At 38.8% G+C, this 1,153,433-nt stretch overlaps 5 protein-coding genes and 1 long non-coding RNA gene across 8 annotated transcripts; 5 read left to right on the plus strand and 1 right to left on the minus strand.

Annotated features, from left to right (window-relative positions):
• Positions 1-32,497: 32,497 nt before the first annotated feature.
• LOC124163661 lies at positions 32,498-34,559 on the plus strand. Its single transcript, XM_046540720.1, has 2 exons — positions 32,498-32,854; positions 33,197-34,559. Exons 1-2 carry the CDS (start codon positions 32,654-32,656, stop codon positions 34,523-34,525), a joined length of 1,530 nt encoding a protein of 509 aa, XP_046396676.1. The 5' UTR covers positions 32,498-32,653; the 3' UTR covers positions 34,526-34,559.
• A 10,903-nt stretch (positions 34,560-45,462) lies between these two features.
• LOC124163417 (dyslexia-associated protein KIAA0319-like protein) lies at positions 45,463-122,718 on the plus strand. 3 transcript variants are annotated; one of them, XM_046540318.1, is made up of 20 exons: positions 45,463-45,738; positions 46,200-46,368; positions 47,738-47,921; positions 55,292-55,470; positions 64,798-65,006; positions 67,859-67,929; positions 69,334-69,541; positions 76,021-76,218; positions 80,121-80,349; positions 82,305-82,527; positions 86,139-86,283; positions 95,652-95,763; positions 97,451-97,728; positions 99,979-100,181; positions 107,823-107,922; positions 111,904-112,155; positions 114,382-114,564; positions 115,042-115,143; positions 117,593-118,018; positions 121,459-122,718. In XM_046540318.1, the coding sequence occupies exons 1-20, from the start codon at positions 45,708-45,710 to the stop codon at positions 121,590-121,592; spliced, it is 3,636 nt and encodes a 1,211-aa protein (XP_046396274.1). In that variant the 5' UTR covers positions 45,463-45,707; the 3' UTR covers positions 121,593-122,718. The 3 variants fall into 3 exon arrangements, with proteins under 3 accessions (XP_046396274.1, XP_046396276.1, XP_046396275.1); XM_046540320.1 differs by having other exon boundaries at positions 114,394-114,564; XM_046540319.1 differs by having other exon boundaries at positions 45,464-45,738; positions 64,801-65,006.
• Positions 122,719-132,627: 9,909 nt separating this feature from the next.
• LOC124164003 lies at positions 132,628-175,408 on the plus strand. The gene is made up of 6 exons (XM_046541154.1): positions 132,628-132,787; positions 143,487-143,566; positions 153,502-153,672; positions 155,433-155,607; positions 168,188-168,276; positions 174,938-175,408. Exons 1-6 carry the CDS (start codon positions 132,668-132,670, stop codon positions 175,128-175,130), a joined length of 828 nt encoding a protein of 275 aa, XP_046397110.1. The 5' UTR covers positions 132,628-132,667; the 3' UTR covers positions 175,131-175,408.
• A 5,866-nt stretch (positions 175,409-181,274) lies between these two features.
• Positions 181,275-709,080, plus strand: LOC124164475 (peripheral plasma membrane protein CASK-like). Its single transcript, XM_046541802.1, has 12 exons — positions 181,275-184,474; positions 648,758-648,870; positions 652,006-652,111; positions 653,966-654,043; positions 657,577-657,758; positions 662,903-662,974; positions 671,977-672,152; positions 676,836-676,958; positions 680,867-681,134; positions 702,239-702,396; positions 707,981-708,373; positions 709,042-709,080. Exons 1-12 carry the CDS (start codon positions 184,416-184,418, stop codon positions 709,078-709,080), a joined length of 1,767 nt encoding a protein of 588 aa, XP_046397758.1. The 5' UTR covers positions 181,275-184,415.
• On the plus strand, positions 301,092-301,809 carry LOC124163394 (RNA-binding protein lark-like). The gene has a single exon (XM_046540278.1). It carries the CDS (start codon positions 301,165-301,167, stop codon positions 301,792-301,794), a length of 630 nt encoding a protein of 209 aa, XP_046396234.1. The 5' UTR covers positions 301,092-301,164; the 3' UTR covers positions 301,795-301,809.
• On the minus strand, positions 683,126-684,465 carry LOC124163395. Its single transcript, XR_006865764.1, has 3 exons — positions 684,302-684,465; positions 683,507-684,006; positions 683,126-683,218 (listed from the first exon to the last, which is right to left on the minus strand). It is a non-coding gene; the product is annotated as an uncharacterized LOC124163395 (long non-coding RNA).
• Positions 709,081-1,153,433: the final 444,353 nt, after the last annotated feature.

Below are 1,153,433 nucleotides of genomic sequence, written 5' to 3' on the forward strand. Positions count from 1 at the left end.
ATCAGTTTTTTAAGATACGTTCGATTACAATGGTGTGTATTTTACTATGAGTATTGAGTAGGCTTTCTATTCTCTCCCACTCTTCTGAGGAATACCGCAGTCCTCACTCGAACGATCAATTTAATTTTCATACAGCCGAATACCCATCAGTTTCTTCACTGCTGTCATTGCCCATGATTAATTGCCATTTTTAGAAGCATGCTCAAATTGTAAGTTTCGATAAAATATTTCCAAGCTTCATGATAAAATTTCCTGCTTTTATAAGCAAATTGCTTTGTCTTTTCTTAAAAGTATTTTTGCCATGGGCTATTTTACTGATTATTTCTCTTTTGTTTCTACATTTACATACTCTACCTCCGAAATATTTAAACTGGTCGAACTCTTCCAATGTTTCTTTCCCTAGTTTTATACCCTTCTTAACTTCCTGTCGTTTGCTACATTCTAGTATTTGATGGTGATTTTCAGATGGCATTGATCGTTGTTCTGCCCATCTTCATTAGAATGTTTTGCTGTTTTACAAATATTATAAGGGTGTGCTGATTTCTCCTCGTGGATATTCATCCACGAAAACTCCCAATTTTTTCTTTGATGTAATCGGAGCATTTACAGTTGTAAACTATGGGAATTACGGGAGAAATAACACTGCCTCAGATCAATTGACTTTGTTCCTTATCCTTGATTCTTCATAGCTTGGCCCTGTGAAGTATCACCCCTACTTGTTTTTTTAATGAATTGTGGATCATTCACATGTCATTGTTCAGCATTGTTAATTAACTTCATTCAATGCATGGATTGCCAATCCACAATACTGCTTCGTCAAATTATTCAAGGAAGAAAAAGACTGAAGGAATTTGGCGAGAAACTGGTCGACCTCTTCCAATGTTTGTTTCTCTGGTTTAATGCTATTCTTTTGCTACACTCTAATATATAATATTCGATAGCCATTTAAATTTTTTTTCGTACTTTGCCGCCCTCTTATACACGTCTTATTCAGATATGCAATCCATCTCTTTTTTTCCATTTCTTTTTTTGTCATCAGTGAAAATTTTCCGTTTTTGTCACTTACCATATACATTATACGCTCATTAATTTGAAGAGGTTCCCCTAGCGAGCCTCTAATTTTCCTTGCGCACGATGTCTTCATATTCCTCGACCGCGTTTCTCTTGCCTCCCTGCCTTTATGTCAAATATCGTTCCTTATTCTCCTTTGATATTCACAGCTTAAGTATTCTTGTACTTCAGTGGATCTTTCAGTTTGATTCGAGACTTTTTGCGTGATCCATTCAGGTGATTTTCCTCCTCCCAAGAACTTCTTCAGCTGCTTCCAATGGCCCACTGCTCAGTGTTTCTGACTCTCTTCTTCTGATTTCTCGGTCACCTCCCATTCTACTTTGGTCTACTCTCTGCGTCTTGAAATTACACTCGATACCGAGTTTTCTTAATTTTCTGCTTACCAAATACTTTTCACAGCTTTCTTAAGTTTTTATTTTATTATTTTGGATTACATAACATCTCTATTGAGACATAGTTTCGGGCGTTTTAAGCCATATAGTAACTTTTGCCATCTATTTTATAGAATCGTTTCATCTTTGTAGAATTTAATGAACTTCGAATCCATCAAGTCTACTATCACTTTCCTTATCTAATTCGTCTGTGATCATTTTTATTTTATTTTCGCAACCACTAGCTCGTTTTATTTGTCAGTCTTTCATTTTGGATACATCATCCCTGTTTCTCGGCTTTCCTCCCATCTTATATTTCGTCAGTGATGGCATTAGATTCACCGAGAATAATTACATTTCCTTCACCTCTAATCTGCATGATTATTCCCGCGGTATCTTGATTCACTTACTCCACTTCAGCATTTCTTAGCAATTTTTTAGGTTTACAAACATTCGGAGATGAGGTAGTTATGGGTTTTGCTTTATATCTTAAACATTACCTACCATTCATCATACATTCGGTGGCTTTTTAATTGGGGCTTTTGATAAGCATTATACCTACTTAAGCCAGCATTAATATTTAGCGATCCTTCGTGTATTAGTCTGTAGCTTACACTCCACAAGTCTCCCAGTTCGGGCAACTGTATTTCGCCGATTCGTAGCTATGACATAAAGGGATAGTTGTGGTGGTCGACCCTAGCCTTCTACGTCACAGTATTTTAGCCTTTTAATTGACATTACGGCGCCTGTAGTGAGAAAGGTATTGATCTTTTTATAATGCTCTCGGATGTTCCGTTAAAATGCTTTCTATCATTTCTTCTGTTCGGGTGTAGCGAAGTTCAACCTAATAATACTTTACAGCCCAACTAACAAAGTGATAGCGATAATCACTATGCGAATGAAACAACTTTTAAGGCTATGCCGCTGCGTCAATTTTCGGGTGGCCCTAACATTTCCCGACGAATGATTGTCGCCTTTTCAAGTGAATCAGATGACGTAGGAATTTTTATTCATATATATTTATTGGTATTCGTTTCAGGGGGGGAATGGGTGTATGAGGAGTAGGTTGTTGAGTGTTTTTTTCCGAATTACGGTTTGACAAGTACGAATTATTTTAAGGCCGATGTCTCTGTTAAGACTGTTCTTCTCCTCTTTTTTTATTTCAATGGCTTCTCTGACGAGACTTTACTTAAAGCCTTTCACATAGGTGACAATTTTTGATCGTTTAAGGTCGATTGCGTGGCCCAGCGCTGCGTGTTCGGCTGCCGTGGACTTAGTTGACTACCCCAGTTGAATTGCTCTCTCGTGTTCTAACCGATCTGCCAATGTAGTTCTTCCCACATGTTTGACAAGGGATCCGGTAGACTCCTTCGACTTGTAGTGAAGCTCTGTTCTTGAGGGTTAAAAGATATTTTTATCTGCACGTGAGGAGAGAAGATTGTCCTTATCTGACATGTTCTTTGGCTATTTCCAAATCTGTCCGTCGTCCCCTTTATGTGCAGTAGACTTTCTTTCTGTCGCTGAGGTTATTTGTTGAAGAGGTCGCAGCTCCTGCGGTGTCTCCTTTGTCCTCATCGTTCTTTTTCATGACCTTATTCAGTGCTCTCGTGAGATAATTCTTTCGTCGAATTCATTTCCCCACAGAAAGGCCTCTGGTTTCCGCCATTCTACGGCAAAGTTGTTTTGGTCGATTTTTGTGTTGGAGCGGTGACTCAGGGCGTTTACCACTCCATTTGTTTGTGCTTAGTGATGAGTATATGCCCATTTTCAACTCTCCTCTTTTTCGACGAAAACATCTAAAAAAGGAAGTTCTACGCCTCCCTCCACCTCCGTTGTGAACTTCATGTGGTCGCTTATTCCGTTCAAATCATTTTAAATAAGAAGTACATCGATATGTTTAGTTCCAATTTTTATTCATCGTATTTTTTGAGCAGGCTGCTTACCATAGAAGATAATGAGTACACCATTCATCTCTCCAGTTAATTTATGGATAAGATTAGTCTAGTATATTCTTTGGTAGTTACCTTTAGTGAGAACTATAGAAGTATTCTGCTTCTGTGCTGGAAATCGCTGCATTTTATTTCTTTCTGCTGTTTCATGAAAAAACTCCTATTTGACATAATATCAAGCCTTGTATATTGTTTAAGATTTAACATATCATTAGCATGAGACGCATCTACATATCATTCATATAAAGCAGTGATTATTTAGCTCATTTAAAAAATAATCCGTCATCACACGTCCCCTTTAAAAAGCGCAGCACACTCTTTGCCCATTATAAATTTGGTCAACACTTCAATAAATTATTTGCTTTGATCAACCGAAATGCCATAACTTTTATTTGTACTCTCATATCAAGAGCAGTTTTCACTGCATCGAGGTCTTTCAATTCAAACATAATCAGAAGTTTACTTTTGAGCACAACAAGCCTTTTCCACACAATCATTGCCAAAAACAGAAATACAAATATCGCAACAACAGGAATACATTTCCCTCTCACCCTTTTATAAATACATGCTTCTCATTCAATTGATGTAGAACAGAATATCATTCCTCATTCCATTCGTGGGACGATTTTTTTAGATCACACAAAGCCTTTTTTTTTAATTCGCATACATTCTCCTGCAATTTCCTTATCCGCTAGGTGCGTCTTCTTTCAGTGCTCCATTTATAAATGCCGTCTTAATATCTCAGTGGCCCAAGCATAGCTAACTGACAGAAAGTTAGTAGTTGCTTATGGGACATACACGACATCGGATATAAGCGATATAAGAGGACTGTTTGGATATTAAATGGAGACGTTGGTGCTGCCAGCAGCCTTAATAACTTCATTGTTAACATTCAGACCCTCCGTGACCTTCCTTAGTGCGCTGATAGCACTCGAACTCAAAGTTCTTACGATTAATTTGCTCTAGAGCACTGCATTTACCTACGCTCCCTTTGCCCATTTTTTACCATTTTTCTTCGCTGCGATGGGCCACAGGGCCATATTTTCACGGTTCTGTACTCCACTGGATTGCTACCGGTCACTCTCAGATAACATAGAATTCATTAGTTCTTCAATAGTAACCACTTAATTACTATTATCAATGGGCATGGTCAACGGTGCGTAATGACCAGTTAGAATAATTGAATATCCGCCTAAAATTATCGATATGACTCAATATTCCAAACATTGGTGTCTATATCTTTTAGCCGATGAACAAGATCCATTACTTTCGACAGATAATCGTCCATCGAGCGGGATACTTCCAATTTGCAGTGTCTCGGACATCGCCATTTCCCTAGACAGTTGTCCTCAATACAAACCCGCGTCAAAGAGATCGCGTTTCGTAATTTGGTGAAGAACACAGGTTCTAACATTGTGCAAACCGTTGTACGAGCTAGTCTTTATCTCCATTGATCGGCAACTCATTACCGTCGTTGTCGGTTTTGGGATCCTCTGCTTTCTATAAGTTCTTGCTCTTGAGATGATTCTTTACTAGAAATTTCCAGTCCTCGAATTGTCTTGCACACTTTTCAGTTCTGGAGTACTCGACCAGGAAAAATTTGTTGAAGCACATTATTTCTATTTCACTCTTTCAATCGCACATCCCACAGACAGTAACATTCCCCAGATACAAAATGATGATACTTATGAAAATCAATTTATAGCTTCACTATAGTTATGTTGACAGGAACCAGTTGGGATTACAAATGTCAATCGTTAGCCGTATGCCTTGTTACCAAGGATATTTTTTAATTTCCCATTTGCTTTCCCTTTTTTCTGATTACCGTAATTGCGGTAGCCTAGTTATACCAGAAGGTAGCAAATTAATACGGTGGGACTATGCGAAGGGAGAAGCTATTAAAGTTAACATTTTTAATCGCCTTTTTGGTACATTTCTATAAATATCAATTCTCTCTAGCGTATTCTTTATCTAATCTAAAACGGTGTTAATCTTTTACTTCACACACAGATCCCATTATTTCACATGAATGGGTAACTTATAAATACACCTATTTTATGGTAAATGGTAAATCTCCTGATTGATTTTATCAATGGCATGGTCATTGGGTCGCGCCAAATATCTCTCTGAGGGAGGAATTTTCAGAGCTCCATCACTAGGAGAGAGAAAACACGTAATCACATCACAACAGTGCTGCTGACAGCCGAGAAATTCAATGAAAACTATTCAAGAACAACTACTCCGGAGCAGATTAGGGAACAGACTGAATGACCGGGATACACGAGAGAAAACATAACCATGAAGTGCTGCCGACTTAGAAGACGAAGTAGTTTCTTGGTTACTCATTACCACGCAACAAATCAGAACCTCCTTTCTATTTTCTCTGAATTTATTTAAGATATAAATTAATAGATACCGAGTATTACGATAGTGTCTCTCTAGCTCCATAATTATGCATGGTGAGCGTGAAGCAAACTACGGTTTTACAATCCACCATTTTCCGATATCATGTCTACACCACCTCGTTTTGCCCACGGGTTATTTGGATTAAATGGATTTTTCGGAGGCCTTTATAATGCATTACTCCATTGTCACAAAAGCTTCATTACGTCATATGCAGAATAAGAAATTCATCAATAATATTACCTTTAGCAAGTACTCATCCAGTGTAGCCTTACATTAGTTATGGTTGCCATGGAGATTTTACTCGCGGCCTGATTGGTTGTAGAAATTTACCATCTGATGGGTAGTAACAACTTCTGACTAATTAGTTTCTTTGTAGATCTCATTAGTTGGACCTAAATTTGTGAAGCTTAATAAATTTGATTAATATGAATCCGCTTATTGATTGGGTTCACTGCTTATCACCGGGTCGTTAACTTAAACTCACCCCTCATATGCTCGCATAGGTTGCAATCAATAACCTAAACTTCAATGTCACATAGTATGATATTATGATGCATTTCACCATCAATTGTACATCATCTTATTCGTTCACTTATCTGAAATCAAATCTAACCGAAACTGCAGCCAAAGATCTCTTTTGTTTGTAAAATTGTGTATGATTCATGAATCCGGAATCACGCCATCATTTTTCCATCCCCTATATTCACAGGTCAACCGATAGGTTTTCAGGGACAAAAATAGTCATCGCTCACTGATCCATCATTTCTTATGAATTTCGCGGTCGATCCCACCGTCCCTTTTTCCATCGCTTCTTACGTCACTTTCCGTATCTATAACTCTCATTCAATTAAGATCAAAGATTGGCATTAGAATCTCTGTTAGCGGCCGAGCATTCTGATTGGCTGATAATTGAGCCAATGAACCCTTTAGTTCTGTCCACGAATAATTCTAAGAGTATCATCCTAAAAAAGCTTGCTTGCCTCCATGAAAACAAAACGTGAGCAAACATTCGCAGTTGGCGTGTTTCCCAACTCAATACTGGTGCAACCCTCGACACAGGTGACTCAAAAAATAATTAACACTGAATTATTAAAAACGGCCGAATTTAATATAAAGAAAACGTTAACGTTCACATAATGAGTAGATTTGTTTCACGCGCATTTGTTTCTGTGACTTTTTTGGAGGGTTCGAATCCGAAAAATTATATTTATTTTTTGTACAATAATCACTCTTAACATCATAATAATAGATACAGGTGACTCAAAAAATAATTAACACCTAATTATTAAAAACGGCCGAATTTAATAAAATAATGACTATCTACATTAATCCATTTATTTTTAAGCAGATTCATTGACTGCTTGTGAGATGAAATAAACTGAGTTTGTATCTGCGTGTCATTTCGGCTTATTATGTCCAGTATTTAGGAAAAATTTCTACTCGTATTAACTACAATTCTCACTAAATAACCAGAAACACTTATTCTTGAAATCATTTTAATGACATTAAAGGAGTAACAAAAATTAATGTAATTCGATTGATTACACTGGAGAACAATTTTTAACTTATTTTTTGTCGACTTCCATTTTTTTAGCTATTTTAGGTTAGAATATACATGCTGATTTCTAAACTGTAGTTAGTTTCCTTCTGACTGTTTTTCATTATTTCTTGTGAAAGTATGACAGCACTCAGCTTGATTGAGCGCCGGTTACAAGAGGCATCATTTCTCTACCATTGGATGACATTGCGACCTCATGCGACTGTTGCCGGCTGACTGACGTCATAGGAGGCCAGCGATAGGTGTAAAGTTGTGTAGTTATTCAGGAGACATTAAATATCAGACGCAGGCACATAGTCCGAAGTTAGCGAAATACGCGGGTGGCAATCACACATATTTTACTGTTAATTCAAACGCATCAATAAACCATACCTTTTAAACATTATTCAAGTATTCTGCCGATTGGGGTATGTTTCCATGGAGTACGTAAGAAGCATTCTGGGTTCTTCCCCTTACTTCAAGCACTGCTCTTCAATTCACAATAAGGCCTACTCCCTTTCATTCTATCTAATTATTATTACATCCTTTTCCTTCCTCTCCATCGTATATCTAACATTGCACCATGTAACACTGTTTTCAACATACCCTCCCCGCTAAGTACTCGCTCCATCCATGCCTTATGTCTCCTCCGAATCTAATATAAAAGCTGCCTCTCCTCAACCACCATATCCAGCACTTCGTCGTTCCTCCTCCTCTCCGTCCACCTGTCACGGTTTCCACCGCGACGTACTCACCTAGCCGATCAGCTGACGGAATATTTTTAATTCCGGTGTATTTCCGCGATTTACAGATCGCGCACGAAAACAGGTTTCGGCGTTCAACTCCCCTCACCCCTCCCCTCCTTTCCCTCCACTCCTCCACTCCCGGGATCTCCCCCAAAACATGCCACGTTCCCGTACGAGCGGTCTCTTGCACTCCACTCTAGCCACCGAAAAATGACAGGAGTCATATTTTATTTATTTTTTTTGGTCTTACAAAATGTTGTAAGTTAATGTTGTCGGAGGGTGTGACCCATATGTGTGTGATGAGCTAGAGAAAACTACATGAATGAAGGCAAAATTTTGAATGGTGAACAGTTTTGTTAATCCCAGAATGACTGTGAATTATCATCATATCTTCTTGGTAATTCACCTTATTTCTGCTCAAATCCATCTTGCCAAAAGAGACTGTGATGTACTTTCACATCTATGCATGCACCTGGCGCTCTATAGAAAAAGAGAACTATCTTTCAAGGTTTTGTGGAACCACACCCATCTCTACCTTCGGTGGTGCGTTCACCGGGGACGAGTAATGCCTGGCCAACAGACCGTTCAAGTTTGTAACTTGCGTTTCCAACAGCGTAGGAATGCGTCGGACACTTCTCCTTCTCCATTCTTCGCCTCACCCACATATCGAATGCCTCCGATCTTCTCTCGTCGTCCTTCCTAAGTGTCCTCGTTTCCCCACCGTAAAGAACTTCGCTACAGATCAGACTTCAGCAACCTTTTCCTTAAACTCTTACGTAACCTTCCTCTGAGAAGGTCCTGTCAGTACATGAACGACTTCTTTCCTAATGCAATTCCCTTTCTGATGTTTTACTTCTGTGTCCGTTTTCCTCTAATATTCTACCTAAGTAGATGAATTGCTCCACCTGTTCAAGTTTTTCCCCACCCACCTTTATCTTTAGTCTCACATTCCTTGCTCTAGATGCATTACAAAAGAGCATAATCTTGGTCATCATTTTATTAATGTGCCTTTTAGTATATTCCCTATAAATTGCGTTTGAATATTGCTAAAAATTAATTTCATCTTTGGTTTCTGACAGTTATTATGAAATGTAACTATATCAAAAATTGTAGTATCAGATTGGTACGCCTGTTCTAGATTCTGGCGTTCATTGCAATTTCTTTTCGTTTTAGAATGATGGCAGTTTTTTTAGTTTTTATTTGCATCAATATGAAATGAAAAATTTCCTATTTTCAATGTCCTTAGTACATACGAAAAAATTCCACCGCATAACCCATGAGAAATGTACTGAATACGAATCTGCTGCAGATCAAAGTGACGCTAATGACGAATGTATTTAAATTGAAAATGATGGCTCGTATCATTTAAAACAACTGTGCGTAATCTATGTATGATTCAATTCATTGCTCATTTTTTATTACAGAAGAATTTAATCCCCTGGTGGCTTATTTAAACAGACCATACGCCTAAGATCGGATGGTAAAACATGAAAGTTAACTGCGAGATGAATAAACCTTTGGTGACTTCTTCTGGCGTTTCATCTACTAGATATTCATTTCCTTTCACTCAGATTCACTTAGAAATCAATTATCAAAAAAGATTTAAATCATTTGCTGTGTAGAACACTGGAAAGAACATTTATTCCCAATATAAAAGAAACAGTTATATTAAAGTCACTCCAAACACACTATTTTTCTCAATCCCTTCTTGCTAACTCTCCTCTCCTCGTCAATAACCTCCTTTGCCAACGCTCTCGATGATTACTCCGCAAGACTCTCGATGAATCCACCGTTATAATATCATAAAAATTGAGCAACGAAGAACAAGCGGCAGCAGAGTTCGCCCGTTTCGTCCACAACAAGTCCACCCGTGTCTACGGCACGACGTGATATAGCCACCGAATCGGGAGTCAAACTCCATTGGCATGAGCCCAATCAGAATCAATATTAGGGCTTATAATGTACTGAGGTTACCCACGTCCACACTCACCTTGTGCCGTCGCAGTGTTTTCTTTCGGGCTCCGTGGCGAGGTTTTGTCTATCTTTAGATTCACATTTTGACTCACCGTTTGTCTCTTAATACTACGTGGCTCCATCGCCAAGTAAGTCTATACTGTACGCGTTTGTTACGGAAAAGTTCTGGGAGTATAACTGAGCTCATCAGAGGTTCCGAAGTCTTGTACTGCAAAAGGTTTTCGGTCTGGTTATTCTTCTGATAACTTGAGTCGCGTTGAGAACTCGGAGCTGACAGCTGTTGTTGAGTCCTAGTTTATAACCGATTATTTATACGCATATCAGTACTCCTTTTTAAAACCTTATTTAGGCTTTATATGACAGTTGTTACGGTTTTTATAAGGTGTTCAAGTAGGCTTGGAATGCTGATACGCTGTTGTGAATACATTGTTGATGAGTTAGTTTAATGTAAGTAAAAATATCGTAATATGGAAGGGCTCTAAGAACCCTTTAACTATAAATGAAATACGGGAAGGACAGGCAGGGGTATACGTCATAAGAAAAAACATAAGCGAAAATAAAATGTTTGTGTGAAATATTATTACTGTCACAACTAGAATATTTTCTTAGGCTTCAATAAACTTGAGCAGCCACCTGCCAAAAATTTGCCCTTAATCCCTTCACGGAGGGATTTCGATTTAATCTATTCTTCTACCTTATTACTGAGAAAATGTTTTATATATACACGGCTTCCGGAAACACAGCTCGCGCTCTATTTTCACGATGTCCTTCAATCTGTCGAATCGAAAAGACATCATTACACTTTATTCTTTTTTAAGAAAGCATTTGACACGGTACCTCACAATTAACTCATATACTATTTACAGTCATGCGGATTAGATGAAACAATGGTAAACTGGATACACTTCTTTCTGAGTAATCGTAAGTAACAATTATTTCAATACGGAATTAGCTCTGATGTAGTTGAAGTGACATAAGGTGCCCCACAAGGAAGCGTAATGGGCCCCGTTTTGTTCATTAGGCATTTACATAAATGACCTATCCCCCAGCATTAGCAGTAAAATAAGGTTATTTGCTAACGACGCCGTCATCTATCGCGAAATTAGTGGATCTGACAATGAATTTCTATAAATCGAATTTAAACAACGTTCATTTGTGATGCCAAGAGTGGGGGCTCCAGCTTAATTTGAGCAAATTCATGTCTGTGGATTTTTTGCAGAGTTCGTCCAACTATAACCATTCTAATGCTGTGGATGGTATTGACATAAAGGCTGCAGAGGAAGTGAAGATGGCAACGTCGCCACGTTGCCATCCATCCCGCCATACTAGTAATCACTCTGGCTTTTAAATTCCATCAACGAATTTAAACGTCCATGTGTGGAGCCAAGAGTGGGGACTCGAACTTCTGATCAAATGCACGACGGTGAATTTTTTGCTCGGGTCGCCCTACTATCTCCATGTATTTTCTGTGGATGTTTTTAACATTATGGCGACAGATTGACACGTGCGAGTTAATATATCGTGAATGAATGATTTTTGTGGATCGGAACAGAACACGTACGAACGCATGAACCTAATTAGAACAGGTTCTATTTCTTGTGCATCCATTCGCATAAGTTGGGTGGTTACGCGGTGCATTTTGTCGTTTACTCTCGCGTTCATACATTTATACTCGTACGTGTTAATGTACCGTGTAAACAGGCCTTAAATATTTTTGTCAGAGCCCTGAAGAAGCTGGGATTCGTCAAGCGTTTAATGGGTGGATTTTCGGATGAGAAAGTAAAAGTGATGTGCTATTTCGCACTCGCCAGGCCCCACCTTGACTATGCAGCGAGCGTATCGGGTGAAGAAAGACTTAATTCATGAAATTAATAAAATACTAAGGAAGGAATACTATAGCGCGAGAGATCGGGTGAAGAAAGACTTAATTCATGAAATTAATAAAATACTAAGGAAAGCTGCACGATTCGAAATAAACCCACTTCGGGCATACAGAAAGTGTTAACACAGATGTTAAACGAATAAGGTTGGAACGGCTGTAGGTTCGCAGGCTGCGCGTTAGACTTGGAATGCTTGAGCAACGGACAATGGATATCTTTCGAAGCGAAAACGGAGAACATCATATCAGAGACCCACCACATTTATAGGTCTGCCAGAAACGATAAATTGAGAGCGATATTTTACCGAACGGATAGGTATGGGAACTAGTTTTTCCCCCGTCGACAATAAAGGACTTTACTAAATGCTGGGCGTAATTTCGTTGCAGAATATCATTTTTATTTGTCAACGGCAGGTGACCTAACACCCCCTGCCACATGCCTATTGAGGCGGCTTGCTGATTAGTATGTAGATGTAGATTTAGGTTATCAAAACAATGTTTAATTAATTTCAATTATGTTGTGGATTAGTTCAGTAAAAGAGTAACGCACCGTCTAAATAACGCCAGGATGACGACTAACGATTAATTAATGATAAAATGCGTTATTGTATACATTTTTACAAATGCGCTCATTAATATATTGTGTGCTTTTGAGTTAATACTTTTCTTTACGCTGACAAGAACGAATGTAATCTTCCTTTTTCATTCCTTTTTGAATTCAATTGAATTTTTCACCTGCACTCCTTTCGAGAGTCAGAAATGTTGAAACTTTTACTTTGCGGTGTCCGAAGTAGATGATATTAGTTCAAAGAATTTCAAAATTCAGAGGATAATAATGGTTGCCTAAGGGAAGAGAGTTGAGTGAAATAACGTCATATGTTATGCACTGAGAACAATGATGGGAAAACTACATAGTGGTAGTGATTCTGTTTGATTAAAATTAGCCCTTCAATCATTATTTGTCCGTTGGAAACTGAAATATTAGTTTGTGCTGGTTATTATGGAAAAAAAGGAAAGGGGCTCCTTAGTTTAAAGCTGATACATTAATATAAATCTCTACCATTCGAATAATTTCATTGCGAATCGGGAAGAACTAATCATTGCCCATGAAAATTACTGGAATATTTGTTGGAACATTGCCACATGACAAAATGGATCAGAGTTCTTTGTATACCGCCAATGAATAAATTCATATTAATTTTGTAGTGTCCGTGAGCGATAAATCTTGCGAAGAAAGGAAGTTAGGACCAAAGGAACGCAGTGAATTACATGATCAACGATAGTTTCATTTGTAATCACGGACCAAACTCCTCTTCCATTGTACTATTATGTTTCGTATAAATTTATGGAAGCTAGTTTACATGCTTGTGATAAGCCAACCCTGCCTAACACCATTTCCGTTTGCTGGCTGGATAAGTGTTTCTTTTTTTATAAGTATACCGGGTCTAGCCACAGTGGTATATTTACGCGAGTCACCCACAATGCGCAAATTGTGCTAAAACCCACTGAGAAAAAAATCATTCGGGGGGATCCGGGTTAGAATCCTGCTGAATGTTTTTTTTCTCCGTGGATTTTTCGCATAATGCTGACTGGATATTATGCTGAGTTAGCATTTCACATACTCTCACTATCGTTGGCGCAAATGTAACTAAACTTTCAAAGGGCATCGGAGAAAATGTCACATGAAGCATAAGCAAAGAAGCTGATGAAGTATAGGTCTCTTGCGTACAGAAAGCTAGTACGTGATTCGATTTAGTGAATGAGGCTAATCATTTATGACATGAGTTACAGGATAATACCGTGAATTTTATTAATTTGTATTCATATACTTCACCACTGAAGTTGAAACGTTTGAAAAAATATAATATATTTATTTAATTTTTAGCATTTCATACTTTCGATTTTATAGTTTTTTCGCAAATGGAGTTTTCACGCTTATCTTTTACGTGTCCGTACTCGATACTAAAGCGTTTATACAGGTGAAAAGTAAGAGAACCTAATATTATTATCATATTATTCTCAAAGTTCCTGTCATTATAAATTGATAGACCCTTCACTTTCCCGTTTACTTGTAGTCACAACAGAGCCATATTTTTCGGACGTTAATGTAAAATAATGTTTCGTTGGTCTACTACTCCGACTTCCTTAATTCCTGAAAGGATTTTATTTCCTTATTTTTTTCAACATTCAAGCAAAATATACCACTTTCGTCTGTCAACTATATATTTACTCTGTATCATACAAGAAAATTCTTACGAATATTACATCTTTGGGGGTATCCATTAACCCTTTCGACACAGTGGTGTTGTTTCCTTAGCATGGCTGTTGGACTGAGCCCCAAGGGTCCCTTCCGTCTCCTCTCTACGGACCATTTTTGCAGGACATTGATTAAGAAGGGTCTTAGGGATAATCACACTCTCTCAGCGCCAAACTTTTAAACCTTTTCCGCATTATCTCGGACGCAAAGTATAGTTGCTCTTCCTCCTTTCCGGGTTGATAGCCCTAGCAGCGGAATTGGTTCCGGGTCAACTCATGCTTAGTTTTTGTGAATTAGCTACATGAATAACTGTTGTTTGCCCGTATGTTGCAGACTACGAATGTAATTCATCGATTTTTTTTCTGTGCATTTTCAACTTTTTGAACGGAGCTATATCGTCTTAATTAACGGATTTAGAGCATCAACAATTTATATGTTGATGTTTTTATTGAAATCGAGATACAAGTTAATATATACGGTAAAATTTCATTTAAAATTTGTAAATTCTCCTTAAAAGACAAAGAATTCGATTATTAGTTTATATTTTTTAGTGAAAGGAACAAATGCTTATTTCAAAAACTGACCGAATAATCACTATTCCACACCACAAAAAGGGGTAATAGAAGACGAACTGTCCGGATACCTGCTCCCGGATTTCGAGGGTATGTCCCTGCTTTGTTGGGTCCAGATAAGACTTCGCGTAACTGCGACCGTCATAAAAGGGCAACGAAACGGATATTTGCGGCATTCGGAAAATAAATAGCAAAAATTTGCAGCTTTCGTTTTTCGTGTCAAAAACCGTCCAGACGAATATTGACTTTGTTAGTAGTCAAGGGTCATGGTTTTCAGTCATTGATTTTTCATTTTACCACTAAGATAACCCGTGAAATATAGAAATAAGGTTCACTTGACTGCCTCCTTTGTTTCCAGTATCAATTTCAGCGATTTATGTGAAGAGAGAATTAAATTTTTATGTAAATATTGACTCTGATTATTGATTAAAAATGAGCTTCCGTATTAAAAACCTTGTTCAACTTGTGATATACTAACATCGTGTGGTCAATAACTTCAATTTTTTGAGTTACATATTCAAATTTTGCTGTCTGCCTATTTTTTAAAACAAAAAAGTTGATACGGTTTAATAATTCCCAAAATGTTTGTTTGCTAAGTACTTCTTTGGTACTGCTTATCCTACGAATTCTCTAGTGTTGCTATAATAATAATTGAAGTTATATATTTCTAAGTTAGTTTACATATTTATACAAATCTTTTACTGCTTAAATCAAGTGGATATAAAGAATTCCACATTAAAGTGCAACAATTAAATCTGTTTACGAGAGATTTTAATATACCTACACTATTCAATATCACTTTAGCAAGCTCCCTAAAAAATAGCCCGTTGTTTAACAGTCATTAAAGAAAAATGTGAATTTCTAGAGAATTTTCTGGATGTCCTTCTCTTTTAATAAACAGCCATTGTTTAAGCGTCCATTTTCACGATTTTTAAAGACAAACGGGTATAATAGTTTCAGACATTCCACCTCAATTCCAAAAAAAGCTTGTCCCAAGGGTCTCAGATTTTGATGAATTCATGGTTGATAGTTTATAATTGACGCTGTAGGTCATACTACTATGATATAGACTACCAGTCTATGAGTACACGTACATAGACTGGTATTTAAAGTAATCGGAAATCCGTACGGGAGAAAAAGTAAACGTTTACATATTTTCAAAAAATATCATTCAGGAGTTGATTTAAATTTAATTCTTGTAATTCTAAGGCAATTAATGAGTCTACATTCTAAAAAGTAAATGCTAGGGCAAATTCTGAGATGGATAATTTTAGAAAAGTTGAAGAAGATTTACAATATTTTAAATATTTAGATATAACAATTATAGGGAAGTGCACTTTATAAATATTTTATTCAGAGTGACTTCCGAAAGGACTTAGCTGTAAAATGAGCAATAAATAATGGCTCTAAGACAATCTGATAGTTAAATTGTGGGATTTATATGATTTATGGCAAATGTTTTGGAAAAAAAATCGATAACGTATTAAAACCACATATGAAAAAATTATCTCAGGGTATTTAGTTTGAGGTTGATGTAGGTACCCATACAGGTATCAAAATCTGAGTCTCTTAGGGACAAACGCTTGTTGAATTAAGGTGGAGTGACCCATGTTTAATAATCTAACCCCCGAATTTAATTTAATTTTTTGCTCTCTTCTAGGTGCAAGCCATCCCTGGACGTGAGGGGAAGAATGAATGGTGGAGAAGGAAGAATGAAGAAGAGAAGAAGACGATGGCATCGCGGGACATCCAATGCTAATTTCTTTTATGTTATTCAGAGAGATTTGACTAGAATATTAATCCACATTTTTGCTTTTTAAATTTCAGAATTAATATTGAAGAATTAGAACACCATTCATCGACGTGAGTTGAAGGCTGGTACGAGTGCAGTTTTCCTCGGACGCTGTGCATTGCCGTATATTTTCATCAGATTTACATTAGGTAATCTTGAACTTGAAATGGTAAATAGGGCCGACCTGAACCACACAACTGGAGTTATGAGAGACTCATGTCGGAAAGTGAATTCACCCTCGATTATCAAAGCACGAGCTCTAGGTAACATAAGTACACGAAAGGTAACGGCTCGAAGGAGCAGGTTTAAAAAGGTTTCGAAACAGCGCTGAAACAAAGGTACCAGAAAGTGCACTTTAAAATTATTTTCTACGAATGAGACCGCTCCCAGGAGACAAAGAATGCATTCTTAGGCAGGAAATCCACGTGGATATTTTTGTGTGAGTTGTTTTTTTAAGGTATTTGGGTGGGTTTTGTACTAACACCATTTATTACAGGATTGAAGAATGAAGAAAGAAGACGTAGCTGAGGCCCCGAAGATTGAAGACATCGCAGGGGGCCTCGAAGAATGAAGAGGGAAGATAATGTGTGTGTGTATCGGGAATGAATGGACTTTGATAATCCCTCGCCTGAACTGAGAGTGCTTTTTTGTACTTAATTGTAACATGTCTGTAACTCTTTCCCTTCCAGCCATGAAGATTGAAGACATCAAATTGAGCTCGAAGAACGGCAAGAATCCGATTGCGTGTGTTTTTTATACATCGTGTGATTTCGTGTGATATTTTTCTGCGTGTGATTTTGCGTTTATATTTGCGTGTGGTGCGAGTATTTTTCCGTTGCGTCGCGTTAGGGCTTGCATGTTAGTGTAATTTATTTATTTGTTTGTTTGTGCATGCACTAATCTTACCTCTTCACAGATTCAAGCCATCGCTGGACTTCAAGGAAGGAAGAGTGAAGACTTCACAAAGAAGAGGAGCATCGCAAGAAGACGTGTGCGATATTTGCGGCTTAGTTTTGGGCCCTTCTGGCCAAATGAATAAAAATTTGCGTAAGGCTAGGCGTTTCTTCCGTGCGTTAGTTTTAGTTTTTTGTGCCGTGGTTTTGCATTACGGATTCCATTGCGTCATGCAGGAATGGGGCTGTGGCTAGGTAGGAAATTTATGATTTCCTATCGATGCCATTGTCACGTTCTTGTGTGCTGCTTTGGAGTGGTGCAAATCCTCGGAAGGGTTATTTATTTGTGTATGCACTAACCCGCTCTCTCCCTAGGTCCGCAAGCCATCGCTGGATGAGAAGAGAAGAATGAAGATTCATCGGAAGAAGAGAAGACAGAAGAGGATGACATCGCGGGAGCAGAAGAAGACGACATCTTAGCTTTGGGCCCTTATGGCCAATGAACATAAATTTGCGTAAGGTTAGGCGTTTATTTCCGTGCGTTAGTTTTAGTTTTTTGTGCCGTGGTTTTGCATTACGAATTCCATTGCGTCATGCAGGAATGTGGCTGTGGCTAGGTAGGAAATTTCCTATCGGTGCCATTGTCACGTTCTTGTGTGCTGCTTTGGAGTGGTGCAAATCCTCGGAAGGGTTATTTATTTGTGTATGCACTAACCCGATCTCTCCCTAGGTACGCAAGCCATCGCTGGATGTGAAGAGAAGAATGAAGATTCATCGGGAGAAGAGAAGACAGAAGAGGATGGCATCGCGGGACCAGAAGAAGACGACATCTTAGCTTTGGGCCCTTATGGCCAATGAACATAAATTTGCGTAAGGCTAGGCGTTTATTTCCGTGCGTTAGTTTTAGTTTTCTGTGCCGTGGTTTTGCATTACGAATTCCATTGCGTCATGCAGGAATGTGGCTGTGGCTAGGTAGGAAATTTCCTATCGGTGTCATTGTCACGTTCTTGTGTGCTGCTTTGGAGTGGTGCAAATCCTCGGAAGGGTTATTCATTGTGTATGCACTAACCCGATCTCTCCCTAGGACCGCACGACATCGCTGGACATGCTGAGAAAAGGAGAAAGAAGACACTTGGAAGAAGGTGGGATGGTGCACCTTACCGAGCCGGCTTCTTGCGGCTCTACATGAGTTGCAGCAGATAAGGAGCGGTATGATTTCATAATACTCATTCAAATTTGGTTCATTTTTTCCATATAAATTTTTAAATTAGCGAGTTGCTTGATAATTTTCAATTTTGCATTCATTAACGGAACTAAATTGTGCTTACACTGAGCTTCTAATTTGCCCATAATGCCATTAAAGTTAACAAGTAAGCATAATATCCTCCTCAAATTAGTCATTGACTACTCAGTTTGAAAATTGTACTTGCTACTTAGTAACTCTAAGTGATATAATTTTGATTGACCCATACTAACATTGAATTGAATTGATAAGTTATGAAAAAATATTGCATTGGACAAAATATTTTTTTTGTGCCAACTTTTTTCTGGATGACACATAATAACACATCAACGTATTTTCTTTACAAATTTTTTCGAGTCAAAGTATCACCCCCCTTAACAGTTTCCGCAAAATATTCTCACATTATAGAGCAGTCCGAAAATCCTTTATTTAAAGTTAGTATCTAATTATATGTATATTCATTACAAATTTTATATTCCATCATGATTTTTCATTCTCAATCAGAATTATTTATTTATTTTTTGCCCTGTGAGAATTTACCTACTTCAAAATCAATCCTTAATTTTTCCTATTTAAACAAAGATATAGTTCTTTTTGATTGGAATTATGTTAAAATAATAAGCATTTTTAATTAAGTGAATATTATTTTCATTTCCCCTGCATTACGGGAAATTTTATTTTTCACTCGAAGTTTTTAAATCCAATTAAAAGGTGAGCCTATTCACTCTGTAACGTCCATACGCCATAAGAAAATTTTTTCATTGATTCGGCCATGAAGCCGATTTTCGAGGACATTGCTTTGTCTCCTTATGAGTGTTCGTTTTTTTTTTAATTGCAGAGTTCCTTGGAAGGTATTGTGTGAGTTGACTACTCGAGGCCTCGATGAAAGCACGTGCAAAGAGATCGGAAGAATACAGCTCGTTGCCGCAGGCAGACGGTAAGATTTCATTCATTCCTTTTCCAAGTTTTGAGTTCAGTTCAGAACCATTATTTAGTGATCACATTGGTAAACTATAATTTTTACATTCAGGAACCTCGATGATAAAAGTAATGATTGTGTGAGAAAATAAATAAATATTTTCACATTTCGCGAAAAGATTGAATTCAACCGCACCCGCGCTTTTATTTTAATAATGATTTCGCGCTTTTTTTGTAACACTCAAAACTAAAATCCCGAACTGAATCTCACGGCATTGATTGGTTGACGACGACGATAGCGTTTGCTTTCATATATTTCGATTTGAAACTTCATTTCCATTAATTTATATAATTCGAATGAAGGACAGTTACGGGGATTTTCATGAATCTATCATAAGTATTTACTTTGCTGTTTAATTTTCTCATTGTAATGTGGTGGTCGAGGTTTCCATATTGGCTTTGCTTTTGGTAACTCAGCATCCGTCTAGCGCGCTCAAGTAATAACTTCCTCGGAGACCCTACCTGAGGGAAACATGAGATTCCGGTCATATTTTCTACCTTTCTGATTTTTTCCGCGACTTATATATTCCGAGTATAAGTGACATATTTCAAAAAAAAAGTCGCAACGATAATGTTGCATTGATTGATACTCTTTTTGTTTAATTTTGGGTACCTTTTTTTACTTAGACCTCTAGCTCTTTGCATGATTTTGAGAATTAACTTATATTATTTCTTTCGTATCATAAGACTTAATTATTAAATTACATCCTACAAGAGATTATTAAAATACATCCTCCTGGATATGTGTGGTGTCCTTAATAAGGATGCCATATTTGTAACTTCTGTTTTCGTCTTTCTAAATAATGTCATCGTAATGATTTTTATAATTTTATCATTGTTTACCATTTCATAAAATTTTACATGCATTTTTACTATCAATTTTTAGTATTACCCATGAAGTCCTAGTAAGTCGTAAAAAAGTTACATCAAAAACACACTCAGCTCGCTAATGATTTCCGGGAAAATTTTTAATATTGCCCAATCATATCTTTAAAATTTTTAAAGAATAATGAACATACATTGAAATATCGCCCATTAGATAAGCGTAATCAAATAATTTGGAATTACCAACACTTGCATTTTTTAATTTTAAAAATTTCCAGACACTTAAAAAGTTAATATTCTCGAAACGTCTTCCTCGAAATGATATTCCTGAGCTGAGTTAACTTTTTAGGTCTCCCTTTGTTGGATTATGAGAATTTTTTTGTTATATTACCACAGGTCAAGCTTGTGGACAGCGACAGCGATTGCTTTTGGAGTCAACTGTTCAGGTCCATGAAATGGACACCTGAAGGTTACTGCGCCGACAACTAGAGAATTGAGGATTTTATCGTGAAGAAAGGAAGGATGAAGATAGGAAGAAAGAAGACACCATGCCTGAAGATGGTTGTTTTTTTCATTTTTTGTAGCAATTATTGTACAGGGTGTTTGTATATTTTTTATTAATGCATGTATTTTTTCCAGCTATAGTTAGGATTTGCGGCAGGAGAGTAGGGATTTTATATTCCGTCCTACCGTCGAGTAGAAATAACTCAGATTAGGCAGGTCTTCGTGTATCGTGGCCACGATTCCGTATTTAGGCGTTTAAAGTTCAGGCGTATAAAGTAGTTTTTCAGGCGTAGTATTTAGGTAGGCAGGGCTGTATGAATGGATGAATGTGATTTGATGAATGAGTGAATGGAATGTGATTTTATGAATGAGAGAGTGGAATGTGATTTGATGAATGAGTGAATGGAATGTGATTTTATGAATGAAAGAGTGGAATGTGATTTGATGAATGAGTGAATGGAATGTAATTTGATGAGTGTGTGCTTGTAGTGGTAGTACTAATGGTAGTGTTGGTAGCAATACTGACACTAACTGTCCTTTCCTTTCACTAAAAATCCCTCCCCACCCTCCCTCCCCCTCAAAATCCAAACTGCTCCCTCTACGTGGGGAGGGGGATAAACAGAGGAAAGTCTATACCAATAAATTGTTGATTTTAATGAATCATTTATGTTATCTCCTGCTTGAATTATATCGTTGGACTTTCCTCTGGCTAAAGCAGTATGGTACCCTAGTGCAATTTCAAATTCTGTTATTGTGCTTTGTATTTAGGAGGTTTGAAGTAATAGAATGTTACCTACCTTTTGGCTCGTGTAATTTTGTTCTCTTTATAATGTTTTCATTTTTTGTTATTCTTATTCTTTAGGTTGAAATGTGTTTCATGATGATATCACTGATTTATTTTTAATTCTCTTTTTTATTATCATAGCTGATTTTACCCACAAATTTTTGGTATTGTTTTTTTATTTACTCATTACTATGACATGATGAATAAGTATTACTGTGTTTTTTTGAGGAATTAAAGTAATTTAAAATTTATTTACTGTCCTTATTCATTGTCACTGCTCTTGATAATGTTGTGTTGTGTAATATTATGTAATACCATATGGTATATTCTTTAAAATTAAATATTTACCTATATTCCCATTTAAGCATATTCTTTGTTAAATACATTTTTTTCCTCCTTCTCGTTGGTATTGGGGATTTTTTGTTAAATTTAACTGCTAAAATGCTAAAAATATCAATCCAAATGTCAACATTCTGAAATATGGCAATAATTTTTCTATTTCCTTTGTTCATATTATGTTTTGTAAGTATATTTTGAATTAGTTTGAATTAATAAAAATTTGAAGAACTGCGCTTTTTGAATCCCTTTTTGGTAGGCTTTTCTTCGATGCTGTTATTATGTGCCCAGTCAGAGTTTTATCCTGCCATCCATGTTGATGGCTTCCGCTGAGAGTATCAATATTTTAAGATTATTTTTGTCTCATTTACTGGTGAAAAATTCATAATTATATTTTTACTCCTGGTTTTCATTTTAGTTACACTATTACTAAATAGTAGAAATTCGAACATTGTTGAACTCACGATGTGGGTCCATATGTTAAATTTTGCATGGGTTTTGCTTGCTAAAAGATTTCGAGATTGATAAACTTCTGAATACGTAAGTGAAAATGACACAACCGCGGTTAAAGGTCTTGAGAAAATGAAAACACTACTTTTCAATCAAAGAAAACTACAGAGGCCCTAATGAGGGCACAGGGGTGGTAACCACCGATGTCAAAGGGATGGCATAAGCAGCATGGTTGCTAAGATGTCCAAGTTTCCAATTATGCTCAAGTCAGCATATACCGATATTGTCAACTTGTGATCGCCAGGGTTCATGCGTGCGGCAAATGTTTATGATGTTTATTCAGTGGCGGCTTGCCCATAAGGACTCTCGGACGCCGCCCCTCCCAAATATTTGAAAAAGTAAAAAAAAATATCCATGAATTTATAATTATATATCTAATTAATCAAAGTGTTTTTTCAGTCACATACATCGAAAGTGTTGGAAAAACACGAAAAGAAATAGCGCGAGAAGTTCGTATTTGTAGCCGTGGGGCGCTGGCCAGAACGTCCCAATCCATCCCCATGCAGTTATATGGAGAGTGGTAGTGGTGGGGGCCGCTGGTGCTATGACGCGTCTAACGTTGTGTCTTATGGAACTCTTGGGACGTCGTCCGAAAATGCGCAGAGCGACGTGTGAGTTGACATCGCTGCGCAGGCCGGCGGGCGTACAATCTGGCGTCTACTTGGTGCTGCCACAGAAAAGGGACGTACGGAATCAGAATGGTCACTGTACTGGGTGTAGTTATACGATTTTAATTTTTAATTACTGGTAGGTATTGCTACAGAAAATAAATTATCCCATTATGCTTGCGTTTTTTTGGTGTTTGGATTCGGGAACACATAAAATCAACCAGTCAAAGGCCGTATTGATGTAGGAAAACTATTCCCGAGTATTTGCCACAGTTCTATTATGATAACGAATTTCAAGAACCTTGGGGAAACTAATATTATAATGTTAAGGCCTGAACCATGTATTCATATCTTCCCGATGTTTAGAAATGCGGTACCTATTTTTCAGATAAATTTATCAAAAGACCTGCAGTATTAGGAAAATCAGTTAACATTCCCCACTGATTTATAATTTAAGAAATAGGTGCGTGCGTGATAGGGTGAAGAATTAAAAATTATTTAACCCGTAAAACGTGACTTTAAATAAAGTCATTCAATGAATGTCAAGAAGTTCCGCGTACAATGCCCTTTTTGTGTGTAGGTTCATCATTTTTCTAGCCGTCCTTGTTCTATTAGTTCATGTTCACCTGATTCCTCAGCGGCAAAGCGGTAGCTGTCTGACGGAAAATGTCCACTTGGGTCTGATTTAAGTGGCTTCGAAGAGTTCATATCAGTGCGGAGATCCTTACAGCTCCTATCTGTGGTTCAGAGTCGTCTTCTTTTACGATCTAGAATTTTTATTCTATTATATCATGGCAATGATTTCGAAGACATGGTTATTCGAAGTGCGACCCGTTGGTGTTTGGTGTGTTTACCACATATGAATCTTAGACTCAAGGAGAGGGTCCGTGACGTCTTTTGTTTGCTTGAATGCCTTTGCTGACCTTAAATTCGTCCCTCAGCTGAATCAGCATTAGTGGACCACGACTTCTATCTCCCTTGAGTTTTTTTATAGTAACGGCCAGACTCTCGGAAAGAACTGAGTGAAATGAGTTCAGACATTATTTTTGAGGAGTTTGCGCTTAATTGCCGATTAAGAAGTTTCTTAGCGCTGTGTGTACATTCAAGAAGATATTTTGGAATTATACAACAGTGCTCGTTTTTGTTTTAGGGAAATATAGGGAAAAATTGTCCCCAAATCTGTGTCCAGGCACCTTGTTCTTTTTGGTCGTATTTTTCGTCGGCCCATTTTGTGTCGTCCCTTGTTTATTAAGTCCCTTCTTTATTTATAGACTAGTGCTCTTGCCATGTGTTCAATCGAAAAGAAATTGTTGTCCGGCGCTGATTTCAACGAACGTGTAATTGATCACTTTGCTGGACAAAAGGAAAGAAGGATGGACTTCTGCAATATAACTGAAGTCATGTGAGTATTTCAGATTTTGTTAAAAATGTGTGAGAAATGTTTAATTATTGATTTTAAATCATACTGTATTCAAGAAGCAACGCGAACACCGCAATCAAAGTTTACATCTGCAATAGCAAAGCGCGCGCATTCTAGTAGTGTTTGTTACCTAGTGGAAGTCAGAGACACTCCCCTCCCTCCTCGGGTGATACAAGTGTCATTGCTACCTAAATCTTTGCAAATGTTGAATAGATTTGACAAATAACGCATTATGATTGCAAAACGAACAACATAAGTGTATTGCGGGCACATCCGCACGAAGAATTTAGGCGCTAAAACATAAAGTTACGTATTTTCGTTTGTATTTGCAAAATATCGCAGCGAATATACTTTTATTCTTCAAGATCATTGATCAGTACAATCGAGACTCCAGACTAAGCCGATCTGTATGACCGAGAGTCTACTGCATTTAGTATTTATTAATTAAGCTTTGTTAGGAAAACAAGGTATTTTTGTTGAAAAAACGGAACATATGTCATCACAAAATTTTATTCCTAGATTGCCGTAAAAACTTAATAAAATACACGAATATTTAAGAATGGAGTGCGCCTCCCCCCCCCCCCCCCCAGCCTTTGACTCACGAGCCGCCACTGACTAAAAGTACGTCCAAATTCATTCAAAGGCAAAACTTACCTACGGTAAAGTAAATCCATGCAAGGTTAGATCAATGCAAAAGGATAAATATGTCTTGAGTAGTTCTGGCGAGTGACGCCATAAATTATATTAATCGAGACACCATTGTTATCCGTGGTGGTACGAGGAAAGATTGACTTTCGAGTAGCATTTAAATAAAGAATGACATCTCTCTGTTTTGCAGTATATTTCCTTTATTTTCCTCTCGTGATCATGTCTACCATACCCAGAGAAGGGCAGTATCGAAAATACTTGTATTTGAAATACGTATTTTCGATACATTTGTAGTTTGTAATTTGTATCGGAAATACATTTTCTGAGAGTATTTTGTATTTTGTAACGAAAATACATCTAAAGAGTAGTTTGTATTTTTAAAATACATTCAAAATCAAAATACATATTATATTTTCGTGTGCAATTAGAAAGAGCGCGCGACGAGATGGCAGGGATACCGAATCGGTATTAGCCTGCCATCTATGGGACAATAAATTGCCCCTTGATTTACTTCTGTACAACCCGTAGGCGCTTGCACATTAGCAAAACGTGGTCGCGTGGGGAATAGTTTGGGAAGCGTAGTTGTGCTGTAGTTGTGCATTGAGTACTTTGTTGAGTGGGCTTGTTGAAACTGACGCTGTTGCAAAAGGTGCAGGAGAGCGATGTCTGTCGACGTGGAACCTAAATGTGCAATTTTAGATGGGAAATACTTCAGTGTGGTAAATGAATCGGATGGAAAAGTTAAAGCACAGTGCGAGCTGTGCAAACCAGGGACAGTAACGGTGATAAGTGGATCATACGCAGCCACCACGAATTTCAAGACTCATTTAAAGGTAAGTAAAGGACCTTAGAAATTTTGGGTGTATGTATTTAAGAATTTTTAAGTATTGGCAATGTGTATTGTTTACTGCTCGTCCTTCCACTGATTTTAGTAGAAGCTAAGTTGGTATTTTAGGCACCTTTAATATCTGAATAAGAAGCATAGGTATTCTCGTGGAAATAGCCGGAACTTGTAACAATCTATATAATAAAGCAGGGTATTTATGTACTTTCCGGGCAAGTGGCTTTTTGTGATTTATTTTCGTCCAATACATTCATAACAGTGTCCTGATTACGAAAATGATAATTTTTTGTGGCGGAAAAGCCGGCAAATTACCTTAAAGCGAAAAAATCCGGGGGAAAAAATTCCATATAAAGTGGTCATTTGGGCACTCAAAATGTTTGTAATATTATGGCAAACACAGTCATGCAAATATTTTTTAAATCGAATGTAAAATAAGCTCATTATCAAGCATTACAAACTGGAACTACTTTCTCGTAATGCACCGCGCGTAGCGATTCTTGGCTACATAACAGTGTGCGGTTGACGGACCATGGGGGTGGGTTGGGTAGCCTACTTTAGCCTAGGCTTTAGCTTCTTTCTTTTTTATGTGTAGACTGACTCCGACAGACGGGTTAATGGTGGCATTAGCGAAATTATGTGGGCGGGTAGAAATGTCAAGAATCTACACACAAGTCCGAAATACCGTGATTTCTATGTGAAAACCAAGAACCCTACATAAGGACGGTAATGTCCTATCTGAAATATGTTATCAATGGCTGCGCAAGTAATTCAAGTTCCTACTTTGGCCGCTGTGGCGCCGCCCACCGCATGCGATGTTGGTAGCAGACGTTACAACAGGGAAACAATGTTATTTTTCAATTTTGTTTAACCAAATTACGGCGAACAATGATGAGTTTTACCAATTTTTCTGATATGATGAGTTAGATAATAGTCATATCTCTATTTGATGGGATGGAATAAACCCAGATGTCTGTGATAGTACAGCGAAGGGAAATTATATTCGCACCGGTGCCATCCGTAAGAAACTGTTTTAACTGTCTGAAAAAGTCGAAAATCCGCCAATGAACCTCAGGTGCACGATATAATCAAGGAAGGAAATCGATAAATGAATGAATATACAAGAAATTTGCAGCATGCAAGTCTGTTCGCCATGATATCTTGACAGACTATTTCGAGAAAGCTCAGGTGATAGTGCAGCCTACCGACACATTTGAAACATCGCGGATCTATGTTTACAATTTTTCGGTGCAAGCTGATGACTTTAAACCATTATCTCGGACGCTATACAGACATGGAAGCGCTCACATTTTAGGTATGTATAGTAAATGATTGATTTAACCCTCTAAATATAATATTTACGCTGTGGGAGCAGTGATTAACTTTACTAATTTCTAATTTTACACTCACATTACACTACGTCATATGAATACATTACGAATTTATATTTATTCCTTCATTTCACGATTGAAACAAATTGCGTCGATATCACTCATTAGAAAAGAGGTATACACGGTCCATAGGTATCCACGATTGAATAAGTAAATGGTTCTGAAATCAAAGTATACTTAAACAACTGCTCCGCTACGCAAGATCGATGCATTGTTATTGAAAAATTTTCATGCATTCAGTTCACTTTCTACGTACCTTCAATAATTGTTGTGACCGGCAGAATATAGAATTAAAACGACAATACCTTAAACTTTCTTACCGTCATTGTACTAAAAATACCTTAGCGGGCATTCTTTCACGGACACAGACAGCATCGCCCATTGAAAATACAACACTCTCACCCTCACTGATGCCGATATCAGTGCGCACGGATTTTGCATCAAGCAATACTATTTCTTTCACCATAGGTACTAACCGAACACTTAAAACGACTTTAAAAGATTTTCTTCATTTTAAGATCACCGAATACGTACCATGCATTCCAACGGAATAAACGGGCAATAAACAGAATGATTGCTCGAGACAAAAAGAAATTTAATGAATTACTCATCTTGAAACAGCATACATTGCACTAGAACAAGGCAAAGTCTTCATACTTGCAGCGATATATCTCAATTTTACCATAATCCAGTCTATTCAGTAATTCAGAGTCTTATCCTCGCAAAGGCAGTTGAAGTAACATACGAATAATATCAAAAGGCAAACATTTACACTTCAACAATCGTTTCTAAAAACACTGAAATTATAATCAGCAGAGAATTGTATCACACGAACTCACAATCACAACACTCGATCATTTTTTTCTCTACGAATGACCTTTTAATCGTTTCACATGTGATTTCAAGCCACAGAAATGTTTTCTTACAACATAAAAACTTCTGCGGAAGTCGTAGATTCGTAGCGAACACTAAAGCAATCGATGTAAACAAGTCACGCTAAAAGATACACACCGACACAATAAAATCAATGCTGTCACTACTAATCACAAATTAAAATAATTATACGCCTAAATAATTAATTATGTGATATCTTCAGGGCGAAAGTGTAGGTCACAAACTCAAAAACACATTTGCAAACACGGTAAATGCTAAAGCGCAATCCTTCCTTGGAACAGCCTTCATCCATTTCTCAAGCTCGGACTCCATCTGAAAAAGTATCGTAATACCCTTTTAAATTTCGATATTTATTAAAATAATGAGAATAATGAGACTTAACGCACAAAATTAGGAGCAAAATGACTTCAAATTTTCATGCAACCGCAATGGTGGACAACAATGACTCACGTGTACTTACTTTGTCTTTAAACAACCTCCTGATCTTCACATCCTGAAGTTTATTATTCACATTCGCAGATGAATTTCCGCAAAAGAATCCTGGCTACCAAAAATTACGTAAACCCATTTCTTCCTGAGTAATCTTCGATTTAAGAAGAGACGCTCACTTATCTCCCATAAGAGGTAATGGTAAAATGGCGGTTAGGGTGACTACACGCAATGGCCAGCGCTGCCATCGGCGGGATTAGGAACCATATTAACTTGCGACGCAAATTTTGGACAAATGACGATCGGAGCGCACGAAGACAATCGTCCTTATACAGGGTTCTTGGTGAAAACCTTGCCCTGACCCAACCCAAACCCACCTCGGCATATTCGCATTTCGCGGTGTACGCGAGGAATCGCTGCGCGCGGTGCAGTACCAGAAAGTAGTTCCAGCTTGTAATTCGTAATAATGAACTTATTTTACATTCGATTTAAAAAATATTTGCATAACTGTGTTTGCCATAATATTACAAGCATTTTTAGTACCCAAATGACCACTTTTTATTGAATTTTTTTCCCCCGATTTTTTCGCTTTTTAGGTACTTTTCCGCCACAAAAAATTATCATTTTCGTAATCAGGGCACTGTTATGAATGTATTGGACGAAAAAAATCACAAAAAGACGCGTGCCCTGAAAGTACATAATTACCAGCAACAACATGATTTATCCGCTGCTTTTTTCAGAGAAAACACCCAGGAGATGTCAGCGCCTTCGAGTTGTACAAAGTGGAATGGACAAGGAATGTGACTCGCAAAAGAAGCTTGAAGAGGAAAGCTCCGGATGGGAATCCTAGTAATGGCACTACAGCTACAAGGCAACTCCAATTGCAATTTCCGAAGTCAAAGAAAGGATGTTCGCAGGCCAAATTCGACGACTTGATTACAAAATTTGTAGTTAGTGGAATGAGGCCCCTTTCAATAGGGAACTTGCATACATTTCAGATATAATCAATAGCCCCAAAATTATATAAAAATATATGTTTGCATACCTCGGTGAAAGTTTTTTTATTATTCTATGACGTGGTTTGCGATATTTAATGCATCAAAGTTCACGAGAATTTTCAAATGCAAGCGAGAAGCGAAAACGCCCGATGATTGGCTGGCAGAAAAGTGACGTCATAGTTCAGTACGAGGAGGCACGGCGGACGGCGGCACGGCCAGAGTAGAGGTTGCATACTTGAATACATGCGACGGCGTGGTTATGATTCATTTATTGAAGTGCAGACGTATCGGAGTTGTTCATTGTGACTTCAGGGCTATTATTTGATCTATTTCTCCTCCATTGAAAGCGATAGATTGCGTAAAGATGAAGGAATATGGTTATTCTTAGGCTGGTCCTATAGCAAGCTTCCTGTTACTGATTCCATCATGATAACTAGGGTACGTAAGTGAAACTGTAGACTTCGTCGGTGCGGAAAGTCGATGCCGAGAAATGGAAAGGTAGCTGATGTGCATCTGAAATGTTTTATAGTTCATAAAAAAGTGAGATTGCGTATAATATTGGCGAAAGCGTATACTCATGTGATGTGTGTCTTCTTTTGGCAGTCCGGTAGTCTTATGGTGAACTTATTTCCACCTCGAAGCTGTCGATGATACTTTCAACTTAAAAATACCTTGCCTGGAGGGCGACAGGAAGCTTTGAGGAAGCCAGACTATTAATGTTTCAATTTAGTAGCGATAATATAGACGAACTTCCAACACAATCTACCATCTTGTAACTCAAAACCCCGAAACCACTTCCTATTCTGCAGAAAGAATCGGTCAATCGCACTTCGATCAATACAATAAACACAACGTCTTCAGGTGTTTATAAGTCACTTTTGTAATTAAGGTCTTCCTGAAGTAACATTAAAATATGAATATTTTCCAAACAGAGTCTTTAATACATTTTGGGAGCTTTTCTCACGATATATCTGAAACCTACTCTAAAGGCGAGCTCATCGTCATTGCGATCGGTTGTCACTTAAAAATTCCGTATCGGAAATCTAGAGGGATGACCTTCGGCGATGACCATGATCACCTGCACTCTCACTATCACTGGAACCCGTGGTGAAAATATCATCCCAATCCAATTTCTATTTGGTTTTAACTGGGAAAGAGCAACATAGAACTGCACATTCTTTGGGCAACCTTGGGTTTGACTTTCCCTCAAACATCCCATTTCCCCGGTGGTGCACATCAGTCCTATCTTTATACGATGGCCTGACAACCTTTAAATGGATCCTTGGTTTATCCTGACAACCAACTAAATGGAAATTGCTGATCCACACGTCTTCCTCTTATCTCCACAGTTTCCAAATCAAGGGCCGCGGAACATTCCTCATTGTGACTCAACTTTTTCTGAAAAGCAAGCCGGCGTAGAATAAAATCAAAGAATGCTGCGATTCATTTTTTGCGACCACCTCTGGATTCCATTATTTTTCCATCTACAACTTCCTTTATCTTTCGGGGTAAACTATGGGACAAGATAATGTTTAAATATTTTCATTAATTTATAACAAAATATAAGTTCTAAAAATACCCAAAAGCCATTTTATTAATCCGCACTGATGAGTGTAAATTAATGTGGAAGATGAATGCTGTAGACGTAGTAGTGTTCCTTAGGTTGAGTTGCAAAGTTCATGAAGTTGACAAAACGGCTAATTTTTCGGTGCGCGGAGTCATTTATTGCACTGGCCGTGTCTACATTTTTCAATTTTTTTGTAATAAAATAAATCAGAATTTAGGATAAAATTTCCTTTAAAATGACATATAGTTCATTATTATAGCATGCAGTGAAGCAAGAATATAAATTTGCAAAGTACTGCGGCACATCATTTTGACGCCGACAGTAGAAGAAAACGCTGTCTTCTTGGCTGGCACTCGAATGCATGAGGATCAACGTTGCTCTATATTTTCATATTTCCTCCCTTGATTTTAAACATCATGGAATTTTCTATGTCCTTCCGTAACTGAAATTGAACAAGTGCCATAAATAATTTGAGTCCATCGTAACCATCGAGAAACACCTATCTCGATTTTTGTTGTGAAGTTGAGTTTTTATTCTACGGCGGCCGAATTATCGAAAATCTCAGTTTCAAGTTATTCAGTCAATGAAATATGGATATATTATTTATATTAAAGTTATCTTCGCTCAAATAGCACACGGGTTTATCATTCCGTTTATTATACTCTTATTTTTCCGTAACGCTCATCCCGACAGACGGCATACATCGAGGTTTTTCTTCTAATTTCCTCCGTGGGAATGCAGACGAAAATTTTTTCTGGGGTGTTATTGCACAGAGGAACAATGCACCACTTGTAATTTTTCCTTATTTCAGCCATGTTCTCCTTTAAACGCAACGTGGCTCTTCCAAACCTGCAGTTACTGGGCTTGGATCATGGACTCCTACTGAACTATGACGTCACGGCCAAAGATTAGTGGGGGCGGTATTTTTTAGCCCGCGAAACTCGGGAGACTTTTGGGAGTCATTTTCTAGGGTAAAAACTGAATTTTAAGCGGAAAAAAGTATATTGCGGAGCTGAGTGTTTACTGTAGTATATCAGAATACTGTTTATAAAAAGTATACAATTTCCCTATTGTGGATGATCCCTCTTTTATAAATATATTTGAAGGTAATGCACTTTCAGATTGTTACTTTTTAATGAATGAAAAATAGCAGAAAATCGTGCGAGGTCACATCAGACAATTGGTTTTGAGAATCCATCTGAGTGACAAAGAAGTGTAATATTTGAATTTATGGACCTTTTGTTTTTCCTAGGAATGGACTTCGGGGTGAAGGTAATAGACAGAAGAAGTTTGGGTCGTAGAGTGAAGGATCAGAAGGCAAGGGTGATTGCCCAAATAAATCTAAGGCTAAAGGCAGCTTCATATGTTTCCACTACGGCAGACATATGGTCCACAAAGACCAGGAGTTTTTTGGGGGTCACAGCTCATTGGGTAAGTGGTCAAACCTTAGGATATTGGAGTGAAATGAGCTGGTCAATGTAACTTTCATCAGTGCTTAACCCCTTAAATGTTTCAATTCAATTTGCTTTTCTTCCGCCCTCTGCTTTAATTCTGGTAGAATTTAAATGGCTGAAAGTTAAGTTTCAGGAAAAGTTGTATAACTCTTTACTTATGAGAATTTTTAAATCAGATAAGAATGGATGTTTAGAAAAAAGAAGATATACCACATTAAAATATTATTAGAACACCAGACGACATTAAAAATCTAACCTTTGAAAATTTGGAAGCTATGATTATTACCAATTACTAATAAAATGATATTTTGTCTTTTAGATTGACGAACAGACACTGATGCGGCACTCAGCTGCTCTGGCATGCAGGAGGTTTTGTAGTCCACACACTCATGACAAGATTGCAGAAATGCTTGAAGATATACATCTTTCATTTGGTTTGTCTGCTGGAAAGATTGTGTCTACAGTTACTGACAATGGTGCCAATTTTTCAAAAGCATTTAAAATATTTGGGGTTGATCTAAAGGTGCCATGTTCTGATGTTGAGAGTGAAAGTGATGTTGATGAGGAGAGTGATGAAAATTCTTCTGTTTTGTTTGCTTCTGATGATGTGGAGGAGGAGTCCATGATTCGTTTACCTCATCATGTTAGATGTGCTTCTCACACATTAAATTTGTTAGCTACAACCGATACAGCCAAAATAATTGAAAAATCACCATCATTATCACGTGTGCATCATATGGCCATGGGTAAATGTACATTTTTATGGAATGCTTCTGGGCGACCACACTCCGCTGAGAAAATATTCTCTATTCTAGGACAAAAACTGAGTTACCCTGGTGTTACCAGGTGGAATTCTTTGTACGATGCTCTATGCCAGATATTGAAACACAGAGAGAAGTTACAGGCTCTTTTTACTGTCCTTGGAAACAAAACCCAAATTAAGGAAGTAGAACTGGATTATTTAAAAGAATACTGTGAGGTTATGAGGCCAATTGCCTTGGGTATTGATCGGCTTCAGGGAGATGGGTGTTTCTTTGGATTGTTGTTACCAACACTATTTTCTATAAAAGGAAAGCTAGAGGAGATGCAGTCCATGGCCTTCCACTATTGTGCCCCACTCATTATAGGTCTGAATATGAGCTTGCAGAATAGGTTCAAAACCTATTTCAGTCTTTCAGCGGAAGTCAATGATGCCATTTTGGCATCTTGTACCCATCCCTTCTTCAGGATGAGGTGGCTTCCAACCGACCGAGTGGAATTACGAGCGCATCTACAGCAAGTGCTAATAAATGCAGCAAAAAAATTAAATGCTGATGTTCTCTGCTCCAGAAATGATGGAAATTCTTCAGATGAGGACTTCTTTGACTTTTCAGATGACCCAGGACATTCCTCATTCCATGTTGTAAATAAGAATGAAATTGAAGTATTACAATTTCTTGGTGACAAATCGAAATGTCTGTCAACGTTAAATGCATATCCGGCTGTGAAAAAGTTGTTTGTGCGTTATAACACTGGCCTCACATCCAGTGCTCCTGTGGAAAGGTTATTTTCTTTTGCAGGATTTATTCACAATTGTAAAAGAAGTAATTTAGCAGACTCTATGTTTGAGACACTATTGCTTCTGAAGGGAAATGAGCATTTTTTGTAAGTGAGACTAGTGAAATAAACAAATTATTACCATATATTCTCCATATTATTTAAGACATTTTGCCCTGTATAATGGTCTGATCGCCAATTACCTGTAAATGAGATCTAAGAATGTTTGAGCCTCTCATTCTAAAAATAGTTCATATTTGAATTGATTTTAATGTTTTACTAGATATGAACTTCGTTGAAGGTATGTATTTTGTATTTTAAGAATGTATTTTGAAATTACATTTGTATTTAGTATCGAAAATACAATTTTTAGAAGTAATTTGTATTTTGTATTTGAAATACTGATTTTAAAAGTAATTTGTATTTTGTATCTAAAATACATTTGACATGTATTTTGCCCATCTCTTACCATACCATAACAACACCGGATATCCATCTCATGTCCGCCATGTCCTATCTAGGTTCGCTTGCAATCAAGATGTCCCACGAATATCCAATACCGGATGATCCCAAAATCGTCCGATTGGGCACATTCGGATATCCATAGGATATTTTGTTACAGAACTATAAGATTAATTATGTCATGGTCACGCTTGCAGCATACTCCACGCGAGGCCTTACCAGAATCAGGTGGCTTATCTCTTTCAGCTTTCCATGGGCGTTTAACTTCAATTCCGTTTTCAAATCCCAGTTTACGGTTGCATTTCCCGCATTCTTCAAGCGATATCGATCCAGTGATCCCTCGAATGATAACCATTGAAAAATGATCGTTTCACTCGATCATTTTCCGCGATGACTCCAGGGTTGGAAAATCCCACCCCTTTTTCCAGTGGCGTAAATATTGGGGGGATAGATCCCCTCCCCGGGGGCGCAGCTGGGAATTAAGGCTAGGGGGGTTCCAGGCGCAACTAATACTGGGGTGCCTGGGGTATTGCATACCCTCCAGGGTAGGCTGGAGTTGCGGAGGCCTTCCGCCGGAAAAAAATCAAGATGAATGGTTCAAAATGGTGATTTATAAGGCCTTCTGAGGGATATTTTATTAAACCTCACCCTATTCCATAAGCAATATTATTCCAATTATGTACAATAGATTTAACTTAAAAATTTCTGTGAGCTCTGGGGGGGGGGGGTTTCATCCCTCAAAACCCCCCCTCGCTGTGCCACTGCCCCTCCCAAAGTCAAATTAACGTTCAAAACGAAGAGAAGAGCGGACGTCAGAGAATTGTGGCTGACGAACTGATCAATAAATTTGATGAAAAAGTTCGTGAACACAGTCGGTTCACAATAATGGAGTTTTCGCTTTGTTTCCCACAAGTTTCATGGATTTCGCTGATTGAAATTGTCACCCAAAGGCTTGGCTACCACAAATTTTGTGCAAGATGGGTGCCAAAAAATCATAAGGGCCACCATTAAGGTCAGCGAATGGGGCAGCTTTGCACCGCACCCAAGAACTCCTTAATGCCTGCAAATGGGAAGTTTTCCCTCATCCGACCTCAATCGACTATCCTTTGTTTCCAAGAATGAAGACCTGACCAGCAGCACAGTACTTTGACGACGACGACGAGATCTGGATGCGCGTCACTGATTGGCTGAGATCGCAGGCGGCAAAATTGTATGATGAAGGAATTTCGAAGCTTCTCCACCAATATGATACGACGCAGGCTGCTAGCAGGTAGCAGAGAACCCTGCTAGCACGTAGCGCTTATCTTAAATTAGAATTATTAATACCCTATCGAACGAAGGGAACTTTCCGACCATAGGCAATTTTAATAGGTGATTATTAAGACATGTTTCCCTGAGCTCTGTGCCTCATGCATGCACTGGTAATCTCAGACGATATAAAACTCCTATCTACTCGTACAGAAACTAGGTCCCTGTGACGTCACGTGGAGTGACTTCGCATGGGCGCCAATCTGGCCTTTTTCAAATGAGGATAAAATTGACCCTTGCCATTCGTCTAAACCGGTATTTCTAAAACCAAATAATTTTTATATTATGAATACACTAATGGTGGGTAACGAATCGCAATCAATGCCTTTCGTTTTCTTTGATGAAGGAAACTATCATATTATTGTTGCTCTTTCAGATGCATATAGTAAAATCTTTTCTCCATACTTAGTTTTTTTCTTTATTCTAAAACGTCCCTTACTTTGTGAATAGCTCTATTATATTCGTTTTGACACATAATAACTGCATTTGCTGAAAGTTAAAAAAATAAATATGAATATCATGCCAAAATAATGTAAAATACATTCCAAGCATGTCATTTTTCAAAAATTTCCCGGACCCCCTGTTGCCTTTTGGGTGTCGCCCTCCCGGGCTCCTCCATTCCCTCCCAAAGCACTTTCCTAGTTACGGCACTGCCTTTTCCACCACTCGGCAAGTCCCATCTTCCGTCTCTGAAACCATCGCTGACGTACGCGGCCGCTAACAGCAATTGTAACACAACGTCTGCCTTTTAATGGAATGAAAGTTAATAATAAAGAAAAGTGATGGAAAAAGAGACGGCGGAATGATCGTGTGATCCAAAACGGCTGGGTCGACCCATAACTTTTATGGTCCTGAAACAGCCATGCAGCATGGCTGTTTCAGGACCATAAAAGTGTGTCCCAAAAAAACCGAAAGTTTGAAAGTTGAGGGGGCATTTCCATTTTCCTATGCGAATACATGAAAAAACATCCCATAAAAATTTTCAGCTCAATCGGACAATATTTGACCCTGCCGAAACGCAATCAAAGTTTTAATTTTTGAGTTTTCCAAATTTCATGCAATGTTGCCTAGCTTTAAGGGTCTTGGGGGATTTAAAATTAGAAACCTCTGAAAGAAAATGCTCTCTTATTATTATACTGTCATAATGCGGATACAAATGCACTGTGAACAACAAGCAATATGAAAAACTAGTTTTTTGCCACTTTTTTCATACATTTTCCTATGCCGCTTAACAACTAGTAACAGATGTTGCCTCTGAGCCTCATCATTTGTCAATTTTTTCTTGACTAGAAAATATTTTAGTATTTGAACTCTCTCTCTGCAGTATCATTAACAACCTTAAGGTGTTGAACTATAGATAGGCCCTTCTGATAGTCAACGTCACTTTTCCATGTGCACGGATCTCGCAAAAAAATGTCTGCGAAATACCAATAATTTTGAAAAACTTCACAGAATTTTTCGAAGCGAAGTCAGCTCACTAATAGGTCGATTAGGCGGAAGAGTAGCCCGAGGTGCGTCATCATCAGATCCCTCACTGTCTCTGATTGCTTCCGCAATGTCTCTTTTCTCGTCGTCAGAAACCATTTCATCGAAGAGGGCCATACAATTCAAGTTTTCGAAAGTTTTAACCATAGATGGTTACAAAACTTGGCCAAAGCTGCTACGTAGCGAGGGTCTTTCTTCCGACCAAGGACTTTAAGTAGCTCAAGATCCATTCTCGGAGCGCTTACTGCCACGGGACAGGTGTACCAATGTTTCATAAATGCAATTGCAATGAAGCAACACAATTTGAATAAATTGTCACTGTCATGTGTCGACAAACGCAATTGCTTGCAAAAAATCCACGTTTTAAAAGCGTAGAGCTCCTTATTCATCCACCGTGATTTGTCAGTTGGGCCTGTGGGGCGAACCACATACTTCTCTTTCTTGGTAACCACACCACCCAACCACACTATACACAACTCCAAAAGTTCTTTGTAGTCGTCTCGAGGATGGTGGTTCTAAAATAATATGGGGCATAATTTTAAATACTAATCCTGAGGATGGACTTTAAATCACCCTGAACATCCTGACATTTACCAATTACGAACCTGCAGCTGAAGATACAAAATTTGATAATGTCATCTACATTTGAAATATCCTTCAAACAGCCTCTTGTCGTCTTCATTGCTTGGAAGTAATTTCCCATCCCAGTGCACTGCTAAAGGAACTTGAGGGTGAAAGTCTTGCTTGATAGGCCTTACTGTCTCGGCCCTTTTATTCACTCTCAATCTATGTAGATGAGATTTGGAAGATACTAAATGGATTTCATCCCCTTTAAAACCCAATGCAGATGCTGTCGCATTGGCGACGGCCTGGACTATCATAGACCCAGCGGCAGAGGACGTCGGAGTCCGATCTAGGGAAGCAGTCACAAGGCTGTCGGACATTATACTTACTCTACGGCGCTTTCCGGACCTTGTCCGCATTTCAAATTCTGTAAAAGTAACAAAATGTTATTTCTCCCTTTCTACCGCCATATTGATCACCCTTCCCGCACCCGGAAAAAATTACTTTCTTCCGAATCCGACAAGCTTGTCGTGCTCTCCGCAGACATCTGTCAAACGAGGTCCACTTTCTCATCCAATATTTCCTTTTCTTTCTCATGCCGTTTTTTCCTTAAAAAATCCTCTTCTTGAAGTCTCTTACGGTTTTCTAAACGCTTACACCACTTTATATCAATACCCGCCATATATCCTTTTCACTCAGTTTTCATAGATATGTAAAACAACTTGTCCTCCTCCACAATAATGTTTGAAAGGGCGTCTTTTATTTATTTATTTATTTATTTATTTATCACAACCCCCGTAAACAGCACATAACGGCCTTTTACAACGAGGGATTTCAATATTAACAGAGTACAATACAAACATCCATGCCCTGGAGAGGGATCACCTACCCAGGCGGGATTCGAACCCGCGACCTACGGTTTGGCAGGCGAGGACTTTACCCCGCCGCCACCGAGGCCGGCGATCTTTGCAGCCGATGTCAAACAGATGGTCGAGCATTTTGCTGAATTCCTCACTTGCGGACACTGACTTCTCACTAGTTTTATTTTTGTCTTTCCCAAGGGCACGGTAGTTCTCGTAAGTTGTCAGGAGCTTCTTAATGGCTGCTCGAAACTCCTGCGTAGGAATATTAGACTTTCCCCACACAACAAGTAACTCTTTGATTGCAATCCTTGCTGCATCTGCCGCTGACATCGATCCTGGAGAACAGTGTAGGTTGTAAAAGAAAACTTTGAGAACTTCACGTAGCGTTGGGAGTTTACCATTGCCGGGAAAATGTTTGGACTCATTACCCACCAGCCACACACTTGTCGCACTTTGCATAACCGGCATACCCTTCGACTTCACGCTCATTCTGGCCACCGCCGAAACAGCCTCGACCTCGAAACACACGGCAATACCTCACGTTATCAGTTAAAGCACAACACTTAACTCCACGAGTGACTGATAGACTAAGCCGGGATACTTTTAACGTAAACAGAGCGATGTTCTGAAAGTGCATAACTCGAATCTCAACGCGACACGGCGGGGCAACATGCACTCGACTGGCGCCTGGCGGCCGCAACGGCGAGCGGGACTTGTAAACACACCGTGTTGTGGCTATGAAGCTCATTTTGACTCAAGTGTTGCTGTCAACGACTATAGAGCTAGAGGAGATGGTTTGAACTTAAAATTGGTTGTTTTTTAGCACTCGAGCCTCCTGCAGGGTAGGCAACATTGCATGACATTTGGAAAACTCGAAAATTCAAACTTTGATTGCGTTTCGGCAGGGTCAAATATTGTCCGATTGGGCTGAAAATTTTTATGGGATGTTTTTTCATGCATTCGCATAGGAAAATGGAAATGCCCCCTCAACTTTCAAACTTTCGGTTTTTCTGGGACACCCTAAGCCATGCTAGAGCTATCACTCTAAAGGAAGGGAAAATAGTCGTGTGAATTATGATTAATATTTGTCAATCAAAGTTAAACACTTAAAAGCAAGTCATACAGAGCACTAACTTTCGTTTCCATTAAAAATAAATCAAATACATAGATGATTTGGGTAACATTATCTCCTCCATCAATTGCAAAATATTATAATACGCAGATGACTGCAAAATTTTTAAACAAATTGATTACCCAAGGGATTATCTTGCTCTGCAGAAGGCTCTAGATGCCATAGACCAATGGTCTTAGATTTGGAGTCTGAAAATTAATCCAGCCAAGTCTACCATCCACCCTACGCACGTCTCCTGAATCATAATTACCGATTATCTGGACATCATATTCCTTATGTCACCTCTCAGAAGGATTTAGGGGTTATTTTTTACTCTAAGCTGCTCTTCTGTGGGTACATTAAATCGATTTCCACCCTTGCTATGTCTTTGGTGGGTATGATGTATCGCTACAGTGAAGTGTTGGATTTAATTGCTCTACGCGGTGGGAGAAGCAAGAAAGAAATTACCAGCAGAAAAGCCCAGGCGAAGAGAGCATTCCACCAAAAGAGAGACCTGCTTACAGCGGGAAACTTAAATATGGAAGTAAAGAAACAATTTATAAGAACCTACATCTGGAGTATGCTCCTATACGGAAGTGAGGCATGGACAATGACCGCAGCGGAGAAAGCAAGGATAGAGGCCTTTGAAATGTGGTGCTACAGAAGAATGATGAAAATCAAATGGATCGACCGAGTTAGTAACGAGGAAGTCCTAAGAAGGGTAAGAGAGAAGAGAAGCCTCATGGAAACCTTAATAAGAAGACGGAACAACCTTATAGGCCACATCTTGAGACATGATGGCCTGATGAAGACAATCGTCGAAGAGCAAGTGGAAGGCAAGAATGGAAAAGGAAGACCTCGGACAAAATATATGGAGCAAGTAAAGAGAGATTTGAAAGAGAAGAATTACGTAGGTGTGAAAAGATTAGCTGATAGGAGAACTGAGTGGAGAGCTGCGTAAAACCAATCCTAGAATTGTTGACCAGTGATGATGATGATGATGACGCACCTTCTTCCTTTCCTGTGTCTCTCCGGTCCTGGAATACTACAGCCAAATCTGGTCTACGGCCCCACCTTCTTTATTAAAGCCCCTGGAACGCCCGTTGAATTTTTTCCTTTCCATTGTCCGCTACCGCCACTTGCCTTTTCGTAACTTCTCTCTCAATGAGATTAGTTCCTCTATTGGCATTGCAACTTTAGCTGATCGCCGTATCCTCAATGACCGAAGACTCTTCTTAAATAAAGACTCTTCTTAAATAAAATATCATTAATAGCAAATACAGATCACCTGACGTTTCTTTTTTCCGCTTCGTGTTCCTTCGCGCACGACGAGGTCGAGTCACGTATTTCATTGTTTCACCCCCGCCTTTCTGTCTCTAAACGTTCTTTCTATTCAGACTTCCTTCTTCCATTAACTCCTATGTCAAATGTGTTCCAAATTTTGATTTATTTTCATCCCTCATCCATCTTGAACCATCACTATCGTAATTTTCCCCCTATTCCTCGCACCACCCGATGAAATTTACTATTCTTTGTTATTTATTTGTAAATACTGTTGAATATTTTTTGTTCATTATTGGTTGCGTTGCTTAATATTATTAAATTGTTTCTCCTGTTATTGTGAGTCCTCTGTAATTGGCCTCGTGCTGTTTTTGGACAAGATTAAATAAATAAAGACAGGAATTTATCCGCACTCGAAAATGTTAGTGAATACTCACGAAGCGATAATTATGTGTGATAACTCCGACTCAACTTAATGTATCCGATGGTTGGCTAAAAATTGAAAGAAGACAGCAGGTGATATTAGCGGTATGGGCAGTGATAATAGGGTTGTTCACCATATTTTTTTTATTTAAGAAATCGAAAGATCGTGCTTCAGAAGGAGCAATGACAATAATATTATGCTATTTTCTTCATTGTACATGTTTAGAGAAGGCTTTAAACAGTGACAAATTTTACGTTACGCCAAAAAGCCCTACTTCCATCTTGAATTGATGTGTGACGTCACAAGCCTGTAGATGCCCTACTGCCGCCTACTGCAGTGTTATTTAACTGGCTCAGCAGGGTTATTCCACTTTTTTTTAAAGATCTCTAGCGTCTGCCGCCAGATCAGTGTTTAAAGAAATTCCAAATTTATCCTTTAATAAGAGTAATAATAAGCAAAATTACCCTTACTTGTACATATTTATTGCTCATCATATCATAAATAGCACTACAACGTACACATTTCACGAGCTGTCTTTTTGATACTTATAATCAGTATATTCCGAATCAACTGATTCAATGAAAAACTTGACTCACAATAAATATAAAACACTAATAAAACATGATAATCGGTTTTCCAATCACTCTGCACACACTAAAAGAATTTGCACTCCTTGAAGTTCGAAAGGATTCTCCACACCTCACTTCCCACTCATCTCTAACGACTTAGAATCAGTTTACGTTATTTCACATTGACATTGCGAGGACAATGAAATGAATAGGCCGAAACAAATTGCTAAACCGGTTATTGTAACATCAAAAAACTTCGAATTTCACTATTACTCTTACCGTAACCAAAATATGACCAAAACAAAAACAAACAACAGCGCAACGAAATTCATGAAATGTAAACACTGGTGAATGCTCAAAATGAATAGGTAATAAAATCAAACGGAACTTAGAAGCGAACAAACGATTGAAAATTAATATGTGTTCGATGTATCCCTAAAGTACAACTAGCTCAAATATGAAACATATCCCCTTGGCAATAGTTAGATACCTTAGATCGAAATGTATAGGGTTGATTGAACTAGCATGGAAGAAATAAATAATTTCGTCGAAGGTGTTACATTCACAACTCACTTCACTCTTTACTTCATCGTCTATATGCAATCATTCACTCAGGGGTACATTAAGGGCACAAATTGTGTTCACTTGCACTAGAGGCACAATGAAAGTTCACTGCACGTAGTTTCCTAGCAAATGCAGCTATACAAAACTTTCAATTCCTGTCAACGCTACATACGTTGCCTGCCTAACTTGAAGAATGGATTTCATGTCGCCTTGATCCATCCGGAAGTTTCGTGCACAACATTGGCCATTTCAAAATAAGGAATAACCTTGGCAAATGTCCAGTCGGCATGCAGAGTGCTCAGCTTGGCATCGAGGGTACAGGCTAGTGATGGGTCGATCATGAACGATTCGATCAAAAAGATTGAATCACTAGGTGAATCAAATGACTCATGATTCATTTCGTTAAACAAGTCGATCATCAATCATCAATCACTCCGACTTCCGGTTTCATATCAATCATCTCGGTTTCCGGTTTGATTCAAAATTTGGAACGACCGATGCTTAATCTCTTTTCGTCAGGGCAGAAATAGTTGTGATAAAATTAAATACTATGTTATGAAGAACTGAATACTTGTGTAATCTTTTTCTTAAATGTTTTCCAGCAGTTATCAGTATTAATAACACCAATACACGTAAAAGGAAAATATTAAGATGACTCCTGTAGGAGAACGTTAAGAAGTAGAAGTTAAAGCTGGTTATATTTTATTGTGCCGTTCATAAAATTATCCTGCAGATCAGATTCATGCATAGTGTGTGGTGTATTTTGTGTTATATTTTGATCAACTATAGTTAGAAATTATTTTATTAGTGTTAAGAAACTGTGTCAGTTTCGCCTTCCCAAATATTTTCATGGCACTGCTTCCTTCATTTTTGCAATCTAATTTACTCATCTAGGAATTCACAATTAAAATAGTATATGAAATGATAATATGGATAGCAATCAGCGTTACCAATGCTCTTCGCAGATGAGGCAGTATTTATTCGATTATTCAAAGTGATTTATTACATCCATTGATTGAGTCTTTTCGATCTTGATTCCTTTGAGTCTTTTCAATCATGACTCCTTTGAGTCTTTTCGATCATAGTGATTGAATCTTGATTTGAGTCTTTTCGATCATAGTGATTGAATCTTGATTTGAGTCTTTTCGATCATAGTGATTGAATCAATTGATTGAATCACTTATGTGACTCGAGTCAAAATGATTGAATCACTAAAATGATCGACTTTGCCCATCACTAGTACAGGCCAGCCGTACAGGCTTGTTTCGTCATCACCTCTATTTCAAGATGGCCGACTGTTTTTGGCGGCGTTGAAATTTTTCGAATTTTGATTGCTAATAATTCCATCATTACTTTTTCAACGCATCTGTCATTCATCCCAATCAAAATCAAATTACATCAGAAGTGATATACATTCGTTTTTTTAGACCGTTCTGATAGGCTTGAACAACCCTATTAATGAACCGAAATGAACTCACCACTGCGTCATCTGGTGCTGAGCGAGATAAGAAAGCGCTGGCGGACGCTAAAATCAACACTTCAATGACGAAGACTGTCGTGAAAAGGCCATTGATAGAGGCCGGGAGTTGAAAAAAATTCTGTATGAAATCCTAAAGGATGAAAAACAACTGAATAGCTGGTAAAATATAGGAAGGAAAAAGTTAAAGGGAAATTAAATAAAAGAAAATAACGTCGTCTCGCCCACACTCATGCCTCATTCACATTACGATCGTCCGAGCCGTCGTCCTAACGATAGTTGACCGAACTAGCCGTGTGAATGCAAGTTCTGACTATAGTTGACGTAGTTCCGAACGTTGCCACTTTACGATGGTTAGGCGCTGGGAGACCGGAAACGGAAGCGACAAGAGAAAGACGAAATGCTCGTGAAGCTCTATTTTTTTCATGGACATTTCATGGATTTGTCTTAGGAAGGAAGAATATGGGCGGAAGAAAAATTATTCGGTAAATACACGTTGAAAACAGTGATATCTTGTCAATACAAACCACAAGAGCTTTGCTAATCATCAATTTCCCGTTCACTTTAGATGTCAGCACTAGAGAGCAGCACAGGTTTCAACCATCGTAATGTGAATGCACGATAGTTCCGACGACGGCTCGGACGATCGTAATGTGAACGAGGCATCACCGAGAAATGCTTTAGTGATAAATTTTATTGATTTATACCTTATTATTACATAAAATACGAATTTTTATTAATAATATTAGGAATACCCTCGAATTTGACTCACCTATTCCTTATAGATTATTAAAATGCATACTTTATTTCATGCTAAGCGTTAAAGTATTTAAAATAACCGGTAGTAAATCAGTGCCAATCATGACAATTTCTACGGCGCTATTGAGAACTAACAATCTAAATAAACAAGTGCGCACCAAATTGCACCAGTTGAGTGATAAGCAGGGACGTGAGATGTAATCGCATTTCTGAAGAGTAGTAGAAATTGTATCAATTGTTCCTCAGTGCGCTTTTAATTTTTTGGCCAAGAGTCTCTAATGTCTCGTTATGGTGGATTTCATGACGCTCTTTATTGACCCAGCATCATGAAACAGGTTGCCTTGCATTTCCTTAAAATTTAGATTGGACATCGAAGAATCTCTGAAGATTTGAAATAAATATTTTTACTGGCGGAAGCCATCGATAAATGGAATTTATGATTCCTTGGACATATCCCAGTGAGTATTTTGATATGGTCCGTTTTTAATATGGGAAGAGTTTGCTGGTGTTGGTTTTAATTTTAGATGAACATGTGAGTATAAGTTGGTGTACTCAGCTCTTCATGCTTTTTGTTTGTTTTTATGGACATTCAGTTATTTCATTTGCTATGTAATTGAATGCCGTGATTAATTATTGACACTTGAGTGAATGATCTATCATTTATTTAATGAATTATCCTCCCAATATTTAAGATAAACATTCCATTGAAAACAACCCGATGTTGCGGTCATAGCTAACGTCTTTTATTTGGGGGTAAATGCCCTTAACACAATCTTAGTTTTAAGACACGTTTTTCGTAGTGCGTTAATATTTTCCCGCTGGGATAGCAATCGATATTGCTTAAGCAGTTCGCTCCATATAAAAAATTACCAGCGGTTAATTGACAAATCTATATGTGATTTTTTGCATTTTATTCTAGGGCTGACGGTTCCTTTTTTTATAGAGAACTTCTTTCTTACTGCGTGCCAAATCATCTTATGGTCTGCCGTAATTTTATCCCCTTTTGGATATGCATCAGAAACAAGGAGTCATGGCTCATCTTGGGATGGAGGGGTGTGCCCATATCTCTACAGTCATAGATTTAATGGGTAAGGTGTATATTTAAGTTCAAGTTCATTCCTTTAATTCTGTTATATGTATTGTTTGTGCCAGTTGTTGTGTCTCTCTTCTTATTTATTTTTGAAAATCAAATTGAACGAAATTTAAAGAGTGAGGAATCCTTCAAGAATATATTTATTAGATCCACAATTTTGCCTCTTTCTTCAGGCTTGTAATGATGCACTGATTAAAAGCAGTTGCTTCCAGAAGTCACAACTGAAACACCTATGCCCCATAGTGGGATTCTTTCTCCTCTGGTGAGGGTTCAACAGGCAACTTAGAAATTAGCTTGCTAGGACTTAATCTCGCTGCTACTGAGGCTACACATTATCAATTTCTTGGGACTTAAAAATGAATGCATTGACTCCTTAAGGATTAAATTATGAGCGAATTTTCCTAATGAAAAGAGTGCAAATTTTAATTGAAGAAATGTCTTAAGCATGCATTAACTTATTAGCATCTAAATGGTGACAAAGTAGTGGTTCTTATGCCTTATGGAATAAATTATTCTGACTTTGACAATACTTTTTGCATAATAGTGAGCATAAATAACCACCACATGTCAATATTTTTTCTGGAGATCTGAACTACTGAAATGCTCAGTGACATATGTAGAAAAGTGGACATTGCATTGAGTCTTGGAATGTGCAAGTGCTAGTGAAAATAATTAAATGCTGAAATTCAATAATAAACTAACATAGGACAAAATCTTTATTGACGTGTGTAATTACTGGTCAATTGTCAAATAATTGTCAAATTTATGAATTGCAACTGGTGCCTTACTTACATTATTACATTCAGCCAATATGTACCTTAAGGAGGAAATAACTTGCACCATTCCTCTCTTTAAGAAAGAGGCTACTATAAGGAACTTTTGTTGACAAATAACTCAAAATACTAAGTGATGATAAAGAATTTAATTTACCCGTTGAAAAGCTAGATTTGCTCACATTTTGATTGCTTTTTCTGTTCAGAAAAAAAATGTCTAAATTTCACATAAAATATGAGTTTATTTGAGATTGTTTTTGATGATATTCTTTAAAAAATCTAATTTTTTGAAGACTTAAAAGGGGCAACTACCATTGATTCATCATTAGAACTAAATACAGATTCAGGTAAAGTTTTAGGCGTAAAGAGGAAACTACTGTTTGGACTGCGTATTTTAATTAAAAGTGACAAAAATATGTGGTAGAAATAAATTAGGTCTATGCATAAACTTCATGGTGATGGCCAAATTACTTCAGAATCAGGAAAATATTCACTTCAATTAATGCATTAACATTTGAGGCTTTGTGTGGTTTCATGTGGTTCATTCATTTGGCACTCCTGTGGTATTCACCTCATTCATTTTACTTTTAGATATACAACCAAAGGAAATTTGAGTGTAAATACATTCAAGGAGCAGACGAATGCAGCTTTTAGCCTCGAGAAATGTATCCAATCATGCTGTATGGTGGAGTATGACAGAAGCGACCAGGATGGCACAGATGGCAGTGATGGGGATTGCAATGCAATTCTCATGTATAATGACAAGTGTTATCATGTAAGTTCAAGTTCCCCTTAATTTATTAAGTGAATGAGTTTCAGAAACATAATTTGAGGGATGAGTTGCTTTGTTTATTTGCTCCACCTGTTAGAAGTTGAACCAAAGTCAATGCCAAAAAGAATCAGCTCTGAAATATATGGCAGGAAAACCTGTTATATCTTTGTTCTCTCTTTAAAAGCATAAGTTTTTCCAAGAAAATTGTGTGCACAATTGAATTCATGCTTGGGAAGTATTTATGCCATAGGTTTTCTTGCAGTATTGGAACTAGATTTTTTTTGTTGCCCCTGCAAATTGGCGGCTTTATGAGTTGCTAAAAAGCCTCCTCCACGTACATTTTGACTTTGAAGATCGTTCGAAAGACAGGGTATTATTTCTTGCATGCAAATAAAGTCTCTGGTGATTGTATGTATAGTGGTAGCAGCAGCATGCATTGCCTTATTCTGTGAACTAATGCCACATCTCTGGAGGATTTATATACATTCACGTCTCCTGTTACTTTGAAATTGCTGTGTCTATTTCAGAATTAGCTCAGGGACGTCTACAAAGTTTGAATGAATTTATGGAGTAGCTCCTGTTTGAGGTAAAATCAAGCACCAAAGCTTAATTTATGTTTCATTCACCAACATGCCGATTTTATGAGATTTACTTCCAAAGCGTTGTATTGTATTCCCTTGATGGGACATCAGGGATGAAAAATTGATAAAAATAAAGGACCATAACACTGCAAATCATGCAGCTATGTATATGTATAATTATAATTTTTATTGTCTGTATAATACAATACTCACTAACTGAGAGTTTTTATGGGTTTCTTATAGTTGATGGAGTATTTAAAATGAAACTCATATTACTTCAGTGTATGCAATGGTGTAGTGGTAAAGTTTTTGACGCCAAGTTGGTAGATGCATATGATTTAGCTTTAAACCCGCATTTCATCAAATATTTTTACCCTAGCAGGAAAAAAATTAAATTAAATTTTTTTCCATTATAATTACATCATTGCAATGAATGTGGAGAAAAAATTTTTCAGGTATTTTTCTGCATCAATTCTTCTTTCACATTACTCATGTTTCATTTACATTTTTGGGATAATTGTTACTGTCTGTTGCTCTTGTAGTAGTGCATAGCTTCCAGTGAAGACTGCCTTTAACTATTTCAGATTGAATAATTAATTTACAGTTGGGAATCACTCTTAATTCCTCTTCTTAATTACACCAACCTAAGTGAGACATATATTTGTTGAAACTTCCAGTTATTCTTTAATTATTTTACTAATAACTTCACACAACGCACAGGACAATATTATTTTACTTCAACTCAAACAGTAACTAATAAACAGATTAGATCTCTTAGATACAATATTCAACACTCTCTCTTAATTTTTTTTCTTTGGAAACAACAGAAAACAAATTACATCATTCAACACCATAAAACTTTTCTTGAAAATTACATCACAGAATTAATGCATATAATTATAACCTTAATGCAACAAATTAATCACACATTTACGTTTTAGCAAAAATTAAAATTCCTTCAATTACTTGACAGTAATAAGTTTTTATGTGCATGAAACTTGATACTATTGAGGGGCTTTGTAAATATATCGGCTAACTGATATTGTGTTGGACAGTAATTTAAAGTCACTACTTTTTGTGACACCTTTTCGGAAATGAAATGATATCTTACATCAATGTGTTTACTTCGTCTATTATGCTGTCCAGTCTCAATTAGTCGAATAGTGCTTTGATTATCCACATGTAAACTTACACTCAATTCTTTACCAATCAATTCTTCAATAAATGTTTTTGCATATATGACTTCCTTCACACATTCAGCTGCTGCAATATATTCTGCCTCTGTAGTGGAGAGAGCCACAATTGGTTGTTTACGTGACCACCAGGCTACTGGACCTCCACAGAACATCAGGACGTATCCACTTGTGCTCTTCCTAGTCTTTAAGTCACCTGCATAGTCAGAGTCAGTATAAGCAGTCAGAGTCAAATTTGATCTTCTTTTGTACCGAATACCCAGGTTCTCTGTATTCTTTAAATACTTCAATGTTCTTTTTACATTTTCAATGTCTGTTTTTGTTGGATTTTCTAGACTTCTGCTTTCATAGTTGACTGCAAAAGCCATGTCAGGTCTTGTTTTATTCGTCAAATATAAAAGACTACCAACCACTTCTCTGTAAGGAAACTTGAGAACACTATTATCCCTTTCTTCCTGCTCGTCAACTCTTTTCCCAATTTGAAGTGGTGTATCAGCTCCCTTGGTATTTTTCATCTCAAATTTATCTAATATATAATCTATATACCCCTTCTGAGATAGGAAAATAGAGTCCTTAGTTTTTGTTACCTCTATGCCAATTAACACCTTTGGATTATTTCTTGTCTTTGTTTCAAACTCTTTTCCTAAACTATCTAATAAATTGTCTATATCAGATTCATTTTCTCCTATTATGATCCCATCATCTACGTACACAGCTAAATACAGAGTTCTTTTCTCATTTCTGAATACGCACTGCTCTGATGTCAACTGAAAAAGCCCTCTGTTCAGTAAAAACTTCTTCAACCTTTGATTCCATTTCAAGGGTGCTTGTTTTAATCCATATAAGGATTTTTCTAAACGACAAATTTTATTTTTGACACTAAAACCCTCTGGCACATGCATGTAGATTTCTTCTTCTAGTTCTCCATAAAGGAAAGCTGTTTTAATATCAAATGCCTTCATTTTGTAATTATTTTTAGCTGCAATGGCAAACAGTATCCTTAGTGATGTTGTATTCACCACTGGGCTGAAGGTTTCTTCATAATCAATTCCTCTCTCTTGTTCGCAGCCTCTAACTACTAATCTAGCCTTGTATCTCCCATCTTCTTTAATTTTGAATACCCATTTACTGGTTAAAATTTTCTTCCCTTTGGCATCTTGAGGACTGACATATTTCCATGTTTCATTTTTCATCAACGATGATTTTTCATCTTCAATTGCTTCTATCCATTTATCTTTTTCCTGTCCAGTTACAGCTTCATTATACGAAATTAAAGCCATTTTACATTGATATTCCTTCAAGTTATCTGGTGCTTTAAGTTTATTTCTATCTCTAAGATTGTAGTGTAATCCTTCATCTTCTTCTTCTTCTCTTCCAGCTGTTACACCTTCTGTTTCTTGTACTATATCTTCTTCATCTTGATTTTCTACCTTTGCTCTTTTTATGGTCTTTTTAATTTCTTTCTCTTCCTTGAAGTTATTTTGAATTTCAGGAATGAAGATTACATCTCTAACTACCTCAACTGTTCTTTTATCCATAAAAAATACTCTTACTCCTTTTGAACAATCTTCATATCCCACAAAAATCCCTCTTTTTCTCTTGGCATCCCACTTTTGTCTCTTCTGAGATGGCACATGAGCATAGACTTCTGATCCAAAAACTCTAAGCTTTTCAAAATCTCCAAATGGTTTACCGAACCATAACTCATAAGGAGTTTTGCCTTTAATTGAGCTTGTTCCAGTTCTATTGATCGCATACACTGCAGTATTAACTGCTTCGGCCCAAAATTCTTTGCTCAGTTTCTTATTCAACAACATTGTTCTAGCTGATTCTACCAAAGTTCTCATCTCACGTTCAGCTTTCCCATTTTGCTCAGGATTGTAGGGCACAGATTTTTGATGACAAATGCCCTCACCTTCAAATATTTTTCTTACTTCCTTATTTACAAACTCAGATCCATTGTCACTTCTAAAAATTTTAATCCCTTTTCCAGTCTGATTTTTTACGTATTTTATAAAAACTTTCAGCTTTTCTTTCACTTCGCTTTTGTTTCTGAGAAAATATACTACTTTGAAGTGTGATAGGTCATCTTTCAATAACAGAAAATACTTGCTTCCTCCAATCGACTCTGTCTCCATCGGTCCACATAGGTCTGCATGTATTAATTCACATATGCTTTTAGAGCTACTGCTGCTTGGAGTGAATTTTCTTTTTGCATATTTCCCTTCTACACAGGAACTGCAAAAATTGAGGTTATTTTCTATAAATGGAATCTTATTTTCTTCTAAAACTCTTTCCACTAAAGTGAAGTTTTGATGACAAAATCTATTATGCCACTCCTGCAAAGTTTCGGATTTCTTTGCCAAATATAACTCACCAGTTGATTGCCTGGTTGTTCGAAAATCCATTACGTATAATTTACCGGATCGAATTGCTTGTGCACAGATTTTATTGTCCATGTTCTTCAATACGCATTTCTTATCATCAGACTCCAGTTTGTATCCCTTATCTAGGGCTATTCCCATAGAAAAAAGGTTAGTTTTAAGTTCAGGCACATACAAGACATTGTTAAGGATTGTTTCCATCCATTCTTCACCGTTGTTCGCCAGAAGTTTTACCGTCCCGCAACCAACCGCATCCAGAGTTGATCCGTCTCCAATTTTTATTTTCTTGGGTTCGCTAATCTCTTGATATTCCTTAAATATTCCAATTTCATTGCACATGTGTTCGCTGGCTCCGCTGTCTAAGTACCAAATTTCTTCATTTACTCGTTCATTTAAAAATGCAGTAGAACTAATGAATGCATTTTTGCTTGTTTTATCTTTCCTTTCTTCATCCTTCAGGAAACGGCATTGCTTAATAAAATGTCCCGGTCTCTTGCAGTGATGACACACTTTTTGATTTTTCGATCTTTCTCGGAAATAACAGTTCTTTTCTTCGTGATTGTTTTTCTTACAAATACTGCAAAACAATGGTTTGCTATTACATTTATTTTGGTTCCTCGAGTATTTCGTTTCCGCTCTTAATGCTGAGTTCTGTATTACTTCATCGTTAGAGCTTTTAAATTTTTGTTCCTCTGCCGCCAATCTCGCTACGAAGTTTTCAATTGTTCTTTCGTCTTTCGCGGTAGACTCCCATGCCGTGCTGAAGTTTTGATAATCAGTGGGCAGCACACTAAGTATCTTCGTTATTAACATGGTTTCATCAATATTTTGCTGTAGCATTTTAAGTTTGTGAACTATTGATTGGATGTTGGAAATATTCGTCATTATGTCGGCACTCTTCTCGAAACGGAAATTGTAGAACTGTTGCAGTAAATTACACTTCTGTTGCTCAGTATCACGTTCGTATATATTCGTCAGGGTTTTAAACATATCATGGGCAGTAACACAAGACATAATATGCACCATTATCTTTTTATCAATAGTCGTTATTATATACTTCTGTGACTTGGCGTCCAACATCTTCCAGTGACGTACGTCTTTTTCATTTTTCACATCAGCCAGACGTTGAATTCCGTCGACCACGTCCAGTAGGCCACTTGCTCGGAAGAATATTCGTATTTGGAACTTCCACAATTCGAAAGTTTCAGCTCCTTTTAGTATTTGAATGTTCGATAGATCTTCTGTCATTGTTGCCGAGTGCGTTATTTTTCAATCTTCTTTTAGTTTTTTTTTAAACACCAATTTTATCTTTTTTCTTTCTTCTATTTTTTTTACGTTTTCCTCAGAATCTAAGCGTTCGGTGGATACTGGTGTCTGGGTCCATGACCTGTTGAAACTTCCAGTTATTCTTTAATTATTTTACTAATAACTTCACACAACGCACAGGACAATATTATTTTACTTCAACTCAAACAGTAACTAATAAACAGATTAGATCTCTTAGATACAATATTCAACAATATTTTTATATATAATTTTTCCTAAATATCACACAATTAACCAATTTTTTTTTACAGAGCGTGACCCGGGTTTCAATGAATTATCATCATCATCGTAATTTGCTCCTGAAGATGATGATAATAGGGTGGTTACCTATTGTTTTTTATTGCCTAAATTGTAAGACTCCTGGAGTGCGCATTTCACGCTCTTAGATTTTCGGATGACGAATTCTATTTTTTGCGATTAAATGAAAAGTGAAAATTTTCAAGCGCGCGAAAACGCGACGGATAAATAGGAATGATGGGAAAAGTCCGTGTGATGTATTTCTGGTTCCAGCTGTCGCCGTATGAGGTGACCTTGGGGTGAGGCTTGAGCGCTGATACGATGCAGGCTGCTAGCAGGTAGCTGAGTACCCTGCTAGCAGGGTAGCGCTTGGCTTAAATAAGGATTATTATTCCCCCATCAAACAAAGGAAACTTTCTGAACCTAGGCATTTTAATGTGTGATTATTATGAGATGTTTCCCTGAGCTCTGTGCCTCATGCATGCATTGGTAATCTCAGGCTATGTAAAACTCCTGACTTCTTGTATAACATCTGGGCCCCTGTGACGTCACGTGGAGTGGAATCGCATGGGCACCAATCTGGCCTTTTTCGAATGAGGTTAAAATTGACCGTGGCCATTCATCTAAACTGATATTTCTAAAACCAAATAATTTGTATATTATGAATACACTAATGGTGAGTAAGGAATCGCAATCAATGCATTCGTTTTCTTTGATGAAGGAAACTACCCTATTCAGTGAGACCCAGGTCGCACTTTTTAAAATAGAAGTGATATAAGTAATTGTGTGTTATTTAAGAAAACTTATAATGGAATATCACAAAGTTAATCAAGAATTAGTGAATTTGGTCATATATTTTTATTTAGTTTGCCGGCCTCGGTGGCACTGGGGTAAAGTCTCCTACTGCTAACCTAGAGGTCACGATTTCGAGTCCCGCCTGGGTGACTTGACCACCATTCTGGGCATGGATGTTTGTGAATGCCAATCAAGTTAATTGTGAGAGAGGACAATGTTGTCCCAAATTTGCTTGAATAATAAAGACGAAATTATTATTATTATTAGTTTGGTAATTGGGGGACAGAAATTCCAACCAGGTTAAATTTTTCTCATGCATGTGGCTTTCAAATAGGAAGCTTTCTTTATCAATATCAAATCATTAAAATTTAATGACTTTTCTGGTGGTTGACTTGGGCAGCAGTTCAAACTACATATTAGGCTAAGCTTGCCTGCAGTCCGAGTATGAGTTGCTCCCTTATTGGCTACAGTTACTTCAACTGCCAACTAATTTTGAGAGAAAAAAGACAACAATGACATGCAGCAGTTTTAGATCGCTAAATAATTTGCAACCCTAGAATTTTGTAATGCTATTTTGTGCACAGTTTAACCAATTGTAGATACAACAATTTTAATTATTTGTTGCTTATGTTGCCTGTTTTCATCAGATTGCTTAAAAACAAGTTAAAGAATCTTAATGCTACTCAATGCTATTATTGAATGAAAAGAACTATGCCCCTCATTTCCACATATGCAATTATTTTGGTATTTCTTGTGTTGAAACTTTTGGCTTTTAAAGAAATGAGAATGAAAAATTCTCGTGTATTTTTTGTGTTTGTGCCGATACTGGAGATGCTAGGCTTTAATTTCATCACCAGGTTTCTTGCAAGAGTAATGAAGACTGCCTTCCCGTGAAGAATGAGAAGAGCAAAGATGTGACTATGGTGCTGGTGAAACCAATATTGGATGGAGACAATGACCTGACCTGGAGTAGCATCATTCATGGAAGTTCATCTTATGCCAGTGGAGGACCAATCCGGGAGCCATCAATGGGAAAGTATGTTAGAACTCTGATGTGCATGCTACAAGAAATTACTGCATGTCTAATTAACTCTGTGATCAGTACGGATGAATAAATTTAAACCTTTTTTCTCCTCAGAATTTTTTATTAAAATACAACCATGGTTTCAACGGCTAACGTCATCTTCTGGTAACCTTCAAAATCATGATCGTGTTTTAATAAAAAATTCTGTGGAAAAACAAAGTTTAAATTTATTCATCCAAAACGTTCTGTGAAGTCCACAGAGTGTCGCCAGAAACAACCTACTGTAAACAGTCATTGCAACACATGTGCAACTATTACTTTTGTCATAAATGGGGTTGAGTGAGTTGTTAAAAAGTTTGGGTTAAGACAGAAAATATCCTTCAACTTCCTCGATCTTTGTCTTGTGGTCTACAATGTATTACTTTGGAGCATGATTCTCTGCCGGAAAGATTAGAATCACTATGAATAACCGTCCTGTTCTAGAGTGGGCAACTCCAACCTGCCATTTTCCAAAGGCCTAAAGCCCGTATGACACTTTCCAATTTATTGGCCAATATATCGGCGCGCAATATTGGCTAAAATATTGGGCTTTACGCATTGTACGACACGTACCAATATTTACACCAATATTGGCCGTTATAGTGTTCTAATACCACACTAGAGAACGCCACATTACACAAAATGACAAAAGAGCATCTAAAGACGCAGATTGATTGCCAATGAGCTACAGAATGGGAGGTGGCATAATAATTGTAAATTTAATAACTATTTCCAGGGGCTGCAAAGATATTCTCGAATTGCTTGAAATTTCATTCGGGTGAGTTCCTTGAACGATTAGAGATAGGCAATATTGTGATCTCATAGGTGAGCCAAGATAACGTAGCGGCTCGTTTTGGCTGAAATATGTTCATCGAATAAACAGAGATTGTGTCATCAATTGGGACTTTCACCTGAAACTTTAGCGCTCAAATCATGAAAAATAGTTTAATAATTGTAAATTAACAAAATAAAGACGCAATCGAGGAGAAACACAACGTTTTTATTCATTAAATATCCGAAATGTTATTTCCGAATTACCCACTTTAGACAGTTGATGTTTGTGAATTTATGTTCTTTCAAAGTACATATTAATTATTTGAGCTATTTCATGGGTTGCTATGCTTCTAAAGTTTTTATATATGATATTAAAATTCCGAGGTGAACTAGATAACTAGCCAAACCGAATGTTTTGCAAAGAGCTTCTAGTTTTGGCCACTAGGAGTCGACAAGACTGAATTTTGATTGGAGATTGGCCGCGAGAAAATAGAACCTGTTCTAAATTCCAGATTGGGCGAGAAATTGTGTCCAATATTGTGAAACGGATATTGGGCTAGAAATTGGTGTGTGTCAGTCAGTCCACAATCCAATATCCAATGGATTGGCCAATAAATTGGGAAGTGTCATACGGGCTTAAGCAACCCCTTTAAGGTTCTCCCACCAGTGGTGCTGATTGAAATGATGTGGTATACATCAAGCAAGGTGGCAACAAAGTCCAAATGCTCTAGCAAGCTTAAAGTCAAAAGTTGATTGGCAGGAGTCGATTTTGATGGATTTTTCAAATCAAAAAAGTTGACTTCAATTAAATTTAAAGTTCTTGTGCTCTAAAAGATTGGAGTACTTATGATCGTGTAGAAAATAGTTGAAATTTGTTCAAATTTAGATGTCGCACACTTGATAATTTATAGGCTTGGCCACATCAATATGATATTTACTTAGGAGGGAAACCAAACCTATTTTTTAAGAGTTTTATGAATGGAAAGAGGGAACGTAAAGCCTAAAAGTTTCACATCCATGGGAAATTGGGTGACTGGTGTTGAGAAAATTTTGTCTCACATTTTTAACACCCAACTAGTATTCTTCTTACAGTCAGGGCTGGGCAAAATACAGGCCGAGGAGTATTTGAAATACAAAATACTGCACAAAATGTATTTGAAATGCAAAATACCAAATACCTTGGACTTCGGTATTTGAAATACGAAATACAAAATAGTATTTTAAATACTTTTAAAAATACAAAATACACTTGTAAGGAAACTAAGACATCTTTTAAAAAGTTCTAACACATAAATAAACATAAAAATTCTAACATACACATATACATTTGAGTTTTTTCAATATAAAAATTATCAAATGTTGCTCTCTATGAATGAATTATTCCCCTTGAGTTTTTGATTAACCTTGGTTGAAAATCATATACCGTATATCTCCGAATATAGTCCCCCCTTTTTTTCCAAAAATGGCTGCGGAAAAGTAAGGGGGGGGACTATAATCGAGTGTAATCCAGTTTAGCATACTAAAGGTGACCATAAAGTAATAAATAACGGCATAATGGCTAATGTTCTCGTAGTCTTTCTATTTGAGTATATTTATGAGGATTATAATCGGAGATATTAGTAAAAACTGCCACGTTTTACCGGAAATTAAGACAATTTTTACCACAAATGTTGTACAGATACGATTATTCCGATTCAAATAGCATATTGAATATGCGTTTTCACGGAATCCATCGGGTAGCCGCTAATTTTTCTTGGAAAAGTATTGTTAGAATAATTCAATCGACACTGATCACTTAATGACGCAAAACAGTAAATAATTAAAATGAAAACTAAACACACACTATCATTACATTAATCGAACACTAGAATTGAATCAATAGTATATGTACCCATCGCTCATTTAATAACCACACGATTTAAATAATAGGGTAGTTTCCTTCATCAAAGAAAACAAAAGGCAATAATTGCGATTCGTTACCCACCATTAGTGTATTCATAATATACAAATTATTTCGTTTTATAAATGCCGGTTTAGACGAATGGCAATGGTCCATTTTTATCCTCATTTGAAAAGGGCCAGATTGGCGCCCATGCGATGCCACTCCACGTGACGTCACAGGGACCTAGTTTCTATAGGAGAAGATAGGAGTTATACATCGTCTGAGGTTACCAATGCATGCATGAGGTGCAGAGCTCAGGGAAACATGTCTTAATAATCACTTATTAAAACTGGCTAAGGTCGGAAAGTTTTCCTCGTTTGATAAGTTATTAATAATCCTTATTTAAGCCAAGCGCTACCAGGCGGCAGGGCACTAGGCTACCCGCTGGCAGCCTGCGACGTATCAGCGCTAAGCCTCGCCTCAAGGTCACCTCACCGGACGGAGGGGGAACCAGAAATACGACGTACGGAGAGATTTTCCATCATTCCTACTAACGCGTCGCGTTTTCGCGCGCTTGAAAATTTTCACTTTTCATTTAATCGCGAAAAATAGATATTATCATTTAAAAATCTAAAAGCGTGAAATACGTACTCCAGGAGTAATAATCTTTCGATTAAGGCAATAAAAAAATAATAGGAAACCACCCTATTGCGAAAAATAAACAGATAAAGTGAACCTTTCGTGACGATTTAGCATTTCATTGCGTCCGTAGCTACTATACGTCCATGTGCCCGTGCGGTTCGTGTTTACAACCACTGACTTTACCGCCTTCGCAGGACAAGAATGCGCAATAGGTGATGCATTTGTTTCTGAAAAGGCGCAATAATTGACGACTTTAAACCAGAAGCGCCGGCATTACTGCATTTGATCAAAATACAGCGACTCAGCATCGAAAGTGTAATCAATTTATTGAGGAATATCTTCAATTCGTCAAGGTAAATAGGATCGATAAATTACGTCGCATAACGTTTCGCAATTATTTCCGCGATATTTTCTTTATTAAAAATAATTTTACGTTCAACAGTGAGGTGATGGATCAAGTAGAAAGATGAGGATCAATCCTGCCGCAGATTAGAGGCCTTCAAAGACGGAGTTTCGATGCCAATTTAAAAATAGCCGTTGCAGAATACGCCGTAAATCATAGTATTTACAGCGCTTGCAAAGCGCTAATACATCGCGGAAGTCATTTCGGGGGTCTCGATGCGGCAGATTCAAAGAATTAGAGGAAAATATCGTCGAATTTGTGCGCAAATGCAGAGCAGAAGCTCTTTGTGTAACTTATGCAATGATTCGCGACGAGGCATTGAAAATTGATATAATTGTTTTCAGTTTTAATGTTTGTTGGAAAAAGTTTATTTCTTAATTTTATTACTTTGATATTTGTAAGTCCTGTAGTTTAATTGTTTTGCTTAGCAGGCATTTGATAGCAATATTTTTATAATATTTATAATTTATTTAACACAATTTTATTTAGATTTCCTAAATTCTTTTGTGATGACTTGATGGGTGTGTTACACTGGATCTAAGGAAGTTTCAGGGCCAAATGCAATACTGTTTATGGGCTTTAAGTTAAAGCTTATATATTGACATTGTCTGTAGTCATTTGGAAATCAAAAATATTAATAATTTGTGAAGGTTTAAAAAATACAATAGCCTTGGATACTTAAAAAAATTTATCATTTCTTCATTACATCTGGTTAAGGAACTATAAATTACTGATACATGCAATGGATCACAACATGTTTTAGGTATAGTTATTTTGTTGTGATGGAAAATATGTGAACAGATTTGTTCTTAATCTTCACAGAAAATACAGTTAACTCTCGATTATACGAAGCAGGATTTTACGAAGTTTTCGATTATACGAAGTGATAGCGCGGTCCCGGCGAAAAGCCTATGGTAAATACATGGTGCTATTCGATTATACGAAGTTTCGATTATACGAAATGTTTCGAATTTACGAACCTCGGATCGGTCCCCAGGAGCAAAAGGCATTCGTTTATACGAACTATGGCGAAATATTTGTCAACAAAACTAGTTACGCCGGCGTACGTAGCTAAAAAAATCAGCGCTTCCAACTGTGGTTCATCAAAAGTGTGAAATCGTAAATGATAATGCAACTTTGGAGAGAAAGGGTTCGCCTAAAACCTCACGGTGGGAATTTAGGGGAAGTAGGACTTAATTAAAATATCGCGACTGATATAATGCCCCTATTTACGTGCCTATTCGTAAACATCGCATCGACAATACTTCGTAGTATAACATGTCAGGAAGGTCGAGCGGGGTATTTCGTACACTCCTAATTAACCCTTTGCACTGCTGTGAACGTACCTGGTACGTTCGCAAGGCAGGCTGCTGTGAACGTACTTCGAAGACTACTTGACTACTTTTCGCCGAAGCACTTCGAAGGGTCCCTAATCCGGGACCCTTTCCTCGACGAGCTCACCCTCGCTGGCCCCTCTCTTCGACCCTCCGAGCGTGGGGCCTTTTCTCCCCAAAAGTGACCGCTCTGACTGCATTTTGAAAATCTATCAATCAATGCCATCATCAAAAATAATTGTTTGCATCGCACTCCTGCCTATCAGGCATTCAAGTACGTCTCTGAATCGTGTTTCTGCGATGAGGAATAACGACTTTGTTAACTTTGCTAAAATGGCCAAGTTAATAAAATTGTCATTTTTCATCGCAGAAACACGGTTCAAAGACGTACTTTATTTCCTCCACTACAATCGCAAATTGCTGGAAATCGGCCGGATTCCCTTTGATAGCGCATCATGAGGATGTTCTCGAGGTTGGTAATTGATACAACTAGCCTACTAGTAATTCTACTGCTATAATATCACGGCTATGGTTGATTCGTTACGTTATACATTCAGGAAGCAGCAGCGGATAAAATCGCGGAGGAGATTAGAGGCTTAAAAGATGATTTTGAAAAATTCTTGGTAAAAGCAGGAAGAGCACAGCGCGCAACATCAAACGATTATATTGCCCTTGACGATGATCTCCGGGCTTGCGACAATGGGACGCCGGTACATGCGTCGGAAGAAGCAGCGGCCGGGACTAGTCATAATAGCATTGACGACGAAGATGAAAGTGAAGTAATTTCACCAAAAAAAAATGAAGTACCCGCTGCCCTCCAAACATTAAGATATATTGATCTGGCTAACGAGTTAGGTCCCCAATTTCATTCCCATTTATGCAAGTGAGAAACCATGGTGGAAGCGGCGATGGAGAAGGGCAAAAAGGAAAAAAATAATTGATATTTTAGTAGTATCTTTTCGTGTATAGCCTTCCTGAATAAACAACTTAAATATCCTAAGTATTGGGCTCTATTAACCACCAACTTATTTTTCAGTCTACTCGTAATGAAGACGCACTTCTAACCGTGAACTTTCTTCTCGCGCGTCTCCCCGTTTTCCCATGCCGAGAGATCTTTCTTTCCAAAGTCTTTGTTTACTTCCTCCCGCGACCTTCTGCTGATCTTGCTGACACCCATCTTACGCATCCCAAACCCCTCCTTCCCCAGCATTTCCCATTCACTCCCTCCCCCCTAAGGTGACAGAGGTCGAGTGCGTCGCAAAAAATACGGCCCCCAAACGTAGACTGAGGCAGAGCTGAAGGCCATTTCTCCACCCTTCTTTCTCCTGCCCCCTTCACCACTGTTCACCACTCCTTTGTGCTGACCACACTTCTTTCCTCAGGCAATCCCCATCCCACTCTTATTCACCCCACCCACTGGGAACGTTCCCCGATTGTGGAGAAGGGCATGGTTCATCTTTACCTGCAACGGGGGTTAGTTATTAACAGGAGAGAGGCTGAAGAAGTATCTTCCACTATCAGGGAAATGGTGCCGCGCTTATAATTCTCTCTTCTTCTCTGCTGACGTTTCAATTGAAATTATTTTCTTTGCTCTTTCCTCACTATATTTATTTACGATTATTGCGCGACTATTTTTAGTGCTAAAGCTAAGAAAATCTTTTCTCTACGTCAATGATTCTTTGCATAACTTTCAATACGGAGGAGAAAGGGACACGAAAAGTAAATGAGGTGAATGTACAGGTTTTTGCGTGTCATTTTTGGGAATTCACGCAAGTGAACCAATACTTCACACACGTTGAGAAATGATGAAACATCTCTTGTAGAAAAACAATCAATGCGGATAATAACGTTTCCCTCTTTATTTCTCCGATAATGGAAGATGTTTCTCCTGTCGTTTTCCGGTTGGATCCTTGCTCCTGTCGGCATAAAAGAAGAGAGAGAAATACTATATGAACATAGCACTTCACACCCGGTATGAAGAATATGGTCCGGATGAAGAATAAAGTCTTTCGTAGCAACGTCTGCGAAGATGATGGAGCACAGTATCCGGACGGAGAGCTCAAACAGAATTTACTTCAAATATTTGCCAGAAGATAATCATATCCTACGAAATTTAGAATCGTAACTGAATCTCAACAAAAATAACCAATGGAAAAGATAGCACATTCAACTGAATATACAGAGTAACTCGAAATATTAACTTACGAAGGTTATTTAGGAAACGGGTGGAGGCCCTCGTTTTTCTTTTTTTTTCTCGTCACTGAGCGATAATGGGCGACATAAATGGCGGTTAGGCCGGCTGCCGCTAACATTCCGTGGGTGCTGGAAACAAATATCTATCTTACGCGAACTTAATAGTTGTTATTCGCTCCTAACCACAAATTTATAACATTAAATTCTTATAATAAACTTTGCAATTCATTATTTGATTACGTTTTCTAAACTGGTCGGGAATTTCTTAAGCGATCGTTGATGTAGAAGTATGAACAAGATGTGGGAATTTTATGGTGGTATAATTATTTAACGATTTTTCACATCATAAATCGATAACAAAAAGCCTTTTCTATGAATTATACCGAGAATAACCATCGAAAACATTTAAATAAGTCCACTAAAGACAAAAAACGGCGGAAGAAACAAAAGCGAACATTTTTTTCGTGACTTATGAAAAAGGTTTGAATTTACGAAACTCGATTTTACGAAGTGCCGATTTTCCGGTCCCACTGACTTCGTAAAATCAAGAGTTTACTGTAATAGTTTTTATCGAATCTAGAATCTTAACTTGCTAACCACAGAAAAATTGCCTTCCTTTACATTTAAAAATTTTTCCCAAAACTGAGGTCTCAAAATTGGGGGGGGGACTATATTCGGAGATATACGGTACTTTCCTTGGATTGATTTTTTCTTGCAAGGTAGGAGTTTCCGCAATGTCCTAAATAATTTCATTAATTTTGAGAAAATTCTTCATTTTGATACTGGATTAGACATTGCGTAGCCCCTAGGCCACGAATAGCTTACCCTAGAGCCTGATGAAATAAAATGTTTTTATTGAAAATTGCTGGTGAAACATATGATCATTAATACATTGCTATTATTACGCTCCAAGTCGTCAAAATGCAAGCAAAATTTTACGTATAGTTCAGCATTAGCCACTAAAACGTACCCATACCAGGCATTAAACAACTTTTGCAAATCATTAGGGATGAGCTAAGTCTCAATGCCACCTCAGAAAATGTTTTAATGCATAGTGTTACAAAGCTACTTCAAAAGTATTTTACAAATGTATTTTGTATTTTAGAATAGTAAAATACCAAAAATTTGTATTTGAAATACAAAATACATACAAGATACATTCAGGCCGTGTATTTGAAATACCAAGCACAAAATACAAATGTATTTCAAATACGTATTTTAAAATACTTGTATTTGAAATACTGCCCAGCCCTGCTTACAGTTAGTTAGCAAGTGCATTGCTATCTTACTGCAATTCCAATTCTCCCACCAAAGGTGCGTAGGTAATCCAGTCACGGCCAAGTTCTCCATACCCTGGGCCACTTGGCCACAGCCCACTTAGTGTCTCTGTTCTATTCAGCTGAGTCTCTAAGTCTCTCATTTGATATATTTTGTACAAGTTTATTTTGTGATCTCTTTTGTATGTAATATTCATTTTATGTTCTTAATGGACAATTTGTCCAAGAACAATAAATATTATTATTTAGTCAACAAGTTTATCTCAAGGGCCACTTGGGTGATCACAAAAAGTGAATTTTTGATTTTTTTTCTGGGAGACCCACCTAAACTAATTTAAAGTTTACATATTCTGGTTTAAAATGTTGCTTCCTTTTGTGCGATTGGGCAGCTCTCTCAATTGTCATGTGAAATTGGCAAACTAATGGACTTCATGGAACAGGGGTGGAGTCATTCCTAAGGAACTGCTATACATATACGAATGAATGTACATACTTGCAAATATCTACTTTTTACAAATTGAAAGTTCTCCTGCATAGTTTTAATTATGTGCAGTAGGGATTTGGAGAGAAGTTAGTTAATTTGCATCAATTTGTAGAGATTTATAAACGGGAGGTGCTACTATAGCAACAATTATTTTGTGTGGTTGGCTTACTTGCACTTAATAAAAAAATAAAAAGCTTTTGAAATTTCATCTTTAAAATCAGGGTGGTTAAAAGTTTGGTGTAATGACACAGATGTAAGGCAAGAATAAACTTCTCTAAAAGTGGCTAATTAGCAAAATTTATTTTTCTCAGCAGTGTGATTTCATTCCGTGGCAGAGTGAGGACATGCATTGTGGGATCGGATTCTGCATGCCTCCGGGGAGAAGAATGTATTCCTTCTATCAGGAGGGGACAACCCAGCAAAATGGGCTTCTGTATGTGCCCTCCAGGTCAACAATCAGAAGGCTGTTGGTTGCCGGCTGATCTGAGTCCAAAAATGGGAGAGGATGAAGATGATGAAGGTATTTTAACTAGCATTCCATAAAGAGAGGTGTTTTTAAAATGTAAAGAGTTTTGATGCTGTTTGTAAAATGAAAGTCACTCATCTCTCAAACCAAATGCATTATATGATGTGGAAGAAGAAAGATATGATTATTGAAAAAAATTCATGGAGTCTGTCATCTCACAAATTACCGTATATGTCTGAATATACCATATAAGCGTGTGTAAGAGGCGCACACGTGTGAGAGGCGCACCCCTATTTTGAGGAAGGAAGCTATAAAGAAAAAAAAAATTTTTTATCCTATCGTGCGGTGTTGCAGATGTATGCCTGGAATTTCGACAGTTATCGAAATTTCCTCTTTCAGTACTATTTGAAAGAGGAAATTTTGATAACTGCGGCAGTAATAGCGGCATAAGAGGGAGTGGAAAGAGTTCCAATCCTCTCTTCACATACGCCATCGCTCTACGTTGCTTGTCCTACTCACGAACTATTTTGTTTAAAAGCTCTCGCAGGAGTATTGCAATAGAATTGCAGCCGCAGAAATTTTTAAGGCAAAATACGACAGGCACATAGCATGAACCTTGCCAAAAGATTGGACAACAATCAGGGCAATCTCAGCTTAGGATAATAACCACGTCGTAGATTTAAGGCCCCTTGCACACACACCGATTTTGGACGGCCGGTAAAATATCGGCCGTCCACATTCCAATAGTGAACAATGGGAGAGCATTGGAGCTTGCACATGTACTGAACACGCGCCGGGACTGGCTGAATGCCGGTTAGCAGCCGGCCATTGTCACTGTGGATTGCCGTCACCGGCTCAAAAACATAGCAACTAATCGTTTGACCAGAAAAAATCCGGCGTGTGTGCAAGCATCGCTTCGCCGCCGGTCCTTCATCGCTTCGGCCGATATTTTACCGGCCGTCCAAAATCGATGTGTGAGCAAGGGGCCGTTTTTTTCCTTTCCGGAACTCCACAGGAAAATAGATTATCAAGTTACAGGGGATCAATGGAAACGCGTTTCATCTCTACCCCATCTCACCAACTGACCTTTTTCGGTCTACCATGTTCAATTCTCCGAGTTTCTGGAGGTCAAATGCTAGGTGAGTCACCTTCTGAGCTTGAAAATATATCTCGATATCTGTCAGCAATTGTATGACATGCATGAGGTTCTAAAAAGAATTAGACCTGACGCGACGTATATCTGACAGCATTTAAGTTTTTTGAGCTCTAATTGATTGACACAACGATTTATAGCTAAAACAAGGCTACTAATGTTCAACTTAGTCCTAACAGCACAATTTCGGAAGAAACAAGCATAGCATAAGCGCATTCAAACAAGACGAGACGGACTGGAAACTCAGGCAACGCAAACTGCGTATATCACATTGCTGTGCCCTCGCCTCTTCGCTTTAAAGGCAAAGACGTCACATGCAAGATCGGGTGTGTTCTTCCCTTGCTCCTTCGCTCATAGCCTCGTAGCTTGAAATATGGAGGGGAGGGAGTGTGCTCCTTCCCCTCAACCTCTCCTTCAGCGCTAGTCCAACAATGAACACACTCGTTCGAATTTTTTAAACCGCAGGTTTTGACACCAATATAATTTTCAGTTGCAAAAATCCTCATTTTAGCGTCTGAAGATAATTTTTGAAAAATCCAGTGCTCAGCGTAATGGAAATTGCTTGGCAAGACAGATGTTGACTATTAACCAGGTATGTCCTTCAAAACTACGCTTTTCTATACGTTTGATAAGCGATTACTATATGCAGTATACATATATGCCGCGGGATGCCCACTCATGGCAGTAAATTTAGCATGCGCTCCGGAGCGAATCAACCCGCGCGATCTTTTCAATGCTTACCTCTGGGGTACCGACGTGTTGGCGCGATGCTTACAAGAAATTCAAACAGGAGCATTTTAAAAATACGTCACTAAGGGAGAAACTCCCCTACCTGCCGCTTGATTTTGACCCAGTGTTTCAGATGACTGACTCACGCTGAAAACCAAGGCCACTCAGTTCCCCTTGAACTTGCGACCGGGTAGGGGAGGGGGGGAAGATAAGAAGTTTGTGTAAGAGGCGCACCCCCATTTTCGGCTGCAATGTCTGGGAAAAAAGGTGCGCCTCTTACACGCGCTTATATGGTAGTCCCCGCTTTTTTTTCAAAATTGCCACAAAATTAGGTGTGGTGTTTGGAGGAGGCGACGGACAGCTGTGGTCATTTGCACCATTAGGGAAGGGTAGGTCAGGAAGGGTGGAGAGAAACCTGGCGTCGGCATTAGCCTGCTCTTAACGAAAGGCACCAAGGGGACCACAGCTTAACGTCCCATCCAACGGACGAAGTGTTCACTTCAAATGCCCTCCACAAAACATTCAAGTAGGGATTGGGCAGTCTCCGAAAATTCTCTGCGGCTGCCGGGATATGAACCCGGGCCCTCCGGGTGGGAAGCCAACACTCTAGTAACCACACCAACCCGATCCCCTCTCAAAATTATGGGGGGGACTATATTCGGAGAAATATGGTATCATTCATTCTTAATCTATCATCAACTGTCCTCATGGGAAAAGGTCTCTTCCTTGAAAGGAGGATCCTAATAAAGTTATCTCCAATTGGCATGAGGCAGTTTCTTTTGAAAATCCAGTCCTACCGAGTATTCTAAATTGAGTATTCATGAAGATTTTACTAGATATGCTGTTTATGCAGAATTTTCTTTCATTAGCATGTATTTCTTAGAGAACATTTTTTTGCTCTTATCTTACTATGATTCTTCAATTTTCTTATTCAAGATATTTGCATAAATTTCTTTTTGGGTTGGTCATATTTGATCCCATATAGCCATTTTTGGTTTTTAATGTAACCCTTTGGGCTTTTCAGGTGCGTTTGATTTGTCAGTTGCTGCTAGTATTAATCATGAGTCTACAGTTGATCCAAGAAAGCCTTCCAATGTAAGTACCTTTGTGTCCAAGGAATCAATAAGTTGGAGTTGATTTTTTTAATTCCTGTCCACTTATAGGTTTAAAATAGGGATAAGTTTGTTTGATTCTAGATCTCACGAATTCTTGTTGTTGAAAGTGGTCCCAGAAGAATTGGTGGGAGTACCATTTTGAACCATGTTCACTTGTTGAAATATGTAATGGTTTTGACGCAAGACCGTGAACATATATATGCATAGTTGCATATAAGCTCGGGCTAATGAGTCATAATTAACATTGTAGTTAAAGCATTTAATATGGATGATGGTTAACTTATATAATGTTTTCTGATTGATATGTCCTAAAGTAGCCTTTATCTTTTGTGAAAGTATCTGATGCAGGAGAAGAAAGACATGATTATTGAAAAAATATTTAATTTAGTCTGTCATCATACAAATTATTCTTCATTCTTAATCTATCATCAATTTTGCTAATTAAAAAAGGTCTCTTCCTTGATGGGAGGATCGTAATCAAATTATCTCCAATAGGCAGGACTCATTTGCCTCTAATTTGAGGAATTGAAAGCATCCGAGTGTAAAATTGCCACAAATGGAATGCACCTGCTGTTTGCTGTCTATCATTATGTGCTGTTCATAATTTCAAGTTGAATACATGACGTGATGGAACAGCTGTGGAAAATTTTAATTGGAAAGGGTTGTACTATGAGGAAATTCTATGCAGGGAATTTTTCAAAGGAATTCTGCTGCTCAAGTTTGGGCTTAGGCAGAGAAAAAGAGCTACTGATCTCTGCAACTTTTATCCCTGCAGTGGTGATGAAATTTTGCATATCAGAGATATTTTAATTTGTCATAACTAGAGATGTGCGAATAGTATCCGCGAATACTCGAATACCCCGAATACTAGAAAGTATTCGATATTCGAGGTCTCGAATAGTTATGCGAATAGTACCACCTCGAATACCTCGAATACTTTGAATTTTGCATCGTACACTGTCGCACGCACGTCGTTGGTAGTTGACTGGGAAAAATGTAGAGAACTCTAGTGGCCCAGGTAGTTTGATAAGAAGGTATAATTTGGATAATTTTGGATGTTGTAGCTAATTTTTGGAGCTAACTTTTCTTCATTTTTAGTTATTTGCTGTGTGGATTCTGTAATATTTTTTTAAATAAAGCAGTGTCTTCTAATGATCATATGGTGCTAATAAGGTGATAATTTGGATGAGAGTAACTTATCTTTACCCAGCTTTGTCATGATATCATCGACATAAGACTCACTACACTTCATGAATATTTTGCTTATTAATTCTGGTTGTATTACATTTCATTTTTTATTCTTTGGTTTGCAGTCAGTATTTTTTATTCTAAGTCCCTAATTTATTTTCCTTCTAGTATTGAATAATTTTTTTTTCATTTGTAGCAAATCTTGGATTATCCTGTGGAGACTGTTGGCCATGGTTTGCCTTTGATCAACAATCAACCATTAATGTTCAATGCACAGTCAAAGCCTTCGTCCACTACATCGCCTCCACCTAAGACTCTGGAAGTATCGGTTATGAGCCAAACTGTTCGTCTACCTGAAAATGAAGTGACACTATCTGCTTTTGTTATACCTTCTGAAAAACCAGGTGTGTATTTTTTCATGTCACGGTGAATGGTTTGAATTTTTTGGAATTTTTCAATCAACTTGTTTTGTCTTTTAACACTTTCAACCCACAAGGTTAAAAAATTTAACTTTGCCGTGGTCCAAAATTTTTTTCATCATTTAGGCTTAGGAGTGTTACATTTTATCAAAAATGAATGAAATAAGTCATTATGCTTCAAAATATTGGTATTATATAAGATTTTTTTGTCGTCATCTATGAGATAGGTTTCTTGCCATCTTGCAAATTGTGCATTTTGTATGAAATGTAAATCCTGGCTATCTTGTTCCAATTATGTAAATATCCTCTACAGCATTAAATCTGTGGATCATATAAATTCATAATGAACGTCAATTAAAATATATTACTTAAGCATGTTGCGGATGTCCTTCCTTCATCTGATACAGAAAGATTGGCACAATAGGTGGAGCACTTCATTCTAAAATTAAGATATCTTGAATTTTAATTGCATGAGATTACAAGTAAAATTACTAATATTTTTAATAGGTAAATATAAACATTTCATAAAAGAATTTTTTCCCAAGGGTCCAGAGTTCTACATAAAAATTTTTAATCAATTTTTATTCCAAAGTTTAATGAAAAAGAGAATGATTAGCAAAGAATTTATGGAACAATATTGAAAAAAAGATATTAGAGAAATTATTTACATCGCCAGTGACACAATTAAAAAAGGAAAAATAGGACAGGTATAGGACTGTCTGTGCAATGGAGCAAATATCCTTTGGTATCATATTTGCCAATAATGAAAGTCAATCATATCAACAAGGCTTAAGTTTTTCTAAATTTATAATCATAATTAAATTAATAGCATGGTAACATTAACATGGCATGAAAATTCAAAGTATTCAATGAGTATTTTGTACAATGTGTGATGATTATTTCAACGAAACATGGGTCCCTTCCTGTACCTGGTACTTGGTACTGCCGGTTCTTGGTCTGTGGAACTGGTATCAAGAACAAATTGCATAAAGTTAGTACTTTGGAATTGGCTTGGAATGGTGGCAAGGATTTGAATTTGGCGCCCAAAGTCAAAATGGTCTGCAGCATACTCAAGGCCAAAAAGTGAGAAAAGATTAAAAAATGTATAATTACTTTCCGATTGCATGGCGACCATGTTTTTTTCTTTTGAGAGTTGCCTGCATTATGAGCATTAAAGGGTTCATTGGTTTGTCACTCTTGCCAACATTGTAACATTTTTGTAGCTGCGGCTACAGAAATGTTACAATGCTTTCAAACGAGCTGACTTTTTGCCTTCCATCGCCCATGGCACGGTATCGTTCTTTCAACATTTGTCTCTATGAATGTCTTTTAATGAATCAATTCATGCTGTTGATGGCAGGGCAGCCATTTCAATCCAGCCCAGCAATGTGCTGTTTACGGCGTGAAATACCAGGGTTCCCACTCAACCGTGAAAACCTTAAAACCGTGAATAAGCCGAGAATTTCATCTACCGTGAAAAAACCTGGAAAAAGCCGTGAATTTTGCCATGAAACCCTAGAAATCTCTCAAACCTATTTGTAGAGCTACGATTGGCGGATTAAAAGAAAAATCTATCTTTCGATCATGTTTCAAAGCGGAGTCACTTGCAGATACAGTCCACACATTTATCTACACCCGTGTATTCAAAGCGCAATTATTAATTGGTCCATGTACCTAGACAGCACATTGACCTTAAGCCTGCGATTGGAAGACATTAACTCTGTCAAAAAAATCAGGCACTTTTTCACTTCCCTGCCACCCTGCTCTCTCCATTTTCCCACTCACACCCTTTTAGCCGGACATGAATTTTGCTAACGACAGGTGACATCATAAAGATAGCACTTTAATTGCTGCGTTAGCATTCAAGGCATCTGTTGCGTTTGTTACATTTTTAGTTAGCGTGCGGCCGATGATTGTTAGGTGATCAATATTTCTGCCTAAAATGCCTTATCTACACACCGTGAATTTGATGACATTTAGACCGTGAAAACCTGGAAAATCGTGAATTTTGTGATGTAGTTGGAGTGGGAACCCTGAATACAGACAATGCTATGTTGACGCTGCTTTCAGACAAATCGGCTTTTGCCAGCTGCCATTCATGTGAAATTCAGGCGGCTTTCAGACGTGACAACTCTCTGCAACACCATGTGCCGTGCCATTAACGGCTGCCGGCGGAAGTGAAAGTGGTCTTACGATTAAATCATGTACATGTACAGTAATTCTTTGACATACAAGCAAGATGTGTTCCAAGAGCTTGCTCATGCATTGATAAACCTATCCAAGGCATCGAAAAGTGTGGTTATCTTGCAGAATACAACACTGTGTTACACTTTTGCATAAACTCACTGCTGTTCAGTTTGTCCATGGTGTCGCTGTACGGGCGTGTTTAGCAGTTTATTGTTGAGGTTATAATAACTGTGACAGTGAGCATGCGAATAAATTGTTAGTTGAAGTAACAATTTAAGCTACATCGCAGAATGCAGAATATATTTTAAACTGACTCACAAGTTACAACCAATTTTTATAGATGATATTGTAAGATGTTGGGGGAGTTTCACTTTTGATCCTGATGCTGTGCAGTATGTAAACTGTGCTCCAAGCATATTTTGTGCAGGCCTTCAAAGTAAACATCGACCACTTCTGTTTTCGGTGAATGCCCTTTCAGTACTGAATGCAAGATTTTTAACAAAGAAAGAATAAATACGGTGAAAGTATTGAATTTTTGAAATCAAAACCTGGAGAAAGAACCAGTGGCTGCCTGATACATTGTGACATATTGGTCGATCACATAGGCGATTCAAGGGGGGAGGATTTGGGGGCACGTGCCCCCAGTCCCTTAAAAAAATATGCAAGATTTTTAATACTGTGCCATTATCATTGCGTTCATTTTGTATAACGGGGTATCCTTGTGCCCCCCCAGAACAAAATCCTCGACCCGGCCTTGCTTGTGCCCCACCCAGTAAGAAATCTGGATCCGCCCCTGGTTGATCATGCATTCTTTAAATACATGTTATTTTAACTACAGTAAAGCCCCTTATTTACACTTTTCTAGGGACCCATGAAAAAAGTGTAAATCGCGGGAAAATGCACTTTTACTCTTGCGTATACTGGCTTTGGAAAAGTTAATTTTGTAATTTTTCACTAAGCATTATTCCATAACATTGTTCCCCTCTGAAGCACAGTGTTTTTGCTGGCCACAATAATTAAAAAATGATCCTGTTTCGTCTGCATTGGAAACATCTTTTGGGCTGTAACCTTCCAGAAGTCTAATGAACTCAGATTCTTTCTCAACTCAGTTCAGCTTTGCAACGTTAGTGGCATTGTGTCCCGCTAAATTCAAATTCTTCCCGAAAATAGTTCTCATTACGTCTCTCTCTCTCTTGTATTTTTAAATACAAGTGTGCGAAAGGAAGCCAAAAGGCAGTTTTTAAGAGCTGATATGCATGATTAATTGTTTTAGTAGGCAAATAATTTTTTTAGTCGGCACGTCGTGATGCACATGGCGGGAAAACGAAAAAAACATGGTGTAAATACAGGGTTCTATTTACATTGGAGAGATAGGAAATATGACGGGACCCCGAAAAATACTTGCAATTTGCAGGAAAACGTAAATTCCGATAATGCAAATGTGGGGTTCTACTGTATTTTACTTGGCAAATAAAATTATGGAGACAATCATAATTTTTTTTTGTGCTGAGCTTTCCTGCTAATTTGCATCTTTAGTGAAATTTTTTTCATTCACTTCTTGCGGTTGTTCATTTAAATTTGCCATTAATTCAGATAATAAGAGTTCTTCCTTGGGACCAAATACAGTAAAACCTCTATGTAGTGAACCTCTTTACATCGTAAACCTCTATACATCGTACCAACCCTCTGGTCCCGTTAGATTTACATGTAAATTTATAGGCAAACCTCTCTATAGTGAACCTCTTTATATCGTAAAACCTCTATATATCATAGCAACGAGAGACCCCCGAGACGGCCTAACTACCTCCACATTTCGTACCGAGACAACTAGAGACCATTAATGCAGCCACGATAACGAACATGGAATGACATTTTCAGCGATAAATGTTTCACGCTTATTCTTCTCTTTTACGCCTTTACTTTACTGCAATTTTCATGTTAACCATTACCTAGGGCCCTTTTGTTCCATACGAGAGCATACCTAACAGTAAATAAGGAAAAGGCAACGAACTATCCCAATCATTTTAAGTGACAGTAAATGAAGACAGAACGCATCGTTTGCTCTCGAATCATGGTAAAAATTGCGCGATAGCACTCGCTTTCTATTAGTTATGGCTTTATTTTCCTGTAAGTGCTTACATACTAAGTTCAGTTAATAATAGAGGCGACCAGCGCAGCCTATAATCCCTTGCCGGCGAAAATATTTCAACTAACTTCACTCCCATTTATGGAGACAGAATTACTCAACCGCATTGCTACTTCCGTTTCTAAAATGAAAATATTTCATGAATTTACTGGGACTCGAAATAAATCAAATACAATTTTGCAATTATTTTATTCCCATAATTCCCGGTTTAGCACTTTCTCACTGCCGCCTTGGTAATTTTTTCGATGCTTTCGTGAACGATCGTAGTTTACAATTTATTGCGCTTAGTGACAGTCATATGTCTTTCGTGCGTATTTATGCCGCGAAATCTGACTCTTCCATCGGGAGTCCGGGACGTCAATTTCTAGCAATACTGACGAACATCACTCCATGCGCGACAATATTAGGTGAAGGAGACAGCTAATTAGTTGATACGCGGTAGAGTAATGAAATTTTTTACCGTCGCCGCCGCATTCTGAAGTAGTTCGCCCAGCATTCTCACTAGGAAATCACGTAGTTTTGCAAACCTAGCGTTTCTTTGTGCCCTCAACAGAGTTTTTCTACGGAGCTCTACGAGCATTGTATTTTAGAGAAAGGGAATTCAACAAAATTTTCAAACTTACGCTCAATTTCTTGTTCATTTTTTGCAATAGTCACGTGTTTATTTATTTTTTATAATCTTTTAACAAGTCATACGCTATAAGAATAATGAATCCATTTTCTAAAATATATTATAAGGAGTATTTTCAATTATTTGCCATAAAATATGAAAACATACGAAAATTACTTAATTAATTATAAGTTGATGATGGATTCGACAAATAAAACAAGGCGGCTGCTTGACATTACCATATTCCGAGGAATTTTCCAAGCCATCGACGAGGGCAGGCAGAAGAAAGATGCAGCAGTGACCTTTGGAATACCATCTATTTTAAACAACCGAGGAAAAACAGAAGAAACTGTATATCTAGGCTGCACAAATAAAAAACGGGCAGTGAAATAAGAGGATGAAGGAATTAAGTTAAGAAATAGAAAAGTTGTGTACTTCCCTCCAAACACTACGAGTAAATTACGACCCTTAGACCAGGGAATTATTTCTTTGGTCAAAAGGCATTATCGAAAACAGCTAGTGATTTATTTTTTATGGAGAGTGAAAAGTGAAAACGACATTAAAAGTGCTCAGGGAACATCCTTCAGACCATGCACAGGCTGTGCCTTTCCTCAATTTTTGAGAAATGCTTCATCAAGGATGGGATTACGGGTGGTAGCAAACAGGAGGAAAGTGAGATATTTGAGAATGAACCTACAGAGTACGATAAAATCAACAAAATAGTTGACACAAATTCAACATTTGAAGACTTTGTAAATGTTGATAATGATTTATTCATTTGTTCCCCACATGAGTTGGAAGATAGTGGTGAAGGAGATGTATATATCTTGCAGGATACAGGAAGAGATGGATTTAGAGGAAGATGTTGGTAATGAGCAATCAGTTACAGTTCTTACCAAAACAGAGGTTGAGGATTTATTGAACATAATTAAATGGTTTTTATTAAGCATGAAGGAATGCGACCATAATATGATTGTATTCAATAGAATTAAAAACATTATATCGAAAGAGTTTTAAAAAGGTTAAAGCAAACCCAATAACCAATTTCTTTCCTAAAAAGCCCTCTTGAACAAGTTACTTTTACCTTTGTGTAATCATTAAATTGTACATACATGTTCACTAATGCATGCATGTATGTTGAAATATATCAATATTATGGTTTAGCTATAAAATGGTGCCTATCACTAAAACCTCTCTATAGTGAACCTCCATACATCAAAATGCCCAAATTTTGGTCCCCTCCATTACGATGTAAAGAGGTTTTACTGTATTGAGAACCAATGGGGGAGAACCAGACCGGTACTGAGAACCAAAAAAATTAAAGAACCGACTCATCCTTAATTTCTACATTTCTGAAAGGAATCATTCGTATGAAGTTTATGAATTCAAATATCCAATTTTTAGTTCAGTGAACTTCATAATAACAAATATACTGTGCATTTAAACCAACTTTTGGGTTGAATCATCAGGTGAGATTATGATTTTATTTTTTACTTAGCGTCTCTTGGATCGTGTTTTCAGGTGAACATTATTCGTATGAATGGACATTGCTGTCAAGACCTGGTGCTGACGAAGTAGCTGATACTGGGACAATGCAGGACAAGAATGGACCAAATCTTAGACTGCGTAACCTGAAGGAGGGATTCTACTCTTTTCAAGTGGTAGTCAGTGGCCCTGATGCCATTGGCAAACAAGTGGCAAATGTGACAGTTTTACCCCGTAAGTTGTTTTCCATCATTTATAATTTTGATAGGCAGGCCAATATTTTCTCTACTCTATTACACTGAGTTGTGGTGTTATCTCTGGAAGTTAAAAATAATAAATGTTTGAAGTTTTTTTTTTAATTTTTATTGTAAATTTCATGGTTTAAAAATTGGTATCTATCAGTATCAAATTTTTCTTTATGCTTATTAATGGTACATTTAAGAGATTTATCCTGGTTTCGTGCATTTTTACAATTTAAAAGCATCAATTTTATGTGATGCTTTTCTTATGAAATACCATAAAACTACCCTTTTTATATATACATCTGTTAAGTGTTGTGAGGCATACCTGTAGAAAAATCAAAAATCCGCTATAAACGCTGGAAGTTAAGCTGATTTTTGGACATGTATCTGGAGCTTGGCAGTACTCACTCGGAGTAGGCAATCCGCGACTCAAATATTTTGATTGTAAGCGTTTTCTCAAATTTCCTACATTTTGAGCTGTTGATGTTTCTTGGAACATTTTCCAGAATCACTTAATGTCAGCACACCCTATAACCAAGTGCAAACGGTGTTTAATTCTCAGGATCATTATGAAAAATATAAAATGGAACATGAAAAGTAAAATTTTGTTTGCTACGCACTTAAACCTCTGTTTTTCAAGGACAGGTTTGCAAAATAATGTTGATCAAAATTGGATGTTTTTACATCACTGAGCCTTTGGGATTATTTATCAGGGTCATTTCATGTCAGTTCATCCAGACTTGACACCCACTGACTTAGGTTTTGAGGAAACTCTATACAGTGGAACCTTGATAAAGCGAGTACGGGCTATAGCGACACTCCCGCTATAACGAGAGATAGCCGATGCACCGTCAACTGATCCTATAATAAGCGTGTTAAAAAATTCGTTTTTACGAGACCCTTTTGGTGCTGGCTCTCGCCATAGCGAGGGTTTCACCGCCGGAAGACTTTCACCAAGACTCCTTAACCTCTGTAATTGCTAGCGATCTGTTAGAAAGGAAGTTAATGGAGTGCTCAGTCTCAAATTTATGTGGTAAACTGTCGTTCGATAAATAAGTAGTTAATTTTGATGAAAATATTGTAGCATTAGCATTCGCGAATGCTTCATCTTCTTTTGTTCCTCGGGCGGCAGAAAGCAGTCGGCAGCATACCCGCACGTCCGTGAGTTGCGTGAATAGAAAGCATTTGATGGCAGTCACGATGGCCAAAAAAAACACCAAACACGTCTAAGCCAGAAAATAAAAATAAAGGAGTAATATGAGAGTGTCGAAATTAATTTACCTTCCTATTCGCTCTGCAAAATTAAAAAAAAAACAGAAGCGCCCAAGGAATGCAGACGATGAATAGTTATAAGGAGCTTTGTTCGGGTGGTTTTGCCCATTCAAATCTGCGGGAACTTCTGAGAAAGGGGCTATGCCCAAGCCTAAAGCGGAATATTTCAGGGATAGATTGTGAAACGAGAATTTTAAGAGTGCAGAAGGTTGATTATACTAATGCGAAGCACCAAAGCGTTATCTCCCCTCATAATTGCTGGTGATGCCAGCGGTTTAAACCCAAAGTCGTGGAAGAAAGGACTACGATCATAAGTATCTTTAGAAGTATTCCCCGCGTCATCTAACTTAGACGAAACGGAACTTTTTTACACACAACTGCCCGACAAAACCCTTGCAGTATGAGGTATTTCTTGCAATGATGCCTCTGAAGGTATGTAGTGCGCCTTAGGGATGATGTAGGATGTACGAAGCAATGATACTCAGCGTGAATTGTCCGGATGGACGTATTTATTCTCCGTTGCGGATTTATAAGGGTGAACTATTCGCGTCAGTGGTCGGAGTCGTACTGGCGCTCTCTTTTGTCACGTGGGTAACCGAGCATCCCCTGGTGGCCGCTGGAAGAACTCACAGAACAACTAACTCTTGTTTGCAGTGCCGTGGTAAACTCGGTGTATTATTTCAAATACATCGCGAGCGTAACACTCAAAAAGAAACTTTTTTCAACAACGGCAATTTTAATCACATCATTTTTCAAGCTTAGCAAGCCTTTTACCATAGATGATGTAGATATTACATTATCTGATAGAAAAAGTCTTCCAAGGCAGGAACGTTATACAACCTTCCACCTTTTTCGCCTGTAGAAACAAATGTAATGCGTTATTTCACTTCACTGCCGCTTAACGTACAGAAACAATAAACATACACCAATGGAAACATTTGAGGCATTAAATAACCGCGGTACTGTTTTATCAGTTAATTTTTGAATTTTCAGTGGAAAATATCAAAATAATAGAATTATCACGTAAATGAACTAATTAAGTGCATAGAAAAATGGCTTCGTCGGTTGTGCATTGGCATAATGATTGACGAAACAACGCTTTCCATTATTTTTATTCAGTGCGGCGCTTATAAATTATTTGAATAGTTAGTCATTGTTTGAGTAAGGAAATTTAGTGATACAAAAAAACATCGCCTTTCGTCTGGATTTATGCTTACGTTTATCGGATAGATGTTTATCTGTCGCCGCACCACTCCTGTTCCTGTATATCTGTTCGCAACAGGTATATTTGCTATTATTTGCTCCACCTCCGGTAAAGCGACAATTCGCTATAGCGAGTGTTTATTGGTGCATCGTGGGGTGTCGTTATATCGAGGTTGCACTGTATTTCAGTTTTGGTTTGAATCTGTGTAACATTTTTCTTTGCTATCTCTACTATTTTATTTGTCATGAACCTGTATATTTAGGATGAAACTGCATTTTTTCAAAGCCTGTAGTCTTGGAAATCAATTATTCCTATAGAGGAAAATAATTTGTCTCATTATTATTTTCCTTCCAATTCTCATGCAACCAGGCAGGAATCAATTATTGGGTAAAGTCACTATGTAAATCAAGCTAATTTTGTTCCTCTAATTATCTTCAAGGTATGACCCACCACCTATAAAAATAGAATTCATGCATATCAACCTACTTCGCAGGAAAAAAATGTTTCTTTACTGTTCGGTAATTTTTTCATATCTTTTTATTTTTTTTCAAATTTTTATTTATTTATTTCAATTACCCCTGGAAACAGCACTATCAGGCCTTTACATTGTGGGGTTTCAACAACTGACAAAGACACATTAACACACAACCCTGGATAGGGGTTACCTACCCAGACGGGACTCGAACCCGCAACTTACAGTTTGGCAGGGGAAGACTTAGCCTCACCGCCACTGACGCCGGCATAGTATCCATTCAAGCCATTTTTCCTTTCAGTATTCCCTTTCTCCGTGCAATTACCATTATCCGCTGGAAAATATGTTCACTTGAAAGTTACTCTACTTTTATAAACCTTATCATTCTTTGAATTCCTTAAGTACGTAGAAACTATATTTATTTATTATAATCTATAATTATTAATGGATGGCAAACTTCTGGCTTGAGTAGAATATTTATTATTGAGAAATTGAAGTTACCTGAAATCCAGAAGAAACAAATTTCGAATAATGAAGAAAATGTATAATCTCATTCTCAAATTTAACCCTATATTCTTTTCAAATTCTTGCTCGTTCTTGCTCAACTAAAAGAATTCCTGTTCGTACAGTCTTACATATTTTTACTGTAAATAATGTGTGTGACGAAACCTTTCTTGCTGATTTACCAGCCAGCCTGGGGAGAATTGAATTCTGTGATATGCCTTTGAAAGTAAATTCTCTCGTGTTTAAAGTTATTGTTAAAATAATGGAGATTTATAAATTTTGTGAAAAATATCCTGCAAAAGTTATTGCTGAGGAAAATACGCCTTAATATATAAATATAATATAAAAATAATAATATGGCTTTTGAATAATTTATTCAGTATTCTCTGTGTCCATACCACATTTAATGATTCCATTACATATTTTATACTCCTTGTTTCAGCCAAACGTAAAAATCAACCTCCTGAGGCTAAAGTTACTCCGTTGACGCAAGTGGTTCGTTTGCCGAACACTGGTGCTGTACTTGATGGCTCTGGATCATCAGACGATGACCGCATAGTTAGTTATCATTGGGAGTTGCAGCAAGGACCCTTGGGATACCAACCTCACTTGCCAGCCACAAGTACTCTACAGTTGGATAATCTTACTCTTCCTGGGAATTATACTTTCAAGTAAGTGCCTTTGTATCACTCTGTCATGCAGTATAAAGAATGTATTATAGTTAAAGGTATGTTTAAATTGAGGTCATCATCAACACTTCTTGTGATCTCAAGGTTCAAGTCTTCCTGAGTTAACTGAGCTGTGTTGGTGTGTCTTTTGGTTGACAGTGTCGCGAGTGGGGTAGATTCAATGATAGACCAGGGGTAGTGAACCTATGGCATGCAATCAGTGCCTGAAGTGACACAGGGAGCAATTGTTTTGGTACGCAGAGCTAGTTGGGCACTTCTATTGCAGTCAATTTTTGGTATGCGACTCAAGCAAGTATACTCTTATTTTATAAAATTTTGCATGCAATCGCCAAAAGGTTCATCATCCCTGACATAGACTAATGTGCTCCTCTGCCTAGACCAATTAGCTAGAGCTATAATATAATTAATTTTGGAAATTGTATTCTTGAATCTCTTTGTATAAATGTCCTTTCCAAACCTGTTCTTTTGAGTGTAATAAAAATTTGATTCCTCTAACTTTTAGGAACTTAAGTATGATTTTTTGACATAGTTTTGCAAATTTTTTTAGTTATTAATCAATAACTTTGGAGATATGTTACTTGATGCATTACTTTAGGTATTTTTAATAGCATCCTGACAAAAGTCATTTTTAGCTTTGGAAAAGTTAGCAGTGAAAAGGAAATGCTTCATTAAGGAATGGAATTGTGAAACAGCATGAACCGGTGTGAGAAACTAAACCGAAATCAGAATCAATCCATAAAGTGGATCACATCCATAGAAATAGTTTTTTGAGTTTTCATTCCTGTGTTGTCACTTTTTTATCTGAATTATTATTCAATCGCTTGCACTGGAACCGCATTAAAGTGAGTACAGACTGTTACAAGACCCCTGCCATTATGAGAGATAGCTGGAGCACCATCAATTGCTATGATTAGCATGTAAAAAATCATTTTTAAGAGGCCCTTTTGAGGTTTGCTCTCACCTTAGCGAGAGTTTCCATCGCCACAAAACCTTCACCAAGAATCACTAATCTCCGTAATTGCTGGCAATCTGTTAGAAATGAAGTTAACATGGAGTGCTCAGTCTCAAATTCATGAGGTAAATTGTCGTTCGATAAATAAGTATGTAGTTCATTTTGGTAAAAATACTGTGGTATTAAAATTTGCGAATTTTTTATCTTCTTTTGTTCCTCGGGTGGCAGAGAGCAGTGGACAGCATGTCCGCACGTCCGTGAGTTGTGCATTAGGATAATGTCTACAAAGCAATGCTCTGCATGATTTTTATTTAGGACGGCACTTATAAATTGAATGGCTAGTTTGTTATTTAGGTAAGGAAGTTTAGTGATGCAACAAAACCATCGCCTTTTATCTGCATTTATGCTTAAGTTTATGGGATGGAAATGTCTCCGTCGCCGCACCAATCCTTTTCTTTATCAGTGTTGGCAATGGGTTTATTGGCTTTTATTTGCTCCACCTCTGGTAGAGCAAAAATTCGCAATAGCGAGAGTTTATTTGAGCGCTGTGGGGTCTCATTTTACTGCGGTTGCACTGTATCTTAATGATGCGATTTTTATGACGTTTGATGACTTCAAATTCTATTGTCTCAAATGATGACTGTTAGCCCAATTATTTGAGGCCACTTGGAAACTTTTAGAAATCATAAATCAAAATAAAAATCAGGTACGAGAGTTGCCAAGATTTATATAAGCCTCATATATGTAACAATCATATTCATTCTTAGTTCTATGATCCCAAGATTGGTGGACTGTGGCCCTTTATTTCTTCCTTCCTCTTGCTGAATCCTTCCTTTCTTTTTCCCTGTGTTCATCTTTATTAGCTTATAGCCCTGCCTTAAAAATTCTTAATGAATCATAATTTTTTTAAGGCCAGCTCCCTGCCCGTGAAAGCTGAAGCATTCACATGCACAAATACATTAAAAGTAGTAATTTCTTTTGCTAGGTTGACAGTTGTGGATTCAGATGATGAATCAAGCTCTGCAGTGGGTAAGATTGAAGTTGTAAAGGAACGAGATTATCCACCAGTGGCGAATGCGGGCCAAGACGTTATTGTTTACTTGCCTCATAATGCTGTGACCCTTTACGGCAATCGAAGTACTGATGACAGGGGTATTGTATCATGGGAATGGACCAAGAGACCAGGTGATAATGCAGTAGATATGCAGGTATGTGTGATTTTGTATTAGCAAATTTGAATCTGCATTTTGGCAGGGGTTAATTTGAAGAGGCATCGCCCAAAAAGTTTTTTGGTGGAGGGGAAGTTTGAATGCTGGAATCCCTACCTTCTGGCCACAGTTTTCCTCTTTTCTGATGATGCAATATGTCTCTAATGTCTACAGATTTTCCTTCCAATAGGCTGAGCTTATTTAAAGAGATTTGTCAATCCATCTGTGCGATTTAAATGCATAATTAGAGGGCAAGTAAAAGATTGTCCATTTTTTTGGCATCTCATAGAGGATAGCATTGCCCTCCAGGCCAGATATAGTATTTACATAGCTACAACTTGGTGAAATTATGGCTAAAATCAGTAGTGTAGTGAGGGTGGGTTCCCCCCAAAGTATAAAATCACAATACTTTGCCTCATCACAAAAGAAAACAAAATATTGAAAAATCATGAATAAAGAGAGTTAGAACTTTAATAAAATTAAGTTTTTTTTTAATTATGAAAATTGATAAAATTAGTTAAATCCTCCACTACCTGTTTTTCAAAAATTTTCCCCCTCGTTCTGGACCCCTCCAGAACGAAATCCCTGGCTACGCCACTGGGTAAAGATGATGTTTTCTCCTCCCAGAATTAATCTTTATCATATTTTGATCTTGAGGCAAGAATTGTTTAAATTTTAGATTAAGTTAATAGAGCTATGCATGAGCTGAATTTGTTTATGCTAGACCGGGCGTTTTAATTTCATATTTGTGGTACCTCTCTTTGTATATTCATGTGTTCAGCGGCTTTTATCAATTTTTGCTAAGAGTTAAGTGCTTAATTAGGTAAAAATAATGTTACTATTTGATGATTGTGTACTAATACTTAAAAGTGCTTTGATTGTCATCATGTACTACTTGCTCATTTGCATGAATTTAGCTAAAATATTTCATTGCAAACGAATGATTGCTATTGAAATTAGCTGAAATAACTTGAATGTACCTATTTTGTGAGTTGAAGTTAACCCTCAAGAGATTTGGTGTCACATTTTTTTCATCCAATTCATTAAAAGCTATAGTAACCCAATGTGCTTTCTTTGAATGGCTGTGGCTAATCGAGTTAGCTGTGTATTTAATTGATACATTGGCTAATATTCTACTAATCCTAGCAATTATGAATTTTGTCTCATCACCTAATGAATGACCTGCTGTTTTTGTTGGTATACTTCTTTATCAATGTCGGACATGATATTTTTGAGATATAATGGAAATTAATGAAGAAAATTCTGCTGTACTCCATCATACTGTCCTTAAGACAATTCCCAACTTAGTTGTCATCCTTCAAAGTTATTCTCTTTCCTTGAGTTACTGCAGTGTATGTAGTTCTAACTGAACGTCAATTGTCTAACATTTTATGTGGCAACAAGCTTAAGTGAAGCAAGCTGAAAGTATTTTTAATATCAGAATTTCATCCTTACCTACTACTGGTCTCTTAAGAATAATATGTGCTTATTATTTTTCTTTTATAAAAAATTTTACTTAATGAATTGATAATATCTTGGAAGCTAATGAAATTCAAGCAAAGTTGACCAAATTGTTTTTTTTAATATCTCTTGTGTGGCTTTTATTTGTATTCAGTTTTAAATACATAACTACTTTTATTATCTTTAGTCGTGAGTACTTTTTCAATCTTTCATCCCAGTTGGAATAAATTTTCTGCCATTAGTCTTAGCGCAGTGGATGCTCATTTTAATGAGTACAGCATATTGGGAGAATCTTATTATAACGAGTGGTTTACAGTTTACCGTCAAAAGGCTTGTGATTAACGCTTAAAAATATATGCATATTGTGAGGTCAAGACGTCCTTGTCATGGCATGCCCTCTGAGGGATCTTGGTGGGGCGTAACTAGCTAACTTGGAAGTAAATAAGGACACCTATTTTATCAATGATGGCGGAAATATATTGTAACACGCCATTTTGGCTGTGTTGGCATGATTTGGCAATTTTGGATGCCATTTTGGGTATTTTATGAGCATGTTCTGGTGCGGATTGATAGTACCGTTGTGGTTCGCAGGGTTACCTTAGAAACACAGGGCATAATGGCGGCAATTGAGTGGAAAGAACGGAAGGGATTACCAATGTGGTATTAGTGCAACATAAAGAGCCAATCACAGGTTAAAAAAAGGAAGTACTGGCGAATCAGGTGCCAGAGGAAGTAATGGGGTAATGGAATGTTCTAGAACAAAAAGGAGGGGAAGAGACAAAATATATATATGTAGAGGCACTTGCCAAGCAGGGGAGCATCACCAGTCTTGAGTCAGCAGTCATTCATTGGCAATTGCATTCACAGAACCGATCTCCATTTTGAAAGAGTAATGGAGGAAAGACAAGGTCTTACATTCCAAATTAGAATGGGACGTTAATTGGATTGACATTACGGAAATTTGGATGACAATTATCGACGCAGGTAAGCAGTATTTAAGTGGAGTGTACCTTTCGGGGTGTCTGGCCGATAATTGCAGAATGTTGCGTACTCTAGGACCGTGTGACGTTGTATGTGTAATTGTACCCCGGGATTAATATGCTATTGGGTTCTCAATAAGAATGATAGTGCACAGTGATAGATTAATTTAAGGAAGGTTACAACTTGCAATATGTAACTCCAAAATTTAATTTTGCCAGCCACTAAACATCTAAGCATCACATATATAATACACATAATCGCATAAATTGAATTTGGTATGACTACAAATGACAACATACTTGGCTTGCTGGCTCAGATATTTTACTTAAGAACATTTAGGCCAGCGTAGCTGCCTTATCGTCAATCGGGGGCAGTGTTGCTTGCTGAGGCTGTGGGCTAGATTCCTATCTGGAGCTGGGCAGAGATTTCAGCGAAGTCAGATCAGCAAATTAATTTTGTAGCAGTATTGTTTATCAACTGTAAGTCAGAATGCAAGGTGTGCCATGCCAGCATTATTAATAGTCCAAGCATTGCCTTAGCATCAAAAACTTGCCGCCAACTCCAAGCCTACACCTTGATTTGACTGGCTCCATTCTATATACAGATACAGGCCATGATGATCATGAAGTCATATCATCTCTTGGAAATTTGTTTTTGTTTTACACTTCCAATTTCTTGAAGCAAAATTCTTGGTCATCAATCTCTAGTTTATGCTGAATAAGTCCAGGATGTTGACAGAGTGCTGTCTCAAGCATGAAAAATTGGTTAATCACTTGTGGAATGAAAGTGGTCTCAGGAAACAAGCACCAGCTATTGTTGTTTTGGGATACATATTGCATTTGCAAAATAATTCACAAATAAACTAGCTACGCTAATTTCAATTTTATTCCTCCGTGACATAGCACCGATATGAAAAAAAAGCTGTAAATTAAGGTGAATGTGGGAATTGATGGATTCCATCCTTCACCTTTGGATACAAAGAAGACCTGATTTAGTGAGGGGTGATTTTCTGGGGTCGTGAGCCCTCATTAAACTGAGCTTCCACTGCGTCATCATGTGCACCAAATGGGACCACTGTATGCAATTCTTTCGCCTGAAAATTATCTGCATCTTTATAGACACATTGTATTATGAAACATCCTAGTTTTTGTACTATGTTTCACTTTAAGAACACAAGGATGCCAAACCTCGAGCTTTCTAACTTAGAGGAAGGATATTATACCTTCGCCTTGAGAGTAACGGACAATTCTGGGCAGAACTCCACAGCAGAAGTGCATGTCTTTGTCAAACCTCCAACTAAAAAGCCTCCTGTTGGTGAGTAACCAGTTAGTGTCCTCAGGCCATTGATTTGTGTGGCTTCTGTCTTGATTAACTTGCATTGCATGGTAGTAAAATATATGCATAGTTTTTATGCTAAGTAGTCAAAGGCTGCCATAGTCTGGAAGTCATTCAGTAGCTATGTGTTAAGTGGTATTGTTTATGTTTAAGTTATTTGATGCTGTCAAATTTGGCTATTATCTGTAAATTTTGCATCCTTTCATGGGTGTAGCCATAGGCAGATATGGGGGGGGAAGGGGGGGCGGCACGGGGGCACGTGCCCCCCCAGACCCTTAAAAATATGCATGATTTTTAATACGGTCCCATTATGATTGCATTCATTTTTGTATTATGTGGTATCCTTGTGCCCCCCCCCCCCCCCCAGAATAAAATCCTGAATATAGCCTTGCTTGTGCCCCCCCCCCAGAATAAAATCCTGAATATATCCTTGCTTGTGCCCCCCACCCCCCCAGAAAGAAATCCTGGATCCGCCCCTGGGTGTAGCGTAATAGCATGAAATGAATGGTAAAGTTTTGAACTAGCTCAACTGCCCTTAAGAATTGCTAAGTCTGCCTAAATTTTGAAAATTATTGTTTTTTTATGGATGAATATTTAATAGTAGTTCTATTGTTAAGTGATCATTGGTATTCTCAGCTCTCTTTATATTTTTGTGTGAACTCCGGTGTGTAAATGTGGATAATTTCTTCATTTCTTTTGGCATTTCGTATTCTTACCTCAGGTACGTGAAGTAGTCCCCCTCCAAATCCAGTCTTTTTTCACATCTGCTATTTTACCGTAGTAGTATGAGAGCAATATTGTTCCTTGGATTTTTGAGTCAAGAGTTTCAATTCGTAGACTTGAATGTCAAGCATCTTATCTAGAAATATTGAGGACATTGTGAACACCCTTTGGTTTTCAGCTGAGGGAAGTTGATTGGTGGCATCAAATTTTAATTGCTTATGGTGCAGATGTCTTGAGGGTGAGCATTTGTAACTATGTCCATCTGAGTAATACTGGTATATGGCTTTATAATGTAACGAGTCGATGATGCTTGAATATATCAAGCAGGTGTGTAAAGGGTAGAAGATATGGTGGTGTCAATTGTAGCCTAGTCCTGGGTTCATAAGTTGGTAAAAAGTTCGAAAATTCCACCACGTCAAGTAAAAGTAATTCGATATATTTTATGAAAACGCATATTCGAAATAAATCGATTGTTAACCCATTATTTTCATTGTATTCTATTGGGAAGTAAGTGGAATACTAATAGGTACACACACTCCAAATATCATTGGTCAAACTGAAATAGTTATGAAGATATGTCATTTTGAATATTTGCTAAAATAATGGAATCGAACTTATGAGTAAAGTTACATTTGTATATAGAAATACGCAAATAATTTCATATTTTCCTTATGCTATCCACTTGTATTCAATCTATCCATCCACTATCTATATCCTTCACAACTATGCTCATTGATGCTAAATTCTACGTGGTATAGCAATTCGATACATTTTAAGGAAACGCAGATTCGATATTAATCGAATGTGAGACTACATACAATACGTATTCCCCCTTTTGCATTATGAGGAATACCATTATGTTGACATTTACAAATTTCATTCATCTGCCTAAAATATCTATCAAGTTATGTCAATATTTGTATTTGTTACAATAAACGAAGCAAAATTCGATTTTACTGACATCTGTGCAGAAAAATGCTCATAGCTTTCGATTAGAATTTGATTCTAATGTCATCCGCTATCTATAACCTTCTCAACTTCACCCGTGGATGCTAAATTTTAGATGGTATAACAATTCGATATACATCAAGGAAACGCTGATTCGATATATATCGAATGTGAGACCAAATGGAAAAAACATTTCCCCTGTGCATTATTTGGAATACCAATATGTGCCCATTTACCGAATTTCATTCATCTACCACAAATATTTCTCAAGTTATGTCAATATTCGTTTTTGTTATAATAATCGAATTGAACTTTCGACTATACTATCTGTACGGTAAAAAACCTCATAGCTTTCGATAACAGTTTCATACTATGGTCATCCACTATCTATTTCCTTCTCAACTCTGCCCTTGGATGCTAAATTCTACGTGGTGTTCGTATTCGATATATTTTTAGGAAACGCAGATTCGATAAATATCGAATTTTAGACTACAAAGAAAACCTATTTTCCATGTGCATTATGTGAAATACCAATATGTACCTATTAACAAAATTCCATTCATCTACCTCAAATACTTATCAAGTTATGTCAATTTACTTATTTGGAATAATAATCTAATCAAACTTTCGATTACACTCACACCTGTCCAGTGAAATGCGCATTCCTATTGATTCAAATTTTATTCTCTGGTCATCCACTTCATATTTCCTACTCAACTTTCCCCGTGGTTGTTGAATCCTACGTGGTATAGCAATTCGATATATTTTACGAAAACGCAGATTCGATATATATCGAATGTAAGACTACATACAGTACGTATTCCCACTGTTCATCATGAGGAATACCAAGATGTACTCATTTACCAAATTTCGTTGGTGTAACGAAAATACTTATCAAGTTATGCCAATATACTTATTTGGTATAATAATCGAATCGAACCTTCGATTAAACTGACACCTGCACAATGCAACGTGCAATGCTATTGATTCAAATTTGATTCTCTGGTCATCCATTTCATATTTCCTACTCAACTTTCCCGTGGATGTTTAATCCTACGTGGTATAGCAATTCGATATATTTTAAGAAAACGCAGATTCGATATATATCGAATATGAGACTACATACAGTACGTATTATCAATGTACATCATGAGGAATACCAAGATGTTCTCATTTACCAAATTTTGTTGGTGAAACGAAAATACTTATCAAGATATGCCAATATACTTATTTGGTATATTAATCGAATTGAACTTTCGATTAAACTGACATCTGTAAAGTGAAATGTGCATTGCTATTGGTTCAAATTCAATTCTCTGCTCATCCACTTCATATTTCCTACTCAGCTCTCCCCGTGGGTGTTAAATCCTATGTGATATAGCAATTCAATATATTTAAAGAAAACGCAGATTCGATATATATCGTATGTAAGACTACATACAGCACAAAATGTCATTGTACATCATGAGGAATACCAAGATGTACTCATTTACCACATTTCGTTGGTGTAACGAAAATACTTATCAGGTTATGCCAATATACTTATTTGGTATAATAATCGAATCGAACTTTCGATTAAACTGACACCTGTACAATGAAATGCGCAATGCTATTGAATCAAATTTCATTTCATGGTTATCCACTACATATTTCCTACTCAACTTTCCCCGTGGATGTTGAATCATATGTGGTATAGCTATTCGATATATTTTAAGAAAACGCAGATTCGATATATATCGAATGTGAGACTACATACAGTACGTTTTTCCAGTGTACATCATAAGGAGTACCAAGATGTACTCACTTACCAAATTTCGTTGGTGTAACGAAAATACTTGCCATGTTATGCCAATTTACTTATTTGGTATAATAATCGAATCGAACTTTCGATTAAACTGACACCTGTAAAGTGAAATGTGCATTGATTTTGGTTCAAATTCAATTCTCTATTCATCCACTACATATTTCCTACTCAACTTTCCCCGTGGATGTTGAATCCTACGTGGTATAGCAATTCGGTATATTTTAAGAAAACGCAGATTCGATATATATCGAATGTAAGACTACATACAGAACGTATTCCCACTGTACATGATGGGGAATACCAAGATGTACTCATTTCCCAAATTTCGTTGGTGTAACGAAAATACTTGCCATGTTATGCCAATTTACTTATTTGGTATAATAATCGAATCGAACTTTCGATTATACTGACACCTGTAAAGTGTAATGTTCATTGCTATTGGTTCAAATTCAATTCTCTGCCCATCCACTACATATTTCCTACTCAACTCTCCCCGTGGGTGTTAAATCCTATGTGATATAGCAATTCGATATATTTTAAGAAAATGCAGATTCGATATATATCGAATGTGAGACTACATACAGTACGTATTCTCAATGTTTATCATGAGGAATACCAGGATGTACTTATTTACCAAATTTGGTTGGTGTAAGATAAATACTTGTCAAGTTATGCCAATATACTTATTTGGTATAATAATCGAATCGAAATTTCGATAATACCGACACCTGAACAGTAAAATGCGCAACGCTCTTCATTCAAATTTCATTCTATGCTTATCCACTACATATTTCTCACTCAACTTTCCCCGTGGATGTTGAATCCTATGTGGTAGAGCTATTCGATATATTTTAAGAAAACGCAGATTCGATATATATCGAATGTGAGACTACATAATGTACGTATTCTCATTGTATATCATGAGGAATACGAAGATGTACGTATTTACCAAATTTGGTTGGTGTAACGAAAAAACTTGCCAAGTTATGCCAATTTACTTATTTAGTATAATAATCGAATCGATATTTCGATTATACCGACACCTGTACAGTAAAATGCGCAAAGCTCTTCGTTCAAATTTCATTCTATGGTTATCCACTACATATTTACATATCAACTTTGTCCGTGGATGTTAAAACCTACATATTATAGCAGTTCGATATAATTTAAGAAAAGAGAGATTCGATATATATCGATTGTGTGATTGCATAGTAAGTATATTTACACAACGGATTGTGAGTAATACCAAGATGTATCAGTTCACCAAATTTCGTTGGCCTAACAAATATACTTACCAAGTTATGCCAATTTACGTATTTGGTAAAATTATCGAATCGAACTTTCGATTACACTGACACCGGTACTCTGAAATACGCAATTCTATTGGTTTATATTCCATTAGTTGGTCATTCTTCATGTTACGCCGGCACAACTATCTCAAGCGATGGATATTCCAAAAAGTTATTAGCCTTCGATTATATTCAAGAAAACGTAGATTCGATATATATCGAAAGTTAACCCACCAACAGTAGTCATTTAAACATTGCTGTATGGAGAATACCAAGATGTACCGGTTTGCCAAATTTCATTGGTCTATCCGAAACAGCAACAGAGCTATGTTCATTTGCGTTTTTCAATGGCGGCATAGGGGACCCTAAGAGGCAATGGTCGTACCCATCCTATTTTCATCTACATATACATGGTGCATGAGGTAGCAGATATTAATTTGGAAACAATAGAACAACGTATTTCGAAAGATGGACCGTTGTCTTTCGTTAAGAATCTCCGTATACGAACCCAATGCAAGTTCCCAATGTCTACTGCCATGCTCCCTCCTATAAGGCGATGCGCGTATTTCTTACCGAGTCCGACCTCTTGCCGTTTGGCGGGGAGGAATGGCGGCGACTGCCGGGGACTCAAAAAAATAATTTGGGAAAATTTCGGATTGAAATAATTCATTTACTATTACGAAACCGAATTAAAAAAGAAAACCCAAAGTCTAACGAATAGTTAGGCTTGTGCCAACAACTTCGCGAGCTACATAGCTTAAGTTTCGTTCGCCAGCTCGCAAATCGAAATCACATAAGGTCGCGTGTAAATCGATATCTCGAAAACGGTTCGACCTAGGAGCTTTTTACGCATGTCAAAAAAATCGGCCAAAAAACTAATGTTTCCCATTTGGATCTCGTCCGCGTGCGGCGATTTTTAGTGGGTCATATCGCGATTTTATTTTTTTTCCATAAGAGCCCATGTTAAAGTAGATCGATATATCTCGAAAAGTATCGACCTTTTTGTCATTTTCAGATTTATTCTCCCGATGAATATTTTTCTAGTTTTACCCCAAAAAATCTCACCTCGATCGGCCCGGTAGTTTGGGCTGCGAATTTGTATCAATCACCCAATCAATGAATTACTTTCCCACTTTATATATGTAATAATATTAAAATACATGCTCAGACAAAGGAGAGAGTATAAATAAATGAAAATCTTATGGTACCATCAGCATTTCCTGTAGACGAGGAACGTGAAGTACCGCCAAACATCAGACATGATGAACTGTCTCACACAATGGATAGAAAACCAGGAACACTTTATCCAGTATGATAACACTATCAAATTTTCAGCAATCATGTGGTTTTAAGATATTAGGTGCACAACTAAGTTCCCACTGTTCATGGTGAAACAAAACACAGTACTATTCCACAAACTTATATTTTTACAGTCTACTAGTTTCTACATTTACACCGTCATTATCAAGACTAACTGAGCAATAGCGTATAACGTCCAGCCTTATTTATCCAACAATAGTGTGAGGGAAGGAGGAGGGGGAACTAAATGAGGAGGAGCATTGTTGGTTGGGCATTGTAGGTTGGGTTGGAGGGTCGAAACACAAAGTATAAGGGCCCCCGCGCACTGGCAACTTTTACAAAGCAACAATTTAGTTGCTTTGTGGATGTTCAAATGAAACACATGGAATTGACTGTGGCCCCGCGCACAGGCGACTTTTTAGTTGCCGCAACTGCCATGTGTTTCATAGGACTTCCTCAAAGCAACTGAATAGTTGCTTCGTAAAAGTTGCCAGTGTGCGGGGGCCCTTAAAGCTGAGGGGGGGAGGCATATAGAAAGTCAAGTGTTAACGAGGTTAATGGGAAGGGGAGGAGGAAGGATTGTCAAGGAAGAAGTCAGATTTTAAAACAGTAGATAAAAAATTAGAACATTTGAGTACAGTCATATCATTAAAAATTTCGATGTTACGTGCAATGTAAAATTTTAATATTAAAATCACTGTTGTGGCCGAATTCGGACAGGTGTTTAGAAAAATGGGATTTGGAGTCTTTCAAACGAGCACTTCTTTTGTGTTCATCAACACGAGTTTTAAACTTGCGGCCCGTTTGACCGACGTATACACCGTTGCACTCATCACATGTCAGGGCATAGACACCACTTTTGTCTTCAGGATGCACTTTGCCCTTACAGTTAAAAATCACTTTACCAAGGGAGGTCAGGGAGTAAAAACACACTCGGTATTTGTCTTTGGGTATGAGGTTGTGAACACTGTAAGACAGGGGGCCAAGGAAAGGTAATTTGCACCACTGTTTGGCACCAAGTTCCCACTGGTTGTTATTAGATGGGTTTAGAAGTGATTGCAGGTCGATTTCAACTTATCGGAAACAGCATGAACCAAGCTTAGACGTTTGGTAAACAAACTGCTTCACAACAATGGTGAGTTTGTGTTGATGTCAAATCCTTATTGTTGCGTGAAAATGTCTGAGTAAATGCCAAGTAACCATCATTTGTCGGAAGAGTTGAATTTTCTTCTTCAATTCGAATAAAACGGCGGTCGACGCGCATCGAGGGTTCCAAAAAGTTTTCGGAGATGCTGCTGTGAGTTAAAGAACGTGCCGCGATTGGCAGTGGCGTAGCGAGGGGGGTGTTTTGGGGGATAAAACCCCCCCCCCCCCCAGAGGTCAGAGAAATTTTTAAGTTTAATCCATTTTACTTAATGGATTAGTATTACTTATAGAATATTGTTTGAATTAATCAAATATCCCTCAGAAAGCTATAAAACTCGCCATTTTGAACCATTATTCTTAAATTTTTTCTGAAGGAGGGCCCCCACAACTCCTGCTTACCCTGGTTGGTATGCAATACCCCCACACCCGTAAGTATTAGTTGCGCCTTAAACCCCCCTAGCCTTAATTCCTAGCTGCGCCCCTGGTGATTGGGTCCGTCGCTTCAAAGATGGTCATTTCACGTTGACGACCGTCCGCGTGAAGGAAGACCAAAAACCTTTGAAGACACTAATATGGAGGAATTGCTCTATGAAGATCCACTCCAAACTCAAGAAGGGCTTGCTTCAGCATTAGGAGTTACTCGCCTAGCTATTTCCAAGCGGTTGCATGCGATAGGAATGATTCAAAAGTGAGAAACTTGGGTTTCTAATGATTTGAAGCCAAGGGACATTGAGCGAAGTTTTGTCACCTATGAAAAACAGCTCCATCGTCAAAAAAAGAAAGGTTTTCTTCATTGCATCATGACTTGTGGTGAAAAATTGATTCATTACAGAAACTTAAAGAGAAGAAAGTCTTTGGGACTGCGTGGTCATAGCTCTATGTCGTCGGCTTGGCTGTAATTCACTCTGCAAAGGTTATGCTGTGAGTTTAGTGGGACCAGGTCGGTATTATTTACAGTGAACAGTTAAAACGAAAAAAAACCATTACTGGGGAGCGGTGTGGACTCCAATTGATGCAATAGGGTAGTTTCCTTCGTCAAAGAAAACGAAATGCATTGATTGCGATTCCTTAGCCACCATTAGAGTATTCATAATATACAAATTATTTGGTTTTAGAAATACCGGCTTAGACGAATGGCAATGGTCAATTTTATCCTCATTTGAAAAAGGCCAGATTGGTGCCCATGCGATTCCACTCCATGTGACGTCACAGGGCCCCGGTTGTTATACGAGTAGTCAGGAGTTTTACATCGTCTGAGATTACCAATGCATGCATGAGGCACAGAGCTCAGGGAAATATCTCTTAAAAATCACCTATTAAAATTACCAGAGTTCGGAAAGTTTCCTTCGTTTGATAGGGTATTAATAATCCTTATTTAAGCCAAGCGCTACCTGCTAGCGGGGTACTCAGCTACCTGCTAGAAGCCTGCATCGTATCAGCGCTCAAAGCCTTGACCCAAGGTCACCTCACACGGCGACAGCTGGAACCAGAAATACGTCACACGGGGTTTTCCCAGCATTCCTACTTAGCCGTCGCATTTTCGCGTGCTTGAAATTTTTCACTTTTCATTTAATCGCGAAAAATAGATATTGTCATTCGAAAACCTATGAGCATGAAATGCGCACTCCAGGAGTAATAATCTCTCGATTTAGGCAATAAAAAAATAATAGGAAATCATCCTATTGAGCTGAATATTGTGCGAAAAATGTCCGCAATACGAGCAGAGGCACGACAAAGTGATTCTACAACATGACAACGCCCGACCTTAATGTTGCCAAACCCATTAAAACCTACCTGTAAACACTCAAGTGGGAAGTCACTGGCTATATTCATCAGATATTGCGCCCTCCGATTTTCACTTGTTCGATTTAATGCAGCGAGAACTTGGTTGCACACCTAATATAATCAAGTAAAATATGAAACTCCTCTCCGAATCTATACATAAACATATGTTTATATTTATTACTCTTGTAATTTATCATATTAGCATCATATCTGCCTCATAACTATACTTTGGTTGAAGTAAATATTGCCCATTTTCTTCTTGATGTAGAATGCATGAAGTTGAGTGTTCTTCAAATGATTATATTCTCTCAGTGATTTGTATTGGCTCATGGATTACATCTTATTTTGTGTAGCGAATGCTGGGGGCAATGCATCCATTTCATTGCCTAGAACATGGTACATTCTGGATGGCTCCAAAAGTTCAGACGATGTTGCTATTGTTGATTGGTACTGGGAACAGATAAGGTGTGTATTCTTATGCATGTTTGAATAATTATGCATAAAATCATTGTTTGATATATTTTTCACAGACTTAGTTAAAAATTCACCCATTCCTTTTAAAGTTTGACATGATTATAAGAAATCATTTTTTCTGCACAACAAAGAATAAATAGGCTCCGGAGAAGATTTGCATAGACTATGACTCAAATTGTTTTGAAAAGATTTCTTTTTACATGTGGGAGAATGGTCTCATAGCTTGGGCACATTCAACTCTTCCCTGCACTTAAATTCTTCACATGGAGATTTTATGGTGTTTTTTAATTTTCAAAACTTTAACCAGGGATTCAGAGATTAAGTGATATTTCATGAAATGATTGATAAAAATACACAGGAGCAGGAGCTAGTAGGATTAGTACATTTGAAAATACAAAGGCATAGAAGTAGTTCTCCCGCACTTCAGCTGAAGTTTTGATGCTATTAATACTTCAGCATAGTTATTTTTTGGCATTTGAGCTGCATATCCTTAGGTGGTACATATTTTTTAGTGTTCACAGTATTATGGATAGGCTGCTTAGAGCAGCTTGGTATATGTCTGGAGCTTTGGTTGTATTTTGGTGCATTTTAATCTGTCATAAGAAATTTAGTAGTTTCACCTTTATACCTAATTGGTATTGATGTGTTTTTTTTTCCTTCAAAAAGTTTTTTATCATAATATGTACTTGTGCAAAAGTCATGTACACCTGTATTGCAGTGTATTTGTAGTCTTTGAGGCTAATGTTGAAATTGTTATATCATGCTTTAGTGATAGTGGATGAGAAATTAAAATTTTTGATTTCTGAAAAGTTTAAATGCTCATTGAAATTGCCAAGAACCGATTAATTTGGGTGGCATTTTTTGATGTGAAATGGTATGAAGTGCTCAAGTTCTGTCAACAGGCTCCATATCATTGTAATTTTTTAAAAATTATTCCTCCTAAAACTCAAAATGTAATCCAATCATTTTTCTGGTAATGTTTTGAAGCTTTGTAACGTTGATATGGCTCAGAGCTTGGTACTACACCCACAAGCATTGCTCAATGTCTCCTTGTATATTCAGCGATGACAGGAAACTTATCTCATTATTTGTGTTGCAAACTCAGTCATCACCTATCTCCAGCTACGAGTTACATATTATTTTATGTAGTTTTTCAGAATAGATGTGATGAATTGTTTGAGTTACCTACTTAATAGGCTTATCATGTGCAAGTTACGGTCAACATTTGGATCCTATTGGAACATGGATATTTTTAATATTCTCATACTAAGCATTATTTTACTATTCATAGTCAAGATGAGTTTAATTATTTTTGTGCCAATGAATTTTGTTTACTTCATGTACATATTTGCAGTGTAGTTTTTTTCTTACATTTACTTTGCAATTTGCCTTCAATGCTTAACTTGCCCTTAGGATTACTAACTTTGATTGGCTCTAGTTTAATTCATTGAGGCTGCCAATTGCAGATGTTAGTATGGTTGTAGACTGATATCTTTTTGTTTTAGATAGACTATTTTTGAAAATTTTAATAACTTTTTCACCAAAGTTTTAGCATTAAAATATTTTATATTTATATGAACATAAAGAATTTATAATTAACTATGTTAATGTGTTGAAATTAAAACATTTCCTCAAGATTAATGGATGAGTTTTATGTTCCAATGAACTCATTTCACAGTGGGCCAACAAAGGCAGTGTTTTTGAAACTTCCTCCGGAAAATAAGGGAGGCGGGAGTGGAACGGGAGCTGGCGTGCCGTCTGGCACAACATCTGATGCAGCTGGCAAAGTTCAGAATGGCTCTTCGCTCCCTTCGTCCGTATCGGACAGCAAAGGGATCAGCGGAGTAAAAGTGAATGCCACGGCTCTCACGAAAGGGACTTACATTTTCAACCTTACTGTCACAGATGGTGATGGAAACAAGGCCACAGAAAATGTTTCCATCACTGTAAACCAACGTAAGTGAATAATTATTCATGCTAATCCATGAACGATTGATTTGGTTAAGTTTTAACTTTAAGATTTTCCTAAATGGTTTTTACATTTTCTTTAGTATGAAACTTCTTCTGGAACTTTGAAGGGAAATGGTAGGCATTCATAGATTTGTGTAAAACTTATTATGTACAGCAGACTTGCGATTATCCGGCTGCAGGTTATCCGTGTTTCGGATTATCCGTGCATAATTTTCACCATCGCTCATTATATATTACGTGATCTTCATAAAAAAATAGAATCGGATGCAAAACTATCGGCTATGACTGCATTAATGCTAGGATACACCAGGCTTATTATTTCCGTCAGAATCCCCTTCGTAAAATGGAAGTGATTGCCCACAAGCTGCATTCACGGGAGCACCATGTTCCTGTTTTCCAAGCTTCGCAGTGCACGACCGCGCTCCATGATCACGAATACCTGTCCCGCAGCAGTTGCAACCCGGGCAACTTGTGCGAGACTTGACTACGTAGCGTGGTGCCTGACAGTGTAGTTTCTGATGTCGAGCAGTGGTTTTGAAGGATTCGTGCAAACCACTTTTCTGTATCCATCATCACACAGCCACAGATGTGTGATTTTCGAAACCATGCCTTACATGGAGCATAAATCTGCAAATTTTAAAACTCCAGTTCAGATCATTTGATGTCATTGTTGATATATATTGTAACAAGTTATAATGAAAATGGTTTTACTCCTGTGTAAAGATGATTTTCTGTTGTGGTAGATTCCTGTTTCAGAGACTTCTTTGTTTTTCTGATTGTTTTTTTAAACCAAGAATTAAAACTCAAATTTGAAACTTAACGAGATGTTAACAAATTTGTTAATGTAAAATAAGAGCTTTTTAATGATGCTTGTTTTCATCTTCATCCAATTATTTGTAATTGAAATATAAGCTTTTCAACTCGTTGCTTTAATTTTTAAACAAACTGAGCTCCATGAGTAACTACATATTGCACCTTTCCAACAAGGCATGGGAACTGCATGCTCAGGGAATATAGCTTTGTAGGAGGGACGAATAATGCACGGTGTCCTCATTTTAAGATGAAAAGAAACACACAAACAGTTTCACCCTTGACAAATCATTATCAAGAGTAAGATATTGGTGTGCTGTGTGCTAGGATTGGTCCAGGGTGTTTCCTGTGGAATCAGCTCAAGGTCCCTTATTTCTCCCATTGTGTTATCATTCAGCGAAGTAGAACCTTATTGTAGCCGTAGTGGTAGGGCAGATGTTTGTGTAAAAGCATTCTGAAAATACAGTAGATTCCGGTTAATTGGGGCGTATCGGGACTTGTGCACTTTGCCCCAATTAAGCGGCTGCCCCAGTTAGGTGAACTATCCTGTATATGGGCATAAACAAACGTTGAAATGATAGAAAGAAGACTAAAGAATGTATATAATGCAACATAAGTTTATTAAACTATTAATTTGATTAATAAATCAGCGAGTATAGTTAATTTATTATCATTTTTAAGAATTGTAACAATTTAGTTTAAAATATTTTTCACAGCCTCGGGCGACGCTGAATGAATGACTTTTACTAAGTCCTATTAAAGAAAAGTCCTATCCTCTTGCAGATAGTATAACAACAAGAGCTTTCAAAATAGGGCAAGAATAGGAACATTTGTGCAAAATAAAAGTAAATCAAAGGAGGAAAATATGAAAAAATAGTATTCTGAAAACAAAAAATTTTAATTTCGTCGTGGGTATAGAGTCAACGTCGCCGGCTCATGGCCCAATAAGGCGGCATGCTGTCCCAATTAAGCGGAGAATGCTCTGGGATATTCCTCTATTGGGTTCTGTTCTTCAAGATCTGCCCCAAGTAACCGGTGGACCCATTAAACGGAATCTAGTGTACTTTGCTCTTTGCATGGTACTGTACTCTTCAGTCCTCTCTGTTGAAGATTCCCTGAGCTTGGGAGTGCCTAGAAACCCTTGGAATGGCAATAGTTACTTCAGAGCCATCTGACTTGACTACTCCCCCTTTCTAAGGCTGATTTTCACACCATTGGAAGTTTGACGACTTAGGAAATTTTTATGTTGGTAACAAAGTATTGCCTAGACCTCTGTTTGTTTGTGTTGTGCAAGATTTATCATCTTCGATCACTCCAATTTTATGTTTTAACTTGCAAGTTCCTCATTGAAATCAGATGAACGATAAAGGTATATAGTTCCTCTGTGGTATAGCTTTCTTGACTCTAGTTTTAATTTTCCTGTAGCTATAAATGCCCCTCCCAAAGCGGATGCTGGCGGTGACCACACTGTGGTGGCTGGCGAAGGTGGTCCAGGGTGGCTCATAGTGGCAGATGGCCATCGCTCCTCTGATGACCTTGCTATAGTATCGTGGAAGTGGACGCGGGAGCCGTCGGGCCTTGCAGCTGGCAAAGTGGTCGGGGACTCTGATCAATCTCCTGTTCTCAAGGTGTGTGTTTCAATTAGCTCCTTTTCTGTGCATTTAACATTCAGTGAGTGGTGCACATATTTGTGACATGTGTAGTGGGGCACATGCTTATTTGTATTTGCTGTTAATATTTATAATTTGGATCGGAATTTGACGCTGCAGTAAGAGACCTGCGAAAGAATAAGGGCCCAGGAATAGATGACATTCCAGCAGAGTTAATAAAAAATGCAGGAGAAAAGGTCTTAAATCAACTGTATAAAACTATCTGCGATATGTACTCAACAGGAGATTTACCTAGTGACTTCGAGAAGAACATCATCATTCCCTTACCCAAAAAGAAGAGAGCTGAGAAGTGCGAAGAATTTAGGACCATAAGCCTGACGACACATGCGTCGAAGATTCTGACAAGAATCATTTACAGGAGAATTGAACGAAGAGCAGAAGAATTCCTGGATGAGGACAAATTCGGATTTAGGAAAAGCAGGGGCACAAGGGAAGCAATTTTGGCTCTTAGGATGATCATAGAGAAGAGAATGGAGAAAAACAAACCAACCTTCATAGCATTTGTCGATTTAGAGAAGACCTTTGATAACGTGGAATGGAATTCAATGCTTAGAACTTTGAAAGAAATCGGCGTACTCTACAATGATCGTAGAATTATTCATAGTTTGTATAAAAACCAAGTTGCTGTGATCAAATGTGGACCAAACGGTACAGAAGCGAGAATAAGAAAAGGGGTGAGACAAGGTTGTGCGCTTTCCCCCTTAATTTTTAATGTTTACATAGAGAAAGCCATTAACGAAATCAAGCAGAAAGCTTCGGGTGTCAATATCCACGGAGAAAAAATTAGTATGCTGCGATTTGCTGACGACATAGCAGTCATAGCCGAGACAGAGAAGGATTTGAAGAAGACGTTGACAAACATGGAAAGGACAATGGCCAGATATCAGCTGAAAATCAACAAAAAGAAGACTAAGATATTAGTTTGCAGCAAAAGAGAGGAGGCTAAAACAAACATCAACCTAGGACAGCATAAGCTTGAAGAGGTGAACGAGTTCTCTTACCTGGGAAGACGAATTACCAGTGATGGACGGAGCAAGAAAGAAATACACAGTAGAATAGCGCAGGCGAAGAGGGCTTTCTACAAAAAGAAGAATCTTCTTACAGCTGAAAATACCAGCATAGAAGTAAGGAAACAATTCTTCAGATGCTACATATGGAATATGTTTCTCTATGGAAGCGAGGGTTGGACGTTGACGGCAGCAGAGAAGTCAAGAGTGGAAGCATTCGAAATGTGGTGCTACCGAAGAATGATGAAGATAAAATGGATTGACCGTGTGAGTAACCATGAAGTGCTAAGGAGAGGAGGAGAAAAGAGAAGCCTCCTAAAAACATTAAGCAGAAGAAGGGACAACTTAGTTGGCCACATTTTGAGGCACGATGGTGTGATGAAGACAATCGTTGAAGGACAAGTGGAAGGGAAAAAGGGCAAGGGACGGCCCCGAATGAGTTATATCGGACAGGTTATAAAGGATGTAAAAGAGAAGAAATATGTAGCTATGAAGAGATTAGCGGATAGGAGGGAGAAATGGAGAGCTGCGTCAAACCAATCTTAGGATTGTTGACTGATGATGATGATGATTTATAATTTACTTAAATTTAGGTACAGTATACTATATGTTATTACTGTATTGATTTGTTTTCAGTTAATGATTATGTATTATGCATTTTTTTATTTTTTTCAGGAAATAAATATAACTTTCCTGAAAGTTTATAGCGAAAAAGCAAAATTTTATTGTCATAATGGCATCTTTTGATACAAACTATTCTTGAAAGAATTTTAAGGATACGGAGACCTGCTAATGTGATATCTTTACAAAGCCACCCGCAATGCACAAATTGTGCGAAAAATCCACAGAGAAAATTTCCACAGGGAAGATGAAGATGCCTTGGTAGCTTAAGTGGTGAAAGCACTTGACCAGAAACCAGGGGATCCGGGTTCGAATCCCAGTTAAGGCGAATGATTTTTTTCTCTGTGGATTTTTCGTACGTATTTTTGAAAGATTAGTTCTGCAATGCATATGTATAGTAAAACCTCAAATGGCTTCAAAGAATGTTTTTATGTACATCTTTTGGTGTTGTACATAAGATAAGTATTATTCCAAGTGAAGTCAGACTCATGTTTTTGTAGAATGGAATAGTAAATAATATATATGGTGAGGGTAAGGTTGAAATCTTCAGTTCCCAAAAAATAGGCTGACAATGAGGTGTATGACAGAGTTTCCCTATGAGATGATATGAGGTTCCCATAAGGTGTATGAGACACATATTTTGCGATAACTTTTTTTAAAATATGCTTTTCAATCTAGTCATAATACCTTGCTCAGAATTGTTTATTCTTTATCTCCAAATAATGTTTACTTGACTTGTTCAAATATTATAAGCAAGGACCTCTACTCAGCATTCGGCTTAATTTTTGCTCCATATGTTAACTTTTATTTTGCTGACAATTAGTTTACAAGTTACTGTTTTTTTGTAAAGTAGTACATTTTATCAAGGAATACATTTTGACTGCATTACTATCTGAAGATATCAAATACTAAAGAAAATGGAGTGGAAAAGTGTTCGAGAAATACTATTGTGGCAACTTAAGATTTCTCTTTTTGTAAACTATTTGTTTAATCTATATCTATAATAAAGTGCAGAGTACTGAAAAATCACTCTTCAAAGTACTGAACATATGCGGTCTCCATTGTTATTTCCATTAAGTTCAATCGTACATCCTCACGTACGTTTGTTTCGCCCTCACATATTTCTTTTTATGTTATGTGCCCCTATGGTGGATTTCATTAAATTTAGAAATGTTGGTAAAGGATGATATTTTGTTTTTTTTACTAAATTTGGCCTATTTCTGACAGCCTCCTTCTGTGATGAATATTCAATGTCCAAGCTGATTGGAATTTGACTCTTGATTAGAGATGTGCGAATAGTATCCGCGAATACTCGAATAGGGAAGTGCACTAATTTTTTTTTATTGCTGAATTTGAAAGTTTAGCCTAAAAAAGAAACATTAGTATGGTCACTTTTATTTTCTGCATCTGGGGTATGCACTTTAAAACGTTTTGAAAGTCGGAAAATTTCATGTTGCGCTGAAACACAGTGCCTCCATCTTGATTGAGATGTGACGTCACAAGGCAGTAGTCACCAGTGGAGTATCGCTGTATTCCGTCGCCTTCTTTAGCGCGGCGAGTTTCCGGGAATCGGTGGAGTTTGCTTCCTAAAAATGTCGTCTAGTACCGAAAACATGAATTCAAAATAGAATTATAAATGATTTTTTGTTCCAAATTTCATCTCGACGTCGAAACAAAAGCCTGGAGAAGATATTCATCCCCGTTCCTTAAGCACAAGCTATACGGAATAAATGGTTCAAGGCTGCTCCTGACTCTTACCTATCGATGATATTCTGTTTTGAAGATCAATTGAAGGTATTGTAAGATCAAATTGATATTTATATTATAATAATTTACTTAATAGGTACCTCAGTCACATCAGAAAGTGTGTTGAGTCAAAATATAGCATCTTCCGCGTAGACCTACGTAATTTATAAACTGAAAGTATTTTGGTTAAAGAATTATGGCGCGACTGTTTTTTTACACGACCGGGCAAAATGCGTACTTTGCCCATGATATGTGCATATATGATAACAAACGATTTTTGTTAAAGTTAATCTTTATTTGTTGAAATTAGTACATTTATGGGTGATACAGATATAAAGGTACACGGCAGGTCGCGCGGCGTAATTTGTACTCCACTGGTGACGGGTTCATCTTGCTGATCTAAAAAATTAGCTACAATACCTCGGACTTTGAAAACTCGCAATATAGGCAGTCAAAGTACATTGTAAGAATACACGAGACCATTATAGCCCAGAATGTACGCACAATGTCGAAATCCTTGGTTTTCAAAGATTGACGTATTTTATACGCCAGCGCGCCCGGTCCAGGGTTATCAACTTTTATTTCATCCTATTTGTTAGTTGAAATTATATTTCAGAATGGTTCTTTTAGCACAGCTACTGAGGTAAACTGGTACGTACTGAGTACAAGGTACTGAGGTATGTACTGAGTAAGTAAACTCCCTTTGGAGTAATGTGAATTACAAGTGTTCGAGATATATGGCATTTTATATTCGCTTTGTGTTCTTATTAATTATGTCTGTACGCATATTGTTGCTTGCCGCGAGCCTGGTATGGTATGGTATGTGCTCTTGCAAGAGTGGTTTTCATTTTTAATGTGGAAGTTGGTCAGTATAAGCAAAGAAAAAATTAACATTTTAGCGCACACCAACCCTTGTAGTCATCGTATCTCGGCGTTTGTAATGACACTGCTAAAATACCTAAACGCCATAATGACGATAAAAAAATTGTCTCATGTCAATGATTGCTACAATTATAATTAATGATAAACTAGACGCCGTATGATCACAATGAAGGCAACAAAAAATAATGCCATGGCGTAGACTTGAACCACGGTCCTACGAGTTACATCTTTCCATTGACTCGTGCACTCTACCACTACCCCAACCGACCCATTGGGAAAATTACGGATATTTTGGACTTATATATATAACTTGTAAAAAGTAACGCATGAAAATTAATTAATTACAGCCTAACTAACCCCCTAATTGAAAAAGATGCAGCAAGGTACGTGGTCTCCCCTTGTTAGCCTTAACGTCTCGCATTTCTATGGAGCGTTGAACCTGTCCTCCTTATTCAAAAATTCAGTAACCATAAATACATCAAAGTTTGGTATACCATTTATAAATCGTTGGAATTTTCCTTCTCCCAACCAAGATTACCTTTTCTTGAACCCATCCTGGACAGCGAACCATTGCAACAACCGGCCAGCTCGGAAATAAGGCTAACATCCCATGATTCTAGTAGCGAAGGGCGAACGTTCCGGCCGGCATGAATACATACGCAACGAATAAGTCTTGCAGCAAACGTCTGAAATAGGTTAATTAGTTTGACTCGGTTCTTACAAAAAAAGTTTTGGCATGATAAACGGCATTGTGCCAAAATATACCCAGCGAAAAATAAATGCCATCATGCATTTATTAAAGATTCAATGTGCTATTCGTACTACTCTTTCCAAACTTGAAGTTGACACGTAAATGAATATTAATATATTCCACAATGATGAAGTCGTTTACTCAAAAGAGAAGCAGCCACATATATAATCTGAAGATATTTTATGACAGCAAAAAACGGATACCCTCAAATTCTGTAATTTTTCTATGCAATAATAGTGGTAGAACTAAACGGTGTAGAAGCTGCCTTCTGCTACTGCCTTGTGACGTCACGGCCAATATTCAACATGGACACCCGTTTTCGCGGCCTTTGAATTTTTCCATATTTCAGACGGTCATCTCGAATAAAGTATTCACTATTAGGATTTAAACTGTGGTTTTGCGACATTATGTTATTCTGAACTCTAATTTAAAAAATGTGGTCGGTGCATTTGAAACACTAGTGCACTTCCCTATACCTCGAATAATAGAAAGTATTCGATATTCGAGATCTCGAATAGTTATGCCAAAGGTACCGTCTCGAATACCTCGAATACTTTGAATTTCGCGTCATACACTGTCGCTCGCACGTCGTTGGTAGTTGACTCGGAAAAATGAGAACTCGTCTAGTGCATGCAGCACCGTTTTAGGCAAGCTGACGAAATACATCAAATTCACGGGTTCGAGCGGTGAAAAGAGTTCGACGTGGGGAACCGAAATTGATCGGATGAAAAAAATCCGAAAATCCCAGGTGTCCCCTATCAGGAGAACCTCAGTTCCGTGGGATAGCAACATTGGCGCATTTCCCACGATCCGCTATCCCCATCCATTCAGCGTTCGCCCCCCCCCCCCCTCTCAGACGATTTCCTCTTCCCCGAAAACAAAAAAAAGGTCCCGGCTCGTGCAGGGATCGTATTACGAAGACCTCAGCTTTGAAAAAAATATCAAGTTACCGGAAAATAATAGAATCGTGTTTCACCCTTCCCTCTTTCTCCCCACTGACCATTTTCCCGCATCCATCTTATGATAAAATGAGAGGAGGTGTTTGCCGTGTGTCCTTTGTGGCTAATAATGACAGGCACTTATTTTGAATCTTCCCCAGGAGATGAAACTACCATAGGGAGGAACTCAGTGCCGTGGGATAGTGACATTGGCGCATTTCCCACGATCTGCTATCTCCCTCCATTCAGCATTCGCCTCACCCACTCTGGACGATTTCCTCTTATCCGAAATCAAACAAAAGATCGCGCAGGGATTGTATTACAAAAACCTTAGCTTCAAAAAATATCAAGTTACGCGAGAAAAATAGAAACGTGTCTCGCACCCACCCCCCTTTTCTCACCCACTGACCTTTTTCTACCTACCTGCTTCGAATTTCCCCCTTTCTCGAGGTCAACTGCTGCATGAGTCATCTACTAGCCCGAAAGGTGTCTAACAATGACTTTCGGCAATTGTTATTACACCTTTATTGGATTGAAATATTAGTAATGTGCGCGTAATTTAAAAAAGAATAAGACCAAACACGACATATTTCTGACTTTATTTAAGCATTTTGCGCAAGAAAATAAATACCGGGAAGAAGAAGAAATACGACGGAGGCGTAATGCTCAAATAGGGTGGTTTCCTATTATTTTTTATTGCCTAAATCGAAATATTAATACTCCTGAAGTACGTATTTAACGCTTTTAGAGTTTTATAAGACGATATCTATTTTTCGCGATTAAATTAAAAGTGAAAATTTTCAAGCGCGCGAATACGCGACGGGTAAGTATGAATGCCGGGAAAAACTCCGCGTGACGTCGTTCTGGTTCCCGCTGCCGCAAGTGAGGTGACCTTGGGGCGAGGCTCTGAGCGCTATTACGACGCAGGATGCTAGCAGGAGGCCGAGTACCATGCTAGCTGGTAGCGCTTGGCTTAAATAAGGATTATTAATACCTTATCAAACAGACTGTGTGATTATTAAGACATGTTTCCCTGAGCTCTGTGCCTCATGCATGCATTGGTAACCTCAGACGATGTAAAACTCCGATCCTCTCGTGTAGAAACTAGGTCCCTGTGATGTCACGTGGAGTGGCATCGCATAGGCGCCAATCTGGCCTTTTTCAAATGAGGTAAAATTGAACATTGCCATTAGTCTAAACCGGTATTTCTAGAACGAAATAATTTGTATATTATGAATACACTAATGGTGGGTAACGAATCACAATCAATACCTTTCGTTTTCTTTAATGAAGGAAACTACCCTATTGTTTACATAAAATTAAAATATTCCATTAATCAGCTAAATTCCTGTTTGAATCCTTTAAAGGCAATCACAATTACTCGCCAAAATCTTGGGTTTCCTGCTGCATAGGCGACCTAGTCAAACATTTTCACATTCATCGTTTAGTATTCGAGGTATTCGAAATTCGAGGTAAGTATTCGAATATTCGAGCAATGATTTAATATTCGAATTCGAGAAATCTACTATTCGACCCATCCCTACTCTTGATGATTGGCTGATTGCTTGAGGTTGACTGAACATTTATGTGATTTTTTAATGTTATTTATTCTCTGGGTGAATTCAATATTATCAAGTGCTCTTTCTCCTTTAAGGTGGTGGATGCTGTACCTGGACGATATGTCTTCACCCTCCGTGTTACTGATGAGCAAGGTGCCTTCAGTGAAGATACCGTATCCATTATAGTTAAACCAGGTGATACTTATTAATTTTTTAAATTCCCAAAATATTTAGAATAAGTAATCAACTCTGTGAATTTGAACAAAGCCTTCCTTTTGCTGGTGTTCTCTCATATTTACAATGAAAATCCCAGGGAGGTGATGGCTTAGTTTTTTTTTTAATTAAAGTTTGATAAAATTTTAAGGTATGTCATAAGCTTAGAAAAAATTAAACAGTTTTCTTTTTACTTCATATAAGTTTATACCAATACATTTTGAAAATTTAAAGTCAAAATGACTGTGAGTTTGTATACTACATTGTGTGAATGCTTTGAAAACAATTAATGTTAAATTTTCTAATAGAAATTCTGAGAATTATGAAGGTCATGGTATTAAAATTTCCTCATGCCTAAAATTTTTATGTGGCCCAAAAATGTACCTTTAGTTCTGAGGCCTTGTTGAGTAGGTTCCTCTGAAATTTAAAAAATGTGGCATAAGTTTCCCCGATCAGAACATTCTGGGGTTACTGGTGATGAAAGTAATGTTGTCCAAAAACAACTAAATATGCGGAACTTGAATAGGTTGGTTTCCTATTATTTATTTATTGCCTAAATCGAAAGATTATTACTCCTGGAGTACATATTTCACACTTACAGATTTTTAAATGACGATATCTATTTTTTGCGATAAAATGAATAAGTGAAAACTTTCAAGCGTGCGAAAATGTGATGGCTAAGTATGAATGCTGGGAATGCTGTGACATCATTCTGGTTCCTGCTTCTGCTGTGTGAGGTGACCTAGGGGCGAGGATATGTGTGACCCTACGATGCAGGGTGCTACCAGGGAGCAGAGTACCCTGCTTGCAGGTAGCGCTTGGCTTAAATAAGGATTATTAATACCCTATCAAACGAAGGAAACTTTCCAACCTTAGGCAATTTTAATAGGTGATTATTAAGAGATGTTTCCCTGAGCTCTGTGCCTCATGCATGCATTGGTAATCTCAGACGATGTACAACTCCTATCTACTCGTATAGAAACTAGGTCCCTGTGACGTCACGTGGAGTGGCATCGCATGGGCGCCAATGTGGCCTTTTTCAAATGAGGTTAAAATTGACCATTGGCATTTGTCTAAACTGGGATTTCTAAAACCAAATACAGTCGGATCCGGATTTAACGTCTTCGCATTTAACGTTTTTTCCGCATTTAGCGTTTATTTTTTTGGGTCCCGATTCATTCCCTATTAGGACAGTGTAAAAATTGTCCGTATTTAGTGTTTCCGCATTTTGCGTTTTTCCGCATTTATGGTCGTAAAAATTTGTCCCGCTCAAGATTTTTTTGCTCGATTTAACGTTTTTTCATGACGGTTCATCCAAATCTTCGAATTTATGCTCATCAACAAGAACAGTCTCATGAAAGTTTACCAAGAGTCGATAGAATCTACCGGGGAACGCTTCTTCAACTGCTTTCTTCCGCGAGCGCAGCGCTGCGACCTTCAACTCGCAAGCTGGGTGATTTGTCTTCTCGTAATGTTTCGCTCCCCTTCTGATCCAAAGACCAGGCACTTTTTGTATCAGATCCGATCTAATGGAGCAAAGTCATCCTTTAATAACCTCGAACTACCTTATCCTTCACTTCTTGAACTTGACTTCGATGATACGTGACGACTGATGACACGATCGTTATTCAACTCGAGTTATCCTCCGAGGGCCGCTACAATAATGTTTTCTCGTACCTAATGTTTTCAATTGATGGCTTATGCCCCTTTCAACTCTACTCCCTACGGACAGTCCATTATTAGCCCAATATTTTTTTCAGTCGGCTACTTTCTCTTTTCAAAAGAGGAGGCCCAATATCAATTGCGCAGTTCACTAGAAGATTCTTTCTGTAATCCATTCCAAGGTCAGTTTCCACGGAGGAACAGCGAAAGAGCAGAGGAAGCGTTTCCCCTGTCATGACCGTGAGTTAGAGCATTCTTTCCATGCGGAACAACATTATTTTACATCGTAATTTACATATCCCGGAGCCAATTTACCGACATGCGGCTGATTGATATCGATGTCGATTCAAAAATATCTATCTGGTGCTAATTAATGTCAAAAGAGAATGACAATCGGAGTTTTGACGAACTATCATGGTCCATGACTCAAAATAAATCGCTCATACTGGAAAAAAAATCACCGCATACTCACGGTAGAATAGATGAGCGCGGAAAAATACGAAAATCCGGCAGGAATCCCATGGTGGTTGACTTCGAAATCATAACCCTGACGAAATTGCCAAACTCCAGAGGCACTGACAATTTTTCTGATGAAATCCAGTTTTGTGGAAGATTAAAGTTGGTTCCATTCGACCTGCATGAGGCCGCGGATATATGACAACGAATCTGGTGCCATCATCGAGTTGAATCACCATCGACTTGTACGCATACTAGAAATAAGATTCTCCTTTTTTGGATGACCTCGAAATCCAAAATGTGCGCACGGGAGGCTTTTTAAAGGCTCATAAATCCCTCTTTTCGCCGAGGCAACAGAAAACGCTAAGTTGGTATAATTCCAGAAAATCTCCCTTTTACTAGATATTCGGTAGTTTAGATTTCGGGATTAGCGATCTTCTGCTGTCCCTTTATTTCACTCATCTTTATAGATGCAATGACGATTTTTCGAGTACCTACTTACACCTTTTCTTATTATATTAGAAATGCTATAGTCACCTACATGTCACTTTTACAGAAAAAAATTTAAAATTTCATCGAGACCACTGAAATGTACGTAAAAATGGAATCACTAATGTCCATAATAATATTCCGTGTGGGAATGCTTTTCAGTTGATGCATATTAAAATTTTCTTAAAATATTTCTTTAAAACAATAGGGTGGTTTCCTATTATTTTTTATTGCCTAAATCGAAAGATTATTACACCTGGAGTACGTATTTCACGCATTTAGATTTTTAAATGACGATATCTATTTTTCGCGATTAAATGAAAAGTGAAAATTTTCAAGCGCGCGAAAACGCGACGCGTAAGTATGAATGCCGGGAAATCTCTCCGTGAGACTTATTTCTGGTTCCCGCTGCCCCCCTGTGAGGTGACCTTGAGGCGAGGTTTAGCGCTGATACGACGCAGGCTGCTAGCGGGTAGCTGAGTACCCTGCTGGCTGGTAGCACTTGTCTTAAATAAGGATTATTAATACCTTATCAAATGAAGAAAACTTTCCGACCTTAGCCAGTTTTAATAAGTGATTATTAAGACATGTTTCCCTGAGCTCTACGCCTCATGCATGCATTGGTAACCTCAGACGATGTATAACTCCCATCTTCTCGTATAGAAACTAAGTCCCTGTCACGTCACGTGGAGTGGCATCGCATGGGCACCAATCTGGCCCTTTTCAAATGAGGATAAAAATGGACCATTGCCATTCGTCTGAACCGCTATTTCTAAAACGAAATAATTTGTATATTTTGAATACACTAATGGTGGGTAACGAATCGCAATCAATGCTTTTCGTTTTCTTTGATGAAGGAAACTACCCTTTTGTCATCCTCTCATTACTTATTTTTACCACCCATTTTTTTTAGCTGATTCCTGAAAAGTATTATGCAACCTTCATAGGGCTGAAAACAATGAATTGATCAATGAATTTTTTGCTGCATGCAGCACCTTTTAGTTACGTAAAATAATACTTTTTATTCATAAAAAGCCATTTCAATCATTACAGACCCTAAAACCTGAAAAAATGGCAGGTCCGCATTTAGTGTTTTTCCGCATTTAGTGTTTTAAAGTTTGTCCCCCCTGAAAAACCTTAAATCAGGATTCTACTGTAATTTGTATTTTATGAATACACTAATGGTGGGTAAGGAATCGCAATCAATGCCTTTCGTTTTCTTTGATGAAGGAAACTACCCTATTCCCATGTTTTGTGTCCAACCCTCTGTTGACATTCCCATCCATGTGGCATGCCACCAATGTTGTGTCTTGGTTTGGATTCTCATTAACTGTTTGATTTCCTTTTCATTCTCAGATCCGAGGCTCATGTCTTTGGTGGAAGTTTGGCTGAATGTGGATGCAGGGAGACTTACGGCTGCTCAGCTGGCTGCTCTAGAGGCTCGTCTAGTTCTTTTGCTTCCTCATCCGGCCATTCCAAGACTAGTCGATCTCAAGCCTGATTCAGCTTCTGGTCGAACTGTTATAGTTTTCTATGCTGAGGAAGATAGTAAAGCTTCATTAACAAACTCAGGAGAGGGCGTTGGAAAGGGGACAGATCCTAAAACAAGTGAGTGCGGCAGAATAGTTCAAACCCGTCACATGATTTTACGTAAATGTAGGTAGTTAAAATTCACTTTGTTTTGGTTGTTCATGTTGAGCTGATTATCATTTTCCACATCTTGGTGGATGCAGTGTGCTAACGTTTAAAAAATGTACGTCATTAATGACCGCAAATATTACAATATTCGGCCACTGGATGTGCTATCACCCACAAAGCATATAAATGGGTTTATCAAAGTCAGCATTGACATCGCTGATGGTAGAGCAATTACAATTCACAGGGAAATAAGCCATAATAAAAGCTGTCAAACAAAACTTAGATTTGCAATGGTATGAGGACTGTACTTCATAGATTTTCATTGCTATTTTTCACCAGTGCAAATGCTCTATGGCAAACTTAACTTAAGGCTGTAGCCAGCTGTGAGGTTTTAAAGGTTCAAACCATCACCCTCACCCCAAAATAGTTTGAGTAGGGATGGACAGATCCAGGATTTTTTTTGGATTCGGATCAGATACTTGATTTCAGGTGTTTGATTTTCGGATATTTTTGGATCCAAATGCATTTTTAATTGCCTTCTATGAAATGAATTATGTAATTATTCAATTTTTTTCTGGGTACATGCGATCAAAGGAATGCTATTTAGGTTTGCATACACATTTTAATATTTTAACTGATCAAAAATAATTTTTATGAGCTTTCAAGTTATTTGACAGGATTAAAATTTTCCTCACGCACGTATCCTCTGAATTTTGTTACTTTCTCATCATCTGCTGACTTGTATATCACCCTCAAATGTTTCAGTTGTGGTGAGGTGGATTTTGCACTTCCTCAAGATAGTTTCACACCACAAAGCACACACATGGCATACGTTGAGCTCTCCTTATCTCAATAAAAATGTTTCCACTCAATGAAATGCATTTTTATCAAAATATCATTAAATTAAATTGAAACTGCGCAATCTGCAACGTAATTGATGATGTTTAGAACGACATAGACTTCACGTGCGACAAGTTGCAGGAACAGAGACGACCGCTCAGTGATCTCGAGAGGAGGGGTGAGTAACAGAAGTGCGTAAAGGATAGGGGTGAGGAAGGAGCACGATCCCTCTATCTTTCAAGCAATAAGACCACAAATGAGGAAGTCAAGGACGAACACAGTCAAATTATGCCTTCAAAGCGAAGCCGGGCGGCTGGGCAAACTGTGTGATGTAAGCAGTTGGCATTTCCAGTCCGTTTCTACTTGTTTGAAGGGGATAATGTTACGCTTGATTCTTTGAAAATTGTGCTCTTTGGACAATGTAGTAACATATCAGTATAGTCTAGTTGTAACTAGAAAACTTAGTGGCAATCAATTAGAGCTGAAAAAGCTAAAGTATCGTCAGAAATTTGTCGGGTTTGATCTCATTATTTTATAAATCTTGTGCATGTCATCCAATTGCTGAAGCTATCAAGATATCTTTGGGCCCAGAAAGTCAGTCACCTAGCATTTGTCCTCCAGAAATGGAGAGTTGAAGCAGGTAGGCCTAAAAAGGTCAGGTGGTGAGACGGGGTAGGGATGAAACACGCTTCGATTGCTCTTGTATAACTTGATATATTCCTCCAAAGACAATGATTTATGGTGTGTGTGATCTCGCAAACGAAAGATAAAAAACATCAGAGGCATGGGTTGATGGAGGGCCGAGGGTGGTTTTCTGCGAAATGTGCGACGTAGTTAGTCTTGATGTGGTTATTATCTTACGACGCTGAGATTCCCCAAATGGTAGTTCAATCTCTTGGGAAGAGTCACACTATGTACCTATTGTATTTTGCCTTTTTTATTTTCCTAAAATTCTGCTACATAACCCTTGCGAGAGCTTTAAACAAAATGGTTCATGAGTAGGACAAGCATTGCAGTGCAACGGCGCATTCGAAGAGAGAATCGGAAGTCTTTCCACTCTTGTTGCAATCTCTGAAGCTATAATTCAAAATTTCGATTCCAGATTAGATGTCTTCCGTGACTTAGGCTCAGATGTATCCGATGAATGGCAATAACCGCTGGTATTTGGATCCGAGGTATCCGATGTGACCATCCCTAATTTTAAGAGATACTCTCTAGTATGTACATATGTATATCCCCTTTGACTGACCCCCCTGCTACTATCCCTGAATGAAACCTTGAAAAACGTTTTCCAAGATTAACCCTTTGCGACCAAGGAATAGTTTTAGTCAAGAGTGGTTAATTACTCCTCCCTAGTTCCCTCCCAAGGTACCAGTGCAGAGGGAGGCTTGTCTAACCCATCCAGTGGTGATGGGGGCCGAGTGCTGCCCGGGCCATTGGTTGCCGACCGGCTGAGGAAACGCCTTGCCCAGGATCGTGGCCTCCTGGAACTATCCGTGGCCCGTGTGCAGACTGTTGTTTGCCAGAACACTTGCTCAAGTATGTTATTTGCTAAATATTTTATGATTATAAACAACCTAAGTTTTAAAAACTTTTTTTGGTAATACAATCATCGTATAATGTATGTTCAGTGAACTCCTGATTGTCAGTAAACTCCTAAAGCTCTAAGGCTTGCATTTCACTGAAGAATTTTTTTTTCAAAATTAGGCAGGCTGGACGAGTAACTTAGGAGAAATGCAGTAGATATGTATTGGTTTCTGTTCCATTAAACTGGATGATCTATTCTTCACATATTTAGCCTTGATTACGGTGTCACATATTTTCTTCTTCAGAGACAATAAAAATTTGGTGAAACATCACCTATGGAAAACTTGTCATAGTCCTAAACCTGTGACAACTCTTCACTTAAAGATCTATATTGTTGTACATAAAAAGTCTTCTCAAGCTGTGCTACATAACTGCAGACTTAAGTACTTATGTTGCTTTGGCTTAGTAGACTATTCCCTTTTCTTCCAGGACATGGTGTATGTGAACAGTCCACTCGGCAGTGCCTTTGTGAGGCTTTTTGGATGCAGGATCCCCTGAGGAAGTTCTTGGGAGATGGTGATTCCAATTGCGGTAAGGAGGGCAATGCTCTATGGGTTTACTCCTGTCACAGGGAATGCATAAATAACTGTAACTATCTCATCCATTATTTTAGCAAATGAAGGATGAGATAATATTTATGTGAATTTTAATCTGCTTCAACTAGTTGGCCACACATTTTCATTTTGTTGCGATGAGTATATGAAGCCATAGAAGGTGTAGATAAGATAATATTGTGGTAAGGAGGGCAATGCTCTATGGGTTTACTCCTGTCACAGGGAATGCATAACTAACAGTAACTATCTCATCCATTATTTTAGCAAATGAAGGATGAGATAACATTTATGTGAAGTTGAATCAGCTTCAAATGATTGGCCACACATTTTCATTTTGTTGCGAGGAGTATATGAAGCCATAGAAGGTGTAGATAAGATAATATTCCATCTACAGGCGGTCCCCGACTTTCGTACACAATGCGTTCCCGAAAACTTGTACGAAAGTCGAACCATTGACTTCCATACTAATTAGGGGTTACGTTCCAAAAGAGCGGAATTTACGTACTAAAACCTTTTTTTTTCACGGAATTCATTTCAATTGACTTAATTTTAATAATATATTAATAAAACTCCTCAAATCATATAATTTATTTCGAAAATATGCAGAAAATGCAAATATAAGTTTAAAAAACAAGAACTCTGTTGGCTATCGAGTGAAACTTCCTCTTGGCGTTTAAGTTGACATTCCACTTATTACGTCCACTATAAATAAAAGGACATATCAAGTAGCATAAAAAAATGTATTCGTTGAACCTGCACTCTGGATACCTTTTAATTTTTACACCAAAATTCGATGTTTGGCAGGTGACATTCGTGATCGCGTATATTCCGCATGTTATTCAAAAAAGACAAAAAACAAATGGAATTCGGGTGATATGTCATGCAATATCGTTGCTGAAGGTTTACATGAATTAAACAGCACTCAAACGAAAAAACACAATTAGAAAGAAGGTCTTACTAGTTTTATTGAAAGCTATTCGATGATGTCTAGTCAACCTCTTTTGAAAAATATCTTCAATGAAGGCTTTCCTCTTCTCTTGATAAAGGAGCCTATAGCAGGCAGTCTCTCTCCCAAATAAATCACCTAGATCAGAGTCAATTACCAACAATTCCCTTCATTATATACGTTCATATTGTTCGCATATACTGCCGATACTGCAATTTGAAACAATTGAATGTTGGGATGCACAATAAACATAGCGGGAATTTTAAAAAAATTACAGACCAGCGTCCGAAAGTCCGAATTTAGCGTACGAAAGTCGAGTAAAAGGTGTCAATTTTGAACGTACGAAAGTGCGAATTGTACGAAAGTCGAGTGTACGAAAGTCGAGGACCGCCTGTATTGGCTTTCCTTATCTTGGCTATTTGCCCAAGCTGAGGTGACTTGCCAGTCCTGTTTTCTTTAAGGGTTATTACATATCATCATTTAGCACTGGATTCCTGTCCATCTTTTTATGTCGGTAGAGAGGGAACAAATTAGGGCTTTTGAGAGGCTGGTTCAAAATATCTCATCTCATACCAGCCAAATTCTCTCAAGTTCATGCTGTAGTGTCCTCACTTGTCTCACCCTGCAGAATCTGGCTGGCTGGTGACAGGACTCTGGATGGTTTTAGCTGGGATGTTTTTGACCATGTACATACATACTCACCAGCCTTGATTTGGCCCCGAGCCTATTTGCCCCATTTTTGAAACAGCATGAGAAAAAAATGGCTTAGAATCAGTGTTTTTTGAGTACATATTTATGTCAGTGACAGACTGCGTCTGCTGTTGACAGAATTCGATTCATAAGTTATTGAAAGCTTGACCCCAAGTATGATGAAAACCTAAATTTATGTGGCAATCATGAGAATAATAGATGAATGTATGACAATCGGAATGTCTTAAGAATTGAGTATTTTTCATTACCTCAACAGAACTTTGGAAGTTGCCCTTGTAGATTTTTGTATTTCAGGGATCATACTGGTCAGGGAAGTGTCAGTGAAGTAAAAATTAAGTCGAGGAAATTGGATTCTAGTCTGGGAAAACTTGGTGCAGCATGGAGATGAAAATAGTAGCTAGACATGTGGAGCATTAGAGAGTTTATGCTGTGAGGTGAGAGGTGACTACATAATAGTTTGCTTCATGGCAAGTCAATTACAAGATTCATTTTTTTGTTGATTTATTTGATTTTTAACAATTTCAAATTTTTAAGCAAATCAGCATAGATTTGTTTTTTAATTCCAACAGTAGTACAGTATGCACCAGGAATAAATGAATTTTATTTCACAATGTACCTTGCTGTATTTTTTTTAGAAAAACCTTATGAATGGCTGTTTTACCATTGATATGAAATCAGGGAAATTAAAAAATTTTTGGAAAATTTCAGAAATATAGTTTTTGAAAATGGAAAGTTGGTATCACTGCATTTCACTCTTTTTAACTTCCAGATTGGAGCATATTGTATGTGGTAGTTGGCGCCTGTGCCATGGTGGTGCTCACAGTGTTTGGTGGCTGGGCGATAGCGTGCGTTTGCCAGCACCTCTGCTCTTTCTGCTGCGCCTCGCGTGTCTCGCCAGCAGGGTCGGATGGTCTCGTGCCGACGCACCGGTCGAGGCGCCAGCAGAGGTCGTCTCACCGCCGAAGTGGGAAGAGGGGTCGAGGCACGAGCCCCAGGCACAGGCAGCAGTCGTCGTGCAGTTGGTCCTTGTGCTGCGGTGCGGGCAGCATGGGTGGCGGTGGGGAGGGTGGGGGCGGCCATGCCTCGCACGGCAAGCACTCTCGCTACTCGTTGCTGGGGGACGAGGAGGGTGGGGTGATGGGAGGTGGCGAGGAGGAGGAAGAGGAAGACGAGGAAGAAGCCATGCTGCACAGCTGTGAGTACTCGCTCCATTACTCTGCTCCATAAAATGCTCTACTAAATATTAAGGATGGACGGATCCAGGATTTTTTCAGATCCGGATTCGGATCGAATCCTTGATTTTCGGAGCCGAATCTTTCGGATCGGATATTTTCGGATCCAAATGAATTTTCAAATTCCTGACGCTGAGATTCCCCCAATGATTGTTCAATCTTTTGGGAAGAGTCGCACTATGTGCCAGTTGTATTTTGCCTTTTTTATTTTCCATGGCTGAAATTCTCCTACGTAACCTCTCTGAGAGCTTTCAAACAAAACAGTTCATGAGTAGACAAGAATCGCATGTGACGGTGCATTCGAAGATAGAATTGGAACTCTTTCCACCCTTATTGGGCGTTGAATTCACTGAAGCTATTATTTAAAATTTCGGATCCATTTCCGATGTCATCCGCGACTTTGGATCCGATGTATCCGATAAAGAGCAATATCTGTGGATATTTGGATCTGAGGTATCTGATCCAACCATCCCTACTAAATATCTAGTTGATCTCGTTAGTTTTCTTAACCTAATGTCTGTATCTAACACCGTTTAGAAAAAATTCACTTGTACCCCTTGGCTTCTCATCCTCTCAATTGATATCAAATTAACAAAATTAAAAAAAGGAATATGGCTGTATGGTTTTAAGGTACATCGATGAGATATCCCCTTAAATATTTGGTAAATAAAAAATAAGGAATATGGTTTGAAGATACTTCTATGAGATATCCCCTTAAATATTTTTGTTGCAAAACAGCCAGAGTTTCAAATATATATCTACCGTTTGCTGGACCCACGCCGTTTTACTCTATATTTTCTCCCATGCGAGCGAAGCCCATCTCAGAGATAAACCCGTGGCCATTCATTCTCCTCTCCCCGCTTCTCACACTTCCACATGCTCGGAAAGCACCCTCTCCCCTCTTCCAACATCCCCACTGCTTCTACCGTGGCGGTAGCGGCACGGCGTGGTCCTGACTCCCAAAAAGGACGATCATCAGGTCTTTGATCCCGCGTGGGTGAAGCGTCTGACGTCACGCGCATCTCCTTCTTCAAGGGGTCTCCTACGCGACTGCGCCATTCAGGATAATCACTGCGTTGCTGCCTTCATGTTATCGCAAATACATCGGAGTCCTGCTGATCCGAACTAGTACTGTTAGGATCAGGGGCGCAGCTAGGAATTACGGCTGGGGGGGTTTAGGTGCAACTAATACCGGGGTGTGTGGGGGTATGGAATACCCACCAGGATAAGCGGTAGGTGCGAGATCGCCTTTTACTGCCACCAGGTCGATATATCGGCCATCGCTGGTTGAGCGGAAACTGCCAGCGGCCGATTTATCGGCCCTAATTACATATTTCACTTTTTTTCGTGATTGTGGCCTTTTCAACAGCTGTAATTTATGTAAACCCCCACGATCTATCTATGGTTATAAGATATAAATATATCTTAAGAACTGGGAAAAAAATCTAGACATATTAAATAAAATTAAGTAGCTGAAAAATTTTTACATCTGAAATGTTGACAAAGGAAATTCCAGAAAATAGCCTTGGCAGTCTTCGTACATCCCATCTGAAATGGGCTGGCAGTAAAAGGGTTGAGGGTTAATAACTTGCGGAATTTTAAGATGAATGGTTCAAATGGTGAGTTTTACGGCTTTCTGAGGGATATTTTATTAGTCCTTACACTATTCTATTAGTAATATCAATCCAATTACGTAAAATGGATTAAACTTCAAAATTTCTTTGAGCTCTGGGGTTTATCCCCAAAACCTGCGCCACTGCTCTCATTGAACTCTAGTTAGTAATGGGTTGTTATAAGTCAAGCATCATCAAGGAGTCACGTGATTTGCTGTTGGCCTCAGCTTTCAGCTGCTAAACAGCCTTCTTAAGTGCTCTTTTTATTCTCAATCTGAAGTCAAATCATAAATATCGACCACTCCTAGCTTTAAAGTAGTACCTCAAAAAATCATTTCATTCAGGCACATCTTGAATTCCTAGTCCAGAACATTGTTCAATTGAGGTGTATAGTCTGAAATTTTGTCTGTAAGATAATATGTCAGAATACAGTGAGTCCTCGTTTAACGTCACCTACCGTTCCTGAAAAATGTGACGATAAACGAAATGACGTTAATCGAAGCATAATATCCCATAAAAACAATGTAAAAATTGAATATCGGTTCCTAGACCTCACAATTCCTATGCGAAAAAATTTTGGCGTATCGTATCTGGGGCATTTTTTACGATGGGAATGCCAAACTATGGCATAAATACGAGTTCCTGTCTTCATCGACGACAATAGCAGCAGTGACGTAAATCCTTCTCCATTTTTGCATCTTCCCGCATTTGCTTTTCGGCTTTGCTATAGTGCGGTCCAATGAATGCAACAGACCGGGGATCCGGTGCTCCGGTCCATAGGCCCTACCCTCGCTACGAGAATTTCCTTTCGGACCGGTAAGGAGCGAAATCAAAATGGCGGAAATGAGCGAGGGCGGGCGAACTGGGATTATGAAATCGAAGAGATGGTTTTAATTGCGAATTGAGGCGGGCGGGCGTTGCCTGGGCATCATCATCGCTGAAACATCGTCGCAGTAACAGGAACCAAAATTATTGTGAACATTGTTCTCTTGGACATTGCCGTGGAAATGTCTCTGATGCTAAAATTTGCCAAAACCGTAATCGCAATTAACAATATACACACCGTTTTACACTTTGAATAGACTGACCGTATTACCGCCCACGAAACAAACAACCTGTAATGCCTGCCACATCGCCTTTTTTCTCGCGCGAAATTTAAAATACGTGACGTTATCGCGAAGCGAAGGGACGATAAACGAATCACGGTCGTAAAATTTTCGTGACGTTATCGCGAAATGACGTTAAACGGGGTGACGTAGAACGAGGACTCACTGTACTAGTCTACAAAATCAAACAGTTTTTCCAAAAAATATGCAAGTTCTTGATTATCATTGACAAAAACTAAATTAGATGTCATTCAATTTACTCAATAGATAGTTGTGTGGTAATTCGTGTCTTTTGGCTAGAAAAAAGTGGCTTGTAATTGTTGTATAATTGAAAAGGTTCATGGTGGAAATTGGGACTACGTGGGGTTATTCAGAGGACTAAGTAAATCAGTACATATATAAATTAGGTCGTTTTATGTGTGAGTGTGGCATTTCCAATGCTCTTCAGTGTATGCATGCCGTCAAAGTTAGAGAGAGGGTAGGCATGACCCAAGGTGGTCAACAGATACTAAAACTAGTCAGATCTTTCGAACGGGAATTTAAAGATAAGGAGATAAGCAAATTAGAATGCTCTGATTTAATGATTCAGATTTTTTTAGGCTACTATTATTTAGCTATCATTAACTTCATTTGCGATAGCTTCCAAAATTCATGTTCAAATCAAATTCTACTTCTTCGTTTCAGCACCGATGCATCTAAACAAATTTCAGCCCTCTGCATCTGAGGCATCCAATTCGGACGATGTGCTCTTTGAACTGCGCACATCTGGAGGCAGCCGAAACAATGGCATTCCTGGATCGAGGAGAATCAAAACCTGATTTCCTGGAATGCTTGTCATGGATAATGTTGTATAACGAGATCTGGTGCCTCCACGATTTCTCTTCAATGTGATATCAAGTTCTGGCAACGCCCATTAACCTTCCTGCCACACTATTTACTATATTGTGGAAATCATCATAAGCGGCCTATGTACTATTTGTATGCATGGAGTATACAAATCAGTGTGGCTTTAATGTTTGCATGATGTCTAAAGGTATTGTCCTGGTATGAATTTTTCAGTAATGATGAATGGAGCTTTTTTCTACTCTTGTTTGCATAGTTTAGTTCCTTACATATATTGAAGTGATTATCCTACTTTCTGAAATATTGTCCATCACTAACTTACTTAACTTCGTCACAAATGACAGTTCTTAAGTTTTTACCAAATGGTAATGCCACAAAATTGTGCATTTATCTTAGTATCTGTGAAAAGAATTACGTGAAACTTTTATAACTTTCCTACCTGGTTATCGTGATGTCTAATTTTCATCATCTATTAGTTTGCACGCACCATGAGCTCTGCACAATGCTGGATATGTGATTATTTTGGGAACAAGTATTCCTTGGAACAGAAATATTTTTTTGCCTTAAAATTCATTATGTGATATTTAATTGCTTGGTGTGTTGGGTTGGAGTTACTTAAATGTATCGGACTCTAGTCATTGTTTAACTATTTGAATGTGTGCATCAGTTGCTGAATAATGCATTCATATCTTGTCCCTATTGGTCAAGGTGTAAAGACATTTTTCACCTGTCTCAGACCATTTTTTGATTCATATTGTGAGTGTTTTTTGCCTATTTTCAAATTTATTTACTGTCAGAACTGTTTGTAATGGAAAAATTTTGTTGTTTTACTAGATGTTTATATTTATGAAAAGAGTTAAATAATGAAATTACTCATCTAATGAGTGCAATATTTGTTATTGAAAAACGGTATTTATATGACATTCCAAAATATTCAGGTTTATTGAGTAAATCATATTTCCTTATTGATCATCGAAATCATGTATGTTAATGCTTTTAAAGAGTGACAAATGTTTTTAAATACCTTATTTTGTACTGTTACTAAGTGATATACTGCTGTGTTATGACAATTATCTACTTAAAAAAAACATTACAGTATTATATGTTTTGTTTCTTTTTCTTTACTATATGGTAAAGGTTTTCTCCCTCCCATCATTCTTTTTATGAATGGACTCAGTAAAAATTTATTTTGAGATGAATATTTAATGAATATGTAGTATGTATAAGACTATGGAAACTGTCCTTTTTTGATGGTAAAAAAAAGCCATCCTTTCTGCCCTTGTGCATATTTACCTATTGGAATGAGATCAGTCGATCTGACCCAAAGCATATAATCTGTGAGCTGAATAAAATAGTAAGGAAAGCGGGTCAAGTTTATCCAAGGGCACGTTCCGAAATTCAGTAGCAGTACTGACAGCAGTGGCGCAGCGAGGGGGGGTTTTGGGGAAAAAACCCCCCCAGAGCTCAGAGAAATTTTTAAGTTAAATCTATTTTACTTAATTGGATTACTATTGCTTATAGAATAGTGTGAGTATTAACAAAATATCCCTCATAAGGCCATAAAACTCAACATTTTGAACCATATATCTTAATTTTTTTCTGGTGGAGGGCCCCCTTACCTACCGCTTACCCTGGCAGGTATACCACACCCCCAGGCACCCCAGTATTAGTTGCGCCTGAAACCCCCCCTAGACTTAATTTCTAGCTGCGCCCCTGACTGACAGTGCTGCCAGACCATTCCAATATCAACTGGCAGTACGACACAGTAACCGATGACTTCAGTTGATTGATGACATTTCCTACCATGGAATCTACTGCGGCTACTGCAAGCCGAGAGTAGCAGTAGTGGCAGTAACGGGGTGGAAGCCATTGTTCGCTTGTTTTTGTAACACAAAGATTGTGTTGTTTGCTAAGAAGCTGTATGCTTCTAAATGAAATATTATGAAGATGATACAGAATTTTCTCATTAACACAGCAAAAATGCCCCTAATCTCTACTTATAATTATGAATCACTAATTAGCTGAACGCATGTTATCGTCTACTTAAGTTTCAGGATACTCGCCTATATTGTTTCAGTGGATGAAGTATGAAATTTAATGTGAGGTACATATTGTGTATGGTGCATTTAACTTAGCTTCAATCATAATATTGAGAGTCAACCAATTAATTCCTGTATTGGTGCATTGTAAATTGTTCTCAATGACATTTACACACATAAAACTTTATACAGTCAAACCTCAATAAGTGAGAAACGTCTATTAGTGAAACCCACCGCCAGGTCCCGTCACTTTTTCCCTTGAGTATGACTGAGTAAAAGTGAGAACCTGGGAACATCTATAAGTGAGAGATTTTTTGGCCAACTTCAGACAGGGAAATGTGCATGTTGTCTGACTCAATATGGAATGGCATGAAACCCATGCTACACTCAAAGTATATTATTGTATACATTTTATACAAATAAATTCAGGGGTAAGGGAAGAAAGGGATAGGAACATATAATGGAAAAAGGACGAGGACAACGGTGCTGTGGTAGATGGAAAAAAAACAGAAATCAGAGGGTAATAATGCAGCCTGACTGGGACTCAAATCCAGAACCTTCTGGTAGCCGGCCAGGTGCTCTACCAGTTGAGCTACCGTGATACTTAGATATACCATGATTTCGGCGGGGGTTTATACACAGAAAACTCCCTTTGCTTTGGCCCACAAGAGTAACCAATAGATGGCACTGGGGCAGCTCACCACTCTCCAACAGAAGGAATGGACGAGGACACATGAATGACTGGAAAGATACACACTCACACGATAACAGGAACATGCGTTTCGGGGCACGCTGATCCCAAGTGAAATAAGCCAATATGGCCGATACACTACTTCATTCACACGGCGCCTTAAGCGCAAACATGCAAATAAATCCAGAGGTAAGGAAAGAAAGGGGTAGAAACATATAATGGAAAAAAGACGAGGACAAGAGTGCTGTGGTAGATGGAAAAAAGCCAGAAATCAGAGGGTAAAAATGCGATGTGAAGGGAACTCATTCTTCACGAAATTAGCTCACCCATCAATTGCTAACACATACTTTAACGGAAATTAAGAGAGAAAGATGGACTTTTATTTCGAAGAAAATTGCAGAAGTTTACATCTTTGGATATCGTTGCACCTTTGAATCCAGTAAATCAATATATGCTGTTGTAGAGTCATTTCGGAAAGGTAGCTACCTATTTTTGATGAGATTTAAGGGATCAAAAAACATATTAATAGTTGTGCTGGGGAATCTCAAAAGACATTAATTGATTTCTTTAAATAAACATTGTAATTAATATAAAATTGGTAGATAATTTCACACATAATAAGTATATGACTGTGGATTCCTTGTTCTCTTTTCCCCCTACTTCCTTATTTGTTCCTCTGTAAGTGAGAGAGGTCTTTCTGGAACCCTTGCAAGCGAGACTCTGGGTAAGTGGGAAACCTCTGTAAGTTAGAAAAAAATAAAACCTTGAAACCTACCAAGGTTCGAATGTAATTGAAGGCTTTTTTCCACCTTAGATTGAAGTATTTTTAAGTTTATGTTTCTTACATTAGTCTCCTATATTGCAATGGACATTAAAATATATTATTTTTGGCCTTAATCCATCAATTTCAAAGTTGAAGATATTCAGTGATGCAGGTACATATTTTATTTATTCTATTCTTATGATGAAGGATTTCAATTATATTGTTCTGTCCATCCTATTTTTATGTATCCATAAAATATTTTTGGCAAAAAGGTTTACAAATTTCGTTTTTCCAGAGAAGTTTTGAAAAGTGTTTCGGAAACGGAAGGCATTCAGAATACTTAACGTAATTCCTCCGGACGTTGGAGGAAGCTTGATAAGTAAGGCATATTTGGGACATTCTGCGCATCTGTTAACCCTAGTGAGAATTGAGAAGTTTATAATTTCATCGACTTCCTGAACTGTATACCTTATCTCAAAGCGCACGTGTTATGCGGGTAGCGTCGAATTTGTTTTCTCTTCGCGTTACTGGCTGGACCTCTGATATTTTTGATGTACGAGGATTGTACCAAAAGTAAGGTTCCCATATTTTTTACAAATATAAGACTTCTATTATTGGTATTAATTTTCTCATCGTTGAAAATCTTACACTTTTGCTTATTTTTCAACGTAGTCTCCATTTTTTTCGAAACACTTTTAAAGACAGTGCTCCAGCTTTTCTGTCCCTAATTTGAACAAGTCTCCCGCCAACCAGTTGAGGAAGTGTATTTATGAAGTTTTTTGAAAAACATCAAAGAGCCGTTTACTTTTCCAAATCAATGAAAATAAAGAGGGTGTTTTTGGCGAAAAATATTTTTTTTCCGAAATAACCGCGGAGTTGTTAGCGGAAAACCTTTACAGAGATCCCCAAAAAATCCATGACTCAAAGTTTGACATTTTTAGGGAGACAAAAATTATTCCTTCCTTGGAATATTCGAAAATTAACTATTCTATATTAAACCTAATAATTTGATGAATTAGGTCATGGTCGATAAAGTTATTTAATATTTTTTGGAAAAGTTACCTTTGTTTTTATCTTTTATTTTGACATGGATGTGACAGTTCCACCAATCTAAACCTCATAAGCTTGCTTACATCCATGCCATGCGATTCCACCGATCGAAACTACAGGATCTAAGCAATGAACTCAAGTTCTGCGAATCTTTGAATATTTCGACAGTTGGGTCACGTAGGCCCAAAGTTGCAATCCATTAAAAGAAAATAAAGGTAAATTACGACTAAAAAACCTGCATACTTATGTTTCATTCATTCTGCCATAAATTCAAAAGGAAAAAATCTTGAAAGTTACTGTCCACTCTGCATGAATTTGTTATGCCATGGTGATTCTTGTTCATTTAAGCTACGTTTCCACTGTAAACTAAAAGCATCGAGATTTTATCTCGATAATCGACTCACAGGAGGAAATGGCAGTGAGACTTCTGTCGGAGACAGCCTGAACTAACTCTCGTAGACTTCAATTGTTGCCAGAGATCACGCATATTCCCTCTCGATCTCGCGACAAAGCGGTGCTTAATTTCGGCCAAAACGCGCCGGAATAGCGTTCCGGCACCTCTCAGGGTAAAGTGGAAACAGTAGAACTTCAATTATCCGAACTCCAACCATCCGAATCGCTTATTATCTGTATCGCTCACAGAAAAAAGTTTCAAGTCAGAAAACTAATAAAATTCGCTAAATAACGGTTCTGACTTTGCGAACTACTCTTCTTCCCTCCGTGAAGCTGGAATAGGCGCTTGGAGGGAGATAAAGTCTCCTAGTGCTGTTGTATTTATCGGCTACTGTCTTCCTTCCCACACATTCCCTCTTTATTCTAATTGAGTTAGTCAGAATCTAACGATTTGATCGTTGGATTATTCTTCCTCATAGAATGATCTTCCAAGATTGTTAGAATATTTATTGCTTGCTGGGTTTTGCTTATATAGTAGGGCCCTCTTCGCTTCTGTAGCGTTGAGATGTTTTCCCCGTCCCGTTCCTTTCGCTCCTATCCTATCCCAGGGGCGTCGTTGGGCTGCTATAGGGTGGTTTCCTATTATTTTTTTATTACCTAAATCGAAAGATTATTACTCCTGGAGTAGGCATTTCACGCTTTTAGATTTTTTAATGACGATATCTATTTTTCGTGATTAAATGAAAAGTGAAAAATTTCAAGCGCGCGAAAACGCGACGCGCAAGTAGGAATGATGGGAAAAGTCCGTGCGACGCATTTCTGGTCCCCCCTCCCGCCTTGTGAGGTGACCTTGGGTCAAGGCTTTGAGCGCTGATACGATGCAGGCTTCTATCAGGTAGCAGAGTACCCTGCTAGCTGATAGCGCTTGGCTTGAATAAGAATTATTAATACCCTATCAAACGAAGGAAACTTTCTGAACTTAGGTATTTTTAATGTGTGATTATTATGAGATGTTTTCCTGAGCTCTGTGCCTCATGCATGCATTGGTAACTTCAGACGATGTATAACTCCTGTCCTCTCGTGTAGAAACTAGGTCCCTGTGACGTCACGTGGAGTGGAATCGCATGGGCGCCAATCTGGCCTTTTTCAAATGAGGTTAAAATTTGACCCTTGCCATTCGTCTAAACCGGTATTTCAAAAACCAAATAATTTGTGTATTATGAATACACTAATAGTGGGTAACGAATCGCAATCAATGCCTTTCGTTTTCTTTGATGAAGGAAACTACCCTATTGCGGCGGCGCCTCTTTCCTTTTCCCTTCCTCTCCAGCCCCTCCCAGGGTGATCGGGCATATAAGCCACGGGCTTAGTTCCCGGCCCCGGTGTGTTGTATCCTTCGAAGGGTTCGCCTTGAACCCTCATACTCTCTGAGTCAGACAGAATCCAACGAAATGATCCTTGGATTTTTCTCCTCATAGAAAAATCTTTCGATTTCGTTGGTAAATCAAGCAATGGTTTCGCTAATAGCAGGCCCCGTTGTCCCCATGGCAACGCGGGTTTGTCTCTATCCCCTACCTTCCATCCCTATCCTCCCCGTGGGGGCGTCGACTGGCTCCTATCGCGACGGGGGGCGCCTTTCTCCTTTCTTCCTTCCCATCCATTCCCCTCCCCGAGTGATCGGGCGCAGCGACGTGGGGATTTTGGGGGATAAACCCCACCCAAGAGCTCAGGGAAATTTAAAAATGTAATCCATTTTACTTAATTGGATAAATATTACTTATAGAATGGCGTAAGGATTAACCCTTTCGCTGCTGTTCAAACTCCGAAAACCTTCTCCTCACATGCGGCGAAAATGTTAAAATGCGTTTCGTGGGGCCATGGAGCTGGTACTTTCAGGAGGGGCGTGGTACACCCTCGTAGGGTCCCTAATCCGGGACCCTTTCCTCGACGAGCTCACCCTAGCTGGCCCCTGTCTTCGACCCTCCGAGCAGGGGGCCTCCATCCCGAAAAGTGACCGCTCTGACTATAATTTAAAAATCAACCAATCAATCCGATCATCAAAAAATGATTGTTTGCATCGCACTTCTGCAAATCAAGCAATCACTTACGTCTTTGAACCGTGTTTCTGCGATGAAAAATAACGATTTTGTTAACTTTGCTAAAAACGTGGCTGCGGACCATCGGAAATTGGCCATTTTGGCAAAGTTAACAAAATAGTTATTTTTCCTCGCAGAAACACGGTTCAAAGACGTACTTGTTTGCATGAGATGCAGGAGTGCGATGAAAACAATCATTTTTTGATGATCACATTGATTGATAGATTTTCAAAATGCAGTTAGAGCGGTCATATTTGGGGAGGGAGGCCCCCTGCTTTGAGGGTCCAGCGAGGGTGAGCTCGTCGAGGAAAGGGTCCCGGATTAGGGACCCTTCGGAGTGCTTCGGCGAAAGTGCACGGCAAGGAGGTAGAAAAAGTACGTCCACAGCCGTCTGCCGTGCGAACGTATCAGGTACGTTCACAGCAGTGAAAGGGTTAATAAAATATTCCTCAGAAAGCCGTAAAACTCACTTATTTTCTCATAAAAATTTTCTGGGGGAGGAGGCATTCGCACCTCTCGTATTCCATACCCCCAGTATTAGTTGCTCCTAAAACAATTCCATACCCCCTAGCCTTAATTCCTAGCTGCGCGCCCGATCGAGCGTATTATTGGGTCCCGGCCCTGGTTTGTTTTATCCTTCAGGGGGCCCTCATTCGATGAGTCAGTCAGTGTGTCGTTGACCTGATACTGTGACACTCTTGAGTGTCGCTGCATTGCTGTTTGTGAGTGAGTTTTATCGTTTACCATGGCCTCTATGCGAGAAAAACTGTTGTATTATTGCAATCAGATAAATTATAAAAATGATAGAACGTCATGAAATGAACACTTGCAATTTTCCACGTTTATAAAATTTTCACCCGCAATTCACAAATTCTGAGAAAAATCCACAGAGAAAAAAAAAAACATTTGCCTTGACTGGGTTTCTATAAGTAACATTCAGAGGAATAATTGAAAGAAATTGCTCCAACAGGTCATAAAATAACAGAAATTTTCTACCCAAATTGCTGTCAAGTAAATTTTAGCCGCTTTGATATCATAGCTTCAATCCTGGTCAATGCGAATTATTTTTTCCTAGCATACTTCCTTATGTCGTAAATGGATATTTAGCTTTTCTCGCTCAGGGAAAACCGTTCATGAAGGGAAGGAATCGCTCAAAACATTGTTAGCGACGGCGAATGATGCGAGGAGTTAAGGGGGTCGATTTTTTTTGGCCGCGACCAAATCGAGAGTACGCGACGGATCGAAAAACATGAAAAATATAAACCGATAACGATGAAGTAACGTTGAACCGAAAACAACGGAATGCTATGCACCACGCACGAAAGTATCTGAAGACAGGCTAAAGCATAGTCTCGGCTCAGAATAAGGAGTGGTAGAGGGTGGGTAGGTAGCACTTTCATCAGTAAACACGTGTAACCATAATAAGTGTCTCGTAACGAGGGAAATTCACGCACCAATGAGCTCGGAAGGGAAAATTATTATAAAAAGCAGAACAACAGAGCATCATATTGCAAATAGTATGCTAGTCACGTGGCTCAATACCTCGTGGCCGACGCTCGAGGCATGATGGGTCCAGAGTAGTGACGTCACCCATCCTCTACTGAGGGTGCCTTCACAGCTCGGCGTTACGTAAACGCGACGGGAGCTCCCGACCCTCGAATATTACAAAAGAGGATCCTAAAGTCGTCCTCTAAATTCGTCCAACTATAACCATGTTTATGCAGTGGATGGTATTAACATAAAGGCAACAGACGAAGTGAAGTACCTGGGAGTTACGATAACCTCGAACCTCTCGTGGGGAGCACATATAAAGAATACTTGCGGAATAGCCCTGAATAAATTAGGATTCGTCAAGCGTATAGTGGGAAAATTTTCGGATGAGAAAGTAAAGGAAAGGTGCTATTTCGCTCTCGTCCGACCGCACCTTGAATATGCAGCGAGCATATGGGATCCGGTGCAGAAAGACTATATCCGCGAACTGAATAAAATACAAAGGAATGCTGCGCGATTCGTCAAAAACTGCTACGGGTGTACAGACAGCGTTAGCCAGATGTTAAGCGAATTAGGCTGGGAGTCGCTGGAGACTCGGAGGCTGCGCGATAGGCTTAGGCTACTTGAACAATTGAGAATGGATGTCTTTAAGAGCGACACAGAGAACATAATATTAGAGCCACACTATATTTCCAGGCCCGAAAGAAGCGATAAATTAAGAGATGTTTTGCCGAACGTATAGATATAGGAATTCGTTTTTTCCCCTAATCATAAAGGATTTTAATAAACTCTAGTCCCAGCTTCGTAAGAGCACTTCATTTTTTATGTGTATATGGCTGGTGTCCTGACACCCCCTGCAACACGTCTTTTAGGCGACTTGCGGGGTATTATGTAGATGTGTTGTCACCCACCGCGCATTTAAATAGGTTTACAAAAGTCGCCACTCGCGTCGCTGACGGACAAAGTGATTTGAGTTTCACAGAAGAATTAGGTATAATTAGGAGTGTTAACCGAAATTATAATACATGATGATGTGATCTATCAAATTCATAACTCTTCAATGCTATGACTCGCAATAACAAGCATTGTAATGTATAATATTGGAAAAAAGTGGATCGCATTGCACTCATCAGTGTCGCGGAGATTTTTGAAAACCAATTAAAACGCGACCGAAGTGCATGATGGCTCCATCGGCAAAGTTTTCCCCCCACAGCTCTGGGTTGCGAAAACAAATGAAAAGTGAGTAGCGTCGGCTTCTAAAAATCCGCCACAGAGTTTATATTACTATAGAGTAGTACTGTCTGATAGAGACTATTACTGTGGAGTAATATATGAAATCTGCCCAGGGGTATGTCATCTCATGATTTCGAGGCAATCGCACAATACATATGCCGTCTTGTGCACTTTTGCACAGATTTCATCTCTTAAAATATCCTCCTTAACTACCAATTGTATTGGATGAAAATTTAGCAATCAAAAAATCGTTAATCATGTATATAGTGATGGCAACTTCCTATGCATCATTATGGGCTTTAAACTTTATTTCCTCACACGGAATGTAAGTACGAAAAGTAATACTTTACATACATTCAGCGAACATGAGTAACGTGAAAAGTTATCCGGAACATTTAATTTTGATAACTGTTGTTCCAACAGCTTGGTCTAGTCATACTATTTAAATAGATGCAACTGAGCAGGTCATGAGGGCACATTCATACATTATATATTGACATTTAAACAACCCCAGCCACTAGCAACGGGCTCTCACGTTGTATTTAGGTTGTGATACTGATGAAGGGTATCTTTTTTGCTAATGTACGCTCCTTCGTGATTGTTATCTAATTTAGGGCTATTATTCGTCTTATTTTTCGCAAATGGTCGAAATATCGATGCTTTAAACTTCAAACTAATAGTAAATAATGAAATTAATGGCACTACTTGCTCCCTTTTGAGCCACTCCTCCCTAAGCTTCTTGTATACAAACACCAATTCAAAATCCCCGTGGTATTTCCGCCTCCACGCAAAAAAAATCCAACACGAACAGATTTTTCTGCGATGACGCAGCGAGCTGGCGACCATTAATTCTGAAATACGGGATCTGATTGGCTTGCAAGCCGCGGCGTCAGCGCCACGCCGAACTCTGAAGGCACCCCAATCCTTACATCAAGAGTCTGTGCCCTCCAAACTTGGCCGGCTCCCATTTAATTTTAAGTGGGAAAATTCGAAAAAATCGATTGAAAGAAAAGTGTATTCTAAGGCGGAAAAAGTGGTGTGGGATCCATATAATTTATCTTCCAAGTTTGCAATATCATCCGAAGTATACGAGCAGATAAAACACTATGAAATTTTGTGATATTCCATGTATTTAAACGAAGAATGATCTATCATAGAGATCCTTATCAAAATGGGGAAAGTTCCACGCTTCTCTGGAAGAGGGAATATCAGCATTCCATTGTTTAGAGTTCAGTGTAATCTCCTAACAATGGGTATCCATGGTGACGTCCGAGTTCGCTCCGCTGTCCGGAAAATGGCGTCCCGATCTGGACGGTTCCCGACTGGCATATTAACCAGCAAGCGATTGGACGTTGTCTTTGCCATGGCCCTGAACACTTCCGCTCTCAAGACACAGGCGGACTTACTGAAGCAGGTGATTAGATTGTATGATGTTAGCGTTTTCCCCCAAATATTGGAGTTATTAAGTATTTTGATTTGTGGAAACTTGTTTTCCCGAACTCACCAGTAATTTTATTGTTATATAATCAATAATTTCTGGCGTTACTTGGTAAAATTGCTTCAAATCCAATTAATTTACTTTACAATCTAAATATATAATGTACTTTGGCCTATGCCTATATAATTATAACCTAAGTAATAAAACAATTATATCATTTAATTTTATAAATTTTATTTTATTATATCTCGCCTGATGATGATGGGAGTAATAACGACTTTGTAGTTGGAAACTTTGCAGAGAACATCACCATAGTTCTGTCTACAATACGAGGGAGTTATACTCTTGAGACTGACACAGTAAGTGTCGAAATCGGTTGGCAGTGGCGTAGCCAGAGGGGTTTCCGGGGGGGTCCGGACCCCCCCCCCCCCCGAAATATAAAACACAAGCATTTCCCTTCATAAAAGAAAAAACAATATTGAAAATTCATGAATTTAATCTGATATTTATCCATGATATTCTCGAGTAGGACCAAAAATTAAGGCATTCGTCAAATTCCTTTCATCGTATCATTAATTAGTTCATTATCAAAATCTTATCCCGGTTAAGTCTATTTTATCTCAACTTAAAACTGGATGGCGATACTTGGTGGAACTTGGCGACAGGAAACATATAAAATATACACTGTTGTATGTTTCTCAGAAGTTTACTTAACCGTCCCAGGTTTCGACAATACACTATGTCATTTTCAACGGTGAAGATACACAAATTTGCGACCTTATTTATACCAGGTGTTAAGGAGAACCCCATGGTGAGGGGAGGCACGGGGGCACGTGCCCCCCTCTCTATCTCCCCCCAGACCCTTAAAAATATGCACGATTTTTGATACGGTCCCATTATCATTGCGTTCGTTTTGCATTACGACATCCTTGTGCCCCCCCAGAGCAAAATCCTGGATACGGCCTTGCTTGTGCCTCCCCAGAAAGAAATCCTGGATCCGCCTCTGCTCCCTGGTATAAATAAGCTCGCAAATTTGTGTATCTTCACCTTTGAAAATGACATAGTGTAAAGTCGAAACCTGGGACGGTTAAGTATATTTCTGTAGAACATACAACAGTGTATCCTTCATTATGTCTCTCTATTATCTATCAATTTTCACCGTCATTGAGTTGCATTAGCTTTTTATCTTGGGTTTTTGGTGATCATATAATTATCTACCCTTTTTGTGAAAGCTTCAGAAATCCCTCTATTCATGTGTGCAAATTTTTAGGATATATAATCGTAATTTTTATGCATTAGAAACCGTGCGAAAATTATCCCATCTAAGCTGCGAAAGAAATTATGCATGCCATAATTTGTATTGGCTATAGTAGTTTCTTTTATGCTGCATATTTGTGTATTCAAAGCCACAATTTGTCCCGCATTTTAAAGCAACCGAAGAGAATAAGAAAAAAAAATTCTTCATCCCAAGTTTCGCCTCGTATTTTTATCACATTTTTACCTTGCCTTCATTGTCTATCAACTTGAAACTCTTAGTGGAAAGAAAGGACTTCTATTCCAAATAATGTGAGACGAATGGTCCCATCATATTTATTGAGAGTAATATTGTACGGGCATCATATTTCCGTAAAATTGCGTCTCAGATATTTGTTTTCCATGGGAGTAATACTTATAGGAGTTATTTACTATTTCCCGGCCGCTATTGTATTTGATTACGGAGAATTTCAGTTTTTAGTTTCTTCATAATGGGAATGATATGAAATTAATGGAAGATACGTTCTCGCTGTTGACCTGCCCCGGAATGGGATTATTTCTCTAAGAGGATATATTAATATGCAAAAGTCTACTCTCGGGTAGTGAATTGGATTTGCATATTTCAAGATTAAATTCCGAAAGTGTCTCTTCAACCCTCGAGCCCAGGGATTGAACGATATAGAGCCTGCAGTTGGGACGAGAAGATTTTTATCCTTGATGACGAAAATTGGGTCATTAAGGTTTAATATTTCCTGAGATAATTGAGTCTCTGTTGCTATCTAATGTAATAAAAGTCTTTCCTCGTTTCTCGTCGTGAATTTTGCTGGCTTTTTCAATGAAGGATGCTCGAAAGATTGCACTATTTCTATAGTGGATCGATGGAAATGGAAATGATTACAAAGAAGAAAAATACTATTGCGTGAACAGTGCCATTGACGTACAATCGTAATTTTTCCGGATAAATTGGATTTAAATGAAAAATTCTGCAGGGTTAAGAGATTTAAAAAATAATTTGTGCAAGTGCCACCCGTATTTTTTTCATGATAAGGTCTAAAATAATAAGATTTAACTTTAAAATAGCTAATGCGATAAATTTTATTTATTTAATAGGCTGGCACAAGAGGACTTCTTAAAAGATTTGGCCACTTATTCCACTAATGTGGATGATAAAGAATACCAGAACGACTTAATGATGCTCTTAATGATAACTTCTTACTGCAATAACTTGAGCATTTTACAATGACTAAGCTTTTTAAATTTTTTCCCCGCGCGATTTAAAAACTAACCATAGTAAGTATCAACTCGTAATTCGAAAGAAAATTATGGTACTGTATTAGTATTTGAATAATCTGATCGGTTTATCTTCGATAAAATTCCGTAATACACTAAATCTTGATTTAAGAGCAGTATTGTGAGATAAACTGAATGACGATTGAAGTTATTTTGTCTTCTTTTCTTGTTGTAATTTTGACGCTTATCAAATCGCTCCTGGAAAAGTTGTTACGTAAAGATAAAATACGTTGCAAAATTCCGTGAAAATCAAATTAGAATTAAAGTGCAACGTATTGTTTACATTGAATGTATTCCGTTGATACTTGCTACGGATAATATTTATTGATTAAATATCTGTTACGCAGCTTTATTGAAAAAGACATCGTCTCAGCTTTTTTCCATGAAAAAATTGTTAAGAGAATATGCTTAGGTGGAAATATTTAATATTTGTTTCAGTTTGTCCTTCGTGAGTGGTATGAGCGCTTATACACATTAATTGCCTCAGAGGCAGAATAACAGAACGATTTGCTTGGACTTGGTTTTACTTGGGCTTCTTCGATTAACAAACGGCATCAGCGTTAGTAATTACTCGCAGAAATTCGTGGCACATCAAAATGAAGCTTTGTTAACTTTTGTATTTCATATGTAAAAAATAACTGTCACCAGTAAAGTGATTGCAATTCTATTTTTTTCATCTATATTTTCGAACACTTGTTGTGAATGCATGCCCTTTTTGCAGCACTTTTTTAGCATGCCATGTTTTTTTCCCAATCGCTCTTGGAAGTTTAAGAAGAATCCTATAATAGATCGATCTGGTATCCTTCATCATCTGTATAGATGTCTTAGCGAGTAAAAACCCTCATTGTCAACCCGCATTCGCTTTTAAATTTCCATTTTTGCCCTGATACTGACCGCATAGCAGTTGGTTTGGGTCTAGATATTTGGTGCAAAACAAATGCTTTGAAAATCTTTAAAGAAATTGGTAAAAATTAATCGGAACCAATTGTTGCTTTTGATCGAATTTCCTGTGTGACTCCCTTCCCTGCGTTTATTGATTGTTATTAATGGCGGGAGACTAGGAGAGACATCTGATTTTCCGTGAAGGGGATAGATTGATTCATTTCTATACATACACTCAATTAGTGGTTCAATCCATAGGTGGATTTAGAGGAGTGAGGGTAAAGCTCACCCCGTAATTGGGCACTGGAGTGCGTGAAGTTCAAAATTCAGGGCGGGGGTTTGAGAAATTCGGTCTCTTTCCCATCTCCCACTTGGTAGTATGGATTTGGGCTGCCAGATTTTGGGTAGCCAACCTAAAGGGAGCATGGATCGGGACATCCCAACGCGGGTGTTACCATCTGCTGGGCGCGAAACCAATGACAAACCAGAGAAATTTGGAACGATTTGGACAAATGAACAAAACCCTTTACATTCCACATAGTTAACTTTCTAGTGCAAGTGATTTTGAGTTTTGAAAGTGGGAGGATAGCATCACCTCATCCTTTTTTTGTCTTAGGCAACCTTTTTGTCGTAGCAGTAGTGCCTAAAGTAGGGGTAATGTTTTAAATTCGTAGCTTTAGTTCAATATTGTTTCTTAAGAAGGTAGTAGCTAATTTTTTTTCGAAACTTTAGCGTATATTCCTTTTTATCTAGTTGGAAGCGTTTCAATCGTTCTCTCAACCAAATACACCTTTTAAATTTCCTGTTCTTTATAATTTTCCGCAATGTCCACACTCCCTGTAACGATATTTCATCATTAAAAACGGAAAAAAACATGACTAGGTACTCCATTAAGACTCAAAATATCAACACTTCTTACAGACGAAATACTTCCAATCACTGGCAGTTATGTTGCATTTCCCAGCACTTCCACTTATTTCCTCCTAATGACGCTTTTCACGCTTTGAATCATGGGAAAAGGATGCACTCTTTGACGTCCAAATCTGGTGGCCAAGATGGGTGCCACGAATTCCCTCTCCTATGCTGCCCAACGAGTTGGGACACTTAACGTATTCTCTAGACGAATTTCAAGTATACCGGGACTAGCCACGGTGATAACTCTCAGGGAGTCACCTGCAACGCACAAATCGTTAAGCTGCCCCCCCCCCCTAGAATCAAAAATCGCAAATGTCTTTAAGGAAAATAATATTTTTTCAAGCAAATAATTTTAAAAACTAATAAAGAGCTGTAACAGTTTCCTTAAAATGTTGATTTCATTCACCTTTTTCCGTGATTAAATCTTAGCTTTAACTTGAACAACTATGGTTTCCCCCTCCCTCTAGTTTTGATCCTGGGTACGCACTTGGCTTTAAACTTGGAACACAGTGTAAGGATATACAAAGAGGGCACCATGAAAATGCACCATTATAATCTTGTAATAATGCCCAACGGCCATATTGAAAATAAGTTAAATATACGTCAAATCAGAGAAGTGGAAATAACTCAAACGTCATTGCCATTGGATGAATCTCTATCTCATTAACTTGCCTAAAACAATATAATTCCCTAAGAGCATACCAGGGTTACTTTTAACAGGGGAGTACTTAGTAAGGTTTCATTGAAGATTATATTAATTTAACTAACCGCTCTTAGCAATTAATCCAGTCAAAATTAAGGTCAGCAATTCACAAGTTAGACAACCCCTACAATCGGTAACGAATCCATTTACGAGTGTGTATCCGCGTCTTAGATTTATAATGCCAGTGGCGTAACTAGGAACATGCCTTGGGGGGGGGGGGGATGGGATGGCCCGGGGTGGCAACCTCTCCCTCCAGACAAAATCTGGTAAAATTTTTGAAAAATGACTTGCCAGGATAAATACATTTTATACCATTCGGGCACTGAAAATTGAACTTAAAGCAGACGCAGTTATTATATGTCAAAACTAGTCAATAGTTTTAAATATTTATAAAAATTTCTCTGAGGCTTTGAGGGGGGATCTATCTCCTCATCCCCCCCCGATTGTTACGCCACTATATTAGTCAAACACCAGTTCGTTGCACCAGAATTATCAGCACAATTAAATTGGAACGCATCCCATCTTAATTTTTCCTGAAAACAGCAAAAATAAACTTTGAAGAAGTGTGCCTTTTACCGAACAACGTAATAAACGTAAGACTAGCCAGTATTTACGACAAACACTTACTTGACCGAAGTTTTCGTAAAGCGGAAAAGCTATGCTTTACTTTAATCCCGGAGTTTTTTTTCAGCTAATTGCAGAGCACTGAGCTAAACCGCTTCTTTATTTCTTTCTTTCCTCTGCACGTCCATTTACCTGCAGCGCTAACAATATTACCGAAAATTAAAAATCTGGCCCAAAAATCGCTAAAATATATACATTAAATGCTTGTTCACTGTTTAGCAACCGTGATTAACTCATTTTCAATATGGCCAAATGCGCATCCAGTTATTACCACTTAAAGCGCCCTCGGTCCTCTCTGTATTTGTTCTGTGCTCGGGACCATTTGACTCTCAGCTTAGCGTTCCATCCTCTAGGTGGCTCTCCGTTGCACCGCTAAATGCCTTCATTATTGCAACTTAAAGTGTGAGCATCCCTTTATTTTTTACGTAGTCATTTGCGCTTCGTAAAGACGGCTTTAGGAGCAAACGCGACTTATTTTCCTGTGCATAGGTTTGCCAACTCCTCCTATCCGTCCCAAAATAATGACTAAAGAGATGCAGAAACCTTGATGGTCGGAAGCAACGCTCTTTGATTGTGAGGGGTGAAAGAAGTAAGCCCTTTCTTTATAGTTTGAAATGGCTTCTGGCGGGAGACATATTCATTTCTCTCCTGAAGGGCGAGGGGACGGAATATCCGTGATGGTCGAGTTTGGAAAATGCCCGCGGGAGCGACGCCTGGTCGAAGTTTGAGTTTTCTCCACTTCCGTCGGTTTCTGCTATATAACAGGGCATGATCATTAGTGGAGAGTTTAACTATGACAATTCTGTTATTTGCGAGGCAGTATAAGCAGTATTTGGAATTTGTAAGAAAGAAATTATCTGCCGAATAGTGAAGGTAAAGATAGCATTGCTCCAAAATAAGTATTTACTGTTATTGGGAAATTTAACCAAGAGAAGTAAGGAAACATTTTATCAGAGCGTAAGAAGAAGAAATCTTAAGGAGAGTAGTAAAGAAGAGAAGGCTCGTGAAAACCTTGACATGAAGACGAAACAACATAAGCGGCCATATGTTGAGGCATGATGACCTGACGTAAAAAACAATCGTCGAAGGACAGTTATACTCTGTTCATTTTATCTCTGCGGGTGAGCTGGTGTGGCCTAAGCAAGTGGAGTTGAGGGGAGGGAAAGTTTCTCGACATGTGACTTTGCCTTAGCCAATCAGCAAACAGTAGGCGTGGCCTCAGTCAGTCGCTCTCAGACCTCCTCCGAGTTAACTTCGTGAATCTGCTCGTGGAGCAGTGTTGCCAAACCTCACGCGTTCTCCTTGTATGTGACCAATTATGCTTTCCACCAACGGTGCCTCATTCAACGCGGTAGCTGACAATGTCATATGCTTCTTTGAAAGGATTATCTCCAATGCCTTCCAAATGAGTGGGAATATTGTCTCGGCGCCGGGGGCAAAACACCACAGGCCACCAATGACTCACACGTTTTCAGTGACAAAGTGGGAGGGCTACGTACATTTGTCAACGTAATGTTCGCTCCTCTATCTCTCGGTGCCACCCCTCCCCCATCAGCGAAGTCATCCGAGAGTGTCCGGACTCTCACGAAAGCTCACCCGTGGACATAAAGTGAATAGACTATAGACAACTGAAATGGAAGACCTTGAATACAGGTCTAGGCTAGGGAGGGTTTTAGACGCAAATAGACCTTAGGTGTGTGGTATACCCGCCAGGAAAAGCGGGAGGTGCGTGGGCCCGCCCCCAGAAAATTTTCAAGATAGATAGTTCAAAATGGTGAGTTTTATGATTTTCTGAGGGATACTTTATCAATCCTTACACTCTTATATAAGTAAATTAATCAAATTAAGCAAAATGGATTAAACCTAAAAGTTTCTCTCAGCTCTGGGGCGAGGTTTATCCCCCAAAACCCCCCTCGCTGCGCCACTGCTTGAATAAGCTATATTGAGCAGATGTATATGAAAGAAAGGTATAGATATGAAAGATAAAGATGTAAAGGAGAAGAAATATGGAGGTGTGAACAGGTTAGCTGATGGGAGAATCGAGTGGAGAGTTGAGTCAAACCAATATTGCTGTGGAAATTTTTGAAACAGATTAAAATGCTCCCAAAGTGGAAACATAAATGCTTCAGCGGGAAGGAATCAAGGAGGTTGTAAATACACTGGAGGCGCTGTATTCGAGTTTTAAGCGTGGTCATAATTCCGCCATCTTGGTTTGGCCATTTTCGGGCTTACAATTAGTCTCAAACAGTGTACGTATATAATAAAGTATTCTAGTCCTTATATCGCCTCTGATTTATAAAATGAAAATGCAAAAATTACTTCTGAGATTGTCGTAGGAGTTTTCCGATCGTTCGTCATACTACTGTTTATATTAAACTGTTCATATAGTCACATCGTGGTGATAATATATCGTCGTGAACACGCTTTCATATTATTATTGCGACCGGTCCGCTATCGTAAGATTTCCATTGGCTGAAATCTTATTAATTGCCAGTACAAGTGCAGGAGAATGGATATTTTACTCTTGTAAAATGTTATTTTCGGCTAAGCTGGTTGCACAGCCGAATCGTGGTGATTGACAATAATTTTTCCTTGGGAAAAAAAAATTCGAGACATATTTTCACGAAGCATATCCATAGTGATAGAAATAAGGTTTACTGTGTTCGATTGCGATTGTTTATTTTAACGTAACAACGATCATGACCGAATATTTCACCAAATAGTTTGCATTGACTCTTATGGGATTATCAATGTTTAGGTCAAAGTAGGCGACCTAACAATCCTACCCAAGCACCCCCATTCCTGTCACACTGCGATCAACGCTCAGAACTAGTGGTGCCCCCTCCAGTATATTTACAACCTCCTTGGACGGACTGGAGCTTCCTCTATGCAGTGTACTATACCAATAGGTGGCGACACTGGCGGCAGCTATTTGTCACATTTAGTTCTTCTGGAGTAAAGTGACGCGTGACCACTTTTAGTTAAATGAAACATTGCAATATTTTCACAGGATTTATTCAAACACGACGCGTTTCGTTGTCACAAAAACACTGCGTCATTGTTGTGACAACGGAACGCGTCGTGTTCGAACAAATCCCGTGGAATTATTGCAAAGCCTTATTTAAGTAATATTAAGATCTATCTCGTAATCGTGCTGCACGTCTTACAAGATATACAAGATACGACCATTACGTAGACTAGATATCTTACGGAATGACACGTAGGTCTGACAGAAACGATGAAATGGGAGAGATATTTTTCCGAACAGATAGAAATGAGAATTCTTTTACCCCCAAATCATATAGGACTTCAAATAATACTAGTCGTACTTTAGTATGAGCGATTGCTTTTTGAGTGTAAACGGTTTGTGTCCTAAAACCCACTGCCACACGCCTTTTTAGGCGGCTTGCGGGGTAGTATGTAGATGTATGGCGTTAAGCATGGTGGCTAGGAACCTCTCCCTACCTCCACGTTCCTTTTCGAAGAATTCATTCGTTTAAAATTGAATCGTAACATTTTCTTTCGTTAACAAGCCCTTACAAGTTTCAAGATGCTCGCTATGCTATTTGCTTCTCTTGGAGCATACACGGATTACTTTGCGGTCCAGGCTTAACTGATTTTTGGTGCAAATGAGGCGTACTGTTCCTCTACGAGCTAGCCCGAGTGATTGAATATTTAAACGCCAACGAAATTGACGTATTGCTTTGAGTCCCTGTAGATTCTGGGATGAAAGGTCAGCGAGCCTACCAAACGCACTCCTTGACATTGCGTTTATGTGACTGTAGAAGCCTTCCCAGTCGACGCAGCAATTGTGGTCAAAGTGGCCGTACTGTGGCCATAGTGGGTTGCCATTATGGCCCCATAATGATTTTGACTCCTGGCCATATTGTGGCCCATCATAATGTGGCCCTTTCACTGCTGTGAACGTACCCGGTACGTTCGCACGGTAGGCTGCTGTGAACGTACTTTTCCTTCCTCCGCGCTCAGTACTTTCGTCGAAGCACTCCGAATGGTCGCTCATCCGGGACCCTTTCCTCGACGAGCTCACCCTCGCTGGCCCCTCTCTTCGACCCTCTGAGCGGGAGGCCTCCCTCCCGCTCGGAGGGTCGAATCTATCAATCAATCCGATCATCAAAAAAATGATTGTTTTCATCGCACTCCTGCCAATCAAGCAATCAAGTACGTCTTCGAACCGTGTTTCTGCGATGAGAAATAACGATTTTGTTAACTTTGCTAAAATGGTTATTTTCCGGTGGTCCTAAGCCACGTTTTTAGCAAAGTTAACAAAATTGTTATTTTTCATCGCAGAAACACGGTTCAAAGACGTGCTTGATTGACAGGAGTGCGATGCAAACAATCATTTTTTCAATGATGGGATTGATTGATAGATTTTTCAAAATGCAGTCAGAGCGGAGACTTTTGGGGAGGGTGGCCCCCCGCTTTGAGGGTCGAAGAGAGGGGCCAGCGAGGGTGAGCTCGTCGAGGAAAGGATTTGCGACTCTATGAGGGTGTACCACGCCCCTCCTGAAAGTACCAGCTCCATGGCCCAACGAAACCCATTTTAACATTTTCGCCGCATGTGAGGAGAAGGTTTTCGGAGATTGAACAGCAGTGAAAGGGTTAAGTATGGATAGTGCACTTTCTTTATATCAATAGGATCAACCAACTTCCATTTTAATAACTCACCATCAAACCTGTATCAATAGCAACCGTAATATACTTATATTTACAAATGTTTGGTTTGCCAATCAGTGGCCCTCCTGAGACGATCCAGAGTGTGGGCATAGTTGCGCATGTGTTCGGCAAGCCAAACTACGGCTTGCCGGATGGCATCCACAGTCGGGCCATAATACGGCAAGCTGTGGCTAGCCATAGCCATAGTTTCCTCAGGTAAACCACAATTCAGCCACATTGTGGCCATAATTGTTTTGTTGACTGAGTTCCTTATTGATATGTATTTTACTTACAATAAAAAAGTCAAATTGACACATTTCTATTATTTTCCAGATTCCTCTAAACGTTATCGAGTCATACCTTACTTTGCCGCCTAGAAACTCAAATAACATCCTGAAATGGGAGCAAGAGGGGTATGTAATAATTGATTTTATTAGGTCAAGTATCAATTTAAAAAAATGAATATTTACCTCAGGATATGGCGGTGATCGCCAGGTTAAAAACAGCAAAAAGTTCTGAAATATTCTGCGTATTTTGGATTCATGGAGTGGTCAGAGAAAATTCAGCGAATCATAAAGCCTGTACTTCATGTCCATGTTGACTGCAGTCGAATATTACGGCAGATTCGTACGTGCGGAATGTGACTGCGAGCATAGTAAAGCATCGCTTTCGCCGAAATCACGTACTGGTACTACAACTTAACATTAACTTACAGTCGACTACTGGAGCAGTCAACTTCGACGTGTAAGCCACTCACAGTCAGAATAATTGCACTGATAAGTAATTTAAGTATCCTTAGAATTTTTTGTTATATTGATTTCTTTTTTTTCTTATTGTGCACTGATTTTGATGTTTCCTTAATGATGAACACTTTCCTGCGCATAGACTTGCTTTCTCGCTTAGATATTTTTGTTTGTCTGTGCTGCTATGTGTGTCAGAGTGATCTATGATTTCCGCGACTTTCTCAGAGATCGTAAACAAAAAGTTGTTCTTGACGAATTAGCTCCGATGTTGTAAACGTTACATCAGGTGTTCCACAAGGAAGCGTAATCGGCCCCCTGCTGTTCATTATATACATTAATGATCTCTGCTCCCGCATTAGCAGTACAATACGTTTATTTGCTGACGACGCTGTCATCTATCGCGAAATTAGTGATCACTCTGACTATGAAATTCTATCATCTGACTTAAACAACGTTCATTTGTGGAGCCAAGAGTGGGGACTCGAACTTAATCTGAGCAAATGCATGGCGGTACATTTCTTGCGGAATTCGTCCAACTCCAACCACGTTTATGCAGTGGATGGCATTAATGTAAAGGCAACAGACGAAGTGAAGTACCTGGGAGTTACGATAACCTCGAACCTCACGTGGGGAACACATATAAAGAATATTTGCGGCACAGCCCTGAAGAAATTAGGATTCGTCAAGCGTATTGTGGGAAGATTTTCGGATGAGAAAGTAAAGGAAAGATGCTATTCCGCTCTCGTCCGACCGCACCTTGAATATGCAGCGAGCATATGGGATCCGGTGCAGAAAGACTTAATCCGCGAACTGAATAAAATTCAAAGGAAGGCTGCGCGTTTCGTCAAAAACTGCTACGGGCGTACAGACAGTGTTACCCAGATGTTAAGCGAGTTAGGCTGGGAGCCGTTGGAGACTCACTCGGAGGCTGCGCGCTAGGCTTAGATTGCTTGAACAATTGAGAATGGATATCTTTAAGAGCGATACAGTGAACATAATATTAGAGCCACACTATATTTCCAGGTCCGATAGAAGTGATAAATTAAGAGAAATGTTTTGCCGAACAGATAGATGTGCGAATTCGTTTTTCCCCCGAACCATAAAGGACTTTAATAAACGCTAGTCCCAACTTCGTTTGAGCACTTAATTTTTCTTTTTAGCTGTAAACGGCTGGTGTCCTAACACCCCCTGCCACACGCCTTTTAGGCGGCTTGCGGGGTATTATGTAGATGTAGATGTAGATGATGCCTGATTTAATTGTATTACTTATAGCTGCTAGTTATCCCATGCAAAGAATTAGTAGTGCCTCGTTCAGGTTACGATAGTTCCAGCAATCGTTGGAACTATCGTGCATTCACACGACGATGGTTAAAACCTGTGCTGCCCTCTAGTGCTGACATCTAATGTGAACGAGAAATTGACCGTTAGCAAAGCTGTTGAGGTGTTTTTAACGAATAATTTTTATTCCGCCCATATTCTTCCTTGATAATAACTCTTCAGGAGAGCAAGAAACGATTTATTTTTTTAATTGTATATAATTTTAATTGAAATTAAAACCAAAAATACACAATACTGAAAAAAAGCAAGCATTTGGAAACAAAGAGTTGTTTTTGGCTTGAATTTCAGTTTTTTATTAACTGTTTTAGCAGTATGAACTCAGACCGGAAAATTTTTGAGATTGGTACTTGTTGTTAGAACTTAGCCATCGATATGATGGGTACACTTGTTCACCGAAGAGGGTCGAGACGAGAGGTTTTCGTTTCTTTTCAATCATTGAGAATTGGTTAGACATGTGCGCCGATAGAAAAAAAAAAATCGACGACGGCGTCTCACGGTGGGTTGATATCGACAAAGGGTGGTCAAAAATCAAAATATCGAATTTTTCATTTCGCACCGTGAACAGTACATCAGCCCTGAGGATGAACCTCGGGTCGGGGCTAGAAAAGTTGGCCGTTATGAATAAATTAACCCGGTGGGAATCCCGAGAAGATTTTACCCACAGTATATCAGAATTTTATAATGCTTAGGACATATAAAAATGAAGTTTTTTTTTCAAAATAATTTGATTCATTTGTATAGCTCCCCAAAAATCAATCAAAATCAATGAAATCTTGAGCGCGCGATTTTTTACGAATTATTTCAATGTTTGCTACGCGTCGCTCGGGGGGATTAATTTTGAGCGTGCGGCGCGAGTCGGCGTCCACACCAATAGGATGCATGGCTTGAATTTGTTACGAAAGATTAAAAATCTATTTCCAAGAATTAAGAAGTTCAAAAATATGATTAAAATCTCCGATCGATTGCTGACGAGATAACGTTGTGGAAATTCATTGCCATAAGATACAAACGGTCGTAGTACCTCTCCACAATTAATCACTAACACTTACCGTGCTGACCTTAGGCTTTATACTGTAGTACTGTATATCTATACCCAAGATCTAGTACCCAGGCCATTTTCAATACTTTTATGTTATTTCTTACCAACCAACCTTTGATATGAGGAATATGTGTTTGGCATCATTTTTCAGAACGAAATATACATGAAGTGCCATGAAAAAAATTCCTCTGCAACACGTATCGAACCGCGAATGGAATATTTTTATTGAAGACAAAATTAGCGGTTATAACACAAACAAATGAATACCTATTACCATGGAGTAAGTATATAGACAAGTAATAGCATAGAGTAAGTAATTATATATACTTACTCTATGCTATTACTAATATTACTTATAGTTACGCTTCCTGGTGTGTGGCATAGAACTACGTCAATTACCACAGCAATCAAGTCTAAAAATAATTTTTTAGGAAAAAAATTCACTTATTCCTCTGTAAATAGAAAATGTAGCAGCATGCTAAACTCTGGTCTCCAGTTAAGTACCTCACTGTTTGCATCGGTATAGATATTAGAAAAAATTACTAATTATGCGCAATTCAAACCAAATAATAAGAATGAAGGATCATTGCTATTAAAAATTTAAGGTAATTTTAGCGACCTTAGGCTTTCCGGGCCAGTGTGCAGACCACTACGCTATCGGGTTTCCTGATCTTCCATGACAATTTTACGAGGCTCATGGTACTAGATGGTCAGCCCAGCATCAAGTATGGCAACGATTCAATGACTTCAATGATGCCACAACCGGTTGAGAGCCACAAGCATGTGCTAAAACCGCTAAACCTCTAAATAAATTAATTAACAAAAGCAAAAGTAAAATGTATACTTAAGCCTGAATCACACGATCATTTTTTTTCGTCGCGATAGTGATCACTATCGCGATCACTTTTCCCGTCGCGAAAAGCGATCGCTCTAGTGATCATTTTTCTGAATCACACGGTCACTCCCGCCGTCGCTTTTCGCATCATTTCCAATATCACAGCTCGTTGTCAGAGGACCCACATCACGAAATCATATAGCGTGTTTGTTTATATATGTCGTTCCCATAATTGTCAAACGTTGCGCTGCAATCGCTCCATAGGGGAATGCGTTCCGATTGGCTGATATGGGGTTTTAGTGACGGCTTTAGCGACGGAAAAAGCGACCGGACGAGTGATGAAAAATAGCGATGGGAACCCTCATCGCGATCGCGAAAAACAATTACCGGCGACGATCATTTTGCGCAGTGATCGCGATAGTTATCACTTTCGCGACAAAAAAAAATGATCGTGTGATTCAGGCTTTATAATATTTCGAAGTCTACCGCCTGAACGGTGGTGAAATATACACGAATTGGTAAAGAGTTCTCGGGATCGCCACCGGGTCGTGAACTCCATATCTGCCAACGTTTCGATGTCCGACTCGGTCATCGTCCTCAGGGCTGTGAAGGATTCACAGCCCTGAGGACGATGACCGAGTCGGACATCGAAACGTTGGCAGATATGGAGTTCCTGACCCGGTGGCGATCCCGAGAACTCTTTACCAAGTCCATTCGCCGGGAAAGCACGAAATCTTTCTATACACGAATTGCCTCGTACTTTTGGCTTTCCTTTTGGCTAACATCCAATACCATCAGGCTCGGTATAATTGCCATGGGAATCAGTGGCGCAGCGAGGGGAGGTTTTGGGGGGATAAACCCCCCCCCCCCCCCAGAGCTCAGAGAAATTTTTAAGTTAAATCCATTTTTACTTAATTCCATTAATATTACTTATAGAATAGTGTAAGGATTAATAAAATATCCCTGAGAAAGCCGTAAGACCCACTATTTATCCTAAAATGTTTCTGAAGGAGGGCCCCCGCACCTCCCGCTTACCCTGGCGGGTATGCCGTATCCCCAAACATCCCAGTATTAGTTGCGCCTAAAACCCCTCCCAGCCTTAATTCCTTCTGCGCCCCTGATGGGAATCAAATAACCTTTGGATAGCGTAATGGTCTGGGCAGTGACCCGGAAAGCCAAAGGTCCGTAATTCGATTCCTGGTTCAGGGGAATTTTTTCTCATGGCAAATGATGCAGGTACGTTTCACCGCCGTTAACGCGGCGGACTTCGACATATTACATTTAAAGTATGAATTTTGTTTTTGTTCATTAGATTATTTAAAGGCTAATTCCACTTTGTTAAAAATGGCCAGCTAAGAAGTTTTCAAAATACGGATGGCGTAGTAATAAGCGCGCATCAAAGATCGAAGGTTTTCGGCGCCCATAGCACGCAGAGGGTAAACTAAATGTTTTTCATTATGATTAAAAACTTTTGGGCTATGTCGCCGCGTCAATGCTTTGGGTGGAGCCATGATGATGATGATGATAATGACGAGCACCCGCGAAAGTTTTAACGAAGAATTAAATGTTTTTCTTTAATCTCTCCAGACTTTAATTACCTTTGAACTTATCGCCAGCATTTGAGCCAATTTACTAGTAGTGCGACAATATGACTGAATATTTGGGGACCAGTTTTCAATGAAGCGATGACACTTCATCAATGTTGATGCCAGCAGAAGAGGCTTTCTCTGATGCTTAATTTCTTAATCAGTGAGTGTTAAACAATAGAGACGAGTCACGTGCAGCACCGAGAGAGAAAATTATTCGTATAAATTGCTTAAAGAGTGGCTGGTTTCCATGAATGTTATCATTTCTATGAATGATCCATTACAATAAAAGTGTACATGCGTGTACATTGTAAGGGTTAGTCCAACTCAGGTGAAATAAGTGGGGCAGTCGAAGGATCTCGTCCGTTGAAACCGGGTATCTGCTGAGACGGGAAAGGTACCAAAGTCACCACATTCGGTAGGAGCATTGGTGGCATTTGAGCTTTAGAAAAGTACAATTATTGTGTCCCCTTGGAACCAGGTAGCTGCCCTATACCTCAGAAAGTTGAGTTATAGAGCATTCCATTACTGAGTTGAGGAACGCGAAGAGGTAATACCTACGATAGTAAACAACTGATAGGTATAGAGATTGTGATCTTAACGATAGTATAACGAAATTTTTATCGTAACAAGTTATCTATTGAGTGTTTTCGATTAAATAATTTCTCTTTTCTATGAATGGTATCATATAATGGAGATATCGTTTAAATTATTTTTAAAATGTAACATAAGGAAATAATTTTGTGATAAAGCTTAGCTACCGTAACATATGAATTCAGATTTAAATTGCAAACCCATTCTATTTCTTGGGTTTTCAAATATGGACAGTTTTTAACTTCATCGGTAGAGTATTACGGTAAAGCCAATATGTCTGTTCTAAGAGTCAATCATGACTACAAGGAGACAGAATATGGATGAAAATGAGTAAAATGTGGCATTCATTGCAAGGAAATAACCAGAAACAAAAAGTTGCTTGACACAGCTTAGTTTATGAAGGAATTTCGAAGGAAATGAATGAAGTTGTCTTGTTAAATGATATTTTGTGCCGTAAATGATGTACCAGTGTAACTTAAGGCCATTTTACTCGGGTAACATCATTGCGCAACCTTACGTATGCACGAAGGCGCAGTCAAAATTGCGTCTCGTAAAGCGGTGAATTGCTACAACGCACGAGAGAATGCACTGTTGTGAGATGGAAAATAGCCCCTGCTCTAATTGCAGGCTCGGATTCTCGCATACAACAAATGTTTTCAATGCTAACCTGCGCAAAGATTTTCCCTGTGTAAAACGGATTTTATTCATATTTGAAAAGACGATGTACTAATTATCACCACTTCTTTCATATACGCGCAGTAATTAAGAAATTGGCTCAAATGCTGGCGATAACTTCAAGGGTAATTAAAGTCAGGAGCACGGTCTTAGAATGTCAGGAGAGATTAAAGAAAAACATTTACGGCAGTCATTGTATTTCTCGAAGCTGGAAGACGAACTTAAAGCTTAGCAGTATTGTTATAAACAATATTTACGACTAATCTAAATGTGATAGGAATTGTTTATGCTAATCTGTAGCCTTAATCAATAGTATTACAAACTGATCAACAATCTTTCGTGCTTTCCCGGCGAATGGACTTGGCAAAGAGTTCTCGGGATCGCCACCGGGTCAGGAACTCCATATCTGCCAACGTTTCGATGTCCGACTCGGTCATCGTCCTCACAGCCCTGAGGACGATGACCGAGTCGGACATCGAAACGTTGGCAGATATGGAGTTCCTGACCCGGTGGCGATCCCGAGAACTCTTTACCATGATCAACAATCGTTGCTCTCAACATCCATTCAAATATCCTCCTGGAATACATAGATGCAAATGGCGGAAAGCAGTTATTCGTGTTTTTGAGTGTTCCACCAATTTTAAAAATCTGAAAAAATTAGGAATATACTTTGATGTAGGGGTAACAACATATATTTTTTTCGGCGTGTCTATTGTTTCCTAAATTTTTTAATTTAACTTAGAATATTTCAAACTCATGTAAAAGTTTAGTTTTCGGTCTAAAAATTTTGAAAAAAATCAGGGTGGTGGAACGTAATTGTATTTACATTTTAAAATCAAGATAACGATTTTACAAAAATAAAAACTGGAGATATAGTCAAAAAACTAAAAATCGTGTTTCAATTTTTTTGGGGCTATATCAGTTGTTAAGGCCTGAAACTTTGGGGAAACACATAATTTTAGATGCACTTCAAGTGTATATTTTTTATTTTTCAAAACATCGGGGGGCACTTTTCACCACCTTAACCGACTAGACCCTTTGGCCAATATCATTTTTTAGCAATTTGGCAACTTTGATGGGGGTCCTTCGTCAGATATTATGAAAATAATTTCCCATAATCCTTGCGATCACCTTAATCCATCCTATCACTGACCATATTCTTGCCAATAAGTAACATCTGATGCTTTTGGTATGGTATTTGGAGGAGGCGACCGACAGCTGAGGTCATTTGCGCCATGAGGGAAGGGTGTGGAAGAAAGGGTGGAGAGAAACCCGGCGTCGGCGTTAGCCTGCTCTCAACGAAAGGCGCCAAGGGGACCACGTCTTAACGTCCCATCCGACGGACGGAGTGTTGCGCTTGAAATGTCCTCCACACAACATTCAAGCAGGGATCAAGCCAGTCTCTGTAAATTCTCTGCCACTGCCGGGATTTGAACCAGAGCCCGCCGGGTGGGAAGCCAACACTCTAGCCACCACACCAACCCGATCTCCCCTGATACTTTTCCGGCGAATATATTCGAAAAAGGCTATTCGGGCTTCCAAATAATAATTATAATTGGAAGCCCGAATAGCCTTTTTCGAACATATTCTTACCAACTTCCGGTTTTTCTCTTAACACACATCGTATATACACAGATATTTTACTACCGAAAACTTCTGGTGATTTGGATAAACTCTTCTGGGGTAGATATATCTATCCATTTAATTATGGATAAATTAAAACGGTGGGAATCTCCAGAAGAGTTGACCTGCATTATTCGCCGGGAAAGCGTCAATTTATATTTCTGATGATTTCCTTTATAAATTTGAATCTCTTCGCCCTGAGGTGCTGCAGGTGTGTTCACCACTCCGAATCCGAAGTTACAACTTAAGCACCCTAAATTTACAATGTGGAAAGCCCGACTTATCCCTCTTGAGGGTTCAATACATTGGTCTCAATGTAATGTGCCAGACAAGTGAGGCTTGTATCCTTTACCACCGGCAGTCATTATCGGCCCCACAAAAGCTCCTTGCGCTTTCATTGCTTTTAGTTTCACTTTTTTGAAGCTGGGCGTCAGATGGCAGTAGGGAGAAATCCGAGGCTGAGTCTGGATGGCATTTCTCTACACTACTCCCTCATAGGGTTGCACAGATGCAGATTTTAGTTAAAATCGCAATTGCCTTTATTTGTTTTAAATGACTGTAAGGTTACTTCATACCAGCATTGGGACAAAAAAAGAAGATTCTATTGAAGACAGAATTAGCGGTATTAACACAACCAAAACTCCTCCGGAAATAACGGAGAATCCTGCAGAGCGCCTGCCAACCACCTTCACTCTCACGCGGTAAACAACACGTGCGGAGACCAAAGATGGTGGAATGCGAAGACTCGACTACATAGTGTGTTAGTGATAATCCATAGGACTTTTATCCGAGGCTAATGCGATTGTTGTGTCGCATGGCGGCTTCTCACGGATACTTGTAGTTGGTAGATGAATTTAGTAACATTTTTGTGAAAAATGGCTGAAAGGTCTATTTTGTCCCTTGATGCTCCACGAGGTATGGAACTGCAAGGAAATGGGACCAACTTTCCCGAGTGAAGGATAAAAGTTTGTCCAAGCCTAATGTTATTATGTTGTGGTATTCGACGCCTACCGCAAGGTGACACATTAACTCTATTGGCCATATTTTTAATAAATGCTGAGAATATCATTCAGTGATGCTAATCGTTTCCTCCCGTGAGCGTAGTTAATTAGTGATTTCATTGCGTGCCTTTCTATATTTACTTAAATCAGTGTAGAATGCGAATGCAGAATTTTGATTTGAAAGCCTCCTGTGTGATGCTCAAGGATTGTTTAAGTCCTTCAACGTGGCAGACAGTGGTTGGCTTTGTTAACTTGGGTGATTGATATTACGAAACTCCATAAGTTCACATTGAGTTCGTCTGTTAGTAGCCTCACATGGACTGGTGGCGCCGCATCGTGGCGGACTTCAGCAAAGGTATCGAGGCGAAGTGAAGTGTCTGGCACCATTCCAAATTTATTGTTATTATTATGTGTCCTTGCGCTTTGCCGGGTTGGATTTTGGACCGCAAAGCCTTGGACGCGTCGCCGTATAATCCCGAAGTACGGCGCGGATATAGGATTATGGGACGTCGAAAGGTGTACACAACCGAATTTATTTCTGGGTTGAAATAAACGATCGTAAAGTCTACTGTTGAAAGCTGGGGATCGGTTGAATGAATCAAGTTTTTCCGAATCTATGTTCAAAACGCACGAGGCATTGTTCAGATAAAGTAGCAGCGGTAATCTGTTGCTCCGATTTTGATCAATTCATCACTTAAATCGTTGAGCTTTTTGTATATTTAAAAAAAATTATATGGTATCAATAATTTTGGGGCTAACTATAGTTGTAGCTCGTTTTTTTGCGTAGTGACCCGAAATGCCACAGATTAGTGGTTCTAATCCTGATCAAGATATCCTTATCGTTAGAAATAAAGATTGCTATAAATATATTTACAGTTGAAAAACGTGATTATCGACTATTCAATATTTTTCAGAGAAAGAAAACTTGCTATTCCATTCAGAACTAATGGAGAAATGAGAGATATCGTAAAGAAGCTTCACAGCAGTGATCTCACGTACAGACCATATTACTTGGATGGGAAAGGTTCTAGATTGTCCATGGTCAGCATTTTTGGCGTGTTAGAAGACATAGAAAGTGTTATTGGGTAAGGCAACTTTCAATATCATATAATTTGTGTACATCTATCTTCCAATCTATCAATAGAAAAAAACGAAGCTGTTGGAAGCAAAATTTATGGCGGATCGATCAATCCATAAATCTCCCATATTTAAAATTTTAGCCCACGGTCATGAAAAACCTTAGAATTTGTGTCCAGGTGTATGTACGATGAATTCCAGTGCAGATTACAGTAATAAGACCTAGAAAATGTGAAAATCCGTATTTAAATGCCAGCCGTGTATTTAATTTTCGGTTGCGGTCAAAATACGGTATTAACCGATTTTGAAAAAAATATGTTGTTTTGGAAAAATATTAAGAGATGATTAAATTAAAAAAATATGGAACATTTGATGGTCCTTTCAATACTGCCATCATAATTTTTCCACCTAATAAATAGTTAAAAATTATTATAATGCACAGTAGCTGCTAAATCGAGCAATCATTTTTTTCCTGTTGCCAATTAAATGTGAACTACCGTTATTTTCCTGGAAAATAATCGGCTTCTAAATTTGGAAAAGAAAAATTTTCTTATTATTAGGTAGTTAAGTATTCTTTGTAATTCCGTGGATACTGTGAACGCATCTTGTTGAATACGCGGCTTTTTACTGCTGGATTTTAGGTATCACAGCAATACTAGCTAAAGCACAAGCCCATGTTCAATGGCTATTTAATTAATTATCAACATTTCGAATCGTATAATTAATCATTTGGTTATAAGGGATACATGTGTGACTTCCTTACACAGATATCCGCCATATTGTTTATTGGGGTTGTTTATAGCCGTATTGTTTACTTCGGTGTCACTGATCGGAGCCTGGTGTTTGTTGTATAACGTAATGTCTGACATAGTGGCCTAAGTCTCCGAAAACAAACAATGGCCTATCTTTAAAATTGTCGTGCATAGTGCAGATATATCAAGGGAATCTAGTAATTTTACGTAAAATTTAAAATCTGTATTTTTCCCGCGGTAACCATGGTTGGCATAAGGTAAACATATTGTTAGAAATATAGGGCTTGATAATACCTATCATATCTGATAGATAAGATTTTTTAAATCAGTCCTATATTTTCATAAACCAACCCTTAGGACTAAAAGGAGTGAGTTTCAGAATAAAATTTTAATATAGGCACTTTTTGCTGAATTATGGGTAAATAGATCAGCAACAATACTTCAGCTAGCTTGGAGCTAGAGCTTTTCAGCTGTCGTAATGTACATTGTACAAAGACGGAAACAAATTTAAGCAAAGCTCACTGGCGTATGACTGCGGCAAAATCAGGAGCTATTTGAAGACGACCGTCTTCCAAAGTCTTTTTCTCGTAATGTTCTCAGAAAACCGCAAATTTTTAAACTACATAATTTGTATAGGAAGATTACATAGTTGGATCTGATAGGCCTTGTTATGCTGCTAAGGTTAGTTCCCCAGCACAAGGGGTATGCAGTTTGAAAATTACCAGTTGTGTCAGATCACTACGAGGAAAAAAAATTGAAATGAGAACGTCTCCAAATAGTTCCTGAGCTTGCCCCATTTAGACGCCCGTGAGCTTTGCCTATCCTTTTTTTCTGCCAGTGCACCACATAATTAGAGTAAATTTTCTTTATGTTTTTAACTTTGAAAGGAGATAAAAAAACATGTGGAATTGTCAGTGCGATTGGGTGCTGATGCTTGTTCGAAAGACTGAAAATGAGATGTGATATGCAGGTGAGAGTACGTACAATTTTTGTTTTCTTTTTCACACCCGTTTCAGGTTATGTAGGTCCAAGTGGGACTTTAAATCAGACTCTACTTCTGACAGCTCGGACGAAGAAGACTACGGGACTGACAGTGATAATGAAGATGAAAAAATGGATTCTGATGCGTACGATATGACTTTCGTCGTCAACCTCAGTCTCGGACTATCCTACATAAGATTGGCCGAAGAGGTAAGTTTTGTACAATAACTTGAATCTTAATTTCGATTCATCGGATCCCATCCCATGAGTGATTTGATGCATGAGTTAAATCAAACTTTTCACACAATCCATTTGTTTTGCTACAGCAAATTTTAGAATATATTTTCACGCAAAGCTTCATGGTGAATAAAAAATCTTCACACTGAATAAAAGGACGGTGGGAAAAAGTGTTGTTTAATACACTCATTCATAATGTTGTTTAACCACAACTCGCCTATACTCTGTTCATTTTATCTCTGCGGGTGAGCTGGTGTGGCCAAAGCAAATGGAAATGGGGGTAGGGAAAGTTTCTCGACATGTGATTTTGTCTTTGCCAATCAGCAACCAGTAGGCGTGGCTTCAGTTAGTCGCTCTCAGACCTCCGCCGAGTGAAAATCGTGAATCTGCTCGTGGAGCAGTGTTGCCAAACGTCACGCGTTCTCCTTGTATGTGTCTAAGTATGTCTTTCACCAACGGTGCCTTACTCAGCGCAGTAGCTGACAATGTCATGAGCTTCTGTGAAAGGATTATCTCCAATGCCTTCCAAATGAGTAGGTATATTGTCTCGGCGCCGGGTCCAAAATACCTGTGGCCACACTATTACAAAATTACAAAATGCCTATGACTCACACGTTTTCAGTGACAAAGTAGGACCGCTATGTACATTTGGCAACGTAATGTTCGCTCCTCCTCTCTATCTCGGTGCTACCCCTCCCCTATCAGCGAAGCCATCCGAGTGTGTCCGGGCTCTCACGAAAGCTAACCCGCAAACATAAAGTGAATAGACTATAATACATTGGGCTGATTTGGTGCGGTTTGAGAACTGCACTATAGCGAAGTGAAAGATAAGTTTCGGACACGATATTTTCGAATGATGTCCAATTTCGTCCGAATATATACCTAGCAATAGCAAACTTACTCAAAACATTCAATTTTTGACAATAGTTACATGACTAATCGTTGTGCGAGCTGCATAATAAAGTTTCAGCGGCTGAGGATTTCCGAATCCGTCAATAGACTACAAGAAGATTCAAAAGGAAACCAATTTTCGCAAACACTGGAATGATATAAATTTTGCATCGTTTTTATTGAAACAGATAAAATGTTTTACTTCAATCAGATTAGACTTTATGCGTAGCTCCTTTGGTCATATATTTACATCCTTACATACTTACGTCCTTGACATTGCAAAGAGTTGTAGACACTGCAAATATATGCTTTATGCCGATGATCTCCAGATTTATTTTTATGCCTATCCTAAATGATCGGCAGCCGCGATCTCCCTCGTTAGTGAAGACGTTTCAGTCATACGTGCATTATCCCCGGAAAAATTTTTTAGTTAAAATTCCTCCAAAACACAGGAAATCATTTTTGGCAACTCCATGATGATTGAAAGAATTAACTTCTCCTTTTCCTTCTACATTAGAGTCGAGGAAGCCGATGTTGGATTTAAGTTCACTTTTAGAGATCTTGGTATTACTCTTACCCATAATTTCTCGTGGGATTAACATGAAATTTCTGATTAGATCAATAAAACCTTATATCAGCTGAAGTTGCACAAATCTCTTATTCCTATTACTACTGTTGTATTGCTAATTTCAACGCTTTTTTCCCCTCACTTGATGAAAGCACCTCAGCCTATGGTGATCTTCCATTGGAATTAGAGAATAAACCTCAGCGGATTTGTCCTTGACCTACGTAAAGATGATCACATCACCCATCACCTCCACAATTTGTCATGGCTGAGAAGTTCTTTTCGTAGCAAATATTCACACGGGTCATTTCTTTTTACCCTCTTTAATACTGTATTCCCACGGTATATTTTTTCCACGAATAAAACCAAATCAGCCCCAGATTCTAGAACCACTAGAACTGACCCTTCCTTCCTCATTCCTCCTTAACCTGGAACAAACCTCAATTCTTTTCTCATATCTTGTTGTAATCTCTGGAATTTCCTGCCGTAATTTATAAAATATTTCTCTTCTTTATCCATTTTCAAAGGAAAGCTTTTTAATTAGTTCTTCAGTGAGAATTTACTTCAGTAAATTATATTTATCTTTTGGGGTGCTATCACAACTTATTTTATTAGTGTTTTTTTTTTCTTCAGATTTTTCTTTCTCTTGTTTTTATTCTGAATGCCCTCATTGTTTACTTGCGGTAGTTTCTGCTTCGGTATATATTTTTATTTTCGTTTCTAGTAGAATTGTGGCAAGTAAATATTTATTTTTATGTCGTTCGAACGACTCTAATGGGGAAACCTAGAGCATTAATAAACTTACATTCATATTTTCTCCATGGCGTTAGATTCTGTTTTCTGTCAATAATTTTCTAGTAGCGCATTCGGGGTGGCAATTCGTGTGTCCTACACCCCCGAGGTGTTCCACCAAAATTATTCATGGCTTGAAGAGGGGAGTTCGCAGGGTGAGCGGGGAGTGATCCATCGCGGGGAGGGGATCTCCTCTGGCGGAAGCCTCCTCTCAAACCATCTCCTCCATTCCGGTGGCCCTCACAGCGGAATGCTTTTAAGAAGTCGCTTCTTGCATAGTGGAATATGGAAAAAAATGACAAAAAAATGTGACACCCCCATCGTGTTATTGAGTTAATGCTTTAAAAAACTTTCTCTCCTTCGCTCTTCGGATGAAGTCATTTTTTTAATCGATGTTTTCAAGGGCTGTAATGGATGATATAAAGCATAAGAATGCCTTTAAGGACTTTTTGAGCCACGGAACACAGTTTAAGGAGTTTTTTTACGGTATTTTACTCTATGTAATTGTTAATGACTCCTGTTTAAAAGTGGCTTTAATGGAAAAGAGAAAAGGCAATATTCCACAAATTTATTTAATAATGTATAATAATAAGGTAAACATTTCATCAACAAAAGCATCGTATTTATCATGAAATAGGAGTGAATGGGATTATACCTTTAAAATTCTGCATTTTTCCGTTGTAAAGTGAATATTTCGCCCTTATACGGTAAATTTCATAGTGAGCCCTATAATTCGTGTGTTACGATTCAATTTTTTAAAGTTGGCGAATCAGCATATTTTTTTTCGTTTTAAACTACTGTCTTACCACCACGAAAAATGAAAGAAGGCTTTGAGATTTCATAGTTTTTTCACGGCTGGGACGGCTGCGTTTTTTCACGGCTGTAGTAGTTTCATAGTTTCATAGTTTTTTCACGGCTGCGATAAATATCAGGAAAAATGACCCATCCTCCGCTTTCATTTCTACGCTATGGCTTCGCACAGGATGGCTGAGGTCTCAAGAGGAAAAAATAAAAACGGATTCATAGAAAAATAACGAAAATAAATATTATATCAACAAGCCATGGTTTAGCAGGAAATGGGTGTATACTAAAAAAAGAAATTCTGCATTTTCCCGTCGTGTTTACCTTCCAATCCTTTGCTATCCAAACTCTGGCTATGGAGTGGAATGCGAGTAACGTGGCAGATTTCCATGTATTATCTTCCTGTCACTGCGGGATGGGTTGCCAACATCACCCGTTTCATTGGAGCACTCGAAATGCCTGCTCTTATTCAGTTTTCCACTCTTCATGTCTCGCTTCTTGGAAAACTGAATGGAAATAGGGCGAGAGCTATACGACATGAACTTTCATTGTATCTCGGCATCTCTACGAAATAGCTCGTGACGCTGATATGAGAGCTCGTCGCCAACGGGATAATAGTCTCTTGCTCTAAAATGCTAACATGCTCTGGGGTCCATTGCAGGGCTTTTCGACGTCATAGAAACGATCTCGATTCACGCACTCATGTATTTATTTCTCTCTCTGTATAGGTGCTCGCTTTTTCCTATCTTCACGGGGTCGTTTTGTACGTAACCGTTACTCCATCGCATCAAAGGAAGTGGCTTTGTAAATTTTCTTGTTTCCCTTTTCATTTTATCCTTCTTTTTCTCTTGGGTTTCCGCTACCTGGGAAATATTATATTTCCCAGTTTACAGAGATAGGGATCAAGCATCGGATTTCATGATTCTGGGGCAGGGATGTTATGTCTGCATTTAATAGTTAATAATGTCTCCTGTGACAGTAGTAGCGATTGGATTTTTTTAGCAAATAAAAGTGATTAATTCGTTTTTAAAATACCAAAAAACCTAGGAAATGGTGTCTCCACCAAAAAATTCAGACTTATTTCTATCTTGAATTTTTTTCAATATTGAAACCCTATGAGTCAAAATCAGATTTTTGCGTTTGGTCCTGTACTTCTGGTGTCAAACGGTCGAAGTTGTACTTTTTGTTGAATGGAGACGAAGTTTTACGACCTTTCTGAGCCAAAATTTATCAAAATCGCTCAACTTAAGTGCTTTAAGTCAGAAACCAGAATTGACACACGATTAATGGGATGGCCTGTGTAATATTTCGAAACTTCCCCGTTCCGTGAAATTAACATTAATTGACATGAGATAATAATTAACCTGAACCATGGATACAACAACTGAAATATGGTTTTTCGCACATTTAGTCGAGGTTGGCCAGTGAAACAAAACGGTAGTCAAAACCAATAAGTTTTCAATGGTTTCGTTCCCAGGAGCGAAATATAGAAACAAAAGGAAATAGAATTAAACCCGGGGAGCTAAACTCAGGGTTGAAACGAAATCGGAGTCAAAACTACTTCGGGTCGAAACTGAACTAAAACTCCGGGACGACACGAATCGCAGATAATGTTTTGCAGCGGAGGGACCACGTGATTCACCTTCGAACGGTTTAGTTTCGACCCGCACACCGAGTACAAAGCAGTGGCGCCGACTCCATGGGGCCTGAGGGGGCCCGAGCCCCATCAAAAATTCGTTATGGGTGTGAGGAAAAAATAAGTCAGGCTTTTCGATTTTCCCCGGAGTGTCCAGATATTATAAATTCGAGTTATCAGCGTTCTAATGTTGATCATATGTCTCTTCTAAAATGCGACGCCGAATCATTAGAATCAGAGAAGAAGCACCTGACCAAAGCACTAATCAGGAATGGCTACGACCGGAAAATGGTCCTCAAAAGGGCCGCTAAGGTCAAAAAGATGCACTCACGACCATCTGAGGAACGCCAGGCCACAGAGGAGGAGGAATTGACCAAACCTGCAGCACGGCTTACAATTCCATTCATAGCAGGAGTGTCAGAGTGTATTGCTAGGATACTAAGGAAGCATGACGTGGTCACAAGGTTCAATTGCGTGACCAAGATACAAAACATTGTACCTGGACCAAAAGATCGTATCCCGCAGGCACTATGCGAAGGCGTGTACACAGTGCCATGCTCCTGCGGAAAATCATATGTTGGCGAAACATGCCGAGGAATGGCGACAAGGATGAAGGAGCATGTGAGGGCTACCAATAAAAAACAACTGCACTTGTCAGCCATTGCAGAGCATGTTTGGAGTGAGGCCGGCCATAACATTGAATTTGAAAAAGCGAAGATAGTGGCAAAAGAGAGTCGCTACTACCCAAGGCAAATTAGGGAAGCGATTGAAATCCACAAAAGGCAAAATATTAACAGGGACAACGGCTACCCAATCAGCAACGTTTGGAAGAGAGTTCTGACCAATCAGCGCACAGGAGGAGATCGGCCAGTGCTATATAAGACGGCAAAAAATGAACACTTCTCACCTTCGACCTGAAGACGGAAGCAGGATGGCTTCCGAAACTGTAGTCAACTATAAACGACAGACGCGGCTGGAGAACCCGGAAATTAGCAGTCATCGTGAACGACGCCGCGGAAACCTACGCACTAATGAACAATAGTTGGAAGGCAATCAGTCGTTCACATTTAGTGCCTTCAGGCGAAGACCTGGCAATTATATAGGTATACGGATTGGATATTGGAGTCTGAATCACACTATGCAGGAAATTCCCTAGATGACTGAAACATACCCTTTAAAGTAATTATACCCCATAGGTACTTTAAGGTATTAAACTTAGCGAGAAGAATTCCAATTTGTATTTTGCGTATAATAAAATATTTCGACTGTAATTAGCCGATTATAGACTATTACATGAATTTCCGCAAGAAAAGAAATTCCCCGGACCGGGAATCGACCTGCAGGCCGTTGGCTTTCCAGGCCACTGCTCAGACCACTACGTTATTCAGGTCCCTTAATTCCTATGACATTTGAACCAAGGAATTTTGTACCTAATGTATAGGGTTGGCAATTGAAACAAAACGAAAATGTTTTGTTTCGATCCGGAGGGAAACGAAAATACGAGGCCTAGGTTTGGTTTCGCTCCCGCGCGAAATTAAAATCACCAAGGAGTTTAGTTTCGACCCGGGACGAAACTAGATTAATCGAAAATCCGCTGTTTATAGTAAAGCTTTGAACCCAGAAGTTGAGTGGAGGGGGATAAGAAGGAATAGTCTCGACCCATTACGTTTGACATACGTGTTGAGGGGTTAAAATATTGCGCTTAAAAATGGAAAGGCCAATTTGCGTTCACCGTTCTCCTGATAGTGGTAAAGATATGAGTGCCCCATGCATCTAATGGCGGTTGGCCGAACCTCTGCTTCATTCAACTATACTTCGTACCAGGGATGCCGACTTACAAAAAATATTGAGGGGCCCAAACCGGGGATCTTGCCCAGGGTAAATTTTATAAGTAGTGAGTTTTAAGTTTTTTAAGTATTTTAGAGGAGTCATATGATCAACATTAGAACCCCCGGGTGAATTTTATAAGCAGTGAGTTTTAAGTTTTTTAAGCATTTTAGAAGAGACATATGATCAACATTAGAACGCTGATAACTCGAATTTATAATATCTGGACACTCCGGGGAAAATCGAAAAGCCTGACTTATTTTTTCCTCACACCCATAACGAATTTTTGAGGGGGCTCGGGCCCCTCAGGCCCCATGGAGTCGGCGCCACTGCTTTGTACTCGGTGTGCGGGTCGAAACAATATTATTTTAGCTGGTTGGCAGAACAACAGCTCGGCGAGAATAGCAACATCATGTGTCCTGATAACATTTTCTGTTTTCTACGGAATTTTGAATACACGCAGACGACATTTTTTAGTGTCGTCTTCGAGAGATGTGAATAAGGAGGGGAGTGAAAGAAGGTCTGGACGGAGAGGAGGATAAACGAAGAAGTGCTGAGTATGGTGGGTGAGGAGATGCAGCTTCTTTTTGAGATTCGGAGGAGACAGAAGGTTTGGATGGAGCGAGTGTTGAGCGGGTAGGGTGTCTTGAAAAAAATGTTAGAGGGAAGAGTGTTGGTTAAGAGTGGGAGGGGAATGAATAGAATGGGATTTATAGATAGGATGAAAGGGAGTTGGCTTTAAGTGGAGGAGGGAACTCTTAAGTTGCGAGGAGAGACGTGATCAACAAAATGGTCCATGTTAAAATATCATGACATGTAGAAAACAACTAGTCCATCAAAATATCCATTGAATATCCGCAAACAGTCCACTTTTCGAGGTACATTGCTTGTTTTTTACTTGAAGCTATAGCATTGAACTTTTCAGTGCATTTTTATCAAGCCCTTTTCAACATTTGACTACGCCTCAAATATAAAAATGTAGGTAGGTACTTATTTAAAAATGCTGCGGAAATATTTTCATTTTTTAGTCATCGGCAATGCCAATCTGGAGTCTTCTATCATAATTTTAAGGCCTTTATTTATTTAATTTATTTATTGCAACAGAACCGAAAACACTAATGTACTATTTGGCCTTTACATCGGGGTTTTCATAGCATTTTACCAATTGAAGGGCACAATTTCTAAATTTAAGACGACCATTGAGGTATTGGTTTCATATTTTTTTGTCAACGTCTTTATGCCATGGTTTTTAGGTCATCAAAATTACGTTATAAGGTATGTTGGCTTTATGCCATAGTTTTTAGATCATCAAAATTACGTTATAAGGTATGTTGGCTAGCAGTTATCCAAATAGACTTCAAATAGCATCCCAATTGTTCGTCAAAACTCAGAAGGGATGATTCAGTAATAAAAAAAACCAGTCGAAGTCAACCAAAACGGCGTCATTTTAAAGAGTATTAATGGCCCATTACAAATATTCAGTTCACTTGAGAACGAAAAATAGTAAAATAACTTGCGAACAGCGAGCATGTGGAATCCGGCGCAGAAATATTAAATCCGTGAAGTTAATAAAATACAAAGGAAAGCTGCACGATTCGTCAAATACTGCTACGGCCGTACAGAAATCGTGACACAGATGTTAATTGAATTATACTAGGAGTGGCTAGAGACACAGGGGCGGCACGCTAGGCTTAGATTGCTTTAACAATTGAGAAAGGATATCTTTAATAGTGACACGGAGAACATAATATTAGAGCCCACTTTATTTCCAGGTCCGACAGAAACCAAAATTTAAGAGAGATATTTTACCGAAAGGATAGGCATTTGAATTGATTGGGTGAGAAGTCAAGGGGTACAAGTGACTTTTTTTCTCAACAGAGTTTGGTAAAGTTAATTGCTATAAGAGGTATACAAATATTGGTTGCCAAGGGATACGAGTACGTCTCATTTCTGTGCTTACATCGAGTAGAACATTAAATGCACTGCTAAATATTTTATTGATCTCGTTTGTTTTCTATACCTAATTTCTGTGACTATGTAAAGAAAAAAGAAATCACTTGTACCCCTTTGCTTCCAACCCACTCAATTCTTTTTTCAACAATAAATCAATTTAATAAATGCTAGGCGGAATTGCGTTGTAGCATTTCCTTTTTCTTTCTTAACGGCCGTTTCACACGGGTCACGGAATCGCGCAGGTTTGAGCTGCATTAATTTCTAAAACGGCGTGGAATTGCGCGAATGCATGAACGAAATTAGAACAGGGGCTATTTTTCCGTCTCGCATCCACGCATTCTCTCATGTGTTCTAGCAATTCACCGCTTTACGAAACGCAAATTCGATTGCGCCTTCGCACGTACGTCAGACTGCGCAATTCTGTGTACCGTGTAAAACGGCCTTAACGGCTATTGTCCTAGCAACCCCCGCCACAAGCCAATTGAGGCGCATTGCAGAGTAGCATGTAGTTGTAAATGAATAGTAATCGTATCGCGATGAGCAATTTCTTCTCCCTTAATGCTGCATACCAAGGGCACAGCGAGTCAAAGGGTCCAAAACTCCCTGAATGTTGGAAATACAGTCTTAGTCCCTCAGAATACAGTTACCCTCATAACCCACCCTTCCGCGATAAATATCGCACGCTGCAACCTTGCTAAATGCTACATCCACGACTGCTTTTCAACATTAATGCGCATACGTGGTGATAATAGGTACCCTTTAAGTAGCGAATGCCGTGGTATAACTTTTCCATGCCAACGCCTCATTTCACTGCGAAGTTTTTGGATCGAAGGCCGAGCCTCTACGTTCGTGACATTTCTAAGACTCCTTTGTTCGCTTCCCGTTTTGACCTTCCCCCGGTCACTTTATCTCGGCTTGGCCCCTGGAGTTGACACCTCCTGTCATGCCGGGTTGACCTCAATGTGTCGCTTTTATTTGATGACTTTCGGAGAAAACACGTTGATTTTTTTTTTGCCCCGACCGACTCCGTCCGCGGATGAAAATCTTCTCCATCGTCGAAACCGGGACTTGGTCCAGGAATTTGTTCCGTCGGAAGTATCTGGAGGATAGCAGGGACTAGAGAGATAGGGGAATTGTGCTTGGCATAAAAGTCGCTCCTTCGTCATAGAGGGCGGGGTTGATTCCGGTGATCTACGGTCCGAGACGAAGTACTTCGCTTGAGTTTATCGGTCCGGAACGTGGGCACACCCCCTTGCCTTGGCCGGTTGCCGGAAAAGGGCCTCTCCGGGGATAAATCTTTCGTATCGTTATTATTTTTCTGCTCCGCAACGAGCATTCATTGAACGGAATACAACTTGAATAGCAGATTTCCGTGGCCTGTTTACAACGCTGAAAGGAAAATGTCTCGGCTTAATTCCTTGCTCTTCTCCCAGCCCCGGAAATTTAGTGCTTGCAATCCCACCGTCATCTCGCAACAATTGTTTCCCATTATAAAACCCTAAGAATCCAGCGATATTACGTGGATAGTGCCCATCATGAAAGTTGCGGAAAGTTGCTCATAAGCACTTCAAATTGAGTGGCGAAATAAAAAATTAAATTGGACAGCCACCCTTAAGAATTTTTCAACCCCATCCCTCGCGATTTTTAATTTTAATTTTTACTGCAGCTTTCGTTAATCAATAATCGCATTGCAAGGAAAACTTAAACCGGCTTACATATATTGAGATTTTTTAATGGCTTTCAACGTAAGAGATAAAAGCTAAATGAACTTAAGAACGTGTAATATTAATGGGAAGGTGTTGATGTATTGAGAAAATGAGGACGAATTTGAATTAAGAATCCTATTCGTGAAGGATAGGGAAGTGAAATCAAATATCTAAGATGAACGAGGGGGGTGCGGAGATGGGATATCGCATTTCGTACTTCCTACAACTTTAAATCTTGTGCTTCCGACTCAGAAATTTCTCGCACATATTCTTCTGGGCATACATTGATTTCTGTAACACGTACTTGTACGTTAAGTGGATTTCACATCAAATTTTACTGCATTGTATGGGATGTAATGTGTTCGTGAACGTTTATCTTGTATGGAAGCAGAGATAGAAATATTGCGATTTCCATCGCACGGCCAATGCTAAGTTACCGAGAGGCAGTTTTCTTGTCACGCAATCTTACATTTTACCTTTCATTCGTACGCATCAATATTTATAAGTAATCCAGCTAAATATTTTCAACTTGTACTTTTGAATATATTAAATCATATTATGTAATTATTGAGTTTGCGTCCTTGACCATTTGGAGATCGGGCTTGTATGGTGATGAGTGTTGGCTTTCCACCACGAAGGTTTGGGTTCGAATCTCGGCGGTGGTGGAGATTTTTCGGAGACTGCCTGGTCCCTACTTGAGTGCTGAGTGGAGGGGTACTATACTCACTACACTCGGTCCTTCGAATGGGACGTTAAGCCGTTGTCCCCTTGGTTCATTTCGTTAAGAGCAGGCTAACGCCGACGCCGAGTTTCTCAAAACCCTTCCGTCATGGCGCAAATCACCTCAGATGTCGGTCACCCCCTCCAAATACCATACCATGACTGTTTACTTCTGTACCATCCTCTTAATGACTCTCTATAGCGCTGTAAAAGTTACTATCGTTCCATTTTATGCCACTAATTCAAGTTTTATGCGTGAACGGTGGCAAAAATCAGGCCAAATCTACATAATGAATATTAATCGCTGTCCGTTAGTCTCGCTAAAACTCGAGAACTGCTGGACCGATTTGGCTAATTTTGGTTTTAAAATGATCATAAAAGTCCAGGAAAGGTTTAAAAGGTGAGATATAATGAAGCAATAGAATGAATACAATGAGGCAATATAACAATCAACGGTTGCACACCTGTTCAGTGTTCAGTTGTAATAGCCAAATTTACGTAATTTAAGTTTCAATGATTTCGAAATTCACCATATCCACCAGATTTAGCCTCCAGTGACTTTCAAAACTTGAATAAATGGCTTGCCAGACAAAGGAGGAGGAGGTTTAAGGAGGTCATCACCCAAACTATTGCCTATTTTGATTAAATCCCGAAATTCTTCTTTTTAGACGACTTAAATACTTGGAAAAGTATATAGAGCTGAAAGGAGACTAGAAGGAAAAATTTAAAAAAATCTACCCAATATATATATTTTTATATCTTTTTTCGAAACACCTACCCAACGAACCTCGTGTAATAATTATTATTTATATCAGTTATTTACACTAAGTGTTACAAAAAAATTACGGCAGCTGGTCATAATACCCTTTGCATTTTTAGTTCTGAGCCATATGGGGCACAATAGAAATTTCTCTACCTTTTACTATCCACATTTATGCAACTAAAATATACATTAACATTTGTAATTATTCATAGCATAAAATGCTGACTATTATATTGCCATTTTTGTTGTACTGTAGTTTTAACGCTTTTTTAACAAAATACATCAACACCGGTGCACCTGTCAACTGATTAAAATTTTACCACTGAACAAACTAAAAATAAAATATTTATGAAATTGCAGAATTTTTAAAGTTAAATAATACTTATTAATAAATTTGCAATACTTGAGAAGTTATACATCAGTCAAAATAGCGTTTTCACGATGCAGCATGTGTAATTGTGCAATTGATGTTGCAAAAAAGTGCAACGATGTGCAAGTATTACATAAATTTCATTAATATTTACTTAATATTGTTAGGTAATGGGATATAATATAATCTGTTAATAATTAAATAATCATAAAAAATTAATTATCAGATTCTATTTCAATGTGCATAAAAATATGTAACTTGTTCATAAATAACTGTTAATTCATTCTTAAAATTTCATTCCAATATATTTAGATATTTTTATCTTAAGAGCATATGATAATTTTAAATTTACAACTTAATTCTACGGTCGATTCCAAAATATACTCGACATACTGTAAACAGTTACATGAATGTAACCCCACGCCGTTCAAAATTTTAAATTTCGATGAAAAACTTTTAACATATTTCTGTAATTCTCTTTTAGCAAACGAGTGTAAGTTTCATTAATGTCTTTTTTGTCGTCAATCAGGTGGCCACAGTAGCTTTGGGACTGTACCGCACAACTAATGACGAAGGCGTGGATTTGGACAAGCATTACGCCAAGTGGGCGGTTCGTGGGTAAGTAACGGACCCCATTTTTAGCTCTTTTCGAGTTACTATGCGTGAGTGCTCTGATGCTAAATTGATGCTAAATTTTAGAATCAAAGAATACATGGTCAATCAATGCAGATGATTTATTAAAATACAAGATCCGATTGATTGAGATATCCGGGTCAGTTGCACTGACGACTTTGCCGTTAACCGCGTGAAAGCATGCCTCAGTCAACCTATTCCATAAATATATTTCAAATTACAATGCAATACGTCAATTTCACCCTGATTTGATGTGCTGCATTTATAATGGTTACCTTTTGACAGTTTCCAACTCCATAACTTTTTATCACAAAAAAATTCTCATCAAAGCTCAATCAATCGCCATATGTCATTTAGCGATTTACTGATGTTACCATGCCGACGGACAACCAAATATCATCATTAATTTGTAGCCAGTTCTACGGAAATGTTTAACTTCGGACCCTAGCAATCCAATTCTGCAAATATTTTGATGTGTCAGATGGATTTAGTGGAATAGTATGATTATAGCAATTAAAAAATCTCTCTGAAAAAATTACCTACCTTTATACATGTGTGTAATCGTACTTATATATTAATGTGTATATATAACTGTGTTTTTGCGTTGTTGCTTTTTATGTACTATCTCACTCGTCTTTGGGTTAGACCTAGAGTAAAAATGAAATTATATCATAAAACGGTCGTCCCCCATTTTAACCAAATAAACTATTTGGTACGGCATTGTTTCTGGGTTTCCTCGGAAATAGGTATTTATGTCTCAAAAAAATGAATAAGTTGTCAGGAGTTGAGAATTTTATCCATATTTTTAGGATCAGGTTCCTTGCCATGTCCCAGTATCGTCACGTTATTTGTGAAACATGGGAAATTGATTTTAACCAGAATTCATGTATCATAAATTCACTGATAGACTTCATATATCCCAATCTCAGATTTTATCTGCAGGCAAAGGTGATAATTGTTTTCGCGAATGTGACCAAGGTTGAAATTGTAAAATTCGAGACCACGCGATGGCAATGATTGGCACGACTATATGGTTTCTTTTCCTGATATTTATATCGATTTGAAATTTTATTCCAATTAATTTGAGTACCAACGAAGGAGGAGAAGTAACTGGATTTTAGTGAGATTTTTTTATCCCTATTATATTTTCTAGCCTTTTCGCATTCCATATAGTAATGCTTTAGTTGATACACATAGGAATGATCTCATTTTTTTGTTTGTTTGCACATTTGTTATTTTATACGCGCTCGTTTATACATCGGATTGCAACTCATCGAATTTCATCTATGTTCATGCATGTAACCAACAGTGAGGACTAAAACTTAATTTGAGCAATTGCACAGCGGTACATTTCTTGTCGAGTTATTCCAACTATAACTTTGTTTATGCTGTGGAGGGTATTAAAATAGAGGCTATAGATAAAGAGAGGTATCTGGAAGTATTTGGTACCATTTTTGTTTGTTCAATTTTTAGTTTATACGCGCTCGTTTATATATTGGATTTCAACCCATCGAATTTCAGCTATGTTCAATGAATGAGGCTACAGAAAAAGAGAGTTATCTGGAAGTACCATAACTTCGAAAAAATCGAGGGGAATACATACGAAAAATATTTATGGTAGGGCCCTGAAGAAGCTAGGATTCATCAAGCACATTGTGGGTAGATTTTTAGATGAAAAAGTAAAAAAGAGGTGTTATTTCGCATTCGTCCAGCCACACCTTGGATATGAAGCGAGCATATGGCATCCGGCGCAGAAAGACTTAATCCGTAAACTTAATAAAATACTATGGAAAGCTGGAGGATTCGTTAAAAAAACTGCTACGGGTGTACAGACGGCGTTGCACAGATTTTAAACGATTTAGCTTTGGAGCCACTAGAGACTCAGAGGCTGCGCGCTAGGCTTAGATTGCTTAAGAAATTAAGAATAGAAATCTTTCAGATTGGAATAAAATGGTTTCAGGCTTAACTTAGTGGGAGTTAGATATATCCCTGAAAAAAAAGCAAACTACAAATGGTAAATGTTAAATAAGATGCTGCAAAAGCCGTAACAAGCCGTCTTCAAATGTATCGCTTCTCTCTGACTTGAACATATAGTGAGATTCCAATGCGATGTTCTCCGCTCCGATCTGAAAAATAACATAATATGTTGAAACCATGGTCGGTAGTTGTGTTGTGAATTAAATTACGAAATTTCCATTTGTACTGAATATTCGGCAATTAGCTCTACGGCCTTGACAGGTAAATGTTAAATTAGATGCTCCAAAAGCAGTAAACAGTTACACTTATCCGTTTTACACTGACATGGAATTTGCTGCGATGGTTTGCGAAATGGAAAGGACTGCAGTGACCAAACATAGCCTCTCAACCGGTAAGCCTTTGCACTCACTCACACACACAGGCTAAGCTGAAACTACCGCGATAATAAGCTCAAGAAGCACAAGTCAAGATGTATAAAAGGGAAGTAAGAAGCGTGCACTTACACTTTACACCGCTGCGTATGGTTCCTGCAGTCCTTTTCCATCTTCGCAAACCATTACAGCAAACGCGGGCCGGTGTAAAACTGTAAGTGTACCTACGCTTCTCACTTCCCTTTTATACATCTTGACCCGCTCTTCTTGAGATTATTCTCCCGTCAGTTTCAGCTTGGCGTGTGGTGTGAGTGAGTGCAAAGGCTTACCGGTTGGGAGGCTGTGTTGGGTCACTGCAGTCCTCTCCATATCGCAAACCATCGCAGCTAACTCCGGGTCTGTTTAAAACGGATAAGTGTAACTTGTGACGGCTTTTGGAGCATCTTATTTTACATTTTCCTGTCAAGGTCGTACACCTAATTACCGATTATTCAGTACAAATGGTAATCTCCACTATAGGATAGTTTCCTTCAACAAAGAAAACGAAAGGCATTGATTGCGATTCGTTACCCACCATTAGTGTATTCATAATATACAAATCATTTGGTTTTAGAATTCCCAGTTTAGACGAATGGCAATGGTCAATTTTAACCGCATTTGACAAAGGCCAGATTGGCGCCCATGCGATGCCACTCCACGTGACGCCACAGGGACCTAGTTTCTATACGAGTAGATAGGAGTTTTACATCGTCTGTGATTACCAATGCATGCATAAGGCACAGAGCTCAGGGAAACATCTCCTAATAATCAGCTATTAAAACTGCCTATGGTCGGAAAGTTTCCTTCGTTTGATAAGGTATTAATAATGCTTATTTAAGCCAAGCGCCACCTGCTGGCAGGGTACTCGGCTACCTGCTAGCAGCCTGCATCGCAGCGGAGCACATATCATCGCCCCAAGGTCACCTGACACGGCGAAAGTGGGAACCAGAATGACGCCACACGGGCTTTTCCCAGCATTCATACTTAGCCGCCGCGTTTTCGCGCGCTTAAAATTTTTCACTTTTCATTTAATCGCGAAAAATAGATATCGTCATTTAAAAATCTAAAAGCGTGAAATACGTACTCCAGGAGTAATAATATTTCGATTAAGGCAATAAAAAAATGATAGGAAACCACCCTATTTAATTCACAACACAACTACCGACCATGGTTTCAGCATATTATGTTATTTTTCAGATCGGCACGGAAAACATCGAATTAGAATCTCACTACATTTTAAAATGAGACAGAAACGATAAATTTAAAGAGATATATTTTGCCGTACGAATAGGTATCGGACTTCGTTTTTCTTCCGAACAAGACATGATTTTTATAAATGCTAGGCAGAGTTTCATTGGGGCATTTCCTTTTTATTTGCTATGCCTGCCACACACCTATTGACTCGGCTTGCGGGGTAGTATGTAGATGTAGGTATTTTCAAAATTTACCCAATGAGGATGCAATATGTTCCGCTGGTGTCTGCTTCAACTGCGTTTTAAAATGAGGACCAAAAGGGTGGTTGATGTCGCTTAGATTCTTATTGAGATTTTAATTTTTCCACGATCGTATTTTATTTTACCCTCACTCGAATGACTTCAATCGGTGCCGCGAATCGGGCTGGCGCTTCCCTCCGTAGCGATTCTTGCATTTTTTTTTCGCTGCTCCGAACGCTATAAAGAAATTAGGGACTGGATGCAATCAGGCGGAAACGGTGACATTACGTGAACCAGGTCAACTTTGGTCCAACCGGATATGTGCGTGTAAGGTGGTTACGAGAACAAAGGTGGCGGAGAATAAGCGACAAGTCTACCGACACGGAAAATATTCGTTTCCGCTCGGAGGAGGGCTGTTCTCGTCGAAGATAAGAAAAGCAAACATTGGAGAAAGATGTAGTGCGGTTCAACTTAGGGCTGCAATCGTCCTTGACAGCGAAATTAGCCGACCGAGAACGCATAAGTATTCCCATCAGTTGGCAAATGGAATCTTTCATCTTAAAAATCCAGCGCCCGAGAATGCCTTTCGTTGAATAAATATTACAGATTTTCAGAGCTCTGCTCTCTCCAGAGAACTTATAACGACTGAGGGTTCTCACGAGGTTTCTTAAAACTTATTCAAAAAAAAAGAACGAAATAAGAACAGCAAAATCATTTGATTTTTACTCAATTGCCGTTAAAACCCGAATGCCTGTTTATTTATTTAAACAAAACTTGCATAGCAACAATGCAAAACGACCAATATAAAATACAAACTCGATAAAACTATAAAATAAGACGGTCGATCAGTAAGTCCTTAGAATCTCCAAGATATTACTTTCTTAGAATCAAAAATTAATGTAGACTAGAAAATAGCACTCGTGAGTAGTTAGCTGTTAAAGTTTCAACTGTATACATCCCGTAGTTTCATCGTTGATGCCGATTGTAGTGAATAACTTTCATTTGTTTATAAAAATGGATAAAATTAAGGTTTCTGTGGTGATAAAACACTTATTTTTGAAAGGTTTAACGACGAAAGATATCAAAGGTAATTTGAATGAAGATTACGGAAGATCCGCTACTGTTTAAAACTAATTACAATTGGGTAAATGAGTTAAAACATTTCCGTATATCCGAAAAAAAATTAACATTACTCCGGACGCTCTGTGGAAGTGTCTACCCCCCAAAATGATAGACAAAATCCTCGATATGGTTTTAAGTGCTAGACGAATCGAAGTGCGCGTTATAGGTAGGGCCACAGGCACATCGAAAAGCATAATTGCTTCAATTTAGCTCGAACATTTGGGTGTGAAAAAATATCGGTAAGATTGCTACCGTGTTTTCTCACATAGGAGAGTAAACGCAATCGTGTGGTCAACTCAAAGGTTGTTTTGCCGCTTTTCCTTCGCAATCCTCAGGATTTTCCGCATCAATTCATTACATTATATAAAATATTGATTCATCACTACAGTACTGAGACCAAATAACAGGCACAAAGGTGGAATTTTGAAGACGAACTGGCTCCAAAGCAGGCGGAGATGGTAAAACGGGCCAGCCAAGTCGTGGCAACGACATTTTGATATTTATGCGAAATAATCTACATCGAATAATTGGAAAAGGGGGAAAAATATAACTGTAGAGTATTAAGAATCGTTATTGGACCGGTTGATGGTAGAAATTAAGAAAAGCGACCTCACTTGAAGCAGAAAAATTTCTTCATTTTATAAGACAATGCACGGTTGCACACCTGCTAAGAGACAATAGCTAAAATTACAGAATTAAAGTTTTAATTATTACAAAATTATTTATTTTAATAACAAAAACGTATTAATCAGATATGGCCTGCGGAGACTTTTTTAAATTTCGTAACTGAAATAGCCTGGCGGAAAACGGTAAGGAGGACGTCATCGCCCAAACCAATGCCAATTTTGAGGAGATCCCGAAATTCTTCTTTTAGAAAGTTAAATTAGTTGTGAAAAATTGGCAGTTACTTTTAATTTACAAATTAACCTTGGTACAGGCTCCATTAATAGGACTTCTTTGTCACCCTGGATCATGGTGACCAGGTAGCCAACCATAGCAAGGTCATACGGTGAAATCACTCCATGTTGCCCTGAATAAAATCAATTTTCTTATGCTTGTAAATGATGAAAAAACTCATTTATTGCAACTTTTAATCTTAAGAGATTTTTTATAACTTTTTCCATTACATTGCAATAAATTCTATTGTTTAGCATGGAGTTACAGAATCGAATTGTGCGCACATTCAAACCCGACTACGTGAATGTTATAAATTTGATGTGAGAGTTTTACGTAATTATGATCATGTCCTTACTGGGTGCCAGGGGTGCCGACTTACAAAAAATGTTGGGGGGCCCAAACCGGGGATCTTGCCCTGGGAAATTTTATAAGTAGTGAGTTTTAAGTTTTTAAGCAATTTAGAAGACTCATATTATCAACATTAGAACCCTGATAACTCGAATCTCGATATCTGGACACTCCGAGGAAAATCGCCAAGCCCGACAAATTTTTTCCTCACACCCATAGCGAATTTTTGAGGGGGGTCGGGCCCCCTCAGGCCCCATGGAGTCGGCGCCATTGCTGGGTGCTGGTATTGTAAATTATTACTTGAACTATTCATCAGATATACATAATTTAATATATATTTTACATGAAATAGTAATTTATTATTCATAAGAGCGGCCTTTTATTAAATATTTTTACGGTGCGAAATACAGTAAAACGTTATTATGTTTCACGCTTAACTTCTTGATTTTTTTTTCACAGGAAAATTCATAATGCTTACGCCGCCCACAATGGCAATTGTATCCGCGTGCTGTGCAAGGAAAGTCTAGTGCACGATGTCAAAGCCTATAAAACGATAGTGGCGCAAAATGGAAGAAAAACAGCGTCCATCATCGGTCTGTTTGGCAGGAAGATTGAACTGATACCACTGTTGAGAAACATGGCCAAATTGTAGTCTACGAATTCGAGTTATGAAATAATTATTTGCAATATTCGTAATGATGCTACTTGAAATTCAAATGAAAATGCGTCATGAATATGAAATTCATGTTTTCGAATCAATTTACCCCATAAATGAAATTTTACGTCGAGGTTTCAGGTAAAATACAACAAAGAAATCGCTGGATGAATCTCCAGCTTATGATGCAATGGTTTGAAAGAAGATTTTGTGCTCATCAATATTAATAATTGATATTAAAAGTTCTAATTTTTTCCTAAAGAATGTGTTTTTTTCTGGCTGTACATGCATTATATTATATTTGATATAGGGTGCTTCGATTACAAACATGAGTCTATTTTTTCATCTTAATTAAATGTTATAAAAATATCATTTTTATAAAAAAGCAAGTTTTATTAAAAAGAAGAAAATAACAGCCTACGGCATCTTAAATTATTGAAAATATCAAATGTGATTGATGAGAAAGTTAAAATAAGTTTTAGAAGATCATTTCAGATACACAAAAGTGGTGCGCATGTGCTGTTATATCTATTTTCCCATGGAGACAAGTCTGATATATATTGACCGGCAAGTTTTAATTTTATAATCTTAAGTGCGCACCACGTTTTTTACTAGATAATACCCTGCGAGCCACCTCAAGGGTGTTTGGCAGGGGGTGAGTGTATACCGACATGCACCAAGATATACAATACGTCTTCGCGCCCATGCCCATCATCTATGGCCATGTGATAACAGCATTTTTTAGTCTATTTTTCTTACCGAATGAAAAAAATGTATACTGATATTTTTGGTGGGAAATAAAGGGTGAATTTTAATCAGAGTAATTCTGAAAGTTGAAAAATAAAGTTTTGCGTAATGTTTCCCGATAAATGCTTAAAAATGTTAAGGGTCATATATATTTAAAAAATACATGTCCAAATTTCCATATTCGGCTTCAATATTATATATCTGATTTAAAAAACGCTATGAATTGCGAGTTATCGGTCTTAATCGTACGACATATAGCACTTAATCGGCCCTATAGTGGGACACAAATGGTTAGATGAAGATAACGGAAGAGAAAAAAAGACAAAAAAAAGGTATCCAACCAGTTACTTAGGACAAGTTATGAGCTACCTGGGAGCACCTGCGCGAATACAGAAAATGAAGCTTATACTTACGACGCATGAGTGGATGGTTGCGGCAAGTCATTTGCAGCATTAATGACCTACGATGATAGAAGACGATTTTAATTTTTCCTGGTGAATAATATTCAGGAAATTCTTCCCGTACTTATACAAGCTTAATTCTGTCGTATCGGCCGACGTTACGGAAAACGACTTGCATTTAATTCTCAGGCGTGTTAATGCCTGTATGACCAAAAGGGTAGTTTCCTTCGTCAAAGGAAACGAAAGGTATCGATTGCGATTCCGTACCCACCATTAGTGTATTCATAATATACAATTCATTTGGTTTTATAAATCCCAGTTTAGACGAATGGCAATGGTCAATTTAACCGCATTTGACAAAGGCCGGATTGGCGCCCATGCGATGCCACTCCACGTGACGCCACAGGGACCTAGTTTCTATACGAGTAGATAGGAGTTTTCATCGTCTGAGATTACCAATGCATGCATGAGGCACAGGGATCAGGGAAACACCTCTTAATAATCACCTATTAAAATTGCCTAAGGTTGGAAAGTTTCCTTCGTTTGATAGGGTATTAATAATAATCCTTATTTAAGCCAAGCGCTACCTGCTAGCAGGGTACTCATACCTGGTAGCAGCCTGAATCGTATCAGCACTCAAAGCCTTGCCCCAAGGTCACCTCATACGGCGACAACGGGAACCAGAAATACGTCACACGGGCTTTTCCCAGCATTCTCACTTAGCCGTCGCGTTTTCGCGCGCTTGAAATTTTTCACTTTTCGTTTAATCGCGAAGAATAGATATCGTCCTTTAAAAATCTAAGAGCGTTGAAATGCGTACTTCATGAGTAATAATCTTTCGGTTTAGGCAATCAAAAAATAATAGGAATCCATTCTCTTTCACAATGAACCGATTTGGCCGTTTGGCGAGTGTAACAATAAAGCTCAGGTGTCGTCCGATTGGCTGGTGCTCATTTGAAGTTATTTATACACTTTCCTTATGTGTTTTTCCTGAAAGTTATAACTATACATTGTTCCATATTATTCCTTACTTTCTGCCACAGTCGTATGAAATTTTGAACGAAAAATTGAGTCTGGAATATGAAAATTTAACTATGATTTTCACTCACCTACTGATTCAACCCGATAGAGCTCATTCCAGACTTAGCCATGAGCGTGTGATCACACATTCAGGGTAATGGGCTCAGCTCCATTCCACCCTCGTACTTCGAGGGTTTTAATTGCAGGGGGCCGGAAGGCTTCTCTTGAAATTTTAAGCTGCGACCTTTTAATCAGCGGGTGATATCTACCTATCCACTATAGCGGGTGATATATATCCACTGGGATATCACCCTCCCGAAAAGATATTTGATGTGATTTCTAGGAACTTCAAACTTGGGTGTTCGCTAAAATTACTCTTTTTATTGCAAAAGAAATTTTATTCTAAACATAAAAGTAAATAATTTATTTAAAATCACCAGGAAATTATTTTTAATACAGCACCTTCCGAAGTTTTTCCCGTATAGTGATGTGGATTTTTTGTATAAATAACAAGTGAGTTGAGTATTTAAGAAAGTTTTTTCTTAACTTGGGTAAATAATGAAAATGAGGGTGATATCTGGTGATTTTTCCGGGTATTCTTCCGCGTTTATCCATTTTGTAGGACAATATTTCGCCAATTGGAACGTTGGCGAAATATTGTCCTACAAAATGGATAAACGCGGAAGAATACCCGGAAAAATCACCAGATATCATCATAATCTCCGCGGAAGCCTACTTGCAAACAATGAAAATGAGGGTATTGTTATTTTATGAGCTCAAAAATGCGCTTATGGATCAACTTCGTTCGTAATTGGAATTTACTCTTCAGTAAGCGTAATGGGATGCAAATAGCATATTCCTGGAAGTTTAGATCCGTTTCTGATCGGAATCGGATCCAATCCTACGGTTCAGAAATGGTCCAGACATGAACCTCCACCATCACCAGAACCGCTTGAATGTTAATCATCCATTGCGTGGTTCTTCTTTCAGCTCACTTGTAAAATGAATAATGGATGACAGAAACTTCGTTTGATTTTCCAGAGAACTAATTCTTTACTTACAGCTATCGTAGCAAAATATATTGCCGAAAAGCCTCTTCTAATCTCTCAGCATTGGTTGTGTTGAAAGATTAGAAGTCGCTTTTCAGTATTTTTTGTATACGTTCCTGTTCATTGCAAAATTATGAGAAAATTCTAAAAAAAAAGCCTCAAAAATCGATTTGTATTATTTTTTCTAAAACGGTGTGATCATTTAAGTAAATGGGAAACTAAGTAGCCGCTTACATACATATATCTATAATGATTAATTTCCAGTGATTAGTTAACGAATCAACTAATTGATATCTAACGACAAAGAAAAGGTCTCTACAGTGGTAACCGTTGAAGTCAATGCCTGATGCCGTCCCATAGGAAAATGAAATATTGTTGAAAAGGTCTAGCAGGTCAAGATGGTGAAAAGTGCCGGTTGATATTTTGAAAAATAAAAAATAAGCACTTAAGGCACATAAAAAATTATGTGTTTCCCCAAAGTTTTTGGCCTCAACTGTTGAAATTAACCCAAAAAATTCTCCATTTTAACCATATCTCCAGTTTTTTTAATTGTAAAAACGTATTATTGATTTTAAAATGTATATGTTATTACGTTCTACTAAACGGATTTTTTTCAAAAGTTTTGATAATAAACTATAATTTTACGTAAGTTTGAAATTTTCGAAATTAAATAAAAATTTTTAGTAAACAATAGACACGCCGAAAAAAATATATGGAGAAGAAAACAAACTTGATAAAAAAAAAACGGAAAAGCTTAATCGGCCTATATTGAGACATGATGGCCTGATGAAGAAAATCGTTGAGGTGAAAGTGGGTGGCAAGAATGGAACTGAAGACCACGGATAAAATGTATGGAATATGTAATGGAGGATATGAAAGGGAAGAAATGATTTGGTGTGGAGAGCTACGTAAAACCAATCTTACGATTGCAATGAAGTTTTCTCGGGTTTCGCACCGGGTCAGGTCCTCCATTTCTCCTTCCAACGTTTCGACGGACAACTCGCCTTTCGTCATCAGGGATTCAGGAATCCAATACCAATTCCTCAAAGCCTCGGGGTATATATACATAATTCTGTTGGTGAGGGCGGTTCAGCGTCTCCTGATTGGCTGCCAGTCCCCTCGTATTTTTAATAGGTGGTCCCATATATGGCTTAAATTATAGCCACAGTCTCTGCTGATATTATTGATATTTTTTCGAGCCTGACCCGGTGCGAAACCCCATAAAACTTCACAGCAATTTTTCGCAGTGAAAAAACAAAAATTACATCAATCTTACGATTGTTGACCACCGTTAATGATTATGATATTCTTGGAGTTTAATCACAGAAATAGAAATTTTGGTATTGAAAAATCTTATAGGAGTGGGCACATACTGGCGATAACGGTGTTAAACAACGAATGAAAGTGGTTTTATACAAGAAAAGTTTGTTACCTGAAAATTATGGAGTATTTTGAGCCTGTTCAGAGTACTCAAAAACAAATATTTTAAAATTATCTTAAATAAGATTGCTTCTACGCTTAACATACTTAGCATCATTGAAATCAGCACTTTAGGAGGTGGAAGGGAAGGTAATATTGAATATTTTTACAATGAAAATAAGAATCCGAAATCCCTAACTATCAAACGGAAATGGAATTTAATTGCTGACTGCACGTCTTACTTAGTCGAAATTTTTTACATTCATATTGAAAGAAAAAAACATTTTTTTTATCTCATCAGAATTTTTATTTCCAGCTGCAAAACGCGTTTCACCACAACTTGATAAATTCATGTGTCACAGTTGGTGATTTTATTTGGTGAAATGCGATTTGAAAAAAAAATATTGTGGAGAGCAAAGATTTTGTTTTTTCAAGATCCTTAAATTTCAAGAAATACATTACAGATAGCATCGGAAATATTTTTTCTTGAGAACTTTGCCTTTATCACGTTAACTCCGTAGGGTAGAGCTGCAATAAAAATTATTTTATGCGTCGATAATAATTTTTTTCCTTACTGTCATTCCCTATGTTTTTTTGTCATCCGAAACACTTGACATTGATAAAATTGGAAGAATATTTTATTTTTCTGGGAAATAGTATTTTTGTTCAATAGATTCAAGCATTTTATAAGTTTAAAATTATTAAAATAATTTTTCCTGTCTTGATTATTCTTCTGCATGGTCTTCATTTCGTAGTATTAGGCGAGGATGTTCTATTTTAAGTGATGGCGTTATTTGGGCTCAGACCGTATAATGATTACCAGCCTCCAACGCGCCGAGAATTCCTCAAGTCTTTCTATATTCCGTCCATTTAAACCTCTCCGATCTCCTCTGTGTCTCCTGATTTTCAAACGCTTCAGGCCTACTGGCACGATCTTTATTTTTCCATTTGCCGATTTGCCGCAAACCTCAGAATTTTCTTAAAATTAAAATCAATCATAATTTGTATGAAATTTAAAGGCTTTTAATTGTATGCTGTGGATGGTAATATCAATCTAAGTGTTATATCGCCTCGATTATTCGAATTTATCAGTTATTATGCTCTAGAATATCATATCCTAGGTTGTTGTTTAGCTTTTTCTATCTTTCATTTTCGTCATTTAGGCGATCTCTGTTTGCTGGCAACGAGTACGAAATGATCAGTATTGATTCGCAATATAACGACCCAGAATCGGTAAAACATCTTCGTGGTTTAATTAGCGAAGGTCGCACACTTCCTTGGTGAAACCGAGGGGGTGGAAGGAGCCAGCATTCTAGCGACTAATTGCACGGGAGGGAGCCTGCCGACTTGGCTTTTCGGGTGCCAAAGCACCTCTCTCACTCTATCGTAGTTTCCCCGTGCCCCGCCGACGGCGCTGCCTCCGGCGCGTGCCCCCGCGCTGCCGTGGCGACTGGCGGAACCTCTCAGTCTGCTCCGTGCCAGTGCGCAGTCGCGGCAGAGGGGTTGGGCTGGCTGGCTGGGTTTGGTCCTCTCCAAGCGGTGTGGTAGCGGTATGACGTTGAGCCCGGAGCACCAAGGTTGCTGCGAGAGTTATTTGGGTGTGGTTGTGTGGTGGGAAGGAGCTTGAAACCCTTCCGTGTTCCTCCTCGCTGATCAACCGGCGAGATCGTCAACCCGCTCCCCGCGGGATAGAACTCCCTCTGGGTTTGGAGTCGGCGATTGCGGGCAGCGGTCGTCTCTCACTCTATACACTCCTTCCATTCGCCGCTCTTGCTCCTCGTTTGGAACCGGGCGCTTGTACGGGCGTAACTCACTCCTGCTGCGTGCGTAAAGGGGGAGAGCGGGGGTCTTCGCCCACCAGTCAAGAGACCGGCTTTGCGTAAAAACCGGGGGGAAGGAAGGCGAGATGACCGTGATGGTGTAAGGAAACGAGAAACCTTGAGCAGTTTAAAAAGGTGTGGTTTGGACCGTTTTGTGTGTGCGTGAGTGATGTAAGGAGAAGCGGTTACGTTTGTGCAGGTCACTGGACGGAGTGGAATAAAAAAACCTTGGTAGTCAACGATCGCGTACGCAGCGCATCATCCCGTCTTCTTGCGTGTGTCTCCCGTTACGAAGCTGGCAGTATCGTCATCCTCTCGCCGGCCTGCGTGAGGTGCTAGCCGGCTACTCGACCTCCTGCCCTCTCAAACACTCCAAGGGGGCTCGGATTCTCCACAATCGCCTTGTGGCTAGAGCGTGTGGGTGTGTTCTACGTGTACATAAAGTAGTGGGCTGATTCCACGGTGTGTTCAACCCACACAGGATTACCTATCAACCCGCAACCACCACCAGTCAAGTCGGTCCTCTTACTCCATAATATACCGCAATATGAGATTTTACCGCCGAGTCTAATGGTCTTGCGGCACGCGATACGGCTATTACACATATAGACTGACTTTTTCGGGGGGAGTGAGTAAATTTTTTCTCAAGGAGAAAAGCAAGTAGTGATCAAACTCCTTACTTTTACCGGTACACCACGCGACCCCTCCCACATCCTCGTGAAACTATCCCATCCATCCCCGCCCCAAACTACTCCCCACAGAAATCCATTACTACTCTCTTGCCCTCTCCGCCTCCTCCAGATAAACTCACTCCACTCCCTCTCTCCCCTTGATATAGAGTCGGATTGATTCGCCGGCCCTGAGGAAGAAGGAGGAGAGAGCATGTTCGTCTCCGGCCAAGTCATTGACTCTGCCGGCAACGCGGCTGCTGAGTTCTCCGAGGATGACTGCTGTCCTGGCCGAGCTTTCCCCGTGGTCGTCGTTCCCTTGCGGTGAAGTGCTGTCGAATCGGTAGAGGAGGAGAAACTCACTCACCAACCTGTCTTGTGTGAAACGCTGCTTCAAGTGGATCGAAGTCCAGATTTTTTATGAATAAAAAAAGACTTACACGCCTCATTCCAATACACAGCCTGTGACGAGTTTTTTTTTATTTGAGAGAGACGGCAGCGGGGAAAAAATGAACTCCCTAGCTTGAAAAAAGGAAGGTTGCGTTTTCCATTGATTGATTTGACTGTGTAGCGGCTCTTCTGCGACTCTCACCGTGCACTGAGTGGAAAAACTGAGGGAATATCTGTGACTTAAGGAATATAGAGGATTTCTGTAGTGTTTTTTGGACCTCGTATAGTGGGGTAGTGTGTGTGTGTGTGTTGTTTTTTCCGCTTCTTCGTAAAAAATTTAATGGCTCGCCAGGATTAGTGAGGGTAGTGGACCATTCCCTTATTTCCAACTCTCTCAGCCTGTCCACGGTCCGTTTACGGTTTCCCGAAGGATAAGTGCTGTTAAACTGAAGGATTCTGAGGAATATTTCGCCTTGGTAAAAGTCACTCCCCTGCCATCAGGCGAGATCGTAATCTGTGCGCCGTTGTTAGAGGTTCCGATCCAAGCCGGTTCATCGTCGAGATGAACACGAGAGTGTTGTCACGTGGAACTGCGAAGCATGCCCCTCCGCGTTGACATAACCGTCGGCTCTGCTGCTACGGAAGACCAGTGCCTGCCCGTTCGGCTGCGGGAGTAAGGTCGGCTTGCTTTTTTGGCGTGGCCCCTTACGGCGCCCAGGGTGGTGCCGTGGTTTCCGAGCGGCGCCGGCGCCTTCACGCCACCGATATCATCCCCTCCACCTCGCGCCCTAGGGTTCGCCCCTTTCCGCAGAGCGGTCGGGGGTATAACTGCGCTCCCTACTCCACCCTGACATTGCTCCCTTCCTTTTCCCGAACACCCCTTTGCAGCTCCATCCCGTGCACGCGTTTGTAAGCCCTGGAGCCGGAGGGGAGGAAGATACGTTTCGGTCGCCACCGTTTCGTGTGCTCTCAAAGTTGCTTTGTTGCACAAGAAGCGCCAACACGTTCGGGAAAGTTCTAGGATATCTGGAGTAAAGGATATGAAAGAGATTTTTGAGCCTTCGAGTGCATAGAACGAGTCGGAGATGACTTCAAATTTTATCTTGCTGTAAAAATAAAGGCGTGTCTTTGACACGGATCTCAGTCTTTCTTTCGATGGTAGACAAGATCCAGCTCTGTCTTCATTGAGACAAAATATAAGGGTTTGAATTTCGTGTGTCCCTCATAGTGAAATATTCATTCTTAACCTCTAAAAAGTGCCATCAGCCCGTGAACGAGCTGAAGTTAGGATTCCTGTGTGGCAGTACGACACTTGGAAGAGATCTCATTTCATTCGGAAAAGGAATACTGAACCGTAAGGAAACGGAAGGAATCCCATACTTGCTTCTGCAGTCTTCATTGCCCTCAATCTACACAGTTCCTGAACTGTGCCCTTCCAACATCCCCACAATCTCCTGAGCCAAAAATTTCTCCGCATTGATAAAGGATGTATAGTCGTCGTGTTTTCGTTTTCCGCGAGTGACCGCGACTGTGCGCGTGGTGTGTCTGGTGTCGTTGTTTATTGGTCTCCAACCAGCGATAGTGTTCTGTTTCCTCTCTTTTTAAGTTTTTCGCCGGTGCCTCTTGTGTTCTCTGTGCTTGCGAGGGGGGCGTGTTCCACTCCTCGGACGGGGACGGTAAAAGAGACCGTTTCCCGTCACTCCTTGCATCTGGTTCCGGGAGATTGTTTTTTTTTCGGGATAAGAAGAGGTAAACAACGTCTGCAGACATGGCGGAGGAGGAGGTGCTCTTCGACGACATCTACGAGCTCTGCGAGGTGATCGGAAGGTGAGTTCAAGTCCTCATCGAAATTCGTTTTAACAGGGTTCCGGTGACCGTGAGAATTCTGCATGAATTATACATGAATTTTAACTCCAACTTGGAATTTCAAAATCTTTAAAATTTATGTACACGTTTTCTTTACAATGTATTTATTACATTTTAAATTGCACTCTATGAAAACATCTATTTGATTGTACAACTCTTTAAATTATTACGAACGTCTTGAGGTGTCGAGTCAGAAATTCGTTAAATTAAGTGTAAAATTTCTATAACTTAGTGTCAGTCTAGTCAATTTAGGAACTTAAAATAATACATAAATACGTATTATTTGAACGTATTGAAGTAATTTTGGGCGATTTAAAATTCTTATGTATCGCAGTAATCACGTAAGATTAAGCCGAAATTTATTAAAATTTCCCAGGAAAGCCTGGAATTATGCATACATTTTTCTGGTCTGATTTGCTGATGGGCCACGCTTTTTAAAAATTGATTCTGATATCCCGTTCGATTCCTAGCGTCGGTTATCGGTTCCAATTTAAAGAAGTGCATTATTCTTACCAGTTAAATCAGCTTAAATATAGCTTTATTGCTCTCGTAAGTTTTGACAAAGATAAATGGTATAAGTGGTAGAAAAAAATTAAGATGATCCACTTCTCCCGCTCAACCTTTTTTTTGTTTCATTACTCTCATGAAAACATTCGTCATCACATGAAAAAATAAGGGTATAGATAGTAGGCCCTGATTATCATCATACAGTAACATCGTAGAGTATTATCTTGCGTTGGTATTTACCTCTTTGGAATTCTGAAAAAAATTCCACGGTATTTTTGCAGATGCAATTTTTAAATAATTCTTATATTGGAATATTTTGAAGGTCTACTCTACATGCCTTGAAATTGGCTAGGTGATAAAAAGTTTTCAATGAGTATAACGGCATCGAAAAAGAGAAAATATGGCCAAATGAGCCGATATGTGGTCTACCTCTATCTCGCCAGCCGTGTCTTCGCTATGTATTTAACCCACGCGGGTACTCACTCATTCACCGTCAAAGTTTAACCGTGTTATTATTAAAATATTCTACCAATTAAAGTAAGTTCCCATGGAGTCATTCCAAAGCAAGTTCCCTTTCAGAAGCATTCTGTCAGCTTCCCCTCCCTTCGTGGACCACCCTCTTCAGTTCACAATTAGGCCTACTCCCTCTCCTTCTATCTAAATATTTTATTCTTTTCCTTCCTCTCCCTCGTTTACTCAACATTTTCCCCCCTGGCAGCGTTTTCAACATCCCCTCCCCGCTAAGTTCTCGCTCCATCCATAACTTCTGTCTCCTCCGTATCTCATCTAAAAGCTGCCACTCCTTGCCCACCACGTTCAGCACTTCGTCGTTCCTCCTCCTCTCCATCTACATCACATTCTCCATTTTTCTCCTCACCCACATCTCGAACGCCTCCAGTATTCCCTCGTCCTTCTTCTTTTGTGTTGTAGTTCTGTTTCTGCACCGTAAAGCGCAACACTCCAGACACCAACCAACCTTCTCTTTAAACTCTTACTCGGCGATCCTCACATAAGCTCCTTCCTGTTCATGAACGCCTCCTTTGCTAACGCAGTACTCTTCCTAATGCCCTTATTGCTGTATCTGTTACCTTGTAATGTGCTGTCCAAGTAGATGAATTGCTCTAATCTCCTCAAGTTATTCCCCACCTACTTTAATCGTGAGTCAGACATTCCTAGCTCGCGATGTTGAACAAAACCGCATTACCTTGGTCTTCTAGTAATTAATCCATATGCCATGCTGTATGTAATGCTTGTGTAATGCATTAAATAAAGCCTGCTACTTTCTTTCTGACTGGCTAATCACTGCCTGGTCATCCGCGAACCCCTCTGACTTCATCATTCTACCCACTTTTTCTACAGCTTTCAACTCATCCCTTGTCTCCCCTCAGCGTAGAACTAAGTATCTTTTCGTGAAAAGTTATGGTCATTCTATATCTCTAAACTTCCCTGGTACTACCTTATCATTTTAAACTCTTCCGATTATATAATTTGTTCAGCATACTATATTATATTCCGCGCCCGATCATTGGAATTAATTACAAGGCTTGATTTCCGCAATCGTTAACTATTGGCTTTTAGACAGATTCTTCTGTATGCATGAAATAGTTCTTGCGATATTTATAGTTTTGTGGTTGTATTGTGAAGGTTAATTAGAATAATAATTTAAAACCTCCTCAGAAGTTTTCGACAGAAATATTCGAACTACGATCCTCAATGCACTGCCGTCATAGCCACAGTACCATTTCGAACGCATATTTTGCTGGAAATGCCAATCTCATTTCTTCGTTGTGTGTCGTGAGAAAAAAATCAATTCTTTTTTGAAGCACTCCACATATTTTGTACATAGTCACGCGTACTGATGCAATTGTTCACCCAGGGTGAATCTTTTTATGATTTGCTTTCACTGTTATCTTCATCCTTATAATTAAAAACATATCTACTACACAATTACAGCTCATATTAACAAGAAATTTTTGTCTTTGCGGGCTTACTACTCTATGTTACTAGTGGCTCAAACTAAAAACTCAAATTATGGCTTTGTAAATATTTGGTACTTCTGTTTCTAGGGATAAATGAGTATAAATAATTAAATGAATTACCTTTCATTTCGCGATCCGTTCCACGAATGTAATTTACAGTCGGTACAACTTACCGTGGTTAGGGGTCTCGTAATATACAATCGCTAGTTATGAAGTCGTCTCGAATTCCCAACTGAGCCCTTGGTTTTTAGTACGTCTTCTTGTCGAGTTCGTGAGGACAAGTGGAAGGCAAGTAGAGCAAGGGACGTTCACGAATGAGTTGCATAGGATAGGTTATAAAGGATGTAAAGGAGAATAAATACGTAACTATGAAACGGATAGAGAATAGGAGAGCGGATGGAGAGCTGCGTCAAACCAATCGTAGGATTGTTGATTTGATGATGAGTATTTTGTTCACCTTCACATGGATAAAAATCCGGCCAGATTTATTCAGGTCTCCAATTCACAACATAAGAATACATATTGATATGCGCGTAAGTGTTTATTTTGTTTCAAATCAACCCCTCCAGAATTTGTCTTCCAGATGATTAGAGAGGCTTTAGACATTGGTAGCGAGCGTGGAGGGTGAAGCTTGGCTGCTGATCGCGGAACACCGGGTTCAAGTCTTGAATGATGCCCTCTGACACCCTCAAGTCAAATCCTGGGAGTGCGAGATGGCCGAGGGAAAGGACTTAACCCTCTTACTTTGAAAGGAACTCATTAGACATATGTAAAAATGATAGACAAAACCTAATCACTAATAAAAGTGATAGAATGAGATATAACGGTCACTTGAAAACGGATAGCGTACGAACGCATACCATTGGTGGGGGACCTGGGAGGTGTCCTCCCACTAGTAATGGGGGTTATTACAAAATTGCCATTTTATCTAGCGTGAATTGCATTCACTAGGTTACCGTACCGTACACGGGGGACTTTAACCCCTTCCCCTAACCCCTCTGTGGTTCTGCCACTAGTATACACGAATTACCATAGTCAATGCACAAGAAAATACAGTTTCCTCTTTAAAATTTCTGGATCCTATGTGTAATTGCTTGCATTTTTGCATCCATCGCGTTGTGGACATGTTGCTCCAAGATGCGTGGCCACTAGGATGATTCTCCTGCCTCTCCTGCGGCCTTGCCTTCCGTATCAAAGTGAGCTCCCCTCTCCCCACCCTCCTTCCTGAGTGAGTGAGTCTGCTGCTTTTTCATTCTTCGGTCGTTCCTCTCGTGCCTGAAGCCGCCTATAAAGTCCGTTTTTGTGTGAGTGTGCGTAAATGGTGTGTGTGGTGTGAGGGGGGGGGGAGAGGGGGAGGAGGTGGGGGAGGGGAGGGAGGTGTAGCGACCCGGCAAAAGAGGGCGGGTCCACTCCTACCTCTCTCCCTCAGAGGACGATCACTCGTCTCTTCATGCCGCTGCCTCCCCACCCAACCCCTCTCGAAGAACTCCGCGCAACCCTTCCAGCTGGTCGGATCCCATAGTTTATACGCTCATCATCTTGCATCTATGCCTATGTCTTGCATACTAGTACCAGGGGGTTTCGATATGATTCACGGTACCTCCCAGCAAACTTTTATACAAATTACAGTCGTGCGGATTAAGCGAAACAGTAGTAAACCTGGTACGCGACTTTCTGATTGATCGTAAGAAAAAGTAGGTCTTGACGGACTTAGTACTTATGTAGTTAATGTGACATCAGGTGTACCCCAAGGAAGCGTTATCGGCCCCCTTTTGTTCATTATATACATTAACAACCTCTGCTCTCGAATCAGCAGTAAAATACGTTCATTTGCTGACGGCACTGTCATCTATCGCGAAATTAGTGATCACTCTGACTTTGAAATTATATCATCGGATTAAAACAACGTTCATTTGTGGAGCCAAGAGTGGGGACTCCAACTTAATCTGTGCAAATCCACGGCGGTACATTTCTTGTGGAGTACGTTCAACTACATCTATGTTTATGCTGTGTATGGTATTAAAATAGAGGCTAAAGATGAAGTGAAGTACCTGGGAGTGACGATATTAATTAATAATTAGGATTTACGCCCCGAGTCGTAGCTTGAAACGTCGGCCGTTATGGATAAATTGGTGGGAATCCCGAGAGGAGTTCACCCGCTGTCGAGAAAGAGCGTGCGTTCATGGATTAAGTCTTTTTGCACCGGATCCCATATATGCTCGATGCACGTTCAAGGTGCGGTTGGACGAGAGCGAAATAGCTCCTCTCTTTTACTCTTCCATCCGAAAATCTTCCCACAATACGCTCGAAAATTTTCACTGTAATTACACCGGTACTAATTCTGTCAAGTATAACTTCAATAGAGATTCTGGGTACTCCATTAGAAATACCTGGAAACCCGTCCTATATAAGATATTAAAAGTGAGGGAAAGTTCGCGAAGACGAAAATCCGAAACTAACGCCATCTAGCGTCACAGAGATAGCCAACGATGATGAAGTTTACCTTTGCTCGTTACAGTTAAGGAACATAATTTTTTTAAACAAAAAGGTCATATAAGGAAATAGATTGCTTTATAATTTACATATAGGAGCGATAAAAGAATTGGCATCATATTTTTTAGTTAAAAAATATATTCTAATTAACTAAATGTATTGTAACAATGAGACTTAGCAACCGCAAACAAATAAACATCATTCAGCCCTGAGGATGAACCCTGAGTCGGAGCTTGAAACGCTGGCCGTTATGTAACCCGGTGGGAATCCCGAGAAGATTTTACCAACACTATTCGCCGGGAAAGCATCGAATCATATTTCTTTCTCGACAGGTTGTATTTGGTCTATTTTGGCGACATTTTACTTCTTTAAAACTTGGAACGTTATCATCTTGAAATTTTGGGCGTAAACAGAGTAGACCGTATTTTTAAAATTTCCTTTATCTCAAATATATGACTTTCGCGAAATCTGAGTAAGTTCCGAGGTCAAATTTTCTAATTTGATGCTCCGCCATGTATAAAGTTTTGTTTTTGGTGCTATATAGTGGAGTTCTTCTACCATTAATGGAAGGTATTTTGCAGGTTCCACTCATAAAACTTTATTCACTACTCTACGCGACACGTTTAGAAGTTTCCACGCGTAAGAACATGACTTCAAACAGTTGAAACGCGTTGTTTTTTTTATCGCGAATGGAGTCTTTAAAGGGAAAATTTAAAATCTCTCATTCATTTTTACCGGAAGTTGTCGGCAAAGGTTACTTTAAGCAGTTACGTGAAGAATTTCAGTATATTGGCATTAAGTTTTTTAACGGTTACGTATCATTTCCTTTCCTGCGTCTTGATAAAATAGATACCGGTCGATTGGGAGTGAATTTGTCTACTTTTTAGGATTTGCTTGTTACCCATCATTCCATATATGAGCCTTCCAACCTCCTTAACATGTATAACAATTAAACATGCCATTTTTGTTCTTTGTCACGGAAAAGAGAAAACATATTATGGTTCACTAAAGAGAAGAAGCTAAATGGCGAAACTGCACAGAAGTAAAGCGTATCAATAAATTATAATTTGTCCCCATAATCCGGAACGCATAGAAAAAACATTAGTGGGCGACCACTGAAGAAGGTGGGATTTGTTGTGCGTATTGGAGGAAGATTTTCGGATGAGAAAGTAAAAGAAAGGTGCTATTTCGCACTCGTCCGACCACACATTGATTATGCTGCGAGCATATGGGATTCAGCGCAAAAAGACTTAATAAAATGCGCAGGAAAGGTGCGCGATTCGTCAAAAACTGCCACGGGCGTGTAGATACCGCTGCACAGATGTTAAACGAATTGGGCTGGTAGCCGATTGAGATTAGGAGGCTGACTGCTGGGCTTATTTTGCTTAAGACTAACTGAGAATAGATATCTTTCAAAGTGACATGGAGAACATCATATTAGAGCCCCACTACATTTCCAGGTCCGACAGACACATAAATTAAGAGATATATATAGCCGAACGGTTAGGTATGGGAATTCGTTTTTCCTGTTACAATCAAGGACTAGAATGAATGCTAAGCGGTACTTCGCTGGAGCATTTCCTTTTGACTTTGCTTACTGCTGGAATCCTAACACTCCTATTTGGGCGACTTGCATGGTAGCATGTAGATGGAGATGTCCTTAATCCCCTCCGTCTACGTCAACGTTTCCATATTCCCCTCAGAAGTGAGTTTATAGTGAATTTGTACCTCACCAAACTTTGATTGTAATTCAAATTAACGTAAATCTGTAGCGTACTTAGTGTGGGCATAAAGTGTGAATAACTGCTCTTGTCGCCATGTTAACCCTGCCGCATAAACTCATGAGAAATATTTGGTCAAATGTTGGAACCTAGTACAGCTGAGGCTTACTGGTAGGCGTGGGTGTCTCTTTGACGTATGAGATCGAAGATTCGGGCGTGTCGTTATATCATCCTGCCTGGCGATTGACAATTTTGCTCCGTGGGAGGCACTATTAATCGACATTAATATCTATCGCTTCTCTCACATTTTCCCGAACCTTCCATCCCCCCTGCATTGCCGAAGAGTGGGAGACAGATTTATGGCCTCGGCTCGGCCGGGGTAATGAAATCTCCCCTCTCTTTCCCTGGCTCACCCTTCTATGGCGAAGCATTGACTTGTTGGCGGGTGGTCACTATCATCAGCTTTCTTTATCAACCACAATTTTTGAATTATTGTGTGATACGGTAATGAATAGGATTTAGGATATCTCTGATCTCTTGAGCAATTAAGAACGGATATATATTTCAGAGCGACACGTAGAACATCGTATTTTGACCGTGTTATATTTCCTTTTCCGACAGAAACGATTGACTTAAGAAAGATATTTTGCCGAACGGATTGGAATAAGCTTTCATTTTCTCTCAAGAAAGAAAGGTATTAAATGAATGCCGGAGTGAGGCTGTCATACAACGCGCTACTATATTTTTGAAAATTTTCTCCCCGACTTATTTACAGGATATGTTGCGAACTCCTGGTCGTAAGTCGAAAATGAATTACAAAGGTAATCAAAATCTGAAACTTTGCTGTCAGGACTGACGTAGATTCTCTCTGTGAGGTACACGTTCTTTTTACTCACGACAATTTGATTTAAATTGAATTTCATAAATAAAATTTGATCATAACTTGTTGAAAAATGTTTTAACTGCTCTATGCCGTTTAAAACCGCTGCGGAAAATGATATCGTGATAAGACCACGTCGCTGCAATTTGCGTTCGATAAGCCGTGACATTTTCGGTAAGTAGTATTGGGAGTTTCTAAAAATTTGAGTTTAGAAATAATTTTGGCCGTAACTTCGGATGTTCTCATGTTGATTCTCGTTTAATAGCACGTTAACGGCTTGTGTGTATCCTTACTTCTTTCCTGCTTTCTCCCTCATCTTGGTCTGCTCCTTCACACACATTTTCTTCTTCTTCCGTGAGTGTTAACATATCTTCCAAGGGAGAAAAGTTACTCTCGTTCAAGATTCTTCTGTCTCATGTTTTTCATACGACACTGCGGTACCTCGATTGGTATCCAAGGAGATTCGCCGGTTTTATTTTTTTTTTGCAAACGCTACATTGTGCATATAAGCGAAACGAATACTCAGCCAGGCACATTGCTTGCGACGTGAAAAAATGCCATACATTTTTTTAAAGCGGCAATGCCGGTCTAATTTTGGATCTCTTACACTTTGAGATTATTCACTCAGGGGCGCAGCCAGGAATTAAGACTAGGGGGGTTTTAGGCGCAACTAATACCGGGAGTCTGGGGGGTATGGAATAACCGCCAGGGTAAGCGAGAAGTGCTGGGGCCCTGCCCCAGAATATTTTTAAGATAAATGGTTCGAAATGGTGAGTTTTACGGCTTTATGAGGGATATTTTTATCAATCCTTACACTTGTATACAAGTAATATTAATCCTATTGAGTAAAATAGATCAAAATTAAAAATTTATCTGGGCTCTGGGGGGGAGGGGGGGGGGGTTATCCCCTAAAACCCCCCTCGCTGCGCCACTGGTCTTATATTTCGCGGCCCTATTATGTGTTCGCTTATACAATAAATATGGCTCTTTATCCTTAGCACTGTCATTTATTATCCCTAGTACTGTCATTCATAATTCCAAATATCCCGAAGCCAGCTCGCAATGGTCTTTAAATCGAGGATCCCAAAAATTAGCAGCTTTGTTAGCTCGGAAACCCTTATCCAAGAAAGAGGTAACTTATCCAGGCCGAACTCGAACCCGCGACCTTCGCATTAGGAGGCGAGGACTCCGCCACTGACGAGGCCGGAAAATTAATATATCCCTGATGATGGAACCCGACTCGTGTTCCGAAACGTCGGCAGAATGGATGGAGACCACCCGGCTGGAAGCCCGAATAGCCTTTTTCGAATTAATATATCCTTTCCTAACATAAATTACATTCAGATGTTTTACAAATTTTTACAATGATCAATATAAAGTACTCCAAATGCCGTGCTGTGGAATCGGTTCACCCGACCGTTCTGTTAGCTCTTCGATAGCTTTTAAATTGGCTTCCAAAAATGTGCGCAGCTCAGAGATGAGTGTAGACCGATTCAACCATTCTTAAAAATTGCAGTGTTTGCACTCGGATAGCAATGAATATTAATTAGATGATTTTGGATGGATGATTTGAATTGATTTATTAATTTTTGTCAATGGCCGTAATGGAAGGTTGTTTCCCCGTGAAATTCGGATCGCTGTGCCCATCAGCGTCGTGAGTGGCGACTTTTGCAAATCTATTGAAATACGGAACGCGTGGAAAGTCATTTGTCGCCCGACTGGACAATCCTTCGTTTTAATATTCATGTCACACTCCTTCAAATGTGTATAGAGGAATGAGATGCTTAGGATCTAGTGATGGAGGAATCGATTTCGATTAAAATTGTACATTGAGTTTTAAATGCCAAGGATCAAGGAGATCGAGATCGATCCTTGATATTCGGGTTTCGATCACAACTCTATTTTTCGACTTCGATCTTCATCATTTTGTTTGATCTCAGTAGTGTGACTATCGGTCCATCAGAACGTCATCTGTCCCATGAGAAAGACTTATCTCTGTGGCCTATAAAATTGGAAAGGTACGCCCTCGATCATCAAGAAAGCTTCGCAATAATTTGATCCTTATAAAAAATTTAGGGAAGCCGAATGGCGATCCCAAAAGTTAAATGGGCGTGCATTTCTAAATTTTTTCTACAAAATAATTCACCCATGCTTTCTGAGCAGATTTTTGGGAAAATGTTTGCATCTCAGATGTGAATTTTGAGTGTTTTTCGTATTTAAAATGAATATGTTTTGAAAATGAACACTGCTTGTGGCATCATAAGCTCAGCAGTCCATGCCACCTTGTCCGGTATAGTCTTCAAATTTCACTTGGAAATTTGACGCCTCGGTAGCTTGTCTAACTGGCTAAAGCACTCGACCGGAAATCGGGGGATGCGGGTTCGAATCCCGGTCAAGGCAAATGACTTTTCTCTCTGTGGATTTTTCGCACAATTTGTGCATTGCGGGTGACTCCGTAAAGTTATCACCGTCGCTAGTCCGAGAATACTTAAAATGAACCTGTTTTCTTCAAACTGTATTAAAAAATAATCGTCAATTTTTTTCCGATTAATACATCTTAGGTTCAAACTTCGATTTTTATTGAAAAGTCGTGCTATTCATTTCGATGAAAATCGATTTTTACTGACACTTTTCCATCACTATTAGGATGGGAAATAGGTAAAGTATTCGAGGAGAAAGTGAGCGTATGGCTGGGAGAATGGTTGACATAGCGTCTCAGCATAGAAGTATAATTTGTGCCCCATTGAACAGTTATACCTTCTGTGGATCATGCAGCGCTCTCAGGAAGCAGTGGACCAAGTTCCCTCCGCAACTCAAAGCGGCTGATTGCTGGGGCAATTCAAATTCATCGACAGCATTCGCCGCATTCAAAAATTGACTATGAAAATCGTAAACAAAAGCGGTTTCTCGCTCCCCCGCAGCGCAAGGGATCTTAAGTTAAGGGGAGTCAAAGCAAAATAGAAGAGTCTATAAATTGAACGAATATTAGCCTTATCTACCGTTAACTAAACTCCCCTTGGTTTTAGGAAAAATATCCACGTGGGGGTAATGAAAATAGACCATACGCCTGGTCTCAATTGATCATGCTCTAGTACTCACACAGATCTCTTTCCAGTATGTGTGATGGTCACAAAAGATTAACCTCGCAAACCCTGATGTGTGCCTGTTTGAGACCTTCATGGATATTCTTTGCCGTAAGTTAAGGGGAGTTAAGGCTAATATTCGTTCAATTTTTGGGCTCTTCGACTTTGTTCGCTGGGGCCATCCCTCGGAAGGAAAGGAAGATATGATCGTGTGATTCAGTCTGAAATGATATTTCAGAGGGCAGGGAGTGGTCCCCCTGAAAATGCTCCCCTTGCCTTGTGGTGTTGAGCCAGAAAATACTCTTTTCCAGTCACATAATCATGGGGACTGCACATCAGAAACGGATCCAGAATAGGAACAAGGGGGGGGGGGGGGAGTAGGAACAAGCCTCAGACAAATAAAAAAAAAGTTCAAATCTATAATCAAGTTTTGACATATATTATAACTGCATCTGCTTAAAGTTAATTATTAAGCGCCAAAATGATGTAAAATGTAATGCCAAGCATGTCGTTTTTTCTGAGGGAGGGGGGGTCGGACCCCAGGCCATCTCACCCCCCCCCCCAAAGCATATTCCTAGTTAACCCCTTCAACTTGAATTTATTTTCTGAATATTGTGCTCCTGTCGTCTTTTTCTTTTTTCTGTGGTTATTTTTAAATGGAATGGTTGGTAGTGGAAATGAGTGAAACAAAAAGTGATAATCATTTCATATCTTAAAGTATCTATTTAAATACATCGAGAACACAGCTATCGTTACTTACATAAAATAATTTTGTTTCTTCCATAGCATCATATTTCGTGAAATATTAGTTCTTTGTGCACATTATGGATGTTTTAAACTTTCAAAATATTTGTTTAGTTCCACAAATTGTAAGTAGTGCTAAAATTATGAAAATCTGCTGGCGAGTTTGACACTCGTCATTGCGAGATTTGGCATCGGAAGTTTGTGACGAGCGAGACTCGTCATTTCAGCTGTAGGGGTTAACATAAGCATGCCCGACCAAACCTTACACCCTATTATGCCCATGTGGGTCAATTTGACCCAATATGACTGGGCTTACAAATTTAACTCAAAACCTGCAATTTCTTCCTAGATTTTTTATTCATATTGTTTAGAAAGTATTTGGAAGATAGGAGGAAATTTAATACGGCGAAAAAAATATCAATTTTTCAACAGTTCCTAAGGAATTATCTATGGGAAACTAATTTCCACAAATATGTGACAATTTCGTTTTCTTTGAAGGATTCGGGAGCTCCAATGAATTTAAATGGCATCATGTTTAAAACAAAAGTTAACAATTACATTTATGATGCAAAAATCCACAGTGGTTTATTTGTTTTATGCTCCCGTCATTTTCCCATGGATAAAAAATTGAATTACATACCTTCGATTGCAAAATTTTCGAGATACTGGATCAGAATGATGATGTTGCTTAAAATCGAAGAGGCTTAGTTAAGAAGACAGAAAGCAAGATAATACTATTCTAACTAAACAAAAAAAACTGAACGAAATAAAAAACTTTCCATTTGAAAAAGGTTTCATTTTCCAGGTTGAAAAATAGTACTATCAGGCCAAAATTGTGCACAGAGGTAAATCCATAAAAATAATTAAAAGTCAAGGAATGTGAGGCTAAACATTTTCATCGTTTAAAATTTATCAACATGAATATTCTCTATTGGGTCAATTTGACGCAGCCGGGCATTCTAGTGTTGAGCCACTGCTATGGAATGTCCTAGGCTTCCCGCAGCTTCGAGAGCAGCACGTGCTGTATGGTCCGGCCGGCGTTGATTCCGGAGTCATCGGGCGAGCGCTGATAAGCAGCAGTCAGCAGTGGCGGGAGGGACTCTTCTCCTTTTCCCCTCCCCTTGCACTCTCACTCGCTATCGATTCCTATTCCCCTCCCCTCCCCCCCTCCATCTCCTCCCCTTCAGTCTCCGCCGTGACGGCCTTGCCTCCCCTCCAACTTCCCCTCCCTCGCTTCTGCGTCTGCCCCTCCCAACCACTCCCCTCCCTCGCTCTCTCTCTGCAGGGGATGAGTCTGGCTTCTGCCGACTTCACACACGCCCGCTGTTGAAGGAAATTCCTCAGTAGCGCATCGTTCCTTTCTTTCCCTTTCGAGGGAAGAGTAACTGCTCCAGCTATACCTCAAATTATCCTATAGGTACCTAAAGTGCGGTAGGCTCCGGTAGCAGTGGCACTAGAACGGTATCTCGCGACTGTTATCTACACAGGAGTTTCCCGAGAGTCACAGTGTACTTGGTGATGTCATAGGTAGAGAAATAAAAAAGGAGTGGGAGTTGAGAATGAGAACTAATTTCATCTCCTCTTTTTTGTTAAAAATATACATATTTTTTGTCTAAACCGTAATGTCTAATAATATTACCTATTTGCTTGCGTAGTTAAATCAACATTCTCTGCTATCCACGTATGCAAAGCCATCGACACCTACAGAATTTCAAGTAGAACTGCTTCAACTTCAAGGTTTTTTGGTTAGTTAATGATTACGTGTACATCCAGTTTTATCGACAAAATGTTTTCGGCGGACGAGAATAAAAAGAAGCAGTGGTGCGCAGTGACGTACCTCGATGCAGTTTCTCTGAAAATGGCTCATCATTTACCTAGACACAAATTCCGTAACCAAACTTAGGCATTTCATAAAAGTGGTGCATGTATAATGAATAGATCGTTAATCTGCTGGATGCAAATCTTTTCACTTCAATCACACTGGCTGAAGTTAGAAGTAAAAATGAGTGAATATTTAAAGGTAGCATGTCGCTTTTTGCCAACCATTTACTGGAAGGACGACGTTCAGATCTTTCCTAGTATCTTTTACATGTGTATCACGAGGGAGCGCAGCTGTGTACATTTTAAAAAGCTTTAAAATTTTATGTTTTATATGCGTGGGCCCAAACGTTTATAATTTGTTGCCCGAGAAAATAAAAAATGCAAAAAATTGTAATTTTTTTTTTAACTTCAGCTAAGCCATGAGTACTGGCTTATGATAATGATGTAAGATTATTGTGATGTCATCAGATATTGTTTTTTCTCCTTGCAAAAAAATTAATTGGTTGTTATGTGGTAATACTCATATCAGTAATTATTCAGATGTAAATGGTATTTATTGTTTACTGTTATTCTTTTATGATTATTTTACTGTCTACTACCTTTTTGTGTGAAAAAGTAGAAACGTAAGGGATGGATATTCTACAATCATTAAGGTTGCTTCAGCACAGGTTCTCCTTTGAGGCAACCCAGCTCTCTTTTTCTTTCATTGTAATAAATTCAGTATTTTGTATTGCTTTTTTTTAAAGAAACTAATGTACTTTCCTTTTCACAATTCTCATGGTTATGGGATTTTGGAAGACACATAATCCCGTAAAGCATTGCTTCGTTTGAGCAGCGAGGTGGGCGTTATATTGCCGTCCTGGGTGGGTGGCATACAAAAGCGCCAACTTGGTGGAAATTGTCGTTATTTGTGCTACTGTTATTACTGCTGGACTTGTTACAAAATATACATAGGTGCATTCTACCTTAAAATCCATGTATAAGAAATCTTTGTTATACATATATTTATCAATCTGGTATAAAATGAGGGAAATTAAGAGATAATTGGACAAGAAATCTGGGTGAAGTCAGAGAAATTGAACCCGGAAAGCTGGTGTGTTCCCTGCACACTTGTGGACAACAGTTCTATATTTTATTCCCCCCCCCCTATATTATTCCCCCAACAGTACTATATTTATTATTATGTATATCATGAGATAGGATTTCGATAGTCTTGTATATGCGTATAATCAGTTTAAATAAACCTATTCAAATATTTGAATGTAACTTGGCTATTTTTCATTACGATGAAAGTATAGGAAGGTAACTAAAATATCTTTCCCCCCGTGAGTGTTTTCCTGTATCCGTTACTGCATAGGATAGGTTATAAAAGATGTAAAAGAGTAGAAATACGTCGCTACGAAAAGGCATACGGGTAGGATAGAGGAATGGAGAGCTGCGTCAAACCAATCTTAAGCCTGAATCACAAAATCATCATCATTTTTTCCGTCCCTCGGAGAGATATCTGCAGCGATAGATTTTCAGGGGCGATAAGAGTGATCGCTCGACCCATCATTTTCTGAATCGCACGGTCATTCCCACCCTCCATTTTTCCATCGTTTATTCTCCGTCACTTCCGTATTTGCAACTGTCGTTCAATTCAAAGCTGAGCGTAGCGTTGAAATCGCTGTCGTGCGTTTTGATTGGCTGAAAGATCAAGTCAGCGATGGTTCCAGCGACGGAAAAAGGGACGTGGCGAGTGATGTAAAAAAGGGATGGGATTTACATCCTAGGAGTCATTGCGAAAAGTGAACGAGTTAACCCTTTCCTATAAAGCATCCGTTAAAATGGACATCGCTTTAAGGCGATTTTAAACTTTTAATTTAATTATTCAATATCTTATAATGCATAGGTACTTGTCCATAATTATGGATGTAGACCGTAAAATTTACTTTGCAAAAAATAGGCAATCTAATTACGAGGGGGGATTTTGACCCCCCCTCTCCTACCTTAGTGAGACGTCGTGAGATTTGGCTCGACCACCTCCCTCTAATCTCGCGTGAGATTGTTCAAAATGCGTATTTCCAGTGTATATGTACGTTAATTTGTACTTAATTTCGTTGGATTTGTTACAGATTGTTTAATTATTTATATTTAAGAATAGTATTTAAGATTACCAAGATCGTAATTTTACACTTTATCTTTCGAAAAAAAATTCCGTTCAGAGATTGCCCGATCCCTGCTTGGATGTTATGTGGACGACATTTCAAACGCAACACTCCGTCCGTCGGATGGGACGTTAAGCCGTGGTCCCCTTTCGTTAAGAGCAGGCTAATGCCGACGCCGGGTTTCTCTCCACCCTTCCTTATCTATCCTTCCTTCATGGCGCAAATGACCTAAGCTGTCGGTCGTCTCCTCCAAATACCATACCATACCAAAATTCCATGATACTTTCCAGATCTTCGCCACGTGAGATTATTCTGCTTGAACCCTCCCCCCCCATAAACTCTGGTCACATAACTTATGCATGCAATTCGGATTCGGATGCAATATGGATTTATGGATCTAAATGGCAAAAAGAATAATTTTCATTAAAAAAGAGAAAAATATATCTTACTAAAAAGGTTATTCTGCCTTAAGATTGTTGTCTTGAAGTGATAATGACGCGCACTTTCTCGCTCCTATACGTCCTTAACCCCTTCCACTTCGATTTATTTTCCGAATATCGTGCTCCTATTCTCTATTTATTTTTTTGTGGTTCTCTTTTAAATGATAGTTAATGAAATAATATTTTGTAATTTGTAATAAACGTAGAAAATAACCATGAAATAAAATGTGATTATTAAACATGGAGAAAACAGCTTTCGCTACTCGAATAAAATCATTTCAATCCTTCCAATTCATCATGTTTCATAAAATATATGAATTATTTATTTATACTATGTATGTTTTAACATTATATTGTTCCTTTAAATAGTGCTAAAATTATGAAAATCCGATGACGAGATACACTCGTCATTGCGGTGTTTGGCGTCGAAAGTTCATGACGAGCTAGACTCGTCATTACAGCGCAAGGGGTTAAACTCACTAAATGCTGTGAGCGATCTCTCAGTGCTCCTGGGAATTTTATCCTGGAGCCTCCAGGTGTCCTTCTCCCACTCAGAATGCTTTTTTCCTCTCACCCTCCCCCTCCATTCTCTTAGCATTTCCCCCTCCCCTCTCTTGCGTCACTCTCGACTCGACCCGTGCCGTCTCGTCTTTCAACCTCTCTCTCTCTCTCTCTCTCTCTCTATGGGAGGGAGGGGACAATGGCCCTCCTCGCATACTCTCGAACTCGAATGTCGCCCGCCTTTTGTCTCTGTTGAGGTGGGCGGTGGCGATGGGGGTGAGAAAGTGGTGGGTCAAATGTTAAAGGCGCCCGTGACGGCAGATGCCGCTGTGGGCCTTCGTTGTGTGATCTTCTAATCAAATCTTCTGGCCCCTTATTCAGAGCCCGGGCGTTTCAGGAATTTCCGAAGTTCTATTTGTAAGAATTAAGCGATATATATAATTTAAAAAATCGTGCGAATAACAAACTTTGTGAGGTCATGTCAGGATCGCCACCACATTGTATTTTAAGGTACTGTACCGTTTTGGTTAGGTTTACCAAGAACATTTTGCGACATTGATTTGGTGATCCTCCATGTAACAATTTATTTGGGGATATTTCAGGCGCATCGCCACAATATTATTGCATCCACATCTATATAATACCCTTCGTGCCACCTATCGCGTGTTTGCCGGGTGGTGACAGATCACCAACATGCAGTGTGCATAGCGATCCCACCAGGCACACCGCACGGTCATGAAAGTATTACGCTTAATAACAAAAATTCGTCCGCATTAATGCAAAAGCAAATGCAAACTTGCCAAAGATTAGTAATACCTAAGGTAAATCCATTATACCATAATAAAAGGATAAAGGTAAACATGCTATGGGTTGTCCGAACGAGTGACGCCATTGATGTTATTCATGAAGAAACCGTAGATATCCTTAATAGGACGAGTGAAGAGTGATATGTTTAATATTTATGTTTTTCTGTCTATTTCCTATATCTAATTCTCGTGATACCGTGTATCAGTGGCGGATCTATGGGGGAGGGGCTAAGTGGGCTATAGCACCCCTTGGAAGTCGAATTTACACTACATAGAATGGTAATTTTTGTTAGGACCCGCAATACTTCTGGGAGTTTACCCCATACTTAGCTCTCCCCTTGTCCCTATCCTGGATCCGCTACTGTCGTTTATTATAGTGCGACGGCAAACGAAGGACATTTTCACGTCGGGAAAAATCCCTTTTCTTAAAGCACTTCCCTCTTCAATTCAGAATAAGGCCTATCTCCTTTCATTCTATCTAAAAATCCTATCCTTTTCCTTCCTCTCCCTCGTTTACCCAACATTCTACCCTCTAAAACTGTTTTCAACATACCATCCCCGCTGAACAGTAAAATATTTTAAGTTAAAAAATCTATTGTGCATTAAAATGACGATAGCTACAGTTAGATTCCACTGCAATACTGATGAATAAACCTTACAACGCACTTTTTGAAGTTCTTTTCAGAGTAGGCCGTTGTAAATTACATTTTTTCTTCAAAAATACATTAGCCTTACTACTAATCTATTTCTGTGGAAATGCCGGAAGCTACGAACCTTTTCTTTTGGCTCCTTTTTCTTACACCTATCGCTCGTAGGTGTTTGTCACGTGGCGTATCCATGGATACGGGGAGGGGAGAATCTAAAGACTTTTCCCGTCCTTAGCTGTGATTGGTTAGTTCTTGTTTGCCTGATTTCTTCGTGGCCTTGGCCGACTGAGGACCGTGCCATGTCGTTAGTATCTCGCAAAGGCCTTTGACTCGGCCTTCGACGTTTTTTGTGCGCAAAGGAAATCATGAGAACTTTTGTCCTCCGTGGGATTATCTGACAAATAATAGAAAAAACTACGCAAGGAGACCAGAATGCACCCCTCTGCGTTTATGCATAAGGGGCTGAATTCACTATCTTTTTCTCCTTTCCTAAAGTAAATGGTAGGACTTGGTAAAGTAAAGTAAATGGTAGGACTTGACTCACAGGATTGTAACCCTTTGTGTATCTATTTATCCTATGAGAACATGTGCGCTTTGGCTAATACCTAACATTGAGTACTGTGATTTTTTGGATGGAACTTTTGTCGGCAGATATTTTGTCAGTTTCGTCATGTGTTTATATTTCAGCTGAAGTTTTATAAAATATGTAGGCGGATGTATTTAAATTGAACTATCTTGGTTAACTTAAATATTTGGGCAATTTTCTGTAATCTCAAAATGTTTCACACAGCTTTGAAATGGGTTGAAAACCTCAATGTTTCGTAATTTCTGCCATTAAGAGCTATATTTAGCCAAAAATGCTTGACTGGAAAGGATCGTGGGAAACGAAGCAGTTCCCCAGGAAAACGTGAAAAAAACCAGAAATCTTTTAATAGTTATACAGTGAACAGTTAAACCCTGCAAATTTTGCAGCATCCTCAAATAGATTACTGGAATATTTGCTGTTGCGAATTATATAACCTACACGCTCGCGTCTCTGCGTTCCACATGTCATCTCCTTCTTCTTTACGGTCAACCTGTCTTCTCGTTACTTCTGAATGAAAACAGTAGTGCATGTATCCATGATCTCTAGATCCGTGTTTTTAGCTCGTCTATTTTAATTCCTCGCTCGCGACCCTGGCTCCCCCATTCATAGCTCTCGAAAGTCTCACCTATATATAAAAGTTGGCTCGCGTCTGGTCGTAGTTGTACAAGCCACCTTGACACTCAAAAGGGCATGCAAAGCGAAGAGACCACACTCCCCTTGACTAGCATTTGGTCACTACGAAATCAAACTTTGGTGGCGGGGCAACAGGGTGGTTTACTCTCATTTATTTACTGCCTAAATAGAGAGATTATTACTCCTGGAGTACGAATTTCACACTTTTAGATTTTTAAATGATTATATCTATTTTTCATGATTAAATGAAAAGTGAAAATTTTCTAGAGCGCGAAAACGCGACGGGTATGTATGAATGCTGGGAAAACTCAGTGTGACGTCATTCTGGTTCCCGCTGTCGTCGTGTGAGGTGACCTTGGGGCGAGGCTTTCAGCGCTGATGCGATGCAGGCTGCTAGCAGGTAGGAGAGTACCCTGCTAGCAGGTAGCGCGTGGCTTAGATAAGGATTATTAATGCCCTATCAACCGAAGGAAACTTTCCGACCATAGGCAGTTTTAATAGGTGATTGTTAAGGCATGTTTCCCTGAGCTCTGTGCCTCATGCATGCATTGGTAATCTCAGACGATGTAAAACTCCTATCTACTTGTATAGAAACTAGGTCCCTGTGATGTCACGTGAAGTGGCATCGCATGGGCCCCAATCTGGCCTTTTTCAAATGCGGTTAAAATTGACTGTTGCCATTCGTCTAAACTGGGAATTATAAAACCAAATAATACACTAATGGTGGATAAGGAATCGCAATAAATGCCTTTCGTTTTCTTTCATGAAGGAAACTACCCTATTTCTTTGCATACTAAACCGAAGGTCGCTGGTTCGAGTCCCGCCTGGGAATGTTGTTCCTAGTCTGGGCACCGGTGTTTTTGAGTGCCCTTTGTTGTTAATTGTTAGAATTTCCAGATTTAAAGGAATTTGATGAAATTTCATGATGTTTTCGGTGGGCCGAAGATATAACGGAGTTGGTAACGAGGAAGTTGAGGAAGAGTAGGAGAGAAGAGAATCATCATGAAAACCTTGGTAAGAAAACGGAACCACTTAATCGGCCATAACATGAGAAATAATGGCCTGATGAAGACAATCGTCGAAGGGAAAGGAGATGCCTAGAACGGGAAAGGAAGACCTCGAACAAAATAAACGGAACAGGTAAAGAAGGATGTGAAGAAGTATGTAGGTTTTAAAATATTAGCTGTTGGAAAAATTGAGTGGAGAACTGGGTCAAACCAATCTTACTTCATTCTGATAATGATGAAGACAATGTGAAAATTACCCCCAGAAGATGATGTAAAGGATAACAATCAGGGTTGTTTCAATGAATCTAAAGCTCATTGTTCGTAGTAAACATGCATTTGAGTTTGGTCGGTAGTTTTCCCCGTGTAGTCTGTGTGGCAAACATTTGTCATCAATCTCTATCTTTGGAAATTGATAATGCCTCCATTTGTTGCCCTTTTTTGGTGATGTTAGGAATTAAAGTGGCTCAATAAATAATTATCGCTTTCTATTGGTGTTTTTCATAAAGACTGTCAGTGTTTATTGAGTGGAATGAGACAAAAAAATACAAAATATAAATAAGTTATCACAAGAAAGTATTTATTATTTTTTATCCATCCACCTGCTTTTAGTCTAGAATTTAGTCGGTGAAATGTATACGCGATATTATTATCAGAAATTAATAATTGCGAAACAAAAGGGAATGTTCAGTTTGAAGTGATTACAACGTCAAATTTTTCAGCGTGGAATTGTTCGTATACAAACAACTCATGAGGAATTTGATTTTTCAACAATTAAAATGTAAATTTCACACTTCATCCGTCTCCTCTTTTTGTTTTAGCTCTTTCCTCTTCTTTTATTGGTAAATTTTTGTTCAGTCAATTTTTCAATGAACTTTACGTAAAAAAATGTTGTTATGACTAAGCTTCTGGTACCTTCAATTGTTTGTAACGTCGCAATGGGATTTTGGTGGACGTTTTTGGAACTAATATTTAATTTCTGAATAACAATCCAAGTATAATTAAAATCATTATAAAAGTGTAAGAATATTGCGTTATCATCTGGTTCTGAGATATCCTGAAAATTTCAGATCGATTGCTAATCGTAAAGTGGATTAAAATTGAGTTTCAAGATTTGACTCCAACAAGATGACAAACAACGAAGCGAATTTATGAAAACGTTACAAAAAATAGGGTCTCGTGGGAGTCTCGGAGGGTTGATGTGGACGATGTCAAAGTCGGCACCGTATTGAGTTTTTTTTCGGAGGCAATAGGCAGCACACAGTTTCAATGGCTTTCCTTCATTCCCCAATTAAGTCCCATCGTAAATTTTTTCCCGCTATCTTTAACGGCGTTGGGTCAGGCGAGGTCTAAAAGAGATGTGGATTGGAAAACGTATAGGGCACTTCACGAGGGAACCAATGCCGACAAATTAATGTGCATGAAGAAAGAACAAGATCATGGCACGAGGGCATTATGACATCGACTGAGCAAAAAATCTGCCGATCATACGATAAAAGACGCATTGCATTAAAAATGAGACCTCAAGAGCTGAAAAGGGGAAAGTTGAAATATTGTGTTGGACTAGACTACTTCTTCGGTCTTACGTGCCATGATAATATCATTCTAGAAAGAACAATTTTGAATATCATGCTAGAAAGAACAATTTTGGCTGCACATGACCTGATATGTTCGATGGAGCAGTTTTTGGTAATAATAGCGGCTTTTTCTAAAAAAATATTTGTTTGGTAAAATTCTTTGATCAACAAATCGTTGTGCTATGGTTTTGTTTGTTCCGCATTAAAAATTTGATCCACTTTTTCTGAGCCTTTCTTCTAAATATTCGAAACGTTTGCAACTGTCGTAAATGATCGATATCCTACATCAAGTTTTCGGTCAATTCTCCGATCCGAAACAACGTATGTTTAAAAGTACTGTATTCCCAGGGTTACTGTTCTATAGATTTTGGTTATTAAATTGAATGTCTTTGACCAAAGTCAGTTTACAATAAAATATTAAGTGAACTGATCTGATTTTTCAGCTGGCGAGTCTGTAAACCACTGACATGAAGATGAGTCATAGCTATGTATTTCTGTTATCTTTAGTTCGGAGTATAATGGTTGTAATAAATTAATAATGAATGAGGAACTGCTAAGCCTTCGTTGCACCCATAAATGTTTGTAAGCAGTATTATTATTCCTCAAGGTTTCCATATTTCCCATGTTCACGGTCAATTGTACCCAATTATCCGCAATTTATTTTTGATAATTTATATACGGATTTTCGTGGCAGCCAATATGATTTTCCAAACGTTTTGATTCTTCATTCTTGGAGCTAATTGTGTTACGATTCCCATGAAAAATGTTCCGTAAAAAGTTAGTTATGATGCATAGTTTGATATCTATGATTGACTAAGTTACGGCTGTCATTGATGGCTGAAGAGTAATTACAGAAAAATTGAAAATATGTCGGTGGTTTTGTTCATTTTCTTTATGTCAGTGTGTCGGGTTTTTATGATGACAGATTTTCTGTAACAATATGTGTTGCTATTGCCACCAACATATGTCATCCTGACAGTTAATACCAAATTAATACCAAATGTTAATACCAAACGGCAGTGTTGAGAGAGGTTTGGACGTTGAAAGGTGCAGAGAAGTGAAGAGTGGAAGCATTTGAAATGTGGCGCTAACGAAGAATTATGAAGATAAAATGGATCGACTGAGTAAGTGATGAGGAAGTGCCAAGGTGAGTGGTTGAAAAGCGAAGTTCTCTAAAAACCTTAAGCAGAAGTCGGGACAACTTAGTTGGCCGCATTTTGAGGCACGAGGGCCTGATGAAGACTGTCGTGGGAGGACAGGTGGAAGGGAAGAAGGGCAGTAGACGGCCCCGAATGAGTTACATAGGACAGATAATGAAGGACGTAAAAGAGAAGAAATACATCGCTATGAAAAGGTAAACGGATAGGAGAAAAGAATGGAGAGCTGAGTGAAACGTATCTTAGGACTATTGACTTATGATGATGTACTTTTACTTGAAATAAATACGCAGGCTGGAGAAAAATTATGTCACGAAATTTTTACCCTGGATAGCTGGTGCCAGTAGCAACCAAAATTACTGATGACGTTTCGGTCGAAATCGCGCAAGTTTTAAACTGCAGAAACTTTTGGCCAAGCTATCCCATTAGCTGCGAGTTAGCCCTATTGCTGAATGCTCTAGTTAAAGGGAAAGGCAAATGCTGAAAAAGCAATCGAAGTCATGAGCTGTCCAGTGCATCCTCCGGCAGCGGGGCAAACTCGGAGAGCTTGGCTCAAAATTGCTGTAGTTTAAAAATGGTGAGTTTTCGTCCGAAAAATTAGGCATAATTTGGGTTCCTACTGGCACCGGCTATCGAGGGTAAAAATTTATTATTTTTAATTCATAAATAATTTTTTTCTTCCCTCTATATCAGGTTTATAACAATGTAACATTTTGTGTCTTATGCTCTTCAGAGTGGGAGAAGGTGGGGTGGGAGGAAGTTTATTTCAGGTGTCCTGTGATATATTTTCTCAGAAGTCGAGTCTCTCTCATAGATCTCATGGCTAGGTCTCTCGTTAGAACTTCTATGATTTCGTCAGTGAGTGGCCGCAAACGTTGAAGCCTATGGCGTGCGAGGGATATGGGATTATTAAAGACATGTTGGTACAATACTTACCTCCGAGGAGAAATTTACTCCACCGATCAAACTTGTTACAGCTATTATACTTGAAAGCATTTATGTGTTTGTAAAATTAAGATTTAAGTATTTATACGTTTACTTAGGTTTTAGTCCTGTTCCCATAAAAAATCAAATCCTAATATATTACTGTTTTGGTAAAGCGATTGTTGCATATCAATCAACGGGGAAGTTTTAGTGTAAGTAAATTATATTGATCCTGATATTCCATTTTGATTTTGACCAAGGAATAACTGTTCTTAGATTTACATCAACGGCTGTATGTTACACATACTTATAATGAAGCCTTTCTGCGTTAACAGGTGTTTGTAAAATTGTTGGTGATCACCTGATAAGATAATTCACACTAACCATTCGTTTTCATATTGATTTCTTTTATATTTTCTTCATCTATTTGGTGTTGCTGGGAGTTGTAATGCACAATAATTATATATATATTTTTTAAAGAAAATGGTACACATACTGCAACATTTCCAATTTAAGTTCACTTACAGCAATAAAAACAAAACAGAGAAACCAATGATATTACAAATCAAACAGTAACAACACAGAAAAACAACTCGGTATGGTAGTTACATCCTTAGTATGAAGAAGTTTTGTGGTTATTTTTTGCATTCAATGATATGCTTCCACGTCAATAAAGTATTTAATCGATAAAGAAAAGGGATCAATAGATAAGAATATATTGATGAATTAAAAAAAAAACTGAAGCATAAGTTCTCAGCACGTGAGGTGAAAATGCACTTGTACCGTTATTCATTTAATTGTGTATGTTTGCATCTATTTACCATGAATTTAATTAGTATGTTTCTCGAGCAATATAGTTCGTCGATTACCGGTGACCCTTGCGGACTGTGTACAACCTTCATTTCTATGGTTTCCAATCTTTGCTCGCCTGCGAAAGGCTTCGCGGTCGCATGCCCCCCGTCTCCCTCTAGCGGTGACGTGAGTTTCAAGCCGTGGTAATACCACGTAATACCATGGGGAAGGGAATATTGCTCGCGAGTGTAGCACATTGCATAGTTTTCCCACAGATGCGTAGAGAGGTTTAACCTGTGTTGCATGGGTGACTACAGAGCGTGTTCACTTCAGTGCTCTGGGCTAGATTGCACGCGGTTGTGCGGTCTTCGCAAGATAGAATACCTTACAACTCGTTTGAAGGTGTGACGTACCCACTCGGAATTCCGTTTGTGCCAGCTTGAAAACTTTGGCTCGCTATTCCGGCATAACTTCACACGAAGTCACCTTGTGCAAATATGATGAGACTTGAACCTGATTGTGCATACGTATGGCCTATGGAAATAGAAATCGTTTATAACAAATAATATTCTAAGAACAATTAATGAAGTATCTTTTATTGGAACCAAGCTAAGTGATTGAAGTCTATTTTAATTCTCTCAAGCATCAAAAAAATTTTTATTCCTAATTTCAAGCGTTGTATCTAAAATAATCGATACCAATTCCTCATGTTAAGTACACTCCGAATTAACTGAATAAATTCTTTGGATGTACAAATAAAAAATATTGTGTAATAGATAAAGTAATAAATACCTAGGTTTGTATACATCATCTGGGCACCATATAGACTCGCGTCCTCGGATACCACTGAATTAACCAAAATTTAAAAAGAATCAAAGTAGGTACTCAGAAAAGGTTATTAAAAATAATGAAATCCAATCCTTTTCAAGTGACTGGAGATGTTACAGGTGATATTTATTTCAAAGGGCTAAGTATTTTACCAGTTGAAAATTTATTACAGTACATTGAAAATTGTTTTAGTGGTAAATACAAAAAGAAAAGAGTGCCCTATCAAAATATCGATCTTAGGAAAGTTAAAAAATATGAGGGCACGGGGTATTACACACACACACACAAGGGCTGTAGGCTATTAAGTGTGTATGTTACCAAACTATTCAATAAGATGAGTGATTGATTTAATGAAATATGGAATCTAAAAGGTGAGTTAAGAGGACAAAGGAATGGTTGCTATGCACATAAATAATGTAATATCTCTTATGATAAATTATAAAAGGCTCCTACTGGTAAGCCAAGGGTGGCTCAGCGAAATTTTTTTATTTTCTGTATAAAATTAAATAAATAATTAAAAAACCTCTGTAATGGCGGCTGAAGTCTTTTTGGTGATGGAGACTACGGATGGGTTTCTAAGCTCATCGGACTGACAACGAGTAAAGCATTGACATATTTGTCCCAAGCAAAAATGGCAGTTTTAACCTGTAACCCGAACCTCGTGTATCGGAACGTCTTCCAACTGAAATCGCCCATTCCCAAACCACCGCCAAGAGTCCAACAAGTTTTAAACGACTGTAATTGCAGTTGTTCAAATACCGGCAGGAACTACGTCGGTCTGCCGTCTGGTGAGCAGTGTGTTGACGTGTTTGTGTGTGGGCTGTTGCCGACTGTAATTTCCTGAGTTCGGCTTTGGAGGTGAGAGGGGGTGAGGGGTTCCAGAGAGTTGGGATGGGGGTCGGGGGGTTTTTCCACCACAGTGAATCATCAGGGGAAGCAATCGCACTGGCAAGAATTTGCGGATCGCAGTTTCTTATGTGAAACGCATTAACCCTCCGTGACTCGCGCCCTAAATACGAACGTGAGAGCTCGCGTGGGGTGTTTCTGACACCCCACTCGTTTTTTTCGCTTTTTTCAATTGTTTAATTGTATTTTGCCTTAATTTTTGCTATTTACCTATCCTTTCATAACTCCTGATAATATTTGTTTGTTTGATATGAATAATTGTCGCATAGGAATATTTTGTTGTAATTTTGTTAATTTTCAAAAGAATTTGAAGTACAAAAGATGCGGACGTTGATACAATTTGTAAACATTCTTACATATTGGCTGTATTCTAATTAAAGCAATAATAATTTTGTTCACATAAATTAACAAATTGCATTACCTGGCTAAATAATTTTATACGTTACTTCGTTTCAATATTTTATATGAATTGAATTTTGATTATTTGATGGAAAAACCGGCCGCGAGTCTTGCGATTTGCCTGCTTTTGAGCTAATGGAAATGATTTGATGATTAGGGTTTTTTACATTTGTTATAACGATCAAATAGTATTCTAAGTTGTTAATAATGATTCTGAAAAGTATTTTTGAAGAATTTTATCTCAATCACTGGCTCTTTCAAGTGGGAAAATTCTGAATAATCTTCTAGTCTATAAATTCCAAATTTGCCTGGGAAATGCTGTATCTTTTCGGAAATCGAGGGTGGACCTGTAGTCTGTTCAAATAAGGAAGGATGGGTAAGAGATTTGGCATGGATCGAGGGCCCAACGATAACCGCGTACCTGCCGTCAGCCAAAAATTACCCGGGGTCCAGTCGATCACGCTCGATATAATGAGTCACGAATCGTACTCCACTCGGAAAAATTATCTCATAAAGTAAGCGTGATATGTATTTTTTTATTATATATTTGATTTCTACGTGTAATTTCATGAAGAAAGAGTCTCTATACGACGGAGCTACGTCCATTAGTTATGTAACACTTACATAGCGGTTGCAAAAAAAACCACTAAGTGTTGCATAACTACTTGACATAGCTCCGTCCTGTTTACACTCTTTTTTCATGAAATTACACGTAGAAATCAAAACTGTAAAATAATACAAATTACGCTTATTTATATGCAGTAATATTTCAGAGTGGAGTGCAATTCATGACTAATTATAGCAAAAGCGGTCTACCAGACCCCGGCTATTGTTTGGCGGATGGCAGGTAGGAAGCTATGGTTGGACCTCGAGCGGTGCCTAATCTCTTACCCGCCTTCCCTGTTTGGGTAGACTATACCAACGATCGGAAAATCTGGACTACTCCTTCCGTTGTTCATTTCTCACGTACAAGAACCCCCTACACGGGTTCTTACTCACGCCATTCATTGTGCCCTAGTATGTCATGTTATGACCGACTATCTCGAATTTTCGTCATGACTCACGCCAGGCTTGGGGAAGGACAGGGTATGGCAAATACCGCAGCAAGAAGTGTGAAAACCCCCCTACGCACCCAAGACTGGAAGCAATAAAAAGGTTTCACAAATGAAGCGGCGGTAGACGGAGGGGGAAAGATTCTCTTTCCTTTGTACGCAGCTGAGTCAGGGTCATTCGGATTTCGGAAATGTTTTGGGCTTAGGCCGGAAAGGATCTGGGTGAAGGTCTTCCCTACTCTCTTTGCTGAGAGGTTTACCCTGCAATAAATCCTTTTGTTCTGGCGGTCTCTGTATCCCAGTAAAAGAGAAGTTTGCTCTCCATTCGGCAATTCAAATATGAATTTTTACTTCTCTAAACAAGATTTGTCTTCGTTACTTTGTGCATGCAGACATCACGATAGTTACCACAAAAATTTCCCTGCGAAATCCTCGCTATTATTGATCAACATTCATATGCTCCTTTGGGATAGTTGCATTTTGATCAACTTTAGATATTATTATGTGTAAAAGGAGACAGAAAATATTTACGAATTGTAGCAAGTTGGTATAGCCTCAGTTGACATTTGGAAGGGCTGATGAATGACACGAAAAAATCATTTACACGAATTCCTTCATGAAACTATTTTTTAATATTTTCCAAGCACTCACTACATACTTTCAACATGTGCGATGCACACATATTCCTTTCACAAATTTCACAAAACAATTTAGTTTTTATGTCTTTGGCTCTGGGGCAAATTACACACCTTCCACTTCCTCTTCTCCGCTTTTCCTGTGGCTCCGATATTGATGGCTCTCCGTATTTCTCTAACGTTTTCCTAAATTCTTTTGGCAAATTTTTTTGTGTACTTCTATGGGCAATAAAAGGTTTTGTTAAGCCTTTAGCAATTTCTCGGAGGAATGTTCTTCTATTTGTCTTAATTTCAGGATGTAAGTTCCTGAAAATAACGAACGCATTGATGCCCAATGTATTCATCAAATGATAAAAAACCACCATAGGCCATCTCCTTGTGTTTCTGGCAACACTATAGGTAGCGCACATTTCATCTACCGTATCTACACCACCTTTCGTAGAGTTGTAAAAGGATATCATTTCCGGTTTTTTTTTCTCACCTGTGGTCGGATCAATGCTAATATCGCTGTGCATACTCGAAATCATGAGGACGTTTTTCTTCTTTTTAGGAATATATGACACAAGAGTCATATTTTTCCTGAAGAGAAAAATGCTACTATACTCATCTCTATTTTTGACAAAAACAATTTCAGGGGGAAGCTCTGCCTTATTCTTCCTAATGGTCCCCACAATAGTAAGTTTTCTTAGAAGTAGATCTTCCAAAAGTGGCACACTCATGAACCAATTGTCCACTGTAATGTTCCTCCCCGTTCCCAAAATTGGACTGACAATCCTTTTTACAACCTCCTTTGGGCTGTTGTCTACTCTAAAAGGACCATCTGGCTGAATACCTAGGTAAACCTCCATTTTTTGAGTGTAATACACAGTAGCATCTACAAGTGCAAATATTTTTATGCCGTACTTTGCGGGTTTATTTGGTAAATATTGGCGGAAAGAACATCTACCCCGAAAAGGAACTAATTGCTCATCTACTGTAGCAAACTCACCGATGTTGTACAATTGTTCAAATTTACGGATAAACATTTCAAATACCTTTCTTATCGGAGCCAATTTATCAGTTTTTCTCCTATTTTCTCTGTCTCTGATGTCATCAAATCTTAGACATTGAAGCAGCAATTTAAACCTCTGGTAATTCATTGATGCCCTAAATATCTCCACACCCAAACCATCTTGATCCCACATATCTTTCAAGTTCTGGCGACCAGATTTGTTTGCCCCTAAATAAAAAAGCAGACCAATGAGACATCTGATTTCAGATTCGTCTGTTGGCTTAGCATCTCTTTCTCGTGAATAATTTTGCGCCTTTTCTGCAAGTTTGATATTTGTACTATTTACAATTATGTGACAGATGTTCTCATCAAAAATTATGTCAAAACAATCTAGCGGAGAATTTATATCATTCTTATTTCCCTTGAAGCCAGCTGCCTGAGATACAATGTTATGAACTGGTGTTCGAACATTACGTCGTGGCTCAGAGGTACTCCATTTTGTCACTCGATCTTTGCCCGTTAAAAAATTATCGTTAGTCACAGTTGTATACTCAGTCTCTGAATCACTGATGTCCTGATCGCTACATGTGTCGTGCTCCGATTCCTGTGCTGAAGCTGAAGAGAATTCAGTGTCTGAATCAAATTCTTCCTCTTCGGATAGTCCACTGGAAAGCAGAAGAGCAGTTTCTATGTCCCTCTCTGATCGTAAATAGGTCATCTAAGGGAAAATATAGTTTATATAAGTTTCTGAATGATTTTCAGTAATTCCTAAAATTAAAATTTTTCATTTATCAGAAATTGAAAATGACATGAACTTACCTCGAGGTCTCTAGAGAATTTCTAGGCTTCCCACTAGCAATCACTTCTAAGAGAAAAAATTTATACGAATTTTGGGATGAAATTCTTCCCTAAAATGGAAAAATAAAAGAAATATTGCGTATAGTCTCCTTTGAAATAATGAAGTAACGAAAAATAATGGTGAAATAAGCGTTGAAAATTTATAAAACGTAATGAAGCATTAGGTATCGAAATAATGATTGTAAAAATAAGATAAATTTAATAATTGTAAGTGAAAAAACTTACCAAATAAAAGAACGAAGTATACTTCGCGGCAGTATTCAGTAGAGGATCCAATGAACACAAAAACAAGTAAACGCAAAAAAGTTTACGGCACACATTCAAGCATGAAACCAACACTCGAAAATTTCGCTCCGACGGGATGCGCACTGTCTTCACAAAAGCGTCTGATCTCGGCCGAAAACGGAAAGAAACTAACCAATTTTCCGGGACAGCTAGGAAATATCCCTAAACTCAGCTACCGAAAAGATGAGACCATAAAACTAGACCCGAAACGAACTCTAACATAGAGATACAACGAGATACAATGTTATGAACTGGTGTTCGAACATTACGTCGTGGCTCAGAGGTACTCCATTTTGTCACTCGATCTTTGCCCGTTAAAAAATTATCGTTAGTCACAGTTGTATACTCAGTCTCTGAATCACTGATGTCCTGATCGCTACATGTTTCGTGCTCCGATTCCTGTGCTGAAGCTGAAGAGAATTCAGTGTCTGAATCAAATTCTTCCTCTTCGGATAGTCCACTGGAAAGCAGAAGAGCAGTTTCTATGTCCCTCTCTGATCGTAAATAGGTCATCTAAGGGAAAATATAGTATATATAAGTTTCTGAATGATTTTCAGTGATTCCTAAAATTAAAATTTTTCATTTATCAGAAATTGAAAATGACATGAACTTACCTCGAGGTCTCTAGAGAATTTCTAGGCTTCCCACTAGCAATCACTTCTAAGAGAAAAAAGTTATACGAATTTTGGGATGAAATTCTTCCCTAAAATGGAAAAATAAAAGAAATATTGCGTATAGTCTCCTTTGAAATAATGAAGTAACGAAAAATAATGGTGAAATAAGCGTTGAAAATTTATAAAACGTAATGAAGCATTAGGTATCGAAATAATGATTGTAAAAATAAGATAAATTTTATAATTGTAAGTGAAAAGACTCACCAAATAAAAGAACGAAGTATACTTCGCGGCAGTATTCAGTAGAGGATCCAATGAACACAAAAACAAGTAAACGCAAAAAAGTTTACGGCACACATTCAAGCATGAAACCAACACTCGAAAATTTCGCTCCGACGGGATGCGCACTGTCTTCACAAAAGCGTCTGATCTCGGCCGAAAACAGAAAGAAACTAACCAATTTTCCAGGACAGCTAGGAAATATCCCTAAACTCAGCTACTGAAAAGATGAGACCATAAAACTAGACCCGAAACGAACTCTAACCAAAACAAGACGCTGGGGTGCCTGGGACACCCCGCGCGAGTCACGGCGGGTTAATTATGCCTGGCAATTGTAATGCACTGTAATGTTATTTATTTGTATTTTATTTCAAATAAAATGTTAAACAAGTTTTAAGTATTCGTACGTTTTCATAGGGTTTTGGTTCTATTCCAATAAAAAACCAAATCGTAATTTATTACTACTTTTAGTAGAATGGAGGTTGCATGTCATAAATCAATTAATAAATGTGGAAGTAGATTTATAGTGCGAAACACATTATTGAGCAGTGTTAAAGTAATGTAAATGTGATTTATTTCAATCTATAGATATGTGATTCTACCCAGTGAAGCCTGAAGACTAAATATATACTTACGTTAGTATAGAAAGTACTAATCAACTCGAATAGACTTACGCAATGGTACTCGAAGTACTCAAGTCGAGTTCCTACTACACGACTTTACTCGAATTTTCCTTGTGAATTTTTCTTTTGAATTTGACCGATAGATATCTATTCTGAGAATTACGTAAAGTGTTATTTGTGGCATATGCTTATGATGTACCCTTTGTTCGTTAATAGGTACGTATTTGTGAAATTATTGGTGATCACTTGACAAGATTAGTCTCACTTACTGTTCGTTTCCCTGATTAATATCTTTCACATATATTCATCTTTTGGTGTTGCTCGGAGTTGTAATGGTCAATAATTTTGTTTATTTTTATTTTATTTTAAAGAAAATGGTGCAAATACAGCAAGCATGCCAATTTAATGCGTGCACTTATTACAGTAAAAACGAAACAACGGAGATAGTAATATTACAAATCAAACGGTAACAATGTAAAAGAACAAATCTATAAGGTGATCACAACCGTAGTATTAAGAAAGAATGTGATTATTTCTAATAAAATTTTATGTTTCCAAGTCTGTAAAATTTTTAATTGGTATAGAAATAGGATCGACAGATGAAAATGTAATGATGAATTACAAAAAATACAAAACATAAGTTTTAAATAAGCATAGGATATCTAAGAATGAGTAAGCAGGGTAATTTTACTGCGACATGACATGAGAATTTATTTGTACCCTTGTTCAGATAATTATGTGTATTGCGGGGTAGAGTTTGCTGGTCGTAGGTAATTGTGTAATAATACATTAAAATATGAAAATGCTATAATTTAATAGGAAAAGTATTGAGTTAGTATTGGATTTCAAATCATAAGTCATTTCTCACCGAAACAGCCGTTTTTGTGCAGAAAAAGTGGAAATTGATTGTACATTATAAACGTACTTTTTCCATCAAACTGAACGAAAACTTTTTATTCTATTCAAAGAAAACTATTGCCCCGAGGGGTGAGTTGACCGCCCTACTCAGCGAATATAGGCTACGAAATTCTTCGTCGTCAACGCAGGCTAGAATAGCTTGTTAATAACTAGTGGTCGTGTGGCACTGTAATGATGCCTGGAAAGTTTTTGGTTAATTTTTTCATCCTCATCGTTTTTGGGGCGCTGAATCGGATTCGGAGGTTAGTTGAGTTGTGACAGAAAATAAATAAGTGTCGAAAGTTATGGAATTTTTTTTCTTTACTACCCTACAAGCCTTTGTGTACTTATGTAATAAGAAACTAGGTTTTTGTGTAAGAGTATTTTAAAAAACGCCACTAATGTAATGGCGATTGGTTTCAAACGGATCTTCAGAGTAAAAACTAAAGGGTAAATCGATGGCTAAGTTCTAACAACACGTATCTCAAAAATAGCAACTTTTCAGGAGAGTAAAAAAACGATTATTTTTTTACTTTTTCACTGAAATAAAAAAACCAAAAGTTCATAAAACTGAAAAAGAAGAATCCATTTGAAAACAAAGTTTTTTTGCATGTATTTTATTTAAAAAAATGTTACTATACTTTGTTTAAGATACCTGTCTCAAACCGGCCGAATTTGAAATACGTGTTGTTAGAAATTAGCCATCGAAATACTGTTTCAAATAATTTGTTATTCATTGTGCAAATTTGATGCATTTCAAGTAATAAACAAAAAAGATAAATGTAACATTTTTGGCAGACCTTGAAGTTAATTCTTCCATAAATAGGTAGCAACGTTAATATTATAACATGTTGCAAATCGTCTGATCTGTCACATCTTCATGCTTCCCGTTATCATTATGCTCTTAACGGGAAGGACCCAGGCTTGATCCTTGGCGGAATCATTTTTTAAACATTACTTTTCAATGCTTTCTTCCAGGAAATTGAGAACCTTAACATCTCTCTCCGTAATAGCAGTTATTTGAATTTTTAAGCATAATATTATACTCTTCCATTTACTTTTACACTCCATCAAGCTCCTGGCAATATGATCGCAGTTCACATGTATATCAAGGATAAAACAAAACTTGCAATTTTAAGTAATAAATTTTTAATTTTAGCATCAAAGATACTTGGCTCTCAATGTAACGAAATAATATCCTTGTAAAATTGACAATTTTGTTGCACAAATTAGGACATTTTTTTATTCTGTGTATTCATAATCTGGTGTATTGTTTTTCGCTCGTGAAATAAAATTCCCTTCCTATTTCTTCACAGTTAGAATTTCTACCTGAAGATACTATCTGTATACGAGAAGAAAACGTCGTTCGATACAGATACAAACACGGTGGTAGTAAACCGAAATTATTATATTTTACCATCGGATTGTAAAAATATGTACACTATTCAAAGAACAATTATTCTAAAACCATTTTGTAAAAAAATTGAAAATAAAATTTAAAAAATGCAAATATGTAATTATATTTTTACGACTACGGAATTCAAAGACCGTTATAGGAAACTCTTATGCTTTTTCAAATCGCTAAATTAATGTTATTATATCCCAATTTCAAACCAGGTATGTAAGGAGCTGTGTGAAATCAGGAACACCTCTGTCTCTTATGTCAGTGAGTACCTGTGTTCTTATTTTTGATAATTTTCTATTTGAATTTATATTTTTTTCTTGAAAATTGGTATTTTGGACCAGGATGAGTTTTTTGTTTCTCCCAATGCCTCATAGGTTTTTATTAAAAAATATTTATAGATATTATTAAAAATATCCCATAAAAAGCACTAAGGCATTAATAAAGTTTGTCATCATTCAATAGGAATTAGCGTCATGAAAGGCTCACATAACCCTACTAATATGTATGTGTATTGTATGAAATATCTAATATGTTAATATAAACATAATGAAGCGGAAGAGGACTAAATATACGCTATGCACTCGGCAATCGGAACCTAATGAATTGAATTTAAAATGATATCGGTGCAGTCGTTCGCGTTCAACTATCTACGCACATATTACCATAACCATGTTTTTTTTTCGTACAGTTTCCGGGTTATGCGCCACCATAAAATCGTTGCGTGAATTCAGAACCAGGATAATTAGTTGGTACGAATAATATCATGTTCTGGCGCACATTGTAACAAAAAATGTACATACGCTTAATAAATGCCTTCTTCGCTTCTACATGATAATGAATTGTTATTTTCTCTGTCCAAGGGATTTATGTTTAAAAAAATGACGGTGAAGTCACACTAATATCTTTATTATATTATTATCGTGGTGGGCGGATTTAGCAAGCAATTTTTTTTAATGAGAGGAAAAATATTTTGGATTGTCTCTCTTTAAGGGCCTTTTGTAAAACTTTGCGTGTTCTCGGGGCGTTGCCGAGGTTTTGCTTGTTATATTTTTGTGTAACCACACGGTCATCTCACGCATGTGTACTCAAGATAATTCAACTCCAAGAGTCCGTTCTCATTTGATTTGAAGTGATAACGAACGCGAGATAATTAATTTAGACATGAAATTCTGTATTTACGACGGTCGTTGAGATTAGAATCTCGATCAAACGGATTTTCGAGTTTTTTTTTCTTCCTTCTCTCTTGTTGCCATTTAAAGCTCGTAATTTTAATCCCACTTCTCTGCGGATGATTTTGAACCCCCAAATCAGACGGGGAAAAATTCCGTAAACCCTTTATTCTTTCTTTATCTCTGATCGAGATACGTATTTCAATGAAGCATAATTTTTATTTTTGATACCTTTTTTTTCGGTGCTCCCGTCAGAGTTATTTAAAATATGAGCACCGACTTCATTTTTAACGTTAAATAATGTGCGTAATTTTTCCGGCTTAAGTGTTTGTGAATTGATTCAAATCAACATGATGTTAATAGTTCATGCGTAAGATTTTCTTGAGTATGATTCTAACAAATTCCCCAAGCACGCGACCTTGAGTATGATACAGGCATATGTAACATCGATGTGTAACGAGGAAACTTTTACGGCGGTTGAACAACGCGTGGTATGCGGTGTGTTGGAACAAACAATTCGCTCATTGAGTATTATTTTTACTGCTAAGTAAGTTAAGTTTTTAACTGTTTGGAAGAATTTTACATATTTAAAAAAAATGTAGATCAAGAAAATTAAATTTCATAGTGAATGAGACAACGAAATGACCTCTACAAAAAACTATACTATACCTGTGTTGCTCCATCTGTTCGATGTAAATAACCATATACTGGAGCACTAATTGGTGTCAGGTAAGTGCAGCCTATTGAATTGGTGGTGAGCGCAGCGTTAAGGCTAGTTTACAGAAAACATTAGCGTTAATTTATCCGTAGGTAGCCGTTAGAAACAAATTACAGGGCCAAATCAGTCAATGTCTGCAATCAGTAAATAATAGCGTGAAAACTAGTTAAATGAGGATGTTAGCGATTTTCTGAAGGTGATGTCAGCTACAGACAAAAGCCCTTGGCATCACCTAAGACTCCAACCCGTTTTTGTATTTATGATATTTTAAAATGTTTAAGAAGCAGTGAAAACATAATATACTTCAAAAATATATTATATTATTATATGAAGACAGCTGAAGGTTGACTCAATTTCGACGCCATGAATGCAGCACTGTATTGCTAGTTGTGAGAAGGATGACAGATGACGTCTAGTTAGCCTTAATAATTTTGTTAACTCACCCGAGTTGTTCTGTGTAATTAATCTATTTTATGTTTAGTGTTTAGTTTATTTTTTCGACTATCCGGGCGAATGGGAAAAAATTATCGATTAGTAATCCTTAGCGAGCTCCTGCCGTTAGATTTCAGTACCTATGCAGCATCATGGAAAAAATTAAGTGGAAGCAGGTGAAATTGGCGCAAAAATTGGCCAGGAGTCGGTTGAATATGAAATAGCAGCAAAATTAGCATGAAATTTTGGCAGCGCACAGTAACGTAGTCACTTGTTTAGCGAAAATACCACTCAACTCAATTATAGAAGTGTGAGCACGGAAGTTGGCGATTAGATCTTCAGAAGAATGATCGATTGTGTCCAGTATGGGTTATTGTTTTTTTTAAACGCCTCAGAGATGTGCAGGTAATTTTTCGGTTAGTACTTAATTTAATTTGTGTTTTTTTTTGCGATAGACTGGCCGTAATCCGCGCGTCAATATGCCACCGGAATCTTCATAAAGTGGTGTGCTTTACACTGTTCGGAATTATTCCGATCAGTTTTCAATCCGAACGGTTGATTCCAAATGGTTGAAATGGGATCGAACATTGCTGTGGTTGAAAATTTTCTCTCCTAACGACTCGCTGCCAGTGCTCATATCGTCATTAGAATGAGCATTTCAAGCACAATAATTCCGATCGCGTTGCAAACAAATCAGAAAGAAAACCTATCGGAAAAATTTCAAACAGAGTCAAACACATATTCAAGCACAATGCTTCCGATCGCGTTGTAAACCAGTCGGAATCAGCCGTTCGGAAAGAAAACCGATCGGAAAAATTTCGAACAAAGTCAAGCCCATATACAATTTCAATAATTCCGATCGCGTTGCAAACCAGTCGGAATCACCCGTTCGGTTTGAAAACCGATTGAAATAATTTTGATCGCGTTGAAAACCAGTCGGAATCAGCTGTTCGGATTGAAAACCGATCGGAATAATTTCGAACAGAATCAAGCACACCCTCACCCCCCTGGGTTCTGCCTCCCTTTTTTCCGCGTTTTCCCGTTAGCCCCTAGTGAGTGTCCGTTCCACGAGCCCCTTGGACGCAAAAGGGGGGCAGTTGATGCATGACGGCCCGCTCTTAATTTACGCCCTGTGGCGCTTTATAAACTCGGTAGAGGTCGGCCCTGCCGTATATATCCCGTCCCGAGGCTGGCCTTTTCTTCCGGCGGCTCCACTCTCTCCGTTGAGACAAACCCCTCCTGCCGTTCCACCCTCGCTTTTCCATCCCTTCCATATATACACAGCCAGCCGTCTGACTAATCCCTCCCACGCACCGTAAAACCTTACCCTCTCCTCCCCCACTTCCCCCCCATAGTCCGTCGTGCCTCCCGCCGGGATCGTCTGGCCCAGGTCGCTGTGAATTTTTTTCCGCTCCCGTGTGTGTCTTGCTTGCACCGGCCATTATTTCGACCCGCTCCCTCACTTTGTGCTCTGCGCACCTGTTCTACTCCTCTCTTTTTTTTACCCTACGATCCTTGTTTTGATCGTCTAGTCTGATTACGCGACAACCTCACTTGCTCAATTGTTGTTTTTTAAAAAGTAATTGAAAACGCTTATCCAAAAATTGTTTATTATTTTGCAGCACGGTAGCTTCTACTAATTATTTTTTTTTACCCCACGAGTTTTGTTTTGATCGTCTGGTCTGATTACGCGTGAAACTCGATTGATTCGCTGTAAAATTCTACATTGATTCTTTTTCATTTTATATAATAAAATATCACCTGGTGATAGCATTAGATGCTGAAACCTGGGTCGTGCTATTTAAAATAAAGTTGGGAATAAAACTAAGTAATTTTATCTTATTATATGATGAAGAAATTCCACAAAGTAACGCCTGAGACCGTGTCTTTTTCTCTTTGTTAAACTTGGTTGCTCGATTGTTTTTTTTTATAAGTAATGGAAAGCGCTTATCCAAAAAATGTTTATTATTTTGCCGCACGGTAGCTTCTACTAATACTACTTCTACTAATTATTTTTTTTTACCCTACGAGCTTTGTTTTGATCGTATATTCTGATTAAGTGTCGAACTCGATGGATTCACTTTTAAATTCTCGATTGATTCTTTTTTCTCTGTTAAACCTGGTTGATCAATTTTTTATAAGTAATTGGAAACGGTTATCCGTAAATTGTTTTTTTATTTCGCCACACTGTAGCTTCCTAGGTTTTGGTACACAAAATATACTGTTGTAACTGTTACGGTAATGTAATGGTGACAACAATATTTTTTCCTCTGAGTTGGTGATTTAGTCATATCCTAAATTGACGTGAATTTACGATATAATACTAAAGGTCTCTTTGTGGAATGTTTTCGTTAGGTGGATTCCTATATTCTCTTCCACTCTGTCGGTGACGGCCAATCAAGTTTTTGCGTTAGATAAATTTTTATTTACGCCATGATGAACATTTTCCCAGGTATTATGTTGACCGGAACTGCTTATCTCACTATTCCCGATACTTTTCTTTCTCCATCTCCCGCAGTCATACAAATCTTTGCGATTTATTCATCCCCTTTCAGAGTTACCCTCTCCGTTTCCCACCCGTTAAAATAATACCCTTCTTTAAATCTCCTAAAGCATCTTTTATTCGACCCCTTTCACATTACAAATTCGAAATTTTGGAGCCCTCCACCGCCAAATATCAAATGATCCTGATCCATATCAAGGGGATCTTACATGTTAGGCCTCAGATTACTTTCTTTGAAGCTTGATTTATGGCGCACTTTGGTCGTATTTTAAGACGTCTTCAAAATTGTCCGCGGCATACTTATCAGTGAGGAGCTATCAAATTTTTACCTATAGTTACTATTTAATTTTTGCAATGGCGGGGATCAGGTTGATATGCGGTTAGAGAGACGGCTTCCCATCCAGATGGTCCGGGTTCCAATCCCGGCGGTGTCAGAGAATTCTCAGAGACTGCCCGATCCCTGCTTGAATGTTGTGTGGAGGACAATTCAAGCTCGGCAATTCGTCCGTCGGATGGGACATTAAGCCGTGGTCCCCTTGGCGCCTTTTGTTAAGAGCAGGCTAATACCGACGCCGGGTTTCTCTCTACCCTTCCTTCCATACCCTTTACTCTAAGCGTAAATGGCCTTCGCTATCGTCCTCATTACCTACCCTACCCTCATGACGCGAATGAACTTCGCTGTCGCTCGCTTCCCCCAAATGCCATACCATAACGCGAGGAGTGTCATTGACAAGTTTTAAATTTGATACACCACACTCAAATTTGATGATTCGCCTCTAAAAAGTAGGTATTACAAATAAAGTCTAAAAGAGTAAAATACATGCTTTTCCCGAAAACATTATAAAATGCTCTGAAAAGAAAAAAATAAGCTCGTCATCACTCGAATGATGAAATACTTATTCAGTTTCTTTTACTCATTTCTAAAAAACCTAATCAGTACGCAGGCTTTATTCATCAAGTAATGAAAATCTTAATTTTTTTTACTTTTAGGAATTCGTACAGTTTTTGGTGTGCGCAGTTTTAAAAAATCTCTTTTTATTTTTTATTGTTAGGCGATGTTCGAAGGCTTCACCCGCGGGTTATGAATCATGAATCGCACCTAAACTTCCGCCATTCATTTGTGCGTTGTCTTACTTAGGGTTAAAGTCCCTCCCGGCTACTTTTCGATCATCCCCGTACCTCGCACCCTCTTTCTCTTCCGTGGCTTACAGGGTATTATGCAGATGCAGGCGAGAGCAGTGGTTTTTTTACGAATGCATTTTTTTCCAAGGAAACTCGTCCCTCTTTCTCTTTTACCTCCCTCCTCCTCCTTCACCGCAAGGCGTGCTTCCGTCCACTCCTGTGCACTCAGCTCTTTTTCATAAGGCTTCATCGACTTCCCCGCGGTTTAATCGATAGGTCGACATCTTCGGTGTCGTGCATGCATGTGTTGTTGTGTCCCGGGAATCAATGCGTCCCTGAGGCGGAAAAAAGGGGTTCGCTTGAAAAATTCTTTCCTGGAAATGATTACGAAGGGATCGGGCTTAGGTGGTTTCTACGCGCATACCTAAGTCCGTGATTAGTCTCGACTAGGTAACCCATTCGAAAATTTTGCACTTTCGCGCTTTCAGGGAATAATTTAAGGGAACGGTGCAAAAATATTAAAATAATTTTTAATATTTTTGCCTACTTATGTCAATTTTTATTGATTTAGTTATGGATGTAACGGGTTTTTAAACCTGTGGGGTAGTCGACATTGAAAAATTGAAGCTTTTAGGTCAAGTTAATGGGTAAATAGTTGAATTTGAGGTTTAGATTATACTTTTTGATAGAAGCCGATGATTGAACGTTTAAAATGATACTTCATTTATCACTGTAGGTGCAGTATTAACGGAGCATATATGGAATGAAAGAAAAAGAATTTACTGTATTGATGTAGGGGAACCTGGGTCAGAATGGGGTATCAATTTCAAAACATTTGAAAATAAGCACGGAGCGGTTTAAAAAAATTACTTCACTTTCTGAAAATGAATTACAAAAACAAATTAAATATGTGACGCAAAAGAAAAATTCAACTAGTATGTTTGTTCTTTTTGTAAATTTGAATGAATTTTTAGGTGCAGTACACTTTTACTTTGTATTTTTTGAAGCCTAATCACAACATTCACTCACTAGTGCGGAATCTTCAGCTTCGATATACACTCTTGCACGTGAGTTGTGTGCCAATTTCTTACAAATGGAACAAGCGACCCAGCCTTCAACTGATTTTTCATGAAACTCGCCGCAGTATAAACATAGAGTTGTCTCTTCCTATCCCATGATTCTTTTTACCATTTTTTTAATTCCTCGTTCCCCCCCGCCCGTTCTGCCCCAAGAACACGTTTACCCTCACCTTGGAACTGACGCCTGAAGATAACGTCTATTTAGACGTTGAAATATACGAAACTAACGATAATTAGCCTTACTTCAAACGCATACCTAGAATTACTGTAATTTTAACGCTTAAATATTTCTTACCATCGATACAAAATCTTCCGAAGTTAGAAAACAACGACTAAAATTCACACAACTCACAGTTCACACGTTAACACTCAATTAACTAAACCAACATGGGCACAGAAGATGAGCAAATACAGGTTAATTTTCAATTATCTTTGAAAGTTGACAGCACCACCGAGTCGCAGAAAACCCCAAACCCCATTCTGCCCCGACCCCCGTTTTACCCCGTGTTACCCCATATGATTATGGCATTAAGGTGAATGGGTACAACCAATATGCCCTAAGTGGCCATAATGGACGCTAAAGTATTTTTTCCTATGCATCAATATTTTATGCCGGATTCGGTGCGGCGGAATAGTCCTTGTTTTCTAAATAAGAGGCCGCGGGTTCGAGTCCCGCCCAGGTAAGTGTCCCTTTCCAGGGCATCGATTCGTTCGTGTACGTTTGATTGTTACGTGAAAAATCCCGAGGTAAAAGGTCAGTGGTGCTGTTTTCGGTGGTACGGGAATAAATTTAAAGAAGTAATTAATTCCTCGGGCTTAAAAATGGAGTACATTTTGTTACAAAAGCTCTGTAACTTTACACGTTTACCTTACAAAATTATGCCTCTTGGTACGCTTTACGCAAATAATTATTTTTCGTCTAAATCTAAATTCTATTCCTCCTGCCGCTTCAATAGACGTGTGGCGGGGGACTTAGGACACCAGCTGTTAATAATAAAAAAGAAAGGCTCGAACTAGGTTCCGCCTAGCATTTATTGAAGTCCTTAACATTTTCTTTCCCAAAGCTGCTTCTGGGAGAAATCAAATTTCAAGTAGTAGCGGGCATAACTTGGTGGAAATCCATAATCACAGGAATAGAAGGATAAAAAACTTAGCTATTTCCACATGATAATTTATTAACGTGCTGTAATACTGTGGGGCTCTAATATGCTGTTCTCCGTGTCGCTATGAAAGATATCTATCTACTCTCAATTGCCCAAGCAATTTAAGCTCAGTTCGCTGCCTCCGAGTCTCTTTCGGCTCCCACCCTAATTCGCTTAGCATCTGTTCTACGCTTTCTGTACGCCTGTAGCAGTTCACGTATTATGTTGTTCTGCGCCTGATCCCGTCTGCTCGCTGCGTCATTGAATTCAAATCTAAATTACTACCTCTAAATGTGTCAAAATCGACCTAATTTTTCTAACGTATTGATTGTATCCCCTCATTGCACATTTAAAAATGCTTGAATCAAAATCAGAGAAAATCTTAGATATATAAGCCACAGCCTTGTACATCTTGCCGGTGTTAATTAAAAAATTTGCCTCTATTAACACTGAAGCTCCCCACAAAGGTGATGACAGTAGTCTTCAAGTACTTGGCTAGTTTGTTTTGAAGATGATAAAAGTCAAATTTTACTTCAGGTGGACGTCCACGGACTACTGACTATTTAATTCAGGTATGGAATGGAAGGTAATATTTATTGCTATCATGTTTCATTTTTCGTTTAGTGTGAAGTGAATGTGTTTCATGTAAATGAATAATTACGTTAGATTTCTCGGGGAGGTTGCATTGTTATCTCTCTATTTTTATCTTTTTTGCTTTTATTTTTAATATTTGAAGTGATGGGTATTCCATAAGATTTTGATTGTCACTAAGAGATAATAGTTTGGAGTTTTGGACACAAATTGTCGTAACAACGTAGTGGCCTATGAACTGACCGAACTAAAACCTTGAAATTGCTATAGCATTTCGTCCCGATTAAAGGCGAAGTATTTGATGAGTTGCCTCCGGCGTGTTTCCAGATGGTGTTTGAGATATCCCAGATGAGTTTAGAATAGCATAAGAACGCTGAGAATTGCATTCACGTGTTTATTGCGGGGACGAAGTCTCCCCGACAGATGTTCCGAGCGGACCTCGTACTCATCACCACGTTATAGCTGTTAGTCATGGAAAATAGTGAGATCTTACAAATACTTTGAGACCCAGGAGAGGTCAAAGGTTTCTTTGAAACGGACGTGAGCCTCGGTCGCATGCCATTAGCCTTCATCTGTTTGCATATCGCGTTGTGAGAGCTCTAAAAGATCATTATCAGAATTCCACGTTTATCAATATGCCTAACGATGCGAAGCCTATTTTATCGCAATAACTTAATTTTTAAATTCGTGTTTGCTCTTTAAACTGGATTATTTTCATTTACATTTATTGTCGCTTTCTTGCTACTAATATTTGTCCTTCAAATATGACCATTCACTATATGTATTCTGAGTATAGCAGGTCTACGTTCAAGTAGGCTACCAGTACATATTTGAGGAAATTATGTCTAAAAAGAAATGTAATAATTAGAAAGTGCAACACACCCTTAATTTGCGTTTATTTTAACTAGTTCGAATCAATTCATCGGTAAATTTGTGGTTAAGTTTTCTGTTATAACGAAGAGAAAATTGCCAGATACGTGTTTAGATGGCCCGTGTAGATTGATGGTTGCTCTCTTTAAGCGATTTTCGCCGTACTTTTTCTTGACCATTACCGGGAAACCTCGCGGAAATTATTGTGGTTTGAATCCTGTTTGTGATTTCTTTTAAAAATTACAGTAAACTGATTAAATATGAATTTGAATTTATTGAAAACATTGGTAGTGGGTTAGATTTTTCAGAGAATACCACATACCTTATTGAGTACTTTGTGGAGGCCACTTAAAGTGCAGAACTCCGTCCATCAGATGGGACGTTAAGTCCTATTCCCCGTTGCACTTCTCGCCTAGAGTAGGATAACGCAGACGCCGGGTTTCTCTCCACCCTTTCTTGCCTCCCATGTCTCGTGGAGCAAGTAGACCTTAGCTGTCGTTTGCCTCCTCCTAATGGCATTCCATTCCTCGCAAATTTCACACGGCTTTAATAGGTACACCCACGACCTGTTTCAGCAATACCGTGACATTATCATGAGGAAATACTCTGAAACTCGCAAACAAATTGAAGGTATAAGTCACTCACTCGAGAAATTTATTAAAATGGAATGTTCCCTGCCTGAGTAACGGGCGAGGATCTAATGGAACTTGAGCGCCGTCCAAGTTTTGCGGTAGAATTATCACCCATAAAAAAAGGAGGAGGATAATCGATAGACTCTCGGAAGCATTGAGGTGAAAAAGAAGACCGAGACCCGATGTAAAACTTTGGAAGAGTTGTGTTGTGCTCTCTCTCTTTCCGAGAAACTTCCCAAGAAACTGGAAAGTTGGCTCAGGTTTTTTTTATCTCACCGCGAAAAAGTTTCATTTTCGTAAAGAGATATATTTGGGTTATATGTTATACAGGGTATAAGTATAGGGTTATCATAAAAGAATGATGTTTTTTATTTATTAATCTCAAACACCACCGAAAACAGCACAATGAGGCCTTTACATCAGGAGTTTTAACAACCAACGACAGACGATCACACATAACCGTGTCCTTGATGGGGCAACCTATCGAGGCGGGACTCGAACCCGCGACCTTCGGTATGTTAGGCAAGGACTTATCCCCACCGCCACGGAGGCCGACAAAAAAAATAAGTCGCGACGGAGATTCGAACCTGGCTCCTCGGACTTGTTAGTCCCGTACCGTAACCACTGGACTTTTTTTTCAATAAATTTTTATTTCGATTTTTTTCAATTCACAACAAGCTGAATTATACAATTTTCGAAAGACAAAAAAAAACAGTAACTTAGAAGTTTTATTTTACATAATTGTAGCCAAAATTAAATACTCTGATAAAAGTTTTTGCAGAGGGATCAAAGAAAAAATGAATAAAGAAGAAAAAAATTAACAATTATATTACTATTGTATCTTATTATCTCTTTCTCTTTTTCATTGGTAGGAAGATGTACCTAGTCAGGATCAAATTTAATAATGTCGTTGAAAACGTTTATCGTATAATGAAAGTCTTGAAATTTGTCGGCGTTCCACCTAAGTCCATAAGCATCTCAAACCTCAGCAGGCCCTCGCCCACTGGCTTTTTACGTAAAACGAGGTTAATAAATTTGGAAATTAGGGCCGAAATTATGGTGTTTTTAAAATTTGGAAACTGTTTAAAGTTTAGAGTTAATAAATTCAAGTCCGTAATCGTGGCGCCACTACCCAGTGAATCAAAGCATCTGAAAATCGATCGTATAGCCTATGGACTATGCCAGGCGATATGAATATGGTTTAAATGAAAACAGAATTACTTACAATTTGTTTATTTTTAGAATTTGTCATCTCAAACAGTTTTATTAACATAATAAATATCATTATTTGTCCCTCGACAAGAGCCCGACATCGACATTAGCGTACTCCCTAACGAAAGGCGTCAAGGGGACCACGGCCTAACGTCCCATCCGACGGACGGGTTGCTGCCCTTGGAAGTGCCCTCCACAAGGCACTCAGCAGGGATGGGGTAGTCTCTGAAATATCTCTACCACTGCCGAGATTGGAACCCGGTACCAATGGGCGGGAAGTCGGCACTTAAGGAGTAGGCAAATGTCGACGACGGGTATCTCTCTTGTTTAGCGACTATTGGCGCACATATTGAAATTTTGTAATTGTTAAAAAAATTATTTCAGACGGCACATTCGAAAAATAAAAAATATATGAACTATCAGTTATTATGTTTTCATTTAAATTATTTTCCAAAGCGCACCATTCTTTTATAGTAACCCTGTATTTCATTGTTGTCCGTGATGGAGTTTGAAAAATAAAGGGACAGGTATATTTTATTTTTTCCACTGCACGCTTAGTGTGAGCATAGTGTACGCGTTAGTTTTCCCAAAAACGCCTTGGAGCTTTGAAGGTAAATTGTTGTTTGGTGTTTAATTTGAATTTATTGCTATTTTCATGTATGAAACGGTACTAATCCTGTCCACGGTCATGCGTCTTTCGATGGGAACACGAGCTTCCGTGTTTTGTGCTTTGGTTTTGCGAATCTCGCATCCTTGCCCTCTCCACACAGCGATGCCTCGTTATGTGCATCGTAGGCTGCCTTAGAAGGATCCTTACAATTCCTCGCGAGACCGCGGAAGATCCGCTCACTCGGAAAGAACTCTTCCAACGGATCGATTCGTATGAAGAAACGCGGACTGAAGTGGTTCCGAGTATTTCCTCCCTCGGTTAAATCCGAAAATAGACAAACCCTCTTTTCAGAGCCCCAAGCATGTATTTTGTCGGCCCTATATTGGAAAATATTGAGTTTAATGCGTACTTTAGATCCCGAGGTTTTAGGGGACTTCATTAGTGCGATGGATGGAATATTTTAATATTATTTATTATTCAATATTTCTATTATTTAATAATAATTAACAGTTTTTTCTCATTACATTTGCCAATATCCTTCACGATCAATTTTTCTGATGCAACTTTTCTAAACCAAAATTTCTAATAATGTTTTTTATTTCAAAAGTACACTTTTTCGTATACTTTTTTACTTATATATTCTTTCTGATTTTACTTATCTGTTAAATATTTTTTCTAAATACCTGTAATTGAGTATACTATATACCTCTAATAGAGTACAAATGCCTCTAATTGAGAATATAAACCTATAATTGAGCTATGATATTTACATTTGTTACACCATAACAGTATACTTTGAAAAGAAAAGTTGAAGGAACCATTTCACGTCTAGCACATATATGAAAGAAATTGTTGCTACAGAAAATAAATTTCTTGTGACAAGTCTAATTTGAAATAAGTGAATCATGCTAGATTCTGGTTACTATTAAGTAGTTAGACTTCCTATCTTGCAAAAGTGTTCCACTTCTTCAAGCTTTTGGATTCCTAGAGTAATGTAGGTTTCCTCTGTTTTTCTAGTATCTAAATGTCTTTTTATGGTCTTTCAGCTGATGCTTGGTCATTTCAAGCTATTTTATTGCTTCGTCGAATTCCAATCGGAAGACTCTAGCTCCCGTATCATTCTCAAATTCTCCACTTTTCGATTATTTTTGCACTGAGTTATCTTCCACTATGACTAATTCAGGTACCTAATAATTCTATCTCTTCTTTATTATTGTTCGTTTTTATTCAGGACATTTCCATTTTTATCCCTCTTTGTACTGCAACGTGGGTTCCGTTCATTTGAACGATTCCTCACAATACCCAGATTCCATTTATCCATGGGAGATATTATTCTGTCGATCTTTGCATAGTTTTTCTGAAACATTAAATAAGTGTGGTTCAATTTAGTAATGTAAATTGTATTAAGATAAATAAGATTTTGAAATTCATATTTTTTCTACGGGGTTGAGTGAAAAATCGGTGATGTCTCAAGCTAAGTTTAGATTATCTTTCATTTTTCCTCTGTTGTCCTTCCACGATCCAGAGCTTTTTGAGCAAAAGGTCATTCCATTCTCTTCCATGGTGAACGTCTCGAAAGCTGTCTCTGGTTTAGAGCTGATTGAAAAGGATTCCTCGGGGAAACCATTTGCTTGGTATTTGTCTCTCTATTTGAAAATTCGAAGGAAAAGAGTACCGTTATCAGTGGAGGGTCGTTGTAGATAATCGTTATCGCTGTCAGTGTATGACCTGTGGTTTGTATTTTTACGATAAAACGCGACGAACTGCCCTTGTGTGTACCGTAGGACAGTTATGATGCTTGCTTGGAACTGCGGCTGTTATGCACATGTTCTCTCTGTATTTTTCATTTGAGCTGGCGTATGTCACTTGATGCATTTGATACCCAAGCGCCGCATAATAAGTTCCCTTACAATGTAATATCTGTATTTTATAACAAGTACAAAAAAGCCTCGTGAAAACCATTATAAGAAGACGGAGCTACATTGTAGGCCATATTTTGAGTCATGACAGTCTGATGAAGATTATCGTCGAGGGACAAGTTGATGACAAGAACGGAAAAAGAAGACCTCGAACAAAATATTGGGAGCAAGTACGGAAGGATGTGAAAGAAAATAAATGCGTAAGTGTGAAAACATTGGCCTTTAGGAGCAATGCTGGATCCAGACTTTTTTCTGGGGTGCGGCAAGAGGGCATGACAGGCGAGCGGTCTTCTTATATTTGAGATTAAAAACAGCGTGCAACAATTAATACGCGAAATATTCTCTTTATTTAAATATGAAAGTTATCTATATGAAATTGAATTATTAAGGCTCCGTAACACACGAAGCATGTATTTGTATATACTGTCCAATTGAGCAAATGAACGGCTGGTCAAAATATATTGTATTATTCGTTTTCATTGACAGCTATAACTATTACTTTATTTGGCGAGTAAATGGGTTAACACATGCTTGACAAAATTAAAGATTTGACCTGATAGCCCACATTGAGGATGTTTTCATCGCACGTCAACTATTGAAATAAAATGATGCATGGTAAATATGAATGCATCGCGGAAAATTTTAACTATTCGTCGTAATTCTTTGCATTAATTGTTATTGTTTACGCACTGTCGATGAATCAAGCTTGTGCTACACATATTAAGCTCGAATGTTAATTTCTACACCATTTGCTTAACCAGTTAAATATTCAGCACGTAAGCTTCGATTGTTTAACTAAAATAAAGTAAATGTCATTTTATTCTTAGCTATCATTCCATTTTTCAATACGTGATTAGGTTACTTTAACCTCAGCAAAACAATTCAATATCGCAATGCGCACGTTTTACGGTGTATAATACCAAATAGCCCGGTTCGGGAGACGGTGTATTATTATTCCTCCCCTACCGGGTGCGAATCGCCGTTCAGAATACTGAATTGCACCGGCGCTACAGAAATATTGAGAATTACGCCTTCCGGTGTAATTGAAACACGGATTACACCCGTTCAGAATACCGTATTGTAACAGGGGTGCAATACGCAATATTATTACACCTTCTAGCAAGGTGTAATATCGGCAAATAGTACGGTGTAATTCCATCCAGGATAGCAGCATAATAAACCTATTTAAATGCGCGGTGGATGACAACACATTTAGATTGAGGATCGTCTTTTGTAATATTCGTGGGAATTGAGTTTAGTTCCTTCTTAGACACATAGATTTCTTTTTGGCAGTTAAGTTCTCAATTCCACATTGTATCCACGTTATTTTTTATTCCTAGATGTCTTTCTTTTACAATCCACGGTTAGATATAACAAAAAAACGGTTGCAAAACGCCGGAAAAAATTGAATGCGACAATGCGCGTTCCCAAGTTTCATGCTAATTTTTACTATATATTTAAACAATTTATCAATCCCTTTTTCTAATTTCGCCACCTTTCCCCCTAATATTTTCTGTGAACGCTTCCATTGACGTTCGAGTACTGGAATCTCACGGCAATTCCTCCTCACGAATGTATTATTGCTATTTATTTTGTATGTGAACGGTCTTAGGCTAAGAATTTAGACTTCCCTTGAGGGCGACTGCGTTTGCAGGCATATCGATGGTCTCTCTTTTTTTTCTCTGTCGATCGCATGGGCGAACATTAGCTCTCCTGCCGCTCTGCGATTTTCCGTGCGCTACAGCACCGACAGTAACCGCTCCCCACGGAATGTAAACGGACCTTTTCATTCAACGCGCGGTGGGTACGGCGTATTCAGGGGTGTAAATGCCTTTATCTTCTCTCGCGCTGGCGTTTCGGAACATTTCCTCTCTTGCCCTGTGTGTGTGTGTGTGTGTGGAGGGTAGAGATGGCAATCGAAACTTATCGCTTGGACCCATTTGAGGTCGCGGAATTTAAACACCTCCTCCTCCTCCATCTCTTCTCTCTCTCCCCTCGCCCTCCATCCAAGTTTCCATCTCCGGTTTCCGGATCCGAGGAAATAAACTGGAAGATTATCTCTTCTTCTCGGACTCGGAAAGTTGTCTCTGTGTTTGTAACTTATTGTTTCCTCCTTATCTTTCAGGAGAGTGCTACTATGCCATACTCCCCGTGTTGTGAAAGTTCGCACCAGAATAACAGTGTGGTTTATTTTGTTTCCAAAGACGCCCTTCGTTGGTCACTTAAGGTGTTTCGTGTTCGTGTCTGGGTTCTTGAATTAAGAATCTCACTTCAGTTTTGTTTGCGGCTGAGGTTGCATTGCCATAAGGTGAATCGCGCGATCATTTTTTGCATTCCTTCCGAGCGATAGCTCCAGCTATGAGGACTGCATAAGTAAATGAGGCCCAATTTCATGCCATTGAAGGGTGATTTCTATTGCCACTTCGGTCGCATTTTAATCGGTTTTCAAAAATGTCCGCAGCGTGGTAATGAGTGAAATGCGATCAATTTTTTTCATTATTTTGCATGGTAATGTTTTTAATTTCGAGGAATAGCATTAAAAAGTTATGAATTTGATAGATCACACCATCATGTATATAAATTTTGGTTTACGCTGATAATTATACCTTATTTCCCCGTGACTCTCGAATCAATTTGTCCGTCAGCGACGCGAGTGGCGACCTCTGTAAACCCTTTTAAATGCGCGGTGGGTGACGACACACATGGAGGAGGAATTGAGGATCCTCTTCTGTAATATTCGTGCCTCCAGCGTTCGCTACAAGATCGCGCCATTCTTGAGCGCACCTTTCAGAACGACCCGTAGAACATCCACTAAGAACCTTATATGTGTAGGCCCGAAAGAAACGATACATTAAGAGAGATAATTTGCCGTACAAAGAAAGATAAGAACTGGTTTTTCGCCCGAATAATTAGGGACTTAAATAAATTCTCGGTGGGACTCAAATATACATAAATAAGCTCTTATAAAAAATTTTTTTTTTAAAACCAGCCTTTATATTTAGATTACAGGGGATGAGCAACGCTTATATATGACACAAAGCAAAAAAACTCAGTGACCCCGAAAAACCAAAAGTGACGTATTAAAAAAGTCACTATATTTATTACTACGAATCTGCAGGCGCTCGAAGGGAAGAAAATTTTTTTGACGATTTTCGAAAAAAATCTAAGTGCCGAAAAATTTCAGTCCAGAGTCCGGACCTGGGACGACGGAATTCGGACGAAATTTTTCCAAGTCCGAAGCCGGACCCGAGACGACGGAGGGACTTTGAAAAATTTTCGAAAGCGGGGGTCTCGCCGAGTAAAGCAAGACGAATCCCCCAAGCTAGGGCTGAGTCGATGGGAAATTTTATGGTGGATAACTTTTACTGTGGTCGCAAAACACGAAAATCGACCATTTGGAACTTCTTTGATCAAAAACATGTTTTGGGGGGCTATAGGTTGACTGGGGGGTGGTTAAAGGGGGGTTGGAGAGAAAAAGTTATATTTTCATGTATTGTCATCGGAAATGAAGAAGTGTGCAAAATTTCAGCGTTTTTGCTTCACAGGAAGTGAGTCAAATTTCAGTTACAAGATTTGTACCAGACAAACAGACAGGTTGGTGAGTTGATATAAAGACTGTAAAAATGATGTATTTCAATTACCCCCGAAAACAGCACAGTGTGGCCTTTTGCATCGGGAGTTTTAAACAACCAACAACAGACGACCACACACACCCATGTCCTGGAAGGGGCAACCTATCCAGACGGGACTCGAACCCGCGACCTTCGGTATCGTAGGCGAGGACTTTTACTCGCCGCCATCGAGGCCGACATATTCTTCCTTTTTATTTCTATTCGACAAATTCTTCCTTCCTCTTTAATTCTTCCTTGTATGTCAACGGCTGGTATCGTAACACCCCCGCCATACACCCGTATAAGACGGCTTGCAGTGTAGTTTGTAGATGTAAAAGTTGGGTAATACTCCGTGACCTCGAGCCGTGTCCTAACCCAGCTTCATCACCCAACGTCCATCACATCGATTCATACCGTTCCCAGAGCTTATTAAAATAAAAATTTGTCTTCTTGAGTGGATTTTGTTACCGCAATATTCTCAGCTTAGCGGGCGAAAAAATCTCGGGAACAAACGGACGTATTGAAAGTAGTTTATGATTGCCCGGTTCTTGCCTTTGATGTGTCGCCGGCGCGCAAATCGCGTTTCATCGCCGAGCTCTGAGTAATTCCCAAACTTCGTCATTCAAGTGACGGTGGTAGTTTTTTATTCATTCCGGGGAGCCGAAATTAGTTTTTCAGAATTTAATTTAATACCTATAACTTCGTATTTTTTAAATTATGTTTCCTAGTTTTCCATGGCCGAGTTTCGTCAAATTCCATTTGCAAGTGGCATTGGGCGATATTTTTTTTTTTTCAATTCGTCGGCGAGTCAGTTAACACCGCGAGTAGAAATTGGAATATAAATTGGTACTCGGACAATGATATTGGAATCGTAAACACAAAATATATGTCAAAACTAGATCAATCAATTGAGTTGAATCCTATTATTGTCCTTGGAGATTCAGATTCGGAATTTATTCCTTTGTGTGTCATAATTAAAGTCGGCTGAAATATCCCAAATATTTTTTTTTGAACTGTCGATCCCAATGGCCTCAACTCCTTGTCAATCATGTCAACTGGTGCTTACAGTTCAATCAGAATTTTGAACGGAGCCATTGATTTACTCAGTGGGTGGAAAGTCGATAATATTTACGCTTTTGGAAATAACAGCTTTTCCTTGCCAGATTTTTCTGTCCATTCGCCGAACTGAGTTTATGTCAAGGAATATGGCCAACAGAGCCAATGAATGCTTTTGTATTTTTCCTTTTTTTTGTCCATGCAGCGCTGCATTTTATACAAATACAAACGGCTTCTCATGAAATTTCTAAATATTTGGAAACCTGGGGGCAAAACGTGGCCGTAATGAATGTCTTCGACCCCAAAGATTTATTCGGAGCGCATGAATTTTTATGATTTCTTTCACATTTTATGAATGTAATATCACAATTATAACCATAGGCGGGTCTAGGGGGAGCACTGGGGCACGTGCCTCCCCAGTCAAGTAATAAATAGACAAGATATTTAATACGGCTATTATTACGTTCGTTTTGTTTTGTGTATTACGGAGCCTCAATCATTTAATATTAATATTAATATCTTTCACATCAAAGTAAAGAGAATATTTTCTACAGAAATTGTTGTTATTTTGTTTTTAATCTCAAATATGAGGAGACCCGTCAGACCCTTGTACCCCCCCAGAAAAAAATCGTGGATCCGCCCCTGATGATATCCATTCAATTCCGTCGTCGGTTGGTGATCCTAAATTTTAAAATGAAATGCGGCCCAATTAGAGATACATTTTCCCTGGCGAAGTTTAATTTTTGTGTTTGAGAAGGTATGCTGTTCTCGCCTGCTTATTGTGCCCAGAATCTTACTTTTTAGTATATACTTTTACCGTGTTTCAAAATATTCATCCGAAAAGTTTAATAGAAATAGGTTTGTAACTCACGATTTAATGTCACAAAGGTATGAACATTTGTTAAGGTCTAATCTCAATTGGTTGATGGTCCAACTATCCTTTGTTTCTTTTAATACTGTTTATATTATTCCAGGTATATATTGTGTCCGGTTCCAATAGCATGATTCTAATCTTTTGTAATTTAATTTCGCTCACTCTTACTTAATAATGCCATTATAATATTAATAGGAGAATTGTTATGTATTTTTATGTAAATATTAACAAAAATGATGTGAATGCAGTGAAACTATTACATTAATTTCACACTTTGAGATCATGAACTATGGTTGCGGGAGCTTATATTAGACTAAAATTTCTGTGCACTGTTATTTAATACCACTATATCTCAGCATGCAGACTTATTCTCATACATTTCCGATATTCATCGGTTTACTGTGCCCACAACTTGGGTAAATGTATGATAATAGTTCTTGATTTCATTGCAACTCTATCATGAACCTATTTAAAGTTCGCAGCTTGCTCACATGTCATGCTGTTAATTATTTTTAGTCAGAGTAACGAAGAGCACAGGGCTCCTAGTAGCCAGCCCATAGTGCTTGAGATGTTTCATATTACCACAGATGTCAAACAATTCGCTTTTATTCCTCTTATTGAGTTTTTGTGTGAAGGACTAGGTCTCTTGGGACCCGCATTTGTTGGATACGATGATTGGGTAGACACGCGTTGGTGTGTTGCTGTTGTGTTCTTACCCTATCTCCCATGTTTCAGTTTTTTGTCTCTCTGCTCAAAGGATAAGACTGATCGCTTGTAATGTGGCTATTATCTTGTGTTATGGCTTGTCTCGTAAACACGGTTTCCTCGCTCATTATCGCTCGTGGCGTAATTGTAAACTCGGCACTGTTGATCAAGTCACATAATACATGCATGTTTTGCGAGCTCTGTTTAAAGAGCGTGGATGCGAGACGGCAAAATAGCCCCAAGTTCTAATTTCGTTCATGAATTCGCGCAATTCCGCGCCATTTTAGAAATTAATGCAGCTCTAACCTGCGCAATTCCGTGCCCCGTGTAAAACGGCCTTGATACTTACGGCAGAAGCTCTGCGACGTGTAGGACGTCGAAACGTTGGAAAAATTGTACGCTCCCACCCGGCTGAAAACCCGAGAAATCCTCATCCGGGAGTGATGCATCCTCTCAAGTTTTGCACTTTTGTCTGGTTTGTTCCTTTGGTGCTTACACACGAAGCATGTACTTGCCATGCATCGCGTTAGCTCGCTCTCCTCCCTTTACAACGCTTCCCTTTGAAGTTTCAGTCGCCTTGCTCTCGCTAGTGCCTCGCTGTAGTCTCTCTAGTACTTGAGGGGGCCACTTATTTTCCGAGCGAGACGAGTGCATCACAACAGTCATCGACTTCCCTGCTCGCCGTATGCAGTGCAGGGATGCTAAGGGCTCCTGTCAAATGGTACCTACGTGCGCTGCCGTTTTATTTCGAGAAAAAAAGGTTTCGGGCTGTAGGAACTCACGGTAAACATAGACAAGAACGATTATCGACTGGTGCTCGTGGGACCAAGGTCAAAATGCAAGATCGCGTAATAGGACTGGCCGGCTGCGACGATAGAATTTTATTTTCGTGTTGTTCATTCCGATTTGTTGTCCTAAGAAGTGTAGGAGAGAAGGGAAGCCTCAAGGAAACCCAAATAAAAAGACGGAACAATTAGTTTATAGTATACCGGGACTAGCCACGGTTATAACTTATGCAGGAGTCACCCGCAATGCATAATCGTGCGAAAGATCCACAGAGAAAAAAATTCATCAGCCTTAACCGGGATTCGAACCCGGATCTCCCGATTTTTGGTCGAGTGCTTTAGCCAGTTAAGCTACGAGGCGTCATTATTCCCTGTGGATATTTTTGGACGCTATGGGACAAGGTGTTAAACTAGTCAAGAGCGAAAACCTCTATATGTTCTATGTCCGGGCCTGCTCTCCGGCTGTGGCGCTGTGCGCATGATTTGGACTGCTAGTTGCATCATATGCTCATCAGTCCAGCAACACCTTGTCCGGTAGTGTCAAAAAATATTCACAGGGAAGAATGACGCCTCGGTATCTTAACTGGCTAAAGCACTCGATCGGAAATCGGGGGATCCGGGTTCGAATCCCGGTCAAGGCTGATGATTTTTTTCTCTGTGGATCTTTCGCTAGACGGAACAACCTGAGAGGCCACATCGTGAGACATAAAGGCCTGATGAAGACAATCGTCGAGAGACAAGTAAATGGCAAGAACAGAAAAGGATGAAGACGAATAAAATATAGGGAACAAGTAAAGAAGGATGTGGAAGAGAAGGAACTCGTAGGTATGACAAGATTAGCTGATAGGAGAATTGAATGGAGAGCTGCGTCAAACCAATCTTAGGATTGTTTGACCAGTGATGATGATGAATGTTATTTCTGTTAAATGTAATGCTTGCAAAGGGCGAGAAGTATCAGGATTTTGGCTAAATCTATTCGTCAATTATTTCAATCGTTTCCTTTCCTGTTTCCCGTAATGATCCTGAAGAAGCGATTTCAATGTTGCCCTCGGCTTTTGGTAAATTTGCAGTCTCCGCAGGGCGATGAGGCTTAAGTACGACTTACATTTGATTTTTGCTTTGCGCTTTGATTCGTTGCAGTGGTTTAGCCAGGAATTTTTTTGGGGGCGTTGAGGGGGTCCAAATTTTTGAAAAACAGGGTCCTAGGTAGAGGGTTTTTAAGCTAATTTTAACACTTTTCACAATCGAAAAAACTTTATTTTCCAAAAAAATCCTATCTTATTTTATGATTTTTTAGTATTTTATTTTCCTTTATGAAGCAAAATAATTGTGATTTTATATTCCGGAGGTGAGAAGAGTCCGAACCCCCCGGGCGTCATTTAAGTATATGTGGCCCCATCTTGAATGTGAAGCGAGCATATGGGATTTAAACGCAGAAAGACTTAGAACTGAATGAAATGCAAAGGAAATCTGCGCGATTCGTCAAAAACTGCTACGGGCGTACAGAAAGCGTTACACAGATGTTAAACGAATTGGGTTGGGAGCCGCTAGAGACTCGGAGGCTGCGCGCTAGGCTTAGATTGCTTGAGCATTTGAGAATGGATATCTTTCAGAGCGACACAGAGAACCTCATATTAGAAACCTAACTATATTTATAGGTCCGACAGAAGCGATTTTAGAAAGATACTTTGCCGAACGGATATATATGGTTTTTCGTTATTCCCCCGAACAATAATGGACTTTAATAAATGCTAGGTGAAACTTTGTTTGAGCATTTCCTTTTTATTTCTTGGTAGTTTGTGTTCTAACACCGCCAAACGCATGCTTATTGACGCGGCTTGCGTTGTAGTATGTAGATGTGGATGATATTATCTGTACGTGGGTCTATACCGTCCCTCAGAAAGATGGCGAAGTAGTCGATGGATGAGAAAATGGAGAATTATGAATCAATTTATGTTAAAACTCAATCACAATATAAAATTGACGTATGGGTGGATGGCTATGATGTACTTGTATATTTGACCCGATATTTCTTCACCCACAGCTGGTCACTTATTCGTGGGAATTGATGTAACTTGCCGGTGCCGGCCTTTTATTTATTCCGAGCGAGAGAGGTGGAAGTATGGGAGGGAGTGAGGAAGGAGGAGGTGGAGGAATTTTGCGGTCGACTGTGTTCCATGTGTTGCTTGTATTCAATTTTGTGTCTCTATTGAAACCCTAATTATCTTAATCTCTAAGGCTTCAGGGATGAGCAAGGGTTTAAAATTTCCCTTCTTAGCGATGACTTTGGTTGTATCGAAGGTCCTTTGTCTTCCTGTTCCTCTTTAGCAGAGTCCGTCGAGCAAACTCAGTGGAATAGCCATCTAGTGATTTTCTGGTTGTATATTTTTTGTCCTCAATATCTGCAGGGGATTTATTTACTCGTATCTTCATCGCCGCGACAACAGTTCTTTATAGCGGGTGAATTTAACGGGTAATAACGTAGGATGATCACAAACACCAATTGATTGGGAAAACTTACGCAGGCGGGAGTCGAACCCGCGATATTTCGTTTGGCAGGAGATGGCTTTATTCGGCCGCCAATGAGGCCGTCGATTTTGTAAACTCCTTTGATTTGTAAAAGCCTCCTGTTTCCTAAGATGTGTCTAACTTGCTTGTGGTGTTTGAAAATCGCGACGTCATGGACGCGACGATTGCGCTAAACTGGCCTACTGAGAGAACGATAGTTCTGGTCAGAGTGATAGGAGGCGTGAGAGGTCGCTCAGCGGCAGCTAATTGGCCGGAAGTGTTATCAACTCCAATATGGTGGCCTGAAAGCGGGGGTGGTCTAGCCAGGTCGGGTGGTCGGCGATCGCCGAAGGCCCCAAGCTTAGGGTGCCAGCTTATTCATACCTTGGTAGTCGAGTGATATTTTGAGTCTATCCAAATGCTTCAACTGGCATTTTAACAACGGAACGTTCTACCAATAATGAATGCTCGAACCACCACAAGCCCAATCGCGCTCTACCAATAAAATTCTGTAGGGCACTTATTATAAATGCAAGGAAGTCGAAACCAGTTTGAAAAACGGTAAAAAATGTGATCGTGCATAAACACGTAGGTGATGATAGATCTAGAGTGAGCTTTACCCCATCAACTTAAATAAAACTTCTGATTGAAGAGTGAGTGATATAATATTTTAAAAGTCATGTTTGCCACTCGTTTCCAAAACTGCGATCAAATTCACATGAAATAGCAGTTCCCTAACTCCAGCCCAAAATGGACTCGTAAAATGCCTAAATAAATTTGAATATAATTTGATTTTCTTGCATCCAGTGTTCCCTACATCCAGTGTCAAAAGTCTCCTGGGGCCAGGACCCCGCAGCGTTAGCTTCTGTCGTGAAGCGCATGTGGAAGGTGTAGTAAAAAAAAGACTCAAATTACTTCAACCTTAGCTTTATTGCAATAATGAAATCCTACGTTATCATTATTGCTTTTTTACAACATAGTGTTAAAAGATTATATAAAAAATTAATAAAGTGTCAGAAGACAAAATAGAATCTGATGATTTCTCTGAATTCATTATTCGAAAAAGGATATGTTGAAGGTTTTTTTTTCTTTTTCAGTGCAGTTTCAAGGAGAAAATTCTTTAAATAGGTAATAGAACCATAGTAAAATTTTAAATTTTCACTTTTCATACAATTTTTATTACGAAATTTCCAATTTTCATTAACTTTATTCCAGATTTTAAGAGTCAAAATAGCGTCAAAATCCATTTCCCGTCATCAATATCCTAAAATTATTTAGGGGAGGAGCCCCGAATCCCCCGCAAAAGAGGGCCCCATCATGATCCCAGCCGAGGGCGCCCAATTGTCCCACACCGCTCCTGTCTGATAGTTTATTTTCCGTAGTGTTTTCTTCCCTTTTTCCGTTTGTGCCCTTCTTACATTCCTTGTCGCTCCCCTTCCTTCACAGCCCTACCTATTCAATTCCTCCTCTTCTATATCTAGATTCCCGGTGATCAAAGGGTGACACCCACAACGAGTGCATTATCGACGTCAAGTATCCCTAGAGAATCACTCCCTTTTCATAATTCTCTTTTTCTCATCTTCCCTCTTCCGTGTGCGAGCGGAAGGATTCCTCCAAGGCGACTGCATGGATAGGAGGCCCAATTCCATCCCATAGAAGGCTGATTTTTGTTGCCACTTCGGTCGCATTTTAATCGGCTTTTAAAAAAGTCCGCGGCGCGGTGTTGAGTGCAATGCGATCCACTTTTTTCAATATTTTACGTTATAATTAGGGATGGACGGATCCAGGATTTTTTTTCGGATCCGGATCGGTTCCTTGATTTTCGGAGCCGAATCTTTCGTTTCGGATATTTTCGGATCCAAATGCATTTTCAAATTCCTGTCGCTGAGATTCCTCCGATGATCGTTCAATCTCTTGGGAGAGTCGCACTATGTGCCAGTCGTATTTTGCCTTTTTTATTTTCCACGGCTGATATTCTCCTACGTAACCTCTGCGAGAGCTTTCAAACAAAACGGTTCATGAGTAGGACAAGAGCCGCATGCGACGGCGCATTCGAAGATAGAATCGGAACTCTTTCCACCCTTATGGGGCGTTGCATTCACAGAAGCTATTATTCAAAATTTCGGATCCAGATCCGATGTCTTCCGCGACTTTGGATCCGATGAAGGGCAATATCCGCGGATATTTGGATCCGAGGTATCCGATCCGACCATCTCTTGTGATAATGTTTCTAATTAAGAGGAGAGGCATTGAAAAGTTATGAATTTGGTAGATCACATCATCTTGTATATATATTCGGTTATACCCTTAATTATACCGTATTTTCCCGTGAAAATCGGATCAATTTGCCCGTCAGCAACGCAAGTGGCGAGTTTTGTTAACCCATTTAAATGCGCGGTGGGTGACAACATATTTAGAGGCCGACTTGAGGATCCTCTTATGTAATATTCGTGGTTGCGCTAAGGCGGATGGTACTTGCGGGCAAAGTGGTAGATGTGAGAGATCGGTCAGAGGCAGCTACTTGGCTGGATAATTCTCACCTCCAACTCGGCGGTTTAAAGGTGAATCCGTTCCTTAGCTTTTCTTTCCTTTTTTTATTTGTGCCCTGCCTGAATTCCTTATCGCTCCCCTTCCATCACAGCCCTAATTATTAAATTTTTCCACTTTTATATTTATTTTCATTTAATTAATTACCACACCACTGAAAATGGCGCTATGTCGTCTTTACATCGGGGTTTTTCATTACATGTAATTATTAAACGTACACGAACATCCATGCCGTAGATAGTGTCGACCTAACCAGGCTGGACTCGAAGCCGCGACCTTCGATTTGGCAGGCGAGGACTTCCCGATTCCCGGAGATGATAGGGTGACACTTAGCAGCGAGTGCATTATCGTCACTATCAGTATTCCTTGGAGGGAATCACTCCCTTCTCCTAATTCCCTTTTTCTCATCTTCCCTCTTCCGTGCCCCCTTCATTGCCCTTCTCGTACTAGCGACCAATGTTCTTCTTTTATTTCCCTTTCTCCCAACGCCCAGGCTAGCCTTCGGAGGTGACATAGACGGACACGGGGGCATGTGCCCGACCCCAGACACTCAAAATATAGGCAAGATTTTGAAAACGGTATTCATTACGTTCGTTTTATTTTGTGTATCACGGAGCCTCAATTATTTCATTTAATATCAATAACTTTCATATCAAAATAAAGAGAATATGTTTTCTACAGTAATTGTTATATTTTGTTTTAAATCTCATGTTTGAAAAGATCTGTGAGACCGTTTTCCCCCTCTCTCCCCAGAAATTCCTGGATCCGCCCGTGGGAGGCGATACCTTCGCAACGAACCTATTCCCTAATCCTAATCAAAATGCGTACGTCTCTCGTTTGTGCGGTGGGCGGGCAGCCGCTCGCTGTGATCGCGCGAGCTTTACCGTCTTCCCTTTTCGGCGTTATCTCCGGTTGGCCCTTTCCCCGCCCATCGGCGCACAATCTCCCTCAACGACGCGCCTGACATCCTTGTCGGGCCACTTGCGATGCGCACGCCCTCCCCAATTAGGCCCATCCAAAATCCACTTCTCTCTTCCTCCTCCCTTCACTCTCCGAGGCCCTCTTTAGCATACCACCACTCTCTCTCTCTCCCAGAGAAACCCTCTCTCCTGCGTAAACTCCACCCCCCACTACAGCGATTCGTCTCCAAGGAGTGAAGGCTCTCACTCTGTTAAGTAATCCCTCTTCCCTCCTCCTGACGTTCGAGGAGTTTCCACGTGACCACTCGATTCAAAATAACTACTCATTGCAATTATACATATAAAATGTGAATTATCACAACCCTGAAATATTGTCGTATCCCTGTGGGAAACCATGTCATAATCCTGTCCATACTTAAGGAGTTTCCGCGTGATTCAAAATTAGCACTTATTCCAATTACACATATAAAAGGTGAGTAATCACAACCCTTTAATGCTGTCGTATACCTGTGGGCAAACCTGCCATTTAAGGAGTTTCCGCGTGACTACTTTATTTAAAACAAGTACTTAGTCCAATCATACTTATAAAAGGTGAGTTATAATTATCCGTGTAACACTGCTGTATCCCAGTGTGTAACCCTGTTATTTAAGGAGTTCATGCGAAACTACACGATTCATACAATTTTCAGGAAATACCCGAAGTTCTATTCTGTTCTACCGTATCATGACGCACTCCTTTAAAGGTTTTTTTTAACTCAAGAAAAATCTATTTGCAAACAAAGATATTTCTACAAGTAGGAAAAAACCGTAACAGCGTATAGAAAATGTTGGTTTCAAAGTATAAGTTCGTGGGAATATAGCATGGAAAGCCTTTTTCATGGAATACAGTCGGCATTGTGCAGTCTGAAGGACCTATTTTGATAGTATAATAGCAATGACGATTTAACTCGTTTTTCGCTAGAATCTCCTTAACCCAATTCTGCTTTTCTATCGCGTTTCCTTATTCGACCTTAATTCTCCCGCCCCTTCTTAACATTCCTGGAATCAATGTTTGTGTTTTACGTAATGAGAGTCGTCGAATTGCAATTGTTTTAGCCAAACTAAAACGTTCGGCATTATTTTTATAAATATATGAGTCGTAAATATGCAACTTATATCTGGCCAACCCCTTCAGCTCTTGTGGTCATACCGGTGAAATAGTTAGTTGACTGGTAATTTGGAGATCTGGGTTTGATTCCTCGCCAAATGGAACTTTTTTCTCGGTTAAGTATAAGTAAAAAAACATTATTGATACGATTGATGGTTTTAGACGTGAGTTGGTGAAATTGCCTCATTTTAAATTTAAAAAAAACTGTAAATTTCACATGTGATAGGTAGTATTTAGCCTAGTGACAGATTGATGACAAAGGGCATAGTCCCTCAATGAAGGATAGCTGGTAGCTATTGGCTCAGCATAAGCATGATTACAGTTTCCTTTGGTATTATTCAGCTCCTACGAAGCAATTTGTGACTTTGAACTGTGCTGTCAAGCGCACCAGCCAGGATGTGCTGCCATCAATTTAGTGTGGAAGTCGCGCTTGAGATCGGGAATTCTCTGAATAGAAATACCGGGATTTGCTCCGCGGGCCTCAGGACAGGACGTTGATGCTAGTCTACTGCGTCCTTATACTCTCTCGTCCTCGTTTTGACCTTTTTTCTATTCGTCCTTTTGCCGTCACACAATGTTTAAACCCTCCCTGTCGACTTCCTGCTATGAGCTAATCTGATATCGCCTTCCTAAATTCGTTAGAAATTACATGTATTATAAGCAATATAGGAAGAAAATTCAATTGGCCGTATTTTAATTCCGTATTGCATATTTGAGTACGAAGAGCTCAATTTCCCCGTCTTTCAATTAGCTATTACAAGCAGGTTTGGCAATTAAAACGAAACGAAAATGTTTCGTTTCGACCCGGAGGGAAACGTAAATAGGTTTAGTTTCGCTCCTGCACGAAATTAAAATCACCAAGGAGTTTAGTTTCAACCCGGGAAGAAACTTTACTCCCAGGAACGAAACTAATCGAAACTCCGCAGCTCAGAGTAACGTTTCGATCCGAGAAATTAGGTCAAGGGGAATAAGAGGGAATAGTTTCGACCCATTACGTGTGACATACTTGTTGAGAGGTTAAAACATTGAGCTTAAAAATCGAATGGCCAGTTTGCGTTCTCTGTTCTTCTGTTAGAGGTAAAAATATGAGTGCCACATCGCCCCATGTATCTTTTGCCAGTAAGCCGAACCTCTACTTTATTCAACCATACTTTGTACTCGGTATGCGGGTCGAAACTAAAATGTTCGAAGGTGAATCACGTGGTCTGTCCGGTGCGAAGCATTATCTGCGTTTCGTTTTATCCCAGCGTTTTAGTTTAGTTTCGTCCCGTAGTTTTGACTCCGATTTCGTTTCGACCCTCGGTTTAGCTCCCCGGGTTAAAATCCATTCGTTTCGTTTCTACATTCCGCTCTATGAAACGAAGCTATTGAAATTTCACTGGATTTGACTCTTTTCGTTTCGTTTCACTTGCCACCCTTAATTACAAGGTTGGTAAAGTCTTCTCGGGTTTTCCACCGGGTGAGTTGATTGTGGGCCGGCCTGTCCATGGCTACCTCTGCCATCGTTTTCAGGGTATGGAGAGGTCTTTATGACCTGAAGGCGATGGCATTGGCAGCCATGGAAACGTATCCTACCTATGCCAACAATCAGCTCACCCGGTGGAAAACCCAAGAATACTTAGCAAGAATCATGCGCCGGGAAAGAATAAGATCATAGGCATTATAAGGCATTTCTATCCAACTTTCATCTTCCTTTCGAGCAATTCTCTAACCTTCACTCTCTCACCTTACTCTTCCACGATTTCCCTCTACTTGACACTTCTTTTATCGTCATCCTCTGCCCGTCCTTCCCAGAAAATAGCTTGATATGTAGTTGTCTACTATGTATCCCTTATCCACCATCTCTCCGTGCCTTATCCGCCTCCAATTCTCCTCTCCTTAAAAACAGGGGTGGTATAAATCTCGCCCAACAAAATTGTACTGTGCTTATCTCGGAATCTATTCGGATATCTCGTGATAATGAGGGCTCGAAAAAAAAGCAGTCGCTCGACGATAATATGCGGTCACGGAAACCCATCTCTCCAGGGAATAACAACAAGTGACGAGGTGTTATTTTTATCCTGTTCTCCAAATCTTGTCCCTTCCATATAAGTCTACCTTCATTTCATTCTCCATTTACGCTTTTATCCTTTTTCTGCCTTCTTCTCTTCCGTTTCATTACTTCTATCTCTTTACCGTTCCTCCCCTTTTTTCTCTTCTATTGTTCCTTATCCCCACTTATCACAATGTTTTTTCCCGCTTCGTTTATCCTCTTTTGACCTCTCACTATTAGCATTGAACTTGTTTTTTCTACAGTTACTGTCATGCAGTACGTATCATAGTCCTACATATTCAGTAGTACAACTAAATTTCTCAGAAAATTACCTCGGTTCCTGTGGAGACAGAAAAAGGGTCTACGACCATGATCGCTCCACTGTTCACTCCCAATTTATTCGAAAAATTTTACATCTTCCTATTCCGTTTGATTGTTTCCTAAAAAATATTTGTTTTGTCTTCTTTTCCAACAAAGTGAATGATGTCTTCTTTAGGCTAAGCGGTCCCTCAGTTGTCTTATGATATTATTTTCTAAGGATAACAGAACCCTTCTTCTTTAGGTTTTCTTTAAATGAATTATCGTATTGAGCATTATACCACCAGTTTCGTTGGCGGTGGGGTAAAGTCCTCGCCTGCCAAACCGAAGGTCATGGTTTCGAATCCCGCCTGGGTAAGTTGCCCCTATCCACAGCATTGGTATTTCTAAACGTGCTAATTTGCTATTCGTTAAAATCTCTCGCCGTAAAAGCCTCAATTTTGCTGTTTTCTGGGGGGGTGGCACTAAATAAATAGATAAATAAATGTTTTATTTTTCTGTATATTTAAATTTTTGAAATTGCCTACAGCATGGGAAGAATGTTAAGTATTCCTTCATACCCAATACTAATCTCTGTGTACCGCCATCCTATTACTCTCCATAATTTCACATTCCTTTCCTTATCTTCTTTTAAACACTAATATTCATGTTACGGAACTATATTTCTTTATTCACATACTCTTCTTCCCAGTTCTTCCACTATCCATTCCCTGGATTTCTGAATCCATGAGGGAAGGAGGTATGGAGGACCTTACCCGGTGTGTGACCCGAGAAATGTTAACTGCCATTGTTCGACGGGAAAAAAACAGACATTCTACATCTACATAATACCCTGCGAGCCACCTCTAGGGTGTTTGGCAGGGGGTGATCAATCACCAGCATGCAGCATGTAATTGGATTCCCACATGCACACCACACGGTCCAAAAAACGCTACTCATACTTACAAATTATACTACCACATGCTTTTAAAATAATGATGAAATTCAGTAACGTGCATTAAGGTATGTAGCTACATAATTTAGTAGGCTACATTACAAGTCATCTAAGCCATTTGTGAGTTCTAACGCTACCGCTATAATCTCTCATTGATTGTGGATACAAGACATTCTGAATCTGTCTGTTCTACCGTCAATCTCTCTTATTTTATTTATATGATCTGATCTTCCGTAGTATGATGGCGTTCGTAAGATATGGCTAACCTCGTTGAACATTATGCCTATTAATGCTGCTTGCAGGATAAATATATTAATTTATTGTTCTTGGAGTGTAAACTCCTTTAGAACATAGCATGTCAACGCCCACGGGTGCCATATGGCACCCAGTGCAGTCCCGAGCCAATAATCCTAATGCATATTATATTTGAATTTTAGCATACATTTTGGTGCACATACTTAGTAGAAGGTTTCCTCTATTGTTCATTCAGTTTGAATTGTGTTGAGCTCATATGTATCATATTTTATAAAAGTGAAAGATGTGTGATTAAAAAAAAACTTTGGGCGCTGACGGCATTACAAGATGTGCGTTGACAATCTACGTAGGGGTAACAAAAGAATCACACAGCAACATGAAAAACTGAATTTCTTCTTATAACACTTAATCAACATTAGCGTATCCATAAAGAAATAAATCAATTAACTCAGTGTACATTAGACTTAGAGGTAACAAAATATCCATACAAAAAAATAAAAAAATAAATTTCTTCTTCTGACTCTATATGATGAAAAATAGTATGCAGAGGTAGATCAACTCAAGGCTCGCCAAGAGCTCTGAACTGTTGACTGGGTACATTCCCGATGCTCTCTATCCATCGTTCTCTGCTCTTCCTCCTTTCAAATTCCTTCTCTTACGAGTTTTCTACTCTCCAGTTCCCTCCCCCAGGTGTATGTGACACCGACTTATTTCAACCCTCAGCTGTCCCTTTCTCCCTTTTTATTCCCCTCTAGATTTTATACCAACTCCTCTCAACCCTCTTCTTCCTCCGCTTCTTTATCTTCTTCCCTCCAATTCTCCTCTTTGCAGCTTCCTCGTTTCCTGCGTATCTTCTCCTTTCCTTCCCATACATTCGCATTTTTCTCCGTCTTCTTGCCTTCTTAATCTTCTCCTCTCCACTCTTCTGCCCTCCTCATGCATTTACTTCCAATTCCTCCCTTCTTCCTTATCCTGCAGCCTCCTTCCTAATCTCTCCCTGCACATCTCCTTCCATGATGCCGCCCTTCCGTCCCATCCCATCCGTCCTAGCTTTGAAAGTGTAGAGAGAAAGAGGCTCTGTTCACCCGTTTCTAATAAACGTAGTCAGCACCCAAGCTTTATTATCCGAGCGATGAAAAGCTTATATTTTTCTTTTTTTTTGCATTTTTAACTGTTCCTGGGAAACGCATGTTTATTCAAATGTTATTTTTCTCTTCACTTATTCAGTCTTCATTTAATTATTCACATTTATTTGCATTTAATACTATTTCTGGAGAAAGCGTGTTTATTAGAGTTTTTTTCTCTTCTCTTTTCTGTACAGTATTGTATTTTTCTCCATCTTCTCGCCTTCCCCATCATCTACCCTTCACTTTCCTCTCCCCCTTTTATGTATTTCCTACCAATTTCTTCCTCAACCTGCAGCCTCATCTCTTCCTGTGTATCTTCTTCCTTGCTTCCGTCCTACCCACCCACGCTTTATTACCCGAATGATGAGAAGCTTATTTTTTTACTTTTTAGTGCATTTAATACTGTTTTCGTTAAAAAAAATGGGTTTTCTTAAACTCTTTTTTTGTCTTTACTTTTCTGTTTTATATGCATTTTTCTTCATCTTCTCGCTTTCCCCATCATCTTCTCTCCTCTTCCCTTTCCTCTTACGTATTGCATTCCAATTTCTCTCTTCTTCCTCTCCCTTATTTCTACAATGAACCTATCCAGCATTATTATCCGGATGACGAAAAGATTTTTTAAACTTTTATTTTACTTTGAATTGCATTTTATTCTGATTTTGAAAAAGCGTGATTTTTAAATATTTTTTCTCTTCATTTTCCTGTCTATTATGTATTTTTCTCCATCATCTTGCCTTCCCTATTTTCTTCTCTCTACTTTCCTCTCCCCCTCCTTGTGTTTCATCCCAATTTCTCTCTTTCCCCCCTCCTCATATCTCCATACATATCTTCCTCCTTGCTTCTTTCTTTTTTTAAACTTTTAATTGCATTTAAAAGCATTTTTGGAGAAAGTGTCTTTTTTATAGTTTTTTTCCTCTGCATTTTCCTGTCTGTTATGTATCTATCTCCACATTCTCTTCTCCTTCCCTATCATCTACCCTCCTCTTTCCTGTCTTCTTTCACGTTTCCTTCAATTTTCTTCATCTCCCGGCATCCTCATCTCTCCCTGCATTCCTTTTATCTTCCTTCCATCTGTCCTACCCCTTCCGTCCTAGCTTTGAAGGTGTCTATGGAAAGAGACTCCTCTACACTCATTTCTAATAATCTAATATAAAATCGGCCCTTACATTTTATTTTACGAATGATGAGAAGCTTATTAATTATATTTAGTTGCATTTTATACTGTTTCAGAGAATTGCATGTTTATTTAAATGTTATTTTTCTCTTTACGTATTCATTCTTCATTTGTTATTGGCTTTTCATTGCATTTTATATTGTTTTTGGAAAAATCATGTTTTTTTTTAAATATTATATATTTTCTTTCAATGGTTTCCGGCTCAACTTTATTACGTTGAAGTTCACAAATGACAAAACGACAAGCACTTGAAAACGACCTCTTGAGGTTGAAACATGTCGTATCAAGTTAATAAATCCGTGTAAGAAAACGAAGTCGATTTGTCATTTGTGTGTATCTTTTCTCTTCTCTCTCTCTCCTATGCCTATTACGTACTTTTCTCCATCTTCTCGCCTTCCCCATTTCCTTTTCCTCTCCTCTTCTTCCGTGTTTCCTTCCAGTTTCTTCCTTTCCCTGCAGCCCCATCTCTCCCAGCATTATCTCTCCTTCCGTCCGTCCCGCCCCTGCTCTCTCTCTCTCTCTCGTCCCGACCGCTGTTCCCGCCGTGGCCCTCCATCGATCCCGCCCCGCCCTCTGCCGCCCCTTGCTCCCCACGCACACCACTCCAGGGGCAGTGGCGCTGCTAACGGCGGATGAGACCACTCGCTCGCTCCCCCTACCAACTATCGATTCGACCCTGTCCCGCGCACCGCCGCCGACGACGATGACTCGCGATTTGCAACTCTTCTCCTTCCCCGTCGTTTAAAAAGCCGCTCGCATTACTACCTTTTGCGTCACTAGCACTACGTTACGAACTATTATTCCCGTGAGTCCACATGAGGGTAATCGGGTTGGCATAGACGCATTTAAGGGGGAGAGGGGGGGGGGGGGGGGGGGCAGAGGGGCACGTGCCCCCAGACACTTAAAATTTAGACAAGATTTTTAGTACGGTTATCATTACGTTCATTTAATTTTGTATATTACGGAGCCTCGATCATTCAATATCGTATGAATAAATTTCATATGAGAACGAAGAGAATATTTCTCACAGTAATTGTTATATGTTGGTTTTAATCTCAAATGTAAGGAGACCGTTTAGCTATCAGACACTTGTGCCATAGGATAATTATTTAGAAAAAATCCTGGATCCGCCCATGCGGTTGATGTGGTTTGACTACCCCACAACTTCTTGTGGCTCCCTTCCTCGACGGGTCGGATTCGAATCCCGGCTTTGACGGAGAGTCAACTTTTTCAGGCTTTGTGGAATCATGACATGATGCATTAAAAAGAAAAATTTTGTTGACTTCCACACAGTATTTATTGAAAGAATCGGCCGGTTTCAAGCTTTTCAGGTCATTATGAAAAGGTGAACGAATAGATATACAGACAGGGCGGTATACATGCTTATCGATGGCTAAGTTGCAACAACACGTATCTCAAAAATAGCAACTTTTCAGGAGAGAAGATTTATTTTTTAATTGTATATAATTTAAATTAAAATTGAAAGCCAAAAATATATATAACTGAAAAAGAAGCATACATTTGTATACAAAGATTTGTTTTTTTGCTTGAATTTTATTTTTTATTAGCAGTATTTGCAGCATTAACTCAGACTGGGCAAATAATGAGGTACCTATTGTTAGAACTTAGCCATCGTTATGTGCAATTGTTTTGAGACCCTCTGTATATCTATTTGTTCACCTCCTAATAATGACTTGAAAAGGTTGAAATCGGTCGCGTCTTTCAATAAATACTGTGTGGAATACAATAAAATTTTCTTTTACATGTATCATCTAGGGGGATATTCTATCTGCTGATTCGATTATTTTTTCTAAGAATGAATTGTATGAAGAATGATATACCTATTCATGGGGAAAGTTTGGTAGTTTTGTAGGTGTGAAGAGAAAGTGGTTCGTCTCAATGCTTTGCTGAATTGAATTGAGCTGAAATCCGATCCGTAATTGGGGCACTTAAAGAGCAAAATTCCGCCCGTCGGGTGGTACGTTAGGTCGTGATCCCATCACCACCTTAAGGTTGTTACGGCGGCATCGGCTGAAGTCAAGCGATATAATTGGGCAACCTATTATTTTCGCAAAATAGTCGCCAAAAATTTAAATAAAATAAAACATAATTGGGAATGAAATGTGAGTGCAGTGCTGCTCCTCATTGCATTGCAAACGTCAAAAATTATTTTTTTAAAAGGTTATTGCAGTAGTCGACTTGACTATTTTTAACACCGCCTCGAACCTTTGAACACTGAACTGTTGATGACACAGCTTGACTAAATATTCACAATGTAAGTGTAAAATCCTAAATAAATATATTTATTCATAAACAGAAAATGTATAATACGTATGTGAAAGCGTGAAAACTTAATATTTGCGTAATTTAGGCGAAGTTGGTGAAGTGTTTTTCGATGGTAGTATCACAGATTTCCAGCCGCATTGCCAGTTTCAGGCAGTTTTTCCCAAACATCTTTCTTATTTTATCATGAGATTAAAATGTCCCCTACTTATTTAGATTCTTCACAAAAACGTTGCTTCTAATGAGTGCCGTCTCTGCAGCGTTTTTTTGCAAACAGCTTCGCTAGCTCGAAAAAACCGCATTTCTCCTTAAGAACCCATTTGAATTTGAATCTTTAAACGGCACATTGGAGCCCATTTTTCTTAGCATCATTGAAAGTGTGTCTTTCAAAGAATATGTGACCAATTTATCAAATTCTTGTAACTTTTACTGATGCGCTCTAATTTCCTTAAGTGAAAAGCAGACTGACATTCAAGCCGAATTTTACCTCACCGTTTCTTCCAAACTCCAACAGCATCACGCAAATGACCCTGGCTGTTCGTCGACTCCTCCGTCTGGCTTCCTACCTGGATAATCTGTCAGTTCGCTTGCCTAGTTATTTTCACGAAGCCGGCCGTATTCCATGTCACCGGTACTATGTTACAATGCCTTCAATGCATCCACATTAAGGGATTCGGGTCGGTTTCGGTTGCTATATTTGGCCTTTCCACTGTCAAGGCCTGGTTACGCAATGTATCAACCCGTACGAGTTAATGTCTAAATGCACGGCCGCGAGAATGAACGCCAATATGCTCTACCCAAATTTTACTTCAATGCATGGGCAGAAAATTACACGTATTTTATTTATTTTAATTCGTTGTCTCGGGCGTGACTTCACGGAATCGACTTAACATAATGTTAGCTAAAAAAATTGTACTTCCACATAAATTTAATGATGCAAGAACTAGGATTCAACGTTTTACGTCGTCATCTGGTGGCACGGCATCACTAGATGATGACTTGTCACCATATTCCGACCCTATTTATGTCTGTTTAGTTTTGTACCGATGAAAAAAATGAACGCCGTTATGGGAGTGGATGATGGAAATAATTATAGCTACTCAGCGGGTACTTCGATGACATTAAATGGGAAGTTCGTTTGGAGTCCTGTAAGAAAGAAACTTTGCAACGCAGCGAACAATTGTGCGAATAATACCTTATTTTTAGCCTATAAACGTAGACAGTTTCTATCCGCAATGGTTTAGGAATTTAGTGAATGCCCTCTCCCAGAGTTAAATTTTTACTTTGATTTCCTCATAAATTCCTTAGTAATTGTGAAGAAGTCTTAATATGTCATATTCCGACACTTTTAGTCACTGTTTTAGTTTTATACCTTGGGAAAATAAAATGAATTGAGTTAGTGCGTGATGGAAATAATTAAGGGTTATTCGAAGGAATCTTGGATAAAATGACATAGTAAACTCATATAAAGCCCACTAAGACTGAAACCTTGCAATATACCGAACATTTGCTCGAAAAATACCGTATTTTTAGCTATTTGACGTAAGCAATTGCCTTCTCTCAGCAATGATCCTGGAATTTGGTGAAAGCCTTCTCCCATGACGTCTCCAGAATTGAATTATTATTTTGATTCCCTGATAAAATCCTTAGTATTTGTGAAGATGTCTGAAATTATCATATTCCGACCCTTTTTGTCTCTGTTTCTCTTTTATACCGTTGGGGAACAAAATAAATGTCATTGAGGCTGTTTCGTGATGGAAATAATCAGATTAATTAGGTGGAAACTTAGGTGAAATCACATGAGAAGTTTATGTGAAGCCCACTATGAAATAAACCTTGCAATGCTCCGAATGATGGAGCGAAAAATACCATATTTTTAGCGGTTAGACATTAAGAGTTACCTTCTCCGCAATAGTCCCGGAATTTGGTGCAAACCCTCTCCCAAGAAGTCTCCAGAATTGAATTTTTATTTTGATCCCCTCATTCAATCCTAAGCATTTGTGAATCTGTCTTAATATGTCATATTAAAGCCCTTATTGTTGGATGAAATTACTTGGAAAGTTCATATGGAGCTCGCTAAGAGGCAAAGCTTGGAATTTTCCGAACCATAGTGCGAAAAATACCATATTATTAGCGATTTAACGTTGACAGTTACCTTCTGTCCGCAATGGACCCGGAATTTAAGTGCAGGTCCTCCTTCCGTCAAGTCTTTTCACCTCCATTTTCTGTCCTTAGTCCCGTGCTTTTCCTATTTTTCACGTCGTTTCACGTTTTCTCTGCCACTTCTTTCTTTTACTTATCTTCGTCTTTTTTTTCTTTTCCGCGTCGGGACCCTCGAGAATGTGGCACTCGTGAGATATATACGCGACGTCCTTTCGCCCCTTCGCCCATTCACTGACTCCTGCACACTTCTCTTCTTTCTTCCCTTATTCTTTTATTTTCCCCGTCCTACTTTTATATGTCGCCGCGGAGGAGCCACGATGCTCTTCTCTTCCACGTTTCGTCTTTTTTTTATATTCTTTCTGTTTTCCTTCTCATATCCTCTCCCTAGCGCGTCGCTACCCGTCTTATGTCAGGTAAGTCGACATTATTATTTTTTTTTTGACGGTTGGCCGTAAGGACTTGGGCACTGTTATTAGGTATTTGTAATGCTTGAATTTGTGTGTTTAACTGCGCATGTCGAGGGAAGTACTCGGGGAAACGACCTCTGTTTTTTACCATTCGGAAAAATAAGATATGAAATACCTACCTATTTTTAGTGGTTTCCGGCAGTGGCGCAGCGAGGGGGTTTGGGGGATAAAACCCACTCCAGAGCTCACAGAAATTTTTAAGTTAAATATATTTTACTTCATAATTATTAATTTTGCTTATAGAATAGTGTGAGGATTAATGAAATATATCTTATAAGGCCGTAATAATCATCATTTTGAACCATTTATCTAAATTTTTTTTTCCGGCGCAGGGCCTCCGCACCTCCCGCTTTCCCTGTCGGTTATGCGATACTTCCGAGCCCCCCAGTATTATTTGCGCCTGAAACCCCCCCTAGCCTTAATTCCTAGCTGCGCCCCTGGTTTCCGGCGATTACTTTGTGGAATTTACTGAAAATTTTGAATAAATAACTTAAAATTTGTTTTTCCACAGATTATTTATTAAAACGCTACCACGGGGTGGACGGATAAAGTTAACGATTTACCAGAAGATGACGTTAACCGTCTAAACCATGGCCATGATAGAAAATGCATTCTTTAAAACATGGTCGCGATATAAAACAAAGTTGAAGTCATTCTAAAAAAAATAAACTATGTTTCTTTTGACGTACAACTTATTTGTGAACATTTAGGTAGTCGGCGTCATCTATATTTGCAAGTCCATTGATACATTTAAGATTTTCGAAAATTAATTTAATGCTATAATTTTGTGCGGCATTCTGTACCATGTTTATTTTGGAAAGTTGGCATAAATATGTTACACTCATTTTTTGCAAAATGAAAGGGATTTGTCGCGAGATGTAGTACGATTAAGAAAATGTATTTCTATGAATGAGAGATTCGATATGACGGGCTTCAGCGAAGCTTAATATGGGAAAATATAGAAACGTAGGTATTCATTACTCGTTCTTCCAGGTTGTGCGTCTGTCGAAATTTATTTAATGTCTCCATTATCTTGAAAAATCATCGTTTAAAGATATAAAACACGTTTTATGTTCATCACATGTAATATTTGTTTCCTTGAGATAGTTTCAAAGCTCGATTGCTTCAGGAAAATATGGAAAAAAACCAAGGGTAATTCAGTCTCTCCAAATTTTGTTGAGGCCAGAATTGATGGACTCGTCTTCATCTAAGCGAAACTTCATCTTCCAGGATGAGTAAATTTGAATGAATTATTTTTACTCCTTAAAAGGGACTTAAAAGTTCACGGGGAAAATCGATGAAATGAGTTTCATTCTATTTGAAATCTCATATTGAATGATGAGATAAAGATTACGTTGTTGCTACAGTTTGTGGTGTATTAAAACGCAGCGGTGTCGTATTCATGTGGATACTTTCATTTCGTGCGATATGAGTAGTGATTAATTGGAATATCCAAAATGTTTTTGCCATTAAAATTATTATTATCGTAGGCACTTATTTATTTGCAAATTGTTTATAATGCCGAGAGAGGTTGAATTATTATTCTGAAATCGTGGAAATGCGCTTAATTAACTACTTTTATCACTAGTAGACGTTGCACACTATTTTCAGCTCTTCGTGTGGCAGACATGTATTTTTTTCAGGGGATGTTTAATTAATTAATTAAAATAACTATAATGAATTTATCCGTGGAAGTTAATTTCTACTGGAAATGGAGCCCTTCGTTGAGTGATTTTAGTATTGAAAATTATGATTGACTTTAGAGTAATTCATTTTGTTTGAAAAAATCTAAGCTTATAATTTGAAACAAGTTTGATGAATGCTGCAGCAGTGATAGATTGAATGAGTTAATCCGGGAGCCGATGCCAGGAATTGGTTGCAGTATTAAAAAATTAAATTACATGTCAGTTTATTTGTGGTTACTCACTCGATTCTTCGACGCGGGGGTAAATCAGGTTTGCGAGGCTAGAATATGCTCGTTCATCATTAGTACAGGATTATTATGACAGAACGTTGTGGTTTTGGACAAGATTTGAAGGAAAACAGGCCCACACTTAATGTTTTTTTTCGAATTTTTCGTCTCAGAAAGTTTATTTTTACATAATTAATGATTAACAATATGTGAACCCAAAGTCGCTCGGCAAGACTTGACTTTTCGTTTTATTTAAGAGAGAAATCCAGCTTCGACATTACCCTACTCCGATCGAAAGGCGCCAAGGGGACCAACAGCTTAACGTCCCATCAGACGGACCGAGTGGTGCACGTGAGGTGCCCTCCACAAGGCACGCACGCAAGGCTCGGACAGCCTTTGACAAAATCTCTGCGACTGTATTGGTTCTAACCCCGGAATGAATGGGTGGAAAGTCAGTAATTGTCAAAAATTGCAATGACTGGACAGCGATTCATTTATTCTTTACATTTTAAAAACAAAAGAAATAGCTATGACGTTGAAAAGTTACGAATTTGATGGATTACATCCTCACGAACGTAAATTTCACATTACATTCCCAATTATATTTTTCCCAATTATAATTTATAATTCAAATCGCTCTGCCATTCAGGGACGCGATTAGCGGTTTTTTGTAAGCTCATTAAAATGCGCAGTAGGTGATGAAACATCTTGAGGCCGAATGGAGAATCCTCAATTGTTGTTTTTGTACCCGTGACTTTGTCTGACGTGAGCTCTACCTGCTCCTATGCAAACAAACCTTCGGGCCGAATCACCATGCGAAGTATTTGTTTTACTTGGTTTAAGCGATTCTATCATTTTGAAACGCATGATTACTTCTCGTTTAGGCTATTCTCCCTTTGGATACGCTGTCCTATCACCGCTCATCATGATTTTTATTGACTACGCTACCCCTGAAATTCCTAGCACCGCCACGCGGAAGATGAGATTAATTAATCCAGCTCAAGATGACACCTTATAGACATTTTCGAGGTTGGAAATCGCTCAGTACTGAAGCCCTCCTCGTAAGTGAGACTCATGATCTTGGACGGCCTTAATATTCATGGGCCGCCCGTAGCAACCATCATGCTAGCGAGTTATGGACTCCCGGTTTTATGTTGCGTGGGACAGCCTCAATTATTGCGCCATTCAAAGCCGCTCGTGACTTGATGATGGGTTTACGAATGCAAATCCAATCTCTTTCAACGCCGCGTCGATTGAGGGGAAGGCAGGTGGTACATGGCTAGACATGGCTCCTGAGCTTATCAAAAAGCAGATGAACTCCCGGACCGAGTTGATGAAAAGTTTGCCGGTGGCATCAATGCGGGAAATGAATCGCTGAAGACACTCGAATGTTTTCATGGTTATTCAGCATGGCATCTGGTTTAAAGATTGGGATGTGGATAATTCCGGCTTGAAATTTTCGTAACGATTTTTAATTTCCTGTAATAACGATAACGTTTATTATCGTGGGATACTCTTAGCCCCTGAGATAATGAATTAAAATTCTTCAAATTAATACAATTTTGATGTTTAAAAAATTATATTAGTAGTACAATAATAAACTCAAATACAAAATCGAATTCGTTATACAATAATGTCAGAAAAACAAAAAAAAATATGAAAAGAAAAATTGTTTTAAATGTTACAGCTGAGGAACGACGTTGCCATTTTAAATCATTCAATTACATTTAAAAATTTGGAATGGTTTTTTCATATCCTTTATCGGACGGATATGGATCGGTCAAGTGAATGAAATTGCCAACTGCCGTGGTGAATGTTTAGTGCATATGGTGCCTTCTACCCTATTTTTATGTTTCGACATTAATTATCATCGCAGTGTAACTGCCTTCATGATGAGTACTAGAACCGTGATAATGAAAGACAAAACCAAAGTCATGGTCATAATACCCCGCAAGCCGCATCAATAGGCGTTTGGCGGGGGGTGTTAGGACACTACCCGTTGGAAAATAAAAAGGAAATGGTCGATCGCAGTTTTACCGTAATTTCTTTTAAGTTCTTTATTGTGCGAGGAAAAATGAATGTCCATACCAATTCGTTCGGCAAAATAAGTCTCTTAAATTATCCCCTCTATGGGACCTGGAAATATAGTGGGGTTATAATGTGATGTCCTACGTGTCGCTCTGAAAGATATCTATTATCTCAATGGCATCAGGCTCAACTATGTGGAAGTTGTAAAATTTTAGGTTTTCCCGGCGTATAGATTGATGAAAATTTCTCGGGATTCCCACCGGTGTGGTATTGAGTTAATTCTCCCAACGTTTATGTGGAGGTTGATACTCACTCGGTATTTGAAAATGACCCATATGGATCGAAACATGTCGCACCAAGAAAATAAATCAGTGGAAGTCAAGGAAATGTTCTTTTCATTTGTGAATATCTATTTTCAATTTCTCAAGCAATATTATTTGCCCAGAGCGCTGCCTCCGAGTCTCTCGCGGCTCCCAACCCAATTCGTTTTACATCTGTGTAATGCAATCAAATGTATGATAAGTGGAATATATAAAGTTGATTTCTTATCAGAACATTGGTAAAAGCTAAGCTTTTTAGAGTCAATTAATTTTCGTATTCCTGACGACCACTTACTGGTTATATTGAGAGTATCCATTGCGCATATCCGTGGCGAACGTATTTTGAATTCATCCTCGTCATCCGGTGAGATATTCTCATTCGTAACGGGACTATTGATTTAGTTCCGCGATGATTCTTCAGGTCACTGAATTTTGAGGCGTCAACGGGAACCAATGAGACCTCTGGACCGCTATGAGGTCAACTGAAATTATTCAACATAATTTTTCACAATTAGCCAAAGTGTTGTTATTCGGTTGATTTCCCATGTTCTTTGAGATTTCAAATGCGCAACATCACTATCCTACTACTTGCTTGATTTGTTTTTCACCACGTTTTTCTAGTTCTTTTGGTATAATCTGCTGGGGCAGTGCACACTTGAATGTATTCATGTATACATGGATAGATTCACGTGTGCACTCATATTGCAAAAAATAATAATTCGGGTAATATTGCCCAACAATTCTTATGAACACTCATTTCCGTTGTTTGTGGCCCTAAAACTGTTGCCACTAAGACATTTGTATTGATTCAAAGTTCTAAAATGGTTTTTTTGCCAGAAGTGGCCGATATGTCGATAAGTGCCGAACGGATGTGATAAATATAAATATAATTTAAGGAGTGAGTCATTTGTAGTAACAAACAGACCAAGGTTAACATTATATAAAAGTTGTTTTTATAATGTTAACCTTGTTTGTAAATGTAATGTTTTTAAATGGGGCCAAAGTTATTCCATTTACTGCCCGCAAAAATTAAAAAAATAAATCATCAAATAAAATGTTAAGACTTGCCAAAGACTGTCTTTTCTCACAAGAAATAATTGAACTTTTATTTTGATGTTATTTCTTTAAAACACTCATGAATTATTTTTTTATTGGCATACATTTTTGTTACTTGATGGTGGCTCAATTCTTGTCTGATCTTGGAGACTACCTAAACCTCCTTCTCTTTGTTATCTTGTTGTTCAGCTGTAAAATCAAATTGTAGGAGTAAATAAAATTATTATTATTATTATTTAAAAAAATAAAATATCGTAGCTCTTTTCCTCGAGAATTTTTAATGCGTGCAACGCGTTTCGGCTCACTGAGCTATCATCTGGTACAAGGTCTCTGGTACAAGGTCTTCTACCAGATTATGGCTCAGTGAGCCGAAACACGTTGTACGCATTACGTATTATTATCATTATTATCACTCGGTGTTTTCATTTACGTATTACTATCCTTTCAATACCTATCAAATATATAAATAAATAAAAATAATGGTCGGGACTCGAAAATTAACGCGAGCCGTTATTCATCCTAAAGCTTCTCTTGAATTATCTGCACTCTTTTTCGATGTTTCTGATTCGAAGTGACTCACTCGCGATTAAAATGATGTTGGAATAATAAGTTTCCGACGGCGTTCGTATATGATTTATTGCACGTCAGCGGAGCCGAGCGAAAAAAAATGGTCTGATAAGGGGGTCGAGGAAACAAGGTAAACTAGAGCAGGTAGATAAAAACACTCGTGGAGGGTTTTCGAAAAAAAAAATTAAAGCTATCCGAACACCTCGTCTATTGGGAGAGTGTGGCATCAAAAGTATATTTTTATAGACACACCCATTCTCGGAATCTAGATTGGAAATGAGGTCTGTGTTGAACGACTGATTGTTACGTACGACGCGAAAATGTTGGCATTTATAGGTTGCAGCCAGTTCGACGAGGGACTTTTTACGCGTTGCTGTTATAGGCAGCTAGACGCAGGGTTGAAAATAAAAGACGTCTGTGGCTGGGAAGAGGAACTTCATGCTATTTACGCGGAGAATCTAAAACGAAGAGCTGATGCGCGTCTCACTCGTGCATTGGATCACCTTGTCGTAAAAGTATTTTTATGCCATTGTTAAAAGCTCGTCAAAATAGGAGAGTTTACGAGGAAATAGGTAGTAACTCACTCCCTGGAGATAAGTAACCCATGCTCTTGTGCAATCTGTTGAATTATTATCATTAAACATATTATTACAAGTCGTAAATGTGTACGGGCGGTAAAATTCAGCATAAAAATATACATTAAGTTAAAATATAAAATGCTAAATACAAAAAGGCCCTCACAATTCAATTTTTTCTGCCTCGTCATAAAAATTCGTGATTTAATTGGGAAGTAGTAAGTAGTGATACGATCTTTCATTTATTTAAATATATTGCCTAACTTCCACCAATTGAAGCCTGAATCTTTTGAACTTATTAGAGGTATTTGTACTTTTCCGCAAGTATTTAATGTTTAAAATGCAACTACATTTTATTTTAATGTGTTGAAATTCCTCTAAATCACGCCTGAATCGGTCGAACTTATTAATTGGGAATGTTTTCTCTGCTAAGGCATCATCTCTTATGATGGTTTCCTCGAGAGAGCCACCAGCCATATATCCCTTGATGCAGCAAATTTTAGAGCTGCCGTGGAGGCTCCATTTTAAAATAATAATCCTTCCTCGCCAAATAGGGTAGTTTCCTTCATCAAAGAAAACGAAAGGCATTGATTGCGATTCGTTACCCACCATTAGTGTATTCATAATATACAAACTATTTGGTTTTAGAATTCCCAGTTTAGACGAATGGCAATGGTCAATTTTATCCTCATTTGAAAAAGGCCAGATTGGCGCCCATGCGATGCCACTCCACGTGACGTCACAGGGACCTAGTTTCTATGCGAGTTGATAGGAGTTTTATATCGTCTGAGATTGACCAATTCATGCATGAGGCAAAGAGCTCCTGGAAACATGTCTTAGTAATCACCTATTAAAAATACCTAAGTTCGGAAAGTTTTCTTCGTTTGATAAGGTATTAATAATCCTTATTTAAGTCAAGCGCTACCTGCTAGAAGGGTACTCTGCTACCTGCTAGCATCCTGCGCTCAAAGCCTCGCTCCAAGGTCACCTCACCCGGCGACAGCGGGAACCAGAACGACGTCACACGGAGTTTTCCCAGCATTCATACTTAGCCGCCGCGTTTTCGCGCGCTTGAAAATTTTCACTTTTCATTTTATCGCGAAAAATAGATATCGTCATTTAAAAATCTAAAAGCGTGGAATACGTACTCCAGGAGTAATAATATTTCGATCTAGGCATTAAAAAAATAATAGGAAACCACCCTATTACTAGGTGATGATTTAAGGTTTGTGGTAGGCGAATGCAATAAAAACTATAAGACAGCTGTAATCTTCCAAAGTAGGGTTATCAGAATGGCTATAGAAACAGGTTTGGATTTGTCTACCATTTGTTAAGCCTGGGATTACTTACATTTCTTTACTTAAATTAAATATGTATTTTTTGCAATTTGTTGAAAGCAATTAATCTGTAAATATTTTTTTAAATCTGCGCATGAATTCCGTGGGAGACTGCATGTAGGCATTACTATTGTCCATTGAGCATGGAGTGTATAGAGTTTATAGCCACTGATACTTATCATTTCATCGCATCATATCCCTAGCATATTCAAGTATATTAAACAGTCAAACGTTATAGCTGTTATATCCTGTGTTAAAAATATAGTGCCGGTATCGTTAACTGAATATACAGTCATCTGTCCCATTTTATAAAATGATCTCAGTTTGACAATTAATGTGCTTGATATTATCTTGTGCAGTGCTTTTTTGAAGGCATTTACGGTCAATGGTCAATATTTATTTGTGAAATTTGATCCTTAATAAATAATTCTATCATGAATGATTCTGGTATTTATAATGAAATATTTAAAAGGCTTGATCGTTTGTTTATAATTTCGTTGGAAATAATCTGGCATCAGTTTTCGAAAATGGAAATTATGTGTAAAAACTAGTATGTATAGGCAATTTCGGATGGCTATTTTATATTTTGCATATTGGATAATACTGTGCTGATATTTCGTTTGTATTTATTATCATCTTCAAAAAGTATTATTTCGATTAAGGGTAATATTTTAGTCTCCGTCTTTAGGAACAAATTTCTATTTACAATCAACTGATAGTGATCTTCGATACAACTTAATAATTGTATTCGTAATATTGCCGAACACGGTGCGGTTTTAATATCCATTCTTTGGGAAATATATTGAGACCTTAAATGAATGTTCTTCCCAATATGTTATTGATGAGCAATATAAATTATAGGTATATCATTGCCTTAAATAAAATTTTTCTGAAGTCAAATCTCATGCAAATAAGTATTTCTGTGCATTATTTGCCTTTTTACGTCCAAGCAAACTTATTTTAGATTGAATAATTAAAATTGCTAGTCAAAAAATAAGATCTTCCTCAAATTAATCCTTAAAATGGATGCATGTAATACATCTTATGCGGAAGAATTGAATACATTGGGGGAAGGTTGCTGTGTATACATTGCTTTTATGCTAGATGTGCATCTGGCTTTCCTCTGGCTTGAATACATTTTTTAGGCGCTACCTACAAAGTGTAACATTGGAATGGGTATATCTCCAGGGAATTTTATTAGGTGAAAGTTCTTGTTTGGGTGTAAGCAGCCGTGACGAATATAATACGACGCTCCTTGGGTGATCTATCATTCGGATATTCGGAAGAGGGTGTGATCAGTTGACATTGTAGATTCGCATCGGCAAACTTGCTGAGCGGAGGATGGATTTGTATTTGGGAAAAGTTGTAACTTGTCTCATCGCTCATGTCACTGGAGAAGCGTGGAGTTTCTTCAATGATAGGGGAAAACTTTGACTGCAGGGAAGAATCGATGATCCTTTATATTATCCTAAAGCGTGTGACACACGATACTTATAAGTGCGATTAATGTAGCACTAAAGAATTTTCATTACCAAAGTGGAGTGCACGATACCCTTCATGGAGCTGCTGCGTAATACATTTACTTGCTCTAGGGCGGGAACTTAGCCAGATGAGGGGAAAAGGCTTTGGGGGCTTTTAGATCCCCAAGAAATGTATTCCCTTATAAGATTCAGTAACTCATTATTGACTTTTTGTTATTCCATTGTAAGTTTTCTTGATATCTCACTAATACTTATAGCACAACATTTTACAAAACGCGACCCGGGTTTCGATTAGTTATCATCATCTTCAGGAGTAAATTATGATGTATTTAACGAGGGTCGTTAAATAAGTCCTCAGAATCTCCAGTAAATCGCTCTCGTATTATCAAAAATTTATGAAAACTAGAAAGCAGCACTCGAGACTCGTCAGCTGTTAAAGTTTCAGCTTTATCCATCCCATAAATTCATTGTTGTTAGCGATTGTAGATAACAACTTTCATTTGTTTGTAAAAATGGATAAAAGGGAGCTTCGTGCGATGATCAAACACTTGTTTTTGAAAAGGTAAACGTTGAAGGAAATCAAAGCTGAGTTGCTTAAATTGCATGGTGCACTTACTTTTGAGCTTGCGATTATCACAGTTGGGTTGATGAATTTAAATTAGGCCGTACATACAAAAAAATGAACATCGTTCCGCATGCGCTGTGGGACTGTCCTCCCCCGAAATGATTGGCAAAATTTACGACATGGTTTTAAGTGATCTATCTAATTGTCTAATTGGTCCACCTGATCCTTAAATTTTACAAGCAGTCTTCTGAGAGTGGCATTAGGTTTAAAATCCACGCGGAATTTCCTAGAGACAAATAAATAGCGTATTCCTGTGATGTACCCACTGTGTAGACCATTTAGCACATGGGCATCTGTTCTCTAAAACTCCATTTTTCGATATAGTTACTTCTTATTATATATGTCAATAACCTACGATAAATTTAACTTTCAGCACTATAGGAAACATTAACTGATATATTGAAATGCATGGTTTTCTGATGCGTGCGAATCGACACCAAAATAAGCAACTCTTTGGCAATTTTCTGGCTATGTGCCTGCTCGAGGATCGTGAAGATTGGTTTGACGCTGCTCTCCACTCCACTCTCCTGTCAACTAGCCTTATCATATTTGCATATTTATTCATCTTATCAATTTTAATAACCTGTCCTATGTAGGTAACTCATTACGGGCATTACGATATCATACCAGGCTTGAAGTGAAGGACATGCGATATAAAATATAAACAAAAAAATAGTTATTTCCACACTCTCAATGTGATTTTCCTTCCAAAAGTTGTCAAACTAAGATGGCAGGAATCCGAACGCGCTAAAAACTCCGAAATAGCGCCTCCAGATAGTGCAACCTGCATGTCTTGAACAGAGTGTAGCTCACTGAGCAATGGGACCCTCCGAGCAAGGGGACTTCATTGAGGAAGGACCATTCCGTCCCTTTGAAGCTGGATTTTTGTTTCCTCTTTCGGCGCATTTTAATCGTTTTTTTTTAACTATCCCTGCAGCGCCGCAATGACTGTGGAGCTAATCATTCATACTCCATATTTGATATAAGTATATGATGCGCATTCGCGAGGAACACCATGGAAAAGTTATAAATTTTGCAGATCATGCAATCAAGATTATAATTTTGGGTTTACAGCCACGATTATAGCTCCGTACAATTCGGATCGTACTGCCCGTCAGCGACGCAAGAGGCAAAGCTTGCAAGTACTTCCTCACTACTGTTAACCCTTTATGACCCAGAGCTGCTTGTGGGGTAAATTAAATTTCTAGACTTCTGATTTTAAAAATGTGAAAATTTTCTTCTCGGTCATAATTTTTGTGGCAGCTGCATATTTCGCCATTAAACTTTACAGCACAAAACAGGACATAGTTTAAATTTGTCCTAAATGGAGTCGAAAATTCATACATTTTTGATGTTGCTTAGAAACAACATTGGGCTATAATGGGTTAATTGAAGTAATTCCTATCGAAAATCGGTGGAGATAATAAGAAGAATTGAATACCATGAAAGCGGAGTGGATAGCTACGCGAGTATTTCGATATGCATGGGTTTTCAGAAGGAATATACAATACCTCAGGAGTTGGTAGGGAAAACAATTTTAAGCATATTTTGTCCATAAACATGGGTTCGCAACTCCTTAGCTACCGTGCTATGGCAACGTAAACATTTTGTAGGGTGCTCTTCAGTTACCATGGAAACGCTGAATAACGCAGTGATGGAAGGCATCTGAAACTCGCTCTGATTGTGCTTGAGATATGTTACTTTCATTTTATGCCATCCACAAAGAGAATGTTTTCTCATAGAATAGCTTATTTTCACAATGGACTCCGAATAATCGTAGATATTTCAACTCCGATTAACAACAGCAATCGAATATTGACACATGGGGAGAACTGAAGACGAATGGAATTAACGCAATGATAGCATTCTACCATTATAAGAAGAGTTAAGCTATAAGAACAATTCCTTCAACTTGTTCGCCAGGAATGATTAAGATATCATCTCGCCCAATTAAATTCGCGGAAGGTGTCGCGTCATCTGGAGGGCGACTGGAGAATCATCCTCTTTTGCATTAATATCCGAGGGCGGGCCATGTAAAGAGAGCGCGAATATTTCGATTCGATTTCCTCGCTCGCCTTCGCTTAGAGGCCTGTTGAGCGTGCGCGCGCGAATTACACCTCATACCATCACACCCCCTCCATCCTTCCCTTTTAAAGGTGCGTGCGGACGTGACGTCGATATTTGCACGCGCGCGCCTCTCCCTCTCTCCCTCTCTCTGTAGTAAGGGCTCCACGCTAAACGGCTCTGCGCGCCGCAGCGTGCGAGAAAGGAGTAAGTCCATTAAAGACGACATTTGCGGCGAAAAGGATCATTTTATTTGACCGTGATACCAATAATTATGCTCTTGTGTACCAACTGCGTGTATCAAACCTGTCATCAGCTCCATGAGTCTCGGTAAAATTGCCATGTAAAATGAGGAACCTGGATAGCGTCATGGTCCGCGCAGTGGCTCGTAAAGTCTAAGGTCCGCGGTTCAATTCCTGGCTTTCGCAAATTTTTTCTCATGGCAATTCGTGTGAAGTTACGCTCAAAATATGAAATCGATCATTGTAGCTGACATGCACGAAAACGATGTTCTCCATGAAAAAAATAATTTGGCTTCGTCGGGAATCGAACCCGGATCTCCTTATTGCCGGTCAGGTATGTTAGCAGTTCCACCACCTACAGTCCAGTCGGCGAGAGTTGTCCGATAGCACTTTAAAAGGAGGGGCGGAGAACCCAGAGCCAAAATGGTTTGCAACCAATCGCTGTCCCCCAAATGCACCTCACACCCTTGCCCAGTCATACAACGTTGTCACGTGCATATGGAGCGCTGAAACAAACCTGAACCACCAAAACAAGCCCTTTCTGCAAATCGCCAAAACAAAGGATTCTTCCTCTGGATCCTTCACACTCGTCGTCCCTTTTGGCTGCTTTCCTCACTGAACCCTTTTGTTTACATGTGATGTGGGCGTTTCCCTTTCTTACCTGGCAACCTGGCAACCTTGCCCCCTACCCCTTGCAGATGTAGTCACTGGTGGCGTACTTGCCAGCAATCGGAAGATTCGAGTTCGAATCCAAGAGAAATATTTTATTCAAGACGAATTTCACCGTTGTATTTTTTTCATGGCGAATTTCACCATTGTTAGGTATATTTTCACTCGTGCGCATGACGTCGTGCTGATTCACTTGTAACTTAAAGGGCTGCCTAAAGCTGAGTTTCCGTACATGGCTCATGGGTCTTCTTTGGTTCCTATACCTGGGCCCGAAGTTCTTAATTTATTATTAATATATGATGAACAATATATGAGGTTTTTTGTTGAGCCGAAACTTATATTTTCATGTCATTTTGCGCTTGGTACGCACATCAGGCTGTTGGAATTATGCCTATTGAAAATTAGGAAATTTTCAATTCCGGTACGAGATAATTCAACGTCGAAAGTAAGTGTCTTATGTGTAAAGCATCTGTTTTGAGTCATGCATTCGTGAAAATTCCTAATATATGTGAGCAATTGAGTGAACCAAGTCATTTCAAAGAGTCGTTCACTCGTGAATGATTATTCTCTCTCCTGCGTTTGTAATACTCACACGCGAGATTTGGGGAAGCGTAAACGACGGAGTCAACCCGGTCCTCCGCGCCTTTCTTCCCCTTGTCATTCGCAGCGGACCCGGGGACTTCCTGCAGTGGAGGAAAGGAGATGGGCCCCTTTATACATATATATGTATAGTACTCCTTACCCTCACCCTTAGACCCTGCGCAACCCCGTGAAAAACCTTCCTCACCCTTCTACCCGCCCCTCCTTGTTGTCCCAACCCCTTATTTCTCGTCATTCTCGCAGGGTCCACGCCCCTGGCTCCTTACAGACAGGGTGTTTCAGGAGGAATAATTCTGGAGGTTTCAGCCTAGACAATTTTAGGCATGTTTTTGTCCATAAGCGTGGGGTCGCAATACTTAGTTACTGAGCTATAGCAACGCAAAAAATGTTTTGGATACACTTTGCAATTGAAATGAAATCGGTTTTTCCTGGGTATCCAGCGTCTGACAATTTATTTGATACGTTGGATTTTTGAGGGCATAAAATAATTAAGGTTGGACGAAAATTTGCGATTATAATTGCCTGAAACAATATATCTCAAAATGGGTGAAATTGTGCAGTCGCATTGATGATAATCGCTCAAAGATGTCGCTTTATTAAGCTCAATGATAATTTTTTGAGGTAATTTTAATTTATTTGACCAACCTCTATTATTTCTTGTCTAACGTCTTCAAAAATCCAGAGTATGAATGAAATGTCGAAAAGGTTGGATACCTAAGATAAACAGTTTTCATGGTAACTGCAGAGTGTTTCCAAATAAATGTTTGCGTTGTTACGGCTCAGTAACTAAGGAGTTGCGACCCCATGTTTAGAGGGCAAAAGACATGCTTAAAATTGTTTCACCCATACCTCCTGAAGTGTTGCAGATTCCCATTTCCTCTCCCTTAGACCCTGCCCAACACCGTGAAAACCCTTCCTCTCCCTCCAAACCACCCCTCCCTTCTTCCCTGTTATCCCTACCCCTCTCTTCTCGTCCTTCTCTCAGGGTCCACGCCCCTGGCTCCTTAAATATATATATATACCCTGTCACCCCCCTGCCGCCTCTCGTCCCACGGACCCCTTTCACTCTCAATCTCTCTAAGTGGAAAACGCTTATTTTATTTTATGAGGAGGTGAGCCTCATCATCAAGAAGTATATCTTCTCTCTCCCTCCCTCCCTTTTGCCTGTCTACATTACTCTCCCTTCTCCTCCTCACCTCCTCCTCGTTTACCCCATATTTTTTAACTTCGCAAGACGACCCTCGAAAGTCCGCCAGTAAACACTGCCATTTTTTTCTTCTTCATCGTCTTACTACTCTACGACTCTCATTCTTCCGTACGTACGCTCGTACTTACTCTTTTTCCTCAATTCGTTCTCCTTTTTCTGCGGTAACGGAGGAGGACTCAGTCAAGTGACGGGGCCGTGTGTCGTGCGGGCGTTAACCCTCCAGGGAGTAACGCGCATCATCAAAGCCGCTCTGCGTAAATAAGCTAAACAGGGGGCAGCCACTCAAAAAGAGCGCTCTTCAAATGTTCTTCTGCTAAAATCGATTATTTTTTATAGAGACGCGTCAATCTCAATTGGCTGCGCATATTTTGTCGATTTTAGTGACGAATTATTTGCTTAAAATATCGCGCAAAAGTAATTTATTGGCATTCTACATCAAACAATGGATGATAAATGCAGTAAATTACATTAAAAAGTTAATGTATAAACGATAATAATGACATTTATTGGCACTTGACATATAACATAAAAAAGCGATCAATGCAGTATACATTAACTTTTTAGCATGTTATACTGAAATGATCATATATTTTTTGATGTTATTCGTCAATTAAAAAGTTAATATTGACAAAAGATGTTATAGTGGGATGTTAATCGGGATTTTCACCGGGTCAGGATCTCCATCACGGCCGACGTTTCGATGAACGAGTCGTCCATTATCATCAGGGCATGTCAAGTCTCGAGAAACGTCCTCCCCATCAAATACTTAAATACCTACGCTCGTAGACATCAATAAAAGTTAAAAATTGAGGTCAAATAAAGAAAAAAACTCAATTTAGTATTGAAATTAAGTGTCTTCAATTTCAACCCAGTTGAAAGACTGTGGAATCAAATATCAATTTGAATAGATTCACAGTCACGCGACGCATTATATCTGTGGGTCTCATGAAATATTTTCGCGGGGGTTGGTGACCCTGGATCTGCCAGATGATTAGAGACAGAAGACGTTGAACTGGGTGTGCTTTGTTGGTCTGCTTCTGTTTTGATGAAGTTCACGGCGCTCGCTGTCGGAGTATATAAACGATACGGTGTGCTTCGGGATTACTTCCTTTCTTTTGACGGTCGAGGGTGGACTTTGGCGGACGGGAAAATCATTTTCTGGGATTCCACCTTGTATGGCTTCCGGATAGGAATATAAACGCACCTTTTCCTTGGCTTCGGGACCGTTGGAAAGACCGTGAAAATGAAGGGCTGTGAACGTTGACATTCTTATTTACTTCTCTCTTGCGTATTGAAGGTATTTTAGACATCTGATCGTCTTTGTTGGAACTTAATTCTCCGTCGGAAGGCTTTTCGAAGCCTATGGTGGCTTCGTTATTAAGAGTAATATTTGCGCTGATAAATGTGACGTTGAATTTTATGGTATGGTATTTGGAGGAGGCGACGGACAGCTGAGGTAATTTTCCCCATGAGGGAAGGGTATGGAAGGAAGGGTGGAGAGAAACCCGGCGTCGGCATTAGCTTGCTTTTAACGAAAGGTGCCAAGGGTAACTCGGCTTAACGTCCTATCCGACGGGCTGAGTGTTGCGCTTGAAAAGTCTCAACACAATGCCAATCACGGATCGGGCCGCCTCTGGAAACTCTCTGCCACCACCGGGATTTGAACCCGAGCCCACGGCGGTCAGCCGACACTTAAGCCACCACACCAACCCGATCCCCACGTTGTACTGTATTTATATCATAATTTTTAAATGAATTTATCTTAAAGACTATTGGTATTATGGTAAAGTGGATTTTAATGATTTGTTTCCAAAAGGTCATGCATTGTAATCAACAATAAAATAAAATTTTAAATTTATAAAGTGAGAGAAACATATGTACTTTTACCCTGATTACGAAATGCATTCAAGTCGTGTCGATGGCTGAAATGGCGATCGGATTGCTGAAACTTGCTGTACGCGATAAAATTATCTGTGGAAATGTACATTTGTTTCTTTAACATTATGAATAATTTCCACGATATCTCGCCTAAATTTATTGGATGTATTCCTATGCTAGCGTATCACATTAGGCTAGGATCTTGTACTACTAATGCTTTGGTGAGCTGAAGTGCTGGGTAGTACTTATCAAATTTATCTGTGCAAGAAAGTTCATTTTGTACTTATAAAATACTAATGACTTTTAAAGATTCCTCACTTGGATCTGTTGAATTCAGGATTTACTTTCACTGTAAATTGCTCAATATATAAAAGGCTACCTTTTTATGGGTTTGAATTTTTCGTTGTCTTTTCCATAGATTTGTTTAGCGACGTAACATAGGTAAACTAGGCATGAGAATTAAACAAAAAGCAAGCGAAGAGGGTGTGGTTCTATTCATGAGTGGGTCAATACTGCGAGCCCTTGTGGGTGGAGGTGGTTCTGAAAACTAGGTCGCCCCCGCTCCGAAACAGGGCCTTCTGAGTCTGCTTAGGGTTCCTTGTTCTTTTCATGGAGAGCCTCATATTTGTTGTGCTAAAATACCGTAAGAATTACCTTTTTAATTAGTATTGTAGCAGTCAAAAATATAAGTTTCTTTACTACATGATAGGATAGGTCACTTTGGAATATATTCACCACCGGAAGTAAGAAGAGCGTGATATTCCTGTAGAATATTTATTTGTTTCTGGATAATCTCTGCCGCATTTATTTTCCAAGAATGAATGACTGTTGTCTCGATTTTTTCAAAGGAAACGCCAATTATGACTGTATTAGGAATTAGTTACCTTTCGCGCTTCGTTAGCCTAGTTTTATAATTTTAATTTTATGTCCCGGATACTACACGAAGAGTATTGTGCACTTTGAATTTTGACAATTGTAGAAATCAAAAATAATAATTTGTTGACCAATACTGTCCTCAGTGGCGTAGCCAGGGGGTGGGTCCGGACCCCCCCCCCCGAAATATAAAAATACAGTTACTTTCCCTTCATAAAAGGAATCGAAATATTGAAAAATCATGAATTTACCAAGTATTTATTTAACAAATGAAGTTTATTTCGAATATGAAAAGGGTTAAAATGACTTTAAAACCCATTACTTAGTACCCTGTTTTTCAAAAAATTTTCCCCCCTGGTTTTGGACCCCCGAACGAAACTCCTGGCTACGCCATTGGCTGTCCTCAAGGTCATCTACTTTGATTACTACTTGTAGTCTTATATTTTAATCCGTTGTTAATGACCGTGATTTTAATACATGTTTACTCAATACTTATGTCGCATTTTAACCATTTTTCTTCTTCCTTTCAGGTGAGTGTCAAGCATAATCTTCGGATTTAAGGAAAGGAAAAGTTATGCCTTTGTGCGTGGATGTAATCATTATTCAAGTAATTATGGACTATTTGGCGGCCTTTTTGGGTAAGTCTACCATGGGTTCAGACCTCGTAATAATAATTTTACATGCTGTTAGTGTTAAAGGCATAACGGCATAAGGAAAGATATAGCTGTTCACGAGATGATAAAATTTGCCTTCTAATTCCATTCAGTTTTTGAGTTGGTATGTACTAAAATATAATCTTGTCATAAGTGCTCTTATTATCTTCGAAAACGGTCTGTTTTACGTCATCTCACGTCTTCCGTTTAACAGCTTCCATTTTCCCGGTCACACCAGAGCTCTGTCTCCGACTATCTTCCTAAAATATCACTCCGTATGCATTCATTATAAGTTTATATAGTTTTTTTCTTTCTGTGGCGTCTTTTTTATCATCCTTTCTTGCCAACCAAGTAGGCTCTGGCATTTTGGGTTAAATAGATGAAAAACTTTTCTCGCTGCTTGAAATTATAGTAATCGTTATCGCTGTCGGGTATAAAAGACAATATTTAAGACATCCACTTGGTGGTTATTCTTAAAATGTTAATCAATTAAAAAATTCCTCTCTAACAATACTAAAAAGTTAAAAATAATTCACTTTCGCTGGGAGATAAATCTTTTATATATTGACCAGCAATAATTAATTTTATAATCTTACGTGCTCACCAGGTTATTTTACTTTCTCATCAATCATATTTGAAATTTTCAGTAATTTAAGGTGCGTTAGGCAGTCATTTTCTTATTTTTAACAAAACGTGGTTTTTATAAAAAATGTTATCATTGTACTATTATATTATTTCTACATGTAAATTCAGCCCCAGAAATAAAGACATCACGTAAGAGCAACAAGTGTTGATTTTTTTCCACGAAAGTAAATAATTAGCATTACTTAATTCTTAAATATAAACTACATTTTTGTAAATGCCAGGAGACATTTTGAGTTTTTTTCACTGTCGTTTCCATGGCGTTAGAATGAAATCTCAAAATGTGCGTTTATATATTCTGTACTTTATAATACCTCTATCAAATCACTATTTCATAATGTTTTGAAACAAAAAAAATTATCGGACACCGATTGCTGATATTATTTTGAGAGCGCTTTGGGTTCAGTTAAGGTAGTGTGTACCCTATAAGTTATAATATAATTAGCAGCTTAGAGCCGGGAGGGCCTCCTGAAAGTTCTTTGGAAAACGATAATCAAGCCTAAGTATCAAATTTAATGGTGTGTGGCGTTGCGTGTTGCCGAAAATGAACTCTTGAAGAATAAGTGAGAAAACTTCCCCTTTTGACTATGTGATTCTATCAGTCAACCTGGAATGTTATTCCTCGTATGTTTAAGCGATGGTAATTTGCGGTTCACATGTGGAACGAGTAAAATTAAGGAAAAGTGAGAGTGGTAGATTAACGGCAATTCATCAATTTATTCTTAACTCCATAAAACCCGTTCTTTCCACCGTCCGCTTGATGCTATATCTCAGAGGAAGGACAAAATGAACTAGTGATTCAGGCTGAAGGGCATGAGTGTAAGTATGGGGAACGTAGTCGCATATGCCCATAATTCCTATTTTTGGCCTACTCTTTTCCGATTGCGTACTCCTTTGCTGGGGGGCGAAAGAGGGTTGGGAGAGAGAGAGAGAGACGGTGATATAGGAGGAGAGAGAAGGAGAGAAGAGAGGTGCTCCAGTTGGTGGGAGGGAAAACTACCGAAAGAGGAGATGATGGTAAAGGCCTGGTTACACGGTACATTAACACGTAGCATTTAATGTAAGTTTGCGTGAATGATTTTGGTGGACCGGAACGGAACATGTACGAATGCACGAACCAAATTAGAACAGGTTCTTTTTTCCGTTCATGCATTCGCACAAGTTGGGTGGTTACACGGTACATTTTCATGTTCATTCACGCGTTCATACATTTAGACATTAACACGTACGTGTTAATGTATCGTGTAACCAGGCCCTAAGGATGAGTATGGAGCAGATGCTGGTTGAGCATGCACATCAAGGAATACAAACCTGAAAATCTATAAAACTCGTATTAGACCAGTTCTGTCATGACTGTTCTGAGTGCTTTAGAGTGGAATAAGTTGTAAGCAAGTCTAATCTGCCAGGACTGGTCTTCATACTTATTCTTCTTTAATAATAGTAGTCTCCACATTATACAATGTAGTTTTCTGTACAATAAAACAACTAATTTAACGTCCTTACTCATATGTGAAAAAGTATTACCCAACAATTTAAACGAACGTTTTCTTTTTTTTATAAAATTCTTAGCAAAACTATGTGCATAAATAATTTTGTGATTTCCAACCGGCAAGCACCACAAAAGTTCTCTGAAGGGTATTACTTTATGTCACTATTCTGTGATTACGCAATCAGTGTCAGGTGCTTAGATACACAATCGTGAAAGTCAGACTCACTTCACTATGATTCGCGAAGAAGTTGGAACCGTGTTGAGTGCTCCCACTATTTGCCACTACGTTGTGGTCCCAAGAGTAACTATTATGCCTTGCACCATTATTTTTTAGGGAGATAAGACAATTTCGGATTGGATTGCCGTGGACATCTCAAAATCAACCAAAATTGCCTTACACGACTATGTTTCTCAGCCCTCCATATATATTTGTCCTGGGGAAAATCTTTCGTCCGACTGGAGTTGGATCCATAGCGCTGTAGATCGAAATTGGACAGTTGCGAAAAATCGGACGTATGCTGCTGTGAAACCCATGGACAGACAGTCCCTATGGGACAGGGAAGAAAAATAACTCCCCTCTTGACACCTGTATATTCAGCGACAAAAAAATTTCTGTTCAGCCCTTCGTTCTGCTCCCCTTAAGGTTTTGAGACGGTGTTCTCCTCCTTCGACGCGGTGTGAAATCACTCTCTGGTGACAACAATGGTCGCGTAGCAACTCAATTTCCACGACGAGGAGCGTCAAGGAAGCTGTCGGTTGTTGTGACGACAATGCAAGGGCGGGAGTTGTCGTTTGCGGATTGTGAGGAGGAGATAATATATACGCTACCTTTCCCCTCTCTGGTGGAGTCTCAACTTCACAAATTCAGGAAAAGATTGCTTACACATAGCTCCATAAAGTTTTGACGGTAGGAATGGAAGTTAATAAGCATAGATAAAATTTTCTGTCATAAATTATGAGAATAGGTACAGTCAGTAGCCCGTACTTAGGACGTATTTAATGTTCTTACATAAATAAAAATACTGTAGGGAATAGCCACGAACTGTAAATGTTAACCAAAATTCTTAAGAGTCCTTGCAATTTTAAAGTAAGGAATTTTAAACCCACTATTATTTTTTATTTATTGTTATTTAGCTTTTTTGTGTTTTCCTAAGTTAGGGATGCCTCCCCGTTACTTGGGACAGCTTTGTTTCCTAATGCCTGTGCCATGTTAAAACTTAAATACCCTAACTTGGGACACTGTATTAGATACTTAAAATTAATATTTCACAGCAAAAAAAAAATACCTGAAAAAACGCATGAACGTAATAAAAATCCTAATTAATCAACACTACTCTTTGAATACAGTATGATTGTGCAAAAATATATACCACTCTGAGCACTTACACAGTTGACATCATGGTAGCCAAACTGAAAAAGTAAAAAGTCCCTGCTCCAAGTATGGGCTAGTGACGATATCATCATCAGTAGCCATACTTAGCATCAGTGCTACGCTGTCTAATAGCCCCTTATGATCCAGTTACGATAACAATTTATTGATTTTTTCATGGCGAATTTCATCCTTGGTGCACATAGCTTTGCACCCGTGCGCTTAACTCCGTGCAAAGTTAATTGTTTCACACAGTGCTTAAATAATTTATCTTTTCAATGTGGAAAACCGTGTTTTTTAGAATTAACGTTCGTGACTTCATCTTTTGCATCCTTTCCACGGCTCCGGGTAAGCGCTTTTGGTGTTATGCTTTTTATTAGTTTTTTTAACCTATTTTATGACTTGTAAACTTTGGGTATGATAGAGCAAAATGCGTAAGACGGATTTTTGGCTGTTGGGACTAGGATTGAAATGGCAAAAGCCAAGGTAATACCATAGATCTGATTGGCTGAAGACGGCGAAAGCGTTTTGTACTCATGCCTTTTACTTTAAATCGAAACTTGAAGCACGTACGTGATGGAAGGGCTCCATATTAATAATGAAAGACACTTTGTTTCTTCCACAAGTTTATAATTTTTTTTTTCTATTTTATTACCGGTTTCGGCTATTACACCATTATCAAAATAGGTATTTTGATTAAACCGGTAATAAAATAGAATATTTTTATAAATTTGTGGAAGAAACAAAGTGTCTTTCATTATTAACCTTTTACTTTAATTGTATTTTTCTCCATTGCATTTAATACCTCTCTTTTGTGAAACCTCTCCACAGGTAACATAACGATAGGGAGGCGTTTTTAATATATACGGAATTTTACCTCCCGACTCGGGTTTCGAAAAACCATATCATTGCTACGGTAGAACTGTGCATGATGAAAGAATATCTGTACAATTTTTAGAATTGGAGGGGAGTGGTTAAAATTGGGGGAAGAATTGGATTACTTTCTCGCGGAGAAAGAGCTTACAAGTTCAGCTGGAAATCGAGGATACTCAACAATAGAGGTAAGGAGTTGTGAGCGAACAAAATGTCAAATACCACACATACATTACTGTCGCGACGTCCTGTAGAAATTTGAAACTGCTCCATAAAGTCCACCTATTTTTCTTTACATTGGTTGCGAAAAATCTTGAAATAAAAATAAAACGCGCGTTATGAGTCTGGCAAATGCTTAGGAAAATTTGAAGTACCACCACCTCTACCAAACACTTGTTATGCTCCACCACCATTTCTTTAATTGCACGTCCACTTTGACCCACATACAGCAGAGTAAATTAAAATCTTGAAAATTAAACGGGAGTTTTGAAATCAGTCGTGTTCGGCTGAAAGTCGAGGAGAAACGACATCAGAGGTGAGGAGTGGGAAGGATATTAAAAGGAATTTACCACTCATACATTTTCGTCTTGACATCGCTCAGAAATTTCAAAATGCTGAGAGTAAGGTCATATTTTTGCGGAGAGATATCGCGGAAAAATATATCGAATGACTGACAAAGATATCGTACTGCCGACTAATTTCATTTTAACAGCTAACAACACGTTTCGATTGCTATACAATCATCACCAGATACTCATATTCTTATTTAAGATGACAGATATAAACAGTGGGGGGATGCTCAGAAGGAAGAATGTGGTGTGAGGAGAAGAGGAACGGTGGAAAACCCACTACTTTTGAAGATGTGTATACATATATATGTGGGTGTCTCAAATAAAAATTTGTTAGTACTTCATGATGATTGCATAGCAATCGCAACACGTGTTGTGAGCTGTTTAAAGAAAATTAAGGAGCGTTTTAGGGAAATTAAATCTTTGTTTTAGGGAGCGTTACGATATATTTGTTTATGATTGCCAGGCCGCTATACACGGCGAATGATAACATTCGCATGATCATTCAGCATGATGAAAAATTCGCGAATGAACCTTCATGCGGATGATCATACAGTGAAAATTGGAACGTGTTCTATTTTGCTCGCAAGATCCTGTGATTGATCACGTGATCATTCAGCACATGCGCGTGATCATTCACCGTGTATAGCGGCCTGAAGAATAAGTCGACTCGCCTTGGCTTGAAGCTGAAAACTTATAAATTACACCCCTCATCCAACTACAAATCGTGTATATTATCTCGTATCTACGTTCCTGTACGAGCCTTATCCTGTCATTTCGTTACCTACCACCCAGTATGCTTTTCTTCAGCGGATCCTCTTAAGTTATTTGTCTCCACGCATCGCGGTCTCTCGCCGTGCTTCCCTCGCTCTCCCATAGCCCTCCCAATCGGCTGGGGAATGTTTGGTGTGTGCGATGTAATGGAATTGGAAGGCAGGTAGTTGGGAGACGGTTGGGCCGTGTTTGTCTGTGCGTCTGCGCCTGCATGTGTGCGTGCTCGCGGTGGAAGGCGGAGGGGTAGTCTGGGGTGGGGGAGGGAGCAGATTGGATCAGCAGCGCTATCTAGGGCCGCCACCTCCCGGAGCAATTTTCCATCCATTGCCCCTTTAGACTCCGCGCATTGCTTCCGTTGCTCGTATGCGTTCGACGGTGGCGCCCCGACGGAGTTTCCGTGTGGGAGGGAGAATTTTTTTTTTTTGGAACGCAGCGAGCGAAGAGCGCGTAACTCGTGAGCGCGTTTGGGAGGATATCTCACCTCATGGGCGCAGCTAGGAATTAAGGCTGGGGGAGAGGGTTTAGGTGCAACTAGGATTATATCTAAATTTAATACGTATCATAGTATACACTGTATGCATATTATATCTGTATAAAATACATGCAAATGTCTTCTACCACGCAGATAATAACTAGATATTATGCGTATTATATCTGCTGCCGTAATATGGATTTTACATAGATTAATTAGTTATAACTCGTCGTAAATCTGTATATTATACATATCTTATACATGTCTGATGATCCCTGGTTACGCCGTAAGGATATTATTTGTATATTTGAAGGATTCTGGTATACATCAAGGACCATGGATCATCAGACATGTATAAAATATGTATAATATATGTACAGATTTGCAAATCTGTATACCGATGTATTTCGAAATCTTAAAAATATACAGATATAATCCTTTTGGTGCTACTAGGGTGATACCGGGGTGTGGGGGGGGGGGGGCGTATGGAATACCTACCAGGATAAGAGGTATGTGCGAGATTAATACACTACGGAATATTAAGATAAATGGTTCAAAATGGTGAGTTTTACAGATTTCTGAGGGGTATTTTATTAATCCTTACGCATTTGTATTAGTAATTTCAATCCAATTAAGTAAAATGGATTAAACTTAAAAATTTCTCTGAGCTCTGAGGGGGGGGGGGGGTTATCCCCCAAAACCCTCCCCTCGCTGCGCCACTGTCTCACCCAGTCAATGAAGTCGATGTCATTTTCGTGAAAAGTATTCAAAATATGTCCCTCTTATTGCTCTTCATTTTTTTTGAAAAGGTTTGTAAGAGAAAAGTGCTGTATGTCATTTTCTAGGGGAATGCAAAAAGGAATTTACCACTCGTACATTTCTTTTGACAAATCTCAGAAATTCAAACCGCTAATAATAATAAATCAATGATAGAGAGGCGTAGAGGAGGACCATTTCCATTCCATAGAAGGCTGATTTCTGTTGCCACTTCGATCGCATTTTAATCGGTTTCCAAAAATGACCGCGGCTGGGTGATGAGTGCCATGCGATCCGCTATTTTCCAATAATTGTATTTTGTATTGTATTTGCAATAGAGTGGTTTCCTTCATCAAAGAAAACGGAAGGCATTGATTGCGATTCCTTACCCACCATTAGTGTATTAGTAATATACAAATTATTTAGTTTTAGAAATCCCAGTTTAGACGAATGTTAATGATCAATTTAAACCTCATTTGAAAAAGGCCAGATTGTAGTCCATGCGATGCCTTTCCGAGTGACGTCACTAGGACACTGATTCTATACGAGTTTTACATCGTGTGAAATTACCAATGCAAGCATGAGGCACAGAGCTCAGGGAAACATCTCTAAATAATCGCCTATTAAAAATGCCTAAGGTTGGAAAGTTTCCTTCGTTTGATAGGGTATTAATAATCCTTATTTAAGCCAAGCGCTACGTGCTAGCAGGGTACTTTACGCTACCGCCATGCTTGGCAGCAAGCAGCCTGCATCGTAGCGGCGTTCATAGCCTGGCACCCAGGTGGCCTCACACAGCAGCAGCCAGATGTCACACGGGCTTTTCCCAGCATTCATACTTGTCCCTCGCGACTTCGCGCTCTTGAAAATTATCACTTTTCATTTAATCGCAAAAAATAGATATCGTCATTTAAAAATCTAAAAGCGTGAAATACGTACTCCAAGAGTAATAATCTCTCGATTTTGGCAATTACAAAAATAATAGGAAACCACCCTATTAGGAGGAATAGCATTCAAACGTTTTGAATTTAACAGGCCACATAATCGTGTACTTGAATTTCGGTTTACACCCCTAATTATACCATTATTCCCCGTGAAATTCGGATCAATTTGTCAGTTAGCGACGCGTGTGGCGACTTAAGTAAAACCATTCACATGCGCAGTGAGTGAAGAAAACATTTAGAGAAAGACTTGTGGGTCCTCTTTTGTAATGTTCGTGGTCATAATCATGGAAAAACAAAATATTCTCTTCTCCTCTTCATCCACTGACAGCTACAAAAAACATTCTTCCATTATATAATGCCTTTAACTTGCATTTTAAAATCCACATTTTAAACAGGCCCTCGTGGCAGTAGTTTTCTAAACATTGGAACAATTTTGATTTTTGCTTGAATAGCACTCTAATTAGGTGAGGATAGAGCTCACCCCAGACGAAGCCATTGGCGTGTGAAACTCACACGTTCTCAGCAATTCCTTATAGAATTAGTGTACGCTTTTATGACCAAAAACTGATAAGTTAGTCGCGTCATAAGAATCACCATTAAAATTAAATACTGGCACTTCACCGTACTACTTACTAAGTTATCCCGTTTAAAAATGCTGTAATGGAAGTCGAATCTTGTTCATTATATGAAGAGTGATGTACGGTCCTATCAACTAACTGAGGAATATTGTCTGGAATATATGAGGATTAAATTATCTATATCATTTGTATCCCATCATTGTTACTTCACGTCGAATTACATTGTGCGCGATGCAAATGTGTTTTTAAATAACATCCGCGAAAATTGTTTATTTTAGATCGTAGTTTCTTGAAAATAGTTTTCTTGCCGTTTTACATATAATTTTTAAATTGACTCCCAAGATTCAGGTGAAATGGGGTTGAATTGCAAGATAATGAAGCTGAAGGAAGTAAACATTTTCTACTTTATTTTTGACCGAACTATGAACTGGATTTCGATTTTGCAACTTTCTACACGCCATCTTTAAATGAAGCTCTGAAACCCTCTCTGTCAGTGGCGGCTCGTGAGTCAAACGCTGCGAGGGGCACACTCCACCGGGGGGTCAAAATTTTTTAATATTTTGTGTATTTTATCAATCCAGATACCATTATGACTCACTAATACACAAAACAATCACTAACCATAAAACAATAACAATCACTAATTCGATTAACTCAACTACAACTGGGCCTATTTACATTAAAAAAATGTACACATAATAAGTCAACTGATCACCAAAACAAGGTATTCTACAACACTGCCACACCAAGATTCAACTCACTAGATGCGTCGTTCTACGCATGCTCGGGCGGCGTCCCAAGACTTCCATAAGGCACTAGCTTAGACGCGTCATGGCACCAGCAGCCCCCACCACTACCACTCTTCATATAACTGCATGGTGATGGATTGGGACATTCTAGCCAGCGCCCCGTGGCTACAAATGCGAACTTCTCGCGCTATTTTTGCGTATTTTCCAACATTTTCGATGCATGCGATTGGAAAAACACCTTGGTTAATTACATGCGTATTTATAATGGAATGGGTATTTAATTTTTTTTCCTTTTTCAAATCTTTGGGAGGGGCGGCGTCCGAGAGTCCTTATGGGCAAGCCGCCACTGCTCTCTGTAGTTAAGTACCATTACATTAGTCAAAAAATTTCCCCTCTTAAATTTTATATTATGTTATAGGGTAGCCTGCACCTTGGAGATTTGTCTTTGTACCATTGACGTACGCTTTGGTTCAAATACATTTTTAATGCCTGATGGCAGCGGGAAAAGTTAAGTAACGTGCACTCAGGGAGCGATAGGGTATTGTAGTATCTTGTATTCTTGTGGCGGAGATGATGTTGTCATAAATATTCGTTTCATGTCTACTATTTACTAGGCGGCTATCTTTATGTCAATTTTTGTCTCAAATGCAGTTCACCTTTAGCTACTAAAGACCTTTAATGAAACGTCATTGATTCATCAACGTTTATTCGGTTATCTACTTGTGAGACGTGCACTATATACCTTAATTTTATTTTTTCTTAATTATTTTTCTTGTGAATGGAGGCTGCTTTCGCGTCCACACTATTTTCATTTATGTGAGGCAAGTGGTTTTATAGTTTTAACGTCTAGAAGCCCATCAGACCCCAGAACTGCTTGGTAACCAAGCCTGATCCGAATTTTCGACACACGTACCCTGCTGCTCATGTGAAACACAGAGCGTTCGAGGGTTAGTATTTACTAATATTAATAAAATATATGAATTTATTTCATAAATTTGCATTGTTCACAGCACACGATAAACATTAGCTACAGTAATATATAATGAATTTAGGCCACCCAGAAAAGCACTATTTTGGTGTCGTTGCCATCCGGTACATATGGTACCGCAGCCAAACAAAAATATCTAGGCGACGATAGGCACGATAATGCGCATAAAAGTGTTCATTATTTGAAAAATTATTAAAATCATTGAATAAATCCTTCTGAATAAAACAATGACAATTGTGCAGAAAATCAAATAGCTAATAGCATGTTATATGTTGCATTCTGCACATAAGAGGAATGTTTTGGGCATGTTTTGACCTCTGATGCGTATAGCAGCACAACAAACAAAAATATATAAGCATCAAGGCAAGTTTATGTACTCGAAAGTGTGCATTATTATGAAAAATATCGAAATCAGTGCGCAGTAACAAAATGAGAGAAATTAAGCGGATAAAAATAATCAAACAAATAATTTAAGTACTTACAAAGTTTGTGTACTTATTAAACTTACTAAATGCAGTTAAAATATGCTAAATGCATAGAACATTTTGCGTTATGCACGCAAGAGTAATCGATTATTTTACCGAACCCGCTCGCCTTTTTCATGTTTTGTCGGATCTTTTTGAAGGTTCAACAGCATCCTCACGTTGTCCCTTTTTTAGCGATTCAATTTTAGGCATTCAGCAGGTCTTTAATTTTGCGTGGCCGATTTTTCATCGAATTTTAAACACACGACCCCCCCCCCCCCCCCCCCCCCTTCGGCAGCTTGGGTGGACGTGGGCGGTGTAATTTTATTCAAATGCACTCCCCGGGTGTTGCAGCCACTCTATGGAGTTTTACGGCTCGTTTCAAAAAAGGGTCTTTTTTTCTCCTCTCTCTCTCTCTCTCTCACCCCCTCGTGAGTTTTTTTTAAAGAGCGTCTCTTTTTATTATGTTATTTTTTTTGAAGCGGGCCAACACTGCCGAATAACCCCTGAATGTCGCAGTGACAACGTCACCTTGCAGGAGGAGTCCCCAGTCAATACTCTTTGCCGGCCGGTCACCGAACTTTCTCTCCGCCCGTAAAATTTTCCGCGATAAACCGGGGCTTCACCTGGGTGCGGGAGGGATGTGTGTGGGAGGAGCGGGAGGACGGCGCTTCCCAGCCATTAAGCCCGGCTGACATTGAGCTGGCAGGGGCACAAAAAAGAAACGATGTACTCTACATACACACACAGAGGGTAAGCGGGAAATTTTCCTTTTTTTTATTTTCGCGGCAGCTGGCGTACTCAAGTGAATAAAAATATTTTCTTTCGATGTAAGATCTAAGATTCTCCCGGCTTATCAAGTGCGGAAAGGTTTCTCGGGCTACCCACCGGGTAATGTTCTCCGTGTCTCCCGACGCGTCGCGTCGCGACGTTTCGGTTTCCTTTCATACTCAGGGGATCTTCTGAAAGCCGTCTCTCAAACGAATAAAATCAACCAAGACTCCCGATTCCACATCGGGAATGCTTGGAGACCGATCACGAACTCCATTATAAATAACAAAAAGAAACGGGAAAAGGAGAACACACCAGAGCCAATCAGGTTACAATTGACCCATGGACCCATGGGGAGTAAATATACCGGACCAATATGAGAGACGGGATTCAGAAGATCCCCTGTATCATTTCTTCCTAAGGTTGAAAGGGTTTTTCGAAACGTCGCGTCGGGAGACTTGGAGCAAAATACCCGATGGGAAGCCCGAGAAACCTTTCTGGAATTGTCATTCAAGGCCGCAGTTGGGAATTTTTTTTTTCATTTTTATTTGACTGAAGATGCCCTCATACAGCAATAGAGCCAATTTAAAATGGCCCAACAACAAGCAAATATACAAAGATAAAGAAGTAAATTAAATGTAACGAGAATCAAATCCTTAGAAATGCCGAAAGCAAGTGCCTACATAAAAATGAGGAGAGTCGGAACAATGGTAATGAATGCATGGGAAGTGTTGCTATTTATGATCAGAGAGGTGAGATGGAGCCAAGTTTGTGAAGTCGTTTGGGGATATAGAGAAAAGAGATCAACGCTCGGAGAAAGAAAATTAATACGTGAGGGGAGGCGGAAAAAAAGTGAGCGTTGAATCTGTGAGTCAATCATTCAACGCTCACTATTCACTATTACTCACAATCACCCAATTGTGCGCTCACCATGTCGAATGATTTCTCGTCTGTTATTTACGACAATGTACGACAATGACAAGCGATTTTACCAAGGATAATGTTCTAATTAGTAGTTGACAATATACTGATGGGACACTTTCAGATATGAATATTTCTATGAGGAAATCACCATCAGTTACGATAAAGGTTTGCATTTGTGGCAAAATATTGAGGTCAGTACCTAATCAATACTCCTACACACTTGCCTCCTACAAAGGCCTTACTAAACGAAGTAATGAGTTCGTCATTACGAGCGTGAGTATAATTGGGAGTTTAAATGCAAAAAAGCTTCAAAACAGTGCCAATAGACACTCAGCAGTCGTACGGAAGAGTAACACTGGTGTATTTTCATATCTTGTTACCTGTTACTTTATTGTGCAGAAGTACTAAATACCTACATACTGACCTTAAACTTAGATCACAAATGCATTATATGTATCGTATCTGATTGTGATTTCCTCATAGAAATACCTATTTCTCTGCCTTCCATTTATATAAAATACATTTCGCTATTCCGTTTACTCTGAGGCTCTTCGACTGGCTTCGGCTACGAAGGATATAGGTGTCTTAACTGACAGTAAACATAACTTCTCGAATGACATTCATTTAATGCAATCAAGAGCAAAGCTATGTCTTCGCTATGGCCCAACGGGAATAATCGATTCCTCAAGTTCTTTAATTATAATTCATAGCCTGTACTCTTTGTTATGATTGTTAACGTTTGTATTTCATGCTCGTTAAATCGACAGAAATGTTGTACGTGAGAATTGCTTGAATAAATAAATAAATAAAACATGTATTGTGTACGATAAATTTGAACACTGTCCTCGTTTTCATCGTTTATTTTGCCGTTAATAACGAACGGGGACGTTTTGAGTTTAGTGTGCGTGCTAGGGACATTATTGGGTGAGCCAGGAATGACGTAGAGACTGCGCTCTGTGGCGGTTAGAAGAGGGAAGGCACAGTATGTTATTGAAGCGAGGATTTTGGCCACGCCGGGAGGGGAGAGGATAGGTCTATATGGGTGATATGACGCTGGAACGGACGTTGAGCTAGCCCGAAGAATGAAAATTTTCCGGAGAATAAGGGCTAGCGGTCATGAAACTTAAGTAATATAAGGTACCTAACTGATATGAAGAAAAAATCCTAGTATGACACCGTTCTTACTTATTTCGTGGTGCGACTAGCGACTAGAGACGCTTTTGAGTTTGCGGCATCATCATCAGCCATCGGGCACAGATTTATTTGCAAGACTCCGTTGCGTTGAAACTTTTGCTTCGCTGGGAAAAATGTTTGTGAGAAATAATGTAAAAAAATCATTTTTCTCTCATATTTCATTTTTCGTATCCGCGCATCGATCCCAAAAATATTAAAGAGTTAGTGTAGTTCAGGTATTTCTCTTTCAATTTATTTTCTTGTTAACCGGGTTATATTTCGTAACATAATTGCGTGATTTCATATTTTGTGAAGCCTCAAAATATTGTAAGCTTCGAAAAAATTTCTTCTGGCAAGTAGTAGGTATCATGCATTTGCCTCGACTTTTGATGCAATAGCAATGATAAAAAACTTTTCGCTTTCAATGCAATGGCGGAATTCGCTGTTTTAGGCATATCTCGGATGCATTTCATAGCCAATTTGCTTTGAAGGAAAATATGTGAGATCTACTTTTCAAAAGCTTCCTATGGCTCTGTTATACGTAAAATAGTACAGCTATACTATAAGCAATAGTTTCTTAAGCATGGTATGCTTGAAAAAATCAACTGCACTTTTTGCTTCCACTGTTCGGGGATAACTCTTCGGAAATATTTTTATAATATATTTTCAGTTTTTCGGTGAATACTTGTTGGCCATCATGCCAATTAAAAAAATTACATCTATAAAACATGTTAGGTTATTTGAATTTATTCATTCGTACCAGTTCATTTCGATTGAAGTAACAATTATTTTAATGCCACTGGATGGGTAAATTGTTCCCAGTTATATAAAATAAAGAGAAATATTACATAGCATGTTCATATTGTATTATCCTTCGATGTTTTTCGTGCGGCTGTTTAACTTTGGAAAAAAATCTTCATTTTTAATATTGCCTGAATATTTTTATTTATATATTTGTAAGAGATTACTACGAATAAATTATGCACCGAGAATGGCAAATGTGTGCTGTTCTTTTCAAGGGTAAAATGCTTAGTAATTACTCTTTCCCATTTCGGAGCAAGATTTGATGGTTTTAGTTTCACAGTTTAAGAAAAAATAGGAGAAATATTACAAGGCTTGTATGCGTCGGATTATAATTTAATGTTTGTCATTTCGCAATCGATCGTTGAGATTAAATTATTGCTACACTGATATTGCGCAGGTTCTACATTTTTTGTGCATGTACTGCATCCGAATGTCAGCATGTGAAATTTGCGTGAAAAGTTGAGATTTGCTTTTCTCATTTAATTTATTGCACTACTCACGGGGAAAACCACTTATACCATTGACTAACATTATTGAATCATAGATGTATCAAATAATTGATCACCATTGCGTGAAAAATAATGTAATGAAAAAATCGCGATTAAGAATAAATTAGCATCCAAAAAGTTAAACGTACTTTCTAATTTTTTTGTGTCATCGAAAAATTTTAATACCGTTATTTTTCATTCCGAAGCGTCCTCTTACACGAATCACGGTCAGAAATTATAAAACGCGGCATATAAAAGAGAATCTGGCAGACTTTTGTCTTCAATTCGCATAACGTTTACACAAATAAAAATGAAATATTAGCTTTGTGAAATATTATGCTTTTAAGTTACCAACTTTCATTCCCGTTAGCATTCAACAACACGTTAGGGTAAGGAACAACGCTCAAGATATATTGTGTTCTTCCAGTTACGTATCCATGTGTCATACATAGGGGCAAAAATTAAACAGTGCATATTTTGTACGTGTCTAATGAAGCATTATTATGTTACACAAAAATATTTTACCGATTGAGAAAAGTTATGGTGAAGTATTTCAGCAGAATTCTTGCATGTCCCCTTAATGGACTTCCCTCTTAAATTCACTTTAGGGTTACACAAATAACAGAGAAATAAGTTCGACCGATTCGGTAGTATAATATTGAAATGAAAGGTAGTTATTTTTTTCCATAGTTATTTAAAGCTCTGAGAGCCTAAACGCGTCGTAGGCACTAAATACCTGTGGAAATGTACAGCTAACTTTCATTTCCATAAACAAAGAATTATTTTTTTGAAATATTACGATTTTAAGCCACCAACTTTCATTCCCGTTTGGGGAACAAGAGATACGTTGCGTCCTTCAAGTTACGTGTCCACGTGTCATTCACACCGGCCTTTTGCCCTTCATATAGATGGTGGTGTTCGGGGCTGGGGATTGGGTAAAGCGACTCCCTGGATTCTGCTCCGCCGGGGGTAGGTAGATACGTGAGGACGGGATGATCTTTTGGCTTTATTCGCTCACCGCTCGAGCCCCTTGCGTTGGGCATTTCTCATTTAACGCGAGGGTTTGTGAAGCGAAGCGAGGAAATTGCGACAACGCAAGCCCTCTCCCGTGGTCCCATCCCGAAATGTGTCCTCTCGCAGGCAGCAGCCCGAAATTGACATTCCTGAAGCCAGGAATCCTGCGAGATTACTGCACAAAGTCCTGGTCGGGGACGATGACGATGATGACGACGACGTGGCCCGGGTACGAATTTAGCGGCGTCTTCGCGTCACACGTCGAGTTCGAAACTTTACGAGGTGGGGAAAAATCATGTGTGACTTTTTCGTGTGTGCGATTTGCGGTATTTTTTCTTCTTCATTCACTTTGATAGCGTGAATCCAGGTTTTGAGTTTTTTATTTTTTATTTTTTTATTTTTACGACGACGGTTTGATTGGAGTTGGATGTGGGAAGAGTGGATGAAGGATATAATCGGTGGATTTTCGTGAACTTTTCGGTCGAGGGCTCAAAAAGTTTTTTTTTGCTTTCAGTAGGGGGTAACGTATATTGATGTTGACAGTAGAGTTCCAATTTAAAGTTGCGAGTGCAGAAAGATGTAATTAAAGGTCATAATTATATATTTTTTTTCATCATTCGGCATCAACTCTTGGCATCATTTATATTTTAATTATTGCTGATTCAGTACCTTTGCGTATAGGTCTTGACTTATAGGGATAGACTCGAGAGGTGTGAGTGGGTTGAAAATACAGTGGCTGAAAAGATGACTGATTGAATAAGATAATTACTTTCATCCGCCTTAAGTTAACAATTCTATTTATAATTGTATGTCCTATAAACGTGTGTAAACTCTTCATTTATGCTTTATGTAAACTTAGTATGTGATACTAATTGTGAGTTATTTATTTCACTGCCAAAGAATATACTCTAAAATACGTGTGTTAAAAATACTAAACAACTTCATAAAAGGTAGGTCTCGTCAATTTTTCCAATTTTATTTTTACTATCAAATTTCAATTTATTTATTTAAATGTTTTATGGGATATTTTTTTATCTGTTTAATAAATTTTTACCACGTTTTTATTTAGGTTCTTCTAATATTTTCTTATAGTACCTAAGCCTTGAAAATGGAAAATCAATTTCCATAACGTGGGCAAACGTATTTTTTATTGATGACCTACTCCTCAAGAGCTCATACTTTAATGTAAACAAGAGGCCAAGAAAAAAAGGGATATAAGAAAATAATGAAATTAGCCACACAAGGAGAAATAATTTTATGGTGGGGTTGCCATTCAGTGAACATAAGAAAACACATTTTAAGGCTTTAGGGGTAAGGCATTACATTTGAGTACTTCTGCGTTTAATGGACATAGCTCAGGTATGACTCATCTAACATGTGTCCATATATTATGAAAAATATAATAATCATAAAGTATCATGCGAAGAACATTCGTAATCCTACACGAAATCCAACGTGAATGCGATAATAGAGTATTTAGAAGCCTGCCGTGTGTACGGCGGTGAAATATAGAGTCACTTTCAAAGCTTTAGAACAAAGTTTGTGGCTCCACTTCTGCTTCTCGAGAAATTTTAGTTTTCCTTACTCTTTCTGTTTTCCTTGGTTACTCGCCGAAAGTATTTCGTTGCGCTTGAAGATATATGCTCTCAGAGGGAGATGTTCAAGAGCTTGACTCACTAGATTACCACACTCTCATAGAAAGCATTCATATTCAAAATATATTCAAATAAAATTTGTATTAGCAAAGTTTTATAAACAATTTTCATTATCCGTTGTGTAAAATAAATTCAAGTAATTGTTTCGGAAATAAATTAAGTGTTGCTATAAATTAAATTCAATGAGAAAAGGTTCTTTTCGCGAAATAAATTTTGTGATATTTTCTGCTCTCTACTAGCTTATATCTGCACATCATACAGGAATATCATTTTCTCCCCTCGCCTTGAGGACTCTTCAAGGTTTGCCGGTGAATAGATATAAGCTTTTTTAAGTTTTCTTTTATTTGCCAGTATGTATTGATACCAAACAAACCACTCGGTTAGGGCCCCCCTCCTCCCCTCATATGTATTTGTAGGGAGGAATCAACTAAGTGGTTGCGATACTGGGGAAAATAATTAGGGAACAAACTTGAAGTAAGCTGTATTATTCTTAAATTGTGAGGGGGGAAAATTTCAATGGAAGTCTCTCATTTAGGAATCAGTAGTATGGTGAATTGCTATTTCAGGCGAAGACAATTTATAACATTGTGAGTTATTCTGTAATTACGAATAAAAATTACCACACTCGGAGAGGTCATGAATATTCAAATGAATCCCTCAATGAGTCATTCATTGGTCGAGGATATAACCATGGAAAAGAGTCATTTTCGTGGCAGTGAGCTCTTTATGGGACCCGTTTGGTACTTGCGCGCCGCAGGCGGTCACTTATTGAACTTCCAAACAATTGAAACAACTATTGAACTTCCCATCGTTGGCTTGAACTTCGAAACAATTGAACTTCCCCTCGTTGGCTAAATCGGTGACGCCATCCGAATTTTAATTCGGGAAATAAAGAATAACCCTTCATGGCCAGTTTAAATGTTGTTCGGGTTGTGAGAATATTTATTGCTTTGTAATTCACTTTAAAGACTGGGTATTTAGTTGTTTTAAAGTGCATTACGATGGCTTTTGGGATTATGTATACCCAAGGCCAAGGCTTAGGCTCCTGCCTCGGGGATTCCTTTCAGATAATTGATTTTCCTCGTCGCAGTTTGAGTCGACCTCAGCTATCCATCTGCCTCCGAGGATTCATTGATCAGTGCCGTGTGCTGTCAATCAAGGTATTGGTTTTTGGAAACGCCTAAAGTTTGAGGTGGGAAGTATCCAGTTAATTTTTTGTGACTGGGTATTGGAGAAACAGATAATGGTGAAAAGGCCCGAACATTATCTAAACACAATTTGGCAGGAACTTCAAGAATTTAAGAGAAAACGGTAGGCATTTGGAACTTATGGTATCATGTTGAAATATTTTGGGTAAGTGTAATAAATAGCTGAGTTGAGCATGAATGAATCGTTCAAAATGAACGATTTATATAGAATATTCAAATCCGCCATATCCAAATCGATCAATAAGAACGATTTTAATTCGGTTTGACTGCATTGATGGACTACCTACGAAAGACGGTGAATTGTCATCAGATTATTCTAACGGTAATACAGGTTGGTAGTTAGAAAGAACTATTCTCAATATTAATTGCTATTGATAAAACTCGTAGCTATGTGCGGTATGTATTTAAGTATGATGGAAGAAAATATACACTGCTTTCGTTGAACGTTCTTCTAAGATCAAATATTTTGTATGGAGTAATCAGTGCTACAAGTATTCCGACAATAACAGTGAAATTAAAATTCTTAAGGAATGGGAATTTTTAAAATGAAATTACAACAAATTATTTTCATTCTCACAATTGAAAGTTAAATAAGTATGAATTTTTTATGAAACAGTTGCATGCAATGGAACAGTTTTAAAAATGTCTGTAATTTGACGTATTGAACTTCGTTTAAGAGTTATTTTTAAAAGTAATTACATTTCACATTGACATAATTGTGGACCACCTATTTTGTTTAGCATAATATTCAGACGAATTGAAGAGGTTTTAAAATCTGAAAATAATTTGTTAAAGATTCCGTTAGAATGAAAAAGAATAATCACTGTGAATTGCTATCCGTCATAAAATTTGAAATGTAATAAATTGACAGATTCACATGTATTCAAGATTCACACGGATTCGAAATTCACTCGGTTCATTATGTTCAATTTAAAGAACCGAATCATTGCCGCGAATCGAATCTCATGAACCGATTCAACAAAATGAATCGAAATTCTCACCTCCAGAATAGTAAACCCTCTCAACGTTTATCTGTGTCGCCAATATGAAAAAAAGATAAAACTGAGAAGTATTTACGAGGGATGACTCATGATGCACAACTATGAGATATGCCTTTATTTTCTATTTATGAGTGTTTATTCGCCTATGGTGACCAGCATGGATGTAAATTTCATGTGCATGTAACCAGAATGTTTGAGTTCTTTCTGTTGTTTATTCTCTTGTAGTAAGCCTTACATTCCTCGGTATTCGCATTTTTAAACTTTCTCCGTTTTTCAAGGAGGTCTAGGACTTCATCGGTGCTCCATAGCTTTTTCTTAACACATTATCTTCTCCCTATAACTTCACTAGCGGCTTCCTTAAGCCCACTTTTTATATTTTTCCAGCTATTTTCCACTGATTTCTCAGTCTGAACTAATCCTGTCTTGCTCTCCACTACTTCTTGAAAGGCTTAGAGCTCAGCCGCGGGCTTACTATCAATGTATGCCTAGAAAAATTATTTTCCATGAAAATAACATCATAAACTATGTTAATACGTCTATTTGGGAGTTGTGACATCTTTCAATTATGTAAGTCAAATCACAATCAAGAATGGGTACCTTTGATGCGATTAATTTCCCCCGTTTTTTAAATACTATCATAATCATAAATATCGGATTAATCTGAAAAAGCGCATTGTGCCTATGATGCTTATCTTTTATATTTCTAATTGACGCACCCACAGCGCATGATGTGTATATGGTTATTACGCTATCAGCTCAATTCATTGATTTTATATTTAGTAATACACGTAAGGGGGTCGGAAGAAAAGAGACAGAGTACTCAACGCGCTGGGAGGCTTTAAAACTTAGGAGGTAAAGGAGCAGACAGTATGGTAAGCGGGAACTGACCATGGACATAACTTGGGAAGACAATAGTGGCACCAAACTTAGTGGAGAAAAAAGAATCACCAGTTGATGATAATGACCGGTCATAAGGTACCAATATAAATAAAAGTGTAAGACTGGAATAGGACCTAAATTTACAGGAACTATATTCCGTTAAAACTCGTTGAGCCCTTCTCAAAAAACTGAAAACTAAATAAAAGGTGAAGGACATGGATGGGAAATAAAAGTCATAGTGAAGAGTTCTCGGAATCACCACCGGGTCAGGAACTGCATAACTGCCGACGTTTCGATGTCCGACTCGGCCACCGTCCTCATGGCTGTGAGATTTTACTCAAAACCCTGAGGACGATGGCCGAGTCGGGCATCGAAACTTCGGCATTTATGCAATTCCTGACCCGGTGGCGATCCCGAGAACTCTTCACTAGCTCTATTCACCGGGAAATCATGTAATCTTTCTTCAATAAAAGTCTTCTTTAAAATTTCATCTTCGTCTTATTTTCTGTTATCAACGGACATCTGCCCACATTTTTATTTCTACATGCTCCGAAAACAGCTAGCAATAGCCTTTACATCTAGGATGCCAGCAATTACCGCTTTTCAAGCATGAACTCCCGTACTCTGGATTTATGTGACTTACCCAGGCGGGTCTCGAACCCGCGTTCTTCGGATTAGCAGGTGAGGACATTTCCCTGCCGCCATCCAGGGAATTTTACGTTGCTACCGGATGACCGAAAACTCGGGATAACTAGAAATCACTGATGATAACGAAATAAAACGGCAAAATCTATGTTTAATTGCATACATACATGTATATAAAATGTTTTATTATGCAATACGTTGGTACATACACGCAATAGAAGAGTTAATGAAAAGTAAAAAAACTATAACTAGGCTCAACAGGCAAGGACTAGGCTCATCTACGAAATAGACTAAACGAAATAATCGAGCTGCCCGCTTGGTAGATGCCCGTATAAAAACGCCGGATCACTGGCAGGGCTCGAGAAATGAAGTCCCGGATTATAGAGGGAGTACCTACTGTATTTGACAATAATAATAAAAACCTAAATCGATTAATGAATGAAACCAAACTGAATTAAATTAATGTGTACTGGATTCAATGGGTATAAATAAAAAAAACTGTACCAAATCCACTTCCAAAGTTCCGAAATTTGTCATTAAGTGAAATAACATTTTTTTTCGATTTACCTACTGCTTGAAAGCGTACTTGATATACTGTTTGATTAAAAGCGAAAGCAAAGCATTCGAAAAAGTACGTTATACCTTCGCTTTCTCCGGTTCATGAAGAGGGTTCTATACCAAAGTCCAACGAGGGATGCTTGATTCGATGCTCCCGTCTCTTTCACAGGTTTTTCGGAGTGGATCTATAAGAGATTGGACGAATCGAACGGTGGGCGGGTCAAATCTCTTGAATACCCGATAATCAAAGCTGACCTCTTACCCGTTCGCGCTATTCAAGAAGCATTGCCATATACCGCGTAAGGTTTCAGAATGCCAAAGAGCAGCCCTTTCACACGTTTCATCTAAATCAGGATGTGCGAAAAGGGAGTCGGAAAAATGGGCTCCTTTATTCACTCGGCACACACGCGTTACGACACGGGCCGATTTTTATTTTGTGCAGAGACTAATTTGGAGAACGCTGTCAGTATTTGGGATTGATCACTCAGTCGGAGCGCGTACAGTTAAGAGCAGCACTTTAAGTAATCGTAGGGATAACATACCAGCTAACAGTTATGGTAACGTGGCAACAGCAACAGCTAAATGGAATGAGTCTTATCTTTTATTAGTAGGAGATACCTGATGAATCTTACTGATGATGGAAAACGTAAAAAAATACTAATACCGCGGAAATCAAAGTAGGATATTTTATAATTTAGGTTAGTTTGGAGTAGAAATATTTACAGCGGACGTCAAAACTATCATAAGAAACTAAGCTAGTGTTTTCGCGACGAAGGAGTAGCCAAAACTAAAAAGAAAAAAAATCAACTCAATAGAAAAGTAGACTGTATTTTAAATGAAAATTGAATGTACAAGTTTACTCGAAAAAGGTCCATGAGGGAAGTGGAGGGTTCAGTGGAAGGAGAAAAGAGAGGGAGAATAAGAAGACTGAAGATGACGGACGCGATGAGGTCAGGAAGAAGGTATAAGGAAACTAAAGGGGAGGCCTCGGACAGAGTGAGATGGAGACGACTTAGGTGTGTGGGACCTAGCTGATGATGATACGCTGGGAAAGAGTACCTTCATATATCAATTAAACCTTGTTTAAACGTTTGCGCTCCGTAAATTAAATTCGCTGCGACTTGCCGTGCAGGACTTGGGTACATTTGGTTGCGTCAGAGTCCCTCTCACTCCTGCAGCTCCCGATTTCAGCCTTTCAACCCATCCGCTTGCATCATGCGTCCTACCGTCCTCGCCTTTCGTTTCTAATTTGAAACAAATGCACAGCAAGGATGAACCAAAATAAAGGCGGGCTGCAGGATATTTTTCGAAAATAAAAAAAGAAAGAGTAAAAATCGAGACAATGTTCGTGTGGCGCAGAGGAATAGGAATTTTGTCCTAAATACGGAGTACGGTGGTTGGCAAAATAAAAACAGTTTTCACTGGAACGCGAACGCACGGTTTTGGAGTTTTTTATATTGCATGTTGCCGAACGGATAGGTGCGGGAATTCATTTTTCCTCCGAACAATAAAGGGCTCTAATGAATGCTCGGCGGAACTTCGTCGGGGCATTTCCTTTTTATTTGTGCACGTCCAGTGTCCTAACACCACCCTCCACACGCCTTTTGAGGCGGCTTTCGGGGCAGTATGCATACTGTAACGCCGTCATATTTGTGTTTATTTACTTGATGTTATTGATAAAATTGTTGCTATATTTGTGTTTATTTACTTGATGTTATTGATAAAATTGTTGCTACGGGGATGTTGGTAGTAGTGGTTGTTGACTGTAAAGAGGAAGAGATTGTGTGGCGTTAAAAAGATAGATGAAATAAAAGAGTGATATTAGCAAAGGTGGCGTTACAGACATTTAATTGGTGGCGGCGGTGGGATACGACGTAACTGGTGTTTCGGCGACTCGGCATTAGAAGTCTCCTGAAGAAAAAACCGGAACGGTGGAAGGAGATATACTTCGGCTGCAGAGAAGGAAAACCGGAACGGTGGAAGGAGATATACTTCGGCTGCAGGAAGGAAAAACCGGAACGGTGGAAGGAGATATACTTCGGCTGCAGGGATTTAAAAAATATATAAAAAAAGAAGAGTCAAGACTGAAGTAACCACGCAGAATTTCAGAGGTAAGTGCCTGGGTTGGCAGCGTGTTTTATCTCAGTGACGAAAAAAAAAATTTTTTTCGGGCGTAGTGCTAGTCAGATCTTGAAATATTACGATGAGCTATTTAGCTCGATATTTAAAGAAAGATTTGTTGTTGTTGGCGGAAGAGTTGGGAGAAACAGTTCCCGAAGATGCAAAGATTTTTTCGATAAAAAAATTGATAACTAATAGCTGCAATTATGAAGAAGAATTCTGTAAAGAATGGCTTCAATTTCGAGAAAGATTGCGCAAAGAAGAAATTGAAGAAAGAAGACGAAGGGAGGAGACGCAGTTTGAGTTAGAAAGGCTAAAAATTCAAAATAATGGACTACGCGATGGTGTGTCAGATCAAAACATGCCAGTTAGACCAAAGTTTAAATTATCAGATGTCATGCCATGCTTTGACTCCAAGGAAAATGACATTAGTCTGTATTTGGTCACTTTCGAAAGGCAGGCAAAAAGGGCGCAAGTTCCCGTAGAGGACTGGGTTGTGCATCTCATAGGGCTTATGCCGCGTGACATTGCGGAATTAATTGCCAGGGAACCAGAAGAAGCAGCGAACAATTTTGATTACGTAAAAACACTGCTGCTGGAGAGGTTCAAGTTAAGTTCAGAAAAATTTAGACAACTATTTTTCAACAATTTGAAGACAGCTGAAACATCGTGGAAGGAATTTACGTATAAGTTGAGGAATTATTGGAATGGTTGGATTTCTGGTTTGGGAATAAAGACATTCGAGCAACTTAGTGATTTAATGGTGACGGAACAAATAAAAAGGAAGGTTCCAGCAGAAGTGAGAGACCATTTCCTTGATGAATGGTCTTCGTTTAAAGACGCTGATATTTTGGCAAAGAAGCTGGATGATTATGCTAACGTACGTGAATTATTCAGCAGGAAGACAATTATAGAAGATCAGAAAGAAAAGTTTAAGTATAGTGAGAACCGCTGGTTTCCCCGACAGAAAGATAATTGGAATAGAGAAGATAACTCACCGAATATCAAAGAATACTCCAAAGAAATTGAAAATGCTTTTGAACAAAGAGCTCTTCGTAAGTGTTATATCTGTCGGTCGACTGATCACCTAAAAGCTGAATGCCCTAAGCTAAGGCCCCCCACGCAGAGAACGAAAGAGGTGGTGGGACGCGTAATGACATTCGAAAGTGATGAGTTAATGAAAGATTTTATATCTGAAGGTTTGGTAAATGGATACAAAATGCCGATTTTACGAGATACTGGCTCGTCAATAGATATCATATCTCAAGATTTTGTAGCCCCGGAAATGCTGACTGGCGAGACAATATGTGTAATGACTCCTTTTTCCCAGAACCCTATTACACTTCCCCTGGCGGAAGTCGAACTAGTAGGTAAATTTGGACGCGTGTTTGGGAAGGCAGCTGTAGTCAGACGCAAGCTGGATCGCGGCGTATATTTGCTAGGAAACCAAACGGCAAAGCTTGTAGAAGAGGCAAGGAAGCGACGCCATTGCCAGAGCGGAGCAGATCGACGGACTGCGCATCTCACTAAAACTTCAAAAATGGGTGACGATATCCGTACTGGGAGCACTCCCCCTAAAACAAAAATTTTCGTGGGCCGTCTCCCTGAAGACGCCAAGGCACAAGATCTGAGGGCCCTCTTTGAGCGGTATAGAACTGTTACTGAGTGTGACATTTTCAACCGGTATGGATTTGTGCACATGAAGACTGATGAGATGGCCAGCCGTGCTATAGAGGCCCTGAACAATGCTGAATTTATGGGTGTACAAATTAGCGTTGAGCAATCTACTGGTAAGAAGAGTGGTCGTGGTAGAGGCTTCAGTCCAATGATGAGAGGTAGAGGAGGACCAATGAGGGGGATGGGCATGGGAAGAGCCCCACCTCCATACATGATGAGGGACGGTCGTGGGGACTATGACAGACGAGGACCAGGAATGGATGGCAGGGGCCCTGGAATGGACAGGATTGGACTGCCACCTCCACCATCAATGAGGAATGGATACTATGGCAGTTATGACAGGGGCTATGATGGCTACTACACTGCCCGAGGACCACCACCACCACCCCCCATTCTTGGAACTCGCGACAGGGAGCCAGAGCGCCGCACGTACCCTGACATGCTCCGGGACCCATATGAGCGAAGGTCTTTCACTGAAGTCAACCGCCAGTAGTAACCCAAGATTAATGAGATGGGCGTTAACATTACAAAACTATAATTACAGTATCGAATACAGGAAAGGCAGAGATAATCAAAATGCTGATAGCTTCAGTAGATCTATTCAGAGAAACGTCACTGAGGTAGAGACGGTGTCGGGCTTGGGCACTTGCCTTTCAGATTAAATTAAACAGAACTTCTTTGAAATAAGTTCGTTCTTAAGGGGGAAGAAGGCTGTAACGCCGTCATATTTGTGTTTATTTACTTGATGTTATTGATAAAATTGTTGCTATATTTGTGTTTATTTACTTGATGTTATTGATAAAATTGTTGCTACGGGGATGTTGGTAGTAGTGGTTGTTGACTGTAAAGAGGAAGAGATTGTGTGGCGTTAAAAAGATAGATGAAATAAAAGAGTGATATTAGCAAAGGTGGCGTTACAATACGTAGATGTAAAACTTACGCCGGCATTCTCCGCACTCAATATGTATAAAATTGCATACAAGACCCTTTTTTTTTCTTCAAGACTTCCATTCTTATTACGGCTGCCACTCGCAACGGCTCCTTCCTCCGCCTCTCCATTGCGTGAAAGCACCTTCCCCGAGGAACTGGAAGTGAGAACCGGCTGGGCAGAGTGGATGCGAAGCTTCGAGGTGGTACTAACTGCATCAAAACGTGAGTGCGATCCCTGTTTCGTAGGCAGGAGCAACATCATCTCTACGTCTCATATTCAGAGCCAGACAAACCCGCACATCGCACGCACATTTAGAATACACGCGTTACATTCTCCAGGCGGCCCTCAACTGATGCTGTTCCTCCGTCCCTTCCATCTGTGTCTGGGACGATAGCATGCGATACTTCGCATCTCAGGGGAGGGTGAACTTTACCATTCTTTATTATTTCAACTCTGCCTCTCTCACGGTAACCTACCTTGAAAGCTTCTTTTTCTATATATTCTGAAACGTATAAAAGTCTAGTTAAGTAATTACAGGGTATTTTTCCTTATTGAATAATTACCATGCATTATTCCACACTCCAATTTGGACTCGTAATCTTTTTATAACGTTTTTATAAATCTAGCTTTGTTGTTTGTCATCTAGTCAGGGTCAAATCTTGCAACTTAATTTTAACCCACTTTCCGATTAGTAATCAAGCTGAGATTTTCAGGATAGCTCAGAACCAGATGACAATCCAATTTTCTAACACCTGCATTGTGATTTTAGCTATATCTCGATTGTTATTCAGAATTTAAAAGTAATATGGAGATTAATTCAAATATGGCCACCAAAATCTGATAGCGATGCTGCTATCATTAAAAGGAACGAGAATGATATAAAATCAAAGCAGAAAATTTGTTAACTTCACAGTTTTTTGAAAACTTGTTGCTAGAAAAACTTTGCTTTCTATTAAAAATATTTTTATATTGAAATATTATTTCAGGTAATGTAGCTATTATTTATAATTCTCAACACTAAAAAAGGAAACAATGCATAGACTCATGGTCTCTCTTGGTACTGTTGCACTCATTGAAAGCCTTTATTACCTTGTAGATTTCATCCCGCATTACAGTTATTAAAAAAATGCACCAGGGAAAAACTGTGGACATTTTTTCAGAATTCTGAAGAGAAAAACGTTAATCAGGGCGTACTTTATATGCCATGAATATTTCAAGAGGATAAAAAATGTTTTCAATGAGAATTTTCGAAAGCCATTAACGATTTGAAAAAACCGTTTGAAGTTCTCATAAAGAAAATCCGAAGTACTGTTCCGAGAACTTTTTTAATGCTATCGACTAGTTTCAGAAAAAAACCTTGATCAGACCTCCAGAAGCTCTAGTGCGTCTCCACAATTTCTAGTTTTTTATTGTTAAGTCACGCATGGATGGCTCTTGACCATATCTTTCTAATTTCCCGTATTAAGATTTTTCAGGCTTTATCTCGTTCTATATTAACATACTTATAAATTTAAAGCTACAGGCAGTTATTCACTAATACTCAACGAGTACCTTTTAATTTATTGATTGCTCCACGGGAACTGCAACCAACGATACCAAATCTATTAACTGTTGAATGATCAAGGGCGAAAATTGTGGACTCAACCTCAATTGTGGATCAGGATAGATCAACACCGTTAATAGGTTTTTTTCTTAATATAAAATAGTTACAAGAGTTTAAATGAGGATCAATTCACATTTTTCCCTAGATATGCCAATTTTAAGGAAGGAGGACGAGAGAAGATTGGAGGCATTCGAGATGTGGGTATGGAAAAGAATGGATAAGGTGAAATGGACAGAGAGGAGGAGAAACGACGAAGTGCTGGACATGGTGGGTGAAGAGAGATATTTTCAGGTGAGATTCGAAGGAGACAGGAGGTATGGATGGAGAGAGTACTTAGCGGGGAGGGGATGTTGAAAATGGTGTTAGAGGGTAGAATGTTAGGTAAACAAGGGAGGGGAAGGAAGAGAATAGGATTTTTTTTGATAGATTGAAAGGGAGTAGGCCTTACGGTGAATTGAAGAAGGCAGTACTGGAAGGAAAGGGAGACTCTCAGATTACTTCTTTATGACTCCATGGAAACCTACCTTAATCGGTGGAATACTATAATAATAATGCCAATTTTCACAAATTAGCTGCACCACAACTCCCAGCTAGATTTTCAGCGATCATAATCGTCAGTTAGCATTATACGAAAATTGGTTTGGCGCATTTCTCCATTCAATTCTTCTTTCGGCCATTGGTGATGTTTTTTCGGGTGTGTCTCACGTACTTATTCGGTTTGTTGCCCGAAGTTTCGTGACCGTGGCTGGTCGCTTTTTCTTAGGGAATAAGGATACTTTTTCCTAGGGAGGGTATATACAAGGATTCATGAAGGGAAGGAATGAGTTAGAGAAAATTTGGCACGATTATCTCATCTCGGTAGCTTAGTAGGCGGAAACGGTAGTAGATATTTTTGAAAACATCGATTTTTGGCCGCGTGCTTCTCAGAGCCTTCTCAGACCACTGTGCGGCGGGCGATGGGCGGGCGGCACAGGGTGAAATGCAAAATGGGATAAAACGCTCCAGTGAGGAAGAGAGAGAGAGGCCGAATTGAGTGCTGCGCGTAATTGTGAGGAGTGCGGGCGGCTCGCTGCTTTCAAAATGCTGCCAAGGCAGCAGAGAGTGCGTTTAGTTCCATCGACTGGAATAAGAAGACAATTTTTGGCAAAGGCTTTCAGAAAAAGTAACCAAGCTCAATTACAGCTACTTCGCAAAATAAGTAATCAATTACGAGTACAAGTTACTGATTTTAAAAATTAATCAGCAAAATTACAGTTAAAATTACTTCTTCTAAGATTGTCCACGCTAGAGCCAATCTGGAAACTATCGAATAGCGCAGTAAAAAAATTATAACTGCTGTAACAACGCAAGGGATGCCATATTTTGTGCCATCGTAAGTAGGGTACGACATAAGAGTGGTTGAACCTAATCATCATGGTACTCAGGGACTCGAAGTTGTCTGTAGGCCTACATATATACAAATCAATACCATCTTATGATATTAAAAACTTACAATTTTGGTTCTGCACGCTCGGCAAGGAGGGCGGCTCCATGAGAGGGGGGGGGGGGGCGTCATAAGTATCCGCCACTGACGTCGGCTGACCTATTGAAAGGCACATTTTTCGGAGACAATTAATTCCGCCAGTTCGTACACAACATGAGTCACTTCTAAGCTAACTTCGATAGCCGTAAGTAAACGCGCATCTAAATGAAGTACATCGTGGTGAACATTTGTAAGAACCATATAGATGATGAAACAAATATAAAGGTAAAGAAACACATGATGTAGACACGGCGGTGGCGTGGAGATGAAATGATGGCCGTAAATAAAAGGAAAAATTTTGTCTCGACCGGGGATCGAGCCACGGATCTTCTGCTTTATGGACAGATGCTCAGACCACCAAGGTACCTATCTAGGGGGCAGCATAGAGGAGGGCCAGTTCCATCCCACAGAAGGTTAATTTCTGTTGAAACTAAGCTCAATAAAATGAAGACTAATTGTAAGATATTAGTATGCAGCAAAAGAGAGGAGGCTAAGACAAGCATTAACCTAGGGAAGCATAAGCTTGAAGAGGTGAAAGAGATTTCTTACCTGGGAAGCCGAATTACCGACGATGGACGAAGCAAGAAAGATATAGTCAGTAGAATAGCGAAGGCGAAGAGGACTTACTACAAAAAGAAGAATCTTCTTACAGCTTAGAGTACAAGCGGAGAAGTAAGAAAACAATGCATCAGATGCTACATATTTCTCTATAGGAGCGAGGCTTGGACGTTGAAAGCAGCAGAGAAATCAAGAGTGGAAGCATTCGAAATGTGGTGCTACTGAAGAATGATGAAGATAAAATGGATCGACCGAGTAAGTAACGAGGAAGTGCTTAGAAGAGTGGAAGAAAAGAGAAGACTTCTATAAAAACCTTAACCAGAAGACTTAATGAGACATGATGGCCAGAAGAAAAAAATTCTTAGAGGGACAGGTGGAAGGGAAGTAGAGCAAGAGAAGGTCCCGAATGAGTTACATAGGACAGAATAAGGGAAGAAAAACGTCTCAATGAAAAGGCTAGCGAATAGGAAAGAGGAATGGAGAGCTGCGTCAAACCAATGTTAGGATTATTGACTGACGATGTTAATTGATAGTAACGAGAAAAAGTATTCCTAGACCGGAATAAGAACAAAAGATACATAACAAACTTTCAGTCATTGTGTAGCAGGGTGTCTACTACACACAATTTCGGCTCAGTATCGCACCTCCTTAAGTGATTAATTCATGTTAAAAAGGCATTAAAATTGTGAATTTAGGTTTTTAGAACCGATTTGCATCATAACTGATATAAAATTACATGTACATCCTTCCCCTTATGACACCTTAATAGGCATGTGTAAGTAGGTGTAGGACACTAGCTTGGAATAGACAATTTAGGTGCAAAAAAATTATGTGCGTGTTTTGAGAGAAATAAATTCAAAATTTGAGTTCAAACATGCATTTATTAACGTCTTTTATTGCTCGGGTAAAAAACGAATTCTTATTCCTTTCCGTTCTGCAAAATATCTCTTATTCAAAGGTTTCCATCTCATTTGGAAGTATCGTGCCGTTATCAGGTGATGTACTCAGCGTTGCTCTGGTTTTTAATTGCTAGAAAGCTATCTAAGTCTAGCGCGTTACCGCCGAGTCTCTAGCGCCTCCCAGCCTAATTCGTGTACAAGCTGTGTAACGCTAATGATTCACTCGTTGCAGATTAATGATGCAGTAGCATGATATGCATATACAGTAAAACTCGCTTATAACGAATTTCAAGGGACCATCATTCTATATTGTTATAGACATGATTTTGCCCTGTAAATCACAGGATTGCCGTAAATCATCTTTATTTAAGCTACAGATCCATAGCAGTTAACAATCGTCCCACCCTATCCATCTAATGGACTGCAAAGGGAAGGATTTTAAGATCGACGGTAGAGCTGCATGGCGATTGGCACTCGTGAGAACAACTGATGATTAGGTTAGGAACGGTTAAGTAGCGAAGATGGCCGTAATTTTTTTATAAAAGAGGAAAAAATTTCCCAAGGGACCGTGGCCGACGTTTCGAGGCTCGACTCGAGCATCGAAACGTCGGCCATGGAAAGCCTCAACCGGTGGAAAACCTGAGAATAATTCCTTCAACTTGTTCGCCGGGAAAAACTTCGATCCTATATCCCAAGGGACCATAGAATAGTTCGTAATAGCGGGGATTTCGTATTATCGGAACTCGTTATATTGTCGATCAAAGAAATATCCAAGGGACCGTATTCGCACCTCGATATAGGCGAAATTTCGTTAAAGGTGTTTATCTTTATAAGCGAGTTTTGCTCTGTTTGGGTCAAATGCACATATATTTGGGCTCGGCTGAGAAAATCGTAAGTGCTGGAAAGGAATTTTAAAATGGAAATCCTTGCATGACCTCCCACTTTTGAATGTCTCTCTCCCCTTTTGGGTCTTTAGGAATGAACATGGAAAGGGGTCCTTGACAGGTCCATTATGCTCACCACGCGGCCGTGAATAAGGGAAGAATGGAGGTCGGACTGAATTGAATGCGAGGTGGAAGCAGGGACACTTTCTTTATTAATTTTTTTAGCGGAAAGGTTACAACAGCGAAGAGGTGCCATTAAAAAAGGGACACTGCTCGTCCGTATCAACTGACGTGGACAGATGTTATAACGAAGGCGTTTTTGTTTTTGGAATTCGTGCTAAAAAAAGATCCGCCAGAATTTTATATTCCACTCGCCATATTTTGGGCCACCTTCGAGGAGTCGCACAGGGTGGAGGATGTACAGTGACCTGGAAAACCGAGAGAATCGGGAATTATGCATGAATTGTTCTTGGATTTTTGTCTAAACCTGGAATTTCAAAAGATTTTATTTTTAAATTCATATCAAATAAAATGTTGCCATTTCAAAACCAATTTTGTGGTCTAAAATATGTTTGCCTTAATTTTAAGTGCTTATTAAAGTTTTTACGGCCGCATAGAAACGTGGAATCTCATGCAAGACATTAGAATGGAAATGTTTAGCGCTCGTGACTCTAGTAAGATTCAAAAACACGAAGAATAGAATGCCAAGCGACATCAACATCTAATCATGAGGTCATAGGAGCTTCTGGGCTTTCATCGAATGATTATAAATACAGTCTTTAATTGTGAAGCGTAAAATATAACCCATAATTGTAATATTTTTTTAAAAGTATTGAAGTAATTTTGGGTGCTTTAAAATCCTTATCTATCGCAATAATCGCGTATGATTAACCTGAAATTTTGTAAAATTTAACTGGAAAACCTGGAATAATGTGTGAATTTATCTGCTTTGATCGGGTGGACACATTGTCGTAGCATTGGGAGTACTTAGAGGGGCCCCCAGTCCATTCCGTGGAATGAATAAGGTGTTTTTTTTCGGGTTTGCAGCGGAGTGAATGTGTCGATTTTTTCCATCGATCCTCTCGCGTCGTATGGAGAAAAAGGACACACACTTTTAAGACACACCGTGAACATCATAATCATCATTTGGCCTCGGTGGCTGTGGGGTAAAGTCCTCAACTGCCAAACCGTTGGTCGTGGGTTCGAATCCCGCCTGGGTAGGTGATCCCTATCCAGGGCATGGATGTTTGTGTTGTACTTTGTTAATGTTGGAAACCCTCGTTGTAAAAGGCCGTTATGTGCTGTTTACGGGGGATGTGATAAATAAATAAATAAATAAATTATCGTCACTGGTCAACAATCCTAAGATTGGTTTGACGCAGCTCTCCACTCAGTTCTCCTATCAGCTAATCTTTTCACACCTACATATTTATTCTCTTTCACATCCTTCTTTACCTGTTTCATATATTTTGTCCGAGGTCTTCATTTTCCGTTCTTACCATCTACCTTCCCTTCTACGATAATCTTCATCTGACATCATGTCTCTAGATGTGGCCTTTAAGCATAGGCGGATTTAGGGGGAGGGTGTACCCCTCCTCCCCCAGATGCTTAAAAATAGACTAGATTTTTAATACTATTATCATTACGCTTAATTTTGTGTATTACGGAGCGTCAACCATTTAATTTCATATTAATTGATTTAATGTTAAAATAAAGAGAATATTGCATGTAGTAATTGTTATATATTATTTTTAATTTGATACATGAGAAGACCGTTTGGCTGTCGGACCCTTGTGCCCCCCTCAGAAAAAAAGTCCTGGATTCGCCCTTGCCTAAAAGTGTGTTACGCCTTCTTGTCAATGTTTTCATGAAGCTTTTCTCCTACTCTTCACAGAGCTTCCTCATAACTTACTTGGTCGATCCATCATTCTTCTGTAGCACCTCATATATCGAAGGCCTCTATCCTTGATTTCTCCGTGGCTATCATTGTCATTGCCTCCCTTCCGTAGGGAAACATATTCCAAGTAAAAACGTTCTAATAAAATGTTTCCTTACTTCTATGTTTTAATTTCCCGATGCAAGTAGACCTTTCTTTTGGAGGAATTCTCTCTTCGTCTCCCTCTTCGGAAAAACGATATCCGTATACCGCGCATGGGGTCAGCTTACCCCTATCGAGACGGCAAAGCCGTTCCGAGGAGTTTACCGTCGAAGCCGGCCGCGGCACAACCTATTCACATGTAAACGTGATAATGAATATTATGTGGTAGAGAAGAGTAATCTTATGTAGGCGACGGCAGGGGAATCCAGAGATTTCAAGTAGATAAGAAATGATGTGAGATTAGTTTTTGTCCGAGGAATAGGACGTCGAAGGTAGGAAGGGTCATTACAAGTAGTTCTAGAATTAGAGGGATATTTTAGTTTAAACATAGAAAAATAGGTATGCTGGACAATTATTAAAGATGGTGAATAGAAATCAACCAAGTAAATATTTTCTACGAGGAGAGGTTCTTATCCATAGCAAATAAGAGGTTTAGCCTCTTGTTAACGCTTATATTTTTATACTACGCTAAATATTTATTTTTCTATTGCTAACTAGTGATTTTATTTGCATGATAGCATTTTCGTGTCTCTATAATCAGCATTCTCCTAGTTTCTGGTTTGAAAGGGGTCATTGTGCTGACTGCTTGACCTCTATCCGGTGAACGAGCGCGTTTCTGACTAAGGCTAAGATAGGAGATGCACGCCTGGTGTGGAATCACCCCGCGCCACAAACCCTGGAGGTGGCTTTCACGGTACCACGTAGATTTAGGTGAATATGGGTTTTCAAGTAACGAAATTAACCGCGGTGGGTACCAGTCGTGGTTGCATGAAATTCGATGGAAGAATGCGGAACGCAGTAGATTGCGGAATAGAAAAAAAAACATGTCTGGACGAGTATGGAATGCTCGCCGACGACTTCTCGGACACCGATTAGATCGTTTTATTTCAAGAAGCTGGGTCCTCAACTCTGACCTCTTTAAATTTTCCACTTCCTCCCAGATGGACGGACCTTTTGACCCCAGGCGACTTGACGAGTGACGTTCCATCACGAATCCATGGTGATGACGTTAGCGTTCGGAAAGGACGCGAGTGTTTGAGGACCTAATAAACATTCCCTTTCCAACTCTTCAATAGGATTTCTCGAATCGAACCGTTCCCTTGAAAACAGGCTCAATCCAAGTGATGTCTAGAATGGGCTTGTTCACCATAATCGTTTTAACTGAAAAGTAAAGCGAATTAAATTTTTAAATTTCCTGCTACTTGGACAGTCCGATTGTCAGTTTTTTTTATATTGGTATACAAGCTCCTGAAGATTGATAAAATTTTCAGTTGTATTCCTTGTTTGCTTTGTCTGAGTGAGCCGCTAAGGATAGACGTGTTTCCTTGGTGAGCTCGTCGAATTTCGCCTCACCCTTCATTGTTTTTTTTTGTGAATTTTTGGCCAAAAACACTACTGTAGCGATGCCCCAGCCTCCGCAGTCCCCAGACATTGCCCCGTGTGACTTTTTTTCTACTTCAAAAAGTGAGGAGAACCTCAAAAGACCGTCGTTTTACAAGCATAGATGACTTCAGAACTGAAACAGAAAAAGATGGAATGTCGATCGCTATGGTCCCGAGTACAGGATCAGGTGAAGCCGGCTTGAAATATGTCTGGACCCTGTAAATAGGGCCGATTACCATATAGTTTAAAAATATATTTTAATCTAATAATTTAACTTTTTTAATGGAGTTGAAAACAATTTAATTCTGGCCGCTATTCTCTGCACATGATAGTAGTTGAAGCCGGGCTGAAGCACGTCCGTGATCTCCAAGCGAGGCCGATTCCCATGTAATTTAAAATTTTACTTTAACTGAGCAATGTAACTATATTTTAACCGAACTGAAAGCAATGGAATGCTGGTAGCTTTGCTCTGCAGACGGGAGCAGTTGAAACCGGGCTGGAGCGCTTCCAGGGTCTCCAAACATTGCCGACTCCCATGTAATTTAAAATGATAAATACATAAAACTTGATGTTGGGGATGGTGGACTTTTCAGTGCAAAAACTATCATATGTTAACCAAGAAATTAATCTCCCATGTCCCAATCTGATCCAAAATGCAAGTGCTAAAAAATAAATTATTCTAGCTGGGGGATATCTCATTATTATAGTGTAGTGTATCTCTGAAGGTCCATTCTCAAGATGGCCAGATGCGCAATTTCTTGGCATCACCTCGGGAAGGGCTATAAGTATTCCATTGCTTTGAGTCCAGTTTTTTTTTAACTTTTCAATTGGGAATAAGTTTCAAAAATGGTAATATCGTTACTTTTCTGGTGTTCGAATCGTCGTGACGCGTCTTCGCCATCTTCTTGAGCTAATCGCCGTAAAAAATTGACGACGGACTTCGTCGGCCTTCCAAGCAGAGTAACTTGTTTCTAATCTATGGAGTATATGAGTATTGTGGAAATTCTGTATGACGCCGAGATTTTCCATTTTTATTAACCTATCACTACTTGTTATTAACTCGTATTTATTAATTTGAATGTGAAAATATTCTAACTTTTTTCTTCTTTCTTTTGCAGGTAAGCATGGCCACGCATTTTCTCACTTCAAAGTGCAAACATATACATCGGTAAGATTAACTTTTATACATTTTGAATTTTTTTACATTTAAAAATAATAAAAAAACTATTCGCGAAACATGCAAAAACTATTGAAGGAAGGAAGTGAACTTAAAAGGAATATTAGTGAATTTTTGTTCGTCCATCCTTGCTGATGTGTGGAGTTTCTGATGAAAATTCTAAAATTTGCTGCTTAGTTTTTTGCTTAAGAAAGACTGTTCAAAGAATAAAAGGGAGGAAATTTTGAAATTTTAGTCTTCCATTGAACTTGAACTTCTTTTTCGATAGTCCCTTAATGTAATCCATTTATCTTATGAAATTTTTAACCTTGACATCCCATTAATCAGTTTGAATTTTACTGATTGTTTCGAATTGAAGGTTTTTATGGACTGCGGTGATATAATTCACCGCTGTCTAAGTCCATGGCGGTAGAATGCCACGAAATCGACGACGTTAAATTTTGGAGTAAAACTGCAAAGTGGAGATTTCAATCTCTAAATTCGTCTGAACTGTTGCCACGTAACGGAAAAAATATGGCCACTCGAGTCAAATAAATGAATGATACTTAAGTGGATCTTTAGTCAAGTTAGGATAGGTAGGAGGTTACCATGTTTTACCATTTTATTCTAAACAATTTGTTTAGGCCATTAAAAGATGCCATCATTGATAATGAATTTGTGTATTCTGCTGTAATTTTTGGTTCCTAGTTAGAAATTTCCGCAATAAGCGCAATTGTCATTTATCTTTTCGTCAGAGTTGCCTTATTTTTAGGTAGAGGAATTTATTTGTAGCAAAACCTCAATTTACCCAATAACCCAATGGTTGACATGAAAAGTTGATTGATTACCGACTGTTTATGTGCTATATAACCAGTGAGTAATCAAAGCACCTTTACAAAACCGGGCATAAATCAATGCTTGTGAATTTCGTTATAGCGATGATAAGGATGTTACAGGAATGAGCAAATAGGTACAAACGCATATAGGCTCGCCTCAGGAAGACATGGAAGTGCATGGTACGATAGTAATAATTCATCCCGGTCCTTTTCATGCGATCCGTTGATGTCATGCACGATGGTCTAAGGGTGAAGGAATTACGATCTCTAATCCTTTGTGTCTCCGTTTCGAACTGTCCGGGTTCCAGTGACGGGACGGTATCGCGCTTTCCTCTCTTGTTCATGACAAATGGCCTCGTGCGACACGGCGATGAATTGGAAACCGCAAGCTATTCCAACTCTCAATGGGATTTTGTACTCGTCCTTCCACTCTGTATTGTGTTAATGTTCCCGCTCTGCATTTGAGGATTTGACGTGGGAAAGTAATGAGTGTATACTTTCATTGACCTATTAAGGATAGCAACTGTGTCTCGATTAATAAAATAAATGGCGTCATTCGCTAGGACGACTCGTCGCATCTTTTTCCATGGTTCCAACCTTGCATGGATTTACTATAGGAATTGCTAACCGCTGGCAAGTTTTGCCTTATTCGCCGTGTATATTTTGGTAAAATATGCTATGTTATGCGTAATATTTTTATGACCATGTGGTGTGCATATGGGAATACTGTTGCATGCTGTGAATGGTCATTTAGATGGCCGATTATTATTCAGATGTAGTTCCTCCATATCTTGTGCATAAGTCACTTCTTTCGCTTGTACGTATCATAGTTTCACATCATTCAGGGAAATTGCCCCTGGAGACTCAACTGATTTCTCTTTTACATCCTGATTTACTTTCCTTGATTATATGATTTGTCGCTCTTCTCTTCCACTTGCCTAACGACGAATCTCTTAGCGGACCATCACATTTCGTGTTGCGGGCAATACATTTTTCAATTAATTCTTTTAAGTGTTTTCAGTAGAATTATCTTTTCCCCCATTTTTGAACTACATCATTTCTTACTTGTGCAAAATGAATTGTAATCTAATTGATCAAGATTGATGTAAATATAAATATAATATTGTTACAAAGCGAAATTCCTGCGAAGTTATCCTCAGCGATGTTGATGAGTGCAGTTTTCTGGACACTAAAAAACTGCATAAAAGGTATTTCCGACCGAGTGCTTTTGCTGGTTAAGCTATCGAGGCGTCTATGTGGATACAATTTTTCCTCCGTGGAATTTCGCACATTTGTGCGCTGCGGGTGACTCCGTAAAGTTAACACCGCGGCTAGTCCCAGCACACCAGATTCAGGACCCAGACAACGTTACCCAGATGTTAAGCGAATTAGGCTGGTAGCTGCTGGGGACTCGGAGGCTGCGCGCTAGGCTTAGATTGCTTGAACAATTGAGAATGAATATTTTTAAGAGCGACACGGAGAACATAATATTAGAGCCCCACTGTATTTCCAGGTCCGACAGAAGCGATAAATTAAGAGAGATATTTTGCCGAACGGATAGATCTGCAAATTCCTTTTTCCCCAGAGCCATAAAGGGCTTAAATAAATTCCAGTCGTAATTTCGTTGGAGCATTTCCTTTATATGTGCAAATGGCTGGTGTTCTAACACCCCCTGCCACACGCCTTTTAGGTGGCTTGCGGGGTAATATGTAGATGCAGATATCACACAGGCCGGCAATTAGTCTGTTTAATTCATTCATTTGTCTTCAGGTCAGGTATATCTTAGAGTGTATTCGGGCTAGAATTTATTTCACACCACGATGCGACTTTTCCCCCGTCTTTCGTCGTCCTCCGCAGGTTTTTCCAATCTTGCCGGCTGTGTGCTGTCGTCAGCGACCGATAACGTCTCCTCCTCTTTCAAAGACGTTGAATCTCCGCGCGCGCGGAACAAATCCCATCGCGAAATCTCCAGATGGTCCTGCTTCCCACGCCACCCCCTCTACTTCCCGCCCCTCCTCCCTTCCCCTCCCCTATCTCCCCCCCACCCCCTCGGCCACAAAATCCCATGAGTCGCGTTCCAACGCCCCCCCCACTTCACAATCTCACAAAGCTTACTCATCTCTTTTTTTTCTTTCTTCCTCCTCCTTTTCCTTATCCTCTTTCACGCTTCCTTCCCCACCCTTTACAATGTTTCATGCCTGTTTACTTCATCTCTAGAGCTGCGGAGTGAGTGTGGGAATCCTCCTGCATGCTGCATGGTGGTGATTGGTCACCCCCTGCCAACAACACCCTAGAGGTGAAGTAAGATCTAATGTTTTTTAGGCGAATGTTGTCAAAAAAGACGATACGGGCTTTCAGCGGTGTTATCATTCCCCATTCAGCCTAATGGCGAGAGATAGAGAGAGGCCTAGCCCGAACGGAAAGTTATAACCTGGCTAGGAGCCCGAATAGCTTTTTTTGACCATAGAGGCGGCTCGCAGGGTATTATGTTGTTATGTAGATGTAGAAGTACCGGAGCTACCGGCATAGAAGTATGGCTACCTAGAAGGACCATACCCGATTTTATTACAAGTAGAAATTATTTTAAATATATCTTAGTTTATGTTAAATTGATTTATAACTTCATTGAATATAACCTTTTTCTTTTTTTATCAATACAACTGAGATAAACTCGATTGTTTAAGGCTTAGCTTTGTGAAAATCCATTGTAAACAATTAAAAAGGTATGGTACATTTTCACACAATTTATTTAAGACGACCGAATTCGTCGCAGAGGCGACACCTTCAGGCACAGAAATTGTTACAAAATAGCAGAAATAGTTATTTTTGTTAAATAATAACAAAAAGAACTCTGTCCTTGAAGATGGCTTCACTCGGTATGGCAGATATGCTGCTTATTTCCATTCAAAAAGTTATAAGGAATGTTAAATGCATAAATCTCGCTAAGTGAAACATCAAAATGACCAGACGCAATATAGTGTAGTTATCTCCTGGAAAGAAAAACATGTGCTACCGTTACGAAGAAATTAGTTACTCTCAGCCCGTTATCTTGACGGGTGCTGGTCTTTTAAGGTAGAAAGGTGGTCTAACTCTATTTCTGTGTGAACTAATAAAATTCTATGTTAACAGAATACTTACCAAGAAAAAATAAATAAAAATAAGTAAAACTTAAGACGACTGAAAAAATTTTCCAGTAAATAATTTTAGTAGGTATAAGTTAGCCGTGAAAATGACGGTGTTACACTATCTGGTTGCCAGTGGCGGCATGTCATTAAGGACTCTCGGACGACGCCCCACCCAAAGATTTGAAAAAGGAAAAAAATTAAATACCCATTCAATTATAATCATAAATCTAATTAACCAAAGTGTTTTTTCAATCGCATACATCGAAAATGTAGGAATAACACGCCAAAATGGCGCGAGAAGTTCGCATTTGTAGCCGTGGGGCGCTGGCCAGAACGTCCCAATCCATCACCATGCAGTTATATGAAGAGTGGTAGTGGTGGGGGCTGCTGGTGCTATGCCGCGTCTAAGCTTGTGCCTTATGGAAGTCTTGGGACGCCGCCCGAGTATGCGCAGAGCGACGTATCTAGTGAGTTGACATAGACGCGCCGGCCGGCGGCCGTATAATGTGGCGTCTACTTGGTAATGCAGTGTTTCAGAATACCTTGTTTGGGTTTAAATTTTCTTATTATAAATATTTACATTATATTAATTGATATTAAACAAATTTAATACCTAGATAGCTTTAAAAACTCACTAAAATACACAAAACATTAAAAACTTTAGACCTCCCGGTGAAGTGTGCCCCCCCGAGCATTTGACTCACGAGCCGCCACTGCTGGTTGCGTACATCCCCCTCGAACAGAGACTTCTGTAACACCTGTGCGCTGCTAGAATAGTCGGTGGCGGCGTCCGCTTGTTTCTCTTTTTCGGCCTCTGGCAGTCAGTTCACATCTCGGGCGAAGTTTTCGGGCCTCAAGTTCGAAGCGACTCGGGAAAAGAAAAGTATCCCACTTTACCCTAAATGGGAAAGGGGGTAAGGCAGGGCTGCTTCCTTTCACCCACTCTATTTAATATATGCGTAGAGGAGATGGTCAGTAAAACCATGAAAAGTGAAAAAGGGAGAAGTATTAGAGGACGCGAGATAAAATGTATCAGGTTTGCCGATGACGTGGCGATTCTTACCGATGACAATCGGGCACTTCAAAGAATGATAAAAAGTTTAGAGGAAGGAATGAAAGACTATGGAATGAGGGTAAATGTTGAGAAAACGAAAGTTAAGAGAGTCAATGATGGCGGAAATGTGAATTCTGTGATCAATGGTGATAAGATAGAGGAAAGCAGGGAAAATCAATAAGGAAAAGATAGGGAAGAGCAAGTTAGAAGGTGTAGATATTTAGAAAGAGTGCTGACTGAAGACTGGAGGATAGGATACTGGAGGAAGACAGAGATAAAGACAAGAGTAGCTATGGGAAAGGTAGCATTTAATAAAGAGAGATAAGCATTCTGTAGCAGTATGGACTTAGGACTGAGGAAGAGAATGGTGAAATGCTACTTGTGGAGTGCTGTGTTATATGGATGTGAAACATGGATCTTGAGGAGACGAGTTAGGGAAAGGATAAATGCTTTTGAGATGTGGGTGTGGAGAAGGCTGGTGAGAGTGAAGTGGGTGGACAAAGTGAGGAATGAGGAGGTGCTGGAAAGGGTTGGGAGTAAAGAACATTACTGAGAACTGTATTGAAGAGAAAGGGAATTGGATAGGGAATGTTTTTGAGAGTGAAAGGGGATTTTGATTGCAACAGTCGAGGGAACAGTAAAAGGAGAAAAGAGAAGATGAAGGAGAAGGCTGAAGATGACGGACGCGGTGAGTTTAGGAAGAAGATACAGGGAAACTAAAGGACTTGGACAGAGTTAGGTGGAGACGACTTTGGTGTTTGGGAGCTGCCAGTTAAGAAGAGCCGAAAACAAACTGATGATGATACCTTGAATGTGTGACATACACACGTCTGTTCTTTAGTCAATGGTAAGCTCCCTCCTCACCTATAAATTTAGGATTGAATCGCGGAGTGTGTGGTAATTAATGTTTCTAGCGATAAGGATTTCATGTAGAACTTAATGAAATTTATGATTATTATTATTAATTATAATAATTAGTATTATAAATAAATAGAGAATTTAATAAAATTAATTAATTGATAAAATTAAATTTGGCTACCCCTACTGACTCAACGTATATAAGGCCATACTCTTCCTATATTTGAACCTGACGATATCGCACAGCGACGAAACTGGTCGTTAGTAAAATCACATGTGGAATCTATAACGTTTTGTATTTAAAATGAAGCAATTTAACCAAGTTACGCCTCGAAGCATCAATTTTAGATTTTAATGAGGTATTTCTTCCCCTCTGTGCATTTTCATCCTTGATCCTGGTGGGTATTTATTTTTATTTTCTTCTCTTTTCCCTCCCCAGTTTCCTGCCGTGTTCTTACGTATTCCCTCTCGCCAGAGCTGAGCAGTATTTCAAATTAAAGTGTTTTAAAATATGGATTTGAAATACATTTTTAATTTGTATTAGTATGTATATCAAATACACGACCTGAATGTATCTTTTATTTTGTATTTCAATGATTTTTGGTATTTTCCCATTCCAAAATAAATAATACATTTGTAAAATACTTTTGTAGTAGCTCTTGTAACATATAAGTTACATTATGCTAAAGAGATTACTTGGTTTTCGTTAGAATAGTTTTATTCGTGTTTGCAACTATCCATAACATGCCAAAGCAGGTTATTTTTTAAAAATCTCTTAGTTTCCAAAGAAATGTATTTCGGATTTTGAAGGGTATTTGAAATATTATTTTGTAGCTTGTTTTTCAAATACCCAAGTCGGAGGAATTTTGTATTATACATTTCAAATACATATGGAGCGGTATTTTGTGTTTCAGAACTCCTTGGCCTGTACATTGCCCAGCCCTGCCTCACGCAACTCTCTTTTGTTCAGTTCTTCCTTATCCTCCCACCCTTCCTCTTCTTCTTTTCCTTTAAGGCTTTATTTCTCTCGTCCTTGTGTCTCTTTGGTTCATGCAACTGCGCTGCCGTCTTTTTCTTAACCAAGCTAGTCGAATTTACCTAGCGAGAGAAATTGAAGTATTTGTGGAACATTGCCAGTAACTTTAAATTTAATTTAAGCCTAAAATATTTCAATACTATTTATTATTTCACTTCTCTTTCTCGCTTTTTTTATCTCGCATAGAGATGAAAATTCCGCAAAATAATCGATATCTGTGTGCCTGTAAAATTTCACAAATAGATTAGAAACTCAGCGAAATTTCATTTGGATTTTCGAGTGGCCACCCTGGAATAAAAAAATGGCTTTTCATGAAACTTTTTCCACTTGCATAAATTCCCTGTCCTTCCTTATTGTTTCCGTATCATATTCATCATTTCCCTTACCCCTTGTTTCCCTCAGTTTGCTTTGCCTTCCTGTTGCTTCCCCTCACTCTTCAACTTGCCGCTTTGTTGTTTCGCCTTTGCTTTCCTATAACTCTCCAGGGATTCCGTGAATTGAATTATATTCCGTCAAAGGAATGCCAAGGAAGGGAAGGAGGAGTCAGAACGAGATTATAATGGCCCCTTCTCTCAGCTACGGCTGTTTTCGTGAGCAATGAAATCCTTTTGTTTGCCCAGCAGATGTCTTCAAGTTGGGGGATGGGTTGGGTGGAGGTGGGGTGAAATAAGGGATATAAGAAGGAGCGAGGTGGTGGTGGAGGAAGAAATAAAAAATGAATGGAGAGACGCGCCGTGCCGCGTTAAAATGATATCTCCCCTTAGAAGAGTGGGTTGCAAGATGAAGAACGGTCGCCCGTTTTCATTGGCGGAATGAGATTTCCTCATCCACGTGCTCAAACTCGATGCCCTCACAGGTTTTGTTTACCCAATCCTAGCGTTTTGAGTCATCCTTCATCGAAAGGCTGGCATCAGTGTCAGGGCGGTCCTCGCCTGCCTCAGCGAACGTCGCAGTTTCGAGTCCCGGCTGGGTTTTACCTCTTTGCAGGGCGTGGGTGTTCATGATCGACCGGCGTTTTTTACCTATTCCGCTGTAGAGGCCTTAGATGCGCTGTTTTATGAGCAGTTAATTTAAATATAATAAATTAAAAGTTCTTTAATTCTCTATCTTCTTAAAATCTGTAAATAGATTCTGTAAATAATGAGTGCGATTCATCATGCCTCGTTAAGTCTCCTGTGAAGGATTTGTGATTTTAAGTATTTATTTTCCTTGAGAGACGCTATTCATCTAATGTGCAAGAGTGAATTCCAAAGAAAGGTGACTTATAGGTCGCTTGGCCATAAAAATAGGCAAAGGTATCATTTTAGCCGTTTCCTCTGAAATTCCATGAGGGCCAATTGAATAATGAGATCGCGTTGGTTTAGTGGCTAGAATGTTGGCTTTACAGCCTGCGGAACCCGGTTCAAATCCCAGCAGTGACTGGCACTTTTCAGAAACTGCCCGATCCCTACTTGTGTGTTTTGAGGGGAGCACCATAAGTACAGTACTCCGTCCATCGGATGGGACGTTAAGCCGTGGTCCCCTTGGCGTCTCTCGATAATTTCTGGCTGAAGTCTACACCGGGTTTCTCTCCATCCTCCCTTCCAGGGATGGCAATTGAAACGAAACGAAAATGTTTCATTTCGACCCAGAGGGAAACGGAAATACGAGGCCTAGGTTTAGTTTCGTTCCCGCACGAAATTAAAATCACCAAGGAGCTTAGTTTCGACCCGGGAGGAAACTTCACTCCCCTGGAACGACACTAAATTAATCGAAACTCCGCTGCTCATAGTTAAGTTTCGATCCCTGAAGTTGAGTGGAGGGGTATAAGAAGGAATAGTCAGAATAGGAATAGAATGATATACGTGTAGAGAGGTTAAAACATCGAGCTGAAAAATGAAGTAGCCAGTTTGTGTTCAATGTTCTCCTGTTGGTGGTAAAAATATAAGTGCCCCATGCATCTATTGGCGTAGGCCGAACCTCTACTTCATTCAACCATACTTCGTACTTGGTGTGTGTGTCGAAACTAAACTGTTGATGAAGTCTTCACGGGAAATCAGCCGGGTCAAGAGTGACATTGCTGCCAACGTTTCCATGGCCTTCTCTGCCATCATGTTCATCGTCTTCATCAATTCGCCCTGAAGACGATGGCAGGGAAGGCCATGGAAACGTTGGCAGCAATGTCACTCTTGACCCGGCTGATTGCCCAAGAAGACTTCATCAACAAGATTCGCCGGGAAAGTACCAGATCCTTTATCGAAACTAAACTGTTCGAAGGTGAGGCACGTGGTCCCTTAGGTGCGAAACATAATATGTGTTTCGTTTCGTCCCAGAGTTTTAGTTTAGTTTCGATCCGAAGTATTTTTGACCCCAATTTCGTTTGGACACTGAGTTTAGGTCCCCGGGTTTAATTCTTTTTCGTTTCGTTTCTACATTTCGCTCCCTGGAAAGAAACTATTGAAATTTAACTGGTTTTGACTTTCATTTAGTTTCGATTGCCATCCCTGCTTCCTTCCCTACCCTTCCCTCATGGCCCAAATATCCATGGCTGTCTCCAAGTACCTTAACATGCCATATCCTCTCCCCTACCATGAATGTGTGTATTTTTAACGCCTTTGACGTACTCAGTTGTGAATTCTACGCCTACCCAAGGGTGGATTTAGGGGTACGCTCACAGGAGTCATGGACCTCCCTACACATTTAATTATATTTTTATTAATTTAATACTTTTTGTATCCTTAAACGTCTGAAATTGCTCAATTTAATCTGTTGCTAAGAATCAAAATGAAGTTATAGTATCCAAAATGCGTAAAAAATGGGTATTTAAAAATAATACTCGGGAAAACGCCACTTTCTCACGGGGGATATTCCATACTCCCCCCGGAACCAGGTAATGGTCCGGTCCCCCAAATTTTATATTGAATCCACCACTGCCTACCTATCCCAAACAACCTGCGGGTTGAAACGCTGACTAGATGAGTGCTTGATGGCTGAAAAGTAAAGCGATGGTCACCAATAAGATTAGTATTTTTTTTAACAACTAGTAATATAGCAAGTGCACGTAAGTTGCATGTTGTAAACCATTTCCTAAAGTTCTATACCTGAATATGCTCCCCCACTTACTATGCAGCGAGTACATGGGAACAGAAAGACATTATCCGTGAACTTAATAGGATACAAAGGAAAGCTGTGCGATGAATCAAAAAACAGCTACGATCGTTCAGAAAGCGTTACACACATGTTAAACGAATTAGGCTGGGAGTCGCCAGGGACTCGAAGGATATAATAATATATAACTTTATTCCATTTACAACCAAATATATTACATTTTAGAACATACTTAAATAATTATGGAATGTATAGGTACCCCTTATTGAATAGTTATGGGGCTACCATCTTAAACTTTTTACATAGGTCTGGTGCTAGCACACATGAGAAGTATAATTTCTTTGCATTCAGTTTTTTGTTCTCTTGCCGATTGCATTCATTATTACAAAATGTATTTCAATTATTTGCACAAGGAGAACTATTTTTCTTATATAAACGCATAATTACATACATAGAATATACAATATACCTTTTATTGTAAACTTTTTAAGCCACCTTTCTTAGTAGAAACTCTACTTCCTCACACCTCATAAGCCATTTTTTTTACAGCGGATGCAAATCCCCATCTTTTTTCCGAGTTTGCTACATTACTTGGCAACATACTAAACAATTCAGGCCCTAAGTAATTGTATGACTGTCGATAAATTTCAGTCGTCGGCCTAGGTATATGGAAGTTTCTCCAAGATCTGATGTCATAAGTTTGTGGTCTGGCCTTTTCACCACTACGGTTATAGAAAACTCTTAAGGACTTTATAAATTAATAAATGCCTTAGTGGGAGGATATCTAATTTTTTGAAAAGAGGAAATGAGTGCCTTTTCCTATACGATCGTGTTATAACCCTGATAACCCTTTTTTGCGCCACTATCAATGGTTTAATGTTGATAAAATATGCTCCACCCCAGCAGGCTATTCCGTATTGCAATCTTGAATTAACGAGAGCATAATGTACCATTTTTAACACTGATTCAGGGCATATGTATCTGAGGAAGTAGAATTTTCTTACAACAGAAATCATTTCTGATTTTAATTTATTTATGTGAGACTTCCATTTACAATTTTGGTCAAAATATATGCCTAAATATTTTATGTGACTAACCTGTTCGATCAAAATACATTTATCACAGGAAGTAACATTATCTTTATTATTATTACTATGCGCGATGTTTACATTGGTTGAACAATTCAGAACGGATATCTTTCAGAGCGACACGGAGAACATCATATCAGAACCCAAGAATATATCCAGGTGCGAGAGAAACGATAAATTAAGATATTTAGCGGAAGGGATGGAGATGGTCATTCGTTTTACCCCCGAATAATAACTTTAATGGATCAATTAGATCAACTGAATAAGTGATGAGGAAGTCCTGAAAAGAGCAATAGAGAAGCCTCATGAAAAGCCTTAACAAGAAAGATTGACAGAGAAAAAAATCATCCGCCTTGAGCGGGATTCGAACCCGGATCCCCCGAGCCAGTTAAGCGACCGAGGCGTCATTCTTCCCTGTGGATATTTTTGGACACTACCGGACAAGGTGTTGCTGGACTGCTAAGCACATCATGCCACAACCAGTCCAGATCGTGCGCACAGCGCCACAGCCGGAGAGCAGGCCCGGACATAGAACACATAGAGGTGTTCGCTCTTGACTAGTTTAAAGTATACCAGGACTAGCCACGGTTATAACTTATACGGGAGTCACCCGCAATGCACAATCGTGCGAGAAATCCATAGAAAAAAATCATCCGCCTTGAAAATGATCCTGGTTAGAATCCCGGTCAAGGGGGATGATTTTTTTCTCTGTGGATCTTTCGCACGGTTGTGTATTGCGGGTGACTCCCGTATAAGTTATAACCGTGGCTAGTCCCGGGATACTTTAAAACTTAACAAGAAGGCGGAATAACCTCATAGGCCATATCTTGAGACATGATGGCCTGATGAAGACATTCGCTGAGGAACAAGTCGATGGCAAGAACGGAAAAGGAAGACCTCGAACAAAATATATGGAACTGGTAAAGAAGGATGCGAAAGAGAAGAAATGCGTTGGTGTAAAAAGATTAGCCAATAGGAGAATTGTGTAAAGAGCTGCGTCAAACTAATCTTAGGATTGTTGACCATTTGTGATGATGAATATTTTTAATATATGCTAAGCGGAACTTTATTGAATTTCCTTTTTATTTCTCACCGGCTGAGGTCCTAACACCACCTGCCACGCGCCTATCAAGACGGGTTGCGGGATTTTATGTAGATGCATACCTTGGACCCGTCTCGTGCTCTCTAAGTTCCGTTCCTTCTTCATATTCGCCGAGTGAGCCTGTAGGCTTCATGGGGGTCGGATATACTGCCACAGCACCTCGTCTTCCTCCTGCATTCACGGGTTCTTCGACCTGCAGCCGACGGTGCTGGTACCTATAGGAGCTGCAGGGAAGCTCGAGGCACGGGGTTAATTAAATTTAACGTTTCGCAGCCATGCATTATTCGTGGGGCGTCGTCGTCGGCTGGGGCCATTGTGTGTCCCAGGCGCCGTCGGTCGTCTTTAAGGAGGAGGGAAGTCAGGGTGTGGTTGTGGCGGTTCGTACCTGGTCGCTTCGATTGGTCGATAAAACCCACCCCTTTCCGACCCTCGTCTTCCTTCATTATTCTGTCTCGTGACTGTGTGTAGTGGAACTCGATTGGGAGATGCTCTGGAGGCTAGGTTTACGGTGTGAAAGCAGTTCTATGAGAGTTAATATCTAATACAAAGCAGTAAAACGCGGTTCTATCGTATTCGGGGGTTGATATAACTAATAAAGAGGGCTAACTTATTAAATAAAATTTAACGAACGACCTTACTGGAATCCAAGCATGATGAAATGCGTGGCAATTAGAGTTCCATTTGAAAAAAATGCGTGGTAATGGATTTCTGGAAAAAATAACTCTCCATAACAGAGATATTTCATTCAGGGTACCCAATTAGAGATTTAAGAATCCGTGAAATATCTTGTAACTGATAACTTTAGGCTTTACTTTGTGAAACCTCTCCATATTGGAAATAAAGACATAAAAACTTTGTACGGTTCACTGTTATTTAATTATGGGTTCGACCCAGGTTTCGTAACTTGGTTACATCTGTTATTACTCATTACGCCTGACGATATAAACAAGTTACGAAACCCGGATCGTGCCCATAATTAAATAACAGTGAACCTTACAAAGTTTTCATTTCTTTATTTCCAAATATCTTGTAGTTAGACTCAAAAATGATCTATCGTGGAATTAACATTTTATTCAGAAAATAAGAGGTCAGGCTAATAGTAAATTGGAGTTAGTTAAAAGAATACTTGGTAGTGAGACGACGAAGTGAGAGAAATTAGCTACTTCTTCCTCGTTGGACGCCAGTTAGAATACGCTGACATTGTTTGGGATCCTCATGAAATGGGCTTAAAACAGAGTTAGAACGCGTGCAGAGAAGAGCTGCCAGGTACGCGAAAAGTCGTTACCGTAGTCTTGTTAGTGTTACTGACCTCGTAAATAAACGCGGATGGGAATCTCTGTCATACCGTAGACTGAATAATAGACTATACCTATTAGATAAATTAAAGAGCCGCGTATTTTCCGATGAAGATGAGTGTCATACTTACGTACGCCAACATAATAGGGTCGATCAGATCGTATAAATAAAATAAATGCCTACGTGCTAAAGCATTCTGCATAACAATTATTGTGTCTTACATAGATTTTGAAGTTATCATCTTTATTAAAAATAAGAAACAGCCATATTTTGAAGTCTCTATGGTATAATCCAAAAGAATATGCTGGAGCTGATATTACACAAATGAATGATTTGTATGAATATTTCTCGGCCTATTTCTATCATTTATGGTGGCCAACTTTTCGAAGAAAAACTTCCTTATTTTCTTCAGGGTTGTAATAGGTCCAGTTAGCTCTTGCTCCAGTCCTGACTACGGTGGAATGGTCTGTCTCTTCAAAGCATTGGTTTCTGTGGGAGACAGGTATCAAGAGTACCGAGAAAACTTCTCGGGATAAGAAGTATTTTTCCCCTTATTCTCTCCCTCCGAAGAATCTGCTGGACGTGCCAGCTTGTGAGAGAAAGGAAGTATTTGCGAGAGTCCGCATCCCATTGAATTATTTTTTTACGCGAATTATGTTCCGTTCACAAAAAATAAACTTCCATTCGAGTACTTTATCCAGTTGAGCTACCGAGGCGTTATTCCCCTCTGTGGGAATTTGTGGACTCTTTCGGACAAGAGGGTCTGGAATGCTGGGCGTGGTATAAAAATAAATTCATTACAGCACAACATTAACAACAAAGCTCTCGACCGAAAATCGGGGGATACGGGTTCGAATCCCTGTTAAGGCTAATTATTTTCGTGTATTGCGGGTGATTCCGTAAATTTATCAACGTAACTTGTCCCGCTTTACTTAAATTAAATCAACTCGGCGCAACTTGATTTATGATGAGCTTGAATAATTAATTGTGAACTCCTACCACGGTGTTTCTAACCGGGCATCACTCGCGAAATAGACTTTAGTGGACTTACGAATGTGTGAGATTCATACGCCTGTGACTTAGATAGGGGTTAGCTCTACCACTACCTATCCAAACCAAACAAATTTATGAGTGAGTGAATGTGCTTGCTATGCAGATATATGTGTAGAGATGAATCTTTCCCGACTGCTACGCTTAAATTGTCACGCCCAATTTTTCCATTCCTTTGGAAATACTAACATGTATGCTTTGAAACCATTTTTTTCTCCTTCAGGAGGTCTTGGGTTTCTTTCTCCTCCTTTTTTCTGCTCTTCGCATTACTCCTCCTACTCTTTATTCAGAGTAAAAAGTAATAATCGTAAATCATTCTGGTAAAGCAAACATATTTCTCACAGCTTTTTATATCTACGTCATGTACATGAATTATTGTGGCAATGCATTTTTGAGCCACAACTATTACTCCTAACTAATCAATGGGTCGCGATTTCTCTTCGTGGAATTGTTGATGATTGATGACATGATAGATTCAAGAATCAACTTTTTCTTATTCCGCGCAGTATTTAGTAAAAAACTTACAGCCTTAACAGTTCATTATCGATAGTTTCTGGTCATACTGTTACGTGTTACCTCTTGATAATGGCCTGTAAAGGTAGAAATCGGTAGAGTTTTTAATATATTCTGTTTGGAATATAGCGAAGTTTATTTTTGAATCTATGGTTACTCTTTGATTGCCACGCCCTCCTTTTCCAATTTTTCTTTGGTTACCTATTTCTTGAAAGACGCACTTTATAATGATTCAAAGAAAAAGGGATTCTCATGTGCCGTTTAAGAGATATTTGACGGAAAAATTAGGGTAATTTCAGATGGGCTCTTAAGGAGAAATGCGTTTTTTTTTCGAGCTAGCGAAGCTGTTTGTGAGAAAGCGTTGTTGAGGCGGCACTCAATAGAAGCAAACTTTGTGACAAATTTAAATATGTGCGGGAAAGTATAATTAAGTGATAAAATAAGGAAGATATTTGCGAAAAACCGTCTGAAACTTGCAAGAATGCGTCTGCTGTGGTGACTTTTCCACCTGGCCAAGTATATTATTTCCGAGGTGTAAAATTACGGTGGTAAGGTTGTCAAAATCCGTTCAAGTGTTTTTAAGTAACTAATCATAGTTACTGGAGTCATAATATAAATACCCTCTTTGTTACAGCTCCTGTAGCATTGAGTACTGCCAACCAAGCCTTCATTTTCTTCCTTCCCTATTGCATCCTTCATCTTATTTCCGACCAATGAGACGTCTCTCAGCCGCTACTACAAGATGAGAGGAAGAAAACCCCTCAATCGTTCGCCTAGCTTCCTACTCTTTATCAAGAGTAAATAACAATGATATTAAATCATGCTAATAAAGCAAACAGCTTTTATACTTACGTCATGCATATGAATCTGTGTAGCAGTAGCGTAGCCAGGATTTTGAAAAGGGGGATGGGGTTATCTGCGATTTCAGGGTCCTTCCGGAAAACACCCCAGGGCAAATGAAGGTCCTACCTCGGAAATATTTTTATTCTTGATGTTGAAAACGTGATTTTTAGGACTCAAAAACAGTAATTTTGTACGAGTATTTATTAAAATAAAGTAAAGACAGTGCTTTTAAAGGGTAAAAGGGGGATGTAACCCTGGAAACTCACCGTTGCTAACCCACTGCTGTGTGGCAATGTATTTTTACAGTATCTTTATAAACTTGCTTTTTCGTTTGCCATCTTGACCGGGTCAAACCTTGCAAGTCAATGTTATTCCACTTTCCGATTACCTGCCGCGATTAAGCTGACATTTTCAGAATAACATAAAACAAGATGACAATGCAGTGATCTAGCAAGTTTATTATGATCTAGAACTATATCTAGAATTTTTATTTAGATTTTATAATTAAATGTGGGTATTAGTTCAAAACATGGCTGTCAAAATACGATGGTAGTAGCGCTGCGATATTTAAAAGGAAGGAGAATGATTGGAAGTCATAGCAACAAATTTTAATACTTTAATTTTCCTTCAATACATTTCGCAGGAAAAATGTTGATTTAAAAAAATATTTTTGTATTTTAATATTATTTATGCCATAACCGTTGCTCTTAAGTTGCCACGCCCACTTATTCCAATTTTTCCCTCTGTCTAGGAATCCTATGTGTCGCCTGGTTTAAAAACACCCTTTTCGTTCCAGCTCCTGTAGCATTGGGTACCTACTCCCGACCAACCCTTCTCCCCTTCGTATTGCTTTCCTAATCTTCCCGACCTATGAGCCGTCTCTCCTACAGCTGCGCTGCTGCAGGAGAGGACACCTTACCCGTTCGCTGAGCTTCCTACTCTTTATCCACAGTAAATGACAATGATATTAAATAATGCTGGTAAAGCGAGAAAATTTCTCTCATATTTTATATCTGATCAGCGTCATCGTCATCACTGTTCAACAATCCTAAGATTTTTTGACGCAGCTTTCCACTCAATTATCCTATCAACTAATCTTTTCACACCTACGTATTTCTTCTCTTTCACACCCTTCTTTTCTGTCCCAAATCTCTCATTCGAGGCCTTCCTTTTCCGTTCTTGCCATCTACTTGCCCCTCATCAATTGTCTCCATCAGGTCATCATGTCTCAAGATGTGGTCTATAAGAATGTTCCGTCTTCCAATTAAGTTTTCATGAGGCTTTTCTTCTCACCTACTCTTCATAGGACTTTCTCATTACAAACTCGGTCGATCCATTTGATCCTCATCATTCTTCTGTAGCACAACATTTTTGAAGGCTTCTCTATCCTTGATTTATCCGCTGTCATGCAAATCAAATTAATTTGTGTGGCAATGTGTTTATTTGTATGCCACGACCGTTACTCTTAAGTTGCCACGCCCACATTTTCCAATATTTCCGTCCGCCTGGGAATACTGCGTCTGGTCTGGTTTAAAATACTCTTTTCGTTCCAGCTCCTGTAGCATTGGGTACTGCCAACCAACCCTTCCCTTCTCCATAATGCTCCCCTCATCTTCTTCCCTACCAATGAGACGTCTCTCCAACCGATGCTGCTGCAAGAGAAGAAGAAGACCCTTTACCCGTTCGCTTAGCTCCCGTTCAGTCAGCCTGGCGTGGAATTTGTTGCTCCAGGGGACCTCTCTCTCACTCTCCCCATTCCACGACACTCCTCCTCACTGGCGATAAAAAAAAGAAACTCTTTTCGTGTTTTATTTTTCCTTCCGGGCCTGTAAAGAAAAGTTGAGGGGACTGAAAGGTAGAGAGGGGAGAAAGGGAAGGACTCATAAAAATCCTCCCCCATCCCCCGAGTTGTTTTCCCCCTGGCCTCCTCATACCCTTTTTCCTTTCTCCAAACCCCTTCGCTCGCTCGATTTTATTTTGTCTCCCGTCTGGGGCGAATTGGAACGTTGGTCGGGATATCCGCTGGAAAAAATAGAGGGAGTAGTAGTAGTAGTAGTTGTGGAAGTGACTTTTTAAGAAAATGGAAGGAAGGATAAGGAAGAGAGTATAAGGAAAGGATTGGACATGGAGGGTTTAGATATGCGAAGGGTGGAGTTCAGGAATTGAATACCGTTGTGGTCGTATTCGTACCTGCATCTTCAACAATTGCAAGTGAACGACATTGCCGCTCTTACAACGTTTATTCATTTGTATTTTTTATTAATTCCCATACCCTCGAAAACAGCACGTATTTCCCTTAGCATCGGGTTTTCCAACATGTTAACAACTACACGTACACGGAAAACCATGCTAGGACTTTGCCACGACGTAAAAATGTAGTTTTATGTGTTTAAAATGCAAGCTAAACCCAAAATTATCTCAGATTTTTTTTGTTCGGAAGGTAAATTTATTTGTGTGCTTATCTGTATGCTCTCAACGGTTTACTTTAAGGTACCACGCCCCATTTTTCCCTTGAAACGTAATATGTCTTTATTAACACGAAATATACCAAATATTCATCATCATCATCAGAGGACAAACATTCTAAGATTGGTTTGACGCAGCTCTCCACTCAATTGTCCCATCAGCTAATCTTTTGCACAGCTATATATTTCTTCTCTTTCACATCTCTCACAAACTATCCAATATATTTTGTTCGAGGTATTCCGTTTCCGTTTTTGTCATCCAATTGTCCCTCTTCTTCTTGTCTGTATCAGCCTAATATGCCTCACGACATGGCCTATGCGATTGTTCCTTTATCTTGCCAATGTTTTCATGAGAATTCTCTTCTCTACTACTTTTCCAAGGACTTCCTCATTATTTATTCTAAAGTTCCACGAACAGATAAAGTAAAAGAAATATAATAGGAAATATTTAATAAAAAATATTTAGTAAAAAATGTACAAAAAATTTTACACATAATAAAAGAAATCTGTAGTTCAACGGTGAGCCGTTAAAGACTTGTCAAAATCGTGACATGATTCAAGTATAAGTGGCCACACCTTTAATGTGAAGCGAGCACATGAGATCCCGCGCAGAAAAATTTAATCCGTGAACTTAGTAAAATACTTAGGAAAACCGCGCGACGCACGAAAAAATGCTACGGGCGTACAGAAAGAGTTACACAGGTGTTAAACGAATTGGGTCGGAAGGCGACAGAGACTCGAAGGCTGCGCGCTAGGCTAAGATATCTTGGGATTTCTAAAACAAATTAATTTTTATATTATGAATTCACTAATGGTGGGTAACGAATTGCAATCAATGCATTTCGTTTCCTTTTTACCCAACTACTTTTATCCTGAGCCGCACATTCCCTCTTCGCGATATTTGTGTTACCTCACAACTTCGATGTTCTTGTGATTTTCATGTCATTCAGGGTGGAGAAAAACTGTGTCACAAAATTTTAGCCCAGGATAGCTGATGCCAGTAGGAACCAAAAATACCAATGATTTTTCGGTCGAAAAGGCACCATTTTTAAACTACAGAAACTTTCAGCCAACACCTCCGATTAACCGCGAGTTTGCCCGGTTGCTGAATGCGTTAGACGAAGGCGAGAGCGAACTCCTTAACCCGGGAAAGGACATGTGGGGTGTATATCACCCCCTGGTTCTTCTTTATTTAACAAGAGTAATTATTAGTATCAATTTAATTAGGTGGGCCTATTTAAAAAAGAACTCGGAGTAACCATATCATTCCAAGGAAAGAGAAAAAAATATTTTCTTTGGGGTATCGATGACACCCCACGGTCCTTCTAATGTTACAACTCAGTGCGCGCCCTCTCCTGGATTAGAGGTATAGCATTTGAAGTCATGCGTTGTCTAAAGCATTCAGCAACCAAGCAAGCAGTCAATTCAACCAAGGGCTCGAATTGGCCGCTAGTTGGCCCTGTTGCCGGATGCTCCGGACAACTCATGACTCCGAATGCTTTGCCTGCATTCGCCTTTGCCTTTTTCCAGAGCATCCGACAACAGGGCAAACTCGCGGCAAATCGGAGCGCTTGATTCAAAGTTTCTGTAGTTTAAAAATGCTGCGTTTTCAGCCTAGACACCATTGGTAATTTTGCTTCCTACTGGCGTCAGCAATCCGGGGTTAAAATTTCGTGAAGCAATTTTAATCCATCCTATATTTTCATCGCTTGTCAAATGCATCAACCACTATCCAATGTGTACCGTTTCGCCGTCTGACTAATTGGTAAGCATAATGCAAGGTACCTACTTAGGTGCTGGGCTGGGAAAATGTAATCGGAAATATTTTCATCGCATGTGCGTCCCTTTTGAACTCTCCTAATTGCCACTCCAAAGGCATCGCAAAAACCGCTCCCATTTTTGTGGAACGAAGATTAACGCAATCCTCCGCTGGGATCCGTCTCATCCTCTTTAATCAGCCCATTGAATCCCTCAAGTTTTTTGTCTCGCCCGGGGCGAGGCGTATGGAGAAGAGGGAGGAGGAGGAGGCTCTCTCTCTCTCTCTAGGTAAAGGCAGAAAAAGTGACTCCCGATGGACGTATCCTCTTTTTGTAGAGGTGAAAGGTGAAGGGGAATTCTTTATCATTAGTTTTGACCTATCGATCGGGGGTAGGGAGTTATACTAGTACCTCCTTTTCGATACTGACATCGATTTTATCAGGAAACCTGGTAAAAATCGTTTTCGCTAACTTTTCAATCAAGCCCTTTACATTATACTTTACTGCTATTGTGGGGTAAAAGATATAATCAAGTGGGCTGTATAAAGGCTGCGTAAACTGTAGCAAGTTAAACAAATGATGAAAAAAATACATAATAAGGAAGCCTGGAAATACAGGTCAGGAGAATCAGAGCAGCAGTGAGAACGCGTTGGAAACCGGCGAGCAGCATGCAGGGGTAGGCGATCAGCATGCAGAGTCCAGCGGAACACTCAGCTACGGCGGGGAGGGAGAAAAGCGAGACTGCCTCTCGGGTCACTTATTCGTCAACTGCACTGGTTTTGTGATGAGTCTCCGCGAAGGAAGACGCCGGGAGACTACTAGCGCCTTCCTCGGGAACACGGGGAAGCCTACAGCAGACGATAACAACTGAACAGGGAAAACTATGAGAAATTATACGCAACAGGTATGGTTGAAAATCGATCTATCCGCATTATATGTTTTGGAAATATCATTTTAAAATCAGAATACATATTTGCACATGAAGGCAACGTATTTGTAAGTTCTATATTTTTCTCCTTGCATTTGCCGTCCATCAATATCGATTCTGTTGAATATCGAGTGGGCAGTTCGATTCGATCGACTTGCCGTAGTTACTCGGACAGACTAACGGCGTCTCAGAGTAAGTCTGAACTCTTGCGTCAGTACTCCGACGGAACTCGTGGAAGCTGGTCGAAATTAAATCCAGCTCAGCTCTGAAATTTCTTCTTATCATTATATCAAACTAAGCGCTTGTCTATGAAGTCTGAGAAGATTATAACATAAATTTAGTTTTCGTTAAAAACTGTTATAAGTTGCTCTGGAATGTGTGGCTAATGAAAACGTAATATTTAAAACCTCACAGCTTTATTATTTGTGCTAATATTCCATAATTTATCCTAGAATATACAAAGGCATGATCAATCTTGTGATCTAAAACTTAGAGAAAACTTATGTCGAATAGAGCAGAGTTTAGTCCTTCAATTTTTAAATAATCATCATCATCATCACTGGTCAACAATCCTAGGATTGGTTTGACGCAGCTCTCCACTCATTCTCCTATCAGCTAATCTTTTCACTCCTACGTATTTCTTCTCTTTCACATCTCTCTTTAATTGTCAATTTTTAAATACATTTGTAATATTTAAATTTGAGTAATCCTCAACCCGTTCCAGGCTGTAAAAGCCACAGTCTCATGTAAGTAAACTTTGAAGAATGGTTCACAACGTATAAGTCCACGAGGAAGCACTGGCTTTAATTAAAACATACTTCTTTTGTTTTCTCGCTTAATGTAATTTTGTATGTTGCAATAATTTCCTGATTTGTTATACTTCTAATTGCATGTATTTCTGTTCCTCTTCTCAGTTTAGGGCAGAGTAAGACAGAGGTAAGTCAACCGCGATGGTATGTCACAATTCCATGCATGATTTCTTAAAATGCTGAGGCGCTATATTCGAATCAAAGCTCTTACTATCACATCCTTTGGTCGTAGTAGCAAGAAAAACATTCTATGGAAGTGGTAACGGTGTACAAATTCAGTGAAGCTGGCCCCAGTTGTCAATATTTCGTAGATTACTTTTAGCTGAAATGAAATTGTTTTCATGCATACCAGGATCATTATTAACCTCCGTAAGAAATCACTAACCATAACCAAGTTTTGCCTTGAGATTTTTTTATGGAGGTTTGCCTTTGCATGAACGTCAACGCATGCAAACGCAACGCAAATGTCAACGCATTTTTTTTAGCGTAATATTTTATGACCGTCTTGAGTGTATGTGGGGATACTCCTGCATACTCCATGCTTGTGATTGGTCACGAACCAAACACCTTAGAGATGACTGTCAGAATAATATGTAGATATAGATGCCAAAAAGTTTTTTTTTAATTTTTATTAATCCTTTGGATACCGCACGTTGAGGAGCATTTATTTGTAATGGGAAAGTCTTTATTGACCCTGAACGGAAGTAAACACGAGGAGGATAATTCGGGGAAAGATGAAGCGAAAAGAAAAGTCCTATGCGAAGGAATCAGGGGCAAAGATTTGATTGAGAATGGGGGGGGGGTCGTCTAAAAAGGGGTTCCAGTGAAAAAGGAAAGCAGTCCCTGAGACGGCAAGGAATATCGAGGGAGGAAAGGGGTTTAAGAAAGGGTACGAAGGAACTAAGGAAAGGAGGCTAAATAGAATAATTTTTCCGTTCATTTTTTTTACTAAGGGTTCGAGAGGGATGGGGTTGTTTCCGAGTTTTCAAGAATGGAACGTTTTACTTCTTCTTATTTCCATCTTTCTTGTTTTTATTGTTCCAAAAACATCTTCCTCCTCTTTTTTTTAAGGATTGTCGTTCGACCGGTTACTCTCTGCTCCTTCGAGCCGAGGACAAAATAAACACGTCGGTTGGGAGTATTCCATTGTCCCGCTCGCTTTTTAAGTGAGTTCAAAAGGGTCGTTTGAACGTTTCCATTCATTTATTTATTTTATTTCTCCCGACTGAGAGTTCGCGGTGTCTCTAATTTGGGTAATTACGATGGGGACTTTGGGTTCAATTATAACGCCGTCCGATGGAATCGGTCCCCAATACTCGATTTTACTTGCTTTCATGGAATGGGATAGTTGTTTTTATTCATTTATCATCTTCATCGCCCAGAAAACAGCGCATTTAAGGACTTTAAATATTGGATAATCTAAAGATTACCAACATAGGACCATTACAAATACCCGTGCCCTAGATAGATAAAACGTAAGCACTACGGCGGGGCTCGAACTCGCAGCCTTCAGATTATCATGCTGGGACTTTTCTGCGCCTGCCGCCGAGGCCGACACAAAATACGTGCATGGTATTACTGCAACCGACGCGGAGTCGTTTTGATTGCCTATTTGTTGTATTGCCTATTTTTGGCGTTTCCCTGAGGGAATGAGCGTGGTGTTTTTTATTTTCTTCCGCGTGTATCCGTTACTTTTCAACAACGTTTCGCCAGCGTTTCAACTTGCTTCTTTTGTTCCAAATGAATTGTCGATTCAGATTCTGTCATTGTACATGGCATTTGTAGGAGGCGATCGATAGCTAACGCCTTTTGGGGTAGGAAGGTCAATTCGGAAGGGAAGGAAAGGAAGGTTTGAGGGAAACCCGGTGTCGGAAATGGCGTGCTCATACAGTAAAGGTACGTTTTCATGAATGCGTCTGGAGCTCACGCGCGCGACGGGACACGCCATTTTTCGCGAGAAATTTTCTCGTGAAAGCAGTAGCGGATACAGAAAAAACTCAAGGGGGGGCGCAAAAGATACCTTGAGTTACCTTTACTTTTATCGTAATATAAATAATCAAGTCACATGCAAAGTTTAAGAAGATTTTAATCTAATTTATTATGTAAAAATACAAGACAATGCCATCTTATGATATAAAAAGTTAAAATTGTAGTTCTGCAATGTTTGGCAATACGGGTGGTCCCTCAATGGGGACCCCCTACGCCCCCCATCAGTATCCGCCGCTACGTGAAAGCGAACCTAGGCGCAGGCTGGGCTCGTGTACGAGGCGAGGCTGGCTCGTGTACGAGGTTCCCGCCCGCTATATGTAGCAGAGAAACAGCAGTAAAAGAAATGAGACGTGACCACCGTGAATGCTTCCACGGTAGCGGGGTTCTAATTATCTTCCGTGTATCATCTAACCCATGTAAGTATAACTCCTCCATTTTCTATGGGACCCCATTACTCTTATCTACACGTCTATTTGCAGTAGGCACAGGGTGTGATGTTTGTCACGTGGAGACTTTTCCATTTAACCGACCGATCACACATCTTTCGCTGCGGAACACAATGATGTTACTACTCAAGCTTTAACATCCGCAACCTCCGAGAATCATCAGAAATTAAAGTTCTCCTAACCTTCCATTCCAACAGATACTCATATCTCCCTCTAGGCTTTATATTTCGGTATCTGTAGTCTCTGAAATTGTATACGTAAGTATATTTTCCCTTATTTCAGGCATAATAATTTAATCAACAGAGACAACCCCTATGAAAAAATTGTATAAACCTGTTTCAAATTTTTTATACAATCTTATACATTGCCATGGCAATGTATAAAATTTTGAAACAGGTTTATACAATTTTTTCATAGGGGAAGGTTCACGCAAGCAGCCATGTTCGCTTTGGCTTTTGGGTTTCGCATCCCATGTTGGCGAGTTACACGCGTTGCAAGTTGAGAAGATTTCAACTTCGGGCGATGCGTTCGGTGACCTGTTTTTTTATTTAATTCAATACGAAGCTTCACTAATTTCATTAACTACAAAAAATATTCACGGACTTCTGTTGGAGATTTAGTTTTTTCTCCGAAAAATGATTAGCTACATCCAGTGTGCAGTTCACCGGATTTTAACTTGTCGTGTCACCGTTGAAATTGAATTGAAAATTGTCTTTATTGATCTGTGACTGTAAGTCTCCTGAACATAGAATAACGTGATTAATTACTGTGCACAGAATAAAGTAATTGATACTTGAAGTGTCCGCCGGTCAACACTCAATCAGGTAACGGGTGACTTCTGAAAATTCACTGCCACCGTTTGGATTCGAACCCAGGACCGCGGGGCTCGAAGACACACTTGACAGCGCCCCAGCCTGGTTCCTTAGATTATTTCATCTCGTACTAAATAACTGCCAGTTTTGTTCTTGCCCTTCCGATTATCCCCGATTCTGTTGAACTTTTTTCAAGTTCATATTTCGTGTTATACCTACTTGATAATTTCTCCACGAGGAGCAGAAAGTGAGCAGCAGTTTATTCCGGCCAATGATTGACAGTGATAATATGATTATATACTGGTTTTTCGTTTGCTTTCAATTATTCTTTCTTTATAAGCATAACATATGCTGACCTGTGGGTGTTCGATTGATTGATCTTAATAATTGAATTAAAATTGTAACCTTCACTGTGAATTTAATGTTGACCGATCCCGGTTTCGGAAGTACCTAAAAATTTCACGAAGCTTCTGTTCCATATTAAGATTAAAATTCACTAATAATTATCCACTTCCGCAAAGTATTGGTGGTAGAAACTCCCGAAGGAAATGACAGAACTTAGGTATGGATCCGGGTTTCTCGGAAAACTGAGATCCTTGCTGTTTTTGCTGGAGAATATTGTAAGTGCCTGTAAAACTCTTGGATAGGGATTGATTTGATCTGAAATTTAAGTTCCTATCAAAATTTTTCGTAACTATGATTTCTATTTTGTTGTTTTTGTGCACTGATTTTGTTATTTTTGTGATAATGAAAACTTTACTGTCCACGAGCTTGACTTGATGCTAAAATATTTTAGTTCGTCTGTGCTGCAAAGGTATATAGAGTGCTTTTATGGGGTGCCTTATTTTATTCTATCATAAATAACTTATAGATTATTGTATGCTATGAATTATGCAATTTAATGATATAAATTCGTACATAATTATTCTTTATTATAATTACCTGAGACGATATCTTGCATTGAATCATATTGCTTCAACCCTCTTCCATTGTTAACTCGTAACTTTAAGGATTATTTGCGTTGAATGTATTAGCATTTACTGGTAAGTCTGGTCGGATGCGAGGTCATTTGAAACTGTAAAAAAATAAGGCGCAAACGCCGCAATTTATCTCATATTCAGTTGGATACTACCGCTTTATCCACTTAGTCCCAAGATAAAAGGAAAGGACACTTTTATTTAGCGGCGGAAACTTTCTGAGGGAGAAAAGTTGCCATCTACTATTTATGCCGTGTCTCGAAATTGGCGGAGGAACGAGTACCTGAAGGGTTTGAAGCTCTCCCTCACTCCCGTTGTGGACGAGTTCGCTTTTACAACCCAGTTAAGCCTTTCCCTATCCTACGTATGTGGGGCCCTCCGCTAACTTCCTTCCGCCTGCTCAACGTGCACTTCGTCGTCTTGTCCCGCGGACGTAAAATTTTAATCAGCCGGCGAATTGTAAAAAAGTCAAATATGTACCCACTCAGTGTATGTAGCTACGAGGCCTTCCGGGGGGGAAGGGTTGACCTAGAAAAGAGATACGGGGTCCAGGTCGTCATGAGGGGTCGGGGGGACACTGGCAGGAAGGTCAGAGAAGGATGGGATGTATGCTGTGGCGAGTGCTTTTTCGTCATTGGCTGCAGGGGCACCGAATATATGCATGAAAGCCCTGTGCGATGCTTCCCTCTCTCTACTCCTTTCTCTCTCTCTCCGCACAGGTCTGCCAACTTGCGAAGAAGACAGTGGCGCCCAAAATTATTCATACCGAAGCGGGTACTTCATTTTAAGATAATGATTCGGAAAAAAACTTAAAATAGTAGGGTTGTGCGAGGACTCGAATATTCGAGTCGAGAGTCGAGTAGTTGGTACTCGACTCGAGTGCTTCGTGTGGCATTACGAATGTCGAGTCGAGTAGTTTCTGTAACACAGCTGTCAGGGCCAGTAAGTCAGTGATTAATTTACGTATATAATCTTTATTACTATTGTGCTAATACTCAGGGCTCGTCCAAGCCGTTTGGATACATATATATTAATTAAATTTTCTACCTATTACTTGGGGTTTATTCATTTAAACGGTTTAAGGCATTAATTACCATTCATTTCCTAATGCTGACACACTTACCATCAACGCTCCTCACTATTTTTTCCTTTTTATATCAGGATTAGCATTCGGAATAGAAAATATGGAAGGGGGATTGGAAAAGAGAGAATGTGTTGGAGCATGCCTTGTTGTACTGCCTGGTCCAGAAATTTCCATACTCGACTCGACTCGATACTCGCGAGTAATTTTTAACTCGACACGAGATCAAAAGTTGCTACACGAACATCCCCAAAAAATAGCTATTAAAATAAAATGCAATTGCACTTTTCCACAATTATGTTGAACTGTAGTGATATAATTAATGCGTCGAACTTCCACAACATTTGGCAGCCCTATGCGATGCTTCCTTTTGTCTACTTTTCTCTCTCTTTCTCCGAACAGTTCCTCCAACCTGCGAAAGTATCGGTTGAAGGCAGTGGTGCACAAAATTATCCAGTCCGAGGGGTGGCATACTTCATTTTAAGATAATAATCAATAAGAACTTAAAAATAGATATTAGAATATAATGTAGTTGCACTTTTAAACAATTATATTGAAGCGTCATTACATTTACACTCATTGAAAAATATACTTGCAATTTTCCATTATTATAAAATTTATTAGGACTTAGGTTTTAATATTGCCACATTATCTTGACCTTGAAGATAATGTAGTAACATTGAAACTTAGGTCGTATATTTTTTTAATCGTGGAAAACCGCAAGTATTTATTTCAATATGGAGAAATTCTACTCCACCACGCTTGAATCTTTGGATGTCATACATATACACTTTTTCACGCCTGCATTGTTAGAATTTATCAGGACGATATTAGTTCCTTCACATAGAATTATTACGAAACGACTAAGATTTCGTCTAGAATCGTCATCATCAGGCACATTAGTGAAAGAAGACATCAAATTTTTAGTCTCTCATACTTCGATTCTAACCTGATGATGACCATCCTCGTTGAAATGTTGATCGTTTTGTAATGAACCCATGAGGAGAACCCAAACAATGTTAATCTTAAATTCCAAGAAGTCACTCCTGAGAGAGCGGAATGATTGCGAGAAGCCAGAATATGGATGGGAAACAAATACTCATATTTTCCAACAATAAAACATATTTTCCAACCGCCTGCTTATGTTTATTTTTATTTAAAAAGACATTCTGATATCTCGATTTGAATAATGACCAACATATCATCAATAGTCATTAATCCGACTCGAAATAGAAATCGAGGACATAGAAAATGGAAAGTTGGAATGAACCCTTCGTATACTTCTGTGAAGATGGAAAAACTGGCGCCAATTCTATGGAAATGAACGTATGGTATTTTTTATCATAAGTTTTTTTTAAATTTAAGCAGAAGATATTTTTTTATTTTTAGGTATTTTAAACTTATATTTCGAGAAAATGCATGGAGGAACATTATTTTGTTTTGGGAGTGGCATCTTGATTTGCATTAAAATTTGTGCTCAACTCATGTAATGTATTTCTACTCTCCACAAACATGGTGTCGACGTGAGGGCGTCGTCATCAGGCATAGTTCCGTGGCATTGAGATCATGATAGTCAAAAAATAAGTTTAATGCGGAAAGTACAAAATTTGAGGTAATTCAAAATGAGTTCTAATTGTTAAGTTCCTCGAAGTGATGTCTGAAGATATCAATTTTGGAGAATGATCCTGTACGGAGTGATTATGTGTAAAATGCTAAGAAAAATTATAAATTTTCCAATGGATTTAATAAATTGTTTTTTCGATGGATGAACTTTATTGAGTTTAATGGTGGAATTACTGTTTTTGATAAAGTATACCAACATGCTGAAATTTAATCGCTCAACTTGATTTTCGGAAAGTAGTTTTTGCCCAATATGCTTCGAATCATGGCTGGGGCTCGCATCGTCGTCCCACGAATTCAATAAATATCTTTTCATGCGCACAACGATGAAATTCTGGAGAGTTGGGCGCTCGAGTGACCGTTTAGGAAATGAAATAATAAAAAAAAAGTTCTCGGGAGAAAAGAGGGCGCCCGAGTGAAAGATGCCTTTTTTTCGGTGACTTTTGGAGAAAATTAAAAATAGACACGGAGGGAGAGGAACTCTCGTGGATCGGAAGGCAATAAAGGGAGACGAGGAGCTTGGAATTGTGGGACAGAGGGTTGAAATGTAAGGGGAAGAAATTTATTGCGCTCTTGTGACTGGGTGGGGGAGGGAAGGTTTGGGAAAAAAGCTTATAGTGGATCCATTCCTTCCTGAGCACATTCACAAACACACGCATACTCAACCATAAGGAAACCAATTACAAGAAAGCCGTAAATATTTTTTGATTGCTCGACTTCCCTGTCGCGTAGGCAACGGAGATTGTGCCTGCTAAAGGCGGAAAAACATTATAAGTTGACTGGTGGAAAAGGTTTGCGCTCATAAACGTTACAAAGGAATTATCAGAATAGAAAAATACGATCGTAAAGAAATGAATTTAACAATAATTACTTAAGGTGGTGCGTATATAATTTACAACAAGTGGGAAAACGCAAGGGTATTTATGGGAGCAGTATCAAATTTGGTCATGACGCATTTTCTGTAACAAAGTTTGATTGGCAGCAGCTTGAATTTGACGTAATAAGAATAACTTTATTTTTTCCCGCATAGATTTATTGAAAAAATTCACTGTGACCTAAGTTTGTACGAGGGTCATCATAAATCCTCTTTGAATCCAGGTTCGCGGTGAAGGTACGTAATAAGTCTTTTTTATGAAAGCTAAATAGTTATTATTTTAATCAAAATGATATGTAAGTTCGACGAGTTCACGCCCGAAACTACAGAATATGTCGGCTTGATTGATCTAAGTTCTGGATTGACAGTCTTGTTTTTGCGGTTGGCAGGCTGGTGTTTCAATGGCAGGCATAATGGGAAAATCTTATTTAGTAATTGGAAATAAAGAAATAAAACTTTGTAAAGTTCACTATTATTTTACTATGGTCACGACCCGGGTTTCGTAACGGGGTTACATCTTCAGATCACCTGAAGATTTGACCAAGCTACGAAACCCGGGTCTTGCCCATATTAAAATAATAGTGAACCTTAAAAAGTTTTATTTCTTTATTTACAATATGGAGAGGTTTCACACAAAGTTAAGCCTGAAGTTACCAGTTATATTATTTAGTAAGATGGTATTTTTTGCTGGCATCAGCATTTTGCCACGAATGGCGAAAAGGAAATGCATAAGTTTTATAGCTGTGCAAAAAAAAATATTGGAGATATCAGCACAAGAAATGAACAACTGCGCCTCCGTCACAGCTTCGTACACCTGGAGTGGGCTCACTGGCAATGATGTCTACGACTACCAAAACCAAACCAAGGGCGGACCAGTGAGAATTCTTCAGCCCCTTATATGGACCAACTAGAAGACGCCTGAATTTTATACATATCCGCGCGTAAAAATGACGGTCGATACCACTTCTCTATACTTAATTGCCCCAAAGAAGGCAGCTGCAGTGCTGGCGAAACCGTTATCTCTATAGGTGCCGGTCTCGGTGGCGGTAAGTCCTTGCCTGCAAAACCGTAGTTTGTGGGTTCGAATCCCGCCTAGGTAGGTAGTTCCTATCCAGGGCATGAATGTTTGGGTTGTCCTTTTATAATTTTAGTTTTAAAAGTCGTTATGAACTGTTTACGGAGAAACTATAAATAAATATATAAATAAAGAAATGAACGCACGCGCTGGATCGTTAAAATTATCCATTCCATATTTGAGCCTCTCCGCTCTAAGTACTTTCTTCAAATTAAATAATAAAAATACACATGTCTTACGATATTTTCTACTGATTTTGAATGCACTTTTCCCCATCTCATGGAAGGATACATTATCCCGTGGAAAGTCAAAAGCGTGGGACAACTGCAGGATATAACGGAGCTGGTACTCTAGCCACTACACCAATCCAATCTCCCCGTTTTGGCTGCGGCTACCCCTCCTAGCAACCCGCAGGACATTCATGAAATATGCTTCGTGTTATGCATTCAGCGCTCCCCTCTACCTAGCGATGTGACGTGGAGATTTTAATGCCTGATTTATGCAGATGTGCTGGATTTACTCCTTGGGGAATGTTGCTGTTCTTTGATCCTTGTATACTGTGTGCTGTGGGGGACCACGCTGGCTTCCAGGAGCGAGGCTATTTGCATTGCTGCTCGGCTCGACACTCATTTCGATTGGCTCTCTGTGTAATGGGTGAGATGGAGCATCCGACTTGTTATATCCGTCGCAGTGCCAGGCGTACAGGTAGCAGCCAGCCATTGATTACACCGGATACCCTCTCTGTGGTTGATTTTAGGCTGGTACGGTACGCTTCCAGCTCCCTATTGAGAAAGCATTCGTGTAATTGGCACAAGTTCTGTCCCTGTTCACGCGTTCCAGTTTCCCTCTCAACATTCCAGAAGACACGTAGCGGTGACGTCATGGTCAAGCTATGTCAGTCATTGAATTGAAGTCAGACTCAAAATAGATAGCAATCCCATTCCTCTCCGGTTGCCTAAATATTTTCTGATGTAAAGCCCACGAGCAGAGCGTACCGCATACTTGAATGGAAAGTAAGTCGGTAAGTAATCAAGTGTTTGCTCTGAAGGAATAATTCTCGGGTTTTCTGCAGGGTGTGGTTTTGGGTAATTTGTCGCAACGTTTCGAAGGCTGATTTTGCCATCGTCTTCAGGGGTATAATGTAAAGGCGCTTCTTCTCGGTATTTTATTAATTAATTAATTTATATCCTTGAGTGCCCTGATTGGTTCTTTCTCAATTGTTTTTTTTTCGTATGCAGTGATTGAGTATGATATTCTTTGTGTTGCTTAGTTGGAAACATTTGTCTCTATTGGTGTTATTTTTCCTTGGTTAATTTCAATCCTTTCTTTTACAAATCGATACCAATAAGTATCCGTGTGGCTTAGATCCTTCGTATTTAAGAAATTTATTCCTGGAGGTTGGTTTGATTGTTGAGGGTCATGGTCTGTGCCTACGAATTTCACATACTCAGGATCTGGAAGGTCAATTCCTTTCCTTCGGCCACCTGTGGTATCTCACAGTTAAACAGCGTTTTCGTTGCAGTATCTCCCAGGTATAAACCCATAATACTCAGGACCGTATCTGAACCCAAAAGTTTTAGCTAAACCATAATCCGGAATGAAATCACACCGCGATGTATCTGTAAATCGCACAGATGTTTTTCGGAGAGAAAATCATTCACTTTGATCTACGATCGAACCCAGACTAATCGTATTCGCAGATGTGAGTGATTTATTAATTAAATCGTTAAAATTAATTAATTGATTTATCAATCTTTTAAGTCTTACTCATATGGACTATTATATTTAGGGTGTATATATTAAATATGCTGGCCTGTGAATTTCAGATGTTGAAAGCACTCTTTGCTGTCCATTATGATGCTTGATATTTGGTTATGGGTGGGCGAGTAAAATTTATCCATTATTTTTTTGGAATGTGTTTTAATTGTTTTTTTTTTTTGCTTTTCAGGTGAGTGATAATGCGAAATCTGGAAGGGAAACCATAAGGTTCAGGAAGACCGAGAATGAGCTGGAACGACGAAGTAAAGAAGGTTATAAGGAAGATCCCGGCTGGATATGTCAGGCGACCATAGAATGTTTAGGCGTTTGGTTTGTGAGGCCAAAGCCACAGGAGTAAGATTAAAATAGTACGTGTAATAAATATAACAGTGTACGTAAAGGTAGGCGTGAAATTTTTTTGCATGGTTACGTACTTATAAAGGAAAATAATATTTGAGATGAAATAAAAAAAACCTAAATATTCGTGTATGTGTGCCCCGTCTCACCCACCTGAGCAAATCCGATGGTTAGGGTTCACAGTTTAATCGACGTCACGGGGCGAAAAATGTTCGCATGGTATGCGATGAAAGGTATTGATTGAGTAATCAATCCATCAATCGGTTAAAGCCGTCAGCGCATTGATGATTAATTGGTAAATGGCCATTTTGATTATGGGCGTGATTCAATTAATGGTATGCGCAATGAATTTGTGGGATTCTGTTTCCAAAATATATAATAGGTAAAGGAAAATCGTATAAAAGCCTCCTCTGTGGAAGTTTTTTTAGGGATAATTCTGTATTTTCGAATGAAAAATGACCACGTAAGGAGGGCTGTTTTATCTTAAGATGAATCCTTCAGCGAGTCATTCATTTCTCTTGTCAACAACGATGGCACGGTGTAAATGAACTGTTCTTTTGGAAGTGAGCCGTGTAAATGACTCGCTAGTCGCTACTCGTGCGCCGTTGTTGGTTACTTATTTTGCGATTGTTATCTCGATTGTAAACATGATATAGGAGTAGTTAACGTTGAGATTAAACAGTACCCGTATTCGAAAAATCCCTCGAGCAATCATGCAAGACGATTCAACTAGGCTTTGATTAATTTAAGAAGGTACTAGCCACGGTTATATCTTTACGGAGCCACCCGCAATGCACAAATTGTGCGAAAAATCCGCCCAGAAAATATCATTCGTCTTGACAAGGATACGAACCCCGATCCCTCTATATCCGGTCGAGTGCTTTAGCCAGTTGAGTTACCAAGGCGTCATTCTTCCCTGTGGAAATTTGAGAACTATACCGGACAATGTGGCATGGACTGCTGAGCATATGATGCCTCAAGCAGTCCAATTCGTGGGCACTGCGCCACAGCCGGAGAGCAAAGCCCGAAAGACCACATAGAGGCGGTCGCTCTTTGCTTAATTAAGAATACCAGGACCAGCCACGGTGATATCTTTACTAACGTGCAATGTAAATATTTTACTGCAAATCCTGGTCAAGGCGAATGATTTTTTCTCTGTGGATTTGCCGCACAATAGGGTAGTTTCCTTCATCAAAGAAAACGAAAGGCATTGATTGCGATTCGTTACCCACCACGAGTGTATTCATAATATCAAAATTATTTGGTTTTAGAATTACCGGTTTAGACGAATGGCAATGGTCAATTTTAACCGCATTTGAAAAAGGCCTGATTTGCGCCCATGCGATGCCACTCCATGTGACGTCACAGGGACCTAGTTTCTATACGAGTAGATAGGAGTTTTATATCGTCTGAGATTACCATGCACGCATGAGGCATAGAGCTCAGGGAAACATGTCTTAATAATCACCTATTAAAACTACCTAAGGTCGGAAAGTTTTCTTCGTTTGATAAGGTATTAATACCGTATATCTCCGAAAATAGTCCCCCCTTTTTTTCCAAAAATGGCCGAGGAAAAGTAAGGGGGGGGGGAATATATTCGAGTGTAATCCAGTTTAGCATACTAAAGGTGACCATTAAGTTACAAATAACAGCATAATGGCTAATGTTCTCATTGATAAGGTATTAATAATCCTTATTTAAGCCAAGCGCTACCAGCTACCAGAGTACCCTGCTACCTGCTAGCATCCTGCGTCGTATCAGCGCTCAAAGCCTCGCCCCAAGGTCACCTCACTTGCGGCAGCGGGAACCAGAACGTCGTCAAACGTAGTTTTCCCGGCATTCATACTTAGCCGTCGCGTTTTTGCGCGCTTGAAAATTTTCACTTTTCATTTAATCGCGAAAAATAGATATCGTCATTTAAAAATCTAAAAGTGTGAAATACGTACTCCAGGAGTAATAATCTTTCGATTTAGGCAATAAAAAAATAATAGGAAACCACCCTATTAGGCTTTGATTATTCCATCTCATTGTATTTTTTTGTAGCTGAGGCTGCCGAAATCATAAAAATAATTCTCCATATTATCTGTCAACAGTTGAACCCGTTTCCGTCCTCCGTAGCCACGTGGCTACAACCTAACATGCTGGCGTAATGAGGCTCTCGATGAAAAACTACTCACTATTCTGTTTTCAATTGTCACAGTTACGCTGCTTAAGGTTTTCTCAACCTAATCCATCTATCAGTTTATTTTTGAAACTGGGAGAAATAGAATCCGACTTGCTGAAAGAGGCAGGTGCAAATGGGAATGTCAATATGGATGCCCATTCTCTGTAAATAAGGTACTAGTATTATGGAAGTAAAAAAGAGTACATTGAAAAAATGATTTTACTTTCCTTTTAACTAATGCCTTCTCCGAATACAATCTTTTTATGCTTTATAAATTGGATCTCATTAGATTTCCACAAATTACCGCCCAGTGTGCCCACAGGTTAGTCTGAGAAAACTGTTCGATGAATGCATCGCCAAAATATTTTAAAAGAAAATCTTATAACGAACGTAGGAGCGGAACACTTAAATATATTCAAATTTGCAAACAGCCATTTTTTCTGGGCGGCAATGAGTTAAGGAAGTAGAATCGCTTGATTTGTGAGGAGGTAGTAATTTCAGGCACAGTTATATTTTGTGAAAAAGTCGTGATTTATATTTTCTTCTTGTTAACCTAGCCGTATTCCCACGTTCTATTCCACAAGTACATCATAGTTATCAAAATGTATTTCTCTGGTATACATAGTTGCACTTTGATCTTGTCTATCTGTATTTTCTTGCACATGAGTTTAATTTCACGTGTATTATTCACTGTACGCGTAAATTTTTGTTTTGCACCAACTACGTGTAGAGATCAGCCTTTAAAAGGCTTTTATTGTTGTTTGTGGATTATTATTTCAATCTCATCGGAGCCGCTTTGTAAATAAATTCGTATGAGGCTTCATTTTATTTATTGGCGGCTATTTATTTTCTAAAATTACTAATCAAATATATGACGTGAATTTAAGCCCAAATTTAGGATTAAAGAATAATCCTTCACTCAAACAGAAGGTGACCTCACCGGCTGTACATCTACGATCAATTTTGCACCAAGAAAGCGGTGTGGAGGTCTCATGAGTATTTCGCGTCTACAACGCACTTCAGTGAGAGTCTGCTTTCTTGTTCGACGAAGTCTGGAGCCGAGGTGGTTTAAAATTCCCTCCATTACGATGCCCGTAGTAGTAAACTTCTCATTCCGCGAACAAACCGCCTCCTTCCTTTTGCGCATGCATGAATCATATTCTCGCTAGGAAGCGGGTATAAAATGCCACCGGTCTTAGGGGGCGCTTGAGTAAATATTTGACGCTGTGGCTGCGAACGAACGGGCAAGAGAGGTTAGGATCACCTGGGGAGGAGTTGGGTAGTCGATGAAATAGAGAACCGTTTGGGGAGTCTGGGATGATCATAACTCTTCCATCTCAGATCGTGGCAAGAATGGGATTAGCCTTTACTCCAAAGCCAATGACTTGCTCCCAGTAAGTAAGCCCGCACGAATGATTCAGTTTTATTGCGTTGTAACCACGAATATTACAAAGGAGGATCTACATCTACGTGGTTCCTTGCAGGCTACCACCAGGGTGAGTGGCATGGGGTGATTCCACACCAAGCATGCAGCACTCATCCTAGTCTTAATGCCTTAGCTTGAAAATTAATTCACTCTAATGTATTGTTCTTTTCTCAGTTCACTCTGTGTGTACACATTAATTAGGATATTTGAGTTGTATTTTTTGGGTATGTATTATTTATTTGTTGACCATGTACATGTATTATTTTGGTTGCTCATTTATCAATGTCCAAAGGATCAATGAGTCCGCGATAATAAATTTTTATTATTAATCAGACGCGCTCGCTTGTCGGACGCAGACCGACAACAACACATGCATGACACAGCACACATGACAACAACACGCGGTCAGATCAATAACTAGGAGGGGGCTAAGGGCACGAACATGCTACCAAGCTAAGAAAACTATTCTTCAGTAATTAGAATTAGTAAAACTATTAGTAAGTACTTTTATCCAGTCGGAATTTAAATGTGCTGAAACTATCGTGCATTCACACCATGATTCGCAAAACCGTGGTTAAAATCTGTGCTGCCCTCCAGTGCTAAAATCTAAAGTGAAGGAGAAATTGACGGTTAGCATTGCTGTTGAGGTATGGAGGGTTAAGATATTACTGTGTTCAGAGTGTATTTAAATTATAATTTTTCTTCCGCCCATATTCTTCCTTGCGTGGACAAATTCATGAAAAAATAGAGCGATGGGAGCTTCACAAGCTTTTCGAACTTCTCTTGTCACGTCCTCTTCCGGTTTTACAGCGCCTAACCATCACAAAGTGGCAACGTTCGGAACTACGTGAACTATTGTCCGGACATGTATTCACACAGCTAGTTCTGCCAACTATCGTTTCGACGATCGCATGCACAATCGTAATCTGATGGAGCCTAAGGAGGTCATAGCATTCCGGTTGTCGGAAAACATTGTCGATAGATACGGCGGTGACCCCCTGAGCAACTACTGGAAACCCGTCCTGCGAAGATTGCGTCCGACCAAAACCAAGGACGAATCTGAGGGTACCTGAGACCCCTGCACCGATATGTAAGGCGACCACTATCCAAGCCACTATATTCACCCCTGATGATGGAGTACGACTCGTTCCCCGAAACGTCGGCAGCCATGGATGAGATTACGCGGTGAAACACTCGAGAAACCTTCACTAACGAGCTGATGTGTTTGGCTTGAAGTCAAGGAGACACGACAGTTGAGGAGCGGATTGGGAAGGGTACAAAAAGATGATTTAGTATCTTTTTGTTTTGATATCCCATAGAAATTTACAACCATTCAAAAAAGTCCAACTTTTTCCCTTTAAAATGGTTGTGAGGAACCTTGACATTAAAATCATATTTGTGTCTAGAGTGTAGCAAAACCTGAGATTGGATCACCTCATACTCAGCACTTCTCATGCTCCACCACTTCTCTTCTGCTCCTATAAGACTTGCAAATAACGTTCACGAACTATCCATTCGATCTTTATCTTTGCCGGCCTCGGTTGCCGGGGGTTAAAATCTTCGCCTGCCAATCCGAAGGTCGCTGGTTTGAGTCCCGCCTGTGTAGGTTGCCCCTATACAGAACACGGTTGTTCATGATCGTCCTACGTCGTTGCTTGTTAGAGTTTCTCGGCTGTAAAGGTCCTAAATGCGTTGTTTTTGGGGCTATGGAGGTAAATAAAAATAAACACGCCATCTACATTTCCAATTTTGAATTTTATCCTTCGATTATCGTCAATATCTCGTTACCATAAAGAAGTATGCTCCAAGCTTATGGTCTAATGATTTATTAGGTATTTCATTGACGTCCCAATATGCTACTGCATAGCCGTATGTCGTACTATTGTGCTGAATGAGACCTCTCCTGAATGGTCAGAATTTTGCCCGGCATTCGCTTTCATTAATTTCTCGTGAACAGCAGTACCTCATCATTCATTTGTTTCTGTCGTTTTTTTCGCCATTACGGAGTGTGTATTTTCGATTTGCGGGCGCTGTTCACTCACTCAAACTCTCTCAAGCCTCGGGCATTGCGCGCCTATTGAAATTTTTGCCGCTTACTGAGTGGAAAGAGCTCTGAAAGGTAGCGAGCTGGAATGTTTTCCTCTTTTCTAGGTTTTCGTTTCGAGTAGGAGCGGGAATAAAAAGATCAAAATCTCTCGTGATCCATTGGTTTTTATACGGAACTGTAAGTAAGGTTACTACCGAGAATCGAGATGCCGGAAATAGCCTTGCGGCGTTGCACTGCCTGCGGCCATTGTGTGCGAAACTATTGGTCCAATTTTTCCGTCGCTAGGAAACATTTTTTTTCCGAATAAGGAAAAAGCGGGTTGTGTTTAATAGGTCAATAATCGAAATTTTGCGATGAAATAATTCTTTTATACGTGGGCATATGCAATCTAGCTAGCAAAAGAGATCGCCGCGTATTTCTCTGCACTTTGGGTGATGTATATAGGAAGGAACACGCTTTATTAGGGCACATTAAACTACGAAGTCCTAAACCATAAACTCTCCCGCCCTCCCATAGCATATATAAACCTATCTTCTCCTCGTAAATATAAAATAAAGGACTGTGCAAATCAGTTTATTTGCAACAATTTCATTAAATAGTAAGTAATGCAATTTAAATCCTGAGATAAATTGCCCATGTTGGCGAAGTAATTAATTTGCATTGCTAAAAAAGAAATACAATGAAGACTCCATAATAAAAAAATGGTAAAATGGCATGGGCTAGCGCATGTCTATGAACAATAAATAAATTATATTAACGAAACTAACCATTGATTCGCGTTTGTCACCTGGTCGTTTCTAAGTTGAAATTCATGAAGCATCAACGTACATTGGGAAAAGTTCAAGAGAAGGCGGTAGTTTACTGCGGGTTTATAACAAATGTTTTTTCTTAGATAAATGGGGTATCGCACAAGATACATTGGCCAATAACCTGTTAAAACCTAGTTGTGGAGGAGGTATACATTGTTCGTCCACCACCATCCTGATCGATCGTTATGAGGGAATTTTACATTTACCCGGTAGCTATATACATTTCAGAAAGAGCTTTTGGGTTTACCAAGTGGTACGAATAAGTTTTTTCAAATCTCTTGGCTTGCGATTGAATTGATTCAAGTACCCATAAATTGTGTGTTAATAATGATTTCTATAATGTTGTTACTGTGCAATGATTTTGATATTTTGTTATAATAAACATTTTTCTGTGCATAAACATACCTTTATCATCACTGGTCAACAATCCTAAGATTGGTTTGACGCAGCTCTCCACTCAATTTTCCTATCAGCTCATCTTTGTACACCTACGTATATCTTCTTTTTCACATCTTTCCTTAACTGTCCCATATATTTTGTTCGAAGTCTTCCTTTTCCGTTCTTGACATCCACTTGTCCCTCGACGATTGTCTTCATCAGGCCATCATTTCTCAAGATGTGGCCTATAATGTTGTTCAGTCTTCTTATTAAGGTTTTCATGAGGCTTCTCTTCTCTCCTACTCTCCTTAGGACTTCCTCGTTACTAACTCGGTCGATCCATTTGATCTTCATCATTCTTCTGTAGCACCACATTTCGGAGGCCTCTATCCTTGCCTTCTCCGCTGCTGTCATTGCCCATGCCTTACTTCCTTACAGGATCGTACTCCTAGTGGAGGTTCTTATAAATTGTTGCCTTTCTTCCATATTTAAGTTTCTCGCTGTAAGCAGGTCTTTCTTTTGGTGGAATGCTCTCTTCGCTTGGGCTATTCTGCCGATAATTTTTTATTGCTTCTCCCGTCGCTAGTGATACTGCTTTCCAAATAACAGAATTCATCCACCTCCACCAGTGTTTGCTTCCATATTTTTTTGTTAGTCTTGGCTTCTTCTCTTCTGCTGCATACTAATATCAAACTTACCTTAAAAAGCTTAAAATGTTTTGTTTGTCCGTGCTGCTAAAGGCATCGGTTGGCAAACCTACCAAGAGAGAGCCCTTCTGCGTTTACCTAAATTCATTCTATTATTGCTGATGCATGTTGTAAGCAAGAATTGTGTCAGTGAATGAAATAAAATCATTTATCATGTATTATACATTATTATTTCGGTGTCAATGACCGTGCTAATATGTCTTTTGAATAACAGTTTTTCCCCATGGAGAACTTTTTCTTAATTTTCTAACCGTTTTCACTTCTTCGTCTACTCTACTCGTGAAACATAAACAATCTTTCTATCATCATTTGTATCCGAGTAGCAATCATTCACGTTTGGAACTTAGTTGTTTTTAAACTAATGATATTAAACACTGCCTTTCAAATGAAAATGTCGAATCATTAAAAAATGAACAATTTTTAATTTTTTGGCAAGAGAGAAAATTTCATTTTTAAGGCACGATTCTACCGAAGTCTGCCTCAGGAAATCCAATAATGTGAGTTTAACTTTCGGAACTCCGCTTAGATTGAATGCATAAAACGTAGTATACTCCACAAAATATCAAGAAAAAACTCCCTTATGTTTCGACGTACCTATTCAAAAATGAAAACTTTGAAATTATCCGTGACTTGAAAATTGGATTTTGCATTAACAAACAATTTGTGCGATCAATCGATTGCTTTATGGAACTATTTCACCCGCAGGACGATGGCAGATGTTGTCAGGGTTTTTATTGATATTATGTGTTCCTTAGGGCGGCTAAGGTCCAAAAGTCGATATCGATGTATAGAGAGAATTTGAAATGCAATTCATCATTTTAGCCGTAATAAAAATACTAATAAAAATTATAAAACCGATGGCAAATAGTAATAAATCGTTGGAAACATGCTTAAAACGATTTTATGAGCTATTTTACATAATTTTCATGGCTCACAGTAAAAAAGGGATTCATTAAATAGCATTTGTAAATGTTTTATTTGTACGGATAAATGCAATTCGTCAATTAATAATTTTAATCACCTTGTTTTTCCTCTATTTCCGTAAAAATCCGTACGGATAAACGTGAAGTATTGTAGTTGGGTAAAGCATTTACTAATCCCATTATTTTATGGCAGATTTCCGGAATAATTCTACGAATCACGTCAATTACATGGAGCGATAGACTAATTAATATAATATTGCGCAGCCAGTACTCTGGTGTGCTAATTGTTTAATCTAATTAAATAATAGCCATAGACGTCCTTCCTTTTGGTTAAAAAAGATAGCATTAAATTCACGTATTTTTAATGAGCGCATTAGGGGGTGATGAAGATTATGTGATGAAACCGATCTGTGCTAAGCTAACGGCTATATTTTGTGGAAATTTCCCGGAATAATTATTCGAAGCATTGTGGTTTAGAATAGCAAAGGCTCAGTGATAGCTTTGGAAGCAATTCGCCGGTGCAATGATTGGAATTCAAACAATTAAATCTGTCAACTTATTCTAGTGTTCCTGAATGATTGCAAAATAGCATTGAATAAATTAGGTACGTTAGCATATTGTATAAATTGAATACATTAGGTGCTTGTCCCAAGACAAAGGCACGGCGTTAGCGGTGAATATTGTTTGCGGAAGTTATACCTAGAAATTATTTACCTTACCTCAAAATAACCTTCAAAAAGTTAAGATTTAAGTTTTGAAAAAGAAACACGATTTCTATATTTCATATTAATATTATTGTATATTGAATATTTTCATCAAGTGTTTTAAATTAAAGAAACAGAGCGCAAAAAATAGCTCTATAAAAATATTAATCTACGTTTTTATTCAGAAGCACTAAACCATTGCCGCGAGAGCTTGTAAAAACTTAAAGATCTCGGAATACAATTTGTAATGACGTGTACTTGAAGAGAAATTATGCCTTAGTTAAATGGCAGTTATTAGATTAAGACATCAAAGGTTTATTTTGAAATCTTCTCTTGACTTTCACTGGTTTATCCCCAACGTCTCAACGGACTCCTCAAGAGACACAACGTAGATTCGATACATAAACTTATGAATAAACTGAGAGATCAACTTGTGAAGGTAAAAGACCCCGTAAGCCTAAAGACCCCTGCTGCCTGCCAAATTTCGTGCGAATGAGGTCAACTGTACGCGCGGGAGACTGATTGAACGATAGCAAACAGAAAATAACGTTGTTATATCCCACACAGTATTCATTGAGAACTGTATGGGTTTCAACGTGTTCGGATCATTGTGGAGAGGTAACAGAATCCAATAACAATTCCATTAACTCTTGATAATGGAAAGATTCTTGCTTTTTCCGCAATTATTTAATGAGTCGGAGTAAGGTTCACTTTGAGACACTTGTGGTTGAAGATGATGTTTAATTTCGCTTTACGGATTTTCTCCGATAAATCCAGGTAGAGTTTGATTTGCAATTGGCATTCCGAATAAGTTCGAAATTGAACTTCCACTATATGACGGCTAAATCGGTTGAACCTCTTGATAATGACCTGAAAAGGTTGAAACCGTCCGAGTTTTCAATAAATACTGCGTGGAATATTTTGAAAAATAATTGTATTTTTGAACCTATCATGTCACCATTTCACGAAGTGAACTGGCGAACCATATAATTGAAAGCCATCAGGCTTTAGGAGTATGGGAGACGTTGCAGATTTGGACAGCCCGATAGGTCTGTTGTGGCTGAATCAATAGGAACCACAAGATAAAATGAGATGGCGCCAAGTTAATCTACCTTTCCAACAACTTCTATTACAGGCTTGCTAAGGAGGCCGGTGAGATTAGGCTTGATTAAAATAGTTTTAACCAAATGACAGTTCATGAACCTAAAAATAAACTTGTACCTAAAAATAACCTTCTCATTTTAAATAAACTAAAAAAATGATAAAACACCTTTTTGTCCGAATTTCCTAGACCTTACCGGCTGATAAGGAATAACATGATTTTTGTGACGGTTTATGATTGCATCTCTACGATTTTTAGTTCAGTCATATTTGCTCATTCAATGACTATGATTAGTCGCCTTTCATGTAAAACGTTTGTAATAACAACGAAACCGGTAGAAATCCCGAAAAGGCTACACGCAAAGTGCTCTATTATTAATATCGTTTGACAACAACTTCTTCCATTATAGTTCATGCCCGCGAGACGGATGATACTAATTTCAGTGAAACTTACTATCAAACAGGTGCATGCATCGCGAACATTTCCTTACATCCCCCCTTCTTATCTATCGAAGTGCTTTTTCTCTCGCCTGATTACCCCAAAATATTTTCCTGCAGAGTTCTCCTTTGACTCACACCTCTTACGGCGAAACTCTTAACCTTTCCTCTCATCTCGTTTCACCTCCATGGGAATAAAGATTTTAAGGACGTAATGTAATTTCACAAGTTAAGTCCTTCGTTGGAAACTCCAAGTTTTAAACCTTTACCATTTCCTTGCATTTGTAACCCAGCGAGGGAGATCATTTTTAAAGAAACTTTTCGTTCATTCAATTTAAGCCTTTGGTATCGCATCGTTTGAGTTTTGTCTTTTTTTCGAAAACTTTTCTTTTATCGTGAGATCACAGTTTTCAGTCGCAGTTTTCTGGTAAAATTTCGTCAGTGCTTAGCTGAAGTTATGTTTGAATAAAAATGGTTAGAAATCATTTCCACAGTATAAGAGAGATGTTAAAATTTATGCACCAAATTAGGTGACAAAGTAAGAATTTCTACTTATTAATACAATTTATTTTTCCTCGACTTGAAATCTGACATGTTAAAACATATCCTTTTGGAAGATTTTCCTATTCAGAATCGGTGGTATTTCGTAAGCACACCGTTGAATACGACGTATTATATGAAATTGTTTTAGGCTTGACGCGGTGAAAAGGCGATGTATGTGTGATAAATCGTATGAACGTACGGAAAAAAGTAGAGAGTGTAAATAAAAGTGTGACGACTGTGGTATTTATGATGTTGGCCAGACTGATAGACGTTTTAAATACAGGGTGAAGGAACGTAAAAGAAGGTTCATACCTAATGACGGAAAATCTTGTTTTGAAAATGACTGTGCAATCATTTTAGCAATTTTGACGTATACATTTTACATAGCAATGGCAAAGGACTTAAATTTTATATTATAAATAGATTTTATGGGAAAATTTGAATAAATTGAATGTCAATAGCCTCGATGAAAATGACATAGAATGTGGAAACCATGGTCGGTAAATAGTTTTATATTTAGGCGTGGAAATTACCGTTTCTAGTTCATATTTTATCACGGATGACGTACTATCGTATCTATGAAGAATACGACTTTTCTATGATGAATCTTCTCGGGTTTTCCTCCGAGTGAGTTGCTTGTTGGCCGACGTTTCGATAGCTGCCTCTGCCATCATCCTCAGGGCGTGAGGCCTACAAGCATCTTACCCAGTGGAAAACCCGAGAAGATTTAACCAGTAAGACTTTTCTCTTTGGGTACTGGATGCTTTTTCAGAATTTAAGGTTCGAAAATATGAAAAAAGTATTTCTGGTTTGCCCTGTAAGTATTAATAAAAAGGTCTCTCAGGTATTCATTGGGGTCAATGGGTACAATTTCTTAGACTGCGTTTGGGGTTTAAATGTCTGAGAAGAATTTCAGCTATTCGTTTTAGTCATGTACTTTGTGAATTTGAGGTGGAATAGATCACTTCGTGAGTGAGCTCCGTGATCGGTGGTGAAATACATATAAATTACTGTAGGAAAAAATTCGCTTGTATCAGGTACGGAACCTAGTAAATTTGGTTCACCGGGTCACTGTGCAGACGACTTCGCTAACCAGATACCTGAATGTTAATGGCAATGTTACCGAGGCTCATGATACTAGATCGATACCTCCACTGCATAAACGCTCAACAATGGCCCACCGAACCAAATCCGCTCATCTAGTAGCCCAGCAATACGAATCCGCTCAGCTGGCAGTTTCCGAAGCACAAACGCTCATCTCCTATTCTCCAAGCTTGGAGGTAAGCGTTTATGCTCTGGACACTGCCAGCTGAGCGGATTCGTATTGTTGGGCTACTAGATGAGCGGATTTTATTCGGTGGGCGATTGTTTATCGTTTGTGCAGTGGAGTTATCGAGATGTTAGGCTCTGTCGGTCCATCAAGAATGACAACGCGAGATAGAAAGGACTTCAACCAAGCCAAAACTGTTTGAGAGCCTAAAGCATGCTGTAAATCCACGAATACTGGCGATATCTTATATTTCGAACCTTTTGTGCGAAAGATGGTGAATTTTGCATGTATTCGTAAAGGGAAAATTCCCTGCTCCTGGAATTGAACCATGGGCTATATATTTTTGGACTTTATTAGGAAGCCTATAGCGCGGAAATCCTAAAGTCCACAGTTTCCTTTCCTTGTACTGGTGAATATTTTCCCATGCTAATTTATATGCACCGCACGTACAATCCGTCCTAATGATCCAAATTTTCTGATCGCTTTGAAATATTTGTAAAAGTTTACGCCGCATTGCTGTTAACAGAGACGATGGATACCACCTGGATCCTAATTGGAGGAAGCTATTCAGACGGACCATTGGGAGGGCAGCAACAAAAGCTGGCGGGATGAGGTCCGTAGATAATGCGGGCCACGATCTTGGACCGGCATCTTTGACCTGAAGACGCTGGAAGTAGTACCAGCGAAACTGTTATCGTTAAATAGTAACCGTTGCGGTAGTAACCGTAAGGTGGAGAAATTGGAATCTCAACACCGCGGAAACCTTCGTAGTCACCGCATTGATGTTTAATAATTGGAATTTTGCGAGAATATATTCTCCCAAAAATGTGAATAAACCGGGGCTTCAATAATTATAGTTCGTATTCTTTGAATTGCCTCAAGTGGAATGGCTGGTGGTATATTCGACTGGGGCCAATCAAATAACTGGACCACGGGGATGGACTCTGCGGTTCACTAATTACATTTAGGCTAACCGTGGATAGCTTAAGAGAAGGCTTTATGCTCCAATCCCACTCGATATTTACGGTTTTTCTTTGAGAGGAGAGGGTATCAATTTTATCAAGTTGTATGAGAGAGATGGAGCAAGCTTTAAATATTTGATAATGCATCTAAGACTAATTGAACTTGCGTTGTTTTAATGTACTCGTAAATGATTCCGTATCATGTTGTAATTATTGTATGAAAGGGTAGTGTATTCTGTTTGCACTGTTCTTCTCAACTTAGTGAGCTGTATTTCCCACCAAGAAGAGGCTGCTTTCTTGTGAATTTTCTCGAAATTTTATTTTTCATGGGATGGCATTATTAGACACAAAGTTTTAGCGTTTTACTTATAATTTTTTTGAGTCACCCCATTTGCTTACCCTACTCGATGCGACGAAAATTGTTCGTGTAGTGCTATGCTGTTGATAGCGAAATTATCACACCTTTAGGATGACTAGTTGTTAGTGATTTATCAAGAAGGCTTATTTGAATAGGCGAGGTTGGAACTCAAGGACTAACTCAGTTCCTTCCCTTGGGTCACTTCCAGGATTCATTCTATAGGGTGTAAGTCTTGAGAACCCTGACCCTTTTAATCAGCAGGTAAGTGCTTTATGTACTAGGCACCTATCACCCCTCATTAAAAACATTGGTGGTGCTATAATTGCCAGAAATACATGTACTAAATACAATTTAAATAACAATTAAATTCTCCGAAAAAGGTTTTTGGTTGGCGAGACAACCATCATCGGGTATTATAACGGGTTTTAGTCTGTTAAGAGATTATAAAACATTCTCCTCCCGTGTGATGGTTGACTAGCCAACCGAAGCCAAAGGAGATTTTAACTCCTATTCTAACTATCCCTCGTATTAATGAGAATAGGAGGAAAAGATCATATCCCACTACAATTTTACATATGGAGCATAATTATCTATGGAAGGGAGTTTGGTGCGTCGACAGTAGCAGAGAAGTTTAGGGTGGAAGCATTCGAAATGTGGTGCTACCGAAGAATGATGTAGATAAATAGATCGACCGTGTGAGTAAAGAGGAAGATAAAAAGAGTGAGAGAAAAGGTGGGAAAAAACTTGAGATGAAGACGATACAGCTTAGTTGGCCACATTATGAAGCAAGATGGCCTGATGAAGACCATCGTAGAAGGAGACGAGGAAGGGAAAAACGGCAAGGTACGACCCCGCATGAGTTGCATGGGACAGGTTATAAAGGATGTAAAAGAGAAGAAATACTTCGCCATGCTAAGGCTAGTGGATGGGAGAGCGGAATGGAGAGCTGCGTCAAACCAATCTTAGGATTGCTGACTAATCATGATGATGACTTTAAATCATTAATTTGGAGAATTCATGGCAAACAATAAGCATCTGCTGTAGAATAATGAAATTAGACATCCCTGAAGGGTTCTCTTTTGGTGGGATCGCAATAAGATACTTGAAGCAGGAGAGAAAAATTAAAATATCTTAGCATCAAAGCAAGTTTATGCACGAAAAGTGTTATCATCATCATCATCATCACTGGTCAACAATCCTAGGATTGGTTTGACGCAGCTCTCCACTCAGTTCTCCTATCAGCCAATCTTTTCACACCTACGTATTTCTTCTCTTTATAAATTGAGTGGAGTGGCTGTGACTCCTCGGGATGATAATGTGGTGGTTTCCCCTTGCCTTCCACATCGCAGTACTACAGCCATTAAAGTAAATGTTACCACGCCCGTAGTGGAATGTGTGTCGCTGTACCGACCAGTATGGTCTCCACCTTCGCACATGTGAAGAAGAGCTGCTGCCCTCTCCCCCGGGTGATGAGAGGCATAATTGTTGGCGGCCCCCAGTCGCCAAGTCACGGTATCTTCACAGGTTTTGGTATCTTTTAAATGGTCTACCTTACCCAAGGGTAGCCCAATACCCCCTCAGAATACCGCCGCTTTTTGTCCACGACTGCTTATTCGACGAGAGAACTCGCTTATCTCGCAGCTAACCTCTATATCTAAAGGTCGACCCACCATCCGCAACCCGGTGGACGCTCTCGGTGGCTTTAAGCTCAGCCGCGAGTTAATTAATTATTAAAAAGTGTTAATTATTATAAAAAATATCTAAATCAGTGCAAAAAACTATCATAGAAATCGTCATTGCAAAAACTTTAATGGTTACTCAAATTGCTCATGAAATCAATCCCTTTCCAGGAGTTACAATAATCTCAAAATTCTCCATAAAAAACAGCAAGGCGTTCAATTGGCCGAGAAGCCCGGATTTATACCCAACGTCTGTTATTTCCTGAATTTCAAAATACTTATAGTTCAAATAGAGTGACTAAAGCACAAATTTCTGTCGACTTTCACTTTTGTTACGTCAAAAAATAACAAACTCAAGCGGATGACAACACTTTTCTACATTAGTACCACCCACGGTGGGCGCTGGACAGTGGAAATTTGTCGACTGTGTTAAATTTCGAGCATTAATTGCCTGTTTTAACAGCAGGAAATACGTTTTATGATTTTATGCACTCTCGGTTAACATCTTTATATTTAATTCACGAAGAACTGTTCATTTTAGCTACAGTTATTGTTGACTTATGTTTATGAGGAAAAAAGAGTCCCTTAGTGAGGACAAAATCACGCTTGAACGGAAGTAATATGAAGACTTTACCCTGATTTCGTCTTGAGGGATGTTTGCATGTTAATAGTAATCCTGCTGAGAGATAGATGGTGGCTTAAAAACACGGCAAGCGGTTTCTTCCCCGTCCGAATTCCCCGGTTTTTTTCTCCGCCTGCGTAGCGCCGAGAGCAGCCAGATGAGGAGGAAGATGAAGATGGAGTGGGCTTGGTAGATGTTGTGGGAATCAGCTTGCGGGGAACGAAATGTGTGTGTAAGGGGTGGCAGCAGAGGGAAAGTACGATTCTCTTCTTGTTTTTTTTATATGTATCCCCGGGAAAATAAGGGAAAAAACAAGGGTTCCGGAGTGCGGTGGTCGTGCTTACCGCGGATCGATGTACTCAGGGGTTTCCCCCGTCCTAACCCTCCTTTCCCCCTTACCCTGATTCCCCGTGGTCGCTCCTTAACACGCCCTTCCCCATACCCCTGAAACGCTACAATTTTCTCCACCATAATTTTAATATTTCTATACCAAATTTATCCCACCACTAGGTATATAACTTAGAGAGATAAATACCACAATTTTTTCGTGCTGCTCTCTATATTTAGTAACATAATTAATTAAACGTAGGTAATAAAATTTATTATCATGGTTTCGATATCGCTATATTATTATCAAGGCACAAAGTAGGAATGAGTCGATTCCGAGTGCCGATTCTCGATTCTACCGATTTTTGGGAGCGGAATCGATTGCCTAAAGTCGATTTCGATTTCATCGATTTCAAGAAGATAAATAATATGAAAATAGACTATAAGTTTGGGGTATTAAGGCCGCCACATGCTTGAGCCATTGTGCACTGTGCATTATTAAGCTAACAATTTATGTCTAAAACATTAAAATGTTTATTATTTTACTTTAGCTGAGGATATATTACTATAATATTGATAAGCTATTTTTAGTAAATATAATATTTGGACCTCTAAATTGTCTTTGGTATTTTATTTTAGTCTAATAAGTTTAATGCCAGCAATGCTACTGAAAAATTAATATCCCATCTGCTAGTATGAACAAGAATCGATGGAATCGAAATCGACTTTAGGCAATCGACTCCGTTCCCAAGAATTGGTTGAATCGAGAAGCGGAATCGATAGAAAGTGGAATAGACTCATCAATAGTACAAAAGTATATACCGCCCTGTCTCTCAATCGATTTATTCTGTTACCTCTTCATAATGGATTGAAAATGTCAAAACCGTTCGAATTTTTAATTAATTCTGTGTGGAATATATAAAGCTTTATTTTTTAATCTATTGCACACCTTGATACACATTTTAAACTCATTTCATCATTATCATCACAATAAGTTAAAAATCCTTTGATTGATTTGTCGCAGCTCTCCATTCCGTAGGTTTTCGCAGGTTTTTCACGCCCCCCTTCTTGTGTGGGCGTTTCCCTGCAGTGGGTTTTTTCGCTGAATGATATTGAACCCTTATCCTCATGTTTTTTCCCACAAACAGAAATCTTTTTACACAAAATTTTCACACATACTTGTTCATATAGTGTATATTATATATCTTTTGTATTGTAAATGTTTATCTACCATTTTTTAATATGTTTAAATTGACGCTATCGAGGGGTTAGGTGGAAGAGGAGGACTTCTTAGTCTCAACCTCGCTCGAATAAAGACATATTATTATTATTCCTATCTTCTCTCCTATCCGCTACCCTTTTCATAGCGACATATTTCTTCTCTTTTACATCCTTTATAACCTGTTTTATGACACTAATTCGTGGCTGTCCCTTGCCCTTCTTCCCTTAAACCTGATCTTCAACAATTGTCTTCATCAGGACACCATGCCTCATTATGCTGCCAACTAAGGTGTCCCGTTTTCTGTTTGAGGTTTTTGAAAGACATCTTTTTTCTCCCAATCTTCTCAGCATTTCCTAATTACTTACTCAGTCGATCCTTTTTATCGTCATCATTTTTCGGTAGCACTACATTTCGAATGCTTTCAAACCTCACTTCTCTGTACCTATCTACGTCCAAGCCTTGCTCCCATAGAGAAACATGTAGCATCCGATGATTTTTTTTCCTCACTCCTATAATTCCATTTTCAGATGTACGTGGATTCATATTTTGTAGAATGACCTCCTCGCCAGTGCTATTCTACCATGTCTTTCTTACTTCAATCGCGTGTTCTATAATAAACTTATAATCGCGTGTTATTCGGCTTCTTAGGTAACAAAACCCTTTCACCCGATTATAATTACACAAGTTTACACTTTGGTATTTATATAACGGCATTGAAACCATGCAAGGTGTTATAAATAAATTGAGTGGTTTGGAAGCCAAGGGTTACAAGTGATTTCCCTTTTCTATACAGAGTTAGGTACAGAAATTAGGTATTGAAAACAAACGAGATCAATTAGATATTTGATATAGTGCATTTGATTTTCCACTCGGCGTCAGCAGAGAACTGAGACTCACTCGTATCCCTTGGCAACCAATTTTTGTGTATTTATTCTTGCAATTAACTTTAACCTTACTCTGTTGAGAAAAAAATCACTTGTACCCTTTAGCTTCTTACGCCCTCAATTCATTGTGTTATGTAGTAAGTTCTATTGTTGTTCAACAAATCCGGATGCATATGAAGTATTCATATACCCTATAATACAATATCCTTTCCATGCCTTAGCGTTTACGATGAGATGATGGACAAAAGAAGAAAACACGGCATGATAGAGATTAAGATCATTCAAGATGAAAGTAATTATGTAGAAGTACGAGGCAGGATCACGCTGGTAAAGCGGGACTCTCCATTGAAAAAGTAAAATTTTATCATCCAAAACTAAAAAGGTTTTTTGTTAGGCTAAAACTAAAAAGCTTTCTCATGGTGTGAGAAATTCTACGGCCGTGAACCATGGACCCTGGGACAGGAGGTTGAGAAAAACCGGAACTCATTCGTGATATGGTGATACAGGTGTACACACAGGCTAAAAAAGAAACGGACAAGTAGAACTTCGAGGGAAGAAATAGTTAATAAAATGTTGAAGAAAAGAAGATAGGGGCAATCGGTCGCGTACAGGTCGTTATAGGGTTATATTACAACGAGAAATGGGGGTTATGCAGTGATGAAAAGTCTAGGAGGACATGTTAACGGTGAAAGCTTTGGAAAGGAGCATGGCTTCGGTTTCATTGACCAGGAGGTGAGTGGTAGCATAGTTTTTTAGCCAGGGGCGCAGCTAAGAATTAAGGCTAGGGGAGGTTTTAGGCGCACCTAATACTTACGGGTGTGGGATTATTGCATACCCACCAGGGTAATCAGGAGATGGGGGGGCCTCTTCCAGAAAATTTTTAATAATTATGGTTCAAAATGGCGAATTTTACGGCTTTCTGAGGGATATTTGATACATCCTAACACTATTCTGTAAGTAATACTGATCCAAATGAGTAAACTGGATGAAACTTAAAAATTTCTCTGAGCTCTGGGGGGGGGGGGGGTTATCCCCCAAAACCCCCCTCTCGCTGCGCCACTGGTTTGAGCATTCGGCTATAGGGGAGTCCCGGGTTCAACCACTGGGTGAAACCTTCTGAAACGCCCAAACGAGATTCCTCGAATGGCGAGGTGGTCCTGAGAAAGAAACTGGCTCTCCGACCCTGAATGTGTGAAGTTCTCGTGCCTGTAGCCTAGTCTGAAATGGTGATGGAGAAATCAATTTGGTGAAATCATTTTGTATTAAAATAAAAAATTGAGCTTTCATAGACAAATATCGAGGAAATCGAAATCGAGCTACCATCTTCTAGTTTAGATCCAAATTAGATTCTTGACCATTTCGTTCGATCTCTTCCGCGTCACAAGCGGCCTGTGATAACGTCGTTAAAGTCCCATGTGAAAGATTTTCCTCTGAGGTCAGTAAAATTGGAAAAGGACGCTCTCGATCATTAAGAAAACATCTCAATTAGTTTAACTTTGTAATAAATTTAAGAAGAGCCGATTGGTTCAAAGAGGTGATCCCAAAAGTTAGGCGTTTGTGCATCCATAACTTTTTAGTGCTAATATTTCAACCTCGTATTCTTGGTAGATTTTTGGGGTTGTGTATCTCAACCGTTTCTTTCCGGCGCCTTTCTCCTCTTCGAATTTCGATTTTTGTCGAGCTTTTCATTTCGATTAAAAATCGATCGTTCGAAAAATCTATCGCGACCGACATTTTACCATCACTAGTCCGGGGTGAGCTGTAACCATCACATGGTCAGACCGACCTTTCGGGTGGAATCGCCGGTTAAGTGATTGTACTCATTTCAGCTAGGGGCGCTACCTCCAATTTATATTCTCCCGTGCTTATCCCCTCCGCAACTCACGGAGCCACTTTTTTTTCCCACCCCTCACCCTCCTTATTGCTCTCGCCAGTTCGCTCTCTCGCGTTCAAATGCATAGTACTGCACGTTCCACGGATGCGGTGCGCTATTGCATGAGCAGGCGACCCCGGCTCGGATGGGGACGTGGGGAGCGCTAAGTGGGCGTGTCATGCATATTTCTCATTTTCCATGAGCTTTTCCGCGGATCGGAGGTCGGGTGGCGAGATAGAATATGTATGCTCCGCTTCCGTTCCCAGCGCTACGAGGAGGTCGGATCGCGGAATGAAAAAAAAATTACGTCCATTTTTTCACTTCCGTTGTGGTGCCTACCTACCTGCCGATGTGATGGCAAAGAACTGTTCTCGAACACGTATCGCGCCTGTTTGATCGTCGAGGCAAGCGCTCGCTGGTTGGGCTTCGCGTATTCATGAAATGCTCTGGTGCATGATGACGCGATGTACTTAAGTTACCTACATTCATGTTCGACCTGTCGCCAATAGTATTCGTGGATTGAGTGGAAACGCTATTCCGAAATCCGAAATGAATTTATGATGCATCTCGAAGAATTGAAATTAAACGTAGTTACAATTTTCCAGCTATGAAAAGGTTAGCGGATAGTATAGAGGACTGTAGAGCTGCGTCAAACCAATCTGAGGGTTGTTGACTAATGATGGTGATGACAATTTTCCACAGTGGAAAAGTGCAATTTTGTACAATAGAAAGGTGCAAAAGTTGTCGAACTTCCACAATAACACGCCTGAATCGGTTGAACTTATCTCGGAGAAATATTTTGATTGAATAATCTTACCCCATTCCTTTTGTCATAGGACGTAACTTTCTGAGGTAATGAGGTTACACATTGTGGCTTTCCATCAGTAAATCTATCTAAAGTAATATAAGAGGATGTATGTTTGTTTGTCCGCTTTGTGTTTCTATACAGCTACACGAATTGCGGCCAAAATTTGACATGGTTGCATCTCGTGCTACCAAATGCTGTAATGCTACTTTCGGTCGTTTTCTCGTTACCATTTCTTACGTCACATCAAGTCTACTGTGGTATTTAATAATCTTCACCCATTCCTTCTGTCATACGATGTTACTATCTAAGGTAATGACTTTAGGTTACTGACTTCCTGTCTGTGAATTATAATGTACGAGGTTCTTTCAATAAATCTTTAGAAAAAGTATAAAAACAAATTTTATTGGGTTAATTTTTTTATATTTTTCATGATAGCCTTCTATAAGCCACAAACATTTTGTAAGCATTTTTCCAAGCAATTTAAGCCGCCCAAAAAGTAGAATTTTGGAATATCCTCAAAATAGGCATTGTTTTGGGATGTGGTCTCCTCCTGAGATGTAAACGTTTGTCGGCAAAGCCATTTCTTTCAGTTCTAAAATTAAAAAATGTCACCAGAGGCCAATTCTAGTGAATACGGTGAATTTGGTAATAATTGAAACTTAAATTCTCTAATTTTTGCGATTGGCTCTGACTCTTCACTTTCACAATTAAATGTTTTAATAAGTATGACAGTGTTTTAGAAATAGTTACATGCAATGGAACAGATAAAAATGTCTGTAATCTGACGGATTGAACTTAGTTTAAGAGTTATTTACATTAAGAGTAATTGCATTTCACAATTAATTTATCGCGGGCTATTAATTTTCTATAGCATAACTTTAAGACAAATTGAAGAAGTTATAAAATCTGAAAGCAATTTATTAGAGATGCCTTTAAAGTGAAAATTAAAAATCACTGTGAATTGCTATCCGTCATACTATTTGAAATACAGTAGGCTGACAAATTCTCATGGATTCAAGCATGATTAATGCATTACACATTCTTATAATGTATTCTCCATGGATTAAAGATGCACACAGATTCGAGATTCAGATGGATTCGATATTCACATGGAGTCGATAATCACATGGATTCGATAATCACATGGATTCGATATTCACATGGATTCGAGATTCCCACGGTTCATTCGGTTCATCTGTCTGTCTGAGACTAGGTTTATCGAACTAAGTGTTGATGTCCCAAGTCCACTCTGTGGCACAGAAGAAGGAGGTCGTGCTTAATAAGGCTCTATCGGACAAATATATCCTATTTTTCCGCTATTCCGCGACGGTCGTATTTCAAACCACGGCATTAAACTTGTAACTCTGAACTCAGTCACGCGCGCAGTGCCAAGTTATGTTCGCCAAGAACGAAATTCATGCACTGCTTTCAATGCTTAACACAATGGAGTGTCTTTGTTACGGAGATCTTCGTTCTTATTTTATAGGGATATAGATTTCCTGTTTTCGGACTTATCCACCATAGCCAACTAGTAGGTCAACTTAATTATTTCAGTAACGTTTTCATTTGCCTTCATAGCAATCCATTGGGCCTTATTTGTACTTCCTCTATCTAAAACCTTTTATGATCACACTTCATTATCATACTCCTGCATTTCGTTCTTTCATTTTTCTCTGCTCGCAGACTAGATCGGTGTACACGTATCGATCTCATCTCATGTTGTGAAAGACGTCAGTGGATTGAACTGGATTCAGCTCGATGCAGCTGATATCTTCATTTGCTCATTAAATCAATTCGAAGGTTAGTTTGGATAAGTAAAGCCCCTTGCACAAACACCAATTCCATGACAACCTGACAGCTTTCTTTATGTTTTAAATATTCGTGGCCCACCATGGCTATTCAGCCACACAGTCACCGCGCCCAAGGCGCAAATATCAGGGCTGTATCGGTGTGTCAATCTCACCCCAACCAGCCGGTTGACAAAAGCATACTAAAATGGCGCATGTGTACCATTGTCGGAATAATATGTTGTTCGTGTGAAATAGGAAACTTACGTGTTTCTAAAAGAAAACATTAAGCTGCATTTCAGGCTTGCGTTACATTTGCAATGACAATTGTAATTATTATTAATAATTTTATTTTCTATTTTTCTTTTTGATTATTATTTTTTATATTTTTTTCTAAGTTTTTTTTCAAATTACATCAGACAAATCTGTCGTGTGATATTGTAATATATATATTTTTCTTTTTTAATATGGATTTTATAAATTAAATAATGGAACGTTGATTGCACTTGAAAAGTTCCACACAAATGGCAATAGAAACTTTGACTGAAGAAGGAAAAGACGTACGAATGACTCATAGAAGACTGAATTGATAGGCTGTTACGTGCTTAATTGTGTATAGTAAATGTGTTAAAAGTGCCAATAGCCTGGACTACTACCTATTAATTTATTTATGGAAATTGGAGTAGAAGAAGTTGATGAAGGAGGGAAGAGGGAAGTATGACGAAATCAATATATATATTCCTGCAACATTACGGTGAACATTGCGCGCAATGCAAAAATAAATTGACCTGAAGAAAATGCATGTGACAGAGATGTAGTCCAAAAATATGTCTGCATTTCGCCCTTTGACTGTCTTAGTGGGGGAAAAAGATTGAAGACACTGTCTTGACTGGCGTAACATCTTCTTTCTTGAGACGTTTCCCCTCCTAAAAGTTATGCGTCGGAAATTGCCGATGCAATTTCACTAGCATCTGGAAAAAATCATATTCGAAAAGGTATTCGCGAAAATCTACCTCCCTTGCCGTGCGCAATTTTACAGCGCTTCAAGATATCTGTAAAAAAAAAGTATTTCCATACCTGTCATCCTTGCTCCGATACTCTCAAAAGATTCACGATGGAGATAATAAACTTTTCTCTGGCGGAATATTTTTAATATTCGATCGACTCCGTCAAGATTTTTCTCGCGCGCTTGTAGCTTTATTGTCTATGCTACCGTGAAGACGTGTGTGCTTTTTTTTACTCGTACCATCGGGTGGTACTCGTGAATGTTTTTATGCACGTGGCCGTAAATTCGTGACGATCACGCCACCCGTATCCCTCTTTTTCTTTAGTACTTACCCTTCTTCCACCCCTTTGGTGGATGGAAATGGATTTTATAAAAAATATTTCATTTATTTATTACACCGGTGCCAGTACGTCTGCGCACGCATTGTCGTATAAACGTCGCGTGGTTACGCGTCTGGGATTGGTTGGAGGGAATGCGTACGTACTTTAATTATTTCCTGGCTCCGGGGTATTCTACAAAGGGGGAGTTAAAAAAAAAGAGAGGAGTACATAAAATTCTTTTTCCGCCCAATCTTTTTTTTTGTATTATACTACCGTGTCTTGATGGGTGGATATTAAGAAGTGTTAGTAGGGTGGGTTATGGGGAGAAACGTGTTCTTTTTTCCCTCAACTTTATTTTATTTTTGGAGCCTGTTGGTTTTCTTTCCCTCGTCGTCTCGCGAAATGGGGAGAAAAAGTCTTGGAGGGATGGATCGTGGTGGCTGCTGGAGCGTGGTGATGCGATGAAACGATGGAAATGAAAAGGCGTTAGTTTGGCAAGCCTGGGCGTGAGCGAAGAATTCTGGTTCTCTCGACCCTTTCCCTCCTGCGTCCCCAGAGGGAAAGTGAGCGCTCTAAGCTGTTAATTATTCCCTTTTCCCTGAGAGTTTCTCGGACGTTACTTATTTATAAAAAGGTTCTTTTTCCGGTGGTTTTTGAAAGGAGGGGGTATAAAAAGGGGGGGGGGGGGGTTGGAAGGAATAAAATTTGATGGCCGATCTTTTCTTGCGCGCAGACGGTGTCGTTGTGCACATTAATTAATGATGCAGACGGGCACGTACAGGATATTAATTTATTTATTGGATTATTAAAGTTCTCCCAAAATCGTATTAATGCATTCTTTATACTTAGTTTCCTAATCAACTTAATAGCTTTCCCTACAACTACGTGGTAAATTGTAGGTAAAAGTGATAATAATCTAACTTGATTATGGGGAAATACCTCCATCATAATTATCAATCCAATTTTTGATTTCACGCATCTCTTCTGTATAACATTCTTCTATCTCCTGGTAAAGGCAATGTTTCAGATAGATAATTTATGTCAAAAACATAACAAGGAGAAATCTCGAGTACAACCGTTCTATCTGGCGACTACGAGCTGACTGCCTGCCCACTGTCCACGGCACCGGAACACGTGGTGGCAGTTACACAATGTGACTTACTTATTCAACACAATTTTCACTGACTCAAAACAAAAGAATAACGAATAACCTTAGATGGGAATTTAAACTTGAATACAAAGACTTCAAACAGAAGTATTATTGTAAAAAATGTAAGAATAAAAAGTAGATACCTTTGTATTTGCAATTAGTAAGAGCCGTTAACATGAGTTATTTATTTGCTATATTTGATTATTTTTTTGAACATATCTGAAACTCGGTAATGTGCATTATATTTTGCACATAATGCAATGTTGTAATGTAATCATTTATAAATGCTATAGTTACGAAAAGTATTTAAATATCATTCCAATAAGTTTAAAACCAAATAATATAATAAACCATGAAGCACACTGGCAGAGAAGTTACCCGTAGTACCTTTTAATATTATTATATTTATATATTATATTTATATGCATTAAAAGGACCTAGCGCGAGAAGTATTATGTCATGGACGGTTTTATTGACGTGTCATTGAATTAGTATAAAATTAATGATGTTACTTTTGGCTTTCTCGAGTTTGACTTTCTTAGTTTCCTTTTAGCAGCTATACACATACTACCTTTGCTTGTGCATAATTTCTCCGAACGATCATTTCGTCTTACAATTAAATAAAAGCATTCATATTGATTTGATGATGCCTCCAATTTGGACTATAAATCTAATAGCACAGTAATTTTGCCGGTTTTCAGTGGAACATAAATTAATTACTAATTTTTTTATGACCTACTTATTGTTACAAAACCATTCAGGTCTCACCTTTGTTCGGAGGCTATCTAAGTTTTCGTTGGCGGTATCTTCTCCTTCAACCAGTTTTTTGGCCTTTTTTTAAAATATAATCCATTGAAAAGTTTCCCTCAAATCAGTAATTTAAAACATATTCTCGGTTTTCTGACGAATTTTTCATTTTTTCTGAAATGCAGTTGATTGCAGGACCCGATGGTACGAGTATATCTTTTTCCTGTTTCTGCATTAAATACCTGTATCTGTCTGTGTCACAGAGCTAGGCTGAAATTCTTGACGAAGCAGCATGCATACCAATTAAGGTGAAAGAATATTAAACCCATGGTTATTCAGCCCCATATTAATTAGCGATTTACACAGTGTAGCACCAAAGTGACCTGCTGTACCATGAAAGCTTCACTAAACCTGTTGTACCATAGCTGGCTTGGAAATATTTAATCATTGGGTAATACACGTAATATATTTACTCAATTGTACCCCAATCGTCTTACTCCCAAATACCACCAGTGTTTGAAACTTTTGGAATGGAATTGACCTACCTCAATATGTGAAATTCACACATATGGTTTAGTTTGAGGTTAGCTCTACCGTCTCTTAAACAAACTTTGGGATGATCACTACGCGATTCGTTCACAATTCCAGTCTGTAATTACGTCATACTTTGGGGCAAGGTTAATAGTGGTCGCGAGAAAAACGAGCATAGAAAATTTCTGTGTGGTCCGAGATGATAAAATAAACATTTTTGGGCGTAAGCGTGTTCACGCATTCCTCCCCATCGAGGCTTCGAGAACTTGAGGACGACCGCGCCCCACCCCTCTTGAGTTTCAAGTCCAAATTGCGAAGTAGAACGCGAGTGAGTCTCTGCTCTCGTCTATTGATTTTTCTCAGCGATTCGCAAACACGCATGTGTCTTGTTTCGCGAGTAATAGTCCAGTGACTCGGACAGCGGGGGGGGGGGGGGGGGGGGGGGTCCCATTTCTCGCGAGAGTTGCGGGTCGATTTTTTTAAAGCTCGTTTCAGTGCCTTTCTGCAGTAAAAAATTGTTTGTACGAAGAGACCTGGGGAATTTGTAGTCTGGATAAAGTCAATTTCCCACAGTCAAATATTATGACCCAAAAATAGAAACCTGCTGATATTCACCTCAATACGACATGATGACGTATATATTTTGATGAAAGGTATCTATAATGTTTTGACCAATAATGAATGACGCGTATTATTTTCTACCGCAGACCCTAAGAGCAACGGGAGAGAATTTTAGCGGGGCGGTTTCAGTTCCAGCCACTGAAAATTAAAATAGACAATTATTTTTTTCTTCTTATTCTTATCTTGACCTCGTTGAATACATGTTTAAATATTTCCTGGAGTTTAGGTCAATGAATGTGATGCAAAAAAGTTATAGCTAACGTTTCTGTTTATTTAAAATCATCATCATCTGGTCTATGAAAGAAAAAACATAAGAACAATCTATATATATAAAAGAAAGTCGAAAATCGTGTTAGTTAGAACACTTATAACTCGAGAACGGCTGCGCCGATTTCAATGAGATTTGGTTCTTTGGATTCGTCACAGGCGGGGTTAACATATAGGCCATTAAAAAAAGGATAATTTCACAAAAAAAATTCATCTCTTTCCTATGGACATGCATTTAGGAGTTATAGTAACACAACAATTGATAAGTCGGTCAAAACTACAAATTAAATAATTAGTTTTGTTTTTACCACTTTAATAACTGAATTTAGTAACAATATAACATTTTAATTACTAAATATATTCAAAATATTAATTAAATTGAAATTACATTTTTTAAATTTAATTCGAGCTGATTGTAAGCCCAGCAGTGGCCCAGCTCGAGTTGACACTTCACTACCGTGTTTGTAAACAAATCTCCAAGCAATTGTTGACAAACGGTAATGTCCGTGTTCCTGTCGAGGAATCGAGTAGTTTGCTCATCAACAAAGAGTTCCTGAATATGATTGATCACCAAAAGAATCAAAGATGGTTGATTTAGCGAGCAAGAACGAAGATGTGGATGACTAAAACGAGGTAAATTCAAATAGTTCGTACTCTGCATGGATTCGAATCTTTTAAATGTGTAACAAATGAAGACGAAATCACCAACTATCTATCTGAATATTTTAAGTCCTTGGACGTACCTGGCTTACCAAGGCACGATTTACAGAAAAATGTAGTTTCTGTGCTCATGATCTTTCGAAGCCTAAACCAACCATAACTATCCAACGGAACGTGTTTGATCATTAAAAAAATTGGTGATGAATGTGATTCACGCAACTTTACTCAAAGGAAAATTCAAAGGTGAGGAAGTCCTCATTCCGTAGATTCCATGATCTCAACTCATATGCCCTTTTGAGCTAAAACGTATTCAATTTACAATTCGTGTTGCATTCGTGATAACGATTAAAAAATCGCATGGTAATTCTTTCAGTTTTTGTGTTGTTTGTGCTTATATGCTAATGAAAACCCATGATTTTCTCATGGTCAATTTAGCGTGCTATGTTCACGAGTCGATAAACCATCCTCTGTATTTCATCCTTCGCTTCAAGTGCGTAGCTAGGATAGGGGGTTTTGGGCGCAGCTAATACCACGGGTCTGTAGGGTATAGAAAACTCGCTAAGGTAAGCGGGAAGTGTGGGGGCACTTCCCTCAGACATTGTTTGAGATAAATGGCTCAAAATAGTGGGTTTTGCGGCTGTGTGAATGGTTAAATATGTTTTGTTTGTTAGTCATCCGTCCCCCTAATATTAATAACAAAATCTTTCATAAAAAATTCTCTAAGCTCTTGGGGGGGGGTTATCCCCCAAAACCTCCCCTCGCTGCGTCACTGCTTTGCTTCGCTATATTTATTTAGCTTCATCCGCTTCATCTTGCGCCTGATAACAAAACAAAAACTGTTGTTTCTCAGAAGGTGCTTGACGCAAGACATTAAACCCGAATGTGTAGGGCTCACCGTGGTGCGTTTACGCATGCAGTACGTTTACGCAGTGCATTTTTTCCAAACAGAGATACTAAAACTGGCGCGCCTTAAGTCATTTAATGCGAATGCTGCTTCATAGGGGCTTTTCTTGCACGATTTTGAGCATCAGTCAAGCGTCGGTCTGGGGTCGTGTCAACCTGCCCCCTGAATGGGCCAAGTGTATGCAACAGACTTGGACCTAAAAACATTTTTTTACAGCTAATAACGCAAATAGCCAACAACTGAATGCGTATAATTTTTATTTCATGAACTGCTTTATTAAACCACAATGCCCAAAATTTCTTAAGCTAAAACGTAAGAATATTTGTTGAAAAAATCCACGTAAACGTGCTCCGATTCACCCCATGTAGATTCAATAAAGAAAATGTCTTTCTGACAAGCAATTTTGGTACTCATTTACGTAGTTTTATTGAATTTGTACCCTTATTTTATTATAATAAATTAAACATGATTAAAAACGATACAGCCGCTCCTGATTTATAAATGGTGTAAGTAAACTGTAAGTTCATTGATTGTTAGGCGGTACGAAGTTCGCCGGGTCAGCTAGTATAAAATACAAAGATAACAACGATATACAATATTTTTACATAAAAATGTTACGATCGCGTTTTTTTACAATAATATAATTTAAAATATATAATTATACACATATGTAGAAGAACAGAATACATAAAATATTTTGACATACCTTAACTTTGTACATATTTATTGATATTATGTTACTAAGGTATTGTCACTCCTAGTTACCATTAATTTTGATTGACAATATTCATGAGTCGCTCAAAGTGATTTAAGGTGATACCAGTGATTAGCAATGAATTGTTGCTTTTATCAATATGTACATGTATCTTAAAATGTCAATTTTACGTGATTAGTATCAATATAGATACTTGTTGAGAGTATTTAAGGACTCTGGTGTGAATATTTTGACGTAAATATGAATAGCCATAACGAAAATATAGGCAAGAATATGTAGTGTGTGTTGTATTTATTAGTACCTAATTAAGAAGCAAATGGAACGACGTCTTTCTTTTAAAATGGAGCGGACCGAACATTCTTGTTTATTTTAAAACATCATAGCAACGTGCATAGAAACATACACATACATATTCGCAACAGTGTGAAACTCTATTAAATCATATTTTTGCCGTACGTGGTGTGAATAAAATACGGTAAATCGTTGAATTATAAGGACTAGAAGAATGAAAATCTTCCATTCTTAAGATTTTCGGAGTTATATAAAGTCGCTTCGCTGAGGAATACAGATTGTCACTAAAGAGACTGCACAGAGGAGGTACCAGTCGGTCTCGTTGAAGCTTGATAGTAAAAATATTTTTATAATAGTTTTTTTCCAGGTCCCGCTGTTAAATTTTCGTGATTTCGACTTGAAGTTTTTGAGACCTTATTATTAAAAAAAAATAACATGGGCCCTGTTGATTGTAGGAGCTCTGGTTTCTCCGTTCCTTAATTAGGAAGGCTGCTAATGTGGCCTTGCTCATCAGGGCTCATACCCTACGATTATTATTTGCATTCTCGGAAAATATGGAACTCGGAGATTCCCGTATTCCGCGAGGTCTAATTTACTTAAGCAGCTAATCTCATTACCAATGACGACGGGTTTCTCTCCGAAAACGTGCTGGTAATCCCCTAGTCCAATTTTCCTCCTGCCTCGTATTAGCGCAGACAGCTTGAAATACAATATTTGTAGATATATTTTGAAGTCCATCCAACCGGTATTTAATTCTTGATTATGTTTACCACACAACTGATGTGTTTCATGACGTTACCAATCCACCATGTTGTTCTATAGCTACACTGATCCATAAAGTGTCCTTTCCTATTCATATACATATATGTCTTCATTGTTAACAATATCCGTCTTTAGTCAACCCCCTCCAACACCAGGTCTCAAAGACGTTCATTCTTTTTTTTTTTGACTTTTTCTGATGGTTCAAGCTTCTTAACCACAGAGTGCCAAATGTCAAGTAATTTACATGCATTTAATAAAGCATGTTAATTTTAAATTAATTAAATTTAATTAAAAAAGCATGTACTAGAATGTAAGAGAATGGCATTACTTTTTCTAGACTATTTCTCGGAGTATATGTATATTTATAGATATTTTTATTAGTTAAAAAAAATTTCGGCCAAAGTTCATGAACTTAATACTTCCATTATCAACGCTTTCAGGCTTTTCACTTGTGGATTCTTGAAGTCTCCAATTTTTTAAATTAAAAAATACGAACGTATACTCAAAGAAGTAGTCTCCAAATATGATAGAGGGGTCAAGAAGATAAGTCATTCTATTAGCGTTACTGTGAATAAAAGAGGGAACTTCAATGAAGGCGGTGTAAGCTAGAGTTATTCGTTCAACTGTACGCGTAATTCGTGAAAAATGTATTCGAAAGTAATTTCGAAAAATCTTTGTTGCATCAAAAGTGAATGAAGTGATACAACATAGAAAAAATTCTTCAATCTGACATTCGTCGGTATGTTCCCGCGTCGAAACTGCATATAAAATCTATTCGGAGCAGACGCAGTGTGTGCTGTTCGAATTTCAAATCCCGTACAACCCGCGTTGCTTTTATAATTGGAGGTAGGAGGGCGCTGGTGGTTCGGTCGCATGACGCGCGGATCTGCGTGCTGTTTAGATCGAAATAAATTTTTAATTTTTGCGCGGAATATTTTCCGTCGAATGCCGCAGTCGGCAGCAATTCATTTCGCTCCGGGCTCAAAGAGCGCTTCACTATTTTCTTTTTTTTTCCACCAGCCTCACGAGGTGCGCTTAACTGCCTTCTCGCATGCTAGCGGAATGAGAACTGGTGAACTATTCTTTCTATGTGGAGCACACACTGATTGTAGGTGATAATGCGGATATTTTGTACCTTTTGATGCCTGCCGGTAATGGATTTTGAAATATCTTCGGCGCGGACGAAGCAAGTCTTTTTTTTAACATTCTTCTGTCTATTTTTAAGGTTTATAAATAAAGGAGAGAGTTACCTATATTGTACCGGTTACTAATTTGTACCTCCTCGGTAAAACCGAAGGATGTTGAATCTTTAGACTACTATCGCACGCAGCTTCAACTAGGCCGTAATAGACGCCAAAATAGCAGTCGCCAGTTGAGTGCGTTCGAGAACGGTCTTTCTGTGAAAGTATAAAATATTTTATAGTTTTAAATCAATTTCTTCTCCACGTAGTTAAGGGAATGACAACAATAAGGTAAATGGAACAAATTGTAAGGTAATGAAACAAATTGTATTACTTATAAGCTGAACAAGCAAATATATACTTCGGTTTTCATGAAGATATGATTCTGTAAGTCTCATGGTTATTTTGTAAAAAAGTAATAAAGAAAAAAATGGAAAAGCTGCCCATAATGTACTCCTAGCAGTTTCCTGTATTGTGTCGGTAAAATTAGGACACCGTAGTGCTATGAAATGATGATTTGGCTGTTTTTTTATACATTAAGATATTTTTAGTCGATGTACTACCGTTAATGTTATTCATTGTTAATGCGCTATTTATCGTGAGTAAATAATTTGCATTACCGTATGGGTTTCAAAGGAAAATAATGAAAGTGGAGCGTAGATGAATTCCTTTTAGTATTTAGTATCCTTGATGCTTGAAGTGTTTTGCTCCCCTCACGCACTCGGCAATTTCACGAAGTTGCGTCGTAAACCACTGCGGTTTTAATTCAATATATTTACCGCTCACATTGATGCCAGGCGAGGGTATATTTACTCAGCTATAATACTTATCAGTGAAAGTTTCTCGCGTTATGCGACGGGTCAAGTCCTCCATATCTCCTTCCAACGTTTCGACAAGCAACTCGGCCAAGATCCAAGATTTGGATTCTTGAATCCCTGAAGATGATGGGCGAATTGCTTGTCGAAACGTTGGAGGAAGATATGGAGGACCTGAGGACCATGCCTTGTCTACACTACGAATTTAACTTAAGTGACTTCACTTAAGTCTAATCTTAAGTTTGGTGCGGTAGCTATACTTGAGCTTTAAGTCGACTTCAGCGCCGTGATTCGGGAAATGGTATGGAAACGGATGATATCGGGAAACAGTTATGTTGACAAATTAAGATATAGAAGAGCAATTAGTGATTATGTGACCCTAAGCCTATATCGGACAGGTTATAAAGGATGTAAAAGAGAATAAATATGTAGCTATGAAGAGATTAGCGGATAGGAGAGAGAAATGGAGAGCTGCGTCAAACCAATCTTAGGATTGGTGATGGTTTTCCGGGTTTAAACCGCGTTGATACATGTTTTGCGGACGACAGTTTCGGGCGCGTTCCAGCTCCCGTCTTCGGGTCCAAACCCGAAGACGGGAGCTGGAACGCGCCCGAAACTGTCGTCCGCAAAACATGTATCAACGCGGTGTAAACCCGGAAAACCATCACCAATCAACTAACCGCGGAAGCCTCCGTAACAATCTTAGGATTGTTGACTAATGATGATGATGAAGCCACGGATATTTGAAATAAACTTCCAAACTCCGTGAATTAACCATTTTGGATTTATAAGGTGAAAGATCGATTTAAGTCCCTGAGCAAATGCTATTTGGCTTGAGGTGATGGAGCCGGAGGAATTTAGAATTACTAAGCTTGACTTTGTGGAATGACATATTCATAACATAAACGAAAACACTTAGTCAAATTCCACTCCTTTATTAAAACCAATGATGTTAAATTTTAACCTTCAATTCCTCCCACGTCCAATTAAATTGACATATCTTATCCCCCTCGGCATCCCCAGGACTTAAATTGAAGCCCTATGCAATGGTTTCAACAGCAGTGTGTGGGATATGACACCATGAAAACTTAACTGTTTTACCGGATCCTCTGCCGTCGTCTCAGTCTTAAAATTCCTTAAATCGTTTATAAGTTTTATAAAACGGGTTCACCGTGAGCAACAGGCATAGCAATTAGTTTTCACGGAAATAAAACCAACAATAAGATGAGAAACTCCACAAAATAAATTCGTCGATTAAATAACCCCAGCACTGGAAATTTAAGTAACGAAATAGAACGCTCAATAACCACATCATGGAATACAGCACAACTTAGAACATAATCAACGGGACGAGTCAGGGGTGGGATGGGTATTATCATGTGCCATTTACAACACTTGAAGAGCTTCAACCACGCGAACACAGTTGCATACGCAAATTAAGTACCTATGGGTTCTAACTGACTTAAGTGGAGGTGTACTTAAAGTAAACTGGTGACACCTACACTACCACCTTAAATAGAGTGCCAACTTAAGTGGTCACTTAAGGCAGTGGCGCAGCGAGGGAGGGGTTTTGGGGGTTAAACCCCCCCCCCCCAGAGCTCAGAGAAATTTTTAAGTTTAATCCATTTTACTTAATTGAATTGATATTACTATTAGAATAGAATAGTGCAAGGATTAATAAAATATCCCTCAGAAAGCCATAAAACTCACCATTTTGAACAGTTTCTCTTAAAATTCCGCAATTTAATAATCTCGCACCTATCGCTTATCATGGCGGGTATTCCATACCACCACACACCCACCTAAACCCCCCTGCCTTAATTCCTGGCTGCGCCCCTGACTTAAGGTACTAGTGTAGACCCGGCATGACCCAGTGAGTATCCCGAGAAATCTTCACTGTTTTTGTTTGACGGAAAGAACCAAACATTACATCTCACTATCGATCGCGATTCACATCACCCTTTTATTCACGCCATTTTAAGTCTATTTTTTCTTCATTTTCCATTCCCTCCACCAGAACTTCTGGTTTTCCGCTCACATTTTCCTATATCTAAGTTTCCGAAAGGCGAGGGTAACTCACTCGGGATCAATGTTTTCCAATTCGGAATGCGAATGGAAAAGGGTTCAGATAGTCGAACTAACCTTTCGGTGAGCTTTCCTCGTCCTCAGCTCAGTGCTTTTGTTTATCCTCCGGAGAGACTCCTTTTGCGTTGGGCCGTTGCCACGACTTTTCTGCCGGCTCCCCCGGTCATGATTCTCAATTTCAGACGCATAAATTCTCTTTTTTTTCGTTTTAACCCTGTGGTTCACCCTTAGGGTTTGACGATACGTATGTATGTATAGGTTTCTCGCTCTCTGCATGGGTGTTTATGCGAGCATATATACATATATATATGACCTAGCTGATTTTGCGAGCGAATATATGTGTGTGTATGGAAGGGAAGGTTGTGGGAAGCAGTTCGTATCAATTAGGTGGGGTGGCAGCACCCTATTATGTCGTCAGGGGCAACCCCTCCACACTCCATGAGGAGGTAAAAGGAGTAAGGGTGTTCATCGGAACGGGGGGGGGGCAGGCAAAAGAGTTAAGGGGGCCCCATTTGACTTCGTCTGCTCCCCAACGCTCTCGTTGCTTAAAGAACGGAAAAGGCGTGAATGGGTCGTGGTAGTCGGGCGGTTAAATGCGCCTCCGACCATGGCGGTAGCGGCAGCGGCGGCGCTGGTGTCGCGTAAAAAGCGGAAGAGACCATTCTCTTTTTTTATTATTATTATTTTCTCTCTCGGTACGTTGTAAGGTTTTTCAGTGCTTGTGGGTGGGGCGCGGTGGTGTCTCCATCTCTCGCCTGTGACGTGAGACGGATCGATCGCGATATTCATCTGTTTTTTCCCCTCGAATATTTTTCGGTTCCTATCGGCTTACCCGTTGGCGGCATTAGGAGATCGGAGCGGTTTTGCGATCCAAAAATAAATATGTTTTCCTGTTGGTGGTTACGCCTGCCATACAGCATCGGCGGAGGTATCTTTCTAGATTCTACGGCACCGTAAAACAAGAAATTATGTTCGTCAAGGTCTCTAGGTACTGGTTGCTCAGCTGTGAACTTTTCTCGGCACTTCAGTGTTGCCTAGACACTCCTACTACCACGTTGGACTCGATGAGTATATTATGTAGATCTTCACGTATTCATCAGTAATTTCTTAAATGACACTTCACAATACTTTAGGATAGGCGGCTGATGGAGTCGTTACAATAAAAGGTGCTGTTTTGTAAATATGTGATAACGTTCAAAACATTGAATTCGCTCCCAGTTGAGTTTGAAGAGGTTGTTAAACGAGTTACTCGTGTTTTGGTAACCACTAGAATTTTAAATACTAAATTGCCCTCCGCCTACAGCAGCGTTGCATTCTACCACACAGCACGTAGTTCATTCCAATATAGTCTTCTTACTCATCGTCTATTTCCATTACACTGGCTATAGAATGTAGTTCAAGAGTAGAATACTTTTTCGATTAAATTTACGGCACATGATAAAATTGGATCTCTCCCTGCAAAGTAAAACGTCCGTTTACCTTATGTTTTATGCATAATTCCACTGGGGAAATCATTTTCTGTTTTACCGTCTGGTTTTATTTGCCTGGAAATATGTGCGATCATTCTGATTCCTAGAATGACTTAGCCGCCTACTACCTAAATGGTTCAGCCGTTGGGTTTTTTATTCTGGTTGCTGAATTTCCCGGTAAATAACCATGGATACTAATTTATTTTTGCTATCTAACTTTCTGTATTACCTTGTGTATAAAACCTGGGGTCTTAAAAGTTGTCCTCAATTGTTGTTTATACCGTGATTTTATGATCCATTACACGCTTTTTCTCGCTGGGAGAGCTCTGCGCCCACAGACCCCCCGCAATAGGCCTGTGGTTTGTTAACTATGAAATTAATAACAACCACACTTTCGATTTTGATAACGCCGAAATTTTACGTACTGAATGTAATTTATCAAAAATAATAAGTATTTTCCTGCCTTATCCTTCTCTTCAATTCGCTTGAATACGCTTAGATGTAAACTAATTTTTGTTCATATGGAAAGAATCCAATAAGAAATTTACTTTTTAAAAATTACATTGTAAATTTCCCACTTTATCTTTATCTTCTCTTCGTTTGAATTCCTTCATATTCTTTTCCAATTTTGCTCTTTTCGTTTGCTTAAACAAATATATTAATACAATGACGCATACATGATAAATGATACATGAAAGAGAGCTTTTGGAAATGGGCTTTATTATACATAGATTATGGAAAACTCTTTTGCTTGAATTCTGGGTAGATTGTAAAACGTGCACTATGAAATTCGATCCATATTTGTGATGGTAAAAATCCTATAAAAATTTTTTTTTACTCATCCAAGTTATTTCATGACCAGTGTCTAAAATGTATTTTTCTTTAATTTGCAGGTAAGCACGGATTCCGAGTGATTTTCCCGCGGATGTCGGTAAGATCTAAAATTTGACTTCTTGGTTATTGTTTTCTATGCCGAGCCGTTCATTTCGATATTTTCCAGAAGGTTTTAATTTCCAATTTACACTTCTGATATTTAAGTATGCTGGAATTTCAATGTTCTTGTTTATGTCGTGGAAGAAGCCAGCGGTTGATAAAAAATTTTAAATTGGTGGGGTGTTCATTTTGATCTTGAGCTTTGGAAAGTCGAAATTTCACATTTTCTCTTGTCGCGGGCTTCAAATTGTGATTATTGTGACGCCATATTCATTGAGAACTTGTTTGCCAGCGGAATGTCCCACCTTGTTTAGAAAGCATGAAATGAACGTGGAGATGCAGAAGACTGTACAAAGCTAGGAAGTATTGAAAAAATTGCCACCACAGATAATGACTTCAAGCGACTTAGGCAGGCGAGGTGTAGTGGAAGGACATCATGAATTAATTAAAAAGAGAGATGGCGATTTTTCCAAAAAAATATTTAAATACATACGACGCGTTTCAACCGTAATGTCAAATTTTGACCCGGAAATAGTCCACGTGGGGAGGAAAGGCCGAAGGCTGGACACGTTCGAGACATTCGAAATTCTTGATAAAATAATTCTTGGAGTATAAGTCAAATATACATGATGCAAAAACGTTGTTAGCCAACGATTCAGTTTATTTATAACTATCATCAGGGCTATGAATGAAAACATAAGAACAATATAAAATACAATGATATACAATATTTTCACATAAATAAATGTTACGATAGAGTTTTTTTTACAGTAATATAATTTTAAAAAATATATAAGAACAGAATACACAAAAAAGTTTGACACACCTTAGCTTTGCACATATTAATTGATACTACGTTACTAAGCTATTACCAAACCTAGTTACCATTAATTTTGATTAATTAAATAAAAATAAATTTTGCTACGGTTTTCAATGTCTGTTTTATTATTAAAAAATCGAAATTCTGCAAGAACATTTCTTTAACGAATGAATAAACAGTCATGGGCCAATCCCCACTCCTTGCCATCCCATTCCCCAAGTGCACCACCCAACGACACATTTCCCCTCTCCCCTCTTCCTCAAACTATAAGCAAGTTAAGTCAAGTCCTCAACATTCCCCTTCCACTCCCCACAAATCCAAAGTATATAAATATAGCTCCTGATCTAGCACTGTGCTTGAAAGTGACCTGACGGTCGAAACGCGTCTTAGATCATTAAATAAATTTGTGGAAAGCGATGAATATCGTTTTTGTGATGAAGGGCTAACGGTACAATCATATAAGAACTAAGCCCAAGTCAAAAAATGTAAACATGAACTTAGAATACAATCTTGTGTTCGTGATGTTGTATCCCTCTTTCCCTCTCCGATTTGACCCGAAGGGCGGTTTGGATCAGGGTTGGCAGTAGAAACCAAACGGAAGTCAAAACCAGTAAAAGTTCAATAGTTTCGTTCCTCGGAGCGAAATGTCAAAACGAAACTAAATAGATTCAAACCCGAGAATCTAAACTCAGGGTCGAAACGACATCAGAGTTAAAACTACTTCGGATCGGCACTAAACTAAAACTCTGGCACAAAACGAAACGCATATAATGTTTCGAACCAGGGGGGCCACGCGTTTCACCTTCGAACAGTTTAGTTTCGACCCACATACCTAGTACAAAGTATGGTTGGATGAAGTAGAGGTTCGGCCTACCGCCATTAGATGCATGGGGCACTTATATTTTTTACCACTAAGTGGAGGACGGTGAACGCAAACTGGACTTTCTATTATTAAGCTCAATATTTTAACCTCTCTACACGTATGTCAAACGTGATGGGTCGAAACTATTCTTTCTTATCCCCCTCCGCTCAACTTTTGGGATCGAAACTTAACTGCAAGCAGCGGATTTCGATTAATTTAGTTTCTTTCCTGAGGGTAAAGTTTCGTCCCGGGTCGAAACTTAACTCCTTGGTGATATTAATTTCATGCGTGAACGAAACTAAACCTAAGCCTCGTATTTTCGTTTTCCTCCGGGTCGAAACGAAACCTTTTCGTTTCGTTTCACTTGCATTACCTGGTTTGGATATGTGAGGGTAGAGCTCACCTTGGAGTAGACGACATATTTTTCCTTCCCGTCGGCAATATCGCTCAGAGGAGTTTTCTTGCAGCTACCACGCTCACCTGATATTGTATGCAACTCTTAAGTACTTCCAATAAAGAGGGGCTATCCAAACATATTTTTTGACGCTGCTCTTTCTGGTGTTACGTGATTGTATTATCACGTCTTACATTTTGTAAATGCCCTCTATGAAAACGGAATTGAGGATGTAAAAGAAAACAAATTTGTTCCAGTTGAAAGGTGAGATGATGAAAGAGTTTTTGAGATCTGCGATTCGAGCCAATGCCAGCCAACTTTTGAAAAATGTTGATGATAAAAATATTTAGATATTATCCAGAAAGCCACCTACGGTGGTGTTTGGCAGAGGGTGAGCCCTTACCACCATGCAACAATCAGCAATATCCACCATGCTATACATTATCCATGCAACATGCAAGCATATGACATGCAAATAAAAAAAATGCTAAAATATGATGTATTCTGTGGTTATTGTGTATACGGTTGTGATTTTAAGGGGGCATGAAGAATTATGGAATAATATCCATAATTGTGAATGGTGGGACTTTTCGCTTCATCTCACAGTGGGCGGAATACCCAATCTAGGCGGAAAAAAATATTTTTTTCTAAATTTGGGAAAAATATGAACTATCTCCATATTTTTGTTAATTTATTAGTGAAAATTATTAGCCAATGATATTTTTAAGTATAAATTCGCTTTAAACTCAATTTTAGCCATTCAATACCATTTAACGGTAGTTAGGGTCTAGTCCTAAACCAGCGGTTTGACAATGGCAACCTTGCATGCACATCCGATAATGGTACTTCCTTTTACTTGCCCAGGAATTGTGATTGTCTCCAAAACTATATCTTCCAAATCGTAGAAAATAATGGCACTCTTGTTTGCGGGGTAGGCGGTTTATGGCAGTACATGCGACAGCGTACGTGCGGCTAACAAAGAAACTTACCGTGATCACCCGCCTCCACGAATTCGATTCCGCACAAATTTTGTTGATTTTGACTGAGGCAGAAGTAAAATATAGAAAAGAGATATAAATGATTTTATTGTATACGATCAGGTATTCAAATCATTCCTCAAGACAAAACAAAAACAAATATGAGCAGAGCAAGGCTACAAACATTCAAATAAAATAAAATATCTATTTCATTAATTCACTCAGTACAAGCGAAAAAGAGCAAAAATAGTTTTATACAAATGGTAAAGGTGGCTAAAAGTTTAATTAATATTTATATAAGAGTCAAAATTTTGAATGCATGTAATTTTCCCTGCGGCAGAATGATAATATTCACAATAATGTTATCATATTATTAGTCACTGTCTGACGTTTCGATTTCACTGCTATAATCTACCTCACTTTCTTCTGGTTTCACATGGCTCTTTTAATAATTACAAACCTTCAGCAGAAATACCATTACTTTTCTTTGCACTTTGTTGATGTTTGGATGAAATGAGAGGATCTGAATAAATTAGCAACCTAATGAAGGCATCCTCAATATTTGCGGAACGAGAAATCTTCATAGCATGCCTACTCCTAATTTTTTAAAATCCTTTTCTCTTGCCTCCTGTGCCTCTTCTGACAACTGTCCAATAAGAAGAATGGCTGATTCTATTATGGAAGCATCATTTATTACTTTTATTGGCCGGCAGAATTCAGTGGACGACGGTTGTGGATTTTTCCACAGTATCGTTCAATTCCCCACTATTCCCTGCATTTCATATAATTCTAGAGGTACGAGAGAGATGACAAACATAGATGAATCATTCTGAGCACCCTCGTTAAGTTTCATAGCGCTGTTTGTATACGCTTTGACCACTACTAGCGTCACACCCCCATTTCAATATTAAATGCAGTTCTCTCTTAATAGTGCACTGCATGAGAACATCCTTTTGCACTAGTGCAATGCGTTCGATTGTGTGGTCCAAAAGAGCTAGTAATTTATTTCTGCACACCATTCTGGTACTTTTAAAGTTTCCTTAGGAGGATAGCACTGCAATTTCGACCATTTTAACACATCATAAGACGGGTAAATGTTGCTTAATCTGTCATTCGCTCCTGTCCTGATTCTCGTGGACTGCGCCTTTGTCAATCCAGTTTCAATCAGAAGCGCTAGCGCCTCCTCTCCAGGTATTGTGTGTTATGGGGGCGAATTGTAGGCTTTCTTTAGTTTATTAGCCCTACTAAGTAGTTTGGGTAACTGCTCTCACCATAGCTGCAGCGTCTCGTTTCCCGGAAGAAAGGAGAGACTACTTGGCCGCGAACACGATTTCATCCTCTGTGCGCGACTTAATCAACGGCTGCACTCTCGTCCGTTTCGCTCTATCCGTGCAGTGTTTGAACGCTTTTCTGGGTCTTCCCTTGGAAGTTGATGGCTTAGCTTTGGCACTAAAGTTAATTCTGAGACGTTTTTCTGTCTCTTTTTTGGGCAGGAGCAATGGGTTTTGAAGCCACGTATTATATTTTTTTAAACGCCACTTTTTTTAAACGCCTGGCGTAATTGTTTAAAAATTCCTAATAGCTACACTGTTACACTTCTTAGCATCAATTTCACTGTGACTCAACTCAAATTTCTTCATTAAATAATCTGGTAATGAGTCTTTTGTCTCGATTTTGTCGTGAAGTAGGCTACATAGCTCTCCGTGCGTCACGACAGCGCTCTCCATGTCGCCAGAAAAAAACACAAAAACTATATTTCCGCACTTTTCCGCACCAAATCCTTTTATGGCCTCATTTTTAAATACATTCTCTATACATTATTACTTAAATTAGCTTGACATCCCTAGAACATTTTTTTATAAGTTAAACCAAACATTTGGTATCACAAAAAATCAAGTATTTTTGCAATGTTTATTTCAAAAAACAGTAAAAAATTTGAAATGGCTAATGTAACACTAAATATCATGAAAAACGGTGGAACATACCTTAAAAATAGTCATCCAAATTCTACATATATGCCTTTTGCACTGGTCACCTTACTGCAAGCTCTTCACTTCACTGTCAAAACACAACTGAGCCTGGTCGGAAATTGGTCTCCGTAGAAAGGGTGCCTTTAAATGGCCATAGCGGCGCTATTTTGCCGAGGGTAGTGACCTCAATGGTGAAAAAGGGTGCTCCAACTATCCCAGGATAAGGCTAACGGCAAAAATTGTCCCAACTGTAAAGTCGGTTTTTGGACTTTTTTCCGCCTAGATCCTGGATTCCACCCACTGTGGCATCTCTCGGAAATGACAGAATTTCGTATCTGATATTTTTATTTGTGTTTGTGTCTCGCCTTTGGTGGTGATAAAAAATGCCTGCTCGATGAAGCAAAGCTAAATTAATGTCAGGTCTGCAAAAAAAGCGTCAATAAAACAATTCTGAGTCAGGTTCCGAATTATGGAACACTTCGGTAGTTAACTGCTCACGTAAGGATAGAGCAATGTCAAATTTTACCTCTTCATGTTTCATGGTTGCCTAAGTTACTTTAAAGAAACGAGAAAAAATGGTTCTCTTCTGTCGGAGGATTGAATGCCAACGATGCACGGAGCGGCAGCACTCCGATCAAATTGCCGTGAATTTTTCGGCCTGTAGGCAGATATTTAATGGAGCCCGATTTTAGCATCGGCTCAAAGTGCAAAAAATGTGTGGGGGAAAATTATCTCTGGAGTACCAGGAGCAAACGCGATTATCCTGATGCAGGAGAATGCATTTTTTTATAGCGAAAAGTTGCGACTTTTTTGGGTGAAAATATCAGACTTCAAACTGCTTTTATCTCTCAGAAAGTGCAGTATGGACACGCATCTTTCTATCGTACACAATGGGTAGCGTGCCAAAAACTAGTCAATTTAATGGGAAAGCTAACTCCAAAATAATCAAAGTTTTGTCGTATGAAGAAATATGAAATAATATGCATAATTGTGAATAGTGGTATTGTTTGTGCTTCTACCTTTAGCTATTGTTAGTCATAGGAAAGTAGAGTCTATGCGTATTATAGTGGAGTTTACTCATCATTACTTCAAGCAAACATCTACATCTAGGTACTACACTGTAAGCCGCATAAAAAGGCGTGTGGGGGTTGGTGTTAGGACACCGGCCGTTTACATATAAATAGGAAATCTCTAACGAAATTAACGTCTAGAATTTATTTGAGTCCTCTATCGTGCGGGGAAAAAAAGAATTCCCATACCTATCCGTTAGGAAAAATATCTGTCTTAATTTATCGTTTATTTCGGACTTGCATGCATATAACCATGCATGTAGGATTCGAAAGGGGTCCGGACCGGCTCTTACTGCTTCCTCTTTGCGGTGCGTAGCGACCAGCATTCCATTGTTTTCAGTTCAGTGTCGTGGGCCCTCTATAATTTGCCAGTAATCAAGATGAACTACTGTGAAAGATAAGGTAATAGATGCCAAACATATATGCTGTAATCCATGCATTGCCGATAGGCGAAGCCATCGGTAACGATGATCATCTTTCATTAATCATGCAATTACAGTCATAACTCAATTCAGTAGATATCGAACGCTCTCACCTCAGCTAAGTAGTATGGGAAATTGTAATACGGAAAAAGATTCGAGCGAAAGCAATTAACCATGGAGCTTGATGGAAAAAGCATTCGTTTTTCCGATCGTATATATATATGCGTGGAATAAGACGTGAAATAAAATGCATGGAAAGTTGGAAACATTCGTATGAATGCGTGAAGTATAGGTATAGAGTGTATTTGTATCTTTTTCAAATTGGGTTTTTAAATCCTCGTAAGCATAAGCACTGAACGATTAAAGGAAAATTTCCATTCTCGAAAACATGCGATTTCTATAATTTTTATGGAAGAGGTTCGCCAATTATATTATACCAAAAACTTCTTGTATACCTGAGCACTCTTGCAACCTCAAAGTTTTGGCAGTGATTAGAGAAAAGCTACAGATTGGTTGATTGGCGGACTGGCGATTTGACTAAATAATCCTTTACATTTCTGTAGCTTTTTTTTTGAAATTGTTATTCTTATGATGACTTATAAAACATGCACAATTTACGATATATAACTAATTAAATGTGTTACTAACTCACCTCCACGTTGGAGCAATATAGCATCTAGTGACTAGCCAGATTATTTCGTATTGCTCCGACACGTTTTGGTAATGCAAGGATTAATGATGTCTATGTGACATACTATTAAATTTACAGGAAATTTTTTAATTAATTGGCAAAGTAGTCGAACAGGGACAAGAACTCGAGGATTTTGCTCTTATTATGGAGAGTAGGAAACAGTTTGAAACGTCGCGCATCTGGGACAATCCTTTTTTTATTATTATTTTTATTTCAGCGATTGGGGATGAATTTGTCGACCCAGATCGATTTCATCGTGTGGGCAGAGACAGAATGCGACCATTAAAGCAATGGGAAAGGGAACATTTATTTTTTTTAACACTGTGATGAAATGAGAGAGTTCGATTGGCCAACAAAACTGATCTCTTGAAGCGGATGAAAATGTTTCAAAGCGTTCAATTTTGACGCATGAGACGGAGAGCACTTAACCGTTCCGGCGGACTCGCGAAGGTCACGCTCGCTGTGGTTGCGAGGCAATTGCGGCCTTTTTGGTCCATGGGTGCTCATTCATCATCAGCGTCCATCAATCCTGAAATTGCCACGGTGTCGCTTCTCACTTGACCTCTAAAACTCGGCTAATATCTCCATACGATATATAGTGACGAAGGAACGATTGTCTGTCGCTACCAAATTGCACTTCGAAAACATTCGCTGCCCTTGTAACTTTAACCTTTCGCATTAAAACGTATCGGTCAAGGGCGTACCTTGGAGCAAAACCAAGGGGGGTTACAAGCCATGGTTGTTCAAGTTATAGGTAAGATTTAAGCATGGAAAAGGTGAATGAAACCAACATTTTAAGGAAACTGTAACAGCTCTTTATGAGTTTTTAAAATTATTTGCTTGAAAAAATATTATTTTCCTTCAAGACATTTGCGATTTTTGCTTCTAGTGGCTGGGGGGTGCAGCTGCCCCCTCCTGCCCCTCGCTGGGTACGCCCATGGTGTATCTGTATACTAACCATGTAGAGAGTTGTCTTCGATTGAATCTGGTGGAATTTAAACATACTTTTGAATTGAACTTTTCTGTTTCGCTACCAAATCAAATTGTATTTCTAAAGCATTCGCTTCCCCTGTAACATTGACCTTTCGTGTGAAGGAATCTGCAATACTTTAGCAGATGTTAGGGGAGACGCTTATCACCTCGCGTAAAAAATAAAAATCGATATAAAAATCAACGCATAATTTGTATACGATTAATGACGTGCGTATAAAGAATGTAAGGCAAGAAAATGACGACATTTTGAAAATTCACCTCGTACTGGCATCCGTTGTTTGGAAAATTTTGTTCCCTAAAAAATAAAATTACAATTGTTCTAATTGCGGGAGGCACATGAAACTTCAGACTATTGTTGGCAGAGCCTTCCTCAATCACCTGTATAAATTTAGTAGTGTTAGTAATGTGCGCATAACTTCGCCTAAAGTTAAATATTTAGGTTTGCTGAGAAAGGATTAAAATAACCCATCCTTTTTTAGATTATGAACTAATATCTTTATTTAATTAGTAGGGTTATAATTTTTCCATTGTATAAATCAACGTGCAATTTATCAAGAAAAGTAATGGTACCAGTATCAAGAAAATTGCTTAAGGGTTATGATTTTTATAAGGGTTCAAACAAGAGTACCTACCTATACTTTTCTTACAGTAAGTACGTCAATTATTTATTAATTGTCATTAAACAATCATTGCTCTTTTCTTATTTGGATAAAGTTAGGGCAAAAAAAACAAAATAAAGTCAATTAACTCAAAATTTCATACTCTATACGTATGGACCTAGCTGATAAGATATTTAAGGGCACAGGGAATTGATTTTTACATTACTTTCGCGCGGTCTCGTATATCTGAGGGTTCAGCGTTATATATTAATTGCATATATATCCTTAAAAAAATCACTATTAGGGTGACTGATAGGTTAATGTTATTAATTTTCTTTATCATTCAATACGCTGCACAGCGAAAAACAATTATTCCTAACAAAAGGCACCTACTTTAAGCAATTGACGTCCTATTAAGCCGCTTTGGCTTTGGCTTAATAGGACGTCAACTGCACTATTTTTTTCTTTTATTTTTCTCCGACATTTCTTCAATGTTGATGAAATACTATTACCTATTCGTGCACTTAAACTGCTGTGCAATTCTATAAATTTTGTGTATAATTTCTACAATCATTAAAGAGTGATTAAGTATTTCGGTCTTGATGCTTTGCAAAATGTGTGTGGAAAAAGTTGGCTGGCAAGGAAGTACCTCAGGCGGTGGTGGATACGATAGAGGCAGCTGAATACGGATGCAGCTTTTTGTACTATGACTCTAGTACTCCGTTCGAAGAGTGAACCTGAACAGCATTGAATGAGACAGTGTACTTCTAATTAAATTATTATTACTATTTAAAAATCATTGTGACGTATAAAATTCAGGTTCGAGAGTGATCAGAATCTTTGGGTGAGCGGGGAGGGGATATCTGTGGAGAGGGGATCGAGGGAAGAAGACTTTTTATATTTCGCCGTCTTAGTTAGTTGGCGTACGTGCCGCGCGAGGCCTCCGTGGGCTTCACGAACTTTTCCGTGACTATGGAAACTCCCTCTCTCTCTCTCTCTTCCTCCGGGGTAATACCCTTGCTTCGCTAAGCCTCGCCTTCCCACTCGTAGTCTCTTCTTTGATGCGACCCCCACAGGGCGTCACTGCAAAGCGACTTAGCGAATTTCCAACATCCCTCCCCTTCTCTCGCCAGCACAAATATTTGATCTCTTTAGAGCCACCTTCCCGCATCGAACATCTCCTAAAACTCTGTCGGAGGCCCGTGGGTCCCCGCGCCATGAAGTTCTTGTTCACACAATTGCCAGTAGGAGAGGAACCCGGCCGTTCTTTTTTTTCCCTTGACGGCGGCCAAACAAGCAGGGAGAAGATGGCGAAATCTTTCGCGGCAATCCTCGCTCTCGCTCCGTGCCTGAGACCTCCGCTTTTGGAGGAGTTTAAATCGAAAAGGATTGGATTGTCTGGAACGTATTCAAACCGGTCTTGGAAAAACTGCAGTTTCCCTTCGTAAGCTTAACATGGGATGATAAACGCAATAGTAATACTTAGGTACTGAATGTAAATGTCTAATGTCGTAGATACTGAAGGCTAACACGCCTGTCGGGAAATTTAGAGTTGGACTCAAAGTAAAGAAAAATTAATCGACTTGAAGCATTTAAGGTGTGGGAAATTTGAGTAAAACGACGAATACTTCGTATCGCTTGGTTATCGAGATCCATAAATGAAAAGTCTTTTCAAAAATTGGAAAAGTAAAGAAGCGCTAAATTTAATAAAACTAAGTAAGTAGAAATAGTTAGGGCATTATAATGTGAAGGGAACCTGTAGCAAGTGTTTATCAAGGGAAAATACTTGGCATGGGAACCAGAGGAAGTTGATGTATGAAAACTGTACATCATGCTAGACAATTGCAAATAATGGTGCCAATTCTCAGCCTTGAAGTAGCTGATATCGGAACTGTTAATATTTAGTGTGGCCGTGTAGAATAAACCTCTGAGTGAAGACAATATTGTATGGAAGACTCTCCATTATTCTATATCTTCTGTGCATCTGTTCTAGACGATGTCGTCCCACGTCTGAACATACGTTGTGCATTAAATATTTATATGGAATGACAAAGTTTTCTTTACTTTTCATTATGTCTAGCAGATTTCATAAAGTCAAGTCTGAAACAGCTTATTATATTATGAGTGAACACTGCTCATTACATTGAAGAATTATCACAAAATGTATTGCAGCTTGACGTAATCAGTATCGCTATGGTACGGTGAAAGTGCCGGAAAGTGGGATATTTTTCTAAAATTAGTTTACAATCGTAGATCATGAAGGATAAAAACACTAACATAGGGAATATACAAACAGTACACCACCTGGATGCAGTAAATAAATAGCTCCAAATTCTTATAATTTGGTTTGTGATCGGATTAGCCTTAGCAAATGACTTCCTGTTCAATAATTATCATCGTGTTAAAATTGGCCTATGAAGGTATTATACATTTATAACTCAACTATATGTACTATATGGATATAATATTTAATTTAACATCTTGTTTGGAAAAACCAATCCTGAATTTTGCTTTTAGGAGATGACTTGATGCTGTAATTGGCTAACACGCCTCGGGCAATTGGGAGCTGGACTCAAAGTAAAGGAGAACGCACGGAGTACGTTGCTTCGAACTTTGATGCATTCACTTCGGAAGCGTGCGTGGCGTAACTCATAACTTCCCATCTATCGTATATTGTCGCTTTTCACCAAAAACTTTATTGACTTAATTTTAAAATTAATTCCTTGGGAAATTTGGCCTAGAATTCTTTAAGTCAGGTATTAACGAGATATTCTAATTTAATATTTTTATTCCAGCGAATTTACTTATAATAAAAATCACGCAAAGTTCTCTGACCATCGAATGTTAAAAAATTATTTTATCTTGGAAATCATAACTACTGTAATCACAGTGAAGAATCCCTCGGATATCATTGGATAAAAATTCCCGCCTAGTCAAAATTTACCAAATTGCGCCTTGCAACTCCTCCTCTTTCTGTGATGTTAGTTGTTATTTTTTGGATTGGTGAATTTTGATCCTGTCACTGGAGAGTGACATTGGTTGTCGAAACTGGCTGAACATATGGAAATTCTCTTAGGAAAACTGCCAATTCAATTTCTCGATCCTATATCGGTTCACAAAAATCGTTTATTCGCGTCAAGGCAAAGGTTTATGATCAATATGACAGATGTGCCAATCCCTTATTTTGGGAAAGTGAATCAATTTCTTTACCTCAGTCTTTCGGATGCCAGTCTCTTGGCTTAGGTGACAGCTAATTATGTGAAGAAAATAATTTTTTCAGATATAGGATATTTTCGATCATCTCAGATGTACCTACATCTACATCTGCGAGAACCCGTGCAAGCCACCGCCAGGGTGTGTGGCATGGGGTGATTCCACACGGGGAATACGGCACTCATCCTTTATAGCCTCAATCAGAAATGTGCTCCTTCGTCGGACTCAGGCCAAGCACTCAGGACAGCAACACGCGGTCAGACAAGTAACAATTAGGAGAGTGGTATGGATCCGAGCATGCTATTGTGCAAAATAAAATTAATGTTAGTATTCTAAAAACGAAAATATATCGTAGTAAGTGATTCATGTATGAGCATATTCTGAAGAAATTCATGCAGATCAGTGGCGTAACTATGGGGGGGGGGGGGGTGAGGATGAGGGGACAGATCCCTCCTAAGCCTCAGAGAAATGAAGAAGTTATTTAAAACTTTTGCCTAGTTTTGAAATTTAATAATTGCATCTGCTTCAAGTCAAATCTTTAGTGCCAAAATGATGTGAAATGTATATACAAGCATGAAATTTTTTAAAAGATTTCCCGGTTCCCCTTTGGGGGTGGGGGGTAGTTGCCACCCCAGGCCATCTCATACCCCACCCCCAAAGCATATTCCTAGATACCCCACTAATGCAGGCAGATAGTTAGTATTTATGAATGTTAGTTTTAACTACGCATGCAAAGCCTATTTTACATAGTCCGAATAAAACTGAATAAAACAAGAGCTGAACAGCCGCAAGTATTATTTGCGATTACTGTGTGCAGAATTACTGCCTTAAATCTTAAAACCTATCGGTTCCACAGTCTATTTTCGATCGTTTCTGCAATAATTATTTATGGGTTGAGAAGCCAAGGGATACAAGTGATTTATTTTTCTAAACAGAGTTAGGTTTAGAAATCAGGCAAAGAAAACAAATAAAAGGGGATCAGCTAGATATTTAGTAGCGCATTTGATTTCCACCCTATGTAAGCGCAGAACAGAGACTCACTCGTAACCCTTGGCAGCCAAGTTTCTGTATAATTATTCGTATTAATTTCTATACCTAACTATGTTTAGAAATAATCACTTGCACCCCTTGGCTTCTCACCCCCTCTATTATGCTCTCCCGAAATATGTTGAACTTGTGCGGTAGGCGTATTTTATGACCAAGGGTGGGGCTGCTTAGAGGAGGCCCAATTCCACCCCATATAATGCTGATTTCTGTTGCCACTTCGTTCGCATTTTAATCGGCTTTAAATAATGTCCGCGGCGCGGTGAAGAGTGCAATGCGATCCACTTTTTTCCAACATTTTGCAGAACAATGTTAGTAATAGGATGGTTTCCTATTATTTTTTTATTGCCTAAATCGAAAGATTATTACTCATGGAGTGCGTATTTCACGCTTTTAGATTTTATATGACGTTATCTATTTTTCGCGATTAAATAAAAATTGAAAATTTTCAAGCGCGCGAAAACGCGACGGCTAAGTATGAATGCCGGGTAAACTCCGTGTGACGTCGTTCTGGTTCCCGCTGCCGCAAGTGAGGTGACCTTGGGGCGAGGCTTTGAGCGCTGATACGACGCAGGATGTTAGCAGGTAGCAGAGTACCCTGCTAGCTGGTAGCGCTTGGCTTAAATAAGGATCATTAATACCTTATCAAACGAAGAAAACTTTCCGACCTTAGCCAGTTTTAATAGGTGATTAGTAAGACATGTTTCCCTGAGCTCTGTGCCTCATGCATGCATTGGTAATCCCAGACGATGTAATACTCCTATCTACTCGTATAGAAACTAGGTTCCTGTGACGTCACGTGGATTGGCATCGCATGGGCGATAATTTGGCCATTGGCAAATGCGGTCAATATTGACCATTGCCATTCGTCTAAACTGGGTTTTCTAAAACCAAATGATTTGTATATTATGAATACACTAATGGTGGGTAACGAATCGCAATCAATGCCTTTCGTTTTCTTTGCTGAAGGAAACTACCCTATTCTGGAGATTACCATTTGTACTGAATATTCGGTAATTGGGTGTACAACCTTGACAGGAAAATGTAAAATAAGATGCTCCAAAAGCCCTAACAAGTTACACTTATCCGTTTTAAACAGACCCGGAGTTTCGTTTTACTTTTGTGGTTTGCCTTTAGTTTTCTTTGATGAAGGAAACTACCCTATTGTGAGGAATAGCATTGATATTTTATGAATTAGATAGATTGCATCATCTTGTGCATATATTAAGGTTAAAATCGCGTATTATACCTTAATTCCCCGTGAAACTCGGATCAATTTGTCCGTCAGCGACACGAGTGGCCACTTTTGTAAACCAATTTAAGTGCGCGGTGGGTGACAACACATTTGGACACCATTTTAAGGATCCTCCTTGTAACGTTCGTGTTTATGGCTCAACCTGAATTGGGATATGTGACCTGCAGACATGTATGCGATGTTATCCATACTATTGTCATCCGAAGTTCTCTTCGCTTTGGAGGACTTTCAACTTCGATGCGAGCTATTCGCTTCCTTTTACTAAAGGCGGCCAAGCATCAAGAGAGGAAGCAAAATCTTTCTCTCCAATTTCAGCTACCCACTGCCTCCGACGCCACCTACTCGGCGTTCCCCGAACTGCTTTTCCGGCGTCATGAAATAACAAAACATGGAAGAGCTTAACTCGCGCCGCTTGTGGGGAGCTGCCGCATCTCTTTATTCCCTCAGCCGTCCGTTTTTCTCCCGTGCCCTCATGAATGTTAATATGTCCGTGCGCTAACTTTCCCTTCCTCGCTACCTCCGCCTGCGGGACACTTTGGATGCTTCTTGAATCGTCACCAATTTGAACTCCTTAGACTAGAAGCGAGGGTGGATAGTGTGTTGCCGCTTATCATGCTTGTTAAATAATATACTTCTTGGGTCCTTAAATATGCATTTTAAATGGACATCTTACTCTCCATTGAGTGATACGTGTGTTTATTTTTCTCCTGTATGCGACGGAGATCATTCAAAGTCTGTCTCAGTGGCGGCGAGGATAAGTCTTCGCCTACCATACCGAAGGCCGCGGGTTCGAGTCCCGCCTTGATAGGTTGCCCCTTCTAGGACATGGATGCTTATGATCGTCTGGTGTTGGTTATTAAAATCCCCTATGTAAAGACTTTAATGTGCTGTTTTCGGGGGCTATTGAGATAAATAAATAAATAGTTTTTTCGAGAATGTCTTTCATGTGTAGTTTCTAACCGTTTACAGTCGAATATTTCCATTTGGGAGATGATTTATAAAAATTCATGAAAATTATATTTCGTATCTGCGATTACTTTTATGGCATTTGTTACGTAAATAAAGTATAGCAGTATTTTTTAAAGTGAATCGCATGACTTGTGTATTCATTGATCGTTAATTATACCTTTTCGAAAGTGGTTATTTTCATCGCCTCTGTAGTGAGCATGCGGTTTATTCGATATTTTCCCGTACACTCGCTCTCCAGTGAAAATGCTCATTTATTCAAAAGATCAATATATATTACATTGTTAAACTTAGTTTTTGGTCAAGTGCATATTTATTTTTCGAGCAATAGCAAATATTTTGTGGCGTGATCCCAATTGGGAACATGCTTGAAAACGAATTTAAAAAGTTTTGCTCGGGTTTTCTTTCATAAAATCTCTCAATTAGTCGTTAAATAAATAGGATAAGAAAACAATTTAAAAAATCAGTCGGTAAGTTAGTTCGGTCTTAAAAGGGTTAAGGAGATAGCTGATGAATTAGACTCAGGTTTAATTTGGTGGACTTTTTTCAATCATTATGATAAAAGAACACGAAAACTTTTATAGTTTCCCTCACTTTAATCAAACTGACAGTTTTTTAGGTTACCACCGAGAGCCATCATTCTCAAGGAAACATGACGGTTATCCGTTGAAACCTAGTTCGGTGCTAGTTTGATGTGAGTGTGGAAAATTACCAAAGTCATTATCCTTTTCTATCATCATTATACGTGATAAACCTTATGTGTATTTTTATTGATATTTTGAGATTCGATATCTTCGCCTCTTGACCTTAATAGAAAGGCAGAATTTTATTTCCGCGGTGTGTGGCGGGCGATATTCAGCAGTATAACCGCTCTTGACGGTGCGTATTTCCTAATGCAGCTTATGTATACTTATTTACGCACTACCCCGCAAGCTGACAAAGCATCTATTTTAATTTATCTTTTCTGTAAAATCTGGGAATAAAGTTGGGTTTTAATATGATGTTCTCCGTGTCGCTCTGAAAAATATTTCAATTCATTTCTCAATTGCTCAACCAATATTAGTCTGGCGCGCAGCCTCCGAGTCTCTAGCGACTCCCAGCCGAATTCTTTTAACATCTGCGTAAAGGCCGTTTTACACGGGGCACGGATTTGCGCAGGTTAGAGCTGCATTAATTTCTAAAATGGCGTGGAATTGCGCGAATGCATGAACGAATTTAGGACTGGGGTTATTTTGCCATCTCACGTCCACGCATTCTCGCATGTGTTCTAGTCATTAACGGCTTTACACGACGCATTTTGACTGCGCCTTCGTACTCACGTCAGATTGTGCAATGACGTGCCCCGTGTAAAACGGCCTTAACGGCTTTTTGCGCCCGTAATAGTTTTTGATGAATCGCGCAGATTTTCCTTGTTTTTTATATTAAGGTCAAGGACTTTGAACATTAACTATTTTGTATTTCGTGTGTAACATGACATTAGTGTTCACTTAGTAGGTTTTCGCCAGAGACCTCTAGATTGCACTCTCGACACTACTCTCTCTTCGTAGTTATTACATGGCAATATAGAGGACTCTGGTTTTCGCAGGTTTTTCACGCCCTCCTTCTTGTGTGGGCGTTTTCCTGCGGTGGGGTTTTTCGCTGAAGGATCCTACTCCTTTATCCTCATGTTTTTTCCCACTAACTGATATCTTTTTTTTACTCAAAATTTCCGCATATACTTGTTAATTTTGTTTGACTTTTCACTAATAGTGTATGTTGTATATTTGTATTGTAAACGTTTACTTAGCGTTTTAAATATGTTTGCAAAGCTGATAACGAAGGGTAAGGTAGAAGAGGAGACTAATTAGTCTCAACCTCACCCTAATAAAGGCATCTATTATTGTTATTATTAAGTCTTTCTGCGTCGAATAACAGTTTCTCGCTGCTCACTACGTAATACGTATGTCACTATTTTTCTGTCTCAACTGAACTGAATAATTGAAATTTCGGGCAAGTGGGTTGAATAATCTTTAAAGTGATGCCCCTTTGGATGGCTTCGACTTTTTCTTGATTTAGACATCATCCCTGCTGCTGTTTGACGAACAACTGGGATGTTTTGACGTAAATTTGGATAGCTATTTGCGAAATTACCATAAAACGTGATTTTCATGCCTTAGAAACTATGGTTTAAAGGCATTGAGATAAAAAACTGGAACACCGTTTCGGTTGGTAATCTTGCTGATTGTCCTAAATTTAGAAATTCCGCAAAAGGTTTCATTCAAACTCATTGAAAAATTCAATGTAATAGCTTTAAGTGTAAAAGTAATTCTCGTCGAAAATAGGACTGTTTTCCCTAGACTGAATAACACGATACTTGAGCCAGCGCAAGACCACGCTTAAGATAAACCATTAAAATTAATCATCAAAGGTGTAGCATACCATTTAATGTGATTTTCACTTTATATTAGTGTTGACGCGTAACATTGTATTATCTACACAATTCATAAACTGATATACATCTATAATTAGTTGTATTCGTTCTTCTTTTGTTAATACCGACCGATTTGTACGGGGGTTACCATACGAACTGCGATAAAATTATGACGGCGTATTGATTAATAGTTTAGAATCCTTTTCACGATGGTATTTCAAGACTAAAATCTAATTCCACACCATTATTTTTTTGGACAAGTGATCACGGTAGCTAGCGTGTCACACGTATTTCCTATTACATGGCGATTTAAACTAAAAGTTCATCGCACTCCTGTGAAAGGTAATGTACGAACAAAAAAGAAAAACATCGGCGTTGCTTTTAATGCGAAATTCGGCACGAGCAAAAGATTGATGAACCTCTTCACCCACTCCACAAGCGTCGGGGAAATGGCGTCACAAAAAAAATAATGACGATTCCTGCGGCATAATGAGCTGCTACGCCGGTCGCGCTTCCACTCGTGTGAAAAAAAGACGAGCGGACTCCGCTGCCCCGACGGAAATAATGCGAATCAAAATACGTCCCCCATCGCCGCATCTGCATTTCATAATCCCTGGCCGCGGTCGAAATTTTATCCTCTATACAGATATGTGCATACATGTATTTTTCTTCTCGTTCGCTTTCGTGCTGTCCGATAAATATAATAGCGGACGGACTGCGCTCGCCAATTGTCATTCAAATTCTATCGCGCTCCGCACACGCCATAGTTACGGGGATTAAACAACATGCTAGAAAAATACTCATTAAAAAGGCTGATGAACCAACGTACACTAGTGCTACTATTCTCGTTTCTCGGAATGACTTAACTAGAATTTAAATTCATTGCCTACTCCGACAATTGATACCTTTATCCATTAAACGCTTCTATTGTGGCGTTAAAATATGGAGGAAACATCAACAATTGTATCAATCGAGAACTGGGGCGTTTCTGTGAGCGTCAATAATTAATTCACCTTTATTTCCATGAAAAAAAATACCCCTGAACAAGGAATCGAACCACGTACCTGTGGTATGTCGGGCTAACGCGCAAACCGCCACGCTGTCCAGGTTATTTAATTACTGGTCGTGACTTCATGGAAGCTGATGTTCTTTGCGCTGCTATCCTTGACCGCTAGGATTTAACACGTAGCATCGTTGAATCTTGGTAAAATAGACACGAACCCTCGATAGCGTGGTGATGCGGATAGCCAAAAGTCTGTGGTTCGATTCCCGGTCCTCGGGAATTATTTCCCATGGAAATTATTAATAAGGGAGGATGGTCTCATTCCAGTTTTTTGACTCGCAAGTTACAAGTCACTGCGAAGAGAGTTTGAATCGATTTAGGGCGTGGTCGATTTTGATTATTTCTATTGGAAATATTGCGGGCAACTTTTTTTCGTGGATATTAATGTGAACTTCACCGCCGTTCTCTTGGCGGGCTCCAATAAAACCACGTCAAAAATTCAGTGAACAATAATTCGAGATCACTTGATGACGAGAGACAACGATCTCATCTGACAAATCACGAATTCCGAGAAGACATATGCCGGTCATCGCCGAGTAAATTACTTCGGAACTACTGATACTCACGAATATTATCAAAGAGTATCCTCAAGTAAGCCTCGTAAAGTGTTGTCACCCACCGCGCATTTAAAAGGGTTTGCAAAAGTGGCCACACGTGTCGCTGATGGACAAATTGATCCGGGTTTCACGAGGAAATAAAGTGTAATTAGGGGTGTTAACCGATATTTACACTCATGATGATGTGATCTATCATCTTCATTACTTTTTCATGCCATTTTTCCCAATTGCAAACATTATACTGCAGAATAATGGAAAGAAGAGGATCGCATTGTACTCATCACCGTAACGTGGACATTTGTGAAAACCGATTGAATTGCGACCGAATAGGCGGCAGAAATCAGTCCTCTATGATATGGAATTGAGCCTCCTCCATGCGGTCTCCTTGCTGTTTCATACTAGTGGAAATTCGATGCTCATTTTCTTAATTCGGAGATGTCCCCTAGATGTCTCTTCCGTTTCAAGTGGTTTGCAAATTGTCAAATGGGAACGACGTCGTCAAACGAATTTGATTACTGGCGCTTTCTAAATCGCCATTTGGAACTCAAGCAACTTATTTAATAGAAAAAGAAGAGATAAAACATATTAATTTGACATTCTTTGGTATACGACAAAGTCCTTGGGGCACAGTTAGTGAACCTAAGTATAATTACTGATGGAAAATGCAGATTTAGGAAAAAAGTCAATTCAGGCATGTTCGATGTGATTAATAATGATTAAAGGTTAAAAGGCAGCGAACATTGATGAGGTCGGGGAAAGGAAGTAACATCCATAATTCACATTTAAAAGGTCACGACGGAAAATTAACTGTGTTCTCCGCAATGCGCTGAAAAAGAAGTGAATGAAATATTGCGGTAGATAATGAATCATGCTAAAATAACAGAAATGGCTGCGGAAAAATATAAATCTTTGCTAAGAAAAAATTCAGATTGGAAAAGGACGGAATTAAAAAGAATGAGCCTAATGTACGAACAAGCTAAGGAATTAATGCAGGAAAAATATCATTTGTTGTCAAAAAACGCACACGTAAAAACAAAATCAGTATGAAAAAGAAAACGAAAAATGCATTTTGCAGAATTTATAAAATTGAAACTTATTTTAAAAATTAAAAAGAAACCTGCGACTACTATGCATGTAATTTTTTACTAATAATTTTAATATGTAGTATAAACTGTTATTACTTATTATCACTATGGAAACACTAGCTATAGTCGAAAGAGCTGTCTCTTCCGTGTTCCCTCGATATATTGACGGAAAGGCCCAAACAGGAGATGGAAATGTAAACGGAGGACATTTTTCTGCGATCTATTAAAAAAAGAACGTTAGAACTAAGTTTGTTATTATTTTTATTTTAATAAAATATATATAAATATTGTTCTCAGATTATTACATCCGATTGGAATATTCTATTGAAAGTTAAAATCTCAGCATTCAGTATAATCTCTTAGTATAATAATAATAATTTGTAATCAGTTCCAAAACTCACTACTTACTAATTACAAAACTAATTACTTACAGTATGTACTGTTGTTTTTTTTAAATTCAATACCATTTCTTAATAATTTCCAAATTATACGTTTAATGTATCTCTTAGTATTAATATTTATTATAATGTGTTTGGCCTGCCATGGCGGTAGATAAGGACACAAACGTCTTGTAGGATGCATTTAGAGGACTGAATTTAAATTGTACGTCAACAAAAAGAAAAAAAATGGAGTACATATACAATCGCGTTAAATTATAACATGTACAATATGGAAATTTTACGAGCCTATTCGTAATCTCACACCAGATTCGGTGCCGGAGACATCATCATAAGTCAGCAGTCCTAAGATTAGTTTGACGGAGCCCCCCATGCCGCCATCTTATTCTTTAGCTTTTTCATTGCGATTTATTTAATTACCTTTGACATCCTTAATAACCTGTTCTATGTAAATCATTCGTGGCCGTCCATTACCCTTCTTCCCCTCCACCTGTCCTTCTACGATTGTTAACATCAGGCCATCAAGACTCATAATGTGACCAACTACATTTTTTCCATCCTCTCCTTGTGGCTTTTAGAAGACTACTCTTTTCTCCCACCCTTCCTATTTACTTACTCGGTCGATTCACTTTGCCTTCATCATTACTCTGTAGTACCACATTTTGAATCAACTCTACTGCTGTCAATGTCCAATCCTCGCTCCCATAGAAAAAGACGCTCCGTATATGGCATCTAATGAATTCTATCCTTGTATTTTCTGCTGTTAGTGGATAATTAAATCTGCTTTTTATTTTTATGGCATGCATTGAAGTCCAAATATAAATTTGCTAAGTACAGCGGAACATCATTTTGACACCGACAGTAAATTTAACTTTTGACCCGATTTTCGGTAGCACAGCATTTTGAATGCTTCTGCTCTTTACTTCTAAGCTGCTTTCAATGTCCAAACCTCTCTCCCAAAGAGAAACATGCTCCGTACGTGGCATCAGATGAATCGTTTCCTCACTTAAGGCGAAGAATGTTCTTTCAAGAAGAATCCTCTTGAGGGTACTATTCGAATGAGGAAAGTTCGCGAATCCGAGAGCAGTAGGACCCAAAATACTTATGGCAAGGCTCAAATTGAATTCTTGGTAGGAATTTCGCCCCGAATTGCTTGGAGAGAGCCGATCGCACACAGATTTCCATGCAACTTACTCCACCACTATCTCGAAGCATCTCGGAGCAAGGCTGAAGCTTGCATTACTGAAGCGAAGATTTATCTCCAATTGATCTTGACGGAGTTCATCATTATTCTCAGCTCGGTTGCTGGAGAAAGCGTTGCAATTTTCAGTAAATGAGCGGAATATATCCACGATCAAAACAACAAATAGTAATTTTCACGCTATAAATTAAAAAATCCACTACCGACCATGGTTTCGACATTCTATATCATTTTTAAGGTAGATTTAGATATTTACAAGATTTTCAATCTGAAATTTCGAGACCGTGGTCGGTAGTGGAGTTTTATATTATTGTGTGGAAATTGCCATTAATAGTTTTTATCGTGGATATGTCGCAAAATTATTCCTATCTCCTTTAAGAAGCAATTAATTTCGACCGTAATACTTCCCCATTTTGACTATGCCGACGTTGCCTTTCCAGACATATCTCAGGTGCTGTCGAATAAACTTCACCGCTCCTTCAACGCCTGCATTAGGTTTGTATTTAATTTAAAAATAACAGACCGTACCACCAATGATATTAATAACCCCAACTGGTTATAACCTAGTTCATGACGCCGGCTGCATATCCTTCGTCTTCTGTATCAAATTTTATAGACAAATACATCAGCGTACCTCAGAGACGAATTTCAAACACTTAGTAGAGTACTCGACTCAAATACGAGGGGAAATGAAAAACTCGTTATACCTCACCACCGGACAGTGGAAACGAGACTTTAGGACGGGCTCGCAAGGTTACACTCCTGAGGCAGGGACTGTAAGCGCGAGCTTTTCACCTCTGCACCCAAAAGGGGGGGAGGACGGGAAGGAGAAAGGAAGGAGGCGCCGCCGCGATAGGAGCCCGACAGCGCCTCCTCGGAGTGGATAGGGAAGGAAGGGAAGGGACGAGGAATCCCGCACCGTCACAGAGGCGGGCGGGCCCTACCATCCTAACGAAACCAGGCAAAGCCATTAATATTCTAACGACCTTGGAGGATTATTCTATGAGGAAGAATAATCCAACGATCAGATCGTTAGATCCTCACCACCGGACAGTGGAAACGAGACACCTAGGACGGGCTCGCGGACTGGGGCGGGGATTCTAAGCGCTAGCTTTTTTCCTCTGCCCGCAGGAGGGTAAGGACAGGAAGGAACAAGGAAGGAGGCGCCGCCGCGATAGGAGCCCGACGACGCCTCCTGGGAGGGGATAGGGAAGGAAGGGACGGGACGAGGAATCCCGCACCGTCACAGAGGCGGGCGGGTCCTACTATTATCGAAACATAGCATACGCAATTAATATTCTAACGATCTTGGAGGACCATTCTATGACGGAGAATGATCCAACGATCAAATCGTTAGAACCTCACCACCGGACAGTGGAAACGAGACTCCAGAGCGGGCTCGCGGGGATACACTCCTGGGGCAGGGACTGTAAGCGCTAGCTTTTCTCCTCTGCACCCAGAAGGGGAAGGACGGGAAGGAACAAGGATTGTGGCTATATTGCCAAGCCTACTGGTATATTCATTTGCAGCTAGGGCCGTGCAACTTCCCATAAAATGCTCTTTTGTCTCGGATTGGTTCTTACATCTTCTGCATTGATCGCTGGTTACGTTTTCTTTTAATATGAACTTTCTGTAGTTCCTCGTCAATATTATGCGATCTTGAATGGCCCTCATAAATCCTATTGATTCCTCGTATATATTTCCTTGTTTCAAACATATATTTGAAGCCTCTTTATCTATGTGTGGCATGTTTAATTGATGGGGATGGTGCCCATGAAGTTCTTTACTTTTCCATTGATCGATTAGTTGTTCTTTAGTTTGAATCGGGATGTCTATTGTCTAGTTCACGGTTGCTTAGATGTAGTGGTGTGTAGTGAGTGTCTATTATTATTATTATTTTTTCTATTATTACTATTAGTTCATGCACTTTCTCAGAATTATAATTATTATTATTATTAACATCGCAACTCCTCCAAGTCAACCCTGAAACGATTTTATGAGCGGAACGTAGTTTTGTGAACAATGTCGCGGTGAAAACGGCTATCATCCAATTCTCACGTCTCTGCCGCTTCTCTTCCTCTCCTTCCCATCCATCTTCGGTCGCCGTCCCTCTCTCTCTTACCGCCAATTCCTCATTTGCATCCCGCACGCCGCACCATAAATCCTATCCTCCTCTATCCCCTTACCCCTCCCTGGGGTGTGTCGGCCTTTCCTCTCCTCCCGACCGGGGCGATGTTTCAGGCGATTCCCGGCCGGTGGCCCTTCGCACACCCGCCGACACATCGATCGTCCCTCCCACTCTCGGATGAATGCTACAAGTCAATTCACGGGTCTCCTCCTCATGTTTCGCTCGACCAGAGGAGGGTTCTGCTGCCGATGACAGGCGGCCGAGCCTTCAGATTTGCGGTCTGATAAGTTTTGCTGCATTCGGCGACATGCTGCGGGACGTGGTTGATAGCAATGAGCGCCATGTTTAGAGTGTCATTAACGGTCCCCATTATATTATTAAAAAAAGATATCAACGTTTTTCGATTCCTGAGTAGTAGAGTTTCGAGCACAGTAGACCCAGTTCACATTTCCTTGTATCTGAAATATTTTTTTAAAAACTTACAGCTAGGAAAATAATATTAAACAATTTTTAAAAGAGTCTGATTACCGTGAAAATTTCATGGTGAAAGTATAAGTTCTTTTCAGCGAGTTAAATCCACACCAATAAAGACGAGAAGAATACGAATTATGCGCCCCATTTACATGCTATTCAGGATATATTCCAATAAAGGCAAGAAGAGTACGAAGTATGCGTCTTCTTTACATGCTATTCAGGATGTATCAAACTGTAGATTAGATCGTAAAATTTGGTATTATCAAGTGAAATGCTCCACATTGAGGCTAAAAATACTTTGTGATGCATTTTAACCGGAGGGTGATGAAATCTATAATGTAACCTGAAGATGTAACTAATCGAGATGCATAGGGTTGAATTTGTTATGGAAATAGTGATGAGAGAGTACAGCATTTGGTGATGAATTTATTTTCCTAACATCGACTCATATATTACTTTCAGCCGAGCGGTGAATGTTTTCATTACAGAGAATGCACAGTTTAAGAATATGTTTAATTGCATTACATTTTCAATTTGATTCCAATTTGATTCCGTCTATGTAATCCATTTTTCCCGTAAGATTCTTCAACGAACAATGTCCGGCTTTATCATTACCGTCATATGTTCCGGGTATTTCGTCAGTTTTTTTTCTAGGCAACATGGATGATATGGAAATGCTCTTTTCACGATATCTAGTGCTTCCATTTTAAATGATTTTAAAATTGAAGTTCTTTGCATATTTTACATCGCAGGGAAATAGTGCACATCAGTTCAACAGATTCAGGCTTCAATTGGTGGAAGTTAGACATATTTAAATAAATAAAAGATCGTAGCGCTTTTCCAAAAAATTGTTAATTAATTAAAAAATGTTAATTAAAAAAATAATTTTGTGGAAAATTGATACGATCTTTAATTTATATAAATAGAAATATTACACCTTCAGATTAAAAAAAATTAATTTAAGAAATATTACTAAAATATATTCCGTTTTGTAGTATTTCGCTATTTGATGGTATAAAATTAATAGCATTGCTTAGTGAACGTAGAAAAAACATGACTGACAACTGACAAATTAAGACTGACATAAATTTCTCGAAACCCTAACGAAGAGAGCCATTTCCTCAGATCGTGTAGAGGGTGCGTTCGACCTACGATTCCCGTTCTAGATTGCGACTGCTGTCGGCGCCGTGTAGTTTTGATGCATGGGTGCCAAAGCGTTGTCCCAGGCAGAGGACGTCAAGGGTAAGTTACATCGAGTAACGAGCCACTCCTACGAATGACGCGAACATTGCCGAGTTGTAATGTCATTTTGAATAGATGCGTTTTGGTTTTGAAGGGAATGTGTAGGGTGTAAGAAATATGTGAGCGATGTGCACATTTGGAGGATTTTCGCGTCCGTTTAAAAATTCCGTTCCCAGAAATGGAATAGTAATAAAAATAATCTTCTACTTCAACGTGATTTAGTTCAACTGCCAAGATGCCTTCTTCAAGTTCCAACTGCCTTACTCAAGCTTAAAAAATAATTAACCAGCAAGGACTTGAACTCATTTAAAGCGAATGACATCGATATCATTACAAATGGAGAATTAATCTATCTGTAAATACCTGCAGATGCAAAAGGGTTCAATATCAACTGCCAGCCAAAAAGAATGAGATTTCGTTCGCATCTTGAGAAAAGTATCGATTTTATAAAAGTATTTGTTTTACATGTGTGAATTCATTTTATTTTCACAGTTTTTCGGTCGGAAGATAAAACGAATCCACCGAATATGTAATGATGAAGTACTAACAATAAGTTGTGTGGGTGGAAAGAGAAGTCTTCTAAAAACCTTTTAGCAGAAGTCGGGACAACTTAGTTGGCCACATTATAAGGCATCATGACCTGATGAAGGCAATTATCGGAGAGGTGTATACAAAAGTTTCCTGAGTAGGTGGTACATACCTCATCAGCCTAGCACTATTCAACGATAAACCTAACTTCTCCTGATTAGGTACTAGTTATGTTCATTTCCATTTATAATTTTAAATATTAATTTATAATACTTATTGTAGGAGAAGAAAGATAAAGTGGTTTCCCTGCGAATAGACTTCTTAAAATGTTCTCGGGATCGCCACCGGGTCAGGAACAAATAACTGCCGACGTTTCGACTCGGCCATCGTCCTCAGGGAGGTGTGAGAGAGAGAGAGAGAGAGACGAGAGAAATTTTTTACTTTCACTGGCAAAAATCTTACTCGACACTCCCGAGAACATTTTACAAAACCTATCACGGGAGTTGGTAAGCACTCCTCGTCAAATAATCTAATATTACTACTCGTTGTAAAATAATGAACCAGCAAGGATGTGAGCTCATTTAATTTAATGAATACCTTTATCTTCACAAAGGCAGTAATTAGAGAATGAGTCGATCGACCTGCGAATGCAAAACTAGTTTTTGTTGGGTGAGCAAGAGAAGCCACATGTGTATAGTATTTGACATTTTCGGCCTATAATATCGTATTTTTATTTTCCCAGTAAATTTTCGGGTCCATTTTTGACCGTCGCTCGCTTTATCATGTGGGTCAGAGTTTTATTCACGCATAAATATTTGTTTTTTTTTAATTCCAATTCAAGCTAATGCATTTTTAAGTATTTTCCAAACATTCACATGAAGCTTAAATGCATTTTCGTGTATTTATTTCATGAATATATTCTCCCGCAACTTTGTAACGAATGTAGTTATTAATGTTTTTTTTTTGCATACATATATAAATCGCGGCTAGCACATGGAACTTGGGGATACTATGATTTTGATTTTTTATCCCGAGCCGTAACCATGAAAACAGGTTTATTTTAAAATTTATGTTAAATATTAATAGCGCGAAATGCATCTGTCCAATTTAAAATGATATACGGATCATTTTGCATTGATAGCAAGGTTTTTTCTTGTCATGATAATAAATTTGAATAAGTGGAAGTTCAAAATAGTAATGCATTTCAACGGCGCCATTGGAGCTTTGCGTTTTTATTATCACAGCGAGTGAATTCAAATTTCCGGTGATAAAATTGCTGTATATTACGTGTTTATTCACAATGGGAAAATTTTCATGAGCCATACTTCTTCATTTCTTGGAAAATAATTAAATTTTATTTTGACGTTTTAGGATTTAACTTTTGTGGATAACTCTGTATTCTGTTGCATTAGTGCATTATTTTGTTATTTTTGATTATTGAGTAACGAAGGTTCAAAAGAAGAATGAAGCAATAAATTTTAATCAGTCTAAATTTTAAAGTTTTGTAGGTATTTGTTTCCCTTTTTTTTTAGTTTCATTTCATGCCTTCATTATCTTTTATCCCACTCTAAGTACCACCCTGATGCCAATATCATGCTTCGAAAGCCATTGGCACAAACTTTACAGGACTAAAGTTTTAAACAACTTGAATTTTAGAATTTTTTCCCTTGGCCCATTACCAAGATTCTTATATCACCATTACGTATGTATTAATTCAGTTAAAAATGCTTCTTTTACTGTGTGAAGCCAATTAATTATTAGCATTTTACATTGCATTAACATTCGTTTATTAAGTTCCAGAATCAAAATCATTGAATTTTATCAGCAATTAAGAGCATATTGGCGAACGTAATGTGTCGTAATAATGAAACCTGGAATAATTTAGCCTTTGAATCTCCATGTATCTTTGCGAGTCATCAATTATTAAAGAGTATCATTTCACGTTACAGCCTGGTAAAGATGGTGAGCGATATCACGCCTCCGTGAATTTGGCTACAGAGAGTACAATTCGTGTTAGTAGATAAAGGTTGGACGAATTTCAATTAAATTTTTAACTTGAGTGGTTTATTCACTTTCCGTTCTCATGTCGGGTTTGTTTACTCCGGCCCATGACCGCAATCTAATTTGGTGAATTCGGTTTATCGAGGAGAAATAATTTTCTACTCTTGCAATGTGATGCTGATCGAGCGACCAAAAGATTCTGAGATTTTTAAATTCCATACGTCCTCACAAGACTGCTAGTACAATTTATTAAATTTAGACAAGCGGTGCAAGGGGTAAAATACCGCAATATCTTTTCATTTTCCGAAATTTGTCGCGTGAAAAATTGATGCAAAACCATTTAAAGTATTGCCGTAATATTTTTTCAGAAGCTAAGTTTTATGATTTTAGAGGCAGAAGGGATAGGTAAATAGCTAAGCTACTAATTTTAAGCGTATGAATGACGAAATCCAACGTTTGATTGTGATTTTTGCACGGGAGTAATTCATTCTCATTTTTGAAAAGTACATATGTGTAAATTTTAATAATCATTGCCTTATGTAAGCCTCTCCACAAATTATTTACAAAATTAATTATTATTATTTAAATTAATCCACCTGCATAAGTATTTTAAAGTCCATGCAGATTTAAATGATGAAGCCTAGACATTTCTGCCCTAATAAGTTTTACTATGCACGCATTGCTTCGGATAATTCGCGACCTTTTTACCAAACCAGTGCATGTTTTCATATGAAAAGGAAAAAAAGGCACGATTGTAGAATCCAAAGATGCATTTTTTTCCGTACCCGGAGTATCCGATGGTCGTAAAACAGTGCACATGTGAATTTATTTTTCAATTCATCGATCCGGAATACAGCTTGAATTTTTCCTGCGAAGCATTCGATATTGATTCATTTTTTTTTCGTCTCGCTTTGAACGCGAGCGTGATGTTTGCTTTGCGATGGAATAAAAAGGAATGAAAGCTCTCGGGCGTTAGATTTTCATGGCACGATCTTTTTGAACGTGTGTCTTGTGTGTTTTGAGTGAACGACAAACTTAATCTACGTACCAGAATACAGAGGATTTACGGGAATTGTTACCACTGGAATGCTTAATTCTCTCCGTTTAGATCCATGAATAGTGATGAGATTGATGATAGATAAAGCTGGTCATCATTCCAATTTTCCCTTAAACATATTTATTGATCCACGTTCATTTTTCCGTGTATCCATTCATTAATCAGTATTCAAATCGTTCTCTAATAAAATTGAATGAAAGAAGATGCTAGATTCGCAGCGGGTGAATGCAATATAATTTTAAATTTGCAAAAAGTGCTTTCTGTTGTGATATTATGACTTTACCTGGATAATAAAACCTTAGTAAGAATTGCTAGAATGAACCATTTCCTAAAATAATATTTTTATTTTAACTGAAAATCTGAATCTAAAACTTCTGGAATAGTGGGAAGAAGGTCAGGCAAGCGAGTTTGGGGATGGAAGAGATAGGATGTTTAGATATTTACAATTAAAGGGGTTGTGCCTTGCTGTGAATTGAAGAGGGAGCGTCATCCCTAGAAGGGAGACAAACTGACTTGATCAGCACAATGCTCCATGTAAACCAGCATTGACCTGTAAAATAATTCAACAATTATTTTAATTCATATGTGGAATTTATCGCGAAAACGTGAATGGTATAATCAATGGGTAATAATAAAGATAAGCAAGTTATACGTAATATTTAGGAACTGTGCTGACTGAAGACTGGTGGAGTGAGGTGGAGATCAAAACAAGAATAGCTGAGGGAAAGGAAGATTTAAATAAGAAAAGAAAGGTGTTATGTAGCAGGATGGTTTTCGAGCTGAGGAAGAGACTGGTAAAAATGCTATGATGGAGTGTTGTGTTGTGTTGATGCGTGGAAACGTGGACCTTGGGAAGAAGAGCCTTGTGGGTAAGGTCAACGCTTTTGAGATGTGGGTGTGGAGAAGGCTGGAGAGAGTGAAGTGGGTGAATAAAGAAAGGAATGAGGAGATTATGGTAAGAGTTGGGGATGAAAGAGTATTACTGAGAACTGTAATGAAGAGAAAGGGGAAAAAGATCGGGTACATTCTAAGAGGGATGGAGATTTTAAATACAGCAGTCGAGGGAAAGGTGGGAGGAGAAAAGAAAAGAGGAAGAAGGCTGAAGATGACAGAGGAAAAGAGGTTAGAAAAAATGTATTAGGAAACCAAGGAGGAGCCCTTGGACAGGAGGAGATGCAGACAACTTTAGTGTTTAGGGCCCGCCAGTGGGCAGAAAACCAGTTGATAATAATGTATTGGGAGAGCCCCTAACTCCAGCAATAAGTCTACCTAAATACTAGTCAATCCTTCGCCGTAGGTAGTATGATAACAGCTGTATCGACGCTTTAATTTGTTTTAGACGCTTTTATTAGCGGAAATGACAACTCATGCACAGGGAGGGCTCAGGTAGTACACTTTTCTCTCGACCGTTGCTATACGGCGTCTGCAGCATCGGCCATGGGGTATGCGTCCAGCTCCCTGGAGGTCTCCGGGGAATGTTCGCATCTGCGCGCACTGCTACGTAGGATGGGTTGTGCCCTCAGCTACGGGCGGACGAATCCGCTAATGGATCGCGCTTACGTGAACTGCAATCGGCAGGGAAGCCGCTTCATGGTCTAGGATATTCCCTGGAATGGAAAAAGAAAATATTAAGCTTGCATGCGACTACATTCCCTCAGGGAATGAAGCATTTCAATTCACTGCGAACACGCTTGCGCGATGCAATATTATCTTTTCTGCATAGTTGAAAATGTTGTCGTACTACCTGTATTGTTGCAAGTTTAGGTTTAGTGTTATTTATTCATTTTTTAAAGTGCATTTTTCGATTGGAATCCCTCCAAACTAACGATAATCCTTTCTCCATGATATTGGTGTGGATTGAAAAAAATAACTTGCGCCATACGGTCGAGAAATGTGCTGTTTAAAACTAGATGATACACATTAAGATAGCTAGTTTTTTCTCGTTTTAAGAGTGTATGTGATTTTTGCCTGTAAAAGAGCTTTAATTATTGTGAGTTTCATTTTAAATTATTGCCTAAAGTAATTTTTTTTAGATACCTTAAGTTATAGCATTACTTAGAAAAGTATGGTGAAATAATTTCATAAGAACTTCATTCGTAATTTCAAACGGAATCCAATGTCCACCAATAAAAATATTGTGGAGTGAAAAACTCATAGAATTTGATCAATGTTTGATAAATTGTCAGGAGTGCCCTGTTTTGACTGTAGTGGATTACATAAATCAATGCGCATATAATAGCATTTTATTCCGTCTATGATCTTTCCATGTACGTTCAGGAACGAGCATAATAAATACGGGGAGCAACACAGTTGAAAAAATCTCTAGTCTATTTAAAACATGTTGTATAGTCGGAAAACTATAATTTTTGCTGAAGAACGAAAACATTAGTATTAATGTGTACATGCAAATTTAGAGAACACCATGGCAGTGAGGTTTTTCCATTAGGTGATCATTGGGTAGGACTATCCGAAACCCCGACGGTTTTTATCGTTCCTCATTGAATTAGTTATGAGTACTATTTCCAATAGCTCCCATCTGTGTAAATTTTCAGAAGCAACTAAAATTCGCTCTAAATTTTATTCATGAGTTCCGCTTGATTTGAAAGAGATTTTAGTTTGTATCTTGGGCGAAATAGAAATTTCTGCATTTTTATGATAAAATTTGATTCGGTCCTTTAGATATAGGTGTTTAGTTTCTGTGATGCATGCTTAGGCCCCATTTAATCCAGTATTTATTTTATATAATTGTCGCGTCACGGGGCCGTTGTGCTCCGCCCGAAATGCAATGCATGCAGGGCCGGAACTAGCCTTACATTTACGACGAAAATAATAAGAAAAGAGAAATGAGGGACTGGAAACCAAAATTTAAATACAGTGAAAGGAAGAAATGACGGGGGTGGAAGAAAATAAGGAAGGGAATCCCGCCTTACCTTGGCTTCCGCCCGAACTCTCCACCCCATGCGTCCGTCCACCACTTGATTCTCGTCAGAGCTTCGACGAGATAAACGCTCTTCGCCTTGAACTCAGGCGAACGAAAGCTGTCGTCTTCGCCCGGACCCAAGCGAATGAATGAAATACCGGTGCCGCAGGCCAGCACCGTTCTTCCGGTGCTGCTCAAGCCCTCTTTAGGCAAAAAAGTACGGCACAAAACAAAAAAACCAAGGCAGGCGGGAAAAAGAAGAAAAGAGGGAAATTCAAATGGAAGAAAAGAAGACATAAGGCTGTTCCGGCCCGAACATACCGCCCACCTGAATTTAGCAAAAATTCACCTCTATATAACGAAAACTGAAATAAGCTGCGTTCTTAGTCCTATCCTAAGAGTTGGGTTTGGGATACTATAGCTTCACTTCCAGAGGCCCATCTGGAAGACTTACTACAGGACTCAGGTTAGGCCGTGGATAGGGAATTAGAAGGAATAAGAATGTTAAAAACGAAACTAACGCGCAACTAGCGAGAAAAAAAAATCTTACATCCGATCTCACAAGTGCTCTACCACATATATTCCAAAATTTTCTGACTATTAATGCCTCTACCATTCGAGGTCCCCCGTGCAGAGATGCAAAGTGATAATGTCGCACAATCAATCTAGAGAGATGACTCTCTTTAGGCAACAAAACAGGTTGTTTTTGTGATTGAGGCAATGCGGAATTAATGAGCCTGCCGCCCACCCTGAGGATCCCTTGATCATCTATAATAGGAGATAGACGAGCAAAAGTAGAATGAAGACACTTGTTTCTAGAAATAGAATGGAGGACATTCTTGAAATGACATTTCTGAACCAGTTTTATGATGAGGTTAAGAGATTCGGTCCATTCAGATTCCAAAATAAGAAGATTGGATGGTCGCTGCACTCCCTTACAACCAGAGATAAATCTACGCACAAATACAACTGTTCGTATTAATTTCAAGTAGCAGGAGTACGCCTTCATCCAATGACATGAACATCCCTTTTCATCTTGGATGGCCCCTGCCCATTGCGCTTGAATCTTAACCTCCGGTAGATCATTAGCATATTTACTTTCCGAAGGTATAGATGGCCACTTTGATTCATCCTCCCTTAGAAATGCCGGACCTGACCAATATAAGTCGCATAGCAGTAACTGATTTGGCATCATTCCCCTCGAAACACAATCCGCTGGATTGTTGGATGATTCAATATGTCTCCACGAAGAACTGGGAATTGAAGCCGTAATGTTAGTGATTCTGTTAGCAACAAAGGTCTTTAATAAATGAGGTGACATTCGCAACCACGCCAACACAATCTGAGAATCGGTCCAGGCATATATTTTGAGGATCTGAAGTCTTTTGTCCAAAAAAGATGACAAACGGGATAGAAGCTTAGATAACAAGTACGCTCCCATTAACTCAAGCCTTGGAATAGATAAAGTTTTCAAGGGAGCAACTTTACTTTTAGCTGCAACTAGATGAACATTAATTTCTGATTCTGCGATCGTTCTTATATACACCACCGCACCGTAGCCGCGCTCCGATGCATCACAGAATCCGATCAGTTGCGCCTCTGAAGACCGTGGAAATATATATCGAGGAAACTTTATCTGCTGCAACAACTGACTCTGCGAGACAAAATGATCCCATTGATTCTTAATGACTTCTGGAAGGGAATCATCCCAAGATAATTTTTCATTCCACAGGGATTGCATCAAAACTTTAGCCCATAAAGTTACGGGAGACAAAGCCCCAATCGGGTCAAAAATTCTGGCAATGTTCGAAAGCAGCTTTCTTTTTGAGTTGACCACCGTATCAAAATTGACATGATAGGAAAAAGTATCGGATTTTGGTGACCAGTACATTCCCAAAACTTTTAAAAGGCAAACATCGCTCGAATCAAAATTTAAAATTGATACCCGTTTCTCCTCGGGAATATGACTTAACAATTCCGGAGCATTGCTTGCCCATTTTCCAAGAGAAAAGCCTCCTGATAAAAGCAAGGAAATTAATTGCTTTTGCAAATTTAGTGCCTCTGCAATCGAGCTCGCTCCCGTGACGATATCATCAACATATGTGTCATGAAGAAGCACCTTTTTGGCTAACGGGAAATTTTGTCCTTCATCACTGGCGAGCTGATGTAGAGTTCTGATCGCTAGAAAAGGTGAAGAAACAACTCCGTAGGTCACCGTATTCAATTCATAATCCAATAATGAGGACGATGGATCCTCTCGGAAGACAACGTGTTGATAGGTGCGATGGTCGGGATGTAACGATATTTGTCGATACATTTTCACAATGTCGGTAATAAACGCGACCTTATGCGTCCTAAATCCAATTAAAAGGTCAAAAATGTCCTTTTGAAGTTTGGGACCAGTTTCTAAGACGTCATTTAGTGAAATACCGAGTGATGTCTTCGCCGAGGCATCGAAAACAACACGTATTTGACCGCACTGAGAAGCATCCTTAAACACGGCATGATGGGGCAGATAATACGATCCGGGACTCGTAGACCTGGACATATGTCCCAGCGACTCGTACTCGCTCATGAATTTATGGTACTCGCCTTTTAAACGCGAGTTCCTTGACAATCTGCGCTCCGTGTTCATCCAGCGCGTGATAGCATATCCATGAGAATCTCCCAGAGTGGGAGGACATGCCTTAAATGGCAACATAACTTGATATCTACCGTCAGACATACGACGATGCGTATTTTGAAACCCTACTTCGCATTGCACGTCTTCAGGTCTCGGTAGAATTTCGACCTCCACTTCTTCCACTTCCCAAAACCTTTTCAGTTGATTAAGAAGAAGTGTCTCCCTCTTATCAATAGCCAGCGAAATTACCTGAGAAGGATTCTGGGGGGAAATGGTTGGATAACTTCCCATTATAACCCAACCGAATACAGAATTCATAGCTATCACATTTGCGTAAGACAATGATTTCCGCCCACCAAGAAGAATCCTAGGAAATAAATCCATGCCCAATAACATTTCTACAGGGGCCGGTCTATCGAACTCGGGATCTGCGAGACGCAAATGTGCAAATTTTTTGGAAAGATAGAGCGGGATAGGAGTTGTTGGAAGTTCATTTAAGACCTCCGATACTACAACCGACCTCGTGGTCAATACGAGGGATGACGTATGTCTTGGAGATAAAGAGCATAAAACCTGACCGTTGGGTTGCTGCAGGGGAACATGCGCTAAGCCAAATAGCTCGCCCTCGTAAGCGGAGATGGGCAAAGATAATCGCCTTACCGCCAAGGACGAAATAATGGATAACTGCGAGCCCGGATCTATTAGAACTCTGATACGCTCCCACGCCCCATTACCAGTCTGAATCAAGGCAACCGCTGTGCCTAGAATAGTCGAATGCTGCCGATCTCTCCGAGTGCATGACGATATGATAGCAGGGGGTATGGATGAGGTGGTAGATGTTTTTGACAAGGAAATACCCTCTTGACTATCGTCACGCAATCCGGTGGAAACCTTTCCTGCGTCCTTCGCGCCGACTGAGTTCCCGTCTTCGGCAGAATTATGTAAAGACGTGTGGTGATAGCGTTTACATCTTTGACAGCGCATACCTCTTGCTTGACACTTGGGAGCCCAATGACCCGGCCTTAGGCAATTGAGACACAGCCCTTTTGAACGCACAAAGGTTGAACGTTGATTACAACTCATTTCAATGTAACGTGGACATTTAAATAAAGGATGCAAAGAAGAACACAATGGGCAATTATCACGTTTCTCTGAATAATTAGACATCCTTGAAGAGGCTTCGTTGGCTGAAACTGGCAGAGAAAATTTAAATCTACCTCGAGAATTCGTGGAGGTAAATTTAGAAACCGATCCACTTGATGTTTGCAGAATTTTAATTCTTTTCTTTACAAAATCAATTAGATTTGTTACAGAAGGGAACATGTTTCCACTCAGCGATCCTTCAAACTGGGATAATATCTCAGAATTCAAAACTCGAGCGGCTAAGCGGAATAAAATAAATTCTCCCAAATCTGGAATATTCAGGGTCCCTAAAGCCGCATACATTTCTGCAAACGTTGTCACGAATTGTTGTAACTCTGCTTGATTATTAGAAATTTCTGGAAACGACAACATTTTGTCCAAAAATGAAAATCCAAGAATGCGAGGATTATCATAAAAATCGTTTAATTCTCTCCAGGCGGATGGATAATGAGCTTCGCCAAAAGGTACAGAGGCAATTATTGCCAATGCCTTACCTTGGAGAGAAGATTTAAGATAGGAAAATTTTTCAATGGCGGATATATCATTCCGGTAATGCACCACCGATTTAAATATATCGCGAAAAGCGGGCCATTCAGAAAACAACCCCGAAAACTTCGGAACAGCAATGGCTGGGAGTTTACATTTTTGAGATTGCACAGGGGCTTCCCCGTCCACATCGCTCGTGGACGCCCTCAATCCATCAGAAACAGACAAAATAAAATAATACTTCTCCTCGAACTCCTTTGCCAAAACGGAATCTATCTTATACACGTCCGCGCGATTGCAATTATTGCAGTGCTCAAAAATTGCCAAATTTTCATCTAAAAAACCACGATAAACCTCCTTTAGACTAGAACACCTGGCAGAAAATACGCCAAAATTAGGATGCTCCCTGACTCGCCCCTGGTATTCACTCAACTGACGTGCCAAATCATACGCGACCGAAAGAGTGGCTTTGAACTGGTCCCGTTTGAATCGCAGAAGGGATAGACGCGATTCGAAATTCTGTCTCGTGGTTATTTCACTTTCTGGCATGATTGCACTAAACGCACTAAATAAATTAAAATAAAATAAAATAAAGCCTAATGATTTCCAAATCTGTCCCGGGTTTCGGCACCAAAAAATGTCGCGTCACGGGGCCGTTGTGCTCCGCCCGAAATGCAATGCATGCAGGGCCGGAACTAGCCTTACATTTACGACGAAAATAATAAGAAAAGAGAAATGAGGGACTGGAAACCAAAATTTAAATACAGTGAAAGGAAGAAATGACGGGGGTGGAAGAAAATAAGGAAGGGAATCCCGCCTTACCTTGGCTTCCGCCCGAACTCTCCACCCCATGCGTCCGTCCACCACTTGATTCTCGTCAGAGCTTCGACGAGATAAACGCTCTTCGCCTTGAACTCAGGCGAACGAAAGCTGTCGTCTTCGCCCGGACCCAAGCGAATGAATGAAATACCGGTGCCGCAGGCCAGCACCGTTCTTCCGGTGCTGCTCAAGCCCTCTTTAGGCAAAAAAGTACGGCACAAAACAAAAAAACCAAGGCAGGCGGGAAAAAGAAGAAAAGAGGGAAATTCAAATGGAAGAAAAGAAGACATAAGGCTGTTCCGGCCCGAACAATAATCCTTTGTTGAGTAATTTCTATTCTTGTAGATTTTATCGATTATAAAAAATAGAAATGTACGTACATATGCTAAAAAATTAAAAAATAGCTAGGAAAGTGTGAGAGAGGAATTTAAAACACGAAAATGCTCCTTGAAAAAAAATTAAATAATTGGGAGGAAAAATTCACGAGTTAATATTTAATTTTCTATTGATTTTTGGCATTATACCCGTGCATATAATATGCCACAGTCGTTGTGTTTCTCCTAGATAATAGAGATCCTGGCGACCCTGGTTTTCATGACAGCCCAAAATCTAATATATTTCGTAATGTGTCTAATTCACGTTCTAGAAAATCCTAAACCTTGATTAATTGAAAACTATCTAGAGTGATCTCTTTTTTGTAACCGGGAGTGATGGAAGGGAAGTGGATGGGGGGAGAGTTTCACCCCCCTTTGAATTAATTGCACCCATACCATTGTGCAGACGCTCGGGTTCTTAACTCAGCAATTTTCCTAAGACGCATTCCCGAAGGGAATTGCTCTAATGAACGCTTGCTAGAGATAGGGTTTTGCCTCGGTGACATGCGGGAAATGGGATCTTTTTTTCGCGGCGCTAACCGACGGGAATGCACGGGAAATAAAAAGGTTTCAAGAGAACCACTCAGTATCATGAAAGCTAGTTCGTGATTTGAAAAAATATGTACTGCGGAAGGCATAATAACTAGCACGACGCGTGAGCAGTGTGAAATAGAATCCCTACCGTGTAGGTAAATTGTGGGAAAAGGCGGCTAATTAAAACGGCAGACGGAGAGGCTCACGAATGAAAAGTCAGCTCATTTTGAACGTGAATATTTAATTAACATTCTTATATCTGAACGCAACTTGATAACTTCATTATTATACGATCCAAAAATTGGTACTCTGTAGTCCTTAATTTCACCACATCTTTGACATCACATATTATGAATATGTGACTCCATATTTTGACAAAATAAGATTGCTAAAATAGAAAATAGGCTTTTGAGTTATAAGTCTGTATTCATATACTAGTTAAATACGTCAGAGCTTCCCTCATAATTTAAACCGAAATGTACAATAATATTATAGTGGAACAAATTAACATCCAACACGCCGCATGGAAGAACTCAAACATACCACACTATCGAACGTCTGTCTACTCTAGCTCTTTCCATGTCACCTCTTGGGAAGTACTATAGAATCAATTTTCAGTCGACGTAAAAAAACCTGAAAGTGCAAGTCAATTCAAAAAGAACTGGCATGAAAATTCACTAGTTTGTTGTACAGTAGACTAGAACATAATATACTATTGTAAGTAGACAAAGTATTGTGCTACTCTCTTCAAATTCAAGTGTTTTTATCTATATTAATTAATTTGAGTTCCTTTTAAATATTTGGCTAAATATTATGTCGGATTCTGTGATATTGATACACCGTATAAATCTTATTAATGTATGCACTAGTTGTTGACTCTAACACTTAGGCGCTTATGCATCTATTAGGTAATGAGGTTATTTTACCTTTAAAGTAAAATAAAATTTGCACCTTCAGTCAGTAAAATAGTGCAGGCGAATAGGGCTTTCTACAAAAAGAAGAATCTTCTTACAGCTTGGAATACACGCATCGAAGTAAGGAAACAATTCATCAGATGCTTCATATGGAGCATGTTTCTCTATGCAGGGCTTGGATGTTGACAGCTGCAGAGAGCTCAAGATTGGAATCATTTGAAATGTGGCGCTTCCGAAAAATGATGAAGATGAAATGGATTGACCGTGTAAGTAATGAGGAAGTGCCAAGAAGAGTGGGAGAATAGAGATGTCTTATAAAAACCTTGAGTAGAAAAAAGGACAATTGAGTTGGTCACGTTATGAGACATGATGGCCCGATGAAAACAATCATAGAAGGACAAGTGGAAGGGCAAAGGATGGGCCCAAAAGAGTTACATAGGGCATGGTTATGAGGGATGCAACGGAGAAGAAATACGTCGCTATGAAAAGGCTGGCGGATAGGTGAGAGAAATGGAGAGCTGCGTTAAACTAATTATAGGAATGTATACTAATGAGGATGATAATGATAGTTGTAATAATGAAAAAATATTGTGTAAGCCCCATTAATACTACCTACGAACAAATGCTTCGTATACTTTGGCCAAGCCGAATGTAAATTCGTTTACACGAAGCTTTCTTAAATTTGGGCCAAAAATTTGCAACTGTTTGCCAAAAACAATCAAAGAGAGTAACATCATGTCTACCTCCCAGAAGCAGGCGAAACTCGTTGCTATTAACCAACAAAAATTATTACAGGGGATGATTAATATGTAGGTGTGCCTTATGAATATTGATGGAGTTATAGAACGCGGTTCATCCTGTTGGAAATTATCCAGTAATCCAGTTCAGTTGAAAGAAACTAGTTGTGATCCGCGTCGATACCAGAATGATTCTCCAGAGTAGGTACCGCATTAGATGATATGCATGCGCTATTGGTTGAGTGGGCGGAGATTACTCTCATACCGTCATAATCGTAGAAACCTCTTATGCGGGAGTGGTTATTCAGTGAACAGTTTTGCTTTTCCGCTATCTACGAGCATGAATGGGAAGGGTCAACGCACAATATGGACTTCGAAAATGCTAAAAACATCGCTAGAGAGTATCATTAATATCCCCGACTCTTAAAGTGAGGCCACTTAAATAGCCGAAACACCTAATTTCAACAGAGAGGACAACCATTCACTCTCCAACGCTTGGAAGAAACTCTTCCACGAAACTAACAATCAGGACGCATCTGGCCAAAAGCAAGACTTATGTGAGACGGGAACAAAACCTGCATCCCACAATTCAAGCCTGAAGACACCTCCTGCAGTGTCGGCAAAACTGTCGTAACAAAGGTAAATCGACGCGAAGGACAACCCGGATGCCTATCTGCGCCTACTGCAACACTCCGCGGAAGCCTCTATCAACATCAAAAACACGAATGCTGTGTGTCCTTTGCATAGCCAACAATACGGTACTTGAGTGGACGATTGGAAATATTATCCAACGACAGCGTTTCCCGCCTTTCGTCGTTGAAGTGGCCAATCGGGGGCACAGAATAAAGTGCTTTTCGCAAGGACTCTGTGGGGAGGGAATATTTTCGTGCCCGCTGCGAATGTGGGTAATCAACGAGTCCGTTTATAACGGTTGAGAGGGTGGTCTAGAATAGACGTACTGAGCGTAGATACGGAAGCGAAAACAAACGAGACGATCGTTGTCCGGGAAGGTTTATTTGCACTGCTGCGGTGGTGGTCGTCGTGGTGGTTTTCTCTCCCGAATCGCTGCCATTCCGTTTTCGTGTAATTGAAATGCGCGCTCTCTCTCTATCTCTCCTTATTCTACGCTCGTGTTTGGCGGTAATCTTGCGTCGGGGGCTGCCGCTTTTTGCACCTGCTGATTGCTTATTCTCTGCTGCGGTTTCTCCACTTCGTCTTATATTTCTGCCCTCCTTTTCAAATGTGCCTATACTTACTCTACTATTCCTTTTGACCCTTCCGTGACGGTACGGGGTCATCGAGGGCCCCTAAGTATCTTCAATCAATAATGCATTTATATATTAAACAATGAATTCATTTATTTATTGTTACAAAGATCATTTAACAATATATATACGTGATGTATGATGCATCAATGTTAATATCCATACATGTAGCCTTTAAAAATATTTTATAGTTATAAACTCTTGTCACTAGGAAGGTATTCATTAACCAAATTACAATATAATGTAAACTTTACAACCTTGTAAGGAAAAATGTGTTATTGTTTTGCATAATAATCAGTGACGTCATGGCAAAATTAGCAGTTCCGGAACGCACTTTACTTTTTTTAGAAGTTAAATATTACTCTGTGTGCTTTTTTATTACAAGTAATTATTTACATTTTATTACATTTTTTTGTTTCGGCACGAATGTATATATTACAAATTTTGAGGCAAAAAAATTAGTAAAAGTGTTATTTGACTATTATTTTTTTTGTTAACCAGTGCTGGAACGGCGTTCCGGCGCGTTCTGGCGCCATAACACCACTGATATTAATCTTATAAGTATATGTCATCCTGATCCACAGGCTCATCTGGAGGTGCTTGTATATGCAAAAATAGTTAGGAAGAGGCCCATAACCGGAAAGGGCCTACCTACCCTGAATGTCTGAAATTCCCACGCCTATGGCTTAGTTTAGGGTGAGCTCAACCCTCACCTAATCGAACCAGCCTTCCGTTTGAATCACCAGTTATAAGTGAACTAATGGCGATCCTGACAAGTCGAGTTACGCCATTTTAAGTTGTTGTGAACCGATCAACCGACGGAGGCTATTTTGAGTTTTCAACTTCTCAGTAACTCCAGCTTGAGTCAAGTTGTTGTGAATGAGTCTTAATAGTCAGCGAAAGGGCATCATAGATATGTCAATGGGTCAGTGCAGGCCTTAACCTCTTAAAAGGGAGAGGGGGAGGACAGGGTTGGCCTGTAAGTGTCGAAGGAGGTTCATCGTCGGGTAGGAGCATGGGCTGCTCGCCAATTTCTCGACCGCTTTCTTTCGATTATTAAAATCGATTGTGCTCCCTTTTCTTGCATCTCTTCCCCTGCCTCTCTCTTGTCTCCTTCATCTGTTCATGGCTTTGGCAGTGGAAGATCTTTTCCTCCCCCATCTTTTCCTTCATTGTTCTGAAGCGTGTAAGCGTTGACGATATTCATGCTTGACTCTCTCAAGCTTTACATTCAATACTGCAGGGTGTTCAGATACCGGAAAAAACGAGAATTGTGCGTGAAGAATTTTTAGACATTGGAATCGTGCATGAATTATTCCTGCATTTTTGTTCCGATCTGGAATTTCGAAATCTTTAATTTCAAATTAATTTGACGTGAAATTTTGTCAGTTCAACGCCCATTTTCTGGCTGAAAATGTATTTTTCGTAATTATGAGTGCAGTAACTTTTTTTCAGCCGCATCGAAACGTGGAATATCAGACAAGATAACATAATCGAAATTTTTAGCACTCTTGACTCGAGTGAGATTCCAGGTGACGTCAGCATCTACTTGTATGAGGTCGAAGCAGCTTCTTGGCTTATAATGAATAAATTTTACACTCAATGTGTGTTAATTAACCTATTCCTTGTCTTTGTGAATGCATAAATATAATATTATCTAAAAGCATTGACGTAATTTTGGGTGTTTTAAAATTCCTATCCATCTCGGTAATCACGCAAGATTAACCTGGAAATTTTCCCCGGAAAACCGATATACCCGATTTAATTGGCTGGATACCCTGTGTACAGTTGAGTGCATATTTTGGTTAAGTTGGTGGTTTCCGGCGATACTTCGTAGAATATTCTGAACATTATGGATGAATAACTTTAAAATTTGTTTTTCCGCAGGTTTTTTTTAAACACGAGTCCCATATTTTCGACGGTTGACGTCATATTCTCGTGAGGTATGCATTGGTACACCACCTTAAATATTAGTGGGTGACACTTGAGATAAAAACTGGAAAACTCTACAGTTTTCCTCCTGACTGCCTCCTCGGTTTTTTCATCCCTCGGCCAGTGACTCTGCCTGCAAATAGTACGATTCGCTCCCAGCCTGTTTTTTCTGAGGTTTTTGTACTTTTTTTTAGAAAACGAAAGCTTTCATTTTGAAATTTTATGGACGTATTTTTTTTATCCTTGTCGATATTTTCCTGTGATATTGTGTCGATATTTATTTATGTATTCATCTTTATTGCTTCGAAAACAGCGCATTTAAGGCCTTTCTAGTAAGGGAATCTGGCTAACAATAACGTAAGACGATCTTATGCATCCATTCTCTAGAATAGGGCAACCTACCCTACTAACTTCATAAGAATTTGAAATGCACCTTGCAAATCATCACGAAGATATGCCTGATAAGGGGAGAGGTTTCAACTGAAAATTTTCTTTTCATCATTAAATGCCAACAAAGGAAAGTATCGGCCAGAAAGTCATGATATTTCAGCACTATTAAGTGGGGAAATGGCGATTTTCCTGGAGACAATTGTTTTCCGACTATTCATTATAATCATTATCAACTGGTTTTCTGCCCACTGGCAGGTCCCAAACATCAAAGTTACCTTCATCTCCTTCAATCCAAGGCCCTCTCCTTGGTTTTCCTTTACCTGCTGCATTTTATCTCGAGTACTCCAATCCCCATCCCTTTTTCACGGCTTTACTATCTACTTTATGTATATATTAAATGGGATTGGTGTGATGCGGCAGCCCTGCCTTACCCCCCTGCCCAGGCCCATCCATTCTGTCAAATTTCCATTAACTTTCATAGCCACCGTCGTTGTCTTACTCATTTCCCTTATCAGCATTCTACTCATCCCGTCTAATTTCTTTATTTTAAGAATATCCATTAGCTTATCCCATTTTACCCTGGTTTGACGAAATTTTTGTCTAGTGTTTTCTTTCCTAGGGCCAAATTTTATAGTGTATATGTCATCAAAGCCTAGTTCTCAGTAAGGAGAAAGAGAATAGGACGAGTAGAATTTCTCTCTATCCCGAAAGGAGAAAATATGTACCTCGGAAACTCATTTTGAGATCCGTATCCGAAGATTTTCTTTGTTTTTCCGTTGCCAGGATCGCTTATTGGAGGTGAATTTGGGTTGTGTGGGTGGCTGGTTGATTTTTCTCTGGGGATCCTGGGATATTCACCCCCAGCCCCTTGGAGGGTTGTGTGGGTAGGGAGGGGTCGGGAAACATTCATAACTCCCCCCTCCTCAACCGTTAAGGGTTAAGCGAAAAAGTTTCCAAGGGTATTCCCCATTCACCCCGTTGTGGTGAGCTGGTTTGCCGGTCTGCTGGTTGATACCCCAGGAGGATTCTTGGGAAAGAGAAAACAAGGTAATATTTTTTCGGTTTCATCTCCATTTATTTCTTTGTTATCGGGCTATGGTCTGATTTCTTTCCGGTATGAAGCTAAGGCTTTCTCCTTATTTATCTTCGTCTATTTCGTTATTTTTTTGCTGTTACGCGAATACAGCGAGCTCATTTTATTGAGTGGGACAGGTTCAGTTTATTGAAACATTTAGGCCACAACGGGTATCGTAGACAAACGAACGTTAGTCGAATTCGGGAAAATAGAATGTTTTCGGTGTTTCTCTGTAATTTTTCCGAGTGCATCCAAAATGTTTTTGTGTTATTTTTCCTTTTCGTAGTTACACAGCTGTAAATCAAAATGGGATTAGTCTAGTTTTGGTGTGATAAAATTTTAGTGCATATTTTTTCGATCTTTTTCGGCCGTATTGATATATTTGACGGTTTTGAGATCCGGAAACTTGTTTATGTATTTGCGTTTACTCTTCAAGTGTCGCAAAATTGTATAATATGCCATTTTCCCGAATTTTGCATCAGAAATGTCTGTTCTAGCTCAAATCTTATTTCGCTTTATTCATACGTTGATTAGAACGTTTCCACGGATCCTCACGAAGTGAAATATCCGAGATTAGGTTGGAACTAAAAGACGTTTGCGAGCATGCAGGGAAGAAATGTTATATATTTCAGGCAGTTTGGAAAGCACCTTATACACAAAGGTCTATCATACCCCTATCAGTTTGAGTGCCTATTTTTTTCTCCACAAAAGTATTTCCACGTTAGTGAATTTAGCTGTGATGATTGACAGAAAACGTAAAACTCCAAGCTCAGTTTGTTACTCATTATAACCATGGAGATAATCTCGAATGAGTGAATCTATCTGTGGTTAACTTGTGGTATCTCTTTTCGCAACTTGTACGGTAATTTATGATATTTTATTAAATCATAGAGTAATATAATATCCTTGTTCTGTACGGCTAATTAACATTAAATTTCAATGTATCATGTTAATTAACGTTTCATTTAATACATTTTGATATTAATTTACCATATTAATTAAAAATATGGTCGATTAAAATATTTTTGCTGTCCTCGAGAAAAGCTATTTCAATAGGCGGAATCCAACAGAATGTAGCTACTTTGAGTCAGGCTGCTAAAAAATGTGATTCTTGGAGAAAGGCACGGAATAAATTTTGAATAATCGACTGTTGAATATTCGCGCTCGCAATGTCCATCTTTGAGGAGTGAAGATAATTGTACAATCGTTGCCGCTCATTCTCCTTTTTCAAGGATGCTTGTACAAAAATTTATGAAAGCGAAAACCATTAAAATTATCCTATATGTTAATAAATGCTGTTTTTATTAATATACAAATGCGTGAATATGCATTTTTCTCTCTCTACTGCAGTTTTTTTGTAAAATATAATGATTTATTATTATAGAATTTTTCCATTCGCGCTTATCAGCCTATTTTGATAAAGTTTTCTAAGCAATCAATGGTAAACATATTTGTAACATCGTATTATTTTCTAAGTGGCTAAGTATTAGCACCAGATGGAATAAAGGTAACTCTTTATTCCATCACAGTAATTATACGTAGGTATTTACCTATTTATAAAATTATTTGTACGAGGTATAGTAAAGTAATTGTAAAGGTATAGTAAAATTGGGGAAATTATTATCAAATTTTCTCGTGTTTAACGGTAGAAAAATTTGCCTTTTTTAATTTCTCATAAGTTGCTGCCATTTATCTTATCGGATATTGTTTTATTATCGACTGGAGAAATGCAATTGGCTGGAATGGGAATGCAAGTTCACCGTTTTGCCGTTCGATTTCCGAAGAATGCAATATACGTATCTCACGATGGATGGATACCTGTAGCAAGGAAGTGCATCCAGTCTCTTCCGTGGTATGGCGGATGGAATTTCGTGCGCTTGCCGATCGTCCATTATTTTCCTCGATTCACGGAAACTTTCCTGGCTTTCGAAGCGGCGGCGTTTCCGACGGGCGAGCGGATATTTCGAAGCGGTGCAGAAAACTGTGATGTTGCTTTTTTTTTTAGCTAAACACGAGATACTAGTGCCCAGATCGCTTTTATGAAATGGAATTTTCACGTCATATTCGTTCAGGTCTTTGATTATCCGTTTCCTTATCTCATTAACAGCTCCAACAGTTCTTGCAATTATCCCTGTCCTATATTCTTTCCCTGATTTTCAATTGTTTAAATTTTTTACCGACGTAAGGGCGTATTTTTATATATTTACCTATGTGCTACACGCGGAAGATTGCAATACGGACTTTATATTATTTAGTTATCACCATCATGTGAAAGCAATTCTACGATTGGTTTGACGCAGCTCTCCATTCCTCTCTCCCATCCGCTAGCCTTTTCATAGCGACGTATTTCTTCTCTTTTACATCCTTTATAACCTGTCCTATGTAACTCATTCGTAGCCGTCCCATGCCGTTTTTCCCTCTCACCTGTCCTTATACGATTGTTTCCATCATGCCTCATAATGTAGCCATGTAAGTTGTCTCGTTAAGTTTTTATAAGACTTCTCTTTTCTCTCACTCTTCTTAGCACTTCCTCGTTACTTACACGGTCGATCCTTTTTGTCTTCAATATTCTTTTTTGATTTCAGAATTAAACGGCTATGAAGACGAATTTTATGATAATATGGGATAATGGATAATATCAAAGAGTGGATACATATTTATAGTTTATAAAAATGAAATTTGAAGAGTATTTGAGAAAATCTATGGTCCAAACAATGTCTATGAATTAACAACTAAATTAGAGTACAGACCACCCGCGCAACACAACTCATTTTTGCCTACGTTTCTAAAATTCCATTTTGGGGACTAAATTGCAGGTAAAATAATATTTATTTCGATTGAATTTCATTTTTTAGGAAATAAGTCATCATATGGTAGTATATTTCCCACAAAAAATAATAATAAGATAAATTATTTTCAATTAACATCAATCATAATGACGAATAACGTACCTGTGGAGTTATTTTCAACAAGAAATTCAGCCAAGGCTGAGAAAGAACAGAACCTGAACACCAAGAATTTCACTAAATAGCTCTCTGCTAGTTTCGTGAAGAAACTAGCCAGAACTCACCACCTTTTTCGGCCCACCCTAGCACACAATGTTTTGAAATTTGGTAAAGTAGTTTCTTAGCTGCATCGGTGTCTTTTCCGGCGTTTACTTCTTCATTCCTTATAAAGGCCATGTTTTTTCATGCCAAGATGTTATTTTCCATGATTTTATTTTCGCATTAATATAGAATTAGCTAAAACCCCATGAAAAAATAAAAAAATACTACCTTACTGCGCGCTTTATACTTACCATTCGCGCTAATTTCCGTGTTAATTCAACATCGAACGCACCAAACACTAATTTTTTGCTAATTTGTCCAACTTCCGCGTCTTTTTTTTATCTACAAACCCCGCCATTGGCGTAAAAGTATTGGACTCCCACGCTAAGTGTTCCTTACTGATAATTTTTTGCTAGTTTTTTCTATGAACAGGCCTTCATTCGAATTTTTTTCTTCCAGTTTTCGGTGTCATTAGAGCATACGATGTGTAAATTTGGTTATTCAGTGTCATGTAATACATTGTGTCTATTTATCGTGAGATTTTAATTTTTCCGAAACTTAACTCGTTTTACGCCTCGGCTTTTAGGCAGGCTCGCCTTTCCCAAGGATTCACTCTGCGAAGTGTTCCTACGAACGCTGTCATTTCAATTTTTAGGCATTCTAGCCGCTAACGATTTCCCAGGTACTGGGAGACTGAACGTGACAGCGATGCAAGCCTTTCACGATGAGAAACCTTCCGCTATGCTCCGTCCGTGACAATCTCCATTATTCCACGAAACAAGGCAGTTTTGCCATCGTTTCGAAAGCTATTACAGGATAAACGTATACTAGCGAATACTTTGGGAATTGCCGCCGGTAAAAGTTAGTGCGAACACTTAACTTGGGCATGTACGTGTTTGATCAATGCTCTGTTGAGCAGTGGTGTTGGAGATCCCTCTGAAGATATATGTCATTTTTGTACCTACACCTAGTACCATGAGCCTCGGTATAATTGCCATTGGAGTTAAAGAACCTGGATAGCTTAGTGGCCTGCGCAGTGGTCCGGAAAGCCAAAGGTCCGTGGCTCGATTCCGGTCCAGGGGAATTCTTTCTAATGGCAGTTCTTGTATATGTCATTTGTAGGTTTCAATGATAAAATTCTGTCTCGATTAGAATAAATATTCACACAAGTCTCCATGGGAACAAATTCCGCTCGGCCAGGAATGCGGAACCACGGATGCGGCCTTTCATTTTTTTTCTTCATTTTTGCACAATGTGATTATTGTGAATTTTACCGTAGTTAACGCAGTAGGCTATGAATATATCACACTTACCGCCATGCGCGGCTATAGCGCAGGTATAATTTTCACAACTGGTTCATAACTGGTTGTGTCGTCTTTGAAACCCATGTACACTTGCGTTGGCATCCTTGATGGACTCCAGGCTCAGGGGCCAATTATGTATCGCCATGATCCTTAGTAAATTGCCGTGGCAATTAAAGAACCTGGATAGTTTAGTTTTCCTGAGATCCAAAGTTCCACGTTTTAATTCCCTGTCTCATGACATTAATGTGTATTAATGGTGTAGGGTAAACATTTATCATACTAAAACTTTTCATCCATTCTCCATATTTCTTCACAAGTTGACCTTAATGTGGTGATATTTTTAGGAGTTAAGTAGTGGAAAGTAAAGCGTTTCGTCAAATATGGCTACTGAGCGAACAAAAAGCGTATTGGGTTGAGAGCCACTAGATACTCACAGGATACGCACGAGGCTTAGATTGTGTGAGCAATTAGGAATAGATATGTTTCAGAGCAACACGGCAATAAATCCTATCGGGACCTCACAATATTTCTACAAGCGACAGAAACGTTAAATGTAGAGAGATATATTTCCGAAAGGATAAGTATAAGGATTCTTCCAACCCCAACCTTCCGGAATTTAAAGGATCTTAATAAATGCTAGGTCGAACTCAGGAGGAAAAATGTCTCCAAACGCGAAGTTTTTTGCATTTTGCTTTATCTTAAAGACTGAATGTCATTAACACATCCCGCAAATCGGCTGTGCTGGTGGCTTTAGGGGTAGTATGTTGATATAAGAACCTACATTTGGAGTATTCTCCTATACGAAAGTGAGGCATGGGCAGCAGCGGAGAAAGGGAGGATAGATGGCTTCGAAATGTGGATCTGCAGAAGAATGATAAGGATCAAATGGATCGACCGAGTAAGTGATGAGGAAGTCCTAAGAAGAGTAGGAGAGAAGAGAGGCCTCATGAAAACCTTAACAAGAAGATGGAACAACCTTATAGGCCACACTTTGAGACATGATGGCCTGATGAAGACAATCGTCGAGGGACAAGTGACAGGCAAGAACGAAAAAGGAAGACTTCGAACAAAATATATGGAACAGTTAAAGAAAGACGTGAAAGAGAAGAAATACGTAGATGTGAAAACATTAGCTAATGGGAGTATTAAGTGGAGAGCTGCGTCAAACTAATCTTAGGATTTTTGGCCAGTGATGTTGCTGCTTGAATGAGTTCCACGGGGAAAAATGCTGCTGTTGCCCACATTTAACTCTTTCATAGCAATCATCTCGCAATTTATTTTCTTGCCAAAAAATAGTGTTGGGGACAATTTTTCATAAATTTGTACGTTCGAGCTTTTAAATTTACTGAAGGCCTATGCATTAATTTAGCTCCTTTTTATTTGCTTTTCAATACTTTTATATTAATTGACTTTTTACAAAGTGTTGATTTATGTGTTTTTTATTCTGTTCGTTAAAACTTAGGATAAAGTATTTTGGAGTTGTAAAAACTTCTTGGCCTGCAGAATGGTCCACGGGTTTTTGAACTCTTTATGCTATTATAACGGAAACATGTAGTAAGAAACATGAGAAGCGACGCAAAAATGTGTTACTTATGGAATTATTCTGCTACAATGATTTTCTTGAGCGGAAGAACCGTTAATACGACTACGTACATATATTTGTATTCCGATGTTTGTTTGTCAGTTCATTGACTTGAAAATCTCATCAGAATTAACAAAATATTCAATACTGAAATATCCGCGCTCAAATGTTCATTAATGACTAAATTTGAACCATTAAATCTTATATGACTATTTTCACTCATTGTCAGTGCTGTTGTTGTTCATATCATCCGTGGAATAGCGCCTGTGTTAGTCATCGCATTCCGATTAGTTTCCCATGGTAATTGGTTGACCTGAATGATGGAAAATTGAGGCTTGTAATTAATGGAACATTTGTGAGCAAGCCAAGTCTAATTTTGATTTCCTGTTTTCGCGAGTCGGATATTTGGGAATAATGAGTTCCCATTTGAAACATGACGTCAGTGGTTTTTGTCTTTACTTTTTGCTCTCATGTGCCCTGGCATTCTCCGTTAATCATGATTCCCGCAATAATGCCAAGTAATTACAGGAAATTTCTCTAACTAGCTGGACTTGAAAGGAATAACACTGCTAGGAAAAATTAGTACGGTTTAATATTCCGATTGTTTTTAATGATGCTGGAGATTTCAATTCCTGAAATAGATTTTCCGATGATCTTGGTGTTAACTGTTTGGTTTGCATTCTAAAATCGCAACCAACTGAAATGAAACCATCGAATAATGCTTGCGTGTATAGTGTACATGCTCCCCATACTGCAGATTAGTTTTATTTTCGTGCATCCAAGTTTTTTCTTACTAATACCTATTTATGTGAAGCATGTGTAAGTTCAGTAGGGGTTAAAATAGCAAAACGTGTTGTTTTTATTAAATTCGACAATATTTCACAAACACCAGCTCATGAATGCGCTGCATTTGTCAATGAAATTCAATACTATTTGCGAAGTTAAAGCGATTATAGTGGCTTAAAGATAGTTTAGTTTTCATGATAGCTTATTTGGTTGAATAAGATAATTGTTTCTCACATGCATTTTAAATAACTTTTCTTATTATTTTCAGGTGAGTCCCTATTATCTACCTTCTAACTGTGAATGCAGCTCTTGAATGCCTATGCTACTCTTGTGATGTTTGAGTGAATGCATCCGAGGGTGAGTATTTTCAACCATTGCTGTTGTAGGAACTGTGCTTTTTTTTTACAGAAAGTGAATTACCTTTGACCCTCATATTAGAAATAATATTGAATAGCCCCTGCTTCGTGGTTTAACGTTTTTTAAGCTGAAAGATTGTCAAGATGGGGAACTTGAATCTCTTCGGTTCCGTTTAAATTAAGCCTCCCAACCACTTGCATCACGGAATTTGGCTATGCAATAAATTTTTTGTTATGAACTCAGTATCATTTTTTTTCTTTCTTGTTTCTTAACTTTTTTCTATGTAGGGAAGCTCTGAAGAATCCCGAAATCAATGAGCGAATAGTAACATTACGTGTTATTTATAAAATTTGAAGTAGGAATATTCTGGGTAAGGAGACAAGATCTAAGATTTCTAGGAAGTTATTTGAAGAATATGTTCGGAGAGGCGGGGTAAAATTTTAAATGTAGATTAGATGGATTCAGTTACAGTGTACTTGAAGCAACTATTCGATAATCATTAGCTCATCTTATAATCTCCTCGGAACAGGCAATAAAACCATAGGCTTCCGAGGCATAAGAAAATGCGTTGTACTAGGATAAAATGTATGATGTAAAAGCCTGGACGGGATTATTATGTAATGAAAGTAGCTTACTACTTATTTTAGTTGCAAATAAAATATAAACTTAAACAATGTCCTAACTGTTTATTTGAATAGGAAGTCGGATATCGCAATGCTGCGAGGTTCACCCCTTAGCTTCCGATGTTGCATATTTGAATAGTTATGAAGTGGCTAAACTTAATCACACCTTCCATGGAACCGTATAACTTCCTTTGATGTTGAAAATTTACCTTCCCAATAGGATAGGATTCAACGAAATTTCTGGAGTGAATAAGTTGTATTTAATGAATGGTTAATTTTGGCATTAGTTAATTCTAGTAAATTGTAATTTAGCCTACAATTTTATGGCTTTGCGAACAAATTTATGAGGAAAATTTCTCTTTCGCTATTTTAGTGCATTTCGGTTAATTGTGCCTCATGGAGTAAAGAAGCATGCAAGGCGTGTTTCAAAGAGCACTAATATACGAGCTCACTTCTTAAATTCAATATTAGCCTTTTTGATTTCAGAGTGATAGCATATTAAAAATTGTCCTCATTTTTCTTTAGCGATTGTCTTTCATGCATAGGATTTAGCAAAGTGAACTCTCCGATATCTGGTTTATTCTCAGGCTGCTTTCCAAGCTCACTCTTGGCCGGGCACTCGGTTGTAGACATTGTATACCCGATATCATTTGTAGTCAAGTCATTGTATCCGTTTTTTCTATCGTTTTCAATGATTCATCCAGACAATCCAGAGTTTTACAGAGTATATGGGCCGTTGGTTTCCCGGGAAAGGGAAAATAGTGCCATTAATCATCGTTGTGCTTTCATCTCCCTGCTGCCGTGGAGATTGTCTATTGTTGTTCCCCTTTTGCGCATTCCCGTCGTAATTAATGTGCAGAGTGCTCGTTGGGAGTTCACTTTTTTCGCTAACATAAGCTGGTCACTGAGCAACACCAGTCAGAGAAATTTTTCCCTTTCGATGGACTTCTGTGCACTCCGATGGCTCGCAATGCTCTCGCTTTTACCGTCATTATTTCCCCTCTCAGCCACTATTGTCTTTATCTATCCACAGTTGCGCTAATCCCTTGTAATTTTCCCTTTTTTAGCTCCGGATTTTCTCCTTTAAAACTTTGATCACACATCCTCTTCCACTTGCTTCTTTTTATCGGCACACTGCCATGAAATTGGAATTAATATCTCACCTTAAAAATATTTTTTCCAAATATTTTTCAAGACTTCTTATTATTACTATTCAGGATTGGATAATTGACATAGAATAAGGTATTTCTTCTGATAAATCGCTAGCCACGTTTTTCAATAAATAATTAGATGATAAAGACCAAATTAAAGAATTTGTTGTCATTTTGCCGTGAAACTGCTTTTTTATTATACTACCCAATTACATAACATAGTTCAGTGTTGAAAAAAGCCAGAGATGCACCATTTTGTTGATTTTGATATTGTTATCATTTGAATTTTTTATAAGTTGCTTCATATGGATTAGTAAAGGATACTTAAATATTATTTAACTAATTTTATGCTAGGAATATATTAATTGTTTTCATGTTAGGAGGAGCATTATTTTGCTACTTTGCCAATGTAGACTGAGTTGCCCAAGGGGTAGAGTTTCTTGATGTAAATTCTCGCAGTCATCCAGCATTTAGTATTGCGGGCTCATACTGCCTATAAATTAGGGCACCGGTGTAACCATAAAATTAACAATAGACCCCTCATCAATTTGAAGAGCCATTTTGCACTCCTATTTTAGATCCGCTATTCCACTAGTCTGGCGTGTGGCAGGGGGATTCAAACTTTTCTCTTTTTATGTTAGTCGGTAGTGTTTCACTTAGTTTGGATGTTATGGAGTACTTTATTGTCCGTTGAATAACGGTTCCGCACTTTCATTTAAAGTCCTTTCAGACTTAGAAGTTTTACTCTCTACATTGTGTGCCTTTGAACTGCGGGAAATAGCCGTAGTTTAATATTCAAAGTGTAGTTTATTTAATCCAGAATGATAGATTTTTTCTTATTATAGTGATTGCAGCGTGAAGCGTAGTACGTAATTCACGCACGTTTTTCATGAAAATTTCAAAGAATTATCTATTAATTATACATCATCCACTAACGGCCACAAAGATAGTAGGCTGTTCCGTTCTTGCCATCCGCATATACCTCGACGATTGTCTTCATCAGACCATTATGTCTCAAGATGTGCCAATAAGGTTTTTCCGTCTTCATATCAAGGTTTTAAGTATACTTTCCTTTTTTATTATAGTCTTTATATCAACTCACCGACCTGTCTGTTTGTCTGTTTGTCTGGTAGAAATCTTGTAACTGAAATTTGACTCACTTCCTGTGAAGCAAAAACGCTGAAATTTTGCACACTTCTTCATTTCCGATGACAATACATGAAAATATAACTTTTTCTCTCCAGCCCCCCTTTAACCACCCCCCAGTCAACCTATAGCCCCCCAAAACATGTTTTTGATCTAAGAAGTTCCAAATGGTCGATTTTCGTGTTTCGTGGCATTTTTAACATAGGGGTAGGCATTTAAAAGCATAGGGGTGGCATTTTGAAACATAGGGGGCTTACCATTCACTGAAAATTTAATAAATATAGTGACTTTTTTAATACGTCACTTTTGGTTTTTCGGGGTCACTGAGTTTTTTTGCTTTGTGTCATATATAAACGTTGCTCATCCCCTGTAATCTAAATATAAAGGCTGGTTTAAAAAAAAAATTTTATAAGAGCTTATTCCTAATTTTCTTAGCACTTCCTAATCGGTGACTCGGTCAATCCATTTGATTTTCGTTATTCTTTTGTCGCACCACATTTCACAAGCCTCCACCCTTGAAATCTCTGCTGGCGACCTATGTAGTACTCCTCGTAAATCCGAATAATATGGTTTCCGCCACTTCCCAATGAAATCAAGTCTGCCGGAATCGAACCCGGGGCTCTTCCGTTGGAATACTTGGTCCTCTTCCTCGGACCCGCAGACTCTCCCAGTCTCGTGCGAATTCACGTGCAGCAAATCGATCTGCGAGAAGACCGCTTGTGCCGAAACTGTGAAGAGAACTCGTCCCATCTGACTTGACGAGCTAATTAGCGTTCAATCAACCGCAAATCTAATTAACTCGTCAGTTAGCCCGCCTAATTTCATTCCCGCCCGCGCAATTTCCTCCTCCCCCGCATCTCTTCCCGTCATTCCCTCGAAACGCGTTCATGTTTTACGACTGTGCGCCTCTACCGGATGGCTGTACTGCGTCTGCCATTACCTGTCCTTTGAATGATGTGCGAATACTATTAGTAGGGGACGGACACGTAGCCAGGGGGTGGGGGTCTTTCGGCATTCAGTCTCCCCCTTTAAGTTTTTTCCATCGCAGGGACCAGTGGCGTAACTAAGGGGGGGGGGGAGTGAGGGGGATTGATCCCCCCCCCAAAAGACTCAGAGAAATATAAAAAAATATTTAAAACTATTGTCTAGTTTTGACATATAATAACCGCATCTACTTCAAGATAAATTTTAAGTGACAAAATGATATATAATGTATTTCCAGGCATGTAATTTTCAAAACTTTTCCGGGCACCTTGTTGCCAAGGGGGGATGGGTCGCCCTCCCCATCCCCAATGGCGCAGCGAGGGGGGTTTTGGGGGATAAATCCCCCTTCCACCCAGGAGAGCTCAGGGAAATTTTTAAAGTTTAATCCATTTTACTTAATCGGATTGATATTATTAACAGAATAGTGTAAGGATTAATAAAATATCCCTCAGAAAGCCGTAAAACTCACCATTTTGAATCGTTTATCTTAAACTTCCGCAATTTAATAATCTCGCACCTACCGCTCATCCTGGTGGGTATTCCATACCCCTACACACCCTGGTATTAGTTGCACCTAACCCCCGCTAGCCTTAATTCCTAGCTGCGCCCCTGGTTCCCTCATTTCCCCCCCAAAGCATATGTCTAGTTACGCTACAGGTAGGGACTACCCGTGGTACATATGCTGAGGGGACCACTAGCCCAAGGGAACCAATTCTTTGACGCTGCATCTTTTGATATATCAGGATTATGCAGGATGTTTTAAGAGGAATCTACAAAACTTGAGAAGGTGGTAGGAGAGACAATTTTAAGCATTTTTTTGTCCCATAAACATGGGGTCGCAACTCCTTATTTACTGAGCTATGGCAAAGAAAACATGTCGTTGGAGGTACTTTGCAGTTATCATGAAAAAACGCTATATAACTAGTTTTAGACACCAAATTCGTGACTGGTGTTCAACAATCCGAACTACCAAGTTATCTTCTTCGAATGGTTTAGAGTCGTTGCAACATGTAGAGAGGCGTTAGGTCAAAGAATGTACAAACAACGGTGGCCAATCAATACACAAATACCCATATTGCACTAAAAAAATGTTTCCAGAGTTCAAGGTTCAGAGTTCCAAAGTGTACCGAGAAAAATATTACCAATGCAATACCTATTTAAAAATAATTGCCGAACAAGTTGAGGCATATTTTACACCGAAATAGAGAAAATAATATTCTTAACAAATTACTGGTGAATTGGCTTATTATAAATTTATAAAACGAATGTGCTCCCATTATAGGGTCACGCAGAGTATTCCACGATTTAACGGCAGTAAAATGGCAGAGGGAAAGGAAATGTCTCCCTACCCTGAATGAGTGAATCCCACACGCCTGTGGCATAGCTCTGGGCGAGCTCTACCCTCACCTATCCTAGCATACGGGTTGCATCAGTGAATGGGTGACTATAATTAAGACTAATTCCTTGAATGGAAGCGGCAACCATAAAATATGAAGAATATTGCCGGTACACCATGACAGTTCCGTGAATCCATTCTATAAAAACCAACTTTCCGCGATAGAAAATGGAATTAATTACTTTATTCACATAGTTTACATGTCTTGAATAATTAATGAGGCATTTTTGGTCCATGGATACCATTCAAATGCTGTGAGTTTTATTTTTTCTCTATGAGCTTCGCTTGCTGGTTGTGTTATGACTCCATATTTCATAAGCTTCTCCTTTAAGGCCTTTGTGTTGTCAAACTGTCGGCTTAGTAGAAGGTGCGCTTCGTTGGGATTAATCAAAGCTCCTTGATATCCGCAGCCTGTAGTGAGCGAAGCCTTTCGTGGGAAGCCATTGAAGTCATCACAATCTCTACCGTCAATCTTGACCGTACGGTTGCTACTTCATCTGTGTTTCATACACTGCCTTGCTCTTACGCGGTACATCATTAAAAAATTGAAATCTGTTGTTCTCACTTTGGAAAGTGTTCAAACTTTTCACTTTCGATTGTAATATATTTGAAGATATCTCGAAAGATCTAGGTATTAAGGAATATTTCATTGATAGGAAATGTTCCTTAATACCTAGAAATGCAATACCTATTTAGCAAACTATTGTGTGGCTGTGTGAGACTTTTTTTTTAAATTGGAAGAGAGAAAATTATATCCGTAACAAATTATAGGTGAATTAGCTTATTATAAATGTATAAAGCGAATGTGCTCCCTTTACACGATTACGTAAAAGATTATGTTAAAATGAATATGTACTTCTAGAAAGTCTTTCATTGAAGGTAATCAATCAATTTATAATGCATTGCAGGCTAAAGTGAGTGCATCGTATTTTTTAAGTAGGCACCAGGTTCATCTATATATCTTATATCTTGTACTATAAGAAGGAAAAAATCTCTTTACGTAGAATCCCTTTTGTATCAAGTTGATTTGATCGTATATGGATGGAATTATCCACTCGAAAAAATTGGATGGCATTTTATCCGAGTCTTTGCTATCTTGTTTCTTTTATCTGCTTATATAAGTAAATAAATAAATAAATTTTTGTTCCACCCTCAATAGATAGGAGTGGGACATATAATTCACACTATTAAATTAATTATACATTCATCATTAATTATTCTTGAGAAAATTTCTTTCAGTATGTATATTTTCACTCTTAATTGATTGCACAGGTGTGTTGGTTCTCTTGCGAACGGGTCATTCCATTTCAAATCACCCAATATAAATAAAATCTGTTACTCGAAATTTTTAATTATTCGGATATTTTTTATCAATGGTTCCCTACAAGTAGACAATCACAAAACACCATTTGAAAAAAATTTAGAAGCCATACTTTTTTTTTGGCAGCCATTTGTAAAAGGGTGGCTGGCAAATTTTGATTAGAAACGTGTTTTGCAAAAAGTTTAATTTCGAAGTTATTTTTAAAGATATCAGAATAATTAAAAAAACCATTGTGTTCATCATGAAAAGAACTTTTGAAATTTTTTTTTTAATTTTACTATCATGAAAACAGTCAAAATCTTTCTGTAAAAACTCGGGAAAAATTTGTCAATACTAACTTTTCAGCGCCATAAATTTTTTTATGAAGGAAACGAGAATCACCAATAAAATGTTATTTCTGAGTTGAATACGTAATGGTAATAATACTAAGTTGAATAACTACTTGCAGTATAGTTTTTAGCACTGAGAATGTGCTCCTTTATTTTCTAGAGCTTGTCAAACAATGCCGAAAGCCTTTTTATGTCGATTTTCGCAGGTCAATATTTAAAAAGGGACTGAGTGAAAACAAGTGAAAATTTTACTGAATGTTCTTTATACACATATAAATATCTCGTGAAGAAATTGCTACTGACGCTGTACTACATTTACAGTAGTGGAGCAGTGGATTTCGATAAAAAACAACCGCTTTACACGCTCCTGCAGTGCAAACAAGGGCTCGTGCAGTGCAAGTTAACACACAGGGGCTTGATTAAATGATTATTCAAACAATAAGTTTTGTTTACGCCATTTTAATTACATTTATAATGAAATTTAAAAAAATGGAAATATTTTGAATGGTATGAAACGTGACCGCCATCTGCTGTAAGCATTTTGTACTGCAGCTTACTCCCGCAGGTGCGTTCACCCTATATTCTGGTTTTTTCCCCCCTCTGAATGTACTGTGGCCTAGTCGGCCCTTCTATTAAACCCCAGATGTCCAGAGGATGTCCGTAGCATCCGGTCAGTGTTTTGCCGCCGCTTAACAAATTCGCTGACGCCGTGCATTTAAAGGTTTTCTCACTCTCTCCCCTCCACTTCCCCGCCATTTCCTTCGCGCCGCGTGTCTCCGTGTTGATGAAGTCGACCTTTTTGGTTTCGCGTTGCGTGTTACGGGCGCCGCAGAGGCAGGAGGCGCAATCAGTCACTGGCACGCCTCGGCGTGGGTGACGTAGTGGGGTCTTTATTTCCGCCCTGTCGCTTCCTCTTTCTCTCCCATACGTTGCTTTCGACTCCCGCCTTCCCTTGCAAGACAAAATCAGCCCTATTATTGTTGAAAATTACAATTCATGCTGGTTAAGGCCAAGTGTGTTTGTGTGCTTGTAAAAATACAAATTTTGCTAGCGCATGATGCCATCGATAAGCGATTAAATTAGCTTCACTTAAAGGTTATTTTACGTAAAAATATTTCTTCTTATACTACAAAATATAAGATATATATTTAGAAGTCCCTAATAACTACTTAAAAAAATACGATGGCCTCACTTTTCTCCTGCGATGCATTTGAAATTTATTAATTAGCTAATTACCTTAAGACAAAGGATTTTCGTGAGGCAAATACATCAATGGATTAATCCATATGTAGATCTTCTGAGAATTATAAAAAATATTAAAATAAAAAAATTAATCACTTTCTCTTCATATGCTCGAGAGAATCTCATTTCTGCAAATAATGGTCACCATCTGGTTCTTGCACTCAGGCCTTCAATCGCACTTGAATTTTTTTACTTAGAAACTGAAGCGTAATAACATATCCAGACTAGTGAGTTCGTAATTTTGTCTTACAAGCCAATGTTTGAAAACTGGTGAGCCTCACGGAGGGTCCTAATTGCTCCACCATTCCCTGACATCTTCAAAACCAGCTTCATAGCTTGGTAACGAACTTAACTATACATAAGTTAATTGATTCGAGGCTTTCGTGGCGGAAGATGACTTGACCTATCTACTTCTCTATCTTACTGTGCTCCGCAATTCCTTTACTTCTATTATTCTTCGTTGTGCATTGTTTATCATCCTATCCGTACATTTGCTCCTCAGAACCTTCGCTGCTCCGCATTGCCAAAGTTTTTATTGTAATATGTAAAATTCCATAAGAAATTCATACCTCAATAAGAATTGGTAGGAAGGATGCTTGATTCCTCAGATGCTGACCGGGTCCATCTCTTGCAACGTACAAAAGCCGTACTGCAAATAATGTCAGTTAAACATAAGCCAAAAAACATGTCATGAGGGAAAAATCAATATCAAATAAGAAATTGCATTGTTTGTTTATTAATTCCACTTAATTATTCAAGGTAGCCTTTATGGTGTTGCTCCATAGCTTAGTAATAAACAAAAATAGACATGGATTTCTCGATTAAAGCTTTCGCAGCTCTAGGTGATAGAAATCGACGTATGGTTTTATGCCGTTTGATGCAGAAGGAGATTTAACCCGACGCACCGAGGCAAATTTTCCGGATAATTTTGGCCAGAACCCCTTAAGCTTTTTTTTTATAAAAATGCAACCTAAAGATGGGTGAACTATGATGTTATTTGTTTCCATATCTATGAATGGTTTCACTGGCTGGAGTCAGCAGCCTTTCAGGGGAGTTTTGATGGGAAACAGAACTGAAAGTTCAAGTGCTTAGTTTCTTAATTATCATTAATTAATAGCCAGGAAATAATTTTCCATGAATTAGTGACCAGCATTGGGCCACGAAACGTGGAACCGAATCTCGAGGTGCATCATGTGGCATACACCCAATCGTAAATTTTTATAAATAAGGAATATAACCCTCCCATGACTTAGCTTTTTTCATTTTCTCCGTGGACCGCGGAAGAGAAAAAATTGATCAATCACGTTTTTATATCGAATTATAGAGTTTTCGAGCATTTTTTCATTTTGGTTATTTCTTTTCTGCATTTTTACGATGTTTTTGGCCAATTTGGTGGTTAAAAAGGATTTATTTTCTGAAATATAGGGAAGTTCAGCTTTACACAATAAGCGCGGAAAACAAGAACATTTTAAAACTCCTTGTGAAAGTTTTTGCTAGAAACGTGATGCATTCATGTCTCGAAATTGCAATTTGCCTTTGAACACAGACTAGTTTTATGTGATCAACCGTAAAATATTGCTCAAATGTTGTGTTGTCTTTCTAAAGTATAAAAAAAGTGAGGATATCTCATACATCAGCCAAGATAAACTTAATATTATATATACATAATATATATAATTTTTTTGGTGGCAAAGAAACCTAAGCGGAATGAATACAGGAAAAACAAATAACCACTTATGCTACCACATGGCAATTTTCAGAGAGCATTCATCAACGAACTTCTTGCAAGTGTGGCACTTGCTGCCTCAATAGTGTGACGGGAGGTGTTAGGAAACCAGCAAGATAACTGCAATTACAACAAACAATTGAGGTGTGCACTCATCAGAGGAATAGACGACAGCCTAGCATTAATTAAAGTTCTTCTTTTCCTAGGTGAAAAATGAATTCCTCCGCCTATCTTTTCACTCGATTCAAAGTAATTGTTTTTCAGCTGTGGTATGGTATGGTATTTTGAGGAGGCGACCGACAACTAAGGTCATTAGCCGGCCTCGGTGGCTGTGGGGGTGAGTCCTCGCCGGCCAAACCGTAGGTCGTGGGTTCGAATCCCGCCTGATTAGGTGATCACTATCCAGGGCATGGATGTTTGTGTTGTACTTTGTTGATATTGGGAACCCTCGTTATAAAAGGCCGTTATGTGCTGTTTACGGGGAAGTTGATACTAAATAAAATAAAATGTTTGCCATGAGGAGAGTACAGGGAGGTAATGGTGGAGAGAAACCCGGAGTCAGTATTATCCCACTCTTATCGAAAGGCGCCAAGGTACCACGGCTGAACGTCCCATCCGACGGACGGAGTGTCGCGCTCGAAATGTCCTCCGCAAAGCACTCAAGCAGGGATTGCCTCAGAAAAATCTATGCCTCCACCGGGACTTGAACCCGGACAGACAGGGCGGAAAGCCAGCCTAGCCACCACACCAACCCAATATCCTTTTTCAAGAGTGTCGGCGCCTTAGGCCATTCGCCAACTTCAATGCATCCTACATCCAACATCCTACAAAGCAGTATCACCCTCATGTCATCGTTTCCATTGTACCTAGAAATATGGTACGGAATGAGAAAAAACAGACCTAATAGAAAAATACCAATAAAGAACTAACCAGAGTTAAAAACGATACCAGTGGTGATCCTGCGTGGAGGGATCTAACAAAGTGGTTAAAAGGACCAAGTTATCTGGCGAGGAGGGATCATAACTATACTTAAGATTAAGGCTCCAAGGCAGCTGTCAAATAGACTAAAATTTTCCTTCCTACATCGGGGGATAGAGGATTGGAATGGTTTACCGGGGAATTTTTTTTTTGAGCCCTTCCCAACTCACGCCACTATATTTATCATTAGGATGAATAAAATTGAATTTTGAGGGCTTTATAAACGTAATTTTTTGAATTTTGGGTTTCTTGTTTTTTTTACTTTGGTCTTCGTATATTATTGAGTAAAAATGGATTTTGAGGGCAAAGTACCTAGCTGGTACTTTGCATTTTATATTTTAGTCTTACTGTACTTCCTGACTTTTTGTTACCACACGACTTCATGGTCGACTTGTAACAATTTATGAAATAATAATAATAATAATCTCTACTTTCCTTTGACCCAACCGATGGGAAGATGTGAAAATCACAAGACTGATGATTGACGAAGTTGATGGTTTTAGGCGTTAGTTTATGGAATTTATTCATACTGAATGGAAATAAAACTACATATCTTTTTCCACATAAAATATTTATTATATTACTACCATGGTTTCAACGCACTGCGTTATTCTCAGGTCTATTTTGGCCTGAGAATAACGCATTGCGTTGAAACCATGGTAGTGGCCTAATAAATACTTTATGCGGAAAAACATAGTTTAATATCCATTCAACTGAGAATAGCGCAGAATCCTATCTGATGGCGCAAGAGGAAGAAGCGAATGTTTGCCTCCTGTGCAACTCTACTCCATCCGCAAAGCACATTACGATTGCATGAAATACCAGGCGCTACACGAACGCTTCTTAACATCACATGAACTAGAAGAAATTTTGAGTGATGACCACCATAATAAACAGAGCAATTAGTTGTTTTTATGCTATATAGATGGCATGGGTCATTCACCATTTTAAATCACTGTTTAAGACATGAGCGCAAGACTCAGATGATGAGCAAAGGTAAAGTTGCAAGAAAGGGCTGTTTAACATATTCCCTTCGTTCAAAGTATTTTTTTTTACAAATACCGCCGTGAGGCAGGCCAGTTTTCAAAAATATAACGATTGCCTTGTAAGTAAGAGCGACATATTGCTAACTGTGATTGAATCACTCTTACTGAAAACTATTTGTCACTGCTGGTGACTTAATACTCGAAACACTGTGACGGTGGATTCCATGAAGATAGCTCAGGCTGCCACTAAGTGATGAGCGATATATCGCTACCTGTGATCGAAGAGAAGTAGCCGTCACTGCCACTGACTAAATCACTAAATACTCTAAAATACTGCAACTGTGAATACGATAAATATAGCTTCGCCTGACAATGCTATCAACTAAGAGCAATGTTCATGCAAAAATAAAGTATGTCTTATTCATCATTTAATGGATCCTTTACGAAATAAACAGCTAATTCAACGGTTTCAATATCAAATATGTTAAAAAATGCCGACGGGATTTTAATGATTGCCACTTATCAATTTCTTTACCATACTAAATTTGCTTAACTATCGTAATATAAACGCAGATTGAGAATTTTTCCCTCAAAAAATTATTTTGCCTAATTTTCAAATTTTCAATAAGCTCGTTCGTTCCCTTTACGGAGAGCTCACTCATTGGAATTGGACAAAACACCAGGAATAGCAGCGCCACAAATAACAGCTGACTTTTATAAGCGATTCTCGTCGGTGATTGGAATCACAGCTAAGAATCACCGTTGCTAATGGATAATAGTCACAGGTAACAAAGTGATTAGGATGTCACAAGTCCGCTCTTCACTAATTGTGAAAAAAAACTACATGCGGCAGCAGCAGAGATGAGATATGTACCTCTTAAAAATAAAGAATAACATGACAAGTTCAAAAGACATGTTTGGGAAAACTAGATAGTGATCAATTTTAACAGATATGAGATTTTCACGAGGACATAAACCCCCTCCTGCCCTTCATTAGGGATGGAACTTTAGTAATAAGTTCCAATTAGGTAAAGCAGATCTCGCGAAAAACTTACCGTCTACCCGCTGCGTAAAATAAATATTATTCGTTCCTCATTTTTCTTGAAACTTCACTTCTGTTTATCATATAGACCTTGCACTATTCTCTTCAAGTATGTATTGATAGTGGTGAATGACCTGCGCCATCTATATAGCTAAGAAACTACTACTTATTAATCGCGGTTCAGATTATGTACAACTCCTTAGCGATCTGAAAGATCTAAATTACTCGAGAAATCTAAACCTGCCACGTAACCTCATAATCTATAGCGATTCTAAACTGATCCAGGTAAAAGCTGTTTAACATAATCTCCTCGTTCACAGTAGTTTTTGACAAATATCGCCGATTTCCAAAGCATTTTATTTATTTCACGGATTTAATCTTTCTGCACCACAATCCATACCACGTATTTGCGATACGGCCTGAAGAGTATCAAGTAGCACCTCTCTTTACACGATTCGCCCTACTACCATCTTCCCATACCGCGCTTGATAAACCCAAGTTTCTTCAGGGCTCTGCCATAAATACTTATCATCTGTGTTTCAAAGAGAGCCACACTCATCCTGTTGCTGCCCAGATATTTATCATCCACAGTATATTTTTCATTTACGGCAGGTATTAAAATAAAAATATATATCCCGTATTTTTTATTTGTTGTTATTTGCGGGATTCGAACCCACGACCTACGGTTTGGCCGGCGAGGACAGCCCCACAGCCACCGAGGCCGGCTAATGACCTTAGTTGTCGGTCGCCTCCTCAAAATACCATACCATACCACAGCTGAAAAACAATTACTTTGAATCGAGTGAAAGGATAGGCGGAGGAATTCATTTTTCACCTAGGAAAAGAAGAACTTTAATTAATGCTCGGCTGTCGTCTATTCCTCTGATGAGTGCACACCTCAATTGTTTGTTGCAATTGCAGTTATCCGGCTGGTTTCCTTACACCTCCCGTCACACTATTGAGGCAGCAAGTGTGCAAGCAGCACTTGCAAGAAGTTCGTTTATGAACACTCTGAAAATTGCAATGTGATAGCATAAGTGGTTATTTTTTCCGGTATTTATTCCGCTTTGGTTTTTTTGCCGTCAAAAAAATTACAAATAAATAAAAATAAAATAAAAAGATAAAAAACACGATTTTTCCGGAAACAGTTTAAAAATTCACTAATGGGTAAAACATAAGCTTTTCTTTCCTCGGAGAATAAAATGCGGCTGTTGTTCAGGTTTACTAGAAATGAGTACAGAGGAGCCTGATAGGTGAGTACCGACCAATCGACCACGGCAAAATTTGGCCCAGTTTACGTAGCTGGTAAGGGGCCAGCTGCCGGTGAGTATATATACCTCCTCTTCAGCGGCGAAAATTGTGTAAAATGCTCAGACGGGGAAAAATGGCAACACAAGAGTATAGGGATCACTGTAACCTTTCCAGTGTAAATGGAAGAGCCAGATAGGTCAACAAGGATTGAAACGCTACATTAATATCTAAAACTAATCAATACCCTCGCTCTGTGCTCTGTGATATGAAAAGTTTTTTTTACATTTTAATGCATTTTATACTGCTTCTGGAAAAAGTTTTTCTTTTTTAATCTTTTTTATTTTATTTTCTTCTTTTTATTAATTTAATCGAAGAGACCATAGCTGCTAAGGAAACGTTTGGCGCAAAATTCATAAAAAACGCCATCCATTGAGAATTTTTTTTACTATTGTTCCATTTGGGAATTTAACCATATAACATTAATTAGAGCGCAATAGGGCAAACTTTCATATGCATGATGAGTGAATATTGTATTGCTATAAGATGTAAGCAAGTGCTCAAAGTGTGAAGTCGATCCGACAATGTGAAATGGGTTTAAAATAAATCACGAGATTCCATCGATGAAACAGACGAAGCAAGTTAAGAAAATGCGAGTAAAGTGCGGAATAAATATCGGAAAAACAGATAACCAATATTGCATGCGCAGAAGAATGCAAGCTAGCAAAAGCATACGTTTTGAATAAGCAATATTTCACGTGAAACAGATCGTTGGAATGAGGCTGATGCATCCTCTTAAGCTAGCTAAGCGAGTCCTTAGGCATTTTTCCTCATCATCATCCTCACCGTCAGTGTTCGGCCTTCTTCCCGCTATTTTTCTCGTTTCCTTCGCTCCTATGACAGTGGATACGCGGACCCACGGCAGGGCAAAGTGCACCGCACGTATTCATTGCCTCCTTTTTTCATCGCGGAATGTTTTTTTTATTTTTACTTTTCCTTTTTCCACCTCCCAACCAACCAACCGACATCCCCGAGTTTACGACATGCAGTCGCTGGCTTTTTCCTCGGTGCATTAAAAAGGACTCTGTTATGTGCGCTGCTGCTTCTCGCATTTTTTTCTTCCATCCCTTCCTGCATTTCCTGGCAAAGCGTTTTATTTCGCTCGGCGCATTGGCGTCGTGAGGCGAATAGAGAGCTAAGGGTTGGAGGCTCGTGCGCGGTTGGAAGGCCATTTAGGAAAGCAACTTGGCTCACGGAGCGGAGTACTATATGATCTACTAAGATTTTCCGTGTATCTTATCAGGGGACTTCTTATCGCACGGTGCGGTACTGCTAATGTCATAAGATTTTGGTTTAATTTATCTCGTGTTATGGCATGCAGTTACTTAAGAGAAGGGTTGTTTTCTTTCAACCTGCGATGGGTCATGAGCGGAAGCCGAAGTGATTGATTAAAAAAATATTTCATAGCTAAATATTGAGCACAATTATGGTGTCCTTTCGATGTAATCGCCTCGGCGGTTGAGGAATTGGTCGTGCCAGCGGACAATCATTACTCTGCCTTCTTCAAAGTATGTTGCCGCCAAATACTTTCAATGAATTCTGCCTATGTCCTGAAGCTCATTTCCCCGTTTGAAAACGCTTCCCTCCTAGCCAAATCTTCATTTCAGCGTTAAGATGGAAGTCACACTGCAGTAGGTCGACATTGCACGGCTGATGATCGAAATTGAAATGGCTGAAGGAGCAGTTGGGCTGCATCAGCGCTGAGATGACGGGCGTTGTCATGGATCCTTCACTCCTGAATCACTTCCAGAAGTCAGTATGTCTTATCTTTTGTTTTGAACAGGAATGGACGAAATGTTTCACACTGAGCAGCTGTATTAATATTAAAATTATCTTTTATCGGCATAAAGGTAAAGAAAAGTCAATGCTGAAGCCATCGGCGAGTTTTCTGGCTGTCGCAGTGCACACTTGGCGGGAGAGTCAATTGAGGCAGTATAGTTAATGAGATTGCAACTAATCTAAAACTTAACAACTTACGGTTGGGAATGAGTTGAGCGTGTGGTGCGGAGGGTGGGTAGTTGCTCTATCCGCGCAGTAACCGCCGGTCGCTTGTATGGCGTTTTTGCCGAGCGATCGGGTGTTAAAAAAACTGCACTCGTACATTTATCTTCATTCTTCTAGAAAAATTGCGTTTTATACTCTCAAACTTCTCATAAGCAAATTTTCCTCGGACCATAAACGACTTTAATAAATTCCAGTTGTAATTTTTATTTGTTTGAGCTTTTGATTTTTACATGTAAGGGGCTAGTGTCTTAAAAACCCCTGCCATACGCCTGTTTAGGCTTCTTAGGGGATAGTATGTAGATGCGGATAAAGCTGACTATAATTATAAAGAATGCCTTTCAAGAATCAATTTATACCTACTGTAAAACCATGAGAGTCGAAATGCAGAGTGAATCTAAAATAGCCTCGCGCTTAGTGGTCATGTTTTCTATTTTCTCTCCCAATGCATATTGAAGTACTTTAACTATTAACTTTGATTGTGCATATTGTATCAGCGATATTACATTTTCATGTACTTTTGTTTTTATACATAACTCTGTTAGGATGTAGTTACTTTGAAAACGCCAAAATTTGCTCTAATTATTGTAGTGTGCAAAATATCTCGTTTGTCTTGTGAGTTTTAAATTCTCAACTCTTGTGGCTAAAATTCAATCCTTAGCCATGAATCCCAAATAGCCAATCCTTGAGAAAATAGTATGTTCTTATAGTTAAAACGTTGTTTTTTAATATAATGATATGGACTGCGGAACACAATTATGTGACATGTTAAATAATACTTGATTTTCTTAATGTTCCAAAAGTGTATCAATATTATTACGTTATCAAAGGTCCATTCTAAAATATTAGCATCGGCCAGCAATCCTGATATTGGCGTTGCGTAGCTCTCCACTCAAGTGTCTCATTGAAAGACCTTCGTATATTTTCATAATTCGTTCCATCCTTCATTACTTGGTCGTAATAAATAACTCAAGGCTTTCCATAATCGTTTATTCCTCACACTACTATCTCTCATTTTCATATTAAATTCTCATGTTTAATCCTCATCTACTTAGGGTTTTTGGGAGACCTCATTCTTTTTTCTCCTAGGGTCCTTCGGGTTCCCTAATTAATCACGAGGTCGATTCATTATATCATTGATCTTCTTTTAATTCAATAATAATAACATGTCTATATTCATTTGAAAAATACAGAGTATTCATAGACATAAAATAAAAGGGACCTTGTTCGCTAAGTTGTTGCGGAATTGTCAGCAGGTGCCATTATTTCAATATATGAATATAATATTTTAGTAACATCGTCAAATTTTTATGGAACTCCCCCCATTCAGTTAGTCAGTATACAAAATATAATATTTAACTATCCAACATACAATGAACTATAAAGTATAACTTTTATTTCGTTTCAATGTATGTAAATGTTTCCGTACTTAAACTCAATTCAACGCTATTTTCTTTTAAACGATTTAAGTTTTTCCTGGTGAATACTTCTGACAAATGTTTCTCGGGTTTGCATCCAGGTTAAAGCTTTTATGTAAGCCGACGTTTCGGAAGACGACTTGTCTTCCATCCTCAAGGCTGTGTTACTTGAATGAAGTTCAATTTCACACTGAACAGGATCGACCGTTTACGGAGACAACAATACGGCTCAGGTGTCGTCCGATTGGCTGTAGGTCTTTTGAAATTCTTCACGTTTAACCCTTATGTTTTTCATACAGCTGAATACAGGTCTCCATGTAGTGCTTAGATGAAAGCCGGTGTCCCGATTGAAATTTTTGGGATTGATTTTCTTAATGTTCCAAAAGTGTATCAATATTATTACGTTATCAAAGGTCCATTCTAAAATATTAGCATCGGCCAGCAATCTTGATATTGGCGTTGCGTAGCTCTCCACTCAAGTGTCTCATTGAAAGACCTTCGTATATTTTCATAATTCGTTCCATCCTTCATTACTTGGTCGTAATAAATAACTCAAGGCTTTCCATAATCGTTTATTCCTCACACTACTATCTCTCATTTTCATATTAAATTCTCATGTTTAATCCTCATCTACTTAGGGTTTTTGGGAGACCTCATTCTACCACATACCACATACTACGTTGCCAAATATCTTACGGGTATCCTAACACCATTCTTGGGTCTCAGTGAACACCATGTGAAAAACTCACTAGAATTTGTGAACACTCTTAAGGGTATTCGTTTAGATCCTACCGATTTGATGGTTAGTTTGGATGTGGTGTCTCTCTTCACGCGGGTCCCTCTTGTTGACACCTTGAGTCTGCTAGAGAGTAAATTCGATAAGAAGACGGTCAAACTTTTTCATCATGTGCTCACTTTCTCCTATTTTTCTTTTGAGGATATTTTTTATGAGCAAATGGATGGTGTCGCAATGGGTTCACCAATATCACCGGCTATCGCTAATTTCTTCATGGAAGATTTTGAGAGAAAAGCCCTCGATACCGCTCCCTGCCGTCCAAAATGTTTTTTCAGATATGAGGACGATTCTTTTTTAGTTTGGCCACATGGCACAGCGGCATTGCACGAATTTTTGACTCATATGAACAACCAACACCAGAGTATCACATTTACCATGGAGGTAGAAGAGAATGGGCGACTTCCTTTCCTGGACATCCTAATGCATAGGAAAGAAGATGGGAGCCTAGGTCATTCCGTTTATAGGAAGCCAACGCATACTGACCTGTATCTCAACGGACAGAGCCACCACCATCCATCGCAGAAGGCCGCTGTATTATCTACCTTGGTCCATAGAGCCAAGTTAATATCAGATAATACAAGCATCTCAGCCGAGTTAGACCACCTTAAGAAAACATTTTTACGGAATGGCTATGGAAAACAAGAGATTTTTAAGGCCCTAAGCAGACTCAACATAAAACAAAAGAGTTGCCCGGATGAGCCGCCTGAAAAACCGCTATCAACAGCCTTAATCCCATATGTGTCAACCATATCTGGTAAGATCCACCGCATTCTACGACGGTATAATATCAAAACTGTCCATCTGCCACCACCTAAATTAAGGCACCGCTTGGTTAGGGTGAAAGATCCGATTGGGTTGAAGACACCAGGGGTTTATGGAATACCTTGTGAATGTGGTAAAATGTATGTGGGGGAGACAGGCCGAACGATTGAGACGAGGCTGAAAGAACACCGGAGATTTTTCAGATTAGCGCAACCAGAAAAGTCGGCCGTGGCGGAACACAGCATTAATGAAGACCATGCTATTAAATGGGACGACACCAAAATCCTTTGCCATGCTCAACGTTACTGGGACCGCGTAGTTAAGGAAGCAATAGAGATCCGCCTCAATCCCAAAAATTTCAATCGGGACACCGGCTTTCATCTAAGCACTACATGGAGACCTGTATTCAGCTGTATGAAAAACATAAGGGTTAAACGTGAAGAATTTCAAAAGACCTACAGCCAATCGGACGACACCTGAGCCGTATTGTTGTCTCCGTAAACGGTCGATCCTGTTCAGTGTGAAATTGAACTTCATTCAAGTAACACAGCCTTGAGGATGGAAGACAAGTCGTCTTCCGAAACGTCGGCTTACATAAAAGCTTTAACCTGGATGCAAACCCGAGAAACATTTGTCAGAACTATTTTCTTTTGTTTACTTTTATTTCATCGTCGTCCTTGGTGCGTAAAAATATCGTATTACTATCGAAAAACTGCGTACATTATATTAATTAATGGGATGCAAGACGATCGATGTTCGATATGACCTAGCTGCCGCAGTCGTAGCATTCAACGTTACAAATGTTTGTTTGGTTAAAAGTTTGTGGCCCTTCGATGGATTTTGTCCGCAGGAAGAGCGAATTTTAAGTGATTCCAAGTGATTATAGGAGATATTATCATAAGCAAACGTTTTTACGGTCCATAGATTTTTATTTACTGACAATTTTTCCGCAAACTATCCATGTCCAGGTCATCGATCTCACTTTAAAAATGACGTTGTTTTTCGAAACTTGTGTAGCTCCATGAAAACGTTTGCCTGTTGTTATGTTACTCGTTAAACGGTCGCACAAAATATCCTCATCTACTCTTTAGTTGATTATAAGTAGGTGTTTTGAGTATTCCATGTTCAGGAAGATTTGAGTAATTTCCAGCCATAGCCAATCAAATTCCCCAATAAAAACATTTCTGAGCCGAAACTTTAGGTTGCACTCGAGGGAGAGCAACTTTAGATAGAGCTCTACTGACGAAACCATGGTGCTGTTATGGCTCGACAAATTTTGCTAACGTGGCGGATAATCTATGCGAGACTTTCCTGTTGGAGTTGGGTCCCCATCCCTTCGGATCGAACTTCCCTAGATCTCGCCAAGTAAGATTCGGATGTTTTGTGCCGGAAATTGCGTCGGTATTGGAGTTCAGGTTGTTACATCACTTTCATCTGATGTGTATCTCTTCCAGGGGAGGTCTGGGTTGTAATTACTATCCTCAGCGTTGCGTGCCCGAAGGGTATGAAGAGAGGAGAAGTCTGGGACAAGCTAAGCGTGCAGAGGACGAATGACTTGCACTCAATTCTCCCGTTCAGATAGGGGGCGCACCGTTTGTCCTCGCGGATAATAATGGCGGAGTCTGCATCATTTGCTTTTTCTCCCTGTGCTACATTTGGTCACGTAAATGAAACTGATTGAATATTAGCGGCAACATCCCGGCATTTAGGGAACTATTTCTAAAAAGGAATCTTGCCCCTCACTACCCTACTCTGTACCTCATTCGAGGTCTTCCCTTGCCTTTCTTCCCATCCTCTTGTCCTCCAACGATTGTCCTCACTAAGCCATCATGCCTTGTGATGTGACTGATTAATTAATTACCCATCTTCTTATTTATGTGTGTGTTTTGAAGACCTCTGTTTCCTCCCACTCTCCCAAGAACTTCATCACTCTTCACTCTTTCCATCCATTTTATCCTCAATATTCACTCTATCCATTCATTATCATTCTAGCCGCTAGCATTCAGCATCACAAATTGTTCGCTTGGATAAAAGTTAATGGCCCTTCGATAGATTTGGTTCGCAGGGATAGTGAATTTTAAGTGATTCCAAGTGCTTATAGGAGATATTATCACAAGCAAACGTTTATATGTAAATGTCATGGTCATCGATCTCAATTTAAAATGACGTTGTTTTTCGAAACGGGTTGGTCCATGAAAAAGTTTGCCTGTTGTTGTGTTACTCGTTATACGGATCCACAAAATATCCCCATCTACTCTTTAGTTGATTACAGCAGTTTTTTTAGTATTCCTAGTCCTAGAAGATTTGAGCATTGTTAGCAAGTATTCTGCCTTAGTACCATATTTCCAAGAATAGATTAGTTCTGTGGTCATATCCCTGTTGCAACACATAAAAAAGAGGCCAATTGCCGTAGCTGAGTCGTACCAATGTGCTCCGGATTTATAAGGTGCTGCTGAAGTACCTATGGGCTTCCCTAGTGGACTTGGGAGCTCATATATCTCCGGTCCTCGACTAATGGCAGGGAAACCTTTTAACGTAGTCTCATTCTATTCCCTTGCTGCTTTTTTAATTTGCTACGGATAACGGTCAACAGCAACTCGCAAAATTCTTCATTCATACTGACCTTAGAAACTGGTGGAATACTTAAATAATAGTAGTAATACATACAATTTGTCAAGCATAGTATTGCACACCCATTATTATTTAAGTTTTATTAAGAAGTATTTGCGAGGACGCAGTGATAATTTTAGAACGCCCGTGTAAACCAGACCCCTTAAATAGACGTTTTGTCGTAAGGTCCCTTTTAGAATGCAAAACTCGGAGCCACTGACCGTCTTTATTTGCGGAAGACGCAAATCTCAATCCCGTACAGTAAATATCCGATATGATTTATTCGTCTTACTGATTTATATGTTGTAATGAAATGCAAAAATACCTCACTTCAGCATGCTTGAAAGGTCGTAGCCCTTCGATGGATTTTGTATTCAGAGATGAATAAATGGAATTAATTATGTTCTCGGTTTCCTCATAAGAACACATACAAATACTTATAAAAATTCTTGCGCGGACATTAAAATTTACCTGGCACAGTTCTCTTGGCAATAAGAAGAAAAAATATAAAACTGAAGTAAAATTACTATCTGTACTGAAAAACATGCAATAATACAGCCATAAATTATTAAAAGTACGTAAAAACATACAATAAGAATTCGAATAATAATCAGGTTGAAGAGAAAGGTCAGAAAAAAATCTTTCAGGTAATTTGTAATACAATTCTGTAAAATAAATTTTATTAATTTGAGTAAGTGCTCACGGAGGCAAAAATGAAATAGTTTTGCTTTGAAAATAGACTCATGAGAGGACTTTTTTTATTGTGGTAGGGAATTCCTTAGGTATAAGACGTAGGAGTTTGTAATGGTCAGTTCCACTGGCTCTAGAATCAGAAGCCGATTTTGGTTTGAACATGAAACAGGTATATGCAAAATATTCTGTCTTGAAGAGAGTGAACAGAAATGTAAATATTTCCTACAAGAAGAGGTTCTAAGCCATGACAATTTGTATTTATAGATAGTGAATTTTAAACCATTAAAGGATGCATTTTGAGTATCTTAGAAAATGAACATAATTTTCAGCCGCAAATATTTCTAGCGATGAGATTCCCCAAAAAATAATTTTTTCTGCCATATCCCGTGCGTATGCGTCATATTGGTGTATGCACATCATACTGGGGTTTGCAATGCGCTAAATTAATACGTGTGAGTTTCTCTAGGGTGGAGCTCACATCTCTCCCGTCATCTCCACAAATGGAAAAGGGGCCTTTTAATGCAGTCTCATTATATTTCCTCCTCCTTCGAGACATCGATTCCGGCGTCGTCTCCATTGTCGCCATTTCCGGTCGCCGGGCTGTGTCTCACCTCCCTCCCTTTTATGCCCCCGTAGGGGGGAGGAGGAGAGGTTGAGGGTGGAAGAGGGGGGGGGGGGTGACATTTTCAGCTATTTCGGCTGCAAAAGTAGGCCGTGGACAAAACAAAAGGGTGTCTATCGATTCATTCGCCGTCTCTCGTAAGGGGCTTGGGGAAATCCGCACCACACGTCCTCCTCGTTCTGAACTTGGCGATAGTAAAAAGGAAACTTCTCCCGTCATTGCAAATGGGTGCTTTGTGTTGAAGGTGAGCGGTGCAGTTCACCGGTCGACTCTCGATCACACTCGCTCACAACGCTAAGGCTGGTTTGGATCGACGAGGTTAGAGCTCACCCCGAACTAAAGCCTGAATCACACAATCATTTGCCTTGTCCCTCTTATGCCTCGTTCATATTACGATTGTCCGAGCGATCGTCCAAACGATAGTTGGCCGAACTAGCAGTGTGAATGCATGTCCTGACAATAGTTCACGTAGTTCCGAACGTTGCCACTTTACGATGGTTAGGCGCTGGGAGACCGGAGAAGGAAACGACAAGAGAAAGACGAAAAGCCCGTGAAGCTCTCTTCGCTCTATTTTTTTCATGGATTTCCAGTCAAGAAAGAATATGGGCGGAAGAAAAATTATTCGTCAAGTACACGTTGAACAAAGTATCTTGATCCTGCATACCTCAACAGCTTTGCTAAACGTCAATATCTCGTTCACTTTAGATGTCAGCAGTAGAGGACAGCGCAGGTTTGAACCATCGTCGTATGAATGCACGGTAGTTCCAACGATTGCTGGGACAATCGTAATCTGAACGAGGCATAAGATGCTCACTCGAACGATCGCTTTTCGGAAAATCGACCGATCGATGCATCACTTTTTTTAATCTCACGGTCAACATTTCTATCAATCCGTCCTTCGCTTTTCGGCGTTCTCAGAGCTAGTCGTCCATTGAATATGAAGTAATGAGCTCTACGGTCTTGACATGTAAATGTTAATAATATGCTTCAAAAGCCGTTACAAGTTACACTTCTCCTTTCAGACCTCAATGGTGCACGCTTCGCGAGTTAGCTGTGTTGCCAATTGGGGAAAGGGTTTTTTATGACATTCTGTCGTTTCTATGCACCGACAAAGCCATTCGAGAAAACATGGCGACTGGCCCATTCGTGCAAGATCGGAATGTTTCGAAGCTTCTTCGCAGAAGGAGTTGGGACCTGCGACGATAGGGATGTGGGATTGGGAGAGAGAAACGCGGGCGTTGCCATGTTTTCTCAAAAGGCTTTCTCGGTGCATAGAAACGAAAGAATGTCTCAAAAACCCTTTCCCCACTTGGCAACGGAGCTAACTCGCGAAGCGTACATCACTAAGGCCTGAAAGGGGCTGAAATTTCGCCGATGCTAGGCTCCGCCTTTTGCATTTTGGCTCGTTTTGACGAGGGCACGTGCCCTCTGCCCTCAACTCCCACAAAACTTGTCTCAGCCTCTTATTCGCAAAGATATTTGAAATGAACTCTAGTATTGGTTTCCCACCTAAAGGGTGCGGGTTCAAATCCCAGCGGTGGCGGAGATTTTTCAGAGATTGTTCAATCCTTGCTTGATTGTTATGAGGATCGGGTTGGTGTGCGGGCTAGAATTTTCTGAGCTTCTCACCTTGCAAGTCTGGGTTCAAATCCCGGCTGCGACAGAGAGTTTTTCAGAGACTGCTCGATCCCTTCTTGAGAACTTTATGGAGGGAACTTCAAGTATTGCAGTCCATCCGCCGGATGAAACTTTTAAGCTGTAGCCTCCTTGACGCCTTTTTTTATTAGTAGGCTAACGTTGACACCGGGTTTCTTTCCATCCGTCCTTCTTACTTACCCATTTCTCATGCGCAAATGACCTCAGCTGCCCGTCGTTCCCTTTCTTAATGCTGACTTTAGACTCTCTCTTTTGCAACAGACTAATATTTTTGTTTCCTTACCATTGATATTCAATATTTATCTTCCCATTTTTCTTTTCATTTTGGCTAGAATTTTCTTTAGATCGCTTATCCTTCCCTAAAAGTTTTTGTGCATATTGTTTTTTTTAAACTTAAACCTCTGTAACATCTCTCTGCGGAGTGAAGATAAAACCGTTCGGTGGGGTTCGAAGCAGAATGGAGGACGTACTTTGTATTAAACTTTTTGAGAGGCAGATTCATGTAAGAAGAGTGCGTCCATCGGTGAATAGTGAAGGCGAAGTTTCGCATGAAGTACTCATTCCAACATTAAACGGTGGTCATTGACCTGGAAAACTAATTGAATTTCACAGTTGGCCTCAATTGAGTTAGCCGTCTCCCCGTTTTGAGTGGGTATATGCATATGTGAGGTCTGGTGGATTCATTGAATCTTTCTCTCGTGGGATTAATTCAATTTAGCTCCCGCTATATCGTAAACATCACCCCGCCGCTAACCCAACTGAAGTTCCTCTCCTATAGCATGGGAAACGTCAAGAGCAGGCATTGTGCTCTTGATGTTTTATAAATTAACTTATGTGTAGATCGAATAAGTTAGCGTAATCTAATTTTATGGATACCACCAATCACTTTGAATAAGGATAATTAAAGCCAGTTGTTAAAATGAGATAAACTGCTCTATGGAGAAATGCAGTATTATGTACCATGAATTTTTTCCCGTGCAAATAATTACTCTCGCTATGCGGAAAATAGAAAGAGGCATTAACCTGTTATAGTTTCATTAATTTTTACCCTGAATGTATGGTGCAGTACGCTCCAATTATTGCGTGTTTAGAATTATATAATTTGAATGCCAGTTCCGATTTTTCGAGGAAATTATCAATTACCGTATTATAATTAGGCTTTTTTTCTTTCGTTCACCCCAGATAAATAGTTAGGCTTAATAATGGGCCTTTTTCCTGAAGTTTCTCATCTGTCTTGCGCTTAAAATTAAAATGCAGGTGAGTGGTTGTTATCCTATCGAGCTTGATGCAATGGTTTGCGCGCTTCTTATAAAGCACCACTTTATGTTTCTAAGCTGTTCTCTAGTTCCCTTCTCTTCAGTTTATTGGTAATTGACGTCTTATGTTTCACAAAGGTTAAGAAAACACTTAGTTTTCTTAACCTTTGTGCATCATGAAGGAGTTTCACCATGTTACGCCAACCACCATCGCATATGTCTTATGTTTCCTTTCGGGATTTTGGCCGAACTGTGGTAGCCTCTGCTTGCGTAAATACACAGACGCACACTTTACATGGAATCATTTAATTTGGCATATAAGTGGGATCTAGAAGAAAAAATAACTCAATGATGAAGATGATCACTAATTTCGCGTTAGATGACAGTCTTCAGCAAATAAACGTATTTTACTGCTAATCCGAGAGCAGAGCTATTCATGTAAACAATGAACGCAAGTGGGCCGATTACGCTTCCTTGTGGGATAACTGATATCTCTCAAAGTACACCAGAGCTTCAACTAATTAGAAAGTTGCACATCCAGTTAACTACTATTTCGAGTAACCCGCTTGATTTATATATTTGGTTCAAAATGGTATAAAAGTTTTTGCGAAGTACTGTGTTGAAATATTTCTTAAAATCTGGGAATAATTTATTCATTCATTTATTTATTTAATGCAGTCCAAAAACAGCACGAGGCCAATTACAAAGGGCTTACAATAACAAGAGAACAATTACTAATATTATGTAAAATATGCCTACTTGTATTTTCGATTCACCAAATTTGATGGCGTCATGAATAAAGAGCGCCAGTTGTAAGATGAGAACAAGGAAATAGCTGACATGATGGTCAAACAAGAGATAACGAGGATACAGGATGCTGACCTCTTGCTCGTATTGAAAGCCGAGGAAATTCACGATATCTCACTAATTGTAAAGTTTAGGAAGGGGTTTAAAAATCACCAACATCACCTCACGTAATAAATGGGCGCCTCCTAAAGGAACGAGGTACGCAGGAGGGTAGAGGTCGCGGCAGGCAGGATTGAATTTTTCCTCACTCTCCCTCGCGCGGACGGTTCTAGGTCAAGATGAGATATCCTCCGGGGCAACGCGGGAACAATGCGAGTGCTTCTCCTCCCGTACGAGAACGCCTGCGTCATCCATTCAAACCGCCGACGTCGACTCGCTGTCATTGCATAACTGGATGAGTGGCACTTCATCCTCTGGAATGCACTCCCCTCGGCGGTTTCTCTCATGCTTTATTCCGCAATCACTGTTTATCGGTCGCCGAAAAATTTCCTATAGGGTAGTTTCCTTCATCAAAGAAAACGAAAGGCATTGATTGCGATTCGTTACCCACCATTAGTGTATTCATAATATGCAAATTATCTGGTTTTAGGATTCCCAGTTTAAACGAATGGCAATGGTCAATTTTAACTACATTAGAAAAAGGCCAGATGGGCGCCCATGCGATGCCACTCCACGTGACATCACATGGACCTAGTTTCCATTCGAGTGGACAGGACTTTTACATCGTCTGAGATTACCAATGCACACATGAGGCACAGAGCTCAGGGAAACATGTCTAATCACCTATTAAAACTGCCTAAGGTCGGAAAGTTACCTTCGTTTGATAAGGTATTAATAATCCTTATTTAAGCCAAGCGCTACCCGCTAACAGGGTACTCTGCTACCTGCTAGCAGCCTGCATTCCAGCGGTGCATATACCCTCGCCCCAAGGTCACCTCACTTGCGGCAGCGGGAACCAGAACGACGTCACACGGAGTTTTCCCATCATTCATACTTAGCCGTCGCGTTTTCGCGCGCTTGAAATTTTTCACTTTTCATTTTATCGCGAAAAATCGTGATATCGTCATTTAAAAATCTAAAAGCGTGAAATGCGTACTCCAGGAATAATCTTTCAATTAAGGCAATAAAAAATAATAGGAAATCACCATATTGTGATCATTTACGACCATTTTTTCGTGTTTCTCTAGAGAAATAAAGTTTACTTTGTATCCTTTTCGCAGTTTCATCCTTGATTGACCGCGAGGGCCTAAAATCTGGTACCATGAGCCTCAGTACAATTGCCATGGTGTTCCTGGAACCTAGATAACGTAGTGGTGTGTGAAGTTGTCCAGAAAGCCAAAGATCAGTGGATCGATTGCCCGGTCCAGGGGAATTTTTTCTCATGGCAATTCATGTATATTTACATTGTACGAGTATGTTCCAAGTCCTAGTCTGATTTCTCTTGATTTGTAATGCCGCAATCACCAGTCACAATTGCTCTCTCCTGAGTGTTTCTCTAGAGAAATGGTTTCACGGACATCATAAAAGTCACTTTTTATAAATTAATATAAGATTCATGGCATATAGGCTTTAATTAGAGGTTGGAAGAAAATTACTTTGCTTTTCTACAAAACACACATTTTATTGCCGACTAGTTTCGGTTACACTGTACCATTTTCAAGACAAGTACTAGTCTTGAAAATGGTACAGTGTACCGAAACTAGTCGGCAATAAAATGTGTGTTTTGTAGAAAAGCAAAGTAGTTTTCTTCCAACCATATAATGGAATTCTACAAAGTAAAGGCCTCAACAATTCAGTGCATTTCATTAGAGTTTGGGGTGTGGGTAGGGTTTAGGGTATCGATGCTTCTGTCCCACTGGAAAAATTTAGGGGTTGAGAACTATGCAGTGGCGAAATCAACCTGTGGCCATCCACAAAATCTGCCAACATTGGGGAGCAAAAAAATTTCCCGTGGATACTACAGATTAAACTTAGGACTTTAACTACTTGAGGATATTGAAAACAGGGTTCAAGGGTAAAATGTTGGCTAAACGAGGGAGAGGAAGGTAGAGAATTGGATTTTTAGAGAGAATGATAGGAAGTAGTTAAGGAAGTAGGACGAAGGTGATCCGACAGCTGGCAAAAAATACAATGCGGCCTAGCTACATAATAATATAAATTATCTATCACCATTTTAATTTTTTTTACTGATGACTTTATTCCTTCATTTCCGTATCTATAACCTTGTAAAGAGAGCCCTGGTCTAGAGGAAGAGGGGGCCGGATTGTGGTCTCATCTAGGCCAGGTAAAAGAAGTAAAAGAAATAAATAAAGAAAAAAATAAATAAATAGTCCTTATTTTGAATTTTCTAGGCCAGAGGTGGACAAATTGTTGCCCGCGGGCCACATGCGGTTTGTAATGTTTGCGAGTTTGTGATGGCCCGATACAGAATTTAAAAAAAAGTGATAGGGTACATTAGTCTCATTAAATTGATTATATAATTAAATGTGCGAGCAGCTAGAAACTAATGTAAAATTAAACAAATAAATAAGTAGAATAGAACTACCACTAATGTTTAGTTTTTATTATACAATTTATTATGTTTCCAAAATTATATATAATGCTAACTGACGAATACAATAATTGTGAACGATGCGACCCTCCGATACCCTCCGCTCATACAATGTGGCTCCCGAGCTTAAACAATTACCCACCCCTGAAGTAGATTGACCTTCACTCACGCTACACTGGTTTCCTTTTATCGGCCTTCGTTCATTTTTTCGCCCAAACTGTTTCCCCTCCCATTCCCCTCACGCCAATTCCATGTACTCCCATATCCTACCTTGGCTCAGGGTATAAATACTGTGAGACAAGGGCGTACAAAGGATCAAAACCACGGGGGAGGGGGGGGAGCAAGATGTGGTCGTTCAAGTTGTAACATTTTAGCGCAGAAAAGGTTAATGAAACGAAAATTTTAAGAAAATTATGACGGCGATTTATTAGTTTTCATAGCTACTTTCTTGAAAAATAATGATTTTTATTTTAAGTCCCTGTCTTATACCAATATATGTATATATGTGAATGTATATATGTATAATATATATATGAACACCAGTGATTTTGAGCTCATTTCTTGCTCCTGCACGAATCCATTCGGCGGTAATCACCAAGGTGACGTTTTTCATTGTCGTGGTGGACATTCCCCTCTTCTCTCTGGAAGAGGAGATTACGTACTTTTTTCGTCGAAATGCGTTACCTCGCAATCGACAAATCGCCATTCGAGCGAACAAACAAACGAACCTCTTCGCGCGAAATCGTTTTAACGTTCGCAACGTGCGAAAAAAATCCCATTTTGTTCGCCACCCTCACCGAGCGCGCGAAAAAAAAAACGATTATTTCTCACTTTTTGCGAGAGGCGTAGCCTGATTCGGGAGATATAAAGTGTTTGCTCCGCTGAAGGGACGATAGGTAACAGACAGGAGAGGAACGAGGCCAGCCCCCCTGTGTGGCAAAAATTTGGCCGAGTCAGCTTGGAAAGGGGAGGAAGCAGCCGATAAGGCAGAACCAATGCTTTATGGTTGGGCGTATCTCGTGCTAGGCTGGCCGCATCTGTTGATTCGACTGGCCGCTTGAGCTATTGCGGGCGCTGATGCTCCTTTCCGAGTTTTTTTTAAAAGGTAAATTGCTTTTATTTCCGAGAGAAGAAAGACATGAAATAAACGGTGTGAGGGGGGATGTTATGGAACATAATCATGTAAAATGAACTATCCCACAGACTTAGTATACAGGGTGTCCCATTTATCTTGACCACCCGAAATAACTTTTTGTCCAGATGCAAATTCAAAAATGTGTCAAGCAAATGTTCATTGGCCGTAAGGGGGACATTAATCAGCATGGTTGCCTTCCTTGTAGCTTTGTTATTTACAAAGATATGAACAGCGGTAAGCCTTTTTTAAATGGCACCCTATATTTTTTATTCGGCAATTCATTTCCTCTCCTAAAGACTTATTCAAAAATGTAGCACAGTGGACCATTAACATAAACAGTACGTTATGAAAACATAAGAAACTCGTCCACTTGCTGGAGTTAGCAGTAAACAAATGACAAGCAAGTCAAAACATAACACAAAAATCATTTTGAGCCGGGGACCACAGCCGCGTCCACGTCAAGGGTGCCATTTAAAAAAGACATACCTACCACTGTTCATATCTTTGTAAATAACAAAGCTACGAGGAATGCAATCATGCTGATTAATGTCCCCCTGACGGATAATGAACATTTGCTTGACACATTTATGAATTTGCATCTGGACAAAAAGTTATTTCGGGTGGTCAAGATAAATGGGACACCTTGTATGTCCAATATAATGTTGACAAGTACAACTGATTTTGACGTATTCAATTTTGACCTATTCATGTCCCATCTTCGATTACATCTAATGGTTCCAGAGTTAAATATCTTTTTTAGCTTTTTTTATAAACTCCCATACTTTGCATATTTCACTATACAAGAAAAAATACATTAAAATGATGGATTTTACCGTGTCAATGGTTGTCATACACATGGAAGAATAGCTCGTAGCACCAATAGAAACTAACAAATAAGTATTTCAAAGTCTCTCCCTTTTTTATGAATTTTTCTACGTTGTCATTAAGAAATAGGAAGAAAAGTTACGAGTAGCATTGCAATAACTTCCGATGTGAGGCTAATTATTATCTTATATGCGTATGATATGTGTTGGAAGTTATTTATGTTTGTTAAATAAGTCATTGCCATATTTCCACTGAATTTATTCGAGCCCGACGCGTATCGTTGATGTGACAACATTTTTTGCATTCGAAAATCCTGTATCAACGTAACTCGTCAAGCGAAAATGAATTAATTGGAAATATAGCAATTTCTTACTTATCTTATACGCGGATAATCAAGTTGCTTCACAATACGCCGCAGTGGTGTTTTTAAAGAGGATACTTTTACTCGAAAAATATAGCTGACCAACAGGGACTGTTGATATCAACACTATGGTTTCAATGGGAAAATACCCGCTAAGAATCTGCATTAAGATAAAAAAATGAAGTTAGTAATTGAAATAAAGTTGAAAATGATTTCATTAGGCTTGTAATATTTATGATAATTATATATATTATAATAAACGATTTTAATTTTTCCTGGTGAATACTTCTGAAGAATATTTCTCGGGTTCTCAGCCAGGTTAATGCTTTTATATAAGCCGACGTTTCGGGAGGCGACTTGCCTCCCTTCCTCAAGACCGTGTTACTTTATGGAAGTCCAATTTCACACCCAATGAATAGTGTGGTTTCCTATTATTTATTTATTGCCTAAATCGAAAGATTATTACTCCTGGAGTACGTATTTCACGCTTTTAGATTTTTAAATGACGATATCTATTTTTCACGATTAAATAAAAAGTGAAAATTTTCAAGCGCGCGAAAACGCGACGGCTAAGTATGAATGATGGGAAAACTCCGTGTGACGTCGTTCTGGTTCCCGCTGCCGCAAGTGAGGTGACCTTGGGGCGAGGCTTTGAGCGCTGATACGACACTGGATGCTAGCAGGTAGCAGAGTACCCCGCTAGCTGGTAGCGCTTGGCTTAAATATTGATTATTAATACCTTATAAAACGAAGAAAACTTTCCCACCATAGGCAGTTTTAATAGGTAATTATTAAGACATGTTTCCCTGAGCTCTGTGCCTCATGCATGCATTGGTAATCTCAGACGATGTAAAACTCCTATCTACTCGTATTGAAACTAGGTCCCTGTGACGTCACGTGGAGTGGCATCGATTGGGCGCCAATCTGGCCTTTTTCAAATGAGGTTAAAATTGATCATTGCCATTCGTCTAAACCGGTATTTATAAAAGGAAATAATTTTCATATTTTGAATACATTAATGGTGGGTAACGAACCGCAATCAATGCCTTTCGTTTTCTTTGATGAAGGAAACTACCCTATTTGTAAGAATTTGGACTTCCATAAAGTAGCACAGCCTTGAGGATGGGAGAACAGTCGTCTTCCGTAACGTCGGCTTATATAAAAGCATTAACCTGGCTGATAACCCGAAAAATATATCCGTCAGATATATATAATACATTTTTTAAGTTCTTGATTAGCATTATTATTCTTTATTCCACAAGATTTACTTGGAGGTCTGCCAGCGTCGGGCCTTGCCAAGACGCTGCCTCAAGTTACAATTCATTTAAAAACAATCTAACTGTTCTACATGTATCCAGTACTACAGATTTTTGAATGTTATATATTGTGTTTCTTTTAATTTTTAATTTTTCAATTCCAAAATTGAGTGATGAATGTATTATTCCTGTTGATGATATTACTATGGGGATGATGGTGACCACGTCCTGTTTCCAGATAGTTTTTATTTGCCTTGCGAGGTCTTGATATTTTTGTTTCTTTTCCTCGTATTTCTTCTTAAGGTTGTGGTCAGCCGGAACTGCTATTTCAATTATAAAGGTCTGCTTTTCTTTTTTTTTAATCCAGATTATGTCCGGTCTGTTATGCTGGACAGGTTTGTCTGTGTAAATTGTGTTGTCCCAGTATAATTTGTAATTTTCATTTTCTAGCACTGTAACAGGGGTGAAAAGGTAATATGGTTCATGATCCACTTTTAATCCGGTAACATACGCTAATTCTAAATAAATAATTTTGCATACATTATTGTGTCTTTTGGTGTATTCATTACCTACTAGATTCGTACATTCGCTAATTATGTGTTCTATCGTCTCACTCTTTGCATTACATTTGCGACATAAGTCATTTAATACGCTTCCGTCTTTGATTATATATTTCCTATAATTCTTCGTACCAATTACTCTGTCCTGAATGGCTACCATTGTCCCCTCCGTTTCCTTATATAGCTCACCTCTTTGTAACCAGGCATTTGATAGTGAGGTGTCTACGCATTCCTGATGAAGAAATTTGTGATGTATGCCATGTACTTGCTTGCTTCTCCATGTGTCTTCTAGCTCCTCTATTTTTTCTTCATCTATTGAATTGTCTCTGACATTAAGCTGGAGTGGTGTTGCTTTATCATCATTTTTTACGACTGACTTATAGAGGTTAGTCGTCTCGCCTTTCTGGAAAAAGTAATTTCGAAATTTATCTATAATTCTGTAATGTAGGCTCTTAATGCGTATTAAACCGGTACCGGTATGCGTATTATGATTATTTAATACGCATTATTATTATTATTATTATTATTATTATTATTATTATTTTGTTCTTTAATTTTCTTCAGTTTTCACTGAGTAGCTTTAGTGTTAAGAGCACGGGTTCTCACCAAGGTAACTCTTTACTGTTGAATTGGGTTGAGAAATTTTCTCGTGATATGACAGGTTGAAATTATTACAGCCTTTTGCAGTTTGATGTATGTATTTGGATGGAGGTTGAGTATTTTGAAACTATTTTGTATATGTTTTGGAATGATACCGGTAACTGAGATGGCAATTGGAGCTATATAAACCTGTTCCATATTCCTTATTCTTTTTATTTCTATTGCCAATTCTTGGTACTTGTTAATTTTTCCTGTAATTGTCTTTTCGATGTTATGCGACAGTGGCACGGCAATATCAACTATGTAGCAAGTTCTATATTTCTTGTCAATCAACACTATATCTGGTCTATTATTAACTATAGTTTTATCTGTTTGTATAGGCAGATCGTAATAGATTTTAAATGCGCCGTTTTCAAGCACTGTTTCAGGGTGGTACACATAATATGGGGTCTTAGTATCTATTAACTTGTGCTGGTAGGCCAGTTTTTGGTGGATAATTTTTGCAACTTGATTATGTCTACTTAAATATTCCGTATTAGCTAGCATCTTACAGCCAGATATAATGTGCTGGATTGTTTCAGGTACTTGAAAACACCTTCTACATTTGTCATCTATTATGCTTTTATCACCAAGGATGTACTTTGCATAATTTTTAGTGCGGATAACCTGGTCTTGTATTGCAAGCATGAACCCTTCGGTTTCTCCATAAAGTTCACCCAATGACAACCATTTGTTTGATGAGATTTTATCAACATATGGTTGATTGAGGTCATTGATGTGTCGTCCATGTAATTCCTTCTGGGCCCATACTTCTACCTTTCTATTTAATAGAACAGCTCCTGTGTTGGTTGCTTCATCGGTCGTGCCATTTTTTAGATTTAATGGTGTTAATTTGTTGTCGGCATATACTATTGATTTGTGAAGCTTCGAACTGTTTGATTTATCGTAGAAGAAATGTTTTAGTCCATGAATTTGGTTTTTGAGGAGCTGTTGTAAATCTATTAACCCTCTACCTCCCATATAGCGGGGTAGCGTTAGCCTTTCTATTTCAGCCTTTGGGTGATGTAAATTAAATTTTGTGAATGATGTACGTATTGATCTTTCTATGCCTGCTATTTCGGTTTTGGTCCAGTCAATCACTCCAAATGTATATGTCAACACAGGTACCGCAAACGTATTGATGGCTTTGATTACATTTCGTGCATTTAATTCTGTTTTAAGGATGAATGTTAGTCTTTTATGGAATTCAGTTGTTAATTCCTTCTTGATCTGTTTATGTTGTATTGATTTTGCTTGCTGGAATCCAAAGTATTTGTAGTTCTCATTTGCTTCCATAGATATTATTGACTCGTCATCTGTAACATTGAAGTTACCATGCTTGATTTTCCCTTTTTCTATGTGAAGCAATCTGCATTTATCCAATCCGAATTGCATTTTTATATCCGCGGAGAACCTACTTGTGACATCCAAAAGGTACTTGAGCTGTATTTCATTTGAGGCATAGATTTTAATATCGTCCATATATAGAAGGTGAGACAAAGTAAAACTGGTGTTTGTACTATTTTTTATTTTGTATCCATATTTAGTGCTATTGAGGGCATTTGATAATGGGTTCAACGCCAGGCAAAACCAAAGTGGACTCAATGAGTCTCCTTGGAATAAACCCCGTTGTATGTCAATGGTTGGTGTTATAAAGCCTTTACCCGATATATTGACCATTAGGGCTGTTTTCCACTTTGCCACAGTTTCTTCTAAAAGCTTAATGATGGTGCCGTGGATTTTGTATGTAGTCAGAACTTTTAAGAGCCAATTTTGTGGGACACTGTCAAACGCCTTACGGTAGTCAATATAAGCAACATGAAGGTTTCTGTTATTTTTGCGTGATTGTTGTAATACTACAGAATCAATTGTCAATTGCTCCTTGCATCCCATATGGAACTTTCGGCATCCTTTTTGCTCTTCTGCAAGTATATTATTCTGGTCAATATGGCTATATATTTTATTTGTAATACAAGACGTGAGTATTTTGTATATAGTAGGTAGACATGTTATGGGTCGATATTGTGTTGGATCTTCCGTATTCATTGTTTTGGGCTTCATGTATGTTATCCCTGTTGTGAAGAAATCAGGGAGGATTGTTGGGTTATTAATAATATCATTAAAACATTTGGCTATGGCTCCATGTAGAGACGTAAACTGTTTATACCAGAAGTTTTGAATTCCATCAGGACCTGGTGATTTCCAGTTATGTGCCTTTCTTAAAACTATTTTGATGTCCTCGGTTGAGATTTTAGTAAACTGCATTTCAACTAAATTGAGGTGTAAGTTTTCTTCGTTTCCAATCCAGCTTGCACTCGAATTGCTTTCTGTTGGGGTCGACCATATTGAGGACCAGAAGTTGTATACTCCATCCTGATCTGGCAATTTACCTTCGATGTCAGTTGTTGCAGATGATCTCAGCTTCTTGTAAAATAATTTTTCGGAAGTTTTAAATTCCCGGTTTTGTTCCTTTCTATTGAAAGACTTATTGTATCTTTTAAGGCGCCCAACTTTCACTGCTAGTTATTGTTTATTAAGTTCGAGCAACTCTTTGACATACCTGCTGTGGTTTTCATTAGCTACATCTATGTTGAAATTTTTGAAAACACATTTGAGTGATGATACTAACTTTCTTGATCTATTTCCATTTTGATATTGGGTCAATTTACCAATTTGCTGCCTTAGATGTTTTGTTGTTAACGTAAGATGGGGTAAGATTCTGCCGGAGACACATGCTGTTGAAGTAAATATTGAGAGAGGCGATCCGTTTCTTGATGGATAACTTTCTTACCCCATCTTACGTTAACATCACAACATCTTCACGGTCACCAGCTGCCATCCATGCCGTTAGGAAGGCTTCAAGTGAATGGATTCGGAGAGAATTGAGAAAATGGTACGGAATCCGAGATAGCATTTCTTACTATCTATTCGTTTTGCATGTTGAACTTACGCATTCCTTGCACACTGTGGAATGGTCAGCTATAGATGATTATGTTCGTCAACTCAGCAGTGTTGCAGCTTTTAAGAAACGTGAGATACTAAATCGTAAAATACTGCGGTTGAAAGGACGGACGACGGCTGCGATCGACGACGTCAATGGAGCACCACAATGCCATAAATTCCACCAGAGAGTATTAAATCTATCTCATCACAAATTTGAAGTGGAAGAAATGGATGTCCTTTCTAAAGGGCTAAAGTACGCCCCTCCGATTCCTACAACCCGTAGTGACCTGGAAACGTTAGCGATTGAGTTCGATGTTGCCCTTAAACGAGCGGATACAAGCCTCAAACATGTTGTTGCCCACGAGATATGTAAGATTTATCCAGCTATATGTGACTCACGACCTTCTAGAGATGCAGTGCAAGTGCTGAAAACAGTTCGATCAATTCAAAGACAGCTAGTGACTGAAGATTTGGTGATTCAGAAAGCTGATAAAGGAAATTGCCTGGTGATTTTGAAGCGGAAGGATTATATTAAGAAGTGCTATGAATTTATTCAAAAATCAAATTTGTCACTGTTGGAGAAAGACCCTACGCAGAAGTACCAAAAATCTATCAGAGATGTCATACGAAGCTCAAAAGAACTTTTCCAACCCAAAGATAAGCATTTTTTGTTATCTAAAAACCCTATTCCTCCTAGGCTTTATGGGCTCATTAAAATTCACAAACCGGACGCACCAATCAGACCAGTGGTGTCGAGTATAAGCGCTCCAGCGCACAAACTTGCCCATACCTTGACTCAACTGATCTCGCAGCACTCTGCATTTATGTCTAAGCGTGGTATCAAAAATTCGCTTGATCTTGTGGACAAAATTAAAGACATCATACCTCCGAAGAACTCAAGACTAGTATCTTTTGATATCGTCAACCTTTTCACTTGTGTGCCACCAGAGGAAGCAACCGGCCTAGCAATAGATCTCCTGGGGGCAGCCAATATTGCAAAGAAAATGAAGGACGAATTATCCACCCTTCTCAAAATATGTGTGGCACAAAATTATTTCAAGTTCGATGGTAAATTTTACAAACAAAGTAGTGGCCTCGCTATGGGCTCACCACTTTCTCCGTTGCTGGCAGATGTTTTTGTTGATAGTTTGGAAAGGAAAATTTTTAGCTCAGGGCATAGCCTACTAAATTCTGTGGTATACTGGTACCGGTACGTTGACGATATTATTGTGCTTTGGAATGGAACTGATCGGCAACTGGATATGTTCTTGAGTTTTTTGAATGACATCCATCCTACAATTTCATTTACCTGTGAAAGAGACTCCAACCATTGCTTAAATTATCTGGATCTTACAATCAAACTCGATAAATGCCGGCATTCCTTCTCCATTTTTCGGAAACCCTGTTATACCGATCATGTCATCCCAGCAAGTTCAAGACACCATTACTCACACAAACTTATGGCTTTTCATTCCATGATTCATCGCCTGTTAAGCATACCACTTTCCAAAGAAGACTTTAAGAAAGAAATCATTACCATTAAACAAATTGCTTCTGCCAACGGTTATTCTCAAAATTTAATAGATAAACTGATTTTTAAAAAACAGAGAAGATTGGCTATCGACCAAATGTTTTCGGCGGACGAGGATAAAAAGAAGCAGTGGTGCACAGTGACGTACCTCGATGCACTTTCTCTGAAAATGGCTCATCATTTACCCAAGGACAAATTCCGCTTGGCTTTTAGACCTTATTCCACCTTAAGGAGACTGATCGTTAAATGCAAGGACCATATGGACCGATTGGATAGATGTGGAGTATATTCTTTGAAATGCAGCGATTGCAATGGTGTGTACGTGGGACAGACAGGAAGAAGTTTTGAAATTAGGAAAAAAGAACATTTAAGTGCTTACAAACATAATAAAGATGAAAAGAGTAATTTTGCTAAGCACTTAATATGTAACTGCCACAGAAGCGACTTTAAAATGAATATTTTAAATTTTTGCAATGACCGTCGAGAACTGGATTCTAGGGAACAGTTAGAAATTTTAAAAATTATTGAAAATCAAGATAGTACCCTTATAAATGAATACCTCTACCCATCCTTTTCACCTATTCTGGCGTCTGTTTTAAAATTCATCAAGTAACTAGGTAACAACAAGATTAACAACAAGATAAACAAATTATAATTAGCGCCTGATGATGATGATTACTCATTGAAACCCGGGTCGCGCTCTTATAAAATAAGTGGTATAAGTAACTGTTTATATCCAGGAAAAAATGGTATTTTATTTCCCACCTACCCTGCATATCTGCCGAGCATTCCCCTATCCGCCACCTGGGGACGCGCCCGATGGGGGACGGAAAACCCCACACGAGTTATTATTATTATTTATTTCATCATTTTTGCACGTTCTGAAACGTAATATAAATTATTTAAGAAATGTTATTTTAATCGAAGATCGCCCGAAACTACGAATGCCACTGTCGTTCAAATGGAATTAATCAATGGCAATTATTTAATTTTAATAATTATTTTCTATGTTTTTGCATTTCAATCTGTAAGTGTCTTTAAATAAAATTTTACGGTGCGTTAGCATCGTTGTCAAAATATCGATTTGCCCATACTCAAGGTTGTTCAGAATGAGTAACAGTTGGTTTTTCCTACGAATGCTATCATTGAACTGGAAGTCCGTCGCTATTATGCATGATAACTGATGAAGTAAGGAAATATATTTTGAATAATCCTAGTAGTCGAGCAAAAATTATAATCCAGATGTTTTGAGACATTTTTATCTATGATGATTGGTGAAATAATGTTCTAGTTTAAACCCTGACGTTACCCGATGTATTTTTTTAATTTTCTTCCAGTGCCCCTATAAATATTTCCTTTTGCCATCTTGTGTATCCGCCTTCAGCTTTTATCGTCGCTCCCTAGACCCCTTGTGTGCAGCAATGCAGATACGATGTGGTGGTCCCCCATTCCTTTTTCGTTTTTATGCGGGGGGGCCTTTTAAGTGCCTTTCTGGCGACCTTCTGCGTGGTGGAGAAGCAGGGACGTTAGGTGGAGAACTTACGAGATCATGCGCGGGGATCATGAATGTGGAAGAAGTCCTCTGACCCCGAAGGATTTTCTCTCTCTCTTTCTAGGCACACATAGACCAAGGAGACTTCATGCTCTTGGCTCAAGTTTCCCGTTATCTACGGATCAAAACTCGCTCTATACGCCAGAATGGTGCTGTTAGCACTCCATCACCTATAAAGTCGCCTGTATTGTAAATAACTTCTAGGTTGGGTTGATAATGGAAGCATCCTCTTTTGCTTTTCATTCTGTCGTAGAAAACCCTCAAAATGGAGTTCAAAGAAAAGTACTGGTGGATACACAGTGGTATTCCGCCATCTTGAGAAGCATTTCATAGCAAACTTTGCACCGCGTAGTACACCTCCATGTTATATGAAGGTTAGAACATAAATGGAAACGAGTTGCTTGGAATATTTCATAGAAATTACTTATATTTATTTTGTTTTCAATCTCTTGTTTATGCATAATTATGACCTATTAAGATTTGGGCATTAATAAACTGATATTTGCAGACTTCGCAAAAATTTATTTACCATTTTCAAGTTTTATTATACGAAAATATTAGAGGTATAGTAAATAAAAAAGTCATCAAGTATTAAATATTAATCTTAAGTGCAATATCAAATAAAACGTTCTAGGAAACAGATTAAAAATTTAAAAGCAAATTAAGAGCATTGATGTGACACATCTTTCACGTAGCTTTTGTTATGTGTTTTAAAAAAATTGAACTAAACTATTAAAGTTCATATTTATATAATTTTGATATTCTTAATGTTGAATATGTTAGTGTCTCGCTTAAGTTGGTGGTGATTATTGATTTTCACGTTGAGCCCTATACTGAAAGGAGCCTAAGGTATCAGCTAGGTCTACCATCAACGCACCAAGTCGGCGAAAATTTGGAGTCGTAGTGTATTTTCATTTTATTTTCGTTAGTCTTAAACATAATGGTCAAATGAAAGGCGCTGCTAAGCTTATGGAGAGTGGTTCTTTAAATCTATAATAAAAATGGAATTTGTACCTTTTTACATGCAAGCTGCTGTTCCGTTTGTTAATTTATCTTTCTTTTTCCTTTTCAGGTAAGAAAGATACTTCTTGTGATTTTCGGGAGCGTATCGGTGTGTGTCTCTTCGTGTTATTCATTTTTCAAGTGTCGTAAGTAGAAATCTTGTGTCTTGTTACATTTTATGAAGTTGTTTAGCTTGTTAGTGACATTGTTATAACAAAACAATCTTTAGTGTTTGCAATTATATATGCCATTTATTAAAAAAATTATTTTTGATAAATTATATTCTGTATCTAAATACTCGGTGTTATCAAAGTCGAAGGAATGGTTTTTATTAAAATTTTGGTTAACTAGTGCTTTGAACTTAATGTTATTTTAAAAGATGATTAGTGTTATGGTAACTTATTTTTTATGGTATATGGATGTTTTGCCCATGTAAAAATGAACTTCCTTCAATTGATAATAACTTTGAGAAGTTTAAATCTGAATATGAAGGTATAGTTCTTAAATCCAGTACTAAAGAACGTGTCGAAAAGAAACATAATGCGACGGTCTACTCATATTTGGGATTAAAAATACAAGCAACAATTTATATACGAATTGTACTCTTAACATTATTGTAAAAGTTATTAACATGGAAATAGTTATAAATTTTATATTTAAATACATAATTTATTAATATTCGTACTATAAATATCTTCTATTTTTTAAGCGTCTGGGGGGAACACAAGTCCCCGTGACCCCTCCTCCCTAAATCCGCCTATGGCTGTTAGTGTAAAACAATGAGATTCCGCCCGCCTTATTCAGTTTTCCTCTTCAGAGATCATCGTCTAACTTAACATGCGCGTTTTACTGTCTCAAAGGTGTATTGGTTTAGGATAAATTTCATTCTACTCGTGTGCATATGGTGTGAGTAGAAGGCTTGATAAAGTTCTTGATAGTGTCGATTTATGCTTGAACACTCCTCCGAAATTTAGATCCGACCTATATTTCAAAATCTCCTCCTAGAAGCCTGATCTAAATGCAGATTTAAGACTCCTGCTCTTTGTGAGAAGAGTTCACGGCGTGAATTTTGACGGGCAGATAAAACTGAGCTAGCAAATATTTTCCTGTTTTATGGAATGTTCTATGTAGGGAATTTTCTTGTTTACTGAGCTCACTGCCAAATAGACAAATTGGGATGATGCAGTCCTTCGTATGAAAGGGATAAACTGTTGGATTTACCAAACTGTCCAATCACCATTTATGAGATAGCTATGATTAGTTGACCCTTTTGATGTATCTCGAGGGGCCGAGAAGTAGTCCTGCATACGAAAATTTACTTTGTGCATTCTACGATGAGATTTCACTTTATCTCAATGACAATGACGTAGTATTGTCCGAAAAAAGTTCGGGAATAAAGTATTGTCGTGAGATGCACAAAATTAATTTTTATTTCAGTTTTAAAAGAATGTAGTGTGGTCGAGGAGACGGAAATGGAACGCCTTTTATGGGATGATGGTGTGTCCGTGTAACTCGAAATGAAGCAACTAGGTGGCGTCATATCTCCTTTAAGAGGACGCCTCACTCCGTCTTAATCGGTTGTTTTTTTATCTTTTCTTCCGGAAGATTCATTCGTTTTAAACTTACTCTTTAGCTTTGATATTTTGAAGGTGCATAACTAAGTGAACATTAATGTAAATAATAAAAATTATGCCTCGGATTAGGAAACTCTTCGAAATATTTGTCAAATTTGAGACACCGGGAAATGGTGAACTGATTATACCATAAAATATTGGATATATATATTGAGGTTCATAGGAATTTCCATAAATCTAATTCCCTATGACGTCTTTAAAGTCCTCTCCCCATCGCGTTGAAATCTTGGATTGACCGCAAGGGACAAGCACCCAGACCTTGAGCCTCGGTACAATTGCCGTAAGAAATCAGGATTCTTGATGGCGTTGTGGTGTGAGTAGAGGAATGGAAAGTCAGAGGCCAATTGTTCAATTCCCTGCCCAGGGGAATTCATTCTCATGGCAAAGCATTTGAATTTCTCCACTGTTCAGGCGGTAGGAATGAAAAATTATACGCGTTTGCCTTTTTGCCGAGTAGAAATATTTTACCCCAGAGAAGGAAAGCCAAGGTAATATACTCACGCTATTGGTGCATTTAAATGTTGACGAGAATCTACTATATGTATACTTCCGGAAAATTTCAAGATGATAGCCAGAGTTTTTAACAAGTAATCCGTTGGCATTATTATTGCCGTTAGAGCGGGAATTATTCCTTCTTTTCGGGCTCCTTTTTCTCCAGATAAACCCGCCTCTATTTCTGCTGCTGAGGCCTCTGCAAACATTTGCGCAATTCGGGTATGCCCGTCGGTGAAAAAATTCTGGCGCACGGAAGTCGTCGGCCGTCGGCTCAGGCATACATCCGGCATCAGTTTCGATTGCGGGTTGAGTGTGCCGTGGGTCGTAATCCACCCTTTTGCGCATTAGTATTCTGGGTCAGGGGTCTTCAACCCCTTGCAAAACGAGCGGGGGGAGTTTACCACCACCCTCCGCCCCGTGGATGAGCGCCGCAGTGGTCGGCTACCCTCCTTTTCGGTCCTGAATTAGCCAGAATCCCACACCACCCCTATTCCCCCGCATCTTTGATCTTCCTCTACTCTCTTCTTGTCTCTTTATTTTTTGATGCCGGCGGCCACGGTACGGAGGAATCCATTTTTCCTACGTTTCGTGTTTTCGCATCCCTTAAAGCTGGGCTGCTCATAAAGCGAAGAAGGGGCTGCATTCCTCGAGGAAGCTTGCTTTTATCGGTGGAAATGACAGTGGGAAGTTCTTAAAGAGTTGTTGGTGAAATTTTTTCTGCCGTGCCCTGCGAAATTATTCGGTTTGTTTTCAACATTTCGTGGCCGTAGCTGGTCACTTTTTCTTAGGGAGCTGAGTGACCAGCAACGGCCGCGAAACGTCTGGTCAACAAGCCGAATATCTACGCAGGGCTCGCACGAAAAATTATCACCAACAGCTTAAATGACCCACGAGATCTTCTTAAAGAGAGTCCAACGCAACACGAGGTACACATACCTATGTCTTATCATGTACGTGCTGGGCATGAGAACGTGATAACCAACTGGCTTAAGATTTTCTAGCTAGGCAAAGGTTTTAAACCATTCCATGTTATGTAATGTACATATGCCTCAGTTGCGGCGCGGGTAACGTCCTCGCCCGCCAAACAAGAGGTCGCAGGCTCAAGTCCCGCCTGGGTAAGTATCCCATGACCAGGGCATGGTTGTTCGTGTACGTTTTCTTGTTAAATTTCTTGAATACCCCGATGTATAATGGCCAATATGAGCTATATTCGGTGGTTTAAAAATAAAACAAATAATTAAAATAATGTTCATTTGTAACTTGAAGCAACGTGAGATCGGGTTACGTGCGGCTGTGATGGTATACATCCATGTCGTTTACTGCGAAAAATATCTAAAAAATGTAACAATTATATTGAAAACTAGACACATGTGGGAGGTTTTCTTTGCAGGCGATGGGTCATCAGAACTGGAAAAAATGTTACTCTTAAGCAAGTTTTGGAATGTAGCTGTCGTGTTTTAAAGTCTTTAGGACTGTTTTCGTTCATCGTGTCCACAAATTCTGGAATGTTATTTGTCTTTCTCTCATTTTCGCTGTACGTGTGTGCATATTTGGTAACATGTACATTTATCACAGATCCAGTTAATACAATTCAGGAGGGATTCTCGATATTTTATCGTGCAATCTATAGTAATTTCCACTTCGTCTTTTTGTAACGGGCGCGGCGATGGGGCTTAAGGATTAGGCTACGTGAATCGCGATAAGCTTTTAAATTTGGTTGGCATTCTTATTTATTGATAATGAAAAAAGCTAGCCTTGTACTTCGTGTTTAAGTAAGTAAATTCATGGCACTTAATCCTACTGCTAACGAAGGTAAATCAGGTGATAAAAGTGGTAATAAAATCAGGAACATCCTCCTTGCCAAATTTTGTTTCTTCCTAAAATTCCGCCTTACAAAATGTATTTCAGACATGTCAGATATTTATTCGGTGGGAAAATGAGATAGCCATTCACGTTTGAAGCAGAGGCATCGATAAATGGAGTACGTTCTTGCTTCCATCTGCTGAATTTCTCATGCTTCGTTTGACTTTCCTGTCCTTCATTCGGAAGTGTTTTCCTCCTCTATCCTAGAGTGACTCTCTTCAAAACCTCGAGGAGCAACTGATGGGAAACTAATCGAGTCCAGACTTCGAGGGATTGACGTGGGAACTTGGCGCTGACGCTTAGCAGATCCACCGATGCAAATCCTCACGAATCGCCATCGCGTGCACTGGCGAGTCAGGGTGGAAAACTCGCTTTGGATTCCTGCCTGTCATTTCTTCTCCTGTCTCAATGCTCGCATGAAATTGGTGCTCTTTGAATGCTCGATGTCAGAGCGATGCAATCCAACCTATTTATAAGGGATGGTTCGAAAACCTGGATGAGTTAGTGGACTTGAGTACTGTCACATTTGATCGCTTCAAATCATTTGCCAGTACAATTTCCAAGTCTGGAAGGGTTTTTCTTGTTTTCCTTGATATCACAAAATTACTTATTTTTTACAGAACGCGACCCGGGTTTCAATGAATAATCATCATCTTCAGGCGCAAATTATGATTATAAGATAAACAAATCATAATTTGCACCTGAAGATGATGATAATTCATTGAAACCCGGGTCGCGTTCTGTAAAAAAATAAGTGGTATAAGTAATTGTGTGATATCCAGGAAAACATATAAGGAAAATATCCTCAGTTCTTCTTTTCGGTAGTTAAGTTTTTTTCTAAAAACTTACGCACTACATTCCTTGTTGAAAATATTATTGTAGTATTCTGCCGGCTAAGGTAGATTTCCGTGGCGTTTTTAAGAAGTATTCTTTCCTCTCTTCATGGACTTCCCTCTTAACTTCACAGTAAGGCCTACCTCCCCCTCCTTTCTATCTAAAAATCCTATTCCCTTCCTTCCTTTCCCTCGTTTACCCAATATATATATACCCTCCAAAACTGTTTTCAACATCCCCTTCCCCCTCAGCACTCGTCTGTTGAAATAATGAATGAAATTCGAAGTATATTCCTTTTTAGACAATGATATTGTCATATTTGATAATATTAGGCAATTTAGCCACGCTTGTAGTCTAGGATTGATGGTGCAATTGCATGCATAAAGTGGGAAAAAGAAAATATGTTGATTAGAAGGAATAGTTTCAATCAGAGCATACGTTATACTAGCAGTTAAATTGTTGATAATGTTTCGATTAATAAAAGTAAAACATAAGCGAAACATGTTGCCAGAAACTCTGTTATATTATCTCATTTATAATGCATCTCTGATTTTTACTTAACTTTCATAATTACCCACTTATTTATATATTTTTATCATTTATTTATTTACGATAACCATAAGGCTGGATCTTAGTCGGGGAACCACCGATGAGATCTTTTTGACGGTCTTACGTAAGATTTAGCCTAAATTGAGCAAAATAAACTTGGTAGCGTGTTGGATCTGAGCTCTGCGTTCTGGAAGCGGAGTCATTAAATATATTGGCTATAGAACCGATTAGAAGAAAGTTTTTGGAGCATGAATGAGCTGTTGACGGGGCTATCGTACGACCTCAGGACGACTTATTATGGCAGAGTGATGACACGTTTACTTCCCACGACTTCAAAAGATGTAGCACATCAACTTCATGAAAACCTCATTTACTATTTGATATACCTAGGCCGACGACTAAAATTTATCGACAGTCATAAAAATACTTAGGGCCTAAAGTATTTAGTATGTTGCCAAGTAATGTGGCAAACTCGGAAAAAAGATGGGGATTTTCATCCGCTGTAAAAAAAATGGCTTATGACTTATGAAGTATGAGGAAGTAGAGTTTCTGTTAAGAAAGGTGACATCAAAAATTTTCAATAAAAGATATATTGTATATTTTATGTATGTAATTATGCGTTAATATAATAAAGATAGTTATCCTTGTGTAAATATTTGAAATATCATATTATAAAAGTGAATGCAATCGGTGAGATAACTAATAACTGAATGCAAAGAAATAAATTCACTCCGCATGTATGTTAGCACCAGACCTGTGCAAAAAGTGTAAGATGGTAGCCCCATAACTATTCAATGAGGGGTACCTATATATTCCACAATTATTTAAGTGTTTTCTTATGTAATATATTTTAATGTAAATGGAATAAAGTTATATATTATTATACTTCAATTCAGCGTCAGATTTATTTGGCATGGAGGAGAGTGAAGTGTTTTAAGCCATCTTTGTGTTTATCCGTTAAAAATATATATTTCTCTTTCAATATGTCACATTTCGGCAATTAAAACACTGAGTAATTACTCGGCTCATAAAGTTAAGTGCCAATGCTCTTAGGCTTTTCAAATGTTTGCGGTAATTTCGCGGAATTCATAGCATTTTTTCCGGTGGATCTGAGCTCCCCAATTCCATTTGAACGTCATTGAGGGGGAGAGAATTTTCTGTCACACAGTACGATTTACTTTACTAAGTTATGCTAATACATATGAAATGATTGTGTTGCGATATTTTAGATTTTGATACGCAGTGCAATGTGAGCTTAATGTGAAAGTACGAGATCTGAAGCGGGGCCATCATCACCGATCAACAATCCAATGATTGGTTTCACGCAGCTATCCCCTCGATTCTCCTGTTATCTCATCTTTTCATGCCCACGTGTTTATTCTCTTTCACTTGTCCCACATGTTTCTTAATTTCTATTCTATATTCTATTTCTAACAGCATATAGTAGAATAGTTTGTTATTATACGGGACGCTTTTTGGACGGTGTGGTGTGCAATGTGCATGTGGGAGTCCAAATGCATGCTGGTGATTGATCACCCCCTGCCAAACACCCTAGAGGTGGCTCGCAGGGTATTATGTAGATGTAGATGTAGATGTCCCCCGACGATTGTCTTCAACAGACCATAATCTCTCAAGATTTAGTCAGTTAAGTTGTTCCGCCTTCATAAGGTTTCTCCTCTCTCTTCTTAGATTTGATTTGCATTTGCGGTTTTTTATCGCATTTAACTATTAAACATGCACGAACATCCATACTAAGGATAGAGAAAACCTATTCAGTCGGGACTCGAACCCGCGACCTTAGTTACAAGATGGAGCGAGAATGCAATAATAAAAACTGAATGGAGGAAATAATAGGGTGGTTTCCTATTATTTTTTTATTGCCTAAATCGAAAGTTTATTACTCCTGGAGTACGTATTTCACACTTTTAGATTTTTAAATGACGATATCTATTTTTCGCGATAAAATGAAAAGTGAAAAATTTCAAGCGCGCGAAAACGCGACAGATAATTATGAATGCTGGGAAAACCCCGCGTGACGATATTCTGGTTCCCGCTGTCGCAAGTGAGGTGACCTTGGGGCGAGGCTTTGAGGGCTGATACGACGCAGGATGCTTGCAGGTAGCAGAGTACCCTGCTAGCTGGTAGCGCTTGGCTTAAATAAGGGTTATTAATACGTTATCAAACGAAGAAACTTTCCGACCTTAGCCAGTTTTAATAGGAGATTGTTAAGCTCTGTGCCTCATGCATGTATTGGTAATCTCAGACGATGTAAAACTCCTATCTAATCGTATAGACACTAGGTCCATGTGACGTCACGTGGAGTGGCATCGCATGGGCGTCAATCTGGCCTTTTTCAAATGAGGATAAAATTGACCATTCCCATTCGTCTAAACCGGTATTTATAAAATAAAATAAATTGTATATTATGAATACACTAATGGTGGGTAACGAATCGCAATCAATGCCTTTCGTTTTCTTTGATGAAGGAAACTACCCTTTTGAGGAATCCTTGGGACACACCGGGTTGTTGGGTTGCAGATTATGAAGACTTGCATAGATTGACGCCTGAGTTTTTGTGGGAGGCGTAGTCGCACTTTGCTGCCCTCTGGTGTACACACCGCGAGTTACCCCACCGTTAAAAGTGTGCGCGGATAGCAGAGCCGATATGGCCTGTTAAACTTCAACGGAGTATATAATCTCATATTGCCGCCTTCCATGCGATCGATGCGACCTCACTCGGCCCAGAAATCGCCTTCCGTCTTTCTTTTTTTTCAAAGCTGAGGCGTCGTTGCTGAGGGGTGTTCGATGCAAGGGAACTGGATTATTAGAATCTTTGAGTTTTTCATCGCTTTTCATCGGAGCTTTAAACTCTGTGCAGGTGGAATACCTTTCTTCAGCATTAGCTCCAAACTTGGCAGTGTTTATAAAAAAAATTAATTTATCTATCTATTTATGAATAAATAAATTTATAACTTGCTATAATGAAAATGATGTATTATTTTAATACTCTTTCCGAAATGTGAACTGATTTTTTATTCGTCTGTGGAAGAAATTTTCCTATCTTAATTTCGTTCATTTTAAGGGGAGGTGGCTTTTGATACGCCTTTCTATTATTGGATATACTTTCCAAAATTATTTAGGATAAGGTTTGAGTATGAAGCAGAAATGAAATATTTAAGTTTTGTAGCTAAAAATGCTGTTATATTTTTGCCGAGAAACGCGTGAATTGTCTTAGTATATTGGTGGCAGCCATATTTCTTATTGAGCTAATCTTGTGTTCCAGAATCATCACACGATTGGTGTGAGACTTGCCCGTCATCGATTCAGATTCAGGAAGCCATAATTACTACCCCGGTTAATGCTATTGTTGATTATTAATTATTCGGGTTCCCATTGAATGCACAGTTTTGACTGACGGTGTCACTAGTTATTCCATTGGCATTACATGTTAGACATGAAGTTGACCTTATAGCCCGGTCAAATTGGCCCAAAAAATAGGGGTACACTTACAAAAATTCCCAACAAGCCGAAAATTTACAGGAACGTTGAGAATATCACAATAATAAAATCCTGAAAAGGCTCCATCGATACCGTGTGTGTAAAAGATTTTATTCAAGGCCAAAGGTCACAAAAATAGGTTCTTTTACATTTTTTGGCCAAACGGTTAATTTTACGAAAAAATGTGTTCAGACCAAAGTTGTAGACTAGGAAATTATCTACAAAATTCTCATTAAACTTTTTTACCTAATATTTTCCATTCCTGCGAAAAAACCATTCGAATGTTAACTCGAGCTGTATTCTCTGTAATGTATCTCCGAACATTATTGGACAGACATCGATGGGGACTTTTCAGGATTTCATAAGAGTTATATTCCTAGCGTCCCCGTAAATTTTCAGCTTGTTGGGAATTTATGCAGGGGTCTATGTCTATTTTGACCGGGCTATCAGACATGAAGACACCGACGTATTCGCTGGCGAAGTCTTCGTCAGTGACAACTCAATATGAGTTGGAAACCTGACGGAATCGAACATTATTAGTTTGTGGAGAAATGATAAAGAAACCAAGTTGGATTTCTGGATCCCTGCCGGCTATGGACAAGTCTAACATCAAGTCGTTGGATTATAATATGAAAAGAAATTTGCATAGGTTTTATACCAATTAGGCTGGGATTCGTTATAGAAATCCATATCCATTCTATTTAAAATTAGGTATTACTCTTAGTTCACAAAAAATGCGTAAATATTTGTGCATTAGAGTAAAACTTCACATAATATATACGGAATCTTGATTGATGTACAATTCGAATTCAAAGCAGAAAGACAATCCTTGTGCTGAATAAAATGCAACAGAAAGCTGCGCGATTCGTCATAAACATGTCCGACGAACGGGTAGCGTGGAACATCTGTTGGACGAATTCGGCTGGGAGCGCTGGTGACTACGTGCTACGCTCGGATTGCTTGAGTAATCAAGTAAAGATAATTTCAAGAGCGACACGGAGAACATGATGTTAGAACTCACTATATTTCACGTTCCAACGGAAAAATAACACGAACTCAGGCTAAACTGTGTGAAACCTTTCCAGCATGGAAAATGGAAGAATAAAGTTAGTTCTGTTCGCTACTATATAATTGTGAATCTAGCAAAATGTATTATTAACTTTTCCAACTGAAACGATAAATTAAGAGAGTAATTTTGCCAAACGGATCGGTTGGGAACTCGTTTATCCCACGAAAAACAAAGAGATTCAATAAATGATGTGCGTAGAATTCCGTGCCCACGTCGCCTTTTCTTTTTTCCTTTTGTTTTTGGATTTCGGATTAGTATGTGATAGGTTTACGAAGAAGCCGACCCAGAATTAAAAAAAAAACATGAAATATTCACCCGAGATATTCACCGGTAAAGCACCACATATATCGGTTCCCTTAGTCTTTTACAAAAATTGGGCTGGACTACGAATCCATGAAGTTTCCACCGCCTTTTTTTTCGCTTCCGCCGGAGAAGTAATCCGATGATGGCGAGAAATTTCGGATGTCCGGGGAATACGTCTTGCTTAGTTTTCGTGTGGCGGTCGCATGATCATCCAGCAACCGTCATCATCATCATCTTCATCTCTGGACCCGTCCGTCCCTCGCTCTTAACAAGATTTCCCGCCCTGGCGAGTGCTATCCGGCGTCGGCGGGAAAGGCCTTAATTCACTTAAAAATCCGGCTGAAGCGCCGCGTGTGCGTGAATTCTCGCCCGTCGACTCGATTACTAGTGGTTCCTTCCCGTCGTGCGGTCCTAACGGAAGGAAAAATCTCGCCTCGCTCCACGGAAACCACGAGTTTTGGCAGCTGTTCCGTTTTAAGCTCTTTTTTTTATTGGCAACCTTTCGTATACACCCGCATGTGCTGACGACGGGCTACGTGTGGATGTGGTGATGAAAACTTTTAACGTATTTGCCTCTGCTGTGAATTCAATCAGAGTCAAATTTGCGATTGCTTTCGTCCATAGTTGCTGGATGAATCCCCATGTTGCAGTGGCTTTACAGTGCTGTTTTAAGGGTGGTCGAGGTAAATCTTTTTTTTTTACTTTCGTTCAGATTTTAGTGGGAAACTAACAGAAGAATAAATTGATTGAAAATGGAGGAAGGCCTAGGGACAAGTACTTAGTACTGATAGAGAAGGATACAGGAAAATAGGTTCAGGGAGGTACAAGAGCTTACATAGAATAGGGAGGAATGGAGGGCTGCGGTATATATGAGGCTGAGGTATGCGGTATATCTTAGGATTTCAATAGTATGATGATGAGTAAATATCGTCCAAAAACAGCAGAAAAAGTCAATCTTTGTTGACAATGATTTTAATTTTTAGATTATTTTTAAATTTACCAACCTGTTCAAAGCCCGAATTGCATCGACTGAAAATAAGTTTGGACGTATCGTTTTTATAATTGGTAAACCTGGGCTTCTTTCCCAATAAACTATGACGTTCACACTACTATATTATGCCATAATATGTAGTTGCTTGTCCTCTTTGCTAATCATTTCTATGTGCCAAATGAGGGACAAAAATTCAGGTCAGGTCATTTGCACCTTAGGGAAGGGTAGAGAAGAAATGGTGAGGAGAAACTCGGCGTCGGCCTCAGCCTGATCATAAGGATAGCTGCCCAAGAGACCACGGCTTAACGACCTATCCGACGGACGGAGTATTGCATTTAAATGTCTTACAACATTTACCTATACCTAAATCTACATCTACTTTACATCCTACGAGCCACCTCTAGCTTCTTTGGCATGGGGTGATCTTTTGCTCAAGGGAATGAACGAGTTGGAATGGGGTAACCTCTGAAAATTGTCTGCAACCGCCAGAATTTGAACTCGGTCCCACAGGGTTTGAAGCTAACGCTCTGGCGACCATACCAACCCGAACACCCTCAGTTAACAGGATTAGGGTGGAGAATTATATGATGGAGTTATTGGAATGGAAACCAGCGTGGACCGTTTGCGTATCCATGAGGTACTTTTGACATCATTCCGATAGCTGGAATGGTGTATGTGTGTGTGAAGAGTGTCGCGCTCGTCTGAATCGGATCCAGCTTGCTTCCGCATCATCTGTCGCTCCAGCCTATCGCACAGACGACGGAATCATTCATCTCTTTCATCAGGGAGAGGGGGGAGGATTTCCGATTCCACGGCTGGCGTCACCGCGGTGGAAACAAACAAGCGGCCAATCAATAGGCTGCTGCTGCTGCTGCATGGACTGCCCGTATCCGATTCCCAATACCTCCATGCCTCACGCCCCTCCCCCACATTCTTCATTCAACCCTTTTCTCTGGAGTGACCTTGATGACGGCGCGGCGTCAAACAGTTCCTCCCTACCCACCCCTTCTCCTCATCTCATCTTCCGCCTCATGTCTCTGGAGTCGTCAGCTTGAACACGATCTCCTTCTCACCTCCTCACGACTCTTCTTCCACCCTCGTTGCCATCCCTCCTTCGAACCACAAGATGTCCATTAGGCGTGTATCCATTATTTGGGCAGCGATTCTCGCGCTGAAGGAGTAGACAAAAACTAAGAAGAAATCGACTTCGAAGGAAATTAGAAAATTGTATTGTAAATGTAAATTAAATGTACAAGTTCAGTCGACAGAGGCACATGATCGTCTGCTACAATCAGCTCTCCCTGGTAAAAACCAATGAGAGACAAGCAAGACAAAAAACAAACGAAAATTTCTCTCCATCCAATTCGCCTAGGGCTTCATGGAAATTTGCTCTAGAGGCAAATCTGCGTACATTATTCGTTAACCAGTTTTTAGGTTCCCACGGGTTCCAAACCTGGAAACCATTTAAGAGTTTGCGCTTATGTTTGCTCGAGTGGATTTTCTTTTTCATCACGTTCTTTTCACGACTAGGACCATCCATTCTTCGTATTTTTAATCTCTTCTTTGCCTTTTCGTATCTAATCATTTTGTACACCAATTCCCCTACCTTCCTGAAAAGTTAGCTGTTAGCTTAATTTACTCTTTCTGCGGGAGCTGAACAATGCTAAGGTTGGTTGGTATGGGTAGGTGAGGGTAGAGCTTATCACGGACTTTGCTACAAGATAATGTTCATGATTGTAGAGCGATTGAAAGTTTATTTTTACGTTTACTTTGTAGTTGGTAGGTATTCCACTTTTTTAGTGTTCAGTACCACCATCGCATCTTCGATATTTTTCATTAATTAACTCATGGTCCAAGTTTCGGCCGTCGATGTTCCTGCATACCCGCTGTTGGGATGTGAAATTAGTCCCTCATCAGTACTTACGGCCCTTCTCTTCTGAAGAATGCCTCTTAGATGTCTCTTGCCAGAGTTAGCTTCGGTGGCGCCTCTTCGAGCCTTCAGTCAACGACCCTCTGCCGTTAAGCCCTCCAAAAGACGTCCTCTCCTCCTTTCCTTTTCCCGTCCTTAGGAAAACAAAAGAGGAGCGACCGTGCGCACGCCCCTTCGTTCGCGAATGACTTTGCATCTCTTTTTTTAGGCAATCGGGGGTAGAAGGAGGGGGTTATTCCTTAAGTTAAGTCCCTCCTCTGTCCCCTCCGATGGGGACTTATCTCTATTTCCGAATGAAAACAGCCACCCAAATTCAGAGAGCTGCTCTACCTTCGAGCGTACCGTTCAAAGAGTCATTCATTACTTGAGGAAACAACAACAATACGTTGGAAACGAACCGTTTCCTTGGAACTGAGCCGATTTTCGGCGGGCTTTGAGCCTACGTTTGAGATGATACCATGGAGTAAGTATATTCTTACTTACTTACTCTATGATGATACATTTCCTCTCCACCGGTTCATATTATAAAGTTGAAACTTCCGTAAGCCCGCCTTAATTCATCAAAGACTGCAATCCTACCCCCAAATACTAAAGCATAAGATATAATTTTTATTGGAAAATTGTCTCAGCCAATAAAAAAAAGACATAAATTGTGTAATTAAATCGGCGTGATTAGACAACGCATGTCCTTGTTGTTACTTTAGATGTTCCATTTTTCTAAGTATGAAAGTAGCGTAAGCCATATTGAAATGAAAATATACAACCCTGGTAACTTCTCATTGGAAAATTATTTATTGGTACGACGCGTTTCGACGCTGATGCGTCATTCTCAAGTACACTGTTTATAATATCGACAATCCAATATATACCCAAATTCTGGCAGGGGGGGAAGGAAGAAGGGTTATACAGGAGGGGAAATTTGGGAAGGAGTGGGAGGGTTGTTGAGGGAATGGTTGGGAAGCGTGACTAAGCCCACGCTAGAAGAGGCAGGTAAGGTTCCTGGGCCGGGGGAAAGGGTCGGTTTGGAGCGGGGTAAATTGTTAAGGTTAAGTGCAGTGGTAATGAGAGGTGAATTTCTTAGGAAGACGATGTCATTAAGGACATGTCCCAAACTCAAATTTCTTTTTATCTCCAACTCCTCCAAGATGTCCATCTTCCTCCCCTTCTTGGCTTTGTGTAGAATGTCCGGTTCGAAGTCACTATGATGTCCCTCAGCGTCGAAACGCGTCGTACCAATAAATTTTCCTGTGAAAAAGTTACCAGGGTTGTTTATTTTCATTTCAACATGGATTTTCACAAAAAGTTAAAGCCGAATCAATTGAATTCAACGTAAACCATATTTAAACTTATGAAATCCTTTTCAATCCGTTGGAGTTTTTTATTTTAAGCCATTTGTTATCTATTTTGATACGAAGAAAAATTGGAGTAAACGTAAGTAAGCCTTGGAAGTGAGCCGATTTCGGCGGCCTTTCATTCGAGCCCACGTTTTAGATGACAAAGATACCCTCTTTACTGGCCGTATTTTGACATTTTTCAAGAGGAATCACTCGCTTAAGAGGACACATCACTACCGATCATTCAATTTTCTGTTTTGCGACGAAAGTCTCGTTTTACATCAGTGCTATCACACGGAAGTGTTTTGAGCAAGCAAACCCCAGTTAACTTTTGCCTGTTTATAAGAATTGGAAAACCTTGCCTCGTTTTTTTATATCCCATGTAAAATTTTAATTTAGAGATATGGTGAAATCAACTCAAAAGTCGCCGTCTATGTCACGCGCGTTATTCCTTGCTCTGATCAATTGCTATTGAAGTAAATATTTGAGGACGAAATACGACACTTGATAGTCAATTTGAGGAAAAGTTCTGCCTGGATTGCCATGCCAGCATTACGAATGCAGAGTTGTTCCGTGTTTAATCTGGTGGAATTCTTCAATATTAGTATATTAAAAGTTGCGGGCATTTTCCCACAAACACTTTAACCTTTCATCACGACCGGTTTCAGTGCATTTTGCGTTGAAACTTGTAGAGTGAAGTTAAGCTACTAGAAAAACGTAAAGATAATGCAAAGAATTCAATCGTATATAAATTTGCACCTGTTCGCGCGACAGCGTACAAATCCGCTTGTTTCATGCTGTGCTGCACAAAATGTAGATGTTTAAACCGTTCGTTAAGTATAATAAAATATATAAATTTTTTTCATCCCTTTACATAATTAATAGCGTGCAATAAGCATAAAATGTAATAGAATGAATTTAGGCGCCGCAGAATAGCACTTTTTTGGTGAGGTTGCTACCTGATACAAATGTGGTACTATCAGTGGCGGATCCAGGATAGGGACAAGGGGGGGGGGCCTCCGAGCAGTACAGGGGGTCCGAACAAAACTACCATTCTATATAGGGTAAATTGGACACCCAAGGGGAGGGGGTAAAGCCCCCATATATCCCTAGCTTGGTACTAGAGTAATCTAATATAAATACAGATACAAGCAGCAACACGAGCAAGCAAAAATATTTAGCCTCAAGACAAGTTTATGCATAGAAATGTGTTCATTATTTAAAAAGTATCGAAGACAAAGCATAACAACATAAAAAAAGAAATCTTTTTATCAAAGTAAATCATGGAAACGTAAATTGCTTATTAAATCAATCCCTATCCAAGAATAAACAATTTCAATATTCTCCTGCAAAAACAGCCTGGCTTGGTAAAATTAAAGTATTCGTGGAAACTTAACATTATACTTATTTTACTAATGTATGAAAATTCCAACAGAACAATCCTGAAAGAACTCTTTCCGTCTGTTTTCTTCTTTATTTATGGTGTGACATCGTTCCACGGATCGGCAAGGATGTTGCTGTTGATGTGTGTTTCAGTTTGATGTTGAGTGTGGTCACGACGCTTCACTTCAAAATGGAGCTCGTGACCTCGGTGTAGTCCCGGGGACGTTTCGCTGTTCATAGGGACCTGTGTTTTCATTCCTCTCGTATTCGCGGCCCAGAAAAAAAATCATTGCTTTCCACACCTCGCTCCCGCCCTGACCCGTGGAAGTTGATGACTTAAAGCCGTTGACGTGTTGTCTCAAGAACTCGTAGAGGCGCGCTGCTGCTCTCTTGATGCCATTTTTATTTTCTCTTGACGTTACATGAACATCCTTCGTATCCCCATTTCTTCGGTAGGACAATAGCAACACAAACCTCCCGGGCACTTGGATTCCAATAAAAGTTTTGGTTAAGACGGGTCGTGGATTTGCGAATGGTTATTCTTGCGTAACCAAGGGATACCGATGTATTTATTAATCGAAGTTGATTTATCCATCTCGGAATTAGAGCTGCAAATAATATTTTCACCGCTAAAGAATTCGATTTTAATCATTATTTTAATCTTATAAAAATGTTACGTACATATATCTCGATGTATTGAATCTATGTCTTCCGTTAATTTTTTTCCTAAAATTTCCCTTAGAACATTTCGACTAATGAGGAAAACATAATATTTTATCATTTTGATAATAAATCCAGCCTCAGGATTATTACTACAATTTGATTTTATGGTGACCTCTATGCAGCGACCTGATGTTCAAGCTACAAAAATTAGATTTTTGACCTATAACCGAAAAAAAAACTAAAATACAGTAATGTAACGGTTTAGAACGATTACAAAAATAATCTTGAAAAGAAGACGGAACATCTTAATGGGCTACAAAATTATGGCTTGGTAGAAAAATCGTTGAAGGACAAGTTTAAGTGAAAAAAGTCAAATGAAGTCCTCGGATGAGACAAAATGGCAAATAGAAGAATTGCGTAATTGAGTGATCTTGGAGAGCTCCGCGTAATCAGCATTCGGAATGCTGAAAGTTTTATGGAATATTTTATTCGTTATAATAAATTTGTTATATTTTATTTATGGCAACATCACCGAAAAATGCACGTTTATTGGATAGCATTTAGATCGTGGTTTATAGGTTGTTAGCGATTGTACGTAGACGAGCATTCAAGCCTTGGATAGGGGCAATCTACCCAGGCAGGACTCGAACCCGCGACTTCCGGGTTGGCAGGTGAAGTCTTTATCTACCGGCAATTTGTAATCAGAATAATTATAATGAAAGTATTCCACCGGTTAAGATAGGTTTGCATGGAGCAATTTGCGATTCAGTCCGGACGTCTCCTCTCTCATCATGGACTGTCCACCTCAATTCATTGTATGGCCTAATCCCTTCCAATCTATTTATAAATCCTTTTCTCTTCTTCCTTCACCATCCCTCATATCAAGCACTCTTTCTTCTTGCTCGGTTTTCAAAAGCACCCTAGAACTCGGTCTATCTAAGCCTATTGTCTCCTCCGTATCTTGGATAGAAGTTTACTTTACTAGCCCAGCATGTCTATTACTTCGTCGGTCTTCTTCCTATCCGATCATTTCTGGCGTTCGCCGAAGAAGGAGAAAAGAGTAACAGAAAAAAGTGCAGAAAATAAAAAACTCCAACGGATGGAAAAGAATTTCAAAAGTTTTAATATGGTTTACGTTTGTTTTACAGTTAGAAAAACATATTTAACTAACATTACATTATTAACACTAAAAACTATTTAAACAAATGAAGCATATTTATTGACAAGGAAATATAATGTGTAATTAGGCCGTTAAAAATATAGTTTATGCATGTTTTCAATGGGCCTAGACGATTGTTCAAAATAAATTATGTTGTTTGCTTTAGTGATTGGGGGTAGGGTTGAAGTCTTTGTCAGAGTAAGGCGGACTTAAGGAAGTTTTTCAACTTTACGATATGAAAAAATAGTGCTTAAAGTTAATAATATAGATAATTTTATTGCAATAGTCGACCAAATATCTTCTTTCGTAGCCATCACCTACAGCACTTCGTTATTCCTCTTCCTCTTCGTCCACTTCACCGTCTCCATTCTCCTCGCTTGCCTTATTTCAAACTCTCCTAGTCTCGTCTTGTCCTCATTCCTCAAAGTACACGTTTCCGCACTGCGAGAGCGCCACACTCCAGATCAGAGACCGTCGGAATAGCGCATCTTGAAATTTTCGAAAAAATTTCTTCGTTTATCTGTGAAAGCTCCTTCATGAATTTTTTTTTGTGTGCAGTGAACTACTTTTAACAGCTAGCACGCCCGCTTTTGCCTCGGGGTGTAAAAATCCCCCACAGTCATTTACCTTGAACTGTACTTACTTCGCAAGATATCCCTTTGTGGAGGTAACACTGTTGGAAAGAAAGGAGATTTCATACCAGCGCATAATCTGCCTGAGCCGCCACGTGGCCTGTACGTACGTACTGTCACCCGCCGACAACGGTGGCTCCAAACTGCTGACTCGTGTCCAAACAATGCGATTGCTCCGCTCGCAACAATGCATCTCCCTTCGCGACACTCGTGAAAACCTCGCGTTCTTTTTTTGCTTTCTTTTACGGCTATCCGTCCGACTTTCTCGTCTCTTTTCACCTTTCTTCCACCCAGTTCGATATACATCAATAATAAAAATAATATCATTAACAATAATAAATGGCTAGATTATGAGGATATCCTGGGCCAGTCACGATCGTAAAGCTTATTTATTATTTGATGAATCCTCTTCCTTATCATCCGAGCCTAATCCTGATTTATCCGTAGGATTGGTGAATATTTACAGTTGGTGTAAACCAGGTTGATATAAAAAATAACAATACAATAATAACAAAGGAACAATAAAATTAGTAATAATAATTGCGTAATCCTACTGAACCCTGTTGAATTATATTTTCCAATGTTTTTAAAGCAATGATAATAATTAAAGATAAAAATAAGTAAAGATAAAAAATGGAATAGAAATTAAATTTACAAAACTAAGAAAGGGATGTGGTGTGAAAATAATTCTATGATTTACGGCTTACGGACATTTTATTTACGGCATTAGTTTGCTAATAATCACTGGTCTGTAAACAATTGAATGCCGATCCCCTTTTCCCAAGTGAAATTGCGCATATGGCCATCTTGAGAAGTATTCTTCGGTTCCTTGGGGAATTATTTCCTCTTTTATAAAGAAAAGACAGTCATATTCGCTACTTAACCGTACCCTACCATGTCATCAGTTGTTCTTACGTTTAGGCATCACCACATAGTTCTACTCTTGATCTTAAAATCCTTCCCTTATTAAGCCGTTTGATGTATGGGTGGGGGGATGGCTGATTCTTACAGATGTGTTGCTTAAGAAAAGGCGATTTATGGAATATTAGCCGGCAATCCTTTGATTTACAGGGCAAAATCCTTTATTATGAATATAACCAAATGCCGTTTATAACAAAACAGAACGACGGTGCCCTGAAATTCGTCATGAGCGAGTTTTACTGAATATTCATTAGATCGAGCTGTAGGTTTGATTTTCATCATACGAGCGATGGGTATGTGTCGAAAACATTTCTGTGCGAAAAGTTCTCCTTTTGAATCGAGCAATCTACCTTACCAACACCGTTCGCGACAATGGCGTTCCATATTTCGCTCCCTTTCGAATGAAACCCTTATCTTGCTCCACATCCATGAGCCCCTGAACCGTCTCCTCCCCACCCGTCCCCCGGTCATATTTCGACCCCCCCTCTCACTCACCGCCTGCGCGTCATCACATTCTTTTGTCCACTCTCCTGTCCGCTCGGGCTACTCCCAAATTTCAGCCATCTGGCGCCTGTTTTCATCGCATGGGGAGTTTTTCGCTTCGGTCTTTGCATTTATTTGCATTTTTTTAATCCCGCTGTTGCAGTAGGATTATTCAGGAGATTTCAGATGTTGGGCATAGATCTGTGCCGCTGTCTTAACCCTTACTGGTCAACAAATTTCTAAAATTGTCGAATGGCTCATCATCATTAGTCAATAATCCTTAAATTTTTTTGACGCTGCTCTCCATTTCTCTCTCTTCCGCTAACCTTTTTATAGCGATTAATTTCTTCTCTTATACATCCTTTATAACCTGTCCTATGTAACTCACTCGTAGCTCACCGTCCCTTGTCCTTCTTCCCTTCCACCTGTCCTTCTACGATTGTTTTCATCGGGTCATCATGTCTCATGATGTGGCCAACAAAGTTGTCCCGTCTTCTGTTTAAGGTTTTTAGAAGACTTCTCTTTTCTCCCACTCTTCTTCTCTCTTAATCAAAAACATCTCTCTTAATTTATAGCTTCTGTCAGACCTGGAAATATAGTGTAGCTCTAATATTATGTTTTCCGTGTCGCTCTTGAAGATATCCATTCTCAATTGTTCAAGCAATCGAAGCCTAGCGCGCAGCCTCCGAGTCTCCTACGGCTCCCAGCCTAATTCGCTTAACTTCTGGGTAACGATGTCTGTACGCCCGTAGCTTTTTTTGACGAACCGGGCACACTTCCTTTGTATTTTATTCCGTTTGCGGATTAAATATTTCTGCACCGGATCCAATACGCTCGTTTCATATTCAAGGTGCGGTCGGACGAGAGCGAAATAGCACCTTTCTTTTACTTTCTCATCCGAAAATGTTCCCGCCATACACTTGACGAATCCTAATATCTTCAGGGTTATGCCGCAAATATTCCTTATATGTGCTCCCCACGAAAATTTCGAGGTTATCGTTACCCCTTGGTGCTTCACTTAGTCTGTTGCCTTTATGTTAATACTATCCACAGCATAAACATGGTTATAGTTGGACGAACTCTGAAAATAATTCACCGACATGCATTTGCTTAGATCAAGTTCGTGTGTTCATCCCCTCATAGTTCTACCACAGAATAGGGACCTAGGTACCGAATTTCGTAGGTCCGTATTCTGTGGTTCAACTGCTGGTCTTAAATTACTTCCCTTTAAAGCCGTTTCCTGGAAAGGGTGGGACGATAGTTATTTGGAAGGAATCTTTTTGCTTAAATGAAGACGATTTACGGAATAATAGCCGGCAATCCTGTAATGTATAGGGTAAAATCCTTTATTATGGATATAACGAAATCCCGTTTATTACAATATAGAATGATGGTCCCCTGACATTCGTTATAAGCGAGTTTTACTGTGAAAGAAGTTAAGTTGGGTTTCGCACCGGGCCAGGTCATTCATGTCTCCTTCTAACGTTTCGATGAGCAACTCGCCCATCTACATCAGGGATTCAGGAATCCAATGAATTAGGATTCCTATATCCCTGATGACGATGACGATGGGAGAGATGTTCATCGAAACGTTGGAAGGAGACATGGAGGATCTGACTCGGTGCGAAACCCGAGAAATCTTAACTTCAATAGGCTGGTTTCCTATTATTTTCTTACTGCCTGAACCGAAACCTGAAAAGAAAGAAGACGACTCCTGGAGTACGAATTTCACGCTTTTAGATTTTTAAATGACGATATCCATTTTTCGCAATTAAATGAAAAGTGAAAATTTTGAAGCGAGCGAAAACGCGACGGATAAGTATGAATGCTGGGAAAAGCCCGTGTGACGTCTGGCTGTTGCTGTGTGAGGCCACCTGGGTGCGAGGCTATGAACGCCGCTACGATGCAGGCTGCTTGCTGCCGAGCATGGCAGTATCGTAGAATACCCTGTTAGCAGATAGCGCTTGGCTTAGATAAAGATTATTAATACTCTATCAAACGAAGCAAACTTTCCGACCTAAGGCAATTTTAATAGGTGATTATTAATAAATGTTCCCTTGTGCTATGTGCCTCATGCATGCATTGGTAATCTCAGACGATGTAAAACTCCTGACTACTCGTGTAGAATCTAGGTCCCTGTGACGTCACTTGGAGTGGCATCGCATGGGCGCCAATCCGTCCTTTTTCAAATGAGGTTAAAATTGACTATTAACATTCGCCTAAACTGGGATTTCTGAAACCAAATAATTTGTATATTATGAATACACTAATGGTGGGTAACGAATCGCAATCAATGCCTTTCGTTTTCTTTTATGAAGGAAACTGCCCCATTGTTCGACGGGAATAAAATTATATCGAGTTTTAGTATAGTTACTTCGTTTCTCGAACCATCCTCCTTAAAGAGACAGCCAGTCGAGTACGCGGGCCTCTATGCACTGCGCTACCACGCCTCCAAATCTGCATGGCGGGAGCACCCATATCAAATGCCAGTCTCATACATACATACATACGGATCCCGCCAGTCGTACATGTGCGTCTCGGCGACAAACATCCCTCCACTACAAGCAAGGGGAAGCCGAATAAATTTCACGCCTCGCCGCAAAACACACAAACACCCTTCCACGTCGAGTTCCCTTGCACTTGCGAGAGAGGAATACGATTAATTATCGTCGTCGAAACAGCCACGTCCCTGCATCTTTCATCGCACTCTTCCGGTCATTGGTAAAATATTGTCACGTTACAGAGCAGGTTGTTATCGTAAACAAGTTCTAGGAGTAGAACTTGAACATCATTGTCAAGACATGAACACAACAGATAAGGTATATTTTAATGAATAATGCTAGTAGATGTACGTGTAAGATCCAGCGTTAAACTAAACAGAATCTCCCACAAAAGAAAAGGACTCCAACGAAGAAAAACTTAAAGAGAAAACTATGGGACGGAGGAGACAGTGATGGGCGAATGAGGAGAAATATTTAAATGGATTGATAGCTTTAGCAGTAAGTTGTGCGCAAAATTGCATAATTAAATGTTATCAATATTAAAGTATTCTACCGGTTGAGGTAGTGGAGGACATAGTAAGGTATTTACGTGGAGTTTTTTTGCTAGTTACCTGAGGAATCCCGATTTGGAGCTCTAGCGTCAGTGCACATTTAGAGTTCATTGCAAATATGAGTGCGACTGACACGCAGGCCCAAGTCTTTTAGCGGGTTGGGGCGGGTGGCACGTGACTTCTTGAAAACCAATCAAAGTGCGATATGCGAGGCCTAGCCTTCGGGAAATTCAGTTGCTTGAAGACCTCCGTGTAGTACGCTTCGTGAGTAAGTTAGCAGTGTTGCCAAGAGGGAAGTGGGGATTTTGAGACAATATTTCGTTTTCATTCATTAAGTCTTTTGAGGTAACATGGCAACGCCGGCGTCTATCTCTCCCCATACCACATCCGTAGTGTCGTAGGTCCCACCTCCTGCCACGATACCCCTCGAGACATTCCAAGACTGGGCTAGTCGCAAAGATGTTTGAAAGGGATGATAGGCCTACTTCCTTTCATCCTATCTTTCACCGTATATTCTTCCTTCCCCTTCCTCGCTCACGTAACATTCCGCCCTACAGCACTGTTTTCAATATCCCCTCGTTCTTCAGTACGCGCTCCTTCATAGCCTTTTCTCTCCTCCGTATCTCGCCGTGAAGTTTCCTTTCCTCTCGCCCACCATGTCTTGCACTTCTTCGTTCCTATTTCTATCCGACAACTTCCTGTGTACGCAAAAAGAGTAGAAAAATTACAGAAAAATGTGCAGAAAAAAATACTCCACTGGAGAAAAAAATAATTTCTTGCATTTAAATATGGCTCACGTTAATTTTACTCTCATAAAAATAGAACAGGTAAAACATATTTGATAACAAGGGCATATATTGTCTATTTAGGCCGGTACAAAAATAAACTGATATCAATACCTGACCCTAGATTTTTCATTGAACGAATGTGACGTTTTATTCGAATCCATGCTTTTTCACATCCTTAATTGTGGTAGCCACTTGGGATTAAACCATTATCGAATTGTGACCCTTATGCCAATTCTTACTTGCGAAATTATTTGCGAAAAATTGGTATTTTTAATTTTTATTTAATGCTATTTATTGAACATATATTTTTGCACCGTTTAGTTCCTATTGATGGAAAGAATAAGCGTAGAAATTACGTTACACTACGTAAAACTAAGTACAATTTTTCATCAATTTGGAGCAATCGCCACTACGTCACGCGGCATACACCCGTATGTCACTCTCTTTTAATCAATTTTTTCATGCTGCTAATATCAAGTTGTTTTGTCTGCAAACGACCGGAGTTGGAATCAAACGGAAAAAAATTAATGTTTGTCGTAGTTGGCGTGGGAGACGTCTTATCTCGGTGATGACGATGAAATACTCGCCAAATTGGATTGGAGAGTTAATTAAGGTGACTGGATTTGTTCCAAGAATAGGGTGTGTCATCGGATGGCATTCACGAGTGAACAGAAAAGTGGATATTTAGGACGCGATGTGTCCCCAAACATCATGACAAATGGATATTTCGGAACGAAGGACTTACTTCCTGCATATTTCGGCTTATATTCAGGTGAGCAAGGCATTTCTAATATCTAATCTGATCGTTTAGTAAAGTTAATGCTATGTAATAAAGGATGTTGACGTGATGTAACATTTTACACTTTCCTAGCGAACAGAATGTATAAACTCAGGGACAGGGAAACATGATTAATGAGAATTGAGGTGGCTTGGCTAGATAGGGGAGTGTATCGCTGATTTAGCATTCGTCATATATTGCTCATAGATGAAGAGTGGTAAATAGTGGAATCATGGCTATACAGAATTTTTTATCATATTTTCGGCGGTCATCAGATATTTATAGGTGGTTTCTTTATCTTGACTAAGCTTTCATTTGTAGTCAACGAAAGTATTAAGGTGGCTGATCTCGTAAACAGTACAAGTTTTTAAATTTTATTTTTTTTAGTTAACGTTATTAGTGGATGGTACTCTCAAACAGAATGGCTCTCAAACAGATATATTTAGCCGATCAAGCCGTATTTAAGACTGGATGTTCAGAATAGATTAGATGGTAACTTGGCATAAGTATTACGTTCCTTTTCTTGTTAGCCTGATTTTTTAAAAATATTTACTGCGAAAGAAGATAAACTGCACGAATAATTTCTTCTCTCTATTTAAAATGTGAGATGCACAACGATAAATCTAAATTCAAAAGTAGTGATGGATAGCGAAAGAAATGTCTGTTCTCCTATTTTGTCTATGATGACGGTAAATATGCGGAAAAATACTTTTTGGCCCTCTATTAGGACTACCATAGCTAAAAAGTCATGCTTTACGCTTCAACTTGTAAAAGTTTGGTTTGAAGCATGAATATTACAAAGGAGGATACTCAAGTCGGCCTTCACTTGTATTGTCATGGCGAATCTGAGACTGTGTTTACCCAACAAGTTGTTCGCGTCTGAAGTCCAAAGTGTCTCGAAGCAAACGGAGGTCGTGCTTACAAAGCAACTGTCGGGGAAGATCTGGGTTCTAATTTTGGCTAAGCCAAATGATTTTTTCATGGCAAAATTTATCCTTGGTTTACATAACTTTGCACCATGCTACTGTGGTTCCAATCACCGATCCAGCGGGACAAAAGTAATTTCTTTACCTTTGAAAAAAAAGGTCTCCTTTTTGTAATTTTATCGCAAACTGAATGCTTTATCATGACTGATAGCTTTAATAAGGAAAAGATATAAGTAATAACTGCGTTCTGCGGCTGTATTTAATTATATAAATTTACGCGTTGAAATTTCCTGCTCTCGGGCAATAACAAAACGCGGCGGCTGGCCCTCCATGATTATCAAGTACATGCAAGGATTTTTAAAAGAAAGGAACTATAAATTCCTACAGGGCAATTTAGTTAAGTACGTAGTAAATTTTACAGTGGTCTTTGTTTGAATTGAAGCACGTTTAAGTCCGCACGTACGCGTGACTTCGTACATAGCTACTTGTTCCATGCAGTTATTTGAAATATACTTAGTTCCGTAGTTCATATTCCTCCTTTTGGCTAACTTTTACATCATTCATCGAAGGAAGTTCCACTAGCATCCCTATTCGGTTATATTTGTTTCCTTGGTCTGCGAACGGTGTCGCTTCACCATAACGACCGGATGTGAGCGCGCAGTGAATGACAAAATCCTCGCGCTCGGCGGAAGGAGAAAATGAGCCATTCACAGTGGCTGGCACGGACCGTGGGCACAAGAGTCGAGAAGTTGTGTGGAGTCATGTGTGGGGAGGGATTCGCGGACATGCTGATGAAAAAGGGTCGCTGCCTCCTCGCTGTTTTCGGAGGATATCCTCTTGCTGTCAGCCACGATATATCATTGTCCAACTCGTTTATTCATTACATTCCCCGCAGCGAGCTAGGAAACGATTCAAAGTTAACACAGAAAGAATTTTCACCTGTAAAATGGCTCCATCTCCTCATGACCTTTCGAAGAACTACTTGTTCTTCATTCTTAGGGGATATTTTGATTCAGAAGATCCCTGAAGAGCAAGTCTTTCTTCGAATAGTCGGGAGACATGGAGACAATTACCCGGCGGAAAACCCGAAAATCCTTTCTACACTTGAAACGCCTGGAGAATCTAGGATCGCGTAAAATTAATACTGTAAAATTCGCATACAACGATCACGTATATAACGAAGTCCAGCCTATAACGAGGTAAGTTTGCGGTCCCTAAGACTTTCCTATGATCGTCTATGTTGATATCCCCGCATATAACGAGTTTGGATGATTGAAATCCCCTACTTGTTTCCTTGGGGAATTATTTCCTCTTTCATAAAGAAATTACGGCCATCTTGGCTACTAAATAGTTCCTTTCCTTATCATAAGTTGTTCTTACGTGTTACCATCACTACATGATTCTACTCTTGATCTTAAAATCGTCCTTTTAACAGCTGTTTAATGAAAATGGTGGTATGATGATTAAATGCAACTGATCTGTTGCTTAAATAAAGACGATTTATGGAATATTAGCCGGAAATCCTGTGTTGTAGTGTAGGGTAAAATACTGAATTTTGGATATGAATAAATCCCGTTTATAGCGTAATAGAACGATGGTCCCCTGAATTTGTTATAAGCGAGTTTTACTGTACATTTACCGAAATAATAGTAGTGCTAGTGGAGTCTTACATTGCATTTTGCTTTGTTATTGACATTTTATTTAAAATCCTCTAAGTGCGAGGAGGCTCAGGGAAAGGAACTAGTACCCCTACCCTGAATATGAGAAATCTATACGACTGTGACTTAGTTCGAGGCGAACTCTTCCCTCACCTATAATACCCAACCATTGCAAAATTGAGTGACAATATATTATTTGGCACTTGTTGTTTTTGCATCCGGAGTGCTATTCATTAAAAGTGCTTAGATGAATACTTACTTGAAACGATGTTTGTCCAATTTTACGTCCAATTTTATTTTGCAACGTAGCTATTGCCATCATTATTTTTAAGCGTATTTTTTTCACTGTACCCTGGACTTCTTTTTTATGAAGTGATTCGTCGCTGATCAACTTAATAACGCTTTCTAATTTTTTTGGAGAATTTTTCTTCAAAAATTTCGGGAGAATTTTTAATTTGAACATACCAAGTATGGCTTATTTTTTGAAAAGAGTCATCCATAGCAGATGATCTCATAATTAAGTTACGGCGTGAGGTAACAGGATGGAATAGCAATTATTTTTAGAATTTATTTACTTATGCACTGATTTATTTTTTTAATAGAAATGTAAGGTGATAGAAATTTCTGAGATAAAAGTTGGTGATATTATTAACCATGCCTTGCAATTCAACTCCTATTCAATACATTTCCCAATCGCGTGCTATATCAGGCTGTGTTAATTCCTTAATGGTTAACTTCTTTCTCTTTCCCTGACAGATTCCACATTCCACTTCCGCGAATCATATACTCATAAAATAATTTCATTTAGTATTTTATTTTTCGCTACGTTCAGAATTACACGTGTCTAGTAATGATTGTATCCTTCGGAAATGTAGTTAAATCAATTCATATTTACCTTTTAAATACAATTTTCGTTGAACTATTCACTATTATAATTTTTGTAAGATATGTATTAGTGTTCACCTTTCAAATGTAGTCTCGTATGCAGTTTTAAAATTCTATTCTACGTTGAGTAAGTAATAGAATGATTAATTTTTACTTGGAAAATTTCTAGATTGTAAATTTATTTTGTTTACTGTTACACTATGTATTCCTTGGGATTTAATGCATTAGTTTCAAGAAAGAAATCTACTTTTTTTTTAACTTTTAACATTAGTCATGCGTTGGAGATTCTAGTGTCCTGGTTTAACATCATCCGCTGCTTGGAAACGGGGAGTTCAAATTTCCATTAATTGGTCTCCATGGCGATAACTTGTTACGATTGTATAGGTTGAAATGTGACTGTTAGCAACTTTTCCGCTCTATCTAGAGTCGTAATCATCCCAAAGAATTGGTACACGTTGAAGATGTAAAGGGTCCCTCAGAACTGGTGTGTTTCTATTTTTGGGAGACTGCATTCATCATTTAGTATTTGGGTCTTTGTCTGCTTCGAATTTCCACTTTGTTAGAGTGCTCATTCATCTTGTGGAGTGAAAATGGCTTCGCTATTCATGAAATTTTAGGAAACTTTCGTCGGAAATTCATATTGTCTCCAGAAGGAGGTTTGAAGTTCTCATCATTATTGCCTCTAGATATTCTTGAGAGGCAACTGTTCTTTTACGGGCGAGTTCGAAGCCAGTTTCTTTGTGACTCCCTGGCACGATAGCATTTTAACTTCATCGATTGATTAAATTTCCTATATTTCTTTCATTATTTTGGTCGTGAATGCCTGCTTCTTTGTTTTTAATTGATAAAAGGACATTTTAGCGATGAAGCACACGAGCCGAGCCGTTTTGGATACTATCTATGTCTAGGAAGTCCTACGTAATTAAGAGCTGCTCAATAACGTGAGTTAAACATCATCGTAACTAGATAAAATGCTTTAATTGGAAACAAAAAATTTAGCCCTGTAACATAGTAACTCGAAAAAATACTTGAAGAGAAAATAAACAAAGAAGTAAAAAAGAAATTCTCGTCTCGTGCGTTACCCATTGGTTGTTTGTCTTTTATGGCCGAGTTGAAAAAGGATACATTGCTGTAATTTTGGAAAACGGATGCCACCATGGACGGATCCAGGATTTCTTTCTTCGTAATAGAAAACGAACGCAATGATAATGGGACCGTATTAAAAATATTGCATATTTTTTAAGGTTCTGGGGGAAGGGGGCACGTGCCCCCGTGTCCTCCCCCTAGATCCGCCTATGGATGCCACAAACAAATTTCAGTATTCTCGTGGAATTAAAATTACGAGACTTTTGAGAGGTTTGTGGCAATGTCATTGTAAATCGAGTGTCTTGCAGGTGTATCACCGGTACGTGATAAAAACCTGTTGACAGTTTTCACGGGTGCGATAATTATGTTGAATGAAGCTTTATTTTACGCCGTATTCCCTGTGTAAAACTGTCCCTATTTTATTTATAAATTAACTTATTGTTACTCTGCCATTTTTGATATAGTAGGGTTATGAGATTCTTGAATACTTCAATTTATCGAACAAATCATTTAATATTTCAACTGCTGATGTGATGGTGATTTACCTTGAGGTTTCCAGTAAAAAAATGTCAATGTAAACTGTTTAGTAGAATCAGCGGTAATTGTAAAAAACATTTGGGCTTGATGGCGGTCGGAGTTTCTTTTTGGGATTCTCCCCCCATCGTGACGACCAACAGATGTACAACCTTTTCAAAGCACATTAGTCCTGAAGAGGTCCTCGGCAGAGGGGAAGAAACGTTGACTTTTTAAGGCACAACACGCAAGATAACCCAAACGTATTATCAATTGACGACTACTTCCTTGCAAACTTGTTGTCCAGGCGTCAGCACAAAGTCGATTGTTTGCGCGATTTCCGTACTGATAGTCCCTGGAAACTACCCCGGTCACCTCGCGTTGTTAACAATCAATCAAGTCCATTTGATGGCTATTCGAGTGTGGTCCCCTCGTTCTTTGTTTTTCAGCAGAGTTTACGATGAGGCTTTAAGGGCCTAAGGGTCGTTAAATTAAGTGCCGCCCTCCTCCGATTGGATAGGAAAAAATACGGAATTTTTTTACGTCCTACGTCATTATGTCTGCAAAAAAAGGTCGTGGATGTTGGATCAACATCGTTTTAGGCCACATTACAGTATCTGCTTCCATAAAAGTAATCCTGAAAACAAACCATCTTTTCCAGAGTAAGCTTCTACTGCTTTTACTGTTAAAATGTCCCCGAAGTATTATCGGGCTTAATAGTAATGTCTCCGAAGTATTTTTGGGCTAAATAATGCCATTAGTGTCAGTGTTTTTGACTAACTTTGGCTATATGTGTATAAAATAACTTAGGAATTTTCAATATCGAATGTTATTCTTGTTTCTACTTTGCTATTGAAGGAATTCCTGCGTAAATGGGCTGCCGATTACTTTCGAATAAGCATAAAAACGTAGCGGCGTTTGGTAAAAGTTAGATAAAACTATGGCCTTAGGAATTATCTGTTGAAATTATTCATCCCAAGGTGGTCAGTTCTTTCAGGAGTATTCTTGTCCAGATGTCATCGACATGTGAAGTAGGAGGATGGGGGAAAGGGGGGGGGGCAGGCCGCAGAATTTCAAACCGGAACCATGAATAAGCAATGAGTGACCCTTAATTATAAAATTTAAATGTCTGTTGTTTCCAGGAAGATGGTTTCTCTCTTTTACCCATTATCGCAACTTCATACGCTATTTAGTCACCACACTCTCCTATCCACTAAAAAAATGAGGACCTTTCCCTTAAAAAAAAAAAAAAAAAAAAAAAAAAATGAAAACGACGCCCAGTCCTATGTTGCATTTTTAAATATTTTTTCTTAATTTTCCTTTGATCCGTAGCAGTGGAGTTATTTTTGTGCTTGTGCATGTTAAACACTTTGCAATTACGGTAATTAAAGCATATCATTAAGTCCGAGGCCGCATTGTTTTTTTATCTTTCTGCTGCAGTTCGTTCGCGTGCAAAAAACTCTCCAGAGCCAAGCTAGGAAAAGCGTAGAGTTAATTGGTCCCAAAAAATGGTATTGTCCAACATGGTTGTTAACGCCCCTGTTCAAGCAAGAGTGAATGCCTCCAAGAGTTATACTTCCCAGAGCATTCATTTTTATTAGAGTTACAAATGTAACCACGTGTTAAAACAGGATTTTCGTCGTTTTTATGTTCAGTGTTTACTTTTATGCCCACCTCGCTTCTGCTACACTCTCGCCACTCTTTTTAGGACGACTTCATTCAAATGAACATCTTCGAAAAGGTTTTTTTGTCGATGTACCCATTGTGCCTGGTAGGATTGTAGTGCGTTACTGTCCAAGGGTCAGGTTTATTTTTTGTTAAGGATACAGTATTTTTAGCTTTGATCTGATCGAAAGTAAACGCTGAGTTAATTTTTTTCGGAGTGATCGTTAAATGCGCTGTTATCGGTGTGGATCCCATGGCACTATTGGATTCAAAATATTCTATTAATAATTGTTCAATTAAATGCCAATTCTGTCCTGAATTCCTTGCATGTAAATGGACGAAGGAATGAATACCCTTTTCAGGTAGTACTATAGCTATTTTTATTCTCAAATATTTGGATGCATTATTATGATTGCTCTAGGTGTAAATCGACGATAAAAGGCGAATGTATGAAGGAGCCATTATTTTACCGTCATGGGCATCAACTTATCTCATGACTTTTTACTGGATTCAGAGCTTAAAAAACGTAAATTGCGGTTATACGCATAAAATATATGCATGTTATAGAAAACTACTTCCTTGAAAACTTATTCTATCCATCTGTAATCGTATTAATTAAGTGATGTGGAGTTAAACAAAGATAAAGAAGTTATTAAGAGGGGTGAACATTTTACAAGTGTGTGTGAAGTGTACAATTATTAGTTGATCACAGAAACTTTGGAAAACGATCGATGAAGATACGATCACGGTTTGTGAAATGTAAAATAATACATATTCCGTCATGCTTAGCGTGGTAACGGTATTGAAAATAATATTTTGATTGATTATCTATTGATTGGTACTCTATTTTCCAAAATTTCATCTGCCTATCTCTCTCTGCCTTCTTCGCATTATATCGGCGATAAAAATGCTATGAATCATTATTCTTCTTTCTGTAGATGAACGTAGCAATGAAATTTGATGAAATAATTCCTTCATGCACTTATATATCTTCTCGATGAAAATCAAAGATTTGCGTGATTTGGTGCTATGCTTTTTTTATTTCCTTGTCTCCGATTATTTCTCTCTTCACGACTCACAATGTGTTTTAATTTTCATACCCAAGTGTTAAATGGTGTATTTGGATATGCTCTTTCTTGAAGAAGATATGTAGGGTTGGATAGGTTTTAAAGTACCTTTCAATACGCTTTTCCTGAACTACTTATAGGTAAGTTGAATCACGAAAGTCACAGTCCTCTGGTTTAGTTCGAGATGAGCTCTAACCGAGTTTCAGGTTGGTTCACTGAGTGAGTGAGTTGACTCCCGTTGCATTAAATGATATCGATATCCAGTTATTCTAGTCTTCGATTGTGAAAAGTTGAAGCATAAATGACGCGTGTGATACTCATGTGCATGGTCGTCTTTAACATCTCTCTCGTTATTTTTATTTCCTCTCGCGCGTATAATTTATGCTTACGTTAGCGTGTTCGTGTTCGGATGATTCGCGCCTCGTTATTGTTCTAGCATTGCTGACGTACCGCTCTCCTCGAACGTCGTGGCAAATCCGCCGAAATCCTCTTAATTGGTCCGCCTTCCCCCCTCCCCCTTCCCGCGCGCTAAGTGGTCTCGTGTTTTTCGAGCACTATGACGTCTTCGAACTAGGCGAGAGAGAAAGGGATATCGCTACTCGCTGGGTGCGATATGCCTCCACTCTGGTCGCTTCTTCCCTCCATCTTGGTAGGGATATAGGCATAATACGTCCCCGACCCAATTAGGATAGGTGGGAGCCTCAACGGAAAGACGAAGTTCTGGACATATTGGGTGAGGAGAGACAGCTTCTAGATGAGAGACGGAGGAGACAGAAGATATGGATGGAGCGTGTACTGAAGAGGGGAGGGATGCTGAAAATAGTGTTGGAGGCAATAATGCCTCATAATGTGGCCAACTAATTTGTCCCGTCTTCTCCTCAAGATTTTTAGAAGACTTCTCATACCTTCTACTTACTTGCTCACTTCTTAGCGCTTCCTTTATCGGTCCGTTTGACCGCAGTCTATTTCGTTAAAAGCAGACTAATGCCTACGTTGGATTACTTTCCTCACCCTACCCCCTTCATCCCTACCCTACCCTCATGATACAAATGATCTTAGGTGACAGTCGCCTTCTCCATATTCCATACCATGTCGTCGGTCGAGAGTTCAAAGATAATGCTGATAAGGAGTCTGATATGGAGTGTAGCGCTTTACGCTCTGGAAACGTGGAAGCTTAAGATGGAGGACGAGGGAAGACTGGAGGCATTCCATATGTGGTTGGGTAGAAGAATGGAGAAGGTGAAGTGGACGATGAGAAGCAGAAACAACGAACTGCTGGTCATGGTGGGTGAGGAGAGGCAGCTTCTAGATGAGATACGGAGGAGACAGAAGGTATGGGGCGTGTAGTGAGGGGGGAGGTATATTGATAATAGTGTTTGAGGCAATATTTCAAAGCCTGCCGCTAGAACGGCGGTGAAATATCCATGAATAGTCGTGAGAAAGAATTACCGTGGACCGGGAATCGAACCGCGAACCTACGGCTTACCAGGCAACTGCATAGACCGCTACGCTATTCAGCTTTCTTAATTCCCTTGGCAATTTTACCGAGGCTTAAGTAGTATCAAAATGCCGAAGCTGGGACAAGGTCAAATTAAGCGTCCCCTTTCACTCCCAGTGAATTCCAGACACGTGCCGAGCCCATAGCTTCTCCCACTCGAGTTGGATATGTTCCCATTGGCAGTTAGCAAGATCTCCTCATCCGTGGAGGTAACGTGAATCGTATTTCCCCGTCTCGGCATCGTAAATAACCGAAATAATACCTCTAACTACTTTGCTTTTGAACATTTTTGAAAATAAATCCCTTTAAGTGAAAGAGCAAGTAATTATCAGTAAAAAAGGTCTCTTGCACTTTTTCAATACAAGTCATAGTTATGAAGATAAATAGTATCTTGTTTTATAAACAATTGTTGATTATTAAAAATCGCAATAACTTTGTTAATATTTATGCTATGATCACCATTCAAATTTCTATCATCATCAAATTCAATCTAGAATACTTTAGCATTTCCAAAAATTCGTCACCACAGCGATAAATACTCATTTTCAGAACCCTCCTCAAAAACTGCACATCTTGTCTATGGTATGAGGCAAGGCTATAAGTGAAAGGCGTTTCTAAGCGATCTAAGTGGGATGGGTAGGTTACGCCTAGGAGGCAAGGCTATAAGTGAAAGGCGTTTCCAAGCGATCTAAGTGGGATGGGTAGGTTACGCCTAGATTTGCCCCTTCCACGGTACCTTCTAAGCAGTATATAAGGCCGTGAAGTCTCTGAGAGAATCACCAGCGGTCTCAGAACTAGTCTGATTCCATCGGTCCAACTGAATCATCGAGCAGGTCTTCTAGAAGTGAATTCTGTAGGAATTCTTTATGAATTCTGATTGAATTCCGGAAGAATCATCAGAGACCCGGACGCCGAAGGAGTTTGCCGCTTTAAGGTAAATATGATCCGTAAAACTGAGTTTTTCGGATTTTTCCTATTTTTTCTATTGCTTTTAGAACCGAAAAAATTCATGAGCGTGTTATGCTCAATACCCCCCTTCGACTCCCGGTCAAAAAACAGGATGAAATTTTTTAAGTATCCTAGGATACTAAGGGTATGGTAGAAATCCTGGTCCTAGTAATCTCGTTTTCTCCTCTAAAATTCGGGGAGATGAGTAAAGGAATAATTCCGTTTGAAAAATTTTGATAGAGCAAATAGTTTAGATTCGGTGGGCCAATATATGAATGATGGTATTAGGAGAATATAGGTTAGTAGCAGGTATCTTTGTAAGAAAATCTTTAATAACTCCCTTATTTGAACGAATAAGACCATAGTTTAAATTTGAATGTTGATGAGTAAGTGACCACTCATCTTTTGAGTGTAAAAAAAATCACCTCACTCCAAGGGCGTGGCCCCTACACTCTGGAGATACTTCCTGCGATTGTCTATAACTCCCTTATTTGAACAAATAGGACCATAGTTTAAATTTGAATGTTGATGAGTAAGTGACCACTCATCTTTTGCGTGTAAAAGAAATAACCTCACTCCAAGGGTGTGGTCCCTATACTGAGATAATTCCTGCCATGGTCTATAACTCCCTTATTTTGAACAAATAGGAGAAAAGATCTATTCAGGTTTGATGGACCTTAAAGCTAAGGAATAAATAAACAAATCGAAAGCATTTTTACTTTATTTTATTTTGATTAATTTATTTTTTTGATATATTTCAAGTTTATCATCCCCATAATTATAACACATCACCTCCGCTCCACTCATTTTAAATATTTGGGGGAGGAATATTTGCCTATTCCTCCCCCGAAATTTAATGCTTCCTACCAAACCCTCACCGTATCGGGTGGTCACCTTCTCCAAACGCTCCACCCGATACAATTGTCCCTCCTCCAACTCCTCTTTCTTCAAATAATCGCGATCTTCTTGCGCGCGGCGCAGCCTGTCACGCAGTTTATCCTGTAAGAATAAATTTAAATTATAAATAAATACATAAATTAAAATTTAGATATAAATGCACCTTTGATTAACAAAGAAACATAACGAAAATAAGTTTACCAAAGAAAACGAAGAGGAGGAGCTGGCAGTTACATCGCTTGAAGTAGTGGAAGCATTGATAGGAGTGGTGGTGGTGGTGGTAGCATTGACAGGAGCGGTGGTGGTGGTGGTGGTGGTTTCCATCCTATAATTTCAAATAAATATAAATATATGTATATATGTGTATAAATTGCGAAAAAAGTAAGTTAAACTGCACTTACATAATTGAAGATTGGAACTACCAAAACCACCCTCCCCTCGGTCAGTGTTACCAAGGGCTTCTTCCGTTATTATAAAAGATACGTCCGTTCCAATTTTTTCAAATATTATTTGGCATATTCTCATGCCTCTTCGTATCAAGAAATCTTGATCACCGTGATTATAGAGGAGTACTTTTAATTCTCCTCTATAATCCGGGTCAATTACACCCGCTCCCACTTCTATCCCATGCTTAACCGATAGGCTAGAGCGGGATGCGAGTCTCCCGTAAAATCCTTTGGGGATTTCAAGGGAGAAACCGCAAGGTATTAGAGCCCGCCCTCGCTTAGGAATTATGTCCCACTGAACAGCACTGATATCATATCCAGCGGGACAAGTGTAGCTAGGTGAGGGAACGACTGCGAACGGGTGTAATTTCTTGAACGTGATGTACATTCTAGGTTAGAATTCCACATGAAACAATAAGGAAAAGAATATATTGTAGCGGTATTTAGGACCTTACACTAAAGTTTAAAGGCTAGTATCAGAGTATACTCACTTTCAGTGGATGAGTGTTCAGGAGCGACTACTGGAAAGAACTTGAAATTCTCACTGGTGACAGTCTCACTGGTAGACGTTTAATGATGGAGATTGTCCCAAAGCTAAGCCTTTATATACAGGAGCGCTTTTGCAGAGCTTCATGCAACATGCGGAGACTGGGAAGGGGATTTTTTCTATTCCGAAAGGACTTTGCATTAAGCAAGATGCCTAGGCAAATGGGTTTTTTTCATCCTGGTGACCTCACCTAGTTGCTAGCGCAGCGCACTCCCTACCTTATTTGAGGTGAAAGGAAATATGGAACGACTTTGCAATATACCCGGGAGAATTGAGCTAGATTTTTCCACGCTGCTGATGTCCTTCAGAAACTCTGTACACTCCTTTGAGGTGAAAGGAAATATGGAACGACTTCGCAATACTCCCGGGGAGAATCGAGCTAGGTGTTTTCCACACTGCTGGCGTCATTCAGTCGCAAGCTTGACGCATTTCTTACCTTATTTGGGGTGAAAGGAAATAGGCAGTGACTTTGCAATATACCCGGGAGAATTGAGCCAGATTTTTCCACGCTGCTGATGTCCTTCAGAAACTTACTCTGTACACTCCTTTGAGGTGAAAGGAAATAGGGAACGACTTCGCAATATTCCCGGGGAGAATCGAGCTAGGCGTTTTCCACACTGCTGACGTTATTCGCATGCAAGCTTGGTGCATTTCTTACCTTATTTGGGGTGAAAGGAAATATGCAGTGACTTTGCAATCCACCCAGGGAGAATTGAGCTAGATTTTTTCCGCGCTGCTGCTGTCCTTCAGAAACTTACTCTGAACACTCCTTTGAGGTGAAAGGAAATATGGAACGACTTCGCAATATTCCCGGGGAGAATCGAGCTGGGTGTTTCCCACACTGCTGGCGTCATTCAGTTGCAAGCTTGGTGCATTTCTTACCTTATTTGGGGTGAAAGGAAATATGGAACGACTTTGCAATACTCCCGGGGAGAATCGAGCTAGGTTTTTTCCACTTAGTTGGAGTACCTCTGCAGCTGACATCATGCACAGTCTTCTCAACCCACTTGGCAGCCATCCGTTGAGGAGTAGGAGGAGATTTTCCATTATAAATACAGAACGAAGACGGAAACATTCATTGCAATCTCGTCATTAGGGCCGAGAACTTACTCTTCGAGACAACTCCTCAAAGAAGGCATCATCTACTCTTTACAACATCATCACCATCTACATCTTGGTAAGTCCAACTTTTTAACCATGTTTAAAGTACCTACCTTAAAATCTTTAACGTTAACAGCACTATTGTCTATGTATCAGCCACACTATGCTCCTCTGAATACTTGGATGACTGCAAAAAAGAATATAACTCCACCTATACGTGATCTTTTAAAGTTTCTCTCACGGCTAGGGATAAGTAAACGTGAATTTTTTACTGTTGGCTTGATTCCTCCCATCGATAAGCATACAGAATACAAAGCCAATGAAGCTCTTGCGTTATTTATTATCCGTGACGTAAGGAAAAATGTAAATGAATATGATTTTATTCTATTAATGACTCGTGGCCTGCAGGATTTCACCAATAGGGAACTGTGGGATAACTTAAATATTAGGGCTCCTTTTACAGTTAGGAAAAGTTATTATGAAGTGACAATTCCTGGTGGTACTCAATATTTCCTTTGCTTTGATTGTTATAGTACATTTTTGATTTCAATAAAAGATGTGGATGATTATAACATGAGATTTTCTAATTACAACATATCACAGGAATATCATAGATACATTGTGACTAGTATAGATTTTCTAATTAGAGACTTTATACAAAATTTCAATTGCTGGTGCTCAAGATGCATCACAAACCCTCTTGTAATTGTTGATGACAGCTCTAGATTGAATATTCCTGCTATATTTAACAGGTTAGGATCGGTGAATATCAGAGTGAAGTCTACTAGAAAGCCCCTTAATATTAAAGACCTATTGTTTAGCAAAGCAAAATCATAATTTTGATTTTTCTAATTGGGATTATAATTCTTTTTATTTCAGTCATACAAAGACACGAAAATGAACACCCTATATCAAATTTGTTTGGTTGCTGTTAGGGAAAAAATTTACGATATGGTGGGTAAACTTTTGAAAGAAGACACTGATTCAAATTACCATTCCAAAAGGAATATTTGGCGTTTTTTGAATTACTACGTTGATATAGTGCTGTGCGAAAAAGAATTCCAAAATTTACCTTTAGAAATTTATGAAGATATTGAAAATATATCAAAATTTTGATTTTTCAAACATTTCCAGGTACAGTAAACCATAAAACGTGAGCTGAATCATTTAGATTTCAATTAAGCACCACCACATTTCTCCCCCAATCACAACATATTATTAATCCAAAACTTAAAATGAATTCTCTTTTTCAACTTTGTTTAAAAACGATTACCAACAATATATTTTCTGTAGCAAAAGAACGACTACGTATTGAGGGATACATAAGTATACCAATGAATCAACAACACTACTATGATTTGTTGGAATATGAAGTAAGACAGATTTTATATGACAATGAATATATTAATCTACCTCGTGAAATATTTGTTAATCTTGAAAACACCGCATTAGAAATTTTTCGATGGTTTCATTAAAGGATTAATTGTTATTTTTATTATTACAGATTACAAATCAATCATGTCATCCATTAGAGACATCATTTTTAACTTTAAAAACAATGCATACACAACTAAAGAGGATCTTGAACAAGCGTTAGCGTGCATTTACAGAAAAGTAGCTTTTGAAAACGATAGTATTGATGAAATGGAAACTTATCATGAAATGAAAGATGCATTAGATAAGGCACATGGTAGAAAATTTTGCTCTTACTGCGAAATCTTCTATAACATTGATGATGCTATGCCTCATGAGAATACCAATGCACACCGGATGAAAATTAACGAGCAAATAGGGAGAGGGTTCAATGAAATTGAATCAGCAATTAGATCCAGGCTTAAAACCTTTTGGATAACTCCCGAGGGGGATGCTCAGGACGTCGTAACTTTTCTCGATGGAATAAAAAATCTATTGATTGAGAAAATTAGAGAGCAAATAAGGACGAACAGAAGTATAAAGTTCAACCTTGTATTAATTTGCAAATTTCGAAAAGGAGAACATGAGGAGCTAGATACTTCATTTAAAACTAGTAATCACCGTGTCCTACTTGTTGATCAGTTAAATGAGATTGTGGACGAGAAATTTTCTAAACTTTTAAAAGAAAAGTCAGAGTTTCAAGCAAAGGGGTCAGGATGGACTCTAGCTGAAGTTATAGGTTTAGAGCTACGTATTAACAAGTACACCCCTCTTCGAGGTTCTACATTCATCGAGTTACCTACAAAAATTAGGCACACGAAATCCGTTATCAATGTCAAAAATGATGATCAATACTGCTTTAAGTATGCTATATGGGCAAAATATGTAGCCAATCATCCCGAACGAGTTTCAAAATACGATTGTGAGGAATTTCGGGAGACCTATACTTGGAACTGCATTGATTACCCAGTAGATCTGAAGGATATCCCTAAATTCGAGCGTGAAAATAACATTTCAATTAATGTGTTTGGACTAGATGATAAAAACAATGTGTATCCTATAAAAATTGTGGAATATGAGCTCGAGGATCATCGCGACCTCCTCTACATTACCAATGAAACCACTGCTCACTATTGCTGGATAAAGAATTTTGAAAAACTCGTAGGCTCTCAAATAACAAAACACCAACACAAAATATTTATTTGCAAACGGTGTCTAACTTATTACCATGACGTAGAAAATCTCGAATCTCACAAAGACTTATGCAGAGGAACGGGGACACCAAGTAAAATAGTGCTACCAGACGAGGACAATAAATTCTTAAAATTTACCAACATTAATCGCACTTTCCGTGTACCTTACGTGATATATGCCGATTTTGAATGTCTACTTAATAATGTAAGCACATGCGAACCGTGTTCTAATACTTCGTTCACTAACATCATACAGAAGCATGAACCATTCAGCTTTTGTTATATCATGATGACTCCAAACGGATGCGAGGAGCCAGTATTGTATCGAGGGCCTAATGCAGCACGTGTTTTTATTGAAAGTATAAAAGATGAAGCCCAGAAGGTTTTCAAGTTGTACAAAAATACTATTCCTATAACACCACTCACAGAGGAAAAAGAGAGCGCTTTCCAAAACGCATCGACGTGCCACATTTGTGGGAATGAGTTGAACGAGGATAGGGTTAGGGATCACGATCACCTGACGGGACAGTATCGAGGTCCAGCTCATTCCTTTTGCAATGTGCAGTATAAGATGCCTCAATTTCTTCCAATTTTTATTCATAACCTGTCCGCGTATGATGGTCATTTCATTGTACGAGAGCTAGACTATGATGAGAGGGAAATATTCATTATTCCAAATTCTGAAGAAAAATATATCACTTTTTCCAAGTCTATAGAGGATAATTTCAAAATTCGTTTTGTCGATACCTTTCGATTTATGCCCGCTTCTCTTGCTTCTCTAGTCTCGAACCTGACTGAATTTAAAAATACCTCAGAAATTTTTGGTGACAAGACGCGACTAGTTACACGAAAGGGGGTTTATCCCTATGATTACACTGATTCGTTGAATAAGCTCGATGAGACCTTGCTCCCGGATAAGGATAATTTTTACAACAGATTGAACGACGAGCATGTGTCAGACGAAGATTACGGTCACGCTTTGAACGTATGGTCTTCATTTGGATGTGAGACACTCGGTGATTATAGTGATGTGTATTTGAAAAGTGACGTCACTCTTCTCGCTGATGTTTTTGAGAACTTTCGCGACGTGTGCTACGGAGCCTACAAGTTAGATCCGGCGTGGTATTACACTGCACCAGGTTTAACATTTGATGCAATGCTAAAATATACCGAAATAGAGCTAGAGCTTTTGACTGATTACGATATGGTACTCATGATCGAAAACGGAATTCGCGGAGGAATTTCACAGTGTTGTAAAAGATACTGTGAATCGAACAATAAGTACATGTCAGGTTATCACCCAGGTAAAGATTCTATATATTTAACCTATCTTGACGCGAATAATCTCTACGGATGGGCACTCTCCAGACCCCTTCCTTACGGTGAATTTCGGTGGTTAACTCAGGAGGAAATTGACGATTTTAGCGTGGAAAATGTTCCCGATGACAGTGAAACTGGATACATTCTCGAAGTTGATCTTGAGTACCCAAATCGGCTGCACGACACGCATTCAGATTTCCCTCTTTGCCCGGAAAACAAGACACCACCTAACGGTAAACATAAAAAACTTTTGACCACCCTCGAAAATAAAAGTAAATATGTAATTCATTACATGAACCTGAAACAGGCATTAGAATTAGGCATCATACTCAAAAAAGTGCACAGAGTTATCGAGTTCAAACAGTCTTCGTGGTTAAAGACCTATATTGACCTAAATACAGATCGTCGAAAAGTTGCTAAAAATGAGTTTGAGAAGGACTTTTACAAGCTCATGAATAATGCCGTATTTGGCAATACAATGGAGAATGTAAGGAAACGGATGAATATGCAATTAGTGACAAGCGAAAAAAGACTTCAAAAATTAATCAATAAATCGACATTTTTGGATAGGACAATTTTCAACGAGTCTTTAGTAGCCGTTCACATGCGGAAAGCCACCATCAAAATGGTTAAGCCAATATACATTGGTTTCTGCGTTCTCGATCTCAGCAAAACTCTAATGTACGACTTTCATTACCGTACCATGCTACCCAAGTACCAAAATAAATTGTCACTCGCCTACACAGACACTGACAGCTTCATTTATGAGATTAGAACGGATGATGTATACAGAGATATGCTAGAATACCTAGATGCATTCGACACCTCGAATTATCCAAAAGAACATCCGTGTTATTCTGAGACGAATAAAAAAATTATTGGAAAGTTCAAAGACGAATGCGATGGTCTCATTATGACGGCTTTCGTTGGATTAAGAAGCAAATTGTACTCATTCAAGATGGAATCGGGTAAAGAAAAAAAGAAGGCAAAGGGGATAACGAAATCTGTGAAGGAAAAATGCCTAAAATTTGGTGATTATATTAATTGTTTAAAAGAGAACTCGACGCAATTTCGAAAGATGAACGTAATTCGTAGCAAAATGCACGAGTTATACACTGTTAAAATAAATAAGGTGACACTAAATGCATCCGATGATAAACGATATATTTGCGAGGATGGAATGAATACGCTTGCTTGGGGTCATTACAGAATTCCGCGAAAACGTACACATGATCAAGCATTTGGTAATGATTGAAATTGATAAAAACTAGTTTCCTAGTTATCATAATTTCAGTGTTAATCATGACGTTAGCCTGGAAACATCCTTTTACATGCATCTGCGCGGGTCAGTCAGGTTGTGGGAAAACCACATTTGTCACGCAGTTTTTGGAAAAGTTAGATTATATGATAGATAGTCCAATAGAGCAAGTGGTTTGGTGCTGTGCCCCAGGGAGTGAGCCTAACATACGAATACCAGTTGAATTTTACTCCGAAATACCTCCTTTCGAAGAATTTGGTGGTGTTCCTACTTTGTACGTTATAGATGATTTAATGAGTGAGGGAGCCTACAGCAAAGATGTGTGTAGATTATTCACCAGAGGTAGCCATCATTTTAACATTTCGGTGTTTTTGATCACGCAGAATATTTTCTATCAAAGCCAGCAATCGAGAAACATATCATTGAATTCAAAGTATATTGTAGCGTTCAAAAATCCCAGAGATAAGTTACAATTTGGGCATTTAGCTAGGCAGGTCTATCCAGAAAAATCGGGGGAATTGGAGAGGGTATATAAACAGGTTACGCAAGAACCATTCGGTTATTTGGTTCTAGATCTTGGTCAGGACACGGACGACAGATTCCGCTTTAGAACCAAAATTTTTCCCCAAGACGGGGCCACTGTCATTTACATGCCCCAACGCGATGAAAAGATTGAAGAATAATAAACACTTGCTCCACGTCCTAAAATCTGCAAAGCCTAAATTACGTACTGCAATATTGAATAGCTCGGACGAAGAGTTGATTAAAACAATTTGCGATTGTTGCCTCAATACTCTAAACGGAAATCATAAGATTGATAAGCGATTGAAACGAAAATTATCCAAGCATCGTAACACACTGAGAAAGTTGGCTGAACGAGGAACTAGTGTAAAAAGAAAACGAGCGCTTCTCGTACAAAAAGGTGGCTTTTTGCCATTACTACTGGGTTCGATTTTAAGCGGTGTGATCGGTAGACTGCTTGGAAAATGAGTTTGCAGAAAATGCTCGTAGTGAGTCCCGAAGTCTTTGATCGAAGTCATGCAAAGGCTAGGTTGAGTAAATTGGATAAGGAAATGAAACTTGTGTTAGCGAGTAAAGGGCTAAAGGCTATTGACAAGTGGCATTTGTATAAAAGAATACTCGATAAATATCTCGACTCAGTGTCAGACTTCAAATCTCCCGTACACGTTCCGATAGTGAAACACTCTCCACCAACAAGACTAGATGACGGTAGTGATGCAATGAGAAGGCGGTTAGCCGAAATTAAGAGGACAAATTCAGAGTTGGATTCGACATGGGCACGAATAAAGGAACAAGTCGAAAGCGATTCTCCACCGAGAAAAATGAAGCGAATAATAGCAACTCCAAGAGAGCCAAGTACACCTCCAAGGGAGCAAAGAACATCTCCAAAGGAGCGATGGACATCACCGAGATCAATTCCAAGGCGAAGCAAGCGAAAAAGGGTACCAAAAATGTTCGGGGCAGAGTGGGACACGACGTAATAGCTAGCGTGTACAACAATCCCGCACATCCCGCTGGTTTTTCCACAGATAAAAAAATAAATAAAGCGACTGGAATCCCGATAAAAACAATTCGCGAGTGGTTGGAATCTCAAGAAGCGTACACGCGTCACAAGCCGGCGAGAAAAAAGTTTGTTAGAAACCGTTACGAAGTAAACTATATAGATGAGTGTTGGCAATGTGATTTAAATGATTTGAGAAGTTTGAAAAAATACAACAATGGGTTCTGTTACATTTTAACCGTAATAGACATATTTTCCCGTTATGCGTGGGCTAGTCCTCTAAAGTCAAAAAGACCAGAGGAAATTATAGAAGCATTTAAGGTCATATTTCGCGAGCGCAAACCATTGAAAATTCAGAGCGATAAGGGAGGGGAATTTGTTAATAGCAAGTTTAAAAGTTTTCTCTCGAATCAAGGTGTAAAGTTTTACACTACAAATAATCCAGAAATTAAAGCTAGCCTCGTGGAACGCTTTAATCGAACTCTCAAGACAAAAATGTATAAATATTTTACAAAATACGCAACTTACAAATATATCGATGTGCTTCCAAAACTCATCAGTTCTTATAACCATAGTACGCATTCTAGCATTAGGATCGCTCCCTCTCAAGTGAATGCTAAAAATGCATTTATCATTGCTAGTCGGAGAAAAAGCTTAAAGAAGACGGATGCAAAATTTAATAAAGGTGATTATGTGAGGATTAGTAAAGAGAGGATTCCATTCACCAAAGGATACACACCAAATTATACCAAGGAAATATTTCAAGTTACAAACATTGATCGAATGAAACTAATACCAACCTATAAATTGAATGATTTGAACGGGGAGGATATAAAGGGTAGTTTCTATGCGGAAAAATTAGTCAAAGTTAACGTGTCTCCTGACACGGAGTACAGGATCGAGAAAATATTGAGACGTCGGGGGAGTGGTCCTAATTTGGAGTATTTTATCAAGTGGGACGGATACCCACCGTCTTTTAACTCGTGGATTTCCGCTTCTTCCGTGCGTAAAATATGAACGAATTTTATCTTATACTACCCAGCGATAGCTCGAGGGATTTTTTCCCAAGAAATACAATCGCTCATTATCGTACAAAGTTGAGTCATCGCATCGATTTAGAAAATAACGAGTGGTATGTCGGTCTAGCTGAGATCTCGATTCCTTCTATTGAGGTAAAAAAAGTTTCCAAAGACACACCAGCTGTTATCGAAAACTTTACTCCAGCGCCTCGCGTAGCAGACGAATTGCCTCCTAAGGATAATAGGACCCGGAGTGAAGAGGGATTAGTTCGAGGGGATAAAGAAGTTATAAACGTGAAACTTTTAGATGATTCATACTTTACAATTCCCATTGGTACTTATAACAGTATTGCGGCGGCATTTTCAAAACCATATATTACCTCCAGTACACAAAAACAAACGTACATTTCAAATGAAGTAATGCGTTATATTGATAAACTGAGTGTAAGGATTAACCAGGTTGGAGTTGATGAACGCATATTACCACGGTCTGCGCAAATTTTTGCGAGCGGAGTAAAATACTCGTTGTCTCCGGGAACGTATGATTCGTTTGCTAACTTATTCAATAGAACTTTGTCAGGCTTTAGTGGAAAAGGCAAGGAAAAGATAAAAAATGACCTATCATTATTATCGGCTGTTCTTATTAGATTATCATTTAAAGATTCAACGTTGACAGATGATGAGTTAGCTGAAATCATCGATGATGCCAGGGTAGAGATTAACACTAAAGAAGACAAAGGAAAAAGAGGAAAAAGAAGCATTGCAACCTCCTCAAAAAATGTTTACGTTTACACAGATATAATAAAACCGCAGTTGGTGGGTGACACTTTGAGTCGATGCATCCGCATCATAAATGTCAAAATTGGTGAATATCAAACTTTCAATCCGATTTATTACTACCCCGTCGAGAAAAACAATATCGAGAGTGTTGAAATTCTTTTTGCAGATAAACTCGGTGAAGCAATTTCTTTTCATAGTGGGGAGCAAAGCTCGATAGTTGTGCTACACTTTATAAAAAAGAATTGATTCACGTTAGTACATCATTTTACGACGAGATGGCGCCGGTGATGGATCGATATTATAGTTATTATTCAAAACAGGTGGGAGGAGAGATTGGATCCTTGTATAGAGCTTCTTATAGGGTGCAAAAGGGACGAGGTATCGGGAGTTTCCTCGCGGGATTGTGGCGATTTGCAAAACCTTTGCTATTTAGCGGGCTTAAGACTGTTGGTAAGGAGGCCGCGAGCGCTGGGGCAGCAGCTCTTGGAGACCTTGGAACAAAACCGGTTAAGGAGATACTGCGCAGTAGAATAAACGAGGCAGGTCAGAACTTGAAACGCAAGGCCGAGGAAAAGATAAAAGGCATGTCTGGGGGTGGGTTGAGGATCGCGAAACGTCCAAGGTTAAATAAAATAAAACATAGCTGCGTAAGAAAAAAGCGACAGTCGATGAGAAGTCGAAGAGGAAAGAAGGTTGTTGGAGGAGATATTTTTTCGCGATAATGGCAGAGCATATGCTGACTTCGTTGGATTTATTTCAGCCCAATCCGCCGGTGCAAACTAACATCTTGGCAAAAAGACTCGTGTCCTACAAACCCATATCTTCGCTAGATAATCGATCGGTTATAGAATTCCTGATCAAAGACTCTGGGGATGCGTATAAGGATTTGAATAGTATATATCTTAGACTTAAAGTGAAACTTTGCAAAAAAGACGGGACTGATTACAATGAATCCGCTACCAATCAACCGGGAGTAGTGAACAATATTCTGCACTCTCTGTTCGAGCAGTGTAACGTTTATTTCAATGGGACGTTGGTCACACCATCAGAGGATAATTACCATTACAGAAGCTACCTGGAAAATGTGTTAAATTATGGAACAGATGCGAGCAAAACACATTTACGAAATGTGGGGTGGGAGTTGGACACGGGAGACGATATTAACTTGACAGATACTTCAAATTCTGGTTATACAAGGCGTAAGGGTTGGTTTAAGAACAGTGCAGAGGTTGAGTTGTATGGTAAACTGCACGTAGATGTTTTTAATCAGATACAATTAATGATGGATCGAGTAGACATCGGTATAAGACTATTGCTCTCTAATCATGCTTTCCATCTTATGGGAGGGAATGATGATGGACTATTGAAAATTTTAGACGCAACTTTATACGTTCAACATTTCGATATTAACCCATCCATTTTAGTTGCACATAATAAAATCCTGGAAAACAACAATGCCAAATATCACTACAAGCGTACCGAGTTGAAAACTTTTACTGTTCCTTCTGGTGGACGAACTTTAAGCCTTGACAATGCGATCGTGGGTCGAATACCTAATGTAATTATTTTTACAATGGTGGATAATGAAGCATATGCGGGAAGTTTGAATAAGAATCCATTTGCTCTCTCTCACTATTCGCTCGAGAATTTTTCACTCTTTGTGAACGGTGTGCAAATTCCATCCGAGGGATTACAATGCAATTTTTCAAGTAAAAAGTATTGGGCGCGAGCGTATGACACAATATTCTCAGGAAGTGGGATTAAGCATTACAATAGGGGTAATCAAATCACTTACGACATGTTTGGACACGGTTATTTTATGCTAGTCTTCGATCTAACACCCGATGATTCGGGTAATGAGGACTATATAAGTTTAGGAGATAGAGGTGTGGTGAGAATAGAGGCGAGATTTGAAAACGAATTATCGAGAACGGTTACGTGTTTACTTTTCTCAGAGTATGATGCAACAGTGGAAATTGATAAAAACAGAAACATTATCACAAACTTTTAGTCATGGATGGAATTCAAATTAACAGGTTACTAAGACCACTCAATATATTTCGCGGAGTTTACGCATCTGATAGGTTACCAAAATCACCACGAAATGGAGTTTACATAATAAATTTAGATCCATCTAAATTACCGGGTTCACACTGGGTTGCAGTCTATTTACATAATAATTATGCAGAGTATTTTGATTCCTACGGCTTACCTCCTTTTGTTTCAAATATAAGTAATTTTTTAAAGTCATTCTCAGTCACTCGCAATCACGTTCAAATTCAAAGCTTTCGTTCGGATATTTGCGGTGAATACTGCTGCCTCTATACCGCTAGTAAATCATTAGGTCAAACACTACACAAATTCCTCGCACACTTTCATCACACCATCCCTCATCTCAACGACTGTCGAGCCCTGAAGCTGTTTCATCAGACCTTCAAGCGGGTTCGGCGGGCCAAATGTCATCCCAGAGCTCAGCGGTGCTGTTCCCGAATAAATACGATGAGCAGGAAGAGGAGGTGATTATTTGAGAAGAAACAGCCGCAGAATGCAGATCGTGGTATCTGTGACTTATAGCCAAGGCGGGGTGACGGAGCTTGCAGCCGTCGACGTGGATTCAAATCGTTTATTTTGGGGCAGTTTCAAGAAACATGGGAAGCTCATCGCTGGAGGAAAGAAGCTACGTTTCCCAGACCCCTTACAACGAGATGAGACATCCTTCAACGAAGGATTCATTTCACACACCGAACTTTCAACTACCCTGGAAGCTATGACTGAGGGTGCAACCGCTCTCTACGCATTCAGCGAAGCAGAGTGTGAGTTCCTGACCGATCTCACGGGACGCACTTTCATCTCTCTCGAAAAAGAGTTAAACTGTCCCCCTCCCGAAAAATGTTCCTTTCTTGCCTTTTCCTGCCTCAATCCTTGTCACAAATTGCGCAACAGCACTTGCGCATTGAGAGATGCACATTCTCTCGCCCAGTGGTTCCAGTATAACCGTCTCAAAACCGAAGTTGATCCTTGCCCGGATGACTGTTCCCCCACCCCTCCTCCTACATCAACCTCTAAATAAGGACGGTTACGTCACCATACGCCAGTCGTCATGCAGTCATCGGTGGATGCAGACCATCAGTCTCCTCCGGTGAAGAGAAAGAAACCTGCTGGAAATTTTATTCCTTCTATTGGACAATCGGACAATTTACTTCTTCAAACTGTGTATTATTTGAACAAAACAAAGACAAAGAGTGTGTGTATTGGTTACGATCCTGGTAGAGACTTTGAATCAGTTGTGCAATTTAATCAAGTTGGAAAAAAAAGTGTAATTGTTTCACAAAGCGAGTGGGCAAACATCTTGAACTGTGAAAAGGATGTGGATTTGTTCTTTTACAAAGGAGAAAAGCATTTTTTAACTTCCTGTTTGGCTTATGCGAATTACTTTGGGAAGACTCATTTGGTTATTAAAAAGACCTTTAATTTAAAGCAAGAAGAGTGGTTTGCATTGGTGAAACTCTTCAAGCTGATTGATTTATTTCTCCAGAGACTTTCAGCTAGTCGTGACAAAGTGAGACATTTTCTCGCCACAAAATTAGCAAAGAATATCACAGATTGTGATTTTGAAAGACTTGAATTAGAGATGGTACTCATAGCGTATGGTTCGGCTGATGAATAGCCTGTGTGAGTGAAAGGCTTTCTAACCTCTGGCGTGAATGAAAGTTCCGTAAGTTAGAGAGTCTTGATGTAAGTTCAACCCCTGGCATTGGGTGTAAAAACCTTGTAAGTTGGACATACATCACGATGGGTGCCATTGTCGAATTTCAAGGATTTACGGGTAGCAATGGACATTTTATTGTCAAAGAATTGGCAATTATCGCTGTCCAGAATAAATGCTGTAATACGTGGTTATTTAAATCACCACAGAGATTGCTCTTTACAAAAGAGTCTTCTTGGCTGAGAAACAACTATCACGGCTTGTGCGAATACTCTGGAGATGTGGATTATTCAGAACTGGAGAGTATACTTCACAATTATACTAAAAATTTTAAATATCTATTCACAAAGGGTGCTCAAAAAGCTGCCTTCTTAACAAGTCTTCTTCCCAAGGGAATTTGTGTGGCTAATCTGGAACTTTATGGGTGTCCTTCATTCACGAAATTGACCACGAATGAGGGTTGTTTAATTGAAATTCATATGGATGGTAATCTACAATGTGCCAGAAAAAATTGTTTTAAGCTAGCTGATTGGTGTATACGAAATAAAATATGTTAGATTTTCTAGTCAAATGTATCATTTTATTGTTTTACATCATCATGTTCACTTTGATCATTTACGATGCTATACAATTGAGACAATATGATTGTATCTGGGGATATTTAATCGAATGTGGTTATTTAAACGAGAGTGCTAGAGAACTGTCTGCGCTCAGACGTGCTGTTCAATTGTTTCAAGAGGATTATAACATAAGTATGAGTGGGGAAATGAACTATGAAACCATGTATATGGTGAACAATGTAACAAACTCATCTGTGTGTGGTTGAAGAAAATAAACTTTTGTTGTTAAAATTTACCCTGGTCTTTCATTTGGAAATAAAAAACACATAGTATAGTATTTAATATATTTATTGTTAATAAATATACATATCAACTTCAATTTTGAGTATAAACTTTATCACTCTCAGACGGGTACCTTTAATGGCGTCTGTGGTACCATAATCCACTTTTGATTTTCTATGGTCTGTATAACAAACAGGTTTTGGTCCGTCAATACAATCACTTTGAGTCCTCGTTCCTCCTCCTTTTGCGTAGACTCGGGGCTGGTAGCACTCGTACACATCCAACCAGATGATTGGGTGCTGCTTGTCCGCGAGGCGTCGCTTTTCCGGATCGGTGATGTCATCCTGGTTCGTTATTTTAAATCTCTCCACTACACCATTCTCATTCTCGAAGCCGGAGAAAGTCACTTTATGTCCGATCACTTCAAATATCTTTCTCTGGTGTCGGAATACGCAGTAGTAAACTTCGTTAAAAAGTACCGAGAGCACAAAATCTGTGCCTCGTTGAGGGATGTACACGATGTAAGTATCCGGATCTGACTGCTTCTCCACCCGGAGATTGGTGTCCTCCAGGGAGGCTTCGGGATCTCTTCGCAGCTCAGCAACAGTTCTGGAGGTCATGTTAACGTTGAATGAGGTAATAATCACTCGGGAGTCATTTATATGCGGGAGTGGGAGGAGTCACGTTGCAACCGCACGTGTTAAGACCTTGGTAACTGCTAATGGGAACATATCCAACTCGAGTGGGAGAAGCTATGGGCTCGGCACGTGTCTGGAATGCACCGGGAGTGAAAGGGAACGCTTAATTTGACCTTGTCCCAGCTTCGGCATTTTGATACTACTGGCTTATGGTACTAGAAGTTAGGCCCTCGCGGTCCATAATGGATGACAAGGTGAAAGAGAAATGACTTCAAAGAAGCCACAACCGGTCGAGAATCTCAAACCTGTACTAAATCCGCGCATAGCGGTATGTACAATACCTCAAAGCCGTGACGTAACTAGGACTATACTTTTGGGGGGGGGGGAAATAAAATTTTTGAAAAATAACAAGCCTGGAAATACATTTCACATCATTTTCGCACTAAAATATTAACTTTAAGCAGACGCAGTTATTAAATGTCAAAACTAGAGAATAGTTTTAAATATTATTTTTATTTCTCTGAGGCTGCTCTATTCCCCTCATCCCCCCCATAGTTACGCCACTGCCTCAAACCCCGTCTGCCGCATGAACGGCGGTGAAATATACATGAATTTTTCTGAGAAAAAAATCCCTGCAAGTAAGACCACTATCCCTATTCCGAATGCCATTGGTAACATAACAATTTAACCACCAAAATCAACAAAGTAATATTTAAGAATGCAGGAAAACATCCGTTTCCAGGAGACGCTGTGCCCAATTGCCGGATATTACCATCCTGTCGAGTGTGACCCTGAAGAGAAGTGAAGTATTTGTTTGTTGGATGTTTGGTCCATTTGAATTACGGTGCGCGAGATTACTTTTGTGCATCGTACATTTTTTTAATTATTCTTAAGAGAATTGAATAACGGTCTATATTATGTTTTGTTAGATTTGAATTACTATACGGGAGGAAAGGTTTAGATATTGTGCATAATTAAATTAATGTAATAATAGGTATTATTATATACCATTCGTGTGTTCGGCTGTTTCACCACCGATAACAAAATATTTTCTTTGCGTTAGGTTATTCATTATCGCCCTTATCAGAGTGCTCTTGCGAGAAACTATTTAGTTTCATTCTTTGATGAGAATATATACCTGTCTACTATCATCTTTTATTTTCTCTCGGAAAATAGATGTGAGTGCAGTAGTTTAGTCGTACCTACTCATGAGGACCTTCATTAGTCTATCTTTCACCATCTATATTGAATGAACTTCTGACTAATATGACTTTCTGAAGAATGCCTCCTTAACCTCAAGTTGAATTTCTTTTGTTTGTATTCATGTTTAGCCTAATTCTTAATTTTGTTATTGTTATTGATACACCTGTGAAGAAATGGTCAACTAAATGTAGAATTGCGCTAAATCACAGTGTTATCCTAATGTTATGGTTTCTTTAAAAAAATGTTTGTTTGACATAATTGTCATAACTTATTATCACCTTAAATTCTTGTAATTAGTATGTTATTTCTAAGTGCGATTATTTATTTTTCTGTTGGAAATATTGTTTTGTTTTTTTTCGTGCTCTTGGCGATCTGCACTGGTTGCATTTGTCTGTAATTATATATTTATTTACTTTTTTACTTATATTCATCTACCAAGTTGGAAATGTAGAAAGTTGTACTTTTATTTTCTCATGGGCCCCAGTGCCTACGATAATAAACGACATTATTATTATTATATTGGTTAGCAGCGTGTCATTTGCTCCGTAGTAGGTAGTTTGAAATTTTATGTCTTTCGCTCAGCACTATCCCTTTATGCAGTCCACTGTGTTAATCCCGTGCGTGTCTCTCGCCAGGATCGCGTGATCCAAACAGTTGAAGTGAAGTACCCGCACGCCACCGTCTCACTCCGGAAGACTAAATCTCTACGTTCATTCTCATCCCGAAATATTTCTTTTTTTTCATGGGTCTCATCAGGGAATGGAGACCGCTTTACGATAATCACCGCTCACTTTCCATTCGCTTTACCTGGAAAGGGTTTCTTTTGTATCTTTCGCTCTTTGCTATTCGCCGTCTCTTTGTCGGGGACCCTAGATACGTTACGAGTTTCAAGCCCTTTTTCCAAAATACATTCAGGTATGTTTTTCGAAATAACTTTCATTGTCGGCACATTTTCAGGGTAACTAAATATGTAAATAGATCATACTTGGTAATTCAATGATTATTACGACATAATGACTTTTTAAAAATGGATGCAATTACAAAGTAAGGTTAAATGTGAAACCAGTAGACGCTATTCTTAAGTGTTAAGTCTTAAGAAAGAAGAACTTAGCGAAAAATTAAATTAAGCACTCAAGGAAAAATTAGCATATCGGATCTGGGGAGTTCATTGAATAAATATGGCGAAGTTGACGTGATCTGTCATTCTTATTAATAGCTATCAACATATTTTTTGTATTTTCATTGTTAATAGTTGTCATTCCTTTAAGTTTTTCTAAAACAAATTCTTCTTTATATTCATGATTTATTTTGTATCTGCATTGGTATTTTTATCATTCTTTAATTTTATTTTCTCCATTCCGATCTTTTACAGCACACATATATTTCATTATCAAAATTTTTTTCTCCTCTTATGTTTTTTTAATGTTTATAAATCAGCACCAGCCGCTGCTTTAATAAATGATGGTAACCCAATTCAGGAGCACCTAAGGGGTACTTATGTTCTACTTTAATGCTTTATTTATTGTATGTATGTATTTAGCAATTTATGAATAAGTAGAATAAATATTATTATTATATTATTATTACTGGCACCAGTCGGTTCAGCACCAGTTAGGGCACCAGTCGTTACAAAGAGATAGGAAGTGCGCATACGAAGTTCCGTCCAGCACTAACCGCGAACTGCGGCACATATTATGTATTGAAAATGAGTGTAGCGGTTTCTCCACTTGCTGGATAGCTGCATTGATTTCTTTTCCTGAGTTAACTTCTTCAGTCCTTATTATATCCATGTTATTTTTAATCTCGAGGTGTGTTATTCCACGATTAATTGTTAGAATGAACAAAACATAGGTAAAAAGGTCATAAAAATTTTAAAAAATCACTGACAATGAGATATATTGCGTCTTCTATATCTTAAGGTGATCTTAGCGATGACTGAAAAATAACCAATCCTCTCGTTATTTCTCCAGGTTCCATGCTTATTTTATCTATTGACGCCAACATTAATGTATGGGTACTGGAATGTCACGTTTACATGTACAATTTACATCTATCTGTTTATCTACTTCTACAAAGTACACCAGAAGCCGCCTGAAGTTCCTCTTGCGGATAATTATTAGATATTTTTTATTTAGAGCGACTTTTTTATTAGGACCCTAACAATAAAACAGGTCTTTGTACGAAAATCTCTATGGCTACGTCAAATTAACTTTGTTTGGAAGTTGACCGAGTCAGTTCACTCTTGCTCGCTTTTCAAAGTGGAGCCCCATTGTTTCCAATTCCTGGGCTCCATTTTACTTCCCCCATTTCATTATTGCTCCCGTGCGGCTCGGAGCGTGCAATTGGCCGAGTCAAATGGGTACCAGAAAATGATGGTCATCAGCGACGCAGCCTCAACCTTTGATTGACCTCGCCTGCGAGAGTGGCGATTCATTTTACGTCGATCGCGTGACTTTTCAATCGAACCACGTCGTTTCTTCTCCTCGCAATCGCGGGACGTGCCGTGTGAATAATTTGCTCGCTTTACTTTCCTCGTAACGATCAGTGGCCGATTTTATTATTCCTTTTTATATGCTTGGTTCTGATAGTGCTTTAGGCAGATAATTATTTATACTTTGAAAAAACTTTGGGATGCCTGCATACGGGCGGAAAAAAAAAACGAAATAAAGAATGTATGGAGCAGTAGTAGAAAGTGTGATTATATGGAGCAGAGGTAGGGGACATCAAGGAAAAAACTAGAATAGTTTATTGACGACAGAGAGAGTTTACATGAAAAGGGGGTACAGAAAGAGTATAATTTATTAAGCTAGAAATGAATCAGTAATGAAGAAGATGGACGGATCATTATGCACCCTCTTCATATTATATATTACAATTTTCTATGCATGGAGAACAATACGTGCATGTGTACACTTTCATGTGTGCCGGATGCCCAGATATCTCGTCGACTACATGATGTTTGGAATTAAACGTATGCTCGGAAGCACCTTGTTTTCGTTTTAAAGGCTTACTGTGTCCGTTATATGTATTTCCCATCCTATGAATTAGCGGGCCCTGGAAATGGGTTCATATAAATTGGATATCATTTTGGCATAGAGAATAAAATAAAAATTAAATACTTTTTGGCCCCGGAACGTGATTCATCTCGCCGAACGCGCTGTGAATATTCCCTGCCTGTTTGCGGAAAAAAGCGAGATATTTCGTGGTTATTATATTTCCACCAGTGCCATAGCCTTCAACTGGATTAACGCTAAATCTTGCTAAGTGGATTTCGTTTTGAGCCATGATCATGAACCTTTTGTTTTCGGCATTGACCCCTCTGTCTGCGAATCGTATCCGTAGATTAATGGAGCTCACATTTTTTTTAATAACTCATCCGCAAAACCTTAGAGCGTGCTAAAATCGGTTTTATAACCTTGTATTTTGCACAGTTTTCCATTTCGAGACTCAATCCACTGAGGCTGGCGCTGACGTAATTTTCTAGTATGGCCGACGCATCGACGATAGTTATGTGATGATAACATTGGTATAATAAGTGGAATCGTCGAGAAACTACGAAAAATAATGAATGAAATAAAATAGAAAATGTCAGGGTAGATTCTTCTTTGTTTAAGGAGATATTTTGATACCTAGGGGTAATGAAAAATAGAAATAAAGATTCTATAAGTAATAATAAAGTATCGCTGAAATATCCGCTACTAGCTCAAGCAATGAAATGGCGAAGGCCTATCGAGTTATGTATTTGATTATGAGAATCGAAATTTTCATAAAATTTGCATTGCAACATCTAATTTATGTATACAATAGAATTACCTAACGATAGGTTATTATTACCAGTTTCTGCCAAGTGAAAAGTCATAAAATCTAATATCTCGTCTTTCCGGCAATAATAGCGACTCCTTATAAATGATGTCAAGTTATCCAGTATCCTCTATCATAATTATAAAGCCCTGGTTAACTTATTTTTGTATTTAAGGTTGAAAATTCTGTATATTTTATATACATGGGGTGGGAAAATATTTTTAATTCGTAACGAGACTACCGCTACCTGCGACTGAGTTTGAAATGTTGTACCATTCACATTTTTTTCTCGCGTTAAATGCTGGACATTATTGTGGCATAATATTCCTTTTGACGTTTTTACATTCATACCAAAGGCTAGAAGACAATCAGTGTGAAAGTGTGACGTGATCCGTTTAACGGGAATACGCGAAGATATGGCTAACGCGAAAGTACAGGGCACGGAAAAAGTCAACGTGAAAGCAAACGCTGTTCGTGTACATGAGAGATGGTCAAATTCCAAATCTCTTCACGTTTACCGTTCACGGGGAACCAATCAGGATTCCTATGGACAATGAGAAACGATAAAATTATTGGTAAACAATAAAAGATACAAGGAGAGAAGATTTCAGACTTGTAAACGCGTACGTCTACTTGAGGATATTTATAAGATTTTGTTTCCGTTATGTGATAAATAAATTTTAGTTGCATGGAGACTTGAAAATAAATACAATGAAATTTATTATTAATACTTAGAATTACCCGAGTGCGAATTGTATCAAAGCATCTTCATGAATTAAAAAAAATATAATATTCATAATCCGATTTGAAAGTCAACAAGCATACCTTTGTTTACGTGAACTGTTGTTTGGATTCAGCGGTGCGCTTAGTGACAGTAAATTATTCGAGATGGCGCGCCGCTTCGTCGATTAGGTCCGTGGAGGAAATCTCACGTCACTCGCAGCTATGGTTCCCGTGGCATGTTCTCGTTGGTTGTGTCCCAGCCGAAAGGCGAAGAAACTCATGCTCTCCGCAAAACGTCTGCGTGGTGTCTTTAGTGTAAAATGAAGAGGCCGTTTTACACTGCTTACAGAATATGACGTGTGTAGGAAAGCAGAGTCAAAATTGCGACGTGTCACACGTCGCGTGCAAGGCTACTAATGCTCTCAAGATATCTTGTGGGATATTGCGCACAATTACAGTTAAAGGCTTTATAACCACTTAATTAATTACACTTAATTTTTCACCACAGAGAATTCACTATTCGTTAAATATCGATGCAGGGGAAGAAAGTGGACTGTGACATTCATGGGCCAGTTTGTGGGGTTTGCCCCTTGACGTACAGGCAGCCCTGTGATAGTTACTTTCTAAGTGGGCCAATATGGTGTCACGGCTCGTTTTCGTTGGAATGTGTTCACCGAATAAACAGAGCTTTTGTCAGTAATTGGGAGTCTCACCCCAAAATTTAGCGTTCAAATCATTGAATATAGTTTGATAATTGTAAATTAAACAAAATATGGACGCAATCGAGGAGAAAAACGACGATTTTGAACTTTAAAAATCCGGAATGTTATTCCCGAATTACCCTATTTGGAGAATTGATGTTTGTGACTTTACTTTCTTTCAAAGTAAATATTAATTAATTGAGTTATGGCATGGGTTGCTATGCTTCCTAAGTTTTTATATATGAAAAAAAGCGGTGAATTGCTGGAACGCATGCGGGTGTGCTGGGACGTGAGATGGACAAACAGTCCCTGTTCTGATTTCGTTCGTGCATTCATTCGCTCAATTCCACGCCATTTAAAAAAATCAATGCAGTTATAAACTGCGCAATTCCGTACTCCGTGTAAAACGGTCTTAATACCGATCGACTGGGGTGGGTAACTTTGGCTCTCTCCAGAGAACTTGGGCCCAGAGGCGTAGAAATATTCATAGTTTTCTATTTTGCCATTTGCATTTAGTCATCGACCTAGTTATGAATTGAAAGCAACTTGTTATTTACCTCTAAGAATGTGAGTCTGAATAATCTGAATGTGTCATACTCGACATCTCAGTTTGGAGTGCCTTCATCACCAGTGATGTCAAGGTGCCATAGAGCCGTTCCTGCACCGGTTAAGAAAAGACATAAAATAAATTGTTTATCAATCAATTCAATTAATTATCAAAATTATCAAATACAGACTTTTAATATTGATTAAAAAAAGGCGTGTTCATTTTAAAATATGCAGACGTAAGTGTATTTAAAAAAAAACACAGTTATATTTCAATTTTTTTTTAAAGTTAAGGAAAGTGCGTTACGTCACTGCTAATTTTGTCAGGACACCACTGTTCATCACAAATATCTGTGCAGTCGTTGAATTCCTCCGACATTTTCTGACGAATCGTCATCTCGTGACTAATTTAGACGGACCGAAAATTTGATTCGGCGCCACGCTGTTTAAAGCATCTGACGTCATCGTTTGCTTTTTACCTATTCCTCCGTCCCAGAATCTTTCGGTTCCATCCAGAGAGACTGGGGAGAGGGGAGCAAACGATTCCCGGTGACCCGGGGAAGTCTGGATTGAGCCGTCGTTAATTGAGTGACGAGAGGAAAGGATAATAAAGTGGCTGCTCTTGAAAGTGATGCTGGCAGCGCTGTTAGTATTGAGTTAACCCGTTACTACCGCCCACCATAGCTGTGTAGCTTCTGTACATCCTACCATTCTGAGCATGTGAGGTTGTTGTATTAAACCCGCTCATCTTTTGCAGTCGAATTGCCACAAATATGTTGTTGAAGCTTGAAATGACTCAATACACTTATTAGTTTTTTTTTGAAGCCGCAAGGGCAACTCGAGGATTTTTTCTGGGGGGCACAATGGCCTGACAAGCAAACGGACTTCTCATTTCTGAGATTTAAAACAACGTACAACAATTGCTGTACGAAATATTCTTTTTATTGTAATATTAAATTAATTTATTGAGGGTCTGTAATACACAAAACATAACGAACGTAATGAATACCGTATTAAAAATCTTGTCTATTTTTTTAAACGTCAAAATATTTCACTTGATTACTGAAAGACGATAGGAACTATGTTCCTAAATATCTTCACAATTGCAAGCAGAAAGCTTTCTGCGTGGAAATGGGTTAAGATTCAAGTCATTTTATCAGTTAAATTACTTACTTACTTAATTATGCAGCTAAGTAAGCCTAAATCGATTTTAGCCTCTTTGGACTCCACCATTGGCGGATTTGGGGGGGGGGGGGGGCGGGGCACGTCCCCCCCGGACGCTAAAAAAATAGATAAGATTTTTAATACGGTTATCATTGCGTTTGTTTTCTTTTGGTTGGTATGGAGCCTCAATCATTTAATTTAATTGTAATAAATTTCAATCGAAATAAATAGAATCTTTTCTACAGTAATTGTGGTATTTTTTTATTTCAAATATGAGATTATCCATCATCCACCCCTTTTATCCCCCCCAGGAAAAATTCCTGGATCCGCCCTCGGCCTCTACTCCTTTTTGTCTCCCGTCATTTCCATTTCTGCTGTTCTGTCTTCATACATCCTTCAGCACTTGGTCTTTCCAACGCAGTCTTGTCCTCCTAGACGACTTCCAATTTTGGGTGTACGGTTAAAAACGTGTTTTATCGTGCTGTTATTGTCCCATATCAAAATGTGGCCCACCCATATAAAAGTCTAACCTTGACCGGGATTTGACCCCGGATCCCCCGATTTCCAGTCGAGTGCTTTAGCTGTTTAATTTATTGATAGCTGTATCAGATATTTCCAAGTAGGCTTCCGCGGAGATTATGATGATATCTGGTGATTTTTCCGGGTATTCTTCCGCGTTTATCCATTTTGAAGGACAATATTTCGCCAACTGGAACGTCTTTCAAAATGGATAAACGCGGAAAAATACCCGGAAAAATCACCTGATATCATCAGATATTTTTTTCTGGTTATTATTATAGTATTAAGTTTTCATGGAGTATTCAAGAAGTGAGCTGGGAGCCTCCCTTTCCTTCCAGCACTACCTCCTTTAATTCACTGTAAGGCCTACTCCCTTTCAATCTATCTAAAAATCCTATTCTTTTCCTTCCCCTCCCTCGTTTCCCTAACATTCTACCCTCTAACACCATTCTCAACATCCCCTCACCGCTGAGCACTAACTCCATCCATACCTTCTGTCTCCTCCGTATCTCATCTAAAAGCTGCCTCTCCTCGCCAACCATATCCAGCACTTCGTCATTCCTTTTCCTCTCCGTCCATTTCACCCTCTCCATTCTTCTCCATACCCACATCTCGAATGCCTCCAATCTTCTCTCGTCTTCTTTCGTCAGTGTCCACGTTTCCGCACCGTAGAGAGCTACACTCCAGATCAGACTCTTCACTAACCTTTTCTTTAAACTCTTATATTCATCAATCTTCCACTGAGGGAATGATTTTTTTCTCTGAATGTCATTTGTTCACTGAAAGTAAGATGAAATTGGCATTAGGAATTTTCGCTAGAATATCCATAATATGGATAGAGGCATCGTTGCCTGGCGGGATCTTCGGATTAGCCTTCTAGGACTTTACCACACCGCCTTCGAGGCTAGCAAATCAATGGTTGTATCCAAGTATGAATATTGAGGAACTGTGCAAATATTGAAATGAATATAAATGCATGTATCAAAACTGGAAGGTAAGTTTTAATAAATGCATTTATGTCCGCCATTCTTCTGCATTCACCAGAATGGTAGGGGTCCCTACACGGTTTGTACACCACTGGTTGTAGACGCCTTGAGCCTGAACTTATACAAAAGCGAATTCGAGACACAAATCGACGAAGCCGGCGCTGAAGGCGCTACGTAATTTTCCAATATGACCGACTCATCTAGTGTTGTGATCATAAGATTGGTGTATTAAGAAGAATCGTCGAGCCACTGCGAAAAATAAAGTAGGAAATGTCAATGAAGATATTTCTTGGTTATAAAGAGTATATTTACCCAAGGGCAACGAAAAATTAGCAATAAAGGTTCAGGGAAGTCATTAATTACAGCTGAAGTATCCGTTACTAGCTTACGACGATTAATCAAAGGGTTCCTAATGACCATAAATGCGTGACTCCGATAAAAAACATCATTCTCAGCAGGGGAGAAAAGAAAAAGTGTAGTACTTAGGTTACCTTAAATGATTTTTTTGGATGGAAGGAAGATGTTTTGCCGACACCAAATCTCAATTGCATTTCAGTCCACATGCTGTTAAATATAACTTTAACTTGAGTGATATGATTTGAATTGGATTTCTGTTGTAGCAGTTACATATACGTAGATATTTCCATATTTTAAACCCAATAATGATGGTTTGATGTGAATTGCTCGTCTCATTGAATAGGTAAGGAATTAATGATGAATGGTAGCATTCAATGGCAACTGAAATGCTATGTACGTAAAAATGAATGCATGGAATGTATTCCTTACGACGTTATGATAGCTTAATACCAACAAAATAACTAGAGAAATCAGAAATAAACCAGTAATGCCTACGATTTCTCAACGTGGAAAAAAAGGCAACATGAAATTATGCACCATGGTTCTCCACATAAAAAACAGATTTTAGAAGCTATCCGATGGAAATCGGTTAATAAATAGGGATTTCATGGGCGGTGGCTCAATATTTTGTGCTCGACATTAAATGTTTCCTAAGTCTTGCCATCCTCGGAGCTATACTGGAGGCGCTGTTTCCGAGTTTTTAGCGTGGTCAATGTTCCGCCATCTTAGTTTCACAATTTTTGGACTTAATCTCCGACTAATATTTTGAGGTGGCTAAGTTTTGTTCTGAAAATTCACTTCAATATGTGAAAATTTCTACCATAATCATTAGTATTTCGTCGGTGATTGTCATCGGGTATTTTCCATCATTCGTCTAATGTATAAATTCTGTGTCTCTCAGCCACTTTATTGGTGGGGATGTCCTTGAAAATATACTTTTTTGCTGTAATTGTTAGATATCTGTTGACTGTAATAAAATTAAATACCAGTATTGTTGCAGGTAAATGACAATAGGGTAGTTTCCTTCATCAAAGAAACCGAAAGGCATTGATTGCGATTTGTTACCCACAATTACTGTATTCATAATATACAAATTATTTCGTTTTAGAAATACCGGTTTAGACGAATGGCAATGGTCCATTTTTATCCTCATTTGAAAAGGGCCAGATTGGCGCCCATGCGATGCCACTCCACGTGACGTCACAGGGACCTAGTTTCTATAGGAGAAGATAGGAGTTATACATCGTCTGAGATTACCAATGCATGCATGAGGCGCAGAGCTCAGGGAAACATGTCTTAATAATCACCTATTAAAACTGGCTAAGGTCGGAAAGTTCTCTTCGTTTGATAAGGTATTAATAAACCTTTTTTAAGCCAAGCGCTACCAGACAGCAAGGTACTCAGCTACCCGCTAGCATCCTGCGTCCTATCAGCGCTCAGAGCCTCGATCAAGGTCACCTCACAAGGCGGGAGGGGGAACCAGAAATACGTCACACGGAGAGATTTCCTTACCCGTCGCGTTTTCGCGCGCTTGAAAATTTTCACTTTTCATTTAATCGCGAAAAATAGATATCGTTATCTAAAAATCTAAAAGCGTGAAATACGTACTCCAGGAGTAATAATCTTCCGATATAGGATATAAAAAAATAATAGGAAACCACCCTATTTTACACTCGTAAAATTTTATTTTCAGCTAAGCTGGTTTTAGAACGTAATAGCGGTGATTGATAATAATTTTTCCCTGGGAAAAGATATTCGAGACATAAATTCGCGAAGCTTCCCTGTGACGTAACAAAAAAAGGTTTAAATTGTGCGTTCCATAGTTCATGTTAATGTATTAACAAGTTATGACCGAAAATTTCACCAAATAGTAAGTACATTGACCCATATGGGATTGTCAATGTTTTGGTACTTAAAGTGGGCGTGGCTTGTCCTACCCAAGCACCCCTATTCTGGCCACACTTGGCTCCACGCTCGGAACCATTGGTGCCCCCTCCAGATATTTAAAACCTCCTTGAGATTCTCGAATAGAATTTGATGGTAGTTGCGCATCCTGGTGTCTTTTGTTTTCCGCCGACGGTTTTAATGGCGTCATACCGCTTGGGTTCGGGGACAGAGGGCACGGAAATAGTGGTTGTAAACTTCGGAACAGTCGTCGGGGAGTCTGGGGCGTAAAGCGCCCGGAGAAAGGTCTCCAGCTAAAGGGGAAAGGTTCATCCTCGACCTTTTTCTAGGGCCATTTTCACTTAAGGTACCTTCGAGGAGGTACCTCTTCACTAAAGGCACCCCTGGGAGTTCTGAGAACCTATAATGATTAACCTATTCTAGTGACACTATTGAAATGGCAGGGGCAAAAAGGCAATCCTTCGAAAACAATGGGTCGTTTGAAATTTATCTCTTGAATGATACGTTCATTTCACATTGTTGGGTTTAAAATATGAAAATAATTATAACTGCTACAGTAGAAATCCAATGGAAATCATATCAATCAAGTTTAAGTAATATTTAACAGCATGTGGACTGAAAAATACTTGTGATTTGAGTGTCTATAAAATATCTTCCTTACATTTAAAACAATCCGGATTATACGTCATTAACAAAAGGTGACGTCATTCTCACTTAATTTCGCCACCTTATGGAATTTTCATTGTAAATTCGAAATGCATTTGATAAGAATATTTTGTTGCCGTAACAGGTAACTAAAAGGGATGTAATACGTTAAATAAAAAAACCTTGTAAACACATCATTTTAATGACAATCAATTTCATCGATGTCATCATCGCCAGGTATCCTATATTTCAAGCTGACGAACAGCGACGAAACTGGTTGTTATTGAAATCATATGTGAAATTTACAAAGTTTTTTTATTTAACATGAAGCAATTTCACGAAGTCACACCACGAACTATCAATTTTGGGTAATGATACCGTTTTTGATGGGAGAGAAGTTGCCTATTTTACCGTAACTTAAGCACTTACAGAATATGTCTCGTCCTTAGTTTCACTATGAAATAGGCCGCTGAATCAGAAAAGATCGTTACACGGTTGTTAAACGTATTAGGCTAGGAGCCGCTAGAGAGTTGGAGGCTGCGCGCTGTGCAAAGTTTGCTTGAGCGATTGAGAATAGATACCTTTCGGAGCGACACGGATAAAATCTTATGAGAACCCCGCTTTATTTTTACGCCGTACAGAAGAGATAAATTAAGAGAGATGTTTAGCCGTACGGATAGATGTGCGAATGCCTTTTTCCCTCGAATCATAAACAACTTCAATAAATGCTAGTCGTAATTTCGATAGGGAATCTCCTTTCTATTTGTTAACGGCTTGTGTCCTAGAAACCACCGCATACCCCTACGGAGGCGGCTTGGAGGGTAGCATGTTCATGTAGATTACCATAGTAGAGAATATAGTGGGGTAACATTTTCATATTTGAGATAAAGGCAAATTCTGACTGAAGAATACTCCATTGCCCCTAAAAATTCTTATTTTAGGATAGCCGCTGTTTAGGTATTGAAAAGTTAAATAATTACGCAGTATTCATGAATTCTTCTCGAATTCTCATCCAGGTTAATTCTTTCGTATAAGCCAAAAAAGAGAATAAACCTGGCTTAGAACCCGAGAATAATTCATCAATAGTATTCACCAGGAGAAATTAAAATCGTTTATTAATTACGCAGTATTTTCCAACCAATGCCTTATATAATGCATGATATATTATTGGCTGCATAACGCCTAATTTAACCTATCTGTTTAACCTTGGAATAGCCCTCTGGTCACCAATAACCTAGAGTCTTGCAACACCCTTTACAGGGATTAGTAGGAGCTGAGCAGTAGATTAAATTTTCTCGGGTAGGTTATACTTGAGATCGTGCGCCTTCGTATTCAATTACTCTTATTACTTTCATTGGTAACCTAGAACACGTGCAACTGTGGAAAAGAGAAGCATTGCAATGCTAAGTAGATCTATCGGACACTCGCTTCCATTCGTCCCCTCAATCATCGCATCAAACGATTTGCCTGGGGATTTGAATCCCTCTTGTATACCTCCCTAATGAGGGTTCCTCCGGTGGCAAGGGCATCCTTTTCAAGTCCCCTCATCACCCCCACCATCTTCCTAACCTTAACCCATTACCCCTGACCGGTAAAGAGGTTCTGCTCCGCTAGGTGAATCAGTTCAAACACCAATGTCAGTAATTATCCCAGAACTGCTCTTGTGAGTTTCATCGAAAAACGATTTAAATAAATAAATAAATATAGGGGAACCTTGGGTCGGGACAGGGTAAGCGATGTTTAAGTGAGAAAAAAAGCGGCAATAACTATAATTAGTCCATATTGGTATTGTTTAACTTATAAGCAACGCCAATCTGGACTAGTTATAGTTATTAACACCAATTATAAGTTATAAGTTAAGCAACAACAATCTGGACTAGATATAGTTATTGCCGCTTGCTTTTTTCGCCCTTAAAAAATCGCTTAGCCCGTTCCGCCCCGCCAACCCATTCTGCACTAGGTTCCCCTATATAGATATATATTTCTTTTCGAAGAAATTTTCGAAAATGAAAAAAACCTCTGTGGAAATAATATCTATATATTATCTATATATTATTTCCACAACATTATAATGCATACTTTTTCAACGAAACACGATAGGCTCCAGATTTAACCCTTAAGCAGTTGCGTGAGATGAGGTTACGTAACTACTTTCGTCGGGTCATACTGACCCGGAATTTATACCTGTAAAGTAATAATGATCACATGACTGGAAATGGAACTAATAAATGAAGTGGTCTAATTAGATGAAAAAAAGAGACAAAGTATCGAGGCACCTTAAGAATCTTTCCAATTACTTCATTGCATCACAAACGCTTGCGACGAGTCGTATTTTTCAGGAAGCAGGTATTCGAATCGGATCCAAACTCTTCTTATAATATATAATGCATATCAGTGGCGTAACCATTGAGGGAATGAGGGGATAGATCCCCCCGAAGCCTCAGAGAAATAAAAAAAAATATTTAAAACTATTTTCTAGTTTTGACATGTAATAACTTCATCTGATTAAAGTTAAATCTTTTGTACCAAAATGATGTGAAATGTATTTACAGGCATGTAATTTTTTAAAAATTTTCCGAATCCCCCGTTGCCTGGGGTGAGGGGTTGTCACCCCAGACCATCCCATCCGCCCCCAAAGCATATTCCTAGTTATGCCACTGATGCATATTTCCGGACACAAAAAGGGCTATTTTAGAAATTCCATTTTAGCATTCGTATGCTAATTACTCAAGAAGTAATGAGGTGATGGGCCTAGATTTCATTTGTTCTTAATTTTTATAGTATAACGAACATTTCATCAGTTTTATGCCAAACTGGCATGTGCTGGCATTAATAGAAAATAGGCCCATAAGTCTACTGCGGCTGAAAAATGGATCAAGAGGGATAACAAGGCAAAATTCGAGAGCCCCAAATCGATCCGCCGTACCAAGAACTTCTGGGATAGGATTGCTAAGTAGGCCATTGAGATCAGAATAAATATAAACACTTTTAATCGATATTCGAAGTATAAACTTGGTAGTGCGTAGAATACCATTCTCAAGAAAATTACAAATGATGGAACGACTCCTTTTTTATCCGAATTACCTAGATCTTTCCAGCCGATCTGAATGTACCTGATTGTTGTGACTGTTTATAGTTACATCTCAACGATTTTTTGTTCAGTCAAACTTATTCGTTCGCTCTGATGACGATTCGTCCGTTGAAAATTTGGTGATGTACGACAATTTAAACGGGTGGAAACCCCGAGAAGATTTCATGCAAATTAATACACATATTTCGTTTGCTTTGACGAGTACTGCCATAGGATCCTGGGTAAAACTGCGCATTTTAAAATGCAACTCTCAGAGAATAAAGCTCGTAGAGACTATTTATTTTTGCATTTCAGTTGTCGAGGGCCAATTAGAAGAATATATTTTAAAAATTTCATTGTAATAACTCACCTTTTCTCCTCATAACATCCTTTTCCGTTTGGTGAAGTGACTCATTTGAAGTCCAGTAGTATTTTGGGGCACCGTCGTCTGTCAGTTGAAATCATTTTGACCTTCCACTTCCGTCACCTTGACCGTCTTGGCCTCTCTTCGTCCTCTTAACTCGGGCGTTGTAATTCATGCCTGTTCCTGGCGGATGTCTTGTATGTCTGGTTGCGATTGTTTTGCGAATTGATGGATTGTGGGAGACTCGGTACGATATGAGATACTCGACTATTTTCCACATTCTGCAACGTCACAGATTTGCAGAAGTTTCAGGTCAGAAGTAAAGTTCGACGTAAAATAGGACTGTTTATATGCACCTTTATAAATTTTGCGTTTTGGTGAAGGCCTAACTTGCGTCAAATTTTACTTCTTACCCGAAGATGCTGGCGGGATTTCCGGCGAAACTGTCGTCATAAGGAATCAAGCAACGCGGTAAAAACCCGGAAATCACCGTGGAAGCTTTCGCAAGAATATAACTCTTTCATTTATTTATCTCAATTTTCAACAGCAATGAACAATAGACGATCAAACACATCCATGCCCTGGATTAGGGCAACCTAAGTAGACGGAACTCGAACACGCGACCTTCAGCATGGTAGGCGAGTGCTTATCCCCGTCGCTACTGAGGCCAACAAATAAGGTTTTAATTTTACCTACTGTTTAGATTACGTACCGATAGTACCCCACATTTGTGACAAAAGGAGACTTTTCACTTATTTCGGGTTGGCGAACATTATGTAAACAGTATGAGTGCTCAGAGTGGTATCTATTGTTGCATAATCATACTGTCTTCAAAAAGTAGTGCTGATTTATTAGATTTTTTCTGGCGTTCGCATGTTTTTGCAGGTAAATTTTGTCACTGTTAAATGCAAATAAAAGCCTACCGCTGGGTCCCAAGTTGATGTAGGTATTTTAGTTTAAACGTGGTACAGGCATAAGAAAACAAAGGTCTCCCAACTAAGGTGGAGACTTCCCTCACTTGAGAAAAAACAAAAAACACAATAAAAATAAATAAAAAATAATGGTGAGTTAACAATTCCTTATTTTCGTAGTGCAAGAGATCATAAGAGTTTTGGTTAATATTAACATTTTGTGGTTATTTCCTACAATATTTTTATTTGTGTAAGAAAATAATATCTGTCCCAAGTATGGGCTGCTTACTGTAAATAGTACAATGTATTCATTGAGGACAACAATAAATAACACTCCTCGTCATTAGAAACAGTTTGTTGTCAAGTCAACATGTAAACAGACAATGCCAGCAACTCCATCCTCTCATATGCATTGTAAAAGACCCTCACTTAATCCGCCACTGATCCAGGATACGCAATTCGCTCTGCTATAATGACCCATCTCTGGTATGGCGAAACAACGTGCGTATGTTATGACGGGAATGGTCTCCGCGAGCGGCCGCCAATCGCATTGCGTGGCGCAATCCATTCGGCTTCGTTTATGTCTCCCCAGCGCAGCCATTTCACGTCCGACCTTGATTAGGAGCGATCTCTCTCGCACGAGCTCCAGTTCACACACTCGCACTCGGTAGACTACGCTTTTTGGCCGGCGTACTTATCCCGCAGTGTCACTCTTTAATTTTTTTGAGAGAAATGATTGCCTTTATTTGCATAAACAACTTGGTCCTCCTTAACCATGAGGCTAGTCAGAAGGTTCCATTCGTATTAAATAGTGGCATATTGAAACCATATCCTTTATATTAAATTTAAAAGTTTAGTTTCATAAATTTATTCAAGATCAATAATATACCTAATGTTATTATTTTTAACGAATATTGAAACCGGAATAGGAGAATTTAATATTACGCATAAATTTCTGGTTATTTAAAGGTTTTACATGTTCATAGTTTGGCTAATTAACCATTTATTCACTTCTCTTTTAGTTTCGGCTAAGAATTTTTGATTACATTGACTCTTTGGCAAAGGTATGAGGTACAACATACTTAAGCAGCCTTTTACGATTTATATTCTAGTGATAATGTGTTTTCAAAAAAAGGCTATGCGTAAATAAAACTGCTAATATAATACCCACTAACAATACATCATTATCCAGTCGGCCTCTAGAACCGTGTTGTAACCGACCGCGCATTCAAATGAGTTTACAAAAGTCGCCACTCGCTTCTCTGACGTGGTGAAAGATCCGATTTCCACAGAGAAATGAGCTATAATTAGAATAGTTAAGCGAATTCTATATTCTAGACCACGTAATATAACAAAATCTTAACTTTTCAATGCTATTCCTCACGATTTTAAATATAATTAATTAAATATTGAAAATAAATAATTGGCTCTTACCTCATCGCTGTGCTGCAAAAAATTTTCAGAATGCGCTAAAAGTAGCGGCATAAATCAAGCATCAACGGGACTGACTCTTATGCAGGCTTCAATGTAATAGATAAGTTGTCACCCACCGGTTTAGTCGGGTGAGTGAAATATATATTTATTGTGGAAATGTTACCGTTGTTTTATTTTAATTTGGGCTATAATTTTTGGATTGCATTTATAAGCCTACTGTTTTTAAACGTGGAAGAAAATGAATACGTCGCACAGGCATCAGATGTTATCAAATTGGGTAGCCATTCTAATTATTGGCGCGCGCCGCCATCTTAGTACGACCCCGATGCTCTGCTGTTGTGCAACTGATCGTTATAAAGGCGGATAAGGGTGGGGGAAAGTGGAAGGAGAAAACAAGAGTCCTTCATGAATGGATAATGAACGCTAGGATGTTCGATTCTAGCAGCCTGGAGGGTCCGTTGCATTAAGACCGCTCCCCCCCCTGTCCCCTGCGCCTCCCTCCCTTTTAAGCGCCCTGAGTGTTATAAATGATTCACCAAGCAAGTCACTTCCATTCGGCTGTTTCCTCCTCCACTGCTGATGCTCCTCTTGTTTCGCTGTACGGACGGCGTGAAAAATGATCGTAAAGCTTAGCGTTAAGATTTTCAGCCTTTAATATCGGAAACGTCCACTATTTAACGAGTGATTAATTTCACGAGCTTCCTCGAGTCGCGAACGAGTATACATCGATGGCATCCCCGTGGATGTTTATGTTAAAAAAAAAACTCCGTGAAATTACTCGCGCGGGAGTGTGCCCGGGAAAGATTTTGTGATTTACGAATATTCTCTCGGCTGCAGTTGCTTAGCGATGCGGGATAAATTGAGTTGTTTACGCCCTCTCTCTCATAAATCCGTGCGGTGAGTGTTATGTTCCGGAATTTTGGAATAAATCCTGTTTTCAGGTCAACTCCTCCAGCATAGTCTCCTAACTGGGTGGTACGAAGCTGTTTTTCTAGAAGCGTATTTGTACGTAGAACTATATGTTTTTTTCCTTCCGAAGTCTAGTTGGACAAATTTGATTTGTGCTCCAGTTGACTGTGGAGACTCACTCCATCACGAAGTGGTGGGGGGAAAATCCAAACAATGGAGTCAATAAAATGAGCTTGGAAAGGTCTGTTCCATAGAAATTATTCTTCTCTTTCCTCGAAATTACTCCTATGGATATCCATCCTATTTTACGATTAATATTAATGGCCTTTTACATTCGTTTTTCAATCAGTTTGATCGTCTCGTCGTCTGGCGAAAAACTTGTTACATGCTCTTTCAGCCAAATGTTTGTTTTCCGGTTTGTAAACAATATTCGAATTAGGTTGTCATGGGCAAACAATGTCCGCCGTTTCTCTTGCTATGCCTCATGAATAATGCGGCAACTGTGCAAAAACGTTGCTCTGCAATAGGCGCTATATGGATGAGTTCAGCGAGCGTTATTTCAATATTCAAAGCGCAATGTGATCTGCGTCGAATTTCGCCATGAATTGTTTAGCAAGCGAAACTTTTCTGTTTTCAAGGGCTTCAGGGGCTTGGATCTACTTCAACCGGTATCAATCATAATACGCAGACAAAATTGACTGGCTACGGAATTAATTTTCTGCCGCGGCATGGTCTGTTAATCAGTTTTTTAATATCATGCTAGAATGATAATCGAAAGAATGGTGAATTAAATACAGCTGCAATGCAATACTGTCTGATTGGCTATTAAAATCAATTTGACATGATCAGTTTTTCCTCTCTTCAGGTTTTCCTCTGGTTGGACATAACTTCTCCGCTGAAATTATGGGGTAGAATACTTATAAGTTAATAATAGATAATAGTGGTTTATCAGAATGGCCTAAACTTGGAATCTAATGGGGGTAATTGGTGGATTTAAATGGGATTATGACTGGGAATGTCGAACATAACTGCAGTCATTTTGAACAGTTTTCATCATCAACCCTTTGTTAATAATTAATTTTTTGGTTGATTGCTTGTGTTTTTGGGAGAGGACAAGAAAGAATTTATTTCATGTTTTTTTCCTGTTCGAAAGGATTACTTATATTTTCCTATTTCTCCTAATTACGGTCTATTTCACATATTTGGTAGTAAATGCAGTTGGATGAGTGTACGGTAATTCCAAAACTGGGGTAAAGAGATTAAAGTTAACCTTTAGCTGCCGAGAGGTTTGGATTATCCTTAATCGTCCCATTGCTATCTCCGAATTCGTTGCGTGCTTGAGGAGAGAAGTAATCCATTGGAACTCCTGTAAAAACACACTTCGCGTCGGTCTCAGGCTTGGAATCGACTCCACCGTTAATGCACCTCTCGCTAGTTTGACCTTGGAAAGGAGTCTGGAAACCTATTGAAAGGGGGTAAAAAAATCATTAAACCTTTAATCGGTCTAAATCCAGTTTCGTGTTGTTTTAACCCCATAAGACGCCGCCAAGTAACCTTGAGGTGCATCTCAGCCGGTATCTGGAATGTTCTCGTGCAAAAACAGATTATTTCGTGGTTTTTGCTACTTTCGGGAAAATGTTCTGACCTTAGGTACTTCGCATTTTCTAGGTTCTTTTTCTACCGTGACTGACATGGCAAAGGATTAATATTATTAATCTGCTGGCAGTATTTCCATGCTACCGTATTTAGCAACAAATGCATTTGGGCGCAACAATCACAAAGTAACAATTATAACAAATACATAAGTAAGTATTAAGTTGGACTATATTATGTCTACTTTTTAAATTGTTTTTTACTTTGTTTGTTGGTTGTCATGTTACTATATTTTATTTATATTTTTACATTTACATTAATTTTGATTATTTAGATTGCAACACATTTTCCCTTAGGGCATACATATTATTTCTTATATTAAGCTTTTTTGTGTTTGCATATATGAACTATTTCTTCACTTTATGTTTTTAAAACATTAATTTCAGTTTACTTTAAGTTTCGGTTTTATGAAAATTGATTGTGTGTTTTTTTTACTTACAAGGAGACTTTGCCTAACTGATGTCAAGAAAGAAGATGAAACCTTTTTTATTTGAAAGTAGACACTTAGATAGGAATACTATTGAAGGGTTTTGTCCTAATACGCCCGGGTTTGAGAGAAAAAAGCATTAAAAAATTAAAAAATATGGTTAACTAGAATATAATATTAAATTTTTCGCCATTTCTTCGAGGCCTTCAGGGAAACATATTTCCCTTAATTTTTTTAAAACAATTCAATTCTCTACTAACTTCGAGGCATACCATGCATACCTCAGCATATCGTTGAACGCTGGTGGGGACAACTGATGATGCACGAAAAAATTTAAACGTTTGAAATGAACAAATCTGAAGATGATGGAACAGATTAAAAAAAATGGAGGAGGTGGCAGTGTGGAAAAAATTCACTATCTCCGAATCTCGAACCCTACGGTCCCTTCATAACAGAAACTCGACTCGCTGCCACTCGGCCAAATTGGCCTTGAACAAATGGCGAAAAATTTAATATTATATTCTAGGTAACCATATTTTTTTAATTTTTTAATGCTTTTTTATCTCAAACCCGGGCGTATTCGGAAAAAACCCTTCAACAGTATTCCGATCTAAGTGTCTACTTTCAAATAAAAAAGGTTTCATCTTCTTTCTTGACATCAGTTAGGCAAAGTCTCCTTGTTAGTCACTCTCATTTTTGTAACCATTGGGTGCCTGGCCCGTAACCTATTGAGTGCATTTTCTAACGTATAGCTGAAATCCAGGCTCTTATATACATTAATTAAAATTTGGTTGGTAATGGCAACAACTTTAGCTGTTTTTTTTTCTTACATTGAGAATAATTCAATCAACAGTTAGTTCTCTACTAAAAAACTCGGTATCCATGACAACTATTACTATCGTTGTTTATTTTCTTAATTTGAATTAACATTACTGATTGATCAACTAATCCTGCGATAGTCCGCTGGGTCGTGGATCATTCGAGCGATCTATGTTCCGTGTCAACAACCCGAGGCACTGAGGCGTCCTTTGAATCTCTCATCCCTCTCTAGATGGAAGCTCATGGAAATCCGACGTTGCGAGATCCAACCGGTGCGAATCCGCTGAAAGCACATGTGGTCGATCCCTTTAATGCTCCATCTCTCCAACCGTGAACCCTTCCCGCCGTGGATGTAGGATTGTGCCTCAATGAACTGGACATTCGTGTCTACCTGTGGAGAAGGGGTTGGAGCTTAGTTTGCTATCAACAAACGCACTACCTTCATCGGATTCAAGGCAACATGCCTCCATTTATTATCTTTACTGGTTGAGAGGACGTATAACTTATTGTCATTGTTATATACCATGATGCCCAGTGGCGTAACTATGGGGGGGGGATGAGGGGGATAGATCCCCCCCCCAAAGCCTCAGAAAACTAATAAAAAAATCCAAAACTATTGTCTAGTTTTGATATATAATAACTGCACTGGCTAAAAGTTAAATTTTAAGTGCCAAAATGGTGTAAAATGTATTTCCAGGAATGTAATTTTTCAGAAATTCAGGATAATGGGTTCGTTCATAATTTTTTTATTATTATTGACGATTGCGATTGTGTTTGGAAAATCATAAGATCCACAATTTCCGTTTATCTCGCTTCGTCGCCTGCTTCTCAACCCATTCACGGAAAAACATCAACGGGCTTATCACTTTTGCTAAAAAGTTCGTGACGTCACTGAATCTTGCCGAGCTGCTAATCACTTTTTCGCTACTTCTCGGCCTCGTGCATCCGTATAACGTGTTTCGTTGTAATGAGCGCTGTAATGAGAGATTCTTTCCATCAATGATTGGGTCTCTATGAACGGCTTTATGCACCAGAACTTTAATGAAGTCACTAACTCATTAAAGTGGGCGGCAACTGTTGCATCTTAAATTTACAAATTAAAATGTCTCAATGAGGAAAGTTGTTTTCGTTATAGCTTATCATTCCCATACATCTACCGATTTATCTTACTATATTATTTAAAAATTAATGAGCCAGAACTTAAATGACGTCAGAAACTCATGAAAAGTGAGCGTCAACTTTTACGTTTTGTCTTTTTAAACTAAGGAGAAAATTCCTAAATGAGGAAAGATTTTTTTTTGGCACTTCGTAATTTAACTTTCCAATCACCGACCGAGTTATCTTACTAAATTAAGATTTCAAGTCTAAGCGATCGATCCCATTCGCCAAGTATGAAAGTATGTACTTTTAAAGGACGCATTCTCCCGGTCGAACGTACTTTTTTGTGTCGGATCACTCGCTTGAATCTTATGTCATAATCTTGAAATTTTCAGTGTACATAAAGTAGATCGTGTGTCAATATTTTTCTTTGTATCAAATTTAATTGTGTTTCCTTTAATTATTTCCTCATTTAAACATTTTTACGCATAGTTCTACCATTTCAAAACATTGATGTGGCAAAACTTATATGCAGTTTTGTTAATGTTTTTTTTTGTAAATTGACCTAAACCCCTCAAGTTCATATTTAAATAAGTTTAATCTTCTTCATTTTGTCTATGTTAGTGTCTCACTAACTTTGGCGGTGATTATTAAGTTTTACCTTGGGGTCTTAAATATGCCTAAGTTACCCCATAGCTCTACCATGAGTGCACCAAGTTGCTGGACACCCTGTTTGGCGAAACTTTGAAGTAGCAGTGTATTTCATTTTCATCTTCCTTAATTTGATACATTTTGTTCGAATGAAACTCGCTGATAAGTTAATGGGGTGTGGTTTGAAAAAAATCATAATGAAGTTGAGCATTGTACCTTTCCCTGTACATGACACCGTTAGTTATCCCGTTTTTAATTTGTCTTTTTTGTTCCTTTCCAGGTAAGCAAGATACTTGTTGTGCTTTTCCGGAACGTAACGGTAAGAATATGAGCCGTGATTCTTCGGACAGTTCCTTTTTCTTCAAGTGTCGTAAGTAGATGTCTATCTGTTGCGTCGCACCGGTGGACTATTGTGTGTGTTAATGTCGAACTGTCGCAGAGATGCCTTCTGACGGTGCTGCAACACGTTTGTAGCACTTATAAAGTGAATTTGGACGGAGTGATAAACTTTGCTTTGATCAAAAGATAAGGCCAACATGAACACCGTTTGGTATGGGCGAATGCCTGTTATACATGGCGAAAACTGTAAATTTATGGTAAATTTAAGCAGTGAAAACAGTTTAAACACACATTCTGATACTTCTTACCTACATCTATTCTACTTATTACACTGCCAATCGCCTTGATAGGCGTTTGAGGTGTTAATGCACCAATCGATCACCTGTTCGTGATAGAACTATACATAAACTAGTAGGCATTGCTCTACAAAGTTTCGGTTCGCATTGTGCTACGTATTGCTTCGATCAGGTTCCTTAGTTCAAGTTCCTTTTTGCTCAGACCAATTCCTATGTCCATTTGATCTGCGTTCCTTGTATAAAGCATCATATTATCGTGTAATAAATTCCTCTTTCCTCAGGGAGGGCACACAAAGAAGCACTCAATGAGACAGTAAAAATAAAAAGATGGAGCTTAAGTGGGACAGTTTGCTCTTATTTTCGATGTAATTCTCTATTTTATCGATTTCGATGAAATATACGTCCACGCTGTGGCAACCGTTCTTTGTTCGATCAATTTCCAAGGTGTCATTCCCTCCCATATATTGTGTTAACAAACAATTAACCGATCCCAGAATCATCCCACAGTTATCACATTCAAATAAACTTAATTTATTGGAAGTATATAAATATTTTTGTGTACATGCTTCCAAGAAAACCGTGCCCTGTTTTAGGCGACGATTGGATGACCTTTCCCCGTGGAAATTCTTCTCAAACTCTCCGAAGTGTGCGTGGGAGAGTGCTACATAAATCCGCTTACTCCCCCACCAGCCAGTCGCCTTCATAGGCGAATGGCGGGAGATGTTACGATGCATGCCACTAACCCGAGGTTCTTTGGCAGAAGACTGAGAGCATACGTGCGCATTGTCGGGCTGCTTGAATTCGGTACTTATGTTAATGTTACCGTTACATTATTTGGATGAAAACAGAGTACCTATGAGATTTCCAGCAGAAAGTGTTTTGTTAAACAGATGTTCAACGAATCAGAGTGGGAGAGAGACTCGGAGGCTGCGCGGCTATCTCCGATTCCTTGACCAATGGGGAAAGGATATCTTTCAGAACCTCTAGGAGAAGAGAGTTTGAGAAGCCCACTACATTGCTAGGTCCGACAGAAGCGATACATTATGAGACATATTTTTCCGCAAGGGATGAGAATTCGTTTTTCCCCCGAACAGTAAAGTCCTTAAACAAATACTTGGCTGGGCATCATTAGAACATTTCCTTTTTATTCATCAATGTCCTTTGCATGTATTTGCTGGTGTCCTAAGACTCGCCACCATACGCCCATTAAGGCGGCTTGCGGAGAATTATGTAGATGTAGATCCGTTCGGCAAATGATCTCTCTCACTTTATCGGTAGATAGTGCCTATTTACGGCAATATTTCTCTGATTGATGAATTATTAATGAATTATTCCCCCAATTGATATTGTGCTCCCAAAAACTTATCCCAAAATCCTCGAATTAAATCACATTCATTTAACTTCGTAACTATGAACACTTTCGAACTATTGTCACCTCTAACGTGAGGTCTACGCTTAATATGGGTATATAAACTTTCAGATCGAAGTAAACTCACCAATGTGATCCAAATTATGCAATCAATGGAAACAACCAGCGATCTTTCGTACCTCAGAAGGGAAAGGGTGGGACAGGGTATTTGCTTTCTCATATTTTTCAATAATAGCCACTTGCACTCAATTAAAAAACGATAGTTTTTATCCTATTACCTCGAGGTTATCAAAAGTGATTTGAAGGAGGAGCAAGGATGCCGACTCACAAAAAATATTGGGGGGGCCCAAACCGGGAATCTAGCCCCGTGAAATTTTATAACTAGTGAGTTTTAAGTTTTTTAAGCATTTTAGAAGAGTCATATGATCAACATTTGAACCCTTATAACTCGAATCTCGATACCTGGACATTCCGGGGAAAATCGACAAGCCTGACACATGCTTTCCTCACACCCATAACGAATTTTTGAGGGGGCTCGGGCCCCCTCAGGCCCCATGGAGTCAGCGCCACTGAAGGGGAGTGCCTTCAATCTTCCTAGAGATCATCCTTTCTTTGAGTTTCTTCCGTAGTCAAAGAAGCCTTAGCTACTGGTCACCTTTGTCGATGATCACTGTTTCATAAATTTAAGTACTCGACTTTTTCTGAATTTTCATCAGAATGATGGATAAAACAAAAAAAAATCCTTTTAATCGTTGCGTGTCGTATATTATGATGCGCATTAGGCTTACCTATCAAGTATAAGCGGCAATTGTATTTTGATGAGTGATTTCACATTTTTAACCAATCCTTGATCCATATAAACCTGTATACGCTGTGAAGCCGACCTCGAGACCTTATGATATGAGGTTGGCAACGAAGCCGATAATTTCAACGGTGATCGGTCATTGCTTGCTCACAAGAAGATCTCAAGAGATTTAACTCTGTGCCATGTTAATTGTCAATCCCTATTTGGCCATTTTGATGAATTCTGCCTCTTCTTTCAAGAATCAAACTACGACATAATTTGCATGTCCGAAACTTGGCTAAAAGAACGCATACCAGATGAGATGGTTACAATGAATGGTTATAATATATTTAGACATGATAGAATTGGTAAAGGTGGTGGGGGTGTTGGCGTATATGTACGAAAGAATTTGAATGTAAATGTTCTTGCCACTTCCCCCGGCACCTACTCCCATACTTCTGAATTTATTATATCAGAAATACATAGTGAAATTTCCTCGAAATTACTGCTATGTGTTGTGTATCGTCCTCCTAAAACGGCACTCCCCATAGACTTTGAAAATGTATTTTTGCAATATGCCCCTACCTTTAAAAATATTGTTATATTTGGTGATTTCAATGCTGACCTCATACGAAATAATTATGATGGTAAATACATGCATAACTTTGTGCATTGCAACAATCTCCATCTTGTACCATATGCTGCAACGCATCACACAGGAAAAAGTCTTACCCTGTTAGATCTCTGTATCGTCGACGATCTGGAAAAAGTTTCAAAATACTCTCAGACTTCTGTCCCCTTCCTGTCGACTCATGACTTGATTGAAATTACCTACAATTTCAGTCTATCTATGTCTGTCACACCCACCTCTTTCAGATTCCGTGACTTTCAAAACATTGATTCCCGGTGCCTTCATGATGCGCTTCTAGCGATGGATTGGAATGGTGTTTTTAACTCTAGTTCTATCGATGCAAAACTTGGTTGTTTCACGTCAAACATAGCTAGTTGCTCTGACACTTTTTTCCCCTTACGGGTATGTCGGCCTAAACGCCGAATACCTCCTTGGCTGAATGAGACGATAAAACTCATGATTAAAGAACGCAACCAAGCGCGATGTGCCTTTCGACGCAATGGTTGTTCCACTCTGCGACAAAAATACAAGGAACTTAGAAATCGCGTTAAATCAGCCATCAATGACAGTAAACGCCAGTTTTATTCCTCGAAGCTTTCCTCGCAGAGAGACCCGAAATTGATTTGACGTGAGCTTCGAAATCTTGGGCTGGTTCGAAGACGGGACTCTTCTCTTCCCCCAAATATAACTCTCGATCAGCTAAACTCCTACTTTTTGTCAACTACGATTAGTCATAATGATGCCCCAGCTAACTCCAGACTTGAGCGAGTTATACCATTCAGTGATAACAACTTTTACTTTAAGCATTAACTCCTGAGACTCTGATCGAAGTATTGGCGTTCTCCAAGTCAAATGCCACTGGAGTTGACGACATTCCAGTAAAGATTATTCAACTTGCCAAATATGCCCTATTACCTTACATCCTTGAAATTTTCAACCATTCTCTCGATAATTCAGTATTTCCATCGGAGTGGAAAAAAGCACTTATTCGTCCGATAAAGAAGACAAAAAATGCAAAATTACCTTCTGACTTCCGGCCAATCTCTATTCTGTGCTCCCTGTCGAAAATGTTGGAGAGAATCGTTTTCAAGCAAGTCACAGAGTACTTAAATAACAATAACAAACTTGACGCTATGCAATCAGGCTTTCGGCATGGATACAGTACGCAGACGGCACTACTAAAGATTATCGATGACATTCGACTTCATATTGATAAGCGTATGGTTACAATACTAGTTCTTTTTGATTTCAGTAAAGCATTCGATCGAGTTGATCATAATCTACTAATCCATAAGATGGTGAAGCTTGGTTTCTCTTGTTCAGCTTTAAACTGGTTTTGCTCCTACCTAGGCAATAGATTTCAAGCAGTCTTAGGACCTGAAAATAACTTATCCGCATGGGCTCCAGTATCTACCGGAGTTCCTCAAGGATCTGTCCTGGGCCCTCTGCTATTTTCTACATTTGTCAATGACATTTCAATTGCGATTAAAAATTGTAAATATATGATATATGCAGATGACCTTCAAATATACATCCACACTTCGATTGAAAACATAGCTGATAGTATTAATCTAGTGAATCATGACGTGAGAGAAATCACAAAATGGGTGGGCAAAAACCACCTCATACTGAACTGTTTGAAGACGAAAGCAATAATCATTGGTAGCTCAAGGATCCTACACAAAATAAATTATAATCACCTTCCTCCAGTTGTAGTTGGTGACCATCAAATACCGTTCAGCGACTCTGTTTGCACTCTTGGACTAACCCTCACAAAAAATTTGTCTTGGAACCAACATGTGAACGAAATCTGTAATAAAGTCAATATCACTCTGTATCAACTAAAACTGCACAAGCACTTACTTCCTATATCCACCCGAAAAATGTTAATTTCTACCCTGGTTTTCCCTTCCTTTGACTATTGTAGTCTTGTTTATAATGACATGCCTAAAGAGCTTGATAAAAAGTTACAAAGGCTACTTAATTCATGTGTAAGATATGTTTTCAATTTAAGAAAGGATGTTCATGTATCACAGTACAGAATCAGCCTTGGTTGGCTAAATCTTTGTAATCGAAGGAAATATCTACTCGGTGCTCTTCTTTTTAAGATTTTCAGAGAGAGAATCCCCAATTATCTCCGGGAAATCTTTATGAACAGATCAGTTACCACCCATATGTCTTCCCGCAAAAAGGACTATTTATGTTATCCTACTCCACGTACTAATATCTACCAGAAATCATTTCTGATAACGGGATCAAAATTCTGGAATTCTCTCCCTGAGGATCTTAGACAGAGGGGCTCCATCCATGCTTTTAAAATTAAATTGTACATGGATTTACTCAGTGGAGAGCTAAAATAAACTCCCACGAAAATACAGCCTATTATGTATCATTATTATGTATTATGTACTATTGCCCAATATTCCGTCTGCCTATGATGTCAAATTTCAATCCTTGTTACGTGTTATTTCTTTTTTTTATAGATGCGTATCAAACAACTTTACTTGACATTTTTCATGAACTTTTGCTTTGATGAGCCATTTTTTGTAAATTGTGTTTTTTGCTCCAAGGGTTTTTTCCCAGAGCATAATAAATATCTATTCTATTCTATTCTATAAACCGAGAGTTTTGCCACGTTGGTTTAAGGAAGGAGTTTCAATCCAAGACTTTTTTCACGTTCGCCCAAGTTAGAGCATGTCAACATTTAACGCCAGCGAGTATATTTTTTACTCCGTCAAGAAAAACTTTACTTCCCAATGCCCAACCAGACCCAGTAAATAATACTTTTGGGGTACCATTTGAACGGAGACGTAGACATATATTGCTGTGGGAATTTTTCCGCAGTTCTAACAGTAAAAACTTAAGCTTACCTGAGCATCTAGTTTATGTGATGATTTTTAATGGTGCTATAATTGAATACTTTTCATTTTTTTAGTACACATATTAATAATTTAATGTTATTTTTAAAATTGAAGTTATTTTTCCACAATCCATCCAGTTTTTCGCTCATAATAATCATTTTATAAGCTAAGTTCTACGAGAATGGCTCTACATGTAGTATTCAGGTAATTTTAAGATAGTCTGGGGGTGTACCTAAGTATTACTTTTTTCCATTAAACATAAAAAAATATATTTTTTCTCCACAGCAGCGAGTTCTGAAACTCTTTGTGCTTTTGTGATGCTTTTGTGTGTAGTTTAACCTTAACCTAACCCACATTAACTTGATTATGAGATCTTCCTCGCTCGTTTCCCTTCTGGCTTTAATTCCTTTATCTTCCTTTCCACCCATCGAGCAATTTCTAGCCCCTTGAAAACCCCTCAATTCCCAATGTGTTTTATCCCTTTCCGTCCCATCGTATTGTTCCGAAGCTCCTAGATTATGATACGTGAGAAACCATTCAACCGTCGAGTTCTCAGAGTGAAGAGTCTGAGAAAGATATTTGAGTCGATTTGGGGAGGAAATGCCTTGAAGCCGACGGACAAGGGAGTACGTTATGTAATGAATGTAATGGGGAGATACATCAAGCACTTGATGGCAAGTGATGAAGACTCACAACAGGTCCATAAACCCATTAATGGAGGGACGAAAAGCCACTAAGCTGTTTCTGTTACTTAGCGCTTGTCGCCAGCACAGCCTCAAAGGTCCTCCGAAGGTATTCCATTCTATTGTCGTTCCTCTGAGGCAGACAGTAGTCATGGTAGTCATATCAAAGTAAGTAAGCATTTTGCAATGAGGAGATATAAATATGTACGTTGGTTTCAAATTACTCTAAATCTCGTAGTTGACGAAAACCGAGGCGATTATTCTCATAAGTGTCAGTCAACATTCATGCAATCAATCTGTCGTGGGCATTTATTTACGCGTAGAAAATATGGAAGTACGTTTTATAAATATTTATTTTATTATTTATGTTGTTTAGTTAGTAATGAAGCACGATGCAAGTGTTGATATTGGCGTAAAAATGAAATACACTTGGCTGTTAACGCATCGATATGAATTACGTATCATTCACGTATGAAATTTATCTAAAAATATTGGAAATTAGTCAAAAGTCCACAAATATACTGTGGATATTATATAAAGAGAGGATGTTTGATTTGCTGAGGTGAAGTGAAGCTACCAAAATCGATCATTCGATGATATTGACTTTATGGAACTCTAAAATCAGTCATCGTATTATCAGTTGAAAGAAGACTATTTTTCTTTATTGAAAAAATATGTGATTTTATGACGCATGAAAAAAAGTTGAGTTAATCTTTTCGGGTTTGATAGCAAGATACCCTATGTGTGTGCCTCAAGCATTTTTTTGTTTCTTCTTTGTAATTCAGTTTCCATTTTTTTACTGTCGACTCCCCCTCTTCTTTTTTTAACTCAGTTGTTTTTTTTTGTGGAGATTCCATTCCATTATTGCGCCTCGAAATCTTGTGATTAGGAAATTTAGAGAATTTTCTCTTTAGCTTTTAACGAGATTAGCTTAAAGCTCGTAGTTTGGGGTTGGGAAAATTCAATTCATGAGTTCATCGAAGCCATCTTTCCTTCGGTAACTTTTCACAATCACATTGATAAAAACGTTTCTTTGGACCAACGGCTCGTAACAAGTCTGAGTTAAAATATTTTCCATAAAAATGAAAGCATCAGTTAACTCTGTTATCACTGAAAGCGGAAATAATGGGAATATTAGAATTTTCTAATTATTACAATGTTTTAGCCTGTTATTAATTGAAATTTCACTATATTTCAAAGCTTACATGTCGCTATATGTCGACGAGGTTTTCATTTTTCAGTCACCGAGTGAGCAAAATAACGTCATTTAGATAAGTAAATTGTGGTATTGCAAATTAAACCCATCCAAAGTGTTAACTGGCGTTCGCGTTAAAATTCATGAATTTCATTTAATTACCACTGTTGATTAATAGCATAGGGGTTGAAATAAATGGGATGAATCGAAAACATTATGTCGCATGAACCGTTTTCAACCCATTGTCTTTGGATTTGACGCAATTACTAAATCATAATGGAATCGTGATTTCATTTCTTGCATGGGTGCGTAGGTGTTTAGAAAAATACTCCCTGGGACTTTGCACAAAATATGTGATTTAATGAAGTAATCATTCAATTTAAGCGTAATTGTCTTGGCGTTTTTTTTCTATGAAGTCAATAATTCAGTACCATAATTTATGCTTTTTTTCATTGCTTTCGGCTTCGTGTAATTAACATCTATCATCGTAATCATCATGTAATTATTCGTTTTGAAAAATGTAATTATCATCGTCATTAGTCTGAAAAAATGCCGACTAAATATTTTTTTTATCTTTTGCATGCAGATGAGGTATTTCCGCGCGATGAAATTGTTTTACCTCGATCTCTTTTGTGTCGCGTGGTTTCTAGTCACGGCCGTGATATCCTCAGTCACAGTTACACACCTTCGAGTGTTTGTCTTTACCTCGTGCGCTGTCGTCTCGTCTACGGAGCGGAGTTATCGATGGCTTCCAGCTCGCTTGCGAAGCACCATTATCCCATTCGTCAACGAAGTGTGAGAAAGCTCGTCCGTTGCCGGGAGCCTTAAGTGCGGAGTCCGGCGTCACTTTAACGCTAACATCGTCGTCCTCCGGTGTTCTTTTCTCTCTGTCTGAGCTGTTAAAGCCTTCGGAAGGTGGCGTAATGCGGGTGCGATGCTTCGTTGTTTTTCGATGAAACTGAGTGATCATTCAGGTCAATCACTATCCAACATTACATCAATTGTTGTTTGTCAAACAGTCCTCATTTTTCAATATCCATCTCCTCTTTATTAATTTCCATGTTTAAAGCTAATGATTTAACGTATGAACATTATCGATGATACTAAATCATCGCGAAAATGTTGTGATTTAGTTTGAACTCCATAAATTCACTGAAATTATTACATGATGACAGGGTGTTTGTTTTAGTGAGGTGAAGTAAAGCTACCAAAATTCTTCATACGATTCTATCAAAAGGATATTCATTTTATGGAACGATAAACTCGGTCTTCGCATTATCAACCGAAGCAAGACGAAATGTAAAATTATGTGATTTTGTGACACAGTTAAACACCTTAGAGTATTTGTCTTTACCTTGTGCGCTGTGTCGTCTCATCTACGGAGCGGGTTTATCGATGGCTTCCAGCTTCGTAAGTTTCAATTTTTAGTTAAACCTCCAAAGCACGATCACAAATGTCACCTATTTTTATCATTATATTATTTTTCAATTTTTCTATAGCTACAGATTCCATAGCTAATCCAGTCTTTTAATCCTCTTTCTTGTCTGCTATTATTATCTTTATACCATCTTTTGTACATTAATATTAATTTAATTCTTTTCTTTCAAGTTTTTCATGCTACTATCCACCTACATTATTATCTTTGCATTTCTTTTTAGCATATACTTTATTAATAATAACGGAGCATATGCCATGGCGTCTGAGCGGCCAAATAGCGTACGGCAGTAAACATTTAACGTGGTCATTCTCTCCGAAAGTAGTCTATGCATTTTATCGAAGGCAGATTTGTCTCCCCGATTATTCGGCTGCAACGCATTGGGTTTTATGGCTCCTAAGCGCTTCAGTGGCTCGGTAATCAGTTGGCTTTATCCACATTCCTACTACCCGGGAAAAACGATTTCATTAATGTGCTATGAAGTCCCCGAGGTTTTGGACTTTTTTTAAATTCTCGTTATCAGTGAACTTTTGAGTTGCATATAGTGAAAATTTTACTGCCCAAAGACAACCTCCCCGTTCACGCAACGTGAAAGAAGTTAATTTGAGTGGGTAGGATAAAAATAACCCTTGTTAATCCATGATAAGGTGATCGAGGGACTTATGGTGATAACCATAATTCGGTGAGTCAATTGGGTGAATCAATTTTAGTAATAAAGATGTTATTTGATTTGAGTCCAGATTCAAGTTACATCGGCATACTAACTCGCGAGCCGCCTCAAAAGGCGCGTGGATGGGGGTGTTAGGACTTTAGCCGTTGACAAATAAAAAGGAAATGAAGCTCTTACGAAGTTCCATCTTGCTTATATTATATTCCTTTGAGGTTCCGGGGAAAACGCCTTACCACATCTATCTCTTCGGCAAAATATTTATGTATTTATTTATATAACACTAAAAACAGCACTAAGGCCTTTACATTGGATTAATAAACAAAATAAATCATGTAAATATGATTAAAAAACATGTCTAAAAATAATCTCATATTTAAAAAAAATTTCAACATATACAATATATACAAAAGGTGGGCGTCAAAAAGATAGTCTTATCAATCGGTTATTAAAATTGGTGCGGGAGGGAAAGAGGTCTAGAGAAGAAGAAGTATTGGAGATTGAATTGAAAATAGAAGGTAAGTCATAAAAGAGGGATATATGGGATATTGCCCGACGGAAATTGGGCTGGTGTACAGCTTCAGTATTGCGGGTTTTGTGAGCGGGAATGCGTAGTGAAAAGAATGTTAGGAGATCAATGCATCTGATGAACCCATTCATGATGCAGTAAAGAAATTTTATGTCTGAGTTCAATTGGCGGTGGGTGGGGTGTAATAATCCAAGTGAATGAAGTATTTCGGCACGTGAAGAGAATCTGAGGTGAGGTATGCGATGTCGAACTATTTGCTAAGAAGAAATTGACGGAACGGGACGATTGAGGGGACGGTTGAGTAGTTTTAGTAAGGTGGGAGAAGCAGTTGACCAAATGGGAGAGCAATATTCAAGAATGGGTTGCACACATTCAATGAAGACGGATTTTAATGCACTCGGTTGGAATATCTCGCTCAGACCTCTCTTAATAGGGTAGTTTCCTTCATCAAAGAAAACGAAAGGCATTGATTGCGATTCGTAACCAGCCATTAGTGTATTCATAATATACAAATTATTTGGTTTTAGAAATACCGTTTTAGGCGAATGGCAATGGTCAATTTCAACTACATTTGAAAAAGGCCAGATTGGCGCCCATGCGATGCCACTCCACGTGACGTCACAGGGACCTAGTTTCTATACGAGTAGATAGGAGTTTTACATCATATGAGATTACCAATGCATGCATGAGTCACGGAGCTCAGGGAAAAATGTCTTAATAATCACCTATTAAAACTGGCTAAGGTCGGAAAGTTCTCTTCGTTTGATAAGGTATTAATAACCCTTATTTAAGCCAAGCGCTACCAGCTTACAGGGTACTCTGCTACCTGCTAGCATCCTGCGTCGTTTCAACGCTCAAAGCCTCGCCCCAAGGTCACCACACTTTGCGACAGCGGGAACCAGAACGACGTCACACGGAGTTTTCCCGGCATTCATACTTAGCCATCGCGTTTTCGCGCGCTTGAAAATTTTCACTTTTCATTTAATCGCGAAAAATAGATATCGTCATTTAAAAATCTAAATGCGTGAAATACGTACTCCTGGAGTAATAATCTTTCGAATTAAGCAATAAAAAATAATAGGAAACCACCCTATTAATGGTTTCTGTCAGACCTGGAAATATAGTTGGAATCTAATTCGATACTCTCGCTTTCAAAGATATCTATTCTCAATTTCCCAAGCAAAGCAAGTCTAGCGAGTAACCTCTGACTCCATTGCGGCTCCCAGCCTAATTCGATTAATATCTGTGTAACGCTTTATATACGGCCGTAGCAGTCTTTGACAAATCGCAAAAACGAATGATAGTGATTCCATTTCACAGATACATTATGCATCACTTTGTCTTTTAGGCTGTATCATTGTTTCCTTCGGTGGTTGTATAGAATAGCAGATGGATATTCTTGCGTCACATAGTTTTTTTATGGCCCATTACCGTGTGGCTTGATTTTTCGCACTATATTTCTGCCCATGGAATGAGAGTGAAAGGTTGTTTCGGCGTCTGAAGGTAATGGCCATAAAAATCGTCGTAAAATCAACACAACATAAATCTTGTTTTCATCGCAAGAATTAAAAGCTGTCGTTTCATTTCTCTGTATTATTGCCCATCTGGCGTCATGAATTTTGAAACGGTTTGGGGACTGCCAGAGGAATTGTCATAATTTCTCCTTACAATGCCTTGAATCACCGAAGAATTTGGTTTATTCAGTATAGCAGGCACTCCTTATCATAAATTCAGTCATGAAAATGAACCCATTCTTAGCGAAGTATATCCGAATCGTTTTAAAATTCAAATAAAATTTCTGGGTATATTTTTTTGCTATATCTTAATTGAAACGTTTTCTGTCGTATATTTTTCTAGCAGTATATTTTTTTCTCTTTCGCATCCTCGGACCCCTATTGTCAACTTTTTTTATATTCATCTTCGGGGTTTGAATGAGGTGGAAGTAGGTGGAAGGCCAGCCATTATCTATGCTCGCCAGATTCGTTGTAAAATAATTTATTATTCTAGGTCTTCAAACTTTTCGCATCCTCGCGACCAATAGCGAGTCTAGGTCGCGTTAATCTCTCCCTCATCTTACTCGGTTTATTTATTTATTAATATTACCTCTATGATTATATAAGTAATTTAATATCGAGTCCGTTCAATTATTTAACATTAATTTTCCGTTATAGCAGTTGGAGAATGTCACATTAATTTTTACTGTTTGCATCTTCTTGTCATTTTTGTTTCAATGGACGAAGTTTAAAGAAGATCCAGTCTCGTTGACATGTTAATTTTGAAACCGGTTTAAGAAGTTTAAAAAATAACTCATATATTTGATTTTGCGTTGCACGGATTTTAAACGAATCAAGCAGGGAAGCGGTGGAGACTCGGAGGCAGCGCGCTTGGCTAAGATTGCGTGAAGAGTTCAGAATTAATATCTATCTGAACGGCACGAGGAAGGTCGCTTTAGAAACTCACTACATTTCCTTGTCCGACAGAAGCGATAAATTAAGAGAGGTATTTTTTCCGAACGGATAGATATGGGATTTCTTTTTTACCCCGAACCATAAAGGACTTTAATAAATGCTAGTTGTAATTTTGTGAGAGCATTTCCTTTTTATTTGCCAACGGCTGGTGTCCGTTCACTCCTCGCCAGGCGCGTATCGAGGCGGTTCGCGGCTTAGTATATAGATGTAGATAAAGAGATGATCTCTCAACAGTGATTCCACAGGTAAATGTCTCCGGTCACATCACACGTAATAAAGTGCCCCTTTAACAAGAGTCGAAGGTAGTGGATCTCAGAATATCTATAAAATACATGTTAGAATTATCACCATTCATGTTAATAGAAGAGCACAAAAACTTTTGTAATTTTTCACGCTTGATTCTAACAAGTTCCGAACTAGGTTTCAGCTGATAACTGTCATTCTAAAGGGAACATGACGGCTAGCCGTTGAAACGTAGTTTAGTGTAGGTTTTATTCAAGGTAGGGAAATTTCAAAGATAGTGGTAGATAGTGGCGTAACTAGGAATATGCTTTGGGTGGGGAATGGGGGGGGGGGGCTTGGGAGGGACGACCCTCCCCCCCCTGGCAACGATGAGTCCGGACAATTGTTTGATAAATGAAGTGCCTGGAAATATATTTTACATAATTTCGGCCCTTAAAATTTAACGTAATGCAGATACCGTTATTATATGTCAAAAATAGAAAATAGTTTTTAATATTTTTTTATTTCTCTGAGGCTTTGGGGGTGCGGGGAATCGATCTCCCATAGTTACGCCACTGATAGTAGATATAGATGTAATTGAAATTCTCGTCGAGTGTAGTGGTTTGAGGAATGTTTAAGAGTGGGAGTGGTGGGGAGAAAGTGACACCTGACACCCGATCGTCTCTCAAAGTAGCGCGTAAGAAAGAGAGAGGAGCTCATCTCCTCCCGCCTTCTCTTAACTTCTCCCCCTCGACTAATTTTCCCGTATCGTGTTCCGAAAACCGACGGCAAAAGCGCGCAAGAGAAAAGGAAGAGAGCCTCGCGGAAGATGTGGGTGTCTGATATAAAAATATATATGTGCGTAGGAGGTGGTGTAAGAAGATTCCTTGAGGAGTCAGGGCATTCCTCATTCTGATCTTCACAGAAGAGTACGCATCATTTCCGCTCGACCCGAATTTAGCATCGCTGGAATTCTGGGGAGATCGGACGTATACTCAACCATTCTTTTATCACGCGACTCAATAATTTTGGCAAAAAAGGAAGATGCTCTATGAGGGAGCATCACACTCTCTTGAGCGGTAGAAGTTTTGTCTTTATTCGCGACCAAGTACTAATCCGAAACATGTGACCACCTTGAAATTCACATAATAGGTAGATAGAATAGACGCTTATTAACATTTGTCTTCACCTAAATCCAAATACTACGCCGAAAAAACGGCATAAAAAGGCGTGCCTCAGCGGGGTGATAAGACGCCAGCCTTTAACAAAAAAATAACGAAGAAAAAGAGAAGGAGATGTGTACTGAAGTCCCGCCTAGCAAATATTTACCAGGGATGGCAACAGACAGTGGCGGTTCTAAGGGGACTATAGCCCCCCCTAGGATATCAATTTACTCTAGATAGAGTGGTAAGTTTTTCCGATCCCCATAACTGGAATTTAACCCCACTTAACCCACCCCTCCTTTTATCCCTATCCTGGATCCGCCACTGGCGACAGAAACTAAACGAAAGTGAAAACCAGTGAAATGTCAATAGTTTCGTTCCCGGGAGTGAAATGTGGTAACGAAATGGATTTAAACCCGGGCAGCTAAACTTAGGGTCGAAACGAAATCGGAGTCAGAACTACTTCGGGTCGAAACTAAACGAAAACTCTGTGAAGAAACGAAACGCAGATAATGTTTCGCAACGGAGGGACAACTTGTCCCTCTTATCCCCCTCCACTCAACTTCTGGGATCGAGACTTAACTATGAGCAACGGAGTTTCGATTGATTTAGTTTCGTTCCCGGGAGTAAAGTTTCGTCCCGGGTCGAAAATAAATTCCTTGGTGATTTTAATTCCGTGCAGGAGCGGAACTAAAACTAGGCCTCGTATTTTAGTTTCCCTCCGGATCGAAACAAAACCTTTTCGTTTCGTTTCACTTGCCATCCATGATATTAACCCATTTCCACCCACCGTAGCCACATGACCATATCCTACCATGCTATTTAGACATCGCATAATTAAATAATAGTATCTCCTTACTTAAATCATCCGTAAGCTATAGAGTTACACCATGTGCACTTGCAAATCGTTGTATAAACAATGGCCATTTGACTTCGATAAACTGAAATTTCAGATTATGAAAGTAAAAATTTTAAAAATGTTATTTATATAAACGATTCATATAACAAAAGCAGCTGCAATGAAAGATCAGATATTGAAAATGTAAGTTACACTTATTTTTATTTGGTAAATCTAAATTGATGGTAACTATGATATGTACAAGCCTAGTTACGTAAAGTAAACAAATCATTGCAAAAAAGGTATCTATGTCAAAATTTTTACCTCTTCTTTTTAATTAATGTACAATTGAATTCTTTTCATTCGATTATTTTAAAATACATTGTAATAATCTTTCATGCCTTCATGTCAATTTAATTTAATCATATTCATAGCCCTGAGAGAATTTTAAAAAAATATATCGAAACGTTGGGCAAATGTTTTGCATATAATTGCTAGACCTATACATCGAGACGTTAATCAACATTTAGCATTTACGCATAATCGCTACTATGAAAATGCGTTTCATGTGCATTCAATTTTCGCTGGTGATACTTGCTCTGCATAACGGTATTGCTTTCCTCACAGGTGCATATGATAATAGTAAAGCTACCCTATTCCCGGAAGCAGCGATTTTAATTTCCCACAGCCTAATAAGATTCCTTTTCGATATTTTAAAGATAAGGTGTAATCTTGCTGTTAATTGTCACGAAATCTTTGTTTTGTGAGTAAATACATTTTTGAGCTTGTTTAAGGGTGAGATGAGCGATTTCGTCTTTTTTGTCGATAAAATTCAATCAGATTTCCCATTTTGTAGCCACGGAATAGATTTGATGGTCATGTGGATATTATCACGGTAAAATATCGGCGCCAGGAGCGAAATTAAATGCGATGAAAATGGGAAAATCAAGGGCGAGTATAATATTGGCATTCTAGCGATATTGGCATTTGACATTCGCTCGGTGTCCGGGAACATGAGGAGAGAGAATTATTTTATTCTGCATAGTGAGACGAATATATATGTACGCCTTTTCTCGGAACTGTTGGGAAGTTCGCATTCGCTTCAAATTAGAGACTCTAGGGGATCTCTCAAGTTCCCAAGGATTCCAGGAAACTCTTAATTGCCGTCCTCTTGCAGAGAAGCGAATCGCGTCGCTAACGTGTGGGTGGGGTGGGGGTACGTGCCCCATTTGACGAGCGAAATGAAATGAGAGGCGCGGAAAATTAGGCGCGCGACCAAATCGAAATGAAGCGAGAGACCGCGATCGCCCGAACGGAAAATGATGGTCGAAGGACACGTTCCAACTCTAGAGGGCTTCTCTCATTGCCCCCCGCAAATGATCATCCCCTTTATGGAAGGAACTATCTATTTTCGACGAAAAATGTGACGGGCTTATGTTTCTTCTCGCTAATTTAATCATTATTGATTTAATATTTAAATGCTTTAGGAAGGTTATTATTGCATTTGAAGGAGTGGTATGTAGATACCTTACTGGGAATTTACTCAATGAAATTGTGTCGTAGAAATTCGTTGCCTGTCGACTTACGTTGGCAACAAATTTTGATTGCATAAGCATATCTGCTTCTAAAGGCTATTAGCTACTAAGTATGCGGGTTTTGTGGTGGTAAATGGGATTAAAAGCTAAAAATGCATAAATTTTAGACACAACGCCCCCGGCGCGGGGCGTTTGCGCGGAAAATATACCTTCCATGTTAATCATCAGGTCAACTACACTCAAGATATCCGGTAGAGATTTGCGTTTACAAATGAGGTTTTTATGAATATAAAAGAGCTGATAAGAGAATCGTTGAGTAAATAGTTAGAGAAAGGGAATGATTAAGAAGGTATTTTCCATTGGAATAACTTACTTATTCGGAAAAGGGGAGGGAGTTTGGTTGGTGTTAAATCACCCATTAGTCAAAGTGAGTTTCCATTCTAAGTCTTAGTTGGCTTTGGATGGATCGGCGCAAGTATTTCGATATTTCTTAAAATTATCTTCGTAATTTTTCGTGATACTTTTATTTAATAACATTTATATTTTAGTATTTAATAACATTTATATTTTAGTATTTAATAACATTTATATTTATTAACAAGGTTTACATTATACTATAGTTTTTATCCCAATAGTAACCATTTGAAGTTCAACTTATCTTGGTACGGGAGTATATATTTCCTTAAACCTTATAATAAGTCATTCTACGGCTTCAGTGTATTGGTGATATAGATATTTTTCCTAACGGATAGGCATGGGAATTCGCTTTTTCCCCGAGCAATGAAGGACTTCAATAAATGATTGGTGGAACTCCGTTAGAGTTTTTAACCTGTTTTATTTTCCTGTTTACTCGTAAACAACTGGTGTCCTAACACCCCCCTCCACACGCCTATTGAGACGGCTTGCGCAGTAATTTGTCGATGTATAACTGCGATATCAACGGTAAGTGGCAGTGGTAGATGTAAGTCAGAGACGGTATAAACTGATTGAGAGACGAAGTTAAGTCGACCTGCGTTTTCATCTCTATCTTATTCTATAAGATGGATAAGGAAGGATGGAGGCATGGACCGCAGCGGGAGGACGAATAGCGATGCCAGGGGGTCTTTTTTTATGATCGGGAAGGGAGTGCACGATACCTTCTGCCACCTGTGCCGCCGCTACCCCTACTCATGAAAAATTTCGGAGGGGACCTCTTAAAGCATGTGGCTTTGGTGTAGGAATGAGGCAAAAGGGACCAAAATGTGCAGTGGGTGGTCTCACCTTGAAATCGATTCTTCATCCGTTTTGTATTTTCCTCCAAGTTAGACTCAAGTTAGCCAAAGCCAATGGTTCGTGGATCGTTTCCCGATTCAGGGGAAGTATTCGATGTTTCATCTCGAATAGCTCGAGAGGTAGGCTGCCGATCGAGAAGTAGAAAAATATATGCCCCTATACAGTGGCGGATCTATGATGGGGGACTCAGGGGGGGTTCTAACCCCCCTTGGGTATCCAATTTACACTAGATAGAATGGCAATTTTTGTTCGGACCTCCACTACTGCTGGGAGTTTACCCCACACTTAGCCCTCGTCTCAATCCTGGATCCGCTACTGCCCCTATACTTTTCCAAATAGGATAAATGCTTTTGAAATGTGGGTGTGGAGACGGCTGGAGAGATCGAAGTGGGTGGATAAAGTGAGGAATGATAAGGTGCTGGAAAGAGTTGGGGAGGATAGGGCATTACTGATTACAATTAGTGGACATTATAAATAGCCCTCCGATAAAATGAATAAGGGGCACTTAACTGGCAGATTTTTAATTTTTTGAGGCCCGTGGTTCGATTTCCTGTCCAGGAGAATGTTTCTACCAATGCAAGCGCGGCCTTAGTTTGGAATTCATCATCGGTAGTGGATTCTTGGAGGCCCTTAATCTCGTACGTTGCCATTCATGATGCACGCAAGGGCATATTATGTAGCATCGTCGAGCATCGGCAAAATAACCATTGGAATCAAGGAACCTGGATAGCGTAGCGGTCTGTGAATTGGCCTGGATAGCCAAAGTTCCGTGTCACGATTCCCGTTCTTTGGGAATATATTCCCTTTGCAAGAAATGTGAATTTCACCTCTGTTCACGCGAAAGCATTGAAATATACCGCAAACTTAATTAATGATCGTGAACATTAAAAACAAGAAACTTCCATCAGTAACCAGGTCCGATTAAAATACCAAGTTGGTAATGTATGTATGAATTGGTGATGATGTGTTGAACTGAGGGTATAGTAGTACCTGGCTATTCATCATTATTATCATTATTATATTCATCATTCATCTACATTATACCTTGCGAGCCAACTGTAGGGTGCTTGGCAGGGGGTGATCAATAGCCAGGATGCAGCATGCATTAGGATTCCCACATGCACACCTCATGGTCCAAAAAATGTTACGCATACTAACATATATTTTATACCACATTCATTCAAAGGCAAAACTTGCCAACTAATCATTAAGTTTGTGTGCTAGAAAAAGCTAGAAAACACAAAATATGCTGTTAGAAATTATAAGAAAATTCAGGAACATGAATTAGGGTATACATAAGATAGTATGCTACAATGCAAGTAATCTAATCTATTTGTGAGTTGTAACGCTGCCGTTATAGTCTCACTTGTCTACTTTATATACGTATATCAATATATATGACAATTTTAATGCTTACCACATCTTGACAGCGAGGCGTTGTAATGAATAATCGTGGGTTGTTGATCTAGGAGCAGAGAACCAACGAACAAAATGTCTTAGTACGTATTATTCATTTGGCAGTCAATGAAATATAACCATGCTACGGACGTTCCGAACGGAAAAGTGAAAGCTAATATAATTAAGAATCACTCGACTAAATTGAAATCTTTATTGATGTTCAATAAGGCTTAATTCATCTTGTACCCGTTAAATTAAAAACATAAATAAAGAAGTAAATATTGGAAAATCTGGGTGTTCTTAGCACTCTTTTTAACTGCTGTTATATCCTTAGCATCTCGATGAATCTACCACTAACCTGAGATAATCTTTCTTGTATTTGGAGAGAAATCTTGCTCACCTATATTTGGTGAAAAGTCACCCTCTGCCAAACACCCTAGAGGTGTCTCTCAGGGTTTTATGTAGATGTAGATGCTCCTTTACAATTATGGTCATTCTTGTTTCCTTTTATCAATATAAGTTATATGTATAACTATTTTTCTCGTTATTCCTCAGCTTATGAATACAGTAATGTGGGTGTTATCCCCTCCGTGTATGCTCTGATATTTGGAAGAACTCAGTAGGAATCTTTCGATTTCATCCGTGATTTTAACCTTGGAAAGGGAGGGGGAAACGTTCCATTATCATGGCAGTGAAGGAGGAATGGCGACTCGCTCCTGTGCAAATTTACTTTATTATTCTATTTCACTCTCTCTCTCTCCCTTTTGCACACCTTGTCTTTTCTTTCCTCTGTAGTCTTTCTCTTCCTCCTTTAGTCTCATCATAAGGACCCCCCCCCCCAATCCCCGCTTCCCCACTCTTCATTCTCACGCTCTTGAAATATAACACTCCCACACTCCAGGCGGGGGTTTATCACCCAGAGAGAGAGAGAGAAAGAGAGAGAGAACAGCCCTGCAGTGCGGATATGGTGATGAAAACTGTCGACATTCGCATAAATAGCGAATTTAGTCGCGGGTTGAGGAGCTTTTCGGAGCAGCGGCGCTGTTTGACTTGCCCCGTTTGACTCCCGTACCCGTCGCGCGGGGAGGAACTTCGCCGCGGGCTTGTTGAACGTCGCCATTAGAAATTTATATGCGCAACGGAGAGCTGGCAAACGGTGTGTCGAGGGGTGGAGGGGGGGAAAGGGGGTTGGTTGTGAAGGGAATTGGAAAGGGGGTGCGAATGTATAGGGGAAGGGGAGGAAAATCCCCATCTTCCCCCCCCCCCACCCTGTCCACCGATTCTCGCGAGCTCGCGCTTGTTATCCAGCTTTGGTAGGGTAATTTGCCTCTCGCTCGCCCGACGACCTGGGAAGTTGATTTCCCCGATAAAATTGCAGAACGTTCCGCTGATGCTAAGATGTTTGGAACGTATGCTTGGTTTTCCAATGGTAGACATACCCGATTAGGAATAGAATTTTAACGCTCGGTATTTGTTTGAACTATCAAAACAGTCGGCAGAGAAGTTTTCATAGATGCTTTATCAAAATGCACAGCATTTTATCTAACGATTTGATCTTAGGATCATTCCTCCTCGTTGAATGATTCTCCAAAGTCGTTAGAACATTAATAGCTTTGATTGGTTTCGCTTTTAGTGGGTCTTCTTCGCTTCTATAGCGTTGAGGTGTTTTTCCACGTCTCATCCCTTCCGGACCTATCCTATCCCAAAGGCGTCGTCGGGCTCCCATCGCGGCGGCGCCTCTTTCCTTTTTCCTTCCTCTCCTGCCCCTCCCCGGATGATCGGGCGTATAAGCCACGGGCTTGGTTCCCGGCCCCGGTGTTTAGTATCCTTCGAAGGGTTCGCCCAGAAACCTTATACTCTCTGTACACGTACCCGTATATCATGGAAATGCGAAGAAGACTAGTTATAGAATTTTAACATCAGGTACTTACCTCTTTGTTTCAAATATCAAGACGGTTGAAACTTTTTCATCGATACTGTGCCAAAAACATAACAGATCATTCTTCGTGAAATTGAAAGTGACGCTGCAAACAGAATTTCAAGAGTTAAAATAGCTGTTATTAGTAATATACCTCCGAAGTTGATTTCTTCGATAAAGCTGCATAAGGTTCCACTGATGCCAAGTTGAAACTCATGCTTAGCTTTCCAACTCTAGACCTACCCATATTTCATGCTTGCCTACTTTAACTCTTGAAACCCTGTTTGCACAATCAATTTCAATTTAACGAAGATTAATCTATTATTTTTTGGTATGACATTAATCATACCATTTAAGCTTACTGCCTTGATATTTCAAGCAAATTTCTAGAGTTAAAATTCTATTCCATCCAGATAGTATAAGAACTAAATATTATACAAAATGTATTTACATTGGAAGTGAAAGGAAATTTAAAGTATTTGTGGAAGATTAGCGTTACTTTTAATTTTATTAATGTGTTAGTGTCGCACAGGTTAAGCCAGAAGCGAAACTCTTTATATTAATGTGTATAAAACAATAACCTTAAAACCTAATTTTTCTGCTGTAGACCTTCGCATATTTTATGAAAGATACTGATTTAACTCTTGAAATCCTGTTTGAAACATCAATTTCAATATCTCGAAGATTTATCTCACATGTTTTTGATACAGCATGGATGAAACCGTTTCAGCCGACGCAACGGTGGCAGCAATTTCGTTAAACACACCTATTTTGAAAACAATTTTATTATAAATGTGTCAATTGCTCTAAAAGTTGTTGGAACATCATCATCCATCATTTCCTCTTCACCTGTCGCATTATAACTTTTTTTTGATGCGAATAAGCCGATTTAAAATTTCTTTATCATCGTGAAATTTTCAGGGTATGTATAGTAGATATTATCCTTAGTCAAACTATCCCTTCAACTTAAGTAAAAAAAATTAGCATCTCAGAAACTAATGATTCGAAATTTTCACCTTTGAATTTCAGTCAAATTATGACAAATGTCTACTCTATATATACTTAAAAATTTTCTAGATATTCCACGTGTTTCAAAACAAGATCACGCCCACTGTTGTTCAGCCGGAAGTTTTATTTGGTTAGGTTATGGTAGAGTCCTCCCCGAACTAAGCCAATAATTTGTGAATTTCACCCATTGAGGATAGGGGGCACTGTTCCTTTCCTTATGCCACCTCGCGCTTGAAGGATTTTGTTTTGAGAGAGTCCGAAGGCTTCATGCTTGTTAATGTAGATATTTAAATATGAACTCTTGAGTCATAGGTCATTCATAAAAAAAACAGTTTCAGAATTAAAAAACGTATTTTACTGGGTAATTTTTGTACTCTAAAGTCAACTTTCAATAGATGGCAACTTTTGTATTTATAGTACCTCTCATCTTTGATATTAAAAAAGCTTTATGAATGGAATATAAATTTTCGCTACGTCGGAATATATGTTTTTTTTATATCAATGGCTCAAACGTCGAAATTTCATATTGAAATATAAAGTAGAGGGCAAGTACTATAAAAGAGTACACTATGAATGTTTAAACATACTGCCTGCATGCCTGAAAAGATCGCTGCCCGTTCGGTTGTGTATATGTAACGTGCCTTCACGTCTTTATCGTTGTCATCCATCGAAGTAATTTGTCACAATATGACACAGCTGGTTGAAACACTAGTCAGTAAAATCAAAGGCACCCAGAAAGTAACCGTGATTATTCCATCTAAGGGTCCGCTTCGAGTTGGCAGTTTTTACAACCATATCAATCTGGTATGTAGGTACACTCTTCATTCAAAAACCGAGTTTTGCTACGGTGCTTTCAAGATCAGTGCGGCGATCCACCCTCGGCTAGTGAGGAAATGCATTCGGTATTGCCCATTTACCTTTCGTTTCGTTATGCGTCGCAGAGAGTAATAAATTCGGCCATGAAACACCAAACCAAGCGCGGAAGCTAAAGGAAAACTTGAAAGGGCATAAAAGATTTAAGGATATCCCGCCGCCATTTGCTCCGAACCTTTTGATTTCAGTCCGGGGCAGCACTAGTTCCGGGGAACTACGCGCGCAAAGCCATTTCGAGCGCGTGTTCTTCACGAGCAAAGTGACTGCGAGAGTGGTCGGCAGTGAACCGGAGTGGAAACACAATCTGTACACATGACTCTACACCAAAAGGTAACCAGCTGTTCCGCGCGGAAATTTCGGGCGGGCAGATAGTGTTTATTGCCTAACGGAATGTATAACGAGCTGAGCGGCAAGGTACACGGAGTAAAGGATGACTAACACCAGTGCATTACAAGGAGGGGACCAGGATATGGTGCTATCTCCGACTTTCAGGATATCGTAAAGTTACGATGGAAATACACCTGATTTTACCAAACCATGTGACCACCGAGAGAATATTTTTAACCCCTCCCTGGGTTTAAGTTAGTGGCGCCTGAAATATCCCCCGAAAATCTTTCTTGGTCCTCGAAAAATTGTAAATATTCAAGGCGAAATATAATATTTCATTAGCCTTTCATGTTTAAATATGTTTATGAATGATAAAGAAGTCAATTGAAAAGGTAAATGGTAAAAAATTGTATCCAAATCTTCAAAATATCTATCGCAAAAAAATACCCAAACTTAGGATCCCCCAATATTGCCACCTACGTCAGAAGGGTTCGTACGAATTTATCTTTCCGAAAATAGTTAAACGCACCAAATTTACGTGAACGCCTTCCCTCTGTACATAATTATTCTTTGGGGCTATGATATGTTGTCCCACCGAAAATTGAAACTTTTCTCAATGTTGTTACTGTGGAAAAGTGTCGTCCCCGTCGTTTAGGAATAAAAAATATTCCATGTAACATCTTCGAGCTTAAAATCTGCATTGTATACGTAGGTGGCTCAAGTTCAATTAATTTTTGAGTGATTCAGATACTTTGGGCGCCTGAGGTAGAGCATAAGGTTTTAGCCGTTGTTAACTGAAACTATGCTCGGGAGTCGAGTAGAAAGGGTAAAAAAATTGGTGGAAAGAAACTCTGACCTAGTGAAGAGCTGGAGCAGGTTGTGTAATATCGCCTATAGCCGCCACGGGGCCGACCGATTCCAGAAGCGGGCAAGTCCTTGTCGTTTGCCCTGTAACGCAGTGATGAGACACGGCCTCCAGGATATCCTGGCTTATGTTGCCACTCTTGTAGTTACCTCGTACATGAAGCCGAAATGAGGACGCTCTTGTATGCTCCAGAGTTGCGTCCAACATAAAAACAACATTGTTTGTTTTCATAGATAATTGGAATAGCAAATATCTTCCAATTTTCTGAAAAGTTTTCTTCGAACTCACTGTAAAATTTGATTTTGTAACGAGATATTTTCTTTTTAAAATCAATGTGCAGGGAGTAGTGCTTAACACATTTATTACAAGAACGAGGATTCCCATTGAGTTCAATAATCCAGTAAGTTTTTTATTTGCGTTTCAATTAGGGATGGACGGATCCAGGATTTTTTTCGGACCCGGATTCGGATCGGATCCTTGATTTTCGGAGCCGGATCTTTCGGATCGGATATTTTCGAATCCAAATGCATTTTCTAATTCCTGACGCTGAGATTCCCCCAATGATTGTTCAATCTCTTGGGAAGAGTCACACTATGTGCCAGTCGTATTTTGCTATTTTTATTTTCCATGGCTGAAATTCTCCTTCGCAACCTCTGCGAGAGGTTTCAAACAAAACGGTTCATGAGTAGGAAAAGAATCGCATGCGATGGCGCATTCGAAGATAGAATCGGAACTCTTATTGCATTATCCACCCTTATTGGGCGTTGCATTCACTGAAGGTCTTATTTAAAATTTCGGATCCTGATCCGATGTCTTCCGCGACTTTGGATCCGATGAAGGGCAATATCCGCGGTATGCGCCTTTATTGAGTTTTAAAAACAAAAAAATGAAAAATTGAAAGTTTCTAAGGCTTAAACTGAGTACTTCCGACTATTTTTCTTGTCTAATTTTTTGCCTGTTACGCCACTGTTTATGTATCAGCGATAGATCTAGTTAGAACTTTGAGCCGAGCGGAAATAGGAATTATTGAGAGATACTTGATGGCTTTTTCCTCCGTATGTGAGGGTTTTATTTTATCGTATATTTACTCTGTGTACTTATTTATGCTGAATTTACTGTTCTTGTCTTCAAAATCAAACACTATCAGGCCAAAGGTTTCACTAAAAAAGATAATAGTCCATTGAAAGTTTTAAGTATACTGAATTACAGTTATCTGCTGACTGTCGGTTATGATCTTTTCATTTTTATTTTTATTTCTATCTGACTTGTTTAAGGGTTATACGGTAGTTCCTATAAGCAACCCTAGAATCGCTACCATTTGTACATTGCTCAACGATTAGTGGTGTAATACCAGTCATCATGAAGTCATTGCCCTTGCATCTTACCTTGCGATTTTTGAGTTGTAGACAAATTATTGCTGCTTCTGAATCCAAAATAACCTAAGTGAAAGTGAGGATATGCTCGTCTGAAAAAGTTGTTTGCATAGGTATAGAAGTTTACTAATCTTCGAAATTAGTTGAACTAATTTTGCATTGCAGCGTTGAAATCTCTTAAACCACCTTTACTGGCAAGTATTATATTTGAAGCAGTTAATGAGAAAATATTGGGAATGTGCCAGTAGTACTATATGAGTCGAGTCGAGTATGATAATTTCTTAACCGGGCAATACAACAATTCATGGGCCAACATATTATCATATTTCCGAAAGATAATGAGGAACGTTGATGGTGATTGTGTCAGAATTAGGATACAAATGAAAAAAAAATCGTCTTAAAAAGTTGCATAAGATCAATTGAAATTAAATTACCTCGAGTAATATGCCGTCAATTTAATTAATATATGTATCCAAACTGTTAGGAATAGTCCCGAGTAAATGCATTTGCGCAGTTGTAATCAATATTATTTACGCAAATGAATCGGGCAATTGTGTAATTTCATCCTCTCAAATTCTCATGTTGAAAAACCAATTGTTTTTGAAGTTGAGGCAGCAGGTTTTGACTCCCCTAGTTACATTATCACTGCAATGCAGAAAATTCTCTTTCGCTACACACTTGGGTGGCTGGAAATTAGAACTACTTATCGACTTTCAAAACGATAGTATCACATTAGTTTCTTGATAGCGCCTTCTGTCGGCAGATTTCTGAACCTACTGACGTCGAAAACTCTGTAACCGAAACTACTCGACTCGACTCGACATTCGTAATGCTAATCGAAACACTGGAGTCGAGTACCGACTACTCGACTCGACTCAAATTTTCGAGTACTAAAACATCCCTAAAATGTATGGTATTCATTACTGTTTATGTTTCACAAAGTGGTCGAATTCGCTTAAAGCAGCTCGTTTAGTATGGTTCATTTCAGAATATGTACTTTTCTGCTGCTCAGCTATTTCATTTTCGTTTTCGATTTTCACGATAATTGATCGCCATGCGTAAAAACACGTATGAATTCGTTTATTCTTTCGCTCATGGAGCGTCGCTTTTCGTGTGTCATTTTTTCCTTCGCCTTTTTATTTTCGAGGGACGATTTGCGTGTTTTATTTAGCATATAGGTATCTATCCTTGCTGTTGGGAAACAGGGTCGCCTTCTCCTCTCGGAGTCGCTCCCGCGGTTTCAAAGGGAAGTTTTCTAGGTCGGCGGCGCCGGGTTTATTCCATTCGCGCCTCGAATTAAATTTTATAACCTCGTCTCCGATGGGAAAAGTTTTCCTTCTGAGGGTCGATAAACGTGCGGTTAAAAAAAAGGAGCAAGGCGAGCTTTAGCGAGTGCTCATCGGAGCATCGTGACTCGAGTTCACGTTTAAAATAGTTGGGTGAAATTTGTTGCACTTTTTCCTTTCTCATTTAACTTTCTTGATTTGCCCTGCGGCTTTGAAGCCGTTTTGAAAAGACGCCCTAATATAACTATGATAATAAAGGTGAAATTATATAAATGGCAGCTTAAAACATCTTCCCTCTTTCCATTTTTCCGCAATTTCGTGTCGTTTTATGGTCCTAGAAGAGAAACATTATACCGAAAAATTACCTACGAAGCGAATTTTCAATAGCAAAATTTTAAGCACTTTTGCGCTAAAAGGACCGGGGTTGTGTACTAATTAATAATTACTGCCCGTCATTTGGAACGGATAGTAGTTATTTTAAATATTTCTTCGTTCATGTTAAAATCGATTGATCTATTCATTAAATATAGCCTCTTCATTTATTTATGAATACAACTGAGTAGGTTTTTTATAAATCATCTTGCAGTAAAAAATTTAAAATGAACAGAAGCCACGTCGCTCTGTATGGCAGATATGCTACTTATTGCCATGCTAAATGTTTAAAGCATAATGAATACTAATACTAAAACATCAAAATGGTCAGACATACTAGAGTGTAATTATATCCTGAATAAAATATGTGTTGCCGTTACAAAAGAAATAGAAACGCTTCACCCGTCATTTTGAGGTAGAAAGGTGGTACAACTCCATTTCTATCTGCAAAAATAAATTAGATTTTAACGGAATACGAACCTTGTAAAATAAATAAAATTCAGCAAAACATTAATACGACAGAAAATTAATTTTAAGCATTGTGATTAAGTTGAGGTCACCCGTCAGAATGACGGTTCTGATTCTTTTTGTGCGAATGAATTTTTAGCGATTTGGTGGGAGAATTCAATTTACTTTTAGCGACATTTGTGTAGTTTTTATTATTCGGCAACGTTGTTTATTACCCGCGCTTATGAGTTTAAAAGTGCAATTTGAATATTTTATAATAAATTTTTATATGAAATTGAAAAATTAATATTCATTCAAATCCATATAAAATACTATACTTTGACCGAATGAGCTGTACAAATAATGTGATTAAATGTTTATATTAATGTTTATATTATGTGTGATTCAATACTTATATTTACATTTACGTATTAATGTTGTTGTTGCTGTTCTTGCTAATAAATTCAGTAGTATCAAATGGTGATCGATGCGAGATATATCTTTTTTTATTTACCGGCCGTCAGTCACAACAATAAAATAGCTCTGCTATTTCATACATGTCACAATTAAATCATTGAATAATCACAATATTCTCCGGTAATAATCACAATATTCTCCGTGTTGATAATTTTATTCTTATCGCTAATTTCGCTGATGTCGCGTGAACTAAGAATTAATCACGTTTTTTTTGCGTGATTCGTTTGCGTGACGCTATTGGTGATTAAATCAATATTATGTGTTAGGGACATCGAAGCAAGTGACCACGACACCTCTTTCTCAGGAAACTTTGCGCTGATTCATAAACAATAATACCTTACGTTTGTTTCCGTAAAATTTTCTCATTATTCGCGATAATTATTGTTTGTGAAAGCCGCCATTGGTCTGGCATTAAAGTGTCAGGCTAAGTACACTCTTAGAATACCATCCTTCTTTTGCCATGCCTTTATAAGGCCCGATGGTCTTATTAAGATAATACTCAGGACAAAAGTAGATTGTAAGAGCGAAAAAGGGAGACGTTGATTAGGAGCAGGTAAAGAAGGATGTGAAAGAGAAGAATAAGTAGGTAGCTGATGGGAGAGTTTTATGGAGAGCTGCTTCAAAGCAATCTTAATTCTGAATCACACGATTTTCTTTCCTCGCGAAAAGTGATCGCTCTAGTGATCATTTTTCCGAATCACACGGTCCCTCCCGCCGTCGCCTTTCGCGTCACTTTCGATATCACAGCTCGTTGTCATGGGACCCGCATAACGAAAACATACAGCGTGTTTATTTATCTATGTCGTTCCCACGATTGTCAAACGTTGCGCTGCAATCGCTCCGTACGGGCATGCGTTCCGATTGGCTGGTATTGGGTTTTTAGGGGCGGTTTTAGCGACAGAAAAAGCGTTCGGACGAGTGATGAAAAATAGCGATGGGAGTCATCGCGATCGTGATCGCGATAGTGATCATTAGGAAATGACGGATAAAATTATCGTGTGATCCAGGCTTTAGGGTTGTTGACCAGTGATGATGTTTGTATAGTGCTCTCTACATTTAAATTTCAGGCCGCAAGCTGCCTCAATAGGCATGTTACTGGGGATTGTGACATTTTAAACACCCCCCCAGAAATTTTGTTTTGGAAATTAACTCTCCTTGGACAATTTACCCTCCGTGGAAATTCCTTCGCTACCTCATGTGAAACTTAAACATTTCAACGTATGATGTTATGATGGGGTATTTCTCTTGCTTAAGTTCATGCATCGTTACATCTCTGCACCTGACACTGACGAAGACGCGTTGGTCGCTGTTTGTGGATATCTCTTAGTGATGGCATTCGCCTAAGTAGGATGAGTATTGAGCAGCTGATACCAGTCGAGGAAAAATAAATGATATTTTGTCGTATGGAAAACTATCATGTATTATAATTTCCCCACCTTATAAAAAAACTGATATTTCTACAGGAGCGCGGACACAGAATATTTTCTGGGGGATACACAAAAGGGCTGGGCAGGCAAGCGGTCTACTAATAGTTGAGATTTCAAAAAATGCATCCAAAATTACTGTGCGAAATGCTCTCTTTATTTTAATATGAAAATATTAGATTATATGCATATACGATAACGTCAATTTTCGAGCCGCTTTCCCACTAGGGCGGTGCTTTTTTTCGAGCGCTGCCCAGCGAGTGAACAATGACCGGCAAATCTTCTTGGCTTTGTCTCAAGGCTTAGATTGAGGCTCCGTAATCCTCAAAACAGAACGAAACCAAATGATAACGGGATCGTATTAAAAATCTTGTCTATTTTTGAAGCTCCTTCCCCCCTCCTAAATCCGCCTACGTTTCTACAAATGCAGCATTTCTTTAAACAAACAACGTGGCGTAAGTCTCTTTCTTTAGTTTATACATCGTCGTACTCGTTTTTCGACACAGAAATAGTCTATTCTTCGTTGACATATCCAGGTCGGCTAGGGAGCCTGCCATTTCATGAGGATTGACTGAGGTGTCACGGGGCCGCATTGGAGGACCGCAGCAGCCGTGGTTTCTTTTGAAGGTCGTCCCGTCGTCCTGCGGTGACATCTCCGGTGTCTCGGGCGGAGTTTAGCAATCGTTGCGACGACGCCGCAAATTGGTCATCCAACACCGATCGGAAGGTCAGTGGTGAGGAAAAGTGAGTTTAAAGTGTAGGGCTGGCTCTTATGCAAGACGCATGGCTATCATTTGTAATCGATTTCCATGCCCATCTGCTTCCTTTGATGCAAATCATTGTTGGCGTTCATGTAGCGCTAATGCCCATGGACTGGTACCATGGGCAGTGCTGTTTTAATATCCAGACTCTCTCATTTTTGACCGTACGTCTTCCTTTAAGCTCATTAATAGTCGTAATTACAGTGGAAGTCCCCTTATAGCTCACTCAACGAACGCAGTTATGCTTTAGAGGCAATGAAAATTTTTAGATTGGAATACGATTATTTTCGTAGATGTAGGTATCATTGGGGATTATGATCCTGACTAACATTGGGACAATAAGTACCTTCTTGTCGGGCAAGATGAAAGCATCACGATACAATTTCATAGCGTATCACTCGCTAAAAAATTGCCTCTTCATAAGATATATCGAGTGGTAAAAATATATCACGATATTTATCGGCATGTTTTTCGTGTTATTGTTATCCGGCGCGATAATTTTATTTTGATGTCGAGAGGTACAACACTTTATTTATCGGTCCTTCAAATAATTGCTAATAGTCAAAAATCTATGCAGGATTCTCGATATTTATTATAATATCGTAATATTTTCCGATACTTCATTGAATCAACCAACGCAAAGGGTTGTGTCGTTGGATGTAGAGCTGCTCATCTGAAGGTGTTAGATCGAGTGTCTGAGGACCATCGAATACATCTTCATACTTTAAGATGGACCACAGATGGACCACTTACTCCTAGAATTTATTGGACTCCGGAGTGTGCTCTACCCCAGTGAGAAATGGATCATCGAATCTACGTCGATTCGACGTATATAGACCGTTATGTGGTCGACGTCGATTTTATTTGTTCAATCGACGATTTTCGACGTGTTATTCTGATAGTTCAGGGCATTGATTAGTGGAAGGGGGGCATAGTGGTATAGTGTTGAAGTCTTAAAATTAACTTTGAGACGCTATTAAAGCATATCTGACACAAATAAGAAAGCTAAAATGAAATAATTATTTATGAGACCCAGAGGACCACGTGACGTCGAAAAAGCCTCTCATCTCTTTTTCATTTGTCCACACTTTTCCCTCCAATCATCTTCTCGGGCTTCCTTTCGTTGTATATCTTCTATTTTGTTGGTATCCATAAGAATTTCCTTCGATCTTTGATCTGAACGGTATTCTGAAGTCCCGTAATGTGTCGAGGCAACTTTGAATGAGACTATACAAAAGGGTAGAACGGAAATAAACGATTTTTTTTCAAATCCATCCGGCTCAATGAAAACATTTTATCGAACTGATCAAATATGAAGCCTAAGAAAAATTGAGACCTATGCGTGAACCCCTTGCCCTCGCCCATTGTCCATTTATAGTTATCTACCGATTCGATCGATGGATTTTTCTTCCTCATAAGAAAATCCACTAGGATTGGTAGAAAATTAATTGAGTATGCATGCTTGGTTTCGCTAATTAGTGGGCCCTCTTCGCTTCTATAGCGTTGAGGTGTTTTTCCCCGTCCCCTCCCTTCCGCTCCTATCCCCTCCCAGAGGCGTCGGCGGGCTCCCATCGCGGCGGCGCCTCTATCCTTTTTCCTTCCTCTCCAGCCCCTCCCCGGGTGATCGGGCGTATAAGCCACGGGCTTGGGTCCCGGCCCCGGTGTGTTGTATCCCTAAGAGGGTTCACCTAGAACCCTCATAGTCTCTGTCCATTTATAGCATCTAACAATTTGATCGTTGGATTATTCTTCCTCATAGGATAATCCTCCAAAATTGTTAGAATAGCAATGGCTGTGGCCAGGTTTCGCTGATGGTAGGACCCGCCCGCCTCTGTGATGGTGCAGGATTCCTCGTGCCTTCCCTCCCTTCCCTATCCACTCCCACGGGACGTCGATGGGCTCCTATCGCGGCGGCGCCTACTTCCTTTTTTCCATCCAGTCCGCCCCCTTCTGGGGTGCAGAGGTGATAAGCTAACGCTTCCAGACGCTGCCCCCAGAAGAGTAACCGGCGAGCCCGCCCTAGGGCTTCGTATCCACTGTCCATTTATAAGGGGGAGGGCTACAAATCAACGAATTTAATATTTCATAGTTATTCCCTATAGATTTTGCTGAGTTACTGCCCTTTTGGGCAAACATTTCGTGTAGTGCACAGGTTACAAGTAATTTTATTCCTCCCTGTAGTTTTTTTATGGTTGTCAAAGCTGGAGAGCAAGGGAAGAAGACTTGAACGAACAATTTGTTTAAGATAGGTGGGTGTTCAGGAAAATATATGGTCCAGTCAAGGACGGATTTACAGGAGAATGGGTGAAAACAACTCAATCAGGGACCGTATATTCTTTATGGAGACAATGTGATAGTGGGATTAATTAAAAGCAGGGGATTGTACGCGATGGGGTAAATGGAAGGGATGAATAAAGAAAGATATGTACAAGAATTGCTATGAGAAAAAAATTGAAATATTACACAAGGAAAGATATCATAAACTATCGAAGTATATGGTCCTGGAGGGAAGAAGATCATGAGAAAAACCGAAGAAAAGGTGGGAGGATAGAAGATCTGCTAGATAGATCATAGGGAAGAAGATCTGCTACGAAAGGAAGCCCGGAATGATTTAGAGGGAAGTGGCCAGAGGACGGAAAGAGTTGAGAGCCTTCGCGAGAGAGTTAGCGCGGTCCACTGGGCCTGATCGCGTAAAGTAAGTATATAGGGGACGAAGAAAAATTCTCTCGAAACTTTAACCACTGATATTGGATGCCAGCAGGAACCATAATTACCAATGATGTCTAGGCCGAAAACGCGCAATTTTTAAACTACAGAAACTTTGAGCAAAGCGCTCCGATTGGCCGCGAGTTTGCCCTGTTGCCGGATGCCCTGGAAACATCGCGATCTCCGGTAGGCAAAGCCATGGTCCTTATGTACGGACCAATGGGCAAAGCATTCGAAGTCATAAGCTGTCTAAAGCATCCGGCAACAGGGAAAACGAGCGTTTGTCTCAAAGTTTCTGTAGTTTAAAAATCCTGCATTTTCGATCGCAACATCATCTGTAATTTTGGTTCCTACTGGCATCATCTAAAATATTGACGCGAAAATTTTAGGAAGTACCTAAACCGCATAGGAAGAAGCCGAACTAGTGACTGCGAATGCATTACAGGAGAGAACTCCTTCGCACATAGAGTGGTAAGCTGCCCGCTATTTGAGACAGAAAGAGTATAGCTACGCTAAGTCCTCACTGATTGGCCACCAGAAATGGTGAAAATTGCTAGGATACTCCCGGCGAATGCAAAAACAGTCACTACTTTTAACTATGGGCACATCAAGGGAGATGAAGATGAAAGGGAGAATGAAGATTAAAAGTAAGAAAAGAAGAGAGAAGTAAGAAGAAAGAAGACTTCGTCGGCCTTGTAAGGCAAGAAAGAAGTGAAGAAAGAAGACGAAGGTGATAAATTGCTTAGCAAGAAAGAAGATGAAGAGGAGGAGAGGATAAGAAGAGATCTCAAAAGAAGGGAATTCCTATGTTTGAAAACATGTCACATAAGATTATTCTTTATTTTGTAATTTTGTAATGTCAAAATTTATTTTATTTTGAACCTTTTTGAAATATTAAATTCTAAACTCACGAATTTGCATTAAACTATTGTAAATTTAGTCACTAGGGGGTCAAATGTTTAATGGAACCCCAATTTCTGTAAAAATGTTTATGGCGTCAGCTATCCTGAGTTAAAAATTTCGTAGGACAATTTTTCTTTAAGCTGTATATTTACCATAGCTAATTTAACTGTTGGCTGCGTAATTTTGAGCATATATCCTTTTCTTTAATACCTAACCCTTTGCACTCATAATGCTTGTTTTTCGCACGTGGAAATTGCTATGAATTTCCTCTTTTTGGACGACCAGCTTGTTGGTCGTCATTAACGAGGCCTGCTTGGTGACTCGATTTGAACTCAGACGTCATTCACTTCTCGAATGAGTTTATTTCAGCAGTCGGAGGAAATTCGGCGACGCTTCCAATCGGCTGTTCTAATGCGGTCGGAGTGGCGCGTCGACCTCCCACACTCTTAGTTTTCTGATTGTGGATCCCGAGGATTAATTAAGATTTTTTTCGGGGAAACGGTTGTGGCCGTCAGAACTCGTAAAAGCCAAAGGCTGTAACCATTAGTGGGTTAATGGGAACCATCGCGTGGCTAAATTGACGAAGGAAATACGAAAACGTTTGCTTAGCAGAGAAACAGCTTTTCTGAGTTATAGGAGCGGAAAATGTTGAGTAGTTCAAAATTCTTGCGAATAAATATTAGGGAATAAAAACGAACGTGGCTTATCGTAATGCTCAAGAGAAATATCGATAATATCATTCGCTTTACATTCAATTGCTATCGCGTGCATTGGTAAAAAATTAGACCTTTTTATTACCTCCTAATACTGCTGTTTTTAAGGAGAAGAAATGTGTTTATTTAAATCGAAAATGCTCAGGATTTGATGTAATGTTCATGTGTACGTAGCTTGTACCATTTTCAATTTTACCAGTTGATTCACTGACCTACCACATGATTTTGAATGTACATTAGTATTTACTGCTATCGCTTTATTTTCCTTCGAGTTTTCGGAAACCATGATGTAATAATGTTTTCACTGTTATGTATAACTATTGCAAACATTTTTACAATGAGTTTAACAAAGATTTATGAAAGTAGGCCATACTTTTCTTTACATTTTGCGTCCTTCTGCGCCGTGTGTGCCTCATCAGAGGGTTATCTGCCATTTATTTCGCTTTTCTTATTATATAGCAAAATATTATATTATTATTTTGTCGGTCTATCATTTAAACACAGTTTAAATATAATTTAGTAAATAAATACCAGTCAATACGTCATAAAATTTAAAATTCAGAATTGAAAAAAAGAAATTGTTTTTGATATGATTGTAAAACATTGAGTTAATTAAATAGAAGATAAATCAAATAAAATAGTTACTTCATAATACGTGAGAAATCATGCGTTAGTTAAAATATCGTACCATTAAACTAAAAATAAAAGAATATCCATTTAATCAATTTTTAAAAGTATTTTGTCTGTTAGCTGAGGTTTATTTTAAATTTCTGCTGAAAAAGATGCAGGTCATTAAACTGATTATGATTTAACAGTACACTTCAAAATATTTTCTGAAGAAATTTGTGAAAGAAAGTTGTGCAAATCAAAGAATTAAGTATTGAGTTGAAACGGATCTGATAAATTTTCGATGAAGGTATGTCAAATCAAGCAATTGCAGACATTGAAATCGAATTAGAATCTGGGAAACTCGTGCACTGATTCAGAGTCATCAAGTATGAAATTCAGTTCAGTGAAATACTAATTAGGGAAGGAAAATTTTTTCGGAAGGTGTATTGCCAGAATTGACTAAACGCGTCGTGGAGACTAAGCCAGATTTTTCGAATCGAAGAGAAACTCGAAAATAAAGCTCGTATTGTGGGTGTTCTGGTTTTATAATGAATAAAATGGAATTTAGTTATTGATTTACTCAATTGTAAGTACCTGCAGAAATTCAAAGTGCAATTTCTGGAGAAAAATTTTGTGGAATTAATTGTTATCCTAGCCTCCTCAATTTGGATAGTCACGGTTTATCATTGTAACATCAAAATCACCTTTCGTCGGCTTTGCTATCTAGATTAGCATATGAAAATTTATGTGTCAGGGAGCATTCAATGTTGCAGTAGATAATTTCTCTTTGAATAATCACTTACGATGGATCTCTTACACTTGGACGAATTCAGAAATAAGGCTATTTTTCGTTAAAGCTTTAATATTGGCAAAAATATTGGAAATGAAGGGTATGGTGAGTAACATTAGATAACTGGCTGAAAAATTTTGAGGTGGCAGTGAATAATGATGGTTGATAGTGTGGAGAAGGTACGCTGAAGTACAGTACGCTGTAGTAAGTTATGTGTGTGGATACTGGAGAGAAATATTGGGAGATGGTTTGAAATAGAATTTTATATTTAAACATTGCTTGGGGGCATGTGGAAATAATGTCAATCACGACTTGATAAATAAAGAGCTCGTGAATCTTGCAGTGAAAATTCCTTCTTCAATATCGACCGCAGGCTGTGAAATAAGCCATCAGTCCATTGTTAGACGGCCAATCCAATTAAATGGATCAAGGGAGAAAATAAATTTATCGCGACCATTCCATTGTTATGAACATATTCCAAAGTGTATTTGCTGCCAACGAGCCACATATTAACCTGTTATCAGCAAACTCATTGTGGCAAATTGACTCCATCACTGGCTCCAATACTGGGTGCTTGACCCCTTCGCTGCATTATGTCTGATCCCTTTTGAATATAACGACCAAATGCTCGGGAAATCAGTTATCTGAGTCGTGTTAAAGTGCAAATTTTTAAATTGTACTGCGGATAGATGTCTTTTCAAACTATTTCGATTTTTTTTTCTTTTCGGCATTGTCGAAAATAAATGTTGTTTCGTCAAATTATTATCTTTTTTACGTCCGCCAGTAAAAATAGAGGTAATCTTTGATACTTAACATAATGAAAGTCTTTTCTATTTCTACACTTCTTTCATTAATCAAGATCGAGGATTCGGCACATAATGCCATTTTTTTCGGCATTACGGCAAAAATAGCCTATTTGTCCCTACCCTATTTGTCGAAGCATGGGTCGGGTGAATTAAGAAGTGCGGAAATAGTGAATTATTTTTATTATGTTTTATCGTTAATATTTCCACTTATTAATCCCGACTTTGGAAGGTAGAATCGACGTAAAATGGCCACTCACCTCAGTTTGCCTAGTTTTGCTCGCCAATGTCAGTGTGTTCCGGTGTCGTGATGTAACCCAGGTGTTCTAGGTTTTTTTTTTAATGCCCGGGGGAAGGGAAGCTATTTGGACTTTGCCGGTTGGCTGGGAAAGGGGAAAATCGCCGCTGCAGTAAAAGGAAGTTGAGCACAGGCCTCGCTTGTGCGGCTTTGTTTGTTTTTTTTTTTTACTTCCCTCGCCGTGAGGGGCGCAAGCGAGTCCGCCGGCAGGTGTGCGGGGGGCGGGGGGGTTCGTGGAGCAGGAAGTTAGCTCGCTGGGGTCGCTGCAGGTCTCTGTAGGGCGTGGGTAAACACACAGGAGCGAACATTTCGGAGCGGAGGCCCACCAATATTTTCCGTCATCGGCTACCTCACCTCGTACTCGAGTGCATCTGAAATGAATGCAATGGAATGGACGATACACCCCCTCCAAGCAAAGAAAAGTTCACATTCGGCTGCCTTTTTGAATCCTAACTCTTGAGCATTGCGATGGAGTTTTTGCCAGTGGGTCTCTAGATATTAAAACATGTAAATCATTGGCAATTTTTAAAAGAAAGAGTTTTAAATTTAATAAGCTCCAAGATGTTGAACTGAAAAGAGAAACTGATTGTTTCATTTTGATTCAATCTACGTATTGTTGCATTATCTATTCACTCTCTGTGTACACATTATTCACGATTTTTGAGTAATATTTCTTTGATTATGTACGTTTTATTTATGTGTAGATTATGTAAATGTATTATTTTGGTTGTCAATTAATCAATGTCCAAAAGACCAATGAGAATAAATGTTTATTATTTGTTATTAAATATTATTACAATAATTATATTAGAGAATTTAAAAGGGTTTACAAATTTTGACATACGGGGCGGGGCGAATCGAAATTGACGGAGAAATTAATTATAACTACGGCTGTTGGGAGAAATGTACATTCGTTATCATGTGATCAGTGGAAACGAGACACCTAGGACGGGCTCGCGGGTTACACTCCTGGGGCAGGGACTATAAGCGCGAGCTTTTTTCCTCTGCACCTAGAAGGGGGAGGACAGGAAGGAGAAAGGAAGGAGGCGCCGCCGCGATAGGAGCCCAACAACGCCTCCTAGGAGTGGATAGGGAAGGAAGGTCAGGGATGAGGAATCCCGCACCGTCACAAAGGTCCTACCATCAGCGAAACCAGGCAAAGCCATTAATATTCTAACGATCTTGGAGGACCATTATATGAGGAAGAAGGATCCATCGATCAAATCGTTAGATATATATCATGTGATCAGTCAAATTCATTATGTTTCTATACTATTCTTTACTCTTTTAAATATTATTTTAACATTTATGAGAATATTGAGAATGAATGGATGGCTCCTACCTCATAGCCGCCTTGCGGAAATTTTTGAAAACCGATTGCCAAGTAAGTGTAGCTTCTACGGAAGGGACAGGTGACGCCTTTATTTCGTGACCGTGTATTTTGTACCGGTATGATTGTTGCTACTTGGTGTCACCGTAGATATCCTCACAAACCTCAGTAAATGCGTGGTTCGTGGATATCTTGTTAATCCGCAAGGTGATTGAGTGACCAAGCGCGTGTTTGTGTACTTTAAACATCATTTTAATTTTAGTTTTCGTTTATTTGCACTGTTATTTACTTCTTTGCTCCCTTATTACCAATCCCACCCGTTAATAAATGCCGTATCTTGCCCACTAAGGAGTGTGGCCTTCAGGAAATCATTTTATCCAACCATTTATCGGCCACGGAACGTATTTTTAAGCGTCTATTTGTATGAAATTATTGTTGTTAAACCTTCATTTTGCGCTCTTCCTAACGTTGCCGTTGATTTACAAGCATGTAATTTTGAGAGTTTTCAGCTGTTCATAGTATTTGGATTGAGTTGAGGTTAGGATGAAAAAATGCGGAATAGTGTGGTATACTCTTTTACGGAGAAGATATATGGAAAATAAATTAATGGAATTTCACGAGAATTAGGCGGAGAAGATGGAATTTGTAACATTGGAGGTGCCATTTCGCGCTCTTCCGGCCGAACTTTGAATACACAGCGAGCATATGGCAACCGGAGCAGAAATATTTAATCCGTGAACTTAATAAAATAATAAGAAAATCGTCGCGATTCGTCAAAAACTGCTATAGACGTACAGAAATCATTACAGAGATGTTAAACGAATTAGACTGGGAGCCTCCTGAGACTCGAAAGTTGCGCGTTAGGCGTCTTAGATTGCTTGAAGAATTGAGGATATCTGTCGGAGCTACACGGAGAGCATCTTGTTAGAGTCCTGTTATATTACTATATACGACAGAAACGATAAATTAAGAGAGATATTTGACGAATGAATAGATATGGGAATTCGTTTTTCCCCTCAACAATAAAATAGTTTAACAAATACTAGGCCCGACCCCCCTCCCCTGCCACACGCCGTTTAAGGCGGCTTGCAAAGAGGTATGTGGGTGTAACTCTCGCCAGCACTTGGTTTCATGCGCTGTACTTGGTCTGTGAGTTCACTTTCCCCTTTCTTCCGCGTCAGGGTCGGAGTTTTCGCCTGAGTCAGGTGCATGAATCCTGGAACGCTTCGCTCATATGGTAATAATCGTATTTGCCGAGGTAATGAGACCGTGGGAATTTGTTCGCATGAAATTCCTGGAGCCGCTCCAATAATTAGCGCTAACTTTTACTCGTCGAGTTTCCCTGACTGCGGAGTTTGGCGTCCCAAGGGATGAGTCCCAGCTGGATGGGGCTTGTGTGCGAGCTCTTGATGTCCCGAATCGATCCATAAAGTTTTACTTGATCGATGAATAATACATTACGAAGGTGGATTGTGGTAACCTCAGGTGATCTGGTGAAAATGGAGGCATTTACGAAATTATTTTCACTCTGAATACCTTATATTTTTTCTCTACCTGACAATCGCTCTACACTCTATACTTAAATGTTAATGTGTTCCAAATTTGATCCTTTTTTCATCCCTCATCCAACTTGCACCATCACCATCGTAATTTTCCCCCTATTCTTTACACCACCCGATGAAATTTACTATTATTTGTTATTTATTTGTAAATACTGTTGAATATTTTTTGTTAATTACTGGTTACTTTGCTTAATATTATTAATTTGGTTCTCCTGTTATTAAGAGTCCTCTGTAATTGGCCTCGTGCTTTTTTTGGACTGGATTAAATAAATAAATAAATAATTTGTTTTTGGTCTCGATCAAGGATGCTGGCTTAAAAATATATTGGGGGGCCCAATCCGGGGATCTTGCCCCTGGAAATTTTATAAGTAGTGATTTTTAAGCATTTTATAAGAGTCATATGATCAACATTTGAACCCTGTTAACTCGAATCTCGATATCTGGGCACTCTGGGGAAAATTGACAAGCCTGACACATGTTATCCTCGCACCCATGACGAATTTTTGAGGGGGCTCAGGGCCCATGGAGTCGGCGCCACTGGTCTCGATATTTATTACGTGGTGTGTGAGTGTACTTTCCTCATTCAGTTGGATGAATCCTGGATCATTCTCTTTGAGTTTTGAAATTCGTGATTGTCCCCAGGTAATTCCATTTTATTTAAAATGCAGTCAGGCGTCCTCTTCGACGGATGTGTACAAATGACGGTCTATACCATAATTCTGCCCATCATTGATTTGATGAAGCTAGATCCACTGTCGTCAAAAATGTTGTCTACAAAAATAAAAACACGCGGTACATATTCCATGAACTTCACTGAATCTTCACCAAACCGCGAAACCCTGCACGAGGATTGAGTACACCATGTAACAATGTATGAAAATAACATTGCATGGTGTTACAGATACGTTATTATGGCGATGTAAATGGATTCAGAACGTTCTGCATGAAGAATGAAACTTTTAAATGTTACAGAATTCTCTTTGCATTTATTATAAACTTATTAACATACGAGTCGGCAAATTTTGAGTACGAACGTCAAGAAATAATACTGACCATTCTTATAATCTTCTCTCAGAATTATTACGAATATTTCGTACTAAATTTTGCTATACTGGAAAGTTTCAGCTAATATTCTCTTCATCTGTGTCATTAGAGCCCCTGAAATTATTGATCCTCTCTGAATCAATACTTAATTTAATATGGAGGCCATCAAGTGTCGGAAGCTTTTAACGTGCTTCTTCTCAGAGGAAATTGAGTGGCTTGGAGGTTAACACTTTGGCCGCATTATTAAAACGGTGATTTATCTTTCGGGAGATAAATCTATGGAGTTGGTTTCACATTACGGGTTGTGAGAGTTGAAAGGGTTGACCTTTTAGGAAACTTATATCCAATGGAATGTAGTATATATATGCTGTGGGCTCAACGGTCCACAGATTGCGTCCGTAAACATTGTCTCCTTTGAGGAATGGTGATTAGTACTTTATCGAAAGGTAAGTACAAGGATTTTCTGTGAGGAAAAAAGTTTTATTGATGAAATATGATTTAGTCATTTATTATGGACAGCATTTTGATGTAATAAACACCGATATTTCACGATATTCACGTGTATCTTTTGTGCGTGAACTTAAAAATCTAGCTCCCAGTTTTCAAAGAACAGTAACTGCATTTTATTATTATCCTTGATCGCAGCACTACTGTATACATGTGAATGCAATTTCAATGTTAATTTCTCTGTGTTACCATGTGCATTGTTGTTTTGTTGATTTTTTAAAATACTAGTTTCTGTGTGTGTGAATCTTTACAACGGAGAATGCATGTTCTTTTAAGATTGAAGAAACAAATTAATTTCCATCCGGCCTGAAAATAAACCCAGTACAACAACCACGCCCCTTATGACTTTCAGGGTTCAAAATGGTCCCAATCTCTTGGCATATTTTAAAATCCACCTCTTCCTATGAAATTTGAAATTATCACCATCGTAAGGCTCCTTTAGACCAGCGGTTGTAGCTAGTACGACTTTTGATATCACGCCTTTCCAGAAGACAATTTCGGATGACATGTAAGTTTTGACGAACGCCTTCAGATTCATTGGCAATAATAATTTTTTTCTCGTTATTAAACAACAGAATTTCCTTCAGATTAAATCCTGCCAACGAAGATTGCTTAAAACAATTCTGTCAGGCTTAAAAAAATGTGTATTTTGAAATGCAATAAGGCAGCCAAGGGTCGTATAAATAGGAAAAGAAGAAAAAATGTACCGTAAAGAAAAATATGTTATTGCATTTCCATAAAAATTTGCTTATGGATAACCTTTTTAGCAAAATATTTACTGAAAATGAATTTTGATATTTTTCTTTCTTCTTCGAACTCTTCCGAATAGTTGCTCAATAGCTTACTTAGTTAGTATACTAAATAATGGTATCAGCAAAAATACAGTCCAATTTGGAAATATTTATCACTTATATGAACTGTGCAACTTTTTAGGTTAACTATTTAGTAATCTAAGACTTCCCTGCAAACGGTGAATGCATAAAAATTGCCATCTCATCTCTCTTTTCGTTCCTTATTTGGAGGGTCTTTTGTTTTCTTAGTTTCCTCAACTTCCCTCCGTCGTTCTTTATTCAAAAACTCATTTCATCGCGTTGATTAAAAGTGCTTCTCAGTTGAAATCGTCCTTTGTTACCTCTGATAATTCTTAAGGGGAAACAATGCAATTGGATGATAACGAAAAATAAACTATCGCAGTAATGGTCGTTTTAGTCGAAATAATTTTTTAAGCTTTAGGAAGAGAAGCGTCATTTTTTAAAAATCCGATTTATTAAAACATGGTGTTGTTTTATTCGTAATCATGAGATATCTTCTTACTGAATGTGAAATATAGGCTATTTTTTCGTTTTGCTGAGATTTGTGCCAGGACTTATGTATCGGATTGAATTGAATTTATTCAGAACTGAGCACTTTTAGTTTCCTTAACGACTTGGAATTCTGCGATGCCGGAATATTTGAATTTTCCTGGATTCATTTTCGAATAGCATCTTAAGAGGTAAATGAGGGTTTGCATCTCGAATTTGAATGGTACCGCAATCGACTATCAGGCTCGTCTCGAAGGTGAATGATTGAATAAATGACAGTGAAGACAGTGCTGTCTTCAACATTGACATTACAGGCTACAGATGTTACATCAATGAATGTTTGTTTCAAGAGTAGGTAACCTGTAAGAGAGAAGAAAAGAATTACATATCGTATTCTTATAATAAACAATACAATATAATATTAGCGAAATATTCGAAATCAATGGCACAAAAATATATATATATTTTAAGGTTTTAAATAAATCTTAATTATCACTAACAGGAATAGAATGTTTTGACAACAGCACAACAAAATATTCAATATCAGCAATGCAAAAAGTAAAAAAAATATATTTTTCAGTGAAATCGTTACAAACACTCATAAGAATTGATTTTTTTGACATCACCAAAAAAAGAAAAATATATGGTAGAAAAACTGAAAGGTGGGCCCAAAAATGACGTATCTAATAACGGAATAATCTTTCAATAAAAGACTTAAGGGATTGTGATGATTTGATGTTTATCGATGGGAAGTTCCAGAATCAAGAATAATCATTTGACGCTCACTATCGAAAGCTGGTCAGTATGGATACGCATTTTTAAAACGATGCAGTAGCCAACTATAGTATCGAAATAATGTTTGAAAAAGATTCATGAGCATTTGTCCCTGAGGTTTCTTTACAGTTAACGGCTGGTGATGTGATAGCCTTATCGATTCTGCCATTTGCCTATTCACGCCGATATCCATTAATGCCTAAGCCTTTCATCCAGTTAACTGTGCAATTATTTTTCTTCGTATTTATAGACGCCCTTGTTCCAGACATGTGAGCAACATAAACCTTAATTAAAATGCTTTCAGTTTATCTATTTATCTACATTGGCCTTCGCGAGTACGAAACTGAACTTTTATCCAATTTTATGTTTTGCATGTTCCGCGCAACAAACCTTTTTCGCGAAAAATCCCAGTGGTTAATTTGTAAGTGATTGGAAATCCTAGTTTCCCGGCCTCTTTGAAACATCTCGCCTGCACCGCCTTCAATTATTTCAACACCTGAACGTTTTCCATTTGTGCCGTACGATTTCATTAGATTTTATTGGAGTGATTCCGCAGGGCCGCTAATTGGGTCATCTCTTTCGGTTTTCAATCGGAATGGATTTAAACCGTTCGAACTTCTCGCTGAAGGGAAAAATAAATGTTTGGGACGCTATGCGCTACAGAACTCTTTTCAGTTGGACTTGGCGTAATTAAATGTTTCGGAGAGGAATTCCGACCTGTCTAGATGAAATCTACTGCCTTATGGTCGAAACATTGCGTAGTCTGTAAGCAATATAATTGGATTGCTTTTGGTTTACCTATATAGCTGTAAAAATTAATGGCAGATATCTTTTAAAGGGACCTAAAGAACATCTTATTAGAAGCTCTCTATATCTCCAGGAGCGGCAGAAAATATAAAATAGGAGATATTTTATGTTGACTCGGGTGACACTTGGCATACCTACTTATCATTTTAAAATAAGAACTATTTCTCCTCATAAATTGATAAGAAAACGACCTAGGTTGTGGGAAGGATAGCTACCAGCAGACGCATTTGAATTAGATGACATCGAATTTATAATCAATAGTAGTGTTTTATAGAGGAAGGCTTTCATTGTGGTACTGACGTGCTTTATCCATTTTGCTGTAATGGGCGTGGCGTACGAGCAATAATAATATGTATTAGTTGGAATAGGAAGATGTTTTTTCCGAGCAATGAGGGACACAAGTCTCTCACAATCATCATCATCGTTAGTCAACAGCCCTAAGATTATTTTGACGCCGCTCTCCATTCCTCTCTCCTATCCGCTTACCTTTTCATAGTGGCGTATTCCTTCTCTTTTACATTCTTTATAACCTGCCCTATGTAAATCATTCGGGGCCGTCTCTTGCCCTACTTCCCTTCCACCAGTCCTTCTACGTATGTCTTCATCAGACCATTGCGCCTCATAATGTAGCCAACTAATTTGTCCCGTCTTTTTCTTAAAGATCTCTCACAGTGCATACCCGATCTTCTTTTTGTAGACGACTTTTTGAAGGCCTTTTTGTATCCTCATATAGGCTTGAATTCTACCCCCTCCCGCCACCCGTCGATAGAGTTGGCTTGCGTGGTATTATGTAGATGTACACGAATGCAGAGGAAAATAACCCTGAAAACCATCACAGTCATGACCCTATATAAGTCTTTTGTACCAATCTGATTTTCGTGCCTTTACTTTCCTCCTGAATTCATTAATTTCCTCTATCGTCAGCATCTTCTTGTATGCACCTGGCTTCAGATGCGTTCATCCTATGCCTTCATCTCGGTCTCAGCGACGGGAGAAGCAAGAAAGAAATTATCAGCAGAATATCCCAGTCGAAGAGAAAGAGAGACCTGCTTACATCGGGAAACTTAAACGTGGAAGTAAAGAAACAATTTATAAGAACCTACATTTGGAGTATGCTCCTATACGGAAGTGAGGCATGGACAATGACCGCAGCAGAGAAAGCAAGGATAGAGGGTTTCGAAATGTGGTGCTACAGAAGAATGATGAGGATCAAATGGATCGTCCGAGTTAGTAACGAGGAAGTCCTAAGAAGCGTAGGAGAGAAGAGAAGCCTCATGAAAACCTTAATAAGAAGACGGAACAACCTTGTGGGACATTTCTTGAGACATGATTGCCTAGTGAAGACAATCGTCGAGGGACAAGTGGATGGCAAAATCGGAAAACCTCGAGCGAAATATGTTGAACAAGTACATAAGGATGTAAAAATGAAGAAATACAAGGTGTGTTTGGTGGAGAGCTGCGTCAAACCAATCTTAGGATTGTTGACCAGTGATGATTATGTTGAAGTATATTTTAATATTCTAGATGTTTTCAAAGGTTCGACAAATAAATATTAAAGCTATTCTTAAGGAGTACCCAAATAATCATGCCTTAAAGATAATCGAGTCCCATATATACTTGGAAGAAATCGTGGATTCATTATGATTATGTTTTGTTTGCATTGATGTGGCTTTTAATATTACCTTCTATTTCTAAGATGCAAATACGGCCTAGTCTAACCCATATTTGTGTATAAAAGCGTTTAAGGTTTGACTTTGTGGAAGTTTGCTATATCCATGATAAAAAACATAAATGGTAATTTCCACACGAACGTATTCAACACTCAACGACCGAACATGGTTTCAACACTTTGAAAATGACACAAAGTGTTGAAACCGAGGTCGGTCTTTGAGTGTTAAATTAAATAGTGTGGAAATTACCATTTGTGTTTTTATCGTGGCCATATTTGTGTGCCTATAATATTCAATGAATACTCATTTACTTACTCTATAAAACTTAAATGCCATTTAAGTGAAGTCGGAAAAATATTAAAAGCAATATTATAAATAATTTTATAAATATGTAATCAGTGCACGCCGGTGTTTTGTTGTGAATACTTTGTACTTCGGAATAAATATTTCGAGCTCTCCAAAAATTTGGCGCATAGAAGTTTTATTATATAGTTATAAATTACTCTCTCATAAAATATGAACTACCAACTGATATTTATTTTGGCAACTAACATTATATTCTAGCGTTGTTATTATTAAATTGAGAGTGTAAAACAATTCTACTTTCATCCATTGTGTTTCTCAATATTCTTTTTTTTATGAATAGGAGGTGTTAAGGTCATAGTTAATATCATCCAAATTCGACCGTCAGCATTATTTGGTCTTTTGGAATCTGCTGATAATATGTTTTTCTTTGATGTATCAGCATAACTTGTACTCCCCTCTTACGCCAGTAACGGCTGCTATACTCGTGGAAATCGGCCAAAAACACGGCCCCTTAGCGTAATTACGTCACATATTCGAAGAAAAGAATGCTGTTTAAATGTTCTCCCTAGTCTACCTTAACATATTTTTTTCACCAGGCGGTAAATGGCGGCGTAAACATCCGTATAGGAGAGTTAAACGAACGTCAGTAAATCACGGTCGGAGTAATCGACTCTCAATGTTCTTTTTTTATCGCAGGTAAAAAAACAAAAGAACTGGGTGGTCCACGAATCGGGCGGCCATAGGTGGATGTGACATCGGTGATCGCGAGCGAGACGATTGTTGGACCAGTCTAGGTCCGCTGAATGGATCGTGCAGCCCTGAAATGAATTTAAAAAAGAAACAATCACGAAGAGTCCTCTACCTACGCTTTCCAATCACTCGCGCGGCGGAATTATCCACTCGTGATAGCGATCGCGTCGCATGTAGCCGCTCGGTCGTCACAGCTCGTTTGTTTGTGTAAGAATGGCGTTTGGGTCCAATTTCCACCGGTGCGAGTTTAGCTGCAGCCGCCCAGCTGTGGATGTGGTTCGGAAGTTTAAAGGGATGTATTCATAGCGAAATGGAGAGTAAGGAAACAGCAGGTGAGAGAATGAGGATGAAAAAATAGATTTCGATTGAAATCGGTTTAGATTAAAATCGAAATTCGAGTTTTAAATGCCAAAGATCGAGGAGGTCGAGATCGAGCTTCGATCCAAACTCGATTTTTCAACTTCGATCTCGACCATTTCGTTGGATCTCAGCAGCGTCTCTACCGTCCTATGATAACGGCATCCGTCTCACGTGAAAGACTTTTCTGCCGCTAAAATCGGACTTCGACTCCTTTTCTTCTGCTGCATACTGCGTTCTTAGTTATCATGGTACTGACTTATGTGCTATAAAGTTAACTTGTACATTGAGAAGGTCATGTGACTATGTATAAAATCGTTTCAGGGTTGATTTTGTGAAAGTTCGCTATATCCATAATAAGTAACACAAATGGTAATTTCCACACTATTTTTAATTCAACACTCAACACCAACCATGGTTTCAACACAGTGTGTCATTTTCAAGGTGATAAAAGCAACACACTCTCAGTATTTATGCCCAGGCCAAGGTGGGGGGGGGGGGGGGGAATTGGTGTGAGGGGAAGCAGTTTGGGTGAGCAAATGAATGAAGGCCGGTAGCAGAAAACATGCAACACACCTGACCGGCAATCGGGAGATCCGGGTTCAAACCCCGACTAAGTCAAATATTTTTTCATGGCGCACTTCATCCGTTGGTGTATTTACCCTTGAGGTGGATCGCAGGGTATTCTTATGTAGACGTAGATATGCTGGGTAGCACTCTGTTCCTAGCGGAGCGCTCAACTCCCCCTAAATGCTCCTAATGGCTGAAGGAGTAAGATTCTTTTCGTCGTAAATTATCTTTCCCTTTCCACCGACCGAGTTCTGTTGATGAATCGTGATTCCGGGCCACCCTTTTCATAGGGTTATCCCACGGTGAATATATAATTCCAACGATATGCATCGGGTCAGTTTTAACCCCTTCCTTCATTGTTGCCTGATCGCTCATTTGTAATGGAGCACGTGTCACGGAAAATGGCCGAAGCTCACGGCTGCTCGAATGGCGTTTGGGCGTGAGTAGAATGGTTGAGAGGGAATTTTATTTGGGAGAGGGAAATATGGATCATTCGGGAGTCGGCTTTCGTTCTTTCTTTCTCTCTTTCCGCCTTGCCCTGCCCACTCACATATCTCGCGTCGAGCTGCGTGGGCGGTTGGGAAGGAATTATGACTATAAAATCCGATTCAAGTCGTTCACCAGAGCCGAAATTTTGGTCGTACTTGAAAGACCACTCCCTCCTAGAGTTCTAAGCTTTCAACTAGGTCCCCACGTGAAAAATAGTTGGAAACGTATTCTTAAACCTGGCGTTGCCTCTATATTGCTCGTAATGTAATGCTTATGACGTACCTAAATGGGGGAATATCTCAGGGTAGATAGATCACCGGTTAGTTGTAATCTAGCCGTATATTTAAAATGACATGTTTCCAGTTGCTGAAGCTGGTTTCTTTTTTTCATTCTCGGCCCTTATTTGTAAGTTATTATCACATGGAGAGTTTGATTAGGTGCCTCTGTTTCATTTCCCTATATTACAAAACCTTATAAAAGGTATTTTTTTTTCAAAACTTAAACTTCCAATTATGGTTGAAATCAATGATGTTGCCTTTTTACTACGTACAAACAAGAATTGCAGCAATTATTTCAGAAATTTGCGGTATTTTTTCTTCAAACACATACTCAGTTAAAACAATATTGTAAGCTATAATTTCCTACTTTTTTTTAAATAATCTTATAAATGGATCGTTTTAATTAGTGATTTCGTGGGACGTCGTCCCCACTGGTGAACATGTATGAACCACAGGCACTGTCGCTGTGAATAAATAATCCTCCTCTACCAGTGTCTGAATTCAAATCGCATAAATGCCCTCCAACCACCGGCATATGTGTATATATAATTGTTTATTGTATATTTAATCCTTTTTTTCGTGGGGAAGCGTATTCCTTTAGTTATCCGTCCGGCTAAGCGCAGGAATACTATAATGTAATGTCGCGGTTTCAGTTCTCCATAGGAAGACAGTAGGGATAGGGTGACAGAGATTTTTAGAGGCTTTTTCGGACAGGATACCTGCTTCGAGTGTAGCACTTTACGGGACGTAAAGTCGTGTTCCCCTTGTCACCTTTCATTTAGAGTAGGCTAAAGTCAACGACTGGTTTCTCTCTTGTCGAGCGACTAAGGGTGTACATGTTGAAATTAAATAATAATGTAAAGAAATGTTTAACACGACAAATTAGAAAAAGAAAAAACATAAACGGTAAGTAATTCCGTTTTGATCTAATCTATGTTAAAAAAACGCCATTCTTTTATGATAATATTGTATATATAACTACTCATTGTTTCCTTCATGCATCTACATCTACGTAATACCCCGCAAGCCGCATGAAAGGCGTGTGGCAGGGTGTGTTTGGACACCAGCCGTTTAGAGGTAAAAAAATGAAGTGCTCTAACGAAGTTGGGACCAGCGTTTATTAAGGTCCTTTATGGTTCGGAGGAAAAACAAATTCCCATATCTATCCGTTCGGCAAAACATCTCGCTTAATTTATCGCTATCGCTTCTCATACCTGGAAGTATAGCGCGGTTCTTGTATTGTGAAGTGAAAATTGGAAAAATGAAGAGGTGTACAGGATAATTGGGGTAAAGAGAAATTCGCTCGCCAGTGACTTAGTCCGGGGTGAGATTTACCCGTAATTATCCTTACCAGCCTTCGCTTTGAATCACTGAGTGAAGTGAATAGGGTAGTTTTCTTCATCAAAGAAAACGAAAGGCATTGATTGCGATTCGTTACCCACCATTAGTTTGTTCATAATATACAAATTATTTGGTTTTAGGAATCCCAGTTCAGACGAATGGCAACGGTCAATTTAAACCGCATTCGAAAAAGTCCGGATTGGCGCCCATGCGATGCGACTCTACGTGACGTCACAGGGATCTAGTTTCGATACGAGTAGATAGGAGTTTTACATCGCCTGAGATTACCAATGCATCCATGAGGCACAGATCTCAGGGAAACATGTCTTAATAATCACCTATTAAAACTGCCTAAGGTCGGAGAATTACCTTCGTTTGATAGGGTATTAATAATCCTTATTTAAGCCAAGCGCTACCTGCTAGCAGGGTACTCTGCTACCTGCTAGCAGCCTGCATCGTATTAGCGCTCAAAGCCTCGCCCCAGGTCACCTCACGCGGCGACAACGGGAACCAGCATTACGTCACACGGGGTTTTCCCAGCATTCATACTTAGCCGTCGCATTTTCGCGCGCTTGAAAATTTTCACTTTTCACTTAATCGCGAAAATTAGATATCGTCATTAAAAAATCTAAAAGCCTGAAATACGTATTCCAGGAGTAATAATCTTTCGATTTAGGCAATATAAAAATAATAGGAAACCACCCTATTGTGTAGCATGCACTAAGGTAGTGACCGGCAGCTGTCGGAGCAGAGGTCTCCTCACGGTAGCCGTTTTTTTCGAAAGCGAAATTTCCATTTCTGGCTTGACCACTCGGCCTCAACGGCTCAATCCAGTTTCGTCAAGCGTCCGATCCGTCGTCACGTGGTCAAAAGCTGTGGTCATCCGGTGTGTGATCTCATCGCTCCACTTGAGGAAACAGCTGTATCGTTATCGAAAGCTTTCTCCTCGAATGAGCAGGCCCTCCTCTCGCCTCTCTCGCCCTTCCTCTCCCAATTTGTATTTCTACCCACCGCTCGTCAGTCAGTGGGCGAGAATCATATCGCGTTCAGCCACTTGAGGAGGGGAACCAGGTTTTGATTCCATCGTTTTGATTTCGGGAGCTGTAATACGAGGCAATATAGATCCATCGCTGTCATCTCAAGGATTTTTGAAATGTGGGTTTTGCCTGCGCCGGACTTGGGAAACGGAGACGAGAGGAAAGGCTTGTCTGAAATGGAATGGAGATGAGTGTGAATTTTGAACAGGAATTGGTATCTAAACCACTTATTTAAAGTTCTGCATTTGTGATTGAGTTGGTAGCATTTACTAAAGCAATTTTGAATATTTATTCTCATTTTTGTGCAAGGTCAAAAGACAAAACATGTTCTTAATCCTTTTTCTGTCAACTGATAAGATAAAAAAAATTGGTGATGGTTTTCCGGGTTTACACCGCGTTGATTCATGTTTTGCGGACGACAGTTTCGGGCGCGTTCCAACTCCCGTCTTCGGGTCCAAATTTTTCTTTTCGGTTTTCAAGGCAACCGAAAAGAAAAATTTTCGTCTTTCTGCGGTTGCAGAGCATGCATGGTCGGAACCTGGGCACGTCATGCTTTTCAAGGAATCGAAAATCATCGCCAGGGAAAATAAATATTTCCCTAGGCTGATAAGGGAGGCGATTGAAATAGCGAGTCACCCAAACAACTTCAACAGGGAAGACGGCTATCCTTTATCCTCATCTTTCAAACGGCTTTTCCAACTATGGAATTCAAACCAACGGCCGCCTGACTAGCTATATATATATAAGGATGGCAGATCTGCGATCATGTGGACCCGAAGACGGGAGCTGGAACGCGCCCGAAACTGTCGTCCGCAAAAACTTGAATCAACGCGGTGTAAACCCGGAAAACCATCACCAATCAACTCACCGCGGAAGCCTCCGTAATAAGATCAAAAAAATTTAAATCGATCTTTATGCCAAGTAATTGGAATCCTATGCTCCGAATCAGAATCATGAATATTAATTTTATGTACTTATCTTCACTACCCCGATTACAGCCTATATTAAATGGGGATTTTTAACGATCAACAATGATGGATTATCTCAAATATCTGGGTTATTGCAATTTACCCAGGCTCGAAACTTCGACCTCCAATGTGGCAGGCGAGGACTATACCCCGCTGTCACTGAGGCAGCCAAATATTGATTTATATCTATAGATATGGGGTATATATGATTTTCATTGAAAAACTGTTCGCCCGTTCAGTAGAGATCATCGACATTCAACTTCCCAATCATTCGAGTTTTCGAATTTTTCTATCGAAACCGGAATCTAATAAATGAGGTCAGGAATCGGAAGTCGATATTTAAAAAAATGACCCATTGAAATGGACGGAAAGGAGGGGGAACGAGTAAGTGCTGGACATGGTGGGTGAGATGAGGCAGCTTATGGATGATTTACGGAGGACTTCTGAGTGGGGAAGGGATGTTGAAAACAATCTTCTTAACAGTTTTTGATTTTAATGCACATTAATAAATATTATTCACTACTTTTATTTTTCGGACCTGCGACCAATCCATACACACCATACTATGCAAAGGCGTACCCAGGATCATAACTTGGGGGGGGGGGGGGGCAAGCCATAGTCTATGGGAGGCAAGCCATGGTCTGGTGGGGGGGGGGGGGCAAACCAAGTTGTGACATTAGTCTATGAGATAATTTCCTTGAAAAAATAGTTTTATTTTACAATTAGCTAAATATCTTAAACTAATACATATCATTTTTCGTGGGTTAAAGAAAATTTGTTGAATGCTTTCGTTTCAATTCAGTGCTGAATTTCCTTAAAGACTTATGCGATTTTTGCTTATAGGGGGGGTCAGCTGTTCCCCCCTCCCTCTGCCCCTCGCTGGGTACGCCCGTGATACTATGCTTTCCCTCCATCGGTGGTTTCTTTTATTTTCTTTCGCCTTCCTTTAAAATCCCGGCCGCACGCAACGGAAGCGAATTAAATAATAGGGTGCTTGCGTTTTTGTGGTGTGAAGGAGTGAGAGGGGAGGTAAGGGTAGAGCGAGGCGAGGGTAGAGCGGGGAGAGTGACTAATCATCTTCTCCCGGCCCGACTGCCGCTGTGGTCGTTGCGGTCCCGTCCGCCCGGCACGCGTGGACGACTTCTCCCCGCACTCACGGACACGCTCCGCGCCACCAATCTTGTCGCCCGGGCGGGCGGGGTCTCCATCGGCCGCTCACTCGCTACCCAGGGGGAAAGATTGGATTTGGGACTAAGTGAGTCACGTTGGGTGACATGCGGAATCCTTGGGGGTACTAGACACTGGTCGAAATCATTTTCGTCCGTTTCGTTCCGTCGTTTTCATTACTGATTCAATTAAAGCTGCGGTGCAAGGAATAACCCATTATGACCCAATGTTGCCTCTAAGCAACATTAAAAATGTAGAAATGATCTGCTCTATTCAGGAAATATCTAATCTACGCATTATTTTGTGGTGTTATTTGTAATAACTAATAATTTAGCTACCACAATATTTATTATTGAGTGCAAAATTTTCAGTTTTCTTAATGAAAAAACTTGAAATTGGAATTCTTCCAAAAGTAGCTCTGGGTTAGAAAGGGTTAAGACCATTTTACACGGGGCACGGAATTGCGCAAGTTAGAGCTGCATTTATATCCAAAATGGCGTGGAATTGCGCGAATGCATGAACGAAATTAGAACAGGGGCTATTTTGTCGTCTCGCATCCACGCATTCTCGCCTGCGTTCCAGCAATTCACCGCTTTAAACGACGCAATTTTGATTGCGCCTTCGCACGTACGTCAGATCGTGCAATTCCGTGTATCGTGTGATACCGTCTTTACAAGGGGAATACACGACCTTCGGATGGCCGATTTAGCTCAAATTTTCCGATTCGGTAGATCATGGCTATCGATTCAATATGCCGAAACAAGATGACGCACCTCTCGTAATTTTTCGAGAAAAAAGCAATTAAAAATCGTAAAAAATGGATCTACGTTATATAGTTAGAAACATCAAAAATGTATGCATTTACAGCTCTATTCAGGAAATATTTTAACGTGGTGTTATTTTGTGCTTTAAAGTTTAATGGCTAAATATGTAGCTGCCACATTGTGCAGTGCAGTGTCGCAATTATTATGATTGAGTAGAAAATTTTCACGTTTTTAAAATGCGGAGTCTTAATAATTTTAATTTAAAATAATTTAATTTTTCCCAAAAGCAGCTCTGGTTTAGAAAGGATTTAAGAATCTTGTCAAAATCTTAAGAGACCTATATTCACTCTTCAACCAGCAAGCCGCCTAAAAGGCGTGGGGCAGGGGGTGTTAGGACACCAGCCGTTTATACATAAAAGGAAATGCGAAATTCCGATTAGCATTTATTAAAGTCATTAAGTACTAAGTTATTATGGTTGAACTAAAACCCTGGCCATGGCAAAGATTTTTCATAGGATATCTGATTCTTACTTCCAGCCTGGAAATTCCAGGGTGCTATGTGAAGAGTACCTCAAGTATAGTACTCCTTTCATCCGTTGGGATGATAAAGCTCTTGTTTCTAAGTTCCTATCTACCCCTCCTTCCCTACGCTTACCTCGTGGTCTTAATGGCCTTATCCGTCTTTTGCCCCTTAAAAGACCAATACTATAGTCAGCAAAACTCAAATTACTGATGAAACATCCAGTGGCAAAGCTGAATTTATCTAAGTGTTGATTACAGTCCAATGACCGCGTTAGAACAATCTGTGTACTCGGCGTCTGTATACCAAGTTGGAAGGGAATAGAAAATACCGAATTAGAGGTAATGATATTCTTTTTTTCATTTTCAGATTTTAATTTCCATTTCAATACTATAGAGTCAAGTCTTACTTCTGGTGTAAATATCCTTAAAATTAAAAAGACCAAATAACTTATAATAATCGATTGCCTGGGGAACAAACTTTGATATATTGCATAAAAATCGCATCTACCAGATTTCATAGATTTTTATTGATTCTTTGCGGATTATAAAAAATGTTCGCCTTGTTTTAAAAGTCAACTTCACTTTTTAATGTCCTGGACTTTTCTTGCAAATAATTTACCCCATTATTCAGATCATCCAGGGAGAAAAAATGTAAAAATAGTTGGTATAGTTTCAAAATATTCTAGTTGATGCCAAAATTAAAAAAAGATAAAATCTTAGCCTGCTTTTACAAAGGTATGAAATAGTTTCAGGTTTGACGTGGTGGAAATGAGATATATATACATGATAAAATATAAACACCAAATAGCAATTTCCACACTTTAATATACAGATCCAATATCGACCATGGTTTCCATAATTCATCTAATTTTCAAAGTGAAATTACATAGAGTTTGAAATCATGGTCTTTAGTGGATTTATATAAAAAATAAATTATTTTTTTTATTTGGAGTGTGGAAATCACTATCACTTTTAATATTTTATCACTACTGCATCTGGAATAATTTGAGGTCGATAATTAGAGTGATTTTTTGTTAAGTTCCCTTTCAAAAACGCAGATATATGGTCTTCCGGAGTTGAACCATTAAGTCGTCAATGTAATAGTTTCGAATATAATTTCGGATTTTTTATTATTTGCGATTGATATTTAAGTTTTCTCGATAGGTTGAACTTCTGCTGTGATGGGAATGGAACGATTGTAAGTTATAAAGCCTCAGGAAGTGTTGAGTGCAGGAAGAATGAAACTTGGGTGACTTTGGCTGTTTTTTTCAATTGAACTCTAATTTCCTCTCGAATCCTAGCTGGCTCCGTGAGGAAATAGGGTAAAATGAGAAAGCAGTTGCAAAAAAGTGAAAAAAACAAGGTGAGTGGGTGCGCGCTTTTTTATTCAATTTTTTTCCTGTTTTCCTCTCATTCTTTTCCACTTCCGACGTATCCTTTTTGGTTCGCTCGTGTGGCTAATTCAATTTTTCGCTCCTAGCCTCGCGACAATCTGTTGCCCTCTACAGAGACGCGCTGTGGTTGCAATACGAAAACCAAACTTCTTGTTTTTCGAGAGATCCCGATCTTTAATGAATTTCCTCTCTTCTTTTTTTTTTGAATGGACGCTTTTTCACAAAAAAAAGAGGCGCATCGTAAATTTTTCTCTTGCTATTCCAGTAGAATCGTCTGTTGTGGCGTGTCGTAGGTTCTTAGATAAGTAGTTTTTAAGGGGCATGCCATTGTTCGGCGAATTTAAAAGTCGAAATGTCGGCCTCATTATTTATGGTGTTTTTACGGCCCATGAAGTCCTGATGTGATATGGAAGCCGTAAAATATTATGGGGATCAGTAGCAATGACCCACCCTATGCTGTAAAGGCTTGCATAAAAGTTGGCATTCACTGGCATTGAATTGGAACGAGGAAAACTTTTCGAATACTTCCAATTACTTAAGAAAAAACTTAAGTTTATTCCTCTGAGTTGTTAATTTGACGTTTCTTTCGCAATAGTAGTGACCATTCTGTCGGCAAATTCTGTAAAGGAAAGACTGAATGTTATTGTCATGTTACTTTTAAGTCCACGAAGGACTTCAGATAAATTGACGATACATACGTCAAGTCATTGAAGGGCCGTTAAAATGAGATCTCGTTCGTTATAGTTACTCTAATTTTTATTAGAATGAGGGAGGTTTTTTTTACAACCTCCGATCGCTCAGCAAAAACAACATGCAAGCGACAGGCGGGTTCTGCGCAGGTCGTTCTTATTGGCTCGCAATCATTGGAGCGATCGTTGGAGCTATAAAAAAAATAATTTTGTGAATGAGGCTTTAGTGATAACGATGTGTTGATGCTTTCATCGATTGATATTATTAATATTTTTATTATTACACCTTGCTGCAAGTAGACTATTGCCTGGTGGCAGCATTAGATGTATACACATGAATAACAAATGTACCTATCTAATACAAAGTTTAGAAACAGAAAAGACACCCATGGTAAAAAGTAATACATTAATTCTAATCCCATACTACTAAGAATTTAAAATTGTCCCAATAAACCAATTTCAAACAATCCATTGAATACATTAATTCTAATATAATGCAACTAACAAATGAGCATTGACCCAATTAACCCAATTTTAGACTCTCCCAAAGCCTCGGAGAAATAAAAAAATATTGTCTAGTTTCAACATTTAATAACTGCGTCTGCCTAAAGTTAATTTTTTAGTGCGAAAATGATGTGAAATGTATTTCCAGACATGTTATTTTTAAAACATTTTCCCCAACAGGGGTGGGGAATCGCCACCCCAGGCTATCCCCTCCCCCTCAAAGCATAGTCCTAGTTACGCCTCTGGTTAGGCGGATATCAGATATTCACCAATCGTTTTTGAGCATTTTCTCTTGCTTTGACGCAATAAAATTTTAAAATAGATATATACCTTATAAATGACCATGTTTTTAAATTTTCCAGAAGCTACTGTTTGGCCGACCGCCTCCAGCCCCCCGCAATACACTACTGTGTACATTAAAGTGTAATATTTGTGAAGATTAATCGCATCATATTTTGCTGCGAATTTCTTAAGAAGATCGACTTGTCTCGCCACCTCGCGGTTTTGTTTTGAACTACGAACTGTCTTGAATGCTGCACGAGAGCTTTCCTTCCTTTTGCAAGTGTAGCGGTGGGCGTTGAATCTTGTCAAGCAGGTATTCACTCCTTCCAAGTCGCGGGCGCTCACGTTAAAGCGCCGAGAAATAATGCGATTCTGGCGTTTTTTCTTATTTCATCCGTGGAAACAAGCATCGCACGCCAACGCGGTACTCTTCATAGCAGACTTCAAGACGTGGAGCCGTGTCGTCGCCCGCACTAGGCATTTAATGGCTGAATGTGTCTTAAAATATTTTCTCATCGTTTTCCTTTCCTCTCGAAGTCTCGGCGTTCTAAATTGGTATACACCTCTTCAGTGAGGTATTCACAATTTGAGCCTCGAAAATTTGATGATCGTACTTATTTATATTTCGTGCATTGTCTTTCAAAAGTTCGCCTAGCTGTAAAATTGTGTTTGTGAAATTCTGTGTGAAATTCACACGCCAGTGGATCAGTTTGGGAACTACTCTACCCTCATCTCTGAAAAAAAACCCTGAGTGGGAGTCCTTGACTCTGATCGGTATTATTGCAATCGATTTTCACTCCAATCGGTTGATTCCGATTGGTTAATAGAACCTTCGTAATTTGCTGTGTTTGGAGATTATCTTTCTGACGACGATTGGAACCATTAGTGGTGAGTTTTCGGAATGAAATTTTTCAAAAAGAACAAATGCCGACGCTTCGCAGCCAATCGGAATCAGCCGTTCGGATTGAAAACCGAACGGAATAATTCCGGTCAAATATGTCCTTTGTCAGTACCCTGTTATATTTATTAAGTTTCGCCATCTTACTGTTGTGACTCTTTCCTCCCATGTGATAGTGGGTGCTATCAGCTGCTTTTAATCGGTGCATCGGTATATTAAATAGATGCTCACTCTTAGTGCCATATTCATGTTCTATATGGTTTCATAACTCATCTGAAACTTTAAAAAAATATCCCGAATTTTGAAAGTAATGATGATTCACAAATAAAATTTTGATTAAATGGAAAATATGTTGAGGCCCCTTATGGAATTCTCATTGAAGGGTACACTCATAAAACTTCATTTTCGTATCACCATTGTTGAATCATTCACCTAGGTACGAGAAAAATAGATGAATGGGTTTAAGTGAGTCATTTCAACTCCCTGATTTGGCAAGCTGCGAACTTTGGGTAGCGTCCCTAGTGGCGGAAAATTTTACGATGTTGTTGTTTGGAAGGGTTGACGTAACCATGGGTAACGAAGGGCGGCAGTGATCCTAAGTAAACAGTGGTCATGAGGCTCTCTCCTCCTCGGGTGATGCAATAGCTTTTGCTTCTGAAGTACCTACCACGAACTGAGGAAGCCATTTGAAAAGCTTCTACCGCGATTTTTTAAAAATATTTTTGGCTTCCTGTTAAGATGGCTCACCGAGGTCAACTCGAAGAAGACAAAGGCAGGAACGGTGACCTTATATTTTACTTGGCTCGTGCTTCAATAGCTCTCTCCTTTAGTCCTTTATGTGCGCTGAATCGGAATTTTATGTTGAATTTGTGTATAATCATTGTAATTATCCTGTTTACTCAAGTAACTCATAATTGGATCGAGGTGTAAACTAATCTTGATATTATAATTAAGCACTCGAGTATTCATTTTTATACTTCGTATCATACCTTTACTTTACTAACTAAACAATTAACAACTAAACTGAAATGGGCGCCACAAAGATGTTTTTATGACAACAGAAATTATGCTAGGTTTGAATATCGACGAAGGCAAATGATTATTTCATTACAAAATATATCCTTGGTGTAAATTTAATCAGTGCTTGTGACTGCGTACTAAGTCACTTATTGTATGACCTGCTTTGAGGTATCTCAATATTTAAAACTTTTATTAAAAATCGCTCTGGGATCGTAAAATATATCTTATGAGAGGACAAATCGCGCGTGTAAGCAGACATCACATTTTCGTATTGTTTTGCCCCTATGATAGTATTGCACCAGCGATATTGACTCAATCACCCGTTGAAAACAAAAGCCGCCGAATAGTTTGCGTATGATGTCCATATGGCACCTCATCCCACTTCATTCGACCTTTGTATGTGGTCCTATCTTCCCTGATTGGCTGAATTTTTTACGGCCTAAATATCAATTTCAATAGCAATAGGTACAATTTTTTTTAAATGTCACCCCAATAATTTTTCAATGGAGATACTCCAAAACCTCTGTTTCGTTGTTAGAAATGGAATAGCCCTTAAGGCTCACCGAAAAGTAATGAACTACACCTTAAACTAATAATCATCTCTTGAAGGTTTCAGAATCGTGTTTGTCGAAATAAAATTATCGAGCGCGCTCAGGCCCTCTTGCATGTTCGTTCTCTCACTTCTAGCATTTACACCACTGAATCCCGCAATAAAATCGAAGGTTCGTGTTTTAAAGATAATGTGGAATTGACCAAAATTTCATTTAATTTAATTTTGGCGTGCTGATATACTTTGCATGAAATGTTAAATTTGGAATATTATGGAGGATTGAAATTTGCAATATTTGGCCCTCGTAATGATAAAGAAAGCATTGAATGAACCAGCTTAATGTTCCATTAAATATTTCCATTCTTTGGAGCTAGATTAATAGAAAAAATATCCTCGCATTTAAGAAAATCATTTTTTTAATCGTTGACCTGGCATGAAGCCATGATGCTTTGGTGTCTAAAACTTTAGTTGGAATTGATTATGCGTTGTTATGCTTTCAGCATAAAAACTATTCTTGATTTATCAAATTACGGAGACATTATCTGTTGACCCTGTAAAGGCAAGATTTATAAATGCAATGTTTATCTTGAAAAGATTTGTCTGTGAGGTGGCATTTTTTCACCTCCCATCATCATTTTTAAATAAATAAAAGATCGTAGCACTTTTACTGCCTACAAATTACTGCCTAAATATTTTACTGCCTACAACGCGTTTCAGCTCACAGAGTCATCGTCTGGTACAAGACACTGCAAAACATTTGAAAATCACCTTTATACCTTTGAGAAAGGGGCTTGGGGAGGATATGCCATGTTTGGGGGTGGGAACAGGCGTACAGAGTGGAGACAGTGGGAAAATATGCAAATAAAGGATGTGAGGAATCCTTCAACCTTGGGTCCTTCCCTTGTTCTTCTTCCCTTCCACTTGTACTTCTACGATTGTTTTCATCTGGCCATCATGCCTCATAATATGGCCAACTAAACTGTCTCGTCTTCATCTCAAGGTTTTAAGAAGACTTCTCCTTTCTTCCACTCTTCTTAGCACTTCCTCATCACTTAACTCGGTCGATCCATTTTATCTTCTTCATTCTTCGGTCTATCCTTCTATAAACATCACTCGAAAGAATGAAATTCGGGCAAGAAAAGATTTCCCATATTCACTCAGATTTATTTAATGAAAGTAGCATCCGCCTTCACTCAGGGTCAGTTGACCAAAGGTGTCAGACGAGTGTGAGTGGAGTTGACAGCGAACGAACGAGAGAAGAAATAGAGAGCTCTCTCCTTGTCTCGTTTTGCGCTCATGTGCCAAACAGGAAAGAAGGCGTCTTTTTTGGTTCCTCTCTCCGCCGCAACGGGAGCGGGGGAGACTCCTGTCAATGGCGAACGCCCACGCTCTGCCTTCCGACGATGAGTCTCTCTCTCTCTCTCTTTTTCTCTTCGGCTCATCGTCCTTTACCTTTTTAGGACTTCGGTCTCACGGACTGACTTGGAAGACGAGAGAGGCGAGTCGTATAATCCGTAATGACAATCCAGGCGGTTGATCCAGTCCCAGGACTTGCTAAAGACATACTCTTGAACGACCTCTCCCGGCTTCGACGTATGCAATCGAGTTATTCAATCCTTCTCGAAAGGAAAATGATGTAATCATTCATTTCATTGGCATCAGTGAAAAGATGGTAATGATTTTTTTTACTCTTAATTAATCGTTCAATTTATTTGTAGACACATTGCAAATAGGCCAAATAAGCGGTTATAATGTAATCGGAATCCTGGAGTGGGTATTTCACCCTTTTAGATTTGTAAATGACAATATCTATATTTCGCGATTAAATGAAAAGGGAAAAATTTCAAGCGCGCGAAAACGCGACGGCTATGTATAGACAGATAGGTATGAATGCTGGGAAAAGCCCGTGTGACGTCATTATGGTTACATCTGCCGCCGTGTGAGGCCACCTTGGTGTGAGGGTATGAGCGCCGATACCATGCAGGCTGCTAGCAGGTAGTAGAGTGCCCTGCAAGCAGGTAGCTCTTGGCTTAAATAAGGATTATTTATACCTTATCATGCGAGGAAAACTTTCCGACCTTAGCCAGTTTTAATAAGTGATTATTAAGACATGTTTCCCTGAGCTCTGTGCCTCATGCATGCATTGGTAATCTCAGGCAATGTAAAACTCCTATCTACTCGTATAGAAACTAGGTCCCTGTGACGCCACGTGGAGTGGCATCGCATGGGCGCCTTTTTCAAATGAGGATAAAATTGACCATTGCCATTCGTCTAAATCGGTATTTCTAAAACCAAATAATTTGTATATTATGAATACGCTAATGGTGGGTAACGAATCGCAATCAGTGCCTTCCGTTTTCTTTGATGAAGGAAACTACCCTATTCTATATAAATGATAATAAATGAGCTTAGAAAACAATAAAATGAGTATCCCGAATAAATGAAAATATAGACATTTTAGGTACTGTCCTCAGCTTAGTGATGCGATGACTTTTCCACAGCGGCATTGATAATAGATTCCATTCTTTTATCTCATTTCTCTGGCCCATTTCAATTCCCTGACTTTTAACAGTGATTCTACCTGAAGGTTGGTCCGGATAGGTAAGGGTAGAAAAAACCGCGAAGAAAGCCTGAATTACACGATCATTTTTTCGTACCCCCAGAGTGATAGCTCTAGCGATAGCTTTTCAGGGACCAATATAATGATCACATCATTTTGAGAATCACGCGGTCATTCCGAGCGTCCCTTTTTCCATCGCTTATTCCGTCACTATATTTACAACTATCGTTCAATTGAAGGCCAAGAGTTATAATCGCCGGCAGCGGCCTTGCGTTTTGATTGACTGTAAGAAAATACCAGTAATGGTTTCAGTCACGGAAAAAGAAACGCACCGAGTGATGGAAAAAGGGATGGGATTCGCATCCCTGGAGCCATCGCGGAAAATTACAGCGTGATTTACACTGTCATTTTTCCACCATCATTGGAGCGATCGCTTGAGCTATCGCTCGGAAGGGACGAAAAAAAAATGATCGTGTGATTGAGACTTAGTATATAATTAAAGCTTCCCAAAAGGCTTTTTATTATTTTTTGGGGTTCATACTACGCACACTGCAGTTAATCCTAAATGATAGGATAAGTCTTCCCGAAACATTTTCTCGTAGAAATAGTACAAAATATTTAGCCAAAGTGAAGCAGATTTTTTCACCCTATTAATTTGGCCAATAATCAAGTCTCGAAACTGTTGATAATCCGTGCCTTTAATTTTTCTTATGTAAAACTGAATATTTAATAAAAAGACCTCAGATTAGAATCTTGGAAACAGTTGCTTTCAACAACAGAAGAGAACTTCGAGGTGACCGTGAAGAGACGCTGTGAATTTTAAATTTAGTGAATCAGGGCGATGCTTATAATGGATTCATGAGTAAGAATTTCCTGGAGAAGTTAACGCGGGTACGAGTGTTATAATAGCCTTGATTCACGAGCAATCAAATGCAAGGAAGAAGCGCTGACCTGCAATACAAGCATATACTCTCTCTTTCCAACGGCTGGGAACCCTTAAGAGAAGTGAATAGGTAGGAAAATGGCTCCTCATTGCTGCTGTTAATGCATTTTCAAATTCAAACCTCCGATGAAACAACACTGCACCCATAAATTCCTCCTCTTTAAAAAATTTTTGGAAGGACTTTGCCGTGGCTTTAAACCGCGAGGAGTAATTCCACCGGCGCCATTTTCTCCGACCTCGCTACGGGGAAGAGAAAAAAAAGAGTGAAACAAAAGCGCAGCGGAAAATTGCTTCGTGGAACGATTCCGCGGCAAAAGAAAGGCCGTATCGCAGGATGAATAGTCAACGTGAGATGAATTTTGGAGCCTTTCTAAGAGAAAGAAAGGGCCATTATAAAATACGGAGTTCCCTCAATCTCTCTTTCTTAAGGAATTACGGTTCCCCAAGATGGAAAAAGCAACTTTACCCCACGGGGGAAAGAAATAAAGAAATTGCCACTCATCGCTGCAAACGGACCAAAACCGAAAAAAGCACTTCAGAGATACGAAAAGGATGTCCTCACGGAATTTATATTCTCGCAATAAATATTACAATACTTGGGCTGTGAGTGTTAGCCTAAGGTGCTGAATGGAGGCAAACCTCTCAACCGCGTGCCGATGAAATCATGAAAATATAGTAAATAGTAAGGACTAATAAAGGTTAACCACGCCATATAAACGACAATGCACACAGTTTGCTTTGGGGAGATACAAAAAGAATCATGTGAGTAGATGAATGCCATTACTTTCCCTTGATCTACCTCCGTAGAACACAACTCAAAAGGCATGTTACCATCTAAAGTATATAATTTTATATCAGAAGAATTGAAAAATCCCAATTTTTCATGATGGATTTATCCTAACATTGGAAAATTTCCGCTTTTGCACGCGAAATCGATTGTGACAAATACCTTATCCTTTTTTTATCCTAGGCACATTTAATGCGCGCAGGAAAATACAATTATTACATGAAATCAGCAACAAATGGAATCAGTATGGGTTACAAATTGCTGGAAAAGTACGAAATAAGACAAAATCGACTTTAGCACGTGAATATACTCGCCTTCGTTTATTCTATGAATCCTCTGAATGAGCATCGGGATTAATTACTATTCAATATAACAAATGGAACGGCAAATAATGACCGCTGCGAGCTATCTTGGCTTTCAGTGAAATAGTGCCTCTCAGCGATAATGCGCCAGAGGTCTGATACGTGCAGACAAGCCTTGGATACATCGCGAGGCAAAGCATTCCGAGTCATCATTTTTTCAGGGCATTCGGCAACCGGGCAAACTCACGGCCAACCGAAGCGCTTAGCTCAAAGTTTCTTTCGTCCAAAAATGATTCGTTTTCGACCTAACCATCGTTGGTAATTTTGGCTACTACTGGCAACGGCTATCGATTGGCAACATCTAACGATTTGATCGTTGGATAAGTCTTCCTCATAGAATTATCCTCCAAAGTCATTAGAACATTAATGGCTTTGCCTGGTTTCGCTAATAGTAGGGCCCTCTTCGCTTCTATAGCGCTGAGGTGTTTTTCCCTCTCCCCTCCCTTCCGTCCCTTTCCCTTCACCAGAGGCGTCGACGGGCTCCTATCGCGGCGGCGCCTCTTTCCTTTTCCTTTCCTCTCCTCCCCGGGTGATCGGGTGCATAAGCCACGGGCTTGGTTCCCGGCCCCGGTGCGTTGTATCCCTGAAGGGTTCGCCCTGAACCCTCATACTCTCTGGCAACGGCTATCAAGGGTTAAAATTTCGTGAAACAATTTTTCTCCACGCTGTGTAAAGACGCTCAACAATCGCCCACCGAATCAAATCCACTCATCCAGTACTACTAGGGCTACTAGATGAGCGGATTCTATTCGGTGGGCGATTGTTGAGCGTTTTTGCAGTGGAAATATCGAAGAGTGACTTTAATTTTTGGCCCGATGGCAAACGGCTTTTCTTGGTATGATCTTAGGTTTTCCCGGCGTATCAGTTGCAGAAAAGTTTCTCCACCGGTTTTCCACCGGTTGATGTCGTCCATGTCTCCCGACGTTTCGATCCGCGACTTGCTTTCAATGCATTCGGAAGATCCCCTGAGGATGATCAGCAAGTCGCGGATCGAAACGTCGGGAGACATGGACGACATCAACCGGTGGAAAACCCGAGAAACTTTTCTGCTGCTTTTCTTGGTATTTTCCGCACGCAATGTGGCTCACAGGGGAAAGAGCGTTCATTCGCCAAGATAACCAAGCCGTTTAGGTACAGCAGCTGTCTCTTGCGATCACAACGGCTCCGTTTAATCTCTATCCGAAGTCGTCGCAGGCCGTCATCGCAGCTCGAGTCGTGACGGATGAAGGAGAAAATTGTCACCACACCTCTTTAAGCCAGGACCTACTCCAATCGCTCGGCGGGTTAAGCAAACGGAGTTCTCATATTTCTCGCCGAAATTCCAGCCGCCCTTCCCCAACGCAAAGCTCACGACATCACCCGACAACAGGTTTTCCACTTTTTGAGTGGCAATGGGCTTAAAACGGAGCGAACATGACGTCTACTGGAGGAGGAAGAACACGGAGAGAAGGGTCTTTTCAAAACCGAATATTACAGGAGAGGCAAATGAACTCCGACGCAGATGACGTCCAAAAGACAAGAAGAGGCGAATTTTATTTCGTTTCCCCGCTCAAAGCCTCCTTTCTCGCCTCAGATGCGTCCCAAGCTTTGACAAATTTGGCAAATAGATGCTTTCGTTTACGACTGGAACGACGAAGTCAAATTAAAAAGCTTTAGACAGGATCGTAAAATTTTCGTCGTCAAAGGTATCGTAGCCGTTAAATTTTACGCAAATGATAAAGTGATACCATTCGAAAAGCACGTTAAAATACGTTTCTTTGAGAAGGGATTTGCTAATATTCAACATGAAAAAGCTCATTTAAGAATTTCTTTAAATTAAAATATGTTGTAGATCTATTTAACACAATTGTATCACCTAATTTTCGATTTGCAATGGCACATTCAGACAAGCCTCTGTTGTTCGAAAATATGGTGGTCTACGTAATTACATAAATAAATTTTTATTAGTTATAGTAAAAATATTATATTAAGAGCATTAAGGCACGTAGAGCATACGACTGTCAATCTTTGCATGCATCTCAAATTTGAAAACTTACTATTGGTATTCTCTTAAACATTACATTTTTACAGTTGAAATGAAGTCAAAATATGACATATGGTGACTGATAACTTAAGGATTAACTATGTGAAACCTTTCCATTCTGGAAAATAAAATAATAACCACTGTAAGGATAAATATGTAGATGGATTTGAAGATGTAGCTATGTAATGAAACCCGTGTCATGCTTAATTTAAATGTATTAGTGAATCTTACAGTTTGTTCTTTCATTATCCACATTGACAAAAGGTTTAATCTATATGCGATGAAACGTTCACGACGATAGCATTAGTTTGCAACGAGTAATACATCACGAAAATGAAAAAATAAAACCGGTTGAGCGATGCGTCCTTTTGAGGAAAGATTTTTTCAGCGAGTGTGGAGATAGATGAAGGAGGGAGCACCTGTAATCGTCCTCGAGGTTGAAAACGATTTGTAAGGGATGTAGGAAAGACTGAGAGGGTGGACGGAAGAGATATTGCGGGCGATATGGATGCTGAGAGAAGGATGGAGGGATAAATTTCAGGCTTAGACGCATAGATGTACGACAGTGGGTCGAACCAAATAATGAAATGCAGTCGGAGATTAAAGGAAAATTGAATTTTTGTAGCTACACACGTTCATCACTCGCAAGACTTTCCATAAGTACCAATAGCTTGCAAAGTTTGCAACGAATCTTAGGAAAGGATCACCTAGATAAATATTTTAGCCGTTATTATATAAAAACTCCGACCATTACAAAAAAAACTCCGATGATTCACATCGGTTGTTGACGAGCACACTTCGAGGAAATTCATTGTAATAAGATACATACAGTGGGAACGAAACCCTAGGGTGAGCTCGCGGGGATGCACTCCTGGGGCAGGGACTGTAAGCGCTAGCTTTTCTCCTCTGCACCCAGAAGGGGAAGGACTGGAAGGAACAAGGAAGGAGGCGCCGCCGCGATTAGAGCCCGACGACGCCCCCTGGGAGGGGATAGGGAAGGAAGGGAAGAGGAATCCCGCACCGTCACAAAGGCGGGCGGGTCCTACTGTTAGCGAAAGCAAGCTTACGCAATTAATGTTCTAACGACCTTGGAGGACCATTCTATGAGGAAGAATGATCCAACGATCAAATCGTTAGATAATAAGATACATACAGAGACTATGAGGGTTCTAGGTGAACCCTCTTAAGGGTACAACGCACCGGGGCCGGGAACCAAGCCAGTGGCTTATACGCCCGATCACCCAAGGAGGGGCTGGAGAGGAAGGAAAAAGGATAGAGGCGCCGCCGCGATGGGAGCCCGCCGACGCCTCTGGGAGGGGATAGGAGCGGAAGGGAGGGGACGAGGGAAAAACACCCCAACGCTATAGAAGCGAAGGAGGCCCTACTATTAGCGAAACCAAGCATACATGTGCATTTAATTTTCTATCAATCCTAGTGAATTTTCCTATGAGGAAGAACAATCCATCATCGAATCGGTAGATAAATAAAATAAGATAAATAAGATACATACAGCTGTATTCATTAGGCAATTTAAAAAAATAGGAAACCACCCTATTTATGGCCAAAGAAATGCCAATCCATTAGACTGGAGTCTCGCCGCCAGTGATTGAATATGGAGCGAGCGTATGGTATCCGCTACACAAAGATTATATGGCAAACTTAATAAAATACAAAGGAAAGCTGAGCGATTTGTCAAAAACTGATACTGATGCGTAAGCGTTACACACATGTCCAACGAATTAGACTGGTAGCTACTTGAGCCTCGGAGACTGCGCTCTAGGCTCGGATTCGTTGAGCAATTGAGAATAAATATTTTTTAGAGCAGCACGGAGTCGTGTTAGGACCTCAATATATTTCCAGATCCGATAGGAACAATTAAGAGAGATATTTTCTGAACGGATAAGTATGGTAATTCGTTTTTCCCCCGAACAATGAAAGAATTAATAAATGCTAGGCTGAACTTCGTTTGAGCATTTGTATTTTATTTATTCACGGCTTGTGTCCTAACACCCCCTGCCACCAGTGGAGTAGCCAGGAATTTCTTTCGAGGGGAGGGGTCCAAAACCAGGCGGATAATTTTTGAAAAACAGGGTACTAAGTAGAGGGTTTTAAACTAATTTTAACCCTTTTCATAATCGAAAATACTTCATTTGTTAAATAAATATTTTGTAAATTCATTATTTTTCAAATGTTTTCTTTTATGTAGGAAAATAATTTTGTTTTTATATTTCGGGGGGAAAGGGGTCCGGACCCCCCTGGAAACCCCCCCCCCCCGGCTATATTACTGCCTGCCACACTCCTTTTGATGCGGCTCTTTTGATATTATGCAAATGTTAAACACGAAAAACTATTCAGATTAACATTACGGGCAATAATTTTCCTTGGTGTGCTCTCTATGAAGCATAGGCAAATAATATTTATACAAGTCCTCTAAAGAAACTAGCGTTCATAGAGCGCGTTGTGGGAAGATAGTATTCGGACGAAACATGAAAAAAGAGGCACTACTTGGTGGTCGTCAAGCCTCATCGCAATTACGTAGTATGGGATGTGGTGCAGAAAGATGAAATCCGTGGACTACATAAAGTGCATTGGAAATTGACGGTTTCCTATTGAATCTGCTCGCGGGGTAGTTTGTAAATTTATATGATATTGTTAGCTCATTTAGCGTAATTTATCGCGGTACTAAGGCCGAAGAAATGGTAATCCAGAAGGCCGTAAGCCTAACCACCAATGGTTGCTTTCGTCCAGCCTATAAGCCATGGCGTTCGATTTCTCAGTTGCCTGCCTCCTCTTGCTCGGTGGGCATCATGGTTTACACCGTTGCCAATTAGTACCTATGTTTCCGTGGTCGTATCTCAGCGCCCTCGTATAGGCTTGAACTCACAGCATCCATTACAACCACTCCCGTCACCGTCGTCACCCCGGGCGAGGTTCGAACCAGCAAACAATGGCCCCTGTGCTAATGGGACGCCGATGTTTGTCGCGTGTTTTGTGCATCCGTGGAGAATGATTTATTGCCGAGAACTGAAATGAGGTTCCTCCGTGGATTCCTACGCGATTCTAAATTGATGCTTAACTTCATCATATCGTCCCTCAGCCTATGCAAGTAGGCAGGAATTTGCTTGAGGGAATCCTCTACTTGATATCTTCTTGAATGTTAATTTCACTATTTTCATTAAAAACATCGATTGGTGCCCATCAGTTTGGGTTGTCAAAAATCATCCCTCGCCTGCGTTTAGGAATTTTATGGATAATAATAGTAATAAGAATAGAAAAATAACTAGCACGCCAATCGGCGTTGCTCGGGAAATATAGTACTCAGAAAGTGGGAAGTTTTGAACTTGGATTTCATGGTCATTTGGCAGGATTTTTGTTTCCTCTTAGAGCGTGTCAAGATGTTTGCCTGTCCTGCAGGATGACTAACCGCAGACGTGGAATGACGTGACGTAATGAACTACCGATGAGAAAATAACGGAAAGGACGCAATCGAAAGTAGCACTACGGGGTTTGGCAGCATGAGATGCACCTATGTACCAACTTTGGTCGCAATCCGTGTAGCCGTATGGAAACGCATAGCGGATAGACAAACAGGCATATTCTTGATATATGTAGACAATAATGTTAATATTTATTCTATAATTTTTATAATCAATGGTAGCGGGTGTTACTTTGTGGAAATCTTTTGTCGTAGAAATAGGTGTGTACAAGTGTAAATACCAATATAAACCTTTAAATGGCAATAAAACATAAAATATACAGGAATATATGGATGAATTCGTATACCTAACCAATATGAGATATATTTTTAAATATTACTCAAGATAAAAATTATAGGAATAGAAGAAATAAAAACTTGGCTATTTCCATGTGGTAATTTATTGTGACCGACCATGGTTTTGTTACAGCGTAACATTATCAAGGTGAGGAGTTACACGTAAATTGACCAGTATGTATAGCAAAAAAATTGCCATGTGGAAATAGCCAAGTTTTTATTTCTTCTATTCCTATAATGTCTATCTTGTGTGATATTTAAAAAAATAAATGCCATATTGGTTATTATCAGTCACCTACATATTCCTATATATTCTTACATATTCCTATATATTTTTTAAGGATTTATATAGGATATGTGTTTATATTTGTATATGCCGTCATCCAGCTGCATAATAATAATAATCTTTATTCATCCACGGCGAGGATTGGCCCTCGCAGATGTTGTCAAGTTATCGTATACAACACATTTATAAAAACATTCAATACAACGAAAACATTCAAAACATGTGCATAGTTGTCACAAAAAATTGAATGGCGATTTCATGTTGTACATGCTGACTCATAGAGGTCTCTTATGGTGCTTCCTGGAAGCATGCTAATGTTTTTTCGTTCCATTATTGTATTTATTACATAGTATGATAGTATTGGAGGATTCATAAAATATGAAGTAGCAATAGCGATGTGCCCATTCAATATATTCTGAGGTTATTACCCCTTTCATAATTGCATCGATTTTGTTAAGTAAGATATGAGATGCGGATGTTGTAACCGTATGTGAATTTTTCTCTCTATGTAGTCCTGAAAATGGAAATCGTTAAATTCGAAACATAACTTTGGAATGATTTTTTTAAACACCTAAAATGACAGGATGTCCAGCGACCGGTAATATCGGAAATTGTGCGTGAATTTTTTGTCCCTGGAATTATGCGTGAATTATTCATGAATTTTTGCTGCATGCGTAGGAATCCACGGAGGAACCTCATTTAAGTTCGCGACAATAAACCATTCTTCACGGATGCACAAAACGCGAGACAAACATCGGCGTCCCATTAGCAGAGGAGCCATTTTTTGCTGGTTCGAACCTCGCCCGGGGTGATTACGGTGACGGGAATGGTTGTAATGGATGCTGTGAGTTCAAGCCTATACGAGGCGCTGAGATACGACCGCGGAAACATAGGTACTAATTGCCAACAGTGTAAACCATGATGCACTTTGCACTTTACTAAATATTTATATGATAATGTGGTCACAAATCTGGTAATTCTTTACGTAATATCTCACGGGGTACCCCCGTAAAATCTCCAAATGGTCCAAAAATGATGTTGGAAATGTTTCAACTCAACATAAGAACGTTTTCAGGTGCCCGGCTGGGGGTAGGTGTACCATGGAATGAATATAATTATCCATTCAAACTCTTTTATTTCTCAGTGCATTGTGAATAAATTGTCCCGTCTTCTCATTAATGCTTTATATGGACTCCTCTCTCTTTATACCTTACCATTTGCCATACGCTGCTGCCAGCTTACTTTGCACATCCGTCTATTGTACCAGATCTCAAAAGCTTCTAGTCTTTACATCTCCTCTTACAGCACATGTCTCGCAGTCATGCAACAAAACACTCCAAAAGAAGGTCTTAATCATAATTTTCGTTTGCAAGACATTGATGGATTTGGAAGTGAAAAGTTTACTTTGTTTTTGTTGGTTTCACACCCCGCGGGCCCTGGCTCAAATCCCGGCGGTGACAGAATCTCCAAAGAATGCCCGATCCCTGGCGTGCCGTTTGGAAGGCACCTCAAGTACTGCACTCCGTCCGTCGAATGGGACGTTGAGCCGTGGCCCCCTTGCAGTTTTTCGTTCGAGATAACCTTATGCATACGCCGGGTTTTCCTCCACCTTTCCTTCCCAATCCATCCCCAATGGCGCAAATGACGTAACCTGTCGGTCTCCTCCTGCAAATGCAAAATTACCTAGAGCGTTTTTTCAGTCTTGTGGGTCTAGAATTTATAAGTCCCTAACATATCATTAATCTTGAGTTAGGGCGTGGGAGATTTTGTCATGTTCCCGTAAATCGGGAAAATTTTGCCTCTTTTTTCTTTTTTAACTGTTTTCTTGTAATTTAAGGTTCGATAATGCTTTAAAACCATCATACACCATTATTCTTGATCTTTCAAAAAATGACAACGTAGGTATAATTTTACGCGTTAAAAAATTATGAACACACTTGGCAAAGATTCACTGGATCTGGGGCAACTTTACCAACTGAGCTGTCATTGGAAATCATTGGAAATTTCAATTTAAAAAAATGGAAAAAATGATTTTGAATTTTGAAAACTATTTAATATGAAGAAAGGTACATATATACAATCAAAACTTTGAGAGTGGAAATTATAAAATTCACTCAATTCAACTTTGACATATTTGTCAGAAAAGTTAAAGGGCTTCATTGTAAGGGGGAGTCATAGTGATGTGCGTGCCTCTCTTCGTTTGTTCGAGAACTAGGTAGGGTGCCAAACAATATTTTTCAAAATCTGGCAAAGTTATCCCACTTGGCAATGTTGTTCCGGTTCACGGTACGTACGATTTATAAATCATTGCTTTTGTCTAATTTCAATCTTTTATTTTAAGATTATAGTTTACATCTAATGCTAGATTTTTTGGATTTTCAATGCTACTCTAATCTACTTTGACGCCCCTTTGCAAACCACTAGAGACCGTCTTTTGGCTTGAGTGCCTTGAAAACTGAAGTGGAACCACTCGCACGCGTAGAAAAATAAAAGGAAGGTATGAGGTATTTCACGTCATGTGTATTCGGCGAAATGAAAATTCAATTTAATTTCACGAAAACTCATTTATTTCCCATGCTGCTAGTTCACATGGCTAGGTGAATAATTAGGCGTGTGATTAATGCATACACATAACATGAAATGTGGTACAGAAGTGATTACTTTGGCAAAATGAGTGAAGATGAAGTGGTTTTTTTTTAACTACATATAGCAGCGATAGGAGACTCTAATTATGCTGGAACTCTTTTCCTCCGGGATGGCTGAGTGGCCTGGCATTCACCCGAGGCGCAAGGGAAACCGGCAAAACCCCACGCAGGCCGCCGTTAATGTTTGGATTAACTCATTATCCTGGAACTCTCCTCCTCCACTAATGTGATTAAATGTTTATATTAAATGTGTATAATAATGTTTATATTAATGTTTATGTTTATGGATGATTCAATACCTATATTTACATAGAGATGAGTATTGTTGTTGTTGTTGATCTCTGCTAATAAATTCGAGTAGTATCAAATGGTGATCGATGCGAGAGATATCTTTATTATTTACCGGCCATCAGTCACAACAAGTTGGCGACGAGGATTAAAAAAAAGAAAGATTGTGAAGTGCAAAGACCAGAAAAAACCTTGTCGACGCTTATTTACGTAAATTTAACCCGGATATAATGGACTCAAAACAGCTCAAAGAATTACTTTCTGCGCTGACTTCCGTCATCAAACAGCAAAATCAGCAAACCACACCAGCTCCGCAGATAATTCCATTTGAAGCCTACGACGCAAAAACTGAAAAGTTTTCTTCGTATATGGAACGCTTCAATAATTACTGCGATCTCAAGAACGTCAGCGATGATATAAAAAAGGCTCAACTCCTGCGTTCATCGATCGGAAAAGATCACTACAATAATCTTGCTGCATTTCTGGGACCAGATGATCCTATTAAAGAAATCGATTTCGAAACCTTGAAGGCTCATTTTGAGAAAATGCTGTCACCATCAGTCTCAACGGTCGTCTCACAGCATTATTTTCTCAGCATTACTCAACAGCCGCATCAATCAATTTCGGATTTCGTCGCATCGCTGAAGGGAAAGCTTAAAGACTGTGATTTCTACGCTACTTGTCCTACTACCTCGTGCAAAAAGAAGTTCTCAATAGCTGATATATTCCTCCGTGCTCAGTTTATCAGAGGCCTGAAGGATAGCTGGATACGAGAAGCGATACTGCAAGAGACAAATCTCAAGGATTTCGACGGAATCCTGACGAAAGCCACAGCACTAGAAGCATCTCGCTTCGAATCGGGACAGTTGAGTAAATCGCCTGAGAAGACATCGGATCAAGCCGCAGATACAAATAAGATTTATCGTCGTCAAGAAGGAAAACGTCGCAGTCGCCGGAGTTCCGAGTCTCAAGATAATCGCCGTCAGTCCAACTCTCATCCGCGTCATTTTTCCCATTCCCGCAATTCTAGAGGGCGTATTAATTATCGGTCATTAGGTCTCGATGGTATTTGCCTCAAATGTGGTCGCACAAACCATAAATCGCGAGATTGCAGAACAATGCGCGAATCTCTAAAGTGCATTTCCTGTGGGAAAATCGGTCACATTTCAAAAGTCTGCATCACCACCCTGCTCCGTAAATCGAAGACCAACACCCTGTCGTCTCAACGCTCTCAAGAACAAGAAGAAGATCGTCACTCAAACAATGATTATGGCATCACTCGCATCGAAGACACTGAGGATTTGTATGAAGTTGGACCAGACACCGATAAATACATCGTAACAGTCACTCTCAATAACAAGCCGCAGTCGTTCGAAGTGGATTCAGGTGCGCGTTTCTCTTTAATATCAGAACCCGATTTCAACAAACTTGGACTTAATATACCGCTTCAACCGACATCAATTTCTTTCCGCTCATACTCAGACCACGTCATCAAACCCATAGGCAAAGTTACGGTCTCCGTTACCTATAATAGGAAGTCAATGGACGCCGATCTATTTATAGTACCAGCAGGGCATGATGCTCTACTCGGACGGATGTGGATTCGTGGACTTGGAATTAGTCTAAAAGAAATAGATAACCATGAATCAGGTCTTCGCACAGTTGTCAATGTGAAAGTAGTTACCTCACTAGAAGACATCTTCAAGAAATATGAACAAATTTTTGAAGAAAGAATCGGGTGTGTTCCAAACGTCGAAGTACATCTTCAACTTAGAGAAGGCGTGACACCCATTTTTAACCGTGAACGAGATGTTCCTTTTGCATTGAGAGAGAGAGTTGAAAGAGAGTTATCCACATTGGAAAAACAAGGTGTCATCACTCCCATTGTATCAAGTGACTGGGGATCGCCACTCGTGGTAATACCTAAGCCCGATGGAGGAGTGAGGCTATGCGTAGACTACAAATGTGGGGTGAATTCTAGACTCGTTGCATCAAATTACCCCATCCGCAGAATAGACGAGGTTCTCCACAGCCTCAGAGGTTCCAAGTATTTTTGCAAATTGGACTTGTACAAGGCTTACCTGCATTTACGGGTCGATGAAGAAGGGAGCAAGATTCAAACGATTTCAACACACAAAGGCACGTTCCGAATGAATCGCCTCAGCTTCGGGATTAAGACTGCTCCAGCGGAATTCAATCGCATTCTAGGTCAATTGTTGAATGGCTTACCAAAGGTGGAGGCATACTTCGATGACATTATCTGTCATGGTTCAGATCTTGAAGAATGTACCAGAAATCTTACTGCATGTTTGGAACGCCTCAGAGAGAATGATCTTCATCTCAATCGTGCCAAATGTTCATTCTTCAAGGAAAGCATCAGTTATCTTGGTCATGTAGTGTCGCATAATCAGATTCAAAAGTGCCCAGTTAAAATTCAAGCAGTTTCTCAAATGCCACGACCAAAGGATTTAGGTGAGTTGAGGAGATTCCTGGGCTTAGTAACATATTATTCCAGGTTTATTCCAGACTTCTCTTCAAAGTCCTATCCACTACGCCGCTTGCTAAGAACGGGTGAACGCTTCGTTTGGTCTGCTGCTGAAGAAGCTGCCTTCGTAAATCTCAAATCAGAGTTGTGCTCGGATAGACTACTCATTCCATTCGATCCATCAAAGCAAGTCATACTCACAACTGATGCCTCACCAACTGGGATAGCTGCAGTACTTAGCCATGATATTGATGGTCATGAGCGCCCAATTGCTTATGCCTCACGAGCTCTGACGCAGGCTGAGTCTAATTATAGTCAGCTTGACAGAGAGGCCTTGGCCATTATATATGCAACAACGCACTTCTTCAACTACATTTTCGGAAAGCGTTTCGTTCTCGTCACAGATAATGAGCCACTCTCAAGGATTTTTCACCCAGATCGTCCACTACCGCAGATGACCTCTTCGCGTTTACTGAGGTATGCATCTTTTCTCAGTGGTCTTGATTACACAGTTCGATGCAAGAAGGGGAGAGAGAATGAGAATGTTGACTGTTTATCTCGCGCCCCAGCCTCTACATCTAGTCCTTCTCTAGAAATCTCTATCGATCAAGAAATCAACGCTTTGCATGCTGAAACCCTGCTACAAATCTCGAGCGCATCAATCACTGCAGATATTGTTGCTGAGGAAACCGCCAAGGATCCAGAGTTGCAAGCGCTTCTACAGGAGCTCAAGACCAGCCGCAAGGATAGCCCGTACACTGTCTCTGGTGACATGTTGTTCCGCTCTGATCGTGCAGTAATTCCGAAGTCACTCCAAGCACAAATTCTTAAAGAGCTTCATATGTCGCATTTGGGAGTCACGAAGATGAAGCAACTTGCCCGGAGATACGTGTACTGGGAAGGCTTAGACAAAGATATAGAACGTCTTGTGAAGAGTTGCGAGTCCTGTGCTAAGGTCCGTCACAGTCCGCCAAAAGCGCCAATTCATCCCTGGAATCAGCCTGATGAGAATTGGGAGAGGGTGCATATTGATTTTGCAGGGCCATTTGATAGCCAATTCTTCCTAATGTGTGTGGATGCAAGGTCGAAGTGGGCAGAAGTCCGCATGATCCGTGACGCTCCATCCTCTGCCACAACAATCGCTACGCTGGAAGGCATCTTTTCAGTACATGGCTACCCTTCCGTAATGGTGTCAGACAATGCAAGCATCTTCAGGAGCGAAGAGTTCCTAAAATACTGCAAAGAGCGTGGAATATTCCAGAAGTTCAGCGCACCTAATCACCCAGCCACAAATGGACTTGCGGAACGCAGCATCCAGACATTGAAGAGGAGACTTAAGGCTGCTTCTGATGATCCTACTCCACTGACCACCAAGTTACGGGACATTATGTTCCGCTATAGGGCAACACCTTTGGCCTCAGGTCAGACTCCTGCAGAGCTGTACTTAAAGAGGAGGATCCGCACTCGTCTCGATGCCCTGCTTCCCAACTGCAAAGCTTTTGTCCCAACAAAACATACTAACTCACGAATTCGCAGTCTCCAGTTGGGGGAGAGAGTACAGGTGAAGATTTATGCAGGAATTCATCACAGTTGGCAGTTTGGTACCGTATTAAAGAAGCTCGGCAATTGCCATTATATCGTTAAGTTGGATAACGGTCGAATCATAAAACGTCACATCAATCAGCTGATAGCCACCTTGGTTCCGAAGAAACAAGTCACATTCTCGCCTTTGTTTCCACAACACACAATGGGTGTGCCATCCTCAGCAGGAGCTGCAGGGGTGCCTCCTGATTATCAATTGCCGCCAACCCACCAATCGCCGCTGGCACCTTCTCCTCCGCAAGTCGTTCGACCAACCCAGTCTCCTTCGGCCAGTAGCCTCCTACCGCACCTTCCCAGGAACCGGCAAAAGCCGACCTATCTTAAAGACTATGTTGTCTTCAAATAAGTGGGGGAGAACTAATGTGATTAAATGTTTATATTAAATGTGTATAATAATGTTTATATTAATGTTTATGTTTATGGATGATTCAATACCTATATTTACATAGAGATGAGTATTGTTGTTGTTGTTGATCTCTGCTAATAAATTCGAGTAGTATCAAATGGTGATCGATGCGAGAGATATCTTTATTATTTACCGGCCATCAGTCACAACATCCACTTTACTGGAACTCTTCTCCTCCATCATGCGGGAACTCTTTTTCTCAATTTTCCTGGAACTATTTTCCTTCATTGTGCTGGTAATCTTTTCCCTTCGTCATACTGGAACTCTTTTCCTTCATTGTGCTGGAACTCTTTTCTTCCAGCATGGCTTTGTGGCCCGGCATTCGCTGGAGACGTGATGGAAACCGGTAAATCCCCGCGCAGGCCGCCGTGAATGCATTTGGTGTCGGTCGATGTCTTTTCCTTGGAAATTCCATTCGGTTTTATCCCTTTTCTCGAGATTTCGCGCTCACGTCTACGTCTTCTTTCAATTTTCACGGAGCAGTGTGTTTGGCGTGAGCGTCTGTCGCATTCTCCGTTGACACTGAGCCATTCGTGCATTTTAATCGTCAGGGTAGCTAGAGCATTGTTGACCGTTGGCATAGCCGTGATCATTATTCCCGGACCCTATTGTTGCCGCGCGGGGTAGCCACCGCTATGAATAGACTGTGCAATGTGCTTGTTACCATGACAGCGGGGCACATCGGTGGAAAAGCTATGCAATCAGTTATCCATAAATAATTCTTAGATTTCGTCTCGCGCTTATGCTAATAAAATATTCGTGTATTGTGCCATTCTTTTTATATGGAAAGTCTCCATTTAAAAATCAATAAAATATCAATAATTGCCCTGAGCCCAACATGAAACTAGTGACCTTGTGCGCAGCCATGCACACAATTGTAAAGGATTTGTAGCAATCGTGAAATTATTTTTTTTAATTATTTGACCTAACCGGTATTCGAATCCGGATCTCCCGATTGTCGTATAAATTGCACCTGTGCTCCCATATTACGCACCTGATCGCGTGAATGTAAAAATGTACCGTTCCGGTCGTATTCCAATGAATTTAATGTGCTCTACTGCATTTATCGGTGCAGCATCATTTAACAGATAGGGAGGTTTCTTGATGACTCAGTTGCTGGTCTGGAAGTATGAACTAGATTCTTGATAATTGGCTCGCTGTCGACGATTTTAAAAGGACGCATATAGCACCATATCGACTGAACTTATTTTACATTTTTAGTGGCAGTAATCCATTATGACTTATGATATCTGAGATTTTCATCTTGTACAAAATAGATCTTTGCCAGCATCTGCCTGATTCTGATGCGTTAAAAAATTGCTTCGGAGAAAATACTGAGGTAAAATTTCGAACTTTGCATACAGGAAAAAGTGAGCCTGTTGCTCTGAGGGAAATTCTTTATTTCGCTTCCTTAATTATGCATACATCACACAGGACTTGTTATTATTTATCCTCTGAACTAAGTAACTGATCAACTGATTATTATGATGGGTCGCGTTCAATGAGTTACCGAGGCTCATTTGGTTGTACTCCAATGTTTTAGGGAAGAGATAGTTGGTAGGGTTTCCCGCTTCCATTCCAACATTGTTTTTTAATTGACACATCACGTGGACTACCTTTCGTCTCGCTCCTACCCTTCGACCTATTTGGAATGGGTGACCCTAACAGGAATAATTTAGAATTTATCCCGCCAGTGCAGCTTTTGGGGCCATAGGAACGCGCTAGCCTTATCGGTTTTGTTCTCTGGTAAATATACTGCTTTATGTTGTATTAGGCTATCTTTCGATAAAAGAAAATATCTGCTTCCTCCAGCTGGCTGTCTCCATCGGTCTACATAAGTCCGCCTGTATTAATTCACGTATGCTTTTAGAACTACTGCAGCTTGGAGAGAATTTTCTTTTTTAATTTTTTCAACATACACGTGACCTGCAAAATTTGACACTGTTTTCTATAAATGGAATTTTTTTCCTAAAACTTAAAGGTGTAGATTTGATGGCAAAATCTATCATGCCACTCTTTCCAAGTTTCCAATTTCTTTTCCAAGTAAAACCCACCAGTTGATTACCTATATATTCGAATATAAATTACGTGCAACTTACCTGTGCGAATATCTTTTGCGTATATTTTAATCTTCATGCTTTTCCATACGAATTTTTCATCGTCATATTCCAGTTTGTATCCCTTTTCGAGGGATATTTCCGAGGAAAAAAAGGTTGGTTTTTATTTCAGGCACATGCAACGCATTTTCAAGGGTTGTTTCAGTGCATTCTTTACCGTCGTTTGTCGGAAGGTTTTCCGTACCGCGTACACCGTCATTGTGAAATATATACAAAGTAGAAGGCAATATAATAAAAAATTATGGATTTGATTAATTTGCCGATCTCAGTTACATTTCCAACAGTATAAAAGGATACAATTTATCAGGACTACATTATATAAAAGGGATCAATCCGTCAGTTATCCATCGTAGCCTCTGGAAAGTAAGCTCTAGGTTATTAGGCACTAGACCATGTAGTATTTATTTATTTATTTATTTATTATGTTTATTTATTATGTTTAATGTTCGCCCAACATGTACATAATTATAGGGCGAACAATACATGATTATAACTACAAAAAATAGAAAATAAATTGGTCACAGCCACAAAAAAAGTAACAATCATGATAACAAATGGTAAAAATATTAACTAAATACTATCACAGTCGCGAAACATATTCTTAACATCTTTTAAAAAGCAGTTTTTCTTTTGATACAGGTCTAAATCATTGAAGGTTTTGTTATATAGTACACAGATCCTTCGTATTGGCGTATTGGAACAATAATTTGTTTTAACCTTAGATATGTAAAATGTTCTTTTGAACCGGCTATTAACATTTGGCACTATTATTTTTATTTCCTTAAGCAATTCATAACATTGACCCTTATTAATGACATCATGCAGAAATAGCAGGTCGTTTATGGTTCTTCTATTTTGCAGGGTATGGAGACCAAATACTCTTAACAAATCACTATAACAGACATAATTCTCGAAAAGCGGATACACATGATATAATACAAAATATAGAAATCTTAAAAATCTCTTTTGAACTTGCTCTAGCAGTACAATATGTTTCTTTAAATAGGGATTCCAAATAACTGACCCATATTCCAACTTACTTCTTACATAAGAGTAATACAATGTCTTAAGTACCATCTCAGAGTCAAAATATTTTGACATACGGTGTATAAAGCCCAAAAGTTTACATGCAGTTATGCTAATATTCAATATATGTGTGGTGAAATACATTTTGCTATCAAAGGTGACCCCTAGATCCTTCCATTCGTTAGTCCTATTCAATTTGGATTCTTCCATATGGTAATTGCATTTGATTACATTTTTTCTCCGTGAAAAAGATAAAACAAAACACTTATCAACATTAAAAAATAGACCATTTTCATGAGACCAGGTGACTAGACTGTTTAAATCTGACTGTATCTGGAGACAATGTTGTAAGTTGTTCACCTTTCTATATATTTTAACATCATCTGCAAACATTAGGCATCTTGAATGATGGATACATTGTGGCAAGTCATTAACAAATATCAAAAACAGAAGTGGACCCAGGTTCGAGCCTTGAGGCACACCAGATACAACAGAGTATTTGTCAGACACCACGTTTCGATACACTACGTATTGTTTTCTTTCATTTAGAAATGAACTCAAAAGAGTTAACAAAGAGCCTGCAATGCCAATACTTTTCAGTTTGCTTAGCAATATGTTATGTTGTACAGTATCAAAGGCTTTTTTAAAGTCTAGGTAGACTGCATCCACCTGAGAACCGCTATCCATGGAATTCATAACATAATCAGTTAAGATAGCTAGGTTGGTCGTTACTGACCTATTAGCTATAAAGCCGTGTTGTGTATCACTTATCCGATTTTTTAATAGAAAGTTAATACGCTTACATAAAATACCCTCAAATATTTTTGAAAAAACAGACAATATACTTATAGGCCTATAATTTTTTATGTCGTTTCGTTCTCCCTTTTTAAAAATAGGACACACCTTGGCAGTTTTCCATTTTGTGGGAAATACCCCACTTTTTAAAGAGTTATTAAACAACTGACATAAAGGTTGAGCTAAGATCTCTTTACAGCCTTTCACAATATACGTAGGGATATTGTCAGGACCAATAGATTTTTTGGTATCTAAACTTTGGATTGCTTCAAGCACTTCATCCATGCTAATACTAATAATGATTATATTATCATTGTTTTGGGCAAGGGTTTCATTAGCATCTTTATCTTAGAGGGATCTACTTGAGTAACATAAACAGACATAAAATATTCTTTAAATGCATTAACTATTTCTCTTGGTGAGGCAAATTCACAACCATTTAGTGTAAGCACTTCAGGGATATGACCACTAGCCTTATTTTTTCTCACAAATTTCCAAAAACTACTATAGTTCCCGTTGACAACTTCATATTTGATATTTTCCAAGTGAACACTTAGAGCTTTATTAATATCTTCTCTAACTTCTATTCTCAAAGTATTGTATTTTGATTTGTGATAACTTGACCCAGTTTTCTTGAACAGTAGTCTATGTCTATCTTTCTTCTTTATTTTTTTAATTACCTCGTAATTGTACCACGAAGGATACTTGTACTTTAATATTTTACATTTTGGAATAGATATATCAATCGCTTCATTTAGGTAACTGTAAAACGTTTCCAAACCAATATCGACATCACTAGTAGATGAAATTGCGTTCCAATCTTTACTCCGCAGCTCCTCATATAATTTCAAGTAGTTACCTCTTTTAAAGTTATATGAATTGGCAAAATCATCTTTTGTTTTTTTTTGTAATACCACAGACATAATGAGCGGTTACTGCTGGGTGATAGTGATCTTCTTTAATCACTGGCAACGTACAGCGAATCACCTCAATATTACTCTCGGCCACATTAGTAAGAACAAGATCAAGAAATTTTCCGTAACTGTTTTCCACATTGTTCTTCTGTTTCAGACCCAATAAGTTCATGAACATCAACAACTCAATACATAATGGCGTTTTCGTCTCAATAGATGACATGAATGAGGGGCAATTAAAGTCACCAAGGATAAATATTTCATTATTAATAATTTCACTATAGGTCAATTTGTCAAAAAAATTAGTATATACTTCAAGCATAGCATCTGGAGGGAAATAGACAACACATAAATACACCCATTTATTATTTTTCACCTGCACCTTGATCCAAATATTTTCATCACATGTCTCTAATTCTCTTAACCTCATTGACTTATACGTATCCTTCACCATTACCATTACTCCACCACCTAGTTTTTTTCCAGTCAAAGTCTCATTTCTGTCTTTCCGATGTAATTTGTATCTGCCACTCATGCATACTTCTGAATCACTTATGTAATTATTTAACCATGTCTCACTTATACATATTATATCATGGTCAAGATCACCTAACGAGATGTTGAACATTTTTAACTTACTTCTCAAACCTCTCACATTCTGATAATAGATCGAAAGTTGTTGATTCAATGCACAAATTGTTCCATTCCGATCTTCCGTCCCTGGTAAACAAGGATCGCTTCCTCATTGTAAGGTTTCTATATCAGAATCACTTCGAATGCTTTTTCTATCCCCGCCTTCACTTTTGCGAACAAATATACGACCTCCGCGCACCCATAAGTACTTTACCTTACCATTTCTTTTAAGGTCTCTTGCTAGGGCATACAACCTTTTGTTTGTTTGTGTTAAAGCTTCATTTACCAAAATTGGGCTAGCCGCGTTAACATTCCCTGTGTTCAGGTGAAGGTCCGAGAGTGAAAGATTTCACTTCACCCTCCTGGATCGAACAAATTCTTCCGCTATGCTTGACTGGGCAAAACGTACAACTAGCGGCGGATGCTTAGACTGGGTGGAATGCTTCTTCCCTACCCTATACGCAGCTTCAATATCACTCCCATCGAGTTTAATACCCAAGGCAAGACCTGTTTTACACACGATTGCTGAAGGAGCATCGTCATTTGACATCGGAACACCATGTATTTCGATAGTATTCCTGAGTGACTCTTGCTCCAAAGTATTCAACTTGTCCTCAAGGTCACAAACTCGTTTACTCAAGGCAACGTTTTCCCCAAATAATTTATCTAATCCATCACTCACTTTACTAAGGTTACATTGGACTGCTTCTATAGCTTTTGTTTGCTCACTTAGCGTCTTCGTGTGATCATGAATGACGCTATTCCACGAATTAATTAATTGTTTTAACTCACTCTGCTCATTCTGCATCACCGATATCTTCTCCAACAGTTCACGCAGCAGGAGCACTGATGAATCCTCTGAAGTGCTGCAAGATGCCATCTGTTGTGTAGCTTCATTCGCCACGCAATCTGGACGATCATGTTTATTGAAAATCTTCATAAGCAAAGGTTTACAAGCAAAGGTTTTTTAAATTAATATTAGAAAATTTCTGGCGTTTAGTTTAGTTAAAAGTATTTTTGGTTCAACCTGATGAAGTCGAGTGTTCGATGAAACCACGGTTGAATTATTAATTATCCTGTAGAAGTTAACCAAGCTTTTTCTTGTTGGCTAAAAATGAACTGAGGTAAACGTATTTCAAATAAATATCGCAGGTACAAACTATGCTGTTAATTTATCGTATTATTTGGATTTCGATTCAGTTAAAGTAAAAAAAAACTTGAGGTAATTTCGTAACAGATCCTGATGTATCCACATTTATTGAAATTTGTCATAAAGGAAGGTATTTATTTTTTTCAAATAAACATTATAGGTAAAAACTTGGGTGTTTATTCTCCAAATTATATGGGATCGAGTCAGTTATAATTGCAAAACGTTAGATAATTGGTTAGATGACCATGTCATATCCATATTTATCAACAATTTTCTTAAACGAAGGTAATAATTATTTACCAATAACATTATTGGTAACAACTCTGATGTCATGTTATCGAATTATGCGGAATCCAGTCAATTATTGCCATCAAAGTTTAGATAATTAGGCTCCAGACCATGTAGTATCCATATTTATTGAAGATGTTTTTCTTTAGATTAATATTGTAGGTAAAACTTTGGTGTTTACCCACCTAAGTATGCGGGAATCGTGCTAGTTTCCCGAAGCCGCATCATCGAATCAGTCACCCAGTTCTACTAATCAAAGCGTCGAATCAGGCCTGATTTTTTTCATCATCATCTCTCGCCGTTTCTATTTTCGCAAGGCCTTTTCCTCGTGCCTGGGACCAACTGTCTTCCTCTCAATCATAAGTCTTTCTCATCGATGGTTTCGCCCCCTTCCCGTGTGAGACCGCCCCACCACATTCATCGCCCCTCCACACTCCGCGAGGCAAAAATCCTCTCTTCTTGATATATCAGCGAAGGCGAATTGAGGCCACGTTCACTCATTAGTCCGGATGGATCATTAAGGTGAGGCGAAGAATCAGGGCACCGCTGCGGAGGATTTTTGCGTCTCTTACGATCCGGCCAATTTCCCAAGGAATCCGCGTTCCGACTGATGAGATTCCCATTCCGAGAAATAAATGAACCCATGGATTAGCTATCGTCCAAGTGAAAGATTTTATATCTAATGAGGTCTGTGCCCGTGTCTTTGTTCAATGTCCCCAGTGAATTTTTTTTCAATTACTCCAGGGTTCGTAGATGTCTCCATGGCTTCTGGGTTTCACCGCGTAGGAATAGGGTTGTTTCCTTCATCAAAGAAAACGAAAGGCATTGATTGCGAATCGTAACCCACCATTAGTGCATTCATAATATACAAATTATTTGGTTTTAGAAATACCGGTTCAGACGAATGGCAAGGGTCAATTTTATTCCTCATTTGAAAAAGGCTAGATTGGCGCCCATGCGATGCCACTCCACGTGACGTCACAGGGACCTAGTTTCTATAGGAGTAGATAGGAGTTTTACATGGTCTGAGATTACCAATGCATGCATGAGACACAGAGCTCAGGGAAACATGTCTTAATAATCACCTATTAAAACTGGCTAAGGGCGGAAAGTTTTCTTCGTTTGATAAGGTATTGATAATCCTTATTTAAGCCAAGCGCTACCAGCTAGCATGGTACTCTGCTACCTGCTAGCATCCTGCGTTGTATCAGCGCTCAAAGCTTCGCCGCATGGTCACCTCACTTGCGGCAGCGGGAACCAGAACGACGTCACACGGGGTTTTCCCATCATTCATACTTTGCCGTCGCGTTTTCGCGCGCTTGAAATTTTTCACTTTCCATTTAATCGCGAAAAATAGATATCGTCATTAAAAAATCTAAAAGCGTGAAATGCGTATTGCAGGAGTAATAATCTTTCGATTTAGGCAATAAAAAAATAATAGGAAACCACCCTATTGTTGGTGACGACCATTTCGCCACTATTCTCATTATATATTCAGGGTGTGCCATCATGACTTGTACATGTACTGGCTCGATTGTCAGGCCGGATGGAAATTAATTAGTTACTTCAATCTTAAAAGAACATGTATTCTCCGTTGAAAAGATTCATTCACACTGATACTAATATTTTAAAGAATTAACTAAACAACAATGCACATGCTAACACATAGAAATTAACAATGAAATTGCATTCACATATATAAATATACCATCATAAAAGCTGGGAATTTCCATGAAAATTTCAATTTTTTCTCACAAATTAAAATTTAGGCTGGAAATGTTTTATAATGATAAATCAACGGATAATTGATTGCCTTTTATGAAATCAATTTTTGAAATATTATTCAGAGCCTTATTAAAAGTTTTCAAATTACCTATACTTCGATTCACAGGGTTTGGAAGATGTATGAAGTCATTACTCGTAGGAGGTTGACCTGGAAGAATTTCCGTCGCATGTTAATTATGGATAAATTTATAAGATATTATGATAATTAATTTTATTCTGCCTATGAACTTAACCTTCAAATGTTTTTGAACGTGCACAGTTAGAAGTTTTACATTTTTTTTGTATTTTACAATTTAATCAAAATATCCTATTGCATAGCTTTCTCTAAAGGTAATTCCGTCACAAATGGAATTGCCCAGCTACAAATATTTACATTTGAGGATTCTCAAGTCCGCCGCTAGAATTGATGCCGCTGCGCGCACATCAAAATCATATTTCAAAATCGCTACTCACGGCGCGGCGCTACTACACTGAATAAAACGTTTCGTCAGAACTATCAAATTGTGATTAAATTTCTCAAACTTTTTGGTTCGTATGGAACATTGAATATTTTGGTAACAATTACCAAACCATTTTTATAAATGCACTTTCATGAATTTTATCAAACTGGCCACAGCAGTTCAGTAAAAACTACTAAGATCAAAAGGATAATAATAAAACCGTCGGAGCGTGGACATATGAAAGATTTTTCACCCTGCAGAACGCTGTTCGGATTTTAAATCATTAAATTAGGAGTTTAAAGTAAGTTTCCGTAAAATAAGTTCAAAAAATGGAGGAAAAGTACGACTTCAAGAAGCATTTGAACGTAACAATGCTCGTTACTCTTCATATAGACATTTTAATGTGGTATAATGAATGGAATTTTAATAATGGATTTCGTGAATTAATCAACCATGACAATTTATGCTGTTTATTTTATATTGCTTAGCAAAATATTTGTTTTGTTGAAGTAAGATGGTTGTTTTTACTGAGGCCTTTAATTAAAAAATTTCACTTAGAGGAATAAGATTTGCAATGATAGGTAAAAATTTTAATATTGAATTTTTTTATTGGATCGGTTCACTTATTTATGAATATATTTTGTTGCATTCACCGGACTCGCGTAGGAAATTGTATCGGATGCCATCTATAGTTAAATTTTGAATGAAATTAGTGCGCTTAGAAACTCGGTTATAATGGAATATTTAGGAGCTATTATATTTGAACCCATTATCATATAGATGTGTATCTACTGCATAAGGCGAGGACTTGGGTAGCAGGGTAGCTAGTGATGGGCGAAGAAAGTAGAAAATAGTCAATAGAAAAGCTAAAGGGAGGAGGGCATGCCTTAAGGAAGTCTCTCTTAGCCTCTGTGAATGTGGGCGTTGAAGGAAGTAATTCAGGTGGACTTACATTTGGAGCAAAGAAAATTTAGTTCCAAGAAAATTTTGAGAATTGTTTACACAGTTAAAGAGAGTTATAATTCTTCGTTAAAAATTTCGCAGGTACTCGTCATGTTAAATAAAAACTTTTGGGCTATGTCGCCGCGTCATTTTTTGGGTGGCCCAAACGTTTCCCGGTAAGGTCATTAAAAAGAACATCGAAGACAAAAACAACACCGAAGAAGCCTCTAAGTCATCTACAAATGAACTCAGTGACCAGAAGAAAGCCTTCTTGCCACACATAAAGGGGACGACTGACAAAATAGGAAATATCCTACAAAAATTCCTGGATTAGGACAATCTTCTCTCCTCACGTGCAGATAAAACACCTCATAAAAACCTTCAAGGATAGAACTCCACTACAAGTCGAAGGGGTCTACCACGCATTCCATGGCAGACCTGTGGGAAGAACTACATCGGCGAAACAGGCTGATCGGTCAAAACACGCCTAGAGGAGCACGAGAGAGAAATTTGAATGGGGCAGTTAACGAAGTCCGCGGAAGCCGCACACGCAGCGCTGGGCCACACAATCGACCTTAAGGAAGTAAAAATTGTTGCCAAAGTGAAAGGTTTCAAACAGAAACTAGTCCGAGAGGACATAGGTCAAGGGCGTATCTAACGATAGAGTTTAATAGCCGCTGTAGTTTATGCTCTAAAAAATGGAAGATCATCTTAGACCAATCGAATCAGGGGAAAATAAACATTGGAATTAGCATTTTCAGAGTGGTAATGGGAAGAAGGGATTTGCGTAACTTCAGATGATATAAGTTTTTATTGACTAATTAATTTATGTGTACTGATTAAGGAATAAAAAATTTCTTCATGCCCTAAAAAGAAATTAGGAAAAAAGAATGTGAATTATTCATGAGGCATCGGCTGACATGCTTTTGTTTGATCCATTGAAATTCCTGCATAGAACATCTTGGCATCGATTACATAGTTTAGCTTTGGAATGCCTTTACTAATGCGGGAATGCCTTTAGTAATGCGAGAATGCCTTTGGTAATGCGGGATCCTCCTTTTTAAATTTTAATTATCCGTTCAAGTCTCTAGTGTTGAAGTGTGCTTAAACGGATGTCCAATGATCTTTTCGTTGTCCTAATTACTATCCTCTGGAGCAAATTACTTAAGCTTACCCTCACGTGTTAGTCTTATGTATGTTGTTATCTTTTATGCCTGGAGTGTATTGAGGTCGCTATTTTCGGATATGGGCTATTCGCTTCTTTTCTGAACGTATTTTGGGCATGGAAGGTAACATATTCATTCTCCATGGTATTTTACAGGTAAAGAGAGTTTGAAAAAGCTGAAAGAGTTCTGTTACCTAACAACAGTGGCGCCGCACAGTGGGCGGAAATCGAAAAAAGCTGGCCAAAACCCCAATTTTTCACTATTTTTTTTTAAATCCCAAAGTTGCGTAGTATTGTTCTAGAATGTCTGTACTTCCAAATACGTTAAATTTTTTAAATTTATTTATGCTCTTTATATGTGTAATATCCTTCGAAAAGTGATAAAAAATAGCGAAGTTCCTAATCTACGTTTTTTTTTAAAATATCTCCATGTTTGTTGCCCTGGTGTGTGAACAAAACATAAATATTGTTCTATTGGCGAATACACAACGATAATATACATCTTTTAGATACTATTATGCTATTCATCGTGGAAAACAACACTTTCCGAATGACCATTATATATTAATTAAAAATTAACTGTTTTTCGTTTAAATTTTAACTAAATCAGAGATAAACTTACTTATCTCCGCTTATCTCCGCGGAGATATTATCATCAACAGGTAGAGTGATGTTTATTCTATGTAACGGAACAATAAAATCCTGCGCATACTCGCAACTTTTCCACTTTTGTTGAATAATGTAAAATAACGCAAGGCGCTTAGCGGAGCGGCGTCGCAGCGCTCGGGACAGGGTGTTCTGTTAGTCCAATTCCTTGGAAAACTGAGATTGTAATCACACTTGCTGTACACTTTGTATTTTCCACATATTCCCTTTAATTCTTTTTGGGCTATTCCCAGCTCCTGTGTTTTAATCCTTCCTAGAAGTCCGCAGTGTTCAGACCCTGCCCGCGGTTCAACCAGACGGCAATAAATAGCCTTTATCACTGTCCCTTGCCGTCTTTTGCCTAAAACGGCAACTGGTACCTGCGTGCAAAACATTTTAGGGGCACGTGCGAGGAGTATTGGTCATAAACTGCCTTTTCCTAAAATTATTTCCTCAATATTGGTTACTCGTGGAGGAAGACCATTGACGCCTTTTGAGAGAGCAAGTGATAGGTCCAAAAGAAGGAAAACAGAAGAATGTGAGAAGCAGCACTTCGAAAGAGGAATTATGTGTGTCAACTTCAATGCAGTTACGTACCACAGGAGATGATGCTGCAGAAGAAAATGTTAAATAAGCAACAACAACTACACCAACCAGGACCAAGAGGATGCTTGACAGATGGAGAAGGAAAGAAATAGCTCAAACAGAATTATCGGAGGAAGAGGCTATTTCCCTTATTGTAGCGGGCCACCTGACAAAGGCGCAGAATACATTAATTCGTGAAACGGCGAGATATCATGGCCACAAAACATACCCAAGTTACGACCAAATCAGTTTGGTAAAAAGTGCAGCATATCCTGAGGGAATATCTATTTCTGAGGAAAAATGTGAAGTTAACTTGCAGTCTCTATTAAATCACACAGCCTCAAGGATAATATCTTCACTTAAGTTTTTAATGAAAGACTGCCCCAAAAACCCATCCTAATATGTAAATGGGGTTTTGACGGAAGTTTTGGCCTTTCCCAGCTCAAGCAAACATGTGAGAAACCTAATGTAAGATACGAAAGCTAGTTCGCGACCTCTCTTGTACCACTTCACTTGTTAGACACTACATAAGGTAAGCACTTTTGGAAATAGTAGTAATAGCACCACGCAACGTTCTCATTCTGAAACGTAAATGATAGAGTTTTTTGATACAGGTAAATCTTTATGGTCTTATCCTCGCCCATCCTCGACCAGATTTTGTAGACCAATAACAATTCAATGGACCAGAGTAACGAGAGAGGTTTCCGTGGAAGAAGAAAGGTATATTAATGAGCAGATAAAGAATCTTTGACCAGTTCAGATCGACAGTATTTTGGTGACTTTCAAATTATTGCTAATAGTGATTGAAGGAAATATATGGCATATAAATCAAATAATAATAACTAGTTTTTATCAAGTGTTTACTCTTCAATTTATATCTAAATTCTTTCATAGCTTGGTTTTGTAGGTATGCGATGCATTGGCAGAAACGAGCAGCATGAAATGCTATCTGTTAGCTGCAAAATAAATGAGGCTGTATTAACAAAATATTGTTGTTCCACGACCAAAATTTATTCGGGTTCTATATGCCGCCTAATGTGCATTAAGTTTTGATTCACGATGCGGTAGTTATTAAGGACGCAATTATTCGTATTGGCCAGCTATTCGAGGAGGCCTTGGAAGCAAGGAATAAAGATATTAGACGATTTAGAGAGCATCACTCAGGAAAAATATACAGACTAGCCACTAATCACGACCTTTTCACGGAATACTTCTTACATCCGACCCATATATTTTATGTAAACCAAAAGTTGGTAAAAATACAAAGAAGAAGGTATCTGACCAAGTCAGAAAACTTCTTTTGACGAAAGAAATTGATTCAGATGCTAAAGAGGAAGATTCTGGATCATGTCTAGATTTTGACTTTTCATAAACCTTCTTGATGTTTTTATCGTTCATATTATATTTATTTCATACATAAAAATAAAAATTCAAATATGATAATGCGTTTAATAACTTTAATCCTCCCCATTCTATGTATATAGAACTAATCTCATCCTCGAATCTTTAGGAGTTTACTGTATTGTTTGCATGAGAAAGTTATTAAACTGCTAATTCGTATTGCAAATAGAAGACTCATGAAGTAAATATCAAATAATTAAACTGATGGAAAAATATTTGGGGTAGATTTCAAGAAATTAGACCAACCCATCGGATGACGCAAAAACGGCCTCTCCGCCATTTTGTTTTTAGAGCGTCTTTTTGTAGAGATAGAGTCCTAAAAACACTAAAATTGGATTCCTCAGATCAAAAACATCTAGAATCACCACTAATTAGCCATACGTTAGCCAAAAATTCTTCCATAGAGGTTTTGGCCAGCTTTTTTCGATTTCCGCCCACTGTGCGCCGACTCCATGGGGCCTGAGGGGGCCCGAGCCCCCCCAAAAATTCGTTCCAGATGCGAGGGAAAATGTGTAAGGCTTGTCGATTTTCCCCGGAGTGTCCAGATATCGAGATTCGAGTGATCAGGGTTCTAATGTTGATTATATGACTCTTCTAAAATGCTTAAAAACTTAAAATTTAATACTTATAAAATTTACCGAGGCAAGGTCCTCGGTTTGGGCCCCCCCAATATTTTTTGTAAGTCGGCACCCTTGCCTAACAACCAAGTAACCAACAAAGGACGAAGCAAGAAAGAAATAGTCTGTGGAGTAGCGCAGGCGAAAAGGGATCTTAACGAAAAGAAGAATCTAATTAAAGCTGAGAACATAGTATATGCGTATAGAAGGAAAAAAATTGTTGGAAAAAGATGCTACACATGGATCATGGTTCCCTGTAGGAGCGAGGCTTTGACGTTGACAGCAGCAGAGAAGTCATGATTCGAAGCATTCAAAATGTGGTGCTACCGATGAATGATGAAGATTAAATGGATTAACCGAGCTAGGCATGTGGAAGTTCTAAGAAGAGAGGGAGAAAAGAGAAGTCTTTAAAACCCTCAGTGTTAAGATGGGACCGCTTAGTTTTCCACATTATGAGATATGATGGTCTGATGAAAACAGCGTATAGGGGTCGGTGGAAGGGAGATTGGACAAGGGACGGCCCCGAATGAGTTACAATGGACGGGTTATATAGGATGTAAAAAGGGAGAAATACGTCGCTATGAAAAGGCTAGCGGATATTGTTGACTTCTGATAATATTTAAATTCTCGCAACTGCTTCTGTACTCAATATCTATACCCTTCTACCACTAGCGTAGATGAGGATAGGCTAATAGTATTTATGGAAACCACTGACTTAATTGATGGGGACCCCGGAAATTGATCATGAGGCATAGCTAAATCACTGATATAATTATTATTATCGAGCCTGCTTTTGCACAAGACATGTGCCTTATTCTACCACTACGGCGTAGAATATGATTGAATGGAAGGGAGCTCCTGGAAATTGATCCGGCAATCTAAAAAATCGTGATCGGAAGGGATCGGAAAAACTGAAAAATCTCTGCCACCGCCGGTTTCAGAACCCGGACCATCTGGGTGGGAAGCCAGAACTGTAGCCACCATACAAACCCAATCCCTCGTGACATAGAGTGTGCAAAACATAGTCGATTGTGGAGTTGTATTTTGAAGTGTGAACATCAAACATTGCTGTTAATATTTATGTTAATAATAATGTTTTTACCAACTCGTTTTGTCATTTGGTCGGGGTCAAATCTTGCAACTCAATTTTAACCCACTTTCCGATTAGCTATCAAACTGAAATTTTCGTTATAACTCAGAATCAGATGGCAAACACTATTCTAACTCTATTTTATTGTGATTTTAACTGTACATCGATTGTTTTTCAGAATGTAAAATTAAATATGGAGATTGCTTCAAAAATGGCCACAAAAATCCCATGGCGGCGCTGCGATCATTTGAACGACTAGAATTATAGAAAGCCATAGTAACAAATTTGTCTACATTAAAGTTAGATGAAAAACTAATGTTAAAAATTTATTCTTTGTGCATTAATATATTGTATTCTTTTTATTTCGCGATAAAAACGTTGTTTTTCATAAAAAATTATTTTTATTTTGTATTACGGTCATAGTATCTAGACTTACACGTGAACGAAGAGGCTGACATACATTTTAGGCTTCCCAGAGGCCATGCAGAGTGCAAAATGAAGTTCGATCCCGACTTGAGGTCCCATATTAAACTGCAATTCCTTGGTGCTCGTCGAGCGATCGATACGGAATAAATTATATTTCAAAGGTCGCGTCATCGGATGAATCACGCTGACACCGGCCTAGCTCTATAAATCTGGTTGAGGATGACAGGTTAACGAAGTTTAGCCTCGTGGGGTAGATGCCTACTCATGAATTATGTTTCCAATTCCACGTGGCGGATATGCGGCGAGAGAATAAGGCCTCATCAGCGGAAGGTGTCACACATTAAAGCTTAAGAGATTTAGTCCCGATGTGTACCCATGCATTTAATCCCAAAAACATTTTTAAAAATTAACCATGATTTTTGAAAGCCATTACTCCCTCCTCGCCTACAATCAACCCAAGTGGCGTGATGTTATCTATTTTTACTCAATTCAGGTTTATAATACTTGAATATTATTGCCATTATTGTCAAATGAGTGCGAGTTCATTTTAACAATGCCTCTATCCATTAAAAAGAACGGATCTTTCCACCGTGGACACCAGTATTTCCCACTGCCAAATGTTTTCCGATTTAAAAAAGTAGATAATGTCACTCGTTATTTGCATAACAGCATTATGATGTGGTAGTAAAAATCCTATTTTATTGTAAGTAGTATTGCTGGCGTAGCATTGTCGTAAATATTGTGTAATTGGGTTGAAAATTCTTCAATGAGGAGGCCTACATCAATTACTATTTTGCATCAAAGGTGAAATCATAAAAGTTGAGACAAATAAAATGTTTCAAGATTGCAGTAAAGTTTTAAGCAAGTGATTCGTCACCAAAAATGAGTGACACAGATGTAAAAGCGTGTTGTTTACCAAAAATAAGTATGTGGAAGAAAACTGTTTTGCTAATTCATTTTTAACGATGAGAATGTTTGATAGTGATGGTTCTCTAAACGCATTTTCTCATTTTCGCTGGCATTAATATGTATTACTAAATTATTCCTGACTAACGAATTGAAATCCAATGATTAGCTTGGATTTCTACAGGTGTAAACTATACTCAATTCAATTTAATTTGCACAAAACTCACATGATCAAATTATAAACTTACCAGTTCCAGTGAAGCAAAAAAAAAGATTCGCTATCAATCGTGAAACCCTAAAACAAAACACTACTCTTAAAGAAAACGAAAGAAGTTCCTCTTCCGGGGTGGTATGTGGAGCGGTTGCCCTGCGGAAATTCGAATAAATGAAATCGGAATGATTCGGAGCGGAACGGATGTGTGAGACTGTGATGTGGAGGGGTTGGGAATGGACGAGGGACGTGACCCGGGTGGCCAGACACACCGCTCCTCTCGGGGGTCGACCGCCAGCGCCGCCCGCCCGGACGTAATTGAATGTGCATTCGGCCGAGAGCGGCAGAGTAGACACGTGGTCCGGTTGAATGGGGCTCCACCGGGGTTAAGGTCTCTGGGATACACACACGCGGGTGCCCCATTCGAATCCGTCACGACCGCGAGGCGGAGATTACATTAAGATTACGGACGCCTTGCCTAGGACTTGATCCCTCGACCCATCCCACACCCGGAGGAAGGGAAGATGAGCCAATCTTACGAATTCCATGTACGCCTCCGTTTGCGCAAGACGATGGCTCCGGATACTATCTAGCGAAGTGGTGGATTCAGAGTGGGCTGGAGTAAGCGAACTCCCCCACGGACTTCCTCAGAATACTGTTATTCATAATTTTGGTTGAGCATAAAACATAAACTTAGCTGTAATTCTTCTTCCTCTCTTAACTTCTCTATTCATAATCATTGGTCAACAATCCTAAAGGCCGTTTTACACGGGGCACGGAATTGCGCAGGTTAGAGCTGCATTAATCTCTAAAATGGCGTGGAATTGCGCGAATGCATGAACGAAATTAGAACAGGGGCTATTTTGCCGTCTCGCATCCACGCAATACGCTTCTGCGCCATACCACTGGTATTCACTTTGGCACGTCTTTATTACACTTTATAATACTATGGTTCCACTAATCAACACTCCGTAGAATCTGAACCAACCCTAAATTTTCAAGTAATTACTCAATATAATAATAGGCCACGTATTGAGCGAAACCTTTATCTACCAGGAGAAAGAGAACGACATGACAATCAAAGACCGCATTCCATTACCATCACTTAGACGACGTGAAACGTTTGATAAATCTATTTCTCTTTATTTGAACAGTTTACGATTGTGTGTCAAACAAGGCAAGTCCATTTGCTATTTTTTCCGTCATCTTCTTTACATGAACGATACTTGGTTACTCAACTAATATACACTTGGTCGCAGTAGCGTAAGCAGGAATATGCCCGGGGGTGGGGGATGGAATGGCCTGAGGTGGTGACCCCTCCCCTCCAAGACAAAATCTGGTAAAATTTTTGAAAAATGACATGCATTGAAATGCATTTTACGTTATTTTGGCGCAAAAAAAAATGAAATTTAAGCTGATGTAGTTATTATAAGTATGTCAAAACTAGACAAAAAATTTAAATATTTTTTTTTCTCTGAGGATTTTTTTTTCTCTGAGGATCTATCCTCTCACCCCCCTCCTATTTTCGCCATTCCATGGTCATGTTATCGGGATTCGGAAAAAGATGGTACGTAAATATTGCCAACTTGAGACGAAGCTTTTAAAGATACCTAAAAATGCACATTCAATTCAGTTCCTAATGTGACTAGCCAACTTCTTCCCCGCTTGAAGAAGGCGATTCACATCTGTAATTTTCAATTACTTACCTGGTTTTTCGCCGAAGTTTCACTTACCAAGAGGACACACAATAGATTGTCTTCAACACTTTCCTGTATCTCAAAATCGATTATTTCACCTTTGATCCGTTTTTTAGTGAGTTTTCCAGACCGGACGGTAGTTTAGTTTACAATTACTTACACTCATATAAAGTATTGTTGGAAAGTTGATGAAGTGTGTGAAATAGAAGAAATACTTGGGTGTGAGTAAATTAGCTGATAGGGAAATTGATTGGAGAATTATATCAAACTGACGCGGAATGACTGAATTTACACCCTTCCAGGTGACAGCAGTCGTGACAAAGAATTCAAAATAAGCTAATCACGCTCAAGTCCAGGTGACGCGCTCTCCGTTATGCTGATTTTTTTCCGATGTTGCCGATAATATAATTATGTTGACCCTTTACGGCGAAAGATTGAGTGGAAGATAAAGGTTACGGCGAACCTTAATTTGTGTTTTTCTCTTTTATTTTTCGCAGGGGGCCCTTCAGCGTGGTACGGAGGTGCCTTCACCGGCAGACTTCGCAGCAGTTTGCCGTGAAAATCGTCGATGTTGCCAAATTTACCTCAAGTCCCGGCCTCAGCACTTCCGGTGAGTGGTGGTAATTTAGTGCCTTTATTGTCGCCGTTGGATAATATCGTTCTGCTGTTCTCGGCAGTTGCACTCGCCGAGTTGCGGATTGCTTCCATAAGCTTGTTTGTTGCGTTGCCATCCGGTCGCTAGGGAAGCCGACATATGGCTCCGTCTCGTCACCGTGGCGCTGTCGTCTCGCTTTGATCATCAGTCCTCACGTTCAGTTCATTTTATTATGCTTTCATCATCGTGGAAGATCCAATGAAAAAGTTTCCTGTCATTTAAATGAGAATTTAAAATGGTGATGGGCTAAAATTGTATGCATTGTGGGTTTTAATGATACTTTTTATCAAGTAACGGCTTAAAAATTGACGAATTTTGGCGTATTCAATTGCAGCTCGTGCATAGTAGGTATTATAGTTTTTTGCTGGAAATGAAATATTGTGAATTATTTTGCTTAGAATTGCCTGCGGAATCAATCTGTATTTAATTTGTAAGCAATTTGCTTATTCCCAATTTGGAAGCATTTATTTATTTCCATTCCACGATCACATTTTGGCTATTTTAAATCGGGGTGTGCTACAAATTTAACAATTACACGCGCATGAAAAGTCATTCCCTGGATAGGGACAACCTACCCAGACGGGACTCGAACCAACGACCTCTTGTATGGTAGGCAAAGACTTTACCCCGCCGGCAACTTAACTTCGAGAGCAAATCAAACTTAAACGGTAATCAATTAGATTTAGATGATAATGCGGTATTCTAACTTTTTTATTTTTATTTTAACTCTATCTTGATTGTTATTCAGAATTTAAAATTTATGTATTATGATGATTGGATCAAAAAATTGCCACCAAAATCTGATAGCGGCGCTGCGATCATTTAAACTTACGAGAATGATTGAGAGCCATAGCAACAAATTTGTTTATATCAATGGGAAATGGATTTTAAAAATGTATTTTTTGTATACTAATATGTTAATGTATTTTTTTAGTCCACGGTAAAAACGTCGTTTTTATAAAATAATTATTTATATTTTGTATTATTACCATTGTAGACTTGAAAATGAACGGAAAGGGAGACTTACTTTTTAACTGTCAAGATAATTTTAAAATGATCCGTTTGTGGAATTGTGTGCGTATTTCCTACTGTTTCTTTTCCTTCCGCTCTTCACTTCCCCCCTCCCTCCCTTGCTCCTAATCTCTCCCACCTTTCTCCTCTCTCTGACGTCACGGCGGACCAGCAGCGTTTGTTGGAGACTGGATGTGGGCGATGGGTCTCTATCGAAAGGGTGGCCGTAGACAAACTGCCTTAGCGTTTGAGTTACGACGCCGACCATCTATGGATGGCGCACAAGTATCCGACGACCATTGATGGATAAATTGCTTTGCGGGCGGAAATATTTTTTGTTTTTTTTTTCTTCGCACGGCGTGAACGGTGAATTTGACCCGATACGTAAAAGGTGCCCGCGATAGATCGAGCTTTTGGATTGATCATGATCTATCACCGGAACTTTTTATCCGCATGGGCGTATAGCGTTTGTCAGACGTAAGCGGCGTTTGGAGAAACAAAAGATAAAATTCGAAAATAAAATGGCTGCTTTGGGCTGAAAAGATTTACAGTGAACCATGTTACCCACCCACCACGAGGGTTTGATTTATAGATTTTAAAAATGTGAAATTTATGTGACTTGTAAAAAGAATTCTGTGATTATTTTTTACGGGAATGGAAAAGATGCTACGTGCATATTTCTTTCGGAATTATTATAACAAATACAGGATTTTATAAAGAGTCAAAAAGCTTGTTTTTTTAAATTATTTATGTTCTGAAGTCCCGTGGAATTCATTCTTGCTAATAATGTAAAATTTTCAAGTTAATAAATAAGGTACAGCCTTTTGCTCGAGAAGTCAATTGTTAGATAAAAAAAGTTAGAAAGAGATGAATAAATTACTGCTACTTTATTCTCTAGGGTGATATTCCATAGCAAAGAAAAGAAATTACATATTGTTTTCGTTTCAGAAACTATTGAATTAAATTTTAATGAAATATTTAATATCAGTAGTACAAAAATATATTTTTTTGTTTTGAAGAAATCGGAGGTAAAAAACCCTCTCTAAAAAGAATGTTTTGAAGACATAACAACAAAATATTCAATCTTAGAAACGGCTGTTGCTTTTATATCTTGATCTCGATAGGCGTTTGTTTCCAAAATACGCCTGAATTTTCGAAAATTTTTAAATTTTATGGCAGCAATTCATGATGCAATGTCATTGTGAGCAAATTTCAGATCTGAGACCCTTCCTCGTATATTCTATTGGTTCACTAATTTTTTCAGTGGTTGAATTAAAGTCAGAGGGTGACTGCTCCTGGAAGAGTAGCCTTATAAAATTTATTGACCGTTTAAAATTGCAGATTTGAAAATATGCTAATATTTTTTGGAAAATAAAAAAATTCTTAGAGCAATATTTTAAATTTTTTTAAGAGCTTAGTAGTACAAAAACATTCTGAAAAAACTCAAAATTGACAAATTAAAAATCATTCATAAATGTTAGTGCGTATATATAAATAAATAAATAACATCTTTTCAGAGATATGCAAAATTAATACCTAGGCATAACATATTCGTAAGTTAAAATGTTCTAATGAGATTTCACCGTCACAAGTATTACAATGAAAATAGTCATAATGGTTATACGCAATAACAAATCACCAAATTCAATGCACTGGCAATGAATTTTCAGGTGTTGTATCGTGGGCGGTAGCCCCAAAGGGAAAAAAATTTGGAGGGGGGTTGAAGCCCCCCGAAGAACCCCTCCGCTTAAGCTACGTGCATTTGTGACGGACTAAAGTATGAGTGGTTATATGGCGGATTATATGAATTGGCATACGTATTTATTCATACTATGCGCGCGTGTTTTATATAATATTGGCATACGTATTTATTCATACTATGCGCGCGTGTTTTATATAATATGTTACTTATGGAATAAGTAACATATTAATGTGAGTAAAATGTAATGTAATAAGTAACATATGTAATAAGTAACATATTATATAATAATTAATATGTTATGTTATGTATGTTAATATATTATGGATGGAGGTTGAAAAAAATAACCTTACTTTTATCGCATATTTCTTTTCTTTCAGATTTGAAGCGCGAGGCGACAATATGTCACATGTTAAAACACCCTCACATAGCAGAGCTACTGGAAACTTACAGCTCGGAAGGAATGCTCTATATGGTTTTCGAATAGTAAGTACATGCTTTATTTACCTTGTACAAGGACAATGGAATGGTATGGGTTGCCTTTAATTACGCTCTCCTAATTTTAAATGAGCATTTTCTACATAATGAAAAGTGCAGTACGTTAAGGGACGAGGAGGACATTTATCTAGTTTGTTCTTTTATTTTTGTGATTTTTTTTCGGGCTGCATTTCACTCACAATGTATAATTTTGAATAATATATAGGTGGGTTTTTCATCAATTTTTTCGTAATATTTGGGCGAAAAAATTTTGCCCATTTAAGAAATTATTTTGAATGAAATGCCCAAGTTTTCGGCACCATCGTTTTTGTTTTTAGAATTGCACGAAAAACTACTATGCAAAATATCTGTCTCCAATTTATATTATATTATTTGAAACTGGTATAACTGAAATTCTAACCAGCTTACTGATTATTATTTAATGTCATTCCATAAAATAGGAATTACATTATTTGTTTTAGGCATTTTTGGCAAAGATAAATATGCTTCACAATGCATTTTCTGGAGTGAATGAGGTTAATGTAGCTGGAACTACCTTTCGATTACCGCGCGTGGAATTCAAATTTTCCCTTTCGATTTCCAAAATGCAGCGATTATTCAAATGTATGCAAAAATACTTAATTGTCAAATAAAAAAATGATACAAAAATGCTATTGCAGGTATTATATATAAAAAACTTCATAAATATATTTATTTTACGAGTTTTGGTGTAAAGTAAAATTAAAATTATATTTTATAAATATCGTAAATTTATCGGTTACAAGTGAATGCAATCATAGAATGTAATTCAATTACTTTTACTTTTTTGCGTTCCATTACTGGTAATAATATATGGTTATTGTTTACCTCACCTGTACATTTCTTGCTCATATTGTCAACAAAAACTGCCGGGAGAAAACAGGTAATTCATTGGAAAACCAGAGTAAAAATACATGTGTGGTACCTTACGTGTGAATATTTGCAAATAATGCGTAACTATTTATTACCCCTGGATATAGGCAACGATAAACACATTGCTAGTAGGTATTTGCGATGTGAATGTATCATAACCAGACTATTTGAGTTAGATTAAAAGTGAAGCTTAATGGAATAATTTAATTAATGTTTGATACAATGAATTTAAGTTTTCCCCGAACACCGTTTCATTTAACAAAAAGGTAAATACCTATATTTCAGGGAGAACTAAAACTCATTTACTGTGAAATCTCTGTAAATGACATAGAATTGATTCCTAGGCCTCATTCTCGTCCTTGGGTGCGAACTGTAAAAATGAAAATGCATACTCAAATGTATGACTTCCTCTGTTAAAGAATGACCCTGATAAGTTCTTTTGAGCTGTTTTCATCTCCTGCAAGAGAAATCGAAGTTCCTGGAAAATGATTATTGTTGTGACATTTGCCTTAATTAGTCGAAATGAATCCCTGCTTTAAAAGGAAATGAGTAGTTGCAGTAAATTTCTGATCCTTTTTATATCAACATTCCCGTTATTAAATGTTCAAATTATTTTATCCCCAATACATTCTGTGAATGTGCCTTTATGAAAATGTTTTTTCCAATTTTTTTGACGGTGATACTCCTGGCATGTTTTCCTTGAAAATTTATGCAAAGGGCCTCGTCTAAATTAATAGCTAGATGAGATATCATTTACGTTTCAACTCTATTTTAAAAAATTAGCGTAAAGAAATTAATCAGTGGCATGTTTCCTGGAAATTTCAACCAGGAAAGCTTCCTTCGATTGTTTGAATTGAAATAAACTTTAAAATTAAAATTGAAGCCTTTATAATTTTCTGCACCTTCATTCATTCAGTATTGGTAATCATAAATGTGTCTTTTGCATTGCAGTATGGATGGTTCCGATCTCTGTTTTGAGATTGTCCGGCGTGCTATGGCAGGTTTCGTGTACAGTGAAGCAGTAGCCAGGTAAGTTGTGCTTTTCTTCTTTTTCCCTGGTATTCTTTGAACATGAGAGGATTCTTTAATGTGACTAATTCATGCACCCGTTTCGCTCAATTTTTCGTGTATCTACTGTTTGAATTTATCCTGCAGTTCTTTTTTTTCAAATGGAAACATTTTATTGTTTGTATAACGTTGCTTAATAATTAATCGTTGGTTCAAGGAACATTTTATTACGTGCCGAAATGTTTTTTTCTATTAATTGCAATAAATACAGTACCTAGTAAATTGAATTATAAAATGATTTTGGGACCCCCCTTCGTGAGATATCGTGAGATTTGGCTCGAACCTCTTCCCCCCTCTAATCTCACGTGAGATTCAGAAAAGTTTCACGGGTTTTCTACCCGTTAGTGTTCTCCATGTCTCCAAACGTTTCGAACAGCGATTTGCTGTTCATCCTCAGGGGATCTTCTGAATTGAATCTGAAAAAAAGATGAACATAAGTCACTGCTCGATACGTCGTGAGACATTGAGAACATAAGCCGGTGGAAAACCCGAGAAACTTTCCTGTACCTGATACGCTGGGAAAACCTAAGATCATACATCACGTGAGATTTTTCGAAATGCGTATTTTCAGAGGAAATACGTTAATCTATGTTTCATTGCGTTGGATTTATCAGAAAGAACAATTGGTTTAATTATTTTTATTTTAGATTAGTTTAGAATAGTATTTTAAGATTACTAAAATTGTTTTAAAAATTATATCGGAAAAAAATTACGTGATACATGCTAGGACCTCCTCTCCCCCACGTTAGATTGGATGAGAATCGGCTTGACACCCTACCCCCCTAAACGCCTCACGTCATTAATGGATACCCTCTTATTAATAGTTACTAACCATCACGTTTTCATTCCAAATGCACTACAGAACTTGAACTTCAGATGAAGGAACTACAGCTTTTTGTTATGCTGCATACCACCAAGGCGCCGCTAAGCTGGAAGCCGCTAGAGACTCGGAAGCCAGGCCTAGATTGCTTGAATAATTGAGAAAAGATGTATTTAGGAGCGACGAGGAGAACATCATCTTAGAGCCCCACTATATTTTTAGGTCCGACAGAAGCGATAAATTAAGAGAGACATTTTACCCAACGGACAGGTATGGGAATTCGTGTTTCCCCGAACCATAAGAGACTTTAAAAAATGCTAGTCGTAATTCTATTTGAGCATTTACTTTTTATGTGTAGACGGCTGGTGTCCGAACACCCCCTGCCACACGCCTTTTCTGGTGGCTTGTGGGGTAGTATTTAGATTTAGATCTGAGTAAGGATCCACCCCTTCCTCCCCTAAAAACAACGACCAAAAAAATTTTCCCCTGGCCTCGCGAGAAAAGAATATTAACCGCACTACGTGTTACAAAGCTACTAGGAAAATGTTCCGATTGGAGCTCATTCAACCGTGTGCGTATAGAAAAACAAGTTTATAAAAGTGTACATTAAATGTTCGTTCATCTAATTCCTTGAAATGTTTCACTGAATGATTAAAAATTCACTTTAGAAAACATCCCAATGAGTGTATGATAGTTGTAGTAGGCGGCCGGCAGCTGAGGTCATGTACGCCACGAGGGAAGGTTAGGCTCATGATGTGCATGTTTTACATTTTTGTGGTAGATTATCGTCATCTATGTGTGGGAAGGCAAAACATGATCTTAAAGAGACCAAGTTTCCTGGGAGTTATGCAACTCGAAATATTATCCTTAAGCCTCTCCGGGAAAGCTTAACGATCGCTGTTGAACGCGAATTAAAATATTTTTAACTGGTTACTACCACCCACCTCTTTAACACTAAGTTTTAAATTTTGGTTCCTTCGAAGATGCGCTTACCGGATTACGCCGTAGAAGTTATAATTTTCTTGAATTCGGCTGCTTTGGCCACAGCATCAATTAATGCGTATGATGATAACTAGATCACTTCTGTGAAAATAGAGATATACTTATGAAGTATTTATTTCACCAGTTTAACCAAAAATTATTTAACAAATAATTGATGAATATAAAATTAAATCGAAACTTGAAGCTTGTACTTAGTGGAAGGGCTCCATATTATCAATAAAAGACACTTTGTTACTACCACAATATATTTTTTAAATTCCGACTGGTTTCAGCTGTTAAACCATTATCATGTAAATGAAATATCCAAAGTATAAAAAAGGATTTTTTAAATGTACTTGATAATGGTGTAGCAGCTGAAACTGGTTGGAATAAAAAAAATATATTGTGGAAATAACAAAGTGTCTTTTATTAATAATTTCATGAATATTCAAAAGCTGCTTGTGTGCGCCCATCAGAAATCAGACATATTAATGCTGGAAAGTATTGCAAGTTAAAGTCCTCGCCTACCAAACCGAAGGCCGTGGGTTCGAGTCCTGCTTGGGTATGTTGTCCCTATCCTAGGCATGGATGTTTGTGTACAATTAATAGTTGAATTTTATGAAAACCCCAATGTAAAGGCCAAGTAGCGTTGTCTTTGGTGGTGTGGCAATGAATGAAACAGAAAAATGAATTAAAATATGCAGAAATAGTTTTTTTTAGCGGGGGAAAGACCATTTTGCTTTACAGCTTGCTTTTAGGGAATTTCTCTTTCTTTTCCTTCCCTCTTCCCACAACTTGGTGGATGTAGAAGTTTGATATCACATTTAAGTTCCCTACCCCAAGTAAATCCATACTTCCAGCTGCCATAATATAATGCATTGTGTGACTAAAAGCTTTCAAATGAGCTCCATGCCGGGATATTATAGTATGGGTCTGTGATTCTTTTTCTAACAATTCTTTTCTTCTTCCTGTCATAGAAGCAATGCTTAATTTTGGCTGGAACTTGCCGGAACAGCATTCCAGTACCTCTCATAGAAAATTGGGTTGCGTCGAAAAATTCATCATTTTTTTGTAGTTGGTAAAACATGATTCCTCATTGAGACTTTTATTACAAGTTTACATAAATTGTAAGTTCCAGAGGGGCTTAAATTTGAAAATTGTGTGGACTGAATGTGTTGGTATGCATTCCAGTACCTGTAGTTTTAGAAATTAAGCACTGCATAGAAGTAGCATTGACAAATTTGGCTTTCAATATGAGACTTTTCTTGGTGCAGTCAGAGCTGCCAAGTGGTGTAATTTAAGCTTTGAATGGACGAGAACTACATTAAATACAGAAATGTTTGTTTCCTAGGGTCCTCTTGCAAAACTAAGAAATGATTTTTAAATTGTGTATTGTTGTGGATTTCTTACTGTGTTTTTCTAACTCAAAATAATTACTAACAATTGTCATTCACACTGAAAAGTTCGCCTTATTTCTATTGACTTCAAAATTGGGAGTAGGATGTATAATTTTGGGGTAAAATATTTTTAACTGGTTACTACCACCCCCCACATTAAGTCAAAAGCATTGCCCAAATTTATGATAGTAATAATTACATATTACATTTTATTGTTTTTTTAATCCCTTATTTTAATTTTATGAATTAATTGTCCAGTCAATGCATTTTACAATTATTTCTTTCTTTCCCTCCAGCCATTACATGAGGCAAGTTCTTGAAGCCCTTCGGTATTGCCACGAGAATGACATTGTTCACCGGGACGTTAAGCCACATTGCATACTCCTGGCAAACAAAGAAAACTCGGCACCCGTGAAGCTTGGGGGCTTTGGCGTAGCTGTTCAACTAGTTGATGGGAGACCCCAGCCAACAGGAGACGGTAAGTTGGATTAATTGACATGTTTTTCATTCTAAGTGTGATATGTGTTTATTTTTTAAACGTTTTATCAATAATAGTTCAATGGAATCCCTTTCCTGGTGTTCTCAATTACCTCTCTATTATGTCATTTTAAGTTGTTTTAATTTAGCAAAATTTCCTTTTATAAAATATTCCCCTTTTCTTTGATGCTCCTTTTACAGCTCTTATTTTAAATCTTCTGTCAATTAGCATTCATAATTATTTCAAGCAGAAAATGCTTTATATACAATGGATTCTAAATTTTATTTTTTTCATCTACTATCATGATGTTACTATAGACTCATTTTTATGACCTCATTAAAAATTATAAATGAATTCCTTTCTATTTAACTAATCTTTTTAAGGAAACTTACACCATCACTTTAATTACGGTTTTATTTACAAAATGCCGTGTCTAACAAATTTTATGTGTGTTGAAATTTATTGAAATATTACAAGTAGGTGATGTACTCATGGATATTCTCATTATGCTGTTTTCCTTGCCTGGAAATGTGCACTTACTTCCATGCATAAATATTAATAAAAAAGTAAAAAGAAATATTTTTTGTTCAATAATTGGTCATTCTTTACAAATCTCACTTCTATTTTTATTCTTCAATGGGTAATGATAATATTTTCATCCTTTCCATTTTTTCCTCATTTTCTGTTGTACTTTTATTATTTTATTTTTAAAATGTCTAATGGCTTTTACAGTTTAAATTTATGGCATTATTTTTTATAATTTTTTTATTTAAATTAATGAGAGGAGGTTCCAAAATTAATTCTGAAGAATCCTTATACCTAATCTTAAGAGAACAATAAGGGAATGGAATTTTGGGAATAATCTGTAAATTGTTGTTTTGGGACTTCTTCAAAAGCAAATTCCATCACCGATTTACTGTTAATATTCTAATTAAAACAGCATAATGATCATTGACATAATATGTATTGCCAGTGTGTATTACTCATAAAATTTTACCATTATATCAAGGTTTTCTCATTTAAATAAATTCCTGTAGAATTAACACTCAATGGAAGGTATGGCTCATATGATATTTAGCAGATGCAAGTGTGAGTCATTGATATATGCATATCAGTGGCAGATAATTAGTGATTCTGTCTTGGTTATGGAACTTTACGTGCCAATATGTGAGTTCTCTATGCTCGATGTTCATGAGGAAGTACTGAAATAATTGTATTTGTTCAGTTTAGATTCATATTAAATCTTATAATTCTTCTGCATAATGAGTAATAACTGATTATCATTCCAATAAAAACTTATCTAATTGAAGAATATTTGAAGGAAATAAAATGAGAGGTCAATAAAGTTGCTGTTTTCAGTAAAAAAAAACTCAAAAATTATTTAGATTTTTCATGTTGGAAACTACTATTTATTCCTCTATTTAGGATTATTATTATTAAGGACTATTAAGTTCTCTTATGCCATGGAAACGTAGTAATGAATTAACATACCATTTCAATAAACTAGTTACATAATAATTATTTACTAATCATATTGATTTTCTGACAGGGTGGCTATTAGTTGAATTAGTTTAGTTTATATTAATATGCATAATTACATTACTAATGGTTTTGGTTCAAATGCATTTTATAACATAGATGGAAGCATATGCAGTTTATAATATTTAATTTTTATATATTCTGATAGCTGAACATTATTTTTTATTTAACATTTTATTCATAACAACTTTGTGCTGGTTTAACTTTTATGATGACTGTTGAGAGGTAGATCCAGAATGGATGTAGGAAGGCATCTTTCTGTCTCCTGAGGTGAAAAATGTATTCCCCTTGGTATATATGTACCAATATGATACCAATGATAGCGTAGCATACATATATACCATCATATACCAATGATATCATAGCATTTAAGTAGATAACCCCTCTGGCATAGATTTGCCTTCATCCAAGCACTTGATCCTTTATCAGCCTGTGCAATCATCATTGTCATTTTATAAGAAATTTACTTTTATTAATTAATTTGAGTCTGTTTTTAGAATATATTGAACTGAAAAACAAGGCAAGTTATCCGAGTGTCACCAACAGGTGGTGATCAAACTTTGCAGGGTTTTAGAAAATGAAATTCTGAGAAAAAGTGTTTTTGCTCCGTCCTCCAATGGGAGCCTTTGTTTTTTTTAATGTTATTGACAGAAAGTATAAGTAAAAGGTTAAATTTATGCTACTCAGGATAAATTAATATCACAGCATAATGGCCATTCTCATTTACAGGGATATTTTTACTTCATTGCTAGGACTCCAGAAGAGTGCAAAAGAGAATTTCTAGCTTTTTGAGTACTTTATATTGAATATATTTCAAAAACTGGGGCCCTTTGGACAATTGAGCAAAATACCTAGTTGTTAAAACACCTTCTTAAATTTCATTTTCTATCGGCTGCAAAGTTAGTTGAATTGCTATCTGGTGGTAGCTATAGATACCATCCCTTTTGGTTACCTTAACTTTATATTTAAATATTTTACTTTTCCAAGAAGTTTACATGGTGGTAAAGGTTATCATATATGTATTCATAAACCTTGATGCAGTGTAAATTAAACCCTAAAGAATTCCTGAGGTTCTGCAAAGGTTAACGAGTAAGTTAGGCTCCTATGCTTTGACTCATTTTCAGCCTTCTATATTTGTAGAAAAAAATTTATTGGTTGCCACACGTAAAGATTTTGGTTTTCCATACTAAAGGATCTCTCAACTGACATACGGGACTCCTTATTGGATAAGATTAATATTTGTTCCTCGTTTAGGTAGGACATTTTCTTCATTCTGGTGGAGGTAAAGAACATTTCAGGTTTGTTTTGGTGGCTGTTTATTAATAACTTGCATGTCGATTCTTTTTTCTCTTCTTTGCTGTCTTCTTTTGTACCCCTATGTGCCTTTAGTCATTAATGGAGTCAGATTCTGGTTTTATCCTGAAGATTTCAGTACCATCTAGATCATCCAAATAAAAATATTTACATATATAGTGATACTGGTACATTATAGTAAGGAAATGGAACTTTATACCTGTATTTCTCTGCACTAGCATATTCTGACATTGCTGGTAAAAATTATTTGATAATTTGGGATTTATTTTTAAGTAATTTACGAACCACTTAGGTATCAGCAGTCATTAATCTGATTTCTCAAATAATTAAAATTCTCATCCACTGCATTTTCTCGTCCTATATAATAAGCAAAAGGCACATCACATTACTTGGCCAATTCACTAATTCAAAAATAATGGTATTGCAGAAATATTAAAAAAAATATGTGACACACAGCCATAGGTAACATTTTTCCTGCCTCTTGATTTTAATGGCGAGGACTCATTGCAGTCATCCACCACTGTTGGTCTCAGTTATAAATTATACTCATGAAAAGCATTAAGGTTTCAATTTTACTTGATTTGCAAGTAATTAAAATGGAGTTTTAGCGAAAAACAGAGTTTTTAAATTTTTAATGGGCTTTTGCCGAGCATAAGTACTGGAACATGTTCTCAGCAGCTCTGTTTTTGAGAACCGAAATGAAATCATGTTCATTGACCTACAGCCGGCTACTGATTATCCGGCTGCAGTTTATCCATGATGCGAATTATCCGTGTATTAGTTCACGCTCCTTTGACGTTTTCCGCAATTTTTATAAAAAATAAAATTGATGTAAAAGCACCACGATACATAATTGCATTTTAATGCTATCCTACAGCGACACTTTGCAGACGACGATCAGCTGTGGGAAAAAACTCTTTATTAATTTTAGACAATTTTTCAATGGTCAACAATGGGAAAATAAAGCTCTGAATGATTCCGTAAAGCAATCTATAATAACTGAAAATGTACGTAAATAATATTAGATTGTTTAATTTACGTTAATCATGGAAATGACCAGAAATTTAAGTGAAAGTTTGGATTATTGGTGTTTTCCGATTATTTGTGGTGCCTCTCCCCGTCATTAGCCCAGATAATCTGGAGTCTGCTGTGTTTGGTCTCATCATGACTGAAAATTTAGCACGTTGCGTAGCGGGGTATTTAAATTCCTAGGAACGCACATTCTGGGTGGAGGAGTCGAGATTGGAAATATGCTTTTGGTTTAAACATGGTTAAAAAGCTAATATTTAGAATATAACTTTACCCAATCAAACGTTATGATGCATCAGTTCATTATGAATAGCGAAAACCAACTGAAAATGTACTAATGAATACGTATTACACGCTTTAAAATTGTTTAGGTTGACGCGCCTAAATGACGAGAATCTTCGTCATCCGTCCGGAACGTTCGGGAAAAAAATGACGAGAAATCTCGCCATCCGTATCTGTGTTTATACTTGTTGCTGTACATGAGACTTGACTGAGACAGGAAATTTAGTCAGTATGACTAACTTTAGTTCAAAGGAATAGATGTTTAGTATAAGATTAGTATTGGCCCAGATAGGAAAAATTGTTGACAACACTATCTCTAAGGAAATTTCTTGATATTTTAATTTTTGAAATGCGATTTCAGTTGTTTTATGAAAATTTTATGAGGAAATGATTTAGTTTTCAACTGCCAAGATTACTTAAGGTTTTTCTTTCCTTATATCTTGAGGCAACGATATGGCTGCTGCTAAATCTTTTGGCTTGTTAGAAATTATACATGAACACTTTTTATGGTGTATTTCACATGTGTGCAAATTTCTGATGAAGTGCTGAAACTTTAAAATATCTTTGCAGTGTCTTGGATGTGTAAAATACATTTGTAAATTGAAACTTTTGAATTTATTGATAAAAAAAATTGTTTCTATGATATTTTAATGGGTCACAGGTCATGTATTGAAAAAATGGACTCAAAATGTATCCTATAAATTTGCACATGAATTGTCTTGCTGGGAAAATATTGCCAGTGATTGTTTATTTTATTTTGGCTACAGTTTAAGCCATATGCTGAGGTATTTGAGTCTTCTCTTGTATTGCAATTCACAAAAAAAACATAAGTTTTCCATGAATCTGACTCTATAATCATTTTGTTGATCTTTTTAAAATAAAACTATCCTTTACTGTGCCCTCATATCCAACCCCAAAACTGCACTACTTCAATCCAATCTCCATCACGTGCCCCCATGACATTGGCTGTGGACATGCAGACATCTTAATATCAGAGTATCGACCCAACCTGAGTCACAGTGGGAGGCTGTATTTGAAGGCAGATCAAGAGGGTAAGGGTGTGGTGGTGCTATCAAAAAAATGCACCAACTACTTTTCACTCGAATCCTCTTATGTGGCTGGGATGTATGCTACTGTTGACTTCTCTATGTGTGTCCAAGTCTTTTTGCTTCTGTTTTATGTTTGTATATTACTGAGCCGTTACTTGTCAGTACCTACCCATTTTTCCCCACTTCATGTACTTCTTCTATGTGCAAGTATTTTGCTTTGTGATGAGTTGAAGGCTGATTCACACCTTGACAAATGAGGGCAGATGCTGCACTGACTGATTAGCCATTGCCATATGCTACCTTGTTTGTGACTTGTGCTAAGAAATATACTATTATACTGCATGGAATAATGCTGCAAAAGTTACTGGAGCAAACATGGGCTATAGTGGGTAAATTAAGATTTTCAGGCTGCTGTGACAAACTTTGTGTCTATCTTGCAAACATGGGATATGATTTGTTGGCACCCCATTCATGCTCTAAAAGTCATGGTTGAAAGAAATATCTCCTCCGATAGCATGATCTAACATGCTATACAACCATTTTGAGAACTCCTAATTTAGAGGTATAACTCTAAATGGGTAGATTTGAGAAACTAAACTTAGATGAGTTGTAACTCTAGAAGTGTAGCTACTACTTTGAGCCCATATATTCGTTAAGGCTAATGACGGGAAAGCAATGAACTCGACCTAGATAGTATATTTCAAACTTAGTATTCATCTAGCATAACTCAAATTTCTCCTTCAAGAAATCAGATAATGATGGCTTGTTTCAGAAAATAAGAAAATATATAGGCATGTTATTGAGTTTATGTAGAGTTTACAATTCCCCTGCCTTAGTAACATATTTTTAAGTATGTTGCATCACTATTGCTTTTCATTAATTATTGTTGTTCCCTATGAATAAAATATTTATTTTATGTACTCACTGTAAGTGTGTCAAAGAGCCACTTTCACATGTAGAGTTCATTTTTTCATTGCTCTCTCCATATTTTCCATTGTCGTTATCTTTTTCTCACTTCACCATTCATGAATATTTCACATGCACTAAATCTCGGGTCAACATATATTTATTGAATGGTTTATTAAAAATTTCCTGTTTTCACCGTTGAAGCATTAATTTTTTTACACAAAATAATTACAAGTAAATACTGTGGATTTTAATACAGCTCTTACATACGAGTCTCACCGACAAGCACTTATTTTATGTAGCAAGTTAGAAAATGTGTATTTATTTGACATTCTTGAAATATGAGAGTGATGAAAAATGTTCAATTATGCGGGTTTATTATTGGTGCCCTCCAAGCCATAATATTTTGCATTTTGATTTTTATGAATCAGTCTTCAGATCATTCTTAATGTTTGGTACGTTGTTTGATGTTTTAGATCTGTATATGTATGTTCAAATAATAACAGAGGGATTACCTAAATTATGAAACCATATTAAACTGCCAATTTATAATCAAGGAGATGCTGGTGAAACAAATTATTCTATGGTCTAAATTAACCTGACTGTGATTGTAACTCATAATTTGATGTCTAAATATTTGTAATTTAAAGCATGAATAGTCGCACTTATATCTTCCTTCATTACAACATTGACAATGTGTCAATAATTTTGATGTGTACGTGGTGTGGGTTATCAAGATTTTTCATTGAATATGCATGTAAACAATTATGCTGTTTTTAGTTATTAAACTTTAATCGAGGAATATATTATTCTGACTTATGTCACAATGTGGTATCTTCTAGTATTAACTTTCATAGATTATCAACCTCTACGAGAGTCTTAGAATAGATAAATTTTTGTGAAGTTTGTCTGTTTTGTAATATGTGCTATCTTTATATTGAATTGAAATTAAGTTTGAATGTACCTTTATTAGAGATACTAAAACTTCTCCATAACTCAGCAATCTTTTATTGCAAGGCCAAAACAATCGATTCACAGTTAAGCTCTCTAAGTAATGCAAATAAAATTGATTGTAGCCGCTAATACTTTGTGGAATTCCATTATTGTTGATGGAAAGTAATTGTACTTTGCATATTCCAAATCATATCATCATATTCCAAATTTCATATTGAGTGGAATTTTTCATAGTACAATTACTTTTCAGTCATAATAATACAAATGAACTTAAAGAGATGCACAGTACCAATATGCCCTACTGGCAGGGTCCCATTTAATCAGACAACTGCATTACCCATGGTTTAATTTATTCTTATTCAGGCACGTGTCTTTTAATTAAGGAAATTTCTTATTAATTATTCTCTGAATTCAATAGAAAATAATTAATTTTCTGGGTGATTAAGGGATGAAAAAAAAGGGAAGGCACCTGCCCCCCCCCCCCTGCTCCTCGCTGGGTATGACCATGTACCCACATGAATATCATCGATAAAATTTGAAAATTTATTGATTGAATTATTCACTTGATTACAAACCAAAACCCACACCAGTAGCGGGAACTGAACAGGAATCAGAGCTGGCACAAAAGTGGGAACCAACCCAATTCTTGTGCCATTGGTTGCGATTTAATTCAGGGATGCTGAAATATAGTGTTAAATATTTGGAAGATAGTTGAGGGGGCATGGAATAGCATCAACAGATTTAGGAGAACTGTGGGGAGAAGGGAATCTGGGGAAGGAAGGAGCGCACGACCCAAGCGGTTGGATTCCACCCTTCTCTATGCAGATCTAAATGCTTCATTGATTTGAAAGATATTACACACTGCAGTGGCTCAGCGAGGAGGGGTTTTGGGGGGTAAAACCCCCCAGAACTCAGAGAAATTTTAAAATATAACCCATTTTACTTAATAGGATAATATTACTTATAGAATAGACTAAGAAGTAATAAAATATCCCTCAGAAAGCTGTAATACTCACCATTTTGAACCATTTATCTTAAACATTTTCTGGGGGAGGGCACCTGCATCTCCTGTATTCCATACCCCCAGCATTAGCTTCTCCTAAAACCCCCCTAGCCTTAATTCCTTGTTGCGCACCTGATGTGCTGAACATCCTCCTCTGTATCTGTCTTCTCCTCCTCATCTTACTCTCAAAGAATCCATTTTAGACCTTTTGACTATATCAGTAGTAACTGAGTTTGTTGTTTACCCTAAAATAATGTTTCTTATTGATGCTGGTTTAGAAATACATAAGAGAGAATATTTATGTACGAATCAGTATCTCAACCAGTCAGTTATATGTACTACATGCAAGGGTTAGCTGCTATAACTACTTAGGCATTCATCACAGTGATGTTCATGTTTTCCAAACTCCTCTTCATACAGGGATTTCACTTGAAATGGGCTCTTGCAGTTCTCAGAAAAATGAGAGAGGCGTGAAGATTTTGTTCTCTCAGTCTCATGACTCATTTTGAATGCAAGAGAAGCTTAACAGGCCAGTCTGCCAATCCACTTTCAACCACTCAAAGAGATAGTTAGCATCTGGGTTGGAGGCTGAGAGGCAATTTGTCATTTTTATTTGATTGAAAAGAAAGGTAGTTGCTAATAATTATTGTGGAAAAGTGTAACTTCTTTTCATTTCAACATGTCGAACTTCCACTGTATTACGCCTGAATCTGTTGAACTTACATTTGATTCCTGATAGCCAAGGCAGTGGCTATACAGGGTGGAGAAAAATTCTGTCCCAAAATTTTAACCCAGGATAGCTGATGCCAAAATGATGAACAAAAATTAGTAATTATGTTCAAGTCAAAAACACACCCTTTAGCTGCGGGAGTGTCAAAATTTTTCTGCCACTGCTTGCGGGACATGAGTGGCAAAAATATTTTTCCGTTGACCCCAGGCGTGTGCCTAGCAGGTAGGGGACCCTCATAATCCAGGACTGCCCAACCTTCCCCCTGAAGACAGACCGTGAATATAGTATGTCCTTGGTAATTACGCAGGGACGGAAGACCCACCACCAAAAGTATAAGAAAGAGAAACCAATGCTTTTAAATAAGTTTCCCCAGCTAATGGACAACGGGAAGAAATATAAATTCCTAGGAAATGCAAGGGTTCATTGGAATTGTTTTCATCGTGAATGTGCCTTGGAGAGTAGGGAGCTCTCTCTGGGAGAAGGGATAATCTGGGTAGTGTTACCCGTGGTGAGGGTACCCATACCTCGAAAGATGCCTTTGTGCTCTCTGCCACTAGGTTGGGCCTAGTTCAAGCAACCGCGGAAAGGACGGCAATAAATTCTTAAGGAAAGGCTGCCAGTGGTAAGGAAATCTGGTCAAACATTGAAAAATGTTTTCCTCGCACTCACCGTGCAGACCATTCAAAATCGTTCCCGCAGCCTTAGGGTTAAATCACGGAAACTTTGAGCCAAGCGCTCTGATTGGCCGTGAGTTTGCTCTGTGGTCAGATGATCTGAACAACTCACGACTTTGAATGCTTCATTGCCTGCTGGAGATTGCATCTTGCTTTAAATGTCTGCCCTTGCGAACCCATTTAATCATTCGTCGATTGACTGGCAGTGCTATGGTTGTAAGTTCGCACAAACAAACTTCCCCCGTCCTGTACTTTTCCAACATGATATGCAACTGTGTCGAAAAGGTGTTTAAATATGGTGCATTTTGGCCTAAAGCACAGTTAGTAGAGATACGTGAAAATAGCACTTTCACTTTAATTTTGTAGCACTTTCAATTGCAGTTTATAGCATTTTGTAGCATCTATTGTTTTCTTTATTTTCATAATGTAGCACTATTAGTTGACGACAAAGTGTGATGAAATAAGTTGTGTGAAAAAATATGGAAAAGTTTAAATAATTATGGGGTATAACAATAATAAATTAAGAAATAAGACAAAGTAAATAATGAAAAATGATATCACTAGCCTGAATATCATTTACACTAGTTGAACATCAACATTGAACAAGTTTCAAAGCCTTCTTCCTTCTACCGGTTGCGTCTGTCAGTCACAACTAGACTGTACTGGCTGAAAAACCTCTCTGCATAAATGATACCAACTGGTGTCCAGATTGTATGGAATGCAGCATTACCAAACTCAGTTTTTATCTGGGCAGATGGTGAGAAATATTTGATTAACATCACAGAAGCTACAATCAGGGTTCTCTCTCAACCTCGCTAATAGCCGCTGATGAAAATACAAGTAACCATCTATAAGCAGTAAGGCCCACTGTCAAGTGGTGCAGCGAGGGGCGGGATCGGCACTAAATTTACGAACTTAGCCATTGAAAATCAAATTTGTAGTTTAAATATCATGAAAGTCCAGTCATCTCGCCTATGTCGCATTTATATTCACGTTTATCGCATTTATTGCATATGCAATTTTCACGTATCACTAATGATTGGTAATTTTAGTTCCTACGAGCATCAGCCATCCAGGGTTTGAAGTTTGTGACACAGTTTTTCTCCACCCCGTGGAAGGGGCTCTCAATCGATCCACCCTGAGACACCTCCGAGTTTCTTATCCAGACTTCCCCTGATTTTGTTTGTTGAAATTAATTATTAAATGTGTAATTAGGTAGATAATCCAAGTTAATGGATAAATATCAGCTTGGGTGCCAATTTTGGACACGTAAACCTCACTCCTGTCAGTGGTATATCTGGTTCCTGGGTTTTGGAAGTAATTACTCCCCTTATTTAAAAATAGCAACCATTTTAGTCTAACTTAGAGCCAATGGAAAATGTATGTAAGTGCTTATTTATCTGTCATGGTGATTGAAATGACTGCTGGTGTTGAATAGGTACTTCTGGTATTTTGTTCCACGGTTCTTAAAAAATATTTCTAAGAGGACCTTTTCTTATTCATTAAGTGAAGTACTACCATAGTATTTTAAAATATGCAAAATAGGGAAAGCATCTCATCAATTCAGTGGTACCATACATCATGTTCTGCTTGAGTTTGTGAACATAATTTGTTTTCTATTATAGATGTGTTGCGTGGATTTCTTTTGATTTAAATTCCATTTGTTCTCATGACCCATTTCCTGTAGATTTCAAACAGTCTTCAGTCTGCATATCTTGCATGACTCCTCTTTACTCCATCTTCAACTTGGAATCCTGTTTTATTATTGAGGTTATGAAAGCTATTTAGAGTTAGTAAAGGCATAGTCATAGAAATTTATTTATTGGAACAATAAGCTCTAGGTGTTGTAACTCTGTTTCATAAAAAGTTTCTGTTTGATAAAAAGAAATAGAATAGCAGTGATTTTATGCTGGTATTTACATTTTGGAAGCATTAATTAGTTGAAAGAGATGAATGTTTTCCAATTTTTTAATGCTATTAAGTTCACCATTTCTATGATATATAGCCTACGTGTATATATGTATTCAGTGATGACCTTTTATCAAGAAAAAGTAATCACTTTAATGACATTGTGTATATTATTTTATATTTTAAATTTTACTTGCTCGTACAAGTTCCTTTTTCACTGGTCTAGTATACACACAGTAGGAATGCATTCCATTCCTATGAATTTTCTGATTAAGATTGCTGAGGTCACCCATTTCCCGGCGGAGTTATATTTCCCCAATTAGAATAGAAATGACCTCCTTGAAAAGTATCTCACCTATCCAACCCTTCCTTTGAGTTGAATCACTGACTGAGTGAGTGGGTCTACCTTAAAAAATTGATATGTGGAGCTGAATAACCACTGGCAATGTAAGGGCTACAGTAGCCATGAACCTCAGCCCAAGCAGTACTCAAGCTTTGTACTCACGGTGAAATTGCTCTAGCCAAATGCTACTCAGGTATTGTGCAGATAGGGTTCGTCTGCTACTAGATATCAGGTGAACAGGGTAGGATCAAAAGGTAATAGGTTTGAATTAGGCAATTTAAAATTTCTTAATAAACTAATTGGTACAAATTCTTAGTATTCCTAGCACCCTTGTGCTTCAACACATATATAGTGATTCCCACTGCACATAAGCCTTCTTGAACTCGCTTTCTGGGATCGCCTTCAGACAGCTGTCTTGGTCCCTTTGACGTCATCAATGAAGCTGTATCAGTTTCCCTTAAAGCCTTGCCAGAGCCAAGGAAAGAGAAAGAAGTCTGGTGGTGCCAGATTTGGACTGTAGAAGGAATAAGGCAACATGGCAACGCTGTGCTTGGCCAGAAACTCCCAGTGGTGCAGTGTGGCATGGCGCATTGTCATGGTGGAGCTTCCAGCAATCACCAATTGCTTGCCACATGCGGAGGACACATTTGCGCCACCTGTCAAGCATGTCCACATAAGGACTTACATTCACACTCTGTCCAGAAGTTACAGTTTCCCTGTGAACCACACCATGCCTTTAATTTGGCCATATTTTCATCAATCCTTGGAAGTTGACTGGTGACCGTCATGCTATGTTGTCTTCAACGAGCTCTCTTCCCTTCCAGAATAGCTTATCCCTCTCGAGCAATGTTGAGCGGCTCATGGCAGTATCCCTGCAGGCATCCATAACCCTTGGGCTGTGGGAGTTTATGATTTTAATTGTCAGCCAGAGCAGAAGAGACCCCCTATGCAGGAGGCACCCCCTACCAGTAGGGCTGATCTGGTAGAATTAAGCCCCTTAGCAATGGCGATCCTTATGGTGAGCAGGAGTGCCCAAGTGCAAGATATCCAGATAGCAATAAAAATTTTGGGTAAATGCTACAGTCAGCGTGAAAAATGTATAAAAATGTTACCACAGACTATGGGTTAATCATTCCAGGGTCTCCATTGTAATTTTCCTTAGTTTAATGCAGAATTTGATGGCGTAGAGCTGCTTTCCATTGTTTTCCATTTAGGATTGCGACCGCACTTCTTTACAGAGGTTCACAGAAATCAATGTGCTTATTTTCTGCTTGGCCTCAAGTGATGGGAAAAAGTATTGGACTCTTCGGAAGGCTCCCCTTTATCGCAGCTAGGTGGTCTGATCGCTCTATAGAAATTGCCACGGAAATTCAGTCCTACTACTCTTTGATCCTGCCCTTTATGTACCTTTTATGTGTCTCAGCCCTGCAGACTGGCCTGTATATGTACACCGTTATGGATGTGGTCATCTAGAAATGCCTACCCTCTGCAGTTTTAGCTCTTTATATTAGTCATATTTAAATGGTTTTAAGCACTGGTTGGCCTATTATTGTGCTAAGTCGGTGTGGGATACCATTTATTAATATTAACTTTGAAACCATAACTGATGGAGCTGGGGACTAACTGATTGTATTTAATTGATGAAATATTCTCATTCAAAACTTAAAATGGGTAAACTGTAGGTTTAGGGAGTAGTGATGGCTGAAGCCATTGTCAACTGCGTGTTTGAGTTCTGAAGCTGGCTATAAAGAAGATTGTATGTAGGGAATGTCATTAACAAGCAAGCTATTTCAAAGATTTATAGTCTCTCTTTCATTATGTTATGATGGAGAAATATCTTTTCTAAATTTGGTCCAAAATCCCTGCTACCCCCTGGTGTGACATTATTTTGTTATTCCAAGCTTCCTCCCCCACTTATATGCATACTTGAACTTGAATGGCCACAGCAGAGTGAATATGTACTAGTAAATATTTTTTGTGTAGATGCTTTGGAATTTTGCTGCTGTAGTTCTAGTGCTGTAGAAATTTTGTGCTTTTTTGGTGCGTTGTACCTCTTTCCTTATAATGTAGATTTTGGGCATGGGCTCTAAGTAAATGTTTGCATTATTTTTCTCTTCAAGATAATTATAATCTCTTTTAGCATTTCCATTAGTTTCTTCTGTACTTTACCTAGCCTAAACGTAAATTAAATGCAGTGATAGTTAATGCTGGATATGTATGCATTGAATAAATATGATTCAATTGCCTTATTTAAGTAAGGTAAATAGTAAAATACCTACTTGAAAGTTAAGAGCATGCTTGTTTGCTTTACAAGGGCATTGAAGCACACATTGATTGTGTATCAGCATATCTTTATTGCTTTGTGTGAAATATTTATGTCCTGTCTCTGAATTTTGCTTTACTTCTGGCATTGAAGAAATATACCTTGGCCCAATGACATGCTACTATGTTTCCATTTTTAACTGAATGTCTGACAATTTTCCACAGGGCGCATTGGTACACCTCACTTCATGGCTCCAGAAATTGTTCAGCGAGGGGAATATGGGAAGGGTGTGGATGTTTGGTCTGCAGGAGTGGTCCTACACATACTCCTGTCAGGCACTTTACCATTTTTAGGCACTAGAGATCGCCTTTATGCTGCCGTTTGCCGGGGAAAGTTAAATGTGAGTATTTTTTCCCTCTGTCCCTCATATATATGTAGTTGAAGTTAACAAAGCAGACAAATTGTTTTCTCCAGTTGATTGATATTTTTATGCATATAAATTATTTATTTAGTTTTTTTTAATTTCAATTACATTTAAAATACAATCAAAAATCTTGTTATTCCATATGTCTACCCTGTCTCAACATCTGTTGGATGGCATAGAAAATCCTATTTATCAGAAAAATCATCAGCAAGAGTAAATTATTACTCAAATGTTTTATCAAAACCTAGAAAATAAGCCATTTCTTAAATTCATGTCTATAGTAACTGAGCGAACCAGTTTTATAGGGGATATCATCCATCCACTTTTCCATTGCATGAAAATTTAGAGTTGGGTGATTACTTTAATTGCTTCCAATTTAAATGTTTCCTGCTCTGTACATATATTGTCATCTTATGCGCAAATAAAATTACATTGATGGAATAATTTGGAGATAACCATTTGATGTTGATGTGAGCCTTTCAAAAAATGAATGATGTTTTGAAAATTAAGTACAACTTTAACCTTACTATGTGAATGTGTCCATTACCATGGCTTTAGATATTTTGTGATCTAGTAGGCCAGAGTTAAGTTGTTATGTGGAAGAAAAAGTGAGCAATCTCTGCAAATCATGTATTCATGCAAAGAATAGGAGGATGGTCATAGATCTGGAATAGGCAGAAGCAATTTGTGTAGGCTCTGTATGAATGCAGTCGCTGGCAGAGGTGATTGAATATCAAGGAAATAATTGGCTGAATGAGGACTATGTTGGACCAGGAATTTTGGATGTTGAAATATAGAGAGCTCTTGGGTTTATATGAAGGTAAGAAATGCAGCGGGTGTGGGCAGCATTCTGTTTAAGTTTATGAAGAGTTTATGTAAGGTTGCGAGGCAGGCAGGTAGCCTGTAATTTGCTTCGGGGGAATGGTGATGGTTTGTGGGTTGCCTATACTTTTTCTTTCAATTTTCTTGGATCAGAAACCATAAATGTCATCAAATCAGTTGTTAATTTTGTCTGCATATTACTGAAACTTAAATTCATCATTGGTGATTCCCAGACGTTGAGAAATGGAGTGTCATAGGATAGGTACCCCTGGACTTGTGGTCTCCAAAGCACAAGTTTAATGCCAAAGTTGCCATTAGGGGAAATAGGTACTTAGGGAGGGGGCTAAAGCTGCCAAAGCCATCTCCTACCCCATCCACCTGTTAACTGCAATCTGATTCATCCCCCTGAGCACTACCCTGTGTTGCAGGACCATGAAAGCGCAGCCTGTACAACTTACTTCCTCCAGTAGAGACCTACCCTCCACCCTCTATCCTCCGGCAGCAGAGTCAAAATCTTGTCCTCAAGTGATTCATCTTCATGCTCTTCATTGGGATGGAATGTTTCTGCAGATACACCCTAATTTTTGGGCCTTAGTACTTTGTGTCCTTGAAGGCATGTGTTCCTATCGTCTTAAAGTAACCAAAGTTTAGCGTGTGAATTTAAACTTCATTTTGGTAATTTTGAGACTAGAAAAAATTCTGAAAATATGGGCTGGCCCAGTGGGCATTCATTCTTTAAAATATTGGAGTAGGTTTAAGGGCCTGATGACACATTTGAAATCTGTTAATAGCTTGGGTTGCACAAGTGAAGGTAGTAGATTGAGAATCAGGGAGGACAAGCATTGGGCGAATGTGAGACAAAACTCTCCAATGTCACCTTAGCTGTTTAAGGCGAATGGGAAGGAAATGGCTTGCGACAGATGTAGGAGTTTAAATGGGAGCCTTAATGTTTAAGTCTATTACATATATGGGTGATCAGGCACTGATTATCCAGTCACGAAAAGACTTACACGCATTGGTGGATGTATTAGGTAAACAGTATAACCAGTATGAAGGTTAATCACTGGTAGACCAAGGTCATGGGGTTCAGTGGTCACAGGTAGTGATGGACACCAGTGGCGCAGCGAATGGGGGATAAAACCCCCCCAGAGCTCAGAGAAACTTTTAAGTTTAATGCATTTTACTTCATCCTGATGGACAGTGTGAGTGAGTTAGCACAAACATGCGACTCCAGACAAAGATTGGATTGACTCGCAAGTCACAACTTCCCCTCTGCATGCAACTCATCCTTCAAACACGACTTGCTCTCGTGCAATATGCCTCCATGCACTTCTCCTCTCTGTGCATCTCCCACTCTGATGTACTAGATTGGTTGCGCCAACGATGGGAAGCGATGAAGCCTACCCCCATTCCTTTTTTTGTGCACACTGCCATCTTACATTAGTAAGAGAGAGGTAAACAATGATAAATAAATGTTCATACAGAATGGTCGGATCCTTTTACTTGGAGGAAGCAGTCATCATCATCATCATCATCTTAAGTTAATGATCTCAAGATTGGTTTGATGCAGGTCTCCATTCCACACTCATATCCACTAGCATCTTCATAGTGACATTTTTCTTCTCTTTTACATCCTATATAACCTGTCTTTTGTAACAGCCTGACGAAAAAATAGGAGAAGGACAGGTGGAGGGGAAGAAGAGCAGGGGATGGCCCTTAAAGAGTTGGGATACAAAGGACAGAATTGTTGGAGAGCTGATTGAAGGAAAATGAGCACAGCAGAAAGTATATGTTAGAGGATAGTAATGGCCATGGAGGCATTATTGAATAGAAAAGCATTGATGGGAGGATAATTATATATGATTGTTAAGAAAATGTAAAGATTATTAAGCATAATTCTACATATACAGGACATAAACAGGCCTGTGCTGGGCGGCCAGGATACCGGAACGTATCCCAGTGTGCCCTGCAGCCTGAAAATCCTTGGCCCCCCTCCTGTTCCAAAACTGACAAATTTTACTGTCAGAATACCAACATTGAGCTGTTAACTTCATTTCAAAGATGTTTCATTTAACATCGTAATTAACACCGTCTTGAGTAAATAAAACAATTTATAAGTACCCCCTCATCCCTTGGTAGTCCTCCCCTTGCATAGTGCTGGTGCCCTCTGGCCATAGCCATTCACTGCCCTGTAGGTACGTTTACACTGTGGAGCAAAATCTTGTTAGAGTTTGACTGCTCCAACGAGACTTGATTCTGGAGACGGTGTTCAATGGTGAGAGATTTTACTCTAGCGAAACTATCTCGAGGGGTTGTAGGATAGCTACAGTGAGACTGAGTCTAGAAACTGTACACACTGATAAGAAATTTTCTCTCACGAGACTGCTATTGGCGTTATTCTCTCTCCTCCATTTTCAAATTTTCTACAATCTACTTCATTGGTTTTGCTTTTTGGGGCCTATCCCAAAATTCCTTACTTGCGGTATTTCGAAGTTCTGGGTTACTGAATGAAATGTTCTTGGGTCTTCCACCGGTTGAGATTTTCCTGTACTGAATATGTTTTGCCAAGCGACTCACAGTATTCCTGATGACAACCAATGAGTCACTGGTCGAAATGTCTACCGTAATCAGGCAATTTGCGTGGTGAGAGCGATTTGAGAGTATTTCGTTCGACTGAGACTCCAGGAAAGCCCCAGATCATTTTTCTGCATAACTTTCGAACGGCTGAATTGAATCAGAGGTCAGTTTTTCCCCACTTTTTATCCATTTCTTGCAGAAAGTATTGATTTCCTCTCCCGATAGAAGATACTCTATGTGACACCCTTGATAGAGTGAGAGCAGTCTCGTGAGACACTCTGCCTTTCTGTTCACACTGCCGTTCTAGTCTGAGAGCAGCTCTACCACTAGAGCCGAGAGTCATAGTAGCTAGAATGACTGAGAGATGTTTACATTGTAGACTCTTCTGGTAAACTGCTCTCGTTGGAGCAAATCTAGCTAAAAACTCTACCGTGTACACGTACCTTAAGAAGGGGTCCAACACGAGTTTGGACAGAAACATAGATGGTGAGGAGGTGGTTGAGAAGAGACTAGGAGCTTTTGAGATCCAGGAACATTATTATAAAGAGAATGTATATATTATCTCTTATTTGATGTCAGTATGCAGCTTTTCTCTAGCCATGCAGATAGAGAAGAAATTCAGGAATCAGGGCAGAGACCATCCTTACTATTACCAATGGCTGAGTTCAATTTAAAAAGCACATTTCCTGATTCATCAATTTCACTTAATATTCATATTCATGGAGTTTTGTGGGATGACACAATGATAGACCTGCCTGTTGGTAACTTTAATTATACATAGTCAACTCTGAATTAAACCTTGGCTTAATGATGGAAGAATCTTTGTCCAATGTTTAGGGTCTGAAAAGATATGCAGTAAATATTTGAGTGCCCTTGGAGTGTTTATGCTATGCTGTAAATGCTCCTGTTTGGTGCTTGTTTATGCCAGTCCAAATACTTTTTTGATGGGTTATATCATCTACAACCTTTTGCCTTAAGAAAGTTTCCTAGAAAGTGCCTATTTATATGGTTCATTAGCAGTTTTTCATCAATTACCCTGATATTAGGATGCATTTATATGCCATCATAAATGTGTCTTATGTTTGTTTCTTTTAAATTGGATTGTCTATGGTCATGTAACTGTCAACCTTTTATTATTATTTCCTCATGGTATCTATGGCCTGCGCACGATTGTGAGTCCTAGCTTACTTGATTGGCATTTATCTATGAGATTTTCCAATGTATAATTTTCATTTTTATTCTACCTCTTTGGCCAAGCAGTTGGATCACCCAAGATGGCAGTGCATCAGTGAATCTGGAAAGGATTTGGTGCGGAGAATGCTCACCCTAGACCCCAACCAAAGGATAACTATTCAAGGAGTTCTAAATCACCCATGGCTTAGGGTATGTATCAATACGTATGTTTACAAGTACGTACATTTTAATATTTTTTGTTTAACTCCTTATTATCATAAGGGGAGCCAACCTAAACTTGTTGTAGTGGCATAAATGACTGTGGCAATAATGGTGGCTTCATTCTCCGGGACTCCGGGAATCCGAATGTACATCTACTGTGGAGTTACTGCGTTAGTTAGTTGTAGGTTTTCACTATTTATTTGTATTTTATGTATTAATAAATATACTTAGCAAATAGCTATGTTGACTCAGTGCATAACATGTGCTACTCTGATGGTTGGTGTTCCCCCTTGCATTGCCATCATTGGCATACTGCAGGGGCCTAACATTTAGTACCATATGCTTCGCTACAATTTCCTTGGGAATTAAGGAACCTGGATGGCATAGTGTTCTGCACTGTGCCCTGTGCCAACTAAATGTCTGTGCCTCAATTGCCAGCCAGGCAAATTGTTTTGCATGGCAATTCATGTAAATTTCACTGCTGATCAAATGGAAGGATTAACCCTTTCGCCATTTACGATGAAAATATGTGGCAAGACGTTTCCTGACCTGGGAGAGGAAAGCCTCAAATTTTCGTCAGAGATTTTCCTACCCAGGCGAACGAATGCCAAAAATATGTATACGTTTCTTAGCTCTCCCCCCTCTTATGAGGGTCACGAGTTCGCGAAATCTCAGTTTTGGCAGCTAACAAAGTACCTACCCACGAAATCCGGGAGCAGGTTCCAGGACCCCTCGTCTTATATTAGCCCTCTTTGTGGTAAGGGACCACAGTCATACATTGGTTCATTCAGTCGGTTTTCAAAATAAATATTTGTTCCTTTCTTAAAATATATAAACTAAGAATTGAATTCCTTGTCTTTGGAGCAGTGTTTACAATTTAAACAAAATTCTACGGTAAATATTCACTTGTATATCAATTTCGGTACTAACATCAACATGGAAATTGTTCTGCATTCAATGCGTTAATATTGACGGTAGAGCTTTGCTAAAAATTTGACAATTCCCTGAATAAAACAAGAAATTCAATTCGAAGTCTGCAATTTAAGAGAAAGTAACAATTATCCATATAGCTAATTCAAATAAACAAAGCATGATTGACCACGAACCAATGGCGCTGGTAGGGTTATAAACCCCAATAGGAGGGAGCCCAACTACCCTCGGACTACAATGTAATGCGGAGTCCCCGCTAGGAAGGGTCAAAAAATGCTTGATGCTGAGAATGTGTGATTATCCGCAAGACCCTTCTTAACAAATTTCCTGCAAAAATGCTCCATACTGAGGGGAAGGAAGGGTCTCTTGGGGCTCAGTCCAGCAGTCATACTAAGGGGAGAACTCCACCACTTCGAAAGGGTTAAATAGTTCAGTGTGCATGTTTGATGGCCCAAGTTTGCTCTGTCAGTGGCGCAGCGAGGGGGGGTTTTGGGGATAAACCCCCCCATAAATTTTATTCCAGGTTAACCTTCGCAATGAAATTGCTAGTAATCATAAATTCAATATCCTCATTTTTAACCAAGCTAATACAGGGAGCAATCTATAGAGCACTTCTGGAGCTATTTTTTCATTTCATGCCTTATAATGTTGCCATTTATAATGGTCATAGGAATATTCTTGTTTTTGTCAACAGCTACAGTTAAAGATTCCAGCAGGGTTATTCCACTAATCGTATGGCCGGGCCATAAGTCGAAATTGACCATAACTACGGCCTCAAGACATACGTATGCCTTCGAGTGATTCTACTCTGAGCGAAAGGCCATAAGTCGGGCTGTAGCTATGGCCTAAAGGCCGTAATACTATGGCCTGCCTAGGAGGCCGTCATAACACAGGCCATACGAAATAACATTGCACACCTAAGGAGTTATAAAAGAAATTTCCGAGGTGTATCGATTATGTAGCGATTGTTTCAAGAAATATATGAATACTGCGGGGGAGCACATATGGATTCATCGGGCAATGGCTAGATATATAAAAGAAAGACGTCGATTTCATAAGGAGGATACGGGATACATGTAGTTAATCTGTTCGCATACCATGATGATATATTTTCATTAAATATTTCCGTGCCTCAAAAGTTGTTGCTTACTTTTTAAGTAGATATAGTGGATGTACTAAAAGTTTGCTTGTAGTTAAAAAGTTAGAAATGCTTTTTTAATGGATGCTCTGTTAAAGTGAGTGGAGGAACGGGCTTTTATATGCTTTCTGTGCTACATTTGCGAGCAGATTTCTTACTTGTTTCGAAAAGCTGTAGGTAGCTTGAAATATCTGCTATTAAATGTTTTATATTTTAAGATTCTTGTAGCATTATGATTCTTTAGGGAGGATATCTAGGAAACATAGGGCAAGACATTTTTTTTTTGGCAGTAAGGCAATCTTCAGTGAGTCGATGCGTAAAGGACAAATGTCGTCCACAAATCAAGGAAAGAATGATAGTCTCATATTGATGTTTTAATTTTATACAGCTACCTAAACATAAGCCTCTGATAATAAAATTAATGAAACTTAAAGTTTCAATTTCATAATGAATCACTGACTTGCAATTTTCCACAAAAATAAAATTTTTACTTCGACTCGAGTTTCAATGATACTACATCATTTTCAAGTAACAACTGAGAGAGGAGAAATGGGGTGGAAGGTCCTCAAGGAGCTGGTTGGAATGGGTAGAGGTGCAAGGCGTGGGGGGGGGGGGGAGGGGAGAGTGGAAAAACCAGAGGAGGTAAAAAGGTTGGGAATTGAAGGGTTTTTTCCCGGGTTAACAAACTTGAACATAGAAATGAATGCATTTGAATACACGTGGCGGTCTTCTTATCTTCGGGTGTTTCCGAGGGCCATCCGTGAATGACGTGCGGAAGGGGGGGGAAAGACGTCTTCTGTGCCCGTGGCTCAAGAGTGGAATCGGTATAGGCCATAATTTTGGGTCAGACCATAAGAAACTTACGGCCGGCCATACGTATGGCCCTGTTTAGCAGAATAGCCCTGCAGGAACATACAAAAATCATGGAAATACTTGATGGAACTTATGAAAGACTTGCATGTCTAAGGCTTTTTCCTTTCCTTCAATGTAATATCCATTAAAATACTTCTAATATATAAAGGGTGTAGGTATTTGGCTGTGGGAAAAATACTTCTGAGCTGAATCATAATAGATAGCCATCCCTTTGCAATTTGCGTCGTCGGTAAAGACGTATGGTGCTGAGGGACAGCTTCAAAGTGCATAGTATGTACATAGTTTTGGCTTGGAGTGAGCAATGTCATTTATGAGTCAAGTATATTTATGAGTAGAGTTTTGCTGAGGAAATCAGTAGTCATGTAGTAATTGACTTTTTGTGAGAGAGTAGTAATCAATAATTATAATCAACTTTTTTTAGGGCTTATATGTTTGAAACATTGCTTAATGTCATGATATTATCACTTATTCTCCTTCCTAACATACCCAAAAAATTGGTCTAGTTAAAATATGCTTTCATATTTTTAAATAGATAATACCATATCTAGAGTCAATGAGAGCCATCTTTGTCAATTTTACTAGAAATATTTTTCAATTCTTTCAGAAATTTATTATCAATTCCTTTTTTCCAAATAAATATGCATTAAATGGTGAACTGAACTTGCAATAAGTTGTTCTAAGCTTTTTTTGGGAATTGTAAATAAACCAAATGTCTAATTTATTTATGTATGTGAGTACCCAAAGCTTTTGATTTCTAGTTATTTTTGGACTTACAACGTTAAATATGTATTGAGTTTGAAAATTTTAATGAGTTATTGTAATCAGCATCCTGAGATTTCATGTGCCAAATTTATGACTCTAAAAATAATTTGCAGTTAACCAAAATATGTGTCATCAGAAAAGGTAATAAGTTAACTTTTGCAAATTGATTTAACAATTTTCCTTTTGCATGAAGGATCGTGATAAAGCCACGGCCAGAATACACTTATCGGAGACAGTAGAGGAAATGAGGAAATTCAATGCAAGGCGAAGGCTTAAAGGGGCCGTTCTGTCTGCCGTGTCTTCTCCACGTTGGCAGCTTGGAATGTCCACAGCACCCCCCTCCACTCCACCCCCGATCACATCACAAACAGTTCCTGGAGAAGGACCAGGAGGCATTGGCGGCGGTGTTATGTGCGACGATGGTTTCCTGGACTTTGGGGAGGATGAAGCCACTTCCAAAGGTATGTCTGTGTTTTCTTTTGGTACCACTCATGCTGTTATTCAAGGAAATAATCACATTGTATGATGTGAGGCACGATATGGTGGAAGTTCTTAGTATTAGTAAAATTAGACATTGCAATATTTCCACTGAGTTTCATTATGACACTACGTGTTTCGTCATTACAAACAACATTATCAAGTGTTGACTTGATAATGTTGTTTGTTATTGATAATGTTATTTGTCAGCATTATCAAGTGTTGACAACAAACACTTGATAATGTTGTTTGCAATGACGGAGCGCATAGTGTCATGATAAAACTCAGTGGAAATATTGCAATATCTAATTTTAATAATGAAATAATCACAGGCTAGCCAGTGGCTTACTTTTATGAAGTCACTCCCAAGTAGTGATGGCATGAAGAACTCCTGGGGGTCTATTCTCTAACTCGAAGCTCCCGTCGTGGTAGCTTCGAACTAGCTACCAGAATTGGCTACCAACCTTATTCTCTAACAGGGAGTAGCTTTCTCAGACCGAGAATTTCTGGTAGCTTTCTCAGACCGGATATGGGGTATGAGAAATATTTCGTGCGAACTCAGTTTTTACTCTTAGAACCAATGAAATCGCTCGTTACATTTCGTAACCTGCGGGAAAATCATAATGTAGTCGTTCTCGGCTGACTTTTTCTTCTAGTTGAAATTAATGTGCTTTGTAAATTACGAAATGCTGAGTGCCTTCAGCTTTCATAATAATAGAAATACGAATAATAATAGAAATAATTATATTTGGCTAAGCGGCTTTTATATCAATTCAATAGTTTCGATCGATGCAGCACTTTATGTCACGATTGATAATCATGTAGGCCATGTAAATATAATGAAGAGAAAATGTTAGTAAACTACCAACACATTAAACCAATGCTGTCACATTGTCGTTCTAATTCCCGAGAACTTTACACTCAGCGCTCCTTATGCTTTTGCCTGTTTGATGCAAAAATTTTGGTGACCAACTGTTTCTGTGCAGAGATTGTTCCTTCTTGCACTGCGAGAGAATATCGCAATAACATGTGCATACGATAAGTGTATATTATTTCGGGAATATCTTCAACAAAGTTAATGGGAAGGTGGAGAAAATTATGTTTGAAAGTTACGTCATTTCACTCAGATTGGCCTAAGCAATCATTTTAGGCTCACAATATGCTTCAAACGATATTTACACAAAACTCTACTGTCGTGCCGTTCTCACGACGGCTAAATTAATATTTAAATGGTTTTATGAATAAGTATTATATGCCTACCACCAAGCTTGCACTATTGCAAACGAGGGCGATTCATTAGAACTTGACCATCATTATGAAAAAACAACCTATTAAACGTAGTTCCTTCTCCCAATATTAAAGTCATATTATATTATTGTTTTTGTGATGACTTCCTCCGTGGGCTTCTGGAATATCCATGGCTACACTTTCTCAAAATTCAAAACAAATACACCAACTTAACTACCGGCACTGAAATTAAATGCGTATATACGGCCAAAGACACAGAAATGAAAGCACAATGATATCATGAACACATTTATTCATTGGAAGAGCAAAAAAATTTATTAATAACTATAATAAAACACCTTACATTGCATTATAACACAATAATATATCCACCCCCTGGCGAAAAAGAATGGTAACATTTGTGTAACCTAATGGTAACTTTTGAGTGTACCATTAGTGTAGGAAAATGGTAAACTCTGTGAAGGCTGTGTGTAACCATAGTGTACATAGTTATAACTCCAGTGTACAATCTGTGTAACTTTGTGGTAAAGTGGCCCAATCTGTGTAGGTTTTGTGTGTAACTTGTGTAACAATTGGCGCTGAATTGTGTACAGTGAGTACAGAGTCTGCAGTGGTACATGATGTGTACATGATGTACACTATAGTACCATTTAGTACACAGGTGTACAATAATGGTAACAAGGGTACCATGCAATTAGGATTAAAATTAAAAACATAAATGCAGGAATGTTTAAAAATCAATCTTTATTGCTGTTTGAAAAAGAACTATAAATCATCAATTGTTGCATCCTCTACTCCCTCTTGATGATCTTGATAGTTCCTGTTAAATGAAAAAGTAAAATTAAGAACATTTGTCAAGCAAAATTTTATAACTTGATAAAATGGACAAAAATTTGGTTTAATGCATAACATTACACTTTCTGTCAAAACAATCTTTCTTTTTTTTTTAATGAAATGAAACAGTGGTTGAGAGAACCTTATTTTTCACAACATTTTCATAAATAACAACCCCTTAAGTTACTGCTCTTATTTATTTTACCTCATACCATGTTGATTCCAGCCAACTTATATTAAGCCAATAGGTAAAATAAAATTTGAAGTAACTTACGAAGCCAGGCTCCTGAGATTTTCTTCTTCCCCAAGCCAATGTTATGTCTTCCATTTAAATCGCTGGCCAGCTTTGACAACATGGTCATCACCTCTGCGGACTTTTGTGCAACCATTAATCAAACTCATTTGGTTATTAACAGAAAAATAAATTCTAGTAATTTCATGCATTTATGTTATCACAACTCTATCTTCTAACAGAATTTTAAAAGAAGCCACACTAATAAACAGCTTCAGAATACTTCCACAAAGATATCAAATTTAGGAAATTTAATCTTGTTATTCAATATAACTTAAAAGTTAAAACACCAATTGACATAATATGGGAAAATTAATTACACACTAATGCTACAAAGAAGTGAAAACTGCACTACTGATTAGGATGATCAATATGATGGCCTTTCTTCTAGGCATCCCTAAATTTGTCATGTCTAAGCCAATGCTTTGTGTAATTTTCTAATTCCTTGGATGAAGCACTTAGGTGATAAAGTCGAACTGCATCTGTAAAAGAAGGGGTATTCTCTATGACAATGATATCAACAACATGTAGTCCAATTGATCATCATAGGTAATTTATAAAATTTTTGAAGGATCAATTTATATGGAAAATAAGGAAGAGATATGTTAGACAATAACTTATGTAGTGGGGATGAAGAGCTTAATAAGAAATAAGTCTTACTGAAGAAAGGGATAGATGTTTTTTGGGGTGTTTTCACAAAGAAATATCCTTTTGATTTAGAATTGCCTCAGATAGTACCTCTCCTCTAATGATGAAAAAATGTAATATAAAACTTACCAAAAATTATTGTTTTCAGGCCAAGCTCAGAAAATACTCTTTTATTTATGTAGCCTATCCAGCTATAGTTGGCTTCCAAGATGTCTTTCATGACATAGGTACCGGATAGTTCGTTAAAATCATTTATTTAGAAGTGTTGCCTCCAATTAGGGCCAACTCGGAAATCTGCAATGAAATAAACAAAGTATATACATTGTAATCTTCATTTTCAAAGGTAGATGCGTCAAGTCTTTCACAGAATTGTAAATATTCATGATGATAATATTTTATAGGAATCTGTCGCATGAGACATTTTGTATAACAATAGTTTCACCAGCATTATTGCCACCATCTTCAGGTCTTATTGACAATTCAGTTATGTCCTGTTATGTACACTGCATTCACAAACTGACATCCAATATGTATTAAAACCAGTTGAAATATTATTTTCCGAAGATATTATTTCTGCCCCAATTCCAACTTCTACTGAAATTGCCAGCAAATTGTGAAAATTGATAACATTATAACTCTTTATGACTTTCATTGCAATTTAGGCATTCGTAAAAATTGTACTGAAGCACAAATCAATACCTAAATGATAATGATCGGAGAGAGTTAAATTGATGGCTATGTTTTGAACGGATTATTAATTATTATAATTCTTCGACGTATTTCCAATGGTTATACATTTTCAAGAAAAAACTCTTCGTATACGATTTAATTGAGATTGAGACTGATACTTTAATGCCATAACTAACTGCTAACAAAGTGGATTCTTCTGCGAGAACCCTGATATTTCCACTTAATCGGTCTGAATGGATTGTATTTTTACTATGGCCGCGAAAGCAAAGATCATGCTAAATTGTAATTAAACTGTGAACATAGTAATTAATAATCTTAAATACTTATTGGACAGAAATTAGCGGTTCATTAATCGTACTAGTACACACGAAAGATTACATGCACAACCTCGGTGATTTACTAACGACTAGAAAAAATGTTCCATTTACTTACATGGTCAGCTCAGCAGATATGTGTTGATGCTGACAAGGATATATTCTTATATCTCTCTTCGTGCCGCTAGGATCCACTTTACCCGGTAATTCAGTACACAGAAACAGACAGGAACTTAATCCGGCGTCGATTTAAAAAGTCCCTGAAATAGTATTCTACCAATTCCTTTTTGCCAGTCTTCATTGCGAAACACGGATTATTTACCTCTTCCGTTGCGTACTTCAACGTAAATTTGCTAGTAAAATAACATTCTACAGCATAGCTTAATTCGTAAAGTCACAAAATACAGTAGCTGCGAATGTTTCAGCGCGACAGCTGTTGGGACATGGTATGCAAGATGGCCGCCGGTCGCTTTGGCCTTTGGCGCAAGTTTCAAAATACGATATTTAATCCTTTATATTAAAAAATAATAATCACATAATATAATGGTATCGCGACACAGTGGTAAAATTGTGATGACATTTGTGTCCCCAAAAATAGTGATTGATGTGTATATATTGAGTACACTTCTGGTGCATGAATAGACTGGTAACTTAGTGGTACAATCTGTGTAACATCTGATGCATCACATTGAGTACGGCTGTGGTATCAATGATGTACAGGATGTACAGACTGTACGATTTGTGTAACTTTGTGAGTAGAAAAGTGTAGTAAATGTGTAATTTTACATAATGTACCATATTTTTACACATATTTGTTACACAGATTTTTCGCCAGGGCCTCTCTACGGTCTGCATCTATGTAACACTAAACTCTCTTCACACAATCACTTCACAACAAAGATCGTTGCTAATAATGCAAAAATAAGACATCCATCTCTGTGCAGTGGATACATTGGCATTGGTAATGATTTCAACGCATCAATTTGTACCGTCACTATACAACAGTCTCTCGCAACATCAATAATAATCACTGTTTTCGGGGTTTTCTTTTCACTAGTAATGACTTCATGCAAAATAAGATTTCACGTGATATAAAATGATTGAAAGCAACATTTTTCTTCTCCAAATAATGAAATCAACTAGTTAACGCGATCGATAGTTCACTCCGAAACATAGATGTTTAGTCACGAAATTTGTCACTCATGCCCACTACTTTGTTAAGAATACAATAATTGAAGGCTTCAAATAATTTACGCAGCATTCCCGACCTCATTAAAGAAAATAATTACGCAAAACAACAAAAATAGTCAACACTTTTCTTGTTTACCACTCAATCGCTAGCCGTGTCAAGAAAGACTGATGGGATAGAACAAAAGATTAGCGACACGCGCCACTTGGTTCACGGCGGTTCATAGGAATTCCCATGGCCCTATGGGAATTCCCTATGTATTTTGATGGTAGCTAGCTGAAGCGCGGGGTTCGAGGGCGCGCTTCGCGAAGCTACCGTGGTAGCTAGTTTGAAGCTACGGAAGTAGCTTCAAATCCCATAGAGAATAAGGGTTGGAGCCTAATAAGCTACCGGTAGCTTCTGCAAGCTCCCTTCGCCGGAGCTTCAGCGTTAGAGAATACAAGTGGGAGCAAGTAGCTTAATTAAGCATCTTTCCACCAGAAAGCTACCGCGCTTCGAGTTAGAGAATAGACCCCCTGAGCTGCCTTACCACTCACAGCACACTCGGAAGAGCCGCCCGCAAAGTGCGACTCAGTGTGGGTTGTGGATGGGAAACTTTTATCCCGCGTTTGTTAGGCTTGCTTGGATTGTATTGCCAAAATGCACAATGACCTTGAAAACCCTCAAGTTTCTCATCAATGGTTGTATATTCACCAATAGTGTAAGCACTTTTACAATCGCTGTAAAAATATTCAAATACGTATCTCACGAATCGCAGCTGGCCTATCAATTTTTTGTCTTCCTTGCTGTTCTTATTTGTATTTTCTGTAATTTTTGCAAGCATTTCACTACCAAAAAATCATTGCCAGCATGCTAAAACAGAATACTCACTGTTTGGTGGTGGAAACTCTGGCACAGTTGAAACTTCAGCGAGGAGAGGCCATTCGATTTCTGTTCTCTCTCTCTCGTGAGAATGACTGTGCTCTCCGTATGTCTTGGCCACCAGGTTGTGAAGTGAATACGCTTTTTGAGAAGAGGTCAATGTATAACAAGCCATCACTGCTAATACTGTGTGAAAACTTTATCGCACTTGCAACTATATCAGGGAAAGCAATAATGACTTCTCTGACATATTCCGATGTGAATAGTTTTAACTTTCAAAATATCAAGCCGATCAGGCAGGAGAAGAATCTGTACAAAGAATAGAGTTTTAGATGTTAACCATAAAAGCTTTTATATAAGCAACGTGTCTATAGAGGCAATAAGGGAAAAATAGTAGACTAAGAGTGAGAATAAAAAATGTAACGCGAGCACTCACGTAGAGCCTGAGGGGCTCAGACCGTGTGCATATGAAGCAAAAGTATCATATTCCAACCTGATGATAGATTGATTGAGATATGCTGTGCATGTAAAACGTAACCAAAAGAGTAAGGAAAAGGTAGAGAAAATGTGAGCGCATTGTTGAGAATTGGTCAAGAACTATCACGGAAATAATAAATTAACAATGTGAGCCTAGCAGGCTCTGTGCGAGTTCCACAGGGTTAACTTGAAGCTGTGTTTATCATTGCAGGTATCACTCACGTAATGCTATAGATAGGTTCCTGAAAAGTCTCGTGTTGATCAATTAAATTTTTTTGTGAAAGGTATATTTCAGGCAGTGTAATTTACACACCAAAGGATGGCTATTCTGGGGCCTACTTAACCCTTTCACTGCTGTTCAATCTCTGAAAACCTTCTCCTCACATGCAGCAAAAAGGTTAAAATGTGTTTTGTTGGGCCATGGAACAGATACTTCCTCCAGGATGGGCTTGGTACACCTTTGTAGGGTTTCAAATTCAGGACCCTTTCCTTGACGAGCTCACCCTTGCTGGCCCGTCTCTTGGACCCTCCGAGCAGGGGGCCTCCCTCCGTAAAAGTGATCGCTCTGACTGCATTTTGAAAATCAACCAATCAATCCAATCATCAAAAAATGATTGTTTGCATCACACTCCTGCCAATCAAGCAATCAAGTACGTCTTTGATCCGTGTTTCTGCGATGAAAAATAACAATTTTATTAACTTTGCTAAAAACATGGCTGTGGACCACCAGAAATTGGCCATTTTAACAAAGTTAACAAAATCGTTATTTCTCATTGCAGAAACACGGTTCAAAGACATACTTGATTGCTTGATTGGCAGAAACAATCATATTTTGCTGATTGCATTGATTGATAGATTTTCAAAATGCTGAAGAGAGATCACTTTTGGGGAGGGAGGCCCCCCACTTGGAGGGTCTAAGAGAGGGGCTATCGAGGGTCAGCTCGTTGAGGAAAGGGTTCCAGATTAGCGACCCTTCGGAGTGCTTCAGCAAAAGTGCTGAGCGCATGGCAGGGATGAAGAAAAAGTATGTTCACAGCAGCTGCCGTGCAAACGTGCCAGGTACATTCACAGCAGTGTAAGGGTTAACATCCAAGGGCATCAATACACCCTTAGTGTACCAAAGGATGACTTTTCTGGAGCCTGTTCTATGTCCATGAGCATCAATACAGTTATGTATTAGGTCACAGTGACAGAAAATCCTAGTGATTATTATCTTTTGGAGAGGCAATTACTTCATTAATATATTGCATTTGTTCTTCTTAAGTTCTATGCTTACAAAGAGGGAAAATGATATTTTTGAGAAGTTCTGCATTCTGAAGTTTCTCACTGAATTTCATTAGATTTTTTGATGTACATGAGCATTGGTTTGATTCTATGGTTCCTCCTCTCTGCACTGAACTTCTGTTAGCTGGTTTCTGATGAGATCTTGCCAGAGCACTTCATTTTCCTTCTTTTTTTCACCAATTGTTACTGACTATCTAGTGGGATTTAGTACACTACAGGTAAAGAAATTTGCTGAAAAATGAATAAGTTGTTAAAACTCCTAGAATCAATACAATCAACTACAAAAAACTTTCATAGATCAAGCAGATGCCCAGGGAAGATATTAAAAATAGCCACCACTACTTTTAGGTCAGTTCTTCAAAAGGCTACTTCTTGGTCTTCTAAAAGTTACTGGAAGTTTTCTGCACATACATACTTTTATTTCACGACTGGTTTCAGTACATATGTATTATATTCAGGTCCAGAAGATATGACATTAATATATTAAAATTCTTCAAATTGAGCCTGGAAACACAATCTGTACTAGCATAAGCCATGGCAGCTTTCCAGGGACTTCAAAAACCTGTCAGGGCATTGCACATGAAGGCACCACATGTTGCCCCTTTAATTCTTGCAGCCAGTGGCGCAGCAAGAGGGGGTTTCTGGGGGGTCCAGACTCTCCCAAAATATAAAAACACAATTTCTTTCCTTCATTTAAGAAAACATAATATTGAAAAAGCATATATTTACAAAAGATTTCTTCTACAAATGAAGTTTTTTTCGATTATGAAAAGTGTTAAAATTGGTTTAAAACCCTCTATGGACTTAGTACCCTGTTTTTTTTAAATTTTCCCACCCTGGTTTTGAACCCCCCCATGAACAAAGTTCCTGGCTACCCCATAGCTTGCAGCACACTGATTCCTAGAGACAGTATTTAGCCAATAAAAGATTTATGGGGTAGTATTTTTCTAATTCGTTAGACTCAATCTAGTTCTAGTCTCAATGGATAGGTATAGATATAGACTTTCTTGATTGAAGCTTTCGTGGCTCATGGTGATTAAAAAAGAATGACCTACGGGTGTATGCCATGTGTCGTAATGGAGATTGCCCCGACGTTTCCCGACCCACTGCTGGTCACTTCTTCAAGGGAACGATGCTGGGATTAGGTTTTTGCTGTCTTTTTTATTTCAGGTGGGAGGGGTGGGCAGAGGGTGTGAGGAGTTAGGACTGGAGGGGGAAGATAACGAAATGTTGCGGATGACTGGGTTCCAAGTACTGCTGATTCTCAATCCGGTATCTCTGTTATATGTAGTTATTCTTGTTCTTCTTTATTTCTATGGCTTCGCGGATGAGTTGGTGTTTAAAATTTTTTTATTTCCCAGCATCATTCCCTTGAAAAAGTGACCAAAAGTCAGTCGCGAAACATCGGGGCAATCTCCATTACGACACGCGGCATTCACCCGTACAACACTCTTTTTTATACACCCATGTCTCGTATAGCGCAATTTCGATTAGCGCAATTTCGATATAGCGCAAATTCGTTCCTCGGGGAAACATTGCAACGCAGTGTAGCCTAATCACATATCTTAAACGCTCTCGTGATAAAACGTGAACTTGCGCTAAGTACACACGAAATTTCTATCAATTTACGCATATTAATATTATTTCTTGCCTCAAATCTTCTTTTTTGTTTATATATTAATCGAAATTCATTGCTGCGCAATTGCCAAAAGTATTACTCGTCATTGGGTCTAGATAGCCGGCCTACCGAAGATTTATCTCGTCTCCTTAACAGAATGATAATAAATAATTTAGATCGTTAATTTAGCGTGGGGCTAGTGGAAAAGAGTTTTTTTTCAGCAATACGGTTTGAGACGTATTTTTGCCGTCGTAGGTTATAAAAAAAAATACCGGGCGATTGCCTTCCAGGTAGAGAGTCTACGCTAAAGCCTTCAAGGTCATCGGTATTCACGGGGGAGAAATGGGGCGGTGACCGAGTTGCGCATGAATAGCATCAACACATAAAAGGGTCCGCTATAGTGTCTCAAACACAATGGCTTCGTTCCCTCCCCGCAGTCATAGCCCTTCTGCGTCTCAGGAATACAGTTCAGCAGAAGAAGGTGATTTAGATAGAGCCATACAGGGTAAAAACCAAGAGAATATGGCAAAAAATAGGAATGCGTGTAGAAAATTCAAGAATTTATCAAGAAAAACCATTAACCTAGAAGAGGACTTGAGAGAGGTCAATTGCTTTGAAAATGGAGAGCGTCAAAGCGATATTGCGCGGAAGTTTAAACTCACGATGCCTTATTCTGAATAAAGACGAAGCTAAAATATCAGTTACCTCAGCCGCACCAACTTCAACCAAGCGGTCTACACATACGGAAAGTTCATGGTGAATCAGTACTAAAAGACGAGAGTGGTAATCGCTCCGAGACATTAAGTGAAAGCTCCGGTTGGTTCCAGAATTTAAACGGCAAGCAGGTATTTTCAGTGCGGCGATATCAGGTGAATCTGCAAGTGTTGATAGCGCAGCCACCACAACATTTTCTGATGAACTCCAAGCTGTTATTGAAAGTGGCTCCTTTCCCCCTCAACTAGTTTTTAGTGTTGATGAGACGATATTCTTTTTGAAAAGAATGCATTCTCGTTCATTCATTTTCAGGGAAGGAAAACCTGGGTCAGGTTTCAAGGCATTTAAAGACTGTTTCACGTAGCTGCTAATGACTCGGAGGACTTCAAATTAAAATGATTTATCATTCATAAACTCCGCTAGCTATGAAATGGCATTTAAAGTAGCATTTTCCTGTCATTTCGATGAGCGACAAAAGGGCCTGGGTGACACAATAGTTGTTTTTAGACTAGTTTGAAAAATCATCAACTGCCGGCAACGCATTACGATCCCCTGAGATAGCAGATGTTAGCCTACCCGCACGACAGGACGGAATTTCGAAAGCACGTAAGAATTTTTTTTAACGTGAATAAAAGTCTTTGAATGCGTGAATACTATCTTTAAAGATGTTTTAAACTATAAATATTTATAGAAATAATGTTTTCTAAGGCTTTTTATGGGAATATAGATGTTTTAGAGGAAATTCAATACCCAAGACCTATGCTACCAGGAACGCATCCCTATCTTCCCTATGTTAAAACGCTCTCGTATAACGCAAATTCGTATAGCGCAAAGACCCCAAGGAACGCATCCCTTGCGCTATACGAGACATGGGTGTATATAGACTGTTTGGTTGATGATTATTTTCCAGTGGCTCCTGACTCAATATTTACCGCTAAAATTTTGGAATTTTGACAAAAAACATTGATTATGCCTTGAAATATAAGGTAAAAGAACTGGTCCCTAACCCTGAATATGTAATATTTATATGTCAGTGGCTTAGCCTGGGGTGAGCTCCACCCTCACCTATTCTAAACCAACCTTTAGTTTCTATTCAGGTGATGTACTGATTTATCGATAGTCCTGTCCTTATTCATGAAAGAAATGCAAATTATAGGAACAGCAAATTTGTAATTGCATTGGCGGTGACAGCACCCCAACGATACTGCGATCATTTCTCCTTTTATCACCTGTCCAACCTTATCCCAGTACCTGCTCACTCTGTCCTCACTATATTCTGGTGAAGTGTAAACAGCTTCAGGCCACGGGGAAAACTCCTACTGAGGTATAGACTCAGATCCGTTATCTTAAGTGAGTCTGACTCTGATCAATCATTTGAAAAAAATTATATATTGACATGCATACCCCAAATCATTCTTTTATAAATATGTACAGCTTACTGTTATGTCCAAATTGCTCTCTAACAGTTGAAGTTTCACATCTTATGTTTACAGTAAAAACTCATGGAAAAGCAATTGTGGGAGATGATCATCCAGTATTTTAGAGTGTCAATAATTATTGAGTCTCTTCTTTATAGTTGTTTAAATTCCTACAAACACACAGCCAGAACTTTGCTTTTGGGAGGGCTTTGATGGTGTGTGGGCTGCCTATAATTATTGATAATTTTCATTCAAATCGCATGTAGTGGCAAAGCCAATTGGGATAAAATAAAATCACTCTGTACTTTCCACACAATTGTGTGGAATTTTGAAAACACAATTACTTTGCTTCATAAAAGAAAGCAAAATATCGGAAAATCCTTAATTTACAAAAGATTTCTGTGAAAAATGAAGTTTTGTGATTGTGAAAAATGTTAAAATTAGTTTATGCCCTCTTCGTTGTACCCTGTTTTATAAACTTTTATCCCTGATTTTGGACCCCCCAGAACAAGATTCCTGGCTACCCCACTGATTGCAAGCATTGTAAATTGATTTAAATACTATACGTGCCATTAATTGAGCAATAAATTTCATTCATATTGCTGAAAGTTAAAGTCATCACTTGTTTCAACAGAAACATGGCCGCAGTTATTATGGTTTGGTATCAAATAGGAATTTAATTTTAATTGAATTCTTGTCCAAAATTTTAAACTTTAGGGCTCTGGCAGCATTCTGTAATACTGTCCGATTTTAAATCTCTTTTTGCAATTTTTGATTTATTAATACACTCTTGTTTGAATACTTGATATTCTTAATGCATCCCCTGCTAGAAAATTCTGAAGAGATTCCTTAAAAAATCTATGTCTCAATAAATTAAACCAAAATTCTATGCAACAGTACCTACTCATTGCATTGTGGGTAAATCAAGGAAGTAGAGTACTTGGTTAGATCATGGGTTCCCTTGGTCTAATTGTCTCCTGAGTGGATATAAGTTGGTCATCTGCCACTGGGAAAGCATTTTGAGGGGACAGCTTATTTGTGGAACTGTAATGGGATGCGAATTTTCTTGTGCATTTGATTGTTAAGTTAAAAACCCCGGTATAAAAGGCCAATGATGCTGTTTTCGGTGATATAAGAGTATAAAAATAAATAAATAAATATATTAATCTATTACATTCAGGACCTAAATATGATTTGCATTGAAAACAATCATGAAATAAAACATTTGTGGAAAATTGTCAATAAATTTAAATTTACTAAAATGACTAATGCCACGCTCGTATAGCAATTAGTGGGACCAGGTTGTTGTGATGGCTAGAGTGTTGGCTTCCCACCTCATGGGCTCTGGTTCAAATCCAGGTGGTGACATAGAATTTTCAGATCCCTGCTTGAATGTTGTCCATCGGATGGGACGTTTGGCCAATGTCCCCTTGGCACCTTTCGTTAAGAGGCTATTGATGACTCCGGGTCTCTCTCCACACTTCCTTCCATGCCCTTCCCTCATCGCACCAATAACTTCCTTCCCAAATGGTGCAAATCGGTCACCTAAATACCATGCAATAACGTATTGCATTAAAAATTGTTTAACTCTTCATTGAATATGGATTTTAGCTTCTGAGTTTTTCATTTCATGGCTTTTTTTCAAGCCTGAAGTGTTTTTTTTTTACCTTTGCCCATTCATGGTGAGTGCATTCAGTGGCGTAGCCAGGAATTTCGTTCGTGGGGGGGGGGGTTCAAAACCAGGGGGGAAATAAAAAAAAAACAGGGTACTAAGTAATGGGTTTTAAAGTAATTTTAATACTTTTCATAATCGAAAAAAATCCATTTGCTAAAGAAATATTTTGTAAAATCATGATTTTTAATATTTTGTTTTCTTTTATCAAGGAAAATAAGTGTGTTTTGCCCCCCTGTACCTCCCCCCTGGCTACGCCACTGAGTGCATTCAATTGGGAGTGGGGATTATTAGTTGGGGGATATCAGTGTTTTAGGATCTTTTTAGATTTTTTGGGTTGAGGAATACACTCAGTTGTATAAGTTTAAGCATTTGAAGTGGTTTGTCATTTCTAGGGCTTTACGTATTTGCTTATCTCCTTGAGAATTTGGTCGAGATAACTTGGCTTACCTGACCCCGTTGATTTTGAGCAGGGACGCCGACTCACAAAAAATATTGGGGGGGCCCAAACCGGGGATCTTTCACCGGGAAATTTTATAAGTAGTGAGTTTTAAGTTTTTTAAGCATTTTCGAAGAGTCATATGATCAAAATTAGAACAATGAGAACTCTAATCTCGATATCTGGACACTCCGGGGAAAATCGACAAGCCTGACACTTTTTTCCTCACACCCATAACGAATTATTGAGGGGGCTCGGGCCCCCTCAAGCCCCATGGAGTCGGCGCCACTGATTTTGAGTATTGAGTCCTCTTATTTTTTTACATTCATCGCTCCGTGCATTGAGGTGATTCACTGTATTTTTCCGCCCTGATATTGTGCCGTCTTCATTTTTCCTCGACTTCATTCGGGGAGGGCTTGGAAATGGAATTTCTCCTCAACGTCCGACAGGAAGAATATCTCGAGGGATTTCCCCCTGAAGGACGAAGACCAGAAGGGACACGTTGAAAGTTTTTTTTAACGGAAGTAACTCTATATTTTTTTATTTTTTTTATTATCTGGAAGGGTCGAGAGAAAAAATATCGCCTCGGATGTCGGGGTCAACGGGCGTATCTGTGGTGGTGATGGAGCACTCTTTTCCGCGTAACAGGTCCACGTCGGGAAGGAAATACATCGCTTTATTAAGTCTTGACCCCCCCGGAGGAGGGCACCCGCCGAAGGGCGGACTTTCTCGCCCGAGGATCGGACGTGGCTTTTGACGGACGGAGGCTTGATCCCGAATTTGGACCATCCTGAGAGATACCGGGGGGATAAATGGGGAGGCGTACCCTTGCTGAAGCCCTCCCCCCTCTCCCGTTATCCTATCCGGAGAAAGAGCCTAGCGCCTGTAATGCCGCGGTGGAAAGAGGAAGGGGCAGGACGAAATTCCTCGAGTCTATGCGGTGGTGGTATTAACCCAAATCTTTTTCGTTCGGAGCGGCGCACACGTCATCGGCGGCTTTTCAGAGCTTTTCAGGGGGTCCCGCTCTAAAGCCAGAAAGTGGCGAAGGGACTTCGGCTCCGAAGGTATCCATGTTTTTTTTTATATATTTTTTCCTCTCTCCCGGAAGACTCGTAACGGCGACGGCGTGACCTTACCGCGTCAAGGTCTTGCGCTGCCGTCCATTGATGTGCAGTGTTCGCATGCAGGAAATCTTAAAGCGGTGTCAGCATTCATCTACATCTACATAATACCCCGCAAGCCGCCTAAAAGGCGTGTGGGTGTTAGGACACCAGCCATATATACACATAAAAAATTAAGTGCTCTAACGAAGTTGGGACTAGCGTCTATTAAAGTCCTTTATGGTTCGGGGAAAAAAAGGAATTCCCATATCTATCTGTTTGGCAAAACATCTCTCTTAATTTATCGCTTCTATCGGACCTGGAAATATAGTGTGGCTCTAATATTATGTTCTCTGTGTCGCTCTTAAAGTAATCCATTCTCAATTGTTCAAGTATTAGGGTGGGCCGAAAAAAATTATCAGGATCAACTTTCCCCAATGCGGGAAAGTTGCGAGTTTATATGAGGTTCATAGATCCGAATTTTTTTTTTTCAAAAATTGGATATTGTTAGCCACTGCCGACTGAGCCCTAAATTTTAAATATTCGGAAAAAACTTGTCATAGGTATTTCAATGAGAATCGAGTTCCAATGGATACCAAGCCACAATAACTACGGCCGCATCTGTAGTAAGAAGCTATGACATTAACTTTCAGCATTATAAATGGAATTTCTTGCTTAACAAATGTAATGTACGGATTTACATTGCTTGGGATTAAACAAAACATTACTAATACACGCAACCCATATACCGCCCTTCCCGACGCAAATTTCTGGCTACGAGCCTGCAGGAATGAAAATAATTATAAAAAAGAGACCCAATTAATTATCGATAAAATGTCTAAAATAGTTAATTTTAACCTCCCACCTTAGCTTTTCCATGGTATTTTACAATACATATAAGATGTGAAACTTTATCTGTGAGATAGCAATTTGGACTTGAAATGTGCTGTATTTGTAAAGAATGTTTGGAATCCGTTTATTTTTATTTGATATTATTGTCAAATGACAAATGCGGCAAAGTTGCCGACTTTTGTCAGAGTCTCAGATCAGAAATTTTTTCATTTTCGGGTATTTTATACCCCTGCCGCCCAACTCCTAAAGTTTAACATTTTGCGAAAATTCACGATGAATTTCGAGGTAAACACCTATGGATAATAAATCACTACAACTAAACTCGTTTTACCAATGTACCATGATGAATGTAGCATTCGAGATTATTTTGACGAAGTTAAAGTTCTGAGACCCTGATATAAGTTCGGCAACTTTCTTGTATAGGGAAAATTTGTTTCAACACAGCTTAAGAAAACTGGATGGTAGGTATTGTTTGTTATTTTCCTTGCCATTGGCTACTTTCAAGAGATTTATGGTCTTTTCTTCAGCAAATGACCATTCCAAATCGAGTTCCTCCACTTCAAGTTGTTTTCGCCGCTCCTCAATTTTCAACTCCGTAGTTGCGCCAAGTTAAGTAATGTTAAGTAGGACGAATAGGGCTTTATGATGTCCGAGAAAGCCAGCGGTGCTAGTTTGTATGAGAACGGTGATGCCTTGGTGATGACCAGGGGTGGATTAAGGGGGGATTCACTGGGGTCATGACACCCCCCCAAATTTTTTCAAATTTTTTTATATTTATAAGTTTAATCATTTTTTATCCTTGTAAAGGAGTAAAGGGAGTGTATATTTTAATGTTTATTTGGCTACAAGTCGCAGACGTGAGAGAAGTTTGAGTTGTATTTATCGTAGAGCGCAGCACTCCCTACTGTAAAGACGTCCCTTTCCAGTGGTGCCGACTTACAAAAAATATTGGGGGGGCCCAAACCGGGAATCTTGCCCCAGGAAATTTTATAAGTAGTGAGTTTTTAGTTTTTAAGCATTTTAGAAGAGTCATTTGAACCCTGATAGAACCCTGATAACTCGAATCTCGATATCTGGACACTCCGGGGAAAATGACAATCCTGGCACATTTTTTCGTCACACCCATAACCAATTTTTGAGGGGGCCGGGGCCCCCTCAGGCCCCATGGAGTCGGCGCCACTGTCCCTTTCTCCCATATTCCATACTCCTCGAACCCAGGTCTTGACCCCCCCCCCCCAAATTTGATGCTGAACCGTCTCTGGTGATGAACTTGAGCGTGTTGTCAAGTATATCGGTTGTCAACTTGGCCAATATGGCTCTCTTTTCCACTTTTAAAGCGAGTTCTAGTCGTCGCTAGGCGTCATTTTGGCCACTTCTTTGTGAGATTGAAAATGCGCAAGACATCTGATGGTGCTTGTTCTGACGAAGTGGTGATGATCTAGTTTTGTTCATCTCTGAATGTTACCTAAGACGTGAGATATTTATAATTTTTTTATTCCGAGCAAGGCACATATTGGCCTTGTTCAACAAATTTAGCAATTACATGTGCTCATTGCTCATTGGCCGGCCTTGGTGGCGCCGGGGTAAAGTCCCCGACTGCTAGAGGTCGCCGGTTCGAATCTCGTCTGGGTGGTTTGGCCACCATTAAAGGCATGGATATATGAGATTTTCAATCAAGCTAACTGTTAGAGAGGATTATCTAGTCCTAAATTCGCTTGTGAAAAAAGATATCATTACTAAGCTCTGGATAGGGGCAACCTACCCTAGCGGGACTCGAGCCCGCGGCCTCTTGTTTGGCAGACGAGGGCTTTACCCCACCGTCACCGAGGCCGGCGCACATGGCCGGTGTCATTTATTACGTATCTTAATGGAAAAAGTCTCATTTTTGACCTAACTTCAACCAATTTACCGCGAAAAACTCCGTCATCGTCCTAACCAGGCTCATAGCCATGGGGGGGGGGGGGGGGGGGGGCGGGCTTTCGCGCCTATCTCACCCCCCTAAATATTTTCCCTTGTGGCGACTACTCACGATACATCTAATGACGAGACCGCCATCCCATTGGAATCTACTTAGTCTGCTACTTCATTTTTCGATATATTAACATTTCATTTCGATAACATAGCTACAATTTTATCTTCTGACGAGAATAAAATCTTATAATGTTAGTTAAAAATCTCCTCATATCTCCTGAAGACAACGTAAGAAAATCCTAAGCCATCACACCCTCAGAAACGTCTGACGTAAGAATATTTGTATTCCAATGGCGGATTTAGGGGGGCACGTGCCCCCCCGATGCTCAAAAGGTAGACGATATTTAAATATAATTATTAATAAATTTTATATTTTAATTCAAGAGTTAAAAGTATATACATATGAATAAGTTTTATGTTAAATTTAAGAGAATACTTCGTAGAGTAATTGTTGCATATTGTATTTAATTCCAAAAACGAGAAGACCGTTTTCCTGCCAGTCCCGGGTGCCCCCCCCCCCCAGAAAAAATCCTGGATCCGCCCTTGTTGTATTCAAGTCAAGTAAATCCCTCCCTTCTTTTTAATTTTCTCTGTCCCAAGATTATAAAAGCCAAAACACGCAACAACCCGGTCCGTGACAGAAATGGTCGTCGAGGCGGGCAAGAAAAAATTTGAATCCTACCTCTCTAATTGAATAATATCACGGGGATAGTGTAGAATTATTCAATCCTTGGAGAGGTCCTTAATCGTCGTTGCACGCTCGAGAGCGTGAGAGACATCTGGTGCCCGCATCTCGAAACACTCGACGTCTTGCTGCATGTGCTACCCGCGGCAATTTTACGAGTGGGAGAAGGTCGTGCTTGAAATTACGCCGCGAAAATTATTAAAGGGTTTTGTGTGCACCGAGGAACGGGGGATTAGGCGCTGGATTGTTTGGAGCAATTTCGCTTTTCGTCTTTTGGGTTTCAATGAATTGGGAGGGCGAGGTTTACGACTGGCGTGGATTTTGCGCGGCTCTCTCCGTATTTTTCACTTCCTTCCCTCTCCTCTGGGATCCTGAGATCGTCATCATGGAAGCCCGGTCGTAATTCCGCCGTATTAGCGTTTGGCTTCGAGTTGTTTAACTGATTTCGTGCCGACTCAAGGTAGATCCGTGCGCGCCGGCTGCAAGAATCGTCGGCTCCGGTGTGGCGGTGTTTTTTTTTTGATTTTCCGTGCACACCTCTGAATACTCCATTGAAAGAAGGACAAAGAAGTAGCTTTTCAGGTGGAAAATAATGCAATTGTGGACATGTTTTTTGGAAGTCAGGGGAACAGAAAAATCTGTTATTTTATTTGTAAATTTAGCTGTTTAGTTTTAATGGCTATGGGCCCGGTTAGGACAATGATGGATTCCATTATGTTACGTGGTTAGAATTTGGTTTTTTAAATGAGATTTTTCTATTAAGATACATGCTTCTCAAGTCTTACATAACAGTCAGAGGTATAACAGCAGACTAGATTTTCATCATTTCGTCAAAACAAGCACACTCAAATTTCCCACTCATCTTCATTCTCACAAAGAAATGCCCAAAAGGATGCCTGACGATGCCTACAAGATACACTTATATTACTTTGTTGTTCTACTGGTGGTTAAAAATTAATAAAACATTTATTTGAGCATTTTTTATGGCTCAAACTTAACAGTTAAATTTACGATATAAAGTAACATTTTTTTCTGTTCTTCTGACGTCCGAGTAAACATACTCACAAGTGCATTCTTATCGACCTTAAAAGCTTTTTCTTTGTCTTTCAACACATAAAGGTTTCTCAAAAATTTCTCGAGACAAAGAACTATGCCAGGTTACTATGTACATATCTTGAATTTAAAGAACACTCCCTAACAAGATACTCAGAAGGAATGGATGGTCTGCCTAACTACATTATGTTCAGACCTTGGATCCTTGCAAGGCTGGGGTCCTGGCAGGGATTCCTGCCCTGGCATTTGCCCCTGGTTAGTGTGGTGGCAAGTGTTGGTTTCTCACCCTACTGGTTCAAGGCTCAAATTCTGGTGGTGACGGCATATATTTAACAGAGAACAGAAACTGACTAATTCCTGCTTTAGTGCTTCGTGGTGCTGCAAGTAAAGCACTGTGTCAGTTGGATGGAACTTTGAGCTGTTGTCCTCTTGGCACCTTCATTAAGAACAGGATAAAGGTGATACTGGGTGCAGGGTTAGTGGCACAGCAAGAGGGGGTTTTGGGGGATAAAACCTCCCCCAGAGCTCAAAATTTTTTTAAGTTAAATCCATTTTACTTAATTGCATTAATATTACTTATAGAATTTTGTAAGGATTTATAAAATATCTCTCAGAAAGCCATAAAACTCACTATTTATCCTAATTTTTTCTGGGGAGGGCCCCCCCCGCACCTACCGCTTACCCTGGCGGGTATGCTTAACCCCCAGACACCCCAGTATTAGTTGCGCCTAAAACCCCTCCTAGCCTTATATCCCAGCTGTGCCCCTGATGCTGTGTTTCTCTCCACCCCTCTTACTTCTGCTTTCATTTGGTGCAAACAGCCTAAGTTGTTGGTCGCCTCTTCCTAATACAATACCATAGCGTACCATACCAGGTGAGGGTAGAACTCACTTTAGACTTTGGCATAGGCATGTTGTACTGCTCATTCAGGATAGGGGGTCTGCTCCTTACCGTGTGCCGCTTTGCACTTGGAGAATTTTTATTTGCTGTGGCTGGAGCCGTCATTTGGAGTATGAGCTTATCAGCAGCCCAGAACTCGATTGAGTGAGCAACCAAACTCCTCATACCAGTGAGCTTTTAAATTGAAATGACACTGTCAAGATACTTTTGTATTGCATGAAGAGTTCTAAGGATCACCACCTGATCAGGAACTGCATTACTGCTGACGTTTTGATGTCCGAGTGGGTCATCGTCCTCAGGGCTATGAATCAGAGGATGATGGCCTAGTCAGACATGAAAACATCAGTAATAATGCAGTTCCTGACCTGGTGGTGATCCCGAGAATTCTTCACGCAGACTATTTGCTGGGAAAGCACTAAATCCTGCTTTTCTATTGTTTTATTGATATCCCCATAAGAAACAATTAATTATAGCTTATAGGCATATAGGAGTATCTAGTAGATAGCTTTGTTAAACCAATTTTTGGATTATTGACTGAAAATATGAAATTTATGTACTACTATCATCAGTTTACTTCAATAAATTATAATATTGTGATGCAGAAACTAATTCATCAAGTTATATTTGTCACCATGAATGTGTGTAATTTGAATTTCTGTGCCTTGGAAAAGTACTTTTGGTTGAACAAAATTCAAACTATAATGTACTACTCCACCACATTGACAGACTATTACAGCACGCCTTTAAGACTTAATTGATTGTAGCATTTTAAAAAAGATGTTCTTATTCTAATCTCTCCCTCTTTTTTTTACTTTTCTTATACATTTAGCGGTCAACATGATTCTTGACAGTTTGGATGACATTCACTGCCTTCAAGAAGGAGCTATTCCAGCACCAGCCACCAACACTGCCTGTGCTGCAAGCTCTCGTGAAAATCATTTCCTCCAAGAAGTGTTGGAAGATAAACAGCTACATGCCCTTCTAAATGTGAGTGTGTTTTCTTACAATTATTTTTTCTCCTAAATAGAATCTTACTGTATGCGAATGTTTTTATTAATGTTGTTAATTCTAGGTCCTAACACAATTGTTATCTATAATTGTTGTCTCGTGGTCTACATGTTAAAATTTCAACGTTTGAGAAAATAAATGAAGATTGAGATATTTTCACATTAAATTTAAAACAAGCAAAACTGTGGAGCATTCTTTTTTACATAAAAAATCTATCAAATATACTGATATGTTTTTGTACATTGTACTTTGTACATAATGTTAATTTATGTTAGAAGGGATTTCAAAACACATCAAACCTGTATTAAGCACTTTCATCATACTAATTTACTGAAAAAAAACTTGAAAACTAATGAAAATAATGGTAATGTTATCTCATAAGTGATTGGTTTTATACCATTACTATATTTCAAGTATGAAGTATGTTTGATGTGTTTGAGAAAAGTTTCCAACTGGATATTTTTCAATTTATTAGGTATGTCATACTGATTCTTATTGGCTTTGTTTTCAATTCTGGTTCTAAGTTCAAGAACTAATGGAACCAAGAAGCAATGTACCATACCAACACAGCCCTGTCTTGAATACATAATACACTTTTTTTTTTTTTTTTTTAAGTAAATGAAAGGTCGTAGCACTTTTCCACAAGAATTTTTAATTCGTACAACGCGTTTCAGCTCACTGAGCCATCATCTGGTACAAGACGCTTGAACACATGTGAAGATCCCTTTTATACCCTTGAGAGAGGAGAGTATTGGAGAAGGAGAGGATTTGACATCTTTGAGGATGGGGGGGGTGGGAGCGGGTGTACAGAGTATAGACAATGGGGAAAGATACAACTACGGGATGTGGAGAACCCACGTTGGAGGGAGGGTTCTGGTCATAACTGTAAAATGACGACACGTGCGGAAGACCATAGCAAAACAGGAGGAGGGGGTGTTGAGAAGAGTGAAAAAAAGGGGGGCTTAGGGTAAAAAGAGGCCGCGTGTCTTTTGAAAGTGAGAGGAGTAAGTAGCGACGCAGGAAAAAAGGCGGGGTGAGGAGTCCCTTTGGGTTAGCTGAGAAGGAGTGAAAGTTAGCGGGGGTTCAAGGGAGGAAATTGCCAGGAATAGAAAATGGTCAAATGCGTAGAGAGGATGGGCGGACGGGAAACACCCCGTGGATGTTGGGGCACTTAAGGCGTGGGTGAGGAAAGAATTTCACCATTTGTTTTGGTGAAGGGTATCTTTAGGAGAGGGGAGTGGGTGAAAAACACTTGCTCATTCATAAGCGTATTCAAATCACTTTGTACAATTTCAAATTGCTCAAAAACATCCAGTCTTGTACCCTTACTTTCTAAATGTAGAATTTCAGGTTTAAAATTACAATAATGTAAGGTCTGAAGAAGGTGTTTAGCGAGAAGTGACGTTTCATCTCCATTTTTCCAGCACCGTCTATGTTCTTTCATTCTGGTAATGAAACTTCTGCCTGTTTGGCCGATGTAACACATGTTGCATGACTCACAATTAACCTTGTAAATGCCAGATTGATTGATTGAATCTATTTTGTCTTTGTTGCGGCACAAAACTTTACCAAGAGTGTGGGGGTTATAAAAAGAGACATTGAATTTATTTTTGGGGAATTTGCGAGCAAGCCTATTTGAAAGATCCCCTACAAACAATAGCCGGCACCATTTTTTGGATTTCTCAGTGATGAGGGGAAGGGAGCAAAGCTGTGAAATAGCTCGCGTTTTTAACTTTCTTTGAAGCATTTTGGTAATGATGTTTACACTATAGCCGTTTGAAACTGCAATTGACTTGATATTAGAAAGTTCACTATTGAAATTCACAGCACTTAACGGTAAATTCACCAATCTATGCAACATGGAATGAAATGAGGATAATTTCTGGGAGGTTGGGTGGCATGAGTCACTTGGAATGATTGTATCACTATAGCAGGGTTTTCTATACACACCAAATTCATGTTTGTCACCAACTATGGATATGGAGAGATCAAGAAAGTTTATTTGTTTATCGGATTCTATTTCCACTGTGAACGTAATGTTGGGATGTTGGGTATTTAAAAGATTCAGAAATGTATCTAATTGTCTAGCACTTCCGGTCCAGCAGCAGATGATGTCATCAACATAACGGTACCAGTAGAAGATGTTGGATAAAAGTGGATGTCTGGAATCAAATAACTGGCATTCTAAATTGTCCATAAATATTTCAGCTAACACAGGTGAAAGAGGGGAACCCATGGCAAGGCCGTCTGTTTGTTGATAAAAATTCTTATTATACAGAAAATAATTTTGGTTCGCACATAGTTCCATGAGACGGTGAAGTTCACTAGACACACTGTTGTCGATGTTGCAGTCTTTCAGCAAGTCTCTCGTAAGTAACAAGGTTTTCTGTACAGGTACAGAAGTAAATAAATTTTTTACATCAAATGAAACTAGCTTGGCGTTTGGAGGTAACGTGAAGCTTTCAAGTTTCTGTGACAAAATGATGGAGTTCTTAATGCTATATTTTGGAGAAAAACCAGACAATTGCCTAACTCTTTTTATAATCCCCACACTCTTGGTAAAGTTTTGTGCCGCAACAAAGACAAAATAGATTCAATCAATCAATCTGGCATTTACAAGGTTAATTGTGAGTCATGCAACATGTGTTACATCGGCCAAACAGGCAGAAGTTTCATTACCAGAATGAAAGAACATAGACGGTGCTGGAAAAATGGAGATGAAACGTCACTTCTCGCTAAACACCTTCTTCAGACCTTACATTATTGTAATTTTAAACCTGAAATTCTACATTTAGAAAGTAAGGGTACAAGACTGGATGTTTTTGAGCAATTTGAAATTGTACAAAGTGATTTGAATACGCTTATGAATGAGCAAGTGTTTTTCACCCACTCCCCTCTCCTAAAGATACCCTTCACCAAAACAAATGGTGAAATTCTTTCCTCACCCACGCCTTAAGTGCCCCAACATCCACGGGGTGTTTCCCGTCCGCCCATCCTCTCTACGCATTTGACCATTTTCTATTGCTGGCAATTTCCTCCCTTGAACCCCCGCTAACTTTCACTCCTTCTCAGCTAACCCAAAGGGACTCCTCACCCCGCCTTTTTTCCTGCGTCGCTACTTACTCCTCTCACTTTCAAAAGACACGCGGCCTCTTTTTACCCTAAGCCCCCCTTTTTTTCACTCTTCTCAACACCCCCTCCTCCTGTTTTGCTATGGTCTTCCGCACGTGTCGTCATTTTACAGTTATGACCAGAACCCTCCCTCCAACGTGGGTTCTCCACATCCCGTAGTTGTATCTTTCCCCATTGTCTATACTCTGTACACCCGCTCCCACCCCCCCCCATCCTCAAAGATGTCAAATCCTCTCCTTCTCCAATACTCTCCTCTCTCAAGGGTATAAAAGGGATCTTCACATGTGTTCAAGCGTCTTGTACCAGATGATGGCTCAGTGAGCTGAAACGCGTTGTACGAATTAAAAATTCTTGTGGAAAAGTGCTACGACCTTTCATTTACTTAAATATGTCTAACTTCCACCAATTGAAGCCTGAATCTGTTGAACATAATACACTGGTAGGGGATCATTGTGCTTTAATATTATGAAAGTATTACTCTGGTTTAGGTAGGTTTGCATGTGGCATTTTGCAGACCATCACAGCCCATCTACCCTCCCAACATAGACTTTGGGATTCACAATAAGGGCTGCTTCCTTCACTCTCTCCCTGTAGCCTATTCTCTTACTTATCTCTCCCTTACTTATCTAACACCCATCCCTACTATTTTTGACATCCTCTCCCTGCTCAGTCCATCCCATTCCAAACTTTTTATCTCCTCCGTATCTCATCTAGAAGCTTCCTCTCCTCACCCACCATGTCCAGCACTTTGTTGTTCCTCTTCTTTTTCTCCTCACTCACATCTCAAATGCCTCCAGTATTTTCTTGTCCTCCTTCCTATGTGTCAATGTGCTTGGTGCTTTTTGGTATAGAAAAGTTGATGCTTGAGGAGTATGAGAAAAGGCATGAGGCATTTGAGATGTGGATATGGAGGAAAATGAAGTCGCTGAGAGTATATGGAGAGGAAAAAGGAATGAGTATGCACTGGATATCATGGATGGGGAGAAAAGTGTTGAAGAGGATATCAGGTTGTAGCTGGGTGGAGTTGGGGATGATTGAAACTGCGATGAGTCCGCGGATAGAATGAAGTGCAAGCAAAGGAAATCAAATGGTAGGAAAGGGAAGGAGACCCTAAGCTATCCCTATATAAGTAAAACCCATCTTAAAATAAGTTCTTTTTTTCCCTTATTTATTCATATCACTCCCCGTTGACTGATCATATGTGGTCTTCTTTGCAACTTACCTGTGTGACACACTCCCTGCCAGACCTCAATGGAGTATCTATTACATATTTGCCAAGGATTTTAAGCAGCAGTTGAATGGGATGCTGTATGGTGTCTCACAAAATGTGATTTGAATGCATATCACGTGCTTAGGCTTCACTTGGTGGACCCTCATATCTTATGTGCTAAATGATTCACTTAGTAATATAAAAAAAATTATTGTTCCTACCCAGGGTTTTGACTAGTACATGTATAGTCATCATCAAACTAGTTGAAACCCTGAATCTGAACAATAAAAGTTTTTGTGGAACATTACTGAGTGATTCATTTAGCACATTGGTATTTGAAGTCATTATAGGCACCATATGGCACATTAAGCACTGGATAAGGATCTTCATATTTCAACCTTAGGGGACTGCATAGAGGGCGCCCAATCCCATTCCATCGGTGGCCGAGTTCTGCTGCCACTTCGGTCGCATTTTAATCGCTTCTCAACAATGTCCGCGGCACGGTAATAAGTGCAATCCAATCCTATATTATCCAATATTTTCCATTATTATGGTTGGAATTGCGAGGAATATTGCTGAAAAGCTATGAATTGGTTCAATAACATCATCATGTAGATAAACTTCGGTTAACACGTCTAATTATACCTCATTTCCCTGTCAAATTCAGATCAATTTGACCATCAGAGCAAGGGCGTACCCAGGATCATAACTAGAGGGGGGGGGGGCAAGTCATGGCCTAGGGGTGCGCAAGCCAAGGTCTAGGGGGCGGCAAGCCAAGTTGTGACATTTGAAAAAAATAGTTTTATTTTAGTTACATATCTTATACTAATACATATCATTTTTCGTGGGTGTAAAGAAAATTTGTTGATTACTTCCATTTCAATTCAGCAATGATTTTGCTTTAAGGCTTATGCGATTTTTTGCTTCCAGGAGGGGGGGAGGCAACTGGCCCCCCAGCCTCTCACTGGGTACGCCCATGCATCAGATACGCGAGTGGCGACTTCCGTAAACCCATTTAAATGCGCGGTTGGCGACAACACATCTAGAGGCCGACTTGAGGGTCCTTTATTGTAATATTAATGTTTCAAACTACCACAATCGGCCATAAGAAATAATGTTGTGTTTGTGTTAACCCTTGCTGTTGTGGGAGCGCTCTTAGCTCTCATTCCCCCTGAATGCGCCCGTTGTGCCACTAACTGAAAGCGTGCCTTGTTTTCGCAGCTCTACGACCGCATCGCGACGCGTGCGGTCACTGCCGTGGGGAGTCCGAGCCGCGGCAGCGTGGTGGCCCCCCTGCTCCTCCCCTCGCCGCGCCACCACCCGCTCCCCCCGGCCACCCCCCCGCCCCCCGACCCTCCCCCGCCGCCCCCACCGCCGGACGCCGTCCCGAGGCGCCGCGACGCCCTCGACGCCCTGCGGGACCTCCTCGCCTCGGCGGCCGCTTCCCGACGCTCCACCACGGCCCCGCGCTCCAGGACGCGCGCCGCGCTCCACAGGCCCGCACCCGACGACCACTCCTCCACGCTGCTGGCCCACTCCACCACGTCCCTCGGGCTGTGCCCGGAGGCCGACGCTGAGGAACTGCGGGACATCCTGGCCAAGCCGCATGTCAAGGCAAGTCGCTATTCTTTTGTTTTTCAAGACTGTCTTTTTTTAATGAAAAACTTATACTTTGTGGGTAAAGTTTTCTCGGGATTCCCACCGGGTTATTTCTTTCATAACGACCAACGTTTCAAGCTCCGTCTCGGCGGTCATCATCCGGGCTGAGCAGTGGCGCCGACTCCATGGGGCCTGAGGGGGCCCGAGCCCCCTCAAAAATTCGTTATGGGTTTGAAGAAAAAATATGTCAGGGATGTCGATTTTCCCCGGAGGGTCCAGATATCGGGAATCGAGTTATCAGAGTCCTAATGTTGATCATATGACTCTTCTAAAATGCTTAAAAAACTTAAAACTCAGTACTTATAAAATTTCCCTTGGCTATGATATTCAACCATGATGATGAGCGCCGAGACAGAGCTTGAAACGTAGGCCGTTGTGAAAGAAATAACCCGGTGGGAATCCCGAGAACAGTTTATCCACATAATTCGCCGGGAAAGCATCAAATCACATTTCAAACTTATACTTTGTTTTTCCGCAGAATATTCTATTAATACACGACCATGGTTTGATAACAAATTCTGTGGAAAAAGAAATTTTTAGTTATCCATTCAAAATGTTCAGCAAATTCCACCAGTTATCGCCGTAAGCCAACAATTGCATGCCTATTTTCGGGGCCGTTCAAGTATTGCGTAGGACCAATGGCGGATCCAGAGAGGGACTAGGGGAGGCTTTTGCCCCCCCTTGAACATCCAATTTACGCTAGTTAAAATGATCATTTTTTTCGGTCGCCCAATATATACTGGAGAGGAGAGTGCCCTTGCCCCCCTTGTCCCTACCCTGGATCATCTGCTGCGTAGGACTACGCGTTTATGGCCTTTTTCCGCCCACTTCTCTCCTTGAGCTAGGGTTCATATCGGCCAAAGAAGCCAGGGAAATAAAAATAGGGACTGGAAATCATGGAAATGCCAGGGAAAAACTCCAGAGGAGAGAAGAAAGCTATGTTGTAGTTGAACTCGGGCTGTACATCCGGTAAAAGTCTTCAGTGACGGTGACGTTTCGAAAATTGAGTCAGTTTTCGTAACTAGAAATGCCTTTATAGTAATTTTGTGACAATTCTTATCACTTCACTAGCCTTGAAGACGTTAACCGACTCGGTTTTCGAAGCGTCGGCATAAATGGAAAATTACACTCGGTGGACAGCCCGAATTCAGGTGCAAGATATCATTCGCCGGAAACGACGAGAAGGAAGCTGTGGATGAACGTTCAGAGTGTTTTTTTTTTCAGCATACGAGCAGTGAGGTTGGCCGTCTTTGTTGCCGTCTTTAGTCCAGCTTATAGAAAAATTTAACAATGAATATGTGGTCGGTATAACGTAGGATGGCGCACGGGCCTGTCAGGAAACTGGTATACAGACTATAAATTTGCATTAACGAAAAGATTAGCGTCGCAGCTTGTGGGGCGTTCATTGAAAAAAATAGCGTGGACCATGCGCATCTATAATTCGTATTCAGAACTATAGTGGCAAACTTCCGCGCATGAAATTAAGTTGAGCTCTTTCTCAACCGCATTGATTTCTTTTCTATAGTTAACTAATCGATGTAATAATAGTTCCTCGTAATTTTTAATGTCGAGGAGTCTTTTTACATCAGTGGGTGCTTCTCTGACCTATTTTGCCGTAGTAATGAACGAGGGATTTTTTGTTATTTCAATGTGTTAACTTCATAAGTAGTGTGTGAAATTTTAAGCCTCATTTTCGGCTATGGGTAACCCTCTCCCGTACAAAAATGTTGTAAGCCGGGGTCGTTGGGGTGGTTAAATGGCGTATGAGCACAATTGATAAAAGTATTTGGGGACCATATGTCGAAGATGTAGAATACGCATCAAATTCTTCCTATGTAAGACAACTCGTGCTCATTTTATGCATTTATGGCTTTACATAACATGGTAACATGTAATATGAAAACTGAATACTAGCCAGTTAGATGGTAGTTAAGTGGCAAGGGCCACCTCTAGCCCCTAAAAGTTGGGAGTTGATGTTTTTTTGTCAAAATAGGTGCAAGGTGAGGCTATTGGGGTTTGTGTGACACACCATTGACTAGCTGATGCTTCATCGTGCCGTTCATTTTCACCAAAAAAAAGAGCCGCTGTATTTCCGCACCAGGAAAACAAAAATATTATGTACCTAGGTTGGTTCCAGTCTCTCTGTCCTCCCGCCACGAAGCGCAATCTAAGGAAATCCTCGCCCGCTAACACTCTTAATCGTGTTACACAATACTTGAGCGGCCTCTTTTCACAGGTGCGACGGACGTGTTGCTGCTACGCTACAGCCTTGACTGCCAGATAAGGTAAGTAAAGATGTTGTAATTTCCAACTCTGTTGCTGGGGCATCACTAGGGTTGGTTTCTCCCAGTGCGGAAACTTAAGGTGTCACCTATTTTTCGTCTCTTTTTTCCTCTCAGGCATCTGGAGAAGATCTTCACACACGAGATATGCATTTGCATCATTAGTGCACCGAATTGAGAGAAGAAAGTGGTAGGAAAACGTAGAAAAAAAGTGAAACTTAACCTGGTGAAATCTCTAAATAGCGGAATAATATAAGAAGCAATCCAGGTCTACGTATTTTTTTGTATGATTGCATTTTTCTTGTGCCTGATGCAACGTAAAATAAATTATCTGTGGCAATCACTTTAACAATTTAGTTTGGAGTTTTAAGAAGGAATTAATTCATTGTAATTTACATCCTTACTTCACCGATGACCATAAAAATTCGACTTTTTAGTGGATGCAATTTTAACATTTCGGTTGCAGTTAAAGCTACAATTTTTCAGATTGATATGGCCTTCAATGTGATTACTTGCTCAGGCGTAGAAAAAATTTAGATCACATTTAGGTCATATTTATCGTTTTGTCAAAATTTCATTAAAAGGAGCTCATATAAAAATAGTAATATAATTAGGTGCAACCAGCTCCTAATTTATTAGTTATGAGCAATTCACGATAGAGAAAACTAGGTATATGGTTGTCGACTCCGAAAAGTCTTTGATAGTGATGCGACTAATCGATTACCTATCGTTTACGTTCCCTTCACGTCTTGATCTTCCCAAAATGTCAGGAGTTCAGACCACGCAAGTTTCCTTCTCTTTCCTTTCTCCGGGATCAATTCCGTCGGATCACCGCTGAGTTTTATGACTTATAATTCGGAAGGAGTAGTAGACCTTCTCCCCGATCTTTCATTATTTTAGACTTTGCCCGGAGTTTTTGAAGAGGATTTCATCTTTCGAAAGTTTTTCTTCTTTAGAAAGATGAGGGCACTCAATCGAGAGGCCCAATCAATCCTTCTCTTTGATTCCAAAGGAATAATATATTATGTAATGTGTGTGTGTGTTTCCACTTCGGTTTGATTTTCTCCTCTTCGCCAGACTTTTTATGTTATATCTTTTGGCTCCAATCTTCCTTATAGAGCCGATCTTTTGCCAACTCTCCTCCCAAGCACTGTCTATTTTATTCTTGTCGTTTTGAAACCGTCGGGAATCAATGCCAGGAATTTGTATTTGTTTCGATTGTCCCTGCAATTTTGTTATTTTTCCTTCGATTTTCTGTAAACATATACATCTATAAAAGCTAAAGGAGATTAGCACGAGTGACGGATTGTATGTTATTTACATGAAATATTCGAATTCGAATTTGTAAATATAATTTTCTCGCCATATTTAAATCCATTGCAGTCTACTTTAGTAAAAGTCTAGGTTGGCGACCGCGTGAACCAAAGCGGTACATAATTTTCGGTCATCTAGTTAAAAAAATCATATTTCCCTCGTAGAAGACATGCCTCGTAGTTAAATATCAAACTTCCTGTACACAGAATGAGGGTAGTGACATCCTCGTGTTACGTTGGTATTTTTCCAACAATTTGAGGCTACATTAGCAACAATTTCATGTAAATAACGTGATTTGACATCAAATACAGCATTCCTTTCGTAATTACTCTAACGGGTGTACGGAGAAGTGCCTGAATGCTACTTTGGTAACTATCTAACGGCAGAACGAACATTATTTAAGACAGACTCGTAGCTAGGAGAGGCTATGGGGGCTTCGACGCACCCGAAATATGTCTTAAGGATTCCGCGGTAGATAAGATGCTAGGTTTCTATCGAAGACTGCTTATTATTTTCCACTTGAGCCGAGGTATGAGCATCATAATTTGCGACTGTTGTTTCCAGAAATGTTAACATTCCAATAACTTTATGATGGCTGTTACTATCGTTACCTGTCTACTAAATGCTCCTTTACCGATAAATAAAGGCTGCAAAAATTCACTACACCAGTGGTTGCAGTAGCTTAGTATATAATACATTCTGATAATATTAAATTCGTAAGTGACAACTTCAAAATACCTAATTTAAATCTTGATCAATGTTCAGGGGTTTCCATCTATTCTATCATCTTTTGAGTTGCAGCGCAGCGGTAGAATAAGGCAGATGTTTTGTGCAAAATCAGGTTAGATTATAATAACTAATAATAAATATATCAGCAATTCAAATATGCCTCATAAGAGATTTCCAGGGACTCCATCAATTAAGCTAATAGTGGGAGGATGCAGATGTTGTATAAAGGAGCGATTTCGATAATTTAAACAGTACAAGTAATTGAAATTTCCCTCACGGTTCAATAGATAGGGTTTTTAACCCATGTTGCTTCTAAGTAACATCAAAAATGTATATATTATTAGATCTATTCAGGGAAGACTTAAACTACGTGTTATTTTGTGCTGTAAAATTTAATGGCGATATATGCCACAATAATTATGATTGAGTCGAAACTTCTCACATTTTTAAGATGAGAAATCTTGAAATTTAATTTCTCCCTCTGGGTTGAAAAGGGTTTACAAAATGTTCAAGGTTTTGCTAATCATGCGGAGGACTGCGGCTGAGAATGAGCAATATAAACTTCCAGGATCTCTCCCCTATTTATCCCAGTCCCTTCGACAAAATGCTCTACTCACACGCAGACCTGCCATAGTTTTTTTTTTCAATACCTCCACACCCACGTTTTATTTTATCTGTTAAATTTCATGCATTAAAATTGATGGCGTTCGGATGAAATGAAGGTCGATTTGCCCTGATGGCTTTCGGTCTCCTCCATGCGCAGATTTATAATCCCGGCCGCAAATTTTTTGGTCAAATCGTCCTCTTTCATCCAGAACTCCGGCTGCGAGGATCCTGCAATCTTTGAGTGCGATTACCAGGGGACTTCAAAACCTCTCCGACTCGACGCTATCCCGCTCAATCAACCTGCATAAAGAGAGAGAGTCCCAACCCTTTTCACCAACACCAGCGGTAACTGTAATCAGCGCTATGCGGGGGTGTAGGCCGTGCAGACCTTGGGTGGAGAATAGAACCGTGAAAGCTTGGGTAATTAGAATTACTTATGTCTTATATTCTAACTTAATTAATTTTTCTCTAAATTTTTTGTGTTTTCCGCCATGGAAAAAATATACCCTCAATGCAAAAGATAGATTAAGATAAAGATATTTATTTCAATGCCCAAATATTGCACCAAAAATCTTAGAAAATCAGTGAATTAAGGCGCCCCAGAAGATGCTATCCTATATAGGGGTTACCAAGCGATGAAAATAAGACAATTCTCAGCAGTATATGTTACAAATAAAATTTAAACAAAAGCTCATCTGTGACTCACCATGGTAACATTTTATGCCATTAATGAGGAAAAAAATCATACTATAAAGTGCTTTTAAATGTCGATCAAAAAATTGCTAATCAAACATAAAAAGTATTAGGCGAACAAGCTTTTGCATGCAAAAGTTTTTGTTTTAAGCCGTTTAATTCCATTATTCTATTCTCTCATTTCTCCAAATGCGATCAAAAACTAAGTATAATTTCATCTCCCTCTGTTCTGAAGCCGGCGTGAAAGCAGTTAAAAAAATATAATAATCTTTCAATCTATTTAGAAAAAAATATCCTTCACTATTGCATGATTGTGGAAGAGATTTTTTTCTAATGGAGAGCTTTCACGGGGAAATTAATTGCTTAGCGACCTCGTGGGATAACATGTTTAACGTAGATACGATTTAGATTCCCCGCGCAGACCTCAAAAGAGTCAGTGCTCAACACATAGACGATCCTCTTTTATTGTTATCGCAATGGCCGTCTCTGGGTTCATCAACTCAAAATTGAATGATGCCTCCATGTGACGATCATTCTATCCTATTTAACGCGATGCGTTCCAACGATTTAGTGCAACCATTGGTGTTCACCTGCTTTTCACTCGGAATAACCTACATTTCCTCTGAAAATTTCCATAGACGTAAAAATTCACAGCAGAAGTGACCAATTTTATGCACTTCGCATCACTGCCAAACGTCATCTACTACGAAGACGTCACAGATTATATACGTGCATGCAACATTTTATTAGTCAAGCAAAATTAAGAATTTAAAATTAAAGTAAGAGTATGGACTTCATTTAATGTTTTTGAACTTATGCCATCACAAGCGTACTTGGTATTCGCGAGAAACAATTACCCAAATGATTTGGGGGAAGTTAGTGGTTTTTCTTAGCGCATTTGATGCGTTCAGTTTTCATGATGAGATATTTCGCACGTCCTTATTTTGAACGAGTTCTTTGGCGATTTTTAGGATGGGTATGTACTTAAGAGAAGTTTACTAGAAAATTGGATTTATCGATCATCCCTCTGAGACATATTTTTTGGACGGTGCATTTCGAAAGTTTGCTTTCTAGCAACGCATCGGTCATATCATGTGCTTCAAATATTACTAACCACATTTCGCGGCTTTTAAAAAAGATCGTATGCTTATATGCTTACAAGACTTACCTTTGGATTCAGGAAAAATTTAAAATTCCTCTTTTACAACAATACTGCAATAATCTAGAAATGGGTGAGATGGCGCAATCGTATTGTTGATACTCGCTTAAAGCTCTCTTTCAATTTATATCAATGATTAATTGTTTCAGACAATTGTAATTTAGCATATTTTGGCCAAAATTTAATTATTTTATGTCCTTAAAAATCTATATCATTAAATGTAATGTCGTAAAGGTTGAATACCCAAGAAAAACTGTTTTCAAGGTAACTGCAAGGTGCATCCAAAGAAATTTTTGCGTTGCCATAGCTCAGTAACAAAGGAGTTACGACGCCATGTTTATGGACAAAATATGCTTATCATTGTCTCCCCTACCACCTCCTGAAGTATTGCAGATTCCTCCTTAATAAAAACCCTGTGTTATCCTTAGCTTCCTGAAAAACCGTTCCTAAAATTTTAAATGATTAGTTGCGGGCATCAGTTTGGCTCTTAAAATTGGTCCACAATTTATCTTTTTTTTCCAGCAAAATAGGAGAAAGCCATTTCGCTCTCCTGGAATCCCTTTTCGTGGTCATTAGTCCAAGTTTTCCGTCTCTTCTCCCTTCCTCTTTTCCTCTGTCGTTTATATTCTCCCATCTACTGTTGTGCATTCAGCGTCCTTTTCTTCCTTTTCAACACTTTCGCACGTGAATCACCATAGATCTTTTTTTGCCGTGTCTTGCTTTCACTCTAATAGCGGCAAAAACGTTTTGATGGCGATTTTGAGCTCAAAAATATCCCATCTTTGAGCTACTCTGAAAGATCTTAAAAGCACTCTAATATTGCAGTTGGTAGAGCGTTCATCAGCCTTAATTATTTCGGTTAACGGTGGACAATTTGTTTCAATTCCAGAATTGCTGAGACCAAGGAAAATGAAGTATGGTAAAATACTGAGATTTATTCTTAACTTAGTGTCCGAGTTGAAAACCTGGACTAAATACTTGATTTCTGATTGATATTAATTTCCTTTATAATATGCATTTGTTCTTTATAATTGGGGTGTTTTGCCGTAGCTACTGGGTAGTAAAGATATTTTGAAATTTTTTTGGACATCTAGCTCTCGTCCCCAATACAGTGAAATATATTTCGATCCGACATGGTGAGGTGGTAACCTTCAAATATTAATTGAGTATGCATTCTATTCTCATAAAACTAGCAATTATTTCGTAATTTTAGCCTAGAGAAAGGAAAATAAGTAATATAGGCTATGGTCAATAACCATTGGTCATAGTAAAGAAGCCCATTAACTATCCATAGAATCCGGGCATATTGCAAAAGTATTAGGAATTCGTGCCATAAGGTAAATATTCTGTTGCTGATAGGTATTTCATATAATGTCATAAAATACTATTCAAATCTTCAAGACCAGAAAATCCGAGCAAGGGGATTATGACTGCTATAGTTGAACATTGTGCTGTTTAAATTCAAGGTTGCATTACTTGGGAGAGGGAAGAGAAGAACGTGACGTAGGAGGGGTATAGTGCAGTGTAAGGAAATTGCACGGGGAAGAGAAAAAGAGAGGACTGAAGTATACAAGTCATATTAATTTTATACTTTTCATTAACTAATAACTATTTTCGTTATGACTGTATTGTTCATAGATGCAATTTTAATTGACTTGACCTGAGAAATTAAATATATTTTTTGTCAACGAGGTTTACGGAGTGGCGTAGTCAGCTAGTGGGTAGAGAGTGCTTGACTGTTGATCGAAGTTCAAAAATGCTCCCCAGTTACAACCCCGGAAGAATCATAGAACACTTTAATTAAATCCATAAAATTTTACCAAGAGTAGATTTCAATAAAAGTTTATTTAGTTTAATATTTTATGTACAAGATACTCTACCATAGAGTAGAAACCATATTCTAATAAAAAAATCTTAGATGCTCTTTGAAAGTAATTAATTTTTACAATGTGCTTATTACTGGAGTAAAAAAATAAAATATTTTTCTTGCTGTAATAATCTGGGCCTTTCTGATTGAGTGTTACCTTGTGGGAATTGACATGAATTGCCATGCACCCTTCTAGTGACATGTGGATGAAAGGAATTGTTTTGGTTGAACTATTACATATTTTGTTTTACAAATATTACAATAATATAGCTAAAAGTACAAGGTAAGTTCGGTATTTTTTCTGTACAAAATAAGGTCTACATGAAGTACGCTTTCTTAGGCTAAAATTAATCCGTAGTATGCGCTTTTGATAGCAAAGGGTCACTTTTCCGCCTGTCCTATCCAATTAGGATCCACTCAATGAGGAAATGAAATTTAATGACAATGGACAATTGACCTGACGTATCACAGATTGTGGTAACTACATAAGATTACGACTACACAGCAGTAATAATAATAATATCAATATATATCACAAAAGCATTTTAAAAAGATATTTCCAGTCTAAGAAAGCAAGGAAGAAGCATAATATTATTGGTAAATTAGCTCGCTTGTTGCAAAATTTTTAAACAGGAGAAGTTAGCTAAGATAGTCTACAAAAAGAAGCCTGCCTCGCCAAAATTGCAAACTTTACTTATAACTTTGGTAGTTAGGGGATGAAACTAATAATTCATTATCGATGGGATGGAACTTACGGAGGACCTATGCTTCCCAACTGTCCGTGGTCATTATATCCAAACGAGTCGCCGAATCTGTTCTCTTACACTCCATCACTCCTTTGCTAATCGGAGAAATCTTTGACTCGCTCTGTTGAATAGGAATCGTCGCCATTATGATCCCAAGATGGAGCCATTGCCTTTATACCCTAGAGGTGGCGAACTCAAAGAGCCTATTAATCATCCATTCTCGGGGATAAGTGAAAGTTTCCGCCGAATGATTCTCGTCTTCCATAAACTTCTCTCCTTAGCTCACTGGTGTATGCTCGTGCGGTCGCGATCTTCATACCCGCCCTCCGTCTCTGGTTCCCGTTGGATTTCTCCGCATTTTGGACGCCATTGGGACCTCCAACCTTTCATTTTCATAAATTTACTTCAAGATGTACTAATCAACAATTGACATTAGAATACTTAAGCAATTAGGAATATCTACCCTTCTTAACGACACGAACAACATCATCTTAGGACCTCACCGTATTTATAGGTCCAGCAGAGACGATGAATTAAGAAATAAAGAGAGATATTTTGACTTTTGGATAGGTATTGTAATTCGTCTTTCCCCTGGACAATGAAGGACCTAAATAAATCCTTGGCTGGACCCAGTACCTACTCTAATCTCATTTTTTTTGTATTTTATTTTGTTATCGGCTAGTTTATCAACACTTCCCGCCATATACCTGTTGAAGCGGCTTGCGGAGTAGTATGTAAGTTTGCTTCATCATATGAAGGCCACAATAATATTTAGGTAATCTTTACTATTTTCCCTAGAGCTTGTATTTAAAAGAAAAATTTTTAGGTCTGTCTAAAAACGTTGCTTTTCAGATAAAACTTCTCATCGTGATACATGACTACCTTATGCTCAAGAAAATGTTTGATTCTACAGTATATGTTTTTAGTTTTGATAAAAAACTTATGTAATGCACGTCATACCTGAAGAATTTTGGGTTTTTTCGGAATTCATTCCTCAACTCCCTGATGGTGAGGAATGTGTCGGACCTCGAAATGTTGGAGAAAATTGTCACTCTCATCCGGATGAATACCCGAGATAACTGTATCAGTCTATTCGCCGGGAGAGCACTAGATATTTCTTAAAATAACGATAATTGCGTGCAAATGGTGCCAAGGGCGGCTCCAATACTTTAAGAAAATTTTTAGATTAAAAATGTAATCACTGAGCTATTCGCGATATCTGTGCCCTCATTTTGCTTTTTAATCTCAATGAATGTCTTATTTTTTCTGGAGATATATCATGGAACGTCATGTTATAGGGTACAAAAAGATATCGTACCGTCCACTTAATTTTAATTTCCCAAATTACTACTACTACATGTACTATTACGATCGGCTTGCTATCATAATCAGGTACTTCGGAAACGTATGCAGTAGAGTTTGTGAAATTAAAAGTAAGTGGCAAGTTTGATATACTTGGGTATCGATGAATGTATTCTACGGTGGCCAAAATTTTTTTCATAGCATACGTGACAATTATTGTTTAGGCTTGCGCACTAGATAACCCACCTTCTTAATAACTTCCGCATTATTTCTAAAAGGTGAGGGAGGAGGACTTCAAGAAGGGTCCCCCTCGCCCTTCGACTACTTTTCTTCGTGCTCTTTATAACACCCCACTTTGAACTCCTCCGCGCCCGAACATCTTCGCCACTTCTCCCTCGCCACTCCTTTCACGGACTTATGAAAACAACTCCTATAAATCAACCGAGCAGCCTTAACGTTTCTCTCTGTTCTTCTCTCATCTCCTTCTTTCCAACTCTTCTCTCACTTTTAATCATACCCACACCAAGTAGCGTGCATAGATTACATCTTTGTGGAGTGGGGGAGTACAATTTTATATTATTATTAATATCGCAGTATTTTGGTATCCATCATCATCAATCAACAATGTTAAGATTGGTTTGACGCAGCTCTCCATTCTTCTCTCCTATCCGCTCGCCTTTTCATAGCGACGTATTTCTTCTTTTTTGCATCCTTATAATCTTTTACGTTCTATGTAACTCATTCGGGGCCGTCCTTTGTTCTTCTTCCCTTCCACTTGTACTTCTACGATTGTTTTCATCAGGCCATCTTGCCTCATAATGTGGATAGCAAAGTTGTCCCATCTTCTCTTTATTGTTTTTAAAAGACTTCTCTTTTCTCCCACTCTTCTTAGCATTTCCTCATTGCTTACACAGTTGATCCATTTTATCTTCATTATTCTTCGGCAGCACCACATTTAGAATGCTTCCACTCTTGACTTCTCCGCTGCTGTCAACATCCAAGCCTCGCTTCCACAGAGACACATGGTCCATATGTAGCATCTGATGGATTGTTTCCTTACTTTTATGCTTGTACTCTCGGCTGATGGTATTGGTATTATCCCGATTGATGCAGACTTGCATGAACATTTTTCGAACTAACCCTGCCGTTCAACTTCCTACAATTGTCCTCCCACTTCAGTTCACAATTAGATTTATTCCGTATCATTCTATCAATAAATCCTATTCTTTTCCTCCCCCCTCTCCCGTCTGCCGAGCGTACTTCCCTCTGGAATGGCTTTTAGCACCCCCTTCCTGCGCAGTCACATCACTCTTACCTTCATCTATCAGGCCCTTACTCTCCATGCATGACGAATTACTTCAATGTGAACAGAAAATGAAATCGGGGGAGGAAGAAATAACAAACCGTGGAGTAGAGATGGATGGAGGGAGTAAACAAATAAAAAACGTTTGTGGTAATATGTAGGATAAATACTATGTGGGATGAATCTCTTTCCTGTGGAATGGAGTAGAAAAATAATTAAGGGCGACATTAAAAAGAAAATAAGAGGAGCTTAGGAGTCTGAAGGTAGAAAGTGGTTCTCCTTACCAACCGTTAATTCTCCAGCTCAAAGGATAAAAGGGAAATATTTTCTGAATAAAAAAACATGTAATACGTAAACCTTCGGTAAGGTCGCAAAGTTTTTGTTCACTCATGCAAACTGAAAACCATGTGAAGATGAGCGAGGAAACACGAAGATGGTGACGAGCATGAATTCATAGACGAGAACGCTCGTTTGACAGTTGGATATCGCCATCGATAGTTTTTGCGTTCTATCACCTAAGGCTAGATTCTATTTAACTTCAACTCTACTACTAGTCAACGATGAGACTTCCACCACCAATCAAGGCACGATATTGCTCATCTACCCGTCTTGGGGAGGACCTCGATATTTTGAGCTCGATCAAAACACAGGTGAAACTTTGAATTCTTTGCAAACGGCTTTCGGGAGCAGCTGCGTGTTGCGCTTTGTCGTGCAAGCTTTCGCGTCCATTACAGGGCGCAGCATCAGGCGATGAATGACAATTCCGAATTGGTTGTCAATTAATATACTCGTCCAACCTCCCCCATCCAGTATATTATTAGGGCGAATGTATTAATTGGCAACCAATTCCAAATTTTCATTCCTCTCTTGATGATGCGCCCTATAATGGACGCGAAAGCTTGCACGACAAAGTGCAACTCGCAGCTGCACCCAGAAGCCGTTAGAAACGATGCTTTTCGCTGCGAAAACCTTCGTTCCATGCTTTGAATTCTTTTCCTCAACTAGTATAATTCAGATGAATTGCGGCTTGAAAGATGAACTACTGCAATGCAATAGGAAAAACAATTTTGCACCTTAAAATTTACAGATCCCACGTTCTAAAATTTTCTTTTTGCTAAAAATTTTTCCTGTTTAAAATAAATGTTATTGGCCATGTTCGGAAGTCTCGGAATAGTTCCAGCCAGCTTCGGATGCTCCCCAGTGCAGCGCAAAGCGATCAACTTCCGATTGTTACTGGTTCATTGGATTCTTAGCAATCAGTTCCAAGTTCTTCTCAAAAGCCATATCATACTAGTTTTATGTGGAGTAGAGTGCGCCAGTACGACTCAAACAATTTAAAAACTTCAACTTGCCGCGTAAAGATCCGCGGAGTTAAGGATCGACTTGTTTGTAAAATATATACGGGGTATGTGGAAATCTTATGCATGGAAACTGATGGAAAACTTAGTAATCTCCATCATCAAATAAAGTCTAATCAATAGATACCCTTTCAGGATTCGATTACTTAAAGTTCAAAATATATACCTACAAATACATCGGCACATTACCCCGTAAGCTGTCTCAATAGGGGTGAGCTGGAGGGTGTTATGACACCAGCCTTTTACACATAAAAAGGAAATATCTAAGGGAAAAACTAATTCCCATTCGTATCCGTTCGGCCAAATATCTATTTACATTTATCGTTTCCTTGCGAAATGGAAATATAGTATTGGTCGGCGGCAAAAATACTCAATTTAATGAGATGGCGAGCAGTTAACAGATATTATGAGCAATGAGGTACTTTCAATTGCCTGGATATACTAATTATGACGAGACGCCACCCAGAACGAATCTCTACGAAGCTCTATTTGTAGAATATCACTTCTCAACTTAAGTAACAACAAGAACATATTGTGGCAGGGTCGCAGCTAGGAATCAAGGGCTGGGGGGGGTTTAGGTGCAACTAACACCGGGGTGTGTGGGGGTATGGTATACCCACCAGGATATGCGGTAGATACGAGATTGATAAATTGCGGAATTTTAAAAATAAATGGTTCAAAATGGTGAGATTTACAGCTTTCTGAGGGATATTTTATTCATCCTAACACAATTGTATTAGTAATATCAATCTAATTAAGTAAAACCGATTAAACGTGAAAATTTCTCTGAGCTCTGGGGGGGGGGGGGGGTTATCCTCCAAACCCCCCCCCCCGTCGCTGCACCACTGTATTGTGGAGGTTATAAAAATGTACATCAAACTTTTTTTTTATTTCGGTGGCTTTGTTTCGGATTTGTAAATTATGAAAGCACTGTATTTTATTCTGTTGTTCAAATTTGCTCTAATCTTGGTTTTATATCGATAGTTGTGTTTTTACATCCAAATTTATTTTTATATTCCTTTTCAACAAAAGGAGTTGAGTTTAGTTGCCAGGCGTAAACGTGTAGGCAAAAGATTACTAAAATTTATTTGATTCGTTTGTAAATTATATTCATGCCGACATTACTATAATTAAAATTCACTCTGAACATTAGCAAACGTTGATAATATTTAATTCCAATAATAAAAATGTCTCGTCTTCTAAGTATTTTTGTAGATAACTCATTCCTTTATTCTAGATAGTTCCTCATTGCATACTAGTGCGATCAACTTTTTCTTCATCATCATTTTCAGTGGTACCACATTTGGAATGTTTCCACTTGTCGCTTCTCTGCTGCTGTCGACGTCCAAGCCTCGCTCCCATGCAAAAATAATCTCCATTATGTAGCATCTGATGGTTTCTTTCCTTTAACTCGATGAATAAAAATTTATAATATTTAAAAGCGCAGGTGAAGAAGGCTTTCTACAAAAAGGAGAATCTTCTTACAGCTGAGAATACAAGCAAAGAAGTAATGAAACAATTCAGATGCTACATATGGAGCTTGTTTTTCTATAGAAGCGAGGCTTGGAAGTTGACAGCAGCAGAGAAGTTAAGAGTGGAAGCATTCGGAATGTGGTGCAACCGAAGAATGATGAAAGTGAAATGGATCGACCGTGTAAGTAATGACGAAGTGCTGAGAAGAGTGAGAGAAAAGTGAAGTCTTCTAAAAATCTTAAGCGGAGGACGGTACAACTTAGTTGGCTACTTTATGTGGCATGATGGCCTGATGAAAACAGTCCTATGAGGACAGGTGGAAGGGAAGAAGGGTAAGGTATGGCCACGAATGAGTTACATAGGACAGGTAGTAAAGGATGTAAAAGAGAAGAAATGCGTCTCTATGAAAAGGTTAGCGGATATGGGAGAGGAATGGAGAGCTGCGTCAAAACAATCTTAGGTTTGTTGACTCACGTTGATGAATATTTAAATCAAATCTAGATTTAATCGTTTATTCCACTGTAGTAACCAAACGATTCTAGCTGTGTTATAATCATAACTAGCGGGTATCAGGATAAAAATAACTCGGTCACCGTTCAGATTTCATTTCAGGTATCTTTTATTTCTTAATTTTATTATACTTTATTCATTTTAATCAAAATGTCCGTTTCCGTGAAGGAATTTCTTCCTAATATCCCGCTGGATGTCCTTTCATTTTATTCCGTTAATCAAAATGTATAACATTGAATTCCACTAACTATTCCGTTGAATGTAAAGTGGTACCATCTCCTGGTTTATACATATTTCACTCGAGAAGTGACCATTGTGGCGAAATACGTTTATTTGAGATGGCTTGTATTGCAGGGGGGCGTCGTTTTGACCTTGGTACTCTTGGGATGCGGATTAGAGATTTAATTAGGCCCTCCGTGTGGGAGTAAATTTAAACACCCGTGTCCGAGTACGTACGTTCCCGTGCTATCCTCACACTCTTCGGTTGGCGTAAGTGTGTGTGTTTGTGGCGGAAATAGTTCATTCGAAAGTTGGTAACGCTTCGGATGGCCACTCGACCCTCATATTCATGAGACGACTGCTGGCGCTCCCCTTCTCTCGAGGACTGCGGCATTCGCAGCTACTCAAAACCAGCTTCAAACCGAGCGCATTAAAGTGGTTTTTAAACCTTCTCCCCTCCATCCCCTCGCCCTCTCTTCCCCCATCCACTCCCTATCCGTTTAACTAAGTAGCTTGCGTCTCCACCGCAAAAAGAGTGTCGCAAAAAATAGTAAATCTCTCCTAATAATTGCGGTAGGAAAGCAAGTTGGGTAGCCATAAGCATGTGGGAAGGATTACCCATAATAATTAAGACCGCTTCTTTAATTTTTGAATATATTTATTTATTTATTATTACATTTTGCCACAAGTGGGCTGTTGCCTGGTGGCGGCATGAGATTTAAATAAATGAATGAAAAGTCTGTCTAAGAACAAAGCAAAGGGATAGCTATCACTCCTATATTATACAAATAATACATTTTTTTCGAATACCATGCAAGTAGCAAATGAAGTTTGAACCAAATAGCCCAGTTACAATCTCTCCATAATAAATAACAATGACATCGACCAATCATCGATAAAAATTTTAGCATTTGCGGAGAAAATCTTAAAAATATCTTCAGGTACGTCGTTCCACTCCTTTATTTCTCTATGCAGGAGAGAATTCTTATAAATGTCTGTTTTCTGCTATTTTAAGTATGAAAGACCAAGTTATCGAATACTTCCATGTAAGGTGACGAGTTCAACTAAATGCTGCTATTGAACTTCTTATTTTTGCAGTGCGTTGCAAACTATTCTGAAGTTGAGGCCACCGCTGCATCATATTCTGGTTTACATTTACTACATATTATAAAAACCTGCACCTTAGTGATTAGGTTAGGCTTTCCTCCTCAGTGGCGGCGGGTGAAAGTCTCCGCTTATCAAGACAAAAGTCGCGGGTTCGAGTCTCGCCGAGGTAGGATATGATTCCATTACTGTTAAACAAACGTTTCACCCCTAGGTTAGCAGGTATTGATCAAAATATCTCCCTGGAATTTGCTTTTTGAAGTAGAAAATTTTATTTATATTGCTTTAATTACTTAAACAATTACTTGATTGAAGCTTTCGTGGCTCGTGGGGATTAAAAAAGAGTGACATACGGATTTATGTCACTCTTTTTCACTTAAAAAATTACTTAACTTTCATTTAATGAATAAAATTTCCTACTCGATCGGATTCCCTTGAAAAGATGGCCAGCATCGGTTGGGAGACGTTGGGACGACCCAAATATTAGCACGGTGTCATAGCAAAAAAAAAGTTTTTACTGTCGCTGTCGATGCGTGCGAATGGACAATAAAACATCAGTATAGGCAACCTGAACACCTCCGTAGCACCCCCCCTCCCCGCGAGGCAAATTTCCAGAGGATACGTTGATGAAGACTTTTGACCCTAAGGGCCAAACGCTTTTAGAGCAATGGTGGAATTACCCCTAATGCATTTATATTTTTGGGCTTTGCCTCTTCCTTTTTACCACCTTAAATCATTAGAATTGATTTTTGCAAGGCTCCAAGGATTTTTCCATCCTTTCTGTATCTCAGTCAACCGTCTTCGACAGTTTCAACGTTGGGGAATTTTCGGAGTGAGATTATCGTCCTTTGTCATCTCTCTTTATCCCTCAATTTGGCAGGGTTTTGAAGCGACCGACCCGTGAAGTTTTTTATTTCCTCACTTTCCATCTCGAAAATTAAAAAAAATGTCGAAAAGCCGTCACATCAACACTTCAAAACCGCCAATCCAACTTCTTATAACGTCTCCATTTTCGTCTCAATTTCATCGATGAGGGCGAAAAAAGTGCCACTCAATGCTGTCGATATCCGCATTTTTTTCTTTCCTCTCCGTTTTTCAAAACTTCCACCTAAGTAAGAAGTTTCACTGATGGTTTATCTATAGCGTCGGTCTTTATTAGGCTTTGTCAGGAAAGCCCATTCTCACACGCGAAGGAATTAATGGAGCCACACGGTCATCATGTGTCAAATCATAACGACTCTTGCAGAATAAATTTAGACAAAAATTAAAGTCTTAAAAAAGTTAAACAGCTTGAAACTGTGCCTGTCTATACTTTTCAGTCCGTAATCAGTCATGATTTTTTTTACAGCAAAGTTGTTAATACAGCAAAAATGAATTTTCTCCTCGCATTAATAAGAGACTTCTTTGATTGTGGTTTATTGAATTTCAGATCTTGGGGAGAGCATCACTATGTTTAATATTTTTAAAATTTGATTTTTAAAATACTCTTTGTACTCATTGTGAGGCCACCTAAAACCATAATTACTGCAAAAAGTGTTTCATTTCTCTTTGAGAGGGCACGGTTGAAGTGCTCGGGGACAGCGGCAAAAATTTTACATGTCTTGGTAATGGTAAACTCTGGCTGCACAAGAGTTTCATCCTAAGCCAATCCGAATTTTGAGTTACCCAAATAATTTTTCAGCTATTGACTAATTAGAAAAATACCTTATTATCATGTTATTAAGTTATCATCTAAATGAGTTGCACTACGTCTGTTTATATATTATTAAATCAGTTGTTAGAGAAGTATTTAGAAAAAAGATTATGCAAAAAATACATCTTTTTTTATACCTCTGCCACAAAAATAGGCCCTCTAACTTAAATTAATAAATTTAATATACTAAAATATGAATGCTTGACAAATGCATTGATTAAGTAGTATGATTCCTAATGTTTTGGCTTGCAAAGGATCAGGTGTAGGATTCCGTGAGCTCATGATTGCATTTTTTGTAAATGCTTCCGTCAAATTTTCTGCGGTGCTTCAAAGAATTTCCGCCGGAATAATTTCATTCTCAGCTAATTTTTCAATTTTTGATCTCGCAAAATTTCTCTATTGCGGGGTATTCCCCTTGTATTAGCGTATGTTGATCATCATTTCGGTGGGTTCCATATATTCTATGCTGAAGAGACTGACGATATCATCTCTGAGCATTGATTTGACTTCATCGCGGAGTGCATCCTAGGCGACGATAGCTATGCCTATAGGCAATCACATTTGTCAGGTGAATTCGCGGAATATCGTCGAATTCCGTTCAGTGAATTTTGCCTCTCTCGCTATGTCTTTCTCGTGCTTGGGATGGTTGTGATTAGCAATTACTTAAAATTAATAATCATTAATTATAGGGGACGGTAGGGGACGGCGAGGGGACAAATGTAAGGTTATATTAACTCATTTAACTCTACGACACCCCGCAATATTTTCTTAGTATATTCTTCTTTTACCTCAATTTTTACTGAGTAATTTTTTCCGACTATATGCATATATTAGACAAATTATCACTGCATACCGCAGCGGTACCCTCAACAATGATTTATTAAACTAATTCTGCCGACACGTCGCGACGTTACTTCATAAGTTCAACCGATTCAGGCGTGATATAGTGGAAGTTCGACGTATTGAAATGAAAGGTATTTGCTGTTTTCCACATACATTTAATGCGCACGATGCGTTTATTCTCATAGAGCACAAGACCAGATGATGGCTCTGTGAGCCGTAATGCGTCGTACGCATTAAATAATTGTCTAAAACTGCAACTACCTTTTATTTCAAAACGTTACTTCATATTTTTTCTTTATTTTCTCGATTTCGGCTCATGCAGGCCTGCGTCCTCTAGTCTCTCCCTATTCCTCTCCCCAATCGATGTCGCATTTATCACCTTTCGAAGGACCCCCACGGCAGCGAAACCTCATTCTCTCCTCCGGCGCCACGCCCACTTTGATCTCCCCCTGCAAAGAGCTCTCCCTCTCTCACTACATTACCCGCTCACTCTTTCCGCCCTTAAACGAATCTTTTAGGCATTCGTCATCTTCTTCTTCTTCTTCCTCCTCTCCCTTCGTTCATTTCCATCTCAATTAAGGGAGGCTCAGTCAGAGCTCCCTTTAAGGCAACGACGACGCCCTCCCTTTCCTCCCTTACTCATTGCTGAAGGTGGATGGTGCTGGTTTTGCGGATCTCGGGCCAACTCGGGTCTGGGCCAGCAGAAAAACGGGAGGGGAAGGGAGGACTCCCTCTCTCTCTCTCTGTCGGTTAAGCGTTTGCGACGTTTGATTCAAGAGCGGAAAATATGCTTGCTTTCCACAATTCCGTCCCAAGGGTAGATCTGGGACGCTTGTGGATGAGCAACATCGGCGTTTTCGGATTCGTTCAATTAATAATTGTAATAATTGTTATAGTGTGAGATTTGAATTAAAGTAATGTCGGCGTGGATATTATTTGAAAATTATTCAAATCACCTTTTATAATACTTTGCATTCATGTTTAAGCCTGGCTTCTACTCTTAACTCCTATTTTTGAAACCTTATACTACGATACATTTGTATGCACAAACACAATTACGAGAATAAAACGAAGGTAAAGCAAATTTGAACAACATAATCAAATAATGTTTTTTTCCACGTAATAACATAAATTTCCTCCAAATATCTTGATCGTAATTGTAACTTCAAAAAGCGGAGGAGGAAAAGTCTGCAAGGGTGTCAATGGTTTTTCGGACTGTAGTAAAATTTAACGTAATTATTAAACTATTCTACCGAATAACGTAGGTTTCCGTGGAATAGTTTAGAAGTATTTTGGCAGACTCCCCCTTCTTTCGCGTACCCTACTCCGTTTCATTCTATATAAAAATCCTATTCTATTCCTTCCTCTCCCTCGTATACTTAACATTCGACCCTCTAACACTGTTCTCAACATCCCTCCCCGTTATGTACTCGCTCCATCCATGCCTTCTGTCTCCTCCGTGTCTCATCTAAAAGCTGCCACTCCTCACCCACCATGTCCAGCACTTCACCGTTCCTCTTCCTCTCCGTACACTCCACCATCTCCATTCTTCTCCACACCCACATCTCGAATGCCTCCAGTCTTCTCTCGTCCTCCTTCTTCAGAGTTCACGTTTCCGCTCCGTAATGCGCTACCCTCCAAATCAGACTATTCACTAACCTTTTCTTCAAACTCTAACATAACGGTGCTATCATGAGCTTCTTCCTGTTCATGAACGCCTTCTTTGGTAATGTAATTCTTTTTGTGCGTTCCTTCAATATTTTTTTTATAATTTCGATCATAAAGATGTTTGGAAATAATGAAGGGGGATCGGGCCAGAGTGGTGGCTAGTGTTTGGCTTCACACCGAGTGGCTATAGAGCTGGTCACCAATGGGCTAAAGATCTGGTTATACGAATCATTAACGCGTATTAGTTAATGTCTAAATGTATGAACGCAAGAATGAACGACAATGTGAGCGAACGCGGTGATAGAACGTAATGATGAAAATCGAACCAATTATAGTCTGGTTCATTCATTCGTACATGTTAAGTTCCGGTCCTCCAAAATCATTCATGCAATCAGACATCAACTCGCACGTGTTACTGTATCGTGTAACCAGGCCTCAAGACTCGTTTACGTATGTTTGAGATGACCTCCAAAAACCGTGAGAAATGTGAAACCAATGTTAACCATACTTTCCGCTTGTATATTACCTTTTCAAAACCTGGTCTGAAGTCCCAACATTCTCTCCATCATCTTTGTGCATCCATAAAAAACTTGCCACGTCTTTAAAAACCTCTTTCATGCATTCGCAAGGGAAATGATTCCCTTTTTATTATCTAACCCACTCTCCCCTTGCGGTACTATCAGGAACGAGGAAAAAAATCTATTTCATCACTTTATTCTCTAGAAATCGATATTGTCTCCATAAGATATTTATTTTAAAAATGCCGGGCGTGGAAAACAATGTTACATGTCTTTTCTTTTGTCCGTTACCTCGAATTTCAGGGATGTTTGAACGGAGTCATTCAACCCTGATGATGTCTGTCAAGTCTCGCAGAAACATGGGCTAAAACTAGTGTATATATGTTTGGAATGACATCCATGCAACTAATTTATCACGTAATTGCAAACTCGATAAATCGGCATTGCCTCCATAAGATATTTATTTTAAAAATGCCAGGCCTGAAGAATAATATTGCATTTATTTTCTTTCGCTTTTTACTTCAAATATTAGGGATGTTTGAACGGATTCATTCAGCCCTGTTGATGTGAGTCAAGTTTCGGCGATATATTGGCTAAGACTCGTCTATGTGTGTGTTTGGGATGATCTCCACGAATCGTGAGAAAAGTGAAACCATTTCAAGAATAATTTGCGCTGCTAAAGCACCAAATCCAAAGCCTGGCTTGAAGTCCTAACACTCTCTCCATCATCTCCCGGTATCCATTGAAAACTTGCCACATCTTTAAAAACCTCTTTAATGTATTCGCGGGGGAAATGATTCCTTTTTTATTATTATCCCACCCCCTCCCACTCCCCACCAATTATTTTTCCTTTCATCGCCCCAACTCCTTCCCTCCCTCCATCTCAATATTCTCGCCATCATCCAGTTTCTCTCCCTCCCTCCTCGTCAGAATCCTCAAATCTCACTTTTTTCCCTCAGACTGCGCTTAATACCACCTCGTTTCGCTTCCTCTCTCGCCTTGCGGCTTACGAATTCCGTTTTTATTCTAGAGCCCGGCCAATGGGTGGAAGTTTGTGAAGATTTTTTGGTGCTCAGATGCAAACAGTATCCGTGTAGACCGCATCGCGCGTGATGTCGGGAATATCTGTGCGAGATTTTACTTTGAAAAACGCTTATTATGTTCAATTATAGCATGGAGTTGGTAATGCATCAGTTATTGCTCTCTAGAAAAAAATGATCTTTTCTTTTGACTGTTACTCTGAAGTGAGTAACTGAGTACCTGTAACTGATTACTGAGTACCTACCTGCATGATAATGTAACTGTCAAGTTACATTAACATGCAGGTAGGTACTCATTAATAGTGTCCGTTAGCCGCGCCGCGCAAGGCGTAGCAATATGTGTAATATTTGCTTAAAAGAGCCCTTTAAATTCAGTACGAAGGAGTGATACGGTAGATCCTCGTCGCTAATTACTGGATAAGTCGGTAACAGATTTAATAACATTCAGATCTTTATATTTGTCATACCGTTTTATGCTTCGCAAGAAAAATATATTGGTTTTTAGGAGCACATTGAATTGGATTTACTAAAGTCTTCACTCGCGTAATAGAGGGTGAAGCGATCAGAATTTCACGGGGAAATGAACGATAATGTCGACTGTGCACTGTAATTTATGCCTTAGTTGATGCAATTGTATGTATCGATTATTGTCAATTCTTTTCCTTGCCAGTGGATGTAATAGAAATTAACAAATATTGAGGGTACATGTACATTTAATACTACACTACGAATCACCTCTAGGGTGTTCAGTGGGGGGTGATCAATCACCAGCATGCAGGGTGCAAGAGGATTCCCACATGCACACCACACGGACATAAAAACGTTACACCTACGGACAAATTATGATTCCACAATCATGCCAAGGCAAAATTTGCCAACTAATTATCAAGGCAATCTGCCTATGAAGATGCAAATCATGGTGTCAGAAATAAAAGGTAAATTCAGAAACATGCTTTTAGGAATACATAAGTTAGTACGCTGCAGTACAAGTCAGTAAACCTATTACTAAGCCCTAGCGCCGTTGTTATAGTCTCTGTTAACTATCGTGGAAAAAACGACATTCTGTGTGTATTTGTTCTACAGTCTATCTATCTTACTTTATTTTTATAATATGATCTACCGTAGTATGTTGACGTTCGTGAGATATGGCTAACGTCGTCGAAAAATGAACTGCTGTTGAATTTACGTAATAGGTTTAGTCAAGCTTTCAGTCTCTCATCTGGCAGAGATTCCCATCCGAGTTGTTCTATGAGGTCAGTAACACTAACATCCCCGCATTGCGGATATATTTTAGAACAGGTTACTAAGCACCGATAGGGTCAGCATTAATAAAGATTCTACCGAACGGACTGAGGTTTCATAAATGTAATCTCCTTCGTCTTATCACAGAAATTTTCGTTCCTGCCGTGGGTCTGAATGGAAGTCGTTGGCACGAAAAATGTTACGGTAGCGCTCAGCTTCCTAGCCGGCGAAAAGTGAGTGCCCAGATCCGCTCACTGCTTTGCCAGTCGTGGAAAGAGGGAGGGAAGCGAATGTGCAAGTTGCTTTTGGTTAATTCGTCTGGTGCATTAATCCAAGCGCTGCAATATTGCGCCCCCTGGCCAGAAGATCAAAAGGAGTTGCCGTTGCCCGCGTCGAGATTTCACAAAGTGATTTTTCGACGCGCAGGGGATGTGATCTTATATTTTTCTCGTCAGAGAATTTCCAGAATTCATATTTTTCCTTTGTGATAATAATAATAATAAGTGCTCGTACTAGGAGTTATTTTTATAGTTTACTTAGGTAAGATAGGTACTTTCTCTCTTTGGCTATAAGATTACTGTGAGACTTAAGCTTTTGCCCAGCAGTGAATGTTTTCTTTACGTCCCCTTGAAAAAAGGTCTGCACAAAACCTATTTCAACTTTTTTAGTGTACGAAAGTAGCTCCTACAGTGATAAAAGATCGTAAGCTTTCCGGGCGAATACTAATTATAAAATCCTCTCGAGCTCGGCTCGGGGTAACGCTGTTTAAGGTTAACGTTTCGATGTGAGACTTTCTCATCATCATCAGGGCTAGGACTGAGTCAACTTTAAACCCGAGAAGATTGTATCCACTTAAGAAGTGCTATTGGCGTTAGGTTACCATAGTAGTGAGCCTAGTATTTCATAAAATTATCATCGTAATGTGCCATTAATGAAATGTGGGCTGTAATTTATGGAAATACTAAATTAGTCCAAATAAAGTACCACTCGAACACCAATTTAAGTTCATCTTTTTAAAAGGATTTATTTTTTTAATTGCCTGTATAAAATATAAATTTTGCGCATTATAATTAGTCTCAGACTTAATGGTGTTAGGATGAGGTCTTTTTCGTCTTTTAGAGTTAATGAAATTATAAGCATTTTAGTGTTTATTCGAATCACAGAATTTTTAATTTGTCCTTAAAATACCATAACGTGACACTACGGTGATAGTCTGTGTGATAGATGCAGTATGGCATGTATCCAATTATCTCTTCGAATATTATCGAGCCTTATCTTTTTATAATGGGCATTGATAACAACTGAGATCTAAGAAATTGCCTTTTGCTTTGCAATTACAGAATTTTCATGTTTTTTACAACAGGTCCAATTAGTTTTAGGTGATATTTTTTTCTGGCGTTCGAAGATGTAGGAACTAAAGCAGGCCAACAAATTGACACTTCATTAAAATCAATTAAATTGGGAGTTGGCAAGGTCTCATATTTTTTTGCTCGTATTCAAATGTCGTGAATCTTTGATTTTCAATGCACAATGTATGACGTTTGTCTTTTCCTTTGGGGAGAGATATTTTTTGCTGATTTTAATTTATGGACGGAAACACTCAATTGCGAATCGACTCCACCAGACCTTCCTGAGGGTTTGCTTTACCGGAAAACAGCATTTTTCCATCCAATTATCCCAATATTTTTTGTTACAATAACGAGTGCCTATGAAACTTTTTTCAATGTCCTTCCTTCCCTTCCCTTTGTGAGAATTATAAAGAGGAAATTCATAATCATGCTCATCATGAGCTCGTTTTCCAATGTACAAATGTATTTTAGTTGATGTATGATGGAAGTCTGTGGACAATAACCGTATTATTTAATAGAAAAGTGTGATATGAGATGATATTTGATGAATAAAAACCTTAAAAAATGAAAAATTAAAATTTATGAGGCTGGGACATTGAGGTGTATTTGGAAGTGAAAAATGTTTCCTTAAACATTTTTGCAATTTAAAAGTATATCTCCTTGCTTAATTTGATGTATAAATCGAGGAAAAATTCTAATCCTTTGGTGGTGGTGTTGCACCGACAGCTTTTTGTGGTGGGTTGAAGTAACCGCATCGTGAACCTAAGGTGTCGGGTTCGAGTCCCGATCCCTGTCCGGGGGATGGTTGAGATTCAACGGTTTTATGTAGTTAATTCATGTATTTCCCAGCATTAAAGGTCGTAACAAGCTGTTTTCAGGAGTATAGGAAAGAGGAAAATTAGTATTACAATTTTAGTTATCGCAAGTTTAGTAGAATTAATTAGTATTCCATGTTTAGATGTCCGCAAGTGGGAGGTTTCACATAAAATGAAAAAGCATCAAAAGTAATTAATACAGTGTCCGTAAGTCAGAGTTGACCCAAAGATGACCTCATTTTTACGATTTATTTTACTCCGCAAATATTATAGTATAGGAATATAAGGTAGCTGAACGGAATCCTTTTATTTCAAATATCACGTTGGAATATAAAAATAATTTTTAAATAACAAAATTACGTAATGCATTTACTCAAAAATGTTTATTCGAAATTCTCGAAGCATTTACGCATTTTATGTATGTATTCTCTTAGTTAAAAAGAAAATGCAAAGGTATTCGTTAGCGTAAGGATGTCAGCGAGGCCGTAACGTTTTCATAATATCTTTGTGTGTATGTTTACATCTCTTGAATTTCTCCTCTTTGCGTGACTTCCAACGTGCACACAAGGGGCCATACGTCTCTCTTCCATTTTACTCCCTACCTCACCCACTGCTTACTCTTGAATGCCCAACTGTGTCACGTTTTCTTCAGGACCCCGTGCTCTTTCGCGAAATATTTTTTGTCCTCAAAATGGGAAAATACACTTTTCCTTCCTCCATGCTCTTCCAGTTTTTCTCCCTTCAACCATCCCTTAAATCCCACCCCTAACCCTGTGTGCGCATTATACCTCATATCCCGTGTACTCCCACTCATGATAAGTTTTGGCTCTAACCCCCTTCAAATCCTCTTGTCCCGTGTTTCAGACCCCTTTCAGTGTGGGAAGGGTAGACATTTATTTTATATTTTTATCTTGTAATGGCTTTTTTTGTTATTTATTTTAGAAATTTAATCAGTACATAATGTGAGTTGAAGTCGAATCGCTTCGCATTTGTTTGTTATATTAATAACGAGAAACACTTTCAACTACTTCTCCGTACAGCATTTTCAATTGTGGTTATCCTTTCGTTCTAAGATTTGTATGCTAAATAAATAGTTATACGCCATTAAAAACGCGCGGAAGTCCCCCTAGATGGAATTTTACGAATAATTTCGGCTAAAACTGTGGTTCGTGCACCCCCCAAACAATGATGATATAGCACTCAAAAATTTGTGGTATCCGTGAAAAATATAATTTCGATTACTCCATCACGAAGTTTCCACAAAGTATATCTTCAAGTAAGCGAGTTTTATTTAACGAATGACTTTATTGGCTCTTATGATAGAAGAAAAAACTGGTTTTATATGTGGTGTGTACAGAAAATAACGGGAATTATAGTTATTTTAAAAAAGTATTTATTTATTCGTCTTCATCGATGTTTTCGCCTTCAAAAAAGTACCTATTTCATAACAATTTAATTGCCTTTTCTTTCTTTTTTTCCACGTATGCATCGGTTGTTGATGTGCTGCGTAATATTTTTCTTGAGAGACGTCCGTTGAGTGCAGGAAAAACTAAAAGCCCTGCGTCTCGTGGATGCAGCGTGCTCATTCTCTGCCACTACTGCGCACCTAGCCAAGCACTCGGGGCGCTTCGGTGCTGTTGGGCTCTTGTCTTGAATGCGTACCGCCGTGTGGCTTGATCTCCAACCCTTCTCCCCCCCCCACCGGTCCCAGACTCCCCGCCATCGTACCTCACGGGCAAAAAAGAAACCCTCTCCGCATCCTTGAAGACATCCCTTGACCCCATTACGCAAGGAACCGCCCCTATTGCAGACCCTCTCTCTGCGACTCTCCATGTTAACCCTTTTTCGACTCCCTTATCCTTCTCTGTCTCTCGCAGTAGCGACTTCACTTGTTTCCCGACCCTCTTTCTGCCTAAAACACGCCCTCGTTCGTGCCCTCCCTTCAGCAGCCATCAATATTGCTTTCCAATCTTCAGCGGGACTAATGCACTGCAGCTTAAGAGGAGTAAATGTTGCATGCGAGATTGGATCCGAGTGAGCTGGGAGGAGTGTCGAGTATTTCGGTGAGTAAACCGTAGAAGCTGAAAGCTCAAAATGCATTGAAGGAAGTCTTTACCCGTAGTTGGGCAATAACTCAAATTTTGAGGTTTAAATATTTTCTCTAATTTAAACATAACCTTTGACTTAATCTTCGAGGGCAGATTTCGAATGTGTGCACCAGCTTTGCGATCTAACTGATATCACTGCATAGATATTTTCTTGAAACCAGCTTCAGATAAATTTCAAGTGACATTTATGCACCTAACCAATCCCCTCTCCACCATTCACTTTTGATTTCCTTGGCTATCTTTTGGCTGAGGGGAACATAGTTCAGTTTCGGAGAAAGTTTGCAAAAATAGTTAATAAATGTCACGTAGTTAGTTTCAGAAAAAGTTAAAGTGAAAAAATGCTACTTTTACGTTAAACGCTAATTTTTCAGTTACCTACTTTTAATAATAATCATATGGCATTCTTTTGCCCTCAATTGGTCGATAATTAAGATTTTTAAGTAAGTATTCTTTTACATTTAAACAGAATAGGTATAGCATAAAGAACCGTGCACATTAGTTTATAAGCAAAAATATTTATTAATTATCAAACAAATGCAATGTGACGCAAGAGGAACGTCGCCCATTTTTGTTGAATGATTAAATAGCATCGTTGAAAAAAAATGAAAAGAGACTCCATTATATACATTAGACATAATGGTATGGACTTCCGAATGTCCATAAACTATAAATCCCAGAAAAAATTACTAATGATACGGGGTTCCAATGATTCAATTTCACATTTTGAAGGATTTCTATTTCCATGTTCGGTTTCGCCGCATTCCAGTTTCGTAAGGTGATAACACCTTTCTTTGACTTTTATGCCACTCCGCGAAATCCTCCCTTCTTGGTGGTGCATGCTCATCATCACTGGTCAACGATACTAATATTAGTTTAGCGTAGCTCTCCTCTAAATTTTTCTATCAGTTACTTAGCCTGTTCCATATATTTCGTTAGAGATCTCCCTTTTCCGTTCTTGCCATCCACTTGTCCCTCGACGATTGTCTTCATCCGGCCATCATGTCTCAAGATGTGGCCCGTAAGGTTGTTCCGTCTTCTTATTAAGGTTTTCACGAGGCCTTTCTTCACTCCTAATCTTTGTAGGACTTCTTCCTCACTAACTAACCTAACACCACATTTCGAAGGCCTCTATCCTAGCTTTCTCCGCTGATGTCATTGTCCATTGTCCTCACTTTCGTAGAGAAGCATACTTTAAAGGTAAGTTCTGATAAACTGTTTCCTTACTTCTTTGTTTAAATTTACCGCTATAAGTATATCTTTCTTTTGGTATAATGCTGTCTTCGCCTGGGCTGTTCTGCTGATAATTTCTATCTTCTTTCTTCCTTCGCTGGTTTTCCTGCTTCCCGAATAACAGAATTCATCCACCACTTCCAGTTTTTGTTTCCTTATTTTAATGTTAGTTTTGACTTCTTCATGCACATGCTGAGGTTGCCAAGTATTTTTCGATCAAGCTAATTTTTTATGCGGTTTGTTTCCGATAGAAACTTCTCTATTAAATTCATCTGCCCTTGAAAAAAGTTTTTTTGACCATTGTAGTATTAGGCACCTCATGCGTATGGAGGCGGCTAGCGGGGTTGTACTTGCAGATGATTGTTATTTGATAAAGATGGTAAACTTGTCACCGAAAATATTGGCAAAGCTAACACTTTAAATGCCCACTTCGAAAGTGTATACACTACTGACGATACTCAATTCAATGTAGACATCCCATATACTGAGGATTTGATGGAAGAAATATCTATAAAACGTGATGGGATAACTAAACAACTACAATCGATTAAGAATAGTAAATCTCCGGGACCGGAGGGAATACCCGCGCGTGTCCTCAAAGAGTTAGCTCCACAGATCGCGCCTTACTTAGAGATCATATTCAAGAAGTCACTCTCTGAAGGGAAGTTACCGCCCGACTGGAAAATTGCAAGCGTTACACCCATTTTCAAAAAGGGTAACAGAAATGACCCAGGCAACTACCGGCCAATTTCACTAACATCAATTATAGGCAAGATACTTAAACATATCGTTGTTAGTAATATCATGACTTTCTTGGACAGACGTAACTTCCTCCATGACTGTCAGCACGGATTCCGAAAAAATAGATCCTGCGAAACACAGCTCGCGCTCTTTCTTCACGACGTTATAAAATCTGGTGAATCGAAAAGACAAGTTGACGCACTATTTCTAGATTTTAAGAAAGCTTTCGACACTGTACCTCACAACAAACTTTTATACAAATTACAGTCATGCGGATTAAACGAAACAGTTGTAAACTGGATACGCGACTTTCTCAGAGATCGTAAACAAAGAGTAGTTCTTGACGGAATTAGCTCTGATGTTGTAAAAGTTACATCAGGTGTTCCACAAGGAAGCGTAATCGGCCCCCTTTTGTTCATTATATACATTAATGATCTCTGCTCCCGCATTAGCAGTAAAATACGTTTATTTACTGACGACGCTGTCATCTATCGCGAAATTAGTGATCACTCGGACTCTGAAATTCTATCATCGGACTTAAACAACGTTCATTTGTGGAGTCAAGAGTGGGGACTCGAACTCAATCTGAGCAAATGCATGGCGGTACATTTCTTGCGGAATTCATCCAACACTAACAATGTTTATGCAGTGGATGGCATTAACATAAAGGCAACAGACGAAGTGAAGTACCTGGGAGTTACGATAACCTCGAACCTCACGTGGGGAACACATATAAAGAATATTTGCGGCATAGCCCTGAAGAAATTAGGATTCGTCAAGCGTATTGTGGGAAGATTTTCGGATGAGAAAGTAAAAGAAAGGTGCTATTTCGCTCTCGTCCGACCGCACCTTGAATATGCAGCGAGTGTATGGGATCCAGTGCAGAAAGACTTAATCCGCGAACTGAATAAGATACAAAGGAAGGCTGCGCGTTTCGTCAAAAACCGCTACGGGCGTACAGACAGTGTTACCCAGATGTTAAGCGAATTAGGCTGGGAGCCGTTGGAGACTCGGAGGCTGCGCGCTAGGCTTAGATTGCTTGAACAATTAAGAATGGATATCTTTAAGAGCGACACAGAGAACATAATCTTAGAGCCACACTATATTTCCAGGTCCGACAGAAGCGATAAATTAAGAGAGATTTTTTGCCGAACGGATAGATATGGGAATTCGTTTTTCCCCCGAACAATAAAGGACTTTAATAAACGCTTGTCCCAACCTCGTTAGAGCACTTCTTTTTTTTTTATAGCTGTAAACGGCTGGTGCCCTAACACCCCCTGCCACACGCCTTTTAGGCGGCTTGCAGGGTATTATGTAGATGTAGATGTAGATTATATTTCTCTAACTCTCTCCTCATTGATCATGCAAAGCGTTTACCGTTTTTTATTCCACTTTCTCCAATTCTCTCCTCTTCCCTCCGTTTCCCTCTTTCGTCGCTTCCTTTCTTTTCTCTTCCTTTCACCAGATTCACTTACACTTTGTCTCCGACGGCCTCCTGTTTCCGTTTTCAACCGGAATGCATTCGTCCCATTTTGAGACTCCGCGAGAGAAAACTAATGGGCCGTGTGGGTTTTTAGCAAGGCAGGAGAGAGAGATTCAATTTTTTTTTCATTCCTCGATATTTTTTTGCCTTGTTTTTCATATATTTACGTATTTTTTCTCTCCAAGGCCGAGAATATTATTATTGTTATTGTCGTCACTATTGTTGCTGCCTGAGAATGGAGAGTGGTGAAGCCTTTTTTAGCGACTCATGGTGTACTTCATTGCGTTTTGTGTGTGTGTTTTGTCTGTTTTCTCAGAGCGGTAATGATGTTTCGCTCAATGTTTGTCTTTTTTTTTACTCCCGGCCCAGTTACGCTATTCCTCGTCGGAGGGCGCTCCAGTACTCGTCCGTTCTCTCGAAGTGCGTGAAAACAAGGATTTTCGGCCTCTATGCCGAGTTAGATCAAGATTGAAATGGTGTAAGGGATCAGGTTGGTGTCATGGTTACACTGTTAGCTTCTCACCCTGATGGCTCGGGTTCAACTCCCGCCGGTGGCGGTGATTTTTCAGAGACCGTGTGCAGAGATTTTTCAGAAACCTTGTTCTCTCCTTGAGCGCTCCCGTGACAAAACATCTCAACTTCGAAATATTCTTATGATTTTGACCCGGAGATCGTCCACGTGGAGGGGAAAGGCCGAATACTGGTCACGCTTGAAAAATTGGAATTTGTGCAAGAAGGTGGCATTTCTTTAAAGAACGAACAAACAGTCATGTGCCACTCCCCACTGCTTGCCATCCGATTCCCCCAAGTGCACTACCCTATGAAACATATCTCCCCCTCTTCCTCAACCTTATCGTATTGTAGCGATAGAATTAAGTATCTTATCACTACTTACAGTTTTTTTAAACTTCTTTATTCCTCCTCTTAATCTTTTTAAGTACAAAAGATTATATGAACTGCCGTGTTCTCTCTTTCGTCCCCAAACATAAACAACCCCCATTATTGGTACTTTTCCATGACAACTTTATAACTGGAGTTAATGAGGGGTTTCTATTACATTTATAACATACACGTCAACCTTCCCCACCCACTCATCCGAACTGTATAATCAGAGCTCCTGATTTCAGCAATTTCACATTGTACTTGAAAATTACCTGTCGGTCGAGGCGCGTCGTACATTATAAAACAAATTTGTGGAAATTTTCTATCCCTCTTTTTCATCAAATTGAATCAGAGTTGCAATAACAGTTTTCTGAAATTGTTGAAACGGTGGTATATAATCTTGTAAATTGATTGAGGTCGTTACTGTTGATAAGTGATGTTTTTTATCTTGAACACTACGGCACCGTCCATCCAACCTTTGAGGTGTATGTAGATATTTTTAGCGTCACAATAAATGTTCATTGATTATCTACCTATAGCGTTTAAAAATATGCGCGTGTAAATGGCCATGTAAAAAGGATTTATAAGTTGATGGTTTCAGGCGTTAATTAATGGAACTTATTAATAATTTTTGAATGAAAAATATAGTTTAATTTTCATTCAAAAAGGGAGTATAAATAAAAAATGCCCAAGTTAATACTTACTATCAAGATGGAAGGTGTCAGAAGATGAGGTAGAGGATGATGATTTGAAGGCAATCAGAGTTACACGATGGATGGAGAAAGCAAAAAGAATAAGTGAATGGAGGCATATAATAGAGGAAGCCAATGCCCATATCGGCTGCAGATGATGATGATTAATTTAAGTAAAAATATCCTGACCTTTATCCCCATAGATGTTTGGTAGGCAACCTAGATTGATAACCGGATCGTTCATTCATCCCGAAGTACATTTTCAGACGCTCTTGGTGTCGGTTAAATCATTTTCTGCATAAGTGCAGCTCGTCATGTCAGGCCTTGATTCTATCTACGGGCCATTCGCATGAATTATAGGGAAAGAGACGGTGCGGCGTCATTGGTCTCTCTCTTTGAGCGCTCTGGAAATTCATTCTCGTCCTCCCTTGCTTTTTCAATTTTGTTTTGTTTTTTTTTTTTTTGCCTGCCTGGAGGAAACTTTTTTTCCTCACCGAGACTGCTTTGTTCCTGTGGAATTTTCCGTATATTTGTCTCCAATATTATTTTCTCTTCAACATCATGTGCCTTTTAAGCCCAGGATATTTTCCATCTTTTTTCTCATTTTTATTTTCTTCATCTCATTTTTTCTCTACTCCTATGTTTTTGTTTAATGTTTGAACTTGTATAGTATCCTGTGAAGGTGAAAATTTTAAAATTTTTACAAAAATTGAAAAACTTCGAGTTATATTTTAAAACCTAAAGGAGTTGATTTTTTCTGATAATTCGAACCCTTTTTATTTATAATTTCTTAAGCAATTGGCATTTGTGAAATATTTTTTTTAATTTGTAGAAAACTTCTGGCACAATGACAGAATCTCAAAGCACATCTGTGGAGTGTGCCTAAGGACTGCATTCCAGTAATCCTCTTTATAAAAAAGAGATATTAAAATTTTGGGATTGTTATCAGCATTTTTATTGATTTACGAAGCCGTTGTGGAACCTCTTCATTACGATTCAATTGGTGAATACAATTGTTCCGGCAATTGTTGTACCATTTTAGACGTTATCATTGTGCTACAAGTATCAGTTCCATCATATTGATGTAAGTCCGCCGAGCTTTCATCCGTGATGGCTTCAAATTGGAATGATATTTTAACTCTTCTCTCGTGTTCATGTGTTTCCTTTTTCTTATATTCCTGCTAAATACATTTGAAGAATTTCCACTCGCGGAATGAACGTTCCCGAAGCGCTGTGCAGACTATTAATTTGCTTTCTCGTGCCTAAGTATAGTATAAACATTACAATTTAGCATTTTAAGCCTCATTCCTCTATGAGTTCTTATTCACCGCTTATAATGTATGAATGAAGATAAATTTGTTATTCATATGTTATGTATAAATATGTCGTATATTCTAATTTTTCTATAGTTGGTTTTATTCGTAATACCCCTCTTCGCCGTTGTTTTTAAAATCCAATCGGGATAATTCTGATCAGTGTCATGCACATCCCCCCAGTTAAAGGAACTGGCTCCATCAGGGGCGCAGCTAAGAATTAAGGCTAGGGGGGGTTTTAGGCGCAACTAATACTTACTGGTGTGGGGGTATTGCATAACCACCAGGTTAAGCAGGAGTTGCGGGGGCCTTCCTCCAGAAAATATTTAATATTAATGGTTCAAAATGGCGATTTTTACGGCTTTCTGAGGGATATTCGATTAATCCTAACACTATTCTATGAGTAATACTGATCCAAATAAGTAAAATGGATTAAACTAAAAAATTTCTCTGAGCTCTGGGGGAGGTTTTATCCCCCAAAACCCCCTCCCCCTCGCTGCGCCACTGGGCTCCATTACCCTGAAACTCGCACGATTGTGTCTTAGTTCGGGATGAGCACTACCCTTGCATATTCTAACCAACCTTCAGGTTCAGTCACTGAGGGTGTTATTAATATTATCTGTCAAAGTCCTACCGTTCCTGATAATATAACTAGTCAAAGTTCTACCGTACCTGAACTCTTCTAATATATTTTGAAAGAATTTCCTGACCGAGGGAAAGGGGGTGTAGGGTGAATATCCCGCCCGGAGTGCATAACAGAACGGCAAATAGCTCTTTTATGCCCTCTGAGATCGCGATAAGTTTCCTCGGCGTGTGTGTAACGCTCTGGGGTCGAAAAGTATCCACGGAGCGATGGGAGCAAAAAAAATAATACCGGAAAAATAAATAGAGAGGGAGGGATATGGGTGAACGTTTGTGTGTTTGTGCTCCAAGAAAGGACTTTTTCCTCCCGTTTTTCTGCTGCTTCGGCCCAAACGTTATCGGCAGTGTATGTACGCTTTCGCAATAGATCGGAGTAGGAGGCTCGCTCGCCTGCCGGCTGGTGGCCTGGCCTGGCTCCGAGCCGATGACTGGGATCTCATCGTCCGGCGAACTGAATCGCACGTACCATTCGTTGCAATAGAGGGAAAAAAGCTATTTTGGTGCATTTTATACGTCATTTTTTTCTTTTATTACTTCCCTCTTCTTTCATCATCGATTCCAGCGGGAGTAGGTGGTATAGGGTTTGGGAGCATGTTCCTCCGTTCTCCTCTTTTGTAATATGCGCCCCCACGTCTGTCTGTCTCTCCCTTCACTCAATGCGCCATGCGCTGTATCGGGAGAGCCAGTTGTGTGCACTTATATAGGTAGCTACGTAGTTATATGTGATTGTGCATGTGGGCTCACCTGCCATCGGTCGCGATTGTTGTCGGGGTATATATTCGAGTTATAATGGGGTGCCCGTTTACGGGAATGGCACGGTGAGATTTACCCGGGGGAAGAGAATTATTATTACCATTATCCTTTCATTAAGTTTTCTTCATTTTTCGCTGATTTTTTTAAATGTTAAGAGCATTGGATCACCCGAAAGTGTTTCTATACTGTTGTACTAAGTTGAGGAATTTTCGCGTCATGTCTCTTGTTGAATTTATAACGATCTTTTGCAATTTAATACATCTATTTGGATTGAGTTTTTTTCTAAACTGTTTTTATTTGAAGAGAGACCATACCGTTTGCAGAGATGACGTTAGGCGGAGTAAAAACCTGTTCCATACTTCGTATTATTTTTATATCTATTGCCTTTTGTTGTACTTATACATTTTTCCGGGCATTGTTTTTGCTTTGATATGGGAGAGCGGCCCTGCAATATCAGTCGCATAACAATTACATTCTACCTTTCTGGTTTTATATGTTGTCCATTGTCCATTCATATGTTGTCCATTATTGGCTATTGTTTTATTTGATAGGATCGACACATCATAAAAGTGTCATGTACTGATTTTTATCCAATTTTTTTTGGATGGTATTCATAATAATTTGGGGACTTGTTACTTATTAATTTCAATAATAATCGGTCAAGCGGGTGCTGATTAGCTGTTGGAGATTGCCTCTTTTCTCAAAACACGTTTCCATGACTGGGCGAGGATAATTCGCGAGGCCGTAGAGATCAAAAAGAAAAAGAACAACTTCGAAAGGAAATATTGCTATTCCCTCGCTCGGGCATGGCTATTGGCAACAGACAATGAGGAGCGACTTGACCTACGACTAGGATATAAAAGGCGGAAAAAGTGCTGTATCGTTACTTCAGTGACCTGAAGATGCCGACTGCAACGTCGGCGAAACTGTCACATAGAAGAAATATGGACCGACGCGGAATAAAGCCCGGAATGCTTAAATATCCATCGTGAAAATCGCCTGAAATATGCGATTGGAGGAAGGTGTCAGGACACCAGCCGTAACCCTGTTTGAGAATGGAAAGGAAATACCGGGGTGACTACAAATCTTTCTGATTCGGATTGAGATTCCAATGTCCCTATCTTCCGGATAATACCGTATCGGTTGCTATGTGATGACAACAATTTCGCAGGGACTACTTCCAGCATCATCAGGTCGAAGATGCCGGTCCACGACCTATTGTGTTCTTTTTTGTTGCTGCTCTCCAATTGCTCCATGTGAGTAGCCTCCTCTAATTAGATATTACGGGGTAGCAGGGGCGCAGCTAGTAATTAATTCTAGGGAGGGTTTTAGGCGCAACTAATACAGGGGAGTTTTAGGGTATGGAATACCAGCCAGGGTTAGCGGGAAGTGTGGGCCCGCGGAAAGTGTGGGTAAAAATTTTCTAGGGGCCCACCCCCCGAAAATTTTTAAAGTAAATGGTTCAAGATGGTGAGTTTTACGGCTCTCTGTGGGATATTTTATTGATAATTACACTATTTTATAAGCGTTAGTAATTCAATTTGTTAAAATGGATTAAATTTTTAAAAATTTCTGAGCTCTGGGGGGGGAGGGGGAGATTTATACCCCAAAACCCCTCCCTCGCTGCGTTACTGCTGGGTAGTATCTATCGTATTTGATAAATGTATCTGTCCGGGATATTTCAATTGAGTGTCGGATAAGTCTGCGATAATATCTGTTTACTTTCACTATGATCATACGTCACTATATAAATATATGTCGTCTTTCGTAACGCATCGTAAGGAGGGCAGGGACCGTGAACCGGCATCGTCGATCTGAAGACGGAATTCGGAAAAATTTCTCTTTTATTTTGTCGTTTATATTGGACTTGGAACTATAATGAGGCTCTAAAATGATGTCCCTGATGCTAATCTGAAAGAAATAGTGTCTTAATTACTGGAGTAATTGAAGCTTAGCACGCTGCCTCCGAGTATCTGGTGGATCCCTTCCTGATTCACTAAAAAGCTGTGTTTAAAAAGCGCTTAAAAGCTCATAGTAGTTTTTGACGAATCTTGTCGCATTCTATATTATCTACGAGCTCTCGTAGCTATCTCGTAGCTCAGTTTTATGCTGGAAGAAGGTGCCTGATAAGGAGGCTGCCGCCGTTATGTACTAGATCTTCGCTGTCAGTAAGATTATGTGTCAATTTCCCATACTAAGTGGGTAGAACGGTCCTCAAGGTCTTTTTTATTCCAAGTATTATAATTAATGATGGCTGAATTATCCTTTGAGAAATTGCTGACCACTGTCAAGTTTTGTAGCCCAGTTCGTGGCATTTTAGTCAAGTAAGTACTATGACGGGGGAATTAATAATCAATTACGTCACATACGTGAATCGTGTGGTCATGAAAATTAATTTTTTTCCCTATTGATTGTAAAGATCGCTCTACATTTGATTGATTTGGGTTTCAGTGAGTCGTGAAGGGTTTTCATTACTTGCCTTCGGCTCACCGCACGGATGTGAGCTCACAGCCGTCGCAGAAATTAGCGCAGAACTTCCATTGAAAGTGGGTGAATAGCAGCGTGAGCAATATGGCCGGTAGTGCGGTCTCCACTTCAGTAATTAACTTTTTATCCATCGGCGGTGTTTTCAAAATGCCATTCCCACCCAATGCTAGAAGAAAAATAGGGAGAGTTATGCTGAGTAATCGCATTGATATAAGGAATAGGTATTATTTGTGCCGCTTGGGTATAAGGTTTGAGTCCAAGCGGAAACCTTTTTCTCCGTCGTTAGCAAATTCGGTGCTAAAATACGCTATTTTTATTTGAATAGTAATAGTCTATCTCCTATATTTTATTTTTTTACCCATTTATACTTCTCCTAAATATGTTCACTCACTGTGTTATCTCCGTCATTATTTGACTTTGGTGCTTGCTATAATGACGGAGAGTTTTAGAACACGGGAAATCTGTCGATATTTACTTGAATAAATAATTGCATGATAGGAGCTGATGAAATGAATCCGTAGGAGATTTATACTGCAATATTTATAATTTGATTACGTTTTCATTTCCACGGTGAAATTATATGTACCATTTCTTTTTTTAGACTTTCCATATGATCTCAGTATCTATTGCTGATCCCTGGAAAAAGTATGATCTTTCATTTAGCGTTCATTTTTTCAGCCTGGGGAATTCTCTCGATCCCTCAATGTCTGAATTAACTTCATTTACTTTTACGCTATTAGACTTCTTGCGGGAGCACTGATTATTTTCATGAGGTCATTGAAAGTATTTTTTCATGCCCAGTTTATTTTAATACATGGGAAATCATCATGCCTAACATAAAAGTTAAGTTTGTTATTTATAAAATGGTGGAATTTTTTTTCTCTAAGGGTCTGAAAATGAATCTTAGATTTTGTTTGCATCTGTTTGCCTGTGAAATTAATCTATTTAGGTTAAAAATTTCTGGAAGAGCAGATCAGCGTAACATTATGCACTCCTGAATATGTTGATAATTTTAAAATTTATTATATGAAACCTAACAGTCATGACAATGAAAGAATTACGGTTTGTATTTTCCCATGCAATTTTTTATGGATACAACCCATGTTTATAACGTACAGCATATACCAGCCGAAGATCTTACTATGCTAAGTAACGAATGCCGTGATATTTTGCATCAAATATCGCATGGAAACATAGTAAAGACTAAGTTATTTTTCTTGCATTATGCATTTCTTTACTCCGCCAGAACTACTTTTATTTCGGTTTTAGAATTTTTTTTATAGTCGTGAGTGCGAATAACCTTTATTTGGATTATTTATCATCATTATTATTGTTAGTATTTTAATTCGATATTGAAATTTTTTAAGGCTGACCTCTAAGACTCGTTACGCCTTTGCAAACTCGTAAACATATCCGGTGCAGATAAGGCGTAACAAGAGATTCGGGAGTCGAGCCAACCGCGTGAGTGTGCAAGGGCCTTTGTCGCCCGAGTCTTCTCCTCCTCAGTCGGTCGGAGCAAATACCAGTCAGCGGAGGGTTCTCTGGATTGGGGGAGTGGAAAACGGAGATAACATACATCAAGTCGTCTCGTGCATTATCCGTCTCGTGCACATTTGGCCGACGCGCGTGATTCTGACATCCTCCGATCCCGATTTCTTTTTCTTTCACTCCAAACCTCGCGATCTGATTGTTTCGATTTCCTATACATCGTCATAATCTCGCTGATTGGTTCAAGTCTGTCTGTATGCTTGTGGATCAGTGGCGTTTAGAGATTTCTTATCAGAGGAGGGGGTCCTATTATCATATGTATTATTACAGAAAGGTCTTTCTCCGTCATTCCGTATACGCTCCATTAATACTGCATTAGAAATAAATGAGGTATAATTTTAAACTTTGATTCACCGGCTTCTGACGAAAAATACAATCTCAATCTCAAATTTCACTATTACCTATTAATTTGAATTTAAAGATATATATTTTTTCTATTTTAGAAGGGGGCGTGGTCTTCCTCGGCCCCCCCACGTATGCGTCCCTCCTCCTGACTTATTACAAATGATGACATCCCGTGATGTAATATATCAATCCTGCCACATGAACAGAGGTGGAATTCACATGCATTGACATGGTTTTTTTCTCTCACGGCAACTCATGTAAACATCCCATTATATCTAGTTGAATTTTGCCTCTATTCTTGGTATACAATAGGGCAGTTTCAAAGAAAACGAAAGGCATTGATTGCGATTCGTTCCCCACCATTAGTGTATTCATAATATACAAATTATTTGGTTTTAGAAATACCGGGTTTAGACGAATGGCAATGGTCATTTTAAACTACATTTGAAAAAGGCCAGATTGGCGCCCATGCGATGCCACTCCAAGTGACGTCACAGAGACCTAGTTTCTATACGAGTAGATAGGAGTTTTACATCGTCTGAGATTACCAACGCATGCTTGAGGCACAGAGCTCAGGGAAACATGTCTTAATAATCACCTATTAAAACTGCCTATGGTCGGAAAGTTTCCTTCGTTTGATAAGGTATTAATAATCGTTATTTAAGCCAAGCGCTACCAACTAGCAGGGTACTCTGATACCTGCAAGCAGCCTGCGTCGTATCAGCGCTCAAAGCCTCGCCCCAAGGTCACCTCACTTGCGGCAGTGGGAACCAGAACGACGTCTCTCGGAGTTTTCCCAGCATTCATACTTACCCGTCGCGTTTTCGCGCGCTTGAAAATTTTCACTTTTAATTTAATCGCGAAAAATAGATATCGTCATTTAAAAATCTAAAAGTATGAAATACGTACTCCAGGAGTAATAATCTTTCGATTCAGGCAATAAAAAATAATAGGAAACCACCCTATTAAATTATCATCAAAACTGTGAGCGCTAGGATTTGTATTTCTATTTGCTCTACGCGAGTGAAAAGAACATTTTAATTATGTGTATGTTTATGTAAATTGAAGTATATGGCGGATAATAATGAAACGAAACAAGAATAATGACAGTAAAATACATGAGGTGTTAGCCGCATGGGCCTACCCAGCGAGGGGCAGGAGGGGGCAGAAATCCCCTCCCCCCCGAGAAGCAAAAATCGCAAATATTTTTTCAATCGAATATTTTTAAAAACTAATGAAGAGCTGTTACAGTTGCCTTAAAATGTTGGTTCTATTCACCTCTTCCATGCTTAAATATTACCTATAGCTTGAACAACCATGGCTTGCCCCCCCCCCCCCCCAAGTTTTTATCCTGGGTACGCCCTTGGTTAGCCATATGCATCAGATGGCAGCTCCACCAAAAGATTGGGATCTTTGGGGTGCATAATTTCATTCTATTATAGCTGAAGCTTATTGTATGCTATGGATGATGTAATCGAATGAAATAAATTAATAAATCATTATTATTGTTATTTCAACGGGAGGCGTTAGCTTGTTATTGCTTAAGGCCCGGGTGAGGATATCCTTGTGCTCACATGCTGAAGGGGGGATGGATGATGGCTGTGGGGGTGAGACGGAAGCCGATAATCTCAATTTCGATCAGTGGGAATCCTTTTATTCGTCTCGTCCTTCCCCTCCGCATCGGATTCTCCGCTCTCGACCGCGCGTCCTCGTTCCATCCGAAAGCACTTCTCTTCCCTCTTCATCATCGCTTCCTCTCAACCCGCCTGCCTTTTCTTCTCCTGCCCCATATTTCTTTCTTTCCCTCCCTTCCTCCCAATTTATCTCCCTTCTTCGTCTTCCAATCATCCTTCCTTCGCTCGCTCCACGTGCTATTTTTTTCTTTTTGAGTTTCGTTTGCGGGCATTGATATTTTATTTTGTCGAAATCGTCCAAATGATCAAAATAATGCCAATATGCAGTGGCCCTTATAACAAGCGAATAAATAAAGAAATCGAGAATCGAATTTGTGAAATATAACGAGAATCAGAAGCATGGTATATTACGAAATTCAGATAAATTAAAATGCAGAAAACAGGTATATACTTACATAGTAAATTACACTTTTCTTCGATATATTTTACATCCCTTTCGCTAGCTCCACATGTTTTTTTTCTTTTTAAAGTTTGTTTGCGAACATTTTTATTTTATTTTATCGAAACTGTCCACATACAGCAATATTGCCAATTCGCATTGCCCCTAGTAACAAGAAAATAAATAAAGAAATCAAGAATCAAATTTATAAATATATAACGAGAATCATGTGCATAAAGTATTAAAAGATTAAAATACTGAACAAGTACATGGTAAATTTCATTTTTATTCGATATATTGTTCAATCAAGTGATTCCAGAACCATGGAATTTCATTAGTGTTCACGTACAAAGACTTTCACGTTTCCATTCATCCCGTCCTCCGCCTTTTCTTCTTTCCTCCCACGCCCAACCACATTTCTCTCTCTTCCTTCTTCTTCATTGCTCCTTCCATTTCATCACTCTGCTTCCTCTTCCTATTCCTCCTCTCTTCGCTCGTTTCACATGCTTTTTTATTTTTGAATTTCGTTTGCAAAAATTTCGCTTTTCTCATAAATATTGTTCATTTCACTGCTTCTAGAACCAGGGAATTTCATTTGTGTACACATTAAAAGCGACTTTGTTGGCTGTGTCGTCAGAGCAAAATTTTTTTCTAGGCTTCTGTAAAGCCAGAGAGCGCAGCGTTATGCCCGGTGTTGTGAGTGTTCATTTTCGTCGTTTTCTATACTTTGTAGCTACTATATTTTTAGCCGAAATTCGTTCGGGTGGTGATTGCTTATTTCCTTGTGTGTCTATCGATGTTCAGCCTGTCGTAGCCAAAGAAATTGTTTAAAATACATTTACAAGGAATAAGTAAAATTGTATATAAGCCTAACATCATACAAGATATCTACTAGGAAGACACAAAGCTATTTATAAATATCTCATCAAGTAAGTTAAATATTTCCTATAAATTGTATAGTAGCATAAGAATATTTATCGACTTATGAAGTGATACTTTGATGAATTTAAATTTATTATTAAAAATTCAGTGAACTTTAGTAGTGTAGGGGTGATATTAAGTGATCAATGGAAGATCTAGTGAAGAATGGAAAATCTATTATAAGGAAAAGTATTTCTATCGAAAGGTTAATAGGTGATTGTTACGTGAAGTATGTTTATCATCCTGATGTAACTCTTGGTAAGTTTGCTTATCACGGCCTTATGCCCAAATATCGTAGTATAAAGTCGTTCTATTTGTAAAATTTGATTTTAAATATCATATATCAGGCATGTTGAAACGTATAATGGAGTGAGAAGAGTTTATTGGCTATTGATCGAGGGGTACTGAGTTCGATTCCTCGGTCAGGCCTTCGTAAATCCCTTGAAATGATGGGTGACTGATAGAAAAAACGAACTGATCCCCTATCCTTAATGGGTGAAATTCACTCGCCTGTGGCTGTCTGGGGTGAGCGCTACCCTCACCAATTCTATCCAACTCCCCTAAGGTTGATACACTAAGTGATAGTGAATCATGCTAAACACCATTAATTATTCACAAATATATTTGTATATTTTTCGAATGGTTTCACCGACACCCTTACTGCATAACCTCTTTCATTCAACTTAGTAGTCAATTCATTGTGAACCAAATCGGTTAAGCATCTTTCTTTAATCATTGCACAGACCTAGCATCAATCGTGAAATTAATTTTAAAGGGCTTGCGACAATCGTTATGTCTCCCTATGAACAGAACTATCTTCCTAGAAACTATTTAACCTCTAAGGAATTTGCTCGTTTCTCAAGTTATGCCTATCATTAACTTAGTTACCCTATTTTAAATTTTTGTCAAGCAAATGAATTGTTGAAGGGCTTTTAACCTAAGAAAACGCAGAATTGATTGGCGATAGTTAAATTGCGAATCATGTTCTATATCCCTGGTGATAGTGGTACGCTTGTGGCTTAGTCTAGGGTGAACTCTAACTTCGCCGATCCAGACCAAGCTTCGGATTGAGTTATTGTGTATTAGGCTAATGTCCTAACTGCTAAGATATTTCTTAGTTACCCTGTGTTAATATTTCCTGTCCATTGTTGCGGTCTTAATAGGGAGGAAAACGCTATTTTCGGTAGACTCCAGAAACTGTCATTTGACAACAGGACCTTGAAAATGCTAAACAATGCCGTATAAAACGTTGAACTTTTTTGACCCGAGGCTCAATGCCTGCGGGAATTCAAAGGTTCCGTTATTTAGACTCCTAGCTGGATTCGCCTCGAGGTCCATCGTATGGGAAACGCCATCAGGGGTCTCTTCTTCTTGCATTCACTATAACATCTCTGCCCCAGTTATTGCTTTCTGCTGCACCGCCTATTCCTTAGACTTTACTAACGTACCTACGTTTTATTTCTTCTCGCTGAAATTTATTTTAGGATTGTATTCTTTACTCATTGTTCAGAGAGAGAATGCCTTTAACTATGGCAGGAAAATTTCAAAGAGATGGTGTCGGTGGAGTTCACTAAACTGAGCGTTATGAATGCAGGGAGTATTAAGTCGGAATGAAGTTAGAGATAGAAAGGCACAATGTGTTTCAACTATGGAATGCAGGCTCCCATTGCTTAAGATGTGATCACCTATACAAGGAGGGAAAATATATTCCTTTTGAATTTATTTTTTCCACTGAAACTATTTTATTTGTGTTCCTATACGTTAAATTATGCAATTTGAAGCCAAAACTTGATATGTAGCTCCGATATGGAAATTTAAAGAGATTCGTTGTATGTGTTAGAATTGCTAAAAGACGAGCTAATAGTTCACAGATAGTTAATACACAATAGTTCCTTGCTGAAGATTTCAGAGATTCAATCAGATAAGCCTCTGTATAAAATCACAAGAAATAAGCGTGATGGAGTGGAATTTTTCCATATTGAAAGAAAAACATGCAATTTTCCTCGATTACAAAATTTTACTCCCGAATTCGGTTTTCATGTTACTCCATCATGTTCAAGGTACAAAATGGTACCCATGTTTACTATTTTCTACCTTGAAGATGATGTAATTACATGGAAACCCATGTCGGGATAATAAGTTTATAATCGTGGAAAATTGCATGTTTTTCTTTCAATACAAATAAGATTGGTCTAGTATTATTTTATAGAGATATCAGGGCATATGAGGCAGTAGCAGGACTATTCAACTAGATTGATATGATAATTTTCTTCAGAGTAACGTTTCGTTCTTCATCCTCTGCATTCAAAGATTATTTCGTCCCTGTAGTTCTTAACTGTAAAATAATCACACATTTCCATCACCGCACTGCATTTTTTGAACGAATTTTTATTGTGTCCCGCAGGATTTTATCTCGGTATTTAAAAAGTTTAATACCTTCTGTTACTTAAAGTAATATCATCTTCATCCTCCAGTGGGCCAGATATGAATGACGAAAAAAATAATAAATCTCTCCGGGGGCGCGCGAACACACACTCGGTTTTCAATTTGCATTCAATTATCCACATCCTAGTGGATAGCGCTCGCCATATTTATTTGCTTAAAACTTAATTTCCCCTTTCTTCTCCCCTCTAAAAAAAAGTTTTATAACCACAGTTTCTCCGCCCCCATCCGTTTTCCTCCCTGCTATTCCTATTTCCTTTCCGATTTCTCCCCCTGCCCCCCACCCCGAACCCCACCCTAGTGTCCTACCCTGTCCCCCGTGCTCCTTCCCCTCTTCACACCCCTTCCCACGCCCCACTTTAAATCCCTCTATTACCCCTCCCCTGCCGTCCCAATGTCCTCCTACCCCCGCACCCCTCCGTACCCTATCTGCTCTCCCCATGCTGGAAACGACCGCATTATGACGCTGGATCTCTTGCAGCCAGGTCCTTTCGCTTCTCTCTCTCCGAACACAAGCCTCTCTGCTCCGCTCCTCTCAGCAGCAGCATCGGAAAGAGAGAAAAAACATTTTTCCTGACCCTATCTTCAGACTCTCGTCTCACCCAGGTCTCTCTCTCCCTACCTCTCTGTCCTTTACTATCCTTCTCTCTCCCTCTCTCTCTCTCTCTCCTGCTTACCTTCAGCAGGGTCGCAAGGCCATACGTGCCCTAAAAAAAACCTTCTTTCTCCTCTCTCCCAGCTTCACATCTCCCTATCTTCTTCTTCCTCGTGTGCCCTCTCTCCTGCTTTCTCTCCTTCCTCTCTCTCTCTTTCAGCCACCTCCCTCCCTCCCCACCTCCGTGCCCGGCGTCTCCTCCCCCCCACTCCCCCCTACACCGCCACCATAAGACAAGAGAGCATCGGGTCGCGTGTGGAGTTTCCCATTGGCCGTCGTCCCTCGCGGTACGGGCCTCGGAGAGAGCTCATGCTCTCTCTCTATCTCCCCACTCTATCCTTCGCTTCTGTCTCCCAGCATCACAACAGCGAACCATCTTATAGTCTTAGTCATCATCTGCTTTCGAGTCCCTCTGTTAGCGACAGTATTGTCTCCGTCTCCGGGGGAGAGTGAAGGAGCAGGAGAGTCTTCTTCGTCTTGAGATTTTTTTAACCCTCTAGTCTCAGTGGCCGGCAGTTTTTTTCGGGGAAGCAAGTGCAGTGTGTCACGTCACCGGCTTCGTGGTGCTCCAATCCAACCGCCACAACGCCATCCGACCGACCAACAAGCCGTTACCGGCCGTTACAGCCGCCCGCCCTGCTCGCAACCTTGTTTCTTCCACGGAACCGTCACAACCAACCCTAACCTCAGCCTGAAAAACCCTGACTACCGACTAGAACACCGCCCTAGGAAATCATTGGTTAACCCCTTCCCTGATCCTCCGATCCCCTTGACTCCTCAGGCTTGTGACGAATTTTCCCGCCTTTTTGAACTGCGTTTTCCCGCCGTCGCTGTGACTACCAGTTAAACCAGCCAACCAGCGCCCTCCCCGCCATTTTTCTTAAAAACAATCCCGCCAACCAGGTTATCTCGCTGTAGCCGCAGCCCTGCTTCTATTCTGTTTCTCGCCTCTTTCCGTTTTGATTATCTGCCCGTGTCCTCCTCAGGACCTATCCTAACTCCGAAGTCTCCCGCCATGCTCAGCTTGTCCTCTCCACTGTTCCAAATCAAATTCCACGTTAACACGTCATCCCTCTCTTGCTAAGATAAAAAAATCCTTCTCCTTTCCCATCCAATCTCTTATCCTTCTCCTTCTGTCGTTTGTGCTCCGGTCCTTCTTAGTGAATCAGTCGTTAAAAAAAGGTAGGAGAACATTTGGCGTGTCAAAGTTTTATATATTTATATAGCTCTATATATTTTCTCATTTAATATTTTTTTTGAATAATTAATAACAATTTGTTTGATTCATACTCAATGCCTCATAACTTAATATTTTCCTTTAAAAAATAAAATTTTAAATATGCCTAAAATCCTTTAAACAGTAACTAAACAAGTGTGCTTTTTGCGTGTTGAAGTGTATATTTGAGTCTAATAACGAAATACCAATCTCTTTGAATCTAAATAAAAATAATTTTATCGACCATCTCTTAACTCAAATTAATTGCTAATGATTATTTTAGCGCTGTAAATAATTAATTTGTACATATTTGCTCTGCATCTCTCATGCTAAATATAATTCTCTGCCTTGTAATGTTTGTTTTTTTTTTATAAACGTGTTTACTCTCTCTCTCTCTCTCTATATTTATATACATATTTATTATGATGCGTTATCTTGTTTGTCAAGATGTGGTATCCGCCCTCATCCAACCACCTCCGTGTATTCTCATTGTCATATCAATCTCTCCCGTTTATGACCGCTGCAAAAATCTTTGTCCACCCCATCCCTCCCCATTTCGAAATCCTCCATTCTAATTTCTCAAAGCTCGTTACATTCGCCATTTCACACATTGTGAGTGTGTGTTTTTTTTGTTCCCCTTTCACAGAGCGCAGGGAATCGATTCTCTTTTCCCGTTAAGCTTTCTCTTGTCGCTCTCAACCCCCGCGCCACTCTTCCCAAACGAAAACCTGCCCCGCCCCCTTTATATTGACTCCTCCCACTCCTCGTTCCTTCTCTCTCCATCGCTTTCAATTCGCGCCTCCCTCCCTCGACGCCGAAAACCTATTTCTCTCTCTCTCTATCTCTCCTACTGTCTCACATTCCCAATGGCTCCCGCGCGCGTTCGCTTCATATCTCCGCGATGAATATTTCTCGGGTTTTCTTCGGGGTCAGGCTCTCCTATTCCAGCGAAATTTCGATGGAATTAGTTTCCATCGTTCTCAGGGCAGATTTCTTCCGGGTGTCCCTTCATTATTTGTCGTGCCGCAGCCGCGTTCAAAACCTGTCGGATAAACCGTGTTCACCCGTATCTGTCTGTTAAAAATTCAATAATTTTGTTTCGCATTTGTCTGTGTTGTGTGAGTGGCATGTTTTTTTTTATCAGCATAATATTAAATTTAATCAGTGAGAACATGAATTGAAGCATTTTCATAACAATTACATGCAGATCAATCATAAGGTATACTTTTTTTTAATCTCTATATTTTTTATCTTTTTATTTTTTTAGCCACTTTTTATTTCTCTATTATTAGATTTTTTGAATTATTTTTTTTGCAAGTAATTATTTTTACCACTATGTTCTTTTTTGTTCTATTTTGTAATATTTAAAATACAATAAATATATTCATCTATAGAAAATATAAAAGGATGACGGTGTTATATGTTGTAATGGGTGATTGGGATCGGTTGTGATTGGGCACATAGGCATAACTTTTCCCGCCATTTTTCAGCCCTCAGCAGTACATATGCATGGCCATATCCTGAGCGCTCGATATCAATGAGATCTGAGGACGATGGAATACCATTCCCTCGAATTGGAGAGCCTAACGCGGTCGAAAGCTCGAGAAATACCCATCGCATCAGTTCACCGGGAAAATGTCAAATACTAATTGCTTTCTCTCTCTTAAAAATCACTCTTCTCTCCCCCTGTCAACCATATAGGATGTTTAAGGAGAAATCTGCAATACTTCAGGTGTTAGGGGAGACAATTTTATGCACTTTTTTCCTGTAAACGTGGGGTCGCAACTCCTTAGTTACGGAGCTATGGCAACGCTAACGTAGTCTAGGATGCACTTTGCAGTTCAGACAATATCAAAATGGGTGAGATTGAGTAATCATTAGCCATTTTGAGATTAATTATTATAGACAATTATAATCGCACATTTTCATACAAACTTAATTATTAAATGTCCTTAAAAATCTAGAGTATTAAATAGAAAGTCAAATAGGATGGATCCTAAATAAAAACCGTTCTCATGGTAACTGCAAATTGCACCCATAAATACGTTTGCGTTGCCATAGCTCAGTAACTAAGGTTTTGAGACCCCATGTTTATATGACAAATAATGCTTAAAATTGTCTCCCCCACCACCTCCTGAAGTATTGCAGATTCCTCCTGAAACACCCCTGATAATGCATAGATAAAACATTACCTATCTTGTTATTCAGTGAGACGGACGATCGGCCGTGCGACTTTGAGATGCTCGCGTGAATTTTGTGGATTTTCGGGTGGTTATTGCAAGGCAGCTTGTTTGTTTAGTGGATAAAGTGATGAACAAGCTGATCGAATGATGCCGATTTCATATCTTGGCGAGATGCTGTGCTTCAAAATATTCGAGGATACAAAACTGCCGGTTCTGTCCAAAATGTTGTTTTTGTTCGATTTTCTATTGCTTTATCGCCAGGAAGTATATGTTATTGTGTCTCTTATTAACGTAAATAGGACTCACTAACTCATTCTTAACTGTGTGGTATTCCATTATAAGGTTTCTTGGTTAGATAACTTTTACTTGTACCCTTATTTTTTTACATAAAGCGACCTGTGTTTCGATGAGTAATCACCATCATCAGCCGTGGATTATTATTAAGATAAATACATAATAATTAATGGCGGGTCGCTTTATGTAAAAAAGCAGTGGTATAAGTAACGGTTAACTAACGAAGGAACCTTGTAATTAGGATTTCCAATGTCTCGACCCTATCATCCGGAACGATTCAGTAATCTCTTAAGTTTAACTGGGTCGGGCGTGGTATTCTAATGGGTAGATAAATTGGCATTTGATTTTGGGGTCTCTGGTTCGAATCCAGGGCGGACTCTCCAAATCAATTTCCTCGAAGGTGAGACGGTAAACTATTTGCCCCCCTCCCCTATCCTGGATGTGTGAAATTCACACACCGGTGTTATAGTTTGAGGTGAGCTCTATCCTCACCAACCTGCGTATTGAATTTATGGGTGAGTGAGTAATGCATTTAATATTATCTTCCTGATCAGTGGGACGGGTACTCTCAACCTTGCGAATTTTTGATTTCCGCGTGATTTATCCGCGTATTTTCGGGAGAATTTTCAGGTCCGTGCATAAGTGGGTGGAGTTTGGAGTACACTGGTCTCATGCCCCAGCTGAAACCCTCGAATACTCGAAGTAAAAAAAAATGTTTCATGTTCAAGATTGCCCGTGGTGCCCATTCAGTAGGCATGAGCGGTAGTAGGCACCCTCACCTATTCTTAGCCGCATTTTCGGTAGGATTACTGAGTGAGTGTACGTCGTATAATTCTTACGAAATGCCATGTAACATTTGAAGTGTTTGCTCGAGTATTCTGGATTTTTCTCGTGATAATTCAGCGGTGTCCAGCGAGACGTGTTGCTACGGAATGTTGGAGCATTACAAGAACTGCAGGCTATTTCTAAAATATTGTTTTGTTTTTACTTTTTAAATGCTTTATAATACGAACCAAATTTATTCAAATCCATTTTCGAAATAAAAGTAAAAGAAAGTAACGAAAATAAAAGGGATTTTCACTGCCTCGACTCCATCATCAGGACTAATTCAGTCGCGGATTCAGTAGCGAAATTTATCAATTTCTCCTGATGATGAAACTGAGGCGTTTTAAACGTGTTCAATCTGAACAAATTAGTGACCTCGATCGACATTTTTTCCCTCTTCACCACAAAGGAAATAAATATCCTTGACCTAACCTGGTTCTCTTACCTAATTTAAATCCTCGTCAATTTTTTACTGTCGTAAAGGAAGCGTATTAGTAATTTTACTCGTTTTCAGTGCAGTTATGTGTTGTGTGATTTCGTGCCAAATGCCAAGCGCATGACGGTCGTAATCATGTGGAGTCGTTAAGTTTGATTAATCGGTGTGTCCTTGACGCAATTTCCCTTGCAGAGTCTTAAAATATCTCTCCTCTCTCTGCACCATTGGGTCACTTATGTTGTTTAGTTGGATGTCCAGTATTCATATTATATTCAGCTTACCATATGTAGGCGCGCTAGTTGCCTAGAATTACCTTTAGAAATACCCTTGATTTACTCAATTTCTCACGCCTACCGTAGCCGATATCATCCTAATTCCTTCGATGCTGGATAAACTTGTTAGTATCTTTATGATTAAAAACTTTTGGGCTACGTCGCCGCGTGAATAATTGACGCGGCGACATAGCCAAAAAGCACCCGCGAAAGTTTTAACGAAGAATTGTCAGTATCTGTGGAACTAGGTCAGTATTGGTGGAATATTGTCATGACGATTATAGTAATAATGAATTTAGAACTTTTCACTCAACGTTCATCTGATTCAAGAACAAGGGTAGTCGCACCCTTGTGATTGAAGCACCAAGGGTCTAAACCGGTTGGTTTAAATCAACGATGTGTGGAAAATAACTAAATCATGCTATCACTGCCATCATTATGCCATCGTGGGTTGTTTTATGGACGAAGGGAAAGCACTTGAAATTTTTTTCATGCTGGCGTTTTGGGATGTTTCTGAAATGTTATGTTTTTTGAGTGAGGTGGAAGCTTAATAATGCGACTCAGAACCGCTGGCGTGCCACCTAGCGTTTTCTCTGGATACTTTTTACTATATGAAGAGATTTACGTGTTTAAGTTAGAAATTTCTCGTGGGTGATAACGCGGTATTGACAAGAGGTACGTTACACTAGCGTAGGAAGCTCTTGCATTATATATTTTCCTTCAGATGGGCATTGTAGGCAATTATTTCGCTTACTACATGTTGATGCGACAGGAGACTCTCTGTCTCGTTGCTATTTACTTGTCAGGGTAGCCTAATTTAAAGATGTGCCTCCTCCCTTTCCGTGATATGCGTGTCATCACCAATCTACATCCATTGACGTGAACTCTTAGTTGCGCGACTGTGATGGACTGCGGAGCCGAGATACAGACAAAAATGAATCAGACCGAGTTACACATGGAAGAAAAAGAAAAGCGTTAGTCGGTGTCCCATTATTGCTTTCTCATATAAAATATCCTTTCATTTTCAAAAAGTAAACTGATGGACGTCTCTCCTTACCACATTCGTTTTTGGTGAATGTCTTCCTATCATAACATACTGTAGCTCCATTTTTCTAATCTTTTTCTTCTCTGTCTGTATTTTCGGTTGAACTTATGATAATATCTTTTAAAAATCCAACGCATTGATTTTTTTGCCGGTAGAATAAGTACCGGTCCAAGTTTATTTGGTAAATATTTGAATAAAAGATTACCTCTTCACGAAGGTAATTCTCGTCTCGGACAACATTGTCATTCGGTTATCAGATTGGCTATGATATTTTGTAGCGGATGAATTTTTACGTATCTAGGTGAATTCCTAACGCCTTGTAGTAGTTAGTACATATTAATTATCACTCTGTGACCCTTTATTTAGGGAATTAAGGCAAGGGACTTTAATAAAAAGACATCAAAATTTGGTAAAATACCTGAAATAAGCCAGCGGCTAGCTCTTGTAGAGTCTCCCGAAAGTGCACACGGCTTGCGAAAATTTCCGCAGAAGAAAACATTTTCCTTCAAGTGGATCAGGTCAAGGCGAATGATTTTGGCAAAGGTCCTTTCCAGGTCAAGGCAATTGATTTTTCTTCCGTGGAATTTCCGCATTTCGGATGGTGGAACTTAAACTACTGGGGCAAATAAATGTATGAACGAATAGTCATTCGAATCTATTCAGTGCTGTCGACAGATCTCACTCGAGGAAGAGAGAATGGTTTTACCGTCGGCACATGGGCGCACCCAGCGAGGGGCAGGAGGGGGCAGCTGCCCCCCTCCCCCTCTCAGGAACAAAAATCACAAATTTCTTTAAGGAAAATAGTATTTTTTCGAGCAAATAATTTTCAAAACTAATAAAGAACTGTTACAGTTTCCTTAAATTGTTGATTTCATTCACCATTTCCATGCTTAAATCTTACCTACAGCAACTTGAACAACCATGGTTTGTCCCGCCACACCCTAGTTTTGATCCTGGGTACGCTCTTGCGTCGGCACTCATATGCAGTTAGTGTATCTGATGTAATAGGTTTTACTCTCGCTTTTTTGTGGAGAATATTTAATTCATGCAATCTTCGCTCCTTCATAAGTGTCGTAACTGGCCGAAGGAGAGCGGAGGGGAAAGAGTGAAGATTTATCGCTTTGAAAACTGTTTTTCATGATTAGCGGCGGGCACGCTCAGCTAATTTTAAGGGCGGCGTCACTGTTAAATTATTATTGGTTCTTGCTCTCATCTCTAATTTCTGATGAAGAAGTTAGGATTCATGAAGATTGTTGTGGGAAGAGTGGAAGAGAGGTTCCATGTCACACTCGTAGGGCCACACCTTGAAAATGCAGCGAGCGTATGGGACCCATCAGGGGCGCAGCTAGGAATTAAGGCTGGGGGAGGTTTAGGTGCAACTAATAAGGTTTAGGTGTGTGGGGTATTGGAATACCCACCAGGATAAGCGGTGTGTGCGATATTCATAAATTACGGAATTTTAAGATAAATGGTTCAGAATGGTGAGTTTCACGGCTTTCTGAGGGATATTTTATTAATCCTTACACTATTCTTTTAGCGATAACAATACAATAAAGTAAAATGATTTAAAGTTAAGAATTTCTCTGAGCTCTGTGGGGGGGGGGGGGGGGTTTTTCCCCCAAAGCCCCCCCCCCCTCGGTGCGCCTCTGAGACCCATCGCAGAGAGATTCAATCCGTGAACTAATAAAAAATAGCATTCGTCAAAAACTGCCTCGGGCGTAGTACAGAAAGCGTTGCACCGTTGATAAGCCAGTTGGGCTGGGAGCCACTGGAGACTCGGAGGCTGCGCGCTAGGCTTAGATTGCTTGAACAATTGAGAATGGACATCTTTAAGAGCGACTCGGAGGATATCAATTTGGAACCCATGACCCCATGAACCCATGATGAAAGTACACAACTGGTAATTTCCACACTTTTTAATTCCAACACATTGTGTCATTTTCAAGGAAATTACACGATGAAGACCTTGAAAATGTCACAATATGTTGAGACATGGATCGGTTGTTGAGTTTTGGAATTAAAAGGTGTGGAAATTACCATTTGTGTTCTCTCACCTGGGATATATTTAACTTAAACCAAATCAAGCCTGAAACAATTTTATAGAATCCAACTATATATCTAGGTCCGACAGGGACGATAACTTATGAGAGATATTTTTCTTTTACGGATAGGTGTGGGAATTCGTTTTTTATACCGAGCAATAAAGGGCTTTAATAAATTTGGAACGAAGGTTTTCGCAGCGAGATGCATTGTTCCTAACGGCTTTCAGGAGCAGTTGCTTATTGCTGTTTTTCATGAGCTTTCGGGGCAATTGCAGGCCGCATTATCAGGCGGTGAATGCTTCTTCGATTACTGCAATGGAACTACATCGTCTGATTATGCTACCTGCGATGGCCGCGAAAGCTCGCGTAACAAAACGCAATACGCAGCTGCTCCAGAAAGCCGTTGACTGCAAGGCTTCAATAAATGCCAGGCGGAAATTCGTTAGAGCATTTCTTTTCTATTACATTAACGGCTGGTGTTCTAACACTCCCGCCCCACACCAATAGGGTGGTTTCCTATTATTTTTTTATTGCCTAAATCGAAAGATTATTACTCCTGGAGTACGAATTTCACACTTTTAGATTTTTAAATGGCGATATCTATTTTTTGCGATTAAATGAAAAGTGAAAAATTTCAAGCGCGCGTAAACGCGACGGCTAAGTATGAATGCTGGGAAAATCCCGTGTGACGACATTCTGGTTCCCGCTATCACCGTTTGAGGTGACCTTGGGGCGAGGATGTGTGTGCCGCTGTGGTGCAGGTTGCTAGCAGGTAGCAGAGTACTCTGCTAGCAGGTAGCGCTTGGCTTAAATTAGGATTATTAATACCTTATCAAACGAAGGAAACTTTCCGACCATTGGCAGTTTTAATAGGTGATTATTAAGACATGTTTCCCTGAGTTCTGTGCGTCATGCATGCATTGGTAATCTCAGACGATGTAAAACTCCTATCTACTCGTATAGAAACAAGGTCCCTGTGACGTCACGTGGAGTGGCATCGCATGGGCGCCTATCTGGCCTTTTTCAAAAGAGGATAAAATTTACCATTGCCATTCGTCTAAACTGGGATTTCAAAAACCAAATAATTTGTATATTATGAATGCACTACTGGTGGGTAACGAATCGCAATCTTCGTTTTCTTTGATGAAGGAAACTAGGTACCCTATTGAGATAGTTTTTGCGGTAGCACGTAGATGTATATGAATCACTCACCTGTCTTTGCATAAAGCCTTAAGCTCTTTGGCGACCATTTTTGCATTATCTGCAGGTGGATCGAGTGGCTCAGTGCTGAGTGTTCTGCTTCTTAGGTTACTTCTTATCACCGTGGCGACCGACCGCGAAATTTTTGATGAAGGAGAAAAATTTTTATTTTCTTCGAGGTGTTCGTGTATTTTGAGTGGATTAGCTAGAACGTCCGCGATGGAAGTCAGTGTGCGTCTTTCCCCTCGCCTTGCCCATTCACTCCTTCCGCCGTCGAGTGTCTCTGTCTCCTCTGGGACCGTCCCGCGCCGAAGGGACTCCCCCTCCATCTCCACCCCCTACCGGCCCATCTGCAACCTTACTCTTCCCCTTCCCCTCTTACATCAGTGCTATCATATCCTTTCCCCCATGGGCGTACCCAGCGGGGGGGGGGGGAGGGGGGGGGGGGCGCAACTGCCCCCCTCCCTCCCTAGAAGCGAAAATAATATTAACTCAAAGCAAAAGTTATGAACAAATTGTCCTTTTGAATAAAAATGATATTAGTGTAAGAAATGGAACTAAAATTAAAAAATCATTATTTTTTAAAGCAAATAATTATAAAGACTAATGAATTGTTGTCATAATTTCCCTAAATTATTTGTTTCATTAACCTTTTCTGAGCAAAAAAGTTACGACTTGTACGACCACGGGTAGTTTAGCACCCCCCTCCCCTAGTTTCGATTCTGTGTACGCCTATGCTTTCCCTCCACGGCCCCTTTCACAACAACTTAACTTTACGTCACTCTGAACTTCAATTAAAATATATCTGCATCTTCAGCCACGAGGTACCTTGAAAACCACCACCAAGGTGTGTGACGTGGGGGTGTTTCCACACAAGGCATGCAGCTCTCATCATAGACACAATCAGAAACGTGCCCGTTCGCCGTACATAAAGGCCGTTTTACACGGTACACGGAATTGCGCAGGTTAGAGCTGCATTAATTTCTAAAATGGCGTGGAATTGCGCGAATGCATGAACGAAATTAGAACAGTGGCTATTTTGCCGTCTCGCATCCACGCATTCTCGCATGTGTTCTAGCAATTCGCCGCTTTACACGACGCAATTTTGATTGCGCCTTCGCACGTACGTCAGATTGCGCAATTCCGTGTACCGTATAAAACGGCCTTAAGGCTGCGAGATGCGCTCAGGCCAGAAACTAGGAGAGTGCTAAGGACTCGAACGTGCTACCATGCAAATAATCTGCTAGTTAGCAATATAAAAACGAAAAGCTATCGTAGTAAGTGATTCGCGCATCAGTTATAGCATGCCAAAAAATTCATGCAGATAGTCAATATTCACAAATGTGATAAGTTCTTAAAAATATATGCAGAGCTTATTTTACATAGTCCGAGTCATGCTTTCCTAGAGTTTATCCATCATAAGTATGATGGTCCCATATTGTTTACGCGGAAAAAATATAGCTTAAATTTATTGGTTTTGCAGTCTATTTCCCTAATGTAATCCATGAAATCGTTTCTACCGTAATTATTATGTACTCTCAAAATATATGCAAAATCTCTCTTAAAAATATTCATGCATTCGTGGCTTAATCATGAAATCACAATGAGAGAAATATTTTACAGTTCTCATGGCTGTCAAGTAAACATTATTATCTTTATATACATTGTATGCGAAGTTGGTGTTTCTCTTAGCCAATGTTCACTCCGAGTCGCGTTACGCAGCTTTTAAGTTTTTGTGAATCACTCGACGCGCTTCTCATGTTTTTTGCGCCTCAGTAACGCCAATTCAAGCTAAGTTCCTGCGAACGAGGCCTACGACCACGAGTATTACAAAAGAGGATCCTCAAGTCGGCCTCTACAAATTTTATGTTGTAACCCACCGCGCATTTAAATGGGTTTACGAAAGTCCCCACTCGCGTCGCTAACGGACAAAGTGATCCGACTTTCCGGGGGAAATATGGCATAATTAGGGGTTTCAACCGAAATTTATATCGTACATGATTAAGTGATCTATCAAATTCATAAAGACTAAATGCTATTCCTCGCGATAGCAAACATTATGCCTCAAAATATTTGAAAAAAAGGGGATCGCATTGCACTCATCACCGCGCCGCGGACATTTTTGAAAACCGATTAAAATGCGACCGTAATTAGGATAATCTACTGAAATCTGTACACATGATGATGTTATCTATCAAATTCTTAACTTTTCAGTCATATTCCTCGCAATTACACACATTATACTGCAAAATATAGGAACAAAGGGGATCGCAATGCACCCATAACCGCGCCTGGACAATTTTGAAAACCGATTTAAATGCGACCGAAGTTGCAACAGAAATATCAGCCTCCCATGGGATGGAATTGGGCCTCCTCTATGCAGTCCCTTTGCCTACGGCATCCACCTCTAACTTGAAACTTCCCTGCTCACGCCGCTCCTCCGCTGCACCCGCGCTTCGCCGCACCTCCTCTAGGGGGAAGCACGGACCACGCAGGGATTCCCCAACCCCCCCCAACCCCTCCCCCCCCTACATATCGATCATTGCCGTGTTTTCTCCCCCCCGCTCTCCTCTCTCCCTAGCCATTGTGCGAACTACCCCCATCCCTACTTCTCTCCACCCCTTGCTCTTACGAAATCCAGTAACACACACCCCCCCTAAACCCCCCTTCTCCTCATTCTCTCTACCTCTCCTTGAATGAATGCATGACCTTGGGTCGGCCTTGGGCACCCCACCGGCGGCGGCGCCTCCTACTCCTGCTGCGTCTCGTGTGCTGCAACGCCCACTTGCAATTTGTCCTCTTCGCCCGAAAACATTCCAACGCCGCGGTTCAATACATTGGAATCCACTTCGATGGTTGAGAGTGATCGAAATTATCATCGTTCTTTGGGAATCAGCGATATTGCTTCATCTACATCCACAGAATACCCTGCGAGCCACCTTTAAGGTGTTTGGCAGGGGGTGATCAATCACCATAATGCAAGAGGATTCTCACTTGCACACCTCACGGCCAAAAATATGTTACGAATACTAACAAATTATACTTCCAATGCGGGTCTATGTGTTTCATTACTGAGCCGGCAACAATGTGTCCAAGGACTTTGCACAAGATGGACTTAAAAAATAACGGTCTGTAATTAGGTGGCTGTTCTTTGTCTCATGTTTTGAATATGGCGTTACAATGGCAATTTTCCTGTCGTAAGTTACTTCGTGTTGTTTGATGAATTTTCTGAATACTGGCAGCGAGTAGGGAGAAATTTCTGAGGCTTATTCTTTGTGCAAGCGACCAGGCGATCTATTTGGACTGAGCGATCTCAATAAATTATCTATTACCTGAGCACAAATGTCTAGAGGCGGCATCTCTCTAATGCAGACATTGTCAGCTGTCTTGAGAGAGTTCTCAGAAGGATCGGTGAAATATATCTTGAAGTAGGAATTTAATAAAGCTGTTTGTTAATACTTCTCCATTCTGGTTTCGTAGCGAACAAACGGTAGATATTTTACCTTGAACTTCCCTAACAGAAGACCTAAATGATTTTGGGAATGACAAAAGATCAAAATGATTTTTGCTTTGGTAGATTGTGTACACTGACATCTACATCCCACCCCACTAGGCGCCTCAAAAGGCGTGTGGAGGGGGTTGTTAGGACACCAATAGTTAACGCATTCAAAGGAAATACTTTAACAAAGTACTGACTAGCATTTATTAAAGTCCTTTATCGTCCGGATGAAAAACGAATTTCCACACCTATCTGATGTGTAAAATATCTCTCTCCATTTATTGCTTCTATCGGACCAGGAAATCTAGTGGGGTTCTTATAAGATGATTTCCGTTTCGCTCTGAGAGATATCTATTCCCATTTGCTCAAAATATATAAGCCTAGCGCGTTGTCACCGAATCTTTGGCGACTCCAAATCTAATTTGTTTAACATCTGCGTAACGGTTTATGTAAGCCCATTGCTGCTTTTAACAATTCGCACAGATTTCTTTAGTATTTAATTGGGTTCACGGGCTAATTTTTTATTCGCTGGATCCCATATTTTTGCTACGTATTCAAGGTGTGGACGAACTAGTGCGAAGTAGCACCCGTTTTTTACTTTTTCGTCCGAAATTCTTCTCACAACACGCGTGAAGAATCCTTGCTTATTCAGGGACCTTTCACAAATATTTATTTTATATATTCCCCGCGATTGGTTCGAAGTTATCGTAACTCCCAGATACTTCACTTCATCTGTCGCCTCTATGTTTAAAGCATTGTAGTTGATTGTTCTAGTGGTCGACTATTACTCTCGGCTCGTACTATCGATTCCTAATCCTAATACCTGTGACTGCGAAATAAGAAAGGAAAATTGATGGCAATTGATGAACGATTCCTACCAATCGAGTGCTTGTTTCACATATTAATTTTTCCATGGTAATCATCGACATGATTATTAAATGTAAAGGTCTTGCAATAAGGTGTATATGTAATACCACGCTGAACCGTTTATGCCAAAATTTTCATTTGCGGAAATTAGCAGGACCCTTACTCCTAATTTCGAGTGCTCTGCTACCAGTACAGCCTTTTCCAAGAATCTTGTTCCCTTTATCCTTAGTCGTACCCTTTACACTTCTGTACCCCGTGACGTGTGCCATTATTTCTTATGCCCTTCCAGTGCCTCATTAACCTTGCACCTCTTAACTGCGTACCCTGTGGCCTACCCCTTCACAGAATTATCTCCATACCCTCGTGTACACAATGCATATTAATATAGGAAAATATCACGATATTTATATCAATAGGAAATCTGAAATTGAGTCTTTTCCATTGCCGATACTTTTTTGTCCAATGAAAATCGTAACTTGTCGCCCGGTAAATTAAATCAAAATATCACACGTGATAAAAATATCACGATAAGTCATCCTGTTTATGTACGATACCACGATATCTTGGTTCAATCAGGTGTATTGATTTATATCTGGAGGCGAAATTTATTCGGGTGTATCACGATATTTTATCGTTTAATATATTACTCTAACCCAATGAGATTATTGCTATTTATTTTGAGCTGTTTCAGGCTTAATCAAGTGGAATTTGGCTCTTTCGCCAATTTTCCTGCAATTGTAGATTGTGATAAAGTTTGCGCAATAAGGATTGACCCTTTCAAAGATAAGTTGATGACGTCACAAACTTTTTTCCGGGTAGCTCACAGGCTCTCAGCTAATCCTGGGCATCGACGATCCGTACCACATGGTTCGTTCTTGTCAGCGCGCTATTATTTCCGCGAAGGATAGGGTATCTCTGAACTCTCTAGTTAACGAAACAAAATTCCAATGACGTTGCTAGCTCTACCATAAAAAAGTGGGCGGCTTCGATCGCATTATTTCCCATTAAAATTATGAGAAAGTGACTGAATGAGAAATCCTTTTCACTCCCTACCATTTACTGAATTATTTCCATAAATTGCGATTTAGGGTTTAAGTAACCGATCCCATTTTATGTTGGGAAAATGTCGATCATAATTGATTTTTCGAGAAATCGATTCCTAATCGAAATGGAAAACTCGAACAAAAAACGAAATTTGGACCAAAAGTTCTATTAGTCGAAAAAAATAGTATTTTCTTTAAAAATAACATTTTATACGAAAGCAATTATGTAAGTCATTCGAAAAAACACTTTAAGTACAGATTTTAGTTGTAGAAAAAATCGACTCAGAATACTAGCCCGAATTATTAGTTGTTAAAATTTAAAAATGCACGCACATCAAGGTTTTGGAACCATTCAGGTTCGCTAAAATTTTTAAGAAAGGTCATCTAATTTAAATGCTTTCTTAATGATCAAAGTCGCGCCATTCCAATAAAACCGGCCTAAGACAATAGTATTTCACCTGGAACGGATGATGTTATCATAGGCCAGTAGAGTCGCTGCTGAGATCAAGAGAAATGGTCAAGATCGGAGTTGAAATATCGAGTTTGGATGGAAATTCGAATATCATGGTTCGGTTTTGATAAACTCTATCTTTCACTATTGAAACTCGTTTTTCGATTTTAATGAAAAATGATTTTTCCATCCCTAATTCCATGCTGACCTTCACGTAATTAAAAGTTACTTGCAATTCCATACACATTCTTTAATTTAACTTCACTGCCAGTTTCACTAAGATATTCCTATGCAACAAAAGAGAGGAGGCTAAGACAAGCATAATCCTAGGAAAGCATAAGATTGAAAGGTGAAAGAGTTTTCTTACGGGGGAAGCCGAATTAACAACGATGGACGCAGCAAGAAAGAAATACACACTCAATTTCCACCAATAGCGACACCTGGAAATTTTTGTATATAGAAAAGGCAGTACTACCCCCTGAAAAGAGATGAACGAATGATTTTATCCAGATAAGGATTAAGGCAGAACGCTAAAAGTGCATGATAGGTAATTGGAAATGATGTTCTTATATCGAGCGACTTATACTTACGGAAATCAAGACGTTAAAGTTTTGGCCGGGGTGAAGCCTTTGAAGTGAGGGCTATCATTGGAGCATTTAAGAAGGTCGAGTGGTTAGCCTATCTTGAAAAGGAGGAAGGAGTTCAGAGGACTTTTTAAGTTGATTGCGGAGTGTTTGGAAGTTTGCCAACCGGGAAGGGAAATAGCGACTCAAGAAAGAAGCTATGAGGAGGTGCTTGTAATAGCAACAATCGCGAATGAAGTTTCTGACTGGATGATGTTATCTGGCGCTATAATCACCCTTTGGTGAACTCAGATTTTCGGTGGAACTTGGGCACTTCAAACCCAGGGGGGCATAAAAGGAAATGCGATTAAAGCATAATAGTACCCTAAAAAATAACTTAATTAGGTAACGCATTTCATGTGAAATCCGGTATCACAAATGTCTACGTTATTAATTGATTTTTGATTGATCGATTGACTGTAATAAAATTAAAATTATTCAAACGTATTTGAATCATTTCTATTTTTTAAGTTGTTACGGGAGGACCATGAAAGTCCTATTGAATTGCGATGTAAAACTACAGAATTCGAATTTTTAAGTCTATCTGATTTATGCGTTTTTACGTGAAAATCGGGGATTTTAATCAATGCCATGAGTAGATGTATAAAGTATTTTTACAGCAAGTGGAATAAAATCTTATCCCTTATCATAGGAAGTATTCTACAGGACATCTTTGCATGAGCTTCAGCAATGAAGGGTGATGGTTGATACTAAGAGTAACTCTTTTATAATAAGTAGCTGCCCTTCCATCAATTCACTTTCATGTTGAATATGTCCATACCTACTCTAAAGCCAGTCTTGGGTTCAATAATTAGTTATATACGCTAAGTCCACTCGTTCTTGCCTCGCTGATGTGGAAAAATATTTTAGCATACGAATCACGTTCAATTTTGTCCTCACGAAGTATTTTCTTTTTAGGTATCCACTTCACGTCCATTAGCCCTGTACTGAACTTTTTCATTACCTTGTCTCTGCTCATCTATGTTTCATATATATCTGTAATAAATATGTTATTAAATTGTCCATACCCGTGGATAAAACGGAGTCGTTTTTTGAAATTCTCACGTCTGGCCAGCATCCCCTTACATTTCTACCCCATCCCCAACCACTCAACCCTTTTCGCATCCTGATATTCGTCCCTGTATGTATGTATATATATATATATATCTATGTGTGTGTAGTATCTGTTTTGTCCGTATGTTTTTGCGCCTGTGTGTCTGTCTGAGTTTCGCGATGTATTGCGATGTATCACTCTGCTCCCCAGGCGTCGCGGACTGCGTTTCAAATGTTTCTATGTTCGTCGCATGTCACCCACTGCGTGATTGTTTCGTGTGTCCGTCTTTCCGCTGGACTCGTCCCCTCACCAATGCCTTCTGTTTCCATGTCATGTGTGCTTGATTTTTAAAAGATTTTTTTTTCGTTTGCCCGTGTCGCACCAGATTCGACCCCTGCAGATGCACCAACATATGGTCTCTTTTCTTGTATTTTTTTCCTCCAGCATCGTATTGTATTTTTTTCTTTTCCCTCGAATTGTTGTCCAGCTTTTGTGTGTTGCTCTCGTGCCATTCGATTTTTGCGCCATTTCTAGCGCTAACACTTGGTTGTCATGGCTCCCTTTCCCTTCTGCGATACAATCAAATGCCGGAAGTAAAATGGGGTTACGCCGCATGTTATCGCCTTGGGTTATCATGAATGAATGAAGGAAGTAAATAAAATATTTTAGAAGGACACCATGGCGAGAATATGTTTTTTTTAAAGGGAAGAGCAGCTTCGATCTATACATTTTTGGCCAGTTTCATATAATTATGGAATTATGAATATCATAATTTTATGGTCAATAAATACCTACGTTTCTCGCGGAATTTATTTATACAAACCCTAAATTATAAAAAACTGACGAAAAAACGATTCTTGTACATAGCGCAGTGCAAGGAAAGTAATTTTTTATTGTCTATTGTGTTACTCTATGATAAAAAACCACATGAATTATTATTTTTATTAGCAAAATATTTTTATCGTTAAATTTAGCATATCACACTGCATGATAACCTTAAACATTGCCATTCCCTACGTAAGAATTTGTGTCTAAGGTAATACAAAATTAAAACCTCTTAAGGAATTTAATAAAACTTTATTAAAGGGGAACTAGTATCACAATCCATCTCTTAAAATAAATTCCTGTTCATACGTTGACTATTCAAGGTTTCGTCAATCGATGGAATTTGGCCTACATTTGACCGCAAACAAAGTGAAAATTCACTCTCGCTACAATTCCAAAATATAGGTTTATTCATTTTCATGTTTTTTGGCGTAGGAATATGATAATATATAGTTGAGCCCTTTCATTACGTGTATTTCTATTTTAAATTAGAAGAATGAATGAAGGATTACTATCGAAAATTTTTATTGCGAACTTAGATTTTGCGTGACGCATTCTTGACTTGCTTCAAAAGCTTGAGTACACTAAATCAAGGTGCTAAACGTCTTCTCTGCATGTGAGAGTATAACATCACATCCCTTGCATTTGCGTGATCGTGTCGTAGCAGAAATATTATGAGCTGTTTTTACACATATAAGGGATTTTTACGGGGTAAACATCATAGGAGGAATGGTTCTTTTTAAGCTTCCTTATATTTATTATCAATCAGCTAACAGCCAATTTTCGGAGCTGCCACGTGAATGAGTTTTTCTCCGTTGAAAATATGATGCATCATACCTTGATTGCGTTTGGTCAAAGACGCGTAATTTTTCAAACAACGAGGACTTTGTCCGACTATATGAGCTCTTCTTTATATTTTAGGTTCTTTTGCGTTTTGCAGTGGGTATATTTTCTTTTCCCTCAGGCTATCCACATGTTAATATAAAAATGTCATCTCTTGGTGAAGGTAAGAAACGATGGATAGTTGTGAAGCAGGTCATTTCTGTGAAAGACATTTCACACTTCCCCTGGACTAATGTCGAGGTTGAAATAGAAGATAGAAAAGTGCCTTTAATGTGCCAATGGAATTCAGCTGTCACGATTTATTGAAAATTACCTGATAATACTATTGGAACGCATGCAGTGAATATCTAAATCATTTGTCAACATGACTCCATCGGAATGCAATGAAGTTAAGTTTATAATATATTTGTAGAAGAAGATTGTTAGCTGTGTATTTGCGAAGTGATAGTGTCGCTCTAGGTATGAGTTATATTTCTACGGATCAATCAATCAATAAATATCATAATAAATAAATTTTTACTTTTTGCAATAGCTGAGTTGGAGTTTATGACAAATATTACCGCAAACCTTGGTCATTAAATGCGTGTGAGTTGTGGATGCTGGTGAATTATGATGAATTTATAACTCCATATATTTTATTTTTGATAAAATATTGAAATGTCCCGTGAAACTTGCTGAAATTGGCGGAAAATAATATTTTGTGAGATGAGAATTGATAGTTTTAAGAAATTACTGATTTAAGTTCCTAATAATTGTTTTGGATGTGTTTTTGGTACATTATAGAATGTTTTTAATCTTCAGGGCATATTTGTTTGATTTTATTTGCACCTTATTTCTCGAATTAAGTACTGTACTGTATTAAATTCTTTTTCTCTCAATGCGTAAGTCCTTCCCTGCGTCGTAGTGATCTGGTAAAATTTTCAAGGCTTTGGTGTTCACATGCAATCCCTTTTCCCTTCCCTCAGACCACGCCCCCCTGTCTACGTTAGCTTTTAACTTACCCTTGACAATTCAATTGCTGGTGTACATATCCTGGACGCGGAATATTTTCTTAAAATATTTAAAAATTTCTCATTTCGATAGATTTCCCGTTAGGAGACGCAGGAGAGCTACCAGTGTTTTCTTTAACGATGAATTGCTAGTATAATTCTTTCCCGATAATCCTTAAAATTTGAGATCATATAAAATAAACCACAATAAACATATTTCTTGGAATTAAATTTGAAAATGATGCGTAGTATTTTATCGATTACATTGTTTATTTCAAAATAAGTTGTTGATAGAGGTTATTCTAAGAATAATGAAGATTTCATTTCATATCGCAATTTATAAACGAGTTATTTGTGTGCAGTATTGGTGAAAAATACGAATTTTAATATTAATACTGGAAAAAATAAACGATTGCAAATTATAATATTGCGGAAATATTCTTTGGAAAAATAACCACAGTGCGTTGTTTTTTATTACTGCCGTCTAAATTTTAAAAATCGTATCAATGGTTAAAGAATTATGTGCAATTACTGCAAAGGTGAAAAATTGCGAATGAAAAAGAAATTATATTAAAGGAAAAGAAAGAATGGCAAATAGTAAGCTACCAGAAACAATTTTTATGCAAAATAACCGCGGTGCGTGTTTTTTCTGTTGTCAGTTTTTAAAACATCAATCGTATTGATGCTAAAAGATTTAGGTGCAATTACATCTAGGATTAAAAAAATACGAAATTGAGGTTTTAAAAAGAATACTGGATAAATAAAGAATGGCAAATAGAAGTCTGGCGGGAAAATTTTTTTTATAAAATAAACGAAAATCGTTGGTTTTTTTCAGACGTCAATATTGAAAAAATGAACCACATCAATTGTTTTTTCTACCTTTCGGGACAAAATTCCTTCGGTGCGTTGCTCTGTCTTAGAGCAACATTTTCTGTGCTCGGAGGCCCCCATTGGAGTTCATTTGCGATCCTTTCCGCTGTCTGCCCTGCCTCAGCTCTCAATTTGCTCTTCCCACACCCAGCACCATAAACAACCCTGCTAATCAATCCTCCTCTCCCTTCAACCCCTTTGTTCAACCCTTCTCCAACCGTCCCCACCGTCTCAATAGCATCGTACCCCTCGTGGAAAACCCCTCGAAGGGATCTCAGGGTTCTTCTCCTTATTCCCTTGTGCCTTTTTTTTAATTTTCATCCTCCGTCTTTCTTATTCCTTCTATCTTTTCTTATTCTCGCGGGCTTGAATATTTCAATCCAGTACCCTTAGACGGTCTTTAAATGTGTTGTCAACCACCGCGCAATTAAATGGGATTACAAAAGTCGCCACTCGCGTCGCTGACGGACAAATCGATCCGAGTTTCACGGGGAAATATGTTATAATTAGGGGTTTAAACCAGGGACGGCAGTAGAAACTCAAAGCGAAAGTCAGAACCAGTAAAATTTCAATAGTTTCGTTCCCGTGAGCGAAATGCAGACACGAAACAAAATGGATTTAACCCGGGAAGCTAAACTCAGGGTCGAAACGAAATCGGAGTCAAAACTACACTAAAACTCTGGGACGTAAAGAAACGTAGATAATGTTTCGCACCGGAGGGACCACGTGCTTCACCGTTTAGTTTCGACCCACACACCGAGTACGAAGTATGGTTGAATGAAGTAGAGTTTAGGCCTACCAGAATTGGATGCATGGGGCACTCATATAATTAACACTAACAGGAGAACGGTGAACGCAAACCTGCCATTCCGTTTTTAAGCTCGATGTTTGAACCTCTCTATACGTATTTCAAACGTAATGGGTCGAAACTATTCCCGCTTATTTCCCTCCACTCAGCTTCTGGAATTACAACTTAACTATGAGCAGCGGAGTTTCCATTAATTTAGATTCGTTCTTGGGAGTAAAGCTTCGTATCGGGTCGAAACATAACTCTTTGGTGATTTTAATTTCGTGCGCGAACGAAAATAAACCTAGGCCTCGTATTTTCGTTTCACTTGGCATCCCTAGTTTAAACCGGCATTATATACATGATCTGTCATGGACATTTATGAAAGCCGATCAAATTGCTTCCGAAGTGGCAACAGAACAGTGACAACAGCCTTCTTCGAGATGGAATTGGGGCTTGCTCGCGGGACTCCGCTCGTCTTATTTGCCTCTCCGCGGTGTCTGCCTTCTTTTGTCTTCATTTTTCATTCCTCTTTCTATCCTCTCTTCTCTAGAAAACTCCCCACTACGTCCCCCGCCTCCACCTTCAGCCCTATTCCATTTAGTTCCCCGACAGCTTGCGCCATCTCTACGGGGTTCGCCTGAAGCTTTCCGTCTCGGCGCCGTCCATTGTTGGGCGTAGTAAGGGACCGGTCCATGCCGGAACTCGATTGTGTTCATCTGATACTATGTTTTCCGGGAGCTCGAGCGACGCGTTTTCCTTCATTTTTTCCGTTGAGGACGAAAGTTACTCTTAGCAGCAGATGCTTAAATTCCTGCTTTGGACAGTATTCCGTGGTTCTTAACTCTAGAAACTCTATTTTTTAACTAATGACAATTGAATTAAATTTAATAGTTTTTGTATTTTATAAATAAATTTAAGAAGGTTTCGGTGACAATATTATTTAAAAGAGGAGACTCTCAGAAATCATTAATGACATTTTTTAATTAAAATTTTTTGAATAAAGTTCTTTTTACGGCAATATTTTTTCTATTTAAAGCTTTATTTGGATCATGTTGTCATCTAAACGTATTTTACTTAACTTATAAAATGTGAATAAATTAATTTTAAAATATACGTGTGAAAGGTAAAATTATTGCGGTTCTTGCGAATTTTAGTGAAGATTATCTGATTTTCTTAAAAGTACGTGATGAAGGATTGATTACTATTGAATAAGAACTGCTTTGTGTAGCCTCCTCTTAAAAGATGCCGATGATGATGAGTTCCTAGTTGAAAGGTTGAGATTATTCCATTCCCTACATGCAGTAACGGTAAATGATTTGTTGTAAATGACAGTTCGGTGATGAGGTATAACAAGATTGTGATTCCCTTGTGATGGAAAATTCGAGCGATGTGGTTCAGGCCGAACGCAACAGGGATGCGGTTGATCGAAGATATTCCCTCGTACCCTCGCTATACGAGGGAGGAAAAACTTATTTCAGCTCGCAGATCACTGCCAAGGCTTCTCTGTGTATGTATACCCTTTGGCTCAGGGTTTGGAGAGAAGTATGCATGAGGGATTATGGATATATGATGAGAGCGGGGGTAGGTTATGAATTATTTACAGCCAAAGGTTAAAGCGCTGTGTAGTCGGTGGTGGCTTGGAGCATTTTTTGGAAGATATAAAACTTCGCGGAAAAAATATTACATAAACACGTCTCATGGTGAAAATTTCATGATGTTGAGAAATATTTTGAAGGGGACTCCTAAGCACGCGATGCATAAGAAATTTTCGCTTCTCGGTGTTATCTCATAAATGTTTGAAATATTTCATTTCGCTGAAAGTCTATCTTTCCAAAAATCTGTTTATTTATTTTGGTGCGTTTTATTCAAAGCTGAAGTGAATTTGTGGGCCTATGGGAAGATAAGAGACACGTAATTCGTAGTCATTGGTACTGATGTCAAGTGCAATTGATACAATGGCTACTATTGCGCTTTTGGCAATTTAATTATAATAGTTTAGTTTATAGGAGTGTAATATGCAAGTACACCCTTTTGGATAGGATTTAGTGATACGAAAGTGAATAATCATTGCACTTGTTTTGATTTGCTAAATCATATTTTCGCTCTTTGTAGACCAATTGTGCTATTTGCGTTTCCTGTGATTAGTATGCATTATTACATTATTATAAATTCAAATAATAATATATTCCATTATGTCATTCATTTATATACTTCTCAGCATACAATAAGCATCAGCTATAACTGAATGGAGTTATTAACCCCAGAAAAGCACTATTTTAGTGGAATCCGATATAAATCGCAGCACAGACAAACAAAAATATCTAACAATCGAGGCAGGCTTATGCACACAAGTTTTCATTGTTACAAATGTATGAAAAGTAGTACTGAATAGCAAAAAAATGGAAATTTAGGTTTCATCAATACATTTATACAAAAATTTTATGCATACTTGAATTGCTCAATCCCGAGCAAAGAGTTTAAAAAAGGCTTTACTTTAAGTCCAAAAATACGTCCTCTATGTTTTGAGGTCTTAACTAACTCGTATTACGTGCATTTAATGTTCTATTGAACTTCAACTGAGCTCCAAGACCTCATTAACAAACGGGACGTTGCGTCTTGCGATCCAAGATCATTATATGAGACGGAGGATATATTTTAACTTCTTCTTTAAAGTCTTCGTACACAATTTCCTTCCTTACAAAATTTCAGAAGTAATATCTTCTGTTTTTGTTCGAAAATGTCACATCGGAGTACCATTATTTTTAACTTGAATTAAAACTCGGAATCTTCGTGTGCACGCCGAGAATTTTGATTCATAAAATCCGGCCAGGCCTTTGTCCTCCTGACCTTTGGCCTAGTTTCCCAGGAATTGGAGCTGTCACCGCAGTTTCAGTGTAATTACTACTGGGATTCACGAATAGATAACGTTTTTTTCCTCACTACACTACGCTTATTGTCCTGTCCCTCGTTAGGTAATGTATCGTGCACTACACTCTACTAAGCGTCCACAGATTTCCTCACTTTTTGAGGATGGTGGATTGCTTAGTTGAATTTAAAATATTGAAAATGCAGAAGATGGAAAATAATTTCAATGGAAATATTTAAAAAAATGTTTTTAGTTTTAATTTTTTAAAAATGAAGGTTGATCCCACTGAATGATTATTTTTTTACCATCCTTCGCTTTATATACATAATCACCTAAGTTGTTAGTGCCTGCATGTCATAAAAAATAGCTCCTGGGGAAGGCAAGATTTCATGAATTTCTAAACTTATCGCACGAATACAAGGATCAAGAACTTTGCTATTTCCACATAATATTTTATTAGCACCGACCATGGTTTCGTTACAGAGTAACATTATCACTATGCTATCCACCTTGATAATGTTACTCTGTAACGAAACCATGGTCGGTGCTAATAAAATATTATGTGGAAATAGCAAAGTTCTTGATCCTTGTATTCGTGCTATTATGGATTTCCACCAAGTTACGCCCTCTACGATTAATTCTAAACTTATGTCTTCTACGGACTTTGGCGTTCATATTCAGTGCGTGATGTAGTAAGTGTGAATTAATCATTTTGGCGAATTAAAGAATGAACGTGAGATAACACGGTTTTATTGAACATTGCAATGATTTCATCGTTTTAAATTATTTTTTTTACCTAAGGTAAGGCTTTTATCGTCTTAATCTCATCATCTTACTATGCTAATGCATATCGATGATATCCAATAGCGTTATATTTTCCTTTTTACGAATTCATTAGAAGGCATAAATGAAAAGATGAGAAAATGAGAAATTTTACCATTTAACTAGCGGTGTCGCAATTGGCGACGAAAACGTAGCTTTAACCACGTCTCCACGTAGATAGCAAATGAAATGGCATTCATGCAGTAACGACACAATTTTAACCCCCAAACGTTTTTAACTGTTTCCCATTACAGTTGTAATACTTAGGCTGCTAAACTTAAGGACATAGTTTGATTCGACTTCGAATGTTCCCCAACAATATAACCCATTGTTTCCCACTTGCGTTTTAGCGGGAATGGTTTTAATCACCTTTTCTAATCCTGGGTGCGGTTATCGCGTGTGCTGGGGGTTAGGTGTTTACTTCGTCCGCATTGGGGCTCTGTGCCGCTTCGTCAATGGGTGACGAAATGGGAGCAGTGTTCAAAGTGGAGTCGATAGCGATAGCATTTTAAGCGCTCTCCGGGAGCCATTGTGTCTTTGTGTTTGTCCGCCCGGCCGAGAGATGGCGTGGGCGTCTCTTCCAATTGGGGCGTGAACAGCTTCCCAGATCTCACTCCGTCTGATGGGAGCGCTTGATGATATTCCATCTAGTCATTATTAAATTGAACATCGGACGAGCGCAAGGGGATCGTTGACATGCTATTCTGCTTTAAGCCGAGCAGATGCTACGAAATAAACAATAATTCCTCCAATCCTTACGGGTTCCCCAAAGTACTAGCATCTTAACTATGTAAACCAGGGGTCTTCAACCCATGGCCCCCCGGCTAGTAACTGGCGGCCCCTAGAGACTAAATAAACATTGTATCGCAACTACAAATATCAAACCAAATATCCGCACGCTGGTCAAAAATCAACGATGTCAAAAATCGCATCGATTAATTGAACTTTTTAACCAATTATGGTTATTGGACTTTTAAATTATATACTTTTTTTCATTTCACTGATGTGGTGGGAAAAAAGACGTAGAGCATTGTATTCCTGACTGACGATGTGAAATCGATTTATGGCCCTTGTATTTAAAAAGGTTGAAGACCACTGATGTTGACGAAACACATTTAAAGAACCACCACTTTAAATTACCACCATTTACTTGGATACACAAGCGGGACTCGAACTGGCGACCTTCGGCTTTGTACGAGGCCGGAAAGTGGAGTATCTTTCGTCGATTTTGACTTATATCTAATCCATTTTCCTGGAATAAAATTATTTCATTGCTTTAAGATTCCAAATATCAGAATCCGGAAGCTTCGTTGTTGAATGGCAGTGTCAAGTATCGTCACTAAAAACATATATCCTTTCATTGTTGAGTACAGTATCACGGCTTCTTGTCGAAATTCAGGGAGTTCATCTCGTCCAAATTATGTGCCATTGAAATCAGAGTTGATCCTATTTTCGTTTTGGATATTTCGTCAACAGGACTCAAAAATAAATAGATTGAAAAGTCTCAGCTTCAACTATCTCCTTCAATTACACTGAGCAAAAATCGAAGTATTCATTTACTATTTTCTTTCCCTGATGGACATTAATATATCTATTTCTTAAATAATACAGTAGTGATCTTTAGGCATTGAAATTTACGTTTTTTTATGTTAAAAGTTTAATAAAAAACATCGATGCAGTTTCTTTGCATATGATTCGATTTATTTCAAATGTTCCGCTAGATTCGTGTTCGCTATGATTCGAAAATTTTCTTCGAAGACCAGATTCGATTGGGTGAAATTGCCAAATATTATATGTTCAGTGCTGAACTCTTTGAAAACTCTTTCCGGTTTTCAAAATATACCCATGTGTTCTGATTGTAAAATTTGAACCACTCAGGTGAAACGTTGCCCTCCATCGCAAGTGGCTCTCGCATTGTTTATTTAATTATACGAATGCCTTCTCTTTCACATCCCTTTTCACCTGCCCCGTACATTTTAGTCGAATTCTTCCTCCTCCGTTCTTGACATCCACTTGTCCTTCGACGGTTGTCTTCGTCAGGCCATCATGTCTCGAGATTTGGCCGATATGGCTGTTCCATCTTCTTATCAGGGTTTTCGAAAGGCTTTTAATCTTTACCACTCCTCTTTGGGCCTCCTTATCTGTCAAAATTACGAGCCTCTTATTGTTGGCTGGATGTTGGATTACTGGCTGTTGAGGGTATTTTTGGGGATAACTGAAGTGTGTATATAGCGGTGTAGGAACATGTTGGCCTCATTGGTAATGCAAGTATCCCCTTCAAGGTGATGGAACAGCCTTCATTCATAGAAATAATATATGTGATATGAACGTGTCTGTTACTGATCCCATTATTATCACTGAGTGATCACTGAGTTCACCTGTCCAAACGTATCTACGAGTTAAAGCTCATTGTTAGTGTTGACGCCGTGGGTTTGGTTATTACAACCGCAAACATCTAGTTTTCATAAAGGATTTTCGATGACGTTGTGGTTTTTGAGGCATTACTGTTACCGGAGTGTAAATACTATACTGATCACGACTACAGATTGTGAATTAATCACGTAAACAGTTTTGGTGGACTTTCCACTGTTTTAGTGCCTACTATTGATAGAACTTGGGTTCGCTCTTCGTCAACCCAGCGCAGAATAGCAACATTTATTGATGAGGTAACCGTCATTGCCTCAGAAGTCACAGTTGATGACGTATTTAATATTTTCAAGCTTGACGTGGTGCAAATGCGATATATCCATAGTAGAATATAAACATCAAATTGTAATTTCCTCACTCCAATGAATAACTCCACTTCCGACGATTGGTTTCGACACACTACCTTGAAAATGACACAGAGTGTCGAAACCAATTGTCGGGAGTTGAGTTTTCCACTAAAGAGGGTTGGAATAACCGTGTGTTGTTTATATATATTGTCATGGATACCGTTGAAAAATTGAAGTGCACCATGGTAACGATTAAGTTTACGGAATGAGATATCGTGAGACTTCAGAGGACCCATTTCGCGTGGGATGGTGAGCCACCTTAAGACATTCGCCTTTGTCTCCTTCGGTTGGGCGTTCGATATAATGCCCCACTTCCCCGATATTTCGAGGACCCCCCCCCCGCCACCCCCCCGATTCCGCTGTTCCATTTCCCAATCGCCCGCAAACATCTTGTTTTCCCCAATCGCCCGCCAGAATCCCAAAAATCCGTTTTGCCACTCCCGTCCTTTCTCCCTGTCTCTGTCCGTCCCAACCCCCGCCTTCCATCCCTCTCTGCGCCGCCTTCATACTCTATTCTCTCCCTTTTTTTACGCCATTTTCGGGAGAATCCACCTCGGAGAAATTTTCGCTCCAATTCTTCCCCTATTCATCTCTTCCTATCGTCCATTTTGCTCCCCCCCTTATCACCCCCTGTCCCTTTTTCTGTGGAAATCCTGGCTGGGAGGAGAAGGAGGAGGAGGACAGTGTGTGAAGGGTACTACTACCACTACCCATTATTCGCCAAACTTCTCTCTCTCTCTCTGCCAATCTTACTCCCTCGGAAGAAATCCCTCGGAAACCCTTTCTCTTTCCCTCCTCATACTCTCCTCAACCGTTTTCCCATATCGGTCTTCTTCCACGAATGCTTCCTCTTGCTTTTTCTTTCTAACTGCCAGCTGATCGTATCTGTCTCTCTCTTCCTCTCTCTCTCGTCAAGTTCTTCTGCTGTACTCACGAGGAATCACACGAAACACTCATGAACATCGTGAAGATGAGCACTATGTTTTGCGTGCACTCTTGTGAATTTTTTTTAAGGGATGGGTAAAATCTAAGGGTGAATCGAGATGAAAAGCCCTCGTAAATGTCGGTAAACGTTTCTCGGGATTCCCACCGGGTTGAATTCTACATTTTGGCCAACGTTTCGAGCTCCGACTCGCGACTCATCCTTAGGGCTCTCCTGATGCAGCAGAAAGGAAATGCAAGATGGGAATTAAAAAAAAATTACAATGGAGAACGCCCCTCTCTCCCGGGGGGGGGGGGTATTCCTCACTCCCGGGACCCTGGTCATGTGCCCACCCTCTCAAATTCGATGCTGAATCCGCCCGTGACTGCCTTTTTGTGAATTGAGGAGGATTGAAGTGCAAGTGGAGAGGAGAGTAAGGCCGATTCGATCGACAGAATATTCCATGTGAACGTACCTTAACCGGCCAAAAACTTTTGTTCCAAAATACTTAATCTTGTATTATAATTATAAAGTGTGGGAGGATGACGTAGAAGTTCGTATATTAAGTGGAAGTGTTGCAATGGCATATTTAACCAACTTTAATTCAGAATTGAGGTAACAGCAGAGGAATCCCCTTCAGAACCACCCTTCGACGCTAATTTTAATTTTTTTATGGCTGGAGATTTAATTGGAAATGTAATTGTCTTTTTAATGAAGCTAAATTAGAAAGAAAATGAGCTTTGAGAGACTCTCTTGCTATTCTGTCAGGAGTTTTAAAAAGTAGGAAGGCAAATAATTTGCTCATGAGCCAAAAAAGATATAATTATTACGTAATGCATATTTGTTTGGAAATTGAGAAGCTTCCAAGTAAGACAGGCTACTTAGACACTAGTATTTATCTAGGATATCGTCAAGTACTGTCGTACATTAAATGCTCTCATCCATAGAAGTACCTGTCATCAAAGCAATTGTATTAATGCGAGCTCATATTTATTTCCATATCTAGAATAATGGGAGAGCAGTCACGTACATCTGACTGTCCGTTTATTTTTATTTTCAAATGTTTGTGCATCATCAACTTGACCTGAAATGCCCCAAGCTTTAATCCGGCTCAAACTCTTTATTTCAAGTTCTGGTTCTAATGTAATTGAAAAAAAGTCTTTATAACTCCTTTCATCCGTGTCGCATCACTTGAATTATAAGGCCGTGCTTCGTGAAAGTCTACATAGCAGTGAAACTGACAAAAAAATCCATTGGTTCAATATGTAAAATGAAAATTCATCTCATGATGAAACAAATATTGTCACTCATTACTAATATCAACGATTGGCCTCCAAACCTTTCAGTTATATCATTCCACTTGTCTACTGCTTGACACAGTGAGTTGGATATGAAGAGGATTATCAATAGCTTCGGATGAGTTTTCCAATTAGGAAGTGCATTGTTCCGGTGCAATTGAAAGAGGAATTCACTTGAAACGTTTCTGATTAGTGGCTTTTGAAAATAATGTTTTCCATACTTGATTACTCATCAATTGTGGAATTTATAAGGCAATGCGAAATGAAAGTAACCGCTTAGGCAGTTAATTCAATGGGATGATAACTTTAAAAAAATTATTTCGTCGCGTTAAAATTTTAATGGTGGATAAAGTGTACCGACAGTTGTCTCAGGCTTAATGTGGTGATATTCTAACGCATTAGTAAATGTAAAGTTACTGCAAATTTTTTCATGCATATTTAAATTTCACTACCGATCGGCTTCAATACATTTAGAATTATAGTTTCAAGTGAATTTTAAGTATTTTTGGAAAACTGTATAGCTTCGAATTTAATTATGTATATAAATGAGGCTATTTCATCATTTGCCTGCTTTTGATATTTGATGATTTTATCTCAGTATTCAGGTGTAATAGTTTATATTTGAGATATGGGCAATTGCTAATAATGTATTTGGTATGTCCTGAAAAGCTTAAGATGATAACGCTTGTTATGGAGTGATAAGTCGCGAGAAAGACAAAATACGATTGGTTAATAGGGAGTTATGTGCCCTCTAATGCTGATTTACTGCCGATGATAATTAACTTTGCTTATTGATATTTTCCAACTAATTTTGTTTTCACTATCTGGCAACTTTTCTCCCATTTATCAACCTAATTTGAGGTTTTACTTAATTTCTCAAGGCTATATTCCCATTTCTATAAAAAGTTTGTGCATTACCAGGCAAAAGTTAGCGTGGTTCATCGATTTTAATTTGCCGACCGTGGTTGCATTCTGAATCCTTTCTGAAACATTTTTTCAATTCTCTCAAATATTTTGTGGGCCAATAAACTTTTTCGTGAATATGTAACCTGTTTCACGGCGAATTTTGTTCACTAAAATTCGTGCACATCAATTTGGAAAAAAGGAATAAATTACGATTAATATTTTGGCGCCAAAATGCTTGGATTGCATTTCTTATTTCCGCCCCAAACTTTTTGATCGTGCTTTGCTTGTTTGTCTCTTGTTGGTGGTAACAATGGAGTGCTCATTGTTGCAGACGCTCACGTGTCTTCGTGGAGTCAACCTGTACATTTCATTTGCATTTCACAATACATTCCACTTATTTTCTTTGAAGTTGGCATTTTTTTTCCTTAGTTCTTTTTTGCCCACTCATTTTACGCGAAAACAATATTCTTGAATTTTCCATCTTGGCCGTATCTTTCTCGCTCTGATTCTCTGTCCCTCTACTTCATGCACTACCTCTCCCTCCTTTGGGTCGTGACTTTAATCTCGTCCCCATCCGGTTTACTCTTTAGAGAGCCACTCCCTCTGTTTCTCCGCACCATCGCGAAGTTTCCCTCTTTGACGACGAAAACTCCACGAACCACTTCCGCCGTAAATTCCTCCTCAACTTCCCGTCACACCTTCCCTTTTCACTCCTCTCTCTCTCTCTCTCTCGCCCTAGCCTCTCGTCCTCTCTTTTCCACTTCTCTCCCTCCTTCTCTTTTTCTTCCTCATCATCATCATCATCATCCTTCTTCCCTCTATCGTATCCTCCCCTTCCAATCTTATACACTAATTAATCTACTGTCGACGGCTCTACTTGGTGGAATAACAAATCGTGGGACACTTAAATGCTTAAAAAAATATCGCCACAAAATCTTAACTCTGAACTTACATTCTTGCATGTTTTATGTTGAGAAAAGGAATAAATTACGATTAATAATTGTTGTTGCCAAGATGTTTGAATTGTGCTCCTCTGCTCGCCATTAGATGAATTGAAATTTTCGTTCGTGTTATGTTTGTTTGTCTCTTGTTGGTGGTAACCAGAGAGTGCAGATTGTTGCAGACGCTCGTGTTTGCGGCTGTTTGCCGACCCCTGGAGTAGGTGGATGGCGTGCTGGATTGGTTATCTCTTACTTCATGACTCCTCTGTATGATTGTGATTGTACTACTCATAGCTACTAAAAATAACTCAGGCACTTAAAAACTCTTGGGGCCGGTATTGTAATGCATTACTAACAATAACCATACAGTCTTCAAATTTGCCTGGTGTTAGCTGAAAGTCCTGGATAGCTTCTTCATAAGTTCATACTTCAAACTAACGAGAACTTGCAGCTACTGCCAGTTAAATTAGAAGACCTTATCATATTATGGTTATCTCTAACCAGGCATTAAAAAATAGGCTCTTACTAACAGTCCATTACCGTTTTTTTAGTAGCTATGAATGGTTTAATGCAAGCGTCCAGAATTTACGTAAGAAATTGCCGATTCGGTAAATCGTACGTCTACGCCAGGGTTCGGCAAACAACCGCAAGATGTCCCCGAGACATCTCAAGATGTTCTGTATCTTTCGTTCGGATAATGCTGAAAGGTAAATTCATCCTTGGTTATTGGCAATATTGAATGTTACTACGGATATCGAAAAATGGAGTCTCAGAGGATATCAGAGGTGCTCCTACATTAGAGGTCCCTTCAGCTGATGTATCATGGATAGTGGCCACGAGATAAAAATTTCTGAAGGGGACTGAAGCCCCAAAATCTTCCACTTCTATCTACGTGCCTGTTTCCGAGGTGAAGGGTAAAATCTGTGGTAGAAGACTCTCGTCCTATTGGAGGTGGTAGCCATTATCCCTTTAAAACGGCAGACTAGCATTGCACATCTGAGAGTTCTGCTGCCAAGTTGACCTTGCTGGGCTACATATTGTTACATTGTTGCTTGTCATGCTTGTTTTAATCATGAGAATCATGGCTGGACCGCGAGAATCCTAGGCCAATCGCGAGAAATGGTCTCAGTAGGTTTGGGGGACATGGCATTAATTGTGGCATGCCAGTGACTGGCTCTCCTTTGGTAGAGTTTTGCAAAGGAAAATTACTGCTGTGGTGAGACAGGAATTAACTATGGGTTGCCCCAGTTTTTGCCTCCCGTTTTGGGAGCATGTTTTTTTTGGTCCGTTTTTGAACGCTTTTTGCCTGCAAATTTACGCACTGCCGAGCTACAGCGAAGGGATCAAGTCTAAACCGTTCGTGCACAGATTGTTATCGGTCAAACGCTCCAGACCCAATGCCTGTAGCAATTGGTACGAATGAGATAGACCCTAAAGTGTTACTGCGTAAGATGCAGGCTGGCTGACGTGCTACAAACTTAAAATATAAAGGTAACTGCTAGTGCATAATTTTGAGGAGGGATCCTGAGGGTTGATATGAAACCGTTCCCTCGTGTACACCCTCTTTCCAGCCAGGTTTGCTCGAGAGAACCTCCAATCGTTGAATATCGATCGTCATCCGGCTGTGACGTCAGGTTCGCGAAAAATAATCCCCCCATTTCAATTTTTTCTTTTTCATTGATCGCGAATTTTTCGGGAGCTGTGACGTCGAAGTCGACGTTGTTGTTGAGCGTGCAGGAAAGTAATGTGTCGAGGCTTTCTCCCAATAATGTCCCACGCTCCTTTGTTGCGTTCGTCATCATTTTAACCCTTTCAAAATTCGCGCCCTACCCCTCTTACGCAACTCTGTTCATCCTCCCCCCCCCCCCGCTCTCGCCATTCCCCCTCCCCTCTCATCCACTTCTTCATTCAATATCTTTTCCTCGTCCTTACGTCACTGCTACCCCCCCCCCCCCATTCCTAACACTCCGAACTGCAACCCCTTTTGAATTCGACCGGCTTACTTTAGAGGAAATGGTTTTATACACCAAGGATAAAATTTTCCATTAATATATAAAATTAGATGTAATCATTTGACATAATCATCAAATATATAAAATCATTTGACTGATTAAAATCATACATTGGTAAAGATAAAACAGTTGTTTATTTCCACATATTATATTTCTTAACCGCCCTAGGTTACAATAATGCACACTTTCATTATCAAGGTCATCGCTATTTTTACCCTGATAGTGCCAGCCTAACGTCCTCCCCAGCTAAGCGGGGTGTATATTAAAAAAAAATATATATTCATTGCTTCACAATTTAAAACTTTAAATTTCATGCGTAAGAAAACAATTTTGGAGCTTAAGGTGGTCCCAGAGGCCTGTTGGAGGGATCGGAAATTCTTCATCTGTTGGACCTTCAGAAGTACAATCGTAATACTGGGCAAATTGCTGCGTAGCAAAAATATCTTCCAGTTGAACTTTTGGTACATAAGTAATATACGATAAAGATACAATAAAGGAAAAAAAACAATTGGAATTTATATCTAATAAACTACATTAAAAATGCATGTCGTTGTGAAGATACTTCTATAATAAATCCCCTAAAATATTTTTGTTGCTAAATAGCCAGAATTTCACATATCTACCGTTTGCTGGACCCATGTCGCTGCACTATATTTTCTCCCATGCGACGTATCCTATCGGATGGATTAGAAGCGATCACTTTTTAGGTGTATCTGTTGATTTAACTTGATTTCAAAAGATATTAATCACCATATTTTTTTTCGCCTGATAGTGATAAAGCTAAGCTGTGCTATTGGTAATTTATCGATTAAGAAATTAATTGAAGGTGATTATTATGAAGCTTTTTATAATACTTTTCAGAAATACAATCGTAATACTGGGCACATTGTTGCATAACAAAAAATGGCTTCCAGATGAACTTATGGTTAATAAGTAATATACAATAGAGAAAAAAATACAATTGGAATTGAGGGGATGAGAAGCATATGGCTACGAGTGATTTTCTTTCTAAACAGACTTCGGTACAGAAACTGATGAATAAATATACAAAAACTTGGTGGCCAAAGGGTTCCAAGGTCTCTCTGTTCTGATATGACATCGAGTGAAAAATCAAATGAACGACTAAATATCTAGTCGATCTCGTTAGCTTTCTTAACCTAATGTCTGTACCTAACACCGTGTAGAAAAAAGTCACTTGCACCCCTTGGCTTCTTACCCTCTCAATTGATATCAAATTTTAAAAAATTAAAAAAAAAAGGAATACGGCTATATGGTTTTAAGATAAATCGATGAGATATCCCCTTAAATATTTGGTAAATTAAAAAAAGGAATATAGTTTGAAGATACATCTATGAGATATCCCCTTAAATATTTTTGTTGCAAAATAGCCAGAGTTTCAAATACATATCTACAGTTTGCAGGACCCACGCCGTTTTACACTATATTTTCTCCCATGCGAGCGAAGCCCATCTCAGAGATAAACCCGCGGCCATTCATTCTCCTCTCCATGCTTCTCACACTTCCACATGCTCGGAAAGCACCCTCTCCCCTCTTCCACCACCCCCACTGCTTCTACCGTGGCGGTAGCGGCACGGCGCGGCGTGGTCCTGACTCCCAAAAAGGACGATCCTCAGGTCTTTGATCCCGCGTGGGCGAAGCGTCTGACGTCACGCGCATCTCCTTCTTCAAGGGGTCTCCTACGGGACTGCGCCATTCAGGATAATCACTGCGTTGCTGCCTTCATGTTATCGCAAATACATCGGAGTCCTGCTGATCCGAACTAGTACTGTTAGGATCAGGGGCGCAGCTAGGAGTTAAGGCTGGGGGAGGGGGGTTTAGGTGCAAAAAATACCGGGGTGTGTGGGGGTATCGAATACCCACCAGGATAAACGGTAGGTGCGAGATTAATAAATGGCGGAATTTTAAGATGAATGGTTTAAAATTGTGAGTTTTACGGCTTTCTGGGGGATATTTTATTAATCCTTACACTATTCTATTAGTAATATCAATCCAATTAAGTAAAATGGATTAAACTTAAAAATTTCTCTGAGCTTTGGGGGAGGGGGGTTATCCCCCGAAACCTCCCCCTCGCTGCGCCACTGGTTAGGATTACTTCATTGTTCTGATTAGCCGAAATAATTGTTAATAATAATAACCGGTTTGAAACGGGAGAAGGGATCAGTAGCCTGCGGAGTGCATGGGTAACCTGCAACCTTTATAACGGTATATATAATGGTATATATTATAACTGGACAAGAAGTTGTGCTCGCCCTCCCTCTTCTTCGACGCACTGACTCACTCACGTCGCTCCTCTTTGCTCTAAATTACTTTAAATACAAAATTGAACATTGTACGTAGTTTTGTGCGTAAATTGATCATTGTAGTTTATATTGTGTAGTATATTTTATACTTTGTACATGAAGGATTTATTGCACTGTGTTTATTGCTTAAACATGAAATAAAAGAACACAAAAAACATCTAGTTCATCTACGGTAAACATCAAACCGTAAATTTTCCTTGAAAAAAGGTTATGTCTCGGAGCTGTTCTGAATAAGCGGATGTTCGGATTTGTGGGGATCCACTGTAATAATGTTTCGCAGATGCCACTGATGCGACTAAAGGATAATGCAAAGTAACGGTAAACGCATACGTATTGACAAATACTCGTTAGCTTCAATTATTACATTTTTCTACTTTTAGTGCAGATTAGCGCTATTTCAATATCATGAATGTATTTAGCAGTCAATTTCAGCAGGTATGAGATAATGAAAGATTTTTTAATGAATTTTCAAAATGTGAAACGTGGGCAACCTATTTTTTTAAAACTACTCTTTGTATGGTACCTATCTACTATGTTAGTTAAGTCATGAATCTATGTCAACCTTTAAACGCGTTGCTTATCTCAATGTCTTTCTCGACTTAAATTCGTGATGTTATTTGTGAGACGAAATTTTAAAACAAAACTGCCCGAAAACGAATTCCTATGTGCTTAACTAATAAAGTTTTTTGGAGCTGATATGAATGTGTTGATAGGTGTAAAATGCGGACACGCTTTGACGGAGATATTAATCCTATAAGGTTGGCAATCTGTTGTCCCGGGGACACTGTACTGGGACCTTTCACTTACCTCTAAATCCCCAACGAGGCCAGCTACACCATGGGTCCGCCCTCTCCTCCCAACCTTGAGGGACTCCCCAATAGACCTCCCTTACTGAACTCGCCAGCCTCTCTTTCATGTTCAATTTTATTCTTCTCTATCTCCAGAGTTGGAATTCGTACAGCTAGCTATACGGTCGACGACAACAAGCGTGGAATGCTGACGTGAATTTGTCTGTTATCACTTCCGAACGTGATTTTTATATGTTTTAAATGGAATTTAATGATTTTGAAATACATATGGCATTAACTATACCTACAAATGGGTTTACTGAAAGGCTTGAGGTTACTTCTGCGTCATCGTGGGTATAGAAACGTGCCAGGTTCCAGGATAATTCTTATCCACTCCACCTCAAGGGTACGTTAGTGAAGCCAGAATTGATTTACATAATTTTTAATCCTCCTACGTGCATGAATATATGTCATTCAGTGATGATTAAATATCGTGATTTTGTCTTTTTCGTGTAAATTTCATCGACAAAATAAACTGCTGAGTCAAAAACAAGATTGCCGTGAAAACTTTTAAGCCAAGTTGTTGGCCACTACCCCCATTCTTTCAGCTTGTAATAACAGAGAAGTACTGGCAGTCCGACGCCAGTAGTTAGTACAGAAAGCTAGGCCTCTGGGGCGTATGCCTCTCACCACACGTGGGCCAACGTCACTGGCAGCCTGATGGATTACTCCGCTCCAACTCTGGCGTTTCGATACAATCTGCACCACGTTCAGGGAAAACCTCACTCGTACACAGAATTTACTCCCTTCCACGGAGTAAAAACAAACGAAAAAGTAAAGCCGAAAGTTTAGTGGCTCCGCCAAGAGGTGGCGCGGCTCAACTTGGACAATAAAATAAAAAACACAACCGAAATATCTGAAAAAGAAACAGAATTTCAATGCTCTTCAAGACCTATTTACTCGAGGAATTTTGAAGACACTGTAGACGTATGGATGAAATAAAAACTATTATGTGAAAGAAGCGTAGAATTTTATTAGGATTTTGAACCAATTGTTGGCAATTTTACTTGGTGGAACATTGACGACAATGACATCTATTATTTTCTGTATTCCGCAAATATACTTAAGAAATTGTGCAGGTTTTGGCCTATTCAGACCATTTTTGAGAGTGTGATGCAAATTTTTATTTTAATTTACTGCCTAATTAGGGAATAGGATTGATAAAGACCCACTATCTTCCTTCTCCATCGATACCCTCCCCCTGAATATGTTCCCACGCATGCTGTACATTTACAACAAAATTAAATTATTCTCATGAACAAGGCCAGAAGCTGGAGTATATGTATTTGAGGAATAAAACAACGTGTTTTCATCAAAGATTCATTATTAAATCATATCAGTGTATTCATAATTCAAAACGATTTTGTAGTGCGGTCACTTTTAATTTTATATCCTGTGGTTTTATTTTTATTTTTTCGCCCATGGAAATGGCAATTAAATTTACCCAAACGTTGGTTTTTCCCGAAATATTCACTTTTTCCCTCGATAAAAAATTTGAATCGTGGTTAGTTATACAAATAGTGGTTGATAAGAATGTAAGATCAGATTTTTCATTGTCATAATATTCTGCGTTTTCTTCCCCTCTGTCTATAAGATGCGATTAATTCGACTGTCGGGACAGCGACTCGTTAACGTCTGATTTCGATGCAACGATCATAATTCAAAACGATATTGTAGTGCGGTCACTCTTAATTCTTTATCCCGTGGTTTTATTTTTATATTGTCACCCATGGAGATGGCAAATAAATTTACCGAAACGTCGGTTTTTCCCGAAATATGCACTTATTTCCTCGATAAAAAAATTGTCATTGAGTTCAGTTATACAAATAGTGGATGTTAATGAAATAAGATCAGATTTTTCATTGTCATAGTATTCCGTAGTTTTCTTCCCCTCTTTCTATAAAATGCGATTAATTCGACTGTTGGGACGGCGCTCCGTTGACGTCTGATTTCGATGGAGCATAGATGGCGGTGCGTGTGGCGAGGTTTAGCTCCAATCAGTAGAAGGCCCCGAGGCGGCCGTTAGCTGCTGCGCTGGAGTCGCGAGGGATTAGCGACGGAGTCCCGGCAATCGGCGCTGCCTTCCCTAACCGCTGCATTCCCTCCCTCGAATGCATTCCCCCCCTCGCGCTCGCTTCCACGTCTGCATCCTTGCTGCCTCCTCGACCCCCGCCACTTCATGAGGCGGTACCTAATGCTCTTGGCAACCCCGCGGCTTGACTCTGGTAAGGAGCATTATGATCTCTTCTGCCTCTCCATCCCGTCTCCATGCAGTGTTGAACTGTCTGAGGCAACCGCATTATACAGCCGTGTTTCAGGAGGAATCTACAATACTTTAGGAGGCGGAAGGGGAGACAGTTTTAAGAATTATTTGTCCCATAAACACGTGGTAGCATCTCTTTAGTTACTGAGCTATGGAATTTTTTTTAAATGCACTTTGTAGTTACCATGGAAACGGTTTCCATTAGTTTTCCATCCTATTTGGCATTATATTTAATGTTCTGGATTTTTAAGGACATTAAATAATTTACGTGGGACGAAAACGTGCGATTATAATTATCTGAAAGAATTATTCTCAAGATGGGTGAGAATGAACAAACGTATTGTTGTAGCTCGATCAAAACTCTCGTTTAATTAAGCGCAAGGATTGTTTCAGGCAATCATAATCGCACATTTTCGTCAAGCCTTAGTTACTTAATGGTCTTAAAGAACCAGAGTATTAAAGAAAATGCCGTAAAGGCTGGATACCCAAGAAAAACAGTTTCCATGGTAACTGCAAAGTGCATCCACAAAAACTTTTACGTTGCCAAAGCTGAGTAACTAAGGAGTTACGACCCCAAAGATGTTTATAGGACAAAATATTCTTAAAATTGTCTCCCCTGTCACCTCCTGTAACATCTTGTATGTATTGAAGCCTCTCTTAAAGCAATTTTATTTTATTTTATGAAATATAAATTGTTGCGTGCACAAAGTAGTTTTCCGCCCATCACGGTCCATATTTCATAATAAGAAAATTATTTTGCTAGATAGCGACTCTGATAGCTGAAGTCTTAATGAGGATCATTTGATGGAGTTCTTTTGTTGCGATTTGAAAAGGCATCACTTTGTAAAATTATTGTTATGATTGATTGTAATAAAGACTACGAAAAGTAATTATAAGATTAAATTTACTTCTTTATGTTTAATGCACCTCAGGAATAGCTATTATTTTCACCCAATTCACATTTCCACTCCAAATTGCATTTTTTCACAAAATAATTTTAATGCATTATATTTTTGAATTGTGAATGCCAATGATGAATTTTCCTGGTTAAAAATTTTATGGGAAATTAATACACAGTCAAAAGGAATATGTGATGGCACCACTAACCTTTGAAATAACACTGGGAAACACTCAGTTCGCATTGCGGCAATGATTTTCACGGAATTGTTTGATGGGAATGCCGCTGAGCATAATAGTTTACATCTACAAATCCCTGCGGGTGCTCTAAATGGTGTTTGGCTGGAGGTGAGAATACACCAACATGCAGCATGCAGTACACTTAATCTTCGTAGTCATCGGACAAAAAAGGCCATAAAACATGCAAATGCCCGGGGGCGGTGTAAGCTCTCTCTGATCATGCACTGCTCCCTGCAAGTTGGCACAAACCATGCAGAAAATGCAGAATTATTGAGTGGATAAATATCCACGTATTGGCATAAAACTAGTTAGATATCGAATAGAAAAACAAACACTAACGAATCTAAACCAGAAAAGGAAAAAAAAAGAAAAACAATACATGTATTTGGTCGACCTGGCGAGTGCAGCGATTAAATACATTAGTGGCTCATCCATTTCTATCCCTGATAATCCTGGGAAAGAACGGCATCTTTCATAGTCCAAGGAAATCACCAGGTTTATTATTTCACATCTTTCGTATGGTGGACATGATTTTAATTATAGGAGCTGGTTTCCTTTATCACCCTGACAAGGGTCATGGAATAATCATCTGCAATGGCTGTCTTATGTGCGTTGACATCCATTGTTGTTTTACCCCCATTATCTTCTACACCCATGCAAACTACTGTCCCCTCATTAACCAGACACCAAATTCAATCCGCGTTCCTGCCCCAACAATACCTTTTCTTCAGCCCCTCAGTCATCGAACCTCATTCACCTTCGCCTGTAAAGATTTCCCTGCTGCGGAATGTGCTCCTTTATCGCACCACTTTCCGGAAAGTCGCTGTGTCATGGCTTACTTTGGGTGCTCTTTCTTGCGGCGAGAACCAGAGGTGTTCGCCGCCGGCACAAAAACCCAATCCACGCCAATGTTGATCGTAGAACGTCTTCCGAAAATACAGTGCTACCTCGAATGGCCTAAAATGAGAGATATTTGAGATACGAGCCGTCGAGCGAGTGAAGCTTCGCTTTGAAATACGAGCGAAATTTGAAAAACTAGGAACGGCCGACTGAGGCGCTGCTCACGTGAAAAAAGTGAAAGACCAGCGAAGAGAAAAGCAGTGCCTAAAATGAAGCAAAAACTAGCATTTAAGTTGCGTTTAAATTGCATTAAAGTGACCAAAATACAAATACACGTTATAAAATAAGTTTTTTTATGCATTGCATTCTCTTTCATTATATTTTACACAATATTTGTCATTTATTGATGCATATTTCTCATTAAAAAATACGTAAAAAAGCAATTGGTGTAGCATTTTTGGAGCTGAAACGGATTATTGCATTTCAATTAATTTCAATGGGGAAAAGTGCTTTGGATACGAGAAAATTGACATATGACCAATGTTACGGAACGAATTAAACTCCTATCTTGAGATATCACCGTTCACTGATAGTTGAGGATTGATTCAAGCAGTTATTTTATTACGATCTCTGGACTTTATTGGGGATGTATGCTTTAAATTATAATTCATCATAATTCAAAGTACGGGATGAAGAAAAGTTGATCCCCTAAATGTTATCCTTGGATCGCTTATGCCAGTAGGAACCAAAATCACCAATGATAATTAGGTCGAAAACGCACCATTAATAAACTGCAGAAACTTTGAGACAAGCGCTCCGATTGGCCGCGAGTTTGCCCTGTTGCCGGATGCTATGGAAAAATCATGACTTCGAATACTTTGCCCGAGTATACCTTTGCATTGCAATTTTAGCATTGTTGACTTACGATGATGATGAGTCGAGTGTCTATGGAGTAAAATATGGTAATATCGAGAGGTAGGTTGGGAAAACCTGAACTGCTGAAAGAGGAAAGGTTAAAAACACCATGAGATGCGAGTTATGCTGAATTGCTTAGATGTGTGTTTGGCCTCTTCTTTTCCATTTATCCTACTTCGTATTCTTCTTCACTTTTTACGCTTTCGTCATGCCTTTCTTTTTTCTTCCTCTTCAGCTGTCACGCACAGTGCTACCGGTCATTATTCCTTTCCGCTTGTTGAACGTTTTTTTTTTCGTCTTCAGTCTTACTCGAGTCGTGAAAAAGAAGACGTGAGAAATTCGGGGAACCGAGCCAAAAAAGAAGTTCACCAATCTTTCGCTGCTTTTACAAGTAATTACAAGTAAAACGATCGTTCTGCTATCAAAATAAAATGTAATTACATTTTTACACAATATTTTTATGCTTTCGACGCAATGGAGAATTATAGCCATAGTTGATAATAAAAAGTTCAAATACATTTTATATTTAAAAGCCGAATTTCTACTTTATCACGTCTGAATCAGTTGAATTTGTTTGGTAATGCTGTTTCATACTCCACCGGCCTATTTCAGGAAAATATTTTTTTCAACTATCTGTAAACATTTTACATATCCTTTTACGTTTAAAATTTAAAATTCAAATATTAGCGAGTTGGATTTCCAAAACGTTCTGTTTGGAAACATAAGGCTCAAAAACACGCCGGACGTGCTTCAACTTAGTATCTTTTTTTCATATTCTCAAAAAAAATGGTGAAAATACCAAGCACCGTCTATGATGATACTGAATGTACGGCTGTAATGTCGTTAGAAATTATAAACATGCTTAATTGAGGCCGCGATCTTTAAGGCCGCTTTACACGGTGAAAGATCATTCGAAAGATCTTTCGAAAGATCATTCGAATGATCCATCATTCACCGTGTACAACGGAAATTTCCTGGAAATTTCCAGCGTGAATGATCATTCGAATGAACTTTCAGGCCTGTTCTAATTTGCTTGAATGATTTCCGTGAATGATATGAGCGCACGGCGTCCATCTTGCCATTGGCATCCACCTCGGAATTTTAATATTTTATATAAAAACTTTGGAAGCATAGTAACCCACGAAATAGCTCAAATAATTAATATGTACTTTGAGAGAACATAAATTCACAAACATCAACTGTCTAAAGTCAGTAATTTGGAAATAACATTTTGGATAGTTAATGAATAAAAACGTCGTTTTTCTCCTCGATTGCGTCTATATGTTGTTTAATTTACAATTATTAAACTATAGTTCATGATTTGAGCGCTAAAGTTTCGGGTCAGAGTCCCAATTAATCACACAATATCTGTTTATTCGGTGACCACATTCCAGCCAACACGAGCCGCTACGTTATCTTGGCTCACCTATGGGATCACAATATTGCCTATCTCTAATCATTCAAGGAACTCACCCGAAAGAAATTTCGAGCATGTCCTAATTTGCTTGAATGATTCCGTGAATGATATGAGCGCATGGCGTCCATCTTGCCATTAGCACCACCTCGGAATTTTAAGATCATATATATAAACTTTGGAAGCATATTTACTCATGCGATAGCTTAAATCATTAATATTTACTTTGAAAGAAAGTAAATTCACAAACATCATTCCTCAAAATTGAGTAATTTGGAAAAAACATTCCGGATTTTTAAAGTTCAAAATCGTCGTTTTTCTCCTCGATTGCGTCTATATTTTGTTTGATTTACAATTATCAAACTGTATTCAATGATTTGAACGCTAAAGTTTGGGGTGAGACTCCCAATTAATGACAAAATATCTGTTTATTCGGTGAACACATTCCAGCCAAAACGAGCCGTGACATCACATTGGCCCACCTAGGAAGACACAATCTCACGGGGTTGCCTATAATTCAAGGGGCAAACCCTATAAGTTAGCCCATGAATATCACAGTCCACTTTCTTCCCCTGCTTCGATAGCAAGCAATGAGGTGACACTGAGCCAACCTCATTGTAGAAAGTATGAGGATGCTGAAGCGCACTCTTTCGAAAATAGAACAGGTCGCTTCCTTTTTTCTCTTCACGTTACCTTTCTTCTCTCGCACAGGAATGACCTTTGTTCGACTACATTGTAAAGGCTGTGTACATGAAGGAACCCCAAACATAAAAACTCATGGTCGACCGGCCTTCAACCTTGAGGAGCTTTTGCTTTATGCTTATAATGTTCTTTTTTTATGGGAGCTGGACGCTGCGGCGTCAATACGGGACTGAGATAGGATTTTTCTGAACGAGTAACAATGTGCAGTTTTTCCCTAAATTATATTTTCACTAACTTTATAATTTAATGAATCGGGAGGGAAAAGACCTCGGGCAGCCATTTGAAGAGTAAGTTCCCTTATGATGATGTTACAGAGCACACTATCTTGAAGCATAATCATCTTTGCTCTGCAGCGAAAACAACCAATTATGTACTTCGTTACGGGATTACAAAACGCACGATTTATTAAAGTGGTTTTCCGCCGTCAATACGTATCGTTCTAATTCCTCTCATTACTTAGTGCGTCATTCCCCACCGAAAGTCAAAGCAATTCCGAAGCATATTGAAGCGCACATGTAAACAAAGCGTTCCATCGTCTCCGAGCTCCAAAGAAATCATGTGGTGAGAAACGGTCGGAAATATCGTTAGAATCGAAATACACTACCGATAGTCGCACCAGTGCGCATCGTTTCTGCGCAGAACTTTCACCGAAATCATTCACCGAAATCTTTCACCGTGTATAGCGGTACCGGCGAATGAATTTCTTGCGAATGATCATTCGAATGATCTTTCGAAAGATCTTTCGAATGATCTTTCACCGTGTACAGCGGCCTTTAGGAAATAAATCTGTTGAGGGATACCAAACTACTGTATAATTTGTAGGATTCAGCCTAAGATATTTGAATCTGGCACTTAGGAGCGCATTCGGTTCCTGCTTCCAGAAAAATCTCAAGTGTCTATAAGTTTTAAGTGAACCTATTAAAAATCTGTTGCTTCGTTATTAATATTTTTGGTTGACCTGGCGCTTTGTAATTTTCCAGGAATAAGGATGTTTACCGACTGAAAGAGGAAAGAAAGGAAAACCCACGCCTAAAGAACTTAGCATATCTTTGTAATTTAACGCCTAAGATTTGCTATAAATGGATGAATAGCTTACGAAATGTCAACCACTATCTATTTGATGCGTAAGGATTGATATGTATGGATAAATAGCCTACGAAATGTCAATGACTATGCAGTTTATGTGGATAAATATATTACGAATTATCAACCACTATCTGTTAAATGCCTAGGAATCGATTGTCATGGTTAAATAGCTTGAAAATATCAATCACCATCTATTTAAATTCCAAGACTTGATATGCATGGATAGTTAGCTTACGAAATATTAATTTATGGAGAGCTCATAGCGTAAAGAAACCTTCGCCTCTTGATGTGAATTTTCCATCATGATGCTGCTGTAGACCGCGCATATATATATCACCTCTATCCTTGTCTCTTCTGGATCTGCTCTTTCATTTCGACCTCGCGCACCTTTTTTTCAACCCTTTTCCGAGAGATAGGGACATCTTCCGTCGACCCACGTCCAGGTTGTCCTCCCTCCCTTTAGACACACTTATCTTCACTTGAAAGTCCTTATCACTTTTTTTTATCTCTTCCCTGCCATCTCTATTTATACTCACTATCCAACTTATCGTATTTGAATGTTTCCAGCTATGTGTACTCAAGCTCACTTATTTCGGAGGCGTAAATCTTGCTGATATTGGAAGTTCAGTCACAGCTCTGTGACTCAAGGTGATAATTTTTGACTCTTATTCTTTGTAAATATTTTCTGCTGAATTCTTTTATACAGCTTTCGTGATTTTTGAAATTTACATCGATATTATACATTAGAAAACTGTGCGGAGTACTATTTTACATTAGACGGATATTGGACAACGGTGCAACAATGAAATACTTGCGAATGCTTGGTGTAACTCAATCTGCTGTTCTTTTTTTTAACTGCCGATGCCCCCTATACGCCTTTAAGGTGGCATTTGGGTTAGTAAGTCGGTGTAGATATCTAGATCAATTGGAGAACTGTATTTGTCTTTTAGCAAAAAGATTTTGTCTATTGTTTGTTTGAAGTCGGTTTTAGAAGACTGGAATTGGTTTTCCTGTCCTTCGATCGACAAAAAATCCTTCTTTGGCATTGGTTGATTTCAAGACATAATAGAGCTTTACTTGATTATTGACTATCTAAAGCCGCGTCAGTCCTTTCTAAGTTTTGTGAACCAGGAGGCGCTCATGTTAAGTTTTGAATTATTGTAAGTTTAATTGTCGTGGACAATGCTTTAGTTTACATCCGCCTCACTAGGGATTTGATATTCGAGTAAAAACTTGTAAAGTAAATCTAATAAATTTTTGCGTTATTCCAAGTTAAAACAATGTGAACAAGACTTTAGGTTACTTCGGTCTCATTGGGAAATTGATTGAGAAACCTGTCAGGGTAATGATTCCAATCCACCTCAACTCAAAGAGTAGGTTAGTCAAGCTTGAACTTATTTATTTAAAGAATTAAGTTCCTTACTTATATGAATGTATGCCACTCAGTGATGACCAAATACCTTGATATTGTCTATATCGTGTAAATTTCAACGGAAAACAAAATTGTCGAATCAAAAACACGATTGCCGAGAAAAAATTTAAGCTGAGGTAGTTACCAACTACCTCTAGTATTTCAGCATGTGATAGCAGAGAATTACTTGCTGTCCGACGCATAATGCTTACCACGAGGCTGTCAACTTGCAGTCGAAAAGGTTATTCGTGAACTTGGCGCGTTCACGTGCCAGTGCGCTTTCAGACTGCTTTCATGGGATAATCATGTTGCGCTGTACTGAGGTGTTTCGGGATACCTCTGAAATAAATATTTGCCAATTCTGATCTTCATATAGTTGTTGAAGTTATTCGTAACTCCCTCTACCAGGCAGGAGGAAAAATTTTAGTTTTGGTTAATTGCCCCTCTGGGAAACACTGCACTCTGCCCTGGGAAACTGGAGGAGGTTAAAATTTAAACGCATTGACAGTTCAATAATCAATACACAGAAACAATTCGAAATATTAAGACAAATTTTCTGAGAATATTCATCACATCACGCTTAAAACTGAAGTTAAAATCTAAACATAGACAAAGTTCAATTAAAGTCCCTCGGCTGCTATAATAATGCATTGGATATCAGAAATCAAATTTCTTTTGTGGCGATTCGATTGTGAGTCATACCGTATTTCGCGCAGCAGTATTAAAATTCTGTATAACTTCCATTAATTGATGGCTGATTTGAAAAATGTATACCTACTTTAAATATGCAATTATATGAAAAACATGGTATTTTTCGCTATTTTTAATTGAAAACGTGCACATTAATGTTGATGCGAACATGACAAATACTAGTTTGATTCATTAAATACAATTATGGTAGTTTTCTCATCACAATTATTCCAAAAATTTCATTAATTTTGGAATATTTGTGTGCAGTTGATGAATTTGGAGTTATATAAAAGCTATCATCGTGGTACGTCTGTTTAATGCCTATTGATCGAGTGGATGTTTATACGTTTATGCTTCCGACACCCTGGGATTAAGGGATTATAAATTCGTTCGGCGCAAGTGGAGAGAATTAATTGAAATATCTCCTCGGACCATTAATGTGTTCATTACTGAATTGATTGCTTCCGCGTGTGAGGATGGAGTGTACGCAAATGGAATTTCCCATTTCCAGTTTCCTTTGTCATAATTGGTGATACATACCTTTCAATTGCGTCTCCGTCTTTTATCCTTTTCGTCGTTCAGTTCAGTTATTTTCTCGTTGGATACACAGGTGTAATATCCGTGGTGAGAATAATGCTTACCCTCCATAGGCAGTTACGCAAAATCAACAAGGAAGCTCAGTTCAACTGCATAAGACGAATTTTATGGAACTACATTATGAATGATTTAGATCAAATCTTTTACTTCAGTCATTATAGCATCATTATCTAGTCAATTAAGTTATAAATTTTAAATTAAATTTAAAAAAGTATTCATTGTGAGCATTCATCCGTCTTCAAATAATACCCGTGCAAAATGGAATAAATCTCTAGGTTTCCCCATTAGAGGCAAATAATACCTTTAACAGTTTCTGCTCATAATATACGTATACATTAGGTACAATTCTCTTGGCAATAAGATGCAAAAACATTGCAATGAATTTAAATTACACAAACAAGTAAGCACATAATGAGAACAGACGTTATCATCAGGAGAGAGAAAAAAATCAGACAAATATTTCCCAGATAATTTGTAATAACATACCATTGAATTAAATGTTTGATAAATTGGCGTAAGTGCCGACTGAGGTAATTGACTGACATACATTTTCTTTGAAAATATGCGGAGAAGAGGAATTTTTTTATAGATAACCGCAGGAAAATACCAGAAATTTCTACCAAAAATTTAAGATAACTATTTGTCCGAGGTATAGGATGCAGCGTGTAGGAAGGGTCAGTTCTAGTTATTATAGAAGCAGAGGATTATTTGGGCTTGAACATTGGAAAAAGATACACTGGACATTCAGTCTTAAAGGGATTGAAAATAAATGTGCCAAATAAATATTTCCTCTTCTAAGATATGAAAAATTGCGGAGGTGATGTGGCATTGTCATGATGTAAAGAAATAACTGCTTTTAACTCGACGAATGAGACGCTGTGGTATTCCATGGTGGTCTTGAGAGCAAAAAAGGAGGCGGCGATGACAGGGTGAGCTCGGAGATGGCGAAGTAACGTTTATTGATGATGCTGGCCGCGAGGAGTGATACTAGGGAGAGGTGGTCCTGGAGTGGAAAATCCGCGCTGCTGATGGAAGTGGAACAAGATTGGTGTGCTCCTCTGCTAATTAAGGTAGGGAAGGGCAGACGTGACAGGCTAAGAGGTGTTAAGACCACGAGGGAAGACTGGGTTCGCGGAAGGGGAAGCTGAGCGGGTAAAGAGAGGGGCTGAGAAATAGGAGTATGTGAGGAGGGGAAGGTAAGATATCGGCGGGGTGTAAGGAAAAGGAGAAGAAAACGATACTGATGTAGCTTGCTTACCGAAACCAAGGGACTGTATACCGTAGTAGTTTCTTCACGAAACTAGCAGAGAGCTACTTAGTGATATGATTGGTGTTCAGGTTCTGTTCTTTCTCAGCCTTGGCTGAACTTATTGTTGAAAATAGCTCCACAGGTACGTTATTCGTCATTATGATTGATGTTTATTTAAAATAATGTACCTTATTATTACTTTTTGTGGGATTATTTACTACCGTATGATGAATTATTTGCTAAAAAATTAAATTCAATCGAAATAAATATTATTTAACCTGCAATTAAGCCCCGAAAATGGAATTTTTGAAACGTAGGCAAAAATGAGTTGTGTTGTGCGGATGTACTCTAATTTTGTTGTTAATTCATAGACATTGTTTGAACAATAGATTTTGTCAAAAAAACTTTTAATTTCATTTTTATAAACTATAAACATGTATCCACTCTTTGGTAATATCCATTATCCCATATTTTCATAAAATTCGTCTTCATAGCCGCTTGATTCTGAAATCAGTCTGATTTTTCGCAAAATTTTAAACTTTAGAGCTCGGGCGGCAGTGGTTAATATTATCCGATTTGAAAAATAATTGTGTGCGAGATCCTTATATCATTTCGAAACTTTCCCACGTAGGACAAATTTGATCAGGAAAAAAAACCTTTTTTAGGCCCACCCTACTGTATAGATTAGGCCCAATTCCGTCCCATAGAAGGTTGATTCCTGTTGCCACTTCGGTCGCATTTTAATCGGTTTTCAAAAATGCCCGCGACGCGGTGATGAGTGCAATGCGAACCGCTTTTATTCGATATTTTGCAGTGTAATATTTTTAATAGCGGAGAGTAGCATTGTAAAACTATGCATTTGATAGATCACAATCATCCTGCACATAAATTGCGGTTAACACCCCTAATTATGCCTTATTTCACCGTGAAACTCGGATCACTTTGTCCGTCAGCGACGCGAGTGGCGACTTTTGTAAACCCATTTAAATGCGGGGTATGTGACACGGGGACGCAGGGGATCGTGGTAGCTTAGTCGGTAGAGCTTTCGGCTGCTGATCGAGAGGCTCCGCGTTCAAACCCAGGTTGAAGCCATTGACGCCCCCTAATGAAAATTCTCGGAGTGCGAGGTGGCCCAGGCAAAGGACCTCGCCTTTCCCTCTACCCTGAATGCGTGACATTCACACACCTGTGGACTAGTCCGGGGTGAGCTCTATTCTCACCTTGCCGAAAATACCTTCGGGTGGAATCGCTGAATGAGCGAATGTGGATATTATGTGTTGCCACATATTGCAGCCGAGTACGAAATATGATTTTGTTCTTTCCCGGCGTGCGATACTAGTGAAATTTTATCGGGTTTTCCACCGGGTGAGTTGCTTGTAGGCCGATGTATCGATGGTTGCCTCTTGCATCATCCTTAGGGCATTATAATCCGAAAATGGTGCCTTCTTATAGAGCGATCAGTTTATATAAGCTGTATGAGAAGGCACCATTTTCGGATTGTCGTACCCTTAGGGCGATGTCAGAGGCAGCCATCGAAACTTCAGACTACAATGAACTCACCCGGGGTAAAACCCGAGAGGATTTCATTTAGCGGTCTTTTAAAATAAGCTGTATGAGAAGGCACCATTTTCGGATTGTCGTACCCTTAGGGCGATGTCAGAGGCAGCCATCGAAACTTCAGACTACAATGAACTCACCCGGGGTAAAACCCGAGAAGATTTCATTTAGCGGTCTTTTAAAATAAGCTGTATGAGAAGGCACCATTTTCGGATTGTCGTACCCTTAGGGCGATGTCAGAGGCAGCCATCGAAACTTCAGACTACAATGAACTCACCCGGGGTAAAACCCGAGAAGATTTCATTAAGCGGTCTTTTAAAATAAGCTGTATGAGAAGGCACCATTTTCGGATTGTCGTACCCTTAGGGCGATGTCAGAGGCAGCCATCGAAACTTCAGACTACAATGAACTCACCCGGGGTAAAACCCGAGAAGATTTCATTTAGCGGTCTTTTAAAATAAGCTGTATGAGAAGGCACCATTTTCGGATTGTCGTACCCTTAGGGCGATGTCAGAGGCAGCCATCGAAACTTCAGACTACAATGAACTCACCCGGGGTAAAACCCGAGAAGATTTCATTTAGCGGTCTTTTAAAATAAGCTGTATGAGAAGGCACCATTTTCGGATTGTCGTACCCTTAGGGCGATGTCAGAGGCAGCCATCGAAACTTCAGACTACAATGAACTCACCCGGGGTAAAACCCGAGAAGATTTCATTTAGCGGTCTTTTAAAATAAGCTGTATGAGAAGGCACCATTTTCGGATTGTCGTACCCTTAGGGCGATGTCAGAGGCAGCCATCGAAACTTCAGACTACAATGAACTCACCCGGGGTAAAACCCGAGAAGATTTCATTTAGCGGTCTTTTAAAATAAGCTGTATGAGAAGGCACCATTTTCGGATTGTCGTACCCTTAGGGCGATGTCAGAGGCAGCCATCGAAACTTCAGACTACAATGAACTCACCCGGGGTAAAACCCGAGAAGATTTCATTTAGCGGTCTTTTAAAATAAGCTGTATGAGAAGGCACCATTTTCGGATTGTCGTACCCTTAGGGCGATGTCAGAGGCAGCCATCGAAACTTCAGACTACAATGAACTCACCCGGGGTAAAACCCGAGAAGATTTCATTTAGCGGTCTTTTAAAATAAGCTGTATGAGAAGGCACCATTTTCGGATTGTCGTACCCTTAGGGCGATGTCAGAGGCAGCCATCGAAACTTCAGACTACAATGAACTCACCCGGGGTAAAACCCGAGAAGATTTCATTTAGCGGTCTTTTAAAATAAGCTGTATGAGAAGGCACCATTTTCGGATTGTCGTACCCTTAGGGCGATGTCAGAGGCAGCCATCGAAACTTCAGACTACAATGAACTCACCCGGGGTAAAACCCGAGAAGATTTCATTTAGCGGTCTTTTAAAATAAGCTGTATGAGAAGGCACCATTTTCGGATTGTCGTACCCTTAGGGCGATGTCAGAGGCAGCCATCGAAACTTCAGACTACAATGAACTCACCCGGGGTAAAACCCGAGAAGATTTCATTTAGCGGTCTTTTAAAATAAGCTGTATGAGAAGGCACCATTTTCGGATTGTCGTACCCTTAGGGCGATGTCAGAGGCAGCCATCGAAACTTCAGACTACAATGAACTCACCCGGGGTAAAACCCGAGAAGATTTCATTTAGCGGTCTTTTAAAATAAGCTGTATGAGAAGGCACCATTTTCGGATTGTCGTACCCTTAGGGCGATGTCAGAGGCAGCCATCGAAACTTCAGACTACAATGAACTCACCCGGGGTAAAACCCGAGAAGATTTCATTTAGCGGTCTTTTAAAATAAGCTGTATGAGAAGGCACCATTTTCGGATTGTCGTACCCTTAGGGCGATGTCAGAGGCAGCCATCGAAACTTCAGACTACAATGAACTCACCCGGGGTAAAACCCGAGAAGATTTCATTTAGCGGTCTTTTAAAATAAGCTGTATGAGAAGGCACCATTTTCGGATTGTCGTACCCTTAGGGCGATGTCAGAGGCAGCCATCGAAACTTCAGACTACAATGAACTCACCCGGGGTAAAACCCGAGAAGATTTCATTTAGCTGTCTTTTAAAATAAGCTGTATGAGAAGGCACCATTTTCGGATTGTCGTACCCTTAGGGCGATGTCAGAGGCAGCCATCGAAACTTCAGACTACAATGAACTCACCCGGGGTAAAACCCGAGAAGATTTCATTTAGCTGTCTTTTAAAATAAGCTGTATGAGAAGGCACCATTTTCGGATTGTCGTACCCTTAGGGCGATGTCAGAGGCAGCCATCGAAACTTCAGACTACAATGAACTCACCCGGGGTAAAACCCGAGAAGATTTCATTTAGCGGTCTTTTAAAATAAGCTGTATGAGAAGGCACCATTTTCGGATTGTCGTACCCTTAGGACGATTTCAGAGGCGGCCATCGAAAAGTCGTCCTACAAACAACTCACCGGTGGAAAACCCGAGAAGACTTCATTAGCCTAATGCCGTTTCATACTTACGCTCTTTTTCTATCTTTACCCTGAGGCGCGTTCTAGGATTAGAAATGGAGGAACGTTTGCATTAGCTAGAAATGATGTTTTATTTTCAATCAATAAGCCTTAAAATGTGATTCCCATGCACAATCTTTTTGAAGTTTCGATTGTAAAGTTTATTTATTTATATGTTGTTGCCATCTGTATTTATCGTACTCCAGATGGGGATATTAACCTTAATGAAGATGACTAAATGATCCTGCTTGATAAAGTGCTGAAAACTATAAGGAATCTTTGATTTTATGAGGTGAGGTTAACGCTGAGTTCTCAAACGATGAATGTTATCAAGTAAGAAAATTTATTAATCTAATGAACTGTTTCAACTTAACTCACTGCACCATGTCTCCAATTATGATATCAAAATACAATGAATATGTTTTGGATCGCGATCCTCTCTATTCACCTTAGCGCCAACAGGAAATATACCTATGCCTAGCTTTGAGGACACTTTCTCCCTAAATAATATTTCTTGAGGAAGTATTTCCACCAAAAAACGCGTACATGACGCCGAAAGACAGTCACTTTGCCGCTCATTATCTAATATGGAACGCGCCATTATCCAGCCCAGGTCCTCGTAAATCGCCTGCTTTACTCATTCTAGCGTGACTAATATTCCAGTGCCCCCTCGGAGTTATTCCTCGTTGGCGTGGATGCGATGGCCGAAATTCGCCCTCGGCTCTCTGCGCCATTCGCCAATGAGCTGCCCTTTTAAGCGACTGCTACCCAATTAAACGAGAGCCTTCCCATTCAGCGTTGGCGGTAATCAGGGAAATCGGTTGCGCGGCTAGCATTTCAATGACTTCCGCTCGCTTAGATTCGGTGAGATGCAACCGCTCCGTTTGAGTGCGAAATTACGAACGAAGGCCCCAGACGCACATCCGAACATCCGGTGAAATGGCCCGAGTGGATCCGAGATCCTTATTTCAAGGTGATGCTGAGATATTCGAGAGCTGATTGCGGGGAAATGCGTCTGCCGGAGGTTAAAATTGTAACTTTAAGAAAGTATCCAGGGCCAAACACTAAATTATAGGCTTAACTGAAAAGTGCAGTATGCGATAGCTTAAAAAATAATGTATTTTCATGTTTAACTTTATGAATGGATTGTTTGTGGCGTGACTTCGCGAAATTGCTTCTTGTCGAAATAAAAGAAACTTGTAAATAGGAAACATAATTAGTTTTAATATCGACCAGTTTCGCCGCTGTGCGACATATTCAGGTTTTATGTCGCACGGCCACGATGATGGTCTATATTAAAATTATATATGTAAAAACTACAAAGTTTTTTGATATAACTTAATGAAATATGTTTTGCGACACAATTTTCAATGGGTTAAACTTATTTTTAGCAAATTGCCACGGCTACATTATAAATAATAAGTGTGATTGAATGGTATACGTGTAGTAGAAAATTTACAGCAATAATTTTGTCGGAATTTTATTCGTTGAAGTAAGTCTTAACAAAAAAATATGACAAGACCTTGCTGTTGACGAAAGTGTCTTACCATGTGTTTTATCATGACTACTATTGTGAATACTATGACCGCCATCATGGCTTCATTTTAGACTCATCTTTTTGGGACCACTTTTGTCCTCAGTGAGCATAAAATTTGTGTTCTGAAATTCGAAATACGGAGGTTGTTACCAATTAGTGGTGATGACAAAGACCAATTCAATACAAGTGGAACACGAATTCGATTTACCTATGCATGATCAGCTTCCCATGTCGTTTATTTGTGAGAGACAGGATGGTGGAAAATGAAATATATCTTATAATTGACAATTTATGAGCTCCAAACTATTTTTCGTTCTGCTATTTGTAAAAATCTTCATAAAAAGGAACGCTTATTGAGAGGAAAGTTTTGATTGTGCTCACAGTATAATTTCAGAAGTATGAAAGAAGTTTGTTTTAATAGTTAAAACTTAATAATATCTCACGTAATACCTGGTAAATAATTAACAGAGACCCATAATACTGAAAAAAGTGATTAAAAATTATATCACCTTGTGCTATGCTTTATTTAAACTCCCAGACATGCTGTTTAAAGCCAATGTAAAAATGGATTCGGTCTGAGTTAATATTAATTCATCATGTTTACATTAATATCCATCAAATTTTCATATAGAAGGGCTGATTTTCAGCTGTTTTTTTTTCATTTCACTAATGAGATGGGTCGACTAGGCCTTGTATTTACTTCTGCTCCAAGCAAGCAAGCGGAACATAGTTGACAAAATTCCAATAACTCCGAATTTTTAGTTGACCCTGAATTTAATGAAGGATATAAAGTAACACTGTTTTATCCTTGGATATACTCTGCTGCGCTCATATAAAGAATACCTATACGGATAAATAAATTTAAAATAGCTTTAATATTAACATTGATACTGGGTTCTAGAATGCAATAAAACCGTGGAAGGAATACTATATATACACATATTGGAGGTCACAATTAGAGAAACCATTTGTATATTATTCTCCTTTGCTGCTCGCTATCATTCAGCTCTCTTTATTTTGTCTCGAATGAATTTTTAGAAAGTTATTTTTCTCTACAGGGATCAGTGATTATTGTAACCTGTTTTATCATTCGTTTTGAGCGATTTTCGATGTAAATTTATGTAATTAAGCGAATGAAAATTATAAAAACCTATGTACTGACCTGCATTCTTTCCCATTCTGGAATTGTTGAAAGATATTTCTATCGCATGAATTTCTTCTCAGTAGTCGAAATGAGAGGAGAAATGCTATATGAGATTTTGGAGAATTGTCAATGAAAAAGTTGTACCTTCGTAAAGTTGCACACACGGAGAGTTTATATGCGTTAACTATTGTCTGAACCTTTTTATGGAATCTCGGATTAAACTGTTAGAATTAAAATTTTGGATTGTAATTGCTTCAAACGGATCTCCTAATTTGTTACATGAATTGCGTACAATGTTCATTCTTGAATCAAATTAAAATGTACGCAAATGTATATTTGATATAGTCTTGAAGAAAACGCTTCTAGCGATGACACTTAAATGAATAAATAACTAGATTTTAAAATATAGCAACACAAATAAAGGAACACTTACGAAAAAATTTCCAAACGTTTTATTGTGAAGACCCACTATTATCGATGGACTTCCCTGGTCCGTCCATTCTCTCTCATTTCGAAGTGTTCCTTTTTCTTTGTTTCCATGTTTAAAAATCTAGTTATTTATTTATCTGGATATTTATAAATGGTTGTGTATGACTTTGGGTAACGCAAATTTAAACTTATTCACGGGGTTTTATCAACAGTAAGCCTAAAGCCGAATGGGATGTTAACACTCAAGGTTTCTCGGAAAAATCCCCGATATATTTGGCAATCGGATATCGATTTGCTTCATGGAGAAGATCATATCTTGATCTCATGGCTCAATGGATCAGCCGCTGGTATTTCGCGCCCCGGATTGGCGGCATTCATGTTCCATTACTTCGTTAACCGCCTCTTTCTGGACAACGGGAGTGGATCGCTTGTAGGCTAATCGTGATTGCGTCCCGGTCGGATATGGCGATATTCGGTGAGGCGAGACCTCTAGCGTGAACCCATGTAAGCGAGGCAGGTGAACGTTTTTTTTTGTCTGAAGGGAACGAGCGGAGTGTATGGCTTGATCCGACATGTAGATAAAAAAATTTGCAACGCGCTCTCTGGCCGTGGAGTTGAAGCCCTCGGTTCCAAGGCCTTGTCCCGCGGTAAAAAAGGTTAATTGGGAGGGAGTCGATTGATCGAACTGATTCGATTGTGCGGAGCAACCCCACGACTAAATGAGCCCGAGTTTTGAAAGGAAGCGATTCGTCTAGATATCTCTTGCGTTTTAGCCCATTAGCTATCGTCCGATGTGAGAGAAGTCGATTTGAGTGAGAGGAAATGTCACAACTGAGTTCCGCGAGCCTCGTTTGGTAATGGATCTCTGATTTTTATTTATTTTTTTAATTTCCACATACGCCGAAAACAGCTCGCAACTGTATTTTCCTCGAGGATTCCAGCAATTAACACAGCTGTACAAGCGCTAACTTCCATGCCCTGGAAAGAGGTGGGACTCGAACCCTTGACCTTTGGTTTAGCAGTCGAGGGTTTTATCCCGCCGCCACCGAGACTGATAAAGTATTTGACTTCGCCGGGATTCGAACACGGATCTCCAGGTTTCCGGTCAGGTATACAACCAGCTACACCACCAAGCCATTAAAGTGATGGTTATTCCTGCATCCATTTAATACGTGAGGTGATTTTGGAGGTTTTCTGGACCCGCCCTCCCCCCTTAGCGAGACATCGTGATATTTGGCTCGGTATTTTCAGTCTAAATACGTTAATATTTGCTTGATAGTTTTGGATATATACAATAATTTGTTTAATTATGTTTGTCAAAAATTAATTAAGACTAGTATTTAAGGTTACTAAGGTCGTAGTCTTGATTCACATTTTATTCTGGTCCTTGCGGAAAAAAATCAATTTATATTTGCCAGGACCCCCTCTCCCACACGTGAGATTAGGTGAGAATCGACACGATCCGTGCCCCCCCCCCCTGAACGCCTGACGTAATTATTAGATGCCCCCTAATCTGAATTATGTCACATTAATTTCTCGCATCCAAAATTTTTTACCCTCATATCGTATGCGTCAATTATTTCTCAATAGAAAAATATCTTGACTTCGCTTCTCTCTACTTTAATCTGCCCTTAACCTCTCCTGTCGTAATCATATACCACGAATCACTTCTGCGCTTAATAAATGATTCACTTTCGCGTTATCGCACCTAAAGAATCCCAAATTTTTGCGCTTCAATTTTTGACTTGCAATTAAATTGTCTCTCGAATACAAACGATCCTATATTTCTCATTTTGATTGATTTATTTTTTAATCGGGCATTATTGGTCTTGTTGCTTCAATTTTGTGCAAAGATTGCTAATTCATTTTCTGATAATCAAATTAATTATCTTCACATGGAGAGAGTTAAGCCCAATTCTACTCTGTGTTCACTATATGAAGAAGACTATAGTTTCTTTTTACACTGCTATTGATGTGCTACCCATATTCTATCGAAAATATGACGGGTGCTTCATTCACCTTTGTGGCTCTGGTAACTCTTACCATGGCCTAAACTGTGAGCTGTCTTTTTCAAATATATCTTTATTTTTTAAATATCTCACCACACTTTTTTTGCCTCATCTTCCTTCTTAGTCCCGCCTGTCAACCTAAACATTTTTTCTCGTGCCTTGCACAGGTGATCCTAAGTTTCTTTTCTGGAATCTAGTACCCAGTGGTGTAGCCAGGGCGTGCGGACCCGCCCCCCCCCTCCCCCGAATTTAAAAAACACAATCACTGTCCTTCATAAAAGAAAACAAAATATTGAAAAATCAGGAATTTACAGCATGTTTCTTTAACAAATTAAGTTTTTTCGATTATGAAAAGTGTTAAAATTAGTTAAATACCTATTATTTAGTGCCCGGTTTTCAAACATTTTCCCCCCTGGTTTTGGACCCCCCCCCCCCGAACGAAATTCCTGGCTACGCCACTGCTAGTACCACAAACATTTCAGGGATTCCCTTCTTCCCTATCAGGAGGAAGAGACCAGACATGTCTCTCTAGTATTCTGTTGTTTCACAGTACACTACACAGGTCATCCTAAGTTTCTTCTCTGGAATCTGACATCACAACAATTTCAGGGATTCCTTTCTCCCCGTGTCAGGAGGAAGAGACCAGACATGTCTAACTCTCTAGTATTCCGTTGACTTGTGAAACACGCCACTGGTTGGATTGAATTAATTGAAACCGAATCAGCCCCAACTTTTTGCCCGGATTAACCCTGTGGGATCCGTTTCCCCCCAACGGTTTTGAAGTGATTTAAATTGCGGAGGGACGAGACTTCCAGTCCGAGTTTTTGGACTTCCACCTGACTTCATTAGACGGCGGGACGTGAGGCGGCATCTCAAGTGTGGCCTCCCTCCCTTGCCATCCGTACACTTCCCCACTTCTTCTTCTTCCTCTAAATCCCATCCGTCGCGGAAAGAGCCGCGATAATGACATTTGAAGAAACCTCGAAAAGCCACCTCACTTTTACGTGACGCGTCAAGTGTTTTTTCTATAATTGCTGAGAATTGTGGACCCAGTTCCTTAGTCTTTAAGTTTAAGTTTGACGACTGTCCAGATATTGGCTGTCTCTTGGTCGCTGTGTGATCAATAACTCTGGGTAAGATGGAAATGATAATTGATGATTCATGATGATGGAAAATAATGATAAAAAATTCGATAAGTCTCTCTGTGATGATTTTTCCCCATATGCAATGGTTGGAGAACTACGTACTTAATAGTTGCCCGTGAGGAGCTCTAGCTTCAATTGATCGGGATCGGTTGTGAACTTCCCATCTTTTTATGTACTCATTACGATGCTAGGCTGTCGTTGGTGTCTATAGAAATATATCTTAAGTTTGCCATGATTACATTACTATAATTGAAAAATGAAGTTGCATGCAAAAAATGTGCAAACGCATTATTTCACGAGAAAAAGTTTTTTACTTAAAAATGTATTGTTATATCGTGCGAGCCATAGTTGTACACATTGAAAAGAAGAATTGAAGTCTTCAATTCCATTAGCGTTCTAGTCTAATAGGTAGGAATTGAGGATGAACAGTATTTATATGTATTATTGGGTCTACTAGAGGGTTGGTTTTTGATTTTTCTCCATGAATCAATATCACACAGAATAGCATATATATTCATGGAGAAAATTGACTCAATGGCATTGATAGCCTCTAAGATGCCCAAATGAATAGATTTGTCTAATAAATTTAGTACATGGACTTGGAATTAGAATTCATGGTTTCAATTTCAAATATCATAGTAGAACTTGTGTTCCTCAATTTAGGTGCCATATCCGCATTCTTATATCATAAAACTCAATATGGAATTCACAAAGTTTAATATATTTTCATCATATTTAACGCCCCCCACATGCAGATAAAAATGATGTTTTTCGTCACCCTTCGACTGATAAATGAATTTTTTAAATTAGTTTGTGGATGAGAAACGAATATTCTGTGCAAAGAACCATAAATTATAAGAAATAAATGGTTGTGGACTATTAGATATTACCTGAAGTCGGAGTTGTGTACTCAGCATTAACTATTACATCGTCGGTAAAAAAAATTCTTATAAAAATTTGATTTAGACTGTTGGTTCCTTACCCTTTCTCTTCATCTTTTCAGAGTTGGCATCATCGCTTTTTTACTTGACACCACCCCAATCTTCGCTGGCAGTGTAATTTTCAAAAAATAAATTTTTTATACCGAATTGGATGGAAACAGAATTATTTTCCAGGGTTCAGGGAACCGTTATTCCTGAATTACAAACCAAATTAATTCCGCCGCGCGGAGGTGGAGGTCGTATATCTGTCGAGATACGCCCCACACGTTGACTTCAGCATTCTTTCCAGTCATTTAGATTCGCGCACGCGGGCGTTCTTTCCCGAATTCGCTCTCGTGTGCCGCAGGGCTGTGTCTTGGCACCCATTCTTTTCTCCTCGGTGAAATATTAAGGCCTTTTTTGACTTGGTTATGCGTCATGGCAGGTAAAGATTCTTTCAACTGTACAGCACCTCAGTGTCCTTGCTTTACGCTGCCTTAACGGTATGTAATTTGACTCGGCAGTTCCCACCTCATCAGTACTTTCTCAGCCTCGTCGGCTCTTGGACTTTAATTGTACTTCCTAACCTAATTTACTTGCCTCACCCCTCTATTCATTAAGCCCACTTCTTTACCCTCAGCATCGATCCGCGTGGCTCGTTCCAAATTCTGGTGGACATATTACCCGCTGCCCCGTTTGAAACTGTATGCTCAAGCCACAGGCAATTTTAAGAATGGCTCTTTAAATGCTTCGATAAAAAATCTATTCGAACGAGAAACGATTCGAATCGAACCTTCATATGAATTCAAAGAGTCTTTAACGGTTGATTAGAAATATTTTGAATCCGTCCTATCGTTTTTAATTTCCAACATCAAGTATTTGGTCTTGTATGTGCGAAGCCCATTTAGCGAAGCCCAGTAGGAATACTTTAAAAGAATTTGTTCCCTGTAATGGTTTACAAGCATATACAATTTTTTATGCTCGCGTTTGATTCCTTAAAGAATATTTTGTTAGTTGTTATTAAATCCATTCAATAAATTAGGATATACCGCTCGTACAACATATTTTGAATTTGTAATGAATCGGTTTGAATTGGAAATGCAAAACTTGATTCACCCAGCAATAATTTAAGAGATGCTAAGACTCGATACTTAAACCTCTATTTTAAAATTTCCATTTGCGAATCTTAATTTTCAAAATACCTCTCCGGTATATCTCTTCTCATTTGGAACATCTACAACATTTAATTTTGACCGGTATCGTGAATTGGGCTAATAAAATGGTGTTTATTCATTGTTTTCAAGATGTCACGTTTACAGAAATATACCGTAATTATTTACTGTAATTGGTTCTTTAGAACGCTTTTTTAGTTAACCGTCTCGCTTTATTGAATGATTGAACGTATTGAAAGATGAATTCATGCAAATTAAGTGATGTGTTGACGTCAGTACTGAATAGGTGTTTGAGATATGGTGAGGAGTAGATAGCACAGATAAATGTGGAAACAACACTGTGACACTTCATGAAATGGGAAACTGATTTCCCTGAGGTGGGCAGTATTTTTTCCCCTAGCATCCATCCACACATCGTACTGCGCCCGTCAAATTCCTCGTTTGAAAACGGCTCTCATGAAGTTTGTTCATGATTTAAATTCGGAGACGCGAGAGCTCGCTTTAATTCTGTTCGTTTTGCGCGTGCGTGTTGTGTGTTGAGTACGAGTGGAAATAAACGGCTTTGGAAATGGATTAAATTGGGAATAGCGGAGAAAGCCGGACCTTTTCGACCATTAGGAATGTTTTTGTTTTTTTTTCTATTCGCCGTTCATCGGAGCGCGAGAGGGCGAACTTTTCCCGAAGCCTATCATTCCCTCTCATTTTCCCCAGATACAAACCGTATTTTGCCATTTATCTCTTTTCAATCAATCCCATACTCAATGTGATATAAAAATTCACGTCATTTACGACGTCGAGTGTGCAGGACATGGTGGGTGAGGAGAGGAAGTTTCTATTGTATTTACATTGTGTAGATATTTTATTACTTTAAGATAGATTCGTGACTTAAAACCTCCATTACTTTTGGAAATTTTTCAGTAAGGGTTGATTTTTACGTGCCAAGAATGAAAATCACTATAACAAATCATTTGGTCTAGTCGGAATTCGAACCAGGATTTCCCGGATTGCCGGTCAGCCTACCAGTTGCTCCACCAAGCCCTGCGTACCTGACGGGGAATCCCGAGATCTGGGTTCGAATACCGGCCAAGCTAAATGGTTTTTTTCTTGGCGAATTTCATCCTTGGTGTACATAACTTCGCACTGCTGCGTCTAACACGTTACATTTTTCATTGTGTGCTTGGAAATTTTGATGCATCAAAAAATAAAATATGTTACATTACACACAGTATTAATGAAAAAACTCGACGAGTTTTAACCTTTTCAGGGGATTATCGAGAGGTGAAAGTGATCGAGTATTTTAATAAATTCTGTGTGGAACACAGCAAAGTTTACTTTTTAATCTATCTCATCATGATTTCACAAGGTAATCTCGCAAATCATTGTTTTATTGTAAACTTTTGTTTATTAATATGTTAGAGTACCAACAGGTTAAGTTTGAAACAACTCTAAATATTTGTTACCTACTTCCGAACACGGCCTCAGCAGTAACATCTTCTCTCGTTGCCCGTGGGCCAGGGGAAGCGGTATCAAATGCAGTCCCCTGCTTGCCTGACGGTCGGAATGCTAATGAGACGTTCCGCGGTCGGAGAAAAACAGTTCCGCATCGCGTCGAGGGGTTTTGCTCTGAGGAATTTTTCATGTTCCCGCCCTTTTTCGTCCTTCCTCCCCGGCTGTCCAGTGAGCCTATCTTCTCTTCCCTATAGACTCGCTCTCTGGGTCGCACCTCGCTGTTTCAAAGGGAGGAAATTAGGTTCCGACGCGGCATTTTGTCCGCTGACGTTAGTTAATTTTCGCCGTCCTCCTAACCCCGTTGAAAGATTTCGTTTTTCACGTCCGGCTAAACCACCCTTCGACCTTTGAAGCATTTTATTTTCTTTTTTTGAAGGACAACTAGCTTGCTCGTGAGGGGCGACCTTGTACAATATGTTTCATCAAATGTGTATTGATCACGACGTCAAAGGATAAGTTAGTTCATCGTCTTTATCATTGTTAAAAAAATTCTCGATTTGGTTATCTAATTTATCTACATTCTGCTCCTTCCGGGGATTGTTTAAAAATTATTTATTTTGTTCGCAAATTCCCCGTAAATAGCATATAATAGCATTTAAAACGGGGGTTCCAACATTAACAAGAAACTGCCCAACTTGGAAGATCAAGAGGCTATTGGGACCGTATAACTAAAGAAGCCGTGGAGATCCGTCTTCACCCCAACAACATCAATAGGGATCGAGGACTGCAGCTAAGTAGCGCTTGGAACCTGGCATTAAATAGGACGAGAAAGGAGGAAAATCCCGGACCAATCAGAGACCAACTAGGTGAAGGAGGAGGGTATATATATCGACACATCGCGACATCGGCATCATCAGCCCTGAGGATGTTGGGAAAGTCTCCCAACGAAACGTCGGCCTACACCATGCAGACCCTGACCCGGTTGGAAACCCGAGAAGCTTTCATCCACATTAACAATTCATTACACTAGCACCCATGCTCTGGATATGGTCCACCAATCCAGACGGATTCTCGAACTTACGACCTCGACGGGACTCGAACTACCACCTGCGCGTGTGCTTCTTGAAACATTCCCGACTGCAGTTTATCTCTTATGCGAATTGGACTAGGCTCGCGCAAGCTTGGCACTCCACTACGAGTCGGTGATTTGACGGCCCTTTTTACACGAATAAATTCAGAATCGAAACCACGGCCGGTAAGACAAATTGCGAGGAATTACCAGATCAATCGCAATGACTTGTTAAGTCCACGGAATCATGCCTGAAACTACCGTGATATTTTCATATTTATTTATTTAGAGAATAAACTAGCATTAACATTAGTGGATCGGTTCACAAGTTTTTTATCAGTAGCGTATGTTCAATATTCGTTTGTATTGTGGGAGTCTAAGATGCTACTGAAAGAAAATTCGTGAGTTTCTATCGCATGGAAGTTTAAAAAATAAATATTCGTTCTTTTTATTTAGTTTTATTGATAAGTCAGTAAAAAATATAAACATGTCGTTGAAGTTTTATCATTATAAGCACGCTTTTGATATCAAGTTTATTTTCCACTTGATGTTAAACTCCAAAATACTTTGTGAGAGCTTAATTTTCTGCTGGTAATATGGAACCATTTATCCCTTATACCTTTCTGAAAGAATTGAAGTTTGGCATTTATTTTTGAAGACATTAAAAAAATACTTTTTTATAATTTGTTAAGGCTTTTTACTGTTTGTACTACTTCTTTTGGCACGTTTTAACCTTTATAAGTTTAACTATACTCGCGAGACATTTTTCTCGCGTTGTGTTAGGTTTTCTTACTTTTAAATGCAGTGCCACGAATTACCTCCTCGTCTTTTCGTTGAGAAGAAAATCCCTTTCAGGGAAGAATTCGAATGAATTCGTGAAGTGTCACGCTCTCACCTTCCTCACCACTCCTGCACCGCCTCCCTCCCCTCTTCTCCCCTTCCACCGCTCCCACCGTTACTAAGGAACGCTGCGAGATGTTTTAAAACTCTCCAAAATATAATCTTCCTCTTTCTCCGCTGCTTTTCGCTAGACATCATTCTTATTATTATCTCTTATTCCCTCACTTCCAGCTAGTGAAAAATACTTACTAACTTCGTGAATATTTTAAAGCGTACCCTTTGTTAAAATAAAATGGGATTGCACCTTTCCATAATTATTTTAATTCGTACGACGCATTTCGGCTCACAAAGGCATTATCTGGTACAAGATGTTGTGGTACATGGGAAAATAATATTTATATTTTTAAATTGCATTTATGATGCATGCGGAGAAATGGGGGAGGATTTGACAACTTTGAGGAAGGAGTGAGAGGTACAGTGGGGAGGCAGTGAAAGAACAGACCACCGAGGAGGTACGGTAAAACTAGGGGTGGAGGTCTAGTCTTAACTGTAGAAGAACGACACCGGGAGAAAACCAGGGAAAGATTAAGGCAAAGGGGTGAAAAGAATGGCACGCATGTCATTGGAAATGGGGAGGTTGGAGTTGGTTGCGAGGCAGGGAGGAGGCAGGGGAAGATAATTTATTAGACTATTTTAATGCGCAGAAATTCAGATATACTTGAATCGGTTGAATTACTCTGCATGCTCCTTGACTGTTTTTTTTTTGACTCGTTAAAGAATTGGGATTTTCTGCTCCTAACGGTATTTCTAAGTTGGGTTCTTCAACACAGCTTTTTTGTGGTTGTTTAATCCCCGATATAAAAGGCCAATGGTGCTGTATTTGGTGATGCAAGAATTAATATATTAAATAATTGAACATGCGGCGGTTGTATGGAATTAATAGGTAAAATTTCAGTTTTCTTAAAGACAAAAATTTCTCTTGATAGAGTTGATGTAGTTGATAGAATGTTGGCTTCCTACCTTGTGAGTAGGGGTTCAAATCCTGGCGGTTTCGGAGATTTTTACAGAGTGAGCGACCTTTTCTAGACTATTTATTTAGGAGGGATCTTCAAGTACCTACTGAACTACGTCCATCGTACCGTTCTAAGATTTTGGTTAAGATATCATAGTTCACCGACTTCCTTTTATCCTCGCAGGAAACAAAGAAATCATTAGCACCTAAATTTCAGCATTGCCACGTACATTCGTATCCGTGGTTCCATTTGCGCCTTCGGTTAAGATCTCGCTAAAGCTGGCATCAGGTTTTTCTCCACCTTTTCTTCCCTTCCATTACTTATCGGCGCAAGTGACCCAAGCTGCTGGCATCTCTTTCATATAGTATACTGCTCTCACTCGAGATGTTTCTTGATGAATATTTGGATATTTTTGTTCCTTAAATTTTGGATAAAATTAGGAACAAATTACACCTGAGGCTATACTATCCCATGGAAAGAACTATGAAAGAAAAATTCAATTTAAAATATTTTGAAAGATAATTCTGCTCAGAATAATGATAAACATCGTCACCAGAAGAATTATAAAGATATTCGTTAAACCTCAGCGATCTAGACTGATATAGACATTACTGTAGCATTAGTAAGACTTGGTTTTGACTGCTGCCGCTTTACTTTAGAGAAAAAGAATTTAAGGCCTTTATTTTTATAGTGCTGTCTTTTACGTGGCAGTGCTGAAATTTAAGTGCTACTGTTTTCTTTGTTTTTTTTTACGGGTATACAAGGAAGTCGGTGAAATATGATTCCTCAACCAAAATCTCAGAATTTTCCCTACACATTCGATCTAAATATGTTATTTATTAGTTGTTGTATTCCCTACCACAATTTTATATTGTTACACTTAAAGGTTTTTTCTTTTTGTAAAAGGAATTCATTGCGTGTCTCGTGGTCCGCGAAATTCCTCAATTGAGCTTTCCTTCCTCAAATCGCATCCCTTTCACACGCGCTGCGTGAGATTGCTCTGCGATCGTCTTTTGTCATTTGCACGTCGACACGTCGATGGTGGCGCGGAAGCGGCGTCATCCGGAGATCTCAATTTCGCTCGAAGGGAATCGATGTCTTCTCCTCTTGCTTTCCTTCTTCTACCATTATTCTTCATGGAAATGTTGTGCTCTTTCTCCTTCCCTTCCTCTCCGAAACACATTGCCAAACACTTTCTCAATCTCCATGAACCTTTTCGCCATCCAAATACCCTCTATTGCTTTTTTTCTTAGCCGACCTCTTAAAGTAAAAGCAAGTCTTGTTGTGTTTCTTGTTAATCGGATTGTTTGACATCAGCTTGAAAATTATAACTGATTTTATTCAACGTTTATTATTTGTTTTTGCGTTCTTATAAGAATAATTTTAATTGGATTTCCACCCTCTTTCTGGTGGTCTAATTCTCTTGGAAGTATTCCCGACTACTCATAATTGATGACTTTGAACTATTCCAAAGGTAATTAATACAACATAATTAGAATTTTAAGTAGGCAATCCAGAGGAGTAGCCATGAATTTCCTTCGGGTGGGGGAGGGTCCAAAACCAGGGGTGAACATTTTTGAAATACAGGGCACTAAGTAGAGGGTTTTTAAATTATTTTAACACTTTTCATAATCGAAATAACTTCTTTTGTTGAAGAAACATATTGTAAATTCATGACTTTTCAATATTTTCTTTTCTTTTGTGAAGGAAAATAATTGCGTTTTTATATTTCGGCGTGGGCGTCCGGACCACCCGGACCTCCCCCCCTGGTTATGCTTCTGAAACAAACTATATATAAATATTACTCTTCGGATTGTAATATTCACCGCTGTACTAAGTGTTATGTCTCTTATTCATACGATCATCGAACACACATTCCATTAGTTCATATCTGTCCTCGACTACGATTTCATCTAGTAACAATATCATCATCAACACCATCACTAGTCAACAATACTAATATTGGTGATGCATCTCTCCATTCAATTGTTCTATCAGCTAATATTTTCACACCTACTTATTTCTTCTCTTTCGCATCCTTCTTTAATACCATGTATTTTGTTCGAGGATTTCCTTTTCCGTTCTTCACATCTACTTGTCGTAAATGGAAATTTGATGGCAATAATCGCACTTTAAACAATCTCTTTCCCATTTTGGAGTAGGAACTAATGCATATCGAGCTCATGGATGAAAGAGTAGTAAAAAAGCCTTCATGTCGTATTCGATTGGTTGAGTGAATTGGAGTGCTGAAAGTGAGTGAAGCCTCATTCAAGCGACTGCCTATGAGATGTCGCACTAGCTTGATAGCTGTATTATAGTGGTAATAGGATATCACGTTTAATATTCATGAGGCAACGTTTGTATGTGTCGCGTCAAACTCCTCGATTGACGCCCGTTCGAAAGACAAAGTCTTTTCGCCTTGTTGAGATCTGCGAGTGAATATTTCCATCGCTGGGAATTCGTTGGGAATTATTGGGAGTAGGAGTTGTGAGGGAGAAGCAGGGTGGTGAAAGGATACAAATTTGTGATCTTGTTATTGCAGTCGGCTGCGGAGCAACTCTTTTCATATTTATTTTTCTTGTCTTCCGTCTTTTTTTTTGAGGCCCTTGTGCCTGTTGCCATTCTTCATTTATCGAGTGACTCTGCATGTTTTGCGTGGACTCGCTTCGAGAAATTTGAATTGGTAAGTTTCTCTGGCGTTTCCGCTCCGCGACGCCACCCTCGTGTGTTTCGCTAATATGCGAAATGTCTTGTGATTGTTATTCAAGTGCGTCTGAATCGATTACCATGGAAACATCGAAATTTTAGTTCTTTCTCTTCCTTTTCAGTTGTTTTAAGATTATTTTTTTAAATGAGAATGTGTTGCGTAGTCGTAATGTTTTAGTAAAATCACACAAAATATCTATTTTGTACCCCTGAAAATAATCCTGGTGCCTTAGTTCCTATTAACTGTTTCTCAAGCGCAGTTTCGCATCCTGAAGTTTATACACTACGTCTATACCAACTGAATAACGTGTGAATCCATGAAAGATTCTGGCTGATCAAAAGGGAAAATGTAGGACAGCAGGAATCAGATAAGAATAGGGTATATTTTCTGTAGGGTAATATTTATTTTCACATTAGATGGTATAAATTAATATTTGGATGGTAGGTATAGAATATTTTATCCATATCAAATCAAAATGGAAATGGTTGATGCTGGAATGAGTACCGATTAAAATAATTAATTTTCTGATATTAGTGACGGAATTATGTTTGCAAGTGGCCTGTTCCTAAATAATTATTCGAATTCGATCGTTGGCTTCATGCATCTTACCTTTCCTCCGTAAAGTTGTTTTGCTCATCGTTTTGGCTGCCTTTATAATTGATGCTGTCACACTCCCGTGCGATTGCTCGACTGATAACATCCACAGGCATATTTCGTAATGATAATGAAATTTCTCTCCTGAGAACAGGTGATTTGCGGTAGCATTGATTGGTCTGGGTCATTAAATTCTCTTATTGACGAGATATGTCGTCCGATAATAATGGTATGTAAATGTTGCAATGAGTCTCCGTTACCAATTGGAGATGGAAATTGCGAAAATTGATCCAGTTTATAATTTTAGTTCTAAATTCTTCAATGAAAGAGGGCTTTCCATTAAATTATGAATGATGTAATATCATCTCAGTGAACTGAATACAAAACGTCTCCCTAGATCCACAATGGGTGATGTTTTCTGTTGACACCGGTGATTCGACAGATGACGGGTCTATCGTCTTCTGGCATTGCCATTATTGCTGCGTGAGAATTCACACTCTGAATTCTAACATGACAGCGACTGTATTAATTCATTTAGGATAGATGTGAGTTGTTACGCTTCTTCGATAAAACCAGTTCCTGATATTTGAACCGGAATCGGAGCCAGCTTTAAAAAAAATCGGTACCGAAATAATTTTAGAGAAAAACCAACTATCAAAATCTTTGAAGTTGGTGCGAAGGCTTCCGCGGTGCGCTGGTAATTTAGGCTGCATTTTCCGGGTTTCACCGCGTCGTGGTTGCGTTGGGGACAACAGCAGGCGTCTTCAGGTCGAAATGATTATTCCAGAGAATCCCTATAAAATCATCGCCAGAGAATCCCGATATTTTCCGAGGATCATCCGAGAGGCGATTGAAATGTCTAAGCATCCTCATAATTTCAATCGAGAGGATAGCTACCAACTCCACAGTACGTGGAAGAGACTCTTCGCCCCATACCACTATGCTATTGGCCGCAATGCGACCAATCAGGGAGTACATATACCACTGGGCTGCCTATATAATGGCGGCCAAAAACACGGCATAATCACTTCGACCTGAAGACGCCTGCTGGAATGCAGGGGAAACAGTTGTTTCCAACGCAACCACGACGCGGTGGAACCCGGAGAATGCAGCCTACATTATCAAAATCTTCTCTTGGATATATATTTCAAGATAGCATATTGACAATATATAACTTTAAATAATTCATTTACATGATTCATAGCTTACAATAAACATAAAATATAATGGAATGAAATCAGGCACCCCTGAAGAGAACACTTTTGGTAGGGTTGCCTTCCTATACATATGGCGGCACTGACAAACAAAATATCTAAGCATCAAGGAAAGTTTATGCGCAGGAAAGAGTTCACGGTTTCAAAAATGTAAAAATCAATGCGGAGCTATAGAATAGAGCAAAATAGAAATCAACATAAGAAACATGGATTCTTAAATGGCTTATGAAATCCATCCCCAAAGAAGAGTTTGAAAAACAATTTCAATATCCTCCTGCAAAAACAGTGCCTCTTTTAACTTGCTTAGAAATCTGGATTCAAACTCAATTTCTGTTATTTCCTTCGGGAGTTTTAGGTAAGTTTTGAGGAAAATATATTGGTATGAGTCTTTAACATAAGATTTTGGAAGATTTCGCCGAGGTAAGATTTTATGTCTTATGAATAATGGGAATAAGGAGATATTCCTTGCAGATCATTGAATAACTCTTAATTTTTTATTGCAACCTATTACTTTCGGTCGAATTTTTGAAAGGCAGACGCGTCCCCAGCAAAGACAACATACTTTAAATAAGAAAATGGCGTAGACTCAGAGGAATATGAGTGAAGAAATGGGTGTGGAGAGGAAGGGTTTAGATGAGATGCGAAGGAGACAAAGCGTTTTGATGGAGCTAGCTCTAAGCGAGAAAGGGATCTTACAAACAGTGCTAATATGAAGAATACTTGGTAGGCGATAGGGAGGGTAAGGAAAATAATAAGAATTGTAGATGGAATGAATAAACCGCATTGCAAACTGAAGAGGGAGGCCCATGATAGGGTGGAATACAGCCGGGGAAATTCGAAAACCTTTCCATAGAAGCCTGCGTTAACCGTCATATTTAATGCATTCAACGGAGTGATGCTAAGAATCCAATTGTGAGACACTTTGATGTGGTATGTAAAACAGTTTTATAGTATGTTAAAGCGAAAATCAGTATCAGATTAAGAAAATTAAGCAATGAAAATTAAGTACTCTACTAAGATCCGGAACGGAGAATAGAGACAGAAAACCTATGTCAGAAGCCGGAAAGGAATCGGGACAGAAGTGTGGACGGACAGATCTTTTGATTTGGCATTACGTGTTTTATTTGTGCTAGAGATTTTAACGAGCTAAAATCTCATGTTTCATAAGTGCCAAGATGTGGTTGAAATTATTGATTGGGCATTGCAGTCTTTCCACTGAATTTATTTTCGTGCGACTTGTATCGTTGCTACAATAGCAATTTATGTTGCTGTAACAACGAAAGGAGAGAAACGGAGAAATAAATTCATCGGAAATATTGCAATGGCATATTGTACTAAGATCTTTAAATAATTGTAGGTCGCTTGATGCTTTATGCAATTGTTACTACTTGCATAATTCTCTCCTACTCGGAAAGAATTTGTTAACGAAAATGCTGTGAACCTCCACGGGTGAGTAATTTAATCGAACTTTGCGACAACTGACTGCGTAGTACGTGACATAATTCATTAAAGCTGTGTGTTTATGTCCTAACGACGCGATAACTGACATGATTCCGACCTCCCCGCGTGTCTGTTGGCTGCCTTGTTCAGCCCCGGTACACGCGCGCCTAATTAAAATTAATCTACCCTCCACCCCTGTCGTTAGCTGCATAATGCGATTTCCCTACTCCATCCTCCGCGTTGTCGAAAAAAAAATCACTCGCATCCCACAAACCTTTGCGGACAAGGCTGGGGCAATAATGCCCTCTCTCGTCAACGCTGTGTTTGAGGGAAAGGCAGTCGACGCGGTTTGGTTTGTTTGCGGATCACTTTCTGCACTTTGCAATTCAAACCATTAAGGCTCTCCGTCGTCATCACCGTGATCATCATTATCATCATTTGCTCTCCCCGCGGTCGTATGCGATGCTGGAGGCGTAATGAGGACTCGCGCGGCAGGTCATACGAGAGAGCGCCAATGGTACCACTGCCACGTTGACCTTTAAACTCGTTAGTATGCGTCCTTCATTCTTTCCCTCCACCCCTTCATCCCCAGCCTTCGCTAGAAAACCGTGATTCAATCGCTTTAAGCATTCGGGTTTTATGTCATTCCGACAGCCGCGCCTCCCGCGTCATGCAAAGCGTGGTCGGTTGTGGTACTACTGCTCTGTCGGTAAGGTATGTGTGTGAGGTTAAAGAGTGGGCAAATAGGGGTAGAATATCAGGTTATCCGCTGTAATCGTAACTTTGAATCACACAGAGAATTACTCGCTCCAAATGAAATTCCCTGAATTAATTCTTTTCCTAACTTTTGATGATATCAGGCTTAATTGTTTGAAACCTTTCTGCTATGGAAAATGAAAGCTTATTCTATTTTAGGTGCAACAATATATTTGAAAGCACGACCCGGGTTGCCGGTCACCTGACGATGTAACTATGTCATGAAACCAGGGATATGCTTTACAAATACATTAGTGCACTTAGCATAGTTCATTCTTTTATTTCCCAAATTTTTCCCGTTTCTTTAAATTTATTTTTCGGTGGTAGTCTAGTGGATGATATCGTTTGGCTATTGATTGGGAGTTCCTAGGTTCTAATCCCCGCTGAGGCACTCTTTTATTCAAAAATCCTCGAAATGTTAGGTGGCCCAGGGAGAAGAAATAACACTTGGAACCACCACGCTGAATAGCGCGACTAACGGAAAGGAATTAAACCCCTACCCTGAATGTGTGAAATTCACGCCCCTGTGGCTTAGTTCGGGATGAGCCCTATCCACACACATACAGCATTCGCGTTGAATCACTGAGGGAGTGACTGAGTATTTATTTTTCACCAAAAGGGGTGTACTTTCATCTGAAATTCCTGGAAAACCCCTTTAAACTTTGCCCAATACCAATCCCTATATGATTCGCGCTATTGGAGTTGGCATAATATGAGAAAAAAATCAACTTTTAGGAAAAGTAGTGTATTGTGGATGCAAATAAAATGCACCAGTGGACTCTGAAAAGGAAGATAAGCAGCAGTCAGCATTCCCCGGTCACCACCGACAGCGAACAAACAAAACAAAACATAAGCGGAAAGTTTGCTCTATGTAATGGCAGGCAAAGGACCGCAATACAAACATCTTGGCACCAATAATCTTGAGCTGAAATATTTTCCTGTTATCCCAGTGATGAATTGGAATGAAAAGGTTTCGTTTAAGTTAAAGAAAAAATGCATTTTTTCGAAATGCGGAGATAATATGGATAGATAATGGTTGTTCTCAATAGCACGGAAAGCGCAATGGCCCAGCGCACATAGCGTTTGGATGCTCCTAGATCCCGAGTTCAAATCCAGGTTGAAGGCATAGGAATCTCGAAAAGAAAATCCTCGAGGTGCGATTTGACCATTGTGTCCCTACTTTCACTCGCTTGCGACGTAGTCCGGGGTCTCTTTTTCCTCAACTATCCTAACCAGTCTAAGAGTAAAGCCATTGAGTGAGTGAGTTGTAGGATTATTTCATTCAACATCATATCTTTTCGGATTGTCCAAGATTTTCGGTTGGTCGCTGTGCGTAAATTTCAGAGTATCCAATCTTGCTAATAGCAAAGGCTATATTTTAAGGATTTGTTTAAGTATGCGTTGCGGATATGTTGATGATGATTCTAAGTTGCCTAGAAGCAGTGGCGGATCTATGGGGGCTATAGCCACCCCTTGGGTATCCAATTTATACTAGATAGAATGGGAATTTTTAGCCCTACTTAGCCCCCCCCCCCCCTTGTCCCTATCCTGGATCCGCCACTGCCTAGCAGAAATACTGGTGGAATATTTCAGGTGTTTGGGTTAAATACGCCTGAATTGCCCGTGTCGAAAAAATTTGTACGATTTTTCCTCTTCCGTGAGTAACCTGAGAATATGGACGCATGTTACTGGCTAAGAACCATCCATAGCAAAGGCTAAAGGTTTTTATCGAGTTTTGAATTTTTCGATTGAAGTGGATAGTGTCCGACCGTACCGACCAAGTCCGTTGACCTCTGGAAGGAAGAGAGAATAAAGAATTTAGTTTCCAGAAATCCCTATTAAAGAGGTAGATATCACAGCAAGAAATGATCATTGTTTCACTGTCAAATTGTCATTTGAGTATGAAACCTTGGAAATTTGCCTTAAAAAAGGAAAAACTTAGCTGACTTACTTTTTTTTAGTTTTAATTTATCGTAATCTATTCGTAGGCTGTCCCTTCCACTGCTTGAAGTAGTGTGAACTTAATCCAAATGAGACTTTTTTCAACCATGTAGTGAAGAATTCCTTCTCTGTTCTTTCGGTTTATCTCTCATTAAGTATTATATAATAAGTATAATGTAATACCGACCAAATATTTATATTTTTTAACCCGATTTTGCGCCTTAATTTCATAGAATCGTAGGATAACTGTATTCATCAGTTTATTGAGAGTTATACTTTTCACATAAAAAATAGCAGATATTTGATTGCAGAAAAGTAACTTTGTCCACAATTTTGACCGTAGAACAATCGAAACCGGTAATTCGACCGCATACATTGTTACCGTAAATTATATTGGCACAGGCTCCTTGTTTCCCCATGGTTTCCGCGTGTCCAAAATGGAATTCCATTTTTCATGCGAATCTCATCTCAGAACGCGAACGTTTGGCATACTCCCTGAACTTCGAGAATGTCGCAGAACGCACTTTCATTTTCGTCCCCTCGGAATGAAAGTCTTTAAATGGAATTTCCTTTCCTTGCTCTTGGGCTGGATGGAAATTCATTGAGATGAGTTTTTTTCAAATTCAGCATCATTACTTGTCTAAACTGAGGAAAATTTGGACAAGTCGAAAAGAAAAGTCGATTCATTTGACTGTGCCGGTGTTTAATTGAATTGCTTAGGAATTATCATGTTTGATAGTACGTGTTATTTTTGAAATGTACAATTATTTGTATAAATTATCTTCGGGAATGATTGCAGGGATATTTGTTTATCTTTAAAAAATGATTTGACTCAGCCTTGACTCATGGTTCGCAACTTAGGCATTGCTATGCTGTATGCTGATTTATACAGCTTTGATGTGTACAGTGAGAGCTGTGGAGAATTTTGAAGGGGCTTTAATGCTTCTTACGGAATTTGGAAATACTTATATATGGTGGCGTATCATGGCGTAACATGCATCGAATTTCACTCTTACCAAGTTATTTCTTTGTGCTTAAATACCTTTTATATAAACTCACCCCGGAAAACCAAGTGGTAGGAATTATCTCCTCCTTAGGCATCAGTATTGATTGTATGGCTTAGAAGGAAGACGTCTGTCTACTTACAAAACAATTATGTTTTGTCAACCCTATTTGGCGCATGAATTTCATCGAATCATAGGAAAATTATATTTATTAGCCTATTGAAATAGTTGTGCTTTTTACATGAAAAATGTTTAAAGAATTAGCGGTTATCTGGTAGCAAAAAAAGCAACTTCGTCCTCAAATATGACTGCAGGGCAATTAATATTGGTTTTTTCCTGAAAGCTTTCGAAGTATCACAAAGCTAATTATTTTCATTTATTTTTTAGCATGGAATTTCAAAACTGGTCCAAAATCAGATCAATTTTTACCATTTTAAATTGACTTATATTATAGATAATGACTTAAGAACTGATAAAACCCGAAATCTGTTATAAGTAATAAAAATAATAATAATAATAATAATATATGAAACTTCTCAAATCTAATTATTTTCATATCATGCTACAAATAATAAATCGGTTGTATGTTTGAAAATATTTTCTCTCTGATTTGAATCAAAGGTATCCCAATATTTATGTCGCCAAAAGTAATAAGGTTTCGCAAAAGTAGCAGTTTATTTGCGTTGGGGAATAAGATCAATTAAAACTGCTCCGAATGAATGTAGTGCACTCTCATTTTTCTCCTCGATAATGGTCTTTTCTTGCGGTACCACCTGCTACCACCACGCGACGCGGACGCTATCTCCTCTGCTGCGTGCAGTTAAGTGCCGAGTGAAACGGCAGCCATCAACCGTTTCATGCGCAAGATGTGCTTGTTTTACTGAGCCTCCGTTCACGCCTCTTGCGGGCGGCATGTGTGGGGAATGCGCTTGCTCGTTTACGACCCTGTTACACGATGCTAGATAAAGCTAAACGCACGAGCGTAAAGCGGGCTTTTCTCCCGTGTAAACTCAGGGCTTGGAAAAGACGGGGATGACCCCATTCGCCGCTGCTGCTTAACATTACTATCCTTTTTTGTTTGGGGTTTCCTCTCCGAGAAAGTAAATATCAGCTCAGTCAGTGGTTCCCCCAGAGAAAGGTAAATGTCAGTTTCAGGTGCATTACTAAATTCAGAGAAACCTCTTTTAAGGCGGTCACTGGTCGTTACGGAGGTTTTGGATGGGTACCCGCTGTATTGGTTCTTTTTAGCGTTTCATGAACGTGCATTTCTAAATAGAGGGTGTTAAAAGTTAACTTTTTGGAAACTCTTTATTTACTGGCGAGTAGAATAAGCCAAAACAATTTCAAACGATTTGGCCAATTAATTTGATTTTGAAGTTGCTAGCCATTCTTTTGTCTGATACTTAAACTTTAAATTTTTGATAAAGTGATGCGGAAGTGCTGCGAAGAGTGGGAGTGAAGAGAAGTATTCTAAAAACCTTAAGGAGAAGAGGGAACAAGTTAGTTGGTCTCTTTATGAGGCATGGTATGACAACAATCGTAGACGGACAGGTGGAAGGGAAGAGGGGGCAAGGACGGCCCCGAATGAGTTGCATATCAGAGGTTATAAAGGATGAGAAAGGGAATAAATTCGCCGCTATGAAAAGGCTAGCGGATAGGAGAGAGGAATGGAGAGCTGCGTCAAACCGATGTTATGATGATGGTGATTAATTTGAGTATTTGTTTGGGTATCGCGTAGACACGGTGCAATCTTTTATGGGACCTCTCTCCTTTGACCTTTTTATACGGAGATATCCGATGTGATATGTGCGCTCCTGGTATGAGAAGGTGTCATTTCGAGTATGCCCCGTTTCCAAGGTGTTGCTCGTTGCTGGTACGCCATTGGGGAGAGTTCACTCAGTTTAACCCCACCGGAGCGAAAGTTTGTACCTCCTTGCCCACCTCTGACGATATGGTGGATGGATCTTATCACTAAGGGCGACGGGATGTTTAAGGGACAGTGTATCGTATCGCATTCATCAAAATCTATTACACCGTGAAAAGGAAGCGCCCGTATCCCATGAACTTACTCTACGCGAGTGGTTCCCAACTTTTTTTTTCCTCCCGTACCGTCCCTCTATATGTGTATAACTAATATTGTACCCCCAGAAATGTATGGTGCACATTTTATCACATAATTTCAGTGCGGGTAGGTGATAGTTTTTATATAATTATAATAAATAATTTTATAAATAGAAATTTTGTTTTAAATGCGTGTGTACATGTGTGATATGTGTACATATCTTTCCTGGCGTCCAACGATAGCGATTATTTTCGGCTTACCCCTAAAGGGATCGCGTACCACCCGTTGGGAATTGCTGATCTACACCAAGGAACCAGAATGGCAGTCTCCAGTTTTCTTTTCCCCAGTGTGATTTCGTGGCCAAACAGAGACAGAAGTTTTAGAATACGTGCACCATACATTTTCAAAAGAAATATGTGGTCGATTTTCACTTATGCAACAGTGGCATAATAGAATTGAAGGCATAAACATGAAAGGTAAACACGCAGAATCAAATTGTGCTATCGAGATTCTTTCCATGTGGATTTTCTTAACGTAATTATGGAACGATGTGATATTCATTGTAGTTTGCTATTATTTAGGTAGATGAAATCATCGCGTAGGTAATATCTTCTGTGTCGTAACATGAGGAATGAAATATCCTATCGTGAAATATTATGCATTTTACCGTGTCCTGGTAATAGATACACCCGAATTTTCATGTATCTTGATTTTTAATGACAAATAGGAATATTCTACGCTTTCAGCCATTTTTAATGGGCCAGTTTTCATTCATTATTTATGTTATCATGGCAAGAAAATATTGGGAGTGTGACTAAATTCAGTCTTGTTTTGTCTTCTTACATTAACCCTAGATTATTAAACCTGGCTAAGCGTCACATGGTCACAATACCTTCGTCATTTTGACGATGTTATTTTTTAACCTTTCAATCAGGCTATTTTTGTGCTTTAAACCTAATAACGAAATTTTCTGTCATAGTCAATGCAGTTTTTCGTGTGTCTTTCATTGAAAATATTTTTAGTGATCTTTTAACTCTAATTTATAACAAAATTTTTTCTGCAAGGTGCTGGGGATAATTTTTAAAATACCATAAAATACGTAATTTTCGTATTTTATTGTTACAAAATGCATTTTGCAAAACTTTGGGATTTTAATTTGGGGGATCGTGAAAATTACGAAGGTTTAGTGAGTCTAGAGTTCAGGAAGAGATATAAAAAGACATACTTTCCCTTCCCGCAATATTTGGTGTCCCGGTATCACAATGTTCGATGAACATCGTATCGCCTCTCCTGAATCCAAAAATTTGCCTCGAACGCCTTTGGGTAGCATTAAAATTTGAACATGGCGTGGCCCCGGATTCGTATGGGCATCGCATTACTCACTCCTTTTCGCTTTTTTTCTCTCTCTCTCTCCATTCCCTTCGCTCCGTGTATTCCCCTCCCTTTCGTTTTGAATTGGTGGGCGTTAACCCCCATCCCTCACTTGATGCTGCCAACGGTCGTATTTTACTGGTCTCACCGCTCCACTTTCCAAACATCTCCACTGCGAGAAGGAATATAAAAAAGAGGGATTGCATATACACAGGGTTCCTGGGCTTTGACGTGTTTGCTGGGCAATTTATGCCGTCGAAATATTAAATGATTGAAATTAACCGATGGACTTTGAGATTTTGAATTTAACCCTTGGAGTGCCGGGGAGCCCTATCGTGCTCCTCATATCTCTCGCGAAAAATGCTAGGAGTTTCTCCTGCTATGTCTCTATTAGATGGTGATAGTTCACTAATAATTCAATAGTCAGTATTCATTTTATTTTAACATTAACTATTTTCTTTTAATTATAAAAATTAACTCATATTACCAAAAATTCGTTAAATAATGCATTGAAAAGGTTAAACCACATATAATAAAGATTTATTAAAGTTGTTGAATATATACCTTTAGTTGTTTTTGAGAAATATTTTTTTTCCTAACCGACTGAAAAATCAGCAAAAATGCATTGGCACTTTTAGCATAGCAACTGGACAACCGGTTGGCACTCCAGGGGTTAAGCCGGGCCTACAAGTCCAAATGGACTGCTGTCGCAGTTGCTCTATAAAGCGATGCTTCGCTACTCTTATCAGAACAGAAATATGCCAAGAATGCCAGTACACTTCGTGTTGAAAAATGTAAAAACAACGAAAGAAGTGGCGGTATCTAGTAGTAAGCCACTCGTCGTAGTTACTGCTATAGCAGTCGATTGTTAAGCTCGACTGATTCGTGTGAACAACGACACCGAAGCACTGCAGAGAAGGTTTAGATCGGCTCAGGTCCTGATTCAATCTTGGAGCAAAGTTGAGGCAGTGGATGGATGGTGTCGAAAGATGAATATTTATATTTCTTTTATTTGTGAATAAATTAATTCAAATTTTTACATATGATTGACAATCAGCGATAAATTAGAATTTTACTCGGTCAAAAATCCAAACAATGAGCTAAAATATTGTTTTACATTTAACCATAGTAAGTACAACATTAATTAGCGCACATGCGATTTTATTTGCAAAAAGTTTGACAATTAATTAAACAATGCATTGTATCTCCTGAGAAACATTACCCAATTTATTTATTTATTTTATTTTACGTTTTCCCAATAATCCAAGGGAAAAACGTATTATTTTCGACTTTCGCTCTTGGAATTAAAAATCTGTACCAGAATATTCTACATTTGTATTATTTTTTGCAAAATCTTTTTCATTTACGAGGGCTGTTTTTTCATTCGCCGATGAGACATGAAAATGGGAGAAGTTTAGAGTTTTATGTTGGGGGAGGGGCGTTTAAAAAAATCTTATTACAAAAACACTTTAAAAAAGATATAACAAAAAACCTAAAAATACGTTATAAACACACTGTTATATTAAAATATTACAATAATCTTCAAAGAAAATATTAAATTAAATTCGACAATGCATACTTTGCAGGTTACAAAGGCCGTTTTCCAATCCACGTAGTATGCACTCATTCCCTTGATCCCTTTCTCCCTTGCACCCTGTTCCCTTACAAATGCTCTACTGGCGCCATAAAGTGTGAACGGAAATAATGCGAACTATTGGCAGTAACGAAATGTGACACACGGGTTAGTGTTAGGACATTTAGTGGTTGACTTGAGAATCAATTTCACCTTTATACTTATATTTTTGCATGCGAAGAGCAAGAATTCACAATGCCGATATAATATAACGTAGAAGAGCTCACATAATAAACACAAAATTACTTAAAACTCCAGTTCAAGATTTCTGAGTTTTCCATTGCCGCCATTTTGACGTCCTCTTCCTACGAGGGAAAGTGAGCGAGGGAGCATCCGCGTTCCCTTGTTCACTTACCCTTCGTTCCCTTGCGCCCTAAACCGATTGGATCCACCCTTGCTGTCGTCACATCCGTAAGTTGACGATCGAAAAGTGCACGAAGGGTGAATAATTGCGAATTGGAAAACGGCCAATGACATATTATCCTATCTATATACAGCCCTTGTGGTGACTGACTGACTGATGGATACAAATTCCCGACCACTTCTAGAAGTGCTGGAGAGCTGAAATTTGGCACGCGTGCGGGAAACCGGAAATGATCCGGAGGAAAAATCCGAAAACCGGATGTTTCCGCCACGTGTCGTCGCTAGGACGACAAAATGGCCGAAATCGCGCTTTTTTCGGGGACCATCTTTCGGTTTTTATTTTACTGCGCTCGAATTATGCGTGCCACACGGGTCGTTAATGCTTTTTTTGATAGCTGATGAACGTGGGCACGTAATAAAGTAAATTTGTTAGTTTCCATTTGAGAACATTGCAGCCAAAATGGCGTCCAAAAATTGATTTTTCGAATAAAAATTCATAACTTCCGCTCCATTCGACTTAATTTAAGGTGTAGGGTAACGAAAATGATTATTGTATATGCTTATAACATTGTCTACGAAATGTAGGCAACAATTTTCTTTCGTCGTCCTTGGTTACTCAGAAAAAAATAAAATATTTCGAAAATCACCGAAAATTACGATTTCCAAAACATTGACACAAGATTTTATCAACTTCAACCTGACCGATTTCTTTCAATCTTTGTAGTTACATACAACTTTGCATTGTCTTTCAGAAAACATGAACTTTTAATAAATGATTCAACGCATTTAACCGCGAAAAAATAAAAATGGCGGGCGCTACTCACTTTTTCCGGGGACTGGTTTGCTTTTTATTGTATTACTCTCGAAATATGGATGTCATAGGGCACACTTCTGTTAGATATGACCGTAAATGTATGTGACCGTAGAGTATCGTCTACTTTAAACCCCCCGAAACCCCCTAAAAAATTAAAATTTGCACATAAGTAGCCTTTTCGGGTACTTTACGTCACCATTCAGTAAAAATCTATAAACCCCCGGTAAACCCACATACACCCCCCCAAAAAAATAAAATGTTGCATATAAGTCTACTTTTTGGGTACTTTTCGTGACTATTCCACCGCCCCCAACGACTCATCCCCACGGAATTTATGTGAACGGATGTTGACCGCCAGGAGTACACACATTTAAACCCCCAGTATCCCCCTGAAATCCCCCCCAATTGTAAAATGCTTCATTTAGTCTCCTATTTGGGAACTTCTCGCAAACATTACGCCGCACTACCCGTCCCCTCTGAGCTCTAGATCCGGAATATTTGGTGAGGGCGAGCCACCGTAAACCATACGGGGAAAAATACCAGAAAACCCCCTATCACCTCCTGGAACATCGCCGAAAAAAAATAAATTTTAAAGTCGCCTTTCCGAATAGTATTCGTCACAATTTAACTGGTGCCCCTACCACTTATTAAAACCCCCGATAACTCCGTGAAACCTCCCAAAAATGCCTAATAAATCGCCTCTCCAGGTAAACGAATCGTCAGACTACTGTTCCGGACCCCTAGGACTTATCGCCACGGAATTGATGAGAACGATTTGTGACCACTGGTTTAACACAAGTATAAAACCCCCGGTATCCCGTTGGAACCTCCCGCAAAAAATGAAAAACTTGCCGTTAAGTCTTCTTTTATGGGTACTTGTCGCCTCTATTACTCCGTATTGCACAACCCTTTACAATCATCGCTACGTGATCACTGTGGACGATTGGTGACCGCATGCAAAACACATTAAAACCCCCGAATCCCCCTGGGCACCCCTCTCGGTGGAGAAGAGCATTAATGAGGACTAAGCCGAGCAGCCGCGGGGGGGGGGGTCCTCAACCCCAAGGCGGCGAAGCCGCCCCACAACGAGGAACGGCGAAGCCGTTCCAAGGAGTAACTGGCGTAGGCGAGGGGGACCTTCTGTAACCTTCGGGCGGCGAAGCCGCCCCGATGTTCAAGCGCCGCAGCCGCTGTAGACTCCCCCCATCTCAACTCACACTCAACCCCTGGGCGGCGAAGCCGCCCTGCAGCGAGGAACGGCGAAGCCGTTTCGAGGAACGAGTGGGGCGCCTCCCTACCCCCTGGCCGGCGAAGCCGGCCTCTAGCTGAGGTGAGATTATTGGAACTTTAAAAGTCTTCGAGCGACCACAAATGTAGACGGCGAAGCCGGAACCGGGGTTTTAAGGGGCGGAGCCCCTTAACGAGCGCGCGGAGCGTGCGAGTTCTTAATTATAATACTTATCTGAGATGCAAACACATTTTTATCCCATGATAAATCTAACTGTTTGCATGCAGCATTGTAATCCCTACATATTCCTATTGGGGGAGAGTTGCAACAATATTTTGATTTTGTAACGGAATAAGGAAGGTTTGCTGGTGTCCTTAGTTATATTGCGGAACATAAAAATTTAATTTCTGGAGAATACCTCTGTCTTTTCCATATTTTACTATTTCATATAAAAACTTAAGCCCTTTACTCTTCCTCTTGCATTGAGTGACATAAGTCCATAAAAATTTAGCAAATTTTTATATGATATATGATTTTTTTATATTGGTTAACTTACTTATACTTTAGCTAAATAATTCATTTGTATTGGTGAAAAATAAATTCAAAAGAAAGTTCATGATAAACATATTACAGAATGGCATAGGATTTCTCTTGCCCATTAACAATAAATTACGCAAACGAAACTTACCAGATATTCACGAGGTAGTAATGTGCTTACTACCATGCTGAAATTCATGGAGCATCAACGCATTTCGGGAAAACTCCAAGAGATGGCGGTAGAGTTCTGTGCCTTTCAGAGTCCTCTAGATGGCAGTTCTCTACACTACTCCCTCAACTTTGTAGTGTATTATCAACAATCCAGAGGACTCTGGTGCCTTTAGAACACTTGTTTCTTCCGAGATTTATCACTTTAAGTGCGCAGAAATATCTGGAGATCTAGCCTGGATATGCTAGCCATGTTGAATTGTGTAACCCTCGAGGTCCGTTAGCTAATCAAGGGTTTTTAAAATTGCGGTAGCTCCATTCTTTGCCTGCGAAGTCAAATCAACGTTGCCACTTACGATTTTTCTAAATCACCGATTATCGCTGCGTTGAAAGGTTAACTATCATAGCTTTGCTATTAGATTGCATCAAGATCTTTGCTGTGCTTCCGAGTCGCTGTTCGCACGGACGAATCGAGCGCTACTGTTGACTCCTATAGCACTAAAATTAGTACGAATCATTAACATGGCTTACGACCAGATTTATGCATTTGTATCGATTGCTGATGACTCCTTTATGGTTCTTTACTGTTCATGGCTAACGAAGTTCCTTGACTACGATTATTACTGACATTGTTATTTTAATATGATTGCTATAGTTTGACTGATCTTATGAACGTATACGGTACACTCAACGATGACTGCTTTCAATTTGTATCAGTGATTGTCATTACCCTCTTTAGTCGATTTTCCACTACTAGATTTTCGATTGTGAATTTTGGGTGAGCTTCATTTCCATATTATCATCGATTTTCATTTTCTAATGTGAGTTACATTTCTTAAATATGGCATTCAAATGTTTTCATGCCCCCTATATATTTAAACGTTTCATTGCAGCCTATTTTTTCATAATTATAGTCCCTCAGACTTAGGCATAATTTTATATTTTAAAATCCTTAAGTGTTAAGTTTTCTCCCAGATTTCAATAATTTTAAAACTCAATTAACAAAACGTATTTTTTGTTACTAACTCAAGAGTTCTTTTCGGAATGCCAGTGCAAGGCTCTGCTAATTCATCGCACTGGGATGATTTTAACAGCGTTGATAGACGTACGGAACATTCTAAATGCATGCAAGAATACAGAATATTTGATTCATGGATCGAAATGCTGTTCGCTTAACATCTTATTTTCTGAACGTCTTAGGATACATCAGTAAATCCTGTTGATGGTTGTGTTGCTGGAATAAAGAGTTTCTGCTATTAGCTTCAAATATGCTTTAATCAATTTTGCCATGTCATGATGAATTCATTTCGTTTAGTCGATTCTCTCATTAGTTGTTGGTGCCCTTCGGTGGGTCTTATTAATTTTTGTTCAGCCCAGAGAGTTATATCGTACCGCAGCATTGCTGGAATGCGGTGAGAGTCATTGTAGAAAGATTTTTCAACTTTAATGAACGATCCTGATGCCTCCAGTGGGTAGGATTTCACTATATTGAGTGATTCAATTGGTGGAGAAGTCTGGAAAGGGGGGGGGGAGAGGTTTTGGAATTTCAGTGCGGATCGGGGATTTCTTTTGTTTTGTTTTTTTTTTTTGTCCGACGAGAGATCTATCCAACCCTCTTGCCCTATCTCCTTTTCGTGTATACGGCTGTCGCGCAAACTGCTGCGACACTTTTGGGGGATGGGGAAGGGGAACTCCCCTCTCATTCCCATTTCTGGGTTCTTTAGGGGTTCCATGCGTCATTGTCACTTTGCCAGGAATTAGTGTCGGAAGCTGCGGTCGATTTAGACGAATGGTTCCCTAAAGTTTTTTTTCCCTTCCTTTCAGAAGGTTAGTCGCTAACATTGTTTATTTTTTCCCTTCAGAGATTTACGTTGTTCTTTTCTTTGATCATTTCACGATCTCTACCCTCAGCATTTAACCCTCATTGCAAGAGCTCATTCATATTTTGCTTTGTATTAGCTTTTACTTTCAATAAGAGGAAATTATTTTCGTCAGGGAGGTTCAGCTTAGAATCGACGGAAGTCTCACGGTCGTGAAAATATAAATTTCAATTCTAATTGTATTCCTTAATTCCTGTTCTCAAAGAAGCTTTGCTTTTGAAAAATACACTATATTTCACTTAATGGATATAGAATTCAAAATTATAGATTTGTATCAGATCTTCTGGGATGGTTTTCCATGAGGAAAAGGATTGAAAAGAGAAATTGTAATAAAAATAAGTATAATGTTGCTGATATTAAACTAAAGCTAATAAATGGATTTTTGTTTTTAAATTTAAACATATTTTTTGCTAAAATGTCAATAGTTGTCACCAACTTAAACCATATTAATCGAATTAATTTATTTTTTATTTATCAGGACGTTAATGACTGCCATAATATTTTTAATTGCTTACTTGTTATGTAATTTAGTCGCTGCCAGAGGCCTTTGTGAAATGGATGTGATGCATGCTGTGAAGTAGTTCGCATCTTCATTCCACATAGTATGCACCAAATATTTTTAATTTCGCTTTTCGAATTCATGTTATCCAGTGTCTATGAAATTATTTTTTAAATTTTTAATGGGAACTTTATAAATTTCTGGAAAAATCGCATAAAGAATTCTTATCTTAGCCAAATAAATTCTACTACGAGCAAAATATTGCTCCTTGTTACCATAAATACATGATAAATTATGGAAATAAGATGTGGTTTAGAATATAAGTCTTTTAATGAAGAGTTAGAATAATATCTATTATATTGAGAAAAATCCAGGTAATCATAATACCTGTAGTTACAATGTCTCTTTACAAAAAAAAAACGGATCACTTGAAATGACAAAGAAAACTGTCAATCTGCTTCGTTGAAAGTAGTCTTTTCGCTGAATTTGCGTTGTGTCTATTTTTTAATTAGCAACTCTGATTCTCAATTTAAGATTGCTAATACATTATGATTCAATATTTACGAAAATATTTTTATACCTTTATTGGTGACAGTCTTTCGACTCTGAGGAAGTAAAAGTTGATTTTCAGAGGAATTTAAATTCATGTAGCTCTTAAAAATTAAACGGAGTTCTATAGAATAGATGTCCTAATTATAGGGATAAAAAGAGTTATCGATGACGCATTCTAACAAAAGCGTGATTTACAAGCCTGAAATTAAAATTTGTATTTTTTATAATAGTCTACATGTAAAAACCATAATGAAAGGCCCTGTCGGAGTGACACTTATTTTTTCTATTGCGCCGAAATGCCGTCATATTCATCCTTGTCGAACTTGACAACTAAGAATTAATCGTCGAAAAGACTTTGATGGTTTGGTTCGCTGGTATACTCTGATACTCCCTTTGTTATAAATTGGATAATATTATCCTAATGAATGCATTGATTGAAAATTTAATGGGCCCTTGCATGCGGTTTTGACTTCAGTATAATTTTAATCTGCAATGTATCTCTACCAGCTACCCGTTTTGTATTTATTTTATAGAGTCAATTATTTGTTTCGCTGAAGTTATTGATAAAAATGTAATGGACAATGAATAGGGCGGATGATATCTCCACTTGATTACTCCGCGTCGGAAAAGTTTCATTATATAAACTTTTATGCAATAGCAATAGCTCCCTCCTTGGGCATCCAATTTACGCTAGATAGAATGGTAATTTTTTATCAACAATACTTCTGGGAGTTTACCCCGTACGTAGCCCCCCCTTGTCCCAATCCTGGATCCGCTACTGGGTATAGGTATAGGTTGGTATTCCGTTGTTGACTATATTTACCTTGTTTCCAATTCAGCATTTGAAGATACTTACTTCGCATCATCGACCGTAAGCTGTTTTATTATAATAGGCATTCTAACGAATATTTCTCGGGTTTGCAGCCAGCAATGTCACACTGGAAATTGGACTTCCATAAAGTAAAACAGCCTTGAGGATGGGAGGCAAGTCGTCTCCCGAAACGTCGGATTGTATAAAAGCATTAACCTGGCTGCAAACCCGATAAATGTTCGTCAGAAGCATTCACCAGGAAAAATTAAAATCGTTTATAATAGGCATTGATTGAACGTGATGGGATTGGGTATATTTAATGCCATTTATCTCAATGGCGCTGTTGACAAAGCCCCTAGCTTTCAGACAGATATATCTTTGTTTAGACTGTTTAGGTGAGGCACACGTGTTGGGAGGGAGAAAGCCATTCCACTTGACCCCTGGAATCCGTCCACCTTGGAATTTTATTCTCGTTGCTTCTTCGAGGACATCTCGTGCGAAAAACGCTCTCGACGGAGGTTTCCTGATCTTGTTCTCAAGGCTTGCTCTGCTTCCGACTCCTTTCTCTTGGCTTTCCACAATTTCTAGCTGGTGTTTCGCATTTCCTCCCGTTCCTTGCAACCTTACAAGCGGGTCTTTAATGAGAACAAGCCCACCACCGATTCTTTTGTCTGTCGGCCTCATTTTAGCGTGCTGTCGACACGCGTTAGGCCTTAGCCGGCCTTCATCCTTTTCCGTGTCTTCGTGATATGAGCCACGTCTCTTTCTGTGCCCCTGTGAAGGCATGAGGAGAAATTTCGTCATCTCGCCCATGTCTTGTGCTGCGACCAGACATTGTGATTTTTAGGGGGTTAGATGCATTTTTTAAGATCTTTTATGATTAAACAAAAAAAAAATTATGGAATGATAGATTATAAAGTATATCGTTGCATTTCTCAAAATATTTATTAAAACACTCAATCGGTTCTACCTTTTCAGGTCATTATCAAGAAGTGAACTTCACAGCTCAACAATTTTTCACCTCTTGTGGTGAACAAGTGGTGAGCGGTGAAATTCACCTCGGGATAATGACCTGAAAAGGTCGAAACCGGTTCAGTGTTTTAATAAACATTGTGTGGAATCCAACAGTTTACTTTTTAATTTATAATGCCACCATTCCACACAGTGAACTCGCAAACCATTGGTCGCATATTATGCAAGTCTGTTAAATTTATCTCTGTGGAACAGTTTCGATTTGAAAATCTTAAATTCTAAATCATCTTTGTAGATCCACCATTAAATTTGCGTTAGATGTCTCAATCAGTCGATATCAATAATATTTAGTGTATATGTATACCATATATCTCTAATGACAATACCTATAACCTCGTTTTTCAAATTATCACATTGTTCTTTCTTCTTCAAATCCATACAAATTTCTTTTGGTGCAATGAACGACTTTCGGTGAATTTTTTTAAAGTTATTCCGGACAGGAAAGAGAAACTAGAAAGATTGCTTCATGCTTTACCGAAGTAAGACCTTAATTTCGCTTTTGAATTCGAAGTTATCAAAAAGATAGATGTCAGGTTCATGTGACAGTTGGGTAGGAATTCGTTTTAAAAGTACGTTGATGTTCCCGCAATAAATGTGTGCATTTTATTATATGATCAAGTTAATTAACATGCAGTATCACAAGAAGCTGCGTCCCTCAAGAGTAATGTTGGGGGTGCGTTCATACACCGAGAATGTCTTGATCTCCGAAAAAATATTTTTTGCCACTGTATTGCGGGCACAGGTCTCAAGTTTTCGCTGGAGAATGCTAACTTGATTCTTACAAGAATAATTGGGATCACAGTAGCTATAATCACGGGTTACATTACAAGATTACAATCATAATCATGGGTGTTAAATATGTTGCATAAGACTTCACTCATTTCATTTTTAGCCTTAGTCAATGTAAGATTTTAATATCCCAGTGTCGCTAATAATTAAAGCATTGAGCCGTCCGACGTATCATCATAGAAACTACGATAATCATTATTTTGAATTAACCGAGATTTAAATCCGGTCCTCCAACTTATCTCTCAGAAATACTTACACCTACGCGTTTCTCACAGAAATACATTAATCATGAGTATCATAAGGGCCAAAACAATTCGCATTTATGCCATTTATTGGCTTTGTATGCTTGTGAGGTGAATTTCCTTCAATAGTATATATTCGTCCGTATTTTCGTTACTCTTGAACTAATGAATTTCGAAAGAAATACATCTCTTTTGACCGAATTCGTACCCCGTCCCCCAAACTTCCGGTCGGGAATGCGACCATTTTATTTGTCTGCGCAAGACGTTTTTGAGTTAGTAATCAGGAAAGAGAACCTAGAAAGATTGATTAAAATTGTTTAAAATTAAAATCGTTTAGTAATCAGGAAGTTTCCCTTAAGTAATTTCTTATAAAAAAGGGGTTTTAAATCTAAAAAAAAATTCATTAACTCATTAAATCTCATTGGTTTTGAATCTGTTGCTAGAGACTGAACGCAAATAATTTTTAGCCGTAATCAGCGTGCGAACTTAATATCCTCGATTCGCTTGAAGTTCACAGCATATAGCGGTATGAATGGTTTACCGGAACCCGTACAGACGTCATCTTTTGGCCATTGCAGGAGTGCGAACTTTAGTCGTATACACGGCATTGAGTCGTCCTACATGTCATAACTCTTGACCTTGGCAGCTCTCCTTCATTAAGCCACCTTTCACATTTCCCTGCGCTTTCGAAATGAAAAGAAAGGAGGAACCTTTCCCCCCCACCCTCTGCTGACCTTTCGCACTGACCCTCCCCCCCCCTTCCCTCCAGCATAATCTTGACCCCTCTTCCATCGCCTTTAGGGAGTTAGAGAATCACGTGGTTGAACTACTGCAGTCGTGCCTTTCTGTGTGTTGTTGTGAGCAGGTCATGCCGCGCTTCCTAGCCCGATCCACTCTCCCTGGCGTAGCCGCGGCTGCCCCTGGCGCTTCCGCCGCAGGGCCGCGGAGGAGCGGGACGGACGCCCGGCCCTCGCGGGCGTTGGGGCACCGGCCCCGACCAAGGGGCCCCTGAAGAGGAGCGACTCATCTTGCGGACGCCCCGGGCCGATATGGGCGCCTGCATGATCATGATGTACCGTTGCGAGGGCGGGACGGGGGACTTCGGCCCGGGGCGGGGGGCGACGGGGGGGCAAGGAGGTGCGGGCCCCCCGGTAGTGAGACAGGCCCCGCCCGGCATCGAAGGGGGGACCGTTGGAGGGGATGGGAATAAGGATCGCGGCCCCGTACCAGGGGGTGGCGGTGTCGGGGAAGGGCTTTACGAGAGCGTGGTCAGTCCCTGTGGGTCCTCCAGGGTCGTTCCCGGAGGGGAGGGGCCCTGCACGCTGTCAGGGGTCTGCACGGAGCCCGGTGCCTGCACCCAAGAGGGTTGTGCAGCCACCGGTAGGGTCTGTCCGGTATTCAGGGTACCGGTTGGGGGTATAAACCCTTCGATTGGAGCTAGGATGGCCCCCGGTCCGGCCGGGGCGAGTCCAGGGATGGGTGCGAGGGTTGCCCCGGGCGGTTCAGGGGGTGGGGCGGCCCCCGCGGCGCCGGGTGGGGCAGCGGTTTGCAGCCCCGGGCCCAGGATCGGCGGTATGGGGGGCAGGGCCGCTTGGATAGGCGTGGAGACGAAGCGTGGACTTCCACCGTACGTGTACAAGTACTACCTTGGGATGACGCGGGCATTGACGCGGAGGAGGAAGGTGAGTGATGTGACTCAAGTGAATTTGACTCTTCCTCACCCAGTCCTTTGCCAACCATCATGCATAGATCGTCCGAATTCAGGAAATCCTAATTCCAATTTATGTTAGACGGAATTATAGGGTGGATAAATATTGAATCACGATATTTTACCCAGTATGGCTGATTCCAGTAGACAGGAACCAAAATTAAAAGTGATATTTGGCTTAAAAATGGTGCGTTTTTTTTTTTTAAAAAAGAATGAATTTGGTTTTAAATAATAAAAAGGTATGCTACTTTTTCACAAAATTTATTTAAGACGACCGGTATCGTCGCAGAGGCGACATCTTCAGACACAGAAATCGTTTCTAATATCGATTTCTGCTCCTGAAGATGTCGCCTCTGCGACGAAACCGGTCGCCTTAAATAAATTGTGTGGAAAAGTGCCATACATTTTTATTGTTTACAATTGATTTTCACAAAGTTACGCCCGAACAATCAAGTTTGTTGAATTTTGTTTTGTTTAAGCGTTTTGAATCATGCTAGTTTTAGATGAGCTGGAGAAAATGAGCTACAATAGTATGGATTCAAGTATTGCTTTGTATATTTTGCGACTGAGCGTTACCAAAATTACTCTCAATCATGTGAGAGAGACGAAGTTGGTTTATAAAATAGAAGTTTAACTCAAACACAACTTTAATCTGAATGAGTGAAGTAGAGTGAGGGCAGTATAGAGTCAGCCATGTTCTTACCTTAGTTAGCACCTGTTTTCCTCATCCATGAAGATGTATGAAGGCGTTAGAAAAAAGTGTTTTTAAGACTGTGTTAAGAAAAATTACGTCACGAAATTTTAATCCTGGAAAGCTGATGCCAGTAGGAACTAAAATTGCTGCTGACGTTAAGGTAAAAAATGAACCATTTTTAAGCTACAGAAAATTTGTGCCAAGCGATCCGATTGGCTGCGGATGCGCCCTGTTGCCGTGCTACCACTGGGATAGCGAGCTGCGTTGGGTACATCACGATCTCAGATAGGCAAAGCATTCGAGACCGTATATTGCCCAGAACATCTGGCAACAGTGCAAAGCCATGGCCAATCGGAGCGCGTGACGCAAAATTTCTGTAGCTGAAAAATAGTGTTGTGTTGACCTTAGCATCATTACTAATTTTGTTTCCTACTGATATCAGCTATCCTGGGCCATAATTTCGTGACGCATTAAAATTAGTTCATTTTATTCAGTTCTTCTTCATTCATTTCCCATGAATTTTTATTCACAAGACTCCTTATTTGCCAATTATTTTCCTAGAAAAATGGAATCCAGAATGTTTTTATTTCTATCATTTGACATGGTGGTTTCTAGCCGTTGGAGATGATTTTTCGTAGCGTTCTAGCTTCATGAAATGCAGAGGATGTTAAGCTTGAGAAACGGGTGTGTTTTAATGTCTCCGATTGTTGCCAACCAACAAATAACGATTTATTGAAATCAGTTTCATAGTTTTTGAACGAGAAGGAATTATAATGCAGCCTGCTTATCTTCACGTCATATCAGAGTTGGTAATTGGCAACCTAGAATCTTTGGTGGCATGTATATATCACCAACAAATTGCTCATCATTCTAACTGGTTTGCTCCTCGTATGTAAATTTTGATCACGTCAGCAATATTCGTCCGCGTTATGTCTCATGATGGCTTTTTATTTTGGATTCCTTGTGATCTTGCAATCGAAACAAAACACTGAAGCAGGGTGGTATGTCATAGTCCTATAGTTTTTGTTCCGTGGAGTTCCTTTCATGTTTTACCTCCATGCCGCCCTATGAATTTTGTTTTTTTTTCTTTTCTTTTGATCGTCGTTGTCCGTGTGTTGCAATAGCCTTTGATGCTTTCCATCTCTCTTTCCCTTAATTCATGATTTCACGATTAGCATGCTCGCTCTCGGCGTTTTCGTGTTCTTCCTTCGACCAATTCGAGCTTTCGCTTTGGTTTACTGAGAGTGCTCCTCTTACGATTATCTGCTTTTGAACTTCTCCTCTGTGAGACGGAGTTTCCTTTGAGTGTTGAGCAGGGCCCTCTTTGAAGGTTTTTGCCTCTCATTGTCGACCGTCACGGCCTACATGGATTTTCCAAAATATCATTCCCTCTTTTTCACGAAAATATTTTTTTCTCCTTGGACGATTTTGATGTAGCTATCCGTTGATCCGTTGTGATATTTCAATACTTAATATCCTCTATATTATTTATACTGTATAGATACATTTTTCTTGACTTATGCGCAACCAAACTACAAATGAAGTACCAAAATGCACAGAATTCATCAGAGAACATGCGACGGCATATCTTACTTCCTAAATATTCCTATTGTTTCCTAAAATTGGTTTAAAAAAATAAAATAAATCGATAAAAAAATAATCGATTGCGGCAAGATTGTCCTCATCTCAAGAATACAGTTAACGCCGTCGGATCCCACCATGCCTTTTAATTTGACTCGCACACAATTTCCCATTAAGGTTTCCTATGCGATGACTATTAACAAGGCTCAGGGTCAGAATTTGCAAAGAGCTGGATTATTCCTGCCTGACCCTGTATTCTTTCATGGCCAACTTTATGTAGCATTCTCTAGGGTAATATCTTTTCAAATTATTTTCGTAAATATTAAGGATGATAGTGTAATTACTTCCAATGTTGTGTTTATAGAGGTCCTCTGACCTCAGTTTGTACATGAACATTCCAATTACATTTGTACATAAGACCCTGCCTTTTTTTTCTACATTTTAAAATTAAAAACGCGCCTATCCATCTGTGGACCTGCATTGAAAAGAGCGGTGGAAGCCCGCTGGGAGCGAGCGCATCACGCTCGTGTATGATTAAATCGAAAACGTATTGCCATATAAATTTGTTGGTCGATATTACATTCCTATATAAGAAATGAGAGTTCTACCTTGCGTATCTTCTACATAATTATCCACATTAAGTTTTTAATGTTAATATTGTTTAATTTCACCGTAAACTTTTCAAACTATGGCTGTACTTACCCAATGATAAAAACTATTACTTTTTTATCTCAAAGAACAGCATGTTTCAATGCTTGGTTTTAAAGCAGGTAAGCATTATTTTATCTAAATTCTGGCTAAGAAGTGATTTCATATATCCTTTCTTATGTGATCATAGTCAATTTCGTGAATAGATTTAAGATGGAATTTGGTAAAGTCAGTCGTAAGATATTATATGGCACATGTAATACTCTTTCAATCGCGAGATTAAGTCATGTATAAATAGGAAAAGAGGTATTTAAAACAAATTGATAATGGTAAAATTCTTGGCTATAGTTTGAAAAAAAACGATACTTCCATCCACAATCTTTATCGTGAGGACCGAGAAATAGGAAGATGAGAGAGGTATCGTTTTTTTTTGTCTCAGCAGTTTTCCCTTCGAATAGCTTACCATAATTCCGCGGTCGAAGAATCTTCTCCTAGGTCGCACTTAGCAGAACGGAAGTTATCTGAATTGATTTAGCCGGCGAAGCAACAAATTTGCATGATTGGAAAATCGGGAAGAAGAGGGATATGGATGAATAGCAGGGAAGGAAGATGGGTGCTCAAGACATGGGGGCCTCGGCAATGGTGATGTGCTTCCGCTTGAAAGTTGAAGCTTTTTCTTTTTATTATCATCGTTTTCAGAGGTCCGACGGGTAGAGGGGATGGGCTAGATAGGATGAAAAATTCATGGACTGCCTTTGATGACGAATTTCGAGAAAGCTCTCGTGAGCAAGGGGTTTTGGGTCCGATGTAGATATATAAAAACCTTTTTATTTCTTTTTTTTCCGCACGAGCGTATTTTTTTTACGCCGTCGGAAGGTCCGTCTAGTCATTCTTTCAGTTCGTGAATTTCCTCTGCTTATTTCCTTAATGGTTCGCCCATCCAAATGTGATTCGGGAATCGGAAAAATGTATACATAATGTGTATTCTCGACCGTAGCATTTTTTTCTGTCATTTCCGAAAATAAAAACCCCGTTTGTCCGCACCATACCCTTTTCTTTCGGACCCCAAAGCGATGCTTGGGCTCTTCTGTGCTGGAGCGTCCTTTTGTTCGAGACAAAGCGGACGCGTTCTCCGTATGGAGTTCGAATTGATTGGAATCGCATCATTATCGCTCTCCAGCCATGATCTCCGAACGCGAACTTAATCACTCTCAGTGCACTGGATAAGAATCTTGCCGATCACACACACGCTCTCATGCTGTTTAATGCTCTCAACATGATTAGCGATACTTTGTTGCAGTAGTGTTTGAGTAAGGTCTTGTTCACCGCAGGATCAGTTAACTTAATTTGGCGGAGCAAGGATGTTGTAAACTCAAAATCTTTCTTTCACTTCCAATTTTTAGCTTTCCACAAATAAAAGTCTAACGCAATAACACAGATAATAATAGTATTGACGTCAAGAAGACCTACTCGTTGTTAACAGTACCCAAATGTTTTAATTATCTCATTTCATTATATTATGGCTTATATCATTAAATTCACTTTTTGCTCACTCTCTCAACATTATTACCGATAATTTGTTGTACTTAATAGTGGTTGAGTTAGATCTTGTGAACCGCAGGATCAGTTAACTTAATTCGGCGTAACAAGGGTGTTGTGGACTCAAAAGCTTTCTTTCACTTCCAATATTAAGCTTTCCACAAATAAAAGTGCAACGCAATAACAAAGATAATAATAGTGATGACGTCAAGAAGACCTAAACGTTGTTAACAGTACCCAAATGTTTTAATTACATCATTTCATTACATAATGGCTTATATCATTAAATTCACTTTTTGTTGACCTTTTAGAACATTTATTCTTTTCATTCATTTCATATTCATTTCATTGCTTCTTAAAGAGAATGATTCAAAAATAGGAGTATAATTCGGAAGATGTATGTCATGCAGATACACCTGCACTGAAAACTACATGAAAGCTTATATTAACATGAAATTTAATATTGACAACATTCAACAGGTTTGGAGCAATGACCGAGCATCACCTACTGTTAAACTTGTGAATTCTGCTTCATAGTGCATCATTTCCTTCATAATTTAATCAATTTAATCCCGAATTTATTTTTCGCTGATGAAAAAACAGCCTCATTAAACGTGTAGTTGGAGGAAATATTTTACGTCTTTATTCGATCTTTTTCGAAGCTAGCCGATTCTTTTTCGAAGATGCTGAAACAATGACTGAATTCAGTGTCTGCGGGAATAACTTCGCGTCGCGGCAGCGGAGTTTTCTCGAGTGAACGTGTTTTCATTCGTTTCAAGGTATCCGAAGTCTTTCCTGGGAGTTGGAGTGGGGAAAAGAAGCACTATTTAATCAGCAGCGGTGGAAGTAGTTATCAAAACTAACTCGTTTCCCAACTCTCGCGGAAGTTTTCTCTTTTCGGGAAATTTTCTCCGACTTAGCCGAATGCGGCCTCGATCTCGGAGTAGGTACGTTTTCGCGTGGCTGGGAATTATTTAACGACAAGTAATTTTAATTCCAGCTTCTACAAACATAAATGTCCTCAGGGACGGAAAGTTTTTAATTTCATGCGTAAGATATGCATATGAAACGTCGCTCGAAATTAAAATTGCGCTGTGGGGAATTTCCTTCGCTCGTCCATTTTTCTGCATCAGGCTTTCGTTTGGGTTTTTAGCCATAGATGCAGTGTAATTGTAGCCCTGCTACTGATACAAAAATATCTTAATGAAAATTGGAGAAGTTTGATTTCGTTAAGAGCTAGAAATTATGCAATGTTCATGTATGTGAGCTTAGATATAAAATTAGTAATTGAAAAAATTCGAAACGCATTATTTTTCAGATGACTTAACTACTTTATCTTTGCGGTTGTACCATACTACGATTGGAATAGCATTTCACTGAAGTTTCTGATAGGTGCAACCCTTTTGTGGTCTACGCAAGGGATACTATTACAATTCAGTACTTTTCCGGCGGTGAAGTGAACGTTTATCGTTTAATAAAAAAATTCTATTGACCGGGAATTAAACCTCGGGCCTTAAAAGTGGAAAGCTTCGCCATATTCACCAGTTTATCATAATAAAACCGTTAAGTTTGATAATATTGAGGCAGTGACGCTGCCTAATAGAAGCCTAGAATAAATTTATCGCTAAAATTATAACTCCTTGTCCCTGCGTGATGAGAAATACTGAGAGCTATTTTTATGATAGTTAAAAAACGCTCTTATCCCATGAGTGTTCGTTATAATTTTTTTAAACCTTAAAAATTATAAAGAAACAAAAAATTATTTTTTGTGGTATTTTTGATACTTAATATTTTGTTGTATTTTTGTAAAAAAATTGTATTCTTGCGATCGTTCTTCATTATTTTTTTAAAGCCTAGCAAATTATATTTATAATTATCGCTAATATTGAATATTTTTGATACCGGAGGAGGTAGGGTTAAATCTTGCCTGCCGCACAAAATGTCGCGGGTTCGAATCTAACCAGCTCGGGGTTGTCTAACCAGCTCGTGGGTGATCGTGTACGTTTAATTGTTATATTAAAAACCCCGATGAAAAAGAACAATGGTGCTGTTTTCGGTGGTACCGGAATAAATAAATAAGTAAAATGACTTAACACGTTCCCGGCAAAGAGAATATATAAACTTTCTCCGGATTCCGCGCGGGTAAGATTTCGTCAGAGCGCCGACGTTTCGGGTACCGACTCGTTACCCATTCTCACGGCTACTGAGTGTGCAGTGGTGAGAATGGGTGACAAGTCGGTACCCGAAACGTCGGCGCTCTTACAAAATTTTACCCGCGCGGAAACCCTAGAAAAGTTTATATATAAGTAAAACGACATTCAATTGGTTCTGAGCAGAATGCGATGTGTAACTTCTTTTCCATGCTCTTACGGGTTACCCTAGAGCTTTGATAAACATTCGTTTGAAGCTCAAAGGTCTCGTTTATGCGTTTCATTCGCTCGAAATCTTTTTGGGTGCCCACCATATGAGTCGTCACCTGCATCGCAAACGAGGCGCTAAGTCAAATATCTCTCTTCGCTCTCCCAATGCGAAAACACTCTCGCCCGTTCGCTTCGCCTGCGGGCGGTGGCCAACCGTGTCTCGCTCGGCTTCCTTGCTTTCCTTCCTTCGTCGTCGTGTGGGATCGATCTTACCGGGAGCCGGAGACTGTAGCGCAAGCAGGAAACCCAACCCTTTCCCTCTTGCCCTTCCCCGCCCACCTCCCGCGCTCTTCCCCGCGCCTTTCTTCCATTGGCCTCCCTCGGATGTGCTTCCGAGAAACCGTGGCTGGGGGGGACATAATAACAGGTGATAATAGGGTGGTTTCCTATTATTTTTTATTGCCTAAATCGAAAGATTATTACTCCTGGAGTACATATTTCACGCTTTTAGATTTTTAAATGACAATATCTATTTTTCGCGATTAAAATAAAAAGTGAAAATTTTCAAGCGCGCGAAAACGCGACGGCTAAGTATGAATGCCGGGAAAACTCCGTGTGACGTCGCTATGGTTCCCGCAAGTGAGGTGACCTTGGGGCGAGGCTTTGAGCGCTGATACGACGAATGATGCTAGCAGGTAGTAGAGTACCATGCTAGCTGGTAGCACATGGCTTAAATAAGGATTATTAATACCTTATCAAACGAAGAAAACTCCGACCTTAGCCAGTTTTAATAAGTGATTATTAAGATATGTTTCCCTGAGCTCTGTGCCTCATGCATGCATTGGTAATCTCAGACGATGTATATCTCATATCTACTCGTATAGAAACTAGGTCCCTGTGACGTCACGTGGAGTGGCATCGTATGGGTGCCAATCTGGCCTTTTTCAAATGAGGATAAAATTGACCATTGCCATTCGTCTAAACTGGTATTTCTAAAACCAAATAATTTGTATATTATGAATACACAGATGTTGGGTAACGAATCGCAATCAATGCCATTCGTTTTCTTTGATGAAGGAAACTACCCTATTAGGGATGGACGGAACCAGGATTTTTTTCGGATCCGGATTCGGATCGGATCCTTGATTTTTTCGGAGCCGGATCTTTCGGATCGGATATTTTCGGATCCAAATGCATTTTCAAATTCCTGACGCTGAGATTCCCCCATTTATTTTTCAATAAATCTCTTGAGAAGAGTCACACTATGTGCCAGTCGTATTTTGCCTTTTTCTTATTTTTCCCGGCTGAAATTCTCCTACGTAACCTCTGCGAGAGCTTTCAAACAAAACGGTTCATGGGTAGGACACGATGTCATCCGCGACTTTGTATCCGATATATTCGATTAAGGGCAATGTCCGCGGATATTTGGATCCGAGGTATCCGATCCGACTATCCCTGGTGATTATAGTAGTTATTACTATACATGGTACGCAAATGAAACAAGATGATTAAATAATGTAATTTGTTGTAGTAAAAATTAAAAAAACTATTTTCTTACTTATTTAACTGAATGTAAAAAACAGTCATTTTGAATAAAAAACGAGAAAATTATTTTTATTTCCACTAAATTTCCACCATTTTCGTTAAGTAATTCTTGCAGCCTGGCCTGGAAATTTACATTACCTCTCGTGGAATATTGGCAGGTATTGCTGCTATCTCGTCAGCCAGCCTTTGTTTGAGAGCTTGGGTGGTTTTGGATGGATCGGAAAGAAAAACCTTCAAAAGAGACCGGCTACGCGAAATGTTGAAATGAGGAAAAGCTCGTCTCGTTTGCACGAAGCTTCCACCATTATGTAAAAACGCTTTGCATGCGAGGCGGCGGTGCTCTCCAGTATAACGATCCATGGCAACTGAGATGACCGATTGTGCCATTGGTAACGCATCAGTAACCTTCCCCCCCACTACTTCCCAACTCCGTCTCAATATCATTTACAGTCGCCCGGTTTCACTGGCGGGTCATGTAGTATTCTACCGATTAAGGTAGGTTTGCAAAGAGCTTCACGTAGCATTACGGCACACTCTCGTCACCCTCTTGGACTTTCCTCATCAATTCCAAATAAGGCTTACTCCCTTCAATTCTATGTAATATAGGATATTCTAGGTCATATTTTATTCCTTCCTCTCCCTCGTTTACCCTCGACCCTCTAACACTGTTTTTAACATCCCCCCCCCCCCCCGATAAGTACTCGCTCCATCCAACCTTCTGACTCCTCCGTATCTCATCTAAAAGCTGCCACTCCTCACATACAATGTCCAACGCTTCATCATTCCTCTTCCTCTCCGTTCACTCCACCTTCTCCATTCTTCTCCACACCCACATCTCGAATGCCTTCAGTCATCTCTCGTCCTCCTTCCTCAGTGAACACGTTTCCGCACCGTAAAGCGCTACACTGCAGATCAGACTCTTCAATAACCTTTTCTTCAAACTCTAACATAACGATGCTCTCATAAGCTCAGCTCTCACATGAACGCCTCCTTTGGTAATGTAGTTCTCTTTCTGAGTTCCTTCAGTAATATTTTAGACTGATCAGACTCTTCACTAATCTTTTCTTTAGACACTTACATAAAGATCCTCTCACGAGCTCATTCCTGCTCCTGAACGCTTCCTTTGCGAACGCAATTCTATTCCCGACGTTCTTACTGCTGTTTCCTATAATAATTATAATAAAATGTTTTATTACTTCACAAAACAAATTTATTTTCTTAATAAATTGTAGAGCAATTTTAGGTAGCCTTAAAAGAGAACCTGTTTAAGGCTACCATCAAATAATAATGCAATTTGCTTTTACATTAAGATACATATACTTCGTGTGGTAATATCATGGTAATATCATATCTATTAGCAGCGTAAGTGCGTACCTTAAAGCTACTAACTTACAGTTTATTTATTACTCATTTAAATCAATTATTTAAAACGATATTTGCTCCACACTCTATTTGGTGAGAAGCCATGAAAATGCATTTTCAAACAGTACATGACTGGGACAACAAATTGTATACCTTTGCTCCCATTAACAAAAAAATTCAAATTTAGTTTTGGTTAGGGTATAAATTTTTATGCAAGGTAAAGGGAGGAGGCGGGTACCGAAATATTTCAGAATTACCATTTCTAGTATGGAAACAAAAGTGTGCAACTTGAAGCTGAGGAAGAATTTAGATAAATAGATTGGAATAGGTTTATTATCTTAGGTCCGCAAGTGCTTTGGGATCTAACATTTAAAACAAAAACTAATATTAAGTGAACATAATCGGTATTCAACATCTATCCTCACCTGCCAAACCGAAGGTTGTGGGTTTGAGTCCCGCCTGGGTAGGTTGCCCCTACTTCGACATGAATATTGGTGGTCATCTGGTGTTATTTTTTATAGTCCCCTCGTTGTGAAGACCTAATAGAGCAGTTTTCGGAGTGATGAAGAATAATAAGTATGAAAACTATACATTTACTGAATAACGGACTTGCAAAAAATATTTTTAGAGACATAAAAGTATCAAATTCGTTAAATAAATATCAAACTCGGACACATCTTGAGATATGCCGCCCTGATAAAAACAATCGTAGAAGGACAGGTGGGAGGGAAGAAGGACAAGGGATGGCCCCGAATGAGTTACAGAGGACAGCTTAGAAAGGATGTGAAAGAGAAGAAATACATCTCAATGAAAAGACTAGAGGATAGGAGAAAGGAATGGAGAGCTGCGTCAAACCAATCTTAGAAATGTTGACTTATGATGATGAATCGATTTATTTTTCTTGAACTCAATAATTTAATGATTAATAACGTCTTGGAGTATAGTTCTAAGAATGAAGAGCAAAATTGTAACAATCTTTGATGCGTTTCATGCATTAATTTATTATAACCATTGTGATTCAAATCCCTGAAGATGACATCAGAAACGTGTCAAAACATTTGCAAACAAATTCGTTTATCATTCTCAGACCTGTACTACAAGAAGTTATTCATCACTAATGATGATGATGAAGTTAGAAGCCATTTAGAGGTAAGTAATAATATGTTACAATTCGTCTGCCGAATAATACTCAGAATATTTGCACTATTGCATTCCATTTTTCGGGTGTACGTCTGCGTGATTAATATTTAACTCGACTTTTCGTTCCTCTTGCTGGGAACGTCGTAAGGAGACTCAAACACAGACGGGGTCTCCCGACATCGTTCCCAACAGGAGGGACGAAACGTAAAGTTAAGTATTAAGCACGCAGACGTACGCCCGAAAAATGGAATGTAATAGTGCATCTAAATCGCTGCGGAAACCTTAAAACCAAAACTAAGAATATTTATTTTAAAAATTAATTATGCCATTTGAAAACTATCTCTTTCATTTTGAGAGGAGTGAATTTTTGTTTTGGAGGGGCATAATTATGAGGGGCAGAGTTTGTAGTTTGCATGGGATTGTTTCTCGCTGTGGTGCCTCGTGGAAACATCGTCTCGAAGGCGTTCGGAGCGTTCCAAATGGGTCTGGAAGGTGGGGAGGCGTGTATGTGTAACTAGAATTCCTGGAATTCCTCCCTCCAGCAGTCGCTTTCCTTTCTTACCCCTACCCTAACTTCCACCTTCCGCCGCAGGGGGGGGGGGGAGCCAGCTACCCTCCTTCCGCCCATTTCGCTTCCCACAATCCTCCTCGCGCGAGAGGCGAGGGGCGGTTCCGGTTTAGCCAAGATGGAGGGCCGTTGAGAGATGGGGATTGTTAGCACCTTTCGCGAGAAGTCTTGTGTATTTATTAGGGATGGGACATTCTTCGCCTTCAAAACCCCTCCTATCTCCCGTGAGGCTTGAAGGAAGGGACCTGGAGGGAGTCTCTCTCTCTCTGCTTTTGGCATCTTGTCACATTTCCGAAACTTTTGACACCCGCTTTGCGTTCATATACTTTGAAGATCTTGATTCAGTAGACGTTTTTAGAGTAGAATTTTTTTCAAATCGTCAAACTTTAACATAATCGAAGTATTTTGCGGTTCTAAAGAAATTCACCCCAATCTGAAAATATTTATTTACATGGGAGCAATATTTAAAGTAGCGAATTACGGTATGATTATGTTAACTTCTTGTACAACTTTTTCTGGCGGTGTAACCTCGTTTTCATTTACCTGACTACAAATTTTGGCAATACTTTTTTTCGGTAATACCTAAAACTTATTGCCTGACCGTAAGTCGTGGTTTAATTCATTAATGCAGTACATAAATGGAACGTATTTATGAATTTGGGAAAAATATTTCCTGCTGCCTTAAGTATAGTACATCAATCCATTTATATTAATAATTCTCACATTTACGGAGTTGGATTACATGAGATTCGGATTCGTTAAGTTTATTGCGGGAAGATTTTCGGATGAGAAAGTAAAAGAGGTGTCCTATTTCGCACTCATCCAGCCTCGCTTTGAATATGCGTGATTGCACAGATGCTAAACAAATTAGTCTGGGAGGAGCTAAAGACTCGTAAGCCATACGCTAGGCTTAGATTACTCGGGCACTTGAAAATAATTGTCTGTAGAGCGTCATGGAGAACATCACATTGTTACCCTCTTTTGTTTCCAGATCCGACTGAAACTATAAATTAAGATACATTTGGCCGAAGGTTTTGAAATTCGCTTTTCAACCGAACTGTAAAGGACTTTTATATATTCTAGGTGAAGCTTTTTACTTTTTAGCCGGTAAAATTCTAACTCTCCCCGCCACACACCAATTGAGACGGCTTGCGGGGTAGTATTTACATGTAGCTGGAAGGAAAGAAGGCAGAGGGCGACCGAGATTGAGTTACACTAAACATGTTATAAAGGAAGTAAAAGTTACCGCTTGGTTCAGTCAAATTTTTCTCTTGCATTAAACTTTATGTATGGATGGTCACGTGTGATGGTTTGTGCGTGTATTTGTCATTTATTTTATTATCCTTTTGCCTCTCTCCACGGAAAAAAAAACTTTTCCTACCCCTGCCGGAATTCCATTAAAATAAGTAACACCAGATTTATTGCGTTCTTCGGGAAAGCGTGTTAATTTCATTCGGGGATTTATTTTTTATAGATTAGCGGTCAAATGATTTGAAATACGTCGCTATGAAAAGGCTAGCGGATAGGAGAGAGCTGTGTCAAACCCTTCTTAGGATATAACAGTTATCTTCAGGCTTCACTCAGTGAAGCCTCTCCATATTGGAAATTAATGAATAAAACTTTGTAAGAACCACTTAAATAGGCACGACCCGGGTTTCGTAACGTTTAATGTTAAGTTTCTTAACGCTTCGTAACATTAAGGTAAGCCCCACCCTCCACACACCCAATCCACTCCCTTTCAATAGATGCCCTTACTGTCGCATTCAATTATGTATAAATATAAGATGCATGTAATATGAGTCACCTGAAGATGTAACTACGTTACGAAACCCGGGTCATGCCCATATTAATACTCCCGTAGTGAACCTTACAAAGTTTCATTCTATCATTTCCAATCTTAGGATTGACTAATGATGACTGTGAGAAAATATACCTACCATTGTTTTATTTTAGCGTCCACATGCAAAAAATATACCCTGAAACGGTTTTATAGACACCTATATTTTACCTTAAAAGTAAGTAGATATTCGCGCTGTTCCGCTTCCGAAGAAACTGGAGGATATACTGTGGAGGATAGGGTTTGTATTTTTTGTCCGTAGTGGATTGTGGGGGGGGGGGGGGGTTGGCATGGTTAGATCCCTCCCGCTGTGAGATGAAAAGCGATATGCTGATGGGGGGAGTAAGGGAAATCTGACTGCCATGGGATGAGCTGCAGGAACACGGGCCATGCGATGAGTTCTGCCGAGGGAAAGGCATTGTAACGGGAGTCGGTTCTGTGGTGTGGTGGTGGTGGTGGGATTGCCGAATGAATGGAGAAAGAACAATGGATAAGCCGTTGCTCCACGACCGTTTTTCGGAGGGGGTGGGAATATTAGGGGGGGTTGGTACCCCCCCTTCCTCCCCCTCCGGCGAAATATTAGAGCTTCCCGCTTCGGAGCTACCCTCGCTTTTTTTCCGTTCTCTCCTTGACCGCGAATTTTCTTTGTCTCCCCCCCCCCCCCCCGCGATCACGGGATGTGTTTAGTGATTTATTGTTTATGATTTATATCGCGCGCAGTTGTTTTTATGGCCTCGTCCGGTGAAAGTTCGCGTCCTTTTCTCTTTTAAGCGAGAATCTCGCTTTTCAATCTCGCTTTCTGGATCCCCGGAGATAATAATTTTTTTTGAGGTCTGCGAAAGTAATAAAAGTAATGATAATTTAAGTTCAGGTCCCGTCTATTATTTCCGTCGGTTTTTTTCCCTTTTAATCGGATGGAACGTATATATTTTCTGATTTGGCTCGGGTCGTTCCTGATTTCTACCTTTCCCGATGCCTTCTTCCATTCTCTGCGCCAATGCTTACTGTAAAACAGCTCTGAATCTGGGATTATTTGATGCTGGCGTTTAGTTCATGCCTACTTACCCCAATTTTTTCGGATTTTAGGATCATAGAAAAAAAAACTTGGAAAGTTGAAATGTCGTTTCTTTCACTATAATCACTAAGTTTATAATATGTGAAAATTCAGTGGAGTGTGAATCACTTAATTAGATCTGAAGCTGTGGCGGATATATGTGGGGGGCTAAGGGGGCTATAGCCCCCCCTTGGGTATCCAATTTGCACAAGATAGAATGGTAATTTTTTCCGACCCCCGCCACACTTGAATTTTAACCTCCCCTTCTAATCCTATCCTGGATCCGCCAATGATCTGAAGTATATGTCACCACACCTTTGTCTCAAGAATATGTGTATTTATCACTGAATATTTTTTCCAATTTCGATTAGTCATCTGAAGGTTTATGATCTGACTGAATGTAATATTCTCCACTTAGAAATTTCAAATGGCGATTGTTGCTAATGTCATTGAGGTGAGGCTCATTAATGCATATAATTTAATAATAATCAAAGACGTATGATTTAAGGGAAAATATTTGAAGTGTACAATTCAATAAAAAGAAGATGGCTTAATAAAGTCAAAGATATCTTACTAGATGTCAATAAAAAAAAACGGCAAGGTCGATAAAATATAGCGCATAATCGGGTAGGTGTATTTGGTCAGTGACTTTTTCCTTTTTATGTTTTATGATCACACTTTAACTGATAATTAAAATAGGGCAATTTTAATTTTTTATAACGGTGCCGTCAGAATAAATTGGGGTTCAGGTGATGCCTGTTACCCATGGAGGTAAGCTTAACTAATTTTTTTCTCTCTTATGAACTACAGAAAGAGCTTCAGGGTATTCGCTGTGGAAAATTCCTTTTTCAAGCATGTCAATGGCGGTCATGTTTCGTGCGCTTGAATGTTTCGCATGTCCACACTGTATTGTCATAATTGTCCCGCGTACGCACTTTGCCTACATTCATCGCCGCTGAAGAGGTGGTATATATACTCACCGGCAGCTGGACCGTCCGCGGGTACATAAGCACGTTCATTTTCGAGGATCGTCGTATTAGTAAATGTGTTTCATACGCTTGGAGTGTATTTGGAACAGACGTAAGGCTGTGAGAGCGATCATTTTGAGTGAATGAATCTGTGTAATATTTTTCGGCTTTTCGGCTGAGCCGATTTGAAAGATAATCGCCAAAGTTACTGCTTGGTTCTGTCCAATTTTTCACCTGCATTAAATTTTATGTACGGATGGAAACGCGTGATGGTTTGTGCGTGATATTTGCGATTTAATTTATTATTCTTGTGCCCCTCTCCGCGGGAAATTTTTTTTTCCTCCCCCTGCCGGAATCCATTAAAATAGGTAAAAGCAGATTTATTGCGTTCTTTGGGAAAGAGTATTAATTTCTTTCGGGGATTTATTTTTTATGGATTAGCGGTCAAATGATTTGGAATGTATATTTGGCCTTGTTAAGCTTTGGTGTTCATAAATAATTATGCGTCTTATAAATTGAAGAAACAATTCAATATGCCAGTATTTCGATCCTATGGAAGAGCAGTAACTAATGTTTTCATTTTTAATTTCCTAGTCATCCATTTCATCATTTCACTTTTCTCTTGAACGGAATAAGGCTCTCAATTTTTTTAATGCTATCCTTTAGACTTGTGGTGATCAATTACTTTGAGCCTCATCCTGTGCCAAATAGTTATGACATTTTGGTTTCTTGCCATTTTTCTATAATGGGCTTGAATGTGAAAGGATTCAGATGTGGGGGGATAATTAATAGCTTAAAATAAAAAATCCGAAACTTGTATTTCTGGAAGAGATTTTTTATACGAAATATTGGAATTCTGTTTATCGCTCAATATTAATGTTTATATATTAATATTGAGCGATATATATTAATGTTTGGGACTGCCTATGAGTCCGAAAAATTGATATTTCGTCACCTTCCGTGATAGCGATGACTTTGGTGCAGGATCCTGCAAGCTCACTTTTCATTTGACCTTGAAAATAGCCCAAAAAATAGCTCTGTGACTGGCAAATACTTTGACATCTGAACATTGCATTGAAACTGTGGCCTTTAATATGAACTGTGAGATGCACGAATTAAGTTTTTTTCATTCATTCAGCCATTTCGCAAAGTCCAGCCGGGCACCTTAACCCGTGGTCCTTGTGGTCAATTAGAAGCGAATTTGAAATTAGGATCTATAGGCTCTGAGAGTTGGATGTGATGTATTAATGCGCGTTAATTGCTCATTTATACTCATAGGAAACATTACGTAACCCATCGGCGTGCGCATATCCTATCGTATGACCAATGAACCGGATGCCGCAGCGCCTGAGCTTGATGGCGGCAATGTAAATATTCTCTTATTACCTACAGCCGTGGCGTGTTTGGAGCAAATAATCGTTGCCATGCCTCTGCACTGCTGTCAGTCACATGAAGCCAGGATCAGTATAAGGGGCATGAAGTCTTGTTTTGATGTCGAGTTACGTCGCTTCCAGCTTGTATCGGTCGATGTTTATCGCCTATAAACGTCACAGCCATTGAATATTTGTGATACGATATAACGTGTCATTACGAGCAAGGTGTTCATGAGAATTATGCATGCTTTATTCCATTACTTTTGTGTGGCATGGCTTGGTATTTGGAGCATGGGACTGACAGCTTGGGCCACTCGTGCCACAGGGAAGGGTAGAGGTTGAAGGGTGGAGAGAAACCTGGCGTCAGCATTAGCCTGCTCTTAGCGAAAGACGCCAAGGGGACAACGACTTAACGTCCCATCCGACGGACGGAATGCTGCACTTTAAGTTCCCTCCACAAAACACTCAAGCAGAGATTCTTTAAAAAATATCTGCCACCCGCAGGATTCGAACCTGAATCCGCCGGGTGAGAAGGTAATACCCTATCCACAATGGCAACTCTATCTTCTGCTGTTTTATGTTTGAATTCATCTGAGACGATAAAACTTTAGTGTCTATCGATATACCGAGTGTGAAAAACTGTGTAACCTGTTGAATTGTCGGTGATTTATTTCTTCATTAGAACTTAACTAGGGTGATACATTGTTTTCAGCCATTATTAAACGCATATGATGCATATAGACCATTTCATTTAAGGAAAGCAGCCATAGCCATTAACTTATTATTTCCAACGTTTGATCAAAATGAAGTTCCATCTCTGAAAGACAATTTTCAGTACGTATATAATTTATGCCAACTAGTTGCAGAAACATCTTTTGCATCAATAGCCCTGTCTCGTATTAAAAGTCATATGACATGTATTTAATTGTGTGTCGTAAAGAATGCAGAAAGTTCAGAAACATAATTTTATGATTACTCAACTACCACATGTGATGTAAGACTAGCTTAGGTGTCATTAGCATAGCTTTATTCTCTGGATGATGGAGTTGATAGTGGTTTTCTTTCATGATTTCTTCAAAGGAAGCTTAATTATGTAAATTTATGCTATGAAAGTATTTGAATAAATAAATATTATTGAATCAAGTTTATTAATATTATTTTTGTACCAACCTTTCATTCAGAAATCCACGACGAAACCTCAATATTGAATGGATCGGCTACACATTTTTTTTCCTGCTTCAGGGGCTAAACTATGGGTGATACAAAATAACTAAGGCCAGGTTTGGATTTGGCACATAAAAATCTATAAAGATCAGCTATTAAAATAAAAAAAGTTTTCAAACAAATTTTTTTTGTTGGCCTGTGCTATTGAACTCACCTCGTTGCTAGGAAACGACTTTTACTCAGTATTTTTGTGGAACAATGGCAGTTTTTTTTGTGTGCCCTAGCTCCTATGTCTATCGCCATTTATCCCTATCGAAGTGATTTGGAGCTAGGTCGTCCTGCTCCATTAGGTAATAAACCCCTGTTGCGTCGCTCCCCTTGAGGAGGACCCTGATTGGTGTTCGTCTCTGAGGTGCAGGGGGAAATGCCATTACGTAATTTCCCGATGGCTTTCACTCCGAGCATCACCTTATCGGCTCCTCTGTGAGGTGACCTCTCCAACCCCTAGCCTCATTCACGGTCCCATGCTCTGTCATCCTATGCTTCCTAGCAACCACCGTAGTCAATAGGATTCGCCCTTTGGTGTCTGGCTACATTTTTATTCTTGTCATGTCCTCGTAAATGCCGTCATACCTTTAGATCTAGCCACAAGACCATGTGCTCACCCCTTTCATCTTTGTTTACGTCTTAATTGATTTTTGATTATGTCTTAAATGTCTAAATTTATTTGTCATAATTGATGTGTCTTAATATATTGATTTTCTCATGTATTTGTTAATTTTTTCTCTGTGGTTTTTTCGCACAATTAGTGGATTGCGGGTGACTCCGTAATGTTATCACCGTGGCTAGTCCCGGTATCATAAAATGATGTCTAAAGCCTGAATCGGACGATCTTTTCTTCCATCCCTTCCGAGTGATCGCTCCAATAACGGCGGAAATAATGACCATTTCACCTGATAATTTTCCGCGACGGCTCGACGGATTGGAATTCCATCCCTTTTTCCAGCACTCGGCACGTCCCATTCGCAACCAATTGCTGGCACTGTCTTTCAGCCAATCAGGACGCATGGCCATTGCAAGCGATCGTAACGCTACCCTTGACTATTAATCGAACGAAAATTGTAGATGTAAAATTGTAAAGATTGTACCATCTCTGCCGCAGAAGCCTGTTTGCGTTTTTTTATAATTATGTAAAAACTTTGCAAACTTTACCTCCCTGAGTAGCTAGCTGAACTAATTATTTTGTTTTAGAGGACTCGATCCAGTTTTCTCAAATATCTCTTCAAAGTGTCCACAGTAAAGGCTCGTGACTCTTTTAAAATTTCAGATTGTTAAATCAATATTTATCTTTTTTTCTCTTGACGTATTCAATAATTAAAACCACTTTAGAGGAAATCTGCGTCGCAAATAACCGTTTTTACTCTTCTGACGTCACATGGATTGTATTAAATAGGCAAACGAGAGAGAATTCGTCATCACCGGCTGATGGAATGACATATGAGCGGGTGAGAAGCTTAGGGGAACAAGTGATTTTTTTCTAACTACAGTTAGGAACAGAACTTAGGTAAAGAAAGCAAACGAGATGAACTCGATATTTAGTAGTCCATTTGATTTTCCACTCGATGCCAGCTCAGAACAGAGACTCACTAGTATACCTTGGCCACTTAGTTTTTGTATAATTCTTCTATCGAATTCTGTACCTAACTCTGTTAAGAAAAAAAATCACTTTTACCCCCTAGCTTTGTATACCCTCGTATTTATGAAAAGACTTCACGTCCGTATTTTTCGCGTGGCCATCGAATAGAAATGGGAAAATATAAGTGCGAAAATAAATTATGATAATAATAATTATTTCATTTATTTCCGTGAGCTCCAGGCCGTGAGAAAATAACTTGCATCACTTTTTGCAATTTCAGAATCGATAAATGCATAAAAGAAAACAAAATAGAATACAAATTCAAAGAAATGCTCCCTGTAAGATCGCCGTGCCGGTAGTATGGATACAATTCAATATAACAATATTGTCAACAAAAGAGAAACTTCACACGGTGATGCAACAGAAGCTATTTCACATTATACGCAATATAGAAAAAAATGTTCGCACCGTGATTTATTATGAGCATTAGGATTTGTTTTCCTATTTACCGTAGGAGGGTTAACAGGAGTTGTTTTTAGCAAACTCATCAATTGATATTGCTATACATGACACTTTTTATGTAGTAGCTCATTTTTACTATGTTCCATAAATAGGAGCCGTATTTGCAATTATGGGAGGATTAATCCATTGATTTCCACTATTTACAAGAACCTCCACAAATAGACAAATACTAAAGCTACAATTCTTAACAATATTTTTACAGAACCAGAACTCAATTAGTCTTCAATTGACATGTATAATAAAAAAAAATAAAAAATAATTAAAATTCAAACAAATGCATCATATTAAGCGAGAATATAATATAAAGATTTCTGCATTGAAATATTACGAGCTGCTTTCCCCCTCCCTTCCCATGTCTAATCGCTGTTGAGAGTGATCTCTATATGCCTCTTTCCTTAACGGCATCCCTCCCCCTCTCACTACCCCTTCCGTGTACCCTTTAACACCCCTCCCCTCACGTGCGGTTGCAGGGGCTTAATTAACTCCGGAACAAGACTTGCTCGCCATCGACCGAAACGGAGGGAGCGAGAGAGAGAGAGAGAGAGAGTGGTTAAGGCGTTATAAGGAAGAGGCCTGGGGAGTAGAACTTAAAGAGCAGTGTAGGGGGGAAGGGAGAGGATATTTAAGACGCGTTAAAGTGAAGGAAGGGGCGGCTGAACGTGCGTGTTTTGTTTTGGACGGATTAAGGAGATACGTTCGCGACTGCGCAACAGCGAGTCCCTTACAAATGCAATTAAGGATTTTTTGATCCCAAGCTATTTTTAATATTTTCTTTTCTCTTTTTAACATATCAACTATCAAATCAATGATTCGGGAGTTTGCTTCTTGGAATGGTGACATGAAAAAAAAACAAAAATAATCTTTGTTATATACCCCGCAAAAAATATGAAAAACTCTTACCGGTATCGACTTTTCCATGTCATTATGAAGAGTTAACCGAAAAACATAATGTTTCAATGCTTGTCGTAAACAAAGCAGAAGGTTAGGAAGCAAAATTTCATAGTTATTCAAATACCACATGTGGTGTTATAGTACCTTAGGTATCATTATCATAGCTTTTCTGTAGATCATGGGATGGCCTAGGGTGGCGACCACCTCAGGCAACATAGATTCCTGGAAAAGTTTTGAAAAACGACACATCTGGAAATACATTTTACATCATTTGGACGCTTAACATTTAACTTTAAGCAGATTTTTTTCTTTTTTTTTCTTTTATTTTATTCTCAAACCACCGGATACAGCTCTTATTGGCCATTTTACACCGGGGTGTTCAACAAATGTTACAAGTAAACGTACACAAACGACCATGCCCTGGACAGGGAAACCTACCCAGGACCCGCGACCTGTTGTTTGGACCTGTTCGAACCCGCGACCTGTTGTTTGGCAGACGAGAACGTTACCCCTACGCCACCGAGATGCAGTTATTATACGTCAAAACTAGGCAATAGTTTTTAATATGTTTTTTAATATATCTGAGGCTTCGGGGGGGATCTATCCCATCATCCCCCCCATAGTTACGCCTCTAGTTTCACCTATTAACGCCTGATATCTGTCGGTTTACTCTTTATCTTTCCTAATGGACCTTCACCTAAGGTTTTCTTTTCCTGCGCGCGATATCGCCTGAGGTATGAGAAATGGCGCATATCGCTCTCTGCTCATCGTGCTAGCCACTTCATCTCAGCACCGCTGAACCTCTCTCCTCCCCTATCTCCCCCCTCTCTTAGCAGCGCATATCCAGCCCACAGCCTCCTTATCACTTTCATCACTCCTGCCTTACACCCTCTGCCGTACACCCTTTCCCAATCCCCAAATCCCTCCCTTCGCTCCACTCTTAAGCCTCGGGACGCTCTCATCCGACGCTCGCAGCGGCACCAAAGCCCTCCTCATTCATATCTCCCAACCCCTCCCACCTCATCTCGCCATCTCTATTCCCACTCCACTATGTTTCCCTCGAGAGGGTCTTCCCTAGTCTTCATCATGGATGTGGAAATGGCAGCGAGCTTCCTATCACCAATAGGGTAGTTTCCTTCATCAAAGAAAACGAAAGGCATTGATTGCGGTTCGTTACCCACCATTAGTGTATTCATAATATGCAAATTATTTGGTTTTAGATATCCCAGTTTATACAAATGGCAATGGTCAATTTTAACCGCATTTGAGAAAGGCCAGATTGACACCCATGCGATGCCACTCCACGTGACGTCAGAGGGACCTAGTGTCTATACGAGTTGATAGGAGTTTTACATCATCTGAGGTTACCAATGCATGCATGAGGCACAGCGCTCTGGGAAACATCTCTTAATAATCACCTATTAAAACTGCCCATGGTCGGAAAGTTTCCTTGTTTTGATAAGGTATTAATAATCCTTATTTAAGCCAAGCGCTACCTGCTAGCAGTGCTAGCAGGGTACTCGGCTAGCAACTAGCAGCCAGCATCGCAGCGGCGCACAATATCCGTATCCCAAGGTCACCGCACACGGCGGAAGCGGGAACCAGAATGACCTCACACGGGATTTTTCCCAGCATTCATACTTAGCCGTCACGTTTTCGCGCGCTTGAAATTTTTCTGTTTTTATTTAATAGCAAAAAATATATGTCGTCATTTAAAAATCTAAAAGTGTGAAATTCGTACTCTAGGATTAATAATCTTTCGATTTAGGCAATAAAAAATAATAGGCATCCACCCTACTTTTATCTCACTCCTTTCTGCCGATACATGAGTGGAATTGAAACATCGCGCAATTAAATAAATCTCTTTTAAATTGAAATAAGTACTTGCAATTTTCCCCGATCATAAAATGTTTTCAATGTTAGTGCGTAATCTTCAAGGTGTTCACCTCAAAAATAACAAATTATTATTGAAACCTAGGTCATAATATATTTTATGATCTTGGAAAATTGTTAGCATTTTTTTCAATGTGGAAAAATTCCACTCCATCACGCTTTAATCTTTAGATTTTATAATTTTTTAAAATCTCTTGTAAATTAAAACTCCCTGGCAATTTTCCACAAATGTTTTAACTTCTTTGCACGATCGGTTTCAATACATTTTGCATTATTTTATTTACAGGTGACTTCTTTGTCTTCAAAATTATGGGTATTTGAGCGGTAATTTCGTTGCACATTGTGGATATATTTAGACAAGTTTCCTTTAAATAAATCGAGGCTTTCTTGCTCCATTTATTATTGTTTCTCTTAATCTATTTGAATAAAATTAACTTAAATTAACCTTTCCCTTACATGGGTCTGAGTGGATTAATCTAGATAATTTATTCCGCCGATAGCCTTCTTTTCCATTCATCATTCCAGTTCGTGAATGAAATCACGATGATGTCGCTGACTACGTACTGCCAGCTCATAATAATTGCGTTGATGAGTTGTAGTATCCACAAAAAGGTGCGATTTGTGATTTATTTAGTTTCTTTATGCCTTAAATGCATTTCTTACTTGCGCATGGGCTTATAAACTTAACGAGTATACATCTCCCCTTGGCCACAAACCGCTAGTTTACCGAGCAGCCGACGTTGTTAAAACCATGGAGAGCATTTGAGACAGTTGCTTAATACCGTTTTTACTTTTTTTTAGGAATCTATCCTTCTAGCATAGTGCATTTTGGAATTATCAAATTCTGGCGACAAAGAAGCGTTCTCCACAAAAATATAGCTATGTTCTGGAATTAGTGAAAGCATGCAGAGCATCGAAAACAGCTGCTTATAAATATGTATGGGAATCATTAGGAGAATGGAATATGGGAATGAGTTTTTTCTGTTTAGAGGGTAAGCTTCGGTCGGATTCATCTTTTTAACATGACAATTATGGATGATAGAACATGTATTTTTTTTTAAATAAACAAAAGGGGAGTAGTGAAAGAATTTAGTGAAAAGTAGGACATTACCCCGCCGGCCTCGGTGGCGGCGGGGTAAAGTCCTCGCCTGCCAAACCGAAGGTCGCGGGTTCGAGTCCCGCCTGGGTAGGTTGTTCCTATCTAGGGCATGGTTGTGTGTGATAGTTGTTGTTTCATGTTATACCCTCCGATGTAAAAGGCCTTGTGAGCTGTTTTCGGGGCGATGGAAATAAATAAAAAAATAAATAAATGAAAGCCTTTGAAACAGCTGCTTAGTTCCGTATTTCTTTCTTTTAGTAAACTATCCTTGTAAAATCATACATTTTGGATTTATCAACTACAGATGACAAAGAAGAGTTGATTACGAAGATAAAGCTATGTACCTAGTACAATTGGTGAAATAGTTAGAGTTTGTAATGCATCGAAAATAGCAGTTTATAAATATATATGGGAAACATTATTCTTTTTAGGAATTGGGCTCTGGTACCAACCAAATAATTACATGGAGGAAGGCCGGGAAATTACCCATTTTTGAGGGTGAAACGTCTGGAAACGGAGAAAATAGGCGGATAGTATGGGGATTTAAGAGAATAGTAGCGCCGTTGGTCGACAGAGGGTGTGGTAGTTGTGAGGGACACGCGGGTTCTATTTCCCGCCCATTTTTCCCGCTCACACCCTACGTTAGAACGACGTGATAAAAGAGAAGTGTATCTCTTGTCGGAAGGGAAGTAAGGAGGGATAAGGCCGCCATTATGGAGTGAGAGGATTCATGTGACTGGTTGGTAAAGAAGGGGAAAGAATTTGGATGATGGGTAACGGGAGAGATACGTTATGAGAGCTCATTTAAATATATACTTACCGTCCCATTGATCATGTGTCATTTTTGATCCCTAATTTCAGTCACTTCCCCTGGAGTTAAATTCATGAAAATTTGCATAGTTATTGGAAAAAAGGTCGTATGTTTAGTTAGGAGTAAGCAAAGTTTTTTTTTACAATTTTGGCATTTGACCGCAATTTTGTGGATCCAAGCCAAAATTTAGCTTTTCCTTATTCATGCTTTTCAATGTTAAAAAAACCGATGTAGAAAAAAGTCTTGATTTCATTGACAAAGATGTCAACTCTAATGTTTTCGGACACGATAAAAACGAAAAAGAAAACACTTTTATTCATGAAAATTCAACCGTTGACCCATTAATGCCGCAGTTAAAGTCAAAGGGGCGACAAAAAGAATCTAAGCATACCCACAAAGGTGTCTATCCATAGGTTTTAAAAAGTGACAAAGTCAATGATATAGTAAAAATAACCATCTTATCTTCTAATTGACTTCAAGGCTAATACAGAGGCCAAAGGTCGTAGAAGTATACGTCGGGCTACCATATGTTCAGAGTGTTGAACCATAGATTTTAAAGGGTGCCCAAGTCATTTGTTCAATTCATAGAGCCGTACTGTTACTTTTTTTTCTCCGAAGGTCATTGTGAGGGGGTCAAAGGTCATAGAGATATGTTTTGAAATATCAGATAACAAACAAAGGATAACCAAGTGAATGGCATAGTCCACGTATCCATGTTATTAAATTGTTGATCTCCTTAGGTCATAAGATGGTCAAAGTTCTCAGAGATTTGGTCAGAAATATTAGGAAAATCTACCCGCTTACCGAAAGGTTATAACGGTTGCCCTAAACAGTGGTGCAGTTATTACATCCACCTTGTTAATTGTTTATTATACTCTATATGCTCTAAAATATTTGACCAAATAAATAGCATTGAATTGAGTTCGTTAATATTATTTTTGTGTCAAGTTATGTATAAATGTACATTGTACAACATGTTTAAATATGTGTACTACATAATATATATTTCTTTATAATTTTCATTCACAGAAATCGCTTATTTCCACTACGAAACTCCGTACAGAATGCTTCGATAACCAATTTCTACTCCGGCCCAATGACTACATCTTTATTCCCTGAGTGCGCCGATGAAATTATCTAAAAAATTACATTTACTTACAAGGGGAGTGTTCTAAAACCGGGAATCAGATTTTAATCAAACTTTGCAATGTTATAGTCCATCGGGATATGTCCACGAATCATCCCCATATGGCGGTATATAGTCAATAGTTTAAACAAATAACGCAGTTAAACCCGAAGAAATGAACCTTAATAAAGAATGAGCCGTAGTTGGGTGGTCACAGGGTTTGACTCATATTCGGAGGTCTTGGGAAAATACCTCTATTGCGGAAGTTTTTGTCATAATTTGTTTCCACTTTCCATTTATCAAAAATTTCACTATTCATCATTATTTCCACGGTTTTCACTGAAAATTTTTTCATGCTACATTGTATTACTTATTACTGACGTATTTCAAATTAATAGTTGTATTATCTTTTTTGAAAATAATTGAGGTTTACATCTCCGTAAAGTGATGTGAAGCTAGGTCATCTTGTTCCATGTAGAAATAAACCTCCGTTGCGTCGCTTCGAAAGAATATGGATGATGAGTTAGAGAAGGGGGTCGATACCTTATGGGAGCCTCATACTATGCGAAGGACTTTCCACCCCAACCCGGCAAACACCCTGGATAAATCCCTCTCGTTGTCCGGAGGGCGATTAAAAAAGCGAGGAAAGAGGTTTTTGTCCATCCAATGGGGAAGCAGGGCGTGGTTATTTGTCGACTAAAGCCACGTGGTGTCTGATAGAAGGGGGATTGTCTTGAGCCGATCCACTTTGAGACTTTTTATTTGCAATAGGTTTCCTGCGTTTCTGAGATCCAAGTTCGTTGGTAGTGTCTTGTCGTTCTAGGGAGCTGGGTTTAGAGCCAATACTTTTACCTTAAGACACATCCGTTTAAACACCTATATTTGAGGGTATTTATTTATTATCTCTTTTACAGTACAATGCATCTTTAAGATTTATGGAGTATTGGTCGCAAATGGATGCAATACGATAAATTTCATCTTTCGGCTTGTTCATGATCGTATTTCATTTGACTAAGAGAAACTATAGCATGGAAATATTGGAATAAATACTTGTTTATTATTGGAATAATTTACCTTGATTATATTATTCATTACGATCCATGGTTCAACGTTGCTACATCATCTTATTGTTAGTAACATTGAAACCTCGGTCGTTCTAAATTTTATAATCGTGGAAAAGTGCAAGTATATTCATTCAAATATGGAAAAATTCCTCTCCATCATGCTTGAATCTCCGAAGCTTGTTAGAGTTTGGAAGATTTAATTACTTTGTTACTTTATACATTCGTGAGTTGCAAAACCTTGTATTTATTTTGACTAAGTAGGAAGAATGTAAAAATTTTACGTTTATTTATGAAACCTCTCGATGAAGGTGAAATCGATAAATGAATATTATTCGTGAATAATATTTTTAGAGCTCATGCTGGAAGTAGATATTTTCCTAGATAAATGGAGATTTAGGTAAAGATTTAGTTTTTGTTTTTACTAAGTTATGGTATTAGGGGTGCCGCGCACTCATATAGAATGTAGAACATTCCCTAAGGATTGAAAACAAATATCATCGACACTGAAACTTATGGATGCCGTTGCCTTTGCCTAAAGTTATAACCGTTGACTTCATAATGTGATTCTCTTTAAATAAATGGCAGATTCAGCCTTAATTTTTACTGGTGGACTAGTATTGTAAACGAGCACAGAAATATTTGGTTAACTGCAATGCTGCTAAAGTCGACCGAGACGGAATAAGTGTAAAGTTGCTAATCTGTATGCATTGTATTATAAGTAAATTTATTTTGAGTTCTAAACTTAGTAGGATGTCGTCTATTAATCTCGTAGTTCTGATGGAAACTCGAGTTAATGATCTCGACTTTGGGAAAGAGAGGGAAAGGATGAGAGTTTGGGGAGTTGGGTTGTCGTCGTCCGGGCTCTATAGTCCCTAGGGTTGCATCCTCTCGGCGAGTAATTTTAGTGCGCCACCTGAGCCGTCTGAAGGATAAGATGGAGACGGCGTGAACTGGGAATGAGAGCGTTAAGCTCTACGCTTCTCAATCCGTCAGGGGGACTGGAGCGATGATTTTTTAATGACTAAAATGAGGTATAAAGTATGTCTAATTCAGGACAATATTTGTCACACAATCTCATGGTTCTTATCTTAGGATTATTCCATGGATAATTTCTTTTGCAGTATTTCACATAAGATTTTAATTGTATTTTTATATCTTTATTTTCATATATTTATGTCTTTTTTCTTGTATGATATGCTGTAGCAAGAATATAATGATTTGGATAATTGAAGAGCATTTGGTCGCATTAATTATAATATATTATATTTAAATTGAAATAAACAATTTTTTTGCATTTTGCAAGACAGATTACTAATATTAAACTCATCCAGGGTGTAATAATACTATATCATTTATGTCTCCTAAGGCTTTCATCCTAAGTTTCTTTCATTATATCGTGCTGTTGTTAGTAAGGTAACCAGGAATTTCGTTCGGGGGGGGGGGGGGGGTCCAAAACTTGGGTGGAAAATATTTGAAAAACAGGGTATTATGTAGAGGGTTTGAAACTAATTTTAACACTTTTCATAATCGAAAAAACTTCGCTTGTTAAAGAAATCCTTTGTAAATTAATGATTTTTCAATATTTTGTTTTCTTTTATGAAGGAAAGAAATTGTGTTTTTATATTTCGGGGGTTGGGGGTCCGGGCTCCCTAGAACTCCCATCTCGCTACGCTACTGGTGGCTTTATATGTCAGCCTTCATTGACGTTGGTATTCGTCTTCCTCTGAGCTATGAGCACAGATCTCTTATGAATACCTACTAAATTAAAAATTAATTACCTCATTTATGAGGATTAAGATGAGTACTTTATCAAATTTAGTTTCCATTGTTTTTATCGATATTGAGTTTAAAAATTATTTACTTTACAATGTTTGCTCTACCTGATAGAGAGCCGACGAGTTGCGTCTTAGAAGTGGGGAAATCTCTTAAAGGAAAATGACGGGTTTCGGGGACGAAATTCCGTAATACTTGGCCCTTTATCTTTTGAAGTGCCGTCGCGAGAATCCCCGACGATAAACTCCCCTGAGTAAAGAAGCTTTTGTAGACTTCTAGAAAATCTGGTGACTTTACCCTGGAGCAATTGATACCGTGAAGATGTTCCTTATATCTAATCCCTTGAGTAGATGTCCGGGGAAGACTATGGACTTCAGGTTCATCGCTTCGTCTTAATACAACCTGCACATTCGCTTTATGGCTGAAACAACTGAGGGAGCATCTTTATGGCTGAAGGAAAAGGGGCTTCGGGATGCGTAATCCCTACATTCATTTTGGTCGCCGCATAAAGGTTTTGATAATTTTTGGGATGTGGCTTAAATTTCGCAAATCCTCAAGAGGATGAGTTTCCTTTGTTAGGGCAACGGTTGCCATCAAAATCCCGCTCGGTGATACAACCCGAAGGTTGGTTTGGATATTTAAGGGTAAGGCTCCACCTGGACTAAGCTACAGCGCGTGATTTTCGCACATTCAGAATCCGTTTTTTATTTTGAATAACTAAAATATTTCGGGTTAAGCTTGGATATTCAAGGGTAAAGCTCCTCCTGGACTAAGTTTCAGGGCGTGAATTTCACACATTCAGGATCAGCTTTTCTATTTTGAATAATTAAAATGTGCCGAACATATCTGATGAAAAGAGTATCCTTGAGGAAAAATGATGATCGCATGTAGACAATCACAACTAGCGGGAATAGTTCCTACGTCCGTTCCGACACGAAGTACGAGCATTTTTATTTAGGCTTCTTCAAAGGCTATCTTCCCTTAAATTTATCACTAACAAATCACCCAAAGAATAAGCTCATTTTGAAAACTAAGCATGAGATGTAAAACGTTTCTGTGTTCTCCTCTGAAAGTAAAACTGTTTGGTAAAATCATCTGCTATGACCTGATGTTGAACGAGGATCACCAATTTTACTTTAAAGAGCAACATATTTTATCGTTTATAAACTTCAACCATTCCGAGAATTTAAATGTTGCCCACTTTGGAATCAAAGAGTCGACTGAACATTCATTGTCATAGATCATTTGTTTTCAGACGGAACTTGGGTCCGCTTTTTTAAATTTTGAGTCGTTAAAATGTTTCCCACATTTTTGATAAGAATGGCATTCTCGAGGACGATGATTTTTTCTCTTTAATTGCAAGTTGATAATCATCACGTTGATAATCAACTCATATCAATTGTTTTCTTTCATGTTTTAATCCGCAAGATATTCTTATACCTATTGCCAATTATTTTAGTAGAATGTGAATCTATAAATTATTTACTTTCACCCTATACATTCAGTTAATTATTATTTATTTGTGAAGAAAGCAACACTCGGTATTTCAAACTCCTCTTAAATCTTGCATGATGTTCGGTATTATATGGTGGAAGTTCTTAATTTTAGAAAAATTAGACTGCAATATTTCCACTGAGTTTTATTATGACACTATGCGTATCGTCGTAACAAACAACATTATCAATAATCATAATCAAACACTTGATAATGTTGTTTGTAACGACGAAACGCGTAGTGTCATAATAAAACTCAGTGGAAATATTGCAATGTCTTATACTCTTAAATCGTCTGGTTAAGAAAGATTCTGGTCGTTGGCATATTGGCAATAAACGCCGGTGCGAAACCCAGCTTTGGATCGTAGGGTTCATATTCTCGTCGCTAGTACAGTACCTCCATTATCACCGAAGAATCGTAATCAAGGATGTGTTCCGATGACATTTGTCGGAGAGTGTTTTCAAAAACGCAATATCAGGCGCGAGAAATTGAAAATTTTATTGTGACACCATGGTAACATTAAAGCAAGAATATACATTCTGTTCAACGTGCATTTCCACTACATATTTCATACCTTTTTACGGGGTGCGAATCCGAACAACAGATTACTTATGATATGTATGCGGAATACCTCAAATATGTCCTCTTAAATTCAAGGGCCGCGGAAATAAATTTACCCCATTATCTTTTGCAGAGTTTAAAATGCCGACATCTTCAATGTTTAACCCTACATTTTTCAACGGGATGATAGTTTCCGTCAACCTTTCCTAAGTCTTGCTAAAAAGAGTATGTGTGAATTTCAATTAGTTTTTGTGTTGTTATGATTGAGGTTTGTATTAATTTTCTGCTTCTCAGGTAAGTGCGTTTGAGTTTGAGCAGGTTTCTAACGAAAAATTTTATGCGTACTTCATCTTTTCTTGCGTGAAATGATAGTAATGTGTTAGTAAAATGAAAGCTCTAGAATCCCTCTCATAATCTCATTCATTCTTCTCAACTTTCTTATTTCTCTTCTTCTGTCTTTATTCCACTCTAAAGATAGCTGCTATGTTGTGCATCCTTTGGAAGAGATAATGTGTGATTTTATTTTGACCGCAATCATTCGAACAAAAACCCTGGACATGATCATCATTGATTTTGATAAAAATAAAGCTACCCTATTGCAGTTTTATCCTTGGTTAAATGTGCAATTTTAAATTTAATTGTTTAAAAACGCGTTTCTTGCTGTTTTTTTATCATAGCTCAAAATATATATCTCTTGATTTAACCACAGTAATGCGCAATAGAATAATACTATTATCATTGTAAAATATAATGTAAAAATTAGTTTAATTCTTGCCTCGGTATTTATTTTGTTTCATTCATTCTCAGCCAATCCTCAAATTTTCACCACATGTCGTAAATCGGGTTCATTTTGTGAAACAAATAGATATTTTCATTTTTCAAAAGGCGATGGTTGTTTTTATTTATAAATTTAGGAAATGCAGATTTTTTTGGATTTCGTACTTCCTAAATGTGAGAATTCCATTTTCTATTTAGTCCTAGGGAAAGCATGTAATACTTAAAGAATGTGATGATTCCGTTTTCGAGTCTTTAAGACACCTCATAGCGGATCATTGAGCATTTTGCTTTCTCATTTACATTGGGCGACTGGTTCTGCTGGATGTAAGTTTCCCGTTAAACCCAAGCGAACGACGGATTTTGGGGACGAATGGATATTTTTTGGGGTTAAGCATCGCGAGCGTGCCTTTACCTTGTCATTCATTTCTGGTGTACTTTGCTGATTTTCTTTTCCGTAGTTTTGGTTTTATGTTTAACGACGTTGAGAGTCTATGATATCTATTATCAAACTTGAATTTTGTTGTTAGATGTTTCACCAGGCGTTCACAACGCCTTTTAACGGAGGAATGTTTCTTTGCGATGCATATTAAGTTATGCATCGCAAAGAAACGTTGTGTATGCGTTATAAGAAAGAGGAAAGGCTGTCATTTTACACTAAAATTTGCTATTGGGTGTTCAATGAAGTAATAGTCATGATAATAATAAAATTTAGGCATCTCATATTACTTACTATTTATCGAGCTGTTGACAAATTAATTCAAACTGCAGCTTGAAATGGTTCCACATTCGACCAAAAATGCTGGCGGTTTCTTTTAATATATTTTTTTCACAATTTTAAATGTGGGGTGGTTTGATGCTTTTTAGCATCTTAATTGTTGGGGACATAAATTTAAATAATGTGTACGAATATTTGAAATTGCACATTCAGTTTTAGGATGCTATCTGCGGAGCACAGCCCCCCCTTAACCGGGCGCTCCCCCTTCCCTGGCCGACGTCATATTTCTCGCGAGCTGCTCCAGAGACAAATGAAAGCGTTGTCGAAATTCCTGCGCGCCCGCGTTCCCTTCTTAATGCGTTTCACCTTGTTTAATTGGAAGGACTTGGAGGGAGGGAGAGAGGGGTGGAGATGGTGAAGGGGAGGTGGCGGGATTAAATTTCTGAGGAGGGTGAGGGGGAATGATTGTAAGCTGCTGGCTGTGAAACTGTTGTTGAGCGTTAGATACTCGGAAGAAATACATAAAAAGATCGCCCATGTGGCTCTGTGCATGGGATTGAAATCGCAATATATGAGGTCACTGATGCATCTGCATGGTTTTATTGCCTGACTATGACTTTAACTGCAAGGTCTTATCTGCTTTTTACACTAGCCCTATCTCAGTAAGTATTCGCGGAGTTTTTCACGCCCCCTTCTTGTAAGGGCGTTTTCCTGCAGTGGGTTTTTTTCCAATAAGGACGAAAAACAATATTCATAGGTTTTTCCTACGCTTATCCACATACTTTTACACATGGTAAATATAACTTTGTTCACTTAGAATTTTTGTGTTGTTACTTTAAAAGCATATTTCTGTGTCTCTTTTGTTCTAATTTCTCTTCATTTAATTGCTAGAGTAATTTGATAATGTACTCGTTTGCTAATATTTAATGCATAAAGAAGGGTTCTATGGAAGATGGGACTCCCAATCTCGCTCAATAAATACGAATTATTGTTATCATAACGTTTGCTTTTCATACGGAGAGGTTTACGGAATATGTACCGCGTGTGTATATATTATATTGTGATTGGTCTCCCCCTGCCAAACACCCTAGAGGTTGCTCGTTGGGCATTATGTAGATGTAGATGTAGACTATATTCGTCGGTGTCAGGCGTCTTCTCCATATAGAAGGATGGAGACTTCTCATTGGCCCGTCTTCCCTGACGTTATGCTTTTTCCTTTACCTCCCGAGTTGGTTCTAGACCTCTCTATTCTCTGGGCTGGTATCCGCCTTCCTTGTTGAAGGTTTTCGTGGATTTCATAATATTTATCGCTTTCCTAACGATTGTATATCTGGCTGGAATGTGTCTCTTCTCCGTGGATTGGATCTCCCAATTGCCAGGCAGGCGTGTTTGACAGTTACACTACCAAGTCATTTTCTCATAAAGAGTATCGGAGGCCGTTTTTACCGCTGTCGGAGTGAAAAGCCCGAGGAGGTCGGAATATACTGGATACGCTGTTTCCGAGTTTTTAGCGTGATCAAAGTTCCGCCATCTTGGTTTACCACTTTTGGACGTAGTCTCTCGTAAATATTTTGAGGTGGTTAAATTTTATTTTGAAATTGCACTACCAAAAGTGAAAAATGCTACCATAATCACTAGTATTTCGTCGGTTATTATCAACAGATTTTTCCCATCATTCGCGATACTTCTATTAATGCATTATAAACTCTGTGTCCTGTTAGCCTTTTAAAATGGTAGGCCTATCCCTGAAAATGTACTTTTTTACTGTAATTGTTGGATTTCCGTTGCCTATAATAAATTAAATACCAATATAAGTGCAGGACAATGACTAGCTTACACCCATAAAATTGTATTTTCTGCTAAGCTGGTTGTAGAACGTGCCCGTCGTGATTCATAATAAATTTTCCCTGGGAAAAGATGTTTGAGTCATAACTTCGCGAAGCCCACCAATGAAGTAGGAAAACAAGGTTAGCAGTGTGGGTTCCATAGTTTATTTTTTTATTAACGAGCTAGGACCAATCCGCTATTGTAAGATTTCCATTTGCTGTAATCTTATTAATTACCAGTAGAAGTGGAGGGGAATGCATATTTTACACTTGTAAAATGTTATTTTCGGCTAAGCTAGTTGCACAGCGGAACCGTGGTGACTGACAATAATTTTTCCCTGGGAAAATATATTCCAGGCATATTTTCACGAAGCCTTCCCATAATTACTTATAGAAAAAAGGTTTACTGTGTTTGTTTGCAATAGTTTATTTTAACGTAACAACGATCATGACCGAATATTTCACCAAATAGTTAGCATTGACTCTTATGGGATTATCAGTGTTTTGGTCGAAGTAGGCGTGGCTTTCCTACCCAAGCACCCCCATTCCTGCCACTTTGCGCTCAACGCAGGGAACCAGTTATGCCCCCTCCAGTATATTTACAACCTCCTTGCACCCAATGGACTTCCGTGATCTTCTAGTTTTACTTACGACGAAGGAAATGCCTCGCGCGACACGATGCTCAACTGTTCGTTCCCCTTAACTCATTCCCACCTCTTCATTACGTCTGTTTTCACTCCTTCTTTGCCTCCCTGCCCACTTTTACGGCCCCTTCCTCAGTTCATTCGTCGCTCCCTAAGCTTTAGAAATGTACCTACTCCAGAGCCACCTTCTCGTCTTCCTCCCTCTTCTTCATTCATTCGCGTCTCGTATTTTCTTTCCCCGAACAAAGAGTCATGCAATTACCGCGCGTTTCTGGTTATCTGTGCCAACTCATCTGTCTTTTTGTCGGCCCTACTTCTTGGGCGCCAAAGTTATACGGTGATCACGTTGGTGGCGGTTGGTTTAAAGCCTTTAATTAAATGTCGGATTCGCAGTCAGCGTGCGGACGTGTAAAAGTGGGAGCATCTACGTTGGTGGTCAAAAACCGGAACGACCCTGTGGAACTCTAGGCCTAGTGAAAGCTAGTAAACATGCGTTCTTTGCCCGTCTCCCATAATTTACCTAGAATCAAGGAATTTCCTTTTCCAGTCATTCACCGAGAATGTCTTCAGTACCTCTGCTTTGTGTGGACGTTGCTATCGTTTATTCTCTGGCCGAAATTACCCATAGCACGAGGCTGACTCTTTGATTATGAATAGTGGTTCTGGTATCCTAGTCTGTGATGCTATAGCCCCGGCGTTCAACTCCTACTAGTATTTGGATGAGGTATTAAGAATTACGCAGTTGGTGGTATGGTTTGATATTTGGAGGAGACGACCGACACGACGGCTGAGGTCATTTGCGCAATGAGGGAGGGGTATGGAAGGAAGGGTGGAGAGAAACCCGGCGTCGGCGTTAGCCTGCTCTTAACGAAAGGCGCCCAGGGGACCACGGCTTAACGTCCCATCCGACGGACGGAGTGTTGCGCTTGAAATGCCCTCACACAACACTCAAGCAGGGATCGGGCAGTCTCTGAAAATTCTCTGCCACAGCAGAATTTGAACAAGGATGGGAAGCCAACATTCTAGCCACCAAAGCAACCCGATTCCCCGCAGTTGGTAGAATATCCTTTTCATTGTTCAGACCTTGACATTTTACCTTTGGTTGGTGTAGAATTTTCCCCAATGAAGGTAAACCGGTTTTCATGCCCTCTCTCTTTAATTCATACGGTAATGAAGCAGCAGTTCTTGGTATGGGAAGCATGGAAAGGAAATGAATAAATTATTAGGCCGTTCCGTATCACGTATTAAGATATTTTTTATTAGTACTCCTACCTCAAGGTTACATCCCCATCGCTAACTGGTTTCAAAAGAATCTAAAAATTTGGGACCGAGTGACACTATACGGACGGGAATTTTTTTTTCAAACCGAGAGACACGTAAGTTTTAAGCTAGATAAAAGCCATCGGAGCCACTTTTTCAGCACCAGATTCCGATTTTACTTTTGCACCGATTGGAAATCCTTAAGAAGCTATCAATGGCCGATCAGCGTAAAGCCTGCAGTCTCAAAGGATTTTGGTTCCTTGGTCTTGTAGTCCGTTTTCCGATTCGAGGATTTCACTCCAAATGCTTACTTCAGTGTCTTCATTTTCCGATAGATTTTTCAAGAACTTATTTATTCACCTCTCACTTTCTTGCTACCGAGAGCTTAATCTTTTAAATTAGCTATTCACCTCTTACAGTTTGAGCAATTATCGGTGGCGCCGACTCCATGGGGCCTGAGGGCCCCCTCAAAAATTCGTTATGATTGTGAGGAAAAAATGTGTCAGGCTTGACGATCTTCCCCGAAGTGCCCAAATATCGAGATGCGAGTTATCAGGGTTGCAATGTTGATCATATGACTCTTCTAAAGTGCTTAAAAAACTTAAAACTCAGTACTTGCAAAATTTCCCGGGGCATGATCCCCGGTTTGGCCTCCCCAATATTTTTTGTAAATCGGCATCCCTGTCAATTATATAATCATTTATTATTCAATTATTACTTGATTATTTACCGATGTTCCTCAAAATGGTTCACTTGAACTTTTTAATGCTGGTACAAAATAAATTCTTATGTTTGTTATTTCTCAGGTTTCCGTGCAGCGAATTATGATTTTCCAATTTTTCTGTTGCAAAGCGTAAAATATTCCCTTCAATAACAGTTCCGCCTTTGATCTACCTGGCATCATCAGGTCAAATGCACCTCCGAAAATATCAATTATGTCAGGAGGATACCTATCAAAATCATATTCCTCATCTTTTGTGACGGCAGATTCAGTACTCTAGCAAGATTATTGATTGCCCTCATTCTAGGCACACAATACTATGCACACATGTAAGAGGATTTCCGATACGAAGGAAACAAAATTGTATTCTTGTCGCTCATTTTTCTCTGCATTCGTAATTTCGTGGGTCTTTCTTTCATTTAAGAGATTTATTTAGCTTTCTCTTAACTCACTTATAGTGATAGCTTTGTCTTCATTCATATTTCGTTTCACCTAACATATTTTTGGCTTCCATTTTCTACCGTAGCACTTTTTGATCCTTTAATTATCAGAGGAATATTCTACCTCACGAATCAAGCCTATATATTCCATTATACGGTTCAAGGTTCTGTTCTTAGCCCATTACTATTCTCCATTTTTATCAACGACCTACCGAAATGCTTAATTCACTCACAATATTTTCTCTATGCCGATGACTTTCAAATATACCTTCATGCAACTCCTGAAAACCTCATACAAGCTATAGATAAGCTGAATACTGATATTGAACATATTAGCACGTGGGCTGAGACTAATGGTCTGAAACTAAATGAAAATAAATCAAAAGCCATTATATTTAGCAGTAGAAACCTTTCCCTCAAGATAAATCTTAACCACATCCCAGAAATCATGGTTAAACATCGACCTCTCCCCTATGAAGAGCAAGTAAAAAATCTGGGGGTAATTATGGACCGCAATTTAAATTGGAATGCGCATTGCATAAATGTTAAGAGTAGAAGCCATAAAACGCTTTATTACTTATACAAGACAAAGCGCCTGTTGCCCACAAACTTACGAAAATCCATCGTAAATGCTCTCATTTTTCCCCATTTTGATTACTGTTGTGGTGTGCTAAGTAATATTAATGAAGAAACAAATAATAAATTGCAGGTAACGATGAATGCTTCACTGAGATTCATATATGATCTAAAGCGTTGGGATCATATTACAGATGCTTACAGAAAACTAAAATGGCTTAAAGTCAAGGAAAGACGCCTCTATTTGTCTATGGTTTCTGCCTTTAAAACTTTTAAATCCAGCTGTCCTCAGTACCTATTCAACTCTTTCACTTTTAAAAAGAACATAATAAGTCGCTTAACGCGCTCCCAGCATATTGATCTACAGATTCCCCAGCACAAAACCGAAATATATCATAAATCTTACGTAGCTACAGTATCAAGGCATTGGAATGCACTCCCGGAAGATATTAAATCAAGTCAATCTTTAACTAGTTTCAAAATTAAATTATTCAAACACTTAATTCTAAAAACTGAAGAATCTTCCTAAGCACATTGTATCCTAAGTTTAGTTTTAATTTAGCTCATTGTTATTAATAATATGTACGATATGTCAATTCCTCCTGTGTATGAGTGTAAATTTATATATTTCCTGTAATTAGTAATCAGACTTAGGATGTCCCAATTGTATGCTACTATGTACCACGGTACAGTCACTTGTTCTTTTATACTTTGTGAACTTACTCTATGTTTTTCAAAAAAATTCATTTTGCCCCAGATCAACACTGCTTCATGTTTCATGCCTTGTTATGTATCGAGTGGAAGTTATTGTTGCTATGGGGAAGATACTATTTTTTTCTATTCTATGTAATATTTCTGCTGTACCTAAGTCTTTGTTATTTTTTTATTTATTACTGTCTTCTTATCATATAAAAAAAGCTAAATTTTTATTTCTGTAAAGTCTTTAGGACCTTGAAGGTCTACGATAATAAACGTTTATTATTATTATTATTATACGTTTTTTTGTATTATTTACATAAGAAGTATAAATAGTTCAGGTTTTATCATTGCTTGATAGGCAGGGATCACGGAATGCAGTGGATGTTCCAAAACTAATTAATCAGAATTTTAGATATAATTTGAATATTATGCTTCAATGCTTTCGTACCTCTATCCATGCCGAATTGCTACCTTATAGCCTGATAGATTACTCCTTCGTGGTGTAAAGCGGCGGTTACCTATAATAAAAAGCAATTGTTTTAGATGGTATAAAATTAGACATTTTTTTAAATGGCTCCATTACCCAGATCGCCAAGAGAGTTTTTGTGTACAAATTTGTTCTTTCCATAAAAGAAAGGTTACATATTCTAGATAAACAAAGCAAGAAGTAATTCTATGTTAGTTGGCGGTCCCAGCACCGGTTTTTTTTAAATTTTCTGAGTACATAATCCGCAACTTTTTGAAAAATACTTCTTTAGGCTTTTGCAATTACTTGAAAGTTGAATTAAGTATAACTTATTTACTTTTGCTTCCTCTTGACCAATTTCTGATATTTCTTTTACACTCTTTCGTGTAAGGTCTTTGTAGTGGACGTGGCTTTTTCCACCATTAATATGCATCAACATGTCTCGATGTTGGTGCATTGACATGGCTTTGTGCTAAATATTTACTCCTTTGAAACCCCAGCCTTACGTTATCCGCAGTATTTACTTCAATATCCTCTCTTTATGAATAACTGTGCCTTTGCAAGCGGTCGTGAAGCCTTGTGATCTCCCGAGGCTCCGTTTTCCTTTATTCTTGTCTCAAAGGGTTTTCATCCTCGAGCGAAACGAAATGATCTTTAGGCCCACTCTCAAGGAGTAGCATGCAGCTAATAGCCTTTGTGCCTAACCACAGCCAGTTTTGAGATGAGCATTTCCTCCTACTCTGTTTCTCGTCCTTATGCATCGTCTTTGCATCTTATGGATTTGCATCTTATCCCTTGTTCTAAATGAAAGCTTTCAGACTTCTCTCACATGCCCGGCATACAAAGGGATGAACATCTTGAACAGCTAGTTCCCAAAATATTAGGTGTATTATAAAATCCTTACTAAAAAAAGTGCAGGTGTGTTAAACAACTGTGCGAAAGTCTAATTCAGTTCTCAAGTCAGATGAGTTCTCCATTTAAACCATAGATATCTTTATGCTTACCGTATGGTGCGACTTTCATGTGGACAAAATGACCTCGAACATTTACGTATGTGAAAGTAAGGAAGTTTCTTTGGAACAATTTGTGTTGGTGCATTATCGTCGTAAGTTATTCATTTTTTATTCCTCCGCAATGTTTACTGTCCATGAATATTCTTGGATACAACATTTACAAGAGTGGAAATACAAGGAGCAAGTTTTTATAATAATGATTACCACGACATTAATGATACCGAAGTTCCAGATTTTGCGGTTTCTTTTCTATTATTTCGTCTTGTCGTCTTTCTCCTTGTCCTACTTTTTATAAAATTTTGAATGCCGTAAATAAGAAAATTTCATAAATTTGAGTATGAAATTACTTGAAGTTGACTTCTGATTATGACAAACCGGAACTAACTTATGACTTCGTACTTCTTTTTCCTCCATATATTAAAAAAAACTGCCAAAATTAAAAAAAACTGCCAAACTAAGTTTTTAAATGAGAGTGGCTTATGTGCGATTCATTAAGATTTTATTATTAGTTTTGTTACTAATTACTTATGTTAGTTCTTAATGCATAAATCAAATTTAATCAAAATGGTTGAAAGGGCTATTGCATCACGGAAGTGTATACTCACTAGAAAAATTTGAAGCTAAATACGTATAGGTATATACATTTTAGCATGCCATTGAAACCATAAATATTTTCACATATTGGATTATCATTTACTAAAATCATGATGAAAAAGTAATATTTCGGTTCAACCTCTTCCAAAGAGATTTTTTATCCCATATTTTACAGCATATGCAGTTTTATTTTCAATAACTTGAGAATTGTCCGTTAAAAATGTAAATAGTTGACATAACCTTGTACAATTTACCAGATAAAATATTCTTACCATTGTTTTAGGCCAAGTGCCCAGCTCAATTAAAATCTCAATTTAAAGTGAAAATTTTCAAGGTCCGAGGACCTCTCGGATCCCATGTTACGGAACTGTATCTAACTTAAGATACTACTACAAATTTAGAATTAAAAGACTTTCCTCCATCACAGCTTTCCAAGTCTAAAAAAACATCGGAATCCAACAGAGATTTTGTTGAAGTCCTATTGTGAACAAGGTAGGAATGTAGGCTTTAGAGGTAGCAGGTGGGCGTATGGTAGCGATTTTTTTTCCGGAGTATTCCACGCTATTTTAGCCCCAGGCACCGAGGACTTCATCCTTGGTGCACATTGTTCTTGATTTAAGTATAAACGCGCGCCTTTTTTTTGGGTGCCTGCAAAAATTCGGCCAAGAATGCGAATAATTTTGGAGCCCGCGGAGGTAAATATAGCGTTGTGACCCGTTGGTTCATTTATTTAATGGCAGGCCACGGTTTTATTTTTCATTATAAAAATGTTCCCGACTTCATTTTGGTCCGCGCGCGTTCCGCCTTCAGTACTAAGCCTAGGCCGTAGTCCGTGGGAGGCCTTGGCCGTGTCTGCCTGACTTGCAACTACGTTTTTGAGTGTTTTTTTTTCCTCTTGTAAAACCTTTTGCAATGAATTTCCTCGCACGAAATTGTAAAAAAATAGATAATTCTCAAATGCCGTCCTTGTGCCGTGTTCCAATTGAATGCAACCATGATCCAGCTAAGAGGACACGTTTCGTTTTGATCTTTTGCAGTATAGATTTTGGCAGGCTTCTATTATTCTCTACACAGGAATGTATGTTTAGATCACGAATGCAAGTAACGCATGATATCAAATTACTGCTCTCCTAACCGTTCAACTCATGGTGTTAGCATCGCTTTAAATTGGCTAATGATGCCGTTTATTTAGGCCGAAATACAATTTTACAAACACACTTCAGAAAGTAACTCAGTAAATATATGATCTATTATGCCATAGGTTTTCAAGCAAAGATTTCTTCGATTTATGCAAACCCTTGAATGTGTGTAACTTCTTTTGATACTTCTTCTCTCTTATATTCTTATGTCATTTTCTACTGCAGTGTATCCGCCCATGACTATATTTCCCAATTGTAAATTTTGTAATTTGTGTATTACGAACTCTTATGTATGTACAACACCAATATGTTCTTAGTGGACAATGTCCAAGGACATCAATCATATTATTATTACTATTGGTTAAGAAATCAACACATGGTATATAATGTATTTGTCACTTGAAGGGAAGATGAGCATTTTGGAAAATTTTCAGCCGCTAAAAATAGATCACGTCATTAAAAATCGTCTTTAGTTCCACATTTACATTATGATATACGCATGATGGCTAATATTGCGTGGCCATTGAACGAAAGAGCATTTCACGCAAAACTTATCGCAAGCCTTTTATTCGTACACGTTTTATACTTGGTGTTTGAAAAATATTAAAATACAATAGGTATCACTAAGGTACCATTGAGCAATGAGGGTTTGCGCATCGGCTACTCTAAATCTCCGTTTCCTTGAAAGGGCGTATAAGGTCAATATTTCGCCTTTTATATTTCGAGAAGTAACGGCACAATCAAAATTCATTGCTTTTTCAATATTTATCAAAACCTGTATTTCCGGTTGTGACAGTAAGTGAACCTAGAAATGAGTGTTAGATTGCTTATTTTACCGCAAGCGTCAAGTGTGTGCGATTCTATGTTACTGAAACTTGATGCTTCGAGAAAGACTTCATTTTTTTATTTAAAGTATATTTTTTTCAAAGGAATTGGCTCTCTCCATTTGATAATGCTTTTAAAACAGGCGTTCTATGCGAGTGAAGACCATTAATCTGTTATCAGCAATAGTCTTTCCGATTTTCGACTCGTTTTAATATTTTAATAGAGATATTTATTGGACTTCAAAACTATTTTTAGCATTCGAATACATTAAATATTCTCCCTCGAGTCCACGCCATTTTCGATAGCATTGAAGATTATATACATGAAGTTTCTCATCTGAAAACGTGAAGGTTATATGTGTTACAATTTAGTTAACTTCTAATAGTGAACAAAAAATCCCAATTACTGTTATTATTCATTTCTTATTATATGTATATTGTCACCCAACCAGTGTGCCCCATCCCGAAGATAAACAAGGGTAGGACTAATCCAAAATGCTAATATTTCCAAAAATGCATTCATAGCATAAAATAACTGTAATAATTGATTCATTATTTTATTCCTGAATAAGTATTACTAACGTTTTTCCATCACACACCTCTGTCTAACTGTTTTTTCTTATTTTTTTTACAGGTAAGATCATTTCTTTGCTATGGACGATGTGAATGAAGGGAGTTAATGTGAGTAATGTTTCCCTCTTTATTATTAATTTGATTTTTACTTATCATTGTAACTATTGTTTATTACTGAAGCCTGCAATAGTTGTAAAAATTGCTCAATGAATTAGTTTTGGTATTTATGATGACACTACTAGGATTGCATCAGAGAACTAGACCGTTTTAGACCGAGGAATGGGTTTGATGCATGGACTGCAGGTGCTGCTAGGGATTTGATGGATGGATGGATTTGAAGAAAGTCTTCCGGAAGACACGAAAGTTGCCCCCTTCTTTTCATGAGTTGGTGCGGTGGGAAGAGTTCCTTTTCATGAACTCGTTCGGGGAGAGTTGCTCATTTAGGGAAGGTAGCAAGGACGTATCCAAGGTTTTTTTCTGGGTGGGTGGGGTACAAGGATCTGATGGGCAAACGGTCATCTTGTATTTGGGATAAAAACATACAGCAAACATTACTGTACAAAATATTCTCTTTAATTTTATATTAAAGTTGTTAATGTTAAAGTAAGTGATTAAGGCTCCGTAATACAGAAAACAAAACGATCGTAATGATAGCCGTGTTAAAAATCTTGTCCATTTTTTTAGCGTCTGGGGGGCACGTGCCCTCGTATCCCACCTCACCACCCCTAAATCCGCCCATGGAAGGAAGCGCTCTCACGACTGTTTACAACAACGAACAAACCACGTGAGTCCGAGTATTAACTCAGAAGCCAAGACATGCTCGGCATGGATTCTTGACGTCATCAACTTTCATGCGGGAGGGCTAAAGTTTGTTTCATAGAAAAAAATGGCAATGTCTTCCGTAAAGAACACTTAGAATAAGATTCCAGTACATGTAAGACAATGGCGGCATTCATAGTAGAAATTAGGGTCGAAGCTGGTAAAATTGGCGCGGAAGTCAGCGTGGTTTTGTCTATTTTGAAATAGCGGGGAAATGAGGGTGAAAGCCAATGGTATCCAAAACAAATGCGTAGAATAGTAATGTGATAGATTAAAAATAAATTGGTTAAATTCCATACAGTATTTATTGAAAGACTACCTTTTCAGGTCATTATCAAGAGGTAAATAAATAGATTTACTGGCGGTAAATATACTTTTTTAGGATTTCAAAACAGTTGACGGGTGGGGGGGGGGGGGGGGCTCAAGGACTGTGATGATTGGGTAGCTATGTTGTGAGATCCTACACAAATATATATACCACGCTGTCTGTCTATTGATTTTTTTACCTCTTGATTATGGCATGAAAATGTCGAAACCGGTAGAGTTTTTGAAAATTTGTGAACTGTGTGGAATATAGTAATGTTTACTTTTGAATCAAAGGAGACTGCATGATAAAGGAGGCTCAATTCCATTCAAAGGAGGTTGATTTCTGTTACCACTTCGGTCGCGTTTCAATTTCTTTTCAAAAATGTCCACGTCGCGGTGATGAGAGCAATGCGTAGGCAATATTTTTCATTATAACGTTTGTAACTGCGAGGAATAGCATTGAAAATTTATGAATGTAATAGATCACTTAATCATGTTTATAAATTCCGGATAACACCTCTAATTTTCTTGATAATAGTGTAAAGGCTGAAACCGGTCGGAATTTTTCAAATATATTGTGGAAGGAACAAAGTGTTTTTTATTGCTAATATGAAGACTTTCCATCACGCGCAATTATCAAGACTCGATTTGATTACCATATTTCCCCGGGAACCTCGGATCAATTTGTCCATCAGCGACGCAAGTGGCGACTTTTGTAAACCCATTTAAATGCACTGTAGGTGACAACAATGAGGATCCTCTTTTCTCACATTCATTGGTCGAATTAATTTTTTTTCATTCGCTTTACAACTGTATTTTGCTATTTCCGGTCGTGAATCGTGAAAGGAGACGCCTCGGAATAAAAAATAACGTGCATATAATATGGAATTGAGAGAATTGAAAACTCCGGAATAGAAATCGATGCGGTTGAGAAGCATCTCAATTTCACTTTGTGCGGCTTTTTTGGCTCTGCAAAATAAGTATAGATGGCATTAGGTCGCGATAAATTTTCCCTATTAACGCTCCTAAGTTTTGTAGCTTACATTTCCGGAAAACCTAATTTTTATTGTTGTTAATTGTTTCTATAAAGCTGTCTTAAGATTGTCGTTTTTTTGGCGTGAATAGGCACCTCTGAAAATAGGCGAAAAATTGCAAAACAGGAAAATATGGATCTCCTTATATTTTTGTCTACTGTACAAGTTTTCTTATTATTTAAATCATCTAATGCTATTATGTATCATATACCACCAGTGAGCTTGAAGACTCTCTAACAATAGAACTCTAATGACGTCATCAGCTCATGGAAAGTGGGTGCAACTTTACTGATTTGTTGCTGATTCGTATTTCAAAGAATGTTTAAGTTTAGATGATTTTTTGCCGTGGTATCTAATATATATCTTTCCCATCCATTTATACTTAATAAGCATGACTCGAAGGACCAGTACTCAGCTGACGTCACCATCTCATGAAAAGTGAGTGGGAACTTACGAGTTTTGTTTTATTTTTTTCGCGTTTTCGAGAATTGGCGGTAAAAGTTTTTTTTGAGCGAGTCCATTTTGTTTCCGCTGTATTTGTAAAAAAAAAAATGCGAGTCGAGAGACAATATTGTGTGTAATTTTAGCCCCAGGGTAGGCCATCTATCCCGTGCCAGGTTAGCGAATGGGAGTCGCCGTTTATAATCTTGCTTTTTCCTCCTCTTACACGCCCTATCATCCTCTCCACTCCATCCCTTCCTTATCCCCAAGGCAACCCCACCTGTACGTCACTTTAATCTCTTGCCCTATTACTCTACCCCAGCCGGCTGCGTTCGGCCGCATTTATCAGCGCTATAATCTTTTGTGTGCTCCCGTAGCACACTAGTCTTTTCGGATGGAACGGCTTTCTCCCCCTCCAACGCGCTTTGTTAATATCCTTTCTCACCCTTCATAACCCCTATACGTCCCCCTCTCCTCTTCCATTTACCACCCTTTCCCCTTAAAAAAATCGTCCCCTGCCTACCTTCCTACCTTCCATCCGCGCCCCCCACATTATTACGTTCCTAACTATAACTTACGTAAAGGTTAGCGCACGGGCGTCCTATAAACGTGGTGTATCGAACTTTCCCCCGTTTTAGAGTAGATGCTTTTTGGGGAGGGATGTTACATATATGTATATAAAAGGGATATCCGTGTTCGTTGGTTGGTTGGCGGGCGCTATTCCCTTCGTTGCCCGTCGCGAAAGTGATGTCGTTAAAAACTGGATGCTCGGATATATATCCCGATGAAAAGGATATTATTTATGTTTTGAGTGCCGAAGTTCTTGAGCAGTTTTGAATGACGTCCCAGTGCTGTGAAGTCAGCTCGCAAGAATTTACAAGGCGTCCATGATCCTGGGAATGTGATGTATCCTTTTTGTATGGCACACGTTCCTCGATTTCCAGTTTATGCAGTGCCTTTTACCTAAATTAGGGAGCTACCTCGCTACCCCGGCGGAATGATTATTGCTCGAAAATTAATGGCAGCGATTGGTCTTCTATTTCAGATTGTCAACACCATCCATTACTGGATTTATAATATGATTCTAAAAATGGCCGAATAATCGCACGACGTTAATTTTATTAAAGTCACAAAGTAACTGTGAGCTAGGTCTGTAGTAATGATTGCGATCCGTGAACCAACTTGTTGTGTCTAATTATTTATTAAAGATGGAGATAATGTCGTAAAGGTTTGGTCATAAACTATTTTCGTGAGTTTTTTGCCCCACTGTTTGAGCACCCTCAGGGCTAACGAGAACAACATTGATTCAATTGAATCAGTCTCTTTTTAATATTGTTCAAAAAACAATTTTACGTACCCTTTCGTTTTTTACGACTTTTTAACTCACCAAAAAACATTAATGAATTGAAAATTACAATGAGTAAAAATGTATTTTACGTAAGTGTAATGAAAGTTTAAAACAGTGGAACTCGGTTATAACGGCATCGGCTGTAACATCAACTCGGGTTTAACGTCACATTTTATACAGACGAGCCAAAATTGAACATTTTATGTTGTACGAAATATATAGCGTCAAAAATTTTGCTATTCTTAGGTTGCAAAAGTGCTTCACTGCTGCACTGCTTCAACACTCAGCGCGCTTCAAGACGTTTGTTGCACAGCGGAGAGAATTTATATTTCTGAAAGGACCGTTCAAAAGAAGATCACAGATTTTTTTCGACAGTAAAGTAAGGTTTTTATTAGGCTATAAAATATTTAATTGTGAATATCATTTTTATTAACGTTTTTTTACTATACATATTCCAATGTATGAGTAGACTTCAATAAACAGTATTGTATATAGCAGAACATTTGCGTCTTTACTTTGTCCTTTCTTTCAGATTAAAGGATGCTTTTTTATAACGTCACTCGGATATAACGTTAAAAATCTTCTGGTCACTTTGATGACGTTATAACCAAGTTCCACTGTAACTGCACTTGCCACTTCGAGATTTTATGGAATAGTTGCAATTGTTTACGACAAAAACGTGAAATGAACTTTTAATTATAAATCCTATTGTGAATCCTCTTAACCTCATCGCAATATGCGACTCATTCACGATATTTGACTTCAATCTCTACTCATTGGTAGAAAATATTTTTCCTATCGGAGAAGCACTAGTTGTGTGATAAAATCACACCGAATTCGAGAAATAAAGCTGCGTTCTCCACGTTAAATTAAACGCCCTTTTTCACATTCCATAACGCGTTTCATGCTTTCACATATCCCTTTCCAGGAGAGTGATCTATCTGATCCAGAAATATAAGAATTTTGTGTTGCTCTGACGTGGGCAGTAGATTTATTTGACAACTCTAAAATATGGTAATTTTTATATTATACTTTGTATGTGTAGGCTGGAGTTCGGATTTTTTTATTCTAGCGTGTACCTATAATTGGGGAGCTCGGTGGGTGAAGTGGAAAAGTCGAAAGTTTTGGGTTCAAATTCCAGGTGAAGCTTTAGGATGCACCAAAGTGTAACATTGGCATAACTAATTCTCTATTGAAGTTAAATTTCAATGCACAAAATATAGATAAATAGCTTGGCTTAAATAATCCATCTCGGAATTGGATGTAGTGTTAATTTTTAATTACAGACACATATTATGATTTTTGCAAAAATAAAATAAATCGGCATCTCAATCAGGTTCACCTTTTTTCGTGAAAATTTCAATTGCTGACCTGTCCTTTACTCACTAGCAAATGCGGATTTTCCTTACATTCTGTATTTTTGTGCGTGCGTGAAAATTTTTAAAACATTTTTATGTGTAACTAGGGACGTGTAAAAATGTTGCTTACCATTTTGGGTTTTATAGATAAACTGCTAATATATACCATTAAAATATGAGTCCCAGGATCACCTCGAAGTCGAGCTGGACTTAATGACAGTGGAACTGTCCCTCCCCCATAACCTGAGAGAGTGCTATCACATGCCTGTGCCTTAGTAGGTGGTAAGATCTATACCACCCACGCAAACCGTAATGCGACTTGAATAACCAAGTGTGCGAGGAGTCAGTTTTTGACAATGAAAGGGCCACTTATTTTTTTATTTAAATCTTAATTTTTATACGCTTAGAAAAGAATTGTACATTTTTTTAATTTTGGCATGAAAAGAAAAAAAATCAGAGTGCGTGGGAAATCTGCGCTAGGTTTTCAATGTAGGACAATGAGAAGGGTATCAGTTGAAATTTATACGAAAATTATGTTCCTCAGTGAGATCCCAATTATTTTATTTTTTTCAAAAGTAATTAGATGTTCAAAATTAATTAGATCCTAAAATTAACGCTTAACCCGATTCTAATGTTCATTATTTAAGCAAAATCAATCAAATATGTTTTGGCAATCAAAATTCAACGATAATAGGAAATTGGTTACGGTAATGTTTAAGTCATTTATTGCCTAGTAGCATAATTATAGCTTTTAAATGAACCAAAAAACATTGATCTATAATACGGTAGAGAGTTGTAGGGAGGCATATGACTCAATGAACATTTGTATACCATAGTATGTCGTTTGAATGTGAAAAAACGAACTGATCGGTGAAAAAATAGATGCATAAGTTCGCCCCGATTACGCTGAGGTGGATTTGAATATTTGCGGGGTTGACATTGGTGGTGCGGTTGGAGAGGTACACAGCTGGCCCATATCCGCGAGAGATTTAGCCGCGTCGATTTTTCATCATTTTGCCCTCTTCAACGCCCGGACGTCCCTGGCGAGTGGCGCTGAAGTTTTAGTGGCCGGCGGGTGAATTATGCATCACTTGAAAGATTTTACCGACGGAGTAGTTTTACGGTCTCTTGGTGCTTCCGATTTACTGTTCTCGCTCGGTGGTGAATTCATTGTTGCGTGTAAAGTGCGCGCCACCCGATAGCAACCGCTGGGCTCTCGTTAGCCACCCTGCGGAGTGACGCGTCTCGCTCACGGTGAAGGCCAGGTAGCGATGGGGCACTAATGATTTTATGCGGTCATTCCCTAGAGGACCCTGTCCCATAGCGTGGTCAGGGTTCGAGATTTTGCTGCCAGGTTACCGTTACGACTGCCGAACGTGGGGCGTATTGGTCGAAAAAGGTCTTGATTTGATCTCTCAGACTGAAAAGCCCTTTTCCGAATGGTAATGCACCTGATATGCCTTCGGTTTTATAACGCGCGTTTGCTGCTCATTAAAAAAATGAATCGAAACACATTATTCAGCTGTTTTGTTTGGATCATTCGTACTTCATGGCCGTGGATAAGTTTATCTCATCGCTCAGTTATAAAGACATTACTGACATAATTGCTCAAGGTCGTTGTCAACATTCATCCGTAGCATATATATTGGACAGGTCGGTTATGAATCATAGGTATTCTTTGATGCAAATTTGTTTCAATTTTGTGCATTTAAAAAAATTTTTTTATTATCTTTTTAGTTTATTATACCTGATTTATTTGGATTTTTTTGAAGGGACAGTGATTTGGCTAGGGGTTTGTTGATTTCATTTGTTAGAAGGTAAGAGGCAGTTTTTTCCCCTCTTGCACCTTCAAGGAATTATTTCTTTTAATGGCAAATGCTCAAAGGCAACGGTTAGGTTAGGTAATCTCCGGTAGGTGAATCAGTCGAAGTCATGAGTTGTCCAAAGCTTCCGGCAACAGGGCGATTTTGACCTATATATGATCAGTAATAGGGTGGTTTCCTATTATTTTTTTATTGCCTTAATCGAAAGATTATTACTCCTGGAGTACGTATTTCACGCTTTTAGATTTTTAAATGACAATATCTATTTTTCGCGATTAAATGAAAAGTGAAAATTTTCAAGCGCGCGAAAACGCGACGCTCAAGTATGAATGCCGGGAAATATCTCCGTACGTCGTATTTCTGGTTCCCCCTCCCGCCCGGTGAGGTGACCTTGAGGCGAGGCTTAGCGCTGATACGTCGCAGGCTGCCAGCGGGTAGCTGAGTACCTTGCTGAATGGTAGCGCTTGGCTTAAAAAAGGTTTATTAATACCTTATCAAACGAAGAAAACTTTCCGACCTTAGCCAGTTTTAGTAGGTGATTATTAAGACATGTTTCCCTGAGCTCTGTGCCTCATGCATGCATTGGTAACCTCAGACGATGTATAACTCCTATCCTCTCGTGTAGCAACTAGGTCCCTGTGACGTCACGTGGAGTGGAATCGCATGGGCGCCAATCTGGCCTTTTCCAAATGAGGATAATATTTGACCCTTGCCATTCGTCAATACCGGTATTTCAAAAACCAAATAATTTGTGCATTATGAATACACTAATGGTGGGTAACGAATCGCAATCAATGCCTTTCGTTTTCTTTGATGAAGGAAACTACCCTATTGTGGTTCTTACTGGCATCAGCTATCCAGGATTAAAATATCATGGCATAATTTTTCTCCAACCTGTATATTATTCTGCTGTTTATACAAAAATACCATCAAAATCTCATTTCACGGAATTACTACCAGATCCTTCGCTCGCGAGAGTATTTTTGCAGCATTATCTTAATTGAAGCAATTCATCTTAGTTCAATTTGCAAAGAATTGGCTTATAAAAGCGTTCAATACCATAGCAGTTGGTGATATTGATGCACACCAATGTAAAATGTCCGTCATGTGCTTTCCGAGCAGTATTATGGCCGTAGTTCATATGGCTTTTCGCTCAGAACTAATGCGATCTCCGCCTTGTACCATTATGTTGCCTTTGATAAAAAAAACATTAATTTCATTGCAAAAACGCAACACAGATTTTATTTGGTGTTTAAATTTTGAATGATGAATGATTGTGTTTGTTATGAAGGTAACTAAAAAAATTAACCCTAGTAGGGTTGTACTCAGAACCGAATAATGTACTTAAAGAAAAAAACTACAAATCCTCTCAAAGATTATCCATAAATGAATTTCATGATAATCATGTCCCGTTTCAAAAGTAACTTTGTATGCAATATGCATTAATTGTATCTCCTCTTTGTGGAAAATTAAAAAAAAAATTTCATTGTAATTAATACAGGACATTTGAGTGCAATTAAAAAAAATATTTTTGGTAATTAAAAAGCGTTGAATGTCTGCCATAGAAGGTAGTGAAACAGATGTATATCTATTTAGAAAGTCTCCTTAGTTTCCATCGGATGCTTTTGCCGCGACCTTTAACCATTTTGTCGTACAAAATCAACACTACCTCCTTCATTCCGCGGCCTGTAGTAAGGAAGGACGTAAATCGCGGAAATATACGTTGATTCCGTGGGTGTAACAGCGACGTTCCATCGTGTTTATCTTTAGAATGGCCTTTGATTGAATTTATCACGAAACCAACTCAGCAAGATCACCTATACATGGCTTTTCTCGGGGTCAAATCAACATTTTGCGCGAAGAAGCGCCAAAAATATGAAGTTTCAAAAATCGGAGTAAATTTCGCTCCATCATCTCACTATCGCGGTTCGTGAAAATTCTGTGTCTATAGTAATTACTATAGGCACAGATTTGTTTTGTGCCAAAAAGACCTATACATTATTATATGTAAAAATACCTATACTATAGGCACATTGTTTTCAAATTTACCGTTTTGTGACGATTTGCTCGATTTACAAGTTCATGTGTCTAGATACAGAAAGTGTGTTTCACATATAGCATTAGTACCGAATTAGTGTAGTCAAATTTTCAATGTTGCAATCCATAATAAGATGAGCATGTGCAATTAAATATCCAAGAGCATTTATTGGTAATACTCACTATATTATTGCCTTCATTATGTTCTGAACACGAAGAGCAATTGCGAAGACATCAAAAATTTAACAGCGTTCGTTTTTAATTTTTTTGCGAATTTTGATCGTTCCAATTGTAAGCACCTAAACGATATTCATCTTACATGAGACTGTTCTCCTTTTGATAAATCCCAACATAATTATATATGTTTCTGAATGCCTCTTCGTCTAATTCTAATAATAATAATAGTGCCAGATATATAATAATGGCATCACTCAACGCTTTCCAAGTTCAACATGACGAGTAGGTAGCATCTACTTGTCATTTTTATTCGTTCCTCCAAGCACTATTCTGTTTTCATTACGTTTCGATTCCTCACTTTCGGGAATTTCTAGGAGGATAATTATGCGACGCAGTAAAAAATAAAAAATAAATATATGTGTACGTCCAGAGGCGAGTCGTTTTATACATCTATTTTGCCGGCGAACATTTTTTATCATCCGATACCAGCCATCCGTAGCATTATTAACGACCGCCACACGAGAGAAAAAAAATATTTATATCTGAGAGAGAGAGAAACCAAACAGCCAATCCCTTTCTCCTAACTCCCTCCCGCCAGAATAAGAAAAAGAAAAAAAAATTCAAACACCCCACTTTCGATTACGGCAAGGCGACATCCGCCTACGAGGATGATGATCTGGAATAAAAAAAATGAAAAAAAAAATACGATAAGTAAAAAAATAAACACGGCGGAGCCTCAATTCCGCGAAAGGGTGCGTCGACCGAGTGATTGAGGAAGGTTTTTTTTATTTGGTTATCAAAATAATAAAAAAAGAGAGATCCCTGCAATAAACAAGGTAAGGGAAATGATATCGTCGTGGAGCGACGCTGGAGGCGAGCAAGATGATGAGTTATATTTTTTTACGATGGGCGCGAGCGTACCGTATGCTCGTTCCGAACACCTAAAAGAACGTCGCCGATGTTTAATCGATGGCCGAACGATAAAATCAACACATTTCGGGGACAGATTATACTCTGAAAAAATGAAAAACAACGGCAGTAAACAAAATACATACCGCCGAGTTCCTACCGTTTTATGCGCAGAAGGACCGCTCGACGATGTTCCTCCAAATGGAATGACAAGGAAGAAAACTATTGTCGATTCGTAATCACAATTATCGAAGAGGCTTTCATCAAAGTGGTTTCATTCGGACCACGTGTTTGGTTAATATTTTAGCTGTGAACTAAAATCCAGTTACCATAGCGGTCATGGGAGTGTAATAACGTTATCAACAACAGGGAGCTATATAAAGTTGTCGCCTTCATTAGGATCTTTTTGAAAGCGTACCTCCGTATCAGCCATTGTGTTCGACCGTCTCCACTATCTATCATAAGGCTGTTTGTTGGTATCCTATAGCTGTAAGTGGTTGGTGGAACTAATAAAAGTGACAAAAACCTCGTCATGTTTAACTTGGAAAGCGGACAGTGATGCTGTTATAATGTTTGCGGCAATGGATAGGGAAGAACGTATAAAATCGTTTCAGGCTTGGTTTTATGGAAGTTCTCTATCTCCATAATGAAGAACAGTAATGGTTTTTTTCCACACTTTTTAATTCAACACTCAACAACCAACCATGGTTTCTACACATTGTGTCATTTCCAAGGAAATTTGTGGAATTTTCAAGGAAAATTACACAATGTTTTAAAACCATGGTCGGTTGTTGAGTGTTGGAGTAAAAAGTGTGCAAATTACCATTTGTGTTCTTTATTATGGAGATAGGGAAGAATTAGGCAAAGAGGCATTCAGAAACATAATGAGTGAGGTAGGGAATCCTTCATAAGAGAACACTCTGCTGTATGAAGAACGTCGTTTAGGTGTTTCAAGTGAAGGCTCGAAAGTAATGAACACCTTGATGAAATTTAATAAATAAAGGAAACTTAGATTTGCCTTATATTCTAAGGTTAAATGTATAAGGCAAAGGAAAAAGCATGAGCATTCAATTCGTGTACAATTTTGAACGATTAAAATTGAATTTACGGTTACAGTAATAATTCGGAAGTTAAAATGCTGTATCCTACAGAGGAATTTTAAGAGGCAAACGATGGTTACCAAATGCAATTCCCGACCTGGGGAGTAAATAAAATTGGGAAAAGATTCGTTTAGGCACTGCATGGAGCTAAATTTAACTATAATGAAAATTTAGACTCTGAAGATCATTAATTTCGTGAGTTAGAGAATAAAAGACGTGTTACTTAATTACGAATTTCGGGTAGGAGAGTTGGTTGTGAGCGCTGAAAATACGTATGAAGGGAAAAAGATTTTTTTCATCTTATCAAGTAGTTTCGCGATTTTTATGATGGAATGGGATTAAATTTGTAACTAAATCAAGCTAAACTTGTGATAAACCAATTAGTTGCTGGAGAAATATGGGGAAAGGAGAATATTATCTTGACAGTGATTACTTAATAAAACTGCCGTAGAATCCTTTATATGAATTTTATATGCTTTATCATTTGTTTTGTTTTGTCTTCACTGTTTATTAAAGTGGAAAATGGCTATTCATACATGAGTTTTCTCTATATTCTTGGCTACCGCTGTATATACGGCTATTTACAGCCTTGCTAATCTCTTTATGCGTAGGAAATAAATTTATTGATACAATTAATGAGAAGCTTTAAGATTTATTACGTTTACTGGCTTTTAAGCAAGTTTACCACACTTTTTTGTTGATTTGAAGAAATCAATTCCTGGAGCCCACCGGATCCAAGGGTCGATTTTTTTGTACTTTTTGAGGGCGTAGCCAGCCATTGTCTTCAGTGACTTAACACTTCACAGACTTCACTTCAATCTGAAAATGATGGCAGGCTAAGCCATCGAAAGGTCGGAAGATATCAACCCTTAGAACAGGAGGGAAAACTGAGAACGTTTGAGAAAGTATTCGCGAAACCTACGCCGCTACGTGGCGAAGGTGTCATTGTTGCCTCAACCGAATTTTATCGGATCAGCGGAACCTTCTCAGCTGAGATGTATAAATCGCTTCAGGCTTGACGTGGAGGAAATGCGATATATATCCATGATAAAATATAAACAGCAAATCGTAATTTCCGCACTTCAATGTATAACTCCACTGCCGACTATAGTTTCGACGTTCAATGTCATTTTCAAGGTGATGAAACAGACACATTTCATCTCATGTTTCATCTCATGTTCCTTCTCTCATGTTTTTATACCGGAGCCACACCTTTTCAGTTCACCCTGTAGCTCTGGGTATAAATGAGAGAGTGTCTCCTGCATCACCTTGAAAATGACGTAGTGTCTCGAAACCATGGTCGGTATTGGATCCATATATTAGAGTGTGGAAATTAACACTTGTTTTTTATATTTCATCACTGCTGAGAAGTGTTTAAAATAAGCTATAAAGTGAATAACTGTATAATGTTCACTTTCTACGTGATTTTTTTCATTTTTCAAGTTGACATGAGGCCAAGCATAAGAATTTAAGTAAATACGTACGGATTTTAAAATGAAATATAAAATAGTTAGGATTATTGCTAACCCTCTGTAATCCAGCATTATTTCTGGAAGTATGAAACTTGAAAATATTTCATTTAGTAAATATGTATCATTTTGAGGTCAGTCACAATTATCATAGCAGCTTAATACTTGGCCATTTCATTTTGAAACATAAAATGGCTTGTTCTTCATATTTGTATTTATTAAGGCCGTTTTATACGGGGCACGTACTTGCACAATCTCACGAGCGTACGAAGGCATAGTCAGGATTGCGTCGTGGAAAGCGGTGAATTGCTAGAACACATACGAGAATTCGTGGACGTGAGATGGCAAAATAGCCCCTGCTCTAATTTCATTCATGCATACGCGCAATTCCACGTCATTTTAGAATTTAATGCAGTTTTAACCTGCGCAATTCCGTGCTCCGTGTAAAACGGCCTTTAGTGTTGGTAATGGACGGTGAATGTATTTTTAAATGACGTTTCTTCATATTACTGAGGCAACCCTGGGATAGTTTTGTTGTTTTTATAACAGCTTGAACGCATTTTTAAGATGCGCAGTAAAAAAATAACCTTGAAGTATGGGGGGGCGTTATGATAAATCTTAGGAACAAGAAATGAAGAAATGTTTCTCATGCACCCATCCAGCCGGCTAACTAGCTCATATGCGGAGTTGGCCGAAGCGAAGGTCCTCATAGGAATCAAACCACCGCCGATTCCGAGCCTACAGTCTGCGTGGAGGACTTGAGAAGAGAGTTTCCGAAGCATAAGGGGTCCAGTGGTGGTTTAAGGGGAAGATGGAGGAGTTAATCCCGGCTCCCTGCGGTGGCCTTCCTCATCCGTGCGACCTCCCCAAGACCTACCTCCCCAAGAGGGTCATTTCAATTTCCGAAGGGGAGGGAGGTGGTGCGGTTCATCGGCCGACCCCATCGATCAAAGGATCAAATCCCTTCGCCCCCCCCCCCCCCTCTCCTCCCATCCCCTAAGGGAGACGTCTTTGGCTACGGCGAGGTTCACACGCCTGCTACAACCACTCCGTCATGGGGCGTACCGTGGTGCTGTGGCTTCTGCTATTGCGGGACAGTAATCCACTGCTCTCCTCTTCAGGGGCGCAGCTAAGAATTATGGCTGGGGGGGGGGGGGGGGTTTAGGTGCAACTAATACCGGTGTGTGTAAGGGTATGGTATACCCACCAGGATAAGAGGTTGGTGCGAGGTTAATAAATTGCGGAATTTTAAGATAAATTATTCAAAATAGCGAGTTTTACGGCTTTCTGAGGGATATTTTAATAATCCTTGCACTATTTTATTAGAAATATCAATCAAATTAAGTGAAATGGATTAAACTTAAACCCCCCCTCGCTGCGCCACTGCTCCTCTTAATCCTAATGCTACCAAGGAATACAGTGAAACCTCTGTTCACGGACACCTTTGACTTCAGGACAGTATTCACTTCAAAATTAGCTAATTCTTTACTAACTTTGTGGTATTCCAAGGTATGTTTTCTTGGATATTAACTATTACTTATACCATTTATTTTTTAAATAGCGCGACCCGGGTTTCGATGAATTATCTACTTCTCCAGGAGAAAACTATGATTTGTTTATCTTATTATTGTTACCTAGTTACCTGATGAATTTTAAAACGGACGCCAGAATAGGGGAAAAGGATGGGTATAGATATCCATTTATCAGAGCACTGTCCTGGCTTTCAATAATTTTAAAAATTTCTAACTGCTCTCTTGAGTCTAATTCACGGCGGCGGTCATTGCATAATTTTAAAATATTCATTTTAAAATCGCTCCTATGGCAGTTCTATATTATGTGTTTAGCAAAATTACTTTTTTCATCATTTTTATTTTCGTAAGCACTTAAATCTAATATTTAATACATTCTATCTTCTAAATATCTTTACTGTGTGAGGCCACCTGGATGCGAGGCTATGAACTCCGCTACGATGCAGGCTGCTTGCTGCCGAGCATGGCGTTAGCGTTGAGTAGCCTGCTAGCAGGTAGTGCTTGGCTTAAATAAGGGTTGTTAATACCCTATCAAACGAAGGAAACCTTCCGACCGTAGGCAATTTTAATAGGTGATTATTAAGAGATGGTTCCCTGAGCTCTGTGCCTCATGCATGCATTGGTAATCTCAGGCGACGTAAAACTCCTATCTGATCGTATAGAATTTAGGTCCCTGTGACGTCACGTGGAGTCGCATCGCATGGGCGCCAATCTGGCCTTTTTCAAATGAGGTTAAAATTGACCCTTTCCATTCGTCTAAACTGTGATTTCTTATAGAACCAAATAATTTGTATTATGAATACACTAATGTTGGGTAACGAATCGCAATCAATGCCTTTCGTTTTCTTTGATGAAGGAAACCACCCTATCGTTGATGTCGACGACTTTCGGGAGCAGCTCCGTATTGCGCTTTGTCACGCAAGCTTTCGCGGCCATTGCAGGTCGCATCATCAGTCGATGAATGAGATATTGGAAAATGGTTGTCAATTAATTTGCTCGTCAACCCTCCTCACTCCACCTGGGTAGTGGGGGAAAAGAGTGACGCTGACGTCAGGAGAACTCTCAGCCCTGTCCTTGAGCGGCGAGCGGACCGTCTCCCGTTGTGGCGTGGCGGGCAGGTGAAACCATACTGGGAACATCGTCGCCGTCGTTTCTTTCGCAAGATTCTCTTCGACATATGGCTGAGTAAGACGCCGTCCGATCGGTTGAAATTCCGGGGGAATTTCTGAATTTATTTTATTTATTTATATCAGACCAAAAACAGCACTAAAGCCTTTACATTGGGTTTATAAACAAAATCAATTATGTAAATATAATTAATAAACATGGATGTATGGAAATAATATCATTAATAACAACAATTTTCAACAAATACAATACATACAAAACGTCGGTGTCAAAAAGATAAGATAGAAAAAGTCTTTTGTATTGGTTTCAATTCCCTTCCGAATTAGTCGTCTATGATAAAATTATTCCTGGGCTAACACCTGCGTTTCTTCGATTATTGACTTGAATTGAGTTTTTAAAAACTTTTGCCTTGATAATGAGATAGTAGTAACGAAACAATGTCGGTATTAAAAAATCTATACTCAGTGTGGAACTCACAGAGTGTTTATTTCCCCATACTGTGCTATATATGCTCCAAATTCAATAGGTAGTAGATTATGAGCTTTAAATAGAAAAAAAGAACATTCGTACAGTACGTAACGCCCATTTTCGAATCGTAACCATATTTGCGGCATGCGTTGTCAATTCGTTGTTGCTCATTCGCGATATAGCTTATATGAAGAAACAGCTCTACGGATCTGCAAGTATGATAAAAACACAAATGGTAATTTCCAGACTTAAATTCAATACTCACCTACCGACCATGGTTTCAACATATTATGTCATTTTCAAGGTAGATGAGTTTTAAATTAAGATGTAGAAATTACCAATTGTGTTTTTATCATGAATATATCTAATCTCCACAAAAACTCGAAGCGCGAAACGATTTATAAGCACTACGAATTACAAATATATATTTTTATTTAATTTATTGCCACACCACTGAAAATAGCGCTATTTGGTACCTATTTAAATCGAAATTTCCGTAACATCGAACGATTAAACGTACACAAGCATCCATGCCCTGAATAGGGTTATCCTACTCCGACGGTGCTCGAACCCGCGACCTTCGGTTTAACTGGCCAGGACTTCATACCACCGCAACGGAATGAATAAATATGCTTCTTTGAAACGGTAGCTATTATATACGAGTAGTTAGCTTTTTTGATGCCAGTGTACTTAGTTTTTTAAAGTTATCAAATTTCATGACAGCTGTTAATCGTAATGGATATTCTTCACTCATATCCTTACGGTGTTTTCATTTTGTTCTTCTTGCGATTTCAACATTTTATTCACCAACGAATTGGATTGCGACTACTCTTTCGTGTCTTAGCGCGTGCCATATCTATTCTATAGCCTTCCATTATTTTGTCTAACGCTTTAAATGGAGCATCCTTCAACCCATCACTAGGCCCTCGGTGAAATTTATTTGGCGCGAGAGTAATCCAAGTCTGACTGACTCTTGTGGATGCAGTCGTGTGGGTCCAACTAGAGGGAGCTTTATGGTTCTCAGTCTGTCTTCTCTGATGGGAAATGCACTTGGAATGACAGTCGAGTGATGTGTATGGCGTGACTACGTCGCCAGCGCTAATCGACTCCTTGCTAGTCGTGCGGAAATTCACTGCTCGCGCCGATATTTCTTGCCACTTCGGCCATCTCCTGTGTCCGACGACGGATGTCAGCAAAACGGGATTTTGCAGGCAGAAAAAAAATTAAATGGGATGCCGGTTGAGTTGTGAGAGGAATTAACCACAATAAAAGAAAGCTTAGCGGAGGGACCCTCCTCTTGAAATTCAGATTTATGACTTCCCACCTTGTTCGGTTTCAACATGGGATTTCGTGGGTTATTATTCTTCATTATGTGTCGCCGATGTATCTCTCTCCTCTCAATTCTTTAAAAAAAATCCCCTGCGTGAATTGTCTCATCCATTTCTTCGAGTAGCTTGGTGGCTTTAAGCGACTTCCTTTTTTCAAATCCCGTTTTCCCATTTCTCCTCCATGAAAAATGGTACTTTCTTCCTTCACGTGGAAGGTAAAACTCATTCATGATTTTACCGCTGAAAATACTTTTACTACATTTCAATTATCATTTTTGATATTACGGCAGGGTTCTTTTCCTTGTTTAATCACAGAATAATGCTAACACCAGCCAAAGCGGTGATAATCGTATACATATTTTATAAACTAGGAAAGCAATTAATCACTAAAATCTGTTCATTATCGCTATGGCAAATTCATTTTTGCACTTTTTGAAATATCTCTATCTAAATTATATCCTGCGAGCCACCTCTTGGGTATTTAGCATGGGGTAACATTATAAATTTTAATATGTTAGAATGCACATGATTTATTGTGTTCGTTTTTATTCAGTTTGATGGGATATTTTATTCCTCTAAAACATTAGATACGGATTATCGGGGCAGTATATCACAGGACTTGAGCTTTTTTGACGAAAGTATTCAATATTGTGTTTAAAATTATATTTTCAGAGAGCCCAAAGTGATTATTGTAGTGATTCTTTAACGTAAATTCTACAGAGCGATATCTGAGGACAATTTTAGCTTTTGTCTTTGGCTAAGTCTACATATCTGTCTTTCAGAAATATATCGCTATAGATTGACTTGTATACCGTATATTTCTGATGTATACTCGGTTTTTGACGTTCCTAATATATTCTTTTTAACTCAATTGCTTAATATGCGGCAGTCGCAGACTCATCATCCTTATCTACAAGTTAAGAACGTTTGTGGTAATGGAGTTCTGAATACATTTGCGAGGTCTTGAATTATTCTAGTGTCACGTGTTTGCTTTGAAATTCTTAAACTCCAGTATGGACGATCTCAGCCTTTTGCCATGAAGACTACCGAGGCATTGATTAGTAAACGAATCCCGAGCGTTGAATTTAAAAAAAAACCCTGCTCGTTGATTCGTTTTAAAAATCGTATTTATATCGCGATGGAGACAAGCGTTGAAAATTTCGTTGAACAAGGGGCGTTACGGTTTATTCCCTTTCGTCCCGTGTCTAGAGCCCTCGAGAGCCGTACAAATTGCCATTTCTCCTTTCCCTTCATGCGACATCATAACGCCTGCTCGGAATGTGCGCTTAAATTATTTAGTAATTAATTTTCCCGCTCGCTATACGGCGGCGCGCATCTCGCCCGTGTTTTGTTCTTTTCGTGGAAGCATAACGCTTGTTTGGTCACCCATCCCAATGTTCACCGCAATTTTCCCGCCCAGTCACCTCACTCCTCACCCCCCCTCCCGCTTCAATCTAATTCTCATCCCCCTACCACGGGCCGCGTCCCGCGACAGGGCGCGAAGTCTCATGACGACGTGTCCATGCGACGTACAACGACCGCATTGGTTGGGTGTACGAGGATGTCGGAATGATATGTGTCGTATGAGCAAGGGTTGATATAGAGCGCTGTGGGGTTGAAAAGACAAAAACGATAAATTATTTTCAACCCTTGTATCCAAACGGTAATCATGTGGCTTGTTAGATGATCTTTTTTTCCCTCGAGTTTTCATAGATGGAGTAATGAATGAGTGTCACTCAGGCAATGGGCATCGACTGCTTCATTTCTATTCTTGTGAACTAAAATTAATATTCAAGGCTCGATCGACAGCTACTGTTTTCTATGCCCATAGCCTTCGTTTTAATAATAATAATAATAATGATAATGGCAATTTGTACTGTCGCATAACATCGAAAAGACAAATGCCGGAAAAATAAATAGGTACCAAGAATTGGCAGTAGAAATAAAAAGAATATGGAATATGGAAAAGGTTTATATAGCTCCAATTGTCATCTCAGCTACCGGTGTCATCCCAAAACATATGCAAAACAGTTTCAAAATACTCAACCTTCATCCAAATATATACATCATACTGCAAAAGGCTGTAATAATTTCAACCTGTTATATCACGAGAAAATTTCTCAACGCAATTCAATAGTAAAGAGTTACCTTGGTGAGAACCCGTGCTCTTTACACTAAAACAACTCAGTGGAAACTGAAGAAAATGTATAGGAAAAAAATGATAATATTAATAATTTTATTTACTCCTACTTTTTCATTTTACAGCTGAATAACAAAGAGAAGGAGCTTTGGGTGTTCTCCAAGGTCATAGAACCAGACTTGAGACACCATCAAATAACAAAAATGTATGCTAATAAAAGAAAATAATAATACAGTAAATAATAGATGAGTGATTTAAAGAAATAACATCAAAATACATGTTCAATTATTTATTGTGTGAAAAGCCAGTCTCTGCCAAGTATTAACATTTTATTGGAGGATTTAATATTTTTAATTTTAGTAGGCAGTAAATGAAATAACTTCGGCACCATGTAAAGAAAACAACGTTTATATAATGTTAATCTTGGTGTGTTTGTTACTGTAAATGACTCACTCCTTAAATTATAGTTATATTTATCACACCCATTCGGTCTATTGCCACTTCTGACATAACACTCATATCTAACATGTTGAATATTACTTTATTTATTCTGAGAATAATAACGAATAAGGTTGTATTTGGTGTGTGTTACAATTCAATTTTATTGGGGATATCAGTATCGTGTGAATGAATTCATAGTTATGAATTCCATATTATTTAATTTAATAGATTTCGATCGAACAGTTTAAAAGTTGTTAGTATTTGGGCTGAATTTGGTTCCTATTTAATCAACAAGGTTTTTTTCATTGAAACTTTGAATAGAAAAGGAACTCACAATGCTGTAATTCTCAAAATATATCAAATTGGAGAAAAGGCCTCGTTTATCGAAACTAATACTTTAAAAGAATGAAAATATAGATGTATGTAGCGGTAAAGTTTTGAAAATTGGAAGCACAGTTCAGGGAATAACATACGTATAATACGGGGAAAGTTTTCCTCTATTGGCGAGACGAAGGCAGATGTGACATGTAAATTGGGGAAATTTTTCCTTGTTTTGGTAACATTGACGTGACATGTTTTCCGTGTCACGACCCAGTTGAATTGGGGTTGGAATGAAAGAGCTAAGTTCATGTACCACGATTAGTAAGCGCACCTTGCCTCTAAATAAATACAAACATAACCTCGGATATAGGTATTAGTATCAAATATTATTTATTTATTTTGAATGCTTCACCATTATACTGATGAAAGTAGGACTAAATAGTCCTTTTCAACAATGAATCATTTGGAAAATTATTCACACCCATGCCTTGCGTCGTGAAATCCCTATCCATCTCCAATTCTAATATTTCAAATAGCGGGCTACATTGTAAATTACCAAAGTAAACTCAGGAACAGCTAGGTCTTTGATGGCAATATCCCCTGCAAACATGCTTGTCCAATATATTGTTATTTCTATAGACTCGTAATATAAATGAGATATGGGAAGAGGCATGTTATAGAAATGGCCTTATTTCAAATAACGGTATGTATTAAGTTCGGTTCGGTTCGATTAAGTTAGGTAAGGGTGTTAAGTTCTCGCGACTTAAAAGGGTTGGGATCGGTTAAGATTTAAATGACCAAATTAACTCGAAGTATGTGGGATAACCTTTTTCTGCCTAAATCGCGCCTTCCTTGCATACGCAGGACCTGGAAACTTGCCTCTTCCACCCTGGTCGCTAGATGAAGATCCCGGCATATGCGGTCATTTTTGAGGCGATATCCTGGGTCAAGTTCACGCTACTCCTTTCGGCAATGTAACCGAAGTCAGTAATAAGAAAACGATGAAACCCCCTCCTCGAGTGAAGCTTATATATTACGCATCTGGAACTCTTAAGAAGGGCTTTAAGCATTGTTATCCTCTTTAATTCTACGCAAAGTCATCGAACGTGAAATTATTTTTCAATTAATAGAGGTTGGAGAAAATTGTGTCACGAAATTTTAACTCTCGACAGCTGATCCAAGAAGGAATCAAAATTACTAATATTTTGTCCGAAAAATGGCATTTTTCTACTTCAGAGACTGAATGCTTTGGATGCATCGTGATCTCCAGCAGGAAAAATATTCGAAGGCATGAGTTTTCCAGAGCAACCGGCAACAGAGCAAACTCGCGGCCAATCGCAGCGCTGGCCTTAAAGTTTCTTTTGTTGAAAAAATTTCGCATTTTCCGCCTGAACGTCATCGGTGATTTTGGTTCCTTCTGGCGTCAGCTATCCTGGGTTAAAATTTTGTGCCAAAAATTTTCTCCATCTTGCATAATTCGGTTGAATAGCTGACGTGAACGATAAACTATTGGAATCCCTTTCGACAGTTGAATTTAGCTATTCTTTTTCGCTCGACGTATGAGCATTTTCTCATGCAAACGTGTTGGCCGGCATATTTGGAGTTCCCGCCCTGGCTTCAGTCCGATTTCCACTGATCCCGTAAGAGCGAATAACAATATTTGGCCTTACATCTTACATTTTCCTTCAAGACCCATTTCACTTGTATGCTAGTCCGCCGCACTCAATAGTTCTTCGAATTAGTATTTTCAACATATTGAAAGTGTTAAGATTCGAACGGGTTCCGATTATCATTGTCATATTTGATGCAGTGCTCAAAAGGAAGTTCCGGCGTCGTAAGCATTCTGGCATGTTTGGTTGTGTAGCTTTTAGTTTTTTTATGTAAATTTGTTATTAGCCTCTAATTACAGTTGAAGCTGGCTAATTTTTTCGCTATTTATTTTTTTCCGGATGGTAGTGAAACTTTGCCAGGGCAGGTTGGTGAAACTTTGAAAAGGGGCCAGCATTCCATTTTTTCCGTTCATCGAATATATTTAATAGTACTGTCGGAGAAGAATAATTCAAAGCTCCCAAGTAAAAATTATGGTGGAAGATTCTTGTAATTCCTCTGTCCTTCAGACGGGGCCTTGTGGGGGCTTGTGCGTGAAATAGCACTGGAAAAAGGAGAAACTTTATCAAAGACTGCCTTTCTGTATTCTTTCGGTACGCGTATAGAAGACAGGCGTTTTCTTTTTACGGCGCAATCGATTTTGATGAACGGAATATGATATCGGCGCGAGAAGCTGTCCTTTTACAACCCGACGTCCCTCGTGATGAGATCCGTACGGCCCTGCCGCTATTTCGGCGGGGACGTAAGTTTAGGTACATTCTTTCGCTCCGATGGGGTTAAAGTGAGTGAACTCTCTCTCCCCCCCCCCCCCCACACCCCCCGCCCCGCCGAGAGCGCAGAAACGAAGAGGAATAAGTAGTAAATGGGATGTAAATGGATGGGTGCCGGCCTCGGTGGCGGCGGGGTAACGTTCTCGCCTGCCAAGCAAGAGGTCGCTGGTTCGAGTCCCGCCTGGGTAGATTTCCCCGATCCAGGGCATGGTCGTTTGTGTACGTTTAATTGTTATATTTGTTGAACACCCCGGTGTAAAATGGCCTATACGAGCTGTATCCGGTGGTATGAGAATAAAATAAAATAAAAATAATGCTCGAGTCGGCCCCTTGTTATACCAGGGGTGCGCGTGCGTAGGCATGCATCTCCGGTTAACTAGGGCGAAGCGGTGAAGTCCCGAAGGAAATACCGCCGTTGTGTACGCAATTTTTTAAAGCATTTTTTCAAAATAGCTATTGGCAGAAAAAGAAGAGTTAAAGTTCGTTCGAGAAGAAGTCGTTCGTTATTCAAGAGTATTCTACGTATACATGCTACCCCGAAAGCCACTTCAAAGGGCGTGTGACGAGGGAGTTAGGAGACCAATTGTTCACAATTTAAAGGTAATGCTCTGACGAAGTTCCACTTAGTAAATATTTATTAAATCCCTTAATTGTTCGTGTGAAAAACGGACTTCCATTCCTATCCGTTCGGCAAAATATCTCTCTTAATATATTGTTTCTGTCGAACCTGGAAATATTATGAGGTTCTAATGAGATGTTCTCCGAGTCGCTCTGAAAGATATCTTTTCTCATTTGCTCAAATAATCTAAGCCTAACGCGCAATCTCCGAGTCTCCAGTGGTTCCCAGGTTAATTCGTTTAACATCTCTATCATGTAAATTTAGGAATAAAGGGTGAATAGTTTTCTAAACATGTCCCATAATTAGTGATTCAACCCAAAGATTAATTTGGATATGTGAACGTAGAGCTCACCCCTAAATAAAGAGGTGGGCAAGTACATACTTTCGCTCCAATAGCTAAGTCCACTTACCTCTCCCCTAGGGTATAGCACAGATGAGAAAAAACTAGCAAGCAAGACATTCTCAAAATGTCTCGTTTTCATACCAGCGGCGCTGATACGTTGTTGGACATGTTCGGTTGAGAAGGGGTATGTATTGGTGTTCCGAAAAGGATATCGCCTGAAGAAGGCTCAAATGACCTCATGCCCAGTGCATTGCAGTCCATATTCCATTTTTGCGATGTTCAGTGGATCACGTTGGGAATTGACCCCTCACGCAACTTTCATCGCCCCACTCTGGGTCTGGAAGATCCCCTTGCGGATGGATATTTCTCAGCTACTCAGGGGGGAGTCCATCTCAAACTTCTTATAGATATGAGACCCCCAGACTCCCTCGAATTACAGTCAGCCAATGGCTGACGCTACTGGCATATGATTTCATCTCGTGGATCAGATTAATTTGATCGCACCAAGACATGCATCATTAGTTACGCAGTTATTAATTCAGCTGAACCGTGATAGAAGGAGAATTATAGGCTTTTTGATGAGGATTATTTAGATCGCGAAATAACCATGAAATTTTTGATTCAGTTCAGCTATCCCTCATCAGTAGAGATGCGTGAAAATCGCAAATGCGATAAATGCGATATAGATGCAATGTGTGCAAATAAATGCGACATAGATGCGATGAATGGACTTTTATGATATTTTTACGCAAATTTGCCTTTACGACGGCAAAATTCGCACATTTTGTACCCAGAACAGTTTAAATGCTCCGCCGACACTCAACCGCTTAAAGCAAGTGAGCGGCTGACCAGCTGCTAGTAGGCTGGGACTCTACGTGGCCGCGAACTACAAGTGGGCGCGGGCAAGCTACACCTCCGCCACCATATGTCTTATTCCTTAATGTATTATTGTTCTACGACATAATTATTTAAAATATTCTTTATTTTGTCATATAACTGTGTTTCACTACATTTAGTCGTCATCTAACTCATTATGAAAATAAAAAATGGATGCTACAAAATGCGATAAACTGTTATTGAAAGTTCGATAAAATAAAAATGAAAGTGCGTACGTATCTATTTTACGTATTTCACGTATCTCTACTCATCAGAAGTCAACAATACGAAATTGCTTTCACGTAGCTCTCCACTCAATTCTCCTCAACGCTACTCCTTTGGCGGATAATTTTTTCCTATCAGATCTTTCTTTATATCTTCATATTCATATTTCTTCTCTTTCATATCCTTCTTTATTTGTTCCATATATTTCATCCCATTTCTTCCTTTTCCTATCTTGCCATCCTCTCGTCCCTCGATGATTATTTTTATCAGGCCATTATGCCTCATTGTATGGCCTATTCAGTTGTTTCGTCTTTTTATCAATTTTTTTCACGAGACTTCTCATCTGTACTCCCTTAGCAAGGTTCTTAGAGTAAAGGTTGCCTCATTCGCGACTCGGGCTCCCATTGGCTTGACGTCACTGTAGACCCAACTTCCAGCGCCATTTCAAATTCTCGCCTTTCCGCGGGCGTAACTGCTTACCGCAGCGAGTTCTTGAAGTTACCCTCTATCGAACACTATAAGCCGAATTTTAAATTGAATGCCGATTTATGTAAATAATGATGTTAAGATTAAAAAAAGATAAATTCGTGTATTCAGACGCTATAATTTCCTGATGAAGTGATGAAATGGGAAGGTGTGCGAGTTAATTCCGTGTCCACACTTCCTTCCTGTAACTCTCAAAACACTGTTTTCCTTGCTACTTCCGCAATATAATTTAAACTTAGATTAATATGACTGGGAGGAAAATACGCAAAAAAAACGAATTAGTTGCTTCAAAAAATTACAGTTCCGCCACTTTTTAAATAGAAATTATGCTCGTTTCCATTCCTCGCCGGGCTTTGAAAATATATAAGATAAAGAAAATTATGCAAGAGGACATTGAAATCCTTTACTTCAATGGGAAGAAAAAAATAAGCATATAGAGTGAAAAGAGTTGTAAATTTACCGTTATAACCATTTTCAAATCATTCGTAATAGGAATTCAAAGTGATCATACGTTAAGCAAAAAATCATACATATGAAACGGAACTAACTTCAATATTATGCTGAGAGAAATAAGAATTTCCCGGTAAAATAATTTCTAGAAATGGAAAATGAACCACCAACAATTGCCGTTATCAAAACAGAACCATAGTTGCCCGCTTGAGTGGAGAACAGCCTTCGAATCAGAGGACTCTTCTCTATCTTAAATCCCACAGAAAGTTTCCACTGTAGCCTTTGGTCAAAAAACCTAAATGAAAAATGTTTCATGGCACCAAAAAGCACTGCAGGAAACAAATTCGATAATTTTCAGTGACAATTGCTGAAACAAAAACTTAGACTAATGCATATCAGCTATTTGGTCGATCATAAGTCTGTTGTAGAAATTTAGCTCCACCGTCAAGGTTCATTTTGAAGAGGGTATAAATAATAAGACTCAAGAATTTATGTAAAAGGATTTACTGAACAATTTTTTAAATCTTTTAAGTGGCACTACCAAAGTTGTTCTTCCTTGTTGTATTTTTTTGTTCAAACATTTTATTCTTGTGAAGACCCTCTGCTTGGTGTAACATTTAATAATTGCTTTGTCCAACTTGGAGACACAGCACAGAACATTGGTAGTTTGTCGAATTAGTCCTAATTAGAGAGTAGAGTCTACTTCATTACAGTTTGCAGGTAAATATAAACGCGAAAGAGTACATAAAAATATTATATGGTTTGACTCATGTCAACATTTATAAATTTATAAAGGCTATTCTTAACCAATTTAATAGTTCGAGAGAAAATATTATGATTAAAATTAAGTTTCTTTTATGTGAACTACGATTTAACACTTGATTCCTGATAAATATTTTTATACACGCTAAAAATTTTCTGTCCCTAAATTAATAAACAATTTTGCGCAACCGTGGCGTCGAAAATTTCTCAATAGCTCTCAAAGGCATACGAAAGCACTCAAATTTACAGACTTAGTACTAGAAATTTGTTTACCTTTGGCACACGATGTTACTCATAGTATACGAGGTAAACGATGAATTTGCAAAATAGTCCCCGCATGAATGAGTGCGCAAAATATTAAGTTAAATTTGCCTTAAAAGGGAAGAATTCCTGATTTTCCAATGCAATAGTGGCATCTAAGTTCTTGATTACGAAATCTTTAACATATCCACTTAGTTTGTCTGACTGATTCACTTTCACCACTTTTTTCACATGTGATGGGGGCGAGACACGGTCAATGATTCGATTAGTTAATACATACAATAAAAATATTTTTCAATTTAAGCATCCGCCTGTGATATGAGACATTCCGTCCAGCTTTCTTCGTTTTCAACAAGCTGTTGGAGCTCGTTGCCACAGTACAACGGGAGCCTGGCATATCCGACGATTAAAGACGTTCATCACCCACAAAAAGTTCGTCTTATGAGTAGTGGATTACAAAGACGATTTCCAGTGAATTTGCAGGAAATGTGTTCAGATTCGCGTTAAACACAAGGCGGCGCAAGGTCTCAGGAACTTATTCTCTCTCAATTTCTAGCGTGCAAACAATGAAATGGCTAGGATCAGCTGGGATACGGGGTCTACAGTGACGTAACGGGACTTCTGTTGGCGCATTCGCAGTTACGAATGAGGCTACCTTACAGTCTAAGAACCTTGCTCCCTTAGGACTTCGTCATTACTTACTCGGCCGATTCAGTTGATCCTCAAACTTGTTCTGTATTGCTTTGAGTTTATGTTTAATCTTTTCATTAAGTTATTCTCAAGGATCCTCATCTCTAACTCTTTCGCTGGGATTAATCGTATTATTTCGAAGTGGGACTAAGCATTCAGCAGTGATAACGTTTGTCAATTAGGTAAATAACAATTGAAAAGTTCCTTCATCTTGACGAAATAGGTATCATTTCTTGAACGCGTCGGTCAGCTACTTATTTTAAATAATAATGTCCATTGTCCAATGTAAGCACCGTTCTTCTAATAATGATATTAATACACCAGTGGTAGATATCTATATCGGACTATGCGCTAGGTATTTGGTATAACTCGACAGTCATTTCGGAATAGGGAGCGTGCTGAACTTTCAGACCGCGTTGGCTAGTGACAGGCTCGTCATGAGGTGCCTGAACAACTGTTTATGACGGTGAAAAGTTTAAGGAGACATCTGAACTCAATGATTTAAAGTTATCAGCGCCACCGTTTCCGTTACGGATTTGAGAAAGATAGCTCGTAGTTGATTCTCAGGCCCTCGTGGCTTCGTGAGTCAAACGATCGATACGGCCTGTATGTTCTGAGTCACGGTGTATTCAACCTCTGATAGTCTAAAGATGAGTTGAAGTCAAATAGGGAGGTGCGCCGAAGGATATGGCCAGTGCGGCCGTTTAGATTCCTCAGATTAGCAGTGTTCATAGAAGACAGACAGAGGAAGCGTCACACTTGATCTGGGGACGTATTCTGTATTTCGTCGGTACCGCACCGATCGGTTTACCTTTCAAGTCCACCGACTGGACATCATTCCGTACCGAGAACGGTTTCCGTACCGAGAACGGTTTCCGTACCGACGACGGTTTCCGTACCGACGACGTGACGGCAATTTCAGCGATTCTGTACGGTCTTCGGTTTCAAACCAGTCGGTACGGTTCCCCTTCCTTCCCAAACAGGGAAAAACCTAATATATCCGAAGTTAGAAGTCATGTGTCGTATCGTCACCAATGAAAGAAAGGTAGAAACAAGTGAATACTAATTGGTACGCAGTTTGTTGTCGTTGTTTTAAATATTTTTATTTTTATTACGACTTATTGTTGGATTAAGATGATCAATATTGGGTAACTTGTTAACAATGCTTATATAATGTGTGGTGGTAGTGCTGTCTACGCTGTGCTGTGTAAGCGAAGGAAACAACATCAAAACATTGAAATATAGTTTCTATTCGTTGGAGATTGTTTTTGCTGGAATGCATTACTGAAATTATCCTTGAAATCGTATTTTCTTTTTTTTTAACAGTTTCAATGACCTCATAATGTCTCTGCATTCTATCTAACCATGAGAAAATTTTTTCATCGGGTGAACTAAACCTTGACTGCGTGTAATCATTTATCTCCATCTGTTATTGTGTGAAGTTTTGGCGCGCAAGGGTAGTAGTATATTCACTAACGTATGGATGAATGGGAATGTTTTGTATACTCATTGCATGTCCATAAAACTTTAGTATTGGGAAGTGAGTTTTCAACTGTGTGCACTTTTTGCTGTCAAGATAAGCAAAGGCTTAACGATCCAGTTTTAATGAAACTCGCGGTGAGTAAGATAAATCTTTTCTTGAACTCCCTCTCTTCCTTCCTATCTGTTGCACACCTCAACGCTGGTTTTCAGAAAAATATAAGCAATAAATTAATATTCGTTTTCTTGGAACTAGGGAAGCTAATCTCTGTGCTTGGGCCAAGAAATTCGCATGAAAGCCTAAGATTGCCGATTTGCTATCCTAAGTGGGCTCAATGACTGTTGAATCGAAAGTATCTGCATTTCGTGAACCAAGGGTAGCCTTGAACTTCTTGAAGCCATACCTCACGTGTTAACGGTATGCGAATTTTCTCTTGTATCTGATCGAGTTATACAATCACTGATTAACTTCATGTGCCCGCATGAGTGTGAAGGCATGACTGTTGGGATACTACCTCATTTACTTGGCTGTAGCTGTGAAGTTGAGTAATTTATTCTACGTTTTTGTATTTTTCAATTACTTCAGAAAAGGGCTCCATTTTACTTAATTACGACTGTCCATGTGGTGATCCTCGCTGAGGCAAATGTAAAAACTACATTTTTCCGCTAGATAACTAATGAAAAATGCTTGTGGAGGGTAGTAATTATTGGTGGAAAGAATGCAAAATATAAAGTATATTTCATAAATTAAATGCCTTATGTTGTGAATTTTACATTTTTTATAATCAATGAAAGTCGATAATTTCATATTAAAATGGAGAATTATATTAATTTCTGCTTACCCATTACATTTTTAAAAGAAAACCTGAGAGTAGGAAATCCAATTTTAGTTACGATAATTTCGAACTTAGCGTTGGAACACGCGTGAGAAATAGTTGTGGTAGAGTCTTGAAGAAGCTAGCTAAGATTCTTCAAGCGTATCGTGTTAATATTTTTGGATGAAAAAAAAAGAGAGGAGCTATTTCGCACTCGTCCGACCGAACCTTGAATATGCAGTGAGCATATGGAGTATGGTGCAGAAAGACTGAATCCGTGAACTTAATAAAATAGAAATTCACATTAATAATACACATCCGTCCTTAATAAAAAGCAAATTCGTCAAATACTGCTACAGGTGTACAGAAAAAGTTACGCAGATGTTAAACTAATTAGGCTAGGAGTCGCAATAGACTTGGAGACTGCGCGTTAGGCTTAGATTGCTTGTGCCATTGAGGATGCCGAACGGATAGGTATACGAATCCGTTTTCCCCCTGCATTATGAAAGACTCTAATAAGTGCTTGGCGTAATTTCGTTCTTTCTCTTTTGTAAACGGCTGGTTTCCTGACACCCCGCTTGTAGAGGCGGCTTGCGTGGTAGTATGTAGATTAATTGTGACGTAATGAACTCCTATTGGATGCCATACTTAGGTTACGTGTTAAAAATTTCTAAATTTTTTAGATCTTTGTCGACAGAATGCATTAATATTTGCATTCATACCTTTCTAAAAAGTAAAAAAATATGGTGACTGGTCGAAGTGAGATCTACCCTCACACTATCAAAACCATCATTTGCGTTGAATACCTCGAGTTAAGCGAGTAATTTTCACTCTGACGCTAATTCGCCCGAAGAAGCCAATCTACCCTAAACGTGCTAATGCAAACGGTATTTGTAACTATGGTAAATATTGGCAGCATGTTGATGTGATAAATTTCTTCGTTTTAATCTGAAATATCGTTGGTAATTTGCAAAATCTTGCTATATGGAAAGTGATGTATTTGTAATTGTTTTTAGCATCATATGTGTTAAAGTTTTCGTTATCACACTTATATACTTTTTGATATCGTGATAGTATAAATCATCTATTTATTTATAAAGACCGTCTGTTCCTGCATTTTAACCTCTTGAAGTTCGCCTGTCCACACCCACCATACTGAGCACTTAGTCGTTTGTTTTCCTTGCCTACCATTTCACCTTCTCCTCTTTCCTCTAAATGCTCTCGAAAGAAAATGTTTTTATTTAAAGGGGAACATTTCTTACAAAATCAATGTTTGATTAATAATGAATGCCATTTGAGTGTTGTTAATGTTTTGTCAGTCATATTCAAATGCCTAATGGTATTTTTCTTCTTTTGCAGGTAAGCTCATTTCTTTGACGTTTCATACATACTGTAAGGGAATACATGTGAGTACCGGTATGGCTTTCTAATTTATATTTATGCGTTATTTTGGTTAATGGAATACATTGTTTATTAGTCTCTACTTATAATGCAATTGTGCACATTTTATTTTTGATTAGTTTCATTTATTAATTACACTACCACTAGAAGTGCGTCGTTTGATGGACTGTCAATTAAATTCTTGTTGTCATTTTTCCATTGTTCGTATTTTAAATTCGTAAATTGAAAATTTATTTATAAGCTCCTTTTCATAAATGAGTGAGTCATGAAATATTCAGGGGGCATGGAATTTCAAATAACCATTTCGTGTTTTCTTTATCATTTAGAGCATGCAACTAGTGGAACTCCTGAGCGTTTGATAATAATTTGACGCATTTGAAATTATTTAAAAGTGCTCTTTTTAATGGTAACCTAATATTTATGTGGGTAGTTATAACACATGATCATAAGATTTTTTTTTCGATTTGCGGGTTTTTCACTATACATGCGTGGCTATAGATCACAAATTAAAAAAAAATGTTTTTTGTTGCACTAGTGATGCGAAACGCGTTATATGTACAAGTTCGAGGCAAACGGAATTTTCCCTATAGTGAGCGTCTGCATCCCAAAAAAATAAAATTTCAGTGTATAATATCATTCAACACGGAGTGTTGGTATTTTAATATCGACAATTGAAATTAGAGTGACTGTATCACATAAATTTGCCTAGCATTGCATTTATTTTAAGACGCTTCTGAAGTTATTATTGAAGCATTATTTCCATTTAGAATTGAGATTGCCTGGTGGATAGACTAGGAATTGGGAGATCCGACTTCGAGCCTGGGTCTTGTGGTTATTATATTTCAAATTTCTTCATTCGTTTTTTTTACTCCTGAATGGAGTTATTGTATTTATTCAATGAATTTTGGCGAAAACATTGCAAAAATTTCAAAGTTTTATTTTGATTTTTCTCTTTTATTTACCCATTTTTTACATTTTTGAATAATGAAGTCATCGCTTTGTATTTGTTTAGAAGAGAATGGACGTAGGAGCAGCCACTGAGGAATAGCTCTGCGCGAGTACTCATTTGTGCATCGTGACTTCAAACACACAGAATTCAACATCAATGTCTCGTTTAATGCTTGCGCACATCTACTTCGCATTGATGCATAATGCTAGCTCGAGCTAAAAGCCTTATCAAGTTCGTTCAATGTGCGCTTTGTCCCCGAAAGCTATTAAATGTGAAAGAGCATTTTATGTTGTGCGTGAATGAGAAATGATCGCTTGGTAGCCGTGTACTCGTTGCCCTTTTGTGCGATTCTTGTTTGCCATGTGATTTGCGATGTAAAGCATTCACTCTCGATGAAACATGAGTCGCTAATCCTCGCGTTGGATGTAAAAGTAATGAGCTTTCGCCATATTACTCAGCGTTCCTCGGTGATTACCCGCTGCTCTGTGCGGCCGCGTTGAAGGCATTTTACGTCCGCTGCGCTGAGGTCGCTTAATTCTCGTTTAACATCGATGCGATATGTTTAGGCCTTCGTGATACAAAAAAAAAACCCGAGTTCCACTAGGGAGTTGATTACTTCTCTCTATGTTTGAGAGGAATTTATTTTCAAGTATTTCCCAATACAGCTTTTTAGAAGCTGCTCTCTGTACTCATACAGCTTATTTTGTTTCATTGAATCCAATTTTTTTTTACAACTGTAGGCTTTTCTTTCATTCCCATGTCTCGTGAAATTTTTAAATTGATTGTTAATTTTTGTTCTACTTTATCTTTATTGTTTTCACTGACAAAGGAAGGCACGTACCTTGCTCCGCCTTTTTCAATGCCGTATTTTTTATGGCATTCGGAATGGCGAACGCATCTCGGACCTGATAATGGTTCCATTGAATGGGCCTTGGTTTTTCGGTAATTAATTAATTGTCATGCGGTACTTTTAAAAAGACTTATATAATTCCAAAATAGCGCAACTTATTTTGGATGGGGTAGTTGGTGTAGTGGTTAGCGTCGACGACTTCTACTTTGGGGGCCAGGGTTCGGGGCTCCGTCACGGTCACATATTATACTTACTCTTCATTTTGATCCTACGGCGGCATGTTATTACTTAATTTAAATTGTGGCAAGCAAAAGCATGAGAGAAATTCAATGGAACCACTACCAGTTCCGAGATGTTTTCGCCATTCCGAATTCTATAAAAAATGCGGCATTAAAAAAGGCAGAGCAAGGTACATGGTCTCCCTTTGTGAGTGATGAATCGGTCTTTTGGCCATTACACTCATTCCGTAGTATTTTGCTGGCCCCAATTCTGTAAAATCTCTCGAAAATGCGTTGAAAATTCTGTAACATCATCATCAATGCATAATAAGTGTGTTGTTGTAGTCGTGTGTCTACTCTAATCGTTAAGGCTATTGTTTTCTGAAATGGGTAATGGTAGTCGTGATTGTTAATGACAAAACATTTATTTAGTTGCCCATGTAACGCCAAAGTGCACTTTGAGCTTCATGCGTTGCCTAAGTGAGCTCTATTATGTTACGTACGGTGTACATGGCGCTCGTTAATAAAGAGTGATGTCTTTCAGAATTACTGGGAGTTTTTAGCGGCTATTTTGTTCCGGAAGGTAAAATAATTCGCGGTAATGACATCATTGTTCAAAATTTAGGTGTTCATTTAGTATCTTCTAGAATGCACTTTCAGAGTGATAAATATTTCTTGTGCGATCTCTATAGAGTTGGACACTGCGTATGTGATGCCTTTCAATGAAGTGTAATGCATTTTTTAATTAGAAGCAGAAATTTTGTGTATTTTTTACGGGCTGTTTGGATAGTTTCAACACTTTCAGTGTTGGAATTATTCGTTAGTCCCTTTGAATTCACTATCGATTAGCGATTTTTAATACAGTTGATATTGATTTCTCAAGATATAACTGTGTTTTATCACTTTGTTAGAATTTTTCGTTAGTCCCTTTGCATTCACTATTGATTAAGGGTTTTAATAGAGTTGATATTGATTAATCAATATAAAACTGTGCTTTATCACTTTGTCAGTGTTTACGAAGCGCTGACTCTTAAGCTATTTAAAAATTCGTTCCGTTTTGGTTTAATATTGTTGTATCGTATCTTCATTGTAATTGCTCTACTGATAACTAGCTCCTGTTTTATTTTCTGACTCTCTTTCTACTACTCTTTTCTATCGATCAAATGTTGATGAAATGTTACAAAAACTGTGTGAATGAAGGCGATGAATGGCGAAGTTATTTTTGCGTAATAAGTGAGTGGTCCGTTCTTATTTGTCTTGCGTGGATCCGATATCGTGGATGTAATAAAACTTTATTCCGCTCAATCTCAATTCCGAAATGAAAAGGCTTTTGATATCCTTCCCGTACTCGCCTAAATTTAGTGGAATAGCTCGTGGCAATCTTGGCCCGTACCCCTGAATAAACGTTTTCCTTTCCTGATGAGGGCGGCATTTGATTAACGATTGGAAAATACGATTGTAGTTCTGCCTCGCGCATTGAGTTCTGCTTTTGGGATTCTTCAAGAGCGCATTGCTTTTTTCTTAATTAAATCTTGTGCTGTAAAATTTCAGCGGCTAAGGCGTGATGATTTTTTTATTTCACAAGTTTCGCTAACCTACCTTTGTGTCACTCTTATTTCGACTAGTTTTTTTCCCACGGTGTCAACATTTGATATGGAGCCAAAGAGGAATTTGAGAAAGAGTTCGGTATCTCTACAACCCGCAGTAATTATTGCCTACGAGATAAAATCTTTCGAGGAATATCAGTTTGGCTGCGTCAAGGTAATTGCCTGTAGAGAAACCGAACATCACTAAGAAGGTTAGCTTTTTTCGTTTGAAAACCGTGTTCATTGTTAGGGCTGCAATCCTAAGGTCTATGTATTGCACCCTCCATATCTCCGATTACCAATCTAGGGCCTACCTTTATTTCATAAAAGATAGTGTCCGGCGTGATACGGTGGAAATCTTTGATATTCAGCTTATTATTAGTAAAACCACTTGTCTGTTTCCACACACTTTTGTTTAAAACGGAAACTGGATTTCTTAAAACAATTTGAAATTGTTAATTGCCCCGCTAATTTTAAAATATGTAACGACCATATGTTCCCATTCCACTCCTGAACATTACCCTACCTCCCACCCATCACCCATTGACGTCATCATTAACCATGGAATAAACACCCCAATAACCACCCCCTCCTGAAAAACTCAACCAATATAAAAAGGCGGTCATCCAAAGCTATGTACCTTGATAATGGCACGATTTGCCGAAACCATGGTCGGTTTAAATAAAAGTGTGTGGAAACAGACAAGTGATTTTATTAAGCTTAATACCTTTATTTCCCTGATGCGCTTCTTCCTCGATTACTTCTTTATTTTTCCCAAGTTCGTATGCCTTGTTCTTCCATGGGAGGCTTTTCCTTAAATTCTGTCCTTCATAAATTTTCTTACGTAATTGCTACATCTGATGAGATAGCCCATACACGCTTGCATACAATTATCTTGCGTATCAATCCCATTTTAATAATGATCTTTTTTCAGTGTTCGCCTTCGTTTATTCTGTGGCCACCTTTAGTGGTTCCATTTTTACTCTGGGATTGTCCTTTCTTGAAGAACGTCGGCACACTCTTCCTCCAGGATAAGTGGAATCGCACAATGCATTTCGGAATTCCATCTCGAGGATGGGAAACTACGCTGGCAATAGGGTAGTTTCCTTCATCAAAGAAAACGAAAGGCACTGATTGCGATTCGTTACCCAGGATTAATGTATTCATAATATACAAATTATTTGGTTTTAGAAACGGAAATGGTCAATTTTAACCGCATTTGAAAAAGGCCAGATTGGCGCCCATGCGATGCCACTCCACGTGACGTCACAGGGACCTAGTTTCTATATGAGTAGATAGGAGTTTTACATCGTCTGAGATTACCAATGCATGCATGTGGAACAGAGGTCAGGGAAACATGTCTTAATAATCACCTATTAAAACTGGCTAAGGTCGGAAAGTTTCCTTCATTTGATAGGGTATTAATAATCCTTATTTAAACCTAGCGCTACCTGCTAGCAGGGTGCTCTGCTACCTGCTAGCAGCCTGCATCGTATCAGTGCTCAAAGCCTCCCCCAAGGTCACCTCACTTTGTGGCAGCGGGAACTAGAATTACGTCACACGGGGTTTTCCTAGCGTTCATGCTTAGCCGTCGCGTTTTCGTGCGCTTGAAAATTTTCACTTTTCATTAAATCGCGAAAAATAGATATCGTAATTAAAAAATCTAAGAGCGTGAAATACTTACTCCAGGAGTAATAATCTTTTGATTTCGGCCATAAAAAAATAATTGGAAACCACCCTATTATGCCTGATGCTTGCTCTCATCTCCCTTCTCCCTCTTTTCCTTATCATGAGGACTTGTTCAAAACAGCTCGACTTAACTTGAGTTGAACTCTTGAAAAGATCGTCAACTTCTGCACAAACATTTAAGGATCGTAGTTTTATTTTGTATTTGGAGAAGGCGATCTACAACCGAGGTTGAGTTACGGCGCCTCCAGCTTGTATCGATCGATGTTTATCGACTATAAACGATTTAGACCTTTAATATTTGTGATACGATACCACGCGTCAGTGCTATCATGGTGTTGAGAATTATGCGCGTTTCATTCCTTTAGTGTTGTACGTTATGGCTTGGTATTTGAAGGAGGTGACTGGAAGCTCAGTTCACTTGCACCGTAGGGAAGTGTATGGAAGGAAATTTGGAGAGTAGCCCGGCGTCGTCATTAGGTTTCTCTAATCGGAGGGAGCCAAGGGGAACTCGGCTTAACATTTCATCCGACGCACGGAATGCTGTACTTGACGTTCACTCAACTGTTCAAGCAGGTATTGAGCAGTATTTGTTAATTCTCCGTCACCTCCGAAGTTTGAACCTGTGCCCACGGGTTGGGTTGCCAGCACCCTATTCACCCCACCAACCCGGCTCTCAGCCAAAAATAAAGAGTGAAGATTGTTCGCTCTTTGAAGGTTTGACGTACCAAATTCACTAACTCATTTTTAACTGTCCGGTATTCTATCATAAGATTTCTGGTTTGATAACTTATACTTATGCCACTTCATTTTTGACGTAAAGTGACCCGGTAATGGATGAGTAATGATCATCTTCAGACGTAAATTATTATGTATTCATCTTATTATTAGAACCTAGTTACATGACGGAGGCAGAGATGAATTTTAAAAGGGCACCAGAATAGGGAAAAAAGATGGGTAAAGATATTAGTTTCTGAGAGTGTCCACATATTCTGCCGTCCGTCTCAAAATTCATCACTTCCTCCGATAGGTAACTAGGTTACGACAATAAGATAAATACACAATAATGCACGCCTGAAGATTATGATTACTCATCGAAACCCGGGTCGCGCTATGTAAATAAAGAGCGGTATAAGTAAAAGTTATCCAACCAAGAAGCCCTAGTTTTGGCAAATCATTCCGCTTTCCTTTATATTTAATTTAGTTCTGCGCCAGTTCCCAAATTCTTGTGGGGGTGTTTGAATAGGTCAGAAATTTGATGGAGACTACCTCTCCATTTCCTCTTGCGATCTCATCTCGTGTACGGGGAGGCCGAGGAGACTTCGATTGAAATGAGACATCGTTCAGGGGATCAGCCCTTCCCTCCCCCTGCCACCATTTTACGGACCCCCTTCGACACTTATCTTGTATATACCCTTATTCTCTTTCCTCCGGTCAATGGGCCTTCCAATAAAATCGCACGACTGGGTGCCTTTTTTTATTATTCCTCCCATTTGATTTTATCTTTTATCGCCCGACCATGTAGTGGGCTGGGAAATGGAGGAAGAAGGAGATTTGGTGAGGGAAAATAAAAGGAAGTAACGGACGTGCGAAGGGAGGAATCGGAAGAGAGGCTATTTTGGGACTTTGGCGACTGCGTGCGCTTATTGAAATTTATGAATTGATACTCTGTATGGAAATTTCGTATGGATTGTAATTGAAGCACTATAAATGAAAGATTATATTGATATCTATTGAAAGCGATTTTTAGTTTGATTGTATACTTCACCGCCATAGTAAAATATCTTGCTTCCTTTGATATAGATGTACTTGATATATTTTACTTGAATTCATTTTCTTGGATCAAATCAATCTAAATGATGATAAAATAATCTAAAAATGGTAAAATCAATTTAATTGGGTCAAAAAACCAACAACTGCATACCAGCTTCACTCGATGAGCATGTTATAAAATCAATGCAGTTATTCCAATGAAAAAAACCGCACTACTGGAGTTCCGACAGAAGTGAAAACTTGAAATAACGTGAGCATTTTTGTATGTCAGGAATAATTTATAACGAAGTATTTTATTAAATAAGCTACTAAAAATTGAACGTATTAAAAGAAATTGAGTTATATTGTACTAACCTTCACTATTCTTGTATCGATTACACTCTCCTGCACGAGTATGGACTGGTGACGGTGATGGGTTTGCACCCCTCCACAAGTACTGTATATACATATAGTGAATATACTGTGTATGTACAGAATATACATAATTATACATATATGTAGTAGCGGTGACGATGACGGTGACGCGAGTCCAATGTCTTTCACCCATCTACAAAAGTTCTCAACGCGTCATAAGAATTTTTCACCTTTACACATCCACAAAAGTGTATACATATATGAATATACAATTACGCATATATTTAGTGGCGGTGATGGTGACGGTGATGCGAGTCCAATGGTTTTTACCCCTCCACAAGTACTGTATATATAGCGAGTACTCTGTGTATGTTCAGAATATACATAATTATACATATATGTAGTAGCGGTGACGATGACGGTGACGCGAGTCCAATGTCTTTCACCCATCTACAAAAGTGCTCGACGCGGCATAAGAAGTTTTCGCTTCAGAAATAACCAAAATTGAAACACCAAAAGTACTAAGATAAAAATGAGAGATACTTTGAAAGACTGCAAGTTTCGCCAACGAAACTTGCAGTCTTAAGTCGAGTATGATGAAAAAACTTTTCTCCTCGGGTTTGCGCGCGGGTGAGAAAAATTAAGGCGGCCGACGTTTCGAGTTCCGTCTCGTTACCCATTCACAAGTCTAATCATGCTACAGATGTCTGTGTGGCGTTATTGACTTGATGTCTTTGTTTGGCGCTGAGGTCATTGCTTGGAGTAGGTACGTAAACAATTCATTAGTTTGGATAATAACTCTCAGGATTGTCACACGTTTGTGTAAGCCTATTTCTTTGTGATTAGCAACTTTTTAGAGGGGTTGATTTTTATTTATTTAAAGGCTAGGGCTTTCCCTAAGCAGATAATAGCAAAAAGAAAAAAAACAAAGGTCAATGCGCATGCAATCACTTCTCCGCAGTGGATATTTGAATAAATTTCAAAGGAGCTAAATTTTATAAAATGATTTAAATTAGTTGATGGCGAACAGAAGTGCACTTTAAATTCAATTGAACGAGTTAATCCCGTATTAATTTGCTCGTGTGTAATCTTTTTTCATCTGATTAGTCTAATTGGAATAATGTTTTAGTATTTTTGCGTAAAAATATCATTTTCGCAAAGATGTTGGCGTAATAAATAAGTTAATGCATGTGGAATTGTTTCCACCCTCAAGTATTTTTTGCAAATTTATCATATAATATCGAGATATACCCGTGATATAAGAATATCGCTGTGATAGTCGAGAATCTGGTAGAGAACCCTTAATTCTCTGTTGGCCCGTCTCCTCCAGGTGCCTGGGAAGATCGTAAGCTTTTTAAGCTTTTTCTCTAATGGTTTTCTTATTATCCAAATCTCAGATACATACAAACAATATTTAATACGACCCAATAACAGGAATATAATCTCTATATATAGGGGAAAGTGGAGCAAAACCGACCGGTTAACCTTTTTTCATTTAAAACTTGATCCTTCTGTTGCTAATATCCTTTTAAATGTGGTTATCAGTAACATAGGGTGTAGAATATTAATGTAAATGCATTTTATGATAGTAATTAAATATATTTATGATTTATTTTTCAACCATTGACAAAATGACGATTTTGCCCCATAGGTGGGGCAAAACAGACACCCATTGAATTTGCATTTACAAAACCTTCATTGTACAATTTTGAAAGATTTATTTTGCAAACACTCTTTTAACACGTGTGTGATATTTCTCAACATGAAATAGTAAATTAACAATATGTGAGGTTGGATATGGACTTACGTACATAAATCACAAATGACATTGTCATTTTCTTCTTCACAATTTGAACACGCCTCGTGAGCCCATCCTTTGCAGTTCAAACATTGTATTCAACCCTCTTTATTCTTGGAACTGGAATACAACTAAATGCAAAATTTGCAAGCCTCCTCGTCTCCTTCGTTACAATCATCCCTATCTTTAAGAGTATCCAACCTCTGTCGGTCCTGCCCCACTCTCCGGTGACGGTTTTGCCCCTCGACACACAACATCAGAAATATGGCAATACAAGTGTATCCATAATCAACTGCTCGGCTACACGGGCTTAAAACACAACTAAAAACTTAATTTATCATATCAACTTACCGTTGGTAAATCAGATCGGCGTTATAGCTGTCAGATCCAAAACAAACATAATAAAAATCTTTAAGAAAACTGTTTAAAATTTTAAAATTCACAGAAACTAAACGGCGGCCACTACGCAAACGGAAACAAGCTCTACCTGCTTGTATTGGCGGCCACTTCAACTAATTAATAATGTTGCTGCTTGAAAGCAAAAGCTACCGGGTGATTTTAAAGGGGTCGGTTTGACCCGCCCAGTCGGCTTTGCCCCACTCTCCCCTATATTAAATTTGTAGCGTGTCAGTCTGCCTGTGTTTTGCATAGCCACACTATTAGGGTCTATCTCAGTCGTATCAAGTGCTACAGGGATGAGGTAGGGTGCGTTCGACGCTGAATTTCTGCACGCACATTTTTTAAATTGGTCCCAGCGATGTTGTTTGGCATTACGTAAAGTTGCGGGCAAAAGAACATGCAAAAACGGACTAAAAACAGCCTGCCCACAAAACGGGAGACAAACAGTGGCAAGCCGCATTTAACTCCTGTCTCCCCATTTTAGTGGCTCCCCTTTTCAAAACTCTGGCAATCAGCAACAGGTGCAACACTATGACGGGCAACAGTGCCACAACGATGGGCGACAAGGCAACGACAGGTAGCGCTGCAGGGTTGGCAGGTTGGCAGTCATAGTAATAATTTTAATAAAGCTAGTGATGATACATCATGAAAAGAGTGGAAGGGATGCGTTCTATTACTGTCGTTTTAAATTTAAGTGACGGTAAACGAAGTGTTTACTTTTTCTAGAAAGAAGTGACAGCTTAACTTTTGTGATTTTTAGAGGACTTTAATGTTTGTGGATATATTGGAGAAACATAATATCAGAAGAATACTTAATTGTTCCGATTGCTTGGAACTAATGATTTTGACTTATCAAAAAATAAAGCACTCCACTCCACTGCAGCGATTCGCGAGCTGGTGTTGGGAGGGTGAAGGGATTATCGACACCTCTGCTAACCCAACATTGTCATCCCCAATCCTCTTGCAGCCCTCCCCATCTCTCGCGCACAAAGGCTTGCGGGAGTGTGGACGAGGTGTGATAGCCCCGGGCCAGTGGTTTCTGAGCACTGCTTCCAGACTCCTCCATTATGTGTGTGGGGGTGGGGGGAATGGTATTGTGTCAAGGAAAAGGCGGCGTGATCATTTATTGTCATCATGATCAAATGATCACTTTTAACCAGTGCCTATTTGCAATTTCGAATCGATCTTTTTACCGCCATCTAAGCCTTTAGATTAAGAGCCTTCTCAGATGTTTCGATGTTTTCTATTGGAAACTGCAAACTGCATAGAAAAAACTACGCCGCATACTTCATCACAGAAATTTCTATATTTTTCATTTCTAAACTTACTTATGCATATTTTCTGAAATTATTTCGTCTTCGAAGTGCTCGAATTTTTCGAGATAAATACCTTGTCAGCTAACCAATGCGGATAAATTCCTTTCTGAGGCATTTATCTGACTTATTTGTAGTGAAAAATTTAACTATATTGATGGATTATTACAGAGGCTTCCGCGGTGAGTTGATTGGTGATTGTTTTTCGGGTTCATTCCGCGTTGACTCATTTTTTTATTTTGCAAAATATGAGTAAACGCGTAATGAACCCGAAAAAATCACCTATATTGATGGATTACTTGGGAAAAGTTTTGGAGATTATTTTTTTGTCTAATACGAAAAATGTAGGTTCGTCTAGCTATAGCTCTCTTCAGTTGCCGTTGGGGTAATGCATGAATTATGAGCCAGAATAGATGGCGTATTGTGTTGGGGTGATATCAGGGGGTGTTAGTGTTGCACAATTCGTATTGGCCGTTTTCATTGTTACTAATTTGGGACATAAAAAGATTGTTCCCATTTGATTCACTCGGAAATGGTTAACTGTATCACACCCACTGGAAAATGTGCGGCCATGCTGTTTACCATCAAATACTCCTCCTCACGCTCTCTTATCCGCATGATATTGTTTTAAGTAGCGTGCAATTGGATCACAATGTCTTTGTAAAAATTAGTCTGTAATACTTTTGTTTGTGAGGATTATCTTTGTTCTTTCCACTGAATCGAAAAATTATACGACCCGATTGTAATTACCAATATCTCAGACTACGAGATCGATTTTGAATTGAAGTATATGAATGTTGAATTCTTCTTTCACCTATAGCATGCAACTGCTCTGATGTAAATAACTATTTAATTATGTGCTCATAAACGTATTTTTATGGAATCTATCTGGTTTCCTCATGGAAGTATCGCGTTTACTGCTTTTTTCATCAAAACGGATTAACGTATTTCGGTCGCATACGTTATATCTACATAAAGACTTTAAAAATAGTCTAATGAACTTTCATGATATCACGTTCATCAGTAACTTCATAATTGGTCTAATGTAAATGGTCGTTATTTTACGTTCTGCCAGGTAGTGGAAGGTAAGTGGAGTGAGCTCTTCGCTGATAATCCAGTAGTCCAAGTTTTAAATTGCCGCTTAAACCCTTGAACACCCCAAAATTAAATCCTTCGTGATGGCCAACGGACCAGCGTATGCTGAATGTGTAAAATTAACGTGCTGTGGCTTATTCGGGGGTGAGCTCTACCCATACCTAGACCAAACAACCTTCGGGCAGAATCACTTATTGATAATTATCCGTTCTTCCTTTATCTTTATCTAATATCTTTTATTTGTTGTTATTTCTTTAGGATATTGAAATGTTGTGAGGCTTCAACATGATATCCTCCTTTTTGCTCTGAAAAAAATGTTCACAGGTTGTCAGTGAATCTAAGCATTGGTTATATCGTCAGATTTTCTTGCGATTGGCAGCCTAATCTGTGATAAAAGCTGTGTAATGCTCCCGCCTTGCTCCTTGCTTGCAGTTATTGGCGGCTGACGCCGTTTTCCGGAGTATTTTATGTCTTACACGGATTGAGTATTTCATCGCTGGGTCCTATATACTTGCCTCGCATAATAAGGGTGGCCTGGCAGTATATTCTTTAATCTCGATGACTTTTATCATAATCATCAACAGTCATTATTCCTAAGATTGGTTTGAACCATCTCTATACTCAATTCTTCTGTCACATAATCTTTTTATACCCTCATAATCCTTCTGCTTTATATCCTTCATCATCTCATCCGTGCATTTCATCGATGGCCTACCCCTGCTTTCTCTCCTTCCATCTCTCCTTCAGCAATAATGTTTAATATTCCATCGTATATCATGATGCGGCCAGCTAAATTGCCCCGTAATATGTACACCCAAAGTTTTCGAAAATACTTCTCTCTCACTGTTATTCAAACTACCGCATTTGTTGAAGTTAATGAATTAATCTATTGCTAATTTAAATTAAAAGAAAGAAGCAAAAGGGTTGTCTAGTGTTAACAGTTGTTGATTAGTTACCGGATGAAACCATCAGTCAAAAAGACAACAACGACGTGTATAATTTAAGATTAGTTAGATCATCATTTACGTCAATACTGTATCTAATAGTTATTTATGGAGCAAGAGAAGAACAAAATAGTATAGCATTACTCTCGTGATCTATCTATTTTGCCTTTAATACTCATCTTTAATGCCGAATTTTGAAAGCTTTCAAAGCATGCCCCATTTATGAGTCCTAATAAATTCCTTCCATCAGTGCATGCTGTAAGAAGACTCTTATTTTAGAGGATTGGCCTCTTCGTTTGGAGTATTCAACTGACTACATGATGTTCAGTATTTGAAAAAATAGGTATAATGATACATGCGTATGACAGAAGTATCATTGCTTGTCGCGGCTATGCTCTCGCTCGTATTTACTTAAACTAATTCGGACGTTTTTTTTTTGCTGTTTCTTTATTTTCATTATTTCGGAAGGGCTGTGGGATTGGGGTAGAGGTTATATATTTCAAATTTATGACTTTATTCCTACGATCGCACTCTTTTTGTCGTTGTTGAATCCATTCTCTGGCACTCTAGAAGGGCTCTTTCCCTCCTGGGTGATCCGGTTGATCGCAGTTGAGTCGTTGGTTATTAAGTCTTGATGCGATCACCCCATGCAGCCCGTATATATACACGCATACAACCAATGCCTGCCTCCCCCAGCCTGTAGCGTTCCAACTCCCTCCGTTGGCCCTATCGGCCGCTGAGGGTGACGAATGGTCGACCTTTCGACCCCTCTTGTGATGTGGCGGCTGGCAGCAGACGGGATCATTGCCCATTGTTACACTTCCTTCCTCCCAGTCTATTGCTTGTGTCGCGCTAGGACAGACGCTGCTCGCTACGTGACTCCATCTTGGCCCTCGCTCAGTCGCTATTCCACCCCGCGGGACAGCCAGGCAGACGGAATACACTCGTCCCGTTCCCGGAGAGGTTCCATTCGTTCGCTGCCCGCTCGGCACGTCATCCAATCCCGTCCTGGCGTAGGTGCTTCTGCTTCGCCGCTACGTGACGAAATTTTCTTCGCTCTTTTATTTACTTCGGTGTCTTAACGAAAGGAAGGATTATATCTGAGGTATTTTACATTTTAAAATACGGCTCATTAGTGAATAATAAATTAACCATTTAAAAAATAAGATTTTCGTTATGAAAGATGATTCATTGTGCCTTGAAATATTTTGTTCATCATCTAAGTCAACAATCTTAAGATAAGTATTTTTTCGTAGCTCTCCATTCCGCTCTCCTATCCGCTAGCATTTTCATAGTGACTTATTTCTACTATTTTACATCCTTTATAACCTGTCCTATGACACTCATTTTGGGCCGTCCCTTACCTCCCTTCCGCCTATCCTCATACGATTGTTTTCATCAGACTATCATGCCTCTTAATGTGGTCTACTCAGTTGTCCGTCTTTCCCTTAAAGTTTTTGGAATACTTTTCTTTTCTTTCACTATTCTTATCACTTCCTTATTATCTACATATTTTCTATTACTAGCACCACATTCCGAATGTCTCCACAATGCGATCAACTAAGTTGTCTCGTCTTCTTGTCAGAGTTTTTAGGAGACTTCTCCATTCTTCCTCTCGTCTTAGCATTTTATCATTACTTACTCAGTCGATCCAATTTATCTTCATCATGTTTCGGAAACATCACGTAAAAGTTTGTGCGATGTACGAAATCTTTTGTAGAGAAAAGACGTGATAAGCATGATACATTTTTTGTGTTGATTTTTGCGAGAGTTTCGTCAATAATTTCATTGAATTTTTTCGTAGTGATAATAGGCCGCATCAACACCTCTGAACTGATAATATTAACACTTTATTTCACAAGATATGCCTTCTTCATTACTAATTCATATCGACCAGCATTCATTGTAAATATTTATTGTACATCAATGACATTTCGATAGTTATGATATCTTAAAATCGCTAGATTCGGTTTTCACTCTGTGAAAATTAATGCTGAATGATGATAAAAATACCTTGTGAATTTTCACGACATTTTTTATTTTGATCGGCGCGTTTTGATTTCGATGCTAAGGCTCGAGTACTCGAGAATGACAGTTTAGTGTCGAAACGCCTTGTACACGATAAAAATTTCTGTGGATATTTACAAAGGTTGTTTATCTTCATTCTTGAAGATGTGTGTTCGATCGATGGACTGGAAAATAATGCTTTTAGTGGTTCGTTTAGATGGGTCCCCATTTCCTTCCCCTTTCTCACGCCCCCGTCGTTTCTATATCCGTATGTCTTTTGTTTCGCCCCCCCCCTCTCTACCCCGCTCTTATCGCTGCAGTACTGTGTGGATGTGTCGGGCGCGACGAGCCCAGACGTCCCAAATGATTTCCTGGCCCGTAGGAGAAGAATCATCGTTCGCCGACGGAATCGGCCCTCCCCTCTTACGCCTGCCTCCCTTCAATTGTTTTTTCTCCGCGTCCTGCGACATGCTTACTTTTTCTCACCCCGAAAAGGCTAGGGAGCGTCTTACTTGGATTCGTTTTGTTTTCAAGCCCATGGCAAGGCCAACGAGTGTAGTGTCTGACCGTAATGTGGGGCACCGGGTTTCCATCATGGGTATTCTTTATGCATTGGATATTCTTTGTAAATCAATTAATATGTATTGTAAATGCAGATTTCTCATAAATTTGTTCCTACCTGGAAACTAAAAACGAATCGATACCGAATGTTTCAGGGGGAATTTTATATGCTTCAGAAGGTGGTAGAAGAGACAATTTTAAGCATTTTTTTGTCCAAAAACATGGGATCGCAACTCCTGAGTTTCTGAGATATGGAAATGGAAACATTTTTTTGGATGCAATTTGCAGTTACCATGGAAACGGTTGTTCTCGGGTATCCACCCTTTTCGACATACTCTTTAATGCTCTGCTTTTTAAGGAGATTAAATAATATGTGGTTGACGAAAATTTTCGATTGTAATTGCTGATACAATTCATCTCAAAATGCGTGAGATTGCGCAACTGTATTGTTGATAATCGCTGAAGGATCACGTTTAATTATTAAAAGATTTTGTTCCAGACAATTATAGTCAAAATTTTCGGCCAACTTAAATTTTATTTAATGTCCTTAAAAGTCCAGAGTATTAAATAATTCACCGAAAAGGCTGGATACCCCAGAACAACCGTTTCCATGGTAACTGCAAATTGCATCAAAAACAAGTTTGCGTTGCCAAAGTTCAGTTACTAAGGAGTTTCAACCCTATGTTAATGGCCAATAAAATGCTTGAAATTTTCTTGCTTACCCCCTCCTGAAGTATTGCGGATTCCTCTTAAAACACCCTGTAGAGACATAATGGCAGCCGTTGAGAATGTCGTAGTAATTACGGCTCCAATAGAAAGTTATTTCACCGTTTTCTGAACTTTACGGAATACACTATAATATATATTCCATTGATTTATTCGGTGTTTTAGTGGTAGTATTCTTGCTATATTTTCATTTTTTATTGCCCGCATATTTTCATTCGATCAGTGATTAGTTAAATTGTGATGAGTTTTACATCTAAAGTAAAGAAAGATTACCGTCCAGGATGTTCATATAACAGAATTTTCAAGAGTATTACATTTGGGCTAATGATGCTGATTTGGATATCAAACCAATATCTTTAACTGTTTTCGTGATAGAATAAGTAAATCATTATTAAATTAGTAATTTAACAGGTTTTCAGTATTAGTAAGTGAAATTTATGTGTTAGATGTTTCTTAATACCAGAATGTTTGACTCTAAATAGTTTAAAAGGCATCCAGTTGGTTTGTTGATGCTTTGATTATCATGCACCATTCGTGGAAAGCATACAACCGTGTACCCTGCTTGGGATTTTATATTTCTTCATTTGAGATTGCGTGCATGAAATATTTACAAAATGGTGAGAAAATAAGAATCTGGGATATAACTGTTCCTCTATCGGGTTGCTCAATCAATTTTTTTGTTTGTGCAGCGTAATTAAGTGAGGTTTTGCTCTGTCATCGTTTTTAGCGTTTTTGCCGAGTAGGTGGCTCCATCATATATATTTTCTTTATCTTCTCACGGAATGCGAATTAGCTGATTCTTTTGTACTTGTTATACTGAGTTTTTATTTGAAGTATTTACGTAAAATCAACTCGGTTTATTACTCTCGATGGGGTTTGGGGTGTTTTTCAATCGTTTTCAATGAAAATTAGATTAGCAGGTTATTTAACGAGGTCGCATCTTCGCTGTACTTACTTTATCTTCAATTGTTTTTTCCTCGAGTCAGGGTTAAAAAAAAAAACTCGTTTCACGCTGTGATAAAACAGGAACACGTTCCTCTTAGAATCTTCATCGACCAAAGAAAATGTGTTTTTCTCCCCGGGTTCCGCGAATTCTAAGGTCTATCTTGGCTGGGAAGGAAGTAATCAGCTGATGAAAAGGATGATTTTTTTTTGCCCGAATTTTTTTCGACGACGTAATCAGGGAGCGAACGGAGTCAGGCGCCAGCATGGCTTAATTCTCTTTCCCCCCAAGGAGGAGGCAGAGGGATGGTCGGGGAAGCTTGAGAAAATTGTTTAGCGAACCGTTCCGCGCCTCAGTGAATACCCTTAGGTAACTAATGGCTTTTATATTGTCCCTTCCATCGGTATCATTCGTGTTGCGTCGATTTAAAATAGCAATTAAACAGGTCAGTAGTATTAGCGAGTGAAATTATTTATTCGATGTTTTTAAATGCAGAAGGTTTTTTTAATTAACTAGTTTAAAACACTTGGTTAGCGTAATATTATAACGTCGCTTAACAGATACATACATACCGAAGGGCTTGGCATGTCGCATAATTTAAAATTATACATCAAATCTGTAAACTCCCACACCATAATCATCTGCTTGCCTATATTGCTTATATTATAGAGCCAATTATGTTTTGAAAAGGATTTTGCCAGCAATAAGGTATTAATTGAAGTTCACAACAGTTTTTTCCACGATAAAATAAGGGAGAAGAGTTTTTAAGTAACAAATATTCAAGAGAAATGTAAAATATTTGAAAATTTTAAATCTTATTAGCATTAGGAGGTTATAAAATTCTCCACGCCGTCAATTTTATCCGACAATATGGGTAATTTTGGTCGTAAATATTTATATCGAGTTTATATCCATATAATGAATTGAACATATGATTTAACGGTTTATATATAATACCTTTTTGGCTAATTTTTGTTTAAAAATATGTTCTCGTGCACAGAATTGAACTGGAATGTCTTTATTCCTCTGTGGCATTTGAAAATGGCGCGATTCCTCGCTGATGACCTCGTATGTTTCGTATGGAGTGCAGCAGTTATGCCCGCAAATCAGTTGCATAAAAGGCTGTGCTCACGGTGGGCTTGGATGTTTTTGGCCTTTGAACACTGGAAAAAGGTCATTGGAGAGACTTCATTACTATATGAAAAGTTTTTCTCTTTGTATCGGTGAAGTGCGTGCACTTCGCAGGTGTTATTACAGCACCGCTGCAGCTGGTTAGCGGAGGGGATAGAATGATTGCATTTACCGGAACGCATTGGTCTCACAAATAGCTGGTCCGCGAGACCGGTCTCGTTAGGGAAGCCTCTATTAATTGATTTGTGCTTCCCTACTGGTAAAAATCCATCTTTTTGTCGATCAACTGCGTTTTATCGGGGTTAAGAGAGTCTTCAGTACAGAATAATTTCCCGGCGGGCGATTCCGTTTTTGAACGATTTTTGCGGACAAGTCAATAGAGTGGACTGGTTTATAGTTTTGCTGGTTGTGATAAAGTTTGCAGATCAGAAAAAAACTTTTTTATTTTTGCCGCCTGCATCTCAAGCCATAGGCGACGAAAAAAAACAACTCCTTTTGTCCTTTCGCGGATAAGTCGATGACGTACACTCTAGTGAGCTCCTGTCCTCAGTGAGTGCTACTCCCTGAACGAGTTAATAAATCAAAACATATTACGACGCACAGTGGGCGGAAATCGAAAAAAGTGACAAAACCCTAAATTTTCACTATTTTTTTGGTGAACAAAAATGGTACAGTCCGATAGAATAATGTCCAAGGATTAAGGAACTATGGCTATTTCAATATTTGGTTCACCCATTAAATCATTAGAATCCGTTAAAGACGAGAAAAAATTATAAAAAATGTCAATTCTGAATTTCTGCAAAAATCTAGTATTTACTTTCGCTATTGAGCTGTTAATATGGTTTTCCATAAATTTCAACGCATATTTTGTAAAAGAGTAAACCTTTCCTAAGAATTACACGGGATAGTTTATTTATTTTTATCAATTTTTCATATAATAATTAAACATTCAAAAGTGCATTGTTTTTGGACTATTTTTGACATAAAGTGGAAAAAAACTTTATGAGGGCGACGAGACTCGATCTTAAAATTCATATGGAAATAAAGACCTAAATCTTGACTATATGATGCAAAAGAAAAATCTTGCTCCAACTTGCTACCTTGCTTGTTGATGGGATATGTATAAAAAGTCAACGCTGCCGCCCGGCCCGGCCGCGGATTACCCTGATTTGGTTTTTGCTCCAGTTTTAAGCAAATAATGGTTCCACCACTATTATTTTTACCCCAATTGTTAGGAAAGATGTGAAATCTAAAAGTAAAGGCAATATTTTGTCCAAAAAAATTTCGTAGTCTCTTGTTGCACATGAAAAGTAGAAAATTCGCCGCTGCCGCCGGTCACCCATGAGCCCTATGAGGACGTGTGACCATACGTCGGCAGAGTGCTTTGTTCCCATATTCGTACTTACTCTCACATACATATGTACAGGGAATTTCCCGCACTTTAGGTCCCTTCAAACTAGAAATCCCACCGACCTTGAGGAGAGGGAAAGAATCGAAGCAGGCGCTGTCAGTGCACACGACCGACAGACCGCAATTGTTCTTTGGGGCGGTAATCCGCTTCCACTACTAGTAGTTCTCTAAGTAACACCTCTTGACTACTCCAGCTTATTGTTCCTTCAAAATGTGGGGCTCTTGAATTTGGTGTTTGGGGCTAGGTTGTTTCTTTGAAACTCGCCGCTATTTGTTTTACCACCGCAGCGCACGTGCATCGGCTAATGCCCTCCAAAAGATCGCTTCTCTGGAACACGCTAGTGAACGAGTTAGCTGGCGATATACCGGGCGGTTTTCCCAAAAATTCACATGTTCTATTGTCTTAGATAATGTCTTGCTTCCTCAGTTTTACTCATACGGTCAGTCTAACTTAGCTGGTGAGTGTTGAAACATCGACGTCTTTTAGCCACAGTGACTACTGACAGAGGAGTTCTCCTAGGTGAGCCCATCGATTGGTTACCGGTTGTCGAACTTACTCTAATACAGAGAGGTCGTACACGACGGAGGGAATACATTAATCAGTCACAGGTATGATTAACACCACTAGTTGTAGAAATATTTTATGTCGATAAGGCAACGTTAGAAAATGTAGCAATTTTTGGTGGCTTGTAGATTTAGAAGCTTTTATCTCCGACAGGGGAGAAAATGAAGAGGAGGAAAGTGACTCGAAAAGAACTGCACGATGCTATGTGCCAAGGAATGGTGTAGACGGTAGAGTCGAAGAAACTATTGGCATTCAAATTTCTATTAAAAAATTTAGTATTGGGGGAGATGCAGAGACATGGGATTTTTTTGGGAAATTAGCGACTTCTAATTGATGAAGATCGTTTCCGCGAATATTGCTCTTCCACTGCCGCCCTTTATGTGGAGCACTCTGAATGGTATTATATACCCCCAACTGTGCATAAGATTCTAATACATGGAGCGTGTATTGTAAACGCAGCAGTGCTACTCATTGGACAATTGTCGAAGGAAGCCCTTGAATCGAGGCACAAGGATATTAGGAGGTTCAAAGAGCAGCACTCCAGAAAAATTTCCAGTGCAAAATTTTATTTTTCTAAGACTTCTTCTATCTTCGGACGCAATAGTATCCTCATCAATCGATTCGAGTCACGGAAATGTGAAGGTACCCAAGGGAGCTAGGAACCTTCTTCTGATTGACGAGAACGCAGAGTCAGATGGAGACGAGATTGATTCAGGTAACGAAGACCTATAACTGTATTTACTAAGGTATGCATTATTTCGATTTCATTAGTCATTCATTTCAGAAACAGAAATATGGTTTTAACTTCTCATGAAAATAATCGAAAAATACTTGCATTAATTTCCGTGGAATACATTGGTAAAATCCATATCCTTAATATTACATAGATACCACGCATCTATACATTCTATGATGTATCGATACAGCACGGTTAAGTTGTTTAGGGTTATGTATCAAAGTTTCTAAGTCAGTGATAGTACTTGTATGAATATAATAAGCATCTAACATGCAGCGCTTTTAATATTAAAATTAGGGAATTTTTACTGTTTCCGCCATTTTATTTTAGAGAGGCCCCTGATTGTTCTAGAGCAAAAATAACATTATAATCGGATTAAGGAGGTAAAAATAATTAAAAATCGAAAAAATCGTGGATCTACGTAGAATAATAACGGAGATATTAGTTTTGTCAAGCTTTTTTCGATTTCCGCCCACTGTGCGACGTCAGTAACTCATGGAAAGTTGAAGGCAGCTGTAGCTATTTTATTTTAAACTTATGAGAGAATTGCTAAATGGGAATTTCTTTCGTAGCAGCTTGTTTTACTTTTCCACCGACCGTATTCTTTTAATAAATTGAGATTTTGAGTTAGAGAAAAAACTTTCCTAGGTTTGGAAATCAACCTTCTTAGCTGTTGCATGTATGAGTACATTTTTGTATTGAAAATTGTGGCAGAGGAAATAATCATATTTTTTTCATACTAATTACAGCGACGGTAGGGTAAAATCCTCACCAGCCAGACCGAAGGTCGCTGGTTCGTGTCCCGCCTGTGTAGATTGCCCCTATCCGGAGCATTGGTGTTTTTGGTAATCCTACGATCTTGTTTGTTATATTTCATCGCTGTAAATGCATTAAATGCGCTGTTTTTTGCAAGCGAACATGAGATAAATAAAATAAATAATGCAGTTGCTAATTAGAGAAGCAAAATCGAAACTATGCCCTCATCGTCATAAATATTCTCGCTTGTATCGTCTTCATGAGTTAGTTATGCTCAAGCCTTCGGACGAAGCCCTTAGTAGGATTGTGGCTAGGTTTTAATCGCTATTATTTTATATCAAGTTTCATTGTGCATACATTTTTGCATATAATTGCAAGTGTGGTAATATCCACAGTAAAAGTGGCTGCAGTGAAATGATTCTCATGTTATTTTTATGCGTTTTTGAGTTATTCTATCCAAACTATGATTTAATGATCCATTTTTACTGCTCTATTTGCCTCCAAGCGCCAATAATCAAGATAAGTTGATTTCGAGTTCACGCTATGTCGTCAGAATATGATCTCGCATGACCATTTTTGTAAAACCTCCAACGGAGGAGACATCTAGTGGTCATCGCCGATTTAAAAAAAATTGAGCATCCGGTTTCTTGTAGTACCCATGGTACCGAAATCATTTGCTCAGCTACGACCGCGAGATAATTCTTCCGTTGGAAGGTAGTTTGTAAATTGTCTCATGTGAACGTTGTCATCAAGTCAAATCAAAATCAGGTTACCTTGATTATTGGTACTTTCGATAACACCCGTAATTGCCATTGGCGCGATTGTTACCAAGTGATCCATGGTATATGATGTCATCGTTATAATTAGCCAACATTCCTAAGATTGGTTTAACGCAGCTCTCCATACCGCTTTCCTATCCACTAGCCTTTTAATAGCGATGTATTTATTCTCATTCGCTTCCTTTATAGCCTGTCCTATTTTACTCATTTGGGGCTGTCCTATGCCCCTTTTCCCTTTAACCTACGATTGTTTTCAGTAGGCCATCATACCTCATAATGTGGCCAACTAATTTTTCCCATCTTCTCCTTAAGGTTTTTAGAAGACTTTTCTTATTTCCCGCTCTAATTACTAGCTCATTTCTTACTAGGTCAATGCATGTTATGGTCATCATTCTCCATTAGCAATTTAAAGTTTTACGGATATTTCTCTACACTTTGAGAAATTTTGAGCAGTTTTCCTTCACGCATTATTCTCACAACATCATTTTTCTTTTTTGTACCTTCAAGTTCGAATCATCCCAGTTTATTTCTCCCCTGTTGCAATTGGTGTGAATTTTAAGCCTTCATAAGGTAAAGGGAGTTAGTTTGCTGAGGCCACAGAGGTAGTGTGTTTTAGGATTAAACAACCTAGTCACCTAATGGCGCCATTCATTCTCCGTTAAAGCAGAACGGACGACGAGGGATGCATGGCACTCGAACGCTAATGCACACAGCACCCTCTGCTTAGGGGAGCTGAAACACTATCGCAAAAAGTACCACGCTCTCCAAGAATAGTGTACACCTTTTCCGAGCCCTAGTCGCCTAGACTACTGCAGCGGTTTAAAGTGCGTCATTAATCACCTTCAGGCCCATTATGCTGCGATCTTAGTTTTTTTTTAATCCTTCGTGATTCGTTCGTTCCTGTTTCCACCAAGACGGCCTGAAGATTCATGTTGAACGATCACGAATGGTTTGAAATTCAGAAAAACACGAAGTGGAGGGAAAAAGGAATTTTCTCAGTAGATTTATAGATCTGAAATTATTGCTTCCAAATTGTTTCTTCTAATCTTTTCATGTGATTAACACGCAAGAGTTGCTCTTTCCAGAAGTTAAATTTTCTCACGCCTCTAGCTACTGTTGCTTCAGCTATAGTTCATTTTATCCAATTGACTCCCATAATATTAATCAATATTTTTCTTTGTGGTTTTTAGATACATTTCGGCGTGGTTCTCTTAAATTCGACGTTCGAGGATACGAAGTAATCAATTATTATTTACAGTTGAATCCGCGAACTGAATAAAATACAAAGGAAGGCTGCGCGTTTAGTCAAAAACTGCTACGGGCGTACAGTCAGCGTTACCCAGATGTTAAGCGAATTAGGCTGGGAGCCGCTGAAGACTCGGAGGCTGCGCACTAGGCTTAGGTTGCTTGAACAATTGAGAATGGATATCTTTAAGAGCGGCACAGAGAACATAATATTTGAGCCGCACTATATTTCCAGGTCCGATAGAAGCGATAAATTAAGAGAGATGTTTTGCCGAAAGAATAGATATGGGAATTCGTTTTTCCCCCGAATCATAAAGGACTTTAATAAACCCTAGTCCCAACTTCGTTAGAGCACTTCGTTTTTATGTGTGAAGGGCTGGTGTCCTAACACCCCCTGCCACACGTCTTTTAAGCGGCTTGCGGGGTATTATGTAGATGTAGAATTTTTCAATAAAGTGGTATTGTTAAATCAGTAAATTGATTAATAGCTGATAATATAACTACGCTCCACCGGTTGTATTTCGCCTTTTTTGTGGCATATTTCACATTTTTAACTCGTGTAGCATATCATATTGAAATTTTTGGGGTATGCAGTATTGACCCCTTTTTGATATTTGCGTGCTAATTGCTTTAAAAATTAAACATCTGATAGACTACTGAAGTGAATTTTGATTGTATTCTAATCGATATAATCGGAAAATTATTGCGAATAATTAAACGAGTCATTTGGCGCGAAAAATAAACCGTTGTGTTCCTCTTGAGAAGGAAATTCAGCCCGAAAAAGGTACAGATTGGGTAGACTAGTAAAATTTCTGTGTTAATCTATTGAAACCTTAACCGAATGATAGATTACCTTTGATACTATTACTAGTTTTATAAATCAGCTGAAGCATTGTTTTATGACTTACACTTACCAAGCTACCCCTTCTCCGGAAAATAGTCAGCGTGGAGTTCTATTCCTATAATTATTATAATATTTCCACTGGTATTGAAGAGTTGATGGTTTCAGGCGTTACTTTATGGAAGTTGCTCATGCCATGATCTTGCCAGATGATGACGCAGTGCGCCGAAACCGTGGTCGCGTGTAAATAAATATATGTGGAAAAACAAAGTACAATTTTTATTCATCACGATATTGAAGAGCTCTAATGGTTTCAGCTGTGGCCTAATGATAGTACCTTCTGAAAAATGTACCATTTGGGTCAATTTTTACTATAACTTTTTAAATTATATTACTTTCGACGCTCCTCTAATTGATGGTATATAAATGAAAAGTGCGGTTGTTCGGTTTAATCTCGTCTAATCATCTAAGCATCTTGGCACGCTTTTGTCAGTAATGCGCGACTCCCTCCAAACAAAACGTTTTGTCTTTACATTAGCTGACTGTTTATGAATGCCTTTTCCAGTTTGTTTTCTCAATGACGTCAATGTATTTAATTCATTAGTGATGTATTATTTTTGTGCGGTTATCAGCAGGATAAATTACGGGTCATTCATGTAGTAATTTTTTTCTGAAATAGGCGATTTGGCCTTCAAATTGAATATGTAACTTATAGCCTGATGCTTTAAAAATGTAAACTATTTAAACAATGGAACGAACAAAAACTGAAGATTCAGGAGAAGAATGCTTATCGAAGATACCTCTTGAATGTTCCGGAAGGCGTTGAGAAGTACGGAGATGAAATGGCGCTGAATAACGCAGGAGGTCAATAACAATGTAATATCCGGGAGAAAGGACAAAATGTAAGTCGGTGTAGTAAGTGGTAGATACGAAAGGCGCGGATATAGTGAAGAGAAAGAAAGTATTTCAGAGGATCGGTACTTAACATTTATGGCAATTCACAATAAAAAAAAACATACTTAAATATTCCTAAGGGAGGAAAGTGGGGACAGTGAGAAGGTAGGAATTATTTCAGATTAGTTGAAATTCACGAGAGGAGATTACGATCGGGGACTTAAGAGCACAAAGATACTCTGTTTTATTACGCTGGAGTATTTCTTCTGCTAAAACATCGGTATAGCAACTTTGCCGACATTTTTCTTGAATATAATATTTTTATTCTGAAATGTGCTGGAATAAAATTGTGATTTTCACATTCTCCTATGTTATTTCAAATGGTTTACGTTAACAATTTTTTCTTGCGGATAATCTGCCTTCATCTACTTGATTAGGGAATAATGCTTGCCACCGGAAACATGGAACAATGGAAGCAGGTCCCTACTCTAAAGCATGGGAATGTTTTTCTCTCCTGGGAACCACTCCCAGCAGTATTTATGCTTGCTCCATTTGGTCCATTAGCAGAGCACGCCTGCATTAGGTGCAACATCTCCTCTAGCGCAGTGATCACGTGTCCTTTGAGCACTTATTGTCCCTAATATATTGTGATTATTCCGTTAATTCTCTCCCTCTCTGTTCGCAATTCCGATTGCCGATGTTGGCAGGGCCATCCACTGGTGGAGAGTCGGTCGGGTGCTAAACCTACATACACGTATGATACCTCTAGGGTTTTTGGCAGGAGGTGACCAATCACCACCACGCAGAATGAAAGAGGATCCTCCCATGAACACCACACGGTCATAAAAAGGATTTTCATTGTGCGAAAAATCCACAGAGAAAAATCATTCGCCTTGACCAGGATACGAACGGATTTCCCGATTTCCGGTCGAGTACTTTAGCTAGTTAAGCTACCGAGGGGTCATTCTTCCCTATGGATTTTTGAGGACTAAACCGGACAAAGTGATACTGGACTGCTGAGCATATTATGCGTCTAGCAGTCCAAATCGTGCGCACAGCGCCACAGCCGGAGAGCCGGCCCGGACATAAGAACACTAATAGGTGTTCGCTCTAGACTAATTTTAAGTATAGCGGGACTAGCCTCGGTGATAACTTTTGCGAGTGACTCCCGTAAAAGTTATCACCGTGGATAGTCCTTTGTATACTTAAAAATAAGGATTTACATATTGTAAAAACTTTACGTTCTCATTCTTGCGAAACCAAAACTTGCCAACGGTTTGTAATTTGCATAGGCATCAAATCCATACAAGGGTTGGACAATGGAAAAATAAGAACATGAAATGTGTCATCCTAGCGAGTGAGCCGTTTCTTATTATTATTAATTTTTATTATGACGCAGTTATTAATCAAGGCTCCGCGGAGCACTCCGTATCTATCCTTGAATCGTTAATAGTTTGAGGAAAGAATAAAATTTCAAATCTCTCCATTTTGTAGTCCATTTCCTTATCTTCTCGTGATAACGTATACCTAAGCGCGACGATAAACGAAGGGTATCTTTTACCTCGACTGAGAAAAAATATTCTCCGAATTCAATAAGAATATTAAGCGTATAGTTTTCTCTTCTGTATAAATCCTCATCCCAACCCTGACGAATCACGAATCTGGCCGCCCTGTACCCTATTGATTTCAGCTATCAGCCCTCTGGGTTTCTTAAGGGTCCCACACGCTAGCAGCATAAATAAGGCCTTTCTATTGTCAAGCCACATGTATTAATAATTGCTAACTGATGTTATTTTATCAAAAATTAGCGATAACCTCGGTAATTGAAGTCTTTTGGTTTTTAAAATTCATTGATGTTGGAAAGCAGCCTTTGATTGAAAGCACGAAATCGTTCAATTCTGATGACCTCATTCATTAATGTCGGTTTAAATGATAGCTCGTATGCAGGATTATCCATCGACTATTATGTTGTTCAGTCTGACAGTTTCAATAGGAAACTACATGGAAGTAACTGAGGCAGGCGAGATATATTGGAGGGACATCCTGAGTCAACGAAAAGGAATTGGCTTTTCCACAAGTTTATTGCATACCATACGGCGCGTTACGACCGTTAGGTCATTCTCAAGTACATATGTACACTGCGATATTGTCAGTATCTAGAACTGTATTTATTGTATTCGGATAAGTGTGAACTGGCGGGAGAAGATTGAGGAAGGGGAGTGGTGCTATTTGGGAATCGGGTTGGCAGGGCAGGGGGCTAGCGGCCCATCCAAACCCCTCTCCCGCTCATTCAAGTAGCATAAATACAGCTCCAGAAACTAACATATCGCTGTATATATACTTGAGAATAACCCAACGGTCCAAGCGCGTTGTACGGTACGAAATAGACCTGTAGAAAAGTGAAATCTCTTTTTCATTAACTTGAAACCACATGAGGTTAAATTTTCGATCTTCTCATCGAAGAATATCGCTAGATTTAATGCTAAATTTATCCAATTGAGCGTGACGTTCAAGTCAGGTTTTAAAGGTGCAAGCACGACTCGAAAGGTGAAGAATCTGGAGTCAGAAGGGTCAGACCTCATGGACATTGGAGTCCAACCTTTTGGTTTTACAGAAGCACTTTATTCTGGCAAATATTTCGTAAATAAATTAAAAACGCCAGGTTTGCGCTAGAGCGAGATTCGCTGGTGAGATTCGAGCTCGCGTATTCTGGGCAAGGGCATACCCAGGATCATAACTGGGGGGCAAGCCATGGCCTAGGGGGGAGGCAAGTCAAGTTTCGACATTTTAGCCTGGAAAAGGTGAATTAAACCAACATTTAAATAAAATCATAACAGCGCTTTATTAGTGTATGAGATTATTTCCTTTAAAAAGAGTTTTATTTTAGTTACATATCTTATATTAATACATATCATTTTTTGTGGGTTTAAAGAACATTTGTTGAACACTTAAGTTTCATTTCAGTACTGATTTTGCTTATAAACTTACGCGATTTTTGCTTCGAGGGGGGGGGGGGGGGGAGATGTCCTCCCCTGTCCCTCGCTGGATAAGCCCATGATTCTGGGACTGAGTTGTGCGTAAGGCTTTTGTTTCCCGCTGTTAATTCTTTCAATTGAAGTATGTATCCTCTGACGCATTGATATCTATAATTATCGGAGGTAATTACGCCTCAAAATGAAAGGAAATGTCTCATATTTCCATAGCGCAACCGCATATTACTTTTAACTCCGTTGCATTTTATGCCCAAATTCAAGGTAAATTCATTTTGTACTATGGCATCACTTTTTTATGATAAATTATGAAGAATATGTTCATTAATATTTGTTGTGGCCATTATTCTACTCTGGCTACTGATATTAAATATTAGTTCTTGCTGTCATATGTAAAGGTGTAATTAATTATACGGACACACATAAGTTTATTTCTTTGGACGAAACTAAGTTTGCAGATCCTTTTTAATGGGCATATTTGTATATCCTTTTCAGTATTTTTTGAGTTTTTTTAACTTAATTAAACTGTGTCAAGCCAACGATTCACTTTTATTTTTAAATCTTCATCACGGCGAATAAATAAAAAGCTAACAACTCAATCCAAAAACTAAGTTTATTATTCAACACTTTAAACAACGGTCAAAACAAACAGCTAGTTTTATATACAACTTAAAGACTTATTTATAAAAACACCAACTGAAGGCTCATTAAATTAACAAGATGAATTTGTGCTTTCACATTAATATTTATTCACGACCATGGTTACAACGTTAGACGTCATCATCAGGTGATCACCTTTTTAATTTATTTATGATTCGCTTTCACCAAGTTACGCCTCAAACAATCAATTTTATGAAGGCTCATTATTTACACAAACATATGTTAATTAAACACTCATATATGTTTTCATTTTACTACAGCAACAAAAAAACTTAAGAATCAATAAAATACTAAACATTTCAAAAACATTAACTCACTGCAAGTTATATCCAATTGCACCAACTCAAATTTTTGTCTTTTGACTTCCTACTTAAAATTAGTCCTAAAACTTGTACATAAACTCTTACTTTTATTGCTATTCATTCTCAAGTTACCACTTTTTTGGCGTAAGAATGTCATTGTAGATTTTTGTATGAAAGTATTTGGCTGGTGACTACTGCATTGCATCTTGTAATGGGTTTATTTTTTGTCCTTGGCCTATTACATCTAGAGTTGGTGGTTCTAGCTATTATATCGGCCGCGACCACTTTACTCCCCGGCTCCTTTCAACCTTTCTGGTCGTCACTTAACCAGGCAGCGGGGAATTCCAAACGAATCATATTCTCTTCCTTTTTTTCTTTTTCGAAGAAAAAAAAATACAATGAAAAAAGAAAGAATCATCGCGCGACCCCTTTCGGTTAGGGTTTCAGTCGGGAAAGATATCTCGCGACGAGAAAAAAAGGGTCGCCAAGGACGAGAAAGAGAAAATGGAACGGGCCGATTTCAATTTGTGCCCGCGACATCATCGGCTTCCCCACATTCCGAAAACCTACAATTCTATTTTCTCCCCTCAACCCTCCTCCCCCTGGCTTCCGAGAAAGCCAATTATCGGGGAGGGGCGAGAATGTTCTTATTACATCCTCCTTTTTTCCCGCCCCTCGTTTTCACCCCTTCGACTTCCCGTTTTTTTTAATGGCACGTCAAGTTCGGAATTCGAATAGATGATATACGATAGTGCGAGCAATAATCAAATAATGGAATCGCTGATAACCGCTTCTTTCTCCTTCCCATGTTCCTCCTCTTGTCTGCTACGCTCTGCACCGCTTTCTGTAGCCATGGTCCACGTTGGATTGGAAGCAATTGGAAGCTTAGAGTTTGCATGCCTATATAGACTGGTATCTTCTGAAAAATGTACCAGTGCCTTACACTAATTCATGTTACAAGTGCAGTCAAAACATCATCTTCTATGAAAATATTTGTGAGACATGCATTAGGATTCAAAATTCAAACAAAATGAAGTACTTCGGTTTAACTCTTGATATGACTGTAATTAGAAGCCTCATATTGGTGAACTAAAATCCGAGTTAATGGCTTCTCTAAGAAAATTTAATTTGTGGAGAAAATATTTGCTGCTGAGTCGCCTCAAATCACTCCAAATAATAGACCACGTTCAGTATTACAACCATGTGGAAGGAACTTAAATCATGCACGTAAACATTTCCACGTGATCCTTCGATAGGTTATCACGGGAAGGTTAGGGTAATTTTATAGCAAGCTTGTTAGAGGCGGGCTTTGAGAAATGAAGCAGTCAACGTTATATCGGGATTCCATCTTCTTACCAGGTGCACTAAGGAAAATATTGGGTCCAATACTATTTCATAACTAATGGTTTTAGCTGCATTGCAACTAACCGAGTGCCCGAGACCTCTTTAACTATCTTTTATTCTACTATGCGCTCTCCCTGTAGCGTTCACGTTGGATTGGAAGTACTGGAGTTTGTAAGCCTATAAAGATCGAGTGGGCTGGCTGCAAAGTAACCTCAAATCACTCCAAATACTGGACCACGTTTATTATATAAATGTGGAAATACCGGAGATCATGTAGGTTTACCGATTCATGTGACCCTTCAATAGATTAGGGTCTTTATTTATTTATGAGCTCTTGAGATTTTGGTCATCAATTAGAAAACGTGTTTGTCGACGTCTCGGAAATTTATATTTCAAGGTTTATTATATGAAAAGATGGGGGCAATATGCATCCATAACTGGTCGAAAGAAATTTGCGGGTTGAAAATTACTTTTTGGTATTGGGCCGATCCCCAGAGTCCAAGTCGCTAAGGCTCTTTGATAAAATATTCACGGGATCAGCGCTTATTTGTTACAGATCCGTTTAATCTTTTGCCTCGTCGGTTTTGGCCAAACAATATCTTACAATATTGACTCACAAACTATTTTTTGCTATCAATTTATTATTTAGAATTGTATTTTTAAATTTATTTTCGTTTCTATTGTTTTACGGCGATGATAGAGAACCATTGCAGCTAGAACAACATTAGTGAGTGTGATGATAGTTATCTGGTGAGGACGGCTTTTTACAGAGTTTATTGATAGACCGAATTACCACACGCCAACCGCACTTCAATTCCCTTTTGAGGAATAATTTCGCTCTTTGGCGAACCTCCAAAGGGAATCTTTGTACGCCTCCACATCTCTTGATGGAAATTGGTTTTGAAAAGGAGGTTGAGGTTGGTTTTGCAGGGTTGTTGGAGGCGGACGTTTGAGGGATGAATCACCCGACGCTGACTATATACGTACGTGGATTGCCTCTTCTTGCTGCACAAAAGAGCAGATTACTGCTCTCCTTTTGATGAGCAGGTTAGCCTCAGAGAACGTTCAAATGATTGGTCGAGGTGAATCGCCGCTGAAAACGCCGTGCACTTTAACCAAGACTCTTGCGCCCGCAATATCCCTCCCTAGACGCCCTTAGCTATTCCTGCAAATCTATTTCGAACAAAGTCGGTGTGGAAACTAGAACGGGTGAAGATACAGCTTTCCTCGAGAAACAGTGCGGTGGATTTCCTATCCTGCCTTCCTCTGTCTCTACATTCGCAATTATCTCTCTGTTTTATTGTGGTGTTGCGTTTTTGAGGAATAATTTGAGGGAGACTGTAAAAATCTGAAGGTTGAAATGCGGGGAATGAACTCTGACGAATTAGGAGTCAGTGGTGGATCTAAGGGCGGGGGGGGGGGGGGGCGGCTAAGGGCGCTATAGATCCCCCCCCCCCCCATGGACATCCAATTTACACTAGATAGAATGGCAATTTTTGTTCGGACCCGAAATACTTCTGGGAGTTTACCCCACACTTAGCCCCCCCCCCCTCTATCCTGGATCCGCTACTGCTAGGAGTAAGCTCACTTCCAAGCATAGAAATGCTGGAGTCAGAATATACCTTGTAATTGTTGAATGAGTCTAATAGAATAGTTTTACTGATTATGGTGTGGTTTAAACCTTATAGATATTGACGAAAAGTACCTCTGGTGGATAAATAATATGTCACGCTTTCATTGGGCTATGATTAGCAAGTTTATCCAATTTACGAAAATTCTACTCTATATTTTGCTGAAGCAGCCGAGTAGTGTCATGATCGTTGTTTAATAGCGTCGTAATTGTTGTTTAATCTGACGTGTACTGCTAATTACACATGAGTGGAAAATATTTCTGGCTCTATATTTGAACTCGCACGCTCCGCGCGCTCGTTAAGGGGCTCCGCCCCTTAAAACCCCGGTTCCGGCTTCGCCGTCTACATTTGTGGTCGCTCGAAGACTTTTAAAGTTCCAATAATCTCACCTCAGCTAGAGGCCGGCTTCGCCGGCCAGGGGGTAGGGAGGCGCCCCACTCGTTCCTCGAAACGGCTTCGCCGTTCCTCGCTGCAGGGCGGCTTCGCCGCCCAGGGGTTGAGTGTGAGTTGAGATGGGGGGAGTCTACAGCGGCTGCGGCGCTTGAACATCGGGGCGGCTTCGCCGCCCGAAGGTTACAGAAGGTCCCCCTCGCCTACGCCAGTTACTCCTTGGAACGGCTTCGCCGTTCCTCGTTGTGGGGCGGCTTCGCCGCCTTGGGGTTGAGGACCCCCCCCCCCCGCGGCTGCTCGGCTTAGTCCTCATTAATGCTCTTCTCCACCGAGAGGGGTGCCCAGGGGGATTCGGGGGTTTTAATGTGTTTTGCATGCGGTCACCAATCGTCCACAGTGATCACGTAGCGATGATTGTAAAGGGTTGTGCAATACGGAGTAATAGAGGCGACAAGTACCCATAAAAGAAGACTTAACGGCAAGTTTTTCATTTTTTGCGGGAGGTTCCAACGGGATACCGGGGGTTTTATACTTGTGTTAAACCAGTGGTCACAAATCGTTCTCATCAATTCCGTGGCGATAAGTCCTAGGGGTCCGGAACAGTAGTCTGACGATTCGTTTACCTGGAGAGGCGATTTATTAGGCATTTTTGGGAGGTTTCACGGAGTTATCGGGGGTTTTAATAAGTGGTAGGGGCACCAGTTAAATTGTGACGAATACTATTCGGAAAGGCGACTTTAAAATTTATTTTTTTTCGGCGATGTTCCAGGAGGTGATAGGGGGTTTTCTGGTATTTTTCCCCGTATGGTTTACGGTGGCTCGCCCTCACCAAATATTCCGGATCTAGAGCTCAGAGGGGACGGGTAGTGCGGCGTAATGTTTGCGAGAAGTTCCCAAATAGGAGACTAAATGAAGCATTTTACAATTGGGGGGGATTTCAGGGGGATACTGGGGGTTTAAATGTGTGTACTCCTGGCGGTCAACATCCGTTCACATAAATTCCGTGGGGATGAGTCGTTGGGGGCGGTGGAATAGTCACGAAAAGTACCCAAAAAGTAGACTTATATGCAACATTTTATTTTTTTGGGGGGGTGTATGTGGGTTTACCGGGGGTTTATAGATTTTTACTGAATGGTGACGTAAAGTACCCGAAAAGGCTACTTATGTGCAAATTTTAATTTTTTAGGGGGTTTCGGGGGGTTTAAAGTAGACGATACTCTACGGTCACATACATTTACGGTCATATCTAACAGAAGTGTGCCCTATGACATCCATATTTCGAGAGTAATACAATAAAAAGCAAACCAGTCCCCGGAAAAAGTGAGTAGCGCCCGCCATTTTTATTTTTTCGCGGTTAAATGCGTTGAATCATTTATTAAAAGTTCATGTTTTCTGAAAGACAATGCAAAGTTGTATGTAACTACAAAGATTGAAAGAAATCGGTCAGGTTGAAGTTGATAAAATCTTGTGTCAATGTTTTGGAAATCGTAATTTTCGGTGATTTTCGAAATATTTTATTTTTTTCTGAGTAACCAAGGACGACGAAAGAAAATTGTTGCCTACATTTCGTAGACAATGTTATAAGCATATACAATAATCATTTTCGTTACCCTACACCTTAAATTAAGTCGAATGGAGCGGAAGTTATGAATTTTTATTCGAAAAATCAATTTTTGGACGCCATTTTGGCTGCAATGTTCTCAAATGGAAACTAACAAATTTACTTTATTACGTGCCCACGTTCATCAGCTATCAAAAAAAGCATTAACGACCCGTGTGGCACGCATAATTCGAGCGCAGTAAAATAAAAACCGAAAGATGGTCCCCGAAAAAAGCGCGATTTCGGCCATTTTGTCGTCCTAGCGACGACACGTGGCGGAAACATCCGGTTTTCGGATTTTTCCTCCGGATCATTTCCGGTTTCCCGCACGCGTGCCAAATTTCAGCTCTCCAGCACTTCTAGAAGTGGTCGGGAATTTGTATCCATCAGTCAGTCAGTCACCACAAGGGCTGTATATAGATAGGATGTGTGTCGTAATTAGATATTGCGATTTATTTAGCTTGTGCGGACCATCATCAATTTATTCGCTTACGTATCTTAACAAGATTCGCGATTCACCAAAAACTGCTACGGGTGTACAGAAAGCGTTACACAGATGTTAAAATTATTGGGTTGGGAGCCGCTAGAGACTCGGAGGCTGCGCGCTAGGCTTAGATTGATGGAGCGATTGAGAATAGATATCTTTAAGAGCGACGCGGAGAACATCACATTAGAACCTCACTGTATTTCTAGATTTTGTCGGAACGGATAAATTATGAGATACTTTGCCGAACCGATAGGTATGGGAATTCGTTTTTCTCCCGAACCACAAAGGACTTTAATAAATGCTAGTCGTAATCTTGCTTGAGCATTGCTTCTTATATGTAGACGGCTGGTGTCCTAACACCTTCCGCCACACGTCTATTAAGGCTGCTTGCAGTGTAGTATGCAGATCTACAGGAACTCTACTTTTCCGTGTAGTTCAACTAATGGTTAGTGTAAGGGTCCTGACTTAGTCGTAACGCGTTCAATGTGGGTCACACTTTCTTCCTGGGCTATTGAAAACACCGCAACCTCTTCCTCTGCATCCCTTCTTCACTTATCCTGCCAACTCCGAAACCCTCTTCCTTCAAAGATCGCTCTTTCCTCTCCTTCCAGTACACTCCCCTGCTTTCCCAATCCCCTTCCTCCTCTCTCCAACCCTATTTGCCGGCAAAGCGCGCGCGGAGAAATGACGTGACCGAAATGCTTGAACTTGGCTATTTTCATCCCAAAGTTTCCCCGGGCGTATGCCGGAGTCTGTGTGTTAAAGAGGTGCCGGCGATCCCGCGGGGGAAAGTGTGAAGAAGTTCGAACAACTCCAAAAATGTGTTGGACGGGAGAAGAGAGGATGTTTTTGTGTGTGTTTGAGAACTGGTCAGATCGACCCACCACCTGGCCTGCGGATCGGTGTATTTTTCGCGTGGCGGCGAGGCGTGGAGGTTTACATTGATGAAAATGGCTTCAGCACCCTATCCCTACTACCGCTACTTTTCATCCCATCCTCCGCCCATTTCCTATCCTCCCCTATCACTATCGCAGGGCGCGTTTGAACGCTGCACTTCCCGCCAGTTTGATTTGCTGAATACCTCGTGTGCCTCGGGGAATTGGTAAAGTTTCCGATCCCGAAGCGAGGTTCAAGGTGTCGAGGCAGACGGAGAGAGGGTGGGTTTGCGGCTTGCGGGATATTTTCAAGAGGGGATGGGTGATGGGGAGTTCTCCCGCTATCGGAATTGGAATATCGCTTGCGCAATCATCTTTGAGAACTGAAGCCACGGTTACACGCCCAAGTATGCTGCTGCAGCAGTGGCTTAAGGAAGAGATCTCGCTCAGGAGTCCCAAGACTGAAAATTTGCTTTGTGATTGCATATTTTAAAAAAGAAAAGAAAAAATGATTGTGAATGCTAGCATACCCTTGATCTTCAATGAGTAATCGACTGAAAAAAGCTATCGGTCATTCTATTCTTTGTCTCATAATCATTATAAATCAAAACTCCTAAGATTGGTTGGACGCAGCTCTCCATCCCTCTCTACCATCCGCTAGCCTTTTCATTGCGACGCATTCTTTCCCTTTTACATCCTTAATAATCTGTCCTATGTAACTCATTCGGGGCCATCCATTGCCCTTCTTCCCTTCTACCTATCCTTCTACGATTGCTTTCATCAGGCCGTAATGCCTCATAATGTGGCCAACTAAGTTGTCCTGTATTCCCCCAAAGGTTTTTGAGGCCTTCTCTTATCCCCCCATTCTACTTATTTGCTCATTTCTTAGCGCTTATTTACTTACTTTGTCCGTCCGCATGGCCGAGGTCTCTTTCGTTAAAAGCAGACTAATGCCTACGTTGCGTTACTTTCCTCACCCTACCCCCTTTTTCCCTACCCCACCCTCATGATACAAATGATCTTAGGTGACAGTCGTCTCCTCTATATTTTGTACCATGTCGTCAGGCGAGAGTTGATATGTAGTCTGATCTGGAGTATAGCACGTTACGGTGCGGAAACGTGGAAGCTTCGGAAGGAGGACGAGAGAAGACTGGAGGCATTAAAGGTGTGGGTTGGTAGATGAATGGAGAAGGTGAAGTGGACGGTGAGGAGCAGGAACAACGAACTGCTGTACATGGTAGTTGAGGAGAGAGGTAGCTTCTAGATGAGATACGGAGGAAACAGAATGTATGGATGGAGCGAGTACTGAGCGGGGATGTTAGTGGGTAGAATGTCATGTAAACGAGGGAGGCGAAGGAGGAAAATTAGATTTTTAGGGAATATTAATGGGAGTATCCCTTATTGTGTTTTTAGTATGGAAGTCTATGAAGGGAGGGAAGACTGCTAGAATACGCCATAGAAACCCACCTTAATTGGTAGAATACTTTAATAACCTACTGTATACGATAAGATACTCAACCTCCCCCTCCACTCATTTTGGGAATGAGATGAGGTAATGCTAACTTCGAAAAAATGTGAGGACAGCAGAAATATGCAGAAAGAGAGAAAGAGATGGAAATTCAATCTAGATCCATCGCATGCGATAGACCGAGTGAGTTTGGCCTGCTCTGCCGATGGAAGCACCATCTCTGCGGGGTTGTTTGCTGTGGAAAGGGTGGTGGCCGTCGTGAGCCATAGATTTATTCATCGCTCGGGTGTTGGCGCGCTTCACAAGGTTTTTCGCGTCCCCTTCAAAGTGATTGCTTGTTCCCTCGTTTGCTAGTGGAAGAAGGTCAAAATAGTGATAAATAATAACGATTAACATTAATTATCGTGTATTTGATGAATGAATAACCAAATGAATACATTTGCAAATACAGTAAATAAATAAAACGTAATAAAAAATACAACACAAAAATCCTGAGTAATGTGTACAGATAGAGTAAATATAAAATGAGGATAGAACGGTACAAAAAAATACTAAAGTCACTTTCTCTTTTCATTTGGGCGTGTTGGAATTTATTACATTTAAATCTTAACAAGAATATACATATTTTAAAATTGTCTGGCCGTGAATTACATCTGCGGGAAATAGGAACTACGAACAATTTATGAAGTATTTTTGCTGGCTGTGTTTTGTGTGTTTATATATAGTGGATGGAATCGAGAAGAGAGAGAAGTATACATTTCTGCCTAGGCATCCAATTTACTGGGATATGAAGTATTTTGAAGTTTTAATTTTTTTATTGAAATAATGGAAACCACTCCTTTTTTTCTTGTCATATTTTTTCATCATATGGTACGTATGTTAAATCGCAATCCTCTTTGACTTTGAGGCTTGAGTCTATTGTGTAGAATCCACGCAAGTTACACATCGTCATAAGTCAAGAGTTCCAGGATTATTTTATTTATTTCGAAGAGATTGGGAGCGATGTTATCCGATTAAGGCAATGTAGCAGTGAAGTATTCCATCTGGATTTTCTTCCATTCTAATTTGAAAGTTATGCTAACATTGGATGAGGTTTAACCCTCATTAAAGATGATGACAAGCGGCTGCAGGAATATGCAAAGGTTATATATATATATATATGCTCGCTTTAGTTGAATTAATTGTGTTACTAATTTTGAAGTTTATTGCGTCATCTTTAGGTACTGATATATTAGCATTAGTACTCCTTCAGGGTGATAGAATTTTGTTTCGCTGACATTCTATGTCCTTACACATCCTGCCACACGCTTATCGAGCGGGATAATTTGTGGACAACATCTCTGAAGCTATTTTCTTTCCCTCTTCGTCCATCCCTCGTTTTTCATTCTCCTCCACGTCACCATTTTAGACGCCTGCTTTATATTGTCATCGTCGTTCCTCAGCATCAAACTCATCAAGTGTAAACGTGATTTTCAATAGAGACTGGATAAAAAAAATCCATCAGGAGCAAGCATAAAACGTTGTTTTCTTTCATTGGGCGCGTGAATAACGTTAACGATGACATCTTAAGCACTACATCGGATTGCAGTTTTTAGTTTCTGCCGACCTGACGTGACGTATTTAATAGCGTCTACTTACTGATCATGGTGTTCAACGTTATTGATGGAAAATACTTTCGGTAATTTTCGTTCATGGATGAAATAAGTCGCTGAAAAACTATTGGTTATTATTCAATCGGTAGATGGATTTCACCCAAGTCGCGAAAATTGGGAATGGTAGGTCTTGTTTGATCCTGCTTGGAATCGCCCCTTGGAAACGGAGGAAGAGAATCCAATGGGAGAAATTTATGCGGGACGTTTTTGATGTCGGAGAGGGAGGATCGAAATGTTGGGGAAGAAATGATGGTTTCGCTCGTCGGCAGTGCGTGTTATTTTTTCCATGTCGGGAGAAAGGTAGGGGGGGTTTGGGGAGCGCTGAAGGGGATCGCGGGCCGCACCGCGAATATCCCGGAAAAGGGGATGGAGTCTTGGTCGAAGGGGTTGCTGGATTCCCACGTCCCCCGCCTCCGATTCGCATATTCATTCATCTCCACCCCGCGCTTCATTCCAATACTAATAGCTGGGAAGGAGAACGTTCGCATAAAATCAATAGCCAAAAGAGGTGAAAAAAATACATTTGTAATGAAAGGACCATCAAGAGGGAAGTGTTTGCCATGGTTCCCTCTGGAATGAATAGAAATTTTCACCCTCGAGTTAAGCATAGCACCGCTCTGTTGAATTGTAAAAGTGGGAAAGAGGTGATAGTTTTTGTAGAGATTGGCGTCAAATTTCTCCAAAAAGGTTCAATTTAATTACCTTAAGTTATAAGGTTCAAATGTTAAGTCTAATCTTTTCTGTGCTATTTTAAAACGGGGAAAAGTGAACAGTTTTACACACTGGCAGGATTTATCCAGTTTTTATGATCGTTTTAGGATGAACTTAAAAAACTATCCTATTCAATTAAATGGCAGTTTCTTATAGTGCCCAAAAGGATTTTCTTGGAAATGCAATATGATTGGTACTGTTTAAATATCATGGCGATCAACTACCAAAAACTATATCTTAAATAATATTTGCCCATTCAAATAATTTTTGGTCGCCAAATTTGGCGGAACTTTCCGTTGCTTTTTTGTTTTCAAGTAAGTGAATATTTCCCTTATCTTTCTGTTGAATTTTTTGTTGAATAAAAACAGGACGAGCATTGCCTTGAGCTGTCTGGAACTAAAGTTTTGGCAACTTAGCATCATTTTATCATCTCTGTGCAGGCTTCTAGCCGTTGATTCGTAATATTTGTTTTTTTATATGAGATATCTCCGTGATATTACCAAGAGGAATAATGTTGGAAAATATAAAATTTTATTTCTTTATACAAAAACCGAAGTATACTAAACTGGTTATACCATTCTCTTGATAACGCTCCCAGTAGGAGGAGTGAAACGTCGAGTTAAAATGTTTTCTACACAGCAATACCCGAAAACCACCAACAACATGTATACCAAACTGGTTATAAAATCAGAGTCCAGATATGAAAAAGCAAGAATCAGGAAAGGCTGTGCTTTTTCACCCGAAATTTTCTACATTAACTCCGAGAAAACCGATAAAATTGACTAAAAAGCGTCAGAAGTGAATATCCAAATAATTAGCATGGGTCTGCCAGACACTAAATGTGAAAAGGTTGGTAACACTTTGGTATGAACTTCATGCGTGAGGTACTTATAAATTTCTTTTCATGATACGAGGTCATATTAGATTATTCATTTTGTTCTGATTAGTCGTCGGTGATGTTGGATGTAATTGGTGCGAGGATATCTTGACCCTGATTGTGTTGGTGTTGATATTTGAAATTAAGTGGGGCCTAACGTGTAATTATGGTGGATCTTTCCCATTGTATCTCCTCGTTTTTGTTTTCCCCAACTTCTTGAGTTCTTTATCGGATATCCGTTTGGTATCGGATTTTCTTTTGTTTCATTGTTTGGGTCTATATTCACGGCCCTTCATTTCTGAAAGCAGTTTACCCATGGCAGCCAATATTTATTATTAACCCTTCCATTTGCACATTTTCTCGATTAAAATTTTGGTACCAGGGCTTGTGAATGAGGAAAAGGGATTATTTTCGATAATCCGAACGGCGTAATCGTTTGGCATATGAATGGGGCTGGTAACTAATGAAGGGATGCTATTAATTACGATTTTAATCAGCCTCATAATTTGCATGCGAACTTTCTGTGTCGCTTAGGATGATGAGGGGCCTGTATTCCTGTGAAAAGCATTTGCGGTTGTTTTGTAACTTATCGTATTCCCTGATATTAAGCATCAGTAACGAAAAAACGTTTGAATGATTCATATGTTGCCACGAAAATTTGTCTCACGTGTTACCCTGTGATTGCGGTCTTTGTGGCCAAATATTTTTCTTAAAACCATGTTCAGCAGCTAGTTTGAATACTCAACAGTTTATATCTTGAAAATGTCTTAAAATATTTTTATAAAGTGGGTTGTTCCCCATGGTAACCAATGTTTATCATGTCGTATTGGTCCATTTTTGCGGTGGAATGAAATGTTTCGAAGCGTACAATTTTCATTGTATTTGCCTCGTTGTAATTTAAATAACCGATAATGTTATTCATTCGCAAACACATTTCAATGAGTGCATTTTGATCACCATTCTGGGAATGAATACCATTGTTTAGCGGTGAAAAATAAAAACACTGGACGTGAAAATTAGAGTTTTTCCATTTAAAGAAGTGATACATTTTCATGATAACTAATAATTCATTAGCATGTTTTCCACCTTGAAATTTCAATTTAAAAACATTTATGACGCTTTTAATTAGAATTTAATCCTACCTATGCGATTCATTACAACTCTTAATTACATCTTCAATTGCCAGAATGATGGATTTTTTTTATTATTATTTATCGACTCCAGTAGCAAAGTTTTACTTTGTCGGGTCTTTTAAATCTGAAATTGCAAGAGCATGTGTGCTTCATTTAGTCTTTTTAATGTAATATTTTAAATGGATGTTTTTCAATGCCGTAGCATATTTTGCTCTCGAACTATTAAAAATTACGATTTTTAGGTGTTTTTTCCAATGCGCATTGCTTTTGATTCTTAATTTATACGGTTTACTCTCATAAACCTATTTGGTACGAAAGGCCTCACGCATGCGACTCAGTCATGATGAATATTATTTTTCATTTTCGAAACCTTACAAGGAATGAGCAATAAGTCTACTTCAATAACGGTTTGCTATGATATATTTTTTTAGTCGTTCCCACGAAAATATTTCGCATTCAATAAAATATTTTTATGTCAACGCCCTGATACTTTAGTATGATCTTCTAACTTTCTCAGTATTTAAAGAGTCTGCTTTCTTTTGCATTCTCGAAAAATTGGGAAAGTTACCGAAGTAAATTAAAAATCCAATCTAATTGCTGTGTGATTTTTAGTGGTGAGTTTTTAACTGCTGCTTAGCCTAATTTCATGCGGGTATAAACATCTTTGAAGCCATTGTTGGTTAGTGGTTGTGCACAGAAGAGACTCATAATTCCGTCAATGCTACCGAAAATCTGATGATACTGTGATCTGATGTACCTACATTCATTTATTGTGTGAGGTTTTGGCTATTTTCATGTCTCGTGAAGTATTTTTAATGTTAATGCTTCGTTTAATATTAATGTCTTGTGATGGTATAGCATTTAGGTTTAACTTATTTACTCTATGTTGTTTGCATCATAGTTTTGAGTACAAATATCTTGAAACAATTTAAAATGCGCATAATGCAATAGTGATAATGGCATCAACATGAATTTTGAAAATTTCCCAGAAGCGACGTGTACTCTGCTTAAATACATGAAAGGGATTGGCTTTCAATTTCGCTCTGCAAAGAAATTGTATGAGGTAGATAGTGAAACATGCCAAAGGTGTTTTCACTATAATCTTGACTGGTCAGTGAAGATTGTTTTTATTTTAGGCCAGTACCATAGTTTTTAAATACATGTCATTCACTAAAAAAATATATATTAAAACGTGTTTTCTTCTTTTTTAGGTAAGGATCATTTCTGTATCCACCGTGTATTAGTGGATAATTGGAATTGTTTGGGATATATTCACCCCAATACTTCTAAAGGTTGGTTTTTAAATTTTAGATGCATAAAATATTGTGTTGGAATCAGTATAACAAATTTTTAAATGTTGTGTTCGTAAAACTCAAAGTTTATGCACGAAGGAATATACGTATAGTTTACTTGGTGGGTAAATATTTTTACCAATGGATTTAATAAGATGTTATGATAAACGTTTGTGATGGAATAGTGATATCAGTGGTTCATAATTTATTGTATGGGACGTCAAAATTTCTATCTTAAGCGAGTATGTGGAACTGAGTAGCAATTATTGATGAGATTTAATGTGTGGCAAGGTGAATTGCAGGTAATATTATATCCAGTTACTATAAAACTGTTCTCTTGGGAGTTATTTTTTATATGTCCATCCTAAAGGAAATATTCTTTTATTTTTACTCTTCATTATGAGTATGTAGCCTATATGTGTATTTTACTTTTGAAAACTAGTATTTCTTCTCCTTCCTACTCACATAGCTAAATGATGGATTTTGCGTAGGCGAATGTCTGTTACCTTTTGCTAGCACTGAGAATTGATAGGAGGCCGTGGCCGCATAAGTACATGCATTTTCCATGATGTTTTGCGGATTCCCCATGAAGATTGTATGCTCTAATCTATTAATCTCTGCACTGAATCAGTTCATACTCTAAGTATTCACTCATGGAAGAGAAATAGTCGCGGTTGTCATGGGGAAAGTTGCGACTCTTTGAGGAAATTTGTCGGAGAATGTAAATTTTGCAGTCCTCCCTGATGAATTTCGCACGTCCCGATTGTATGATTAATCCCCTTAGAACACTCCTCGTTCCCTAAAATATGGACTACAGGTCTAATTCAAGTGAATTTCACCCAGATGCTAATAGGTGATCACTTATTACCGAGATTGTTAATTTTTTATGAATTCGGCATATCCTGCATATAATTAGAGCTGGGAATGATAGAGGATTGTTGATAGAGCTATTGTAATTACATTTTTGACTATGCAATTTACGCTCACCTTAAAAATAAATTATGGTGTTGACATCAAATCCTGATTAACTATGAAATTGAATTGATTAATGTATTTCGTCCGGAAAACAATGGCACATTTTTCTTTATCTTTTCCATGGATATTTTTTGTTTCTTCAGAGCTATTTGTATTTCAAGCTAAAATCACCTGCAAGAACAAACGTGAAGGCACTCTATGTCCCAAGTTGACCTAGTACTTAGATTTATCTAATTTATCTTGGTTTCTCCGTGGAATATGCTGGTATATGTGTCATAAATATCTCGTGAAAGACAAAGAACAACTGGGATCGTCCTCAAGCATTTCCTTGTTTACATGGAATTTTGGGTATAGTTAGGCGTGTGCATCCGCCATAAAAGCCCTTAGTTTGTGATTTAGTTCCCGCTATAAGAAATTTTTCTTTCACATTTTTGACCCTTACAAGATATTTTGCAATAAAAATTTGGTTTAATATGTTAATAATGCCAATGCACTTCAGACATCAACAGGTGCTCTGGTTGAGTCGCAAATGGAGCAATTTTACCAATCTTCGCTCGTTTTAGTATAATATCATTTGCATTTTAAATTGTCTCTACTTGTAGAAGATCTTGATCTTAGGACTTACCTCATGACTGTTGGACACTTCTTCATAAGTCATTAAGGTTCATAATGAAAAATAAAACATGCATATTGCTGAGGCTATTAGATTTCTTTTATGTGTCCATAGATTGGTTTATTGACTTTGTTTAATCAGAGAATCGAAGGTCTGCGTTATTCTTTTTGTATTTCTACTCTATTTACATTTTTTAAATTGTCCTTCAATTCTCGATCTATTAGAAACAATAGATTCTGCTGTTGTCTACGGGAGAAAGAGGTGCGTGTGGGTACCTATTCGCTTTATGTCCACTAATGTCCACTTTTTGGTCTCGAAGATCGATATCAATTCTCTTCCGATGTGGTTTTCCTTTGAGATATGGTAAATTCCTGTGATCCGAAAGAAAAATTTGGGAATACGTGACGCGAATTTTTAAAAACGGTTTTAAAAGGGAATGTGTTTCAGTGCTAATAAGAGTCAATGAAGGAGGCAGCGAAATAGAAATGACGGCTTTCGTAGGAGTCGTAGGAGTAGGGATCGAGAAATCGAACTTAGCTTACTTGTTTAAAGGCTCTGAATGTTATTATTCCACAATGTGTCATGAAATGAATTACCTTGAGTAACTTTTTTAATTACATTGAGTGAAAATAGAGCATCATATCCTAAATTTTGTTTGCTTTTTGGACCGTTTATCACAGTAATCGCTCATATAAAAATGTTTGTCCAAATCATGTGAGCCTAAAGTGTACTTATGGGCATGATTCGGAAGCGCGTTAGCTCCATTTGGTGAAACAGAACCAAAATGTCTCAATTGGGAAAAAATTTTGAAAATCTACAGGAATTTTTTTGGAGGTAGTGTTTTAAGCTGCATTATTGACGGAAGATGTTTACCTGGTATTATTCTTTGTTGAGAATTTATTCAAATACATTTTTTTGATGACTAGTATTCGATTCAAAATTAGTTGTTGACCAGAATTGCACCTCAGTTACTGGTAAACATGTATTTTTTGTAATTTTTATGCTAGGCAGTACTTTATTCCAAATAAGCTGTTGAAATATTCGGGGTCGCACCCAATTTTCATCTCAATGTAAAGATGTACTTCCTGTGAGTTTAGCTGAAAATATTATTTTATTCTCGAAAATTTTCGTTTCCAGAAATAGCTAATAAATTAGAAGGAAGAATCTAAATTAGTGCTCCAGTATAAGATACCTCCGCTGCGTTATCATGCGATGGTTAGAATATACTTTTGCAGAATGAAACTTCATTTTTTTGACTTTCAGGGATATGGGCCATATGGTCAGCTGAGTTTAGCTCTGATGACGCATTATTTTGAGCATGATTCTGTCTCTCTTGAAATGTCCTCCATCAAGTGGAACCCTCGCTTTAGATCGACCCCTCTTTCAAGGATTCGCCTGTTGTTTTTCCATCTAATTTTTTTTTCGTCCTCCACTCTTTCGCCCAAACTGTGGTCATCGATCAATCTATTTTCACACCTTATTAAGTTCCGGCTTTTTTTTAACTAAGTTTTATGTTTGTGACTGCGTATTTGTTGCATGCAGTGATTTGAATTCGTGTTGTTATTTATGCACTTAAATTTCACATCGTTTTTTGAAGCTTTTCCAATAAAAAAAATAATTACTATTAGTCACTAATAATAAAAGATATATTTTCCGGCGTAATTAGTCGGAAATTTTTTATATATTTTTCCCAATGAAAGTACCTATCTATTTCCATACTTCCTTTTTTCAGTCGACCCAGGTTTCGGCACATGATGCCGTTTTCAATTTGAGAATGACATTAGGTGCCAAAACCTGGGTCGGATGAATAAAAAAATGTGGAAATAGACAGGTACTTTCATCATGTTAAATCGCAGCTAATCTTTCTAGAAATGGTGACCACCCCCTGCCCACACTCCCCCTATCACCGCCACTGACCGCCATTACAGTGGCCGCTGCCTCCCAGCGGGTGTCTGTGTTTAACCCCTTTCACACCGGCGGCCTCTGCAAATTCGTTCATTTTCCCCCGCACACATCGATCGCTCAGGCTCATGCTCGCTAACGCCGCGATTAAATTTTCTCTCCTCTCCTTTTCCCCTCATTCCCTCATCGTATCTCTCTCTCTCTCCACCCCTCGAACCTCCCTCCGTCCCCTCATGTGCACAGGCCATGGGGGATGGTTATTTGCGCCGCCCCGCCAATTCGGTCAATCCGAAACCGTGTCCGGAGAAATTTTCTCCGACTCTCCCAGGCGAATGGACGGCGGATGGGGTGGTTAAGGGGTGCCTCTCTCTCTCTCTCTCTAGCTGCCGACGACGCCGCGAGTGTTGGCGTAGAACTACGGGGGCTACAGAGATCGTGTGAGAGTGTGTGTTATACGATCCGCCAGTGGTCAAGTTTTATTATTTTCTTTTCGTTGCATAGCTTTTTATTTTGTAGAATCTGTTCGCTTTGGGATGGATGTTTTGAATCTCTCCCTCGTTATTAAAATTTATCAATTTCGAAAATATTCATTTATCGTACTTTAAAATGAAGCTAGTTCACCATAGAATAAAATAAAATTACATTGCTTTATTCCACACTTTATTTTAAATAGCACGACCCGGGTTTCAGCATCTAATACTATCATCAGGTAGCATTAGATGCTGATCAGGTGGCATTAGATCTGATGATAGTATTAGATACTGAAACCCGGGTCGTGCTATTTAAAATAAAGTGTGGAATAAAACTAAGGAATTTTATTTTATTTTATTCCATGATGAAGAAATTCCACAAAGTAACTCCTGAGACCGTGTCTTATATTAAGCTAGTTCACTTTTATTTTTACTTTCACTCACTTAATGGTTCTACTTTTAGGTTGATTTGGAGATCTAAAGGTATCAAAATAGGCCACATATGGTGACGTCATGTAAAAATTAGCTGTAGGTACCGGAACGCATTTTCCTTAACTTTTTTAAAAGTGAAAAGTTACTCTGTGTGTTTTTATTACAAGCTTTAATTTACATTTTATTAGAATTTTTTTGTTTCGGTAACGAGCATATAAATTAGAAATAGAGGCAGCAAAATTGATAAAAGTGTTATTTGACTATTATGTCTTTTGTTAAACAGTGCCGGAGCGGCGTTCCGCCACCATGATATCACTGGCCACATACGTTTGTTGAAAAGCTTTTCTGTTTGGTTGGGTGTAATCTGGTCACTTTGACGAGGAATGAGTGGATAAATACGTTGGCGTGAAATATTAATGATAGGACGCGTATGAATATTTCCATCTATCGTGCATACTCAGAATAAATTGACTTATTATATTCACATTCTCAGATCAAAGTTGCAGGCATTACATTCCTTGCGGGAGCGGACGGCATTGCAATTTGCGTCCATTGCGTTTTTCTCGATTTGCATTTGCTGTTTTGTTTGCGTTTTTCCTGAAAGATCCATAGGGCGTGCCGTCAGCCAATGTTTTGCTCTGAAGTTAAAGTAAAAAGTTTATTTTTGAAAAAAAAGCATCCTACCTAATATAGATGATTCTGAACGTTCCAATGAGCTATTAGTTGGGCAAAATTGTTTCTGTGAAATGAAATTTGTATCGGCTGCGTTACCTAATAAGCATATCTATTAAAAGCGGCTGTGTATCAAATGTAACCGTTAAAAACAAATGAATGATACGAATATGTTGGTAGTACTGTTTGACTAATAATTAATTTCTACTTTTTAGAGTTTGTAGCCAAAGAGTCTACGTACAGGTACTACAATTTGTATTATTACTATTGATTCAGCTAGTTATACTTCTCGAGATACCTGTTTAAAATATTCCTTGAAACTATTCAACCCCATGCTCTTCAAATAATTTGGAATAAATAGCGATGAACACATGCCTTGAATCATTCTAATAAATGAATTTTAGTTTTATCATCGCTCCAAAATACGAAGCGGCTCCCGGCTGACTCCGTAAATATGGCCAGGATGGACTTCTCGTTGCTGGAAGGAAATGACCTACGCACGATTTTACGTTCTCCGCGAGGAACGTTGCCAAATAAGCTGGAGGAGAAGGAGGATGAAAAAAAAATAGGTAGAAAATCTCGTAAAAACTCTGGAACAATAACAGGCAACCCTATTGGGATAAGGTTAGACAAATAAGACAGTTCAGATTTTGAGACCGCTTTATTTCCGTGGGTGGAAGGGGGAGGGTTGGAAGTTTGCATGTGCCACTCACTGTGGGAAACGTTGCCAAAAGCATTGAGAAGACAAAGATGACGACCAGCGCATAATAGAAAAGGTACATTTAAGGCGGGAGCGTCTCTTCTTTGGCCGTCGGTGGTACGGAGTCTTCTCTTATGAAGGCTGCGGGTGCAATCCTTGTGTTTTTTTCGTATGACCCTGTTTTTTCCGTCCGCTTGTCTCGAGAGTGGAGATCACGTCAAGGCTTCGATTGGAGGACGAGGGCCAGAAAAAAAACAAAGAAAAAGACATACTTCGAACAAAGAAAGAAATAATAAATTGAATGCGCCAGGAGAAACTTGGTGGAATATGCTTGACGTTCAGAAAAATGAACGCGAAACCTTGTTGACTTAGCATTTATGAATAAAAACCATATTAATTAATCCATATTATTAACTGGGAAAGGAACGCTCCCCTATCTTGAATGGTTTAAATTCACACACCTATGGCTTAGTCCGGAGTGAGCTCTACCCTCAACTATCACTATTCTCCACATAATCTGTATAGTCTCAGGCTCAACTTTGTGGAAGTTCTTTCTAACAAATGAAAAGAACAAACTATGTATTTGTCCACGAATTCATTCTCGCGGTACAACTAGTTTCGGCGCAGCGGCGTCATCATCAGGTGCAAAGGTTACAAGCATAAACTACGTACTTATATTTCATAAAAATGACGTAATTTCAGTGGTGGAGGAAGAAGGTAGATGGAAGGGGTGGCTGGGAAAATCTCAAGTAGGTTATTTGGCGTTGTGGGCGGGTGGTGAGAGTTGGAGAGGGGCGGGGTGTACTGACCGCCCAACGTTCTTCCACCTATGTACCTGATGATGACGCCGCTGCGTCGAAACTAGTTGTACCGCGAGAATGAATTCATGGACAAATACATAGTTTGTTCTTTTCATTTGTTAGAAAGAACTTTGATGGCAAAAGGACATCACCAAAAAGCACCTAAGCCACTGAACAATCTCTGCCACCGCTGGTGTTTGATTCAGGGCCTACTAGGTCGGAATGTATGTGAATATGGGAAGCACTTTAGCCACCATACCAAACAGATCCTCATTAGTTAGGTTATAGGTTCCGAAAGCCCTTTTGAATTAGTACATGGTGCGTACTCTGGTGTAACACTTGGAATCGAATCAGGCCTAGGCCATTTATATCTTCGCATGTGATTTCTTACCCCATGTCGAAAATTCCGCGTATTTTCATATCCGCCTTGTTTTTACATCCATAGTGCACAAATTGTCATTTGCTATTTTTATGATGTGAGTGATGTTTCCTGTTCGCATGTTTCACAACATCGTTCATCGCGGATTCGGTAATAAACAAGTGAAATGCGTCGTGTATTTGGCTCATCAAATTCTCTTCGAGGTCACTCAGTTTTTGAGGTATCCGCTAGATAATTTATCCGTGTATCGGAAATACTGTCTCTTATCACTAAAATAATATAATTGGAGAGTTTAGTACACCAAGCGGAGAACACGGAAACTAAAATATTCAGAAATTTGCCGCTCCCACCAGAATGTTGCTTTTTTTGTAAAACTGCCCCTATACTTGAAGGTATGGTAATTCTCCAGTTTAAGTTTGAAACTACTACTTTGCTACTCTAGAATTTCTAAGACAAAACAATTACCGTGGACCGGGAATGGAACCACCGACCCTCGGCTTTCTGAGATTCCGCGCCGACCGCCACAGTATCCAATTTCCTGAGTTCTTACGGAACTTTGGGGATCTCTTAGGGTTGCGGCTTCATTGAAGTCCCTTCTCTCTCCCTTTACCATCCTTGATGGACCGCGAGACCATCATATCTAGTGCCATGAGCCCCTGTACAATTGTCATGGAAAATTCGAGAACCTGGATTGCGTAATCATCAGCGCAGTGACCCGGAAAGAGAATGGTTCATTGGATCGATTCCCGGTCCAGGGGAATTTTTTCTTATGGCAATTCATGCAAATTTCACCGCCATTCGCGTGGCAGGCTCGAAATATTATACTCGAGGATCCTTAGAGGGAAAAGGGGGGTGGTAAGACTTACCCAAGGGGGGGTAAAACTCTATCCCCTTGGGTAATGTTCGTAAGGGCACATTAAGAACCGTCAGATGAGATTTATTTGAAAATCTTTGAATGTATCTGAAAGCATTGTATATTTTGTGGCAACTCTGTCTGCGATTGGTAGTCCCTTATTGACTGTTCTCTTCTTCCAACCAAGGGACTACACCATTTTTCCACTCCTCCTTAAGGGGGGATATACGCCTCCCCCCGTGGGGTAACCAATTTACACAAGATGACATGGTAATTTTGGGACTACTTCCCCACTACTTCTGGGAGGTTACCCTCCAGGTCCCTATCCTAGATCCGTCACTGATTAAACATTCTATTTCACTTCTTCCAATTAGTAGATTTTTGTGCATATTATTACTGAGACTGGTTATCAAAGTTGCCCAATGTGATGGCTGCTCCTTATAAACACAAGGATGGGGATGCATTTTTCTGACGCGTTTTCCAAAAAAAATGAAATGCGTTCCCTCGCCGACGCACGATTAGGTACGGCTCCAGCCATCTTTTTTTATTGATCCTCTCACTCTCCTCTCCTCGGCCTCCACCCTATCCTTTCGCAGCCAAGGTTTTGCCGGGTTAATTTAATTGGCGCAGCTGTTTTGGGAGTGAGGCTGGGCGTGAAATTTCATCCCGGCAGTGAAGCCTCGCGCGACCGTTTACGCTCTCCGTAATATGTTTGGCCAAACGGGAGCCCCGCTCGCTCGTAAGGGATTTCTAGATTTGTAGAGCAGAGGTCGTATTGCCTATTTGCCCCGCTCCAGTGTGCGTTTCTCCCTTGCCTTTATGCAGCTAAGGCGCGCAGGCGTATCGAGATAATGGCTCGTCTTCTCTTTTTTTTTAGTTATTCTATAATAACCAGTGAAGCTCATAACGGAGCGTTGTAATGAAAAATGTGATACCGTCTAAAGGGAATTATTTTTAATGCATAAGTGAAGCATTTCGCTATCGATTTTGAAAGAATCTTTGCGTAAATAATTTATTCAGGCCTGATATGTCCCATTTTGGACCAAATCGTTTGCGTAGTTAACGCAAATTATGTTGGAAAATCATGCAAGGCTTATTTTTAAATCATAAATAAAACTCAATTTATGTTTGTTTACGGTCATATAGCTCTGGAATAAAATAATTACCCAAGGCTGTACCTAACTATTGCCCACTACTGATACGGTCTTCGGGAATAATTTCATTCAATCCATAGAAATTCCATAAGGTTTTGGCCGGTATTATTCAATTTCTCATTTTCTAATATCCAGGTTGTTTTTTTAAAATCAAATCGATAGACTACGTTTCGCAAAGCCACGTAAGATTATTTTTTACTCCTATAACATCAAGTAATACTAAGCATTGAATGCAAAAATTTGGTGTAAAAAGGAAAAAGTTTTGTAATTTTAACAAGATTATGTAGCTATCTTGTTTGAACACTAATTTACGGAGACCTCTATTTGAAACCCATTCAAGCCGTGGCAATGGTTTTCATTCCTTATACCCAAGTCTTTGCTGTTACCTACATCCTTACCTTCTAAGTTAACCAAAAACTGGTAACTTTTGAGTTTATGCCTTAGGGAAATATGTTCATGATATAATACTACAGCATTTCATGAAATAGATGATCACGTTATACCTTGTTTACGTTTAGGAAGTAAACTAAGCTGGGGTGTAACATCCCAATTCCGACTTGATCATAATGAATATCCGTTCCATCCAGTAGCATCTTTGCCGACCAACTTTTCTTGTGTAGTCACCTGGATAAAAAAAACTTTGATTTATCCAGTCTTTATCCTCATATCGCGACTAGCAATACGTCGGAGTTTCTATTGCTCCTAATTTTCTCCTGTGCATCGCAATTTGATCTTTCCACCTCTTTTCTGCGTTCATCCGTACACTTAGGTTTTGGTAGTGTGTGATATAATTCTTATTGAGAAATTAATGCTATAATTATGATAATTTAAGCATTAAAATATCAATTATCATAGTATACTGTGTCAACGGCGCCAGGTAATATGATCACCATGCTCATACGAATAGCATAATCATACAGATACTATGGTCATATATTTCATTGAATAATTCAATGCGTTTTCAAATCATGGAAATCTTTCCCTGAGGTACAAAGACAAAGATTACCAAATGTGGTTGACCAGAAGGTAGGAATGTATTTAATGCGTCGGAGCGTAACATCAAGTGTCTCTAGAAGTCGGGATTTTTTTCTTGTTTTCAATTTCACCGCCAAGTTAAAAAATAACATACATTAAATTTACTTTGGTCCTCGCTGAAAATAGCCTGTATACCTTGAGATATCAGCGGTACAACGCGCTGCAAGCCGGAGGTCGATGTAATACCGGGAATAGGGAGACGTAGGTATTTCGCCTGTGCCCTTCTCCTGATTCGGGGCCAGGACGTTTCAACCCCCCCTTAGGGGACAGGTGTCAACGGAGGAGCGGAGCAGCGTGGATGGAAGTGTTAAGTCTTCACTTTTCCCACACGCCGCGTGACCCTTGCTGGCTGATGCTGAGTGAGATCCCAGCACCTACATCTTCTCGGGGCACGAAATGCTATAACACATTCCGCAGACGTATCCATACCCCCAAGGGACCCTAGGTGGCGTGCCGTAGCCAAACCCTCTCTCTCTCTCTCTCTCAACCACCTCGGTGTGTGTGTGTGCTAAGAATTCTTCGGAGGCCAGCCAGTCAATTCTCCACGCCCCACCGGCGTCTCATCTAATAGGGCCAAGAAGGGAGTTGGAAGCAAACAAATATAGCGTTCGCAATGTGGCAGAGAAGACTATTTCGACGTATGGAGACTATTGTTGAAGGGAAATGCATGGATGAGGCTTGCGTCCGTCACAAAGAAGTTTGTTTTTTTTTTTGTCATTTGGGCGCATTTTAATCGGTTTTCAAATATGTCCGCACCATGGCTATGAGTGCATATCATATGAATTTATCATCAGCATTTACAATATAATGTTAGCAGTCGTAAAGATTTCAATGAAATTGTTATTGATTTGATAGTTCATAATCACGAACTTTATGTTCTGTGAACAACCCTTACTATAGCTTGTTTCTCTTTGAAATTCAAACATTTCTCTGTATTCCCACCGGGTGTGGTATTGGGTTAATTCTCCCAACGTTTCAATGCAATACCCTCACACAACAATAACAGCAACCAGGGACATGAATAAATAAATAAGTACCGTAAAAAAGTACCATTAAGAGTAAACCCCTGAAGACGATGGCAGACTCAGCCATTGAAACGTTGGGAGAATTAACCCAATACCACACCTGGTGTACATCCCGAGAAAATTTTCATCAAATTTAGATAAGCTGTGGAAGGCAACATATCTAAAGGCCTACTGGACAATATTCTTTTTGTAGCATTTTTGGTGTATTTATATATATTTTCACGTATTAGGATGGTTCTTTGTCGATTTATTTCCTACTACCACAGAGTATTCATTGTTCTTGCTAGAGAGACTGAGACGCTGAGGCGTATATTCGAAGATTTCGAAGCTGTTATTACTTACCTTTTTTTGAATACCTATAGATAGACGATCCCTCAATATGACGGCTCAATATTTAAGTACGAAAGTTCTACGGTTCTAGCTTTAAAACCAAAATGCCACTCCTTTTGCATTATTCACTCTTAAGTTAATTAACGCCACGGCACGAATATCGATGAGTTTAATCCTTGCGATCTATAATGGCATCACATATGCGAAAGATAATTAAAAATAGCGGCGACCCTATGTTAATAAATTCACTACCTTAGGGTATTCTTCCACCATTGTTGAAAGAACGTGTCCACCTAGGTCTGAACCGTTAGGAAAACATTATCTCAGACACAAAATATGATATTCAGTTATTTGTATGTCTTTATGCATTTTTTGACTATGGTGAGAACTCTAATTTCTATGTAGTAAAACTGTTCTATACTATTGAATCAGAATATCCAACTAAATGAAGATGGACAACAGACGATGTGGATAAAACAATGAATTTCAGCTGTGGTTAAAATTGAAAAGTGTTGACTGTAAGAGCTATCGACTTCGCGCGTAGCAAAATTCATTTTTGACCCCAATATGATGTGTGGAAATTGTGCATATGAGAGGTATTCCAAAATTCTCAGTATGCTTAACTCTCCTGAGATCTTTGCGATGCAGAGATTGAAATTTTCCTTTCGGAATGTAATACCAATTTATTTAGTGGTATGTTTCTTTTATATGTCATTCTTTTTGTATTCAATCTATCATTCTGTTCACTGATTATGATGAAGTATCTAACTTACTCAAGCCTTCCCACGAAGTCACTTTCGGGAAACACCAGTGGCTTATTGTTCTAATTCTATTGACATCGGTCTCATTAGACCAGATAATTCGCTCGTATTTATCAGTTTATTGAATCTCTTCTTACAACTAACGGAAGAGAAAATTAGAACTTGGAACTTTCCTTAGCTTTTGCCACAGGGACATTCTTATAGTTAAAGTTAAGGAATAATTGTTATACTTGACAAGAGTCAGTATTTTATTTGATAAATAAGTTTTCCTGGATATCACAAATTTACTTATACCACTTATTTTTTACAGAGCGCGACCCTGTGTAAAAAATAAGTGGTATAAGTAATTGTGTGATATCCAGGAGAACTTATAATGGAATACCACAATGTTAATCAAGAGTTAGTGAATTTTATTTGATTATTCACCCACACACTATCCAGTCATTCGCCTCAAAAGGCGTGTGGTGGGGGTGTTAGGACACCATTCGTTAAGAAAAAAGGAAAGAAACGAAAAGTAAGTACTTTAATGAAGTCCCGCTTAGCATTTTTTCCCGTCATATATTGTTCGAGGGAAAAACGAATTCCCAAACCTATCCTTTCGGCTCTTAACATATAGTTTCTTGTCGGACCTAGAAATATAGTGATATGGTGAATAGTAACGTAGTGTAGGGGTATAGGCCTTTCGGCAAATTGAACCATCTCGCGCAGCTGCGAATACAATTTCGAGGGAATCCTATGCGACCGCGCGGAGAGAAATTCGGTCAGTTTCCTTACCTCGGCGGCACACGCAATAACGGGATGAGCTAGAAACTATTCCTCTGCGAGTCGGAGACGACGTTTGTTCGTAGTCAGCAGACTCTCTTCCCTTGCGCGGTCTTCGCGCGTCGTGGCCAATTCCCTTCCTCCTCCCACCCCCCCCCCCAACTCCTGTCTCATTCTCCTCAGGGGCGTGCTCATAGAGTGCAAGAAATGGAAAGGAGGACCGCTCCCCTTGCGACCGTAATCAGTGCGATCTCAGTAATAGCGCCACCTCCATTCAGACGAAGAAAATGAAAGGGTTCCTTTTTCTCCCTTCTCCGTTCCCTCCTCATCCTCTTCTTCTTTTATTCTCTTTCTTTCATTCCCCTCTTCATTCTCTCCCCTGGTTCCCGAATATTCTCCTCCTCCTTATTATCACCCATCTCTTGCTTCCTTTTTCTTCGTTCATGTCTCCTCTCTCCCTCTCTCTTTCCACTTCGCTCAGCGCAAGACGCGTCGCACTTTTCTGCGTCTTGATCTTTATTTTGAACCCCCTGGATTGGAATACTTTTTTCCATGAGAGTATCCGGTCGTGAAGGCGCGTAACATTAGTGTTCCGAATGGACCAGGAGTGCAACTTTAGGCCTACACACCATATTTTCATCAACCGATTCGCTTAGTGAAATTAAGTAGAACTAAAATTTTAGTGCCTCTCCATTAAGTTGTTGAATGATAGTTCATGGAAATTCCCAGTGTAACTAACCATGCTGACAACCAGTACTGATGTGATGAGGGGAGAATAAATTCTGTGTTCATGATATAATTTTCTGTTGGTTCTACGTTTTTCTGTTGCACCTGAATATTTTCCTTAGAATAAATAGTGATACTGGTTCAAAATTATTTAATGTCTGAAATTGTTGTGTGTCTAGATACCCGGGTATCCGTATTCGGGATGCAATTTTATGTATATGCTTGTATATGTTTATATTTTGTTTTTTTTTTCTCTATTTTTTGCATTTACTGAGTCTTGCTGTAGTTCTTTTTTCTTTTTACCTCTGTCAAATGATTTTTTCTGAATTGTTGTGTACTTGCTAACTATCTCATGGGCCAAGTGGCCCACGATAATAAATTAATTGAATTAATTGAATTTGCTGTTGGGCACTGGACCTGGAATTTTTTTTACATGCATTGTTAAAAAAATTTATGCTTGATACATTACCGGTCGTGTTGATTGAAAGTTTCCTTGTGCAGGCTTTAGCGGTTTGGTGAAGGTGTACGGGATATCGTGTACCTCTTGTGACCATCTTTGTAGACAACAGTTACTCCGGCTCTGCAGGCGGCTTCATAAGGTCGATGGAGTCACCTGTCTGCCTGTAAAAGCCACTTGCATTGCCGGCGAAAGTGTAGTCTACAAAGATTGGCACACACGGCTCCTTTTTCTTTCAACCGTCACCCAACCCCACCTCCACTTATGCTCACAAACATGAAAAGTTTTGTACTCTGTTAATGTCCTATTGTATTCTTCCCTCTCTCCCCTACCTCTCCCTCCTTTGCCCACCTTTCACTGCAGTTAGTCAGCTTGTGTGCATCGACCCTACCTACCTCCCCATTCTCTCACATCCCCTTGGCTTTTACAACCAGGGAAAGACCCAACCCCTCCCCCTCCTCCCTCCCAACCCCTCCTCTACCTCTTGATTCCCCCCCCCCCCCACTCCTTCCCGTTTATACGCTCAGGTATTTAAGACGATCTATCAATGTACTCCTCGCCTGAGGATGACGCAGTGCGTCGAAACCGCGGTCGTGATTGAATATATATATATGTGGAAAAACAAAGCTCAATTTTCATTCATTATGAATAAATTCCGCAAAGTAACGCCTCAAGCCATCAACACACGGCTCATATCGTTTCGTTAGAGCACTTTATTTATCTTTTTTTTAAGCTGTAAACGGCTGGTGTCCTAATACCCCCTGCCACACGCCTTTTAGGCGGCTTGCGGGGTATTATGTAGATGTAGGTATCCCGTTAACCTCTCGGCTGGTTGAAAGTTAATTTAGGCTGCTACAAGTGTCAAAAATCCCCGCCTATCTATAGTAACCTTAATTTTGGTGACTACGTTACATATTGCATACGTCGTGAAGCGTAGTATTTTTAGTTTTCATTGATCTTTAAGATATTATAACCCTCCCAATGTTTCCCTATGATGCTGAGTTAGCAGAGCTTTGCATAAAGTGAGTTATAATAAGGTCAGCGTTGCTTTAAAGCTGGAATAAATTACTTTTCATGTGAGAAAGTCCTGCAGGTGCAGGTTTTTGAAGGAAAATTATTTCCGATACAGTGACTTAACATCATCATACAATGGCTCTACTGATACAGAATCTGTGTTCCAAATAATTCTAGAAATCAAAGTGGTGGGTCATATCTGTCCAGTTCTTTGCGACATGCTTTCTAGTTTATCCTCTTTACCAGAGGTACTTTTTGTCTTTATAATAAAGGCGGTGAGAAATCCAGTTGGTCAGGGGGGGAAGCCGTGTTTTGATTAGACTCCATGGTGATCTCACCCTTAGCTGTACTCGTCCCTTATGTTCGATACGAGCGGAGCCCTAAACTGAATCTCGCCTCCTTTCCGAACTGCTGTCATCTCTTCCTCCCAACGAGATAACCTCTGAACCCGAGTTTATTTATTCATGTCTTTTGGCCCTCAGTCGGCGCGGCGAGGGGCGAGGGGCGTGGGGGGGGGGAGGAAGTGGAGGAGTTGGCTAAGGAAGGGAGGGAGAGGGGGTGGCTTTTGGGGGGTGAGTTTTTGAGGATCCAGGGCTTCTTAGAGGGTGGAGCGGCGGCGGGGCAGGATGTTTGAAGTCGATTTTGGAATCCCCGGGATCTCCTCGTGGCATCGACGCTGAATTTTCTCTCCTTTCGCATCGCGGCCCTCCTCCCCTTCCCTCTCGTTTCCTCCCCTTTTCAGAAATGCTATTAAGGGCCTCGTGCATAAAATACGTTGCCAACTTAGGGATCGCCCCGAAAAATCTAACTTGGCGGAGAGGTGAAAGTTCGGTTCCCTGTTTTACCTATTTATTGAAATGCGTGTCTGTGTAGGTACATTGCAATAATTATAGTAATAATAATTGTTATTTTCAATATTATTATTATTCTATTTTTTCCACACGCGATTACAATTTTTAGTGGTGCATGATGTATGAAAAGGAACAAAGTCGACCCATTGGAATTAAGACTCCGTTTTGGGGTTTCTGAAATTTCGTTTCATATTTTGAATGCTTTGGATGTGTTGCTACATATTCGGACAAAGGTGTGTCAATTATGGCTGTTATAAGAGAAAGTCACGTTGAAAAAATTGAGTAACTGGATTTGGGTTGCTCTTTACAGAAACTCGGTGGGGTATAGGTTGGCAATATACTACCAATTACTAATGCATTTCCGCTGAAAACGGCTCGTTAGTTTGTACACCAGCCTTTTTAACATACATCTGTGTTATAAGTTGGGTTGAGGCATAAATTTTGCATGACTACGTCTTCTTAGTGCAATTGCATTAAGGTTCGCTCTCTCTGTAAAATATAATCGTCCAACTTTGGCTAGATAGTGCTTCCAATATTTCCCAGCTCTCAATTTAACCTGAGGCTCTGAGAAAACTCGGTGCAAAGTGTCGTTGATTTTTTTGTAAAAATTGGATAAATGGCAGTGAGTAAACTAAAATGTTTCGGGAGTACAGTGGGCTAGAATTGGAGAGGTTGGTAATAGCTTTTTAAGTAACCAAGGGAAACACGACAAGGGGTAACAAGTTGGATTTAATAAGTATTTTAAATAGAGGAACTAATTCTACTTCTATTACATTTAGATACTTACCCATCAATAATCTCAATAAATGTGTGGCTAGAGGCGTTATGACTCCAGCTATCATTTCTTACGAGGTTAATTGTAAAATAAGATGCTTCTTTGAAGAATTTTTACTGTTAAAGTTCGATCTTGCATTCAAGTACTTTATTGCTAGAGGAGTAGTTATGTAATGTGATACCTATCCATTTGGCTTAATATCTGTCTTTAATTTGCTGTACCTAAATTGATTCATATTATTAGAATCTTTCCTTGTGACTTCGAAAAGAACATCATCGCTTCTTTTCCCAAAATGAAGAGAGTAGAGATGTGCGATGATTTAAGAACTATAAGACTGACGACACACGCGTCGCAGAAACTGATAAGAATCATCAACAGGAGATTAGAGCGAAGAGTAGAAGAATTCCTGGATGAGCACCATTTCGGATTTAGGAAAAGAAAGGGCAAAAGAGAATTAATTTTGGCTCTTAGGCTGCTCATAGAGGAGAGAATGTGGAAGAAAAAATCGGCTTTCGTAGCATCTGTAGACTTAGAGAAGGCATTTCATATCGTGGAATGGAATTCAATTCATAGAATTCTGAAAGAAATCGGAGTGCTCCACAATGATCGCAGAATTGTTCATAGTTTGTAAAAAAAAAACCAAATAGCTTAGCGTTTGATAAATCTAAAAACAAGTTGCCAAATATGCATTTGTCTTCATTCGTGGTTTACTTGATTATCCTCTCGTAAAAACGTTTTTCATATGAGGGAATGAAAGTACGAAGCATAGGTAGCACGTGTACAAAGTAAACAGTGCATGTGAAGAATAGTTTAAGTTTGGATCTTGTGATGAATGTTTAATGAATTTCCCGGGGGTTGGAGTTTCTTCCGGTGCCAATGGAGTCCACCGTCTTGCACGAGGCCCTGAGGGGAAGGTGAAGAAAGTTCGGAGTCCATTAAGGAGCCTGATAAAGGGAGGCCGCGTGAAGGAAAGAGAGCGCGGTGGAGGAGGAGAGGGGGGAGGGAGCATAGAGGTCGTCGTGTGCCGGTGCATGACCAAAGGGTCAATGCGAGAATATGGCGACCGAGCGTGCAATGTTCAGCAAAGGGCCTCAAGGGGACATTTCTCTCTTTCATATCAAGCTGTGCTCACGAGCCCTGGGAGTGCGTCTCATAATAAATAATAATAGCTCTTATAAATTTATTTATTTAATGCAGTCCAAAAAAAGGGCTATGCCAATTACAAAGGGCTCATAATAGCAAAGAAAACAATGAACAAATGGTAAGAACATCGCTAACAAAAATTAAAAAAAATAATATTCCAGAGTATTATCGAATAAATGACTAAGAATTGGTCGTATTCATAGGGTGGTGCCAGGAGTAGAGGAAAATTACGATGGAAATGGTTCTAGATATGTATGAGGGGTGATAAATAGGATCAAAATTTGGAGCACATATTGAATACAATTTAATTGAAGAATGGAGTCTGAATAGAAAAGAACGTTTAGAGACAGAAAGGCGGGGGGTAAAGAAATAGGTCACTCGACTGCAGAGCGGAAAATAGAAAGAAGGTGAGTTGATCTGTATTTTCCATTAATTATTTACCTCAATTTATCACTTTGGATTATAAACCTTCAATGCAACGTACAGTACTTCAGATAGTATCAAAAAGACATTAAACGTGCAAAATTACGCCATAAAATACATCATGTGTGTTCATTAATGCTTTTAATAGACAAAAATTGAATATCTCTATCCGACAAGACTCCGTGCTTTTCCCTATATTGTTGTCTTTTTGTTCATTAGATGTGTTTGTAAGCATAAAACATTGAAAGTATGTGTTCTATGTAAATGATTTACATATATACTAATACTGTCGTTATCGATAACTCAAAGATGCTTTAAAATATATCAATATCGACGTTTCTGCTGTTTCCGATTGGGCCATAATCAACCTTCTCGCCAGAAACAAGTTTTATAAGACAGCCATCGCAATTCGTGTTGCCGAAATTGTGAGTCATATTGATAAAGGCATTGTTCCACGTACTGCAATAGATGATATTTATATACCCTGCTTGCAAACTGTAGGAAATCTTGTTGTGGTTTTTCAACGCCCCTGTCCTGGTGTATTCAAAATGTGATCCCGGACAAAATAAGCAATTAGGTATTATTATAAACTTTACAACGTGCATAAAGCAAGTGTGTACGGTTTATTTGCGATCTACGCCGCCATGAACATATCTCTCCGTACTGACATCGATTGAAGTGGTCAGCTGTTCAAAATAGAGGATTGTATCTGCAGTGTGTGTTTCTGTACCCGCTGTTTTCGTTTTTGGAGCATTATTAACTCAATCAATGTTTAAAGACCTCGCTCTTCACCCAGGGTTACGACCAGGAGCAAGTCTTCGACACTATATTTTCCTGCGCACCGTATCACAAATGCAGTAACCCCTTTGTAGTTACCTCCACGAGATTGTGGAACTCATTTCCAATCTCATTGAAGAACATAAATTCCATATTGTTTAAGAAAGAAGAATGTATGAGTGTTTTTAAATGAATTTTCAGGGGCATTTTTTCTGTCATTTGCCGATTTAAGAAGTATTGTTTGCTTTTAATATGTGGTATTTTCATATTTGAATGTGAAAATGCCATTGCTATTTGTTAATTGTTATTTTATAAATTTATATGATTAATTATTATTATCAAGTTCATTTTAGTCGAGTAAGAAATTATAATATTCCATCTGGATTTATTTTCGCACTACGTGTTTCGTTGCTATAGCAACAACATTTTCAAGTCCTGTTTCGTACAACCAACAATATGCTTAAGTGGCACTCGAAAATGTTGTTGTAGCAACGAAATGCGTAGTGCGAAAATAAATTCAGTGGTAATATTGCAATGTCTCATTTAGCAAGTATTTATAACTACCGTCACATCGTGACACACATCTCACAGGATATTTTGGTATGAAGGGCTTGTACCCGGAGCGATTAAAAGAGTTGCTTACTTACTTGAATTGGTAAAATATTAGTATTTGATTTCTTTTTCTTGACCTCAGTTATTAAATAATGGAGTATGGGTCTAAAAGTGCAAAATTGCTCGCCAACATTTCGATATATTTCCTATATCTTCTTCAGGGCTTTTTTTCAAAGATTTGTTTGCATTAACATATGTTTAACGTAACAAAATCTTTGCAAATAAGCCCAGAATAAGATATAGGAAATATATCTAAGCGTTGGAAAAGAATTTTGCATATCATTCTTAGGCCTACACTCCGAGACGTTAGTACAACACCTTATTAGTATTGAGATAGTATTAACGCATAGTTTCTTATTCTCTTCCTTTTTTTCATCGTACCGCTGGAGCTCTCTTTCACTAGGAAATAAAAGGAGTTCAATGACATTGGCTTGAGTATCAAGGAGAGGAGCGTAAGACCTTCAGGCGATAAAAGTTGCTTACTGCTCCCATTGAATGGAGGAATAAAAATCCTTTTAATGGATCAACAACTTTCTCCCCTTCCCTTGTATCACCTCCATCTGCACGCTCCATTTTCGTCTCATTGAGACCCATCAAGATTAAGCCCACCTTCTTCCCTCCTCTCTTGTGCCTTCTCTCTTACTCTAACGCATGTCCTTGTGATGCGCTCAGCGCTGTTGTCCTCGAGAAAAATCATTCATTTTTAACGACTTTCGTATTTATTTCGAGAGAGCTTTTAGATGTGCTTTGCGTGAAATTTTCATCTCACTATCTGTTTATTTTTAGTGTTCAGCGGTCGCTGCTCCCTCTCGCGAAATTTTGGGAAAGGTTTCTCCTTGATTTGCTCGTGTTTTTTTTTTTCTTCTTCGATGTGGGTATTGATTGTATCCCTCCGCGGCATCACAAGCGACGAGTCTATTTTCAACCCTTTTCACGAGGTCTTTAACTGATCCGGTCTGGTTAAAAACGAGACGCTGCTTTAAAATTTCCACCTATTGTCTGAGAAAAATTCGTATTTAAAATTTTGAGGCTGAATTCTTGATGTTTCAAATGCCGCTCGTCCTTTAGAGATATTAATTGCGGTCATATCTAATTAATTAGCTAGTATGTTATTCTTTTTTATCTAATATTTAGCTAAAAACATGTTAGCATACATCAGAATTTGAAATATTATTTGCGATACTAGTAATTTTAATGTATTACTCGACAGGCAGCGACAAAATCTGTCATTATTCGACGAAAACCATTTTTAAAAAGTACATCGTTTCTATACGAGTAAATTCCTTATGGATTCATATAAAACTTCTCTTTCATCAGTAGTCTAAAGGTGGCAAGCAATATTGGTCTCTGCACATATTTTGGCTTAGTAATGAAGCATGGAATTTGAAAAGGGTATTCTATGTTATACTATTTTTTAATCGAAAATTATTCAAATGCATTTGATACCCTGTTTCTACAATTCGTGTACTGGGTCTTAGAATTACGATGCATTCAACAATAGAGAAGGTGAACTATCAATTCCGTTCACATTATTACTGAGAGCCTTTCTGACCCTCGAGGTGTTATAAACATACTAATGTAATTTAAAATGAAAAAATAAATGTTAAAAAAGTTAAAACCAAAGGTTACAGTGGGATTGAGCAATAGGGAGGAAGCAATATGAAAAGAGTCGAAGTTCGTGATTAAACTCATTGCCATTTCGAACTGTGAAGAAATAAAGAGAAAATTTTATGTAAAATTAGAAAAATAGTAACTCTTTGATTGCAACTGTTATAATTTCACTCGATACAATTACAAAAACTTGGTCATAAATATAAATGCAAATACAACGTTATAGACCTTCCCTCCAAAAAACCGTGAGAGTATTTTCAGGGAGATATACCAGATCTTTTTATGGAGTTATCCAGCTAATTTAAAAAAATGATTTTGTTGACTTCGGTAATTTGATATGAGGTGGTTAGGCAATTCATATCAATGCCGCTAATACTATGCAAGATACGAGGGACATTTTTTTCAACCACCGATGAGTCATGAACAATAGACGAAGTAATTGATTAAAAATTATTTCATAGGTAAATGTAGAGCACACTTGTGGTATCCTTTCGACATAATCGCCTCGACAATTGAGGTATTAGTCGTGCCTGTGGGAAAGTTGTACTATGCCTTCTTCATAGGATATTGCCGCCAATGTCTTCCAATGAACTTTGCCTTCGTCTTGAAGCTCATCGCCCGTTCGAAAACCCTTCCCTCCTATTCATTTCTTCACTTCAGTGCTAAGATGGAAGTCACACGGCACTATGTCGACATTGCACGGCGGGTGATCGAAAATGTCCCATTGAAATTGCTCAATGAGCATTTGAGGTTGCATCGGCGCTGAGATGACGGGCGTTGTCATGGATCCCAACGCTTCCAGAAGTCAGCACGTCTCTTCTTTTGTTTTTTCTTAGAATGGACGTAATTTTGTCAATCTGTTTCACACGCTAGCCACGGTGCATTAAAAAATTCTCTTTTATCGGCATTCAGGTCAAGACATGTCAACGCTGAAGCCATTCGGAGAGTTTTCACGGAGAGAGGTCTATAACGTTGTACTTGCACTTTATATTTATGACCACTTTTTTTCTGTTCTCGTTTTCTGCACACTTGGCGGTAGAATCCATTGAGGCAGTGTAGTTAAGGAGATTGCTATAAACCTGAAACTAAAAACTTAAGATCAGAAATGACTTGAGCGTGTGGTACGGAGGACGCGCAATTGTCCTACCAGCGCAGAACCCGCCTGTCACTTGTATGGTGTTTTTCCTGAGCCACCGGAGGTTGAAAAAACCACCCTCGTGTATTGAGATGGTAGATTCTGTGTCGGGGAATAAGTATATCAATAGGGTGATTCTGATATGAAATTGGATGAATAGTTTTCTTCGAGATAAATCTGTTGGCAAGATATGGACGAATATCTGAAATTCTAAGTTGTAGGAAGCATTTTTTTTAGTTTTCCTAAGTTAAAATGAATTCTAAATGGTTAAGGCTAAAAAATTCAATGCATTAAGGATTATCTATGTTCGCCATATAGAATGTTAAACTACTGAGGCGGTATGGGCGACGTTAAGAAAGCTGAAATTCTGTCCGAGACCATAAGTGAAGCCATTCTGTTTGCTGGTAGACTTTTTTGACCCATAGTACGTGGTTAGTGGTTTATTTCCATGCAATTATCTCCTCTTCTCGCTTAACCACAGCGTATCCATCCCCCCCTTTCCCCACTGTCACTCCCATTGCGTCGAGTCGGACAATAGGGTAATTTTCTTCATCAAAGAAAACGAAAGGCATTGATTGCGATTCGTTACCCACCAGTAGTGTATTCATAATGTACAAATTATTTGGTTTTAGAAATCCCAGTTTAGAGGAATGGCAATGGTCAATTTTATCCTCATTTGAAAAAGGCCAGATTGGCACCCATGCGATGCCACTCCACGTGACGTCACAGAGACCTAGTTTCTATACGATTAGATAGGAGTTTTACATCGTCTGAGAATACCAATGCATGCATGAAGCACAGAGCTCAGGGAAACGTCTCTAAATAATCACCTATTAAAACTGCTTATGGCCGGAAAGTTTCCTTCGTTTGATAAGGTATTAATAATCCTAATTTAAGCCAAGCGCTACCTGCTAGCAGGGTACTCTCCTACCTGCTAGCATCCTGCGTCGTATCAGCGCTCAAAGCCTCGCCCCAAGGTCACCTCACTTGGAGGCAGCGGGATCCAGAATGACGTCAGACGGGCTTTTCCCAGCATTCATACTTAGCCGTCGCGTTTTCGCGCGCTTGAAAATTTTCACTTTTCATTTAATCTCGAAAAATAGATATCATAATTTCAAAATCTAAAATCGTGAAATACGTAATCCAGGAGTAATAATATTTCGATTTAGGCAATAAAAAAATAATAGGAAACCACCCTATCGCTCGCGCCGTTGCAGTATGTTCCAAGATCACAGCAAGCGCCCGTCTGACATTTAGGTTCTCCTCCTTGGATCCAGGGATGAGAAAACAATGAAAAAATATAAATATAAATCGGGCTCAATTACAATTACAGCGTTAACTTTGTAAATAATTCCAAGCACTGATTACTCTCGAAAACGTAATCAGCACCTAGCATAACAATTACGATTTTTACTACTTCTAATTTTTCTCTTGTACATGATGCATTCGTTGTCAATATATTTTCGAACAGGGAGCTCTTGCATGTAAACCATTATTTATACTTAATGCCACAGCTATTAATAACAATTTATCTGCTAGTGTTAGGCACTTTAGGAAAAAGAAAATACCTATGTTCCACGAAATATTTTCACCAATGGGTGAGGTCAATGTAGCTGGAACTGCCGTTCGATGAGTGCGCATAGAATTCAAATTTACAGTTTTGATTTCTAAAATGTAGCGATTACTCAAATGTAACGGTTACTCGCTGGAGATTTGCAGTTGATTGCAATTAAAAATTTTTTTAAGTTCATAGATAACACGTAAAAATTACCATAGAAGTATTCTTTAATAGAGGCAGTGAGAAGCAGGGTGTAGGTGATAAATAATAAAAGTTAGAGTTAACTACATCACATGGTAGGGGAAAGCCGATTCTGTAAAGAAGTAATCTTTAATAGAGGTTGTGAGAAGTAGGGTGTAGGTGACAGCAAATAAAAGTTAACTACATCACATGGTAGGGGAAAGCCGATTCTGTAAAGAAGTAATCTTTAATAGAGGCTGTGAGAAGTAGGGTGTAGGTGACAGCAAATAAAAGTTAACTACATCACATGGTAGGGGTAAGCCGATTCTGTTTGGTGGCAAAGAGATAATTGACTTTTTTTGCTTTGACTGGTGCTACTATTTTTCGGGATTTAAAACAACTACTTAGTAAAAACTCCATTTTGTTTGAACTTTAAACGAGTTTTACACAAAAGTTGGCTTTTACCACTTACACCCCTTCGCTTTTCACTGCCTCAATTGTAATTCGATTTCTTCATTACATCACGTCACTGCTTGTTTTCGATGGACCCGTACTCCTCTGCCACTGCGGACACATTGCTCCGAGTGTGACTTACTCTTACGAGACTTCACTCCTCCAAGCAATCACTTTTTACTTTTAGCGTCGTTTTTTCTAGAACTTCTCAGTGAATTCCACCTGATTGAGCCTTCAACAACTCTCAATAGACGAGATCGGAGCTCGAGGTGATGGTGAATAGGGCAGGGGTTTTCTAATCGAGAATCGGATTGCCTTGTGGGGCGGGCGAGGGAGGAGATAATTGATCTCGAGGGAGAGGAAGGTCTCGACCTGTGACACGCGCAGATTAGACGTGTCTCGGAGGCAGGCGTGTCACGGGGCGAGAGATGCCCTTTGCACGACAGCACGCGGACATGCACGCTTGGGGAAGGTATTCACGTAGTATCCTTGATCAAGCTGTCGTCGCCGTCATTGCGCTGACCAGACGTATCCACGTGCCCCGACTCCTATCTGCTTGTTCAGTGACAGCCGCGATTACTAAAGCTATGTGACCAACTGGAAACTAAAAGTCTTCAGTTCAAGTCTCGAAAGTCGAGTCACAGGTATGAATGCAAGAAGTTTTTAATAAGGGCGCTGTTTCCGAGTTTTTAGCGCCGTTTCCACTCATCGTCATCACTGGTTAAACATTCCAAGTTAGATTTGACGCAACTCTCCCAATATTTTGACACCTATGTATTTCCTCTCAAGATTCACCACCAGTGGCGCCGACTCCATGGGACCTGAGGGGGCCCGAGCCCCCTCAAAAAATTTGTTATGGTTGTGAGGAAAAATGTGTCAGGCTTGTCGATTTTCCCCGGGGTGTCCAGATATCGAAATTCGAGTTATAAGGGTTCCAATGTTTATCACATGACTCTTCTAAAATGCTTTAAAAAAACTTAAAACTCACTACTTATAACATTTATCGGGGAAAGATCCCCGGTTTGGGCCCCCCCAATATTTTTTGTAAGTCTGCATCCCTGTTCACCACTAATTCTTTTATTTCACGACGCGACCGGTGTTGATATATTTTGAAGATAATGAAAAATGCATTGAAACTGGTTGTGATGCTGAAGTATTTGCGGAAAATTACCAGCAACTTTTCATTTTATGATATGTTAGAATTCAACCAGGTTAATTAATCCTCAAGCCACTCTGTATTTGAGTATAAACTTCAGGACAGGAAGAATAAATCTCTTCTCTGTAACCAGCTAATGTGCATTATATTTTGACTAATATTTCTTGAAAACCACCTCCACGACGCTGAAGATTATCCCCCGATCCATTTTCACTTCCAACGTCTCGACATGATCATATGGTTCTTCTCTTTTTGTCGTCTTATCCTGCCCCGATGGCCTTATTCAAAACTACGACGGGCGTCCTTATGTGAAAGGAGTAAATGTTTTCATAGTTATGCGCAACAGCGCAGAGTTATTTACATGCAGGATGGATTTCATCATTTTCACAAAAAAAAAATAATTTGGGTTCGCGATATTTGAGAGGATATCTTCCTTAACTTCTTAAAGATACTTAAATTGGTAATATTGCAACCTTCAATTGTTTTACGATAAAAAATGACCTTTGAGCAGAATCGAAAATACTTATCACTTTAATGGATTTAAGATATAAATATATCAACAATCAAAACAATGTGTCGTTATATCGAATTGCTAGCTGAGGATGGAAAATCCACGCACATTGTATTCTCAGAATCCATTTTTAAATATTTTTTTGCCTTCCCTATTCCAAAATTTTCATTTTTTTATTTGCCCTTAGGGTTGCTAGGGAGGAATAGGAAGTTTTTTGATTAAAAAGTTGTACTATGGGAAGAATTATCCAGCTAAAGGAACTCGAATGTGGTGCTTGTTGTCTTGTCTTTTCGTTTCATTGAGGGAAGCATGAGGCTGGACCTTATCCTTTGCCATCATTTATGTGCGCTAGTCTTTTTGCGTTCAATGTTCAGTAGTGCCTTTGAATTGAGACTGTCTCTTAAGCTCCTTTGAGGCTTCGTGTTAAATACTACTCATGAAACCTCGTAGCTTAATCACAACGCTACGACTTTACGTTCGTTTTCTCTGTTGGTTTTTTTATGGCTCGTAAGCCTTCTGTGTGGGGCTTATAGGGAGTCAGCATTAAATTCAGCCCTCCGTAGTCCTTCGCTTTGTTTCTTCGGCTCAGTGGCGAAGCGATTCTTTTATGTTCTTTAAGATGTTAAGGAAGGATTCGCGTGAGGAGTCTTGAAGTTTTATTTCACTTGCTGTTTTTCTTTCTATCTTTAAATCAACTGAAACATTCATTATTTAATCGAGAAAAACCTCGGGCTGAAAAAGTGAATAAATCTTCACAATGGGCTTTTATTGGAAGCGGACTTTGTCTAAGGCATTTCCTGCTTTGTCCACAGAAGTCATTTCAAGCCACTGTAATAAACTTTGGCATAGATGGGCTGCACGATGCATGTAGTAATTGAGACGGGAATCAGAAAAGAAAATATTTTTGAGGCTAATATTTTTCCTGAAATTAGACTTAATGTAGGAAGATCAATAGCATGTAATTGAAATGCATTTAATATACGAATATACGAGAGGTGTAGTTAGGATATAAAAAGACAGCTGGGGATCATATTTTCTCTGTTTTCCAAGGCATTCATTGTGATTAAAGTAACTTAAATGGTACGTAGTTCATATTTTGCTTTGCCCAAGTATAGTTGGCTGAAAGGAACTTTTTAGGTGCGATGCATTGACCGCTATTAAGATATTTTAGATAGCTTCGTCAAGTTTGAACTTCCGCTATATATTTATCACAAGCCATATAAAAAATCGCCCTTGGATTGGAATTTGCAAAAACATTTACAGTAGGCGTGAAAATGCCTCTTAAATTCGTATATTTATCTTTTTTGCCTAAGGTAAGCTCATTTCGCTTGTGTTAACGTTGATCCTCATGTGTGAGGCCACGGTAGATGCACGGTTTTGAACTCCTTTGGCATACCCTTCGTAACTAGGGAATGGAATCATATCAATATTAGAATCCATATAATCCAAGTAGTACTTGTAGCACGGCTTCGAAAGTAGTAATATTCATAATACTTTACCGCATTATGCTCAGTTGTTGTTGCGATGATTAAGGTTAATGTATGATTAGATGCGCGGCTTAGTGATTTTTATAACGTCAAAACACTGTTTGAAAAATAAAAATATTCTGAACAAGGAGATTATTTTTCTAAACAATAGAAATACAGTTATTTCGCCTCGAATAATCAAAGTTTCATCCTTATTGGAGTTCAAAAATCGTTTGTGTGGTAGTGATATTCTTTATTTTGAACCCATTACGGGAATTTAGCTCTTTATTTTTTCTTGCTGCCTATTCTGTTTCCCAATTGAAATGAGAGAACTCTCTGATCAAAGCAGCATTATTATTTTAACGGTTCATGTTGGATGGGAACGTGCAGCTAAATTTATCACTAAATATTTGGTGACTGAAGCAATACGTTTATTTACAATGCGCTTGATGATAAACCATTGGAGGATGCATGTTGTTCTTTAGGCATATTCATCGTGGTGAAAGGTGTTAATATGCAATAGATTTTACTCCAGATGAAATATCAGTGATAAAAAACTTCAAATGGCAATTCCCACATTTTAATGCAAAACTCACCTACCTACCATGGTTTCAACATATTATGTCATTTTCAAGGGAGTTCGTTTCAAAGGAGTTCAATTATGTCGTATTGAAAGTGGAAAGTGGCATAATATGTTGAAACCATGGTCGGTAGTTGAGTTTTGTATTGAAGTGTGAAAATCACCATTTGAAGTTTTTGTCATGGACTTATCGAACTTCCACCAAATCATGGCTGAAGCGATTTTACGCGCCCAGGTAAAGTATCAGTCTGATGAAAAAGCAAATTGCAGATAAATATGAAATTCTGTCGATGCCTAGACCTCAAAGCACGTTCATTTCGAATACTTTGATGTGCCACTACATAAAGTATAGGTTTCGTTCCTCTTCTTTGGATAGTAAGTGGTATTATTTTCTTCCACGAAAATCGGCTTGTTTTCGGGAACATCTTTTATAGATATCTCTCAGTAGGCTGTTCGTATGATGGAGCCTCAGGGATGTATTTTTGTGCCCAGTCATGATTGGAAATCCAGTTCAAATCTCCTAAAAGGAATTTTTCTCCCAGATATATATATATATTTTTGGTTTGATTTTTGTAAGTGAAAGAGGAGCAATTTCCAAGATTGCTTCCACAGAAGGGCCGTTTTTGGAATCACTGAAATATTTTGCGTTTAGGAAGATGCGGCCTCGTAAACATCCCCCTCCCACCTGAACCGTTTCATGGTATCCTCTATGTTATTTCTACTGTACAGATACCTTTTTCTCAACTTATACGCAACCAAACTCTACAAATGAGGTACGAAAATGCACAGAATTTATCAGAGAACCTGCGACGGCATATCTTACTTCCTAAATATTGCTATTGTTTCCTAAAGTTGGTTTCTTTAAATTAAAAAGATAATCGATTGAAAAAATAATCGATACCGGCAAGATTGTCCTCATCCCAAGAATACAGTTAACGCCGTCGCATCCCACCATGCCTTTTAATTTGACTCGCAGACAATTTCCCATTAAGGTTTCCTATGCGATGACTATTAACAAGTCTCAGGGTCAGACTTTGCAAAGAGCTGGCTTATTCCTGCTTGACCCTGTATTCTCTCATGGCCATCTTTATGTAGCATTCTCTAGGGTAAGATCTTTTCAAAATATTTTTGTAAATATTAAGGAAAATGCTAAACAAGTATTAACAGAGGATAGTGTAATTACTTCCAATGTTGTGTTTAAAGAGGTCCTCTGACCTCAATTTGTACATGAACATTCCAATTAAATTTGTACATAAGACCCTGCCTTTTTTTCTATATTTTAAAATTAGAAACGCGCCTATCCCTCTATGGAGAAGCATTGAAAAGAGCGGGGGAAGCCCGCTGGGAGCGGGCGCAGCACGCTCGTTCTTCTTTATATTTCTCATGGCTGCGCATCCAGAACTATTAGAATCGCCTTGGTGCCTATTTTGCGACTACAGACTGGGCCATGTGCTCGGATACTTTTCTGGATGTCTTAGGATGCCGTCTGGTGTTTACTGTTTCCGCATAAAATACAGGTAGCATGCTTATAAATTAGTTCAGAAATGTTTATACGCTCAATTTCTCTAAATTTCTGAAATTTTAATATAACTGACTTAAAAAACAATAATTACTAGAGTTGTAAGGGTATTTGGCTTTTAGTTGGTGTTATTTCCAACAGTGGTTTATCCTTCAATATTTTCAAAGCCGTAGGTATTATATTTTTTTTTATATGCAGAATTATGGAAGACTAAGTCAAAACTCAAACCATATTTGAAGGAGTGAATATGGTATACTCATTTCATATTTTATAGATCAATGCCAATACAGTCACTCTTACTATTGCCAGTGCTGGTAGTTTCAATTCAAAATGAACGTGGCATTCTATCCTCTCATTCATATCTTTGTTTAAGCTGGTTCACTCATGCCACCTGCACAAAGGTACTCCAATCATACTTCGATCCGTCGTTATTGGTATAATATATTTATTCCTCCCCAAAATGATTAATTTTTTCTCCCATTGATATTCCCGCCCAATGTTTTTTACGACATTTTTCGCAAAAATTATCAAATTCAGCAACCAAAATCTCCGTGAGGCACCCATAAGTACAATTTTATCACCGTTATTACTCTCCAGTCTCTCCCGTCTCCGTCTTTAATCAATGATGAAATTCATTTACTTCGCCCTTTACCCCCACTTCGACAGTCCTAATATCGTTTTCTTCATCAACATAAAGGATATTTTTCCCATCTCACCCGTTTAAAAATCCTACCCCATATGCCGTTACCCAGACTACCAATAATTAATTAGACGTTCTCTTTTATACCATCCTACCGCCCTAATACATTTTCTCTCGACTGATAATGGTTCCATTTCCGTTATTAATTCTAAATTTTACTATCTAGGCATCATATCATATGTGCCAAGTAACCAAGTAATTTGCTAACTTGTGGCGCCACCTTATCGATTTGCTGTTGTGCCTTGTTGCAGTTTGATTTTGGATTTTTATAGCATCTTTGTATATTTTGTTTGCTATTAGGGCACTTTAAACTGGCATTCTTGCTGTTTGTGTGCCATTTTATTTGAAATAAAATAGAATTCTTCTTAGACAATCCTATTCCTTGCCTTCTCCCTGCTTTCCCATCGAAAATGTAAAATTATGTTAAATTTGTGATGGAATGTCCTATCTTTTTCTCTTTCCCTAATGTATCCATATTTGTGAGAGCTGAAATGTATTTGATTTAAATGTATTTTTGCCTATTTAGTCTGCCTTTTCTCTCCCTTAACATGTTTGGTTCTGTCCGATTATACTGACAAAAATATCGAATTCCACCGCCTGATTTTTTCTACCGCCTATAGTTTTTATTGCGGTTTTTATTTCTTCGATATCTCTTCGTGCCACCATTACCTACTGTGTTTTCTGTTTATCCACCGATATTTATATTTTAGGGGCCTTTAATGCGCAGTATGCTAGTAATTATAATCAGAACCTGTTTCTGTTACTGACCTAATGAACTTTATTCTTCGCCATTGGCTTTTTCGTTGCCGTAAAATATTAAATTCGCCTTCTGATTTTGTCCATCTCTCCAAAATAGCACCTATTCCTTGTTTATCTTCGGGAAAACCCCGGTGGCTAATCTGCCAATCGGCTAGTTTCCATATGAAGATTGTCCATCACGTTCCCCATGACCCGATGAACCGGTAGGATTACCTAGCGTCCACGTGGCCCCAAGCGAAGACCGAAATCATGGCCTTGGGAAAAAATGACTTGGTGCTCTCCGGCTAATAGTCTACGCGTTCCCCCCACAGTTGCGGATATAAGGGCGGAACTTATTTTTTGCCGTCAAGTCAGTTTTCCTCTTCAATCAATCAACTGTCCCCTTACGTTTCCCATAACGGTCAGCCATTTTCTGATATTCATCGATGCACTGTAAGCTAAAGATTCGAGTTACTATGGAATCCTCCCTAAACGGGTAGCCATTTTGAGCTTATGATTTTTTTTCGTTAAATCAGGAGAATTAGCTTGTTTTCCTGTTATTAAAAAAATATTTTATGCACAGGTTTCTTTTCCCAGCTTTTATCTCAACTAAATACCGAAATTTTATGCAATTGTTTCGTAGCGACATGTTTTTGCAAATAATATTTCTTCAAACTATTAGTAAGTTACTATGAGAATAGTTGGAAATGTTAAGGTTAAACGTAGGCATCCTCGTATATATAAAATGGTGTGTATATCAATAAAATGAAGTGTAGTTAGTCTAATGCTGAACTCAAATAAGTATAATCCGAAAACAGAAGAATCTCATTTTGAGTACTTACCAATTTGTTTTGCCGGTATGTACTTGTAACCACGGTGACTGGTATGTTTAACCTAGAAAAATATTGTTTAATGTACCAAAATTGAAAATTGTAAATCATCATGCGTTGTGCATAATAGGAGTTATTTATGCATATTTCCTCTGTTTCTCTCACTAATTATATTTTTATTATTCTAAAAGTCAGTAATATCGGGAATAAGTTATCTCATGTAAAAAAGAAGCAGAAAAATTATTAAACGATTCATAAATGATAATACTTAATTTCAGAGGAATCGGTGATGATCACCTGACACCCCTCTGCCTGATTTGAGATGAAATCCTCTGTAACAAACGAACGTCGTTTTCCAACTCTGGCCTACTATTTAGGACTCATTTATTTTCGACGTATAGGCAAAGGCCTACCTTTGCCTGTCATGTGAGTGTCAATGGAGATAAACTCAATAATATCTTTGGAATGAATGTAAAGCGGACACTTAAGTAATTATAAGCAAACGTCTTAAAAATATCTTATTCGCCTATCTTATTATCCCTGATCTTATTCCTATCCTTTCATTCCTTTCCTATTTCGCCTAATATACGGAGCTGGAAATGACGAAATATCGTCTTTGATTCAAAAAAGCAAATATTTCTTTTGTGCAAAAACAGATGATACCCTTGTCTCTTTTTGCACAAAAGAACTGTGTGCGTACCGCTTATATCTGAATTAAATAAGAGATTTCGTCATTTCCAGTGTTGAATTTTAAGAAATGATTCTTTGAAATCCCGTATTTGTTGGATCTTTGCAATTCTCTTCCTGTAGAGCTTTCCAATCAAACCTGACGCGATTCGCCGAAAGTACATTGTGTCTGGGAAACCATGGGTAAACAATGGAGTTCCCGGCCTCCCCGAGAATTATGATTTTCCTTCTCCAACGAGGGGGAACTAATGAATTAGCCCAACAAATCTCCGACGGCGAAACTGCTCTCTTTCGATTGCATTCCTTATGCATGGATCCTCGCGACGGAAGCCGTAGCCCTGCGGAGTAGGTAGCGGGTCTGTCTCCGATATTAGGATACGGCCCTGCGATCTCAGTGTTTACCCGGTCGTGATGTAGTTTGAATTGGATTCCATCGCGCATCAATCACATTTCTTCATCAAATTCCAGTGGATTTGGTACCTAAACATACCATTTTTGAGAGATATTAACACTAATAAGTCAAAGTGGTTGAATAAAATAAATTTTAAGTAAATTGGTTGATAGGGTAATATTATGATGAAATTATATTTGTCCGGAAAGTTATACAGCAAAAATAAGAAATTAACAAAGGCACCTGCTGACTAGCCGTTTTTGCTTAGCGGGACTTAAATTGTATGATGTATGTATTGATGATTGATTCTTTTTTTCTTATATTTCTCTTTTTGTTTATTATATTTTGTTTATTATTGTATATTTTGTTTGTATATTATTATAAGGAAGTTCACTTTTTTTCTTTATTTTTTTCCATCTGATTGTAATAGCATAATATCACATTATTTCATGTAATAACATTGTAAAATTAAATTATTATTATTAAAACATTATTATTAAAAAGTTATTGTTTACCATAATTACGAACGGGCTGAAATTCGAAATCAGGCTACTTCATCTAGGCATTTTTTCGCTTTGTTTGGTATTAATTCACAATTATAAAGTTTAAGACTTAAAATGCATACAATACAAAAATTTATTTAGTTATTAGGATTCCATACTTAAGTCCTGTTTTCATTGGCTGATAAGCATTGAGTTATTACATGATTTCAAGACCTTCCTATGCAGTAATATGTTGCGATATGGTTACCATAGAAAAGATCAAGTAATTAAAAAAATGATTCTTTACGTAACGTTATTTTCAAGGATATAATAAAATTAACCAGAAAAATTTAATATAATTATTATTATAGACATATATGGTCACCTATATTGTAGTCCATCGACAATAGGAGATCGAGTTTAAACTTTTTCATTCTTGAACTGATCAAGTTCTCTTCAATAGTATTAAATTTTTCATGTATTCTACTAAAACGTAAAATTTTGTTGTTATTATTATATTTAAAATGGTTCAATCAGGGCAAAAATATTTGCGACTCTTAAAATCATTGAAAGCATAAAAATTAATACACTATGAAAAACACTAACAGTCACCAATATTCACGGTATCGAATGGCTACTCGAAAAATAAAAAGAAATCATTCTCTTTTCCAAAATTGGTAGTCAAAATGCACCCAAAATGAAATTATTCTTGAAATGATAGATTGTTGCAATTTTCCACAATAGAGTCCTTCCACCCTTGGGTTTTCCCTTATCTCTTCCTTTTTATGTTTTTTCACTGTCTTTGTATTTCTTCTTCCTTCTTTTTTCACTGTATGTCTGTTTACCACCCCTTCCTCAAACTTGTCAAATCCTCCCCATCCCTTCCTCATAGGTATAAATAAATACATATTATGTTCTCATGTGCGACAACGTCTTGTACCTGATAATGGCTCTGTGAGCCGAAGCGCGTCGTACGCATTAAATAAATGTGGAAAATTGCAATTACCATTCGTTTCAATACGTCGAACTTCCACTATATCTCGTCTGAGTCGGTTGAAATTGCTCGAAATTATCCTTCTTGCCGATTCTATTTTTATGAGTTCAGCATCTTCCCTTCTACTCCTCAATTTAATCACACGCACGCACATCACACTCATATTCCCATTCAGAAGGTGACGACGATTATACCCTTAACATTTCCGACTGTAATTACTACTGTAACTTCATAATTAATTACTAATGATTTGTGGGAACATTATCAATTTGCGTGCTATGGGCGTAATATTACGTCAAGTGAACTCCTTTGATTGTTGCTACGGGCTAATATTACGCCATTCGTCTTTTGAAAAATCGTAGTTTCCATTTTTTCAAACAAATTGGTACCCTCTGAATAAAAGAAAAACAAAAAGCGAAACTCATTCTTTAAAATGATACCAAACACCTATTCCCCGATTATACTGACAAAAATACCAAATTCCACCGCCTGATTTAATCTACTGTCTTCAGTTTTTATAGCGGTTTTTATTTCTTCCATATCTCTTCGTGCCACCATTACTTTGTTTTCCTTTTATTCACCGAGGTTAATGTTTTAGGGGCCTGTAATGCGCAGCATTGTGGCAATTATAATCTGAACCTGTTTCTTTTACTGACCTGATGATCGCCAATGGCTTTTAGGTAGGTTATTCAGAAATAACGCAAAAGTATCGAAAACGCCCAGATCTACAATGCCAAAGTTAGCACGGTAAGTGTTATATTATAATATAACGTCGGAATGACTACGTATTGCTACTAATGAGGCGAATGAGTTCATTTGTTTGGTGGCTTCGCTAGAATGCGCAAGCGGCCGGCGGCGGCCAACCGCCGGACGTGATTCAAGTGGCGTTCCTTGATGATCGGCCTATGAGTGACCTCTCTCCTCATCCCCATTATGCCCTCTCCGCATTATCTCGGTCCATTTCCGCCGTCCTAGCCGGGTCGCCCCTCCGTCCTGAGCTGCTGCCGTCTCCGGGGGAGGGAGGCAATCTGCCTCTTTCATCCCCTCCCTCTCCTCTGATCTTGGACCCCCATTCACGCGGGATGATATTTTTGAGGCGACGAATTTAACGCCTGCACGCTGTCGTTTGAGTGGAAGACTATGGCCTCGTGCGAATATTCCACAGACAAATAATCATTCTCCTCGTATCGATCCTCATTGATCCTCGTATTTTTCTAATATTTTGGAGGCGTCTAATTCCACGCCTGTCCGCTATCGTTGAGAGGACGACTATAGCCTCGTTTACAACTACTTGTCTTGACTTAACTTGGTCTAACTATGGAGTTAGAATCTTTAAAATAATCATTCGCCTTGGCCAAGTTTCGAACCCGGTTCCCTCTGAGTTAAGGTCGAGAGCTTAAGCCAGTTAAGATATCTTCCAGTCTTCGGTAGCTTCGTAAATCGGGGGAGCCGGGTTCGAATCCCGGTGAAGACGAATGATTTTTGGTTCTGTTGAATGTTTGCACAACTTGTCCATTGTTGGTGACACCGTCAAGCTTCCATCGTGGCTAGTTCAGGTATACTTAAATAGGCTAATTGCTTGAAACAAAACATAATTCGGCTAATTGCTTGTTAATCTTGGCGTAGATATGGAGTTGATATCTCATAAATTGCGCCTGGTTGTTTGCAGTAACTTAAAACAGCGTAATTTGACTTGGAACAGTCATTTATTTATAAAAAATATAACTTCTCTAGAAAAAACCCGGCAACAAGGGAGATAGTTTTGCCTATTGAGAGAAATATAAACGATCCTTAGTCCTCTATTGTTGATTTCATGATTCATTGTCGTATTTTTCTGATATTCTGGAGGCGTCTAATTCCACGCCTGCCCGCTATCGTTGAGAGGACGACTATAGCTTTGTTTACAAAAACTCATCGTGACTAAACTTTGCGTGACTATGGAGTTAGAATATTTAAAATGCTCCTGGTTATTCACAGCAACTTAAAATAGCGTAGCTCGAATTAAAATAGTCATTAATTGATAAAAACTCAAAGTTCTCTTGAAATTTTCCTGCGAAAAGGAAGATAGTTCTGCCTAGCGAGAGAAATATATACTATACTAAGGTCTATTGCTTATTTCATGATTGACGCTCATATTTTGCTGTGATTGGAGGAGCATGCCATTAATTGATCTTGGTGATAATTAGTTAAGTTATATTTAAACGATTAGTGTTTTTGAGGTCTGTGTCTGTTTCTGACTGATAAAACAACGGCAGTAATGGGAGCGTTCACAAATTGCTATTTATTGCCGATTGTGATTGACTTTGGAAATAAGAAGTCCCGTATTATGTTTTCTTTTACAATCTCTTGCATGCTTCTCGAGCTATCTGCGACGATAAATCAACGCCCGTAACCCTTTAGCGGATAAGTTGATGACGTTAGCTATTAGCTCTTGGCGAGCGGATCTCCACTCCCCAGCTACTCCTCCGCCTTCTGCACTGGTCTCCCGCGGTTCTCTGTCGTTTACACTTTTCTATCCATTATTTCCACCTGTGACAGATTTTCTTTGAACGAGTGAATGAACCGTAATTCTAATGACGTTACCAAATCACGGAAGCGGTCGGTAGGTAACCTTCGCTTTTTCTAGCTTTAAACTTTCTAGAGAATAGGATGAATATCGCCGATATTTTTTTTTCGTCGCAAGTTATCTATCCCTTCCATGTATCTAACGATTTGATCGTTGGATCATTCTTCGTCATAGAATGATCCTCCAAGGTCGTTAGAACATTAATTGCGTAAGCTTGGTTTCGCTGTTAGTAGGGCCCGCCCGCCTTTGTGACGGTGCGGGACTCCTCGTCCCCTCCCTTCCTCCCCCGTCCTTTCCCTGGAGGTATCGTCGGGCTCTCATCGCGACGATGCCTCCAATCCTTTTTCCTTTCTGTCCTTCCCCTCTCGAGCGGCACGGGCGTATAAGTCTCAGATTTGGTTCCCGGTCCTCGAGAGCGTAACCTTTGCGGGGCCCGCCCTAGGATCCCCGAACCCACTATCCCTTCCATCTCCCAAAGTCTTTCAATGAATTGAGATTTTTGTTCTGATTGACCCACCCCATTATTTTCTCGTCGCAAAAAGCTTGATTGATGACATAGGGAAACGAGCAAGAATAAAAAAGAAAAAAAATATCCTTTTTTTTTGGAACAAGGTTTTTTTCTGGCCATGACGTAATTTGGCGAGCAACGCGGTAGCTTAGTGAGTATACCACTGGGCTACTGGCTGAAGGGTCTCTGGTTCGTTTCTTGGGTGAAGTAAACGGATATCCCACTTAAAATACCTCATGGTTGGCCCAGAGAGAAGAGATTGCCCCCGAGTGTGTTGAAATTCGCGCGCCTGTTACTTAGTTTGGGGTGAGATCTACCTTTTATTATTCTTACCAACAATTGTTCTTAATCACTTACTGAGTAGGAGTCGTATTCTTTAATATAATAATTTAATATAATATTTCGTAATATAAGAAGGAAAAAGATAAATCCAGGATTTGAATTTATCGTGACTACAATTTTACGTAAAGCAAGCCGCAAACTCATGTTGGCTTGTTTCGCATGCCCCCATTTTATACTAAAGAAACACAATTATTTTTTCGATAGTTTTTCTACGAAAGTGGTATCATTGAATGCTATGATCAGAATTTATCCATGGTATTTTCAGGACTACAAATCTGATCCGCTACGTATCAAAAATCAATAAAGGTTTTTGGATCTAACGTATGGAATAAAGTGCGCAATATACGAATGACTCTGCCATTCCTTATACATGGAGGATAGCTCTACCATTACTTAAAAAAAAGTTGATCTCCCTTCATTGTTCTGATGGTGAATCACCAGCCATTGTGATATTTTTTCTGAGCATAAAATATCAATTTTTTTTAATTCACTAACTTTTGATTTACTTTGTGGTATTCCATTATAAGTTTTCCTGGATATCACACAATTACTTATACCACTTATTTTGTTACAGAGCGCGACCCGGGTTTCATTGAATTATCATCTTCAGGCGCAAATTATGATTTAATAAAAAATAAGTGGTGTAAGTAATTGTCCGATATCCAGGAAAACTTATCAAATTTTTATCTTTCCATTTCTTTGAATTATGTCCGTATGCTTTGTTTGGCTTGAAAATATGCTTAAAGTTTATCTTTTTTCAGTGGCATTATTATTTAATGAGCTTTAATGTTACACTTATTTAAATTATTCACGAGGGGTTTAAATTTTCTGGGACATTATTGAAATTATGTACCGGGAACTTGAGTCGTAAACAGGAAATGGAACCGCTTGAGCCATTATTCCCAAATCTACCTCGCCAGAGAGAGAGAGAGATAGACCTCAGCGTCTTCGAGGCGCCCTGAGTCACCTCTCAAAATCATTTCCTGTTTGCGACGTAAGAGAGTGAAATTTTTTTGCTCTCTCTCTCCAAATCGATCGTCGTGAGACTACTCAAGAAATGGCCGTCTGTGAAAGTGAAAGGGAAAACTCAAAGTTTCCGGATCTTGCTTCTCCTCGAATCATTTCTCGGAGGTTTCTTCCTCCTCCCCACCCCACTTCGTGTTTTTGTTTTGCAGGTCGGACGAAGCTCACCGCTTTTTTCCCCCTCTTCCTCTTATCTATACTTTTCGCGTTTCGTATCAAGATGATGACGCGATTCTTTGAGGGAATCCTTGGAAATCGGGGACTACGTCCGCGCATCGATTGGTTGCCATGGGACGAGAGTGAAAGATAGAATCAGATCGATTTCCGACGAGTCTACGTGGTGGAAATTTATTCTAATATGATACAAGCGTAATGAAATGCAATAATCTTTATAATTCAACATTAATTCAATAATGTACTGCCTACATTTCTACGTGGAGGTCGTCATCTTTGGCAATCTAGGTATTGAATTTATTTGGAACTATATATTTTTTTTGCACTTCGTTATGCGTGAAGTCGATTCCATGAAGTCACGCTTGAAATAACGAAGTTACAAACAGCCGTAGTTATTTTCCACGCTGATTTATTACTCCTCTTGATGATGGCGTCTGAACGTTGAAACCGCTAGAGCGAATGGATTAGTGTAGAAAATTACTGGGGCTGTTTGTATCTTATTGAAAGACAGAAGTAAATTTTCACAAACTTCTAAAGTTGACCTGCCCCGTTTCTACTCTTTTTGTCATTATCGAGGTATAAGCGAAGCACTTTCAGACCTCTATTTATACCGTTCAGCACAGGTGGAGGAAGAAGTGCAGGTGGAGGTTGCAAAATAAATAGCTGTTTAAAAGAGGCAACTTGTACCTTATCATGACAAAAATAATACAGCTGTTTTGATCCCACATATTTTATTTCTTAACCGAACTAGGTTTCGACAATATACACGGTCATTGTCAAGGTTACATCTCACAAAAATTAACCTGCTTACATGAGTTCTTATATGTTTTAATTGGATCTCCTTTCCAGAACTTCTCAAGACATATTTATAAGTAGATTGATTTTTGTGAGATGTTATATTGATAATTAAAGTGTATTTTGTCGAGGCCTAGGTCGAGAAATAAAATCTGTGGAAATAAAAGAACAGTTTTTATCTTTGTTATGATATCGATTCTTGCTTTCCATAGAAAATCGCCTAAGACGTTAACCTCAATACGTGTGCCTTGATAAACTGGGTCTGTCTACATTAAAATTGTTTGGAAATTGATCACTGCCTTGCTCTCTTATCCCATGGAGATAGGGCATTTCCATATCCATAAGTTTTCGCCGGATACTCTTGCATACGATCGATTGGTTGGTTCGATTCAGAATGGAAGTATTTCAATGAATAATTTCGGCTGTTCATTTTAAATACGCCTAATTATACTAGATTTGGTGTAAATGTAGAAGTGAACCCATCACTCCTGTTCGACTTGTCTTTTTTGTGACATGTTGCTATCTCAGTACCTTTGCTATAAACTTCTTGTGTAGACTTCCGCGATGGTCGGGAATATAATATTTTTATTAACTATTTGAACTATAATTGATCGGACAAAATATTTTATAAAGGTAAATGAAAGAGACACTTAGTATTAGGCCTTTATACGATGGGACAAAGCAATAATATTGTCCATTAATTAAAAACTGATCTCAAAAATGAAGACTCATTCTCTCCTATTTTCTCATGGTTTACGGATTTCTACCGCGTTATTTCATGTCATTTGACGACAGTAACGCCAGCATTCTTACGTCTTACCTGAAGTTACTTGCGGTATTTCTGGTAAAGCTGTCGCCATCAGATGCCATACGACGCTGTGGAAAGCCGTGAATCGTGGGAGTAAATGCTATCACCTGTCAATCGGTCACTAGGATAGTGATGATTCCCAGCTACGTACGTGGTCACTCAAACTCCGAAAGGTTTTTGGCTTATTCAACAACCGCTCGCCATCCGTCGTGGCCCTGCATCAGCTCAGGTGTTACGTTGAGGTTTTGCATATCCTTCTGCATTTGATCTCTCCGTACCGTAGCCGGTAGTCATCCGCCTTATGGAAGATTTTCTGACACCATCTTTAGTGCGGAATCCCTCCTGTTTGCGCGGCCAGCTCATCTTAATCTTCTGATTTTAATTTGAGCAATGTAGTCAGTTTATTGGTAGAGGACTCTGCTATCGCATGAGTATCGTATTCTCTGCTGGTGCGTTTCCTCCAGGAGCCTAGATCACATAATGGGCCGAGAATAGTAAGTAGAATTATGTTTTCGAAGACCACAAGCTTCTTATATGAGTTTTTAGTGTCCAGATCTTGATATTTACACAGTGCGTGTCATGTACAGGTGATATCATGTCCTTACAGAGCCACAATTTTGTGTTTTAGATGGAAGAATGATGAAGATAAAATGGATCGACCGTGTAAGTAACGAGGAAGTACTAAAAAGAGTGGGAGAAAAGCGAAGTCTTTTAAAAACATTTGGGAGGAGACGGGACAAATTAGCCTCATTATGAGACACGATGGCCGGTTGAAAACAATCGTAGAAGGACAGGTTGAAGGGAAAAATGTCAAGGGACATCCTCGAATGAGTTACATAGAACAAATTATAAAGAATGTAAAATTGAAGATTTGTGTCGCTATGAAAAGGCTAGCGGATAATATAGAGGAATAGATAGCTGCGGCAAACCAATCTTAGTATTGTTGACTAATGTCGATGATGATGATGAGTGACATAATCGCATATTATTTACCTCGCCACATACAACAAGCTAGGGAAACAACACATGCAATCTATGTAAATTATCTAGAATTGATTGAAAACAAATTTAAAAAAGTAAGACTAAGAGATAATGTTAGCCGTGTATTAAAAAGGATAAAGTTATAATTCTGCCCATATTTCACTCCCAAAAAGTAAAACCAATCACGAAAAGAATCCACAAAAGTGGCAATAGATTATTTATTGCTGATTTTCGAGACGCATTCGGTATTACGCACAGCAAAACTTTTAAATTACGATTGATATGCAACAAAATTTTCCAAAACATTTGATAAATATATTGATTGCGACACATTAAGTTTATGCAGAGACTCGTTAGGGCCAGATTGAGATACTCTGTCAAAATATCATTATATTTATGGAATACTTAAAGCTTCCTTAAATGATTACACACATGCAGTACACTGCTTTGTTAGTTTCAGACAATTTCCAGTGAATAGCCACAAATGACGGCTTGCAACCGGGATAGTCATAATCAATAAATTCATTTCTTGCCAAGTCTTGTCGGGTAAATGACAACTTGTGGTCTTGTCAAAAGTTGCTGCAACGTCGACCTCAATGTCTTCTTCGGCAGATGAAGGAGGAAAGTTTAGCTTGCGAAAGAGGGAAAAAAGCTGACTTTGGGAAGAGCAATGGGAAGTGACAAGTCACACACACGACAGTGTTTATCATCCGAACATATTTCCACCTTGTCCATCTAGGGTTATAGGTTCGTAGCAACCCTTAAAACAGGCAGGGAATGTTGGCTTTTTATCTTATTTACAACTAGGTATGAATCAAATTTACCCAAGCCTGAATAAAACGATCATTTTTTCCATCTCTTTAGAGGGACAGCTGCAGCGAAGGCGGAAAAATGACCGTATCTCGCGATCATTTTCCGCGATGGCTCGAGGGATGGGATTTTCATCCCTTTTTCCACCACTCAGCTCGTCCCTTTTTCCGTCGCTGAAACTATCGCTGGTGCCGTCTCTCAATCAGAACGCACGGCCGCTAACAGCGATTCGATGATAACGCCACGCTTGGATTTCGATTGAATGACAATTTAAAATATGGAAAGTGACGGATTAAGCGATGGAGAAAGGGACGGTGGGAATGACCACGTGGTTCAGAAAATGATGGCTCGAGCGATCTTTTTTTTGTCCTTCCTTTGTCTTTGCTCTTTTTCACTTTCTTTATAAATGGTGATCGTGTCCATGAGTGTTTGAAAATCCCTGCGCTACATATCCAAGTGTAGGACCGAGTCGATTTTAGTGTTAAGGATTGGCAAAATGGAGTCCCTCTCTCTTCTTACCATTGTATTCCCTTCTGCTTCCCGTCCCAGCCATTCCACAAATTTTCCCTTTAATCCCCAGTTCCATTCACATACGTGTCTCCTCCCACACAGTATTCATTCTCCCTCTCTCTCGGCTTAAATCAATTTCCGAATCCGTTTCTCAGTTGTGCTGCGGATATCAAACCGCCAACGCCAGTCTCGTCACGGCGCTCTCAATGGCCGCCCTCACCGCCGACTCAAACCACATGCGAGCCCCTTCCTTTATACCGGCCCTGCCTCTTGTCCGATCCCCTGTGATGTTTCACTGGACAATCTACTATGTGAAAGCAGTTATTTTAGTCAGAGAAATGAGGTATGTTCAGCGAACCCTTGCAGCATCCCAATCTGCCAAGGGTCCGAATTCAATTGAGAAGAACACACACTTATGTCGCAATTTCGTTCAATTCCTCCCTCAACTTATGTAATTACGCATAGTAGAATCGATCCAACATTTTCATGGGGTTAGAGATAGTCGTGTATCACCTTAAGAATATGTTTCTGAAAAGCATCATTTTTTGACAGATCCGAAAAAAGTATTTTTAAAAGCAAGTTCCACAAAAAAAGCCAAGAGTACCTAAGTTTTTATTTTATTTTCAAACCACCGGATACAGCTCTTATTGGCCATTTTATACCGGGTTATTCAACTAATGTAACAAGTAAACGTACACGAACGACCATGCCCTGGACCGGGGAAACCTACCCAGGCGGGACTCGAGCCCGCGATCTCTTGTTTGGTAGGCGAGGACGTTACCCCGCCGCCACCGATGCCGGCGTATATATTTTTTTTGTTATTGTGGCCGTGAGATGATGGGGCAAATAAATGATGAAAATAATAAGATGCGTGCACTAGATCTCACCTGCTCGTTAGAAAAAGTATCTCTTGCCCTCCTTCCCTTCCAATTGTCCTATTCGATTTTTTTCATCAGGCCATAATGACTCATAATGTGGTCAACTAAATAAGTTGTCCTGTCTTCTCCTTAAGGTTTTATAAGACTTCTCTTTTCCCTAACTCTTATCAGCACTTCCTCATTAGTTACTCGGTCAATCCATTTTATCTTCATCATGCTTCGGAAGCATCACATTTCGAATGCTTCCACTCTTGACTATATTATTAGCAAACTCAATGTAAATACCAATGTTTCATAACTGTTCCTTCTGGATTTCGCTCCATCTTCAATTGAAAATCATGCAAGCATTTGATAATGTTGGAAGGGATCGGGTTGGTGTGGTGGCTTCCCACCCGGCGGGCTCGGGTTCAAATCCCGGTAGTGGCAGAGAATTTTCAGAGACTGCCCGATATCTGCTTGAGTGTTGTGTGGAGGATATTTCAAGCGCAACACTCCGTCCCTCGGATGGGACGTAAAGCCGTGGTCCCCTTGGCGCCTTTCTTTAAGAGCAGGCTAATGCCGACGCCGGGTTTCTCTCCATCCTTCCTTCCTTACCCTTCCCCCATGACGCAAACGACCTCAGCTGTCGGTCGCCTCCTCCAAATACCATACCATACCTTGATAAAGTTGGACGCTGATTTTAGACGGTGGCAATTGGCTGCAGGATTATGAAAAAGTATCATACATGTTTAATTCAGTTGAATAAATTGTGCGACTAGGTTTAAAGTTTCTTGCGTCATAGCCAGGTACTGATGCATAAGTGATGTTATTGGTTCAGGGTGATGCCAGTTTGTTACGAGTGAGGGGCTATGTCCTATCACCTCGTGCCACCCGCCTGACGAAGGGATTGTAGGGTGTTTTGTGGGTGTATCACGCAGATGTCAGCATCCCCACCCCTCTCATTACTCTACCATCCGCACCAATTTGTCTACTCCGTATCTCTTCCTGAAGTTTCATCTCCTCAGCCACCTTTTCCGATTCTCTTTTCTTTCCCTCTTCGTCCATCTCACGATTTCCATTCTCCTCCACGCCACAATTACAGACGCATACAGCATCTAACTTATCAAATTTTTACGAGATTTTCAATTGAATTGAGATGAAAAATCCTGCAGGAACAAACATAAAACGTTTTATTTTCTCTATACGCCAAGGATGAGGATATCCATGGAAACATATTTGGCTTTATTGGTATTCTAACTAAGATCTAGCAAATTACATCACATCTTGATAAAATCGAACTTGGCGGTGTAATTGGCTATAACGTCTGACCGCTAATCGGGAGATCCGGGTCCGAATCCCGGTTGGTCTAAATATTTTTCATGGTGAACTTGATCCTTGGTTTATATAGCTTTGCATCCGTGCGCGTGACTGCGCACAAAGTCACGAGTTTGCAGTGCGTTTTTTTGCATTGGTCGCGCGATCATAATGAATGATGGCTTCTTAAGCACTCCATCAGATTACTGTTTTAGTTTCTGCCCATGTGGTGTGACGTTTATAGTAGCGTCTCCTTAGTAATTGAATTAAGAAGATCAACGTTAATGATTGGGAATAATTTTGATAATTTTCATCAATAGAAGAAATTAATAGGTGAAAAGATATTGTTCTCATGCCCATTTTGGGTGGGGAAGCCCCGCCTTCAAGTTTTCACAAAAACTTGGATGTGCTTGAAATACGGGGGATGTGTATCCCTGGGAATAGCTATTTTGATCAACCTACCTTATTTGTGGTTCAGAGTCATTATATCTGTGACTCATTGTGTTGGCTGATTGGCCGATTTTGTAGTTTCTTTGACTGGTGCCTGATTATGAGATGGCCTTAGTTTTATAATTATGTTGCGTACTAGAGGACATTATGAGGCTATTTTGCTGATCTTAGACGGATTGATTCTTGTATTTTCTCTGTGCGTGCGCCGTGGCTTAGTTCTATTTCTTTTTTTTTATTTCTAATGAGAAATATTTACTTTAAATATGATATTAATAGTGCTTAGTTGGCTCGTTTCCTGCTTTCTTCGTTAGGTAATGGGTGAATGAGCCTGGAGAAGGACTTAGATCCAAGCCCCAAGATGTCGCTAGGCAACCATGGGAGTAGAGCATAGAAAGAGACACTTTCTCCGACTTCTGTAACTGCACGTTCTTAGGGAACGGATTACGGTTTCTCACGTTCACAAAAATAGCCTTTTTAACGTAATTCTATTGGGTGATGTATTGCTCGTACTCCTACCACATGACACGTGGGTGACCCTACACAAAAGAAAAGCTTCCATTACGATACATTTAAGTATTACTAGAGCTCTTATTTACCTGATAAATATAAAAATTGCTTCTCGTGAAGGGCATTGCGCAGCAATAGAAATTTTACAATCAATCCATCGTACTCCTCGTGTAACTGTATTCTTGTGACTGTTGAAATAAACAAGAGCGGCATATAAGTCACCTAATTAGTAAACTCTTCAATTAAAAATCAATGATAAGCGTTCCGTTTTTTAATAAGTGGCCATTTCAGTAGCTCATTCATTAGTGTAAGCAATTGTATTTACTTATGAACGATATATCATAATGAGTACTTCACAACCCGTACATTAAAGATATTACGCCTCAATGACTGTATATTTCGGCATTTTTATTTGCTCTCTTCAAAGCAAATTATTTGAAATTAAAGAAAACTATCGGGCCATTCAACGTTATTAGCCTCTGGTCATTATCCTCTCTTTCATGTTCACGTTAATATATATTCAAAGCATTCATAACCCATGCCTTGTTCTTAGCCATCTTCTTAAATCTCTCCCTGCGTGTTTCTATGTCGAAATCAACCAGCTGATTTGAAGGATTTGACAATTTTAGGGTAGTCAGCAATTTTAATCAAGGGTTAAGTTTTCTTTCGAGAATATTGTTGATTTATCGTTACCTTCCCTATAACGATGGCTAAGTTTTAACAGCACGTATCTCAAATTCGGTCGGTTTGAGACAGGTATCTTAAACAAAGTGTAATAGCATTAAAAAATAAAATACTAGAAAAAAACAACTCCTTGTTTTCAAATGAATGCTTCTTTTTCAGTTTTATGAACTTTTGGTTTTTAATTTCAGTGTACCTACATGTGAAAAAAATTAATCGTTTTTTTTTGAACGCCTTTTAAAAGTTGACGTTGCTATTTTTTAGATATGTGTAGTTAGAAGTTAGCCATCGATAACCAAATAGATCTAATTAAATACTGGAGTTTAGCTGGAGTTAATCATTTCGCATATCCAGATTCCCGGCAATTTTCAGCAATCTCCCTTTAAGACATAATCCTGGGGTGGATGTGAAATATTTCTTGGAGAATTTTAGGAGACGAAACGTAAGGGAGTGACTAAAATGTAATGCTTAAATTGCGCGGAAACTCCTCCGGTCGTGGTCGAGCAAGACCCTTCATATTTTATTAATTTTCATGTGCTTGCAGCCCCGTGAGAATGTGGCATGTTGCGTAATCGAGCTCATTTGAAACGATGAAAGGTCTCCTAAGGGCCCGGTTTACAGCTCAAGACGGGCTCTTGCGGTGCAAAAATAATCTTAAATAACCTCGTGAGTGAATAAGAGTCCCAAAGGTGGCATTTTAGTCACGTTTTCATGCTTGCTTGCTCAAAAGAGGCACTCGTAATTTTATTGCCACTACTTCTCAAATAAATGTGAAGAAATCCCATGGTCCTGAAAATCTTTTTGGAATGATGATTAACTTTACACCGACCCAAAATTTCAGTCAGTGTCTTGTATCTCCAGATTAGCAGATAATGACCAAATATATTTCCCTCGAAGATATATTTTTTAAATATAACCCCCAGCTGTTATAAATTTATCATTTGAAATGCTTACGTCTATGTATTCTAAGAATTCATATTGCATGCCTGATAGATGCCTATATCCACCTTCCCTGCATGGTTTTTTTGTCAGATTTACTCCACGTAATATGTAAATATGGCTAAAATTTACAGATTCAGTACTTCCGTTTTGAAGTTCACAAATGACCTACATTTTACCGTTAGCGTATGGCGTCAGGAAGAGTGGTATTAATAAGTAAATGGTATTGTAATTGTTTTGCACAGTATTAAAATAAAACAATATGAAAATAATTTGACTTTCATACATGAATCATTAATTAATTAATCACAAATCACAAGGTAAAATAAAAATAAAAAAGAATTCAATTTTACATATATGAATCAAATGATCCATTTGTGCACAATTATATTCTTTATATATATTTTTAGTTTCACTGTAGTGAAAAAACATCGTGACAATCTTTCATGCCTTAATGCATTTATTTATTGTAACCATTATGATTCATAGCCCTGAAGAAGATATAAGAAATATATCGAAATGTTGGCAAACTATTTTGCGTTTCATTCACAGACTTATACTACAAGACGTTGTTCTTTATTATATAATGGAGATTAAAAAAAAATAAATCGATATATTTAATCAACTAAGAAGATAGTGGGTATGTGGCTGGGAAGCCGACATAAAAAATATTAGGGGGGCCCAAACCGGGGATCTTGCCCCGGAAAATTTTATAAGTAGTGCGTTTTAAGTATTTTTAAGCATTTTAGAAGTTATATTATCAACATTAGAACCGTGATAACTCGAATCTCGATATTTGGACACTCCGGGGAAAATCGACTAGCCGGACACATTTTTCCTCACACCCATAACGAATTTTTGAGGGGGCTCGGGCCCCCTGAGGCTCCATGGAGTCGGCGCCACTGATGAGTGGGAACTTAAACTGATTATATGTGTGAGAAATCATTCGCCGTCGTGGTTGAGTTCAGATCCCGCGGTATAGAGGTTTCCAGCGTCATGGTCTTGCAGTGTGAGTACCTGGAGTCGCCGAGTGCTGCTTTCCGCGGCGAGTGCTCTTACTATTACGACCCCGAGAGTCTCTCTCTTCATGCATTTGCCGCTGTGCGCGTCCCGTGCGCCGGGGTGGTGGCACTATGAATGAATGAATGGGAATTGATGGCGTGATTCCAATCTCGCACGCCCCCGTCGTCCCTTTGCGATTCGAAACGCATGCCGGAAGGAAAATCATCACTCGATTGTCAGCATTCCGGAAGCCGTCTTATTGGCGCAAATTAGTGAAATGAAATTAATGTTTCATTGCCGAAATTCGCAAAACTTGTGTATCGTTATGGGTCTCAAATTAATAAAAAAATAATGCAATGGTCCAATTACTCAAGCTTTTTGAAGATTTTTACTGTTTACAGATTTATGTGGCTATTGTTAATACTAGGAGAAGACGGGACAAGTTAGTTGGCTGCATCACTAGGCATGATGGCCTGATGAAAACAATCGTAGGACAGATGGAAGGGAAGAAGGGTAAGGGACTGCCCCGAATGAGTTACACAGGACAGGTTATAAAGGATGTAAAAGAGAAGAAATATGTAGCTATGAAGAGATTAGCGGATAGGAGAGAGAAATGGAGAGCTGCGCCAAACCAATCTAAGGATTGTTGACTAATGATGATTGTATATTCTATTGCCGTAATATCTCACATGTACAGAATGTAAAAAAGCAAACAATCAACGATATTGTGAAATCTCTGCATGGCATCTTCAGTGGTTGACGGGTTGGTTCTATAAATTCATAATTACCGTGTTAATTTAACGGCCTTGATGCTGCGAATATAATTTGTAGAATGTTGACTGTGAAAAATCATGTTAATAAAGTGACTAAAAAATCAATAGTAGCAGGACCTTGGATTAAAAGACGCCTTTGAGGTGATAAAAATGAGAATGATATTTTTTATTGGTCAATGGTTATTTCGTTTTATTAATAATTATCATGCAAGATGGGCTAATTCTTTAACAGTTCATTCGCAGAAGCTGCAGCTTAAATTATTTATAAGTTTTCTTTCATATACATTATTTCTGTAAATAAATCGCTCAGTGACGCTGGCTTGATCACGTCTCTACAATACCTACCCAGAGCCATCTCGCAGGAAACTTGTGAAGTTCACTCACATCTGCAGGGAATACAATGTTATCCGAAGATGGATTCGTAGTAAAAAGCAGGAAATTTCATCACAGTCGATTGCCATGAGAATATTTTCCTAAAATGAGTAAGTATAATAAATTATAAAATCAGCAGGTATTTGACGTAAAAGACTCCTTTGAGAGGATAAAAATGAGTATGGTATTTTTTTCAGTCAATTACTAAAATAAGAATAAATATTTCCGAACAACGTGGCGCTCGTAAAATTGCCATTGGAATCAAGGGATCTAAGAAGCGTATTGATATGCGCATTGACCCAAAAATTCAAATTCCGGGGTTCGATTCCCAGTCCGCGAATTTCATCGATGTTATATTGTAATATAGCGCACGATTTCAATCCTCAATGCAGGGAAATTGAAGTTAATTTTGATAAAGAAAAAAAGTACTGAGAGAGGAATGAATATTGTGGAATGAGGGGTACGAGAAAAGTATTTACTTGTGTTAGAGGGGAGAAAATGCTTAGCAACAATGGTGATGGGGCAACACGACAAAGGAGGTTGAGAGAGTCAAGCGGTAAACGCGGCTGACCTTGAGAAAAGAGCGGTTCGATGCAAATTTGTAGGGCATAGTTGTTGCATTGAGCCCGTAATCAATTAAGATTTGACTTCGCGTAACCAATAATCTTGTATTTAATAACTGCTCGCTGTCCGCAGTAGATTTCTGAGACTATTTGAAGATATACTTGTCCTACGCTTGGTATTTCTCCTATGTCTCGCCAGAGTAGACGCTTATAGGTATGAATTTCACGCTCCATGAGTTGTGGCTAAGACGCGGGATAGTCAATCATTAATGTCATCACTTCTCTGTCGTATATTCGTATATTTTTCACCCAAACTTTGTTACATCAATGCGTCGATCGGCCATACTGAATAGCGAGTATGATTTAGTGGGCTAATTCTTTAACTTTAAAATAGGCGATAAAGATGTGTTAACAGTAACTAAATCATATTTTAGCATTCGTATAATTAATTTTTTTGGATAATTTTTTTCCTAATATGTGTTTTTTCCTATCTTTTCAGGTAAGCCGATTCCAACTTTACATCTTTTACCGTAAAGCAATGCTGTGGGGTGAGTGTTCGAATTGAATTTTTATTTTGGAGTAATTTCAATGAATCCGGATTAATATTTTTTATGGAGATGAATGTCATAAAAATGAAGTATTTCGGCGTGATAGTTCCAAAATATTTGCCAAGATTGTTTTGAATTCTAGAACTGCTCAATTCCATCTCAAAAATTTTGTTTTCCGTTTTTATGCTGCTAATGGAGGAATTTAGTCATGAAAAATATCCGTATAAGAGCTCAGGTTGCCCCAGAATTTCGCATATAAACTGTCTTCCCAAATTTCCTTGTGCCATTTTGGTAACCGTGTATTTCAACTTTCTCAGTAGTCGTAATGGTGGCACATGGCGTCACTTCAAATCGCCCATCCCCTGCCCCGTATGTCCGCGTATAATAAGCGCGCCCAACTTAAAAAAATCCAAACTCAAACATTTTGACGTGATAGTTCCTATATATTCGCCCAGATAGCTGTGAATTCTAGAACAGCACATGTCTATCTCAAAATGTTTGTACACTGACAACTTTCTAAACATATGCGAAGCAATAACTTATAATTTTCCCAATGACGTATTTTGCGATGCATATTTTGCTTGTTTTCCGTAGATATATTGCTATATGAGGAATCTTTAACGTGAAAAATATCCATATAACACCTCAAGTAGCTAAAACATTTTCATAAAAACTGTTCGTCCCAAATTCCCCAGTGCATTCAGAAACCATGTCTTGAATTTCCTGGGTAGTCGTAGTGGTGGCGCCTGACCTAACTTTTCAAATCGTCCAATCTCTACCCCGTGTCCTCTGAATAAGCGCGCATAACTTTAAAAAAAATCAAACTCAAATTAAATATTTCAACGTGATAGTTCCCAGTTATTTTCCCAGATAGCTGTTATTTCTATAGCAATATAAGTGCATGTCGAAAATTTTGTTGACAGACAACTTTCTCTAAGCATGCAAAGCTGTAAATTCGAATTTTCCCATTATTTCGCCTATTTTTCCGTAGATTTGAGGTATCTTAGTCATGAAAAATATCCATATAACAGCTCAGGTTGATACAATTCTGTGTGGCCCAAATTTCATTGTGCCTTTTCGGAAACCGTGTCTTCAAATCCCTGGTTAGTCGTAGCGGTGTCGCCTGACGTCACTTTTAAAATGGTGCTGTCTCTATTCCGCGTGTCCTCCGACTAAGCGCGCACAACTTAAATAAAAAAAACCGGCTCAAATGACCCGAGTTGCTTTGCCGCCGTCTTTAAATACCGGACGATCCGAACGGATTAAAAACCTCTACTGCGAGACTACGACTTTTCTCCAACTCCCGCCCGGTGGGAAGATTCTTTCGGCCTAATTAAACGCAGGCCCTCTCCTCTCTCTCCCGGAGCATTTGCTCTAGTAGCGGGAGCATCATCATCATCGTCGTGCCATTGGAGTTACCAAGGCGATAAAAAGAACACACTCACACACACGCAATCGGAAAAGCGATACGCACATTATTAACTCCGGGACCGGGAGCGGAGTGAAGAGAGAAATAAAGATGTATAAAACGAGGGAGGAGACTGAATGGGATGGGTGGGTTTTTGGATGAGAAAATGAGACGGGAGGGGGTTTTGGGAAGGAAGGGGAACTTCTGAGGCAAATCTTCAGCTCCGAAGGTAGTGTATGAAACTTGCAAAAAAAAAGAATAATACATAAATGAAAATCTTTTTACAAAAAAGGGGTCCTACCTCACTCCCAAACATGCCTCCATCTCCAGTCGTCGAGGCAGAATAAAAATTTCAGGGGCCGTGCTCATTCTGTTGAGTTAGAGAAAATTAAAAAAAAAGGAAGAGCGAAAAGTGGAGAGAGAGAGAGAGGAAGGGAGGAAACAGAAAAAAATGAGTAAATGCTCTCATTCTTCACTCCAGTTCCCTTGTTCGTTGCTCATCCAAATTGTTGTCGGCGCGCGCGCGCGGCGGGCTAGCCGTTTCAAGAGAACGCAGGGCGGACCAGTACGACCTTTAGCCTGTTTAAGAGGGCACATATCTCCCTCCCCAACGGTCGTTTTTTGTTTTGCTTTTCGCCACGAAGTACTCAAACTTAAAACTCACTTTATTATCTTGAATTTTGCAACTTATTAGAGCAGATCTTAGTCAACATATGCCTGGACCTCTTGCGTAAAAACTTAACGTATTAAAATTTTTGGGTGAAATTTTTGGATTTGAGATGCAAGCTATTGCTAGGAAGTGTCTACTTTTTTTAATTTTTTAAAATTTATATTTATTTGCAATAAACCCAAAAACAGTGCATGAGACCTTTTGCATTGGATTTTTAAACAAATGGTTAAATAATAAAGTGTAACAAGAAGCATCAACAACAAAACATCTACTGTATAGAAAGGGTGGTTGTTAAGAGGGTTATGTTGATTTTAAAAGGTAAATATATCAGTGTCTATAAATGGGCTCTGAAGGGGAATCTGCACTACCTTGTCGCTGGTCGTACTTTATTCTATTTTTCGCGACGGAGCTCTCACCGAAATTTCACCATATAGTCTTGAATTTTTAAAAGTACACAGAGTAGATATAAGTCAACATATTATGCCTGCGTTTCCTGCGTTATAACTTAATGTCTGAGAATTATTTAAGGAAAGTTTTAAAATTTGAGATGCAAGCTAATACTAGCAAGTGTCTGCTCTATAAAACGTAAGATTTTCGAGAGTATTGCGTTAGTTTTGAAAGATAACTGAGTTTTTATAAATTACCTCTTAAGAGGAATCAGCACTCCCTTTCCCCTGGTCGTAGTTTGTTTTACATTTCGTGAAGAAGTGCTCGCTTAAAACTTCACCTTGTAATATTGAATTTTTCAACGCATGCAGAGTAGACCTTAAGTCAACATTCTATGCCTGCGTTAAAACTTAAGTCAACATATTATGCCTGCGTTAAAACATAATGTCTGGGAATTATTTAGGTAAAATTTCAAATTTTAAATGCAATCTTATGCTAACAAGTGTATTCTGTATAAATTCGTGAACATTTCAAGAGGATTGCGTTAATAGATAACCGTGTCTCTAGATAAGACCTCTCAAGAGAAATTAGCACTCACTCTCCGCTGGTCTAATTTTGTTTTATTTTTCGCGACGAAGTACTCACTTAAAACTCACCTTATAATCATTGATGTTTCAAGGCATATAAAGTTATATCTTGATTCAACATATGCCTGACTTTCCTGCGATAAATGTTATAATCTAGAATGACTTTAGGTAAAATTTTCAAATTTAAGATGCAATTAAATTCTGGCTAGTAATGTATGAGACCTGAGATTTCCAGGAGAATTGCTTTAGTTTTAAAAGATAACTATGCTCATCCGCTCTATGGTTCGTTTTTCGCGACGCATTATTTTGGACTCGTTTAAAACTTATACCATCGTCTTGACATTTTCTGGATCTGGATGTGGAATCTAGGTTAATCAGCATTTGCCTGTGCGTCAAACTTGAAAGTTTTATTTCTGTTCTTTTCTCAATTGATGTAGGTATGTCATGCAGAAAAGTGCTGGCACTTATGTCCATTTAATGGGGCTTGAACTTGTAGGATGACAATGAGAGTTCTTTCCGATTTATATCGTAACAAAATAATGTTAAATCCGGTCGAAAAGGATTTATATTTTCTTACAAACACATATTTTGTGTATTATTCTGGTTATCAGACTGGCTATGTGTATCTTATTTCATCTTTTACGTAAAAATAGGCTCCTAGTTCTCCCGTTTTTATGTGACCTCGTATTTAAGCACCAGAAAAATATTTTACGTGGAGTGAATTCTTCTCGAGTTTCGCGTCCCATTTCTAAGTGTGGGAGTTCATGCAAATGTTTTAGTTAACTATTTTGGCCCAAAATGTCTTTTGCTGATTGAGAGTATATTTTAAGTGGTTTGACCAGTCTTATTAGGAGTCCGAAATACGTTTTTACCTGGTCGTGAGTCAAGCATATGAAGTTATTATGTACTTATTAAAGTGTAGATACCATGTGGGAAACGATAACAATGGGTGCTAAGTTATTTTATGAATGGAAATGTTATCAACAGTCTCACTGACACTCGCAAAATCAATTTGTCATTCGTTGTAGTTGATACATAATTTCAATCACATGTAAATCGATTGCACTAGAATTAATTTTTGTTTCATGAGAATAGGAAATATAAAAAAATCATGATTTAAAAATTTCAGGTAATATTTTCGCTCTATCCGAGTTGAATGAATCGATTAGCGACAATGCAATCGAATAATTCTCTAAATATCTTGGAAAATATTGATATATTGTTCCAGTATTTATCTCACTGAAATCTGAAATTTTCCATGTTTTAATGATGCTCGAACTTTTTGGGATTGAGACCGTTAATTTTCTAACATAAAATTTTTCAATTTTATTTAACCGTCCATCGTACAAAAGATTTCAAAATGTGGTAATCAAAATTTTTTTACTCTCTTGATAATAATTACTCTTCCTCACAATGAAACTTCCACAGGTACCTACATGACAAAATGGCACTTCAATGCTATCGGCTAAATCGCACATGATAATCCCTAGGTTATGCAACTTTGAGGTTGAGAAAACACCTTGTCCAAAAATAGAAAAGAATGCCTAACTCAATATGAAAACGTTTTAATTTAGCAGTACAAACCCATCTTCGAAAGAAATTTATGTTTTAGAGCGCATGACACAGGAGTATCACGCATCACAAAGCACGCTTTCTTGACCTCAATAACTTCCCTGTGTCCTGAACACAATGGGATCCGCCAACAGGGATTCCACCGCTGCATAACACGTGCTTTCGCGTGGTATTTCAGCGATGTAGCTTGCCCATCATGATCCCTGCTCCCCCTGCTACGATGCGCGGAGATTTAGCCACCGTTGTGAAACAGCGACCCGCCCGTGGCTTATGGGACAGCAAAAAAAATGGTAACGTTTAGCGCACGCATGATCCTACATGACGTGGCCACATTGTTTTTACTGAGCATACATCGAACCTCGCAAAAGGCTATTCTTCCGGAATAAAAGACTCAGTAAACAATATGTTACTCTCGTGTAAATATTTGTATTCGTCCAGTAACTCGTGTCGGCGGATCGCATATTCCCATTTCCACTAGAAGTCTCTTCATTTGCTACCATACGTGGGTGTTGGATTTGCAGCTACTGTTTCGTACTGTTTATTCTATCAAGAGTCTTGCAATTTCAGTCGGTATTGGAGAGAAATATTTTAATTATTGGCATATTTTATAGGAATCGTTTGATTTTTACAATTCAGTACGTAATGAAACCTTCTACGGAATACCGCGGGGAATATTTAAATTTGTTATGCATTTTTAAGCGTTAAATTCCTCATCAAGAGGAGTATTCTCATACTAGACGGTCCAATAAGTGCCATATTTTCCCGCCGTTGAATATTTGGATATACGTTTAGTTTAATGAAATTTCCAATGCCAAGGGGCAATCATTCAATGTATTCAAATCTACGAGAATTATCAAAGGACTGAGTATTTCAATTCAATGCCAATGCTTAGCAATTCTCGATTGCAATGTTTTTAATCATTTTTGTGGGAAAAGTAAGATAACATATTTTTACATTTCATTGGAAAAAAATATAATGCTACAGTCAGTTCAGATGTTAGTCAGTTCAATGTTACAAAAATGCCAACATTATGTAAAAAAAGTCGTCGGTATTCTACCATCTACTTGAAGAATTAAGTTTATTATCCGTTCCCTTTATTGAAATTTAATGAGGAAGAAGGAGTTGTTCTCGAGAGGACAATTTATTTGGATAAAATTTTACGACAGATTTGAGGGTCTCGAGTTCCTACTAGCTACGAAATTGCAGTTACACGCTCATAGTATATATATGTAGTACACGGGTGTAGATGGGTCATAGTATAGATGGATAGTATACGTAGGTTACTCAAGGAGACTGCACAGTAATCAAACGCCAGGGCCTACATTTGCACTTCAATTTCATAATTATTACAGGAGATGGAAATTATTGATGATTGACTTGTATTTGCCACCCCTTCCTCTAACTTATCAAATCCTACCCCACCTCTTCCTCAAGTATATAGATGTGGTGTTCTCATTTACTGTGTCATCTTGTACCAGATGATGGTTCTGTGAGCAGAAACGCGTCTTACGCATTAAAAGTACAATTTATTTAAAAACCACATTTTATATTAGCATGTTGAATTTTCGCAACATCAGGTAAAAATATTTTGAATTTATACAATTCAAGTAAATAAATTAATTGCAAAAAAAGAAATAAGATGTATATAAACTGCATAAAAATAATCGATATCGTATTTACAAAGCCATTAAAATCCATAACTTGATCTCGAAATATGCCATTTCAATCTTGGTCCAGTGCGCTGGAGCTTCAGATTTTTCTCTTGTTCCCTCTATTTTTCTCATTTTTTACCTCTGCTGTTTCATCTCAACCAATATGTTATGCTGTTTTTCGACTTTATATTTTACCCCGGAGATACCTGTACTATCCATTTTATTTAGATCCAAAAAAGGCATGACCAAACCTATGTCGACTCATTACCGTAAATTATTTTTGCCTCGTGAATTTAGTATTTCGGAGCGCAGGTTTTTTTCCCCTTGAACGTACTTAAAATTTTCGGATATCGGCACGTGCACGCCGTTGGATAAAAGCGGAAATATTTCCCTGCCTACAGTGATTCTTATCGGAGACGGAAAACCCGCGTCTGTGTCCTTGGTTACCTACTCCTCTCGAGTATCTCTGCTTTTTTTTTTAATATCGGTAGTTCTCTCCGTCCATTTGATCCGTGTTGTCCTTTCGATACGGTACATTTGCCTTTCGTTCGCGGAGCGAGTGCGTTTAATTAGCTCGACGAAATCTTTTTTGAACTCGTCTGCCCGGAAGGAGACGGCCGGGTTGCTCTCCTGTCATGGAGCGGTTGTAGCTTCTTGCTTCTCTTGCTCTCGTGTTTGTGCCCGCGTCTCTCTTTGGGCTTAATTAGAGGGTGGCGTGCCAACGGGCGGGTGAATGAATATGAAGGGAAATGAAGGAGAATAATGAGGATGAGGTCGGTCGATGGTCGAGAAAAGGAAAGGGGAAGAATGAATAAAACATTTTTCCTCGGAGAAATCCGAGAATCGAGGGATTCTCAGCATTTTTCGATAAAAGAGCTCTAATTGTAAGTTCCTTTCTCCGACGTTCCCTCTCGTTGAGTTTTTTTTTTAAATAACTGTGTTAGTTAACTAGTTGCTTTGGTTTGACTAGAGTTTACTCGTCCTAATTCTGTGGTGTGTTAAACAGTTATATCGCGGAGAGTGAGCCAAAGAAGCTAAACCTGCTCTTAAAGATGTTGAGATCTATTTTTTCCTCAATCAAAGAGTTTTTATCATTTTCGATCTCTAAAGCGAGTGTATAGGCTACTTATAGTTTTTGTTTCCTTTTACTTACCGTACAAAAACACTCACGGAAATTTATAACCACAAAAAAAGAATTAAAAAAACCCAGGCAGTGCTTTGTCGTTTGCGAGTTTATTTATCGGTATTTCCGAACTGGTGATACGCAACCATTGGAAGTTTTCTCATTTCTGGAGGAGAAGTTTTTGACAGCTGTTTGCAAACGGCTTTCTAAGAGACTGCAGGCTCATCATGCTTTCTTTAGGAGTCCACCTTAGTCACAATACTTATATGCGTGTTGTTTTCGCTTGCTTAAGATACAAAGTATTCTATGCATTTCTTAACAAAAAAAACGAATAAGTTATTATGTAAAATTCAGGCAATGTTTTGTCGTATGTGAGTTTATCGGTATTTTTTTTGAAACGATGATACTCAATCGTAATAAGTTCTGGCGGAGAAGATTCTAGCGTGGGCGGCTTTCTAAGTGGAGGAATGCTGCTGGATAAGAGGGAGGTCCGATGGTTAAGGAGAGTGGGTTAAACTGTCCGTGACGGGGGAAGACTTGGTCCCCTGGACCCTCGCTTCCAATCCAACCAGCCCCTAGAGAAGTTCCACCCATCTGCTTCCATTGTGTCTGCGTCCACTCCTATAACGGACACAATGGAGGAGTTCTCCCTGGCTGATGTGGTATATGGCCATGCGATAGGATGCGTTGCCAGGGTATCGAAATTTATTTACCGTGGAGATTCACCAAACATATCTCGTTTGATGGAACTGCTCCATGCCTAGGCAGTAATGAAATTAAATACTTCTCCTATTCGCTCAGGAAAGCCAAAAAAGTACATTCAAATAGGATTTACAAAATAAATGACAAATATAAACACTACCTTTTACGATTTATTTAATGAGGTGATTCCGACAGATTTGACACCAAAGACTTTTTAAGCAACTTATGGAATTCCTTGTGAATGATTTCATTTGGAATTAGTGACGTCCCTTAATAAGTACGCAATATGGGTGTTACTTTATTATTTATTTGCTCAACTAATGCCTATCATTAGCATAGTAATGCTGATTTACTTAATGTGTACAAAATGAATTGTTGAAGGACTTTTATCCTAAAGGCAGTTTTACTCTATCAAATTCACGTCAAATATCGTTCAAAACTCGTTGAACAAGCTATCTCGAATGAATGCGACATCATATCAATCGTTAATACTACGAACATTTCGAAATGTATGTTCTTGAATCCCTTTATTCCGAGTGAAATTATTGTAGCAGAGGATATGCATGAAGTTACCAAAAGACTTCTGGATCATACTGCATCTCGAATCATACGTGCATATCTACAGATGCTGAGATAAAGTGGCTAAAACATGGCCAATTTTTCAAAAACGCGCGCGATCTCGTTTTTCTCCGAAAATCTTTGAACCTAAGCAGGTGGTGTTGCGATGATATGGCTTTTATGGAATAAAAACACAATATTCCTTGGATAAAATGATTTGGCTGTATTGTCTATGATTTTGAAGAATTTGGTTCACGTCTCCATGGATTTACAACAAAAAAAATTTCCCATTTTTCGCGTGAAATTTGAAATAAAGTAGACATTATCTTTCGTATACGAAATATATAACTCGGGAAACTTACATCGCAATGTGAAGTAGAGATTTCCTAAGAACACTACGAAGACATGGAAAAACGTTTGCGACCAAGGAAATAGGAGCAATTTTTCGATCGCCTACGCGACGCGGAAAGGCTCAGTAACTGCGGTCGATTTATTAAGTTTTTTTTGAGAATTAATTCTTAAAAATCGTCATTTGAAGCATGACACATAGTCAGTATTGACCTAAAACACTTTTACCAGTATAATGGATCGATCGACTTGACCATATAACGCATTACTCTAGAAAGTCCTCGCCTGCCAAACCAAAGGTCGCGGGTTCGAGTCCCGCCTGGGTAAGTTTCCCTCATCCAGAGCATAAAAACCCCGATGTTAAGGCCGAATAGCGCTGTTTTCGGAGGTGTGTCAGTAAATAAATAAACAGCCCTCGTCAAATAAATATCCATTCCCTGGATAGGGGCAACCTTCCCAGGCGGGGCTCGAACTCGTGCCTACAGATTGGATGTCGAGGAATTTATCCCGCGGCAACGGATCCTTTAAGGGCCTCCTCCCTATTCCTGATTGCTTTTACCCTTTTCTTTCCACTGCTTCCCACGCCAGCAGCTATCTTGTTCCCACCCCCACCTCCCGCCATTGTTGCTGCGGGGGGAGGGGAAGGAGGGGGGGGGGCGGTTGTTGCTGGAGGGGGAGTGGTCGATGAATTGGGGAAGGGCTTAAGGCTGGAGCCGGAGGAGAGGCCGCTGGAGGGTTAAGGGATGCTGGAGTGGAGCGCTGGAAAAGGCAAGGTCGAAATGGGGAACTTACGGTGTTTTCCAAGGGGTGATTGCGACAGGATAGTAACACGGGAGATAAGAGGATTTGATTGGGAGTTAAGTGAGGACTTCGCAATCCTTCATTATGATATGTGGCACGATACCGTGAAAGTTATGAATGTTGGCTAAATAATACTGCAGAGCCTTGTTTAACTAATTTTTTGCTATCCTTGACATTATTCAACTTACCATTCCGTATTCTGCTGTCTAGTTTGGCTCTCCTAAAACCATGAAGAAAGGGAACGATGGTGTCTTACGGTTTATGTAGAGAGCTCCAGCGCAGCTTTTAGAACTTAAGCAGATGGACGTCTAAAAATACCAATTTTTCTGAAGAATTATCCTGGAAATCATACCGTCATACTTGGACAAAGACAAGGATCTTAATTTTCACTGAAGAGAAGATTCACTGTCTTTAATATTCTGATATGCGATAGATGATAATAACGATATTTTCATTGCAAAAAAGTTATTTAGCGATTAGCCGGTCATTTGTTAATAATATTCAGCTCACCGAGCTAGCAACCTTCTCGACGGTGTTGCTAAAGGATTTCAGGTACAACGACTGTGGTAAATACTTTCTTGCGTCCATTGTTGTAGGACAGGAATAGCGTATAACGCCAACATCTTTCAAAGGGGCGCCCCTTTTTCTAAAGACTTATAAACCTTGGATGTTTTCCTTCTTGATGTTGATTTTTCTTTCTCCTACTTGAATTTGATAAGTAGATGGCGTATAGGATGTAGAAAAGTATGTTTCTTGTAATTTTCAAAGTGAATCAGGATCGAGTAAACAAATAATTTCCTGAAGAAAACCTATTTTAATGAAAGATACCTCTCCTTCTCGATGAATCAATAGAATATATTAATTTCATTAACTTTTCCTCGGCTTTCTACGGGGATAGATTGCCCATGAAAGGCAAAGATTTAAAAAAAGTCGTTGTCCTGTCATTTGTATCACTCACTCGCGGCTTGTAACGTTGGTTCTCATAAACTAACTCCCGCAGTTGTGAGCGCGAGAAATATTCATGCAAGCTCATGGTCGTATTAAGGAGGATGGAAAGATTTAAGGTCATGTTTATAATGGTAGATATATGAGAGGTAAACAAAAGGAAAGATAAGAATACCCTAAATGAGCCACCCTCTTTATTAATTAGCTGTCATCAGCCCTAAGATTGATGTGCTGAAATTTTGTTTTTTTTTTAGGGAGCACAGATTCTTCGTTAATGGCTGTTAATTGTGATATCACTCATACTATCGTTCTCTATTTCATCCTTATTTATCCATTGTTAGCTCTTGGTCCTTTTTTGATGTTTTTAAGAGGCTTTTAAGCTGCAGGGCATGCCTATTTCTTGTACAGGCCAGTATTTTCGATCTTTTATTTTTACCGAAAGCAATAATAGATATACCTTATCACGAACAGCCGAAAAATTTTATGATATTTTATTTATTCAATGACTGGCTTTGCATGAATGAGTACCTCATCTGACTGTCGAAATTAGCAGTTTTTATTTTGCTGCAACCCAACGTAAATTTACGCAATGTTTAAAGAAAGAATGGATGAATCGTTTATTGAGTATTTCATATTTTTACGTGGAATCACTGTCTGAGAAAGTCATCATTTTGAAGCATATAGTACCTGTATATATCATAATATTCACTGTTAAAAAATTCTGATATTAATGTTGCGATGTTCCCCACGTATCCAAAACCACGTTGCTCTCCACGTTCTTGCCTTTAAGATAATCTCTTGTTAAGCCTCCTGTTTTGCTTATCATCATAAGTCCGCGATATTTTACCCTCGCCTAACATTTAACCGTTCTCTCCGACCACTTATAATTCTAACGTTGCCTGTGTCAAAATAATATTTATCATAGTTTATCGGTTCAAGTTATTTTTGCGTATTGTTTTGGTTTACCGAATGCTGTTACTCTCTTCCCTATTTTAACAACGAAGTTCTCTGAGCATGAAAGCCGTATAGAGTGTTTTCCCTTCCTAACCTGCGTCTTGAATTATTGGTAAAGCCATAAATTGGCTCAAAATGGGTTAAATGCTTTATAGTAGCGCTGAAGTTGATGTTTTTTGGTTAGGCAAAGTCCTAGTAAGGATTTCTTATATGTGTGGGAAAACAGAAAGGCCTTCTTTATACCGCAAATTATGAGGCTGCCACAACATGTAAGGTGTGATTGCATGGTGATTACATTCAACAAAGTGATCAGATTGAAGAGCAAAAGGAGATCTTTGAGGTAAATTTATGATGAAGAGTTGAAGGCATCCAACTAATCCGTAAGGAAAGAATCAGGTTTAGCAGGCCCATTTATGAAAAAAATTATTGTTTCATAATAATCCAAGTAATTCAATGAAGAGCCACCACGTCAAGGTAATCTCAGGATCTAATGGCTCTTGTGATAAACTCATTTCATATCTCTTTTTTCTAGGGCCTTGATTCGGTCTTCAAGTATTTTCGGCAAATCTACAGTTTTATCGATTTTTTGCATAAGTAATTTTTCTTTTATTTAGCCGCGGTCTGGTCTTGTTTTGTAGGCCTTTTTTCAGTCACCCGCATTCCTTTCAAGGTGAATAATTTTTTTCCGTGTGTAGTGTTTTCATTTCAATGCAATGGCTCAGTTGAGTTAACTAGATTAATTTCAAATCTTCTAAATCGTACTTATATATCCGCAAGAAAATTTTACTGGATGACAGTGTACTTGTCTTAGCCAAGACATCAGCAACGAGTAAAAATACGTTCATGGCAAATTTGAAGTATATTGGAGTCTCCCTAATCCGAACATCCGCTTCATGAGATCAGCAATGAGACGAACTTTTTTTCGCACTGTAACAACAAATGACTAAGTAATAGGGAGTGACGAATGCCAAACGCACCAAGTGCACCTATGAGCCAGTAGTGTGGTGAGTCGAAGAAGATGTCATATTGTCACATACTTAACATTTTCTGGGCTAGTATTATGTGCCGCAACCTGGGTCGGTTAAAATAAAAGCTGTAAAAATAGACAAGTACTTTCACCACGTTAAACTTCAAAGATTTCCGCAGAATCACGCCGAAAAATATATCTTTCAGTCATATAAGGGATAGAACGAATACAATCTTGTCCACTTAAGCGTTCCTTTGCACTGCATATTCTTGTGATTCGTTCTTCCGTTTCAAACCGTTTTCTTTTCAACTATTGTGTCCGCTAATTCAAGCTATATCGCAATTCGAACTGGGTTCAGTCCCAATTAGTTCGAATAAGCGGGACTATACTACCTTACTGTTTTCGCTATTTTCATAGCTATTTCCGCTAAGCATAAAATTCCACCTTCGCCTCCCATCAGGCCTAGCAGGCGCAACATGGATGCATTGCGGTCTTAATTCTTTTCTACTGATTTATTGCTTTCCTCATCGTCCCAACCACTTGGCATATTAATCCACTTGTGAATAGACTTTACTAGTGCATTCTTGCGTCGTATAATTCTCTGTATTATATTTACGAGGGCCCATTGTATGTAAGAGCGTGTTCAGAGTCATTTAATCTTATTTTTCCCCATTGTCTCGTGATACATATCGTCTCCTCTCCTGCTATTTTTTTTATACATCTTCGTTTTTCACATTCATTATCTGCACTTAATCTTTAATAGTTGTCCCCAATAAGAGGCGTCGAAGGTTCGTCCAATAGCACACGTGTCTGACCCAAATTCTTTCTCCAAATGGTTAACTCGCACTACTCTGCTTGCATCCTGGCATCTTTTGGGGATTTTAAGTGTCTCCTCTCCCCAAATAGACTTCGTAACTTGAGGTTTTGTACACGAAGTGTCAATTCTACTCATTTTACCCTGTAAAAATCCTTCAATTCTGGCTAGGTCAATGGCTCCATCAGCTTCAAATTCTCTCCTTGTTGCATAATTATGACTTTATTTATGAAGGAAGGCTGCACGAATCGTCAAAAACTGCTATGGGCCTACAGACAACGTAACTCAGATGTTAAGCGAATTAGGCTGGGAGCCGCTGGAGACTCGGAGGCTGCGCGCTAGGCTTAGATTGCTTGAACAATTGGGAATAGATATCTTTAAGAGCGATACGGAGAGCATAATGTTAGACCCCCAATATATTTGCTGGTCCCACAGAAGCGATAAATTAAGGGAAACTTTTAGCCGAACGGATAGATATGGGGATTCGTTTCTTCCCCCTAACCATAAAAGGCTTTAATAAATGCTCGTCCTAATTTCGTTAGAGCACTTCATTTTTATGTGTAAACGGCTGGTGTCCTAACATCCCCTGCCACACGCCTTTTAGGCGGCTTGCGGGGTAGTATGTAGGTATAGATATTCCATTTACTGGAACATCGGCTCAATAATTTATGAGCCTCATATATGTTCTTAACGCGGAACAAAATTATATAAGAAATTTCTTATTTTTCATATTTTTCTTCACCTTCTCATCAAAAGCTGACTTATGCACTAAGCCACGATCCATATTACTTTCTTAATTTTAGTCTTCCCAATTTGAAGAGAATCACTTGCCGTTCGGTAAATTAGAGGAGTGCGTATTCAAGTAACTTACATCATGCGAGTAATTGTTTTATTGAATTTTGAGTGAAAAAAACTGTTTAGTTGTAACTATGAGCAGTCTCAACACTTGAGTCAAACTTGAGGAAAGATCTTTGTAATTTGTGTGCAGCGTGCAATTTCGTTAGGTCTTTTCGGGACTTCCACCAGTTTAAATCATTAAAATGAAACGATTATCACGGAAATCCGAATTTTCGTGATCTTTCCGGTCGATCAGGAGTAATCTAATTGTTGTGAATGTTTATAGCTACATCTTAATGAATTTTTTTATACTCATACAAACCTAAATCTACGAGGTTCCGCGCAAGACACCACTAGGGTATGTGGCACGGGGTGATTCCACACCAGGCATGCAGCATTCATCCTATCCTTTATCTGTCACAGCCTTATTCTGTCATTTAGCGACCGATTTGCGAAGAGGGTATAGTAGTTACCTGGTAATCGAAAGGCCCGATACCACCTGCAATTACATATTTATGGTCAGATGAAATATTTGGCCTCCTTGTCTCAATGCCGCCTAATAAAAACGAATTGTTATTATTTTATCCACTCAAACTATTTCGCACAACCTTATAACGATGGAAAAGTCATCGGTTGAGACGCTGGTAATAAATAATAGTTTAAATGTGTGGGAATCCGCAGAAGATCTCACGAAAATCATTGCAGGTACTAACCTTAGCAGTGTATCGGAGGAACATGCACGTGCCGAACTTCGTGCTCTTGAAGCACACATGTCTCGCGTGAAGGGGGTTAGGGTTTTTGAGGGGCAGAGGGAAGGGTGTGGTGTGTTCCCTCGCTGTAGGGATATGCTGTAGGCAGCTGGACCAGCCCCGTTCGTATTGATCCACCGCCGCGCGGAGGATGGGGAGAGGGGTGAAGGGGAAATCTGCTTCCCCTCCTTCAAACCCCTCCCTCCCCTCTTTCCCCTCGCTCCCCCTCCCCCACCGTTATTCCCTTAGTCAGGGGGTCCCTCCTTCCCCCCCCCTTCTCCGCGTCTTCCTACCGTCGACCCTTCCCCCTTTAAAATTGGCCATCCTTGACCAGACCCCCCCCCTTGTCCATGTATGCCTCTACTACTTGCTCTACTCCCAAACCATTCTTTATTTTTTTGCTCGATTTTTTTTCATTATTATTTTGTGAAGCCGGGGAAATCCCCTCCCTTTTTAGCGCACACACCCTTAACCCTCTTCCCTCCCTCCACAGACCAGGGTTCAACTTACCCCTTTCTCGCCCCGGTGCCATTTTATGCTCGCTGTGTCCTTGTCCCACTCATGCAGAGCAACCCGGCAGCCCTCTCCGCCCCCTCCCACCCCATCGCGCACACCTTTAACTCAACCTCTCGTCGTCCAGTAGCGTGTTTCCCATCGCCTCCTTCATCGGCGCCCTCAAGTTCTCCCTAATTGGTCCGCTGCAATCGTGTAATTGTTTGTTTGTCCTAAAGCAGATATCCCTCTCTCAACTACACTCGAGTGCATTGCATCAGAACCGCACAACATTTCCAGGTCCAACGAAAGTGATGAAATAAAAACGGCTTTTTCCTAAACGGATGGGCATTGGTTTATCCATTTGCTTAAATCACTGCGGGCAACCTTCAGGGTGTTTGGCAGGGGGTGACGAATCGCCACAAGGCTGCATATCAATTGCTAGCCGTCATACGTACCATATGGTTATCAATATTATGAAGGAGCCATGTGTAGTAACGAACATACCTAGGTTAACATTATATAAGCGTTGTTCTCTTTACATGGGGCCAAAGACATTTACTACACGCTAACATAAAAAAAAAATAAATCACCAAATAAAATGCTAAGACTTGCCAAAAACTGGCTTTTCCCACAAGAAAGAGTTCCACATTTACTCTGATGCTGTGTCTTTAAGACACTAAGGTATTATTTACTGCATTATTATTTTCTTTATTGGCGTACATTTTTGTTATTTGATGGCGGCTCAATTCCGGTCCTATGACCTTGGAGATCACCTAAAGCTCTTTCTCTTTGTTATATTGTATTCAGCTATAAAGCCAAAATTTAGGAGTTAATAAATTATTATTATTATGTATTTAAAACAGTAACATCTAGATATTCGCGCAGGTGCTGTGAGCTCCCGCCTTGCATTCATCACGAAATGTAATACAGGACTGTAACGGCTGATGTCTTAGCACCCCCTGCCTCTTGTTCATAGAGGCGGTACGTAGATGTACTCTTCAAATCATTTTTTGCGCAGTTGCAGTTATTACCTCTGCTTTTGGTATATTATTCAATGCATATTTGTACACAAGACAGCTCTATACCATGAAAGCCACCTCAATGGTATTGGGAAGTGGTTTATCTTAGGCCAATATTGATGGTACCTCATGCATTGTATGATACAATTAATGGATTCGTATTTATCTCGTAGTTATCCCTAACTTCGTCAATGATGGCCTCCTTGATGCGTTCTTGGCGTAATGATTTGGTATGAGTCTGGTTCTCCAGGTTATCAGGACTGTTTGCGTCATAAGACATAGACATATCACAACTTCGTTTCCTCTTTACATCTTTCACTTCTCACTTGCGCCATTGGGTGATTTTCTCTCTGTTTATCAGTTACTAATATTTCCCCCTAGTGCGTTCTTAAACCGCGGACTAGTTGCATTTTAAAATTTGAAGCTGTACCTCCCATTATCTATGGAGTATATTTTATACTTGGCCTTGCTGTCCGTATTATTCTATTTGCCATTCGTTGTACATTGTATTCATGATGCCCTCGCGGTGGAGAATATGCTAAGGGATATTATCTTGTTGTTTATCCCTTCTCATATGTCCTGTCACTACTCCATATCCTCCACTTACTTTGGGATTGAACTCGATCCAAAAAAACAAGTTATCTACTGTCAGTGGGTGCTTCAATTGAATCAAAATCTTTTGAAGTGCAAAACAAACCGTTGTCTCCTGCAAATTAGTTCAGAATACCATATTGCGTATCTTCAAAATCTAACTAAAAACTAAGAATTAACGAAAAAATGTTCATTTGACTGCACTGTCTTTTGCGATATTCTTTTGGAGCCGGTGACGTCATCAACATATTTTCTAAATGATTGATGCCGTCATTTTGTGTTTGCGAATAGCTCGGCCACGAATATTTCGATTGAGAATTCTCAAGTCGGCCTATAAATGTGTTGCCACTAACTTGGCATTTGAGTGGGTTTACTAAAGTCACCACTTGCGTCGCTGACGCGTAGAGCGATCCGAATTTCACGAAGAAATAGGTCATACATGGACGGCCTTGGTGGCGGTGGGGCAACATTTTCGTATTGCAAACCTAAGGTCGAGGGTTCGAATCCCGCTTAGCTAGGTTACCCAAGTCCATGGCATAGGTGATCGTGTACTTTAAATTGTAATATATTATAAAAACCCCAATTTAATGGCCAAACGGTGCTGTTTTCGCAGCTTTGGCGATAAATAAAATAATAATAAGTAAAAAATAACTATGGCTGTTAATAAAAATTTGAATTCTGGATTGTGTGATCTATCGAATCTATAGCTTTTTATCGTCATTCCTCGTAATTGGAAATACTATTCTGCAAAATATAGTAAAAAAGTCGACCTGAGAGCACTGTGACCACCCCCTTGCCACACTTTCCACCCTTCCCCACACTACCCCTCTTCCGTTGCATCACGCTAGCCCCCCTTCCCATCCTGCCTTTGGTTTTACATAGCCCTCTTTCCTTTCACTTTCAGACGGGATTGTCTCCGAGAGTAAAATGCTTTGTTTACACCGGAATTCCGATGGATGTAGTCAGATTAGAGGGCCTATTTCTACATATACGAATGGTTTCCCAACTAACGGAGCCACGGAACTTATACTGTTGAACAACATTGGACTTGATTTATAGCAGCGATGGAAAGTGAAATGAAACGAAAATGTTTCATTTCAACCCGGAGTGAAACGAAAATACGAGGCCTGGGTTTAGTTTCGTTCCCGCGCGAAATTATAATCACCAAGGAGTTTAGTTTCTACCCGGGACGAAAATTTACTCCCGGAACAAAACTAAATTAATCGAAAATTCGCTGCTCATAGTTAATTTTCGAACCCAAAAGTCGAGTGGAGGGGGATGAGAGGGAATAGTTTCGACCCATTACATTTGATATGTATGTGGAGAGGTTTAAACATTGATCTTAAAAATCGAATGGCCAGTTAGTGTTCACCGTTGTCCTGTTAGCGGTAAAAATATGAGTTCCCCACGCATCTTTTGTCAGTAAGCCGAACCTCGACTTCATTCAACCATTCTTCGTACTCGGTGTGCGGGTCTAAACTAAAGCGTTCGAAGGTGAAGCACGTGATCCCTCCGGTGCGAAACTTAATCTGTGTTTCGTTTCGTCCCAGAGTTTAAGTTTTAATTTCGACCCGAAGTAGTTTTGACTCAAATTTCGTTTCGACCCTGAGTTTAGCTCCCCGGGTTTAAATCCGTTTTGGTTCATTTCTATATTTCGCTCCCGAGAACGAAACTATTAAAATTTTTCTGGTTTTGAATTTCGTTCCGTTTCACTCGCCATTCCTGCTCTATATTTGCTTCATGTTATTCCAAGGCCACGCACTTGAAGCAATCTACGTCTTCATAATACCCCGCGAGCCACCTCCTGGGTGTTTGATAGCAGGAGGATACATTTTACCAGCATACAGCCTGCAAGAGGATTTCTACATGCACATCACGCGGTCTTAAAATATTACGCATAAACAACGACATTAATTATAACTATAAAAATAACTAAAAATAGTCACTCATTCGTGCAGAGGTAAAGCTTGACCAACGGTTAGTAAACCCTATAGTAAATCCTTGCAATGTTCGAACAATGGGAAAAGATAAACATCGAATCAGTCGTCCCTGCGAGTGATGCCATTAATTTTATTAATCAGGACCATAGTAACAGATGCATTTGTTTACTTTTCAATCAGTAGAGCTGAATGAAAGAGTATTACCCAGAATACACCTTACCAAATACTATAATTCATAGCCTCGTAGAAATTATATAATGTGAAGAAATTATAGCAATGTGGATTTTAACTACCTCTTGCTTTTTCAAATAGTCTGTGATATAATACTCTTCCACGATGGTAACAACTCACCCTCGTAGAGCACTGAACCCATATTCTTCACATATTATTTCGACGTTCAAGTGCACGGTATTAAATAACAAACAACACAATAGAGAAAGCCAGTCCGTGAGGACGAGTGGCACATCATAATTTTTCAGGAAAATGTATCGACTAATATTACGCGCTATCCCGCTATAAGCGTTTGGAAGGGGATGTTAGGACACCAGCTGTTAGCCTGTATAAAAGTAAAAACAAATTTTAGAGCGCATTGTGAAAGATTTCACTTACTGAGTTCGACACTGCATTTACTGAAGTCCTCTACTTTTCGTGAAAAAAAAAGAATTACGGAGCCTATTCGTTCAATAATATGTCTCTTCTGTTTTCGTTTCTCTCGGACCTGGAAATATAGGGCGGCTCTAAGATGTTCCTCACGTTGTTCTGAGTGGTATCAGCTCTTAATTGCCCAAGGTATCGAAGCGTGGCACGTAGGCTCCGAGTCTTTAGCAGCTCCAGTGCTAATTCCCATAAAAGGTCCTTGACGATCTGTTAGTTCGGGGCAGTTTTTGACGGATTCTTTTGTTCTCTATTTAGTTAACAGGTAAATTATTACTGCGCCCGATTGCTATTTAATGTCTTTATGCTTGATATAGGAGGTTCTCAATGAAATGAATTAGTCAAATATCTGGTAGTTTTATTAAGCTCTCTGGTACTGTAATTATTTTCCATCTTAATTTTGAACAACGTGGAAATGAGGTAAACAGTGTCTTGTGACATGTGTTCACTTTTTGTTGATATTCGTACGAAAGTATCAACGGATCACAAACTTGGTTATGTTGCCGTGAGTTTGAAAGGGCCTGCATCAATATCGAGTGTCCTATCTTTCTTATGAAACTATTTTTGTTGCTCTTAATCCACTACTTTTTATATTTAAATTGAATTTTAGCTATCAGTTCCCGTGTGAAAGGTACAGGTTTTTACCAGAAAAAAATTAAAACCTATTTGCTCGCCATATTCTTTCTTCATTCAATCTTCAATAAACTTGAGGAACATGCGACATCGATGCTTTATTTATTTTCTGGCTCATTTGTCGCCTTGGCAATATACTTGCTACTTTGTGTTTTTCAAATAAATGTGATTTTTTTTACTATTTTTATCGTAAGGTTGAGTATATTAGCTTACATTAACGGTATTAACATAGATTCTAAGCAAGTGAAAATGAGCCATTTTTTTAATGATTTTTCAATGATAAAAGTTAAGGAGAGGCTATCAATTTTTATACTATAAGTCATCTTTTTACGCCTAGGTAGTATTTATTTTTTACAAAAGGTCTTTTTGATATGTGTGTACTTGTGGTTGATTTTATTACATGGTAAAACGGAGTCTCGATTAATAAAATTCACTTTCAACGACGACAAGGTTTTCAACCCCGAAGGTGCTTTTATTTTTCCGTTCTTCTATTCTTGCATGGATTTAATTTAGGAATTACTAACCGTTGGATAGATTTGCCTTTGCAAGAATGTGGACGTATTCATTTTTATTATGCTTATTATTTTTGGTGGTGTATAGGGGTGGTTTTGCGAGATGGTGATTTGTCTCCCACTGCCATACACCCTAGAGGTGGAAAACGAAAGAATAATCTTCGTTCAGTTCACTTATATATTTGAAATGGCACAGCCAGGGTTTCATAGCATAGTTACATCGCCAGGTGCTTCTATCGAATATGCATCTTCTTTTATATCAAGTCCATACCGACATTAAGGACATCAAATATATTAGTGAACCGAACAGCTTATTCTATCATTTTCTATAATGAATAGGTTTCACACTGTTAAGCTTTAACTCATCATTTGTACCCTAGGGGTGGCTCGCAGGGTACTGTTTAGTTGAATGTTGGCGGAGTATGCACGGAACTCTCTCTCTCCCTTTCCGTGTTCTTTGTAGCTGCTGCGTTGTGCAACCTTTAAAAATATCAGTGTGTGTTTTAAAGACGTTGATCGATCCCTGCTCCCTGAATGAGCAAGTCCACTCAGACACACACACACACCTGCCCCTTTCACTAACATCTCTCCACTTTCTCCTTCGCCTTCCCGTGATTCCCTTTCTCACCTCTCTCTTTGCAAAGCGACCCCAGCCTCCCCCTCCCCCGCGCTACATCGGTCCTTTTCACTTCAACCCCTATCCATCCCCCACCCCCCACCCCCCACCCCCAAAACACCCTCCAACTCACTTTCCCCTTTTCTCCTCCCCCCCCCCCCCCCGATCGCCCCCTCTACACCTCTCTTTTCATGTTCACTCTTTTTCATTTTGCCGAGTCCAAATCGACAGGTTCGTAACCAGAGCGACCACTAAGAGAGAGGGGGGAAGGGTGGTATTCTCCCCTCATTTTATTCTGCAGATCTACCTCTATGACGTACCGTGTCATCCACCGCCGGGGTATGCGGCACGGAGTGATGCCACACCAGGCATGCAGCACTCATCATAGCCTTAATCAGGAACGCGCACGCTTGCCGGACACCGACTAGCACTCAGGAGAACGACATGCTTTCAGACTAAAAACTTGGAGAACCTCTTGCCATGCAAATAAAAATACTAGTTAATAATAGAAAAGCGAAAATTAAGAGTAGTAAGTGATTCGTGCATGAGTTATTAGTGTTATTACCTTCCAAAAATTCATGCAGATATTTAGTGTTCAGAAGTATAATAAATTATTTACAACACATGCAGAGTCTATTTTACCTAGTCCGGGACAATCAATCCTAGAGTTAAAGTATCATAACGATGATTAAGTTCTAACAACACTTATATTAAATTCGTCCGGTTTGAAACAGCTATCTTAAAAAAAGTGTAATAACGTTAAAAAAATAAAATACACGCAAAAAACAACTTTTTGTATGCAAACGAATGCTTTTTTTTCATTATTATGAACTTTTGGTTTTTAATTTTAATGTACAAGTATAAAAAATTAATCGTTTTTTTTCTCTCCTGAAAAGTTGCTATTTTTGAGATACGTGTTGTTAGAACTTAGCCATCGATAAGTAATATGGATCTTTATTGTGCACGGAAAAGACGACTACTTAAATATGTCGGTGTTGTAGCCTACTTACCTAATTCTTACTTTTCTGATTTTGTTTTTAATCTGTCACCTATTTCTGGAGTTATTCTGTATCGGTTTATTTGGTCGAGAATTTTGCTGCTGATCGAGATCTCCCAAGTTCAAATCCCGGTTGAAGCCTTCGAACAACCCCAATGAAAATCCTCAAAGTACGAGGTGGCTCATGGAAAAGAACTGGCGCCTGAAAGTGTTAAGTTCCTGAGACTGTGGCCTAGACCGCGGCGAACTTCCGAATGGTATCCAGAATGTAGACGCGGGGGGGCTAGATATGGAGATTGGGGGGTAACGTCCGAGTTCGAGCAAAAGAATCATTTTATCTAGTGTAAATTGATTGGATCCAAGACCCACTCTGGATCCGCCACTGGTGAGCTCTACCCTCACCTAGCCAAACCAACCGTGGGTAGAATCTCTAAGTGGTTGAAATGATGGTAGCACACATAACACAACTCTAAAATTACGATTTTGAGTCAGAGTGAACAACACTATTGAAATTTGAGGACGCTTGGATGATACCGCTGCACCCGATACCCTTTTTTCCTTTCCTTTCCCTCCTCAGGACTCTTTCCAAAAATATATCTCTCATCTGCTCCCCATTTCATTCTGCCGTCCATTTCCTTTCGTCTCGCTCCTCGTCGCGGCCACGGAAAAAGGAGAGTGAAGATAACGCCCTCTTGCGGTCCTCCCTTTGAATTCCCTCCGTGTGCTCCGCTCCTTCTTCTGCATTTTCCCTTTCTGATACTTGTCTCTCTCTCTCTTTCCCTCGCGGGGATGGCCTCCTGATTCCTCCGCACGAGAATATTTTGCCAAGCGCCCTCTTCTCTCGTCAAGGGTTTGGTTTCGAGTCACCGAGGAAGAGGAGAGATGCTTGGAAAATAAAAGATGGGGACGTCAGATCTCTCGCTCAAAAACCATCTTCTTCTTCTTTCAAAACTTGAGTTTGCGCGACTTTCTCTCGCCAACAAGTTTCCCTTTCATTTATATCCTTCCTTGCTAAAGTTAACTGATTATTGTGCTGATGCTTAAGTCAATAAAATCAGATGTATATATACGTTTGTCTTGCTGTTAATTATATATACACAGGTATTTTTTGTTCTACCCTGTCATATATTTAGTCGCATTCTGTGACATCGATGTATAATGTAAATCTACTCATTCTTGTAATATGTCTGACTCTATTATATTTATAATCATATATGTTCCGAAGGGACAAACTTGTCCCGGAATATTAAATTTCATTTTCTATTCCTCCACCATTTCATGAACGTACTTCTTACCGGGTATCTGGTTGATGTGGTGGCTAGAGTGTTTGCTTCCCACTCCGTGGGCTCGGGTTAAAATCCCGGCGGTGGCAGAGAATTTTCAAAGACTGCCCGATCCCTGCTGTACACTTCATTTGTTGTGTGGAGGACATTTCAAGCGCAACACTCCGCCCGTCGGATAGGACGTTAAGTCGTGGTCCCCTTGGTGGCTTTCGTTAAGAGCTGGCTAATGCCGACGCCGGGTTTACTCTCTACCCTCCCTTCCATACCCTTCCCTCATGGCGTAAATGACCTCAGCTGTCGGTCGCCTCCTCCAAATACCATACCATACCGTATCACTTACCTTAGCCTCTGAAGTTAGCTAAGCCTGTGAATCATTTCATTTACTAGACCCTGGGTCACTAAGGACCTCAGTAATAATTGATATTAAATCGGTCGAATTCATTACCTCAAACCGAAATTTGAAGTTTTCTCAGCTAAAACATAAAAATTAGAAAGTTGATTGTAAAAAAAATCCGCGTAAACGTGCCTCGGTATACCTTACTCTATTCAGGTTCCCGGATTTCGGTAATACAAAGGTCCGTCGTACCATTCCCGGTCCTTGACAATTTTTTCCCATGGAAATAATTTTGAATTAGCCTATTAGCTGTGACTTCTCTATTCCCCCACCCTTATTTAGGCCGTATTACACGGGGCATGGGATTGCGCAGGTGAGAACTGCATTAATGTCTAAAATGGCGCGGAATTTCGCGAATGCACGAACAAAATTAGGACAGGGGCTATTTCACCATCTCACATTCGCGCATTCTCGCATGCGTTCTAGTAATCCACCGCTTTACACGACGCGATTTTGACTGCACCTTCGCACACGCGTCAGATTGTGCATTAGTTGAGTCTATCCTAATCTATTCAGATTCCCGGATTCTAGTAATACAAAGGTCCGTCATTCCGTTCCCGGTCCTTGACAATTTTTTCCCATGAAAATAGTTTTGAATTAGCCTATTAGCTACTTATTACCTACCAAACAAATTAAATTAACTATGGTTTCATGCAGAATCCTGAATTCGTGAGTACTTTACACCGCTCACGCTGGGTTCCTTGATTCGACCACCCACCCACGGTCCTTCTCCTTCCCATTTCTCCTTTCTCCACACGTTCTTCCCTCTTATTTCATTTCCTCCTCACAATGTGCCTGTGAGGGGTGTGTGTTTTACTCTCCCTCCCCCGCCAACCCCCGACGGTGCGACACACGTTTCTACCCCCCCTTTCCTTCTCCCCCGCGTGCTGACCTCATTCCGTCCTACATCCCTCGAAATAATAATAAAAAAAGAAACACGTCGGCCGCTCTCTTTTCTCCGCACCAGTGGCAGCATCCACTCTCGTACAACCTACCTATTTACCAAAAGGTGCGTAATTTTTGTAGCCTCTCGTGGAATAAATATTCATGAACACCTTGTGTGAGGGTCCAGGGATACCTTATATATTTCTCAAAGATAAATGATAAAGTTTCTTTTTAAATTTCTTAACTTTTTTGCGATTTTTATTTTCAAATGGATGTTGTCCCCATTCTTCCTCCCCATTCTTCCTTCTCATTTGTACTGTGGTAACCGTATTCACCTTTTTGACTTCAGGTTGTAATCTTGGTCTTCTAGCCATCTACTTTTAAGCAAAATAGTATGGTAAATTAAAAATATTTGCTGCAATAAAATGGTGGAAATTTCAGCTTGTCAATTAAAAAAATGCTTCAGTGGATGACTAAAGGTTCTAATCTCGGTCTTCTAGCCATCTCCGTATATGCAAAATAGTATGGTAAATTTAAAATATTTGCTGCAATAAAATGGTGGAAATTTTAGCTTGCCAATTAAAAAATGCTTCGGTGGATGATCACATTGATTTTCTATTAAAATACGGAAGTGCCTCATCACCAATCGTATTTTCATCGATGCAAATAAACCGTTTTTGGTTTCTATGTCCGATTGCCTGGCATAAGTTTAGTCGGTTCTTAAATGTCCTTGTGGTATTGTATAGCAGAAGCCTTTGTTCGCCAAAACGCATTCGCGGAGGACTCGCTGTTCTCCGTGGAACTTACTTTCACATCGATTATATGCACGACGTTGAGCTACGAACCTACCCGTCTACTCTTACTTCACTCACTTAATCATTGCTTCCCCTGAAGGCTCCTCTGGATGGGTGAGGGTAGAGATCACTCCTCCGGCGTGTAAAATTCATGTATTTAAGCTTGCACTCTGGTACGATTCACTTCTGGATAGATTACAAAAACGAATCCGCTTATTGATTAAATATTTTTTTTAGCTCAATCGGTGGTTTCTCAACCATTTTATTTCAGCCTTTATGTTTCGTATACTAAGCTAATTGGTGAACAATTGGAAGGCAATAAGGTAAAGGTTTTTTGGGGGATCAATTTCTCTCCTCGAGCCACATTTGCCCCTCTAGGATTTTGCTTAGGAGGTCCTAATGTTTCAGCAGTGATTAGTACCCGTACTCTTCAATTGGCAGCGAATCGCTCCACACTTGAACCTACCAAGCCTCCCTACAAATACAGCTGTATTAGTGGAGATATTGAGATTTATCATCATAAGTCAACAATCGTAATATTGGTTTGACACCGCTCTCCATTCCGCTCCCCTATTCGCTAGTATTCTCACAGCGAAGTATTTCTTCTATTTTACATCGTTTATATCCTGTCGTATGTACTCATTCGTTATGTATATACTTGCCGTTCTTTACTTCCACCTGTCCTTCTACGATTGTTTTCATTAGGCCATCACACTTCATAATGTGGCCTAATAAGTTACCACGACTTCTTCTCAAGGTTTTTTAGAAGACTTCTTTGTTCTCCCACCCTTCTTAAGGCCGTTTTACTCGGGGTATGGAATTGCGCAGGTTAGAGCTGCATTAATTTCTAAAATGGCGTGGAATTTCACGAATGCACGAACGAAATTAGGACAGGGGCTATTTCACCGTCTCACTTTCACGCATCCTCGCGTGCGTTCTGGCAATTCACCGCTTTACACGACGCAATTTTGACTGCGCCTTCGCACTCGCGTCAGATTGTGCAAGTACGTGCCCCGTGTAAAACGGCCTTTAGACTTTACTCGTTCCATACACTGTCGATTTATTTTAGCTTCATTATTCTTCTAAAGTATCACCGCATTTCGAATGCTTCCACTGTTTGACTCGTCTGCTGCTAACAACGTCCAATCAAGGCTGCGCGCTAGGCTTAGATTGCTTGAACAATTATAAATGGATATCTTTATGAGCGACACAGAGAACATAGCATTAGAGCCACACTATGTTTCCAGGTCCGATAGAAGCGATAAATTAAGAGAGATGTTTTGCCGAACGGATAGATATATGAATTCGTTTTTCTCCCGAACAATAAAGGACTTTAATAAACGCTAATCCCAACTTCGTTAAAGCACATCTTTTTTTTAAGCTGTAAACTGCTGGTGTCCTAACACCCCCGGCCACACGCCTTTTAGGCGGTTTGCGGGGTATTATGTAGATGTAGATGAATCTGTGCTCCCGTGGAGACGCACGCCGCTCCTTATTAATTGATGTTAAGATTACATACACAAGGTGGAATTTTCTTCGTCGTTTTCCGTATACGTGGTCGCAGTGTGCCTTTGCAGTTTCTTTTCCCCAAGATCAATAGCCTCAGCATTCAGTCTTGAAGTACAACCTTTTCGTTTCTCCCCCAAAGCTTTAATTTCTTTCCCCTCTCGATCCTCACCTTTCTTTCTCCCTGTCTCTTCTTTTCCTTTATCTCTCTCTTTTTATGTTAACTCCCCGACGGCAGTTTACACGTGTCCTCTCCCGGCCCTTTCCTTCCTTACTGCCCCGAACACTCTTCCATTCTTCCCCTCTTCCATCCTTACCTCTTTCTGCTGAGGCCAACATCATCACCTTTTCCCCTTTTCCCCTTTTTTACCCTTTCCCTTCCATTTTCTTTTATTCCTCTTCTTGCGTTGTAAGTTGAGTATTTTAGCATTATTATATTGGTAGATAAATCGGTGAATTAAGTAAAAAAATTCTTTAACGAATAAGATATTTCTCATTTGATAAAGGTCATAAATGCATATTCATCCTTATAAACATGAAATATTAATTTATTTTATGCATATATTGTTGGATTTGTATCCGATTCGGAAATGAATGTTTTTATCTTTTTTCAATGCATAGGCTGCCTTTTCTGTCATTTGATTTCAACTAGAATGACTTATTTCTCATTAGTAAAACTGTAAACGTTGTATGCTGAGTTCCTTCCCGTTTATTATTACTTACCGTGAATCTTACCCTGGGAAGTATGATATAGCTTCCTTTACTGTGTTAGTGGCCGTATTAATAGTGTTTATGCTTCGATTTTTAATCTTTATTTTCATGAGATATTAAAGTAATTGCAATTACATCATAAATCTATTAATTGGAGATATTTTTTATTCTGAACACTTTTGGTCTGTAACTGTATTCGAGAGCAACTCATTATTTCCAGTTTTTAGGTAATCCTAATGCAGTTAATAACTTAAAAATATCACCAAAATAACAAGAATTCGTTGCGTAAAGTAATTATTTGATACACTTCTGGATGTAATGAACCTATTCTTTTCTATCGAGAGGTATAAAAACCATCGCAAGTCCTCTAAAATTATTTTTCTATTGATGCGCGGTTTGTGCTAGGATTGTACGGGTATGAAATTAGCAGCTTAGTTTCCTCATGAGTGAAATTACGCCTGAGTACTACTTTGATTCTTGAGAGTGCCTAAAGAACTAGCGTTCTGCTATTTCGATTCGGAGGATGGAAGAACTCCTTGAAGGGATGCTGGAAAGCTTCATCGTTTGACATATTATTTCGCCTTCGTCGTCAGTCAAAATGAGCTTATTGCTGAGTGCCTGCATTAGCAGGGGCCGCGTTATGCATGCATGTGTCGTGTGTGTGTGTGTGTTTGTATGTAGGTGGGCAGTCGCAAGTAGGTCGCGCGGGACGGGTCGCTCAAGGCTCTTGACCTTTTCACTCGCCTGACCCACTCCCTCCAAATGACTCGCTGTGAATTGGAGTGCGCCGAGAGGCAGGCAGCCATCTGCAGTCGACGCTGTGTAAATTCTGACCGTTCATAACTAAGCGACGAATCGGTGGTTACCATGGCAGAGAGAGGCTGCCGGGCCGTGATGATTCGGCTTGGACATCCACGGGTGCTTGCTGAATTTTGACTGAATCTTATGTGTACCTACTCAGGAGTAGATATGGTAAAGATACATTGTTGACTTCGGCGCGAGCGGCCACCTGGATTAATGGTTCAACACCACTTGACCTCACCCTCCTCCCATGGGCGGAGTTTTTTTTTGGGGTAGGAAGAGCCTGGCCTCCCCATCTTAAATGGTCATTTGTCCGAAAAACGTGCGAAACCTGGAGAAATGCCAAAGCATTTTTGTCTTACTTCAAATGCTGCTTTAATAGGCTAATTTCAACAAATTTCCTAGGGGAGGGATCCAAGGACACTCCCGTTTCACTAGGTGGTATTCAATAGCCCCTGAACCCCCGCTAGGATTGACTTTCTCTCCTACATGAAGCTCCAAACTCTTTCTATGCCTCCTCCCGTGTGTAGGAAAACCAGAAATGGCTAATTATATCGATCATAAATTGACAGTCATCAATACTTAAGCAGGGTTTAGATTTTTTTGTTCCTGCCAAGGTTTGTCTTAAGAAATAAGTGTTCCGATTCACTGTCCATGGGAATATTTACTTATGGCAGTTCCTAAAAAATTCACTGCCGTTCACGCGGCAGGCTCGAAATATTACACATTGTTATAGCTGTCCGCTGTTAAGGCTCGACTCGTACGTGTAGATCAAAGCGACATCAAAGCACAACAGTGAATCAATAAAGATATACGAATCGATTAAGGTCTTGATTCGATCTATTAGTGAAGATGAAGCAGTTCAACTTTGAGCTCAGAAGAAATCGATGGCTATTGATACATCGCAAGTGGAAAATTTTGAATCAACTATGAAAGAAAAGATTCCAATTAAAATGCGCCTTTTTTCCAAAGAATTACTTTTTGGGGATAAAAGGCAAGCAAAAAATTGATTATATTTTAACACGAAGAAGAGGAGATGAAATTATTTCCCCTTCGCAACCGTAAATTCTTTTGTTTTTCTACCTCTACCCTGAAGAAGTATATTGTTACTCTGGGGAAAGTGCTGATTGTAGTAGTGAGATGTCGCTTCGGAGCCACTGCTATGCATTTCACTGCGACGTGCACACCAGGCTCAACATTATTTTGACGCGACTAATTTAAACTAATTTTACCAGCGATTAATCGTAAAACACCTACATAAATTCTCTTGCTTACATCCTACTCTATCTGCTCTCTGTACATTATTCATGGCCTACTTTACCGCTGTTGCCATATGTCTTTCGCCTTATACTTGAGAACATTATATCACAACCCCCGCAGCATTTCGAGGTCCGAAAAAAAACGATGAATTAAGAGAGATATTTCGCCGAACAGGTGAGTATGGGACTTCGTTTTTCCCCACACGATAAAGGACTGTATTAAATGCTATTTACATGCTATTTCTTAATAGCATTTGTTCTTTATTTGTTGGCGAATGGTGTCCTAACACCCCCTGCCACACGTCTTTTGAGGCAGCTGGGGGGGATAGTATGTAGATGTATATCACGTGTCTCAATGACTCCTCTTCTCTAGTACTTTCTCTCATTTCTTCGGCATTAGTCACATGATCTTTTCTTCTGTCACACCACATTTCGAAAGCTTCCAACCCTGATTTCTCCGCAGCTGTTAACGTCCGTGCCTCACAGCCGTAATGAAGCATGCTCAAAATGTAAGTCACAATAAATTACTTCATGAATCAAACACTAGCATTTCCATCTGCAAGAAGACTTTTCTGTTTGAGAAATATCCTCCTCGCTCGAGCTAATTAGTTTCCAGTTGTTTTATCCTCACTAAAGGGTTTTTTCTTTACGTGACAGTACTATTTTCCTGCATAAAATAAATTAATGTTTTTGTTTTAAATTATAAAAAATGGTTTATGGAGCCACTCATTGGCGGATTTAGGGGGACACGGGGGCATGTGCCCCACCCTAACGCTTTAAAAATAGACATGATTTTTAATACGGTTATCATTACCTTCGTTTTGTTTTGTGTATTGCGGAATCTCAGTCTTTTGATATCATATTAAAAACTTTCGTATTAAAATGAAAATATTTCATACCGTAATTGTTTTACGTTTTTTTTTAATCTGAAATATGAGAAGACCGCTTGCCTGCCAGACCCTTGTCCACCCCCTCCGAAAAAAATCCTGATTCCGCCCTTGGAGCCACTTGCTTATTTTTGACCTGAACGATATATTTATATTTTCAAAACTTTTGCACCTATTTCATCCTTTCTCGGCAGCATCAAGGTTTAATGGAGTGGCAGTATTCTTTCTCATGAATGGCAAAATCTGTCTACTAGGAAGCCCTATATTTTCTTTTATCTATTAGCACCATTTTAATTTAACGTTGTGTGAAGAGCTCTTGTTTATGATCTCGTTCCGATATTATAATAAGGATTGACCTTACTCCTGTCTGCTATCACTATTCTCGAAGTTTATGGCGCGCAATATGCTCCCAGAATCAAAATCTCGGCCTTATTTCACTTTTGATTCCTCCATTTCTTTTCAAGGATACGCCCCCCCGGGTTTTCCGCATTGCCGTCGATAATGGCTTCATTTAGTTCTCTTGAATGCTGAATAAAAATGCTTCTGCATGGGGTCGCGCAGTCATTAGAGAAAGAATTACCGAGATGCTGGATCGGCGGATGAGGCGAAATGCGGGAATATTGCCAAAATAACACTTTCCCTGGGGAGCTCAAGGGTGCTGTAATTTCTCCATCCCTCCCCGATGCGCCCTGACCAGTATGGCGTGTTTGCAAATCTCCCGCCATCTCTTGGGTTTTTATTTCCTCATGTTTTTTCCGACTCTTTTCATCCCATTCTTTTCATCTCAATCATTTTTTTCCGTTCTCGGTTTTCAATTTTCTATTTCGTCCTTGCGTCACTCTTCATTCGGAATACCGACTGCGGCGGATTGGTCTATTGAGAGCTTGCCGGTAATCCCAGGATTTGATTTTTCAAATTCCCATTTCGTCGTTGAAGATGTATTTATAATGCGTGGATTTAGCGACTTTTCATATAAATTTCTCTGAAATAATCATTTATTATTGTCAATCAGAGATCAAATCGTTTCAGGCTTGATTTTGTGTAATATCGCTATATCCATGATAAAAACACAAATGGTAATTTCCACACTATTTAATTTAACACTCAACTACCGACGATGGTTTCAACACTTTGTGCAATTTTCAAGATGATAGGCCTTGAAAAAGACACAAAGTGTTGAAACTATGGTCTGTCCTTAAGTGTTATATTTAAAAAGTGTGGAAATTACCATTTGTGTTTTTATCATGGATAATCAGAGATATATTTGGTTTAGCTATTTATAGTTATAATCTGAAAGTTTAATTGTGTATCGATCAATTTTTCGGCTTTATATTTCTTGATTCATCAATTCCAAGTAGCGATCAGAGAGAAACTTGATTAATTAATGCATATAATTTATATCTACGAGAGATGAATAATAAAGGAATAAAGTTTCAGTTGAAAAATATTGCCAAAATAATACTTTCTCTTCGGATGGAGAGGAGGAGGAACGACGAAGTGCTGGACGTAAGGGTTGAGAAGAGGCAGCTTCTAGATGAGATACGGAGGAGAAAGAAGGTATGGATAGAGCGAGTACTCAGCGGGGAGAGGATGTTGAAAACAGTATTGGAGGGAAGAATGTAAGGTAAACGAGGGAGAGGAAGGGAAATAATAGGATTTTTAGATGGAATGAAAAGGATTGGGCCTTATTGCGAATTGATGAGAGAAGTCCATGAAGGGAGGTGAGACTGTCAGAATACTTCAGAAGGGCTCCATAGAAACCAACCTCAATAATAATAGAATAGTTGTAATACTTTAATTATGATAAATATAATTTCTCTAATAATCTCTATAGTCACAAGCTAAACTTTGTAGAAGTTCATTTCAACAAATAAATACGAACAACTTTGTATTAATCCACCTACCTACCTGTCACCTGAGGATGACGCCGCTGCGTCGAAACTAGTCGTACCACGAAAAGAAATTGGTGGATTAATACAAAGTTTGTTCGTTTTTATTTATCATTTCTCTGATCAGTTTGAGAGTGCAGTGATTTCCATCCCCTCTCTATGTGCTCAAATCAGCATACCATGTTTGCTATCCTACGCCATTACTAAGATTTTCATTTTTTCAAGCTCTGTTTTAATTTTTCTTCCCATTCATTGTCCACCGTATTTTTCCGTTCTCTGTTTTTCAATTGTTTATTTTTTTGTCTGCGCGCCCTTTACCCAGTTTTCCAGCTTCGGATTATGGGTCCATTCAGAGCTTTCCCGTAAACCACCGCGGTCGAGCTTTGAAATTTCCATTTCGATTTTGAAGATGAATGTATTTGTCGAACAATCAGTGACTCTTCGAGAGAATTTCTCATTGCCAATCCTTGATAAATTTGGTTCTGTGATGCGCAGGAAAAGGCTGTCTGCCTGAAATGGTGCACAATTTAGAGGTAAAGTATTTGTTTGAAATAATGCATAATAATGTGAAACTCGTATGTATTCCACTTTACTGGTATCTATTCGATTCTACTTCGTTTCTGTATCGTCTATTCATCGCTAGGAATAGCTTATAAACAGGTTTTTCCAGAGATAAGATAGTGAAGAATTTATCATTTATGATTGTTAAGTTAAAAGATTCGTAAATAATTTCGTAGTTTTTGCATGATTAACGTCAGGTTTTAATACAATTGTATTCAAACTTGATGTTAAATTTGAGACTACTGGTAAAATTATGAAAGATGGGTTGCAATTTTCCACATAAATAAATTTAATCCGACCCGAGTTTCGATGTTACTACATCATTTTCAAGGTACAAAAAAGGTACATTTTTTTGTACCTTCTACATCATTTTCAAGGTAGATTTTTTTGTACCTAGAAAATGATGTTGTAACATCGAAACTCGAGTCGGATTAAATTTATTTTTGTGGAAAATGGCAAATGATCTTTCATTATGAATCAATTCCACTCCATCTCGCTTGATTCCTCGAATTTTCTACTGGTAAAAGTTAATTCAAACAAGGAATTATTGCAGTTAGCAAGTGGTAGAACATTATTCGCTCACTCCTGTTTTATTCCTAAGTTTGGCTGAACCGTCATCCAAACATGAATGTCGTCGAAGTTTTTCGTGCTCTCGAAATTTTTCTGAGTACTTAGGGAACCAACATTACAATTCCATCGTTCATATACCGTTATCAGTCTCAGTCGTTTACGTATTACGTCTGTGTGATCATCTTCGTAATGCCGTGCGAACCTCTTCCATTGAGTGTTTATTAGGAGATGAGTGTTTATCAATGTGTCTACAAGTTTATAGACGTTTTCGTTCCACATTGTGCTACTGGAAAAATATATTACCTGAAAGAGTGGCGATACTAGGAATATGCTTTGGGAGGGGATGAGGGAGCCTGGGGTGTGACCCCCTCCCACACACCCCAGGCTTGGAAAATCTTTTGAAAAATGACATGCCTGGAAATAAATTCCACATCATTTTGGCTCTTAAAATTTAATTCTAAGCAGATGCAGTTATTATATGCCAAAACTGGGCAATGGTTTAAATATTTTTTTTAAGTCTCTGAGACTTTAGGGGAGGGTGTCTAACCCCTCATCCCCTATAGCTGCGCCACTCACCTGATACATATTTAAAAAGATAACATATCAGTTATGCTAATACTTTCGAAGAAGATAACTAAATTGCGATAATAGACATCAGTCAATAAGTAACGCAATAACGTATAGAATTTACCATATAGAAAATGTAATGAGAAGAATAAAATGCTTTCTACCTAGTGATGTCAGATATTTTTCGTATTTATTTCCTAATACTAACTATTATTCTTGTCCTTTGTACCCGCCTACGTATGTCTTCCTCACTGCGCAAATTTTTGTGACGATTACAACACGGTGAAGCCCTTTGTCAAGTTAAAAAAAATGCTCTTGCATTAAATGGGTCGTGTCTTTTTAGAGCTTGCATTGCACCTGAACCGGGTGCGCAGCAGAGGAAGGCAGAGTTATGTAAGAGGGGGCGGGGTTAATGGAAGGGGGTGTTTGAGAGATGAGTGCCTAGGATGCTAATTAGGGGAAGATTAGGAGAGCCTTTTCGGAGCACGGGAGCGTGACGCCGTGCCCAATTTCTTTTGTTTCCCGGTAGGCAATCGTAATCCTCCATGCGCCTCGTGAAGTCCCGCTGCGTCGTCCTTCATTTGTCATCATCGTTGTCAAGTTCAAGCAGTCGTCGCTTCCTCCCCAGCGCCATCATCCTCCGCAGTCGCCTTCCAGCATTCAATTATTTTAAACAGCGCCCTAGAGAACACGCTCTTGCGCTTTTTCAGGTGTGCGAACCGAATTTTATCCCCTTCAGCCGTGTCTAAAAGTCAACATTTCCGCTACTACCATAGGCGGAATAACTCATCGGTAACGGAAAAATATAGTTATCTTGGATTTAGATGGCCTTTGTTAATTGATGTTTCCGGCGATAAATAAAAATTATAGCAATCAATGTATCAGATCCACGAAATTCAGTAGAGTTTGTACGCTATGAATTGACTTGGCGAAATAAATCACTAAATTTTGATCAATAAGGATCAACCTCGCTAATATTTTCATTTAAAAATCGATTCTACTTTAATCGGAGATTATTGAGTTCAAGTTCTAGTAATATCTAACCTCAACGCAGTAGCATTCTTTTAATTTTATTTATTTACGAGTTGTAATTTAAACGACAGAGTTTGCATTCAAACAATGAGTAGAGGGCCTTGATTTTCTGGATCGAACACTTTGAACTAATGGCTGAGTTTCTTTATACCACTTAATTTGTGAAAATACTCGAAGTGTTTTATTAAAGTGAGTGTGATTCTGTGTTTAGAATGGTAAATGGTTTTGACTTAGTGGTATTAAAATCATAGATATAAAAAATGCTAAATAGTTAATAAATTATGTGCCCTCACTAAAAAAAGGCAACTTTCTAAGTATTTTTTCCAAATTATGGATGAAATTTGGAAAAGAGTTTGTTAATCCTTAGGATGATAGTATCCCTCTCCTTGAACCAATCGCCGACGGAAATTAATCGATTAATGTTACTCCACCCGTGATGTTAAGCATGCTTTGGCATGAGAAGGCTTTTGGTAAAAGATGACATCATTCATCTGATATGGAATACGAATCTTACCATCCAGGTCGGATTAAAATTCCTGGTTTATAATAGCACTCTTTGCCAGTCAATAGGCATCATACTTTCAATCGCGAATTACTTTTCCGGGATATAAAAAAGAAGGAGTTCATTCAAATTTTATCAGGCGAAAGTCTCATGCAAAGCAGTGTATTTCAATGACTCAGTATTTATGTTATGGGCTAACTAAATATGTTACCCAATTTTTGACGGATTTAGCGAAAATTTTCACTTATAATTCGAAGAGACCTTTTCAAGGTTAAATTGATGCTGAGGTCTATTTTTAACGTCTATAATATTCTCATGAATGCCCTTATGGATACATTCGTCTCTACTCGTTCACATGTCTTAGTACCAACTTGTCCAGCATCTGCTGCCTCGTGTCTTTTTATTGGGCGGCTGGAATTCTTTCGAGTGTTGCTTTCTCAATCTCCCTCTCGTTGCTGCATTCAATATCTCGCGTTTCCTAAGAGGTGCATGTGCTTTTCACCTCGAGATACTGGGAGAGACGTCATTGAAAGGATCTCTTCTTATTTCGGAGAAAAGGCGTTTCATAACGAAAGTGGCGAGACGTGGAAACTTCTCTCGCATCTTTTAAATGCGAAATATTCTTAATGTACCCTCGGAGAATCTGGCACACAAGTGAACTGCGCTTGGCCCTGTGAACATCCACGAAGCACGTAATGCAAATATTTTGCGACGGTTCCCCGAATACTTATTCACCCGAGTTGATGCGGTGGATTTATCGAGAGCGCATGTCGAGAATATTTTCTTTTTCAGTGTTTTTATCATTTTTTTAAATTTGTTGCTGAGTATTATTGAGACATACATGTGAACGCTCACCTATTTCACGTGGGAGGATTGATGTGGAAAATCAAAAGGTATTATTTCTATTCATATTACTCGTTTCGGGTGAAATAGGTCACAGAGGAGTGTTTCTATTTCGGTGAAGTGTTCTCACGTATATTTTTTTGCACCAGCCTTGTTCGCTGGTCCCGCTTACATATTATTTCGTATGATAAATGAGCAATTATCCTTTGCGGTGGTAATCTGGTTGGAGGGTGATCTAAGAGCTTGAAAAATTGCTGAAGCCTTCAGGAAACCACAGGAAAACCATCTTCGCAGTGGAAGGAGGCACAGGAGTAAAAACTTGCTCCCCACCCTAACCGTGTGAAATTCACTCACCCATACCTTGGTTTGGAGTGGCGCTCTACTCCCACCTGTCCAAACTAATTCTCGGCTTGAATCACAGCACGAGTTATCTTTAGTTATATTTACTCTATAAAGTGTTGAGAGCCTAATTGATGGAAAATATGCAAATCAGGCAATTTGGACATAAGTTTTTGATTCCTCATTAACTAAGGGAAAACTAGATCAACAATCGAGAAACGAAACTTTAACATTCAGAGCTACCGTACAGATCACTGCGTTATCTAGTTTACTGAATTCCAATGACAATTTAACTTAAATATTTTAACACTGGAGTTGAGGGATTTCAGGTAGAACAATAGAAATTAAACGCATATAGTCCTGAAGAAGTAAATATTATCCAAGCGTGTTGTAGAAAGGTTTTCGATCGAAAAATTAAAAGAGAGGTGGTATTTTGGCCACGCATTGAATATGCAGTGAGCATATTGGATCCAGCGGAAAAATGCCCAATCCGCCAACTTGTAAAATACAATGGAAAGCTCCATGATTTGTCAAAACCTGTTACGGGCGTGCTTGAGTAGAGTGCTTGAACAATTGTGAATAGATATTTTTCAAAGCGACACGGAAAATATTTTATTAGGACCCACTGTATTTCCAGGTGCAACAGAAATGATAAATTAAGAGAGATATTTTGGATAGGCATGTCAATTTGTTTTTTATGCGAGCAACGAAGAATCATAGTTAGACATACGTGAAAATCGCAAATGCGATATGGATGCGATGTTTGCAAATAAATACGACATAGATGCGATGACTGGACTTTTATGATATTTTTACGCAAATTTGCCTTTTCGACGGCAAAATTCGTACATTTTGTTCCGAGCGCAGTTTAAATGCTCCGCCGACACTCACCGCTTAAAGCATGTGAGCGACTGGCCAGCTGCTAGTTGGCTGGGACTCTACGTGGTCGCGAACTACAAGTGGGGGCGGGCAAGCTACACCTCCGCCACTATATGTCTTATTCCTTAATTCATTATTGTTCTACAACATAATTATTTAAAATATTCTGTATTTTGTCATACAACTGTGTTTCACTACATTTTATCGTCATCTACCTCATTATGAAAATTAAAAAATAGACGCTACAAAATGCGATAAAATAAAAATGAAAGTGCGATTTTCACGTATTTATCTCTAATTATAGTATTCGTTACGTGAATCTTCGTTAGAGTTTTTCCTATGTGTTTGCGGACGGCTGGGATCCTAACAACCTCCCCACATGCCTATTGAGGCGGTTTGCGGGGTAGTAAGTAGATGTAGACGTAGGTGAAATATTGAGTGATAATTCAAGTCATTGGGCTTGAAACAGAAACCTGTAGTTTATTTCTAATTCAATTTTTTGGTAGCTACCAGGCGTAAACTTTGTATTTTAAAATATTAGTGCATCTAAAACATGTTTGATGCACTCTATATCGATATATGTTCCGGAGGTATTTACATTCCAGGTAAGATGGCTAACGTTAATGGTAACCCGCTGAATTTCAACGGTTGCTATTCGCTAGTACCTCACCTTGAAACTGTTATTCGTCTCCAGCCTAATGGCGCCTATGTGTCAGTCACAAGTTGGCGCTGACGGTTGCGGAGAAAAGAGCAAGGGAGCGCTGCGAACTGATGAAAAAAAAAACTGAACAGGAAGTGGCTGAAAGAAAAGGACGCCCTGGATGTTGCGCTTGGTGGAGAATAATCTTTCACGCTTAAGTTGGCACGCCTTTTGCGCAGCTAGGTTCCCGGATGTATGGAAAGAAAGCTACCCGTGGCGGAAACTGGAGAATGTCAAGCCGGAGTCCTACTTTACGGGAGGAATTGTATTTTAGGAACGTGAAGACACCGTTCGATCCAAATGCAATTTTGAGATATCCCTTTGAGAAAACTTCCGGCTAAACCATGCGGAATCGGAAACATCCTCCAAGGGAGCAGTCTAATCATTTTGATGTCGACAGGAATGGAGGAATACCGAACGCATCCCTCGGGAAAAGAATGAATTGGAAAGAACTTTAAGGAATCTATTCTAAACCAATTGAATAGGGTTCTTCCGGAGAAGCGCGAGTTAATTTAGGCCTGGGTTTTCTGGATCAACTTCCTCGCAATGCAGCTTGCCTGTTCAGAAGTTTTGAATCCCCGCAACCTAATTTCAATGATTTTGTCAACAATCAAATAGGTACTTAGCTTGCAAATTGTAAATTTAAATATACTGGTAATATTGTTTTTTCCCTCTTCAAAAAGTTCTTTTTTGACTCAGAGTCAGCTATTTCTCGCGGACCGGACGTTTTTCGGCATTAAAAAAGTGCCTACTTTCATGAAACAAAGTCGCCATTGTAGGTGCCTCGGAATATTTTCAAACTAAAAAGAAAAACTTGCTTAATTATATTGATGATCTGAACGTACCACTCTTTTGGCCTCATAATAGCGTTACTGGTTAAGGAACTGACGTGTTGACTATGAAAAAATGTTCAACTCCCATGTGTAAGCAAATAGCGATCTGTAATAAGGATTATTAACCAGTGCATTAACAAAGCGGCGCAATGTAGTATGGCGATTGTAAGTCGAGTGCATTATCAATGAACCTTTGGCTAGGCCTTTTAGTGGATTGATAGTGTAATTACGTCGACAGGGAGTGGTATCATGTGAGTCCCCAGTGCATTATGCTGGAGTCCTTATTTTCTGCAGAATACACACTTGGAGCGAAATAAGATTTGTCATTTACATTGACTGCAGATCTGAAATCCAATTGAATTGAAAGCTTTGCTCTCAAAGCATAATTCATATGTGCCGTTAGCTGAGAGCGGCCAATGTCTACGCCGTAATGATGATGGAAATCGACGGGTAGAAAGGAAAATATTCGATGGTATTCTCCTCTTGGAATAGGTTAATGAACTTTTCTTGACCCAAAACTCTCTATGATGTGTATCTAGGTAAATATGCATCCTTAGGGTGTTCTGAACTCCTAGAAATAGTTGTGCCAATCGTAGTACTGTGAGTGTAAATTTCAAGGGCCTTAATTGTTGTGATCAAATCAAATTTTAGTTGCAAATAAACATCATCTTCCCGTTAAATTGGAGAAAATGTTGATTTTGAATTATATGAATGTCTGGGAAAGTGTATGTTTGAAAAATTCTTACGGAATGACACTCTTCTCCAGAAAGAGCGAATAACCGCAGGATTTTCGCCCTCTATACAAATTTATAACCTCATCAGCGGTGAAATTAAGCATCCTAAATTTTTGCCAGGGCGGGAAAATAGAGGAATGTCTCGTTGCACCTTCGGTTAAATGGCGAGAGTACCGAAGACAGCCTTTCTTCGCCTCTTGACATTTAATAGTCAGGAATATTCAGTTACTTTTGCTGACTAAGATTCATCAAAAAAGAAACAAACTCTTTCACGGGAACATAAAATATTTCACAAAAGTCAGTGTTATTACTCAAATGCATCAGAGCTTTTATTAATTAATATGGCGAACGAGTCAATTGCCATCCATAGCTTAAGTTTATTGTTCACCTCACGGGACGATACAATTAAGGGTAAATTCTTAAGGTTAAATATTAATTTGTAATTTTCATGATCTGTTGAAACTTGTGTTCATACCAATGGCATAATAATAGTTTTGATTGCCAAAAGAAAACATTTATAGGAGTATTTAACAATTTTGTCAATACTGATAACGTTTCCTTGCGGAACTTCATTTAGAATGTGAACATTCACATTTACAATATGTATTGAATCAATTATTTACTGTTGAAAGGGAATATCAAGGCATAAAAATTGCCTTAATGTCTCACATGTACAATATTTGTTTTAGCACACTTTTCTCTCTTCAATCATGGAAAATAAAGAATTTCCAGTGTTCCGTTTGTTCCAGAAAAATACCCAAGCTCTGTGATTTTATGCTGAAAGTGATTCATTTTACAGCGAAAGGTCATGTGTACTTTAATAGCGCGGTTAATGTTGTATACTGTCCTAATTATGTACTATTCTTTCAAAAGAATACATTAAAATTGTTAGCCTACGCATGATGATATCCCTGTTTGGATATGTTATGTGAAATAGGCCTCATCTCAGTTTACGACGAGGGAATTACATGCAATGAAGTACCTTGTCATATAGTGCATCTTTTTTCCATTATTCATATTTTCCTATGACGAAGATTTGATCCGCGTGCTTCGAAACATCCGGAATATAATTCGAAATCCTTTTATCAGTGTAATGCGCCGCTAAAATATTTTTACATATTCAGGAAATTCTCGCAGCAATATGCTAGATGTTATTGGTGGAATTCAAACTTTTTCTTGATGATATAACGTTATGCTAGCAATAAGAGAGTAAATTTTTCGTTTAAGCTCATGGATTTTTCTCCTGAAACACTTTTTGAGCTCCTGGGTAAAAGCAGCGAATGTTTGCGGTACGGCTTAACTTTGATGGTTAAATAAAAGCGTAGAAAGGAGTCCAACAGACTCTATATACGAAGTTTTTCATTTAGGTATGTTCTGGTGACATGAGATAATGCATCTGGATAGGGCTGAGCTCTTCAATCTTTCTCCACCAGGTCACGTCTTGCAGACAAAATGAAATTGAGTCCTAGGCGACAGTATGCACTCAATATTCACTTTCATTATTCAGAAATATACGGCACATACAGATGGATTACGCTAAAAAATATTTGGTGTCACTCATAGGAGTTTGAACGAACACTCAAGCTACAATAATTGACCTTCTTGTGTTTTTTTTAGCTCTCGCAATCGTCCTATTAAAGTAACTTGAAAATGCTGTTTTGTCGAAGCCTTAAACAGAAAAAAATATTCTATCTTGTAAAATATTTATACTAAGTGGTAACTACCTTTAACTAAAAAATAAAACGTTCAAATGATAGAGGCATATTGAATAACTTATCAATCCCATATTTCGTTGTTTTGGCTTTCATATGTGATCTAGCATAATTTCATTTTAATTTTTGCTTACTATGCAAATTGACGTTTAAAGACTTTCCCTAAATATTTTAAGATATTGGTGCTGCCGAAGCATGCTGATGACTTTTACAGGAGGGAGAATATCTAATCAGTGTTATATTTGTAGTAACACGTTAATGCTATTTAGGCATATTACAAAGTAATGGATGGTGTACTTATTGAAAGCATCTCCAATAGAAGCAAGAGTGATTTTTCATTTTGAATTATGAAAAATACCTGATACTACTAATCTGTAATCGTAGTTGAGTCGATTTGCTAGATTACGACGGTAACTAATCTATTTCATCCTCCTTTGACATTAGATCACCTCGAATTCGTTTGCTCACGCACAAAACGGTGTAAAAACACTCCCATTAAGAATTCAATCTGATCCTTCCTTTTCTCTCGCCTGGAAATATATTTCGTCCAGCACTCGGCGTTGTAATTTTGAGAACAACGGTAATGTGACCATTTTAGTTCATTAAGCTCAGTAACCCGAACTTTTTCCACGTCCTTAAATAGCTTTAATTATGTACATAAAATTATTATGTATTAAGAAAATTATTCGATACTGGATCCATTTTTTTCATTTTTCACTGTCTCAAATGAGCGAGTTGTGGAAAATCCATTTTTCGTGTAATTCCCTTCCTTTAGTTATTATCTTTTTCGTTAATTTTACAATGGGATCCTAATGCTCTTTTCGTAGGCGAGCGAAAGAAATATTTATATCGAGCCCATTATTTTTAGTAGGTTTCTCTTTTATGCTAGAAAAATCCGATGGCAGAAATATAGCTGTCAGGTGAAAACGAACATCCATCTTAATACGAGCAATGCGCTTTTGTCGATGAAAGCTTTTGTGCGCAATTCGAGTATACCTACACTCTACAGTAATGAATCGGTTATTAGTATCAATAATTAATAAGGCATTATTTATTATTTGGCTCATTCCTCCGATTTACTTTTCTTTCTTTTCCTATCGGCAAAGTTTGAGTGACTTAATGAATCTCTGTAGTTTGTCGACTATTTGATATTACATTGTCCTTGTAAAGTTTGTGTGAACTACATGCTCTTATGTTATTGTATGTATTTTACTGGTAGAATATTCTTGTTTGATAGGAATTGTTTACATTATTTAAGAGGTTTCGACATGCGTAATGAGATGAATTTATTGCCGGCCTCGGCGTGTGTGGGGTAAAGTCCTCGCCTGCCGAAGCGAAGGTCGGGGGTTCGAGTCTCACCTGGTTTGGTTCCCTTTTCCCGACGATGGGTGTTTTTTATGATCAAAACTTGCTTTTCGTTAGATTTCCCCATTATAAAGGCCTTTAATGCGCTGTTTCCGGGGCGGTGATGTTGTATAAAATGGAAAAAATTAGAAAAAAACGCCAAGAGGAAGTAAAAGCCATTTATGTGTGCTCCATTGTGATTGGTAAAATAGTTTTGGACTCTATTTATCTCTTAGACCCCAATGTTTCCTTTCATCTACCTATATATGAGACCCCTTTCTCTCTTTCCGTGAGTAGCACAGGCGACGAAACCCTCTTCCCACTTCATTCACTCTTAGTTTCGATTATGATACCTTATTTTATATCGACTTCCTCGTCTTCCAGCTCCCGTGGAACTTATGAAATAATCATAGGGAGTAAGCCTATGGTCGCATTACAATGGGTAGCACGCCATGACCTTTTTCTTTGCCATAACCGAGATTACCCGGAAGTTGAACGCTGCGGCCACATCATCATCCCACGCGATTTTCATTCATTAGGAACGACTAGTGTTTAGAGAAGTAGCTGTCCCGTGTGATGATTTACATTTCATGTAGTTTTGAGAGGGAAATTTTTCTTTTTTCCCTACCATTATTTAATATCAGAAATGAATGTCACGAATGAATTTTTTCCTGTGGAAAATTTTCAGGTTTGCCGCAATTTTTGGCTCATTGTGAGTAACATTCTACCTATAAATGGTTATATTTTTGCGGCGTTGTACCAGGCCTGTGGGGAACTTTTGCCCAAATTTATTTTTTCTATTCTCCCGAAATTTATTTTTTCGGTTAAATTCCCGTTATTTTCGGATAACGTCTTCTTGTTTTTTTAAATAATCATTCTTTTGAAGGAAGCGATGTATGAATCGACGTATTCTGCTAAGTGAGCGAACGTTTCTCTAACCTTTCTGCGAACTTTGAGAAACAGATGGTAGGCATAAGGAGGGCATGAAAGGTTTTATACCTAAAATGAGAGGGCTCAGTTGGGGACAATTCAGAAATAATAGCTCTGAATCTACGAATTCTAGATGCCCCCTATCCTAACGTCAAATTCAAAATCACTCACGTAATTTTTGAGTGGTTGATAAGCAGATAGAAACAAATTAAAATTTATTATAAATATTAGATATAGTTTTATATGCAATGCAAGCAATATTTAGGAAATCGGAACGACAATATTACGAATTTAGTGTTGGTAGGGAACTTAACGCCAGTTAGTAGATAAAAAAATGACAGGCAAGAAATCTGGCTATGACATTTAATATGACAATCAATCCGGTATTTCCTCATGCATATGAGTGAGGGTATTTAATATTATCTCTTGCTGGGCTTGGGTATAGCGTTTTATCGTTGTGATTTTTTTTGCGGGGGACAAAGAACTTTCAAGAGTCACTATCGATTTCCAGCCGAGAAACAATGGCCGCGAATAATTCTCCCAGCACAAAGGGAGTCGGCGTAATGGTGTCCCGCCTTTGATAGCAGACGTCTAGCTTCCCTTTCCTGCCAGAACCTTCTGTCTCATTCTTCGAACGAACGCGGTCCTTATCGATTCCTGCAGATTCTATTGCAACTCGCAATATCTCCCTTCTTCTTCCACCGCCGACTGTCAAAGAAAGGCCCGCGGGCATTGGGGATTTCAGCGTTTTGTGAAAGACAGCTTATCCGTCTTTCGCCGATTTCGGACAATGGCCAAGGGAGAAAGCGGTTTCCTTTACCTTTTTACCTTCTGTGCCATTTCCTGAATCACGCACTATTTTTAAAAAAATGAAAAAAGAAAACGCGATTTTGAATAGTCAGCTCGTGCCGCAAATGCGGTAGCGAAACCGATCCAAATTGGGTAAAATGTGAAGGTCACTCGGAATTGATGGCGTGAACAAACTCGTTGGATATGGATCTCTTTTTATTTTATGCGCCTCTACACTTGAAATTCCTCTGCCAAGCGTGGATGCTAATTCTCATCATCTCACCCCATTTGTTCATTCGGTTAAATTTACTTCGTACCAATTTTCATCCTATCATCTGTTTTTTATATACATACTCAAATAAATGTACTTATCAAAACATGCAAAATAAATTTTATACCTTTAATTAGGCAACTTTTTATGTAAACATGCTACGAAAAATGTTGCAAAATATTCCTCAGTCAAAGTTTTATTTAATCATACCATAAGCCCGTACTTTAAAGGCATAAATTTACCTGTAGGACATCATCGTTTCAGCATAACATTCTGATCGTTCTAGCCATAAATTCAAATTATAGAGCCCAATAGCAAGAAGGCTTCATTGTATGAAATGTCAATCCTATTGGGCGTTATTATAGTACAATCATTGGGTGCTGTCATATGCAGGGATGGCAATCAAAACTAAACGAAAGTCAAAACCAGTAAAACTTCAATAGTTTCGTTCCCGGGAGCGAAACGTAGAAACGAAAAAGAATAAAACCCGGGGAGCTAAACTCAGGGTCGAAACTAAATCGGAGTCAAAACTACTTCGAATCGAAACTACTCTAAAACTCTAGGACGAAACGAAACACAGATTATGTTTCACACCATGTGCCTTACCTTTTAGTTTCGACCCACACACCGAGTACGAACTATGGTTGAATGAAGTAGTGGTTCGGCCTTACATTAGATGAATAGGGCACTCATATTTGGACCACAAACAGGAGAAACTAACGGTGAACGCAAACTGGCCATTCGATTTTTAAGGCACGTTCTTTCTTATGAATATGCACGTATATTTTGCTAGTATGCGTAATATTTCTGTGACCGTGCGGTGTGCACGTGGTGGTCCTATTGCATGCTGTGTGTTGGTGATTGGTCACCCCCTGCCAAACACCCTATTGTATTTAATTCTTCTTCTGCTCCATAAATAACTATTAGACACAGTACTAATGTAAATAATGATCTTATTAATCTCAAATTATACACGCCGTTGTTGTCTCTTTGACTCATTCATCTTATCCTGTAAATAATCAACAACTCTTGACCCTTGGCAACTCTTTTGTTTATTTATTTTAATTTAAATTAGCAATTGGTTAATTCATTAACTTCAACACACTCCAGAGGTGGCTCGTAAGGTATTATGTAGATATAATTCGAAAAATAAATATAATGTCAAAAATAATACAATGGATATTTTAAGTGCTTAATTAAAAGACGCCAAAGATTCAGTCTCTACGATGGACTCCTGGGGACAGAATCTTGGACTCTTGTTGAGTGAAGGCAAGAAGAAGGACATGGAAAGTGGAGAAAGGAAACAGAGTGTCTACTAAAGGGTGAAGGATGGATGGAAGGGTGTTGGGGAAGGGAGGGCTAAAGTGAGCCATGGAATGTGGGGGTTTTGGCTTTGGCAAGGGGATCGCTTCGAAGTAGTGGCGGTAGGCAAAGGTGTGAATCGGAATTTGAGACGGTGGGCGAGGGTGCGGCTTTTGCCCCCGGCAGCCGCATTAGCGAAGAGAAGTTTACCGAGAGAATATTTTTAAAGCGCATCGACTCCGGATTTTTAGTTCCCAAGAAAAGGTTTTGCCGTATTTGGACCATGCGGTGTAGCACACCACAACATCATGGATATTCACAATTTTCTTGAATCTGGGACTAAATTGACCTCATATTTATAAAAGAAATCAACGCCATGACACAGTTATATGAAATTAACGTTTAATTGCATGCAAGGGAGCTAGCATTTTTGGAATAGCTCTATAGAAATTATTGGAATTGGTTGTGATTTGATCCCAAACCCATTAAATGTTTTGAGAAATCATGAAAACTAAGAAGCTTAGTTTATGCATTATTTTGCATAGGTTTTTACGAGGATAACATGATTAGGCTCCAGTATTATTAGCAAAAGAAGCATATTTTATAGAAAAATGAAAGAATTCAGGATAACAGGATAGACATCTGAGTCGGCGAAATTGAGGAATATATCTGAATGAAATCACATTATATTGCTAAAGAGTACAAGGAAAATAACCATTCCAGCAAAATAAAATATATACAGATAACTTTGAGTATTCTAAAGCCTTTTAGATTTCATCTGCATAATGAGATAAAACCTTTGCCAAAATAATAAGTAGGAGTTGAGCTTTTAACATTCAATCATGACAGCCAAATGAACTGCAAAACTGTGAAAGATAATTGGTGTAATGAATATTCCCTTATAAGACCCATAAAATAGGCATGAATTAAAATTTATAAGCACCCTACTCATTAAAAAGGCAGTAATAATATGAACAAAAAATGTATAAGTTTCTCACGTCTTATGAAATTATATTGACATCTTATCTGTATCTGATGCGTTTCTGTGTAAATAACACTGAATTAAGAGATAAAATTTCAACTTGCCCTCCGAATATTGAGTGCAAAGAAACATAGGAGACTGGTAGATAGAACTGGATACATAAAATAATACGAATTAAGAAATTTGTCTCTTGCTCTGCTCAAGGTTTTCGGCTTCATTTTCGCGGACGCGTCGAACAGTGTGCAATTTGACGTGGTGAGATAAACACGCCTTGAAAATGGGGAGAAAGAATGTTCCTTTCTGAAACTTCGGTGAGAATGAAGGGAATAGCCTGATGTATAGCCCGGGAAAAAATCCATGATATTTTTCACCTGGAAAAATTTAATTCGTGTAAAATATAATCCTAAAATATCACAAATCATCGATAGCAAGTGACTATGAATTAAAGAAATAAAAAAAAAGAATTTTTTGAGAAACCTCCCTTAGTTGCGGAAAAAAGGCTAAGATAAATGAAATTATGTATGCTGGAAGAATAAATGCATAGCATAAATTTTAAAGCACTTACTAACAAATTGTTAGCACAAACTTAAACGTATACATCTTCTTTAAATCGTGATCTATAAAATGTACACCCTTATTCCTGCTCTTCAGCATGAAAGTATTTGAGAAGCTGCCTGTCTCTGTGCCGAGCACGTTACTCAGTGGTGCTTTTCAATATTGATTAAACTCATTTCCTTTAACGTTTATGCCGGCAAAGTGCATCCGACTTTTGCCGAGAAGTTCAAAGACACGTGCCGACTGGAGTTGCAGATGGTAGGAACACACGGAAAGAGTCGACTTGAGAACCATCTCTTTGATCTCTGAGGTAGCTCTCGAAAAAAAGACAAAAAGATATCGCGAAACTTATTATTGATGTTCTATTTATTTGCTTTAAAATAGCGTTCTTCATCCGTCTTTATGTATCAACTGGAAAGTCTAATTTCTTCACATTGTCACTCGTATTTGGCCCCAGCAATGCATGCAAGAGCCGAATTGAAGATACAATGCATTCGAGTAAATAATGATTGTGATGTCGGAAGTAATATTCGAGGCATATTTGCATCACCTTAAGCAATTAAACGATTGCCATAAGTATTTTAGGTCAGGGGCAACAACAAGGGGGGGGACCCCGATTACAACCCCCCCCCCCTTGAGCCTTTAAAAGAGGCGCAAAAAACGAGAAAGATGGCCTCAGTAGTAAATATTCGCACATAATTACTGTTTTTGAGTTCTAAAAATCACGTTTTCAACATCGATAAATCCCAATATATTCCTCGTTGTTTTCAATACCAATATTTTCCGGGATGTTTTCCATGTACATACATTGTAAGGGTCCCGAAATACCCGATGAGCCCCTCCCATTTCAAAATCCTGGCGACGACGCCACCGTTTAAAGCCAAGCTTACTATTGAGAGTTGGCACATTGAAACAAGAAGAATGGCCCATGGATATGAAAATATGATGCATAAATTCAACTTTTTTGAGAGATGTGGAACAACATATATAATGATCAACTAAGATATCGTGTTGCCCACATATGTTGTATTATGATAGCGTATTAAGGTCTGTTTACACGGTACATTAAGACGTACGGGTCAATGTCTAAATGTATGAACGCCAGAATGAACGCCAAAATGCACCGTGTAACCAGCCAACTTGTGCGAATGCATGCATAGAAAATAGAACCTGTTCTAATTTGGTTCATGCATTCGTACATGTTCCGTTCCGGTCCACAAAAATCATTCACGCAAACGTACACTAACTCGTACGTGTTAATGTATTGTGTAAACAGGCCTTTACAAGTGTTTCAATTGTGACACAATCATCATAATCTGTCAGAACCAGTCAGTTCAATGAATCAGTTAGTACCGGATGATGATTCTGTAATAATTGAATCACTTTTTGCACGCTATTTTAAAAAATTTGTGGGAAATACGTAATCTTCGTTGATCATTAAATACGGGACATATTGTTTTCTAAATTTATCCTCATCCTCCCGAAAATAGCACTTTTTAGGCCTTCACACAAGGGATTTTAACTCTCAACTCGCTTTCGCCTCGAGCCTTTTCAGGTCATCCTGTCGGTTCTTACAATTTTTGTCTGTCGTTTGCTGTTAAACCATCGTTTTTTTCGGTGATATCTAACCTACTTATGTTTATTTCTTGGAATACCAAACTGTTTTGAACTACAGGCTTTCTGACTGTTATAGTGTGTGGACTAACAACTGCCATTTAGTGTATTTAGCAACCTTCTGTGCACAGTTAAAATTCCTCATTACCATCGCTTTTTTGACCTTCAAATAGCCCCAAAAAGTAGAGACAGCGGCAGTTGGCAACAATTTAATAGATACAAAATTTAGTGTTTCGACAATTCTTTGCTGGGGTTTCAGACGATTTTGGAAGGGTTCGGATCTATGACTTTTTGCTGTACCTCGTATCCTTCACTCCAAACATTTGTATACACCAGTCAGTAAGTGGTCGGAAGAAGGTTTTATAGTATAGTATCTATAACAGTGTTATAGTATCTATGCTAATCAGCTAATATTATTACTAAATGAGATGTAACTGCCATGATGTACCACTCTATAATGGGGCACTCTGCGTCATGATTCATTTGCTTACTTGTAAAAAAAACGCGATGTATCTTTGAAAGTAGTCCGAGAAAATTATTTTTGTCACTTTTTTTTGAGTAATTGGAATTGAAACATGTTCGTAGCAAAAATGTTTATGGTGGTAATAGATTCGCTCGATAAAAAAACGATCTATCCACCTTAAGTAATAAGTGTTGAAAAGGCTGAATAAAATGCTTGAATTGGTTCACGTATTTACGGTTAAAGTACTTCTAGTAGTGCAATGCTGGAGGGCACTTTTTTCTAATTATTTTGAAGAGTCAAATTGATTTTCGGAAAACTGTAATTTAATTTTCGCCTCCATTCTGCACATGGCGCGAGGTTTCTCAGTACCGGGATATGCTATTCTCTCTCTTTTTTATTTTCAAGACACTAGACCCTTATGCCCCTTAATTGGGGAATTCTCGGTGAAAATTGCTATCATTACGATCGCAACGACTTTCTGGTCCAAAGATATTTTTAAAATTTTTAGTTTCTGGCATTTTAGCACTCTTTTTTCTCCTCCATTGAATGAAACTACCTTAGCCCAATCAGGAAAGAAATACGGTAATAATTCTGGCCAATTTTTATTTGTTTATAATCATGTCGATATAGTATTTATTCTGGTGATAATGTCAATTGCAGGATTCTGCAAGCAAAACACTATTTACTAACAGCAATTTTGTACTATATAAAAGTCTTCACATCTCAAGCGAAGAGTTATTTATTTCTAAGCCTCGGCAGATATAACAAAATTCAATGAATAATTAGTTAGGAAATAAAAATTATCACTTTAGTGGAACATGAATGTAGTATAAAAGTGTTTTGGAAGAATCATTCTACATCGTTTCAAACTTTTCATTTCTCAGGAACCGCCGTATTTTTTTTAACTTTAATTTTTTCCCAATTTCCCCGAAGATAGCACATAATGGTATTTTTTCCAGGGGTTCCAGCTATAACTGTGTACAACAGAAACACTCATACCCTGTATAAACGTAGCTTACCCCGGTGGGATTCGAACCCGCGACCTTCTGTTTAGTAGGCGGGGACCTTACGTAACCGCCACTGAGGCAGACTAATTGAGGAATTAATATTATTGCAAATGCAAGCTCCTCTTTTCTCCCTATGGCAGAATTGTAGTTATATTTGTTTCATCTAATGAGTATATTATTCATATGTAGAATAGAAATTGTTATCAATGCTGAAATTATTGGACTAGATGTAGTCTTGTATGCTCTGCTGCCTACCGTCAGTCCTCCACTTTATGTCCCGTTAGATGTAGTCTTGGATCCCCTGTTGCCTTTGTCTATTTTACATGTTTTGTGTGAGTCACTGAGTGAAATTGTCATCCACCCTGTGGTTAAATTCAATTGGTTAAATTGGTGAGGGTAGAGCTCACCTCAGACAAAGCCACAGGCTGGTGAAAAGTTACCGATTCAGAGTAGGCGGGACGGATCTTTACCCTGGACCAACTCGCTCATCAAGGATAATATTTTTGGCTAAACATGGATCTGATACTTCGATCAGAAGCTCAAGGCTCTTCGCCTAAGGCACCATTCACCGTTTAGTGCGTGCTTCTCTTTATTTTCGCCTCGCCGCTGTTTTCAACGTGAATAGTCGCGAAAATACGACTGGATAATTAGAAGACAACCCTATACAGAGCGATGCATGAGGGTATAGGAGTGGGGGCATAGGGTTTGGAGAGGGAAAGGAAGGTTAAATTAGGATGGGAGGGAGAGGCGGAGGATGCTTAAGAAGGCAAGCGGGTTCATAAAGGGCTGGGGAGAGGCCGTATGCAAATTCGTGTTATTGTTAACCGTAATCATTTGCACTTAAATAACGGTGGGAAGGAGATAAGAGTGGGGTCGGGTGAGGGGAGGAGGGTTTCTGTTTACCCCCACTCCCTTGACCCACCCCCCCTCTCCCCACTGTTTACCCCACGCGCTTTCCCATAAGGGTTATGTACCCCTATTCAATCTTTTACCCCCTTCGTAATACCCTCTCTCCTCTCTCCCCCTACCTCCAGTCCTCCACTTTATGTCCTATTCCTGCTTTTCCGACGCGTCGTCCTCACCATCTACGGCAGCTCTTAAAAACCTTACCCCCTTGGCTTCTTTGTCACGCCATCTTCTGGAGGACTCGCGAAAAATAAAGTGGGAATTGCTTTATGGTTAAAGGTGAAAGGACGTGGGAGTCTCTTTCTTTCTTTATTTTTTTATGTCGAAGAGTTGATGTGGGTTTCCGTGGAGAGAGTTTTGCTTTCTTTTTTTAAATTTTATACTCTCGCGGCCCCAAAATTGCAGTAGCGTGTTGAAGGCACTCGAGTTAAAGATGTATTTGCCGCGGGACGCGGTGACGGAGACGTTTCGTCACGCCTTTCTCGCCTTTGCTGCCACCTTTGCTTCTTCCCACGCTTCTTGTCTTTCTCTCTCTTTCTCTCCTCGAGATGGCGTCCTTCATCGACTTTTTGGTCTTAGCGATTTTCAAATGCGACCCTAATGTAGTGTTCGTTTCACTTACGTTCGCCCAGCCTTTCTCTGGTGACTCATCGCTCCTTTTTAAAATAATAAGATTATCGTAATTGCCTGAAGCCTTCTCGGGATTTCCACCGGTTTAACTTGTTTTACGTCACCAACAGTGGTGTCATGGTGCCGGAACGCGACGGAACACCGTTCCGGCACTCGTTAACAAAAGATATGATAGTAAAATAACACTTTTATCAATTTTGTTCCCCCAAAATTTCTAATGTATACATTTGTTACGAAAGCACAAAAATTTCTAATAAAACGTAAATAATAACTGGTAAAAAAAAAAACACTCAGAGTAATATTTCACTTCAAAAAAAGTTAAGGAAAGTGCGTTCCGGCACTGTTAATTTTGCCATGACGTCACTGATCACCAAAGTTTCAACCGTGACAACGATCAGGTCACCCTTGATCGGCCGGAAAGATCTAGGTAATTCGGTTGAAAAGCAGGAGTTCTATATTTTATTCTTTACTTCAGAATGGGAATCCGTGCATTGCTAAGTTTACATTGCGTGTCTCGATTGAAAGTATTTTTACATAGCCTGATTGCAATGGATTTTTTTGCAAGCCTTCCCAAGAAGTTATTGGAACGTTAGATTAATATGGTACTACCCCATTTAATCACATGGTAACTATTTATGCTATGTTCAAATTATATTACTTTTTATGTATTATATCATATTATTATGATATTATTGTCATATCGATATAAAATTCCAATAGCTCAGTTTTTCTACACAGATTTACTGCAAAACTATGTATTAGTACGTTGGGAAGTAAAATTGGAGTTGGCCAAAGCTAAAATTCGGTATACTGTCTAGTGTTATCAATGGATGCTCCATGTAGATTGACAATGCCACGGTGTTAGCTTAAGTCTCAAATGTCTATTGCTTAGGGAACTAATGCAAAAGTGAATAGTCGAGAGATATCGATGCGTACTTTTACGTAGGTACCACTACAAAAAATAAAGAGCAAGGAATTGAATTTTTGTGAATTCGCCAGTATTTGTAAGTATTTGATATTGGCTTGGTGTTTATTCTCGACGTAAGGTATGTGAAATCCTTGAGCACTTTCATTGCCCTTGGAGAGCCTGCTTAGTGCCCATTCATTTAGGCTTTCATTATATCTATATGACTAGATTTTAATATTTTAGTTTCCTTTCGGCGATATAGTAATGAAGGGAAAAATCTTAGATTCTCCGTTTCGAACCCAGGTCTGATTTTCTGCAATTCCATGCCTTATTGTATCTCTATAGAATGATTAAACGAATTTTTTACTTAAAGATTGGGTCGTTTATTTCCCAAAATCAGTTATCTTATAATGAGTGAGAGAAGCTTATGTATATTAGGCATAAATTATGACAAAAATTAACTTACTAAAAAGTCTAAGTATGTAATTATTTGTTGAAAATGTGTATTCTCGGAATTACACATAAAATGAATATAGGTGATATATGTACACGGGAGTCTAGTTTACACGAATAAAAACATCGTTTTTTACAATTCAGAGTGTAATCTTTCCAACCTTTTTTATTTATCGGATATTCCTGGTTTGCAAAATGCTTGAAAGGCTGATGTCCTGCATACAGATTTCGCGTCTTTGGGACATATCTGACTCGATAACAATTCGCACCCCTCCGTGTTTCCACGCAAGATTTAGCTCTCCTGCGTGCTTTTCTCACGTCCTTCTCTCAAATGTCTTATTTTTCCTGTCCTCTGCCACCTTCCGCCATATCCCTCGTTTTATGAAGCTCCATCTTTTTCTTTTTCCTCGCTCGGACGACTTTTATGTCGCCGCAGCTGTTAGCCCCTTCACCTGCTTTGGGGTCCTTGCGGCGTGTCGCGACCATTTGTTTCCCCAGAAGTGAGAGAGCGTGATTACTTCGTCCTCTACACGCCACGTTGCCATGTCTAAGAGTTGGACTTCCTGCGTTGTTCTGAGATTTTGTTTGTGGCATTGTTGAACTGACTGTATAGAACCAGCCCCATGACACTTCCTATCCCACTCCATTGGGAACCCATGGTCTTTTATTGAAGTCGTTTCCTCAACCTGCCGCACGTTTGCCGGGGCGGCGCCACGTATTCTGGAGGGCAAGAATTAGCGGGTAAGTTAATTTCCGTATTGTTGAGCGCATACTACAGGTGAGTGGAAATAGTCATTTTTGTAATTGATTAAGATGTAGTTTTCATTTATTTTCGAATGTTAGTCTTCTGCATTATTTCCTTATTGTTCTACATTAATATTTCGTGGATATATATCGCGGATTTACTGAAAAAAGGAAAATGCCGTGGACGTGTGTGGTACCGCGTTGCACCACTGGTTATGGCCACAAGACTTCGGGGATTTCGCTTTTTAGAGTCCCCAAGGACCCTGAGAAGCGATGAAATAGCTGTACGATTCCTTTTTTTGGTGTGCTAAAGCTCCAAAATTTATACATATTTTAAATTACAGGTTCTGCTGTTCCAGTGGTCAATGTCATTCACAGTGGAGGAATGAAGTAACACTGAGAAAATGCAAGATGTGCGACGGCTTTCATCAATTATTCATCATTCTCTCCTACTAAATTGAATCTCTTAGAATGATTGGTAATTAGAAATAGAAATTAGTAATAGAAAGAATTAATAGAAATGTTATATTGTGAGTACTTAAAATTTATTTTTCATGACATTACCTTGCATTGATTGTATAAATAATCTCAGTTTCAATAGCATTGTGTAATCATTCTGGAAATGTAGATTTGATGTGTGTGTACATTATATAAGTTGGAAAAATGTGAATCGTTTTCATTCTTAATACCTCTTTCGATGATTTCTTTTAATGCAGCTGTTATCGATGGTGCGTGCAACTCTCATGAAAAGTACATTTACCGCGTATTAGCAGTATTAGCCTGTGGTTTCTGTCGTACAGTGGCGCCAACTCCATGGGGCCTGAGGGGGCCCGAGCCCCCCCAAAAATTCGTAACAGACGTGAGGAAAAAATGTGTCAGGCTAGTCAATTTTCCCCGGAGTATCCAGATATCGAGATTCGAGTGATCAGGGTTCTAATGTTGATCATATGGCTCTTCTAAAATGCTTAAAAAAACTTAAATTTCACAACTTATAAAATTTACCGGGGCAAGGTCCTCGGTTTGGGCCCCCCCCCCAATATTTTTTGTAAGTCGGCACCCTTGCTGTCGTACTACTCATCTTATTTTTGGGCGAGGGATAATATTTCAGATTTTCCAGCACCTGAAAGTGATCAGACATCCGCGAATCCCTCGGATTATATCCATTGCACTGTTTTCGTGGAAGTTTATTCGGAAATTATTTGCAAAATCTCTTTCGTTCTTATCTTTCATATGGTATTTTACTTCCTTAAATCTCAAATTATTCCTTTGGTGAGTAGGCAAGCATCGTTATAAAATAGCCTTTAACGGTAATAATGGTACTTCCGGAAATTATTCACCCCGTTCAACGATTAAATATGCCTATTCTATACCCGCAAAACGTCCCTAGGATAGAATCATTTTTTAGGTTTGCTGTGCCCTGCCATTATTATTATCACTTGATCGAGACTCAGGAGATTAAAAACATTAACACACGTCACTTCATAAGAAGTATTTCACTTCGGCCTTGGTAAGAAGCCGTTTGCGTTTCTGATATTATATTTGTTAATAGTGTTTGAAAGCAAGGAATAACATCTATATTCTTATAAGGCCGTGGAAACATGCCGATGGGCTCAGAGGCAATGGTGCGTAGTACGTAGCTTCTATGACAACTTATATTAACGTTTACCACAAGATAGCTATAAATAATTATTTCCTTAAATATACCTTTCCTCACTACATAAGGTTTTAACTGCTGACAATCTTTCGTTATGGCTGTAACTGATTTTACAAAGGTATGGAAGCAGACGAAGCTGAAATCCAACGCCTTCCATTTGATTAATACTCACGTATGAGAACGATTTCTAGGTATTTTTCGCTATTAGATGTTAAGTGCATATGAACTTGTTAACTAGTAACCATTGTCGATGTGTTTATATTCATTTTTGCCATAAATTAGTTCATAATTACTGAAGTATCGTATACAGATACGTAGGAAACTTGCCCTTCAGGATAGGTGGCGCCCCTACCGGCCTCAACGGGAAACGGCTTCATGCCTGAACGGAGAGTGTCCAGACCTTCTCATATTCTAAGACCGTGTATAGAACAATGAAGTGTCAACGGCCGATGCGCATTACGGAGGAGAAGCTGAAAAGCGGTTGCCCGCTCGGTGGGAGCTTTTGACATCATTACTACGAAGGATCTGTTAATTTTTCGTCGCCAATGGCCCGAGAAATAAGTTTCGCATCGAAAGACGAAAAAATACGTCTCTCTTTATTTTTCAAAAATTATCGCATTTGACACTAAAATTTGGTAACATTTATGGTATTTCATCCATTTCCTGGCCTGCTCATTTGCTTTTTTTGTTCTTTTTTGATTCCAATTTCATCATAAATAGGTCACAGAGGTGATTTTGTTTTCTTTCATCTCTCATGTAATGAAGGTTGATGTTTATAAGGGTAAGGTGAGTGAAGAGTCTACCGTAGCATTCATAATATTTTGTATTATTTTCCTCGTGCATTCATTTGTGATATATTATGTCTCTGTCATTTGAGAATGAAATGGTTAGATTTTTTTTAATATAAGCGAAGCGCCTGTGATTTTCCTTCGCCTGCAGATAGCCTTTTTTCGCTCATTTCGGTCCCATAATTAAAATGCTAATGAAATAAACCTTACGAAGTCCCATTTCGATTTTTAATAGCGACTCATATTTACGTCTCTTGTCATGAGAATCGTTATACCGGCCATAATTGGAGCCGCGTATATTATTTTCGCCCATAGCAATGGTATGTCTCTATGGAATTGTATTTGGTTACTCGCAAGAGATAAATTATCTCTCATAAAGCTCTTTGTTTCGTCTTTATTTTTTTTTATTCACCCGTCGGAGATTTTTCCACGTATACTTATATAGGAGCTTACTAAGGATATGAAATGAGCAGTATCCTGTGTTTTCGTTTGCGTAAAAATCTGACACGGCTGTGGAAGAGGCAGTGGTAGTAGTGATGAGGCAGACCACACTTTCTGCGCTGATTCTCGAATTTCTAAATAATGTCAGTTTTATTTGCATCCAAAATTGTGTAAATGACAATCAGCTGTTATGATCCTGATTATAAAGTACAAAATACAGGCATCCCCCGAGTTACGTAAGAGATGCGTTCCGGCAGACTATGCGTAAGTCGAAATTTACGTAAGTCGAACCTTTGCGTTGGCGCTTCAGAGATTGCTGTATAACAAGTTGTATCGTAAAGAAATGAGCGCAACCACATACGCCACCACATCCATCGCTAGAACTGCAAATTTTCACGTTGATTGCTGACTTGGGATTTATAAGCGATTTTTCTACAGAAATTAATGAAATTTCCTTCGAGGAATGACAAAAATGGGTCACTTTGTTATTTTTAACACGTAAAAAACTCTATTTAACGTACCTAATCATTTGAAATACGGTTATCGCTTACGTAAGTACGGATTTACGTAAGTCGAGACATACGTAACTCGGGGGATGCCTGTAGCTAGAGAAACCGATTTTTTGCGAATAGTGACAACGCACGGGTTACTCGAACGATTCTTCTTTACATAATAGTTATATAGTTCATATGGGAATGTTTTGCATAGGGAATGAGCAATATTTATTGTCCATATCGCAAATATGGAGGTGAGCTTTGTTAAGCTCGGCCGCTATTCGCAAAATCTGAATGCCTCTTCCAATAACTATGAGTTATTTTTTAGTAAGAAAGAGCCCATTCCAGTGGAAAGAAATATGAAAAAATTAATTTTTGAGTTGCAGTTTGATTGCTTTTGTTTTGGAGAATAATTTTAATCACCCGATTTCTTTTCGTGAATAACTACCTCTAAACTGTTGAACTTTTGTGTTTCATGTACGACGAAAAACGTTGGGCGTATGTTCCGCTACAATACCCAGATTGTAAACAAATTTGTCGCAATGACTTTATCATTCTCATTCCTTTAAATAAACGCAGCTCCACCTTCGGATTTTGGTGGCCATGATCAAGATGACAAACAAAAAAGCGAGTTTATTAATACGTAATAAAATAAAATAATCGTGAATGATAGTCAAATGATGAAATCAATCACCTGGCCCATGAAAGCGTACCATCCTGGAAGCACCGAAGGCTACCCATCTGTCTATAAACATGTACTCCCGGGGGGATTTGCCCGGAATGCAACGGCCAGTGGCATCTTCTAATGAGGACGTTTGAAGTGGAGCCAAAAGGATAGTGGAAAAGACGGGAAGTGAAGGCAGAAAGAAGGCGGGATGGAGAAATCGTGGTGGCCTCCTGATCTCAAGGAGGAAGCGCCAAGGCAAGTACAGGAGAAAGGAAAGGAAGCTAGGCCTAACAAGCGTTGGCACGGAGCCCCTGGGGCCCAAGCAAGGAGAAGAAGAGGAAGGAGATCTCTGGAACGGCTACAGGGTGAGTTTGGAGTGGTGTAAGACTCGTAGGAAGTACATGCAAGTGCGCTCGTCCTCGTCTCCACGAGGGACCTTGATCGTAAACGCAAAATCCAAGACCACGTGTCCATCCCAATGTCAGTGAAAATAATTTAATGATGCTTAAGTTAAAACGACGGTTTGCGTGAGATTTTAATTTCTCTTCATTTGCGCCTATCATGAAAGAATTGTACAGCTATCCTTGATATTTTCAGCTATTATTGATATTACCAGCTACTAACTAGAGCTCTTAAATTATCTCTATGAAGGCCGTGTTATAAAAGGCTACGTCATTGCGTACACATCAGACGTATGTGCGAAATTGCAGTCAAAATTGCGTCGAGTAAAGACGGTGAAGAGTAAGAACGCATGCGAGAATGCATGCATGCGATATGGCACAATAGCCCTTGCTCTAATTCCAAGCTCACATTCTCGAAATTTCAACAAATTTTTTCAGTGCTAACCTGTGGAATGGCGTGCCCTGTGTAAAGCGGCCTTTAAACCAAAGATTTAGCTGCCATCAGTTGCCGACGATAGTGTAAGTTTATGTTACATAACCTGTTCATTATGAATAATAAATTTCCTGTAAGATAGTGTAAATAAGTATTTTGCACTCCATAGCGTAAGCCGATGTGCTGAATTTCTATAGCATTGAATAAAAATGTTTTTAAAAAGTCATCTTTCTACACGTGTTAAAGCAACATTGCAGTTGTGGCAGCACTACGTTCGAGAGAAACAAAAATGGATGGCAAAACGTGATAAAAAGAAAAAAACAGCCTCACCGTGAGGTGGAAAGCGGAAAGGACAACCTTTGAAGGTCCGCGCAGGAGAGCATTATGTATTTATTTTTTCGGACGGTGAATTGAGAAAAAATATCGTCACAAATTCATAAGTAGAGGCGGACATACTTTGCTCACGCGGACCGCCGCTATACACGGAGGGAGACAAGACTCTTTCCCTTCGGAGCCAACGCATAGAATTCCCTCCGGTCATTCATATTTTTTTCCTCAATGCATAATATACTTTGCATGCTGGAGCGGTGGACACCCAACGTCCCCTTGCACACCATATATACAGCTACGTCTGAAAGCGCGCGCCTTTGGACTGAGGGAGATGGTTGCGGATGCCTGTTGCGGCCGCCTTTCGTAGTCGCTCTGGGATAAGCGCCGAGTCAAAATGAGATGATAGTTTTAGGATGTTACTCGTTGCATATTGTGCGTTGGTATGAATTCAAAGTGGTTGCTGTAAAGAGTTAATATTCTTCGTTGTAAATGCTTCAAACGCTCTTCATTTTCCTCTCAATTTCCCTTACTTTTCTCTGTTTGTAGAAGTTAAAGTGGTGAGTTACCATTAGAGCCTTTAAGGGTTTTAAAGGTACAGTGATTATGCTATTAAAATTAAATTAGTGATATAATGACAATTCTTTCTTTGTGTAAAGTAGTGGAAGTTAATTATTCGGTACTTCGTGGAAAAGTTGTTTTTTTCAACCCCCGATGGGCCCTGAATAATGGGCTACTGTTTGGTTAAGAACTATTTAATTATTAAGTACACTTTATGTTAGTTTTCGACATAATCGCCTTTGGGATTGAGGCATTGGTCATGCTTGTGGAGAAGCTTTACTTCACCCCCGTCATAGAATGTTGGTGCCGATAGCTTTCCATCAATTTTACCGTTGTCTTAAACTCATCGTCCGTTTGAATTTTGAAAATGGTTACTTCCTACCCTTATCCTAATTTCAGCAATGAGATAGAAGACACACTGTGCTAGGTCCGGATTGCACGGCGGGCGATCGATAATGTCCCATTGTGATAACTTGCTGTTCTTGAAACACTTCGTGCATCTCGTGGGTTTTATAACCGGTTGTCCGAAGGGATGGGAACTTGGAAACCACCGATCAGGAGCCAAGCACTCCCCCCAATTTATTCAATCTGCGGCACGCAGCTTAGTCCATATTTATGGTGTGCTTGCATCAGCTCACCGTCGTGGAACACAGTTTTCTATGCACTTTCTTTTTCCAAGTGAGCAAGTTATCCGCCAAACAGGACTGACAGGTCACATCTGCACAATAAAACCAACAGATATCCAGGTTGATAATTCACTAGGCGTAATTAACGATAAAAAATGGATTTTGTATTCTAATTATCACATTGCCAAACAAATGTCAGAAAAGCTAGCTGAGCAAATGAGTGAATTTAGCATGAAAGTATTGGTCCATAGCCCTATATCAACTTCTCTGAGTGTAGCCAATTGGCTGCGGAGCTTGTTGAAAAAATAATTGCATCGAAACATACATAAAGTGCCTCACGGTGCATGTACATTTAATTACTGCCGTATTTCTTGCCCGAATTTGAAATGGAATGACGTCATCGTGAGCGGCTGCCCACGCCGTGATTTACAGCCAGGCTACTGTGTGCATGTGTTCCTGACCTCTTTGCCCCCGGGACTCGTAAATCCGCGAGATTTTTGGTATTATTTTATTCGCGAACGAATTGCATTTTTCACTTTTCCCATTTCCACGTCTGCATTTGATTCCTTTCAGTGGCAGTCTAAGTTCGATCAATTCGACCAATTGAATGTGATCTGTATGATTGATGGTCTTACCTCAACCAGTGGAGTTTTTTTTGTTCTAACCGCTTCTGGTGTACCAGGAGATGTTGGATAGAACTTTCTGTTGCAGACTAAAAGGCCCCATGTTTGATTTCGGCTACAATTCGTTCTCCTTCTAACACCTCCAATTGAGGTCGTCGAGGTAGAATAGGATAGAATATTATTTATTTCAAGATCATAGCCATCCAAGTTCTAGGATCAATATATTTTATAGTTCTGACTTTAATACATTATAACAGTTAAAAGAATTACACAGTTCCAATTCCAAACCTTGCAGGAGGCAATAACAAAAATAAAGAGTGACACACATGAGATGATGAATGAATATTTGGCAGGGGTACCACAAAAAATAATCCTTGTCGCCCACCTCCATTTCACCAACCTCCAACGTAATGAGAATTACTTTCTGGGTCCAACTTTTAAGTTTATGCAATTAGAAGATAGCTGAAAGAATTCCCTCGGGAGATTCGACTTTTGGATCATATAGCTAAATAATTTTTTATTAGGCAATATTTTTTGCAATGTTAGTTGCATGACTTAGGGTCATGAGCTGACCATGAGGTGAATAAAGCAAAAATACCGTTGAAAAGTAAAAACCCTGCCTTCTACTAAACATAACATACAGATGTATAATAATACAGTACAATACACTACAATGAAGAATAATGGATAGGGTTTATGAATTTTGTGAAGGATAAAAGTTCAGAATACATCAAGAGTGTATAAAATGTGCTTCTGTGATAAATTGAAATAGATATCCCTCATTACGCAACAGATACTATACATTTTAGCATCCTCAGTTAAGGAGAAAAAGGGAATAATTGTAATGAAAGTTGAATGATTTTTTCATCCTGGCCCATTAGCTTTAGTGAGGATCAAAGAGTAACTTAGTGGATATTATGGACAAAATATGAGACTTTTTCAATAATCCATTCGTCAAATATCCAGATTGAAACGCATTGATATATTTCAGAATCTAAATTAAATCACATTCATACTGTGGTAATTGTTTAATTTTGTCATAAAAATTAACAATGCATATTTAATAATAATAATAATTTATTTACTCCCAATATTTTGATTGTACAACTGGTAAATAACAAAGGAGAGGGAGCTTTAGGTGGTCTCCAAGGTCATACGACCAGAATTAAGCCACCAGAAAATAACTAAATTGTATGCCACAAAAATAAACGCAGTTACTAGTACATAAGTTGTGCCACAATAAAATGAAATAGAAATAAATGTAAAATGTTTTCTTGAAAAAAATCAGGTCTTTGGCTAGTTTTAACATTTTATTTGAGAATTTAATCCTTCTAATTTCAACGGGCAGTAGATTAGATATCTTTGGCCCCATTTAGAGAGCGCAAGATTTATTTAAAGTCAATATTGGTCGGTTTATTACAATGACTGACTCACTCCTTGAATTTTATTTACATTTATCAGATAAACTTTGCATATTGCCACTTCTGGCATCAAAAAATGTAAGACTTTAAATAAATAATAATGCCTTTTACTTACATAATAATTTGGTGAAGGGATGTAATAATGAGCTTACAAAGATTCTGAGTGTCTTCGAAAATGGGGATCATAGCCGCTTATCGTGGATCATAGACAAAAATGAAATATTTCTCAAAAATCCATTCGTCACAAATCCTCATATAATTATGCATGTAAAGCAGACTTAAAGATAAATCACTTTCATACTGTGGCATATATTTTATTTGTATAAAAACTAGACCTGAATACAATAAATATGAATATCACATGTATATTTACTTTAGTTTGAAATATAATTCAGATGAGCGTATAAGGATTCTCCCACATTAGCGATCATTGCCGCTTAGCGAGGATCATAGGCATAGCATGAGACTTTCATCCATTCGTCACTTACCTTACAATTCAACTTTAAATAAAATGCAGAATTGAAAATTAATCATATTCATTTTGCGGTATTTATTTTATCATTTCATAAAATTAACTCTGCATAATATTAGCATGAATATCTCATGCATTTTTACTTTGGTTAAGGTGTGTAATACAATCCAGATGAGCGTGCAAAGATACTTCAAATTGGGATCATAGTCGCTTAGCTGGGCTCAAGGGCAGAACACGAGATTTTTCTCAATAAATCCATTCTTCGTGTGTCGTCCATATTTAACTCTGTTGGTATTACTACGTTCATATGTTGATAGATGTTTCCGTACACACCAGCGCATACTATTTCCTCACCCCCTACTCTCACTAACCCTTTCCAGGAATCGCACCCTGCCCCCTCTCCAAAATATCCTGGATTCCGATCAATCCCCTCCAGCACCCCCGCGTGGCGACCTTCCATTGTTCAACTCTTTCGGTTGCGCGCAATGCAAAAGGCCGTGCGCGCGCATATTGCAGCCCAAGGGTGTTCTGGGAAGGGGCGTGAGGAGAATGGAAGGGGGAACCTACGTTTAACCAATGGTGAAGTGGGGTGGGAGCCTCAGGCGGTGGAGGGGAGGGTCCTTCCCCTCCACCCAGCCTCCCACTCCCCTCCCCTCATTCTCTCTTCTCATTCCTCGAATTCTCCTGGCGGGAAGGTTATTTTCCCCATTGTCTTCTGATATGCATACGCGTACACGTATTTTTTGTGGTGGTATGTCGCCATTCTTATGCGTGTGACTCGGAAGCCGTTTTGGGCAGGCCGAATCATAAATTGAAAATTCCTCTCCAAAACACTTTTTTTCACAATTTATGGAGAGAAGAGTCCTTGAACGTAAAACTTTGGGCTGCTCGAGGCGAAAATGCGGGTGTTTTCCCCGTACTTCATGCGCAAAGAGTAATTTTTTTATGAAATTACATATCTGTTCATTAATTACGTATTTTTATCATAATAACTGCATTGTAACAAGTATTTGCTTTTACTTTCTGTGTGCCCTAAAATATTCCGTTTCTCCATATGCTGTGATAGTATTGGGAGCATGTTTTACTAGAAGGATTTAGTGACAGTTAGTTAGTTAGGATTTAGCCAAATTTGTGGAGCTCGTACTCGTAAACTGGCATTTCTAATTATAATATTTTTTTATAATTCTATAAACTTCTTCTGGATTTTAAATATAATTTGCATTTCTGAACTACTGTATGAACTAAATAGTCAACAATGTCAACTTTACAACATAGAAGTCCAATTTTTTCAATAACAACCGCTACCATACATGAATTTCTTTGAAGTATTGTATCGGGTAGGGTCGGTTTAGGAGCATGTCATGAATTCCTCATTCTTGACTTTCCAACCCTATTTAAAAGTATGGGGTATATTAAATAGAAAAAGGGCATATTTTGGTAATTTTACGAACAATTTCACATTATTCGCTGCTCGCAAACTCTTTCTTAATCTTTTCAAGATTTCTGGCTCCTCTCTTTACCCTACTGCAATGCATTTTTTATGTCTTGTGCTCTCTCCGATCTCATCGAAACTTTTTCTTTGCCACTCTTTTCTTCAGCGTAGACCAGAAATGGTTCAGTTTTTAATATTTTTCATCGTCATCACTGGTCAAAAAACCTAGGATTGGTTTGAAGCAGCTCTCCACTATGAGCTTATCTTTTCATACCTACTTATTTCTTATCTTTCATATCCTTTTTTTACTTGTGCCATATATTTTGTTCGGGGTCTTTCTTTTCCGTTCTTGTCCTCTGATTGTCCCTCGACTATTGTCTTCATCAAGCCATCATGTCTTATCAGGGGGCTGACTAAGTTTTTCCGTCTTCTTACCAAGGTTTTCATGAGGCTTCTGCTCTCTCCTACTCTTGTTAGGACTTCATCATTACTTATCCTCTTTACCGTACTGCAATGTATTGTTTTATGTCTTGTTCGCTCTCCGCCTTCATCGATACTTGTCCTTTGCTGCCGATATTTTCTTCAGCGGAGACCAGAAATTGTTCCTTTTTTTATTGTTATTATTTTTCATGCTTTTCTTTTTCTCCGAGATTTGTTCTCAGAAAGAGGAGGACGCACGTCTTCCGGCGTCCTTTGGGGATCGTAAATTTCCTCCGTCTCCGTTTCCGCGGAGTGGCCTCTTTTGATTCGTCCCGAACGCCTACTTTCCGTCGCGGCTGCGAGTCGGATCACGTGCGATCGCTCATATTACGAGACGCACGCAGGCTGTGTCCCCGCACCGCCGCCCGCTGGGACGCCCCCTTGCGCTACTTTGTGAAGTTCCGGCTTTGCATGTAATCCGGTCGGTCGTATATTATTGGAGGAGGATTCGCATTACGGTCCGCTAAATCCTCATTTCGCTTTCTAGTTTCGCCTTGAATCGAGGACTTATCCCATCGGAATTTACCGCCTTAGGATTTGCTTCAGCTTTATGTCCAGCTATAAAAAAACAACATTCAAAGGAAAGTGATTATGTTCTTGCAGTAGTGATTATTTTACCTTGAAGAATAGCGTTTGTGTTCTTTGAAAAAATTGGAAGATAAACATAACAATCAATGGAGCTGTCCTCTATTTTTATCCTGAAAAATGCCCTTGTTCGTTAACTGCTACTGTTTACTAGCTCACGGTCATACTTCAGTTCAAAGTAGGTAGCCGTACGTTAGCGGTAATAATTATAGGTTTTAGGTGTAGATGTCATTCTTTTCGATGCTTTGCTCATTTGGATAGGTTGATGTTTCTGACGAAGGCTTCCTGGTAACAATCATTTTTTCACGATTTGGAGGCTATCGTTTATGACTTGGACACTCAATAGGTTGATTGTCGAACAAAAAACGCTCTTATATCCAATTTAATTTTGAAATCGCTTTAGAGGGAAAAAGAATAGAATAGAAATTGGCTTTACATCTTTGTTTTTCTTCATGAGTCAACGCGAAGAGCGCGACCGATCGTTGATTGACAAACTTCAGTGCTAAAACCGAGATATTTCCTTTGCGAGTTTTTATCCGTGAGGATAATCATTTATTTATGTCAAGTTTCTAAACATTTTTAGTTAAGACGCTATTTTTTATGTTTCCAGCAAATTATTATGACGATTGGGCCATAAAGAAAACTGCTCTTTCATCGACCGACAAAATAATAATCGTTCTTCGCTCTTCTGTACATCATTTATACCTATGGTTTGCGATTTTTCGCTTCTCTTATTCTTTAAATTACGCAGTTTTGAGGGAAAACAAAGTAGCAGCATTTCATACCAAATAACTACATTGAAGTAAAAACTTACAATTTTTCACGATTATAAAATTTAACGCCTATGTTTCGATGTCACTACATCATCATCAAGGTGGAATCCTTAGTCGTAATACATTTTATAATCGTAAAAAGTTGCAAGTTTTTATATTATTTCAATATGGAAATAATTCTACTTCATCACGCTTGGATCTTTGGATTTTATAAATAGCTATTTTTTGTTATTAATTTCCAACAAAAAGGTGTAAATTTCGTCGGCACGCTTTTTCGATGCTCTGCTCGAACTTAGTAGGTGCTTTCTAAAGGGTTGTGGAGAAGAATTCTGTATGTTTTTGGGCGCGTGAAATATTTCACCCTCATTCATCCACTTTTCTGGGACTCCGAGCTTTGCACCCTCCCTCCTTTGTGGGCTCCCCCTTCCACCTCCACTTCTCCCGCTCGTCTTTTGTTCACGTGCCTCACCTTTGACCCTCCCCCCCTCACCCTCCTCTTCTGCACCGTTATTTACCGCTCCGGCCGCTGCCCTTGTCAGTTCGCAACCGCTGATGCCTGTCGCTATGGTATCTCCCGATGAGAAAGTGGCTAAACACTCGCCGTCCGACGCTGGACGTTTTTGATTCCCTGGCTTTCCGCGTTGCGAGGGGCAACGCGGAGAGCCGCGGGAAACCTAACCAGTTGGAAGGAAACGATCGTATTTCATCCCCGCGTTTTTCAAACGAAACGGAAAATTGAATTTACGCCCATGCCGAAAGGAAAAACTTTTAACAAATGTTGCGTCACACTGTTTGCCGAGTGGAGGACAGGAAATGGTCGAATAGCGTAACCCCCGAAAGTGATCGTGGAAATTTTTTCTCTATTTTCTTTAACTAGACCGGTATTTTCGTTCTCATCCAGGTCAGAGTTCTTTTTTCGCGGGGAGAGCTGTTATTGAATAGAACAAATACCAAAATTGATTTTTTTACGGTGTAAAATTCCTTTTGTATCACCAATTGGTGCTATGAGAAATGACTATTTAAGTCCTCTATATATTTAAAAAATACATTTTTTTTGCTAAAAAAAATTTAAGCACCATTTTTGGTGCTTTTGAATGAGAGGATAGTCATTAGCTCTAACCTTACCATTCGCTTGCGTCACTGTTCCAAGCGCCTATCAGATTTTGCAAGAGTCTCGTTTTGAGCTATTCTTGATTTTAATTAATAGAGAATTATTAATATACCAGGAGTTTTAATATGCAGACTATTGTATTAGTGTACCTACTATCTACTTCACATTACTGCATGACTCTGGGAGCAGAGACATATTTTTAATGATTATTATTGCTCATTGTTATATATTTTTATGTACTTTGCTTAAATAAAGTTTGCTTAAATAAAATAATGGGCTAATCTTCTTGCAAGCAGATCTCATGTAGTAATTGCATCCGATTTGGCGCTACCTTTTTGTGTTGGCTTTGAGATATAATGCGACAAAGCTTTTTCATTTTAAATTATGGTAAAGCAATGGTTTTATGATTTAAGTCATCCAAACTGCCTCTAAATGTATCGGTGTGCATTTTTTTATGCATCCATGGCAAGTGTCAATATATTATCCCGCAGGGTCCTATCGTTTTAAACATGTATAGCAATATGCCGCACCCGCCAATTGGGGAATTTGGACGTGGAGATAATTGCTGGGTTTCAATCACAGAAGAGGTCACTTTTTCACTAAGTATTCCTTGCTATCAACGGCTTTCGACATAGAAATTATTATGAATAATCATGGGTCTCTACGAAAGTCCCGTGCTCTGTATTGTTTTTTTAAAGAATACTGTTCTAGGTATTCCTATTTTATTTATATTATAGTGTCTTCCCTCTGTGCTTCACCTACCACAGTTATTTTTTAACTCTAGGTCAATTGAGCTAATTCATAACATTCTTCGTTCTCCATTCTGTACATTCTCTTCCGCTCATGCTGCTCGTTTCCTGGGGTTGTGTAATCTTTTGATATAGTTGTTTTCAAAGAAAGCAACGTCATAACGAGTCAGACCAGGCGTTACAGCTCACGACCGACCACTGGGTCGCAATTTAAGTGCTTGCCCAGCCCGGGCTTTACGTTTATTTCGTCACCGTTGGTTTACTCTGCAAACCCTTTCGAGGTATCTTATGTTCCCATTCCATATCGAGTGGCACTCGTGTTTTCTACCTGATTTACTGCGCTTCTTTTTGGTCAAATTATGGAAAACTTTTTTTTTTCTCCAGTAATCTTACTTTATTTCCGTCACTACTTCTGCGATTGCCTAAATTCGTGTGGGGTTAACAGTTTGTTTGATATATGGTTCCATTCCTGGAGAGTAATGTGATTTTCTAGAAGACATAATGCGTGACCCTGGCAATTTTATTCTTCTTTATCTTTCAGCAAAGTTCATTTAATCCATGACTAGAAAAATAATTACACATATTGAGGCAACTTATTGAGGAAATTTAGTCGATTAGGATACAGTTTTAGTGATTAATAGATTTAGATTCTCTTTTATTTCGCCGAGTAAGGTTGGAATGATTTTTACGTTCGACTGAGATGGGAAGTATCATCGATGTTGCTTATTCCGTCCTACACATTCAGAGTATATTTTATTGATTAGAAATACGTTAATGCGTATAAACGTAAAGCGCTGTAGTATATGTATTATCCGATAATATTTAAAAAAATATAATTAGCCAAGTTTTAAGTGCTCTCATTATTGCAGTAATGCGTTTAAAAACCCAAATTGACTCAGTTTTGAGCAACTATAGGCTCCACCTATTAAAATATCAATGCTATAGCCAACTCACCAACCTGATCTTCTAATTATAGGAGACTATGGTGGGAGAAGGGGACTCATAAACTCCGATGGAACCCACGCAAAAAAAAATTATACACGCTAATGACCGTGCCATAAAGGAAATTTCAAAATCTTATTTTATATAAATATTCTTATTACATCAAGTCAAAATTTTTGGAAGTGATATCGCTAAGCACCATAGTGAAAAGATACACAAAGATATCGTGCTCTCTACTAATTATAATTTCAAAACTCTGAAACACGTATTTTAAGTGGCTAGGAGTCATCGTCAGGTACAGAGATATCTGCAAATGTGATAAAAAAATGTAAATAAGTAGAAAATACGATATCTTTGTGTTTGTTTTCATTCTTATTCAGCATCTAATTGGGACTGATTTGAGCTAGCCGTCATTGCTGCTTTACCACCCTAATCTCGCCCTCAGCCATGTTTTCACATTGTTTCCCGTTGTCTGGAGACCTGAGGAGAAAGTTTACCACTTTGGTGGGATAGCTTCGGAGACACGGGTCGCGCACAGCACGCGTTATCTCCTCTCGCTAACTCACCCCCTCTTCTCTTCTCTCCTCCATCCCCAGTGGATTAGCCAGCCGTTCGTCGCAGCGAGCGTCGTTAAAGGTTTAAGAGTTAATTAAGCTTAACCGCGCGGCCCGGCCCTGCAGAATTCAGGGGCGCGTGTGAGGCGTGGTGTTCCTTCCCTTTGGGCCTCGTTCCGTGCCAACGATTGCCTGTATTCCTTGTATCTCGCTTCGCCGCTCTCCCCGGTGGTATGAATACTCAGCCGTGTGCGCTGCCGCCGAGGTCTTTGGCAGGGCGAGAAACGGGAGGTTGCGAATGTAAAATGCTGGAGACACCCTGAATTATGGTCTCGTTCGTTGGGACCCCTGCGCCAATATGCTCACTCATCATGCTCAACAAGGGTCGCAAGCAGCTGATTAAATAAAAGCCTCGCACTGCCGACGATGATTACGCAATGCCCAATGATAACGTTCTGCGAGCATGTATGAGAGAGTGGAATTAAATCTTTCCGACGTACAAGAGACTTATTGAACGCATTGAATTGCAAGTAATTTAGCTCATTATGTGGGTGTGTATTACGTGGATGTTAGATGATTAACAAATTGTTCTAAGGTCGATTATAAGCATCCAGATTGTCAACTACAGCATTCAATTTTCAGTGATTAATGAAAATAATTATTTTGCAATATTTAAATAATTTTTAATAGAAATTTGGCCTTATTCCGCCAATGATTTACATTTATGAGTTAGTGTCATTTTTTTATCGATCATCATCTTTGCGGCATAGCCCTGAAGAATTTAGGATTCCTGAAGCGTATCGTGGGAAGATTTTCGGAGGAGAAAGTGAAAGAAAGGTGCTATTTCGCACTCGTCCGTCCACACCTTTAATATGCAGAGAGCGTACGGGATCCGGTGCAGAAATCCGCGAACTTAATAAAATACAAAGGAAGGCTGCGCGTTTCGTCAAAAACTGCTACGGGTGTACAGACAGTGTTATCCAGATGTTTAGGGAATTAGGCTGGGAGCCGCTGGAGACTCGGAGGCTGCGCGGACGGCTTACATTGCTTGAGCAATTGAGAATAGATAGATTCAGGAGCGACAAGGATAACATCATCTTTGAGCCCCACTATATTTGCAGGTCCGACAGAAGCGATAAATTAAGAGAGATGCTTTGCCGAACAGATATATATGGGAATATGTTTTTCCCCGAAATAATAAGGGACTTTAATGAATGTTAGTGGTAATCTTGTTTGAGCGTTTGGTTTTTATGTGTTGACGATTGGTGTCCTAACACCCCCTGCCTCACGCCTTTTTTGGCGGCTTGCGGGATTGTATGTAGATATAGATGTGGGTTAAGAATGGTCCAACTTTTATGGTCTTATCATACTTGGTGCTTTCCTGGCGAACGATGTGAATGAATGTTTCACGGGATTCCCACCAGGTGAGCTGCTCTTGACTGAACGGCTTTTATAGCCTTATTTATCCATGTGTAAAGAAGACAAGAAAGTTTCATTTTTAAATTGGTAAGAAAGTGTATATTTATGTGAGGTAAAAATTCTTAATAAATAATGAATTTTGCATGAAATATTTTAGCGAAGCTCTCCGTGATGAACAAAAGGAACAAGTTTTCATGATTTTAAAGTAACATACATTACTATTTACATACAAGGGTGGAAATTGAAATGCAAAATGACCTAATAGTTTGTCATGTCAAAGAATTGATGAATAACGATGTTGATAGTGTACTATATGAAGTGATCGAGAAATATTCATGCGACCAAGGAAACCAGTATAAAAGTACAACAAATCAGTCATCACGCATGTTATGAATGACTACGTCGCTTTACTGTCTGTTCTTACATTCATCTTGATCTTTGATGCTGTTTTGACTAGGTTTTAATATGCTAATCATCAGTTTCTGGGCCGAATCGCAGCCATCGACTTGAATTCATAATTTTCAGTTAGCGAGATATTATCTGCATTCCTGCGCTCTAAACAATATGTTATTTATCTAGTCTTGAGGTATTTCTTGGTGGATTGTGTCTCTCCCGGAATATTTTCTCTGTAGTTATTATCGATCGCAAAAGAGGCGTTTACTATTATTTCAAAATAAGAATACTCGTTAGAAATTATCAATGACACTGATGAATAACCTCCAATTGAAAGGAATAATTAAGGAGAGGTAATTTATTGAGACCCTTTATTGTGTCTCAATAAATTAACATGTGGAATTTATTTTCAATTTATTCCTAATTCTAGTCTATCCGGAGAATTTTCTTAATTCGATCAATTCCAGGTATCGATGAAGTATGTGCCGATACACGATGGATCGTAGCATGAGTCAGAAAAGGGTCTCAATAAATTACCATGTGGAAATAGCAAAGTTATTATTCCTTCTATTCCTGCGATTATGGATTTCCACCAAGTTACGCCCGCTATTATTAATGATAACCTCCAACTGAATGCAAAATGTTAATATAAAACGTATTTGCTGCTACAATATTTATTTGGAAAATTAATGACAACTATTGTTAGAAAGTAAGTGATCGTTGCATTAGTTGCACCTGAATTCCGTCTGAGAGGATATGGGCACAGGCGTTAGAAACTTAACATCGAGGGGCTTTTTGGTAGAAGCTTTCCTTATCTCTAGAGAGTTTGAGTATTAACAAGTTTAATTGCTTGATACTGCATTGGAGCATTTTATAGCGTAGTAAAATACTCAGGGCGATCAAATGAGGACAAAAGTGTGCGACAGATTACTGCGGTAATCCTGGAGTAACTTCAGCACTGCGACCGTGTTTCAGAAACCTTGGGAGAATCGTTTGAAAACGGCAAACAATTTACCCTGCTCTAAAATTTAACTGCAAACGCAATCTTCTGTCGTGGTTAGATTTTTGTCGTTTTTTACTTTACCACGAGTAATTAAGCAGCCCGAATAGGCAACATCGTAAGACCTATGGGCTACATTCTATCTGTCAGATTGTTTGGCCCGTAACTATACGTTAATTTATCTTTTTTCTTACTATCGAAAAATATTTGTTTTGGCCGATCTCTTTGGATTATTATGTTTTTAACTATTTCATTTAATCACATTTATGATATCTTTCTGATCTTTTAATCAAACAGGATCATTAAAAATATTAAATTTTATCTTCATTCAGGGCGTTGTCAATGGCGTTGTATTTAAACTTAATTTGAAATTCTCTTCGGGGTCTTTTTTTTTTCATACGATGATGATGGACCACATCAAAAGTTGCAGTCACTTTACCATTTTTTTATATATATTCATGAAAAGGTTTCGCAGCCCCATCAGGGTCGTAAATAACTTTTTTTGGTCTTAGCTTAATTCGATTTCGCCTGCTACTATAAAATAAGGAAACGGATTTTTCTCCATAATTTCTTTAAGAAAAAAAGTTTAACTGAATTAAAAACCCTTCTCGTTTTCCAAATTTTTAGTTTTTTTTTTTCATTCAGATTTTTTCGGAATTAGTGCCACTCGGTGCTTTTTGATTCATATTAATGCTATGGCTACGTAATTAGCAAACAAATAATTTAAATGTTTTTGATATCTTAACTTTCCAATGAATATGCATAAAAACATACTAGCCATCACAACTTTTGATAAAAGGTGCTGTTCAACTATTAAAACCATGATTTATTGTATACTTTTACATAGTAATTAAAAATAATCCGGGGAGATCTCCTTGATCGTGTGAAATCGAATCGTGTGAATGGGGATTTTTTTCATTGCCACAGGAATAATAATTAATAATAATTATAATTTAAGCATATTCGTTTGAAGAGTATCGCATGATTCGTATTCAAATGGAGTTATAGAAAAATATTGCCGTCATTCAATTTTTATAAATTATAATTACCACTTTACTCCTTGCTATCACCTGTATTAATTAGCATTCGTGGTTAAAAAAGGAAACTTTTTTGCATGCGTTCATTTATTTTTTGACGTCTTGAGCGATGAAAGTTTTCAGATTTCAAGTGAACTTTGATAATTAACTTTTATCTTTATTTATTTTTTTCAGGCTAACTAGATCTTTGCCAGTTTTCATTGCCGTTATTTAACGTGAAACAAATCTTTAATCTTTTCAGTAATCATCGCTCAAAAAGTTTGTAAGCTCTTTGGTATGAGATAATTAGAAGTATTATTTGTAGTGCAGGTCACTGTTTTGGGGTTTTAAGAATATCTAAGTTCCAAAAAGAAGTAATATCTAAATAGAAGTAGTAAGAAGAAGTATTATCTAAATAATATTAAGTCGGGCGGTAAACTTCCTAGTTTCACGATTAGTAATTGCTTGCACTGCCTACTCCTGATTAAGGGGCACCAGCTATTTTCTTCTAAGTAGCAAGTTAATCCTAGGTGCTTAATTGGTTGAAATATTGCATATTTTAGTGCCATCTCTTTGTTTTCTCCGTAACTGGGTCAGCTTATCCATTCATTCTCTCTTTATTTTTGCAGGTGAGTGAGTTCTTCCCGGTCGCATCGCATTGCCTGTCCCCGGTGAGTCACTCAGTGCCCTGCGCTCTTGTCCCTGAAGGTCTCGCCTGCTTTTTCCCCTTAATACTTATGCCCTTCCGTTCCCATGGTGCAACGCTTCCACCTTGGGAATAAACTGAAGGAAAGTACCGCCGCGTCTGAGTCGTGGCTATTCTGTAGGAAATTTTATACATTTTTGTCGCCTTTAATGCAAGGCTGAAAGCAAATTGTGATAACATCGTTACATTTCGTGATGTGATTATGTTCATGTAAATAATTTAGAGTTGATTTTAATTGTGAATAATTCAATTTGCGAATACATAAAAGCATGATGGCCGATGAAATTATGTATGCCATATGTTAATTTGCCGGTTTTAAAATTAACCGTGATGAACAGGAAAACGTGAGAGTAATTGATTCGTAATGAATGAAAAATATTTGAAAACATTTTTCGTAAACAAAACTTTTTTTTTAACTGCATTTATTGAAGATTTAGAAACGTATTGAAACCCGTCATGATAGTTATAAAAAATATAATGTTACTGCTCCAATCTATTGGCATTCTAAGATAATGCCTTGTGATAGATCTAACCTTGAGATAGCGTTTCTACCGAGAAGCCGGCTTGTTATTGCGACGCATGTCGTTGTTGAAATACCTACGTCCATCGTACATTCATGCGAGTTATTTGAAGGGCAATATTCTAATATCGAACATTGAATATTAGTTTCATGATTTCACTATCTTTTTAACACGTTTTATGCATCAAAAATCTCTTCTTAGCAGGAAAATAAATTTATAGAGTGGTATAAATTATACATTTATGCGCAGAACTTGCGGTATAAATATGAGACACATTTTATTCATAAATTTAGAGTCGCGTACCATTTTCGTCTCTTTCTTCAGTCTAAATACAACTGAGGCTGTCATAGAATTTCGCATTCGTGAACTCCTATGTCTCGAAGTGAACGCAACAAATTGCACCGAACTAGATATACACATATATGCGAGAGAAAATCCATTCAGGCGGCAACTTCGACCCTGGGGGATCAGAATGATGCAGTACGTGCTTGATTTCATGCGTCCTTTCTCTTGCGTTTTCTGGTGTCTTCTCGATCGTGCCACTTATCTTGCTCGCCGACGTACGAAATGGATCCCCGGCGTCTTTATTCGCTCCGACGTTCGGGATCGCGAATGGGGTCGATTTGAGATTCTTCGGTCCCATTTCCTCTGGGGGCCTTATTTACATTTGATTCCACCTTTTCCGGCTGAACCTCAACAGGGCTGTCAACCTCGCCATTTGGAAGAGGCGAAATAAAACAATTCTTGGTAATGGGGAGAATTCCGAACGGAATAAAATACTCAATTTTGTACCGGAAACGATCGATATTGGACCTGATTTCTGTATTGAAATTAAGTTTTTGTGATTTTGTTGGCGGTTTATTTATTTCCCGATGTGATTTACGGGATAGATTGTATAATATGTCGTTCATATTGTGTGCAGTATCCCTGTAATCGCCATTTACTTTGAATAACCTATAATCTATATCGTTCTTCTATCATTGTTAATATATTTTGCAAAGCGAATTACTTTACCACGATATTAGCTCAGTGCATTCATGATTCATGTGAATTCATTCCTTCGCGTTAAAATTCCTTGAAAAAATGTTTGCTTAAGGAAAAATACATATTTCCGACACTGCGTGATATATCAGAATACTTCCCTTCCCAGAAGTTTTGAAGAACTTGAATCACTTTGAATTACTCTTGATTTTTATTTTTTTTTCCCTAATCCTTAACTTCGTGATCATTCTGGCTGATGGCAATTATATGCTAAGAATTTTATCTAATAAATAGAAAAAAGGTCCGTGTATCAAAACGCAGGATTTTATTACACCCTGCATTAGTTTTAAAAGTAAATTTTCGTATTATTCATATTCTCTTTTTTCCCCGTCCATCGTACACGGCTTCCATCCATTTTATGCGGCGTACTTATAACATGCCGATGTGGAATTTGGATAATGTATGAAAAGTTTAAGATATCTCCAATTAAGTTTTTCCTCCGCACATTGCGCACACAAAGCGTGGAAAATGGAGGTATTAAACTACATAGTATTAAATACACCAAAGGATAAAGTCCGCCATAAAAAATATTTGACTTAGCCAGGATTAGAACCCGGATCTCCCGATTGCCGGTCTGGTGTGTTAGCCAGTTACACCACCAAGCCTGGGTAAGTCCCGGCTAAGTCAAATATTTTTTCATGGCGAACTTCATCCGTTGGTGTATTTAACTTTGCACCCGTGCGCGTGACTACGCACAAAGTCACTTGTTCCTGCAGTACTTTTACATAGTATTAGTTCCTTTGCCTCTGTTTCCTGGCTAAGCCGAATGGTATTTTCATGGCGAATTTTATCTTTGGTTGAAACATAATGCTGGCACATTTTTTAATAAAATGTGATTTTGTGTTTTTATGCTATTCATATGATGTGGATCATTATGGTTTGCAAAAAATTTGAAGGTAAGATCTTCCAATATCTGGATTGTTACGATGCGCCATGATAAGGTAGCGAGCTGTAAATGTGTTATTTGTTCTACTACACTGGTAATCGTTCCGAAGCCGTTATCTGTATTTATCCGCATATAGCACTTGCCTTGATTGTTCTAACTGAGCACCAGAAATGGCTATGTGGTGTTCCGTGGTACATGGCCGATAAGCTGTCTTATTGTTTTTCATTCGTCTTCTCTCCTACTATCCTACTTTATATGCAATGTAACAGGACACTGTGTTATAATTTGCATAAGTAAAAGGATATTCACTCCCGTGTCTTCTTATACCAACGGATGCCTCGGTAACCAATCATGAAAGGATATTACGTCATAAAACATTACGTCAGTGAGATTGAGTCACTATTAACAGTGGGATTTGGCTGAAAATTTCCCAATATGTAGAAATAAATAGCTTTGACTATGCTACTCCATTTGCAAATTACTATTTAGCAAAAGAACAAATTAATTTTTCCATTCTGTTATACAAAGTTAATCCGTTATCACAGAAAAGAGAGGTATTTTTTCGTATCGGGAATTCAAAACTGAAAGTTAAATTTTAATAGCACTATTTATTTGGGTAATTTCATACAAAAACCTATTTTTCATCGATTATAACGTATCCCTACCTTTATAAATTTTCATAACACATACACATAGTTGTACACGTTTTAACATTTTCTGTATCGTTAATAACCCGACTAACTGAGGTTAATTATTATATATGAGATGAAGGCTAACTTGAACAACGATTTACAATACTCACCGCGAACATATTACGATGGAATCTTAAGTTTCCAACGATAATTACGTCTATAAATAAGACCAGCTACGTCCAGAAGAGTGGAATTAAAGCATCCTTTTAAACTGAGAACAGTATTATTGATTTAGTGAAAATTGTTTGCTAAATGATGCGCGGTATATTTTTCTTTATCCATGGAAAATTTATGCGTCGATATTATCCACGCGAGTGTGCGATATAGAGATGTGGCTGATTACGCCGCTGTCGTTTCACATCACTGACTGCATAACGGGGTATAGGGAATGGATCGGCGGAAGTGTTATGACGGAGGGGTCGCGAAGATATGGGAGGATGATATGAAACCATAACTACCGCCCTCGCATCTAGCCAGGAATTACCGTTCGTCATTCGACTTCGCTCAGCCGCCGGAGTTCGGGGGAAATTAGATATTTTTTCAATCGATCCCGCTGAGCGACTTTCGTGGGTTCGTATGCGGTGCATGCTGGGCTGGGATTTTATGTCCCTCGCGTTTTTGAATGAAGAAGGAATGCTGTGGGATTTAATATCAGTTTTAGGTCGGAAAAATATTTACATTTCGCAGATTTCTTTTCGGGGTTGCTGCAAAAGCACCACATTGCTGAAGAAGATTTTTTTTCGTGACAGTCTTTCAAAGATATTGCTTTGAAACGACCATTCGCTGTACCTTGGAATCTACCTACGTAGAATGCTATGATGACATTTTGGTTTCATGATCATGCGCATTTCTTTGTAGGAAGGCTTTTTCGTAATGTGTTTAAGTCATAATATACCTAAGTAGGGTAGGAAAAAGTATAAAAATTAATTACAAATATATTAGATTTAAAGCCTGAAAAATTGCAAATACTTTTCATTGTTTTAGTCGTATTGTGCACATTAACTTGCTTTCTCTAAATTTGAGGAATTTTAAATGTTTTAATCTTTCTAAATATGATTTTTAAGCTAAATTAGAAGCCAACCTCTAATTTCACGACTTTCAGCTCAATGAAATATACAAGTGGTTGAATTTACTCACTTTTAAAGCGGCAATTTTGCCAATTAAAACTAACTTCATAAAAGTGTCAAATTGAGAACATCTAATACGTTCCTTTTAGGCAGTCAGCTGATCCTCCAAGCATTTCATATTGCGTTTTATATAATCGGCTTATTCTCCTGATCCTTGTGCTTCTGAAAATATTAATTTCGTTCTGGATAATGTTTCATTTTACCGTCATCCTTGTAAAATCTTGTTTTCACTAGCAACCAATTTACTACTGCACTACGTGATCGAGTCTTTACTTCCGACTGACCTCTGTAAGCATATGATAACTAATAATTTACCAGCTACCTAGCCAGCGTTGACGAATATTCTTTTGGATTCGTAGTGTTTTTGGAAAGAAACAGTAATGTAAATTCATAATATCCTATAGCTGATCATAATTTTATAGCTTTTAGGTGTGTTTAGCATAGTTATTGATGGCCAGTCGTCGGTGTTGGGATGATCTTTCTATATTTCAATCCAGTGTGGTATTGACTAGACCATCCGTTATTTGGCATGCGACTCCCTTGTATTCATTTTGGACACGCGTGATAAATGTTAGCGATAGAATGCATTTATGTTCAGTATGCGATTGCTTGCACCATATTTTCTGTTCTATCTCGTGTTTGATATCTCTTTTGTGTACCCCTGGGAATTTGCGTTAGAATTAGAACCTAAATTATCCCCTCTCGTGGTAATCCTTTAATGATCTGATAAGCTTGTATACGATAATTGCATCACTCTGATCAAATGGAGACTGGAATGGTTGCCCAAATTTTTCCTGTGCGTGCGCTCAAATTGGAACTCAGCGAGCATTGTTGTTTTGCCATGTAATGCAAGGGCTCGTGCTTATCGAATCAAGAGTCGCTCTTATCTATCTCGATAATTTCCAGTGTAATACCCTTCGTTTCGCAACAGGTGATGCTATGCTCAGAAAGGAGTGCGATCGACATTTCAGAATGGTTTGAGAATAAGTTTCGGGAGAGATTTGGATAAAAATACAGTTGACCCTTGCTGCCAAGGTGGTGTACTTTTGGTGAATTGCCTTCCAAATTGTTGGCATGGCAAGATTTAGTTTACTGCTAGATTCTTTTTATATTAATGTTCTAATGAAATATTTTTGGTGATGCTGTTTTTATTTAAAAAATTATTGGTCATAAGCACAGATTTCAACCTAACTTCACCGAGTTGCTTCGTAAAAAATTTACGTGAGAACTTTCATCTACGGAGTTATTCCTGAGCCTATGTTAGGGACAAAATTATAAGAAAATTGTGCAAGGAAAATTATTTTTTTTATTGTTCATAACCAATATTTTAAGAAAAATATCGCATGTTGACAAAATTTTGCCAGTTTCTTTAATATTGAGCTTCTTATAATTTTTAAAAATAAAAACGGCGTCCATATTGGAAGTGTAAAGTTTCTTTCATTTCTGCACGCATTGCCCAGATATTTTACTTCGTCTATTTAATAACCCGAAAGCCTTTCACAATTTCATGAGCGTACTTTACTTGCTGCATAAGCTAATTACTTGATCCATTCTGATATATTAATTATAATTGAAATGAGCTCTTTCTCGGCAACCTCCATAAAACGCGTTTTCACGGATAACTCACGTAGAAATTTGATTTTTCTTCGTATTTTAAGCACATTGCGAATCATTTTACCTTGCTAGTCCATCTCAGATATTTATCCTGTTATAAGATTGCTTTTCATCCATCCATTCCACCGAAGGCGCTTTAATAACGCCAATCTGCTCCTTCCAGCCTTCTAAGTGTACTTTGTCATATCAGACTTAGCCTACGTGAGGTTCTATTAGCTTAATAGATACCATAGCTAAGTGAGGAGTTTGAGGCATGAAATTTTTATGTAAATGTATTTATTTTAATTTTGTATTCCCCGTTTTTCTGCAAAGACTATTAAAATTTCAGCGTCGCCCGACCATGTGCTTATTTTCGCCGGTTTTCACGACATATGTGGAAAAGAGGGATTCGTTAGTTGAAAATACGTTTTTCATTATTTCCTTTGGTATTTACTTGGAGGAAGTATGGTTGAAATGATATAAAACTTAAACAAGTCAGCCATTGAAATTTTTACTTAAAAAATAATATTGAAAGTTGAATATGTAACGTGTATATAATGTATAATATATAGCGTTAAATATTTTTTCATAAACGCTTAATGTCATGTTTTTCTGTAGAGCCTACTGAAATTGCAGTGTCATCTAATTGTGTACCTATTTTTCGCTGTTGTCCACTTAACGAGAAGAGATTCAAAAAAGTGAAATATTTCATTGGAATCACGTTTAACATGATTCTTTGAAGGGAATATGGTTGAAAAGAGGAGAGGAGATTCTGCGCAGTTCGGGAACTGTGAATAGAATCTTTTTACGTCTCGGTGAAAGATGGAGGAATAAATTGGTGAGGAAAGAAAACTGGTTCTGTCCGAATGATTCACTCAGTGACCCTCTTTCGACAGCTTTTTAATAAAAAAATGTCTAATTAATATTTACTTTAATTTTTTTCTTAATCACTTGATATCACGTTTTTAAATAGAGTACCAAAATAGCAGTGTCAACGTATTATGCAGGTATTTTGTGCCGGTGTGCACTAAACGAGAAAAAATGAAAAAAGTGAAATATTTCATTTCAAACACGTTGTACAGGATTCTGGGTCCTGGTTTTTAATTTGTTACTCCAGTCATGCTTTATTTCAAAGTCTTTGAAAAAGTTTTTGCAAAATGTACATTCTTGGCTTCTCACTAAAGAAAGTGTAGAACAAATATTGTTATAAAATATTGATGTGAATGAATTATAAATACTACTTTAGTTGTTTTTTCATGTATGCACTTAAGCTTTGTTAGTATAGATTATCAAGGTAAAACAAAATGAGCTAAACTATATGTACAGCATAATGTATCATTCTTTTGGATGGTAGCCTCAAACAGGTTATCCTTCGCGGCTACCTAAAATTACTCAATTTTGCTATTGTCATGTGATTTGTGTGTGGAGTAATAAAAATATTTATTATTATTATTATTATTATATAAAGGGAGTGTGGTTGAAAATAGGAGGTGGTGGGAATCTTTTTCGTGTCGGTGAGAGATGGAAAGACAAATTGGTGAGGAAAGGAAACGGGCGCTGTTCGAATAATTCGCTCAGTTTCCCTCTCCTTTTAAGACGGCTTTTCAGGACCGGAGGTGTATCTCACGCCTTCACGAAACATTCCATTCCACCCCCTTCCACTGTGGTAAGTGGCCGTTAATTAGGCCGCTATATTAATTCGACGAAAGCGCCTTTCATGGGAAAGTGGTGCAATACCGAGCTGCCGTGGCAAAAGTTTTCTGTCGCTGCTTCAAAAAAAAATTATAAGTAAATAAACGTTACTCCTTGGGCCCAATTAAAACTTCGCCTCGTATTAAATATCGTCACGATATTACGAAACCATGGGTTGAGTGATCCTAAATGGAGGTCTGTTTATTTTTAGAATATTGTCCTTTCGCACACGTATGTGAGCCAAAAATCCTCACCTAATGTTCTCGTTTTAAAATTGGAAGGTTTTATGGCACCAATAAAAAATCGTTATGAAATTAAAATGTACCTATCAGTAATGGAAAAACTAGGATACGTAATAAAATAGTAGCAAAAGATTAGCTATGGCAGTGGCGTTGGATATTAAAAATAGGGGTTTGTATAAGGAACAACGTGGAGAAGATAGTTTTCACAAAGTGCCCATTGCTCAGAACAGTGCAGAAATTTGTACCCAATTGAAATATGTTGGAAATAGCGTCCAGGAAAAATATATCGAGAATGGAGGAGGTGGAAAGGACATGGCAGAAAACGGATGACCGCACAATGGGCGAGATCAGTAAGGAGATAAACAGCTAGATCAGATAATTAGGAGGTAGCGGGAATGGTATTACCGCTTTCTGTGGGCCCTTGTTAATAGTAACATAAATAGTGATGAACGGATTGTCGATGGGCAAATGTGGAAGGGAGCGAAGAATGGCGTAAATGAAATTGACGAAAAGCGATATCTTTTAATTTATGATCGAGCTCGACGTTTACTGATTAGAGAAGTTTCACGCCTGAGTGAATAACCAAAAGAAACGCGGATAAGGGTCCTACTTACGTGGCCACTGTTAGTTATCTCCCGCCATTTGAGCCAAATTTTGCCTGTTTTTTCCTTTATGGTAAATGATTATTTGAATATTCTTTCCCTTATTTTTTTAAGAGCACTATCTGTGTATAAATTTTCAATACCTCAATGGATAAGAGTGATATCTTACTTTTTGAAATTACCCTTGCGTTAATTATCGCGTTATCTTATATCTTAAAAACCCTATTTAGGAGATTTAGGCCTTACAATTAAACTACTGATATTTTAGCTAAATTTTTAAATGCTTATTTTAACTGTGAACTCGACCTATTTCCTCTCCATTGTAATAACGAGTACAAAATTTTTCTCTTGTTATCCTAAGAAAAAACTGTTGCAATTTATCCTAAGAAATAACTATCCTACTTTCTATCATTATTGCTTTTTTCAGACTTTCTAATTGTATTTTAGACATTTAGTGTAGGCACCAGCAGTGGCGGATCTAGGATAGGAGCAATGGGGGGGGCTAAGTTGTGGTGATCTCCCAGCAAAGAGATCAGGACACCAAGGTGGGTCCCCTGAGAGTTACAACGCACCGGGGCCGGGAACCAAGCCAGAGACTTACACGCCCGCACTCCCGGGGAGGGGTTTGGATGGGAAGGAACAAGGAAAGAGGCGCCGCCGCGATAGGAGCCCGACGACGCCTCTGGGGTAGGGAAAAGGTTGGAAGGGATGGAACGGGGTAGAACACCTTAACGCTATAGAAGCGGAAAGGGCCCACTTACTTACTAGCGAAACCCGGCATCAGCCATTAGTGTGACAACAATTTTGAAGGATTTTCCTAATACAGAGGAAAACCCAGCGATCAAATCGTTGGAAGATCTCCCAGCAGTCGAGGGGGTCCGAAAAAATTACCATTCTATCTAGTGTAAATTGTATACCCGAGACGGAGGGCCATAGTCCCACATAGATCCGTCACTGGTTACCAGCCATTTTATATGGAAAACCACGAAAAAACTCTTAGTGGCTTTTTTTAATGAATTTTCAACTGTATTTGAGAAATTTATAGTGGGCACTGCTCATTTTATTTTTATATGGAAAGCTACGAATGAGCTAAAAGAGCTGGAGGTAAACCACCGATAAGCATGTCTCTTTGCGCTTTCCACAGCGGTTTACCTGGAATTCAACTCGCTGCGTATTGGCTTCTCTACCCTGAAATTATTTTGTTATATTAGACGTTTCGAGTGAGTACAGTGGTGTCACAATGAAACTGATATCTTGCTATCGTTTTCTAGAACCTAATATGCAACAGTTTCATTTTTTTATATGTATTTATTCCTTGGTTTATGGATAAAATCGAACGTAAAAGTAATGAACCAGCGTGCAATTCGTGTTCTTCCTATTATCAGCACACGTATTTCTCACGTTCAGTTCCTCGTCCGATGCTGGGTTGAAGGTTAGCTCTGTTATGACTTCTCGACCGTTTTTTTTCGTAGCTAAAACTTCATTACCGTGTAATCATTTGAAGTTTTGAGCGTTCACAGTGGCATAAAAGTGTAACTAGTTACTATCAATTGTTTTTCAGAACCTAAAAGACAATAGGTCAGTTTTGTTTTAGTAATATCAGTATTTATCTCTCTGTGTACGGATAAAATCGCGCGTAAGAGTCAGAAAAACCGACGTGTTCTTGGTTTTATCCAAGTCACCGATACTTTTTTCATACAATCCTCTCCTATTCTCAGCAAAGTACGTATTCCTCGCGTTCGGTTCCTCGAAGGACCAGATGCTTCGTCCGTTGCTGCTGGGAGGAAGGCCTTAAACTGACCGTCGATTTGAGTCCTCCCAAGAAAGGCGAGGAGCCATTCGGAGCGAGGGTCGGCTTCTTTTATTTTCTTTGACGGCTTCCTCGCAGGAATTCAAAGAGTCGGTGAAAAATTCAAAGGGACGCGAATGGTTGCGAGGCGTCATTTACGACCGCTCTCTTTCGTGAAACGTTTCTCAACATGTGGGGCGTGCCACGGGGAACCACGGGCGACGTGGTTCAAGCCTCCCGGCAGTGGGCCTTCGTGGAGATACACTCCTTGGAATAGGAACCGTAGCTCGCGCCGTGGCACCCAACTGAGCACTCCGCCACCTGTTACCGAACACAGCCCAAGATCTCGAAAGGGATACGGCGGGTCGGGGGTATAAAATCGGTGAAGAGAAGGAAAAAAGGATAAATATTGAACTGTATACTTCAGAGAAAACGGGAATCGTGCAGAATGCGAATAATTCAAGCTCCAATTATTAATTTAGGATGGTGGTTTTGTTGAATTCAAATGGTTCGTGAGGCAGCAGACACGGCCATAGCAACCAGGTACCAGGGATATAAGCGGAGCCTTGCAAGGAACGTAAAAGTGAGTGTGTTCGGTTACCATATAATGCTGTAAGTTCTAACCTGTATTAAAGTTTACATGTGCATTGCATATTTGTGTGCATAAGAGAAAACGGGAATCGTACCGAATGCGAATAATTATAGCGCATATTATTAATTTAGGATAGAGGAAAAGGGATGTTGTCGAATTCAAATGCTTTGAGAGGGAGCACGAACGTCACCATAGTTACCAGGTGCCAGGGAGATAAGCGGAGCCTGGTGTAAGGAACGTAAAATCGAGAGTATTCGGTTACTACATACCATAATTAATAGCCTGTATTTAATCTCTGCTTGTTTATAGACAACAGTTTTGCTGGTAGGATAGCCAGCGAAACTGTTATCTATAAACAAGCTGACGCGGAAGAAAACCCTGAAGAAATGCTGAGATCAGACCATCGCCGCGGAAACATACGTTTTAACAGCCTGTATTTAAGTTTGCTTGTGTATTGGAGTATTGCCCTCCGAGTGTTTTCACCATTGATTTAGCTTTGCGCCTAATACAGTCGAAATTTTGATCATCCTTCGGACTTTGTAAAATAGTATGTATTTCAATTTTGGAATATTTCTCGGAAGATAAAGCTTCACTATCTCTCAATCTGCCCTATTTCGTCTTTTGTGACGAATTATTCATATAATACTAAAGCAATCATCTTGAAATTATCAGAGTATCTTGATTTGACCATTGTTACGTACCATTTGTCTGCACTTCATGTCTTGTATGTACAAATTGCATCATCATCATCATCGTCAACAGTTATCAATTTTAATATTAGTTTGACGCAGCTGTTCAACCGATTCTCTTATCGGCTAGTCTTTAACTCCAACATAATTCTCCTGCTGTTTCATCCTCCATTACCTGCTCTCATCCATGGCCAAAGTCTGCCGTACATCTCTTCCACCTGTCATTCAACGACTATTTTCATTTTTATTCTGTGTCTCAAAATGGGGCTGGTTATATTGTTCGGTCTTCTACCCAATATTTTCAAAGTTTTCCCTTCTCTCCTACTATTCTCAGAACTTCCGCATTATTCACACGAGCTACCAATTTGATTTTCGAATACTATGGCATTCGTGAAAATATTGAGAAACATTTTGTCAACTTTGAATACATACAATATGTACTTTGAGAGTTGTCGGTGAGCTTTTACCCTAATCGTGCCTATTCTTTCTATTCTTTTGAGTATTCTCCAATAAAGTGGTCTTAATAATTATATTACTAGTGGCAAAAAAGTAGTATGAGGGATATGCTTTAGTGGCCTACGACCTTTTTCATTTTCGTCCTCGTCGCTCCGCTTGGCAACCAAATAATGGGCAGCAATGACTGGACCGCAGATAGCGCTTTTCAGACCAGTCCTTCCGCTCTCAAGATCACGAAAGACCTCGAGACGGATTGACATAGTACCCAAATTATCTTCGCTCTCGTCTTTTATCTGTTTGGTATCATCCATTGACCGTCACAGTAATGATTCCTGAGTTAAATTGCCGAATTTCATGGAAATACCTGTTTTCAAAACAAATATCGTTTTAAACGCAATAATTTTCCTCACAGGTATCAGCAATTCATTAAGCACATTTAGTGCTGCTTAGTTGTTTTCTGTTAGTTGGTTGCCAGTCTCTAGAAAGTGTAAATTGTAGGTCAAATTATAAATTATGGTCATAATAGGAGCTGAAATAATTACAATACCTACAAATTTTCCCATTAGTTTAAGCTAATTTTAACACCATATTGTGGTGGTTCCTAAATTCTCGTTCGTGGAATTCCCCGTTCGCATTTTTTTATATGAAGCTCTACTATTGCAATGACATAATATCATAAATTATTTGTGTTCAAAAGAAGATTTTACCGCGACATGCCTCGAAATGATATGAATCATGTATTGAGATGTCTTTCATAGAAAAAGTATTTTTGACAATTGTGTGAATTCTTCGACTGCCGCCCAGCGTATACTTTCATCGTAGTATGGTTTACTACTTCCCATATTCTCATTAGGATAGCCGACACTGGTTCATATCTAGACGATATTGAAGTTCTTTGCAGCAGTCAGAGAGTAATTGGTTGACTGATAGTGCCCTCATGTTTTCTCTCTTCTCGAAAATACTCGATTTTATGGATAAGACTCGCTTTTGCTCGCATTTTACATGAACATACAGAGAAATAATTGGACATTTAGTGCTTTCATAATTTTTCCTCGGGTTTCAGACAATTTTAGAGGGGGTTGTCCTAAGACTTTTTTCCTAGGAATTTATATTATGTAGATACGTGGTAGCCTTGTTTATTTTTTCCGTTATTGCAAATGGCACTGGTTTTGCTATCTTCTAGGCCCCGAAGAAAAACGCTTTTATGGCCTTCACAGGAGTAATCTGACAAAAAACAACCTAAGATGATCGCAAACACCCATGTTCTGAATTGATGAAAAGACTCAATCAATGGATGTAATAAATCACTTTGAATAATCGAATAAATACTGCCTCATCTGCGGAGAACATTGGTAACGCTGATTGCTATCCATATTATCATTTCATATACTATTTTGATTGTGAATTCCAAGATGAGTAAATTAGATTGCAAAAATGAAGGAAGTAGTGTCATGAAAACATTTGGGAAGGCAAAACTGCCACAGTTTCTTAACACTAATAAAATAATTTCTAACTACATATCTAAAAATATAACACAAAATACACCACACACTATGCATGAATCTGATCTGCAGGATAATTTTATGAACGGCACAATAAAATGTAACCAGCTTTAACTTCTACTTCTTAACGTTCTCCTACAGGAGTCATCTTAATATTTTCCTTTTACGTGTATTGGTGTTATTAATACTGATAACTGCTGGAAAACATTAAAGACAAAGATTACACAAGTATTCAGTTCTTCATAACATAGTATTTAATTTTCTTACAACTATTTCTGCCCTGACGAAAATAGATCAAGCATCGATCGTTCCAAATTTTGAAACAAACCAGAAACCGGGATGATTGATATGAAACCGGAAGTCGGAGTGATTGATGATCGACTTGTTTAACGAAATGAATCATGAGTCATTTGATTCACCTAGTGATTCAATCTTTTTGATCGAATCGTTCATGATCGACCCATCACTAGTAACCGGTCAACAACACCGCGGCCGCGAGGAAGGGGAACTATGTATACACGCGGCAAAAACACGTCATCACTTCGACCTAAAGACGCCTGGTGGAATGCTGACGAATCTGTCGTCACATCTGACAACAAAACGCGGCGCAAACCCGGGAAATGGAAAGATGCACATAGTCGTGTTATTTTCGTATTTGGGAAATTCAATTTCCAATATATTCAGTGACAGAATGTTATTCTGTAAATCTTGTTCCTGAGTGATCATCTGTCATTATCACTCATTATTGTCGTTGATTTGATCTCCACTAATTTATAGGGATTCCGTTCATAAAATTAACCTTTTTCGAATTCATTTCCAAAATTTTCCGTTAATCATCCAACTGTTACTAGATTGCTGTAATTGGCGACTCGCTTGCGGCTGCATTTCAATTATCCATTTCAATCAGCTGCCGCTTTCCTAAGCGGCCAATGAAAATAGAATTTCTCCACATGAATGCTACCCAGCCCACTGACCATGGCATAATTTTGACGCAATCAGTCGTCCGTCCAAAATTTGTCACTTTCAATGTAATCGCAATCTTGTAATGTTGTCAACAATTGATTGAATTGGGTTTTGATTGAAACGTAAAATTTGTCATTGGCCTGCAAATGGATTACTCTTGTCGATTCCATTGTCGATTGACCGCTTCATTAATGGCAATCTCATCACCGCACATTGTCTTTCAAGTTACGTTCTATTTCACTACCCTCTCTTTCCCGTAAAAGGTGCACAATTGTGCATTTTAATGGCATACTCTGTGATGAAGTTTGTTGGGAAAATTGTGGGGAAAATGCAATGGCCGCCAGTAGGTGAAGTATTGCGTGTCATAAAAGCTGGAGAAAGAGAGTAATTAGATAGTCCTTAAAGTCATTCATACAAATTCTACCATTAACAATGTCCGAATTTAATTTAAGAACAAATTATATGAAAAATTGCATTAGTGCTTCGCTAAAAATGTTATGGGGAAGCATGTGCTTATAACCTCTAATTTACTAGCAACACTAAAACTTATAAATATACCAACGGTTGAAGTTCGCCATGAAAAAATATTTGACTTAGCCGGGATAAGTCAGATATTTTTTCAATGAGCATGGAGTACTTCATCCGTTGGTGTATTTAACTTTGCACCTGTGCGCGTGACTGCGTGCGAAGTCACTTTTTCCTGCAGTGCACTAAAACTTGTGTCTGCAAAAGAGTAGCTTTGCGGCACTGACGTAAGTATTTTCTCGTCCATTCGCCTGCGTAGGAAAATCTCATTCGAATTTTTTCGGAGTTTCGATGACGAAACTTGATGCCATGCACGATCGTTAGTAGGGAAAGGGCAGAGTCGTCGTACTACAAGAAAAGTAGTTCGCAAACCGTCATCATGTTGTGCCCTCTTGATGGACGCACTGTGCACACTGGAGGGTGAAAAATACGTTGATAAAAGCGTCGCGTACAGCTCTGAATTTGTCGCAGGGGATAAATCCTAAGCTTAGGTGTTTTCTCGAGGATTCTCGTCTCCCTCGGGACATCCTTCGCCGCATCGATTTACAGCTACCTCGCCAGTCCACAGAGGAGCTCCGAAAAAGCATTCTCCCGAGCCATAAAAGCCTGCGAGCATTTGTTCTCTCATGCGTGGAATTAATTTCTTATCCCTTTCTGTTCCAGAAAACCTCCCTCTCCTCCCTCTTTCTTCTTTATATATTTTTTTAATGGCCCCCTTTTAAATTTTTCTGAGGGATCGCATTCGTTAATGAACGCCCTGAAGAATCAGTGCGGTTGATGGTGAGTTGAAGATAAGCCCTGAAGGGGATTGAAGCTTCAGGGAGACGGGCTTGGGGAAGGATGAAGCCAACGCGGAGGATATTAAGAAAGACAGAACACACTTTTCGTAGCAAAGTGATAAATGCGGAGATAAATTAACCGCTTTGGATATTCAAAGACGGGAGAGAGTAGATGTGTGATATATTTTTTAAAAGAAAACTGATTCATTTTTACTATTAAAATATGCATTTAAAAAGTGATAATATACATGTCACAGTATACGAGTTATTACATTATTGTATTTTCTTTTCTATCATTTAAACGCGGCTTAGACAAATGAAATTAAATAATAACAGTACACATGATATCGCATAAAAATTTCACGATTGAAGTAAAATGAAAAAATATTTATGAAATGATGTAATATTGTAATTTAAATCACATAAAATAATAAATTAGTCTGGAAATATTAAAAAAATAGCATTTTATGGGAGAGTTCCAGAATTCGAAGAACACTTGAATGAAAATTAAACTATGTTTTTCCACGTAAAGATTTGACGTGGAAAAACAGTTTAATTTTCATTCTATATGAATAAATTCCATAAAGTAACGCCTCAAACCATCAACTTAACTAACACTTATTCAAGTCTGATGGTGACTTCAATGGTTAAACAACCTCAACGCATTGAGTCCCCAATTGACTACTCTTGACTGTGGCTATTATCTATTCCTGCGTTTTTAGCTAAACACTAACGACGGTGTTTTTTTAATTCATGATGTCTAATATTTTTTAATATGGTATGTTGTGTTTTTCGCTCGCATTATCTCGGTCCAAGTAAAGCGCTCTGCAATGAAATCCCTTTCTGTTAATTATCAACCGTCTTCTATTCTACTGAGTGCCGCATTTACTAGCATAGCATTTCACCCCTTGGGAGTAGGGCGTAGGCAATTTTAAATTCTTTATGTCGCTGCGTTACGCGCGCAAAGTCTCGAAAAAAATTTTATTTTTAAATTCGTGTAAAACTATAAAGAAAGTAATTGGTTTGATGAGGTAGTCGTGCACATCGTGGTGTGGAATGAGATGTTGGGGTAGTGTGCTAGATATATTTTGTACTACACTCCTGTCAAACTAATGTCTCACAATCATCATGCAGATTTCCTCGCACTACTCGTTTCCTTATTCACTTCGGCGACACTGTCTAAAGTATAGCACATTAAGTATGGGAAAATAATTATAAAGCGTCTCCTATTTGACACGGAGCATTTTTATAGTGGGCATGTTTACTTACGACATGTGTACTGTGAAAATGTAATACTCAGGACATTTATAATGTGGAAATGTTTACCTGCCCATCAAGGAATCTGGAAAAATTGTATCTTTAAATTTCAAATTTATCTCATTCATTGAAGCCAAAGAAATAGTAATCTAAATTTTGTATCCACGTCTTTTTCGGAGGATTTGCATTTTTTTGGGCCTGTCGACCAAGTCACAGACAGCTTCATGGCCCACTTCGCCCATGTTGTTTCATCTCAATCGAGGGGAACAGTGTGCTGATTTAACTTTTTATATATTTTTCATGCTTGGTCGTGAAAATCCTGGCTAGTTGAATGGAATTGAGACTGAGTGTCAGCTTACTGGGGGTCCTACCTTGAAGATGGGTCGGCCTCGCGTGGAAAGGGGATCCCGCTAGTGGTGCTATTATGGAATCCAACCGAGGGCGATAAGATGTTTGCCAATGGAATCCGATCCCGAGGTGCACTGCGGCGTGTGGAAGGATTGTTTGGCTGTTGGAGGCGCCCTCGCCTGCCTCGGCCAATGAAATTGGAAAGTTAATGAAACGGGAAATGTGATAACTAAGGGGAAACGCTGGGATATAATGCCGGGCTCGGGGATTTCCAAATCGCTTTTTTCGCGTCTTTTTTTTCGGCGTACTCCTCCTCTTCCCACTGGGAATTGTTCTCGTAATTGGATCCTCCCCGTCTTGCGGTGAATTTGATGCGACAATCATAGTCATCGAGAGTTGTTTATTTTTCACTCGTCTATAGGCTTAGATGATGTGCCCCTATTTTCGCCGTCTTCATTTTTTTTAAACTCGTGTAACCATTAAGGAGACAGAGGAATTATCTCGATGGAAATGTTCAACGTACTCTAATGATATTCCAACCTAAGTTACGGCGAAAAGAGTCTCATCGACCTATTTTTAAATAAATAAAAACAGTCTGATGAGTAGCTTACTTTCTTGCATATTGGAAAGCCTTTTTTAAATCACTGTTTCTTTATAACAATTCAAATCTAGTCCCAAGCCCTGTAGATGAGCTCCGAGTCGGAGCTTTAAACGTTGACCGTTATGGATAAATTAACTCGGTGGGAATCCCGAGAAGAGTTTACCCACATTTATTTGCCGGGAAAGCATCAAATCATAATTCAAATCTAAATTAATTTTCCTTTCGTGTGAGTGAAGATATATTACTATTTATGCATGAATTTCATATAAGTATCGATTCGTTTTTCTTGATATACACTCTTCTTATACCCGTGAGCAGCACTGGGATTGCGTTAGGTTTCATAAGAATTTTGTTGATTTCAATCCTCCTTTTAGTTTATTTGTTGCATATATAACTATGGGGGTATCATATTTTCATTATGGTTTAAGATTCGTATGTAAATTTTATTTGCTGAACGTATCTTATCATGATTTTTATTTTATATTTATTTGAATATGCTTACGGACCTAACTAAATTACGATTCAATTGCGTATCGATAGATATAAAAAGGAGTGTCACTCTATAAAGGCAATAGACCCTTTGTTTAATCTCTTGCATCCAGAATTAGTGCTCCATTGATTGCAGTAGAATTCCTCTCAAGATCTGTCCGTATAAAATGCAATTTTTTGGGCATATGATCCATTTACGCAATTACAAAAATTATTTTCATAGATAAAGGCTTGGTCGCGGGGTCATGCTTTGGAATTTCTCTTACTATGAAGACCCCTGATCAAACTGCCCAGATGTAAAATAATGTCTCTTTTCCTAATTAATAGATGCAATATTTCTTTTTAAAAACGTTCTATTACTAGCCATTTGGATACTATTGGGTCTATAACCGCTTCTTCTCGTAAAAGCGTCACTATATGTACTGAATTGTGTATCTACATTCTAAAAATAGCCACATTGTGTGGAGTGTTACTGATACTCAATGTGATGATGTTTCAACGTAAGAATATGTGAAAATTCATCGCTCTTTTAATTAAATTCAACGTGAATTATGAAAAATTATTTATTCTGTCATAAAGTGTAAATTTGCAGTAATTTCTACGCAGGGTAATCAAGACTTCAGGCCAAGCGCTCCGATTGGCCTCGAGTATGCTCTGTTGCCGGATGCTCTGGACAAGTCATGATTTCGTATTCTTTGCCAGCTAATTCATTTGCCTGTGTCCAGAGCATCCGGCAACAGGACAAACTCGTGGTCAATCGGAGCGCTTGGCCTCAAATGTCTGTACTTATAAAATTTTGCGTTTTCGACCTAAACATCATTAGTAATTTTAGTTCCTACTGGCATCAGCTATCCAGAGTTAACAATTCTTGACAATTTTACTCCACTAAGTATGTATGGTACTAAATTCCTCTTCGATAATGCCATCTTGAGTTCAAATAGCTTTAATATTCGTACTAATATATTTATAATATGCAATATAATATCTTTATTATACTAGAGCGTACTTTTGATCCCATTTTTGAAAAGTGGGATTTTATTTGAAATATATAGTGTTAGTTTCCTCATGGCGCCCATTTTATGCAGTATTTCCAAGCCCATCTCATAGCCGCGTCCATATTTAATAAGGAAACTATGTACTTCTCAGGAATTCTTTTCAAGCTTTCCTCTTCCAATACGGCCGAGGGAAAATTTGATCGCTCGCGCCTCTTGGTCCACAGGGGCGCATGACGAAGCTAATGCGTTCTGCGATGGAAATTCACTACACGACGAGAGATCGTGTTTTATTTTATTTATTTTCAAAACCGTTAAGAAGAAACTTCCAGCCGGCTCAGAAACTTTAAAAAAATAGTAAAAAAAACAATAATGGGAGTGTAAAAAAAATATCTTCGCCGGCATAAAAACGAAGTTATCGGAGAAAACAAAGTCGAGTTTTCGATACGCCAGTCCGCCGGCACCTCCTATCCGAATAAATTGGCGCACGTAGCTGATTGGTCTTCGGCTAACGAGCTTCATAAAAAAAAAGCTCCACGGCCACAGCTTCTGACACGAAATCGCTTTCGAGGGGCACGGGAAACGTGTATAATTTTTTTCGTCCCTCGCTTCGCCCATGTGTGGCGTTAGTGTCGTGTTTTTTAACCTTAGTTTTTGGCTTTTCCCCTGCACATTTTTGCGCATCACCTGCCGCTCTGTGTGTATCTCATTTCTATGGGAATATCTTCCCTTCTAGCCCTGAGAGTATGCGTGGCTATCCACTGCGAGACGGAGCCCCTATCTATCGATAAATGTCAGTATTTTTTCGGCGTCATAACTCGTGACCTCACATGATTTATTCCCTCTTACTTATCCTATGGCATTGATGAATGCTCACGATACTAACTTTTGTAGTTTTTGTGTCTAGTTTTGAGGAAGGCCGTTAACGTGGGGGGTCGTGTTTTATTTTTTATTCATTTAGTGCTTACCGTGGGTTCACTCCTCTGAAAGCTATACCTGCGTGCAAGCGGGAGCTTGATGCGAATTCTATGTTTTCATTAAATGACCGGGATGAAACGTCAAACATCTTCTTGTGTGCTTTTTTTAACCTTCAAGTTTCGTAACAAATTGGTATAACGGAAGGTATTTTTTTAAATTGACCATTGGACCAATGAGTCAGAGAGAAACTTATACAAACTGTAAGATATAATTGAGGTAGTGAAAGCAATTTTCCATAATTTTCATCGTTCCTCAACTATATTTTTGCATTGTGAGCAATTTTTCTTTTCTCCATAAATTTGTTTTTTTTTTAACATAATTTTGGCGAATATCGACAACAAATTCCGTCACATTTAAATTAAAGCAATTAACTCAACCAGCATTTAAAAAATGTATACCTTAATGGGAAGTAAACCCCATGAAAATCTGTTCTTTATATCTACCCGGAAGTGGCGATGCTTTCTGTGTAATCAGTTGACATGCATCTTGTCGTTTTTTGTTTAGTACAAAAAAATATTAGTTCAGCATGTCAGTTTTTTCATGAAACGAGCAATATTTAGGTATTTAATACTATAGACTTCTTGAATAGCACCATCTTGAAGTTAGCTAGATTAAATTTTCGTTCCAAATATTAAATCCTGATACGATGATGAAGGCAGGACCATTCGTTTAATAAAGATATTCTTTATATTATATTAGTCTGTGAGATAGTTTCAAGGTTAAAATGAAATTGATTAACAATGGTTATTCAAAAAATTAACAAATATTTTAATTTCCACCGGCAAATATTAGGTAAAAATTTCCTTCTTGAGAATGTATATTGATGGTTGGTTGTAATATTTCCTGGGGGAAATCGTAGGGCTATGGGAAGAATTTGGGCGAGTGCAATTATTTCTGGTAGTTCTCTTCCTTTCGTTCGCGTTCTCAGTCAAAGGTTCGGGAGTGTTTTAAGATAACTTGCAGTCCTGAAAGCGGCACCTCCACTAATGCACTTCTTTTTGGATGTGCTGGAGGCAAAGGAAAGAGCTCGATGAAAACCCAGCCTCCGGTCTTTGGGATTTGTTTGTTTAAACGCGAAGGCGTCGTGGAGGCAGCACCATCGCGTGATGTAATTATGTCATCCATTAGTATTTTGAAGCTCAACGGCTTCCCTTCTTCGCTTGACTCGCTCAAGTTGACATTATGTACTTGTACGTTTCTCAAGGCTGCCGTTTTCTTCCCGAGCTTGGTGTGAATGTTTGTAGTCACTGTGCTCCCTCCCTGGAGATTCCTCGTTTTAGCGTTTGCTTTGTAATCCCCATTTAGAGTGTTAACCGGAGAGGAGTATTTTCCTCCTTGCGATGTGTTGGTAAGGGAAGCTGCGGAAATTAATTGCCGGATTCCTTCTCCATTAGCGTCTCAATTTAGCTGGTCATAACTGGTGGTGCCCCAAATATGTTCCACAGTTTCCATCCAATCTGTTTTACGAACATTTTTTTAATAAAATATCCATGACAAATGTTCATAATAATTATTTATCTGTATAGTCACAAAACATTCCCGATATGCAGTCAACCGTTTTTTATAATTCTTTAAGTAATGGAATATTTAATAGATTTAAAATCATAGTACAACGGGGATAGCGAAGGGTACCGTGTAATGATAAAAAATTTTATTCTATGTCTTTACGAATGAGAGTTCTGGAAGGGCTTCATTTGAAAATTTCTTGAAAATTTTCATTTTGGGTTCGCCGTGAAAAAATTATCTAGTTTTAACCTCGTGCGTATTTTGAATGAGCGAGAATGAAGAGAAATTACCTCTTTCATCTTGTGCGTACAGATGTTTGAATTTGCTTATGCAATTTTTTTTATTCATGAATGGAGTGAATATTACTTACTACCTTATGGCCAGCTTATTTTAGATTCGGCGTGGCAAATCCCGTGGTATAACCAATGGTAATGGTCCTAGGAAATTAAGGAAGCACCAGTGGGTCGGCGTGATTTCCTTACTTTCTATATTGGTGGCCTTTTGCATTGGTCTCTATCTAGTAGTCGGAGTATCTTGCGTTACCGAGGCGACACCAAATAGTTGGTTTTTCTAGGGACCGTGTTTTTCTATTCCATCCATAAGAATCTTTTGTGTTTTGGTATGTGCATGGCTTCGTTTTCAACTATGCTGAGTGTGCAATTAATTTGTTATCAGATTGAGAGATTAAGCGTATAAGGAGCAGATGCTTCGTAATCCCCGAGCCAGTGGGTGGGCTTATCTCCGATGGGTTTTCCTCCACTCGACTGGTTTATTGGTGGCAGACACCGCAAGGCTATTCACTTTTGGAAAATTCTGTCGTGCTTGCCTATTTTCCCGTGTGCTATAGCTAACGCAAGTTTTGTAACACTTTCAAAGAAAGATATACTTAATTAAAGCTCATCCCTTGCTATTTTCTTCAATATCAACTATGTGAGCGTCGATATCGATCGAATGGATGTAAAAGAAGTAAAAAAATGGGATCCAATTATTTTTAAACGTCTATACCGTTAAGAGAGCGGAGTAAATAAAGACAAAAATAATTATTTAGTTTATATCATAGCTAATGACTGTTAAAATGTGCAACATAAAGAATATTTCATTATTTCATGGATGATATTCAGGAAAATAAAAATGTAAGTAATTTTTTATCCAAATATTCTGAATTTATATGTTAAATGTTTTTCAGTATCCATAAAACAGTTCTATATATTTGCAGTGATTCTCATAAGGCTCCGTAATGTTTTATCACAAGGCACTATGGTTTATGTTTTTCCATCCTAATATTTTATACATTTCATTGTATACCCCTGATTGCCTAAAACTGGACGATTAATATTTTCAGGTAAAATTAGGTTGAAAGCTTGCTTCTTTATCCGACAACCAGAATAAAATATAGCCCTGGTATGAACTTATTTCGTTTCCAAGGTACCAGTACCTCGCATAGTACCAAGTACTAGTACCAAGGCACTTCACTAGTACTTCGGATATGTCCAGTCTGAGTTTGAGGAACGTTTACTCCGTTTGTGATCAAGTCTAGGAGAAAGGTTAATCTCGGTCGGTAGTTCTATTAATTGCTCTTACATTACATCTCTTCCCTTAATCTGACTAAACCCTCATCGCCTACATTGAGGAGATCTTTGTGTTTGTCAGTTGCTAGAGCAGGTCATTAATTTCTGTCCTTATTTTACGTCTCGGTGATTAATAGACGGTATTCAGCTTTGTTTAGTGTGGAACATTTCATTTTTTTCCCGGTAGTTTTTATGAGTCTTCGTTGAATTTACTGCCTTAATATCTGTCAGTTACCTCAGAAATAAATTATTGTTGTGCTTATCGTATGTATCCTTTAGGTTTATAAATAGTCGGTTTAATTTCGTACCTAAGAATCCATTTGAACTCTCAAAATAAATTTCTATTTCAGCCACCAAAAATATTCATGGAGTCAAAAACTGGAAATAATAAAGAAAAACGTTTAATTCTTATTAATTATTTTCCAGTTTTGGGCGGCAGATAGTTATTTAATGTTAGTGTGATTTGAAAGTGTATAAAATGGTTTATTCTCAGAGATTTTTATCAATTTATGTAGATTGTAGTACGTATATATTATGCAATTTTGAACTCAAAGATAATTTAAAAAAACATGGTGGATCTAAAAGAAATACAATCGTCCGTTAGGAATTCTAAATTATTCTGATTCCATAGTGCGACGGAGTTTTTGTAGGTTGGCGGAAATATTTTTGTATGCTTTGAGCTAATGCAATCATTAAGGCAATTTAAATTATTACGATTCGAATTTGTTCTTGCGGATGATTTTTCTTTTCTCAGAGGATGGGTGTGATTATGGCAAACTAAGCCTTCGATGGTTAATTAACCGTTCATCATTGCTGTACTTATGCAAATATAACGTAGTGTGTAATTTTTATTAAGTATCAATTATAATTGAGTGATGTTTGACAATCATGACTGATGAATAGTGCTGAGTTTCATGTAATGATAGGTGAACTTCTGACTCGGAATATTAGTTCATATAGTATCACAATTTACTCTACCTTGTCTGTTTTTGTGGAAATCTAACTTGCAGAGGAAAGGCAGTGATATTATGGGTTTATGCCGTTCATGCCTTTCATTTTCCTCGGTGTTATCATGGCGATTCTTCAAAAACTGAACACTCCTCATTTCCACTCAACTATTTGACGAAAATCTTCAGATCTGAACTCAAATTCAGTTTCATTCGGTGTCTCAGAAAATGTCTCCAAATATTATTGGTTATGATTGCCTCTGTGACCGCAGAAATTTCCATTTTTATCCCTCCGCAAAAGGTTCGCTGAAATTCGATTGCGAAAAAACTTGGAAACCTAAGCACAAACGGTAAAAACTTAAAGAGAGACGAGGAGAGAAAAAGTTTCTTGTGAGTTTTATTTTTATTTTGATACTCCCGTTTCATTTTCATGAATCGAAACAACGCCTTTCGGTTATCCCTCATAAATTTTGAGATCCATGCCGGTGTGTCGGTGGTTGGTGGTGGCACGGAGTTTATTTTTTCTTCGTCGTCTCAGAGCGTTCGAACCGCAATATCGATCCACCCAGAGTTGCGCCCTGGGGAAAAGGATTTGTGTTGTTTCTTCTTTTTTAAATTTATTATTATTTTTTTATTCACGCGTTGAAATCGCCCCATGAGAAAAAAGAGGGGGAAGAGGAAGGCGACAAAGAGATTGGAGTGGCGAGAGGGGAGGTTGAAGGAGGAAGACTTAAAACGACAAGGCGGGCCATGTTGAAAAATAAAACGTGGGGAGAAAACCCAGAGCAAAGGGAAATTATCGGAAAGAATTGCGCAGTTACCTTACGCAGACAAAAATAGTGATTGAGTTTTTGGTTGTAGAACGTCTGCTAATAAGCCCTAACAATATTTGATTTTTCTTAACCAAGTTTAAAAGAAAATGTATCCTAATAGTCGAGAGTATGCTGTACAAATGGTAGTTAAATTAGGTATATTCATCCTTGGCATTAATAATAAATAAATAAATACAAATAAATTATTCTCGGAATTTCATCGAATTAATCTCCTGAATCTCCATTGCTGCCGACGCGACGTTTAGGCGAAATCGCTTTCCATCTATATCAGGCCGATTGGGCCAGTGCCAGTTGGGTGCCAGCTTTATATACCCTAGGTGGTCATGGAAAATGATTTCATCGTAACGTCGTCAGCGATGGATATTGAGGAGATTACCCGAATGGAATCCCGAGAAGAAGTTTCCGCAACTATTCGTCGGGTAAAGGCGAAGTCCAACTATTCAACATTTAATGGTTAAAAAAGGCATTGAATTTATTAAATTATCTCAACAGTGTCAACCCTGAATGCTCTTAGATGCCAAACTTCCCGTCACGGCGGCATTTTACGGAGTTTTAGCATCTTATTCCTTCAATTTGTTATGTCAGCCCTTACCTTAGTAATTTCGAATACTTTTTCGAATGAAAAAGGAACACTGTTGATATTGAATCACGGAGGATATTATACCGAACTATGGTCAAAATAGCCATCTAAATTGATCGAGCCGATAATATTCTCACAATATTCCCCAGTTGCATTGACAGACCAATTATTAATTATTCAGAAAAGGTTGCTGTAGACCGTACTAATATCTTTATGTTGTTGTTAGCGCGATGAAGGAAGAAAACAAGGAATAAATATGCTTTTAAGTAAGGAATTAAAACCTTTTCTCAGTAATATACGATATGAACACATGAAAATTGATATGAGCAGTGAACACCGTTATTTTCCAATTTCTTGTTATGACGAGCTTTTGCGTACTGTTCGACAATGATTTCGGGATAAGAAGAATAAGGAGGCAGTGCAACAATGGAAAAGTTTTAATAATAATAATTAAACAATTTAATTATTTAATTTTGAATGTATTTATTAATGAATTTTATTTTTTAAATGATTGAGTATAAAACTGCATTTATCACTGTATTTCCATGCATTTTTTTAAATGCCATTTTTAATATCGGGGTAAAACTATTCTTATTGCTTAGACTCTTTGGCTGCCACTGTACCTAAGCCAGTGATCGGTTATGAACTCTTCCTCAATAAAATGGGATTATGCTTCTGAAAAAAAATGAATGATACCACTAGAATGTGTTTATTTCAATTAAAAATAATGAATTTTCTTTACTATAATGCTGTTTATATGCCGCTGAAAAGATTTTTCAACCTTTATTGTCGTCTTGGTTATGCATTATTATTATCATTATTCATCCATTCAATATCTGTGATCGTAGAATTTTTAATGATCATTAACAGCAGGTTTTTATTGTAAGCAAACGGATAAGAAAAGCTCAAAATATCATATTTTATTGGTAAACGAACCCAGAAACTTTTATATTTTCATTCATAGGTAAACTATTTTTGAACGTGTCGAACGTATTTGTCCTACGTTCGGTAAGGATATTTTCTATTTAAAACCGACATTTAGGAATTAAATAGGTCATTTATTCCTTAGATAAGTGTGTCATGCTGGGGATCCGCGCACATTTACCTGTATGAGGTTAGGAGAGAGTTTTGAGTTTAGAAACTGGGCGAGCGATGAGTGCGTTAGAATGAGATAATGAGGTGCTAATTAGCTCGGCGGTGAATGAGTGGTGCATGTTTATGAGGTGAACGAGCCTAATGTCTGTTTGGCGCATTGCATCATCCAGTCGAAGCCGGTCATTCAGAGCGAGGCTCATTGTACAGAGGCGACGGAGGCGCCACTGGCGAGCGAGTAACGAAACGGCCGAGCGAAAGTGGGTGAAGGAATTCTGACAGGAGAGAGAGCCGTGAGGTGAAGAAGAACTGTGGCTGAGAACTTTGAGCCGCTATCCTAATCTTGTGCTCTTTGGATGGCGTAGGAAACAAGTGACTCGAAAAATTCCTTGAGCGAAAGCGCTCGGTTGTTCTGCTGAGACTCCACGGGTGTGGTGTGATTATATCTTGGTGGATGGGCAAATAGATATGGAATTTGTGATTTTTTAATTTGTAAATTTTTATTTGTACATGTCTATCTTTTATCTTTTTGGAACACTTTATTGAAATATAACCGATGGAGTGAGTAAAAATATTTGAAGGAATGAAATGTAGTGTATGTAACTGTGCTTCATCGTTAGCGATCATAGGTTGGCTGACTTCTATCCTTAATATTTATTTTTGAAGTGATTTTACTTGCAACATGATCTTCTATGGTACTATCTGATATTTCTGTGAAGAAGTCTTTCCTATTAACTCTTTCAAAATTGATAATTATCTTTATGAGGATATTCCAAGCTTCTTATTTATTTTTTAGAATCAAGATCTAATTAATGCTCCTATTTATGCATTTCTGCTGATCAACTTACCTTGGCTAATTTATATAGGCATGATCATACTTTTTGTCTAATTTTCCCTAATTTTTCTAGTAAAATGGAATCGACTGAAGTTAATTAGATGTCCCAACCACATCTCGATTTAGCTAAAATTCACGTCTAAGTTACCGTTTAATTTTTAAACTTTTATCCCAGTCATCATGTTGGGGTAATCGTTTGAAATATTTTCTGAAACTAATTGTAAGTCATAGAGGTATTATTAAGACATATACATAGCTGTATTTGATAGTATATCGTATGATTATTGCCAGCTTATTCCACCTTAGTTTTGGTAAAACCTCATACCCTGTGAATGCAGTATAAGTTCATAACAAGCTTGAATACCTTTTTGCAGAAATTATAGTGAAGGTGTCACATTGAAGATGGAGTCAGAGACCTACTCTCCACACGAGCTCATCTCCGATTCTTGTGTGATGAAGCAAGCGTAATTTATCAATGTCATTTTGAAAATCCCATGTTTACAACTGCACGCAAATATCGTAAATTTATGGGAATTAAAAACTCGCACGAAAATAAAACCCATGTTGCTCTCATATGCATGCAATTTGGTGATTTTCAATATGTCACTGATGCAATCCGCATTTCAATACTCTCTCATCGCTATTTGGGCTTGGGTTGTGATTGTCATTTCAGTCTTATATTCCTTGAGATTTTTACTTCTTCAGAATTTACCAAGTCATTATTAAAGTTTTTTTATACGGAATTTAAAATCCATATATTTTGGGCAGGCATAAACGGGCACAAGAAGACGCAGGCATCAGTAGATGGTTATTAAAAATTCACTTGTTAAATGCATGCATGTAATACACTCAACGTGCAGTTATATCACTTAATATATTTCTAATAAAATCCAAAGTTTCAAACGTGATGAAGTGGAATTTTTCCGTATTCAAATAAACACTTTTCCTTTAAGTAATTTTCCATGATTATGAAAATTATTACGACATAGGTTTCAGTGTTACTAGCAACATTGTAGTATCAATCTTAAAAACATTCCTCAGTAACAAACACAACAATCTTAGTAACAATTCTCACAACAATCTTAGTAACATTGAATCAGTTTTATAATGGTGGAAAATTGCAAGTATATATTTCTTCATTTATATATTTTAGTGCTATATTTCACTGAAAAGGCCTGGATATCGGAGTGAATGAAAGCGAGAAGTGTAAAGTGCGCCTTTCATGCTCGTTAGATGGGTCGGCTTCGAGGCGACGGGATAGGCTCGTTGCCCGTGCCATGCGTTATCAGCCAATCTTGGCGTCGTATCCCGTTCCCCCATTCACACCCTGTCTTCCCCGACGCCCGAAAGCTCTTCGTCAACCCCCTTGGCAGCCACGCACCCCTTCAATCCAACCCTCTGTCCCGACGCGCCAACCTTTCACTCCCATCCCCACGTCTACATCTACATGCTACCCCGCCAGCGGCCTTAATAGGTCAGTGGCAGATGGTGTTAGAGCACTATTCGTTAACCTCTTTGGGCACAGAAATAATAAATGGTTATTTGTGAGAACGGAGATGAGAGATTTTTGAACGGCGTGCGACGAAGTCCTTCCTTTCTGGTTTCTACCGCGTCGGTTTCTGTGGCGAACACAACCGTTTCGCCAGCATTACTGTCATTAGAAGGGGCTGGCGGTAGAGCCAGCGAAACTGCTGTCTTTCCAACAACAGTCGACGCGGCCGGCCGGAAATGAAGAATTTAAAATTGATCTTTGGAAAGATGATTTTTCTGTAATTATTCATGAAAGAAAGTCATTTGTTTTCCAGGGTAAAGCGAATTCCTATTGTTATCCGTTCGGTATAGTATCTCTCTATTTTATTATGTCTATCGAATTTAAAAATGTAATACGATTTTAAGATTATGTTTTCGATAAGGCCTTGAAAGATATCAGTCCTTAATTGCTCAAATAACATAAGCCTGGCTCGTGGCCTCCGAGTTTCTAGAAGTTGCTAACATAATCCATGCCACATGACTTCTTCATCCTACAAGAAACACGTCAACCTTCTCAGAACCACCATCTGCATGTTCTTCCTGTTTACTCAACCATGTCATGTCTTTAATCTCAGCCGGATAAAGGAATTGGTATTACGTGCGTTTTGAAGGTAAAGTTTCTTTATTGATAGTTACAAATATAATAAATTTATAGGTAGATAAATTGCAAATCAGGCGAAACTTGACTCAATTCTGAGGATTCAAACGAATATTGGATTTCCAGTACCTCTTGCATCCTAGCTGGTGTACTCACAATAATCATGGCTTTTGTGAATATCATATACTGAATAGGTTGGTAATTTATCACATATTTATTTCCCAAGTATGGTAATGATTCCCAGTAAGCCCTAGCAGTAGTCACCGGCTAATTACGTTTGCTTTTTTTAATGTATTATATATGATCGTCCACTTTTTGTGTCTTAGCTTCCATTATCTTTCTTGAAATAATTTTTTTCCATAGCTAAAGAACAACTAGTATCGCGTGCTAGTTTCTGGGACAACTTTGAGCTTTTCCGAGGTACCATCACTGAATGATATTTCCAAAGTGACGAGAATTTTAGGTGGCAATTCTCAAATGCTTATTGTCTATGGCTATCCGTTGCACATGTAAAATTGAGACACCTTCAATGTCACACAAAGTGCCGAAATATGTGACTGATGAGTGATAGAGCTGGTTTAAAGTTAAATGCAAAACTTCGTGTCATGTAACTCTATATTACTTACACAAACTCACTCTTTGGCGTTGCAGATGATCATTCTATACAATTTTACGCAGAGGTTCATGATCTGAGAGTAACCCCTGGAAAAGTACTTACAAACTTTTTGTGCACAGTGCGGGTAATTTATTCAACTTACACATGACGTTTACCCCTTTACCCCATCGACAAAGATACTTGCCAACGCAATGGTAATCTATTATTCATGACGGCCAGTAGGTATGGAGATAGTAGAATCTCAGTGCTACCCAACCCAGGTTGGATAAATTGCTCACTTTTTTCAGTCAATCAACTCTAATAATACCCCATTAATAATTAATATCCTCCCACTCTCGCGAGCCATCTCTCCTTCATTCATTCCGCGCCTCCCCCTTACCCCCCCCCTCTTCTTGCCCATTAATTTCCCGCTACAAAACTCCTCCTTAACCCATTCGCCACTTATTAAGTCCCGCCCACCATCCCATTCCATCTCTTACTCTCCTTTTTAACGGGGAAAGTGAGGAATCGCCTGTTCTCCCTGCACCAACCCGCCCACCCCCGCCGCCGCCCACTTTTCCACTAGTCCTCGACTAATTTGAGAGACGACTGTAGCGGCAACCTTGGGAATTAAAAAAAAGGAAGGGGGATGGGAGGGAAGAGATACTGGAGGGGGATGAGGATGAGAAGGAGGGAGGAAGGTAGGGGTTGGAGGAGTGGGATGCGAGGGAGATAGGAGAGAGATAGGAGGGGTATAGGAGAGGGATGGGATGGGGATAAAAAGGGAGTATAGGTGTGGGGCGGTAGACTCAAGTTTTGCGAATCCTTCCTCCTCTTCAGTCCTCTCCATAAATCCAATTCCACGTTTCGCTCTCCGCTGCCCTTTTTTTTCTCTTCATCCATCCCGCTTCCTCGCCCGAATTCTCCTTCATCTTTTCCTTCTACCCCTCTCCCTCTCTCCGAGTCCCTACCTCCTGTTTTTCAACCCGCAGAAACCCTTTTTCCGGGGCCCCAGAAATTTTCCAGGTAGGTACCTACTTCCGAAACTTCATCATGAAAAAAAACATCGAGACCCTCTATCTCGAAAATGTCGGGGAGAGATGTGCCAAAAATAAACCAGCGGAAAGCCTAGATTAAGATGCTATACTAAACTGAGGGTGGAAACTTTTATGTTTATCACCTTCCAGTGTTGTAGACCTGAGTTTTTAGATCCTAAAATAGTTAAGTGTTCACCCGGTCGGAGGATTGAGCTCAGTTGAAACGGGCCTATATGTGCGTGAGGATATGATATTACAACCATTGCTACCATGATATTTTACGTCATTTGAAAATAACTGCAATCTGAAAATTAAATAAGGAAGTTTTTATATTTAATAAGGTTGCATCAGATAAATATATTCATAAACTGCTCTCAGGACATTTATAGAAACAGGGACACATGCGATGCATGATAGTTGAAACTTTTGAGTTTGAGGGTGTCGAGGAGTGTACTCTTCAAGGAGTCAGGCTTAATAGTGAAAATAAGATATCCACTGTGATCGACCAAAGGGTTATGGAAGGTAAAAAGATATACTTTGTACTTTTAGCACTCCTCAAATCGGCTCTTCTATTAAGGAATACAAATCTGAAGATCTATTAAACTCATTACGCCAGTTGTGACATAAAGGAGCTGAGACATGGGCATTATCAAATCAAGATGAAGAAACCCTTTGAAAATTTGAAAAATAGATCATAAAAAGAATCTGCGACCCTATTAGAGAAAGGATAGAGAGTTGTAATGACCATGGAAATAAATTAAATACTTAAATGTGCGGAGTCCCTTTGGCGGGCATGGTTGGGCCATGTGGAAAGGATAGTAAAGGACAGAATGCCCAGCTGATAATTAGTATCATGATAGAGGGGGCAGAAGAAGAGGTAGACCACAGAAGAGGTGGCTTCAGGACGAGGAAGGTGATTTGAAGGCAATGGGAATTACAAGATGGAGAGAGAAGTTAATGGAGGCATACAGGTATTATGGAGAAAGCCAAGGTGCATGCCAGGCGGTAGAGATGCGTAGTCATGACGACAAAGATATTTATTGTGAGGTTGTCTTATTATTAATCCTCAGTACACGTCCCTTTAGAAATAAAATTCATTCCTGGGTTTCATATGTACGAAGGTAATAAGGGAATCATGGCGAGAAGTCTTTGGAAGAAGGAAGAGATATTGTAAGTATTTCTCTGACTTGCCAGTGCACACATGCATGGCATCTCTGCAGTTGAAGGGATATGATACACAAGCTAGTAATAGTCGGCCGTAGATTATTGAATGCCAAAGGTGAAGTTAAAATTCGGGTTTGAACGGGAGGGGTGAAGTTTTCTCTGGGGGAAATTCTAATTTATTCATATCCATATCCAGCTCAAAAAAGTCTTCAGAAGTCACGAAAAAATTGACCTTTGGTAATGAGAAATTTTGGGTAGAGATTTGGAAGAAGGAAAAGATATTGTAAGTTTTTCTCTTACTTGCCAGGTCACAGATGCATGGAATCTCGGCTGTCTAATGGTTTAGATGCTCAAACGAGCCACAGTCGGCCGTGGAATATCGAAAGCCAAAGGTGATGTTGAAAATTAGGGGTTAAATTTTTTTGTGGGGTAACTTCTAATGTATGCAATATTGATATCCAGCTCAAGAACTTCCGGAGAAGTCACGAAAGAATTGGTGAAATTTCAGCTTAATTCAACTTTCTAGTTAACACTCTTCCGGCTGTTTTCGTTACCCCACCACGGTGGCATGATTCTCTGCACTGTCTTGTAACCTTAACATTTTCCATCAGGGAAATTAGAAGGGGAGGAAGCGGGGAACTTAAGACCATTTTCCTGAATCCAGGGGTTCCCTTCCCAAGTTTTTGACTGGTTACGCCCCACTTCCCGATGGGATACGAACTGAATGAACTTTTGATTCAACTCCCCGCCATTTGACGATTCCCTCCGTTGTTTTCGAAGGAGAAAGAAGAGGATGAGTTCGGAGGTCGGGTGGGAAGAGGGAGAGATTTCGAAATAGATGGGAAATTAAACGTCTCAGGGCCCCAGGATAGTGCTCCGAGGGTTTCCTGGGCCCACGCCGTACCAGCTGTGTGAAGTGGCCCTATTCTTTCTCGAGAAGTGAGGGCTCGGGTAGTCATCAGAAGAACGACTTTCATCCTTCTCCCGAAGCAGTCAATTTCGCATTCGACTTTTGATTTCACTCGAGCAGGTCGCTTTGCATGAGCCCTGCGCCAATTCTTTAGCTGTGCAAGTCTATCTTTTTCTCCTTTACTCTCCCTACTGAATGGAAAGGTTCTGTTGATCTTGTCTGAAGATTTTTTGCCAAATTAGTTCATGCTTTGCTGATGTTTTCTCTAACTCTTTAGTATGAAGAAACAATCATACTGTAAAAGCTTCCTCCGACAAGTTTCAGTGAGTTTATAAAGGAAGCATGCATTCATCGAATGGAAAATGATTTTTTTCGAGTTTCCCCGAGTATTTGCTACTAATCAGCCGTTCATTCCATACTTGAAAAACCCCATTACTTTTCGACAATGACTTCTCTTCTATCTTCTTGTTTGCTTGTTTATTTGAAAGGTTGAAACCAAACGATGTCCACCCTACCCTTGGTGGACTTCGATGACTGTCTTCCATTGGCTCCGGTCATATTCAGAGGAATCCAGTTTTTTTTAATAATCTTCAGCTAATGGCGTGCTTCGTTTTTTTCCTATATTATTTTCACGGTGATTTTTATCTTTTTTTGCTTGGATCTGCATTTCTCATTTAATGCTATCATACGATGAAATCGCGTAACGGCCTTATAAATGAAAATACCTACTGTGTGCAAGATTATCGGTGGATCCAATTCCCAACAGGCTTGTGTTTTATGCATTTGATTTTTGAGGAAAAAAGACAAAGAAATCGTGATCAACGCTTTTCGACAGACGATGGTTTTTAAGTATATTATTTACGTTATTTTATGTTCTTTCAAATTTGTGTCTTTGAATTATTCAGAAAAGAATAGTATTATTTTTCTGGAATTTTGACGTTGATGATTAGTAGGCAATTATATAAATTGCCGCTCATATGTCCAAGATTTCCGTGATTTTTTTCCTACCTATTGCTGGAGTATTTTTTGGCAAGCATGGTGCAGAAGTGGCAGTATTATTTTAGCTCCATTTTTTCACCCCTGGTGTCTTTACTGGCTTAGGATTGGTATACTAAACCTCTTTATCGCTCCTTAACACTCGCCAATCTTTATCTCCCTGTATCCTCCCTTTATTTCGTCAGACGATTGTTCTTTTCCAAAAGCCTCTTTATTGTCTTCAAATGAGTTTCATTTTTTATCTAACTCAAGAATAGTTCCCTTTTTCCTTTCTCTCATCCATTATCCCCCCTTTTTCCATTAACAGCTCCCTAAAAACATTATATAACAGTATTCATTAAACATCAGTATTTAAATATCAAACGTCACACCCTGCAGTTTTCTGTTCTTATATTTTTCTTATCTTTACCCTGGTACTTCTCCCCAATTGTTCCTACGGGAGTTGTCCTTCAATTGTTCCCTCCAATAATGCTTCCCGAAAAATATTTGTCTGATGACAAGGCCAACCCACTATCTTCATCTTTGGGGTATTGTGCTCCGCAGTGCCCTATCTTTTCCTATAATCGTTTACTACTATTTGCGTTCATTTTATTTAACATACGAAAAATCATATTCTGAATCACTATTTTCCTTCTATTCTTCAAGAGTGCAAATATTCTTAGGATTTAATCGTCTCCATCTCTACCATTGCTAATGAGTGAACGTACTCTGGGGAGTTTTTAAAATTTTCTGAAATAAATGAAACAAGTTATAACGAGGTTCAGTCCTAAATCAGGAACAAGGGACTGTATTCTCTAGGAGAGCACGATGATGAAAATTCAGTTTATACACCTCGTAACGTGAGAAAATTAGGTGAGGCGGGAGAGAACGGAATCCTCACGTCAGCTCCTCCTAAAGTTCCCAACTTGAAGGGTAATCAGCCGCGTGAAGCGTTTCCACGATTCATTCAGGCGCCCCATTACTAATGCACGCGGAAAGCCTCGCCACGATGACGACGACATCCCGAAAATTTCATCGCTCGAATTTTCGTGTTATTTATGCGACGTGTGGGTAACGTCTCCTCAGTTACGCCGTGTAATCTTCCGTGATGGTCGGCTGGTTATCACATAACTCTCCTCTCCAGCGCACCATTTTACGTGGACAAACAGGGGAGCGTGCGTACCCACCCACCCCCCGAAATCCTTTCACTTTCCCATCTTGCGACTCCCCTGCAATCGAGGGGGGCCCGCCATAAAAACGGTGTCGCCCTCTGGGGAAAGAGAGAAGCGATTCGGACCCCTTACTCCCCTCGGTCGCGTAACTTTCTCCCTCTCACTCTTTTTCTTTCCCATCGTAGCAGTCGCGTAAAACGGCTCGGGATTACTGGGAAGTTAAAAAAAAAAAGGAATCGAATCTTCGCTCGTATCTGACCGTAAGGCGGACATGTTTATCTCATCATAACCAGTCACTCGTATCTCCCTGCAGTCGGCACTTGTAGTAGCCATGCACTAATGTATCAAATCGATTATACGAAAGAAAAACTTCGATATAACTTGGCACCCTTTATCGTTCTTTATCCCTCACATATCAATATGGCATCTCTCTCACAAGAATCCTTTGTTTTTCTTTCTGTTCCAAGGCGCCAACTCAACACAATACACTAAAAAACCAAAAAGCAAATTCAACGAACAACAAATGAGCATCTAAAAAAGGAACACCTGAAAAGAATGAAAACGAATTTTTTAAATATATGAAGGTGATGCCGTCTATTCAAAGTGCATGCTTCAGCACGTCTAGGTGAATGAAGTACTGTTATGGACGTCATTCCGTTCCAAACAGTGAAAAATTCGTTCGAAAACTTGATAGGCCTTTTGAGTAGTAGGAAAATTGAAAACAGAGGATAATAATATTTTTCATCAGACTGATGAGGGAGGTACTGTAATTTCACCTATAGATGACGTTCAAACTTCGCAATTTTATTATTATTTAAGCATTTAACCAATTACGTTAGGTTTCCATGGAGTATTTAACAAGTATTCATGGAACCTCCCTTTCCTTGCTGGACTTCCCTCTTCAATTCACAATGTACTCCCATTAATTCTACCTACAAAGTCTATTGTCTTCCTTCCTCTCCGTCGTTTACAAAACATTCAACCCTCTAACAATGTTTTAAACTCCCCCTACCTTCTGAGTACTCGTTCCATCCATGGCAATTTGATAAAAATATAAGTGTTTTTGATCACGTGTCTCCTGTTCCTCCTTTTTTTCCTCTGTTCCTCGGAATTCTTATTTATCGACTGTGTCACCTATTTATTCACATACGCCTGGTGATCTGTATAATTGTTGTATTAGAAATACTAAAAATATTCTTAGAGAACTATGTTATTTTAATATTTATATATTATTGGTAGCCGGAATCACTTTAAATTTACCCGAAAAAAGATGATTTTTGATTAATTTTGATAATAACACATGCAACTCAGTATTAGTTAATTTTTTTGTTTTCAGTGGGCATAAATCGTACATAATTGTTTCGTGAATAAACCATTTTCGTGATTTTTTAACTGACTTCCTCCCCTGAAGTAGTTCTTCAGGTTTCAATTAGTAATGCTTCAGTAGTTTTTGGTGTTGAATTATTCACTACGTGCACTTTTAGCTTAGCGATTTTATTTCATTATGGCAATTCATAATGAAATTTTCTGGAGAAAATGCATGCATTATTTATTTTAATCCATAAAAGGTCGTCGCTTAATATTTTATTCATTCAATTACGTGCGAGAAGCATTTTTAAACTTTATTTATTGTTATTAAATTATAATTTGTAAATAGGCTCCCTTCGAATAAATTTCGTTTGAACTCGATCGTACGTATTTTTTGGTCATTGGAGCTCTCTTTGTTCATAATATGTGTGCGAATTCAGCGAGAGGAATGTCATGTTGCCCTGTGGTCGCTCTCTGCTGTATTTGAGTGCTAATGTTTGCGCAGTGAAAGTGAATACGAATGGCTAGTGATTCGAAATGTCCCTTTAGACCTTCCAAAATCATTATTTTAAGCAAATTTGGTCTCCTTTCTTGGAATTTCTCCATCGCTCCCTCATTTTCTCCAGCTGAATAACTTCTGTATCACAAATTAGTTTATTTATTTGATGATCCTGCGTAGATTTGAGGAGTGGCCTATTCCTAAATAAAATTTGGGATCGTCTCTAGAGTAGCCGAAGGGACTATTTTGGCCCTTGGTCCTAGCATGTTGTGGTTATTGTTCTTCAATAATTCTTGATAATAACATTTTATGTTGACATGAGCGGCTGTGAATATAAAAAAGAATCTATTCCAAAAATTTTAAAACATCAATCGATTTTTTTCGTTTAGGAAAGAATTTATTAAAAAATTATTTGTGTATCCTTCTAAATTTATTTCAAATCTTCGAGACGAAAGTAATCCATATGATCTCGAATCCTGGCTATATCACGCTGAGGACTGAATCACCTTCGTCGATTTGGAAAGATATGTTATAATATTTCAGTGATCTCGAGTATACCAGCAATATTATTGCAGAGCAAATATTTTGGAGGGAAATAAGTAATCGTGCTACACCAAGTGATTATCGCCCGCTTGTGGAGGGTGTATAATTCATTCGTCACAATATAAAACATGTCCATGTAAAGTACGGGCAAAAAAGCATCAAGTGTGTAAATAGAAGAAAGGATCCAGTAGAAGTAATCTTGGTATTTCTATTTGTTTTTCTTTCTTTTATGTGTACCGCGTAAATTTAACTAAAAGTCTCTCTAGCGTGACCAACCCTCTGTTTTCTTGCTGTATGGCTTTCCAAATTATATTTTTTTCGCCTATTTTTCATTTTGCCTCTTCGCTTGTCACATTTTCCTCCGCCACCAGTACCCGAATCGTTAGCTTTTCTTATCTTATCAGTTTCTTTATTCTTCAATACTTATTATCTCTGGAGATGGTCTGCACGAACACGAGACCAATACCTTAGTGGCTCTAAATTAATGAAGGTGGCTTTAATTAATAAATATGGATGAATATTCCTTTGTTAGAACACAACTTATCTCATAAATAATAAGTTTTTATATAAATCGTATTCTATCCATAGCTCTGCAGGGAAGCTTTGGAGAAAGGAAGCAACCCATAGTATCCGCGAGTTCAGGATTGTAACTACAAATGATAGATAGATAGGTAGAAAAATATGTATTGTTCAGGAAAAATCCATAAGAACAAAAATAATACTAAATTGCATAAATAAATGACATTTTGCTAGCACATGAAACACAAGATAGTTGATTACAATGATGATAAATGGAAATTTTTAAATTTCTCTGCGTAATATTTCCATTTTATGGTATAACCAAACGTAGAAAATGCATGAAATATAAGTAAAAACGGCAAATGGAGGTATGCGCTAAGCTGGACTTGATACAAACACACACAAAAGTCATGTTTTATTAAATAAACAAGTAAAAAATGGACAATAAAAACCAGAACACAAATTTACAAAAAGATGCGAACAACTTATGCTATAACTGAGACAGTAAATTCTCATAACATTTTAGTTTAAAAGTTTTAATAGACATGCAATTTTTTTAACACCAGTTGGCATCACATTCCAAATACGAAAAGCAGTAACAAGAAAAGATTTACTATAAACATTGGTGCGATGCCTAGGGAAAATTAACCTATTAGGATCAGACCTAGTGTACATTGTAGAGTCAGAAGGACAACTAAGGAACAAATCATACAGATACCTCGGTGATTTGCTTTTAAATAGAGCAAGCAAAAAGGATCCCAGAAGCTAACGGTATTTGACGTTAAGCCATCTTAGTTGCTAATAGTATGGTATAATTATCACGTGTGAAAATGAGGTTTTATAGAAGAGTGACGAAGGTCAAATACATAGATCCTGTAAATATTGTGGAGGTCTTAAGAAGTGTAGGAGGAAAGAGAAGCCTTTTGTAAAATTTGATAAGTAGACGATACAACTTGATCAAATACATAATGAGGAACAATTCTCAAATAAAAGTATTCGTTGATGGCCATGCGGGAGGGAAGGACGGGAAAGGAAGGCCTTGGATTAGATAGGTATAAAGAAGGTCTAAAACAAGTTTTTTGTACCGGTGTTAAAAATTCTGCTTGAAAGTAAAAAAGGTGAGAAGGAAGTGGGGAGCTGCGTCAAACCAATCTTCTGATTGCTGACTGTTCATGACAACAAGTCCGCGAGTTAGGAAACGATTCAAAGGCGATAGAATTTAATCAGTCAACTTATCCGGCTTACTTTTCATGCCGATACCCTTCCCTTTCCTGTTTGTGCCAGGTAGCATAAGGATCATGGCATCGTCTACTTTCATGGCGGAGCCAAAGAGTGTTTCAACAGGTCCCAACAACCCCCTGCTGAGGGGACACATCGGCTCCCTTCTTGCACCCTCAAGCACCCTCCTCCGAAGAAAAAAAAACGGCGAGCCCTCGACTCTCTCAAGCGAAGGGATTCTGTTGCAGGGAAAGGATAAAAAGAATCACCCTCTAAGGCCGCCCTGCCGAAGTTTATGCCTTCGAGAGGACCGCCCGGAAAAAGCATAAAGAATCCATCCCTTGATCCCAACAGGGCCCTCATAAGACGCCCTCCGAAGTCCGCCGGCAGATCGGTCCCCGAAGGGTTTCATGCGATCCCTAGTGATAATTTCGAGAAACGCTGATCCACTCGTTTCACGCGATCGGCGTCTCAACGTGTTGCGGAGTACCCATGAGACTTCCAGTGTTTAAAAGCGCTGCTAGGAATCACACGGAAAGGGGAATTTTTAAGGGATGTTCATCAATCCCAGCGGTTGGTGTTTCAAAACTTTTGTCTAATCGTATTTGAAAATGTTAACCTTGAAAAACTTTTCTGTGATAGAAAAGGGCGAACTTTATTTATCTCCCTGCAAATAATTTTTACTCGCCAAGCAATTTAAAAATGCTAAACAATCTTGAGATGGCCATAAGCTAAAAGTTTACGAGATCTAATTACCTATGTCATAATGTGTTGAAATTCAGGTGGTGAGCGTAAACTTTTACGGAATAGTTAGCAATGATTGATCCTCTCCACCCTCTAAAAACTCGCCGTCGAAAGCCAGAATTATCATTAATTTTAAGCCCAATCTTCAAATATATTTTGTTAGACAATTTACTACAGCCTGGGTGGGTACAGCTAGTATTTTTGCGAAAATTCCTTAACTCAAAAATAATCCGGATAATGAATCTTTGAACAACTAAATTTCCACAATTACTCCCTGTTGTTATGACACCAATACGTTATATCTCATAGAAAGATTTGGGATCCTTCTGGAATTGTGGAACAAAAGGTTTTCCTCACGTCTTTGGAAAATATCAGTTGGTTTATTTTCTATGCGTAGGTATATTGATGATTTGATATAACTACTTTTGCTATAAGCTTCTTTTGGCACTTTCTGTCAAACTTTGTTGGGTTGAGATGAGCGATTTATGTCGCTGTTCGCACGATTCTCATTATCACTGCCTCGATTCCGCCGAATTGACGCGTTCATCCCAATCCCTCCAACGACAATTCCGCATGAAGTATGTGAAATATTTGCAAAACGTTGAAAAATGACTGCTCACTAAAAAACTTAAATTGCCAGATAGGAGATTTATGGATGTACGCGCATTTTATCCGAATAAATATTCGAGCTCCACCGTTGTGATCTTATTTATTCCGGGCTGTACGTGTCATAGTTATGTTCTTACTTATAATTGTTGAAATGCGCCAGAAATTCAGCGAGGCAATGCAGAAATATACATGAACGAAACTGTTTAACTTGGTGAATTCATAATAATATCAGTCTTGATGGAATGATTTCCGTCAAGGATAATTGTCAGTCCAATCCTTTTATAAAATATTTTTGTCGACTATGCCTTAAATTTAAAAGTTTTTCAGATATTCGCATCCTTTTTAGTACATTTTCACGTTGAAATGCCTGAATTTATGCAAGTACTTTTATTTACACAAAATAACATTATGAAATAAATTAATTAAAAAACTAAACAAGGTTAAATTTTTAACATCCCTGAAATATGTGGAACGTATGAAAAATATTCTGAGTTTTTAGGCTTCCTCGATATCCCTAACAAAAATAATATTTTCGGAACAAAAAAATTAATAAAAAATAGACCAATTATTTTGCTAAATATGTAAGATTTATTTCCTTTCTGAGAATCAAAATAAACTTTGACAAATAAAGTGTAATTCTTGCTTCCACTATGTTTTGATGGCTACTAGCCTGCTAAAAGTTGATTTTATCTATAAAATATGACAAATATATGCAAGAAATAGACACGAATGCTAGCACATGGTTTGCTTGGATACTTTATACGGCTTAGATTCGCATAGCAAAACTCTCCATCTTACCATGTGATACCGACTTGTATATTGTAGCATATCTCTCCGTTTTTGTTTATTTGCTTTTTTATGTTCACCTCCTCGAAAACAGCGTAGGTATATGAGGCCTTCACAATTGGGGAATATAACAAATAACAACGATGGACGACTGCAAAGACTCATGCCCTAGATAGGGGCAACCTATCCAGGCGGAAATCGAACCCGCGATATTCTGTTCGGCATACGAGGACTTAACCCCGCCGCCATCGAGGCCAGCAGCTTTTCCCGGACTTGTTCAATTTACCAGAGAGGGATGGTTTAGGAGAAGGAAAGATGATAGCACATCGGCGATAAAAGGGGAGAGGCATCGGGCAGATTGTGGTGCTCAAGTAACGGGGGGATGGCGGTGTGTCGGACGGTGGGCAGAAGTATTTACGACCGAGCGAGTTTTTCATACTCATCGTCGCCTGTTCCCAAACTGGGTGACTCCATCATATATGTGAGTGAACAGCAAAATATTTCATTTTCCCACTGAGGTCGTCAAATGCCAAAACATCTGGCGGCAAACACAGCAATAATAAATGAAAGGGGCGTGAAAAAATAAGGGAATGTAAGGTCAAAGAACGGTGTTTTTATGGATCCACATATGTCGGGACTATCGTGTGGTGAAAACAAGAGCAAACTCCTTGACCGGAGGGAAACGAGAACCTGCTAAAAAAATCATCGAATTCAACTAATGTGGTCTTTCCGCCCTTGGAGACTACAAGTCTGCATCTATTTATCGCTGTCATTTTTGTTGCCTATTTCGTGGCAAACAGATTGAGTAAAAGAAATATATGACTGATTTTATGCTTGCAAAACTATATGAAACTATCTTGCATCGAAGTGTTAAGAGTTATTTTTATTATTTTTTCCGTTATAGTCTTCTTTGCTATAGCTGTAGATTTAGATTAATACTTTTTTATTTCATACTTGAAACAACTTCCACCATGAGTTTACATTGCCATTAAAACTTTGCAATCCTATCGATATGCTTTTTCGTTTAAAATAAAACATTCAGTTGTTTTAAATCAGTGTATTTACATTCTCAATTGATATGAGAGGTTGGAACCGGTTGGTTGAAAAAAATATCGCAAAATTATTTGGAACTTCAAAACATTAAACTCGCCTACCGTTGATTTTTTTTTCTTTTTGGTGATAAAAAGTTACTTAGCCTTGTGTTTGATGACCTTTTTTTGAGAAATAAACCAAAAAGTCCCAGCGGAGAGTCACTGATAATTGGCATAGTTTCATGGAAGCTTTTGCCACTTGTCCTTCCAACGTTTGATTTTTTTAAAAATTGGGTTTAATCCAGCGGAGGAAAAATAAATACACTTACCTGATATTTGACATTTCAGTTGGGAGTCAATTGCCACTTTGGAAGGGAGCGGTTAAATGTTACTTCTGTAATGTGTACCTCAAAAAGTACATGTGCACATCTAGGTTATTATTGAGAAATCAAGTGAAGAAGAATTATTAAGCATCAAGAAGTTTTATTCAAAATTTGATTGCAATCCACAACGTAGGCATTTTACGAACATTTTATTTTAATGAGAATATTTACAACGGAATTTTTTTAAATTATCTGAGCACTGTAAACCTTATTAATATTATTTAATAGAATTCGCGAGCTAATAAAAAGGATGTGATGTATGCACAAAAAAGATTGTGTAAACACCAAGGGTCAAAAATCAAGGGCATTGAGAACAAAATGATCAGCAAAAAATATCTTTAATGGGAGTACTTTGATATTCGAAAATTTATAACTAACCCATTTTTTTCTTTTGAATTTTGATTTAAATGAATGTAATTAAATCACATATTTGTTTTCGTTTTCAAACCATGAAGTTATGTTATAAATATATGTAAGGTACATTTATGATAAATTGCATTTAAGTATTGTAAACAACTCTCTTTGGATCGATTTAGTTGATCGTGCATTGGTGTAGAGGAGAATCTTATGTATTACGAGAGGTAAGGTATTCATTCATTATCAATTGGGTGCCAACCGCTTACGAAGTGGTCTAGCTCCCTCTGTCATCTTTTCCGTCTATAAGTATTAAAATACTTGTATAAATGTAAAATAAATAAAGTGTAAATTACATTCTCCATGCATTATCAACGGTTTTAACAATGCGCGATGCATTACGGAGATTTTGATCTGCCAAGAGTAGGAGAGAGCTCTAACCACGTCACCCGACCTTCCGTCGTCACCATTCGCTTTTTAAACTTTGCATTTCCGTATCCTGGGAGTCAAGATTTTCCAACAGTCCAATCTTGCCCGTTATGCCACCTTATCCTTAATTTTTATTAATTCACCCGATTTAGCTTTGATTTCTCACTCAACCCCATCGCCATTTATACCCTAAAATATATTTAGCCTCGCCAATTGTCTGCCTCCAACTCTTTTTCACTTCTGCATCCACCTCGCTGACGCCCATTCTCCCCATATCAATCAGCACCTCATCCTTCCATCTTTTTCTCGGTCTTCCTCGAGTTCGTCTCCCATCAGGGTTTTCTGCCCAGACTTGTTTTTCTAGGGCATCTTGCTCTCTTCGTATTATGTACCCTGCCCATCGCAATCGCGGCTCTTTGCTTCAGTTATGATTTCTATTAACCAATAATCTACTTTCGTTAATGATTAATATTTCCAGGCAATGGGCAATTAGCATTTAATAAGTGTTAAACTGTTATATTTACTGTTTGCTTACTTACAGTGGCATTACCATGGCATATACGCTATGTTTCTCGATGTAGCCATTAAAAGTTCAAAATAACCGAACGTGCGTCGGCGCTATTGGATGGATCATATGTCTGCCATTCCGATTCTTCGTTGACCCAATTTTGGACTCGATTCCCAATTACTGCTCGGCAGCTTCGCGCATACGCTGTCACCTCGTATAGCTCGTGACGCGTTGATGCAACATGACGAAGGGGCCTGGACAGCAAAATAAAAATTCCATCACCTTCTATCTTTCACATTACACCAACACACAATTCCTTGATCTCATTTTTATACGAATTGAGGCTTTAACGGGCCACATTTTATTGCTAACTTGGCAAATATACTATTTCTATTTTGGTCAAATGTTGAACTTTCTTACGCAAATGAGGCTTCGTCTAACTGTTAAGATATTATGATGTATTGTGTTTAGATATTTTAAACCGTACCTAAAGTTTTGATTGCCACGGCGACAGATCTAAAAGGGTGATGCATTCCATTATTACTAATAGCCATGTTTAGTGAAAAATACGTCCTTTTTCTCAATTTTACATTCTTGTACATAGCTTGCTCTCTAAACTGCGGACTAATGAAATTATGATAATCAGTTTAAACTCTTGTCTCTTAAAAAATTCTTTGTGTATACGTCTCTGGAATCATGGAAGTATTTAATATACCACTTATCCTTTCCTTTCAAGGTTTAAATTTAAGCCCATAAACTTTATTGATGAAGTATTAAAGATTTATTTCAGATTACGTTCAGGTCTGCTTGGCATATCAAATGCATTAACATTTACCACTTTCTTTAGTAATAAATCAATGACTCTTATTAGTTTGGTAGTCGTTTTGCCCTTGTTTTGGCTCAGAAAGTGAGCAGTTTGTTTTATCCTTAGTTCAGCTAAAAGAGTTGCAATTGTATTTTCGTAGTGAATAATACCTTATTATTATGCCAATCAAATAGAAAATTACCCTATGTGTGCTGTTGTATGGCATTGGGAAGCATAAGCATTTCAATATATTTATAATGCTAGCTGAGCAAAACAGCAAAAATGTAAATTGTTAATAATGTAAATTGTAAAAACGTTACATATATGCGCGCATATTCGTACATATCCGATTAAATATATGAATTTTGATTGGATGGATTCGTTTAGTTTATTTTGACAATGTAGAATTAAGGGAAATAGTGGGATATTAAACTTGATTTTTTTAAAATTTCGCTCTTATAGCTTTAGTCGTATGGCACTAGAATTGGACAGCGTCAAAACTCCGTTTTTGATGGATTTCCAAGAATTAGATCGCCACTGCACGTGGCGATATAGGTATGTGCGCGCTTGGGAAATTATGCCTACAAAAAAAATCATGCCTTCGCGTGTCATATAGGACGCTTTGCGGATTTGAATTGACAGATGATCCAGTTTGAGCCCCACTACGCGACCGCTGCTTGGATCACAAATGGCAGACTCGCTAATGAGTGCACTTCGTGATTCCAATTTTAGAAAAAAAAACAAATGACGACGTGTGTCTACCTTTTCCTCGAACCTACGTTATCGTTGCATCCCGCCTTTGGTGTAGGCCGAATAAACTGAGAGTGAATATTTTCTGCGGAGAGAGTCGAATTGTTTTGATGCGTCGAGTCGCCTTGGTTACAGCCAGTGGTTATAGGACCGGCGGAGGATATCGGGTATACCTCTCCGCGGCGCCATTTCCCGAAACGACTCATTAGTGGCCGAGGTGCGTCACATGGGGATCCGGTGGCAACGCGTTGGATATACGTTGTAGGCAAGATGGCTACGTCCGCAATTTTGGTCGGCCGTGGGTCAGAGGAAATATATTATGTAAAACGGGAGCTCGCCCGCATGCTGCTTTTGCAGTAATAAAAAAACCAAGGTCACCTTTGTAACCCGAATCTATCTATCAATCTATACCTATTAAGTTTTTAGCGCGTCATTCTGTCTGAATTTTGCGCACAGTTATATATTTTAGAGTCTATCTCAGTCGTATCAAGTGCTACAGGGATGGGGTTTTGTGTGTTCGACGAAAAATCTCTGCACGCACATTTTAGACTTAGTCACAGGGAATTAGATCGTCATTAGGTAAAGTTGCACGCTAAATACGTGCAAAAACGGGATAAAAACAGCTTGCCTACAAAAACGAGATGCAAACAATGACAAGCCACAATTAATGCCTGTCTCACCACTGCAGTAATTTTCTTTCGCAAAACTCTATCAAAGGAGAGCCAGGCACTGGCATGCCACAATTAATTCCATGTCCCCTAAACCCCCTGTGGCCATTTCTCGAAATTGGCCCATGATTCTCGCGATTGGGCCATGACAAGCAACAAGGTAGCCTAGCAAGGCCAACCTGGGTACTAATAGCTTCCATTTAAACAATCTTTAATGCATATTCAATTTCATACCGCACCGCAAGCCGCCGCAGTAGGCACGTGGTTGGGGCGTCTGGACAGCAGCCATTGACAAAAAAAAGAAAAGCGCGTGCCGAGTCCCTCCTGACATTGATTGGTCTGGAGAAAAATGAATTCGTATACCTATCCGTTCGCCAAAATATCTCTCTTAACTTATCGTTTCTGTCAGACCTAGAAACATTGTGTTATGTAATACCTTCTCCTTGTCGCTCTCTAAGGTATTTTTTCTTATTTGCTCAAGCATTTCAAGCCTACCATTTAGCCATGAAACAAACGAAGTCAACGTATCAAATCCATCGTATCCAACATGTTATCCTGGATTTTTCCATTTCCACCTTGGTTTCATGCGATGTATCCGATGAGTGCTCTTGTATATTCTTCCTATGTGGTCCCTACCACCAAGTCTATTAAATAAAAGTAATGAAAGTAGCCGCGATTCATTCCGAAAGCTGAGGCGGGAATCAAAACCGCATTTCTTGGTAATATTGCTGGTGTTTTTATCGGAAGGGGAACACTCAGTGAATGAAATCCTTGAAAATAAGTCTGATGCAAAACATGTCATCCCTTCAGCGTAGGCGATTACGGTATTTACACCGCCTGCGTCCGTCTTTCTAGACAGCAGTTTCGGCGGAATTTCAGCTGCCTTCTTCAGGTTGATCCCAATTGCGATGCATATCCCGTCAACCTCTCCACTGAATCTTCACCGCTCCGCGAAAGCCTACACAAGGATTTTATGTCATCCCTCCTTTAATTAGAGTTTTTAACTCAATGGAAGTAAAATTTTCAGTCGAAATCTTGAAACTTATCCCTTCTAGTCAGTAGCGGATACATGATAGGGACAAGGGGGGGCTAAGTATGGTTTAAACTCTCATAAATATTGCGGGTCATAACAAAAGTATCTACTGTAAATGTCCAAGGGGGGGGGCCCTCGTAGCCCTCGTAGCCTATAGCCCTCGTAGATTCGCCACTGCTTCTAGTCTAACTATGTAGTAATGATCTAGTGCTCTCCCGGCGAATTTACTGAATGAAGCGTTCTCGGGTTTCCAACCAGTTAGAGATTCCATTACGTCCGACGTTTCCAAGTACGCCACGCTACTCGTCTTCAGGTAGCGATAAGAAACTAGGCATAGGGAAAATAGGTAGGGAGCGTCGATAAGTCGGAAATAAAGACCTCTCTCAACCGTTTGCGTTTCCTTGAGCCTTTTCTCTAAACAATGCAATAGATTAACCCTGTTTTTTCCTCCTGTCATGGTAAGGTCGGAGTGAGAGGTGGTTCACGTGTTTTTTCAATACCCAAGAACACTATTACTGTCATCTTCCATCCGAAATCTAAAGGTTTTATGCCATATGCATGTACCTGAAAGGATAGCTTGAACCGTATATTTAATAATGAAATTTAACCTTATTTCAAGTGGTGATACTATTTTGCTGCAGCCACGTACGGAAATTGAGTGCGAGACATCTTTTCTTTTTACTTTGATGAAAAGTCCGAAGTTAATACTTATACTGGTAACCCGCTTTCATGAATGGTAAAATAGGTACCATTTTAGCGTTGAAGATGATAGTTCAGATTCAATTTTTTTATCTCTATTTTCCTTGTGATTATAATGCTCTGTTCAATGCATAAAAAAGTTCTATATTTATTAACTTTCCATTTTAAATAATAATATTTAGCAGTAATTTCAAATTTTCCAAACACGATATCTCTATTTAGAACTGGTTTTCATGACTGAACATGCCTGTACCCTACCCAGATTTCCTTCCTCGCTGTTTGCCCTGTTGGCAAGTAAACCATTGAAGTTTTCCGCATTTAAAAGGAACATGTCTCGGATAAAATAAGGCGCCTTAGTGTCGACGATGCTGTCGACTGTCCTAACGCTGTTTGTCGTCATGGTACCCCGCCCCATCCTCTTTAAAGATGTGACAGGAATTTTAATTAGCGATAATTGCTGCCACGTGGACGCAAATTAGTTTTATTTCCCGTCTCCTTGAAAGCTGAGCAAAAGGGTGAGTTCAAGCCATGTTCTCCTGTATGCACATCTCTCTCAAGTCTTGCCTTGTGTGTGTGTTGAACGTTGATGCACCGCCTCCGGTCTTCCAGCGTGACCTCCTCCCCCTCCCTCTGCCATCCGAGCAACTAAAACTTTACGAGCGGAGTTCCGAGCCTTCTTTAGCGACGAATGTTCTCGTCCCGGAATGAAAATTTGACTCGAGAAATAGCGCTCCATGCGGGCGGCGATCGGAGGCCAATCCTTGTCTTCGTTCTCTGGCCTCATTCTGTTTAGTGCATGACTTCTTTCTTTCTTTCGATCCCTATTCCCCCGTCGAGGGCAATATGGGGATGGGTCGTCTTCGCTGATGTTAATTACTCTTAGGAATGTGATTTCAAAGAGGAACTTTAAAGAATTCTCCGGTAGCTCAAAGGGTTTCCTAATTTGCCATAAAAAGGGAATGCACATTTTATTTCCTGAGGGCATTTTCGGGTAATTTAGATATTTTATTACTCCGTATTCCCTTGTTCTGACTTAAATGAATTTTAACCTGGAATGAGAGCGTGGACAGACGGTCGCTAAGATTTTTCAGAGGCTCCAAAAACCCCTTTTCGAGTGCTTTGTGGAGGGCGCTTAAAATGCATCACACCGTCCGTCGTATGGGACGTTAAGCCATTGTCCCCTTGGTGCCTTTCGTTAGGAAACTCCGACGCCGGGTTTCACTCCTCGCTTCCCTCCCTAACTTTCCCTCATGGCGCAATTGACCTCAGCTGTCGGTCGCCTCCTCCAGATACCATGCGATACAATGAGAACATGTCAGTGGCGCAGCTAGGGGGGGGGGATTTCGGGGGATAAATCCCCCCCAGATCGCGGATAATATTTTAAGTTTGATTCATTTCACTCCATTGGTTTAATATTACTAATAGAATAGTGTTAATATTAATAAAATATCCCTCAGAAGGCCGCAAAACTCGCCATTTTGAACCCTTTATCTGAAAATTATTCTAGGGGAGGGCTCCCGCACCTCACGCTTACCCTGGCGGGTATTCAACATCCTCAGAACTCCAGTGTTTTGCGCCTAAAACCCCCCTAGCCTTAATTCCTGGCTGCACCCCTGGAGCGTGGCGTCCCAGTGAGTTAGCCGTTGAATTACGGATCGGAGGATCTCGGATTCACATCCTGGGGTCTTGCCCAGTATGTATTTTCAAATGAAAATAAACCTCATTTGGAGCCTAGTGGGATCTCTAAATGAATCGTTCGTTGATCCATTCATTGCTCGAGGCGTGATTGAAATGAACCGTTCCTGTGGAAGTGAGATCTTTTAGTTAGCCATAACTGGAGCTCGGTAGGCGGTCACCTATTGACCTTCCAAGAAAAACCCTTGTTTCGATAAATCTGTAACGCAATTCAAATTTGAGCCCAAGCACGGAAATGCGGAATAACCCCCTTAGTGAAGCCTTAGGTCTCGCCCAACCAATAAAAAGACGGAGTGCGCGGTGTCCCGACTTTCCTTCAGCCATCCAAACCTAACTTCTGGTTGAACCGCTGGATGAGAGTGATTAGTTGAGTACAACGCCTTATCATCGTCATCATTCCTGATCAGCAAGCCCGAGGTTGGTTTGACGAAGCTCTCCCTATTCTCCGATCATTATTCGCCTAAATTATTTATTATGTTGACAGGTAATGTGGCAAACTCGGAAAAAAGATGGGGATTTACATCCGCTGTCAAAAAATGGCTTATGAGGTATAAGGAAGTAGAGTTTCTGTGACTAGAAAGGTCACATAAAATTTTTTTTCAATAAAAGGTATATTGTACATTGTATGTATATAATTCTTATGCGTTTATGTAAGAAAGTTAGTTATCCATGTGTACAGTTTCGAAATATCTCAAGTGACTGCAATCGGTAATATAACAAATCACTGAATAAAAAGAAATAAATTTACTTTTCATGTATGTTTGCACCAGACCTGTACAAAAAGTGTAAGATGGTAGCCCCAAAACTATTCAGTAAGGGGTACCTATATATTCCACATTTATTAAAGTGTTTTCTGAAGTAATATATTTGAATATAAATGGAATAAAGTTACATTATTATATATTATTATATTATATCAGCTTAAACTAATCAAATAAAATAAAAATGAGTGAATATTTATGACTCCTCCAGATATCAACGTTATATTTTCCTCTCGGCTTCCTCATCGCAGTACTACGGTCGTTAAAGTAAATATATCTATGCCCGTTGTGAAATGTGTGCCGCTGTACCGACCACTATCATGTCCACCTTCACACGTAAGAAGATGGCCTGCTGCCTTCTAACCCGAACGATGAGAGGCGTGATAGTATGTGGCTTTCACTCACAAAATCTTGGCATCTTAACAGTACTCGGTATAATTGAAATAGGTTACCATTCCTAAATCTAGACCAGCACCCCTTGCGAACGTTGTCGTATTTTTTTCTCGGCTACATATTAGACGTGTGATCTCGCTTACCCCGCAGCTAACCCTTGAATCCCTTTCTAGGAGACCACCCAACTAATTCAAATAGTACAATTTTATTTCTCAATGAAATAGGTCTGTTTAATAAATTTTAAAAGTTCCTGTCTATTTTATATAAATAAATTATGCAGTCACGATCCCTTTATTATACGATTTGTATCAAATGATTTAGTAGTGGCGCAGAATGGCCTAGCCGTCGACACACCCTAACACTCAGTTCTACTACTACTACTAGTAACATCTCTACCTTGAGATCAGCCCACCATCCGCAATCCGTTGGACGCACTCGCTGAATTTATGCTTAGCTGATTCAACCCCTTATTATTACAATTATTATTATTAATATAAACTTTCACCGCCCCAAAAACAGCGCATCGGAGGCCTTTACACCGGGTTAATACTACCATTGCATGTACTCCTTCCTTTTACTTTTTTTCCTTTGGCTGCGGCCAACCTCCTCAGGCGGGACTCGAACCCGCGACCTTCGATTCGGTGGCGATGACTTCATTCCTCCTCCACCGAGACCGGTGATCAGCAATTGTTCATGCAGTCGCACTTTTAGTGCCTTAAATTTGACTTATTTTCTAGTCTACGCAAGCGACCCGCATCAATTTTTTGGGCATGATTCCCATACATGTCGTCGAAGAGCTTCTTTTAATGCGCGTTTCTTTGCTTTGCTCGGTACTCGCTCGTTTGCGCAAGAGAGAGCATGCCGCGGTCACGGCTACTACTGCTACAACTTCCGCTATTTTTGCACCAGATTGCGAATTGGGAATTCTGACATCAAAGATTCAACATCCCCCCCCCCCTCTCTCCGCAAATGTGCGTGCGCTAAATTTTAATCTCTCAAACTTTGACTCGGCCACCCCCCTCACCCACCTTCATGCCGTTGCCTTGCGTACGAGAAACAAATGCGTGCTCATTAAACAAACATCGCTCGGCGTTCATTTGAAATGACTTTCAGTATTTATTCCACGGAGAGAAAAAATATATATGAGCACAGGAAGCCGGTTTGCGCCCAGGTGAACGTAGGCATTTCCTCTATCAAATATTTATTCGCGAATGATTCCCTTCGTGAGTGTGTTCGCCAATTTACGTAGTTTTCATCGCATGCGATTAGCTGGGAGCTCATCTCTTATCACGGGAGAGCACTCAAGAAATTAAGCGAAATATTTACTCTCGGTAAATTAAGTGAAAACATAATAGCTCTAAATTTTAATTTATGGGACCAGCATATATTGGCAGAAAAACGAAATAAAGGATACGTATTACGATGGCAGAGAGTGTGATAACAAATCCAGCAGAGGTATGGAAAATTAACGGTAAAAGCAGAAATACGTTAATAATGAAGATGATAGAATTGGAAAAAAATATAGTTGATGAGGTAGAAAGGAAAGTAGAAACAACGAATCTAATTTCGCCGTATTAATAGGATGGATGGCACCATATGGCCGAAGCAAATGTTAGTTTGGTGACCTCAAGAAAAATTGACAAGAGGAATTCCAAGAGTGAATTGGATACAGGGAATACAGAGAGCAATGGACAAAATATGAATGATAGAAGAGGAGTGACATGACTGAGAAAAATAGAAGATTCTGTGAAGAATCTTGCATGAATGAAGCTCAAATTTAGAAGAAAATAATTGCACATATCACTTATGTGTGGCTTTTAAAAAACCTTGAAGTTGTGTATCTGACGAGTTTGTTCCCTATTAGTGATAAAAAAAGGTCTATGCTACGACCGAAATGGATTATGATTACCTTATCTCCCGTAGACACGGGACAAATACCTTAGAAAAATCTTTTTGTGTTGCTAGGATAAGGTTGTGAAACGGGATAAGGTTGTGGAACATTCCCCGTGATATCAGAGTTTCTAATTCTTCATTTATTAAAAAATTGTTCTTTCGTTAGCTCTCTGATCTAGAAGGAGAACACGTTGTATTTCAAGAAGAGTTCATTGTTATTTTCTTTTTGTAAAATATATATCCGCCTCTATTGTTGTATTTCATTGTGCATCGATTTGAGCTTTCGTCGCAATGTATTGATTGTTGTGTTATTAGTGAACTCTGTGAGCACATGAACAATGAATTATTTTTCTTCCTCTTCAAAATTTCACTGGTCACAGCTAAAAGGGCCATTAAGCATTCCTAATACTTCTCATTGCTTTTTCATTTGCAATTTCGTGATTTCGATAATTTGAAATGCCTCCGTATGCTAGTTATAGGGTTATTTTCAGTTTATCTTGAACACCACGCTTTATTTTCAAGTTTTAGACATTATCCTCCCTTTTCGAGCCAAGTCATTAATTATTCGTAAACGAATTAGGTTAAACTCTCGTCGCGGTTAAAGCCATGGGATTGGCAGATTATGTTCATCATATTAAATGATCTCCATTTTAGTGGCTGCGCAAAAGAGCCAAGTCATTCAAGTATGGAAATATTACTCTGGCCAATAATTTACGAGTCTATATTTTATGAAAGTAAATATATAGTTCACACAGGTGGAAGATGCCAAGTGTTGCGGAAGTAACGTGAGAGGTTTATTTCTCCGATATTTTTCTCTCCTATGTTTGCACATTAAATTGGGATGAACCAATAACAGGCACGTGTTCGTTATCGAGAAAATTAATTATTTTATCAGGTAATAGAAGTCGCTTCTCGATTCATGGTGCTGGGATAAGTGCCAAAAAATTCGAGAGCCAAAATGTTTCGATAATAAATCTAATGTGGCTTTCGTGAAAAGCATACAAGATTTTTAGTGATTGTCAATTTTCGTACGAATTTTAGTTTAATTTTATGATTCTGATCTAAATTTAATTACTAATATGCATGAAAATCATGTACACCACTCAATTTAAACACATTTAATAACGAGTCGTTGAGAATTGAAGGAATGTTGGATGGAAATTATCGCGATTGACTTTAAACCTTTTTTTTATAAATTGGGATGCTCTTGATTTGAACTCAATTTGATAAGCCAATGGAACTGTACAATAAAAAGTTATGGTACCTTTTCAAACTATTTATTCAATACGACCGGTTTCGTCGCAGAGGCGACATCATCAGGTATAGAAATCGTTATATTAAATAACAACATATATAACGATTATATAACGATAACGATTAATATAACGATATATATAACGAATATATGCCTGAGGAGAATCGCCTAGGCGACATCATCAGGTATAGAAACCGTTATATTAAATAACAACATATATAACGATTATATAACGATAACGATTAATATAACGATATATATAACGATAATATGCCTGAGGAGAATCGTACAGGTTAATATAACGATTTCTGTACCTGATGATGTCGCCTCTGCGACGAAACTAGTCGTATTGAATAAATCGCGTGAAAAGGTTCCATAACTTTGTATTGCTCAGAATGGATTTTCACAAGGTAAAACCAGAAACAAACGAGTTGATTCAAGGGGACTGTGCTTGGACCGTAAAAGCTAGCTTCTGTGTTTTCTCTTAAACTTGCATATTGTTATTGCAAGGATAGGTAAGTATTTCATGGACATATTCCAATTAACTTGTTTGTATTGTAATGATCATGATCGTTTTGACTTATTGTATATCAAGCCTGTTAAAGGTAGCGCGCGATGTATTTTTCTTAATTTATTCTATGCGATTATGTTATATTTCCACATGCATTAAAAATAACTTCAAAGACATGCTTAATAAATAACTCTGTGGCTTGACTTCAAATGCATTTGGTATCACGTAAAAATGCAAGAAAAATAATCCTTATGTACAAAACAAATGCGGTATTCTAAGTTGCATAATTAATCCGTATTTCTGTTTCTTCGGATATGATTATTATGGATATGCCCTGTGCTCATATGTGCGATCGTTTTTTCTTTCAACCCTGTTGCTTACATATTATGCAGTAGCACAGATAATCAAATACGCTTTCTTGAAAGGCTAACGCCTTTGAAAATCTGCTGCATTATGTTTATTTAAGTCTATGATTTTTGTTATGGAATCATATTACGTTGACCTCTATTTAGTTAAGTTTATAGACGACTCAATAGGGGAAACTGTAAAAAATAAAATTCTCAATGATGCATTCCGAAAAAAATTACATTACCCACCCAGGATTTGAAGTTACATGTGTGCATTATAAAGTTCTTTGTTTTCCATTTGCTCACCTTTAGTTCTGTACGATTCTCCTCGGGCATATTCCGAGTGCTCCTTCTTCACCAAGTTGACGTGAACACTTAAGCCAGGTTTGTGTGCGCCACAAGGAAGAAAGTTTACAACACGACTGAAACGCTTCCCATGCCTCCGGATCGACTTTCGACGGAGCGAAAAAAAAATTAAAACTGAGAAGCGATGACTTCTCCGTCAAACTCCTAACTTCCGAGTCACCTTACCGTAACTTCCTCTCCATTCTTGAGTTGTCTGCCTTGTCTTTCCTCTGGAAGCAAAGTCTTACAACAATGATAGTCGGTAGGCACTCATTATTGATTCCTTTTTAAAGTTTCTTCGCTAGTGGTAAGTGTTTCTGAAACAATTGAATTCGCATGGCTTGATGTAATCTTCCTGAGTGCAGATTAAAGTTTTTATATATTTTTTAAAATTATACTTTTTTCCACTCTTAGTCCTTTTGCGTGTGAACTCTAAATTATATCCGGCAGTTACAAATTATATGAATTTATTATGATAAACATTTTGCTCCGATGAAATATTTTTGTGATCGTGGTTGGCGGTGTGCTTAGATAAGGTTGCGCTTTAACTTACGCTTCTGCGACATCAATTGAATACATGAAGTGCTACAGGAGAATCAATGAACTCTCTAGTCATTTTGCCTGTGGTGTTCATGCAATCATATTGTTATAATTAAGGAAAATTCTGGTGTCTATAGACTGTAGAAATGATGACCTTCGTTTAAAAAAATTTATCAAGGAAAGTAATACGTTTTGGGGCACTACTGAATAAATTTGTTGGACATATTTTAAACATCTTGTTATTAATATGTTTGCTTTTAAAATTTTTAAAGTCTTGTTCACAATTTATGTGGGGAACTGGGGCCGAAAAAAATGATCAGAGGATATTTCATAACTAAGCCATTGGTGGTAGTTCTCGTTTGGTGGAACAGACTAGATAATTAATGAGACACGGCAATGAGTTTGCAGTACGTATCGCTATTGTTTTTCGGCTACGAATTCTTTTTTATTATTAAAAAAAACGAAAAACCCGTATCTGCCAGCTTATGTGCTTCGCGTATTTGTCCAACCGGCTGAATGGAGTTGCATCGTTATAATGGCGTCACGTGCGCCTCTTGTGGCACTAATTAAATTTTCACTCCAGTTTTGCGTTTGCATTGGCACGCGCGCGCGAAAAATTCCCGCACCGTGTTAAACGGGGCACGAAGTCTCTTCTCACTCTGTCGCCGTCAAGGGAGCGGTAGGAGGGTGGGGGGGGGAGGAGAGGTAGATGGTGCAGTCAGGGATGTCCTCGTTAACGGCTGAGCGAGAAGTGAGGGAATATCCCTCTCCAACCTGGTTTCCAAGTGCACAGAATATCTGAGGCGCATTGGGGCGAATGGCCTGATTTGTTGAACAGAGGTCGAGAATAATCAAAAGTCTCTTAAATCTTTCTATTTTTCGGCTGCAGTCAGTTGTGGCGTTGTACAATGCCTATGTTCGCCTGTTGAAAGTTACTGCTCTTGTGGAAACTTCTGATTAAACCGGGAATATTATAAAAGGTGGTTCTCCGGTTGTTCTCTAAATGTGTTGCTTCCTACGCGTTTAAATGGATTTGCAAAAGTCGTCACCTGCGTCGCTGTCAGGTAGAGTGATCCGAATTTCACAGGGGAATGAGCTATCGATGGGCTATTAGCTGATTAAATGTGCTATAGTAAGGACTGAACTGAAATATGTATTCGATGGTTTCATTCAACAAATTTTCAGTGTCTCTACTCGCGATTGAAACCACTATACCGCAAATATTGCTAATTTATGGGTCTTATTACACTTATCACGGTGCAAACATTTATAAAACCGAAGTCTTCTCGGGAAATCAGCCGCGTCAGGATCGACATTGCATCAACGAGAAGGCCATTGAAACGTTGGCAGTAATGTCCATCCTGACCCGGCCGATATCCCGAGAGGACTTCATCAGCAAGATTCGCCGGGAAAGCACCAAATCTTTCATCATTATTAAAACCGTTTAAAATTGCGCCCTTAGAAGTGGCAAAAGTCAAACTTCTTCAGGAATCAAACTGGAACACCCTATATGCAGTCATACTTCGTTGAACGGAGCAAGGTATCTCTCACTGGGTCGTCAAGGGAGCAGAGTAGGGAATCGGATGGAAGGGCAGTCAGGGGTGTCTTCGTCAATGGCTGAACAAATGGGTTACACCTTGGTTACTGCGGTTCACAGAATCCATGAGAACAGTGGAACGAATGATCTAATTTGATGAACAGTGGTCGGTAAGGCCAGAATCTTGTTTTTTTCGGATGCAGTGAATTAAGGAGGAAGATTTAGTTATTTCCCGGCGAATGGATTGCGTGGGCTTTTCTCAGGTGCCACACCGGGTGATTCAATCGTTCTCTATGAAGTTCTCATTACCAATTCGATGGTAGAAACGCCGACGAAGATCGATTTATTCACTCTGTGGGAGACCCGACAAAAGTTCACGCAAATTAGAAGTTTAATCAATATATTCCGAAGAGCAGATAAAATTATAGAGTGACTGCTTTTGTACGGCTGTTGAAAGTTCGCGCAGAATCCCTGAGTACAGTTGGACGAATGGTCTATTTCGATGAAAAGAGACCGAGAATTTGAGGTCACAGTCCTGCAAATTTTCGGCTGTAGTCAACTATGCATTCATCCATAGTATTTAAATTAGCCTCAATGATCTACAAGAAGATTCCAAGTTCAACTAAACGTTTAGCGAACCAAAATTTATTTTAAAATAAATTAAAATAACTGATTATTCATAAGTAATACCACGGCATTGATGACTATTTAAGTGATAAATTTTTTAGTCTGTTATTTGCTGCTTGTTTCTTCCTTTGTATGCATTTTTAATGTATTTTTTAGTCCCCTGATGAACTTGTTTAATCGACGGGATATTTAAGATTATTATTACTATTATCCTAATAATGGTGTGCTGCAGTCCTCCATTTTTTTCCCCTCCCAAGCCAGTACTTTTACCTATATGAGATTTTTCTTCTTCATATCCTTGTATTCATACCTTAGATAATTGTCTCTTGGTCTTCATTTCGGGATATTTTCATCAAAATTTCCGTTCATTTTGTCTCTTATTATTCTGCTCTGTCTCACAACGTTGCCAACGCACCGCGTTCAGCTTTGGCGTGCAGAGATCCATAGTCTTTTCTTCTGGTATTCCTGGTAGAATTCGTTCACATTTTAATGTTTATTACGTAATCGAATGGTTTATTGATATTCTTGTATCCAACTTGAACGTTTATAGAGCTCTTAAAGGAAATTTATGGATATTTATTTTGGTGAATGGCTATTTTTGTTTAGGTCCATGCGATTCCCATCGTGTTTTGTTCCTAGTCAGAAGGCCTGGATTATCTTAAAATCATTTCTTCTCTACGAAGTTCTCATTACCAATTCGATGGTAGAAACGCCGACGAAGGGTAGAAGGCCTGGATTATCTTAAAATCATTTCTTCGACCATTTCGAGTGACATCATTTACTCCTTTATAAAGGGAAAGACTATTCCTTCGATTTGATTTTTATGTAATGTACTGTATTAGACGCTTTAATTCACCTTTTAAGGCAAGAAATATTTTCTAAATCCAGAAGTGTGCTGAGGAAATTTTGCTAAAACTATTTAAAAAATAATATTTTCCATATGCCAACAAGATAGCAATGGGTAATTTTATTTATATTTATTTTATGTACAAACTAGCGAATACAGCTCATATTGGCCATTTTATTCTGGGGTATTTAATAAAGTTAACAATTGAACGCACACAAACAACCATGCCGTGGAAAGGTGTAAAGAACCCAGGCGGGACTCGAACCCGCGACTTCTTGTTTGGCAGGTAAGGACTTTACCCCGCCGCCACCGAGGCCATTTATAAATAATGGTTTAAAAATCTCAGTTAATTCAAGAACTCAACAGTTCAAATTTTATAAAACCCTTGTCTTATGACCATTTTGCATTGTATATATGCTCATGGATACAAGTTTATCTGTTCTGCTGCATTTGCTATTTTATTAACAGTGACTTTTTTCTCTTTTAGGCCTAATGTCTAATATATTGGACTCATTTTGTATTGATGCATCTCAATTATCTATTTAAATTGCTTATTAGACACAATCATAAAATTACTGGTTTTTCAAAAATGCGTTTTGTGTAGCTACGGTGGAAATAACAGCTGTACACCTCAATCATGTCTTCAAAGTTCAAAATAAAATTTTCCTCTGTGAAAATTGGTACGCATTCGAACGATTTTACTTAACAAAATGGATTATCTGAATTCTTGTATCCAACTTGAGTGTTCATAGAGCTCTCGAAGGAAATTTATGGGTCTTTATTTTGGCCAATAATCATTTTTTCATAATTTCACTTTTAGATGGAAAATAAATGTATTTGTGTAGACTAATGTAATGGAATTGAGTGAAAACTATATCGTATTGTTCTTAAGGAAAAATAGTACCTGTAAGGACAGCAAAAGAAGGCCCATGGCTGTTTTGACCGCTGTAATATGACCCAGCTGGGGAAACACTTCTGTTTTCGGAGTTCTCATCCGGGTTTGCGAAGGCTTGACTGCAGTAGAGCGTTCTATATTGGTGCCTCGAAGGCATCCGAGTCTTCGCACGGAGCCCGGTGGAATATACATTCGGGCCCTCCAGCGACACAAAATCTATCCATACCATTGAAGCATTGTCGTTTGTTTTCTCTGGCAAATGCAGCCTTGCCTGAGGTTACTGGAACGGTCCTTTTTTGTCGAGGCTCCTGAATGAGAAATGGAATGAACGTTCAGATATTGTCTTTTTTCAATATACCCGCCCTTCCTCCGGGCGACACATCGATATGGCGATAGAAATGAAATGTTTTGACGGTTTTTCTCACCTGGAGAGATCGACGTAGTTTTGATTTTACCTGAACATTGTGTCAACTTGCAGCTCTATGAGAGGGTTAATATCTTAGCCGACCGCACTAGTCAGACAGGTTATTAAGTAAATATATTGAAAAGGTTGCTAATAGCACGCAGCTTTATTTGGTGCAACCTCGACTGGTATCAACACCTCCGTGTTATTATCAAAAGGAAAGTCCTTATTCCTCTCGATACTGACTCGGTAGAGTTGATGCCAAACGAGGTTTTTTCCAGTGAAAACTGTGTGTAATCAACAACTTTTCCAATGTATTTATTTATCTCTGAATATTTTCCACGAAGTTTCCTCGAAAGCAATGGCAGACGTTGATAGGTGATTAATTAATTCTCCCTTTCAAGTGCATATCTACACATCTTGTGCCAAAATCATCTCAGCCTCCGGTGACCAAATTTTAGTTATTAGTTGTTTTTGAGTAGGGAACACGGTTGACCGTCCGTCGCACAGTGGGGCCAAATCTATAAAAGGTGGCCATAATTAGAAAAATAAAAGTTTGGGGTTATGATTTCTTTTTACATGGTTGGGAAGACACTTATTTGAGCTGCTAAGAAATAAGTTTGAGAAGCAGGTAAGTGTGCACCTCTTCGTAAAAATCACTTTCAAAGTGACAGGTGCGCTGCTGGGATACATATCCTCCCTCTCGCTTCGAAATACCCTCATCTTCTAGACTCCTCCTCAGCTACCCAATTAGCTAAATTTAAAATTTAAAAAATAGAATCAACGCAGCAATGTGCATAGATAAAAAATGTTGCTTTACCATAACATTGAAAAAAAATTAAAATTATTATTAACATAAATATTAACCAATAAATTGCACAATTTTTATTTAAAAATAAAAATACGACGCGTCGTACGGATTATTGATTTTTTCCCTCAATCACTCAGTCCTAGTGCCGTATTCCAGACCCCGACTCAAGTTTTAGTCCTCACTCTACCTCGGTGGTTTAAATTTCAGACTTAAGTCTAAGTGAGAGTTTGCTTTTTCGAAACTAACTTCGGCTCAACTTACTTAAGCTACGTATAGTAATTCTGGTCACATTCCGTAGTAAACTTTACGAAATAATACATCTACATAAGCTCTTGCTACTTATACTCTCCCTCTAATCAAATATTCGGATTTATAGAGAACAATATAACGTGTTAAAATTTTTTTAAAAGAGACATTTGAAAAGGTCACGTCGGCCGAAAACTTGGAATTTGGTGACTCCGTTTGAGTTGGGACTCATCACTTTGGAGTATGGTGAGAGCGAACTTTGGAACGCGAGGTCTCATAACGCCAGCGTGCCAACAGAGTCAAGGTTGAGTCAGGCTCAACACTTAATTAACGTTTCGTTAGGATTGGGTTTTCCTTAGTACAGTCCTCACCATCTCTGGATATTAAAATTTGGCCATGGCATCGGGTAGTCAGGGCTCAAGGTACCTAACGCACACATCTTCCTATGAAAGATCCTCTTTTCCTCAGCCTGAGGCCTGATTCGTAGGATACTTGACGTCGCACAAGTTTGAGTACCTCTCCAGAAAGTACGGAATTCATGGGGCTAGATATAGATTTCTGTGACCGTCTACAGTCATTGTAGAGGATGATAAATTATTCAGCGCTATGAAAACCATCCTTTGGTCCTGTTTTTATAGAAAAAGTAGCAAGATTCTCTCAAGTAGAGCGTGGTCAGTTACTTTCACCAGAATTACTCGGGGGAGTAACAAAAATGCTGCATCTAGCTGTATATTTATTAGTAATAATGATGAAAAGTTTTTATTTTGGTATGAAGTAATAATTACAGACTTACAAGTTGTATTGAATGAGGTTTGATATTTTGTGTATTGGCGTACAAGAAACAGGTCTGTAGCAAATTGCTCATTTATGCGAGCAAAATGAATCCTGAAGCGAAAGGCTCTTGATTTTATTGACCATGACGGAATTCTGAACGGCTAGATTCTTGGTGCAAAAAATTTTGCTATTGCGTACCTTAAGAATAATCAAAGCTTTAAAATGTATTCTTAGGAATCCCCTTCATTATATCATCAACACATAGCAACGTTCCTTTAAGCGTGCAATAAACTATCTAAAAGTATAAATGTACCGAAACATACATTAACAAGTAAATTAGCACATTCAAAAACCCTAATTATGTAAGAAATTAAATAAGTTAAGTCAAATACAATAAATAAAAATGGAGTTGGACAAGGCTCGACGTTACCCTGTATTTTTATATTTTGAGTTGTAGGCCTTGACGACTATGTTAACTGCACGATCATTAGTGCCCTTTTTCGTACACCATGAACGGTTAGAGGTCATATGTGAAGTCCAATAAATAGTCCTTGGGAATGAAATTCGCCCAAAATGCGTCGTCATGAAAAATGTCGATTTTTCTGCGATGTTTGCCGTTTGCAGCTCGCAGAACCCTGGTAAATCAGATCGTGAATATGTAGGCCATCGCAAAAATTTGAACGGCCTGTTCCTTAGTGCAAGAAATATCTTCCCTTTCGGTAATTTCCTAATGGAGGTCCTGCGGCGCGGGGTAGTACGAGAGAGAAGGGGGCAGCAAGGAAACTGGGAAAGGGGGAGAGGTGGCCACTCTTCAGCCTCGTGAGATGAGACCAGGGCACTTTCCCTTTTCAGAGAGCAAACAACCCTCCACGTCCCCCAGCCGCGGAACAAGGTCAAGGCACGTACACAAAGCCAGGATATGCACGCGTGCCCTTTTAATTCCCTCGACCGTGTCCCCTTACCCTCATTCCCCCCACCCTCATCCAGAGCAGACCCCTGACCAGCAGAGCCCTGCCCCCATGGTCAACTCCCCTCCCCCCGTTATGCCCGCCGCTTAAAAATAATTGCTGCTACTCGCGGGGGCGACGCGAAAATATATCCTTGTTTTCCCTGCCGCCCTCCTCCCCTCACCAACTTTACGAAACGAGGGAGTGTCGCCCCCTAGGAACGCAATAAGTCAGCCGACCCTTCCGGCTCACCCAGTTCACCCTTCCTTGCAACCCTTACACATCCTATACTCTGTTACCAATACCTCTCCAACCCAACCTTAAGATTAGACTTTAATGGGGCTCACTGTGTCGGGTGAAGGGCGCTGCAGAACATTGCGATTTCGCATTTAGTTGCTTAAAATTGGTCGTGATTCTCTTGCATTTTTCAGTTTATCTATTTATTTATTTATCAAGTTGTCCACATACAGCATAGTTGCCAATTTATAATGGCACAGTATAACAAACTTAAAAAGTACAAGCACAGTTAAACATAATCAATTCAAATAAATAACAATGCATTGAAAGTTAAACTTATTGAACTTAAGTGTTTCTATTAAGGTAGGAAAGAGCGCGATTTGTAAAGGAGTGGTTTGGAAAAGAGGTCAATGTTATCTGGAAGAGAATTTATGAGGGAAGAGAGGTGGGAGAGGATGGAACGTTTG

Source organism: Ischnura elegans, chromosome 8 (assembly GCF_921293095.1).
Source record: "Ischnura elegans chromosome 8, ioIscEleg1.1, whole genome shotgun sequence".
Lineage (NCBI taxonomy): Eukaryota > Metazoa > Arthropoda > Insecta > Odonata > Coenagrionidae > Ischnura > Ischnura elegans.

Excerpts from the sequence above, each read along its gene's own strand:
- LOC124163394 (XM_046540278.1), top strand. The coding sequence starts at position 301,165 with ATGGGTGACGATATCCGTACTGGGAGCACTCCCCCTAAAACAAAAATT.
- LOC124163661 (XM_046540720.1), top strand. The coding sequence starts at position 32,654 with ATGGACCTTTTGTTTTTCCTAGGAATGGACTTCGGGGTGAAGGTAATA. Across the intron at positions 32,855-33,196 it reads TGGGGGTCACAGCTCATTGG|ATTGACGAACAGACACTGAT; the intron begins GTAAGTGGTCAA and ends TTTGTCTTTTAG.
- LOC124164475 (XM_046541802.1), top strand. The coding sequence starts at position 184,416 with ATGGCGGAGGAGGAGGTGCTCTTCGACGACATCTACGAGCTCTGCGAG. Across the intron at positions 184,475-648,757 it reads CTCTGCGAGGTGATCGGAAG|GGGGCCCTTCAGCGTGGTAC; the intron begins GTGAGTTCAAGT and ends TATTTTTCGCAG. Across the intron at positions 657,759-662,902 it reads ACCCCAGCCAACAGGAGACG|ACATCTTAATATCAGAGTAT; the intron begins GTAAGTTGGATT and ends GTGGACATGCAG.
- LOC124163417 (XM_046540318.1), top strand. The coding sequence starts at position 45,708 with ATGGAATTTATGATTCCTTGGACATATCCCA. Across the intron at positions 46,369-47,737 it reads TACAGTCATAGATTTAATGG|ATATACAACCAAAGGAAATT; the intron begins GTAAGGTGTATA and ends TTTTACTTTTAG. Across the intron at positions 80,350-82,304 it reads CCTGGGAATTATACTTTCAA|GTTGACAGTTGTGGATTCAG; the intron begins GTAAGTGCCTTT and ends TTCTTTTGCTAG.
- LOC124164003 (XM_046541154.1), top strand. The coding sequence starts at position 132,668 with ATGGCGTCCCGATCTGGACGGTTCCCGACTGGCATATTAACCAGCAAG. Across the intron at positions 143,567-153,501 it reads CTGAAATGGGAGCAAGAGGG|AGAAAGAAAACTTGCTATTC; the intron begins GTATGTAATAAT and ends AATATTTTTCAG. Across the intron at positions 155,608-168,187 it reads ACATAAGATTGGCCGAAGAG|GTGGCCACAGTAGCTTTGGG; the intron begins GTAAGTTTTGTA and ends GTCGTCAATCAG.